At 41.8% G+C, this 889,233-nt stretch overlaps 5 protein-coding genes and 1 non-coding gene across 23 annotated transcripts; 3 read left to right on the top strand and 3 right to left on the bottom strand.

The window, feature by feature from the left end:
- Positions 1-59,484: 59,484 nt before the first annotated feature.
- Positions 59,485-622,478, bottom strand: Ank2 (ankyrin 2). 6 transcript variants are annotated; one of them, XM_087897600.1, is made up of 50 exons: positions 622,277-622,478; positions 235,716-235,817; positions 213,449-213,547; positions 210,970-211,068; positions 193,630-193,728; positions 189,818-190,003; positions 189,371-189,394; positions 185,754-185,852; positions 184,240-184,338; positions 179,365-179,463; positions 172,024-172,221; positions 169,269-169,367; positions 169,010-169,108; positions 163,309-163,407; positions 155,158-155,355; positions 150,731-150,829; positions 150,021-150,119; positions 148,427-148,624; positions 143,170-143,268; positions 142,010-142,108; positions 138,079-138,177; positions 137,069-137,167; positions 127,357-127,429; positions 119,992-120,136; positions 113,841-113,943; positions 113,072-113,175; positions 108,739-108,774; positions 102,602-102,826; positions 101,001-101,099; positions 99,851-100,005; positions 98,334-98,545; positions 97,604-97,808; positions 95,733-95,829; positions 94,029-94,257; positions 93,210-93,335; positions 91,239-91,361; positions 89,380-89,412; positions 87,557-87,578; positions 78,403-84,597; positions 76,847-76,921; positions 74,726-74,857; positions 73,689-73,832; positions 71,868-72,126; positions 70,239-70,548; positions 67,434-67,526; positions 66,887-66,970; positions 66,610-66,774; positions 65,550-65,732; positions 64,353-64,444; positions 59,485-61,765 (listed from the first exon to the last, which is right to left on the bottom strand). In XM_087897600.1, the coding sequence occupies exons 1-50, from the start codon at positions 622,346-622,348 to the stop codon at positions 61,582-61,584; spliced, it is 12,366 nt and encodes a 4,121-aa protein (XP_087753726.1). In that variant the 5' UTR covers positions 622,349-622,478; the 3' UTR covers positions 59,485-61,581. The 6 variants fall into 6 exon arrangements, with proteins under 6 accessions (XP_087753726.1, XP_085533863.2, XP_087753727.1 ...); XM_087897601.1 differs by lacking the exons at positions 64,353-64,444; positions 622,277-622,478 and adding an exon at positions 260,104-260,446 and having other exon boundaries at positions 61,602-61,765; XM_087897602.1 differs by lacking the exons at positions 64,353-64,444; positions 65,550-65,732; positions 622,277-622,478 and adding an exon at positions 260,104-260,447 and having other exon boundaries at positions 61,602-61,765.
- LOC125414879 (small nucleolar RNA SNORA76) lies at positions 541,005-541,122 on the top strand. Its single transcript, XR_007236435.3, has one exon. It is a non-coding gene; the product is annotated as a small nucleolar RNA SNORA76 (small nucleolar RNA).
- A 39,719-nt stretch (positions 622,479-662,197) lies between the features above and the next one.
- Larp7 (La ribonucleoprotein 7, transcriptional regulator) lies at positions 662,198-677,741 on the bottom strand. Its single transcript, XM_048456893.3, has 13 exons — positions 677,589-677,741; positions 672,791-672,978; positions 672,549-672,649; positions 672,222-672,305; positions 671,948-672,112; positions 671,765-671,858; positions 671,335-671,688; positions 671,107-671,254; positions 669,437-669,594; positions 668,692-668,810; positions 666,693-666,852; positions 666,440-666,531; positions 662,198-662,573 (listed from the first exon to the last, which is right to left on the bottom strand). The coding sequence occupies exons 2-13, from the start codon at positions 672,975-672,977 to the stop codon at positions 662,493-662,495; spliced, it is 1,743 nt and encodes a 580-aa protein (XP_048312850.3). The 5' UTR covers position 672,978; positions 677,589-677,741; the 3' UTR covers positions 662,198-662,492.
- Positions 677,742-677,885: 144 nt separating this feature from the next.
- Zgrf1 (zinc finger GRF-type containing 1) lies at positions 677,886-735,785 on the top strand. Of its 6 annotated transcripts, none has more exons than XM_087897598.1 (26): positions 677,886-677,946; positions 680,170-680,260; positions 681,093-681,173; positions 683,980-684,039; positions 685,385-685,570; positions 685,869-687,477; positions 691,782-691,852; positions 694,556-694,741; positions 698,337-698,460; positions 700,324-700,961; positions 701,501-701,639; positions 703,267-703,451; positions 705,175-705,371; positions 707,445-707,584; positions 709,859-710,002; positions 711,547-711,661; positions 713,708-713,970; positions 715,154-715,313; positions 720,380-720,457; positions 721,539-721,686; positions 726,261-726,388; positions 728,363-728,486; positions 732,857-733,033; positions 733,169-733,303; positions 733,969-734,230; positions 734,405-735,785. In XM_087897598.1, the coding sequence occupies exons 2-26, from the start codon at positions 680,240-680,242 to the stop codon at positions 734,539-734,541; spliced, it is 5,508 nt and encodes a 1,835-aa protein (XP_087753724.1). In that variant the 5' UTR covers positions 677,886-677,946; positions 680,170-680,239; the 3' UTR covers positions 734,542-735,785. The 6 variants fall into 6 exon arrangements, with proteins under 6 accessions (XP_087753724.1, XP_087753721.1, XP_087753725.1 ...); XM_087897595.1 differs by having other exon boundaries at positions 685,869-688,098; XM_048456767.3 differs by having other exon boundaries at positions 677,933-678,071; positions 685,869-688,098.
- A 16,298-nt stretch (positions 735,786-752,083) lies between these two features.
- On the top strand, positions 752,084-754,663 carry Neurog2 (neurogenin 2). Its single transcript, XM_087897594.1, has 2 exons — positions 752,084-752,482; positions 752,729-754,663. The coding sequence occupies exon 2, from the start codon at positions 752,730-752,732 to the stop codon at positions 753,528-753,530; it is 801 nt and encodes a 266-aa protein (XP_087753720.1). The 5' UTR covers positions 752,084-752,482; position 752,729; the 3' UTR covers positions 753,531-754,663.
- A 35,318-nt stretch (positions 754,664-789,981) lies between these two features.
- On the bottom strand, positions 789,982-888,707 carry Alpk1 (alpha kinase 1). 8 transcript variants are annotated; one of them, XM_087897589.1, is made up of 15 exons: positions 888,414-888,707; positions 871,835-871,884; positions 841,031-841,261; positions 837,024-837,178; positions 811,185-811,383; positions 805,642-805,701; positions 803,824-803,910; positions 802,162-802,238; positions 801,065-801,160; positions 799,767-799,871; positions 795,769-797,878; positions 795,364-795,517; positions 793,705-793,867; positions 792,125-792,311; positions 789,982-790,503 (listed from the first exon to the last, which is right to left on the bottom strand). In XM_087897589.1, the coding sequence occupies exons 3-15, from the start codon at positions 841,149-841,151 to the stop codon at positions 790,304-790,306; spliced, it is 3,714 nt and encodes a 1,237-aa protein (XP_087753715.1). In that variant the 5' UTR covers positions 841,152-841,261; positions 871,835-871,884; positions 888,414-888,707; the 3' UTR covers positions 789,982-790,303. The 8 variants fall into 8 exon arrangements, with proteins under 8 accessions (XP_087753715.1, XP_087753713.1, XP_087753712.1 ...); XM_087897587.1 differs by lacking the exon at positions 871,835-871,884 and adding an exon at positions 865,667-866,228; XM_087897586.1 differs by lacking the exon at positions 871,835-871,884.
- Positions 888,708-889,233: the final 526 nt, after the last annotated feature.

The following is an 889,233-nucleotide window of genomic DNA, read 5'->3' as shown; positions in this document are numbered from 1 at the left end:
TAATATCCTGAGGATTAGAAATAATAAATACAAAATGCCTAGAATACTACTTGGCGTGTATTCAATGGACATCATTGGGCGTGGTGGTATACGGCTATAATCTCAGCAGTTTTGAAAGCTGAAATAGAGATCTAGAGTTCTAGGCCAGGGTAGGCTACATAGAACGACCCCCGTCTCAACCAAACTTACATATGAACCCTTGCTACTCACTGAACACCCCTACCTTTGTGCTCATCACTTGTTTAAGTTCAGGTGGGTGTGTGACTCTTCTTTGTCCCGAGAAGTTCTCTTCAATTCGGGCTACTGTCGTTGCATTGACAATTTAACAGGATATTCTTGTATCCCAGTGCCTCATCAAGATGAAAGCCACAGAGGGAAGTAGCCATCTACGTGAAGACGAGGAAGAAGAGGCGGGGTTGATTGGTACATTCTGGGGAGCCTTTCAAGAATGTTAACTTCGACTAGCTACAATTTTGGGTTTCTATGTAAATAAAAGAATTCTATCTAAAGTGAGGATAAATGTAGGAAACACAGCCTTTGAGTCATTTCGTTAAATAAAATCCCGACTTCAAACTTTTCGTGTCCTTTGTGTCTTCCTTTGTTACATTTTTTTTTATAATGACAATTTTATTTTAATTTTTGTTTTCAGGGTTGATGTATGTGTGTGTTCACCTGTCAATGTCTAGTAGGTTCCTTCACTGATATCTGCCTGGTTTTGATTTTGTTTGAGGCAGGATCTCTCAGTGAATATGGCGCTTACTGTTTTAGCTAGGCTGAAAGGCCATCAAGCCCCCTGAGATGCTCCTGGCTCCTCCTTGTTAGTGCTGGGGTTACAGTTGCAGGCTTCTATACATGGCCTTTACAGGCATGCTAGGGATCAAGCACAGGTCCTCATTATTGTGCGCCTAGCCCTTTCGCCACTGAGCCATCTCCCAGCCCATTTTGACCTTTTGTAAATGAGTTTCCAACCTTTTAAAATGAGACATTTCATACAAAAGTCATGATTTGGGCCTTAATTAGTTTCAAAAGTCACAAACTTCCGGCTCCCTGATCCAGGGCTCACTCTAACATCCTCACAAAAGCTTATGTTCCTGTGAAATGTCGGCCAACTAGACTAGACTGCCTAGCTAACACGGCCTAGGGGTATGCCTGTTTGTCTTCCTCTTACTGCTATTACAGGCCCTCCCCACCAAACCTGACTTTTATTTAAGATTTACTTACTCTATATGTATGTGTAAGGGCCTGCATGTTTGTTTGTACACCATGGGGGAGAGGCTGGTACTTGTGGATTCCAGAAGAAGGCATCAGAGCCCCCGGAACTAGAGTCACAGATGGCCGTGAGCTTCCATCTGAGTGCCAAGAACTGAACCCAAGTCCTCGGCAAGAGCAGGAAGTGGTCTTTACGGCGGAGTCAGCTCTCCAGTCTTTCTCTATTCAGGAAGCCTCCGCAGCGCACACTCAGCTCACATACACAGCCACTTTCCCTGCTGTGTCAGCGTCAATGTCCCCAGACAGTATCTGTCACAATCAGCCCCAGTTCCTGAAAGTCTATGCTTGTCCAGGCCATGCCTACAGCCCTGCATAGCTCAGGCTGGCCTCAGATGTGTGGCAAATTCCCTGCCTCTGCCTGGCAATTACCTAGGACTCTGGACTTGAGCCCCCAACCCCAGGTCTCCCCCACTCTTTCTGTCTTAAACATTCCAACTTCCCATCTCACACTGTGTTTTCTTTCTTCAGTCATGTAACACAGTGACGATTATGTTGTTAAAGCGAGAATAGATTTTTGGTCTGGATTTTACTTAACTATCTCAGTGGTACCTCACCCAGTGACTCACAGTCTCCATTGTGAAACACACGCTGTGTAGGTGACATTTGTCTGGAGCTCCACCAGCCTGGGTAAATGCTGCTTCTCGCTCTTTGGTTAATCCTTTTACTGAATTTATTTTCCCGTTCTGAATTCTTCACTTATTCCCAGAATAATTGCATCTAATCTCCATGACTGTTAGTTACTTTAATGATCCTCGAATATGTTCTCCTCACCTAGATCATATTTCCCAACTCCTAACATATATGCCCAACTTCTTATAGGAAATCTACATTATGCTCAGATAGACATCTCAAGTCAACATTTCGTCCCATCATTCTATTCAAACCTTCTATTGCTGTTCATTCTATATGTCAAGAATTGACAACTTAGTTCTTACTGATCAGACTAGAAACCTTGCCTTCAATTCTAACTCTTTTTCCACTTTAAAATCCATCACCTTTCAAATATATACCAGACTGTGAGCAATAGCATCTGCTGTCTGCTGTCCCGGAATCCAATCACCATCATCTGGTTGATATTCCTGGAACATAGTCCTCACTGGTCTCTCCACTTCTGGTCTTACAGTATCCCCATTCCCAAAGCAGCAGTCAGAGTGCTGTGTTAAAATAGAAGTCAAAGCGTGTTCCTGCTCCATGCAAACCCGTGGGATGATTTGTGTTCTCATTCAGAGTAAATCCCCTATAGCAGTCCCTACCTGACATGGATCTCCATTGCCTATTTCACCACTTTCTTCCATGAACTTCCAGAAGGTTCCTGTCTCAGCAGTTTCCTATGCATGAAATACTCATTCTCAGAGATCAAAGCAGATGGCTCCTTCATCCCTTTGCATACTAAACTTCCCTTCTTGACAATATCACCCTACTGATCCTGAGATGCTAAACTCCCCGCCCCCTTGGACACTTCTCATCCATCCTCTTTCCCTGGACATTTTCTCCTGAACATTTACTATTTTTCATATTGATTTTCTCATTTGTCTTATTTATCATGTATCTCCTCTGGTCAAATATGCCCAGCTCTAAAGACAGGCATTCCCAGTTTCTAGAAATATCTGAAATATAAGAGGTGATCAACAGATGTGTCTTGATTAGTGAATTACCTGCCCCTCCCCCATCTTATACTCAATGTGTATTCCCTCATAGTAATTTCAAGGTTGCAGATTGCTTATATCGCAGTTAATTGGGATGAAATGAGAAAAATAAGCCCTTATTGTTCAAAGGTAGAACACTGCAAAGAACAGAAAACTAATCTGAAAATATCATAAATCATAGGTAAAATGATTTACCTATCAGTCAGTTTTCAGAACCAGAAAAGGGCTTGGATTCTGCTCTTTTCTCTGAGGTAGGGAGTGGTTCCTCTGGATTACATGCTGATCTTAACTCCCAGCAATATTCCTACCTCAACCTCCAGAGATTCAGATTGCACGCCACACCACCTAGTTCTGTTTTTCCAATTTATCACTTCAGAGAGTGTGAACTATATCCCTCGGGTGAAGAATCCCCATGGGTCAAGAATGGATCACTTGGTTCCTCATGTCAATACCCAGATAGGACTCAGCCCTAAAAGAGGCCTTCTTGCCCTTCCTTCCACATGCTTCCCCTTGAGTGAGGAAACATTTCTCACAGCCCAGTGGCCCAGAGCAGGGTTGAAGGCTGTTCCCTATTTGCTTTAGACTGATAAAGACCTCCAATGAGCTAGCTGGGCTACTTCTTCTGAGCCAGAGTGTTCAGGAAATAGGGGGAGGGGTTTATATAGTCAGAGATTGGGTGTACTTCTCCTTGTTAGGAAGAGTTTAATAGGTGCACAGGCAGTCTAGTAGTATGATAGGTTCATAGGAACAGTCTAGTATGATAGGAACATAGGACAATCTAGAATGATAAGTACATAGGAAAAGTCTTGTATAATAGGTACATAGACATAGTCACATATGATAGGTACATAGGATCAGTCTAGTAGATAGGTGCTGATTTAGATCCCTTTCTATTGCTGCAGTAAAGGCCATGGTCAAAACTAATAGACGGAGGAAAATGTTTATTGAGTTTATATAACCTGAGTCATAGCGGCATTAAAGGAAGCTAAGGCAGGCAGAGATCATGGAGGAATACTGCTTCCTGACTTGCATGCTCCTTGTAACTTGCTCAGCCTGATTTCTTACACCATCTAGGATCAGCTACCCATGGGTGGCACCACTCACAGTGGGCTAGGCCCTCCCACATCAATCATTACTCAAGACAGTGCCCTACTGACTCGTCTGTAGGCAGACTGATGAAATTAGTTTCTCACCTGGAGTCCCTCTTATCAGATAACCCCAATTTGTGTCAAGTTGACAAAAAAAAAAAATAAGGAAGGAAGGAAAGGAAAGGAAGAGTGTGGCCAAATAGGAAAAGTCAGAAAAAGCATTGTTCTTATTGTCCATTTCATTACAAAAAAAAAATGCAATAAAGGGTGAGCAAATAAGTCATTTTATCCAAACTCAGACTCTTTTCCCCTGATGTGTTTTGCTCTTCTTGGTGCCTTGGGCCACCTGTGTTGGCCAGCATTAGGAAATGCACTCAACTCACAAACTTGGATCTAGGAATTTGAAACATTTTTTTCAGTTTGAAGTTATTCCCCAATCCCATCCCAAGCAGGACCCTTTGTCCATAATCACACTGTCCCTGTGCTGATCTGTGCTCTTCGGTCACATCAGGGGAAAGTGTTTAACAAAGACCACTCGGTGCTTAAAACTACACTCTACGATCAACGTTCTTAACTCCTGCTTTTCTTTCCTCTTCTCTCTTTCCTTTTCTTTTTAAAAAAAAAATCAGATAAGTTTTTTGTTTGTTGCCTGTTTTTTTGTTTCTTTGTTTTGTTTTATTTTTGTGGAAGGTAAGGGATTAGCAAGCGACAAACACAAGAATCTCATTCACCGTCCAACTAAGGATTCCTCAGACTCAAAGCCAGGAACTGAGAGTTGGCTCCTCTGCAGAGCTGAGCCACCGCACCCCTGAAGAAGCTTGCTGCAGCAAGGGAGTGGTGTGTGAGGTGCTGTTCTGTGCAACGCTTTCTGGGTGCTGTCCCTGCTCATCACAGGTGACTCAGAGGCTCCTCTGGGAGCTGCTTAGTCACCACAGTCTGGGAAAAGCAATCATCAGTCTCATGATTTACTCTGCACTCATCTGAGTCCCTTCCATCTTATTACTAGCAGCCTTCTTACCCCCATGCCACCCCCAAAGGATCAGCTACTCCACTGTTTAAAACTCCCTGTGGGTCACAGACTTAGAGGACTGATCCTCAAAACTGACAGTAAGTTTACTCTCCTGCTTTCCCCTCTGCTAAGCAACCCACGCTACTAAAGAATGATTTGATATACAGCGTTACACAATCTGAAAAACCGCAGGAAACTGGGTATTTGGGGATGCTGCACACGGATCTGGCTGACGCTTGGAGATGATGAGTATTAAAGATAACATAAAACAAAATGTCCCTAGTGTTAGGAACCGAGAACAGGCAGTACTGATCGAGCTTCTGTGACAGGTATTATCGGGGAACTGTGTACTATGGACTCGTGTCTGTCATGTTCTGTCCTGTCTGAATCATGCTTCAGTTACAAATTCATTAGGCACTAAACAGATAGATAAGTTCGGCTTATGGAGGAGTCCCACTCAGCCAGGAGCAGCGGCGTACACAGACATCAAACCCTACCACACAACCCATTACTCATTCCCCAAGAGATAGTCCAAGGGTTCAGGGAGAGGCACCCAAGGCCTTGCACAGCATGCCCACTCTGCTTTTGCCATGGTTCCCTTTAGAGGAAGTGGGCAAAGGGAATGAGAAGAGGGACCAGAGAGTGAGTTCCAAAGCCCCAGGTTTACCAGAAAGAAACACAGCAGTGTGTTTCCATCAAATTAATCTAACGATTGAGGTCCTCAAAAAACTTCATTATCTGTTGTAAGGAAGGATATGTGCATACTTCTGAGAGTAAATTTGAATGCTTCTAGCCCCCAGGAAGAAGTGTTCTTCTGGCCCATCATGTTCCCAGGGTTTGCTCTTGGGTCTCTACATCTGGTTCCTTTCTTACTTCCCTCCAAACTTACCAGAAAAACACATTTGGGATATTACTTTTATTATTTATTTTGCAGGAAGGATTTTTTGTAATTTAGGGTGTGAAGTCCCATCATCAACAAAGACATAGGACTGTTCTGCTCTTCCAGTTATACAACAGTAAGAAAAATAAAATAAAAAATTAAAAAGGTCACTCTATACCTTCTCTCATGTAGTTGCATTCTCATATATATATATAAATATATATGAGAATATACATATTAACTAAATGCAAAATAAACTTCAGTTTAGGATCCAGTCTGTCTGGATACTCACCTTCCTGGACCTGAAGGGAGGGGGGAGGAACTTGAACTTCCCACAGGACAGGAAACCCTGACTGCTCTTAGGGATGGAGAGGGAGGAGGAGAGGGAGTGGGGGGAGTGGGAGGGTAGGAGGAGGGGCGGAAATGGAAACTTTTATAATTTAATAAAATTGCTTTCTCATAATAAAAAAATGACAAAAAAAGAAATTTTACTTCTGTAAGATCAGAGGTTCCACAAATAATCTATATTTCTAGATGATACATATTTCATTTATTCAATATTTGTATTTTGGTTTTGTTTGTTTGGGTTTTTTTGTTTGTTTGTTTGTTTGGTTGGTTGGTTGGTTGGTTGGTTTGGGGACTTGTAATATTGGTTTTGATTTTCAGTGATGCTGGACAAGGAGTTTGGAACACTGAACGTTCTTGGCAAATACTCCAGATCTAAGCTACATCTCCAACCAGCTTTTCAACTTTCATCTGAAGACAGTAGTCCAAACAGGGCTCATGCTTGAGTTCCTCTTGAGTAGCTGGCATTATGTGTGTGTACCAGTGTCTAGTCCTCAGTTGCCTCTTGTAGATCATGTATGTTCTCCTCTTTTCTTCATACAGTGAATATTCTCTCTGGTTTTCTGCTCAGACCTATGATCAGTTCCTTGGGGGAAACTGCCAGAGGAGAGAAAACTGAGCGATCTAGGTTAGTTTAACCTCTCTAAGCCATTATTATCAAGTATAAATTATCAGAGACTAGATTATGTACCCCATCTCACTCAGCAATAAATCTCTATCTCAAATCTTAGCTTTCAGAGTGTTCTCAACCCTCATGTCCAGTGTGTTCTCCACAGCTGGGTCATTAATAGCCACTTTAAACCATTAGCTTGACGTGGTCACAAGCCCAAGGACCACATTAAAGGGATTCCGGTGGTTAATCTTCATTGCTAACTGGGTTAAGAATCAGCCAGGAGAGAGGGGAGTGGTGGTCCACACCTTTAGTCCCAGGACTCAAGAGGCAGAGGTAGACAGGTCTCTATGATACTAGCCTGGTTTACATAGCAAGTTCCAATTCAGCCATAGCTACATAGTGAGATCCTGTCTCATGAAACAAAACAAAACAAATGAAGAACCAACCAGGAAATTGGAAACTTCCCACTAGGTATGGCTGTGAGTTTGTTTTCAGAGAAGAACAGAGAGGGAAGAGCCCCCATGGATCCAGGCAAAATAAAAGGAAATGAGGAGATTATCAAAGAGCTCTCTTGTTCCCTTTCCTTTGCTCCCCTAAGCATCTATGTTAAGGCTTGGCCTTTAGGGTGTTCCTATGGAGAGAAGTTATGTCATTTAGAAGGGGTATTATAGGAATTCTTTAGGACAGTGTGGACGTGTTCCTGGAAGGGAACTGTAGAACCCTAGCCTTTTTTTTCCTTGTTGCTTCCTGACTGAGGTGAAGGGTGTTGCTTTAGACACGCTACCACCATGCCAGGGGTCCTAAGCTTGAAGACTTCAACCAGAAATGTGTGGGTATTTAAAGCATTTCTCTATACAATTTTCTCAGATTTTTAATACTGATGGTAAGAACTTGACTTGTCTAAGTATTATGACAGTGAGTTTTGATTCATGCAACCCTTGACTACATTTCAGGGACCCTAAGGTCCTTAGGTCACATTTTAAGAATGTCTTACAGAGATGTTGTAAGGAAGAAGTGTGGTGCACAACCAGAAGGGTGTTGCTAAAGGCTTGCCAACCAGCAGACCAAGAGGAATTCACCTTCCGCCCCCACATTTGAAATAAAAGACTGTAAATAGGGATTTAATATTAAATAGATAATTAAATGTAAGAGGAGAACAAAGGACAGGCCACCAACAGTGAGTTGGATTAAAATAGATTTGAAAAGAAACAGGGAGGGGAACACTGTAATTGATTGCATGAGCTTGGCATTCAGTAGATGGAGGAAAGGAGACAAGGAAACTAAGTTGTTTTGAAGGACAGTGTGCTAGAGCAGCGGTTCTCAACATGTGGGCCACGGCCTCAGGGGGCCGACTAACCCTTTCAAAGGGGTCACATAGTAAATACTTTGCATATCAGATATCTACATTCCAATTCATAGCAGTAGCAAAAATATATAGTTATGAAGTAGCTACAAAGATGATTTTATGGTTGTGGGTCACCATAACATGAGAAACTCTATTCAAAGTCCCAAACTTAAGGTATTGTGCTAGAGAGAAAATCACTGCTCGCCAGTGATGGGGAACTTGAAGAAGGGCTTCTTTGAGTCTTCAGCTGAGAGCTGGTGAGGGAACCTAGGCAAAAAACATCAAACAGATGAAAGAAAAATAAATGCCCCAGGGCTCACAAAAGTCAAGAGACAAGTTCTGCTTTCCCTTCCTGAGCAGAAATGCTGTCCTGGGATGTGGGTTTTTCCATTTGCAGGACATGGAGTTGCCATTTTCTTTCCTCTACTTCCCCCTGACTGGTGCCCCTGCCATAAGGGTCTAAAGTGATAAAACTTTGTTGACGTCATCTTTTACTTTGGGGAACAAAATTTTACCTAATCCCTTAAAGATATTTTCTGTGTTTTAGGTGGAGCTAGCTTAGATGGCATAACTCCGTCAGAGTAAGTCAAAAAAGACTGAAATATTTATTTGGTATCAGGGGAAAGAATTAATGCTGCTTACATATAACACAAAAGTATAAGCAAGAAAAATGGATAAATCAGACTTGATGACAATTAGTAAATTTGTTAGTCAAAGATACATATGAAGAAAGTAAAAAGGCAAAGTATGATGTGGAAGAAACCATTTTTAATCTTATAAAGGCCTGGGACACAAAATGTGCTTGTATGTGCATACATATACTCTTAAATCTCATTGAGACAGTTCAGTTTTAAATGTGGCAAAGAACTTGAATGAAGATTGTTTCAAAGAAGAGATCTGAATGATCAGTGAGCACATGAAAAATTATCTTTAGGGAAACACAAGTCAAACAGACAAAGTATCAGATTAAAGAAATGAAATATCCCTGTGCATCACTGTGGGGATGTAAAGTGGTCAAGCCACTAAGAAAAACAGGTCCTCAAAATCTTAAGATGGGGTTTCATGACTATTGGATCCAGTCATTTCATACCCAACTCTTTACCCCCAAGCACTGAAAACATATGTACATATAAAAACCTATACAAGTGACAATCACTATTCAATAGTGATATTCTTAGTAGACAAAATATAGAATCCAACACTGTGAAAAACTTGACAAAGTGTAGCACAATCAACTAAAGGAGTGTTACTCAACAACAGGAAAGATTGTATTTAGTTAAGTTTTTATTGCTGTGAAGAGACACTATAAACACAACAACTCATAGGAGGAAGTCTATTCAGGATCACAGTGTCAGAGGCTGAGTCCTTCACCATCATAGCAGAAAGCATAACAGCAGGCAAGCAGGCAGGCACAGCACCGGAGCAGTAAGTGAGCACTTACAATCTGATTCCCAGGCAGGAATCAGAGTCAAGGCTAATTTCAGAATGGCATGGACTTTTGAAACCTCACAACCCATCCCCAGTGGCACAGTTCCTCCAACAAGGCCATATTTCCTAATGTTTCCAAAACAGTTCCAACAACTGAGGAGCAAGCATTCAAATATGTGAGCATGGGGCAATTCTCACTCAAGCCACTACAGATTTTTAGAGCCGGAGGACTAAAAAGTCTGATGTGAGATTGTTTTTCCTAGAAATGACAGGGAAGTCACACCCATGATACCTTAACAACATGGCTACCTAAACAATGGTAGCATCAACAGACATGCTAATCTTGAAAGGGAAACTATCATGGAGTCCCACTCCTAAACAAAATAATTATAGGCAATTGTTAACTCAGAAAGAGAGAATGAGCATACTTCAGGCATGAGTTTCCTAATTGGTGATCCAATACAAAGTGGTCAGCACTGAAAGCATGTACACACAGGCAAGAAAAACAAATTCAGCAGGTTATATTCATAAATTGTGTGAGTGTGTGTGTGAGAGAGAGTGTGTCATAAATTGTGTGTGTGTGTGTGTGTGTGTGTGTTGTGTGTGTTGTATAGCAACTTTCACAGTGATAGAAACATCCTGCAAGGGAAGCTCTTTTAAACAAAAGATAAAAACTCAAAATAGCTTCAGGAAGTCCCTGAAACTGACCAAATTCACTAGGCAATTCATTCCCAAAAGGAAACAATAAACATGCCTGAGAGGCACTCTCAGACAAGCAAGACCTGAGACCAGACCAGCTGCCTACAAGAAGCAGAAACCAGCCCAGTCGCCTGGAAGAGGTTTAGACCAACTGAGTTGCTTGGAAAAAAACCACTCTCCATCTTGGGAGACATCTTGGGATGTCAGCAAGCTGTGCAGTGTGCTTCTGATTCCCGGCTTTTGTGCGATTTCACCCATAGTGGGTTGGGCGTTGGTGGCGCAGCTGTTTCACTAAGTAGTCACTCACTCATATTCCTATAAATAACCTCAAAAAAGGTCATTGGTTCACCAAGTTGGACTTTGGTGATATCTATACTTTGGTACCTGTTGTGTGCTCTTGTATTGGGATGAATAGACATGCAGTTAGTGTCTCACAAGAAAAAGTTCCATCACACAACAAGATGTAACAATGACTATCAAAGAAGCTGAGGCCATCAGTTTGAGAGGGAGTGAGGGGGAAGATATAGGAGGAGGTGGCAGGCAGAAAGAGACAGGATGAGTGATGTACTATTTTAATTAAAATTAATGAATAAAAAATTAAAAATAAAAATATACTCTTGTCTTAGAGTTTCTGTTACTATAATAAAACACCTTGACCCAAATCAGTTTGTAGTCTACAATGATGGAAAATCAAGGAAGGAACTCTGGGTAGACCTGAAGACAGGAAATAAAGCAGGGGCCATGGAGGAGAGCTGATTGCACTTCATAACTTGTTCCATCTGTTTTCTTATAAGCCCCAGGACCATGTGTCACAGGGTTGCACTATCTGTAGTGGGCCATACTCTCCTACATCAGGCACTCACTAAGAAAATGCCGTAGACTCTACAGGCAATCTGATGGAAACATTTTCTCAGCTGAGGTTTCTCTTCCCAGATAACTCTAACCTCTGTCAAGTTGACCAAACCCTAGCCATGGCTATGCTAAATTATGGATGAACCTTGAAAACAATACACTAAGTAAAATAAGGCAAGGGCAAAAAGTCATATTCTCTATGAGTTTGTTTATATAAAATATGTAGATTAGGCAAACCCACAGAGGGAGAACTTAGATAGTGGTCTAGTAATGGTAGAGGGGCAATTTACTCAAAAGCATTGCAAACGTTGGGCACATATGATAGGAATTTAGGAGATGGTAGGTTTCTTAATTGATGCTAGAAATGCTCCAGAGTACATACTAGATTGTGTGTTGTATAATGTTTACATTGGTGCATTTTATGGTACTTGAATATAATATAAGCCATGTTTGGTACCCCAGGACTTTAATTCTAGCACTCAAGAGGAAGAGGAAGGCAAATTTCTATGAGTTTGAGGTCAGCCTGGTCCACATAACAAATTCCAGGCAAGCCAAAGTTACCTAATGCGATCCCATCTCAAAAAATAGAAAAAGGTGTTGAAAACATGGGCTGGAGACATGGCTCGTTGGCTAAGAGTGCTGGTTGATCATCAAGAGGACCTAGGTTTGATTTCCAGTACCCAGATGAAAGCTCACAACCATCTGTAACTTCTGTTTCAGAGATTCAATACCTTCTTCTGGTCTCTGCAGCGAAAGGCATGCCGGTGATACCTATAGGCCAAACAGCCATCCATAGATATAAAAAATTTTTTTTTTAAAGTTTTGAAGACCTATAATTCTATGGCTACCATCTTAGAATTCAGAATGTTCATCCAGAGTAGAAAAAATACTTCTTGAAATGGTACAACAAAGCGGAATTGCATATCTAATATTCTAGAAGAGTCCTCTTTAGTGTGAGGTCTGGACCATTGCTCCCTGAGAGCATTCTCCTCATCACTTGTGTTATGGCACAGTGTCTAGAGTTTCGTCTGATGTCTTTCTGTGGAAGATGACCTAAGAGCTTTCCTTAAGTGAGAGTAAGAACTGGGGTCAAAGATGAGCTGTAAGTGATGGTGGGGAAATAGTGCGGGGCGGGGTGGGGGGGAACCACACAATCACAAAATTCAAGTCAAAGAAAAATTCATCCAGCACTTCAATTAGAGAATTAAAAAGTTACCAGTGTTACACTGTTAATTGAAAAATCTGCATTTCTGTGAGAACATTAAATTGGTTGAGTAGCAGACACCAGGGTGAAGAATAGGGCTAGAAAGATAATTCAAAGTAACCCTGACTTTTCTGTAATAGTTTTATTGTTGTAAAACTGGACAAAAGTATATGAAAACACACTCCCCATATATTTTCATAATTCTCACAGAAGGACTGAGGGACTTTCCTCAAAGTCATTCCAGATACAGTCACTTGGCAAAGGCATGGAGCCAAGATCAAAAGAATAACGGAATTCAAATCAGAAAGCCATTTTTCCTTCTAATCAAGGGCAATGCAAGTAAAATTTAAAATGAAAAGGCAGATTTAGAACAAACTACAGTGAAAGAGAATATGACCTTAATGGAAGCTAGCATGCCTAAAGAAACAAGTCTCAAGAGGAGTATTGACCAAGTTTCAGTGTCTCCAATCAAGCCATTCAAGCAGAGAATTGCTTCAGCAGAGCAAAGTATGCAATATAATAGGTAATGAACTACAGAATAATTTAACAGTATTCTATGCAAGTAGGAACAAGGTCCTAGAGCGAAGCCTCTGTGGGTAAGCCACTGTTGGCAGGTGAGTTACTTCCCCAGGTGAACAGATAATCATATATCGAGAACAGTGACCTGTGACAATTTCCTGAGGCAAGCCATAAAATTATTTCTTGATTTACAGTTTTTTAAATCAAGTCTTATGAGCATTTTCTGGTCAAACATTTTTCCAAGCAGGCAACACTTGTGGTTCACAGCATTCCTCTAAAGCATTTTGACAAATATGGTCTCAGATCTCACTGTTCAGCTCTCCTGCACAGCTCTTCCATCCTGTGGGTGTTGGGATGCTTTGTAACCATTTGTTGGCATGGCTGATAGAGCTGGGCTCATGACCACAGGGCAGGACTGAAGAGTGTGAGAAGTAGGGGGATAAACGCACATATATTCTGTGTACTTTGTACATGGTATTGTCTGCCCTGTTGAATGGAATGTGCATAGAAACATTTAGAAACATTTAATAACCAACCTTGTGTGCTTCCATTTCATTGTGCAGCATTATTACTGGGAACCAGCTGCCCAGAAACAGACCACATTTCCGAACTCCCTGCATGAGCCAGCAGGGCCTTGTGAACAGTTCCTAGCAATATGCACAGAAAGAATGTGGGTCGCTTTTAAACCTTCAATCTATAAAACAGATGTGATATTTCTGTTTTTGCTTTCTCAATTTGGCATGAGAAGCAGAGGATTTTGTAACTCTAAGGGGAGGCAAAACCACAAGGGGACAAATTCTGGATCTACAGACTTCCACGTGTGAACGTTCACAGACCACAGCAACCCACACTGGCTATTCCATTTTGACTGGCCTGACTCACCAAGACTTGACAAAACTTTATAATATTTATGATGGTGAATATCATGAAAAGTAGAATATACATGCGATCTAGTCATTTAAGCTGACAATTGGTGGATTAATTGAAGTTGCAATTAAAGACATTTCAGAGTCACACTATTTTGATAAGAAAATGTATAAACAGGAATAATAAGAATACATACTCCAACCCACCTACATTTCCTAGATTCAATCTCTAGGTACAGACCCAGGGTTCCCCTAGTTTTTCCTGGAAGTCTCATCCAGTCTTTCCTTTCTAGCCCATCTCCATTCCTTTGTGACTCACAGATGTTTTACAGACAAGTTTTCTACCAGGATCCCCATAACCACCACACTTGGCTAGAATGTAGAAACAGTTCCTACCAGGGATACCACAGTCACTACAATGGCCTGGGACTTGAGGCTTTCACAACCAGCACACTTGGCTAGGAACCAGAGTGGGCAGCAGCAGCTAAAAAAGGAACATCCACCCAACAAAGTTGACACCAGATATCTATGCCAAGAAACACTTCAAATATCATGTTCTATCTAGGTACCGGGATTCCACTGTAAAAACACCAATATGAACAGACAATATTCTCCTTCCTCAAGAAGTTCAGCAACATATAGAAGCAGTTTTGCTAAAGTACAAGACAAATACTTCAAGATAGCAATTATGAATATATTCAAAGATGTTGAATAGGATATGAATAAATGCCTTAATGAAGACCATGAAAACACAAACAGTTGAATGAATATTGAAAAAAATCAATATATGAAAGCACAATTTACCAAAGAAATGGAATCACAAAAGAAAATCAACACTGAAATAAAACCGGAAATGAAAAACTGAGTATATCAGGCAAAGTAAGTAAGCCTCACAGGTTAAAAGACACGAGAAAGAGAATTTCAGATCTTGAACAAAGGGTAGGAGAAATAGATAGCTCCGTCAAAGAAATGTTAAATCTAAAGAAATTCAGGCACAAAACATCCAGAAAATCTGGGATACTATGAAACGACCAAACATATGAATAGTAGGTATAGAAAAAGTTCAAAGGCACAGAAAATATTTTTAACAAAATCATAGAAACTTTCCTCACTCTAAAGAAAGAGATGTTTATAAAGGTTAAAAGAAACATACAAAACATCAAATAGAAAAAAACAAATAGAAAAGAAAGTTCTATGACACATAATAATCAAAACACTGTATGTATAGAATAAAAATAAGATACTAAAAGCTGCAAGGGAAAAGAATCAAATCACTTTTAAGACTAGAAGAGCCTGAAGGAATATTATACAAGATATGAGGGGCCACAGATGCTAGCTTGGGCTACTATACCTAGCAAAACTATCAACCACAATCAACAGAGAAAAAAACATTAATAATCAAACAAAAATTAAGCAACTTCTGTCCATAAATCCAACTCCACAGAAGGTGCTAAAATGAAAACATCAGCCTAAAAAAAATTGACTATACCCAGGGGGACAATGTGGAACAAATAATCCCAAAACAGTTAATTAATAGAGGAAGAAAATCATACAACAACTAGAATATAATGGAAATTAATAAGCACTGCTCATTAATAACTTAATATTAATGGTCTCAATTCAACAATAAAAAGGAATAGACTAACAAATAGGATTGGAAAACAAAATCTATATATCTGTTTCATCTAAGAAATATACCTCACCACCAAGAATAGACATCACATTACAGTAAAAGGAAGAAAAAAGGTATTCCAAAATATAGATTTTTTTTAATATCTGATGAAACAGACTTTAAAAAAATAATCAGAAGAGATAAGAAAGGATAATATATACTTATTAAAGGAAAAATTCACCAAGAAGATATTATAATTCTTAACACTTATTTACCAACACTTTACCAACACAAGGACATCCAAGTTCATAGAAGAAACAGTACTACAATGAAAATCACAAATTGACCTTCACACATGTTGGTGGGTGACCTTAACACCTCACTCTCACCAACAGACAAGTTATTCAGACAATTTAAAAAAAAACACTGGAGTTAAATAACATCATAAGACAAATGGACCATCCTAAATGGATGAAAACTTAAAGCATTTTCACTAAAATTAGGAACAAGATAAAGATTTCCACTCTTTCCATACATATTCTATACAGGACTTAAAATCTTGACTAGGGCAGTAAGACAGCTGAAGAAGATCAAAGGGATAGATCACATTTAATAAAAAGAATAATGGTGATGATGAAGGAGAAGAAGAAGGAGAAGAAGAGGAGGAGGAGGAGGAGGAGAAGGAGGAGGAGGAGGAGGAGGAAGAGGAAGAGAACCAGCAAGTTAACTCAACATGTAAGGGCCCTTGCAACTCAGCCTCAGTACTTAAGTACATTCATTAGTGTTCTTGTGATGAAAAGAGAGAACTAACTCCCACAAGTTGTTCTTTTACCTCTACAGGAATAGCATAGCATTTGTGCTAGTTGTGGCTTTAATACAAATGTCCCCCATAGGCTCATATATTTGAATACTTGGTCCCTAGTTAGTGGAACTCTTTGAGAAAGACTGGGAGTATGGCCTTGTTAGAAGAACTACATAACTGGAAGCCCATGCCAATCCCAGTCTCTCTCTCTCTCTCTCTCTCTCTCTCTCTCTCTCTCTCTCTCTCTCTCTCTCTCTGTCTGTCTACCAATTTGTGATCAGACGTAAGCTCTCAGCTACTGTTCTAGTCCCATGATTTTCTGCCTGGCATCACCCTCCGCACTGTGCTGATCATGAACTTACCCTCTGAAATTGTAATCAAGTACCAAATTAAATGATTCCTTTATAAGATGCCTTGGCCATGTTTCTTTACAACAGTAGAACAGTGGCTAAGACGTGTGCTCTCTCACCACCAATAAATAAATGTAATAAAAACTACTAACTCATTAAAATAATACAAACAGGATTCTAATACACTGTATTAGCCTTTAGATTTCTTGGATTGAGAATGTCACAAAAGCAGAAGGTTTTATTAATGTTATTTTTCAAAAAATGATAATGTCACATCGTTATAAACTTTCTAAAGCAAGCTAAGTGTGTAGGCTGTAACAGCAGCTTCCTAGACATGACTGACCTAATGCTGTGACTCATAATTAAGAACTGTCTAATTGGGGTAAAAATTGGCTCCTGAAATCACTTGGGATCAGCATGGCATTGCAGGTGATGGTGTCGCTCCCCAGAGGAAAGCTGAATTGCCACCAACTCTGACTACCTGTGCAAACATGCTTTCTGTCACCATGGCAACAAGACTGATGTCGTTATTAAACAGGTTTCTGCTCTCAATCCCATGAGAGTAAAATCAGCTCTCCCAGACACCAGATGAATCATTGCTTTAGCCTCGTTAGCACGCTGTCGTCCCTTCTGTCTGCTAACAAAGGACATTTAACCTGATGATTAAAGCAATGCAGTCAGGCATCAAAGATCCCAGTAAGCAATACCACAGCCAAACTTAGCTTTGGAAGTGGAGCAATGAAGTAAACAGCAAAGCAAATGAAAGCTAGTGAAAAGTACCGTTAACCCTTTAAATGTCCATATATTTTCTAAGAGCCAGAACCATCTAGTTATGACAAGTTAACACCAGGATGCAGTGTACAGAACCCCACAAGAATTTCACTTAGTCCTGAAGAACAGACAAGGTTTCTGGGACAAAGAACTCATTCCTGATGATTTCATATGGTTTCTTCCAAAGCAAACTGGAGCCAGAGGAGAAAATGTGTCCTCTCACTGTTGAAACAGAGGGCTGAGTGGACAGGAAGAAGAAAATCCAGTGCCTACTTTTATGTGGAAAAGAACAAATTAAACACTTGGTGACCTTCTGAAGCAACTGTTCACTTTTGAAACTGTAACCATTTTCCTAGAAGACAAAGGATATTAAGTTGAATGCTAAGACTAAAATCTGGATCAGGTTTTCCCATAGTCTACACACACACACACACACACACACACAGAGAGAGAGAGAGAGAGAGAGAGAGAGAGAGAGAGAGACAGAGACAGAGACAGAGACAGAGAAAGAGACAGACAGAGAGAGACACACAGAGAGAGAAACAGAGACAGAGAGGCAGAGAGACAGAGAGACAGAGAGAGCGAGACTTGAAGCATCATTTTTCTAAGCAACAAGCTACAATTTCGCAATCTTTAGATAGCAAGTCTTTTGACAGTCTTATATGTAGAGTGTTGATGAAAATCCTCATTATGAAGAGTCTATTTGGAATATAGTACACTGATAACATTATGTTTCTTCAATGCAATGGAAAACAAGTCTAATGACTTGTCCTTAGGAACTCTGAGGTGCTGGGGCCAAGGAGATGGCTCAGGTAGTAAAGTGCTTGCTATTTAAACATGAGAACCTAAGTTTGGACCACCTGCACATATGTAAACACTGGGCAAAGTGACCATATCTGTAACTGTTGCACTGGAGGAGGAGAAGGGAGGCAAGCTGATCCTGGACACTTGTGAGCTCCAGGTACAATGGGAGACACTGTTTTTTAAAAACTTAAGGTTGAAGAACAATAGAAGACATTGCACACACAAAGGCTCTTGTACACATGCTTGTCTGTGCACACATATATGAAACACACATAAAAGTATTATTAGAGTTAAGAATACCTTATGTGAATATGGTTGTCTTCTTAAAAAGAAATATTTTTTTATAAAAAATAATGACATCTTGAAATTTGCAGACAAATGGATAGAGCTAGAAAACATCATACTGAGTGATGTAAGCTAGATCCAGAAAGACAATTATCATACGTACTCACTCATAAATGGTTTTTAAACATAAAGCAAAGAAACCAGTCTACAAATCAAATCCCAGAGAATCTAAGCAACAATGAGGACCCTAAGAGAGACTTACATGGATCTAAACTACATGGGAAGTAGAAAAAGACAAGACCTCCTGAGTAAATTGGGAGCATGGGGACTATGAAAGAGGGTTGAATAGGAGAGGAACAGAGAAAAATTATGGCTCCATAAAATCAATAAAAACATAATATACAGAAATCTGTTCATAAAATAGCAATACTGAAGGAAACAGATTCATCCAGGACAGAATGGAAAGCTGAAAGGTGTCACTTCACTTGCAACTGAAGGGCAGCTCAGGCTCCATAGGTGCAGGTAGATGAACAACAGCAAGTGAGTCTCGGTTTCTCTGAGCAACAGCCATCTCAGCTCCTCAGAACACAGCACTGAAGAAATTCAATAGATAACACAAAGTAGACTTAGGCTCCAAAGAGTTTCTAACCAAATCGGGTTGCTAAGGGGAAGACACTCAATTGCAAATTGTATACTAACAAGGTCCGGAAATAAAGAGCCAGAGCACCCAGTTGGTCTGAAATGTACTAGTCAATTGAATTTCACACTCCCTAAAACAGCCTCATTTCCTGGCTTACATGGGTACATGATTTTTCAGCTAGAGGAGCATGCCAATTGTTGTTAATACAGCTCATAGAAATAAAGTGAGATTAATGGCAAAACCTCCAGGGCCTATAAAAAACGTCTTTAAAATAAATGATACCTAAAATCTACTAATAGCCCCTTTCATCGTGTGTACTAAAGACTGCTGGCTAACCTTTCTCTGATTTCTTCGGGAAATACGCTTTACCTAGGAAACGAATATGGAAGTTTGTTTAGCGGTCTCTATCTTTCTTCATTCTCCTCTTCATCTTAAATATGGTTCCTACTCGAGTTCACTCATGCTTGTATGTAAATATTTAAAGCAGTGTTCATTACAACCCATAATTGAGGCCAACTCAGGTGTCCATTACCTGATGGGTGGATGAATAAAATATCTTGTGTACACACCTGAAAAGAACATTTGGAGATAAAATGACGTCCTAATAGATCATCATTGGTGACCTTGAAGAGATTATGCCAAAGACCACACTCAGAGATTCCATTAATCCAAAACGACACAGAGAACAGCCTAGCTGTTTCCTGGGCTTGGGATTGGGGTGTCAGTGCAAGCAACTGCTAGTAGATATGAGGTTATTTTGAGGGATTAGAACATATTCTAAATTAGTAATAACACCTACCTCTAGATATAATACAATTATTAAATTATAATTTAAAGTGGGGGAAGTTTCTGGTATACGAAGTGATTCTCAATAAAGACATTCTTTTTAAAAGCCAGCATTAAAGTAAGGTAGGGAAAAGGTACTTCCTACTCTGCTCAATATGTTTAACTAATCACCATTATCACTACTAATATCATTGTTATCGTTAATATTTATTAGGCATTTGTTCAGGTCACTTATTTAAAATTTCTTGCATTCACTATCTCCTCCTGCAATTCACTCTTGCTTTTGCCATCCTATCCATAATAGAATACGTGATAGTTCTAAAAGGAACTGAGTAAGTTGCCTAAGACTACAGAGCTAATGATATCAGAACTATGAAGTTAATAATTACAAACAAATTTTATTTCTATTTTTTTTTTATTTTTGAAGCAGTGTCTTGCTATGTAGCTCAGGCTGTCCTGGAACTCACTGTTTAGTCTAGGTTGGTTTCAAACTCATAATCCTCCTGCCTTGGCAACCAGAGCACTGGGATTATAGGTCTGCATTCCTATATACTGCTAATAAAAACATCTACATTTTGCTAGTGACACTGCCCTTTAGGAACCACATGTGTCGTAATGATTATACATTTATATATCCTGTGCTCTATGGTGCTCAAAAAGAGAGTTTAAATCACATCTTCAATCTAATTAGTCATTTGACTTTAATTTGGACTATCAAGTTCTAATGTATCTCTCTACTAATGTGAGCTGATTAACAATCCTGCCCCAGTAAGATGGCGTCTACAGGTTAATCAGACAGTAATGTGGGGTGCTTTCTGTTGGAAGTTGCTACATTTTCTCCATATACTGGTATCACAAACTATCAAGGGGATAGGACCATCAGTGAAAATGGAGGGACAGCAAGGAGTGTTCTGGGTCTTGCCAAACACGCAGATCAGTAATTGGGGGTTTCTTTTTTAAAGACAGTGGTAAAATGCTTAATGTGTGATAGAAAATGTTCTCCACATCAAAAATTTCTGTGTCCAGAAGTTGGACATTGAGTGAATGGCTTCCTGGAATACAGCCTTACCAACTTCAGTTAGGAAGATGCTAACTTGTGCATGGAAGACTGCTGGAAAAGATGACTGCAGAATCTGTTTCAGGCTCGTGTTTCATGCCCAGGAACAAAATCTTGTCTGGGCAAGAATCTGGATAAAAGCCTCATCCATTGATGAGGCTGACTCCAAGCAGTTTTATTTATAAAATAAAACAAGTTTTGAACATTAAAGAAAAGGCCGATTATTTTGGATAAAAAGTTTTGATCATTCCGAGTTAAAGCTACTGCCGTCAAGAAGGAATAAAAGGCACACTACCAGTGTTACAACCAGTGGTCATCACTGCGGATGCCCTGGATATCAGAAGCCCAATAAAGGAAAGCCAAAGGCAACTCTGTCTGCAAGACTGATAGCTGAGATGGGAGGGACCAGTGAATTGAAAAACAGAATGGACTACCAGAACTCAAATAAAGAGATGCAGATAATAAGACTAATTTTGTCTATATTAAGAAATTGAGTTAGTAATAGATAACTTTTCTTTAAAGTGTCACTGGGGCTGGAGACATGACTCAAAAGTTCAGAGTGGCAACTGCTCATGCAGGGACCCAAGTTTGTTTCCTAGCACCCATGTGTGGCAGCTCACAACTATCTGTAACTCCAACTTCAGAGGAATCCAACACCTCTGGCCTCTACAGGCATCTGCAAAAGCACACATACATGCTCACACACACACACGCACACATGCACACATGCACACACAATCACACACACATGCAAATAATAAAAGTACTTTGCTCAGAATATTTCCCTGGTGAATAGTGTTAAATGGGGTTTCTGTTTCTGGAAAAAAAACACCATGATCAAAAGCAACTGTGGAAGAAAGAGTTTGTTTCAATTTGCAACTTATAATCCATCATCCAAGGAAGTGGGGGCAGGACTTTAAGGTAAGAACCTAGAGCCAGAAGTTGATCTAGGAGCCATGAAGGAATGCTACCAATGACTTGTTCAGCCTGATATTTTTATACCATCCAGGAGCACTTGCCCAAGGGTGGCACCATTCCCTGTGAGATGGGCTCACTCACATCAGTCCCAACCAGGAAAATGCTCTACAGTCTTGCCTATGAGTCAATCTTATGGTGGCATTTCCTCCGCTAAGATCCCTTCTTCCCAGATGACCTTAGCCTGTGTCAAGTTGACATAAGAGCTAGCTGGCACAAACAGTTAAAAAATAATATACTTTCCCACAATTTCTTTGGTGAAATAGAAGTTGAATTTACATATTACGCTATGTTTTAGGAGTTCAAATTTATTCTAACACCAGAACCAAATACAGACTCTTGATGAGATAAGCCATATACCAATATCACTCAGGAGCATTTTTGCAAGAAAAAAAATTAGAAAATGAATCTAACAACTAGAAAAAGAAGTATATGTCATGACCAATTGGGATTTATTTGGGGGTATGAAAGACTGCTTTGGTATTTAAAAATCAATTGAAATCAGGTGGTGGCACACACCTTTAATCCCAGCACTCAGGGAGGAAAAGGAAGGTGAATCTCTGTGAGTTTGAGGCCAGCCTGGTATACAAAGTAAGTTTCAGGACAGCCAGAAATACAAGAGAAACTCAATCTTGAAAGATCAAAACTAGGTAGGTAGATAGATAGATAGATAGATAGATAGATAGATAGATAGATAGATAGATAGATAGATAGATAAAAATAAAAAATTAGTCGATGTAATTGAGCACACCAGTATACATATGTTTACAAATTATTTACCCAACTATTCAGGAAAATCTCATGACAAAATTCAATGTACAACCCTGATATTAACCCTCAGCAAACTAAGAAAAGAGTGGCCGTTCTCAAATTAATAAAGACCATCTACCCAACACCAGCCCCTAACATCATAATTATCAGTGAGAAACTGGGCAGTCACCAAGACAAGAACAAGCCACAATATCCTCTCAAAGCCTGTTGTCAGCCTAAGCCACAAAGTGCACCAGGACAAGGAAGACAAGGAAGGAAGAAGATGGAAGATGTCTGAATAGGATAAGAGGATCATCTTCGTCACAGATGACAAGGTTGCCTAAGTCCCAAGCCTTAAACCATCAGGCAGACTCCTGGAGGAAGAAGAGAGTTCAACAGTTCCATAGGGTACAAGGTAAATATACGAAGTTCAATATTTTGATTATATTCCAGCAACAAAGAATTGAAATTTTAAATTATAAGTATTTTAATAACATTAACAAATTAAATTATATAAGCATAAATCTGACAAAATACATGTAGAGCCTATTTGCCAAAAAATCTGAAATCAAACAAAAGAACTAGTCAAGAAATAAACAGTAAATTCACAATTATTCTTCATAGAGTTGAAAAACCAACTGTACTAAAATGTCATTTACACACAGTTTTTTCAAGACCATCAATGGCAATTTCAATAAAAATAGTCCAGGAGGCTGTTTTGTGGACATAAAGAAAATAATTCCTCAGTTTATATGACAAATCAAAAGGCCTAAAGTAGTCAACTCAATATTCCTGAAAACACATCTCCAAAATATTTCATTCCCTAACATTCTGTAGCATTAATCATATAGTTCTCCACCACATAATCAGATCAACAACATTATTACTGAATGAAGTAACATTGGAACAGATTAGGGCACCAATAAATAGACCCACACAAATACTGGTCCCTGATCTTTACTAGAAAGGCAAGGCAAACAAGCAGGCATGAGCAGTCTTTCCAAAAAATGATAGGGAAGCAACTGGATTCCCTGAAACAAAAAGACAACCTTAGACAAAGACTTCATAAAGAGTGAACTATAAACTTAAGTGTAAAATACAGAGCAGTAGTACTTTTTTAAAGAAATCGTAAGACTTGTAAAAGAAAAATAAATCCATGTGATCTAAAGCTCAATAGTGATTTCATTTTTTAAATTTTTTTAAAAAGAAAACAAACTATCTTCTTTCATTATACATACCAATCCAAGTTCCTACTCTCCCCCCTCCTTTCATTTCCTACACATACCCTCCCACCCCACCCCTGTCCACTCCTCAGAGAGGGTAAGGCACATTGCTTTAGGGAAGGTCCAAGACCCTCCCTACTATATCTAGGGAACAAGGTATCCATCTAAAGAGAATAGGTTTCCCAAAAGTCAGTACATGCTGTAGGGATAAATCCTGGTGCCACTGCCAGTGGCCCCTCAGTCTTGCCCTAGCCATGCAACTGTCAGCCGCTTTCAGGGGAACTAGTTTGGTTCTATGCTTGTTCCTTCACAGTCCAGCTGGAGTTGGTGAGCTCCCATTAGCTCACGTAAACTGTTTCAGTGGGTGAATCATCATGATCTTGACCTCTTTGCTCATATTCTCATTCCTCCAGCTCTCCAACTGGTCTTTGGGAGCTCAGTCTAGTGCTCCAATGCGGGTCTCTATCTCTGTTTTCATTAGCTGTTGGATGAAGGTTCTATAGTGGTATTTAAGATATTCATCAGTCTGACTACAGGGCAAGTCAAGATCAGGCTCCCTCTCCTCTATTGCTTAGGGTCACAGCTGGGGTCATCCTTGTGGATTCCTGGGAATTTCTCTAGAGCCAGGTTTTTTGCTAATCTTATAATGGCTCCCTCAATCAAGATATCTCCTTCCTTCCTCTCATCCCTGTCTCTCCTCCATCTCCACTATCTCATTCCCTCAACTTCTCCTCACCCCTCCCCTTCTCCCTTCCTATTCCCTTTCCACTCTCCCTTCTCCCCCCACCCCCATGCTCCCAATTTTATCAGGTAATCTTGTCTGTTTTGACTTTCTAGGTGGATCTATATATGTTTATCTTAGTGTTCACCTTATTACTTAGCTTCTCTAGGGTCATGAACTATAGGCTCAATATCCTTTGCCTATCACTAATATCCACTTACGAGTGAGTACATATCATATTCATCTTTTTGGATCTGGGTTAACTCACTCAGGATAGTGTTTTCTAATTCTGTCCATTTGCATGCAAAATTCAAGATGTCATTGCTTTTTACCGCTGAGTAGTACTCTGATATGTAAATGTGCCACATTTTGATGGGGATTGCATTGAATCTATAGGTTGTGTTTGGTAGGATTGCCATTTTTACTATGTTGATCCTACCTATCCAAAAGCATGGGAGATCTGTACATTTTCTGGTATCTTCTTCAGTTTCTTTCCTCAAAGACCTAAAGTTCTTATCGAATAGGTCTTTCACTTCCTTGGTTAGTGTTGCCTCAAGATATTTTATGTTATCTGTGTCTATTGTGAAAGGTGATGTTTCTCTGATTTCCCTCTCAGCTTCTTTATCATTTGCATATAGGAGGGCTACTGATTTTTTTGAGTTGATCTTGTATCCTGCCACCTCGCTGAAGGTATTTATCAGCTGTAGGAGTTCTCTGGTAGAATTTTTGGGTTTACTCATATATATACTATCATATCATCTGCAAATAACAAGTTTGACTTCTTCCTTCCAAATTTGAATCCCCTTGATTTCCTTTTGTTGTCTTATTGCTATAGCCAGAACTTCAAGAACTATGTTGAAAAGATATGGAGAGAGAGGACAGCCTTGTCTTGCTCCTGATTATAGTGAATCGTTTTGAGTTTCTCTCCATTTAATTTGATGGTGGCTGTCGTCTTGCTGTATGTTGCTTTTGTTATATTTAGATATGTTCCGTGTAACCCTGATATCCCCAAGACCTTTATCATGAAGGGGTGTTGGATTTTGTTGAATCCTTTTTCAGCACCTAATGAAATGATCATGTTTTTTCTTTCAGTTTATTTATATGATGGATTACATTGATAGATTTTCATATGTTGACCCAGCCCTAAATCTCTGGGATGAAGCCAAGTTGATCATGATGGATGATTTTTTTTTTGATGTGCTCTTGGATTCGGTTTGCCAGTATGTTATTGTGTATTTTTGCATCCATGTTCATGACTGAGATTGGTCTGTAATTCTCTTTTTTAGTTGAGTCTTTGTGTGGTTTTGGTATGAGAGTAACTGTAACCTTATAAAAAGAGTTTGGCAATGTTTCCAATGGTCCCTCTGTTTCTATTATGTGGAACACTTTGAGGAGTATAGGAATTAGGAATTAGCTCTTCTTGGAAGTTCTGGTAAAATTCTGCACTAAAACCATCCAGCCTGAGCTTTTTTGTTGTTGTTGTTTTTGTTGTTGGGAGGTTTTTGATGACAGTTTCTATTTTCTTGCATACTTAAATTGCTCTCCTGCTCTTGATTTAATTTTGGTATATGATATCTATCTAGAAAATTGTACATTTCTTTCACATTTTCCAATTTTGTGGAGTACAGGTTTTTACAGTATGACCTAATGATTCTCTGAATTTACTCAGTGTCTGTTAGTATGTCCCCTTTTTCATTAATTATTTGTTAATTTGGATATTTTCTCTCTGCCTTTTGATTAGTTTGGATAGGTATTTGTCTATCTTGTAGATTTTCTCAGAGAACCAGCTCTTTGTTTCATTGATTCTCTGTATTGTTTTGTTTCTATTTTCTTGATTTCAGCCCTCAATTTGATTATTTCCTGTTTTCTACTCCTCCTGGTTGAGTCTGCTACTTTTTGTTCTAGAACTTTCAGGTATGTTGTTAAGTCACTGATGTGAGCTTTGTCCATTTTCTTTATGTGGGCACTTAGTGCTTTGAACTCTCCTCTTAGCACTGCAGTGGCTGTCTGAGTGTTTGGGAATTTTTCTTGGTCTGCTTTGTACTGTCAATATCTGTGTCTCAGAAAGCCTATGAGGTCTCTCTAAGCCTGCTCTCTTGGTATTCTCTCCTGGATCTCTCTCTTGGTCCTCTCTCTTAGTCCCCTCAATGTTGTGGCAAGCTCTTAATCCCCTCAGTATTGTAGCAAGCTGTTAAGTGTCCTCATTATTGGAGCAAACTGTGCCTCAGAGTTCCACTGAGGTTGCAGGAGGATAGGCGAGTTTGGAGGTGGTGTGGGGCTAATAACTTGGAGGGTTTCATGGATGGGGTTGGGTATTGATGGAGACTACATGCAGGAACCTCTTCTGCTGGCTGGCTAGAAAAGCCAAGGGATTTGGGGGAGAGCCTGGGTTTTGTCCCACTGAGGAGGTCCTAGAGAATGGGGTGTCCCACCATGTGGCTGTTCACTCACCTCCTAATTCCCCTCAGTATTGGAGCAAGCTGTTTCAGGGTTCCACCAAGGTTACAGAAGGTTTTTTGTTGTTGTTGTTTTGTTTTTGTTTGTTAGTTCTGATTATCATGCTTGGTCAACACTCTGCCACCAAACTGCACTTCAACTCAGGAGACAGTCAGATACAACACAGGAAACACAAAAAGAAACTTGTTGAGTTAGGCTTTTGCTTTGCCAAAGGACACTATGGAGAGGATGCTCAGACAAGTCTGAGTGGAAGGAAACATTCTGCAGAACACACTTTGGATAGAGGACTTGGATGACATACATATGAATAAATCCAAGAAGATAACAAGAAAGCAGAAAGAAAAATTGAAATTTATGCAAAATAGCTGAACAAATGCCTCACCCATAAATATGAGTAGGTGATAATTATAAAAGGATGGTTATTGTCATGTGTGATCATAGAACTGGACAGCAGTATGATTGCATGACAGGTCTATTAGACTGGAACAAATATCCCCAAAGTTTCCAATACCTTTGCTATTGAGGAGCCACCTATTCAGCAAATGCAACTCTGAATTTTTACTTTGGTAATTTAAGAATATAGAGTCAGTATGGAGGACAGTTAGACAGTTTCTCCTCACAATGCCAAATCATTTGAAAATATGGTTGGAAGTTAAAGAGATGAAAATACCAGAATGCAAGTATTTATGGTAGCTGTGTTCACAGTCTTCTCCAACTGGAAACTATGTTATAAATAGGTCAAAGGGGAACAGAAGGGAAACTGTGGTACATACATGGAGTGATTTGAAGTGGGGGAGGGAAATCCAATCATAGAAAGTATATGTCTACGTGACAACTTTTTATTACATAATATAAAATTCTATTTGTGATAATAAAAATGATTTCCAGAGCCTTTTGGAGGAATTGTTAAAAGGTAAAGAACAATATTGTTACAGTTTGTAAAAGCCATTCAATATATTGCTGTAATACTAGACATGTGATCATGAGAATGTGCCCAACTCAGTATTCCACATGACAAAGAATGAATCTTGATGTAGTTTTAAAACATCATATAGGGATCCAGAGGTGGAGTGAAAAATCTACAGGGGGAAATAGTGCTGACTTCACAAACTCTGTAAACTCACCTCTCAGAAGACAAATGGATAGTATGTAGCTGAAAAGGCAACACTATGGATTAGAACTGGAGACAGCAATATCAATTTATGTTTATCCTAGTAAGGATACACTTGAGCCCATGCAACTCCATATATGTGTGTGTGTGCACATATATGCATAAATGCATGTATGGATTATGATACATGATTATTTCTTTCTCTGTAGGCCAATACAGCCACTGAGAAGCCAAGCCCCAGGGTAACACTGAACCCGATATTCTTATCTTTTTGTATTATCTAATAAAAGAAACCAGAGGTCTTCAGAACATTAGTTTATTTCAGGACTGGAAATAAACAAAATGAAAAATCAAGGAAGTATTTAAAACAAAGACCAAAACAGACTCACTCACAGAAATAGGAATATGTCAAAGGTTTACTGGAACCAAATGGAAAAATGCCCAGGAGACAAAGCTAAAAGAGTTTAGTTGCCAAAATCAATAATCATTTTGGATCATATATAACCTAGGGTATAAAATAAGAATGATTGTTTTTATGCTGATATGAATAACTGGGAAAATAGGTAAACATTCTACACACAAGAATTCCAAATAATAAAGGCAGCTCTCTTTTTCAAAGGAGTAGATCAATGATCTCCATTCCTTACCTGTGCTCTGTGCTGGATGTCTTTCTTTTAAAATCTACATGAGGGGGAGAGAAAGTCACTTAGTGGAGAAACCTACCATTCGCTTCCTTAGCCAGTGGCTGGAGACTTAATCTCAATAATAATGTCATTGTGATACAAATCATCTTAAACACAATGTGATTAGATATCGCATACTCCCTATGGAGTGTCCCCAAGCAAATATTATAGTATAACCAGGAAAAAATCATGAGACAAATTCTTATTCCAGGAAATTGTTTGAATGGTGCTCCTCAACACTGTCGGGGTCCTAAAGAAAGAAAATATGAGAAATTACGAAGAGGAGACTGAGCGGATATGCTACTAAATTTAATATGATGTCCTGAGAAACTGTTGGTCATAAGGTAGTGAAGAAATTCTTAATGAAGTCTGAATTTTAGCTAACACCTTGTTTTTGACATTGAGGCATGATAACAAATACAATCTTCTAATATAATGTAACATAATAATGGGGGACATTGCATGTGGCCTGATTAGACACACCGTTCATGCTTCTCTAAACCTAAGACTGCTTCCAAATTAAAAGCAGTTTCAAATTATTGCTAAGGATTATGAAATTTACCAGTTGACACAGATGCAGAGCCCTGACCCAACTGCACGGGATCATATGTGCAGTTACTAGAGAATGCTGTTTTCTTCAATACCCAAACCAGTGATTATCCAAGAAGAAATGCTTTTCCTAGCTTTTACTGCCCTCATTTATTGCTCTGCATTAAATCAACCTCCCCCTTTCATCCCATCCTTTATCTTATTAATGGGATGGCAAGCCACAAACCATATTTCTTATATCACAGCTCCTAAAAAATTAAGGCAAGGTCACATTTGGCAGTTTTAGCTTTCTAGGTTAAAGAAAATAAAAGCTAAAACATTCCATTTGTGTGGTGGCACAGTACATGAGCACTGATCTTCAGTTCCGATAGGAAGCTACCATCTATATTAGGAGACTGTTGTATCCTGGATCCACACTTTGCAAATCTTCCCAAAAATGGAGACCTCACTATATGAGGCATGCTCCCCCATGAAGGCATCAAAAACTTCCTATTCTCCATTGTTATATAGAACAACCATCTAGTTGAAGGTTTTTTAAAGACTTTTCTACATTTTTTCTTAAGTTTTGAGAAACTCATACATGTGTACAGTGTATGAGTGTACAGTGTATCCTACCTACTGCCCACAGCCCCTCCAACTTCCCCTCTATTTCCCCATCATAAAAGACATTAATGCTCTTCTCATGGTTTTAAGTCACATCCCCCTTACCGCTTGTATTATTTAGCTTTTTGTCATCGTGACAAGAAAACAGCTTATCGGAGAGAAGGTTTATTTTGATTTACAGTTTAGAGTGTGTGGCCGTGGTGAGCAAGCCCCATGACTGTAGGGACTGAAGAGAAGCAGAAGCCGGTAGTGGAAGGGTTTAGCAGTCAATAACCAGAGATGGTGACACAAAGGGCAGGAAAAAGCTACTCTTCAAAGGCCCTCACCTAGAAACCCTCTTCCTCCTCCTCCCAGTAATGTCACCAACTTATGACCCCATCAATGGAGAAACTCAGGGCTGACATCAGAGCCCTTAGGATCTCTTACTCACTTCTAAAAAGCCCTATCAGCTGGCAACCAAACTTTAGCACAAGGGCCAGCAGGGGCATTTTATATTCAAATCATCAGATCACCTGATAATAAGGGAGAGAAAAGAAACAAGGAGGCAAGGGGAGAAGAGGAGAATCTACATAAAATTTCTGAATCCTAGATCGACTGGCGTTTCTGAAGTTGGTTGCAGTTGCGGATTTTCAACAATGGACAGTCCAGCTGAGTTTCAGGGCTTTACAAGACAAAACTATCAGGGCTGTTACATTCTGAACATGGACTAAATTCCCGATCCCTTATAGTCTGCCTATTTCAAGAACCTTTCTCCATCTTTCTTCCCTCCTTCTTTTCTTCTTTCCTTCCTCTCTCCCCTGTTCTTTTTCCTTCTTCCTACAGGGTAGCCAAGGGTCTTCTGAAACTCACCATACAGTCCAGGCAGGCTTCGACCTCATGCCAATCCTCCAGCCTCAACCTTCTGAGTGATGAGATTATACACATGAGTCAGCATGCCCAGTTTACACTGCTTTCTCACACTGAAAAATACTAGCAGTCTCTAGTAGTATTTCCCAAAATGGTAGGTGAGGAAATCACTGAGAAATGCTTTACTACTTTTTTGTGAACAACTACGGGCTCTCCCCACAGACATTCTAAGTCAGTATATCCGGAAATGTCCTAAGGAGCCATCTTTGGACCAAGTACTCTTTGTGCCTTGGATGCAGTTGATCCTGGATTAAGAACTAAACTAAGAGGGTGCAAACAAGTTCCCTTTGACTTGACTTGAACTGTTCAAATAGGTGGTCCCATTTTAGTAAATATTAGATGCTGCTGCTGATAATTTCATACTAATTGCTACTTTATACTTGCTATACAGAAACTGAGTTTTAGTTTTATGGAGTTCATTAGAAACAGTGTCAAGGACTATGAACATTTTGCCTTGTCGTATAGTTGACCATCAATCCTCCAAGCTGCTAAAGCTCCCTTTTCCCCCAGTGCCCCTAGGCCCTTTATTTCAAACAAGTCTTTCAAAAGCTGTTTTTTCTATGATGACAACATATAAATGAGAAGGTGTTCATACATATAAAGATGGACTCCTTTCTTCCTCTCTGTTCCCTCTCATCTCTCTTCGTGTTTGCTTCACGTCAGTTGAAGGCATATTTATTCATCAATCATAGGATATACATGTGATCCATTAGGACCAGAGTCATGCACCCAAGGTAAGTAGATGTTCACCTCTAAGTGAGGTACACTGAAGAATGCCAGCCCACAAGAGTGAAGATTCTCGTGGGAACAGAGACTTTCTCTGATTCAATGGTGTAGCACATTGCCCTATGCTCTCTTTGTCCTGGTCACGGAGGGTGTGCTATTGTGTGAATAGTCTCTTAGTCAGTGTACTATTTATTGTGTGAAGAGTGTCTTAGTCAGTGTGCTATTGCTGTGAAGGGTGTTTCTTAGTCAGGGTGCTATTGCTATGAAGAGTACTTTAGTTAGTGTGCTAGTGCTGTGAAGAGACACCGTGACCGTGGCAACTCTTATAAAAGGAAGCATTTAATTGGGGTTGACCTACAGGCTCAGAGGTTTAGCTTAATACCATCATGGCAAGAAGCATGGCAACATGCAGGTTGACATGGTGCTGGAGAAAGAGCTACGATTTCTACATCTGGACTGGCAGGCAGCCGGGAGAGAAAAAATACCTAGGTCTGACTTGAGCATTTGAAACCCCAAAGTCGATCCCAATGACGTATGCCACCAACAAGGCCACACCTGTTCCAACGACGACCACACAGAAGTGGTCAGGTCTGAACCTGTGGGGGCCAGTTTCATTCAAATCGCCACACAGATTTAGAGCACTGTGTCACTGACACTTGTCAGGACCCCATAATCCTCTCTCCTGAGGACTTACTCAAGCCATACCTATCTCCACTGCTCTCAAACAAATGCTTAACATGAGTGGACAATAAAAGTATAATATTCTAATAACTATATCAATAAACTAACCTACTGGGAAAAATCCACTTATTCTCTCCTGCAAGCTTCTGAGAAAACTCCTAGCACGTGTGATGACATGAAAGCCACACAGAGGTTGCATCCTAAAGCAAAGTGGCCTCTGTAGTCCAGCCTACATTGCATCTGTCTTACCAGATTTGATATGAGGGATTAGTTGAAAAAGGCATATTCTTTATTTTTTGAGAATTTTGTACATAAGCCCCATATTTATAAACAATCTCTCTCCTGCCTCTGATTTCTTCTGCACTCCTCAAATCCACAACCTCTTATAATTATTATTGCTGCACACGCGCGCGCACGCGCGTGCGCGCACACACACACAGACACACACTTAAAATACAATTTACTGGCTTCATTTAGTTTTATTCATATGTATATGTGATTAGGGTTGGCTATTCAAGATTGAATCATCTATGCTCAGATCATAAGGTTGCTTTATACACCTTCACACTTGAAGGACACATTTATAGTCCCCATCTCCAGCAGCAAAAGGGACAGAGGGCCCATTACCACCACAATATCTTCATGTACCATTCCTGTACATAATGACTGTGACAGTTGAGCTATTTTCTACTTTTGATAAATACTTGGTAGATTAAAAAAAAAGATGAAGCTTCTACCTGAGGTTCTAGCTATAAATAGAATAGTATAGGTATAGCAGGAAATAAAGCGATTACTCTTCACATCTGACCCTGACACCTGGTGGTTTAAAGCTCTAGTACACAGAGGTGAAAAGAACAGCCAAAACCTGGGAGAATTTAGAAGATTTTTCTAAAGTGCGTTCTTCATTATAGATTCCCTTTTGATATTAGCTCAGACCAGAGCATCCATGTGCCCTCCAGCAGCTAAGGATTTGGTGATTCTAAGGAGAACCTCTAGGGTCAGACAAAACTAGTCAACTCTTGGAACTTCAGTTTTACTGTCCAGCACTATACTAAAATATCTCACAGATAAAAATACCTCCAGATTGTACCAACAAGAACTGTATATCCCTAAATGACAAAGACCAAGTGTGTGTGTTTAAAGAGATCCAATGTACACCGTTCACTGAAAACATTCCATAAAATCAGACTCCATTACGTTTTGACAGATGTGAAAGACCCAGAATAGACAAAGCTTCTGGATAGCCACTTACCGTGTGTTAATCATGTGTGTGTGTGATATGTGTGTTTGTGTGTGTATGTGGTATATGTGAGAGAGTGTGTATGTGATATACTTGTTTGTGTATGTGTGTATGTGGTATGTGGTGTGTGAGGGTGTGTATGTACGAGTGTACTGCGTGTATATGTGGAGTATGTGAGGATATGTGTGGGGTGTGTATGTGGTGTTTATGTATGGTTTGTATGGGATATGTGTGTGTGTGTGTGTGTGTGTGTGTGTGTACATGCATGCCCAGCTGCGCAGAGATCAGAAGACAACATTTTCTAGTCAGTGTTTGCAGCACACAACGCCTGTCTGCGCCCTATATGCTACCATACAGTTCCTGAGCTTCGGGTAAGGGGCTGGAGGTTGAAACACACAAACACACACAGACACAGAGAGACAGAGACACAGACCTGTAGCCACTGGTAAAAAGCCCTCTATTCAATAGCACCATAGAGGCTTATATACCCAACACAGTCAGGTGGGTCAACAGGTGAAAACCTTATCCTCGGATCCTCAAGGCCAAGGCAACACGTGCTCGTGAAGCAGAACTGGTAAATAACCTTGACACAGCTTTCAGTAACTCAAATTAGAAGGAAAGTAAAGATCTCTAGCAGGGAAGAGCAGCTGGAGGCCAGGACTCCAAATGGTCCCAACAAGTGTTCACCTTTTACTCAGAGGCTGAGTCTCCCCTGCAGTTTCTACTGTTGAGATGTGCGCTCCAGGCTGGCCAGCCCATGAGCTTCTTGGTGATCCTCCTATCTCTGTCTCCCATCGTACTACAAGAGTACTGGGGTTGCAAGCATGCACCAACACACCCAGTTTTGATGTGGGCTCCGGAAATTGAACTCAGGTCATCCGGCTTGTGTCACTGGGTAATTTAGGTCATTGCATTATTATTCTTTTTTATTTTCTCTACTACTTTCAGTCTTCCATTTTGAGTCCAACTTTATGAAACTGCTAATATTCTTGTATTTTTAACCTGGAAATTTATTGCATATGGTTTAACCAACTATCTCTATGTTGGCCAAAATTTTCTGTACTTTTTTGAGAATTTTTTTTCAAGCAAATAAACTGAATGGGCAAATTATTTTCAGCAGGCTGAAATCATATATGGTTAGCTCCCCTACTGAGTGTAAATAGTCCCTAGGACATGACATTCTACTCACTTATAAAAGCAAAAACAATTACACAAAACAGCCCACTTTAGTACAATATTCATGTTAAGGCACCCGTGATGAATCCCACCAAAAGATTCCTGTGTTTCACAACAGAAGTATTATAGGAAATTATGTGTGAGCTAACTAGGGATTTCAACAACATTTTTTTCCTATATAGAATCCCAAACTGCTTATTTTGCTTTATCATCTATGAAATCAAAGAACTGCAAAGAGATTGTTACAGAAAGTAAAACCCACCCAGGCAGCAATCACATATAATAGGAGAGTAGTCTAATGGCGGCAGGAATGGCCCCTTGGAAATAGAAGCTCATTTGTTTCGCGTTCTCCTGTTACAGCCTCTGGTGATCAGGGAGTGAGAAATCGAGAAAGGAGACTACAGAGAATTCTTAAGGACACACTAGACAGCGCTCACCCAGTTAGAGACAAATCACATGGTGTAGTTTAGATTAAAAGTAAACAAACACAGAAACAGTCAGATCTGCAGTCATCGCTGAAGAGCATGTGCTCTGTCGTAATCCTGACAGATTCCTGAACTCTCTACAAAGAAGAGAGGCCGTTTCCATGCTCTCGTTCAAACAGTAACACGTGTTAGAGGAGTTAAAGGGGGAAAGAGAGAGAACACAAGCTCTTGGGCTAGAATTTGGAAATGTCAAATGAGAGTTTGAAAGTGTCTAGTGGCTCTCGACACCGCGTCTTTCAATGAATGGTGCTTCTTTCAGCAGAAGCAGAACCTCTGCGGTCGATGCAGAGCTGAGTGCTCTGTCTGATCTGGAATTTTCTGTGCATTGCCAAGGTTTTCTTTGTGTTGTTCGCTTAACAACACTGAGCCAATTCTTGAACTTTAATGAATCACTGTCCACATAAAAGAGTTTTCTGAATTCTTGCTGAATGCCAAACTTGACCTGATTTTCAAGAAATTTGTGGATGTGATGTTCCCAGGGCAAAGCCAGAATAAGTCAGGGTACTTGAAAGACTCATGATAAGTCCTAAGGGCACCATCTTCTCTTTCTGGGCGGTGGGGAGTGCTACCAGTGAGTGAAAACACGCACTAGCATTACAGTTCACTCCCTTCCTGTCTTTTACCACGTCTGAGAACAAGATAATGATTGTATAGGGATTGAAGGTTGTTCCCATGGGATTTTGTGTTGTTTTGTTTTTATTGATTTTTTTATTGAGTTCTACATTTTTCTGTGCTCCCCTCCCTGCCTCTCCCCTCCCCTTCAACCCTCTCCCAAGGTCTCCATGCTCCCAATTTACTCAGGAGATCTTGTCTTTTTCTACTTCCCATGTAGATTAGATCTATGTCTGTCTCTCTTAGGGTCCTCTTTGTTGTCAATTGGGATAACCCCATGTGATTTTTTTGAACTAGAAAGGGTTGACTAGTTTTCCTCATTCTCACTAAAACTAGCTCAAAGCAGTTCTTATTAATATTAATAGAGGAAGCAAAAAGATGAATCATTTCAGACTTGCAAAAGGAAAGGCTTTTGAATTGTTAGGTTTGATTAGCTTGATAAACAAAAGGGGCAAACAAAGGTTGTATGTATTTGCCATTGACAAAACACTTTTGCCCGGATACATTGCTGACTGAGAGATTCATGTCTTCTCTACATTTTCTCTGCACACAGAATCTTTCCTCTTACAGCAAATGTAAGGATTCATAAATGGATGCAACCAAATCAGGTATTTGTTAAAATGCACAACTTTTTTGGTTTGGTTTTATCTCAATGCAATAATGCTTTGCGAAAAAAAAATCCCAATCTGTTTATGCAAACGAAACCAATTAGGCCAAAGCTCTCGAGAGGTCTTCACAATATGTTTCATTCTGCAAAACCAATTGCCATACTTAAATGTCCAGGTTTTAACCATAAACAAGACTAGTCACTGGACAGCAGTGTCTACAGCGCAAAGGTGAGCTAGAATCTACTGGCTCTCCATCACCACACTAGCACTTGGTCTGCTCATTGTCTCCCGAGACATTACTTTGTTCCCTACTGTTAAGCTCCACACCCTGTCTGTGGAAAACCACAACTTAACCTCTGAGTTCAGGTCCTATGGGGCCTCCTTGATCAACACATCCCAATCAGACCTTTACCTCGTGTACTGTTATATTAATATAAATTCATTGTATTTATGACGGCATCTACATAAGGAGAGAGTCTTTGTCTCTGTTGTTGTATGAATTGTAAGTGCCAGGCAGAGGGTAAGTGGTAAATAGAGCCTTGCTGGATAAAGCAGGAAAAATTCTGCCTCACAGTGTGCTTTGCGGCCATCTCTGAAAACACTCCATTTGAATGGAATTAAATTTATCTCTGGGAAAATTCCTCATTAAAGACCTCTTCAGGAGAAATAAAATGTACTAAAAGGAAGAGTGATGGTGAATGAGATCCGCTAGTTTGGGGAATTAGGACACAAGACAGGAAAAAACGTTCCCTGGGGCAGAGACAGAAATTCTCTGGAGGGACACACTATCCAAAGTAGTGCTCAGACACTCTAACCACCTACAGTGTGTGAGTCTTGAATTGTTCCTAATGAGAGGAAGGTGTTTCTGACTCCCAGCACTTGGGAGGCAGAGGCAGTCAGTTCTCTATGAGTTTGAGGCCAGCCTAGACTAGAATGAGAGTTCCAGGATAGCTAGGACTGTTGTATAGAGAAACCCTGTTTTGAGAGAAGAAAAGCAAAAACCAGATTCACATGTGAAAATCTACCTGAGTAAACAGGCAGTAAACCTATGTGTTAGCGATCAGGGGCAGCTCCTCTCATAGGCGGGTAAAGAAAAGGAGGGCAAGATGGGCCTGTCAGGAGTGTGTGGTTCTGTTTCTTGGCTGTGCACTGGCTACAAATTCATTCTCATTTTGAAAATTTTATAAGAGTTATATCTACATTCTGCAATGCTCTTTATTCATGCTCCAGTGATGAAGTTTATATTAAGGCCCCTGGCTGGAGTGTACACTTGTAATGTTTTTTTGTTTTTGTTTTTGCTTACCTTGGCCTTAAGTTGGTGTTCTATTTAATGGCCTCTATTATTTCATTTGTGATGGTGGCTGCATTTCAGAATTAACCATCCAGTTAGTTGCATCTTTGCTGACCATCCCTTAGTTCAATCCCATTTAGCACAGTAAATGTTAGTAGAGAATTCTGGGCACAGTGAGAGATCAGCATTCTTGGTTGCTTTTCAGCCCCTTTAGACCTCCGTATTACCAGTATTTTCCTGTTCATCTGTTGATGGATATCTAAGTTAGTTCCTTTTTTTTTGGTTACTGTAAAGAATGCAACAATATTCAAGTATCTCTGTCATATCCTCACATCAAATCCTCAATTGTACACCCTGGGTGGTATAGTAAAATCCTATAATTTGATTTTAGGGGTTATCTTTATTTTTTTATTTATTTCCCACAGCCTTCATTGCTATCCCCCGTGTAAAGAGGTTTTCTTTCCCCGCATCCATGCCAGCATTTGCTATCACTTCTTCTTGGCTGGGTTCAGACAGAATCGCAAAGCTCACTCTAATGTTCTGTTGCTTGTTCTTCCCAAGACTCAAACAACTATTTTTAAGACACTTAATTTTGTAGAGCAATGTGTGTTGATTGCCTTCTGGAAAATAGACACTGAATATTCTCAGTGATTATTTTCAGCTCTTCGCTTTCCCCTTGAAATGAAGAACTTTCTTTCCACATACTTCTTCATTACTGACCATACTCAGGAAGATTCAAGTTGAGAAAGACAGGAAAGACTTCTATTATTGCAGGAGCTGGGGATGAATAGGACTTTGAACCTTTTGAGGAGATAAAACGAAAAGAGCCCTTTCCCCTCTCATTTTTGGGGGTTATTAGTGATAAGCCTTCCCCAAAGCTCTTGGTCTTGATTCAAGACTAGATTCTTGTCTTCTCATAGAAAACTCTTAGTACACAGCAAATTCTGGCTCTCTTTGCACAAAATCTTGGACAATTACTGAGGATTACAGTCAAGACACAAACAAGGTCACTGTACATTCTTGTCTCTGTGCTGCGGAGCTAACATTTGTTTCATTCGAGAGTAGCTCAGCTTGTCAAATCCTTCTCCAATAGGGAAACAGAGGACATCATAAGAACCTGTCTAATCCATTAATTCCTGAGCCAAACAGGAAGAATAATAAGCACATTTGTGCAGGCTTTTTGAATCAGGGTCTTTATTTTACAAACCCGCATGATCTCCTCCTTTCATGCTGATGCTTATTAATTGATCTCTTTCCAACCAAAGCAAAAAAATTAATTCTTTAGCAAAGTACTATTAAAAGAAAAACCATCTAGCAGACATGGTGGTGTAGGTCTGTAACCCAGGCACTTGGGAGGATGATGGAGAAGGAAGGAACACATGCTTAAGCTGGAACTACATAGTGAGACCAGGTCTCTAAAAACAAAAGCAAAAGAACCACCGGATCATGAGAGACATGATCCATCAACCATCTCATTTTACCTGTAGTGTAGGTAAGGGATGCTTATCAGTAAGTGTGATGTTTATTACGGTGGTAGTTTGAATGAAAATGGCCCATATAGGATCACATATTTGAATGCTTAGTCATCAAGGAGTGGAACTATTTGAGAAGGTTTCAAAGGGTTAGGACATATGGTCTTGTTGGAGGGTGTATGGCACTTGGGGTAGCTTTGAGGTTTCAAAAGCCCACACCATGCCCAGTAGCTCTTTATGCCTGGTTCCTATAAATTAGGACTTGAAGCTATCAGCTACTTCTCTAGCACAATGCCTGCCTATCCTGCTGCCTCGCTCCCCACTAGCATGATAATGGACTAACTCTCTAGAACTGAAAACAGGTCCCAAACTAAATGATTTATTTTTATTAGAGTTTCCTTGGTCATGGCATCTCTTTCCAGCAATAAAACCAAAACTGAAAGAATTACTCTCTTCACACTTCCAAGAGATAGCTCTTGGTATAATCAGGATACCACAGTGGAAGAATATTCAGCTTCTTCTCCTAACGCACCTGTAAGCCTCCTTTCTCTGTTTCCTACAATTAATCTGATATTTACTACACAACTTTTCTATATTTAGCTCAAGAACTTTTTTCTTTTAAAACTTTCCCCTACATGGATTACATAATCAGAACACACAGGACAGGATATATTTATGATCATCTTCAGACCACATAGGAACTTGAAAGAAAAAAAAGGAACAGATGGAAGAGAAATAGCAACATCCTTGGGCATACATTCGAGTTTAGACTGGGTTTATAAAATGTGTTTTGATCTAGGCATGGTGGAACCTTGTGGTGATATTTTGTTTGTACTGTAACAAATAAAGTTTGCCTGAAGCAGAGCTAGCCCCACTAGTTAGCCATAGAAGCCAGGTAGTGGTGGCACACACCTTTAATCCTAGCATTCAGGAGGCAAAGACAGATCTCTGTGAGTTCAAGGCCACTTGATCAAGTCTAAAAGAGAAAGAGAGTCAGGCAGTGGTAGCTCACACCTTTAATCCCAGTACTTGGGAGTCATAAGCCTTCAATCCCAGCACTAGGGAGGTGGGGACAGGAAGAGATATGGCTGGGTGGAGAGAGGTATACAAGGCTGGAGGAGACAGGAGCATCGCATTCAGTCTGAGGATTTGGAGAGACAGAGCCCTTTCCATCTGAGATAGCGGTAAGAACTGGTGGCTGACAGCTCTGCTTCCCTCATCTTTCAGCATTAACCCCTTTATCTGTCTTGGGGTTTTTATTATTAAGATCAATTAGAATTCATGCTACAGGACTTGCCTGTAATTCCAGTGCTCAAGAAGCCAAGGCAAGAGGCTTGAGAGCTCGGGGCTAGGCTACAAAGGGAACCCAGCCATATGATATCGTCTTTGAAGAATGAATTTTGAATATAGAAGCTCCAGTACCCCTTCATAATGACCTATTGCATCTATGTTCCTCAAATTCAGGACCACCTGTGACAGGGTGACAGAGTGGATGGTTGATACCTCAGGCCCAAATGAAGATTAAATCCAGAGCACTAGTCTTGTGATGGGGAGACTTTCTTAATGTATGATTCGTGTATTTTATTGATACATGTGTGATTCAAAGTGTATTTTGTGATTATTCAGAGAGAAAAGAAAAACATTCAGTATTAATCAGATTCCGATATAAATATTTGTGAACCCAACCCACCTTGAATGAAGTAAAATGCTCCAAACCGAACTTTAAATAGAGGTAAATCACATTCTTGCAAGGTAACATTTTGAAGATGCACTGACTTTAATATATAACCAGTATTTATGCGAGGGAAGGAATAAGACTATAAATCATCATGACTATGAGGGAACCTAATGGGCCATTTAAAGAGGAAACACACTTTCTCTGAGAAGCTTTATTAGATTGCAGAATGAGGAATACACAGTTTGCTTTGCTTATAGCTTATTTTGTAATATTTCTTACTGTGTTCTGTATAAAAGCAACTTATTTTTAAACATAATTTTTATTGATTCTTTGAGAATTTTACATCATGCATCACAATACCACTTATTTTCCAGTCCCTCCATGCTTGCCCTTTACCCTTGCATCATCCCTCCATAAAAAGAAAAATCAAATATATATCTACCTCTTCATTACCTCTTCATTCATTTTAGTGTCATTGGGAGATGCAATATGTCATGAATGCACCCTTTTGTTCAAACAGCTTTACTTGCAATTGTTTATTGCAATGAGTTGTTGGTTTGGTTCAAGGCCTCTAGCTTTTGGTATGCCATCAATACTTGGCCTTCACCATAACTCTTGGGTATCCTGCTGTTGCTCCAGGCATGAAGATCCTGCATGATTCCATAGGACCAGTCCCTCACACTCTCCAACAAGTCGTACATAACAGGTTAGATGGTGAGGTGGACCAACTCAAAGCCTTGAATGTGGGCCTGGGTGATAGCTGAGCTGGTCAGTCTGGGCCTCTGCTGGGACCACTCTCCCTCAGGTGAGGGGCAGAGTCGGCTCTCCTTTGCCCGTGGTGAGAGTTGGGCCAGCTCTCCCTCTGCAGCAGTCAGTGAGGGACAGGGCTTCAAACAACAGCAACATATTGAAAAGGAAAATTTGAGAAAGCATAGAAAGACACAACTATAAAGATAAAGAATTAATTCTTCTGTTCAAGGGATGAACTCCAATCCGTTTATCCCTTCTTCTACATGTACGTCTCTTCCTATTGCCTTCTTCAGCAAAATAATGTTTACTTTACATCCTAGGAATATCTGTTTAAAATTAAGCATGAGACATCCACACATGACCACACAGACAGATCCCCAAAACCCTTCTAGCTGGGTGGATTCTCCTGATCTCTGATTTACACATGCACACCAGCCCCCAGATCTAGCCTGGATTCCATATCCAGTGTCCTGGATGAGTAAGGCCATCTCTATTAGTATCACAACCAACCTTTAGGCTTCTATCATGAGCTTCCTTGGCTGTCACTGGCCGGCAGGCTACACTCATACCACATCCAACCTTTCCAGACAGCACATCTTTCTCTAGGGTCTGCCTCGGTGAGTCTGCCTGCTCCTACTCTCCACGTACACCCAATAACCCCCCAAATTCCAGACTTGTACCAATATCCATATCCTGCACACCATCTCAGCCCCCTGTGTCTACCTGACTTCATTCCATCTAAGCTTTTTTCAGCCCCTAGGCCCAACTTGACCCACAAATCCTCTCTTTTGGCCCAACCTACTTTACTTATAACTGATATAAGACTAATAAGAGAAGTCCGCATGTCAATATTTCATCACAAAATAAAAACAATATGAAAAATTAAGCCAGTATCCCATCTAAAAGACATACCAGTCTTGTATAATTGTCTGCCAGTGAGAATTACCTAGATGAACTCCAGAACATAGAATTTAAAAGAACAATTAATTATAAACGTCATCAAAGAATTAAAAGAATTTAAAGAAAAAAGAAACATTGACAAGATGGATCTTAAAATCCCAGTAATCCAACAAGATAACTCAAGCATAATGAATCAAGCAAGAATATAGAATATCAGGACTTCAAGATAATGTAACGGATTTAAATGAAATAAAAAAAGAATATGAAACATTTTTTTTTAAAAAAATCACATAGGAAAAGAATACACAGGAAATATCAGACATTGTGAAAAGACCAAATGTCAAATCACAGGTATAGATAAGCGAGAAAAATTCCAGGTCAATGACATAAACCAGATTGTCAATAAGATCGGGGGAGAAAACTCATCCAAACTAAGGAAAGATATAACTTCACAGGTACGAGAAGCACAAAGAATACCAAAAGGACAAGGCCAGAAGAGAAAATCCCCACAACATATCATAGTCATGATACTAAGTATATAAAGCAAAGAAAGTGTATTGGAAGCTTCAAGAGATAAAACAAGTCACAGGTAAAGAAAAATCCATCAGAATAACAATTGATTTCTCAGTGGAAACTTTGAAAACCAAAAGAGCTGGGGTCAATGCATGCCAAGTATAGATGAAGGAAAAAGGAAAGCTTCTCATGATCTAAACAAATTATATCCAACAAATCAAACTTAAGGAAACTACAGGGCAGGGCACACTATTTCAGTGTAAAGAGAGGAATGAACACAGCTAAGAGATTGTAGAACATAAACACTGCTGCCAGAATCCAACAACGCAATGAACACAATCTACATATATGTTTCAATAAGAACTTTAAATATTAACGACCTCAGTTTTCCAATCAATAGAAACAGGTTAGCTGAACGAACCAAGAAACAAAGTTTATCTATCTTTTGTATATAAGAAATACACGTTAACTTTAAAGATAGGAACCATGGTAGGGAAAAGGATGGACAAATACTCCGATAAAATGGGATTTGGGAAGCAGTCAGGCACTGCTACCCTATTATCTGACAAAAGTAGGCTTCAAAAGAAAACTATTCAGGAGAGATGAAACAGCAAACTTCATTCTAAACGGGGGAATAATTAGCCAAGAAGACATTAATATCCTAATTATATGTGCACCAAATGATGGTATGCTTAATTTTATCTTTACAAAAGTACTACTGATTTTAAAGACACAGACTGACTGTTAGCATTCAGGCATTACGTTGGCCTGACCCTGTCACCTGGCAAGATGCACCTAGCCAGCACCAGAATCTTACAGCCACACATGCACTTGTCACCATTTAGGAAATTATGTAGTCAGTCCAGAGCCCTACATCTGTGCATCACAACATCATGCATTGTGTATCCACAGAAGACTCTGTATTCATACACAAAGGGCCTCATTTTAAACAAGTTCCACATGGGTTTGTTGTATATTGTGGTTGGTTCCCGCTTCCCACTAAACTACAACACCGACAACAACTCATCAATAACAGGTGCTTTCAATACTTTTCTTTCTCTGTTAGACAAGTCATATGGGAAAAAAATAAGAGAGATAACAGAATTAAATTGCATTATGCATCAAAGGACTTAACCCCCATTTATGTATGTATACACACACACACATATCACACACACACACACACACACACATATATATAATATCTACTTAAGCACCAAAAAGTACATTCTATTCAATAGCACGTTTTAGAGATTGTCCATTCCCTAGAATAAACCATATCCTAGAACCAAAAAAATTCTTACAAATTCAGAAAGCTTGAAATAACTCCATGTATTCTATCTGATAGTAATACAATAAAACTTAAAACAGACAGCAAATAAACTTCTATTAAATCTATAAACTCATGGAGACTAAACAATTCATTACCGAATCATGAATGGGTCATAGAGGAAATTTAAAAAAAAAAGTTAAAAAATGCCCTGTAGTAAATGAAAATGAAAACACACCACAGCAAAACCAGGTAAGGCTTTAACTCATGATCTTCTTGCCTCAGTCTCCAAGGAGCTGAAATTACAGCCCTGTGCCCATTCATCCTAGTGTCTGTGAGGACTGACTGCTAGATATTATTAGTACAGCTTCCTGTCTCTGCCTGCTCCCTCACCTCCCTCTATCTACTCCTTCCTAAGTAGGCGTCTGTACACACATGGGCAATCATATAACATACAAACTCTAGCTTATTCAGGAATTCAGATGATGGCAGCTGAGGGGAAGATGGCTGGGGCAGTAACAGTGCTTGCTGGGCAAGCGCAAAGATTTGTAGCAGCAGGCTGCTTGTTGGTTCCCGGTCACTTAGCCCCGAAATAATCACACACAGGATCTCACAACTGGTCAAAGTACAGAGAATAAGAAAGACCATGGAATACCTATTCCTAAGAGAAACATATGTACTGCACCCCCTCCTCATAAGGCTCAGGAAGTGTTGCAGAAGAGGGGACAAAAAGGACATGAAAGCCAGAGGTAGTGAATGAGTACAGGGAAACAGCATCGTCCGGGCTACAGGGCAGCTGCACATAGGAACTGATAGAGCTTGTAACACACAACACGCACAAGACCTGTGCAAAGCCAAATCCCACCACGCGGGTAGTGTGAAGATAAAAGTTCCCAACTTGAGCTGAGGAGCTGCTAGGAACTGATGCTGCCAGGAGAGGTCGTCGGTTTTCTTGAAGATTGTAGACCCTGGTAGGACAACCACACTCTTGTAGAAGACTAGACATTCGAGACTATATAGATAGCATCAATTGGACTCAATGGGCATAAAAATAAGCAAAAACAGAAAACAGACCCAAAGTTGGATGGGTAGAGAAGAGGGTATATTTCAGGAAGGGGTGTGGGAGAGGTAAGTGTGATAAAAACATTGTTTAAGTTTTCAAAAAAACTAATAAAGCTCTTTAAAAACATAGAGGTGCAAAACAAAATACAGAAACACGAAAAGCTATGAGGGTATAAATGTTTTAATTCCAAACTCATGAAATAAAGGAAAATTGCTGCATTTTAGGACCAGCCTGGTCCACAAAACAAGTTCCACACTACATAGTGAGTCCTTGTTGAAAAAACAAGAACAAAAGCAACAAAACCCACAGAAACTAGAAATTCAAACCAATATGAAGAGGCCCAACAACTTGACTCCTCCATAAATTCACAATTCATCTGCCACCTAATGCAAAGAGACAAAATGGCAGATGAAGATTATTAATAAAAAGTATCAGTAACCTTAAGGAAGCCATAAACACCTGCTTACAATGTAGGACCTGAGAGGAAAGTTAAGAACATAAAGAAAAAGATTAGCCAAGGGACTGAACACACAACCAGCTTGGTAAGAAAGTTTAGCAAGAAAATTGAGACGGGAGGACAGGAACAAAAATATTAGTAAGAAAAACCTCAATGAGTCAAACAAAAAACACAGCAGAAAGCATCACCAAGAGACTAAACCGACCAGATGAGAGAATATCTGGAAAGGAGGTTGATGTTGAGGAAGTACTGATGTAAACATTAACAAAAATTAATAAGGAAGTAGAACCACAGCATCCAATACTTCTTGAATGCAACCAAACCATCAAGATCAATGGTGGGGAGGAGATCTGAGATAAAATCAAAAGACATGGAAAATTCATCCAGTGAGCTTCCAACAGAACATTTCCCAACGTGAGAGGGCAGAGTGCACAGCAAATGATAGACACTTGCCAGAAAAACTTCTCAATGACAGTCTAGTCAGACCACAGCAGCAACCACAAAGCCAGAGGAAAACTAGTAAGAGCTAAAAGGGAAGGACATCTACTCATCTCCAAAGGCAAACACTCCAGGTTAACACCAACCCTTCAGTCAGTAATCCTAAAATCTAGGAAAGCATTCAGTGGTATCTTTAAAGCTCCAAAATGAAATAATTTCCAGTCAAGATGGCTATATTCAGCCCAGCAATCTGAAAATAGATGAAAAAGATGGGTGTTTCTGGACAAACACAGAATAAGGCAAAATTCATGGTCAGGAAGCCAGCATTAGAGGAGACTTAAAGGAATGCCGTACATTGAGGAGAAAAGAGAGTCTCAACACAAAACCACAGGAAGAATAAAGAATAAATATGAGAAAAATACATGAATAATACTAGAAATACATCATGTCCAGCTCAGTAAATGGTCATATTCCTAAAGTTAACTGGAGAGAAAGTAAAGGACAATCATCCAATCATCTATGTGAACAATCAACAAAATTAGAGGACTTAGTATATGTTTCTCAGTAATAGCTTAGGTGTGAATGCTTTTGGTTCACCAATAGAGAGATACAGGTTGAGTTTAAAACTAGATCTCTTACCTCCAAGAAACTCACTCACTGGCAAAGATACCCACAGACTGAATCAAAGGAAGGAAATGGTTCAGAAAGTGAATGAAAGCTGGAAAAAAACCTGATGTAGCTATGCAGCTATTCTGGGCTATTCTGGAAGTAATCAAAGGATCAATTCATTAAGTAGATATAACAATTATATATGTGTATGTGCTAAATTCGGGGGCACTTGGTTTCATAAAACAAACACTAACGGACAAAAATGGTCCCAGTGACAGTGAAAGAGTATGGCTCCAGGGTCCACTCATCTTTAGACAGTCCTCCAAATTAAAAGTTAACAGAGGAACTGTCACAAGGTCAAGTGGATCGTCAGGTCTACACAGAACATTCCATCCAGCCAGCAGATATGGAAGACACATTTGTCTTCGCAGCCCGCCTAGCCTTCTCTGATGCAGACCACAGTCTAGGCCACAAAGAAGACCTTAAAGAACACAAAGAAATTTAAAGAATTGTTTGCATCTTATCTGATCATAGTTGGCTAAAACCAGAAATAAAAAAACTATGGAAACTACGCAAATACATGAGACTAAACAAAATAACACTCTTGAATAACTAGAAGGTCGTTAAAGAAATAAAAAATGAAGAATCATAGAATCTAAAATCAGATGAAAATTAAACACAATTTGCCAGAAATAACCCTGAGGCACACCTAAAGCAACCCCAAGAAGAAAAATTATAGCTCTGACCTTAGATACTAAACTATCAGAGATCTCCAGTACACAACCCAATCGCATTACTTGAATTATTAGGAAAACAAGAACAAGCAAAACCCAAAGCAGTGGCAAGAATTTAAAAAGATGAGGGCAGAAATGAACGACAAGACGATTAAAAGAATAGTATAAAGAGTCAAGCAATGAATTGACCTGCCAGCATTAAATCAAGGTGATATAAATAACCACGAGTCCATAGTGACACTTCTGCTTCTTCACGGGTATGGAAAAGCTGTGCCCCTGTGCAACTTACCCATGAACTGCACTAAGGTATGAGGAAACAAGCTTTGGGGACAGGGGAATACTAGGGACACCCCCAGGCCTGACTGTGGTATGCTGTGTATGTGTGGGATGTGTGTGGGATGTGCATGTGTGTGTTTGTGATGTGTGTGATGTGTGTATCTGTGTGTATGATGTGTGCGACATTTGTGTGCATGTGTGTGTGATGTGTGTGCAATATGCATGTATGTTTGTGTGATGTGTATCGTGTGTGCATAGGTATGTGTTGTGTGTGTGGTGTGTGTGATGTGTGTGTGCTGTGTGTATGTGTGTATGTGCATTTGTGTGTGGTATGTGTGTGTGCTGTGTGTGTAGTGTGTGTATATGCATGTGTGATATGTGTGGTATGTGTGATATATGTGCACTGTGTGTATGTGTATATGCATATGTGATGTGTGTGTGGTATATGTGTGTGCTGTGTGGGTAGTGTATGTGTATATACATATGTGATGTGTGTGGTATGTGTGCTGTGTATGTGTGTATGTGTGCATGCTGTGTGCATGTTTGTTTGTGCTGTGTTTATTTGTGTGTGCTGTGTACATGTGTGTGTGATATGTGTATATGTGTGTGGTATGTGTGTGTGATGTGTGTATGATATGTGTGTGGCATGTGTGTGGTATGCTTGTGTGGTGTGTGTGATGTTTACATAGTGTGTATATAATGTGTGTATATTGTGTGGTGTGTGTGCTGTGTGTATGTATGTGTGTGATATGTGTGTGGTGTGTGTGGTATGTTTTGGGGTATGTGTGTGTATGTATGTCATGGGTGTGTATTGTGTATATGTATGTGTGTGTTGTGTGTAGTATGTGTGTATATGTGTGTGGTGTATGTGTGTGGTATGTATGTGTGGTGGTGTGGTGTGTGTGTGTGTGGTGTGTGTTACATATATGTGTGAGGTACACAGTGCATGTGTATGTGAAGGAGAAGGAGGGAGGTGAGTAGGGATCAATAGCTGTCTATGGATGCGCATCACTGTTCCTATGTCAAGAACATACTGCTTAAGTAACCAAGTATGAGGTCCACTATGCAAAATGACTGCATTTCCTTGAAAATCTCCCAAGAAAATAATTTTCTATAAAAGGAAAACTAGGATCAACAGACAGAAGCAATTATTAGCATTTGTTAGACATTTAGGTTGGCTTTCTCCATGCAGTTTCCAGGAGACTAGAGCCATGGGAACAGGGCAGTGGTCCCTCTGGAAGGAAGGAACTGACGGCGTGCTGTGCAAAGAACAATAGAAGTAAAGTGCTTGAAACACTTTACTGACTGACTGACAGGAAGGTCTGAATAAATGCTCTCTCTGTGTGTGTATGATGTGTGTGTGGTGTGTGTGTGTGTGTATGTGTGTGTATGGTGTGTGGTGTGTGTGTGTGTATGTGTGCGTATGGTGTGGGGTGTGTGTGGATGTTTGTGTGTATGTGGTGTGTGTGTATGGTGTGTGTGTGGGTATGTATGGTGTGTGTGTGTGTGGTGTGTGTGTGTGTGTGTGGTGTGTGCGTGTGTATGTGTGTGTGTATAGTGTCTTTGGGGAATGATGTGGGTGTGTATGTGTGTGTATGGTATGTGAGTGTGTGTGTGTGTATGTGTGTGCGTGTGTGTGTGTGTATGGTGTTTGTGTGTGTGTGTTTGTAGGGTGGTATGTTTGTGGGGGGTTGTGTTGCATGTGAATGTCAGAGGACAACTTGTTTGAGGAGTTTGATTCCCTCCTTCCATCAGGCGGGGTCTGGGGATGGGTCTGTGGTTGTCAGAGCTGGCAGCGAGTAGTCTTACTTACTCGGCCTCTCTTTGCCCCCAGCAGTGCAATGGTTATTAAAAAGAGCAACTAGCTCATCCCATCAGATGTGAGCTAAAATAACATTTGTTGGTTCAGTGGTTAAACTTCAGTAGTCAATACATGAGTGTATCTTGTGTTTAAAATACAGCCTGTTGGCAAAGATGTTTGAGCGATTTAGATTTACAACCCACTCCACATTTTTTCAGATAGAATTGTGAACTGGAAAAGTCCAGCCACGTTTCACGAGCCTGTCTGTATAGTGGGGGATTTTGTCATTCCAGTATTCGTGCATCTTCTACAGATGCCTGATCCCCTGCTGTCCTCTAGTGGTAGAGCCAGGGATACGTTCACTTATACAGTAAATAGTGCTTTTGTGTCAATCACGTTGGTCTCCATAGATTGTACAACAAAATTAAAACTCCTTGATACCTATATTTGTATTATCTAACATTCATTTACTAGAAATCATATTGCGCATGATCACCTTTGGGGGAACAATATATTTACAAAGTTTTGCTATATTTAACTCATCTCTACAATGGTCAGAAACCAAAATATTATTCATGAGCTAATAATACTCTATCAACATTATTTATTTTAGGCTTGCTCATCTATATAATGGATGGAACATATTCCCCCATCATACAGATTGTGATAAAAATAATCAAAAGGAGGGAAAGAAAGAGAGAAGGGAGGGGGGACAGAGGGAAGAAGGGAGTGAGTGAGGAAGGAAGGAAGGAAGGAACGGAGGGAGGGAGGGAGGAAGGAAAGAGGGAGAGAGAGAGAGGAAGGGAGAGAGAGCGAGGGAGTGAGGGAGGGAGGGAGGAAGAAAAGAGGGAGAGAGAGAGGGAGGGAGAGAGCAAGGAAGGGAGGGAGGGAGGGAGGGAGGAAATGACTAAACACATATGACCTCAAGTGTCTCCCTTTTCACAGAGACGTGGGGGAAAAGTGACCACAGATTTACCAATTACAGTGTAAATTACATTTTAAAAATATGTTGACATGGCTTACCTCCTCTCTTAGCTCTTGCTAATACACATCTTGATAGTTAAAGCTTTGTGTTATTATACCTCCTATTACATTTACAAACTATCACAAGGGCTTTTACACTATTATTTTTTAAAGATACTGTAGTGTGTTCCACATGGAGATATCAGTGAATTTCTTAGGGTGGAGTTGTTGAATCAAAGGGTTTTATATGTATTTAAATATAAAGAGCATTGGTTTTGTATTGTGCCCCACAGGCACTTGAGCACTCTGTTCTCCTATATTAGCACTTATGAAAATTGGAATTGTGTCTAAATTGACAGGTTGAAGATCACCATGTTATTTTAATGTAGGCTTAATCTAGGGAATGTGCCTGCCTGCTTTCCCAGGAAAACAAGACATGTGTATCTTCTCTTTTCATTTTTAGTTCTTAATATTTGAGATCTTCTCACATAACCAATACATCTATACTTTTCTGTGTGTCTTGTAATTGCGTTGCTGCATAGAAATTTAAATAGTTAAATTAAATGAATGATTAAATTAAATTAAATGAATGATGCTTACCTAATGCTTTATGAAGTGGTCTACTCTTTCAGATTGTGTTGACATTCTACATATAAAAAATTTCCACTGATTCTGATCAATTTCTCTTTCTGGATTCCCAATCTATTTGTTACTATCTGCTATCTATGAAAACTGCACTCTGAACTGTTTTAATACAAGTAACTTCAAATACATCTCTTTTCTGATACAAGAGCCAGGTTGGGCAAAGCATCCTCTATTTGTAGTCTGTAGAATCTTCCTGAGAATGTGATTGGAGACCAGAAATAGGTGTCTTCCCCTATTGCTTACCACCTTATTTTTAACTGTTATCATTGGTCTTTTTGTTTCTTTTTTCATTCTACAATTTTACACATAAATGCTATGCAAACTAACCATTCTCACTCCGTCTGCCTCACTATTACCTCTGCCCACCCTCCCCCCAGATCTCTTTGTCACCTTCATGTCTATTCATTTTGTTATGTTACCCGCTGAGATAACCAAGGCCATCAGTGTGACCACAGATGTGGAGTTAGCCATTGGATGCTGGATGGCTCAACAGTGGGTACAAAATTGAAGACAGAGATTCTACTGCCCCCAGATTCTATCAGGTGATTCTACCTCCCCTAGATTCTATCAGGTGATTCTACCTAACCAAGATTCTATCCGTAGCCAATAATTCAAAGAAGTGTAGAACGCCTTTAGCTGTTTTCCCCACCTTGCTTCCTGCATTAATTGTTGATATGACCAGTTTGGGCCCTGCAGGCAATGACAGTTGTGTGTTAGTCATGGCCACGGTTCCATTGCGTCTAGAGGCTGTACTGAGTTCAGCCCTTCATCCTGTCCTCTGCTGCTCACATCCTCCCAGCCCTCTCTTCCACAGTGTTCTCTGAACCACAGAGGGGTTGATATCAGTGCCTTGTTTATGGCTGGGTCCACAGCTCTCAATTACTGTTTGTCTCTTTTGAGCCAGTATTTCTCTCTGAACCTGAAGCCACTACCTGAGCTTGCTAGTGCACATCCTGTCCCAGATCCCGCACAGCTCCCAGGGCTGGAGTTAGAGCTACTACACCCAACTTTTATGGAGGTGCAGGGTTCCAAACTCAGGTCCTCACGCTTGTGCAGCAAGCACTTTACCAACTGAGCCATCTCCCCATTCTCTCCTTTTAAAACCAACTTTATAGTAAGCATGCAAAGTAATGAATGGGCTTTCTCACAGCATTCTCAAACACATTTGTTTCTACACCTTGTTCTCAATCGAATGACTCTCTCACTGCCCTCTCCCACACCCAGTGAGTGAATTTTTAAAAAATATTTAAATCATTTTGTTGCTTTTAGTTTTTTTTTGTATTTTTATTCGTTTATGTATAAGTTCTTGTTCAGAAATATAAGCACAACTAACATCTCATTAATCTGAGGAGTCATATTGAAAATAATAAATCAATAAAAATTTCTTCAAACATAATTCCTTTCATTTTTTGAGATTACAATATAATCACATCATTTCCCACTCCCCATTTCTGTCTCATACCCTTCTGTGTATCCCTCTTTGTTCTCTTTCAAATTCATGGCCTCTTTTTTCAGTAATCGCTGTTACATGTGTATGCATGAGTGCACAGGGGAAGCTGTTTCCCTGACTCTCATCACTGAGAGCCAAGAAGGAGGGCAAATTGATCACCTTTCTCCTCATGTTATCAGTAGGGGTCAACATAGGACAAAGCAACTGAGGAAGACTCTACCTGCCCTATGGCCTTCAGCTTTTCCTGTTGGGCTCACTAACACAACTTTGGGTTGGGTAACATCATCAGCTGCCCTTGATCTCCAGTTTGCTGACTATGGATTTAAGGGTTCTCAGCCTCCATAATTGTGTGAACCAATTCTCTATCCAAACCCAAAATGAAAAATCCTCTTGACATCTGTATCTACATATACATATTGGTTCTGTTCTTGAAGTCATTAATGGCCATTGACAATTATTTTCTTATAAAAACAAAGTCAAGAACTTTTGGGAGCATGAGCCTGCTGCTTACTTGTTTTGTTTTGTTTTGTCTTTATCATCAGTTGGACATGATCCAGAGTCATCTGGGAAAGGGAAACTCAATTGAGACAGTGCCTCTCTCAAGTTGCCCTTAGGCAAATCTGTGGGGTGTGTTCTCGATATGACTGAGATGGGGAGGCCTATCCCGCTGTGAGCATTGTCACCCCTGGGTTGGTAGTCCTGGTTTGTGTAAGAAAGCAAGCTGATTTTTGGGATCCAGTCTGTTTGGATGCTCACCTTCCTGGACCTGGAGTGAGGGGGGAGGAACTTGGACTTCCCACAGGGCAGGAGACCCTGACTTCCCTTGGGGACAAAGAGGGAGGAGGAGAGGGAGGGGGGGAGTGGGAGGGCGTTGGGAGGAGGGGCGTAAATGGAAACTTTTTATAATTTAATAAAATTACTAAAAGAAAAAAAAAAAAAAAAAGAAAGCAAGCTGAGTGAGCCATGGAGAACAAGCCAGTTAAGAAGCTTCCTTCACAGGCTCTGCTTCAGCTTCTTCCCTGGCTTCCCTCAGGGATGACTAGACAGTGAGGTGACAGAAGACTTTTCTCCCTAAGCTGTTTTTGATCAGTGTTTTTTCACAGAAAAGCAGATTGAGGCAATGAGGCAGAAGTAGGAGGAATGAGAAGTAGGAGGGCAGTTTGAGAACAAGGAAGGGTTTGCTTTCCTGTTTTAGGCTTTTGTTTTGCTTTGTTTTACAGAAGAAAAGTTAGAGCTAGGGAACTGGGCCTGTTGTCTGGTACAACGCTATTTCTTCTGAAGAAAAGTTACTTTTCATTACTTGCGAAATGATCACTTTGCTGTATTCTTTGGCAGCATTACAGATGGAAGGCATAGGACCTGTGACTTTCAGGGACAGAGGGCACCGTTGGAGATACAGACTGGGGTTCTAAGTCCAGGTTTGTCATCTTCCAGCTACATGACTGTGGTGGTTTAAAGTAGTGACCTCTAAAGGGAGTAGCACTATCAGGAGATGAGGCCTTCTTGGAGTGGGTGTGGCCTTGCTGTTGGAAGTGTGTCAGAGTAGAGGCAGGTTTGGAGGTCTCATAGATGCTCAAGACACACCCAGTGTCTCCGTCTATTTTTTTCCTATTGCCTGCACAAGGTGTAGATCTCTCAGCTACCTCTCCAGCATCATGTATGCCTGGACAGCACCTTGTCCCAGCATGCTGATAATGGACTGAAACCATAAGCTACCACCTCAATTAAATGTTTTCCTGTATAAGAGTTGTCATGGTCATGGTGTCTCTTCACATCAATAGAAACCCTAAGACAATGATTTTATGCAAATTATTGAATTTCTTTGACATTCAATTCAATTTCAATCTGTAGCTGCCTGTTACGATTTCAGTGGAGACGATGGAAGTTTCTGGGACTCTTTGCAGGAGTAAGCCTGCAGTGACAGTAGGTGACTCACCGTGAGGATCCTGGCTCCTGCCTACCTGAGCACTCAGAACAATGGGTGGGGTCATCATGACACATGAGTCACCGAACAGAGGAACACAGTGGTTCCCGCTGTGTTCCTGTGTAATTGCTGCCCACCCAGCCAGGCATTTCCTCCAAGTTTCACCCCGCCAGCAGGCTATGGGAAAGGCTTCAGCAGTCCGACAGTTTTGAACGCCTTTCCAGGGGCGGTTTGAATTCAGTTCTTCCAGGGGAAGATATATTATTTGCCCAAGATTCAAAAGGGAAGAGAAGGGAAAGGGGGGGGCATTCAGAGGTAGCTGCAGAAGGGGTGCACATGGCAGGTGTCCTTGACAGAAGACTCATGGATGCTTTTGAAGGCACAACTGGGCCTTCCCCGAAGAAACACATATTTGCTACTGCTCATCCCAGCAGCTTGAGCCCACCTTGGTAGCCTGGGTTTCTGCGTGCCACTTGGGTAGACTTTCCCAGAGCAGCTTCCCTGACTTTATTCTTGGGTGTTTTCTAATATTTTATGCAAACTTAAAGTTCCGTGATTAAATCCTTCCTGTTTAAAATGGCTAGACACGTCTGTATTTTGAGCACATCCCAATAGTTAGAGGCAGAAATGTCCCCTCCCTTTCGTTTATTGAAGACCGAATAGCGGCTGCCCCCGAAAGTGACTGCATTTAGAGACAAGGTCTTCCCTAATGGGCAGCTGCTGTACATCTGGTCCCTTCACAGTCTATTCTCCATATTCACACTTCCTGGAACCATGGTGTCTCTTCCTTTTCTTATACAGTGCCCAGTCTTATAAAATCAGTATCTCAGCTGTGATTAATTTAAATTTAATTACATATTAAATGCCAAATCTTTCAGTACTATCACTTCGGGGAAACTCCCATGGTTCATAATAGTATTTAAATACTTTCATATGAAGCAATGCAAATCATTGCTAGGGCTCGTCCATTGTTTATTATTGCTATTAACTGCATTATACCGGGCAAGCTGTCTCTCATTTCCAGTTTTATTCTGGCGATTGGCAATTTCCCCCTTGTCTGTGGCCCTTACAGGTCTCTTTAAAATCATAACTTCACAGAATGGAAAAGTAAGGACATCACCAACTCCAATAAAAACACTGAATTACTTGCTGTTATTAAAATGTACATATTAAGACCAGACATTAACTTTTTAAAATATTTTAAAATTAGAACCTATGCAGAGATACAGACGACTAGATGCTATTACTTTAATATGTGTTTTTGCAATTTGGGATGTAACAATTTGTTAGAAATGACTTACAGTCCTCCTTGTCAATCTGAGTGATAAAGTGGCAAATAATATATAAAATATCATTATACATAGTTTGCATGAAAACTCAACTTTATTTCATGTACTTATGGGTACAGTTCCTATGAGAAATGAAGCTTTCTCTTGGAAAAAAATAAATGTTAAGATGAAAAAATGAGGGCAGGCCCTAATTCAGTCTGACTGGAGGCCTCACAAGAAGAGGCAATTTGGACACTCAGAGACACTGGACTGGACACATACAGAAGAAAGAGCCCGAGAGGACACAGTGTGACAGCCGGCTGTATGTCCCAGAGAGGCTGCGGAAGAACCCAACCTTGCCAACACCTTGCCCAGAATTAGTTAGCTTTCAGATAGATAAGAAAATTGCAATGCCAATCCTATCTAAACATCCACTGCCGTGTAGAACTGCATATCCTCTAACTGTCCCCTATCTTGAGCTAGGGTTGAGATTGGGGTATGGTGGGAAGTTCTTGAAGGTTCCACCTACTTGCAAGCCACTTAAAAAGTTCCTATAAAATCCTTCTTATCCAGAAGTTGTGGGTCTACAGCACGATGAGGAAATCCATCCTGAAAGATCTGGGGAGGTGGCTCAGAGAAGAGGGCAGTTGCTGTATCATCGTGAGGACTACAGTGGCAAACCCCCGAACCCAGGTACGTAAGCTGCATAGAAGGGGTGGCCTACCTGTAATTGTAGGCCTCCAGAGGTGGAGATGGAACCCTCAGGGCAAGTTATGAGATTACCCAACCAGCTAGCCCAGCTTCAGCAAGAAAGCCTAGGTATGTAAAATAGAAATCAAAGACAGCATGTGCAGTATGCACACGTGTGTATCAGCAAGCACATGTGCACATCAGAGACATACATGCTCACTTGTTCTCTCTCTCTCTCTCTCTCTCTCTCTCTCTCTCTCTCTCTTTCTCTTTCTCCTGACCTAGATGAGGGCTGGAGTTTTAATACACCCCAGGGAAAAAAGCACAGGGTCCACTTTGTACCAGGCTGTGCTTCAGTCGGATTTATCTAACAGTAAGGGCTACTGTGCACATATCCACCTCCAGCCAGCATGGCCTGCAGCCCCCTCCTGGCGTAAATTTGTGGGACTTGTTGCTTGCAAGGCACAGCTACTCAGGCAGGGGTGTGGCAACTTTATCCAATTCTGTACTCAGTTCTCAGAAAGACAAAACTATAAAATAAACGACAGAGCGTGAGCGCCACTGGAAAGAGAACAGAAACAAGAGCTCTTGAGCAGTTTGAGAAAGAACTCTTGGGGTCCCTCCCTGAATCACAGGATGACGACAATGGACCTGGGCTGCTGTCACAGGAAGTGGGTTAGCAGTCTAACCAAGAGCAAACGTGTTGAAGGTCATCAACACTTGCTCCGAGCTTACTCCATCCCAAGTGTGGAGAGGTAATCCGTGTGGGTATGTATCAAAACAGATTCTGTGGCACACGGGCTTCTGTGGTATCAGGTCAGAGCCTGCAGCTCTTGCTTGCATCTGCAGGATGATGCCCATGGGGGCAGGAACCATCCTCTCTTCCAGGAGAGGAAATGGTATTCTAAGAGGTGGCTTTCACAAAGGCCAATTGGTGGCAATATCGCTGACTAGATTCTAACCCAGGCCTTAGGCGAAGCCACACAGGAGCCATGAAATCCAAACATGTGACCATAAACAACACATCTGACTGTCTTATGTAGCCTCTAGACCTTTGAAGTGCTCTCTGAATTCAACATCCCAGAATGGCCGAATCTGCCAACTCTGTTGAATTAGAAGAAATATCACTCCCAATGTGCACGTGTGCCACACAGAACCACTGCCAAGTACACCTTTATATCCCCAATACCTTAATATACTATTTGCTCCATCCTCTGGCAATAACAAAGAGTGACAGGGAGATTTTACTATTCCCAGAAAATCGGAGTATAAACAGGAATTTAACTTGTATAAAGAAACTGGGAAGCAGTTCTGCTTTCTTTCTTAGGTATTTAAAAGATTTTCTTAAGCGCTGTTCTTACGCTGAGATGACGTTGTACTACATATCTAGTCATATGGCTCACTGGAAGACGGCAGCTGGATTCCGTCTTGATTAGCTAAGACGTTGAAACTGCAGCTCACCCGAAGGGAAGAAAGTACAGGCTTTAAGCAGAGATAGCCAATGACGTTCACAAAAAGCTCTGATTGGCTTTTATACTAATGAAGGCAGGCAGATTATCTTTATTCTGCTACTCAAGACAACCTGGCAGTGATTTTTGGCTTGCATTAAGTATTGGTCTAGTTTCTCTTCCTCTGACCGATTCTCACGCCTGCCATTTACCCACAAGCAGACTGCCCATGCCGACATGGACTGAATGACTCCCACGAGCAGCCTCATTTTCAATGGATGCTGGCATCTGAGCACTTGCGTGCGATTCACACCTCGGTGTGACAAATGCAGGCTGTTTACAAGCCATGCCTCATCTTCCCGCAGATGGAGCTTCTCCCCACCCACTTCTAAATATATTTCGGCAAAAGGGCATATGAGTCACCGGAGTTCACTTTTCACATTGGGGTTTGCACAGGAGATAATTAACCAGGAGGAGATACAGTGTTTCTCTTGCTGTTTAATGTTTAATGTTCTCCATGGAGGGACAGGCAAAGCCAGCCTCGCCGTAAGCAGGAGGCACAGCCCAGTAAGCGAGTGACAGGGACACCTTCACTGCGTCCTTCGAAAAAGAGAGGGGAAAAAAGCGCCAACTTCATTACTCTGTTTTCTTAGAAAAGACTGTCAGGCAGAATGGTTATGTTAATGAACCAGAAACAACACAAACCTGCTGTCCTGCTGATGGTGTAGTAAGATTTAAACAAACCCACTCGGCTTTAAACATCTGCTTTCACTGTACATACACACAAGAAGCATAGGCACATAGACACACACACACATGCACACACACACACACACGTGCACATGCACACGCATGCGTGCGTGTGCGCACACACACACACACACACACAGAGAGAGAGAGAGAGAGAGAGAGAGAGACTGATAAAGCATTATTTTTTTCTTATTTTTTTCAAACCTAACCACTCCTCCACAGGATATCAGTTTGACGTATTCCTGCCTTGTCTTCGTATGAATATAGTCAATCAATTTCCTGTCCCCTGGTTGCAATAGAGAAAGAAAACCCAAGGGTTAACTGCTGTTCCCAAAGTCTGTCACCCCGCTGTCACTGTACAAACCCAATCCTTGAGGCCTTGCCACCTGTGCTGCTGACGAGATCCCCCAGTGTCCTGGGCTCCAAGTCCTCGGAGGCTCTGACTTTCCATGTACCAGGCATCCTCGAAACAGACCTATGTTCTTGTTTCCCCCAGCTGGGTGGCGGTAAGAATGAAAGTTCCTTAGGGCTCTGACATGCTAATCCAGGGCCTGCTATCGTCTGGGCTCATGGGATAGTCACCACTAAATAAAAACACTACAGAAAAAAAAAAAAGGCAGTTGATGTGTTATCGGTTGGCTTCATATTTGCTTGACTGAACCACCTCGGATTCTCCTAAGGTCACCGACGGTGACAAAGAAGGACAGAGCACTGCCGCCACATTTAACACTTGTACATTTTATTTAGTTAAATCAGCCATTGTACAACATTGCAGCTATGTATTGTTAGTGTTGTATTGTTTTCCATTAACTAATACATGCCCTCATAGATATATTCAATTAGTGTTATCACCATGGGAACAAGATGCTGATTCATCAACTGAAAATTCACTTCTTCTCACAGTATTCAAGTTTTTTTTTTGATAACACAGCAAAAAAAAAAATCAGAATCAAAAAAAGGTGAGTAACCATTATGTTGCTACACAGACATCATCTGCACTGCAAAGAACACAACAGGAAGGCTTTTCATGAGTTCCGGTGAAGTCTGACAAGACGGCCAGGGCATCTCTCAAAAAGGGCTGCCACCTGCTTCCCTCGTTCTGGATGTCAGCAAATACTTTGTTTCTACTCAGTCCCCCGGGAAAGTGCTAGTGTTGAGGGCTCAGGAGATTTGGCAGATGGGACACCTCTCTCCCAAGCAAATTCCTTTCTTGGCAATGTTACTTTAAAAGATGAAGTACCGTTGTTTGTCCTGCTTGTGTCTGACATTCCGAGCAATGAGTCAGTTCTGCACACAGGAAAAGGCCAGATGGGATTGGAAAAAGTTCAATCTCAGGAGAGTACACTGTTTCCTTTCTTTCTTTCGTTTTTTTCTTTTTAAATTTCATCTTCATTGAATATACTTTTCTTTAACAAATAACTGATTCAAAACGTATACTGTTTATATGAATATATTTGTGAATATATATATTTATATGTTAAAATGCTACACAGCTTCAACCACTAAAGGGATTAGACATGGGGCATGGGGATCACTCAGACTGTCATTGTCCCTTCTCTGAAACAAACAGAAAGTTGCACAACTGCACTTCAGTTTCCAAGGGTTTCAAATAAATAAATCAAATTAAAAAAAAAGAATTAATCAAAACCAAAACCAAATTTTCCAAGGATTTCTCAATCTTGTCTGCAAGCTGAAAAGCAGACGTAGCTAGAAAGTGAAAGCCCAGGGTGAAAACCATTAATATGATAAGAAGGGGTGTGTGTGTGTGTGTGTGTTTAATGCCACATGCAGGTACTAGAAAAGAGATACATCTGGTGGGGAAAAAAAAAAAGAAAAAGAAACCACTCCAACATGGTGACAGCAATTAACGTTTTCTGTGGTGCGTACATCTTGTTTCCAATGAATTATCTACAGTGCAGTGGCCAGAAGAAAGTACCACCGGTAAGACAGCGTGGTTTGCTAAAGCAGCAATGAACACCGGAAAACTACAGTAGTTATAGCTTTGAAAATACCCTGCCAACGTGTCCAAAATCGAAAACACCTGAAAGTGCCAGAACACCACCCATGCAGCTTCTAGCACCAGAATACCTCATTGTTTCCATCCGCGCGTCTGTGCCCCCTGCGTCCCCTCCCTCAGGGTGGCAGTTGGAGAGCCATCAGCCATGGCTGACCAGTACGAGAGACAGCTCCTTGGGATCATTCTCCAAGATGATGACCCTGTCTTTCGGAGCAATGGCTACTCTGGAAGTGCTAAGGACATGTCTAGGTCTGAAGTGTTCCCTCTGGAGAACTGCATTATCCTTCGACTGTGTTAGCGCTATCTTAATTAACCGTGGTTCGGCAATTCCGAGAGGCTTTTAGTCCGTGATGCCCAGTGTAATTATGACAGGCAGTGGTTTCAGTTTTACTGTTGTTCATCTGAGAATTTCGGCTATGTACATTATACATGGATCTCCTCGGGCGGATCCCCCTCTGTCGCTTGAAGAAGTCTGCAGGTGAAGTTCTTCTGATTGGTGGATTTTCATGGAGCTGGGGCAGAAGCAAAGAAGGGAGGCGCCAGTTCCCAGGTTAGCACGGATGCTCAAAAGAGTGGACACAGCATCCAGAATGAAGGATGCTATCTTTGGTCACAAATTAGCTTATAGTTAGAGAGGGGTTGGGAGAAGGAAGCAAAAGACAATGCCGTGTGTTTGCCGAGACTAGAAATGTCACGGGATCCCGGGAATTAATTAGGTCACTTAGGTTACTTCGGTGAGAAAGTGGGAAGTTGCATATCGCGTAGGTGTGTGGTTTCTGCTGAGAACTGGGCAGCTCCTCATTTGGCCTCTGGCGTTGTGTTCTCCTTGCAGAAATGCCGAAGGAGTTGCTGGAGATCTCTCTGGAGGTCGTCTTGGTCTAGGGCTCCGGGGACATCCTCCAGGTGCTCCAGGCTGATGCGTTTCCCCTGCTGGTCCTTCACCACAGCCCTCTTCTGGGTACTGGCTTTATTCATTGTTGTCCTACAGGGAGCAGATGAGAGAATCAGACGCCTTCCCTGGACCCCCGTGCACTTCCTGCCTTAACCTCGCATCTATTCCTATTAGCTTAATGACAGCAGGTCATTAAGACAGGTGTGCTTCTCACACGTGTCATGAGTGAGACTCTCCTATCAGAAATAACTCACAAAGCTTTAAAAAGTGTGTTTTGGAACAAGACATATTGATTTTTAATTTTTTTTTTTTGCAATTACTTCAAATAAAGGACACGATGCCTTCATTACATTTTCTCAAAGAGAATCCAGGCCATGACTCAGATTTTTGTCAAGAATCCAAAAGATCCTTGTTGTTTAATCTGAAGAAATGATTCCAAAAGCACCATTGACAAGCTCAGGAAATCATTTAAAATTCACTCAATTCCCAGCCTGAACTTTGTCCAAATTTTGTTTTACTAGAACTTTTCTACGAGGTTTAGTTCTTTAAAAATGGAAATATTCCACCAATCCCTGAGACAGGGACTACCAACAAGAAGGCCTCTGATGTTCCCTTGAGAGCCAGCAAGAAAAGAAAAGGAGCTGGAAATTACTCCCTAGGTCGACACTTCCCGAGCATCCTCAGGATCTCCACGTGTCTTATTCTTAGCATGCCACCATCCCTGTCTCCTCACCCCTGGGGCGCCTGGAGAAAAGACACTGTCACTTGCTATTTTATTTCATACTCTTATTTTCTTAGAGTCTTCATTTGAAAACAATATTGCAATTTGTTCTTTCTCTATTCTTCTCACTGACTACTTATGAGAATAGTGCTTCATTGTGCAAATATGTGTTGAATATATTTTATGTACTATCTATACTTATAACAAAGAAGAAAAACTGATTTTAGAGGATTTAAATGGCACCCCACATTAATTATTTTTTTTAACATTAGCTAAGGGTCCAGGATTCCTGAGTCTGGGTCCATAACCAGGAGGCCATGGATCTTCAAATCCAACAACATGAAGAAAGATCAGGCATTTTCCTTATGGATCCCCAGTGTTGTGAAACTAAAGGTTCTATGGTTCTCCTAAACTTATGCTAATTTCTAAAAATTTACTTCTGCCAAAGTAATTCCAACTTTCCTTTGGACACCCTTGTTTCCTACCTCTTCCTCTGAGTCTCTCCCTTTCTTAGATATTACATAAGTTATACTTTCATTTGATGGTGTATCTAAATTTGTTCCTCTTGATGGAATGGTCAAATTCTATCACTGTGGCTTCAATCAATTTGTATATTTCTAGCTGTTCCCAGTCATTTCTGCTCATTCACTCCACAAAAGGCAAATATCTGTCTCTTTCTGTCAGGGATTAGGAGAGGGTTCCATAGTTCTGGTGTCAGGGAGCAGACCCACAGCCTGGGACTTTTTAAAAATGTTTCTGCGGATGTGAGCAGATGTTATGCATAGGCATATATACGATAAAATGACTTCAGTAACATATGCACTCAAGTGCGTTCACCACAGGGTCCTACACTGGCGGCCAGTGTGAGCACAAGTTGTCCCTCACAGTCTGCAGCTTTGTGCCCGCCACTGCAAGGAGACAGGGAGTCAACTGCCCTCTAAATCTATTCCAGTTCAAAGGCAGAGGCTGTATAGTTTCATCCAAATGATTGGACAAAAGAGTTCAACACTCAGAACAGAGGAAGCATTTTATCCTCAATTCATATGGCATTTGAAAGCTCTAGGCGACCAATTACGTTCTTCTAAATTCATAGCTGCTACTGTTTCTCACATATGAGCAGAAGGCGGGACTGTGACAGAACCTTTAATTTTGCCCTTTTAATTATCATGTTCTAGGAACTAAAATAGCCTGGTGGAGTACTAGAAAGGACAATCTCTCTCCCCTTTGCAATGGGACGAGCAGCATGGCAGTAACTTGGGTTCCCATTGCGTCTTCCACTGAGAAGCTGGGAGGGCTGGGGAGAACCGATGCTGACAGGGGCACTAAGGGACCAAAGACTTGAGAGAGCAACCTGGAGGCGATGCCTGGTTCAGACAGCAGATCTGCAGTGGAGCAGGCAGCTCACCGACACTCGTGGGTAAGGCTGCTTACTACTTGCGCATGCTCTTACGAAATCAGCTTTTGGCAACACTGGACATTCAGGACCTCGAACATCAGACTTAGGCTCCTGTTTCTTGCCACACACATGCAGCATCATGGAACTTGCTAACAGTGAAAAGCAGCTACTATCCAAAGCCAGAATAGAGGGAGACTGAGCTGAATAGAGTTAGTTGCCAAGTTAATCAGTGTGCCATTGATGAGACTTCTCTTTATCTGGTCTCCAAATCTGACAACACAGTGGTATTTCCCACCAGCTTAGCTCCAACTGTATTAGCAATTTGCTTGAATCCAGAAAGTCAAGTATAAACAAATGGCTCACCACTGCTGTGTCTCAGTATTAATTTGTAAGTATCAGTGGACATGCTAGGAGAAACACATTTGACACACCCATGCCTGACCCATGCATTCTCATATAGGGCAGTCAGCCGCCCAGAAGGGCTCTACCTTTCCTTTCTAGCATTAGAAACTATCTGTATCATGTTAGTTGGCAAAGCATCACCCCATGCTAACCCAAACCTCTTAATTATTGATCCATCCTCCTTCAGGATTTCGTTCTCTACTAAACTGGGGAAATGGACTTTCATGTGGCTACCTGTGTAACCCAAAGCCTGAGGTAAGAAAGAGAGAGGACAAGACTTGACTCATAGACCACAGATGTTAAGGTAAACCAGTCTACTGCTCCACTAATTAGCCTACTGCTTTACTAACTCTGGTGGTACAGAAAGAGGTATCTGATGGGGCAAGTAACAACTCCCCCAAACTCATTGGATATTGAGTTTTATTTAACACATACTAAAATTTCAATTTGTGTCACAGATATTTTTACACTCCTTGTCAAAACTTGTAACTTACACCTATACTGACTGACTCTAAATTTGCTCCTTGTTTGGCCACCTTCCTTCTGATTGTGGAGATCTGAATGATAAATGAGATGATCAGAGACAAAACCAGATGCAGGAAATAGGGTCCAGTGTACAACTCAGACAATTCACCTTGTGGACATCCAAGAAGTCAAATGTGCAGAATCCAAAGTATTTAAAGAAAGTTCACTTTTAAGGTGCAAATACTTTAATATGCTACTTGAATATAGTTGTTAATACTATTATTATTATTCTAGTAGCTAGGGATTAAACGATCAAACACAGTGCTTTGTGCGGGCTACACAGCCACCCTAAAATACAGCTGTATCCCCCAGGTCTACTGTGAATAAGTACAGTAGAGGGCACAGATTATAGCATTTAACATTAAGCAATTAAGATAATTCTGCAACTATTATTTATTTATTTATTTTTACAAAGAAGTTCAGGCTAGCCTGAACTCATCTTGTAGCATAAGTTAGCATGTGGCATCCTGCCTTAGGCACTGTAGTGCCAGTGTTTCAAGCCTAAGCCACCACACCTGGCTTTATAATTTTAACAGACATAGAAAATCATGCCCCAGCTCTGGAGAGTCGGATTCTGCCCCAGCAGGAATGAATCTTAGCAACCTGCATTTTAAAGAGTGACAGGAATGAATACCTCTGGGCTGAGGAAATACTACTTCATCACACAAATTGTTCAAGAAGGAAATCTGGCCTCTGGAATTATCCTAACACCTTCCATGAATCCGGGCATGAAATGGCACAGTGACAGCTGCTTTTCTTTCCAGACACAAAGCAACCATAAAATGCACATCGAAGGAAAACAAACACAAAATGAGACAAGGCTTCTGTACCTCTTCAAAGTCATCTTTGGCTGAAGGAAGGTCAGTGGCTAAGCTAGAGTCCCCCAGGCTTTTCTCCATCCTTTCTCCGTGTACCACCGTTGTTTTAACAACTTTGCTCACTCTACGGCCTTCTACTGGTTCGGCCTGAAACTGTGAGGTACTGGACAAAATGCTGGGTTCAGCCAAGGTCATCTAATGAATGAAGGATACACAACAGACAATTCCCAATGGCCAAAATGGAACACATAATGACATTTCTGTGAAATAAAATGGTTGTAATACTGGCCTCCTTAAAAAATGGAAACATTAATTAGGAACAAATCTCATCAATTTGTCTACTTAAGGATATATCACCACTGCACTGAAACAGTTTATGGGCCATTTGAATAAAGTCTTACCAACCACATTTCTTAAAGGCTGACAGTTGTAATATAGATTGACAACCTAAGCTTGGTCTCTATCCCACAATTAACTTATTTCTTTGCAACATGAAAATAAAGTCAACCCCTGAAGGGAGAGCTTGAAAATCTATAAGAAATCAATGTAGATTATATACTGCTTCGCATCTATAATCATACGATTTTGAAGATGTGAGTAATACAGAACAGTAAGAATTTCAAGTTCTGTGTCTAAGAGAGCCAGTGAATGTGGTGGTCTCAAGCTTTCAAACAGAAAGCGATGAAGTGATAAATCAGAGTCTCAGATCATTATTTTTTCATATTATGATTTTAATGACCCTGAGATGCAGAAGCTTGAGCATCAAACACACATCTAAAGTGACCCTCGAAAGGCTGGTGTGCCAATAAAGACCAAGAACTGCACTACATCTGGACACTGCTTCTTCACAACACATGCCCGGCCAGAAAATAGATTTTATTCTCTTAAAATATGACCCCGGATTTCTACTGTAATCAACTATGAATGAAATACAACATAGAAATGAAAAGAACCAAACAAAGACAATGGATACGATGACCACATCAAATCGGATTCGGTGGGAACTGACACGTCTTGGCCTATGCTTCGTCTTTCTCTACAGAGCGAGCTCTGCAGAGCTGGGTGCCCTCACCTCTGACTGCTGGGTGTCACTCTTCAATACCACACGCTTTATGACTTTGGAATAACTGTCCCCATCCTCAATGTTGACTGGCTCCTGTGGCGTTCCCTGCATCGTAATCTCCTCTTTCTCCATGCCATCAGAGGATACGTACCGCCTAATGATTTTCCGGGTAACCTGAAACACATTCCACGTGTCTTTCTTATGTTTGAGTTAGGGTACCACACTAGTGCTAGCATGTGCATAGGAAGTATGAAAACAGCCCTGTATTGAGCCACGGGCCAGTTACCTTCTTCACCACGGTGTGTCCATTCTCATCAATATATTCTTCTTCTGTGACAGATTCTGGGGGTATGTCAGGCATATCATCTCCCTAAACAATAAGAGAAAAATGTTAATTGTCTAGCTCAGTCCTGAGGAGCTACATCCAAGTGTTTTTGATGTGAGGAATGTTAGAAAGCTAGAGATCTTGTTGCGAACTATTGCTGAGATGCAAAATCCTGTCAGTTGGATTAATTAAAAAAAATAAGCAGGTAGATTAAGAAAAAACATGCCGAGGAGTATCTCACCAAAGTTAGGTAAAACTTAAACAACAAAAATGAATAAGCAAGAAGAGAGGCAGGTGGATCTCTAGAAGCCAATCCTTCTTCTTCTGCGTTTTAGCTCGTGGAGGAGGGCTGCAAACACCCTTGCATTCCCTTACAAATGAGACAGGAAGACGCGAGCTACTAACCACGCATGCACAACCTACAGAGCATGCTCAGTCTCTGTTGTTTCAGATCTCTCTTAGTGAAGGACAGAACTGTCCCGACGTGCAGCAACTTAATAGTGGGTACCTGGATAATCACTCTCCGGCGGACAACCCTGGTAGTTACCATGGCCTCCTCATCAGAGCTGGCCTCCAGCTCCCCTAATTCCTCTGTTAGCTCCTGGTGGAAGCATGTAAGAATCATTGTTTGGGGTTTTATTTTTAATTTAAAAAAACTTAATAAATTTTTATTTATTTGGTCTTATGGGACAGGATTTCTCTGTGTAAAAGCCCTTACTACCCTGGAACTCACTTTTCTTTTCTTTATTTTTTCCTATTTATTTATTTATTTTTGTTTTTTCAAGACAGGGTTTCTCTATGTAGCTTTGGAGCTTGTCCTGGAACTCACTCTGTAGACCAGGTTGGCCTTGAACTCACAGAGATCTGTCTGCTTCTGCCTCCCAAGTGCTTGAATTAAAGACGTGTGCCACCACCACCCAGATTCAAAAGTAATTTTTAAGATAGGGTCTCACTTGGTCAACCACCCTGACTTGAATTTGCAATCATTTTGTCCCAAACTCCTGAGTGCTGGGTTTACAGATGCGTACCACCACATCTGGCTGCATCACTTTGTTTAATTCGCTACTGAGTGACTTTACTGCTGGTGCTTTATTTATCCATATCATATTCTGAAATTTTATGCGGGGAGATGTTGGTGGAAAATCATCAGGAGAAAAAAAAGTAAATGTGTGGTGATCTCAAGCCTCAACAAGTATGCAGTCTTACTGTTTTCAGAATCATAATGAAATTCTGCATTCTGAGAGAAGCTGGAGAAGCTACCAGTCAAAACTGGTCCCAAGGAGACATCCTTTTCCACATGAATCCTGTACTTAAAACGGTTAATAAAAGTTAGGCGAAAATACAGGACTAAGCAGCATACTAAATACTGTGACCCAGAAACCGGCATTGACTGGGCAAGGAATTCTAATCCCACACAGGGGACAGCTCCTATTTGCAACAGAGCTTTCTCCAGTAAGTCAAATTTCCTGTAGCTATTGGTTAATAGGACATTTTCCTGGCACCAAAAATTGTAGGCTTTGAATAATATTAGACTCATTTTTCAGAGAAGCTGAGAGAATACTCTCATTTATGAGCTTGATCAAAAGCCAGACATGAGGCTAGGAACATAATTTTAGATCAGAAAATATGCCTTAGGAGTCCTAATCAGAGTCAGTTTTTCCTAAGGGAACATGATTTCCTTCCTTTTTTCCCTTCCTCTCCCCTCCCCTCTCCTCTCCTCCTCACTTCTTCCCTCCCAAGTTTTTTTTTGACAAGATCAAGCTTGTATCCCACACAGGTTCTAAACTTATGATCCTCCTGCATCAGCCTTCAAGGGTACTGGGCTGACAGGACTGACACCACACTCAGCTTGGCATGACATTTTTTTTTAATCCAATTGGCATAATCTCTCAAAATACCCAGGATATATAACTCTGCAATCTTCTAAAGAAAAGGATAAAACCAAATTATATATTAAATACAATCAGGAACCTACTGCTATTAATATGGTCAGCAAGAAGAGTAACTGAAATTACATGTTCTGGTTAGTGTCGTAAGAAGTTAGGGGGTCACAAAGCAGATGAGGGACAACTAGAAATTCATTGAGCTAAGAAGAGGTCGTGAAAACCCTAGGAGGCACAGGGGATCATCCTAATACATGTCTGCACAATCCAGATGGTAGGACTTTTCAGATAACCTTCAAGCCTGTATTTCACGCTGCCCATGACTTTTTCCATTGAACTTTGGCAACTTTTTAACCTCACAGATATACAAATCTTTTTCTAGTATTCAGTCAGGCCAAGAGCTTGCGACAGTAGCTTTGTGCAAAGACAAATGTGGAATAAAACTTCACCGCTGAATGAGTACATTCTTTAAGATAAATGCCAGGAACCAGTACCCGTGCACCCAGATCTGGCCTTACTGTAGGTGTGGTTTTCTATAACTCCTGATGTCACCCTCCGAGTGAACTCTTTTTGATCTGAAGTCCAAAGTAGATTGCACTACTTCCACTCCCAACTTTAAAGCTCACTTTATGACAAAAGATGCACTATAGTGCACTCTCATGCCATGGACAGGAATTTGGACAATATAACATGTCAACACATTTAGGCACAATGTTATTCTTCTAGGTTATTCCGAAAACAAATCGGAGAAATCCTAATTTGAAAATTGCACTGGTAAGATAGCTCATTTGGCACAAGATCTTCTGTGGAGACCTGAGGAACTGGGTCTCCACATTCCACAAGGAAGCAGGAAAGGATCAGCTTCAACTTCCACACTCGTACTGTGGCGTGTACAATGTATACACACACACACAAACACACATATGCACAAACTCAACCCTCACACATACAAAAAAAATTTCAAAAGAAAGTTATACTTTTTGCACTGAGGAAAATTTGGGGGCTAACCCATCCAGGTATGCCAGTGAGAACTCTGATCTCTAGATAACGCACACATCCTGAGGGCCCAGCATCACACTGGCCAACATTCGGGACTTGCTCATCAACACCATCACACAAAACCCTACTAGTTTTCCAACACTATGCTATATTGGTGGCTACTACAGTTCATTTTTCTTAGCGGGATTTGCCACGATGAGATCTGGGCTTGCAGTACAATAGTTAGCACTTGGATCGTGTACTGTTTCCTCTAGATTGACAAGTTCTCAGAGAGTCAAGGCTTAGGCGTTTACTGTGCCCAGTTTAACTTATCTGACAAGTCTTTTTATATTTATATAAAAAATAAAAAATAAAGGAACCATCACTAGAAACAGAAAGTTTATAGCGTTGGCACAGGTAAGGAAGGACAGACGGAGGAAGGGAAGCCTGACCTTTTGAAAAGCCGCATCACCGTCGAGCTTTTCCAAGACCCGTGGCTGCTCGTCTGCTGACTCAACTATCACCAGGCTAGTTTTCCTTGGAGACCTCTCCTCTTTGGGCTCAGGAGCCTCCTCGGGTTCTTGCACAATAGGAGAACTACGCTCACTAGTCACTGGGGTCTGGAGACAAGACTTTGTGTCCTCAGGAGGGGTCCTGGCATCCTCAGGAGGGGTCCTGATGTCCTCAGGAGTCTTACAGAGAGAGCCAGGAACCTCTGTGGCCTTTTGAGTCTCTGCTCCTTCTGCCCCTGATGTTGTCACACTGAAACAGAAAAATCAACTTGCCACTCAAGTACATTGGAAGGGAAAATGAAATTTCTCTTCGTGATAGCTAAGACAGTATGTCCTCAAGGATGCACGCACACAGAGATGCCCAAATGTGATAAGTATGAAAAACAATTGAGTTTCACAGAACAAATATTTATAGATAATGCTTTCGAAGACAGCAAGAAAAGTTAGCAGAATGAAAGAAACCTGTGTTAATTTAGTTAGTATAATTACAAACATAAGGGAGCATAACTGTGTATCTATTATTTGATGGAAGGACCTGTTGACACCGACACTTTCCGGTAGCCTTTCCAAACCTCAGTTCATAAATGAGAGCATATTGCCCTTTTCTGCTCCTTGCTTTGTATCCAACACCTTTCTGTCTTGAAAACAAATGACCCGAGCGCCTCTCTGGTAGTCCTGGTGTTCCCACATTTTACTTCCCCCAGCCTTCTTTCCTGTACCTTTTTTGTATGTTGTCCGTTGGACTCTATAGGCAGGTGAAGGAGGAAAGTGCCTGAGAGGAAGAAAGCATTTCGTATCTCTTTCTTCTCATGTTCCGGTGACAAGAGAGCGTAACTCGCTGTCAGCGGAAGTATTGGGTTGTGAGCTCTTGACACTCTAAGGTTGCTTCTCCTCTCCTGGACAGCCAGTGTCCTCAGGCAGCTCTCTCCTTTATCTGGTAAAGTTCGGAGCTAAACAACTCTCCAGGGCTTCTTTCAGGCAGGCAATGCCTCCTTATCCTTACTCTAACTCTACCCCAGCTCAAACTAATGGTACTGCAGTCTGTTTGCATGCTTTCTACTGTGCCGATGGCTTTATATTCAGATGCTGTACAGCTTTGCTGAAGCACTCATGGGCTGCCTTTCCTACATTCACTCTTCAAACTCCCAGGCAGCCAAGGCACCATATGGAAGCATTCCAATGAGATACAAAAATCCTACAAGACTGCAGTAACTGCAGTCTGCAATGAGCATTCTGCGAAGGTGATTCACGGGCTTATCCCTGGCCTTCAACCCTGTTAAATAAGTAAAATGTATATAATTTTCATGATCTTTAGATGTGGAAATGGAAATTCGGAGCCCTGAGGATTGTTCAAGGTCACGAACTAGAATCTGGCTCAGGTAGGACGGTGTCACACAACACCATCACAAATGTGTATCTTGACTGCTTCACTTTTTCTACAGCACAGCTTATAGTGACAGGTGAGTCACTGTGAGATTATTGGAACTTCCCTGTGTAGAATCATGCTCTCTCCCTGTCAGGGCAGCAGCTTTTCTTTGGAAATGCATGTAACAGATTTCTGAAACTCACTGGCATTCCTGCTGGTCTTGTATTTTCCCTGAGAAATCTTGTTGAACTGGTTCCTGGTGCATTTGGGGAGAGAGCACCGCTGCTGGGCTGTCCCCGTCAGTTTTGGGGATGCAATCCTGAAATGTAGAGTAACCAACAGAAATGTCTTCTTCAGAGACCATAGGTGGGTGGTCGCTGGACTCGCTTTCTTTGGAAGTTGCTTGCTCCTCTTTCTGCTTGTGCCGGGCTGCACAGAGCTCCTCTTGAAGTACGGAAAACCCTGCAGGGAAGAACAATTGAAAATGTTCAGGAGTCTTACTCACACTAGGGGTCTGTTTGGTAAGGAAAGCTTTGCTCCACACCCTGCTGGAGGAGATGTTAGAGACATGAACAGGAGATGCTGTTGCTGACTTTGGGATGCTGACCACTTAGAGGAGCCCAGGGAAGATGCAAGGTGCCTGTCAGTGAACTGTGGAACCACTTCCTCAGTGATGTGTCTGAAGAAGCTCTAATGGCAAGCAGTAATCCCCTGTGATAGTCAGGTCATAGAATCTAAGTGGGAAGAAGAATCCATAACACCTTGCGTTCAGGGCTCTTTTTATGTAGAAGTGCTCACGTGGGGCTAAGGAATCCCACTACATCCAGAACAATACTGAGTCATTGAGAGACTGAGATGGATTGGAGTGTGGAAAGTAGATGAAAAAAAAAAACAACAAAATTAGATTTGAAAAAAAAGGAGAGAGATTAATTATTTTCATCATATGCTACCAAGGTGTGAAGGAATTTAAACGTGGAGGATTAAGTGATGAGAAAACAATTACTGGATTTTACAAAGGGATTGGAATAGCACACAAAGGCCTCAAGAGACGAGAAGAAGAAACAGGACATCCCAGCCTCTCTCTTGAAGAGATTTCCTACAAAATGGACAGAGAAACAAAGCAGACCCAGGGAGGGGGTTATGCAGCGTTCCGAAGACCTATGCACTTTGCTTTTCCTTTAAGGATGGGGTTCCTAAAGTACAATGGCATTGGACATGGCTCCAACTATAAGAGCCAAATGGATATCTGAAGGAGTGAAGCCCTCGATGAGATAGAGGATAAAATTCAGCACAAAAGATGGAGTAGCTTTAGCAAATAAGGGAACTTAGCATACTGTGGCAGGAAGAAAGGTAAAGTGTGCACACTTAGACACCTCATCTTGGTGGATTCTATGGTGAAAAGTGGAGAGATTTACTTATAAATGTTTCTAGGAAATCTGAAGTCCAACAAGTAGAAATAAATAAGGGGAAGAGAAATGAAATGTTGAGGAAGGGTTGAAGGAAGAAGTGAAAGCAGAAACCAGAGAGAAGGAGCAGAAGTAGGAAGGGTCGAAGTTGGGAAAGAGTGGGGGAGGGGAGACAAGTAAGTGAGAAGGAATTCAGTATAAATTCATACGTAAAGGTCCCAGGCCTAGTGCTCAAAGGTTCCAGGGGTCTGAAGAACTGTCTGTTCAGAAATAAAGACCGAAGTGGGATGCTGATGTACTGTAGTACTTAATAGCCACAGGGTGACCGGCAATGATGTCTTAGTGCAAAACATAAAATTCAGTGATTAAAACAGATCAACTGACGTAAGTATCAGAAGTGTTCTTCAAGGGATGGAGGGAAAAAGAAACTGGGTTGGGGTACCCATGGTAGGGAGACAATAAAGACTGAGTAGAGAGAGTTACCAAATGGGCAGGGAGAGAAACTGAGGTAGAATGGAAACAAATACATCGTCACCAAGGGCTGTAGTCTGTTGCCTTAAAAAAAAATATGCAGGCAGCTCCTGAATTAACCCCTACCGCCAACAGACATCACTTAACCTTCACTGTTGTCCAGGACAATGGTCTGTTCCATTTCTGCATAGCTGTGGCTCAGGCGCTCCTGGAGGGGTTCTGTGTTGGTCTCCAGGAGATGCACAATATCCATCCTGTTGATCTTGGTGAGGCATTCAATGAGGATAGTATCTGAGAGATTAGAGAAAAGGTGCATTCCTCACATGTGAGAGGTCCTCTCTGCAGGATCTTTCACTCAGTGGCTATACTAAGTTCTTGGTATCTATATCAGAACCTGGCAATGCCTAACTAGGTCCTTCGTAAAAAGAGACAAATACCATGCATGGACCCTACATACTCTAAACCCTGAAAGCAGAGTTGCCAGATAAGCCACAGGGCACAGCTCAGTGTGAACTCTAGACAGAAATAGATTCTTCAGCTCTATCTCAAACACTGTGTGGAATTTAGTTATATTAAAATATATTTGTTGAGTATCTGGTTTTTTAAGTTCAATCGAGTACCGTCCTGTTTTTACTGGCCAAATCTTCTAGTGCTGCTAAAAAGGATGTGGGAGAAAAACAACCAGCAAATGATATGAAGGCAGATCTTCACAGAGACTTGAGAGAAAGGGCGGAAGGTGTGTGGCAGCCATGGTCTGTCTCCCTTAACCATATCACTCATTATTAGAGTGGCTACTTGCTTCCCCTCCCCCATAAACGTAAACTGCTAGAGAGGAACAGGAACATGAACTGCAGGCAGCACACTACCCATAAATAGTTATGACCACACAACTGTGCCCATTAACCAATACTTAGGAACTGCTAGGTCTCCATGATCCTTCCGTTTGCTGCTGGCGCTGGTAGCATTGCAAAATACTTGGCATTGTTTGCAAACATACCACACAGGATTTCTCTCGGAACAATGTTATTCTACAAAATGTGGGCAGCTTGTTGTCCTTCGCTAACAGTGGTTCTTAGAATGATGTCGTTCAGCAGTTTATCTTACTGATTTTGTGAGAATGGAATCGTTGGGTAATCCACTTTCGCCTTGGGATCACACCTCTCCTTTAGCCTTTCCCCACCTACCTGTGGCGTGCTTCCCATCCCTCTCCAGCCAGTACTTCAGCAGTGCGTGACTCTGGTCTTGAAGGGAGTTGGGGTTCTCAATTCGGATTTGGTGGATCTGCTCCTCAGTGAAATCCAGTTCTCTTGCTAATTCTAAAACAACAACAACAAAACGCTGCATTGTCTACATTGTCAACACAACGGCTCTTCATGTTTGATTCTCCACACCTTGCTTCATGATTTGCAAGTGATATGATCCTGTGCTGCTATGAGCGTTTAGGTTAGAAGTGACTCATACACACCTTTGATACATTAGCACTAACAATCTCTCTCCCTTAAAATTGGATATAGAATTAATTACAAAGGAGTGACAGTAAATTGTAAATGGAGATCATAACATTATCACTCGTTTATGTTTTTAATCAAGATAATGGAAGATAAATGATCGTACAGGAGAAACAGCATTTCCACTTTTGTAGATTTCCATCTTCTTCAAATCCTGTTTCTGGAAATGTGTGCAAACATTTGTTGTAGCTAATTTATAGTGGTCAGGTATGCTCCTTTCTCCATTTGATGTCCATGAAGAGAAGGTCTGTGAAACATTAAACTGGTATAGGGTAGAAGTAAAATAGATTTTTTTTTAAGCTGGGCACAGTGGTGCACACCTTTAATCCTCCCCAGCACTAGGGAGGCAGAGGCAGGCAGATCTTTGTGAGTTGAAGCCAGCCTGGTCTATACTGGGAGTTCCAGGATAGCCAGGGCTACGTAGAGAAACCCTCTCTCAAACGTATCACCTACAAAAAGTTTCTTTATTCTACTGTTAATATTCTATATGAATACTTGATGCTTGTGCACACTGTTGTACTGTGTAGGTATGCATTTGTGTGTAAAAGCAAATGACTTCTATTATCTACCTGGTATCTTCAATATTAAAAATATCCTTGATCTAGTAATTCTATTTTACTGATGTATTTGCTTTTCCTTTTGTTTCGTTCTGTTTGGTTATAAAGTTTACATTTTTGCTACCTTTATACTTAACATGCTTAGTACATGTTATTACATACATATTCAAGGAAAATAATACATATCTAATATGCCAACCAGGGATATTTTGGTACCATTATCTCCTCTAAATCCTTACATCTGGTGTTACAGAATTATTCTAAAATTACCAAAAGTGAGAAAATGGCCATTTCTACTGCTTCCAGTAATTTATTCCAAGTTATCAATCATCTTTGAGAAAAGATAGGTTCTTATTCTTTTCCAAATCTTTGAGAAACAATAGAAGAGTAGTAACTTTGTACTGTTTGTCTCAGTGAAGCATATTCAAGTAATACTTAATAAACCAAATCAGAGTTTAAAATAATATATATAAAAGCAAAGTAGGCTATAATATTGCTAAACATTAAGTCACTGGCAGATGAAAATATTTTAAATTTATAAATCATAATTTGTAAATAACAATATGGATACTAGAATTCATTTTCTCTTAATAAATTGCTCAGCATATACTCTATACTTCAATACCCCTACCACAACAAAAAAACTGTGCAACATCTCATTCGTATGTGCTTTAACATTCAGCCAGAGCACATGTTAATATTATTTACTATGAAGACACTTGACGTCACACTTGACGTCAAACATCAAAAATAAGCAGCTGTGGTGAAATCACAAATGTTACAGAGTTTGCCAGACTTGGTAGCTCACATCTATATTCTCAGCACTGAGGCAGAGGGATTTACCATGAGTTTAGGCCAGTTTAAGGTATTGAGTGAGTTCCAGTTTGGCCTAGAACCTGTCTCATGAAAAAAAAAAGATTATAAAAATTGAATCTAAAATTGTGTAAAACGTGGGCATCTTCCTGCAGTTTAGCTAACTACAAGGAGAAGGGTAAACAGGGTTATTCTCAAAGTCTTCAAATCTAAAGCTCTAAACTCCAGAATTCTTGAGAACCCGACCCTCAGGTCACACCATTAATTATGGCAGTTGGATCCTTCAACTCATAGATTTCTCCTCACACTATTCCTTATAGTCTTCTTCCAAAAAAAATAAAGAAAAAATCTTTAACTGAGTGTTTTGGTAAAAAAATAAAATAAAATAAAATAAAGTAAAATAAAATAACTGGATCACACCAATTACCTGTCCAGCTGAAGCCAAGATGATCAGCAATATAAGCCAGCCTCTCTTCAATCCGTTCCTGCTCATCTTGGGGATCTACAGAAGGTCAAAAACAGAATGGCCAAAGAGTATCTGGGACAGCAAGGGAACCACAGTACTGACCATCCAAGGAAGGGAGTCACTTGACCAAATATCTGATAGTTGCGCGAATTAGCTATCATGGTTCCGGTCATATGAAGTGGTGTGTTTTCTGATTTCTGGGTAGAATGGGGGAAATGAATCCCATGTGGTGAATCGTGGGAACCATCTGCTTCCATATCCCTTTAATGAAGACTAATAACCGGACACAATGTCTAGTTGTCTCAGGGCTTTCCTTCTACAGTTCTGAAAAAACAGCCCATGTAAGGATGCTCATTTTGCACACGAAATACCAGAAAAATCACAAATGGGATATAGAAGTGGAGTGACTGGCCGGGCTCTACTGCTAAAGCCTGTGGAGGTATCAATCACCACCCGGTCCCGCCTGAAAGAAAGCAGGGAGAATTATCTTAGTCATGGTCGAACCGACTAGCCTGTCCAGGAACAACACTGTCCTACTGACCTTGGAGGACAAGATAAAGGCACTTTAACTTGTCTGTCAGGCTGGTGGGATATTTGTTTCTGAGGCAGAGTTTCTGACACCTGTTCCTCAGTAAAGTCATGGAGCGCTCCCTCTCACAAACTAGAATTCATCCGAGTCTATTTAACTACTGCAGACTGATGGGCAACATCAAGAAATTCTATGTCACCCAAATTTAGGAATAAGTCTTCATTTAGAGATAGTGGAAGTCTGCCGGTGACCTCTCAAAGTCACCCATGGTTTCCTTTCTTACACTTTCAAGAGCCATCATTCCGTCACATCGTGCAAAGTTTGAGATTTTGTTGTCTGCTGAATCTCATCTAAACACGTTCACTATCCGTCTACTTCACAAATAAAGAGCGAATTTTTTTTACCTTAGGTTTGTTTGCTTAATTTGGTTACCATGGTATCTGAAAGCCAACCTCTCTGAATTGAAAACCAGACCCACAATAATTAGAATTTCAGGATGTGAGCAATCTTTTCTAATAAAGGGCTTCCTAATCATGACAAAATTGAACATACCAATTATTGAAAGTACACAAAGGTGAGAAATTAGAGCAGGAAGTCCTTGTGCTGTGAAACCCATATGCTCAGGTGTAAAAGCGAAAGTATTTAACTTGAGGTTAAGCCTGGAACTCCAGAACAACAAAACCCAAAGCTTGTATGGCTTTACGTGCAGCAGCTAAAGAAAGGCAGGGTCCCCGGTGCTTGGTTATGTTTATGTTTTTGATAAGCATTCTCATTACTCAATCTTGAGATTGTTTCATAGACGAGAGTATACAGAAAAAGCACAAAACACAAAAAGGGCTTACACAAACACATTAACCACTACAGAAAGCTTAAAGAAAATGAGACACAAATCACAAAATAAAACAAATGTTACACACCAAAAAAAAAAAAAATCTCTATCGAATTTATGACATGCGTAGCACAGGGGATTCCAGTGGCTGGCAAATACCTTCAGTACGGTCATGGCCATTTTCATCAGGGATGCGTTCAATCATAGTCTCAATGGACTCATCCCAAATGGGCCTTGTGTCAAAGATGTCCTCAGGAACTGAATGCTCAGTCTCAACAGGTGGCAGATTCTCAATGACTGACACTTCCAGGGCACTACTACTTTCGTCATCTGAAGGCGGCTCCTGCTCCCTTTCTGACTGTGTGAGTCTGTCCACTAATTTGGAAGCCTCGTCACTAATCTCCTCAAAGAACTCTATGGAGTTTCTATAAAGGTCAAAGAAATGCTCCCTACTCTCTTTTGTGGGGCTTGTGTCTGTCCTGCTGGAAGATGGGGTGCTTTTGCTTTTAACTGGCAATCGGGATGCAAACAGCTTTGGTTTGGTGGCCCCTTCTTCTGATTCTGACTCAAACCCTTCTGCCCTCTCCCGACTCTCTGTTTCTGTCTCAATGTAACTTCTGGCTTTTACTGGGCATTTGGTCTTAGCGTCCAAAGGACTAGCATCTGATTCAGATTTGCTTCTACCATCTGGGGCTCTGCTTAGCACATCTTGTCCCTGGGGAGCAGCTGTCTTCTGGAGAGTTGTGTCTGAATGGGAGAGCTGCCACTCGGTTCTTTGGGTGGGTGCTTTGATGGGGATTTTGGACTTTGGTTTTGTGTCATCCTCCTTACTTTCCTCATCCATACCAGATGAGAAATCATCAGAAAATGCGCTCTCATCCTCTGCAGATGGAGGGACTGGGACCGAAGCGGAGACACTCTGCATAGGAATTTGAGGTTTGCTTTCAGCAGAAGGCACATTTTCCATGGGTGCAGTAGGGATCTCAATCACAGACTTCTGTTCCTCTGGAGAAGAATCTAGGGACTCGTCTTCCCGGTCTGAATGAACAGACCTAGTGACTGTTGAAAAGTCCATCTGAACAACATGCTGAGGGAAGGCAGGGCAAGATAGCTGCTTCACAGTGCTCAGAGAAGATGTATCACTAGACTGCATGGTGGGGTGGTCCTCCACTGCTGTGGAGACGGGCTCTTTTGCGGGCAGTTCAGTGGAAGCGGGAGCCATCACTTGGGCATCAAGGTTAGCATCTGAGGCAGGTGATTCCTCTATTTCTTCACTCACATCATCAGGAAGTAATTCTCCCTCATCGTCTATGGCTTCTTTGGAGTCTGAAAGTTCCAGTGACTCACTTATGTTTTCCAGCTGTGGCAGCTCGGCCCCCATGGCTCCTTCCTTCGAGTCTTCAGAGACAGTCTCTTCATTGGACTCTTGACCGATCTGGAAAAACGGTAAGCTTTCATCCGCATAGGACCTTTTGGTCATATCAATAGCACCACTTCGGGTCATCTCAAACAACTTGCCTTCCTGGAAGAGGAATGGGTTTTGTTCACTCGTTGGGGTCCCCTCTTCAGTTGGGGTCCTGGCAGGGGTAGTATCGGGAGTGGTACCCTGGGACTGACGGTCTACCATCAAACCAAATATCTTCTGTTCTTCCGCCTTCACTCGAGCTTCAAAGGCTTCATCATCTTCGCGGATTTCACTCCAGGAGTCGGAGTCCACATCGGTTTTGGTGATGATGACTTTGCTCACTTGCTCACCAGCGACCGCTGGTGCATTGGGTGTCGCGGGGGCTGCAGATGAGGGGGGCTCATCTGCCTGCACGCCCCACAAGGTTCTTTTTTGCTCAGGTTCGGTTTCTAGGCCATGGCTCTCAAAATTTGACTCTTGGCTTGAGCCAGTTCTACTCGAGGAGTTTGTCATTACTGCATCCTCAGCAGAGGATCTGATGACAACAGAACACACTTCTGGTGAGCAAACAACTGCGGCATGACAGGTATCTGTTTGGATTTTGCTCTCCTCACCAGAGAAAAATGATGAGGAAGGAACGTTTTCATAAGGGCTGGTTATTTGAGGGTCAGAATTGTCATCAGTCTCAGCGAAGTCAGACACTGGAACATTCATGGCAAACCTATCCGTTTGAGTTGGAGGGGATAAGTCTTCAGTCAGACAGTCCTCTGACGTGCTCTCTGAAGTCTGAGTAGTTATTGTGACCTCTGCTTTTACAGTGGAAGATGGAGAGGGTATTTCTTTAGCTGAGTCCTGTCTTTCAGACACTGCAGAATGAGACAAAGGCAAGGAAGAGCCATCACTGGGGAAATCTGTTTGCGCAGATTCCACTCTAGAAGGATCAAGCTCTCTTCCTTTCGGGTCATTTTCACAAGGCTCCTGGAGGACCAGTGACTCTTTATCAATGGCCAGCTGTTCCTCAGCATCATTATAGGCTGGACTCTGAACTCCTAAGGAGACAAGGTTGGCTGAGTCACTAGGGCTCACAGCCTCACAACCATGGCCATCACAGGTTTCTGACTGATGGGTCTCTCTGTTCAGATCATCGTAAGACCTATCAACACCATCCGTAGAAGGAGTCTGACGGTCTTCAGCTAAATGAGATTCGCCATCTTTGTCTTCTTCTGACTTACCCGGCTCCTCTTGAAAATCCTCATTCATCTTGAAAGTGTATTGCTTGGTAGCGATAGGCCGGAACTGGGATTCTTCAGGGCTGGAATTAGAGTCTATGCTGGATGGAAGGGGAGACGGAGGTTGCACTCGAATAACCGGCTCTGTCAGAAGTCCTGAGTCAGCACCTTTACTTAGCCGAGTCAGCTCAGGTTCACTTTCAGAGGAGGAAGAAGCTTTTCTGCTCTCTGAAGTCACCACTACAGGGACCTCACCCTCATCAGCCACGTTCTCCATCTGTTTCTGTTCATCCACTTCTGCTGAACAGTCAGCATCGGGGTCTGAGGCTGAGGAGGATCCATCTTGCCGGGGTTCTTTCTTGTAGTCCCTTTTCTGTTTTGCCTCTTGCTCAAGTTCATCAAATGTTTTAATTTTGGTTACCATTTTGAACATTTCCTCTTCTGGCGTGAATCTCTTTTTCTCCCCATTTTCAGAGTCCTCCTCCTCTGCGCATTCATGAATCACAGCTGGTTTCGGGGTGCTTGAATCTGAAGTCTTGGGTGTGACCTCATAGCTAACCTCTTCAGAGCTGGGTGTGTCAGGGGAGAGGGGGCTTTTCCCGGAGCTCTCCATGAGGGACGTCTGTTCAAGGCTGTCATCCTCAGCACTGCCATCAGGGTCTCGGAGCAGCCGAGAACGCATGGAAGCCACTTCAGCAACAAGATCTGTTTTGGTCATAGCTGCAGGGAGAGGAAAGTGACTTGGGAGAATTCCTGCTTTCATTTTAGGCTCCACTGGGCTGCTCTCAAGGGAGTCCCTGCAAGGGGACTCTTTCAGAGGACTGGGTTCCAGAGAATCGGGAGTCTTGTGTGAGGAGTTGTCTTCCAGCACAGGGCTGGCTTCTAGAGAGTCTTTGTGGCTTACTGCTAATGATTCATCAGCCATTGGGCTGAGGATCTCACTATCCCGACTAGGGAGTGGAAGCTCTAACCCTTGGGGACTTCTAACGGCTCCCTGGGGCTTTGGTTCTGCTCTCTCACCTGTCTTCATAGAAGCATCAGATGGTGGGAAGGTCTTTGTCACCTCGGAGGGAGTTGTGGATTCCTGAATTTCACTTTCTGGTTGGGTCTTATAAGCTGAACTAACAACTGGGAGCTGACTTTCATCACAAGACCCTTTCTTAGTAAATGCCTGGCTTGTTTCATTGGCTAATGATACACTGTGGCTGCTAGGGCAACCATCTTGTTTGACGCACACATCTTGGGTGACCTCCTTCTGACCATGCTCAGTGGAGGATTCTGAACCCTCAGTGACCTCAGCACCTTGTGTTTCAGCACTATCAGGCATGTCTTTAGCTACAGGAAGCTCTGTTTCTGAATGACTTTCTGTGGGTATCTCTACCTTGGTTTCCTTGATATCTTCAATGCGTTCCTCACTTTTCTTTGGTGAAAAAGAAAGACTCTCTGGACTTGTCTCGGGGGTTTCTGCTAGGCCCTCATGCTTGTAGCTCTCTTCCGAACTGATCTGAGGGGTGCCCTCCATCAGGCTGCCGCAAGGGGAGCCTGCTACAACTTCCTGCTTCAGGCTTTCGGAACTGCCACCCAAAGCCCCGCTCTGTAAAGACAGAGCTGGAAGAAACTCGTCTTTCATGTAATCTAGCGGAAGGGTTGTGTTGAAAGGACTTGTGATTATTTGGTCTAACTGAATCTGAGCCTTCTCTGTCTCCTCGGTGAGGCGGAACTCCTGGTATTTGTCATTGTCTTCTAGCTCTTGCTTGATGACGTCAGAAAAGTCAGTGGAGGTTTTCCTGTCTGGGCTGATCTGAAGATCCATGTCTCCTTGCTCATCTACTATTTTGTCTTGAAGGGTCTCACTGCCCCGAGGGCTCCCATCTGCCACCACTGATGGAATTGGCTCGGGTGTTTTAACAACACGGCCTTTCTCAAACCTTTCTCTACCTGGATCTTCTGTCCTGAGCCCAACAGTGATGGTGGAAGAACGGAACCTTCTGGATTCAGCAGGTCCTGTCACTGGAAACCTCTGGCCACGCTTGATTGTCTGGCTTTCTGCTCTCTGAGTTACTGTGTGCCCCTTTTCTTTTTCTACCCGGGTTTTACTTTTGTCTTGTGGTTGCTTTTGCTTTGTTGATTTGTGCTCAAAGAGTCCGGTCTTGTGTTTCGATGGGTCCTGACCTGACTGGAACGCTTTCATCAACTCCCGGACAGACATTGTCTCCTCAATTCGTTCTGTTTTGGAGGTGGGAGAGACGGGTGGCTGCTTCTCTGTCTTCCCAGGGGACACAGGCAGGTGCTTATCATTTTTCCCAGCAGTTGACGTGGGGGCCTGCTTCTCTGCAGTTCTTGCAGACGGTGAAACTGGCAAGCGTTTCTCTGTTCTCCCGGGTGACACAGGAGGGTGCTTCTCCGTTCTTCCAGATGGCGGAACTGAGGGACGTTTGTCTGTTTTACCCGAAGGTGACACAGGGGTGTGTCGCTCCGTTTTCACAGACGACACAGGGGAATGCCTTTCATTTTTTGTGGATGGGGATCCGGGTGAGTGTTTCTCGGGTTTACCTGAGGATACTGGTGAATGTCGTTCGGTTTTTGGCGAGGGTGACACGGGCGAGTGTTTCTCTGTTTTGCCTGATGGTGACACTGGCGTGTGTCTTTCGGTTTTTGCAGAGGAAGAAAGGGAAGAGTGCCGGTCTGTCTTAGAGGAAGGAGATGACTTTGAAGACAGTGACACAGCTGGGTGTGTCCTGGGCGTGGTCTTTTTAGGTACATCTTCTTTGCCTTTGACTCGGACCGGCAACTTGCTCCGACCTTTCTGTTCATCTTCTACTCGCTTCTGAAGGGCCTTTACTTTGTCCTTTATGGAACCAATAGGAGTTTCTTCTATCAGAGGTGAGGTGGCCTTGGCAGTGGGAAGGGGTTCGGGGGCCAGGCCTCGCTCTTCGTCTACCGACTCCTCTGAGCTACCTTTCTTTAGTTCGGCCGTTTCTTCACTGCCTTGGGAGCTTTCATCTTTTGGTTTCTGCTTTTCTTTTAGTTTCCTCCGCACCGGCTTCTTTATCACCAGGCTCGGTTTGGGCTGCTTCTGTGCGCTCTGTTTCTCCTCTGCTGGCGCAGCCTTCCCTTTATTAGTCTCAGAGCTCTTGCCAACAGCGGAGGCCTGACTCGCCTCCCCTGACTTCTCCTGAGCTGACTGCGGCTTCTTTTCATGAGAAGTGTATGAGTTTAGGTCATCTGTAAGGTAGTTCACTAAGCCAGTGGCGTCCTTCTCTGATTTGACCTTGGTCCCCCTGTCTACTCTGACTTCTACACATGGGCGTTCAGTCATTTCTACAGGTGCGTGCTGCTTGGCCTCTTCAATTTCCTCATCACTGACAATGACCCATTCCTCCTCTAGCTCTCGCTCGGACTGAGAACTCTGTACTCTGCCTTCATCTCGGACACAGGTGCCACTTCGCAGGATTGCATTCACCTTCTCTAAGTCCTCCTTAACTCTTTCGACAATTTCGAACGGTTCGCCTGGCTCCTCGTCAGCAGCCTTCGCCAGCTCTTTCACTTTGAGGGAACCTGCCTTATCAGACACATCTGTGGTCAAGATGGCCGTCATTTTGATCAGGTCTTGTTTCATCTCAGAAACTTCAGAGAGCAAGTCCGGACTGGCTAAGACGGGAACTTCGTTAACCAGGTGGCTTTTCAGGACAGATGTTTCTGTCGATTCTGTCTCATCATCTTTGATGTGAATGAAAAACATCGAAAGTAAAATGGAAATCAAAAAAGATATCGGCAAAATGTAATCAGGACCAAAACAACACAGCGTCTTTTCCTGGTGGTGGAAGGGGCAACAGAATGGGCTGGGGATGGTGGATCCACAAGGTCTCAAGGAACAAGAGCAAAGCAAGGCTAACGGAAAAATAACTGAAAAGGAAAATGAGCAGGAAATAACTTGCTTAATTTTCTCACTTGTTGCACATTCATACATACAACAAAGCTATCACAGATACTCAAGACATACATTTAAAAAAATCACAAATCAAAAAGAAGAGCGCAGTGAAATTACACAGAGATATCTCAAGATTGTCCAGATATTACAGATCAATGTCAGAAAACAAAGCAAAACAAAACAAACCATGGGTAAAAAAAAAAAAAGAAGAAAAAAAAGCATTAGAAATTGCAGAAACCTGATTTCCTCTCTGAGAAAGCCAGTCAGAGCCAATTCAGAATACATCATACATTTTCAATCCCATGGGTCTGGAATTTGGTCAGTACCGTCCTGCCACCAGACAGCAATGGCAGAACACACATCTGAGTCAGCTGTAGACTGGCATTTCGTCGAAGGGAAATCCACACCTGACGATGACACGCATCTCGTGCAGAGAGGCATGGCCCTTTCCTTGGAGGGACCTCCTTGTTTAGAGATGGCGTAGACAGACCAAGGAGGAGGATAAAGGAAAGGGAAGGACAAATGACGGAAACTACAGCTGTGACTGGACGTGGATGTGAGGCCAGAGTTAAAAGGCGATGCGTGGCAACCCAAATTAGAGACAGTCACACAGGACACACACACAGTTGATGTAAGCCAAGTTATTTCCATGCAAAGCAAAGGTGGAGTAAAACTTCTGGGCAGGGGCAGCCTTGCAGAAGAGTGCAGGCAGTGGGGAAGTGAGAAATTAGAACAAAAGGAAAAACGTTACTGTGATGAAGCATAGTTACTCCCTACCAGTCCATGCGGGGGTCTGTGCGGTATACTGGAGTCACAGGTGGTAGGGCTCCTTTAATCACAACAACGCAAAAACCTCTCGGGGTTGGCTTACATAAAAGCTTACTAAGAGAACCCTTCTTTGGATGTTATTTTATGGCTATGTGAAAACTATGTGGTGATTGTCTTTAGAACAAAACCAAGCATACATCTGCCTTTGAAATCTGGAAGCTATTCAAAGTGTCTAGGTGTCATTCGAGAGAACCCATGGTATTATAGCAACATGGGAACATTATTACTTTTTTAACTGACCCAGACCAATAACTTTAACTCTGACTAGCTTGTATATAGGAGTAAATGAAGGAGCCATTTAAGTCAATACACTTGCCCTATAGAAGGAAGAGGAAGAGAAAATAAAACACTTTAAAAACCAATGAAGGCGACAATAATATGTGGCATAAACAAAACTGTCTTCTCTAGAGAGAATTTGTATTTGTTTAGGGACTAGCACATGTGAATGTACATATATAAAATATATTAATATCAATTTATATAATGCTGATATGTTTAGTCATATAGATTATTGAAGACATGAGAATCTCAGAGAGTTTCATCTTGAATGAGGTGGGACATAAGGATAAGCCTCGGTTAAAGTCAGTCCAATAGGATAGCAGTAAATTACAATGAACTAAGACTGCAAGGAGAACAGGCCTGTTGGTCGCCAGTGTGATGTTTTGAATGAGATCTGCCTATAAAGTCTGGGGTACTTGGTCCCTAAGTGACGTCTGTTTGGTGAGGCTTAGGAGGTATGGCCTGGCTGGAAGAAGTGTGTCACTAGGACCAGGCAGGTTTTACGGTTTCCAGAGGGCTCTCTCTGCCCATTGGTGGTTTCCAGAGTCCAACAGCCTGCCACCTACTACCCCTGCTCTGCTATCACAGACTCTAACTCTCCGCAACCGTAAGCCCCACAAAAGACTCTTCTTTGGGTAAGTAACTCTGTTTACGTGTTTTATAGCAGCCCCACAAAAGTGACTAACATAACCATCTAGGGCAAAATGACCATGTCATGTGGCTCTGTGTGCCTTCCTTCCAGGAATGCTACCCTGGGATAAGATGAATCAGCATAAATCTTAATACTTAATAAGATTAAAAATTAGAATATTTTTCTCAAGTGTTTAAGGCATAAGGTGGAAAAACAGATCTATAAATTCAACTTGAGTTTCTATACAAGAAGCCAAATGGTACCGAGACCAGGCTGACAAGATGAAATGTGACTGGACCATTACAAACCTCGGGTGAGTTCAGAACTGCTTACTGTATTAGATTTTGTTGGGGATTTTGAGTTGTTATTTAAATATAACCACACTGTGATCAGTAATTGCATCCAGTATTCTTTAACTTTTGCGTTCTTTTCTTTTTGTGACCCCCCCCTTTGGAAATTTACAAAATTCTGTTAGCTCTTATCTAAAGACTTAGGTATACTTCACCACAGTAAGAGGGCAAGGAGGGTGGGGTATGGCGGGGGCACGTGAGCTTCGGATCAGAACTATGAGACAGTATCGCTTTTGTAGGCATTCTTCCAGAGGCAAGGCTCTTTACAGAGGTCACTGTAGCTTTGTGTAAAAAGTAATACTGTCATATCCATTCAGGGGGAAAAAAATGAGGTGGGAATGTTACGCTAACAGATGGACAAAACGGTGGGGTGGCTTTCTAAACAAGCTTGACAGCAATGCCAGGGTTACAGGGATGTCAAAAGAAAGTGAATGCTTAATGAATAATCATTGCATTTAATGCTAATTAATTCACAAATTAGGCATATTTATGATTTAACTGGCCAAGCTGCTTTTATAAGTCGATATTAATGATTAATAAGAAGTACATAAAATGTGATTATTACAGTGGTTAGTAATGACAACCAGCTTGCATCTTAATTCATGCTTCTTTTCATTACAGCCAGCTTTCAAACAAACTCAATTTTATTTAGAGTCTTACTTTTTTCTGATGTCATACCGATCTGAAAGAAAACATACACAAATTCAATGGTTACAAACAGCTCTTGGCTCAGAGTCGCTTATGTGCGTAGTAAGATCCTATTTGTGATTATGCACATAGGAGTGACAACATGTACTAGAAAAAAGTCAAAGACATCGGCTACAGTTTTGAATATATAAATAAACACATATTCATACATCATTTCTAGAAACTACAAAAGAATATGCTACTCTTGGGAAGAGGCGACTTGACTGTGTTTGATGTTAGAAAATGCATATTAGGGAAAAGGTCATGAAAAAGGTGAAGTCAGTCTTAAGCAGTAAGTTCCAATTTAATGAGAAAAAAAAAAAAGATGGCAAAGCATCCTGGGTGATAAGTTCTACAGAAGTCATTTCCTAACAACACTGCTCCAAACGGCTCCAGAGCTGTTCACACGTTCCTTTTAGGAAGGACAGAAACTTCCTGCAAGTATTTCACAGGAAATAACCACGTATCTAATGGAAATGGCTCAGTTGTGAACACAGCAAAGCTGGTTTCACAATTTTTATGCTCTATAAGGATGGGGTGGAGGTGTCACATTTCAAGAGCCTGGGAGACAGAACCCTGAGCACAGAAGGACATTGTGTGTGCGACAGTGACCCACACAGGAAATGACCAATCATGCAGCTGATGGCGTGTGTGACTGCCTGTCCACATCTGCTCTCTAGCTTCCTATGACAGAAGGGGGAATTGGCGGCAGGTCCTCTGGACTAAGGTCACGCACATGAAGTTGGTGGGCATAGAGCATTTAGTATTCTTTTCTTTGTGTTTTTACCTTTCAGGCACTTTCGCAAAAACATTTAAAAATGAAGGGATATTAAAAATGTACGCACTAGTGATAATTACTTTGGAAACAGTTGAGCACAGGCAGGAAACAGAAGTTCCTATATTTGTGGATAAGTATAAGGAGTTTTTCAATAATTTATTTCATTTCTGTTAAAATAATGGTTGTTTACAGACCATTAAAAAGAAGAGAAGTCTATATTTGCTTTAAAAATCGAAATGGATAACTACGTTTTTCGAGATGCCGTCCTTAGATCTTGTTTTCTACATCTGTATGTGATTTCACACAGAAGATAGGTGAGAAAGACCCGTGCTGGTGAGGTGTGGGGAACACAGAGTACTGCAAATATACTTTATAAGGAATGCTAATTATAAATATATGTTTGTATCATGATCGTGGAGTCTAATGAACGGACTAAAGGTTGGTGAGTCTTAATGGTTCGCGAACATGGTATTAGGACCACAGTGCACTCACTCCTAAAAGTTACTAACTTTCATTTACATAAACTACACATAAACAATCTGCACACTGCAGATTAGAGCCGAGAAGATTCAAGAACCCCACAAATACACCAGCACGCACCCTAGTAATTGCCAGAGTGCTGATGACATCACAGGCCCACCTTCAGAACAACTGTGCTGCTAGTGAGGCCATAGGAGTTACAAAGGCAACCATTGTGTCTGTTCACTGTCACCTTCAGACACCGCCAGTCTAGCCCCTGAGTGTCACCAAGACAATGGCCTGGCCTTTAGAAGGTGGCAGAGAAATACATACTATTACTTAGAGGGCTCAAATAAAACAAAAAGGAAACTCTGCGGTTCTCTGAATGCCATTTACAAGATGAAAAAAAAATAGGAGTAGGGAGGTTGACTAAAATTCTGATCATCTAATTGCTAAAAATAGCTGCCTACTCTCCAAAAATTAGAGGTCAACCACATGCTCTTCTTAGCGGCTCCAGCAATGACAGAGCCAGGAACAAGTGACGCTGTTGTAAAATTACCTCTTCCTCCTGCTCTTGATCTGACTCTGATTCCTGGATGCCCCAAGATGCCGTGCAAGATGGAAAAAAGGGAGAAGGAAGAAACATTTAGAAGAGAAGAGTAAATATGTCCATCTACAAGCATCAAGGCAGGCACACAGTACACTCAGGCTGCTGTCTTTAATAGTTTATAGAAGACAGCTAAAGAAGATTGATCAAAGTTTATACATTCAAAGATATACACACAAAAAAATGACAAATATACCAATTCCTGACCCGAAGTTACCAGCAGCCCCAAAGCTTGATATTTAACGTGTCTGGTGGAATTGATTCACAGAAAAGGTGATGATGACCCTATCCCAGTTATAATGGGACTGACTGAAACTATCAAACAGCATCAGTAAGCTTATGCTGCAAACGTTTTCAATACTCGGGCACTACACAAGTTTTACTATATACTGCATTCTCAGTATATCTTAAATATGCAATGTTTGGCATTTTATTCTTTTCATCGTGAGTGACTGAATAGAAAACCACCCCTGATCACCACAGCATTAATAACACTGTGTGCTGTATCTTGTCTCAAAAAATATAAAACGAAGTAAATGCTTTCTCTCACAGAACATGGAGAGCCCAGGGACCGGTCACAGCACGTTCACACTGTATCTCTGGGCGGCCTGCGCAGCTCTCCTGTGGCTCTTAACTGCTACTCTGCCTGCAGAGGCTAAATACCAAGGTACAATTTGTGTCGTGGGATTACAATTAGATCACACTTTTTTGGTTGATCTATCTGATGGCATTGGAACATCATGAATATCAAATACGGAAATCGATATTCAATTTCTGTTTTTAATTATTAAGAAGAAGTAACAACATGAAACATATGCTAAGAGCCCTCTTTTATAAAACTGGTATCTATTTCCAAGACTGAATACTTAAACCAATACATTCTGTGGCAACTATGATGAGGTGAAAGTAATTCTTGGTTCTGCAGATTCAGGACTAAAAGTTTTAAGTATTTCCTACTTCCTATCCATCACCCACTATTCAGCCCTTTGTCAAGTGCAGAAAAAAAAAAAAACCAAACATTTGCAGCAGCTATGCACAGACTGCCATCTGCAGCTGGCTGTTTTTAAATGATATTAGTTTAAAGGGGAAAAAAGGCTTTCAGAGTAAGATTCCCCAGGTCACTTAACGGATTCAGTGACCTTCTTTGATACACTAGTAATAGTCAAAGTATCATGTCACCAAGAAAGAGTTAGATTGAAAGTAGTATTAGGTAGACTCGAGTCAGAAATTAACAAAAGTCTTTCTGGTGTTGCATTAAATGTACTCCTGTCAAGAGGATATTTTTATACTGATCATGTTAAATTAACTGAAAAGTTAGTTTAAAATTTTTACGCCATTTAAACAGGACAGGTTATAATATAAATAGGTAATTACTTCAGGCAAATCTAAAACACAAGTGGTATGCTCCAAACCTGTAAGCTGACCCAGCTGGGTGGAGAGTAAGCAATAACTAACACATTAACATCCTGGTGGGAGGCAAGGCACCATGTGGTCTCAGGAATGCACACAGAAACAAGAACAGAAAAATTTTAAAGATTTTTTTTCTTTAAAACTTAGCTCAAATGGCATTAAAATTAAAACAATTTTTCTCTGCCATATCTAATATATAAAAATAAAAGCCTCCATAAAAGTGTATGAAATGCCAAAGAAGGCGAGAATTGCTTTTTCTTTCCTGAGTTGAAAAAAATATACCTTAATTAGGCAGGATACCAAAAATGATTTGTACATGCTCTTGTGTTCAATGTCTTTTATAAAGAAGTTGAAGCTCAAATTTTTGGACTGCCCTGAGAACACTACAGGACTCACAATACCTTCGCATAAATTGGCAGGGTGATGTTTAGGTTGCAAATGGCCTGATGCACCAGGCCTCTTGTGGATTTGGGTTCCTTCATGAACGAGAGTCGCCCGCAAGGTTCCTGAGTTGTATCACGTACCTTGAACAAGAAAGACATATGGGCTTCACCGATGTCTGACATCAGATGAGGTTCAAAGTGGGGGGGGGGCATATTTTCAGTCGGTGACACTTCAAGGAGGGACATAAGAGCCACAGACTCCAAGCTCTTCCCCTTTCTGTGTTGGTATCATCATTTACAACCACACTTTGAAAATGTCTTTCAGGCATTGCTGATTCATGAAGCATGATTGAAAAAGTTCTACCTCTATTAAGGTGGCTACCAGAATGGTTGGGTATGCACGTGATATCAAACGAAGCTAACCATCATGTTAAGTCACACGCATGGCCTCAAGTGAGGGTGTGGGATTCCCTGCAGACCTCATGGCAAGTTTCCCATATAAAGTAACCATCAATTGTGGTTACTTTTCCGTATATCAGGTTGTCAAAATGAGTTTGCCTTTCTTGAGATTGTGGTAAAATATACCTGTCATATAACCAAACGTTTCTACGATTTTTAAGTGCTCTGAAGCACATTCATGAAGTTGTGCAATCACCACTATTTTCCAGAGCTTTCTATTCACCCTGACAGAAACTGTGCCCAGTACACACTGACCTCCCATTCCTTGTTCCTGACAACTTCCAAATGATTTTGGGTCTCCGTGGATTTCTCTGCTTTGTAAAGTGTACTCATACAGTATTTTCCCTATGTTTTACTGACTTAGGATATTCTTATTTTATTTTTACTTTTTTAAGATTTATGTATTTATTTATTATACATGCGATGTTCTGCCTGCCTGTATGCCTTCAGGCCAGAAGAGGACACCAAATCTTAGATGGCTGTGAGCCACCATGTGGTTGCTGGGAATTGAACTCAGGACCTCTGGAAGGGTAGTCAGTGCTTTTCACTACAGAGCCATCTTTCCAGCCCGACTTAGGATATCTTTAAGTTCATTACAACATCAGAATTTCATTCTATTTTTAACTGTGGTTTTGTAATGGGAAACATCATTTCAGATGTATATAACCATTTTAGGTGTATAATTCAGTGGTGACAGTACATGCATTTTGTTGTTTAGCTATCACCACCATCTATGTGCATGCAGAATTGCTTCCCAAACTGAAAGTCTCCATGTATTAAGCAACATCTCCTCTTTCCCCAGACCCCTTTTCCATGATACCCACCCTTTTACTATCTGCTTTTATGAGTTTTACTTCCCTGGGTATCCCTTAGTAAATGGACTCATTCAACATCAAACTTTCTATTATGTTGAATTGATGAAATTACATTAAGTCTATAGCTCTAGCTAGAATACTTTCTTATTGGACCATGAGATTCTGGGTCTTTGGAGAAATTACTACAAAAAGTTATCAGTGCTCTTTGGGACTCTACATTAGTGACATCCACATACATTTTAAAATCTAAGTATGAATATCTAAAAGTGACAGCAGTGGAGGGGACAGAACGGGAGGGTCGGGAGTTTAAGCCACTAGTAGAGTCACCGCCTAGTAATAGCTAGGAGGGAAGCTCTAAGTTTCATTCCCAGCAACACAGAGAGACGGGGGCACAGACAGAGACAGAGACTTACTCTGGGGGAACAGTTTTTAATGTGTCTACTTAATAACTTGTCATAATTTGCCCTCATTTTTCTCATAAATGTGCTCTCTCAGACATGCTTTGAACTTCAAAAATAAACTAAAACATATGCTTTTTGTAAACATTTGTAAAACGTGTTTCAAAATCACTGGAAATGTTTGGAAAGCACATATTCCCATTATGAAAGTAACTGAGAACAACCCTTGAACTGTATGTATGTATGTATGTACATATGTATTACTGTATGTATATATGTAAAGGCATAACTGATTTTTAGTTTTATGTATACATTACCTTGACAAAGAGAGGAAGTCTGTTTTCTTTGAAGGCAAAAAAGCTGAATATATGATGTTGGCCACTCTTGGTTAGTGGTACCAGGTTGCCAAAACAATCAACATAAATAGGTTTTCCTTCTAATACCTAAGATAAGACAGAAAACCAACGTGGATTGAGATAGCTACAATCACTTTCATGCCATTTATACAAACAGGTAGTAAGTGTACTTGGAATGTTCAGCTCTTAGAATGTACATACAACAATGTTCACACTGCTCATTGACATCCGTCATATACACAACAAGGCATAGACCAGCATTCCTTCTTGCTACTGAGTATCTTCAATTGCATGGTAACATTCAATTTTATCAGTGTTAACGTTGTGTCATGGTACCCACAAAGGCCAATGTATGTCTAGTAACTAAATATAAATTTGCAATGATGAAAAAGGTTTCACAAAAAAGGAAACACCAGTTAGAAAAGTATTTAAAAACAATGTAGAGAAGTATTTATCTGACCTAACAGTTAGACAAAAAGAAGTACTTTAAAAAAATTCAGGAAGATAAAATCCTTGAAACTGCTACAGTTATTACAAACTCAGAGTTACCTATAGACTTCAAGTTTATCAATAACTTACAGTTTTTCTTCAAATTAATTTTATGTGCATCTTTCTACATGCATAGAGAACAAACATTTATGTTTCAAATTGTCAGAAAAATCTAATTTGGGACCTTGACCTTCATTCAGCTATAGACTGACCTTGCTTTTGTGAAGCAAATCTTCCTACTCTGTTTTGCAAAGACCCGATAGTGAAGCCCCAGGATGCAGCAGGGCTTACCTCCACATCCCTGCTCCTGGCCACCTCAGAGAAGTTTTCTTGTTGTTCAAGGGTCTTATCTACTTTATCATCTGTCATACAGAAGCACCGCAACCTGGCTTCAATGGGGTCATGTGATTTGGCAAAGACCACAAATTTGGCCATATATGGTACACAGATAATTTCTCTATACACTTGCGATGCAAAGGAAACAGATTCCTGAATCTGTCGACAATCTATCAGCCAGAACCTACAAAAAGAGAGAAAACCAGTTACCTAAAGTTTAACATATGCCATTTGAAAAAAAAAATCAGTTTCTTTAATATGATCAATATAGCCACCAAATGTTTCTTGAAAAAAATAGGAGCGAGAAAGAGGTAAAAAAGAAACAAAGACAGAAATGACAAGGAAGACAAGGGATGGGCCGGAAATCTGGAGGTATCAAGAAGGAGAGTTATACCAGATTTTTAAGATTGGTTACAATGAAGAGGGAATATGCTCAATGTAAATATACACTTTGAAGTAAATATACACTTAACATGTATATTAACATACTATATAAATATACATTAATATGTATATTAATACATTAATATGCTTAATGTAAAACACACTCATCAATTGTACTTATTAAATATACACTTATATTAATATATAATATATATACACTTAATATGTATATTAATATATTAATATGCTTAATGTAAATATACACTTTATATATATTATATACTTTATATATATTATACACTTTATAATATATATATATTATACACTTTATATATATTATATTTTACTTATATGAAGTAAAAGTCATTATGTAGCATACTACCATGCATAAGTAATAAATCCAGTAGAAATTATATACCTCCCAAAGCAAAATAAAACGAAACAAAAAGGTTGACTTAAATGTTCTAGCTGTGTTTCTCTTTTTGAAAACTCTTCCTTATAATCAGTCTCTTGACATATAAAGTGGTGGCTTTTGAATCTTTGGGAATAAAAGCTCCGCATCAGACAGTATGATACAGATTTCTCTGCGTGAGCACTCTTCCCCTTGATTCCTCTGCTATTCATTTAATCTTCTGACGATTCAACACTGTGCCTTCACTGCACCATCATTCATGGGGCTCACTAGCCACCAAGACTGAACCAGACCAACCAGAAACATGAAGGTGTTGACCTATCCATCAGGGACTATACAAATAAAGACTACTACTAGAATTCAATTACTGTATGTAAAAGAAATAATAGAAGAAGTCACAGAAGATACCTTCATTCTCTTAAGGGTGTGTATCATGCAAATGTGTTAGTGTGTAAAACACATTGTAACTCTTTAGCCACTAAGCAAGCTACACTGACTGTGTGTTTGGCGTTCTATTGAAAAAGCAACTCTTCGTGTGTATTGTTGGATAACAGGAAACTTTTCATTCCTTGGGCACTGAAAGCACCAGGAGTGGCTGCCAAAGCTAGCATCAGATCATACCGCCAAAGCAGATAGACACGTGTTTCCCGTAGAATCTAATCTGAATGGAGGCAGGACTTGGTTATTGTAGTGTTACTATTCAAGTCACAAGAAATGCACGCCCAATTTAATATTAAACAACTGCAACCAAAATCCCCTTGAAAGAATTAAGAAACAACATCAAACAACAAAAAGAAAAGATCACTTTGGGGAGGAAGAAAAACAATCCAGTGAATGGGCTTTTCTGGTTTGCACACACATACCTGGCAGACACGTTGGTTGTAAAGGAAACACATTCATTGACGAATGTTAGTGGCGTAGTTCCTGTGATGTCTTCCCACTGTGCAGGCGTGGTTCCACCTGAAATAGCATGATTTTGGAAGATGATTGGGCAAAATGCCAGACACTGGCTTGTAAATAAGGTCTTTGTGGTTCTGATGTTCGCCTGTGTGGTCCCTCCATACGCAAAAGGGGACAATGAGAATAGCATGAACTGGGATACAGGCTAGTGAACGGATAGGATACAGGGTTAGAGCATTTGCCTAGTGTGTGACCAGCCCCATGTTCAACCCTCATTGACAAGAAATAAAGAAAAGAAAAAAGGGAGGGAGGGAGGGAAAGAGGAACGAAGGTAGAGAGAGGGAGGGAGGGAGAGAGAGAGAGAGAGAGAGAGAGAGAGAAGACAGCAAGGCAAAACTACTTTCAGGGCTAAGGATATGTAGCTCGGGAGGAAAGTGCTTGCCTTTTCTGCAAATAACCTGTCCTAGGTTCAATCACCAGAACTATAAGCAAAACATAAAATAAAATAAAAAAAGAAAGAAAAAAGGAAAAAGTTAAGTAAATTTAATTAAATCAAAATGAGAGTACAAACTCTCAAAACTGCATACTAAAAAAATGACACTTACAAAAGCAAATGCCACCTTAAGATAAACTAAATTTATGGAAAATTATTTGAATATTTGTTTACAGGCATTATGTATCATGGCCTGCTAAAAAGACTGCTGAAGGAGAACAGAGAATCAATGATTTTATCCAGTGGTGGAGCCGGCATGCTACGGGACTGATCTGGCAGGTACAATGTGCCCACCGGTGCAATGGTGACCAGACGGCTGATGAGGAACCAGCTGCTCTCTTGGTTGGTTGGCTTGAGATTGCTCCACTGAAGGAAATGTATATATAGTTCCCTAAACATGGTCACAGAAAAGCCATAAGCCTTAGGGGGAAAACTATATCGTCAAACAGCCTTCTAAATAATTCTGTTTATATCCAAAGAACTAAACCTTGGTCAGAGAAGTTCCTTATTGGTGTAGGTCATGGTTAAGGCGAAGATGCATAACTGCTCACAGTGCTAAGAACAGGACATAGTGAGTGGGACAACTACATGGCCCCGTCTCCCCCTCTAGGCAAGGGAGCATTGCGGAAGAGAAACACAAGGAATAGAGAAGAGAAGGATAAAGGAGGTAGGAGGAGTGCTGTGAGATGCTGGCTGCTGAATGTTCTTGGGTGGCTCAACTCTCAGAACTGGGTCACCTGCATTAGATCACCCCAGAAAAGTTCTTGCACATACAGGAAAGAGCCGTCAAGACAACACTCATAAATGAGGAGATACTGGCAGTTGATGCTGGGGGAAAGAAAGGGTCACTTTTCTTCTTTGAGGGGCAGTCACTGGTTGATCGGGTTGCCCACGTCTATCAGCTGGTGGATGGCCCTATACCATGACCATATGGGCAGCACTAATAACTCAGTACGTTACAAAATTAAATCAAAAACATTTATTTTAAACGTGACTATGCATATCAAGTATATATACTTGATATATACTATTATAATAGTTTGATATACAAACACGGTTTAGAAAATAATTTTTTTACCTTTTGTTCACCTAGTTAATTAAAAATGCTTACCCTGAATTAACGTATATAATCACACAGCTTTTTGATACAGGGTCTTGTTATCTTGTCCAGATAGGCCTTGAACTCATAATCCTCCAGCCTCAGTCTTCCAAATACTGGCTCACAGATGTTTGCCTACATTCTCAGCTTCCAGGGCATAATTAACCTGACAGGTTCTTAGTTTTTTACTGTTATTTAAATATCTTCTGGAACTGTCCATGCTATAGTCACATATGCCTCACCTGTTATGCTGCAGAGTAATCTTAGGGTTGGTGCATCTCCCCCAAAACCATTCAGCATGACATCACTTGAAGCTTTGGGAACAGGAATCGTCATGGTGATAGGCTTATGAAACTTCCTTCTCCTGGGTTCCAAAGTGACTATAGGACTGAAGGTTGCTTTATTGCCTAGGATCTTCTTCACCAACTCACTGTGCATGGGTTGAGCCTTTCAAGGGAAGGGAAAAAAAACCATGGAACTATATAGTATCCTACATAATGTCAACAATCATATCCAGACAAACATTGTTTATTATTTCACAAATGAGGTGAATGGATTCCGAATGGATTCCGAAGTGAAGTTTAGCACTATTAATCGCTCAAAATTTAGAAAAGAATTTATTACATTTTATTTTCATTTATTTATTGCATGTTAGAAGTGTGTGTGGCTGGGTGCATGCTACAGCCCACATATGCAGGCCAGAAGACAACCTGAGGAAGTCATGTATCATCTTCCATCACGTGGTTTCCAGAACTGCATTCAGGTAGTCAGGATCAGCAGACAACCCCCTCACCAGCCGAGTCATCTCACCTACCCAGCCCTCAAAATACTGTGACTCTTTGGTCTCTCGTGTTAGCCTTTGTTCACTCACAGGAACTTTATTGAGGTGATATTTCAACTCTCGTGTGAAAACCTAATTGCAACCCGGGTAATAAAATCCCACAGTATCATCTGCCACCTACAGGCACATACCTGCAGGCCTACACGGATGCGCTTGGTGAGCGCGCCCTCGGGGAAGACGGCTTGCACCTGCGACACCACAGTGCTGCTCAGCACTCCTCCTTCTGGGCCAATCAGGTTGCTGTCCTGTTTGATGCGCGACACCACCGCAAAGTACTGTGGGAAGTCACGAGTGATGATGCGGCAGATTCGTTTCTTTTCCAGGTCCTCCGGACTGTCCAGCACTGAGACAAGAAATGATTCATCCTCATGAAGCTAGTGACTCCTGAGAACATTCTAGCAGACTCGTGGGCACAGTTAATAGCAATCTGGGGAGCACAAAGCTCCCCTTTGGTAAATGTTAAAATACAAGGCAATTCGAACACTAAATACATAAATATTGGAATCTTTCCTCAGCTCTCGGCAGTTTGCAAGTACACTTTGGGGGAAACTAGGCTTTCCAGAGCAGTGGAAAGGAAGTGCAGATGTGCCTGTGCAGTGCCGTGTCTGTGAGGGCGTTTGCGAACAAACCTGTAGCAGAAATGAACATATGCTATTCTTGGTTCACGTGATGGAGAGGAAGCTGCATGGGAACTCCTTTTCTTTGCAAATTTCAAAATTAGCTCAAAGACCAATTCTTGTGGTCTTAAGAAAATACATAGGGGCTGGAGAGATGGCTCAGAGGTTAAGAGCACTGACTGCTCTTCGAAAGGTCCTGAGTTCAATTCCCAACAACCACATGGCGGCTCACAACCATCTATAATGAGATCTGGCATGCAAGCATACATGGACGGAATGTTGTATACATAATAAATAAATAAATAAATCTTTTAAAAAAAGAAAATACATGGTTCTTTAGGTTCTGGGAGACCAGACTAGTAATAAACTCTGCAGTGAATGGGTAAGGTTTCTGATTACGTATTCTGTCTCGTGACTTGGTTTGACGCTGTAATCAACAACAGACTTTCAATAGTCCTCTGACGCCAATGACTTACCAAATACTAAGAGCAGAAGGTGGGATCATGGACTCTATGTTGCTCTAGTGTACGTATTTAGAGAAATACAGAAAATTAGACTAAGTCTCTGTTGCTCTAGTGTACGTACTTAGAGAAATACAGAAAATTAGACTAAGTCTCCATATGAATAACCGAATGAACTTAATGTTTCTGTCTCTTTAATAGTAGAAAGCTGAAAGGTTTTGAGCAGAGTTATTTGTGATGGAACAACATCCATTCTCCTGTTAGTTTTAGATTCAACAGAAGTTTGCATTAAAAGATAGAGTCAGGCTGACTATTCTTGTTAATGTAAGATACTTAATACCTCAAAGGGCTTTATTTTCCTGAATTTAACATAGACACCGTTAAGAAAATGGATGGGTTGTGCATTGAAACTTGCTGCAGTCGGAACCCAGCAGGCAGTGTGCTGGAGAAAAACACTCCAAGAGACATGCATGTGCACACAAGTGCTCAGACAGCTGAGGCTCTGAAAACAGTGCAGAACTGGCATGTCTCCACCCGAGATTTCTGTCAGTCTCCTTAACCCAGAGATACCTTCATCCATGCCATTGAGGATCTCGTTCAGCTCGTCCTCCGTGTATTCACAGAAGTGCTCTTTCCAGCTGTCCCCGTTTTCACTGCGCAGAACCACCAGCTCCCTCTCCTTTCCTCGAAGGGCAGCAAAGTGAGGAATCTCCACGATCACGGGCCTGACATAGCAATGCAGAACACTCAGTGTAGACAGGGTAACCAGTCCCAAGACAAACACCTGCACACTGTCTGTTGCAAAGTGACCTGGAATTCTGCTCATTCTGGGGGGGGGGGCAGGGACACAGTGGGCCTTCCTCCAGAGCCCAGTGACTAACAGAGGGTGATTCAGTGGCCCCCCACCTCAGGGGCACTGCTCCTCAGGTTCATGCTGCTACCTTAAGCCAAATGCTATTTCTCCGTGAGTGCATGTGGCATTCTGGAACGCCTCCTTTGATAAATGTAGGTGTAGCACATTTAACCAAAAGAAATGTACATGCAGGTCTATGATGTAGGCCAATATCCTAAAACATGTTCTACAGGTGCAAAATCGCAACATGAGTTAGGAAAGAAAATGGCTCATACATTGCGTGATTCAATGTGCTATAAATGAGATGTTAGAGAGGTAAACTACGTGTGCTCATGAGCCATGCACGTGTGACTTCTGCTCAAACTGCCTTCATTCGGGAAAACAATAGGCATGTGCACACAATGTGACCCTAAAGAGCCACTCAACCAAGAGTCCAATACTGTCCAATGCCTATTATGCTCAGGATCCAGAACATGCACTGTCTTGTGATTTTTTTTGTTTTTTTAGGTCACATTCATCCTCAACATAGACAAAGGCTTTCCATGTTTGAGTCCAGGTTGCTTTGATACAGACTCCAAACTCGTCAGAACCACGTCAGGACTAGCACAGAGCACAACTAGGCAAGTCTCATGCTTGAACGAAAATGAAGGTCACAGCAACTTGAAAGGAGAAGATATAAAACGTCACTCAAAAATAAAAGTCACATACCACAAGGGTCAGAAATGGTCCACTAGAGATAGGTTATACAGAGTTTAAATCATAGAGAGGGACATGTCATGGGCACAATGACGAAAAGAGAAATCATATCGCAGAAGGAGGAGAAGAACGGGGGCCAGCAGCCATCAATTTGTTTTAAGTCGCTCCTACCCAAGGAATTTGGTTCCAGGAGGCCCCAGCTGAAGGATGCGGCTGACCAAACTTTCTCCCTCATTAAGTGGGGGAGGAGCCGTTGGCAGGTGAAGTTTACTGAGTACATCCAAAGCAGCAGTGAAAGAAAGAACAGAAGTAAGCTTCAGGTACCGTGTCCACAGAACCCCAGCAGCACAGGGTGAAATTTGGTTTCACACTGCGTTTGGTTCTGCCCCCTCCATTGGTCACAAAGAGCAAGGAAGCAGGAACTGAGACCCAGAGTGTACAATGGAGGTGCTTCTGTGCCAGGGGAGAACATGGCTGTCAAGTCTGCTCCCACTTAGGTTCACTGCCGGGGCACTAGCCGGAAAAAAAAAAAAAGTGGAGGGGAAAAATTTCTCTCCGGGAAGGACAGAACTGTTGGGAATATAATAAAAACTCTGTGCAGCAGCCAGCCCATTTTCATAGATATTCCTCAACAGCTTTGAGAGTTTCCAAAAAGCCTTCAACTACCTGAGCGGGGGGGGGGGGGGGGGGGGGGGGGGGGGGGGGGCGCTAGGCTCTCAATTGGACATCAAGAATCTCGAAAGAATCCAACCATAGTGACATTTTTCTGAGGCAACCCAGAACTTCACAGGCTCTTTTCAAAGCTCTGTCTGATAGACAAAGGAGACGAGCCTTCTACACCTGGGAACTAGCAACACATCCCTTTTTTTAATTTGGAGCAATATGTTAACAGTTTGCCCCAAATTATAGGCTTTAGAACATTTTCAGAGTTCTAAAGCGAGAAATCTTCTCCCCAGTATGACGTTGACAACAATCAAACGGAATCCTGGTTTGTAAGATTTTTTTTTCTTTCTCAGATTTAAGCACCAAGACTTAAATACAATTGATTTGTTTCAAAATGATTTGAAACCTGTTTCCCCCTCCAAGGTCTTATCCTTTTGTTACCATTCAGTGACAACTTTTCACCTGATACACTGGAGGGTCACCTAGTATGACAGTAGCCATACAGACTGCCAGAAGGAAGAAGAAATGCTAATCTCTGCTCAAAATTGCCAAAATGAGGATGGCAGAGGTTAAATCTCAGTATTTTCATCTTACACCATGACTTAAAAGCTGAAGGTAGCAGTTTTGATAATAGAAAATGCACAAATCATTTAGGCTGAACTTTAGGTAGCCTGTGAAGACAGCATTGTGGTTCAAAGTGAAGGTGGCAATGGATTCATAACCACCACGCAAGGCGTTAAATGTATGTTTCAAACAGAGCACATTTTTTTCTTTATACTTTGTCTTTTAGTCTCAGATAAGAAACAGAAATACTTACCAAGGCCTAAAAAAACATGGTTATCCCATTTGGGAATCTGGCAGTTATCCTCACATCCAAGAAGCAAAACCACTAACAACCTGCGGGTTTCACTCACTGACGCTTTATCATGGAAGCGTGAAAGTGAAGTCAGGCATCAAGGCACTATTTCCAATGTTTAAAAAAAATGTCACAGGAGCCTATCGGTTTTCAAAATGGCTTAACGTACCTTTGGCGTTTCATTCCATTGATCTCGGGGTAGAGGGCGTAAGCCCATCGGAGACTAAGTAGGAGGCTTATGGGAAACCCTTACCCAAGGAACTGAGCTCCAGAAGGCCCCACTTCAATGAGGCGGCTGGCCAGGCCTTCTCCTTCCACCATGGGCGGCATCGTTGCCAGTCTATGGCGTTTCACCAGGCGGCAGGTGACTCGCGTCGGTGCGGTGCATTTCCGAGGTGGGATAATGATCCTGAGCCCGTTGTGTCTGCATCCTCGCATGGCACCACCACGGGCATCCACCATAAAACTGACCAGGAAACTGAAAATTGAAAGAGCAGATTAGGTGTGCTTCAAAGAAATATGGCAGATAAACACAGTCTGCTACTTTTCTATACTCTTTAGTTCTTCTCAGAACAATTCTTAAAATGCAAACGCCCTGTGGAAAAGTATTTTTCAGGTTTATGCTAATACCTATATTTGTATTATATTTTAATTTCTGTATAATCTTCACATGCTACTGAAGAATAATTCTAATTTTTGTTAATAAGTGCCATGAAATTACCTTTGGCTCACCTAGAATATGGCAAAGAACATGGACAAGCCTTCTCTCTCCTTATATATCCTATGTAATTCGTGTGTTCAAATAATATAAGGCTAGACCACACAGGAAAGACCAAATGTCATATGTTTTAAGTTAGTTCGATTTAACTTTCCAAGATTACACCTGTCTAGATCATTTTAATATAATCTAATGACTGAAAAAACTACTTTAAAGACCTCTTCTTAAGGTCAAATGCATGCCAATATGTCCTGTCCACAAATCATCATTCCTGGGGTGCAGACTTGTTACAAGATGGGAAGACTGGAAAAGGACTGATTTTCTGGTTAAAGCGATAGCTGGACTTTTAAGAGGTCTTCTAACTGAACCAGAGGGTGAATAGCGGAAACAAAACCCTCTGCTCTGTTTTCTGCGGGAGAAGTCCAGCATGGGAAGCCCGGGTTCATGCTGATAGAGGTACTTGAACGGCATGGTTTTGCCCAAATTATAATGAACTGGAATTGAACAAAATCGTAATTTAAATTTTCAAAAGCATCTCTGTGACTTTGGCTGCTCCATTGGTCATTGATCATGACAAAAAAGAATGGAAATCTCAAGTGGCTAAGGCTGTGGAGTGTCCCGAGAGAAAGTATCTAAAGTCTCTTTGGGGTGGTCACAAACCCTGGAGCAGCTGAGCTTAGAATGCTTGTTACTTCATTCGTCGTGACACTCACCAAGGTCCCTTGAGCATGCACCTCCTATAGGAGCAAAAGTTACATAGCAGAACAATCTAGCTGTCCCGTACATAGACACAAGGACACATGGAAAAAGTGTGTAGGCTCTTTCACAAATCACGCTAGTGTTCTCCCATCTTCACTGCATTTGCCAAGTCTTTACAACAGCCACAAAATGGAAGCAACATATAGGTGTTTCATAGATCTATGAATAACCGCACCAAGCCAGATCAACACGCCTAGATATTGCTTCCATGACAACACGGAAAACGTTTGCAAGGTATTCCACCCAAGTAAGTTGTGGGGTAGGAACACAATACACTCAGGTTATTATTTTTTTTAGGCAAGTGAAATATCATAGCATCCTCTTGGCAGCAGAACACAGAATGCATTAGACATGCCATTAAACAGAGAACCTGTTGCTAGTAAGAGAAATGGGTGCGGAGGAGCCCAGAGTACCCTCTGAAGCACGTCATGCAGCGGAAACCACAGGAGTCACAGCCTCCCACATGCAGTAGCCAGGCTGGGCCTACCCTTCTCCCCTAGCAGCTAAGTTTTCAGGAGGGGTAATAACTGCTGAGTACAAGCCACAGTCCATATGGGATTAACCGTTGACATTCTGGGTGTTACTAAAACACCCTGAAGAAAAAGGCTGCAGCTTTTCTCACCCTTAGTCTTTCATATGAGTTCTGAAATGTTTTCTTTCTGAGTTTTAAATACAGATAGACATTCATGCAAGAGAAAGACTGGAAATACTTCCAGACGAATGTGTGGATTTTCCTCCATTATTTTTATTTGAGTACGTTTATGTTGGTTTTTATTTAAAAGCAGAAAAATGCTGCTCTTTCAGCTAGCAGTGTTTCCAGATTCACTGCCCTATTTCCAATTTATTTATAGTTAACACTAACTCTTCCTTTGATTTTTCTCCCTCATTAACTTTTTGAGATAGGATCTTGTGTAATACAGGCTAACTTTGAACTTGCTACATTTATGAGATTAACTTTGTACTCTTGATCTCCTGCCTTTAACTCTAAAGTTCTGCTAGTATAAATTATCACCACACCTAGAGAATTTCTCAAGTCTCAGTTACTACATGCTAAAAATATAGGTGTTGTAACTAGAATGGATAATTATTAAGCATATGCCTAATGTTACGAACCCTCAGAGTATCTATGTCTTTTGAAGAAACTAACAAAGTTACTCATGTCCCAGGCCCTTATATGTCCATGGTACTTTTTTCCAGTGATGGCCTTTAGCCTCCAGGATATCAATTCTCTACCCAAAAGAATGTGTAGGATACTCTGGTGGTCTTCCCCCAAAACAGAGAATCAGCAGCTAAGACCTTGACATATTCTATTATTTTCCCTGGCAGGCGCTGCTAGAGCCCTTTTTTCTGTGTTACTTCCTTTCTGGTTTCTGCTTCCATGATCCTTTTGTGTGATCTGTGACTCTACCATAAATATCACGAGCTGTGCCAAGAGACTCACACTCTAAGCCAAGATGTCACTCCATGCTTTCTTCCTTGCTCGGACCTCTAACTTCTTGGTTAATGAGATTTAACCTAGCAGTTCATCAAGGTATCATAAAAGAGCTGTAGCAATAGTGTGAACGCAGTCTCAGCCCCTTAGGACTCGCTACAGCATGAATACGGTGCACAGTAGGGAGCCATTAATAATTTTTGAGTAAATGAATGAATCTAAGGATGAAAAGTCAGGCTATGCCAAGTGTGTGTGTTTACAGGGACCAGAGAGAGCAAGACATGAGGTACGTGAATTCTTCGATGTCTGGCCAGCTATTATGATCAAGCATCAAATCCCTACCTTCAGATGTAGCAAAGCAGTGGGAAATATTATGTCTGATTTTAAAGAGCCTGCACTGTACATTTATGCTCTACCCGGAAATCTGGTGTAGTTCTTTCCCTGGGTAGAGAATTAGGAGAAAATGGAAGATTACAAAAACTAAGAGTCTGAATCTAACAAAGTGATATATTTTTTTAAAGTGATAACAAGATTGTATGAGAAAGACTGTGGGAAAGGAGAATCAGAATAGCAGATCTTAAGGACTGAAGCAGCATATAGACACACTTCCCAGCAATCATGCCTGTGTCCTTACTGATCTGGAAAACTGTCCTAAGTACGAATCAAATACAAAGCAAATTGGAAGAATTAAGTGCCCAGTATGCATAATCCGGGGGAAAGTGTCTAACTCCAGGGAGGGTAGACCTCCGTATTCTACCAAGTACTGAAAGAAATGACACAGGCTACCAGAAAACTACAAAGTCCAGTGAAGACATTTTCCTGAGAAAGTGAGAGTAGAGAGAGAGAGAGAGAGAGAGAGAGAGAGAGAGAGAGTGAGAAATGAAAGATACTGCTGGAAGACACAAAACAACTGTCAATCATCAGAAGAAACAAACAAAGGGCGTTGTAAGCTTAGCCTCGCAGTAAACATTCTAGGCAAATTTGACTCATAATTTAATCATCAAATGACTTATTAAGACTGAAATTCATGAGCCTCTCCTCTGCGCAGAAAAAGAAGAAGAAACAGTGTCTGGACTTTGTACCTAGGTAGCAATGAAGTTTACTTGTAAAGCCAGCAAGCTAACCAGGCAATCCCAACGGTTTTTAAGCATAGAACTGGGTAAACATTTGAAGATTTCTATCAAAAATGGAATACCAAAAGGTGCCACTACCTGGATGGCTAAGGGAATTAGGAACCCGCTACTCTGCCGTGTCTAAAGCAACCGGCAACTCCACAAGAGTCTTTTCATTATAAGCACTGAGGGGAAAAGAGAGAGGATGAAAGGAGTGAGCCATGCAAGGCTGCAGTGCATCAGCCTGACTGCTGGATTGGACTGAATGAATATAATTCTCCCACGTTTGGGGGACTTTAGAAATGAGACAATGCGAGTCCGGCAAACATTTACAGATGAAAAAAAAAAACCCTGAAGGAAAGCAAAGAAGGCAGCTATGTGTAAAGGAGGTGGGAGAAAGAACTGAAGCTCAGCTCTGCAGTGTGGAGTGTGACACCAAAGTGTCCTAGTTCCTGAGGGCTGGCCCTGTCACCATTTACAGGAGCAGGGAGAAATCAATCATGTGTGGGTAAAGAATACAGCTTTACTAAATGGCTGCTCCCCTTATCTTCTTTTTCCTGCCTTTTTATCTTTTTAATGTCATGATCGTTGAAATGTACATCATACATCACCTAAAACAGTGAAAAAAAAAACGTATTAAATAGGATGTGAGAATTCTGTTACTACAGCACAGGGTGCTGGGGTACCATGTTCTTTCCAAGTCTGTTTTGAATGATTTCTGTAACCACAGTCAAGTAAGTTGGCAACTTCATTAGTTTTTGTTTTCTATGTATAAATTAAGATATTTAGGTGAATAAACTCTGAAGTGACTGCCTGATGTTACAAATTTGATGCAGCTAATGGCTAGCTAGATCAGTCAACCTACCTAAATATTTGATTTTAGCCGCTCTAGAGGAATTCCTAATTGGAAAGCAAACTGTTACTGCTCCAATATAGCTTCTGACCCATGGTTAAATTGATACTTTCTTGAAAATGCGTAGGCATACTGCATTAGACATTGACTTAACACTACATAGAGCTGGGGGGATAACCAGGGGACATTGGCTCTGATGCATCTAACTCTTCAAATGAGAGCAGTCATGCAAAGTAGAAACTCTGAAGTTTTCTAAATTGTGAGATTCAATGTTTTCACAATTTAAAAAGGAATAAAAGCAAACACAATTCACTTTTATGAGGCAGATGACTTGCTGATAAATATGCAATTTGATTAGCTGAATGGGTACATGCTTCAGAGGAGACAGCAGGAAACAAGGATTTGGACTTTGAAAACGACTATACTGCACACCCCCAGCGTTACTGATACTGTGGATTTCCATTTAACTCATCTAGGACCATGGACTGGGAACAGGGAGGAGACTGCAGCATTCGGAGTTAGTCACTGGGTGAAGGACAGGAGAAAAGATTCCTCAGGGTGCTTCAGCGATGCCCTGTGCACAGCAGAGGGCCTGACATCCGCTCTGACTCTCAGCGTGGGCTGAGACCACAGCAGGAGCTGGCTGCTCTGCCCTTCCCCAGTCCCTTCCTAGTTCTCCAAATCCCACAAACTAAAGCACGGGTTTTAAAAATTGACACTGGAAAGGGTGATTCAAATTTGTTCAAATCACTCCGTAATTGTTCACAAATCGCTCTGCTCGAGAATAGAAATGCAATATTTAGGGTGTGCCTGAGAAGACATAAAGGATATAACAACCTCCAAAAATGGAAATATAGAACCGTCTTATTTTTAGAGGGATAACCCATATTATCCTCATAGATGGCCAAAGAATAAAAATACTATATTCAGTAGCCCAAAAGGAACTTTAAAATAACTTCATCTCACTAATACAGAATGATTGCTATATTTAGAATGCAGACAAGTCATTCTATAGCACAATTCCAAAATATCAAAAGGTTGAATTTAAAACAGAGGATCTGTACTATTAATAAGCCCTTAGCCTTTGGCTCACCTAGAATATGGCAAGATAAGAGCAAAACAAAGAAGAGAAGGTCCGAGGGCTACTTAAAAAAAATCACAACCATTAATAAAGCTTCAAAATAGCTCTACCAATTTGCGTAATTGTGGGAACATAAGATTTTACTTGGATGTAGCACTTTTCCTCATAAAGAAACTGAGATGTGGAGGCCATGACCTAAATAGGAGTCCATTTTCATTTTGATGCAGTCAACGTCATACCAACTGCATTAAATATACCCACTTTTCCCTGGAAAAGTGAGCAATGACCTTGATTTGGAGAACGTAAGCCTCTGTCTATGTTTCACTAGACATCATCAAAACTAAAGCATCCTGAGGTGTGGCACAGGCAGAAGGAGATGGTGAGGGAGAGGAGAACATGGGACATGTTCAGAGAAGGAATTACGCAGAGGTTCACCTGCTGTGGTCACGATCAAGACATGGAGAGGCGCGGCTGTAATAGAACAGACACTTTAGCACAGAGAAGGAGTGGATAAGTGAAATATAAAGAAGGAAATTAGATGTGACTTTGATTCAAATATTTAATTCATATACCAACACAGTGTTCACTGAGAAAAAAAGGATGGAAATACAAGTAAGATATCACTCTATGCAAACATCACTGAAATGTCACTCTATGCACGCAGAGAGAAGAACAAGGGGCCTTTGGGGTCACTCCCAGCTTAGCAACCTGGGGACGTTACATAGTCACCCATAGGGAAGTGAAGCCTTAGCATTGGTGTGTGGGGACACTTAGCCAAGACGAAGTGTCCAAGAGCTAGGACACACCACGTGATAATATAATGACAAGGACAAAGTCTTGGATTCTGTAGCTGTAGCTTCGATTCAACTGCTGTCCATTTGCAATTCTTCTGAGACTTTTCTGGTAAGATCATTCCCTGTTGGGCTACAGCAGAACAGACACAAACTGGAAAGGAACAGCTTCAATGATAGCATCTGTGACAGATAGAGTATAAAATCGATGGCGGAGTAGGTAACATTAATCAGCTGCTAGTGGGTAGTAAAGATCTACGCAGACTTTGTCTTTGTCCTTTTTCCTTAAGACATCACTGCCTGCTTTGAGCACTGTGGTTGTCTTCCTCATACCTAATATCTAGTCCCACTCTATAGCCTTACTTTTCACAACTCTTTTGCCCATGTAGTCTGCTTCCTTATCCCCACCCTCACAGGGTTTCATAAGGTTCAAATATTTGCTGATATATGTAAGTATATTTTATTCAATGAACCAGAAATCCAAGGTTCCAGATCAGTTGATTTGCTACTTTATAAAACAACCTTCTTTATCTGAAAGAATTAGCCTTTTGCGGATCTAAAAGAACTCCCAAGATATTTTAAGAAACATGAAAAGCTAAATTAAAAACTGGAAGAGCTTCTGTAAGCATTTATATTATGTTGTCCCAAGCAAAGAGACTTGGCTGCCTTATGCCTCAAACATTCTGTGATTTGAGCAAACAGTTTTGAAAACAGCTCTTATGACTTTTTTTAAAAGTGTCGTGCAAGGTTCACAACAAAGTTGTCTTCAGTATGTTTTAAAAGATCATATTCTTGGGGCTTTATTTTACTGTGGCATAGTCTAACACCTCATGAGTTGGTATTTAATTAGTAGCACTTGGATATCATTATTAAAACATTGCAAAGACTTTCAGAGTGGCAATATATAACGTGAGTTGCAAAACTAATTATTGGTATAAACTGCCTTATACCAGCCAATTTGTTATGCATCCAGTTAATTAAGAAGAATGGTGAAGTTCGTATTTTTATATAAACTTTACTGTGATGACTTCCATTCGGAGCCTCTAAGAATAACTGCTTCTTGAATTCATTAGGAGTCAGTTAGGCAACTCAAATAACAAAAAGTCAAGCCTTTCATTTGTCCAGATACTAAATGTATCTATGCAGGAAACAGAGTTTAATCATCGACCCATTCCTTTTCAGCCAAGAACCTCTCTTAAAAATGAAGTGGCGCAAAGGTAAAACAATCAGTACTAATTAGCGGTAGAAAATCAGTTTGAATGTAATGCAGCATTTTCCTCATGTATAAGTTAGGTGTAATCACAAGCTCTCTTCACTATCCCCTTACTGAAAAGTCACCTTTTCCTTACATTTTAAGTGAATTAAAACTCTGATCCTTGAAAAATATCTAACGGCTCCTACTTAAGAACCTGATATATAATGAGTGATTAATAAGAAATAAGTATTACGAGATACAATGAACGCTACTCATATATATTAATATATATGAATGTCACTTTCAAACAGCACAGCTCTTGGAATCCTGAACTTTTCAAGGGTAATTTCCCGCCCCCCTAGAGTCATCTGCAGCCCCATGTTTACTCAACCACTACAGTAGAGACACCAATAGATGATCCTACCTGGTAAAACAAAGCTACATTGCCATCACGGGCTGAATGCATGTGTTCTGTCATTCAGAAGACTTGGGGTGTGTCTGGTTTAACCAATTTAGAGACTGTGAGAAATGTGAGATGCATTGAGGGAGAATGTAAAAATAGTGAAAGTTATTTTATGCTGAGTCCTTACTGTTTCTAGGTAAAGTTTAAAGATATCAAAAGCCTTTACTGTTTAAAACTCCCCAATAGAATAAATATATAACACTCCTTTTACAGAGAAGTAAACAGAAACTCAGAGAATTTTTCCCATAATGTGCCCACTGCCACATAGAGAGAGTTGGTATCAGGGTCTGAAGTAAAACAGTCTGATGCCAAGGCATAGAGTTACCCATCAGATTCCTGTCAGTCACATGATCTTTTGACTTCATAGAACACTCCCTGAAGTGTCCCTGGAAGGGATGCTGCTAGGTTTTCCTTCTCTACTTTCCTTGACAGTTGATAGAGTCTAGCACTTTGTAGAGTTTAACAAATATGTGGAGAACGAGTATTCAAGTAGAAATGAGGTAGACGAAATGAGGAACATTACAGAGAATGTTCTACATTACTAGAGAATGTAGTAGGTGTGTACTAACTACTCTTCCGGATAAAAGAGGCTTTACTGAGCAAAGTTTTACCCAAACCTGGACTCACAGAAATACAGAAGCCTGAGATCAGAGATTCAGGCAGAATCCATCTGGGATGCGGCTTGGACTTTGATGGCTTTATGGTCCCACAGTGATTTCAATATACAGCCAGTGTCGAGTAACTGAGATCAGTATAATAAACGTTTGCAATGCACAAAAGATGGTTTGCTGCAGACCAATTTTTATAGGTGCATATCTTTTTAAAAAGGTGTATATCTGAACTTATTAATCTTTAGCTGTTGGATGCTGATGTTTCATTACCAGTAGTCAAACACAACAATGTAAACATTAGTCATTATAACTCACAGATGTTATTTACTTTGGTGAGATAGATTGGATATTGATGAACTAATGTATTTTTATGACCTTCAGTAAAAAGCTTAAAAATTCCTTTTTTAAGGCTAATAATTAATTTGAAAACTAAGCTATTACTCTTTTTGTTACATTCACTTTTTTTTTAAAATTCAGCTATTGTTGTTATATTTTACCTAAAATAATGTTTGTATTTTGTGGTGTGGAGTCTGGGTTCTTATTTTTTGTCATTAGAGGTCTAGACCTCTTTTCTCCCTTATTCATCATGTGGGGGACCTCAGTAGTAGAAGGCAATGCTATTGTTGTTTTTTGACCAATCTATAATAGAGATTTTAATTTTTCCATTTTCATTTAGAATAATTAAATTTGGATGGAGTTTAATTTTTTAAATCCTCCGAGCAAGTTGTACTGTACCAAGTAGTCGCAATTACTTAACAAGGAAAATAGGGTGTTTATTTTCAATATCTACCTAATTTTATATTCTATGGCATTTAGTAGACTATTAGACTAAAAAGTCCAAAGTGTTTACAATGTCATGGAGTATTTTCCTGGAAGAAGGCTTATTTTAAAACACTATGAACAAGAGAGGACCCACTGCTCAAAACATTTACAGAGATTATACATAGGAGTTTGGGATGATAAAGCCAAAATAGTCCATTTTGTTACATCAAATATAGGTAGAAATTTCACTTAAATATTATACTAAAACATGAGGAAAGAAAACTGTTCAAAAAGTATTATATTTTAGATCTGTAAGAGATGTGCCCTGTACATAGTTGGTCTTATACCCCAAGGACTATCTAAAACCTTGGGAATGCTGAGGAGTCCTGTTCCAAGTATGGCTTTAACTCTTAGAGAGTGACAAGCAGGCATGTGGTGTGCACTCTAGGAAAGCCATTGAAAGGACAGCTGAGAAAAATCACCACTTGAATGGGAACTCTTTTTATTTCTATCCCTAACTGAGTGTACGGATCCATCTGCGTGCGCCTGCGGTCGTACCCACTGCTTTAAATGTGTCACAATGTGAGGAAAGGAGTTTATTTCCAGGCCAGCCATTCCATCTTAGCAGACTGAAACTTTCAATCAAGCAGCTGGCCTGGCCTCCTTCTGAATGGCTTTAAGGACTGCACACACAATCTGTGAGGAGGTGAGCCTATTCCAGTAGGTTATGCTAAAGCACCAGTTTTCTCGGCCAAACTCAACCTCATTTTGCTGTCTCACTGGTGCGACTGGAACCATGGTAGAAAAAAAAGCAAAGTTAGTCACAAGTTGAAACAAAGGTCACCTCCTCGGTAAGCTACCCGTCCACTGAAGCCGCTGGACAAAGCTGGGACTTTCGCATCTCTTTTTACCTCTTGATCTGGATACATAATATTGATTCACTCACCCTGAATGAATAGGGCTGGAAGAAAGAGCCACGTTGTCTAAGTTCTCCGTGCCCCAGCTCAGACGATAAGAATTCCTTTCTGCCTCCTTGGCTAGAGCTGACACCTACACACAAAGAACATCAGATTTAATGGGAAACACTGCGTCGAAACCCAGGGAAAACACAATGAGCTCTGAAGGAGCAGCAAACAAAAGGTGCTCTGACAGAAATTCTTTATTTAAAAACATAAAATCAAATCATCTCTTCTAGAGCATTCCCTTCTGAATTATCTTATGATAGCAGAGTATTTTGAAGAGAGCTTCTGTTCCTCTATTTCCCTATATCCAATCCATCAAGGGGAAAAAATTATACCTAAATTTAATAGATTTCAAAATAAACTTTAAGCCTTTTCACATAGCCCCTTTAAATATGCAACAAAATGTATTTTACAAGGTATCACCCATCATATAAACATGTCCTAATTTTTTTTCTCATAATGAAGATACTACTTATACAACACAAATCTTTATATTAAAATCTCCATAGAGGACTTCAGTGTGGCTAAAGAAAGAAACAGTGTATTATTTCAGAGAGAATATGTTCAGCGAAAAATCTAGTGAACATTTGCAAATTGTAGCACACCCTCAAATCTCTTACCCTAATTTTTTTGTTGTTGTTGTTAAGAATGAATTCAGGTTGTTGTCGTTCTCTCTCTCCCTCTAGAGCCCCACCCCCACCTGGCGCTAGGACATTTGAAATCAGACATGAAGACAGAAAGAAAGCCATGTACCTGGTGGCTGGGAATCACAACCGTGTCGTCAATCATGGCACTGTCCCTCAGGTACGATGCATGGCTCAGAGTGTGAGACCTGTCGGAACTGAAGGAGCGGAGGCTGGTAGGTTGGCAGGAGGTCATGATCATGAGCCAACAGCGGTGGAGGGTTGGGAAGATGAAATGAGCCGAGCAGGAGAGCGAGAAAAGCGTGCTATTAGCTAACAGTGCAACTTCCAGGGGACACAGGTCTCAGCGTGGTCCTAACTCTCTGCCCAAACAACTTAGACACATCCTCAGACTCTGCTTAACCTCGAATGGCAAGGGCACAGGGGAATTCACAAGTTAAATGTGATACTCCTAATCTGATTTGTTTTCTTTCCAGAAATATTTGAAACCAGGAACTGTCATTTATTCGCCGGTAGAAGCAATTTATACAGGTAAAAATTCTTAAGTCGGTGCAAAATAACCTCCCTGAAGCCATGGGAAAATATTTGGTGGAAGGCGGACAGCGCTCAGAGAGCCAAGGCAAAACGAAAAGACAGGTTTCGTTTTTTTGCCCTTGACTTTCCATTCTCGTCCCCTGTGTCTTTCCCTTCCTCTCCACACTGTGAATGGCTGAACGTCAGTGTCTTCCCCTGGAAGGTACAGAGTGAAATGAACTGCAGCCAGATGTGTGCTTCCTGGGGAAGCAGAGTTCCTCTTGTTTATCTCCGGAGAGTCCAACAATGCTGTTATTTCAGGGGAGAGCAGTGTCCCCTTTGTATGCCCTGAGTGTCCTGCAGGAAGCCCTAAAGAGTGTTCGTTGCCATGGGGATGAGAGGCAAGAGCAGGAGGAGCTCAGCACCAGCCCAAACAGACACATGCCAAAACAAGGACAAATCGCCAAAGGACACTGCCCAAAAGTGATGTTGGACTTCAAAATGGAATTATGGCCTTGCTATTCAATGCTTTATAATTTTGATAAATCTGAATTTTGTTATTCCAAATTATACACTCAAATGTAATAGACAAAAAAATTATTCTTTCCATAATTCATTCTAACCAACCTTTAGGATTAAATGGCATTATATTGATGTTATCTTTTTTATTTTCCTGAAGGAGGGTCTTACTATGTCACCCAAACTAGTCTGGAACTCACTATGTAACCCAGACTGGCCCTGAACACTTGGTGCTCCTGCCTTAATCTCCCAAGTGCTGAGATCACAGGTTTGAGCACCATGCTTAGCTTATAGATTGATATTTTGAATACTGTATCACACATTGGTTTTATACAAAGCCCAGAAATTAACAGTTTGCATTCAAACTATTAGCCAAAAAACACAAATGGGTAAAACAAAGGATAAGCAAGCTTTCATAAAATTATAGAAGCAAACTTTAATTTCCTTTCAACTAGTGAATACTGGTCAGGGAAGCATGGTAGAATTATGGACTGACTGGAAAACTCACATTAAATAAAAGAAAAATTAGCGTATGGATTAGTAAAAACAGTTTAATCTTACAAATGCATCAAAGTTTGTAACCATGTGCTCTGATACACGAGGTGTCGATGATAATTGGCTATCTGAAGACAGTACCGCATGAAGAATTACTTATAGTAACATTTTTCCCGTGGTTTGTCAGTAGGTTTCCAGAGCTCACACTTTAAAGAGTAAGGGATATGACTAAAAGAAATTGATATTGACTGTACTGTAAATCTATTTTTCATAATAAAATGAAACAAAACATAATTTGAACTCAATTCTTTAAGGCCTTTGAGTAGACTGAGAGTCTTAACACAGGGCACAGGCAGCCTGGATGCCTTGGTAATTAATCAGCTGAGGTGGGAACTCTAGCAAGAGGCAGCAACAGAGTTTACAGCTGATTTTATAGTTGTGGAGTTTGCTTTTGATGGGGTCTTGCTGAGTTCTTAAATTTAGGCTGAGATAGAAATTCAATAACCAGGATAACAATCTTTCAATTTAGCAAAAGTGTGTTTCTGATGGTGGACTAAAGTGTTGCTCTTCATTGCTTTAAACAAGACAGACAGCAGAGACGCGCCGGAGTGTGCTTTGTACCCAGCAACAGTCTGTCATGCTTACATTCTATTCTTTATTTTGTTTTGACTTTGGTCAAAGGCAGAGGGCCAAACTTATGAAATGATAGAGTCTGTGGACTCAATCATCTTCTTTTCCCATCAAGTGCCTTCAACTGGGCCCAGATTTAGTAATTACATAATCTCTATCCATGGTTTTATAATCTAAATATTTAGACTATAACGTTGCATAATAGAGATGCTAGCTGTGTGTGAATACTACAAAAGACATGAACCAGCTAAAAACACTTGGTACCAAAGGCCACCTCACTTGCTAGGTAAAATTGACCTTTTAATGCACCCTAGATAGACAAGAAACACTGGTTTATAATGGAAATTTATACTGTGAAATTAAATAGTGGTAACAAAGGCATTACACATAAAACCCTGTGACAAAGCTATCAGGATTGTATTATACCTAAACTGTGACAGAAGGCACTGGGTCTCACTGATCACTGGAGTGACAGTGACCAATTGGCAGGTCTATCTGAAGAGAGTGGCATGAAAGATCTCACTGGCTCTCAGTGTAACATCCCATCCCCCAGTTAGCACCAGTAACGAAGGTGAGTTCCTGATGGCCATCTCCCTGATTCCTGGGTCTGTCTCTCTGTCTCTTAATGGGTTTATTTACAAGAGGTAGCGAGAGAATCTGGTGGTTTTACTCACTTTGTCTTGCCTTAAAAACTAACAAGGGAAAAAGAAAACGTATCCACAAAAGGTGACTACAAAATAGAAGGGCAGATGTTAGGGTATGTAGACTGGGGAAAGGGCCAAGGGCCCTGTCTGATCGTTCCTTTCTTCGTGGATCCTATGGAGCTTTCTCTGCCGCCAGCCTTCTGAAGTGCTAACTGGATGGTGAACTGAGCTTTGTGTTTCCTAACTGATCTTTTCTGCTTGATGTTATCACAGAACCTGCTTAACTGAAGTAAATATGGCTGGGATATTCTAACAGCAGTGACATAATTCTCTTTGACAAAATAATAGCAAGAATAAAATGTTGGAATACTTTGAGGCTCACATACGTTGCCCACATTTGGCAGGAAGCATTACCAAGATGTTTTAATATTTTACAACAGAGTTACCATAAAAAGAAATGACTTCGGGGACTGGGAACTCATTTTCAGTTAATAAACCAAGACTAATATATCGAAGGAAATTAAATCTTATTTATTCAGTTAGGGGGACACAAGGAAGGACTCAATCACACTTTCCCCTTTACACAACTGACTTAGGGATTCGAATAAATGTAATAATTACTAGCTTGCTAAACTACAATAGTAGATATTCAACTTATAGAGTTTGAATCTCTATTGAACAAGTATATCAAAATGTTTCTGTGGCTTTTCTGCTACTTGGAGTTTTCTTTTTGAATTTGGACAGTATTTTTAAGTTGCAAGCAATAATAATAATAATAATAAATGAACTAAAATCCAACTGATTATAATTTAACTGTGTTTTTGTTCAGTGCGCATTAAGTCGTATGTGTTTTAGGCACCCGAATGCTTTCTCTATCCTCTCCAAGTGTATATAGATAGGATGCTTAGTGCGTTTTGGGGGAAGCCATGCTCCTGTGTCATCAGCCACAAGGTGGCACTGTAGGAGTTAGAGTCGGGCCTGGTTCTTGTGGCACCGTCGTTCCTATAACAGAGCATCTCTTCCGACTCCAGCAGTTACTGATTTTAGCCCAAAGGGACAAAAATCCATAATTCTAGAATGTAAGCAACTCTTAACACAACACGCGCGCTCGCACACACATACAAGTCTATACACAGTGAGCAGTGAGCGGGGAATGCGGATGTGTACAGGCAGGCCGTGGTTGCATGCTATGTAATACCTACCTGGGAATGGTACTATGGAGAGCAGACCAAATAAAGAAGTAAATGAAAAAAGGAGAATGGTTACCAAAAAGGTGGCGTGCCGAACTGCTCAAGCAAAACCGAAATAGTAATTAATAAAACATGAAAACGAGATGTTGCCCATATTCTGTTGTGGGCTTGTGTGTAGATGTGGCAGTCAAGAGATGCAGGTGGGAACCTAAGACAAGAACATGCAATGTTTGTTCCATTCCTCCGCCTTTATATGCTGGTAAGTTTCAAACCAACCACCCTCTTACTCTATAGAAAGGACACTATAATTCTCGAATCTTAGTTTGGAAAAAAAAAAAAGGAAATATGGCTGAATCAGGCATTCTTTAAATAATTAGAAACTGTTAGAAACTGGTCAAAATGAATTATTCTTTGGTTGAGCGTAAGCAAGTGTAGAATACTGTGAATTCACAGAAAGTCACGGAAAATTTTTTATACTGAAACATCGTTTTTTTTAAAAAAAAAATCTCAGATTATAAATCCAAATCTGTCAGTGGATGAGAATTTAATGTATGGAACACAGGTTCAGCCACCTCTTCCCCACACCCCTCACCCCACACCCCTCAGGGGCTCCTCCTTCTTACCCTGACCCTAAGGGTCACCCTCTATCTAAGTCACCAATACCAAGGAGTCACCTTCCTTCTTTCTCAGCTGTCCCCATAAAACTCTCCAACAACTCTCACTTCCCAGGTTTCAAAATTGTCGCTGCCGGATTCTTTCCACAGCTGGCCCAGGGTTAGAGTTCAGTTGGGTCGTAACCACCATGCAAACAAACTTTGCGGTTGGGTGGTCTAGCCCAGGGGCTAATCTCCACGAGGGATTCTTATAAAACATGCTCCCACTCCAGCCCACTGCACCTGTGTGCCACTGATATCATAAGCCTTTGCTGCCCCCACAGTTATGGATCCCCTGCCTTTTCCAGCTTCATTGCTCTGTGTTCTACCAGGGTTTGGGCTTCTGTCTGTCAGGAATCTTGGGCCTCCGTCCTGCAGAGGCACTCTATGCTCTTGTACCCTGGCCTTCCAGAGTCTCTCTTAGGCTATGAATTTAGTGAGCGTTTTTTAATCAGGTTGGTACCTCCAGGACTTACCAGCATGCCCAGCTCAAGAATTAACTTAACACAATAAAAACGAAAGAAAGAAAAAAGTGAGGTACAGGACAAGAGGAGGAAAAATGAGGGAGGGGATCCAGGTCCTCAAGGAGCAAGTCCCCAAATAGGTTGACCTTAATAGATTATCAATGTAGAATTGATAATTCTGTAAGCTGTACATAGGTGGGAAATTCATAATGTAGCTGGCAAAAGAGTCAGCTTGGTACCATGAGCATGCGAGTGTTGATGGAAGAGACATTACAGTAACATGGACAGGCAGACATGTGACCCAGGTTAGCAGCCATACTTCTGAAGAAGTACCTACAATAAGCTTATTTATCTTGCTGTTGAGAGTAGCAAGAACTAGATGTATTAGTTAATGGTAGTCAATACCAGCGTATTTCGTTGAATCTCACAGTTCAGAATATTAGAAAGCCTCCTGAGATTTGTCTATAAAGTCGGCTCAGAGCATCTCAGATCATGTCTTTGTTTCTTAATGGGAACATTAATTATAGGGCAACTTCCATTTGCACTTGTTTCCTATGATTCGTCGTTATTTTGTTTACACAGAAATTACAGCACCCATAGTTAAGTTAGAATTAGAGGTACCTGGAGATGCTAACTAAGCACATCTGCCAGGCAAAACCGTCCTTAGAATTTGCCTAGAGAACCATGTGGCAGCTGGCTAAATACATCACTTGGAAAGGCAGGGCCTCCTGTTCACCCTTGCTCAGCTTCGCAGTAGGTGAACGACTGTACCACATTAATCGGTGTCTCTGAACTTGTTTCCTGTCCTTCAAAATAGGCTCTACTTAAAGGGTTAGATACATGCATGAGATAGCATGCTAACTGAAGAACATGGTGAACTACCCATTAAGTGTTCGATAACTGTGTCTACGTTAATGATCGCCACTAAAAAAAAAGTATGTGGTCAGCCAGGCATAGTGGTCCCTCCCTCTGATGCAAGCCCAACACCCAGCAAGTTGTTCATCTGAGAAAGATCCATGCCCTTCTGGGCTGCACAGTGAGACCTTATCTCTAAAAACCAAAATAAAAATAGGAAAGGGAAGGGGGGTGTCGAGTTTAAAAAATGTGTTGTGCACACTTCTATCAGGCATTCACAGGAAGTTTGGTGGATACCTATCGGATCTTCCGCCTTCCAGGCTGTACCGCAGGTAGTTCATGCCATCCAGGAACTGGCTGCTGGGCAGCGAGTCATCACCGAGTTCTTTGAGATCTTCTGGCCTAAGGTATTCTCCTCCATCGCCGGTCATTGTATCGTCACCTTAAGGCAACCAGAGGATGGGGCAGGATGTTACTTGTTGAGTTTAGTACCCGCGACGAAATACGCCCATAATTAAGAAGGGCAACTCGGATAACCACAAAGCACCGCACAGCAGGAAGACACAGAGTACATGCACACGTCTACGAGAGGTTAAGGATTTGATCCATTTCCCTAAAATGCACCAAGAAAAACTAACTCTCCGATTATAATTCTTTGAATACCTCTCAATGAACTTTGTTCATGATGTTTGTTGTCACAACGGCTAGTTTAACTTAAAGGTTAGCCTAGTGTGCCGACTACTAGAATTCTCGCAGCAGCTTCAGTAATTCTGGGTATGATCCAGTATTAACAGACTCTTAATGCCATTGGCAATATGCTCAGAAGTATCTATTGTTCTATAATAAATGAGAGATTCTAAATTTAGTTATTTATTTTATATGTGTGTGCTGTTGTGTTTTGTGAGTGTATTTGCTTCTCTGTGTGTGGACCTCTGTTTTGTGTGTATGCACAACACATGTGAAAGAGGTCAGAGGAATGTGGTCTCTCCTTCCACTGTATGGGACCCGGGATTCATTGAGTTCGTCAGGCTTAGCAGCAATCAGGTTACTGGCTAAACCATATTGCTGGTTGCAAATATGAAAATAGTATTTTATAAGATTAAATATACACAACAGCAAAAGAGCCCTGAAGTAGAAATAAATTCTAAGAACGGGACTACTAAAATCTGGGCATGCTCTAACTTGAGCATAAAACTAATCTTATGTTAGAGAGTTGTATTAGCATTGGGAAGGCAGTCTGTGACCTATTTTCATGTGTGAGATGCAAGATCCATCACACAACAAAAGCTGTGTCTTACATATCCTTTGAATAAGAAGCCAAACATCACCAAATTCTCAAAAGTTGGCTTGCATCTTCCTCTTGCCCCTCTTCCCTTACCCCAACCCAAGGATCCAATACTACTGAACTTGACTTAAGTCTCTACTACACAGATTAGGGTTAATGCTTATCTACCTCCATTTCTAGAGCCTTGGGGCTCCCATCTTCCTGAAAACCTGGTCTAGATTCTTATTCATATCGCCCTCCTCAGCCACAATCCCGTGCAGGTCTCTCCCCACCTGTAGTAAAGCACTAACTTTTCTTTAGCAAGTGCTAGCCCTTTTCTACATCATACTTGGTCTCCTCTTCCTTTTGGAATCCAACTAATCAAATAGACACTTGCTATTGTTAATTAATTTTAATAATTAAACAGTGACCAAGAGGTAACTTCTTGGAAAAATGGTCTTCAATGGTATCTCTGACAGAAATCTCTTCAGGACTTTTTCCTATTGCTTTGAGTATTTCTTTTCAGGCTCCCTTGTCTGAAGTGCTAGTCCTACATGATCTCTGTTATGTCCCGTTTACCATGCATCATTAAAAATTCAAGGACTTCATATATTGTATATAATGTGATCGATCACAACTGGATCCCTCTCAGATCCTTGTCAAACTTCACATCTGTATTTCAATCTCCTCTATGAATTCCACACCTGGATTTCCTGTAAGCACCTTATATTTAGCCTGTGATAAAACAGAATGCATCTTCTTTGTCTACGTCATCCCCGATCAGCACGTTTCTCGACAAACTCTAATGCCAGCAGTACAGCTATCTCCATGCTTTTAGTCAGGGTGTTGGGAGGGATGAGTGTCTTTTGTTACGATTTTTTATTTACTTATTTTATGGATATGAATGTCTTGCCTGCATGCATGTATGTGTACATGTGTGACTGCTGATCCGCTGAAACTGGGTTTATGAATGTTTGTGAGACACTGTGTGGGTACTGGGAACCAAAGCCAGGTCCTCTGTGAATGGTTAAGTGCTCTTAATAATGGAGCCATCATTCCAGCCCCAGAAGTTCTATTCTGCATAACATAGTGATTACGGAATAATTGCACACTGATATACTCTCTTTTATTAACATATCTGATATGGAAGGATCAAAGACAACTATATTCCTGCATCATGTAACAAACTTAACGTGAGTTTCCTTGCTGTTTCCTGCACTTGGAACAATGTCTTCCTAAATTACAGATGTGTTCATTTTAGAAAATGATGACTCTTGGATTAATGAGTTCACTTTTTTTGTTATATTCTGCAGTTTTTCCAGACACATTTTGGGAAACTCTTTCCCACTAATTGTAAGGTATCAGCATACTGCAGTTTGTTTTTTTTTATGCTTTTGGGGATTTTATTTCTTTTCTGTTTTATTTCATTTTGTTTCTGTTTATCTTTCTTTTGAGTTTTTTGGGGTGGGGTTGTTGTTGTTTTGAGACAAGTTTTCTCTATGCAACCCTGGCTGTCCTGGAACTTGCTTTGTAGACCAGGCTGACCTCAAACTCATGGAGATCCACCTGCCTCTGCCTCCTGAGTGCTGGAATTAAAGGCATGTGCCACCACAACCAGGCCCATACTGCAGTGTTTTAAAGTAAGATTGATTTTGGTTATTTGGAAACTACAAGACTCTATATGAGGATGACTGGCACATCAACCATGCCAAGACTCTGTTGAACACAGATATCAAAAACACAGGAATAAACTAAATGGTATGGGTTGCCATTTTGATATCCTCTGTGATGTTCAGATAAAGAGACTCCCCGAAATGTCATTGAGCCCCTGCCCTTGCCCTTCCTACTGAAATACGGGGAAAAGTGAAATGAGGAGGAGGCTATATCTCACAAAGTGAGCATGCAAAATCTGAAACTGGTTTCCCCATTTGTCTGCTCAGCCCCTTCAAAACTTCTGCCGTTTTGAAGTTCTCTTGTTTGCTGGATCATGTTGATACAGGGAACTTGTGGAGAAGTGTGCATGAGCTGTTCACTAATTGATGTCAAATCTCAAGGATAATTCGTTCGTACTTGCCACCACACTCAGTAAAGGATTTCTCTGGCCTCAGATACGTGACTTCTTCCTGTTCCCAATAAAGCATCCTTTCTATGGACTACTATTGGGTTGATATTCATAAAATCAGAATTTCTATTCATCATTAATTGAAATCTTTATGATATTCTAATTTCTCTAGACTCAGCTAAGAATTCAGAGTCTCCCCACCACAACTATCCTCATAACCAGGTGTTATGCAACGGGGTGTGTGACTGAATCATTTGGCCACTCATTGTCACTCTGCTGCACATTCCGACATTGAGACCCCCTATACTGATTTTTATCTACCCCTTTACAACTTGGGCCACCCTCTGGTTAATCTCTCATTTCTTGGCAAACGCAGCAGATTGTGTGGGTGGCCCCATCTGTAGAGCTCCCTGAGCAGATATAAGAACTGACACTGACGGCACTGTGCCTTTGTTTATAGCTCTTCAAGCATTACTCCCCATTTGTGCTTGCTGAAGGCTGGCCCTGTGCTCACCTTTGATTCCCCCCATGATGTGAACTATAGAGCTCCCCTATCATAATATCACATTCACCAGTGATGCTTTTGCTGCGTGGGAGGATAATACCAACTGGTTAACCACATGTCCATTAGTCTGAGCAGGCATCTAAACTCATCTTAAAAATACCCTTAGGTATTTATTGCCACCAGTAGATGCTGGAGAGAACGGGGATTGGCTAACACCTTCTGAACATACATGGCTGCACTACATCCATGTGGATGATAGTAGGTTCATGAAAACATTCAACTGCACACAATGTTGGAGTTGGCAGTGGAGGTTAACTAACGCCACCCTGACCTTTTGCATAAAAAGCAACTTTGCACCACTCAAATACATTATTTATATAAAAATTATTAGATTTTAATTCTCTGCTGGCAATAAAATGCTGTTACTTTTTTATTATTTCTAAAAATAAAACATTTTTTCTTATCACAAGATGTTCTTGCTCACTAATCATTATTCCTCTCACAGGAGTTTTTAATCACTATGAAATTTCACTGTTTAACAGTTTGATTCAAAAAATTATGTATCTACCTCTCATTTTCTATACCGGGCAGACATGAGAGTCTTACAAATGAAGTTTCTAGCAATTCCACAGTAAACACTTTAATTGTATTAGGTAATAAGTTCTTTAACAACTACTTTTAAAATAGTGATCTGTTTTGAAATCAAATGTATCTAATTTATACACTGGGTTTTCATGTAATAAGCTTACTATGAAGAAATACCGCATCATCTCTGGAAACTGCATATCACATAGAACATTTTACATCATTCATTTTTTCTTCAAATGCCAAATTTACACTGAATGACTTTTAAAAATATTTATTTTGTTTTTATGTGTTGGGGGGCGAGGGTGGTGTATGTGTGTGCAAGTGTATACAGTTGTCCCCAGAGACCAGAAAAAAGAAAAAAAATCCACTGGAGCTTGAGTTACAGGTGGTTGTAAGCCTCTTGACATGAATGCTGGGAACACTTGGGTCCTTTGTTAAGAGAGCAAATGTCCTTAAAGACTGGGCAATCTCCTTATCCCTAGCCCTCTCCTTTCTGGATGATAGTTAGAGATCGTTTTTAATCATGTTGACTTACCTCTACTCTTGACTGACTTTTAAACTATATATATATAATTAAGAGTCATAATGTGATATATATATATATATATATGTATATATATATATATATATATATATATTTTAAAAGGGTCCCACTGCATTGCTAAGACTGGCTTTTTTTTTTTAAAGAGAGATGATGGAGGAGGGTCATCTGTCTATGTGTTACTTTCATTGGTTAATAAAGAAACTGCCTTGGCCCTTTGATAGGACAGAAAATTAGGTAGGTGGAGTAAACAGAACAGAATGCTGGGAGGAAGAAGGCAGAGAGGCATTCACCATGATTCTCCTCTCCAAGACAGACGCAGGTTAGGATCTTTCCCGGTAAGCCACCACCTCGTGGTGCTACACAGATTACTAAATATGGGTTAAAGCAAGATGCGAGAATTAGCCAATAAGAGGTTGAAACTAATGGGCCAGGCAGTGTTTAAAATAATACAGTTTCCGTGTAATTATTTCGGATAAAGCTAGCCAGGCGGGCAGTGGGAAGCAGCCCGCCATTCCTTTTACAGAGAGATTTTTCTCTACATAGCATAGCTCTGACTGACCTTAACCTCACTGCCTCTGTCACCTGGATGAGGGGATTAAAGGTGTGTGCCACTATACCTGGGCAGGCTGACTTGAATGTCTGTTCTCAAGTTATCATCTAGCCTGTGCCTCCTGAGTAATCATGACTATAGATATGTGTAACCATACTTGGCTTCTCATTTTTTTATATTTTTGCCTCATATAAAAGGAGTAATATGAGCATTCACCTCAAGCAACCTTAGCTGAAAATGCATATAGTAACTAATAAACTAGCTACCAATATGTCATGCTTACTTTTGTATTAACTTACCAAAGAATTGCTTTTCCTGAACATTTCAATCCTAAACACTAAAGATATACCTCTGGGGAAACATTCTTATAATGTACCTCAGATAGGGTAATTTTGTTCAGTTGGCCTCCCTATAGTTGCTAAACTATTACCAGAATAAGCAAACATGGCCTTAAACTTACACAATAATAAAACGCACACGTTCACTGCACACATGCACAATTCTACCCGCACTATACAAGCTGTTTCAAAAGAAACATTAGTATCCAGCGCAAAGATTTAAGAATTAACAAGTTGCTTCTAGGTAGTTAAGAAAAATTAAAAGCAAAGAAAGGCAATCACTCTGAGTCCCTTGAATGGTACCTGAATCACTAAGCGTTTCCCCATCAATAAAGTGGTCACCAAACTGCTTAAGAGCTGCATGACATATGAATGAGAATGAGAAAGAAAATCCCCCGAAATATGGCATGTATATACAAGTGCTCGAACTCAGCTGGCCGATACTAGAACAGAGCTCAGACTTATAATAAATACTCGGAATTACAGCCTTTGGCAGGACTCTTAAAATTACTCATCATCATACATTGATCCAACATTTGTTCATTCTTGTCACAATTCCTATGCGAACTGACACAGCTCAGCGCCTAGTGCCAATAACAAAACAAGCTGGTTCCAAGTAAGACTTAAGAATATAAAGCTTGGCCTTGAGATTTCATGTCAAAGAACCTAGAAACATATTTAATATTTTTTATAGAGTCTTTTACTACCAGACCTAGCACTGACTTTGTGGCAATGATTTTGCAAAGGCAAGGATGAATGTTCCATGTACATTGTATACATGGCAATAGGTTTTTAAATCTCATATGCTGGTTCTGCTAGTGAAGCTTGTATACTCTATGGGGCATTTCTGTGATCTATAGTAGGTTCTTTTTTATTATTTAGGAGAAATAATACAGGGAAATTAAAACTATGGGACAAAGAAGTCATCGGTGAAGTAAATAAAGAATCTCTCTGTGTCAAGGTTGGCTTCTGACCTCTACCCCCGTTAGTCCCTAGCACGTTTTAGAGAAACAGTCCTTTTCAGGACTCTGAAGTTCACTGTCTAGATCAACAGTTCTCAACCTGTGAGTTGCAAGTCCTTTGGCAATCACATATCAGACATCCTGTATATCACATATTTACATTAAAATTCATAACAGTAGCAAAATCACAGTTAGGAAGTAGCAATGAAAAAATTTTATGATTGGGGGTCACCACAGCATAAAGGACTGTACTGAAGGGTCACAGCATTAGGAAGACTGAGGACCACTGGACTAGACAATTTTTATCAATTCTAAAACCATCATGAAAGTAAAAATCTTTCCTGGCATAAAGAATGACTTACTCATGTTGGGACTGCACTATTTTGTGCTGAGGTCGTTTTATGCCTTTTCTAAGGTTCTTTTCTTCTGGGTTTGATATATATATATTCTGGATATCTGAACATCTTCAGACAGCAGAGATTTTTTAATATACCATGAATGAAAAATGTTTTAAGGTCTTTCAAGACATTTGAATATGAAATATGTTGGCATAATTAGTATATGTATTAGTAATAACTATTATATCAGACAGCTCTTTTAGTACATGAATGATTCGAAATTTCTTTCTCATTCCCTAGTCTTACTAGGTATTAGAGATTAAAAATAACAATGGGAAAAAGTAGGTAGACCTGACTTGCCTACTTCCTCAATGTCAAGAGTAAATACAGTAGACTATAGTTGGTGACTGAATTTTAAATACTAGGATGCTCTAATCTATACTACCACCTTTGTCTCAAATAAAACTTTCCTTTCCTTGTGTGGAACTAGGAGCTGTCACCAAAGACTTACCCTCTTCATCAGAAACATCAAGAACCTCCGTCATTGTCTCGGGAACATTCAGCTTGTGTTTTTCTGTGATAGTCTGAAAAGACAAAAATCATTCAGTGCAAAGTTAAAAATAAAATCCGACAAAACATGAACGGCGTCACAGAGGTGCCATACTCTACAGCAGCAGCAAACCATCAGACCCCAAGCATCCCATCTTATCCATGTGGATGTTTTGGAATCTCACTTTCGCGAAAATTCTTTTGTCCTTTCTGAAGACAAATGACCAATGGCTCCAGGAACATTGTCCGAGAGAAGATCCATTACTGTTAGTTCCCAGATGAAAAATGCAGTCTTTGGTAATGGCGTTAGTAATTAGTCTTATTGAAAAGGCAAACTAATGTCTTCAAGACGTCTCTAGCTGTTTCCAGCAAAACTTTACAATGAAGTAATAAGCATGCAATGGATTAAAAGCAAAGCTGTCACAGAGATGCTGCAAAAAGTGGAGAGCACATAAATTATATGTGGCACGTGTTGTCAGGGGTTAGAGGACCAGCGGCAGAGAATTAGTCATCTCTATAGTATTCAGACTGCAGTTATGGTTTATTGCTCATGGGCCTTCTCTGGTGCTCCCCTACGTGGCCAAATCCAATGATTTCATTCCTGATAGAGGATAAAAGGCTGAGAGAGTGGGCGCATTTGGCTGCATGGCTTCCACTTCCAGACTCAGCTGTAAGGCCTCTGCACGTCCTTGAACTCAGCCATGCCTCAGTTTCATTGTTGGGAAACCGAAGAGCAATGTTTTATAAGCTGTTATGAGTATCAGGGCAGGAGCTCCTAGAGAACAGTCCTCGGACTGTGCACTCAGTGAGCATCAGCTGGAGTAACTGATGGCTGTAACTGAAAATTACATTCATCCTAGGCATGAAGGGGCTCAGAACATTTTAGTCACGTATGTAGCATGGAATGGGATGATAATTATTCTCCAAACATGCCATAGTGATTTCCAAAATGAAAAAAAAAAGCCAGACACAGAGAGACACATATCATAGGACTTCATTAATCTGTGAAATTGTTGAAAAGTCCAAATTCTAGAAACAGACAGTAGATTCCTGGGAAGCAGTGGCTGAACCCAGGCAAGGGGGATGTGGGCTGGTATTCTCAAAGGATAGCAAATGTCAGTCAAGTAGGGAAGAAGTGCAAGAAACGCATGGTACCATGAGGATCATATAATACTTTAGTGTATTGTATACTTGAAAATTTCTTTTCTCCATTATTTTCCTGAGACACTATCATGTACCCGAGGCAGGCCTCAAACTCCAGCTCATAAATCTGCTATGTGTAAGGACAGCCCTGGACTTCCAGCCCTTCTGTCTTCCTCTCCCAAGTACCTGGATTCCAGGTGTGTGCCACCGTAGCTTGTATAAGAGGAACTGGGGCCCCAGGACCGCTAAGAAAGCACTGTATTAACTGAGCTACATCCTTATTCCCAATATACTTGAAAAATTTTTAGGTGAATTTAGCTTTTCTCATCATAGCTTTTCTCATCATAGCCACCCACAATGATAAGTGTATGAACTAACTAGTTCGTTTAGCTATTTTCACAATGTACATATATCTCAAATCTTCATGCTGTCCGTCATAAACATGTAGCATTGTATCACTTTTAAAAATGAGGCACATGTACAAAAAAGAAACCTCACAGCTTTAAATATTACCTAAATCCCATCAAGTCTCAAATTTATAACTATAATTCTTACATTTAAAGTGTACTTTACATTTATTCATGTACTAGTTGGCAATGATGAGAACCTTAAAAGACTGAACTCTTGACATAAGCGGTAAATCTTCAACTAAAACACCAAAGCGCCATGAGGAGGTTGGGTAGACTTCCACGCTCTGCTTTACAGATAACAGAGACTTGTTTCAGTCAGTACAATGACTCTACACAGGCTCTTTCCCAACAGCAGAGACCCTTCCACAGATCATCATACCAAGTAGCTATGAATGGATATAATAGATTTGCGCTAAGAGCAACTGAACTGAGTCAATCGTAAGGCGCTAATGCATGTCTTTCACCAATTGCTTCTCAGTGGACTTGCCTTGTTTGTTTTCAGAACAAAATTAAGTCAAATGACTCAGAAGACCTATTGTGAGGACGCATGCAGAGACAGGTAAGAAGGCCTCACAGCCAGGTGGCTGCTAACCCCATGCTGGATGGTTTGCTTCATTGTCACATGGGTCCTTCCTCTTGTGCTGTTGAGAATTTTTTTTAACATATTCCTTTCTCTAGCAAAACCTTTTGCTTGGACTATCAGATGTGATTACCACAGAGAAATACTTCCTGATGTTCTACCAATAACTTTATTTATTTAACTCTGCTACATATATCACACACAACTGTGTATGGCTCATCTATTTGTCTACCTCCCACAGAAGAGTGGGGGTCATTCCAGAGGTAGAGTGTTACCATAGAACCTGAAACAGAGTAGATGCCTCTCTCATATATATGAAATGATATAAAATTATGATGCTGTAAAATTATGTTAACATATACTTAAAATTCACCAAGTGACAAAATAGATTTTCTTTTGAGTGGAATCTTTGTTTAAAGACAAGGCAGAAAGCACAATGCTAGAGAACCTTGTGGTGTGTAGGTGAGGGTACAATTGAAGCCCACATTAATAAATGCAACATGCCTACGTTTCTTGGGATATTTATGTAAGCCAACTGGTTTTGACTCAATGAGAACAAGCTAAACACTGCAGTAAAGATAAAGCAAAGGCCCAATGATCTCCCACAGACTAGACAGCATATAAACATTTGTGAAATGAACAAATTTAAAGGGCTTTCATAAGACACTATTTTATTATTATTTCGATATTTCAAACTTGAGTTATAAATTTAACTCAGTTAAATTATAATCTAAATATTATAGAATTCAACTCTAGCAGTAAATTAGAATCACTAAAAATATTTTAACTTATCAATGCTCTGAGCTGAAAACATGGCTCAGATGGTAAAATGCCTGCTACAGACACATAAGGGTCTGAATTCACATCCCTGGCACATGGTGGCCAGGTGCCAGGGCTCAGAATTGTCACACTAGCGCTGGGGAAAACAGGGAGACACCTAGAGCTCACTGGCCATTCTGACTCGCTAAATGAATGAGCTCCAGTTTCAGTGAGATTTTGCCTGAAAGCCTAAGACTGACAGTGATTGGGGAAGACACAGGATACATGGACCTCTGGCCTTAAGTGTACACACACACACACACACTGCTACTTGTGTCTCAGCAAGAATAGTAAGTCTGCATGTTGGGGTATTTTAACAGTATTTTTTATAAAAGTCCATTTAGTTTGAAGTCAGCCTGGCTTAGTGAGTTCTCGAGCTACATATTGAGATCTGATCTCTAGGACAGATGTTCCATTTTGTTATATTATAAAACTCAATTTGAGGCTCATATTTTAGCCTTAGGGAGACAGTCATACAACAGGCATATTTTGTTAAACTTTCTTGAAACATTCTGTTTGAATCTAAATGTAAATACAACAATTTAATATCTAAATGTAAATACAACAATTTACTAATGTGACTCTGTCTATTGTGTTAGACTACTCAGGAAGTTCATTTCATATGAGAATGTTCTAGAGTAATTTCTACAAAAAGAAGTCTTTCCATTAGTAAGTAAATGACTGTGTGGCAGCCCGTGGTCCGTTGCCACATGCTGGTAGTGTGAGTATACGTTCCTTTTCCTTATCAGAATGAATAGCCAGGCTGCTTTGTTTGGGATTAAGTGCTATCTGTTATATTAGAAAATGTATGTAGCAGGATAAACAGAAGCACACAATAATCATGTTGCTCACAGACGTTTTCCTGAATAATACTCACAATACCCTCAATGTACAATGCAATGTGTAGTTGTATTTGAATCTGATGTTTGTCCAATCTTCACAGGGCATCAGTAAATGTTTGTTGAATGTATCCCAAACAGATCTTTCTGCACATGAGGTATATAATTAGATATAATATACAATTTTCTTTTAAAATGAAATATCCTTAAGATACTTGGTTACTGAAACATAGTTTGTTTAAACAACTGCATTTGCACAATAGATGGAGAACAAAGCTATAATTCAATGCTCATGTACTTCTGCTTTTGCTACAGAGTCTAAGATATCATGGCCAAGATCTGAAACAACCTTAAAAGTTAAAATAAAGAATATGTTATGCACAAGATTAATGAGATATAATTAAGTCAGATGATGAGTGATTCATCATGATATGGGAACACATAGAAAATTAAATATTAGCTCTTATGATGTTTTATAATGAGTGGATAATATCTGGTTTTCCCTGTGTGGGAGGAAACTATATGCTAACTGACCCCACTTGGCCAACACCCCCTACCCAGTCACACCTTTTATTCACAGACCTCCCAAGCCATCACAGCATAGACAATGATCTCAGCCACCATATCACCTTTCAACACCTACACCCTGTGGCTGTCATCAGGGCACTTGTAGGCTACCTTTGTTTTGTTAATGCCAACCATATTTGTCAATATAACTGCTGTAACTAGGCAAACTATTAAATGCATAATTGTTTTCATTTTTCTAGAAAGATAAAGGTAAGTACTCTAGGAAGTTTCAACAAAGATGTGTCCCACCAAATTAGGTGTGGGTGAGACAATTATAAATGATTTGAAAAATATATCAGACAAATTAAGGGTTCAAGAACACACAAAGACTGCATAAGTGTTATATAAAATGTTTGAAAAACATTTGTTTAGAATATGCATGAATATTTGCCTTCATATATGTACTTACATTGCATGTCAGGACCCTATGTAGGCAAGAAGAGGGTTTTGGATCCGCTGGAATTGGGGCAATAGGCAGCTATGAACTGCCATGTGGATAGCAAGTGCTAACCACCAGGGCATCTCTTCAGCCTCAGGAAGTGTTAACTAGGTGTTATAAAGCTCATACACACAGAGTGACTATTGATAGTGTTTGTGCAAAAGATGACAATTCAGACATTTGATCCTGGAACTATAGTCACAGAAAAAATGATGATCAGACAGTGTCAAAGGACATTATCTGTATGCATTGAATTTTCATTTCGATGATTCCTTTAACAAACATGGCATCAAAACAAATTTTGGACTTAGAATTACATTTTCTTTATTACTTTAAAAAAAACCTTCCTAATGAGCAAAGGATAATATATCTAATATGACTTACAAGTGGTAATTTTGGGTAATTTATTAGATAATTTTGTTCCTTTTAGCAACGACTCTTTGCCATATAATGCATTACTTTAAAATTACACCAATAATAAAAGCAATAGTTGATGATAGCGGATTGACAGGTGGAGGAACGAGTCATTTTTCAGAGTTTTTCCAACCTTAGTAGACTAGGGCTCTTAGCTATTGCTGTTGGGAATATGCCCCCAGTTCTGTGATGACCCTTCTGGCAAACACAGAGACTTCATCCTAAGACAATGCTGAAACGTCTCACCTCCCCTGCTGCGTCTCTCAGTGTCAATTTAGAAATGGCACGGTTAATGAAACAAGCCACAAGTCCACAGTGTCTGGGCGATCTCGGCCGCCCCAGCCTCTCCCTTACAATCCACTGCCTCGATCGGCTCTCTCACATTGCCTTCATTCATGCTTTGGGGTAGAGGACTTGGGGAAGAAGTTTCTTTTCAAGAGACCTCACATGGCTGCACAAGCGGCACACCCCAGAAATGCAATGGGTGGTAAACGAGCCCATCACTTGTGTAGCTACAATTCAATGACCGCATCCAAAGGATGCATCTAACCTCATCGCGTGAAATTTGATCCCCTTCGCCTCATTATAAAATGCCTTGCACTGCTGGCTGTCACTGTGGTGCTGGGTTTTGTTTGTTTTTATTTTGGCTAGTCAGTAAACTTTAGAAAATGACATTAAATAAGACGTACTCATTGAAATCCGTGAAGTATACTTCTTGTGTGTTTTTTTTTTTCCGGAAAACTAGGCAGGAATAGTTTTTTCACAGAATTCTGGTTAAGCTACTTTTCAGCAAAACCAAGATTAATTAGATGGGTATGGTTAGGAAAGAGGGCTTTGCAATCCAGAATCCTGAACTGAATTCCAGATGTTTCCTCCGAAGCTAGCACAATACTAATCTTACATATTAGCTATTTGAGATACCACAAATAGTACCCTATAGGAAACAGAGTGACTGAGCATCATTTTCCAAAGAGAGGTATACTGCCCAAAGACTTCCACAATAGAAGAGAATGCATAGGTACTTTTTAGCTACAAATTTCAGATCTCAAAACAAACTCATAATTCTATCAGGAGCCAATTAGGAGAACCGGAAAATAAGCATAAAGCAGAATCAAATCATGTAGCCATTGAGATAGAGAGATGGCTCAGTAGTTAAGAGCACTGACTGCTCTTCCAGGGGATACAGGTTCAATTCCCAGCATCCACATAATGGCCAACAACTGTCTGTAACTCCAGTTCCAGGGGATCTGATGCCCTCTGTGAGCACCCGGCATAGACATACATGCAAGCGAACAACAAATAAAACAACAGCCCAGCACTAATATCACCCTCCCTCCAGATAAAGGGGATTGGTGGGAATGGTGGTTTATTTAGTTTGAATGACACACTGAAGCTGAAATCTGACAGTCTATGTGTTATTTATGGCTTATTGGGTTTTTCACCTAGAAATTTGAATTTCAAATATGGTGAGTTTTTTTTTCAAATAATGCTCAGCTTTAAAATGAACATAAATAATATAGTAGTGAAAATATAATGAAATATAAATAATTCAAAAGCAAAAACTCAAAAAATGTTCTAAAAATAGTTGCTTTGTGTTAGAGTTAACTGTCATAGAGAAGACTTTTCATATCCTCCCTGTATATCTGGTTTCCGACAAGCCATCTGCCTGCTTACTTAGAAATGGTAAATATGATTTTTTTTTAAAAAAATAGCATGTGTGTATATCTTTGGAGTTGGAGTTGTGCTCTCTCCTTATCTAAACCCCGGCATGTTTATTAAAGTGAAATCAAAAATATCTGTCTCATGTACCTTCCTATACATGACTTCAGGTTTGAGTATCAGTTTTTTTGCAGTGAATTATGAGCCTGCCTAACAGCGACCTTTGAAGTCTCCATAAGGAGGATGGGGCCCCATATTGGACGTTATGTAGCTCCCCCAAGAAGCAACATATGAGGTAACAAACCAACCACAAGCCTTGTGATAAAATATAAAATAATAGAAATGGGTTAACTTAAGATGCAAGAGTTAGTTAATAAGAAGCCTGAGCTAATAGGCCAAAGAATATGTAATTAACATTAAGCCTCAGAGTGGTTATTTTATAAGCGACTTCAGAAACAGGGGCGGAGAAAACCTAGTCCAGGGGGACCAGTAGGATGGAGAATATTTATAATTGTGTGTGTGTGTGTGTGTGTGTGTGTGTGTGTATTTCACCTGTGTGACTGCACACATCAAGTTGCACATGTGAAAGTTAGAGAACAGCCTCAGATTATCACTTCAAACTTTCCACCTTGTTGCGAGATAGGAACTCACTGCTTGCTGCTATGAAGCCCATGTTATTTGGCCCTCCAGCTTCTGGGAATTCTCCTGCCTCCACCTCCTATCTGTCTACAGGAAGACCACAATTGCAGATGTACATGACCATTGTGTGGTTCTGGGGCCCAAACTTAGGTTCTCACACTTGTGAGGCAAGTGTGTTCGCCACTGAGTCAGTCCCCAGCCTCGTACTTAGAATGGTTAGAAACAAATTAAGAAATGCTGGCTGCGTCTGTTTTAAAATACAGATATTTTGCATTTGGAATCACTTGCTCTAATATTTATGCACCAGAAATCTTAATGAGATGTATAAGTTTCACCATGTTGTTGATGTTCAAAAAAAAAATGTATTTTCCTCTGGATTAAAACTCTTTTCTCCCCTCCCACTACGCTTGTGCAGAAGAACTCTTTCAACCACTGATGCTCTTCAGCTTATAGCACAGAGGCCCCACACAGCTTTCCTTCCTTAAAGAAGAAATGTTACTTAGCAAACTGAATGAGAGCAAAGTAGGGCCAGAGGAAAAGAGCCACAGCTTGCCATCTAGTGGCCATTCGGTAAAACTACACATCCATTATTTCCAGCGTGGAAAAAGTATTGAAGTTAACAAAACCCAAGACTCTCTCTGACGGCACCATGCTCAGCCAATCTTGTCACTAACATCTTTGGTTTTTTGTGAGGTGCATGCCCTTCTGAGGTGAAATAGCTGTGTAAGTCTTCATATGAAGACTTCCCTGTTATGAAAAACCGTTAGTTTTTAAAGTAATTAAGATTCAGCCAAACAGAAAGATTTTTTTAAAATATTCTCACCACAAGGAAATGAAGGTTTGCGGGCACAGACATATCTATCCTCATTTGAGCAACACATAACAGAAACACGCACCATACTATCACAAGCAATCACAGACGCCTGAGCATTTCCCACTAACTGATTCCAAATGTTTAAATAGAAGAAAATTTTACAAAAAAAAAAAAAAAGGCATGGCCTTATATAATGACCAGTAAGTAGGATGTTAAACATTGATAAGACTTTTTCTCATTTATAATTTATCAAATCTATATCTTTAAAACCACCGTGTGTGTGTGCTGGCTAAAGGAGATGGGTCTGCTTGCAAAGTGAGCAGAGCAGCTGCCTCCCATCCAAAAGTCCAGGCGATACTGTGCAGCTCATTAATTATTCATATGCCACTCTACTTAAAACTGCATGTCACATCAACTGTGTTCCATCTACCTCAATGGCTGTCCACGGGGGCTTTTCGCTAGCCTGTAAAACAAAATTCCTTTCTTTTCCCTCCCCTCCGTTAAAAGAATCCAGTGTTCCCAAACTCTGTATGCAGTGGGTCTAGCTTGGAGCATTTAGCACAGCCTTACTCCGAATACTTTGTTGACTTGTGGTGTCACTGTTTCCATGGAACATCCCAGATTTTGCTGTTTCTCCACTTTACAAAGAGAAATTGAAAAGCTATTGTTCGTAGAACTCGTGCTTCAATTAAAGTTTAAAAACTCCTCCTGGAGCCTCTGCAGAGAGAAGGATGCAGCGCTCTCTGGGGCTGCTCCTGGGATTTTCTCGGGCAAAGAGCCATGACTATCGCTGGTCCCTTCTCAGGAATCATTAGGTGTTTTAAAGAGGTGGAAATAAAGGATCTTAGGCATACACTGGACACCTGCAATTTTTCTTTTATTCTAAAAAAAAAATCATCAGACATAAGAAGAAAAAGAAGAAATTTGAAGAGACTTTGTTGTCTGTAGAAGTGCATTTGATCTAGCCAGGGTCTCTTTTGACCTGACCTTTAGGCTGCCTGACCTTTAGGCCAAGTTCAAGTTGGTGACAGCATGTGATACCTTTCTGCCAGCAGTAGGTGTCACACAACCAGAGGAAAGAAGCAGAAGAAGCAGAAAAAAAAAAAAAAAAAAAAAAAAAACCCTCATAGGGAAAAGCACTTTTCTATAATTATAAAGCTATATTTATATATTTGATTTGGAATTATACTGACAGAAACCCTGCACCCATTGGTAAGCACATTTATAGCTGTATATTCCTGAGTCTATTCTACCATGCTTTAACAAAAGAAGTTCAAGCTGCAAACACTGAGCAAAAGGTATGTGGCGGGAAAACCAAGAGGACAGGAGCAGACCAGTCATCAGTACTCACCGTGGTGGTGGTGGTGACCTCCTCAGTCACAACCTTCAGAGTATCAACCACAGAGATGTAGCCCAGCCGCTTAGCAATCGCCAGGGCTGTGTTCCCATTCTGAAGAGAGAGAAAGAGGGAAAGAGTGAGGAAGGCTAGGGAGGACTGCCTTGCAAGCCAATGAGCTCACCCGGGGCTCGGCATGAGCCAGCACTTCCTTCCAAAACAAGGCAAGCTCGGGAAAATCACTAGTTTTTACCATTACGTCTAAATCTGTCTTTGTAACTTCTTTAGACTATAGCCTAGGTCACCATGGTAACACAACAAGCTTGCATCTGCCGGCTCTTTTTAATAAGAAGCACTTGATGCTTAACCCTGAGGTTGTCAAGCAGCTCCAAAGGCTTCCCTGGTCTTCTAAAGCCACCCCTGGAACTGAGGACAGTGTCTGCCAAAACTACCAGGGAGAACCTGGTATGCTCATTGCTCACCAAGGGTCAGGCCATCTGCTGCAGGTAAGATGTTACCATAGGGACCCAGTGACAGATTTAGCTTCTGCTCCGTAGGAGCTCCAGGGCTGCAGAAACTACACAAGCCAGCAATTCCAGCCGCCTCCAGCCCAGGCCACTGGGGACCCCGTTTGTTTAATTACACCGCTTAGTTTACATTTCAATGGCTCCACATCCCAATGAGGCCGTTCGAAGCCAGCAGCTCAGAAACTGGGCTCGGTTAAGAAGACGGGGGAGGGAGGGGCGGATATGTGCTCACATCTGAGAGCCAGCTGTAAGCAAAGCCCTTCCAGCAGTCCAAGTGGAGGGCCCCACTCCCCAGAGCCCCAACTGACTTCCTTCCCGGCAAACACTCCCCAGAAATCACAGACGACTAGAAAGGATTTTCCCCAAATGTGGGGCTTTCCACAGCCTGGGAGTTTGTTTAAGGAGGATGGGTCACACTTAATCTCTGACAATAGGACACAGAGCAGGGCAAGGGAGGAGAAAGATGAAAGCCCAGGGAAGGGCCACAGGCATCCTTACCGCAGTGGTGGCATTTGGCTTGGCCCCATGCTGGAGCAGGACATTAATGATGTGTGTGTGGCCCTGTTGGGCAGCTTGGTGCAGAGGTGTGTAGCCATTCTGTAGAGCATGATGGCGCCGATTCGCAGAGGAAGAAGAAAATCACGTTAGCCTTCTGATTCAGTTCACTCGTCTTATTTACAGCACACCCATCAGGCACCTCATTGTTTATTTGGAGCACAATTTTCCCAGCAACCCATGCCTCAGCAGCAAACACTCCCTCACACCTTATGGCGGACTAAACAAGAAGAGACGAGATTATGAAACACGAGATAAACAGACTCAATTTATAACTGTTATTATATTCTAACCAATTGACATTTAAAATGATTCCACAGAGAGAAGATTTAAAAAGGGAAAGAACAACAAGGCTGTGATCTATTTCCTCAGGAAAGAAGAAGAGTAACTTGGTGTTTAACCGAGGACTGCTGAGGGTCACACAAACTGCTAGCAACCCTCGAAGTTAGCTTTAGCAGATCTACAACCATGAAAGAATTGAACGTCAAGCTTAACCCAGGAGATAACTTTGGTTATAGAAGATTGCATGCGTAAGCTTCTGAAGAGAAAACTCCATTAGAAGCCCAATGCCCTGCCCCAGTAAAATGTGTCTAAAAACTAGAATTTTGACAGTGTGATCAAAACTTTGATGGAGATAAAAGTGCCTGGCTTGGAGTTGATGCTGGGACTAGCATGAGGCCAGTCTTGAGCAGAGCTGCAGTAGATGGCAGGGGTGGCACAAATTAACTCCAAATTTTTATTGGAATCTTTGATGGGGGAACGGGAGTCATTCCTTGGGCATTCATTTTGTGCTGGACCTTAGAGTGCTGTCCCTGCTAATCTCCACTGTCACCCTGAAATGACTTGCAGTGCTTAGTATATAAAAAGAATTTTGTAAATAATAGTTGACTAAAAGAATAGTGAACAAATGGTTCATAAGTGAATATTTCTTCTCTCCATTTCAGAAACAACAAAACTGAAAATATCAGGGTTAACCTATTCCTCCACAATCACTCTAGGCGCAATTTCTATGCAGAAGATCACGAACATCAGTGACTACTTGGTAATTTCCTGCCAAAAAAAAAATAATTATTTGTCTGTATCAGAGTCCATTGCATTAAGCTATAATTTCTGAGTGGTATATTTGTATATGCTTAAAAGAATGTGCACACATATGTGCACATTTCCTGCAATGTCATAGCAGACAACATGTATATTTGGTCATTTTGACAATACAAAATGTCTGATTATATTCATGAGTGTCATAGAACCCCTTCCATACAGTCACATTGGCCTTTCTGTGTATGGGAATGTCATCAAGTATAAGTGTCTTCCTGCCCAGGTGTCCCTAACTGTCATGTTAGGAGTCTGACAGCTGCTATAGATCTCCACAACAAAATAAACCCAATGTCCTGAAAATGCAGTCTATTTAAAAAGACTCTTAAAATCCTACAGTTATTATAAGACTCTGTTCTCAGATCAGCCAATCCATGGACATTTGAGAAGGATAAAGTAAGTGGTTTTTATTTTCCTAAACATTCTTCCTTTCCATTTTATTTATAAGATTCAGCCAAATCAATTTGCCTGTCTTCTTCATTATCATTCAAGTTAGTTTATTTAACAAACATTCACTAACCATGTGCTATGTGCTAAATACTTTGTTATATAAATAACATTCCCTATATTAAACTAATAAATATGAATATATTTTAAAGGATAGATTGCCTACATAAATAATGCTAAATATAATTAGTCATGGTGTAGACCATATGTAGACCATATTAAATGGAGTCCTCAGTGACAGACCGCCATGGTCTAGAAATCGACACCTGCGTGTGATTCAATCAGACTTTTACTTGAAGCTGTGATGACTAAGAATGTTCACTGGAAGCTGGAGCAGGTCTATCACTTTACCTCGACACTGACTCCATGTTTATGTGACTCTCCAACTCACTGGCACACCAGCCTCAGATCTACCCCTTCTACTTAGGGTGAACAAGACTCCAAATCCCTCATGCTTCCATTTTTCTCACTTATAATAGAGAAATGGCTGAAAGTCTATGCTCCAAGAAGGACCAAAGAAGTTTCCAACGAAGATATGGGTAGCTCATAAGAGTTAAATGAAAATGTCAGCGACCTATGTCATTTCCTCAAAGACAATCTTTTATCTTTGTGGTGTATCTGATCAAAGAAATTTTCATTTTATATGAGAGTTTAAACCCTTTTCACAAGTTAATTCCCTTTAAGTTCAGTTTGTTTCAATCTAATATGACAGAGTTTTATTATAAGTCTAAGAAAACAATGATTTCATTTGTAAAGTTTACATTTCTTAATCTTTATGCCAAGTTTTATACACAGTTATGGAGTAAAGGCAGGGCATGCTTGCATTCTAAACGCAGCCAAGTAATCCTTTAGTAACTATGGTTACACATAAAACATCAGGAAGAGAATGAAATTCCTTCAGCAAAGGTATCATTCCATGCGGAGGAATTCTCAAGAACTTAGTAACAGACTGCCCCTTAAGACATGGATCTGTCTACTGCACTGAAATATATAGCAACAAATATCACAGTAAAAGTTATATCGTTCACCTAAAATGGTAAAATTGGATTTTGTTTGTCTCTTAATCAAATGCTTGCCTAGTATAGAACTAATTCCACAGACGCCCAGATAGGACCACATAGTGCTTGGCATCTAAATGCTGAAGCCATCTCAGAGGGCAAACACCACCACCACACAAATCGTTGCGAGTACCGCCAGTGTCCGATTGCATGGTACTTTTGTTCGGTTCCCTCTGTCGTGACTGTGCATCTGAGCCGGCTCAACAAAAAAGGATGCTAGAAATGAAAGCCTGAGGAGCTGCAAGGAAGCTCTTCAGCAAACACCAACGAAAGCTTTGAAGAATCATGTAGGTCAGACACGAGACGATGGCCATCGGACGGCAAGCTCAGAAGTTTCAATCTTAAGTGCCCCAGGACTAATTATAGTTTACAAAATATGTTTGTGTTAGATCAGTTTAGAAACATGCTTTTGCACAAAAATGATTGTGCTTCTACTTCTAGGAGGACAGAAAAAAAAATACTGATTTACAAAACATTCAGTAATTTATTTCTAATTAGTACCATCTTGAAACGATGCCTCTAAAACCCCTGCATGTGCACCTGAGCTGTGGCGGGTCTTCCCAATGGGTGAACTCAAACACACCAAGCTCACATTTCTTTGTGGCAGTGAGTCACAGAGTTATACCATCCACCAAGAGCAGGAGTTACGCCATGCTTTTCTCTTGGACGTGGACCAATCTGTACGCACCGAGATGTGTGGTGATGTTCTGACTTGCTTTGTCCAGTTGGACCTTTGACCTACATTGTGTAGAACTGTTAGGGACATGATATCCCTAGGTAATCCCTGAGAGCCTACAACCCAGGCATGTCACACTTTTGTCACTAAGCATTTAAAGCATGACATTCCCAAAGAATTAGTTTGTTTAAAATGGGATCCATGTTGTGGGAGCTGTACAGGACTGTATTTCCACAGGAGGAAATGTGGAGGTAGGGGACAGGGCCAAGGGCCTGAAACACAATAGGAAGTCTGGCAGGGCTTTGGGATGACCTCGGAGGATCAGCTGTATCCAGCAGCAAATTGTTAAGCCAAAGCTGTTTTCACTTTATAACACAAGCATTTCTGAAGCTGACCTCCATGGCCATCAAATGCTATCAGAAAGAAAAGCCCTAAGCAGGCAGAAAACTGCAATGCCTCTTCAAAAATGACTGTGAGAAATAAAAACCAAAATTAAATTTGAATCAAAAAGCAACTTGTGGCTATTGTCGAGTGTCCTTATTGTACCCTTGACAGGATGAGTTTAATTGCCGAGAAGGAAAATGAATCTATATTTTACCTTGGTTTTTGCATTGACATTTGCTCCCTGCTTCAGAAGGAAGTTGACCATTTTCACGTTTCCATAGTGACAAGCCACGATTAATGGGGTGTAACCAAGCTGCAATGACGAATCCCAAAGTACAAGTGTTATACTTCTGGTAGTTAATCAACAAAGCAATGTTCCAATTATTGCACGTGGTATCCTTTGGGTGCAAATACAGGTTGAGCAGCCCTTAACCATACAGAACTTTATAGCAGCAAGGGAGATAAGACACACAGGTAATTTAACTTAGTGAAAAGAACTGACAAGCACAAAATGATAGGCTATGTCAATGGGAGAAAGAAGACTCTAGTAGAAGAAGCAGGTGGAGGGGAGCAAAAGGTGGTGGGAAGAATGGGAAGATGTACAACAAAGAGACGTCTTCTGTCATGATGTATTCATAGCACTCAAACTCACTGAGGTTGTCGTATTTGCATAAAACTTACACAATATTGAACCCATTAATATTTTATTATGAATGAGAAAGGGAGCCCCTGAGGCCTCATCCCACCCAGAAGGGCTATCAGCAATCAACACTTGTTCGGGGAGCAATGTCACTGTCTTCAGAAGTGTAGCTATAAATAAGCTGCCCTTGCACCATGGAATAACTTCCCACCTATGCTCAGAGAAGTTAGTCTAATTAAACTCACCAGCCCTCACACCAAAAGAAGACAGGAGAGCCAGCAGGGGCCATGTGGAGGAGAAGGGTGCTGATGGAGAAGGGAGGGTAAGATAGGGAGGAGTGAAAATTATGACAACTCATTATATAACCAATAAGTGGTCCTAAAACAATAACAAAACGAAGGGGAAAGAAAAAATAGCTCAGAGAGAATCAATCCTCCTCAAGTTCAAGGGCACGAAGCAGAAGAAGGACAGAGGCAAAACACTGAGGCAGATGCAGGAGTTAAAGCCAAAGTGAGAGATGGGCAACAACCTGCAGGACTGGAATCTTAGGCTGAGCCCTGAGGTCATCTTCTCAACTCCAATCTGATCCTAGCAGACACAGGGAAGCGCAATGCTTATACTTTGGTATGAACTTTTAAGAAGAGGGATCCCGGGCATGAGTTGACCTGAATGAGGCCAACCAAGAGTCAGCCAAACCAGGACTGGGGACAACAGTGACAAAAGATGTGCTGTACCTTTGTGCAGGCATCCTGGTCAGCCCCGTGTTTGGTGAGAATGTCAGCGACGTTCACTTTGTCTTCTTGTGCTGCAAGGTGTAAGGACGTGAGCCCGCTCTGCGGCAAGAATGGAAGCAAGGGAACACATCAGAGAGGGAAAGATTGTCATCTACCGGATCGCGTCTTCAGAGGAGCTGGAAGTCATATGGCCTCTCTCTCTCCAAACATCCATCTTCTCACATTTTAGACAAATCTTAGAGCAAACATGAGTTTTCAACCAAGATATAGTCTCTGCAGCAAAATGACATTTTCTGTTTTCTGCATTTGGTATTTAAAACTTGAGTCTTTAAAATAGTTCAGCTAATAAACACTCGATATTTATTTCAAACCTACCTACACCTCCTTATGAGTCTATTTATTTACTTAAATTAAAGGACCATATAAATATTCTTGCAACTATATACCTTGACAATAATCAATATTTTCATCAATAAAGTATCATATTAATGTTTAAAATATATTGAGTTATTGGAAGTAAGCTCAGAATATTTTTTCCAGCATTCAGTTTATTTGGGGGGTTAAGGATTGTCTTCTAGATGGTAAATTTTTAAAAATAACCCTGTCATTCATATATATATATATCTGTATATATATATATATATGTAATATTTAACCAATTTTATGGGGAAAAGTCCTTTGAGTATCCAGTAATCAATGTGTTGATTTGAATACATGATTAAGGTGCAGTTTTGAATTAATTTCTTTTAAAAAATTAAATAATAGGAGAGAAGCAGTTTATTCACCCAATGCCACATCCCAGCAGCCTCACTATAGATAAGTAGCTCCCTCAAGCAAAACTTGATTTAAGGGTATCAAATACAATTTTAGCAATTTTTGAGTGCTTTTGCTATACAAGAAAGAACTCACATGGTGTGGATGTAGCTGTGAGCCATGTTCCTGCCTATATAGAGTCCACAGTATAGTTTAGAATACATGCATGCTATGTCTTTTACCTCAACTAATACTCCAATATGCTTAGTATTTTTTATCTTTTTCTATTTTCAGTGGGTATTGGTGATTGAACCTAAGGCCTCCAGCATAGCACATAAATACTTCATTATTGAGTCAAAACCCCAGTTCCCTTTTTACTTTTTATTATAAAACAGGTTCTCACTGAAGGGCCCAGACTAATCTCAAGGAGGTTTTGAGTTTGTCAGTCTCCTGATTCAGCCTCTCAGTAGCCAGGACTAAAAGCCTATGCCATCAAACCTAGCAATGCTGTTACCTTGGTTAAGGTCAGTTAGCATCCTGGCTAATTGGTCAGCCCTATTGACCATAGATGGAAGGCTCATTCTCCCCATTAGCATGACCTTCAAAGCCCATTGCTTCTAGCATAGCACTAATTCTAGAAATGAATATCCAATCTGACCACTGAAAATAAGGGTGGCACACATAGAGAGGGATATTCTGGGACCCTGCAGGGCTTTCAATTGAGGGCATGATGCTTATTAATCCTTGAGCTAGCTGAGCTCAGCTTTGAGTTTCATAAAACATCGCCTGGGAAAGAAATATTTTTAACATTAAAATTCTGTCAGTTATAAACAAATATCATTTAATCAAACAGCATGAAAACCCTAATATTGATAAGAAGAGGATACTTAATAATCTGAATATTGGGTAAAAACAGAAGATTCTTCTTAGAGTTGATTTTTTTCTTGTGTTTTCTTGAGGGAGAGTTTCTAGCCTTAAGGTCTCAAAGTCGGGATCTTCCAAAACTGAATAATTTTCTTTATGGTTGGGTATGCAAGTCAAAAATCTCCTTAAATATTTGCTAACTGGCTGCTTACATTCTTTGAAAGCAAGTAGTAATACATTGAAAAGGGTACCACCAAGGAAAGCAGAGTAAATCCACATATCTATTTTAAAAAATAAAAACCATACCATCAGAAGTATTGTGATTAGTTTCACTACCATCTAGAGTGTTTCTCTTTGAGTTGTTAATGAGAACTGATCTGAAGATACCCTAAACAATACAGAATATTTATCTTGATTGATCATCAGAACTTGATGATAAGACCTTATCACTAAAGACATTACATACTTTGGCCATAGGACACGAAAAAAATCAAGTTGCTACTGGCCAGAAATCTTCCCCTCTGATGGCTAGTTCTCATAGTACTGAAGGTAATGCAGGCTGCTGGGGGTGGCAGGAGTCATCAAAATGCTCAGCCAACTGGGATCCTGTGTGAGCATGATTAATAAAAACTCAGAGACAAAAATTGGGATTCAACCTGAAGACCAGCCACTGGTTCTTACCTCTTCCTTAGTCCAAAATGGCAATCCTGCCTCCAGGAATCTCAGAATGAGACTGTGTGTGAGAGTTGTCTCCTCCCATCTTATATTCATCTCTAGTGCTGGGATTAAAGGTGTGTACCACTATCACCCAGTTTCTATGGCAAACTAGTGTGGCTACTGGGATTAAAGGTGTGTGTCACCACTGCCTGATCTATAAGGCTGATCAGTGCTGCTGTTTTTCTCTCTGAACTTCAGGCAAGCTTTATTTATTAAAATACATATGAAATATCACTACACCTGTGAATCTGTGTAATAACTGGCTTGATTAGATAAGCCCATGTGTGCAGTGGTGGCACAGGTGTTATGCAGGTCACCAACTGCTTTATGAATGGATTTAAGGCTCACTCTGTAGGGTAAAACATGCATGTTGTACTGAAATCTGTGACTGGGTGGGGTTAGCTTACAGGCCCCAAGAATGAATTTATTATTTTGCTAAATGGACACAATATCAAATATCTATCTATATTACAAATGCGGCTTTCTGATTTTACCAGAGAAGTTTCTTTACATAATAGATATTGGCTAACATAGAATAAATAATAACTGATTAAAGTGCACAGAATAAGTATCTGTGCTCAGCCACAAACAGGACATTGGTAACATCCCTATCTCCACTATTCGGGGACTATCATGGAAGAAGGGACAAAAGGAATGTAAGAGTCAGAGGTTGGTCAGGAGCAGAGCAAAACAATGTCTTCCAGAAATGGCAGGTCTATTGGAATTCACTGCAGCTTTGGATGCCAGTACAAGACCTACACAAGATGTAGCTAGCCCATAATCCTGCATGGAAACAGAAAAGAGACTCATGAGCCCCTAACTGGGGAGATATAGGCAGTTTATCGCTTCTGGGGATGGGTAAGTCAGTTTCTTTTGGGGGTTATGCCTACCAGTAGGTCAACTCCCACCAGTAGATGGTGCCACGCCTTCAAGTCTATGGGCAGCACAAGGGACTCAAGGGACTCCATGGGTTTTTTGTTGTTGTTTTTGTTTTTGTTTTTGTTTTTGTTTTTAGAAAAAGACAAGAGATTAGGAGGGGTTGGAAGATGGGAAAATGATGGAAGGAGAGTGAGGGGTGAATATGACCAAACTATATTGAATGATATTCTCAAAGAAATAATAAATTGCTCCATATAAAAGGATTTTATTCTATTCAAGATAGTATTTAATATTCAAATAAGTTTCTCCTGATTATTTTCAAATGAAAATTCTTTTAGGCAGACAATAAACAATTGTGTGCCCTCTCCTTTTAAAACTGACATTAAATAAAATATTTTGTATCTCAAAGTCAGGATTTCTCCACTTGAACAAATGATTAACTGAAAAACAGGATTTAAATGTGGTTCAGACTTTCCCTACCGTCTGGATGCCAATAGCTTTCACTGTTAGGTTTTATGTTCATTCTTTTTAAAATTCGCATCTGGGAAGACTATACCAGTCCTGTGTTATGGCTTAAGCATATCTGTCAAATTTTCAAGACAAACTAAATATCCAGATTCACACACTGATGCTACTTGAAGTTAGGGTCACTGGTTTGACTTAGACTTCTTGGAGTCCATGAGGATGAAGAGCCCACCTTCCATCTGTGATGCTCTCCACTGCATTCTGTAATATGAAAATCCTCACCAGATGCCACAGATGTGCTCATAGCATCCTGTTGGACTTCTCAGCCTCCAGAACCATAAGCCAATTCTATTCCTTATAAAGTTCCCAACCTCGAGTACTTTGTCACAACAAGAGACCACAACACGACTCTTTAAGAAAGGATCTGGGAGGACTTTCAATAAAAAGGACTTTCAACACAAAGATGAAGAATGCAATGGGGCACTTCTGAGTGGTAAAGACAGAGACCAGAGATCTTGACACACTGGAGACAATCTACAGTATCACAGTTCCTCAAAAGGGAGCTTGTCATCTAACCCCACTGATGTCAGTAAGCAAATGTGTTCTTGATATTCCAAAAAAGGTACTGGTTAAGTTACTAGCCACACATGGAAAGCATAGTGCTTGTGAAAAATCCTGAGAAGTTTAATTTTTATCTTGCCCAATCACATGGTACAAACAAAAAGCACAAAGAGACTCAAATGGCCGGGTAGGAAGCAGAACTATAATTTTCAGTTTCTCGGCAGGTGTTTCCAGGTTGATATAAATAAGTCAGTCTGTAGTAGGCATACACTTTCACGTTTGCATGATTTTACCCTTATATGTTTGACTATTATTAAAAATAGTATGGTCATCTACAAAGGCTATTCACTGCAGGGGGGCGGACTTAAATTATTGTGGAGCGTTCTATAAAATGGATTTCTAACCAGATCCACTATCTAAGATGGGCTGAAGGTGGCTTTAAAGTCTGTCTTTTACTAAGTTCTCAGGCCACAGTGCAGAGGTAACTCTGGGTGGTAGAGGTACCACTTGGGTGGTAGACGCGGACCTGCTAACTCATATTTACCTGTTGAAGCCCAACTTCACGTTGGAACCACACTCTTATCTGTCTCTGTCCCTGGGTCCCTAGCCACTTTCTTACTGCAATTTGCAATTACAACCAGCAGAAACTAGGGTACTGTGGCTGCCAAAGTGCTTAGTTCTTAAAAACTATGGGCTAGCCTCTTGAGATGTGCACACCACGCTGAGAAACTGTGAACTCAGAGTGGTACAAAGAGATAATAAAGTGACTTGAAAAGACAAGTAAAGACCCACAATGCAGGTTTATGAAAAGTGAACCCATGAGAACAACTGGCACCCTTCCCTGGCTTTCTAGCTTGCCTTCCTTGCTAGCTTCGGGTTTGTGACATAGCCTTGCTTCCTTTGCATGCACACACACACACACACACACACACACACACACACAGCCCATTTCTTTGCTTGGCTTCTGTTTAAATCTCTCTAGCGGACTTTATTGAAGCCAGGGTCTAGAAAACAATACCTTGGTTGACATGTGGATATTGGCTCCTTTTTCCAGAAGCAAAGTGACCATATCTGTGTGCCCCTCTTGTGAGGCCAGATGCAGCGGAGTGACCCCTTGCTTCGTCACAGTGTTAGTCTCAGCTCCATAGCTCAGCAGTGTGGAAGCTATCTGCATCTGGTTCTTCTTGGCAGCAATGTGTAAAGGAGTGTAACCATTCTACAACAGAAACAAAAAGATGGATGTGACACACACAGTACACATACACACATCACACACACATCATACACACAGAGAGAGAACACTTAGTCAATACTCAAATGTTCATCTGCAATGGAAATAATAAAGCATAACCAGCCAGAAAAGATAAATGTAAGCTTTTTAATTCAAACTCTTACTACTTATGACATTTCCATCTAACCATACCCATTTTTTTAACCAAAGACAAAATAGTCCCCCATTATACTCTAGAATAGATACAGACATAAAAACATCAAACCTGAAAGTCTCTTCATTATTACATTCTCTCCCAAACAAGAAAGTGTGGCAGATACCTCTTCTACGCAGCAATTCTTAAATACCTGAAGGTGGATTTCATCTCTAGCTAACGAATTCTCTAGAGTGTTCTCTCTTCTAGGCTAAGAATCCCATTCCTTCGATTCTTCCTCACCCTTTGGTCTCCCTGAAAGACGACCTGCTCTGAGCTTACTATAATCTGCCCATAATGCTCCCAAACACGCCATTTCACACCACTGAATTCTATATATTAGATACTACTCTAACCACACAGAATCAAATTGAGTAACTTCTATGGTATTGCTACAATGCTTGTATTCTAACTGGAGTGTTCTTTCCCATTGAGCAAATGCTGTTGCAGTCCCAGAATAACCCAGGCTCTGACAGGTAAAGAAACACAAAGGCTGATAAGATTTGTGTTGTTAGGACCCTGATGTGACCTTACTCTTTTCCAATCATTATCAATATTTTAAAAATGTGATCCTAAAATATGCTTTTTTAAATGAGTGACTAAAAGATGTGACATCGTGTATAATTTCAACATAAATACATATTCATAAACAGCACAAACTAAAATAGTCTGTTGATAGGTAACCAGGCTTGGCAGGAACTGTGTTTGATTACAGCTGAATGATATACACCAAGAAGGGGTTGGTAGTCTAGAGGCCCACTTAAAAGGATCCACAATGCAGCTGACCCAGATGCACATTGAAAAGGCAAAGAAACAAGAGACTCTTTATAGGGGCAGAGTGAGAAGTTTGGTGCTAGAAAGAACGGGGATATGAAAGTTCTGTTTTATAGGCAAGAAGGAAAAAAACCTATATTGCCTTTGTCAGGTTACATTTCTCAGTATCTAAAGCACTGACTACTAGGAAGAAGATTCATCTCCACAAGCTCCTATGCACTCTCAATTGATAAATTCCAGCGCTAAAAATTGCAAAAAGAAAAAAAAAGGTTTTTAGACAAAGCAATTGCTAGAAACAGAAAAAATAGGAAAAACGTTATCAAAAATTATAACTATTTTATTGCAGTTATTTGAAAGCAAGGTCCATGTATACTCAGATTATAGCTCCATGGCAGCTAGGGCTGTGGTCCTCACCTTGGCAGTGGCGTGAGGGGAAGCACCCTTCTCCAGCAGCAGCAGCGCCACCTTCTGGTTGTCATAATGAGCAGCAACATGGAGCGGGGTAAGGCCATTCTGTAAGGGTGGTGTTTAAATCTCAGCATTAATACATTAGCATTAGCTGCTCTGAAGCTACCAGGATGCATGGACGGTGCTATCAATTAATTACATGTTAATTAATTAATGTGGTCAATGGAAAGAAAAACATAACATGATAATTTTCATATTAGAAACACAACTAAAATGGAAAATTTTGTGCTGAAAATTAGCAAAGGGCAGCTTTCTGGTCATGACAAACAAAAGTTAAATTTCTGTGTACGTCACAAGGATTCTTCTTGGCATAGAGGAGCCGTGGGCTCCTTAGGATAAGAATACACATTAGAGACACTGCAAGAAAAAAAAGCTTCTAAATTGTAGTGTCCAACAACAGTCGGGCCATATATGTGTGTATTTGCTGTACTGTTGCCTGGAGCATTCATCATCGTTTTTGATGACTGTGGTGGCACACGCCTTTAATCCCAGCACTCGGGAGGCAGAAGCAGGCGGATCTCTGTGAGTTCGAGGCCAGCCTGGTCTACAAGAGCTTCAAAGCTACAGAAAAACCCTGTCTCAAAAAAACAAACAAACAAACAAACAACAAAGTCAACAGAGTCGCATGATTAAAACATACTATGGAAACTGTTTACCTTTCCTGCCGAGTCTGCGGCTGCGCGGCGCTGCAAGAGAAGTTTTGCCACATCCAGGCTTCCATACTTGGCTGCTACATGCAGGGGAGTGAAACCCTTCTATAGTGTGACAAAAAATATATATATACAAGAAAATTAGTTTTTTGGGTTTTTTTTACTTCAAGTCTTTACAAAATTTTTTGTTAACCCATTAAGCAAACACTATTGATTCTCCATTTGTAAAAAATGATAGCATGATATCTGTTACATGAATAAGCAAAAGGGTTAGGAGTGACATTTAAGAGAAACTGGTAGAAGCTCTGTAAGGCTTGATGGGGTGAACAACAACAAATGTATTTGAAGTCCTGGGGACTGTGACTTGCCGTTAACAGATCTGAGATTCATAATATCCTCTGGTGTTAGTATACTGTTCTGATTTATGAATGAAAAACAAAATACCCAAAAGCCCGCCTTTCCTCTTGCCTCTAACGTGAACACAATCAAGTAAAAAGCTGCCTTTGATTTCTTTCTTTAATATTTTTTATTAAAAAATATTTCTTTAAATTTTAGAATATTTAGGAAGCTTGGGTTAAAAATAATTATTTGACTCAACTGACTCTTTTTTTTGCAAAACTGGCTAGATTATCTACATAATAAAAATATTCTATTAAAAATATCTTTTTAACACTCTGACATTTCTCCCCTTTCCCAGAAGACCATGCTGTCCAAAAGACCAATTTATCTACTCAAATCTATCGTCCTGGTGTTCCATTGGCTGACCAATACCAGATACTTAACCACACTGAAGCTTCAACAATGTGCTTTTAAAGGATGCCTGTCCAAGTCTGGACCAATAACCAGGGAGCTTGCATGGGACCAACCTAGGCCCTCTACATATATGTGACAGTTGTATAGCTTGGTCTACTTATGGGACTCCTAGCAGTAACAGTACAAACTGTCCCTAATGCTTTGTCTGACTTTGGGCAACCTATTTCTCCTACTGGGTTGCTTTGCCAAGCCTGAATACAAGGGGTGGGGTAGTTTAGTCATACCAAAACTTGGTAAATCGTGCTTTGTTGATACCCATGAGAGGCCTGCCCCTTTCTGAACAGAAACAAAGGAGAGTGGATTAGGCAGGAGGGCAAAGGAGAGGTGGAAGGGGGGAATGGGGAAAGAAGAGGGAGGGGAATCAGCAGTTGGATTGTAAAATAAATGAATAAATTTTATTAATAATAAAAAGATGCCTATCCTATACATTTATATGCACATTGTCCTGTGAGCCTAACCAACAGCCATACTTCAGTGAGGAGCACGCTATAAATAGAGCCCCAGTCCTGAAACCTCCAGGTGGCACAGATCCTGAGCTGTGGTGTCTATGCATCCTCCAGGGCAGACACTTTAGTCACATGCTTTTCTGGAACAGTAGTGGGAGCTGGAGAAGTCTAACCCTGACCAGCAAATAAAATAAATAAAATAAATAAAATAAATGCAGCAAATACTTCTGCACTTCTGCCCTGAGCACTATTTAAGTCCCTGTACTGGCTGACTCTGTGTGTCAAGTTGACACAAGCTTAGTCATCAGGGAGGAAGGAGTCACAGTTGAGGAAACGCCTCCATACGATCCAGCTGTAAGGCATTTTCTCAATTAGTGATCAATGGGGGAGGGTCCAGCCCACAGTGGGGCCATCTCTGGGCTGGTGGTCCTGGCTTATATAAGAGAGCAAGTCATGAGGAACAAGCCAGTAAGTGGAACTCCTCCGTGGCCTCTGCATTATCTCCTACCTCTAGGATCCTTCCCTGTTTGTGTTCCTGTCCTGACTTCCTTTAAAAATGAACAGCAGTATAGACGTGTACTCCAAAGAAACTCTTTTATCCCCAGTTTACTTTTTGGTCATGGCGTTTTTTCAAAGCAAAAGACCCTAACTAAGTCCCCATCAAAACCACTGTTCAATGATTCAAATAGTCCTCTCCCAAGAACCAATACTGCCCTTTCATCGTGGCATAAGGCAAATTATTTTAATTAAGATAATGTTTTTCTTTCTATTAAAAAAGAAAGGAGGAAAAAAGGATCTTAATAGTTCTTGGAAGAGAGTGGATCTTCTGGCCTTTTCCCTGTGTGGGACAGATGTGGGAATTACCTCTTCCTCTATCATCCATCCACAGAAACTCGACTGCTGCCAAGGCTCTGCTCCACGCACCCTGTGCACATGAGGGTTGGATGGCGCTAGCCTGGGGTGAAGCTGATTTCTCTGCCACAGCCTCACAGGGAGGAAGAAAAGGAAGCTCCTTGTCCTTACAACTCAGCTGGAGCTGTGCCGACCCCTTTGTACAGCTGGAAACCCTTACCAGACAAGACTGCATAGTGGTGTCACTACACAATGATGGGTAAAGGTAGGGGGCATCTCTCGAGCCACAGGACCACTTCTTCCCATGTGAATCTCAGCAGCGCGTCCTCTCCCTCTGGTATTTATGAACACTTTGATGGCTTTAATGATGATGAGTCACCAACATCCAGCCGACCTTGGTCACTAAACTCTTCTGTTTAACAATCGCTTCTATTTTATTACCCTACTGTACTATGGCATTGGTTATTCTTTCAATCCTAAAAAACCCTTGAAAGACAAGAGACTATTTTCCACTCTTCTACCTTTACACATGTTAATTCTATACCCTCATCAACTGAGATGACTGCCGTGTTTCATGGGTTACCATTATCTATTGGACATTTGTTGCTTAGTCTTTAAGTTCTGATTTTTTTCTTTTTGAAGATTTTTTTTAACATTTGTTCACCTTTTCAGGTGTCATAATTTGAAGTTTTATCAATGTGTTATGTCAGAACATTTTTAAAGATATATTATTCTTATTCTATGTATCAGAGTGCACAGCTGAATGTATGACTGTGCACCCCATGGCACTTCAGAGGGCAGTAGAAGGCGTCAAATTCCCTGGAACTGGAGTTTCAGGTGGCTGTACATTTCTTTGTGAGTGGCAGATCCTCTGTAAGAGCAGCAGGTGCCCTTAACTACAAAGCTATCTCTCCAGCCCCATTTCTGAACATTTTTGACAGTCGTGTTCCAGTAGGCTTGTACTAATGGTATCTACTGGGCAGTTCTCACTTCTGAGGGCTCAGAGGCTACCCCACTATTGCAGTCCACACTTAATCCCTTCCTTCTAGTCAGGCACAGTATTTACTCCATTTATTAAGTAATGCCATTTTAATTCGTCTGAACTGCTACTGCATGTGTGGAAAGCATTTTGCCCTGGGACAAGCTCATGTATTCTAGGATTCTATGTGCCTTGTTTTTCTGTTCGTCTGCCCTACCGCCATCTAATTTGCTCCAGGTATGTGGGCATGTTCATGCCTTATTGTAACTCATCTCCATGTAGTGAATTCCTAGCGAATAAATCCAAGAGAAGGAAAAGCAGCCCTGTATCACCATGGAGCCTTGCACACAGGCTAGGATATTATAGTCTTTGTTTGGGGTTAGTACCTGTGCTGATGTGCTCATGAGATGATGTGCAAACCGGTTCTGTCTAGACACTGAAGATAACTTGGACAAGAGTGAAGGCAGGAAAGGCTGCTGTGGTGATTTGGATAAGGGACCCCATTGGCTCAGGCATCTGAACACTTGGTCCCCAGTTGGTCACACTCTTTGGGGCAGTTATGGGACCTTGAGTAGGTACAGCCGTGCTAGAGGAAGTATATCACTGGGGATAGCTTCTGAATGTTTACAGCCTGGCCTTACTTCCCATTTTTTCTCCACTTCCTAGTGTGCTGATAAAATGTGACCACCCAGGTTCCTTCTCTGGCTACCCGCTGCCATGTCATCCCTGTCATTATAAACATCGACCTTCTGGAACCACAAGCCAAAATAAACTCTCTCTTATATAAGCTGCTTTTGGTCATGGTATTTTATCTTAGCAACAAAAAAGTAACTGATACAGTCGGGTACTACAAAGGAAATGAGAAACAAATGAGAGGTGATGGGACTAATACTGGGAAAGGCGGGGCAAAGCAAAAGGAGCTGTCCCTGGGCTCTGTTACCCAGCAGAGAACAGTGCTAATCTAATTCAGTGCTTTCTACTTCATCACTGATGCCATTTCAACATATTAGGGACCCGCCTTTTCCCCCTAGATAATATATCTATACCCTTTTTACTATAAAAAAAGAGTAACCTTTGCTTTGTGGTAAAGAAGTTATAATAATTACATTTCTGGATGCTTATACCAAAGGCATATACTTCAACTAGAAGGCGGGAATATGAGACTTTTTTTTGAAAATGTTACATAAAATTTTGCAATCCCTTCTCATCATTTAGATCATCATCTAAACAATTTGAGGAAGACGCAAGTCAGAGGCCTGACAGAGATTTTTCCCCTCCTAGAAACTTCTGCAGTTGAGCACGGCCTTGACTTGGAACGTGTACTCTCCTAGCTGCCCCCTCACCTTGGTCGCTAAGGAGTGTGCTGCTCCGGCTTCCAGCAGGACAGAGGCCACGTCTACCTGTCCTTCCCGAGCAGAGATGTGCAGGGGTGTGTACCCATTCGTAGTGGCTGCATCTGGATGAGCCATATGTTGTAGAAGTAGCTGGACAATTTCTGTCTTCCCCAGTCGGGAGGCAATATGTAAAGGCGTCTGTTCCTCCTACAACTCAAGGCAAGAGATCAGTTAGCGTCTGGCAAGCCCAGTCTTACTAGGAAGGTGCGCCTCTCAAATACTTGGTGAAACCTTCTTCACATCTCTAGACTCTCTACTCAGAAACAAAAATTGTTACTATCCTGTCATGGCTTCATTTGTATTTGTTGTAGAGTGTGATCAATTTGGTTACAAAATCTCCCTTAAGTTTTTTTTTTTTAAATTATATGTTTGTTTGTTTATGTGTGTGAGTGTACATGTATGAAAGTGCAGGCATGCATGTGCAGTTCTCGTGGAAGTCAGAAGAGACATCAGAGCCCCTGGAACTGGAATTACAGACAGTTGTGAACCCCATGTGAGTGTGGAAGCTAAATACCAGTCTTCTGAGAGAACAGTGGGTACTCTTAACCACTAAGCCCTCCCTTAGATTTTTAAATAGGTTATACTTCCATAAACTTGGTCATTGCTTGATGAACACCCAAAGAGCATCTCTTAACTACTTAAGTCTCCAACCCTATCTTATGCTTACTTGTATGTGAACTCATGATTTTGAAGGAGAAAGAAATCCAGTCCAGAACTCCTAAGATCTAGGTTCTCCTCCAAGAGCCTTCACTGAGAGGCAGGATTTATTCTGGGAACCGAACCAAGAGAGAAGACCCAAGGAAGCTGGGAAATGCTAGTCCTACTTCTCTCCTGAGCCAAGGACACAAATGCTGGTCATTTTGTTCTAGGAGAACTGCGAATAAAGACGGCATTGTGGTATGATTTAAAGAGAGGCTGTTCCAGGAAGCCCTGCAGATGGGCCTGCACTACACATCTACGACTTCAAAGATGAAATGGAACGCTGGCAAAATGAAAATGGAGGGAACTCTCTGCCAAGTGGTTTTTTTTTGTTGTTGTTGTTCTAAAAGCCGAGAGGATGGAGCTGAGTAGAAGGGATAGAAAGAACATACCCAGCAAGGCGCATAAGATCACCTGACTCGAACGTGTAGTCACAGATAATGTTCTCAGGGTTTAAGAACTAGGGAAAGCCACTGTCTCTTATAAAAGTAAAATGGAGCATACTGTTAGGAATGCAAAGGGGTGTATCTTTATAATCTTCCCCAGGGTAAGTCACCTTAAAAGCAAGGAAGGAAAAGCTGGGGGAGCTGCCAGGGATAAAAATGAATGGAAAAAAAATAGATCCATCCAAATAAATATAATATTTTAACATTATTTTTTTAAAAAGATACATAGGAAGAGATGAAATAAAATCACACAGACTTTAAAGAAGGAAGAAATTAACAAGTAATAGCAACACAATTATTTTACAGACCGAATTCAAGTTCTATAAAAATCTGCAGCTTATGAATTTCTCTTATGCATGTTGCATATATGACTTGCCATAGTAAGCACCAAAAGGAAGCATAAAATGTACTATTTGCTAATTTTTCCAGTTAAAAAGAATGAGAATGTAACTGGGTCTCAAAAGAGATACAGTAAGATGGCCAAGAAGAAAACAACCCGGGACAAAGTGAGCAGGAATAAGCAGAGGAATAAATGGAGAAGAAGCATTAAGTCGGGACCCTGAGATGAGCCCCAGCGACCGTCTGCAGCGAGGGCCTCCTGTAGATTTCTGTCAGGAGAGCCCTGTGGAGGGGGGTGCAGAGACTGACACATTCATGTGTAGCTTTGAAAACTATTTTTTAAGAGTATTGATTTTATTTTACGTGTATGGGGAAATTGTGGATTTTAGAGAGTAGGGAGAGGTCGGCGGATGGTGACCTTTGGAGCCCTCTCTACAAGTGACAGTCTCTAACTGGCAGTAGTTACTGGATTAGCGATATTGGTTAATGAACTAGTAGCTACTGAGTAAATGATTTACTGAGAATCCCTAGCCCTCAGACCCCAGAGTGGGAAGGACTTGTCTGTTCACTTTTTTATTGGTTTGCTTAAATAAAAGTTAATCATGCTTTATCTACTTTAAAAATGTTTTTGGTATATTTCTATCTGAAAGTGAAAAAGGAAATAACATAATTTTGTCATTATGAAAACCCTTCAATGTTTAAGCAGGCATATAAAGTCTTTTCAGGCTTGGGCATTTATTTCTTTGATGAACTGCAAAACTTGTATCTGCTACCTCAGGATAAAGTTAACTGAAATCAAGACACAGAATTGGGAAAGCACAGAGGACTCATGAGAACGGCAAAATTACAAAGGAGTTCTGGTCCCCTGACCCTTTCCAAGAAGGACTTTTCATGAAACATAAGGGACTGGGCCACAGCCCAGACAGGAAGCAGGTGGTCTCTGCTTCACTATGGAAGTCTACTATTTATTTTGTTCCTAGGCAACCACAATTAGGAAGACTTGCTGAACCCAAACTTTTTACAAAAAGATAGAAAGAACAGCAGTTGGGCCAAGGTTTAAAATTTTGATGAGATTCCTGCTATTAATGTTCCCCTGAACCACGTCTGCTATCAGCGGAGCAAAATTTTAGGAGTAGAGTTTCAACTTAGCTTTAGCCTTAGGATCCTGCCATTGCTCAAACCTAAAAGCAAAGGCCAGGCCTACAACTGTGCCAACAGAACACATCTCTAAACAAAAGGGATTCCAGAGGGCAGACCTTGGTAGGCTTCTGACTTAAATACACGAAGGACAAAGGACAAAGAGGGACTTCCAGAGAGGACAGGCCAAGGTCAAAACATTGGCTCACCAAGACACGAATGTATAGTGACCGCAAATCTGTCTAGAAAAATATGCCTCGTGACCTGGCCCGATGAGAATGGAATACCTGTATTTCTGGTTTTTGGGGGTGGCAGTGCTGGGCAATAACTTGCTAGTCTATGTGGCTCCTCTAGCAATGAGCTCCACCTTCAGCCCCAACTTAGCACTTTAAAAATTAAATATTATTGTGATTACATGCATTTTCTTTTGTTACATATTGGAAGTGGGAAAAACATGACTAAACCCCTGTTTATATGATGATGACATATTACTTTTAAAAATTCAAGAGACAAAACTACATACCAAGAGTTCTTGAGCATAAGCCCAATGTAATAAATGAGCATAATTTTAAAATATTTCCTTTTCTGAAATGGATGAGTACCAGAGAAGTATTTATTTATTTATCAGGTAAATAAAGGAATTTATATAAACGTGACTAGGACATAGAACAGGTGACAGCCTGCTTCCTTCATGTCCAGTACCTGCCCACCCTCTTCTGAGAGCTGTTCTTCCTCCTTTGGAGAAAGCAGACATCTCCTAGTCTTGTGGCTCTAGAAGGGACGTCAATCATCACTTTCTCCTCCCTAATAGGCTGCATCATGGACAGGGCCCATGGTTGATCTCAGGCTCAAGATAGAATATGACTAAAAACTACCTATTTTTTGGGGTGGGTGGGGCAGAAAGGGAGCTAGACAACTTCTAGATTTACACTGTAAAATGAGAGCCTAAGATACATAACTCTGTTGGCTTCCTTCAGCAAGCCACGTCCCAGTCAGGGGCCTTTATTGGTGAGGGATTATTGTCTCCTGGCAGAACCAGCTAGGAGAAAATAATCAGGGATATGGGAGGTGTTTTATTTACTCTAATTCTGTGACCACAGTTCATCCATGAAATCTTGAAGTATAGGACCCTAAACCACCCTTCAACACCAGCTGCACTGCACAGAAAATAACTTGTGTGAAAATGTTTTATGAATTATATAGCATCAAACAGATGTTAATGAAATCACAAAGCCCCAGAAAAACATTAAAGGATTTGGTCAAACAAAAGCCAAAACTCCTGGCCCAAATGTACCTGAAAACATGGCAAGAAAGGGTAATTCTGGTTCAGAATTACTATAACTATCACAGGTATATGTTCCAAGATGGAGGTCATTGGCACTGCCTGGATCCTTGTTAGAAATGCAGAATAGTGTCCCAGCCTGCGATGAAAAGGGTACTCAGGTGTTGTGACTGCTCTGTAAGGAATGTACCTTGCTGATAACAGAGGACTATCAAGATGAAGGATTTCAAGTGCATTTAGGCATTATGGAATATTGGTTTAAGATGTGTTACACTTGTTTATGCTGTGGGATACTTGTTTACTGATACAAAGATGTATGCCACATCTTTTATGCCACATTTGTTCAACTCTAAACAGCTGTGTTTCTTTGCCTGTCTAAAACACCTTATTGGTCTAATGAAAAGCTGAACCGTCAATAGGTAGGCAGGAGAGAGAAACAGGTGGGGCTGGAAGGCAGAGAGAACTAGCAGGAGGAGAAATTCAGGCTCAAAAGAAGAACATGAGGATGGAAGAGCAGAAAAAGGAGAAGGAGAGGAGGACGCCAGGGGTCAGTCACCCAGCCACACAACCTAACACGGAGTGAAAAGGAAAGAAAGATATATAGAATAAAAAAAAAATTAAAAAGCCCAGAGGCAAAATGTAGTTTAAGGCAAAGTGAATAATTTAAATTGTTAGAAAAACTGGCAAAAAATCAGCTAAGACCGGGCATTCATAAGTATAAGTCTCTATGAATTTATTTGGGTGCTGGGTGGCAGGCCCCCAAAGAGTTAAAATAAGCAAACAAACAAAAAGCAAAACAAAAAGGCCTTACATTTGACATTCTAACATGAGGCTCAAATTTTCACAGGGCCTGTGAAAACTTTTTTTTAAAAAAAGGACATGGCTCGGTCCCTTTAAGACGTTCTGCCACGCAGCACAGCATTTAAACAGCCCTTTTCAAACTAAGTAGAAACAAAAAACAAAACAAAAAAAAAAAAAAAAAAAAACTAAATAAAAATACCTGCCACAGTGTAGGGCACTGGCATTCCGGATCTATGGGGTTGAATGTAGTTCTTGGTCACCTACCTCTGACAGGACCTGTGAGCTTTAGGCTTTGCCGAGAAGTGGGCAGAGCCAGTCACTAAAGCCACTAAAGTCACTAAAGTCACTAAAGGAGTGGAGATCCTAGCCATACCACATACCAGTCACTTTAAAGTCTCATGCAGTCAAAAAAAAGTTAAAAGATATGCAGTAAAGCAGATCCAGATGGAAATAAGCGTGAAACAGTCTAGAGTGTGTTTAAAATACACATAGGCTTAAGAGAGAAAAGAGAGTGTAAACAGATAAAGAAAAAAAGCTTTAAAATGATAAAGTAAATACATATATATATTTATAAAGTATATATAAAATGATAAAGTAAATACATATTTATAAATATATAAATAAAATAGCTTTAAATATATATTTAATAAACATATATTTAATAAAATATATAAAGAAAAATAGCTTTAAAATGATAAAGTAAAATATATATAAAGAATAAGCCATGTAGAGATGGAAAATACACATGGAGACTGGACCCTACACAGTATTATGTTGATTTCGAATTTTTTAATTGATGATAAACAAATGACAGCTGCTAAGAGACATGGGATTGTGATTGAGACTGCTAAATTGATCAATTTAGATACTTTAGCGCTATCTTAACTTTAAAAAAGAATTTTAAAAACATTGTCAAATGGTCAACAAAAATGCTTTGGGGAAGGGATTTTTGCATTTGTTTCCACAGAAAAGGAGAGACTGTGGGTTTCTTCAGAATTAATATGGATTAGGTATGATTGGTGAGATTTCCTGAATCTTGACAGGTGATGCATGTCAGCAAAGGTTATAGCTGATCTTTCCAGGACTTGGCCATTATCTCAATTTTCTCTGTAATCACTAAAGATGTTTTCTCCCTAGGCAACAAGAAGCAGTCTGGGAAACTCAATGCCCACATTCCCAAGAGAAAGAGTGAGTGGCTGTTGGCTACCTGATGAGTTATGGATGTCTGTTATCATTTGGGGGGATACAGGAATACAGGATAAAAGGACTACCATTAATATCAGATATTTTGCATTGGCATGGATTTTGATATATTGATTCAAATTTTAAGTTGTTTTTGTTATACAGTATATATGTCTCTATTCCTGTTTGGGGTCTTGTGCTTATGTAGATTATTTTAAAATGCAATGTATGATTAAGAAAAGAGTAGTTAATCATAATAATCAACCTTTAGTCACACTAGGTATGTTTTTAAGGTTAAGTGGGTATATTTTAGACAGATTATTTTCAAACACTTCAAAGACCTACAGAATATGACATGTAAGATGTTTAATAACCTAAGGTTTTTCATGTCAATGAAAAATCTGATCCTGGCAGCATCAATTTGCTTCATAAAAGGATAATGGATATCAAAGAAACTCCATATGGAGTTTGCTTTCAATACAGCAAGGCTAGCCATTAGGGTAAGAAACTGTTATTTCCTTGACTGCTAACAGTATGCTGTACAGACTAGACAAGCAGGACACAGAAAAAAGACTGTTGAACTTTTCCAAGACAAGGCAGGACAGTCCATTGAGATTCCTGCTACACAGAAAAATCTACCAGACATTCTTCAGGACACAAAGAAAAGCAACTGAAGAACTTTTCCAAAACAAAGCAGGATAGTCCTTCAAATTTCCTGCTTCACTGAAAAGTCTGCCAGAAGATATTCTACCCAGTAAGTGGAAGATGGATGCCACAACATTGCAGAGGAACTTTGGGTGACTGTCCAGACAGTCAGATGTCTCTGTTGTTAGGTAATATTATATCATTCTGGGATCTTAGATGGAGTTAAAAACTCAATAGTTAGAGTTATAGTTTTCCTTAATTATGATCAAAGTAAATTAGTTACAAAACTTTGGGATACTAAGAAAAGACAGATAATGGACTATTTTCTCAGAATTTAGCTGAAATTTGTATTTTGCTAAATACAAATGGACTGAATATTGTAAATGTAATTCTTACTTGATAGCTGTTTTGTTGTATATAGTTTTACTACCTTAAAGTTGAAACCTTTCATTTCTATTTGGACAATATGAAAAAATAGAAAATATAGTAGGGAAAGGAAGCATAACTGCATTTAGGAAAGAAAGATGCAACACAAAGGGAGGGAATTAAATTTTTTAAAAAGAAGCAAAAAACAACTATGAGGAAGTTAGAACTGACTGAAAATGGACAAATGTGATCAGGTGATCTCCAGTGACTATTATTCTGGGAAAATTAATATGCATAATATTCAAATATATAAACACCAAAGTAGACAGAAAAGTAGACATTTAAAAATAGGGAAAATAAAACAGGGAAAGGAAAGCATTATAAGTTTGAAACCATTTTGTTTTTAGGTAACTTGGAAAGAGTCAGTATGCAAATCTGATTAATTCTGGTAGTAAGAAATGATGTTTAGTATGTATAGTGCTATATAATACAGACAAGACTATAAAATCACAGAATGGTAAATGTGAAAGTGATTTTTCAAGATTAAAGACTGATAAAGTCAATTCTATACTTCTTGCATGCCAAATGTAGCAAATAAAGCTATACCCCATTCAAATGTTCCCATAACTTCAATGTATTTTCATTGTAGGCACTTACATAGTATTTCTTTTTTTCTAAAGTATTATTGATCTAATGTTCTCAATTTAATACCCTATGGTAGCTCCTATTGACAGTTAACTTGAGAGACTGAGAAACACCTACAAGATTGGTTGTGAACACTTCTGAACATTTGTGGAGGTATGTCCAGAGATGATTAACTAAAGGATGGGGAGTAAATCTTCCCTAATTGTGAGCATCACCATCCAATAGACTGGGTTCCCTGGATAAAGTGCACTAGCAAAAGCATGCACATGTATCCTCTTTGCTTCTCAGTCACTATGAAGTGTATAGCTTTGCTTTGCTGTGCTATTTAGCTTCACATCAAGTCCAGAAATATGGATCCATCCAATCATAGTCTGAGAACCCTGGTCCACTTAGCCCAAAAAATGCTTTCCTTCCTTTAAGTTATTTTCTCAAGTATTTATCACAGTAATGAGAAGTTACACTGTGGAAACTCAAAATTAAAGAATTAAAAAAGACACCCTATCTTACTAAGGGGGGTCACATGCTGTAATAGAAGAATGATGGTGAGCTAGCACCTACCCTGGCTCTGGCATCCACAAGAGCACCATTCCTCAAGAGACATCGGACCACTTCCACCTGCCCAGCCCGGGCTGCCATGTGAAGTGCTGTTTCACCACGCTGCCAGGAAACAAAGATTGACCAATCATAAATAAACCCATTGCTCTCGATAGCAAAGAATAAAGATGTCCTTTTTGGTGAAATTCAGCAAGACATCCAAGTGTATAAATGATCTATGAGGAGGCATAATTATTTGGTTTAGAAAAACATAGGATTGCATCATCTCTATCTTTAGAAGGATCAACGTTTATAAATGATTTCCATCGAAGACAAGCGAATGAACTTACCCAAACATCCAGAATGCCCTATGGCTTAACTTCAGCACCAGTCTTGTGTAACTTATTGGGGTTAGGTGAAGGTGTGTTCTTTCATCCTACAAACCTAAAATCTGTCATGTATCCCATTCAATGAGAAACTCCAGATGTCAAAGGTCAAGTCAACACATTGCAAAAATAAATCACATCACTTATATTATACATAAATAATTTCCTCTCAAATTGCAAACCTTCCTTCTGAACAAAATCTTATGTCTGATTTGTCTTTTTGTTATGAAATTAGACCACAACTACTCATAAGAGAAAACTAAGTTTTCCAGGAGGTACCCTGCTTATTTTAATGGTTGTATTTGATTATAAATGGTGATACAGAAGGTTACCAAGAGGTAAGGGAAGCAGCTGTTAACAGTTTCATTTGCTTCATGGGCATCCTCGGCTGTCTAAGCCATACCAAGGTCTGACATACTCCTCAGGAGAAGATGAAGAAAGTGGTTAGAGACAAGGGATTATTCTCATAGGGGAACCTGTTATCATGGAAGGGGGAAGAGATTTTGTCACTCAAATAATCTCATAGTTAGACTACGATATTAGAATAAGACAGGTTGACTCAGCACAACTGTTGTAGAGGGTAAGCCAACAATAAATAACCAAGCAGAGGAACACATCCCACAGGAACTAAATTGACTTCAAACTTGCCTATGTTGGGATGGGATGTTTCTGAAAACTTCCTATGAGCAACATCCTCTGATTCTTTGCACAAAATACTCTTAAATTTAAAAGATATAATGTGAAATTAGGGGGGTTCATTGCTCATGGCCCCCTTTTCACATCATGATGTCCTTTGTTTTGGGAGGTATGAGAAACTTGTGTCGAGTGATGTGATTAGAAAACATTGACCTAGAAGTTGACATGAAAATTCTCTTTTCACCGACAGTTAACTCGTCTTCTGTGGGCCTTATTTTCTGGTGCAAATTTTGACTTTTAAAGCAAATGTATATGAAATTTATTTTATAAAATGGCATTAGTCAAGTTTGTCTTTAATTGTTCAGATATAGAGTGAGAGCTTTCTTCTTTGGCAACCATGGCATTATCCTTTTTTCTTCTGTAATCCACACATATTATAATTATATAACTTTTATCTTTATCTTATAATTAGAGACTTTTATAATTACAAAAAAGAAAAACCCAAAATTTCATTTTTAGGTCTGATGAAGATTTGCTATTTCAGTAATTTTATGGAAATAAAGGCAAGATGATTCTTTTTAGAAATTAAGTCAAAGATGCCCGTAGGAGTTCATTGAATTTACATGCTTATTTTTAAGCTACACTTATTATTATGTTTTCAAAATATAAAAATATTTCTAATGCTAGTCTTAGTATTTTTTAAAAAAACCCTTTATTTTTATACCTATATTAAGTCATCCTCTGGCTTCTACACATTTGAAGTGATGAAATATATATATATTTGATGAAATATATATATATGCATGACGTAAAGCCTGACCTTCCTAGTCCAGGAGCAGTTGACTACGTACTCACAATGGCTCACCCTACTTCATAAGGATTGTCTCCTTTAAGTCTCATTTAAGGACTCTGGAGTAACTGACATTTACTATAAACTGGTGATTACCTCTTTATATTTAAATTCCTAACGTTTGTGCCGAAGGATAAGGAAAATAAACTCGACAAATATTGCATATTGCCTTACTTGGGACCTTCTCCTTCCTGATCGTTAAGGATAGTCTGATATCCTATTTAAACAACTTAACTTTAGAGATTTGTAAATAATAATAATAATAATAATAATAATAATAATAATAATAATAAAATGATATAAAGTGGGAAATTAAGCATAAATCTTCTAATTGGTTTTAAGGGGATAGAAATTCTTAGTGACCCATGTTGTACTCTCCAGAGCCCCCAAGTGCTTGCTGCTCTATTCTCACAGCTGTCAGTGAATATGTTAGGGAGTTTTATAGAGCACAGGTTACCAGTTAAAGTTCACATACAAATTTTATGGGAAGGGAATTTGTCAGGAAAAAAATATGTCTGCAAATGTCTGAGTTCTTGGTGCATCTGAGACTTGGTGTGAATTTTTCAGGCAAAACAAAACTGGCAGGAGAATGCGCATGTTCACGTCCAAAGCGAGCACCAAGAATCATGCCTCTCTCCCACAACTCTGAAACTGGCTCAGCAGACAACTACATTGACTCCCACTTTGGTTGCATCTAGTTGGAAAGCATCAAAGCACAAAAGACAGAAATGCATTCTGGATGCAACACAATGTCAGCAACACACAGAGGTGCCAAGGGTGAGCGCACTGGGGTCAGGACAGGACTGACACTGTCACAGCAAGCAGGCAGTCTGTGTCCACACAGCTCTGTAATCAAATCGCAAAGTTCTGGGTCCAGTAGCAATGTCTTAATATCTGGAGAACACACAAGTTCACAGGCACCACACTGCTAGAGAAGGTGACATTCTGTCTGATGTAGGGTTGCCAGATTTAGCAAATAAAAAGTTCAAGTGTTCATTTCAATTTCAATTCCAGACAATCGAGTAATTATTTTATCACGTTTCAACAGTTGCATGACATCTACTCACACGCAAAGGAATCCAGTGTTTATCTGGAATGAAAATTGAACAGGGAGTTTTGTATCCTGACCAGCAACTCCACACTTTCTCCTATCGGAAGGATATAGTTTTTAAAAACAAAATGAAAAAACAAACAAACAAACAAAAAAACCATCCAGGGATCCTGTAGAGAAGGGGGTGGGGGTTGACTGGTGTGTCCCAAGTGTTTGTTTGGAGGGGGCAGAAGAGAGACAATATAAGGAACAAACAGACGAAACCAGTGAAGAAATTTAGGACAACTGTCTTGTGGGAGTTAAAGATTCACACAGTCATTGCCAAATCCAAGATTCTTGCAAAAACTGAAGGTTGGGAACACTGGAAATCTGAGGGCAGGCTTACTCTCCGTGTTCCTGAGGATACCACACGACAGTACAGTGATCAACAAACCATTCAGAATTGGTCACTTAAATGGTTGGTTGTGGATTATCTTGTGAAGAATTTTCAAAACTGTCTACTAAAAGAAACTTCAGCTGGGCAGTGGTGGAGCACACCTTTAATCCCTGCACTCAGGTGGCAGAAGCAGGCAGATTCCTGAGTTCAAGGCCAGAGTGGTCTACAGAGTAAGTTCCAGGACAGCCAGGGCAACACAGAGAAACCCTGTCTTGGAAAACCAAAGAAGAAAGAAAAAAAAGAAATTTCATCCAAGCTCTCTGCTTAATATACTTGCAGACATCACTGCAGTGATATGATGATATATTTTAACGTATCACTATTGCTTCTGCGATTCCTGTAGGTACTGAAATGCAGGTAAGAAAAGTGGAAAAATATAGGGGAAAAAAGAATAAAAACAAAATAGCAAAAGTGGGTCGGCACACAGGTGTGCTTTTCTTGATAGTTACTGCGCTGTGTGCAAGACTGTTCAGGTTCAATTTTTTTAAAAAAAGAAAATAAAATGAAATAAAAATTTAAAAATGACAGGAAATGACAAATCCATGTAATGTAATTATAAAAAGGGAGAATTTGCTATTGAGTAAAATAATTCCCACTACTGATCTGTCTCTGTAAGCTTTTGATAGCGTTTTCGAAAACAAAAGATTAATATGGAGCAAAAAGACGAATTCTGTTCTTTTTCTGTGTGTGTGTATGTGTGTGTGCATGTATGCATGCGCGTGCGTGTGTGTGTGTGTGTGTGTGTGTGTGTGTGCGCACGCCAGGGATTCAGATGAGTTCTTCAATTGCTCTCCACCTATTTTTTTGAGACAGAGTCTCCCAGCAAACTCGAAGCCCATCAATTGCTAGACTATCATAAGCCTCAGGAGTCCTCCTACCTGTCTCCATAGTGAGCTCTGGGTCTGCAGAAACACACAGGACTTTTATATGGAGTGACATGAATGGAACTTAGACTCTCATACTTACACGGCAAGCACTTAATGACTGAGCCATCTCTCTGGCCCCATGAACTTTTTAAGCATTCAATAACTATTAAGCTCAAGTTGGCACATTAGGAAATGACTCCGGTACTTGGGGAATTAAATTGCCACGTAATGTTATATTAGGGCCAATAAGTTACGATTAAGGAAACATAAATATAGAGCTGCAATTCTTTAATGGTTTTATGTTCTCACTCTTGAGTAATATAAAGAGTATATCAAATGAATTGGGTTCTCTCATGGACTCTGTCCCAGCACCAGAGCCTTCAAAAACTGCATCAAGTACAGAGAAATGAGAACGTGGGAAGAGTGCAGTAAGAGAGAACCCTGGCATTCTGTGTCACAGCACACACGGGGAGAGCCAGCCCCAAATGAGCCCATGCTGCAACCAACAGCTGCAAGTAGGTTAACTTTAGCAGTGACTGCTGATGTTCGTGTGGGGAGAATTATTCGGTTGCATGTGCTTTTTAAACACTGAATCCTCCTGCAGTCCTGGGAGTGTCTATTATCTGAATAAAAACACACAGTGGGTTCTCCTTCCTTGGGGAAATTCTGTATCAGGTTAATTGCACTGAAAAAGTGACCAGAGATAGTTTGAAGGGTGATTCAAGACAGCAAGAGAAATGCACATATCCAACTTTAGGCCGGACAGGATGCTGGGACACCCCGTATTTAGTTTCAAGAAAAAAAGGTGCCCAGAAACTAGCATTCACTTCACAATATTGTTGATACCTATTTCAGGTGTGAGAAACCTTCACTGCACATAGGAATAAGACGGAAGCTAAAACTCACTAGGAAATGGCGACTGTCGTGTAGAATAGAGGATACTCTGATATGAAGAGCAATTATCCTCCCTGGAGCCTCTGTCTGATTAGTCTTTGCCAAGACTGATTCTGGAGCTTCCCTAACGGAAATTACCTGGAATACAATGCATTCAAGCAAGCTCGGGTGAACCCTGAAGACTATTATGCAAGGCATCCTTCATTCTTTTTCAGAGGTGTGTGTTTGTTTGAAGCACACTGCCAAGGCTGCCTCAGACTCACAAGACTCCTGCCTCAGCTTCCTGAGAGCCAGAGACCGCAGATGTGTGTTCAACCACACTCAGTCTCAGGGGAGTTTTAAAAACACATTCTGTTTTCCTATATGCATTAGGTGAATGTTTCCTTCATCTGCACCAGGAAGCCTAAGCCATGTCAATACCCAGCTTCCGTTTATTTTCTGACACCTGGGTTCTGCATTTCGGAAAGTTCCAAATGTTAGGTTACAAGAATGTTGTTTCAGAGGCCCTTCTCTGAGCTCTGACGACACACACACAGGCCCACACACACCCACTCTGAATGCCTCGTCCTTTCTCCCTGTGGTTATTCCGACCCAAGCCATACTCACAATGTTAGTGACATCTGGAGAGGCTCCGTTCTGCAGCAGAAGGAGGACAATGTTCAAGTGGCCCATGAAGGCAGCCACATGTATTGGTGTGAGGCCAGACTGCGAAACAAAGCAACAGTAGCTTTACTCCTCTGCACGGTGGGCTTTGGGGGGGCTTCTTCAGGTAATTAAGACGAGTGAAGAGGACAGAGGATGGGTGAGAGGAAGAGGAAGGTGTAAGAGAAGGAATGTTTGGTGAGAAGCCGGAACGCTTTTCTACCTCTGTTATAGCTTGGATTGAAGCCCCATATTTCACCAGCAGTTCCATGACTTTGATGCGGTTTTTCTTGCAGGCAATGTGCAGTGGAGTAAAACCATTCTGTGCAAAAGACAATCGAGTTAGTTGAAAACATGCAGAAACAATTCTCACGCCACTCCATGCTGGCACAGCACAGGCAATAATGTTGGCTCGTCACATAATGTCTCCGTCTCTTCGAACCGTATTGAAGTGGAAATTTGGGAAGAGAAGTGGCGGTGTTGGGGGGGGGGGGGGGAACTGAATTTTGCTTCTGTCATTCTGAATGCAGACAGTGGAGACAGACAAAAGCAGAGGAAAGTATGTGGGCTCTCTTTTCATAGGAGAAAAAAATAGAGGGAAAATATGCTTTAGGTGGCCTAAGGTGTTTTAGGCTGTCTGGACTGGTCAGGTGAGGGAGAAAAGATGGAGGGAGTAGAAGAATATTTCAAAAAGTGGAGGTCCAGTTTCTCAGGGCATAAGAATTGTTCATCTACTTTCAAAAAAACTAACCATATGACAGCTTTATAAAAAGTGTTTCAACTTTGCTATTTTTTCCTCGGGGAGAGTTTCAAATTAGCAGAAATCATTATGCTGACAATATTTATGAAGAGAAGTTAAGTTTTATATTATAACATGTATACCAATCGGATGCATTCAATTTTATAAAGAAACAATTAAGTTCCCAGATATATATATTTTATTTTATGTGGAAATCATTACATCCCGGAGTATTTTCAAGAACGATACAGTAAATTTCTGGAACAGCTGCCAGACGACACCGAAGGTTAAAGTTAAGTGATGCCTCTGAAAGGCACGTGAAGTTTTGTAAACTAAGCTACCAGTTTCAGAAACTGGAGAAATAGCATCAAAATTTACCTAGCTCTGGGCTAAATTGTTACGTATTATACCTTTCGTCTTTTTATTTGAATAGCTGTTCTCTTACAGAATGATCCCTGTCTTGCCAATTAACAGTTTTAAATGTCCCGGGGAACTGAGTGTCGTTTGGTATTCTCCTCCGTTACCAGTTCTCAGGCAAACATATGGTCTCACTTAAGCGGTGACTCTGTGTTCTTTAGAGTGGAGTGATGAGCGTAAGGTGTTGAGTCATGTTCCCTGTTTATAAACTATGTCCTGAGCCAGAGATCAGTAGCAAAATGGGCCTGCGGCATTAGCATACATGCAACTGATCGCCTGCTGTAATTCCTAAGCTCTCTCATCACTATCTAATAAACAGTGTTTTCAACTTCTTATGAGAAATTAAAGGTCTTTATGTACCTTGAAAGTATAATCACTTTCTAAGTAATTAGTAATAGGTGAATTCCACTGAAATTTTTCAAAATAAATCAATATGCTCAATATTTAATAATTTAATTGATCTATTACTTTGCTTATTGGTCACATGATTGATTGACTTTTGTTCTCAAAGGATGATCTCATTTATCCCAGACTGGCCTCAAACTTGCAATGTAGCCAAAGATGACCTTGAACCTCTTATCGCCTACCTATAGCTCCTGAATTCTAAGATTGTAAGCATGTCCCATGCTAGGCAAGTAGTCTACAAATTCAGCTCCTCTCCTAGCCCAATATTTAGTCATTTTAACAACAGACTCTCAAAACTGTTTGAAGGGAATTTTAGTTGACATAAATCATGTAAACATATAGGAAAGCAAAACGGTGTGTTTAGAGTGAGAATTAGAAAATGAACGACATAAATTAGTGCCTGCCTAACGTGCTAATTAGTTAGCTATAAGTGAAGCAAGAAAGATTTGTTCCATATTATTACACCATGGGAGACACAAAGCTGCTCTGGGAATGGCTTCCTACAGGATCTCTTGAGCAGGTTCTGGAATGCTTTGCAAAGCAGTAATACACCAAGCCATCACCCAGCCCATGGCTGGGCAGTCCGTCCATAAAGAAAATGTCCAAGGAACTCTCACCAGCTTCTGTCTTAGACCTCCTCATAGAGTCAAATATATTCGCTATTTTAAAATCGTTATTTTTCTTAAGAGATTCATCAAGATCAAACTTTTCATACCTGTATCCTAAATCTATCTAGTATTTAGAGGCACCTAGAAAGGACCTTTTCTTTCTATGTCTCTTTCTTTCTTTCTTTCTTTCTTTCTTTCTTTCTTTCTTTCTTTCTTTCCTTCCTTCCTTCCTTCCTTCCTTCCTTCTTCCTTCCTTCCTTCCTTTCTTCCTTCCTTTCTTTCTTTCCTTTCTGTCTGTCTCTCTGTTTCTCTCTCCCTTTCTTCCTTCCTTCCTTCCTTCCTTCCTTCCTTCCTTCCTTTCTTTCTTCCTCGTGATGGGGTTTCCCTGTGTAGCCCTGGGTGTCTTGGAACTAGTTCTGTAGACAAGGCTGGCCTCGAACTCAGAGATCAGCCTCCCCCTGTCTCCCGAGTGCTGAGATTAAAGGAAAGCACCAGCACACCCTGACATTTCTTATTTTTTAACACCTAGCTTCTATTTTAAAACACTTATCATCCCAGAGTTTCATATTGTTTGCAACTCGTGGGTTTCAGAAATAACAATCTGGTGTTCTCCTCAATCTGCTCATGTTTATGATCACTTAGGAAACTATGAAAGCATAAAGTAGGTTGTCAGCTTTCAGGGAGTGACAAGCTTGGCATTTATTAACTGTGGATCTATAACCATGCATTGGTGTAGGTGCCGTTGGCCAATCAATGTGATTTTGGTTTCTCAAACTATATTTGATGAATGTGGATTGGGCCAGGTTTACCAGGGCTCTTGCATTCGGGTTGGCTCTCTTGTCCAGAAGGAGTTTGGTGACACGGTAGTGACCACAATGTGCAGCAACATGAAGGGCCGTCAGGTAATCCAGGGTGACATCATCTACAGGCGCCTTGTGCTGTAGCAGGTGCTTCACACATTCCACGTGGTCCCCCTGGGCAGCCATGTGAAGTGGAGACAGTCCGTTCTGCACATCAAAACAGAAAAACCAAATCCATGTTCTGTTTGCATTCCTTTCATGTTTGGGACCCTTACAAAGTCAGTCTTGATCTTCAACACAGTTGGAGGCAGGAGAAATAACTCTTCCTTAATATCCAAATGTAGAGTAGATTATGTTAGGTAAGAGTGCTTTTAAGTTTACAACCATAATAATCTTTAGCAAAAGACATTACATGCTTTCACAGTATGTGCCAATTCAGCTTGATTTTACAAATTATGAGAACAGTATTAGATATATATAGGAATGATGGCTCGTGCATAAATCATTTGCATTTTATACTATAAAAGCAGTCTAGATTAAATTACCTCTCTACCTGCATTTCCCTTCCTGTATAAACAGAGAAATACTTAGATAAAGTATTTCTTGCATAGGGCAAGAAAATAGGAAAAATTTCATCATATCTTAGGTTCAGGCTTTAGAAAAATTCCGAGATGCTTTTTTCCCCCCCAATAATAATACAAGACTTACATTAAAGTATGAATGAAGAGACAGGTAGGTGCTGGAAGAGCATGAAGCCACTGTAGATCATATATCAATGACCTCACGGCTCTCAACCTTGAGGACAGTCTAGATTCGCGATATTAATATAGACTCAAGCAGTCTTCACCTTTACTGGGAAGGTGATCAAAAGTAAAACTTAAAGGATAGGGTAAGCCATTCTTCACAATCAGTGTAAGTCAAAAACAACTTCCTATTTTGTGGAGTTCTATTTTGTGGCTGTCTCCTTCCGCCTTTACATGGGCTCCTGGAAACTTGCTTGACAAGCGCTTTTTAACCTGCTGAGCCATCTTGTCCCATCCCCAATTTCTCCCCCCGACTCCGTTTTTTTTTTAAGTAGGCAAATAAATGTCAAAAAGAAGAACTCACACATGTTTAGAAAAAAAATTAGAACATTGTCCATTCAAGAGACCGTTCTATTGTTAGTGCTTAATAACCACGCAGGAACCATCAAATATAGTTTGTTGATCAAATAACTATTTTGGTAATCATGTTATCAATTCAAAGAAGTAGAGATCATGTTTACAAAAAATTATATAAAAGTCCCACAGTCCAGTATTCTCAATAAGAAAGGTGACTTCGAGAATGAGACATAGCTACAACGAAACATATAAAAATCATCACTGTGGTTGTTTATGGGTGGAAGAGTTCAAGGGAACTGAAAATGATGTTATTTGTTCCTGAAATGAATGGCATTAGGAATCATTGTTTTGATATTTAGAAATACAATAAATGGACTTTGAAAAGAGGAGCAGGTAGGTAAGAAAGTACACACTGCAGGGAAAGAAAATGTCTAAGTACAGATAAGGCAAACTGGAGTAGTGCTCATCTGAATTTCTGACACCTATTGCTGCTGCTTGAAGGTTATGGATCCACTTGAAGATTATGTCTGAAATTAGACAACATTTCAGTCTTTGTCTAATGCAGGGTTCCTCAGTTATTTTCAACCCTTCTTTTCAACCTTCCCTTCTAACACATCTCCATTTCTTTGTTAGTTACCATCCTCAGAAACACTTTCCTCCCCGGACCACCAGTGCCTACACTGGGCTGAGAAACAGTTGATTTTCACTATCTTTCCTCTCCTCCATTTCAGGACTCTCCAAAATTACTCATAGTCCTGCAGCATCCTGCCTGCAGAAAGCTCTCCTCCGACCCTACTTCTGCTCCCTGAGGACTCTGTCTCTAGGTCCACAGACCCAGGTCCTTCTGGCATCTTCCTGCTGTCCCTCTCGGCCTTTCTTCCAAGCCCCTCCACTCCGTTGTGCCACTCATTGACCTGAGTAAACAGTCTTTAACGAGGACCCCACAACCACTACACTTGCTTCAGATCCAGAGGGGGCAACAGCAATGAACAAAACATCCACCCAAAAATCACAAGGCCAGATATCTACACCAGAAAACAAATCACATCATTACACCAGATGCCTGGATCCCAGCACAAAAACACAAGCATAGAAACCTTATAATAACAGTTCTCCCCACCCGAAATGTGATTTACCTGAAGCACAAGACAAGGACTTCAAAACAACCATTATGAATATAGTCAATGAACTTAAAGAGTATATAAATAAATGGCTTAATGAAGACTATGCAAGCACAAACAGTTGATTGAAATAATAAAAACATTTCAAGAAATAAAAGAAATAGAATCACTAGAGAAAATCCAAAGTAAAATAAAACTGAAAATCAAAACATTAGGATACCAAACAAAAACCTCAGAGGTAAGCCCCACCAGAGATTACAAGCCATGGAAAAGAAAACTCCAGATCTTTAAGACACGGTCGGAGAAATGGATAGCTCAGTCCAAGAAGATGTTAAATCTAAAAAGTCCAGGTACAAACCAGCCAGGATATCTGGGACACCATGAAAAGACCAAACCTATAAATAATAGGTATAGAGGAATAAGAAGAAACCCAGGTCAAAGAAGACTATAGAAAAAAAAATTTTCTCCAGTCTAAAGAAAGATATAGCGATCACGGTATGAGAAGCATATAGAACACCAAACAGACAGGACCAAAACAGAAACTGCCCAGGACACATAATAATCAAGGCACTAAATGTTCAGAACAAAGAAAGGACATTAAAAGCTTCATGGGAGAAAGACTAAGTCATGTATAAAGTCAGACTTGTTACAATGACACCTGACTTTTCAGCGGAGACTGTGAAAGCCATAAGGAGTCATTTTATACAACCTCTAAGAGACAACAGATGCCGGCCCAGACACTCTACCTGATGATCTGGAGAAAGAGTCCTATAAAACTATATAACAGAGGAAACACAAAGGCAAGCACTCCATGATGGGAGTGAAAGACCTCAACAGACAGGAACGAAGCGGCTGTGTCTTAAGGTAAGTGGATTAGGAGGCTGAATAAGGAGAGGGGTTCAAAGGGATAAGAGACTTTGTGATAGAGGTCTGGCATGGTTGGAAGGGCTAGGACAACAGCATTTGCCTTGGGAAATGTGTCCAGAACAGTTGGGTTGCAGAAAAAGAAAACAGAAACCAGCTAGGGGCCTCTTCCACCATCCAACTGGGACATGTGGTGGCAATGCGACTCTTCAACAGCTTCTGGTTTAATGATGCAAATAGAAGGAAAAGGCGAAGAACAGAGAGTGAGAAACGGAGTCCAGCATGATATGAAGGATTGGAGCAATTGAAAGAACGAGATGACCGTGAAGGAAGATACAAGCTTCAAAGAGAACTATATTTAGGGGTGGGCAAAATATCACCAAAGAATTCTAGAAATATCCACATGTGTGTCAGCAGAGCGCAGGAACTGTTTAAAGATAAACTTTAGGAAACGTCAGAGGAAGTGTGTACGGAGGGAGAGAGAACAAAGACAGAATGGGACCTCTAACCCAGGATTGCTAACAGCCAGAGAGCTGGGGGATAGAGAGGAAATCGTCACGGAGACTGCGATACAGAAGGAATCCAAGAAAATGTGATGTCCTAGAAGGCAAATGAGAAAAGCGTTTGGAGAGAGGAGGAATGGGAAGCTGTGCCAGGTGACAGAAATAGGATGGAACACAGATTCCACAGGCTCTGATTCATGAGCTCAGAGAGCTGGGAAAGTGGGAGGTTGTGGACATTGTTTGCTTCACATCGTGTCCAGCCTGCTTCAGTGTTTCTCAGGGTTGCATGAAGAAAAAAAAAAAAGATGTCTAAGCAATTTAAAGAACAGTATGTGGCTTAGTTAGCGAGCAGGGAGTGAGATGAATCACTATGGAAATTGCAGTGTAATGTGTCACTGGGCTAAGCTAAGGTTAGTGACCACAGTCTGAGGGACTACATCACTGTTGCCACACTCAGGTACAGGAATGTGACATGGGTTTAGTCACCAGAGGCCACAGGGAGTTGTTCGAGGGATTGCTAGAAAGGGAACTTCGTTGTTCAGAGGTAAGGGACCAGGGAGAGGAAAGAGACAGCGCAACTGCCTGGGGTTGGAGACTCAGAGTGATCTGAGACCTAGGAGGGTGGGTGGAGAATGTGAGGTTAGAGATGAGAATGACAGAGGCCTTAAAGTCAGGACACCGGGAATCCAGCATGGATTATAGTGAGGATTCATCTTGCTGAGACCTACAGCTTTCAAAGAATGAGGGAAAATTGCTTTGAAAAAGAAGCCTGGGTGACTCAAAACTGAGAGCTGTAGTGGGGAAAGAGGGAGAGCATGATGCTACACGTGTCCTAGTGGTTAGTCCTCCTCCAACCTGGTCAGCTCATCGGCTCCGAGTCCTTTAACCTCACAGAGCTCTGCTTCACAGTCTCCTGTCTCTGCTGCCCTGGAGAGTCTGCTTCTTCAAGATGCTTTTTGATGAGAATTCACCTTGCTAGTTCCTTGGTAACCAGAACAGCGCCTGGCACATTGCATCTTCCTCATACATGATATAGCTGGATGCAGGACTGAATGGGTATAACCATCTCTGTGCTGGACCCTTAAATTTAAATGACTCCTCCTCTGACAGGAAGCTCACCTTAAAACTCACACTCAGGTAATCCAAATTCTCGCTGGTTATGAATCCATTGTCAGAGCAAGGTAAAGAAGGTTATTTGAAAATTTTCCTGGAAGATCTCACAGGCTTCAGTGTTATAAGGTTTTAAAAATTTGGGTGCAACACAATTGGACTGTGGTTTTGTTTTCATTTAAATTGCAGCCTAGTCCTTCAACAAGCTCTCCGTAATATCTCTGCAGAACCTAGTCTAAACTGTTGCATATTTTAAAATATATTTTTGCAACATTCTCAGTACAGAATGATAATGAAAACAATGCAGGAAACTTACTTCCCTTTATGTCTTTCTTGTATGAAGTCAGTTTCTCTAGTGGCTGGCGGGGCATATCTTTTAGAGAATGACTGAGCTCTCTACAAATGGTAAATGTGTGTGCTGGTATGCTCCAAATGATACCAAGGAAATTGTCAATTAAAGTAGAAATTGAGTCAGGCGTGGAGGCACATGCCTGTAATTTCAGCACATGGGAGGCAAAGGCAGGCTGATTTCTGATTTGGAGGCCAACCTGGTCTATAGAGCAAGTTTCAGGACTATATAGAAAAACCCTGTCTCAAAACACCAGTGCATCATATACATATAAGAATTTATCTGAGGGAATGAGATGGGAGGGAGGAAGGATGGATATGGGAGCAGGCAAGTATATATCTCAACTAAGGGAGCCATTTTAGGGTTGGCAAGAGACTTGTTTCTGGAGGGGTTCTCAGGCCCAAGGAGAGGTCCCTAGATTCTTCCCTGGGCAGCAGAGGAGAGGGTGCCTGAACTGGCCTTGGCCCATAACCATACTGATGAATTTTTGCATATCACCATAGAACCTTCATCTGGCGATGGATGGGGATAAAGACAGAGACCCACATTGGAACACTGGACTTAACTCCCGAGATCCAAATGAGAAGCAGAAGGAGGGAAAACGAGCAAGATAGACAGGACCAGAGGGAACCTTCATCCGACGATGGATGGAGATAGAGATGGAGACCCACATTGGAGCACTGGACTGAGCCCCCCAAGATCCAAATGAGGAGCAGAAGGAGGGAGAACATGAACAAGGAAGTCAGGGCCACCGCAAGGGGTGCGTTCACCCACTGATACAAGGGAACTGATCTAATGAGAGCCCACCAAGGCCAGCTGGACTGGGACTGAACGAGCATGTGATCAAAACCGGATTCTCTGAATGTGGCTGACATGGGGGCTGACTGAGAAGCCATTTACAATGGCACTGGGTCTTGTTTCGTCTGCATGTACTGACTGTTTGGAATCCTAGTCTGTTTGGATGCTCACCTTCCTAGACCTGGAGGGAGGGGGGAGGAACTTGAACTTCCCACAGGGCAGGAAACCCTGACTGCTCTTTGGACTGGAGAGGGAGGAGGAGAGGGAGTGGGGGGAATGGAAGGGTATTGGGAGGAGGGGAAGAAGTGGAAATTTTTATAAACAAACAAATAAATTAATTAATTAATTAAAAAAAGAATTTATCTATCAAGACAATACCATTAACACTGAAAGAAGATAAAGCTTTGTATTTCTATGTTCTTTTTCTTTTGAGTAATATTAATTAGAACAATTACTTAATAGTAGAGTTGGTTGACTACATTGATTATCTCCATTATTTCCATTATCATTCTATACTGTGAATGGTGTGTGTGTGTTTGTGTGTGTGTGTGTGTGTGTGTGTGTGTGTGTGTGTAAGATACGTCATGTGAGGCCAGTATCCTGGTTTTCTCCATCTTGCCCTATTGCTAATCAGCGTTATTAAGTGGTAGAAACAGGGTAGAATCAGGAGAAAATGTAAGAGGTTCACATCAGAAGTTTTATTGTATTTAAGGATCTAAAAATTGTTGCGTATCCCATTAAATAATTCTGGGTGATTAAATGTCCATTTATGCGTCACAGTATTTTCTGATAGATATCAGAGAAATGCAAAACAATAAAATTTACAGATATTGATAATGCAAACCTCCAAACAACTCATTTACTGTGTGATTTTTATTCACATGGAAATGGATTTTCTTACCTGAACACTGTAATAAAGTGAGGCAAAAAGAAATGCTCGTTGTGTTATACCATAAAGAACAGAATGATTGCTTTAGCTCGCTTTGCAGTTCTTTATATATGACTAATCCTAAGGTATGCTGTTCCTATCACCATTATCAATCCCCACTATTGTCAACAACTCTACTATTCAGTAAATATTCTAATTAGTGTTACCCAAAAGAGAAATATTTAGTAAATTCTAAGCTTTATCTTCCAGTATTAATGGTATTACCTTGAAAGATAATTCCACATGTGTTATATAGTCATCTTAGCAAGTCATTAAAAATTTTAGCTTATGCAATGTAATAGCATTTATATTTAATATTCTTTTTATATGATATTGTTATTCAAGTTTTCATTTACAGTAAAATAATAGGTTTTTAAAAAACAGCAGGAAACTAGAGGTATTCACTTAGCACATCTTGATGTAAGCATTTGCTCATTTTAATAATTTTGCAAATTTGGTATTTATTTCTTATTTTTAGCACATTCAATAAGTTTTACTGATGGTTTAGTTTGAAGAAGGGAAACCACCCAAAGTGCCTTAAGTGTTCTCGGACGCCATCTTACTCACAATGACTCACCTTGGTCCTTGCCAGCAAGGGGGCACCCCGTTCCAGCAGCAGCTCCACCGCTTGGTCATGCCCACTTCGCGCAGCACAATGAAGTGGTGTCAACCCGTCCTGGCAAGAGAATGAAGATACTAAGCCTGAAGAAACCAAAACAAGATTATGCCTATTGCCACTGATAGGAAAGAGGCTGAAATTTGATCCTGATGACCTGATAAAAACGCAACAAAATGGCAGCAGTTTACCTAACAGAGAGAGGGGGGTGAAAGAGAGAAGACAGAAAAAGATTATGACGTAGACTTAGAAAGGGAAAACAGAGGCTCCCCGCAACTCTGCTCCAATACAGGTGGACTGTCTGTATTGGAACAGGTTGAATTCTGGTCAAATGTTTGTATATCCCAGGAGACAAAAAGGCACAGAACACATTGATGTATCATCCTGCTGCTGGAAACCCAAGCTGTGGTTGTACTGTTATGTCCTTTGATTTTGGTTTTCTTTGCATCAACAAGAGACTGTGTCCTTTGCTTTATAGAAGCTTCTCAGTTTCAGGAAGTCCCATTTATTATTTGTTGCTCTCAGTGTCTGTGCTACTTGAGATATATTTAGGAAGTGGTCTCCTGTGCCTATGCATTCAAGGCTACTTCCCACTTTATCTTCTATGAGGTTTCTGTGTGGTTGGTTTTATGTTGAGGTCTTAGGCATAAACCCAAAAGATGCTCAATCATACCACAAGGACATTTGCTCAACCATGTTCATAGCAGCATTATTCATGATAGACAGAACCTGGAAACAACCTAGATGCCCCTCAACTGAAGAATGGATAAGGAAAATATGTTACATTTACACAGTGGAGTACTACTCAGTGGTCAAAAGTAGGTTTTAAAAAAATGACATCTTGAAATTTGCAGGCAAATGAACAGAACTAAAAAAAAAAAGAACATACTGAGTGAAAAAAAAAACTATATGAGCAAGGTAACCCAGACTCAGAAAGACAAATATAATATTTTCTCATTCATAAGTGGCTTTTAGATATAAAGCCAAAAATAACCAGCCTATAGTCCACAATCCCAAAGAAACTAGACAACAAAGAAGACCCTAAAAGACAAATACATGGATCCACCTAGGAAGATCTAGGCAAGATCTCCTGAGTAAATTGGAAGCATGGGGGCAAGGGGAGAGGATGACAGGGGAGAGGGGAGAAAGGAAGGCTAGTGGGAGAAAACATACAGCTCAGTTAAAAACAATAAAGTATAAAAAAATTAAAAACACATTTGGACACAGCTTTGCAGGGAGGGTTGCCACATTATTTTCAAGATTTCCCAGCACGAGATGAAAGGGAGATTGAGCTGGGAAAAAATGGAAATGATAACGTTTTTCTTTCTTGATACCAGCACCCTGTAGTAGCAATACAAGTTGTGTAGTAAAGGACATAGCATGTTTTCTCAAGTGCAGGCTTGGTGGGCTTCATCGGTCTTCAGTTTGAGGAATGTCAGGCAGTAAGCAGAGGACACTGTGCCTTGGACTCCAGAGACACAAAACCTTTGCCTTGAATCAAAGATCAGAAGCCTTTGACCAAAGTCTATGAGGTGAGGATCCATGCTATGCACAAAGAGGAAGCATCTTCTTATTCTGTTTGTCTTAGAGCCTTAAGAGAAGGGCAAGGGGAGATATGCTGGCTGACATGCTTCAAGTAGAGGGAGATATATCATCTTGTATGAACTACCTGGAATATGCCCTTTGTAAATATGGCAAAAATACCCTTCAGGAAACAACAGGAACTCTGGAGGGAACTTCTAGCATTCCTACAAGAGCATCAAAGAACTAGTAAGGACTAAGTTCTCAGTCTCATGGGCGATGCACCTGCCCACACGAGAGCCCAACAACTAGTGATGCTAAATTCATTGTCCGCCATGCTCAGCTTGACAGGAAATTGAATGTTTACTACAAAGCACACCATCAAATTATTGGCAATTCTTGTCCGGGTTTTATATTCCAGGACCTCTAAGTTATAGTTTGCAGGCTAAATTTTTCTGCTCTCCACAGTTCCCTTCTTCATATGCCCTTTCTTCTTCACTCAAACCAGACAGACACGCTGGCTTCTCTGCTGTGAGTAATTTGGCAACGGCTACTCAGTTAACATAAGAGAGGCATCACCTCTCTAGCTGGCAGCTTAAAACTGCTTTGTTCAACCCTGGCTTCCCTTATCTTTTCCATTCTTTGTTCTCTGACTGCTATTTTCCAGTAATGGATGCTGAAATCAGATCGTTGTTATAAAAATGCTGCATGTCCTAGCTCACGTTACATAATGGTGAAAAATCCATTTCACCCTTTTAGCAATCTCATTTCTCAAGTGAAGGCCTTCATATTTCTCAGGAAAATAATGTTTCATAAGTTGCTGAGAAGAGGAAATATGGTGATATTTCTAGTGTATTTAGCAAGATGCCTAGAACATCACGCACATATGATCGCTGGTAGCTGTTACCCCTCTCTAATTACCTCTTCTTAAAAGTAGAAAGGGGGGGTTTCCTTTTTTTTTCCTGATGTGTTTTGTTCAAAATCCTTTAGCGTTTTTGTGTACTTCTATTGTTGACAATGAAATATGTGTTTTAATATTTTAAATATAGTCCTCCTATGGGGTAGCTCTACATTTAAATAATAAATAAGTTTTAAAACAGGAAAGAGTAATGTTCTTAATAAAAACCAAATTATTAGTCTCACTTTAACTATCTATAAAATTTATAGTTCAACATTAAAGTCAGGTGGGGTTAGACATTATCAAAGGACTGTGATTAAAACACCTCTGACTTGCACTCTAAGGCCGTCCAATGGTGAGGTTTCCAAGATGTCCAGTGCCTCAGTAGTTGCCAGAACAGAAGTGACAGTGGGGAGAAAAAGGCACACACTCATTTTTATGCCAACAAAAAAACCTCTATAAATTTTGCTTTCCTTCAGATAATGGAACCCTCAAACATGTGAAAAGGAACAAGCAGATGAGGGAGAATTCTAGACAGAATACGTGATATTCTGATAATTTGTGAATATCTTGATTGCTAGAACTGAAAGTAAAGATAATTAAGACTTTGAAATTATGTGGATAGAAACCTGTTTATAATAATAGTCAAACAATTAAGCATTTTCTATTTCAAATATGCTTTAAGAAATCCGAAAGCAAACTTGACTCCATTATCTTCCCTTAACTTAGTAATCAAGTACTGTTTTCCAGAATAGGCGTCTCACCCCATGTCACAATTCTTGAGTTCAGGCTTCACCTCGGCTTTGGTAGGAGGCATATGATCCTTTTAGCTATGGCCAGGGTATGAGACTCTAACAATGCTGTAAAAACTGTGCTACTTAGGCGTGAGGAATGCTTAGCTCCTGAGCGGAAGGCTTACCAGAGCAACACTGTGCACCATGCTACATGTGCTGAATGAAGCTAGCCCATAAGGAGCTCACTCTCTCATCCCATGCCACTTCTGCCTACAGCAACACCATGTTACCATTTCTCAGCAGATAATGGAGAGAATATTTAAACCATGGAAATCAGCAAGGGGAAAGCCTACAAACTAAGCCATTTCAATTTATCTTGTTTTTAAAGAACCTGTTATTAAATATTCACCAGTATACAATATCCCTTGGGTACCAGTGGTCAATCCTTCCTCCCCACCACTGTGTGTGTGTGTGTGTGTGTGTGTGTGTGTGTGTGTGTGTGTGTGTTTAACTCTCTCCCAGACCTGCTCTCTCTTCTGCCCTCTCCACAATACTAAGCATCAAGTGTGGCCTCAGATATACTGGGCAAGTGCTCTTTTACTGAGCAATGCCACCAGCCCATGACTTGATCTGGGAATAGGGAGAGATGGTCTGGCTTGTTCAGTGTTGGGTCTCCTGAATTCATGGCACGAGCAGGAACTCAGAAAACTGAGGAGAGGATAAAAGAATAGAATGTCCACACTCTATACAGAACTAGAAAATCTGCTCTTTGCATCTTAATGCCTGATTCAAATTCAATTCACTTTCTCTATCCAAAAGCTGCAGAGGACAAAATGTGATCCCAAATTCACTTCCTAGTGCTTCCAAATTGACAACTTTCCTAAGAATAATTAAAGGCAAGACAATCATAAGAGTCCATTCTTTTTATTTCTGAGCACTTTGATTTTTAAAAACAGTGCAATTGGTGTTGGACTTTCTATATGTAATGCATGTGACCTACGAAGACAAGAACATCTTTGAAGAACCCAAGAAGTACTATAATGGCAAATGGAAGCAAACTCAATTGTCTGCTTCAGAACAGCATTAACAAAAGGAGTGAATATCCTTAATACACTGACTAGGATTTTTAAAAATTATTGCACTAAGGTTGAAAAACAAGGGGTGAACTGGGGGAAGAACAAGGACAGCAAGGCAGGAAGCAGCAGGCAAAGCCTGAGCATATCCAGATTCTCAGAGTGCCCCCTTTCCTATCCTCAGCACAGCAAAGGTTGGAACCAGGCAAAACTCCTATGCAAACTCTGGACAGACAGACAACTCCCAAACTCCCATGTGGCACGATGCTGCTATCCTGGAACAAAGGTAATAAGAGAAATCAGGTGGGGTTCCTTTGTTTTGTTTTTTAGCACCATTTTCTGAGTCTTTGATCTTTGTTCTCAGAAACTGAGCAAGAAAAACTACTACACGGAGGGGCTAGTTGTCTGTTGCTGTAGGCATTTATGAACAAACATTCATTTTATTTTATCAGCTGAAATCTTTAAATGTTGCACGAGACTGATATCAAACCCAAGAGCAATCTCCTAGCAACACGCTGCTTGTGTTTGCTGACTAGTGTTAGAAGGTACCGCGTGAGGGGCAGCAGGGCTTAAAAGGATGGTAGGAAATTCAAAGTGCAAAGATACTCACCCTTGTTTTGGCATCGATCTGACCACCTCGATCCAGTAGGAGCTTGACCATGTTGGTATTGCCCCTTTTGGAAGCCACGTGCAAGGGAGTAATTCCATTCTATACCGTGGAAAGAGCAAACAGAATAGGGTGGATATGGCAGGGTTGAGAGCATGGCATCCAGTAAAGAGTACCAAGGGGTTGTGACTTGTGTGTGGTGATTTGACCCATGATATCTATGGTTCAATAGGTTTGGTCATAAGGAACAAAGAAGCCCTAAACCATGGGAAGCAAATTGTTAGAAAATGAAAAGTGTAATGAAAATGCATATTTGCCAAGAATTACCACAGACACATTGAATTTAAAACAGAAGACAGATGGGGGATGCCCATGTGGCAGAAGCAAAGCCTCCAATTCTAATAGAAAGCCTGGTAAATGTCTGTCTACAATACTCATATACTGTAGAGTTTGAGATCTCAAAGTTTCATATGTTTAAAAATGGAGAAAATACGTGTATTAATATCCTGTTGTAATTATTCTTTAAGATCCCCTCAGAATAATTCACAGAGAAAAACAGCAGGAAAATAATACAAGGTACTTTCAGAATAGAAGATTTTTTTCCCAAACAGGATTTCACTACATAGTTCAGGATAGCCTAGAACTTGCTATATAACCTAGGCTACTGTTAGAATAAAACTCCTCCTGTCTGAGCTTCCATATTCCTAAGATGACAGATCTATGCCACCACACATACAAAAGACATCTAAGGACTGCAATAGTACACACAAAACTGAGGAAAATGGGAGGAGGTGAAAAATTTTTAATAATAGTAATAATAATAATAATAAAAGTTTTAAAAAACATGCTATATGTGAAATTTATACTATCATATAAATGAATTTTTCTAACAGAAGCAGACCATTATTATAATTCTATCTTCTGTCTTACAGTAATTTTTAGGAAGACATCAGAGTAACTTTTCAATTCGTTAGACCAAGAGAGGGAAAATCAAAACTCATCCCCTTGTGTGCCTACTCGCTAAGAAACGGTCCTTACAGAGTTAGTGCTTTCTATGTTAACACTGTCATCTACTCACTGGACATTGAGTATTTATAATTTTTATACTGTTTTATAATGTAACAGTTGAACGCCATGTCAAAATTAGCCTCCTCAACTCCTGATGCACTCTTTATTTTTTTTATTGATTTTCATTTTCTATGTGTTTGAGTGTTCTGCCCTCAGAGGCCAAAAGAGGGCATTAGTTCCCCTGAAGCTGGAACTGAATGTGGTGAACAAATCAGCAAAGGGTAGGAGTTGAACTCCGGTCCTCTTGAAAAGCTATAAGATCATCCCTGAGCCATCTCTCCAGCTCCCAGGGTCTTGTTTAATTATTGGTTTATGATGTCATCCTGTGATTAAGACAGTGAAAACTTCAGAATCTTTAGGATGGCGGAAGGGAGTTAAATACAAGACCTTGCGAGAAGCCATTAATGTTCATATTTGCTTTCTTAAAATACACGTGCTTTACCACGTACCCTGGCCGTGAAGTCCACCGAGGCTCCCCGGTTTAGAAGAAGAGTCGCCACGTTGACGTTTCCATAGTGTGCAGCTATGTGCAAAGGGGTGAAGCCGCTCTAGGGAAAGAGAGAAATCGTGGGTAGGAATGCCCCTCACACTGCGGAAAGTGATCCCTAACTAACCAGAAATCTTACAGCGAAACCACCTGCCAAATGCATGAGTGATGTAATTCATGTAACAAATGCTTTAATACAACTCTATCGCTTAGTGCTATAAGAGAAAACTAAAAACCCTACACTTGCTGGCAAATTTATTTTTAATTAATGAAACTAGTTGTCTATCCAAAACTATGTGTCTTGAGTCTCTCACAAAACCTGGATTCAGCTGGAAACCAGTAAGCATGAGCAATTCCCTGTTTCCCTCCTCTTAGCAGAAGGGTAACAGGCTTCGTACGTGGCCACACAAGGCTTTTTGATATGGCTTCTGGAAGCTGGAATTGGGGGTCCTTATGTTTGCACAGAGAGTGCACTTACCCACTAGCCATCTTTCCGACCCCTTGATCTTATTTGTAAAAGAGCATTGGTTGGTGTTTTATCTGCAAAAGTAACAATTTCTCAGGAAAAATGTCTACTTCATTCTGCAGCATCAACGCTGACTTCCTATCCCCGTCACAACTGCTTAGACGGTGATTTATAGTGAAAAAGAATTTAAAAACCAATATTAAACAACCCTTCCTCCTATTGGGTTGCCTCATCCTGCCTTGATATGAGGAGTTTTGCCTTGTCTTATTGTATGCTGTTTTTTCATTTTTGGTTGTTGTCTCTTGGAGGCCTCTTTTCTGAAGGGAAATAGGTGTGGGGAGAGGGGGTTGGGATACTATCAGAAGGGATGGAAAGAGGGGAAATTGCAGTCAGGATATATTGAATAAGAGAAAAATCTATCTTCAATTTAAAATATGTTTGGTATCAATATGATTATAAAATAAAAATGGTTAAATTGTATCTAATCTCAAATATGAATTAAATATAATTTTATCACTAAAATAAAATATGATAAAAATAACCACATCGATGAAATAATGTAGGCACCAGATAAATATTTTATTTCCCAAATGCTTCAAAAACAAAGTCTGAGGGTCAAATAAAGAAATCCTTTTTTTTCTGATGAAGATGTGGTTAGATCTTTTTGCTGTTCTTCACAATAAATGCATATTAGCTCCTTTCTTATTGAAGTGCTCAAACAGCTGGTAATTTTTCTTACTCTGTAGTTTTCATAACTTAATGAAAATATGGGGAAGCAAACAGCATTTGTTAGTTAACACACACCACAGCTTGCAGGCTATTTCCTATTCTCTGACTTGGAAATGGATTTTAACATGTAACCGATGGCTTGAAGAAATATCCTACAAGCCACAGTCAGTTTTTTATTACCTTTGTGTATAAAATTTGGTTTTACTGTTTTTAAAATGTCAAGATAAGCATTTAGATGGCTCAGGTAACTGAAGTCTGCCGATGCATTCAGCCATGTTAGTTGCAAATAATTTTTTTCTTTAGCTTTCTTTTTCGAGACAGGGTTTCTCTGTAGCTGTGCAGCCTGTCCTGGAACTCATTCTATAGACCAGGCTGGCCTCGAAATCACAGAGATCCACCTGTCTCTGTCTCCCAAGTGCTGGCAGGCACCACAATCGTCCAGCTAGCTGCAAACGATTTTTAACTGTAGGGAAGTGAGATATGAAAATAAGAATAGTAGCTGTGAATTCTATCTCCACAAATGTGATCAAGAATATCTTACTCTGCATGGAGTTGCTGCATTCATGCCAAAACTAAGGGGGAACTCAGTACACAACCCATAATTATTTTTTAAAATGTCAAATCCATTTTCTATTTTCATCTTGAAAGTTCCTGTCACCCAGACGTATTCTGAATTTGTGTCTGTTATTGTTGCAACGGTTTTCTCAGAGATTGAAACGTTTCAACCTGCAGGGGAACTCTTTAAAAGCAGGTAGGTACAAAATTCAAATGAGCTCCACGAAGTCCCTGAACGTGATTAGATCCACAAAGCTCCTCCCAGCCGGAGTAAGCAATAAAATCTGAGAGTGAGACAAGCTTCAAAGAATACTGAGATGAGCAGCCTAGGAGAAGTGAAACCAGCTGAGCTGACTGGAAACGGTGCAGACCAGAGTCACAGAAAAAACACTCCAGTCTACTGCTCTGCCTGCAGGCTGTGCAGTATGCTCCGGTTTCTCTGGTTTAGTGAGCTGTCACCCATGGTGGGGTGGACTCCGGTGAGGTAGCTCTCTTTGGGTCATTTCTGCTCCTTTAAGTATCACCTAGCCCATATTCTTGTAAGTAGCCTCAATAAAACTCATTGCTTCACCAAGCTAGACTTCGGCAGTATCTGTACTTTGGTTGGATGTGGGATCCTTTTCTGGGGTGACTAGTCATGTGTGCTGTGCCTCCCCAGGAAAAGTTTTGTTACACACAATTATTCAAGTTATAATCTAATTTCTAATTTTATTGAATGCTGGAAAATCATTTCCTAATTATTCAAGTATACTAAAATTATTTTATCGTTTATAAGAATTAATTAATTAATTAATGCTTTTTTCATTGGCCTTCATGATCATAACTCTCTGCTGGTTACACCCACCATAATGTATAAAAATAATTCCCAAGAAATATATAAGAAAATAAAGTACTAAAATTAGTAATTAAGATCAATTTCTATGATTCCGTTCCTGAACAATTTTACCAAGCATTTGAGTTGAAGTTCCCTCACCCCACAATGTCATGCACAAAAAAGGAAGAAACAAAAAAGCAGTGCAAATAATTCGAGTAAATTGCATCTCAGTAGATGAATGTGTTAATAAAGATTTGAGGAATATGATACTTTCTGTGAATGCCCAAAGACATACAACTTCTCCAGAATTATTCTAGAGACCTGACCCACCAGAACAAAAGTCAACCTTTATATAAACAGTCCCTTGCTTTCGAGTGTAGATTATTTTTATAGCATACTTTCAATAATGTTTATATTGTGACAAAAGAGAGAACACACACACCCACTAGAGGCTCCCGAACTTAATGTTCTTATTTATAATGACCAATTTTAAAAGAAGAAGATTATTTAATGGCAAGTATTTTAAGAGTTACAGGAAAAAAGCAGTTGCTTTGCTCGTGATGCACAGAGCCATTATTGATCATAAATAATGCACTAAAGGAAAAATGCAGAAAAGGGCCTCTGCTATTGAATAACAGAGAATCCTCCCAAATTTTTACCTCCCTAAATTCTAATCTGTATATCCTCATTAAGAGGAAAAATTCATATCTCTTTGCAAAAGTTTCAGAAAAAGGCTCACTCATTAAATTATAAGTAATAATAGTATTTTATTTCATGCTGGACTCACAACCTGTTTAAATGGTTGATTTAATAATATAAGTTGCATCAAGTATATGTTGCATTAAATATATTTGAGTTACCAATCTCACTTAATTACCAGAATTTTTCTCGAAATAATTTGCCACTAATAGAACTTTAATCATTAGTATGAATTAGTGAGCATTTATTCTATCTGGGCAAAAACTAAAAATAAATAAAAAACAAGGTAAATGTTGGTATAATGGCAATACTGTACCTCGGTTGTCCTATTCACCATCATCTGAGGCAGTGTTTGGTGGGAAAAAGAGGGAAGATGTTACACAATGCAAAATGAAAGAAACAGTAGATGTGCTGGCTGTCACTGAGTACCCTATCCCAACAAGACAGAGTGAGAAAAGCCAACTCCATTACACCATAGTCATTCTTTCTGACTCTCTCTATAATTTACGGTGTAAATAGAATGTCTCACTAAATGTCTCAAAGACGGAAACTGGCTGTCTAAAGAAAATCGCTTAGCCCTAATATTTATTAATATTACTATCTCCCAACAGACAGTCCCCTTCCATCTGACATACCCATGGAAATGATTTATGTGTTTTCCTGACCAGAATGTTGCGTTATCATCAGAGACTGTGCCTTGGTCATCACCCAGGAGGATGCTGGCAGTCAGAGGGGACCTCTCCACAGATGCACCAGCTCTTACCTTGGATTGTACATCAGCGTTGTGATCATTCTGAAGCAAAAGGGCAGCGGACTTGGTGTCATCTTTCCGAGCCGCAATGTGCAGAGCCGGCAGCCTCACCTTCCCTTTGGTGTCATTCTCCAGGAGGATGGCCACTGCCTGGTTGTGTCCCTGCTGGAGTGCCACGGCTAGAGGAGTAAAGCCGTCCTAGAATACAATTTTCATGAATGAGTGAGACTGACAACCAGGACGGAAAACTCACTGTGAGGAGCAGAAACAGAGCGGACTCTGCCTTTCCCCTACAGGGCAAAGGCTTTATCAGTTTGCTTTCGCGATTTCTGTTCTGCATCATAACAAAGCCTGCTGATTATGGAATGTGGCCATTTTACAGAAGGAGTGGACCGAATGTGCCTGTGTAAAAGGGAAATCAAAATTAGTGCCCAATCAACAGTGCAAGATAGACGACTGTTTCTGCATTGTCTCTGGGAAGGTGATAACTGCTGTGGATAGAGTAATTAAGACTATTTATGTGAGGACGCTGGAGATATAATGGGCCCTAACGCTGCTTGGTAAATTAGACTAGGCATTAATTTTGCAATTACATTTTAGATCGCTAAGATCATTTCAGTACGAGGTTTTTTTATGTCATATAACATTTAAAACACAATCTCTCAATTGTCAACTTAGAGAGAGAGAGAGAGAGAGAGAGAGAGCGCTCCATAAAAAAAAAAGAAAAAAAAAAAACACAGACAATGCAAAGTTAGAAAGATCTCCAGAATAAGACAGAAAACCATCCTACAAAATTTGGAAAGTCATCTCTGCATCTTCATAAGCAAGTATTTAAGTCCTGAAAAGATGGCAAGTGTAATCCTCCTTAATTCCCTGAAGTCCACAAGCAAATGTTAGAAGTACTGTTCATATAACAGGAATGAGGGTGTTAGGCAAATTTAACGATTCAATTTGCTTTCAATATTAATTGTTTATGTGATAACTGTGGCCTTTTTGAGGGAAAATATCATCTCAAGTGTATTATACCACATATGTAGCATGAATCATTTATGCCATATGAACCATGTATAAAGCATGAATCTTGTATGAAGCATGAACCATGCAAGCAGCATGAACCATGTATGCAACATGAAAGGTAGTCATATATTGACTGTTCTTAGGAGTAAGCTTGAATTTCGAATATAGCACACTACTTCACAGAGTGAAGGAGTGCAGTGTCTTACGGTAGAGGCCAGCAAGCAGCTGCAGTGTGTAGGTGTGTCTGAACAGGAGACTTTGGGAATGAAGGGCACACCCATCGTTGTGTGCATATTTGGGTTTCTTTTCCCTCCCACTCTGCAGCAGTCTGTATTAAAGGCATGTGGACTTTGCTTTCGTTCTGTTGTTTTTCCTTAGAGACACGGTCTACAGAATGGACCAATAAAAAGACTGTAGCCTGACTTTTGGCAGAATTCAGGAGGAAGGAAGGGAGAAGAGATGTATAAAAATGGTGCTGGCCAGACACAGAGCTACCTCCCTCTAGAGGACTAAAAGCTCGATCCCAAATATGCAGAATTCATTCTGATCTCTATTTCAGGGAAGAAGGCTAAAAATGTGTAATAATTTGTTAACAATCCCTCAATGAACTCTGTGAAAAACCAGCCAAGTTCAGCAGTCTTGGTTTCATCATTTATTTACTAATCTTATCTATGAAAAATTTTCAAACCAAGCATTTCTTCATGTGCATGTGTTTGACTGCCATGTGAATTATCTGATTCTTTTTAAAGTGGTTGTAGTGTTTGTTTGGCAATCGGCTTTTACACATTATTGCTGCTCACGAGCACAGAAGTGCTGCTTGTGCACATCACACACACTGCAATGGAACCAAGATATTTCATGACAAAGCATCAGCACATCAGCTACTCAGCCCTGAAACAGTATTCTCTGTTACAGAATGATTCGGTTAAAAGGCAGCATACACAGGTTTAACCCATGTGAACCTGGGTCACTATCAGGATAGGTTATAGATGCAGTACATTAAGTCTATAAATTTACAATTATTATAAGAAAGTGACTTCCATTATTCAAAGATATGTCTTAAATAAAATGTAAGTCACACTCCAACCCCTACCCTGCTTTGTTGCCTTTGAAAGTGTTGTATTTGGTTAGATAAGAGTCCTGCAGGGCACTCTACAGTATGGCCTTTGCTGAGGCAGTGATTTCTAAGAGCTATTTTTGGAATCACACTGCAATACTGTGATGAACATTTAGATCAAAGCAATAGTCAATCTGCCGAGAAAGTCATGAACTGAGTTCAGCGAAAACCTGTGTTAGACACACTAAGTTTCCTGGGCAGGTGAAAGAGTCCCGATGTGAAGGTTTCATCTGATTAACGATTCAGCCTTCAAGGAAAACGAGAACAGATGGGTTTCCTTATGCCGGAACGTTTCTCTGAGATACAGTCCCTTGGTTAGCTGAACATTGCCTTGAGATAGTCACACTCTACTCACAGACAAATTTAGTATCTCAAGGGCCATAAAGGAGATTAAAAAAACACATATTCATATGGCAAATGCATAAATTATGTCTGTGTTACTGAGTGCAGAACACTGAAGCATGTCATGGGGCAGTTGTGTTTTCTCGTTATATGACGTAACTCACTTGATTCGTAACTTACTTAGCATTGAGAGTGACTTCCTTGCTAGTGAGAATAAGCTGCCAGAAAGTGATGGTGAGTGGTTCTATTAAAAGTTAATACTCCCGCCACCAAAAGAATTAGAAGTAGATTCAATGCATGTTAGTTGACTTTTCCATCCAGCACAGCGTGGAAGGAAGTTTGTGTTCACTTTACCTAAAGATTTACATGTCAGAAAAAAAGTTAGAAGCTATATTGAACATTAAGAAATATCAAGATGGCTTCTGGGTACCCGTCATGTTTTTCTGTGGGCCAAGAGATGGGAAGCAGAAAAGCATTTTTGCATCTGAAGAAAGTGTGCATAGGAAAGAGGGATAATGACCTGAGCCCCTCTCCATCTAACTCCTACTTCCGGGTGCCGAACCCTCAGAAGCCAGCCTAATGTCAAACATTCTGGACATCAGTTACCAGGATCACAGGCACACTACTGTGTCATGATTTGTATTTTGTCATAAATAACACTGCTGTGATAGAGTCCCTAGAAAAGTACACTGACACAGATAGCTATAAATCATTTCTAATGGTCAGAAATCATTCCTTGGGCTGGAGAGATGGCTCAGAGGTTAAGAGCACTGACTGCTCTTCCAGAGGTTCTGATTTCAATTCCCAGCAACCACATGGTGGCTTACGGCCATCTGTAATGAGGTCTGGTGCCCTCTTCTGGCCAGCAAGCATACAGACAGACAGAACACTGTATACATAATAAATAAATAAATCTTAAAAAACAACAAAAAAGAAATCATTCCTTCAAGGAGTGCTTTGGATCTTAAGATAAAATATTGACAAAAAGCAACAAGGATAATTTAATTTTAAAATGCTGAAAACCCCAAAAGCAAGAAGTGTGATTCCATGGTGTGTACTCCTATAATCCGAGGAGAACTGCAAATTCAACCCAGACTTGGGGTTCCACAAACAGCAAAATAAAATAAAAATTAAAAAAAAAGTTTAATGGTGAAAACCTAAATGCAACCTAAAATGAAGGTATAAACTAATGAAGATGGCACAAGCCCATGTCCCTCACGGCCTTGACGGTGGACATAAGAGTGATGTGAACTTTCCCAGGTTGCCATAGACAAAACAGTGGAGATCCTTTGCAACGGATAGATTGAACATGGACCTTAAAACAAAAGAGCCAGAGAGCAAGACTTACCTCCGTAGCAGTGCTCTGGTTAGCTCCGTTCTCTAGCAAATATTTTACAACATCAATGTGATTCTCCTGGGCAGCCATGTACAAAGGAGTGAAGCCATTCTGAGGACAGACAGCAAAGGCAGAAATCTCAACCATTTGTAAAGTTTCAGCAAAACCAAAGTTACATCATGAGAGACTTCACACACTCCATGAAATAATGCCCTTGTAATATCTTCGATATTTATGATAAATGAAGTAAATAATATGAACTGCCTAAGATACATAAAACATGAACTCTATGGAATATATTTCTATAACAGATTCTTATTATACATACATATAGTGGTATCTATATAATATCTTCTGTATTTATCAATCCATAAACCATTTACACAGACTACTATTGTCTTAAGTATACATACTTGCTTGGCTTTTTGGTACTATCATTTATTATTTATAAAAGATAATTCTGAAGGGATTATGAACCTGAATGAAGATGAAAAAGTCTATACTTTTGATCACAGGAGCATTGCTTATACTGAACACTTATACATTATTTTTAAAGCTACTCTTAAATTTTATCATTCATTAGCTCGATTATTTACTGAAGTGCAGCTACCAGTAGCTGAGCCATCCCTAGGATATAGTGATAAACAGGATAAGCACTTGCCCTCATGTAGTACTTACCATAATAATATTCATTATTGTGTACTTATATAAAAAAAATCAACAAAAATATTACACCAGGAGTTTTAAATTATGTTTACTTGGCACATTTCCTTTTTATTTCTGTATACTTAAAAATATACTTTTGTTAAGGGGAAAAACACATTTTAAAGAAATTATCAAAATAATTAGGCAAATCTTTTGTCAGATTATTAAACATTGATGTTTATAGTTCCCCTATATTAATGAGAATTAGCAAAAGTGAGATGAACACGTAATTATCAACCACACGCAGAAAGTAGCAAAAATAGGTCTTAAACTATTCTGTTGACATGAAATTCCTTTGCATGCATGGTAAAAGTGGAAACATTATTCAAAGTGACCAATAAGTAGCAAAATATAAATACAAAAGGACAATAAGTAAAGAAACAACTTTTGTCTGTGAAATAAAATATACAGGGTGAAAGTAATCTTTAATTTAAAATAGAAATCATCTCTAGTGTTGGGATTTGTGAATAACTCCTGCTAGCTGGAGAGTATCTTTCCCAAGGCTTATCAAGCAGGTGAAACGCGGTGTATTTTAAGAACACTGAAGAGGTGGCGGAAGGATGGAATTAGAGATTCGAAGGAAGGGAAAGCCAAGGAAGACTGTTCAAAACAATGAGTGGGCGTGGAATGAGGATCTTTCGAGACAAGTAAGAGGTAGGGATGCAGTGAGAGAAAAAAAAAAACTTTAACAGAGCACACCAATCGCTAACAGTTTTCCTCCGATGGAATTCTCTAGGTTGAGCAAGAAGAATAGAAACAGAAAGAGGTCATGAATTCCTCAGGGAAAGAGCCACCATGCTTAGACTTTTGCCAGTAAGAGATTCAACCCGGGATCTTGAGCTACAGAGGGATTTTTTTGCTGAACCATTTGAATTGTTCAAACCACCTGAGATTGATAGGTATTATCTCCATAGAATATCATTCTGTGACACATAAATTCTCATTGTGTATAGGACCTACATAAAACAGTATCTGTATAATGCCTTCTGAATTTATCAGTTCACAGACCATTTCAACAGACCACCATCATCTCGAAGGTGTACAACTTACACAGCACTCTTAGGTTTCAGACGACTATCTCTAACACATTAGGCTAGATAGTACTACACCCCTGACTGAAAATAAATAGGTTCAGCTGAACTAGGATCCCCATGTCTCCTTGGTGTCCAGACTATAGTGGAGATGACCTGACACCAGATGCTTTCTAGTGTTCCCAAGACCCAGAAATCATTCTGAACTTTGGAGAACTCAGCATCAAATAGGACTCTCAGCTAGAAGCTTTACTTTATGCTTACAGAAATGCCTTGCAGATGGATGGGTGGGTGGCTTGACAGGTAAAGAAAAGCTTACTGAGTGAGCAAGAGGACCTGAGTTCAGATCCTCAGCAGTGACATAAATGTGGGATACAACTGTGTGCCCCTGCTTAATAAATATTATGAGCAACCTCTGTCTATAGAAAAATATCAATTATTTGTCATTCATTTATATTTATTTAACCAAAAGAAAATAATGTTTGGTAACTATTTACTGCTTGGCATTGTACTCAGAGAATGACTCAGAAACTAGACAGGTTGGTCCTGGAAACTGGACTGGGAAAAAAGAGGGAGTGAAAGACAGACAGACACAGAGACACAGTTACAGAAGAGCTGCCATGATCTGTTCATGGTTGCTCTGATGGAACACCACCAAGGAATGCAGAACCTCATGGGGGTTATGATATACAGTCTCTATCTATACAGAAACCAGAGGAAGGCCTTGCCTACTCCCTCATCCCGGCCCAAGGAAGACTTTGCCAACAGCCATGGGTCTGAATCACTGGACAGACACCTGATAACAATCCATATTCAATAGAACCACATCCGCTCTTTCCACCTTCACTCAAGGCTTCCTCTGCTCTCCACACTTCTTTCCATGAGAATACCTGGTCCAAAGCTGAGAGAACCAAGCTTAAACTACCACAGACAAATTGAGGGACATATCTCACTACTGTTTTTTATTACATGTTATATAAGAAGACCACAGATAAGGGACACAGAACTCAACTGTGTGAGGAAATTCTGCCAGCATGACTCAGTGTAAAGAGTAGGGGAACCACGGAAGTGCAGAAGTAGAAAAAGCTTTTTAGATGAAGACGAGAAAAGAGAAGACAAATGGGTCTTGCACATCAATCAGTGCCAGATGGTGAGGGGATTTGGGTTCGGCAGGACTTAGCCCTATCTGCCTCACTAAGAACTGGGCTCTTTGTTTTAAATGGATTGAGAGTCACTTGGGTTTTTTTAAGCAGGGATTTGTCAGGAACATAACTGCATTTAAGGAGATTACAATGCCAAGAATAGAGAGAAAGAACCGGAAAACCCTCTGACTGTATAGTTACTGACAACGAAAGGAAGGGTTTTGTAATAATCTTGATGAGAGTTGAAAAGGAAAAATAATGAGATAACTTTGGTTCATTCAAAGGCAAGCTTGTATTCAGATATTTATATTACACTCCATGATTAGAAGGAGTATAAGTGGTTTCAATCCATATATTTATCAATGTTAATAGTTTTCAACTATCTATAACTCTTTTCCAGATCCAGAAATCATGCCAAACTTTGTAGATTCCAGATATAAGATAGGATCTATATTTTGTGCTTATAGAAGTGACTTGCAGAGGGACGGGTGGGTTGCTTGATGGATAAAATACTTGCTGTGAGGACCTGAGTTCAGATCCCCAGCAGTGCTATAAAAGTGGGTGTAACATGAGGGGGCTGGCTTGTTGGGGTTTCTGTCCTGCCCAGTACCCCAACAAGCCAGCAAGTTCCAAGGAAAATCACACACAAGACTCCATAAGGTTATAAACTGATTGGCTCATTAGGTCAGGCTACTTGTTAACTCTTATAACTTATATTAACCCATTATTCTCATCTATGTTAGCCATAATGGCTCCGTACCTTTCTCTGCTGGGCAAGTTACATACTGCCTCTTCGGTGGTCTGTACAGGAATGGCTGAGAGAGAGCTTCTGCTTCCAGAATACTCCCAGTCTCTTTGCTCCACCCCTACTTCCTGTCTGACTTTCCCGCCTATACTGCCTGCCTGGCCAATCAGCGTTTTATTAAAATATGATTGACAGACTACAGATAATTCTCCCGCACCAAGTGGGGTTCACCTGTGTGCCTCTGCAACCCCAACCCTAGGGGTGAACAGAGAGAGAGAGAGAGAGAGAGAGAGAGAGAGAGCGAGCTCTGGACTCCACCAGCCATTCAGTCTAGGTAGTTGGGGAGCTCTTGGTTCAGTGAGAGGCCCTGTCTCCAATATGATGATGATGATGAGGAGGAGGAGGAGAAGGAGGAGGAGGAAGAAGAAGAGGAGGAGGAAGAGGAGAAGATCAACAGATGAAGGCACACAGTATCCAGCACTGGCCTCCACATGTACATATTCCCACATACAAGGCTTATCCCACAGCAGGTGTTCAATTCATATGCCTTAAATAGGTGAATGGACAAAATTAACAGGGCAAATTTCTTTTACATCTGTGGTGTTTTCAATTTTTTGTCTAAATTAGTCTCAAACACGTAAGCCTGGTCCCTTCTTTTTAAATGCAGAATGTCTTAAGAGATTGGTCTGAAGGCATCAATTAAGGAGGGTTTGATGGTGGGTGGCTTCTAAGTCTAGTACGTCAAAGTTGTTGCTTTTTAGGACTGTGCCCTTCTTGAGGGAGAATGAACCTTTCTCGTGATATCATTTAAGCAGCCACATGAGACCCACAGGAGAAGGAACTGAGATGTCCCACCAGGACTATCTTGCCAGTCATTTAAAAAGTACCCAGACAATTTACCAGTTGACACACATTTCTAATTAAAACATTACATTTGTGAAATGTCCAAAAGTTTCACTTTTCAATAATTTGATCCTTCATTTTCTTTTTTTTAATTAAAAATTTCCACCTCCTCCCCTCCTCTCACTTCCCTCCCCTCCCATCCCCCCACTCCTCCTCTCCCTCTTTCTCCAGGCCAAAGAGCAGTCAGGGTTCCAGTTCTGAAGATCTACAGTTTAATACTATTTTGGTGAGAAAGCCCACTAGGAAGTTTCTCTTTTCATAACTTGAGCAAATGTTTTTCAAAGACATGTGGAAATGTAAAAAGCCAAACCATCATTCTGAAAACTGAAATCAGTGAATACATATTGGCCTCCTGAAAAGCAAGGCAAGCTAAGAGCTTCAATAATATATATAGGATGTGCTGGTAACACAACCTGACAATCACATGAAGCTTTAGCATAAAAGAAGCATTGCAGCTCAATGTGGATAAAAATAACTGATTAATAAATATACCATATATCAAAAATTTTTTAAAAAGTACCCAGAGAATATATGCTCCAGTCCAGAAATGCCTTCAGGGACTGCAGCTCAGGGGGTCCTCACTGTGACCTCATGAGGGACTCTGAATCACAGTCACCCAAGCTAAGTCCCTCAGAAACTGTGATGATAATACATGTGTGTCATTCCAAGTGGCGAAGTTTGGTCACTAAACTATTTAGTGACAATGGTTAATCACAATGCCCAGCGAGAGATGTCCCACAAGCTCAGACTTGGGTCTCTCTTGCCAGTTATACCTCTTGCCATTCTTACTTCATACTCCTTCCTTTCTGTTGAGGAAAGAAATTATCTTAAACAGTTACCTTCAAATATTTTATAAACATAACTCTTTAAATGCTAAAAATACAAATCTAAACACACCATTCTTCTTGAGGATGAATGAGATATAAGTGTCCCTCAGTGTCCACCAAGCCCCTAACTAAGAGGACAATGGTATTTAACTGTGCTGGATTCCAAAAAGGCACATGAGGGAGGCTTCCAGTAGAACCTTGGGATCTGGGTAAGCTATGAGCGAAAGAATTATGACTCAATAGCCATTGTATTCAGTTACCATCTATAGAGTACCTTGAACTTAGAAAAGATTAGACCTTTGCATTGATAAGAAAGAATATATGGGACAGGTAGCTAGTGTGTATTTGTCTATGTCAAACCACACATAGTCTGAAGCAGTATTTTAAAAAACTATAGCTTTCCATATCCATAATGCCCTAAATTCCAACGTGCTCTTTGGATTTGCGCTCTGTTCTCACAGGAAGACTCAGTGAACAAATCTTATAACTATCTCTAATAATAAAAAATAGGATTGGATACACATAGTCTGGAGTCAGTGAAAGTCAAATCTCCCATCTGAAGAAGTCACCTATCTTTTGTAAGAAGGCAACATCAAGATTGAGGGTTTGGTATTATGTTTTGCACAGAGCAAAAAGTTTCTTAGCTCAGTGCTAAGAGATTCTTCAGCATCTTGACAGTCTTGACACCAGGATGGGTTGGCAGTTACTCCCATGGTCATTCTCAGTGACTTACATCCTACTCTTCTATTGAAGCAGAATATGAGATGATGTAGGAAAGAACCCTGAAGTTATCAGCAAGCTTGAAGGTCAGGGTGATTCAAATCCTGTCCCTAAATACACCACAAACACCCAGCTGTGAAGGATGCAGGAAACCAATCTGGACTAATCTTAGTCATGTAAATAAAGCAGATTTTGGGTATTCTGGGGGTGTTCTTAGTAAAGAAGAAGGAAAAATAGGGTGGCAAATTATTGACAGTAAGGCTCAGCTGCTCTTCTCATCTTCTAGGTTCAGAGACACTCAGATCGCTGCTGCCAATCAACTCAGGACATTCTCTACAAGAAAGTGGCTTCAAGTTTACACGACACACTTGAGCTACTCCCCTCAACTAAATTTAGGATTCTTTTTTAGAAAAAAATGGGACAGAGGGACAGACATTGTCTCCTCTTATAAACTATAGGCAACAAAAGTGTAGCCGCGATGATAGGTATACAGTGAAACTGTCTAGAATAAATCAGATGTTACAGGAAACACGGAAGTGACAAGGAAGACTCAGAACCTTTGGCTGTGGAGGCGTCGTTCAATGGTGGGGCTATCCCAAGGCTCACTGACACATCTAAAATTTATACCAAGAAAGTCAAGAAAATTTTCCTTTTTTTTTTTATTCAAGGACAAGGTGGTCTATTTTCTTATTTGCAATTGAAAACATTCTAATTAATATGGCATCTAAACCAAAATGCAGTTTTCAATATCACCATTAGTTTAAAATAAAGCACCCTGAGATGGAGACATGGCTCAGCAATTAAGAGCAGTTTTTACTATTCAAGAGGGCCTAGGTTCCATTTGCATCACCCACACGGTGGCTCACAGCCATCTGTAACTTCCAGTTCCAGGGGCCCCAATACTCTCTTCTGGATTCTGAGGGTATCAAATATACACATAGTGTATAGACATACATACATACATACATACAGCAAAATGCCCAATACACATAAAATGAAAATAAGTTAACCTTTATTTTTCAAAAAAGTAAAATAAAACACTTTACCCGAGAAATTGGAAGAGTACATAAAGTCTAATAAATCATCTGGTGCAAGCAATAAAATTGGTTATTATTATTTCTTTTAATTTTTGAGATTAAAATATAATTACATCATTTTCCCTTCTCTTTCCACTCTCCAAACTGTCCCATATACTCTTCCTCCTTGTTCTTATTCAAATTCATAGCCTTTTCACTGATTGTTGTGATATATGTGTTTGCACATTTATGTATATATTTTTCCTAAATACATAATGACAACTTTCTCAATCTGTAATCTTACTTGCATATATATATATATATATATATATATATATATATATATCTTCAGTGCTGATGATTTGGTAATACATAACCAATTGTGTGCACCCACTGAGACAGTGTGCCTGTTCTAATGAGAGCTCACCAAATCCAGCTGGACCGGGGCTGAATGAGCATGTGACCAAACCGGACTCTCTCTGAATGTGGCTGAAATGGGGGGCTGATTGAGAAGCCATTGATAAAGAACCTTCATCTGGCGATGGATGGAGATAGAGACAGAGACCCACATTGGAGCACTGGACTGAACTCCCGAGACCCAGATGAAGAGCAGAAGGAAGGAGAAGATGAGAAAGGAAGTCAGGACTGTGAGGGGTGCGCCCACCCACGGAGACAGTGTGACTGATCTAATGGGAGCTCACCAAGGCCAGCTGGAATGGGACTGAACTAGCATGGGATCAAATCGGACTCTCTGAATGTGGCTGACAATGAGGGCTGACTGAGAAGCCAATGATAATGACACCAGATTTTGATTCTACTGCATGTACTGGCTTTTTGGGAGCCTAGTCTGTTTGGATGCACACCTTCCTAGACCTGGATGGAGGGGCGGCCTTGGACTTTCCACAGGGCAGGGCACCCTCACTTCTCTTAGGTCTGGAGAGCAAGAGGGAAGGAGAGTGGGGGGAGTGGGAGGGAAATGGGAGGATGGGAAGAGGTGGAAATTTTTAATAAATAAATAAATAAGATGTGCCTGAGTTCTGCCCTTGGAACCCACACACTCTCAGGAGAAGACTGACACCTGCACCTTACATCCTTCTCTGACCTCCAAGAAAGCACACACCCATGCTCTCACAGTCCCATCTCCCCATGCGCGCGCGCGCGCGCGCGCGCACACACACACACACACACACACACATACACATGCAGGCACATGCACATATGCAGCCTGAATACACTTCTTTAAAGAAATGTTATATTCATCTTGGAGTAAATCCCTCTCGTGATCTCACATTCATCTTTATAAGTACATGGATAAATTAATTTTTAATGTGTACAGAACAAATACTTTTAAAGATATAACCTAGAATTATATCTTGCAGATGTTGAAACTAAAAAATGATGAGAGGAGCAATGAAAATGTCTGAGTGTGAGAAGTAAAAAATTTTAATGAAGTCACTAAATATATGAGTATCGAAACTGGGTGGCCATTTATCCTCTGGCACGTTTTCTGGATTTCCAGGTGAACAGTATAGATTATAAGATCCAGGGTTTTGTTGTTGTTGCTGCTGCTATTGTTGTTTTAGTTTGGGGTTTTTGCTTCATTTTGCTTTTCCTTTTCTTTTTTTCTTCTTTTTTTTTTAAGTGTGCAATGTGCTCTGCCTATCATTGTAGCAAGAGCTTTAAAACATCTGGTTTTGTACAACATCCTATAGTAACCTATGGTGTATACACACACACACACACATACAACGTTGCTTTTAATGAGTAACTGTTAAATGTGTTTCCTTTCATTTCAGAAAATAAAATGCTGGTCTAAGCCTCTAAAGGCAGACCCAGCATAAAGCCACTGCAGAATTCATGGAGAAGAGCTGACAGACAGACTCATTTCTTATCGAGTTGTAAACTGCAGACAGTAGGTAGGGCTTTGTCAGGAAATATAGCTGGTGACAGTGTAGATTTTCTTCCCACTGAGATATATCCAGAAAGTCTGAATCTTCAATCAAATAAAATTATTGCTTCCTCCAACAATGTCAATCATTTTGGCACTTAACGATTACTATCAACCTGAGAGAGCACTTGCAAATCAAAATTTACAATATGTGGTCTCACACACACAGACACGCAAATACACTGGGGATTCAAAAATACCTTTGAGTTTTCCAAAATAAAAATTCTCGTTTTATTTGCATAATATTTACTGTATGCTTATTTTCTGAGAGTCACATAAAATTTGGCAGAACCATAGATATATTCTTATCCTATGTCTGTTATTAAAAAGCTTGGGAAGGCTAGGATTGTGGTACAAGGGTAGAGGCACCGCATGTGTCTAACATGTGTGAGGCCCAAGATTCATCTCTGTACTGAGCCAAAAATCGAACAGATGAGAAATCATTTTTGAATATTACCAAGGTCCCATTTTATGTCGTTTCCCGTGTGTTAGAATACCTGAGGATATTGTTGTAAATTGATTCAGCAATGTTTGAGGAAACCCTGTAGTTAAGGCGAGGAACCTTAGTACAAAGCCTTTTCCAGGCTAAGTATTGGGATTGTGCTATGTGACCCGTTCAATTAGGTTGTGCCATCAGAAGCACTGAGACTGAGAGGGGCACCAACTCCAGTGGATGCACCACTGCACAGCTGTTGGACTGTTTTACTTTACAACTTGTCACAGACAGACCCTTCGAGTGATGGATTTGTTCAATAAAAATAATCCAAAACCTCTGGGGCTGGAGAGATGGCTCAGTGAACCTGCTCATTTAGCAGACCCAGGACTTATTCCTAATGCCCACATGACAGCCCACAGCTGATGTGGGATTTCCCTCTGTATGCTGTGAACACCATTGGTGAATAAAAAAAAAATTGCCTTGGCCTGTTGATAGGGCAGAACTTAGATAAGTGGGGAAAATTAATCTGGGAAAAAAGGGACAGAGTCAGGGAGAAACCATGTCGCCCCGCTGGAGACAGACACTGGGAACTTTACCCAGTAAGCCACAGCGACGTGGCGATACACAGATTATTAGAAATGGGTTAAATTAAGATATAAGTGTTAGTCAATAAGAAGCTAGGGCTAATGGGCCAAGCAGTGATTTAAATAATATAGATTCTGTGTGATTATTTCGGGGCTGAGCAGTCGAGAACCAACAAGCGACTCCTGCAACACACAACCATTTGCAACAACAGTTCCAGGCGATCTGATGCCTCTTTTGGCCTCCATGGGCTCTGCACTCATACAGTATGCAAACATACATGCAGGCAAACCATACATAAACATTAAAGAAAAACTTAAAATACTTTTTAAAAAGTCCAAAAACTTGTATAAAGAACGTACAAACCCAGTTATATATTCATATTTTGTATCCTTTGGGTTATTTATTTATAATTTACAACTTGAAGTATATTAATAAGGGAATTAAGCCTCCTTAAAGTACTTTAAGCATACACATAATATATACAAATGAACACACTACACACACATACACACATTTACTGAAAATGAGGGCATAAAGGTATACTTCAACAAATTTACTTTTAAATGTGTCAAACAGAGAAACTGGCCAGAATGATGAAAACACAGTAACTAAAGAACTGGAACTCACCAATCACAAAAAGACAAGAATTGTGATTGATAGGCAAGCTGACACACTTCTAAGAAAAGAGAACATGTTGATTCCATGTGAAGGATGGAGAACACACAGAAGCTAACACACTTAGATATACTAAGTGCCCCAGACTACTCCCTAGTACACATGTGAAGAGAAGATCCCTGGCTGGTGAGGCAGATAAATTCCATTCCAGGCAATGAGCTTGGATCAGCTCGTTATGATCACTGTAGAGTGTGCTTGCAGCCTTCCAGAGACAGGCTGCCCCGTTCCAAGAGGCGGTACTTATGGTATCCTGTAAATAAAGTGCTTTATTTACTTTGAAAACAAATCTGATATAGAGAATTTTCAATCCCAAAGTAAAAGTTACCGTTTGGGCCCCAAAGCCTAAGGAATTATGTTCATCTCTTACGTTCATCCATGAGAGGACATATTTACACCTAACATCGTATCTGTTCATTGAAAGTCAGAATTTTAAGTCAAACAAAAATCTATTTTGATTGCCTGACTACTAATCAAGGAGATCCAAGGGGAGACTCCTAATGGACAGTTCAAACAGGACATACAGGAAAAATAATTAATAGTGGTCAACTTAGACAATAGTGATCTTTTCCAAAGGACCAGATGAGGCCCCTAGATAACTGGTAGGCAACTCTAGCTGTGAAAACAGCTTCAGGACTTCCTGCCAAGGGAACACACAGTGTTGTCAGTCTTCCTCCTAGAGAAGTTTTTAACTTTAAGGTTCTTAAACTCCTACACATATTCTTGCATCTCATAGTCTAATTATAACAGACTGAATTCAAGGTCAAATAGGCTTCTAAGGAAAGCATGCCCCATTCCTGAGAGAAAGGAATGGAAAGGAAAACATGGAGATAAAACATGGGCCCCTGTCTCCTAGAATCGGGCTGCTGCTGCTGCTGCTTGGCACAGCCCCCTTTTTTTCTGAAGAGTGTTTTTAAATTCTTTCTTTGAGAAGCACCAAAAGAAACACACACACACACACACACACACACACACACACACACACACACACACATACACATGCATCAACAATGCTCCTGAGGTGAAAAACAAGAATAAACTATTGATTGTCCATAACACTGCCTGGATGTACCAGTGCCAAAATATAGCTGGTCCCAAATACAAACCACACACACACACACACACACACACACACACACACACACACACACACACATTTAGATATAATTTCTGTAACATACCATCTAAGACAGTGATGGGAATAAAGACACCTCTTATTTCTTCCATATGAGTGCACAGTTGAGATGTAAATCAAAGGTTCCTTATGGAGAAAAATCCTTTTTTCTCTTTTTTCTGTCTCTCAACTATTAGCCCAGATTACTCTCTTGAGGCTGAAGGTCTAGAAATCCACATCTGGCTCCTTTTCCAGAGCTTTTCTTTGCTTTTTTGGACCCTATGTTTGGATATTCAAGCCCCACATTGGGCGCATATGTAGGTGGATTTTTCTTTGGGCCACCAATTCACTTCCAAATAATGATATGAGACTTATTTTTATTATGAAAGCTCAGCCTATAGCTTAGGTTTATTCCTAACTAGCTCTTATAACTTCAATTAACCCATTTTTACTAATCTACATTCTATCATTTGGTGTTATCTCTCTTCCTCTTACACCTCCCATTTCTTCTCTATGTCTCTTGATGTCTCCTGTGCATTTAGATTCCTTCTCTCCCCATAAATTCCAACTATACTTCCTGCCTAGCTATTGACCATTCAGCTTTTTATTACACCCATCACAACAATACACCTTCACATGAGGTACAAATATTCCACAACACACATATGTAAAATTCAGTTTTACCAAAAAACTATTTCAGTTCAAACTCCTGTCTTTGACACCTCATCACCCCCAGAAAATGAAGAAGTTATTCACACACTATATTCTCACACATGAAGAGGCCCTTGCTTCCTTCAGGAAGAAGCATGCTAGACAGTTTAGACAACCTGCCCTCTACCCATGATGTTCCCACATAGTAATGATCTGTCTACTAACCACATACTCCTTCTTGACTGTAAATTCTCACTTGCCAACTGATATGTTCAGTCAAGACTTTTCTCTCTTCCATTGTATAACCGTATTGTAGCAATCTCCAAGAGTTTGATTTACCACCCGTTAATATAATATGCATGGAGGTGTCATACAAGCCTCAATTTACATGATTAATGCAGAAAATCCTACAAATGCATACTTCTCCATAACTTATGAACTCTAGCAAGTTTACCAAATATTGATTGTTTGAAGTTTTTCTTTCCCCTTCATATTTCAAAAGTAATTTTATTAACCTACTTTCAAATGATTCGGTAACTTCAGATTGCTCTTCATTTCTGTATTTTGAATTAAGTTTTTAGAAAAAATATAGAATATATATTATAGAATTATAAATTAAAAATATAGAATATATATATATATATATATAATTTAGGATTTGTGCTTTGAATCTGGCATCTCTATATCTTTTTTCATGGCTCTTAAAAGGAAGTGGTGGTTCTATTTCCCTGAGCATGTTCCCCAACCCTGGCCCTGTTAATCTAACACCAAAAGTTGGATATATAAATCTATGTCAAGAGTAAGTAAGATAGGAATGAAGAAAATAAAAAGTGATGGAGGGTTCATATCAGCAGCCATGACTTTAAATACGTATCTTTTCAAATTTTCTAAGACACATTAGCAAGATAGTTAACTTGCCTGTATAAACATTTATTTTTAAATCAATCATAAAATATTAGTCAACTGATAATGGTGGCTTTCTAAATTCAATAATACCATCAGCCTCATTAAATGACTGAGGTATTTAGAAAAGCAGTTTTAAGCAGGACAGTAGTGGTGCATGCTTTTAATCCCAGTACTCAGGGAAGCAGAGACAGGAGGATCTCTGGGAGTTTCAGGCCAGCCTGGTCTACAGAGTGAGTTCCAGGACAGTTAGAGGCACACAGAGAAACCCTGTCTCAGGGGAAAAAAAAGAAAGGAAGGAAGGAAGGAAGGAAGGAAGGAAGGAAGGAAGGAAGGAAGGAAGGAAGGAAGGAAGGAAGAAAGAAAAGCTACTTTAAATTTGATTAAGTGTTCCCTCTCATAAATTTTCTCACGATATATAAAAACCATTTGAAACTGTTTGTCAGGATTCCCTCCCATGTGACTCTTACAATGAATTAACAATGTGTTGTACAAATAAGGATTATTTTAATCTTGTAGTGATGACATCACCCTTCCTTTAAGGTCTGTTATAAGCTGATATGATTAGGACCACAAAGAAAAGCTTCAGTGACTCTGAAAACAAATAAATGGTAAGGAGGTTTTAGATTATTATCCTTGAGCTGTCTCCAAAGCACATCAAGCACCAAGCAATAACTAATATCCTAGCTTCTAACAAGCATTTACTTTGCAACATTTGCCAGATGTCAACTTCTATCACATTGCTAAGTTCAATGAATCATTTGGAAAAGTACAACCCTGTTCTTTTTGTAGACTGGAATCTCCGCATTGCAGGTTAGTGTCCTGTCATTCTAAATGAAAGCCCCAGTGCCCACTCAAACATAATTTGCTTTCAGCTTTATGCTTTCTATGTTTACTACTGATGGAGACATGGTCTGGGGTACATGACACACCGGGCTTCTCTAGTGCCCTCTAAAGCAAGCGTGACTACCAGACTGGCAGCACCCACATCATCTGAGAACTTTCTACTACAGAGAACCCAGAAATGTAATTTGGCAAGCAAGCTCTGTGGGTGGCCACAACTCAGGTGAATGTTTGAGAACTCACGCTCTTGAGTAAAAGAATGTTATTTTGCTGTAAACAAAAACATCTGTTTTGCAGGGCTAGGGAAAGAGCCCAGAGCCAACTGCCTGCAGGACAACTGCTCTGTCACTAGCTAGCTCACACCCAAAAGCTGTTATTGAAGAAGCATAATTTAGTAGCATTCTGGGCTTCCAAAATAAGATGTTGCTGTACTGAATGGAACATATCAATGTTTCTAGCAATGCTATCAATTTTTAAAATAAAAAAAAATATTAAAGGTTGATAGGGGAGTTCAGCCAATCGCATTCTGTTCGTGGGGCGCGTCGCCCTTAGGCTAAAGTTTACTTATAAACCTGGCGAGTGTATTTCCGCTGCTAGCTCTCTTTCGCCTGGCTCCTGCGTCCGGACAGATCGTTTGGATTCTGGTGTAAGCTGGTGTAAGTCTTACTTTTGTTTATTAAAGCTGTATATTTTGTATTAAGATAGTCTGGGGACTTTTCATTACCGATCGCCCTGCGGCATTATCTGGCGCCCAAACATGGAGCTTTTTCCCCCCTCGTGGCAAGGGCAAATCAATAGTCATATATGTTTATTATATTTATATTTAGGCTAATCAGGTTATTTAGGTGCATACTTAGTATAGATAGTATAATCTTCAACCTCTTCAAAGAGCTGTGGAAAATGACCTTTAATCTAACTCATAGTTCTATAGTAGGGAGACACAATCGCTCCTGGCATCACCTCTCTACTCCCGAGAGAACGTTGAGCACCAAAGACACTCCACCTGGAGCTTGTCTTCTTCCTGGCAGAACTGGCCTTTGGGCAAAGAAAAAGCCCACACCTCGACCACTGACAGAATTACAGAATATCTGTAAATGGATAAAAGCAGGATTGTCTTATCTTGTCAAGACAGGGTGAGAGAGTCCTAAAAGGTTTCTTGCCTTTGAAAAATGGCATGTCAGTTACATCAGGTCTTAGCCAAAGTTGATTGACTCAACATTGCATACGAGACTTTGGGTGATTGCCCAGGTATTCAGTTGTCTCTTCCATTTGTTGCACATTTCGGAAGTTTCCCGCTTGTACTTCCGGGCTGCTTGAGTAAAATTATTTCCCTTCTCAGATCTTTGATGGAGTTGAAGATTAGATAGTTATAGTTACCATCTACATTATTTAGACTCCCTAAAATAAAATGTTTAGTAAAACTTTTGTTATATGTTTCTTGCTTAATATTGTTTATTGTCTGTAACTTTATATTTATTATTTGCTTCTATTATATATAGTTGTATATGGTTTGGTTCTGTCTTATTTTAGAAAAAAGGCGGAGATGATAGGGGAGTTCAGCCAATCACATTCTGTTCATGGGGCGCGTCGCCCTTAGGCTAATGTTTACCTATAAACCTTGCAAGTGTGTATCTGCCAACTCTCTCTTGCCTGGCTCCTGCCTCGGACGGATCATTTGGATTCTGGTGTAAGCTGGTGTAAGTCTTACTTCTGTTTATTAAAGCTGTATATTTTGTATTAAGATAGTCTGGGGACTTTTCATTACCGATCGTCCTGCGGCATTAAAAGGTTTACACTAAAGTATGTTGCAATTTCTAGTAAATCATTGATACAAATTTAGCTGAAAGTTTGAGCTGCAAACAAAACTGGAAGTGATTAATTAAAACTTCATCACATTACACAGTCAAAATGGGTGTTTTATGTGTCATAAATATACTTACTAATCAGTATAATCAGATGAAAGAACACTAAGCTGACTCCATCATTTATCTCTAGTATTTCCTGGTCTGGAATGTGGGTCATCTATACAGTCTTATGTCTGTAGACACGATGAGGAAGGAAACGAACACGGGGAGTAGATCCTGCTACACAAAGGCAAGCTAGCTAGTGGAAATTCTCCAGCGAATGGAACAGCCTGTACTACAGTCTGTGTGATTACCATGTGTGATACCAGGCATTAAACAGAAAGCCTGAGGAAATAGATAGTTTTTGGGTTTGTTTTGTCTCTTAGTGTGGTATCAACCCCAGGGCTTCCCATACGTGGAAGGAATGAATTTTATTAAAAAGCTACATAGTTCAATTCCTACACAAAGACGTCATAGACACCAAGAGTAAAGGGATGGCCAAAATATCATGCATACACACATTCTACCAAAAGATATAGAAAACAAGCCTACTGTGCGATTTATATTGTTTCTTTTTTTCTTAATTTCAATAGAATGATGGACTTCCTTTTCATGATTATATTGATAATAAAACTGTAAGGTTAGAATCTGCCAGTTTCCCTCAGCATTTTAATAAAGCCACAGTTGGGTTTGAGATAAACAAAGGATAGGGAGTCCTACACTGTAGCAGAACATCCAATTGGAATGTTGGGTTTTTGGTAAAGTTTCAAATTTATAGAAAAAAGCACCATCACAGAGCAGCGCAGAACTTCCATGAATTACATTTCACGTACATCACCGTCACCAGTTCCTCTTCTTAAAGGCCAAATTTTCTTATTTGTTTGTTTATTTATTGTATGTGCATTGGTGTTCTGCCTGTGTAAGGGTGTCAGGTCCCCCGAAACTGTAGATACAGACAGTTGTGAGCTGCCACATGGGTGCTGGGAATTGAACCAGGATCCTCTGAAAGAGCAGCCAGTGTTCTTAATTGCTGAGCCATCTCTCCAGCGCCCTAGTTCTTCTTTTTGAAGTACATAAGACAACGATGGACTAGCATTTGCCAAGTATTTGGAAATAAGAAATTGAATTGAATTACATGATTTCATAGAATATTTTAGTTAAAATAAGAAAACAAGAATTTGAAAGAATGCAAACCCATTAAATCAGTACCACAAAACCGTACAAAAAAACCTCTTCACAACAGAGAAAATGCAAATGTAATTAATACCTGTGACTGTGCGTTGATATTGGCTCCTTCTTTAACTAGAACTTTGACAACTTCCGCTTGTCCGGCCAGTGAGGCAATGTGAAGAGCAGTGTTTCCCTTCTGTTTTGGCAAAGCAGAATAGAAAAAAACGTTACAGGCTTCCAAATTGGGTAGAAACTAAAATGTACAAACACTTTCAAGCTTATTCATATTTCAAGTTATTAAAATCTGGTATTTTGTGGAGGCAAAGCATTCACTTTTATCAAGCTCACTTTGTAAAGAACTTTTTAACCCCAAAAAGATGGTTATAATCTCTTGCAGCATAATACTGGTACAGTGTTGGGAACATCAGAGGGTTGAATTTTAATCAAACCACAGTTTGTGGGTATGTGTGCATGTGACATTTCCTGTAGAATTCAAGGAATTTTACCAAGAAAAAACTATTAATAATAATTAATTATTTTTAATTTATAATAATATTTATAATATATAATATATTTATAATTAATAATATTTAATTATTATTAATTAAATACTAATTGATGATAGAAAAAAGTACTATTATTTAAAAAAAACCAACTTAAAAATGTTCTTTGGAACATTGCTTATTTAACTGTACAAAAGTAGGAAGGCTGGGGACACAGCTCTCTAGTTACGAGCATATGCACACAGATCCCATCACCCACATTAGGTGCCTTTCAGCCACCTGGAACTCCAGCTCCAGGACACTGATGTCCTCAAGCACCTGCATAGAGTGGAGATATGCACAAGATACATACACACACACACACACACACACACACACACACAATTTATAAAACCATTCTTTCAAGAAGACAATTTGAGGCTCTCAGTGAGTGAAGAAATTTTGCTCAGAGTTAGGTTTCGACCTACACGGACACATGCTTTTGCTCAAATCATTTCAGAAATTCAAAAGTAAATTCTCTATCATCCATAAAATTATTTATGATTTCTACCACTTGCCACATCAAAATTTATGAAACGAGTCAACACTCATCAAAGAAAATGAAAGTGTGGTTAAGAGAAAGAATGAAAATAGGAGAATTAAAACAGAAACACAGATTTTGAACCATAAAGTTCAATTCTCTTTCCCTTCTGCTACTAGATCACTGAGAGCCACTCAGAGAAACTCCATCTGATACTGGATTACTGAGAACCACGATCCACTCAGAGAGACTCCATCTGCTACTGGATCACTGAGAGCCACAATCCACTCACAAGGGACTCCATCTCCTTCTTTTAAAAATCTCTTTTTCTCCAGAAAATTGTACAGCTCCATTATAGGATTAAAAGTAAATCTGAGCTGGGCGTGTTGGTGCACATCTTCAATCTCGCACTCTGGAGGCAGAAGCAGGTAGATCTCTGTGAGTTTGAGGCCAGCCTGGTTTACAAGAGCTAGTTCCAGGACAGGCTCCAAAAGCTGCAGAGAAACCCTGTCTCAAAAAACAAAACAACAACAAAAAAGTAAACCAGAACTGAGCGTGATTGAACACACCTGAAATCTCTGCACTACCAAGGATGAAGCAGGGACACCCAGAGTCCCAGAGCACCTGAGACCACAGTTGGAATCTTTATCTTAAAAAGGCAAGAGCTGCAGATTGGTGGTAATGCAGCTTCTTGGCATGTGCAAGACACTGGGTTTGAACCCAAGCACTCAGCCCTGCCCTGCCCCACTGGAAAAAAAGGAACAAACAAAAAGAACAAAAACGAAACAAACAAACAAACAAAAGAACTCAGAACATTAAAGAAAAAGGAAGAGAAGAAGGTAGTGGAGGGGGCTAAGAAGAGAATAATCTATAATATTAAAATAATAAATAAAGACTTCAGAAGAGAAATAGTGGTGGGTTTAATGTAGATGTTAGGTTAATATGAACAATTCAAGGGAGGCAAATACTTTGACTTATATTAAAATCAATATTTTAATAATCCTAGTAATTGAGTCCTTGACCCCAAAGACCCAAAAGTTCTCTCACAGTAGAGCAGAAAGGATCTGATATAGTCATATCAGACAGAATGAATACAAGGAAAGACAAATCAGTTTAATGAAGCATGAAAATGACCTGCTCATCTCAACTGAGAAGACAGCCAGCCGTATCAGGTGAGCTGTTTGTTTGTTTGTTTCTAATGAATTGACTTTAGGAACAGAGGTGCAAGCATCTACAGGGATCATGTTGATCTAGGCCTCTTTGTGAAACAAAGGAAAAAAGATAGTACATTAGGAACCGGATCTGGGCTTCCAGACCTGAGTCTCACATCCAAATCCTCAAACAAAATGATCCAAATGCTGCTGGGTAATGAAAAAGGTTTCAGTTATATTCCTGAGTGTTCAATAATCCCCAGAAACCTTGTGAATAACTGGAAAAGGCTATACACCTCTTCTTCTTCAAAAACTACACCAATTACTATAAATTAAAAACAAACAAACTAAAAAGCCTCTTTCTCGTTGTTACAAAACAAATTGTATGGGTAGGAGCGGTACCTTAGTGGCAGAATCCACGGAGGACCCTCTTCCCAGCAGCTCCTGCACGAGGCCCACGTGGCCTTCCTTGGCAGCCAGATGGAGAGCATTGAGTCCATTCTAAGAGAAGAACAAGGCAGGCTTAGAAGCAGAGAAATGAAAAGGAGACAGGGTGCCAATCATACGCAAACACAGTCCAACAGATGCACACTCACGTCTTATCTCTACTTTTCTTTTTCTTTCTGTTTTGTTTTATTTAATTACTTACTTTTTTGTGTTAACTGGAGTCTATTCCCATTCAGAGAGATGAATTAGCAGAGACAGAGGTGCAGTGGTAATGCACGTTAGGAACAAGATTCAGAGAACTTCATTTCAACAAGCTTGTACTTCTCTAATTAAGAAATGTAAAAATGTGGGGCCGGAGAGAGACCTCTGTAGCAAGGGCACTTGCTGGGAAAGTGTGAGACTCTAAGTTCAAACCCCTGTACCTCCAGCACACACATCAAAAGCAGAGTGTCGGGGCCAAGGATATGATTCAGTGGGTAAGAGTTAGGCTGCTCTTCTAAAGGGCCCAGTTTGGTTTCTAGCATCTATGGAGTGGCTCATGGCTATCTGTTACTCCAGTTCTAGGGTTTCCCATGTCCTCTGCTGGCCTCTGTGGGTACCAGGTATACATGTAATGTACAGAAACACATGTGGTGTATAGACATGCATGCAGGTAAAACACCTACATGTTAAAAATTATAACTTAAACATTATATTTAAAAAGCTAGGCACTACTACATACCATCTGGAACCCAAGTAATCATAGAGGACAGGACAAGGAGAGCCCTAAGCCAGCTGGTGAGGAGCTAGCACCAGGTGTAGTGAGAAACTGTCTCAAAGGACTAAGGCAGAGAGTAGTACAGCAAAACACCAGATTTCCTTCTGTGGCCTCTGCAGATACATAAGCAGTCACAGGACACAAAACTGTGCACAAATGCCATGCTCACACACATATGTGTGCGCTCTCTCTCTCTCACACACACACACATACACACACATACATATACACACAAAACGTAGAAGTGTTTTTCTAATGAGGAAATAAATAGAATGATTCCGTATTATTTACTGTGTTTGGTTAAAGTCAAAACTCTGTCCAATTAAAGACATGGTTTTTCGGGCTGGAGAGATGGCTCAGTGGTTAAGAGCATTGCCTGCTCTTCCAAAGGTCCTGAGTTCAATTCCCAGCAACCACATGGTGGTTCACAACCATCTGTAATGAGGTCTGGCGCCCTCTTCTGGCCTGCAGACATACACACAGACAGAATATTGTATACATAATAAATAAATAAATAAATATTTTAAAAAAAAGACATGGTTTTTCAATAAATGATAGAAAATCCCTTTTACAAAGTTGGTAAAAGCCAAAAGCAAAAGACCATGTGTAAAGTTACAGAACTCTGCAATGATAGTATTATGCTTAAAATAACTTTAGAACCTAAGCACCCTTTCTTTTTTTAATACTTATTTATTTATTATGTATACAATATTCTGTCTGTGTGTATGCCTGAAGGCCAGAAGAGGGCACCAGACCTCATTACAGATGGTTGTGAGCCACCATGTGGTTGCCAGGAATTGAACTCAGGACCTTTGAAAGAGCAGGCAATGCTCTTAACCCCTGAGCCATCCATCTCTCCAGCCCAAGAACCTTTTCTTTTCTTAAAAAAAAAAAAATCCTAGGATCTCTGGTAATCCTGTTAAATCCAGTTTTCACCTACCTAAATCCCTAAAACCTAACTACGTACTACAGCATTGAAAAAGAGTTACCTGAATTGCCCTATAAATTCAATATGATATTTGCTAAAGCTTCAATGGCATTCTTCACAAATAAATCCACATTTATTCAAATCTCCTAAAATTCAAGAAATCATAAAAGACCCAGAATAGCCAAAACTGACCTCAAAATATATAACAGAGTTCAAGCATCCCAAACAGCATGACATGGACATAGAAAGACACATGGATTCACAGGACTGAATAGAGAGTGCAGAAATGAATCACGCTTCAGTCAGCTGATGTTGGACAAGTGAATCAAGAACACACATTTGGGAAAGCGAGCTTTTTAAGAGATCGAACAAAAAGATTTAACAATACATAAATGAGTGAAGCAAGTCCCATATATCTCACCTGTTAGAAAACAACACAAATGGAATTGAAGACTTAAATATAAGACCAGAAACTAACTATAAACCAATTAGAAAAAGTGTGGGGAAATGTTTCGTGACCTTGAACTGGACAGGAGTATTTAGGATTAATCTCTCAAAAGCATAAGCAATAAAATCAAAACTAAAGAATGGGATCAGGTCACACAAAAAACTTTCATAGCAAAGGAAACAACTGATTAAGTGAGAACAAATAAAAGCCTAGTAAATGAGAGAAAATGCTTGAAAAACACACATCTGACAGAAGTGACTTCCAAATGCACAAGGAACTCAAAGAATTCAATCGTAAGACAAGCAAACATTTTTAAAAAATGATCAAGACACCTAAGTAGACATTTCTCAAAAGAGGACATACAATGGGCAGCATGTATGGGATAAAATAACTATTAGGGAAATGTGAATCAAAACCTTAAGTTATGAGATACACACAAACACACACACACACACACAAAATCTTTTGGTAATCATTGTACTGCACTAGGATTTTCCTTCTCATAACTTAAATTTTTTAAAGGTTTTCTTTAGAAAACTAATGCTCACATTTATTATAAGTTAAAACAAAGGTAAACCTTTTTTTTCTTTTGAAATTTTTAATAATCATCTCTCATGCTAAACATCCAAACTACAGCTTCTCCTTCCTCCACAATTTTTAAAATGGCATTACCAGCTGACATAAAATGAGGGAGGATTTCTCACCACAAGCTCTTAAATTTTTTAACCATAGCAAGTAGATGCTAAAAAGCCCTTATACTGATCTCTTGGCATTGGAACTTGTAACTAAAAATGGAGTTAATCAGAAACAGCATTTGTTCAATACATGTTGTCACAAATAGCAACTTAGCACATGCACATGGCACAGTGAGTTAAGGTGCTTGCCACCAAGCCTGACAACCTGAGTTTAATCTCTGGGTTCCATGTGGTAGCAGAAGACAGTCCTGAAAACTGTTCTCTGATAACCTCAGGTTGGCTGTGGCACACTTGTGTGCGCACACACACACAATACATACATGCATACATACACAGACAGATAGCACAAGAAATAGCTACCTAGTATTTATCTATTTTATCTTATGAACACGAGGTAGCATTGAAGTTATCGGAGTTCACAGTAGTGAATTCCACTAAATTGTCCAACTCAGTTAATTTATTGTGAATACATCCACTGCTGCTAATCTTGCTGTACGTCCTGTAGCTCATCCTCCTGAAGACCAGATGTCCTGCAGGAGTCTTCATTCCACCGCAGGGCAGCACAGACACCTGGCAACACAGGCCACATTTCGCAGGACTTTCCACTTTTGATAAATATGCTTCACATTGCTCAGGGACCAGAAAGGAGAGCGATAACGAGACCAGACAGCCTTCATGTTTGGAAAGAAACACAAGGCAAGTCCTAGAACTTTCCCAACAGGGGTTCATGCACATGTTTGAGGACTAATTGTTCTTTCCACATCAAAGCATTCAGTTTCTGCATTCATTAGAACATTCAACATAAGTTTATTGAGTTTGGCAGAAGCAAAGAATTTTCTGGGACAATTTATTTATCTGAGACGTTAAAGATTCCTTCCCCAGATATCGGTATGACACATAGTGAGGCCATCAGAAAACTCTGTGTCTGGAACATGTTATCTCAATTCCCTGCAGAAAGGGCTTCATTGCATTATGGGATATCACGCACTTCACATTTGGTTTTTACATAAGGTGGACAAGGACGTTCATCTGAGTAGCATTCATGGCTTTGTGTGCACAGTCCATTCTCTCGGTTAACTATTGCTGTGCTCCAAAATGAGAGCAGAAGGCCCTCTGCTTCTTTATTCTGTCCTTTAATTTTGAAAGAGAAAGGTAATTTAGTGTTTGTCTTTTTTGCTAGTTATTAGAAAATAGAATACAGTCAACATCTGTCTGAATTGAGGAACCCACATTCTATTTCTTCCTACTTCTTGTTTTCTGAGTTTCATTTGTAATGACACCATAATCACAATACTGATGAGCATGCATACATACATGTTATAAACATGTCAATAATTTATTGGGGACTTCTGTGGTCCTTTTTCACTTCAGCCCAGCACTGTGCTGTGTTTTCACACTGATTTTGTTATTATGAGCCCTGCTCCCTAGGGCTGGTAAGCAGAGTAATTACACTTTATCAACATGATGACTTCTTTTAAACAGAGAGTAATAAGTCAAAATGCTTACAAACTCAGGCTAAAAAAAAATCCTTAAAATTTTAATATAAAGAATTAAAATAAATCTAAGAGCTACTTAAACTTGAAATATTAACAATGAAGTAATATCATTAGTATACCTGTGTGTGTGTGTGTGTGTGTGTGTGTGTGTGTGTGTATGAGCACTCACGTGCTAGGGGAATACCATATCATTTACTAGAGCAAATCTGAACGAAAATAGATGAATACACAGTAAACAGAAGTTCCAAATAATGATTGAAGTGCCAGCTGTTGCTAAGTTCATCGGAAAAGACAGGACGTCTTTTTGTCTCTGTTTTAAAAGGGACAGTGTTTTGTGTGTGTGTGTGTGTGTACAACTATTAAGCTTTTTTCCTTTTCCTATCTCTTCTTACTTTTATTTCCTCTTTTTCATATTATCATTAATTTTAGAAGTAGGAAGATGTTGCTGGGGTTAAAGCAAAATTGCAGTCTGTCCCTACGCTCCTACATACCAGCACTGTGGCTTTGGGCAACCTGGACCTCTCAATCCTCTGCCTGCAACGCCTGCTGGAACATCTATTAGCAATGACAGTGGAAACATCTAACACCGGAGACCCTCTTTTGAACAATAGGGTGGCAAACATAAAAGTGGAAGACCACCAGTTCCACGCTTCATGTCCATTGTTTTGGAAAGGGAAGGAAGCAGGCGTTAGGGTTCCTTGAGCTGCCTGTTGGTCCACACGCTGCTGGACAAACGCTAGCCCCTTCGTGCCCACAGATGCAGCAGTCTGCACCCAGGCACAGCAGTGCAACTTCAGCAGAAAATCTAAAGGAAAGGAATGGCTGGGCAGATGGTAAGGGAGGTCAAATTTTAGTGTCCATTTCCCTTAGGAGAAGATCATAATATTTACTGCAGCGATACACTGTTGTGAAAATATTTCTTGACCTCAAAAAGACTAAACTTGTGCTGAACTTTGCCGTCAAATTAATAACAAGTTTTGAGATCAATCATAACTATGTACTTAGCTTGCTATAGTCAGCCTGTTCAAGTTTAACTTGCCTCTCAGAGAACAAGGTAAGCAACGTTACTATGCCTTGGATTTCCTATGCAAACAGTTTTTATAACCCCAGCACAGCTTTAAAATCTTCGATTGTGTACTCTTCCATACTCTCAAAACAAATACTTACCCTAAATGTGACTGTGGTTTAGAAACTCCTGTTCTCAGTGATGAGTGATACTCAAGGTCAGCTGGGGCCAGTAAGATGACTGTTTCCCTTGTAAAACTCTGGTAAAGACGTCTATAGAGCCCCTTCTCCCTTTCTTACAGCATGCTTTCTGGGGCGGTCAATGAATGCCTTTAGTTAGGGATGGGCATGGCAGATTTCTGACATATAAATCAGGCAACAGGAACAGATGGATCAGACAAACAGCAGAGAGATGGCAGATACGCCAGCAACCCCAACTACAGACTGCAGAAGGCGAAGGGGAGAGCAGAGAATTCAGATTCGGGCTTGCTCTTGTTTAAACTAATCCCAACGAGAAGCTGCTTTATTTCCAATCTTTATGTGACATCAATGCGTTTTGGTGCCCTCTGAGGTTACCCTTAATGAGTTAACTAGGGCAATTGGCACTGAATAAGTTTTCCACACACAAATTGAAATACCTTCTCTTGTACAAACCACGTAAACAGAGCAATCTATGAAATGCTGGTTCATGACTAATCTGAGGCTAAAAACAATTAATTTTGGTAAATGAATATAAAATTACTTATACAATATCAACACTTATGTTCAAGAAATACTTACTTTACATACTTTATTTTAAAGTGTTTTTAAAATTTTATGTGCATGGTTGTATGTCTGACTATAGATGTACCATGTGTGTGAGTAACCCCAGAGGACAGAAGAGAGCATTAGAGTTACAGGCAGTTGTGAGCTGCCTGACATGGATGCTGGTAACTGAACATTTGTCCTCTAAAAGAGAAGCAAGTGTCCTTAACCGCTGAGCCATCTCTTTGGATGTTATATACTTTATTATACAAGAATACTTATATAATAATGATTGAGTGATATTCTAAATGTACAAAAACTGTTTCTAAACACAAAGGTGTTAAGAGATAATGTAGCATTAAATCCTAAGAAGGGCAATAATAGTCCATATGACCCAGTCCACCAGGCAAGAGACTAAGTCTTATGATGCCGGAGTCAGGGATACAGGATAGTCTTAATATCTGTGAGGAGAAGTGCAAGTTTAAACATAAAGGAAAGAAACAGACACTGGCATGGAGTCTGATCAGTTGTGTGGATAAGGTAGTGATATGGATGGGACTCCTGTTGGATAAACACTTGCAACGGGAGACTTGTAACATGACTGGAACACATCACCTTGAGGTGTAGGTTCACTTCAGCAATTATTATTCACCTGTTGATTTTACTGCAGCAAGTATAGATTTATTTCTAGCAACATTTCGAGCATATGCCAATCATATTGAACAGGCACAATTAGGCAGCATTCTCAGGATAAATCTATGATGATGGTTTTATGTACATCAATGCTTATGAAGTAAAATGAACCGGGTTTTTGAAACAATCAGCAAATATTCACTGAGGTCTTACTTTACGTCATTGGGTTCTGCAGCCCTTCGATCATCAAGAGCTGTCATTTTTGATAACATATTTTTAGAATAATGCTATTTCTATACATCATGTAAAATGCCTAAATATACCTATAGCAAGTAGTTAAACAATAAGAACATTCTGCTTCTCTGAAAAAGCCATGCGCACATGGTTTCTTTAAGGTGTCTCTATTTCTCTAAAAAGCAATATTATTACCATGTGATTGTATTTATATTCTATTTTCATGGAGATGTTGGTCATTTCAAAATGGCCCAGTCTATTACTTTTCTGTGTGCGTGTGTTAGAAATGTAACTAACACTCAGAGGCTCTAAATTTTTTTATTACTATTTATTCTTCTTGAGGTTTTATCCACTAGTTTCATGCAAACAAAGCAAAGCAAGAACTGGACAAATAGCTCATGAAGTCAGAAAGAGAAATAGTGAATGGGACATAGTGAAAAGCTAATAGCAAGCTAAGTGCTACCTACTGTTTAAGGAGTTTGGTGGGTGTTCTAAACAAGAAGACAATACAGCATAGTTTCTATCCCCCTGGAAGCCTGTAAGTGTGGTGCTTAAGTAATAAAAGTCAACTAACTACCACATAGACCTGTTAATAATTTCATTTCCATATCTCTGTATAATCTACTTTGTTAATCCGACAAGCTTTCTACTTTGGCTTTTACATATCAGAAAAACCCAACTAACTTGGATAATTTCTTTAATTATAGTAAAATGTAAATGCTTGGTGGGAAACAACTAAAATGTATGCTTTCAAGGGAAAGTTCAGAAGAAATGGTCACTTGGTCGTCATTGTTGTTGTTGTTGTTTTTCGAGACAGGGTTTCTCTATGTAGCCCTGGCTATCCTGGAACTCATTCTGTAGATCAGGTTGGCCTCAAACTCGGAGATCCACCTGCCTCTGCAGGACAATAATGGCTCTCATGTCTTTCAACTATGGGCATGGTGCCTTGTCTATGCTAAACAAGCTCTCTCAGAGCTACAATGCTAGTTTCCATTATGATGAGTTGAGTTGGGCATTTCTTATTTCCAATTATGTTTACCAATAAAAGTATTCATTTATGCAAATATCTATTTTTTTTAAAGTTTCTGAATTCCAACAGAACTCGGAAAGCAAGTATATAAGAGAAGCTCAATCTCAGCAGTAGTGAACTACTGAATAATTCAGAGTGCTGATGTCTGACACTGGGAATCTGAATGCAGTTCATTTCCTTGCTAGTTTCACATAGTCTTACTCTGTGGTTAAATCATTTTTTTACAAGAAATTAATTATAGATAGAGTCTTTAGTGAATAGCTTAATAAGTGTTCAAATAAAATAGTCACATGAATCTCAAAGGAAAACTACTTTATCTACTTATAACTGCCATATTTTAAAGAGTTTTAAATATTGAACTTAAAGGGAACACACTGCTTGAATAATAGCCAAAGCTTACTCTAGCTTTTTCTTATGATTCAAGCCCTATGTTGAGCACACAATTGTATTAATTCATCTAATCTTGGAATTAAACCTAGACGATATGAACTAACTGGTAACCTGTGGTGAGGACCAAACTCAGCCTGTCCCTCCCTGCTGTAATCCTATTTCACTCTTGAGAACTCAGTTTCTCCTCATCCCTATCTGCAATTCTAATTACTGAGAAGTAGCTCAGACTCTGAAAATTATTTCTTAAGCCTTTAGAATTACACCGCTCAAATGTGTCAATGTGATAAAAAGGAATATTAAAGTGGATTACAGGATTCTGCAGTATCAAATGAATATTGAACTTGGCTGGTTTTCATTGAAAAGTAAAAATGAAAGAATGGAGCTGGCGTGGCTGATTTCTTAGGTTTCTTACAGTAATCAAGTACTATGGTTCAAAGGTCAGATGCTCAAAGGTCAGATGCTAATCAATGAGAGCATCCTTCTCCACTTTTTAAAAAAATTTATTAACTTCACTATTCGAAAAACATGCAAATACCTAAAGACATCACTCACCAAATCTAACCAGTCCCAACTGGTTATACAACTCAAAGAGCTTTTCCACAATGAGAATAGGCATTCAGAATGGAAACTGTCTTCTATTTTATGCATTAATTTTATGCATTCACTGTTGAATATATTTTATTCTCCTGTTCTACTCCAGTAATGAAATCCATGATACAAGAAAACAATCAGCTATTCATCTTTTTTCATAACTCATGTCAATTAACAGCATTTGATCATTCCTCATCCCCGACTATTTAGCCTTTCTTGTTATTTTATCTACATGTTTCACTGTACCTGTCTCTAGACATAATTCATTAGACACTGTCTTATATTTGTCCTAACTTTTAGTTTATCAAGCAAAGCATTTAAAATAAGGGCATTGAAAACCTGGGTTTTCTCCCTGTAAGAGAATTTATCAAGGTTGACAATAAGGCGGAGTGTGTATCTGCCTAGAACCTTCCTAAAGATGGAAAGATGGAAAGTCTTACCGTGTATAGTAGAAAGACAAGATGTCTGGAAATGAATATTTTTTAAGAACAGTTTTAGGAAAATTTGGGGGCAAATGTATTAGCCCTTGTCTGGAATCTGTACATCAGTAATTCTAGAAGGAGTGCACTATCTAATTTCGCCATCGCAGGATTTGTTCTCCCAAGTGAAAGTGACTACAGTGTGATGGGTTGTTGTGTAATGCATTAGAGCCTGACATCCTCTCTTTAAAGAAGAGCAGGATGCTGTGAACCATTTGTGGTGTGTACAATACAGCAATGAGTATGTAGTGGACATGTAATAACGATAATAACATTTGATAGCATAGGTATTGTGGACTGCCACGCCATAGATATGTAATTTATTACTCAGAATGAGTTAAGCAAATTGTTCAATATTCAGGGTTGATTCAATAATGTATTTACTGAATATTAATTGGATACATATTATACATCAATACAAGGTCATTTAAAAGTATACTGAACACTAACAGTAACTTCTAGTGCGTAAGTTTTCGCTTATTAGTCATAGTGAGCTGATTGATCTAAGTCAGAGCTAGCCTCTCCCTACAAGTTTCTCTTTACCCAGATTTATACTGGCATATTCCAGAACTTTTCCTCATCAATCCCTCAATCTTCCTGTGTTGCTAATGTTTCCTGTTCCCAGGGTGAGACACTTGCATCCTTTTCTCCATATTTCTACAATTTTAGCAGTGGAGGGCTGAAGAGTTGGCTTTGTGGTTAAAAACACTGGCTGCTCTTCCAGAGGACGCCAGTTGGAGTCTAAAAATCTACATGGTTGCTCACAACCTTTTGTAACTCCTGTTCCAGGAGGTGCAATACTTCTGGTACCAGGCTAGTACATGGTACACAGACATGTATGCAGGCAAACATTCATACACATAAGATAAAAAATAATAACAATAAAATAAAATACAAAATTTTAGCAGTGGGTGAAATTTGTTAATAAGACTAACAGCTTTTGAATAGACATGAAAGTCTCACAAAAAGCACAACACTTTGAAAAGGAGAACTGTGTGCTTAGTGTCTGGATGGCTAGTTCTAAGGAACTGGAATAACATATCTTTTGAGAAACTCCTTGCTGTCTTGGATGAGGAGCTTCATTCCCAACTCCCTGATTCATTTTTTCCCTACTTTCCTCCTCAACCTCCACGGGCACAATTGTACACTTTCCCTTATTTCTCAAAGGAAATATTATGACATAAATTACCTGACAAGCCTCTTTCCCAGAGACACCCTTCACTTAGCCCACCAATGACTCTGCACATCCACCAAGGTTCAAGGATTCATTTCAGACCAGCCATCACCCAGCACCCTGTACAAAGAGTTTCCTCAGGGTGTGTGTTGTGCGCACACACACAGGCATATGCACACTCTTATACTCCAAGGTGTGCCCGTACTCCTGCGTCTCTAAATTTCTCTCGTTCTGCCCTTAAAGATCTTTTATTTCTTTTTTTTTTTTTTAACTTGAGTTTGGTGAGGCCTAGTGTAACTTCCTGTGCCTGGCTTGAGTTTGGAGACCTGTCTCTGGTTACCCAACCTAGACCTGCCTCTGCCCAGTCACTGCTAGCGTGGCAGAATATTATTGGCCCTTATTCCTTACTCCACCTCAACCCATCCCAAGCTTCTCCACCCCCATCACAACCCTATATAAGTTCCTGCCTGCTACCATTAAACGAGATTCTGCTTTGACAGACTCCCAACTCTGTGGGTGTGTTTCTCCCCGTGGAGGGCTTCATTGTTCGCTCAGCCCCAGGGAGAGTCTGGCGGGTCCAGCTTTGTCCCGCTCTTTCTGCCAGAGAACATGGCACTAAATGTCTTCCCTGACTGTTCCTCTAACCCTTGTTTTAGATAAAGCCTGATGCCACTGGAGCTATGGATGCTCATTTGACCCCATTGTTATTTGACTGTGCTTGCTCTTTATTCTATTCTGTCTTCCAGATCCTTCCTCCTTCTTCCTAAGCCTTCAGGGATGTTCAGCCTGTGTTCCCTAGCTCTCATTCCTCATCCTTCCAAAGTTTGACTTCACTTTACTGTTGTGTTTTCCCACTTACTCATATGTGAACTTACCAAAATACTTTAGAAGGTTCTAGAATTCCTCTCTGCAGATGATAAGTCTTCTTCCTTACCTTGTCTACTCACTCCAATATCACACCCTAGTCCTTGCCATGTCAAAAAATAAGAATTTTCCTTCAAGATCTGTTTTACCATCCAATCCTTTGATCTTCACTCATCTGATGCCAACAATCCTCCCACCTCTGATGTCCAGAATTCATTCATTTGTTTACCACAGTGTTCTTTTGTCTCTGCTCACGACAAATTTTGTGCATGTTCTTTGGAATGATGCCATGCATTTCCTTCCATGTATCCTAAGTTCACTTGCGTGTCTGTAGCTTTCCCGTACATGCTTGCTTAAACCACATTCCCAATCACAAGCAATGCCATCTTCTGCCTGAACCTGACTTCAGAAGAACACACATACATGTCACCTCGACTCACTAAAAGTGCATGCTCATGAGCCTCAAGCAGATCCTTAGCATTATTTGTCAATCACGACCATCACAGTTACCCTTGGGCATTCTCTCCTCCTTTCCTGGATCAATCATTTCACACATTTCTCCACAACTCCCATCATCTCTCTCCTATAACTCAGATGATAACTTCAACTCATTTCACTGAAAGACCAAGAAGGCAGCTTAAGGTTCCCATCCCACAGCCACCTTTCCAGCCCCATAGCCGTTCTACTTCCTGCTTTACCCATATGCCCTTTGCATCCTTAACTAGCTACAGCCCTAGAAAGGACAACTCTCCATTGTGTGCCAGCCCTGATCAATCAAGGAGCCCTTGGTCCTTCTCCCATCTCTCTTTAGTTTCCAGCTGTCTCTTCCTTAAATCACTGATGGCTTTTCTTTCCCTGGTGATCTTTTCCATCAGTGAAACAAAAATGTCTTCTTTTACATAAACAAAACTGTCTCTCATGACCCTGTTTTCCTTTCCAACCACTCCCTTGCCTCTTCTGTGCTTTACAGAAAGGACCTGAAGGAATAGTTGGTCTGACCATTGTCCAGTGAATGAACTCCATCTGACTCACTCCACCCGCCACTGAAATTACACTAATGAGATCATCTCTTACTACTACAATGCTCCAGATATGATCCAGTTCCTCAGCTTGTTTGGCCAATAACATTCTACGAAGCTGACCATTTCATAGACCTGAAAATAGCTTTTTAAAATTCGTTTTCAAGACATAAATCTCTTCTGGTTTCCCTCCTCCATCTTTGGGCACTCTTGTCCATTCTGACTCCCTGAGTGATCTGAGGTTCAGCTGTCAAACACCCTTATTATCCATAGACACTCATAAATACTTCTCTTGGTAATCTCATCCAGTATGTTGGTTTGAGAATTATCTAGACATTGACTGAACTAAAGCTTCTATCTTTGGTCAAAGCTTCTTTTCTGAACTTCAGACTCAATGTGTCCAACTGCCTAATCTTAGGTACCACATAGACAAACCTAAAATGTGCAAAATTGGCCAGATTTCTCCTTCAAGCCTGCTCATCTCACAGACTTCTCCATCAACAATTCAAGAAAAATCATCCCTCCCTTTTCCCATGGCAACCCCAAACTTCATTCTTCACCCCCTCTTCTACCCTTATCCTGTATCAAATCCATCCGAATGGAGGGCACAAGGTCCTTGTGCTTACAGATGAGCACCAGTGAAACCAGGAATGTTAAGCATGCACCATCGTCTCTTCAGAGGAATAGATGTTTGACTCGTTTTCTGCTGAGAAGGTTGGGGATGGATGTGCTTAGCAGATTAGTGACCTCTGTGCTGTCTCTATGATCAGGCCACACCTGGCTTCCCCATACAAACAAGGTCACCACTTCTGTCTGTAACCCTAGTGTGAAACAACTCATTGCTCACCTAAAGCAATTTAAGACCTTTCCCTAGGCTGTCCTTGCTTCCTTCTGTCTGGGTGCTACTACCAGACCTCAGATAAGTCAGTTTCTATCACATCTTTCCTAAAATTTCTCGAGTCACTTTTCTTATTTGGAATCAAAGCCAAGATTATTTCTTAAACTAACCTACAAACATTTGCTGCTGTAGCCTTCTGCTTTTCTCAACCTCCTGCTGTTCTTCTCCCTCATTCTATTTCAGGCAGGCTGACCTCCCTGCTGATCACAGGACACATCACCATATTCTGTGGGCTCTCTCTTCAAGAATTGTAAAACATGTTCCTTGAGAATAATGCATGGCTTCACGTTCAGCTCTGCTGAGTATTCTTGTCAGCCATGACACACTACTCTCTACCCATTCTCTCCTTTCCTACTGTATGTTTCTTGTCCATGCCTTTTGCTGCTTTTGTTTTTCTTTTCTTTTCCTTTTTTTTCCAATATGGATTTTGTTATTTCTTTCTAGTTGGCTCTGAATTCACAGATTTTCACGTGCCTCTGTCTCCTGAGTGCTGAGATTAAAGGTACGGCCCAGCACACCCAGTGATCTACTGCTTTTCCTTTTTCCCTGTGTATTAGTACCTTCCTACTGCTGTGAAAAAAAACACCATGACCAAGGCAAAGTGTAAAAGAAGTCATTTACTTGGGCTTATGGTTTCTGCAGGTTTCAGTGATGACAGAGTAAAGCATGTGACCAGGAACTGCTGAGAGATCACTCCACCATCCATAAAGAGATGGCAGAGAGACGACACCCTGGGAATGGAGCAATTCTTGATATCACAAACCCTGTCCAGGTGGCATACTTCCTCCAGTAAGGCCACACCTCCCGGTCCTTCCCAAACAGTTCTACCAACTTGGGACTGAGTAGTCAAATATTTGAGCCTATGGAAGCTATTCTCATTCAAACTGCAACACTATATATCTTGCTAACTTCCTTGCTCTTGTCTTCCTCATTTGAGGGTTCAGATTGTAAACTACAAGACAGCAGAGGTCTTGCTTCCCTCCGACTACTGCATCCTCCGCACCAAAAATTTGTTTGAATAAACAGATGAACAAGTGCTGTGCCCGACATCAGATTGGAATACAAGAATGCTGTGGTTAGGATAGCCGAAGCAAGTTAAGGAGACGGGTGGCTGCCGGGAAATCAAGCATTACAATCCATGTCCTTTGGTCACAGGAAGAGAGGACTCAAGAGAATTCCCAGAATATAAAGTATTCTGTTCCAATCTAAATCATGCAGACAGTACTTAAGAGCACAGCCACAGAAATAATTTGAATAAGGTCACCCCTGCCTTTCCAAAATGAAAGAGTCATCACATTTCAACCCTCTTTCTCAGTTCTGGGAGGTACAAATACAGCCAAAACCTTTCAGTGCTGGGGACGAGTACTTAATGAATGTCTCCTAGAATTGCTTACCACTGAATAAATATCAATGCTGGAATTCAAGAGATTAGAAAGACCATATTTAATTTGAATTTGAGTTGAAATCATCTAATATAAGGCAGGAAGCTTTTGCTTCTAGTAAATGAGGTATCAGCAATAAACACTGGTTGGGTTTTGTTAACTTGGTACAAGCTAGGGTCATCTAGGAAGAGGGAATTTCAACTGAGAGAATGCCCCCATCATATTGATCTGTAGGCAAGCCTGTGGACATTTCCTTGATTAATGATTGATTGTGAAGGCTCAGCCCAATGTGAGTGTCCCATCTTTGGGCAGAGGTCCTGTGTTTTCTAAGAAGGCAAACCAAATGAGCCATGTGGAACATGCCAATAAGAAGTCTTCCTTCATGGCCTCTGCCTCACTTCCTACCTCCAGGTTATTCCTGCCTTGAGTTCCTGCCCTGGCTTCCCTTCACGATGTAGAGATTCAGATGTGTAAGCCAAATAAACCCTTTAATCCCCACGCTATTTTTGGTCTTGGTGTTTTATCACAGCAACAGAAAGCAAACTCTGACAATCATATTGATATTTAGCTATGTTTTACAAATATATTTATGTCTAATTTAACTATTTATAAAATGGTAACATATTCTCTTGTTCTAATTCTATGAATTTAATTATTTTTATCCATTTTTATTGCCCTTATTAAGACCCAAACTAGTATTACTGTTCTTGGCATTTTTAAAGACAGGGCCACACCAGATAAATCCAAATGGCATTTGTGAGAAACATTTTAGTTGCAGAAAAACATTTTAGTTTAACACAACCCAGATAAGTAGCAACTGTTACCAAATTACACTTAAGTATAATCTTTCCTCTCTGATGGCACAGACCATGGACATGTCACTTAAGATTCTGCCCTAACTATGAAAATAGTACTGCTTCTGCCAACAGGAAGGTTAAGAATCAATATGAGATGACTGCCCTAATCTATTGTAGACTGACATGTTCAATTATATCCATGGAGTGTTTATTACACTAGGAATTTCTCAATCATTCCTTCAAGTTATCTACAACCCTGACTTCAGCTGGTTATGAACAGTGAGGGTAAGCAAATTCAAACATAAAGAGGGAGCTTTCCCAAGGTCCTTTAGCCTGAAAAAAAAATGAGAAAATGGATTCTGGGTACCCTCCTTTTTAACTTGACTTCTAAAACAAGTCAGAGTCCCATTTGCTAATGCTATTGTTGAATGTATCGGCTTATTGCTGAAGGCTTGTCATGCTCAAAACATCAATATTGGCTTAACATGAAGTTTTAAGATTGGCCTATACTTTGGGAAAAGGAAACATGGGAGTTAAACAGTAAAGTTTGTATCTTTACTGCTAAAAGTTTGTGGCAAAGATTAAAAACACCAAATGAAGATATCTCAAAAACTGTTGATCGTTAGTGTAATATGTAAGATTACATTTAAGGGGTGCCAAGCAATAGCCCTTTATTGTGAGGACACTGTAGTGAGATAAATAAATTTGACAATGTGTGTAAAAGTATCTAAACATTCTGGGGCTTTTATTGACATGTAAATTGGCTAAAAATGTTAGTTTCTTTTCACCACGATTTAAACAGTATAAAATCAGTGCAGACACAATTACAAAATACATTTTTTAAAGGAAACATTCACGAGCTTCAATCATGGAGTGAATGTTATGGTTACTTGTTACCTTAACAGAGAAAAGCTAGCAAGGGAAATAAATTCTAGTCTAATCTTTTAAAGAAAGCAAGTTAATGGCCATAATTACAATCATTAAGAAAAAAATGAAAACTTGACATTTTGGGTATTTTCTCATGCCAAGTTTGTTAATTTCCTCCATGTCCTTTAAGTTCATACTCATGACAAATCTCAGCCCCCAACTCTCTGATTCCTCTAAGCTATTTCAAACTCAGGTATACTTTTAATTAAACTTCAAAGTTCACATGATAGTTAGAAAGCCAATTCTATTTTTTAAAAATCTGATCCTAATTTCAGTTTAAGGACCCTTAGCGTGCCAACACATGTGATAGTTTTGGAAAGCTGGTACAGCCCAAATTACCTTTCATTGAGAAATACAAAAGGGACAGAGAGCCCCGGCTCTTACACTGTATGTCACCATGCTCCCTGGAAACCCTGGCTTAGAAGACAAACACAAAATATGCTTTCTTCTCTTGGTCCCTATACCATACTATGTAAATGTCACCTAATTAGAGATAGGATAACTTGGCTTCAATAACTGCCACTTTCATCCACATATGTATTTGGAAGTTATTTTCAGTTTTACATTTTATTTTAATTTTAGTAGAATTCTTAGTAACTATGGTAGAATTTCTGCTGATGGTTTTCTTTGATTTAGGAGTTCCTTTATCTGTTATATTAGCCTGGAATTAATAAATAATCTTTTAATAATGGTAAGTTATTAATAGTGTACATTGTGAAAGGCAGCTCAAATATCGACTCAAGATGCCCTGCAGTAGCTAAAACTTGGGCACGACAAACAGATGTGCATCACCCAAAGAATATCACCTGGCCATCATGAATTCATTTTCTGCATCAGTAAACTCAGGCTTACCCCACATCTCATGAGGTTTTATCTCAGCTGATTGATAAAACATCACATAAAAACTCATAGCACAAACCTTGATACAGTCACTACTTAACTGATATTACTCATATTGACTCTCCAGCTTCTAATTAACGTGCATTTCTGAATAATGACAATAATGAAAGGGATCTACAGCAGGCAGCAACGTTTGATTAGAGTTATAAATCTGAGTTATTTGAGAGAATCAATCTCTTAGTGTGCTGGAAGTCCGTTATGAGTTTTGATTCTTCATTGATGATGCACAGTAGTTGGAATTAGATTGTAGGGACCCTAGAAAATCATGTTTCAAGTTTCATATCTCATAGCTGAACTCTCATTGCAACCCTGGAAGAGAAGCACTGAATTTGCTGTTAGCACAGGTGAGAGGTTAGAGAATTGCCACCTTCCGAACTGAAGTCATTTCCCAAAATTCAGAGAACTTGACTTTGAACCTGTGGTGTACGACACATCTCACAGAAATAAATATTCTCTTAAGGTGAGACATTAGAGAACAGGGGGCTACAAGAACATACAAGCAAGACTGGTTAAAAGTTTTCAGATGCGCTCAAGAAGTTAGGCTTATTAAAATCACTCATGGATAGAGTATTTACTATTGAGAGAGGTCTCCCTCCTAAAATGGCACCTATAAAATAAAATTGATGACCTTTGATCTGTCACATAATTAATTCCTTTAAGATGACCTGAGGTTGGTCTGAAATAGGTTAGGTTCAGTTTACTTAATGCTACTTTTGGCTCATGAAATGTTTATTTAATATTTACCTAAATGAACTAATAATCACATTTTCTAATGAACTAATAATCACATTTTCTATCTATTAATATACTGCCAACTTAGAAGGCAAATTAATTGATATTAAAATTTGAGTGTATTTAACTTATTAATGAACCTAAGGTAACATGTCAAAATTAGAGAACATTTCAAATTCAAATTGTTAGACATTTTCTTGAGTAAATATGTGTATGTGTACATATATACATGTGGGAGCTTGGATTTTCCTTCTTAATATAATTCATGTACTTTAAATTTAAATTATTTGTTCCAAAGAATAATAGAAGCCTATCAGATGAAGTTATTCTTAATGGAAAATGCAATGGAGGGTAGATACATCTGAAGCAGTCTTACTCCATTTATACACAGAGAGAACACTATGTGATCTCATTCCATGGCTCAGTGGCAACATTTCTCACCTACAAGTCATAGCTATTCTATTGCTATATCATGATGTTGGCAGAAGCTCCAGGTCTCCTGGATCTGAACACAGGACGTTCTGATCCACAGCAAATACGGTGGCTGAGTGTCACATGCTGCAGGTGCCAGATCTTCTCACTAAATGCATCGCAGTGGACATAAAGGGCAATGATGGAAGCCTGTTTGTGTAGGCTGGTTCAAGAGCAACAGACCTTGGGGAAGTCGCATTGGCCTGCTTGGGATCTTGGGGTGGGTGTTGCCTACTCCTAGTCCTTCTGGACTGCTCAAAAAAAAAAAAAAACCCACTACCCCAGCAGGTGGCCCAGGATCATACAGTGCAAGGGTTTTAAATTCTTACTATCCCCTATGGTATCTGCAAAAGCAGATAAGTCTCTGTACTTCTGTGTAATAAGAGACATATCCCTAAAGGATGAGAACTCCTACCCCCAGTGACAATGTTTCTCCTGCCAGTGAGTCTCAAAAGGAAAAGAGAAGTTACCTCTGGCTGATGGTAACACAGCAGCCCTACACTTGTGAGTGTTTCAGTCATGGGAAATTTATGAATGGAGAAGGGCCACAAATAGGCTTTTCTTTTAGAACAGCAACATAACATAAAATGACTTCAGGAATAGGTAAGACACAGCTGAATACTTGAGGGTTTTGTGATCACCTTGCTATGTGACCATGAAGATACAGGAGGGAAAGTGAGTCTGGACATGGAGGCCTGCAGTAAAACACTCTGCAGATGCTCACTGGATATGGGCCAGTACTGACCTATGTAAAGAGCTGGCTGTGGTTTGACATAGTGGTATAGTACAGGAAGGAATCTAGCTCTGTGCAGAGATATGGAATTGTCTTGTTCCTTAAGAGTTAATCAAGTACCAGCCAAGGAGCCAGTCCTCAGGAAAGCAAAAACTTCTTTAAGCCAGGCTACAGAGACAGGAAGAGACAGGAGGAATATAATCTTTTCCAAAAAAAAAAAAATGTGCTATTCCTTCCCAGAATCCCCATCCATACAACCTTGTAGGTATTCCCATTTTTCTGAATTACTCAAAGAAGAAGAAGAGGAGGAGGAGGAGGAGGAAGAAGAAGAGGAGGAAGGAAGGAAGGAAGGAAGGAAGAAAGGAAGGGAAGAAGGAAGGAAGGAAGGAAGAAAGAAAGAAAGAAAGAAAGAAAGAAAGAAAGAAAGAAAGACCGTAGCTTTTCCTGTGTGTGTGTGTGTGTGTGTGTGTGTGTGTGTGTGTGTGTGCGTGTGTGTGTGTGTGTTTCTTTTTCCTGGGGATGCTTTCTCCAAATGCTTTGGGCTTCTCTCTTTCTCCAAATGTCTCTTCCTTTTCATGTCCCCTGCCTGCCCACCATGTGGCTGATGTCCATGCCAGATCGCCCCTCTCTCTCTCTCTCTCTCTCTCTCTCTCTCTCTCTCTCTCTCTCCCTGAATACCTTCCTCCTGACAGCTGAATTTACAGCTTGCCTCCCTGAGTTTTGTTGTAACTGTAATCAAAGTGTCCAGGAGATGTTGTTGGAGCCTGCTCCCGAGTTCCTTCACTAACAGGATGAAGACCCACTAGAGGACACCTGAATGTAACATGTGGACACTCCCACTGGGCTCTCCAAAATGTTTTAGTAACACAATTGGGGAAGAAATGACTAGATAGGAATTTAGGAAGATAATGATTCAGGGTGATAAATAACCAGGCTGCATTTAGGAAAGTATTCGAGAGATTTACTGATTTCAGTAGTATAGAGCAAGACTTCTTAACCTTCTTACACTTTTGACCCCTTTCTACTCAAGTAATTTTCATGGAACTCTGAGTATGTACAGAAATATAAAGTAGGTATATAAATCAAGCATTTCCTAATAATGAAGCAATAGAAGACTTTATTTTAAGGCAGTTTTGTATTTTACCATTTACTAAAGGTGAAGACACATCTGTGCCCACTGAGACAGATGTGCTTGTTTATTTTTACATGAAAGTTAAATCTTGGCTGAATATTTGATAACACGAAGATCTTTAGATACTCTGATTCTATCTGTCTATCTGTTGGTCTGTCTGTCTATCTATCTGGTTTGTGGTGGGCGGGGCTTCTCTGTTTGGCCATGGCTGTCCTTGGAACTTGCTTTGTAGAGCACCTGCCTCTGCCTCCCATGTTCCACCCCCACCTGGAAAGTACTCTGATTTTACAGTCGCCAGTTCTGACCACGCCATCTCACATGAGTACATATTGGAACATTGGAGAAAAACGTTTGGTATTATTTCTGAAACCATTGAAAATTCTGTCCCTAAACACAGGCCAAAAATTCTTTTAATGCTTTTTTTGTAAAAATGAAACTAAGGTCAGGGATTCATATAGCAATTTTAAAAACCAAACATTCTAACACAATATAATCCAGAGACATACTAGTTTGACACTAGCATGCTGAAGAGATGGTGGTAGGGAAATAGTTAAAGTCTTCTTTTTATAATTAAACTATTATATTACTTTATGAGAAGAAAACTTCGCATATGTTCTACGATGTTGCAGGCTGTGGCTGCTGCATAGGCCAAAGTGCTCATGCTGCGCATCTAGGACCAGGGGTGAAGCGAAGCCTTAGAAGCTTTATCGCGGTGTAGAGAACGCGTGAGAGAAACAGCTTGGGTTCGTTATCATTTGATTTCAATTGACTCCCAAAGCCTTTTCTTGTTACGAACTTTTTGTGACAGCACATTCACGTCTATAGTCCCTCATGGGTCACAAGCCATAGCTTAGGAAGCTTGTGTCCAGAGATTTAAGAAAAGTGGGCCAAATGCATAGGAGGACGGAGCAACAGCATCCAAGCACTCCTGGGTCATTTGAAATCAAAAACTGAAAATGACCTCACATAAACATGATATTCATACTTAGCTTTTCATCTTACTCTCTCTCTCTCTCTCTCTCTCTCTCTCTCTCTCTCTCACACACACACACACACACGTACACACACACACACACACACACACACACATCACCACCACCACCACGAACAACAACAACAACAAAAACGCCACCACCACCAACAACATTTACAAACCATAGGATTAGTGGGGTCTCCTAGACACTTTAACTGATGGTACAAAAACCTTCATCAAAATGTCAAGAAAATATCAGTACTCTTCGGGGAAAATAATTTCAAAAATAAATAATTTTATCCCTAATTAATAATCCAAACACTTGACTATTAATATAGCAATTTTCCAGTCCTCAGAAGTAACCATATTTCTAAACTGGCGTTGTTTTAAGATTTTTGTTGTGTGACTTTTGTTTGTTTGAGACACTGTCTTATGTAGGTAGCCCAGGCTGGCCTTGACCTCACTGTGTAGCTGAGGATGAACTTGAACAAGTTATAATACATCATTCTTGACTAACCTCTATACCAGATCAGGAGGTTCACATGTCAGAGGAAAATACTGATACTGAATTTATTTATTTTTTTCTATACTTCACTAGTAATAGCAATTCTAAAAGCTAACCCTGACACTTCAAAAGCTGGGAAATTGGTAAAAATTGGCTTGCATCAAGATCAACTTCCTGATACCTCAGTAAATCAATATGGACAGAAAAAAGTCCCATGCTCTGAGACTCTGCCTGGATCTTGGGTGCTTCCTGATTCACGGACCAAAGCCCGTCCCTCGCGCTTACCTGGTTGCAGGTGTTGATGTCGATGCCCCCCTTTAGATACTCCACAACTTTGTCCAGGTTGCCTGCTCTGGCGGCACGGAGGAAGCTGGCATTGCTGTCAGACTGGAAGAGAAAGAAAAGGCCTTTCGTGAATCAAGCCGAACATCAAATGCACCAGCTACAGGAAGTGCTGACAGTGCACGTCGGACAAGCTTTGGCTGAGCAACGTTTCAGTGCCAGCTTTCGGGCACTGAGCTACCATTCACAGCATGGGGCAGCAACCACACCGTGGTTTGTGGACGTTGACATAGACAGGAAACACACTCTGCACATACAAGAATACAAAGGAACTGTTAAAATGAAAATGACCATTACTGCTTCATTCCAAACCTTCAACCAATTCAAGGATGAATCTACACTATGCAAAATTCCACTAAATTCCACTGCATCTAAAAAAAAATATATTATTTTTTTCCATGCTTGAGTGTTGCGTGCAAGGATGTTTACATGTGTATGGGTGGCCATGTGAACAGGTGTGCACGAAAATGTGTGATCATGGAGGCCTGGATTTGATGTGAGGTGTCTTGCTCCATCACCATCCTATGTTCTACGTTCCTTATGGAGGAAGGGTCTGGCCACTGACCTGAGAGCTCACCAATGACTTAATCCACCGAGCCTGCTTGCCCTGGGTTCCTCTGTCTCCGCCTCCCCAGTACTGGGATTCCCATCATGCCCGCTAAGATCTTTATGTGCGTTCTGGGGATCCTAGTTCTGGTCCTCAGCTAGTGTGGCACGTGCTTTATGCACTGGGCTATCTCCACAGCCCCTGTTCATTTGTTTTCTCATTGGGTTTTGAGTGAACGGATACAGAGCCTGAGGGGAAACCAAGAAATTTAAAACTAGATGCAGCAAAGCTGCTCGGGGTCCTCTCTCTCTCTCTACTGTTAGATTCCAGATGACTCAGCGGAAGGACACTGTGTCGGGGTCGCTCCAGCCATCCAGCCTCACGTTGGGAGAATAAGGAGCTTTGCAGGGGAGGAAAGCATCAGTTGGCAGGTGTGGACTGGGCTGATGCAAATTTTGTCCTCCTAGTGATTTGGGGAAAACACTGTTAAATGTAAACCAGCTGACATAATACCAGACTGAACCGTCCTGGTAAAGATGATAGCTCTCTGGATGGAGACTTTTGTTTTCAGTGTTTCATCTTCCCACAGTCGCTGCAAAGCTGGTCCTGGGAAAATCAGCTGTATTTGCCTCGTGAAAAGTCTAGAGGTCTGTTCCAAAGGCAGAACTACAGCCATTGCCCCAGGCTTGGATAAATATTCTGACTTTTAAACCTTAACATAATAATGACAAAAAACTTTTGTCAAGGTTAAAGACATTTATATAACTATTATAAATTTCTTGTGGTATGATATCTGACCTAGGAGAAAAGGGGCCTGAACAGGGATGTAATTCACACATTTGGATGTGAGCGCTGAGTTTGATAACTTCTGTTTTCTTTCAGCTTTAACAACTTTCCCCTTAGCAAAATGCATAGCCTCCTTCCCCCAAAGAAGACGACGCTTGGCAGGGATTATTGGCACACTTTGTCAAAGCTGTTTTTTAAATTTGTGATGATGGGCAGGTAGTAGAAATGGGAACATTTCCTCAGGGAGTTTCAAATACATGATCGCTTGCACATTGCTAAGTGATTTACACTCAGGAACCCTGAAAACCCAAGAACTGAATGATCTCACATCAGTCTGAGTTTATATGGGTTACAGGTTTCCAAGCCAGCCATATGCTTAAAGGGGGAACAGCATGGCCAAAATCCAGACACCCAGAATCCATGTTCTGTTTCTTTGGAGATGCCTCACGGTGTGACTAGTGTGGGAACGTTCTCCTTCCCAGGATGCCTCGCTTCTCCTTCCCAGGATGTCTCATCCTACATCCTTCCTGAAAGTCATGCCCATGGCAGAGTGCCCTGAGTCCATCTGCAATGCAGGGACTGAATTATGACTCACTTCAAAATGCTTCTTCTATGAAATTATTTTGCTGTTTTTAGCTAATGTTAAAAACTCCTACGGGGTTTCCCCCTCTGAGTTTCTTGCTACAGCACTTAAGTAAAACTTGATGTGACACACGGCACTATGAAGAGCACACAATAAATCTTATTTTTTGCTATAAATCAACGAAAATAAAATAACATGGAGTCCCTCATGTAAACTCTAAAAGTACCATTATGTAAATAAAAATTTTCCAAATTAGGTTCAGTATAAATTATACTAAAATCTGAGCAAAGGAAATGCAATTTGTGCAAGAAGCAAATAATTGTAGGTAATATTTACCGAGTGTTTACTGTGGGCCAAGAAAAGAGCTAACAGAGCCATATGCATTGAATAATCAAGATTCATAGTAAGACTGTGAAGAATGGTATATCATTACGAGGGAAGAGGTCTAGAAAGTTTCTTAGATCACAGGATTTCTCAGGGGTGGGGAAAGATTCGAGATTTATTTCACATTTATCAGACTCAGAGTCAGAAACGTTCTCTGCTATTCCATTCCTAACTATGCAAATTTCTGAAGTAGAAAACAGTACAGAGTCCCCACTTTAGCGGGACCACACACGACCTTGGTCTGCAAGTGCTCTGCAAATCCTGCCATTTATTATGTAAGTGCTGCACAGGAAATGCTTCCTGGCTTCACCTAGTGCTATTTGCAACTAGCAAAACCTCAAGATCTAGGTGAGAAAGCCCCAGAAACTCCTTCATTTGCAAATGAGGGGGAAAGTGGGAACGTTTTCACGGCAGTAAAAGGGAGTCAAGCGGGCTGGAGAGAGGGCTCTGTTCTTCCAGAAGACGATGTCTGGTGCCCAACACCCGCATTCAGCAACACACAACCGTGACTCCAGTTCCCAGGTACCCCGTACCCTATTCTGGCCTTTGTGTGCACCCACACACACAGGGCATATACTCACACAAATACACATGTATACATAAATACAAATTAATCTTTTATTTTTCGGAGACATCTGTTACATGTCTCTACGTGTCTCCGGGGCTCCCACACAGCAAAAGATGGAGTGGCTTTCTGCTTTTAGAGAAACAAGCAATCAATGCGGTGAACAAGCCCGGGCAGAGGAGCAGAGGGAGAGGCCAACCCGAAAGCACAGGACATCAGGGCAGGAGCTGTTGAAGACAACAGCGAACACCAGGAAGTCCACAAGGACCTCTGCCAAACTTCTCTTAAAAATGGGCAGTTGACAGGTGCTTTTTTTTGTTACAGAGTATCAAGTGTTCTTAACTGGTTGTATCTTTTCCCAATTAAATTTTTAAAAATGGATACAAGTTCAAGACTTAGAGCAAAACCGTGAAATTTTAGCAAAGACTATTGGTAGTGTTACATGTAACATTTGTGCCACTCTGCCAGGAACCTGTAAGGCAGTTTAATACATAGGAGATTCTCCTTCCACCCCACTGAAGAACTTAGTTTTCCCCAAGTGAGGAAGGAAATGCATTAAATGAAACGGTTATTATCATATGGTTTAAGAGCATAGATTTCAGAGAAACCCTGTCCTGGAAAAAAAACAAACAAACATGAATTACCAGGACAGAATTAAAATAAACTTCCAAAATTTGTGTGTAGAAAAAGAGCACTATTCTGAAGTCCAAATGCATACCCTTACACAGAAATATGTATTCTCTTGCTTGCATGACATTGACAAATACACATCAATACACTGTGTCCTACAATGAGGTCAAGCTGTGATTACAGTTCTTGACAAAACAGCCTTTGACAACAGGAGCATGGTTACCTTTAATCAATAAGGAGATAAAAGAGGACTCAAACACACAGAGAGACAGAGAGAGAGAGAGAGAGAGAGAGAGAGAGAGAGAGAGAAGAAAGGGGAGGAGAAGACAGGAGGGGAAGGGAGGGAAAGGGGATTTTTGTCAGTCTGTCTGTCCCATCGCTTATGAAAAAAAGTAGAGTTTTTAAGTCAAGGATGAGCATGAAGAAAACAAACTTTTTTTTTTTTAAGAAAGCAAACTTTCAAAACTGTTTACTTTATTCAGTCAGGAACATTCTTACATCAAAGCTCAATAAAGGATAAAGGAAGCAATGGCAGCTCCTTTGGGAGAAGGTCTAGATACACCAGGGACTAACCCCTCTTTCTCCTCTGCTACTTTGAGTCTGTCCCTAGGACCCTTACACCCTACAACCAACTGTACTTCAGCCTGTCAAGCTCCACTCCCGGGAAGGAAGTCAAATGTTCAGTTCTGCCTGGATATTTTAATAAGCAGCATATGGTTATGATTAAGTGCACCCGCTTTGCAACTCTCCTGGGACATCTCCAGCCAAAAAAGAAAAGCTTCCTCTCCAATTTGTCTTGACACAGTTCCATTTTTGTTTCTGAGCATCAGCAAAATAGGATTTTTCTTGCACCCAGCATGAGCATGAGGAAGAATGTATGTTCCCAAGGCTGATTCTATCCAAAAGGAATGCTCCACCAAAGGTTTGGAGCCCATGACTACCCAGTTTTAAGAATAATTTCACTTATTATTAGATTATTTCAATACTAAACTAACAAGGAAAATAAAGCATGCTACAAGTCATGTCACTGGCTCTCCTATGACAGAGCACAACTGTATTATTTGATATTTGTGCTTCTAAATCAGTGTTTAACAAGAGAAGTCCAGGAGGCGTGCGTGGATGTTTTTGGTTTTGATTTTGTGTTTGTTTATTTATTTATTTATTTATTCACTTATATTCAGTGTGTGTGTGTGTGTGTGTGTGTGTGTGTGTGTGTTCTATGTAAAAAGTTTTGCTATGATACAGAGAGAGAACACTCTGACAGTCTGGTCCTGAGACAAAGCAGGATAGTCGGGGGGAACCTGACAAACTGAAAGAGTTGGAAATACAACAGAAAGTGTGCACCGACATTGAGGCCGACATCACCTCTGTAGGGTCAACTTGCACAAACTTAGCAGCAAGGGCAGAAGAAACCCTTTGAGAAACCATTCTCAATTTCAACTTCGACTTAGAAGCTGCTTGGGGTGAAACTCCTGCTTGACAGGTAGGATATTCATTCTCTGTTCAACCTGCCTTGCCCACTTCCCAGCTGGACACAGCTGTAAGCAAGTACCCTAAATCAATAGGCACCTTGAGTTCCAGGAACAGCCAAACCTGCCTGGCTGGAACCTCCAGAAGAGGGCAATGATCTGATATGACAAAAAAGTGCCCAGAATCAGAAAGTGCAGGATCAGAATGGATCTCCTCAAGCAACAACGATGACAGCTTTTGAGCCAACTAGAACCAAAAAAGTGATCAGTGGGATGGTGACTTGACCAGCCCTGCTTAGTTACGTGACGTCTCACCCCAATACGACCCCGAATTAAATAAGAAACAAGTGTTAGTACCTTGAAGATGAACTTGGATCACTAATTTTTCCTATACTCGAGTACTGATGAAATACCTCTGTCTGCTTTTGCTCTTACTTGCCTGGTTAGCATAGAAGGGCAGGTGCCTAGGCCTAGGGGTGCAGGAGCTCAGGCTTTTGCCCGAAATCCAAGTTACCATAGAGCTTACTGCGTTTCGTGGTTTTAATATTCAATTAACACTGAAATAACACTGGGGATCATAAATGGTCCCTTATACTTGAAAATGAATAAATCCATTACTTAAGACTGACAGAGACTGGCATAAAAGTGGGACTCAGGTGGCAGTCTTGAGCCTTAACAGAAGGACAAAGAACACCCATCCCCCTCCCATCTCCCGTAGGGATACATCCCACCACCCCACACGCAAGTCTGTGCCAACTGAAGGAAGTCATGCTGTTTAAACCCTGTGAAATTTCGTTTACTGATTTGGGAAATCATTCTAGCTTAGTAGGAACACAGTCATTTACCAGGCAACCCTGGGGTCAATGGCAACACAAAGTCAAGAAGACTTAGTGAAATATACTGGGGGGTGGGGAGATAACAATGTGAACAGTGAGAAAATGAGCTGTACACTTAGGATTCATGTTGTAGGTTCTTAGATCTCTGTTTAGAAACAGGGTCAGCTAAAACTCCCATTTAATCAGTAATGAATTGTATGATCTTGGTTTTTAAACATACTTGTTTTATTTTATGTTTATATGTGTCTGGGTGCATGGGAGTGTACCACAAACACGTAGGAGTCCTCATAGGTGAAGTCAGAAGAGGCATCAGATTCCCCAGAGGAGTTACAGACACTTGTGAGCTACCATGTGGGCACTGGGAACTCAATGTGGGGCCTCGGAAAGAGTAGTAAGTAGTCTTGACCACCAAATTGTCTCTCCAGGCCCATGCTGGTATCAATTTCTGATCAAAAAACACACTTCCTAGAATGCAGGGAGGATGTAAGAGCACACAGTCTGGTTATAGGCACAGAAGAAACCTGCTGATTGTCCTGTAATCTGTGGCTTTTCCTGAAGGGAAAATGTTGAATGCAAAAGAACAAAAAGAAATCACATTACAGATGTGCACACATGGTCTCCTTTAAGTCAGAAGGTTGTTACCAAAACAGAGCACATGGGGACACTCTGAGGTATATGGGTACAAAGAACACAGAATATCTCTCCGTCAGGGAGGCTTCCACACACTCTCTTCTTAATACCAGAATGATTTTCCTTAAGTAGGCATACATTTGCACAAAGATTATCACCAGATAAAGCTGCTATGTTAAATGTTTTTAGAAACTGGGCGTGATCAAAATATGTAACATTCACGTTTGACTCCTTATGCAACACTCGAAAGTTTTGACTGAACTCAAAATGCTGTGTAAAGACAAGTAAAATATACAAGTCCTAAATTGAATGTCATGGGTTTCTTATAATACTCTCTAACAGTTTCAAGAGTTAAAATAACACAAAGATCTGTTCTTCATGTACCAACACTATAAAAACATGAGCTTCATATTTGGATTTTTTCGTCTTTCCTTTCTTTATCTCTTTCTTTTTCTCCTTTCTTTCTTCCTTTCTGCCTCTCTTTCTTTTTTTTTCGTCGTTTAGACAGTTTCTCCTTGTGTAGCCTTGGTTGGTTGTCCTGGAATTCACTATATAGACAAGACTGGCCTCAATATTAAAAGCATATGCTTCCACATCCAGGCGGAAAAAAAATTGTAAGATTTCTTTTTATTTCAGGTGTAATTGTTTGCCTACATGTATGCATTTGCAGCACAGGTGTTCCTGGTGCCCACAGAGGGTAGAAACGGGCATTAGAGCCCCTGCTACTGGATTTTCCAACAACTGTGAGTTACCACGTGGGTGCAGGGAACTGAACACAGGTTCCATGCAAGAGCAGCAAACAGCCAGATGTGGGGCACTCGTCTGTAGTCCCAGCACTGAGGAGGCAGAGGCACGTACACTTCTGTGAGTTCGATGCTCACCTGGTTTACATAGCAAGATCCAGGTGGGCCATGGCTACATAGTGAGACCCTGTTGTGGAAAAAGGGGTTGGCCTGCCCCACTGAGCCACCCCTCTTGCCCCTGTGCTGAAAGTTCATTAACACGTCTACATTCTGTTGAAGTCTAAACAGCCCTCAGACATCAACTAAGGGTCTTCTGTTGATATTCTTTGGACAATAAGGGAATGTGTCTTTTTCTTTTGTTTTAGGATCTTATGTACTCCACGCTTTGAACCTATTATGTAGCCAAAAAAAAAAAAAAAAAAAAAAAAAAGCCACTCCTGGATGGCTGGAGTCATAAGCCTGGGCCACCTCACTTGGTTTATGTGATTCTGAGACTAATCCTCATTACTCCTTGCATGTGAGCCAAGCTATCAGCTGAGCTATATCAGCAGCCCACGAAATTATATATGTAAAAATCCTATCCTTAATCATGCTCCTAATTTCTAATCAGCCAGGAATCTTTGCTAAGAAAGTTTTTACCAGCATCAACCCAACATGCATTGAGTGATTGCATAAAAGTGTCCATTCAACTTCCGCGAAATGTCTACAAATGTATACAAATCCAAAGGAATTCCCTTTTGGATGTTCATCATTGGTTTTGTAGATGAATAATAATCACCTCTAACAGCTCTTGGTCAGGGATAAAGACAGAGTCACATTACGACAGTCTGCTTGACAATTTAAGATACGTGCGAATGAAATGCTTTCCGTTCCCTGACTAATCAGCGGGTTAAGATATTACAGCATATTTCCCAGGCAAGACATTAACATTTACCCCAACGCAATACTTAAAGATGAGGCTAAATGGACCTAAACTAAGCTTTATCTCCCTTTACGTGTTTTACAAGTCTCATGATATGAAAGAAACAGACCCAATCCAAGTGAAAATATCTTTCATGGATGTTTTATTGTGCTAGCCATCCTGCAGAGTTAATTCACTACCGCCCCCTTGAGACAGGCAATGTGATTTTGATCCCCATTGGTCTGATTACTCTCTGGTTTTAGAGACCATCTGCTCCAAAGCAAACATCCATCAGTCAGAGAGGCTTTGTGGTGCCGACCGTGCCGACACACAGCTCAGTCTAACCTAGATTGCTCTTTTCACATTGAATTATTCAAGGTTGAACCAAGCATCAAGTCTTGAAGGAAAAGTCGCCCAGTGACTTCCCTGACATTATCTCCACCATTTTAAAAGAACCTGCATAAACTTTTCCATTGCAATACATTTCCTTAGGCTCATGGTTTCGTGTGACCCCAATGAGACGGACACGGACATATAAACAGACTGAGATCTCCATTTAAAACACCCGGGAATCTGCCTTATAATTAGAGTGAGATTGCTTTTTCTTGAGGGTATCACTTAATTGCAGCTGAACAATCACTCATCATAATTATAGGATTCAAAACAAAATTCCAAACTCAAATTTTAATCTTTGACAGTATTAATATCTACATTATAGTTTATGTTATATAGTATAACATAAAAACTCAAATTCATTATTTTTATAATATCATTTCTTGTCCCATAACAATATTTTATTTTCTGGGAATAATGGACTCACAAATTGTTCATGCAATATTTGGAATTCTGGACTATTTTAAGTCTTTCTAATCATTAGGTGTCTGAAGTTTCAGTATAATAATTATGCTGTTTATTAGAAAGCATTTGTCTCTAATCCCAATCGTGGAACTGTTATTAAATTCATTACTTCTATAAAATGTCAAGAGCCCATCTTTCTAATGTTCATTTAGTTGTTGGAAACATATTCATTTATCCCATTTTCCAAAGCATGTGAGCTTTACAGGAGGATGAATGGCTCTCAAATATTTTTGTATATATGCAAATATTCAAATACTTGTAATATACATATTTACATACTACAGTCCACATGGATGCTGAATACAAACAATGAAGACAAAACCAGAATCCTAGTATGCCAGAGTTATGGTAAATTAAACATATAAAATTCCTTTCCATCAGTTTCTTTACCTTAACTACATTACTCTAGTATAAAGCAATCTAACGCTAAGTTTAAAGCAAAAAGAGAAAATCACATACATGTGTACCATATGAAAACAGAACTATTCCCCAATGTGACTCACTAAGTTAAGGTGTATAAAATTCCTGACAGGATTCATAGTTGTACCAATCTAAGTGTACACACATTGGAAAACAAAAGTATCCCATTTAGAAACAAAGAAATTAAGTTAATCAAGTAAGTATTTCAAGAACAAATGGTTAAAGATAACTAGTCATTAATATCAAGTTATTTTGTCAATAGTTGACTATTTCCAAAGCATGTACTCTGTGTCAGATGGTTACATGTTCGAGGCTAAATGAAGAAGCGAGAGGATCCATCCTCGTAATGATCCGGATTTTCACATACATAAAAATAGGGACAACAATATTGTATTTGATTCAGGTTTCCGAGAATGTTGGGTGAAATCATGGCTGGCACAGAACTGGCAGGTGCAGTGTGATAGGAATAACAAAGGGCTCGCTTCGCTGCCTCTAAAAGAGACCGCAGATGACCTGCCCATACCTATAGGAGAGGCTGAAAGTTCTGATTGACAGATCAGAAATTCTCCACGTGACTGTGTGCACGTGTACCCGTGAAACTGAGAACTCAGAGCACACTGAGATGCCACAGCTGTCATTTCCCCGTGAAGCCACGACATAACTGAGATACCACTTCCTCCTTATGGGGTGGAGCCTGCTGACTTTCCAAACTTAACCCCTGTGCCATAAATTTCAATTGTCAGAAATGGCTTGTACAATTTAAATTTCACTCTATGCTGGAAAGGGGGAGCATGTAATCTTACACCCAAAGTGTAAAGGATAAAATGGGAAATTGGTTTAGAAAAGAATGTGTTTGATAAATGACAATATGTAACACATGCAATGGGTAAGAGGCTTCAAAAATCCAGTATCGTAAACTCACAAAGCTTTCAGCTTCCCCCTTTAGCATTTAGCTTATACTACAAAGCTAATTCTGCTGCATCTCAGTAAAAACCCCTAAAGTTTCAGAAGGTTGGGGGAGGGGTACTTGTTCACAACTAGTAACAAGCAAAACCTACACTCGAGGCCAAATTTGACTTAGTTGGCATACCAACACTTTCATGACTGAGCACGGATGGAGAACAAGATAGCAGATCCGCTCTGTCCCAGTAATTTGTAAAAGTAAGAGATACTGAGAACTTCGCAGAGAGAGTACCACAATGCTGTCATTTCTGGCTGGTGGCGTGTAAAAGGGGAAACCACCATGGGAAACGTGACCTGGTGAAGACACAGGGTCTCTTAGGCCTGTGCCGCTAGGCATGAGCCACTTGTATTTTCTAAGTTTCCCCACCAATGGTATGCATTGTTTTCTAACTGTGTTTCCTCACCAATACAACCATTAAGTCATCACTAGCATTAGTAAGATTTATCATGGCCCATGCCTTCTTTCTGTGGTTTCAATTTTAAGCATAAGAATGAGAATTAATTACAATGTGTTTTATGGACTGAACTTGTTTTAAGGTAACACTCGCCAAACACCAAATTGAGCAATCATGTTTAATCATTTTACAAGACTGTGTGGGTGTGTGCAGATACAGATATATAGATATAGATGCAGTCTTAGTGATTTGTTAATGTTAACTATTTTCTCCAAAAATATAACATCCTGATAGAAGTCTGTCTTCCCTATAGTCCTTTATCTATCCCTAAGACTTAAGACGCAACCTGTTTAGTGTGCATGCTTGGGCTGTGCCACTAGATTCTCAGCGCCTTGACGGAATAAGCAATACACACCCATGCATTTCTTTCTAGTACCCTGCACTACAACGTGAACAGCTAGTCTCACTACATGGCAAATACATTCATAATCTTATTTAATCCTCATAAGCTTCTCAAGGGAAGAAGCCCAGGCTCGGTGGAATTGTGCCACTTGCCTGTGGCTTGGGGGTAAACAGTGATAGAACTGAGAGTAAACCCAGTCTTGCTGGAGGGACCGCCATTCATCACCACCATCCCCAGATCCCTGCATAAGTTCTGACCATTAATCATCTGTTGACTGGGGAACAGGTGGCTACCATCACATTGCCTGGCTCAGCGTTCATTTTGATCCTCTGGTGCCCGATTCCCTTTCTCGTCTTGGGGCAGAGTCAGCAATTTCATCTGTATCCAGAATAAAAATATTTCCTTTTTTGCTTTTTCTTTTTTTGGGGGGGGATGAGGCTAAGCGCTAACCCAAGAGCTGGAAATCCAAAGGACCCGATTGCCTTATCTCAGAATGCTACTGTGTGCTATGTTCAACACATAGACCTAGAATGTCACCATCACAATTATCACTGCTACCCTGGAAAGAAAACCCCTTCCCAACTGTGTTGCATTGGTGGCTTCAAAGGTGCCGTTTAGTCCTCTGTTTCAGTGGCAGCAGAATTTCTAGTGCACACGCAGAAGTGTTTTCCTGAGTGGGGCTGCTTCCAGAGCGTCCAGAACCTCTCTCAACTGTTCTTAATTAACCACTCCACCTGCTACTTAAAGGTTGGCCACACTTTCAAGAAACGATAGGAGTAAATTTCCTTTTCTTGCTACAAAGTAAAAATGTATTTCTGTTAGTCATTCCTCCACACTGATAGAAAGTCTACATAATGGTAACATTAAATGCAATGGCTTGTTACAAACATAAGGAAATAGTTAAAGGCTTATTCTTAAAAGAATGTGTGAAACATAGTAACAAAGTTATTTCACTCACGTTTGCATTTAGTAATCTCCCATATCTCAAAGAGGGTAGATAATTATAAATATATGCACATACATACACACACGGCTCATAGAACATTTAAAAACTGAATTTTTAAAAAAATGACTAGAGTCACAATAATCTATGACCTAATTTTAACAATTTATATTTTCATATATTCTTTTTGCGGATTTTCTATAGACGTATTCTATATGTGTTCACAAATGTTTTCACAAATTTGGGGTGATAACATTCCATCTTTTACTTTTAAAAAAATAACTTTACCAAATAAGTATCTCCTGTGTAAAAGGGTTGGAACATATTCTAAATCTTACAAATGTATTACAGACAAATTATGATTTTTAGCTTTCTGCAAACATTTATACATAACTAGCTACTCTCATTGACTTTTATTATTTGAAACAATTTTATGACTAAAAGCCCCTCATAACTTTCTTGCTCTGCTTGACTGTAGCCTCCTGACAACCTAATAACGCGACAGTGACTTCAAGGGCTAGGGAACGTGCACATTTCTGGCCGGCCTTGAGCTCCTCCTAAGAAAGGCAACCTCAGAACCAACTCACATTGCCTTGCCCCACTGACATTACAGTCTTGTGATCTGACATGGCTTCTCATTTCTGGAACATTTGGAAACTTAGTCATAAATTTACTGTCAACTACATGTGGCTTCTTTGATTTTGTGTGTGTTTCCTTAGAGTTTAAAATGCCTTTTGTTTTGAAAATATTTACAGAGACATTGTAAAATTCTGTTGTTGTCTTTTTTATAACCAACCAAATTAATCTGTTTGTTACATAAAGTACAAAGTGTAAACTTCTACTTCTATGGGAGTTTGGTTTTTATTACTTTTATATTTTTGAGGCCTGAAATCAGTAAAACATTTCTCTATTTTCTTCTAGATGAATTTTTTTCTCATTTTTATTTCTTTAACTCTTAATTATATGTGTGTGGAGAGGGGGTGAGTTACAGACATGCAATTTTTCAAATGGGTAGAACTTTCCAGCACCCACAAGCTTACAACATGTGATCTGCTTTCTCCCACATCTTCCTTCTTCCATCACTCTTTGCTTAGAAGGTCAGCACAGCAGCAGAACATGCTGAGAACTGCTTTCCTAATTCTGGTTCTGTCACTTTCCATGAACTTTGTGACTTAAGCAAGTCACCAAGTTCCAATAATCCTCACTTGGTTTATGGGGGGCGGGGGAACTGTGAGAACTAATGTAGTTAGTATATGTCAGTCCTTAAGAATGTGGTTCTAGTGTAGTAGAGAACCATGAAACTATGGTTTAGAACAAGATTCACAAAGCTTTTGTGAAGAGTTATGAAAATTTATACTTGTTTAATTCTATACAGTGTACCAGAACAGAATCCAGGGATAACCAAGAATCAATAATCGGTAATTAATATGGTGTCCTACACACATTCCCACATCTCATGTTTTTAGAATTCTTTGATTTTTACTTTTCTCTTCCTATTTTCCACCTCTAGGTCACCTTGTGATCCTATGGAGAATAGATATAGTCTCAATAACAGATCAAGTTCTTAGACACAAAATAGGTGAGCACACTAACAACTTGGCTGAGCAATGCTCACGGCTGGGTTCTGGCACACAGCTGTAATTGAATGAATAATATGCAAAAATGAGAACTGCGATTGGCATGCACATCTGGACTGCTGTGTCATTCCTTAAGCATCACCAAAGCCAAGATTAGCTCTTTAATGTATGTCTGTACAAAGGGGAGGAAGGAAGAGAAGCGAGGGAGAGAGAAATGGAGGAAGGAAGGGAGGACTAAAAGGAGGAAAGGAGGCAGTAAGGAAAGGAGAGAGGGAGAGAAGGAATGGACTTAATGGAATTCGATATTTATTATCTTGTAATGCATTGACTCAGGATCAAATCTTACAAGCAAATAAAATAAATTATACAGACAATTTGAAAATATATGGAATGGAGAATCAAATAGAAATGGGAATGGGAAGAGCGGGTAAGGGAGGGAATATGTGAAGAGACAGCTAAAACTAAGGAAAAATTGAGAAGCTCATATGGAAACTTACTAAAGTAGAAGCTTCTTAAAACATAGACATATATGGCTAGGCAGTGATGGTGCACCCTTTAATTCCAGCACTTGGGAGGCAGAGGCAGATGGATCTCTATGAGTTCAAAACCAGACTGGTTTACAAAGCAATTGTAGGATAGCCAGGATGGTTATACAGATAAACCCTGTCTCAGAAAAACTAATAATAATAATAATAACAATAATAATAATAATATGCATAAATGAAGGTGATCTAACTAGAACTGCCAAATAACAGAAGAGATGGTGCCCCAACTGAACGTCTCTCGCCACCAAATGAAACCTTCAGTGTCAGGAATGGGCTATACCTAACCAAGTTGTGGGCCGAAGGAGCCTGGAAACTCACAAACAATCTAAGCTATTTACAAAGCTCTTGGTTGCGCTCCACAAACTGATGGCAAGACTCTACTGCTGAAGACACCTGCATAACTCATTGAACACAGAGAAGTTGAGCTGATGACTACATAGGACCTTCACCCTTACTGACTAGTCTTTCTGGAAGCTGTCCTGCACACTACCAGGAGAAAAAGATAAACAGCAACACAGCTACAAATCCTCATGTGCGTGCATGGAAGGTACATTGGTGTAACAGTGGCACAAAATTTGTGGAAGAAACCATCCACCATCTGATTGAATTGAAGGTTCGCTCCATGAGATAGAACCCATACCCAACACTGCTAGAGTGAGCCAAGACCTAAACTAGACAGGTTACACAGATCTAGCAGGAAACCTATTGCTAATTGGAACATAGCAATAAAATGACTCCTAATAACATTCTACTATATTCATGGCTTCGTGTCTCACTCAGCTTCACACCATCAGAGAAGCTTCCTCTTGCAGTAGGTAGGAATAAATACAGAAACTCACAGCTGCCTAGCAGTAGATAGCCAACACAAAGCAGAATAAATGGTAGTTGTAGAAGTTTTTTGTCTCATAATGCTTTGTATGGTTTTTTTTAAACCTTATAGATCTCCTGTTTATATATTATGGTTTTCCAATTGTGTCTTCTTATGGCGTTTCTGTGTGTCTCTGTAACTGTATGTGTTTCCTATGCTTTTGGTTCTTTCTTCAATTTGTTGTTTGCTTGATCATATACAGGTTTGTTGATGTTTTTATTTTATTATTATTTTTAGGTTCCCATTTATTTTCTAATTATAGAAGGAAGAAAGAGTATGGATTTGGATGGGTGGGAAGGTGGGGAGGAACTGGGAGAAGTTGGTAGAGGGAAAAGCCTATTCAGAATGTGTTGTATAAAAATATCTATTTTCTCACACACACACATATAAACATATATGTGGAATACTGAATATTTTGTTTCATATTATTTATATTAAATAAAGTACATTTTGCCCAGAAGTTGTCTGAGAACTCTCTACCATGAGTCTCTCTGTAGCAAGCTGGAACCTATTGTAACCCCCAGATAAAAGCCTAATTCACAGTATATTCTTGGAGCAATTGCCAAGTCCAGACCAAATGGCAGCTGAGCCTTACCATCTCAGATCACTAGCTCATCCAACCATGACCAGAAGAGCAAAAGGCTCCTCCCATCCGACTCAAACAAGACCAAGGCAGAGCTGTAGCCATTTCCATACATGACCTCCTTTTTCTGTCCATACTTCCTGCCTGTCTGGTCTTCCTTCCAGGCCTGGCTCAGGGTTGATTCATCAGCTGTCTTTTGCTGGAACAAACTGCTAACTCTAATACGTCCATGGTTTTGCTTTTAACAGTTGATGTGCAAAGAACTTCTAATGAGGCCAGAGATATTTGTTAATCATCTCTCATGTGCCGTGTGACTTTTTGAGAAGAAGTATGGAATGCAGCCACGATAACGGACTGGACTTCAACTCAGAGGGAATAACGGGCATTTCTGAAAAATCTTGTTATTCAAAATGCCCGACAGTGGAGTCAAATTCTAATTTTGAAAGGTTGGAAACACATTTCATAACCCCTTTGGTGCCTCTGTGCCTGTACTTCTGGGGACAGCTGACAAGGTCAAAGCACAAATAAAGGGACTTCTCTCTGTAAGTATGCATGAAATGAGTTGCTTTGGAGAGTGGGACTTAAATGTCTTCTAAGTGCCGTGGTTTCAAACTCCTCTGCAGTACAGCACAGAACCTTTCTGGTTGTTAAGGGGATGCACAAACCCACAGGGGTGCAGTGGTGGAGCATCCTCTGTTCCTACATAGGCCGTGTGGCCTTGGCTTCTTTAATTACCGATAGAGTGTTGCCAACAAGTTCGACAAGAAAGGCCTATTAACATTCTTGTGTCCTTGTGCCGACAGTACACACCCAGTCTGTCTCTTCAGGAAAATCAATCCACCCCACTTTCAACACAGTAGTTATCCTGCCAGAATTAACTTGTGAATTCACTTACGAGCTTCTTAGAGATCATGCTTAATCGGGTTAAACATATATTCCTGGCTACCACCTGAGATTCATCTTGAGGAGGTCTTCAAAGGTTCTGCCAGTCTAAAACACCACAGGTGATTTTCAGATATGTTATTCATTGAATACACTTTGAGAAGAGCTACCTTTATAGACTAGTTAGACCTTTCATGCTGTGTACTTATTACACAATGCCAAATAGGCTTTATCAACTAAGCCATTAGCAATCATCAAAAAAAATCATCCTGTAACGAAGCACAAGAAGTTAAATGCCATATGCCATTTTGTTTTGTTCTGTTTTGTTTTCTTTGATTGAAACAGGGCCTCACTATGTAACCCTAGCTGTCCTGGAACTCACTCTATCAACCCTGCTGGCCTCAGTCTCACAGAGATCAGCCTGCCTCGGCCTCTCAAGAGCTGATATTAAATGCATGCACTACTACACTTAACCTCCATAATGTAAACAACGACTACTTATTCGTTTCCCAGTCGCCCAGGCCTTAATAATTACACAGAAACTATATTAATTACAACACTGTTTAGCCAATATCTTAGGCATATTTCTCACTAGCTCTTACATCTTAAATTGACCCATTTCTATTAATCTGAGTATTGTCATGAGGCTGTGGCCTACTGATAAGGTTCTGGTGTCCTTCTTCACTGCAGCTACATGGCATCTCCCTGACTCAGCTTCTCTCTCTCTCTCTCTCTCTCTCTCTCTCTCTCTCTCTCTCTCTGTTCTGATTTCCCACCTGGCTTTACTCTGCTAGGCCCTTGGCCCAAACAGTTTTATTTATCAACCAATAAAAGCAACACATATACAGAAGGACATCCCACATCACCATAAGCCATTTTTGAGAAGAACTAATCACACAGAATACTTTCCTGAACAAATTTGTAAAATATTCACATTATTAACGAAAATTGTTGATCATCTTTTACTCCTAAAAAGGCTATGGAGGTTTGAATAAGAGTGCTCCCCATAGGCTCATGTATTCCCTGGCTTGATTCCCAACTAGTGGTCTGTTGGAAAGTTTAGGGGGTGTGGCCTTGTTGGGGAAAGCATTTGCGTGTGGGCTTTGAGAGTCTGAAGACTTGAGCCACTTCTACTTTGTACCTTCTGCTCTTTGCTTGTAGTTCAAGATGTGAGTCCTCAACATTCAGTGCCTGGCGCTTGCTGCCATGACGGCACCTTATTCCTTTGCTACTAGAAAACTAAATAAACCCTTCCTCCTTAGGTTTGCCTTGGTCATGGGATTTTTATCTCAACGGTAAAAAAGTAATGAGCACACACAACTTTTCCTTCATAACTCAGGGACTATACGTAACAACTGGGGCTTCAAAAATTTTTCACAAAGTCTCCTGGCCATCGCTGCCCTGCTAGGTATCTCAGTGGATGCTTCCTTCTTTCCCATAGGTGGCCAACAATCTAGAAAGGTAAGATACTGAAATAGCAGATTACAAGAAATAATAATATGTTTTTCCCATCATGGTAGAATTCTAATTTCTTGTATTTTTCCATGATAAAGTGAGACTTCTTCATTAGATCATCTATCAATCTTAACATTTAAGTTTAGTGCATTGTGTATTTAGTTAAGAAAGGCAGCTGTTAGACTGTGGAGACTCCTACACTGTCAGACAAAAAAAAAATTCAGATTGTTTCCAATCCCCCTATTGTAACTCGTTAATGTCAGGTAGGTAGAGTGGGAAAAAAAAATCAAGATTTTAAATAAACTATATGTCAGCAGCACACATAATTCCTCAAAAACCAGTTTCGATGAATAATGTCTAACACTAAATACTCAGCTTTCACATAGCTTTAATACATAATTGACTTACTCGGGAATGCCACTGCAAAGATTTCATGTCAGGTAATCATGCTGATGTTTGAGCTCTTATACAGGAATATTACAGAAAGGGGCAAAAAGACTTTCCTGCACTTACATAAGCCCACACAAACACGATGTGAATATAAGCATTGAGAAGTCAAATCACCAAGATTTTTATAATGAAATGTGATATAAAATGGCATAAATTTTAAAGGCACCCTCAGGTTGAAAATAAAGGAATCACAAAGCAGGTGGATGTTTCCTGTGGCATAATAAATTTAACCAAGAAATTAAATCAGGAACTGGAAATGAGTAAGAATCGCAGCAGATGTCTGCTTGGGAAGGAAGCAAGTGCTCAAAAAATAGGAGCGCTTTCTCTCCCGTGAATTCTCAGCTCCATCCCGGGCGGGTGACCTTGAAGAGACACTGTGGGTGGAGTGGAGTTCATCTTAGGAAATTCAGCAGAAGAAATGGTGCTTGAAAAATCAGCACATAGCTCAAATAAACACAAATGTTTGGTTTGGACGTACGCGTCATAAGACAGATATTGAGGCGTGTGCCAGATACTGAGTTAGATATTACTGTTTGCATTAAATTATTCCTCCTATGATAAAACAATCTTTAAACACGTGTCTTAAAAATGCAACTATTAATCTTCGTATACAGTTTGTTACCCAGGTAAATAACTGCCCAAGAACAGATCTATTTATTATTTTACAGGATAATATGTAAATTACAGGAAGGTTCCTTTACGTTTGGAACTTAAGTTGACGGCAGACACTTTAGTCTTTTACATTTTGTTTTTATTGTGACTCTCCCACTTTACCATCTCGGTCAGATTTGAGGACATGTTGCCTCCATCTAGAAAGCATCCACAATGAGATCTGCTTCTTTGGGTGACTTTCAAGTTACTTCATTCACCTTTTCCACAAAAAGCCACTAAGCACAGTTAGGTAGGTGGTAGGCACTTTGTTGAGTATGTCAAAAAGAAGCTAGTTCATGATATATGAACACAATCTAACCAGTTCTCCATAAATGCCTTTGGTCTGTGGTCTCCCTCTAGTACACAGTCCATGTTTTAAATCTTGGTTTATATTACAATAATGATAATATAATAGTATAATAATAGTAATATAATATTACTATTATATAATTATTTTATATAATATAAAAAAATAATAGTATAATAATAGTAATGCAATAACAAAATAATAACAACAACAATAATAATAAAATCCTATGCTTTTTACCCAAATTTCCTTGTTTCTGTGCCTGACCAGCAGGTGTTACAGCTAGAGAGAGGGTGCATGGTATTTCTAGATCACTCTAATGTCACACCACTGACTCCAAGATTAACTGGATAGTCTTTACATGAGCTAAGTAAACTTTATATTTTTGTAGCTCTTATGGAAAGTGAGTTGCAAACTCAGAAGCTCCGTAGCACCTTCAAATCTTCTAATGGAGAGTCTGCTTTGTCCATCTTAGGACATTCCTTCAGACCAGTGCCTGGCTCACTCATGCTTACTGAAAGCAGAAGTGTAATTTCTTCACACGGCAATCCAAACTCTACTTTCCGACAGCTTCCAAGATCTACTTCAAGTTCCCCCTCCTCCATTATCAGGAGTGACAGTCTGCATACTAAGAGTTAATTCCACCTAGACACCTACAAATCACAGTGGATACTGGCTTCAGCACTGAGGCTGACAGCCCTAGAAATCCAGGTGTCATCTTGCTTTCTTATTTAAAGGGTGTAAGAAGGTTGCGGGGGCAGCGTTAGATCCTGGGTACAAGGGTCTGCTTGGCATCAGTAGAAGGTGTAGGTTGATAGGCTCATAGCAGCAGCTCTCTAGTGAGTTAGTTTGTATGGAAGTTCTTCTGCTACAGATCTGCTGAATGCCCCTGGTCATGAATCATTCCAGGGTACAAAGGCCTACAGTGGTCCTTCTCTTCATCAGCATCCTACGAGGATCTACTTCATCCCTCATGACACCGCTTAATTTTGTCTTATACTCTGATTTTATGTGTCTAAGTTCTACTTCGAAAATTAGACCACTTCTGATCGCTATCACTAAAAAATGTATCCCAAAGGTATAAGGCCATGTTCTGCATCATTTATTACTCTTTGAAATACTTTAATGGGATGGTTTTTTACTATATCCTTAGGTCATATTAGAGTTATTATCTAACAACGTGAGTATCTTTTCTTATCTTTTATATAATTTCAACTTGCCTATTTTATTCCTTTTGTGTTAAAAACCTGAAAAGTTTAACCCTCTTGACATACTAATAGGATTCACAATATTCTCTCTCTCTCTCTCTCCCGCCTGCTTCCAACATACTGGCTCATTTCACTCTCAGTGAGGCAGCATGCTTGTGTCTCTCTGCTTGGTTAGAATCTGCTCCCCATACTGCAGAATTCCATCTTGTAGCTACACGTCCTGCCCCTATAATAACTATGTCTCACTCAGTAAAGAGCTGTTGTTGACTTGGTTTTTGCATCAACCTAATAGAAGAGTGTTGACTTGTTTTTATAATATCACAGGGCTCACTGCTCACAGTACAAAATCAGAAGCAGACTACAGAATGATACAAAGTGCAAAATAAACAGCTGAAATGTTTCTACTATAATTGGGGCAAAATATGAAAATAAATGAAGCAAGGAAATGGAACCCTCTGAAAAGGAACACATTAAAGTCAAAATGATTCCAAACTCAACCGAGTTGGGTAATCAAAACAACATTCGTGATGAAGTGCCACATTTATGGTTTCCTCTTAGAATGAATTTAAAAATCAATTTGATGTAATGAAGTACAAAAGAAAGTGATCATAATGCAAAACAATAGATTATATGTAAACCAATATGTAAATTCATAAGTGAGGGCAATAAGAATATAGGGCAAAACAAAGACAGTGTTCTCTGACAATGTTCTTGATGGAGCCTTAGCAGATCATGTCAAAATTCCATGAAGCCTACACGGAAGCTGCAAGGCCTTTAGGCGATGCCCCAGACAGAAACATCCTGGGGAGTGGACTTGCTACATCTCTCCCAATTGAAATTAAAAGATACAAAGGCCACCTAAAAAGTGGGACTAGAGATGAATCTGAGAAGTGATACATTTCCCCTTCTGTAATAAAACATGAAATTAACACGACACAAAAATGATAGAAAGAAATGAAAATCCCTCCAGGACCTACTCTGTAGAAAGATCTATAGCAGTTGCTTTTGTCTCCACCCTCTCCTGCCCTGAATGTTTCTTCTTTCCAGAAGCTGAGAAGACAATGACTAGAATGGCAGATCTTTGACCCCTACGGAGACTAACGCAATATAAGCAGCAACACGATTCCGAGGAAATCCATAAGCGAAGGAGGGGTGACATTTTCATTAGGAAAGCAGCCATGTTCTCAGGAGATCTGAAGGGATACTTTCACAGGTGGGTGTTCTCCTGGGCCTTTGCAGGGTGAGTAGCTGTGGGAATGCTCGGCTGTGTGGCTCTGCAACCAGTTATATGGAGTTGGATGTGGTACATCTGTCTAGCGGGTCGGTCTGCCTTCCTTCTCAGTGCAAACACCTCCTGGTGATGGAGTCCTAAATGGCATTGGCTATGGCTAAGTGAAAACCAGGAATTGCAAAAAATGTTGGTATAGTTTCCCAAGCTGCTTTCAAAATAACTGCTACAATTTATGTACCCAGAATGCCTAGAAGTCTGCACAATTTTCCAAAACTGAAGATCATTAGATTATATACTTTTAATAAAATAATAGATATATAGTAACTTTTAATGTTTACTTTTATAAATGAGCAAAACAGTAACTAAAATCATTAATTACTGACTGCATCATTTAGTCAAAACTTTCATAACAGAAGGACTTTGCCACTATGTGACTACAGCAAAGTCCATTTGTGTATCTGTTGCTATGACAACCAATGCAGAGAGGCGTAGTCTAGTCTACAATGGGGACCCTGTGCCAGAAGACTAGCGCATTCACTCACAGGACCTCTCCAGAGTCTGATTAACTGTACTCTAGATTTAAGCCTCCATCTATGGAGACCTTCTAACAATAATATACTACTTCCCAAATACAGAATTTTAAAAAGTTGATACCCCCCCTTTTTTTACTTTAATTTTCTCAAAATTTGCTTTTTAGATGAAGAGTTATCATCCAGTCAAAATAATGCTTAGACTGACGTTTATAATTACTTTATATGTGCTCATGCTTAATTATATTAGCTTCTGGCAATCATTCTGCTCTGACTTCCTCTTTATTAGCACCTATCTAGAAAATCTCAAATGTAAATGCATAATAATGGCACTGAAGAAGAATGTATTGTTTTTTACCATCACCAATATTTGGGGAGTGAGGTCAGCCTGCAACAGTCTCCTGAGTTTGGGGATTATAGGTGTGTACCAGAAAAAAGCACAACACTCTGAAATATCATTTTAATGAAATTTTGAACCCTGGATGAATTTCTCATTCTAGCCCTGGAGTTTCAAGATTACCTTGTCACTTCCTCTTTACCTCAAAAATTATATCAACACCATAAAAACTCAGGAAGTGATCCCTTCTCCATCCTCTACATTTAAAGGGTTACCTTTGCTTCACTCTTACATTTGAGTTCTCCAGCCCTTAAAAGATAAACGGCATATACATATATAACTTAAACACAGCAATGTAATTATTAACCAGTATTTTGAATCTCCTAAATTCTAAACTATTTTGAAAAGCCCATGACCATACAGATTTTAAGTAAGGTAATTAATTATTACAGGATATATTTTTTATTCTGGAACAGGCAAGCGTGTGGTTACTTCTCACCCACCTTGTTTTGTCCCTTAGCTCTGTAGCATTAGAAGAAATCACTGTGGGATCCTCAAGGATCTTGGCCTGGATGTGATTAATTTCAACTCTGACCCAAAAGAAGCAACTCCCTGCTCTTGGCTCCCCCTCACCGAGCAACCTAATGCCATTCTTGTCCCTGTAGAAGGCTTTTGCTTCCCAAACCTTGCACTTCCTCTGGTCTGGGTAACTCCCTCATTCCAGGGCTTTCTGCTCTCCTTGGCCAGCTACAGCATTGCTCTACGAATTGTTCTCAGTGACAGGTTCTAAGTTGGGGTTTCATTTTCAATACAATCTGACAGTTCCCAAGATCCAGGTCAGAGTAAAAGCCAAGGAGTCAGGCACACCTCACAGCCAGCGATCACTCCTGGAAACCCTTGGGCCAGCACTCTGAAATTCTGGTCAACTGTGAGTCTTCCAGCACACAGGACAACCCGGGCCAACACTGACTGACCTTGAAGTCAGATTACGTCTTTGCAGACCATTTGTTAGAGAATTATTAAAATCTGAAGGCCAACTTATCTTTCATCTCCCCATTTAAGCCTTTTCAGAAACTGGTATGATCCTACTATCTTTATCTGAAGGCCTCATGGAAGTTACTCACTAAAGGCATGAACAATGCCTTTACGCTGAGAACAGGGATTTTAAGTTAGCACAGGTTTGCAAAATGTCCTCTGGCCTAACGAAAGAATGAAGTGTACAAGAACAGAAAAATAGGAAAAAGAATTTGGCAGCCTGAACGTGAGTCTTTACAATGCTACTGAAACGCACTCTATAATGGTATATGCGTGCAAACACACACACACACGCACACACACACACACACACACACACACACACACACACACAGGTTCAGCCTTGCTGAAACTCCAAGCCAAAGAGACAATGCAATGTTCCTCTTCACCTGTCAGTTTGTAGCTACAGAGAAGCAGGAAGAGATAAACGCAGGGCCTACTGTGGCATACAGACCACACCGCCCCGGCCCCTGAGTCCCAGACAGTCAGGTGGTGAAATCACTTTGATTTCACGCCAGCTTCCTTCCAGGAAGTTGAGAGATTTGACCAATGAGCACCACTGTTGATTCTTAGACCGACATCCTCCCATCTTCCTCATTCATGGCCTAGCACTTACCCGGGACACAGGTGTTTTGGCTTCCTCACTGTTACAGCCATAGTAGTCTGGAGTTGGATCCAGCTCCAGCATGTTGCCCTGTGCTCTAACGCTCTTGTTCGCATGGCAGGACGAGCAGAGAGCAGCATTGCCCATCTCAGCTCTACAGTGGTGATCTGTGGGCCTGCCCTGGTCCGGGGTGCGCTGGCCTGGGCTCCAGGGTATGCGCTAGCAGGATCAATCCATTCTCCGTGACCCCACTGCTCAGCTCTCCGACATATCCCTTGCCAGTTCTCCCCATCTGCTGCTCGGTTTGCTGGTGTCAGAGAGAACTCAAAACCCCAGCAACTGTAGCCCGCATTCAGTGACCATTTCCAGTTCAGGGACTGCCGGTCTATTTTTACACCTACCAGGCCAGCTATGCATGTCAATGGAGTAGGGGGGGGGGGAGCCGACCGAGAGCAGGGGAGGGGGCGGCATTGTTTTGTTTTTCACCATGCAAGCAGCCTGCCTCACACATGGGCTGAAGTCCCTGCTGTGTAAAGCGTCTCTCCATATGAGAAGTTTTGCATTCCTCAATAAATTCCTGGTAATCCTTTGATATTTTTTTCCCCTCTGCGTTCTTGTACTCACACAAAATACAAACTCTCTTAGTGATTTTGCTCCACTGACATAACAGACAACTATTATTTTGTAATGGCTCAAACCACGTGGCATCCAGAGTGGTCGAGAGCCCCTACCTTTCTTCTCCAATCACAGAAAAGAATTAGTGTCCCCTTTAAATTAGTTATGGAAACAGATCGGTCAAAATGGTTCATTTGAACTTTGTGTGGAAGTTTTAACTTTTATAAATAGTGCACAAATAATAACTTGTTATTACCCTCTAGTGTCGGCGTGAGAGCCAACTCTTTGATTCATTTGTAATTCTCAATAATTTTTAATATTTGAAAATAACTTCACAAACTGCATAGGAGAATATTCAACATGGCACAATCTTAGAAATCGTATTATAGGCTTTTGAAATATTTATTTTGTTTCTCAGTAAGATAAATACTGTGAATACATGAGGATTTAGGAGGACCACTGGGATAGAATTTGAGGAGTTGTTACTGATTACTGTGGCGTGGATACCACTGACTCCATTAGGATTCCCATATATAATGATTAGAATTAGTTCACCCCTTTCTTCTCTGTCACCTGGACAGACTGCACACATGAGTGGGTAAAAATCATCTTCAAATAACTGCAAGTTATGGCAACTGGGGATTAGTGTTTTGCATAGGATCTCAAGCTACCTCATTCCAGAGCCATGGGGATAAATTATATTACATATTATAAAGATATTATCCCTCTACTCCAATTAACTAGAAGCATCACTAGTCAATAAACTTTCTTTACTTTTCAAGTATAAGAGAAGGTATCTTTTAAAACTAGATTTTTTTTAAACTATTGACTGATGTAAAAGTACTCTAACAATCTGTGGGTCCCATTCTCCGCTAATTAAAGGGGAGTGGAGTCTAAACACTGTTAGTGCTGAAGCATCATGAGAAGGCCTACCTGAAGACAGTACCTCAGTTTCAGCAACAAGGTTAGACTGGGGGCTGAGCTGTGGCAAAGGTTTTCATGCTGCTTGGATAATTTCATACAGTTGAAATGCCTGACTCACAACAACACTACAATTTCTCACCAAATGTTCCAGACACTTGAGGCATGGGCCGCAGGAATCAAGCAAGCTATGGTGCTTAACTTGGTGTTTAAAGTCTCTTCTCGAAAGATGTATCTTTCATTTTTCTTTTTCTCTCAGGTTCTCGGAGCCTAGGGAGGATCTACAGTCAGCCCACAAAGGCTTCCAAGGGCTACTTCTTACATATGTATGAACTATTCAGAATATAAGCCAAGATTTTTCTGGCTCCTAAAAGAGATGCACTCCCCCACACTTTACAATTAACATTTTCGGAATATAAAATTTCAACATTTGACCTAATGTTTAACATAGGATTATGCAATTTACAGGGCTGGAAGGAAATTCTACAAACCGTCTCTAGGTTCCCTATGTCATTCTGGAACTGAGATCTGGATGTGCACTTCTAAAAATAAATGGGACGGTTAGTCACTCCAGAGAGGGGCACCTGAGTTGTTTAGTGACCCGTCGTGTTGTGTTTTGCCGGCAAGAGTTATTCCCTGACATTTCTCTGTCTCGTCGGTGTTGCCCGATCCACCTGGTACCTGCTTTTGCTGCTTCTCCTCCTCCAGCCCCTGTTCACTACCCCTGCCTTCCTCCTCAGCTTACATTTCACACTCGCCTGAAGGTCCACACCACATCTTTGCACCTGTTGGCTCACCATTGGCTCTAAAGTCTTCTTGAATAACGTTGGAACCCTATCAGATTTAACTCCTTGTCCTACAGGCCTGTTCTCTCTCACTCGCTGACCCCTTCCAACCTAACGAAACACATTAATGCATTAATTAACACATTAACGAAACACGTTAACGTGAAGCAAAGAAAAAAACACAGTCTCATCACACCTATTTTTCACTTAGCGATCCTGACCTCAGGTTCTCTCTCCGCACATCAACAGTAGCAAACAGAATGATTTTAAGTGTGACAAAATTTTCAGTTCGCTTCCTGCCTTAACAATAAATGCCCCTTTCAGTATTTGAAAACTATTAACACTGTATGGGGCGAATTTTACTAGAAGAGAAATCGCAGTCCATTGTTGAGTCTTTTAGCAGGCAGGCGGACACGTGAAGCAAGAACTTTTAAAGGAGCCATCTGCCAACTCTCAGATCCTTTCCCAGTGAGACATTTTTATTCTTTCTTTAACAGAGAAAGTTTCTGCTTTTTGAGTATCTCTATTCCTATCTAGGGTCTCCCAAAAGACAACATATGCCAGTCCCCAAATCTCACTGCTGAATAGCAGGCAGAGGAGAGATCCACGAGTTTCTGTCATGGCTGAAATTCTCTAGTTTCTACTGATCAAGTTTAAATGATCAGCCCAGAAGTTCTCAATACCTGTGAAAACGGAATTGCCAACAAGCAACTTCCTATTCGAAATCATTTAAGACTTTTCCAAAAATTCTAGCGCTTTCTAAATGACAAAAAACCTGGGAGTGGCCTGCAGAAAAGCTCAGAGAGCTCTCATTCTACTGCTTGGCAGCCAGCAGCTAAGTGCCAGGTGGGCGTGTCTCCACGGTGCCGGTGATACAATAATCTACACCCAACACTTTGTCAAGTTGAAGACAAGGTTAATAACGTAGCACCATGTCTTCAACCCATCCTGGTGGACTGTTTCCGTCTCTCAGGACATCTGACAAAGGATGTGCTTGCTGCAGGGGCAGAACAATGCCACCACTGTTCCTTAAAAATGCTTCCAAGTCATTAGGGCAAATTACTCCGAAAGCAAATATTTGAATGTTTGACCACGCTTGGAGAAGGATACATGAGCTCGATACATGATTTTGAAGGTGAAGTTCAAGTCCCTCACGATGTGACATTTGCAGTATCCTCTCAAGTTTCCGGGCACTTTACTGTTATTATTTTATCTGTATTGGTCTTTTGATCCATTACAAGAAGAGAATAGTGATGCACCGAAAACAAAGGCTGGCTTCTTCACTATAAAAGTCCTTGCTCAAGTCCCTAAAACAGCAAATCTGAAAAAACAGCCATTGCCTGTTTTCAGTTTCACCTTTTTCAATGGGGGGGGGGGGGGCGTCACAGTTACAGAATCATCAGGAAAGTCACACGTTAGCAAAGAAATCATTGTCTCAATCGTGTCGTTTGATTTAAAGACACGAGTTTTCAGGGAGTTTTGAAAAGCTCTTGGCAGGCATTATTCATTGAAGTCCTGGTTCAACCACTACCTGACCTGAAAATTGGTAAAACATTATCAAATCTCTGCTTTAGTGTTCTGCTATGGGAAGTACAGGGCTCCAACTTGATATAACCAGATCTGCAAAACATTATCTGCTGTGGGAAGTACAAATTGCTGAGTTCCTCTACGGTCCCAAGGCTTTTGTCTTCTAGGACACAAAACCTATTAACACTGAACTACTACTTAACACACAGTTAACCACCAGAGTGGTAGCTGAAGCTGAACATCTTCTCTATTCAGACTATCTCGTGGCTGGGGACATAGAATTAATTACTTGGTGTGCTGCATCAGGTGCCATTTCTATGAGCTGTTTTTATTTACTCAGCTTTCCCTGGGGAACCGAAAGCTATGATAGGACCGTGGTGGAATAGAGTGGACTCTTTCTGGGTCCACAGGAGGATGCTCTTAAGGAGAGAGCCCTCTAGCCCTGCCTTACTTGAACATTAACCAGATTGACAGTTTTGCTATGACTCTCGGAGTCCACCACTATAAAATAATGGTAACATTGGCCTGAAGGTAGATTTCCTCCTCCAGAGTGACAACAAGAGATTATAGGACACAGTAAGGCAGGCCTCCAAAACCTGTGAAGGCTAAGTGGGGCCTTGGTGCCCCTCAAATATTTTGATTAACTTGTCCACAAAGTGTGAGTACTATCACATTAATATATATATATATATATATATATATATATATATATATATATATCTTTTAAATTATCACAAGTCTGTTAAGGAACAAAGTAGAAAGAAAGCTTCACTAAGAATTATGGAATTAATTTTTCTTTCTTGGTGCTGGAGAGATGGCTCAGCAGTTAAAATAAAATTCTGCACTTTAAGAGGATATGCATATATTATACACACACACACGCGCGCACAGGCAAAACACTTGTACACAGAGTACATAAATCTTTCTTTAAAATATATAAATCTTTTTAAAAATCTGCTTAGATTACAATCTTCCTTACCATTTTTTAGTATGATTTGAAGCTACTTTACTCAAATGGATCCATCTGATTACACAAATATTTTGTTATTCCACTGCACACAAATTCTCCCGAACACTATCACATGAAACCAAGGACAAGTTGATCCAACTTTCCGAACCACTGAACTAGGGAAATAAAGCCAGCTGTTTCCTTCTATGCCCCAGCCCACTTGATAGAATTTCTTTGGCTAAAAATGAAACCTAACGATTTTTGTCAGCTGCATCTGTTATGTAATGGATCGATAAGGAAAAGTGCATAACGTATGGATTTCCACTGGATTCCCTGGATCAGTGGGTGGCTCCGCTTCTCTAATTGAGGTCAGTACAAATGACTTCTGTGTGTGCTTAAAAGTCATTAACCAAAGTGAATATCACCAAGCTGTTCACGGGCCCACAAACATCAATTAGGCGGTTTCCTTGTACAATCCTTCCAGCTATTATTTCATTCCAGACTGCTGCCTCTGGGCTTGTGGCAGATCAAGGACAACATTCCTTAAAAGAGAGGCTAGCAACGCATGAAGTTTTCCAAAGGCCACGCTGCTCTATGCCCAGGACAAAGTGGGCTTTCAAGAAATGTCACTTACTGACATTAAAGAGCCCGTGAGGCAAGAAAGGTAGGGTGTCCAGAGAAAGCCGTTTGAATAATTTTGTGTTCTGTGCAGGGGATTTTGAAACGCAACACAAATAACAATGCAACCATTATGCACCCCCTACTCGATCTGAAGAAAAGATATGCACAGACAATACTTAGAAAATAGCCTGACATGGGAGTGTCTGGTGAAGAATCCGGAAAGTGATTAAAACCAAAAACCAAAACCGAGCTCTGCCACAATATAGTTTTAAAAGATATTTTAAAAAAATCAATCTAGCTTCTCTTTTCACTTTTCTAACCTTTTTGAACCAAGGGAAACAGCGGAGAGGAAGAAGCAGAGCTCTCTGCTCTACTCAGTTAAAGCAAGCTTAAAAGGAACAGGAGGTGGCATTGCTCCTGGTCAATTCATGGGGCGTGCCTGGTGGCCAAAGGACCTCCATTCTTAGATAAGGTGACCCATGGGGGAGTAAGGGAGAAAGCTGCCCCAGTGCACTCTGGCCTGCATGTCACAGCTGTCAAGTCCCTATCAAAAAGGAAACTAGAAAAACATATACAGCAGTAGCTAACCACACTGTTTAGTCTAGACAGGGTAGGTCACAGTTCCTGACTAGTGAGGGTTTATAGGGAATCAGAATCCCTGGAATAATGCCTCACTGTTATGTGTAAGCTCAACTGAATGACCCATCACTGAGACTATCCATTGTCACTTCAAGTCGCTTTTGCTTTACTTCAAGGTTCCTAGGCATCGAGTCATAAGCACTGACATGCTGTTTGTACATGTATCCCATCAAGACAGGTCATTGCTGGTACATATTTTGACCTATGCCACAAAACGCTTTTTATTATTTTGATCCATTTGATATTAGTAAAATTTTGTTTTCAGTGAAATGCCATGAAATTATGTATGCATAATATGTATTTCAATCTAATGGTCTCAAAGTAGTGTGTGTGTGTGTGTGTGAGAGAGAGAGAGAGAGAGAGAGAGAGAGAGAGAGAGTGTTCATGTACATGAGGAAGTAAGAGGTATCAAGTGTCTTCCTCTACTTCCCTCCACCTTTTTAAAAATAAACTTTATTATAAAAAAAATTCATAGCACCAGGGCAGGCATTATGTTCAGAAGTGATTGGCTACTATATAATGGACTCTACAGGTTGTTTGTGTGTGTGTGTGTGTGTGTGTGTGTGTGTGCGCGCGCGCGCGCGCGCGCGTGCGCACACGTGCACGTGTGTATGATTATAGTTTGGTTTTGTGTTTGTTTTATTTTGGTATGTTATTTTATTGGTTCGGGCAGTTTCTTGCTGTATTGGGTTTTTGTTTGTTAAGAAAGAACTTGAGGTTGGGTGGGTGGGGAGAAGGGGGGGCTCTGAAGGACTGTGGGAAGGGAAGAATATGATCAAAATAAGCTTACACATAAAAATGGTTTTAAATGACAAAAAATACAATAAAAATTCACAGATAGACCTAAAATCTATATAGCTCAATGAACTTCTATAATTTGAATAACAATTCTGAAGCTGTGGAAGTTCACGTTAAACTCTACACTTTCATTATGTTATGCACCTGTCCACCACTGAAACCAAAAACTCCATGACAGTGTTGGACCTAGAAAAACAACTAGCTTGGTAAAGCTAATTGGTTAGGGCTTTTGTTTTGTGTTTGGAGTTTTGCTTGTGTTTGTTTAATCAGTGTCTCTCATTGAAGCCGAACCTCACTGATGAGCTAGATTGACTTGCCAGTCAATACTCAGGAATCCATCAGTACCTACCCCTTTCCACATCTTTCCCAGAGGACTGGGAATCCAAACTTTGGTCCTCATGCTTAGACAGCAGACACTTTACCAACTGAAGCTGTTACCCCGGCCTCGGTTTCTGAGTCTGTTAAGATAACAATTTTCCAGCAAAATACATACAAACCCATTTTTGAAATCAAACCGAAGATACAGGCATTTGAAATATGCAGCATGCTGGACTAGGGACATAGTGTTTGTATATCGTGCACAAGGTCCTGGGCTCAATCCCTCATACCACAAATAAATAAGTGAAAATAGAGCAGATCCTGCATATAGTTCCCAAGCAATAGCCAATCAATAAAAAATTCAGGTTCAAGATCAACGTCCAATCTTGTTCACACTGGACACTGGGAATATCCTCAAGACACTCTGGTTTACTGTGAGAAGGGCTACCGTTTCCCTTGTTCTGTGTAATACGCTGAGTCAAGTGAGTGTCTCCCGCACTGCTCACTTACTTCAGCGATCGGTTGCAATATGGTGTCTTTTATTTTAAATTGTGCATTGAGCTGGCGACTAATAGAAAACAGTAATGCTGAGACAATGGATTGATAGACTAAATTCAATTCATTACAAACATGAGAACACAGAGTGCCAAAAAGAACCTGAATCTTACAGTCCAACCAGTTTAGATACTGTTTCAAGGTCTCTTTAGAACAAGCACATTTTGTGACTCTTTTTGTTTTGGTTTGTTTTAAGTTTTTTTTCTCCTCCCCCCCCCCCCCCCGAGACAAAATTTCTCTGTAGCTTTGGTGCCTGTTTTGGAACTCACTTTGTAGACCATGCTTCTGCCTCCCAAGTGCTGGGATTAAAGGCATGTGCCAGCAGCGCCTGGCCATTTTGTGACTCTTAAAGTATAAAGAATTGTTTCTATTCCTCATATATAAATTATTCATTGTAGTATAACAATCATGATTATATATTATTTGTTCTCCCCTGGAGAAGGTCAAAATTATTTTAAGTTTTCAATTACACTGTTCTTTAGCATTGGAATCACTTTACAGGCAAAACTCTGAAAATATACTCATAAGGCATAAAATATTATAAAATCAATACTGTTAATTTACTCTTCTAAAATTATTGCCAGTGTGGTCTCTGGTCTCTGAGCTAAGATATTCCTGGGTATATGCTGTAAGGGGATCCATTTTGAATTTTAGTGTTCCCATCTGTATAATCATGAGCCATAATAAAAAAAAAGACTCCTGCTAATATTTGTATTTAATCTTTAAAGTCAGATATTTATAAATTATGCTATTAGATCAGCTTATACTATACCTTCTCTACAGGAAAAGGAAGGAAGGAAAGGGGGAAGAAGAGGAGAGACAGAGGTAGTAAGCAAAATATACGAAAACGAAAAGCTAGCACTGACAACTAGGGTGTTTGTATTTTAAGAGCATCAAAGAATATTTTAAGTGAAATGTTTTTCCTTTCTACTGGGTTTTTAGGACTATTTAAACATGGCTTGTGCTTTCGTAGGTCAATAGAGAGCCTGTCCCCTAAGCTGATGCCCTGCCCTCATCCGCTCCTGGCACAGCCTTCTCCAGCTGGAGAGGCAGTACAGCCTCGGTCTTGCTGCCTCAGAAGGAGAGTGTGATGTTTGGGCGGTCCCTTCCCCATATACCAGTCCTACAGAATATATGCTTTCCTATCCCATTGCTGCTTTAGGTCAGTAATCCTCCTGCCAGAATTACTGGGACTATCACCCAGTAATAGTTTCCTGGGTGTATATCATCCCATTTCCCCACACTGGAACCAGAGAGATATTTCTAAGGTTCAGCAGTGTGCTCAATCTTCATGGCAAAAAAAAAAAAAAAAGAAAAACCCTAATGTGGTACAAACCTGGTCCCCAATAATCACACCAGTCCAAAATCTCTGTGCCTTTTCTTTCATGCAATTTGCTTTTTGGACTTTTGTTAATGGACCTCAACCTGGTCCCCTTCCTTTTCTTGTCAGTGGGGACTTCGTTTTGAGGCCCTTCTGGGCCAACAAGATTAGGGGTCAGCTGTGGACACAGGGACAGCATGGTCATTGTTAATCCATACGCAACTGTTTCTTATTGTGTTTGGCTGCTTTACTAGCATATGGATTTATGATGTACATTGTATTTTATTATGCCTGCTTGTCCCTAGTACTTTGAACAATGTCTCCTCATAGCAGGCATGCACAATTACAGAAAAACGAAGTGAAAGTATTCCTTCACATGTTTAAAATGATGGATTTCTACAAACATTTACTTCATTTACCCCATAAATATTTATTCAGCACTGCATTCTAGGTCCAAACCCGTCATCTAAATAAAAAGATGAAAACGTATGATATTAATGACATGCACACAGAAACGCTTCAGTTGATCTCTGAAAATAGCAATCTGCAGTAATTTATCCAATTACCATTAAATGTCCCTTTGTTTTGTTCTCATTACCATCCTGTCAGTTCTTGTTCGGTGAATTTTTCAGAAGCTTGATTTTGTTATGAGATATTCCAGACACTGAATCTATTGGTCGTCATCATCTCAATATGAGGAATAATGAAAAGATCAAACATGTAAATGACCACAAGAGCAATAGCAGGCACTGTGAAGGTGGTTCATCAGGTAAGGACGGAGTTGCTGAGTATACAGTGGTTAGCAGGATAGCCTCACTCACTGTTGCTAACCCTGCAAATACAGTGTTTGCTATGTAAAGGTTTATGGCTTACTCCTACAATAAGGATACACACACATGCACACTCACATGCACACATGCACACACACACAAACCACACTGAAAATTGGTTATCTGTAAAGACATTATGTATGTTAAAACCTCTAGTCTTTGTAGAGCTGCCCTGTGTTCTTTCACTGCTGGCTCCCCACTGCCCGCCACACCCCATTAGATCAACAGGTCCTCCCTTACTGTTCACACCCAGCACCGCCTAGTCCCAGCCACCATCTCTGTATGACTGCCAATTCTCTAAGATTGTGTCCGATTCCTAACCCTTTCCTTTTCTCCACCATTTTCTTTGTTTAACGTATTTCTTTACTCCCAATGTTTTGCCTTTTATACAAATGTTAGCGGCTTACACACAATCTCCATCAATAAGGCAGGAACTGCACAAATACATCATAGTCATGCGATTGCTGGAAGCGCCAATAGGAAATAAGTACCTTTCTCATTTTCTCATGGACCAACAAAGGTGCTCGCTGAAAGTCTTCTCTCCTTCACCATTGGGTGTCATTTAGATGTCTACCTGTAGTAGCTAGTCCTCTGAAACAATGAAGTCAGTCTTGCTTTCTTTTATGATGATATAGTTTGAAATTACAGTTTTCAGTTTTAAAATCCCTATGCTTATAAAATTTACTTTGAAAATATACATTATTTGGGGGCTGCCACTCTGTAGCCTCAGCTGGCCTTGGCATACCCCTCCCCTCAGCCTCTCAGAGTAACTGGAATCACAGACAAGCTCCAATACAGCTGGCTCTCTGCATTCACATTTGATCACTCAGCTGGTTTAATTTGATTTGGTCCAGATTTACCAAACACATAACTTAAGTTCTATCTAGTTGGTCAAGAATAACACGGCCCTTTAATTTTCCCTAGAAAGAATCACCAGTAAGAGTGACCGGGGCTCCCATTAACCAGTGACATTTTAAAATGTCAATTTTGCTGAAATGTTTGATTCTAATAACAGAGCTGTTGCTGGTCGGGGTATCAAATGCCATAACCCATTTCTGATAAAGTGCTTCCTTCTGCTCATTCTGGGACCTGATAGGGCTTGGTCTATTATTATCTCGCTTTATAATACAGGCAGATTATCTTCCCACGGTGGCAAGGTTCTGATAGAGCCCTGACCTCCCTGTTTAACAGAGCCAAGGTGGCGTTTGGATCCTTATATATGGTCCAGCATTTTAAATCTATGCTCAGCAGCCTTCCCTTTCCTGTTTGTCTTGTGTTCTCTCTAGTTTCAACAACAAATAAGCAACACTAACAGTCAAACATCTCACGTGTCTACCTGTAGTGTGACAAAGTGTATATAGACTAACCATGCAAAGTGGAAACGTCTGTGGCTGGAGGACCAATTCACCCCTCTCTGGCCCCTCGAAGATTCCTGTGGAAGATTTCTACGATTTATATACTTGCTTGGAAGCTGTTTAGGTCACTGGAGGTGCAGGTAATGCCGGCTCCAGTGCTGATAATCCTGAGTGTTCTATACTCCCTCCTATGACCTTATTATTGGAGACCTTGCTGTAGTATAAAAATACATGACAAATCAAGAGACTGTCCTATAGTCTGCTTGTTATGTTCCTTGAAATAGAGACAATACTTTTGTGTTTACTGGTATACTTTCTCTGTTTTTCTCAGCTTTCCGTGAGCATTATAAGGTCAACTGAAGAAGCAAGAGGCAAGTTGTCCTGAGTCTTAATTGCGTTTTTTGTTATTAAATCTCACTTTCTGCTTTTGACTGAAGAGATGCTACATTGGTGTCTCTGAGAAGGGCAAATAATACCACTGGGCCTTCTTGGACCAGTGCCTGATCTGTGGCACTGCCCAAAGAGTAAGCTTAGATCACTGCCCCTCTGCTTTAATCTCTGCTTTAATTCTCTTTTGGAATCAAGTGACTCCAAAATTTTGTTATCTTTTCTGCATTTTAAAATACAAAACTTCCTATGCTCTGTCTTCACAGACTAGCACAGTCTGGAGAAAAAGCACAGGCTTTCAATCCAACACCCGTGGTCTATCCTTTAAGACATTTGTTTGAGATTTTGGGGAAAATGAATCATTTTCAGGTTCATTTTCCTCCCTGCCCCCCTCCCAAATAAGGGAAGTTAAAAATATCCGCCTCGCGGTGGGAACTTCGTGATACACTAAAATGTGCAGTGCCAACATCTGCACCCAGCTCTTCTCTCCGGGTCTCCTAATGCACCCCACCCACCACACATCTCACCCCTGATTTCAGAATACGTGGGGCAAAGCTCTTCAGGCTTCCGGCCGGTGGTGACTCACAGTGGGCTCATCTCCGGATTCGGTGCCCCCTGCTTTTCTATTCCACTCTCAACCACTTAGATACAAGTCATTGTACCTTCGCCTCTATCTAGGGACAACCAATAATTAAGTTGCTGATTCTCTTTCCTTGGTGCTAAGGAGGATTAACTCGTTTCTAAATTCAGCCCTGTCCTGCTGGGGGGCTGCCATCGTGAGGGCTGTGAGGAGGATGACCCTTAATCACAATTCAGCAGTGTGCCTTCTTTCCCAGTACTGAACCTTGTCCCATAATAAACATGAGTTAGCAGTGATTGGCAAAGAGCAAGCATTAAGTCCCTTCTTGTTGACATCCAAATGATGCTGGAATTCCCCGTTTCTGTAGTCCCCCCTGTCTGAATGAAATCCCAGTGTTGATGATTTCCAAGGCAAATATGTAATGCTGTGATGAAAGAACTTCCCGAACAGCTATCTCCCCAGGTCCATTTCTGCACCCTGTCCCCAGACCTAATGCCGTGTCCCAGATGACATTCATGACACAGGAAATAGTTCTGTTTCCCTACTGTAAATTGTAACACCTTTTAATTGGGGGGGAAAAAGTTTTCCAGCAAGGCGGCGGTGGTGGTGGTGGCCATGCACGCCTTTTATCCCAGATCTCAGGAAGCAGAAGGAGGTGGATCTCTGAGTTCAAGGTCAGCCTGGTCTACAGAGTGAGTTCCAAGACAGACAGGACTACACAGGGAAACCCTGTCTCAAATAACCAAAATAATAATAATAATTTAATAATAGTAATAAAACTTTTTCTTTAATTGCTCATATTTACCCAAAGAGTCATTCTTACTGATAAATCTTATTAAAATTATCACACTGATAAGTACATTTGAAATACAAACTATAATATAACTGCAGTATTGGAACTTGAATATGTCGAAAACTTAGGGAAAGAACTAAAAGGAAAAACATAACTAAAACACATATTAAATTGAAATATAGGGCTGGAGAGATGGCTCTGCAGTTATTAGCAATGACTGCTCTTGCAGAGGACCTGGGTTAAGTTCTCAGCACCCACAAGACAGCACACAACCTTATTCTAAGTCCAGTTTCAGAGAATTCTGACACCATCTTCTGGTCCCCTGGGGTACTGCTTACTTGTGGTGCACATACAAACATAATGCAGGCAAAACCCTCACACATATAAAATAAAAATAAATAAACCTTAAAATAAAATGCATTTAAAAATTATAGCCTACAACACATATGTATACATACATGCATATATCTATTATACCATATGAACAGAATTACAAAGATTTTTTTCCCCAAGAATCTGCTCTGATGTGAACTAGTGAAGAAAGAAAAGAAATGTAACCAAGCTGCACAGGTCATTAACAGAGAAGAGGAGAGTCAACTAGGAACAGTTTTCTGTTTTCTCTCTCACATATTGAAGATCTTTCCCTAGTCAACTTTATTACTCTGCTGGGTCAAATTCTTGGTCCCGAGGACCCACGACATTAAATGGTAATTGAGCTCAAAGAGGAGGGGGCATAAAAATGAACGGAAAAGACTTTGAACCCATAAGCCTTTGTCTATATATGCCACTTTAATATCTTGCCAGATGTTTGTATCTCTCCATCTTCTATGAGAATTCACATGATTTCACACAGAGCGAAACTGCTCCTTCAGGATGCATGGAACCACAAAGATCCCATTGACATCCACTGCGCTCTACTGTGCAGGAACGCCAGGGCGTTGAAAATCAGTCACAATACTCTGCTTGTTACAGAGCAAGTGTTCCTTGGGTGCTCTCATTTGCAGGTCTGTCTTCACTTAATTGTCTATTAAAACAGTGACATGCCACAGCCACCAGAGCCTTGGTGAGTTCTACACTCCCTAAGTCACTCTCGCGTTCCAATGAGGTGTATACTCTCTAGCAGCTTCCAAACGGGAGACACCCTCAGCCATCAGGGACTTGAAAGTTTCAGAGTTTGAAACACTGATATGTTCTACAAGGAATGAAGGTTCAGTTTTGGTATCACAGCCGACCCTCCGATTATCCACATGCCTGGGTCAAGCCAGTGCTTCTCTTTAATGACAGAAGCTTAAGTGGCATTCATCAAATCAGAGTAGAAGGAAGAGAGACGCGGCAGAGCCGAGTAAAGCTTGGAGCAGGTGAACATGACTGGCAGTGTGGCAAACAAGCCAGGGTAATGAGAGAGGAGAGTAAGGGCAGAGGGGGTGGAGGGAGGACTGCCAACCTATGGTGGTGGCTGCCATGCACCCCAGAGGAGAGGGTCACGTCCTGCAGAATGGGAATTCTTATTAACATTTATAAAATGAGTAAAATTGCTAGTGTTTTCACACACTGCTGTAACTAAATGAAAGCAGAATATATTACATTTCAACTGATGTTATTGGCAAAGACAAAACAAGATCTCTAGGAATATTCTGTTTCAATCTTCAAATCTCCATTTTTTTTTTGCTAATTTATAATACCAAGAACAAGTCTACATAAACAGCCTAAAGGCCCTGATCCAGGCTGCTTGTGAAATGGCTGTTCATGCTTATTTATTATCTATAGGTTTCCTAGGAATACTTCCTTTTCTCTAGGTTTGATTCAGAAGATTAGCCAATGACAAATTGGAGTTTAGAACAGGGAAACTAGATGTTTAGAATCAGCCGGGCACTGGTGGCCTCTGAGGCAATGTTGACATGATATGGGGGAAATCAGTGATCATGGCATGATCAGGTCTCAGCACAGCAAGGCTGCACATGATGTTCTGGGCAGACAGCTTTTCTCTGGGACATTTAACCTTCAGAGGACACAGGCTCAGAGGGACTTCCTAGAGCCTCTAAGAGAGACATGCTCAGCTATCACAAGCCCATCAGTCATTTATGGAAGGAACACAAATGTAATCTTAATGTGTTCAATGGATGTTAGAGCGATACTCAAACTGATATATAAACAACGTATGCCCAGCTTCTAATATCATCATACATTTAGTTATAACTCAGAAACTACTCTCTAACATGAATGAAAATAGCATATCTAAATATTGTACTAAGAAAAATTAATACAGACAAGTGAAATACTAATTTATATTTTAGTACTTAATAATACTGTATTAGTTATAATTTAAATACTTTTGAAGATCTGTTCATTGAGACTCTACTATTTTTCTTCCCACCAACTTATTTATTTGTTTACTTATATGAGGAAAAACTCCTTTTAAAACTATGACTCACAGTTTTCTATTTGTGCATTTGCTCAAATTAATCAAGCATCACCAAGAAGCTTTACACACTGATGTGTCCCATCATCGTCTCTGCACTATCTTATGTGAATCAGGCATTTTCAGATCTGGCTCCTTCTGGCAGAAATGGCATTTAAGAACCCAGACTGGGGCTACATGGACTCACTACTATCATCATATCAAAACTTGTACAACTGTGAGTGTGCAGAGACAGGAAAACAAAGCGTGCGCGCTCATACACACACACACACACACACACACACACACACACACACACACACACCCCTACAAGTTTCCTTTATATTTATCTGGGCAGAATTTTAAACAGGTAAGCTCATACTGATTCTTCTGTGGACATTTTTAATCTTTTGAATGGCATTTTCTTTTCTCTCACAAAAAGGGGGGGGAACCTGTTGATATAATAATATATAAAAATATAGTGCATAGTGCTTTCAACACTTTCATTTCAGTCTCTACAACTGCACTTTTTCATATATATTTCATTCATATATAAACTATCATATCATTTATTGGCAGTTTATTGATACGATAGTTGTGACCAACAATCACACACCCAGAATGTGGTTTAGTTGAGACCTGAGTTAAGGCATTCCAACTCTATACTATTTCTACTACACCAAGCAGAAAAACAAAACACTTTCAACTGTTAGTCATTTACATGCAAAACCTCTGCCATTTAAGCATGACCACCGGGCGCTTGTTCACACTCTCGCTATATAAAGTAATGTAGTCTTTATTTTTCCCCCGGCATCTTCTTGAGATTCATTTGGGCAGATGATGGCCTCCTCTCACATCACTGAAATGTAGAGCCCCGCCATCATATCTTTTATTTAAAATTTTTCATATAGTTAATTATATTCTTTCCCCTCCCCCAGGCCTTCACTACCTCCCACCTGTCCAACTTTCATGTTCCTTCTTTCTCTCAAAACAAAAACAGAAATGAAAACAAAAAAATTAAAATAAAAAACGGTAAGACCGAAACAAACAAACAAAAAAAGAAAAGAAAGTAAGCCACACACGTACAAATACACACACACACACACACACACACACACACACACAAAACAAAAACAAAAACATGAACCTGTTTGTGTTGGCCAATTATTCCTGGACATCGGGACTGTTCTAACATGGTTGGTACATCCATTGGAGAACACTCATTTTCCCTATACTGGCAGTCATCAGTTGGAAATGTCTCATTGGTTAGGGATGTGTCCACCTCCCCTTCTCAGAGCTGGGACTTGACTGAGCAGGTCTTATGCATGTGGCCACACACAGTCTTTCGGAGTTCACCTATATGTCAGTCATGCTATGCCTGGAAGACACTGTTTCCACAGAGGTCCCATTAACTCCAGCTTTTTTCATCTTTCTGCTTCCTTTTCTGCACAGATCCCTGAGCCTTGAGTGGAGTGGTGTGATACAGACATCTTAGAGATGTTCTTCCGTTCACTAGAAAACCAACTCTGAAAGAGACTTCCTAGAGATTCTCCTACCTGTTGAGGCTGCTCTCTGGTATGAGGCTCACAGTTGGGAAATGCTGCCTCCTGTGTGGCGTGACTGGATGCGCATGCCCTGTTTCATGTACACAGGCCCGGCACACTTCAGCAGGGTGCTGCAATGCGGGTTTGGCGCCTTCTCCTTGTCTTCCGTCAGCTGCCTTCTTCCCACTCACGGTAATGTGTACATTTTTCCTCTCTCGCCCACATCTGGGCCTTGATGGCTGCTCCTCTGAGCCCACGAAAGTCCTGGGATTAGTAGGTGACTTCCTCAAAGAAAAGCTCCTCATTTCCCAAGTTCCTTCTCTCCCAGAGGAATGACAGCTTTCCAGGTTGCCTGGCCTAATTGCACTTGGCTGACTGCAATCATTTTGTGATGCGGCATGGTTTAATTAAGGATTCTGACCCAGTATGAGTTAGGGGCCGGAAGGGAGGAGATTGTGTCATCACCCTAGATCTGGAGAGTCATTATGCTCACCCAGTGTACAGTTGAGTGGTTCATGCAAGTCTGGATTTCTCTTCAAAAGCTTACAGAAGTGTTTATCAGTTTGGTGTCATGCAAATTCTAACGCAGCCATCATTCCTGATGTAGATCTTTGTGAAGTGATTAATACCACTACAGTGATAGGTTCTCTGTGGGTTTTTAAACCCAGCATTATCAGTTCACAGGTCCTCTAATAGAAAATAAAAGAACCACAATAAACTTCCTCCAAGTGGCTAAGATTAACACAGGAGACACAAGACAACAACCACACACTTCACGGGGTGATCTCATTTTCTAAATGAGACCTCAATAACTTTCAGAGAATGCCAAACACCACGGCAGGAACCATTTCTTGCCACAACATCAACTGCCAGGTAACACCTTTTAAAGAAAATTTGCATCATACATACCGAAATAGACAATTGCAAACCCAACTTAATGGGCCAAATGATGCTCTCTTCCTGCACTTGTGGAAGGTCCCATCCCTATGGGTGGTCTGTGGGATCTTCCAAGGACAATAAGTGTGTCAGGGACAGAGAATTCACTCAAAAAGAAAACGTCATATTAAATGAAGAAAACTTTGAAAAACCACCAAACTATCTGACTTACAATAGTGAAAGAGGACATCATCAAATATGGCACAGAGCCACCAAAAACCAAAAGTGGTGCTAACAGATCGCAGGTCTCCATCTTGGCACTGGTTAAACTAAGGTCAGGTCAGTAAGAACCAGGGTCACCATTGGCAAAGAGAACTGAGCACAGATTTCCCAATTTTGCTTTTCTGGAGCTTTTTGGAAGTTTTGTTTGACAATCGGTCCTCAAGTAAGTAAACAATGGACTGGGACGATGTCTGTTGTTCTGTTCACTGTCTTTGTTTTCTGTGTATAAGTGTAACTGGGCGTGCATGCATGTGAAGATGAAGGTTAAAGGTCAGTGATCGGCGTCTTCCTTAGTGACTCTCCATCTCATTTTTGGAACAGAGCCGCTCACTGAATCTGGAGGTCCCAGCTCTGCCACACCGGCAGGACAGTTTGCTCCAGGGATACCCTGGTCTCTGCTTTCCCAGGGCTTGGAAATTCAAACTCAGTTCTTCAGCTCTGCACAGCAGGCACTTTACCACTGAGCCATTTCATTTCGCAAGCCCCTGTTGCCCATTCTTTATCATCTCAAATCCCACATCCATCTCTCATGTTGAGCAGTGTTTCAGAAGGAGCAGCAGCCGAACTTTATTCCAAAAGCACTATGCATTTGAACTTTACTAACAAAAGTAGATTCTTAGTCATTTCTGAGAGGGTGATATAAATTAAAAGTGCCCCTGAAAATCAGAAATTTTGGAAAACAGCCTCCTTGATCAATGGAAATGATGAAAGAAGCCAGGGTGCAGTCCCGCAAGCCCACTGGCTAGGGAGACTAGGAAAGAAAAGCTGTAGAGTCAAGCTCACTTTGAGCTATAGAGGAAGTCCAAAGCCAGGATGGGCAATTTGGTAAGATCGTGTCAAAATACAAAGCAAAAAGAAAGCTGCAAGTTTCTCAGTGATAGAAGTCCTTAGAAAGCATGGAAACCTAGATCCAATTACCAATACAGGGAAGAAAAGGGTAAATTATTATATGCACAAAAAGTGATGCTTTTAGTTTCAACTTTTCTAACAGATATGAAAGACAAGTGAGATAAATTAGTAATGAACAAGTCCGTTGGTAAACAAACATACATAGAGCCAAGAAAGGTTTAAAAATAAGATGTAATGCCATATTCAAAATCAAATAAGTTGATTCGATTTGGAGTCTTTATTTATAACAATTGTTCCCTGATGAGTCTCTTCCTTCATGATGCTTCTGGTGAAATGTTCCCCATGACAGAGACAGCACAACAATAGCAAACAATGAAGGGACCACAGTGGGTGAGGTAGAAGATGTTTTCCTCTGGCAGAAAAGCCAATGACAGAAAATGGGAGGTACGATTCCAAGTGAACATGCCCAAAAGGTACATTCCAGAAGCCTATGCAGTACAGAATCCCTTTCTGGCTGCCCTGGAAGCTGTCATAGCCAGTAAGAGAACGAGAGAGCAGTTGAGAAAAAAGATATTCATGAAAAACACTAAACCAACAACAAAACAGAGAAGCCCTCACTATAAGAAGCTAGGGAGGGGTGGGGTTAAAGCTAGTGAAGGGCGGGGCTAAAGCTGGAGGTGACTCTCCTCAGAGAAGCCCCATTTCTCCCTTCCTCCATTTGTACCTTTTCCTAAGATTTCAGGATCAGCCCGAGCCAAGCACAGGAAACAAAAGGCAGTTACAGACTTATGTTAGGAGCCGGAGGAACGTCAGCGCCTCTAAATATTTGAGGTCTCCCAGGCTGCTAAGTTAACGATTAAATCCCTAGGACATTCCTCCCAGTCCCTTCAAAACAGAACCAACTGTTGCACACAGAACATTTAAATCACGATTCAGAGCATTCCTTCTACAACTACACACACACACACACACACACACACACACACACACACACACACACAGTTTTGGACCTGAAGATTATCCAATTGAGGCAAAAGTAGATAACCTGGATCCTGAAGCCTTCTGACTTAACTCTCAAAACTTATTTCTTTCTCTCTGTGCTTAGAATTAATTGGTTGCTATATACACCAATTAGCCTTATTAAGCTTTTAGAAGCTTTCCTATTACACATGGAAAAATTTTCTCAATGGCAATTTAGAGTCACACTAATTATTAGAAGGAAATAATAATAGTTGCTGATCTAGATTTCCAGATGAAGAACATAGTTTTGTGGAGAAATGAAAATGCTGATTCTAGTTGTTTTAGCCTTGGTTTGCTATTGCTGAGGAGATTAAAAAAATATGTAGGCTATAGGGCTGAAAAGATGGCTCAACATTAAAAATACTTGCTGCTCTTCCAGAGGACCCAGGTTTGGTTCTCAGTACCTACATGGTGGCTCACAACCATCAAAAACTATTTCCAGGGGATGTGATGCCCTCGTCTGGCATGTCTGGGTACCATACACACACAGGGTGCACAAACATACATGAAAACAAAACGTCATGTATGTAAAATAAAAATAATACTTTTGTTGTTTTAGTTTTTCAAGACAGGGTTTCTTTGGTAGTCTCGGCTACCTTAGAACTAGCTCTGTACACCAGAGTGGCCTCAAACTTACAGAGGCTTACCAGTCTCTGTCTCCTGAATGCTGGGATTAAAGGCTGTGCCACCAATGCCCTGCATTGTTTTTAAGTGGAGGTTAGTTCTACCTTCCCTCACACCCCACCCCAAGGATGAGACAAAACCAGAGTAGTGTGAGAAGCTACAGTAAACATTTGAAAACCCGTTCCTCTCACATTCAACTAGCTGATTCCACCAGCAACATGCACAAGCCTCTAGGACTTAAAGTGACTTCTTAACCATTCCCTGTTTCAATATATAATATCCCTCACTGAGAATAAAGCTAAGTGGTCTTGGCAAAGAATTTATTTTGAGAACTAAGTGGGAAAAAAAAGAATGACTTATAACAGAAATAAAAACACGCCAGAGATGGCGTGAGTAGAAGTCTTAATTTCCTGGCGTTCCCACAGCTCAGCGCACACACAAAACACGCTCACTGTCCTGTTTGGATGGCAAAGTCGCTTTTCTAAATGAAGATTGTCCTTTTTCTTCACTACCTGCATTTTTATCCCAAGCCATAAAGTGGCGACTATTTTTCCAGCCACATGGATTTGGCAGCTGTAACCCTAAGCTGGCCACCTGTTCAGTGACGGAAGGAGGTTCTTCAGAAGTAAAACCAATAAAATCTCAAGATTCACAGGGCTGGCGGAGGGCACTCTTGGAAAGCCAAGAAGGGACTTGTGAATTAGGCAAAGAGAAAGGCCCAGGATGAATAGCAAAGAAGAAAATGGCTGCTTTCTGTGGATCTGTGGGAGTGTGCACATTTAAATAGCTCTCTCCGCACATTTTTAGCTAGACTCAAAGGGGAAAATGAATGCAGCAAGATTTTTCGATATTCACTGACAAGTGGACACTAGACATGAGAACGGCGTCTGTCCCAGCAAAGTTCAACTTCACCTCTAATCCACAAGCACCCCACATATTGAAGGGAGCTGTAGAAAGTTCCAGATGACTGGATGTAGTTCTTTGAACATGCTGATTGGAATTTTCCATGTGTGGAGCATCTAGAATATAATGCACCAGGCAGGGCCATGTTATTTGTTGTGGTTTGAATCTCTAAACCTATATTTAGTTCGTTGTCCAGAAATCTCTGTGCATTTACAGTTCTGGACTAAGAGTGGCTGCTTCCAGGATGCAGCTGCCCTTTGGAACCTGGCTGCCAAGTGTGCGAGCAGAAGGCACAGGGACAGGAGCGATGAGAAGCTTCCCCACCCTGCTCCTCCTACACAGCAGCTCTCACCCACAGACTGCAAGGAAAAGGCAACGCTGTTTGTCACTACGGTTTATGTTTATAGTCTCCCATTATCTATGTAAGACACAGTCCAGTGGACACCTGAAATTGGGGAGAGCACTAAACACTATGCACCCTGGAAATTTCCTCTACATGTAGACCTAGAGCAAAAGACTGGCTGATAAAGTGGATTCAGTAAGAGGCTGAGAATGATGTATGATCAAATGAAGACTTTGTTACAATACGTTTCAAGGAAGGTATATGAGATTACCTTCACCGTTCTCTTTAAGGAATCACAGCATATCTGAACTATCGCCATCACTACTATTGCCCTTTGGGGTCACTGTTAAGAAATTGACTATTAAACACAGATGTGTGATAGGCTGGCAGTCAGCTAACAGCCCAGAGGACCAGCACATAGTTCACAGGCAGAAGTGAACACTAGGTGCCCATGGTAGACAAAAAGATTCTCATCCCAGGAAGGGCAGGGCAGGATTCTGGAAGGTTTCACCACGTCAATCAGAATAGCACACAACTGACAATTCATGAGCTGTTTGCTTCTGGAATATTTTCAAGTCTCATTTGACCTCTTGTAACTGAGACCATGGCAAGGCAAATTGGACAACTGGGGGACCACTGAGTCCCAACATATTCGTGCAACACAATTTAAAGTTCTAGAAAATATTCCTCTCAACTTACAAATGAATAAACCATACTTAGATTTAAAAAACATCCCAATACCCCGTTCAGAAACCTTCCTCTCTCCATATCCCTTCTCAATCTGATGACTGACCCACTGCGCACACTCATAAAGAAAGCTCATTGTCACTGAGTGTATGGCCAAATGGGGAGTATGGGAATAAAGACCTCGTCAGGGGTGGTCCACTAAGGTAAGGGTGCAAGCAGCAGGGCTTGTTCCTCCAAGACCATAACTATGTATACTAAAATAAAGATAAGGCTTGACCAGAACCTCTCCTGCTCCCAAAGAATTCGTTGAAAAGGACTTGATTTTAAATTTTCTTGGGTTTCACCTTGGAGTTTAAGACATATAAATATGCAAGTGCATTTTAGAAATCCTGACAAAGACACCAAAAAGAGATGGCAACAGTTTAGCATGGGCTGCAACTGACCACAATTTAAGGTAAAAAAAAAATCTCGACTTCAAAAAGTTTATTTCCCAAGAAACTTATGAAATGTTTGGATGGAATTATATTAAAAGACAATTTTAAATTTATGTAATTTCCCTAAAATGCATTGTTTCATATATCCTTAAAATACCTAAATTTTTTCAATTGAAGAATGTTGCTTGGGGGTGAAAAATTTACAACATTGGTAGATTAAATGGTTTACTTACAGTCTTCATTGCTGGTATAATTATACTATCTGTTTGCCTGGTGAAATTTGGACCCAGACAGGTCCAAGTTCAAATCCAAACTCAACTACCTAATAGCTGTATATGACTAAAGAAGTTCCACTTCTAGGTCTTGGCTTGCAGATCTGTGAAACCAAGAGAATGTCTAATCTATACAACTACTATTGGGGCTAAATGGCCATAAGTGTGTGTGTGTGTGTGTGTGTGTGTGTGTGTGTGTCCATGTCCAATATCAGATCCATTGATACTTAATAAGCTATACTTTCAAAGTTCTACAAGGTCTAGCAATTTTAACAATATAAATCAATAAGCTGTTTATCAAAAATAAATAGATACCTGGGTATGGAGGTGTACCTGCCTTTAATCCCAGCACTGGGGAGGCAGAGCCAGGCAGGTCTCTGCAAGTTCAAGACCAGCCTGGTCTACAAAGCAAGTTCCAGGACAGGCTCCAAAACTACAGAGAAACCCTGTAGACATTTTCATACATGCTTAGCATGTACTTTGATCATATCCACTCCCTCCCCATTTGTCTCCCTTGTCCCTGACCCAACAGTCCCTTCCTCTTGCCTCATAGTTTCCCCTCATTTTTTAAAGTTATAGCTCTAAATGACCTAAGAAGAACGGAGGAAGAAGAAATTGATAAAAAAAATGCTGTACACAATTGAGTTTTTAATTGAGAGAAGAGAGAGAGAGAAAGAGAGAGAGAGAGAGAGGGAGAGATAATATGTTGGCATATGTACATGTTGGAAGGGTGTCATTATGTAAGCAGAGGCCGGAGGAGTACAATAAGTACTCTACGGTACCACTCTCCACCTTATTTCCCTCGGGCAAAGTCTCACTAATCCTAGAGCTAGGCAACCCTCATGGAACAGAGATCCTCATTTCTCTGCCCCCAGCAGTGCTAGGGTTACATATACACAGGTGGCCAAGCCTAGATAATGAGATCAGAAACCAGGTTCATCGTCATGCCTGGACAGAAAGAGGCTTTTACCCTCTGAGCCATCTCTCCAGCCCCTACAAAGAAATTTTACTCAGCCTGAAAGAACAGGTTGTGCCAGGAAAATGGACAGAAATCATCATTTAACAAAAATGAAGCAGACTAGAAAATACAAATTATTTTCTTTATGTAAAAGCTTTAAAAAAATGAGCTATATGTCATTTAGAGGTATAACTTTAAAAAATGAGGGGAAACTATGAGGCAAGAGAAAGGGACTGTTGGGTCAGGGACAAGAGGGACGAATGGGGAGGGAGTGGATATGATCAAAGTACATGCTAAGCATGTATGAAAATGTCATATTTTATGATAGTGAGCAATGCAGACATGATGAATGAGAATGATTTATCCATGCTGAGAAACTGGAAATATAAAAGCTTCTTTGAAAATTCATAGCAAACATAAGATTTAATGAAAAATTATTTGAATACATATACTTTGCTTTCAGCAATGTAATTGTGTTGCCACTTCTACTTATTCCTTATAAATTATTTATTTTCAAAATTTAAAAAGCACAGATGGGAAATATCATGCAGCTGTAGAAAAAAATCTTAAACTCGGAATCACTTTCTAGGTCAGGACTGTCTTGCCAGCATGAGAATTTTGATCTTTCACTTAGCAGGTGCCTCTGGCAGCTCAGGTCTCAAACTCTAGATTTCTAGTATAGGAACTAGACTTTGTACATATAGAGATTACTCAGTTACTACTAAGGTAATAGTTAGAACAGAATAGCCTCCTACCCCATGAATGGTAGATCAGTGACCATTTTACCAAACAAGTTAAATTAGTTTGTTTCAACTACTCTTGAACTTGGTTCATTAGCTTAAAGCTAATTAAATTATCTAAAAGTAGATATTCATTGTATATCTACTTAGTATTCACAAATACAATGGACGCCAGCCAGATACTATATTTAAATATTAATTACCCAGAGTATAGCCAAAGAAGACTGAACATTTTGTTTATTATAAGATTGAAATGAAATTCCTTAATCTGCCAACAGTTGCTTTTTTAAAAACACACAAATGGTAAGTTGGTGTGAGGGTTACAGTCAAGCCAGGGTGTGATTGAAGTTTGCAAATAGTTAAAATTTAATTTAGAGGGTTTATATAATGTAAAATAAGTATTCTTTTAATTAAGAGCAAGTTTACAAAGGCAAATTATAATGAAGCCCAAATACAAGGCCACCTAACTGAATTATTTTAATAATCAACAACTATATCTTAGTATCCTTTTCAAAATCAGTGTATTTTCCCCCAAACTCTGTAGTTTATCTACACTGAGGAGGGCTCGTCTCTGAACTCTTTGCATAAAGAGGTTTTTGAGTCTTTCACAGACATGAAAATGATCCTCTATATACTCTTAGACCGACAACTGATACATTCCCTTACAATTACGAAATGGTACCAACTGAAAACGTGATCTTTTGAAATGATTTTCTGAAGATGGTGTTCTGGAGTCCAGTTAGGCATTTTCATTGTCCACGAGCTGTCATTTTCTACACCTTAAGAAATAATAAAGAAAAAAAAGTAAAAAAAAAAAAAAGGAAGAAAGAAAGAATAAAGAAATAGGCCTTTCTTCTTTCAGATCATATTTGAAACTGGATTGGTTCAGAATGTGTACGTGGGGAAAGGAAAGTTGTCTGTCTAGGAAAGAAATTTGATATAGTTCAAAAGTATGCCCCATCAATTGGTAAACCCTTATTGTGCTATAGAATCCTACATGCATTTGCCAGAGAAGTAAGTGTATATGAAAACAGAAGAACGGCTATAAAAACTATCAATTACTCTGGTTCTAGGTTAATGATATCTAAACGTGCAGAGATGAACTTGTCCTATGACCACTACGACACTACTAACCAGCGATCTTGCTGACAGGCTAGATTCAAGTTAAAGCAAGACAGCATCCAAGTAACTGAAGTTCTCGCCTGATACTTGCCATTTTAACAAAGTAACTTTTCAAGTCTAATGAGGTCTGGGGAAATAGCCATGGACTCCATAAGGAAACCCAACAGAGTAAAGGTTCCCAGTGAATGGAATGCATGATGCTTGGAGGATGTTGTTCAAGCAATCCTGGCCAAGGACTAATACATGGCAAATCAGGGGAAAATGATTTAAAAGGATGTAAGTACAAGACAATGCTTTAGGCAGTGATATTCTATTTAGAGGATTAAAAAAACGCTATGGGAGCAGTAAGGGAAGTAGACAACCTAGCAAAAATGGCCAATAAGACTTGGATACTGTAAAAGAATGAAAACACCCTTGAATCAAGGCATTTTAAAGGTCAAATAAACAGCATTAAGTTCTTCCCAGAAGGGAAACCATTAAATACACTTATTTGTTTCCAGGTGCCAATGATTTTATCTAACTAGTGGAGAAGTAAAACAGAAACAGGATGAATGTCTATGCAGTAAGATCTCAACTCAGGGTGGCTCCTTAAGTCCATCCCCTTCCCCCCAAAAGGAGGCAAAGACACCACCTCTCAAACGCAAAGGTGAATGACGCTGTTATGGAATGAAGAAGAGGAGGTCCATGGAGTACATGTGTTAGTAAGTATGTGAGTCCCTGGTGCATCTCTAATCCCAGAGCTGTTCAAAAGCAGTTTGTGTACAAGGCACTATTTTTACGTTCTGCTAATATAAAATAGCATTTATCATCTGAAATTATTCAGTGGCCTACTTTGATAATTAACATGTTTACATACAACAACTTCTTTTACAGATCTAGACCACTGGCTGGGTGAGTATTCTATCACTGTCGGCTTGTAAGATGTATGCTTTTGGAAAATCTAACTTAAAAAAAAATGTTTAAGGTAAAGAGAGACTTTCGCTATGTAGTGTTACAAGAATCGATGATTCATTGCCTTGGTTAGCTAGATATTCCCATTTGATTACCAAATTAAAAAAAAAGTAAATTCCAGAATTAATGATGGAAAACAGAATTCTAAAAATGCAGGAACACAGCTCATTGCACCAGTGTTTTTAGTCCATTCTTATGTAGAGTAATGTCAACCCTCAGAAGGGCACGGGCGCATACAGATCCTACGGTTTTATTCCCAAACCGAGACCGTTATTGAATCCACAGTAAGTGAGGAAGTGCCAGCGGTCCTGTGGTAGACAGAGACCAGAGACAGGGAAGAAGGTTGCCATACAGCAACCCTTCCTTCTGTGCAAGTGCTCGGAGGAAACTGGAAGACCACAGAACCCGGTTTAGAGATGGTAATAATCCGAGGTAAAAAAAGAGAAAATGAACTGAAGACGGCTTTTGCTCTGCTTGATCAAAGCAGAGGGAATCCATCCTGCTCAGGCATCTCCTCCCAATGCAGCAAATTCAGGCAAGAGCTCCGAGCTGCAAACTGAGCTTGGAAATGCTGCAGGGGAGCGATGGGAAAGGGAGGATGAAGTTGCCAGTTCTAAAGGCTGATGATTCTACACAGCGCTACGAAGCGGGGAGGGGATGGGGACAACCGGAGGTTTTCCATACCTTTCTTTTCCGCTCCATTCGATCCCTGGGGATTTTCCGTTGTTTTTTTCTCTCTCTCTCCAGATTTTTTTCTTTTTCATCCAGTTCAGCCTCTCGAACTTTTTTGATCGAAGCAGCAGCGTGAGCCATTTTTGCAGGCGAGATCAGCAGAGGATCACTTTCCTCTCCCCAGCAATACAGGTGATTTTGCTGCTATGTGGAGATGTGATTTTCCCCAGCAGAGCAATGGCTGGCAGCCAGAACACTCACAACATAATCCAAGCCGCCCACGAGCTAGGTCATAATCTTGCTCCAGCCTCTGCAGCACCCATAATTCACTCGAGTGTCCCCCAGGTTGCCAGCCGAGCCCCACAGTAGCACACACCTGCACACAGGCATGCACAGGTGAGCGCCCACGCTCAGCACTGGTCCCAGGGGAGGGCGGGGTTCTGGACCCGGAGCTCCTCAGCAGTTGGGTGGCCCCGAGCACAGACCAGCATCCTAATAGTTGCAAAAGCCTTCCTCAGGCTCTCATCACCAGTTGGAACGGTCTTGGGGGACTCCTCCAGACAGTCTGTCTTCAGACCGGAGCCAGGAAGAGGCCACCTCGGTGAAAGTCCTAGGGGGTGGGGAGTTCGCCGCCGCTTGCAACCACACCTCTATGCAGGGCGAGAGAAAATGGTGCAGTCTCGCTAAGGACTCGCCGCCGCCGCCGCGGTTGCTACGGGCAGCACGTGACATGGATCCCTGCGTCTTAAATCTCTCAGCCCTTCCCTTCTCCAAGGTACATTTCAAAAAAAGAATCAACGCTGTGGGGCCGAGAGGAGAGGTGCAGAGCTGGGAGTGACTCTCCACTTGCAAGGCAATGAGGGGGGAACGTGTCTGGAAAGGACTGGGAGTAGCCCGGGCTTCCCGATGCGGTTTACAGAGACACGTGAGACCGCCTTAGCAGCTTGCTTAGGCAAGGACTCAAACTCAGCTGTATGCCAGTGAGCACCGTAAATAATCCGGGTTTGGCGTGGTTATCCTGAGGGGCAAGGGTTGAGGAAGGCAAAGAGAAAAACAGGTACCCGGAAAACCATCTTCCATCTCTTCAAGAGGCGCTTGCCTTGTACCCTCTGAGGCGCCTTTGGAATTCGCAAAGGTGCTTTTACCCACACATTAACATGAAAAGCAACAGAATGAAATATGTAAAATTGGAATTTCTGGATGTTCTCTTACATAGTCAGTAGGGAAATACAGTGGAAGAAGACAATGTATATTATTATTATTATTATTATTATTATTATTATTATTATTATTATTTATTTCCAGGAGGGAGCGAGAGAAAGAAGACAGAGAACATCACCTGTAAACTCAAGATGGAATTCTCCAATCACATACACTGTCCAGTTTTCAAAGTTTGATAAAATGAAGGACTAACTGAATACTGAGAATAGCACTCACTTCTCAGGGTCTTGTTCTCAGCTAGACAAGTCTCAGTGCTCTAATCCAAGTGGATTGTCAAAGCCCTTCCTCTACAACCTGTATAGTTTAGAGGAACCATTGCTATAGCAAGTGAGAGTAAACCCGTATAATCTGATTCTACATGTAACCTATAAGTAGGAAAGAAATGTTCAGGGCTCTTTAAAAATATTTATAATGAAACCCATCACTAAGATAACTTAAAATTTCAATAATAAATGATGTGTTTATGTTGCTAAATAAGACTACAAAGGTCTCATTTTCTCCCAATATGTGAATAGAGTACAATAGTGTTTCATTTTTTAAGAGAACATGCTAGTTTTTTTGGGGTTTTTTTGTACTTTGGTCTTACGTGTTTTATATAATGTACAATTTTGTTTCCTATTTGAACTCAGTTGAAGGCAGTGGTTGCTAAATGCATTCCGTGGTAGTAGAGAATCTTTAGCTCTTCATCTGATTCAAATGTTGGTTGGAAGCGGAGAATTACACCTGCACTTGGCCATTAGTGTTGTGGTGGTTCCGGGTCAACCAGCTTACAACAGATTAAGTCGAGGGAAAGGGGAGGGGGGATCAGTTCTCTTACGTAAGAGGAGCATCAACCATTTTGCACCCCACAGCTGAGAATTCAGATCCACAAAACACGGAAAACCTTACCCACTTCATCATGCCTTCAGCCCTCCTAACCCTTCCCTGGAAAGTCTTTTATATGTCGGCATAGAAACACGCATGTTTATCCAGCCTTCTTGGGAAGTTATCGTGGATTTGGTGGAAGCCAACTATCTCCTTGGCAAAGTCCACGGTTGTCCCCTAGTTATATCACACTCCATACATGCCCTCTACTCGGTCATGAAATCACATCCATCACTACTCAAGGGTACTTCTGGGAAACGGCAAGAACTCAGCACTGGCTGTCTCTGATGCCATCTGGCATTCCCTTTTCTTATAAATACGCGTTTTTCTAAAAAGGTTACAGCAAGCAAGCCACACCTCATGCATGGATGTTCTTTTAGCTTAATAATCCTGATGGGATGTGGTTGAGCTTCCTGCAGTGATCTTTCTGTTGGGGAGGGTGCCTGGGGATTCTTCTAGGATGCATACCCCTCTCCTGCTGCCCCCTCTCCTGCTGCTTCAGTGGGGTCTGTTTCTACCGTCTCAAATATCCTCTCCCTTTTCAGACTTCTCAGTAGAAAAGTAAAAATCACAACATGGCTACAGCAGAAGGTGAACAGCCCCTGTCGCCAAAGCCATTTGCTTATTTCATTAGCTCTTCATAAGCTCACTGCAGACCCACTTGGAAAATCAGCCAGCATCAGTTTCACTATGTTTTTTTTCTCTTATACCAGGAACATGTCACACTTTTAAGCTTCAATCTGATGGCTAAAAGCAAATCTCAGATATAGTTAACACTTTAGTCCCCAGGACCCTTTCAACTCTTATACTTTGTCTCATCAAGAAAGAGCGTGATCAGACAGCCATTAGCTTGGGTGACAGAGATATTACAGGAAGAATCATATTGGCCAGGTCTTTAAAACCAATAGTGACACGACACTGCTTATGTTTTTCCTGATTATCTTTGCATGTGACACAGAGAGGCAAAGGTACCGGGTATTTGCAGATGCGACTGGAAGGCAAATAATATTCGAGATAGCCTTTCTCTGGACACCATGCAATAACAGCAGGAAGGCTATGGTGCAAGGCTTTTTCTTGGCTGCCAGTCCACCTTAGGGAAAGGAAGCGCTGAGGGAGCCACCAATTTCCCATCACAAAACCAGAAATCTCCCAGAGTTAGTAAACATACTTTTAAATAAAACTGATCCCAAGTCCTTTTTGTGTGAAAATCCAAGCTATTTTCATTTATCTATTTCCCAACTAGGAAATGCATTTTTATTTTATTTTAAATTGTTCCCATATAAAATGATTAGCAGAAGGCCATCCTTTCAGGAAAGTTAAGAAGATTAGACATTCCTATACAGTGCTATCTCCCTACAGCTGACTTATTCAGCAGTGAAAACTGTTGACTTCTTAAAGACATTTCTTCTTGTTGTCTTGCTATTGTTCAACCTTCTCTCTCATTTCTATTTGGGTGGGAAAAAAAATCCCTCAATTTTCCTTGGAAAGGGAGCAGTGCACACTCACCAGCTGACCTCTGCATAGACAGGGCACCAGGTTCCAGTCCCAGGAGCTCACAGCCATTTAAATGATGCATACACCACATTAAATGGGATCTTCCCCCTCAAGCCTCCAGCAGAGATACAATACTGGCTGCGTTTTGAATGTGTACCAAAAGCTGATTCCTTCCACAGAGCATCTTGGCCGGCAATGAGAAATGCTGGTGTCTTGCCTTCAAAGGTGAGGAACACACGGTGGCCCTGTCGTTTACATTTGAGAAGCAGACTTGAGAGACTGCCCTTCAGAGAGGGCACGCTTCATTTTGAAGAAAGGAGAAAAGCAGCCATTTGCTGTCCTGACTGGATAGCAAACCATTGATCAGAATCCAAAGAAAATCCTCTGCGACACCAGGCATCAAGGAAGGGCAGCGTTCAATATCAACTGAGCTGGCCATATGCAACTTAATCCCTTATCTCCCTCCTCCCTCTACAGCTCCACCCAGGAGAAGCGGCCATGCAACTGAACAGCATAATCACTCTATCCAGTCCAATTGTGGGAGGCAAGGGGGGTGTGGTGAAAATGAGCCGGCTAATCAGATGATGATGATGACGATGATGATGATGATGATGATGATGATGACGACCCCACTTGGGCTGTGATCCAAGAGCTGATTCTTCACAAATTCATGGTGCTAGTCCATCTTTGAGAGTCTGTGCATCTACTGAAGAGGATAAGTGATCGCCATAAGACAAAGCAAACTGAATGAGTGGCCTCAGTGACACATCACCTTCAATTTGCTTTACCTGAAGTCAAAGTCAATTTGGATAGCCCAAGACTACCAAGGTGCAAAGTTTGTGGAAGGTCACATGACCCCAGAGCTACTACTTTCTTCTATTTCTACCCAAGGAAAGAAGCAAGGACTCCAGTCTAAATCAAGGATGGAGAAGCAGCTGATTCAGGCCCATCACCACCTTGCCTCAGAAACACACCCCAAATGCTTCCAAGTTACACAGCACATTTCTAGCTAGTGACATTCGTCAAAAGACAAGGCTGAACGGCTTCCCCACCAAGGTCTTTCTACATAAGGAAGATAAAGCCACACAATCTGGGTCATAGACAGTTACCTTTCTGTCACCACAGACCTCTCTCGGCGCAGACCCTAACAACGGTCTCCAGTAAAGGCTAGGGCTAAGTCTGTCAGGGGCAGAGGGAAAGAGAAGGAGAGAGAAGAGAAAGCCAAGGAAGCCGCAGCTTGGAAGGAAAGGAGATTGCCAGGCAAAAATCTTCTTGCACTTCCCAAGCTCATCTCTAGTGCCAGCCCTTCAGCCACAAAGTGTGAGCCTTCAAAGACAAGGAGCAAGCTCCATCTGTTTGTAGGAACAGGCTTCCTAATTAACACTGTGTGTGTGTGTGTGTGTGTGTGTGTGTGTGTGTGTGTGTGTGTTTTGACCATTAATACATTTAGCAATGAGAAACAGCTACAAAGAGGAAACCATCCTCTTTCAGCTTACACTGAATACTTGGGAGTAACCATATAATTCTTCCCCCACTAACATTCTTTAAAATCGAAGCCTTCAGACTGCCCCCATCTCACTGCTGTGCAGTCTCTAGCTGTGCCTCTGTCTTTAATCAAGCACTGTTCCAGGAGGCCCACGAGGAGGCATCTCCATCACTTCAGAGATGAGCACCCAGCCTCCCCGGGACAGAGCCTCTCCAATCTCTTGTGAGCAGAGCTCATATGCAGATCTTGGACAGGATGCTGCTTCAGAGTTTTTAAGCATCTGGACTCAAGTTTCAAATTACTTATAAATATCTCCAAGTGTTCTCAGGACTTCTCTCTTCCCAATGATGACATCTTACTCCATGACTCAGAGACAAATAAATATCCAAAGTAAATATAAAAAGATGTGCTGATTCTGAATAAAACTGTGATGGGGATTGTTGAAGGGTTGAAACTTTGACATGGACCTCAACTCCTGTTGGAGATTTACTGCGACACCTGTTTTTGGTTTGTACCAGATTTTTCTAAAAACTCTGGGGTTTGTTTCTTAGCCGTTTCGTTTGACCAAACAAAAATCACTGGGGCTGGAAATATGGCTCAGTCGGTAGAAGCTCTTGGCACACAGGCCTGGTGATCTGATTTCAGTCCCAGAGATGTGTGGTGGAAGAAGAGACCTGAGTACAGGGAGTTATTTTCTGATCTCCACATGCCCAGATCCCCTGTTAAAAACCCAGACGCGCTCCTGCAATCCCAAGACTCTGAGGGGAAGCCTGGTAGATCCATGGGGCTCACTAGCCAGCCTGGCTGACTAGGCCAGTCCTAGGCCAATGACAGACTGCCTCCAAACACAGGCTTTTGAGGAATGACACTCTAGGTAGATCTCTGGCCCATACAAATATGCTCATCCCTGTATACACACATCATGGGGGAAAAAAGAATAACCTCAGCATCTCAAAGGAAGGTAAGGAAAAGAAAACAGGATCAATACTTGTACATTTCACTTTTATAAGTCAATTCAAAGTATTGTTCGGATAAATAGCTTGTTAGATCATCCAAAGAGAAAAAATTACACGGAGCAAAGTTATTTTTCATTTTTGTTATTTATGTGATATGAAAGTTGTCAGATATGTTTTATATTTTTGTGAAATGTAAAATGGTAATATTGAAAACCCACTAAGTAATGAAGAACTGAGTTACTGCGCTGTATTTTATAGAGCATGAAGTATAACCAACCCTCTCTCAATAGTCTTTCAGGAAACAAGTAATTGAGATATTTCAAACTTCTTCAAAATTAAAAATATGAATACAAAAATGTAATTTTAGAATACGTCTGAATCTCCTGAGTTTAATATCAACTTTATGGTGATGTCACCAGTCTCTGGTGTTTTAATCCAAATCTCATATGACTAAAATATGTACATAAACATTTTCAACAATTTTAGGAAAATAATTCTGTATCAAATAGATTCTCGATCTAGTAGAATAAATGTAAAAGATTTATAAAAAATATGTTTTAATTACACAACCACCCCTAAGCAGTCCCCTTGAAGGGGATTTCTCTACTGTTGACACCAGAAAAATGGCATTCTGTCACCTGGTCACTTTTGCCTTGTGAAAAGGACAGCCATATCCATGAGGTGCTAGCAATGAAGATATGAACATATCCGTTAGTACTGCTTCTGGGTTCTTCACAACCTTTTCCCCCTCCCAGAAAGTGCTTCCAGATCCACTTTCATTTCTTTACTAGGTAGAAGATATTCTTTTTCTTGCAACCATGTTTAACTTACAAATAAAATATACTGCTATCGTTTCTGGTTTTGTAGATATGACAATTGGTTTTATGTTATATATTTTATGTGAATTCATATCCCAAACATATCCCCTATGGAAACCAAAACTCAAGCCTTTTTTTGGAAATTACATTTTCTGAGAAAAGCATCCTTGAATCTTTCTGATTAATAATCAAGACACAAGCACTAACATGCATGGTGTGTTGTTCCAGCTACTGGGAGACAATCTACTCAAACAAACATTATTACCGAAAACTAGAAATATAGAAAAAATATAAATAATGTCTTTAATCAGGTTTTTGCTTCATGTGAGTGCCTGTAGAAGCTAAAAGAGGGTATATGATTTCCCTTGAGCTGGAATTACAGGTGGACGTTAGTCACCTGATGTGGGTGCTGGAATTTGAACGAGGGTCCTCTAGAAGAGAAGCAAATTCTCTCTTAACCTCTAAGCCATCTCTTTTGTGCCCTAAAGTATAAACATCTTCTAAAGATCAATACATGGCTAACATGATAATTAGGGATTTCTAAGCAAGACCGAAAGAAAATGGAGCCACTAAGAGATGAGCAAGCACAGAGTGTGTTTCTTTCCTGAGTGCATTTCCTTAGCAAATCTGCACTTTCTATGGGGAAAGGGCAAAAACCAATAGCCAGTATCTACACAAAGTGCACAGCCAGGTAACAAGGCCCCTCCAGAATCACCCGAGATTGTGAAGAGAGATATTCAGGACAAGAACCCAGAATGAAAGGCAGCCATCCCTCCAGCAGATCAACCACCACCGAGCCAACCTGAAGTCACTGCACATCTGCTTGCTCTGAAGGGGTTATTACCATCTGCTCCCAGAAATTATCGGTTTAATAACATCTTAAGTACAGTGATCAGTATCCAAAATGACTGGCTGTGTATCAGACACTCTCAAGAGAGGAGGGCAGGGCAGCAAATCTGTGAAGACTGCCAGTATCTGAATATGGACAAGACACGCACCACATAAGGGACACAGTTCTGACTCCCAAAGTGGTGTCACTCAAGGAGGGGGCCTTTTCCTTCACTGTTTCTAATACGCCACACGACTTTCCATAGGAACAGAGAACAGTATCATTAAACCTTTAAGCAGCATGAGGTGTAAGTGAATGGTGGAAGCAATATGTACTATGGCAGAAAGTCTTTCTCTTACCAAAAGCTTTAATCATGATATAGTGAATCTTTGTTATTGACAGCTGACTTTTAGCCCCATACTCCTCTGGGAAAAGAGGATACCATAGAACGCAAAGCCATTTGGACTATTCTCAAGGATCATGTGAACAGCAATGGGAGGCAGGCTTTGCAAAGCCAGACAGGAGGCCTCTCCAAGACACCTAAAGGAAGATGTGACAGTTTTGTCACAGAATACTGTGATAGGCAGGAGACAAAACCCACTACATGGGCACGAACAGGAAAAGGGTCTCACGGCTCAGCTAGGAAAGGCACCTAAATGGGGCACCTGGTTCACTGGAGTGAGTGGGCAAAACTTCCTATTAGGTCACGTAGGTGCCTCTTAGTCCACCAGATTCCAAAGCCACACCTAAGACTGAGCTTTACCTTTTGGCCTTACACTATGGCAGTCCATCACAGACCTGCTAGGTCAGTGGTAGCTTTCCTTCACAGAGATCTAGATGTCCACTATAAACCTGTCAACATTTGCTTTCAGTCCACAGCAGATGAGAGGGGAAAGCCGGCAGAGGTAGAGCATCGCCCCCTATGCCTATTTTCCTCCCACTGGACAGCGGTTTAGGAAGGTAGCCAATAGAATAGGATCAAGGTCAATTCTTGATTGCAAGCCTCTGTGCCTTGTTCCTGAACTATCTATCAACCGATCTAGCCAGCATCATCTCATTGTCTCATTATATTTTCATGTAAATTATGAGAGGCTCCCAACGCTGTAAGCAATTGAAGTTTATCCTAAGGTAAATATGAATGTAATGAAGAAAAAAAAGAATTACACTCGCAATATAAAACAATGCCTTTCATTTATTTTTAGTATTTTAATTGACACATGACTATATATATTTATAGGTTAGAGCATAAATGTATACCTAATATAATAAATTTTCATAGAAAATTGAAACCTAAACCCTTCAGAATTCAAAGTTCCACTAAGATAATAGATAAACATGAAATAGTCGAAACAGAATAGATTTTTTTCCAGAAATTGTAAATTTTATATGAAAAAAAGATGGACTCAGTAAAAGCTCGGATCAATATTTAACTCAGCTAGCCTTCTAAACTACAAACATCAATAGAGTCCTTTTCTGTTTCAGGTACTTTGATCACATGGCTTTCCATGTCTTCACAGAAAAATGATTGGCTCTTTCCCCTCTGATTTACAGGAAAACAGAATAGAAACTTTGTCAACAACCGAACAGAATGTCCCTGTCTCCTCTAATGTCCGCACAGTAGGAGCGAGCCTGACAACTACTATGTATTCTGTGCCTGTTTTCCTCCTACTGTTAAGTTATAGTCTGCCATGTTTAGTAAAATTTTTAGTCTCCAGTGCACTTCTTATTTCAATTACATAATTTAAAAAGTTTTCTGCTATCTAAAGAAAGATGAGTTGCCAAAAAAATGTTCTTGTTTAAAGAGCTTTCAAGATGGCTCTTTACCTGGGAGGAGGGAGGAAGGATGGATATGAGATCAGGGAAGACTATATCTCAACTAAGGGAGTCATCTTAGGGTTTACAAGAGACTTGATTATAAATGGGATCCCAGGTCCAAGGAGAGATCCCCAGACTGTTCTCTAGACAGAGGAGAAGGTGCCTGAACCGGCCTTGGCCTATAACCATACTGATGAAGATTTTGCTTATCACCATAGATCCTTCATCTGACGATGGATGGCGATACAGATGGAGACCCACATTGGAGCACCGGACTGAGCCCCCCAAGGTCCAAATGAGGGGCAGAAGGAGGAAGAACATGAAAAAAATTCAGGACCGCGAGGGGTGCGATCACCCACTGATACAAGGGGACTGATCTAATGAGAGTTCACCAAGGCCAGTTGGACTGGGACTGAACGAGCATGTGATCCAACCAGATTTTCTGAATGTGGCCAGATCTCTGAATGTGGCTGGTCCGGAGTCTTTCTGAAAAGCCACTGACAATGACACTGGGACTTGTTTCCTCTGCATATGCTGGATTTTTGGGATCAAGTCTGTTCGGATACTCACCTTTAGGGACCTGGAAGGAGTGGGGAGGAACTTGAACTTCCCACAGGGCTGGAAGCCCTGACTGCTCTTAGGGATGAAGAGGGAGGAGGAGGGGGAGGGGGAAGTGGGAGGGTGTTGGGAGGAGGGGCAGAAATGAAAACTTTCATAATTTAATAAACTTTAAAAAAATAAATAAAAATAAAAAAAGATGGCTCTTTACCAATAGGTTACCACCAAACCTATTGATCTCAGCTCAATCCCTGCGACCCACACTGTAGAAGAGAAGCAAATTCCTCAGGTTGTCCTCTAACCTCCACAGAGATGCCATGGCATGCACGTACTCATGCACATGTAGAAATATATAGATTAGCAAAATATTTTTAAGTTGATTCATGAAAGCAACACAAAAGTTTTGTAAGTGCCCACTAAGTTAAGTCCCTTATGCTATCGAAATCTGGGAAAGCATGAAGCAAATGTAACATACTGATGCACACCCATTAGAAACATCTAGAAACTCCACAATAAAATTATTTTCCAAATATCTTAACACATCTACTGCATTTAATAGATACCAAAACAGAAAAGAAGCATGGTAAGGCCCTGGTGCCATTGTCTCAAAAGAAAACAATGCCACACCTTAAGCAGTAAAAAACTCTCAAGTATCAGGTGTTTTCACAAAGATCTTGATCTCAATCATCACTGCAAGACGATCCAGGGATATGTGTTAGATTAAACAAAATGTTATGCTTTGTTTTCAGACAATCCTGGTGTGGAGCTTACTACATACCCAAAGATGATCTTAAATTTGTAATCCTCTTGCCTCTGCCCCCTGAGTACTGACCCTGCAAGGGTGCACAGTCACGCCTAATTTAGCATTGCTGGGAACTGAACCTGGAGATTTCTGTATGCTAAGTAAGCATTTTACACACTGAACTGCATCTCTAGGCCTTAAACAGAATATTTAAATGTATCAATTTTATCATTTTCCCTTCTCAGTATCCTTTTTACTAACTGAACGTCACATCATTTGATTCCATTATAAAAGCAGGGTTTCTTCATTCAATGAGCTCTCTTTTATCTCAACTTGAGCCCTATGTTAAGTATATTTTCTACACTACTTCGATGTCTGTTTACCATTAATGGGGATGTCTAGTTAGCAGAACCAAGTAAATGGGATGCTTTGTATATGTGGTAGGAACTCGGCAAATAGAAACCTATAACCGTTATTTTTTTTAAGGAAAAACATGATATAAAAATGCAAAGGGGGGGGGAAGGCCAAAAAACAGTGAATGGACCAGGAGTACAATAGAATCTTAGCCCAAAATAGTATATAAGAGACAGCTGGTCGCTAGCCATCGTCTTTCTTCCACTAGTCAACAGCTGTAAATTACTGGGTAAACAGGAAACCTGACATAACCTGTCCTATATATAGCATGATGGACTTAGTCTTACAGAAAGGCCAACATAAATGGGAAAATAGACCAATCAGCCCTGATTGAGCATAGCTCCTAAGATACACAGGACTTATATGACTTTAGAATCGGAGGTTTAGAGCCAGCCTCCATCACAATAAAGGGTTACATCACAAAGCTTTGTTTCGAGTGAAAAAACAAAGAACAATTGCCATTTGACAATCACATAGGCATAATTCCAAGTGGAAGGTTCTGGAACAAGTCCTTTTTACAAACAGTGACAAAGAATCAGGCAGTAGAAGTCCTTTTCATTCCTATGACTAATCCCTAAATTAGTAAAGACCCTGAATATAGACTTTATATGCACACCTATGAAATATTGTAAGAATGTTTGTTAAAATAATGTTTTCTCCCTCATAACCCTAGAAATAAAATGTTGCCTTCCTCTAAACCACAGCGTAAACACAAAATGGCTCAAACCACAAATATAGTGAAAATCAAAATCCAGCATGAGAGACCACTTTATTTATGTACTTGTCTTCACTGTCAGCTTTAGGACATTGACAGGAGGAGAAATGTTCACTGCTTGGTCCACGAAGAGCTGACATTAAATCTGGAAGGGTGCTTTTAGATAAATCAGAATGGAGGGCTCCTACCCTTCTCTGGAACCTTCTGGAAAAGCAACTCTGACCTTTCCACGTAAAAACACTGGTTTGTGGTTACAAATTATACAACTTCAAGGAAAGGTTCTGTTAAAAAATAAAAATAAAAAATCTGAAAACTAGCGAATAAACTCCAAAGCTTGACTATCATGGGTGTTCTTGGAAATTAATGGAGTTTGATAGCCCTCTACTGGATGGAAGATATTACAATTCAGTTACTCTAAAATCACTTGAGAAATTATATCTTAAGGTTTAAAGGAATCCCTTTATTTTCACTATATATATTTTTGTTTAGTGGGTATTTTGCTCTCCGTTCTACAGAAAATGGGTAATATATTTTCCAACAAGTCATACAATATGACACTAAGCTGTAAAACTCTAATACAAAATATAGATTAGTTAATCTATATTTAACTAATTTTCCAAGTAAAATGGAACTTGAAGCACAGTGAAGCAAAGCCATGTAGTTACATGTAGTTACAGGATCTTGGGTATCATATATCCGCTTAAACTTCGTTGACCTCATTTTAGGTTACATCAAAATATTTACAACTAATTTTAAAAAGAGCTTTGTTGATGCAACCTCAGACTATACACTAATCTACATAACATCAAGCCTCAAGCGTATACCCATGTATAGAGAATACATTATGATCGAACTTCTTTGGATTAAAAATGTCCAAACATCATGGGAGAGTTAACTTAAAATATTCAACCCCTAATTTGCATGCACAGACACAATTGGAGATATAAAATTCTTGGAAGAGATATAAAGTTATCCATGAAGAAATTGTCTCACACATTGAGTCTTGGTGCTTACCTCAGACCCAATGGGAAAATTAGTATCCTGATGTAGTCTCCAATGACATAGATTAACTTGAGGTGAAGATTGGTTTATCCTACAAACGTAACTGTCTCAAAAACTTCTCTTCTTAATTATTCCAGCTCTTACTTTAGACCTAGTTCCTCTTTTTACAGGCTTAGCCTTTGTCACTGTAGCACCCCAAACCAATCAAAACGGCTTACCTGGTTTAGTCCTTCAGTTATCCAATTCCCACAGCAAAGCCCATTGGATACTCACTAAGGAATTCTGCTAAGTGATTAAGGAATTGTTTTCGCTGTTTCCAAAATGCACGACCAACTCAATGGAATCTGTTCTGATAACTGGGTTATACTCTGTGGTCAAGACTTAATTCCTGCCTGGGCTTAGTAGCACCCAGCACTCCCCCACTTGATAAGATTGATCTGTGATCAACTACCAGTAATTCTACTGAAAACAAAAACACCTCTCCGTGGGATTTCTACATTTTGCCTGCCAGCTGAGAAAACCTCACCCTGTAATGTTGCTTCTCCTCCTGATTGGGTTAGCATCTCTTTCTTGGAACCATTTCTCCCCAACCACTGAGTTCACCAGCTCTAGCTAGCTCCATTTCTGTTGCTCACTGTAAATAGATGCTGCCCGGAGGAGTCCCAAGGTTTGCAGAATGATGCTCCTGACCCTCATCCGTCACCCATCATAAGTCACAGATAACTTGCTCTGCTTTTTCTCTTTGTTTTCTCTTAGGGTTTATATTCAAACTTAGATTTTTACAATTTTACCATCCTTCCTCTTCATCAAAGTAACTTGAGATCTCTATAAGAGAATATACTTTTCAGGTATTTTTTTTGTAATTAGAAGCAGAACAGCTGTATTTATTATTCTTATTTCTCCGCCCAAGAATCACACATGTCCATCAAAATCACAGCACACACACACACACACACACACACACACACACAGAGAGAGAGAGAGAGAGAGAGAGAGATACAAACACAGCAGTTCTTTTTTTTAAAAAAAAAAAAGGACTATCTGTAGCATTTAATATATAGAATGTGAGCATTAAGCATTATATTCTCTATAGTTTGTCTCTTAAATGTCCTCATAAGCCCATCTGTTGAACACTCGGTCCCCAGCTTGTTCGGCAGCTTGTGCTATGGAGAGATGCTGGAGTATTGGAAAGGTGAACCGAGAGACAGGAAGATGCCCTTGAAAAAGCTATCAGAACGGCACTTCGCTCCTCTGCCTCTTGGGCTTCCCAGCCACAAAGCGAGCAGCTTGATGCTGTCCCACGAGATCGTGATGTGCTTCCTCCCGCGTTGGCCTAAAGCAACAGAACCAACTGTGTGTAGACTGAAACCTCCAGAGTCATGAGCCCAGATAAAGCTTCCCTCGTCATAATTTGGGATTGGCAGGAACCTGGCGAACACATCCTCTCGTTTTTACTGAAACCAGGATCAGGCTGGTGTATGATAACCTAAAAGGTCATCAGCCAAACTGCTAGGGGCTGAACTAGCACAAAGCCAATGCCAAGTTTCTGGAAATTCTTTACACTTTAAGTCATGCTGCCTAACAGAATGAGAAAAAGGAGAACAAAGTTATAATTGATATATTTTTAGTTTATTAAAATCCAAATATAGGTCTTTCATTGTAATATAAATCTTGGTTTAAGCATTCAGTTCTTATATCTCTATAGACATTTAGAGGTGTTCCCATGATTCACAATGAAAAATAACTAATGAAAATGTCTAATATGGACAACTGTCAGCTCGAGACAGCTGACTTTTCAAACACTGACAGTAAAAGCCTCTTCTTTAAACATTGATGCATCATCAAGGCACAAGTGAAGTTCAGTAATGCATTTTCAGAGTGCCACCTCCCTCAAAGGGTCTAAAGCCATATTTTGACTCGATTTTGCTTAGTGGCTAAGCAGGATGCTGAATTATATTAATTTAAAATAAATTCATAGTGACATATCCTAGGGTGTTTTTGACTACTTTGAAAAATGACCATTAAAACATCACTAACATTCATTTCTCTTATTTTCAAATACATTTTCCACTTGAAAGAACTCTGTAGTCTTGGGTGGTACAATTGTTAAAACAGTTGATGTTTTAATGCCAAGAAGACTATCCCTCTCAGTTTCTGCACATCAAAACTGTGTTTGTTAGCATCTCCTGCCAGATCTCTCCTTTCATGACTATTATTTATTACAAAATAAATAAGGATGAAGTTCCCAAGCATATTGAATGAAGCCAATATGCAATATTTGCATTCCATATGAATTCTCTGTATTTTAACAAATGCTCTACTTTGGGACTAAGCAACTTCATTTCAGGAGCAGACAAAACAAGGAGTGATGTCTATGGGAACTTGATGCAATGGGTAACATAAAAACATATATATTTATTGTGGGGACTTGGGGTACAGTTCAGTGGTAGTCCTCATTACACCACGCTCAGCACCCAACACAGCAAATAATAGCAACAGTAGCAGAATCAATAATACATATATGTTCTCCACCACACCGTGAGCTCCTGGCCAGCTAGGGCTGCAGAGCTAGCTGCCTCAAAACAAAAGCCAACATGAGGGAATCCCACCTGTGATCCCAGCACAAGGGGCTCTGGAGATCCAGTCTGGTCTGAGCTACAAAGTGAAGATCCAGTTTTCAAAACATAAATAAATTGTAGATAGATAGATAGATAGATGATAGATAATTTTTCTAAGTAGGCAAAAGTATATATATACATGTATATATATGTATATATATATTACATAAATACAATAAAGACAAAAGCAATTGTATAGACTCAACAAAATTCACCTTCAACACCATGCTTTGGGAACTTTTTCCTTCCTCCTGTTTTCTACCCCTACATAATGCTTTCATCTTAGTTCAAAAGAGAACTACTACACAGACAGCAAAACCAAAACAAAGGCCTAAAGGAGAAGGGAGTAGAGAAAGCCGTGAAATCCAGGGACAAGGCAAACAAAGGAGAAAAAGAGAGAATTCCTAGAAAGTTGGATCAAAAGATGGAGAAATCCCTTGTAAGCAACCAGCTACCAGATATAATGGAGATTTGTCAGTCCTTATAGTACATTACCTAAAAACCACTTCCCAGCTGGACAAGACTCTCCTACATCACTTCACTTAACTCTGATACTCAAAAATTCCAATGCTCTTAATTCATCTTTTACCAAGCCTAAATCCTTCTCTTTCATCAGAACTCAAATGTGCAGCATTGTCCTGGTGAGGCTGGAGAGACAAGGAAAATGAAAGGGACATGGGAAGGGAGAAAAACCCTTCACTATGGCTCAAGTCAGAAACTTCAAGACAACTATTAAAACTGAAATTGCTATGGAAACACTGCTTATCCTAAAGACGTGTCAAGCAAGGATGTTCTTTGGACTATAGCAATCGTGACCTTAAGCTTACCACTTCTAGCTTTCTTCTCACTCCTGGAGCTAAACAATATACCTCATAAGAATGCCTTAAGTCATTTACAGGGGAAAATTCTTCAAGAGACTTAAAGAAACTTAAATTTATACTCTCCTTAATTTTAAATTTATTTCCTTATGTTAAAATGTGTTGTAAGCTTCTATCTTGTGAGCAATATAGTATCAGGAACACACAGAGTCATATACACAACCATGACAAAGATACCTAAGCAAGGTTTTGTCAAGAACCTCATACCATGACTTGAGGGTGTGCAGGATCTTTCTATCTGTCTAAACTTACTAACTTTGCCTCACTCTGAGGTAAAACTCTCTTCCACAGCCTAATGAAGGATCTGGATTTGCTTAAGTGGAGGCCTCTACATGAGGGGACTGACAAGGCTGCTGGTGGCTAGGCTGTGTCTTCCATCCACTCAATGTCAGCTGAGAAGCTCTCTTCTCCCACTGTACATTCTTTCTATTCTCTCCAGCTGTAACATCTGTTTTCACAGCTTTACTTCTCCTATCTGTGCCAAATACATAGTTCCTATCTCTGACTCTGTTTCTCTACAATTACCAACTCGACATGCCCATTTGCACAACCTTAGAAACCTGTGGATCTTTCTCTAAACTGCGCTTCTCCTCCAGACTTCAAATTTCAGTAATGAGAATCCAGACAAAACCCTGAGAATTAGCCACACAACTTCTTTCCCTGAATCGTGTAAATTTTGCTACTAAACGGTCTTCGATCTATACTTTCTCTTCATACCTAAACATACTATACATTCCCGCTTCTCACTTGGTCTTTAACAAGAGCTTCCTGTCAGTTCCCCCACTCACACTTTACCATTCCTCCATCCTCCTCACTGCAAAGATAATAATAAATGAATGGCTACATTATAAATTTGCTTCTGTTTAGCAAAGATCAAAGCAAAGCCAATGAGTTTCCACTAGGCTGAGAAACAATTCTAAATCTTTCACTATCTGGTCTCTCTCTGCCACCATCTCCTGGTCATGTATCCACCTCACTAAACTTCCCCACTTCAGGACTTGCATGCGAGCTTAGACTGTCATCATAGATGGACAGATGCATGAACATCTGGCTTGATGACTAAGAACACTGGAAGAATGTTGATGACTGAAAATGTTGACCTTGTATGTATCTTGGAAGACCAGTCAACACCACTAATGTAGCTACAATTTTCGACTTCCCTTGACAAAAACAGAATCATGCATCCACTAAATGATTATTATAGAATTGCTTCACTTCCCTAAGTTTCCAGTGTGGTGTTGTATATAAATGGTAGGAGGAGGAGTCTTGATTTGCTCCCAGTTATAGGGAAAAGCCGCTTGTTTCACACCATTCTGAACAATGTTAGCTAGGGGAATTATTTTGTAAACAATATTTGGCAAGTTGAAAAAGCTCCCCTCTATCCTTAATCTTCTGTAATTGTATTTTTAATCAATAGCAGGGGCATATATTGGGAGCTAAGGATATAGTTAGTAGTAGAATACTTGCCCCACATGCCTTAGACCCCCATGTTCAATTCCCAGTACCACTACTATTTTTTTAAAAAAAGATGGATTTTGTCATTTAGGTTTTTTGTACAAATTCATAAAAGTACTGTTTCCTTCAACCTATTCATTTACATCATAACACCTGAATTTCAAATGCTGAACTAGAATAAATTGATTTTAATAGTAGTGCAAAAACCCCTCTTTTCATACAACATTGTATTCCACGTGTTAATTTTTGCTAAATATTTTTGTATTCACTTCAACAAGAACTGTCGTCTTTGGTTTTTCTTCTTCCTCAAGTCTCTGGTTTACTTTTAATCTTTTTATTTGACATGTTTATTTACTATGTGATATGAACAACTGGTATCACTTTTTTAAGTGTTTGATACATCTGGGCCCATGCTTTCTTTATTAGGAGATGAATTACTGATTCAATGTCTTTTATAAGTATAAGCTTACTGTTTCTCTTCCTATGGATCTTGGTAGGTTGTGGTTACTAAGAATTGATGTATTTCATGCATGCTGATTGCGCTGTTTATTTACGGTCCTTTTAATGCCCATGTGATCAATGTTAATGGTTCTTTTCCCATTTCTGACATTAGCGATTAGCATTTTCTCTTCTTGGTTATTCTAGCTGGGTCATGTCATTTTTATTAATCTTTGCAAAGAACCAGCTTTTTGTTTCACTGACTATTTTTCTCTGTTTCATTTTTCTCAAACACACTGATATCTGTTCTAATTTGTCTATCTTTTTTTTTTTTGCTTAAATTTTATACTGATCTCCTTCCTCTGGCTTTCTAAGATAGAACCTTTGGGTATTGGATTTTGGATCTTCTTTTCTAAAAATACACTCATTGATGTAAAATTCCCTTTTTAGGGAACCATAGAAAGGAAATATAAATTCTGAAACAGCCTGCCAAGCAGCCTATGAGCAACATTTATTGACTAAGAAGGTACATCAGGTTTTAGTCATCATTTTGTTCAAATCATATCTGTGTGTATTTATATGCATATGCCAAAGAAAAGCATCAATACATATTTTTTCCTTTAAACAATCACCCTGATTTCAAAACTAGCTTCATAGAATGTCAGATAATCAGTGGTGCTCAAATATCTGCAGAGTTTTTATCTCCCTGAATATGTATGTGTCTCTACATTTTCTCTTCATTATATATAAAATTTAATGTCAGTCAGAGCTGAATATGGTATGGTGCTCCTATAATCCCAGCACTTGGGAATCACCTGCAGAAGAGTCTCAGGCTCAAAGCCAAAGTAGACTATATTTACATTTCTATTTCAAAAATAAATAAGTATATAAATAATAAGCAAACCAGCAAACATTCCCACCAATAGAGTTAACCCTCATTAAAACACAGGAGACTTTTCAACTTCATAGTGCAGTAAGTATGCTTGTATGAAAATTAGGTAGCTTGAAACATGAGCTACCGCCAATCAGACCCATATTAGTTCCCTTTTGTTTCGAAAAATAGTAAAACTTCATTATAATAATAAACAACACACATCATGCATAATTTACATATCAAATCTACCAAATCTATTGCCTTTACACATGATTCAAAGCAGCCATACGGACCATGCACAAGGACTCTAGGACTCAACCAGAAAAACAAGAATTAAATTGCCAAGTGTACCAATCCCTGGGAGTTCTATTAACTTAGCTCCAGCAGAGCAAGTTCTGTTAGAGATAAACACAAGCTCATACCTTCTACAGGCAGAAGCTAGAATACTTATAATCAAAACACATGGCCTGAAAAAATTATTACAAGAGCCACAGTATAAACTATACTATTCCAATAGAGAAGCTGGAAGGCTTACTTTGGGAAAAGTCCAATGAGGTAAAAATGGTGAACGAGAATGGTGAATGGTGAATGAGAATCTTTCACTATTATTCAAGGAGTAATAATGTTTGCGTAGAAAAGGCCAAAGGCTCATTCATTGAGGTGTTGGAAACAATATTAGTTTGGCCCACATCACAAGCTATTGTATCAAGAAACAAAATTAAATGAGGAGATAGACAGTACATTGAATTTGAGTGGCCTGGTGGCCTGGTTTTCCAGAAACTCACAAACCCTGTAGCAAAGGTGGTTTATCCCCTAAGAAGTTCTCTCTGTGTTTCAAAAAATCATAACACAACAACAATTGCACATGGGTCACTAAAGATTGCAATTCCCAATCTCACCAGAAGACCAATATCACATAATTATGGGACAATCAGGGTTATTTGTAAATTTTGGGAATGTCCTTTAAAGACATACATGAGTACCACCCTTTACTCCCCCACCCCCACTCTGTTGGCATGATGGTTAGAGCCTCCACTGTCAGTGCAAGCCCTGATGTGGAAGTCTATGGTGCTGATGCTGAGAAACAAGACAGGAGGACCTTTGGTTTTTGTCCCTATGGATGCTTAACAATCCCAAACTTCTCTGTTTACATTTGCTTCAAATAAGAGAGAATATTGTTGCCTTGGGGTTTATTAATTCAAATAACCAATCAACGATCCATTAAATCGATTAATCACAACTAGTGAAGACACCGAAAGCTTCTGGGGGATTGAAGGGCCAATACTGTTGTTTCGTTTTGCTTACTGATGTTTGGAACTGAACCCAGGATCCCTCACACGTCCAGCCAGTGTTACTACTGACTCATATATTCAACCCTTCTGAATCCCTTCTGTGAAGACCATATTCACATGGATAAAGAAGCAAGTCATGAGAAGCATGTCATCACATTCTTCATATTACAGGAGACTGGCTGTCATAATGAGCATTTGAATCCTCTCACAGGCCTGAAGACCTCATAGCTGGCGAACTTTTATAGAGTTCAGATGAGCCCTGTAAGGTACACAGATAGGTCACTTTCTCAACCTGTAAGCATAGTACAATGGGGAAGGTGAGTTCGAGTCAGATCACACAAATCTGCCGTAGGTGCTGGGACCACAGTTGCTCCTGGTAGCAGAGCAGTGGGCAGTGGGAGAAAACGAAAGAGTCCTCAGACACTGTACCGAGCTGGTGAGATGCCTCTCCAGACTTATGCATGGACACATACAAGACTGACCCCAAGAGCTCCCTATAAGACCAGGATGCAGAATGGAGGCTTTCCCAAAGAAGGCTTGTCTGGAGATGGAAAGCATGCCACTATTAAATTAATCTTCTTTATATTTATTATAAATAAGGTCCAAGAAACTTCAGACTTCTGCATGTTTTGAATAATCTGAGTTCACAAAAACATGTGTTGAGTATTGCTCACTAACATGACGGTGTTGTGGAGTGCAGACCTTCAGGAGGTGGTGGAGTCATAAGCGGGGTTAACACCCTTCTCCCAGTAGCAGGTTTTTAATGTCATGGAACTGTATTAGTGAGTTAAAGTGAGTGAGATTTCCTCACTGGCCCTCTGGTTTCACTCTTCATACGTGATACTCATCTACATGTTAATCCTTCTCTACCATTCATGGAGGAGCACAGAGATGAAGCTGCAGGGCGATTGGTAAAGAAAAGTCCCCAGACTATCTTGATACAAAATATATAGCTTTAATAAACAGAAGTAAGACTTACAACAGCTTACACCAGAATCCAACCGATCCGTCCGGACACAGAAGCCAGGCAAAAAGAGGGCTAGCGGAGCGCGTTTGCAAGGTTTATAGGCAGGCTTTTGCCTGAGGGCGGCACGCTCCGAAAACAGAATATGATTGGCTGAACTCCCCTATCACAGAGACTCCACCAGGGGCCAGCAGATCCTGCACTATGTTCTTAACCTTCCAGAATGTGAACTAATAGAACTTCTCTCTCTGAATTATCTGCCCTTGAGTACTATCTTCATCTTCCATTACCTAAATCACAGTATTACAAGCCAATATGGAAACCTTGAGAACATGAATAGAACTATGCACAGACAGTGAGAAGCATACCATACATAGCTAGACAAAAAATTGAGGCAAAGAGTAAAGATTATATGGCATAGGATGGAAGACAAAGGAAAATGCAGACTAGGAGGGGCCGGCTAGTTAAAAAAAAAAAAAGTAGGCAGAAAGGTTTAAGAATAATTTAGTATTCAAAATGTGATGTACATATCAAAAACAGTCTTGACCAATGCAAGTATCTGAAGTCTTCCTGTTTGTGTAGAAGAGAATTTGATTCTCTACTGATGAGCATCTTGGTTAGTATAATAACTAAAAGCACATGTCTGCTTCATTCTAAACTAAACTCCTTTCCTGGTCCTCATCATGTTGGTGAGTTCTCTTCCTTTACAGAGGACAACAGTAGAATAATAGAAGAACTTGTGAATGGGCACCTGGTGTCTGTCTGCCTGATGCTAATCAAGGCAATCTTCACTATAGAATAGCTTTACATTTAAAACCAATCAAATTAAAAATACCGTTTTAAGTACTTTCTTCAACTTTATGTATAAAATTTCCATTTGTATAACTTCAGAGTTCTTGGAATATTTAGTCAAAGCTAGAAGAAAAAAGGCACAAGTCAGAAAAGTGAATAAAAATAAATATTTTGGAGTACCAATACTGCAGAAAGGAGAAAAGAGAAATCAATCTACTTTCATAGAAAATGAAATAAGGGTATATAAATCACTGAAACTGAAAGTATAAAATCCGATGTAAACCTCCACAGTTTCAGAATGGCCATTCTAAATATACAGAGCTCACTGAAATGTATAGACATTGAGTTTGGCTAATCTCACTGCATAGTGTTTGGGTTTTTTGTTGTTGTTGTTTTAAAGTTCTTTGCCATTGAATTATAAATTCAAAAATAAAAACCAATACAGATCTATGTGTTTTCTGCAAGAAAAACTCCTGAATAATGTGTGCATTAAAGCATGCTCAGCCTCAGAATGTGCCTGCCATATTGGGCAATCCCAAGACAAGGGAGGCAAATCCCATTTGCCCTTATGGAGCTCTCCCTGTCCATTTCATCAGCCCCACCAATTAAATGTGCAGCCTGTGATTCTGGTTTTCCTCTGTGGCTTCGGATGCAGCAAAGATGCTGTTCTTCAAAGCAGCCACTGGAGGCCAGTCATGCTGCAGTATGAAACCCAGCCACACCCTAAATTTTTAAACAAAACAAAACCCACTAAGAACTACAGCAACAAAAACGATACTTTTTGAACAAACGCAAATAAATGTACACAAACATACACATGTATCTTAAAGTTTAGCATAAGGATAAAGTTTGGCTGGGAAAAGATGGAACCTAATTCCAACCTATCAATTAAACACATCTATCCATCCCAAAGTAACTAAATATAGTCCTTATCTTAATCACAGTAATGGATTTACGAGATATATATTATATATATATATATATATAAAATTTTCCACTATAATTAATATAACACACTGAATATTTATGTCAGATCCATCTTATAAAACATGCAAATATAAAAGATAAGTGGAATCCACTGTCTTTAACTTTATAATAGCTATAAGCTCCTGTTTATAGCAGTAAATTCCTTCTGGTCCTCTTAATGCTAGAAATAATTGTTTTGGATCTGTAACCAAAGCTCTCCCTTTAGATCCATGACCACATTTTTAATCCCTATTATGTGGGCATGGTTCTCTTGAGACAGTCTCTTTCCTAATGACTTGGAGTCTTTGTGTCAGAGATGTGTTGATAAGAAAGGTCATTATCTATTTATGAAACCAATGCTTAAGCAAAATAGCAGTCCCCAATTTTTAAGAAACTGCTCTCTCTTTCCTCTTTCCTTTCTTCCTTTATTTTAACATGACAAACCTCCTCGGTGGGATGTGATTTTCCAGACATAAAAGTAGGGGAAATTTTTGCTTAATTTAATTTACATTCACTTCAACATGCAACTCAATTTAAATATTTATTCAATGTGCTGGCTGCCTGCTCACTAAGAAAATTTAGCACCACCAATAAAAAAATGAGAAACAAAGTACGTCAAGTGGAGAATGGTCCAAGTAGGTTTATTCTTCTTTAAATCATCCGAACACACATTAAGTCCCAGATAACTCAGAATTGGGAGCCGGTTTTCAAGCAGAGGAAGATTATCAAGTTCTTGGTTATCATAGAGTTGATACTTTGTTACAAGCTCTACTACCAAACAAGGAAGAATCTGATCTCAATGGATTTTTATTTTATTTTTGTTTTGATTTTTGAGATCAGGTCTTACTAGATCCCAGGTTGGCCTCAAATTTACTACATAGCTAAAGATAACCATGACGTTCTAATCCTCCTGCCTCTACCTCTGTGGTGCTGTAATTGCAGGCACACACCATCACACCTATTCTATGTGGTGCTGGGATTACAGCACACACCACTGTACCTATTCTATGTGGTGCTCGGGAAGGAAGCCAGGGCTTCCTGTATGCTGGAAGGACATTGTTCATGGCATTCTACCCCAGGCCCTTGAGTGACGTTTTAAACGAAGAGTACTAGAGTGAAGCCCGTTTCTCTCACCCTGCCAGCAGTGATTTAGGAGCGTGCCTCTCTACCACACAGAAAGGTGGTTTTCCAGAGAAGGCAGCAGCAGCCTTCTTGTACAATCTTTTGTTCTAGTTCTTGAGATAGGGCCTCAGTGCATAGGCTAGGCGGGTATTGAACTCTACAAGTTGTCCAGGGTGGCCTTGAACTCAAAGTACTCCTTCCTCAGTCGTGAATGCTGGGATTACAGACGTGTACCACCACAGCTGACCTTTATCCGAAGATGTAAAATGTGTGTGAACCTCGACACACATGGAACAGATTTTCAAATAGCAATTGCTTCCTGTAGAAAAATGAATTTGCGAGTAGAAATGAGCAATCTGGGCATGTGTCTGTGTCTAAAGCAGAAAGTTGATAATCTGAACTATTTTCTGGAACTTCTAAAAGTGCCCAGTCTACTGCTGTGAAACCCCAAGGTATCTGGCCCTGCATCACTGTTCTCACAGGTTCAGATAATGTGTGCACAGTGCCTGGCCATTACTCCCCAAAAGACCTATGAAACTGTACTATGGCAACCTCAAACATCTTATATGTTATACAGCAGCCACAAAACCTAAAGAAGTTCAATGACCACCCCAGGGTCAAACGAACTGAGAAGGAATGTGGCTGGTTTAATCCGGCTCCAGTGTCTGTTCTATTGGGCTCTCAAGTCATCTTAGACATCTTGCCTTCTCTTACGTTTTAAAAACACAAATGTATATATCTGAACAAATCCATTTGTCCTGCAATCTATAGGATAACACTGTACACAGAGAAATCATGGCTAAAGTAGCCACTGCACACAGTTCTTAGCCATGTCTTCAGTATCCCACATACTTTACATTTATCTCATTTAATTCTTAAAATAATGTGGGGTAAACAAGATTATTTCTCTTTTTTTATACAACTAAATGACGATATCAAATTAATTAGCCGAGAATTAGCATTTAGTCACCAGCAAGGGATGAAGGGAACTGAAACCTATGATGTAGTGAGTAACTTAGTAGAGGTTACACAACCAGTAGGAGGCGGAGTCCAGTCTCCTGTCTGGGCTTCTCTAACTTCAGTGGATATAGGATTAGCGGTGGGTGTAAACACAGATTCTGAGTCTGTAGCTTTAGGGTCTGGAAACCCAGGTGCTCTCAGACTCCTGGCTTGAGAATAGTTGAATTAGTAAAGATTTACATCATTGTCACCCCAGAGTGCCACTGTTCGTATTCACACACACCCAGGTCTCAGCCGGCATCATACTATATTAAATGTTATAGTGTGTTTGCTGTTTCACATAGTGAGACTTGAATCTTGTGGCCAGATGCCATCCTAAAAAATCTCAAATATTCTCACCCTGATTTTCTTCTTTGTACATCCCACAACCTAAAAATAACTTCGAGCACGCTGACACAATTGAGACAGCCTCAGCTGAGAGCAGCCATGACAACAGCAACATATGTTTTTGTTCTATAAGGAAATTATAATTTCCACCTATCTTCACTCCGGTTAATTTTGTTGCCTGTCATAATATCTGTGCTTATAAATTCTAACATCTCATGTAGACTGTCATAAAGCTCACTTAAAATGGCTGAAAAAGACAATTTTGGAATTTGGTGACAGCCGTGATGTTTCAGAGTTGGGGGAACAGACCTGAAAACAAGGTCATGGTAAACAAAACCCTGGTTTTTGTTTGCAAAGTTACCCCAGGGTCATTGTGTCTCTGTTTTCCAGTGTCCCATCTAAGGACTGCTATCTATCTCAGGTGTTGGCACAAACACAGGGACTCACTGACATTAGTTACTGTGGATAAAAACCATCTGGGTAACTTTTCTATAGTATTGAAAAGTTTCAATACTATTTCTCTGATTTCAAAAGCAGAAAGAGACTCATTTGTGTAGATTTACTTAATTTATTTTTTGAGGTTTTTTTTGTTTGGTTGTTTTTATTTATGTATTTATTTTGTTTTTGTCTTTGTATTTTCATGACAGGGTTTACCTGTAGCTTTGGAGGCTGTCCTGGAACTAACTCTTGTAGACCAGGTTGATCTCAAGCTCAAAGAGATCCACCTGCCTCTGCCTCCTAAGTGCTGCAATTGAAGGCGTGCACCACCACCGCCTGATGGTTGTTATTTTTTATTGTATTTTTTATTGTTTTTCTTGAGAGAAGCAGAGAAAAATGTATAGCTCAGTAGATTTACTTTTTAAACAGCATTAAACTTTCCAACTCCTATGAAAATGATAATTAGATTTTGGGTGTGTTTAATAATGACCAAGTTGTGGAATACACAATTTAAGAATACAAATCAGGAGGCTCAGTGATTAAGAGTACTTGTTCTTGCAAGCATATGAAGTTCACTTCCCAGCAGCCACACACTGGCTCCCAAGCACCTGCAATACCAGTTTCAAGGGATCTGGCGCCCTCTTCTGGACTCTGCAGGCACCAGGCAGCCACACCATGCATATACATTCATTCAAGCAAAACATTCATATGCATAAGTAGAAGTCAATTTTTAAAAAACACATCATATATCAAGACTCCTAAAGATTGTGCCAGCCCAACACTTATTCAAAAGATTTGCCTATGCTTGCTTTAATTTGTCTAAATTATTGAATTCAGTATTTAAGGTAATTTGGAATACCAATTATTTCCCCCCTTTTTCTAGCTTTACAAGGACATTAAAGGAAGTCAAAATTTTCAGGTTGGATTGCCCTCGACAGCAATGTGCTGGTAAAGATGACTGATAGGAAGGATTTTTTTAAGCAGCAGGTACAATCTGTGCCGGAGTATCATTGCCAAGATGGGCTTCATGGTCATCTACAAGCAATCTACAGCACTGTTTTCAGAGCTTGAGGAGGCAGAAGGTTCTGAAATTCAATCGTTTTTTTTTTTCCCACTCATCTACCTGAGAGTCTTCATTCTTATCACTGAGGCAAAATCAACATCCATAATAGCAGTTCCCAAATTATCTTTAATTATTAAGCATCAGAGTCGTGTTTGGCTCCTTCTAGCCATTATTATTGCATCATTGGCTCAGACTCAAACACCAAACACAGGCAACCAGGTTATGTAAGCATGGGATGTAGGTGATGGTGACCGGGTTGTATGTATCCCATCTCCATCGGAATCAGCTTCGAATTGTTATGTTTAAGCCACAAGGTTGGCTTGATGCTGCAGTCTTTTTATACAGACACTAGAATTTCAAACATTTTTTATAGAATATCTTCTGATAGTAAATTGGTAAACTCAAATTTAAAATATATTTTGAGAAAACTGTAATGTGTTTGTGGTTTGATGTCTAAGTTTTTTTTTTTAAGCCCCAGGCTTCCTGGTGAAGAATGTAATTTGAGCAGATATGCATATATAACAACTCATTAAAAAAAAAACCCGAAAAGCAAGCTTTCTGTCCTTATGATAGTTACAGGTTTCTCAAAGTAATTGTGCAGAATCTCTTCCAATAAAGCTCTAAAGTCTCACCTACCCCTTCAAACAGGGAGAACTGAGGAGGCGACCCATTTGATTGCAAGCCTTTAAGATTTTCTAACTCAATTTAGCATATTGTAGTTGTATTTTCTTTTGATATTTTTTAAAAGAAAACAATTTTTTATTTTACATACCAATCCCAGTTCCTACTCCTTCCCTTCCTCCCATTTCCTCTACCTTCCCCTACACTCACTCCTCAGAGAAGGTAAGGCACTTTGCTTTGGGGAAAGTCCAAGGCCCTCTCTGCTATATCTAGACTGAACAAGGTATCCATCCAAAGAGAATGGGTTCCCAAAAAGCCAGTATGAACAGTAGGGATAAATTCTGGTGCCAATGCAAGTGGCCCTGCAGTCTACCTCAGCCATGCAACTGCCACCCACATTCAGAGGGTCTAGTTTGGTCCTATGCCAGTTTCTTTCCTGCTCAGCTGGAGTTGGTGACTTCCCATTAGCACAGGTAAACTGTTTCAATGGGTGTTCCCATTATGATCTTGACCACTTTGCTCATATTCTCACTCCTCCCACACTTCAGCTGGACTTTGGGAGCTCAGCCCTGTGCTCCACTCTGGGTCTCTGACTCTGTTTCCATCAGTTGCTGAATGAAGGCTCTATGGTGACATTTAAGATAATCATCAATCTGACTACAGAGCAAGGCCAGTTCGGGTACCCTCTTCTCTATTGCTTAGGTCTTAGCTGGGGTCATCCTTGTGGATTCCTGGGAATTTCTCTAGTGTCAGGTTTCTTGCTAGCCCTATAATGTCTCCCTCAATCAAAGTATCTCTTTCCTTGCTCTCATCTCTTCCCTTCCTCCATATCGACTATCCCATATGGTACAGAACTAAACAGAGAATTCTCAACAGAAGAGTCTCATATGGCCAAAAGACACTTAGGGAAATGTCCAACATCCTTAGCCATCAGGGAAATGCAGATCAAAACAACTCTGAGATTCCGTCTTACACCAGTCAAAATGGCTAAGATCAAAACCACCAATGACAGCTTATGCTGGAGAAGATGTGAAGTAAGGGAAACACTCCTCCATAGCTGGTGAGAATGCAAACTTGTACAACCTCTCTAAAAATCAGTATGGCAGTTTCTCAGAAAATTGGGAATTAACCTACCTCAAGACCCAGCAATACCACTCTTGGGCATGCTCCCAAAGGATGCTCAATCATACTACAAAGACATTTATTTGTTCAACTATCTTCATAACAGCATTATTTGTAATAGCCAGAACCTAGAAATAACCTAAGTGCCCGTTGGCTGAAGAATGAATAAAGAAAATGTGGTACATTTACACAATGGAGTATTTCTCAGCGGGGAAAAAAATGACATCTTAAAATTTGCATGCAAATGGATGGAACTAGTAAAAAAAAAAATCCTGAGTGAGGTAACCCAGACCCAGAAAGATGAACATGGTATGTACTCACTCATAAGTGGGTATTAACTGTAAAACAAAGTATGACGAATCTATAGTCCATGGCCCTAGAGAAGCTAGGTAACAAGGCAAGTCCTAAGAAAAACAGATAGATCCACCTGAAAAGAGGAAATAGACAAGATCGCCTGACAAAATTGGGAGCATGGGGGTGGGGGAGAAGGGAGGGTAGAACGGAATGAGGAAAGGTGAAGGGGAGGAGGGAGGAGAACTTGAGGGAAAACGGTAGTGGAGATGCAAAAGGGATGTGAGATAAAGGAAGCAGATTTTGGAAAGAGAGAATGTTAAGAGTAATAATATATGATATAAAATGATTGCTTATCAGAGATCTTAGATTTTTATAAAAGTTATATTCAAGGCTAGAGCAAACTGTAGGAAGAGAAGATTTAAACTGAATAGTATTGGGGGGGACGTTTTTGAGATAACAGTGTATCTATGTTAATCAAAGTCATTCTCTTCCTACTAGATGACTCCAGTGACATCTTGTATGAGTGCACCTGGCTCTAAAACTATTAACGACTCAAAAGTGGAGAATCTTCATATAACCCTTACTGTCTGCTTGATTTTACACACAAAAAAACTGCCACATAGTTCATTTCAGAAAAAAATAAAAAACATTATTAGGGCTTTTTTTTTCCTCTAAAAGACAAAAGAATGGGCTTGGTGAACTGAAGGTAACATTCGTATCATTTTCTCATCTAATTTTCAAAGTCAATGGGGCTCTCTCTTCAACCAGGACCCTAGCCCCTTTGAACTGTAATAACCCCTTAGGTTACAGGTGGCTCCGTTGGTAGAGCTTTCGACGCCCTTTCAGGATTATTATCTCTTTCCAAAGCATTGTCTTCTTCATAATGGTAAAATTAGGAACCACACTTTATGGATCAAGAGTCTAAGGATTTTTTAATATACAAGATGTTTATTACAGTTTGTTTATTTATTTACTGAGTACATATATGGAGGTCAGAGGACAGCTAGCTTGTGGGAGTTGGTTCTCTCATCATGTAGGTCAGGGGTTCAAATTCAAGTTTGGCAGCAAAGTGCCTTTACTCATTGAGCCAGCTCACCTTTTTGACCACCTAAAGTTTTATTTCCTAGCATTCTTAAGTTTGAAATAACACGAAATGGCACAACATATTAGCAACTGAAATCAGTCGAGAGTCACAACAGATTTCATAGATCGTGAAATGTTTATAATCTCTTCTCATAAAGAAGGATCCATTTTCCACCAGGTGAGCTTGGGGTGGGCCTAAGACTTCTGCTGGTTAGCAGATGGTGGAATTTCTAGAAACTGCCTCTGAGAATGCTGCCCTGAGTCCCTCATAAAGCAGAGCCAACCTAGCCCACAGGAGAATGAGAAAAGATGAGCCATCAGGGTTTCAAGCCGTCGATATGTCTGCCGTGCTTGGGGAATTAAATGGAGCAGAACTCTGGCTCAGAAAGAGTCGGTGTTTTGGCAGAGTTAACCTCGTTACAGGAGAAAGTCACCAAAGCCCTTTCAAAGCCTTGACTCACCCGCTTCCCTTAACCTTCTTACTCATCTGTAAGGGGTGATGCTCATGCTTCTGTGTGCCAGACAGAATCGACACCAAAGCTACCACTACAGACCAATGACAGCTTCCTCCACCGCAAGTCATTGGATTTCTGCTTCATTTGTTTTGAAATTGTATTTCGTGAAATTAATATATCAAAATACTCAAGTTTTGTCATGCAAAGCTCATGAAAATCGGACTATAAATAATGACATGCCGTGCAGCTGTAGCTTTGGGGGTGCAGGCGTTCACAGACACCGCACAAATCTTTGCTCTTTGTAAGCTGTTACTGCCACTTTAAATTTATGCTTGAAGGCGTTGTGCAGATTGCTCGGCCCCTAAAAGCACTGGCTGCTCAATCAGAAGCCCCAGTTCCTTTCGCAGCACCCACTTGGTGGTTCACAACCATCTCTAACTCCAGTTCCAGAGGATTGGATGCCCTCTTCTTGACTCCAAAGGCACAGGCAAAAACACCACTACACTCATAATTTATAATTAAAAATACCTAAATAAAATTATTCTTGAAGAATCCAAGAGAAAGCAAGGCTCCATTCACATGAACATGTATATTCTAGAATGTTTGTGCAGCCAGCCCAGCTCTCCACCGTTACTCCTAAATGAATTGTGAGGGCAGCCAGCCCCTAAGGAAAAGCCTTCAGCCCAGCCAGAACGGCACCTGTAAAAATTCCCAGGGGTGCTTCTCCGGGCTCCTTCAGAGCCCCAGAGCCTCCGGTTCCCATGGCACTGGCTCCCCATTCTAATCAAGGGAGCATTATCTCATAATTCATTAGTGAGTAGCACTCCTGAGTCTGCTTCGGGTACCTAACAGAAGGCATCCCATGCTCTTCTAGGAAATTTAGAAACACAAAATCTTAAAAAGGAGAACCAATGGAATCACTATGCAGTCTGTCTTTAGATGTTCAGATATCAAAACAACATGTTAGGGATACACGTAAAACCTAGTATTTAGGGCCATAGAGAAGGCTCTGCCAACACAGAAAAGAAAGGTGCTCGCAACCCAAACCTGACACCAAAACTCCAGTCCTGGACACATAGGGGAGAATTAATTGCTCGAAGTTGTCCTTAGACCTCAATCCGTGTGAAGCAGCACCCACGCTCCCCACACACAATCAATAAATGTAGTAAGGGAGCCATTTTAGGGTTTGCAAGAGATTTGATTCTAGAGGGGTTCCCAGGTCCAAGGAAAGGTCCCCAGATTGTTCCTTGGGCAGCAGAGGAGAGGGTGCCTGAACTGGCCTTGTCCCATAGCCATACTGATGAATATCTTGCATATCACCATAGAACCTTCATCTGGCGATGAATGGAGATAGAGACAGAGACCCACATTGGAGCACTGGACTTAGCTCCCTAGGTCCAAATGAGGAGCAGAAGGAGGGAGAACGTGAGCAAGGAAGTCAGGATCACGAGGGGTGCGTCCACCCACTGAGACGGTGAGACAGATCTAATGGAAGCTCACCAAGGCCAGCTGGACTGGGAGTGGTGGAGCATGTGATCAAAATGGACACTCTGAACGTGGCTGGCAATGAAGGCTGACTGAGAAGCCAAGGACAATGGCACTGAGTTTTTATTCTACTGTATGGACTGACGTTCTGGGAGCCTGGTTTGTTTGAATGCTCACCTTTATAGACCTGTATGAAGAGGGGAGGACCTTAGACTTCCCACGGGGCAGGGAACCCTACTGTTCTTAAGACTAGAGAGGGAGGAGGAGGTGGGGAGGGGGAGGGAAAAGGCGGGGGGGGGGGGAAGAGGTGGAAATTTTTAATAAATCAATAAATAAATTTAAAAAAATAAATGTAGTAAACTTATAAAATATAGAATTTATCCATAATTTATTTTTAAAAGGTTCAGCCATAATAATGCAAGGCAACAAAGTGAGTTGATTTTAAGCAGCAATAACAGCCATACAGAATACATGAAGTCTGACTAAAGGTTCTCAGAGCGTTAAATAGTCACTAAGTTTTTTATTCTAGAACTCTGGAACCCAGGAAGGCAAGAAATCCCAAACACTTCCTAATCATTTTCAAAATGCAAACAATTATCAAATGACATTGGCAGAATGTGGAGATTGAGATTTTTATCTCAAAGTCTAAAAATGAAACAGGCCTGTAAGTGTTGTTTACGAGCACTGAGAAAATACACAAGCCGCTCCCTTGGCTGTTAGTCATTCTCCCTTCTTAGAGGTGTGGCAAACAGCGATAAAATCAAACAATAATTGAGTGTACTGGAATAGAGTCTTCAGCTGGAGAATAAAGCAGCTCAGCTGCAAAGGGAGAAAAGGTGCATCTAAAAGATTTTTCCCTCCCATGGAACTTAACTGTTTGGTTACAATTTATTTCCTACCCTCTATATTTTTTCTGGCGTCTTCAGGTGGCTTTTGTTTTCTTGTTACATGAAACGTTTTGACAAACCCTACAAACGCCAGAACCTCTCACAACTCCTTGACCTTGTCACGTGCTGCTCTCTGTTGACCTTTCGTCCTTGCTTTTCCTGAGCCCCCACCAACCCTTTACACCCTGCTCCATAGCATTCTCTTAGAGATGCGATCGCTTACACTGCCCACTGGGCTCCACCTCCTTACAACAGCTCCGACCACAATTAGTTATAACTTATGGCACATTCATCAGGACATGCTCCAATGCAAGCAACCTCTCCACCACCGCTGCTGCTGCCACTGCCGCTGCTGCTGCCACTGCCGCCACTGCTGCCACAGCCGCCGCTGCCACCACCCTTTCCTCCTTCTCCTCTTCCCTTCTTGACCTCTCCTCCATCCTCCCTCTCCTGCTTCTCCCTTGTAAGCACTGGATTACAGGAATTCACCAACACGCCCAGCTTAATACGAAGTTCTTGACGCTAAGGGCTGCACCCTGCTTCAGTCACCTGTTTCTACACTTAAGAGCATTTCTCTGACTTTATCCAAAAGCCTTCTTGCTCTCCAGACTCCAAAATTGCTGGTAATCCTCCTCCTCACTCATAGGCCAGGCAGTTCCGTCAGAGAACCCTGAGCTTGCCAGTCCTTCAAGAAACCACTCACTATGACATCACAGAGGTGACTCGCTCCTGTTTCTCAGCCTCTAATCAAATATCACCTACTTGAAGAGGCTTCCCTGACTATCCTAGTTCACACAGTCACCCAAGAACTCTCCCTCTGCGTTTGCCCTTTATTTTCTACTCACGTACACACACACACACACACACACACACACACACACACACACGTTGACATCTGTCAACTAAATAAAGGCATCTTTGAATATTTTTTAATCCATGTCCCTCTAGAAATGCATCAGTAAAGCTTTGGGCTTATGTAGGAATTAATCGAAGCTCCTGGCTTGATGATTTATACATCTTAATTGCCTAGTCTTGACATTTCACTCAATACCATTTAGAAGCCAATACATAAACTATGACTGTACCAGCAAAATGAAAACCCAACCAGGCTGATCTGTTGTTTCGGTCACCTTGGTAACTCTCACATCACTTGCATCAGTGGTCATTCTTACAGACGGTGTAAATGAAAAACCTAAACTAATGATCTTTTCCATGGTCCGGATGGGTACCACTCATTACTGTAGGTGATGAAAAGAACATTACACAATGTTAGCTCTCGCTTACCTAACCTTGACCATCCAGAGAATTTTAGGCTAGTGATGTAAACAAGAAGACTCGTATTCTTCATCCTATGTGGACAGCTAATAATATCTATTCTAAAGTTGTCAAAAAGTCATTGAGGGCCTCAAGTGCCACAGAGCTTGAAAGAGTTTGTAAAATACAATGAGAGCGTAGTCACTGTTTTCTTTAGTTTTAAAAAACGTTCAGTGTGAAACAGTCTACCTGAGCCAGTGGGAGCTCACGAACACCAGGCGGACTGGGAAGGAACAAGCATAGGACCAAACTAGTCCCTCTGAATGTGGTTGACAGTTGCATGGCTGGGGCAGACTGCGGGGCCACTGACAGTGGCACCAGGATTTATCCCTACTTCTTGTACTGGCTTTTGGGGAACCTGTTCTCTTTGAATGAATGCCTTGCTCAGCCTAAATATAGTAGGGAGGGCCTTGGACCTTCCCCAAAGCAACGTGCCCTACCCTCTCTAAGGAGTGGATGAGGGGTGGGGATGAGAGGAGAGGAGGGAATGTGAACTTGGATTGGTATGTATAATGAAAAAAAGATAGTCTGTTTCCTTTCTTAAAATAAATAAATAAATAAAATGTTCAATGTATGTTTGTGTATGTGCATGTGCAGGAACACACACATGTATCACAAGTGGAGGTCAGAGGAAAACTTGCAGGAGTTGGCTCATTCTACCATGTGGGTTCTGGGGATCAATTTCAAGTAGTCAAGGAGGATCACAAGCGCTTTTACCCACTAAACCGTCTCATAGCCCCATGGTTAATTTTCAACATGGGAATGTAAAGTAGCATCACAGAACATGCATGCTTTATAATCATCATAACGAGGTGATGTGTTGTAAACATGTTCCTACAAAAAAATGATCATCTCAGCAGACTTTTTGAGCAACTACAAAAAGAGATCTTTTAGCTCTTTACTGGAAAAAACACCACCAGAGGGGGAAAACAGGGAAACAACTGCTTTAAATTTCAGACAACCAAACGCATCTCCCTAATCATCAAAATGAGATTCTGCTTGGCAGCAAAACATGTCTGCATATAAAGCAGTATTTCTAAATTTATCCAATTGTGGGTTTAATACTTTTCAGTTTAATTTTTTTTAATGATCGCATTTCCAATACCATCACTCAGGGATAATTTTCATTTTTGTCTAAATACAATAAATGATCACAGTAACTCCCCTCCCATGGTGAAGGAAGTCAGATGGCCACCAAAACTCCACGCTGTCTTTCACAGAGAAGTATTGTTTGTGGTATTTTCTATGAAAGACCTCATTTTCTAGCCCTTTTGCATTTGACTTGACCACACGTTGGGGTTCAGTACATAAGCAGAAGGCACATCTCTGTGCCTGGCATGGGCTGTTGAAGTGTCCTGCACTCTCTCTGTATTCTTACTTCCTCAGAGAGCTCCCTGAATGCCAACTTCTGGGAAGATCACAGAAGCCAAATGTTTGTGGAAGCAGTGGACTGTCAACGTGTCTCTTAACAAAAAACGGACAACTATCTACTAAAGAAGATGCAGGAGTTGTTCACCTCCCCCAACACCATCAGTCAAATTAATCATCTTTTTTTTCCTAAACCATGAAGTTTCAGCCCTGTGTGCTACAGTAGCCATAAACTGCTCTTATATTACCTAAACCTTACCAAAACAAACAAACAAACAAACAAACAAAAACAAACTCAGCATTCATTAGAGACATTCTCAGAAAAAAACAGCCTAAGTGAATTAATTCAAAACACCAGATATATATACGTGTGTGTGTGTGTGTGTGTGTGTGTGTGTGTGTGTGTGTGTGTTGCAAATACTTATAGTTGGCTGACTTCTGGTGCTGGCTTATGTCAACTTGGTACAAGTTAGAATTATTTGGAAGACAGAATATCAGTTGAGAAAATGGCCCACTAGGTTGCCACTGGAGGATGGTCCCTCTCCTACATGCTTCCAATGTGTTAGAAACTTAATCACCAGTGCAGCCCTGTTGGGAGGTGGAGCCTAGTAGGAGGTGACTAGACCATCAGAGCTGTGACCTCAGGAATGGATTAAAGGGGCTACTGTGAGAGGAAGTCCATTATCACAACATGGTCTCAGAGGCCACGCAGATATGCGGCATGGTAATAAGTGTCTAAACTTTCAGCGTGGTTTGTAAGAAGCAACTGGGCCAGAATCAAGCATTAAGAGCATCAGAGTAGCCATTGGCTCTCCTCATTTAATAATCTGATTTATGCTTTCATCTTTGGTTGGATTTGGTTGTTTTTGTTTTAATGGGTTTACGTATTTGTGACATGCAAAAGAGAAAACATGCAAGTAGGGGCACTGAGTGCAAAGGAAATAGTCCTGACCAGATCACTTCCAACATCAACTCGTGAATTTGGACAAATGAGAAGGAAAACCAATATCAAAGAAAGAAAAGGAAAAAGAGATGCTAAGCTGAGCGCTGCAGTGCCCATTTATAAGCCTGACACTCAGGAGGCCGAAGCAACATTGAGATGTGGAGATCATTCTGGGCTACTTTCCATCCTGGGTCAGAAACCTTCACTAGCATGGTTGTGTAGTAAGGTGAACAGTAACAGAACAAGACACTTAAGTTATGTTCTTGTTCGAGCAACTTAAAATCCATAAAAGAAGAACCAGACTCAGAAAAAGGTGAGTACAACTTAGGGAAGTTGAAAGGAAAAGTTCAAAAACAATGGGAGAGTAATTCTGAGTGGCCGTGGGCAGCTCTCCAGTGCACAAGCGGAAATGAAGTCTAAAACACTGAAAACTCACAGTTCAGGACTTCAGACACTGAGTGAACATGGAAGAGGGAACGGGGACACCAATCTAGCCACAATTTAGCTAGTAAACATCAAGACTAGCAGAGTGCATCTGTGATGGGGGAAGGGTACATGAAGACAGCTAGGCTGAAGAGACAGACACACTGCTTTCCTCTCGCTCCCCGAGTCTGTGGACCAGGAAGACCAATGACGAAGAGCATTATTGGCCTGAGAGGTAATAGGCAGTGCCCTGGAACGCTTATTCCATTTCCTCGTGTTCATGGTGAAGAAGCAAGGTAACTTCTCCGTGTTCCTGTTGGCATACCCTTCCTTCTTCTGGACAAAGGGTTAAATGGTGTAAAAGGTTAAAATGCCTGCTACTGCACATTTGGAGACAAGCCTGCAGGAGCCTCGGATGGTGCACATTAGAAATCATATTCATAAACAGAGTGTGAGTTTGAGAAGAAAGCAACCAGTGACTGTTAGTTTGAGCAATTTCTGCTCTGATACAGAGCTGGGCATGATGGCTCACACCTGTGATCCTAGCGCTTACAGTGTGGAGGCGGGAGGATCAGGAATTCAAGGGCAGCCAGGAGCTAGATGAGACTGTGTCTCAGTGGAAAATAAAGAAGCAATGGAAAAGTGAAATCAAGAATGAGAGAGAGAAAGACTGAGTGACTCCGGGGACCAATGGGAACAACTGTTGAGTTGGGCATATGGGAAACACTTAGCACAATGCAGGCACATAGTAGTTGTTCCCGCCTTCTCTCTGCTGGATTCTAAGAGGATTGAAAGCCACTTCCCAGAGTTACCCAGCTGCCCAATCTATGAGTCTAACGTCATCTTTATCCTTCAACCTACAGCAGTTGATTTTGCTTCCAAAATATTTATTCAATTCCTCGTCTCCTTCTTAAAGAAACTCTGTCTAATGTCTGATACATGACTCCACCCACACACCACAAAGCTCTCAGAGTGAATTTTGCAAACTGTAAATATTACTGATACTTTCTTTTTTATAAAAATATTTTTAACTGTGTGTGTATGTGTGAGTGTGTGTATGTGAGAGAGAGAAAGAGAGAGAGATAGAAAGAGAGAGAGAGAGACCCAATGGAGACAAGAAGAGGATATCCAATTTCTCTGATTGAGAATGACAGGCAGTTATAACGTTATAAGCCAACAGATGAGGGTACTAGGACCCAAACATGCCTCCTTAAACATGCTTCCTCTGAATAAACACCACCCATTCTTCAGCTCTCAGCCGTCTCTCCAGTCCCCATTACTCCCTCTCTTGATCAAACTTTCACTCCCTGAAAGATGATGCAGCTCAGTTTCTAAGGCTTTTTAACCACATAATGGCCACAAGCTTCCCTTTGCTCACGAAGCTTCAGAAAACAAAACGCATGAATCTTCTCATACAGAGAACCAGGAAAGATTTCATAGCGAGGCAGCATGCAAACCAAAGCAGTATCAATGTCCTTCCTCCGTCCGAAGGGTAGCACCGAGCTAGAGACTTGGGAGCTAGAGACTTGGGAACAAAACAGTTGAAGAGCAGATGGCAACATGATCTCAGGCTTGGATACTTTTGTGTGTGGGGAGGAAACCAGCAGGTTTATCCTCTAGAAAGTTAATAGACTTTTTAAGGTTAAAAAAAAAAGGTAGGACTGACTCTCTGAGGTTTAGGCTTCACTTTGGAAACCTGTGATGTGGGCACCTCTGACAGGGTGTGCCTCTCGGGCACTGCGCAGCCACAGCTTCACCTGACACCAGGGCGACTACTGACGAGCAGCACCAAGTCTGCCAAAGGAACAACATGAAGAAAAGGCCCTGACAGCTCTGCCTTCTGGAGGTGCTGCTGCTGCCAATGGCATCACAGCTTGTTAACTCAATATGCCACCTGCACATGGGCTCGAGTGGATGGCCGTAATGGATAGCACCGTTCCGGTCTTGTTTAGCTCAATCACGGTGCACTTGCGAAGGAAACGGGATCACAAGAGAACTGTGGACATAACCAACTGGCAATAAATATTTTTCAGTTTTCGATTGCAAACCACGTACTGCATCCTTTGCAGGAGGAAACTTGCTCAAGTCATTGTGATTCCCACTTTAAAGGTCTATATTGATGTCGGTTGAGCTTTCCCACTGTGCCAATATGAAGTGATCCTTCACATGTTTGTCTTCATATTTCAGGAGCAGAAGCAGAAACACAGGCAACCAGTCTGGGTTGTACATGCTTTGTATGAAGGCTTACACAGATGGATTGTCTGGAAATTGGACTTGAACCATCATCCCGTGTAATAGCATGGTGATCAGCTACTGGCTTTGATTCATTAGCAATTTGTAAAATGTGAACAACACATTCACAGAAGCAAAGTAGAATGCAGCTCTCCTGGGTGACAGCTTGAATTCAATAACTAACTCTATTTGTTTAAGCGACAAACGTGTATGAAGATCCAGAGAACCCACAAAGGCAGTTTCTCTTTCTGCCCTTGCTAATTGGATCTAAGTCCTCTTGGTGAACTGTGGTCAATAGGCATAGGTAAGAACTGAAGAGATGTGTCTGTTCACTTGAGTTATGTCTAATTCCTCTTAAGTAACTCAGGTGTTTAAAAATGCTCCTTTAAAATCATCACATATTGACAGAACTAGCATATTCTCGCTGAAAATATTTTGAGCCCTATAGAAAGCTATAAAGAAAATACCTTAAATAATCTATATTCAATAGTTCAGATATGACCACTGTAGTAATTTTAATAGGAATTGTCCCCATGGACTCATGTGTTTGAATGCTTGGCCCATAAGGGGTGACAAGATTAGGAGGTGTGGCCTTGTTGAAGTAGGGATGGCCTTGTTGGAGGAAATGTGTCACTGCGGAGATAGGCTAGGGTGACAGTGTCCTGCTACCTGCAGATCAAGATGTAGAACTCTCAGCTCCATCTCCAGCACCATGTCTGCACACTGCCATGCTCCTTGTCAGGACAATAATGGACTGAACTTCTGAAACTATAAGCCATCCCCAACCAAATGCTCTTCATAAGAGCTGCAGTGCCCGTGGTGTCTCTTCACAGAAATAAAGCCCTAACTAAGACACCATTGTGGTTTTTTTTTTTTTTTGAAGACAAGCTCTCAGCCTAGACATGAGCCACCTGGCACTGTTGTTTATTATTATGTATCGATCCAATGCTCATGTAGCTATTTTCATCATTGTCAAAATTCAGCATCTAATATCCTATTTCTTTATATGGTAAACATATTGCCGTATAAATTTTCTTATATTAATTGGCTACATTTTCCTCTTCTGTGGATGTCACAAAATACATGTTTGCTCATAATCCAGCAGGGGAATTGAGATTTTGACAAAGAATAAATAGGAATGCTGTAAAGGAAAAAAATTAATCAAAAAACAAACACCTCTGTTTGCAGATGTTTGCTTTGCTATTGATAAACAATGTAGCAATAATCATCTAGTGAAATAAATCCCCTACTCATAGTTATTATTTTCTTAAGACAAATGCCCAGGGACAGGAAATCACTGAGGAACAGTGTTCAGATTCTCTGACTTTTACCAAAATACTATTTTCTAGTCAAAAAGTATTTTTAAAAACATCTTATTCTAGCCATATTGAATATTTTTGTATTTTTAGATTGACAATCCAGAAATGCCCAAGTATTTTGAAAGATTTTATTTTTAAAGACATCCAGACAACGAGACTTTATTATTGTTGTCTCTTGACAAAGCACTGTCTGACTGATTGTAACTGGAGTACCACAAAAACTAAGACATTGCAAACACTATTTGATGAAAGTTTAAAAACACAAGGTAAGATGATACAGAACATGAAGGTAATCTATCATCATCTGGTCACACTGTAAACCCTCAAACCCTCAAACCAAAGGTTTAATGGTATCTCCAATACCTAAGTATGTTTCTCCCACATTTATCCAAAATGTATTCCAAACTTTTCAAACTAAATATTAAACTTCATAGTTCCATACATATCCAAATATGAGTGACGTCACCCCGCCCTATTACACAGCAGGAGTATGGTGAAGTCATTAGGCCCAGGTGCAGACTCCAGTAACAAGCTAAGCATAAGAACTTACTGGAAAACACTGGATTTCCCAAGATAAAAAGTTGCTGGCGGGACTGACATGGACTCCTGTGGAAAGTTTACAGCGAGACGACTTTTCGTGAAAAGCCAGGTACATCCATTACTTTTGTTTTATCCCTCATATCTCTAAGGCCATATGGCAGTAACGGCACAAATCTTCCGGGTACCGAAATGTTGAAACTGCTGGCACTTTCCTGCAGCAATTATGCCCTCAACTGCTCTCCGTAGATTATGGTTTTCCATAACAACCTCCAATTTACTTTTCTTTCCCTTTTCAAGTCGAACAGATACTACAAACTATTTGTGCAATTTTCAACAGCAGAGTACTCGAAATAACCCAAGGTAAGGCATGCATTCTGCCACTGTGAAAGAAAATAAGTCACACAGGTGTCCAGCATGCTGAGTACAAGTGACCCGGGCACCAGGGAACAGAGTCTTTGTACGTGCTATGTACCAGCGCTAGCAAGGGTTCAGCTCCACGTCACTTCTTCCTCTTCTGGCCTCCATTCTTATGTTTCTAAAGGAAAGCTTCCTGGCAATGGGCAGATATAGCCATGGAAGCAAGAGAGTGGGGAGCTTAAAAACCATTATCACAGTACGGCAGGTCATCCTCTCTGCTGTGGCCCAGCTCTGGCCCCGAGTCTTTCACCGAGAACCCTGGGAACCATATGTGTGATCCCATCTAAAGCCAGACTCCACCTGAACTGCCCAGGCTACCCAGGTATACAACTTTCTCTGGGTTTCCCTACCCAGAGGTGTCTCTGCCTGTATGCTTTGGGATTCTTTCGCAGAGATCCAAAGTGTAGATGTTGTAGAGGTAAGAGTAGTTTGGTTTGGTTTGATAGTTGTTTGGTTTTTTTATTGGGGGGGGTTCTTTGCCAGGGTGAGGGTTAGGGTCTTGGTTTGGTTTTTTATTTGTTCGTTTTGTTATTTTTTGTTATTGTTGGCTTTTTTTTTTTATTTTAAAGACAGGGTTTCTTTGTGTAGCCTTGCTTGTCCTCTCCTAAAACTAGCTCTGTAGACCAGACTGACCTCAAGCTCACAAAGAACCGCCTGCCTCTGCCTCCTTAGTGCTGGGACTAAAGGTGTGGGCCACCATCACCAGCTAGAAGTTTTGTTTGTTTGTTTGTTTGTTTGGGGTTTTTATTTTGTTTTTTAATTTTATTTCTTATTTTATGTGTATGAGTATTTTGTCTATACGTGTGTATGAGCACCTTGTTCATGCAGCCTGAAGAGGCCAGAAAAGGGCATTGGAGCCCCTGGAATTGGAGTTAGAGACAGTGGTGAGCCTCCCTATGAGTGCTGAGAGTCAAATCTGGGTCCTCTGAAAGAGCAGCACATGGTCTTGACCAGTGAGCCATCTTTCCAGCGCTGCAAGAGTTTCTTGATTCATGAATTTACAGAGAAATGAACTGAGCAGCATTTGGACAGTGAGCACTGCACACAACTCTCAGAATGTAAAGACAGCCCTGGCAACTCGGAGGCAGAGGACAAGCAGACTCACTAGCAGGGCAATAAAATGGTCACAGACTGTGCAATGAAAAAGGAGTATAGAACTTTAATGTGAAAATACAGCACCCGTAACTGCTCTAAGCATGTAATTGAAATGCTGAAAAAGCAGCAGAAGGCACTAGAGTAGTCACCATGGGAATGTCGTCCACTCTTCCACTCTGGCTGAGCATCATAGTTATTGCTAGAACCCAAGAACCCCACAGCCTCCCTTTGCTGTTCACATCCCAGCCCCTACCCTCACCTCTAAGACAAGAAGTCTCAGTGTCCTTCCAACTTTGAGAATAACTCACTGTATTTGGATATCACAAAGATCAACCTGCTAGGAAGAGAGCAAACTGGCGTCTGAACTCCCTGGAGCTCATTTGGAAGAGTTACCACAGAACCCAAATGCCAGGGGTGCTTCAGTTTGCCTGGGATGGGGCCCCAACTCATCCCCCTGTGTTGGAGATAACCTGCGAAGGGATCTGGCTTCAGCATATGGCCTAGCTTCTTTTCTTGTGGTGATATAATGCCCTGGAAGAAAACAACCTACTGGAAAAGGGGTTTAGCTCACGTTTCAAGACACACCCCGAGAGTGAAGTCAAAGCCATGGGAGCTTGCAGCAGTTAGTCACATCTCGTCCACATTCAGGAAGCAGGAAAGACTTCTAGCTCACCTAGAGACTGCTTTTTCTCCTTTCTACAGCCCAGATTCCAGAACCAAAGAGATGGTACCACCCACAATTAAGAGAGGTCTTCCTATGTCTGTTAACTGTAGGCAGACCTAGAAGTCCCTCTCCCGAGGAGATTCTGGATTCTGCCAAGTTGACAGTGGGCACTACCCACCGCTCCATGTAAAGATTGCTACAAATGCTACGTTTCATTAACTCCTTCACACCCTGGGCCACCCTTGAGTTCTTATGAAGCCAGAGTTCCACTCTTCTTGTATCAGCAAAAGTCAGGGAAAAGAACAAACATCTGTGGAGAGACATAACGCTAAAGGTCACTCCAGGCACTTTCCTGTCTCTACTCTCCCTAGCCTTAGAATGGTGCTCCCATCTAACATGGGGGAAATATGTGTGCCTACTACCTAAGTCAGAGTAGTAATGTACTAATTATTAGGAGGCAAATAGAAAGTGGCAATGGGTTCTGATAGGATTGCGTGTGGTGAGTAGATATTCTAGTTTCATTCCATAGCTGTGATGAACACCCTGATCAAAAGCAGTTTGGGGAGGAAAGGCTTTATTTATTTTACACTCTAAGATTACAATCCACCAATGAGAAAAGTCAAAGCAGGAAATCAAGGCAGGAACCAGGAGGAGGCAGAATCATGAAGGCATGCTGCTTGCTGGTTGGTTCTTTGGTTTATGTTTATCTAGCTACTGTAGACAGCCAGGACACCCTATCCAGGAAATGGTGCTACCTACAGAGGGCTGGGCCCTCCTACATCAGCTAAAACTATCCAATTAAGACAATCCCTCAAGGCATGTTCATAGGCTAACCTGATAAAGACAAATACTCAATTAAGATTCCCTTTCTGATAGTGTCAGGATGTGTCAAGTTGATAGTTAATGCTAACTAGGACAGGAAGAAAGAGTGAACACGCTAATGGTTAAAGAAAGAGGAAGTCTGGTTCAAGGAAAAAGAACCTGGAGTTTATTTGCGAAGGAGACCACGGTGGGCTATGGTCCAGCTAACGCATATCCAGGAGCTACACGGGATGAGTTTATAAGCTCTGTGCCTTTCTATTTCATCCTCTAACAAGATGCACAGTGCTTTTCTCACATTGAGATGTCGCCCCTATTACGCCTGAAAAGGCATTGGCTCTTATGCACCGCCCTTCCTCACAATGAGTTGTTGTCCCTATTCTGACATTGGTTCTAAGTTTTTGTCCACTCTCACAGCATTCAGACAAGCAAGTCATGGGCAAGAGCATGGTAGAGGAGGTATTATTTTAGCACTACAAGTTAGCTGCGTCTCCTCTTAAAGTGAACCCAGTTTTATTCTGAGGACTTATCCTGTTACTTCAGCCTATGTAAATCTAACCTGACATTGTGGGCTCATCACCTCTCTGGGTTGGGAGGGTCCTCCTTATTCATCACTGCTACTGCCATCCAGATGTAATGTGACAGTGAGTAGTAGGGACTCATCAAGCAAAAGAAAATGTCTCAAAGGGGTTATCACCTGGAGCTGAAAAGACCAGGCAGAGGGCTACAATGACACAGTCCATAAATTAGTGCTTCGGGGTCTTCAAAGGACAGTCCATTCAATGGCTGGCATTGAGTGCAGTCAGGGGGGCTGCACAAGGGATTGAGGTTGCTGGATCTCCCATGAAGGAAACTGTAGTATAGTCTAAAACTGAAGGGGTCGAAACCATGTTTCACTGATCGATTACAAAACTACTGTTAGGATAACAGAGAAAACAGACTATCTCCCATCAAACATACTACTTTCAAGTTAGACCACAACCGGATTAAAGAATATTCATTATTTAAATTGAGACTGAGGTTCACCGTGTTTGGTCAAAACTGACAGAAAGAATTCTAAGGTAGAACAATGCATTTACGTGAATAGTTTTGAGTAAAGGAGGCCAAGTAGCCTGTCCCTGAGAGCATTCCCCAGCGCCTTCGAAGGAGAGTGCCAAGGTTAGTGATCTGCCATGATGGGGACGATAAGACTAGATGTCGGCCAGGCACCAGGGAAAACTCTGCAGCTTCCTCCAGCACGGAGCAGAGCACAGTGAGAACTGAGACAGAACCCAACAGAGGAAGCAACATCTCGGTTAGAGAAACAGGAGATGCAGTCTTTCAGGACAGAGAGGCACAGAGAGCAGTTAACACACCATTCTGGGTCGTGCTCACCCAGCATCAGCAAAAAGATCTACAGATGGTGCTAAGACTGCAGCGTAGTCCAAGCTTATGCACACGGTGAAAGAACAGGTTGAACAGGACATCCCTCAGAGTCCAGGATTAGACTGTTCTGGTCAAGTACTAACAGCAGCAAGGGCAATATCAAGTAACATGATATTTCATTTCAACCTAGGCCTGGAAATGGAGATGAGGGAAGAGCCGAGGCACCTTCAGTAGCAGTAGGCTATGAGCTATCTAGAGTGTCAAGGGATCCTGTCCTTCCGTAAGGCCAGAGAGCAAGACTGAACAGGAATTGTGTCGAAGGTACAAGTGGTGACTTTGAAACATCACCGGAGATTCGGGACCCGAAATGGCAGTGACTCTCATGAGAGCCCACAGGTTAAAAAGCAGCAGGATCTCCCACGCAAGTTTAGGTTAACTTTGTAGTACAGACACAGCATCTTTTTGGTCATCCTACTTAGTTTCATGTGTCAGCAGGGTGCTCAGGTTGAGACAGCGTGCAGCTAAGCCAAGAGTCAATAGATTCATTAATTCTGAAAAGACTCAGCTGTGCCCGGCAATGGCTACAGAGTGCTTGCCTCGCACATATGAAACCATGGGTCCTATCCTCCAGAGCGCACAAACTGGACCTGGCGCATATAGCTATAATCCCAGTAGTTGGGAGGTAGGAGTGGGTAGATCCAAAATTCAAGGTCATCTTTGGCTACACAGTTAGTTTGAGGTCAGCCTGGGATACATGAGACCTTATCTCAAAACTGATTTTTTTTTTTTTTTTTTTTTGGTACCAGGCATGAGTACAGTTGCCTGTAACCTCAGCACTCAAGAGAATGAAGCAAGAGGATGGGGAGTTTAAAACCAGCCTGGGCATATAGAGACCTTGTCAAACAAACAAAAAACAATCAAGAGATGGCTCACAATGTCCAGCACTCAATCCTATAGTGATCTTCCACTTGCTTTGCCTTGCTTTCTGGAAACATGTTCTCTTCTCCCTCTAATGCCTAATGGTCACTGCAGCCTGAGCTGGAGACCTGGAAGGCAGCCTGCTCTAATTTGGCTGACTTGATGGTTTGTGCCAAAAACAGTTGTTAAATTCTGCTCTCCAGGTGGCAAGGCTGTTCTATAACAAACTGCTGGCTAATTAGGACACCCATGTTCTTTATTTCTCCTTGACCTTGCCCGTTGCCTCCTCGCGGCTTCCCTGCTCCCGCCACTATCTTTCCATTCTTTTACAGTCTCATCTGCTCTTCCGCTTGCGGCTCACTTCCAGGGCTTTTATCCCCATTTCCAGCTTTCTGCAGCTGTTGGGTCGGATGCTTCTTGTGTGGCTTCTACTTTGATGCTTCCTTAATTCTAAGGTGATAACTTGAGCCTGAGAGATGACCAGTGAATAAAGTCGAATGCCGCCAAGCCTGGAGATCTGTGTTCAACCCCGGAACCCACATTAAGATGGAAAGAGAGAACTAACTTCATAAAGTTGTCCTCTGATCCCCACAGGCATGCCGTGGTACATGTCTGCCTCTCCCAGACCCTCACACACAATTTTTATTACACAAAAATGTAATAAAATGCCAACTTATTATCTCTTATTGTCTATAATTTTTACTTTTAGCTATATCACTATTCTTCTTATAATACAAATAGATAATCTCGTAAGTTATTTCTAATCATTTTCTTTATGTGATATGAAATCCTATCTGAAACCTAGACAATACATTTAAGTGTTCCGCTAGACAACTTACTAACGACCTACTAAAATGCTTTTATATATTGTTTCCACCATATGGTAGAAAATTGGAATTTTTTCATTTTCTTTTTGTGCTGTCCTTCATTATTTGGGCTACTTGTTTGTTTTTGAGACCAGGTCTAACCCTGTAGCCCAGGCTGAACTAGAACTATGTAGCTAAAGCTACATAGTTAAACTGTCGGCAATCCTCCTGCCTCAGTCTCAAAAGTCCTGCCATTCCAGACATGTACTACCATGCATAGCCTAGTTTCCAAGTTTTTAATGGGCTGTGAGTTTGTGTGATATACATAACTGATTAGGTAGTAGAAAACAAGTCTGTTGTACATTTAAAGATCTCTAGAAATCTCCAATATGCAAACGACTTTTTGTCTGTTTGTTTTTGAGAAAGGGTTTCTCTGTGTAACAGCTATCATGGAACTATCTCTGTAGTCTAGGCTATTCTTGAACTCATACAGATCCTCCTGTTTCTGCCTCCAGAGTGCTGGGATTAAAGGCGTGCACCAACACCGACAGCTTGCAAATTACTTTTTAAAAGTCAATAATCTCAAAAGTACATAATTATTTAAAAATAATGCACCTATAAACAAATCACCTCAATTTTGTGCTCCTTTGCAATTTTCATGTAGAAGACCTATACACATTACAGGCAAAACAAGTTTCAAGACTTTTACCTTCTAGTCAATGCAATAGTGACCTGCTCCTAAGATGTAGCTATCACTCTCCCATCTTTTCAACACTCAGGGGAAAACTATCTGAAGGGAAATACAAATTATACAGTGAGGCCATTGGTTTTCTTTGATGGATGCTCAAACCATCCTGGGAACCATGTGAATAGACTCACAGCAGTCTGCATAGGACATCTCTGGAACTACCAAGCGGCTCCAGTGGTAGGAGTTATGTGACAAGAACAGACAAGAGAGCAAGTGTTCCATGAAGGCCGAGAGAAATGGTCCATTCCTAGTGCCACCAGCCACCAAACCATCAGAGCTGACACCTAGGCGTCCTCTTTGACTCTTGCTTTTCCTCTTCTCCCCCTCACTCTTGTGTTCAGTGATATAATTATAAAATTTTCTCTTTGCCCTTCCCCTCCATATCTACTCATATGTCATGGTTCGTTCCCATTGCATGTCTCCCAACATTACAAATCTCTAAAAAAAAAAAAAAAAAAGAAAAAAGAAAAGAAAGAAAAGAAAAGAAAAAAGAAAAAAGAAAGTCTGCCTCAAGACTTCCATTCTCTGGTCTCCAAAGTGAAGAAAACACATCCGGTCACGCCACTCCATTTCTTTTGAAGTCCCTTCTTTGGCTACACATCAGAAACAGAGACACAGTGAGCTTACTCCTGTCCCCAGCCTCACTTCTCACCTGTCCTGCTATTTCACCTATAATTTAACAACAGAGCCTTAACACACCGCACACTGTGGCAAATACTAGTCTAAGCATTTGACACTCAGTGACTTACTTAGCTCTCACAGAAACCCTCATGGGTGGGTCCTGTAATACTCTCCATTTTTATAGATGAGGAAACTGAGGCACAAAATCTTGGCTGTCTGTACAAAGTTACAAGTGCAACACAAGACCCCAAGTCTATGTTCTACCCGGTATACCCTTCTCTGTTCAGTGTGATCGCTTTTCTCTTTCTGGAGCATAAATCATACTCAATGCTCTGCCTAAAACGCTTCTTTTGTGATATGACTAACTTCTCTCCCACTCATCCAGCCATGGTAGCTTGAGTTGTTGCCTAGCCTCTTCCCTTCTCAGAGGCCTTCCCTGTGCCACAGTAATAAATTCTGTAAGCTTCCACTGCTGTAGTTCCCATGCGATAGAGCTTACAAGAGATAACACCTACTGATGTGTTCCCCATCCTCCATAAACTCCCTGAAGCCAAGAATAGGTTTCTCTCCTTTGGATGGTTTATATTTGACCAGATATGAAAACACCCAGCCCTTGAAGTGGGTCATAAAAATGTGCTATGCGAAGAGACCGTGATGTACAGAGGATAACGGAGACCTCGCCAGTTAGCCACAAACCTCCCCAATAATAGAATCATAGTAACTGAACTTCAAGGGCTCACGGTGAGGGCAACAGTCCCTGCAGTTAGCATAAGAAGACTGCAGGAGGCATAGATGTGTGTGCTCCTAAGACATCTCAATAAAGGTAGAAAGGAACCAAAAATACAATTGCACACAATTAAACTGAAACCAAGCACCTTCAAATAATTAGGTATTAGTCAATAAGCATATGTTGTTTTGCGAAAATATTTATACTTCAACTACATTTTTAGTTTAGCGTATGATTCTTTTTTCTTTACATATATTGACTTATGCCATACATACTGTATCAGTTTGCCTTCTTTTTTTTAATTTTACTGATTTTTATTGAGCTCTATATTTTTCTCTGCTCCCCTCCCTGCCTCTCCCCTCCCCTTCAGCCCTCTCCCAAGGTCCCCATGCTCCCAATTTACTCAAGAAATTTTTGTCTTTTTCTACTTCCCATGTAGATTAGATAGATCCATGGATGTCTCCCTTAGGACTATTGTTTAGGTTCTCTGGGATTGTGATTTGTAGGCTGGTTTTCTTTGCTTTGTTTTTAAAAGCCATTTATGAGTGAGTACATGTGATAATTGCCTTTCTGGGTCTGGGTTACTTCACTCAAAATGATGTTTTCTAGCTCCATCCATTTGCCTGCAAAATTCAAGATTGCATGATTCTTTATAGAAAAGGTGTTAAGGTATAAAACATACACCTGAACAATAGTCCAGGAAGGCATTGCTCCTCCCACATACGAAAGCTGAATGGAGACCTTCGGTTTGGGAGCACTTGCATGACAAGGTCTTCAGAAATGATCAAATAGGAAATGTAGGGAGGTGAGCTTTAATGGTGTGGCCTCACCCAGGAAATCTCAGTACACTCATATGTGCTAGAAAAACAGTTTGTCTTCTCTCACCGGCTTCTGTGTCCCCCACCCAGAGCATTTCTGAAGCTGAGAACCATCTTTCTGGGAATCATCTCTTCCATCCTCTTTGTCACTGCCAAGCTTCAGCTGGATTCTACGATGATCACTAAGCGATAAGACTATCTATGAATCTAATGGCTAGAGTACCCAGCTCAAGACTGCCACTTACAGAATCTGAGCCAAGGCGCTTGGCTTTTCTGAATCTCGGTTTCCTCAGATAAAATAAGATAATTGACTCTCAAGATTTCACACTACATCTGGGTCTGACAATGCATGCTCTCAAAAGAAATCAGTGTGAGTCAGATATTACAACCACTTGTGTACATATTTGTGCACAGTACACACACACAATGTATTCACACGTACATTGATTTCACAATAAGACAAATATCATTTCCTTTATTACACATAGAATGGGTGTTATGTGGTCCCCTAGAATATGAGAGGTGCTGCAGTTGTTTAAACATAGGCAACAAAATTTGTACGTGTGAGGGGCTCTACATATGCACAAGAAATTTAACAGTCATTCATGACAAAAGTCTTAAAGTTAGAGTTAAAATTCACTTCTCAAAAAAGCCAGGTGAAGCAGTAATGCGTATAATCGTTCAAATTTTCCATAACGAACAGAAACAGTATTCTACGACACCACAGATTGGTTTTAGAGTGCGGTGGAGAAATTGACACATGGAAAGGGGAGGAATTTCTGTCTAGTGAAAAACCGGAGGTAGCTGTAGGTCCAGAGGAATGCACTGCCCCTCCTCCTCCTCCTCCTCCTCCTCTTCCTCCTCCTCCTCCTCCTCGTCCTCCTCTTCCTCCTTCCCTTCCCACTTCTCCTCCTCCTCATCCAGCTGGGGCACCACCTGCTGATTTGGGTGCGCTCCCATAACAATTGGCACCTGCAAATGGGAAATGCATCTAGAGTAGAGGCAGAAGCCCATCCTCAGGATTGGAGTAGGACTCCTGGGGACCCACAGAGATGATGAGGTCTAGGAGAAAAGGGCTTTTTCCACTATTTTCCACACCAGGGAAAATGTACTTAGAGTACGACAAATTCTGGAAAAGAATTATAGAGGCAAACTTTCTCTACAAGGGCTTTACAGCTTTCACACCTATGAGCAACTCAGCAATTAAGCTAGACCACACCACTGAAGTCCTCAAAGCTGACTTTCAATGAGAGGAAAACTTTGCACCTGTGGCTAAAGAAAATCGTCCTTTTGTTTTTACAGAAAAATCAAACAAAATCTTATGGTTTAATTTATTCCCAAATAAAAAGGCAATACCGTGAAGTCAACCGAATGATGACTTTTCCATGACATTTAAGTCACCAGATGAAATAAAATACTAGCGCATTTTCCCACTACAATCTAAATAAATGAAAATATACTGGGTCAAAATGATCAAGAACACACTATGGGGTGCATGCCTATAATCTCCCCCCAATTTGAAACTGAAGGCTACAGAGTGTATCTGAAGGCAAGTCTGGGTTATAAAAACAAATCAAAACTTCCACACAGTCTAACAAAGTTACTCTGGCATCAGCTCGCAACCACACTTCCGTACTCACGTGAAATTCAGTTCTATTATTGAATGGACATTATTGAACGTATTCGTATGAGACAAAATGCTAACTCTACAGCTCAGCTCCTCAAGTTCTACGCTTGCTGTTGATTTTCAGGTACTTTTAGAATTAAGTATATATAAAAGCAACCAGCCACAACTTCTGGCCAATGAAAATAACCTAATGTCATTGTGTATTCATTTACTTGGTCTCCAAACTAAGATTGCAGCTACACAAATACAGTACATCTTCTATGAGCTGGACAAAAGCAGTTATTTTTAAGACAGAAAACATCTGCTTTAAAATATCACTGAGGGAATAGAACTTGAGTCAGGCAAGAGGAAAAGGGCAAACTCAATATGTTTTCTAAGAAAAGGCAATGCTGAGTTCTGCCTTTCCAAGAATCTCTCATTTTATTAACGACTATTATCAACTTTTTTATCTATAGTGTTGGCTGCAGGTATGAGATGTTTACTCAGCTACAACCAAAGGCTTTCGTCCCAGACACATTGCAAAACCGATGGTCTCGGTTTCTGTTTGGTAACATCCAAGCACAAATATTAGATTCCAAGGAGATAAAGAAACAGTGCCATGGGTTAGCCGTCACGCAGGCTCTTCTCTCTGTGGCCTAAATTGGTTTTAGTGCAGTGATTCCTCCGGGTCACTCTAGGGTCAACAGATACAATTATAAGAGTAAGCTAGGATAAATAATCAAATTTGCAGAGAGAAAAGGCAAAATATCCATCCAATTATTAAATATCATAGCCATACACCCTTGTAATTATTACTGGACAGAAAATAAATGAGCGTTTACTAGATAACTGCTGGTGAACAGATGTGTGGGATCACTCTCACACTCAGTGAACTCCCAGTGTTTCAAGAGTGTTAGCCATAGCCGCTTCAGTATTAATTATCCTTGGGATGCAACTGTTTCTATCAAAAATTGCCCAGTTGCCTAGCATGTGCAAGAACCTCTGCTCAATCTACGGTACTAACTCTCTCTCTCTCTCTCTCTCTCTCTCACACACACACACTCTCTCTCTCTCTCTCTCTCTCTCTCTCTCTCTCTCACACACACACACACACACACACCTTCTAAAAGGGCCTGTTTAATCATGCATATTTAATTTATCGAATTATTCACAACTGGCGGTGTCTCCAATTTACAAAGTATGTGCTATCTACCTAAACACGGTTCTATGTGTTACCGAAAATACCTTCTGAGAGTATGCTGTAGAAGAACAGTAAGAAGACATAGAGCAATACGCGAAGCTGTACAGTCAGAAAAGATACAGACCATAAGGAAGGCCGAGCACGCAGCTCAGCTGGCAAATGCCTGTCCAGCACACTCGAAGCCCTGGGTTCAATTCCCTCACCACAAAAGCCTAATGTGGCAGCCCATAGCTGGAGTCCCAGCACTGAAGAGGTGGATTGTCCGGACTGCATAGTGAGCCTCAGGCCATCCAGGGCTGTAGGGATACCTTGTCTCATAAAACAGAAACAAACAGAGTGATCTTAAAGCTGTGACTTGGAGGAAACTCTAAGGGGGAGGAAGTTCACAATTTTGTGTGATGGCCCACGATTTGGTACTTCCTAATCTGAGCAAGGTATTCTGTCAAGCCACACACAACCTGTCACTTGTCACTGTGGTCAGGAAATGCCCTGAAAAGTCAAGTGTGGAAACCACTTCAGGTCACCAAGGCCTCTGACCCACTCAGGAACATTCAGAGTACTGGTTCCTCTGTAGGCCAGAACACAGAATGGATGAATGCCCCACGTAATAAACCCGTCAGTCCCACTGACTTCTTAACAACTGGGAAGGGGCTCCTGGTGTGTAATGAAATTACAGAGCACATGATGGATTGCTGACCTTTCGATTTAGGACAAGCAACACGAACTCATTAACAAATTCACCCTTATACTGGCCAGGCTACGTGAAGAGAGTTGGGCATTTGTTAAAGGCAACTGAAGCACAGATGGAAATACCAAAGCATAAAGCTTCATTCTCCAGTGTTCCACTTCAGAGAGTGGGAACTCACATCTGACTTCAAACTTCTGAAAGTTTTATGGTTGCAGTCAACAAATACATGAAGACTATTTTTCCAATTGGGTTTATTCTTCTATTTTGACTAGTATTTGAAAGAGGGGTTTAAAAATTAGCTTTTTAAACTCACTGGCCAACCAGAGTAAATATATGTCTTATTTACTTTTCTATTGCTGTGACAAAACACCATGGCCACACACTTTCTAAGAGAAAGGGGTTATTTAGGCTTAGGGTTTCAGGTGGGAAAATAGGGCAGCAGGCCAGCATGGTGGCCTTGAACCGAAATCTCAGAATCTAGGGCTCACGCCTCAGATAGCAAACAGAAAGCAGACAGAGCCCACTGAAAACAGTGCATAACCTTTGACCTCAAACACCACACCACGACATACTTCCTCCAGCACGGCCATAGCCCCTAAACCTAACCCCACAGTATTACCAACTGGGGACCAATTACACAGATGTCCGAGAACATCAGGGATGCCTCGTTTATTCAAACCTCAATAACATGTCAATGAGATGAGTTTCCCATGGAAAAAAAAAAAACCCTTCTGCAACACTTTATTTCAGTTGTATGGCACATTGTAGGGTTCACATGGAGCATAGGGTGGGAGAGATCAGACTGTCCATTTGACCAGGAGTCAATACCACAGCTCATCATTTAGTACCTTGATGGGTTCAGCCAGGGAAGGTTTTTTTTAACTTTGTCTCCACACCAGTCTCCTCACTTTACGTAGGAGGATAATGGCTATAATGCTATATAAGGATAATGGTGCACGTATGCATGCGTCCTAGAACCAAGGAGGCTGAACGAGGCAGGAGGGTTGCAGTTTGAGTCCTGTCTGGACCAAAGAGCTAGATTCTTTCTCAACCAAGGAAAACACACAACCCTCCTTCCTAACGAAATATGGTAGAAATAAGAAAGTACGCTTGATAAAAATATATGAAGATAATACAAGGCCAAATTAGACACTGAGCTCAGCATATATATCAATATATATTATCTAGTGTTATCATAAAATACTACTCCAATAATTTTTATCATTAAATGTCTCAGTCCATTGAGCAAAACATAATTTATTCAAGTATAAAGTAATGTAGGCCCTTCATCTTTTTTTAATTACATTACTCTTTTGAGTCTTCCTATGTACCTTCCAAAAATACCAGAGTTCTTTTTTATATTTGGAAAGTGAGTGATCAAAGAATAATCTTAACACATAAAGAAGTGTCACAGAGAATCGTTTTAAAAACATTTGATTTGATGCTGAAGTTAGGTATGTCTATGCCTAGCATAGGTGGCTCCTCGCTTTGACCAGCGGCTCTCTGCAGTTGACAGGCAGGCATGGTGAACGACACCCGTGACCACAACACTGGGTTCAAGACCAGCCTGTGCCACACAGTGAGTTCCATGCCAACATGGTCTACCCAGTAAGACCCTGTCCCAAGCAACAACAACAATGGAATTATATTGGAATCGTGGTAGGAAGAATCGTGTTACACTTTGGAAAGCTGAACAGTTGAAATCAAAACCCAGCTCATCCCAAAACTTCATAATACGGACTGAGTCTCAGGGCATAGTTACGCCTTATTGATTTACATTTTATTAATAATACTCAAACGCAGTTTTCAGAGCAGCATTAGAAACCGTGAAAACAAGCTGACAGTAAGAGTGTCCCCCTCACTGCTCTCAGCCCACCAGCTCCTCAAGTCTCAGTCTCTGTAACTGGAAGACAAAGTGTGGCAATGAGAACCACCCACAGATGTGCTCCCTGCACCAGTATGGAAACCCCTTCTGTGCACAACAGGGCTGATTCTCTTTCAAACACGTCTCTTTCCGTGTGTTTATGAAGTGTGTGTGCACATGTGGAGGTCAGGGGACAACTTCTGGAGGTACTTTCTCTCCTGCCATGTGGATTTCTGGGGGTCAAATTCAAGACATCTTGTTTGGCGACAAATTACTTCACCTTGTGAGCCATCTTGCTGAGGCAAGGCTTATAGGTTATGTATATAATCACTTTTAGACAACTTTCCTATACATCTGACAATATATGGTAGATTATGATGGTGTACAGAAACATACTAATTACATTTACTATACTTCATTGCAGTAAGAAACACATAGACCAAACTCATATGCATACCTCATCTTTAGGATCTCAATGATTTAAGAGAATATACAATACTTGCCATGTCAGTGTGTGTGTGTGTGTGTGTGTGTGTGTGTGTGTGTGTGTAGTTTAAGGGCTTCCTCAGGTAGATAGTGAGTTTCAGGAGAGTCTAGGCTAAATGAGACCCTGTGTAAAAAAACAATCAGCAACAAAAACAAAACAAAATAGAATTGATAAATGTTCGATGAGTCAAACATTTGAACAAGAAATGATGTTTGATGAGACAAACATCTGGACATTCTATAATATACACATGTATCAAAACATCACATGGCATGTGCCACTAATATATATCATTTTTGTTTCATGTGTCCATTAAAATTAACTTAATAAAAATACTTGGAGAACTGCAACCAAAACAGACACAAGCTGCCACACGGAAATACTTATCAAAAATGAACAAAAGACGAACAATAAGGTAAGAGGTTATGCTATTGCCCACAGCTCTGGTCAAAGCATTTCAGGATGATGCACAAATTATTTTGGATTTCTTCAGACTCTCGATACCAACACAGGTCCTACCAGTTGGCTCTGGCTCTGTATTTTGACTTCTAAAATATCTTCATTTTTTTTTCTCTCTCTTTAATCTTGATTGTTTTTTGAAGAGGGGGTAGATACATGCTCTTGTTTGGAGAAGTAGAGTAGAAAGGAAAAAGTGGTCAGAGGTACAAAGATTAGACATGAGTCCCTCTGCCTTCCATTGAAGGTAAACAAAGAAGAATGCAAAATCTGGAGGCCAGATCAAGAGCTACAGAAGAGGGAAGAGTCATTCATTTCTCACTCAAAGATCAGCAAATCTAACATGAGACTCAAGAAGAACTCAATCATATACCACAAAGCCACATTGTAACAAATAGTGTTTAAGTAATACATTATGATAGCATATGCAAACAGTAGACAAAATCTTATATGAGTGTTCCAGATAATTGCCATTCTGGATTACCATGTCCCTTTTGCTAAGCATCAGAATACTTGGAGAAATAATTTCTAAAAGCATCAATACTAGCCTGGTTAATCAGAAGCTTCATTAGCTGGAATTTACCGCTAATTGCATGAGTAGTTTAAACGTACAAATATATAAAAATATATATATTTTATATACAAATATTGTATATACAAATTTTGTATATAAATTTTATATACAAAATATTGTATATACAAATATATATAGTATAAGTATATAGTATAAATTTATATATTTATTTATAGCATAAATATATATATATAGTATAAATATATACAAACTAATCTGAAAATGAGTGACAGGTATTTTAGGAGAGGGGCACAGAGCAAATTTCCCAAACAAACTGGATTCTGCGCAATTGGAAGCCTGAGCTGACCCAGAGCTCAAAGCCCACAGCCATGTGGGAGTACACGCACCCGTGTTACAGTTCACCCACCCAATTTTTAAGTCTCTATATTGTAACTAACATTTCTCTTCATAGCTTCCTAACTCCTAAAGTGGCCTGGGAATTGTGTGGCTAAAAAGCGTCTGAACATCGAAGTTCTTCAAACTCAAGTATTTGTCAAAATCCAGTGTTCAGCACTATTGCTCCTCCACTGGGATTACCCTTTTAACAAATGCTCACTGACCTGTTAATCTGCAGAGCTCTAGAGAGCATGCTTCTCACAAGGCACAACCAAACGCTTGTTTATAGTATCAGCCATAATACTTGTGACATTACATTTCATGACACTATAATACTTCTCTGGATTATTCATTACTTTATTTTTGGATGGTAAGATCCAGTCAGATTGCAAATGCCATGAAAGTATCTAATCAGTGACTTTCAGTTCAGTCCATAGCACCAGTGAGTTAAGCCCAGCAAATCAATGTTAAATTATTGCCTCGAGAGGGCTTTCTTACACATGAGGAAGAAACACCTACATTAGACCAATTAGGACAGGCTGATTCTTGGAATTCTTGCTCATTATGCAAATGTTAGAAATCAAGGTCTTCGTTTTAATGACTACAAACACAAACTAATATGTAGAAGAAAGTAATGGTGTGTGAGCTCAAAGAAAAGCAGAAATAAAAAAAAAACAAATTTAAAGGGCTGGGCCTGCTAGCAAAGACCTATAACTCCAGTGCTTGCAAGACCAAGGTAGGCAGATTTCTGTGAGTTCAAAGTCAGCCTAGTCGTTGTAGCAAATTCAATCCAGTCATCCAGTCAAAGCTGTGCAGTGAGACACTATTTTAAAAAATCAACAAACAGCGGACTATAGATTACTGGCAAAAAACTTATCTCACATGCACAAGATCCTGAGTTTGAACCCCAACGCTGAAACAAAAAAACATTAGCTCTAGTGATTAGTATTTCACCGTTCAAGTGTGTGTGTGTGTGTGTGTGTGTGTGTGTGTGTGTCTTAGACGGAGTCTCACTATACTGTATAGTCCCGGATTGTCTGAAATTTGCTATGTAGGCTAGTCTGGCCTCTAGTTTACAGCAGTCTCTGGGCCTCTGCCTCCATCCCAAGTGCTGCTGTTACAGGCATGCCCTACCATGCCCAACCCTAGATTACCGAAGATATTAAGTTAATCATATTTTACCATCTCACTCTGGTTTTAAAAGATTGACCTTCCTTCAAGGGATAGGAAGTAATAATGGAATTCAGATAAAAAGAATAATTTATCATATTTACTTGTCTCAATTACACAAAAGATTTTTTCTATACAAATAAGTATCTTATTTCATGGCAATGCTAACTTTGTCCTATCAAGTAAAAGAAAATTAAAATGGAAACTTTATTTGCTGTCAGGAATTCTTCCAGTGTCCACTGAGATAAAAATAAGCAGTGGCTTTGTTTTTTTTTTTTTTTACCAAGAGAAATTAGAGAAGAACACCCTCAGGCAGGCAAGCGAGCTGTAAGCGTTTTCACCATGACAAGACAAAGACATGCAGATGAAAAACGTGAAGCCTCTTTCAAAGTGCAATCACGTGACTCTGTGGGCCATTTACGAAGAAGGTGAGAGACCTCTGACACTTCAGAAGAGAGTGGGTGCGAAGGAGCGAGTATGGAACCAACACTGAGAGTGCCATGCGCACAGAGTTCCTCAGAAAAGCCCGGACCTAGAATCATGAATTACCCTTATAAGCTAGCTTAAGCGGGTGTGCCTAATCCACGCAAAGGTACCCACGTGTTTATCTGTGCTGTTCTGCCTGCTTTGCGTGCATATTCCAAGTCAAGCACGTCGTCTGTCTAGGCCAATTCCTAGGAAAATAAATAAGACGCATGAGAACAGTTGTCAATCCTAGGATTCAGACATATAGGGAAAACTGCTCTCTGCTTCCTTGTGTCTGAATCTAGACAAAGAACCAAGGTTGACTGTGAGAACCACGGAACAGCAGTATAGCAAATGCAACCAGAGATTCTTCTTTTCTTTATTCTCTAAATGCTAACTGATTCTATTTTATTCTATTCTGACTGTCTTGACACAGTTGACCTTCACTGCTACAGTAGCTGGGGTTGGACTTGAACTATGAATCCTCACTGTCTATGACAGTGACAGATACATATCACCACGCCCAGGTAAAGAGTTCATCTTATGAAGATAAAGCATAGTCCCCATGAACAACTCTAAAGTAATGACTAAACTTGAATGAGAGAAGAGATAGGAGCCTGGTAAATATCCCTAAACGTTCTGATAATGGCAGGTTTGAAGATGGTCCAAAGAACAGAATTCTAGCACTGCCCAGGTAGTCCTGGTAATTGTAGTGAGGAAAAAAAAAACTTCAAAACCTACTGCTTTCATCAGGATAGCATAGTATAAATTATTATCATAATAAGAAATTGTCATTGCAAAGTGTTATAAAGATGAGTAGACAAAAGAAAAAGACACAAAGAAACTACAGAGGACAAGAAAGAAAGAATTTTTCCATCCACTAAAAATTTCATCACCCCAACAGATGGTCATTTTAAATACCTTCAGTGACAGAGAATTGCTGTCTTCAGGCAACATAGACCATTTTGTCTTATAAATTGATGTTCTATGAAAGGTCAAATTGTAAGTTATTTGGGAAATAAGAAATGGAGATATTACTCAGAACAAAGTATGCATCAAAACCTCTCTATGTTTGACTGAACTAGGAGGACCCCAGCTTTAATTTAGAACCAATTTGAGCTCATGAGCACGTGAACCTTCAAATGTTGGATTTGCTATCTGATCCATCAAACCATGCTCTCTGTGGCTGCTGTAAAAATAAGATCTTTAGTATGTTCCTCATTGCGATTTCTGTGTCACAATACGTCAGTCACACATCTGGTGACATCTGTCATCTCTCTAGTTAGCCAGTCGCAAGTCCATAGAAGCAAAAATGCCAGTGTCTGGCTGGTGACCTGAGTTCCATCCCCAAATCCACACAATGAAAAGGAAGAACTGACTCCAACAAGATCCTCTGACTAACACGCGTGCCCTGTGGCACACATGCCTCTATCCCAACAGAGAAAATAAAGAAATGTTAAAAACTATTTAAAACATATACATAATGAAAAAAACCCACAATATTCCAACAGCGTGTATCACAGCACCTTAAATGAATATAAGGCATCCTACATAGCTATCTTATCCCACTACCCTGTTAAAAACGACCACACTTCCATTTTATTTTTACCTGTATACGGGCATCTTATCACATGACAAAGGTAGTGATGAAGCCCCTTATTTGTTTACTTTTCTTGAAACAACTTACCAAGCCTAGAGGTCTTAAGGGACTGTCCCATGTGACTGATGCTTGGCCATTTCCATTTCACTCATATAAATTATTTAAGGCTCCTTCAGCCTCTTCTGGGGCCAAGTCACTGGCATCTTATTGGTATCAAGTTGGAAAGCATGTTGAGCCGAAAGACAACATGCTTCTAGGTCGTTTTAATATAATCAGACAAGATACTACGTGGAATAAGAAGTTTCTGGGGAGTCACCTCGGATTTAGGCTCAAAACTTCCCTAGTCTCTTCATTTCCATACTTCTTAATGTTCATTTTTGACCCAGAATCTAGCCCAGAATTGGCAAAGCCACTTATCTTTCTTCCCGTGTTACCCCCGAACATCAACCTCAGTTCTTCACCCGGTTAATACCGATTTTGTGTGCAGCAATTGTGTCCTAAGAAAACTCTTCTGTGAACTATTAGCAGCATCACTAGCCACAGCTTATTTTACTAGGACCTAAATAGCAGGCAAGGATAAGCAGATCTGTCTCTCGGCAGAAGTAGCTTAGTGGTGAAGGCTGAGAGAGAAAAACAGGAGCCACTAACTTCCGGCGGCTGGCCTTGGTGTCCTATGGAACAAGGGCAATTCCAGGAGCATCAACATCTCCCAAGGTCACTCTGTGTCCGGTGTGGAGTGAGACAGAAGGAGCACCTCCCCCTTAGCATGTCCAAACACAGACAAAGCACAGACACAGCCCAAGCCACAAAATACCAAACCCTTTAGATAAATGAGAGCGATGCCTTTGTCAATCACGGCTCCAGTAACACTAAACTGTACCTGCTTCCTGATGGTCCACCATCCAGAGAAAGAACTCCTACTGCCTGGGAAGCCCTTTCTACTGTAAATACTGCCTGTCATCAGGGTCAATCCATATCCTATGATTTCCTGGGTACCTCTCACTGCAAGGGTCCACTGCCCCTGGGTTGTGTATCTTCCTGCCCACTGCAGTAGGTCAAAAACACACACAGGTCAACCGCAAGTGAATTCCTCGTGGTCACGGAGTGGAGGAGGCAAACAAGCTCAATTACTGAAGCTAAATGAGAAAATCCCTGAAGAATTTTCTGTCCTTAAGGTACTGCCCAAAATTCTGCTATAAACAAACACTTTCTTGAGCCTATTTTCTAACAGGCTCTTATGGCCAAAGGCCCGCTGGTCCTTTCCCTCAGAACCACTTTTCAGGACGTACAAAGAAGAGGTCATGGCCCATCTGCCCTTCCTTTACTGGAGAGCAGAGACATGTTTATAAGGAACATGATGAGCAGATGGATCTCCACCTAGGCCAAGGCAAGCTGGTGGCCAATCATTCTGGAGATGCAGAATTCCACACCAGATCACAGTGAACCTCTAACAGAAAAGAAACAAAAACAAAAACAACATTAAAAAAAAAATAAAACCACTGCTAGACGGGAGGGCTTGGCGTGGCCTTCATTTCCTCAGCTTGTATGTCATTCCCAGATGCCTATACCTTGATTAGTATTTCCTAACCAAAAAACACTGAATGGTCTGGTTTTCACACAAGAAAGGTTTAGCAGCTGCTCTCCAGTGGTAGAGAGCTTACCTAGAACACACAAGCCCCAAAGGTTAGTATCCCAGAAAGAAGATAGGATCAGGGAGGTGGGGATGTCTCAGTCAATAAAGGGCAGCCCTGCAAACATAAGGACCTGAATTCAATCCCTAGATCAAAATGCCACAGAGTTTTACAATTGTGTGTGTGCCCTGGGGGTCGGACAAGAGACAGGAGTAGCCCTTGGGATTACTGGCCAGTCACTCTAGCATCATTAAGAAGCATCAGGACAACGAGCCAATGAGAGATCTTCTAAAAAAGTAAGTAGCCTTCCTAAGACCACCACAGGCTCTTCTCTGGAGCCTATATGTGCACACATGTGCCTACACACACATACATGAACACACACACCAAGTAAATAAAAAAGAGAAAGAAGAGGGGAAGTGAGAAAGGAAAGAGTGAAGGAGGGAGGGAGACACTTAAGTTACCTGCTAAGCAAAATAATAGGAGACAATAATCAGCTCCATCACATACTCATATGCATCTCAATGATTTGCATGGGATACATTTTTTTAAAATAATTTCAAATTAGAGGAAATAACTTTCAGTATTTAAAAGACTGCTGACCTTTCATCACTAATATTCTATCATTTCACTTCTTTTAAAAGCACAACAGACTTCCTTCCCTTCTGAAAGGCTTACTACAATGAACACCCATTAAGAAAACAATAACAACACAATTCTATCAACTACACACTACATGGTGTCCAAAGAGTTTTGCATCTGTTATTTTGAATCCTCACAAGATACTTCTGCATGTGTACAATTACCCTGTTTTCACAGATGAGCGCTGATGTACGCTCCAAACGCCAAGGGAGGCACGGAGGGTCACACCTACTTTCATCAGACTTGACATAGGGAGGGTGTGTGGGCACATCCTCTGTGCCATGTGATAAGTAATGTTTCTAACAGCAATTCTTCAGTGAAATGGCTTTCAACACTCAACAGTTCAGTGTTCAAGTGCACACACACATACACACACACACACACGTACATACACACACACATATATATTCAAAACTTGCTACTAATTGCTATATTTTAGCTATAAAAAATAAGCTCCTAAAATCAATTGAGAAAAAAATGAAATCTAAAAAGAATATTATACTTGTTACATGGAGGGTCTAGTGCCCCACTGTCCTATAATACTTTGAGCTGGCTTCCACCCTGTGGATTTACTATCATCTTCGAGAGCTTAAAATTTCCTTGAGACACATTACCCACCCCCTTAGCAATCCTGAGGCTACTGCTTACAACGCAGCACAGGGGCTCCAGAGAAGAACTAGGGGAATCTTGAAATGACAGTGTGGATTACAGCAGATCCACACCCCACCCCCAATCAGCTAATCCTCTATGAAAACACCCCGTGGTGAAGGGAAATCCAGAACTCTCAGGGACTGACGGATTCTGTGCTCACATCTCCCTGAATTATTTACTTACCTCTTCTCAGACATCACTGTCTTCATGCTATTATTAAAAACTGTCATGTGTGGGCACGCGTGTTTCTAAGGCATTGCATGACCACATGACACCATCCGACAAATACACCACTCGCTGGTTAGCTGTGTCTTTTAAATATCACAGATTTCAAATTATTTAGACTTTTATCAGGAGACATTTATTATACCACAGAGCTGTAGTTTGGGGACAACACCATACAAATCCAACAGTGGTGACATGAAAAACAGGCATTTGTTCACAACTATGATTTTTTGTAATCTGCTCTTTCAAAATCCAAAGTCATCAAAGCGGTAGAAATCATCTCTGGGAGAATCAGATGGAATACCCCGCCCATATTTTTGCTCCAGGACATGAAGGGATCTTAGAATTGATCTGGGAAGCCTCTCCTTCAGAGGTGGGGCTCAAGAGCTCTGGAAGGCAGCAGTACACTAGGAGTCAGGCCATAAAGAAGTGCTGGCTTCGGGTGGGGCTGCCTAGTTTGCATCCCCCCAGACACACACATTGGTGTCATTTCCCTGAAAACCAAGGATGTGGGATTGTATCAGAGTAAGAAATCCTACAAACTGCTTTGTATGCCCAACCCCTCCCCCTAAGCCCATAATATCTTTAGCTGTTTATCTTAATCTTTGAAAGAGCCATCACGCTGATGTCAGAGTAAACTGTAGAAGGTCTAAGAAAGCAAAGAAATAGCATGCTGGGGAATCTGGTCACCAATCTTTTCTGCATAGGAAGAACACACCAAGGGTGGGACCAAAAAAGCATCCCCTGTCTAACCATTTCAAGATTGTCACCCGGCAAACACAGCTGACTAAAAAAAATCTGCCTTGTGCTTCCAATGCCACCTTGCTAAGCATTCTGACTCGGAAACTCAGTTATTCAAAGGAAAAAATAATAATAAACGACTTGCAGCCAGTGAACATCCAAAGCATACACAGGCGATGGCAAGCCTCAGTAATGCACCGAACACACCTTATCGGGGCTCACTTCACGGTGCTCCAAGCACGGGTTCATACGGAACCTTAGGTTTCATTCCGAATCCCCAGAAAGCAGGCGCTTGCACCTGCCCCTTCCCAGACATAGGCTTGGCACTCTTACTGTCTATAGCTAGTTACTCCTAAGCCCCCACGGCTTCCCCAGCCTTGCAGTGGCGTGTACACACACACACACACACACACACACACACACACACACACACACACACACACACACACACATTTATATACAGACGTTCTGAAGCCTCCAATGCACCTTCTTGGGTCTTTTTCTTCTCTGACTACAGCCGTTGAACTTCTCGCCACTGTCGCTTTTCTGAGCTGCATCTTCGTTCATCATTTTCAGCAGTTTGGGAAGAAAATAGCTGCGCCATCCACCCGGGCCGCGGAAACAGACCACTGGCGAGCATGCACTTGCAAGAGGCAGGCAGGAGCGGGAGGAGGGGTGGGGAAGGGGCGCGCGCTAGGAGGGCGAGGACGGTGACGTTGCCATGGCAGCAGCTGCCACAACTGTTTATCTGACTGCATTGTTAAATCGGATTCAACCAATTACCATCAGGGGACAGACTACAATAAAGAACGTTGTGGAAAAAAAAAAAAAGAATGCCTGGGACAGAAGCAATTTGGGGAACCCTGCTGCTCGTCTTTCGACACACCCATTACAGGACCAGTGCCTGCCACGCATAAAACCTGCACTTCATTTTCTTCCTCCAGGTACTTCAGTGGGACAGACACAATGCATACAGAGGAAATGATGACACTTGCATGTCTGAACCCAAAGGGGTGCATTGCACGTCCAGATGGGGAAATGGAGGCTATTAATATCCTAAAGTAATTATGAGAAAGTTACATTTTTACCACGCTATTCTCTTGGTTCAAGGCTATATAAACCTTTGAAAACCCTTAAAGAGGCTTCTGTCATAAAGCTTGCTAACAGCTTCAACAGCCATCAGCAACCTGACCACTCCCTCCTGGACCTCCTGGCAGGGCAAGCTCTGAAGGCACCTGGGACACGAGAGCCCCACCCATTTACCACTTGACACAGGAGGATAGCGGGTGGGGGGATGGGGGAAGATTGTTGATTTTCTCAGAACTTTCCTTAACAGCAGTTGGCCATGGTCTGTTAAATATATAAGACTGTCATGGAGGTAAAACATTTCATGCCTGTTATAGAGATTTTCTGAGCATTTCTACTGACTGATGCATAAAACATAAGCTCTAATCTCACGGACCTTTTCATCTGATTTTCCACAGTCTTGGTTTGCTTATGTAACAAGAATCCTAATTTCATCGATTGGATCAAGGTGGCTATGTCTATATTTAATGTTAAACTGTGGGTGCAAGCAGAGCCAGATATATTTTGCACAAGCACACATGCTAAATACTCATCCCTATTCCTAGAAAACGCCGAGTATAACACGCAGAATAGTTAAGTGTAAAAACAGCGAGGATGAACGTGGGGAGATAATGTATGTGCGTGTGCTGGGACGGCTGAAAGCGTCTCTGGTTTCCCATTAGGATGCCCATTACCATGGCAAGTGTGGTGTTTTCAACTCAGAACTGTCTTCCTTAAACGTGGTTCCGACGTGACAGTGAAGCTGCTTGCCAAGAAACATCTCAACAAAAAACTCACTTTTTTTTTCTCACCCCTCTTTCTCTCTGCCTCCTGTCACAAGATGCTTCCACATCCCACATACAGTTGCCTGCACCTTACTGTCCTCGCTCCCTCCCTCACTTCTGTACCATCTAATCCATCCCACAAACACCGTACCACAGTGACACCAAGGTCCCACAGACAGGGCAAAGACTCTGAGCATCATTTGTTCTTTGTCTACAAGAAGTTTCCCGAAGTCACTTCCACTGACTGTTATCAGAGTCCACACCAAAATGTCCATGATGTCCCCTCTCTCACCCTCTCTCTCATCCTTCCTTATTCCCTCCCCTTCCCTAGGGAAATTCCCTTCCTTGACTTTTCTTGGAAGCAACCTCAGCTTGGAAACCTGAACTATGACTCAATAAATATGCATTGAATGTCTTCCATGTGGCAAAAACTAAAAACCAGGGAGACTCTATCTGATCCCCCAGGGACACGGGAGTGAAACAAAACAGAAACCATGCTTGTCACTAAATGACTTATATGCTAATAAGGAAATTAGACAAGAAACAAAAATATTAGCTGTAAATGCTATGTGGGAAAAGTAGGGCAAAGGGTGATGAGAGACAGATGCTGTTTAATAAAAGTTGCCTGGGCAGGTTCCCCAGAAATCTGAATGAAGTGAGGGATTAAGCCAAGCAACTCTCTGAAAGAAAAATATTAGGGTCAAGGAGAATGGCCATTGAAAGGCCCTCAGGGGGGGAAAAAAAAGACAATGCCTACGGTAGCTAGATCTACCAGAGACACATAGCAAACAGTCCTCATTCATGGATTCAGCTTTTCAATCAGTAGAGTTGGTAGACAAATCAGAATACTCATCGTTCATTTCTATATAAACCAGAAACAAACACACTGCACATTACAGCAGCTTATGGACTGATAACTTGGGAGAGCATTTGGCCAATCTCTTGTAACAGCGCCTTCCACATAGGCAGTGAAGAACTTTAAATACCCAGGTTCAGTCCTCTCCCTCAGAAAATCAGCCAAAGATGCCAGGATGTTTGTCCTACTCTTTTTCTGGTGTTAGATGATTCATAAATAATACAAATGTACACCTCACAGCTCCAGAGACTAGGAAATCCAAGGTCATGGCACAGTATGTTTGGCTCTGGGAGAGGGCCCAGTAGCTCCTTCCAAGACAGTACCTAAATGCTTTTTGCTGTGGATACATGATGGGAGGAACAGAAGGGCAAAGGAGAAGGCCCAGCTAGTATCCTTTTGAAAGTTCCCTAATCCCGTTCACAGCTCTGTCTTTGTGATCCAGTCACCTCCTCAAGACTTTCCTCCCCCAAGACCCTGCCTCTTACTGGGGATGATGTTTCAGCACGAATTTTGGAGAAAGCACAAAAATTCAATGCATAACAAGTGTTGTTATAGAAATAGAAAGTAGAAATAGAAAAATAGAAAATCTTACACACGCTTGTTTTTCAGAGAGAAAGAATGGCACTAATACAATGCCGGCTCCCGACAGAGGTAAACACCTACATTAACCTACAATAAATATTTCACCCAGAAGACATTGTCCAAATTCTTTCACCTTCTGAGGTTTTCAATATGCGCCTCTCATCCAGAAACTCTTTCATTACTACCCTAACAATGTGTAGTGAACAGGCGTCCAAATGGACTCTAAACTCCTTGAAGGCAGGGTTTTATATGTACTTTGACATGCCACGTGAACATGATACAGTGTGCACTGTCTGGTAGAGGCCAAGGAACTAATTCTAAATACAATAAAGAAATACATTCAATAATGAACCAGACATGGTGGTGCATGGATAAAGTCCCAGTGAATGGAAGGCTGAAGCTGTAGCCTGGGCTACAGAGTAAGACGTGCCTAGAAGAAAGAAGAAGTGTGGGGGTACAATCATGTCATCACAGCAGTTGGGAGGCAGAGGCAGAAGGGTCAGGAATTAAAGGACAACTTTTACCATTTGGGAAGGACATTTTCAATATTTACCAGGAGATTCAGTTTATTACAGGGAATATGTTTCAAATCTTAGATTTCCTTTTTCTTTTCTGCTCTTCTTTTTATCTGGAAGCTTTAAAACTTCTCAAATAAGATTTATAAGAATATTTGAGAATCGGAGCTGATGGATCCAGAATAGCCATGATAATAACACCTTAAACCTATAACACAGTCATAATTCATAAACTCCTTGTTTTCTTTAGGGATGGAGCCCAACGAGTACTGGGCTCTCTGTTCTCCCTTTACTGCACCCAAGCATCCACAGCCATGCACACAATAAGTATTTAGTCATTTTTTAATGAGGCGCTCATAACCACAAAGGGAGAAGACTCATTTTAATTCCAATACAGATAGGAAAACCAGGGCACAGGCAGTTTGACTGATTTGCCCAAGGTAACAAAGTTAACACAACCTAGAGATTACATTCCCCTAGTCGAAACCCACTATTCCTTTACTAAACCATGACGACTTTCAATGAAAAGCAGCCACTTTAGACAATGAAGTAAGATAGGCAAAGACCAAGATGGAAGATGCCGGGAGCAGACACCAGTCACATGTCAGCAACCCACAGAGAGAAAGCGTGAGTTCTTGATTGGTTTTATACCACGTACTTTAAAAGCATGGAGATTTATAGGTGCTTCTATTAATTTTAATATGCCTGCTCTATTTTATTAAACCATTAGAGCTAAGAGTATTTTACAACTCTAACTCAGATTTTTTTTTTCCTAATCATAAGACTATCTGAGTGGCGTAAAGTCCTTTGGAGAATAAGCAATCACACCACAGAGAGAGGTCACCTTCCAAAGTTCATCTGTGAGTCAGAACTGTCTGATGTTGCAAATGCATTTTCACAGACACAACGCGTAAAAGGTTCACTTCTAGGAAGTTCTCAAAACGCTTTGTCCCTGGGACGGAAACCCTCAACAACTTGGCGGAAATCGGACAGGATTTCCCCAGTCCATTTTCCACCTGGAGGAGCTATGCAGGTGCACCACTGCTACGAATAAAAATCAATATCCTCTGAATATGGGATCAGGGAAGAATATATTTCAACTAAGGGAGTCATTTTAGAGTTTACAGGAAACTTGATTATATATGGGATCCCAGGTCCAAGGAGAGATCCCCAGATTGTTCTCTGGACAGAGGAGAGGGTGCCTGAACCGGCCTTGGCCCGTGACCATACTGATGAATATTTTGCTTATCACCATAGATCTTTCATCTGGCGTTGGATGGCGATACAGACGGAGACCCACATTGGAGCACCAGACTGAGCCCCCCAAGATCCAAATGAGGAGCGGAAGGACGAAGAAAATGACGAAGGACTGCGAGGAATGCTATCACCCACTGATACAAGGGGTCGGATCTAATGAGAGTTTACCAAGGCCAGTTGGACTGCGACTGAACGAGCACGTGATCCAACCAGATTCTCTGAATGTGGCCGGATTCTCTGAATGTGGCTGGCCTGGAGTCTTTCTGAGAAGCCATTGACAATGACACTGGGACTAGTTTCCTCTGCATATACTGGATTTTTGGGATCCAGTCTGTTTGGATACTCACCTTCCTGGACCTGGAGGGAGGGGGGAGGAACTTGAACTTCCCACAGGGCAGGAAACCCTGACTGCTCTTAGGGACAAAGAGGGAGGAGGAGAGGGAGGGGGGGAGTGGGAGGGCGTTGGGAAGAGGGGCATAAATGGAAACTTTTTATAATTTAATAAAATTACTTTCAAAAGAAAAAAAAATCAATATCCTCATCTGTGTGGATGTGGTTGCATCTGGAAACTGGGTCTTTACAGAGCCGGTCACTCTTAGAGGAGGCTGTGATGGTTTGGAGGAAATCCTAATCTGCATGGCTTTACTCTGTAAAAAACAGAGGACTGTGTGGAGACGCATGGGTGAGGAGGTGTGTGAGGACAGAGGCGGGAACTGGAGGTAGGCAGCTGCAAAGAGAGGAATGCCAAGAAGTGCCAGATACCACCAGAACTCAGGAGGAGGCGGAGAGGCATCCTTTGGAGTTTCAGAAAGAATGTGACCTGACTACTGCCCCTCCACCTCCCCTCCACCCTCTGCAAGGTCTCATGCAGCTTAGAATGGCCTCAAATCCAATTCATAACAAAGAATTACCTTGAATTACCTGCTGAATCCTCTTGCCTCTGCCCGTCAGTGCTAGGATCAGAGCATGGCCCACCACACCCAGTTTTAAGCTGTGCTGGTGTGTGTGGGGGGGTCAAACTCAGGGCTTTGTGCATGCTAGGCAAGCACTCTAGCAACTAAGCTGCATCCTTAACCCCCACCCCTTCCGGGGGACTCCTTAACTTTGGACTTCAGATTTCATAACTGTGAAGACAGGAGTTATAATGTCCTATTATCCTGTGTTATACATGGATGCTTTGCTATGAAGTGACAGCAACCATAATCTCCCATCTCAGTGTGGCTGGTTCCCGTTGCGAGACTTAGTTCTACCCTGTATGATATGAGTAGACTTGCATGTCACCTTCATGGCTTGCTAGTCAAGCCCACCCATAATGATGTTCTACTCTTGTTCCACGCATGCTGACTGAAGGAGAAGGAAGATCTCATCTGTGCGGTAGAAGAGCCACAGACTGCAAAAGGCTCAGGCAGGTCTCCATTAGTGTGTGGAGCCAATTCTCCTTCTTCGACTGATATCACAGGGCATGGGAAACTATTTCTCCAGTGTCTTTAGTCACGGGAAATCATGATGCTCCTTTCAAGGCAGCTTGTCAGGGGTAGCCAACCGTATCCGATCAGTTTAGAACGTTACACGGATGGCACTCTGAGTACATCAAAGTTCTGAGCTGTGAGACACGGGTCTTATTTTCCTGGACTAAAGACACTGGCCTGATTAGAAAGTGAGGAATTAAAGCGGGGGCCGGTAGAGTCACAGAGAGAATTAGCGCTTATAAACGGTGTGAGGAAGACATGGTCATAGGTTTATGGCATCATGTTATCAGATCAGCTCCTGTCCATTCTCCTTTTCCTCCTGCCCTCTTCCTGCAGACATTCTCTGCGTTCTTTGAGGCTGCTGAAAGTCTCCGGGCAGATCACTGCTGACGCTTGTTCTACAGAGAATGGAAACTTAGAACATGCAATGGTTTATCTTGATTGTCAGTTTGGTGGTGTGTGTGTGTGTGTGTGTGTGTGTGAGAGAGAGAGAGAGAGAGAGAGAGAGAGAGAGAGAGAGAGAGAGAGAGAATATGAGTGTGTGTACAGTGTCTCCATGTGAGAATCCTGTGGTGGCCATATATGAGTATGCAAAGACCAGAGAAATTTGGTGTCTTTCTCTCTTTTTCTGCCATATTGTCTTTACAAGGGGCCTCTCACTGAACTGGAGGCTCATCACTTAGATCAGGCTGGCTGACCAGTGAGCTCTCGGGATTACCCCCTCAGCACTGAGGTGACAGACGCACACAGTCCTATACTCAGTCCCCTGGGGTGCTGGGGATTTGATCTCAGGTACTCACTCTTGTAGAACAAACACTCCTAATCACTGATCCATCACCCCCAGCCCTGAACAGGATTTAGAATTAATTAACCTAGGAGACCAACATCTGGGCCTGTCTATGAAGGTGTGTCTAGAGTACATTAAAAGAGGTACAAAGACACACCCGGAATGTGAGTGGCGCCACCTGTAGTCTGGAATCCTAAACTAGGTAAAAAGAAAACCACGGGATTAAACACGGCCGACATCTCTGTAATTACACCTGGTAATGTGAGCGACGGCCTCACAAGTCTGCTGCCCCTGCTACAGCAATCCTCAGCACAGCATCCTCTCTGCCGTGATGGACAATTTTCTCAACCTCGGAGCCCCAATAAACCCTTCGTTCCTTAGGTTGCTTCTCTCGGGTATTTTCCCACCAGAAAATCCACTAATTCTACTTATCTTGTAAATAAAGCATGCCCTTTTTGAGGCACTCTTGGGGTTTCTTGGTTCTATGTTTGCTTAATCTTTTTTCCCAGAGGGAGAAACATAGTAAAATTCACACTAACAAAGGCCCTGGTGTTTGTGGTGCTTCCAGCTTCCAGGGCTGCCCACCTCCAGAGCTCTGTCCTGAATTTGCCTGCTGTTCTTACACCATCCTGTTGTGCACTGTTCCTCTTTGAGAGATGATCTGAAGACTCAGTACAGTGTTACATCTACTCAGGAGCGAACGCCAGGCTCGTGAACCCGGCAGGGAAGCGCCCACGTTTCACTGGCTTTTTGTAGCTTCACTATCACTACCAATGGGAAGTAGTTCCTCTCTCTCCTTTGAGCATTTCCCGCCTCTCACTGTGTCTGCCCCTCACACCACTCACTTATAATTTAGCTCTAGGATATCTAACGCTGAGATCCACACATTGGGATCTTAGGGTGAATTAAGCCACTTCCCCGCCCTCCCCAAAGAATGCCTGTTCTAAACGTGGGAATCATCAGGGAACTGTGTGGGTGGCTCTCTTTGTAAGGTGTAGAAGCACAGAGCAGGGCACACAACCCAGACTGAGTAAAATGGGGAAAGCTGAGAGGAAGCTCCTTGTAAACCAAGAATATCCGCATGGAAAGTTTTGACAAATCTATGTGAAGAACAACGTTCAAGATGGTTTGTTTGGATGCTCACTTTCCTAGACCTGGATGGAGGGGGGAGAACCTTGGACTTCCCAAGGGACAGGGAACCGACTGCTCTTAGGACTGGAGAGAGAGGGGGTGGGAGGAGGAGGAGGGAAAAGGGAGGGAGAGGAGGTGGAAATTTTTAATAAATAAATAAATTTTAAAAAAAAATGGAAGTTGGTAAAAGTGACCTCCTCAGACGCACAATGTGGGTGTGTGCCCTCTAAGGGCTGCATCCTAGGCCCTAAGACATCACCATGTGTGCCTCTGCAGGAACTGACACTGTCACATGTGGTCCTCTTTCCCACCTCCCCTGGCCCGTGCAGTTATCGCCTGTGCCTCCATGTTGGTGATGTTCAAACTTCAAACCCTGGAATCCTAAGTGCGGTGGGATCTGGGGCCTTTGGAGATGCATATTAATGAGGACTCTGAAAAGAGAGAAAGCCAATAGGATTTCTAAAAATGGAAAAGATTTAATGTAGGAATCAGCTTACTTCATGGGATCATGGAGGCCAAGAAGTCCTGCAAGATAATCTCCTACAAACTGGAGCACCAAGAAAGTTAGGGGTGTAGGCCAAGGTTGAAGGCATCAGAGAATCTGGAGTACTGAGATAGAAGAGAAAGATATGGAGGTCCCAAACGGAAAGAGAGATACCTCTTCCTCCATCTCCCTTTGTAATCCATCTGGATTCTGACAGACTGGAGGCAACCTGGAAGAGATGATGACTTCAAACACTACTAAGAGAGGACTTTTCCCGACGTGGTCTACTGGATCAGATGTTAATCCCTTCTGGAAACTACCTAGCCGCTCTTCAAAACCAAGTTGTGTCACATAACATATGGCAGAACGTGTCTGAAGGAGGAGCCTTCATGGGTTTAGTGGTCTTTGAAGAACTCACTTTTCCTCTTGTTTGTCTGTGGATTCAGTGAGAAACAAATCAGGAAGCAAGCCCGTATCAACATCCCAGGACTGTAAGGAATAGACTATCTAAGCTATCCTGTCTATGAGGATTTTGTATAGTACCAAACTACCACACTGCCCATGTACGATACCATAGAGTATACAACTTGTGAGCCATGTGGCAGCGTGGCCCTGTTAACTTATGGAGACTGCAATGTTGTGGAACTTTAGGAGACGCAGACTCAAAAGAGAAAGTGGGTCTTAATGTTTACAGCCTGGCCCAGAATGACTCTCTGATTTCTGATCCTCAGATGTGAGGACGTTACAACATCACCCCATGACCACTTCTACCACTATGCTTTCTCTAACATGGTGAACTTTGTCCTCTGGAACCCAGAACCATAATAAGTCATTGACTCCCGTAAGTTACCTCTTGCAGATATTTCGTCACAGGAACAAGAAAAGTAACTAAAACATCCAGAAAAGCCATGTGTAGCTCTTTAATCGTCTAGGGAAGAAATGAAGTGTACATGGGCACCACTTTTTAAGAGTCTTCCTTACAGGCAGCTGCTGGGTAAGAGCTGAGCAGAAGAGTGGGAAGAGCTGTGCTTGAGTCTATAACAGACAGAATCCTGGGAGAGAAGATGGCGATGGAGTGGACAGATGCATTCATGAGTCTGTCACCATTAAAGGTGTTACAGTCACAGTCACAGTTCAGGAAGAGGTGAGAAGCAAGAAGGACGGGCAGAAGGAGCCTTCCGAGGGACATCTTTGAAATCCATTTCATTTAGGAAAAGTGAGACCAGCACTCAGAAATATCTGTTACTCCCTAGATGCCAAAACCGGTTAGAAGGAGAAAAACCAAGCCCAGCATTTATGCTACAGCAGCCTGAGGCGCCTGACTGTGGGAATTTTCTTATGGATGCATGCTGAAAAGCCTGAGTCAGACTTTACCTAATGGTTATTTGAAATCAAGGGACCCTTAATTCTTACTTAAATGAGTACAGTGAACAGCCACTTGCCTTGGACAGTCAAAGCAGCATAATCATTGCTTCTGATACACTTACAACAGAGTGTGTCCTGTCCTGATGAGAGCAGGCTCAGGAACCAGTTCACAGAGTGGATGCCGTTGTTTTCTAGACAGAATCTCACAAAGAAACTGATGCTGCCCTCGAACTTTAGATCTTCCTGGCACAGTATATTAATAGTACTGGGATGCCAGGCTGGAGTAACCAAACCCAGCAAGATGGATTTTGAAGCAGTATTACAGCAATAAGAAGCTTGCTTTTATGTTACTCCAGTCAGGCATAAGGTTTACCAAACAGGTATTTGACTTCAAATGTTACCTTTTTGACCTAAAAAGAAAGGCTTTGGAGCCCATGCTGCATAATCTGAGCCTTCTACCTTACCTCCAAATCCATAGTTAGTGAAATCAGTATTAGGCTCCTTTTATGTAAATATTAGCCACAATATTTTAGATCAAATGTAGACTTTCACAGAATATTGGAATGTGGGTGAGCTCTCTGTGTGTGTTTTCCTGGCTGGGTCAGTTTTTTAGGACGTCCTGTTACCTGCTTGCTTCCCTGTATCTCCGGTCTCTGGTGATACGAGTTCTTGAAAATAGATGTTCTAATTGGGTTTCCCTGTAGGTGCAAAGGAGTGGGACGCTGAAGCAGATTGTGTCCTTGACAGACATTGTTCCAGGGTGACTTGACTATCCCTGTAAAGATTTGTGATCTCAAACGAGTTCTGCTATGTGATGAAAATCTTTTTTCTCTAACCTATATAGAGAGGAACTGTGTCCATTGGTGAAAACCCAGCAAACAAATAACCCATAGCTTCCGCATTTAATCCTTATATAAATGTAAATCTTATTTTAATAGATACATGAGAACACAAGACGTCATGATTCCCAAAAGGAATGTGGACCCTCAGACCCATTCCCTTTCCAACATGCAATACGCTAGAGTTCACGAAGTTGGGCTATCTATTCAAGATTACACACTACAAGCTTTCTCCTTCTGAGTCCAGTGCCCGTATCTTCCAGTGGTGTCATTCTGTTGAAAAGACCTTTGGGATTCTTCAACCGCAGCAAACATACAGACCCTTACGTTGCTTAGCTGTGCCAGGGTGAGAAGAGAAGTTATATAAATCACTAAGCCCCAGGCAGAAATGTTTTTGGTATTACACTCAAGTTTAAACAAAAGGTCAAGACAGCTATTATTTTAAACTTTAGAAACATAGAGTATAAGGCTGGGGCTGTAGCTCGGCTGGAAGAGCTTGATCCTGAGTATGCACGGTGGTGCCTACCTGTAATCCCAGCCCTCCCAAGGCTGAGACGGAAGAATCAGATATTCAAGGTCATGTTCAGCTACATAGTTCTAGACTAGCCTGGGTTTAAAGAATTCCTTTCTCAAACATAAATAAATAATTAAAGAAATAAAGAAATGTAAAATAAAATTAAGAAGAAGAAAACAAAAGAAACAAAAAGCTAATAGGATAATTCCACACCCCATCCCCAGGCTCAAAACATTGAAAGAATAGGTGAAGGATCACTGGCTGTGGTTACCAGATTGGAAGAGTCAAAAGAGAATTAATGTAGAGGTGAGCTAGTAGTTTGTTTTTTAAAAGTAAAAAAAATTTATTTATTTATTTATTTTGTATGCAATATTCTGTCTGTGTGTATGTATGCAAGCCAGAAGAGGGCACTAGACCTCATTACAGATGATTTTGAGCCACCATGTAGTTGCCAGGAATTGAACTCAGGACCTTTGGAAGAGCAGGCAATGCTCTTAACCACTGAGCCATCTCTCCAGCCCTAGTAGTTTTACATTATTACTCTTTCCAGAAAGAATACTGAGGAATCCATGATAAACATTACAGCTTCAGTCTTTATATAGTTCAAATAAATTTTAAAAAGGCAATGGGTAGTAAAGGAAATCAGTCTGCAATTTTACCCCTCTGACTGAATAACTAATTGTCTTAGTGTTTCTATTGCTGTGAAGAGACACCATGACCACAGCAATTCTTATAAAGGAAAAAGCTTCACTGGGGCTGGCTTGCAGGTTCAGAGGTTTAATACATTCCCATCACAGGGGAAAGCCTGGCAGCACAGAGGCAGACACGAAGCTCAAGAAGGAGCTGAGCGTACTACATCCTGACCCATAGGCAGCAGGAAGACAGAGAGTAAGCCACTGGGCCTGGCCTGAGCTTCCAAAACCTCAAATCCCACCCGTAGTGACACGCTTCCTCCAGTAAGGCCATACCTACTTCAACGAGGTCACACCTCCTACTCCTTTCCAATAATGCTACTCTCTATGAGCCTATGGAGGCTCATTCAAACTACACACTAATTATGGGCCACTACTCTCCCTCCCGTTTAATATTTGTTCAAAATGAGCTTCTACCTCCCATCAGTCCAGACGGACGTTAATCCATTTATCCATTACTGTCACAAATTACTTCATAAACCTACTGGCTTTATTAATGCTTTTATTTTGCTCGCAAATTTATGGGTCAGGGAGTCAGGCCAGGATCTGCTATCTGGCTCGTTCTGATTCATGCTATGTGTGCTGAGCCCAACTCTACAGTGGATCCTTGTTAACTCTCCGGCTCCTCAGTATCCGTTGCTCTGTCCTCCATGTCAATTTGTTCCTCGGAGCTTCCCCAGCCGGCCTGAGCGTCTCTCTGTTTAGTGATCCCAAGGTAGATGTATTCCTCCATGACAGCTGGCTTCCAAGACGTAGGCCTTGGAAACGGACGTACCATAAAAAGCTCCTCTATATGTTACTGGTCAAAACAGTCATATGATGCGCTTGAGTTCAGGGGGTGAAGAAGGAGAGTGCCCCTGTGCATGGTGTGGTAGGAAGGTTACGTCACAGAAGAGCAATTAGGATGGGGGCCTTAATAGATCCTTCCTTTGGATTGACAGATTCCTCATGGGGAGCAGAGAGAATTTCCCAAGACTCAGGAAGTTCATGAGCTTTTGAGACCCAGGAGGCCCCTTTTTTAGGGATGAAAGTAGCAAATAACCGCTAGGGAAAAGCCATCATTGGTGGAGGAGCTGCCTGAAGGCTGAACAAGGAGCTCTAAGTTGCAGCTTTCCTGTGTTGTCATCCACGCAGGTGTACGCTGTTTCATGACGGGGCTGTTTTGGAGTCATGCACGTTCCAGTGTTCAGCCTCTTCCCTGGGTACCCGTAGGTAACGCCAATAAACTCACTAGCTTAGCAAGCTAGACAAAGTAAGACTTATTTCTTTAGTCTTTGGTTGGAACGCTATGTGGAGTGAATGAGCATTTGTTCCGATCTCCCCCACAAAAGGGTAAGCCAACAAGAAAATTCTCTTCTTAACAGAGCATTCCAAAGACTGCAGGATGCTCGATGTTTCTGCAATGACATGCTAAACTGCTCTTTGTACTTTCCTATAGCTAAGAGGAAAATATGTCTTTCCTTCACATTCCATATTCCATACAACTGTAAACAATAAAAATAAACATAGGGCCGAAGAAATAGCTCAATGGTTAAGAGCACCTGCTGCTTTTGCAAGAGGACCCAGGTTTGGTTCTCTGGACCCAGATCAAGCAGTCACCACCACCTTTAACTCCAGCCCCAAGGGATCCAATACCTTCTTTGGCAGTCATGGGCACTGCATACATGTGAAGCACATACAGGCAAGCAGATATGTACACATGTACATTAGTAAAGTAAATAAATCATTTTTTACACATAGCGAAGGGGAAAATAATGGTCTATTTTCAAAAGTACCCGAACCAGCTTAAGTCCAGGTACAGATAAACAAGAAACACTTGGTTCTGCTGTCAGGCTGTTGTGGGTTTTTTTCCCCCTGCTAAAAGTCCCTAAATCTACAAGCCTATGTTGTAAAGTGGGAGAAAAGGAGACTCACAGAGAGATCTAAGTAGTTAACAGACCAGTACTCTACTGTCAGACAGAGCCTAATGGGGCTGCCTCTGCTTTTAATATCCTAAAGTTTCTTCCACTTGGAAAACAGATGTTGGAAGACATAAGAAACGGAAGAATTTCATTTTCTCAAAGTCACCAAATAAGGCTAAAGAGTGAAGCAACATGGTGATGCTGACAGTAATTTAGACCTTGAAATGATTTTGTCAGCTGAACAGGTGCTGCGGGGGCAATCAGTCTGGACAGAAACAGTCAGTGAGCCTTGAACCGATTCCTCTTCCCTTTTCTCATTCCCAGCGCTCATATCCAGGAACCACAGCCTTTTGTTGCTGCCTTAGAAACACATCAGATGGACTCCTTCTACTCTCTGCTGCCCCAGCTCTTTCCTCCCAGATTTGACACGAGACCCAACAAGCTGGGCGTTCCAGTTCTGTGCTCCCATCTAGACGGCCGTGCATTTATTCCTCAGGAACCCGAATTTGAGTCCCCACTATTGTCAGAATAAATTTCAAATGCAGCAAGTGCTCAAAAGCACCTATGCTTCCAAGCATTCTACTCAAAGTTATCTAGAGAGGAAGATGGGAAGACAAATTAAATCAAAATACAGTGTATGATTACATTTTTGTTAAGAAAAAAAATCCACAATAGTTTCCAGGAGAAATGTCACATCCTAATTTGGTGGGTCAGTAAAAACTCCCAAGATAAAAACTTTTATTCCTATTTTCTTTTTCTCCCTACAGTCTACCCTCCTCGGGTCTTACAACTGACTTGACTCTTTTGAGTATCAAGTGAATATTTTTCTTTTATGCTGTCTAAATGTCTTTATTATTACTGGGCACAGTGCGTACCACAGAGTGTATGTGGAAGCCAAAGGACAGCTTTTGAGAGTCACATCTCCCCTTCCATTGTAGATCCAGGAAATTGAACTTAGGTCATGTAGTGCTTGTGGCTAGTGCTTTTGCCTGCTAGCTCTCAGGCAGAATTTTGAACAATGACAATCTTTAGTACAAGCCTTTTCTAAGCCCCTCACTCTTCCGCATCTTGTCTGCGTTGATCAAACAAGTTAGTATCTACTTAATGTGCATCTGCCTTTTCTTCCCTTGCAGATAAACCCAGGACAACTCATTCTCGTGGAAGACAGCAAAGAAAATCCACCCTGTTGATAACCAGTTTTGTTTTCTTCAATAACAAGAGCAAACCCAAGACTTCCTATGTACCATGCAAGCTTTCTACCCTGAGCTACACCCTAACTCTAATAACTGTCTTTCCATTTTGAGCTAAAGTTGGTGCTGCTTTTTGTTGTTGTTGTTGTTGTTGTTGTTGTTTGCTTTCGTTTTGTTCCCCTTTCCACAAATTTATAGCATCTACAGTAATAAAAAAAAGTCTGGTTTGCTTTTTTTTTTCCCTAAGTATATGTCAGCGTGACTTAGAACAAAGGATGAGTTCTAGAAGTTTGAAATGTTTAGTCTGTGAGATATTCGACATTAGTTCTTGGATGACCCACAGAAAATCTTTATATCTCTCCACAGGGTTCTCAGATATGTTGCTAACATTTTAAATATTTATGCAAGAAGATGAATTTCAAAATCCAGAGGAGATGCCAAAACAACTTCTCTAAGTTGCCATCTTAGTCCAGAACTGTGCTAGAGAAGAGACGGCTATCATTGGGCAAAATGAATCAAGTAGTATTCTCATTATCCACACGTGCCCAGAAACAGGTCAATATGCCTTCAGCGAACACCACCATGAGGTGCTGAGAGCTGTCTCTGTCCTCCACTCTAGAGATACAAAGGAAATTAAGATGCAATAGTCTCCTTCAAAGACTTATAGAAAGAGATACTTTCTTCTCGTTGTGAATTTCCCATTCATTCTTACCTTCATTCTAACCTGTAAAAGTTAAAACTGCCCACGGGGAGACTCCTTTTAGTTAGCCAGGCTTTTCTCATCAATATTTTCTTACCAACAACTCTGGCCAAATGGCAAGTAATGTGTTGACCAGTTGAACAGATTGCATAGAAATCAGAATTATTTGGCTATTACTTGTTCAATTGGGAAAGGCCATCTCGTTGCAACCTTTAAGAGTGCAGACAGCGCACACTCCTCCCCTCAGCTAATCTAAGGAACATTTAAGACTCAAGAAACTTTTGCCTAGTTTTCCCTCTCTTTTCCCTTAATACTCCTCAAACTTAGCCCACATGTAAGGTCTTTCTATTCTGGCACATAAGCCAAGTCTTCTATTTGAGTTGAGCATTTTTCCCCTCTTATTTTTTTTTAAAAATGTCCTCAGCAAGCTACTCATTCTGCTCTGTTAGCTTACTTTCATAGCTACAGTCACACAACAACGAAGTGAGGAGGACAAAAGGGAAGTGGACAGCTCCAGGTCCATTTTTCTGGGACCACAGCCCTGGCAGACACTGCAGGCTCATCCAGCAAGCCAAGGACCACTGTGATGATGTTTGTTCTGTCATTCAGGACCCCAAGCATCCCTGGAGCCGAGGCAAGGCAGAAGAGAGAATCATGCTGATGACTGCTGATGCCTGTCAATATCAAGCTAGCAATAAATGGGTGGTGAAAGATTCTTTCAACTCTCTGAGAAACCACCCTCTCCAAACATCCATCAATTTGATTAACAACATCCCCAGTTCATTGCAGGATGAGATTCTTGATAATGTTCACAAAGGGTCCTAATAAAGAGAACCTCCATCTTACTGAACTTGAACACAAAAGAATCTTTCTCAAGCTGTCAGCCATTATTGGGAAAGACAGAAAGCTCACTTCTTCAAATTCATGATCATACACGTGCTAATAGCACCATTGGCACTTAATGGGTAAAGGGGAAGCTTTGCTCTAACCTGGAGAGTTCGTAGTCCTTGCTGTGCCACTGGAGACCCTAAGCTCAGGATGTGCTTGTGCTCCACAGCGTGAATTAATTACTAAGCACACAACAATGCCTTACTTGAATGGTCCACAACTGAATTAGTGGACATGGCCAAATAATTTTGCCTAATTTTAGTGCCTTCTTTCTAAGACAACAGTTTAGATTCTACCTGTGGTTTCCAAGGTTCTGGCCCCAGCACATGCTCATACAGAATATACACATCTTCACATAACTCAAGGATGGATAAAATCCTGTTATGCTCGAGACTTCATGGCATTCCTTGAGTCCCTGTTTATCAAGATCTGTCCCTTTTTGTTAAAGATTTGTCTTAAAAAGCTGAGTTGTGGTGTCATATGCCTTTAATTCCAGCATACAGGAGGCAGAGGCAGGCAGACTTCTGTGAGATCAAGCCCAGGCTGGTCTACATAGTGAGTTCCAAGACAACCGGGACACAACCAGTGACACAGAGAAATCCTATCTTCAAAAACAAAAACACAAAAAACAAAATCTTGGCTTACATTTTGTGTATAGGGGAGACATGGGGCTGCCCACAGAGACCAGAGGCATCAGGTCTCCTAGAGCTGGAGTAACAGGGAGCTGTAAACCATCTGACATGGATACTGGGACCTGAGCTCAGACCCTCTGCATGAACGGTCTGAACTCTTACCCACCCACTGAGCCATATTGTGATCCTGGGAATATGTCTGTCTTCCATGTGACTAGAAGTTATTTTATAGGGTATCCAATGTTAACTGAACTTCCAAATTTCAGTTCCTCTGATGGAACTGCAACTGCAAGAGTGTTTTAAAAAAAAAACAAACAGAAAGATACTAATGAATATTCTTAGGAAATGTCTGTCTATATGGATTTGAGTCCTAGAAATGCCACACCAGCCAAAGAACACAGTGGGTGATTTGTTTGGGTAACATAAAACAAATAAGATCCATTTAATTGGAAAAGAATACGTCCCTTCTCCCTAACAGAATTTTAAATTTTTCATTGGTAACACTGACCTTGCAAAATAAAGGGAACTATATTGGAGCAATATTTCCTAGGCATATCCCAGCCTAACTGAAAGATATGGGCTCATACAAATACTCTATGACTATTTCCAAAGCCCAACACCATCAGGACTTCATTGGGCAATGTAAGAGTCTACACTATGGCCATGGGATTCCTTCAAACTAACACTTAAACAAGTAAAAGTGAGAATGGAGACTATAGAAAAGGACTCATGAGACAATGAGGATTGATATTTCATTACTCTGGAATCCATTTAAAACCCCACTGGGAAAACCAGCATTCAATTTCCCAATGAAGAGGCAAACTGGTACTGCATTAGGTCGACACTTGACATTCACAGAACGTCTTTATCGAGATCATTGACCTCAGCTCTCACCACAGCCCTCTGTAAGAAACCATCTGAGGCGCTCTCTCTCTCTCTCTCTCTCTCTCTCTATCTATCTATCTATCTTTCTCTCTCTCTCACCATAGCCCTCTGAGAGGAGTCATCTATGGTTTTCTCTCTTACAATAGCCCGCTACGAAATCATCTGAGGTTCTCCTCTCTCTCTCTCTCTCTCTCTCTCTCTCTCTCTCTCTCTCTCTCTCCCCCTCCCTCTCTCCCCATAGCCCTCTGTAAGGAGTCATCTGTGGCTCTTGACATGCCGAGAACTAAGCAAGGTAAGCCTTGGTGAGTGGCAGGGGACCGTAGTCACATTTTCCACCCCCGTATGTATTTAACCCACACTCTTGAGTTTTCATACACTTTGTCCTCATGCCTAGACCAAACCTCTCTAGTAATACATTTTCCATATGTAGAAACAATTCAAAAATGCCTAAAAAGCACTTCAAATCATTTAATTCTTTTCCCTATAAAAACTCAACAGGGTTCACACTGCACATGTTCTGCAAACAGTATGTGTAGCTAAAGAACTCTAGGCAGAACTATTCAGTGGAGCCCTGCTAATGCTTTCATTCATGTCGGACAGCATTGACATCCCTGCTGCAGACTCCAGGATGCTTTGGTTTCAGGAGGTCTTAAACTGCAACTTGAACACATGCTCGCTACATGCCATTGTCACTTCCTCAAAACACACTTGGCTTAGCTTGAAAAAAAATACAAATATTTTGTCTTAGAGAAGAAAGGGAAGGAAAGAAAAGAGACAAGTGCACAAAAGGGTACACGGTTTGCAGAGGCCTGCATTGGATACCACAGCCCTCTGCTTATTCATTCCGTGTTTCACATTTACTAACTGAGAGCACAGGGCTGTTCCAGAGGGATTTCCCCACCCTGTTGTAATGAGCGGCTTCCCTTAGCTGCCTCCTGCTCAAGGCTGCAGTTACATCTGTCCTGTCCTGATAACAAAAGAACAAAGGAACAAACCCCCATCTCCTTAAGGTTCCATCAGGGATTACGCTGTCATCAAATATAACCAGAATTAAAAATAAAAGAGAAAGAGTATGGAGAGTGGAAAGTGAAATCATTTCTTCATTCTTAATTACATTTTGGTGCCCAAGTAAACCTCATTGTCAGTGGCTGCAATCCCTTAGGATGAAGTTTAAAGTCAAAACATCCCGGCTAATCAATAGGCACAAAATCAGCCCATCTGCCCGTTACTGTGCAAAGTCCCTAAGGCATCTCTCTTCCTCAAGGCAAGATGAGCGGAAGTCAGAGAAAGACAAATATCTCCAGAAGAGAGGAACTTCAGAGAAATTTTGAGTAACTTAATAAACTGATTATAAAATTAGTTCTTTCTACTGCATTTCTTACAGAAGTCTCATAAACAATAATGTCATAAAATTCTTCTTTGCATTTACTGCAAAGTAAATTTCAAAGCCTTTTTGGCCAATTGTGAATTGTAGTCACAGAGCTGGCACACAACCTGAGCCATCAAATAAGCATTTTTCAAGCAAATGAATCTCTTGGGTCATAAGGAGAAAATAAGAGTGTCTCCGCCCAGCTTACTATTATTGTTCTTGCCTTTTTGAATATTTCTCACCCTTAAAATCCACTAAAAAAAAAAAAACCACTTTCCCTCTGTCTGTATAGAAAAGACCAAGACCCATCCCACCAAGAAATCCTTCTGTGCTTAAGAACATTTATACTTGCCATTTTCCAATTTACATTTTTTCCAGCTAGAACTACCTAAAATAGTCAAACCTCTATGCTTTCTTCTTTTTTTAAACATCTGTATGAGTATGTTCACAGGTGTGCGCATGTGTGCATGTGTGCATGCATGCATGTGTGTATGTGGGTGTGTATGTGCATGTGGTTGTGTAAGTGCATGTGTGTGTGCAGGTGCATGCACATGTGCATGTTCATGTGTGTGTGCAGGTGTGTCTGTGTATGTGTGCATGTGTGTGTCCACGTGTGTGCAAGTGCGTGTGTGTGTGTGTGCGCGCGCACGTGCGCATGTGTGAGTATACATGCACTGGCACATGGAGTTCATAGCTGGATGTTGGATGTCCTCCTAATTGCCTTCCACTTTATTCACTGAGGCAGGCCTCTTGCTGAGCCAGGAGCCTGCAGCTTGACAAACGGAGCTAAGCTCCCTTGTTCTATGTCTTCCTCCTGCACTCTGGGTTTGTAGGTGGCTACCACGCTCACCAAGCTTTTATGTAAGTGCTGGGGATCCAAACTGTTCCTCATATTTATGTAGCAAGTGCTTTATTTTCTCAACCATCACTCCATCCTCTATTCTTTCCTTTACTATTATTTCGATTACCTTTTGTGGTAGTTTGAATACTTGGACCACAGGGAGTGGCACTATTAAGAGGTGTGGCCTTGTTGGAGTAGGTGTGCCCTTATTGGAGGAAGTGTGTCACTGGGGGGAGGGCTTTGAGGTCTCAGAAGCTCAAGTCAGTTCTTTGACTGAAGATCAAGATGCAGATATCTCAGCTCCTTCTCCAGAACCAGATCTGCCAACATGTTGCTATACTTCTTGCCATGATGATATTGGAGTAAACTTCTGAGACTGTAAGCCAGCCTCAATTAAATATTTTCTTTTATAAAAATGGCCTTAGTTAGCAAGGCAGTGGTGGTGCATGCCTTTGCTCCAGCATTTGGGAGGAAAAGACTGTTGGATCTCTGTGAGTTTAAGGCCAGCCTAGTACACAGAGTGAGTTCCAGAATAGCCAGGTCTACACAGAGAAACCCTGTCTCAAAAACAAACAAACAAACAAATAGCCTTGGTCATGGTGTCTCTTCACAGCAACAGAAACCCTAGCCAAGACATCTTTGAATGCTCTCCAGTTTTACTTTATAGTTTTTTGGTGTTTTTTGTTTGTTTGGTTGGTTTTGGTTGTTGGTTTTTCAAGACAAGGTTTCTCTGTGTAACTTTGGAACCTGTCCTGGAACTTACTCTATAGACCAGGTTGACTTTGAACTCACAGAGACTTGCCTGCCTCTGCCTCCTGAGTGCTGGGATTAAAGGCATGGGCCATCACTGCCTGGCTGCTTTATAGTTCTTAAAGTAAATAGACTGCTGTCACCCACACAAACAATACAATCCACACTCATTATGGTACAGACATAGTGCAAACAATGGCAGTGAATTATTGATTCATATTTTGCTTATTATAGATTTTTTTCTTGTTCTTTTCCTCTATTTATTGTACCAAATCTAATCCTGTATTTGCATCCCTATATTGAGCTATCATTCCTTATTTGTAAAGCTAACCTTATTTCTAGTTTTTGGAGACTTGCCTAATAGGTTCATCAAGGAAAAATCTCATAGACATAGGCTAGATTGGTTTTTGCCAGAATGCTATTCAATCAGGTGGACCCAAACCAGACACACTGTTCAGTGTTCCACAAGGAAGAACTAGAACTATTCCATCCATTAATGCTTCAATGGACTTTGCTCTAAACATTTGGGCCAGGTTGGAAGTGACCACTTCATTGGGGACATACCAAGTGAGCCAAATGGAAGACTAGAAGGCAGAGCATCCCTTTCCTTATGTGATTTAAAAGAGTATTCGATTTTGACTTTATTTTAATCCTACAGTTGAAATAAATAGTCTATTTTCAATGCTATCTGCTACCTTTTGAATATATTTATAAATCATAAAATATTCTATACTTCTTTATTTGCATTTTATTTTCGATAATAAATATTATCTTTTCATGTGAAAAGCTGTGCCCTAGGAGCAAGAAATTCAGAAAGTAAGTCATATTATTCATTTCAACTCTGAATAAGACAATGAGAAAAACATGCAAAACTGTGTGGATGTTGATCAAGTAAGAAGACACAAATGTGTTACTGCTTCTCAGGTGTGATTTGAGAACAAATGAACAGAGGTACCCTTATCCCTGTCAAAACATTTGGACAGTGGTTTCTTGTTTGGTTTATTTTTATTTTTTAGTTTTGATTATTCAATTAAGTAAGCCATTCTTCATTAGTGAGGTTCAGAGAAAATGGTAGAGAAGGAAATGAGGAGAGAGGCACGGCAGGCTTTGTTTGTGACTGAGAAGGCCGTTCCACCCGTTCCAACCTATCAGTGCTCAGGGGACTTCAGACACACTGAACACCAAGCTTCTTAAGTCCATAGAAAAACTGAACAAACTGGTGTGTTTGCTTCCATGTGCTGTTCAGCTCAGTTCACTTCTGCCCTGCTCTGCTTCATTTGAGAAACGGTCTCTCTGTGCAGCCTTAGTTGGCCCAGAATTCACTTTGTAGGTCAGGCTGACCTCAAACTCAATATCCTCCTGCCTCTGCCTCCCAAGAGCTGGGCTCACAAGGATGAAGTACCAGTCTTAGCCTTGCAAAACACATCTCCAACTTTTCTTCTAACCTCTATCAGAAGCAGCTGTTTTTCCTTTGACTTAACGCATTCTCGGAACATGCCTATGTTATCATTTACATGGATATACACCATCCTTCAATGTCTTTAATGTGTCAACCTTATGTCCCTTATTATTAAATATCATATAATAATCCCTTTACATTTTATAGTTCCCAGTGTCTATCACTGTACTGCACAAAATAGGTGTGGAATGCATTTGCCTATTGGATGAAGATGGGCTAACAAAGGTTCTGCCAACTTTCCTAACTTGTTATGTCCTGATGGCTTCTGGGACATCCCCCTGCTCTCCCTTTGGTTCCTTCCTGTTTATTTGTCCAGCTACTTTAGAGACCTCTTAGCTTTCAGGACACTTTCTTTGAGAACCTCTGTCCTCTTAGGATGGTAATTTACCTACCATCAGAATATTCTGTTTCTCTAGCATGTCCTTTATCTCGTTCTATTGCAGTTGCTGGATTGCCTTGCACCCTGCAAAATTTAAGCAAATTGTTGGCCATTGACAGGAAAGCAGAATATTCACAGTGAGTGCTACACAAACACATGCTGAATAGATGCCCCTCAGTTGCTAGTGGAGGAGAACAGCTGGGATAAGCAAATGGACACGTCAGGGAACACTCAGCCTGAAGCTTCACAGTTTTGCTATATTTAACATCAATGAAATTGGGCACAATGTATGGCAATATGATAGTTTATGGCAAGCAAAGATATCAATTATTTTATCCATGTCACCATTTCCAAGTAAGTCCACCAATCTCCTTCCCCTGTGAGATGTGCGCTTCTGTGTTTTTAAGGAAATTTCAACAAAAAGACTTCAGTTCGCTCTCTATATACATCCCAAAAGGTAATTCCATGTCCTTTTCCTGAGACCACAGACTTAAAGGAATGTTTAAGCTTTTAAGAGTAAAACTCTTTCAAACCATTCAGTAGAGATGAAAGAAAACAGCTGCCTGGCCCCTGGGGAAAAGAGCTCTTCTTTAGCTCTGGATAACCTGATGTAATGTTGGCGCCCCAGGGTCAGATACCTGCTGTTCAGCTGTAGTAATGGTAGCCCCAAGAAAGGGACAGACACTGAGTTAAGCAGAAGAGTTGCATTCAAGCAGACAGAGATCAGGTTCTGCACAATCAGCAAAAGCCACACATTCTTTGGGCTCAGAGTGAACCTGCAGTATTATAATTGGAAGAATATACCACACTTAGAGAAATGCCATGGACCTGGAGCCGTGCTACAAACTAGAGTGACATTCAAATACATATTTTCCTTCAACCATTGAGGTAGCGATGGCACTGAACTTTCAAGCACCTACAGATAGAAACCCAAAAACTTTATGAATTATCCCACACAGAAGTTCCCAAGGAATGCTTTAGCTGTTCCAACTATAGAAGGGTTTGCCTGTCACCAGATACTCAAGTCAGAAGAAAAGAATCACTTACTTTCCAGGGAAGCAGCGACCATGAACAGGTCACATCGCTGCCCAACTTCAAGCAAGTCCAAATGCTCCCCATACCTGGCACACCGTTCCTCACCCTCCCTGACACAGATGGCTTCCTTCGATCTCAACTTTGCCTGCTTCTCTTCCTGTGCTAGGCCTTGGGAAAGTGGCCTCTCTCAGAGATTTCCACTTTCCGCCCTCTAACGCTTCTCCAGTCTGGCTCTATGCCAACTATGGCAAAACACCACCCCATCCAAGATTTCTAATAACCGACACGCAGCTAAAATCAAACTGTGTCTTCCCTGAACTAAGACATTCACTTCTTCCCTTCAAAAAAGTCACTCAGCAGGGCCCCGCTTAGGAATAGACTCTCCGCCCTGTCTCCTCATCATCCTGCGTTTCCAGACAGAAGCCTGCCCTCCATGGCTGTTTCTTCCTAATTCTTTGGCACGCAGCTAAATTACTAGCCAGATTTGCCCTCTGCACAGTTTAGCATGTGTGCCTCTCTTATAAACAGCCATCCTCATATTTACCAACGTTCTCTATTCACTGAAACAACCCACCCTTGTAGCTCAAAACTTCCAGCTGTAAGTCAATACGATCAAAGCTCTGAAGTAGCAAAGATGTCTATAGTTGAGAGTCTACAGTCCCAATGCTTGGTTGCTAAAACGGAGGGAAATTTAGACACGGCTCCTGCTATCAGGGAACTTAAAATGGTAGTTCTCCAATGCACAAAGAGTCTTTAACCAGCCTGGTCACCAGAATGTATCTCATGGGGGTCCTTGGGTTGGATGCAACTTGATTGTGTGGCTTCATCGTGTGGAGTTTCCTCACACACTTGTTTTGGTGCTGTTAGAATGCACGTTAAAAATAAGATTTTATTTCAGATGTTTTACTATTTACTTCTGAAAACTCAGGTCTGGCAATAGGGTGCTACAACGTACAGCCAAGTTTATAGTGACCTTTTAAGATAGTATACTTGCCTCCATGCCAGGTCCTGATGCCAGTGGCCACTCATCCTGGCATTCAAGCTGTTGGATTGCTTACAGCAGAGTTGTAAGAGCTCTATCAAATACGCAAGTCCAAATTAATGGAGAAGCCAAGAGAGTTCTCTAATTCCAAGGGAGCTTCACTCATTTACTTGAACTGAATATTTTTCCTTTAAAGCTTGCACACTAGAAAATGAATACATGGGAAGGTTAACTAATCTACATTAGCTGACCTCTCCAACATTCCTCTTCCTTAAAGCCACCTAGCTATCAGCAAGGCCACCTATGCCCCACATTAGCTGTACCACCCATGCCTCTACAACTCCACACATTTCAAAAGCTGCTGTTTTTTCTTTCCTTTCTTTTCTTTTTTTTTGGGGGGGGGTGTTTTGATTTGGGGGGAGCCTTGCTACATACTCCAGGTTGGACTGGAATTCATCATGTAGCCAGGCTGGCCTCCAACTCACAATTCCCCTGCCTCTTTCTCCCAGCTACTGCAATGATAGATAAGCCATGTCTGGCTAAATACTTCTTTTCCACCAAACGGTACCTCATCTGAGAGTGGGACCCCTTCCTTTAGCCGTTGGATCTCCTCAGCAATTTATAATTGCAAGTTTCCCAGAGAAAACCAAAGGCACTCATCAGTTAGCCACAAGGAGCCAAGAAACACAACGTGCAAAGCTAATTACTGCTGCACAGGACATTGCCGCATTCATTTTGAAAGCCTGAAGACATGATTGAAGAGAAGCTACAGAAAGCATCCCGGAGACTAATTTTAAGTAGGGTTTTTGAATAGAAGAATGTTACATGAATAAGGCACCGAAAGAAAAATACGTTTGCTTGGATAAAATGAAAAAAAAATTCAGTGCCAACGGGTCTATCAGAAAAGAAACATGTGTGGAGGGTGTAGGAGGGACATGGTGGGTAAGAATCCTCCAGAAGATGGAGGGCATGGTGCCGCATCACCTGGAGTCCCCTGGGTCTGGAGGCGAAGGCAGAAGAATCGGAAGGAAGTTTAAGGGCATCGTCAACTACACCGCAAGTTTTAGGCTAACCTGGATTACATGAGGCCCTGTCTAAAACAAACAAAAAAGACAAAAGGAATCAGTGTCCAGGGAGATCCCCTAAGTCCACATGTGAAGCCCTCTCTCCTCCTGTGAAAGTTCTCACAGCCTATGCTGAGGTGCTGAGGCAAGGGATGGGACAGTGGGTGGAGGCAGCCACTGTGTGGCCTTGCAGAAGAAAAGAAATGAAAGGGAAAAATAACGTGACTGGAGTAACAGTCAAAGACTGGCTCTTATTGTAATTAAGGTAAATTAAGGCAAGCAGGACAGGGAAGATCACTATAACAGCTATTTTGCCTAACGATTATAAACTTGGAAATTAAGGGAAAATGTTTATCTAAAGAATTTTGGTTTTACATGATGATAGTAGAAAATTCTAACAGGAAAAAAATCTGTTACAGGCTCTTATAATGATATCTAAATCAAATGTAATATATTTCAAATTTCCCTCAAACATGATTTTACTGTTAACATGAACTTATTTGGGCTCAAAGCATGAAAGAAAACACTGTTGGAAAAGATAAATCTATACCACTTTAATGAAAGTATCCTCCGTACTTTTTCAAAACTATCACAAGGTCTGATATTCTGTGCTCAACACATATTTAGAGAAATAATGAATCATGCTGTCTTTTAGCCACTGTTTGAAATATTGGGTGGCAAAGATATGTCTAAATTTGCATAATGTGATTGAAGTCTATGTCAGTCACTTTCTGCTGCTGTGATAAGCAACAGGACCAAAGCAACTCACAGAATAGATAGAGTTTATTTGGTTTATGGTTTCCAGAGGGTGAGTCCATAGCGGTGAGGCCTGGGAGAGGGAAGCATGGAGGCAGGCGGTAAGAGTAGGAAGCCGAGAGATCACATCCTCAACCACAAACACAAAGTGTAGAAAGTGAACTGGAAGTGGGCAATGGCATAAACTCTCAAAGCCTGCTCCCTAGTGATGTAATCCTCCAGCAAGCCAACACCTCACTATAACGTCTCCAAATACCAAAACTACCTGGGGATCAAGTGTTCGGATGCATGAGTCTATGGGAGACATTTCTCATTCCAAACAACACAGACAGACTCCTTTAAGGAACAAGCTATGAGGGCCTTCAAAGACATAGGAAAGCCGATTCTCTTCAAGACTCAGCTCAGGATTATCAGGCACACCCCGAGCCATGTGACTATGACCTTAGCTACAGTAACAGCAAGAATAGTTTGGTTATATGAACTAGTTGCCTTGGGATCCCCCCCCCTTTTAGTGGTTCATGTGTTTGTTGTTGTAGATCAAGGAAAAAAATTAATGTTCCAATGAGCTTCTTTGCTATGAGGCAAGTTGGCAATTTTAATGAGGGATATCTAATAGCCCCCAATTCAGCAAAGTGTCTCCCTGTGTCTGACTGAGACAGTGTCGTTCATGGTAGTCATTTTCAGTAAGAGGAAGCCTGATTAACAACACTGTTGAGAATGAACTCCTGTCTCTGCTATGGAGGGGGATGCTGTGTTGGTAAACAGACCTCTTAGGGCTTTGAGGCGCGACGCTGAGGTAAGGAACTAGAACACGGGTGACATCACTCCACTAGGAGATTAAACTTGATCCCTGGCAAAACCAACAGAAAACAGATCTTAGTCCCATGAAAAAGAGGATTTTACTAGCTTCCTTTACTGCTCCCTTCCCAAATTTCTCCTCACGAAAGCAGTCCGCTGCATTTCTTGCGACAAGCAGCCACTGAGTGCCAGAAACTGATCCAGGTGCCTGAGCTGTAGTGTTGAACAAAGACCCTCCCATTGTTATGTGTGGCATCGGCAGGGACATGGAGACAGGAGCCTCATTTAAACAAGAGAGCGAGGAAGATGTCTGGTAGTGATACAAGCGGAGGTGACGGGTGATGTGGAGGTCACGGTATTTCATACGCGATTCTTAGACAAGTCTCAGAGCGGTCACGTTTGCTCAGGGACCTAAAAGGGGTTGGCAGCAACCACATGCATGGTCAGAGTGTTCTAGGCAAAGGAGAACATTCAGTGTACACAGAGGAGACCGGGATGCCAAGGCGTGTGTGTGGTACTGTATGCATGTGTAAGGCCCTTGAGTAGCATCTTAGGGAAACAGACTGGAATGTGGGAGGCTGACAGTAACCATCCACTGGGGTTGCCCTTGCAGGGCCAGCACCTTGTTCGATTAGATTATGTATAGGGAGGTTGTGGATTGAGAAAGGGACTTCATGTTTAAGCATGAACCAAAGCAGTATGAAACTTAAGATTTGGCCTGATTTCTCCATGATAATATATTAGTCTTTGGTTTGCATCTGTGAAATCGCTCCTTCCTCTCTTCCTCTCTTGTCATACTATAAACGGTTTTTTTAGTATCAGGCATTGTGGTGATTTGAATATCAGTGGCCTCCACGGGCTTCCATATTTGCATGCTCTGTCCTCCATTGATTAACTGTTTCAAAAGGATTAAGAGGAGTTACCTTGTAGGAGAAAGTATGTCACTGGGAGTGGACTTTGAGGTTTCAAAAGAAAGCAGCAGGTCCAGTATCTGACTGTCTGTCTGTCTGTCTCTCTCTCTCTCTCTCTGACTACTAGCTGGATCAGGGTGTACAGCTCTCAGATACTGCTCTGGTGCCATGTCTGTCTGCTTTCTGTCATGATGATCAAGAACTAACCCTCCAAAACTGTAAACAAGGCCCCAAAGAAATGCTCTCTTTTGTAAGAGTTGCCTTGGTCGTGATGCCTTTCACAGCGATAAAACAGTAACTAAGACATCCTCAGGGGTACTTTTAAAAATTCAGTCCTGACATTTATTCCGTTTACTAAAATTAAAGAAACAGAGGGAAGCCTTCCCTCTCTGTGTGGCTTCATGGTATTGGTGAGGTTATCCTGTAGACCATCAGCAACATGCTCCCTTCTGGATGGAAAAATACAACAATGGGACATGCCTGAACTCTCTGTCATCATTCTTGCGTCGGTCAGCCAAAGGAAAGTGATATGGCAGCTCCCTGAAATAGGCTTGACTTTTATTACACCCAATCTACTCTCTAACGCCCTCAAGGTTAAGTGAATTAGAGTGTCATCCAGAAAGACAGGGGAGGGAGCAACTTTATCTTGAGTTTAAAATTTCTCTATCATAGTTCATTCCAAAGAATACAACATACCGCAGCTTTCTATATGCACTCAGTGCTGGCCACGGGTAATGGCCAGGTGATCTCAGGAGATCACCAGGACTCCAGGGCCACCACCAGCGAGGCATTGGATCAATATCTGAGCTGTTCTAAGTGTCCACACTGTGAGCAATGTAGTGTTTGAACTACAGCCCCTAACAGATGGAAAATACTATTATCCCGGAGCAACCACACACGGCAAGAAATGCGCAGATTAACAATGGGAAACAAAAAACTTTAAGAGAAATAATTCTTGTGATTTTAGTTTACAATCTAGTAAAACATACATTTGAAAAAATGGCAAGAACCACATTCCTGAATTTGCCAAAACTATAAATTAATAAATACATTTATATTAAAAAAGCATACATGATCAATGATACTATGCTGATAAAACTGATAATTTATCCAATTTTCTTTTTCCAGGGAAGGAAATACACACACACACACACATTTGTAGAAACAACCTTTACCACCAAAGAATTCATTAATACATAACAAAATGCCTTACTTGGTAATTACAAATATTTATGTATATTTCATGAAGTCCTGCCTTTATAGAGCTTTGGAGCTGAGACCACAATGCCCTGGAGCATGATTGGCATCTTGTGCTGACAACTTTGCAGAAAAGGAGGTTGAAAAGCATTCGGAGTGGTCTTTCTGGACCCAATAAAATGTGCGGCAAGACTAGAACTCTTCTCCTCTGAAAGGTAGAAATACTTACAGCAAGCCAGGTCTAGGGCAGTCCCTTCCAGATCCCTGGAGACTCATTCTAAGAGAGAGTCCATGGGGAGGAGGGAGTGCTATAGAAAAGTGGTAACAGAGACTCTGACACACAGGCCCTATGGGCTTCCCATCTCTCACATACTCTGTTCATCTCATTTTTACAGCTGATTATTGCTTTCAAAATCAAAGCACAAAAGCAGGCAGCTTTTGCCCAGCTCTTGGATATCCATTTTTGAAAACCCTACAGCACCAAACAACATAAAAACCAGGGATTAAGTAAGTGTGTTAGACTGGTCCCTTGCTAGCCTACTGTTACAGGAGTGTTGGCTGTGATGGTGAGAAAGGGGGTCAACATCCTGTAATAGCAAAGCCCCTTTCTGAGATGATTTTCTTGTTATCTGTAAACATTACACTAAATAAGAGCAAGGGCTTTGACTCCATGGTAGTGTTTCACCATGTATGTATGTATGCACAATAGCTTTCTACTGTAGCATGGTGCCTTAGCCAATGTTCTACTGCTGTTAAGAGACACCATGACCATGGCAATTCTTTTTTTTTTTTTTTAAGAAAGCATTTACTCGGGGCTTGCTTACTGTTCTAGAGGTTTAGTCTAATATCCTCATGGTAGGGAGCATGGCAGCATGCAGGCAGACATGGTAGCCGAGAGTTCTACATCCAGATCCCAAGGCAACAGGAAGATAGAGGGCCACTGGGCCTGGCGTGGGCTTGTGAAATCTCAAAGTCCACCCTCAGTGACACACTTCCTCCAACAAAGCCACACCTTCTAAGTCCTCTCAAGTATCCCTGCTCCCTAATGACCAAGCATTCAACCACCACACACGGTATACATGAAGTAGAAAATTAGGCCTGATAACAAGGTCTGAGTTTTTAAAAATTAATTAATTAATTAATTAAATGCCATGGACTTTGTCCCTCTCCTCTTTGGACACCCACCTTGTATCTATCCGCTACAGCTTTGTTATGATGCGTCATTGTTTTTTCCAGTGATGAGCGGTGGCCCCAGTGCCTTGTAAGTGTTAAGAACATGAACTTCTAGCTATATCCCTAAAACCGCCTTTCACTGCTTTGTATTTTAAAACAGGATTTCACTAAGTTAAGACTAACCTCGAACTCTCCATCCTCCTGCCTCAGCCTTCCAGGCAACTGGCAATGGGTTCGCACTACCAAGAGCTCTACCGTGAATATGCTTCTAAACCAAGGCCATCATGAGCACTCTCAGGATAACTTCCAGACAATGTATGGAGACACGTCACTAGCAGAAGGCGTAAGTTTCAGAAAGTTGGGTTTATTCTTCTATTTCAGTATTAAGAAAGAAAATTCTGGCATGATGCCGCTAATCTCTAATCCAAGCATTCAGGAATTGAGCCAGAGAATGAGGAGTTCAAAGTCATCCTCAGCCACACAGTGAGTTCAAGGTTAATCTGAACTGTTTGACACCCTGTCTCTGGAAGAAAAAGAAAAGAGCAGAAAGAAATGAGGTATAAAGATGTATATGGGCTGGCACCTGGGACTGCCACTTGTCACTTACTGGGGGTTAGAACCAAGACCTAGTCATCCTTGTGGGTTCCACAACCTGCTACCCTTGTACCTCTGATGGAAAAAACTACAGGTCCTCATCCCTGAGTCCCTTTGTTTTGAAAAGTTCTTGAGTCCTATAAATATATCAGGGAAATTTTTTTCAAAGCCCTGTTGTCTTGAAATGGGCAGAGAAACTGAACAGAAATTTATGAGACTCCACCACTAGAGCGGTCAGTCACATGGAGGAAGCTGGTCTCATCGGGACGGCTGGACAAACTGTTATCTATAACCTGCAAGCGTTTCAGGGTGTGTTGAGGCAGGCTGGCCTGAATTCTACGGGTGGCCTAGTTACTCATAAATTATTTGTTTAGAGATGAAAAGCTGTGTATACTGACGTCGGTATTAACAAGAAGTTTCAGAAAAGCCAACCGGCCTTCAATCGAGAAATCAAGAGAGGTTTTTATAAAGAACATCTGTTCTCCATCCTAGCCAGAGACAGCTCAACAGCTGTCCTGGCAGCTGCCGAATCCCAGTGTGAGTCTACACCAGGTGGAATTGCGGAGTGAGCTGTCTTTTCTATTGGGAATTGCCCTGGCAGAATGACTTCAAATATTTTGTGCTACAACATTTTTTTTTTTTAATTGCAGCTTCGAAGAACAAGGATAACAAAATCAGAAAGCCATGGCAGGGTGGGGAGATGCCATTTGGCCTGAGACTAAACTTGCTTATGGCGTTTCCCCGACGCCGTTGAGTAAGAATTCCTTTCTACTAAAGCATTACCATTCACAGTTTACTGACACCATTTCGTTAGCTTTTCTAAGAAGTCCCCGTGAGGTAAGTACGTGATGGCAGCAACACACAGTAGGACTGTACTGAAACCCACAAACACCTCCTAGTTCTGCTCCGGGGACAATGATGTTCTTTACAGCTTCTTCCAAATTTGTCTGGTGACCATGCAGAAAAATTATACACTGTATCACACTTAGCATAGCGCTCCACAGTATAGTTTATTTTTAACAATTTTTGTTCATTCCTGTTCCCTATCATAATAGAAAGCCGTAAGGACAGGAATTCTGTCTGTGTGGTTCCAGGTACACCTCCGGTGTCAGGGCAATGGCTATGTATGAGGCATTCTGTGGGTACCTTTGAAATTAGCAGGGCTAGATGCTTCTCCGTACTTTTTTTCTACTCCGTATAATGCTATAATGGCTCCTCTCAGCAAAGGTGTCAAAATTTGAGCAGCTGAGGTACAGGAAGCACTGGGCACAATAGCAGCCTGTAGCTCCAGACAGGCAGCTAGCAGGGCATCAATGCCGCACTGTCCCACTCACCAGATGAAAACAAGAAAGCTTACTAACCTCTTACATCACACATCTGACCAGCATCTGGTTAGGCTTCCATCCTGGTACTGAATTAGTTAATAGACAGGGTGTCACGCAACCCAGGTTTGCCTCAAGGTGGTTATATAAGTAGCTGAGGATGGCTGTGAATTTCTAACCTTCCTGCCTTCACTTCCCCAGTTCTGAGGTGACAGACTGGGCTGCCGCCATAGCTGGTTTGTTCAGTACTGGGGCTTAAACTTTGTGTTCACTAGGCAAGCCCTCTGCACTGGAGCCAGATCCCTAGACCAATCTGCGGACATTTTTAATCAAAGGATATTTAACAGCAGTTTCTTTCTGCACACCAACCTTTTACAGAGCGTGTTAGGACACGCCATAAAAATAGCCACCGTTTATTCAGTGGCTACCAAAAATCAAACAAGCTCTTTCCATAGATTCTTTTCTACGTGACTCTGTGAAGTCAGTTCTATTGTTTATACCCACTGATAAAAAAAAAAAAATCTGAATTATAGCGAAGCTGTGTGGCTTGGTGGATGTCAGAGCTGAGAGTTTCTCCTCGAACTCACAAAGATCCGCCTGCCTCTCTGCATCCCAAGTGCTGGGATTAAAGCACTTAATTAAACCTGAGCTGAGGGTTGCAAGAAAACTCTAGCATCCCGGAGTCCTTAAGTGGCCACACCCACTCTCCACTAGCTCCGCCCATATTTTCTCCACCTGGCACTGCTGTCTGTTTTCACCCCTGATGAGTCGCCCAAAACAGGTCCGGCACCCCATTTTGCCTCCAGAGGGCTCTGGTTCTGAGGGATTTGTGGAGTGACAGATTAAATTGCCATGTGCTACCAGAAACCCAAGAAGCCACGACCACTAAGGACCCCCGAGGAATGATAAAAGGGGAAGAAATGAGGGACTGCTCTCAGACTTGCTCCTCTGTACAAAAGACTCTTTTCATCGGGGCTTAGAGAGAAGAAACAATGCCCTCTGCTCTCTCATTCTCGGAGGACCTTACATCACTGCTTCTCACATTCCGAGAATTCAGCAGAAACAGCTCTTCCCTCGCAGGCACCAGGCCTCGCTGCATTCCAGAGAAAATGCTGCCTGCCACTGTCAACTACCAGCCTGTGCTGTAGCTCGGCCTTACAAAAAAACCCTGCAATAACAATAACAACAACAACATCGATAATATAAAAAGGAAGAGAAATCTCTTAAGTCCCCAATACAGCGCCCTGGTCTGGTATTCCCGCCCTTCAAAGGGAACTGCCTCATCACTCCCCTCATTCTTAAATACATTCATTAAGATTCTTGCTTGTTCTGACAGAAGTCTTTACAAATGTGGACATTAAAACTACTCAGGGCTACCAGATGGCTCCGCATGTAGGGGCACTAGTGGCACAAGCCTGGAGACGTGGGGTGGATCCCCAAAGTCCACATTAAAGTGGAAAGAGAGAGAAGACCACACAAGTTGTCCTTCAGGATGTGCACAGGGTGGTCACAGGAATGTGCACATGCACACACACGCACACACACACACACACACACACACTAATCAACTAAATTCCCGAAACGGAAAAAAAAAATAAAGTAAGATGAAATAATTTAAAAACTACTTTGAGACAAAAATGTAGGCTCTTCTTTGACTCATATTAACACACACACACACACATACAAGAAACACAAAATGGGAAAGTAGATCTGGGAGGAGTTAGGAGGAGAAACAAATCTTTGTATGAAATTCTCAAAAAAAAAAAGATTTTTAAATGCTAAAACTAGGAAATGTCTTAATATGGAATTATTATTATACACATTTAAAATTACTTCTGTTCTACCCTCATCACTCTGATTCCAAAAGCTGAGTCCCTGCTCACACTCCTGAAGTTCAAGGCTCCCATCTTTACTGTGCTAGGCAGCGTCTAGTGAGTTATGACTGCGACTACAGGGTAAGGTGGGGGTTTTTTGGTGGCTTTGTTTTTATTTTTGCTTTTTCTTTTTGCTTGTTTTGAGATAGAATTTCTCTACCTATTCCTGACTGTTCTGGAACTCACTCTGTAAACCAAGCTGGCTGGCCTTGAACTCACTGCCTCGGTTTCTGCTTCCATTAAAAGCATTTGCCACAACTACCCCATGTGTTTCAGCTCTTACAGAAAACAACAACAACAACAACAAAAAAAAAAACAGTGAAGAAATGCTTCTCTCTCTCTCTCTCTCTCTCTCTCTCTCTCTCTCTCTCTCTCTCTCTGGAAGATCCAAGTGTCAGATCCTGGCAGGCACTGGCATTCTGTTGAATGCCATTATAACTTTTTCATGCACAGATGGCCTTTTTATGCTAAAAATAATCGTTAATCTGTGTTCATAAATAACTCACCTTCTAGTTCATCTCTGAGAATGAATTTATTCTTTCAAACAAAATTTAAAAACTAATTTGAACAAAAAATGGCTATAATTACACAGTCATCAAAAACAAGTCTAATGTTTCCCCTGGCATATTTTATGTGTTGACTGATTTATTTATCTATCGAAGGTAAATGATGTCATTTAATTGAAAACATAGATGACACTATTTAACTGAAAATATCCTTTTTTAAAAAACTGACTTTTATATACCTAGGCTAATTTTAAATGTAAAAAGATAAACTGTCAATTTTATCTACATATGTAGTTTTTTTTCAAATGTTCTCTATGTATCGATTTCACACTATAATGTAGTGATGGAGAATTGGTAAGAACTTTTTATTTAATGTTTTTAAAAATATTATGTTTAAATAATATGTTAAAAATAAGAAAAGGCTTTGCAGTAGATTGCTAGCCATCTCCTACAAATATAGCACATGTGTGTATATTTATGTATGTGTATTTAAATGCAAGAATAAGCAAAGGCCTCAAATGCATTAAATTTAAAATCTCTGAACCCTTTTCTGAAATGCTCAAGGAAAAAGTACTGTACAGTTGTTCTCTTCCAAAATATAATTTGAGCAAGGGTCTCCTAATGTAAAAGTTTTAGCTTCACTTTATAAATGTGTCAAAAAATAGAACTTTAGATGACACATTTAGAGTTATAATAGTGGATCCCAGAGGACTATAGAAATGATGAATGAAACTGTTGTAAAGAATCAGCAGTCAAAATCAGTTATCTGATTCCACTTAGTCCTACCCAAGTAACTGGAAGACACAAAAGAATGGTGCCCCTCACCAGTCGGCCCTTAAGAGGAGGACAAGAGAATGCAGCTGCTTCCCTTAGCTGAAACACTGTGGGGAATGGCTGGAGAACACCCCCACTGCCTATCCAGGTCCTACGCCCCTAGGGATGGCAGGAGGAGAAACTGCGCAGGCGCAGGGTCTGTATTTCTTAGAGCATTGGCTTGGATCGGTCCTGGCAACGACCCTAAAACTCATCTCACACACTGCGTCTCGGGGACCTGAAAAGGGTGCTAAATTCAGGTCTGGATTCAAATTTCTGAACTGACAAGCTATGAAACAGTAAAGAATGATTTAATCTATCTCGCCCTTGCCATGGCTCTTAAGAGAATGTGCCCAGCTCCTGTGACATTGATTCTTAACACAATGGTCCCTTAGAGATTTTTCTTCTGAGCAAAACTAGGCATTTTAATAGTAAGCTGGTGTTTTGATTGATGCTCAGCAGCTGATATCTCTCAAACTATGGTCCTCACTCCAGAGCAGACTTCATTTCAAATTTTCTCCTACTCACAACCACTAGATCTGGGAAACGACTTCCTGCCGAGAAGCCTGTGTTTTATATCATTAATTTTGGTCACTTGCCTTAGGCTACAGAGCACTAGTCTTGTCGTTCTGAACACAGAGACGTCAAATCTGACTGACACCTAAAGCTCTTTGAAAACCCAACACATTGTACATTTTTATCTTGTTATTTTTCAAGGGAAATAGAGTTGAGGATTGTGAGGAACCCCCACTGTTCTCACACCTAGCATAGAACTTTCCCTTTTTCCTATCCCCTTACATCCACCAAAGAAAGAATGTCTCAGCAGCCCTTTGCTCTTCTGCCCACCACAGCCAATTATTCAGAGAATGAGTGTCCTCAATACCAGAGGATCAGGTCTGATGGCTCACCTGACAATAAATTAAATGCTAGAAGATAAAGCTTCTCAGAGCAATAGATCCCACAGCATCATACGCCATTGCTTCAAAGTGTCCAGTTAATAGGAAACACCGTGAAAATGGAAGGCGTGGCTAACACTCCACCTTCCCCCAGCCAAGTTTTCCCAGTACATCTTCGATTGCACTTGATACATTTGGTGCATTAAAAACCGTGTGAAAACCTGCATGCTAATGAGGGGTGCAAATCAACATTTGGATGGAAGCCAAATAGCTTTGGTTTCTAACGATTCATAGATGCTGCCTGTATCAGGAGAGCCGGTTAACACAATTATAGACTGGAAGAAAAACAGATGAATTACAACACTAATTTTTCAGTGTTGATTTAGTCTTCTCTTTTTATGATGGGCTAAATTAAAGGCTTCAGCTTACACAATTTGTCCATGAAACTATATGTGCACTTGTCTGGAATTCACCTATTTTTTTTTAAAGTAAAGAGATTTTGCAAGCTGGGGGTAGTGAAACATACCTGTAATCCTAGCACTTGAGAGTAGAGGTAGGAATATCTGAGATATATCTAAGACAAGATTACGACACTGGGCAGGCCAGAGAGTAAAGGCACCTGCTGCCAACCCTGAGACCTGAGTTCAATTCCTGGGACCCACAGTTTAAAAAAGAAAGAAAGGAAGGAAGAAAGGAAGAAAGGAAGGAAGGAAGGAGGGAGGGAGGGAGGGAGGGAGGGAGGGAGGGAGGGAGGGAAGATGGAACGGAGGGAGAGAAAGGAAAAAAGAAAAGAAGGAAGGAAGAAGGGAGGAAGGGAGAGAAGGGAAAGAAAGAAAGGAAGAAAGAAAGAAAGAAAGACAGACAGACAGAAAGAAAGAAAGGAGGAAGAAAAGAAGGGAGGCAGGGAGGGAGGGAGAGAAGGGAAAGAAGGAAGGGAGGAAGAAAAGAAGGAAGGAGGAAGGAAGGAGGAAGGAAGGAAGGAAGGAAGGAAGGAAGGAAGGAAGGAAGGAAGGAAGGATAAAAGCATATCCCTATGGGCAAAGTACTGGCCACTCTAATCATGCAGATCTGAGCTGGTTCCCTAGCACCTATGTCAAAAGTTGGACTTGGCAAGGTGCCCTTGTGATCCCAGTGTCAGGGAAGTAGAGACAAATAGATCCCTGGCACTTTCTGGCCAGCCAGCCTAGCACGATCTGTGAGTCCCTGGTCCCAGTGACAGACGCTACCTCAAAGAATAAAAGATGGATAGTTCTATGGGAGTGATATCCATCTCCGTTCTTTGCTTAAAAGGTTAGGGGTAAAAACAAGGGAAAAAATGGCAACTTAAAGTGTCATCAAAATGTCAATTTACACAACCCTTAAACTAAAGGTCTGTGATCTCCACACTCAGGAGGTAGAGGCAGTAGGCTCAAAAGTTCAGCGTTATTTTTAGCTACACAGGAATATAATGAGTTTGAAGCCAGGCTAGGATACATGAAATCCTGGGTTTGGAGGCTTTGGAATATGACAAAGCAGATAGTTAATAAATAGCATGATTTTTCAACTTTCAATAAACTAGTATGCGTCCGTATTTTGAGTGTGCCTTTAAGTGGGGAGAACGTTCTTTTGTTGTTGCTGTTGTTTGTTTTTTGTTTGTTTGTTTTTCGAGACAGGGTTTCTCTATGTAGCCCCTGGCTGTCCTGGAACTCACTTTGTAGACCAGACTGGCCTTGAACTCACAAAGATCCACCTGCCTCTGCCTCCCAAGTGCTGGGATTAAAGTCATATACCACCCCCACCTGGAGGGGTGAGGGTTCAAAGCCAGAATAAGCATGCTTGAGATCCAGCTTGTGGATGCGGTGTAGCTATGGTAGAGTGCTTGCCTAGCACACACAAAGCCTTAGCATCAAATCCCAGCATCTCTTCCCATTTATGGCACAATTTTCAGTTCTGCTGGCTGGGCATGACAGCACTCTTATCATCTCAGGACCTAGTGGGTAGAAATGAGAAGACTAAGTGTTCCAATACCAGCCTCTGCTATAGAGACTTGGAGGCCAGCCTGGGCTACATGAAAACAAAGCAAGACAAAATAAATAGCTAGAAAACATGTGAAAAATATAATTTTGCCCTTTTTAAAACTGCCAAGACCATATGGGTGTGTGTACATTTAGAAACTATAGACATACATAATTTTACAAAATGTTAAAAATAGTTAACTAGAGATTTTTTTTTGAACTATCTGTTTTATGCTTTCTAAATTGTTACTGCATTTTGGGTGAGTATGAAATATAACTATTGAATGAAAAAAATGAGGCCATGACTGTTCCTAGATATGCTAGGTCGAAGGTGTTTTGTAGTTATGAGAGACAGCAGAGCCAGAGGCATCTGGAATGGCTCAGATGGAACCAGGCAATAAGGGGATGGGGAAACAAGAGAGGAAGAGACGAAAGAGGGAACAAAGAGAGTACCTGGGAATCCAGAGAATAAGAGACCATGTAGCCAAAATGACTGAGTTTATATAGAAATCTGAGAAGTGAAGATGTGTCTTTGCCAAGAAGCTTTCTGATTGGTTTAATAAAGATTGAGCCTCTGGAGTTGCGAGCAGACACAGAGAGAAGTAAGAGGAACGTGCCATGTTGAAAGAAGATACTACCACATGGCAGAAGGTAAATAAGAAATATGAGTGAATTTAAAATGTAAGAGTTAGCAAGTAATAAGCCTGAGCTATTAGCCAAGTATTTATAATTAATAATAAGTTTCTGAGTAGTTATTTGGGAGCAGCTGCCAAGGACACAGAGAAACTCTGCATAAAGAAAAGCTGGAGGAAGGGAAGGGAAGCCCAGAGGTTGGTTAGGGTAGGGCCTGGGTGAGAAGTGTTGAGAGGAGCCAGGACTCTGAAATAGGTAATGGCGATACTGAAAGAGACTGGCTCCAGCACCTGCATTGACATGTTAAATAGGCACCTCAGTCAGCCATTTGTTCTGAGTTTGAAACCTAACAACTATCAGTAGAAAACTGGAGCTATTTTTATTTCAAAAAAGGAATAAATACCAACCCTAATAAAGCATTTTGGTTCCTTGAGTGTCCTGTTCTGTGACATTCACATGAAATTATACTCTTCCTTTTAAATAATTGATAACTGATGACCGATTATCCAGCAACTTGATGAGCCCCTGGAAAATTCTGATGAAATAGCCTTGAACTAACTAGGCTTTAGAAAATCAATACACTAATACTGGAGATTGTATGTACTTAAGTAACGGTAAACTGAGGTATACTTAGTGTGTATCAGTTCCTTTTCAGGATATAGGAGTCCTGCCTTGTACTGGATAGGATCATGTTCAACAGTGTCTCTCACTTATGAATTCTAACTGATTGTGGGGAAGCTTTAAAGTCCTAGCAGCACTGTTGCCATAGCAACGCAACCTGATTAGCTATTCTTAGCAACCAGCCACAACTCACGCCCACAGAGTCCCTTCATTTATTCCAAGAAGAATAATGTTGACATTCCAATTTCTAAAATATACAGATCTCAGTGATAGACATCCACAGATGAGAAGCCTGTGAGAGCCAGTGGAATGGTGTGGCAATAAACATTGTCTCTTGGCCCTGACGATGTCATGTATACATCCAATAAACACATAGCAAAGTACACTTTGTACAGCTAGAAACTGCAGGATTCCATGGGACTCTTGAGGTATATGTAAATAATGCCAGACTCTTCAATTTCCTACGGCTGTAGTTTGAGCATGTTTCTCAAATAAACTACACATTCTTTTCTACTCAGCTACCAGAAATAGTGAGAGAAAAAATATTGCATTCATCACTAATAATCAATTGGTTTTCTGATGGTAAACTGCCATAAAAACTGGCACCTCCCTTGGAAACCCACAGGTGCTAGACACAAGCCAGGGCACATGGTTTAGTGAGAGGGTACAATAGAAATATGGCCTCAAACGTGTTTAAGACAGCTGGTGCCAGGGCAGACATACTATATTTTAAACAAAATTAACCTTGAGGATCAGATTCTGGAGCCAACCAGACAGACTTTACTCGGGAAGGTCAAATGCATGATCAGACCTACAAACATTGAGAAAAGACATTAACCCAGGAATGTGTCAGTTGTGGCCCACCATTCTGCAATAAATAGAAGATGTTTTTCTGGATGTGTAGATCCCAAATTGTTATACTTTGATGAGAAAGGAAACCCAATCTCCTTGTCAATGAAGCTTCTAATACAGGTAGAAGAGAGGGGTAGAAAGGAATTAAAATGAAAAACATGAACCAAACATCACGCTTTGTTGTTATTGGTTTTAAGGCTTATTAATTTTGAGTTATGAATTTAATACTGTGGAAACAATTACCTTCAGTGTTATCATTTTTAATAAATTATTTTAAACTACCAATTTCTATTTAAAAAATCCTCAACAAAAATGTGTTTAAAGGGGCTGGAGAGATGGCTCAGTGGTTAAGGGCACTGACTGCTCTTCCAAAGGACCTGGGTTCAATTCCCAGCACCCACATGGCAGCTCACAACTGTCTGAAGATCCAGTTTCAGGTGATCTGACACCTTTACACTAATACACAAAAAATAGAGTTAAATAAACCATAAAAATAAAAAAAAAGCTGTTTATATCCCAGCCAAGCACCGGTAGTAATCCCAGAGCTTGGTAGACAGAGCCAGGCAGATCTCTGAGTTCAAAACCAGCCTGGTTGACAGAGTGAGTTCCAGGACAGCCAAGGATATACAGAAAAATCCTGTCTTAAAAATCAAGTAAACAAAAAAAGTATGTGCATCCCGATAAAGATTGACTTCACGAAGGGACTGGAGAAGTGGCGCATGGTGCTTACATAGTACCCAAGTTTGATTCCCAGCACCCACACGGTGGCTCACAAACCACCTGTAACTCCAGTTCTGGGGGATCTGGCACCCTCTTCTGGCCTCTATGGGTACTGTAGTCACATACACAGACACACACAACTAAAAATTAATAAAAGTAAATAGTTAGAAATCCTTGTAAAACTTGACTGCTAAGGATGAAATACTGTAACACAGAACATGTCACTTTAGCTGAGCATGGTGGCACACACCTTTAACACCAGCACTCAGGAGACAGAGGCAGATGGATCTTTGTGAATTCAAGGCCAGTCTTGTCTACATAGCGAGTTCTGTGACAGCCAGAACCACATAGTGAGGCCCAGTCTCAAAAACAAAAAAAAAGAAAAGAAAAGAAAAGAAAATAAAAGAAAAGAAAAGAAAAGAAAGCACTTTAGCCTAAATATGATTTGGGGCTAAAAGTGCCAAAATTCATCAGGTAAACAAGGCTTACTGGTACACCAGTAACCTCAACTGCTCCAGAGACTGAAACGGGGCACCTAGAGCCCCAGTCCAGCAGGGGCAACATAGTAAGACCCTTACTAAAAAAGATTGACAGCTAGACAAGTAGATATGCTTTATAAAACAGCAGGGAGAAGGGCTCTCTAAACTCCAATTTAATTTTAATAAACAGGGTACCATCACACCCTGTGTGATGCCCTTTCTATACCAGAAGGAAAGTAGATTTCTTTTGAATGCAGACAGAAAGGTCAGTGCTTCTGCCCCTGAATCTGTACAGATAACGCTCTTTAAACTAAACCTTTAACTTCCACCGCAAGCTACCCTAGAGCAAGTCTTTAGTCGTGTTTTCAGACTTTGCTAACTACTTTCATTTTGTTTGTTTTTTGAGACTGGGCCTATGTAACCGAGGTTGGCCTGGAACTCATGGGTAACCCTCATGCCTCAACCTCATCCTTTGAGTACCGAGCAATTGTCTTTGCCAGCTATGCAGATTCTTGCTTTTCTAGGCCACCCAAGTTCTCAGCATCTAGCACAAGTCCAGGTCCATAGTTTGTTGAATGAATAAAGGAGCAGGTGAACAAATGAATTTTTGCAATCATATTGACTTTAAGAGAACTGTTTTAAATTCAATATTAAACACTGGTGAAGAGGTCTAGGAGAGATGAGTTGAACTTGCCTGTAATCCCCATGCCGGAGAAGCTGAGACAGAGGATTGTGAGTTCAGAGTTATCCTGAACTACATAGCTACCACATGTCTCACAAAAGAAAAGAAAAGAATAATAATAGCCCTTGAGGGATGGAAGTACAGATAATCCCCCCCTTTGCTTATCTTTACATTGAAAAAGTTCTATAAGAGAAATACATTAGTTTTGCAGCTGACCAATTTTAAGTAGGTAGCACACATAACTAAGTGGATTCATGGGACAGCATGTGCTTCCTTCAGAGGATTTACTATGAAAATACAGCCCTCAAGTTCAGTTCACACGGTACGACTCCCTTAAAAAGAGAGATGGTTCATTGGTTAAGAGCATTAACTGCCACTTCCAGAGGACCTTGGTTTAATTCCCAGCTCACGAGTGTCTGTAACTCCAGTTCTAAGGAATCCTATGCCCTCTCCTGACTTCCATGGGCACCAGACAAGTGTGCACATACATACATGCAGACAGAACGTCCATACATACAAACATAAAAATAAATTAATCTGAAAGGGAACAAGGAGGGTGTGTGTCTCAGGGCATCAGAAAACAGTCTAACAAAAACTTTGAAGGATTGAGGATGTGGCTGGCATAGTGCACACCTGCATTCGTGAAACCCTGAGCTCACTCCCCAGCAGGCGATAACCAGGTGAGGTGGTACACACCTGTGTTCCAAGTAGTATCATGCAATAGTACACACCCATGTTCCAAGCATTTTCATGGCATGGTACATACCCGTGTTCCAAACATTATCAAGGCAAATTCAGGGGGTCAGCAATTCAAGTCTATCCTCTACTATATACCAAGTTTGAGACTAAACTAGGAAAGACTCTCAAACAAATGGAGCAGTAAATACATTAGCAAATAAATATAACTCTGAACTCATTTATGAGCATGGTGTGAGAATTAGAACAATACATCTACTTATCTACTTTCCAAAACTCTAACCTATTTATTTATCTATTTAGAGACAAGGTTTCTCTGTGTAACAGCTCTGGCTGTCCTGGGTTTGCTTTGTAGACCAGGCTCGCCTCGAACTCATAGAGTTCCACCTGCCTCTGTCTCCCGAGTGCTGGGATTATAGGCATGCGCCACCACTGGCAAGCGCTCAAACATTTTAAAATACACAATTTGTAAAACTGGTCCCTCATACCACCGAGTTAGCGTGGATTGCTTCACAAAACACGCAGTCAAACTCATGATCGCACACACAATCCTGAGTAAACTCCATGGGACACTAACCAACCTCTAGCTAGAAAACCGGGAAGGGATTTTCAGGAATGCGGTGGAGCTGGTAGGGTTGGGAAGAAAAACCAAAGATGATGGGGGCGGGGAGGGGAAGAGGCAAAATCCGTAAGTGCAAATGTATGAAACTGTGAAGGGACAAAGTTTACTTTTAAAAAGAAACCTAACGAACAAAAGAGTCCTCTTGGTTTAGGAATGGAGGGAGAGCCGCTTCCCAGAAACCATCCATTGTCACTTCGTGGGCAGATGTGCGGCCTTGTCGTTCAACCCACACTGCTCATCCCCCTAAGTGAGGCGGCCACAGACCAGCGGTTGCAGACTTCTGTCCCCAGCTTGCCTTTTGTCAGCTCCAGTCCCTGAGCCCTTTGCCTAATGAGCAACCGCAGCTGTGGGTCAGCTGTAAAGAACCTTCCCCAATCACCACCTAGACGCAGACAGCAGAAGGGCAGAGCTGCTGGGGGCCCTCAATCAGCAAGAACCGGCCTTCCTCCTTTGAGGGCACATTGTCTGCTGTGTGAAGCAGTAATGGGGCCCACTGACAGTGTCAAATTGAGATGCGCATCTCCCTGTGACCTTCATGTCCCACCTGGGTGAGTTCACGCTCCATACCTTTCTGCAGAGAAAACACCTGATTTCTTCTCATTCACACTGAAATATCAAAGGTGTATTTCAACTGTAAGTCAAGCACAAATTGAGCTGAAATTCTTATTTCGCTTACCCTAATTTAATTTGAAATAAGCAGATTTCAGAACTTTCGTCTAATAAGTAGCTTACAACCTGGGGGTCACAAATGTAATCTATGTAATTAGATTTCCTGTCCATAAGTGCTATTCAAACTAAACTCATTTTCATTTTTAAATTTATTAATACTGTGTGCATGTGTGCATATGATGTGTTTGGGGAATGCAGATGTCACGGCATGTGTGTGGAGATCAAAACAGAACTCTGTGAAATGAGTTGCAAGGCTTCCAGGCATGGAACTCTGGTCCCTGGACCTGTGCAAGCGAGAGCCTTTACCTGCTAGGTCATCTCAGGCTCACCGACCCCTAAAATAATATTGCTATTGCTACATCTGTATGCCAGAACTAGATCCAAAAGCAACATTTGCAAAAGTAAATGGATTGTAGCCATGTAAGGTTTTTTTCCCCCTAACTATAAATGCAAGACTTAGAATAGACCCCGCACAACTGCCTTTAGAAGCCAGTAACGTGCGGTATGCCAGGCTTCCTGCAGGGTTCTTTCTGCCTGATCAGGAAATTACAACCTGAGTCTATTTCCATCACAAATTTAGTCCATAAGGAAAAATAAGATGATTCTATCAAGGGGATGCGGATGGGAAAACTTGGAAAGTGAATGGCATAGGCGCCATATGGTCAGAGTAAATAAACTCCCATAAAGCACAGCTATTCCACTCTACCGTGATGAAGGGTAGCTCCAGGAGGTCTCCAGACTGAAGCTTGATTGGCTAGTGTGGGTTTACCTGGGCTCTTCAGTTTCACCTCGATGCCACATCAGTTGTCACCTCCATAGCATAGTCTGACCCCTTCATGACTCTGCAAGCCACAGCTGCACGGGTTTTGGTTTAGTTGGTCTTGTTTATAAAGTGTGGCTTGGCTTATTCAGTTTTTTAGCTTATTTGCCTCTGCTTTGTTGTTGTTTGGTTTGGTTTAAACCAGGGTTTTTTCGAGACAGGGTTTCTCGGTAGCTTTGGAGCCTGTCCTATAACTAGCTCTTGTAGACTAGGCTGGCCTCGAACTCACAAAGACCCCCCCGCCTCTGCCTCCCAAGTGCTGGGATTAAAGCCACCACTGCCCAGCTTGAGCCAGGGTTTTTTTCCAGTTTGCCCTGGCTATCCTGAAACTCACTCCGTAGACTGGGCTGGCCTCATACTCACAGGGATCCACCTGCCTCTGCCTCTAAAGTGCTGGGTTAAAAGTATTAAAAGTATACACTATCAGCTGGGGTATCTGTCTTTTAAGTCTTATTTAATTTTTATATTTTTATCTGTGTGTGTGTATGTGCACGCGTGCATGCACATGCTCGCAAGGGCCGCAGGACAAGTGTGCAGCTCAGACAAGAATTGGTCGGAGTCATCTCTTGATCTTTTCCACCAATTGAAAACTGCGTTATTGGCGGGGGCAGGGGGGAGAAGTGCCCACAGAAAGTAAAATCTACAATTAACCTACAGGAAATGCCTTTTAAAGTGAATTACCACAATTTTTTATTTTGTTTTTAAGTCTCACGGATTTGCACAAATGATCAAAACGGAAGAAGGCCAGACTGCCTTTGAGGAGAAGACGTGGCTAAATCTCAGCAAGCTTGGAGTTCAGCCTTCCAGCAGACCCTCCCTTGCCGTCACCCTCCGTGACTGCCAACCTGACCTTCAGTTCCTAGGGGAATTTGTCTCAGGTTACAATCAATTATCTCGACTTGGTCAATCCTACCGGTCACTGGGGACTGGAGCCAGGAACCACGCAAAGGTGTGGCCTTTATATCAAGCCACAAGCAACGAATGTCATCCTACTGCTCTGACTCCATACAGCTCCAGTTTCTGGGGATCTAATTTCTAGTAGTCAATAGGTGAGGCTAAGGCAGGGTCCACCATCTTATTGGCCATAACGGGCCTGCTACTGAGGAGTGCTGCTCCATGACTCCCATGGCTCAGGCATTTACCTAACGGTGAGTCTAAATAGAAGGAACTGGAAGGGGGTTCAGAACAGATACATCAGCTGTCAGGTGGACTATTATTGATGCCGCCATCTCAGAGCAAAGTGGGATTGTACCACAGTCTAGGGTTGATATGCAAAGCAGTTCTTCAAGCTGGAAAACCTTCTAGAAACGAGGAAAACAAAGGCACGTGAGCAGCCTGGAATCAGCATCTAGAGCATCTAGAAATCAGCCAGTTGGCTGCAAAATTTATCAAACTGGTTTTTTTTTTCTCTCTGCAATACTGAGGATTAAACCCAGGTGTAAAAGGAGCGGTGGGCTGCATTTCCGCCCAGCTAACTTTACCCGAAATAATTACACGGAAACTGTATTCATTTAAATACTGCCTGGCCAATTAGTTATAACCTCTTATTGGCTAGCTCTTACATATTGATTCATCCCATTTCTATTAATGCGTGTTGCTACTTGACTGTGGCTTACCGGGACAAGTCTAACCGGGGTCCATCTCAGGGAAGAGAGCTATGGCGTCTAACTGCTTTCTTTCTCCCACAATTCTGTTCTGCCTACTCCACCCACCTAAGGGCTGGCCTATCAAAAAGGCCAAGGCAGTTTCTTTATTAACCAATGAAAGTAACACATAGACAGTTAACCCTCCTCCATCACCCAGGATCTCCAGCATGCTGATCAAGCACTCTACCACTGAGGTATATCTATCTAGCCTTCAGTGATTTTTTAAATGAGGGCAAACACTTGTTTGTAATCTGCCTCTTCCTATGAGCTTCAGATCTGGACATGATTTCTCTGTCCTACACAAAGATCTATGAGTTCAGGATTAGGGAGGGCCACACCAGTGGCGCAGTCTGTTCGTGTTAGCGCACAGTCCTTCCACAGCCATGAGCAGTGAGGTACAAGTAGAGAGTGGATTAAATAGTACAGATCTAAGTGATATTTCCTCATCTTGAAGTCTTTCAGAACTCTTTTTTCTTTTCTTTGAGTCATGGTGTTTTTTGTTTTTTGTTTCTTGTTTTTTTTCCTGGGCTGGGCAAGCAAGCCAATATTAAGGAAACAGATGAGGAAAACTACAAACTATTGCATCCTGGGAGTCTGGTGCGCCAGGCTTTCCTTTGATGGACTACTGATTGTTTACAGTTTGTGAGGGCAGTTGTTCAGGTAAGGACAAATGTTCAGTCACCGGTGGCCAGGACTTGGATGCTCGCCTGCTTCTCCAGAACAGCCCATGTGGCTACATGTGAGAAAGCTCCCTCCTGAAAAGCTTAGGGCTTAACTCTGCTCCAGAAAACACGGTGAAGAAGAATATATTTATGCCAACTACTCCATACTATTGGCACTTTTCTCAAACGTGAACATTTTCTCTTGGGCACATGTACCCATGAGGGGAAAAGGAAGGAGGAAGGGGCGATAGATCAGCCCTACATCTATAACACAAATATTTCTGAATTGTTGATTATTTCTTAAATTTATTTATGTTGATTTTTATATGTAGAAATTCTTGATTTTTATGTCATAGCTGACAAGATTCTCAACCTTCTAAGACTATGAAAAAAATGTCTCCATGGCTTAATATTTTCTTTCACTATTTCATTCTTCATATTTGAATCTTTAATTGATAGCCATGGAGCATGATCTAACACAATGCTGATTTTTCAAAATGGACCAGTTGCTCTATCACAAATTATGGATCCCTACATATCTATGCTATCTTGGTCATATACTCAACCCTCATTATATGTCCCAGTCTATTCTCTCTGTCTCTCTGTCTGTCTGTCTGTCTGTCTATCTATTATCTATCTACCTACCTACCTACCTATCTCCTTGTTGGTGTCATTAATGTTGTTATTTAAGACAAAGTCTCTAGTAATCCAAGATGGCTTCAAACTTGCTATGTAGTTGAACATGACCTTGAACTTCTGACCCTCCTACCTCCACTGATGAAGGCTAGGATTACAGGTGTACACCACCTCTCCTGGTTGCTTTGGGGACAGAACCCAGCAGAGCTTTGTGCATGCTACCAAAACTATCTACGGTATTCCTTTTCACTATGGGCCTTGTCCTTCCTTTCTTGACCCCTCTTAAATTCATTTTTCCATGAGAAGGTTGGATTCAGTTTACCTAGTATAAATTTTTACATAATAATACATAGAGATGTTCCATGTATAAATTTCCTTAGAAAAACCTGGACAGTTAAATTTTCATTTATGAAAATAGAGTATGCCTTTCCATTTGTTCATATCTTCTTTGAGGCCTTACACACACACACACACACACACACACACACAAACGTATTTCATAAAAATTTACACTTTGATTTGTTAATTTGAGTGTTGTTCTGTTGCTTTTAAAACTAGGGATACAAAGAATTACAAACTCAGATTTCCATACTTACAGAGTCCAAACAATCTTCATAAAACCATTATAATAAAATGTGATGTTTGTCATCTGCAAAGAAGATGTGCTAGTAATGGGACCATGGAGGATGATCACACAGAAGTAAGCCTCCAGAAGCATGGGCTAGTGTCCCCAGCAGAGCCAGCCAAAAAGCATTTAGATGGCAGAGGAGTGAACATCACCAGGGAGGCTGGACAGAGAGGACAGCTTTGCTGAACTTGTCTCTCAAGGTAATCCTTCCGGGTCACAGAGGCTTCTGGCGACTGAAAAGGTGATGATGACTATAGTGCTACCACTTTTCTCATTGCTGTGACAAAAGACCTGACAGGAGCAGCTCCAAAGGGTTTGCTTTGGCTCACAGTTGGAGGGCACACAGTCCACCATGGTGGGAAGGTAGGAGGTGGGAGCATGAGCAGCTGGGTTTTTGCAACCTCGCTCAGAAAAAAAGAGAGAGATGGATCGTGCTGCTTAGTCCGCTTTCTTCTCTTTATTCAGCCTGGAATCCCAGCACATGATACTGCCACCCACAAGACAGGTGGATCTCCCCAAGTCAATCGCCTGATAGACACACCCAGAGGTGATTCTAAATCTCATCACAGTGACAATGAAGATTAAACATGGCAAGGGCCCAGGCACAGGCTCTATCAGGAGGTTAGGTTAATAAGTATTGAAAGATCATAAACAGAGGAAGTCCAAAACGCCTCCCACATCTTACAGCAAGGGTAGATGGAAAGTAAGAAGACAGGACATTAGATTAGTGTTCACGGTAGGAAACTGCTTCAGTCTGCAGTGCGGATGGAAAAGAGGAAGGCGCACAGCTTTTTGGCTTGAGCATATGATTGGTTGTGACAGGACACATGAAACATGAGAAGGCAGTTACCAAGGGTCCTTGGACCTAGCAGGACAGGCTACTGCACAGTCCCTGATGCCACAAAGATAATAAATAACCCCAGTAAAAGCCTTTACTTTGTATCACCAGTTGACAGAGGTTTCGGCCCCACCTGGTCTGGCAGCCATTCAGATTGCCATAAAAACACACAGAGGTCCACATTAATTATAAATTGGTTGACCTATTAGCTCAGGCTTCTTATAACTCTCATAACTTATATTAGCTCATAATTCTTGTCTGTGTTCTCCATGTGGTTTTGTATTGTTCATCAGCCAGGCATTCTCATTTTGCTTCCTCTCTGTCTGGGTGACGACTGCAGACTAAGCTTTCCTTAGTCCCAGAATTTTCCTGTTCTCGTCACCCTGCCTCTACTTCCTGCCTGGCTACTGAGCAATCAGCATTTTATTAAACGAGTACAAGAAACAAATCTTTACAGGGTAAAACCATTGTCCCACAGCAACCACCCTTCGTAGCTGGATGTGTAAGTGACTGACCACCAGTTAAGGTCTCTTGCTGTTTTTAGGATTTACCAAGAGAGAGAAGCACGGCTTTTTGGCTTGAGCATATGATTGGCTGCGACCAGAGATGTAACAATAAGGAGACATATATTTGGTGATGCTTTGACAGCCAACACAACAGCAGCACCTAGCTTGCTTACCCTTCTTTATTGCTGTTTTTTTAAAATATTTATTCATTATGTATATAGTATTCTGCCTACATGTATGCCTGCAGCCAGTCGAGGGCACCAGATCTTATTACAGATGGTTGTGAGCTACCATGTGGTTGCTGGCAATTGAACTCAGGAGCTTTGGAAGAGCAGCCAGTGTTCTTAACCTCTGAGTCATCTCTGCAGCCCCTTGCTGCATTTTAGTGTATTATAAACTCAGTTTTCTTAAACGCTAGTTAGGAAAGCATGCATGCATGCTCTCTCCATCCTCATTCAGCCTCAGTAACTTTGTGCTCACCCTTGCCACCACTTGCTTGCTGGGTTGACAACCATAGACAGATTTAACTCAGTATCCCAGGATTCAGTGGAGGGTCGATTCATAAAGAAGGAATGGCAACCAGAGGAAAAAGTGAAAAGCATTCAAGTGATTTTTCACCTAATCTGTAACACGAGGACACTGAAGTGCCTCCCATTTGTAGATATGGAGCAATAAGTCTACCTGTAAATGATTACCAATCTAAAACATTTGCGACTATTGAGGAATCTATAACCTTCTGGCAGCGTTTATCCCTTGGGTGATTTTTCTTCATAGTTCTTGTTTTTCTTCCTAATAAAGGTATTCTTTTTTCTTTTTTAAATTGATTTTTATTGAGCTTTACATTTTTCTCTGCTCCCCTCCCTGCCTCTCCCCTTTCCTTCTACCCTCTCCCATGCTCCCCATTCTCCCAATTTACTCAGGAGATCTTGTCATTTTCTACTTCCCATGTACATTAGGTCCATGTATGTCTCTCTTAGAGTCCTCTTTGTTGTCTAGGTTCTTTGGGATTGTGAACTGTAGGCTGGTTTTTCTTTGATTTATGTCTAAAAGTCACTTATGAGTGAGTACATATGATATATGTCTTTCTGGGTCTGAGTTACCTTGCTCAATATAATGTTTTCTAGATCCATCCATTTGTCCACAAATTTCAAGATGTCATTATTTTTTCTGCTATGTAGTACTCCATCATGTAAATGTACCACATTTTTTCCTTATCCATTCTTCAGCTAGAAGGGCATTTAGGTTTTTTCCAGATAAAGGGTATGACAAATAATGCTGCTATAAACCTGTCCTTGTGGTATGATTGAGAATCCACTGGGTATATCCCCAAAAGTGGTATTGCTGTCTCTTGAGGTAGGTTGTTTCCTAATTTTCTGAGAAATCACCATACTGATATCCAAAGTGGCTGTACCAGATAGTATTCCCACCAGCAATGCAGGAGTGTTCCCTTCACCACACAACCTCTCCAGCATAAGTTGTCATCAATGTTTTTGATCTTGGCCATTCTTACAGGTGTAAGATGGAATCTCAGAGTTGTTTTCATTTGCATTTCTCTAATGGCTAAGGATGTTGAGCATTTTCTCAGGTGTATAAAGGTATCCTTATTCATAGAAAAGTTCAATGCTTTTAAGGAAGAAGAAAAGAGAGATGATGAAATGCCAAGGAAAGAAAGAAAAAGTTCACTGACACATCTGACATCTTGATTATCTCAGACAACAGTTCAGAATTTCAGATAAACCATTGCCATGTTTTCCATTAACAAATGTTACCTTCCTGTCTTCAATGACAATGACTTGAGCAGGAGGAAGACATCAACAACTTTAATGTCAGTTATGCCAGTGATGAGAACCATGACTAGAAGACACATCAAGGGATGTGGCGTTTTGAGGTATCGTCTGGTCAACACTCTGGTCCCCTTCATCCTCTGGAAGTTGCATCTTTAAATCCAGTTTTCCTGGTGTGCTCAGAACAGTTCCACTCACTGCGGTCAGTTCTTCCCAACTTCTATTTTCATGATTTTTTTCAGAGTGTTCTATGTCTCTGGAAACCTCACAGCTCACTTATTAGATTATCTTTCATCATAAGCCCTGACTGGTATAGTACGGATGAGGAAAATATTGGCTAGTGAATTGAGACACACAGAGCTCCCCTCGAGGGATCCAGACACAACCCTTCTTCACTATCATGTAAATTACATGGAGCTGGAGACCGCTGGAAAGCAATAGATTCAGGAAAAATCCTGTTCCTTCTATCCCACTAGAGACAGAATATGAGTTCCCCATTGCAAAGTGTCCCTCAGGTTCCCCAGAAGGCAGAGAGACGCTTACCCCAAGAAAGAGGCATTCCCCAAAGGAGCCTGCATAAGCAGCCTTTGTTGAAATATTTCTACTTTCTCTTCCAGACTCTTTGCCTCTCTCACTCTGCAGCGTTACTCAGAGCCAGGCCCTGTCCATTTGTTAAACATCACATCAGTTCCTAAGTTTAACCACTTCGGCCTGTACTTCCTTAAGCTCACGACAGGAAATGTGTGGACCGTTTCTTCTGCTCTCCTATCAGTAAAGTTTGCCGGCTCTTCCAATAAACCCAAAGGGATAGGGGGTCTGCTTTCTCCCTGCCCCTCACAATCCCCACAGCATTATTCGGTTAAGAAATACTTCCCTTCATCTCTCTGGGCTATGGGCATTAACCCTAAGAGCTAGATATCCTGAGAGGCTGCCAAGAAGAATAAACATTTCCAAGGAGTTCTGAGCTGACATTTTGAATACAGGGGATGGTGCCTCTTTTATATGTTTATTTTTGCTGGTTTTGAGTCAGATAGCCTAGGCCAATGGATATCTTTGAACTTAGGATCCTTCTGCCTCAGCCTTCCACATTCAGCCCAATAAAGACTTTAAACACACATTTTGTCCCTTCCCTGATGTCAGATAATAGGCAACAGAGCAGACCTTGCTAAATAGTGATCCTACAGCTGTGTCATCTTCACTGAGTCTTTTAATCATTCTGGTTCTCATTCTTCAATGAGAGAGGAGGTCATGTGGGGCCTGTCTACTCTGCAAATGACTGTCACACTAATGAGCTCTCGGCATCTAGCTGTAGCTCAGGAGAAGACAGGAGAGGAACAAAGCATGATCAGACGCTGGGTTTTCAATATTTAAAGGGCCAGGCATTATACACAGTATTTTGCGTGATATATACATTGCCATAGTTCAGACATGTATATTTTTTACCCATATTCATGAAAACAGTGATATCCTGGCTAACTTTATAGTTAGCTTTTGAATAGTTCCCATTTTGATTTCTAATTAAAATGTGTATTTAAAAACACGCACGGTAAGCGTTCTCCAAATTCATTTAGAACTGTTTTCCCTTTTTGAAAAGTGAAAAGTGGGAAGTCTTTAATGAAAAAACAAAGCTCTATGATGAAATATCTTTAGATAATGCCATGTATTATACGTATCTTGGGTTTTCAAAAAATTCACAAGATTAGAAAGAGTCTGAGGAACCCAGAAGCAAAGCCACCTACTGCACTTTAACATACTTGTTCCAGATTTATTTAAGCACAGCAATCTAATTTTTTGACCTTTGAATATCTCATGAACCTCTGGTATCCCATAACACAGTTTTGGGGGGATCTGACAGATGGATTTGTTTTTAAAAAGCAGTGTTTCCTATGAAGTGAGCCCCCGGAGCTGAGTGTAAACCACCTTCCTGCCATGTATCTCTGCTCTCCCATTCCCACCTAAAGGTTCTCCCGGAAACTCCTGGCAAATGCAGCAGACCCGAGGCTGCTGTGCCGGAGGATGAGAGAGAGGCCGGGGACACTTCTGGCAAACAGCACAGCCTGGTATAGTCATAAAAGACTGGAGCTAATTTTCGGCGCAACATCTCTTCTGAATTGCACCCTAAGGGTCTCAGAGGTGCAGAGACATCAAACTGACAAGAGGCAGACATAATTGACCTCAGGGTGGGAGTCAGCTTGCCTTCAGCAAAACAGTGAAATGTATCTTGAAAACATCATTTATCCATTGCCGTTGGGTTATCTGCAATCCATGAAGAACATAGTGTGTCATATTCTGTATAAAAATTAAACTCTATTCATGGATGTGTTATCATTTCAGTGGCTTTTGAGAACAAAATGGGAGGAATTAAAATTTCAGCTTATTAAAGAAGATATTCACAAAAGATGACATCTGCATAGGTTACAATGTCCCATGTACCTGTGCCTTTATTAAAAACAGCCAATGACATGAAGGTTTTGTGGAAACTGACTCCATAATTTGAGAATAAGAGCCAAAATGCCGTAGTTTATACATATGCCAAAGCGTCTTAGTGTCAGTCCACAGTGTCACTTGTCCATTTAAGTTAAATGGCTAAAATATGGCCAAAACTTCCATGTGCACATGTTCTATGAAAAAAAAACACACTCATTTCTCCAAAGCCAGAGGAGTTCTGTCCAGTTTTTTAAGTATCCAACCTGAACAGGCTTCCAAAGAGGACTGCACACAAAAGGACTGGAGCAAAGGAGATTGGTTGGACATAGAGCAGGCCATGAGCTCTAAGGGGAGAGAGAAGAAAGACTGGAAGAAGGAAGGAAGGAATGTAAAGTGCACGGATTTGTCAGTCAGAGAGACCCTGGGCGCAGGGACAAGGCAGAGCTCCAGCGTCGAGCCCTCAGCCAGCACACCTGCTCACCTGGCTTCCATCCCCAGCAGAATCTGTAAAACGTAAAAAGGTGAGAAAGAAAAGAGACAGAGAAATCCCATAGAGTCAAGAAAAGTATTATACAACATAGTGAGTATAATTAGCAACTGTAGGAACTGAAGGCGTGGCGTGGTGGCAAAGGGCTCAGCCAGCACATGGGAAGCCCTGGGTTTCAGCCAAGGCATTGACAACAGTCAGAAGACATCCTTGAGAGCTGAGCGTAGATTTGGGGGCTAGTACACAAAGTACAAGAACGTGTGTGTGTGTGTGTGTGTGTGTGTGTGAGAGAGAGAGAGAGAGAGAGAGAGAGAGAGAGAGAGAGAGAGATAGAGTCATGTAAGTGTTTAGCTGCCTCACAGTACTGGTCACTCCAAAACATCATGTTTTATACCATAAACAGAATTTCTGTTTGTCAATTTAAAAGACAAGAATGGCAAAAAGCCTTCAAAAAAACTGAAATCCCACCAAGCACCAAAGCATATTAAGTCTGAAAAAAAAATCTTTGCACAATCTAGCTTAGGAAAACTAATGTCCACATAACTGTGATTAAGAAAGACACCAGTGTGCACAAACATTTGGAGAAAACACTGAAACCATTGCATGTGAGGGACAGAAGGCCAAACGCTGCTTCTGGAAGCCTGGGATGTCATGCGTGAAATTAACGTATGTTTCCCTCTCTTTAATACAATTTTATTGAGATATAATTGATAGACAGTGACTCGCATATATTTAACGCATAATTTGATGACTCTTAATACATGGGATGCTCAGAAGCCATCACCGCAGTAAAGATAATGACCACATCCATCATACCAGAAAGTTTCCTCGCCCCTCCCTTTTGTAACCTGCCCCTGCCTAATCTTATTCCTGTTCCCAGACACACAGCCACAAGTATTCTGGGAGTCAGTCATCTATGCTCTTGTGTATGTCAATAATTTACCCCTTCCTGTCTATCTCTTCACCAGCCAGTAGACATTTATATACCAATCTCTATCTGGATTCACACTTTAATTTCATTATGAAGGAATGACTGGGTGGGATAAATGTATGTCCAAATTGGTAAGAAAAAAAAAAATAAGTGAAAGAAAGAAAAGCAGACAGACAAATAGTGTCCCTTAATCTTGACTCCAAACAATGGGAGGAGTGTGAATGAGGACTTCATTAGTGGTGGAGAATATTCCTAGCGCATCTCTGGAGACAGGCTGTCCCAAAATACCCAGCAGCAGAACTCTGGGCAAGCTAGGTATGGGGGTATACGCTGAGGTGGGCAGACACCCTATGACCGCGGTGCGTCTGAATTGAGCCTAAGACTATGCAGTGCAACCCTGTCTCAAAGCACAAACAGAAATAGACAAGCTCCTTCTGTCTCCTCCTATAGAGCTGGTGCAGAAGTGGGTCAGAAACCTTGCTGGAATACAGACATGTCTAGTTCAAGTGCTCAGAAAGCCTCTTCTAGTCTGCCAGCATGTAAGTTCCCAGGCAGCAGAATGTACAAGAAAACAAAGAGCAAAGGACAGAGGACATTGATTCACACATTCTTTATCTACCACTGGGCATCAGTTAAAAAAAAGCATGAAGAAGAAAAAGTAACATGTATGTACAATGGTGCACTCCTGTAATCCCCACAAGGACTCTGCTTCCTACTACAGAGAGAAATGTTGCAAGTTCTCATGCTTGTGTGGATCTTAGCTTCAAATCCTTAGGTCTGTGTGTTTAATTTGCAGTGTCTGTAGAAGTTAGAAAACTGGAAAAGAGACATTGGGACTGGGAAGAAAGATCTTAAGGGACAGAGGGATATTAGAACATGGGTGATATGAAGACAGAAAGTGAAATGAAGATATGAGGGTTTAAGTGAGATAATATACACACATATTATTTTTTAATTAAAGTTATCTCACATAGAGGATGATTTTCCAAGAAGCCAAGGCTTACCAAATAAAAAGTACAGTGCTAGGTACGGAATACCTCCCCTAAGTCATTGGACAAGGGTGTTCTGGAGACTCCAGCAACAATACAGGATGCTGTCATTCCTCCTGTTCACTAGAACTTGCTGGTAAGACCCTGCTACTGAACTGTTAATTTTCATCTTGGATTGCTATTGTAATGAACTATCAAAAATCAAAGCACAACATGGATCTTTAAAAGCACTGATTTCTCCAGAGCAAAACTAAGTTAAAAGTTTATATATCATTTATGTCCCTCAGGATCCCTTACCTACCACCACCACCTTTTGTTTTATTTATTATTGCTGTTGGGCTATTAGTTTGAAACCAAGGTCTTATTCTGAAGCCCAGTTGGCTTTGAGCTCACTCTACAGTCCAGGCTGGCCTCAAACTTGCTGTGCTCCTCCTGCCTCAGCCTCCAGAGTTCCAGGATCCTTTCTAATTCTATTCTTGGGGTAGAGAGATAACTTGGTCACCAAAAGAGAGAGCACACTGACCTTGCAAAAGACTCAAGTTTGTTTCTTAGCACTCATATTAACTGATTCAGTGACTCAAATCCTCCTGAAACTTCAGCTCCTGGAGATCTAATGCCCTCTTCTGGCCGCCACAGGGAAGTGCACTCACGTGCACATACCCACACACAGACACACTTGGAGACACATAATTTTGAAAAATAATAAAAAATAAATCTTTAAGCTGTACTATTTGTAAGACCACTTGTGCATGTCCTTCACCTTGGGGAGATGACTACACTAAAGGCTTCAGAACGTTTTCTGAAATTATTAATTGTCATTTAAAATCTGCTCCATGATGTTTCCACTGATGATCTGGACACTCACCTTCTGCAAGTATAAAGTGAATATGCTGCACAAGGCTGCTGGGGCCTTGCTTTTATCCCCAGCATCAATCGATTATAATAAATAAGAAACATTGATATGAATAAAAGGAATTTTGATAAATAAATATTAAGACTCAGAGAAGTCAATGAATCAGTTAGACCACATCTTGTCATAAGTTTATTCATACAGGCCTCATTTTCATCAGTTCTGGAACCTAAACTCTCACAGTCAAGTTTATTAGGAATTTCCTCTAACCTACCAGGAATGTCTAACTTAGGGCGCTATTGACGTGCCTTACGCACAATTACCTGTACTCCTAGTGTTGATCTCCATCGGCTTTCAGGAAAGCACAAGGTAGTATGGAATGTGGCTCCACTGCTAGAGTGCTTGCCTAGCATACAGCAAGCCTTGGATCCCCTCCCCAGCTCTGCTAAAATTAGATGTAGTGGCACACTCCTAGAATCCCAGCCCTGAGGAGGTGGGAACAGGAGGACCAGAAGCTCAAGGTCATCCGTGGATTCTAGCAAGTTTGGAACCATCCCGAATTTGCCTCAAAAAGTAGAAATTAGAAATGCATGCATACACAAAGTATCGTTTGCCTCCTCAGCGAGAGCACATGGCTATTGTGAAACCTTTTCTCTCCCATCAGAATTGCGGCTACCTTTTCATTTTGGTTACTCAGCAAAATTTTGCACTAGTCTGGTGAAAAGCCATTACTTGTACAAAAAGTCTAACCTTCGTGGCTCTCACAATTAGACACACATTACCTTTCCTTTCACCTAAATAACTGTGATGTGTATTGAACACCCCCTTTAAAACTCCTACTAAAGTTCAACTGACCTCGGGCTTCCTGCCCTCCAGAGACATAAGCCAATAGATTCCTGTTTATTATAAATCACCGGGTGAACACAAAACAAACCAAGACAGATTCTGAGGCTCTAATAAATTAAGGTAAGTGGAAGAAGACTTAAGCTTTGGAGCAACATGTGGGGGGTGGGGGGTGGGGGGGGTGTTAGCTGCTGCCATGTGACTGAAGGATGGAGTCCCAGCCAATCAAGAACTGTTTCTTCAGGTCCTTTCGACGCATTCCCGTCCTTGAATCTGGGAACTGGAGATGGCTTACAAGCTGAATGATCTCCCGCAAACACACTCTAGAAACTTTTATACACTCCTCGAGGCCAGACCTCTCAACCCAACCTTTCTTCTTCCCACTGACTTCGTAGACCCTTGCTTCATTCTCAGAGTCCCTGGGATTAAGAGCACTGGCTGCTTTGCAGAGGACCAGGGTTCAGCTCCTAGAACCCACATGGTGGTTCACACCCATCTGTAACTCCAGGGATGTCAACCTAGTATGATCAAAACAGATCCAGTCATGACCACAGCACCTAGAAACCCTGAAGTTGCTGACAGGGAGGAAGTTAGGAGACTGTGTATGCCAGAGCCTTGTAGCTTGCCACAGCACACGTCAAGTGAAAAACAATCTTAGAAGGTTGAACATAACTCAGTCTTGTCTGTTAGCAACATTTACTCAAAACCTGCTACTTATAGCACTTATTCTTCCAGCGATTTTTTTTTCCATTTGATATTTCAAAAATCCGAAATGCAGGCTGGAGAGATGGCTCAGTGGTTAAGAGCACTGATTGTTCTTCCTGAAGTCCTGAGTTCAATTCCCAGCATCCACATGGTGGTTCACAACCAAACCACGTGTAATGAGTTCTGGCCTACAGGGAGGGACACATGAAGGCAGAACACTGAATACATAATAAAAATAATAAACTTCATTTAAAAATCTGCAGTGCAGGTAATGTGCAGCAGTGAAACTCCTCCGAAGCAAGCGCTCTGCTGCTTCCCTCTGTAAGAATGTCCCCAGCAAGCTATCTGTTCCCATCACATGGAATGAAGGGCATGTGAGACATGCTGGTCGCTCTGTGAATGGAATCAACAGTGCTTTACCACAGTCAAAAGTCATTTCTGCGTGTGTGATTCTCGTGCCTCAGCCAAGGTCCCTGACTTGGGAAACTTGAGGTGAGACTCTCCGCTTTCTGCTATTCTGTAGATTGCACAGTTGGCCAGTTTCATGAGCATGCGTGTTGCCAAAACAAAAAAAAAAAAAACAAAGACAGCAACAACAAAAAATATCACTTTGTAGAAACTCCTATTTCAAGCGCTTTGGGTTCTGTAAGCTTTTGGTTTTTACAGATGAATGCTACATGTGTTAAATCCTCAAATGGACTTAACATACACAGGCATGACTGACTACAAGTAGAGCCTACGTTTTCCTAAACATAGTATGCAGTCCAATTAGTCAGAGAAGCTAAGGAGTTCGGTAGGCTGTCATGAATCTTGACCTCTCTGATCCTATTAGCCCAGAGAACATCTCTTGGGTCACAGCCTTGAACCTCTGGGCTTCGGCCTGACTTTCAAAGGAAGGGCTGTGGTTCTTGACCTGAACGTCTAAGGTATGTATCTAGACTGCTCAATTAGATGTGGATACTGCTTTTTTTTTCCCCACTATTCCCAACAAGGAAGTGTTCTAAAGCAACCAGGTCCCCGTGGTATGCACTCATATATCTCCAGATAAGAACTGCTTTATAGATACAGCGAATAAACGCTGTCCAATCAAAACTTAAGCTCATATCTTTCTGAGAAGACACAGGAGGGAACCGCTGCCATGAGAGTGACTTGCTCTCGGTGACTACTTCTCACCCATGAGAAGTTGACTTCAGAGAAACAAGGAGAAGAAAACACTTCAAGCTGGCATGCTTAATATGTTGGCACGGGTGGGTGTTGTGGGGAGCTCGATTGTAATGCAAATCTCTTAGGTGTCAGACTCAAACACAAGTTTGCTAACATGTTCAACTGATTAATACCTAGAAGAGAATCTCAGCTGAAGTGGTTTAAGGGCGGAATAATATCGTAGAGTACATTTTAAGGGAGCCCCTTAAATAAATACAGTGGACATGCTAGAATCCATGCTCCTCTACCTTCAGATCAATGGGCACAGCAACACAGTTCAGTTCAAGAGGCAGCATCATCATTACTTTTAAAGAGCAAGCCATACGACAACTTACTCTTCTAGGGGCTGGAGAAATGGTTCCATAGTTAAGAGCACTCTGGCAGAAGACCAGGGATCAGTTCCCAGCACCCACACAGTGACCCACTGGCACCTGGCAGTCTTAATTCCAGGAGATCTGACACTCTCTTCCGTCTTCTACAAGCGTCAGGGATGCACATGGCGCACATACTTACAAGCAAAGCACTTGTATCCATGAAATAAAAAGCACAGTCTTTAAAAGTTTAATTAAATAGAACCGGGCAGTGGCGGCGCATGCCTTCAATCCCAACACCTCAGGAGGCAGAGGCAGGCAGGTCTCTGAATTCCAGACCAGCCTGGTCTACAGAGCTAATAGTATATGCTAAAGCTACAGATAGAAACCCTGTCTCAAAAAATAAAAAGAAAAAAAAGTTCAACTATAAAGCCTAAGGGGTGGGCATTGGGATATTCACTACAAAACCATTTTAGTTTTCCATATTGTTATTCATAACAAATTGTTCTGAGGTTGAAGGGAAACTCAAGCTGTATAACAGGGTTAGTCATTGAGCTCAGTTTATCACACTCTACACATGACTAGCGACATTGCTGGTGTAGATATCACCAAGATTCAGGTGGCCCAAATGTTCTGTTTAGGCTAGGAGCAACAGCTCACTCCTGACCACTTTAACAGCAAACACCAAGCAACTTAAACATAGGTGACAGAAGCAGGAAGTTGTAATATTCTGTTAAAGGGTCTCAGGACAGAGAGGATCTACAGCTCATAATAACACACTCATATAATTTATGAATAGCTAAAAAGATGGGAACTCCAGAGCTCTGAGCACAAAGCAATGGCAGGAAAATGGAAATGTGAATTATCTAGATTTAATCAGCCCAGAGAGAACACACATATGAAAATATTACACTGTATTTCACAAGCGCACGTAACTGCTACAGTCTAATTATGCAAATGACCTTGATTTGATCATGGCATGCTGTGTACACATACCAAATTATTATAACATACCCCATAAATGTGTACAAATCAAATAAAACTAACAAGACTTAGTTAGTGCACATAAGTCCACTGGTAGAGCATGTGCCTTGTATGTGTGGAGTCTTGGCGGTAATTTCCAGCAATAAAAACAAGCAACAATGAAGGAACCCCAGTGGCTAAAAGCCCACAGGTAGCCTCCTATGATCAAGTGACTGTCTAGGTCTTAAAAGCCACTTTTAGCCTGCCAGATTTAGTTATCCAGATTCCTTTATACAGAATGCTGGAGAGACATATAAATTTTATAACTCTCCACTAATGTCACTGGATGGATTTACGGGGAAACACAGGGCTGCTGGGTGACAAGCTCAAGCACATGCATTATCTGAGGTGTGTGTTAAATCGGATAAGTGCTGGGGATTGCAAAAAAAGAGGGTCGGCCATTTGCTTTGCTCATGAAATCAGTCTCCACCTCAGCAAGCTGCCTTTTGTGCTCATCAGGACCTGGAGAAAGAAAAGCAAGCAGAAGACGCACTCTAAAGGGAATCCATTCTTCTTCATGCTACATTGGTCCTGTAGCACTAGAAATCTGCATCCTCTAGAAAGAGATCTGACAACCATCTATATTTAAGATGCTAACAAGACAAATATTTTTGCAACTATGTAATTATTTTGAGTTATGTATGAGAACATAAAAAGTCTTATACCTTCAATAAAAAGAAATACACAACAATGTGAGAAAATGCATTCATTATATTCAGAAATGCAGGATAGTTTAAAATTCAGCATAAGGCTAGAGAAATGGCTCAGTAGCTACGAGCACTTGCTGCTTTTGCAGAGGTTCCAAGTTTGGTTCCCAGAACCTATTTGGTGACTCACAACTGTCTATAACTCCAACTCCAGATGATTCAGCACCCTCTTCTGGCCTCGGTGGCCACCAGGCAGGAAAACAATGCACATACAAACATGCAGACAGACAGACAAAACACTTGTACATAAAGTAAAATAAATAAATGCTCAACAAAACATTTAAAATTCAATGTGATAAGTTTTCTTAAAGTTAATAAAAAGGATTTTGAGTTCAACCATGACTTTAAAAACTGCTTAGAGTTTGTGGAAAAGTGATAACTGTTTTCAGCTTGTTGGGGCGGCTGGGCTACTGTGTGTATCTGAGGGTCTGGTTGCCATGGTGTGTGTGTTGAACTCTTCAAGTACAGGAAATGCTGTTCTTGGTTAAGGAAAGGAAGAATGGCTTCTACTGCATAAAGAGCCCTTTCACTAGGCTTTATCCCTTAACCACCAGAAAGAACCAAAAATACACACCAAATTAAGGAATTTGATAAAACTGCTTTATAGAAGGGGTTAGATAGTGTATTGGTGGCTTTGAATCAAATTTGCCCAGCTTTCTCTCATTTTTTTTCTCATCTACAAGGATCCTCCAACAGGGATGACTGGTCCTATGAGATCAGTAGACTACACCGTTTTTGATGTATCTCAAATACTTCCACATTCAAGCTGATGTATAGTGTAGTAAAGGGTGACCACAGGACTGTGTGAACAAGACAACCATCCAAACCTGTTTATGAGACCTCTGCTTCTTGCCTGCTCGTGGACATTCTCTCTAGTCCTCACTGCTGTCTGCATAAAACCTTCTATAATACTTACCACATATATGTTGTAGAATAGGTTTAACTAGGCAAAGGTGCTACATTTGTGCATGCTGCATTGAAGGATGACTAATAAAAACTCAGAGAGAAAAATTGAAGACCAGAAAAGCAAAGCAGCCAGCCACTGGCTCTTACCTCAACCTCAGTCTGTAAATGGTGAACCTGTCTCCAGGAATCTCAGAACGAAACTGTATTTGAGAGCTGTTTGCTCCCATCTAACAAACCTTGCTAGGGCTAAGATTAAAGACTTTCACTGCCCAGTTTCTATGACAAACTAGTGTGACTCCTGGGTTTAAAGGTGTGCGTTACCATTACCTGGTCTGTAAGGCTAACCAGTCGGGCTGTTTTATTTCAAATCTTCCAGGCAAGCTTTGTTTACTAAAGTACAATTGAAATGCCACTACAGCATTTGTTTAACTAGGCAAAGGTGTGTTACATTTGTTTATGCTACTTTGTTTAACTAGGCAAGCATGTGTTGCATTTGTATTAATTAAATAAAATTAACCTGGGCTCATAGAGGCGGAGTTAGCAACTAGTTGACAGGAAGTTGCAAAAAGAAGCATAGGGGCCTTTTTCAGTTGGGGCAGTGTAGAAGGAAAGAGGCTTCCAAGGACTCCAGCTAAGAGAGAAAGTTAGCCAGTTGCTATTCTAAGTCTCTGAGCTCACAGGTTTTCATTCCAGCCTTTGAATCTCGAGTTTTATTAGAATGCTGAGATGTAGTTAAAGCTACCTTTAACAGCAGCAACAGAGCCATTGTCCCGGGGCAACAGAACTGCTCCCAGGCTATAGCCTGAGCGGCCAGGTGGCTAACAGTTTAATGATGAAGGTACAACAGCACATATATATTCAGAAGTTAAAGGGACATGTCTCCAGGTGGGGGCTGGAGAGATGGCTCAGTGGTTAAGAGCACTGGCTGCTCTTCCAGAGGTCCTGAGTTCAATTCCCAGCAACCACATGGTGGATCACAACCATCTGTAATGAGATCTGGCGCCCTCTTCTGGCGTGTGGGCATACATGGAGGCAGAATGTTGTATACATAAGAAATAAATAAATCTTGAGAGAGAGAGAGAGAGAGAGAGAGAGAGAGAGAGAGCGCACCAGGCATAGTAACCTATGAACTTCCAGCACTCAGGGAGAAGGCAGAAGCAGGTACCTGTGAGTTTGAATACAATATGATCTACACAAGTTCTAGGCCAATCAAGTTTACAGAGTAAAACTGTATATGTAGCGAGAGAGAGGGGGGGAGGAGAGAGAGAGAGAGAGAGAGAGAGAGAGAGAGAGAGAGAGAGAGAGAGGACTAATTGTCTGCAGAGTCAAGAGTAATTCCACAGGAATGGGCACATTCTATGTGACCAGACCACCTTCTCTCTAATGTAAAAAAAAAAAAAAAAAAAAAAATTCAAGGACTAATGAAATACATAGGTGTTAAAGCATTTTTAAATTGCTTAAATTACAGTCCCAAAAGAATTAGGTACTGGGAACATTTTATGCATCTGGAAATAACCTATATGTCTATCCATAAGTGAACAGATACACCAAACAGGATACACACACACACACACACACACACACACACACACACACACAGACATTACTCGGCCTTTAAAGGAGAGGAAATGATGGCATGGCTCTAACCTCCGTGAGCCATGTCACAGAAACGACAGGCAGGGTGGTGGGTGCCAGGGTACCGTAGGTCAAGAATGGAGAGTCTTGCTGTTTCAAAGGTCAAAGTTGGGACGTTGCAAAACTTGTAGACACGGGTGGGTAGGTGGCTGCCTAGCATTGTGAGTGTAACTTTTTATGTTGTCTTGGGTTTTGTTGTTGTTAATTTGCTTGCTTTTGAGACAGGGTTTTGCTGTAATCTACGCTGATCTCAAACTCAAATCTTGTAAGTTGGGTAACAGGCATGCGCCACTGTTCCTGTCAGAATGTATTTGAGCCACTAAACTCTACACTGAAAATGGCTAAAACTATAAATTTTACACTAACTGTATCTTACTGTGGTAAAAAAAATAATGATATTATATCAAAAATCAAGATTAAGGGTTCTGTTGTTGTTAGCCTGGTGGTGGTGGTGAACACCTTTAATCTCAGTACTCGGGAGGCAGAGGCTGGTGGATCTCGGTGAGTTTTAGGCCAGCCTGGTTTACAGAACGAGTTCCAGGGTAGTTAGGGCTGTACACAGAGAAAGCTTGTCTCAGGAAAACAAGAAAAAAAACGTTTTTTTAAAATTTATTGTTTTTGTTGTTGTTGCAGGGGCTGGTCCAGGAGTGGTAGTTTCAAGACAGGATCTCACTGTGTAGCTCTAGATGTCCTGGCACTGACTATGTAGACCAGGCTGATCTTGAACTCACAAAGATCTGCCTGCTTCTGCCTCCCAAGTGCTGGAATTAAAAGCCACTACACTCAGAAAATGTTTAAAAAATGTTTTTAGATCAGAGTAAAACAAACTGGCTTTTACAGACTAGGTATTTTTCTCAGAATCTTATGAATAAAATCAATGCACCTGTGTTTATTAGATATTTAAAGAAGAGCAGTACAAACAGATGTTATAATTCATCACAGTATTGTACCCCATGTGTCAACGTGCATGCACGTGCATGCGTGTGCACACACACACACACGGCGAGAGAGAGAGAGAGAGAGAGAGAGAGAGAGAGAGAGAGAGAGAGAAGCACTTATTCCACCACTAAGCTTCCCTCCTTGGCCTTCAAATTTACATTAAAAGTTCTTATTTCAAAATTTGTGTGAAACACTTCTTCAGCTGAATTTTTCAACACATGTCTAACTGGTTTGAACCTTATTGCGCTTTGCTATTGTTGATTTCAACACCATCCTTTAAGAAAACGGGAAGCTGGGTGATGGTGGTGCGCACTTTAAATCCCAGCACTCTGGAGGCAGAGGCGGGAAGATCTCTGTGAGTTCTGAGGCCAGCCTGGTCTACAGAGTTCCAGGATAGCCTCAGAGCTCTTACACAGAGAAACTACAAACAAAAGAAGGAGGAGGCAAGAAAACATAAAGTTTTTCCTAAAAGAAAATTGAAAAATATTTTCTGTGCTAAAAAAGGGTCAAATACCTTATCGTTGGCTCATTGATTCTTTAAGGATTATAATAAAAATGAAAGAAAGGTATGCGATATTTTATTTAATTCATACTTATATTTATTTTTTTGTAAAAATCAGAAACCATTTTACCAGTTGTGAGCTACTCTTTAGGAAGGGCAAACTTGCTGTCCGTTCAAGAAAGGAAAGCCAACTGCATGACCCTGCTTCTTCATCTTCTGAACTAAACACATCTCAACAAGAGCTCACATGAGTGCATGTGAGACCACATCCAACACCAACTCTGAGGCAGTGATTGTCAACCTGTGTTTCATGACCCTTTGGAGGGGTCTAACGGCCTTTTCACAGGGGTCACCTAAGACCATCCTGCATATCAGATATTTACATTACAATTCATAACAGGAGCAAAATTACAGTTATGAAATAGCAACAGAAATAATTTTATGGTTAAAAGTCGCCACAGCATGAGGAACTGTATTAAAGGGTCGCAGCATTAGGAAGGTTGAGAACCACTGCTTTAAGCATAGAAAATGAATAAGACCCCCCCACACACACACACACACACTTTCAAGGAATGAGTCCAGGAGAAAGAAAAGCTGTATTTAGATTTGTCTCTGTACTGTGGACAGACTCTAAGAGATAGACTTAATACAAGAAGATCGAAAGCTTCACAGCAAAGCTGTTGACCCAAAACAGAGTTCTCTCTCCAAAGGGAACAGGAGCTGTTTTGTTATGAGCCAAATTTAAGTCACCATGGCCCAAAAATGCTAATGCAGGTTGCCCCACATGACATGTCTCACTATGGAAGTGGTCATGGAAATTTCTATAATCACAGAAAAAAAAAAAGAGCAGTCATAAATAATGCATTTGCCAAAGCCATTGGTGGGAACAATAAATAATTGGGCTACAGGGAAACGGAGATGGTGGGCAACTCCACTACAGATTTCAGAGGTTATCTGATGGCCTTCTTCACTTTGGGGTTTGTGGAAGATAATGGTCTGTTAAGAATATAGCTCAGAAGCCGGGAGGTGGTGGCACATGCCTTTAATCCCAGCACTCGGGAAGCAGAGACAGGTGGATCTCTGCACACACACACACACCCTCTCCATTTACACACGTGGAACTGAAGAAAGCCAAGATAATCTTGGCTTTTGAGCTGTAGCATTCCAACTCTTCACAATCAGCAAGTTCTCATCATGCAATCCATGTTCTGATCTTCAGCACAGAAGTGACCTTTGGGAGCCCCAGTCCACTAGTCTATGCTAAATCATGCGGGTTCTGGAGATCTAGACAATTACGAGTCTCTCTGATTGGGAATGGATGCCCAGATCAAAGCCAAGGGCTAGTATTACCATCACCTCACGTGTCTCCATGAGTTTACATCTTATTGATGCCGTTTCTTATCTGCTTCTTGACTGAAAACAGCAACGCTCTGTGATGAAGCCCAGACTGAGGATGGGGAAGACATCTCTCAGATGTCTCTCAGATAAGCAGCATCTCACGACTGTGCAATCACTTCCAAGACAGGTTACAATACAGTTGCCTGATTCTTAAGCTCCCTCACACCAGCCTTACAAATGGGGCAGAAGGCCAAGCAAGGCGGTCTACATGATAAGTCATGGCTACATCATGAGACTCTGTCTCAAAAATAATAAATAAAAATAAAATGGGAGGAGGAAGAAGTGAATTTGGGGACATAAAAAATAAAAAGGGAAGAAACAGAAGCAGATTGTGGGGCATGGGAAGAGAAGACATGGGGGCTAGGAAAAGAACTCAGTGGATAAAGGCCCTCGCTGCCAAGAATACACGAGTTCAATCCCTGGAACCCACATGGTAGAAGAAGGGAGCTGAGTTCTTCAAGTTGTACTCTGACCTCCACAGGTATGTTATGGCATGTGTGTGTGTGTGTGTGTGTGTATATATATGTATATACACACACATACACTCCACACATATACACACACATACCAAATAAGTAATAAATAAACAATTGTGGAAAAAATTTAAAATGTGAGCAGAAGAAAAGCTACAAATAAATGTTGGTACATTAAATTTCCAAATTGAGAAAGGTAATTAAATATACTATAGGAAGAAAGGGGTATACAGCTGAGGCTTTCCAAATAATAAAAGCAGCAGATTAAGTGAAATCACATGCAGTCTAGTTGGAGTCCAGGGCACCCATCAACTGTTTGGGAGGATTCAATGAAATGCAAATCATTGGCACTCAGATCCAATAATCCAGTGTTTGTAATGAAACAACCAGCTATCAGGATGCAGACGGAGGTAGTCCCTCGGGCCAGGCCACCTGGCCATCACCACTGGAGATGGGGTCAATTTGTTTTCAGCCCTGTTACATATGATTTACAGAGGGATTAAAACAGAGCGAACGATGCTACTTCCTCCCATTTGCACTGTGCATCAGATAAAATCCCCAAACCTCTCCTCACTTTGTGGAGTTAATGAAACCCTTTTGTTATTGTTGTTGTTGTTACATTAAACACAACAAAGAATCATTTAAAGTTTCATATAATGTTTTCCAACTCTAGTAATTTCCTTTTCATCTCAAGTAGACATTCAGCTCAGTTCTTCTTGAAGATCTGAAAACATTGACAGTATCATTTTCTTTGGAGGAGCAATGGTATTTTCTGCTACACTCTAGCAACCAGTAAAAGAATAAAACTGCAAGAAATAACTACCGTAAACTCAGAGAAGCTAGGAATTCTGCTGAGCAAACACAAGGATCAGCAGCCTGTGCTCGTGGCACACAGGTCCTGGATGGATCCATGTGCCTTTATAAAAAGATGATGCTGGACAGACAAGAACTTCAGACCAACAGACTTGCCTTAGTTGGGAAAAGAGGACACCATCTTGGTGGGAAATGAAGACGATCGGTGTACATAAAGACAAGGGGCAGGGAATATTAGTTTCTGATCTAAGTATACCTCTAAATGTCTTACTTGGTTATCTTGAAACTATTATTTAGCTGTCTGATTTGTTGGTTGGTTGGTTGAATTGTTGGTTGGTTGGTTTTAAAGACAGGGTTGCCATGTATTCCTGAACTTACAATGTACCCCAGGGCTTAGAACTTACTATGCACCCCCAGGCTGGCATGTAATTCATAGTACTCCTCTTGCCTCAGCTTCCCAAAGACTGGGATTACAATCTGGGCCACCACACCTGCCACCGAAACTACAGTTAAGTCATCCGGAGATGAAATAGTGATTCCCCCTCATGGTAATTCCCCATTTTTCGATAACTCTGCTTCCTTCCTCAGAACACCCACAGGCCACACCTACTCGCACTTCCTTTTTCCTGTTTGTACTTTTCCCAAGGCTAGGATGGGAGCTAAACTGGAATGTAAGAGAAAAGAAAGAAATGGTTTCTACTGAGAATGAGTTCTCCGTGGAACATTAACTAGATGAACAAATAAATTTATTAATCACTCTACACTTCACTGTCGCCACCTCCAAAGAGAAAACAAGACATTCCTAAGGTCCAGAAGGAGGATGCACCTTCAATTCCTGATACCTCTGAGATGCTGCAAGCAGCTCCACTGTTGAGTATCTGGGGCAGAGGGGAGGGAGGGGCAGCACCCAGAGCTCTCTGCATCCTCTCTTTCTTGTCTTTTACTCTGTTTTCATCTCCTCGCAGACATTTTGCAATTCCACTGCACACTGGAGTACCGAGTAGCATGCCAAGTTTAGATTAGCATTTGATGTTGTTGTTTCTCCCCTCCCTCCAGGTCTCTAAATTGGACACAGGGAAGCCGCAGGCCACCTTTTAATGGGAACCGTTTCTCTTGCTAAATTTGTATTGCTTTCCCAGTTTAAGCCCTTGTCGTTGTGTTCCCACAAATGACACAATTTAACAGTGCAGGGGCGGATTCACTGGAGACTGCGAGGGTTCATGAAAATATTCATAAGAGAGGTGTGTCATTTTCCCTCTGCACTACCCACTGCTCCCAATTTAGAAAGACAAACTCCCGGCAGATGGGGCTCCTGGCCTCGTTCCAATACGTGATTTGAATTGTTTTTCAGACATCACAAATCAAGAGGCTGACTGAGGCTGTGAATAACTTTTTCTGTTGCAGAGACTCAAGCGACATGTTGGGGTGAGGCAGGGCATGTGTTCTTCTGCCTCTTAATGGCCTGTCAAAGAACGGGAGCTGTGGAGCGAGCTGTTCGGGGGGCGCCTAGGATTGCGGTCAGGTTCTTCTCATTTCCACTTACCTCTCCAGTCAGATGGACAGGGGCTGACCCCTCACAATAGTGCAGTGGCCCGGAAGAAATCAGCTTCTCCTTTCAATCCAGTTCCTTAATGGTGAACCACCAACATTACACAGCCCCTCGTCCAAACCATGACTATTTGGACAGAAGGAACAATGGCCAGCAGTGGGCCCCAATCTGCACTACTGAACATTTTAATCAGCGTCCTTGGGGACAGCGCAAGGAACACGCTCATTAAGTTTACATGAGATGCTGGCTCAGAAGAGGCAAGGGCAGCCTCTGAGGAAATGGGATCAGCTCGCTGTGGCCACATCCAGCTGGATCCTTTGTCAAGAGCGGGGCGACAAACCTCAGTTTAAGGAAAACAAGGGCTGCATCACCGGGAAGGAGAGACGCCATTTTGTCATTTCTGGGGCATAACAAGGTCTCAGGAATTAAAATGCCTCCAGTAAAAAAACTATAGGGGATAGGAAGATGAACCACCCCATAAGAGCCCTGATGAAACATGTACCCAGCAAATAGAAAAAAGGTTCCTTTTGCTAAAATGCTTGGACTCCAGTGAATGAAATACTGACATCTCCACCTTCTCTCTGTGCCTGTCTTCTTTCTTTAGGCTGCCGACACAGAGATACAACGTCCTTAGTCTCTCGAGTCACCCAGAAGAGCAGGACAGACTTCTCAGCCCCCACACTCAGGAAGTTATCCCTAGTACCTGGGGTCACACCCTAATATAGAGGTGATTAGCTTGTAAGAGTCAGGTTAATGGACTTTGGGGCTATCTTCCCAAAGAGTGAGAATTGAGACAACCCACACTTGGACCATGTCTGCTTAACTGGGTATAAGACCCCCATGCTTCCTGCCTCATTTCTTCCTCTGTTTAAGCCTAAAGCTCACGAACCAGACCAATGACTCATTGCAAAGATCATTTGCAAGTAAAGTCAATCGGACAAAAGGGTCTCCTGTGTGACACACCCCAGCTCCCAGTGCCACCAGGACAAATGAAGAAGAGGTGTTGGAGAGGGCTGAAAGACAGAGGAGTGAGGTCTTATATAATGTTTTGAAATATTATCCGTTGAGGATTCTTTTTTCTTCTTCTTTTGAATGAGGTAACTTAAGGTACCCTTCCTTAGTCATCCTCACATACAAGGTGCATTGTTTGAGCTCAATCATCAAATGGAATGGAATGTCGCTTTCTGGAGAGTTTATTTCTCTTTATTTTATGTATATGGGTGTTTTGCCTGCACGTGTGTCTGAGGACCACAGCAGCATCAGAAGAGGATGTTGGGTCCTCTCGAACTATATCACAGATGACTATGAGCTGCCATGTAGGTTCTGAGACTTGAACCCAGATTCCCTGGGAGGAGAGGTAGAGGAGAGTCCTGAGATCAACTCTGCTGCCCCCAATATCCTCATGAACTTCTTTCCTTTAGCTGCAATTTTGCATCTGTTTAACAAAATCTCCCATAGTCTTCTTTTCTTGCTTTGTCTGTCTGTTTGTTGATTTGTTCTGAGACAGGATCTCTCTTCACAGTCCTGGCTGTCCAAGAACACTCTATGCAGACCAGGCTGGCCTCGAACTCATAGAGATACACCTACCTCTGCCTCCCACATGCTGAAATAAAAATTGTACACCACTTCACCCAATTTCCAATTACTTTCTTGTTCTGTGTTTTCCTTAAAAGCTGGCCTGAAACATTTGAAGAAAGAAGCCACATGATAATAAAGTAAAATGAGATGAAATCCATATATGGGCAGGTGAATATATGTCTTTAATAGTATAATACACTACGTTGTTTATGTTTATGTCCTAGAGTTTAGTAATTTAGTTAAAGAAAACAATATGGCAGGTGTTTGCCGTTGAACAGTATTAGAGTTAGATATGACAATTCTCATACCTTGGGAAGCTTTGCAGACATTATGAGTTGCTTCTTTGCCTTTTGACTAAGCTCCAGTGTGGTGTTTGAAGTATTACAAAGGGGTCAGCTATGAGAAATATAATATTTATCAAATATAAAAAGGCTGCAGGGCTGGGGGTGCAGCTCAGTGATGGAGTGCTTGCCAGTTAAGAACAAGGTTTAATCCTAGCACCGTGGCATAAAGGAATGGAGAGTTTAATTAAAAGTAACAGCTGTAACCCAGTTGCCCTTATTTACCAAGAACAAAATGAGAGCGCAGTATCTCCTTGTAAAGGCACCACCTGGGTTACTTGGAAGAAGAGCACTCTGTAAGCAAGCTATCCTGGTTTTGAAAAGCCAGCCAGATGAGTTTTTCTCTTCTGTGCCATTCAGTTGGAATCCTGCTATTCAGAGCATTGAATGCACAGTTTCTCTCTCTTTCCCCTCTAATTCCTTGTGCCTCCTTTACCTTTAGACTTTCTCCCAAATTACCCACCTTACAACAGGATAAAGCATAAATATCAAAGTCCTCAGCAAAACCAACAGCCCTTCAAAAGTTTGCCTAGGATACATAACGAGACTCTGGGATAGTCAATCAAACAGTCAATAAACACATTTTTTTTAAGTTTGAAAGAATAAAGTTTTCTTTTGTTTTTCATTTTTATTTTGTTTTATTTTTAAGGAGATATTTGGAAGTTGGGAAAAATTGAGAAATGACCCACCTAGACAAACCTATACTCAGCAAGGAACAGTCTCTTTCTCCGGAGAAGCACAATGTCGCACAACCTGATCAAGGACTATTCAGAGAGCCAATGGGCTATAAAACTAAATGGAGCCCCAGGTAGTTCTCACTTAACTGTGGATTCATGAACAGTGCTCAGTGTCTGGCATGTGAAGGATTTAGATACTCAGTCTATCGCCCATCAGCCTTGAGCAAACGCCTCCCAGACTCTGTTCTCATCTGCAGGATGCAGGTCGTCACACCCACCTACCATGAATTAGACAGTGTGGGCAGAACCTTCAGCATCCCTCCTGGATCATGCAGTGTCCTCGCCAAATGATCCTGCTCGACTTACTGTTATGGAAGCGTGCTTTTCAGAATTGAGACTGTAGTGTTTAAAGACTGTTTCTCCCAGGGACTTACTGAAAAGGTATGGATGGGGCACGTTTTTCATCTTTATTATAACAAGCACATTTGTATTCCATATTGTAAAGAAGAGATTGTCCTATGTCTGCTGTTAATAGCTTCACATGTGCACACTGTTAATGGCTGGGTTGTTCTCAGTGAATCCCCAGCCCCTGTGTGTGTCCCTGTGCCCCAAGAGGAGTAAAAGGTTGATACCAGCAGACACAAACTACACTTGGCATTTCAAGAGTGCCTCCTGCTTATTGGGAGATAAGGATTGGGGATGGAGGACATCAAAATTAACATATGAATGAATCCAGTTAGCAGAGAAAAGACCTGTGTTATGTAACCAAGGGAAAGACAGATGCTCTATAAATGACCTATACAGGGTCACACCTAATACTTTGGGGGCATTACCCTCAGTTACTAGCCCATTCCCCTTCTTAGGAGTGCTTTCTCTTCCTTATGAACTGTCCACACTTCTAACCATATACCCTGGTCTAATTATTTGCTGTGGGACGCAGGAACCTAGACACTTCAACAGGCATCTTCGGGATGTCCTTGCAGGTACTTGAGACTTAGATCTGCACCTGTTACTCTGGAGCCTAGACATCTAGAGAATGAGGAAAGACTGGTGCAAATGATAATGAACGAAGCCCAGAAACGTGGCTGGCCACCTGACTAGAGGGACAAAAAACGAACGAGCACGTTGGAATGAGCCTTTGTTTCCTACCGCCACCCCTGTAAAAGGCGCTGGTCAGAGAGGAGATGGCAGGCAGTTTTTCTGTTTATGTTTTTGTTTTTAATGCTAATCTGCTGCCTGCTAGGATCACAGGCTGGATACAGTGCAACTGAAAGCTTCCCTTCCTGTCTCTGCTCTTTGACCTTTCCAGGGACTGGCACCGTGAGCGCTGTCATTTCTAAGTTACACTATTTGAAGGTTAGCGTGGCAGAAGCAATCAGGGAAGATGGATTCTCATGGAGAAACTTTAACGGGCTTTTATAGAAAACCACACGCCCCTCATTTAGGACCGCGGGGAATCTAAAATCAGGACGAAAGCCTGCCTCCTTTGCAAGCGGAAGGCACAGCGATAGTCCTTAATTTCATTTCTTACACTCTTGACTTCCACAGGCACTCAGATGAGGCAAATTGACTGCAGTGGTGAGGCTGCACCCTAATGGAAACGACCCCCACCCCCACCCCAACACTTTTTCCCCTCAAGCAGAAAGGGCTTCTTCCTGGAAGAGCCAAAGTTGAGACAAAGATGGGCGGCACTACATTTTGACCCAGACTGCTTGAGTATGCATACTGTTTGCTCCTTGCCCCGATTATTATTACTGAACCCAAAGTTCCAGTCGGTACCCAGTGATGGGCTTGGGGTCACTGGGTTCTTTTAGCTGTTCCTTTTCATAAGGCAGCCACAAGGACCAAATCTCACTCTGCGTTGCTCTTTTTCTGGAGTATCGGGACGGGTGGCTAGCTCACTGAGGCTGCTGGAGCCCAGGTGTTTGTCCTCAAACTTCAGATACTAGCCACTAAAAGGCCAGTATTAAAGGGCAGGGAAGGTGGCTCAGTCAGTAAAGTGCTCGCCACACCAGCATGCGGACCTGGCTTCAACCCCCAGAGTCCATGTGGACTTTCTGTTGCTGCAATAAACCACCTTTGGTGACCGAGACCCGAAATAACCACACAGAAACTATAATATTTGCAATACTGTTTGGCCAATAGCTTAAGCATATTTCTAGCTAGCTCTTATATCCTAAACTAACCCATCTCCATTAATCTGTGCACCACCACGAGGTTGTGGCCTACCGGCAAAGTTCTAGCATTTGTCTCCTCCGGTGACAGCTACATGACATCTCTCTGACTCCATCTACTCTGTATTATCTATCTTTTCCAGCCTGGCTATATTCTGTTAAGCCATTGGCCAAAAGTAGCTTCTTTATTAACCAATGGTATACAGAGGGGAATCCCACATCACACCCTGACCAGAAGCAACGTGGAGAGCAAAGTGTTATTTCATCTTCAACCTTACAGGACACAGTTCGTCACTGAGGGAAGTCATGGTTGGAGCCCCAGCAGGAACTAAAAAGGGGTTCTCTTCAGCTCACTTTCTTCCATCCCCAGATCTACCTGCCAAGGGAGGCACAGCCCACTGTGGGCTCATTTAGCAATCAAGAACCAATCACAGACCAAGCTGATTAAGGCAAGGCTTCAACTGAGCTTCCTTCTTCTCAGGCAACTCTAGTTTATGGCAAATTATTATCTGTTCACTGAAGGGGTAGAGACAAGGAAAGGAAGGGGTGGACACAAGGAAAGAGGCAAAGACAGGAAGATTCCTTGTGGGGGGGTGGAGGGCGGGGGAGACTCGCTGTCTAGCCAGGCTAGCCTACTCAGTAGCTCCAGGTCAGTGAGAGATGCTGCCTCAGAAAACAACAGTGGAGGGGCTGGAGAGATGGCTAAGAGGTTAAGAGCACTGACTGCTCTTCCAGAGGTCCTGAGTTCAATTCCCAGCAGCCACATGGTGGCTCACAGCCATCTATAATGAGATCTGGTGTCCTCTTCTGGCTTGCAAGCATACACGGAAGGTATGTTATATACATAATAAATAAATAAACAAACAAACACAACAGTGGATGGATCCTGAAGAAACTACCCTTGAAGTGACCTCCGGCCTTCACATGAACTTGCACACAGGTCATAAGCATCATCTTACATGCATGTACTCACATGAATACATGCATGCATTTGCTCACACACACACCAAGTATACATTCTAGAACAGAAAACTTAATTCTTTAACCCTAATTAAATAATGAAAGATTATGTTACTGCCTAGAAAAGACACTGTTTCCAATTTTAGATCCCCTTACACTGTAGTAAAGAACTTCTGTGGATGTTATATGGTGGTTGCTATAGCAACCACAGTCACATGTAATGACTCTAATGGGGAATTTGTCTTTGCAAAAATTTTCCACACCCCTTTTTAAATTTTGGTGGTGGGATAAATTTACCAAAAATGAGTAGAAAAAAAAAAAACCTGGCCCAGGATTTCTCATGCAACTCTTCAACCAAAGCCTCTGTCTCCTCATGTTGGCCTTCCTTTCAGCCAAGGGTGTGGTAGAAACCAAAATCTTTTTCACCAGCCTGGTCCATGAGGAGCTGACAGAACTTGCCAGATCACTCTGAAATCAGATAGAGCTTGTAACCAAGAGACTTAGGGCTTCCAGTCTTCTACTGGCTCACTGTTAATGGCTCATAAGAAAGTTCCTCAAATAGATCATCACTGAAAGAATATTTGATGCTTCTGAGTTTGTATATTCTATGGGTAAATCTCCCTAAAATTAAAAATAGACGAAAGATCTGAAAATATTATAAAAATCACCTCAGTAGCCTATCTCCCCCCGGGGAAGATTTTGTGTATTATATATGAAATGGTACACTAGATTTCTCTCTGTGAGGGACAATGAGCTCCACAATTTTCCTTGCTACCCTCACAAGCTCCTTTGTCTACTTACCTCAAGCTGAGAGTGAAGAGATTCAATATTAAAACTAGTAAGCTGCTCCCTGTTTCTGTCACTTGCACCTGTGTAAGGCTGTTAGATGAAGGAGCTAAAACTGAAGGTTCTAACTAAAATAACATTGATACTGATGTTAAAATTTTAAACATCAAAAGACATGTGGATTTTTTTTTTGAGTGAGGCATGAACTCACTTAACATTTCTCAGATTACTACAGAATGCTATACTCTTGGTAATTGTTACTGTCCCATAACTTTGGAAGCGTAAGCTTTTCCACAGATAACAAAGGACATGATGTTCAAGGGAAATTTTGGTCATCGTGGGTCCTACTAGAGCATCAAAGGAGGGGACCTCCAAGTCCTCTTACTGATGTCAGGGTAGTTGTCACGGATGTCCTGCGGATTCAAGGTTCAGCTCTGGCAGAGAATTGTGCTATCTGAGTAATCTAAATTACTTAAGCCTTGAGCTTCACTCTGCTCGCTTGTAAGAGGAAAGACTTGGGTTAAGAATCAACTAGTTCCTGACCCCATTCTCCACCCAAGGAAAACCAGGCCATAGCCCAAACTCACAGACGCCCTCCTCCTTGGAAAGCAATCCACCACATTCACTGGGAACTCAGGACAGTACCAGCCTTTGCCAGTATGAAACATTAATAGGCATCTACTTCATGAGGGGTTCAGTTGAGAAGCTTCTGAATTCTCTGTAGGAAGCCTATTCACTCCCACCTCTTAGGATTAGTTAATATATTTTAATGGCATCCCAAATGGCTCTGATACCAGAATCCAGCCATTTGCCCTGGCCCCCTGGCCCACGGTCCCCACTGAGGGTCTTTCATGTGTCAGCTGTGCGCATTCAGGCTGCAAATGAAAGGTGGCAACCCAAGAGCCTAGGGTCAGGAGGGATGCTGCAGTCAGTACAGATTTGCCAGGATTGATGCCTCAAACACCACGGACTGAGAGGCATTAAATATTTATAAAATTCATAATGGTGTAAAAAGTCGAGGTGCAACATCTGGTGGAATACCGACCGTCTTCCATGGCTAGGGTCGCGACTGATACTCAATATGAATGTCATTGCTGCCTAAAACAAAATAAAATTCTAGTCCTTATGAACTGGGCATATGTGTGTGTGTGTGTGTGTGTGTGTGTGTGTGTGTGTGTGTGTGTGTGTACATACATATATATATATATATATATATTCTAAAATTTTTAAATTTTATATGTGTGTATGTGTGATTGTTGTGGTGTGTATGGGCTTGTGTGCCAAAGATGCATTTGTGGAGTTGGCTCTCTCATTCCCCTTTATGTGGGTTCTGAGGGTTGGATTCAGGTCATCAGGTTTGTGTTGCAAGCTCTTTACCCACTGAGTCATCTCACTAGCGCCCCCCAGATATGTAACAGTAATACTGCAATCATTTAGAATTGGTTTTATTTAGAGATAAAAAGACAGTGAAAAATCTCACCCTGACCTACGAAACCTAGGAGCAGCGACTGCCTTAGATCCCGTGCCACTCAGTATTTGAAGTTAGCAGGCAATAATAGATGCATGAAATAGACTGAGCTGTCGAAAGAAGAAAGTGTTTGCCTTACATATTACAGTTATAAAAGTGGACAAGGATTTAGGGCATCAAGATCATCAAAAATTGCTGGGCGTGGTGATGCCAAAACTGGGGAGGATGGGGCTATAGTAGGAGTTCCGGGAAAGGCCATGCTGACTGCTGGCCTACACTGAAAGACCCTTCCTCAAAAAAAAAGGGGGGGGGAAAGAAAGAAAAAGGCAATAGCACTATCTATGGAAACATACATATTTTTAAAAGAGAAAGGATGAAGTCTAAAAGCATTCTCCTGGGGCCTTGAGGAAGGGTTTCCTGGGGAAATGTGAGCCTGTACGGGGCACAGAGGCATAGAGGCAAAGCTAGCAGAACCTAGGGACACTCGGGACATACCATCACCTACCGAAGCATCTGCTAGCTCACTGGCTATCTCAGTAATGAGAAACAAGTCGATAATGAGAAAATATTCACCTAATAATTTAAAATATAGGATAGTAAATGAATGCTCCATCATAAAAAATGACGAGCAAGAACTACCTGCAGCGTCCTAGAGTAAATAACTTACTTCCTGTCCTTCGGTGACTCCACACTAAAATTTATTCAAAAAAAAATTAGTGGGGCTGGAGCTGTGGCTCAGTTGGCAGGGTATTAGCTTAGCACATGGCCCTGAAAGGGAATTGTATTTAGTTATTATTGAATTTATTTAACTCTAGCTTTTCAACTGAATTCCATCTAGTTTGAGCAAACATGGCATTCTCAAAAGTTGAAAGTGACTGAGTTCTTTCTTTCTTCATTAATTTACAGATTTGTGGTGCTAGAGGTCAAACCCCGAGCCTTGGATGTAGCTTCTAGATTACTGGGCCACATCTAGCCCCAGGAGATGTTTCTGGTTACAACATAGTGGTATTTTCATTCAATACTTCAGAATTTTACATGTATCTTTTACACTTTCTACATTTTTAATTTTTTTAAATATTTATTTATTATGTATACAATATTCTGTCTTCATGTATGCCTACAGGCCAGAAGAAGGCACCAGACCTCATTACAGATGGTTGTGAGCCACCATGTGGTTGCTGGGAACTGAACTCAGGACCTTTGGAAGAGCAGGCAAGTCTCTTAACCGCTGAGTCATCTCACCAGCCCCCACTTTCTACATTCTTAAAACCAGGGATATTGAAAGACTTAAGAAACATGTTGCACCAGGTTGCGGTAGCACGCACCTTTAGTCCCAGCACATGAGAAACAGAGGCAGGTGAACCTCTGAGTTCAAGGCAGCCTGGTCTGTAGATCAAGTTCTAGGACAGCCAGAGCTACACAGAGAAACCCTGTCTCAGGAAACAAAAAGGAGAATAAGAAGAGGAGGAGGAGAAACACGTCCCATCTTCCTACCCTGCACTATTGATAGAGGGCAACAAATCGTATGCTACTTGGGTACAAGTTCAAAACTCAAAGAATAACTGTCTTTCAGGGTTCTACAGTTGCCCCCGAACAATAAAGAGAATTCTGAGAGCAAAAGCAGTGACTATGTGCAGTGGGCGTCGGCTCTGCTCACACAAGCTTGTAAAAGTGCTGTGCTAAACTCTCAGTAATACTGCAGAGCGGTTGGTCAGCAGTTAAGTTACATAAAATTATAGCTAAATTATATCTAAATTCAAGTTAACTATATCTTTCAGATACATACCACTCCCTGTTGGTTTTACTGCATTTGCTGTATTTTACTATGCTTTTGAGATCATTATCTGTCACCCACACAGAGAAAAAAACACTACACAACTGGGTGCCTTGTGCCCAAATCCGGTTATATGCTTTTACGTTGAAACCCAAAAGTAACCATAGTGGGACTATCTGAGCAATAGGAATTAATCAGAGCAAGCCTTGGATAGCCTGCCCGAAGCATCCACAACGGCAAGGCTTATAATGGCTACTCATAAGGGCTTCATTTGGTGCTAATGCTGAGCGGAAATTGTGGGTAATATAAAATTTGTACGATGATGGGGAATGATGGAACAGTAGACATATCAGCTCTGATGAGCAGAAAGGTTGTGTGTAGAAACCTGGATATGACTCCCCCATCAAATCACAATTTCACTACAAGCACAGCTTGCTAGCAGGCACAAGAATCCATCTGAAGTCGACAGAGTCATCTTGTGATGAATTAGTCACATGCAATTTGAAGGCAGAGTGTTATGCTATCATTTATAATTGTGTACGTTTTTAAAGGAGACTTTTACAAATGTACAAATAAATGCTTGTGGAAATGCTACTTTTGGAGAATGGCTGTTAGGCATTTGCTAACATGCCAGTGGATTTGCTTGGTCTTTTTCTTTTCATTTTTATTATTTTTTTTTCACCTCTGAAAGAGCCGTCCGCAGTGGGAAAAACAAAAAAACAAGCTACAATTTCAAATAATAAAACAGTAAAGGAACCATCACCCACTAGGTGGCAGCAATAACTGATAAAAATATCAGGGAAAGAAAAACTAAAAGGGAAAAAAAATTAAAAGAGCAATTACTTTATTTGCTTTCTCTTTTAAAAAATCATTAAGCATTTCTTTAAAAGGAGACTATGACCTTTAAAATAAATCTGTTTGGGAGGCCGGTGAGCAGGCTCAGTGAGTGAAAGTGAGTGAAGGTGACTGCCACCCAAGTCTAGTGACCTGAGTTTGAACCCTGGAATGTTCGGTAGGAGAGAAGTGACTCTCAAAAGTGGTCCTCTGGACTCTGCATGTATGTTGCGTGCAGCATGTGTACATTCCCATCATGCATGAGCACGCACACATGCACACACCCACATATGCACTCATGTGCACATACATGCATGTGTATGCACCACACGCGCACACACACAAATAATAATAAGTAACTTTGGTGGTTTGAAAGAAAATGCCCCCCCCCAAAAAAAGTGATACTACTGGGAGGTGTGGCCTTGTTGGAGGAAGGGTGTCACTGTGGCGGTGAGCTTTGAGGTCTTTTTCGTAAGTATTGTTCAGTGTCACAGTTCACTTCCGGTTGCCTGCAAGATGTAGGGTTCTCAGCTACTACTCCAGCACTACGCCTGCCTCCTTGTCACTGTGCTCCCCGCCCTGATGATAATGGACTGAGCCTGTGAAACTGTAAGCAAGCCAGCCCAATTAAATGTTTTATTTATGAGTTACCATGGTCGTGATTTCTCTTCGCAGCAATAAAAACCCTAAGACAACAACTTTTAAAAATCTTGTACTAGCTGCTTATTCAAATTTCTATGATTTCTATAAAATATTCAGACTGTGAAAATAAATGAGGACATAAAAGTGGCCACGAAAATGACTCAAGTTTACTGCGGCTACTCTTTTAGCAGCTGACATTATTTTGCAGATTTCTTGCAAAAACAGAACTAAACTACGTGCTGAATTTTGAGACGGGGTCTCATGTAGTCCAAATTGTCTTCAAACTCACTATGTAGCTGAGGATGATCATGAACTCCAAACCTTCCTGCGCCTACTTCCCACGTGCTGGATTATAGGTGTGTGCCACGATATCTGATTGTGCAAATACCTTTGATATCAACAAATATTGGTCTATAAAGTCACTTTCAATGACTAAGCAATATTTGACTGTCTTGTAAATGTCAGTTTCTCATTTATTATTAGGTGTTTCACTGAATAATAATTTTCCTTTAAAAATAATACATTATTAAATAACCAAGTGTACCTTTGTATACTTTATAATAATTTTCCTTAGGATAAATTATTTTTAATATTCTATTCTATTACGTGTATGGTTGTTTTGCCTACATATTTCTGAATACAATGTACATGCAATGCCCAGGAGGCCAGAAGAGGGCATCATTATCCCCTGGACTGACATTACAGGCAGTTGTGCACCACCACGTGGATGCTGGGACTTGAACCCTGGTCTTCTGCAAGAGGAGTCAGTGCTCTTAACCAAGAGCCATCTCTCCAGCCTGTCTTAGAATAAATTTCTAGACATGGAATTACTTGATCAAAAAAAAAAATGCACCTCTCACTGATTTACACCTCAAGAATGAGAACACACTAATTGGCCCACGCTGGTGTTTTCAGTTTTCAAATCTTCTTCGATACAGAATGCAAATATATAAGTATTTCAATTTACTGTGAATTCTTTCATTTATTTATGCATTCATCCCACAAATGCACGAATATCTGCTGTAGGGAAGCACTGGATACACAGTAGGGAACAAAAGAAAGATGCTATCTCATGGAGGGAGGACAGTGTGACCCAGAGAGTGACATAAAGCTTTAGAAAGAAGGCTGAGGGGGGAGGGGAGGCAAGTGAAGAAGAAAGGTTATTTTTAGGGTTGAACACGCGATCACAATTGCTTGTGGAACAACTGATGCTCTCCGTTTTTGAGCTATTTATTTTTTTATCCTTTATTCATTTCTGTCATATCTTCTTAACGATCTCATTATATACTGAATGCTATCGAGTACTTTCTATTCAGTACTCTCACACTGTATGATTTATCCTTTTCCAATTAGTTTAGTTAGTACATTTGAATAAGAATCTAGCATAAAACCCTCTTAGCTCAGGAATTAAGCCAAAGCCTCAGGCAGTGAACATGGCAGACACCCATCCTGTGAGGAATTATAAAAATAGGTTACAGAATCCTTTGGGATTCTCTTTCTTCTGAAGAGAATTTTAGGTAGAGAATGCTGGAGGCTCACAAAGTAAACCGCATGGGACAAAGAGGGACCAAACTTCTTTGGAGAAGTTTGTAGGTTTTCCCAGCTGTAAATAATCCAACTTCTTTCAAGATGAAAGCAATAAAACTGACTTTGAGCAGTTACTGGGGCATAGGTCACGTGAGTGCTCACGGCTCAGAAGCTGCTGAATGCTAAGAGGCAAGCATTGCATTGCACTGGGAAATGACTATCAGGACTGGGCTGACTCTAATACGTATCAGAAACACCCTCACTCAAGTCCTGCGGCCTTACCAAATGGACAGGAAAAGGCAACACCTTGGCCTCCATTTCTCTAAGCGCTATCTTCGAGTCTCCACAAAAGACCCAAAAGCAAAAGGATGGGCAAGGACTCGGAAGGCGTAACTGCGGCTCTCTCAGGCTGACCATGGTCAGTCACAGGTCAGTTCCGAAGCAGGAGGGAGACAGGACTTTTCAATTAGACATTAGAATAAAGGCTGGCTGTGTTTGGCCAAGACTCCTACTGTTTACAAATGAGACCTTTTTATCACATTAAAGTGACCAAAAAGGTAGAAGATTACTTGAGAAAATATCCAAGTCAAGGAAAGAGAAATGGCAGAATTTATTTAAATTAAATATTGAGAGATAATCAAAGCTGTTTCCTGTTTGCACCCCCTTCATTGATTCCAGACAGTTATTCATGTATCATATAATTTGATTCCTTTCTTGACTCTAATACGGCTTATTAATCTGTCTCTTCCTTCACCAGGCCCATGAAACTTTAATCAGATATCGCTGCTAGTTCTCACTGTTTAAAGACAAGAAAACAAAACAGAGTAAACTTTAATCCAAGCTAAACTTTTATGTGGTACCACTAGTTTAAAAAAAAATTAGGAAGGTAGAACATAGACAAGTTCAGAATTTCAAGATCTATATAATAGATGCATATATTATATGTGTACATAATATGCATATATCTCTAGATTATTTCTCCAACATGTTGGTTTTTGTGTTTGTTGGTTTGTTTGTTTTTCTTGTACTTTGTATAGCCCTGGCTATCCTGGAACTCTCTGTAGACCAGGCTGGCCTCAAACTCAAAGAAATCCACCTACCTCTGCCTCCCAAGTACTGGGATTAAAGGTGTGGACTACCACTACCCAGCTTAAGATGCTGGTTTTTAACATAAACCAAGGCAACTGCCAACCCCAAATAACCATCTAGATCACCAGTGCCTAAATATCGCATTCTCTGTGTGAGTCTACAGAGATCAGTGTAGATCAGTGTGATCTGTGTGATCAGTTTCCCGTTTACCTTCATCCTATAAGTATATCATCTCTATCTCCATCCCCCATTTCTCATCTTTCTTTAATCTTATTTCTGACTTAGGTAGAAAAGAATGTGAAGACAAGAACGTTCAATGTGGATATACATGTATACATTAGAAAATGCATGTAATAAAATGGTAAGAGTTGGGCTGGGAACATGTCTCAGAACACTTGCCTTGTTTGCTTGTGGTCCCATGTTCAAATGACACGTTCTGTGACTTTTCCTGGGAAGACATGAACAAGCCTCTACTCATTCTTAACAGGGTCACAACAATGTACCCAAGTCTAATTTAGGGAGCCACTGGGTTTATTGGGGTGACTCTAAGGCAGTTACTTCATCAAAAGTTCACCTCATCATGATCAATAACTACTTCCCTCCGGCTTCACACAGCACTGAGACAACTCTGCTGAGTTGTCTCCTTCTGCCTCAAAACATTAATGTATTGCTGGAGGAGCCCTGTAAATCGTGTACATTTCAGGAACTTCCTAACGCTTGTAAATGTTACTTCCTGAGGCTTACTTAGTGGAATGTACTAATTTGGAGGGATAGCTACAAACTGACCTGCACCACAAAAGGAAAACAGGGCTGAAAAGGTCAGTGAGAGAGTAGTGACTCATTAAATAAGTAAACTAAGAATTTTTAATTTTCCACACAAGATTAGTGGCTACCATAAAAATTTGTAATTGCCATAGTATGGTTTGTGAGATATAAGGAGAATATGATATCTGTGCTGAGTTTGGCTTTTTGTAGTCCTGAAGGCTGAACCAGAATATTACATGCTGGGTAAATGCCACCATTCAGCTACGCCTTCAGCCCTATAGTACATCTGCTGATGTAGGAGACCTTAGTCCTGGTTCAGGGGCTTGGCCATGCTGAGAGTAGCCATCCCTGCTCACACCAAGTCTACCTATTAATATACATTTCATCCTCAACAGAAACCTACAAGTTAGGAACTACAAACTCCATACAGTAACTATCTGGAAGTCGGTTTCTAAATGATGATTTAAAGTGTTGAGTGTCTCATGGCTACTCGTGAGACACCGTAGATGGGAACTAAGTCTATGTGACAACTTTGTCCCATGTGCCTCACCGTTTCTCCCAAGTTGTCTGCCTGGGCACCAAACACAGCACCCATTTATTTTCATTTGATAAATTGTTTTGGAGCTCATCATAATAACACCTTTTTAAAATACATGCTTTCAAGCTATCTGGAACCAGCTAAATTATAGCCTCTAACGTCACAGGTTTCAGATGGCAACAGCCCTAATTTTGTAGGCTCCTCCTTCCCACATTTTAAGGGTATGAAAGTATAGTTAAATAACTCTATACATTTAGGGGTCTAATTCAGAGCAAACTGCAAGCACCTTGTGTGATACATGCTCATGAAACAAAGATTCCCGTTAAAATTTAAGACAAATGTCTTCTCTTAATGAGCAAGACAAAATGGCTAACCATAAAATAGGTGCACTTCCTAAAAGCAGCCCTTAATTACTTCAGGAGAAATGGGTGTATAGCAATGTTTAATTGTGGTCTTCAGCCTTACAGAGGATAAGATATCATGTGACAGCAATGTGTGCTTGACAAACCTGAGGCCACTCATAAGAATGCTCCTGGGCTCTTTCTGCACCAAATCAAACAGGTACTGACTAGGAAGGTGGCCGGAAAGGGCGGGGGACACTGAGTGAAGACTTTAAGTTTTACGTTTTAGTTTGTCAAGAGCCCCTCAGCTGAGCACCGTCACAGATAAAGGGTGTTTCTAAAGGAAGCAGATGTCAGACACAAAACATCGCTGTCGCCAGCTCCACCGTTTAGGGGAAATAGGTACTGTCGCTGGAGTTCAGTCAGCCTTCCTCTAATTGAGATAATGACACCCACCTCCCAAAGCGACATTGAAGATTCAATAACACAATCTGGGAAAGTGCTTGGTACAGTATCTGGCATGCTTTAGTAGTCATTTCTAAAAGAAATTTAGAGTTTTATCGTCACGAGCCCCCAAATTAGTTGACCCCATGCTATTCCTACTGTGCTAAACAGACCTCATTTTTTTATAAGTTAAATACAGCAAGTAAACTTTGTCTGTGACTGAAAATGCCACCGTCTGCCTTCTGTTTGTCTGAAATGCCACCCTCTGAATGTCATTGATTTTAAGCACTCCTTTCAGGCCCATTAGACTTGGGGCAAAATGCAGATTAACACCACAGGCCTGTGAACTTCCCCAGGGTTTAGACTCCTAAAAGCTGATGCACTCTCCACATCCGGGCATAGAGGCAGCTCTGCCGGGAACTCACCCAGAAGGGCTCCGGTGTCTTCTGGATTACCCTCAGCTCCCACTTCTGACAAAGCCAAGAAAAACAAGGATCACTAGGCTTCTAAAGCCAAAGCCCAGAAAATCATTAACAAAGTATTTGCTCTCTCTGCTGCGGCTATGTGCAAGACTACCACAGAATGCCAAGGTCGGAGACTCCTCCCCGAAGTCTACTGGCTAGCTGCTTAACTCTCCCAGGCACCCTCCTGAATGGGGTGTGGGCATCCGGCACCTCGGAGTAGAGACAGCACGTGCCTTAGGGGTTCTGGGAAAAGCTCTGTTTGTCAACATCTTTTCTGTTGCAGTGAGGCGGTTCAGTGCTCCACATAGTGGAGGCTGTGCCGGGTCATAAGTCAGATGACAATGGAGAGCAGAGACCAGCAGCCCAAGGTGCACCCGTGGAAGAATTTTAAGCCAGGCAGCTTGTGGTTGTTACCGCAGCGTCTGGCTCGTTCTCGCTGGTGCACAACTGCTTAAATGTTGTAAGAAGATTCTATGAATTTTTAATTGGCACAATCCTGACTCCCAAAATACTGCTCTCTTGGTAAGGTACTTTTCCCTAATGGTAACCAACTCTGGAAGGTGGAGCTCTATGCATTAGAAACATTTTTCCTTCCGTCTAAGATGTCATCCTCTCCGGGCCAAGGACAGATATGTCACTCCAAGGGCGGCATTTTATGCCCTCTATTCTATGCTATCTACCTCAGTCCTACAGTACAAACTAGCTAATCTTTTTATTTATTTTTTTTTTACTATGCTAAAATTGTAATCTTGGGGTTGTCATGTACAAACTACCCTCCCTGCTCAGGGACTTACCCATTCAGGGAGGAGATAGACATATTAAACAAAACGAGACTTGTAAGCTCTGAGATTCCTAAATATGGAGACCTTTTACAGAACAGACACTAAATAGCCCCATTATCTGTAGTCACTTGCCATTGTCCTTCCCTTACCACAGAGAAGTCATATTTTATGAGACATGGTCTCGCGCAGCCCTAACTGGCCTCAGGTATGATATATAGACAAAAATGATCTTGAACTCCCGATCCTCCTGCCTCAACCTCCCCAGCACTGGGATTAAAGACATATGTCACCAGACCCAGCTGGTGTATTTTTTTTAATTCCTGATAAATGGATAGTTGAATTAACCCAAATTAAAGGAAAGTATTGTCTGACAGGCCTGTCAACGCCAAAGATCATTTCCTTGCTTTATTAACTGCAAATAAAATAATTGTGCAGTCGTCTGTGGATGAGATCATCTGAATAAAGAGATAAGAGGATAGACCAAACCAGCTAATTCAATATATCATTTCTTATTACTTAGGAAAATAAAGAGATGCATGCTAGGCCTTCCCAGAACAATTGATAGGAAGAGTTATCTGGCTAGCAGAGGCGGTTGATTTTTGCAAAGATAACCCTTACACATGTGTTCCTTGGCTCCTGTTGGATATAAGTATTAGTGCAATGGACCAGAAAATAGACCACAGATTTCGCTATCAAGGCCACTAAAAATCCATCTTTGTTTGCCATACATAGTCCGAAGCCATCTAAATTACATCTGACACACGAAATAGCTTTGATCCATAAGGCTTGTAACTAAACACCAATCTGAGCTCCTAATGAAAGCCCGTTACTGAAGAGTGCCAGGAGAGAAATTAAATTATATCCTTCCACACTCAACTCCTTTTCCCACCCCACCCCCAGATCCCATCTTCCAAATGTCTACAATAAAATGAGGTAGAAGCGAAAGGAGGGAGGGAGTACAGGCTCCATTTTGCAGTGTTACTTTGTGGGATTTCATGAATCCTGAAATCGTCACTTTGTCTACATACAACACACTCAAACCCCAAGATACAGAGGAAGAGCTCCCTGGGATACCTACAATCATTGTTTGGAACATGGGGAACCAGAATTTCACAGAAATGGAATCCAGGATTGGATAATACCAGGTAAGATGGTCAACCTGTAACCTTAGCAAAGCCGGCAGGTGGAGACAAGCTCAGCCTGGGCGACATGAAAGTTCGTCTCAAAAAATAAAGCAGCATTAAAAATAAAGAAGCCAATTATCTTCAAAGTATAATGCTACTGATAAAAACATCAAAAATAGCTATCATTTTTGCCCTCCACTCTTCTAAGTGTTTTATTAATATCATTCTTGTTGGTTTTAGAGACAGGACCTTGCTATGTAGAAATCCTCCTGTTTCTGTTTCTCAGGGGCTGGGGTTACCGCTATAAACCACCGTGCTCAAATGTTTTATTTATTTGCAGAGGATTTGTAACGTTACATCATTTCCCCCTTCCCTCACTTCTCCCGTTCTTCTTCGCTCCCTCTCCAATGCAAAGCCTTTCCTTAATTGTTATTGTTATGTGTGTGTGCATCCACATAGAAATGGAACCTGATGGGTTTGTTTAGTGCTGCATATGTGGGTATGGTTGCAGCACTAACCACTTGGGATTGGATAACCATTTAGGGGGCCATTCCTGAAGAGAACGAATTCTCCCACTCTCAGCAGCCCTTGCTTGCCATAGTTCTTTGTCTCGGGGTGGGTCCCATGAGATTTCTCCCTTCTCTGTCTACTGGTGCTGTCTGTCAGGTCCTGTTCACTGCCATGTGATTTTAGAATAGTTAAATGAAAACTTAGATGTCTTAAAGAGACACTTAACTTCTATGCCAAAGCAGCCAAACTCTCTACGCATCTCAGCATGCTTTCCCAACCTTTAAAAGAATGCCAAAGTTCTGTTGCCAACAAGGGGGGCCTCAAAGTCCCCATTCCTCCTCCCAGGGACCTTAGATTCTAGAAATGCATCAGCAATTGCTCCACACATGAGTTGCTCATACTCTGCTTGGCTAAAGGCTCAGGTCAGAAGCTGCATCTCAGGGACAAAGCAATATACTTGAAGATCTCTGACCACAAAATACTGTTCTTCCAGGAGGAGAACATGCGCAAAGATAGCAATAGGAGCTTTTGTTTGGAGTTCTTGAAAGGCAAATCCTGACTGGTGTCTTAGTTATGGTGTAGTGGTCCTGCTGTCAAACGGTGGCCCATCAGTCAAAACACATGGAGACCCTGCTCTACACTGCACAGAGTCTCGGACACTTGGAAAGCCCCTGAGACCTGATCACATCACTCTGCATTATAATCAATATTAGAAATGACCTCAATGGTAATATTTGGTAAGCAGTTAGATCTTCCTCATATATGTTCTGATAAAATCAATTTTTAAATGTCACTAATTCCTCAAGATTCTCTGCCCTGCTAATGTTCTAAACAATTGGTGGCTTCTCCAATCTCCACCCTGGGAGGAAGAATGGGGACTTTGAGGCCTCTCTTGTTGGCAACAGAACTTTGCCATTATTTGGCTTCTGGTTCATAAAAGTCTTGGCAAATGACCTATGGGTTACTAAGTTATGGCTTCTCTTTATCACTTTCTTAAAAGAAAAATAAAGAGATGGATTTTAAAAACTGATCTGAGTAATGGGCAAATAAATATTTTTTTAAATGTAAAAGAACACACAAAATGTTGTATATGCCTAAGAGTGTTCCACTCCCAAACAAACATTTGGTACACAAGTCAGGAGCCCGTGATTGTTCTGCAAACATTACACATGTTTGCTGCTACGATGGTGACAGTTACTAAGGCCCTGGAAACAGGGGCCAGGAAGGTTACAGCCTCATAAAACTATCAGACCACAAAACGAGAACCTGTGGCAACGACTTTCTCTGCAAACATAAATTCACGGTTTAATTGGGAAGGTGACAGCCGCAGGCAAGGAGCATGGCTTCACAGGGAAGGGTTCTTGGTGCCAGAGTTGATGACCTGAGACCAGTCACTAGAAACTGCGTGGTGGGAGAAGGGTAACACTTTCAACAGGCTGTCCCCTGACCTCCACAAGTACACTGCAGTACACATGCATGCGCGCGCGCACACACACACACACACACACACAATATATATATATATATATATATATATATATATATATATATATATATATATATATAAACAAAAGTCTAAGTTTCTGTTTTTTAAAAAATAAGTGGACAGCAGACATGGAGCTGCAACCCAAGCTGGGCAAAGACTGGGGCAGAGCGATGATAAGGGCCAGCCTGTGCTACGTCCAACCCAAGGCTGTGATGTACCCAAGTTTGAATTGCAGATGCCCATCACCATGTAGGCCCAATTTTCTCACTCTAAGAATTAAGCAAATTTAGCAAAACAGTCGTGAAAATGATTTCCCAAACTACCACAGTGGGGTCTTTTAATATTTTAATTCCCAAGAAGTATCAGCTCACTCATTTTACAATAGGAGTTGGGTCCAAAACTCTAAAATGAGCCTGACATGGTGGCACACACCTTTAAACCCAGCACTCAGGAGACAGAGGCAAGTGGATCTCTGTGAGTTCAAGGACAGCCTGGTCTGCTACACAGAGAAACCCTGTCTTGAAAAAAACAAAACAAAACAAAAATAAACCTCTAAAACACACAGGTTTTAAAAACGTTTTTTCATATATGTTTCTTTTATTTTAATATTCTATTTTCTGATATTCTATTCTCATAGACTATTCTCCAGAAGAAGTAAAAATATGAACTGGGAGTAAATTTTAATAGTTAATTATTTCATTAATTAATGAGTTCCTAAGAAGGGAATCCGCAGCAAACAGAAAGACCCCACCTTCAGGGATCAGCCCACCAGCATGACAGTCCCCCTAGGCGCTTTCTTTATGCTCAATTTGTATGCCTCCAGATTTTTATGATTACTGATATCTGAAAGAAGTCCACTAGGTGGCACTGTTTCATCAACTAGAATAAAAGAACGTCCGTGTATCTACAGTAATCACTCTGTAGATTTGCTTGATTTTTAAATCACTTCTAAAGGACGAGAGGCTCTGTTACACAGCACAGGCTTCCTGGTAATCTCCACCTTTGAAGCCTGGAGATGCTATGACCTCTTTTATGCGACCGCTGACCAAACCCTGGTAGCCGTGCTTGGCTATTTTGGTTTCTCTCTTGAGGTACGGTACATTTGTAGATGTCTGGGGATCCCATTTGTTACTATTGTCCTCTATCCTTACATATATTCTTGCACATGCCTGTGCGCACGCGCGCACACACACACCTCTACACACACACACACACACACACACACACACGTAGTTATCACTCCAAGGCTTTCCTAAGCGATAGTCTTGCTCCCCTATTACTTGTGATTATTTGTGATTACTCCCGGACAGAACTTTCTGGCAAGCAGGAAGGTGCCTGTACAAGAGGGCTCTCTCCTTCCTCACAGAATCTTATTCCCATCTCAATCCTCCGCTCTTTCAGCACACCCTTCTGGCCAACTCTTTCACACGAGACTGGAAGCAATGACGCTCATTGTCTATCAAAATCAAGGTGGTCATTCAAAGACACTGCAACACACAAGTCACCTCTGCTGTCTCACTGCTTGCTGTAAACTTACTAGAGAAAAGTCTCCCCTAACATTTGACTAGCTCGCCACTTCCTGAGAGTAAAGGGAAGAGTCTACCACAAAAGCCACACCTAATAGAGGGGAATTGTTAGGTCTATGATCCTCAGAAAGACAGAAGTCTGAGTCTCAGGATAGACCTCTAGGTCTAGACTAATCAAGGAAGAATCTACTCAGAAAGCAAAAATAGTTTCTCACTGTAATCCAGGACTGCCTCTGCCTTCACCTGAAGACCATGACTTAAGGTCAAGAGACAGACAATTCCTTAGGAGACAATTGGTATGAGCAGCTGGCTAGTGCCCATATTGGCCATGACAGAAGCAAAGGGAAGATTAATGTGCTAAGCACACGCACAAACACAAAAGTAAAACGAATCCCCAAAATAGGACGAGCATTTGTCACAGCCAGCCAGCTCGCTCTTGAGTGGCTGCCACACGGCTCTTGCCGTTTCTTCCCTCTCTCAAAGCCCTGAAAGCAATTTATCCCTTTCTTTGCAAGTCTGCGCTAGAACACACTTGTGTCTACGTAGTAAATACGACGTGAGTCATTCTTAAACTGACCGCGATAGCTTATAGCACAAATTAGAGACATCCTGGAACCAGAGGACTTTGAAGGAAGGAGCCAAGCATATTTTGACCAGGAAATATAAATTACCTATGTCCTATCATTCAATTTTTCAAAAGAGAGAGAAACTAAAGCTAGCTGCTTTAAGCAACAGAGAGTTATTTATTTTCTCACCATTCTGGATGCTCCAAGTTGAGGATGCTGATAAAGCTGGCTTCTCCCAAGCCCTCTCTCTGCCTTACTTCCCTCCTTCCTGTGTCACCATAGAGCCTTCTCTCTACTCATACTTGGGCCTCTGTCCTCCCCTGTCTGAGTCTCGAGTCTACTTCTTACAAAGACCCCAGTGATGTGGGATCAGGACTTGTCCTGATGACTCATTTATTTAATACCTTCTTAAAGAGCCATATCCAGGTATGCTTGCCTTCTGAGACATCAACAATGTAGACTTAAATATACCAGTTCCAGGAAGAACCCGCTACAACCCCTAACAATCATTATGGCCAAATAGTTGCATCTTTTAAGAAAAATGTGCATTTTATAGATGAAAACTGGGAATGTCCAGCAAAGTCTTTTTCCCCCTTTAATCAGAAGTGCTAAGGAAATAACACAGACATAAAAAAAATGTTGTTTTTCTATTTACAACATTTCTTAGTTGCATCAACTTTGGAAAATAAAAGGGACTGGTTCGAACAATTAATACTTCAGCTAGGTGTGGGAGCAGTTATGAGAGGCCAGGAGTTCAAAGCCAGCTTCAGCAGCATAGTAGGTTCAAAACCAGCCTAGGTTACGTGAGAACCTGTCTCAAAAAAGCAAAAGCAAAAACAAAGAACTGGAACAAGAAGAAAATGCAAGCTTCATGATTACTTCAAATCTTAGTTGAAAAGGAAGAACACTTAGGAAGCATATGTCTAGTCCTCATGACCACAAAATAAATTTTAAATATATAAATAAGAATATACAGAATAATACTCTTTTCCCTGTATTTGTACTATTTTTAAAATCATTACATGATTGTAATAAAAGTATTACAATCATTACTTCGAAGAGAGCTTTTGATAATTTTAATTGTTATTAACAGTGCTATGTGTCTATGGGTGTGTGCTGTGTGTGCGTGCGTAACTGTAGATGTGCTTGTGTGAAGTCAAAGGACACCAGCAGGAAAGAAATCAGTTCCCCTCTTCCACTGTGGGTCTGGGGTTAAACTCAGGTAGTTATGCTTGCAGATCGAGCTCTTTAACGGCCTGAATCCTCTTACCAACCCATAGTCGATATCTCAAAGCATACTAAAGAAGTGAACCCAGATGATTCTACTCACTGAATATGGGATGATTTTTTTTTTCTGATGCCTTCCAAAAAGATGCATGTCAATTTCTTCTCTTTACATTTTTCAAACAAAATGAGCCTAATGGGCCATTCGAAAAATCAGAAAGTGCCAATAAACTTTATAGGGTAATGACTCAGCAGGGACCTTCTTAATTAAGTGTGAAGAGGGTCTAGGGACAGCCTTGTCTTGCTCTGGTTATTTGTGATGAGAAAGTTTATTGGCCTGGAAAACACGTGGGAATGTGTTTGAATGATCTCAAGAACAGAGTCACACACCTACACAGCGAGCCAAAGAAATAATCACAAGTTATACATAACTGACAAATTCTGCCACTGTGGCAGGCGATGTTTCAGAGAGAACGCAGTGGGGTTTATGACTACAGCTTAGGAAAAGATGGCAGAGTTACCACGGCGCAATCAATAGATGCCAGCCTAGCTGTGATGAAATCAATAGACAGCAGTGTGACTATGATGCAATCAATATCTGGAATATGCTTGACTTTCGTCAGCAAATCTACAATAGACATGACATATAATTTCTAATTTCGTTCTGGTTTCTCATGGTGTGATAAGAGAGTAACTTAGCAGTGTATCACATCAGCTCCCGAGAGAAGCAGGCTGGCAAGGAGGGTCTATCAAAAGTCCCCAACTTGGGATGCCTTCATGTGATCCAGGAAGGATACTCGTTTCAGGCTCTATAATTTTAATTAAACTACTCATTATATTCTGTCCCAGCTGGCTCTTCCAAAGTTTTTCAAGATTACTTCACCCAAATAGTCCCAAATGCTTACAGCATTCCTAGTACCTCACGATTTTTCGAATGATAAATTCCATTGAGGTACTTCCTTCTGTCCTCCTCAGCACTATCCCAATGTTCTAGTCTCATTCTGTTACCATTACAGGCATAACTGACATGCAAGCTACGGTCCACTACTGATGGAAGTCAGGGCAAGAGACCCAAGTAGATACCATGGGGAAACGCAATTTGCTCTCTCAAAGGCCAGATATTTTGTGCAATGAGGACTCCCTGCCCAGGGCTCACATCACATGATGCTACTCACATCAGTGAAGAGTCAAGACAATACCCCACAGAGAAGGCCACAGGCCAATCTGATCTGGATAAGATCTCAATTAAGGCTTCCTCCTCAGATGACCCTCAGCTGCCTCAAGTTGGCAGTTAATGCAACCTAGGACACCACGCTTCATTTTGTCAGGGACCCGTCAAATTAACATTCTTGTTGTCTTTAAATCACATGAAGTTTTTATTCTAGAATGTAACTCGCAGTTAATGGGATCTGCAGCAGGCAGATGTGCCTTCTGTCTTACTAATAGAGCAAAGTTATATATTCCTAAAACTGTGGCACCGCTTCTCGTGACTGGATGGAAAATGGCTGGCCGCTGCTCTCCTAAGATACGGACTGCTGCACTTGAGTGTGAGTCAAACCCTTTCCAGAGAGCTTCAAGGGTGACCTGGTGCTTTTGCATTCTCTCGGTGCAGTACTAACAAGACCTGGCCCTGCTTTGGAGATCTGACAAGATCAGGTGTGGTCTTCCCTGCTCTCCACGTATTTCAGAATGAGTTTCTGTCCTATGCCATTGACAATAATTACAGTCGGGGGCTGGAGAGATGGCTCAGAGCTTAAGAGCACTGGCTGTTCTTCCAGAGGTTCTGAGTTCAATTCCCAGCAACCTCATGGTGGCTCCCAATCATCTGTAGTGAGACCAGATACCCTCTTCTGGAGTGCAGGTGTGCATGCAGATAGAGCACTCGTATACATAAAATAAGTAAATAAATCCTTTTAAAAAGTTACAGTAACCTTGAAAATGAGTGCGTTTTTTTTTTAACGTAGCTTTTCTATGAATTCAAATAACCTGGGTGAGAACATGGTGGACAAGCTTTTGTTATTGCCTCCTGATTCTTGCTTGCTTGCTTTTGTAACAGAATCTCTTGCATCTACATGTGGCCCTGAACTCCCTATCTAGGCAAGGATGACCTAAAGTCCTGCCTCTGTTTTCTCATGTGGTACTGAGGATTGACCCAGGGCTTTATGCATGTTGAGCAAGCACTGTACCAACTCAGCTGCACAGAATGTTTTAATTAGTAAGTTGCAAAAAATTTCATGATGCTCAATTTCTCTTTAAACTACTTTGGTGTGTGTGTGTGTGTGTGTGTGTGTGTGTGTGTGTGTGTGTGTGTGTGTGTGCATGCGTGCGTTTAAGTCGTAGATCTTCCATAATTTGGCTAATGACTCATTATGTTGGCTGTCTTGCAATTTAAATCACTATAATTATGATAAGTCAGATTTTAATTTTACTTATTTTAGTAATTTATTTTTTAAAGATTTATTTATTTATTATGTATACAGTATTCTGTCTGTATGTATGCCTGCAGGCCAGAAGAGGGCACCAGGTCTCATTATGGATGGTTGTGAACCACCATATGGTTGCTGGGAATTGAACTCAGGACCTCCGGAAGAACAGCCAGTGCTCTTAAGCTCTGAGCCATCTCTCCAGCCCAAGTAACTTATTTACTACTGTGCATGTGCATGACATGGAAGGCTCACACAAGGTGTGCACATGGAGGTCAGAGGGCGGCCCTGTGCAGTCGGTTCTCTCCATCCACCACGCGCTCCCAGGACTGAACGCCGGCTTCCAGCCTGTCCTAGCGGCACTTTTAACTCCTGAGCTATCTTACCAGTCTGTTTTTGCAAACCAGTTTTCCCACCAAGTAGTAGCCAGAATGCGCACTGGCTGTCTAACACAAATGCTAGCCACTAACACACAGCTCAAATCTTTTGATGTTTCAGAAGCTCTAGAGAGCTGTTAAACATCAATACAACCACTTTGTAACTTTATTTAAAGATCGATGAGCATATCACCCTTTCATTTGAGAGTACTGTCGTTTAACCCCTTAAAGCAGAGCTGTGACTAAAGCCGTTAACAATGGGAAGAGTTTAAAGTCTATGCTGACAGTCAGAGATCCTTTCCTGATGGCTTGAACCAAATTCTAAGAATTTGGGCATTATGTTGTATTGCTTTCCAGACTGTTCTTTTCTCCTTATTCTAGTATCTAATAACAGAATAACGAAAATGATCAATTTTTCCCCAATTGCTTTACTCAGGACATTACTTAATGTTCATATTTGAGTTCCTTTTGGATTCCTTCTATTGTTCAAAATCTAGTGCATGGCCCTTTGGGGTACCCAAAATGAACAGTCTAACTTTGAAGTCGTAATGAATTGTTGTTGAAGATCTAATTCCTATTAATCAGTGTCTATCTCGTGTTATTTTAACCCAAATGGATTACCCTCCTCTCTCCAGGTGCCATGAATTGAACCCAGGGCTTTGCACACAATAGGCAATCAATTTACCACTGACCACACCTTAAAAAAATAAAAGAAAAAAGAAAAGCTGTCAACATTATTCTTATTTATGTTTATGTTTGTATTGCCCTGTGTGTGTGTATGTGTCTGTGTCTGTGTGTGTGGAGGGGCGTGTAAGTACCCATGGAAACCAAACAGGATGTTTCATTCCCAGGAGTTGGAATCACAGGCAAATATGAATTACACAGTGCAGATGCTGGGAGCTCAGTTTAGATCCTGTGGAGACACAGCCTGGCTTTTAATGACTCAGCCGTATCTCCAGATCCTGCGTTTTCTTTTTAATGTCTAGTAAAAACAACTTGTCTTTATAGCAAGAAGAAAACAAAACAAACAAAAACAAAAAGCTACCATTTCAAATTAGAATCAATTCACTCTTCTTCCTGTCACATCCCAGGTTTGGCTAAGTGGCTGTCAGTCGTTTGCAATCAGCGGTGTTTTTCGGGGGATTGTTGCTTGCTTGTTTTGGGTGCTGGTGATGAGCCCAGAACCTCACGCAGGGTAAGCATGTCTTCACCCACTGATTTGTCCCATCCTAAACCCTTTTTACAGTTTTGTTCATTCTTATCATCAACATTGATATTGCACTATCTGAACTGATACATGCATGAAGTCGATCAACATCGGACTTCTTTTTCATATTCAAGTAGGCTCTTGACAAAGCCTTCGCTCATAACAACAAGCTTGGGTGCGTGAGGTAGCGCAGCAGGTAAAGGCACTCGACACACAGGCCTGGTGATCAGCCTGAAATCAATCCCCAGATTGCAGATAAGGATGGAAGGAAAGAAGCCAATCCCACAAAGTTGTGCTCTGACCTTCAAACTGTTATTATATGTGCAGCCCCCATCACACACATCATACACACAGAGACATAGGTAGAAAGATAGATGATAGATAGATAGATAGATAGATAGATAGATAGATAGATAGATAGATAGATAGATAGTAGATAGATAGATAGATATTTTTAAATAACTAACTATCATACCAGGGTCAACTTCAAACACTGCTCAGTCAAACTGAATTATTCATTTTGCACACCATTATTGTTAATTCTTGACTTGAACAAAAGGCAATAAATGTCAATGCTATGTGACATTTGGCAATGAAAAGGTAATACATTTTTCTTAGCTGCCATGGTAACAAACATTTAAGCATAGGCACAAACAAAGGGACTAGCAAAGAAACGTATTTTAAATTCTACTTTTCTCCAGAGTGCTAAGCACGCCAGTGAAATTCAAAGCTGTCCATCAAACTGCCTAGGCTAAATCAGATAACCCTTCTCAATCTTTCTCATGGTATGTTAAGCAGACTTCATGCAGGTAGTAAGCAACCCAGTTCCACACTGAGTTGTTGTGCTGGTTAATTTTACATCAGCTTGATCCAAGCTAGAGTCATCTGAGAGGAAGGAAGCCCAGTTGAGAAAATGCCTCCTTAATATTGGGCTGTAGGCAAGCCTGTATGGCATTTTCTTAAATAGCAATGAACAGGGGGGTGGCCCAGCCCATTGTGGGTGGAGCCATTTCTAAGCTAGTGGTGCTGAGTTCTAAAACAAAACAGGCAGAGCAAGCCATTGGGACCAAGCCAGGAAGCAGCACTCCTCCATGGCCTCTGCATCAGCTCCTGCCTCCAGGTTTCTGCCTTGTTGAGTCCTGTCTTGACTTCCTCCAAAGATGATGAACAGCGATGTGGAAGTGTAAGCTGAATAACCCTTTCCTCCCCTAGTGGCTTTGGTCATGGTCTCTCATCCCAGCAATAGTAACCCTCACACAGACAAGCATCAGGAATAGATATCAGGCTATATAAAAAAGATAACTAACCAATCATGCGTGAGTGTTGCAGGTGTTGGCACAGTGTGTTGGAATATAGACCTACTCAAATATCATTCCCTTCCCAAATCCTGCTCCAAAAATAATTAGCCTCTCCTTGAAGCTTCCTTTTAATGGAAACAGAGGTCCTAAGGCTGGGTACAGGACCAAGATCAGTCAGAGCAATCCTTCGATGTTATTACCTTCAGTATTTAATTAAAAGAAACTTTAGAACCTTCAAAGTCATCCACCCATTTTGCTTCTATATTTATCAAATTCAAGAAACTGAATTTAGGCTGCCTGTCATTGTCCAAGGCCACAGTGCTAACCAGCACTGGAGCTGATGCTAGCAGCCATCTCCTGGTTTCTAGACAGTTCCCTCACTCTGCTGCCAGGCAGATAATAGTTCCCAGGCTGACACACCCAAAGACAAAGATGCTGTGCTGAATTGCTATAAACCAAAGTGCTATGTGTAGAAGATCATGCTATTTGACACTTAGCAATGAAAACCTAATATATTTTTCTTAGCTGCCATGGCAACAAACATTTAAGCATAGGACCAAGTAGAGGAAGTCAGAATGAATTGCCTTTTATAATCTTTTCAAAATATACAAGCACTAAGATGAAATGAAGCATGCTTGCGATCCCAGCACTTGAGTGAGAAGAATTGGATGTCAAGGCCAGCCTCTGCTACATAGTGAGTTCAAGGCCAGTCTAGACCAAACAAGTCCTTGTTTCAAAACAACTGGAAATAAAAAAAAAAGATAACTTGGATAGATGGCATCTCATAAACCTCAAAATTATTTCCTCATGATAACAAATTATAAAACTAAGATTACATATAGAATTTCTTTTGATTGATAACCAATAAAGCATTCTGCTGATAACATATGTGTAAATAGTTATGGTTCTCAGAATAGTTACTGCCTAGAAATTCCTGCTTTTAAATATAAATTTTGACTTTTTAATACTTGAAATTAAACACAATATAAAACATAAAATGGGAGATGGGGCAGAAGAGCGCATCCTTGATCCTCAAACGTGTGTGTGTGTGTACTAAGAGCTATAGCAGACCTACAGAATGATCAGAGCAATGCACTGGGTAAGATCTCCCCATGGCAAGAGGAAAATAAACAAAGGAATGCCTTCTTTGTGCCAATCTACACATTGCTCATAAGGAATACAGGAATGTTCAAATTAAATTCTATAGATAAAAATAAAAAATGTTTGATATTATTGAAGACCCACAGCCAAGCACTGGGCTGAGCTCCTGGAGTTCAGCTGAAGAGAGGGAGGAGTGATCATCTGAACAAGGTGGGTCAAGGGCATGATGGGAAAACCACAGAGACAACTGACCCAAGCTAGTGGGAACTGACAGCTGGGGAACATGCATGGGACCAAACTATGATGGAGGAGGGTTATCTGTCTATTGTGTTATTTTCATTGGTCAATAAAGAGACTGCCTTGGCCCTTTGATAGGACAGAAAATTAGGTAGGCGGAGTAAACAGAACAGAACACTGGGAAGAGGGCAATGGGGCAGACGCCATGGAGCCAGTCACCAGGTCAGACATGCTGAATCTTTTCCGGTAAGCCACCACGTCATGGTGCTACACAGATTATTAGAAATGGGTTAATATCAAGATATGAGAGTTAGTCAGTAACTAACTCTCTAGAGATAATGGGCCAGGCAGTGCTTAAATGAATACAATTTGTGTGTTGTTATTTCTGGGACTAAGCTAGCCGTGTGGGAGCCGGGTGAGGTGAAAAGCAGGCCTGCCCGCAACCCCTCACTACAAAACTAGACCTTCTGAATGTGGGTGATAATTATGTGGTTTGCTCTGTTGCTAGAGGTGTGGGGTGCAAGGGCACCAGGACCTATCCCAGGTGCATGAACCAGCTCTTTGAAGCTCATTCCCTATGGTGGGCTCAGCCTTGATATGGAGGGAAGGGGCTTGGCCCTGCCTCAAGTTGGTATGCCACTTTGCTGACTCCCCAAGAAAGGCCTTGTCCCCTCTGAGGAGTGGATGGGGGATGAAAAGGGGGAGGTGGGGAGTGGGGGAAGGAAGGGGAACTGGGGTTGGTATGTAAAATGAAAAGTAAATTTTTAAATAAAATAAATAGAGAAAAGGATCATTTGTAATTATCTTAGCTTGATTTTGAAAGGCTAGATCTTTATAAAGTGAAGTGCACCCTGTTCTTTACCACTCCTTTCCCTATTCATCATAGGCATGTAGAGTAATTTGGAAACATCAATATTTCAACTAAATGCTTTTTAATAGGCAATCTGTCTTGTATAGGAAGGCTGAACTAATATGTTGAAATTTCCCACTCAAATGTCATAAGATCACTGCTGTCACTAATAGCATCTCAGCAGTTGTGACCAAAGCCCTATGCCATTATAAACACTGGGAAGAAGAAAACTGACCTGAGTTCCCTCAACATTAGAAATGAAGCCTAGGGGCTGGAGAGATGGCTCAGAGGTTAAGAGCATTGCCTGCTCTTCCAAAGGTCCTGAGTTCAATTCCCAGCAACCACATGGTGGCTCACAACCATCTGTAATGAGGTCTGGTGCCCTCTTCTGGCCTGCAGGCATACACACAGACAAAATATTGTATACATAATAAATAAATAAATAAATAAAAAAGAAAAGAAATGAAGCCTAGAGCTAGGAGTGGTGGCTCACGCCTATAATTCCAGCACACAGAAGGTTGAGCCATGAGCGCTGTCTTGAGTGGATTACAGAGTGAAGCCTTGTACCAGTGGGTGGAGGGGGGGAGAGAAAAAATCAAGATAACAGCTAACAAATGAAGGACAATGCAAAATTTGGTATTCATCCTACTAATGTGTAAGTATTTGAACAAGATCTATATCTTAAAATATTAGATTCCTAATGATAGCATCTTGCATTTGATGTGGGATTCCCCTCTGTATGCTGTGAATACCATTAGTTAATAAAGGAATTGGCTTGGCCTGATGGGGTAGAACAGAGCTACGCAGAGAAAACTAACCTGAATGCTGGGAGGAAGAAAGGCGGAGTCAGACAGATGCCATGGAGCTGCTGCCGGAGACAGATGTGCTAAAACTTTGCTGGTAGGCCACGACCTCGTGGTGATGCACAGATTAATGGAGATGGGTTCAATTAAGATGTTAGAGTTAACCAATAAGAAGCTAAAGCTAATGGGCCAAGCAGTGATTTAATTAATAGTTTCTGTGTGGTTATTTTGGGGCTGAGCAGCAGGGAATGAAACAAGCAGCCTCCTCCAACATGCATTTTTTTTAATTTAATTCATTTTTGAGTCATTGTCTCTCTACATAGTCCAGGCTGGACTTGAACTTAAAATCTTCCTGCCTCCATTTCCTGATTTCTAGGTTTATAAGGATGCACCTGCAATTTCTGGCTACTTTAAAAATAATTTTTAATTAAGTAAATGAAACTGGTCATTACGGAGTCCTTTAGATCCCCTGGGGCTAGGCAGAATGCTAGGCAACCAACAGAGGTAATGTCAAGTATGATACACTGATATTAATGACACATATCCCTACATGCATCCCGACAGACTTCTCTCTTTGTGGGAGTGTTATGCCAGCAGAATTTTGCCTGATACATCTTCATGGAAATGAAAGAATCCAAAGCAAAACTCTTTTCAGCACAATCAAGGTTTGGTTTGTCTGTTCATCAAAAGGAACTATGTTTGAAAGGGCCCCATAGTAGATTTCTCCTTTGGTGCTTTTTTTTAATTTGTCTGTTTATTTATTTGTTTGTTTTCAGAGACAAAGTTTCTCTGTAGCTTTGTAGCCTGTCCTGGAATTCATTCTGTAGGCCAAACAGGACTTGAACTCACAGAGATCCTCCTGTCTCTGCCTCCCAAGTGCTGGGATTAAAGGCGTGTTTCCCCCCACTACCTGACCTTTGTTTTTTTTTAACATATCATTTCAGAATACTCATCAAAAAAGAGAAAAATATTTTGAACTAAAAGCATTTTCTGTTTTTTGCCCCTAACACAAAAATACAGATTTTTGCACAATAACCAATTAGATAGAAATATGTTTAGCTCGCTCTCTTCAGAAGCTTAAGCTATTTTTCTATTTTAAATAGTTTTTCAACTATTTAGCTCTCATATCATTTTTCCTGTTCTTTAACCTGAATGAGCTGACAGAAATACCTAGAGTAAGGCAAGTAAGCTTCTCTCTGGTGCCACTGGCAGCATAATGGGAAAATGGCAATGTGATACTTTGTTTTAGACATATTAATCATAGTACATGTTTTATCACAGTAAAAGGCTATGTTGAGTTATCATGGTGGTACACACATGGAGCAGAGCCAGTATGGTGGCACACATGGTACTGAGCCAGCATGGTGGCACACACGGTACCCAGCCAGCATGGTGGTACACACCTGGAACAGGGCCACCATGGTGGCACACACAGTACTGAGCCAACTTAGTGGCACACATGGTACTAAGCCAGCTTAGTGGTATACATGGTACTGAGCCAGTTTGGTGGTACACATGGAACTAAACCAGGTAGCACACACTGAATCCCAGCACTGAAGAGGCAAAGGGAAGAGGATCATAAACCCAAGCCTGAGCTATACAGTGAGACAAAACTCACTATGAAACACAAGGCAAATGCTGACTGTATATGCAAGAGTCACATGACAAGGATTTATGGTAAACCCAGCAAGCCTCCGGATGGATGCTGATGTACATCCTCTCAGAACCGGGCATTCTGTGAAATTCTTTAACCGCAAAGACTTGTTGTATTGCTCACTCTGACTTATTGAGAAGATGCTAAATATTTGCGTCTGGATTTCAAACCAGATTCATAAATCGCTCACTCCCACCTGGCCTCAAAAGTATACAAAGCTTAGCCAACAACACACTTTTAGACAATTATACAGGTATCCACTGAGAAAGAGTAACAGATCTAGAAATGCACAAGATGTAATCAATCTCAGAGCCTGAGTAATTTAACCCATCCAATCAATCAATCTTAACCTGTGGGTGATCTAATGAGTGCCCTTTAAAGTGAGAATCTGATTGTCCTCCTTTCTTTCCCACATATCTAATGCGTATACTCTTTATTTCCACACCAAAAAAATCCTGTGTGAAATTTTAAAATGTGTAAAATTTCAGAATGATTTTTATTATATTACTAAAACAAATAATATGCTATTTACTAGCACTTTCCCATTATTTTTACACGCTTATCTCCTGCGAATCCAATTTTGTTTATTCATTCAACTTTTCCACCTCACTGATGACCTACAATTTGTCCAGTTTGATTTCTTTTCCCTGTGTAGATTTTGTTTGACTCGGCAGAAAATTAAAAAAGAAAATGTGAGCGAAAAGAAAGCCAAAGCCTTGAGTTGCACAGAGTATCGTTGGCAGTGCCAACCCTGAGGCTCACAGAAAGAATGTAAATTCAGCCTGAGCATCAATGGATTGAGATTAAAAACAGGTTGATCACCTTTGGTCCCCAAATCTAAGATTTGAAAATGCTCCCAAATCCAAGGTTTAAAGGTTTGGTGGAAAATGCTTTATCAGGAAGCTTTGTTCTGTGCACAAAATTTGTAAAAAGTATTGTGTAAATTAGCTGCCCTCTGGGTACACATACTTTAAAAAGCCAACAATAAATGCTAAACTAAACTCTTCAAATCGCAAAGAATTTGGCTTGGGTGTCTGTCAATTATTATAAATGATTTGGGGAGCACAAACAGGTATTTTCAACTCTCTTTAAAAGGAGGCACACAGTAGGTCTGTCTTTAAACAGTTTTCAAACACTGCGTCTAACATCTGTCAGAAGTATATTGTCCTCCAAATATTATTTTCCTCCTAAGGTGAGGAAGACAGAAGATAATTGGTTCCTTTTAAAGTCTCAGTATGTGGCTACTTATCCGGGACAGAAATGCATGCATTCAAATCTGGGAAGTTTAACTTATTTTAATGAATAATTTCCAAAGCACTGGATCCTTGACAAAAAGTTAAGTTGGGTTATTTCAAGCACTTTTTCAGCCACCTGCAAAATTCTACTCTCCCCTTCTGCTGGCTCCCACACACCCATGAAGCACACATTTATTCCCTATCTGCAATGAGTGTGCCCTGCTTTTGAGTCTCACTTGAGAGTAGCTCTTGGACACTGGAGGGCACCATTCAGGGAGCTGAATAAAGCTTCCCTGAGACGGGCACTTCCTATAAGCTTTGCGACGCTTGCAATTATTTGAGGCGCTCAAAAGCACTTCTGAAAACTGTTAATATTTGATAATATTTTCTTTGCACCATTGAGAAACCACAGCTGATGGGAGCAAAATGAAGAGGACCAGATGCATGCTGAGGAGGGCATGAACTCTTCCATGAGATCTCTACTTCTGGTTTCTATCATCTGATCAGGCTATAGTCATATCTTCCTCCCATGCTTTGCTCTAAGAATGCGGACTCAGGACTCGGAGACTTCTGTGATTCATATAAGTCTGTGGGAAAGTCCTTCTAATATGCCCCAAAGGGACATGCATATTTGGCTATTTGTTTGCAAAATCATGAAGAATTTGGTTGGCAAGTCACACAGCTCTTGCTCTTGCTCCTTGTCTAATCATAAGACCAACACAGTAGCTCATCACTAGTTCCTCTTAGACTACCTAACAGACAGGAGTTACGTAAACGAATTGTGAGCCAGGGGAACGACTTTTGTTTGGAAAAAGTAATCAATAAACTTGTTAAAACTTCATTTTCTTTGTCAGATCCTGCCTGATATTTTTTTTCCATTTTGTCTGTGTAGAGGTTCATGTGTAAGTGTGTGTGTGCATATTCCTCTGTGAGTGTGCACATGTTCGTATGTACACATGCATGCACATCCACAGTCATGCACTTGCACATGGGAGCCAGAGGTTGATATTGCACCTTTCTCAATCGTCTCTCCACTTTATTTTTTGAGACAGCATCCTCACTGAATCTGGACCTTGCCAATGCAGTTGGACCGGCTGGCCAGTGACCCTCTATTTTCCACCTGTCAGTGTCCTCTTGCCCTGGGATCAAAGCACACGGTTCTGTGCTGAACTTGCTGGGTTAATGGTCGTGGCACCAGCAGGGACAGTGACAGAACTGAAGTCTTGGTGCATGCGTGACAAACACTCCATCACCTGAGCTCTCATCCCAGTCCCTACTTTCTCTGAATTCTCTCTTAAACACAGGTTCACAACAAAGGGTTGGGGTCCCGGGTACGATAAAGAAAAACTCATCATAGAACAAATACTTTTCTTTAAAATGTCTTTTCTTTTTCCATTTGTAAGAGAAGGTGGTGATCTTTAGCTTACCAAATTTTTTTTCAAAGTTTATTAAATTATAAAAGTTTCCATTTCCGCCCCCCTCCCAACACCCTCCCACTCCCCCCACTCCCTCTCCTCCTCCCTCTCCATCCCTAAGAGCAGTCAGGGTTTCCTGCCCTGTGGGAAGTTCAAGTTCCTCCCCCCTCCGTCCAGGTCCAGGATGGTGAGTGTCCAGACAGACTGGATCCGCAAAATCCAGTATATGCAGAGGAAACAAGTCCCAGTGTCATTGTCAATGGCTTTTCAGAAAGACTCCGGGCCAGCCACATTCAGAGAATCCGGCCACATTCAGAGAATCTGGTTGGAATTAATTTATCTTTTTTCCACAACAAAGAAAGAACAAATTTTAATGAAGATTGTGAATGCCTTTAACCCCAAACAACCAGAAAAAAAAATAAGAAATAAGAGTATTATTTTCTCTAGTCACAAAAACTAGACGTAAAATGCAATTACAGTGTCATAGAGATGCTACATCTAATTATACTTAATGAGAAAACTAGAGAGCTCCCATTTGATTTGTTGGTTAGAGATACTTAAATCAATCAAGACAAACAAATCTAATTCTATCATTATTAGCAATGATGTATGTGCTTCAGGAGAAAATAATCACATAAAATGAACAGTTTGCAAGATGTAGTTACCTAAAGTTCAAACAGATTATTCATGGGTAGAAGGAAAGGTCAGTGTCCCATTACTTCGGGACATGTCTCAAGGACTGCATCTGATTTTTGGTTAAAGATACACAGTGACATGTCAATTTTTAGATGAAAATTTTTGGGTATCATGAGCAAACAAAAAATAATGTGTATCAACGGCCATGTCAATACAGACTACCCTACTCCCTATTGGAGGAAAATTTTAGTCTTTGATATTTTCTTCCAGTTCTTACATGTTAAGTAGGCCTATAAAAAAAAGGCATCTGAAATCTATGAATGATATATCTGGACCACCTGGCTTCACACTTAACCATCTTCATTATTTTAATTCCCTTTTACTGCCTTCTTCTGTATGACTAGACTAGACTTCACACTCAACATAGATTCTAGTGTGGAAATCAGGAGCATGCATCTAAAGTTTAGGTCCTAAACAGAGGTCAAGGACACAAGCCGGAACTGAGAGCTGTCTCTCCAGGAAAGGGAATCATAGATGAAAAGATAAAGCTCCCCTACTCAGTGGGACAACCTTCCAAAGTCAGTTTCCCCAGTACAGTCAAGAAAAGGTCATTCCCAAAGTCACCACAAATCCTTCGACTGCCCCATGGGACTTTCACCTGCCACTCACACTGGGGAGCCTCGCTTGCTTTTACTTCAAGTAAATGAAATGATATTATTAGATCCTTCTACAAACACTATTCGTCATCAAACAAGACAGAGTGCTGTCTACCCTCCCTGAAAACAGCCCAAGTGGAACGGTGTTCTCTAATTATCAACAATAATAAAACTCTTCATGAACTGTGTATAAAGCAATGCAAAGTATAGAAATTTATTCTAATTAAATGTCATCATTCAAAGAGCATACACGTTTTGGAGTGAAGTTATTTCCTAAACTTTTTTTTCTTTCTAACACGGCCTCAGGCAATGCCTCCTCAGTGGAGGCAAACTTTTACAAGAAAATTTCTCAGCAAAACTGGAAGTTCTTTAAAATGATAATTTTTATTAAAAAAGAACAGATTTTTTTTCCCCTCTTCTGTATCCCTGACATCATCTAGTCATCTTTGCTTAGTTATTAATCTTGTGTGAAAGGACAACACAGACTTTTTTTTTTTTTTTTGAAACAGGGTTTCGCTGTTGCTTTGGAGCCTGTCCTGGAACTAGCTCTTGTAGACAGGCAGATCTCAAACTCACAGAGACCCGCTTTCCTCTGCCTCCCACATGCTGGGATTAAAGGCGTTCACCACCATTGTCCAGCTAATAACCAAAACACCACTGGTCTTCTTCATGGCTACAAATGCTGTGACATCATACAGCCAGACTAATAGCTTATAATGTAGATTTTTTTTTCTCTGTAATGAGATTGAGATAGCTTCTACAATATTTTGAAGATTATTTCTAGAAAAAAAATCTCCTGAATATGATCACACCTTTTAAAAAGAACGTAATTCCAAAAACCACATGTGTGATGCCCTAAGAAATTTCACACCCTGTGGTTCCTCCATGTAATTCTGCATTATGTTCCTGGTTTCCCTCTATTTTTCTTTATCAAAAGACAATTTCTTCATACATATTTCTTCCCCTGAAGAATTCTCCATATGGATGTGCTCTGAGGTAATTATACAAAAATCAAACACCCCTTAAAGCAATGAAAGCTGTAATTCTGAAGACAGTTTGGCCCCAGAAAATAAACCCTAAGAACAGAACTGAGAGCTGGGTACGGAATAAATCCCAGTGTGACCCGTTCTACCTATTACAGTCCGACAGATTCCTCCTGCGTTTCCCAGAAATGAGGCTTGAGGAAAAGACGGTTTTCCTTTCCGTTCCCACGTAATATTATATTGATAATAGCTGCTTCAACACAGAAAAAAGGATCATCATACTTACTTTCTTCATAATATAAAATGATATATCTTTATGTCTGATTCACAAGATTTTCAAGCAACGGAGTAGTGAACTATATTCTAGCCCCCGTGTCTTTTGATCAGATTCCTTTAGAATAACATTAAAATACCAAAGTACCTTTTGCAACATGGTTGTCATTTGAAATGTCAGTTCTTCATGTCCCTGATCAGTTACTTACCTAAAAGGAAAAGAAGAGAGAAAACATTAGAAGTTTGGAATCATATGTCATTAAAAGTAGTTAGATTTGAACTAAATTTACCATGCACACTGAGACAACTCTTTCTAATGCAAAAGACTAAAATAAAACCATTACTTCAAGTACTCAAAAAGAAGACAAACTATAACATGAAAATAGCATATAATATGCCAGAGGCATAAATTCCAGAATATATGAGAATTTCCATCATTATATGAATTGCTAGGGAAACATCTAAGGGAATTATGAGAAGTGGAAATATTTGTATTTACTCATACAAATGGCTTTCTTGGCTCAAGTTTAGTGTACTAAGCAACACGGGGCCATACACCTTGATTGACACTTGGCTCACTTCTATGCACCCAAAAATATGTTAATATAACTTAAGTAAAAACTGTTAGGTAGCCAGTTCTGTCACTTCCATGCTTGCTGCTCACTTAACAGTGTACTACAGAAAATTAAAACTTTTTTGTTGAAGCACTGTAACAATTGAAGCTTAGAAAAATTAAAATCTCTTATTCCACTGTTTAAACCCAACACCGCTTTTCCTCACTCATTTCCCTTCGAATCTATGAGTATCTCTATGTGTTCCCTTATAAACCTGATACATATGCTTACACAGCATGTATTTCGCATTCTATATGAACTGCATGTCACTATTTATGATTTGTATGTGTGTGGTGCATATGCACCTAACTGTGTGCATGTGTGTTGTATGTATATGCCCTTTCATGCACACGTGGTGGCCAGAGCAGGACACCAGGTGTCTTTCTCTACTGCTCTCTGACTTACTGCCTTGAGACAGTCTCTCACTGAACTACACGTCTCCATTTTGACTAGGCTTGCTGACAGTGAGCTTTGGGGAGCCTACCTCACCCCAATTTTTCTTTTCATTCTTTGAGAATTTCATACATGTATACAATGAGATATGATCATATACATCACCCATCCTTACTCCCGTCCCTGACTCCCCTTAAATCTCCTTCCCCTCTTAACTTTTTTTTTTTTTTTGATAACTCACTCAGTTAGTGCTGCTCATGTGTGCGTGGTTTGGAGGCCATCCACTGGAGCACTGGAAATCTTACCACCACTTCCAGCCCCAGTTCTGAGGTTGCAAGAACCAACAGCCGTGTCTGGCTACGCTGAGTGCTCGGGATTCAAACTCAGGTGCTCACACGTCGACAGCAAGTGCTCTCATTGAGTGTCGACTCTGCCCACCATACATCTTATTTTAATGTGTGCAAATCTGTGCACTAAGCTGCTACTGAAGAATTTATCCAATGGTCTTAGGTGACCCCTGCAGAAGGGTAGTTTTTTTTTAATTTTTTTATATTTATTTATTTATTTATTATGCACACAATATTCTGTCTGTATGCCTGCAGGCCAGAAGAGGGCACCAGACCTCATTACGGATGGTTGTGAGCCACCATATGGTTGCTGGGAGTTGAACTCAGGACCTTGGGAAGGGTAGTTTGACCCCTCCAGCGGGGGCGCTACCCACAGGAAGACAGTCACTGATTTAGATGCTGACGGATGTGTGTTCCACTATCTGGCAGGATGCAGGTCATTTTGCTTTTCTTAATTTTCCAAAATTATTTTATGTGTATGGGGGTTTGTCCTGCATATATATCTGCCCATCACAATTCTTTCTGACTCTTCCTTTTCAGGTTTCTAAAACTAGCATATACAATCCATACAGAACCTCTTCTACACACATCATTAAGTATTTAATTCATTTTCTATTACCAATAAAAATCTGTCTCATTATGTTTATTACACAAATCAACACATTAATCCCTGTCTCTTTACTTTGGGTTTATTTTCTTTAGAAAGTTCATAGATTCTTCTATATTTTTGTCATTTTCTTGATTAATTAATTTTAAAACAATCTTTAAAATTCAGAAATTCTTCCTGGACTTTCCATATGTGGGTTAGCATCATGAAGGGGGCTGACTGAGATACACTGAATGACCTGGTGCTGGGGGCAGTGAGGAGACCCAGATGATTCACTGAGAACAATACAAGAGCAAGCTTGGATTTCACTGTGTGCATCCACTTGGAAATTGTGCTGCTTGGCACATTATATTCAAATGTTTTATACCCTTCAGAAGGAGCTTGTATATTCATCAACTTCAATGCTTTTCCTGGACAGAATCTCAAAGAAAACTCACCCCACAGTCACATCATTTGACTTCAGAGAAAGCTTTTTCAAGAGTATTTGCCTTGTGAGAGAAAAAGGACAAAGCCTGTGGGCTGAGGTTTACCAGGAAAGGCCTGGCAATGGCATCGAACTGGCCCAACTTCAATACCTGGCACAGTCACTTGCTAACTACAGGCCTTGTACAAATTACTGAGCACCGAGCCTCCAGTGTCTGCATGAAATGAGGTTACTTAAAGAATTATGGATAGTAAGTAGGATATGCCTGGCATAAATTAGGCATGCAAAAAATCAGTTATGTATTCTTAAATTGCTAGAGTTATTGGCAGCAGGTTAGGTCTAGGCCTCTCCCAAAGCATTTCCCATATATGAATTCCTTTAGTCTCACAATGACTACGTGACATAGTACACATCTAGTCTATGGGGAGCAGGTCCAGGATCTACCTAGCTCACCACACTGAGAAGGCAGGGCGTGGATGGCAGCCACTGCTACTCTAACGCTAAGCCAGTGTTCTCTCCTTTGCGACCTCCTGTCTTCTGTCTCCTTTCCTTGTCTCCAGTAAGACCCAGTCTTCCACACTAAGATTTCCTTGTCATTCAAGGTGTTAGAAAAGAATGCCTTTACATTTACTAGTGAATAGCATCTATAATCTGCAAACTGTCTTTGAAAACCATGTATCGGAACATCTTCCCAACATAATCTCTTTCATTCACCTTGCATCCAGACCACAGCTCCTTTTGTGAAAGCAAGCACCTGATCCTATTTTCCTGTGCCCTTGATTCACCTCAAAACATTTTTGTTGTTGTTGTTGTTGTTGTTGTTGTTGTTGTTGTTGTTGTTGTCTTACGAAAGAAATGGCTTCACGAGCTGGTTACTTCCTAGCTCCAACCCAAGTGCATGTCTTTCGATCTATGCTTACTTTTCCTCCTCTGATCTGCTCTTGTCCTAGGATGCTGCCCCTACAGATGTCATCACTTGACCTCCGCTGCCCACTGGACTCCACTGGGTGTTGCCAGTGGGTTGACAAGGCAGCAGATTCCTAGGTGGAAGGGGAGAGGGATGAAGATATTCATTCATCTGTTCCCTGCTGCTCTCACATGACCCTGGCAATGGCGGCACCTCTCTGTCACTGCAGCTTCTATCAGATGGTCCCCCACCCATCCTCCAAGAGCCTGCTTTCCTTTACTGCCTAATAATAATAATAATAGGTCCTTCTTGCCTAATATTGGTGATGGTTGTCCTACGTTAATGTACCACACTCCTTATCGGTTCCTACAGTTTGACTACTTGGTGTGATCATTAAAGTTCCTTCAACAATCCTAGCTGAGTCTGTCCGTCTCTTCTACCTCAGTGAAGGAAAAAGAGGAATGGAGGAGTGTGTTAGAGAAAAGGATACTCCTTGCAGTTACCAAGATTAACAATAAATGCCAGAGTTTTTTAATACATTCATATAATTATGATCTTTCAGATAACATATATTGATTTGGAACTGGCTTCTATTATTCTTATGGACTTTGGCCAAGCCAATATATACAAACACACCTCATTTTTTCAAATATTTCATTAGCATTCCAGAAAATATGCATGCACCATGCCTATTTGATCATAGAAAAGGAATCCTTTCCATTGCACAACATCTAAAAAATTTGTTTTACTTTTTCTTTAATTCATAACTTCAAAAAGATTCCTAAATCTTACAGAAGAGACTCTTTTAGACTTTCAGACTTAATCTAAATCCCTTCAAACGCTTTTTCTGGAATGGCTAGCTGAGGAGTATGATGTTGGACAGCAATCTTCACCTGGGAGCCAGTAGTACAAACTAAGAAATGAGAGACGTGCTATCTACCATTATTTCTTCCTTTATTATAATGTTTGGGATGACTTGAATGAGAACGGCTCCCATAGGCTCATATCTTTGACCGCTTGGTTCCCAGTTAATGGAACTGTTTGGAAGGATTAGGTATGGCATTGCTGAGGTGTGTCACTGCAGAAGGCCTTTGAGGTTTCAAAGGATTGACACCACTCCATGTGTGCACTCTCTCTGCCTCAGGACTGTGGATGAAGATGCGAACTCTCAGTGATTCTCTGTTCCACCATCATGAACTCTAACCCTCTAAAACCATAAGCTCAATTAACTAGTTTGTTTGGGTTTTTTTAACAAGTTGCCTTGGTAGTGGTGTTTTATCACAGCAATATAAAAGTGACTAAGACAGTGGTTTTATTAACTCTTTGAGAATTTCATACATGCATACAGTGTATTTTGGTCCTATTCACTCCATACTCCTCCCCTGCCTCTTCGTTTTACAACTGTTTTATTTAATGCTCACAGTGTATTGGAATCTATGACATACATCTGACACATATCACACTCTTGCTCTTCGCAGCGTGAGTCAGGAATTGTTATTTCTTTCCAGAAGAGAGAATCAACCACCACAACTTGCCAGAGCAGTGTAGGTAGCAGAGCCGAGATCTATCCACCTTGAAAGTCTGGTCTTTTCCATCACATTTTACTGTCTCCTTTGAAAAGACTTGGTTGACTTGAGAGCAGGTGGCATCAGATTTTTGCTAACTATTCGTCAAATTGCATCACAATTTTTTATACAAAGTTATGAGATGTGATTTAGCCTATGGCAAAATTAAACTATTTACATAGCCATTAAACTATTTATAATGTTTCCTTACCCTTAAAGGAAGATTAGAACTTCACCATAGATACTTATGAAAAAAATTAAGGGCTCATGTTTTTTTCTAACAAGCTGTAGATATTTCTGCAGCTTAAAGTCTTCAGCTCACTATACTTGAGGCTGAAGTACCAGCATCACCATAAGGCTTTTTCATAGACATGCCAAAGGGAATAGAGGAGAACCCATGAAGTCTCAACCTTATGTAAAGAACTACAGGCAGTTAAGGAACGCTGAGAGTGGAAGAAATGATCCTCTCCAGGGTTGAGTACATCAATTAATTACCCAATACCAAATAGTTAGCCACAAAAACATACTCACAAGTAGCATTATACAGATTGAACAGGTGTATTTAGGAATATATATGTATATGCATGTAAGAACAATTAATGAAAAAAAGGCCATGAATTTGAAAGAAAGCAAAAAAAGAATATATGTGAGGATTTGGAGTGAGGAAAGGGAAAAAATAAATTATGTAATTATATTATAAACTCAAAAATAAAAAAATTCAATTTTTAATGATTTTTATTTATTTATCCTTATTTTAGATGCATTGCTGTTTTGCTTGCATGTATGTCTGTATGAGAGTATCAGATCCCTGAAACTGGAGCAACAGACAATTGTGAGCTGCCATTCGGGTGCTGGGAATTGAACCTGGGTCCTCTGGAAGAGCAGTCAATGCTCTTAACAGCTAAGCCCCAAGGGGAAAAATATTTAAGTCACTGACTCTTGAGTCCCATGAGATGTTCTTGATGGAGACTTTCTGGTCTCTCCAAGGTAATTCTGCATAATAAATCATGAGAACAATTCTTATTTCAGTGGTCTCTGGATCTGCAAGATTAGCACAAGCATCACCTAGAAACTCAGACATGCGAGTTCTTAGCCACCCCACCCCACTTTCATCTCTCGAATTAGAAAGTCTCAAATGGAACCCACTGCCGTGTGTTTTGATGAGGCATCAAAAACATTTCCCAGAGCACTTGCCCGGATCCTCTCTTCTATTCACACTTTCCTATGCAGACCATTGGGAGCCACCATGGAGTCAAGGACTGGTCACTCTCCCAGTTCCCATGGAGTCTCTCTGAGCACTCACAAGCATGTCCACCATTTATCTTTCCTGGTCTATTTTATCTAAATTAAGACTACAGTTTCAACAGATGTAGTGTTCACATTCACAAAACCTTTTCGGAGCCATCAAAATCACAAGCAAGTATTCAGATACTTAAATCAAAACCACTGTTTTCAATTTTCTGGAACTGTGTGTGTGACCATGGATTTCAGAAGGCTAGTCTTACGTTATTTTACAAAATGTTTCCACAGTTCACTTCGTATGTGGTCAAGGACCCTCTGTGTGCCTTAGCACCAATTTAGAAAGTGTAGCATTTAAGCATTCACAAGGAGTTTCCATTGAAGGGGGGAGGTAATCACGGGGGGAAAAAAGCATGGTCTCTGAGGATCAAAAGTTTAAAACAAGTTTGTTCAATAAGTCCCAGGCATACTGGTAATGACATCACATCACAGAATGTTAATTGTGGACCAAGTTGTTTTTTTGGCTCTTGTATCAGTGAAGTGCTAAGAGGGCGGGATCCAGCATCTCACACAATAGGCCAGGACAGAGGAGGAAAGTTGACACTGTGTGCTGCCTGCTGGGCAGCGTTCCGTCTGACATTTAGAACTGTTGGACGACTTTTAATTTTAGTTCCAGTTTTCAGAGGCTGGCAAAGATGCAGAGCCACTGCCCGAAGCCCTTGCTTTGCTCCCATTGAGCCCCACGGCAGAATCTCTGAGGACTCATTGCCACCAACAGAAAAGGCATTAGTCCTGTCATTTGCAGAATGCCTGGTAAACTCCGTCCTGGTCTTTCACACATATTTATTCTTCTCTGAGAGAGAAGAGAGACGCGGCAATCAAAGAGCTCTGCTCTCTACCGTGAGTCTGTAACTCTCTCGGTGTTGATGATGTCTTCCACTTTAGCTCCACTTAAAAAGCTGCCTTTGCCTCCTTCAGATTCACTCTTCAACTCCATTCTCCCGCTTAGACTGGGAATTAGGATTCCATGGGAAACTACTTCACGTCTCTTCATTTTCATTCTTTCTCACCAGAGATTTTGCCGAGTTTGGCAAAGATGAGACACGGAAAACCTCTTGCCACCGAGGAAACATTAACTAGACACACATTTTCACCATCAGCAACAGTTTTCTCAGTAGCTCCTCTTACCCTTAGCAAAAGAACAAAACAAAACAAAGAACGACAACAAAAAAACTAACTAAAAAGCCAAACAAACAAACAAACAAAAACCCACCTCCCACTGAAAACGAAGACTCGTTGTTTCAACCTAGTTTTCCCCATCCTGTTATTTTAGCAGCTGCCTGGACAGTAGCAATAGGCACAGTTACAGTTGCTGACTCTTCTTCACAGCCATTTCCAGGACATGCTTCCATTCACATCTTAGTTGTCCAGCCACAGCTATTAAAGCCCTAAGAGCTAAGGATGCAGCTCGCTGGTAAGGTACAACAACGACAAAAAACCTCCTATTGGATCAAGTGGATGAATATTTAGGTGACTTTGTGGGGACCCCAGGAGCTGGAAGCACCATTAATGGCTCCCTTCCCTCCTTGATTCCCATCAAAAAGACATACAGTATTAACAGTGTGTAGGCAGTCTTTGTGTTCCAAGCTAGATAGAGATTGCACAGCTAAATAAAAAGGTAATTATTAATAATAATAACTTGTTGGATATTTGTACACTGTGTGAAGCTGTATTGCTATAACTGGTGTAGTAAAAAGCTGAACTGCCAATAGCTAGGCAGGAGGTATAGGCGGGACTTCCAGGCAGAGAGCGAACTCTTGAGAAGAATGGTGGGGTTGTCAGTCAGGCACAGAGAGGAAACAAGAGACGCAAGATGGAAGAGAGGTAACGCTATATGGCAGAATGTACATTAATATAAATGGGTTAAATTAAGTTATAAGAGCTAATTGAGACAAGCCTAAGCTAAAGGCCATGCTTTCATAACTAATAATAAGCTTCAATGTCATTATTTGTGTACTGCACTCAAAAGATAGTCTGACAAGAAAGCTTGTTACAAATAACTTACAACTTCTATGTTCCTAATATTACCAAAATTATACTATGTTACATATATTATCCTAATTATTATTCAAAACAACACTATGAAACCCATCCTATGGTCTATATTCTGTAGAGATGGAAAATGAGGACGTAACAATACATGCCTAAGACCACATTGCTGTCAACAGCAAACGCAAAGCAGAGCTTAAGACCTGGTCTCCCTGCCTGGTGATGCCTGTTTTTGCTAATGTTTTCCCAATCAAGCTACTATAGCTACAGAAAGTGTCAGCGAACCAAGCATCCAAGAGCTTGATGTTAAGTAAGCTGAATTTTAAGGCTGTTGAGAGAAGAAAACAACCGGAAAGATGGAGAAGACTGTGAGGACCCAAATGGAAATGAAGCAGTATCACTATCGATGTAGACAAGTGCACGAAGCAGGACTTCTCAAGGGAAATGTAAGAGGCCAGAGAATTTATCGCTCAGGTTGGAACACTATTAACATTGACATAAAACTGAACAATTAAACAGCTAGATCCTATAGTCTTAAATTAAAACTATTAGCAATGGTAACTTACATTGTTATAAGCTGTGCTGTTTGACCGTTACTGAGAGATGACCAATGGTACCCAAGATATTTAGATAAAGAAATGATATGATCAGTGGGGAGCTTTGAGGAAATTCGTTACATGAGTGAACAGAGTGAACTGGAAGGAAAAAGAGATGTGGAAATAGAAAACTAGTGTTGGCCTAACAAGCTGGTGAATTTGCATCTCTGTTGCTTGGTGTGGAAAGTCCTTCTGTGTGTTGCTTTTATTGGTTAATGAATAAAGCCGTTTCGGCCAGTGGGTTTGCAGAATAGGGCAAGGTGGGGATCCAAGCAGATACAGGGGGAGAAAGAAGGCAGAATCAAGGAGAATCCATGGAGTCGACACAGGAGACAGATGCAGGAGACAGACACCAAACGGAACCTTACCGGTAGGTGACAGCCACGTGATGAAACACAGATTAATAGAAATGGGTTACTTTAAGATATAAGAGTTAGCCAGAAATACGTTTAAGCTATTGGCCAAACAGTATTGCAAATAATACAGCTTCTGTGTGACCAGGATTGAACGAGCAGCCTCCGACAACAGTTGCTGTGGGAAACCCACGATCCAAAGCAACTTGGGGAGAAAGGGTTTATTTGCTCTTATAGCATGTATTCCATCATCAAGGACACTAAGGCAGGAACTAAAGGGAAGGCCATGGAGAAACGCTGCTTACAGACTTACTCTCCATAGCATGCTCAGTCTAGCTCCACAGCCTTCTTATACCAATCAGGACCACAAGGAGTAGCACTGCTCACAGTGAGTGAGGACCCCTGTATCAACCATTAATCAAGAAAATGCCCCCACAGATCTATAGAGGCCAAGGAATGGTTTTGAGAAAATGCCATTTTCTCAAATGAGGTTTGCTCTTGTTAGGTGACCCATGTGTTGTCATGCTGGAAAAAAAAAAAGCTAAACACATCAAGACAAAAAGCATAGCCCCTGGCTCCTAAAGGACAAATGTGGTCAGTTAAGCCTCTGGGTTTATAGCTTCCTTCTTTTTCCCATGTCAAAGCTGGTGTCAGCAGCAGTAGGCACTCAGCTGTGAGCTCCACAAAGCAGGGAGCTCCACAATTCATTCCTAACATGAATCCTGGTGTCTAGCTCAACAGCAGCCATAAACTTGGCGTTTGAGCATATTTAACAGAAAGAAGGAATGAGTCAAAGTGATCATGGAAACACCAGATCCCAGCCTTACTATGATGGAGGTGGAAGGAAACCACAGAGAAGTAAAAATGGAAATATATTCATTGCACAGACCATCACAGAACTTCGCCATGAAGCAACCTCCCCTAATAAGAAGATTAAGCAATGTAACTTAAGGCAGTGAAGAGACTGAATGGGGATGACTTGAACAAACGAGCCATTCAAAAAAGTGGCAGGTTTGAAACCATTAGGAAGATTTGGGTGTATTTCATAAGAATTATATTAATGAAGTTTAAGGAACTGGGGAGATTGCTCAGGGGTTAAAGCACTTCCCATGCAAACATGAAGAGTGGAATTTGGTTGGATCCACAAAACTCGCATAAATGCTCAGCGGAGAGGGTATGGTGGTTCCCTGTAATTTCAGCACCCATGATAAAGGAATGGGATCCCTAGAATAAATTGGCTAACAAGACCTGTCGTAACAGGAAGCTCGGGGCTCAAGTGAGAAAGTGCAAGACTTTGCCTCCGTGAATAAGGTAGAGAAGCTGAAGGCACCTGCCATCAGCTTCAGGGAGGCTTCTACACACACACGGACATGTGTGTATGCACCGCCACAGGCACATGTATTCACACACATCCAGACACATACAATGGGCATTTTGTCACAACCTGTACCCTCAGCAATGGGAGAGGCAGAGAGAGGAGGATCCCACGGGCTCACGGGTCCACCAGTCTGGTCAATCAATGGATTCCAGGGACAACGGTGTCCTGGCTCTTCAGCAAGGTAGAAAGGCCAGGCATGTTGGCATAATCGCATTGACTTTAAAAGTGTGGCGGACACAAGAATGTTTAAGGTGCAATCTAATGTACATTCTAGGCAGGCACTCCACCATTGCACTGCCTCCTCTGCCCTTCTTTTTGTTTTAAGTAAAAACCGTGGCTCTGTGCCCACTGCCCAGGCTTTGCAATCCCATCAGCTTGGGCTGAGTCCGCTAGAAAGAAGTCTGCTAGTGAGAGTTAGGAAATATTTTTTGCTCTCTAAGCAAGGCTTTCACAAAAGCTGAAAATACCGATGGTGCTATGTCAGAGATCTCAGCGCTGGGGGAGCTATTGGAACTGACAAGCCTAGGTCAGTGTCCACAGGGCTGCCATTCCGGAGGAAAATGTCACATCCCCCCTCCCTGTCTCTTGAGTTCTGACTGCAACCAGGGAGGCTGGCCTCCCGTGGAGAGTGGTGGGAGGGAAGTTGTGAGCTTAGCTAATGAAGGTCCATGATCTTCGGACAGAAAACGGAATTGCAGGGGCAGCATTTCAATCATTTTCATTATTCTCAAGACAATGTGTGTGTAAATTTCCAAATGAACTTCTAAATCTGGAATCTAGAATCTTCGTTTGAAATACTAGTCAAGAATGGTTTCAAAATGGTTGACTTCCCTGGAAAACCCTCACTCACAGACAGTATTTCAGCCAAATGCCCAGACTCACATCAACGGGTGAGTCATATCGGTGAAGTTATCTCTAATGGGATGTGATGGAGATGGAACTCTATTCTGGGATCGTCTTCCCCAAAGCATAATGTGGTCTAATTATGAGGAAAAAAAATCACCCCACAAATTCCGAATGAGGGATATCCCACAATGACCTCACTGCCTCAGCGCTCCTAAACTGTGAAAGTCACTGGGAACAGGGAAAGCAATACACTGTCACAGCAGGGAAGCCACTAAGAAGACAGGACCAAAGTGGCCTGCTGGAACAGAAAGAGGCCTTTAAGTTAAACACTGGGGAAAGGTGCTTGCCATGCAAGGTCACAGTCTGAGTTTGATCCCCCGAATCCACATAAAGACAGGAGATAAGAGATGCATACCATGTCATGTCCACACACAAATCACACGCAGACACAGTAACAAGTAATTTAAAAAAAATAATATTCAAAAAAATTCACCCCAAGATGTCAATCAACTGTGCACCTTAATCATCACAATAAACTGATAAATGTAATGGTTAGGAAAGTGTGCCAGTTATAATATATGCACCAGATTAATGTGAGATGTTATGTATGGAAGCAAATGATGAAAGGCGTAATAGTAGATGTTCAACTTTGTTTCTCTGTTATTATGATTGAACACTGACCAAAAAGCAACTTGAGGAGGAAAGGGTTTCCTTGGCTTACACTTTCAGGTCACAGTCCATGATCAGGGAAGCCAAGGGCAGGACCTGAGGCAGAGACCAGAGAGGAATGTTGTTTCCTGCCTTGCTTTCCCCCCTCTGACTCAGCCGACTTTCTAATACCATCCAGAACCACCTGACTAGGGGTGGCACCACTCACCCTGGGCTGGGCCCTCCTACACTGGTGATCAATCAAGCCAGCCTGATGGAAGCAGTTCCCCAATTGCAGGTTCCCTCTTCCCAAGGAACTGTAGCTTGTGTCCATCTAACAAAAACTAACCAGCACTCTCGAACACCCTTACTACCTGCTCAGTTTTTCCATCAACATTAAACTGCTTTGAAATAGAGCATAATAAAAGAAAAATGGTTGGTCTATCCCTTCATGAAATAAAAGGAAGTATTTTCACCTTTTAAATTTGTGTTTTGATGTATGTTTAATAAATTAGTGCCCTGATTAGACAGTCAATTTCTGCTCATTCGGAATATTTGAATATATGTAATTTCTCCATCACCCCTAAATAGAATTCCCTTTTTCAAAAAGAAAGCACAGAAGAAATTAGCTGTCAGAGCTGTTGGATTACTGAGGCTGCGGGAATTCCAAGCTACTGCAGAAACGCCAAGTTGAGTTGCCTGCTGGAGGAACATTTTGCTGCCCCAAGCTAAAAGGGAGTGCTCTGGGAACTACAGGGGATGGCTCTTAGCAATCCCAAGCAGGTGTTCAGCCACTGACCAAGAAAACGCAACCTATGGGAAGACAGGCTTCCATATGTCCTACCCTGTCCAAGGAAACAAAAGCTCATCCGTGCGTGGACATTTTTAGGGCTAGAAAAATCCCGCAGAGATCATTGCTTCCATCCATTTTCACACAGAAGGGAATTTTAGCAGCTAGTTCATCTCTGAGAAGAAATTCTCTTAGCACTTCAGCAATAGATAAAAATAAAAGATATAATATCTGATATTAAAAAGTCAGCCTCTCCTTTAAATCATGTATCCAAAAGTACTTGCTTGAGACAGATGATCTTCTCCATTTAAATTCCATCTTAGTTAGGGTTACTATTGTTATAGTGAAACACCATGACCAAAAGCAAGTTGGGGAGCACTCATTTGCCTTACACTTCCACATCATAGTCCATCACAGAAGGAAGTCAGGACAGGAACTCAAACAGGGCAGGAACCTAGAGGCAGGAGCTGATGGAGAGGCCATGGAGGGGTGCTGCTTATTGGCTTTCACACTCTGGCTTGCTCAACCTGCTTTCTTATAGAACTCAGGACCACTAGCCCAGGGATGACAACACCCACAATACCCCCTTCAATCGCTAATTAAAAAAATGACCTATAGGTTTGCCTACAGTTGGGTCTTGTTGAGGTTCCCTCCTCTCCAATGACTTTAACTTGTGTCGAGGCGACATAAAACTAACCAGCATAAATTTTGATCATGGAGATGGGGAGAAATGAGGAGAACTTAAGTAGAGCAAAGGTCCAAACAGGAAACACTGAACAAAGAAAGAGAGAAATGACAGCAATGAGTGTACACACAGCAAAGCCAGGAAGGTGAAGGGTTTTCCCTGAGACCAGGAGCTATGGTCATATGGGAATTTTGGAAACAAAGTTGTCACTTTGCCTAGATGCAAATTTAAACAATCAGTCATTTCCTCAGTGCAGGGACTCAGAGAACTCAGTTAGAGCATTATAAGCTCACTAGGTCAGGTAAAGCACACCCAGTTAGGCAGCTGGAAGAGAAAGTGTGTGCACAGCTTCCTATTCTGTTCTATTTCTAGTGTGAGCCAAAGGTGCTGTTGGAGAATAAATGGCTTTGTTCTCAACAAAACTTACAATCTGCAGTCTATATCATAAAGAGTAAAACAAACAAAACTTTGAAATTATATTGTAACTCCTCCCCTGGTGGCTAGAAACACACACACACACAGATAAGCACTCTGTAGCACCAATGGACATAAATTAAGGCAGTCATGTCCTGAGTCCAGGCTATCCTACCAGGCACTCCAGGGTGAGTGCCTTTTCTTCTGGCAGAGTTGGATAGAAAGGCCTGGAACTTAGGCAGTGGGGTGACGGGTGATGAGACACTGAGAACAAATGCTTCCTTTGTGCAGCTTCTGAAATAGATGAGTTTGACTCACAAAGTCAACAAAGTTGCAAGGCTCCAAAGCTATGGTGCACCAACAGCGAACCATGGACAGTTCAAATGCTTTCTCTTTCATCATATGCTCTCAGAGTTGAATGGTTTTCTCAAATTACTGTCAGCCAAGGATGTTACTTTTTCACTTGCTAACATTTCTTTCTTCATCCATCCATCCATTCATTCATTATGCATTCATGGAGGTGGGCACATGTGCCTTGGTGACCGCAGGGGTCAGACGACAACTCATGACATTTACAAAGTTAGCTCTCAGCTCCACCCTGTTCCTGAGATGGAACTTGAATTATCAGGCTTGGAAACAATCCAAGCTGACCCATCTCACCGGCCCACAAAACTTATTTTTAACCCGCTTTTGTTTGTATTTTGATTTCGGGGATTATAAATACTCAGGAGAGTGCATGAGGTCATTAGTTTGAGGGCAGGCTTTATAGGACCTTAGGCAGGATGTCAAAGGAAGCAAGCTGTGGAGCCAAGATGTCCTTGCATTAAGAGGGCTCCTTTGAGGTCTGCTGATGTGTACCTTGCCTGAGATAATATGGACACATCTGCATCCTGGAGCCGGCTGCTGCCTGAACATCATGGAGAAACTGGAATTTCAACAGAATGATGAAAAATAGCCCTGTAATTCTCTAGATTAGATAGCCACTCTTCAGAGGGAAATAGGGCACTCTGCATCAAAAAATTAAGAATGTAATATTGACTGTCAATAATAAATAAAAAGTCCTTCTGAAAATCCCACTTGGAGTGATTTTCTTGTTCTAATTTGAAAATGGACTTGCCTAGTGAAAAGTCTATGACAGACTACTAAAAGACTTTATAGTAAGTGTATCAAGTTTTCTCTAAGTAATATATTGATGTCATCCACGTGGTAGTAGCCTAATAGGCCTGTTTTGGGTGTTATTTGTGTTTTTACCCAGACAAATGGAATATGGGAGAAACAATGAGGCTAAGTGCTTCATTGCTTAACTTGATAAAAATTTCCACTAGGAAAATATATTTAAAAGCATTAGGATAACAAAAATACCCTGAGATCATTAGCCAGTGTGTTCATGCCTTGTGTCTAAGGGTTTCCTTTGGGACAGGACTCACAGCATAAATTGCACCAGGGTCCTGATGTTACCAGTGATCTGCATTCATTAACCCACTTGGGTATTCAGAGAACTAATAGAAATTCTTGTTGGTCAAAGACTGAAATAAGAGGGACAATGGACACTAGGCTTGACTTTCTGATCTTGCAGCCTCATTATGTCAATGAGCGCTGCTGTCCCTTGATATGCTTCAAAGGAAGAACAGCTCAAACATGCACATGAAAAGCTTATCTACAGTACCGTGGAGAGAAGCTGGAAGAACTGAGGATGGTGGAAATATAGGATGCTGAGGTCCAGGGGGGACCTAATCCAAGGGAATATTGTGCCTCCAAGAATCCCTGAATTTTACTGTCTTTTCCACATCCCTCTCTTTAGAAAATTATGCAAAGTTCTACAGTGCACACCCTAAACATGTTCAATTCCTCATGGTAATATATATTATGGCATAGATAGATAGATAGATAGATAGACAGACAGACAGACAGACAGACAGATAGAACCTCCTCAAACAGGCAATTCTTGAAAGCACAAGGACAGTCCACACTCACTAAAGATTATACTAATATACATAAAGCAAAGTACAGGATCTGGAGAGATAGCTCAGTAGATAAGAACCCTTGCTGTCTAATCATGAGAAGTGCATTTCAGATCCCAATGTTCATGTAACAAGCCAGGTATCTGGCACACACCTGTAACCCCAGCCCCAAGGGATCAGAAACAAGAGGATCTGGGGCTTGGTTTTTATCCTAGCTGAGAACTTCCGTGTTCAGGGAGAGATCTTGCCTCATAGGAAGGGTGAAGAGTAGGGGAGAACCCTGAATGCCATTTCTGGCCCCTGTATGTGCACACACACACACACACACACACACACACACACACACACACACTCACACAGACACATACAAACACAAATAAATATTTAAATATTTATAAATATAAATAAATATATTCAAAGCAAATACAACCAATTTAGGTGGTCAAGAATTTTCATCTCCCTAGGAAGAAACATCTGGGTGATACCTTCCACATTTATAAATACATGGAGTTGCCCATCCCTAACAGTTGTCTTTTTTTAATTTCTTTAAGACTTACTAAATTCCTGGCGCATAGTAAGTGTTCAAGAAAGGAAAGAATGAGGTATAAAGGAAGAATATTCTCGAAAGTGGTAAACTAGAGTTAGGCTATTTCAGAGCTCAGAGATGAAGTATGACCACGACATGGTGGAGACTGCACAAGGTTAGAGATTGATAACCCTCGTGCTGTGCATTCTGATGTTGTCACTCTCTATGTGGCATCAAACTCCCAAAAGTCAATTCCAATATCTTTACAGAGAATGATCACGAAATAGAGTTCAATAAACTGTAACAATTACCATGTTTCCTCCATCTCTTTTTGTTTTGTTTTGTTTTTGAGACAGATTCTTATGTATCCCAGAGTAGTCTCAAACTCACCCAAGAATGATCTTGAATTTCTTCCCCCTCTTCCTCCACCTCCCCTGGGAATCCTCACAGGTGCCACCCTGTCCATGAGATTTTATGCCTTGAGTTCCACCCCAGAACTACACGCCTACTGCTCTCTGCTCCCCTCTGCTAACTGAGCTACGTTCCCACCCTTTGAGAGTCCCTGTGACAAATTATGATCCCATGGACTTATGATCATAATCATACACTCACATCTGTAGGTGTAGTGGGCGTTCTCAGCATTCTGACAACTTTATTACATTAATCCACTCAATCGCTATAAGCAAAAGAGCACCTCGGTTACACATGAGAAAATTGAAGGCAACATTCTTGTTGCTGCTTACAAGGCTGTAGTTAAAACTAGCACAGTTTTTGTTTCATTTTCCAGTCCCAGAAATGGAACTGTCTCACATTCTGGCAAGGACTAAGCAAAGATCTCTACTACGGAGCTACAACCCCAGACCAAGATAAAGTTAGGATATCAGAATGGACTTTTAATAGGACAAAAAAGCAATTTGGTAAAAGGAAAATTTTCCAAATATGTAGTTAATATAATCATACCCCACGTATATCATCAGTTGTAACAATGAATTCATCAGCATGTAGGTAATGTTTTAAGTTTGCATTAATTATTTAACTACCTACAGAGTTATGGGTTTCATTATGGCTGTTTTATATACATATGAATGGTATTTTTTAAATGTGTAAATGCATGTAGATTTGCAAATCTCCCCCAGCCTGAAGTACACTTGTGCAACAGCCAATATAGCAAATTATATGGAGGCATATTATTTCTAGAAGTCATCATTTGTTGGAGTAAGGTGCCACTTGTTTGTATCATGACAAGGTCGTGGCCTACCAGCAAAGTTCCGGCATGTCTGACTCTGACAGCGGCTCCATAGCATCTTTCTGACTCTGCCTTCCACAGCAAATTCCACCGGCGTGCACCATTGGTAAACTATTTAAATCCCATATTCTATGAGCCCAGAACTCAAAAACAGAAAGATAACCCAAATACAAGCACAAAGAGAACAGTTATGCTTTACAGGTTAACCTCAATACCATCCTAGCACAACATGTCAGTGAGCCTTGATTATAAATCCTTGCTGCACCTGTCGTGACTAGGAACCACTGCTGTTTCCTTGCTTCAGGGCAAGCAGGTCTGGGCATGGCGCTAGAACAGAGCTAGCATTCCCAGCCAATGTGTCACATCCACAGAGCTTTTAAACACCTGACTTCAAGATTCTGAGTCTGATAGTTGCTAGATTTTTTTCCGTTTTCTTTTCATTTTTAAAGGCAGGGTCTTACTATGTATCTCTGCCTGCCCTGAAATGCACTATGTAGACCCAATCTGTCCTTGAACGCATAAAGATCCACCTGTGTCTGCATCTAACTCTTCTTCTGCCTCCTGAGTGCTGGGATTAAAAGCATGCACCACTGTGCCTGGATAGAGCCTTAATAACTATAAAGATTACCATTTGTTGAGTTTCTATTATAAGTAGGGAATTACATACACATGTCCACATATGTTTCATTCTAACCACTAGACCACCCATAAAGATAAACATAGATAGGGTGGGGGAGTTGAATAGGATAGCACTTGCCTGCCATGCACATGGCCACAAGTTCTATCAGCAGCAGTGGAGGAAGAGGAAGAAGAAAGCAAAGAAGGAAGGAAGAAAGGCAGGAAGGAAGGAAGGAGAAAGGGGGAAGAAGGGAAGGAAGAGAAGGGAAGGAAGGAAGAAAGGAAGGAAGGAAGGAAGGAAGGAAGGAAGGAAGAAAGGAAGGACTATCCATTCTAGTTCACCAATAAAGCCACTTGCTCAGCAGGTTTACTAAGATTAATAAAGACAGTGTAACTCCAAAGGCCAAGCTTTCCTCCCATGCCAAAGTTGCTTCCCTTGTCTAGCATGCAATACCCTGATATCTCTGAGAAACAGCATCTAGCCAGTGGCTTCCTCCATTTCCTCCTAGAATTCAATGAGTTTCATTAGCCCTGGGCTGTCTGGAGCTCTCACATTCCATCCAGCTGTCCTGCCAGGAGCTCCAGGTACAACACAGGAACAGTGCCTTAAACAGCACCTTTTTTTTTTTTATCAAAAAGATAACTGCAGTGATTCTTTGGAACAGTTTTATTGTTCCGCTTTAGTGAAAATAAATTCTTGAGAATTCAGGCAGCCTTTAAGAAGGGATATGATGCGGTAGAGCCCATGGAAATGTGTATCAATTCCTGCCCAGCCTCACTCTTTAGAGTAAAGGGTATTATACATAAAACGAGTCCGCACAAGACAACCCATGTCGACTGCTGTAGGCGGCCTCACACATAGGCTGACATAGTAGGATGACAGCACAGTCGTAGATATTTATTTTCATTCCAGAATCTGGAACTTCAAAGAGCCAAGATTCATGACTCACGTTGAGGGACTAGGAAGGAAATCCCAGAACAGTGATGCAGCGCAAAGGAAGCTCTTTCCCTCTCTCCCACCATGAAAGAACAAAACTGCTCAGCAAGAGATGCTATGTTTATTTATATGCCTTGCGTTTAAAGGATGAGAAGGAGAGCGGAGGGGGCTGAATGAATTACAGCCCATAAATATTAGTCCTGTCACATGTTCTAAGCCCACCGGATGTTTGTTTCACCTCTTGTTAGTCTCTTCCCATGGCATCTTTGCAAGGCAGCAGTGAGGCAAGATGCTGAGGGATGATGTGTTCTTTCTCAAAGGCTGCAAAAAGGGTAAATAAATTTACATCTGCACCTCACTAGGAGAACACCACAGTCCCCCCGAGAGTCATAACCCTGCATCCTTGAAGAAGGTGGCTCCATCCAGCTCTGGCTAACATAGAGAACGACTGTGCTTCCGCAAACGCAAATAATTCCAGCCGATTACATAACTCACACAATTCCCAGTGGGCTTAGTGATTCCTGAACAGCTGGGACACGAAATGAAATGAAGGCCATAAACTCAGTTCTTCCCAGGGATGAAATAAAACATTTAATTTGTATTGTATCATCACATGCTCTCCAAATAAGAAAGCCTCATGTTTCACTTTCTCATATAATTTTTCAAGGTAAAAATAGTCGCTTTTTTAAATTTAAAAAAAATCAGGAAATCAGAGGGGGGAAAAACAAATCTGGGTGAGGAGACTAAAAGGAAAACATGGCCAAGCATGATATAGCATACCTGTAACTTTGGGAGCTAAAACAAGATGTTCATGAGTTCAAGGCAACCGAAGCTACCTAGTGAGACTCTGACTTAAAATCTACAAGAAGAAATAACAAAGTAACTGAAAGAGGTATTATCAACAATGCTGAAGAAAATATGCACGTTATCAACTCAACAGAATCACTGGACTCCCGGGTAGCAGAAAGAATCGAGGCTGGCCACAGGATGTGCACTCCTAAGTGTATAGAATGGTCTGCAATAGTCCACTGGTTGCAGAATCGACATCACATGCCACCAAAACTTGACGGCGAGACCCTATTGCTATAGGCACCACAGATATTGGTCACAAGACAGAAATAAAACTAGAACAGAGCTGAAAGCTGTCTCCCTGCTGGCTGGTTTTCATAATGTTCAAAGGGAAGAAAATTCATCAACAGCTGTACCAAGCTGTGGGCAACAACAACAGCCTGCAAGATATGCATCTGGTGCAACTGTGGCATGACTCTTAAGGGGGTAACCAATTGTTTTCTGATTGGAATAGAGGCCCACGCGATAAGAAGGAATCCTGATCTGGTGCTATAAATCTTGTCAGGAGTCCATGGTTAGGGAGGTCACAGGGCACAGAAGGAACCTCTTTCTATTGTTTTGCTAAATGGTCATGTTGTCAAATTGCCTTTCAAATCTTTGTGTTAAAATCCATAGATGAGTCCCGTGCTCAGCCTTCAGAGGGGTTTCTTCTCGCAGCAGGTGGCTCAGAGACTCTCGACTGGTTGAAAGGCTCAGTCCTCAATAGACATCTCTATCACCCCCCTTCCCCAAGGCACAGAGAGCATTATGGAAGTAAGGGTTGGAAAGAATGTAGGAGCCAGGGGATGGTCTCCTTCTTACTGCACAACGACATTGTCTGGACAAGATGGGCACTCCTAAACTCAAGCAGCCATTGTTGTCTGCACAAGGCCTGAACAAGATTGTGCCTGTCAACATCTCGTCATGGATGAGGAAGGAGTTGATGAGGCCCCACTCTTCCTTGAAGGTCCATTGGCAATGAAGGCAATGAACTGTTGCTGGGACAAAGAGGTTACTTTCTTCCATGGTGTAGCCACTAGTAAGTTGCCTACACTCCAGCAAACAACAGCCCCATCCATCCTCATGCAAGCAACCCTAATCACACGCAGCGGGCCCCACAAGAAGATGTGGGAGTCAACGAGCAGCTTCAGTGGGAGTCAGTCGGACAGAAGACGGACAAAACAGGGGAACAGAGGCGAAACAACGAAAATAAGTACATTCAGATATGAAAGTGTAAAAGAATAAAAATAAGTGAAAAAAGAAAAAGGAAAAGCATCATGCATTCCCCCAAGAGGAAACAGAACAGTGTTCCCTTGGGAAATAGTGAATGGTGAGAACTGTGTTCATGGGAACTTAAGGATCTTTTTTTTTTTTTCTGAGTAACTTTAATAGCAAGAGCCTCACAGAATCCAGGACTGTAAGTAGTCTAGTTTCTAACAAATAAACTCTAAAGGCTGACTGAAAACTTATTTTGAAGATGTCTTCATAAATTGAAATTTATGAAGCTTGAGATCTTAACTCACGGTTTTATGACACACACAATCCTAGTAACCGAATTAATGTTAGGTTTAGGTTCTGGCTTCTTTTCCATCACCTTAGCAAGCAAACCCTCCAAAGTTCCACCAGAGTTGATGTGCTATACACCTCTCCGGGCTGAACACTGGGTCAGCACTCTGGGTCAGCACTCTGGGTCATCCTTGCCTTTCTTTGGCTGTCCTGCCATGCTGCATTTTGGTACCACAGAGACTGCTGGCAATGGCTCTTCTTGTTTTGAAAGGACTTAGCCATTTAATTCGAACCAAAAACTTGGGCAAAATGTGGGCAGTGAATTAACTAAAATCAGCCCAGGCCATGGTAGTGCCAGCAAAAGCCAGACAGAACCTGGTAGAACAAACGCTGATTTTTTCTCCAAACACTGCTGGCTCATTTCTTTGGGAACAGAAAGGGAATGAGACAACTCGAGAATGGATGAGACTTCTGTGCTGTGTGAGTTAAAAGAAGAAAATCTAAGAGAGCTGTTTTAAGCTATTTATTCTACAAAAACTTGACTATCAAAAGAAGATATTTTAATGTTGACTAGCTCTCTTTTAAAATACAAACTCTCCTACTTTCAGATTCTAAAAGCTTCTTTATATTATTGGAATGCATTTTAATTATATAAGATATGAGTGTATTCTGAGTTTAGACAATTTCCTTTAAGTTTCTGGAATGCATTTTTCATCATTTCTGGTCATTGGATACTCTAGCTTCATTCTAGCTATAGAATATGATGACATTAAACATTTTGGCAGGCCTGCCAAATTACTCAGTACATGCATGAACTTGTACAAGCCTGATGACCTGAGACTAATTTCTGACTCCCAAAACTTGCCCTCTGACCTCCACATGCATACATGAGGCAAGTGTACTAGCACACACACACAATACACAAATGGATATTTTAAAAAATTGAAAAGAAGATCAAAAATATCCACTCTTTTAAAAATTAGTGATGAGCAAGTGAAGCTAGGCATGGTAACACATGCCTTTAATTCCAGCACTCAGGAAGCACAGATAGGCAAATCTCTGAGCTTGAGCCTCCAGCCTGGTCTACAGAGTGAGTTCCAGGACAGTCAGGGCTACACAGAGAAACTCTGTCTCGAAAGAAAAAAAAAATTCAAGAGTAAGAAAGGTGGGAAATAATTTCCTTTTCAAAACCCCTGACACAGCTAAATATTCATTGACAAGAATAAAGAACCATTACATGTTTAAAGTTAAATAGAAGATACCTTCAAATGTTCATGAATAATACAAATTGTTTATAACCTACTTAGACCTAAAACAGAATTTTAAGGCGATTTATTTATTTATTTTCTTTTATGTGTATAAGTGTGTGCTTGAGTTTGTGTATATGTAGCACACACATGGATGGACCTCAGGTCATCAGAAGAGGGAGTCTGGGTTTTGCAGGATTGAAGCTACTACAGGCAGCTATGAGCTCCCGCGTGGATTCTAGGAATTGACCCTGAGTCCTCTGCAAGAACAGCAAGTGCTTGCTCCTAGCCACTGCGAGCCATCTCTCCAGACCCTATTTCCATTTTTATTTAGAAGGAAAATAAATGTGGCTTATACTAAAATAGAAAGCATTGTTTATTTTTAGTGCATATGTACCTGGGTTTTTAATCAATAAACTCTTGAAATCTGAAACAACAGTTGGAAGCGTTCTCTAGGAAAAGAAGAGGGATCATCCTGCCTTGCCCTTGGCTGTGAAGAACCTCTTTAAACCCAGTAAGCTCTGAGGGAATTCTTACAAAGTCACCAATCTCTGGTCTAAATAACTAAGGGGAAAGAGGAATATGAATGAGAGTTAGAGGACTCAGATAAATGTGCCCTTGTCAAAGTGGCTGATTCCATGATCCCATGAAAGAAATGGCCCTTTTGCTTTATTTTCCTCTCTCCATCAGAGACAAGCCCCTCTCTCCACCTACACAGCTAACTTCTCTCGTTACCACCAGGAGCTAGTTTCCTGGAAGAAGATGGGGTTTTCCATTGGTAGGTGACACCCTGCACAACTCTATGAACTTGGCCTAGCTCTGCCGACCCAGCAGAAAGATCTCTAAAACCCATCAGCCAGTTAATCCACGACGATCAATAGAAAGAATTGTTTTTCTGTACTGTGAGGTCCTGGTGCTCACTGACTTCATAAACACCTGGAGGGTTAACTACAATGAAACAAAACGGGGTTTTCTTCACGGCAATGATTCAATTCCCTCCCAACAAGAGCTTCTATCATCATGGAGATGTTCTAGCATCTCTCTAGAGAAGTACTCTGAGGCATGAGGTGAAAGGGAAGGAGAGATTATAGAAGAGATCACAGGGAACTTTCGAGAATAAGAGATACGCTGGACATAGTGATGATTCCAACATTTATTCTTAATTTGCTGAAGTATACGTTTTAAATATGTGCTGTTTGTTTTACAACAGCAAGGGCATCATGCTACAAATAAGGGGATGGTGATTTTTGCTAAGGAGATGGAAGTTTTGCCCAATCTTTATTTCTGGAACTCAAAAGCCTTACAACATGATTGCAGTCAAGAGGCACCAGCACTAAATGTCCACTGATTGGAGACAGAACAAGGAGGCAGGTGCCAGGCCGCCTAAAGCGGGGAGGTAAGAGCAAGGAATCCCCTCCACCAACCCCCAGACAGGGTTTCTCTGTGTGACAGTCCTTGCTATCCTGGAACTCTCAATCTGTAAACCAGGATGACCTCAAACTCACAGAGATCCACCTGCCTCTACATCCTGAGTGCTGGGACTAAAGGTGTGCACAACCACCACCCAACTCCTGGAATTTCTATTTAATAAAAATAAGAAAGTAATGAAAAACCATCGAAAAATTCAGGCAAAGATTACATTTTCAGCCGGCATGGTAGGTAATACAAGCCTTTAATTACAGCATTCAGGAGGTAGAGGGAGGCAGATCAATGTGAGTTCGAGGCCATCCTGATCTACAAAGCAACTTCCAGGAAAGCTAGGGCTACACAGAGAGATTGAGTCTTGAAAAACAAAAGGAAAAAAAACATATTTTCAATTTTCTTTCTTTATGGTATGCATTTATATATTTTATATATAATATATATTATATTTCATAGATATTCCTATGGTTCCTACGACTCTGAGGTTCAAACAGATGAGAATCTCTCTCTGCGTTAGTTAGCTGCTGCTGTAGAACCAGTAGCCACAAACGTAATGACTTGCAGCAGTGCCTCCCAGCCTTCCTAGCGCCGTGACCCTCTAATACAATTCTTCGTTTTCTGGCAAATTTCAACTACAAAATTATTTCCGTTGCAACTTCATAACTGTAATTTTGCTTCAGTTATGAATCATAATGTAGACATCTGATATGCGACCCCAATGGGGGTTGTGACCCAAAGGTTGAGAACTACTGGCTTAGAACAACACCATTTGTGCTTCCCATTCCCTATGGAGCCAGAGCTCAGGAGTGGCTTGGCAGATTGGTTTCCAGCAGGAGTCTCTCCAGAACATACTCAAGATACAGGCCGGGTCTACAAACATCCAAGGGCTTGTCTTGGGGAGAAGCCCGACAGCTAAGATGGGATATACACATGGTCTGTTGTTGTCTGGACAGGAAGGAACTTGTTGTCTTAAACAAGGATCTTTAACAAAGAGCAGAATCTCCAGACCAGTGGTCCAAGAGAACAGAGTAGAAGCCAAAGTATCGCTTGTGTCAACTCTTTTGTCTCAGTGATGTTTGGAGACAGCACAAGTCAGTCCTGTTCAATGAGAGAACCAGTAAGAATATAAATATCAGGCCAAGCACTATGGCTCACCTGTAATCCCAGCACTAAGGAGCTTCAAGCAGAAAGACTGTCATGAATTTGAGGCCAGCCTGGACTATACAGTGAGTTCTAGGCCAGCCTGGGCTAAAGTGTGACTCATGAATATTCTCAGCACACACACACACAAATAATAACAAATGGTGGCTATGCCAATTAGCCTAATCTATTAATTATATGTTGTAAACATGTATAGAAAGCCCCACTATAATCACACCCTGTGGCAAGTTAAAGCAAAAATGTATTTTAAAACTAAAACCGGTTGCTGAGAGGTAGTCTTCTCCAGGATGAGTCCGCTGTTGGTTAGCCAATCCAGAGAGGTCAGCCCGAAGTACATGTGAGCAATATTAAATGATTTCAGCAGGTTGTATTTATAAATTATATAATATATGCAACAATTATAATTAAAGAAAAAGAGGTCATGAATTTCGGGAGTGGAAGGAAAAAAGGATGGAGAAAGATGTAAATTACAGTACTTACATATGAAATAATAAAAAATTAATTAAATCAGTGAAAGTGAAAAAAGTAGCCAAATTAAAAAAAAATGAAGTCTGCGGAGACAGCTCAATGCTTAAGAACATTTGCTGCTCCTCCAGAGGACCTGAGTTATGTTTCCAGCACTCACAGAAGATGGGTCAAAACTGTCTGTAACTCCAGTTTCAGGGGACCCTCGGGCACCCAGATAACCATCAAGCACATGCACGCACACACACACACACACATACACACACACACAAATAAACCTTAAAAATGAACCTTCCTAATGTATTTTCAGTGTGCCAGCAATTTCCTATTAGAACTTTGATTGAAACATTATATAGTCTCATAATGACCCTTCAAGATATACGCAATAATACACTGATCCAAAGTAACATGTTTCAAAGCTCAATAGGAATTCCAAGAGGGACTCCCAATTCTACAAAAGAGACCCAGTGATTAGCTCCATGGTAAGTCCCAGGAAGTTGCTTTGTGCTTAGTGTATAAACCGCCTTTCAGTTTTCTCAAGTTATAATCGTATCTGTGAAACAGTCTTAATTACACTCGCTCAAGGAAGTAAACGGTTGGTAAGGTACTGAAAGTTCTAGAGCCAGGTGTGGTAGTGTAGTCTGCAATCCCAACACTTGAGATGCGGAAGCGGGAAAATAAGGAGTGTATGGTCACCCTCATTTTCTAAGTTAGGGTTTCTACTGCTGTGAAGAGACACCATGACTACAGCCACTCTTATAAAGGAAACATTTAATTGGGACTGGCTTACAGTTCATTACATTCCGTACTCATGGACAAAGCAACCATTATGTGTCATTATCTAAGTCAGATTTCTAAGCAGAATGTCGATCAAATATTTTCTGTCATGTGAGTATGGTAGCCTGTGTCTTTAACACAGCCTAAGTCTTTTACACTTCAGAGGCTGAGGCAAGTGGATCTCTGAATTTGAGAACAGCCTGAATCTACATAGAGAGCTCCAAGCCAACCAAGGCTATCCAATGAAACTCGGTCTCAAAACAAAATTTTCATCTTAGTACATACAATCTTATTTTATTTTATTTTATTTGTGACATAGGTTCTCACTATGTAGTCCAGGCTGCATCAAACCTATGATTTTTCTGACCTTACTTGGCTGTATACCATAACCCTCATCTCCTGCCCACACTCCTAAGCCGCACTGAGTCCACCATGCCCTAAGTTTCTGTTCTGGGAATCACACCTCACAATGTTCCACAATGTTTTGAATGTTTCACATATTCAAAATTACAACTGGGGACTTTAAAGATGACTTCCTAAATCACATGGAATGTTCCCCAGTTATTGACTGTGCCACAAACAAACCTTAACAAATTCAAAAGAATGAAATTTTTATTCATTCTTTTATTTATTTAAAATAAATATACATTTATTCAAAGTATATTACTCAGGCCGGGTGGAGTGACCTTAGAAGGGATGACAGAAGGAAACTTGAGAAATCTTTTTAACATGGGGATTAAAGTATTTCTGGTAATCATGGAGTCAAAGAAGAAATCACAATGTATGCTTGAGAAAAATTTAAATGAAGATACAGTGAACCAAAACACAGGAGATGTGGTGGAGGCTGGAGGAAATCTTTAACTTGAAATGATTATTTTAACGAAAGCAGATCCCAGGTCAACAATTGCTACGCTTTAGGTCTGGAATTTCTCTCAGAAGTCTAGTGTTAAAGGCTGGTCCTCAGGTAGGTAAGATTGGAAGATGGTGGCTTCTGGTCATTATAAGGGTGCTTAGTTGAACGGTTCCCCTTCTTTTTTCAATTTTCTACCTACAATGAAGTCAGCGGCTCTGGCCCCCCATGTCCACCCCAGCATGAAACATGATGAACTCCCAAACATGATGCCCACTCCACCCCCGTAATGAATGCCTCTTCAAAGATTCAAGCCAGTGGAGCCAAGCAAGCAAGGTCCTAAAACCTCTTAAAAACTATGGGTCAAAGTCAACCTTTGCCTTTTCTTCAGTTAATTACCCCATTTTGTTATAGTAACTGAAAGAAAAGTTATAGCACAATCTAAACTTTCAAAATATGAGAAACCCTTGCTCAAAGGAAGGAACACATGGGAAACCACAAAAATTCAGGCAGAAATTCAAAACGCAGAATTTTTAAATCAACAAAATTAAAATTTTGCTGTTTGAAAAAAAAATTTTTTTAACAAATAAATAAACTTTTAGGTTAACCAAGAAAGAGAGAGAGAGAGAGAGAGAGAGAGAGAGAGAGAGAGAGAGAGGAGTTCCAGTTCTTAAAACAAACAAAAAAAAGAGATGTTACTACCAACCTTTCTGAGAATAAAAAGGAACTGTGAAGGAAAACAGTGCAAAGCTGCATTCTAGGGACTGAGGCAACCGAGTTAAAAATAGGAAAGTCCTGAGAAAGACCACAACTATAAAAACTATTTCAGAAGAAATAGAAACGACTAAAGAAATAGATTATGGCATCAAAAACTCTACCCAAAGAAAAGTTCACGACCACATGGCTTCACTGGCGAATTCTGCGAAATATTTAAAGAGGACATGAAAACAAATCTTCAAGAACTCTTCCAATAAATCAACAAGGAAAGAAACACTCCAAAATTGGTGCTATGAGTTCTGCATGCCCTTGAGACCAAAGCTGGAACAAAGACTACAAGAGTCAGCCATACCTGAGGAGGACACAGATGTCAGACCCCTCAGTAAAGCAGTTACATCCCAATAAACTTACCACAGTTCAGAATATTGCAAGCCGAAAATCTATTAATACACATAATCCTCCAAACATCAGAGTCTAGCAACACAGGACATCATGGATTTTGTGGTTTGCCCTCCTAATCAAGTGGCTGACTGCACCTTGCAAACTCAAGAAAGAGTACTGTGAACATACATTTCTAGCTCCAAAGAAAAATCCAAGTCTATTTCTAGTGAATGTATACTATTTTTATAAAATTTCACAAGGTGACTACACTACTTCCCAAATTTTGTAATACATAAAAATTGTACATCATAACTGTGTGGAATTTATCCCTGGAATATAAACCTGGCTCTATACCTAGAAGTCAATCCGTATAATATGCCCCATCAATGTAAAAAGTATAAACTAGATGACCATCTTAACTGATACATTAAAATTACTTCATAAAATTTTATACCTTGCATAATAAAGAAAAAGAACACTCAGAAACAAGAGTAGCTGGAAAATCCTACGCCTGAAGAAAGGCATCGATGAAAATCTCCCAGCTAATATCAGAGGCGGTGGTGAACGGTTGTGACTCTTTCTGACATTGTACTGGAGGTCTGGCAAGGGCTATTTGGACAGATAAGGAAAGAAAAGACATTCGGGCTGGAAGAAAAGAAAAACTGTCTCTGTGTGTGTGTGTGCGCGCGCACGCGTGCTTGCTTGCTTGCTTGAGACGGTCTCACTCTGAGACTTAGGCTAGTGAAAGCTCACCGTCTTGGCCTCCTGAAGTGCTGGGGTCACGTGTCTGGGTAACCACACCTGTCAAATGACGGACGCTTATGAATACAACTTCCTAAAGGATCTACTTCTTCTGTTCCTTTGGATTTTTTTTAATTTTTTCAAGACAGGGTTCCTCTCTGTGGATCTGGTTATTCTGCTAAAGCCTCTTTAAATCAGTAAGCTAGCAAAGTTAATAACTGCAGGATTGTTTCTGTGTGCAAGATCATTCATTCCAGAGTATCAGCCCCAGCCCCAGCCATTTATGAACAACGAAAATTATGAATATTACTTCACTTATCAGCCTAAAAATAAGCAGATCTTTAAAATTAAAGTTCTAAGTTAAAAATAAGTTTTATGTAAGAACTGCAAATTTTTTATGATTGTTTTTTATGTATGGGTGTTTGGTCTGCATGTATGTCTGGGCGCCATGTGTGTGCAGTGCCCTCAGAATTCAGAAGGAGGTATTGGATACTCTGTAACTGGAGAACTGGAGAAAGACACAGGGGTAAGCCACCATGAGGTACCTATACTCATGTAAACACAACCACGCCCATATACATAATTAAAAATAAAATCAAATATTTAAAAATAAATAATGTAATATTTAATAATGAACTTGAAAACCATCTCTCATAACTGTCCAGCTCTGATAAAATAACTTGATGTCATGTGCTCCAATTTCTTTTAACTATGGATATGGATAGGTGCATGTGAGTGCAGTGCCCACAGAGGCCAGGAGAGGGAGCTAGGTACCACAAGTCATTTGCTTGTTTGTTTGTTTGTTTGTTTTGATGAAAATCAGGGGACACAGCTCAGTGGTAAAAAGAACTTCTCCAGCACATGTGGAACACTGGAAAAAACATTTTTTTTAGCTATTCTTTTTGTAAAATAGCAAAGATTTGGAGAAATGACTTAGAGGTTAAAAGTATTGACTGCTCTTCCAGAGGTCCTGAGTTCAATTCCCAGCAACCACATGGTAAAACCCCATATCTATATAACTCATAAACCCTAGGGAAGAACTTATTGGTGATATTTTGCTAAATGGTCATGTTATCAAACTACACTCTCATTAAATAACTGGTGTCTTTTGGAAAAAAAAAAACATTGTTCATCCACACAGAATACTTCTAGCTTACAAACGAGTGTGGTTTCATATGGCCTCTCTCCCCACCATGTTCTTTCCCAGTACACTCAACTGCTGAATTTGGTTTATATCCACCTCACAATTGCAAAAGCTCTCAATGGTAATATCTACAGTCTAATTCAGGCTAAATGTATTTTTGTTTTGTTTGAGGAAGGGTCTCCTTAGGTGACCCTGGGTAAGCTGGAACTCAGTACATGGACAGACCTGGTCTAAAACTCACAGAGATCCATCTGCTTCTTAAGTGTCAGGGTTAAAGTCATGCATCACCATGCCCAGTTTTAAAAAGTATTAACAGGGACTGGAGAGATGGCTCAGAGGTTAAGAGCACTGATTGTTCTTCCAGAGGTTCAATTCCAAGCAACCACATGGTGGCTCACAACCATCTGTAACGAAATCTGGTGCCCTCCTCTGGCCTGCAGGCATACATGCAGATAGAACACTGTAAACTAATAAATAAATCTTTTTAAAGCATTAACAATAACAACAACAGCAAAGACTTCCACATCCTGAATGGATAGAGTGATACATGCCCACCTTCCCAGTACTTGAGTGGTGGAGACAGGGGCATCAGGAGTTCAAGGTCATCCTTGGCTAGGGAGGGAGTTTGGAAAGCCTGAGATACTTGGAACCCTACCTCTAAACCAAACCAAGATACAACTAAAACGATGTCTAGCTCCCTGAAAAGCACCTCGATGTCATATGAGAAAGCTATATTTTAAAAGCTAAGTTTTGACTCCACTTAATGCCAGTTCATCAGTGGGAAGAAATTAATAAAGCACTCACAAAACAGAGTGACAGTAAACATGGTGTGGAGGCAGCAGACCTAATGAGTCCCATGATTTCCTGCTGCAGTTAGAGTCTGGAGAGTGCCCTCTAACCGTGATCTCAGCCAGTATAACCTAGGAGGGCATTTCTGCAAAACTGGAGAATGACAATAAAAAGACTGAGTGTCTGAATAAACACATAACAAAATGTCATTACTTTGAGAATTCTCCAGGCACCTCACACGCTCTTGTTTACATAAGCTAGATTTTCTTTTTATTCTTTTATTGATGCTTGGTGTCATAGAAAAGAGATAAAACATTAACAGAGCAAAGGAAATGAAGGTAATAAAGTTGGGTTATTATTTAACAACTCTGAAATCAAATCAACAAGCGTGGAATGTGTAGTGTGTACAAGTCAGCTAAAGATGATATTTTTTGTTCTATATTTGGGAAGGTAAAAGGCAGCTGTCAACTTTATACATCCATTTGGACTGTATAACCAAATCGTAATATATATCACTATCCGTGCCATGTGAAAGGATAGCAGGTAACAATACACCATGAGGACCCTGTAGACAACAAGATTGATCATGTCTCAAGATCTCCTGAGTAAATTGGGAGCATGGAGACCTTGGGGGAGAATTGAAGGGGGAAGGGGAGAGGCAGGGAGGAGAGCAGAGAAAAATGTAGAGCTCAATAAATATCAATAATAATAAAAAACAGAACTGACTTTCTGTATGTCTGCAGCCTCCTCTGACCCCGTGGACCAAATCTTAACCTGCTAGGCTACTACTACTGCAAGGCTCAGCTTCGCTCATGGCGTCCTGATGGCTGGGTCCACCCACCTCAGTTCTGTGAGAGTTTGGCCTCGTACTAGAGGGTACCACCCTGGCACTGCATTTACTGGCCACAGCTCTGGGAATGCTGTGTCCACCTGCGGCAGCCATTTGTACCCAGTGCCAGCTGCTGAAGTGCTTAGCTGCACAGCAGGACCTCTTAAAATGAGGTCTACATCTCTGTCGTCCGAGCCTACCCACGGTCACCAGGAAGCCGCTTGTTCAGAAGTTTATTTTACAGCTTCCTCAGGCCTTATGTGGATATACTTGGCCCATGTTGGATACCATATATAACGACTTTTTCTCTGTCCCACCAGCCGCCAAATAATGACACAGAGACTTCTTATTAATTATGAAAGCCTGACCTATAACTTAGGCTTGTTTCTCACTAGTTCTTATAACTTAAATTTACCTGTTTTTATTCATCTACGTTCTACCACGTGCCACGTGTCACGTGTTACCTCTCCTCCTGCACACCCTGCTTGCTCTGCATCTCCTGGTGTGTCCCCCATGCCTAGACTCCCTCTCCTCTTCCTTTCTCTTCCCAGAAATCCCGCCCACACCTCCTACCTCACTATTGGCCTAGCTATCAGCTCTTTATGACAGCAGTCACGGCAATACATCTTCACACAGAAGTACAAATGTCCCACCACAGCTGTGAAACACTGGCCTCTGGATGGGTCATGGCGACTACCCACAGCTGGGGTTACCTGCACTGACCGACCCAGTAAATAATTCCAGAGGAGCTAGCGGCAGCTGATGGATGATGAGGGAGGGACAGTCATTCTTCTTTGGGGAGGTGACCATTGGTAGGTTGCCTATGCCCCAGTGGATGACCCCACTCAGTGGGAGAAAGAAAGAGAACGTGAAGTTGGAGGGGATTTGTTGTAGGGAACAGAAGGAACAGGAGGGAGAAAGAGAGCAGTGAATATAATGAAGATACATTGTATAGATGTACAGATTTTTCAAAAAATAAATACTAAAATTAATTTTTTTCTACTTAAAATTTTTAAAGCTGGCCAGCACATGAAGAACAACAAAGATGCTGTCCTCTGTCCTGTAAACACACACACACACACACACACACACACACACACGCACGCATGCACACATTGCTCTGATGGTAGGGCAGGCAATGAAGGGCGTAACCTTCCCCAGACACTCAGACATGCCATTTTTTTGACGTCTGTATTTCCTTTCCTCTTCACAGTCACCTCAGACTACTATCATCTGCAACATGTTAGATGAAGAAGTCACACTTCTGGAGGTACACAACTTGTCGGCATCACTCAGGGAGTAGCACACTCAGGATGTGAATCAGTGAGCCAAGACGTGGACATAGTACCAATTCTTGAGGCCTTAAAGTACAGACAATTTTTCTTAAGTCATGTTTTTCTGTAAGAAGTGCAACTCTAATTCCCTGGCCCAGGCGAAGGCCACCCATCTCACCAATTTTCACTTCACTTGCATGTTTGTTTTTAACAAAGAATTAACTCGGTTCCTGTCTATCATAAAACGCTACCGTGCTGTAAGAACCACAGTTTAAAACAGGATACCATGTTAGGGTTAGAAGCCCTTCAGTTCTCTGGGGCATCAACAATATCAGTAAATTTAATTTAGTTGTCAACATTCCACACATACCTCACTTTATACACAAGCTCAGACAACTTGCCTCAGAACAAATATCTATTTATTATACAGCTGAGTTAGAAACCCACGGAGGATTTACTGCAGAATCTATTTCCCACAGGATAAAAACAGACTAACAAACTAGTATTATCAAAGAAGTCTATGAAGCCCCTGGTATATCAGAGGCAGTAAATGTCTGGCTTGGGTCTCCATCTAAATCTGAGTTAGATAGCCCTAGCTTTGAAAAGAATTCCGTGTTCAACAGAAAAGGGTTAAGACATGCCCAATTCCTTGGAATTCCAAGACAAAAGGTGGCCCATGTGCAATTTCGACTTGTCCTTCCTCTAACAAGATACAAACCCAAGAGCCTCAGTGCAGCCTGGCTAATTAGCTCTTTGCTAAACAATAGCTCTTTTCTTGGAGTCCGTGGCTTCTCACCCAGATGATAAAAAGCTATTTCAGCTCAAGACTTTCACTTAATTGATTTGCACCCTGGCAGGAAACCCCTGACTCCTCTCGCATACCCTACATCAGAGAGGAGCCCCAATTCTCTGCCTCCCAGCAAAATGCAGATCTTCTAAGATTTATGCCAGACTTTCATGTTCACCCACTGAATTAAATCCAAAGCTCTGCGCCTTTCAGCTTCAACTACCTTCCCCGAGGAAAGCATGGCTTTGGAAACTTGGGAAGGGAAGCTTGTTTTCCCTTGGAAACGTCCAGCGAAATTAACAGTGAAGTATTCTTTTGTGCCATTTGGCAGCCCCTATAGCTAAGGACTCCAAGTCACAATAGCCCCAGTCACCCAACCTTGACGAGCAAGACTAAGGCTCCCAAATAACAATATCTTTCTGCTTTAAAATGATGGTTATTTTTTTCTATATGCCACTGGCATTCATCAAAACCATGCCAGTCAACAAGTTCCACACTAAGCAGTGACTGTCTTTTCCGAAATACAAGGTGACACAATTTTTAGATCTAAGGATATTAGATGTCATTTTTTCCAAACACTTCATTTTTCCAGATACTTAATTTAAGGCCCAGAGGGTTCAAGTGTCTTTTCCAGTTAGCTGCAGGGTGGGTCCCACTAAACAATCTTCTCAGTTATTTTCTAGTGTTCGCATAAAAACTGCTTTAAAAGAAGAGCATTATGAGAGGAAAAAAAACGAAAAAAGAAACTTGGGTCACATTAAACAGCAAGTCTGGCTCAAAGTGATGGTGTGGATGAGAACGTGCACAGGACAAGAATGACACTTAACCAACTATGTTTTGTTCACTGCGTGACAGAGCACATCAGCAATACCACACTGTGAATTCTGTCTCCACTAGACCTCTTTTTGCTCTGGGGGTGGAGCAAATTTTCTGATGTGTGCCATCCTTCTACTGCAGATAACATCACTGTGTTGTTATTGGCAGAGCAGGGACCTCTGTGCGTTTGCATCCGCTAGATCGCCAACAAGCATCAGGCAGTCCAAGACAAATTTAGCAAGCAACTGAAACTTCATCTTTTTATTTGTGTCTCTCGGGTAGTAAGGTCATCAAATCAGGAAATAAGACTCAATGAGCCAGTCTTCTCAATCTTATGCCCAATCAACCAAACATGGGGGAGCCTTGGGAAATGCTACGCAGTACTGGTAGCGTGGCCCAGAGAAGTTACGGTACATCCGTATCCATGCAGACAGTACTGATTTAATCCTGAAATGGAGATTTTCTGGAAGATACTCTGAGCAGCAGAGCGTGGTCCTCTGCCTTCCAGTCACAAGTGCTGGCATCAGATAGGAGTGGGTAGTCAGCTCTGCAGAGTCCTGAGGGTGACAGCCTGCACATCCCAGGCCACCGTGTCTCAGTGAACACAACTCTGCTCTTCCTACCCAGTTGTGGAAGGAGATCACGGAACGAGACATCAAATAAGAACACTAGGGGTTTTTAAAAACCTTGAATTTTAATATAAAAAAATTGAAACTGATATTCTTGTGTAAAACTGTGATTCTTTAAGGAGGTGCAGCTCGGGGAGGGGGGGGGGAGAGTTAACTGCTTCCTTTCTTTCTTTGCCTATAGAATTTTGTCATCAAGAGATTGCTTAAACCTTGACTGCACACACTGCTCATTGACTTCACCAGATGCTACACATTGGCTGCAACCTACCCCCTAACATGTTGCTCACTGTTGACATCAGCAGGTGTTAGCATCTTCGGGGTTACACACTGTCGGAATCTACCCCTGAGGGCAGGTAAACTAACGTTTAAAATCACATTTATCTATTTGCTTGCTTGTTTGTTTACTTGCTTGTTTGCATATGTGTATTTGTTGGGGGTAGCATGTTGGCCAGAGGACAACTTGTGGAATTGGTCCTTTCATAGCCTGGGGTCCAGAGCTCCAGCTCCAGTGGGCAGGCTTGAGAGCCTGTGCCTCCTCCCACAAAGCCGTCTCACTGGCCTTAAACTGCGCATCGGCATTGTATTTTCTTGTGTCTGGGTCTTTGTTACAGGTTGTAGGAAGAGACGGCAAGAAGAAGCTATGGGGTGTTTCTGAACTCCCTGCTACTCAGTGTTTGTCAAGACAGCAAAACTTGGCCTGAGGCTTGCTTTCGCTGCCCCATTAGGCTCCTCTGGAAAGGGGTCCAAGGCCTCCAGGTCGTTAGCCACAAGAAACTACTAAGTGGATGAGCCAAAGGAATCTGACACTTGTTAAATGACCAAATAGCTTCTGGACATTCCAACGTGGGAAAGGGGAAAAGAGGGTTACCTACCTATGACATGATGTCAATGAAGAGTGGGAAAGGAAAGGTGAAGAATGGCTAAGTGACTTGTGTCCTCAAAGATGTTGCTCATCGTAGTGGGCCTGGATGCAGCGGTTCCACCCGGATCGTCTCTCCTAACATTCCCTGTGTTTCAGTCAACACGGCTGAGATGGATTTTTAAAAAATAATCTTGCAGCAGCCTTCACGCTCTGCTCATCACTACTGTGCCCGTGCTATCCACCACTGCTCTTGCTCTGCAGGAGCAGGAGACACAGTGGCTAACTTTATGGCCTCCAGGACCAGAGACCTGGATCTGTCGTCTTCAAACACAGAATCCATGGCAAATCATTTAACCGTGCTGTATCTCTCCTTTTCCCATCTGCAATGTCCTTTCTGTCTTATGTCATTATGTTGTCAATTGCCTTGCATAACCCACTTAAGGCCGTGCCTTATATATCTTATGTGTCATGAATATTAGAGAAACATTACTAATCTTCACAGGTATTTATTCTTTTGCAACAGATAGCTTCTGAGGGAAATAGTTCATATTTCACAAAACTGAGAGGTTAAAAGCATGTGCTACTCTTTCAGAGGACCTAGGTTCAGTTCCCAGCAGCACATGGCAGAGGACAGCCTTCTATAACTCCAGCTTTAGGGGGCTGATGTACCTGTCCTCTTCCCTGAGGGCCCGGACACACACATCCAGAGACAATACAGCACAAAGGGGGCTTTGTAAGCCAGGTGTGGGGGCACACAGCTGTCCCCCCAGCCCTGGGAAATAGGGTGAGCAGACTGACGAAGGAAATGGAAATTTCAGGCTCAGCCTGAGAAATAAAGTAAGTCCCAGACTAGTCTGGATGACATAGCAAGACCATGCAAGGAAATGGTTTGCTTCAGCAAACAGTGCAATTTATCTACATCAATAGCAGGTTCAGAAGCTTGTTTCCATACATCCAAAGCACCTCCTCTCACCCAGAGTCAAACAGCATTTTACCATACTAGCTGCCTTAGTCCCATAACAATGGTAATTTAGTCATAATTCACACAGAACAGACTAACATATTAATCTCCTAGCTAATAAATTTTCATTTTAAAATGAAAGCATGGAGGAAAGAATAATGGAACTTGCCCAATTATTATCTATCTAGGTCTAGGCAGAGTTCAAATTCATTTTTTTTTTTGGCAAGTTAGCAGCCTGCCAATTAATGTTTTGAAAGATTACGGAACTAAAAGTTGGGCATGGCAGCGCACACCTTTAATATAGGAGGCAGAGGCAGGAGGATCTCTGTGAGTTTGAGGCCAGTCTGGTCTACAAAGTGAGTTCCAGGACAGCTAAGGATGTTACACAGAGAAACCTTGTCTCAAAAAAACAAAAAAGAATAGAAAAGAAAAGACAAGACAAGACAAGAAAAGAAAAGAAAAGAAAGTAAACAGGAATCAAGGATTTGGCCCATGGACACAGCACTTGCCCAGTCTTTGGGACAGTCTAAGACTGAATCCCCAACTCTGGAAAGAAAGAAAGAAAGAAAGAAAGAAAGAAAGAAAGAAAGAAAGAAAGAAAGAAAGAAAGAAAGAAAGAAAGGAGGGGGAGGGGGAGAAGGAGGAGGAGGAAAGGAAGGAAGGAAGGAAGGAAGGAAGGAAGGAAGGAAGGAAGGAAGGAAGGAAGGAAGGAAGAAGAAACTAAAGAAAGTCTTAACACTTATTAGGAACTCAAGTTCTGGAAACTTCGAAAAGTTTTATGATCTATGTGTCATTGCTAATTCTCTAAGACCAATAAGAAAAAGATAGAAAAACATAATAAATGACTAACATTAAATTGTATTACGATGCCTCTATTTCACCCTCTGCCTCCCATATGGAGTCCTATATCCTGATTTTTTGTTTCCTCACCCACTGCTTCCATTTATTGACTGTTATCACTCAGCCAAATCCTTAAAGCACATGCCCACTAAGAATTCATTATAATTCTTCGCTCCAAACATCAATCTCCCTTATACAGCATCAATATCAATTGCTTGTCATTTTTTGAACCAATATGTTAATCACCTGTCAGTCACTGGACTAAGATATTTTATTTCTCCTGCCCTCCCCACCTCCCTCTCCTTTGTCATTGACAAGATCTTGCTATATAAACCGGGTTTCCCTTAAAGTTAAGAGCCTCCTGTCTTATACTGCCATGTGCCGAGATTATAGGTTATAATATCAAACAGAACTTGGTATGTCTTCCAAGAACACTGTGGTAGCTTGAATGTAATTGGCCCCCGTAAGCTCATAGGGAGTGGCATTATTAGGAGGTGAGGTCTTGATGGAGTAGATATGGTCTTGTTGGAGAAAGTATGCCACTGTGGAGGCAGGCTTTGCGGTCCCCTAAGCTTCACTCAGTGTGACATTCGGTCTATTTCCTGCTCTCTTCTGATCAAGATGTAGCCAGCACCATGCCTACCTGCACACTGCCATGCTCCCTGCCATGATGATAATGGGCTGAGCCTCTGAACTGTAAGCCAGCCCAATGAAGTGTTTTCCTTTATAAGAGTTGCTGTGGTCATGGTGTCTCGTCAAGACAACAGAAACCCTAAGACAAACTCTGCATCACGCTCATCCAGCCAGCCAGCTGCTCAATCGCTGAATCTTGTGAACCTAGCATCCTCTCATCCCCACAACACACATCCTCATCATTTCTCCCCGGGAGGCTACAATCACCTCCCAACTTGTCTCCCTGTCTCTCTACGCCATGTCTACTGCTACCAAAGTACCCTCCATAACACAAAGCTGCCATGTACACATGCACATACCCCTTCCACTTGTCTACCTCTGACTATGCATCTGCACGTAAGATCCTGTTCAAAAGGCTTCCTCCTCTGTGGTGTTTTTAATTATTTTTTATTGATTTTATTGAGCTCTACATTTTTCTCTGCTCCCCTCCCTGCCTCTCCCCTCCCCTTCAACTCTCCCCCATAGCTCCCATGCTCCCAGTTTACTCAGGAGATCTTGTCTTTTTCTACTTCCCATGTAGATTAGATCCATGTATGTCTCTCTCAGGGTCCTCACTGCTGTCTAGGTTCTCTGGGATTGTGATTCATAGGCTGGTTTTCTTTGTATTGTTTAAAAACCACTTAAGAGTGAGTACATATGATAATTATCTTTCTGGATCTGGATTACCTCACTCAAAATGATGTTTTCTAAGAAGTTCCATCCATTTGCCTGCAAATTTCAAGATGTCATTTTTTCTGCTGTGTAGTACTCCACTGTGTAAATGTAAAAGCATGAGCACATTTTCCTTATGCTTTTAAAACCCACTCAGTCAGTACCTCTGCAGAAGTGCCCATTTTGCCTTCCTTGAGACCTCGTTCATCATGTCTTTCTATTATAGACTCTATAGCACTTGCCTGTCCTTGGGTTTGTTTTTTGTTCTTTATCTTTTCCTTTTTGTTTTTTTTTTTTTCAAGACAGGGCTTCTCTGTGGAGCCCTGGCTGTCCTGGAACTCTATCGACCAGGTTGGCCTCGAACTCACAGAGACCCACGCCCAGACTGCTGAAACTAAGATCATGTGCCACCATACTCCGCTAGTTTTGATACAAACAGCCACCTCTCTAGAGTTCAGTTTCTTGAGTAACTCTTGTATCCAGCCATGCTGGTTAGCTTTTGGTCAGCTTGGCACAAACCTAGACACATCTGGGACAAGGAACTCTCAGCTGAGAACATGACTCCGGGAGAACAGCCTGTAAGCAAGTCTCGGGAGCATTTTCTTGTTTGATATTTCATGTGGGAGGGACCCAGGCCACTCTTGGAGGTGCTACCCCTGGCCTGGTGTTCCTGGTTGGCTAAGAAAACTTGATGAGCATGTCAGCAGGGAGTAAGCCAGAAAGCAGCACTCCTCCGTGATGTCCACTTTGGCTCCTGCCTCCAGGTTCTTGTCTTGAGTTCCTGTACCGACTTCCCTCAGTGATGAACTGTGGTCAGGATATGGAAGCCAAATAAACCCTTTTCTCTTCAAGTTCCTTTTGGTGATGGTGTTTCTCACAGCAATAAAGAGCAAACTAAGACATTATCAGTATTACTGGCATATTATTGGGATTATTAACTTTTATTTGCTGAATGAATGAAAGACACTTTATTTCACATACCACCTTGTGGTCATTCTTATCAATGACAGCTTCCATTCTAAAAGCTTAGAATCCTATGAGTTGCCGGGCAGGGGTGGCACACACCTTTAATCTCAGCACTCGAGAGGCAGAGACAAGAGGATCTCTGTGAGTTCGAGGCCATCCTGGTCTACAGAGCTAGTTCCAGGCCAGGCTCCAAAGCTACAGAGAAACCCTGTCTCGAAAACCAAAGAAACAAACAAAAAATTCTATGAATTAAGAAATAGTCTCACCAGATGTGCTGGTGTACACTTCTAATCCCATCACTCAGGAGGCAGACGCAGGACGATTTCTAAGAGTTCAAGGCTAGGTAATCTAGTGAGATCCTATCTCAAAAAAATGAAAGAAAGATGGAAGGAGGGAGGGAGAGAGGGAGGGAGGGAGGGAGGGAGAGAGGAGACTGAGGAAGAGAGAGGAGGGAGGGAGAGAGGAAATGAAAGAGTCTCCATCCCACCCAGATTTTGCTTATTCTAAAATATTTAAAATGCTAATAAAGATGGGAGAGTCCTTTGATTATCTTGTGATAACTAATTTTTAATACTGAAATTCAAGAACAGCACAAGGTTAGGGAGCTAAGCACTTTCAAGATGTTGTTTTATTAAGTGAAAACCATTGGGGCAGGTATGGGTAATATAAAAGGCTTCTTATTGAAGAACAGATTTTGAAGAGCGTTGTGGGGGTTTGTTCGCTTTGATTTTTAGAAAACTAAATTATAGTAGTTATTTCTAGAGTTCCTGAAGAATTTTGCATTCTATGCTTTATAATAAATCAATCCAAATTTTCATATACATCTTAGATAACTCAGGGTAATTCTAAATAAATAACTTATTTTCTAAGAAGAAAGCCCATCAACAAAATGACTTTAAATATTACAAATATTTTGTTTTTAAAGTCAATGAACCCAGATGACAATCTGTCTTTTTTCCAAATTCCTGCCTGATTTCTCCCAATGCTTTTTTGATGAAGTCCATGTGTTATCTTCAGAGTATTTTCTTTTCTGTCAACATTCCACTCTAATTCTCTCAGCTGGGATTTAACAAAAACAAGGTTCTTGCTATCCAACAGAAATGCATTAGGATTTTTAAATAAAACACAGGTAAACATCTACTCATTTATAGAAATTCCAAACTGGAAAATATGGGGAAATTGTGTTGTTGTTGCGTCTTTTCTAAAAAAAAGAAAAGAAAAAAAAACCTCTTATCTTAGATTTGCGGTTTAATTTAGAACGTATTAAATTATTCACATTACCCTAATATTCACTGCTGACAAAACTCTTCCTCATCAAGTATTTACTATGTGCTTAACCTGTGTCATACATGTTAGGAAAGTCATGTTAGTGGGCAGATGTATTGTTGGGACTAATGAGTCCTGGCCTTCAGCTGCTCTTCCCTGTCTAGAACCTTCTAGTGGAACTTATTAAAAGCTGTGCCTAGCTTAGAGGATCAGGGGATGAGATTTTCACCTGTTGGTCATTGACTGCAGTGTATTTAAGCCTCCATGGTGCTATTAAAAGGGGGCTTTTGGTACCAGTGATTGAAGGTCTGTGTGTCGGTCTGACTGCGTGAGTATTCTCAGCCTCCAGCCCCTTTCCTGAAGCTTGCGAACTGGGGTCTATGCGGGCCGCGGTGTGCGGCAATGGATGAAGCAGAGAATTCTTCATAGGTTTAATGCATTAGTTAGAAATACTTTTTAAACACCAACAAACAAAAAAGTTCTTTTCTTTCCTTTCTTTTGAGACAGGATTTCTGTCTCCTCGGCTGTCATCTAACTATGTAGACCAGGTTATCCTCAAGCTCACAGGGCCTGCTTCTGCCTCCCAAGTGTTGATATTAAAGGTATGTACCAGGACACTCAAAAACTAAGCTCTTATGTTCAAACATATTTTTTAACTGTGATCAAACAGATGTGGATAGAAGATACAGCCATCTGGGAGAGACATGAATAAAGAACAGGAAATAGAACGCGAAAGATCACAGTTTGCTTTTTAGGAAAAAAAGGTGATCCTTGGGGGCCATAAAATGAGCATAATATCTCAAACATATCACCTTCCCTAGAGCGGTGCTGGCCTGCGCAAGAGTGTGTAAAAACGTGGGAAACCCTCGGAGATGGACGTGAACTTCAATGCCTGTTTCTCATCTAATCCAAAACACTGGATTTAAGAACAATCTTCTTTAGGAAACAAACCAGAAGCCAAGGAAAACACAGATTGAAAAATATATTTCACCAAAATTAGGGATAGGCCTGGGATGTAACTCAATGGGAGAGCACTTGCCTAGCATGCACACAGGCTGGCAACAACACACACACACACACACACACACACACACACACACACACACACGACAGAAACACATACACACACTCACCCATCAATCAATCAGTTTACACACTCCATCAATTAAAATTAACAAAAATGAATAAATAGGCTATGTATGTTGATGTAAACCTCTAATCCCATAATTTGAGTGCGGAAGCAGACCAGTCCCTGCGGGTTTTAGGCCAGCCTAGTCTACATAGTGAAATCCAGGGCAGTCAGAAATACATAAAGAAACTCTCAAAAAAATAATAATATTTTTAAAGTAATAATTTTTTGGTTATGAGTCTATCCTTTAACAGATGAACCATCTCTCTAGCCATGAAATAATAATTTTTAAAACCTTATTAACTAACTGACAGTGGTGGCACACGCCTTTAATCACCATTTGGGAGGCAGAGGAGGGCAGATCTCTGTGTTCAAGGCCAGCCTTGACTACAGAGCAAGATTCTGGGCAGCCAGGGATACACAGAGAAATCCTGTCTCCAAAGAGAGCAAAACAAACAAACAAACAAAAACACATCTCATTAATATCCTACAGATTATAACCCCATACATAGATGATTCCTTAAGAGGCAACACACAGGTCAGAGTTGAAGGTCAATTTCCTTTAGTGGGTATAGAGTGTTAGGAGTTGGTGGTGAAGGAGGACTGGGTGGCCAGTCACTAGAGCTTCCCAGTGCCTCTCAAGAAAACAGACCCATGTGCAGAAGACAAAGACGGAAACCTGGGGAAGACACTTGGGGAGAAACTAACTCTTCATTACTCCTCCAGAGAAACAGAGCTCGGGGATGGACAGATGGGCGGACATGTATGAGGAGAGATGTATTATGGGATGTGGCCTACAGGTGTCTAAAAGCTAAGCAGTCCCATGTTTATGTCATCTGCAAGCTGCAGAGCTATTAGTTTAAAGACCAGAGAACCCGGAATACTGGTAGATTTGCTCCAATATGGAGCCAAAGGCCTAGGAATGAGAATGAGGTGGGTGCTGTGGTCTTCGTCTTCGATTCCAAAGGCTCAATAACAAGGGACTTCAGTGCCCAAAGTCAGAAAAAATAGATGACTAGGGGGAGAGAATCCCTCTCTTGTTTGTCCTACCCCAGCCCTGAGTTATTGGATATTGACCAACACACACTGATAAGAGTAGATCCTCTTCATTCAGCCAAGTGATTCAGATCCTTACTTCTAACATAGAAAGCGGGCTTTACCAGGCATCTAGGCATCCCTCCCTGAGTCTGGTCAAGCTGATGTGCAGAATTAACCATCGCAACCCTGTTAGATGAAGTTTGTGTGGGGATTGGATACAGGAGATAAAGGATGAACAGGAGGCAAGAACCAGGCTCAGAGAAACTTGGTCATTTCTAGTTGACGAGAGAGAACTTCTGCTTTGGGCAGACCTTTGAGTGAGTATACACTTGTGCTCACTTAAAGCATTAACTAGAGGCAGTGTGCAACGGTCTAGATGCAAACTATTACCCAGTCTAAGAGCAGTATAGTACCTAGTCTAGAGGTGAGTAACATAATAGTCTAGAAGTAGCCCATTACCTAGTAGAGGTGGCATATTACCCAGTCTGCAAAGGCAATGGCTATCAAGGAAGGGCAGAAATCCAGAGACATGTGTTAAAACAGGTGGTAAATTGGGGTGGGGGGAGGTGCAGGGAGATTCGAGAATTAGTTGGGCTTAGGCAACAAGTAATTATAAGGAAGAAGCAAGAAGAAAAACATAATTTCAGGAAGAAAAACATAATTTCAGGATTTTCGAACTTGGATAAGACAAGACTAGTGATGCCTTGAAAAAGAATCAAGAAGTAAAGTGGAGAGGTTTTTGGTGGGGACGGGGAGCTGGTGCTGAGCCTGATTTTGTCACTTAGATACACACTCTGTGCTTAGTGCCAAAACGTCCTCTATAAAAACAGCAGATTGTGTTGTTGACTCCGAGGGCTTGAATACATCAATTTGTCTTACATGTCATTTTTTGGGACGGTGCCCCACTTTAACTCTGGCTCCCACGCAGACGCTCCTGTAATCCTTTCCATGGTTCAATAAGCCCGGACTATGAAGCGACACTCTATCCCACTGATGCCAACACAAAGCGCTTCAGGAAAAAATGCCATTTTGCAGATTATTTCACAGTCCAGCAGCTGCAATCTCATGCTCGGAATCAGGAGACTGCTCCTTTTATTACAGAACACCACATGCGCGTCCATCAAAGCCTTGTTCCACCCTTTATACAGAGGGCAGGTCGGAGACAAGGAAGTTGGTTGATCTTTATTTTTTTTTCACGTTTAAACCCATTTCGTTTTAATTCAGATTGAGACATCAGAATTTAACAGAAATCTGAAGCAGCCTATTTTTTGCCAGGCACTGAAAACCAAAGGTGAGAAAGTCAAAATGTCTCGCTTTGCAGAGCTTAAAGCTTTGTATATATGAATAGAACATCACAAGTTAGCACTTGGAATGCAGTTGGTAGGTGGAGCACTTGCCTTATTGAGCGTGATCCCCAGCATCATCAGGAACAACAACCCCCCCCCCCAAAAAAAAATAATAGAAATATTATTAAAATGCTGTAAAAATACAACATTGGAGAAGAGTACTTCCTGAAGTTCTCAAGAAGAAAAGTTACAGGGCTGGGCGTGGCGCATGCCTTTAATCCTAGAACTCAGGAGGCAGAGGCAGGTAGATTTCTGTGAGTTTGAGGCCAGCCTGGTCTGCAAGGCCCTGCCTCATAAACAAAATAAAAAATGCTGCAGAATAGAGGGCATTTGAGGAAAGGGAGAGATCTCTCCCTCTGAGGCTCAGCCCTAACCAGGTGACTTTATGCAGATCCCCTTATTACCTTTTTTTAGACAAAGCTTCACTAGGTACCTGAGGCTGGACTTGAACCTGCAATCCTCTGGCCTTAACCTTCTTCATATTCATTTATTTGCCTGATCATTTGTTTAGAATCAGGGTCTCTCTACACAGCTCTGGTGGTTCTGGAGCTCACTATGTAGACCAGACTGCACTTAAACTCACAGAGATCCCCCTGCCTCTGCATCCTGAGTTCTAGGTTTAAACACCTGGCTGCCCTTAACCTTCCAAGTATTAAAATTTACTTCTTTTGGTTTTATTTGTCTTTTTATTGTTTACTGAGACATAGTCCCATTCTGTAGCTCAGGGCTGACTAGAACTCACAGATATCCTCCTGTATGTTAGGATTATAGATGTAATCTAAATCACCAACTTGGCTCACGTTTTTTAACATTATTTGTTTGTTTTGTGTGTGTCCAAGGTGGGGAGGAGTGTGGCAGCACACACATAGCATGTGTGTGTGCACATCAGTGACCATCTTGTAGGAGCCAGTTCTCTCCTACCACGTGGGTTTTGGAGGTTGAACTAGGGTGATCAGCCTTGACAATAAGTGTCTTTAGCATCTGAGCCATCTCATTGGCTCTGGCCCATTGTTTTGATGAGGAAACAAAGCCTCAAATGAGCTCATCCCTCAGATCTTCCGAGCTCCAAAACTCATGTGTTTTATTTGAGCAATCGTAAGCTCAGTGGGAAACGGACAGTCATCAACTGTGACTGAAGGAATAAGAACCAACACAAACCCATGCATAGAGCAGGGAAATGACAGGAACCCTGGATGACTGTGTTTGGAAAGGTTAGCAGAGACTGCATTGGAATGGCTATCTAAGGACCAACGGCTTTTTTACTCCTTAGATGTGAGGTCTTGACTTTCACTTCCTAGGACACGTCTTAAAGCACAGGCATAGAGCTATAGAACAACGTGGGGATGTGCACGCAAGAACACCTCTGGGCTGGGAGTCCATAGTACAGTACTTGCTTAGCATGGATGAGGTTCTAGGTTCAATGCCCAATACCACAAAAATGATGTTTAATAATTTTGATAACCAATCATGGTAGAGCACGCCTTTAATACTCAAGGTCAAGTAGGAGGAAATCAAGGCCACCCTTAGCTGGTGAGTTTGAAGTAAGCTTGGCTTATGTGAGACTGCCTCAAAAATAATAAATAATAAATAAACAACACCTTAGAGCCAGAAACGGTGACACATACCTAGAGTCCTAGCACTCAATGTGCAGAGGCAAGAGAATCACAAGCCTGATATATGTGTGTGTGTATACCTATATATATATATATATATTCATATATATTCATATATATATTCATATATATACATATATTCGTATATATATATACCTATATTCAGAGCCCTCAACTAAGGCTTTGAGACCAAACTCAGAACCTACAATATTAAGACAACAGTTCCAACCACCACCACCACCCCAAAAATGCCTCAACATTTAAAAGCAACTTTTGGAAATCCACATTTTATAAACTATTTCCAGCAAACAGATATTAGGGATAACTCTCATACATAAAGTGACAACCTAAAATTCAAGAAGACTCAAATGACAGGGAGAGGAGATGAATTTCCCAGAAGACGAACGGCCTCCATCCATCACATCCCCGTTGTTAGAGCACTCCGATCCAACCTGCCCAGCCCCAAGGGAGGGCTCCAGGTGCAGGCCTTCCTCTAATTGGTTTCTATTCCCACACCTTCCTCTTAGGTCATCAGTTTCTGGGATAATTGGTCCCTATACATTCTTGCTAGAGTTGGGTTCCTTTCATTTGAAAGATGCTTATACTGCAGACCTAAAGAGCAATTATAGCCTATGTTTAAAATAACTTTTCTCCTGCCATTTAATACCTGGTGTCACTTGCTACACCCTGTAGTAATATTTCTAGAAAACAGGCAGGAATGCACCCGACAAAGTGATGATAGTCTTTGAGTCTCACTTTTAGAAACATTATCATACTAATAGATCGTAATTTACTTATTCTAATTTGGCAACATATGTTGCATTACTAATCTATTAGTGAAAATATATTCCCCCGTGACTTTGTTAAGTGAGCATCTTGCCAAAGCGTTTGATAGCTCTTTTGTATTTTGTGAGCGTAACAGGATTGGATGAGCCTCGGTTTACATCCTTCCTACAGCAGCACTTCTTATTCGAATACCTCATGGTGGTGGGGACCGGAACTACCATAAGAAGCCCTTCTCTGAAATGTATGGTTGTGTTCAGTGTAAAAAAAAAAAAAAAACTAAATATGTTTCCCCTTCCATTACACGGTAAATTCCTTCTTCTATCCCATAAGATGAATTCTTGCTCCCGGTTCTGGAGGCAGCTGTTTCATTTAATCAAGTGGAATCATGATTTTATGCACACTGAAAAAGCAACTTCTTGGTCTGCATATGGTGGCACAAGCCTTTAATCCCAGCACCCAAGAAGCAGAAGTTAGCGGATCTCGGTGAGTTCAAGACCAGCCTGATCTACATAACAAGTTTCATGCCAGGCAAGGCTGAATAGTGAGACCCTGTCTCGAAAATAAAAAATGAAAAGAACGCAAGAATGAATATCAATTTTTTTTCTTCATCAGCTCTTAGGAAGCTTAGCACCAACTCAATGTATCTCCCTGCAAATGCATAGAACTGTCTGGCTATATCTTTCATAATTCAGCTCACTTCTAAATCCACTTCACCTTTACCTTGGCCATCTTACCTATTTTAACTTGCTTTTTAGTTAAAAATTATTATGATTCTCTGAAGATATTATGATTTTCCTCAAGTTTTAAGCAAGAAAGAGCATAAATGGATGGATGGATGAACGACTAACTGAAAAATACACCTGATGTTGAACTGCTAGGATTCCCTTCCTGGGTCTTTTACCTGAAAACACTGGCTCAGCTCTAACGATCAGGCATGCTTGCTCTCAAGAACTTGATGTGTGATGAAATGCGACTCGCAGTATAATAAGCCAAAGAAGTACAATTAAAGTCTTACAGATCCAGTCGTCCTGTGCTAAGGGCCAACCCAGAGCCCAGGAAAGAAGGAAGAGATCTCTGCACACCATGTCAGGGCTATTGTGAGTCAACAGCTAATGAGTTCTGTTCTGATCACTTCAGAACCAACACTGTCCTCCACAGGAAAAAGATCGTGGCAGCATGTAGATGCTCTTCAGTCCTGTAGTTCTGAGATAGTTTTTTTCCACAGAGATGGCTGCTGAGCAGGTATTGACCACAATCAACTTTCCAGCCACCACCCAACGCATTCAAGATCTTATCTTACTTTTTCAGAACAATTTTATGATGACAGTCACAAAATTGTTGCATAGGTGTTATTTTTAATATGTTTCACATATATGTGCTTTTCTTGGAGCTGGGGAGATGGCTCAGCAGTTAAGAGCACTGGCTGCTCTTCCAGAGGACTCAGATTCAATTTCCAGCACCCGCGTGGCAGCTCACAGCCTTTTCTAACTCTACTTCTAGGAGATCAGACAGGCTCTCCTGGCTTCTGTGGGTACTGAATGCCCATAGCACACAGACATACACACAGGCAAGACACCAATACACAGACAATAAATAAATATAAACATGTATGTGTGCGTGTGTGTGTGTGTTTGTGTGTGTGTTTGTGCTTTTCTTAATTGATATTTGAAAAAATTATGGCTTCAAAGTCTAAAGAAACCAAGTTCCATATAAGTAAAAAAAAAAAAAAAAAGTAAAGTAAAGTAAACTAGAGAGAGGGGATGGAGAGATGCTTCAGCAGTTAGGAGCTCAAGCTTCTCTTCAGAGGACCCAGATTTAACACGTAGCACCCACCATCTGTAACCCCTGCTCCAGGAGACACAACACTGTCTTCTGGCCTCCTCAGGTACCAGGTACGAGTGCGGTACACTGACATATATGCAGGCAAAACACCTCTACACATAAAAAAAATAGCAAAATGATATTTTTAAAAGACTTGAGAGAATTATCACTTAAGAGATGTACAGAATCAGCTCTAATATGCCTTCTTGATTTACTTTTTTCGGGGCAATGTATTTAAGTTTTGGAATGAAAAGAACTCGTTAAAGGCAACATGTTTCGAGCATAAGACATCACCTTTGGCATAATCTTCAGCACAGCTTTTCATTTATTTCTTTTTTACTCTTTTTAAACATATGTGTGTGTTTATGTGTAGGTGTATGGTTGCGAATGTAGCTGCACAGAGAGACAAAAGGAGTCAAAGCTAGAGTTATAGGCAGAAAAGGAAAAATGGGCTAGGATATTGTCTAGTGTTACAGTGTCTGCCTGGCATATGCAAGACCCTAAGTTCCAACCACAGCAACACACTCACAAACACGCACACACACACACACATGCACACACACACAAACACACATACACACATTTTGTAGGTGTGACAGGAAACGTTACCCTCAATTTCCCGGTAACCCATCCTCACCAGAGTCCTAGTGTGAGGGAAAGAAAAGAAAGAAGGAAAAATGCTGTCTGGCCCAGAGGATGAAAGACAAAGAGCCCGGGGCCAAGAAATGGGAGCAGCTTTAGAACCTGGCAAAAGCAAGGAGATCTGTTCCCACTGAGGACTATTCCCACTGAGATCTATTCCCACTGAGGTCTGTTCCTACTGTGTTCTATTCTCACTGAGGTCTATGACCACGGAGGTCTGTTCCCCCTAAGGTCTATTCCCACTGAGATCTATTCCCACTGAGGTCTGTTCCCACAGAGGTCTTTTCCCACAGAGGTCTACTCCCACTGAGGTCTATTCACACCGGGGACTGTTTAGGTCTGTTCCCACCACAGCCTTCAGAGAGAGAAAATCCCATGGCCACCTCAAGTGAACTGGGGCACTCCAGACTGTACAATAATACATTTGTGTTATTTTAAATGACTAATTGCTGAATTTTTTCTCTTTTTTTCTTTTTTCTTTCTTTTTTTTTTTTTTGTTTGTTGTTTTTTTTGCTTGCTTGTTAGCCTTGTTTTTTCAGACAGGGTCTCTCTACATAGTCCTGGCTGTCCTGGAAGCTGCTATGTAGACCAGGCTAATCTAGAACTCACAGAGAGCTGAGATCTGCTTCAAGCCAAGTGTCTGCCATCTGGGATCATATGTGAGAACATCACACAGCGCTCAAAAGAGAACTCAAGTCAAAACTTCACATCAGACATTAGACACTACTCCAACCCATCTCCCTCAGCTGGCCTTTTCACACGGGCTGCTAGCTAGTCATGTTTACTGAGCACAGAACATCAATCCCTTTAGACACCTAGTCGAAAGCTAAAAAGTGTTGAAAGAATTGAAAACCTGTGTCGCTTTGTAACGACGCACTGTGCTCCCTTCCCTCACACACTTGCTTAGAGAGGGGCTGTGGTGTCTTCTGTCTCTGAAAATAGTGCATGCTGTCTTCATTTCGGCCAGCCAAGGCTTGCTTATGTATCCAGACTGTACGGTTAGAGCAAAGGGAGTGGTGGAATTTCTTCTCTGAAACAGAAGAAACCAACCCTTGAAGGGACTTATGAGAGTAAGTCATTAGGGCTTCCAGACATGTTCTTTGTGCCGTGTGCAGCCCACAGAAGAAAGAGGACAGACAGTGTCTTGACCTAAATAAATAAATAAATACCCTAAAACTAAAATAATCAATATTCAATGCAAAAAAACCATAAAACACATTAGCTTAAAATCCCACTAAACTCGAGTCCCCACTATTTTAAATGTTGTATTATTTCTGGTAGGAGGCTGAATAGAGAGGTGGTGTGGTGAGCTCACACTGTACCACATGGCCTGGCTGGAGTCTAGCTCTGCTGACTGACTTTGGGCAAATTCTTTAACTTCTTCATTCCCTAATCCCTCAATGAGGATGGCAGTAGAACCCTCCCTGCTCCACTCGGCATAACCAGAGATCATGTGCCTGTTTGTTAGCCCCTGTTTTAGCTGTGTATTTCTATCCTCCCTGAGTAAATCTGACAATATGTTATTCCTGCTGTGGTTTTCCCACTCCGAACATCCCAGAACTGTGTTATGAAGTGTCTAGAGACACAAACACTGGTCTTTGATGGCTCCACCCACTATTCTCCATACAACCCAGAATCCATCCTTACCCAGGACTCTGACCTTCCAGAAGGCAGAATTCACACCATCCCCAGATCCACAGGCACCTCAGCCTTCCCCCACCAAGCTGAGCCAAGCGTTTCCATCCTGAAGAGCCCCCAAAAATATTAATGTTGAGTGGGAGCTCCCTGTGAGGCAGCTGTGAGACCTGTGGGTCTCATCCTTTCGGGTTTGCATATCAGATATTTGCATGACAGTTCATAATAGTAGCGAAATTACAGTTATGAAGGAGCAACGTGCAGAACTGTATTAAGGGGCGCAGCCCTAGGAAGGTTGGGAAGCTCTGTTGTTGAAGATTATTCTGTGCCCGCTCACGGTTCCTCTGCTGCTCTGCACTGCCTACTTCACTGCGCCATGCTGTCGGCCAGGGTACAGAAAACATGGAACAAACTGGGAAACCCCAAAGCCCAATTCAAATCTCAACCCAGTAGTGCTGGTAGGGACTCCCGGAGAGCCCTGCAGCTGGCTTAGAAACTGGGCCCGGGAACCCTGCCCAGCCTGCCCAGCCTAGTGCAGAGATACTCAAGCTAGTGTCAGCTGACAGAGCAAGGGCAAGGCCCAGGACCATGGACCTGCAGCACAAGGCACAGTGGGTGCTCAGCAAGAGGTGGAAACTCAGTCTTCCCCAGGAATGAGCCCTTAATTGGCTAGCCAACACCAAGGGGTCAGTCATAAACACAGTCACACAAGTAACGCTCAACAGATCCAGCAGGGTGTGTTCATACATTTGTTCATTTGGAAAGCCATGGATTTGAGAGGGCATAGAGGGAGACAAGGGAAGGATTAGAGGGAGGAAATGATATAATAATTATATTTAAATTAAAAATAAGCAAATCACGGTGGAGTGAAGGAAAACAACAGTCCATTGCTTCTCATATAAAGAAGTGTAGCCCTGTCCCCAACAGTCACAAACAGCGCCTGTGTTATGGCTGTTGTCATTGTTGGAAGGTTTTTGAAATATGGTCTCACATTAACGACTCAGGCCGGCCTTGAACTCATGACAACTCTCCTCCCTCAGCCTCCAAAGTGCCATGATGGTTTCTGTCAGTTCTCAGACTGTGATCAAATAAAGAAAGGGCTGGAGGGATGGCTCAATCATTGAGAACACTTAGTGCTCTTACAGAAGACTCATATTCAATTCCCAGCACCCACGTAGTGATGCCCTATCTCAAAATAAAAATAATACATGAAAAAATAAAATAAATGAACTACCTCTTTGCTATTGGATCTTTCCCCTTTTAGATTAATATTTAATTTTCTTTTATAGTGCTGGGGATTGAACCCAGAGTTTTGAACATGCTAGGCAAGCACTCTACCACTGAGCCACACCCCGGCCCTCTCCTGTCTGCCATCTATAATTTAATTTCTATTAAGAAGCAGTACCATTTGGTGAGAGTTTGTGGCGTCCCATGTCTCAGTCAATCTGCCGGATGGCACACATCTTTACCAAGCCACACTTGAGCACCGCAGGACAGCGCTTATGTTTGTCAAAATATTTAGCACCAACCACTCGTTAAAGTGTCAGCACACATTTAAGATAACCTCACGTCAAAACAGACAGAAGGCACACGCTGGAATGATCAAAGGGAGCACTTGCCTTCCAGGCTGTTCCTAAAATATGTGTGTGCTCCTGAAGCAGATGCCACTAGGCCCAGCATGATCCTGACTGTCGGGAGCCACCTGCTCTCCCAGTCCACAGGGCTGGCTCTCGGTCATCTTCAGCGTATCCTTGCTGAGCCCCAGCCCTTTCCGAATGCTGCGTACCTGAAACCCAAGTATCCTGGAATGAAAACCCAATACTTCCCAGCTATTACATAGGCACACAGGGAAGAGAAATGAAGTAATACTGAGAAAGACTGGCTTTATCCATTATACAATGTTCTCCAAGGAGGAGTGTAAAACTGCAGATCACTTCATGGGCACATGGCGCCCCTGAGAATTGAAAGATAAAAGCAAGACAGAGAACTTGTAAGAGCAAGAAATACCAAGAAGGCGAGGACCTCCGGTTCCCGTGCGTCATCACAAGAAATACTGTGCTGTGGCAACTTTAAAGCAAATGCCATGTAATCCCCAGAAAAGTTTGTGGGGACATTAGCGCCTCGTGATCCCTTTGTGCCTGAGTTCCCACACCAGAAGAGGCAGAACACTAGAAAAAAAACCAGCCATTCGGGTTTTTCTCAATAACTTTTGTACTGCGGAAAATGAACCAGAAGCCATGATGAAGCTGAGGTGCGAGGCAAATCAAAGAGGAGGCACCCTCATCCGGTTGCCGTGCCCAGGGAGAAAACAGTGCTTTCTGCATTCTACCTGTGTCTGTCTGAACCAAAGCATCCAGAACAGATGGTATCAAACTCTAACCTATTAAGTACTTGCTCTGATACAGGCATTTAACACAGAGAGACAGCGATGAAGAATGAGGATGCTGGGGACTGGATAAATGGGACTGTGCAAGCTAAATAGACAACTGAGCATCTTATAGGGTATTTTAGTCATTCGCTAACATAACAGTCCCTTAACATAGTGAGTGCTGCGAGCGGTGCACACCTTTAATCCCAGTCCTGGGGAGGCAGAGGCAGGCAGATCTCTGAGTTCAAGGCCCATGTGGTCTACAGAGTGAGTTCCAGGACAGCTAGAGCTGCACAGAGAAACCCTGTCTTGAAATACAAAAAAAAAAAAAAAACCATTGATTTTTCTCAGATGTGATAATGAGTGGGAGTTTGTTGGATTTTTTTGTTGGTTTTTTTTTTCTTTTGGCCAAAACAGCTTAACCAACAAAAGCAACACATACAGAGAAGGATTTCCCACACCATTTCCCCTTTTCAGTCTAAATGAAAAGAAAGTTTTAACTTTCACATAGTAAACTTACATATACCAAAACAGATATCAAAGCAAGAATTACAGTTACAATATTTATATCTACTGATCTTTCATCATAACTAAGGAAAACTATAACTATCTATTCTTCAACTCCACCAAAGACCCCAGAAGAATATATTACCTAAGTAAGCAGGAAGTGCATTGTAAGCAACTTCCAAAACTCTAGAATTGACAGAGACATCTCACTGCCTATACAGTCACCCAAAGTTCTTCTGTAACATTGGGGCACCCATCTTCAGCCTACAGGCTCATTGTATCTGGCAGACTTTTCCATGAAGCAGGAAATTTCAAAGACAGTTCTGCCTATATTGGCAGTTTGTCAGTCACTTTCTCCTGTGTCCTGAAGAATGTCTGGGAGACTCTTTCAGGAAGCAAAAACCCCAAATGGCTGTCTCACCTTTAGGTAAGTTCAGCAGTCATTTTTCTGTGGGTCCTGCATGTCCAGTTCATAAAGCAAGCAGACCAGGCAAGAGCAGTTTCTTGCCCAAATGGTTAGCAAACTCCATAAGGTGCCTCTTCAATTCCCATCTTCCTCTTGAAATAGATTGGTGCTGCCAGGAACAGATGTGTCTCATTGGCATGAAAAGTCCTAAGTTTTTAAAATATTTTAAATGCCATATTCTGAAGTCTTTGAAAGGTTTGAAGAATAAGCATCCGTCTAGAATACATTTCTATACATCTAGGAAACCTAGCTAACATGACTGCAAGCTTGACAGCTATAGATGACTATCTACTAACCTGTATTTCTGATAATGAGTGACTTTTTCAAGGGTTCCTGCCATATAAGTCCTTTTACTTTGTTTTTGTTGTGCTAAGGAGTAGCCTAGCCCTCAATAGCATTCAGTTTTAAATACTCCAGGAAAGCGCCTCCAAATAAAGACACCTGTTGCCACTACTGACAACCTGAATTGGATTCCCAGGACAGTGGAAAGAGGGAACTAACTCCTGAGCGTTTCCTCTGGACTCCACCGGTCTGCTGTGGCACAAGTACATGCCTTTGCACACACACTAAATGTTGCTGGGAAGTGAACTCAGGACCTCTGGAGGAGCAGTCAGTGCTCTTAACCACTGAGCCATCTCTCCAGTTCACACTAAATAAAATGTAATTAAAAATTGGAATAAATAAACCAATACTCCAGGAAGGAAGGAGGGACAGAAAAGAAAAGGCTGAGGAGACAGAGAGAGACTGAGACAGAGACAGATGACAGGCGGACTCAGAGAGAAGATACAAATGCCACCAGAATGGCGAATGGATTCATTATTGCGGAAATTTTCCAAACTAGGCGACGGTTAGCTGTAGGCCAGTGTGGTTTACATAATGAGCTCCAGGCCATCCGGGGCTGCATAGTGAGACCCTATCTCAGTAAATAAGCTAATAATTCATTGAAATATGAATAAATTTTACCTATATTAAAAGACAGCTATAAACCAAGCACATCCATAATCCCAGTACTAAAGCGGTAGAGGCAGGATAATCAGGTAGGTCACCCTCAACCATAACATAGTCAAGGCTCCATGAGTCTCTGTCCCAAAAACATCCATAGTAGGGTGAACAAGATGGCTTCACAGGTAAAGTGAATTGCCGTGAAAGCTGTGGCTCGAGTTTAACACTCAGAGCCCACATGGTCTAGGAAAGAACAAATTTTCAAACTTGCCCTCTGAACTCTATGAGCACAACAGTGGCACACACAGCCACACTTGCCTACTCACGCCAAAAACAATTAAAAATAAAAATTAAACATAAATATATAGAAGTTCCTTGAAAATCAAAAACAACCACAAATGGCTGCTATGTCTGTGTAATATCTAAAAGTGGAAGCTAACAGCATGGCACTGGAAACTGTTGCTGTCTCCGAGGGAGAAATAAAACTTAGTTATCTTTTGCATTTGAGACACTCTCTATCATGGGTTTTAAAATATAAATTATTCATAAAAGGCAAGGAATCCAGCCACTTGGGAGCATCAGGTGTCATCAGAACGAATCATTAACTAATTGATCAGCAGTAATTGATCAGCAGCCACTTTGTACAGCAATCTCCTTTTGCTGTCTTGTTCCATTTACATTACAAATTGCCCTGGCAACCCTAAAGCAGAAATCCCCAGCCGTCTGTCCTGGCCTGTATTCTAGTGTCCCAGGCTGTAGCCGTACCAGGGCCTGAAGATTGACATTCTGGGTTCCTGTGTTTTTCCCTTACCCTCTACCTCATGTTTCATTTATTCTGATTAAAACTTTTTACAGTTCTGCATCACTTGGCAAAACTACTGGGGATTTTCTTCAGTGGGAATGGCAAAGCCTCACTGTATTTGTTTTTCTAGTGCCTTAAACAGAAACTAAGACCCCTTCAAAGCCCAGATCCAAATGAGGCTTGTCTCACCAACCCCAGACACTAGGGATCACTTTGTGTCCTTCCAACCTAACTGTCTGAGCAAAGTCCTGAGGAGCTGGCAATAGTTGCTGGCTGACTTGAGGGAGATGTTATCATTTTTCCAACTTAAACTCTGAACACGAAAGTACCTGAAAACACGTAGCGTTTACTTACTTATAGAAGAAGAAAAAAAAAAGATCAGACTGAAGCAGCCTATTGGCATTTATGCAATGCACACCCTTTTAAAATATTTTTTCCTGAAAAATTGTTTTTTCAATCCCAAATGGAAAATGAAGCAAGCCTGCACAGCAAATGCAAGGGCTGGAATGTTATTCTCTGTGTGAAATTTTACAGCAACAGTTATTTTTAGTAACATCTGGGCCAAATGTTCTCACTGGACTTGGTTTATTCTGAAATCGGATACCGTGCAGTCCCGGGATGAAGCACACAAAAGCTGCAGGGCGAGCCTACAAGTGCCGCTAGAATCAGAGCCCATGTGCTTTCCTGAATAACAACTAAGCTGCAGTGAGAAACTTAGAGCGCGAAGCGGTCCTCATCTTTTCTGAGCAAAATAAAATATTTCTGTGACTAAAAAAAATGTGGAGCATCCACTTTTCAAGTGTGCTCGCTCCCCGTCGAGGACGGTGTAATATTTCTTTCATTCGCTGTTCTCTTATGGATGGTTTAATGTCCTATTTGTTATAAAAGCCAATAATATCAAGTCCCCCGGGAAAGGCACAAATTACAGCGCCAGCACTTCAACTCCAAACGGGGACATTCGTGTCCGATTTCTACAGCCTATTTTTCTCATTAGCACTTGAGTACCATAATTACGCTTATTCTAAAAAGCGATGCTGGGGATAAAGCCCAGGACATTGCTGTGGCTCAAACCCTTTCATTTTTATGATGCAGAGTCTAGCTATATAGCCAAGGCTGGACTTGAAGTCAAGATTCTCCTGCTTCTGGCGATTGTATCTCATGTGTCCAACAGCAACAGTATATTTTGCTTACTTGTTTGCTTTTTCGAGACAGGGTGTCTCCATGTGTCCCTGGCTGTCCTGGAACTCACTCTATAGACCAGCCTGACCTCGAACTCAGAGATCCCCCTGCCTCTGCTTCCCAAGCTCTGCTGGTATTAAAGGCGAGTGCCACCACACCAGACTCCAAAAGTACTTTGAAATATCTAAAACAAGACCTCAATAAAGTGGGCTCTGGACGCATGGCCTGACAGACTTGAAGAAATTGAATTGGTAAAAATAATAATAACAATAATAATAATAAAGTCCAAGCAGTCTGGTTCAAATCACTTAAGTTTTATTTTCTATTTTCGCTTACAATGGTAAGGACTCCTGGGCTAGAGTTTCAGCCCTCACTTCTCCAGCAGGACTCTCAGTGTGGCCGATTTTGCCAACAACCAACATCCTGGCTCAGGTACTCTGGAAAGAAGACAACATTTGACCCTCTCCAGAAACCTAGGGAAGCGCAGGGTGAGTGGGCAAGGAGCTATTTGAGCTCAGGGAAGTGGGGGACACTGAAAAAAGGGGGGGATGGAATAAGCATGACATTGCACCTCTTTAGACTTAAGCGGTAAATATTTGCTCAGCATGTCAGATTATTTTGAGAAGTCTGCACTGTGAGCTAACTTGATGATAAAGTTGCCATGTTTCAAGCCAGGCAGCAGTAATGTACGCCTTTAATCCCAGCATTCAGGAGGCAGAAGCAGGTGGGTCTGAGTTCAGAGCCAACCTGATCTATAGAGTGAGTTCCAGGACAACCAGGAATACATGGAGAAACCCTGTCTCAGGAAAAGGGGAGGGGGAGCTATCATGTTAGGAAGGCTGCTTAAAGACATCCTTAGGACACGTTTATTTAATTCTTTTATTTTCTTTTCTGTGAGAGGGTAGGCTTTGTTTGTCTGTTTGTTTGTTTTGTATTGTTTTGTTTCCAAGATGGGGTTTTTATGTGTAACAGTCCTGGTTGTCCCGGAAATCACTTTGCAAATCAGGTTGGCCTTGAACTCACAGAGATCTGCCTGCCTCTGCCTTCTGAATGCTGGCTTTGAAGGCGTGCACCACCACTGCCTACCTGATTCTGCTATTTTTATTAAGGCCATTCTATGCTGGAGAAGGGAAGGAAAAATGCCAATCCCCCCCCCCCCAAAAAAAAAACCACTAACCATCCTGTGGAGAATCTTCTAGACACACCGAGAACATAACTAAGATGCATATTTGCATCTAATGACTTCCCATATATTTTAACAATATCGTACTACAGTTTGATATTTTGGATGAAATCTAATCCAAAGGAAAAGCATTTTCTTCTGCAAGCCAACATCTCTTGCACTGCCCTCAGGAAGCAAAGGCAGGCAGAGCTCTGTGAGTTCAAAGCCAGACTGTGGTTTACAGAGAGAGTTCTAGGACAACCAAGGCTACACAGACAAAAGAAAAATCTCTTGCACAAAACACCAAATGCATATTACACATGAAGAGGTCGCCATGGCAACTTCAACCTTGTGACTACAACTCTACAGCAATTTATAATGGATAGGAATGGGCCTTAAGAAACAGAGCCTTGGGCTGGAGAGATGGCTCAGAGGTTAAGAGCACTGATTGCTCTTCCAGAGGTCCTGAGTTCAATTCCCAGCAACCACATGGTGGCTTGCAGCCATCTGTAATGAGATCTGGCGCCCTCTTCTGGCATGCAAGCATACATGGAAGGAATGTTGTATACATAATAAAAAATAAAAAAAAAAGAAACAGAGCCTTAACTAATAGTCAAGAGTCCCAGATCCTTCATCTGGCGTTGGATGGCGATACAGACGGAGACCCACATTGGAGCACCGGACTGAGCCCCCCAAGATCCAAATGAGGAGCAGAAGGAGGAAGAAAACGACGAAGGACTGCGAGGGATGCTATCACCCACTGATACAAGGGGACTGATCTAATGAGAGTTTACCAAGGCCAGTTGGACTGCGACTGAACGAGCACGTGATCCAACCAGATTCTCTGAAAGTGGCCAGATTCTCTGAATGTGGCTGGCCTGCAGTCTTTCTGAGAAGCCATTGACAATGACACTGGGTCTAGTTTCCTCTGCATATACTGGATTTTTGGGATCCAGTCTGTTTGGATACTCACCTTCCTGGACCTGGATGGAGTGGGGAGGAACTTGAACTTCCCACAGGGCAGGAAACCCTGACTGCCCTTAGGGACAAAGAGGGAGGAGGAAAGGGAGGGGGGGAGTGGGAGGGCGTTGGGAAGAGGGGCGTAAATGGAAACTTTTTATAATTTAATAAAATTACTTTCAAAAAAAGAAAAAAGAAAAAGAAACAGAGCCTTAGCTGAATTTAGTGGGGCATGCCTTTAAAAACAGGAAGATCCCTGAATTCAAGGCCAACGTGGTCTATGTAGTGAGTTCCAGGACAGCCAGGGCCATATGGAAACACCCTGTCTCAGAAAATAAAAATAAAAAGAAAGAAAAAAGAAAAGAAAAAGAAAGAGAGGCTTTGACTTACAGAGACCTGCGCAGGATGGCTACCGCCAGTAATGCAAGCAGCCAAGTCCATCTGTCATCTGTGAAATGACCATAAAAGTTAAGTGCTAAAACAGGGTCTTGCAACTGGAAGTGCTAGGCACCCAACAGTGATGAAGCTTAGGAGACACCACCCCAAAATATAACACCTTGACATTTGAGGAAACCAAAGCAGAAAATGTGTTCTCTGATATCTAGCCATCTCCCTCCCAGGGAGGTTGGAGAAGGGAATTCTGTGACCTTCTCACTTAGGTCTTTATACTCCCTGTGAGAGATGCCCACCCTGTACCTGAAGGAAAGAAACAGTCTTGCCGGTGAAGGAATAAATCTTGCTACCTTCCCCAGGCCCACAACCTTCAGCCTATACCTGCTGTGTCTCTCCTGCTTCTAGGCATCATCAAATCTTTCTGCATCTTCCCATGTCACACACCAAGGTGAGAAAGCATGTTTACCTGCTTCCTTGGGTCTTAATTTCTAAAGCTCCTGTACCATGTAAAACTTTTATTTATAAATTGAGTTTAAGCAGTTTCCTTATTGGCTTATGTTTTTGTACAGGTGTTTCAGCCCTCGTCCTAGTAATAAATAGGGCAAATCTTTTCTCTAATCATTATTACTACCACTACTCGTGATGCCTCTGTGAAGGACCATTTAGTCTGATGCACAGAGTTGATGGAATAGAGTGAAGGAATTAAGGATCTAAATATGTCAATGAAGTCAGAACTGGGTCTTAAAGGGTGGAATTGTCTTTTCAATGGAGCACAGTGGATATTTCTCTAAATCAATATGCACAGAAATGTTTTCCTACCCAGGCATCTCGAAGGTCATGTTGGAGCTCAAGGGTGAGTGTTATACAGGAGTCTGAATGCCTTCTACAAGGACAAAGGACAAAGGTCGGCTAAAGACTCACAGCACACCAAAGGTCCAAAAAGCGATAGACAGCCTTACAAGGAAGGACTCCATCTAAACAATCAAGACAGTTAGGTGTACATGAAATTTAAGAAACTGTTAAAAAAAATCAACACGAATCAAAATAGACATCTATATGGCACCTGTAAGTCCTGCTGATCCCAAACACTAATCTCAGGTTTCAGGTTGAATCTGGGGAAGTCACCAGCACAGTGAACACATGTGAGAGCGTTGGGCTCTCCCGTGGGATGCTGCAGAGCAACAATGGGCTGATCCATAACTTCAGTCTACTTTAGACACTTGGATGGATGGGCTAAGAGCCCAGTGTGCTGTAATAACCCTGCAAAGCTTTTGGCTCTGGCTGTGAACACATTAGCATGAACTTAAATCTGTTCCTTTGTTTGCAACAAGAGATATTTGCTTGCACTTTCTGCCCAAATGGATTGGGTAAAGAACCTAAGACCTCAGACATTAAATTCACAACTGGTACAGCAGCCAGTCATAGAGTTGAGCCCCAAATGAACGTTTTTGGGAGGAGCGAGGGTGGCCTTTCTCCTTAGCTGTCCTTATTAAAATAAGCAATCTCTTTACGGGGTGTTTCTGTCCACATTAAGGAATTCATGCTTTATTTTCCTTTCCTGGCTCCCCTCTGCTGTAATCTAAACCTTGTTATATGTTATCATTTGGAGGGGTCCCTAACGATGTCACCGTTTAGAAATGTCACACATCCAGCCATTTGTTTCTGAGCTAGAGTGCACGCTGTTTAGAACAGGGTTTCAATTATTCTTACTAGGACTACTCAAAGCCACTAGAATAAATTTCTCTCAACATATCGCTTAGCTTAATGTCTAGAATGAAAAGGAGTCCCTCACTGTACCAAGAAAAGCGAGTATTTACACAACAAACAGATAATCAGAGAACCTCTACATCGAAATTGAGGTTTGTATAAAAGGTAATTAAACAACATGCAACTTAATTTTGTGTTCGTTGTTTTTACATACAGACAGATGAATTACATGTGACACTGATTCATATTTACACTGATTGCACTGCAATAAGTGAATTTCACTCTGGCTAAAATTAGATTGAATAATTAACAGAGGGATTCTTATAACATTACGGAACACCATTTAGTCTTTGCTATGTAGCCCTGGCTGGCTAGGAACTAAGTAGAGCAGGCTGGCTTTGAATTCATAAAGATCCACCTGCTAAGGCCTCTCCTACCACACCTGGCTACCTCTCAAATGTCACTAGAGATGAGCATGTGGCTTAGTAGTAGAGACCCCACTCAGCATGTATAAGGCCTGGGGTTCAACTCCCAGCATTACAGTGAATGAGAGAAATATAGAAATGGCATACTCATAAGCCGATATTGCAGTGTTTATATATTTGTTTCATTGGTCAGTCAACAAGTATTTTTTGTCCATTTTAGACCTTGCATGAATTTAAAGAGAGAAAAATTAGTCTGAAAACTTTACAGCAAATTAAACATCATTTAAATGGTTGCAAATAAGTTGTCACCTTGACAGAACTGCATTAAATGAAGAATACTGTATAACTCAGAGTACTATCCAGATAGGAGGCTGACAAATGTTGGTGGGTGTGGCATTTGCAGTTATTGAAGAATGGTGCTTGAACTCCTTAATCAGGGTGGTCCACATCTCTACAAAGCCAGACCAGAAAATATTAAGGAGCAGGTTGTGTACAGTCTCATCTCCAGACCAGGAGACCAGGAGAGACGTTTTTCCTGTCTTTCTTTCGTTGCTTTTTTTTTTTTGGTTTTGCAAGACAGAGTTGCTCTGTGTTACAGCTCTGGCTGTCTTGGAACTTGTTCTGGCTGACCTCGAACTCACAGAGATCTGCCTGTCTCTACCTCCCTGGGATTACAAGTGTGCACCACCACCACCCAACTCTATCTTGTATTTTTGTTTTTCGAGACAGGACTTCTCTGCCTATCCCTGAGTTTCTCTGTGTAGCCTTGGCTGTCCTGGAACTCCTTCTGTAGACCAGGCTGGCCTCAAACTCAGAGATCCCCCTGTCTCTGCTGCCAAGTGCTGGGATTAAAGGCCCGTGCCACCACTACCCAGCTTAGTCCCATTTTCTTAATAAAGCCTTTGTGATCTTTTCCAAGACAACATTTGGGAAGGAACATGAAGTTACAGTGATTTTACTATCCTGGGAATATGATGCTTTAATAAAAGGCAAAATAACCGAAAAGAGGAAAACTATTTTTCAGAGGGAAATGCTCTCCCCTGGGGCTGAGCTGCTGCAGAAGCTGTGCTAAGCGGGAGTCATGCACTCTGGATGCCGGAGCTGTCACTCGGCTTTGGATTACTGGACGGCTTTTCTCCCTATCACGTAGAGAGATGACTATTGGTCCTCAACTCTAGTCTAGTACCTTCCCTGAGAAGCAGAGTATGGTGTGTGTGCCGGGCCCTGATCTCACCTGCAGTTTCCTTAATCTTCCAAGTAAGACAGCTGTTACACAAAGCTTATGAGAGGCTGAAAAAATGGATAACTTTCTTCCATCTTTTCATATGAACCTTAATTTTGTTTTCTTTTGAGACAGTCACCACTTGCCTGAAATTTACCATGCAAACCAAGCTGGCTTCAGATCACAGCTGACCAAGCTGGCCTTGCCTCTCAAACACTGGGATATGTGTGCCACCATACCACACCCAGCTATTAACATTTAAAAAAAATTCAAAAATCTAAAATACCCATAAGTGAGCATCTCCCTGAGGATCAGGTAGTAGGGTCTGGCCTGCAGGCAAGTGAGGGTTCCTCAGCCTTATGCATGGGGCATTAATGTGTTGAACCATGGGGATCATTTTATCAGGCCCCCACATTCAGAGAGATTGTCTTGGCATGGGACCAAAAAAGGGGGTGTGGTTTGCAGCTCAATTAAGGAGGCAGAGAGAGCTGGCTTAGAGACCTTCTTCGTGCTGGGCTCCCCTGAGTGAAGTGGCTCGTGATGATCAGTAGTGGTAGAACCCTTTCCAGAATAAATCCACCTTCACTCCAGAGCGCGGAAGCAGGAAAAAACCTTCCTTTTCGTCTCGATTTTTCTCTTTCCATAAGGCTTACACCTGTGGCACACAAGACTTGGAAGATGGATCCTAGCCCTGTTTCTGCATTAGCTTATGCAATTCAGGGGGATGCGATGGGAAGGGAGGCCTCCATGTTTCACAGCTAGATGGGTGGGGCAAGCTCCTGTCTGCTGTTCGGTGTTCTGTGACTGAACCTGCGGAGTGCAGAAAACTGTAGAGGGGGGGGATCACCCACATCTAAAGAGACCTGGGCTTCCATCCCAAAAGTTTATCCAGTGCCTACATGCTTCTGGAATCAGTCTTTTGGCCCCAAAGCGCCAAAGCCTGTTGCTTATGAGAGGTTATTCCTTTATTTATTTTTTTTAATTGGGGGAGGGAGGTACCATTGCTTAAACACAGAGCCTAATTGTTTGTGTATTGTCTTTCAAGGAGACACCATTCAGCTAGATCTAAAGCTCTATAAAAGAGCTCACAGGGAAAAGGGGTCTCAGGCTAGAGCAAATAAACAAGCTGTTCTCCTAAATTCCCCCTCCTATTGCCTTCGCAGGACACAGATTTATTTCCAGTCTCTGAAACAGATTGAGAGTAATATGCCGGAAGGAGCAGTAAGATGGTATTCCATCTCTGCTCTCCTACTCCAAAAAGACCACACCTAAGATGCTGGAGAGCTGAGGATCGAGCCTGAGGCATGAGTTAGCACTGCACTCCTGTCATCAGAAAAAAAAAAAGAAAGAAAAAACAAAAACCACAAAACAACAGTGCTTAGGAATTTGCACTTCTAACTCTGCAGCACCTTAGTTGGGCTCTGGAAGCAGGAAAGATAATTTGTATGCTGGGAAAGAGAGTGAGACCTCCATCATTTTTCTGCCGCTGTCTGGGTTCTGCCAGCTGACAGTACCTAATGCAACATTTAACCATAAAAATAAAATAAAAGAGTCTCCTAGCAGCCCCACTGTTCACCAAAACTAACCAAGTGTCCTTGCCGCTGCTCCACCCTGCTTCCTTTTTCACCTACTCGCCCAAAGCAAGGATGGGTGGCAACCACTACATATTCCTCTGGTATAACCACAACCTGAATCTTAAGAAGCAGTGATGTTGACGGAGGGAGCTCCCACCCTCTCCGCACCCCTCGCTTGCCACAGAGAAAACAAGTACACACAGGGTTAGAGAATCCGAAATCAATTCACTTTAATCAGGTCTAAAAGAAAAAAAATCTACCCCGAAATTGCAAAACAAAAAACAAAAACAAAACCCAGAAACTGCAAATCAGAAAGAAAAAACAAAAACAAAACAAACAAACAAAAAAAAAACCACATCACATGAAGAAAAAAAACAAAATCCGGGCTGGGGACCATCTGCACATCGGGGGCGCTGCCTTTGACCTCCCGGGATGGTATGTAGAGCCATGCTGCCCAGCCCAGATCCCGAGCACGATTTACAAAGGGCTTCCAACATCCCCCCCATCCACACCAACACTTCCTCCCGGCTTCCCAAACGCTCGGAACAAAGACCTTCTTGAAGCACTTACTGGAGCGGCAGCTTCTCTCAGCGATTGCCTGGGACCACGCACCAGAAGGGGCCCCGGGCAGGGCGAGTCGGAGTCCCCAGCTTCCCCGCCCGCTGATGTGTATGAGACAACAGCCCAGGAACCGACTTTCCCATCACAGCCTCAGACTGTAATCCATGTGCTTCCCGCGGGCCAGTCCCAGCTGCCTACGGAGCACCACATGATCTGCTCTGACATCAGATCAGCCCGAGACAGCCCATCCGCCAGTCCCTTCCACGCTTGTGGGTTGCATCACTCCGTGCCCTGGCTCGCATCGAAGCAGGTGGTACAGAGTGGGGGACTGTTGTTTTCTTACAAAATATTTTTTCTGGTGGCCTGGTTCCTTCTGTTTCGACCAGAAGGGGAAAAGGCAGCATCAACTGCCTTCGGATTTGTTCGCAGCCTGTGTGTAGCAGAAGCACGGCAGTAACTGGAGACCCACTCCTGGTCTAGACAAGAAGGGGAATGAGTCAGGACGTCAAGCTTATGGGAGTGACCACATCTGCAGAACCCATGGCCATTGCCCAAACCACCTTGCAACAGATCATTTCCTGAACATAGGTTTATGCCACAAGATCTGTGTGTGTGTGTGTGTGTGTGTGTGTGTGTGTGGTGTCTCTCTCTCTGTGTGTGTGTGTGTGTGTGTGTGTGTGTGTGTGTGTGTGTGTGCATCGTTTTAAGCAAGTCATCACAGAGTATGGTTCATGGAGGACTCAGGGACATAAATTAGACTTGGTGCCGTATGAAGTTCTCATCATGAGAGGGCTCACATTCAGTCCAACCAAAATACACTTACAGACCCAGACAGACAGAAGAGCAGGGAGGAAATCGAGGCAGCCTATTCCCACTGAATGCCTTCATTCAGGAGCCATTTCTTTATCACCTATATTCAGCTGACACAAAAGGAGCCCATCCTCCTCCCCCAGCACCCAGGTCACAGAGATGTACTGCCACGCCCACATTTTATATGGGTGCTGGGAACCAGAACTCAGGGGCTCATACTTTCATAGCAACCACCTTCTCACTGAGTCATCTCCCCAGTAGTCATCCGCCCTCTTTTTTGTTGTTTTTGTTTTTGCTTTTTTGGTTTTCCAGGACAAGGTTTCTCTGTATAACAGTCCTGGCTGTCCTGGAACTCATTCTGTAGACCAGACTGACCTCGAACTCACAGAGATTCGCCTGCCTCTGCCTCCCTAGTACTGGGACCTACCACTGTCCGGCTCTATAATCCCTTCTTATCTTGGTTCCTTTGAGACCAGGTTTTACCATGTAGCCCAGGAAGGTCCCCAACTCCCAGCAACCTCCATGCCTCAACCTCCTGAATGCTGGGGTTACAAAGACGAGCCGCCACAACTGGCTTTGAATTGGAAGGTTATTAACCAAACTGTGTTTTATCCTAATTGTATTATGGTACATCGCAATGAAAATAGAAATCTAAGGTAAGAAAATCCAAAATCATTAAGGTTTTAATGAAGCAAAATCATAGTCAAAACAGGCAGCGGTAATCAAAATGCTATTCAGCGGGACCTTCGAAGTCACTCATGTTAAACAACACACAAGGCACAAGTGTGACCATCAAACATCACTGCCTTGACCACCTCAGCTGTCTGTGGCCTTTAGAAAGGCTGAGAGCACAGAGATAACTCATTGTCCTAAAGCCACAGTCACCTTGACAGGACACACACCCTCCACACAAGGCACACATCCCAGTGAGGTCACACATGGAACAGAAGTGTTCACGTCCTGAGAGCCACCTGCCCCCTCAGGTAACACTCTCTTCAGACTGCCATGCGGGGCCAGCTCTAAGACAATGATGTGTGGGACCACACCCTGACCAGGACTGCTTAAGTAAGCATAGCTCACACTCTTTGCAAACCTAACCCTTGCATCGATCTCCTAAAATTGGAGCTGGGGAGTCACCGGACCCCTTTATCGGTTCTTCTTTCCCATGTGACCACACCAGTGCAATCTCTCTTGTCAGCTTTTGCTGGCTGGTGTTCCATTATTCCACTCTAATTGAAATGCTGGGAAGGTGGCCAAGCCTCACCTGTCACGACTGCCGGATACCAGGCTTGTCCCTAACAGAGAAAACCACCCTCTCTATTCCAGCTGCATTCCCTCCCCTGCAGTTCAGGCACATGTGTGGAAACGGTCATAAAGTCACTGAATACCATGCCCCCCGTGTCATTTTTAGTGACTTCCCCATAACAAATGCCCAACGTGTAGTAAGAATAAGAGAACTGTGAGGAGATAGTTATCAAAAGGAGAAACACAAAGGTTCAATAAATATTGTTTAAAAGTGTTCAACATCCCTAGTCATCAGAGAAATGCAGATTAAAAAAATATGTTGACATACCACCTCACTGAATTCAGAATGGTGAATGCTGGGTTTCAAGAAACCTATCGATAGGCTGGGCGGTGGTGGCATGTGCCTTTAGTCCAAGCATCCAGGAGGCAGAGGTAACAGGATCTCTGAGTTTGAGATCAGCCTGGTCTACAGATCTAGGTCCAGGACTACAACAGAGGAGAAACCCTGTCTTGAACCCCCACCACCACCGACAAAAGAAAAAAAAAGAAAAGAAAGATACCAACAAATTCTAGTGGGGATTTGGGAAATAGAAACTCATCTTTACTGCTGGTTAGAATACAAATGGGCTGGAGAGATGGCTGAGGGGGTAAGAGCGCTGACTGCTTGTCCACAGGTCCTAAGTTCAATTCTCAGCAACCACATGGTGGCTCACAACCATTTAAAATGAGATCTGGTGCCCTCTTGAGGAAGAAACCTGGTCAGGTGTCCTCATCAACTTAGACCATAAAACCCAACATGAACAAGTTCAACAGAACCACCATATACAGGCTGCCCATGCATGCCTCAGCATTGCCGGGGCATAAATTTCATTTTTTTTTATCAAATTCAGAGTATAAATGAGTTCAGAAGTTATGAAAATCAATTTGGAGGTTTCTCAAAAACTTAAAAATAGCACTACTATATTACCCAGCTCTACCACTCCTGGGCATGTATCCAAAGGACTCCTCCCTACCCTCAGAGACATCAGTCACACCCACGATTTTTGCTGGTTTATGCATAACATCAAAGAAATGGAACCAGTTGAGATGACCACCAGAGATGAATGGGTAATGAAAATGTAACGTGTATGCACAGTGGAATTCTATTCAGTTCAAAGAAAACTAAAACTTGTATGAAAATGAATGGATCTAAAGTATAATATTAAGCGAGGAGACCCAGACTCAGAAACTCAGAAAGACAGATACAGTGTGACCTCTCTCATATGCAGGCCTTAGCCTGTAATGCTTGTGCGTATGTGTGCGTGGAGACGTGTGTATGTGAGTGTGTGTGAAGCCTAAACACCTAGGAGGGAGTCCAAGAGATGGTAAAAATGGGCTATAAAGATGAGGAATGAGCAAAAATATGCATGGGACACAGTAGAGAAAAAAAGAAACTGTGTAGCGTGATCACAAGAGAGGACCAAAAGGCAGCAGGTGCTGTATAAGATGGCAGGGGAGGAGAATCATGAAATCATTTGATTGAAAATGCTGTACTGATGTCTAAAGCCTTGTATACTAAATTTAAATCTTTTAAATATCTTTAAGTTATAAAAAACATGAGTGTGGCTGGTGTAGTGAGGTGAAAAGAATATACAGTTGCTCCCTCGTCCTGGCTTCCAGCACAGAGTGCCTCAAGTCTTGAATTTCCCGGATGATGGGGTGAAGCAAGCATTTTGTTCTTTATAATGAGCCCCTTCACACAACCCTGTGTATTGTGCTAATGGCATGACTGGAAAGGGGGGGCAGCCACATACAGCTACAGGGTGAGAGTTGGCAACCAAGGGATCAATAGGACTGAGGTTGGAAACCTCTGCATCTCCAGGAAGAAGAGAGGGATGGATACTGACTGACTCATAGAGGACCAGTGATTTGGTCAGGCACACGATGTCACGAGTCTCCCGGAAAGCCTAAATGGAGGACCTGGTGGCTCATACCCCGAATCCCAGCAATGGAAGGCTGAGGCAGAATTGCCACAGTTTGAAGTCAGCCTGGGCTAAGTTGTAAACTTCAAGCAATCCTGAACCTGAGACCTTTTCTCAAAAAATAAACACCAAATAACTATAAACTTCATGGTCAAGGGGCTTTCGGGCTGTCAAAAACATTCATATTCCACAAGTCCACAGTGGTGCAAACCCTACACTAAAGACCCTTCCTAGGTCGGGTTGGGGTGGCGTACAACTTGAATCCCAGAACTTGAGAGGCAGAAGCAGGCAGATCTCAGTGAGTTTGAGGCCAGACAGAACTCTTATACAGAAAAACCCTGTCTTTAAAATAATTAATTAACAATTTTTAAAAAGACCCTTCCCAACCTCAAATTACATACTCTTCATCAAGGTTTTTGTTGATAACCTCACTAATAGTTTTCATGTGTGGGGGGCATGTTTATGTGTGTGCATATGGAGGTGGAAGTCTCTTACCCAATAGCTTTCTACTTGTTTATGTTTTCTACATTTATTTATATTTGTGTGTATGTGTGTGCGTGCGTGTGTGTTTGTGTGTCTAAATAACTGCCACAGCATGTGTGTGAAGGTCAAAGAACAACTTGCAGCTGTCAGTTCTCTCCTTCGATCATGTATGATCCAGGGTTCACACTCAGGCTTGCTGGCAGGCACCATTACCCACCGAACCATCTCACTGCCTTATAGTTTAAGGCATAGTCTATCACAAAGCATGCCAGGTCGGCTCTTCTCGTTGAACAACGAGCCCCAAAGATCCTCCCACCTCTGCTCCCCCAGATTTTGGATTACAGGTCCCCAAACCTGGCTTTCATACGGGTCCTGTGGATCTGAACTCAGATCCTCATTTTTTTTTTTTTTAGATCCTCATGTTTTATGGGCAAACACTTTACTGACTGGGCCTGCTCCCCAGCTCCCCTAATACTCTCTACGATAAGCCAGTAATGGTGAAGAAAGCACTTCCTTGGGTTCTGAGAGCTGCTGCAACAAATTAGCAAATGAGGGGAATCCCAATTTATAACCAAAGTGCACAGAAGTGTGGGCAGCCTGGAGACCCATTACGTGTAACTGGCATACGGAATTGAGGGCAACTTTGAGGGACTGAGCTCTTAACCTCGGGTGCCTGCATTAACTCTTGGTAGTTAGTGTCAGAACTGAATTAAATTCTCAGGCACCCAGTGGGGACCTGCGGAGAAATGGAGTAGTTGTTGTGTGAATAGAAAAAAAATATATTACTGCAGTGGGAAGCTCACACAGCTTCTTCTTTATGTGGCCAATTTCCTGTAGTGATCAAATGGAAATTAGGTGTCCCAAGGAACCTCAGAGCGAATCCCACGGTCAAAGGCATCTTCTTTTTTTTTTTTCCTTATTTATTTATTTAAAGAATTTCCACTTCCTCCCCTCCTCCCAATACCCTCCCGCTCCCCCCATTCCCTCTCCTCCTCCCTCTTCAGTCCCAAGAGCAGTCAGGGCTTCCAGCCCTATGGGAAGTCCAAGTTCCTCCCCCCCTCCCTCCAGGTCTAGGAAGGTGAGCTTCCAAACAGACCAGGATCCCAAAAAGCCAGTACATGCAGATGAAACAAGACCCAGTGCCATTGTCAATGGCTTCTCAGTCAGCCCCCATGTCAGCCACATTCAGAGAATCTGGTTTGATCACATGCTCGTTCAGTCCCAGTCCAGCTGGCCTTGGTGAGCTCTCATTCGATCAGTCCCCTTGTATCAGTGGGTGAACGCACCCTTCGCGGTCCTGACTTCCTTTTTCATGTTCTCCTTCCTTCTGCTCTTCATTTGGACCTTGGGGATCAAAGGCATCTTCTTATCTTCCTAAGAGAAAACACTATGTGTTTGGTACATCCAAATAGATGCCTTAAATATTATGTATGTATGTATGTATGTATGTAGATGGATATATATAGAAAATAAGAAATCAAATCGTAAGTTGATAATTACATATAAAATATTACTTTCGTTGCGTAAGTTAACCGAGTAAGTGTAATTTAAATAGGCCGGGCAGTGGTGGTACACGCCTTTAATCCCAGCACTTGGGAGGTAGAGACGGGCGAATCTCTGTGAGTTTGAGGCCAGCCTGGTCTATAGAGCAAGTTCCAGGACAGGTTCCAAAGCTACAGAGAAACCCTGTCTCAAAAAACAAAAGACAAAAAAAAATGTTATTTAAATATGGATATCATAACTTTGATTGGATGTATTCTAAAATACCATACTTCACTCTTTTATGGTGCTGAGGACCAAACAAGGGATCATGTGTGCTAGACAAAAGCTCTTACACTCAACTACACACTTCAGTTCATTTGCTTTTTCTTTTCTCTTTTGTGTGTGTGTGTGTGTGTGTATGTGTGTGTGTGTGTGTGTGTGTGTGTAAGGGGTGGGTTGTCAGCACGTATGCCTGTACACCAAATTCATAGTGTCTGAGGAGTCCAGAGAGCACGCTGGGTCACATGGAACTAGGGTTATAGACAGCTGTTAGCGGTCACCTGGGTGCTAGAAATCAAACCTGGGTCCTCTGCAAGACCAGTCAGTGCTCTTACTCCCGGGCCCTCTCTCCAGCCCCGCCCACTCACTTTAAATGCAAGGAGCAAAGACAAAGGAATAAAAACCAAGGGTTTGCATTTTCTGTGATTATTCTGTAAAAGGACTAATTATTAAGCTAAAATTTAAAAAAATAAATTACTTATTTTGTATACAAGGAGTGTCTTTGGTTTGAATATCTTGGGATCTTGTTTACATTTATCTCAAATATCCAATTAACCTTGGACATTTAAAAAATAATCCTTTTTAGATGTCTGCCTGATTTTGTGATCTTTTGACACACTTCCTTAGCCAATGAGCTAAGTCATGTGGGAAATTTAGCTCCAGACACAGAAGGCTCACCCAAAACATGTAGTTTAAAAAATCTTGAAGTCTAACTGTTATTTCTACTCAGAATCCCTAGTTCATGCTGTGATCCGTCACCTGGACTCTGGCGACTGCTTCCACTTGTCCTCCATGCAGCAAGCAAAATGCTCAGAAATTCATTCTCTCTTTTCTGAGACCCCACTAAGGTTTCCTTTCTCATTTAATTCCTTGCTGGGGTTCTTACAACTGCGTCAGTAATACTGTGCAGATGTTTCTCAGCGAGTGTCCTTCTCCAGAAAGCAATGTGCTTAACATCACTCTTTACTGAGTTACTGGGTTTTCTGCGCGCGCATGTGTGTGTGTGTGTGTGTTCGTGTGCGTGTGTGCCCGTGCTGCGGCACACTTATAGAGGTCAGAAGACAGTTTTCTGCAGTGAGTTCTTGTCCTCCACTGTGGGTTCCAGGAATCCAGCTCAGATCACCAGGCTTGCACACAAGTGCTTCACCTGCTGACTCATCTCATCAGCCTGAATTACCTTCATTAAATGACAGATAATTTTTTTTTAATATATATCGAGGGGATGCAAATGTGGATGGGTGGCTGAGGTGGTCAGAAGAGGGTGCTGGATCTCCCGAGGCTCAGCTACAAGAGCTGATAGGCTGACCCACTTACAGAAAGACTGGCTTCAGACCTGACACACAGACTCTAAGGCAAGCTTAGATGATGTTTTCTACCAAAAAGCAAGGGAATAATCTAGAGCGCTGAGATGAGGTCAAAGGTCAAAAGTATTGCCTTAGAAGGCTCCTGAAAGCCAGCTTTACCACAGCATCGTTGCAGGTACTGTGGCCTTTAAAAGGCCACACCAAACAAATTAAAATAATATTTCCTTTTCTGCCAGACCTGCAGTCAGAGCATGGCTCAGTGAGTAAGCTGGTTTCAACTCTCTGTATCTCCGGACTGGCTTCATATACTCTGTCCACCACAATGGATTTAGTGGTTGGATTTCACTAAAAGCCTGCTCCCAGGAGGGTGGCTGGGAGAAGTGATGGAAGTGTCAACATTACAGCCCAAGAACATATGGGACATACATATTGATGCCGCCTGCTTTGCTAAACGCAATCTGTCCCAGCATCACAAAGGAATTATAGCTGATCGACTTGCTTCAATACAGAAAAATTAAATGACAGCCAATAAAGTCGTGGCTTTATAATAGACAGCTACCATCATTCCAACGGCTGACCTCGGTGTTATAAAACTATCACAGCTCATATTGCACAGCTCTTTATACATGACAAGAGTCTCAGCACTATATACAGATTCCTTCGGGGGAGGGGAATGATGTGTATATGTGCGGGGAGTACATGTGTGCATGTTCAGGAGGTCATAGGTCAACATCGGGCATCTTCATCCATCACTCCCCATGCTGTTTTTTTGGTTTGGTTTGGTTTGGTTTGGTTTGGTTTGGTTTGGTTTGGTTTTGGCTTTTGAAGACAGGGTTTCTCTGTGCAGCCCTGGCTGTCCTGAAACGTTCTCTCTGTAGACCAAACTGGCCTTGAACTCACAGAGATCCGCCTGCCTCTGCCTCCTGTGTGCTGTTATTAAAGGGATGAGCCGCCGCCACCCAGTTTTTTCTTTTTTAAACATTGAGCCTGGAGCTCATTGCCGCTACTAGACTGGCAGTCTGGCAACTCCAGCAATCCTCCAGTCTCTCCCATTCCCAAGCACAATGGTGGCAGGTATGTGCTGCTACATGTGTAACATGTAGTAACATACACATGTGTAACATGAGTAACGGAGATCCAAACTTGAGTCAGGTTTGCAACTGTGCCATGTCCCCAGACCTTGACTATATATTTTTTTTTGAAACATAGCCTCGCTGGGCGACAGTGGTGCACGCCTTCAATCCCAGCACTCAGCAGGCAGAGGCAGGTGGATCTCTGTGAGCCTGGTCTACAAAGCAAGTTCCAGGACAGCCAGAGCTGTTACACAGAGAAACCTTGTCTTGAAAAAAAATAAAATAAAACAGGGTCTCATTTAACCCTGATCAGATGATGTTTTGGCCTGATTTAGTCATAATTTTTATCAAAATTTCTAGTCTACAGGAGCTATGGTGTGAAGTTAATTAAATGATAGCCAGAAGCAGCAATCATAAATCTACAAAAGAAAGTTTACCAGAAAATTTGCCCAGTCCCTTCAACAAAAATTAGAATAGACAAAAGGAGAGAGGAGGGGTGCCAGAGAGAGAGAGAGAAAGAGAGAGAGAGAGAGAGAGAGAGAGAGAGAGAGAGAGAGAGAGAGGGAGGGAGCAGGAGGGACAGGGAGAAGGAAGAAGGAAGGGGAGGGGGCCAGAGAAAGAGAGAGAGAGAGAGAGAGAGAGAGAGAGAGAGCAGGAGGGAAGAGGAGAAGAAAGGAGGGAGGAGGGGGCTAGAGAAAGAGAGAGAGAGAGAGAGAGAGAGAGAGAGAGAGAGCAGAAGGGAAGGGGAGAAGGAAGGAGAGAGGAGAGTAACCCCAAAACCATAGTTCTGCCGTGAGACAAAGTTTGAGGGATAGGAGTCACTTAATGGAATCTAGTTCGAGCAACTTAGTTTAAAACACACACACACACACACACACACACACACACACACATTTTGGAGACAACTGAGAAAATCTGAATTGGGCATTAGAAGATATCAGAGATTTATTATTTTCAAATAGATGTAGCAATGATAATAGTGGAAAGCTTCATGAAGAAAATATCCTCATCGTAAAGTTATGAGAGAAGAACTAAAGAATGCAAAAGAAAGAAGAACATGTTTGTAATTTACTTCTAAAATGCTTTTAAAAGAAAATAAAATGTCAGGCATAAAGGTTCATACCCAGGTGAGGCGAGAGGGTGCTAACAGGGGTACATCATGAGTCTGAATTCCAGACCGCCCTGGGAAGTATAATAAGTTCTTTCTCAAGAAGCAAACCAAAAGAAAGAAGGAGGGATTGGAGTAAGAAAAAAATATGGCAAAATGTTAACAACTGCCAAACCAAAACAGACCATATATGAATTTGAATATTGTGCTATCTTCATAACTGAAATGTTCTATATAATGAATAAAAATTTATCTCCAAATTTACATTTCTCTAAATATACATTTCTAACTTTTTCTAAGTTAGCTTAACTTTAAAAAAGCAATTTAAGTGTTAATTTCAATGACTTGGAATATTTGGGGAGTTATTTTCTCTGTCCTCAGTTGTCTAGGCAATTTATTAAATAATCCCTCTGCTTTCCCCCATTTATTATCCTTTATTAAATTATTAATATGGCAGGGTCCACTTCCGAGCTAACTGTTCCAATGGTTTGTCTATATCAGTGCCATTTTAATATAATAATAGCTTTATGTAGTAACAGAAACAAACTAACTTCTCTTCAAATCTCAAAGCCATCATTATCAATTTTCTAAGTAATATTTGGAGCCTTCTTGGTGCCCCTCCAAAATCGCATAGTTCTTTCTTTCTTGTTTTTTAATCTGTTGTGATTAGAACCAAGATGGGGAAGTGTCATGTCTAGAATCCCAAAATCCTGGTCTTTATTTTCTCTTAACTGTGGGTCCAGTTTGCTCTGTTCAGATTCTTTGGCCCACTGGTATTCCTTCCTGCTCTCCTCGGTGACATAAAAGCTGTGTACTCCTTCTTCCACACAAATCTGAAGGGGGCAATTTCATGGTCAGGGCTTCTGCTGCCACTTCCCTCTGACTGGGTTCCCACTTCATTATACTGTTCAACACTTCCGGATGTGCTCCGTTTTCTCTGCTTTCTTTTCAAAAGAACTTGTGTGTGTGGTCCCAGACTCACACACACACACAAAAAAATAATCCTCAAATTATTATTTCTCTTATTCTGGGCATTCAGCTGATACTTCCGCAGACTGTGTCCGTAGCCGCTTGTCCTGGCAACCCTCCTCACTGCTGGTCACTCAGAGTCTGAGTGAAATCACCAGCATTTTCACTGATTCGTTCTGAAAACTTTGAAAGTACTTTGTTTTCCCAACTCAGGTGCAGAGCGCAGAACCTCTTCCACAAGGATTCATGGTTATCTGGACCTTTGTGCAGCAGTGGTCTGTCGTGTCAGCTAATTCTTTCTCCAGTTCCATTCTGCAAGTCATTAAAACTTAGTCATCCACACATTTAATAGCCACATACTTTTTGGTCCCCATGCATATGGTCGGGCACAGAGTAAAGGGCAATCTCTGTGGTGTAAGATCAAATGCCGCCTTAGCCAAGAGAGCAAGTGCTCCCTTCTGGGAGGATGTTCATCTGATTGTCTCATCATGATTCTGAGAGTCAGAACTTGCAGCAAACCTGTGAGAACTCATCAAAACTCTTCGTTCACCTCTAAACAGGACTTCGAAAGCTTACACTGCAACTCTCACGGGGAAAATATAAATTCTGAAAACATCATCCCTCCATCATTCCAGGTCTGCACCAAGCTTCCTGGGTGGGAGTCTTGTTTGGCTCCCAGTGACCCACATAGAAATGTCCATCACTCTTCAGGGCCTCGATCCACGTGGAAGGATGTAGCACTCCTTACTCTGTGCACACACATACAGGCACCAGGAGCAGGTCGCAGGGCAGCACCAACAGAGCTGGGCTTTGGAGCAGGGCAAATATTTTAAAATACATAGGAACTACATGATGGACATGGAGGAGGGCCTTGTACTCATCTCTCAACTGCTGAATATTGGGGACCTCAGAGTTTACAGTAATTTACAAAATTATCACGTGATCCTGCCGTTGTCCTAAGCCAATACGATTTCGAACTATATTCTTAATAAGTATTTATTAATACTTATATGTTTTAAAGATTTATTTATTTATTATGTATACAACATTCCTTCCATGTATGCTTGCACACCAGAAAAGGGCACCAAATCTCATTATAGATGACTGTGAGCCACCATGTGGTTGCTGGGAATTGAACTCAGGACCTCTGGAAGAGCAGTCAGTGCTCTTAACCTCTGAGCCATCTCTCCAGCTCCTAATACTTATATGTATAGTCACAGAGGAGTACAACTCTCACCCCTCATCAAGGAAGCCCTCTGGGCAACAGATGGAGACTGCTACAGAGACTCACAATCGGTCAAAGTTCAGAGAACTGTGGGTGCTGGCCGAATACGCCCCTTAGGCATGGCGGCGAAAACGCAGCTGTGAAATCTCAACAGTGTGGTTGCCTGAGCAACATTGGCATCACGGATCTACTAGTTGACATCCCAATGTGGGCAGGGCACATCCCGCATGGTCCCACCCCGAGATAAAGAGCTACAGGTGGTGAATAGATGCTGAGAGAAGAGTAGCTTCTTCCAAAGATGATGGTCAGTCTTGGGCAACATACAAGCTATGCTCAATGGACTCGGCGCATTGCACACACACACACACACACACACACACACACACACACACACACCTGCGTACATGTAGCAATAAAAAGACCATGAATTGGGAAGGGGGACACAGAAGGAGCGTAAGGGAGGTGGAGGTATGGAGTGTTGTAGATGCGATGCTTATGCATGACATTAAAAGATTTTAAAAGAATCGGGATACGCTGTGGTGCCACATCATTGCTAGTGCATAGCTGGGGCCGCCTGCCCATCGCGGGTGGTCCTTTTAACTGCTAGCTACAGATCGAAAAAGAAAAAATAAATAAAAACTAAAAAAAATCAGGGCTGAAGAGATGGCTCAGCAATTAGAAACACATGTAGCTCTTGCAGACCTGGGTTTGGTTCTCAGCACCCAGAAAGTGGTTCACAACTACACGCAACTCCAGTTCCAAGGAATCCTAGCCCTTCTTCTGGGCTTCCTCAGGCTCCTGCATGCCCTCTGATGTATAGAAACTCATACGGCCACATACATATATAAATAAAAACAAATAAATAAGATATGTAATGTATTTAGTAACCCAGTGTTCATTACTAAACAATAATACAGAGATGGTTAGAAGCTGCTCTTATCTAAAAGCCTGCCCTATTAAGCTTGATTTTCAGATAAATAACAGATACTATATCTTCAGTATAGGAATATTCGGTGTCATGTTTGGGGTGTTTATTCTCTTAACATTTCAGCAAATCCAAGAAGCAACAAGAGTCTCATTAGGTTGAGGTCCAAGCACTATGACGACCACATTCCTTCCAGGGGCAGCCAGCATTCTCTGACTTTTAGCCACATCATCCTAGTCTGTGAAAAACAAGCATCTTCAAGTCAGCAACTACTTCTGGTTGAGATCTCTCTTCTGTCTGAGTCAAATCTCCATCTCACAGATTTTATAAGATCCCCCCCCCCCTATATTCATACATATGTGTGTGTTATACACACACACACACACACACACACACACACACACACACTAAGGCATCTGTCTCTCCCCCCATCCCCTTTTTCTTTTTAGTTTTTCAAGATACATTTTCTCTGTATAGTCCTGTCTGTCCTGGAACTCACTCTGTAGACCAGGCTGGACTCAACTCACTGTCTCCCGAGTACTGGGATTAAAGGTATACACCACCACTGCCCAGCGGTATTTGGCTCTTCAAGGCCCACCATAACCTAATAACTCCCTATTTCAAAATCTTTAACTGCATCTGCACAGACCCTTTTTCCAAAAGCACCGTGTAAGGTTCCCAGGAATTGCAGTCTGATATCCCTGGGGCATTCGTTGTTTTAGCCAGCCGTGGTGCTCTGAACACCATCTACTCTAATGGAAAGGTCTAGAGAAGCAAAGATGATACTGATTATGCAGTTGGGCAGGAAATAACAGAAAGGGGCAGGTGTCAAGAAAGGCTTCCTAAACCCACGGTCAGAAAACTTAAATCAAACACTGAAAGAGCAGACAGAAGAAACCGGAGAGCCCACCCACTCGGGGAACACAGCGATCGAACACTTGGGGAACACAGCGATGGGACAACCCCTCCAGCCCACCAAAGACAACAGGCTCCATCACTGACGTCACATCAGGGAGTCACATCACTGCGGAGAGCAAGAGACAACGAATGGATGGCAAAGGTGGACCTGTGAGTCCACCACATCTCTGGGACGCGCAAGGGAGAGGCAAGAAGACTTGACCCTGGGCCTCTCCACATGGGCTGCAGTGCCCTTCAGGGTCCCTACTGCAATTACATGAGGGGAAAGTAAGGTGGGAAGAGAGTAAATACGAGCGAGGAACAAAGACAGACGTATGACATGTCTGAAACCTTTCATTTCTCTGAACCCCAATCCTGTGCTAGAGTCTGACGAACCCTGCTTCTGCTGGGAATAGGGCTTCCTGCCTTCACTTAGCTAACGTGTCCTCAACTCTAAGACTTAACTTACCAGTTCCTTGGAGAGACCTCCCTTTATCTCCCTCGTGGGAGTGAAGGGTCTCCTCTCTGGGCCACCACAGCATCCATCCTATGTTCCCTCTTTTGTTTATTAATACTTAGCGATCCTAGCTGCCGCTTAGTTGCCCCTCACCACAGGATCCACCCACCACCTTACTGTCTGAACCCAGTAAAGTACCAGAGACACAGGAGGTTCTCAATAAATAACAGTTACCTTAGTGCTCTCAATGTAGATCTGAGTAGCATAGTTATCTGCATTGATGCCCAAGGACCGAGTTCAATATACGGCTTAAGTATTGTGAACAACCTAATAACATTATTATCTGAAACACTGACAATTAAAAACTAATCTGCATTCGAAATATATGAATCTCATAGAAAAATATGAACAAACTCCCTGGGGTTAAAAAAAAAAAAACCAGACACTGGTTCGGTGGTAAAAGTACGATTCAGTAGTAAATGTATGTCGCCCTCATTCTGAATCTGTACAAAAAGCAGTGACGTCACTGTACCTGTCCTACACGTTCTGTCAAGACCTCCACATGGATGGTTCTCAGTTTTGCAAGCTCAAGCACTCAGTTTTATCTTTTTGTTCAAAGGGGAGAAGTCAGCAATACTGACTATGGCATTTGTCATCTGAGCACAGAATACACACACACACACAAAAAACTCTTTAAATAAACATTTCTCAGTTCTTCCGAGAATGGCAACTTATGAACAGTACATGCTTTAAAGTCATTGGTGTTATTTCACCCCCAGGACATCAGAGGGATTAGCTTACACGTGATAAACTCCTGTGAGACACACACACACTCACACACACACTCTCTCTCTCTCTAGAACATGAGCATGCACACCAACATACACCAGTAAAATCAGAGCCCTGCATCCCTGCTACCCATCACGTGCCCTGAAAACTGCGAACTTCGCAGCTTTAAAGGATGCTTTAAAAGAGCTGGCGTATCCTCCTGATGCAGACTTCCTCTCTAGAGATCAAACCGAACCTTCTGACGGAACCACCTCACCCCAGCACACCCTCCAGGTCACTGCTGACTGATGGATGAGATGCAGTAGCCATGAGTGCTAGACTATTGTTTTTCAGGGTGTGTGGTTTCTTTTCTTTAACAACTGTGAAATGTGATGACTCACTAATTTATTTATTTATTTATTTATTTATTTGTAGGTGTTATGTCTACATGTATGTCTGTGCACCCTCAAAAGGCAGCTGTGTCTAGTATCCTCAAAAGGCAGAAAAGGGCCTGTCCTAGTTAGGTTTACTATCAGTGTGATGAGACATCATGACCAAGAGCAACGTGGGGAGGAAAGGGTTTATCTGGCTCACACTTCCATAGCACTGTTCATCACTGAAGGAAGTCAGAGCAGGAACTCAAACAGAGCAGGAACCCGGAGGTAGGAGTTAATGCAGAGATCATAGAGGGTTGTTGCTTATGGGCTTACTCAGCCTATTTCCTTACAGAACTCAGAACTTACCAGCCCAGAGGTGGCCCCACCCCAAATGAACTGGGCCCTTCCCCATCAATTGCCAATTAAGAGAATGGACTATAGGCTTGCATACACCCCAATCTTATAGAAGTTTTTTCAATAGAAGCTCCCTCTGCCTTGATGAATCTACCTCGTGTCAAGTTGATATAAAACTAACCAGCACCAGGGCCTGGCACTCGAGTTACATATGACAGTGATCCCTGACACTGGAGTTACATATGGCTGTGATCCCTGACCCAGTAGTTACATATGGCTGTGACCCCTGACCCAGAAGTTACGTATGGTTGTGGAGCACCATGTGAGTGCTAGGAACTGAACTCAGGCCTCTACAACAAATCTAATAGTTCTAAACCACTGAACCTCCCTCAACCATGAATTCTTATCCATTTGTTAGATAGGGACTTCTATGCCCCTGGGTGCTAGTCCACACAACAGGGGTGTGACAGATGCCATAGTACATATTCTTCTTTAGAATTAGTCGTAACTTTAACACATTAGGTAGGCATTCTGAAAAAAAGCCTCACACGACTCAACTTTCAGCACTTCAAAAAATTATGCTCAGTAAAATGTTTTAAGGTGAGGAGCGGTTGCTCACACTGAGGCAGGTAGAGATTGTCATGAGGTTGAGATCAACACGAACTGTGTAGTGAGTTCCAGACAATTATTTGGGCTATACAGTGTCACACTCTAAAAAGCTAAAATTAAAAGTGGACTTACCCATGACCTCACAGTTTCACTACTTGGGATAAACTCCAAAAAACTGGAAGCGGGGATCCAAGCTCGTACTGGCACACCCATGCCCACAGACAGCAGCATTATGCAAAACAAGAAAAGATGGAAGCAATCCAACTACCACTGCATGAATGAAAAATACACACGCTGGGGCTGGAGAGGAGGCTCAGTAGGTAAAGAACACTTAGTGTTCTTGCAGAGGACTCGGGTTCAGTTTCTACCACCCATATGATGACACATAACCTTCTGTCACCCCAGTTCCAAGGGGATCTGATTCACCCCCTTTCTGACTCCACAGGTCCTAGATGCACACGGTGCACTTACATACAGAGCTCTCACAACATGCAAATAAATGGGAACAAATTTTTAAATTTACATGCTGGCATATTAGTTAGCTGGGGAAAGGAAGGAAGTTCTGGCAAAAGCTACAGTATGGATGAGACTTAAAGACAGACGCTAATTCAATCAGTCACTAAAGTACAAAATCTGGATGATACCCCCTTAGGTGAGAGAGTGAGTGCATCAATATTCAGAGAGTGTAGAAGAATAGAATGCAATAATAGAACAACCATCATGTCGCCCTTGTTCATAAAGTTCCGCGGAAGAGAAGGAGGGAGGAAGGGAGGAGGGAAGAGTGGTGGAGAAGCAATGGCAGTTGGGTAGGCAGGGATACCCCCTCCCCAACACCCATTGAAGAGTAAGGGCTAGGTGACTTCTGAAGCAGCCCCGTGTTCCCTGCCCAACTCCTTCTGTCTCCAAAGAAAGAGAAGATGGATTTGTAGGGGACAGAGAGGGAATTAGAACCATGCAGTATGTATGTACTGACCCTGCCATGGATGCATAACATGCATGCTCTCATCTGCTTCTCATAACAAACATCTATTACCTTCATTTCATAGACAGCCAGCTAAGGCCCAGAGTAATTAGTACTTCCCAAATTCATAGGGCTTGCAAGAGTTAGGATTAGAATTCCAGTCTGCTTATTTTGTGCAGTGTTACCCAGGCTCATCCGACTGTCTGGTACATCTCACTGTGGTCTGTAGACTTGGTGCCTGTCCCTGCCTCCTCCTTGGGAAGAACTGTATTACCCTGAAATTAAAAATCTATGTCCAGACTCCCTTGCTGGCAGACAAACGAGACGCTTGGCAGAAGCTGATTGCTGGATGAAAGCACTTTAGAGTGGAAGGAGGGCCCGGAGGAAGAAAGAGCCCCTCTCCTCTGCACTCAGCACCTCCCTGGCTCAGACAGCAAATGTATACACTAAAGCAATGAAACCCGCTGACTGAAAATCACTTAGTGCAAACCCCACTTCCCTCCATGCAAACTTAGTGATACTTCACTTTCAGGAGTGTTCGTTACAGGATTCAGTTGGCTATATTGTCTAGGAATAGACAGGGCTATTAACAAGTTAACTAGATGTTCTGCTCCTATTAATCAATCGGTGGGGTTTCTTCCAACAAATGGGCCCAATTCTTCCAGACAACCAGGAGACTTCTCTACCAAAACAGCATATTAAGTGCATAATATCCCTACATATAAAATCATAAAAAACATCAACTTATTTTATATGATACTTAAAGCAAAGGCCTGGAGATGTAGCTCAGTGGTAGTGAATCAGCCTATCACATACAAGGCCCTGGATTTCATCCTCAGCGCCACAAAAAGAAAGAAAAGACAAGACAATAAGATTCTCCAATTACAAATCAGTGCAAATGAACTACGACTTGTCCAGAACCACTCCAAAGCACTTTGGTAAGCCTGTCTCAAAAACAAGTCACTCTGCCCTGTTCTAGTTTCCTTTCTGTTGCTGCGATAAAATACTCCTGACCAACTCAACTAAGAGGAGGAGAGGATTTCTTTCATTTACAGGTTATTGTTTATCACTGAGGGAAGTCAGGGCAGGAACCATGGAAACAGAAACCAAAGGGGGCTGCAGCCTATGAGTGAGCATAGGTTGTTTTTTATATAGCTCAGGATCATCTGCCAGGGAATAGTTCCACCCACAGTATGAGCCTTTCTACATCGATTAATAATCAGGATAGGCCCCTCTCACTTGCCTACAGACCCAACCTGATGAAATTAATCCTTTTTTTCTAAGTGATTCTAAGCTGAGTCAGGTTGACTGCTAATGCCAACCAGCAGTCATAAAAGCACTTCAGGCCTCTGTGTTTTCATTGTTACGTGTGTGTTCCAACACATTAGAGGAGAGGAATGTTCAGGAATCCGTTACCTTAAACTGCACAGATAAAATCTGCTGATGCAGAGGAGGGAAGCTGCTAATTGCTCAGTGCAAAAAATTATTTCATTTCTCTTTCATATTGAGCTTTATTAATTATGAAAGAATAATCTCTAGCAAAAAAAAATCTAACATATTGTAGTCTTTGAACTTCTGGTTTTTTTGCTTTTTATTTTTTGTTTTCCAAAATATCAATTCGTTTCTCAGATGGACCTAGTGATACATATCAGCCACCCCAGGACTTGGGAGAAAGAGACAGGAAGGTTCCAAGTTCAAGGCCAACCTCAACAACACGAATTCCAGGCCAGCCTGGGCTACATGAGACCCTGTCTCAAAAATACATAAATAAGATCAGGGCTGGCTAAGTCAATAAAGCACTGGCAACATAACCCTGATGACGTCAGTTCTTTCAACCCCAGAACCTTCATAGAAAGCGAAATATAGTAACGTCCGTCTGGAATCCCAGCGCTCCTACCGTGAGATAGAAGGTAGAAACAAGAAATTTTACAAATCCTCACTGGCCTGCTGATCTGGAGCATGTACATCCCAGCAGCAGAAACAACGATAAAGAGTTGTTTTTTGTTATCAACTGCCTCATCAAGTTGGAAAACAAGAATAAAAGTATCTGGACCGAAGAGACGGCTCAGCAGTTAAGAGCACTGGCTGCTCTTTCAGAGGACCCAGTTCGGTACCCAGCACCCACATGGTAAATCACAACTGTCTTTAACTCCAGTTCTAGGAGATCTGAAATCCTCACATCAATGTACATTAAATGAAACTAAAAAGAAAAGAATAAAGGTATCCTCCGGCCTCCACATTTGTGCTGCAGCATGTGCACACATACACAAAGAACAATAAATAAATAAAAATGGGACTATAGCTGGGGTGGGCGGTATAGCTTAGTTGGCAGAGGGCTTACACGGCATGCATAAAGCCCTGGACTTGGTCTCCAGCATGACAGAAAACCGGGTAAGGTGGCTCGCGACTGTAACGTCTGCACTGGGGAGATGGAGGCAGGAAGAACAAAAGTTCACGGTCATCTTCTACAATATAAGAGTTTAAGGCCAGCCTGAGATGCCTAAGATTCTGTTTCAGCAAGGCTTCTCCTTTGGCACATTGAATTTTGCTACTTACTTTTTTATTATATTTTTATTAGTTAAAACAATTTTCAAATTTAAATATATTTTGGTCATATTCTTCTTATCCCCCCCACGTCCTTCCAGATCAAGGTTCTCCCTACCCAGGTCACTTTAAGTTCTTTCTCAAAAAACAAACAAAAACCCAAAATAGCAATAACCCTGTCATCCTTGACATTTAATTGTGGTACTTAAGAGACATCTTTGCAACTTAAGATGGCACTTTTAATATAAAATTCTATCACTTAAAAGTCTGCCCCAGGGCTGGAGAGATGGCTCAGTGGTTAAGAGCACCGACTGCTCTTCCAGAGGACCCAAGTTCAATTCCCAGCACCCACATGGCAGCTTACAACTGTCTGTAATTCCTGTTCCAGGGGATCCAACATCTCACACAGACATACATGCAGACAAAACACCAATGTACATAAAATACTAATAAATAAATTATTTAAAATAAATAAATAAATAAATAAAAGTCTGCCCCAGGATGGAGAGATGACTCCGTGGTTAAGAGCACTGGCTATTCTTCCAGAGAACCCAGGTTCAATTCCCAGCTCACAACTGTCTGTGACTCCAGTTCCAGGAAACTGGACACCCTTAGAGGTATGCAAGCAGGCAAAACACCAACGCACATAAAAAAGGATTTTTTTAAAAGTTTACCTCAAAATAAAATAGGATATAATAAAAAAAAGAGTTTCTGATGCTTAACAAGTAATGATATAATGAAATAAAGATCTTATCGTAATATTTTCAAGATAAATAAAATTATTGAAATGGCATAATTACTTCTCTTGAAAAGAGGAAAATGTTTTCTCAGGGCTAGATCAAGACAGGGTCTCATGTAGCCCAGGCTGGTCTCAAAATCCTCTGACCCTCCTGCCTCCACTTCCAGAGTCCTGGGATTACAAGTGAGTGCTAATCCTCCCAGATTAGTTTTTAAGTTATTGTTTAATAGCTAATATGCCTTTAATATAATTGAATCATTTGAATAAGCTACTGATATTATTCCAGTATTATTTTGACACTAGTTTGTCTTACCTTTCAAGTATAACTTTTACTCACTGGGGATTTTTTTAATTGATAGGACAAAAAGGTTTAACCAATAGTAACATAAAATGTAAATTTAATTTTTTAAATCTTTTTTTGTTTGTTTCTTTGTTTTTTGAGACAGGTTATCTCTACTTAGCCTTGACTGTCCTGGAGCTCACTCTGTAGACCAGGCTGGCCTGGAACTCAAAGATCAATTTTTAAAATCCTAACACTTTCAAGTTTAGGGGATTTTGATTTTGTTTTTTGCTTTGGTTTGTTTGTTTGTTTGTTTTGTTTTGTTTTGTTTTTTGAGGCATGGTCTTACTCTGCAACTCTGGCTGTCTTAGAACTCGCTCTGTAGACCAGGCTGGCCTCAAAATCATGATGATCCACCCTTCTCCGCCTCCTGAGTGCTGCAATGAAAGGTGTGCACCACCATTTTAAAGTGTTTCAAAGCAAAATTGAAACCATCCTCCAAGAGAACCACATTCTTCTGTTTTCATTTTAAAATTGTGGTTCGAAAGGAATCATGAGCTCCTATTATCCAAAAGAGAACAAAGAAAGCTAGTTAAGAAGTAACAGATGGGAGTTTAAAAATAAGGTACTCATTTAAAGCATTCTATAATAAGCGTGTATCGGTTTTATAATAAAACAATAGAAGCAATAGAATAGCATACTAATTAAATGCCTGTCCTCCTTTATATCAAGGGAAAATTCTTCCATTTTTCTGCTCTCTTTGGCTCTGTATTTTTCCATGTTTCTAAAATAGAAGCAAGGGGCTGGAGAAATAGCTCAGTAGTTAGGAACACTCATTACACTCTCAGAGGACCCGGGTTCAATTCCCAGCACTTGCATGGTAGCTCAGGAACTCCCATAACTCCAGTCCCAGGCATCTGACACTCTCTTCTGACCTCAGTGGGTAGGAGGCATGCATGTGGTGCAGCAGACACACTTGTGGGCTAAATCCTTATATACATACATAAAATAGAATAAATAATCCTAAAAATTTTTAAAGTAGAAAATATGTATCTTTAAAAAAATAACAAAGTGAAAACAAACTGACCAGGCAGAGGAGTTACAGTGTATGTGGATCGACTGAGCAGAAAAGGAAGAGAGTAGTGGGTAGCATCTTGCTCCAGAGGCCAAATCACCTCTTTGCATACTTTGGCAAAGTATTTGTTCTGCTGTTATTACCACAATGCATTTATTTATTCATTTGTTTTGTGTATGGTGCTATAGATTGAACCCAGAGCTCCTGCAGGCTAAACAAGCAATGCTGTAAACCTCCAACCCCACGTGTGGACTTTAGTGAGATTCACAGTGATACCCCAAAACCTACAGCTATCCACTGCTGCTAGGAGCCATTTTAAAATTGCCAGCAACGGTGATCACTTTAAACTGTCAGTCCTTATCAATGCAAAATTTTAAAGTTTGCAGTGATACTAGCCTGTATATCATTAAGGCATTAAGGGTGCTTTACATGTTTAATTGCTCATTCCTCCCGTTCTGATTCCCTGCCTGTTGCAAAATTTATATCATTGCCAACTGCAAAGGAGTTACATGTTAGGACATACAGAAGCGAGTCCGTGATCCCTGAGAGTAGTTATCAATCCGTGTCAATCCGTTACACAGGACATCTGCAACATTATTCCATACCCATCTTTTAAAGAGCCAGCCATACGACAAATGTATATGCATTCTCCTCTTCTGTTACTCAGGAACGTCATTTGGACATCCTACCTTAGTAGACTCCAGGCCTTCAGTTCTCATATCAAAACAGGTAGGCATCTCTGGGAGCAAGAGGCTTGCTTCCCCTCCTCTTTGATTTTCCGTCATCTATACACTCATCTTTAAGAAGCTCACAAAATAAAGTCAAGTATACCCCCAGAGATGTTGATCTCCAGTGGCGGTGAGCTTGGGAGGCCTGGCCCCTCCCTATTTAATAAATAAGCCTTTACTACACTCCATTCTGGGAGTTGATGACTACTGGGAGGGAGGGAGTCGTTTCCTTCATTGGTGTAAACTACTAGTTAGTGGCCCGTGTGCCAGGAAATTGCACACACCACCCCCACCATATGCAAGCAACCCTAATTAAACTCAGTGCCTCAATTAAAAAAAAGATATGATGAGCATATCCTTGAAATCCTTTAGGAAGGGACTAGCTAATTGACACCCACTTGTCTTCACAAAAGACCTGCCCACCGATCAGTCTGCTGGTAATCTAGTTGCATGGTTTAGAAATCTCCAAGGCTGACTTGAGACCAAAGTGGAAATCTGACACTTCCTGGAAACAGTGAGGCATCACCAGGGACACACCGGCAGTCCTGTTAACAAGGAATCCAGTAACTCCTTCCCAGGAGTCAAAGTTAATTCAGTATTTCATAATGTTCCTCCTCTCCAAATTAGCTAAAGAGTATTCTCTCTCTCTCTCTCCCTCTCTCTCTCTCTCTCTCTCTCTCTCTCTCTCTCTCTCTGTGTGTGTGTGTGTGTGTGTGTGTGTCCCTTCTTCTCCCCGCCACACACACTTTCTCCTACAGAGACAAACAAGGCCATACACTCATACACAATAGTCAGCTTTCCCAACTGTGTTGAAAAAGTAAACAGCATTAACCTGAGACCCTCTGGGGAGCAACCTTGCCTGCCACTCTCATGAGTAACTCTGATGCTACCCTCGCGGATCAAAAAGAGGGAGCTGTTCTTTTTACATTGTGATAAAAGGCACAACACATAAAGTTTGTCAATTTAGTCATTACTTTTCTTTAGTTCTCACAGAGCCCAGGCTGTCTTTAAATTTGGTGTGTAGCGAAAGCTGCCTCACAGTCAAAGGTGCTGGGATTGCAGGCATGTACCACTGGCCCCTCAACCAATTTAGCTTTTATTTTGGTTTGGGTTTGATTTGGGTTTGGTTTTGGATTGGTTTGGTTTGGTTGAGACCGAGTCTCACTTTGTAACTCAGGCTGGCCTCAAACCCACAACAATCCTCCTGTCCCACCCACAAGTGCAGGGATTACATATGTAAACCACCACACAGGGCTCCCAACGTAACCATGCTTTTTCTGTAAAGGCCCTTATTTCTAAGCCTGTCTTATATCCCTAGAAAAGGAATCTCAGGACATTCCCTCCAGTGTGTTTTCATCTCACTCCATTGTAGTCCGTGATGCCCGCTGAGGCTGTCCATGCAGTGAACCCACACTGACAGGATGGGAGATTAGCCATTCATTCTTCCAGGTCTTTGAGCTGCACATCAAATCCGGGGATGATCCCACCATGCTTATTTAACCTGCCTGTGAGGGTCACAGTGATTTTTCCAGCTCTGTGATCGTCAAGGATCTCAAATTTGCTAACATAAACATGCTTCATCATCACAGTTAAGATCCGATTGTGGCTTTGGATAAGGACCAGCTTGATAAAGACCTGGTGCTTGATGCTCTTGAGAGCATTCGCCAGGACCTTCATGAACACCATTAGGACACCGTAGAAAGATGGAGAGGGCTGCAGAGATGACTCAGAGGCTCAGAGCATTGGCTGTTCTTCCAGAGGTCCTGAGTTCAATACCTGCAACCATGTGGTGGTTCACAGCCATCTATAATGGGATCTGATGCCCTCTTCTGGTCTGTAGGAGTACAGGCAGCTAGATACACATAAAAACATAGTTTTAAAAAAAAATGAAAGAACGCACCAACTTAAACATTTCTTGAGTACATAGTTCAGCGGTGTACACTTTCACACCATTTAAGGAACAGATCACACCCCCTACCCCTCACCATAATTACAGGCTACTTTCTTTTTCTTTTGTTTGGTTGGGTTCTGTTTGTTGCTTTTTGAGACAGCTTCTCACTATGAAGCTCTTGGTGTTCCGCATACATGCTGTATCTTTAAATTTAACCACTTTGGGTACTAGAAAGATGGATCAGTGGTTAAGAGCACTTGCTGCTCTTGCAGAGGACCAGTTAGGTTCATGATGGTAGCTCACAACCATCCATAACTCCAGTTCCAGAAAATGGTATGCCCACATCTAACTTCCATTGGTAACAAGAATGTGTGTTATGAATATACATACACGCAGGCCAAATATTCATACATACAATATAAAATGCATAAATTTGAGTACTTTGGATACCTCCTAAGTGAAACCAGACAGTATTTGTCTTTATTTTATTAATTTATTTGGGGGTGGGGGCTAGGAAGCAGTGTACACGCCCATATGTACACATGGAGGTTAAAGAACTTTTTAGGGTTGGTTCTCTCCTTCCACCTTTATGCAGGTTAGGTAAATTGAATTTGGACTGTCAGGTTTGGAGATTAAGTGCCACCCCAACTTAATCACAGTGGCTAGAAAACAGAGTGGCAAGTGCCCCAGCGAGAATGTGAGGGAAAAACAGTCCTTAGCCACACTGGCAGAAATGTAAACTAACTGAGTATCAGAATTGAAGTTCCTCAAAAGGTTAAAATTAAACTAGTCAGCACCACCACTCCCTGGCAAATTCCCAGCAGAGATCTTGGCTCATTCGTGTTCATTGCTGCTCTACTCACTAGAGCCAGGAAATGAACCCAGCCTGTTTATCAACTGATGAATGGCTAATGAAACTTGTGGTGGATATATACTCAAAACGGAATTTTACTCCGCTGCAAAGAAAAGTAAAATTATGAAAATGTCACAAAATATTGTACTGACTGAGGCAATTTGGGCCCAGAAAATCAAAAGGCCCCTCTCGACTTTGAATTCTTAGATTACAGGAAAGGAGACATATGAGAAGTAGAGGGGACCCCAAGGGGGGTAGTTTTTAAGCATGTATCAGTGTAAGAAAGAGGGGAAAGGCAAGGAATATAAAACTAAGAATATATGAGGAAAAAGTCCTATAGAGAGCTACTGCTCTGTAAACTTATTAATGACACATTTTTTTTAGAGTTTGAACTAACCTTCTATTTAGTCGGGGGCTTCATCCCAGCCCCCTGACACCCACCTTTGAAATGCTGGACAGAAAACTCCATTCCAAGCTCCCTCCACTGGGAGTTGCCTCAGTCCAAACTCCACCTCTGAGGAAGCCCACCAACGGTGACCCCTCCCCAGGGAAGGTCAAGACCAGTTCCACAGACTACTTAAACTGCACCCCCAGAAAATAAACACATGGTCTCCCCTGTTCTTCTTTGGTGGTCATGTCAACTTTCCTTCCCCCCACCACCATGTTTTCCCAGGACCACCCGAGAGCACAGGCATCCGATTAAACTTGGATATCATTTAATTCGGTTTGATTTGGTCTGATTGGGATTATTTGCGTCAGTGGAGAAGTTTTTTGGCAAGAAAATACTTAACACTACTATGAATGGTTCGTTAAAGTTATCCACACAAGACAGAAGTTATTAACTCAAAATCCCAAAGACAGATATGGTATCTCCCCCTAGAAGTTGTTGCTTAGGGAAACTTCAGCGCCCCTATCCCCAAATGATACAGGATTTTGCCACTGCTTTTTATGCCCACCAGAACCAGATGGCAAAGACCCTATTGATGAAAACATCACACACTTTGCTTCCAGGGGGCAGAGAACTAAACAGAACTGAACTGAGCTGTCCTTTCTGTTGACTAGCTTCGGGAGTGCCAGGGGATGCTGGGAGAGAAAAGTCATCGACAGTCTTACCTAGCTGTGGACTCTGAGCTGGGCTAACAATGCCAGGCAAAATGTCCTCACTGTGCAATAGTGGCAGGACTTGCGAGGGGTAACCAACCACTTTCTGATTGGATTTGAGGATCACTCCATGGGAAGGAATTCATACTTGGCACTATAAACCTGCCGGGGAGAAGGCAGGCCACAGAGGAATATCAACTATGGTTCTGTTAAATTAACATGATGTCAAGTTGTCTTTAACATTCATGATTATAGCCATAGATTATTGCCGCTTTCGGTCTTCACTGGAAAAGCTTTTCAACACTACTCCGACACCCCCAGTGGGCAAAGTCAACGCAATGGCTCATAGCTAGTGCCGGAATAAGCAATTATTGAGTGTTCAGCCCTAAGGGAGACCTAGAGGAGGGGATAGAAAGAACGTTTGAGACAGAGAAAGATAGGAGGCTTGTAAACCATGACTCAAACCCTCTCTGGGTCTGAGAGGGCATTGCTCTCAGGAACTCACAGCAGCTGTGGCTACCTGCTCGAGACACCAGTCAAGACCAGCCATGGAGGCCCACACCTTCAATCCCAACACTCAGAAAACAGAGGCAGATGGATCTCTGTGAGTTCAAGGCCAGCCTGATCTACACAGTGAGTTCCAGAACAGCCAGAGCTACATACAGAGACCCTGTTGCAAACAAGCAGAAAACACACACAAAATGACACGCCAGTCAATGTTTTGTCATCGTGGACCTGAGGGGCATGAGAGGCCTCATTCCTCTCTGAGGGGCTATTGGCAATTAATGATTGTTGGAGAAAGGGGTGCCATTTCCCACAGTGGAGAAGCCACTGACAAATTGCCCATGTTCCAGTAAATAACCTTCACCCATACTCATACAAGCCATCTGCATTGAACTCAGTTGGTCATAAAAGGAGTGGAGGGCTTTTGGAAGAAATGGGGGTGGATAAGAACAAATAATACAAAGTGAAAATGACTAGCATTCATTATATACATGTATGATTATCAATAAATAAATAAATTTGGACATCTTTAATCCCAGCACCTGGGAGGCAGAGGCAGGTGGCTCTCTGTGAGTTTGAGGCCAGTTTGGTCTGTATAGCAAATTCCAGAACAGTCAGAGCTACATAAAAGAGAGACCTTGTCTCAAATAAATAAATTAAATAATAAATAATAAATACTGTAACCATATGACTCAACTATATTACTCCTTAGCATATGTCCAAAGGACAATTTTTTAGGTATATAGTTGTTTTGCCTGCATTTATGTCCGTGAACCACACGTACCATGTGTGCTTAGTGCTTACAAAGATGAGAAAAGAGTATTAGGTCCCCTGGAACTGGAGTTGTAGATGGTTGTGAACCACCGTGTAGGGCTGGGAACTGAATCTGAATCCTCTGCTGAGCCATCTCCCCATCTCCAAAACTCTGTACTTGCCGCAGAGACACCTGCACATGCATGTTTATTTGGAGACTATTGACAATAGCAATGAAATTGAACCAGCCTAGGTGTTCATCAGGAGAAGAATAGGTGACAAAAATGTAACATAGACACACAATGAAACTTTACTCAGCTCTGAAGACGGATGAAACTGGAATCTGCAGGAAAAACAGGTAGACCTGGAGAGTATTATGTTAAATGAATTAACCTAGACTCAGAAAAACAAAAACTTTGAGTTCTTGCTCATATACAGATCCCAGCTTATAAGGTCTATATTATGCAAGTGTGAGTAATGAGAATGGATACAGACTCTGAAATGAGAGAGGAGACCATGAGGAGAGAACAAGAGATACTGAGAAAGACGGGGTAGGGAGGGCAAAAGGACCCATGTAGCATGAAAGTGGAGAGAAGGCCGTGATTATAAGACAGTACAGGGAAAAAGGGCTGGGGTGGAAATACAGGGGAGTGGAGAAACAACAGAAACAAACTATGTTTGAAAAATACCAGCCAGGCGGTAGTGGCACATGCCTTTAATCCCAGCACTCGGGAGGCAGAGGTAGGCGGATCTCTGTGAGTTTTAGGCCAGCCTGGTCTACAAAAGCGAGTTTCAGGACAGACTCCAAAGCTACAGAGAAACCCTGTCTCAAAAAACAAAAAAAAAAGAAAGAAGAAAGAAAGAAAGAAAGAAAGAAAGAAAGAACGAGAAAAAGAAAAATACCATAACAAAATTTAACCCTTGTATGCTTATAAAAAAAGAAAATAAAAAGAATTAAGCCAGAAGGATTGGGAATTCATCAAAACCAGCCCGGGCTACAGAGATCAGAGAGAGAGAGAATATCAGAAACAGATAGCAAAAGAGTGAGCATTAAAAAAAAAAAAAAAAGGGGGGGGGGGGTTAACCATTCCCAGCATTGCAGATCCACAGATCTCCCATCGCTCATATCCACAGCCCAGGGGAGCCTCAGATTTATTCCTTTCTACAGCAAGCATCTGCTTCACCAAAGTTACACTAACGTCATTCGCTCTATGACATGACTTATAAGTGTCAAGAGTCCCTGCCCTTCCACGATTCTGGTTGGCTGTCTCTTGTTTGACTGTGCTGGCTCCAATGTCAAGATGGAGGCATCACTTTCCAGCTTACTGTCTGCCTAGCCGCTGCATGTTTCCAATCGCCCTGGAAGGGAGCTAGCTTTTCCAGAAGTCAGCACGAACAAGAATCAGGGAGAGGTACTTGAATATTGGGGGGGGGGGGGTGTCAAATAAAATGTTCTAAAAGGAAAATAATATTTCAGATTTTTTTTTTTTAGCCTTTCATTCGTGTTGGTTTGTCTAAGAATGGCCCCACTAGGCTCATAAATTTGAAGGCTATTTGAAAAGGAGAAGAACCGTTTGGAGGTGTGACCTTGTTGCAGTGGGTGTGGCCTTGTTGGAGAAAGTGTATCACTGGGAGTGGGCTTTGAGGTTTCAAAACCCGGTACCAGGCCTCTCTCTCTCTCTCTCTCTCTCTCTCTCTCTCTCTCTCTCTCTCTCTCTCTCTCTCTCCCCAGTTCCACTGTCACGCTTGCCACCATGCTCCCTGCCCTGATAACGGACTGACCCTCTGAAACAGTAAGCAAGCCCCCAATTAAATGCTTTTCTTTATAAGTGTTGTCATGGTCATGGTGGCTCTTCACAGCCACAGAACAGTGACTAAGACATATTTTCATTTCTAAGTTGCCATTCTGATAGGGCTGTGTGAAGGTGACATGCTAACATGAGCATGTCATGTCTAGTGGCAGGAGCATTGTCGTAATATAAGACTGGAAAACGTCCTTATGGCTATCAGTAGGAGCCGTTAATACATCTGTTTACTTTCAGAGCTAGAGAGATGGCTCTGATTGATAGCACTTGTTATGGCACAAGTGATTGATAGCACTTGTTCTTGCAAAAAACCTGAGTTCAGTTCCCAGCACCTACACAGTGGCTCACGACCATGGCAACTCCAGTTCCAGACCATCTGATACCTTCTTCTGGCCTTCAATGACACCAGGTACACACTTGGTGTATGTACATACATGCAGCCAAACACTCATACACATAAAATCTGATTTTTTAATTAAATAAATGAATTTACTCATAAAGAGATGGACAATAACAGTTCATTTTGGATTGTGTATTGGCACATTTTGTATAGTATGCTAGAGTATACATTTACTGTGAGATACTTTAAAAAGATAACGATATAGGCAGATACGGTGGTTCATGCCTTTAAGCCGAGCACTTGGGAGACAGAGGCATGCAGATCTCTATGAGTTCGAGGTCAACCTGGTCTACAAAGTGAGTTCCAGGCCAACCAGAGTAGTTACACAGAGAAACCCTGTGTCAAAAAAAAATCATAAAACAAACAAAAAGGCATGTCAATATAACAGATTTCACATATAGAAATTAAAAACAAAAATCCAACTGTTGAAAATTTTTCCTCTTTTTTTGTTTTTGTTTTTTGTTTGTTTGTTTGTTTGTTTGTTTGTTTTTCAAGGCAGGGTTTTTCTGTGTAACAGCCCTGGCTGTCCTGGAACTCACTTTGTAGACTGCTGACCTCAAACTCACTGAGATCCACCTGCCTCTACCTCCCAAGTGCTGAAATTAAAGGCCTGCGCCACCACCACCGGGCCATTTGTTGAAATGTTGATAGCATGTTTATATGAGACGTTAAAACACCAATTCTACCCATTGTTAAATACACATACAAAGTAAAAACACAAAAATAATGCATTAATTCATTATAATGGTGTAGGATGTTACCTAAGAAGAAGAGGGTAAATGCAAGCAGGAAATAGGACAGGTGAGGCCACAGGACACTGCCTGGCTTTTTAAAGCAGGGTCTCATGTAGTCCCAACTGACTTCAAACTAGCTATAAAGCCGAGAAGGAACTAGAACCCCTGAGCTTGCTGCCTGTACCTCACAAGTGCTGAAATGATAGCTAACTGCTACCCACAGAAACAAGAGTCCTCACATGTCAGTCCACTATGTATGTGGCAGTCAGTTATGTGAAACAACTTCCATTTGTCCCGGAGGAGCCATTATTAGCTCTGTGAGCTTGGAGACGATGCTACTTGACTTTCTTTCCCCATCTGTAAAATGAGGTGGTGTGTGTGTGTGTGTGCGTGTGCGTGTGTGTGTGTGTATATGTGTATGTGTACATGTGTGTATATATATGTATGTATGTGCGTATGTGTCTGCATATTTTATGTATGTCTGTATGTGTGTGCATGTATGCTTATGTGTGTATATATATATATATATGTATATGTACTGTGTGTGTGTATGTGCACACGTGTATGTGTGTTGGGAGTACTGTAAGAGTAAACAAGTTAAGAAATGGAAAGGGCTTAGTCCTGGAATGTGGACAAACACAATTTGCTTTCGCTGCTACTCTTTCTGTAGTTTTGCACAGCTTGACTGTGCCGCGGGCGCGGTTTCCACTCTCGGGTGGAAACCAACTGCAGAGAAGGTGGGAGGACAGTGAGGCGCTCTCAGACCCTTAACCTTTTGCTTCAGCAACCAGCAAATCCTGGCAAGCCGTGTTTCCAGGCTACTTAAGCCCCCTGCTCAGAAACACATTCGATTATTTTTGAAGAAAATTCTAAATTTCTTTATAAATATTGCAGTTTGTAAGTTTAGAGCATAAGAACTTAAAAAACAGCTGGCAGTGGTGGTGCACGCCTTTAATCTCAGCACTTGGGAAGCTGAGGCAGGAGGATCTCTGAGCTCCAGGTCAACCTGGTCTACAGAGCCAGTTTCAGAATAGACAAGGCTACACAGAGAAACCCTGTTCAAAAAACAAAACAAAAGAAAAAGAAAAGAAAGAAAGAACAAAAGGGAAACGTCATTGAATGCTGAAAACAGGTTTAATTTATGATCATTAAAGTATGCTAGTTATAGACCCTCTGAATGTGGCTGACAGTTGTATGGCTGGGGAAGACTGCGGGGCCACTGGCAGTGGCACCAGGATTTATCCCTACTGCTTGTACTGGCCTTTTGGGAACCTATTCTCTTTGGATGGATACCTTGCTTAGCCTAGTTATAATAGGGAGGGCCTTGGACCTTCCCCAAAGCAATGTGCCTTACCCTCTCTGAGGAGTGGATGAGGGGTGGGGAGTGGGGTAGATGGAAGGATGGGAGGAGGGGAGAGAGTGGTAACTGGGATTGGTATGTAAAATGAAAAAAAGTTTTCTTTTTTAAAAAAAATTATATAAAAAAATGCTAGTTATGTAAGCATATATTCTTTAAATTCTACAAATATTTAATACTATCATCATATTTGGTAGTTTGCTACTGTACAGAAAAGCCATTATATTGATTCCTCTTAGAATCCCTTGTTTCTTTCATAATTATAACTGTCTTCTTCCTTAACTACAGTGCCTCTGTCACTTAGGTTCCCAGGCTTGAGTCTAAATTGAAATGAAGGAGTTGGATTGATGTGCCAGCAATAGGATTTAAAAGTCTTTAGTCTGTAATATTGCAGTTTGGCAGAACCTAATGGCCTGCCCTTGAGTGGATGCCCAAGCAAACTCATTTCCTGTGGGGAATCTCCGCTAATGCGCTTCTGCCTGCAGCTGCGACTGAGGTCTAAAGCCTCCACTGCAGAGCGCAACGCCATCTTCTGGCAGACTTCCTGGGAGGAAAGAAACCTTGAAAGACCCACTGCAAGGAACTCCTAGTTCGGGAAAAGACACTGTTGGACTGGGTTGTAATTCTCACTTTTCTCCTGCTTTAGGATTGTGGCCATATGGAGGCAAAAAATGATCTAAAACAAAAACAGGTATAAAGAACAGTTGGAATACCTCACATTCCGGCACAAGGAAGAGAATGCTAAACCCCGTTTCAATTCTGAGACTCTCAGAGGCTGGAGAGACGGCTCAGAGGTTATGAGTACTTGCTGCTCCTTCAGAGTCTTGGGGTTCAGTCCCAGCATTCCTACTATAGCTCACAACTACGGTGCCAAGGGACTTGACATCCTCTTGTGGGCTCTGTAGGCACTAGACACGCACGTGGTGCAAGTACATACATACAAACCAAACACTCATCCACATAAAATAACATCTGAGGATCTCTCTTACATTCCTAAAGTTGAGATGATTCTGTAAGTAAATAAAAGATCTGCATATTAAACTCTACTGTCAATAAAAACTTTAAATTTTTGTTTATTTACTTAATATAAATTTGACTTTATGTATATAGTTATTGTGCCTGAATGCATGTGAACCAGGTATGTACCTAGTAATGACAAAGGCCAGAAAAGGGCATAAATCTCCTGGACTGGGGCTGGAGAGATGGCTCAGTGGTTAAGAGCTTTGTCTGCTCTTCCAAAGGTCCTGAGTTCAATCCCCAGCAACCACGTGTGCTCACAACCATCTATAATGAGATTTGGTGCCCTCTTCTGGCCTGCAGATACATGCAGGCAGAGCACTGAATACATAATAAATAAATAAATTTAAGGAAAAAAAATCTCCTGGACTGGAGTCACAGACAGTCATGAGCCACCACGTGGATGCCAGGGTTGACCCCAGGTCCTTTAGAAGAGCAACAAGTGCTCTGAATCACTGAGCCATCTCTCCAGCCTTAGTAGGTGATTTTAAAAAAAAAAACAAATAAATAAAAAGCGGGCAGTGGTTGAACACATCTTTAATCCCAACACTCAGGAGGGAGAGGCCGGTGGATCTCTGTTAGTTCAAGGCCAACCTGGTCTACAGAGTGAGTTCTCGGACATCCAGAGCTACACATGGAAGCCCTGTCTTAAAAAATAAACAAACAAACAAATAAGCTATCCGGCTAGACAAATGTCTCAGCAGTGAAGAGCACTAACTTCTTGATGTAGGAGGGTCATCTGTCTATGTGTTACTTTCATTGGTTAATAAAGAATCTGCCTTGGGCTTTTTGATAGAACAGCAGCTTAGATAGGTGGAGTAGAACGGCCTCGTGGTGACATGCAGAATATTAGAAATGGGTTAATCAAGATGTGAGAGTTAGCCAGTGAGAGGCTAGATATAATGGGTCAGACAGTGTTTAAATGAATATAGTTTCTGTGATTATTTCGGGGGTAAGCTAGCCGGGATCCGGGAGGGAACTCAGCCCGCTCTTCCCTCTACAGTTTCTCTTGCAGAAAACCAGAAGATCAGAGTTCTGTTCCCAGAGCCCATATCAGAAGGTCCAGGGGATCAGATATCTTCTCTAGCCTCTGTGGCACATATACACACATGGCAGGCACACAGAGACATACAAAAGCAAAATAAAAATAAATCTTAAACTATTCTATTTATCTACCCAGCTACTCCTTTCGTGTTGCTAGTATAAGGCGTACATAACAATGGATACTTTGCCAGGGTCTCACTAGCAGGCTTGCCCCACAATCCCAAAACAAGGTTGGCAACTGGGAACTACTGATCACTTGCACTGAATGATGCTAGGATAAATTTCCCCAAGAGCAGACTTCGATTTCTGAACACTTTGCTACAAATTTGATTTCTCTAGAGGTTCCTGTGGGTCAGAAAGCAGAGGTAAGTGCCAGAGTTGCCTACAAATGATAATGTTGAGAAGTCAAATACCATTATCAGAAGCTATTATGTATCCAATTTCCTACACACACAGAGAGAGAGAAAAATTCAACAACCCAAGGTAGTTCCAGGCCACAGTGCACTGGGCGGTTAACTAAGAGGCACTCCTCCATGACACAGTAGCCCCTAAACAAGCACACAAACAACACAGCTGGCATACTTTTATGAGATAGTGTCCTTTCTTAAAAATTGGTTCCCTGGCAACACCCATAGTGTCACGGGTCTTTATATATATGTACCAGTGCTCTGCATATAAACCTGCCTGCCAGAAGTGGGCGCCAGATCCTATTATAGATTGTTGTGAGCAGCCATGTGGTTGTTGGGAATTGAACTCAGGAACCCTGGAAGAACAGCCAGTGCTCTTAACCCCTGAGCCACCTCTCCATCCCCAATGGTGCAAGCCTTTAATCCCAGCACTCGGGAGGCAGAGGAAGGAGGAGCTCTGTGAGTTCGAGATCAGCCTAGTCTACAAAGTTTCAGGACAGCCAGGGCTGTGACACAAAGGAAACCCCTTTTCAGAAAAACAAAACAAAACAAAACAAAACAAAAAATGAAACAAAAAATACAAAAAACAAAGAATTGGTTCCCTGGCACTTGTTCCAACGAGACTATCAAAGCACCAATATCTGTCTTCCTGCTCCAGGGGAGCTAGACATGACACACCGTGTAAGGCCATGAACAAATGCGTGCCAGCATTTGTGTGCCTCCCGGACCTCAGTGTACATGATTTTGAATCATCCACAGATGTTTGTCACTATGGACCATAAATTATATTTCAGTTTTATTTAGCTAGTCACTACAGTAGCAGGTGCTAGCTGGCAAAGTTTAATGCATATTTGTAGCACAGTAACATATGATGGGTTCCTCCCCATACACACAGCTGATGATTTTTTTTTAACCATAATCTTGAGAGCTAGGGAGGTGGTCATTAGACCAATTCACAGAAGCAAACTGGGGAACTTCATTAAAGACAGTGACGCAGGTTGCAAATATGGGTCTCAAACCGTGGGACTCCCTTGTCTGCTGAGTTTTTCTCCACACCTCATCTGCATTGAGCGATCCAATTTCAGGAACCACAGAAAAGAGGGAAGCTGGTGTCTGCCAGCTTGAATGGCTCCTCCAGACCTCAGTGTGAGGGACTGGAGGGATGACATGGTATTTAAAGGTATGGAGAGATGGCTCAGCAAGGGCATTGGCTGCTCTCCCGGGAAACCTAAATTTGATTCCTAGCACCCACATGGTGGATTACGACCATCTGTAACTCCAGTTGCAGGGACTCTGTCTCCCCTTTCTGACCTCCAAGGACACCAGGCATGCACATGGAACACACATGCAGGCAAAATACCCATGTACATTTTTTTTTAAATCTTGGCGTAATGGTTGGAGAGACAGCCCAGTAGGTAAGAGCACTTATTGCACAAGCCTGAACTGGGTTTGTATGACAGAACTGACATAAAAAGCATGGGTGCCTATCGGCTAGAGCACTTTGTAGGAAAGAGACAGGGAAATCGCTAAGGCTCGCCAGCCACCAGCCTACACTAGGTTTAGTGAAAGACCCCACTTCATGGTAACAAGAACAATGAAGATACTAGACACTCAGGGTCTCCATAGACACACCCCAACATATGATCACACCCCACTTTTGGTGACAATTTCACCATTGTTGATGGAGTTCAAAACACACTACCCCCAACCAGAGCACCTGGGCAGACTGAGTATTTGAAGCTGGAGGAATCTAAAAACCACCCAACAAGAATTTTCTGACCTTCTGCGGAAGCATGCCTAAACCTTTCCTGTGAAGGATGACTTCCTGAGGCCCAGAGAGAACCACGCTGCATCCTACAGAGAGGGGACACTGAAAGGAACCATAAGGCAACACACTTGTTGTATCTCCCAACCTGTTTCCGCTGACTTTCCAATTCCCACCGAATCTAGCATAAAAACACCCAGGCTTAGGGCCAGTGAGATGGGCCCAGCAGATTTTAAAGGTCCCTGCGACCGAAGCAGAAGACTTCGGTTCAGTTCCCAGGAGTCACATGGTAGAAGAGGAGAACCAGCTCTCACGAATTGCCCTTTGACCTCCTCATACACATCCCGGCATGCACAAGCCCATAGATACACACACTGATTCGTTAATTAGTTCATTAATGTAATAAAAATCTCTCTTAAAAAGGAGACTCTGAACTGGGTGGTGGTGGCACACACCTTTAATCCCAGCACTCAGGAGGCAGAAGCAGATGGATCTCTGTGAGTTTGAGGTCAGTCTGGTCTACAGAGCAAGTTCCAAGACACACACACACACACACACACACACGCACACACACACACACACACACAGAGAGAGAGAGAGAGAGAGAGAGAGAGAGAGAGAGAGAGAGAGAGAGAGAATCTCTGGATGGGGCTCAGGAATCTATTTTAGCAGTCCCTCCTAGTGATTCTAAAGCAGGCAAAGCTTTGAAGGCTGTGTTTATCAGCCACTTCTTTGGGTTGGATGTGATCACCACCATTTGGAAGCAAAAATGCTATGATGATCCACACAAGATACTCAGGAGATCAGGGCTGTTAACGCCCCCTGGCAGAAAGAAATGGGTGTGTCACAAGACTCAAGGCTTCCGAGACAACAAGGTTCCAGGTTCCAATAGCCACTACATAAGAGGCAAACACAGCTGTGGTGGGACTTCCCTGAGTCACCCAAGCACGGTAGGTGATGTCACTAAACTCATTGCTTCACCTGGCAAAACCTGGATAGAATCCTTTTTTTGTTGGTGTCCTCTCTTCCTCCGATAAACAGATATTTCTTCAAGTCTTTTCAGGAAAAGTCATCCAATAATCTAAAAAACAGCACTAAAGGTAATTAACGGTGACTTGAAATGACGTATTAACTTGTGGTCTATGGCCAGGTGTGGTGGTGCACACCTTTTTATCCCAGTACTCTGGATGCAGAGGCAGGTGGATCTCTGTGAGTCTGAACCCAGTCTGGTCTACATTGTGAGTTCTGGCACAACAATGGCCACACAGAGAGACCTTGTGGTCTAGAAAAAAGCTCCAAAAGTATAAATCAAATGAAGGGGAACAAAAAGAAATCAAGCATTTATGAGCAAACACAATGTATCAATACCCTGGCTCATTATGGGTATTTATGCCCTTCTAGGACACAGCACCAATGAGGCATTCTCTCTTCAGAGTCCTTAGAGCATTCAGGGTTTCCCTGTCCATGGCCCTCCCAGCTTCCCCCTCGACTGATCACTTTCTAATTATGCTGTCCTGTTCTGTCTAAGACACCTTGACATTCGTCTCCTGTATCTCAGGGCAGCAGACAAAAGAAGGCAGTGTGCAGAAAACTCATTTTCCACACAATTAATAAGCACTAGTAAACATAATTGCCAAAAAAAGATGTTGATTATAGATGTGTCACTTGCTCACCCCACCATGATGGGCCTCGGGCTACAGTGTGACCAACACCACCAAGATTAGATGGAAATAGAAAAATAAGCTGCCCAGGATTCTGTCCCCTTAGAAATGTATCCATACCACGTGCTTCTGTCCTACAGAAAGCCTGAAGAGCAGACAGCATCAGCAAAGCGACACCCCAAAGGAAACATCAGTGCAAGCCGACACCCCAAAGGAAACATCAAATCACTGAGATGATGTCTCCCAGCCATTGCTCCTTCGGTGACATTTCAACAACCGCAGGAGAGTTCTCCACCATCAGTTCCCAGTGCTGGGTCCTCCAGATTGCTGCCCCCATGTGTTCCCTGGGAATCCCCCTCAGCATCATCCCCCTACCAGGGATACAGAGAATGAGGCAAAAGCAGCTGGGATGTTTTCTGGTACTCTGTCCACTGTTAAAGGGACAAGCAGCACAGAACCAAACACATTCACACCAGAACTTGTTTCTGTACAAGTCAGAGGGCATGAGTGGGGTAGGAAAGACAGAGACAGAGGGGAAGGAAAAGAGAAGAGAAAGGAGAGAGGGAGAAAGAGAGAAAAGGAAAGGAAAATAAACTACCTGTTGTTGCTACTTCACATATCGTTGGCTGAAAGGAGAGAAGAAAGACCTAGTACAAGCGCTATTGGAGTCACCCAGGTAAGCTGTGCTAGCCTCGGTTCTCCAGAAAAATAAAATCAGTAGGGAAGACATACATGGGTGTACAGATGCAGAAACAGGAGTGGGATTGTGTGACCAGATGAAGCCTAGGCCCCAGAGATTTCTGTCTGCAATCGGAAACCCAGGTAAGTCAATAAGAGTGTAAATTCTAACCCAAATCCAGAGGACATCTCAAAGAGTCACACATTTCCCTAAATTCCTCTAGGGGGCAGTATCACTCCTGGTCCGAGTGTGCTTAGAGGCTTTAGGCTGGGCTTTCTAAGACCTGTTCTAGTCTATGACCTGCTGAAGGGAGGTCCACGGAAGTCCTTGGGCAGGAAGGGGTGAAAAGGGAAAGGGAAAGGGGAAGGGCAGAACTGACTTGCGCTGAGCCCCTTTCCTTCAGATCAAAGCATTCAACTTTCTAGAGCTCTGACTTTGTTTTGAACCCAACATATGTCTGAAGTCCTATTGAAAGACCCCCGATTTGGGGAGACTCTCACTCAAGCCTCAGGATAACGCGACCCCCCAGTAACTCACGAGAGACCGTCCTTGCTGCAATCACACGAGGTTTAATGAAGACGACAAGACGGGGACCAGTTCACTGGGGCCGAGACTCATAACCCACACAGGGGAAGAGTTCGACCTCGAGTGACTGGGAGAAGTAGTTTTTATAGGAAGAAACCACACAGTCCAGTAATCCGAAAAAGGGGGCAGGGAGGGTGTCACAGAAAACTCTGAAAATTCCAGTGATGATTACAAGGGGGCAACTCCCTGCCTCTCAAGAGCATTCTCAAGGTCGTAATCAGCTAGTTCCTATACCAATGATAATTACTAGGGGGTGATAATTACTAGGGGAATCTCTCTGTTTCTCAAGATTACAATCTACCTTTATCTTCAGCTAGTTCCTGAAACCCTGAAATTGGTTAATCCTAGATTTCTGATTCTTCTCTTCCTGCTAGATTTTTGGCTCTGTTTTTCTGCTAGGGGGATCTGGATTTATCCAGGTCTTTCACTATTAAGGTAGGGGAAAAAATGAAGAAACAAATGTGGGCTCTAGAATTCAAATGCAAAAAGCAAATATGAGTTTTATTTGTTTGTTTGTTTGTATTTATGTATGTATGTATGTATTTATTTATTTGGCTTTTTGAGGCAGGATTTCTCTGTGGCTTTAGAGCCTGTCCTGGAACTAGCTCTCATAGACCAGACTGGCCTCAAACTCACAAAGACCTGCCTGCCTCTGCCTCCCGAGTGATGCGATTAAAGGTGTGCACCACCACCACTTAGCTCAAATATGAGTATTAATGGACTTAAAAGAACAGGCTGAGTAGAGGATGTTTTTAAAAATAGCAAATAATCAAAGACCAACACACACACACACCACACACACACACACACACACACACACAGCTTCATCAATTACCTCTAGGACAGCAAAGGAAAATAAGCAACTTATAAATTAGAACTTCAAAGCCAGGCACAGTGACTGTTCTCATTCCTTTTCATGGACACACACTGAAAGATTCTCTAACCTGGGATGTGCTGAAGTAAATGGCAGCCCGGAGTACCACTGTGCTATGTTGAGAGGCCACCAAGCAGGTAGGAGGTGGTAGTGGCACACCTTTAATCCAAGCACTTGGGAGGCAAAGACTGGTAGATCTCTGAGCTCAAGGCTAAACTGGTCTATAGAACAAGTCCCAGGACAACCAGGGGTACACAGAGAAACCCTGTCTCAAATAATAATAATAACAACAACAATAATAATAATAGCATTCAATAATTTCCAAAGGAAGACACATCCTTCTTCTAGATTTAAGAAGACCTAAGAAGGGGGCTAGAGAGATGGCTCAACAGTTAAGAGCGTTGCCTGCTCCTCCAATGATCCTGAGTTCAATTTCCAGCAACCACATGGTGGTTCAACAACCATCTGTAATGAGGTCTAGTGCCATCTTCTGACCTGCAGGCATACACACACACAGAATACTATACACATAAATAAATAAATATTTAAAAGAAGAAGAAGAAGAAGAAGAAGGAGAAGGAGAAGGAGAAGGAGAAGGAGAAGGAGAAGGAGAAGAAGAAGAAGAAGAAGAAGAAGAAGAAGAAGAAGAAGAAGAAGAAGAAGAAGAAGACCCAAGAAAACACAAGAAAATACCACCTATGGACTTTTCTGATCCTGACTTAACTAATTAAACTAGCAAAAAGATTTTGGGAACAACTGGATAAATGTATATACAGATTAGGTGCTTGAAAATGCTAAGAAATTATCTATTTTGTTTAATAGAATTATGAAGAAAAATGTTCAGATTGCTAGAAAATGTTTACATATTTAGAAATTAATAATCATAGTGTCTGTGGATGCAATAAAATATCTCAAAAATGAAAGAAAGGAGGTTGGAAGAGAAAAGGAAGAAAAGAGGAAGAAAAGGAAGGAGGTGAGGAAGGCAGACAGCACTTGTAATCGCAGTCTCTCATAGGCTGAGGCAATGAAAGTTCAAAGACAGCCTGGGCTACACAGTGAGTTTCTGCCTCAAACAAAACCAAAATCCACAGCAGAAGCATGAGAACTATTACAACTAGGACTGAAACTTTTTAATAACTTCCCTCATTAATTGATTTATTATTATTATGGTCAATGTTGCTGAATATATGAATCCTGATATGTCTATCTTTCACTGTTAGGCAGGAAAAAGACTTTAAGAAGCAGTCAAGTACATAGCAAGAGATTTAGAGGTTGGGGGGCCTGTGGTGGCACATATCCTTAATTCCATTCTAGGCCAGCATGGTCTACACAATGAATGAGATCCTGTTTCAAAAGGAAATTTAAAAATCTTCCTCCTGAGTTGGGCGGTGGTAGCACACTCCTTTAATTCCAGTACTCTGGAGAAAGAGGCAGGTGGATCTCTGAGTTTGAGGTCAGTCTGACGGTCTACAAAGCTAGTTCTAGGACAGTCAGGGCTACACAGAGAAACTCTGGGGCTGGGCGGGATGGGGGGAGATCTTACTCTGGGGTTGAGCACTTATGTTCACAACCACCTGCAACTCCAGCTTAGGGTATCCAGTGTCCTTTTCTGGCTGGCACCATCAGACAAGTTGCACACACACACACACACACACACACACAAATAAAATTAAAAAGTTGTTTTAAAAAAAAGTCTTATTCCTGACAGTTTAGCAATTTAGGGGATGGCGGCCCCATCCTCTCTCAATAGACTTTTATCAAGGGTCTGGTACCCACCTATCATCCAGGACTTGTAAGTGAGGAACACAACTTCAACAACTGAAAATAAGATGAACTAGAATGGAGGGACTCACATTACAAATTCCTAGGATCCACAAAGACATCGTGAATGGTAGTCTCCGAACCTAGTGTGGTAATTATCCTAGCTGACTTCATTCTTTAGGAAGAAGTAAATTTGATCGCCTGGCTTTTAGCAAAATGTGGAGGGAAGGAAAGGTGTATTTCCAAGAATCTGATACATCCTGGATAGTGTCCAACAGGCTGTGCCAGAAATCACTTTCTACAGGACTAATCAGGACTGCCTGCTACAGCTCCCTTCCCCTCAATACAGGAATCATGGCTCTCAATATGTTTTGTGTCCTGTAACCTTTACCTAAAGGTGTTCATACTGAGTGTTAATCACTTGTCCAAGTTTCGTGACTGTGTCAAGCACTGATGTAGCTTTGCACCCATGTATCACTTCTGTAGTCTTCACTGGCTAGTTTGTAACTTCAGGACCGCGAGTATCATAACAAATGTGAACATCTGGATAACGCAATCAGACTACATACAAGTCAACTGTTTGTCTTCCCCTTCCTTCCTTCCTTCCGTCCTTCCTTCCTTCCTTTCCAAGCTGAAACATGCATGGGCAATCTGTATATTGCAGTTCCATTGAAATTGTCCATAATGGGTTTCATGGTCTAAGTTGATGAGAACGACCGACAAGGTCTCTTCCTCAAGAGGGCACCAGATCTCACTGTGAGCCTTTCCACAGAACCCTAAAGTCTTCAGGACATTTACCTTGTGGGCCAGTCTGTAGAAAGCCGGGGCACTGTATGTGCCAGGCAAACACTTCCTACGGAGTTACAGCTCCAGGCACTCGAAGATTTTTTTAAATGCTTTATTGTTGACAAAACTTAGTGGGGAGGACAAGGGTAAAGACGGGACCTCTTGTAACTCGGGCTGGCCTGGAAGTCACTAATGCAGCTCTGGGATGATTCTGAACTCCGGGTCCTCCATCCTTCACAACCCAAGTGCAAGGGTAACAGGTGTATGCCACTGAGCCCAGTTGCTGTGACCTGGTCACTAGCCACTACTTTAATTTAGAGCTGAAATGGGAACTCTGGTCCCAAGAAGAAGTCAGAAGAGAGTCTTGGCATTTCCACTGAAGAGGTGGGCTGGGAAATACTGGGAGACAGAAGAAAGATTGTTTCCGGTGAAAGAAAAAAGAACAATGCCTTTAGGTTTCAGTTTTGCCCCAGAAATGCTTGCAACTGCTATGCCCTGAACTTAATGAGACCAGTTATCTTTTTTGAATATTTCAATTTTTATTTATGTGTACATGTTTGTGCAGATGCACGTGGATGCCCTTATATGTGCCAGATACTCTTAAAGGCCAGAAGAGGGCATTGCATCCCCTGGAGCTGGAGTGGCTGTGAGCTGCTGATGAGGGTGCCAGACACAGAACTCAAATCCTCTGCAAGAGTGGCAGGCACTCTTAACCTCTGAGCCATCCCTCCAGCCCCAAGGCCAGTTCTTTAAATCCTGAGACACAAGCAGGTCCCTGGACTGATTTCTGAGCTCCAGCTGAGCCTCCACCCACCCTCGTGCCCAGGTTTTCCATTAGTGGCATCAGATGGAGCTGAGAGGGTGGTCACAAATACTATGAAGGAGATACAGGAAGCGGCCCAGAGACAAGTCCATGAACCCAGAGGGGACGTTAGGAAATAAATCTAAGTGAAGTTGTAGGTTCAGCTCCTAGGTGAACGAACCTGTGTTCCCGAAGGCACTGAGGGTTAGCTCCTGGCTGTGTTACCTCCCATAAGAGCAGGTAGGTAGGAAGTCAGGCCTTACTCTCTAGATCCTCTAGGAATTGTGGGAAAGAGAAAATCCCTGTAAGATACACTTTGGCAAAGTCCTAAGGATGATTCCCAGAGGAAAGTAGAAGTTCTACATAGAGGAGACTATGAAGACAAGGCAACAATGAGCAGAGCGGTGGAGAGCCCCTTTGCTTAGAGAAACTAGTCCACAGGCCCGGATGCCTTTCAGACCTAGCTGACTCTTTGCGCTCTAGTCCTGATTGCTTAAACTTCTGAATGGCTAAGCAGTTGCCCAAAGTTTAGTGAAAACAACCACTCTAAATGGCTCTCAGCTTCGACAATTAGCAGCTGCTGAGTATGGTGGCACACACCTTTAGTCCTGCAGAAGCAAGAGGATCTCTGTGAGTTTAAGACCAGCCTGAGCTATGTGGTGAGTTCCAGTTCAGCCTGGGCTGTGCAGAGACTCCTTGTCTCAAGACAAAAACAAACAAATAAAATTTAGCAAATGTTTTAATTATACATTTTACTTAATTTGCAAGAGTGATAAATAGTAAAGGGTCAGTATCCCCCATTCAACGAATGAGAAAACTGGTCGGCAAAGACTGGGGCCACAGCCAGCCAGAATCTCTCCTGCTCCTGTAACAAACACAGAGACTGACCTTGAACCAGAGTCCAGGTCTTCAAACACACTCAACTGCACAAGCCCTTTTTCTTTTTAATGTGTTTCCTTAAATGAACTGACTGTCATCAGCGTTCCAAAATGATGCCACAAGCCATTATTTAAGTCCAATTGAGCACTTCCTTTCTATGATTTGCAAGTTTAATTCCCCCTAATGAGAGATCGAATATGCATAGAATTAAACTATATCAAGTAATTAAGCATTTGCAAAACAAACTTCGTTTCAACAGTAAGTTCCTGCCGCAAGATGGCACTAGAAGGTCAAAAGGCATCTAAAAAAAAAAAAAACAACAAAAAAAAAAACATTAATTTTCACAAAATCTTAAGACCAAGTTAGTGTCCAAAGATATTGCCAGACAGTGGCACAGACCTTGAATAACATCCTTCGGGAAGCAGAGGTAGGTGAATCTCTGTGATTTCAATGCCAACCTGTTCTACGGAGAAACCTTGTTTCAAAAAACCGGGGGGGGGGGGGGATAGGGGAATATTTAGGGACCCTGGAGAGATGGCTTAGTAATTAAGAACACACGACTACTCTTCCGGCAATTCCCAGCCCCCACACGGCACCTCCTGTGGATCCTATGCCCTCACACAGATATACCTGCACGCAAAACATAAAATTAAAACAAATACATTAAAAAAATAAAAAAGATATTTAGAACGGGGCCAGGTAGGGTGCGGCACAACTGTAATCCAAGCATTAGCATTCACTTTGGAGGTGGAGCCAAACGGGATCAGCACTTCAAGGTTATCCACGCAACTACGTAGTGAGCTTGAGGCCACCTTGGGCTGCTTGAGACCTTGCATCTAATGATAATGATAACAATGAATTTAGAACTGTTTTCATGTTACCTGATGTCTTTTCCAATCAATATTTTTATAAACTTATTTGCAAACACAGCCAGGAGCTGTCATAAACTTACAAACATGCACGACCTATTCCTTCGTAGGCACTGTATATCCCAGTGATAAGTGTCTGTTACGGCGGGGTTTAACTCAGTGTTAGAGCACATGCCTGGAGACACTGTAACCTGGATTTGACACTTACCCCCCCCATACAAAATTTAAAAAAAAAAAAAGGAGAGAAGAAGAAAAGGAGGGGGACAGGCAGATGAATGTAAGCAATACATTGAATTCTAAAGAAACAGACTATTTCAGGTCATTCTTGGATGCACAGCCAGATTGAGGCAGGTAGACCGTGAGTTCAAGGTCAGCCTGGTGGTCCATGTGATAGATTTCAGGCCTGCCAGTGAGACACTGTTTAAAAAGAAGAGAAAAATAGCAATAGCAAAGCATGTATTTAGTTCATTTAAGAAGTGCCTTGGGCTGGATAGGGCTATAGGACTGGAGTAGAGCTCAGTGGTAGAGTGCTTACCCAGCATGTGACACCCTTCACTGCAGCTCCAGCTGATCAAAGAGGGAAAAGAGTATATATAACAAACCCACTTAAAACACTTTGACCTAAGGCATCCTAGAATAAGATGTGACATTAGAAATGACGGCCTGGTTTTGTTTGATTTATTCAATTGTGTGTTTATAATATTGGGGATCAATGCCGTGGCTTTACATAAGCTCAGGAAACATTCTCTCCTCAGCCCTAACCCAAAGGGCACAGGAAAACGTTTTCTTCTCATGTCTACTCAGACAGAATGAAATAAGGGGAGGAAATGCAGTCCTCAGTCATCGGTAATTGATTTGTGGCCTGGAAACTGGGGAGTCACGAGAGGGAAGATGGAAAATCTGTAACCTTACCAAAGTTATAACCTCACAACCTCATCGGATCTCAGTTTCTTCATTTACAAAATGGGAATTTAGAAAATGTGTTAAACAGCATCTAAGGTTATCTCAGTCCTTCTCCTTGCTGTCAATAGAGCAGATGACGCTAAAATGCAGAGCTGACAGGAACTTTGTGACAGACTTAGGAAGACAGAAAGCGGGGGCACTGGGGATATAGGTGGGTGGCAGAGTCCTTGTGCATAGCATAGATAAGGTCCTGAGTTCAAGTCCCAGCCCTGCCATTAAGAAAAAAGGATAAAGACAGACTCAAAAATTATCATATGGGGCTGGAGAGATGACTCAGTGGTTAAGAGCACTGACTGCTCTTCCAGAGGACCTGGCTTCAATTCCCAGCAACCACATGGCAGTGTACAACTATCTATACCTAAAGTTTCTGGGGACATGACACCCATGGCTAAACACCAATGCACATAAAGTTAAATTAAATTAAAATATAGAGTAATTAAATAAACAAACAAATAAAAATATCATGGATAAGTCAGGCAGTGGTGGTATACAACTTTTGGGAGGCAGGGGCACTTAGGTGGGGTAGAGGCAGGTAGATTTCCGAGTTTGAGACCAGCTTGGCCTACAGAACAAGTTCCAGGACTGCCCAAGCTATACACAGAGAAAGTCTGTCTTGACAAAAAAAAAAAAAGAAAAAAGAAGAAGAAGAAGAAGAAGAAAAGAAAAGAAAAAATCATGACTAAATCAACCCTTTGAAAAGCATAAACTGCTCTAAGTGTAGCATATCAAACTATACTCATCAGTGTTCATGAAATATAGTTACAGAACCAAACAGCAGGGGAGTGTTGGATGAATAGGAGAACCCAGAAGTAATCTGAACACACACACATGCACACACTTCCCAATTCAGGAAAGGGACCTACAGTCTAGGAACAGGGCAGTGGTATGGAGTAATAATCTGATTTTTATACAGCTTCTTTCTTTTTCTAAAAAAAAAAATTATTTATTTAGTATGTACACAGTGTTCAGTCTCCATGTATGCCTTCAGGCCAGAAGAGGGCACCAGACCTCATTACAGATGGTTGTGAGCCACCATGTGGTTGCTGGGAATTGAACTCAGGACCTTTGGAAGAGCAGTCAGTGCTCTTAACCTCTGAGCCATCTCTCCAGCCCCCCAGCTTCTTTCTTTATTGTCTTCATCTGATAATGTTTCTTAGGAAGGTCTGTGATAAATCTTTGGATTTGGACACTCCACAGAGTGCAGCCCTCTCACAACTGCTCCTGTGTTTGCAAACAAAAACAACTGGAAACAGATGGCATTGATAACTGGCCGCAGAGTCAAATACTGTTAGAATTGTATCAGTATAAACTGTAGGAAGTCACTCACCCCTAAGGGACTTAGAAAGGCATTAAACAAGGTAAGCGTTCCATGCTGTGGTGTGAAATTCTCACTATGATTGTGGTAATGGAGCATGCTTACCCATTCTCACAGTAGCTGCTGTGTCAGACTGCCTCAGAAGCTAGCTGGAGGTGGGGGGTGCCTATCATATGTCTATCATCAGATGAAGTTTGATAGGATGAGAATCCCTGGGGTTAATTCTCAACATGTTATTTAGGGAACACATTCATTATAGAAGGATTTACTGGTAGAAGTTTGCACTGTGTCAGATAGCTTGTCCTGCATTTGAGGTAAAATGAACAAGAAAAGCCTTTAACTAGAGAAAAATGCTGTATTCCCAACATAATGATAACTTACATGTAACCACAAATTTACACTTAACCATACGCTTAAAACAACGTAGTTTTGGAAAGATTACAATACAAGATGACAGGGTCTCACTATATAGTTCTGGCTGTCCTGGAATTCACTATGTAGAGCAGGCTGGCCTTGAACTCACAGATATCCATCTGCCTCTGTCTCTAGAGTGCTGGGATTGAAGGTATGGGCCACCATGCCAGGCCCCTAGCTTTTTTCCCTAGGCATATACCACTTGTTGGAGGGAGGGATATGGTGGTTTTGGGTGGTAGAGTGCCTACTTGACATGTACAAAACCCTAGTTTCAATCTCAGTTGAGATGGTACATTCCTGTAATTCTATCATCTGGGAGACGGAGATGTGAGGGGCACAACTTCAAGACATCCTTGGCTACACAGAGAATTCAAGGACAGCCTGGGCTACATGAAACCTGATAGCAAAACATGAATGTATGGGTACAGAGGGGCTGGAGAGATGGCAAAGCAGCTAAGAGTGGGACTGGAGAGATGGCTCAGTGGTTGAGAGCACTGGCTGATTAATCTTCCAGAGGTCCTGAGTTCAATTCCCAGCCACTATCTGGTAGCACATAACCATCTCTAGTGGGATCTGATTCCCTCTTCTGGCATAAAGGTGTACATGCAGATAGAGCACACATTCATAAATCTTTAAAAAAATAAAAAAGCAACCAAGAATGTGCACTGCCCTTTCAGAGGACCTAGGTTCCTGGCCCAATACTCATGTAAACAACTCACAACTGCCTGTGACACCGGTTCCAGAATAGCTGACTCCATGGGCACATATACACAAAGTTAAATATTTTTTGAAAAAGCGTAAGTAGGGACAGCAGGTAAAGACACTTGCGGGGCAAGCCTGACCACCCAAGGTGAAGCCTCACAATGCATGGGAACATGGAAGGACAGAACTGACCCCACAAAGCTGTCCTTAATCTCCTGACTCCGGCACTCTGGTAACCAGTGTGAGCTTGGGGCAATCAGTTCTCATCCCTGCTCCTCTACTTTTCCATTCACAGAGTCGGTGAGGAGATTAAAATGCAGACTTCGGAGTCAGAGTGCTCAAACAAAGACCATTAGTTCCTGTTTAACTACACGGCCCTTGTTGAATGATTCAGCCATCTTTCCAGTGTCCCTCAGTTTTCTACTACATGAAATGGGATAATAGCTTTATTTCTTGCACAGGGGGAAGTGAGAAAGAAACTTCCCAGTTCTACCTAGAGCAATATATTGTACCATCGACTTTTTTTAAGTGTTTAATAAGTTTAGCTTATTTGTTTTGTTTTTGTGTGAGGAGACATGGACTCACTCTGCAGCCCAGGCTGGCTTAGGATTTACTCTGTAGCACATCAGGCCTTAAATCCATGTCCGTCTTCCTGCCTTGGCCTTCCAAGAGCTAGGAGTACAGGCATGAGCCATGGGCATTGTAATGCCCAACTCATCCTTACTATTCATCAGATGGGGTACAGGACATGCCCCCCGCCAAGACTTGCCACCTTGACATCTGAGTTTTTGAAGTGAGGCACACTAAGTAAATTAGATAAAAGAGAGGTCATTTCTTTTCAGAAAAATCCTCGGGGCTGGAGAGATGGCTCAGCGGATAAGAGCATTGCCTGCTCTTCCAAAGGTCCTGAGTTCAATTCCCGGCAACCACATGGTGACTCACAACCATCTGTAATGAGGTCTGGTACACTCTTCTGGCCTGCAGGCATACACACAGACAGAATATTGTATACATAATAAATAAATAAATCTTTTTTAAAAAAAAGAAAAAAAAATCCTCAGGCGAAGTGTGGCTGCCTATCCCCCAAGGGGAGGAATGGCACACACAGAGAGAAGGAACCTGAACAGGCAGGGCTTACTGCATTGTCACCTGTTTAGGGCCATGGGTCACATCCTCACCCAACCACATCCCCACCCTCTGCCCACTCTTCACCCCCAAAAGCATTTTAAAAAAAATTCCTGGCTCTTTGAGCCTTCATCCCTAATGTCTCTTACATCATGTTAAACGGTTTGAATCCATCTGCTCTTTCTGCTCATCTGCCTTTTGGGATGCACCCGATAAGGAAAAGATACTGATTTTTCTCCCCTGCACTTCTAAGATTACCAATTCAAAAGAATCTTCCTTTGCCTCCCTCTTCCGACAGTCCCTGTTTCCTGGGGCCACTGATCTTATCTTCTACCATTTCTTCCTTCCAGTCATCTCTCTGGCAAGTGGAGGGGTAGGCACCTTGGAAACTCAGTGCATGGTGGTAGGTAAGGGTCACGGGACCTGTGAACTGAAGTGGATGGGTCCTGATGCGTGGGAGTAGGGGAGTTTTCTCCAAGGAGAAGCAGGCTCAGGGTGTAATATTTTCTTGACTGCAGCTAGATCAGTGTACCTTTATATAAAACTAATGTCCCTCTCCCTCCAAATAAAACATCAAAACAATAAACATAACAGGTTATATTAAAAATAAAAGATAACCTGGATTTACTTCTGCTTTTGACTTGCAAAAATCTTTACGTCGGCCGGAGAAATTTAGAGCCAAGAATCACTGACGTCAAAATTTTACAGCAAAAGGAGGGTGTGGCTGTGGGGGAATGGAGCAGTGCTAAGTGGGGTCCGATTACTGTTCCAGGCAGAGGTGGGTCAAGGCTTAGGGGAACAGAGAACCTGTGACTATTTGAAAAGCAGTCCTAACTACACCCACACAATAATAAAAGACTGGATAAGGCACACAAATAGAACAAGGAAGGCCGCAGCAGTTCCCTGGCAGCCATTTGAGTCTTTCATTCGAACCTGGGACTCCAATTCTCAAACCCTGAGCTCCAAATGCTGTACCACACTGCCAGGACGTACTACCGGGAGCTAGACTAGACCCTCTGTTCATGAACTGTGGCAGCAGGATTCAGAGAGCAACGAACAGCACAGAGAAGGGCGTATTCTAGTGTCTGGCAATCTTTGGAATGGAAGAAACACTGACCTTAGTGGCTGACACCCAGGCCTTGGCCCCTGAGCCACGCATCAGCCTGAGTCCTTGGGCATACGAATGCAGAAAGTTGAAGCCTTAGTCGAGAGAACCAGACATGGGTTAAAGAATGAGTTCATTATGCAAACCGAAAAGGTTAGACTAAAAAAGACTTATGGTGCTGCCAATTTGGTGATTCTAGGACTTTTTATGGCCGACCTCACTAAAGCTCAAAGAAGGGAGACAGCACTGTGTGGTCAGGAAAAGTCAGGTTAGTGAAAAGTTTGTGGCAGTCAGGATTAAGTTAGTCACCAAAGGATGAGAAGGATTAAGTGGCAGGGGGTAAAAGGAATGGAATTGGGGGATGGGGGAGATGACAGAAAAAAAAAAACACTTTAGCAAAACCCTAGGGACAAGAATGCACCCAGAGATATGCTAAGAGTGCAGGGGCTTCACACCAGAAGGCAGGGAGCTTAGGAAGTGATATCCATCTGCATACGAGTCCCAGCAGAGGTGTTGGGGGAGTTTGGGGAGCTTCGCTTATGGGGGGTTGTGGAATGAGTGCTGGGGTCTCAGCCAGGAATGTCACAATAAGGTTCGAAAGGCCAGATGAGGTAGACTGAAATTTTAGCTGTTTTTAATATCAGTGCAAAGCTTTTGTTACCTCCTGGAACCTAAGATAAAAGCCACTCAAGCCAGAGACACATATATTCTCTCCTTTTCTCTCTTCATCTCTTTCCTTCCGTCTAGTGCTGAGGGTAGAATCCGTGGCCTTCTCGACTCTAGACAAGTACTCCAACACAGAGTTATACAGATACACAGACACACGCACAGCACACAACCAAAGCATGATGGGACAAAACAGGCTCCCTTACAAGGAACTTAAGCTTTGGTTTTGTGTTTTGTTTTTTCTGTTTTTCTTTTTTGGGTCTTGCAAGACAGGATTCCTCTGTACAGTCCTGGCTGCCCTGGAACTCACTTTGTAGACCAGAATGTCCTCAAGGCCAGAGATCCACCTATCTCTGCCTCCTAAGTGTCAATTAAAGGTGTGTGCCCCCACCACCTGGCAGAATACAGGTTTTTAATAGGAGAAAGTCGGCATTTTGTTCTTGGATCTTCTGAGTATTGATTCTCTATCTACCATTGTGTCAGGAGCCTTGAGCTGTTCCTAGTCTTCAGATTTTTAGACATCAGTCTGTTCTTCACCAGACATTCACCCCACCATCTCTCCTCCCCAGGAGACACACGTGGACATGCTCCCCCAGTAAGCACTAGTTTATATCCGAATGCAGGGTCCAGATATGCAGGAGAAAAGATGACATCCCTTGCATTCTAGGTCATCAAATAGTAAGCAATAAGGCCTTTTTCTTTGAACCCTAACCCTAGAGGTCACAGAAACTGGGCCTTTCTCAAGCACTCTTCAAGGCTGGCTCTGATTGTTCCTTTCCACTGCTGCCCTTTCTTTCACAGCGGTGCCACTGCCTTATACCTCACCTCAAGCCGATTCCTGCTCTCCTTGGGTCTCTATCCTTTCTCCAGGTGCGGGCCTACTAAACGCCCCGGGGCTGCTTCTCCTGGACGCAGAGAGCACTTTCCTCTCTAAGTGTAGATATGGAAGGACTGTGTCAAGTGATGTGCACAGCGCTGGGGACCACTGAGTAGGACAGTAAAGAGATCACACTCACAGATGCACCGGGTGCGTGTCTATAAGAATATGCGTGGAAAAGGCAGTAAATAACACGGTTAAATGGCACTTGCTGAGATTCCCGTCCACTGACATGATGACTCATCAGATTTCAGTGCATACTCTCTGAAAGTTGGCTGGTGGGTATCTCCTACCTAAAGAGCATCTGTCTGAGACCATCCAGGCTTTTTTTTTTTTTTTTTAACTTTTCTACAAACACAATGGTAGGGGGAGGGGGTCATCCAGCAGCTTCCTCCACTCACTGATCCCTCCTGCGATTGTTCTTTAGTTTACCTGAGATTTGCCTCTTAAATATTTGCTTCACTCTAATAGGAAGAGCCATTCTCCTGATGAAACAAATCCCCACGGCGGGAACAAACACGGGTTTAAGGCTGTACTTGGTCTGCTTGCTTGCTTCCTTTTTACTGGCAGATCCCACTGAATGTTGCTCATTTATAATCGCTGAGTGATATGTAAAATTGGATGGAGGGCGATTTCTCTTTAAGTTTCTAAATCGAAAAACAGAAAGAGTCCACTGCTGGTCCTGCTAGGTGTTTGTGGCCTGTAATTCAGACCCAGGGCCTTGAGAACGCTAGGCAGGTGCTGCAGATGGAATTCGGTCCCAGCCACAAGCACTTCATTTTAAATCACTTTAATGACTTCAGTTCTGTCCTGATGGACTCCCTGCAGTTCTTGACCATAGCAATGGAGAGTACTTGGGGCTGCTGTGATAGCTGCACATAGATGACCCTGGCTTGTCTGAAGGCTGAGGCTGGAGGAGCCCAAAATAGAACTCCGTTTAGGCAACATACAAAGACACAAAAAAAAATTTTTTTCAACACGACACGTGTTTAAAAGGCCTGTGAGGCAAATAGCTGTCCGTGATCCTGCTTCGTCACACAATGAAACATGTATTTTGAGTGGCTCGTCTGTTCTCAGAACATATCCAGAACAAAACTGTGCTATGAGAAACTTCAGTCCCACCATCTGCAGGGGAGGGGAAATAAAACCAAGTCGGAATATTATCTACACATCAAGCTAATATGGTCTTAGTGCTGACCATGAGACAAAGGGGAAGCAAACTGTAGAACGAAGGATTTCAGGAAAGAGGACTCTTATCCCTGTGAATGAACCCTCTTCAGAAAGTGAGGACCCATCATCATGGGCACAGATATGTTGGGCTGAGGATGGCTGAGATGGTAGAGCGCATGCCTAGCACGTATGGGACCTGGGTTCTTTCTGCAGCATTGGGGGAAGGTACATAATGCCAATCTTCTCAGGATCGCTATTGCTCCATTCCCTTAGCATGGCCAAGTCTACCCAGTCTGAATCAGATCTACCAGTGCTAAACAAACTTGGATTTGCTTTCTAATCTGTGTCACTATAAAAATCCATGGTGACAATTTATCCTTTTATAACTCATATGGGGGATTTTATTCTTGTAGACTTTTTTCTATTTATTTTTATTTTATTTTTGTAGGCTTATTTTTATAATTCCTTATAATTCTTATGAGGGATCTTATTTTGTAGACATATTTATGAGCCACATGTGTGGGTGATCGAAGACACTGTCAGATTCACCATTTAAATTTGCTGTGTCACGGTTATTGTGTGGTCAGAATGCTCTCCACGGAAACACATGTGGTAATGACTTTCAGATGAAAAACCCTGGAGTTTTCCTCGGGTACACCTTGTCAATTGTGGACAATTGGGGGAAAGTCTTCAAAAACAGTTCTGGGGGTGGGGTAGCTTTGAATCCTAGCACCATCACACACACATAAGAAAACAAGTCATTAATTGAAAGTCGATTTAGATACAAAATTGAAGACATGAAAATAATTTTAATTGGGAGAGGCATTTTCGTTCTCGTACGTTACATAATATGAATGACATTTTCCTGACTGTTAACAATATTGATGAGTCATGCATCGGATGGCTCAGCAAACACATATGCACGAAAAGAGTCTTGACCAGACGGCAATGGCTGATGTAGAGCTATGCTTATAGATTGCCAAATCAGTTCAATGAAATAAAAACGAATATGCCCATAAGATACGGGGCTATTAACCAGCTGTGCCCAGAATTTTCAGCCTTGGGAATTCCTCAACTGCTTCCTTTTCTTTACGTCAGGCTATTGCTCCTTTCCACCCTAAGGCACCAGAGGGATAAAGCCTGATTTAATGTCTTCCACTTCTTCTGTCCTGCATTTTTAATTCTCAACATCAGGAAGGAAGTTAGATTCCAAGAAACGGAAGCAGACATTAGCGAACCACCATTAAGGCAAGTCCCTTCCCATCAGAAGCACTTTGCTTTATTATCCACACCTAATATTTAATGCCCAATTTAAAAATAAATCCACGCTCTGGTCTTGGTGCTTTTTCGTGAAACTTTGCTCAGCTCCCCAAACCAACTGTTCCTCCAGTCCCGTTCCCCTCCACAAAAGGTATTCAGCTCACCAATTATGCACGCACACCATCCATTTTCACATGCAAATACACAGCACATTAGCCCATTTGAATGTGATTTTTACATTTAAAATCCACTGGCTAAGCTTTAGAGCTCCCTGCCAGTGGGCTACGGATTAAGATTTCGTTTCTAATTATCATTTCCTTTTGGTGCTAATGTGTTTGTTCCTTATTAGTGCCACTCACTGGCTTGGACCTAAATCAGATTAAAAGAAATTCCTTTGATTTGCCTGGTTTCAAAGATACAAAAGAATTTCTCACTTTGCAGAATCCCCATGGAGTTTTGGGTGAAGAATGTATCACCTCGGGGTGTTGATGCTTTTCTATAATTTAGCCTGTTGGGAATTCCTAGGCCTTCAAAGCTGTGTTTGGGCAGCTCCCCTTCTGCTAGGGAATGGGAAGGTACGCTGCTGTGAATCTCAGGCCATTGTTAACTGGCCTCAATTCCTGAAATAACAACACAAACTGCAATTGTTTTAGAAATTCTGCAAGAGTATGACTAAGGCTGTGGCAGCCCTCAGGACTGCTTAGCATTGGCCATCTGAGCACACGGGAAGTAGAAAGAGCAAAAGAATGATCTTTTGCCAGTGGATAGATGAAGGCATCATTTTATGAAGCTTCCTATTGTTTTTGGATTATGTACGATTAAAATTGAAATTAGCCCATTCAAACTATTTTGATTATAGAACTGAGAACCTTTGTTCAGCTTTTACAAATCTTCAGATGAGGCTGAATATTATTTAACTTCAGAGCCTGGGTATGAATGAAGGCACTTGCCATCTCTTTTGCGTCAATATAAGAAAGATAAAGATGTCCTTTACCCACAAAGCATGGAGAAGATCTAAACTTGGTTTCCAATTCCCTCAGGAACTGCTCCCCCACCACCTCAAACAACAATTTGTTCAGATACCCTTGTCATTTGCATTGTAGGTGGCTGCTTTTAAAAAAGCAATCTTTCTCTTCTCTCTTTTTTTTCTGATACAAGTTTTTTATTGGTGTCTCAAAAAAACAGGGGTAGGGTAGCGTGGGGCTAAAGAGATGACTCTGTGATTAAGAGCACTTGCTGTTCTTCCAAAAGCCCAAGTTCCCACAGCCACAGGGAAGCTACCCACCATCTTAACTCCAGCTATAAGGGATCCAACACCCTCTTCTGACTTTCAAGGGCACCACACACACATTGCATGGACACACGTTCAAGCAAACCACCCATGCATATAAAATTAACTGATAAAATCAGCTGTTTTGAAAAAAGATTGAATTATGGAAGAAGCTAAGAAGGAAGGAAGAAAGAGCAATGCTGATTCTGCTTAATCTTGGGAGGGAGAAGGCGGATGGAGCCCAAGGAGTACAGCTGAGAAAACTTTTCAACCACAGGAGCGAGAAAAAAATTCTTCCATGTCAACAAACGGTAAAATGCAAAGGAAAGAGCAAATACTGAGACCAGACACTCACAAATAACCAAGCAACAGGATTGACAAGCTCCCAGCTCGATGAGGGCCTAACTCAGTAACCCAGTAAAAGTATCTTGTATTCTTTCCCTGTTTTGTGTGTGAGACAGGGTATTGCCATGTAGTCCAAGTGGGCCTTGAACTCCAAAATCTCCTGCCTCAGCTTCCCCATTGCTGAAATTGCAGGCCTCCTCCTCTTCCTCCCTTTTAATTTAATTAACTAATTTATTTTTTTATTTTTGTAGTTGTTGCCACGAGCAATACTGGGCTCCAATCTAGGGCCTTGTGCATGCTATCTAGCTTTCCGTCAAGGAAGTACTTCTCTGGCCCTAAAAAGTCTTTGGACCATCAGATTGGCAAACACAAAACAAAAAACAAAACTCATTTAAAAAAAAAAAAAAAACAGAAAACTTGCCATTAGTAAGTATGTGTACGTGCATGCTCTGTAAGAAGTGTAAAGTTGTGTCAGAATTAACTTGGACAAAAGATAATTTGGGAATGTATACTGAAAGACAAAATTCTCATAATCTGACACGGAAATGATTTCCACAGAATTTTATTCAAAGGTAATGGTAGGAGCTGTCTGTATTAGCAACGGCTTGTCATCCAAGTACATGGGAGCTGAGGCAGGAGGATCAGCCTGTCTTGACTACATAGCTAGACCCAGGACAGCCCTGGTTTCAGAAGACTCTGTTTCAAAAACAAAACAGCAAAGGAGACGGGCTCTCGAGCCACACACTGAGCGCTTCCTGCTCTCCCAGGAAAACCAGAAAACTTCCTATAACACGCCACCTCCAGGGAATCTGACACCCATTTTCGGACTTCAGTACTCATACGTGCACATGCACATACACAGACACACATATACACATAATTAAAAACAGAATTTATTTTAAAGACAGGGCTTCTCTACGTAGCCCTGGCCGTCCTGGAACTTGCTTTGTAGACCAGGCTGGCCTCAAACTCGGAGCTCCACCTGCCTCTACCTCCCGAGTGCTGGGATTCTAAACCACTGTGTCGGGCTGGAGAGATGGTTCTGAGGTTAAGAGCACTGGTTCCTCTTGCAGAGGACACAGGCTCAATTCCCAGCACCCACATGGCAACTCACAACAGTCTGTAACTCTAGTGCCAAGAGGACCTTATACTTTCATACCAATGCACATAAAATAAAGTTATACAAATTAATTTTTAAAAAATCACTATGTAAACCAGGCAGTGGTGGCACATGCTTTTAATGCAGCACTCGGGAGGCAGGTGACTCTTTATAAGTTCAAGGCCAGCTTGGTCTACAGAGCTAGTTTCAGGATGGCTAGGGCTGTTACAGAGAAACCCTGACTTGAAAACCCAACCCCCCCCCCAAAAAAAACCACTATATAGCCAAAGATGACCTTAAACTCCTGATTTTGCCTCTATCTCCTAAGTGCTGGGATTACAAGTGTTTGCCACCATGCCTAACTCAAACGTCAATTTTAACATCTCTTTCCTACATACATCAAAGGAAGAATCATAAAGTCTATGTGGGGCACAAAGGGACAACAACAATTATAAAATTACGTAACTAAACTAAGCTTATATTAATTACATGGCCCCGGCACGAGAGAGCCAGCAGTGGTACGCCAGGCGTGATGAACTGACGTGCCGCCTGAGTTCCAGATCCAAGACAAACTATGCATCCAGCAGGCTTTGTCAAGGCGGCCAGTTGAGGAGAAGGAAACTCACTGAGGAGTTCTGAAAGATGGATGTCCGGCCTGCTGAAAAAGGGAAAGCCTGCTAGTTAGAGAGAAGAACAGCTACAGAGGGAACAAAAGTGTACCTTGCTCCCTGCATTTTGACAGGGTGGGTAAGACATAGCAGAAGCTCTGGAGACAGTAGCACACGACAAACAGTGGTTGCTAGGGAGAAAGTCTCCATCCCAGGTAATAATCACCCTTTAGAGAACGATGATTTTACCCTTTGATAATAGCTGTTTGTGTCTGGTTTTTTTTTCTTTTTTTTTTTTTTTTTTTCGTTTTCACCAGAACCAAGCCCAGATTACAACACTGATGGCCAAAAACATTTTAAAACAGCAGGCTGGTGGTGAGAATTTAAGAAATAGAATATACTAAAACAACCGGCATACAGCCAAGATTTTTAAGTGTTAAAAAGGGTCTCTCTCTCTCTCTCTCTCTCTCTCTCACACACACACACACACACACACATCACACATCACACATACACACTACTCCTTCATTTAACAATTCAGAAAGTGCATTATCTGCCTTCCAGGCACTGTGCTGGACACTGCAGAGTAGATGGATGAACTAAGGCCCGTGCCCTACAAAACACTGCACAAAAGCCGGGGGTGTTGCAGAACACTTTCCTGGCGTGCACAAGGCTCTAGGTACAATTCTTAGTAATAAAACCAGCATTTTCTAAGTAACGAAGCAATTGCTTATCACATTGGCAATAGAGATAAACGATTTTTCAAGTTATAGATATCAAAGAAGTAAGCTAAAGATGGCTGCAGTAGTGCACACTTGTAATCCCAGCACAAGAGAAGCAGAGGCAGGAGGATGAAGAATTTGAGGCCTACCTGCACTAAATAGTGAGATCACATCTAAAATAATGCAACAAGTCAGTTAAGCTGTTGCCTTTCGCTAGGAATAAGAACATTTGTTCAACCTGGGAGACTCGGCCAAAGCTCCACGCCAGGGTAAGAGCTGAGATGCGCCAAAAAAGACAGGTAGCTGCAGTTAGCTCTCTGTGTAAAGCACTGTCAGTCACTCCCTTCTGGTTCTTGACAAAATGTAGAAGCCACCCAAGGGTGCCGCTGCACCCTAGAACTGATTCGTTTTTGTCTTCCTGTAATTTGGGACCCCTTATCCAAGTGATCTCTGTCCCCTCCTCTCTGCATGTTTCCCAGTCTTGTACAAACTCCGTTCTGCGCTCTACCTGCAAATGATTGCCTTTTCAGCCTTTGTTTGTGAGTTACAAGGACCCTGTGTTTGCACGGCAAGAATATTTCAGCTAACACGATGTTCTCCAGGACACGATGTCTTCAGGATCATCGATTGCTGAAAATGACAGGATTTCATTCTTTTTTTTTAAAGACTTATTAATTTATTATGTATACAACATTCTTTCCATGTCTGCCTGCAGCCCAGAAGAGGGCACCAGATCTCATTATAGATGGCTGTGAGCCACCATGTGGTTGCTGGGATTTGAACTCAGGACCTTTGGAAGAGCAGGCAATGCTCTTAACCTCTGAGCCATCTCTCCAGCCCCAGGATTTCATACTTATAGGCGAAAGGTCCAATGCCCCCTTCAAAATAAATAAATAAACAGAGAAATAAATTTAATGTGTACTTTCATTGATACAACCTTTTTGTTTGAGGGCTTTGGGAGTTTTGCTGCTCTGCTGTGGTCCTGGCGATTTAACCCAGGGTCTCAGGTGGTCCTTCTAGGCTGTACTTCCATTCGGCCCTGTACAAGGAGGTTTTTGGTTGGTTGTTTTTATTTTTGTTTTTGTTTTTGAGACAAGGTCTCCCTGGGTAGACCATGCTGACTTGAAACTCAAGATCCTCCTGCCTCACCCTCCTGAATGTTCAGCATGCCTGGCTGCAGTACAACGTAGTATACTTTATTTACTATTATTATATGTGTATACATGGATGCTCATGTCAAGGCATGCAGAGTGGCAGGCGGGGGACAACAGAGGAGTCGCTTCTCTCCTTCCAGCTTTATGCCAGTTATAGGGCTAAAGCTTGGGCTCTTGGACCTGTGCTGGAAGCACCTTTGCATGTTAAGTCATCTCCTGGGCTCCAGTTATAATGTCTAATCATCCAGAACGTTCAGATATTTCTAAACTTACACACTGACTTTTCTCTCTCTATCCCTTCTTCTTTCTCTCCCTTCCAGATCACATGTTATGAATCCAACTCAGGACCTCATGTACTCCTGATCTAACATGTATTGCTACTCAACCCAGGCTAGCCAAGGACTAGAGATCCTCTTGCCTCTGCCTAGAGGTGCTAAGATTGTAGGTGCCGGCCCCCAAAGCCTGAATATTTACGTTAGTCAGCACTGTAAATTATTAAGGCATGGTGACTTTCAGGAGACTCAGAACGCATGAAAGGAAAATATAATAATCATAACTTTATATCCTTCCTCACTTACCATAGCCAGTCAGGAAGTGTGTCAATGACATCTCAATTCTCTCCATCTCCCAGCCTCCACTGATGGCACTGATGTCCCCATTAGGCCTGAGGTAAAAGGCTCTTGAGCTCACCAGCACTTTGCTCAGATTCCATCTCTTCCCCACACATCAGCCAGAGTGCTGCTTGTTTTTAAGAACATAATCCAGATGACATCACCATGTGTGTCCTCGCGATCAACATGATGGCTGACAGCTAGCAATCAACTCTACAGAACGCCTCCATCACGACAGCCACCTTCCGTTCATCAGCATAACCGCTGCGGTGCACTTGTCGGCCCACGCGGGTGCCCCTCCCTTCTAACGTTCCCGCCTCGCTTGTTCGGGTTCCACCCCATCATTTCACTTTACAACAGATCTGAGAATGATTTGACCACAAGGAATCTCACGGGTCACAAACTCCAACAGCATTTCGATTTTGATTCTGGCTGCATGGCTGTTATTTCAAAGGATAACCATCCAGGAAACCAGTATCTAAAGTGATCTGTGCATGTTATGTACAATCAAACCCAAATTCTTGGAAGGCCCTTGCTAATACGCCTATGGGGTGGTAATTTGAGGGATTTTGACTTGTTTTGCTTTTTTTTTTTTTTTTTTTTTTTGGTTTTTGGAGACAGGGTTTCTCTGTGTAACAGTCCTGGCTGTTGTGGAACTCACCCTGTAGACCAAGCTGGACTCGAACTCACAGACAGAGATTCAACTGCCTCTATCTCCCAGGTGCTGGGATTCAAGGCATGTGCCACCACCACACGGCAATTTGTTTTGATTTTTTTAAAAAATTATTTTTTAAAAAAATATATTCCGGGCTGGAGTGATGGCTCAGAGGTTAAGAGCACTGCCTGCTCTTCCAGAGGTCCTGAGTTCAATTCCCAACAACCACATGGTGGCTCACAACCATCTGTAATGAGATCTGGTGCCCTCTTCTGGCCTGTAAGTATACATGCAAGTAGAACACTGTATATGTAATATATATTCCTTGCTAAATTTGTTCTTTGACAATTTCCTATGTGTGCACAATAGTGCTCTCGCCCTCTGGCATCTCCTGTCTCTCCCATCAGCCCTGCTCCTCTCCTAAAGGTCCCTGTCTCACCTTCATGTCTTTCTGTTTCACTCTGTGACTGACTGGATGCAAACAAAGTCATCTTTGTGACCACGGATGGGTTTGGAAGTGTGCACAGGAGCCTGCTGGACACACCTGTACACAGCCTGACCATGACTGCTCCCCTCCCCCAATCCACTAACAGCCAGTCACTTAGCAGAAGAGGACTGGGTCTCCTGAGCTCCCCAGTTCATCACTGACAATGACAGGCCCAGTCATTAACCGCAGCTTCTGTGAGCTTGTGACTGGATAGCTGTGTCATAGCCAGGAGACATTTCCCAGACTTTCTTCCTGTCTATTTTCTGTCCTTTATATTTTTTCCATCACCTCTTCTATGATATTCCCTAGCCTCAGCTAGGATGCTAGAAATGTCCTGTGCTAACCAAGTATTCCTGTGCCAAGAACGCACAAGGAAATATGGAAAGCCAGGAGAGAGCATCGGATCCCCTAGGACTGGAGTTACAGATGATTGTGAGTGGCTGTGTGGTTACTGGGTATTAATCATATCCTGGTCCTCTGAAAGAGCAGCCAGTGCTTTTAACTACTGAGTCATCTCTCCAGCCCCGGAAACCATTGGCTGAGAGGGGAGATGAAGGAACGTTGCATGTTAAAGAGAATGGTGATGCTATCAAAGGACAAAGTATTAATACAGAAACAGGGAAGATGTCTAGGGTGCAGGTAACGCAGTGCCCGTGTCAGCAGCACCTGTCTTACCTGCCAACTACTAGAAATTATAAATGCCCACTCCGGGCCTCCCACATCATGAACTTGGGAAAGGAAATCTGCTCTCTATTTTAACGAAGTGAACAATGGTGTTAGAGACAAAATTTGAGTATAGAGACCTGCTACATGGACCAATGGATAGTGATGTTGGCTGTCAAATACAATGACCCTGACCCACATGTAGAAAGAGAGAAGTAAGTCTGAAAGCAAATTATCCTCGGACCTCCATATACAACTCAGCATGTGCATAGACACACACACACACACACATACATACATGAACACAGAGAGAGACACAGGGACGACAGAGAGACAGATTAAAAATAAAGTACAGGTGTGTTTAATATGTGTTTATTGAGACACAAGTTCTCACTATTACAGCCCAGGCGGGCCTTGAACTTGTGATTCTTCTGCCTTATCTTCTGGGGGCCTAGGACTGCAGATTCATTTATCAATTTTTTTTCTGTGCTAAGACCAAACTCAGGGCACGCTAAGCACCTAGTGGTAGCTGACCTAGCTGCATCCCCAGCCCCGTCACTTCTTTCCATCAGAATCATCCAGTTGATGAGGATCCCTACGCTGAATACAAAATCAGGTGAGATGTCCACTCCATGGTGACAAATGGCTACTAAGCCACGTTTTCTGGGAACATTTTAGCATATTTGATTGTGACACCGGCTCTTACCATTTTCTTGTCACAAAATATTCAAAGTCATTTTCATACTGAAAGGTCTTAAGAGACGACAGCGCTATGCTAATACTGTGGGAAGGAAAACAGATTTGTCAGAAGGACTGGAGGAGAAAACAGAGGAAATCCCTGCCATCACCCCAGCACTGCATTAAAAGGGGGAGAGGATGGCTCAGGTGCCTTTCTCTCCAAGGAATTCCTTCATTGTTTTGCTGATTGCCGCAAGATTAAAGGTTAATCATAGATTCACTGGTAGTCGGTGAGAGCCTTCCAGGTGCTGTTTGTATTGACTTGAAGTTAGCAAACAGGAAGGAGCAGCAGCCAGACCACAGACCACACACACACACACACACAGGCAGGCAGGCACACATACACACACACACACACACACACACACACTCCTACACAAACTTCTAAATCTAAAACCAGCACTGGATTCTTTCTTCTACGGAGTTTCGCGGGGTTTCTGTACTACACGTTGCCATTTTGAGCACGTCGTGTCCTGACAAAACGGATGTTTCCTTATTTTTCCTTGCTTCTTCATAGCTTAACCCTGGGCTGGTGAGATGGCTCAATGGGTAGGGCACTTGCTGCACAAGGATGGCGATGTGTTTGAGCCCTGGGATCCCCATAAAGGTGACAGGAAAGAACTGACTCCACAAGGTTGTCCCCTGACCCCCAGACTTGGTGCTATGCTGCAGCACACACCGTAGTAGGTTTTTAAAAAAAAAGTTTAACTCTGCTTTTTCTCCTTGTTCCCCTCCAGTTTAGAACTTTCCTGCAGGTGCTGTGTTCTGCCAGCAGACAGCCCTTACCCCTCTCACTGCACCCATGATCATCACCGAGTACGGAAACCACTTCGGTGTCTGTGTGCTCCGTCTGGACAAGGATCTTTCCCTGTGGCTCAGCTGTATTTTCTCAGTATCTACTAGAAGTAACTGTGGACTAGGTGGACACTCCGTCGAACATCAATAGGGGTGGAGGGTCTGTCAGGTGAATGATGCAGCACTCCACCACGTCTCCTAGTTAAGTGCCTGTACAAGGCTCCAAGTCTGAGACAGTTTAACCAACAGAAGACAACACGAGTTACCTGTTCTGGCCTCCCCTTCCAGAGCACTTGAGAGCTTCCTCTCTTGGAACAATTGGAAGTTAATCCCCACATTCATAGGTCAGCTACCTTGGAGTCACCAGGCTAGGAAAGACGCCCAAGTTATCTCCACACTAAGACCGCAGGGAAGATAACAGAAAGCCACAGTGAGAACAAACGCAGAGGAAGTCAGCTAAGTGGGACCTGAATCACTACCAGGATCAAACTCCTGGCTAGGAGCTGGCGCCAATGGACCAGTGGGGAAGGGCCACCCGGCAAGTGGCCACTCCGGCTGCCTCAGCTGATGCTATCTGTAATCCAGATGAGTTGTTCCGCCACCCTTGCATGAATTAAAGAACAACAGCCAAATGATTGCTATTATTTTAAGCCACTAGCTATTTGAATGGTTTGTTACGCAGTGGTTAATTACAGAGCAAGATGATAGATAAGCAGACAGCTTCTGTTTATTTGTTGTTGTTGTTTTTTTGCAGGAAATCTTTGAGTAAACAACAGGTCTTTAATATCTGTGAAAGATTGGTTCCAAGATACCCCAAGGATGCCCAAATCTGCAGGTGCTCAGGTCCCCGTGTAAAAAGTGCGGCATTTGCATAGAGTCTATCTTCACGCTCTCAGATACCGGCCTACTTACTTATATTTCAGTGCTGGAGATCAAATTCACACTCCATGTGTGACAGTGAGGCACTTCTGTTGTAAAGCTCCCCCCAATAAGATTTAAATCATTTCCAGATTGATTATTCATCATATGGCATAAGGGGGTGTTATACTGTAGTTACAGAACAGTGGCAAGAAAATCAAGTTTAATGCAGTTGTAATTTAAATGAAAACTTTATTATTAGTAGTATTACTTAATCTATTTTTGGTTTTTTCAAGACAGGGTTTCTCTGTGTAACAGCCCTAACTGTGCTGGAACTAACTCTTGTAGACCAGGCTGGCCTTGAACTCACCAAGTGCTGGGATTAAAGGCATGTACCACCACCATCTTGCTATTATTGTTATTATTATTATTATTATTATTATTATTATTATTCATAGCATCAGTGTTTGGCCTGCATGTATGTGTGTATGCCACATGTGAGCTACTGCTAGTGGAGACAAGCGGAGGGTATCAGGTTCCTGGATCCAGAGTTACAGACAGTTAGTTGAGGGCCTCCATGTGGGCGCTGGGAGCTGAACTCAAGTTCTTTGTGGAAAGCAACAGAACAGGTCTTCTTAACTGCTGAGCCATCTCTTCAGCTGCCCTCCCCCACCCCCACCCCCCTACCCCAGGCCTTTTTTTTTTTTTTTTTGGATCTTTTATTGTTTGGATCTTCAAGTACAGAATCCACAGATTCGAGGGGACAGTTCTATGCTCAAAAATGCTGAGTGAGAGACAACAAAAACCACAGAAAAAAATGTGTACATATATTATGAAAATAAAACAGTTTGACATGTTTCTTAATTAGCCATTGTGAAGTATTTGTCTATTCCCTCCTCTCTCAGGTTTGCTTGCTTGTTTGTTTTATGTTGTTGTTGCTTGCTTGTATTTTGGAATTTTGAAAAAGGTCTTACAATATAGCCCTGATTGACCTGGAACTCAGAAAATCCAACTGCCCATGCACCACACACCACACAACCAACATTCATATTCTCTCTCTCTCTCTCTCTCTCTCTCTCTCTCTCTGACTCTGTTTCTTTCCCTGCCCCTGACAGAGTCTCACTGTGTATCCCTGGCTAGACTGGAATTTGCTATGTAACCCAGGCTGTCTTTGAAGTCACAAAAATTCACTTTGTCCTTGCTCAAAAGCAAGCAAAAAAGAAGAGAAAGAGAGAGAGAGAAAGAAAAAAAGAAAGAAAAGAAGAAAAGAAAAAACTTAAAAAACCAACATTTATGAAGTGCTTTGTGTTGTGCATCATTCGGTAATACGTCCATGTGCACGCCCCTAGGGAGGATGAAGATTGATATCTAATGTCCTTATCAATCACTCTGTATCTAATTTTTGGAGCCAGAGTCTCTCAATGAATCCAAGCTCACTGGTTCGGGCAGGCTGTGTGACCAGTGAGCTGCAAGGAACCAAACCCTGGCATCCACCTCCCCAGCGCTGAAATCATAGATCCTGGAAGCATAAATCATTTTACAGTCATGTCCAATAACAAACTCAGTTCCTCAGGCCTGTGCAGCAAGATTTCATCAACTAAGCCACTTCCCCGGGGTCCCTTATGAAGTATTTTCTAGGTGGCAGTCAGTTTGCAGCATTATACAATTCTTACAATAGGGCCAATGAGTAGGCTTAGCCAGTGAAGGAGCCTGCCACCAAACCTGACAACCTGAGTTCAAGTCCCAGAACCCACAGAACAGAAGGAAGAACTGACTCCTGAGAGCTGCCCTCTGACTTCCACACATGCCCTGTGACATGCATGCATACACATGCCTATACACACGTACACACACACTAAATAAATAAATAAATGTAAAAATATAAATAAAGTGTTCACAAGGGTTCTGTATTATACACATCCTTTCCAATTTACAGACAAGGAACTAGGAGGCATGGTAACCTGTGCTGCCAGAGGTTGAGCAAAGATGGGGGTTAAACCCAGATCACACATCTGCGGAAGATGGGATCTTTGCCTGTCTTTCTTTTTCTTTTAGTCGTGGTCTCATTTACCCATTTACCCCTGGCTGGTTGGCCTTGAACTCACCATGTAGCTGAAGATGGCTCTGCACTTTTCTGATCTTCTTGACTCTACCTCCCACATGCTGCTGGGATGACAGGTCAGTGCCGCCACACCCAGCTTGTGCAGAGCTGGGGGCCAAAGTCAGGACTCATGTACGCCAGACAAGAACACTAGCATCTGAGCCGCAGCAGGATGTTGGTAAGCAGAGTGACTTTGTGAGGAGAGCCTCAGCTACCACCAACACCACAGGCTAACGCCATTTACTTGTGATCCTTAAGGAGAGGAATGCTGGGAAGCTGGAGAGATGGCTCAGCCAATAAGAGCATTGATTGCTCTTCCAGAGGACCTGGGTTCAGTTCCCAGTACCCACATGGCAGCTCACAACTGTCTGTAACGCCTGCCCCAGGGGAATCCAGTACCATTTCTGGCCTCGGTGGGCACCACAGGAACATGGTGTAGACACACACACACTGAATACACATGAAATAAAAATAAAGGTTGAAAAATATTGGAAAAAAAAACAAAATGAAAGAGTTGCTTTCTCATTCTTCTTTCTTTTAGCTGGCCCTGGTTAATGGTCCACTGATGAGACCAGCAACCTCAGTGCAACACAGCCTTCATCAGCACATAGAAATAGAATAATTCAGCCACCAGTGGACAAACTGTAGTAGCTGGCTCTCTCCCTTCACGATATGGGACTTGAAGACCAACCTCTGGTCATCGGACTTGGCAGCAAGCAACTTTACCTGCTGAGCCATCTTACCAGTCCAAGTTTCAGTTTTAGAAGATGAGGCTTGTGAGTTCATGATATACTAATGAGAGTATACTAACATTACCAAATTATACACTTAGAAATGACTGAGTTGGTAAATTTTTGTTGTCTTGATGTATTTTTGCCACAGCTGAAGAAAGTTAGTGGCTGGGAAGATAGCTTGGGAAATAAAATGTTGGCTGAGCAAGCATGAAGAGCCAAGTTCAACGCCCAGGCATGGGGGTGCACACTTAGACTCCCAGCACTGGGGAGGGAGATCCCTGGTGTTCACAAGCCAGTCAGCCTAGCCTCAGTGGCAAGCTGATTCAAAAAATAAGGCCGGTGTCATCTGGCAAACGGAACCTAAAATTGACCTGCAGCTGAACACACATACACACATTCTGTCTCTCTCTCTCTCTCTCTCTCTCACACACACACACACACACACACACATACACACATACACACAGGAACACACACCCACCTGTAACATATACACAATAAGGAAACAGAAATGAACGTGCTATCGGTGACACAGCCAGTACTTAGTTCAGTGGCTCAGGAAGATGAGAGCCCTCCTCTGTGAATGAGGGGGCTACAGGAGGAGGAAGCTTCCATGTAAGAAATAAGATTGATATCAATACTTGAATATGACTGTAAGCTTTGAAAAATAGATGAGAAAAGATGAAAATGAGCAAAACAGTAGAGGTAGAAAGAGCCACAGCATGGGGAAATAGGAAGGGACACTTTCTTTATCACACAAGCAGAATACGTAAAAGAAAAAAAAAACAAGTTTAAACCAAGTCAAGAACTGGATTCATTGTAGAGTTAGTGTCACTGCTGATCCTTCAGACCAAAGCACTGTATGAGATTGTCCTTGGGACGGAACTCAGTTGCTTCCGTTCTAGACAGCGAACGCATTATGATATATCATTAGTAACAACTAATAACAGTAATAATCTAATAAATGCAACAAAATCTACAACACTTCACAAATAAACAAAAATTAAACCAACTGGGCACAATGCCCAGATGACTTCCCACACACTCCAGCAAAGTACTACAACTAAATATGGAAGCAACTGTCTTACAATAATAGGGAGAGGGGTGTGAAACAATGGGAGACACCCTTTCTTTGTATTACTGTTTATTTCTGTTTTAAAATTTAGAATAGAGACTGGAGAAATGGCTCAGGGGTTAAGTACTGGCTGCTCAGGGTGGGTGTAAGGGGAGATGGGGAGAGAGAAGGGAGAAGGGAAGGATTGGGGAGAGCTTGGGGGAATGGGATGGGTGGGATGGAGGAAGGGTGGATATGGGAGCAGGGAAGTAGATATCTTAATTAAGGGAGGCATTTTAGGGTTGGCAAGAGACTTGACTCTAGAGGGGTTCCCACGTCCAAGGAGATGTCCCCAGCTTGTTCCTTGAGCAGTAGAGGAGAGGGTGCCTGAACTGGCCTCGTCCCATAGCCACACTGATGAATATCTTGTATATCACCATAGAACCTTCATCTGGCGATGGATGGAGATAGAGACAGAGACCCACATTGGAGCACTGGACTGAGCTCCCAAGGTTCAAATGAGGAGCAGTAGGAGGGAGAACAAGAGCAAGGAAGTCAGGACCGCGAGGGGTGCGTCCACCCACTGAGACGGTGGAACTGATCTAATGGGAGCTCACCAAGGCCACCTGGACTGGGACTGATGGAGCATGTGATCAAACCGGACTCTCTGAACGTGGCTGACAATGAGGGCTGACTGAGAAGCCAAGGACAATGGCACTGGGTTTTGATTCTACTGCATGGACTGGCTTTTTGGGAGCCTAGACCTGGATGGAGCAGGGAGATCCTTGGACTTCCCACGGGGCAGGGAACCCTGACTGCTCTTAGGACTGGAGAGGGAGAAGGAGGGGGAGTGAGGGGTGTGGGAGAGAAATGGGAGGTGGGGAGGAGGTGGAAATTTTAAATAGATAGTACTGGCTGCTCTGCCAGAGGACCCAGGTTCTATTCCCAGCTTCTACAAGGCAGGTCACACCTGTCTGTAACTCCATTTCTTGGGGATCTGATGCCTTCTTCTTTCCACCCCTGAGGCACACATGTGTTACACGAGTGTAGTATGAGGGCTGGCTTGTTGGGGTTTCTGTCCCACCCAGTACCCCAACAAGCCAGCCCACATACTACATATGGCGCCCAGACGTGGATAGGTGAGTCCACGTTGGGCGCCATCTGTAGAAAGGGGCTGCGGGGCAGGCCTGCTTTTCTCCTCATCCGGCTCCCGCACGGCTAGCTTAGTCCCAGAAATAATAACACACAAGTTATATTCATTTAAGCACTGTCTGGCCCATTATCTCTAGAGAGTTAGTTACTGACTAACTCTCATATCTTGATATTAACCCATTTCTAATAATCTCGTGGTAGCACCACGAGGTGTGGCTTACCGGGAAAGATTTAACATGTCTGACCTGGTGGCTGGCTCCATGGCGTCTGGCTCATAGCCCTCTTTCCAGCATTTTGTTCTGTTTACTCCGCCTACCTAATTTTCTGTCCTATCAAGGGCCCAAGGCAGTCTCTTTATTGACCAATGAAAATAACACAATAGACAGATAACCCTCCTCCATCACACGAGTATGTATGCAGGCAAAATACTGACGTATAAAATAATGAAATAAGTTTAATAATATTTAAGTCCAGGCAGTGGTGGTACACATCTTTAATCCTAGAACTCAGGAGGCAGAGGCAGGTTGATTTCTGTGAGTTAGAGGCCAGCCTGGTCTATAAAGCAAGTTCCAGGATAGCTAGGGCTATACAGAGAAACCCTGTCTCAAAAAAAGTAGTAATATTTAATAATGTGAAAACATTTAATAAAACAAATTGCAACTATTATCGGTGACAGCTATTATTAGTGAACTATTCTTTAAGACCCTATCAATAAAAAAGATGAGAATCTTGTGTAGTTATGATGAAGAAAAGTTGGGACTGCAACTGGATAGGGGTGACTAACTTATCTTCAATTGAATTTATACGCCCTTAACTCAGTTCTTCACAGGGCACTTTCTCAGCAACTTCCCTTGACTGCTGGTCACTCTAAACACTGCATCCAAGACAGCCACATGTGTGCCAAGGTAGCTATGCATTTGATTCAGCACAAATCATCAACTTTTTTTGTTGTTTATTTATTTATTGAGAAAGAGTCTCACTATGCAGTCCTTACTGGCCTGGGATTTGCTATATAGACCCAGGTGGCCTCAAACTCAGAGATCACCTTGCCTCTGCCTACTGAGTGCTGGGATCAAAGGCATATACCACCATTTCAGGCTCAGTGCAGGTTTACCAAAACAAATGAACCCCAAATGAAACTTCTCTTAGTTATGGCACAATGTATAATACTGGAGACAGCATAAGATTTAGCCTGAAGCCAGGCCCGTGATAACGACACATCTTTGATCTCAGCACTCAGGAGACAGAGACAGGCCTGGTTCACATTTTAAGTTTCTTTAGGCCAGCCAGAGTTACACAGAGAGACCTGTCTGTGAATACATTAAAAAACAAAACAAACAAACAAACAAAAAACAACTAGGGGCTGGAGAGATGGCTCAGCGGTAAGAGCACTGACTGCTCTTCCAGAGGACCCCGGTTCAATTCCCAGCACCCACGTGGCAACTCACAAATGTCTGAAGATCCAGTTGCAGGGGATCTGACACCTTCACACCAATGCACATAGAAATAAAGTTAAATAAACCACAAAAAAGAAAAAAACTATAGGAGTTACATAATATATAATGTATTTTATAATTAATCTATACTGTATAACAGTTATTCTCTGAATTATATACTATTTAATTTTACATAAAGTCTATAAACATAAATTGGGTATTTATAAACATTGAAAGAAAACCCATCTCATCATCTACGCATAATTATGATAAAAAAATTTAGCTTTAGCTGGATGTGATAGCATACCCCTTTAATCCAAGCACTCAGGAGGCAGAGGCAGACAGGTTTCTCTGAGTTTGAAGCCAGCCTGGTATACAAAGTGAGTTTCAGAATATCCAGGGCTATATATACAAAGAAATCTTGTCTGGAAAAACAAAGAAACAATAACAAAATCCAACAACAACAAGGAAAAAGATGTTTAGTTTTGATTTCTGTACTTCGGAAGTTTACTTTTACAATAATAGGATTCTTAAGTAAAAGTAAACAGAGAATGCATGTTCATTTCCCAGCTGCCCAGACCCAAATAATGACACAAAAACTATATTAATTACAACATTGTTTGGCCAATGACTTAAGCACATTCCTAGCTAGCCCTTATGTCTTAAATTTTGCCCATTTCTATTAATCTATGTATCACCACGAGACTGGGGCCTACCTACTTGTTCTGGCATCTGTCTCCTTCAGCAGTTACATGGCGTCTGCCTGAGCCTGCCTTCTGTCTCCCAGCATTCAGTTCAGTTTTCCTGCCTAGGTTTTTTCTGCCCTGCCATAGGCTGAAGCAGTTTCTTTATTAGCAACAGTAATAAAACATTTTCACAGCATACAGAGTGGAATCCCACATCAAGTAAGTTTAATTTCTGCTTCTAAAGATATGAACACAATATTCATTCTGTATCTTAAAATTTTCGCAATCTCTTTCTTTAGAAAAATATCAAGATAGGAGAAGGAGAAGAATAATATTGAACATAGTTTAAGAGCTCTATTTTGAGTTGGGAAGGATGGCTCAGCAGTTAAGAACATTGGCTGCTCTTCCAGACGACCCAGGCTCCATTCCAAGCACATGGCAGCTCACAACCATGTGTAAGTCCAGTTCCAGGAGATCCAACGCTCTTGTCTGGCTTCCTGCCACACATGCAGCACAGATATGGATGTAAACAAAACACATTTGCATAATAAAGATAAATAAATCTTTATTTTGGTTTTTCAAGATAGGGTTTCTCTATATAACAGCCTCGGCTGTTCAGGAACTCACTTTGTATCCCAGGCTGGCCTTGAACTCACAGAGGAAGCTTGTCTCTGCCTCCTGAGTACTGGGAGTAAAGGTGTGTACCACCACTGTTCAGCAAAAATAAGTAAATCTAAACAATGTTTTCAAAGTAACAATGTATGTGAATGTCTATATTCACATGTTTTTAATCCCAGCATTCAGGAGGCAGAGACAGGCAGATCTCTGTGAATTCCAGGCTAGCCTGGTCTATGAAGCGAGTTCCAGGACAGCCAGAACTGTTACACAGAGAAACCCTGCCTTGAAAAATCAAAATTAATTAATAAATTAATAAAAATGATAACATTTTTAGAAAAATAACAAAGCAGAAAGCATAAGAGAAAGGCACTGGATCTCAACCTTCTGCCTCCACATACAAACACACACACATGCACACATGTGTGCACACACATAAATGCATGCGTGTTTGCACACACACATACATACACACCAAGCACATGCATGTGCACGCACACACATACACACGCCTACGTATGCACATGAACGCATTTAAATACAACCAATTAAATCACAATTCTCCACTCCCTCCCCTCATTAATTCCCTGGCAATTGCCACTTTTCTTTCTGTCTGTTGTGACAGGGCAGGATAGAGGTTCCTCCATCTTGCATTCTTGCTGAAGCCATTTTTAGTTGAACTAGAATTGATCTCCATGACGGAGAATCCCATGGAAAATTACCCAGCTCTGTTCTAGGAACTGGAAGCCAAGATGTCTCAGCTAACATAGCTTATGGGAAACTGCTTGGTTGCATAAAACCTCCCCCTGCAGCTGCCAAGGGAGAAACCAAGATGTGTTTTTTTGCCTTTAAAAGCTCCTTTTTCTAAACTGTCAAGGCTGCACTAGAGTCCCTGAATACCTGCGTGTAGTACCAGCTGACAGTTGGCTATAACCTGTGTCTGAGTGCTCACCTCTGAAGGACTCCCGTTCTCTCTGAGCTCGCCACAGAATTTAAGGCCTATGAGTGATAAGATTTGTTTGTCATTTTGTCATTGTATATTCTCAGAACGCTTAACGGTACCACAATCACTTTCAGAATATTATAGCTTAAATATTTCCATATTAGTATAATTATTCAAATTGAAAAAGAATAGCTGCTGTAAGAATTACTGTATTTACCACCTTTAACTAAATCACATAGGAGTTTTATAGTCTACCATAAAAACTCTTTCTTTAGCAATTACATTCAAAAACTTACATACGGGGCTGGTAGGATGGCTTGTTATATATAAAGATGCTTGGCAACAAGCCTGATAACCTGTTCAGTGACAGGAAGTCACATGGTAGACGTGAACTGACTCCCACAAGTTTTCCCGTCTGCCACAAGAATACCTAACACATAACATACACACATGCAAACACTCATACGCAGAGATCAGTAAATGGATGAATATTTCTGTGACATGTTCCCACCATGTATACAAGTATGCACTAGGCACGCATGCGTGCATGCGTGTGTGTGTGTGTGTGTGTGTGTGTGTGTGTATCTCTGCGGAGCGATGTTTCAGGAAAATTCACAAAGAGAGACAAGTAGCTGTCATACATTGTGGAGGCAGAAGAAAGGCTAAGTTAAAAGAGAAACGAAGGCACCAACAAGGGATGGATCACAGCTACACAGTGGTCTTTGCCAGAGATGACCCAATCAGGCTTGAGGCAATTAAGAATATTACGCTAAATCCAAAGCTCTTTACAAAGGCTCACACAATGTGACTGCAGAACCAGAAAATTTAATGCAATGAAATATTTTATGAGTTTACTTTTGTGTATTAAAATTGAAAGAGCTAATAATTAACATTTGATGAAAACACAGGCAAGATATGGAAACTCCCTCTCTCGTGGTTACACTTCCCTCCAGAAGAACCCTTTCAGAGATCTCTCTAGAGACCCTGGGTTTGGATCTGCATGATCCCAGGTGCTTTTGACGTATCTTTTCTGTTAATGCCTGCAGTGTGATTTCCATCACACCTGCCTCTGAGTCTCTAGCTAGATACGATCAGCCTGCCACATTCATTTCAGGACTCCCGATTCCATTGGTCCCCTCTCCTTAGAAAAACAGCAATAGCCTGAGAATTATTCGCCCCTGCTTCCTGTTTCTCTCCTTCCAATTTGGAAGCTCACAGCCTTTCTCCCTTTGCTTGCCAGAACGCTGCCTTCTTAGGGGCAGCCAACTCCCCTTGAGTCTGCTTCAGGATAATAAGAGTCTATTATCTTCATCACAATGGCACAGCCCAAGAATTATGATGGAATTTTCCATCCTCAGTCCCACCCATTCCTCAGCATCCTGACTCCCTCTTACCTTTTGTATACCCATCCCAGAGCTTGATCTGGAGGAATGGGCTTCTGTTTTCTCGGCAGCAGGAAAGGAATAAAGGGAACCAATACACACCTGAGTGGGGGCAGTTCCTAAACACTGACACACCCAGGAGCACTTAAAAATAAAATGATGATGATGATGATGATGATGATGATGATGATGATGGCCTCTGTCCTCCACCAAGGACAAGTCCTTCAGAGCACAATAACTTTTGTAGTGTGTCCACAGAGTCTCTAGGCAGCAAACACTTGAGCGATGCAGCCCACAACAAAGTGCTTGGAAATACCTTCATTTTTAAAAGTACACTATAAAACCACCTATGTGCTCTTTCTATCCAGTCCGCATGGGTGACTGTATTATCGGTTTCAAGATTAAACTACCCACTGAGCACCTGTGATCGGCCATCCTGTTAGGCACCCGCTGTCAAAGAGGCTTTCTATTATCAACAGCTCCTAACAGAGCAATTGAGGGAGCACACCTGTGATTCTATTAAGCAGAAATGGCATGATTGGAGAGAAGAGGGCTTGTAAAGGGAGGGGCTAAGGGGAGTGAAATCTATTGGGAAATATGACAATGTAGCTGCAAAAGGGACAACGTAGGCCTGAACTTGGACAGTGAAAGTGGGATTGGAAAAAAAAAAAGTAAGAGGGAGGATAGGCCGGGCAGTAGTGGCGCACGCCTTTCATCCCAGCACTTGGAAGGCAGAGTCAGATGGATCTCTGTGAGTTCGAGGCCAGCCTGGTCTACACAGCGAGTTCCAGGACAGGCTTCGCAGCTACAGAGAAACCAAGAGGGAGAGAAATCAAAGGTAGTTCCAGGTTTCCTGATCAGATAGCTGGCTGCCATGAGGGTACCACCCAAGACGGGAAACAAAGACGACAGCCACAGTGGGGTCCACATAGTGAGGTCTATTCGACCAGTTCTGTCTGCGGGACCTGATGGAGAAATACACAGATAAAAGCCTCGGGTACAAGGAGGGGATGTCACTGAAGATACCTCCTGAAGGGACAATAGTCTGTCATGGTCACAGAAGGTGCAGGAACGGATGACTGGTCTGAGGAAAGTATAGAGACACGAGACGATATGAAGCCAAGATAAAAAGCAGAACCCGGAAAGACATCACCAGTTGGTGGTGACGGGGGTGAGCGATAGTGCAACAGGAGAAACACTGGTGGGAAACCAGGGACCAGTCATGGTGACAAACACACTCTTTAGGCACCGGCCTCTCATTGTGACTTCTGAATTCACCAAGCAAGCAAAGGGCCCCACTGGATTGGACCATAACCTCCACTGTATCAAATCATACACACTCTGTCAGTGTGTTCGATTTCCCACTGCTGAGATATTTGCATCTGTTTCTGGGCTTCAGAATGACAGCTGACATAAGGTGGTGGCATTCCATGTGCTATTTAAGGAGACAGGCTCTCGTGTCTAACATATGTGGGCGTGGATCGCTTTTTCTGAAGTTTACTTGTCTTTGATCTTGACAAATCTGCTAAGCCCGGGTTTCTTTTTTTCTTTTCTTCTTTTTTTCATTTGCTAGGGATCAAACCCAGGGCCATGCACAAACAAGGCAAGTATTCTAACGGCAAGCCGTATCACCAGCTCTTATTCCTTTTTATGAAACGGGATCTCACTATGTAGCTTCGCTGGCCTCAAATGGAAGATCAACATGCCTCTCTCTTAAAAGCTGGAACGGCAGGCTCTATTTTGTTTTTTATTGATTTTTCGTTTGGTTGCGGGGTTGTTTTTTTTTTTGTTTTGTTTTTTGAAGATGAGGCTTCTCTTAGTAGCCCTGGCTGTCCAGGAACTTTCCCTGTAGTCTAGGTTGGCCTCGAAGCCTTGGGCCACCTTGTCCAGCTATTGCTTTCTTTTTAAGACAGGCTCTTGTTCAAATGGGACTTGAACTGGTAGCAATTGTTGTGTCTCCCGAGTGCTGGGATTACAAGCAGGCCTCATTACGCTTGACCTTTTTAGCTCTCTCTTGTGATAGCGATCATGGCTGAGAGTGAGGAGATGGTCCACTTGGAGAGCAAGAGACATGCCAGCACCAACGGAGGAAGTGCAGGCATCAGGACTTCAAAGGGAGTGGAGGTAATTGCTGCATAATGAGTGGTGTCTACAGCCTTACCATCCTGAACCCACATTGATCTTATCTGACCGGATGAGTGGCGTTCTCCAGCCTCACTGGGGACAGCTTCAGGAAGGAAAGATGGTTCCCGAAATTGAGACTGCTAAAGGTCTCATAGGATGAAAGATGTTGGCAAACTTTTTTTTTTTTTTTTTGGAGTTTTTCTGTAGCTTTGGAGCCTGTCCTGGAACTCACTCTTGTAGACCAGACTGGCCTCGAACTCAGAGAGATTCACCAACCTCTGCCTCCCGAGTGCTGGGATTAAAGGCGAGTGCCACCACCACCCGGCTGTTTGCAAACTTTTCAACCAAAGCATCCCTCTTGTCACAAAAAAAAAAAAAAAAAAGAGCTGGTTTAATCTCACTGTCAGGCTCGTATTTGGCCCTGGGCTCTGTGAGAAATGAAGACCAACGAGTGAAGGTAAAAAGGAAAGAAAGCACACACAGCACGGCCAGCCCTGTGGGAGTCATTAGTTCGTGTGCTTTTAGAAGTGTATGCACTTATACCCCTATTTTTTTTATATTTATTTATTTATTTATTATGTATACAATATTCTGTCTGTGTGTATGTCTGCAGGCCAGAAGAGAGCACCAGACCTCATTACAGATGGTTTTGAGCCACCATGTGGTTGCTGGGAATTGAACTCAGGACCTTTGGAAGAGCAGACAGTGCTCTTAACCGCTGAGCCATCTCTCCAGCCCCTTATACCCCTATTTTTAAAGATTGATCCTACTTGCGTTTGTGGAGTTTGTGTACCTGAGTGTATGGCATGGGTACGGGGCTGCCGCCAGATGCCAGGAGAGGGTGGACTGGGTACGGGTTGGGGGGGGGGGGGCGGGCTGTCGCCAGATGCCAGGAGAAAGGGAGAAAGCAGACTGGGTGCGGGGCTGCCGTCAGATGCCAGGAGAGGGCTTCATGTCGGCTGCAGCTGGAGTCACAAGCTGCTGTAAGGCAGACGTGGTTGCTGGGAAACAAACCTGGGACCTCCAAGAGAACAGCCAGGGCTCGCGACAGCTGAGCCAGCTCGCCAGCCTGAGCACTTAATTAGCTTCGAGAAATCATCTGAAATCATCTCACTGTGTTGTTGCCCAGGGAGGTGTGGGACTTGAAGACTCTCAGCATCCTCCCACTTTACCAAAGTGCTGTTAACTACAAACCTGTCCCTGGGCCTGATTCAAGTTCACATTTCAGGTAATCCCATAAGTCCACGTAGTTAGCATCTTCCTTTCTGTCCTGACTACTTCAGGTGCAGCAGAACGCTTTCAACAAGCAACCATTTCGACGGAGGGCTTTATTCAGCATGTTCCATGCCCAAATGAACTAGGGAGAAAGAATCTTATGGTATGAAAGCAGAGACAGCGCCAGATAATCTCAATTTCCAAAAATTCTCTAAAAAGATTTTAGTTTTATTAGCCTGTCTTTGGACAATCTTGGGGGTGAAAGGTTAGTCAAATCCAACTTATACTGGATCATAAGTTGCAGAGAAATGACACGATTCTTCTTCATTAGAGCTGAATAAAGGTTAATGGATTTGAAAAATTGCATTTCCAGGAGTCTGGCTTTTAATGCCAAGTGCCTGGCAACAGGCCATGCATTCTATAGGAAAACAACAGATGGACAAGTCTGTGTAAAAGATGCTGCGGAAGATTCCCGGAGATTTGGTACATCTTCAGTGAAACAAAAGATTTCTTTTTTTTTTTTAACCTATTTAATGACTTTAGAAAAGATTAGAATACGAAGTAGCAGGCTTCATTAAGGTGTTTCCACACACAAATGTTCATTATTACACATGGCCTTTCCACACGCCTTCCACTTTCCTCATACCTCCATATCCTTGACCCCAGGAGACAAGACAGGGATGGGGACGTGAAGGAGGTTCGGGGCCCTGGAGCTAGTTCAAGCCTGGTCACCTTAATAGGACAGTGTCTCAAAACAGCAAAAAGACAACCAGGGAAGTACCTCGGGGGCAGAGAGCCTGCCTAATAGCTTGAGAGGCATTCAGTCCTCAGTACCTTATTGAAGTAAAAAATGAGCAAAACTGTTTTCAAGGACAATCAACAAATGCAAAGTAATGCAAATGAAAAATGCCAAAATAGGATTCATTACTCTCTGTGTTAATTTAAGAAGAAAGAAAGAAAGAAAGAAAGAACGGAAGAAAGAAAGAAAAGAAACTAAGAAAATTTAAATTACCCAGTCCTGCTCAGGTAAAACAAAAGAATGTTTGCTTAATTTCATTAAAAGAAAAAACAAGTTCCAGGTGTAGAAATCACCAGTAACCTAGGTCAGAAAGTCTCTTTTAACTTCTTCCAGCTGTGTGTTGAGGTAGGATGTCCTTCTGTATATGTGTTGCTCTTATTGGTTAATGAATAAAGCTGCTTTGGCCTATAGCAGGGCAGAATACAGCCAGGCTGGAAGAGATATATAGAGAGAGTAGGCAGAGTCAAGGAGACACCATGTAGCTGCCAAAGGAGACAAATGCCAGAAATTTACCTGGTAAGCCACAACCTCATGATAAAACACAGAATAATAGAAATGGGTTAAGATGTAAGAGTTAGCTAATAAGAAGCCTGAGCTAATAGGCCAAGCAGTATGTAATTAATATAGTTTCTGTGTGATTATTTGTGTCCGAGTAGCCGGGAAACAAACATGCAGTCTCAGCTTACAGTGTGATGGCATGCACAAGGCTATGTTCTAACTCCTTCCAGCCTCTGGCTGGAACACTCCTCCATCCCTCCAACCCTAAGCTGGGGATATCCTCAGAGAAACTATTTCTGATCCTCTATCATAGCAAAGCTACTAGTCTCTGCTTCAACCTGGACAGTTCTGTTTGCAGCCTACAAACAGTCCAGATTTGCAATGCAATAGCTTAAAACATGTAAGCCCAGCAGCAGTAGTGCACACCTATAGTGCCCAAACTCAGGAAGCAGAGGGTGGCAGATCCCTGAGTTCGAGGCAAACCTGGGCTATAGATGAGTTCCAAGATAGCCAGGTCTACATAGAGAAACCCTACCTTAGAAAAAAAACATTTATACCCACTCCTACACCAGCCATAGTTTACCAGCTACCATGGCCAAGTGTATGTATATATGTTTGTGTGTGTAAGTGTATATGTATTGAATGTATATTCAATACAGAAGACTGTGAGACACCTCAGATTCAATCCTTGTGTAGCAAATAATAAATAAGTAAAATTTATGGAAAACACTGGCTAGATTTACATTGTTATTATCTTAACAGTCTAGTATAAAATGGAAGATTTTCATAGTAAGTTGATAGAAATACCCCAGAAATCAAAGAATTACACCATACTTTATAAATGTAATAACATAATCACATTGACACAAATAAGATTAACAAGCAACATAGTTAAGTGGTAAAATATTTATATAGTTTGCATGGAGTCCTGGGTCCGATTCTTTTTGTTTGTTTGTTTTTTGTTTTGTTTTGCTTTTTGTTTTTGAGAAAGGGTTTCTCTGTGTGGTCCTGGCTGTCCTGGAACTCACTCTGTAGACCAGGATGGCCTCTAACTCACAGAGAGCCATCTACCTCTGCCTCCCTAGTGCTGGGATTGAAGGTGTGCAGCACCATCACCTGGCACTGGGTTCAATCTTAGCATTGAGAAAAAGAAAAAAAAGATTGATATACAAATAATAATAATAATGGTCCTAAAATAAGAAAGTTTACAAACTTCAGCACAGGCATTGCTGGGGAAAAGCATTATAGAATTTGGGGCTTCCTAATGAAACGGCACAGAACTTTGTATCCAAACCCTGTTTTCCATGCTCTGTTATTCTCTATTAATTCTCTTATTATCACCATAACATTCCGAATTAAAAGCATCTCCCCAAGTACTGTTATAAAAAGAGATCTGGGAACGTGGAGAGATGGTACAAAGGTTCAGGAGGACTGGCTGCTTATTTGGTGAACCCCAGTTCCTTTCCCCGCATTCCAATGGCACTCACAACCATCTGTAACTCCAGTTCCAGGTTTTTCAATGCCTACCTCTGGCCTCTGAGTGCACCAGATGTATATATACATGGTGCACAGATATACATGTAGGCAGAACTCTCATACACATTAAAAACAAAACAACAAAAACAAACAAGCTAAACAGATGGCCCAGTGGGTACTCCATGGTTATTTGTAGGGCCGGCCACGCAAGCCCCATGGCTTTGAGATCAGTACTGAGGACCTGGTGGAAGATTCTGCAAGGTTGTTCTCTTTCCTAATTTTAGCATTTGCAATTGAACTCAGCTTCTATCACTAAGGTCCAAGCCCCAGCCCAGCAAGCAACATTAAAAAGGAAGAAAACAAATAAGGAATTAACAAATATAAAGCTTAACTGGAAATTGTATACCTAAGACCAGAGGTCACCATAAAGTTTATCACCTTGAGTTTTCCACAATGCTGCAGCCAGGTGAGTAAGAAGCAGCCTTTGATGGAACAATGACACTCCCAGGAACGATCTACCTGGTGACTCTTTCAAAGACCTATCTATACGCCCTACTTACACAGTTCTTTTTGTTTTGTCTTGTTTTGTTTTGTTTTGAGACAGGCTCTCATTGTGTAGACTAGGCTGGTCTTGAACTCACAGAGATCCACTTGTTTCTGCCTCCTGGGTGCTGGGATTAAAGCCACGCATCACCACACCCAACATTAGAATAGATTTTTATTTCAATAGCACAGTCTAGAGCACAGTAAAAAGCAGGTTTCTCACTGTGTAGACAAAGGGAGGCTTGTGCGACGATGAATTTTTCCACAGAGCACACTTTTCGCGGGGATATTTGCAAAGTGGCTACCCTGGGACTGTGGGGTTGTAAAGGCTGGGATTGGAGCAGTTTACTCTTCCCATTCACAAATTTGTAAAGTTATAGCACATCCTTCAATAACTCCTTCAACTTAAACATTGCAGTAAGCTGGGCAGCAGCACACACCTCTAGTCCCAGCACTTGGAAGGCAGAGACAGGCAGAGACAGGCAGATCCTAGCCAGCCTGGTCTAGTTGTTTTTAACTCTATGACTCTTTTGGGGAGCCTGCCACCCAACTCCCAAATAAATACACACGGAGTCTTATTTCTCTCTTATGAATGTCCAGTCTGACTTGGCTTGTTTCTAGGAAGCTTTTCTTACCTTAAATTATCCCATCTATCTTTCACCTCTGGGCTTTCACCTTACTCTATTTCTGCACACCTTTCTTTACTTTTTATTCCATGCCTGGCTGGGTAGCTGAACCCTGGCGTCCTCTCTTTGTTCCCTTGCTCCTCTCCTTTGCTCTTTTTCTCCTTCTACTTATTCTCTCTGCCTGCCAGCCCCACCTATCCTTTCTCTACCCAGCTAGCTACTGCTGGGCTCTTTGGCAGACCATCAGGTGTTTTAGACAGGCAAAGTATCACAGCTTCACAGAGTTAAACCAATGCAACATAAAAGAATGCAACGCATCTTTGCATCTTTGCAACAAATGTTCCACAGCATTAACAAATGTAACACATCTTAAAATAATATTCTACAACAGGGAGTTCCAGGACAGACAGAGCTATACAGAGAAACTCAGTCTCAAAAACAAAACCAAACAAAACAAAATAAGCTGGGTGTGGTGGCACATACTTTGATCCCAGCACCTGAGAGGCAGAGGAAGGCTGATTTCTAGAGTTCGAGGCTAGCCTCAAACAAAGTGATTTCAGGACAGCCAAGGGTGTTACACAGAGAAACCCTGTCTGGAAAAACAAAACCAAGAGCAAATTAAAAAAAAAAAAGATAAAAAGCACAGTAAAATTGTTTTAAAAGCATGTTAGTATACTGAATGACAATTGGCTAACGAAAGAATCAAGTAAGAATCAATAGCCAAAACTATGTGGATTTCTTTTTTCTCAACATTGGCATGTGCAATGTTTATTTCTTGTTTGTTTGTTTGTTATTTTGGAGACATGGTCTCTTGTATCCCAGGCTAGTCTCCAACTCTCTCTGTTCCCAAAGATGACTTCAAACTTTAACATTTATTTCTATTATATGTGCATTGGTGTGTTGCCTGCATGTATGTCTATGTGAGAATATGTGATCCCCTGAAACTGGGGTGCTGCCATGTGGGTGCTGGGCATTGAACCTGGTTCCTCTGGGAGAGCACCCGATGCTTTTAACCATTGAGCCATCTCTCCAGCCCTGACTTTAAACTTTTGATCCTACTGCCTCAATCTCGAAAATGCTGATATTACAGGCAGGTGTTCTATCACTTCTGGCTTAAGTGCTGGAGATGAAAGTCAAGGCCCAGGCATGCTGGGAGAACACTGTACCAACAAAGCTGCAGTCCCAGCCTGTACTATCACACTATTTCTACATCTTTATAATTTCATAGCATTCGAGTATTTATGTGTTTGCTTTGTTGTTTTGTTATCCATTTTTGATAGAAATTTTTTTGGAATTGCTAAAGGAGGGGTGGATTGGAGTTAAGGACACACTGTAGCCTATTATTGAACTACAAGTTCCATTCTCCTTTGATTTAATCATTGATCTCTGAGATGAATTATTAGATTACTAAATGAATGTTCACAATTTATTGAGACTTATTCAGACAACAACAGGGAAGCTGTTTACCCTGATGCTGACTTGTGTCTACTCCCCAGGAGAACACCTATCCCTTTTTCTAGTGTGGTCCTTGGGAAAGTAGAGAAGTGAATATTTGTTGAACATTTATTATATAACAATAAAAAAGAATATTTACAAGGATCCAGGTATTAAGCTAAATTCATATGAATACTGTTTCATCCTTAAACAAATCGTCTTCAATGAATATCACTACGACCTCCATGTCCAAAGTAAAGTTAGGCACAAGTAGGTTATGTAGATTGCTTAGAGTTACAAAACTAGTAAGTAGTAAAGCCAGATTTGAACCAAGATGTGTAGATACCACAGCCTTTGCTCTAGACCCAACAAACGACCACCATTGTGTCCTAGGGTATACGTACTGGCTTCACAGGCTGCCCTCTGGAAAAAGACCAAAGGGAAAGAAGGGTTCACTTTACCCTTGAGGCCAGTTTGAGAGGAATTCCGTGTCCTGAGTCCTAGGGCACACCTGAAGAAAATAATGGAAGCCACACACGAGCGAATCTCCTGTCTCTAGACACTACTCATTCACTCAGCAGGAAAGGACATGGTCAGAAGGGACCTACAGAGGGTGGCTGTAGATACAGGCGCTCTCCCACTTGAGCCTAAGGGCAGTACAGCCTAACACTGTCCAAATTTTACCAGCAGACCCAAGTCGGGGATCTCTGGCCTATTAAAGAGATGGTAAAAATCAAGCACAATGGTTCCTGAAGGTGTGAGAAAGTATCTCCTACGAAATGCTTTTTGACTAGTTCTTGTCACACGGGCAAGCACCAGAGTGAGTCTTGTTTGACATCAGCTTACTTTAAATCAGCTTAGCACCCACTGTATGCAGTAGAGCGTACTTTGAAAGAAGGCTCACACGTCATCCCACAGGGCTGTTCTTACGATGTAACGTTACTCCCCACTCCTTGTGCGTATCAAGCGTTGACGTTCGGGTCCTTCTCCTCGAATCTAGATGAACTTGGACCACCTTAAGCAACAGATTAAGGCAAAGTGGCTCTAGAGCAAAGGCATAAAGAGGCCTTTCACGTCTGTGAAACTTGCCTGGAACTCTTACACTTGGCGCTCAGTCACCGCGCGGTGGGAGCCACGTGTCTACTTAGAGAAGATTCACCCAGGTCCGCTCCGGCCCCATCCAGCACTGGCCCCTAGATGTAAGATGTGTCAGTGGAGACAGCTTCCATGGTTCCTGTCCCAGCTGAGGGGTCACTGCAACTGATTCCTCGGTCTAACCAAGCTGCAGACTAGTGATAGAAAAGCCAGGGGAACAGGCTATTGAACTTCAAGCTGGTTATGTGTCACTAGACATAGGTAATTAGTTCCTCAATGTACCATGATCTGACCATCTAATAACTACTTATAAGACATAAAACGCTCATTTTCTTTGTAGTTCACAGTGAATGAAGCCTAAAGTCCTTTCCTTTTTCTCATTAATATTCAACAAAACTAACTTGGAAGTCTTTTTTTCTCTCCCTCTCTCTCTTTTTGGTATTTTTCAAGACAGGGTTTCTCTGTATAGCCCTGACTGTCCTGGAACTCACTCTGTAGACCTGGCTGCCCTCAAACTAAGAGAACCGCCTGCCTCTGCCTCCCAAATGCTGGGATTAAAGGGCGTGGACTACCACTACCCGGCTGGAAGCTCTTATTATGCTAAACATATCTACTATATTGTCTTAGTGAAGGTTACTATTGCTATGATTAAACACTATAACCAAAATTAAGCCGAGGAGGAAAGGGTTTTTTGACTTTTTGGCCACATTGTAGTCTATTAGTGAGGGAAATCAGGATAGGAACTCAAGCAGGGCAGGTTCCTGAAGACAGGAGGTGATACAGAAGCTATGGAGGGGTGCTGCTTACTGGTTTGCTCCCCATGACTTGTTCTGCGTACTTTTGTATAGAACCCAGGACTACAAGCCAAAGGATGGCACCACCCACCATGGGCTTGACCCTCCCAGATCAATCACTAATGAAGAAAATGTTATACAGCTGAGACAGCCAGCCTCGTGGACTGAACAAGCGGATTCTTGGATTTTCCTCTGGTAGACAGCTAGTGTTAGATTAGCTGAATTTCAACATGTAAGCCATTCCAAATAAATCCCATATATCTATATATGTAAAAAAAATGTATGAAACTATCAAAATGTTAAAAAAGAAAAGAAAAGGAAAAAGAAAATGCCCTACAGGCTTGCCTACAGCCCAATCTTATGGAGGCATTTTCTTAATTGAGGTTCCCTCCTCTTAGATGACATTCGCTTATGGCAAATTCATATAAAACTATCCAATACACATATGATCCAGCAATCCTATTCCTAGACAAAAACATATCCAAGAGAAACATAATCTTACCCTCACACAAAATCCTACATACAAATATTTAATAGCAACTTCATTCATAATTGCCCTAACCTGGACACAGTCCAAAATACTCATCTAGTGAATGGCCAGGAGTGTTAGACCACACAATAGATACAGCTCGGCAACAGCAAGGAATAAAACGTTGACACATGCAATAACTTAGATGGCTTTACAGGCTGAGTGAAAAAAAATCAATTTCAACTGGATATATTCCAGGTAATTCTACTCATCTGATGTTCTGGGAAAGGCAAAAATGGAAGATCTTGGACTGGGAATATAGTGCAGTGGCTGAGTCCTTGTATCCTCCTCCTCTTCCTCCTCCTCCTCCTCCTCCTCCTCTTCTTCTTCTTCCTCTTCTTTCTCTTCTTCTTCTTCCTCCTCCTCCTCCTCTTCCTCTTCCTCCTCCTCCTCCTCTTCTTCTTCTCCTTTTTTTTTTTTTCCAGACAGGGTTTCTCTGTAGCTTTGGAGCATGTCCTGGAACTCACTTTGTAGACCAGGCTGGCCTCAAACTCATGGAGATTCGCCTGTCTCTATCTCCTGATTGCTGGGATTAAAGGGCATCCACCACCACTGCCCAGCCAAACCCTTGTCTAGCATACATCGGCTCCTGTGTTCATTGTCCAGCACTGGAGTAAACACACACACACACACACACATACACACTCAGAAAAACAGATTTTGACTACCAAGTGTCAAATACGAGTGGAATCCTGGCCCACAAGATTAGCAGATGAAATATGATAGCGACAGAACTACTCTGTACCCAGATGGTGATCATTATACATTTAATATTTATCAAAACTTGTTACGCTATATGTAAAAGAGAATTTTACTATACACAAATTAAAAGCAAAATGTAAAACCTGGCATGGAGAACCATGCTTGTAATTATAGCAGTAAGAAAGAGGCAGGGAGGTCAAGAAATCATGACTCTCCTCATCTTCATAGCCCGTTCTAGACCACCCAGACTACAGGAGATCCTGTATTCAAAAAACAATAAACAAAACCAAAAAAGTAATTTGAAATATAAATTTAAATGTTTAAACATTGCTATATTTATTTATTGTTTTTTTCTCCCATCCTTTCACCATTCAAACTTAGTCGTCCTCTCCTAAAATTCCAATATTTTGTAGAACATGAAAATTCAAAATATAATACTTTTTTATCCAGTTATGGGGGCAGAATATACAAGATGCAAGTGTGTGGCATGGTGTGAGTAAGTACACACACACACACACATCACTACCTCAAGATACAGCATCTTGACAAGCCTATGCAATAATAGAAGAAATAAAAAGAGAAAGTTCTGACACTAAAGGTATAAGTACTTTAAGGAGAGAAGAGAACCTGTTCAAGAGGCTTCTCCATAAACCCAAATTATTCACACTTGACCTTTTTTAGGAGTGCAGTATAGACAGCAGAAATAACTGGGTAGTCCCCATGAGAGACAAAAACAAAGGGCGGCCGTCTCTGTCCTCAGACACCCTGACGTTGTTGAGATGCTCTTTGAGAGAACACAAAAGTGGAGAGAGAACTCAAGTTATTCTCATTTGATGGATTTGAGTAATTTCACTTCTGCTTAAAAGCCACAGTCAAGTCAAGGCTGCTCAAAAGAGAATTTCAGGAGACTAATTACGCCAGCTGGGAGCGCCAAGAGGGCTGGAAGGGACTCCCTTGATAGTCTCAGTGCTGGAATCAGAAGAGCAGGGCAGTAAGCAGTGGCTGGGAGCTAAGCCACCAAGACCCATTTTAAATCCCCAGGCTAAAACTTTCTGTCTGTGAGCTTCATCACACAGTACAGCTTTCCTACACTCATACTTCGTCAACATGAACATGAGAATAACAATATCTCTTTCCCAGGACTAGTGTGAGCTGAGCACTCTGACTGGTTCCTTCTAAACATTGTATTATTGCCACAAAAGAAGTCTCTAAATCACCACAGCATAGACAAAAAGAATACCTTTTGGCTGGGTGGTGGTGGTGCATGCCTTTAAACCCAGTACTTGGGAGGCAGAGGTGGATCTCTGTGAGTTTGAGGCCAACCTGGTCTACGGGAGTGAGTTCCAGGACTTAGGGCTGTTACACAGAGAAACCTTGCCTGGAAAAAACAAAAAGAAAGAACAGAACAGAACAGAAAAGAAAAGAAAAGAGAGAGAGAGGAAGAGAGAGAGAGAGAGAGAGAGAGAGAGAGAGAGAGAGAGAATGAAAAACAAACACAGGGCCCATAATATGTATGCTCCTTGTCCCAGGTCTTTAGGAGGCTGAACCAGCCAAAGTTTACCAGCTCAAGGCCAGCCTAGGTAATTTAGCAAGATCCTGTCTTAAAATCAATTGGGGCTGGGGAAGGCATGTCAGTCCTGAGAGACTGGTTAATATGATGCTTGCCCACCACACACAGGATTTTGGGTTTGGTCGTCTCATAAACTAGGTGTCTGGAAGAGAAGTTCAAGATCATCTTCAGCTGGAAAGCAAGTTTGAAGCTGGCCTGGGATACATGAGACCCTGTCTTAACAAACAGGGTGGGGCAGGGGTGGGAATGACACACAGTGTCATTAGCGACACAGTGTTGCTAAGCCCGGCAAAGCTGTGGAGTCAGTTAGCGGTACCAAAAATAAATAAATAAACACACAAATAAACGCATAAACAAACACAAGCTGGCGTGCAGGATATGTGTCTTCTTGGTTTGGTAATAATTTGGCTTATGAGTTTGAAAGGAGCAAATAACACTTCTGAATTTTATTTATTCTGAAAATAAAATAAGAGTTTTTGGTTTGTGGTTGTTTTGTGGTTTGTTTGTTTGTTTGTTTGTTTGAGTGGAAAAGCTAAAACTGGAAGCTGGAGGTTGTCGGCACAAGTTATATCTCAGGCACCAGCCTCCTTTGGAGCTCCATCTGGAGTTCACTAGGTAGGCTACTGAAGCCGCAGATTACATCTGCCTCCACCTCTCCAGTGCTGGGAACACAAGCATACATAACATCCCACCAAGGTTTCTCTCTTTCTCTCTCTGTCAACAGAGGTTGTGCATATGGAACTCAGTCCCTTGTAAGCGTTACAAGCACTTTACCTACTAAGCCCCGTCTCTAGTCCTATTTTACTAAGATAAGGTCTCATATAGCCCAGGCTGGCCTGGAACTCAATGTGTCGTGAAAGATGATTTAGAAGTAATGATCTTCTTTCACCTCCTTGATGCTGGAATTACAATCAGTGCTACCACACCCAATTTATGCATTGCTAGGAATCGAACCCTGGACCTTAGGCATGCTAGGCAAGAATTCTGCCAATTGAGAGCTACACCTCAACCCCAAGACATGACTTTCATTAAAAGAACAGAGACCTTGTTAAAAGACAGAAACACTTGTTTTCTTAGAAGCATAATAAGACAATATATTTGATGAGTTATTTTGTTGTTGCTGCTGCTGTTTTCTCTCTTATAAGGGCCATTCCATAAGGACAGAATGAAGTTGAAGGTCACTCATCCTTGACTGTCATTTCATTTTAAAGCACTTTATGTGAAGATAATAAGTATTTCAGATATTTTATGTTGTGTCAACATTTTCTAAAAGCTCTAGAAAAAGAAAGAAAAAAGGAAGGAAGAGAGAGAGAGAGAGAGAGAGAGAGAGAGAGAGAGAGAGAGAGGAGGATAGAAAGGAAGAAAAGAAAAGACCTCAGTTCAAAAATGGTTAATGGTTCAACCAGTCAAAGCACTTGCGTTGCAGGCTGGTGAGCTCAGCACAGTCCTCACAGCTGACTTAAAAATGAGCAGAGAGAAGCAACTGTACGCATGTGCACCAGATTATGCGTGTTCACACTTACACTATGTGTGTGCACAGGCACCAACAAACACATACATCAGTAATAAAATTTAATCTTAGTCCAAAAGACCAAGTTTTAAAACTAGCGTCTGATTGATAAACATTTCAGTAATATATCAAATTGTTAAACAAGAGCATAAATGTAACAAGAAGATCAAAAAATGAATTGAGTTATACACTCATACTTTAGATCTATGCGAACTTAGATATTATTTAGGCCCCTTACTAGAGAAATGATGAAAACAATGCTGAAAAATATCTATTTTATCTAAATTTGAAGAGGATCCCAAGACAATTCAAAATTCAAATAGTGCTGGGGCTGGACAGATGGTTCAGCGGTTAAGAGCACTGACTGCTCTTCCAGAGGACCCAAGTTAAATTCTCAGCTCACAGCTGTCTGTAACTCCAGTTCCAGGGGGATTTGACATAACACCCATACACCACCAATACACATAAAATAAAGTTAAATAAATAAAAAAGATCAAATAGTTCAATGCTTTCATTATAAAATTAAAAAATCCATACTAATAATGAGAAATTGTTTTGCCTTCATTTCTTGCTTTCTTTTAGTTTTTGAGATAAGGCCTTGCTATCTAACTCCTGGTTGTCCTTGAACTCACAGTAATTTTCCTGCCTTGGCCTCCTAAGGCCTGGGCTTCCAGATATGTACCCTCTTCTTCATTTCTCAGGTTGCCTTCTTCATTTCTCTATCTTAGGATAAAATATTATTTTGCAGCATGGTTGGTAACTCATCCCTGGACTCAGGAGGATCAAGGTCTTCCTCCATCAGAGAACAAATTGGAGGCCACCTGGGTTCTGTGAAATGCTACCTTCTAAAAGAAAGAGAGAGAGAGAGAGAGAGAGAGAGAGAGAGAGAGAGAGAGAGAGAGAGAATGGAGTGGAACACAGGGAATATGGGAATATGCTCAAAGCTCAAAACACAAGAATTTTTCTAACTTAAAAAGAGGAGAAAAACTTATGAATGAGTACATTGAGTAAGTGAATTTCAACATAGTATATTTTCTTTCTTTGGTTTTGGATTTGTTTTGTGAAAACAGTGCTTCTCTGTGTAGTCCTGGTTGTCCTGGAACTCGATCTGTATGCCCTCACAACTCAGAAATCCACCTGCCTCTGCCTCCAGAATGTTTGGATTAAAGTCATGAGCTATTACTGTCCAACCACATAGCATATTTTCATTCAAATAACTAGTGAAATATATTAATTTACCAATTGTACTTGTTACATATCCACCAGACCTTTTCTATTTTTTTAATTTTTAATTATTATTTTTTTCATGTGCTTTGGTCTTTTCCTGCATGTATGTCTGTGTGAGGGTATTGGATTCTCTGGAACTGGAGTTACAGAGAGCTGTGAGCTACCATGTGGGTGCTGAGAATTGAACCTGGGTCCTCTGGAGGAGCAGCCAGTGATAGCTCTTAACTTCTGAGCTATCTTTCTAGACCCTCTAAAATAATTTTATTTCTGAATTTTTATCATATATTAAAATTATGATTGGTGAGTTTATTGCCAAGAGCCATTTAATGTGCTTAATCATCATTTTGACTTCTTTGGACTTCTGTATTTTTAGTTACATTTTTCTCTCAACATATTTCAGAAAGAGGAAGAAGGTTTAGATTTTAAGTTAAGTCCGATTAAACCCAGAATTCACTGGAAAAGAAGACTAAAAGACACAGAGAACCCTGTCCAGCAAACAATGACACAGTCACAACACAGTGTGACTGGGACGTCAAACAGCTCACCACTTAGCAGGACAACCCAGCTAGACCTTCTGTTTTGCTATTTTTAACTTGTTCCGAATAGCTTGCAGGCAAACGGAGGAGATTGGATTCTGCAGCCAGAGGTTGGCGATGTTTCTGTTCTACCTGACTGGGTAAGTCAGGTAGAGGGCAATGACCAACGTGAACAGCCCATTCTACATCCTATGCAAATTAATGCACCAATCATTGGAAGAGGGCCGGAAGGTCAAAAACATGGAGCCCTGGACAGAGGACACCAGTTGGTGACTGCAATGTTACAGCATTATGTCATTTCACACAGCTTTTAACGAGGTCTCCTCAGGAAGTGTCTACTTCGCAGAACAGCAAGGACCTTTCATGCAAATTTCTCCAAGTAACTATTTTCATCCCTAGTATAGCTAAGGTCAGTAAAAGTGTTCTAAATATAGAATAAGACTTCACAGACACATTTGTGCATGCTTATATTGTCACTAAGTTAATATATTTAACGTTTTACTTCCTATAAATATTCATATCTGAGTGTGGCACACATATTAACATATCGAGCCAATACAGTTATAAAAATGATTTTTGCTTACAGTGCGATTTCCCTGATATGGCAAAGAGAAATATCACCTTCATTCTTACATGCCAAACTATCCCTAACCCAAATGTAATACTTGTTCTCACAATTTGAAAGGAAAAAAAAAATAGCTTCAAGTGCAATTTCCAACATTACTGTCATAAAACTGGAGTCCTGGTCCCCATAAGGATTTCAAATCCTAACAATTGCTTTGGAAACAGACGGCCATAAAAACGAGTTCACACCAATTTTTAAACATTGGATTTTAAATGCCCAATAAAGAAAGCAAACCATCGTACATAATACAATTCCACCTACAGATATTAGGTGTCAAATGAGACAAATTAAACATTAACCAAATTTTACTACTACCCATTCATAAATTATGAAGTTGGGTGTTCTTCAAAAATTTCACACTGCTAGGGAAAAACATCATTTCTTTCTGTTGGGGGTTACCTTTCTGCCCATATAATAACCATGTTTTTATCGTTTCTAACTAGGAATCCAGTTCTCTCTGTTAAAAGAGTGCCTTGCTTGCCGTTAGCAAACCACCTCTCAGAATAATACATCATCGGAACAGGGCTGGAGGACAGTCACAACCACTGAGATAAAATAATCCAATGCACTAAGGGTGGGAGTACTGGCTACGGCAGCAAGGAAAAGGCCTAGACATCTAACTTCAGATCATTAGTGGATAGAGGACCACTTCCCCACAGTCCTACCACCACCACCACCTTGTTTTTTAGAGACAGTGTCTTACTAAGCAACCCCGCTGGCCTGGTGGCATTTGCTATGTAGACCAGGCTGACCTCAATCAAATTCACAGAGATTCTCCTGCCTCTGCCTCTGGAGTGCTGGGATTCAAGGCGTGGGCTGCCATGCCTGACCACTACTCCCTTTTAAAATTCTTAACATGGAGACAGAAAACAGGACTTATTCCAACAGCCAGACAAGTACAAGAGCCCTTCTTGTGGGGCGAGAGTGCTGGGCAAACTGTGTGAGCATAGATGTGGGCGAGCACGAACGTTTTTCCCACAACTACATGGCTGCAATTGTTGGGGATAGCTGTATTGAAAGTTGTGGCCCCTTCTCTCCTGTGAGTGAGAAGCCAACGTTTGCATCCACCCTGGCATAGGTCCTCAGGGAATTCCGTTCGGGGGCACAACTCCATCCCAGCACCCTGAGTGGCTTCTAGCGGTATAGCTCTGCAGTGGGTCATGTGACAGCTGGGTGTGTGCCTCGGTGCTGCGCAGAGCGATCAGTTTGCGGGTGTGCCTGAGTGTGTACGGACAGAAGTTACAGCCTGGTTTGGGAAGGCGCGCGCCTGTGTGTGTGTGTGTGTGTGTGTGTGTGTGTGTGTGTGTGTGTGTATGGGGCGGAGGACCGTGAGTGCATTGCAAAGGGAACTGTGAAATAGAGGGAACTGTGAAATAGAGAATACTCCTGGGACAGGCGAGCTGTCCAGGCGCGCCTGTGTGGGTCCCCTGCAGGGCCAGCCCCTGCCCTGAGGTCGAGGTCCCGATCCTTGGGGGAGGCGAGGACGTGGGGGGCGGCGGCCCCTTACATCCAGCACCCACCTGACGGATCCGCGGTGGGTTCGTCGGGGTGCAGGTCCCGCCCTCCGGGCCGGGGGAGGTGGGAGAAGCCATGTCCGCGCTCTCGGGGTTCTTTGCCTCGGTCAAGCCCGGCCGTCCCTCGTGTCCTCGGCTCCTCGGCTCCGGGCCTGCAGCGTTCCTGAGCGGCCGCGGCAGAAGGCCGGCTGTGGCCGCGATGGCCCGTGGGGGACAGCCGATCGCGCCCACCTACCTCCGCGCGGGGAGCCGTGGGGCCATGGCGCGCCGGGTGGGCTGCGGGCTGGGCGGGCGACTGTTGCTGGAGGCGCCGGGAGAAAGAGGAGGGCTCCTTTCCTCGCCGCGCGCCGGGAGAGCGATGAGCTCATGGACAGCTCCCAGAAATATGTCTATATGCACCACTGCCTGCCGGAGCTCGCGAGGTGGGTGGGGATAAGAAGCTCGGCGTCGCTCCCGCAGCCCGGGAGACGTCCCCCGGGAGGCCCGACTGCGGCTCCTCCCTGCCCCGCGCGGGCCCGCTCTGCTCCCATTCACTCTCGCGCCCGCTACACGCCGGATCTCCAGTCGGCGTGGGCGAGCCACCCACCCACCTCTAGCTCCCGCATTCTTTGTCCTTCCAACCACTTCCTCCTTATGAGGAAGAATTCATTTATGTGGAGTGACCAGAATGGAGAATGACGCTGTGACCTTAGCTCCTGTCAAATGTGGACTGAAGCGGGTGAAACGTCACAAGCTGAGTATCTTTCTGGCTTTGGGCGTTTCCTCTTTTCCACCTTTTTCTCTATAAAAAGAGCCTTTTAGCTACCCTTCGGGGTGATGACTTAGCTGCATCTTGCGTAAGGCACCCTAAGCACTTTCACAGATCCGGGAAGAGCTTGAATGAGAGAACCAGGTTTAGTGACCTATAGAAGAGCTTGTGGTACAAGTCGTGCATGCTGCCAGGGAGCTGGCCTAACGTTGTTAATTGAGTAAAGCTGGAACTCTCACTAGTAGGGAAAATTGCCATCCAAGACCTGATCATTTCCCTTCAATGACTCTGCTGTCCCAGTAAAGTGGAAAGTTTGTTTGTTGGTTTGTTTGTTTGCTTGCTTTTAAAAGCACCAAGGACTGGGATGTATCTCAAAAGATCATCTACTTGCCTGTTTTGAAAGAAGCCTTGAGTGTTAACCCCAGCAGTAGGTAAACCAGGTAAGTCTGTAATCCTAGTACTTGGAAGGTAGAGGCAGAAGAATCAGGTCAAGGTCATTGTTGGCTGCACAGTGATTTCGAGGCCAGCTTGTGAAACACAAGACCATTTATAAACAAACAAACAGAGAGATAGATAAATAAATAGAAAGGAAAGAAGGAAGAAAGAAAATAAGTCTATCCAGGTGGCCTTCATGAGACTAAGTATCTCCTTTCCTGTCATTAATTTTCCTTTTCCAATGAATCTCCACTCAAATATATCTTCACCATTCACAAAACAGCCAAGCTCCACATCCCATGTCTATAGTGGCAGCATTGGTAGACTAAACCAAGAAGATCCTTGAACACCGGAGTTGGGGACAGTCTGGTTAACATAGGAAGACAGAAATGGTCCTGCACCAGACAGACAAATCCTCAGAAATCTCATTATTCTCGTATCCCAGTTTTGATCATCGGTAGATCATTTTGATTTTCAAGCTCTTCTGTATTTTCTCTGTTCCTCTAGCCCAAACCACCACCACGGCTCAACATGTTAATATCCAAAGTCTAACCAATCTGCATGCTGCTACCCTTGTTCCTCAGTTTGAAAGAGATCTAGAAAAACGAATTCCCTCCAGGAAACAACATCCTGCCATATACATCCGTCCCGCACACTCAGCTCCTGGTGATGGGATTTGTGCTTACTTCTTTATTCATCCTGGCTCTTGCACTTCTTCAACTCCACCATTGAAGGTAGAGTCCGTGAGAACCTGGTTCTTTTTACCATTTCAAATCCAGCACCTTGGATATTACGTCCAACAGATGTTGAATATCCAAGTATCTTTGCTAAGGTTATTTAGAAGATCGGAGAGCCATGATTTGAATTCTTGTTCACAACTTAAAAAGTTCAAACTCTGGGGCTAGGGAGATGGCTCAGTAGTTAAGAGCACTGACTGCTCTTCCAGAGGACCCGGGTTCAACTCCCAGCACCCACATGGCAGCTCACAACTGTCTGTAATTCTAGTTCCAGGAGACTCAACACTCATGGCAAAACACCAATGTATGTAAAATATAAATAAATAAATATTTTTAAAAAAACAGCTATGCTTTTAAAAAAAGTTCAAACTTTCTACATGTAACAGTTTCTCAAATGTGCAATAGAAATTATACATAGCTGGAACTGGAGGCATAGCTCATTGATAGAGTGCTTGCCTAGAGTGTGTACAGCCCAGGACTTGAATAAAAGAGCTATACTTATTTAAAATAACAGATCCATAATTAAGAATAAGGTATATTTATATTTAAACATAAAAAGCTTTCATGGTGTTGCATCATAAGAACTGGTTTTAGCTGGCCAATGGTTGGTACACACCTTTAGTCCCAGCACTCAGGAGACAGAGACAGGCAAATCTCTGTGAGTTCGACACCAGCCTGGTCTACCCAGGACAGCCAAAATTACACAGAGACACCATGTCTCGCAAAACAATAAATAGATAAATAAATAAATGATATATAAATAGATAGATAAAATAAAAACTGGTTTTAATCCCCAAAAGTCATCTTCTAACTCACCCAACAGGACTGATTTTCTGTATCTCTTTTGGAACAGGAACCCATGTAGCCCAGGCTGGCCTGGGCTGATGTCTGCTTTATTATGTAGCTGAAGATAACCTTGCATTTGTGATCCTCCTGCCTCAACTTCCCAAGTGCTGTGATTATAGACATACACCACCCACTCCTATTCATGTGGTACTGGAGATCAAACCCAGAGTTTTCTGATGCTTGGGAAACATTCGACCAACCAAGCTCCACCCACAGTCTCAGTGTGACCATTTGCAAGGCTTCCCTGGTTTGTACCATGAACTGAAGTCAGTCCTTAACTCCGAGATCCTGATACGCCACAGCTCTATATTTTATTTTTCCTTATTTGCGAAAGAGAAATAGCAGTAGTACTTACTTGGTACAGAGTTGCTATGACTGCTAGGAAGTGAAATGTATACATAAACACTGTCAGCATATTGTGTAAATACTCAACAAAGGAGCTATTGCTGTTTATGGAACAGCGTCCACCCGAAAATACGAGACCAGGGATGGAGGTGCTTAAAGAAAAAATTAGTCACTTATTCCATGAGAAAGTTAAAGGAAACAAGGAGCAAGCTCCGAGAGCCCTGCTATGGCGCAGATGCTGTGGAGTGTGATGGGACTCGCGCAAGCCCCAAATCAGCATCTTCCATTCCAAGCCATTTGTGTGCCTTATCCAATTCAACATCAATAAACGACATTTAAAATGTTAACGAACACGACGCTGGGGCTGTCACTCTGATTCATCCCTGATCGCAACTGCTTGTGCCTCCTTTTCGACGACAGAACTCAAGTCCTCATCCAGGTTTGGTGGCATACACATATAATGCCACCACCACCACCACCACCACCACCACCACCACCACCACCCAGTATGCACAAGAAGTGGAGGAAATCCAGAATTTAAGGTCATCCTAAATACTGAGTTTGAGGTCAATCTGGGCTATGTGAAACTCGATCTCAAGGAAAATAAATAAACATTAAAAAGTAAAACCTACACAAGCAGTATCATGCCCAGTGGTCTTGGCCTCCAGCCCACCCTAGACAGCTGTCATCCTCTTCCATGGTGATGCCCTAGAGTTATTGATAACTACATCTCTCTGACCTCAGCATTAAGCATCTCATTCACTGATCACTATTTACTAGCTTTCCAGCTGACCTCATCAATATCAATAAGAATTTTTTTGGAGATGGTGAGGAATTAAAGGCAGGATGTCTCTGTGTAACTCTCGCTGTCCTGGAACTCACTCTATACACCAGGCTGGCTTTGAACTCACCGAGATCTGCCTGGCTCTGCCTTCAAGAACTGGGACTAAAGGCATGTGCCACTATGACATGGCTTCACCAAGAATTCTTTAGTCTTATTGAAATCTCTACTCAGTCCTACTTCCTTCAAGTTATCTCTTTTCCCTTACGTGTCCTCCTTGTCTTCCTAATTTATTGTGATTTCATGTACTAATATTATACTGTTATAGCCATAGCTGTGTATAAACTTCAACTTGCCCCATCAGTTTATGCCATAATCAAGGGGCTGGAGAGATGGCTCAATGGTTATTAACACATATTACTCTTGCAGAGGATCTGAGTTCAATTCCCAGCACCTACATTAGTTGGCTCACATCTTAATTAAATTGAACTTTCTATCTACTCTAAGCATGAAACCATGCCCTGTGTGCCTGGAGAAAAATGAAGAAATCTCTGATATCGATGGTTGTTCATTTCAAGCATACCCTTGGTAGAATGTGGCAGTCCTACCATGCTTACTGATCAACCTATTCTCCCATGCAACCATTAGCAAGTTCCCAGTTCTTGAATTTCAGCTTTTTCATTCTCAACTATTGACCTTTCTATTTCACTGAACAGACAAGCAACCAAAACACAGTCCCATCATCATTGCTCTCAGCCTGCCAATATTTTGAATGTCATCTTTTATCCGCTTACTATGATGAATTAGGCATGTTGTCGTATAATGTTAAACCTTCCACTCAGACGGATGGAGAGGATGTAATCTCATCCTTTCAAACATACTTGCTGACATCGTTCTGACAGGCCTCCCTTCCTCTCTCTTTCTCTCCCTTTCTAACCCTCTATATCCCCCCACGTACTTTCTCTCTTTACTCAGTCATTTCCCACACCCTGTATTAACAGAAAACCTCTGAAAAGCTGTCTGCACAGTGCTTGGCACCTCTAATTCCTCCTCACTGAGATCTCTTCAAACCAACCTATTCGGGTATTCCCTTAACATTTCGCCAAAGCTACCCTTGTCAAGGTTGCCTGTCACCTACTTGTCCTGTGCTTGGGTGGATTTGGTGAGCTCTTTCCAGCCACTTGACTCCCAGGACTCCCTCCTGCCTTGGTGTTTCTGGTAATGAAAATAAAGGGGACAATGAAAGAGCCCCATAGGCCAGTATTCTTCTTCTCTACTTCCCAGCTGCCATGCCGTGCCAGCGGCTCTACTCTGCCACGCCCTCTCTCCCCTCCAGATGGGAATAGGCAGAATCCTCTATACTGTGAGCCAGGTATTTGCTCGCTCAGATATCTGTCTCAGTGTTGAGAGCTTTAATCCAGGCTTCCAGCTACTCTCGATATATTGTGATTTCTTGATGCTGGCTCTCAAAGCTCTTCCTATCCTAGAACATCCTGCATAATTTATTAAGAATATCTTCCACTATATAAATAAGTAAACTCCCATTTAAAAAGCTCCAAAGTCTTTGCATTGCATCCCTTTGCTTTGAAATAAAAGCCCTTCTCGATACTTACATGCTTTCGGTGTTGAGGGAAGTAGGGAGTATATTATTGAGACGAACAGCTCTAAAGGAAGGATAGAAGAAAATATTATTTTACAATAAAAAATGTAAATCATCTTCATATTAACATTTACCCAAGGACCAGAGATATAGCACATCTGGCAGAGTGCGTGTCTTCTTGTGCCCTGGTTTATCCTCTCTGGCCACACAACAACCTGTTCTGTTTTTCTATTTTATTTACTTATTAATTAATTTATCTGTTTTTGAATTTTTTATTTTTTTACATTTGTGTATGTGTGTGTGTGTGTGTGTGTGTGTGTGTGCGCACGCGCGCACATGTGTATTATTATATTTTTGGTTGTGAGCCTAGCCTTTAACTGCTGAGCCATCTCTCCAGCCCACATGTGCATTCATGTATGTGTGTGAGAGTGTGTACATACTACGTTCATGCCACAGAGACTGTATGGAGATTAGAGGACAGTTGGCTCAAGTTGTTCCCTCCTTCTACCATGTAGATCAAACTATGTCATTAGGCATGGTGACAGGCACATGTACTCACTAAGCCATCTTGTCTACCATTTTGTTTGTCTTTGAGATCGTGTCTTATGTAGTCTAGGTTGGCCTCAAACTCACTTTGCAACTTCTATCCTCCATCTCTCCAGTGTCTGGATGACAAGCATTCACCATCATGCCTAGTCTGTGTGGTGCTGATAATCAAACTCAGGAAGGCCTTGATGCTATGTGAGAACTCTGCCGACTAAGCCATATCCATTTGTCCACACAATTTCTCCAACCTGACTATGAGCAATTATTTTGTGACTTCCCAATGTGCATGGCAGTTCTTGATATTTGACAACTGTTGAATAAAGCTTACAATTTGAGAAAACACAAGCTGGAGTAATAGTGACCCCAGCGAGTTGCCAGCATCCAGGTTCCACCATAGCATATAGATTAAAAAGCACATGAATGTGTATGTTTGTATTAATAATTTCTATAGATCATTGTCTGAACTTTTAAGCAAAAAATATATATCACACATTTCAGAGAATTCTCAAATTTAGCCAAGGAGAGGGATAGGTGGTGTGGTAGTTTGAATGAGAATAGCCTTCATAGTACATTTGAATGTTCCTTCCTCAGCTAGTATACCTGTTTGCCCCATTCCCTACCCCCAACCCACATATCAGGATGTAAAGCTCTCAGGAACTGCTCCCTCACCCTCTGATCCATGATGAAGATGGTCTAACCCTCTAAAACTGTAAACAAGCCCCCAATTAAATGCCTTTTGCTTGCTTGTTTTTTGGAGATTTTGTTTTGTCTTTTGTTGCTGTTTGTTTTGTTTTTGGAGACAGAGCTTCTCTGTGTCACAGCCCTAGCTGTCCTGGAACTCACTTTGTAGACCAAACTGGGCTTGAACTCATGAAGATCTGCCGGCCTCTGTGTCCCAAACTCTGGGGTTAAACATCACACTCTGACCATTTTTTTTAAAAAATAAGAATTGTCTTGGTCCTGTGCCTCTTCACAACATTAGAACAGTAAGACAGAAGTCTCAGTGAGTAAGAGCACTCATTACTCTTGTAGAGGATCCAAGTCTGGTTCCCAGCAACCACATAACTGTTTAGAACTACTTGTAACTCCGGTTCAGGGAATCTGACATCTTCTCCTGTGTTCTGTGGGCTCTTGTATGTACATCACTAACATGAACTTATGCAGTCTCAAACACATACATGTAAGTAAAAATAAATAAAATTCAGTCATTCTTTTTTCTTTTTCTATTTTGTTTTTTTGTTTGAGACAGGATTTCTCTGTGTAGCCCTGATTTGCCTTGGAACTCACTTTGCAGACCACGTTGGTCTCAAACTCACAGAGATCCTCCTGTCTCAGCCTCCTGAGTGCTGAGATAAAGGTGTGTGACATCACTGCCTGGCCCAGACTCTAACATCTTTAGAGTAGCAAAATACTGTATATGATCTTAGATACATCAAACTCATCAAATATTTGAATATACTATGATACATTTGTATTAACAAATGGTTTAATATGTATATTGAGTGCCAGGAGTGGTGGTGCATGTTTCTTATCCCAACGTTTGGAAGGCAGAGACAGGTAAACATCTGAGTTTTAAGCCAGCTTGTTTCACATAATGAGTTCCAGGCCATCAAGGGTTACATAGTTAGAGCCTGTCAAAACACACACTTATATACATACATACATACATGTGTATTAAGTTTATATATATGAGTGTGTGTATGGGTTTGTATGTATATATTTGTGTATGTATGTATAGGTACACATATATGTGTGCATGTATAGCTATGTATACATATGTGTATAAGAGAATGTGTGTTTATATACAAGTGTGTGAATATATGTATATATGTATAGGTGTGTATATATGTGTATGTATAGATGTATATATGTGTGTATGTATAAGTCTGTATGTATAATGTATTGAGTGACATTTCATCAAGCTTCTAAAACACAAAGTCCCAACTTCTCCAGTTAGTTTTTGGCCTCTAATACCAGAGACTCTTCATCGTGACTACTGGAGCCTGCCGCTATTCATGAAGACCCAAATATGAACCAAAATACCTTGAAAAACATGAATGTTTCCATTTGTTACTTATAGCGGTCATAAATACTGAATTTAATACACGGAAGCTGGGGGTCCACCATAAGATGCTTTCCTCATTCCCTTCTTGTGTTTGTCAAGGGCTGTGTGTCCAGGAAGAGAGCATCTTGACAACACACTGTAAATGCTAAGTGGCCCAGTACACAACCAAGAATCATTACCTTCCAGGTGGTAACCTGATTGTAGTTGTTTGTATTTTCTTTGTGGGCTCTAGCTCCATTGTTTGGTTGAAAGCGTCACCTCAACTCCCTAACACTCATTTATATAAAAAGTCTGGATTGTTTAGCTTGGGGCTTCACCCCAGCTCCTGGCATAAGTTCCCTCCCCTGGGACTGGCCTCAGAACAAACTGCACCTCTGAGAAAGCCCACCAAACAGTAAATCCTCCCCAGGGAATGTCAGGACCACTTCCAAAGGCTATTTAAACTGCCCCCCAAAGAATGAACACGTGGTCTCCCCTTCTCTCTCTCTCTTCATCTCTTCATGTTTCTCTGGGGCCACCCAGGGAGCACTCCATTAAACATGGGTGTCTTTTAATTCAATCTGATTGGGTCTGATTGGGATTATTTGCCTCGGCGGTGAGGTTCGTTTTAGAGAAAATACTCTACATCCATATTTAGCCAGAAAACAGGCTAAAGACCTTCTTAGCCTAAGACAGTCTCAATGGAGTTGCCATTTTGGGTGGGGTTTGTAGTTGTTTAAAAGCTGTAGCCCTTGTTCCATCCTACATCCTAACTAAGATTTAAAACATTGCTCTACACTATAGCTTCAGACAAAAGTGAGAGGGGTAATCAATCTCCACAGAGAAGTGGGCTCACTCCCAAATAAGCATCTGAGACCAAAAGCACCGGATCCAAAGTCATCTGAAAACTCATCAATCCAAAGGCTTTGCAAATCGATAGCCTGGAATGCAATATTCTGGCTTACCTGGATCTTGAGCCAACTTCTGTTCATACTGAACGGAGACTGAACATCAGGAGACTGAAATTAAGAGTCAACACATTAAGGCTCTTTTTTAAAAAGATTCCAGTATCTTTTTTTCCATAAACCTTTTGTGCAGCTCTAACAGTCTACTCAATCTTAAATGAAATACCAATCTTATTTCTCTAAACAAAGGAATTATTGGATTTCCCTAGACTTCTGGAATTACCTTGTCCTCTGATCATTTTTAGCACTTATTGTCTGTAATAGTGATCACATATAAATTATAATTTATGTATTATTAACACAAAATACGTAATATTTATGCTATATCATATGGTTGCTTATTTTTTCTCTTCACATCCTATTTCTCAGTAGCTATGTTATTGACTTTTTAGAGTCAGGGATTGTATCATGTACTTATTAACCCAGTATGTGTTCTATAAATAGTAGAAAAGAAATAGGTGACTATTGATCATTTGAGGAATTCATCAGAAATGGAAAAATCATTAGAAATGGAATTTTGTTCAGAAGAACTTTTAGAAGAAAATGTATGGCTTAGAGGTACATGTCCACATTCCAGAATTTGGTAAGTTAAGCCAAAAGGATCACAAGTTTGAGGCTAGCCTGGGATACCTAGCAAGACTCTAACTCAAAAACAAATAGCAATCACCATTTATTTAATTAATTGATGATTTATTGATACCATACTATGAACATTGATTCCAAATATTAATATTTTGTAAGACTTTTTTTTTTTAAGCATACAATGTACTGTTGGCAAGGAAGGCACCAGACCTCATTACAGATGGTTGTGAGCCACCATGTGATTGCTGGGAATTGAACTCGGGACCTCTGGAAGAGCAGCCAGTGCTCTTATCCTCTGAGCCATTTCTCCAGCCCCCAAATATTACTACTCTCTCCTCTGGACTTAGCAGAGCTTACAGAAGATCTGAATTCTGTTCCCAACGCTGGTGCTGGACAGCTCACAACTACCTTTAGTTCTGGCTCCAGGGGACCCAGTGTCCCCTCCTGCCTCTGAGGGAAGGAAGCGGGTGCCTATAAATACATGACACATACATTACACACACAAAATAAATAGCTAAAAATAAATTTAAAAAAAACTGTATTTATTAAACTTTATATTTGCAAGTATATCTCATTGTTTCTTGAAAATGTTTAGATTCTAGAAAAAAATTGAAAAGCAGTTTGGGGACGACTGGAGATTGGTCTGGGAGAAGAATCAATACCCACTCCCTTAAGAACCATTGCTATACTCTAATATAAGTCACTCCATATTATATAAAAGAGTGGTTTTTCAGGCTGTGTCTTGCCCCTGGAGACCCCATTTTACAAACAGCTTTGGACTCCATTCTCAGGAGAATGACTGTAGACTTTGGGGGTGCACAGAAACTACACCATCTGTCTGGAGTCACTCATCTAGCATAGACTAACAGATGAATTATTCCTGGGGATACAGTGGGGCTCCCCTATAAGTTTGCAATGATGTGACTGTAGTACTATATACGTCCCATTAAAGTCATAATTCATTAGGCGTGCCAGACTAAGGAAAGGTTATAACTCCCCTGCCTAGACTCCCTAATACTATGCTTCCATGGTCCCACACCACCAATTTATTATCTGATACCTGGCATGTGCATCAAGGACCAAGGACTCCCCACCTGTTCCTTGAACTTGGGCTCAGCTTGGTGGACCTGCGTTGGCTGCCGGCTTGAGAATCTGCTCACCCACCTATCTGCCCATTTGAACCTGATCTGCCGTTCCTTTGTTCCTGGTGTGTTTCCTGCCCTCCGAGCCCAGTCTAGCCTTTAACCACATAGCTGAACTCAATAGCTTTACTCCCAAACCTGACTGCAGTGGCTCCCCAAGCTATTCCACTCAGGTCCTGGTCTGGTTCATTATCATGTCAATTCAGCCCTTCTTAGCCTACTTCTCACCCCTTTAGAACTCCGCTGCAGCCTCTTTAAGCTGTAGTCATCCCATAATCCATAAATATATACACACACATACGCATACATGTATACATATATACACATTTAATATATACGTATGTATATTATTATATAACATATATACACATATACTCGTATATATATATATACACATATATGTATATTTACTGTGTGCTGCGTGTTTTGTTACAAGCCAGGTTGTTGTGAAATATTTGTAAACTATGTGAAGATGGGTCACTGTGATTGGTGCAATACAATGTTGAATGACCAATGGTTAGACAGGAGAGGATAGGTAAAATTTCTAGGGAAAGAAAGGAAGAGAAGAAGGAATCTAGGCCCGCAGGAGACTCCAGGGAGACACTGAAGAGGTCGGACATACAGTACAGAGTAAAGGCAACCAAGCCATGTGGTAGAATATAAATTAATACAAGCAGGTTAGTTTAAGTTATAGGAGCCAGTGGGACAAGCCTAAGCTAAGGCTGAGCGTTCATATAGGAAGTCTCTTTGTTTTTATTTGCAGGTTAGAGGTCCCGACAAAAATTACAACTACAAGAGTTAGTATTAGTAATTAAGATTAGAGCAAAAGAACCTGGCTGGGCAGTGGTGACACGTATCTTTAATCCCAGCACTCGCGAGGCAGAGGCAGGTGGATCTCTGCAAAGCGAGTTCCAGGACAGCCAGGACTGTTACACAGGGAAACCCTGTCTCAAAAAAAAAAAAATCAAAAATAAATAAAAAAGCAAGCAAACAAATAAATAAACTGAAATTTTAAATTAAGATCATTGTAGAGTGCCATATGGTTTTAACACACATGCTCACAGAGACCTTGTGAACATTCCTCAGCTGCTCCTACTATAGCATATTTTTAAAGCTACAAATATAATACAATCATGATAGAGACACACTGCAATCCACTAATCTTCTCCCAAATTCCCTTTGTTACTTTGTGGTTGAACGACTTTGTCACCCACGTGTGTGTGTGTGTGTGAAGTCCTATATAGAGAAGTGTAGCGACAGATGCCTGTAATCCCAGCTACTTGGGAACATAAGGCAAGATGCTCTCAAATGTAGCTAGATTCACGTCTCCACAACCACAGACGGGATTTTGAACAGCTCCTTTCTCGCCCGTTTTATAAACACCTCCTCCAAACACTAATTTGTCCTCCGTTTCTAAAATGCTATTCCAAAAGCATCCTGTGTATGGACTCTCAGCATCTATAATTTTTCGAGGTTAGCTTCTTTTGCTCAGCAAAATTCTCTGAAGATGTATCCATGCTGTTGCATGCATTAACACTTCATTCCTTTTTATTCTGGACTAGTGGAAGTTGTGGTCTTAATCCCAGACAGCGGAGCGTGTCCCTCTGTAATCCATTTTAAGACTCTAAACACATGTGACTCCCAGTGAAGGCATGCCATGAAGTTAGTACAGGCTTAATGTCGCATCCAGGAGCGCGGTATGAACTCTCTGAATATGGCCCTGGGTGGGGCCGAGGATGATCTGGTTAATGGGAAAACTATAAACTTAGGAAATACCACTGGGTTTATTCAGTCACTTGGGCAGCATGATCTACTTTGACCTTGAGGGATGAGGGTGGTAATCTTAGCTCGACTGAAGACTCCAGAAGTAGCTTCTGACCTTCTTCTCCACTGGGATCGTTTCCAGGCTTCTCGGGGCACTGTGCCTGGTGCATGAGCGGCCAGTGTGAAAACAGGCTGGGTGGATCAACAGAATGAAGTCGTCCTTGAGGAGCCTGACCTAAGGCCCAGAGAACTTCCCATCAAGGACCAGACGACCAGGGAGTGCAGTAAGAAAGTATCACTCTGCCGGGCAGCGGTGGTGCACACCTTTAATTTCAGCACTAAGAATGCAGAGGCGGGTGGATCTCTGTGAGTTCGAGGCCAGTCTAGTTGACAAGAGCTAGTTCCAGGACAGGCTCAAAAGCTACAGAGACACCCTGTCTCGAAAAACTAAATAAATAAATAAAAAATAAAGAGAATATCATTCCTGTGTATCGCCCCTGCGGAGCCTCCAGGAAGCTGTGAAGGAAAAGAATGCTGGGGAACACTACCAATGCAGGCCACCTTGGGCCTCACTACTACTCAAAGGGCTCTGTGAAATCCTTCAGAAAATGTGTAATACTCTGCAGGAGTCCTGCTTCTAAAAGAGGGAACCAGAATGCAAAATGTACAAATATGCATATCAGAATTCTGCCAAGTGGGGGTGTTTCTTTCCTTTGAGACATTAACTCTTGGTAAGGTCATGAAGGGAAGACAGAAAAGGAAATAGAGGTGTATATCGTGTATAGGTGGGAAAACACACACTCAACCCTGTTTGAGTTTTATTAATTAAAGTATGGACTAAGGATCTGGAAATAGAAGCAGAGAATTCAGAGGCAACTAGGAAACATTTGAATAGCAAATTTCATTGGTTTGCAGATGGTACGTAAATGTGACTTTGCAAAAATAGACCAGAGAGAACGGGGGAAATGAGAGAAATTTATTCCAGAGACCGAGAAAAAAAAAATCTAGATGTAAGAAGTAAAACAATGCTTTTCTTACTTTTGCTAAGAAATGCCTTATATGCTCACGTTAGGGATAGTTAATGCTATGTTTCTTCTTGCATTTAAGACATATACAAACTTTCAGCTTGTGTTATTGAGTTCTTCCCTTCTCTTTTATTTGAAAATCAGAATATGAAGAAGGGTAAGAGAACAAAATGAGGAAAAAGAATCGTGTACAGGGCCTGACTTGCTGGCGCAAGCTTCTGATGTAATCCCAGCACACTAGAGGTAGAGGCAGGAAGATCTCTTGAGTTCAAGGCCACTCTTGTCTATAAAAAGTGAGTTCAAGGCCAGCCAGGGCTACACAATGTACACAAGGAGATCCTGTCTCAATAAATAAATAATAGATAAATGAAAATTTAAAAATAGAATTGTGTATAGGTCAACTATTACACCGAGCATCTCTAAGCTGAGTTGCTTCTCTATTCTGGCTGAGAACCAGGGGCTCAGGTGACCATAGTTCCCTTCTGTCTTCACAGTTCATTCATTTCAGCCCTCCAATTCTTTCATGTCACTTTTTCCCTTGTCAGATAAGACAGCTCCCTCTGTCTTATTTGGGGGCTCTCACCCTTTTTCTACTTGCTTGCACAGCAGGGTCTTCCTGATGTGCACCTATGACACTGATCTTGTGATCGGTTCTGTTCTAAAGTAAGCCTGAACAGGGGTGCCTCTGTTTCCATTCTTTTTTTTTAAAGATTTATTTATTTATGTATTTATTTATTATGTATGTAGTATTTTACCTACATATATGCAATAGGCTAGTAGAGGGCACCAGATCTCATTACAGATGGTTATGAGCCACCATGTGGTTGCTGGGAATTGAACTCAGGACCTCTGGAAGAGCAGTCAGTGCTCTTAACCTCTGAGACACCACACCAGTCCCCTGTTTCCATTCTTCTAAGGTTCTTTTTGTTTGTTTTCTTGCTTTATTTTATTTTGTTTTGTTTTTCACAACAGGATTTCTCTGCATCTATCTGGCTTTCCTGGAACTCACTCTGTGGACCAGGCTGGCCTCAAAAGCAGACATCCTCCTGCCTCTGCCTCCTGGACACTGTGATTAAAGACATTTGCCACCTCCTCCAGGCCTCTTCCAAGGTCCTGGACAGGGATAAAGTTTGTTTTCAGCATGTCATGAGGCCCTGGACTTGACCCAGAGCATTCAAAATAAATAATAAATAATGGTTCTTCGTAGTAGTTGGGATAAAATCCAAACTCTTCATTTAGTTTACCGGGCAAGTGTCTTCACAATCTGGTCCCAGTCTTTGTTTCATGCAAGAGCAACATCACTCTAAATCCGGCCCTCTGATGATGTGGCTCATTTATTTTTGATGCTCGGTTAACTAAAAGACTCTTTAAGCCTTTACTTGCCCTTTCTTCCTTTGCCTTTTGGTTCTACCCACCTAATCAGCTGTCTTCTTTCCTTAAAATTGTTTGTTTCCTTTTTTTTTTACATTGAGGGTTAAACTCAGGGCATCACGATGCTGAGGATGCGCTCTGTCACTGAGCTCCAACTCCAGACTCTTTCACTGACTTTGTTATTGTGGTGATGCCTGTGCTATTATTTTTATACAGGCTGTTTTATTTTTCAATGGCCTGTAAACTGTGTAATATTAACTGTGTAAATAGCAATTATTTTTTTCTTTACTTTTGGAAATAAGGACCTATATACTCATCAAAAGATGAAGGATTCAAAAGTGTGGCAAGATGGCGTTCTGAAGATCACTCACTTAGGCAACAAGGTGAGTGCCAAGCAGTTGACTATGGCGTGTAACAGCTGTGTTCTTGCCTTTTGATTGCGCATTAGGATAACTCTGTTGATAATAAGATGTCAGTTATGGCCATACATGGTCATGGTGTGAAAAAGAAATGTTCAGATCATTTTCTTATGTTCTTTGTACATTATGAAAGTTCAGTAGTAAGCATTACTCAGTCTGTTTTGAGTAGAGAAACTTAGGATATGCGGTCATAAAGCTCTCAGTCTACCAGTTTAGTTCGCACCACTCCCCTACGAGTTAGGCGTTTAGTCTTTATTTAACCGATAATCAAACTGAAGGGCACAGGTACATCTTACCCAGGAGTCCCGGCTGAAAGTGCACAAGTCATTTATGAATTTAGACATGGCTCCAGGGCCTGTTTTCGAGGTAAGTCCTTCCCCCATCCTTCCAGCCCCCAAGATAGGGTTTTTCTGTGTAGCCCTGGCTGTCCCAGAACTCCCTGTGTAAACCAGACTGGTGTCAAACTCAAGAGATTTGCCTGCCTCTGCCTCCTGAATGCTGGGACTAAAGGTGTGCACCACCACCTGCCCACATTAACTTACATCTAATTAGGAAATGATGAATACTGGTAGACACAGCTATCCAGATGGCTCAGCTGCTAAGGTGCTTGCTTATAAGACAGACAATCTGAGTTTTGTCCTTGAGGCCCACGTGATGGAAGGACAGATGCCCAAATGTTGTTTCTAACTTCCATACTCCCTCCAGGGCATACATAAGTTCACACACATAGACTCACACAAAAATGAATAAGGACTCCTCATCAAGGGAACTTCTCTTTGCCACAGATAAGGACCATTACAGAAAATCACAACTCATCAATATCCAGAGGACAAGAGATCGTGTGGTACCCAGTCCCAACTGATAGATCTATAACATAGCTCCTGCGTCTGAGGCTCAAGGATCAGTGCAGAAGAAGGGGAAGGAGGATTGCAAGAGTCTGGGGAAGAGGAGTTTGCTGGGAGACTGTGTCTCTTAGAAAGGGGAGGGAACATACATTTGTGATACCTTATCAACACGGCCACCTCAGCAAGACCTGAGCGAGGACAACACCAATGGACATTCTAAGGTGGAAGTTTGAAACTCTCAAACTTCAGTTCTAGACAAAGAACTACAGGCAATCAGGAAATAATGAGAATGGGAGAAATAGTCTTCCCCAGGAAAGAGGCCCCTAAATGCCAATTGGTCTGCCCTGTAGATAGATAGATAGATAGATAGATAGATAGATAGATAGATAGATAGATAGATAGACAGACAGACAGACAGACAGACAGATAGATAGATACATACATACATACATACATAGGGATATAGATATTATTATATAATAATAATAATAATGAGAATATAAAATAAAATAGAAAAATGTCCAGGCAGTGGTGGTGCATGCCCTTAATCCCAGCACTTGGGAGGCAAAGGCAGGTGGATCATTGAGTTCAAGGCCAGCCTGGTCTACAAAGCTATTTCTAGGACAGCCAGGACTGTTACACAGAGAAACCCTGTCTCCAAAACCAAATAGATAAATAAATAAATAAAATCTGAAAATAAGTAACTAATAAATTTTTTGAGAAAAAAGACATAGTATTGTGAGAAGGCAAATTTTAAAATTATTTTGTGTACTGGGGTTGAAGTTTAATTGTAGGTAAGAACAAGGGCCTGTATTCCACCCCAGAGTCCCCCCAAAACACCATCAACTAGATTGAAATAGCTCAGGTCCAATGAGTGACACACGACTGTAATCTCAGCATTTGGGAAATAGAGGCATGAGAATGGGGGGGTTCAAGGCTAGCTGTGGCTACCAGAGACTCTGTCTCTAAATAAATAAATAAATAGGTAATTGACTCAGTCTGGCATTGTTAATCATATAAAGAAAAGGAAAGAACACAAAAATGAATGAGGCTGTTCCCTTGGGTGACCTGGAGTAATTTAACTATCCTCCTTTGATTTCGTCTATGAAATCTCTTGTCTGACACAGAGATAAAAACCCTGTGCTTACTGTGTTGCTGGCAGCTAGATTAAGATCATTTAAGAACAATTGTTTGCCTGGCATTTTGTTGCCCAAACGAGCTCCTCCAGGGTAGTCTAGGGACACACACAATATGCACAGAGGACCACAAACATCTCAAGAAAGTCACTGATCGAGCTGGAGATGACTCAGGGGTTAGCAGCACTTGCTGCTTGCAGAGGACTTGTGTTCAGATCCCAGTCCCCTACATAGTGGCTCTCAACTGTCCCTAATTCCAGTTTCAGAGAATCCAATGATTTCTTCTGACCTCTGAGGGCAGACACACATGTGGTACATATATGTATACATACAGGCAAAACATTCATATATATATGTATATATAACACACACATGCATATTCACACATATATAATAAATCTAAACGTGTTTGCCTTCATTAAACAATTTTTTTTTAAAAAAGCCACATTGCTGCCTAACTCTGGCAATCTTTCAGTACAGGCTCTCAGAGCCCTGTGACCTTGTCACATGATTTCAGCCTTGCTGATTCTCCTGTCACAAGATCTCGCCTTTTCCACTCTGACAGACAGGAAGCCTTCTTTGTGTATCACCTGCCACTCTATCTTCTTTTCATCTTCTGTGTATCTCTGGCTGTCCTGGAACTCACTCTGTAGATCAGGCTGGCCTCGAACTCACAGAGGTCCATCTGCCTTTGCCTCCCACGTTCTGGGATTAAAAGTGTGTGCCACCGCCGCCAGGCTTCACTGGGCCACTCTTACAAAGGGTCTTGAGTTGCCTCCAAGAAGACACTCATGGTGGACCACAGAAATGCTGTGTTATAGTCCCAAGTCTCTGACCAGTGAACTTTTCTCCTGCAATGCTTTCACCCAGCTTTGTAGTTTAGATCGTGTGTCTATACTAATGAATTTAATCAAGGGAGATAGATATTAACATCAAGCACATTGTACAGTAAGAAAGCTGTAGTGAAAGTTGAAGTCTGCACCATCCAATATCTTAGGCAACAGCACATGTGGCAACCGAATGCCTGAAATGTGTCCAAATTAAGATCTCAGTGTAAAACACGCCATAAAGACAGCAGAAAGAGAACAAATTGCCTCATTAAAATTGACTTACATTAATTACACATTGAAATGTTTTTGATAAATTGCTTAAGGGAAATGCAATCCCCTATTTCCTTTCTTTGCCTTTTCCAGGGCTAGGGAATCACAGCCAGGCCTTGGCACATGTTGGACCACTGACCTACACTTCCAAACCTCATCTGTTTGTTCTAGTGTTCTTTATCCTGACTACTGGAGAATTTACAGTTCCTTATGCAAGGGGAGCCAAGGGAGTCCTCAGTGAATGTGCATTGTTGACATGGGCCCAGCCACATCAAGGCCTTCATCATCATCACAGGAATGCCCCCCCACCGCAAGTGAGACTCAAAGGGATGGCAAATCCTTCCTCTGATCCAAGCGTCCAAGTGTGAATGCTAGCAGTGTGTGTGTTAGTTATGGTTTCTACTGCTGCAATGAAACACCATAGCCAAAAAGCAACTGGGGAGGAAAGGGTTTACTTGGCTTATGCTTCCATATCGCTGTTCATCATCAAGGAAATCAGGATGTAAGTAACTCAAGCAGAGCAGAAACCTGGAGGCAGGAGCTGATGCAGAGGTATGTGCGACAGTGTGTGTGTGTGCGTGTTTCTGTGTGTGTGTGTGTGCGCGCGTTGTACTGGCTTGCTTCACATGGTTTACTCAGCCAGTTTTCTTATTTATTTATTTATTTATTTATTTATTTATTTATTTATTATGTATACAATATCCTGTCTGTGTGTATGCCTACAGGCCAGAAGACCTCATTAAAGATAGTTGTGAGCCACCATGTGGTTGCTGGGAATTGAACTCAGGACCTTTGGAAGACGAGGCAATGCTCTTTGATGTAGGTGGGCCTTCTGTTATGTGTTATTTTCATTGGTTAATAAAGAGACTGCCTTGGCCCTCTGATAGGACAGAAAATTAGGTAGGGCAGAGTAAACAGAACAGAATGCTGGGAAGAGGGCAATGAGGCAGATGCCATGGAGCCAGCCACCAGGTCAGACATGCTGAATCTTTCCAGGTAAGCCACCACCTCGTGGTGCTACACAGATTATTAGAAATGGGTTAATCAAGATGTAAGAGTTAGCCAGTAACTAACTCTCTAGAGATAATGGGCCAGGCAGCGTTTAACTGAATACAATTTGTGTGTTGTTATTTCCGGGGCTAAGCTAGCCGTGCGGGAGTCGTGCAGGATGAAAAGCAGGCCTGCCCGCAGCTCCTCACTACAGCTCTTAACCACTGAGCCATCTCTCCAGCCCCCTCAGCCTGCTTTCTGATAGAACCCAGGACGACTAGCCCAAGTATAGCACCACTCATGATGGGCTGGGTCCTCCCCCATTGATCTCCAATTAAGAAAATGCCTCACATAGCTGTATCAATGGAGGCCTTTTTCTCAAAGAGGCTCCTTTTTCATGACTCTAGCTTGTGTCAAGGAAGCCTAAAACCAGTCAGTAAGTGAGCAAAACCCAGCAACAGCAGCTGCCTCCTCCAAGATGTTTCCAGCCTGAGACGCCTACCTATGAAGACCTCTAGTGGAGCCTGGCTAGCTCTGTCTCCATGCTGTGCTTGATAAATTCGCTGAGGCTCTGGATTGTTTCATAGCTGCGGCTCCATCTGAGCATGCACAGCCCACCTGACCCCAGCTTGCTTTTTTTCTCTCCCTTGCTGGCCCTAGTCAGATTTCTGGGACCCACACTGGCCTGGCCAAAGAACCTATGTCCCACATCATGTGTCTATGGGATGGAGGAGCTTGATTGTACGAGTTGCTTCAGGTCACCTTGCTAGTATCGGAGGCAGAATCAAAGCCAAGCGGTCACAGGATATCTACATTATGAATTAGTGCTAACTGGTAATTAAGAGATTTTAATAATGCAATCAACCAAAATGCAATCAATTAATATATTCTTAATTTGTCTTGCAACGTACATTGTTGGGCAGACTTGGGATTATTTCTGGAACACAGCCATTTTTTTTTTCAAGACAGGGTTTCTCTGTAGCTTTGGTGCCTGTCCTGGAACTAGACCAGGTTGACCCAAACTCACAGAGATCCGCCTGCCTCTGCCTCCCAAGTGCTGGGATTAAAGGCATGCGCCATCACTGCCCGGCTAACACAGCCAATTTTACCACATTATGTTACTTGGAATCTATGATTTTTCAAAGCTGAGGTTAAAAAGGAAATGAATTTAGTGTGTCCTAACTATAAATATGTGAGATGCTGCAGGGAGAAGAATAAGAATGCACTATTGTGCCATCAAGGTGGCACAGTGGATAAGGGTGCTCCTCATCAAGGCTGAGAGCCTGGGTTCCATCCCCAGGACCTATACAGTAGAAGGGAAGGACCAAGGCTGAGAGCCTGGGTTCCATCCCCAGGACCTATACAGTAGAAGGGAAGGACCAATTTCCAACAAGCTACCTCTAATCAACATATGTGTACCTCCCCTTCCACAATAAATAAACATTAAATGCCTTTTAATTCATTCATTTACATTTTAAATTAAAATATAATTAATCAGGGGCTGGAGAGATGGCTCAGTGGTTAAGAGCACTGCCTGCTCTTCCAAAGGTCCTGAGTTCAATTCCCGGCAACCACATGGTGGCTCACAACCATCTGTAATGAGGTCTAGTGCCCTCTTCTGGCCTACAGACATACACACAGACAGAATATTATATACAAAATAAATAAATAATTTAATATATATATATATATATGTAATTAATCAGCTCTCCCCTTGCTTTTCCTCCCTTCAACCCCTTTCTTACCCCGCCTCAATTTGGTAGTTTCTTTTTCTTCTCTCTTTCTTTTTTTAATTTATTTTTATTTTATAAACGTTAGTGTTTTGCCTGCATGTAAGTCTGTGTGAGGGTGTCAAGTCCCTGGAACTGGAGTTACAGACAGTTGTGAGCTGCCATGTGGGTGCTGAGAATTGAACCCAGGTCCCTTGGAAGAGCAATCAGTGCTCTTAACTGCTGAGCCATCTCTCCAGCCCCTTCTTTTCTCTTTTTTGGACTTAAGATTTTTTAGTGAAGAAAAGCTTTTCATACAATATATTTTGATCATGTTTTTCCCTCCCCAAATCTTCCCACAGTCTCTCTACCTTTCTATCCATTTAGCTCTACACCCTTTCTTTCTCTCTTTTTAGTTGCCGATAATTCTTTGTCTAGGGATAGGACCTCATGATATTTTTCATCTTCCCTGTTAGCATGTCTAATGATTTTGTCTTATTCAAGTCTTGTTTATGCAATCCTTTCTAAGAGAGGCTGTCCCACAGCAGACTTCCTGGTATTCTGGCTCTTACAACTTTTGCCTGCTCTTCCTCAATGTTCCCTAATCTATAGATGCAGGAGCCTTGCTGCAGGGGCTGTGTAGACAGAAGTTCTTGTACCACCCAGTCCCACAGCCATTCAGTTCCAAAGAAATACACAGAGGCCTACATTAATCATAAACTGGTTAGCCTATTAGCTCAGGTTTATTATTAACTAGCTCTTACAACTTAAATCCACCCATAACTCTTGTCTATGTTCAGCCATGTGGCTTGGTACCTTTTCTCAGTGCAGTGTCTTCATCTTGCTTCCTGGTGGTGACTGGGTGTCTGGGTGGTGACTGTAGACTGAGCCTTTCCTCTTCCTAGAATTCTCCTAGTCTGGTCACTCTGCCTGTGACCAGTACTTCCTGACTAGCTACTGGCCAATCAGCATTTTAGTAAACCAGTAGGAGTGACCAATCTTTGCAGGGTATAAGAGCATCATCCCATAGCAGGACTGGGCTCTGTTGATCTCTGCATTGCGTTTAGTTATTTTTTATTGATTGTTAATAGTTTCCATTTGCTATAGAGAGATGCTTCATTGATGAGGGTTGCAGCTACATTTATCTGTAGGGATAAGAATAGGGTTTAGAATGTAGTTAAGAAATTATGCTGGGGGGCTGGAGAGATGGCTCAGTGGTTAAGAGCATTGCCTGCTGTTCCAAAGGTCCTGAGTTCAATTCCCAGTCAACCACATGGTGGCTCACAGCCATCTGTTATGGGGTCTGGTGCCCTCTTCTGGCCTGAGGGCATACACAGAAAGAATATTGTATACATAATAAATATTAAAAAAAAAGAAATTATGCTGGCCTAACAAAGTAGTGATAATAGATTCTCTTCTACAACCCACTACTCACTAGCCCGGGTGGTTGGTTAGGGATTAGACCTGATTGTCCTGTCGACTGAGCCTTATAAACATCTTTTTGAAGAATACATCATAACCTTTTTATAGCACTTGTGTCTTCATTAAAACCAGAATAGTTTTAGAGTCAGAAATAGAGCTAGCCTGTCTAGCATGCACAAGGCCCTGGTCCCCGGGTATGAAAGCAGGTGTGAGTGATGTATGCCTTGTAACCATAGCACTTTGGATTGAGAGGCAGAAGGATCTAGACTCCAAGGCCAGCCTCAGCTATGAAGCAAGTTCAAAGCAAGCCTGGGTTGTACAATACCTTGCCTCAAAACAATAACGAAAATTAGTTTTGAGGAATTAATTTTGTATACATCAGTGAGAATGGAGGGGATAGGAAAAGTCTTGCTCTGATGGAACTGACATTCCTGTCACAGGTTTGGGAGAGGAGATTAAACAAATCAATCTATATGAAATTTAAAAATTACATGGGGAGGCGAACTTAGTATAAGAGGAAAGAGACTGACAAGACGATGGTGAAGGCGCAGGGTGCTCTTTCTAAGAGTAGGAACTGAGAAGACGTCTCCGATATGCAAGCGTTTGCTCTGGGATGTAAATGAGGCACTGGAGCCCGTCCTGAACTTATTTTGGGGATGAGCATTCCAGGCGAAGGCAAGCAGGTGCCACGGACCGAAGGCAGGAGCAGAAGGCGATTGTGGTCAGAGTGGCAGGAACAAGGGTAGGAAATGAAGTCAGGGAGAAGTGGGGCAAGGGTGTTCACAGAGGGCTCGATGACACTGGAGGGACTTTGGATTTCATTTTGATGGAAAGCGACAGTCAATTTAGAGGCAAGGAGTGGTTAAGTTCAGAGTCACACTGTGGGTTTTATGAGAAGAGGGTGTAAGACACTGTGGACATGGTTCGGTTGAACATATTCATGTTGATTCTGATAGTGTCAGTGCCGAAAATGACAAAAGTCCACTAAGGCTGAAAACATCAGAGGGTAGATCAGCAATGTGGGAAAGAGCCAGGTGGTGGTGCATGCCTTTAAGTCCCAGCATTCCAGAGCAGAGGCAGGTGGATCTCTTTGAGTCTGAGGCCAGCCTGGTCTACAGAGTGAGTTTCAGGACAAACAGGGCGACACAGAGAAATCTCATTTCAAAAACAAACAAACAAACAAACAGAAAGGAAGCATTACAAAGAAAAACAGCAATTGTAGCGGCCCGAATGTTGGGGCTTCATCCCATCCTAGCTGTTGGGTAACGGACTCCTGAGTTATCCAGTACTTCTGCAGAAAATAAAGCTTGCCTTTTGTTTCTTTCTTTTTAAAGATTTATTGATATGTTTTATGTATATGGGTGTTTTGTCTGCATGTACATCAGCAGACCAGAAGAGGGTATTGGATTCTATGGGACAATGGTTATAAATAGTGTGAGCTACCATGTGGATGCTGGGATTTGAACTCAGGATCTCTAGAAGAGCAGCCAGTGCTCTTAACTGCTAAGCCATGCCTCCATGCCCTGTATTATTTTATTTTATTTTATTTGTATTTTTGAAACAGAGTTTTTTTATGTAGCCCTGGAACTTGATCTGTAAACCAGACTCAGAACTGACTGCCTCTGCCTCCAGAGTGCTGGGATCAAAAGCGTGTACCACTATGTCCTGCTCCGTCCCTGACTTTTACGTTAACTACCTGGATAGTCACCATTAACACCATTTTTATTCCTTTTCACAGATCAGGTACCTGGACCTGGAGATAGTGAGGATCTTACCAGAGTTCACAGCCCCAAGTGGCAGAGCTGGCTTCTCACTCCTGTCACTTGCTACGGGCTACAGTTTGTTGACACAGAGTTGTATGTAGCCCGGGCTGGCTATGTAACTGAGGATGACCCTGATATTTCAGTACCTATCTTCTGAGTGGTGAGTCTACAGGCAAGGGGGATTCCCAGTTTTATGCAGTGCCCTACCAACTAAATTATACTATTTCCACTACTGGGTCTTTTGCTGTTGTTGTTGTTTTGTTTTGTTTTGTGTTTGTTGTTGTTGTTGTTTGAGACAGGGTTTCTCTGTGTAGCCTTGGCTGTCCTGGAACTTGCTCTAGTAGACTAAGCTGGTCTTGAACTCAGAGATCCACCTGCCTCAGCCTCCCAAGTGCTGTGATTAAAGGCGTGCACCATCACTATGCAGCAGAACTTGTTCTTTTTTCTTTCTTTCTTTCTTTTTTTTTTTTTTTTTTTTTTAGACAGAGTTTCTCTGTAGCTTTGGAGCCTGTCCTAGAGCTAGCTCTTGTAGACCAGGTAAAACTTGTTCTTATGTGTAGTAATTTCTCTTGCTTCAAGAATTGTTTCTTTTTAGTTTTGTTTGAGGCAGTGTCTTACTTTGCGATTCCTGATTGTCCTGTCTCACCCTCTCCACTGATGAGATCACTGATCAATACCAGCCAGACTGCCTAGTAAATGCAAGTTCCTTTTAAACTTTATATTTATTTATTTTGTGGGGTCAGTGGGCAACTGTGGGGTGTCGGTTCTCTCCTTTGACCTTAATCTGGGTTCTGGGGACTGACTCCAGTCAGCAGGCTTCTCGGCAAGCACCTTAACCTGTTTTAACAGCCATCTGGCTGGTCCTAACCCTTAGCATCTGCACAAGGCTTGAGTCAGGCCTGGCAATGTGTCTCAGCTACATGGAAGTCTGAAAAAAGCAGAGAGTTCAAGGCTGACCTAGAAAACAGAACATAAAACTAAAAATAAATAAATGAACTTGACTGTCACCTGCTTTTGTCAATTTTTTTTAATCATCAATGATGGGGGGAAAATCTACCTCTCCATCTTGAAAAAAAAATCAGTAACATTGCATCTTTTAACTAAAGTTTCTTAATCCTATGGTTTTCTCGGAAGGACTTAGGAAGACTTACCTATTCTGGGACGTGACACACAGAGAGAGGGTTTAACGTTGCAAAGGAAAGTGGAACAAATGAGTCAAGGTTGAAGAGAAAGGGCAGTGGAAAGGACTGGTCCCTCCTTTGCTGGGGCCTCAGCAGCTGTGGCTTCTTATTTTGCACTTGGCCTCCAGCCCAACACCAGTTGCCCCCTCCATTTACCTCCCTCCTGCATCCTGCCCCGACACACACGCTCAAGCCTATGCTCCTACCCTTCCGTCCTCTCCCTACATCAGAAGTTCCAAGACATCCCTGCTAGACAAAGTGTGGTTCCCACCAGCCAACATCGCCTTAGCAGAATTCCTTGTGTTTGGACAACATGCTCAGCTCAATAAGAAATCCAAAGCACAGGGCACCACAAGAATACACACTGTGGATACTTCATGCTTTATATCTCTGAGAATATTGAAACTTCAAAATATACTTGCTATTTACATCTTACCATCTGTGCTGGGCTTTCCTATCAGATGAACTTTAAATCTTATGCCTGGCTTGGTCACTTACTGGTTGTGGAAACTTCATCTGTTTTTATTTCTGTGCCACAGGTACCTTAGCCAGAATGAGGCTAGCATTATCTGACTCTCATGTAAATGATAAGTGACATCATGTATTAAAAAAAATAATGCAAGACTAGGCAAGTACTTTTAAGTGTTTTCTTATCAGGTCACAAATGGTATTTTCTGTGTTTGGGGCTAGTGAATTAAATAAATGAGCTCGTAACAAATATGACTCCAATTCTTTGCCACCACAGAAATCTGAGAACTTAGTTAAGGTGTAGAATGAAGAAAAGCTTGGTGACCTTCCTTCCTTTTTCTTTCTGTTGCTTTTTGAGACAGTGTTTCTGGAGCTCACGCTGTAGACCAGGCTAGTCTTGAACTTGGAGATTTGCTCTGCCTCCCTAGTGCGGGGTGGTGGTAGATGGGGAGAGTGAGGTGGTGGTAGGGAGTGGAAGGGTGGAGGGGAGTGGGGGGTGGGTTACAGGCATGAGCCAACTCACCCTGCCTGCTTGGTGGCCTTTCAGTACAGTGTGATGACACTTCAGGCTGCCATTCACTTAGGCGCATTCCAGGCTTAGGATCTCAGTGTTCGTCCAGGAGAAGGAAAGGAGAGAGGCTAACAGTACCCGGATCTTAGAGTTACAGAATGTTGCCAAAGAGCCTGCAGTATTGAACTAATAGGTAAGTTATCCAAAACTTGAAATCTGAAATACTCATAAATTTCGTGGGCACTCATATCATGCCAAAGAAAGAAATTCCACACCTGACCTGATGCAAGAGGTCACAATCAAAACATAAAGTTGGGGACTGGAGAGATGACTCAGCTGTTAAGCAAAACAGTATGCTGGCTTAGCATTCAAAAAGTTGTGAGCTTATTCCCAGCATCATACATGTGCACACACGCGCACCCCCCCCCCCCACCTAAGCAAATTCGTCTCTATTGCTGTTATCACTGATGTGTGTATTAGGAGTTGGGGTGTGAACTATATAGTTTTTCTCTGTTTTGTGTTGTTTTGCAAGACAGGGTTTCTCTGTGCAGCTTTGGAGCCTGTCCTGGAACTCACTCTGTAAACCAAGCTGGCCTCGAACTCACAAAGATATGCCTGCCTCTGCCTCCCGAGTGCTGGGATTAAAGGCGTGCACCACCACTGCCTAGCAGAAGTTTATAAATCATTAAAAATCAAAAATTTAAAACAGTTATGATCCCACCTGCACAGGACATTAGCCGTCAGCTATAGACCTGGTCCAGACAGACAGCTTAGATGGGAAAGACATGAGAAGTGACTGCCTGTCAGCATCCTATCAGGAACGCAGACGCTGGGGAGGAGTCTTACTCAGCTCTCCACGATGGGAAAGCTGCACCTCGGTCTACAGCTGATATGCTCCCCCAGAGGACAATGCCTCCAGAACAATGTGATCTGAAGCATCTTTTCTGTTCCTTCTTTCATTTCTTTTCATTGAAAAATAATCTCATTCTCATATCACCAGCAAAATTAAGAGCATCGCCCAGCTAGCCTTGCCCATGTCTAAGGGAAATGAGAATGAGCGATTTTGGGATAATAGGTTCCCCAACTGAAAAGATCTATCATTTCCTGAAACTGGTACAGAAGCCCTCTGTGAAATGCTTGTCTTAGACCTTGCATGTCTACCTCTTCTTAGCACAATAGTTCAGAATTGCCGCCATAGCACACTGAATGTTGTAGGCTGTCATTTTCTCTTTACAATTTTGCAACTCAGAAAGGGACAATAGTCTAGGCTTTTTAATCAATCTGCTTAAATTATTTTGCTGATCATGGTGGTTGGTGCCTAAAATCCTACTAGTTCAAAGGCTAAGGCAGGAGGACCATGAGTTTGAGGTCATCTTGGTGACATAGTGAGACCTTGTCTCAAAAAAAAAACAAAAACCAACCAACCAGTCACAGTCCCCAAAGGTCTCTCCACTCCTTCAGAATCAAGATATAACATTTTTATGTCCACCTCCCAAGACCGTGTGCCTTCTGACCTCCAGCTTCAGGACTATCTCTTGCCACTAATGCCTGTTCCTCCAGTACTAGCCAAACGTGCCTCTGGGTTTCATCACAGTATCCGGGGCATGCTCCCTCCCAAAGCCCTCACACCCAGTCATTAGACCTTAATGTCTCCCCACTGTGCCCAACTTTGGACCTTCTAGTACCTTGCTGAAATGTTATTGCTGTCTCAGCGAAAACTGTGACATTTCTAGCAGCCAGGCCCTGCGCGGAGGCCAAGAGAGAGCATCCTTACCCAGGAGGAAGAGCCAACCAGCTTGGGTAGCACAGACTGTTGAAAAGAAAACAGAAAGAAAGTCTCAGTACTCCCCAGTACCTCCCCAGTACTTCCTGGTGCTCCCTCCTATTCTTTCTGCCTTTCAGTGATGCATATCATCATCTGATAGAGTACGTGTAGCTACCTATGCACTGCTATCTCCTTACACTCCACTATACCCTCAATGAGGGTAGATACGTTTTTTTGCTACTGATGTTTGTCCCTTGGTAGCCACATTTCTAATATGAATTAATGAATGAGAATGAGTGATATGCAGAACTACCATGGTTATTGTTTGTTGTTTGGTTGGTTAGTTTCAGGTTTTTTGTTTTGTTTGGTTTTATTAGATTATTGATTTACTTTTATGTATGTGTATGGGCAGTCAGAGAGTCTGCAGGCTCCAAAGCTCGTCTCTACCACATGAGTCGTGGGGATTGAACTCAGGGTTGCTAGGCTTGGCAGCAAGTACTTTTACCCTCTGAGCCTTCACCGCCTGTCTTTGTTTTTGTTTGTTTGTCTTGCTTGTTTTCGGAGACAAGGTCTTGTGTGTCCCTGGCTGACTTCAGACGCGCTTTGAAGCCAAAGATGGCCTTAAACATCCGGTCCTCCTGATCCCATCTCTAAGTGCTGGGTTGAGAGCTAGGCATGTACCACCAAGTCTTGTTTCTTCCTGCATGCTCGGCAAGCATCGTGCAAGCCAAGCCCCATGGCTAGCCCCTAAACCATTTCTCTGCAACAGCTGATTTAGGAAAACACTTTAATGAAAGTACACTCAGAAAGCAAGAGAAACAGGCAGGGGCTGAAGGAGGAAAGAGGACCACTAAGAGTGTCTGAGGACAAACGTATGCAGTGGACAGTTTTGGTGCAGGCTAGCCCCTTCCATCGCGTTCACCGGCATCAAAGCTCAGATCTCGGTAATTCAGGAAAACTCAGACCTCAGAAACCCTGTCCTTGTCATTTCTCATTCATGTTTATAGAGCTCTCTGCTTCCTCTCAGAGCAGTAGAGCCAAAAGAAATTACTTCAAGGGCCTCGAAGAGAACAACTAGCTAAATATAGCCGCATACTGTAAAAAACACCAGCTATGTAAGCCTGCCAAAACTGGATCGCATCAACAAGGAACACATCATGGCGTTCTTCGTTTCAACCTTGATGTAGCGAAGGTTAAGGAACGAGGAATCTCGACTCCTTGTTTTATACAACAGTTACAATTTTAGGGAACAGGGTCCAGGGTTTCAGGCATGTTAGACAAGCCCTCGGCCACTGAGTCACCCTCCAGCTCCAGAATCTCAAATGACCTAGCCTTTAACTGTCCTTTCAAAGTGCAACCTGGATATTTAAAGGCAGGAACTATGTGACTCCAGACGAAAATACACTGTATCACCCTGGAGGCTGCGTGTGCCTTCCCAGCTGCTGCCAGGACACTTGTGTGCTAATGGAATCTGCCTCTCTGCTAAGAGCTCATTCTCTGACCAGCGTTTTCAAGCACACTTTGAAAGAAGAGCGCGAAGACCAGCTTAAATCTGCTTTTTCAGGCCAGTCCAAAGTATATCGTCAGTAGAGATCACAGGTCAATAATATAATATGCAGCTTGAGGCCAGGAGGATGGTGAACCCAGACGGCTCTTCAGGCCGACACAAGGTCTCCCAACACCAGGCAAGCATCAACTTTAGGATAAGATAAACAAACAATGGTAGCTACATCAAAGCCAAGCAGCCTTGTCTGAATCTATGGCTTCCTCTGTGCTCTTTGCCAGGAAGGGATGAAAGGAGAGGTCCTGTTGTAGAGAATGGGGGATCTTTTTTGCATAAATGCAGTAGGTAGAAGATGGGAAAATGAGCTCAGGAAGGAGCCCACTGGCAGAAGAGAGTAGGTCTGTTCACAAGAGAATGCGACACGGAGCTAACGGGAGTGGATAAAGCCAAGTGGTGTGGAATAGCTTATTCTTGGTTAGAACCCAGGCCTGCGCCTTTAGGCCGTGATAGATCCTCACGTGGCTTTTAAAAAAATAGTATTTTGAGCATTCTCTATAGTTAACATAAGAGAAGTCTACTTTAATGATGGCCACAGTGCAGAGTCAGGGCCTGGGGTCATCCTAAAAGTCTCGGGTCCACTGCAGACCCACTGTGAGCAGAGTTCAGTAAGCTCGATGACATAGCACTTGCCTAGTAGGCACCAGACCCTAGATTCAATACCCAGAACTGAAAAACATTACCAAAAGGGACTCACTCCCCAGCACCAGGTCACTACCTCTAATGCCCTGTGCTGAGTGGGTACATCACCAGTTCCTGTGGACTAGTGAAGGGAAGCAAGGGAAGCAGGACAGACATACATACACACTGTACACCAGAAAATCAGACATCATTGCCACTCATCTCTTATGTACAATTTTTTTTGGGGGGGGGGGCGGGGGTAGGGTTGTTAAGACGGTTTCTCTGTGTAACAGTCCTGGCTATCCTGGAACTTGTTCTGTAGGCCAGGCTAGCCCCAAACTCAGAGGTCCTCCTGCCTCTGCCTCCAGAGTGCTGGGATTAAAGGCATCTGCCACCATCCGGCTTGTTTGTTTCTTTGTTTCTTTAAGGAGGGGTGGGAGAGATTTCTTGGTGTGGTACAACCAAAAAATATTCTAAAAATCTTAAAAACCAAACCAAACCAACCAAACAAGCAAAAAGCGATAAAGCAGAGTCTTCCCTAGGCAGCTAAGCAGAAAGGAGCTTGCTCTTCGTTTACTTCAGCACACAGATGAAACCGAGTATATAGTCCATGCGGTGTACTCATTTTATAACACCGATGGTTTACAGTGAAAGATTAGGGTGCTAGCAACATTTTCGCTGCATCAAACAAGTGTGCCTCCTAGATATTTTCCTTGGTTAAAATGAATGCTTATGTACTATTTTGTGATATGTGGTATGATATTTTTCAATTCTGTGTTGCAGCGAATTAAACTAAAGGCATTGTGGAAGCATGTATTTTACTACTTAGCTGCACAGATATGTGTGTGTGTGTGTGTAAATCACATATATGTATGATCTTCTGCTTATGCTTTATAATATTTAGGGGCACTCTATAGCACTCCCATGCACTATATGTATCATTTTAGGTCATAGTCTTGTTATTCTCATGGTTTATAATTTCTCAGTGGGTCTTTTCTCTCTACAAAATGACTGAACTGTGATTTTTGTCTGAAAAGCAGAGGTAGTAATATTTAAAACTGCTCTTAAAGGCAACATTGAGAGTCACCCAGCAGGGAAATTCAGTTCAAATAACAAAGAAACAAAGGATTGGTCCCTGCTCTGCAGAGAAATAGTCTCTTAAAAGTAACCTAGAGAATTAGCAAGAGCCACACTGAGAAGCACTGAAGAGCTTATTAAGTCCTTGGGGAATGGGAAGTGATGGCCTGAAGACAATGGAGGAGTTTCTCAGGAGCAAAGGGAGCTTTGGTTAACACAGGGAAAGCGATGGCTAAAGGACACCTTGGCAAAGAGTGGGGAAATCATTCCAGGTTTGGAGAACGGCCTTTCTAGGGCCTGAGGAGAGGAACTAGCAAGTCATGTGCTGGGTGCTATCTGCCAATTAACTTGGCTCCAGAGGAAGGTCATGTTAGGGCATAACAAAAATGAGGCTGACAGCAAGCCCAGAATGCTAAACCCAGAAATACAGTGACCAGTAAACAAGACATCTCAATGCATTCACAAAGAGGCAGTGAGATCATAAAAATTACAATATCCTTTAAAAGACAGTAGACACCAAGTAAACACAGTTGCAGAAATAAAATCCATGGGCATGGGCGAAGGAAGCCGTTTGAATCAGTATTCACTATTATTGTCATTATCATCGCTATTTCATCATCACTGTTAGTATTCTGTTTTGTTTTATTTTGCTTTGGTTGAGACAGGTTTCCTGTGTACAGCCCTGGCTGGCTTGGAACTCACACTACAGACCAGGCTGGTCACAAACTCAGACTCTGCCTCCAGAGTGCTGGGACTAAAGGTGTGTGCCACCACGCTCAGCTTGAAGTAGGGTTTTTATAAACCAGATATATAGGAACTGAAGAGATGGCTCAACAGTTGAGAACACGAGCTGCTCCGGCAGAGAACCTGGGTTAGGTTCCCATTGCCCACACTGCAGCTCACAAATCCCCTGTAATTCTGGAGACCCAACACTGTTCTAGCTTCTGTGGGCACTAGCACACATACATGCATGCTGAACAGATACATGTAAGTATACACACATACACATAAAATAAAAATAAATGTTTTATTTTTAATTTATTTGATTTTTTTTGAGATAGCATCTCTCTCTGTGTAGCTTTGCTGGCCCGGAACTTGATATGTAGATCAGGCTGGCCTCTGCCTCCCAACTGCTGGGCTTAAAAGCGTGCACCACCACTGCCTAGCTACATCTTGTTGTTATTTTTGTTTTTTGAGACGGGGTTTTTCTGTGTAACAGCCCTGGCTATGCTGCAACTTGCTTCGGAGACCAGGTGGGTCTCGAACTCACAGAGAGCCACCTGCCTCTGCCCCCGCAACTGTTAGAATTAAAGGCGTGTACCACTGCCTGACTAGGCTAAATTTCTTTTTGAAAATTGAAAAAGATGCACTATTTTGTCTTTCTTTCCTGTTTTCCTACTTAATGTGCTTTAACAACTCTATCCTATTTACCCCAACATCACAATGAGAAATGATTCTAACGTGAATTATTTATGCTAAGCAATGACTCTCGCCACAGAATTAGCTTAGCCTTTCTTGGGCAAATTCCTGTGACAACGGACACTAAGATCCTGTTCATTTTGCACTGAGGTGTAAGGCTGTGCCATTCAGGATCAGTCCAACCAGAGAAGTCTGGGCCTGCTATATATTTTCACACAAGCCCTGAGCTGCAATGAAGACAACTGTACCTTCATTCATGTGGCATTGCCTTTTTAAAAAATTGCATGTGTGAGTGTGTGTGTTTGTGTGTGAATATATATCTCAGTAGAGATGCATGTGCTTATGTGTGACTATGTATCTCAGTGGAGATGTGTGTGCTTATGTGTGACTATGTATCAGAGGAGATGTGTGTGCTTATGTGTGACTATGTATCAGAGGAGATGTGTGTGCTTATGTGTGACTATGTATCAATGAAGATGCGTGTGCTTATGTGTGAATATATATCTCAGTGGAGATGCGTGTGCTTATGTGTGAATATATATCTCAGTGGAGATGTGTGTGCTTATGTGTGACTATGTATCAGTGGAGATGTGTATGCTTATGTGTGACTATGTATCAGAGGAGATGTGTGTGCTTATGTGTGACTATGTATCAGTGGAGATGCGTGTGCTTATGTGTGAATATATATCTCAGTGGAGATGTGTGTGCTTATGTGTGAATATATATCTCAGTGGAGATGCGTGTGCTTATGTGTGAATATATATCTCAGTGGAGATGCGTGTGCTTATGTGTGAATATATATCTCAGTGGAGATGCGTGTGCTTATGTGTGAATATATATCTCAGTGGAGATGTGTGTGCTTATGTGTGAATATATATCTCAGTGGAGATGCGTGTGCTTATGTGTGAATATATATCTCAGTAGAGATGCGTGTGCTTATGTGTGAATATATATCTCAGTGGAGATGTGTGTGCTTATATGTGACTATGTATCAGTGGAGATGCCCACAGAGGCTGTGTCATACCTCTCAGACATGGGCTTACAGGTAGCTGTGGGCCACCTGGTATGAGTACTGGGAATCAACGGACCAAACTCTGCAAAAGTAGGGCTGGACAGACGGCTCAGCGGTTAAGAGCACTAGCTCCTCTTCCAGAGGATATTGGCTCAATTTCCAGCTCCCACAAGGCAAGCCACAGACATCCGTAGCTCAAGTTCCAGTGGACCTGACACTGTTGCACAGACATACATGCAGACAAAACACCAATGCACATAAATAAAAGCAAACAAACCAAACAAACAAAAACTCTGCAAAAGCAGTCATCATTCCTAACTGCTGAGCTACCTTTCTAGCCCATGAATTGCATCATCTTTAACTACAGCATGACCATGCTGAAATAGCTCTTCAGATCTTGTTGATGTTTTGCTGTGCGGCACCAACCCTGTATTAAAATCTACAATCGTAAGAAGCTATTTCTAATAACCTGTAATTGCAGGGCCACGGAACTCAGGAATCCAAGAGTGATTTGGAAGCAAGAACAAAGCCGCCAGATAACAGATGCCTGCAGGAATTTTGCAGCGGCTTTGATAGCCCAGGGAGTGATTGATGACTAAGTGAAACCGGCCAGGGATCAGGAGCTGGAGACAGGAAAACCCTAAAAATCAAGCAGAGTCCACAGTTTAGCGCGGCATGCTTGACTTTCTGGGGCAAACTGCTGAATTTTGAGAGATAAGGAAGGAGAGTGAGTAATAGAAATGGGAGAAAAGCGTAAAGATTTCATTGTAGATAAAACCAAAGATCACTTAGTTTCTTCCTTAGCGGCACTTACAGTATGGCACTTACGGGTCTTGCATTTCATTTCTGTTCTCATTTAGCCTGATTCTTCTTGTCCCTAAGTGGGACCGTAAACTACCAGGGAGTCACAACATACACTTACTTACTTTAACTAGCAACCATTGTGAGGCTCACAGAGAGGAAGGAAGGAAATGGAGACAAGGAAGGGACAAGGGAAAGTGGTATAATTTAATTGACCTCAGAAATAGCCTACTTAATGGGGAAGTGAAAACACTCCCTTTTCATGGTTGGCGTCTTCTCTGAGTGTGAACATTAAGCTCCACTGGAGTGTGGCTTTGAATCTGAACATACACATTTTTCCTTACTTGACCTCTTATATGTTGGTGTCCAGTTGAAGGCACAGAAAACTGTTTCTAATAATGATGAGAAATTGGTTCTGTTGGGCTTAAGTAACTAATTTTTTCAGCTGGTTTAGTGGTCTCATGCCTATAAGGTGGGAGGCTGAAGCAGGAAATTTTCAGGTTCAAAGTCAGCCTGGGATAGCAAGACTGTGTCAGAAAGAGAAAGAGAGGGAGTGAGAGAGAGATCTAGCCTATTTTAAATTTGCTACTTAAAGCAGAAAGGAAGTGTAAAGGATGAAAAATATTTAATATCATGAACTAATACATATAATTTTTTTGAGATAGGGATTTTCTGTGTAGCCCTGGATGTTCTGGAACTCATTCCAGAGCACAGAGATACACCTGCTTCTGCCTCTCCTGTGCTGGGATTAAAGAAGTGTGTCACCACTACAAGGCCATATTAAAATTTTCTGAAGTTGTGGCCTAGAGAGATGGCTCAGTGGTTAAGAGCACTGCCTGCTCTCCTAGAGGACTGGGGTTTAATTCCCATCAGCTACAAGGCAGCTCACAGCTGTCTCTTACTCCATGTCCAAGGGACCCAACACCCATGGCAAAAATGCACATAAAAAGGGGCTGGAGAGATGGTTCAGTGGTTAAGAGCATTGCCTGCTCTTCCAAAGGTCCTGAGTTCAATTCCCGGCAACCACATGGTGGCTCACAACCATCTGTAATGAGGTCTGGTGCCCTCTTCTGGCCTGCAGGCATACACACAGACAATATTGTATACATAATAAATAAATATTTTAAAAAATGCACATAAAATAAAAACAAAACAAAAGATTTGCTTAAAAAGATTTTTTTTTTCTAAAGTGATAGCTGAAGGTGGTTCAATTGGTAGAGTACTTATTTAGCACAAAGTTCTGGTTTGACCCCTAAACCAGGTGTGGGTGTGCACACCTGCAATCCTTGTACTCAGGAAGTGGAGGCCGGAGGATCATCTCATCCTTGGCTTAATAAGGAGTTCAAGGACAGCCTGGGACATGAGATTATCCAAATAAAACAAAATAAATATTTAGTGAGGCTTCAAGTGTATTCGGGACCATTGCTGCCTTTTGTGTTTTGGGTTGCGCTGTGTGTTGTGTCGCAGAGAGGATATTATGTGGCCTACTTTGGCCTCTGACTTCCTGTGTGCTGAGATAACAGATTCTGCCATCACGTCTGGTTAGGTAGCACTACTAATCAAGGAAACGCCCATGTCATAATACTCTTAAGTACCACATACATTCTGTTAATTATACATTGCTGTGTTCCAAGCCAAGGAAAGTAATAGGTTTTTTTGAAAACTCCATTGTCTTCAGATTTTTCTGTTCATATCTCTGTGAGACAGTTCTACTGATGTTTTGTGTTTTCTACTATTGGTTTTGTGCTTTCAATCAAACTACTTTGTTAGGCAAAGGCACAACTGGGTACATTTAGGTTATTCAGATGGTTCGTGATTGAATACAGAATGTCACATGTTCTGTGCAACTGCTCTACCATGGAATGTAGAACTATATCATTGCCACTCTGGGGACCGGAGATAGGAGCTGCATTTTGGCCCGTGAGTACGCTGTGGCTAATACTTCAACCATGAAGTATTGAGTTACTCTTTACTCTACTACTGAGACCTCTATGTTGGCTAAGGCTGCTGCACGTCCCAAGGGTGGATAGTACTGAAATCTTGATCTATTTCTTCCTTGGATTTCATAAGCCTATTGTGAATTCTCACAATAATCTTTTCCCTTCCTTTAGTGTAGTAGTTACTTTTTGCTTCTTGCAGTCAAAAGTATAAACAATACAACTTACTTTTTACATGGTCTTGGATATTGAACAATTTAACATTTATTTAGGGCTGGAGAGATGGCTCAGAAGTTAAGAGCACTGACTGCTCTTCCAGAGGTCCTGAGTTCAATTCCCAGCAACCACATGGTGGCTCACAACCATCTGTAATGAGATCTGGTTCCCTCTTCTGGCCTGCAAGTATACATGCAAGCAGAACACTGTATATGTAATAAATAAATCTTTAAAAAAAAAACATTTATTTATGTGTGTGTGTGTATGTATGTACGTGCATGTATGTGTGGAGGGAGTTGTTCCCATGTTGTGGAGTACACGTGAAAGTGTAAATACAACTTGCGGGAGCTGGTTCTCTCTTACCATGAAGTCCCAGAGACTGAACTTCAGGTTTGGCAGCAGGCGTTTTGTACTTGTGGAGCCATCTTGCCTGTCTGCTGCTGCATATCTAATTTTGTAAATGCATTGCTCTGCCCAGCATTAATCGATCCCCTGCTTTGATTTGACAGGATGAGAAGAATGGAACCCAACAACCACCTAATGCTAATTTCAGAGGTTGAACAGAACTGTAGAATTCCCGTTATTTTGGGCCCTGAGCATGTTTCAGAAGCAGCATGAGACTTTGGGGCCAACTGTGCAGGAGCAACCAGGATGGATTTAGATTTAGGACAAAGCTGAACAGTGGACATCTCAGACAGGTTATTTTGGGTTCCCCAATGTGTTATTGAATAAACCTCAAATTTCCATTTGACTCTCAGATTAAAGAGATCTAAAATCTGAGTGACAGTAGAAGTCTTTGTGGGTTTTAGAACTTGAAAGAGGTTAAGTTGTATTAGAGAAAATAAAGTTGAATTATAGAAAATATTTTTGAGACATATTGGCTGGCCTGGATCTTACTGTGTAGATGAGACTAGTCTTGAACTCAAAGACATTACCTGTGTTATGATTTATGGTGGTGCAACCCTGGCAGCTCCCCTGGCAGGTAGGAGACAGACAGATACACTATGCAGAGAGAGTATGGGTATAGAGAGTTTATTTAGTGGGTATTGGGAAGGATATAAGGGTAAGAGGGGGTTATGAAGGAAAGAGAGAGAGAGAGAGAAGGAGCAGGAGGGAAAGAGAGAGAGAGGGCACAGATAGATCAGCTTGCCTAGGAAAGGGGAGACTGGGGTTGGGCGGAGCTTGTCTCTTAAAGGGACAGGGTACTCAGGTGACAGGGCAGGCCAGCAGAATTATTATAGTAGCCTGTCTCAGTCTTCAGAAAGCTGGGATGAAAGTTACATGCCACCACGTCTAGTCGAAATTCCTTCTCCTTTTTCTCTTCTGATTTGTTTTTGTTGTTACTGTTTTTGCTGCTCCTTTTGAGATAAAGTCTTATGTAATCTATGGTGGTCTTGAACCGCTATGTATCCAGGGCTGGTCTTAAACTAATTTTCCTGCTTCTGCATCCCCAGTGTGGGAAAGACAGAAGGTCTGTAGCAGCACAATTGGATCGTTACAGTCCTTGTACATCTTAGCTTGTAATCTGGGATTTAAATGGAACAGAAAGACAAAATTTTCTAAGACTTTAGGTGAAACTTTATAAAATGCAAATTATTTGAGTGGTCATTTCCATTACATTCTTCAGCTAGCCCATCGGCTATCAAGATTATCTTTAAAATGTACATCCAATCTTACTATGTATCTATATTTTCATATTAAAATAAGGATTAGATAGGGGGTATAAGTCAAATTTTAACACTGTGTGTGTGTGTGTGTGTACACACTCTCTTGTATATGCACACCAGAATTCATCAGAGTTCAGGTGCCCCTGGAAGCCAACCTGAGCTTGATTCCTGACAAGGTGAATGGAGAGGACAAATCCTGAAAAGTGTTCAGGGTTTATTTATTTATTATTTATACATTGTTCTATTTGCATGCCAGAAGAGGGGACCAGATAGAATTACAGATGGTTGTGAGCCACCATGTGGTTGCTGGGAATTGAACTCAGGCCCTCTGGAAGAGCAGCCAGTGCTCTTAACCACTGAGCCATCTCTCCAGCCCCAACTGGTACTTTTTTTAAAGCATGTTTTTATTATTTATGTATGATAGGGAAAGAGTACATGTATGTAGTAATGGCCTATCACATGAGTTTTAGGGACTGAATCAAGGTCAAGCAAGTAGTTTTTATCTCTGAAGTATTTTGTCAGGTTACCAGGAACTTTCTAACACTCTTTCATTTTTAAAATTTGTCTTTATAAACAATATAGGTTTCATGAGAAAGAAACCTTGCTTTGTTGACTAGACTCTCTTAAGGGCTACAGCAACACGTAATGATACTCTATAGTAAATGTTAACCTGGCTGTCCTAGGACTTTATGATTAACTAGCCTTGACCCTACAGAGACCCACTGACCTCTGCTTCTATCACACCAAGGAGAGTCCTGAATGTTCAATTCTTCATTTATTGCAGCTCCTTTAGTTATAGGATATAACAACTATTTCCAGGTTTTCTGCTGCCATAAGTGCAGACAGGAAAAAGAAGGCAAAGGCAACTTCAGCTGTTGTTCCTCGGCTAGTGATCCTTTCTGCGGGTCACAGAAGTTAAGATGCTTGACCATAGGCCTCACACAGTACACAGAAACTGCCACTCTGGCAGGCAGTGGCCAAAGTCAGTGGGAGCAGAAATGACATATTACCTCAAGGAACAGAGACAACTTTCAGGGGATTCTGATGGAGATGCCGCTCCTTCATAGCAACTGTAAATAAACTTCTGAAGACAACTTAGTTACTTAAGTCTTATGAATTTCTGGAAAGCATAACAGACTTCAGTTTTCCTTAAGGTCAATTCCCAGACTCCCTCCAAGCTCATAGTACCTGGCACATCATTCAATCAAAATAAAAAGTCTATTTACGAAAAACAAACTCAATGCTTTTAAAATTCAATATTTTAGTAAGAAACAGTTCATATGCTCTGTTGCTTAAAGGAAAAGGAGAAAAAAAAATAGAATGGAAAACTTACCACATCTGCTTGTAGCAAAAAAAGGGAAAAGTTAGTTTGCATCTGATATTCAAGCATTTTTATTTTTATAATCATGTTGCTTTTTGTAAACAAAAACAATAATTTTCAAAACACATTTATTTATGAAATCATTTGAAGTTGACCTGCATAATTTCAACAAGAGCGTCATTGAAAAAAAAAATGACATATAATGTGTTTGTCTCTAAGAAAAGTCTTAGTTCACACTGAGGAACAAAGGTTTTCTTTTTCTTTAAATGTAGATCTCGGCTGAACATCCATCCAGCAGTCCCAGCATTCTTAGAGGTCTGGTGAGGAGACCGTAGGAGCTGCCGCCTTTCTCAATCATACTCAGAGAATCGGATGTGCTGACTGGCTTGTTGAGTCTTGGCCAGTCTAATCTTCTCAGCTTTGGTGATTAACTATAGAGAAAGAAGTGAGAAATTAGAATATCTCAGAAACTCCAAAATGGAAAAATAAAAATACAGCTCCCACTATGAAAGTCTTATGCTATCAGGCTGAATGACGTTTCTAATAGCCAGGGGTAGAATGACAAATAAGATCGTTATGTTTTGAGCTAATCAGTTTACAGAGAACTGGAGATTTTTATGCAACAGATCTTAAATATCTGAAACCTCTATCTCCCTCCAATTATAGTGCATATCTCAAAATCTTTCAACTTAAATGTCAGCCAGGAGTCACTGAAGAGTCACAGCTGAGCATTATTTTGTATATTCTCTGGACTTGGTTATTAATTCCTAAGACTAAATGGTATGGGGTCCTCAATTACTTTGTGATTAAAGATTTACATACTACTTGAGTGAAATTTGATACCTCTGTGTATTACTCATGTTTGCTTTACAAACTGCTAACTGGACAGGCAAGGTGCCACATACCTTTAATCCTAGCACTCCAAAGGCAGAGAAAGCTGGATCTCTGTGAGTTCAAGGCCAGCCTGAGCAACACAGTGGGACCCTTTCTCAGGAAAACAAATCAAAACAAACTGTTTACTGGAGGAATAATCCGAGCAGAGTGACAAGATTTCTCTGTGTAGCCCTGGTTGTCCTGGAACTTGCTCTACAGACTAGGCTGGCCTCGAACTCAGAGAGAGAACTAAGGATAAAAGGCATATGCCACCATGCCCAGCTTATTCATTTATTTTTGAGAACAAACCTTACTTTGTAGTCCTGTTGGGCTGGTCTCTACTGGAGAGATTTAGCCTGAGTGCTGCCATTAAAGGTGTGCACCACCACACTAGGCTTAATTTTTTCACCCTACCTCATATATTACACAATTCTTTTGTTGCTGTTCTGTTCTGTTGAGACAGGGTTTCTCTGTGTAGCCTTGGCTATCCTGGAACTCACTACAGGGCCAGGTTGGCTTTGAATTCCCAAGTGCCAGGAGTAAAGACATAAATCACCACACCCAGCTTGCGTTACAATTCTTTTGTGCCAATTATACCTCTTAAAATGTTTAAATTTGCTTTACAAATGAAAAATTAAGATTTCAAATAATGATCTACTACTAAAACCTGTCTTTATTAAATAAAAGTACTATATTACAGATTATACAAAATATGATTTTATATATATACATACATACATATATGTATGTATGTGTATGTATAAAGGAGGAAAAGAAGATTTTTTTAAATCATATAAGACAATAGATCGAAATATTCCCAAAGGAGATGCTGCTGCTTTTGTGCAGTAGGTCTCTGTAACCCAGGTCTCTTTTCAGTCTTCTGAGTAGCTGGGTTTACAGACACAAACTATTGCACCAGCCAGCCAAAAGCTTCCTTAACAGAAAAACAGAATTATAGCGTAGTCTTCTTTTTCTCTTAAAAATATTGGCTCTGCAGGTAGGAATGTAGCTGAGTAGGTAGAATATACAAAGCCCCACGTCTGATACCTAAGCACCACATAACTTGGGTAGAGGGACCAGCCTGCATGTTCAGCACTCAGTTGGCAAGAGCTGAGGGATCAGAACTGCAAAGTTGCTGTCAGCTACACAGTGAGCTTGAGGTAAGCATGAGGTATCACAAACCTTGTCTAAATCAATCAATCCATGAATCAAATATCATGCCATATCTGATTGGCAGGCAGTCATGACATAATTAAATTAAAATACTGTTCACAAATGATAAGAGTAAAAAATTCATGGTACCCTAGCACACCAATGATGTTGTTCACAAACAGGAATTCTGCCCTTACTGGGAAACATACAGCAGCAATTTGCATTGAAAAGGCCACTCTGATTAAAAACAAAGCCAAACATCTAAAAAAAGAAGTGGGTGGTGGGAGATGCTTTAGAGTTACAGGCACTTGCTTTAAAACCTAACAATCAGAGTTCCATCCTTAGGACCCAGAGGGTAGAGAGAGAACTGACTCCAGCAAGCTGTCCTTTAATTACCAAACGCATTCTGTGGCACAGACACATTCACATAAATTTAAAAATATAACTTAAATATTTTAGAGAATATTTAAACAACTCAAGGGAAGAAATAAAATTTTTACTTTTGGGCTGGGAGTGGAAGAACACTCAGCTAGCACCATAAGTCCTTGACTTGGAATTCCTGACTTATAAGGGGTGAAAGTTAAACACATCCTACCAAGATCTGGGGCAGAAAAAAACAAGTCATTTCCCTTTGGCAGATCCTTAAGTTCCCAGTCCTTTATGAGTTAATTTAGATGTGACTGATTTTCATATGTAAACATTATGCAAAGTATACTCTGTATTGATTTACTTTTCTACTTTCAGTCCTGATAAACTGAACAGAAATGAGGTTCTGAAATGTGTTCTACCCCATAGCATGAAACTAAGAACTCTGGGGTTTTAAGTTAAGTGTTTTTCTCCAACTTGAGGTGCACCAGTATCTAGTGTGGAAGGAATCATGCCAGAATCACTGGAATTCTTCCACTGTTTTTTATATACCTAATTCCCATTTTTTTAGCCTACAATGACGGTCTTCTGAACTCTTGGGTGGATGTAAAAGCTCCCGTGCCACGCATGCTTAGACCAGCTAAGGGACAACAAGAGGATTTATTATTCATGCCTATTATTCTACTTGTAGGAATGGGGACTAGTATATTCAGAGAGTATTATCATGCCCTAGTTCCGCAGCAGAACACTTACTTAATCTCCAGCACCAGAAAAAAACAACACTGACAAGATTGGCAAACAAGTTAGCTGTGGTTAAATTTCTTCTAACAAGATTCCAATACCATTTATTTGGTGTGGAAGATTCACTGCATTTTAATCCATGAAGTCAGCTGTTTCTACCTAGGCCATGCTAACAAGCTTGGTAATAGAGCACGTGAAAACTGGAAAATGAGTAACTTAAATTTTTGTTGTTCTAGTATAATTTTATAAAATAATCTGGAAATGTTTATTTCTTTGCCTGAGACTAAGATGAATCTTAATAAATTTATAAAATGTTATAATTACTAGGTAAGAAAAAGACAGACAATTTAAACAGAACTTCACACCAATTAGAAGAATAAATATTACTGACCTGATTACAGTCCATTTATCTGTTCTGGATTACTGACTTTAACATCTGACCATCTCAAACAAGCTTTGAAATTAACACCTCCAAGACTCAAAAGAGCCTTGAGAAAGGAAGGGGGCCTTCCCATCTCAACAAGATCAGGCTCCATTCAAGAAAAAATTCACAAAGAGCAATAGCAGCAAACATCCCTGTCAATCATCATAAATGCCAAAGCAGCACTGACGAGAAACATACCAAGCCAATAAGCATAGGACATTTGAATCAGGGCTTTCAAAGTTCTTAACAAATTGTTTTAAGCACTTTGGCTGAACAATAATTAAAAAAATAATACTCTTTGCAAAGAATAAATACTATTCTTGGTGAGTAACTAATTATATAAATTATCATAGAAATAAAATTGTTGACAACTATTTTAATTATTTCAGTTTGCTTGGGCCACTTATTGATTATTAGAAAAATAACAATTTTTAACAACAGCAATAATAGTAACAATTCTCATGGCCACTCAGAACCACATACATTATTCTCAAACTACAGAAGACAGCAGTTCTGAATCAAGACTGTGTATACTTAACATGCATCACTACTTCAAAGCACAGAAAAACTCCGAATTACAATTGTGGAACCCTGTGAGCAAATGATCTTAATTTCATCTATTTTGAAACCAGGAGAAAACGACATTCTTTCTCCGTCTGAAACAGTACCCTACTAGAAAAGTCAAAGTGAATTTATCCTCATTTATTACTGTGAGAAGATGCATTTAACTGCTCCCCTTACCTTCTCCGTGCCTCTTTTCTTTTCCCGAGGTTGATTAAGTTTGGCCTGTCTATCTACCAATATCTTCTGCCAGTACCTCTGCTCGTGATCACCTTAAAAACAAACAAGAGCTCTGATCAGCGAGTAGAATGATCTTATCAGCAGAATGTATGTGGGGAGGAAGGCTAGTTCTATTAGCCCAACGCAGAACAAGAACAATTACCTACAAAAATAACTGTTTATTAAAAAAAAACGAAAACAAATTAGGTTTTACCAGAAAGGACCTCAAGGTTCCAACAGTTCTTCTTTTTAATTTCAGTCTGTGCATTCATTACTGCCTGTGCATCCTCAGGAGTTTTGAATCGAGCATGGCATTCAGTATCTCCTTCTAGCAAATCAACGTAAACAACTTCTGAGATTGTGGCCAAAACATCCTATATGATAAAAAAGTATAAAGACTTAAAATCAACACCCAAAATGTCTCACAATTAATGAATGTACCCAGAAAGGTTGTCAAATGTATCAATAAGTTACTCTGTAGTTGATGGGTAAATACATAAATCACTTCCAAAATACACAAAAATACTTTTAAAATAATTTGGACAAAAATGAGAAGCAATCTAACAACTCACTGCAAATTACTTTCCTTCATCTTCTTCGAAGTCTATCCTTTAAACATGAACTTACATGGGGTGGGGAGGATCAGCTAAAGGCAAGATTTGTAGAGTGGAATACAAATGACCCCTCCCCCAGCAACCTGGTCAGGTTAGTACAAGAAAGACTAAAGGAAAGGCCTTGAGAAGTTTATTTTCACTCACCCATACAATACCACGTTGACTTAGAACACACGGAACCATCTTTAACATTTTACAATAACCAACAGGAATCCTAGGGTTCCTGGGTAGATTTACTGGAACACAGCTGACAGCTCTCAGTTTCAGATAAAATACATAAGTAACCCTTTCTAGGCAAGCTGAGGGACCCCCACAAAGGGATAGTTTTACCTATAATGTCCCGCTGTGAAGACTAATTAAGAAGATTCCTGCATTCTTAATCCATTTTTTTTCTCACAGTAGGTTCTCTACAGAACACAATGCATTTATGCAGGAATGTTACAGTAATCTTAGCTGCCAAATTTCAGTCATTAAAGCAAAAGAAATAAATAAAGATTTCTAACTAGGAAGGAAGTGTTTAGACCAGAATTTTCTAGGCACAAAGAACTAAAATTACTTTAATGTAACGAATTCCCAGAGTCATAGAAGGAATTGAGGATCTTGAAATATTATTTCATTGTAGAATAAAAATAGCTTATTAGTTAACAGTAAAGGATAATAGAGATTTGCGAGTTTTTAGAAGACAGAAAGTAGGCTTACACACAATATACTGTAACATAAGAACACCATTCGTAAAAACACTTGCTTAATAAATCAAGCCAAAAAAAGAAGTGGAGAGAATTATACCTGAGATGTCTTCACTGCTTTTAAATCTAGCTAATCATATTAATCAGTATACAGCAAGAGATCAATCTGTAATAAGTTGATGAAATTGTAATGTAGCCCCTGGTAGTTGTAAGAGTTTAGAGTACCATAGTTCAAAAGATATTTACTATATATCCATTATAAAGTCAGAATAATCTCTTCATGGGAAACCCATATAATGACTGACAGTCTGGTAATAGGTAACAAGAGTACAAGCAGATTACAGATTAAAAAATTAAAAATTAAGAAAGCTAAAACAACATAATGTATGGTATTAAAAGTCCTAAGATGTTAAAGAAGTAATTAGAATTTTATAAAAAATTTTATACAGTATAAAATAAAGTGGCTAGGTTGGAAAGTTGAAACAGGAGGATTGCTGGCCTGGGACACATAATGAGTTAAGACAGCCTGTGCAACAATAAAAAACCCTGTAGCATATGGTTACACCTTTCAAAATAAAATCTTTAACAAGTACATTATTAAATCCAGTCTTATAAAACTACGGCACCAAATACCTTTTTAAAACTCTCACAACTGACAAAACTTCCAGAGCATAACTGTGAATACTTATTTTTCAACAACTGCAATTTAGAATCACTGCACCACTCTCTCGGAAGGTAACGCATTCAGACAGTTCAATGTATATCTCATTTCCTGAAGAATTTGTATTCAGATTAAACCTATGAGTTATCAGAGTTACCAGAGACTCAATCTCTACAAAATGAGAAGTCCAGATTCTAACTGGACTTGTTTTGGTTTTCATATTCTTTTAGAAACGTTTCACATAAACATTACCCTGACGTGTTTCCTGCCAGGCAGAGGCTCTTTGCTCGTGATCTTCACAATCACTCCGGTCACGAACTGTGGGCCCTGGGCATTAACCTTCTCCTGAGGGCAGCACTCTGGAAGGTTGACTGCAGATGTAAAAAGGAAAAGGCCAGAGATAACGTTCCCACACCTGACATTAACATGAGGAGCACCACTCTACAACAGCAGTAGTGATTTCTCAGGCTAATGAATTGAAATAACTTAGGACTTGTACAATTTAAAATTACTATTAATGCATCACACTGCTCATCTGGAAATTAACATGAAATAAAATGCATCATTGCCTGAACCAAAGAATAAAACTTGAATAAAGGAGAATGGGGAATGAATGGGGAGGAAGGACTGTAAGGGGAGGATGGGGGGAGGCTGCAGCTGGGATTAAAAAAAATAGATGAGCTAAAATAAACAAAAATATTTACAAAAAAAATCTTTACTAATGTTACAATCAATAATTCTTTGATATGTTCATGATCAGGGTTTATCTTCCACTGAAACTTCAGTTTTTATTAGTATGTCCCGGCAGTTGTGAGTAAACTCGCTGATGATAAAGAGAGAGTACACACACTTCAATTTTCTCCCCCTTTCTTTCAGTTTTTTCTGTTAGTGGTTCATCTTAAATCTGGGGAAAGCACTCTATCCCTGCAACACAACCATCAGGAAATCCTCATCTACAAGACCCAGTGCATCACAACACTAAAGATATTATACTGACCTTCACCTTTGCCATTCCTCTCTCCAGACTTGCTAGGCACTGCAGAGTCTGGGTCCATTTCTGATTCCAATTTGATTTGAGATATTGTTTTTTTTAGAGAAGCCATACTGGCTTTTTGCAGTGCCAAATACTCTTTTTTCAAATCCATCCATTCAGTTCTGTAAAACGAAGACATGAACTACTGAAATAGTGATACGATGACTCACTGAGAACTCTGAAATTCCCAGTCTTAGCAACTCTCCTCTTTGCTTAAAAGCATACAGTTAATTAGTTTTTAGGCCATAAATCTATCTAGCAGACACACAAAGTTCCTTTTCATTAATAGTAAGGTAAAATGCTTTCATTTCCCAGCTAAGTTCCTGATGTGTTTCTAGAATTTTTAATTGGAAAAGCAAAATTCTGAGTTAGAGAAAAGTAACATTCACTAAATCAGGCAACTTTGGGGGAAAATGAGAGACTAAAATTCAAAGATTTGTTAAATTGCTTCCAATTTGAGAGATAACATTCCTTAGGATTTACATGAATCGAAAGGAATTTCTAAGAAGAAAAAAACACCCCATGGAAGCAATTTATTTATTTACATACATTTACCATGTAGATGTCTCTTCAAACAGCCAGGGCTCCTCCAGAGAGAAGCACAATGCATCTCCTGGCTCTGTGGGAGTGCTCATTGTTACCCTAATCTGTGCCATCAAACAAGCAGATAGGAGATTTTTTTTTTAAAGAGAAGGATATCTTGTGGTAATGGTTTTAGCAGTTAACATTGACATCTGTTTACTTCAAAAAAGAAAAAAAAAAATCCAGACCTACCCAGGATACCAGGATCTACTTTCCCTGAGAGCTGATACATTAAAATAACAAAGGCTCTTGTAATGATTCTCTGAGATAGAAAGCCAAAAGGAGTTCAGGAGTTTAGGAGTAGTATAAATACAAGTGTCTAAAGTTCTCTTCTTTCACCCTCCAAGCAGAAAGCCGGATTCTTTGGCCGCAGATCACAACGGTAAAGTAAGTCCGTAATTCGTGTCATCTCTTTTCTTTCCTGCTTTTCCCTATATTTTTATAACAGCTGCCTTGAGGGTGGGTTCCCTTCAACTTTAACATGGGAGTGCTTTCTGTCTCATTTAAGAAAGAGTAAGTGCTTCTCTGTTTTAGTAGAAGTGAATTCAATGTACACCTTTGGAGTGGAATAAGCTAACCACTTGTTTGTATGAATTTCCTTTATTTTCAATGGGAATACCTGGTGTGTTATCAATCATTCAGCATCTTAATTTAAAAATGTTACAGATTAAATAAGACTAGAACTTGTAAAGACTGGGCTCCCCATCACTTAAACGTGGATGTACTTGCTTTGAAATTAAGAAAGTAAGTGCTCCCATGTTTTGGTGATGGTAAGTTTTCCTTTTATAATCTTGTGCCTTTAAGAGAACGTGACTGAACTATTTAAGGGGCCTCCTTTACTTTAACATGGAGCCACTTGCTGTGACTCTGTACAAATAAGTGCTTCCATGTTTGAGTGTGGTGGCTCCTACTTATCTTCACTTTGTACTAAAAATGGACTGACCATAGGCCATCACTGTTGCTAATATACAACTCTGTCGAATAGAAATTGGAATTGCACTTTAGCAATGGTGATGGGCTTGTGTCAACTGCCACGGAGAACGGGTACGTACTTAGACAACACTCTCAATGGTATAACCTCTTCTCCCATCTTGTGTCTCTCCTTGTGTTTCTTCTTGTGCTTCCTTTTCACTTTTAGGAGTGAATCACCTTTTATGTCTCCAGTCTCCTTCTCCTCTTCTGTAGAGCAGAATTCTAAGTCTGGAGAAAAGATTCCCTTAAGACAAGTTGTGGTTACAAAGTAGCTAAAATGTTTGCTCTGTCTAATTCTAACACAGTACCTCTGCTTTCTTTGGAGACTTCAGAAGCAGCCTCGCTAATGCCATCCTTCTGAGCCCTTTTCTTGGCTTTTGGCCTGGGAGGGAGGCAGTCTTCATCCTCGGCACTGCTCCTCTCCCTTTTCCCTGCTCTTACTTCAGGCAAGATGGATGTCTCAATCTTGTCCCGTTTTTTCTTTTTCTTTGCAGGTTGCTTTGGAGCATCAGGAGTTTCTGCTTCAGAGCCCTCGGAAGCAGTCCTTTGTCTCTTAGCTTTAGACACTCCCATGCTGTCTGTGTCCATACTTAACTCTTTAGCCTGCACACTGTCTTCCTTCTTTATCCTGCCTTTTTTCTTTTTCTTTTTTTTCTTCTCTTCTGTAACAACAATGTTTGAAAAATTATTTTATTTCCTCCTAATTCAATATTTCCTTCCTGAATACCAGGTACTCACCAGCTACTCTTAGGGAAGGGATGGGTTTGTTTTTCACTGTCTTGGGAAATATGCCCGGTTTCCTTGGTGCTTCTTCGGGTGGGTTGTTAAGAAACTGAAAAAACAATTGCAAAGGGAATGTAAAATTTATCCATACTAACCTCGTTTTAACTTTGCTTAATTTTCAGGGCCCTACAGACATACCTCAATGGCTTTTGCTGCTTGCTCTTTTGTTTCAAACTCCACAAAGGCAAATCCCTTTGGATCCCCAGTAGACTTGTAATGTGGAATACTTATGTAAACCACATTGCCACATTTCCCAAATACTCTTTCAATCCAGCTATGTGTAACATTTTTGGGAAGTAACTCCTGTATAAATCAAAGTGTTCATGAACAACAGTTTAAACATTTTTAATTTTTAATTTCTACATTTTATCAATAAAAAGTTAGAATCAAACTTAAAATTTGTTTTTCTTACCACGTACACGGTGCGTTCCTCCTCATCCTTTGGTCTCTCACCCAGGGGCTTTTTTCTCCGGATTCTTGTTCCCTCTAAGTCCAACTTTGAATATTAATAAACTTGGTGTTAAAAGTATACATTTTAATGCCAGTTCCCACTCCCTCCACTTCTCCCACCTCCCCCCAAAAGGTATCACACCATAGATGTTCCAGAAAGACAGGAATATAATATGGGTTAGCCAGACTCCTTCTCCCCTGCCCTTTCCCCAAATAGATCAAGCACATAATGGTAACATGCAGGTTCACCAGATATCAGGGATGTGGTTAGTGTAATGAAAAAATTTACCTCTACAACAGATGAGCTTTTCAATGCTCTGGCTATTAACTTCCCATCAGTGGTCAACTTCTTCATTTTGTTAAAAGACACCAAAAGAGATATGTCCACATCTAGTTGGTGGAAGTGCAAAATGTTTACCATAAGATTGTTTTAATACTGGGGTGGGATGTGTGATAAAATTTAACATGAACAAAATAAACTAGTTCTCATAAGACCTGGGAGTTAGTTATCTTAAGAGGAAGGAAACTTACATCCATCTCTAGATTTTTCAATTTGCTCTCGAAGAAACCTGTCCTTGTGAAGGTTTGCATCGCCAAACCAGAAGTCCACTTGTTTAGCAATATCTGCAAGCACCTGTTTAACCCTTGAGCGCTTCTTTTTTTCTTCTTTTCTCTTCTCAGTGCTTTCTTCCATAGTTTGTTGATTTTCAGTTTCCATTCTGTAAGTTAATGTAGAAATGTACATATATTACCCTTTGATAGGAAAGGCACACCTCTTTGTTAAATATCTGAGGCCCTACACGGAAGTTCCTGTGCCTGTGGGTATTGTACACCCTCAAAGTATATGTACGATATTGAAGCATCTGTCATCTGTGCCTTCCTGCTGCCAGACATAAATGTGTTTCAGGGGCTGGAGAGTTAAGGGCAATGACTGCTCTTCCAGAGGACCCAGGTTCAATTCCCAGCACCCATATTGCGGTTAACAAATGTAACTCCAAGTTCTGACACCCTCCCAAAGACAAACATGCAGGCAAAACACCAATGTGTATGTGTGTGTGTATCTATCTATCTCTCCAAAACCCTGCATGTGTTCTTAAAAACAAATGTGTTTTAAAGTGAGAGGGAAGCAGTAGCAAGGCTTGTAGGGATTCATTCCTACCATTCCAGTGAAACCCTGATATTAGTGCTCAGCGTCTGCCCCATCGCTGGGCTTCCCTGACCTCCCAGCAACTAGTACAGTCAGAAATGCATGCCTTGTAAACATTTTCTTCATACAGCTTTAAATAAGAGTTTCCCTTTTCTGGTTCCTTCTACTGTGTTTTACCTTCATATGTTGTCTATGACTAAAACTCATATCTTGGCTTCCTTTTTCAACTTATCCTTTCTGAGGGTCCTGGCTAATCAGTGTTGGGCTATTATGCTTCACAAACCACATTCTCTCATTAGTTTCACATTCCAGTAGTCAGTTGTACTTGTCTTCATTTGTTCATTACAGGATATCTTAACCTTAACATGATAAAAACAGAAGTCTAAAATTTTAACAGATTTTTACCACTTTAAAAAATACAAACTACAAGACAGAGTAAGAGCAGAAAATAGTTTCAATCCCTCCTACTGAAGTCAATTCATTATCAGTTGTACTAGCATTGGCTTTAAAATAGAGCCTGAACATTAACTCTTCTCATTCTAATAAACCATTTGGTCCAAGTTATTCTGTCTCACTTAACTATCCAAGATCTTCCTTAATAGCCTACTTACTTCTACCACTGCTTTCTTATAATCATTTTTTTTTTACAAAGGACGATCACTTAAATATGTAAATCAGGACAATTAGTACAAACCCTCCCAATGACTCACCATGGTGAGTATATACCTAAATCCCACATTAAGCATAGAGTTCAAAGACCTTACAAAGGTTTACTAGGTCCTATTCAATCTGACCTGAACATATTTCTTCAACTTTATCTTTCACAAGTCTTTTCAGCAGGCTTATAACATGTCATCCCTAAATTCCTTATGTATATTAAAGCCCTTTCTGTCTCCAGGTCTTTGTTCTTTCTGCTGTTTCTTTTCCCAGTACACCTATACAGTTTAACATTCACTCAGATCAGAGAGGCCTTTTATCCAACCTAAAGCAGTACCCTTGATGCCAATCTGAACTGTACCCCAAGCTTTTCTTCTTCTGCTCATCCCCCTCTGCAATTAAGAGTTCTGTTTCTATCTACCCCACTATAAATATATAGAGGGAGAAATTTCAAGTTGGTCATTATATATTTGTGAAGTAGTTAGATACATTTAAAAGTACTTGAGTTGGGCATGGTGGTATACACCTAAATCCCAGCACTCATGAGGTACTAGCAAGTGGACCTCTGTGAGTTTGAGGTCAGCCTGGTCTATATAATAAAAATAAGGTACCATACATTTCAAATTCTTTTCTAAGGTGGTAAGGTATAAATATAAATACAGATTACAAAAATCACATAGCAGGCTCTATAACTAACTGTTATAAGGGAAGACTTCAAACTCTACATTAACTTTTCCATTAAAGCCCATTATCTAAGGTAGTGGTTCTCAACTTGTGAGTCAAGACTTGGGGTCACATATTAGATCATTATGATTCATAACAGTACCAAAATTAGAGGTATGAAGTAGCAAGAGAATAATTTTATGGTTGGGGGCCACCACAACATGAGGAACTTGTACTAAAGGGTCAGAGAATTAAGAAGGTTGAGAACCATTAATCTCAGTCAAGCATAGTTATAGCCACACTACTCTACACCCACTAGATTTAAAGCAGAGCAGACAGAACAGTAAACACAGAATGTTACAGTTATCATTCCTCTCTTAGTGCAGAGGCCCTCCTTCCTGGTTCTATTAAGGGTTACTTTTGTAGCTTAGCATATTCCAGTTCAGAACAATCAAACACACCTTCAATTTAGAAAAAGATACAGTTAAATAAAGTGACAAAACTGTAGAACAATTTAGCCTCCTTACATCATGGCAATACCTGGGTTACAGAGTCCCCATATCTTTATCCCCCTTTGTCTGTCTTTCTCCCTGATACTGATGGTCTTCCATATCCTAGGCCAATATCCTACCACTGAACTATTTTTCAGTCCTTACTATACTCCTAATGCTATCTGTACTTTCCTGAGGTTCTATGGCAATAACATTCCAAAGGAAATTTATCCTTTCCTTCCAAGGCCTATTTGCTCTCATTACCGCTACTCACAAAGCTGATTAGGCGAGCTCTGTATGCTTTTCGAGCAAGCTTTCTCATCTCTGTGGTCCATAAAATGTGGACATAAATTTTGCCTATATAATAGTTACTGTGAAGATTAATTAAAGAAAATGCAGTTTAAGCACGTAAAATGCTGCTGTGGAGAGGTCTGCAGAGATGGCACTGTGGTTAAGAACACTCATCACTTATGAGGACACAGGTTCAGTTTCTAGCACTGACATCAAAGTTCTCAACCTCCTATAACTCTCGCTAGAGGATCCAAAGCAGTCTTCTGGCTTCTGTGGGCATGTGGTACACATGTATACATTAAGACACATATACTCATAATTAAAAAGATTCTCAAAACAAAACAAAAACAGCTGCTCTGGAGAACACAACAGGCAGCCAAGCTATTCTTTACCAATTTGTCATGGAATCCTACCAAACTGATCTTTGAAATGGCTTTCATCCTCCTTTAGTGTTCCTCACAATTGGAATTAGAATACGACAAGTTTATAACATGCTCTAGAAGTCATCTATTCTTTACAGAAGTCTATGTGTCACCTAGTCATAATATTTTGATATGGTTTGTGAAGGTTATTTCTAAGCTTGCAACATCAGTAACTCCTCATCAGGTTCTCCGTGCTGTCATAAGTATTAAAGTACTGTTAAATGGCTGATGATGGCACACAACTTTAATTCTAGAACTCAGGAGGAAGAGGTAGGCAGATGGGCGAGTTCCAAAACAGTCAGGACTACATAGAGAAACCCTGTGTGGAAAACACACACACACACCCAACACCATGGTTTTGGAACAAATAATAAAAAAATTATTGTGAAACAATGTCAGTTACTTTATATACATAGTTCTAAATCTTGACAATCCTACTATGCAGTTTCTTTCAACTTTTTAAAAGGAGGCTGTTAGGTTATGCAACTGAGTCAAAGCTAGTTAGGTAAGCAAACATTGGTATGTTTGACTTTTACACTGCTACTTTCTAGCAGAAGCTTCTACAAGTTCAAATTATAGTCTGACCCAGGAATTCTTAGTCTGAAGCTCATGACCCTTCAGGTGAATTTCAAGAAGCCTTAGGAATTCAAGAGTGGTTACAAGATAAATTTTAAAGAAAAGGCAAAATACAAATACAAAATGGACAGCAAAATTTAGTGTTACAAGTCCATTTAAAGGAGCAAAGAGCAGATCAATGCAGGAGAAAGTAGAAATGAATGCTAACAGACCCTGGTCAGCGCAGTAACTAATTACATCTTACTCGGGCAAACGTGGTTTCCATTTTTATGCTCTCCTACAAGCTACAAAGTTGAATGTCATATCTTATACTAGATGTAAAGTAAACATTTTGCTTGTAAAAGCATACACAAAATGTTTTCATGGGTACATGTAAAATTTCCAAAGAAACTTGGCCATGATACTTTTATTATTATTTTGAACAAAAAGAAGTGTGCCCAAAAGATTGAGAACCAAAGTTGTAGTCATGGCAAGACTATCCAACGCAAAAGACAGTGGCTTGCATCTTTGCTCCGAATGAACCTTCTCGTGTAAACACGCTTTCTAAAGCCATTCGATTTCCCACTAAAGGTAGCCTTCTTGAGGCCTTCCAGTCTCCGTGAACTGTCCACTCATAATTCCCCTAGTTCCTCCTAAGCGCGCAGGGAACTTAACACTCATCTCTTAAAGCCAGCTCTTTAAAACGGACTTTCCTATAGAGACTAAAAGACCGGAAGTCTTGACAAAGAAAAGACTCAATTTTAGAATACAAGTCCTCACAACTGCTATGTTGTGGGAGCCAAAGCTCAACCCCAAGCTGCCTAGCGCCCAGAGCTTCGCTCAGCCACTGGACAGCCCCCAAGTAGCCGGGCGTGCCCCAAACCTCCCAAGACTGAGCTCGGCCCGCCCCCTCCGTCCCGGGATGGGAACTGCAAGCGGCGCTGGAGCACTGCGCGTGCGCACCGAGCAGCCGAACCAACGGACTAGGGGCGAGGGGGGCGGGGTGAAGTGGACCACAGCGGGTGGGCTAGACCGCAGGAGACCGGACGCCGAGTGTACACCTCACCGCGTCCGAGTGGCACTACCAGCCATCTGTGACTTACTCTGGTCACGTTCCCAAAGCCACGGGTCAGCGACTGCCTCCTTCCACGCTTTCCGCCTCCCGATCCTTCGGGTCGGCTTAAATTCGCGTCATCCGACGAGCGACGCGCTACCCTCAGCCCTCTGTGGGAAGCGGCATCCGAGCAGGGACTTCCGTCGTGACGTCATGGGTGACGCCCCCTCGGGGGCGGGATCTGGCGGGAGAGCTAGGCGGTGACCGCTCTCCTATGAGGAATTCCATTGGTGCTTTGCGGGCGGCGCCGGGCGGGTGGGCGGGACCCTCAGAGGTTCGTCCCTGGCTGATGACGTAGCGTGAGTTCGCGGGAGAAATTCGAAAGTGGGTTCTGTGTTCCTGAGGAGGTGAAGTGAAGACTCTTTTCTAGGGAATGGAGGGTGGAGAGGCCGGGCGACTTGGCACGGCTGGGAGAGCTTGGACCCTGACTCGTCCCCACGGGAGCCGCCCACGGGGCGCCGTTGAATGCCGGGTGAGGCGGTCACTATCGAGTCCCAGCCTGGTCATGGTTGTCTTAGGGGCTGATATAGAACCAAGGCTCCTTTGTTATTTAGGGACACAAAATTCTGATCAGTCCAAAATTCGGCAAGTGAAAGTAATGTTTCTTGCAGTTATTTGTCCTGGTGGTGTCTTAACAGGATGCTTCGTGGTTTGAGCGGTGCCGGGGAGCGAACCTGGGACTTCGGGCTAGCTCGGGTGCTCTCTCATTGAACTGCTGTAGCAGCTTTTCTCAGAAAGCAAGGTCGTGGCACGGCTTCCCACTGCCTTCACGGAAAGCTCTCCCTCTCGGCCTAACAGAATAAGGTTGCGTACATCCAATTACTGATGACTCCAGCCTTGACGCTCACTCAACTCTCCCTCGAATGCTTCTTTAGGGATCAGGCTTCTGCGCATTCTGTTTCCGGGTTGGGCGTCACCATCACTGAAGAAGCCTTGTTAGGAGCCGTTTGTTGAGCTCCAGAACCGAACTTTCTAATTCAGTAGGCAAGAATAGGACCTGAAATGTTCATTACTGCCTAGTTTTCCTGTAGTGGTCAGGTCATGGCCACGGAAGCACTTGAAGATATGTACTCATTTGTGTGCTTCTTTGGCATCTCTATTCAATTCACCATCGATAATTTCAGATTTCAAAATTTGGCCATATATATTTTTATCCAATAACAGGATAGTTACAGTAGCTGCTGCAACACTGTTCAAAAGAGTTTTCTTCCTCAGCATGGTGGCCTGCTGCCTGTAATATATACCAGCTACTCCAAAGGCCGAGATGGGAGACTTGTGCAACTTGGACAGGTCCTGTCTCAAGCAAACAGAAAGAACTGGGCATGTGGAAGCATTAGTACTTAGCTTACATAGGGCCCTGTTGTCAGCTCCTAGAGGTGGGGAAAGAAAGGAAAGATGTTTCCTTGCAGAGGTATTATAATAATGCGTGTTTGGTCCTATGGTGGGTTATGTTGACTAAGGTATAAGTCAGCCCTCTGTAACTGGATCCAGCCAGCTGTGGATTGGAAATATTCAGAAAAAAATTGTCCGTATTGAACATGCAGATTTTTTTGTTACAATTTCCTCCTTTTTTAGACAGGGTCTCTCATCTATGTACTCCAGGCTGTCCTGGAGCTGTCTATGTAGACCAAGTTACCAGGCTTGCCTTGAACTCACAGAGACCCATTTGACTCTGCTGCTCCTGCGCTGGAATCAAAGATGTGTACTAGACAGCACGTGGGAGGCAGAGGCAAGCGGATCTCTTGAGTTCTAGGCCAGCCTGGTCTACAGAGCTATTTCTAGGACAGCCAAAGCTACACAGGGAGACTCTATCTCAAAAAACAAAACAAAACAAAATCCCAAAAAAGTACACAAAAAGGTGCATGGCACCAAGCCTGCCTGCTTTCCTTCCTTCTTCATTTCCTTTCCTTCCTTCCCTCCCTCCCCTCTCTCTATCTCTCTCTTTGAGACAGATTTCTCTGTGCAACAACCCTAGCTATCATTTCTTAAACAATACAGTTTAATCATTCACTGTTTACATATCGCGTACAATGCATTAGGTATGAGTAATCTAGAGATAGTTTCATGTATGTTGGAGAATATGCACCTACTCCTATATTATATACAAAAAACTGTGACATTCTATATGTCAACTCATGTAGCCCCAGATGTTGGTTATTTGTGGTCCTGAAACTAGCTCCTGGATACTAAGGAACTATTTGAACAGGAAAAATGTAAGACACAAGGGGGCCATCTTGTGGTGAGTTTAATTCTTTAGAAAAATAATTGAATTTGAGTTCCAAGGAGCAAAACATTATTGAAGGAAAAAAAAATTCACTTTCTGATACATACTAAGGTACCTAGAGAGATGTTTACAGATTATTAGTAAATGTAGTAGTTTCATCTTCATTTTCATCTTCCATTACTCAGTTGTGTCCTCTACGACAGGTACACTTTTTTCGCTTGGTGGCTAGATAGACTGATAGTCTTTGGTTTCTATCTCTAATCAAGATTTATTGAGAGTCTTTGTATTTGATACTTATTCTTTTTGTCAGGGCTGATTGACCATTCTTTGCTGTTTTTCTTTTTAGAGGTTATAAATTGTTGAGTAAAAACTGATTGCTTTCTGGACCTGACTGGTTTATAATTTCAGAAGGAACAATGGAAAGTCAAGAGTTTATTGTAAGTCTTAATAATTTTTTTTTTTTTTTTTTGTGGGGAGAGGGATGGGGGACAGGACTCGTGTATCCCAGGCTGGCCTCAAACTCTTGATGAAGTTTGATGAAGTATTATTGAATATTTTTTGGGGAATCAGGAAACAACATTTTTCGCTTTAAGACCTGCCAATGGTGACATTCCTGCCTATAGTGACACATTATTTGGTCTTAAAACCTTTTTGTACTCAGACAATATCGAAAATAGCTAGATTTTCATACTTGTTTCTCTATTCAGTCTGTGATTGAATCTGGCACCGTATATAATGCTTGGAAACTCTATTCTTTCACTAATAGAGGGGGAATCTAAAGGCAAAAGCAGTGTGAAATCCTTCTGTCCTCAGGTGCTGTGAAGGCTGGGTAGACTTTCCAGAGTCTTTGGACTGTGTTCAGAGAGCTACGTGAATAAGGAATGTGTAACCCAATAATTGTTTTTCCTTCCCTCTGATGATGAGGCAGTTTAAAATTACTTTTGATGCTCAGTTAACTAAAAGACTCTTTAGGCCTTTACTTGCCCTTTCTTCCTTTGCCTTTTGGTTCTACCTGCCTAGTCAGCTGTCTTCCTTTCCTTAAAATTGTTTGTTTCCTTTTTTTACATTGAGGGTTAAACTCAGGGCATCTCGATGCTGAGGATGCGCTCTGTCACTGAGCTCCACCTCCAGACTCTTTCACTGACTTTGTTATTGTGGTGATGCCTGTGCTATTATTTTGATATGGGATGTTTTATTTTTCTATGGCCTGTAAACTGTAATATTAAATGTGTAAATAGCAATGATTTTTTCTGTACTTTTGGAAATAAGGTCCTATATACTCATCAAAAGATGAAGAAGTCAAAAGTGTGGCAAGATGGCGTTCTGAAGATCACTCACTTAGGCAACAAGGTGAGTGCCAAGCAGTTGACTGTGGCGTGTAACAGCTGTGTTCTTGCCTTTTGATTGCGCATTAGGATAACTCTGTTGATAATAAGATGTCAGTTATGGCCGTAAATTGCCATGGCGTGAAAAAGAAATGTTCAGATCATTTTCTTATGTTCTTTATATATTATGAAAGTTCAGTAGTAAGCATTACTCAGTCTGTTTTGAGTAGAGAGGCTTACGATGAGCGGTCATAAAGCTTTCAGTCTACCAGTTTAATTTGTGCCACTCCCCTACCAGTTAGGCGTTTAGTCTTTAACCGATGGTCAGACTGGGGAGCACAGGTACATCTTACCCAGGAGTCCCAGCTGAAAGTGCAAGAGTCATTCATGAATTTAGATATGGCTCCAGGGCCTGTTTCGAGGTAAGTCCCCCCCCCCAACCCTCCACTCCCCAAGGCAGGATTTCTCAGTGTAGCACTGGCTGTTCTGGAACTTGCTCTGTTTACCAGCCTGGCCTCAAACTCAGAGATGCCCTGGCTCTGCCTCCTGAGTGCTGGGATTAAAGGCATTTGCCACAACGCTGCTCTAGCCAAGTCTTTTATTTTTTTTTAAAAATGTATTTATTTATTATGTTATTCAGTGTTCTGTCTGCATGTATCCCTGCAGGCCAGAATTGGGCACCAGATCTCATTACAGACGGTTGTGAGCCACCATATGGTTGCTGGGAATTGAACTCAGGACCTCTGGAAGAGCAGCCATGCACTTAACCTTTGAGCCATCTCTTCAGCCCCTTAGCTAAGTCTTTTTTTAATATTAACCTATTACAGAAACTTGGTTGTGAGTTGATGATATCATGTACATACTAATGACAGTGATGGCGTCCTGATCAAGCACATGGTTTTAAGTGATGCTATTTAGGCCCTTCACATTCTATCTGTATTCTGGTTCTGTCATTGTAAGTCAGTGCTTCTAAACCTTCTGAATGCTGGGACTCGTTAATACAGTTCTTCTTGTTGTTATGGCCCCAACCGTAAAATTATTTTTGTTCCTACTTTATAACTGTAATTTTGTTACTGTTATTAATTGTAAATATTTTTGGAGATAGAGATTTGTTAAAGGGGTTGTTAACCCATAGGTTGAGAACCACTGTTGTAAAACTATCACTTACAGAAGCTTTTCAATAGGGAAGAGGTTATTTATCGTATTTTTAAAAAACATATTTGATTTGTTAAAATAAAAACTAGCTTAGCAGTCTGGAGAAATGGCTCAGTGGTTAAGAGCACTAACTGTTCTTCCAGAGAGCCTGGGTTCAATTCCCAGCATCCACTTGGCAGCCCACAGCTGTCTGTAACTCCTGTTCAGGGGATCCAACACCTTCACACAGACATACATGCGAGCAAAATACAGATGCACATAAAACAAGTAAATAAATTATTTAAAAAATTAGCTTTGACTTAAGCCTGCAAGTGCAGTGTATGCCAGCACACAAATATATGCACACACACACACGCACACACACACATTTGTTTTTGAGGTAGAGTGATGTGGGATTTTCCTCTGTATGCTGTGAATATTATTGGTTAATAAAGGAACTGCTTTGGGCCTATAGAAGAGCTATAGGGGAACAGAGCCAGGTGGGGAAAACTAAATGGAATGCTGGAGAAAAGGAGGAAGAGTCAGAGAGAAGCCATGAAGCTGCTGGAGACAGATGCTCTGAAACTTTGCTAGTAGGCCACGACCTTATGGTGATGCACAGATTAATGGAGATGGGTTAAATTAAGATGTAAGAGTTAGCCAGTAAGAAGCTAGAGCTAATGGGCCAAGCAGTGATCTAAATAATATGATTTCTGTGTGATTATTTTGGGGCTGAGCAGCCAGAAACCAACAAGCGGCCTCCTCTTCCTCCAATAGAGTCTTAGGATGTAGAGGAGGCTGGCCTTGAACTCAGAGAGATCCACCTGCCTCTGCTGAGTCTTAGGATATAGAGCAGGCTGGCCTTGAACTCACAGAGATCCACCTGCCTCTGCCTCCCAAGTGCTGGATTACATGCATGAACCACCATACCTGCTTTTATTTATTTATATGTTTATTTTGTATATTTATAAAGAAGACATTGGAGTTGTTGTTACAGGCTGTTGTTGTTACAGTTTTGTTGTTGTTGAGAGTCATTGGACATGAGTGCTGGGTACAAAACTCAAGCCATCTGGAAGCAGGTGTTCTTAACCAATGAACCATCTCTTTAGTCCCTGATTTCATTTTTTATTGGCCCCATTCACTGCATTCTAATTCTATTTTGTTCCCAATTTCATTCAAGGATCTTTCTGGTAGGAATTATGTTTTTTATTTCTCTCTCTCTTTTTTTTAAGGTTGTTAGGAGTATATATACTTCTTGAATGTGTAGAAGCTAGAAAATCCACATTGGATGTCCCCTTCCACCTTATCTTTTGAGACAGGGTCTTTCACTGAAATTAGAGCTAGCTCACCAATTCCTGGACTGGCTTCCTGTCTCCCCGTCTCCCTCACCTCTTCTAGGGATGTAGGTCATACCACCATGACAGACTTTTACGTGCTGAGAACTGATTTTGGGTCCCTTTGCTTGTCAAAAACTGCATTACTGAGCTATTCCCCTGTGCCTGAGTGTCTATTCCTAGGCTCTCATGCTCATTGGATGTAGTAACATTTGAAATAGATGTACTTTCAAATTCAAGTTATAGAATGTACATAATTCTTTTATTACATGATATACTTATATCATAAATTTTGATTTGCTATTGAAGATACTTAAGAAATGAAAAGGAAAAAATTGTAACTTTTTTCTTGTTTTATAACAGGCAATTCTGTATGATGACAAAGGAGCATGTTTGGAAAGTCTATTTCTTAAGAGCCTTGAGGTATTTTAATGTGTTTACTTTCCTTGAAATTTAAAAATTTACTTAGATACTTTTTTATGAATGTTGTTAATGGCTTAGTTATAGTACTAAAGCTGATAATTATAGCCTGTATTATTGTTCATTTATTATAGTTGTACCTTGTGCCAACAGCTTTTAGTTATTTCATTTTAATTTTTTTGACAATGTTATGATGTGTTTACATTAGGAATACAGCACAGAAAGGTTTAGTAGCTGTTTATGCTCATAGAGTGCTGGTTGCAGGACATATCAAACCCAGGTTGTGATTCTAGAATCTATTAGGTGAGGTTTTGTTGTGTTGGGATGGGACGAAAGACTTCATGCACATGAAGTAGTGTGTTCCACTATCTGTCATTAGCCTTCATGGTGGTTGATAATCTTTGAAATTATTCCCATTTAAACACTTTCTCAAAAAAAAATTACATTACACACATAATATATTCAGTGTTTTCCTTGTGTTTGAAGAAGGAAAGGAATTGCAAGCATTAGAACTGCTTTTGTCTCCTTTCAGACTATAAAACACCTTTTATGCAGCCCGTGACCTGTGTCCACGTCTCAGCTAGAAACATAGATCAGCGTTGTTTTGAAGATTAGAAATTACCTATTATAATGTCATGTGTTAAAATTCATACTGTTAACATTACTTTGTGGCTATTTGGCCATGAAATCTTACATCATTAATAGAGGTTGTTCCTTTAGATTTATGAAAAGAGGGTCAAGGGGAGACATTTTCTTGGTAGGTGCTTAATTAATGTAACTACTGTTATTTTTATTCTACGTAGTTTCATTACTAAATGTTTAATATGATAAAGATATATTTTCTAAGCTGATAATCTTAATGTTTTACTCTAGAGTTGGTGACTAATAAAATGACTAAAAAAATACTCTTTTTTTTCCAAGGCAAGTGGTTATGTATGTAACTAACCTTAATAGTATTTGTGATAATTGTGAAGCTCTGCTTCACATACATTTGTAAGGATACAGAGTTGATAACTAATGACTTTGACTTTTTTAAATATTGCATTTAGTTGTGTGGACTCTAAGTGAGTTATGTGAAAGGAAGCTTTCCGCTGTCTTGGTGACAAAGGGCCTCTGCAGCACCACAGAATGAATGGCTGAAGAACAAATTAGCAATGCTTTTATTGCATTATTATCATTTTTGTATTTTTGATGGTTAATTGGCATGTAATAATGAATAGTTGAAGGATTTAGTTACTGACTGATTTCTTTAGCAACTAGGTTGAATATTTGTTGGATCTTGTTCATTGCTAGTGAGGAAAATAAAACGACCCAAATGCAATTTTGATGTTTATTTTTTAAAATGTAGGTGAAACCTGGCGATGACTTGGAAAGTGAGCGTTTCTTAATCACAGTTGAGGAGGCAAAGGCTGCTGGAAGTAGAGGTGTTAAATTGGGCGGCCCTAGAGAAGTTCTGGAGTCAGGTCCAAGGACATTCATATCCTCCAGCCGGTCTCTTGGGTGTCAGCCCTCTGGCTTAAAAAGGAAGGCTACTGTAAGTTTCTGTGTGAACACTAATATTTCAATGTATAGTTAAAAAGTTATTTTTGAAACTGGTAAATTTTTATGATGGTTTGCTGGTAAAATGGTACCTCATAGTTTATTTAAGTGACACGACAGTAGATCCAAATTAGGAAAGTCTTACTAATGAATGTTTATATTTTAATTCAGCAAAAATTTAAATACTATTTACCTTGGGCAAAATATACGTATCTGTTACTCTTTTTAGCAAATTTATTTTACATTTTCCTTAGAAATAATGGTATCATTAACGATTGTTTTAATGTCTTTAGGGTTTTCAAATACCATATAAGGTACCAAAGAAAGTGACTGTTACAGAAAATGGTGAATCCACTGCCTCATTTGATGATTTGAACCCTGGCTCGACGCTTCCTCCCCCGTTCTCTAGCACACTTCCTTTGTTTTCTACTGTTGGTGAGAAAGATATAAATTATACACTGGCAGTCAATGAGAATACCTTGAGGAACAGAGAGAGAAGCGACAGGCCTTTCTCCCTTGTGTCTTCACCCTTCAGTGTTAACTCAGACATACTAAAGAGAGAGGACAAGCTTTGCTCCCCTGTCACCTCTGCAACCCAGCATTCAGATGCTTTACTGGGCAGTGAGCCCACGAGAAGTAATAGCTTGGAATCTCACTGTCCTGGAGTTTCACAAAACCTCAGGAGCAAAGCACAAATATTAGCTCTTCTGAAGTCTAAATCAGCCAACATGAGTAAGAATCTGATTTGTGAGATTACAGGACCTTTTCCTAAGATACACCCACAGGGGTGCTCCAAAACCACTTCTAAGCTAGAGGAAGAGTGTGCTGAGAGAAAGAGCTCAGCGAATTTACTCTGTGAGCTACAGGCAGAAAACCCCACAAGAGCTACAAGCCGGTGGAGCATGTATTTACCCTCCCAGAGATCGCCTCCCTGTTCTCCGAGAGATGAGAATGATACAGAGGACAAACCTGAAGCCCAAGAGGATGTGAACATTTTTAATTTGTCTGAACTTTTGGTGGAAAAAAAGGCAGAGCTCTTTGAAACATGTGCCAAAAAGGGAGAACTGTACAATGAAGACAAGCCAGTAGACAATAGTTGCCAGAGCTGGAATCACAAGGAAAACTTAGGTGCGCCTCTGTTCTGTGAGAACAACAACTTACTGGTTAACTGTAGTAGTAAAGAAAATGTTGATTTATTATCAGAACCTGACATTCACAACAATAACAAAGTAACTTCTAATCAAAATGACAAGGAGTGTACGGAAGCTTTGCTTTGCACTAGAGAAAGTATTCTGGTGGCAGATGCAGATGCCACACTGGAACAAGAGTGTATGTCCTGTTCATCACCATTGCCAGAAGTAGAACATAAACACATTGAAGTCGAATCTTCTCTAAGTAAGAACTCTAGCATCTCTGATGACATTGCAGACGTGGAATCTAAAAGTGATGCTGATAGAGGAAGTCTGGATACTATTCATAAATCTTCACAACCTTTTCTGGAAGTTTCTTTTAATCTGAGCAATTTTGAGGACAGTGACACTGATGAAGCATCACAAGAGGACGACAAACTTTCCCAGGACTCAGAGAGTAGAGAAAAGGAAATTTTGCCTACAGATGATTCATGTGTTCTCAAGAGCTATGGGGATATAGGCTGCCAAGAAACTGCCTGGCAACCCTTGCCATTCCCATCCTCTGCCAGTGGCAAGCCTAAAGACATCCTTCCTGCTAACGAGACGCTGCTGTCAGAGTTTTGTGATAGAACCTGTGTTGGTTTTTACACAGGACCTCACGAAGATGCAAACCCTAGAGAAGCAGTGCCAGAGTGGGGTGGTGACACAGGGAGCAGTCTGGACTCATCGCAGGAGTGGAATGAGGATGTGCCAGGAGATAGCAAAGAAGATGGTAATAAATCTATCCAAAGAGATGGGACTAATTATGGTATTGTTTCACCTTCAAATACACCCAAAGGTATAAATACACGTTCACATATTCCTTATTTTTTAAACACAGTCACTACTCCGTCTCCTGAAAACAGTGACCTGTTCTCAGAAGGTACCCAGCCTCAACCTTTTATTTTGGGAAGTCACGTAGGTCATGAGCAGCTTTTATCACCAGTCTCTACCAGTGGCGTTAGTATCCAGCTATTGAAAACCACTCAGCATCAATCTGAATGTCGTGAATTAGATGAATCCAACACCCAGGTTTCTAGTTCTTTATTTTACCCGGTAAGAACAGAATATCCTATTTACAAAGACACTGAAGCATACATTCCTGAATCTGAAGATTTAGGGAGGAATAGAAGTTTGTCATGTGATTGTTTTGAAGTGGAAACTACACAGAGAGGCAGACAATCCTCTACTTCTGGAAATTCTTCAGAACTTTCTGAAGTAATAAACAATATGTCTCTTTTAAAGTCACTGTCTGAGCATGGCACAACTTTAGGAAGCTTGGCAATACTGAAGGAAAATCATGCCTCCCAACAGGAAGGTCGGCACATACAAGACCCAGATGTCAGTCCTGAAGGTTAGCGTCACCTGTCTTATTTTGGTTGTTCCCTTTGTAGCTCAGAAAAAGGGAAGATACTGGTAGTCTGCTGTATTAGAGATTTATATATGTGGTGGCTGAGCATGGTGGCTTATTCCTGTAATCTCAGCACTTGGAAGGCAAGGCAATAAATATCAAGGGAATTCAAAGTTCTCTTCAACTAGAGTGGGTTTGAGGCCAGTCTGCTACGTAGGACCATCTCTCAACAGTTGGGGTCGGGGATTACAGAGTGTAACCTGTATGTTTGGTAATGACAACTTTAATAGAGGATAATATAGTGATGACTGAGTCTCCTTCCTTTCACAGTTCCCCGGTCTACTTAACATCAACCAGTCTCTAGGGCATCCTTCCTGAAATGCCCATGCATATGCAGAACACGCCGATAGGAATAAGCAAGGATATGGCCAGATTAAGCATACTAATCAAAAACCGTGGTACTTTCCCTTTACATGTTTATACCCTGACCCTAAGCCTGTGGTACAAGAGTGTCCTCTGCTCCATTCTGTAATGTTTCTTTACTCCCACAGTATGAAAGGGCCCTGACTCAGTATGTTTTACTCCCTAAATTCTATAGTGCATACCCGATAGTTGCCAAATTATCAAAACAATGTTACTGTCAGAAAAAGAAAAAAACTTAGCAATTTTGTAAAGTTCACAAGTCCTTTGGGAGTCACATTTTAGCAAGTGAAGTTGAGCCTCTCTTAGATTTCATAATGATCCTGCCATTTTTATGAGCTCTCCTTCCCTTTATCAGTTTTTCAAATGGGTATTGGTCTTTATTATTGATTTATAAGGAATTTTTATGTATTGGCAATATTAATCCTTTATGATAGCTGTTACGTGTGTGTGTGGTTTTTTTTTTGTTTTTTTTTTTTTTTTTTTTGTCGGTTGGTTGGTCTTTATAGACAGAGTTTTTGTGTAGCCCTGGCTGTCCTAGAACTTGCTCTGTAAACCAGCTTCGAACTCAGAGATCTGCCTGTCTCTGCCCCCTGAGTGCTGGGTGTCACCACCCAGTTTATGTGTGTGTGGTTTGATTTTTTTTTTTTAAAGATTTATTTATGGGGGCTGGAGAGATGGCTCAGTGGCTAAGAGCATTGCCTGCTCTTCCAAAGGTCCTGAATTCAATTCCCACCAACCACATGGTGGCTCACAACCATCTGTAATGAGGTCTTGTGCCCTCTTCTGGCCTGCAGGCATACATGTAGACAGAATATTGTATACATAACAAATAGATAAATATTTTAAAAAAGATTTATTTCTGTATGCGTGCTCTATCTGCATGTATGACTTTATGCCAGAGGACGGCATCAGATCCCACTATAAATGGTTGTGAGCCTTCATGTGGCTGCTGGAAATAGAACTGAAGACCTCTGGAAGAGCAGCCAATGTTCTTAACCACTGAGCCATCTGTCCAGCTTCAATGTGTGTATGTTTTAAGACAGCATCTTGTTGCATAGCTCTGACTGATCTGTAATACATGACAGTAAATGAACAACACTCTGTGATACCCAATGTTAAAATTAAATCTTATTTTATTTTTCTTTGGTTTTTCAGACAGTATTTTTCTGTGTAGTACTGGCTGTTCTGGAACTCACTCTGTGGGCCATGCTGGCCTCAAAGTCAGAGATCCACCTGCCTCTGCGGGAGTTAAAGACTTATGCCACTACCACCCTACTTTAATTTTAAATTTTTGTTCATATATGTTAGGTCATTTTTACTAAAAGTATGAGAAAATTACCATACATTCTGAAATTCTTTGAAATGCTAAATTTGATAGTAGTTGCAGTTTATTTTCTAAAAAATTTACTATAAAATTAAAATCAACATGAATAGATATAACTGATCTATAAACTGAAACAAGCATAGCACTGTAATATGAAGATTTGGGAAATGCGGTATTTGAGAACATTCTTTCGTCCATTTGGAAGACAAGATTGTTGTTGCTTCATGTTAGTTGAGGTCATTGTATTCTGTGTTTAACTTAAACACCAAACTTTGAATCACTGGTCACACAGTACATGCAAGGTTGGCTTTCTGCATATCTCTGGCCGGAACATTTTTATCTACTCAACATGTAATTATGTCTTTATTTAAACACTACTTTATTTAACTTTTTTGATGATTTATTAACATTGAACTCATTGCCGACAGCGTTATGAGTTGTGCATGACCAAAACAATCCATACATATTTTCTCTGCAGCAGACACACTTAAGAACAATAGATAGTGAACCAGACGGTATAATGGTGCAGCCTTTAATTCCAGCACTTGAGAGGCAGAGGCAGGTGGATCTCTGAGTTTGAGGTCAGCCTGGTCTACTGAGCTAGTTCCAGGACAGGCTCCAAAGCACAGAGAAACCCCGCCTCGAGAAACCAAAATAAACAAACAAATAAATAAAACAAGGAGCGCTATGTAGCACTAACTCTAGGGGACTTTAAAATAGTGAAATCATCAATAAAAACAGATATACGAGGATTTTGGTACTAAATATACTGAAAACATATTTCTGAGTGTAGTATAAAGTGAGGTTGAGTGTTGTCTTGTTGGGAGTGTGCTCATGCTATGCTGCTGGTCGGCCACCTTGTCAGTCTTATGCTCTGCTTTCTTTTTCACACCTTCTGACGTGTAGCTTAGCCTTGCTGTAGGTCTCAGTAGCACATCATTTTTCTGTATGACATCCTTTCCTATCATACTCTGAGTTTGGTTTAACTGTGTGGCTGTCTTCTTTGTTGTTCCCTTTTCATTACTACTGTGTTCCTCAGTGCTGCCCGGGCATTTCAGTACCTGCCTTAATTCCAACACTGCATGGCAGATTTCTGCTCTAAATAGTGGTTTGCAGGCCAGCAAATATAGCAAAGTTCCCAAGCTATAGTCAGATGGATTTGAGATAGGTTTGACTAGACTGGTGCCCCTCTTGTCCCACTGTGGTTGTGCATACAATAGTGTTAATTTTAGTTTTCTTAGTTTTCTTGTTCTTAACAATTGGGCAGTTCTCAACAATTTTTAACATTTGTAATATAGGTGATAAATATATTCTGTTGACTTAGAATATATTATTTTTTAAATTAGGTGCCAAAAAAGTTGCAAGAACCTATCCCCACTAAGACATAGTAACCAGTAAGGGAACTGGAGAGATGGCTCAGCAGCTTCAAAGAACTTGCTGCTCTCGCAGAGGATCCAGATCTGGTTCCCAACATCCTCTCTGACCTCTGTAGGCACCCAACATGCACATTGCACACTATATGCCCACAGACAAATACTCCTGCAAAATAAAGAAATTTATTTATTTATTTGAGCCAGGGTCTCTCTATGTAGCCCTGACTGTCCCGGAACTCACTGTAAACAAGGCTGACCTTGAACCTACAATCTGTCTACTTTTGCTTGCTGAGTACTGAGTACTGGGATTAAAGGCAGTGGCCACACATGGTCTTAATTTTTTTAAAGTAATCAATAAGGTTTTCAACTTAAATATTTTGAATTTTTTGCCTTAAGAATGTACCAGTCTATATAGAATAGTACCCTGAATCTTTACTCATACTCCAGATTAAACCATTAACAAGACATTCCTTTTTAAAATGTGTTATTTCAGTTTTAGAAGTAAATAGTTTTGGAAACATTGTGATCCATATGATGAATAAGGCTGTTTAATTTTTCCATCCTAGCCAGGAACTTACCTGCCACAGTAGTTTCTCATATGCTAGAGCGTCCTCTTGAGCAATGGACTTCTCAGCAGGTACATTTCTTTCTCTCTCTCTCTAAACTACTATGTGTTTCTTTGATAGAAAATAACGATATTGCCGTAACTGTATAGTATATACTTTGGTCATACTTTGCCACCTCTTATGCCCCCTTCCTAGTATTTATGCGTCTCTTACCATATAGTTGATAAGAGCTTCCTTAGTTAGGGTTGTTACTGCTATGATGAAACACCATGACAAAAAACAAAAAGGAAAGAAACGGAGGGGAGAAAGGGACTTATTTGGTTTATACTTCTACATCATAGTTCTTCATTGAAGAAAGTTGGGACAGGAACTCAAACCGGGCAGGAGCTGATGCAGAGGCCATGGAGCAGTGCTGCTTACTGGCTTGTTCCCCTCGACAATGCTCTTGCTTTCTTATAGAACTCAGGACCATCAAGCCCAAAGGTGGCACCACCCACAATAGGCTGGACCCTTCATCAATTACTAGTTAAGAAATGCCCTACAAGCTCTTCTGTAGTTCAGTCTTACAGAGGCATTTTCTCAATTGAGGCTCCTTCCTCTCTGATGACTCTAGCTTGTATGAAGTTAATGTAAAACTAGCCTATAGCATAACTGATCCCTACTCAGCTTGACACATGAACACATTGCTGCTAAGCTATAACCTTCCTTTCTTGTTAATTCCCAAGATCATATATTAATATAAAAACCACAATATAAAACATTTTAAAAACTTAAAGTTTCATAGTCTTTTCAAAGTGAAACACTTTATAATCAATCTCTTTAAACAATCCAAAATCTCTTAAAATACAGAATTCCCTTAAAAATTTAAAGTTTTTAAAGCATGGGCTCCTGTGAAACCAATAAAAAGTTAAATACTTACTTCAAGAGGGAAGAACCAGAGCACAGTCACAATCAAAGCATAGCAAAACAACAGTGTAAGTAATTCAGCGTCTAATATCTGGGACCACTTCTCAGGCTCCACTCTGCAGCTCATACAGCTTGTCCTCTGGGCTCACGTTGGCTTCACTTACACTTGCTACTGTTCCTGGGGCTCATCCCATGGTACTGGCATCTCCAAAGAGTAGTTGCCAGCAACTGGCAAAAAGTTACAACAACTGGGTTGCACTTTCATCAGTAGCCTCTCTCTCTTCTCTGCATGACCCCTTTAATCCTGGGCCTTCAACTGCTACTGAGGATCCACCTTCACCAGTGGTCTCTCTTGGCCTCACAGTGCCAGGCCTCAGTGCGTCATGCCTTCACAACTAGTACCACGGGTGATTCTTACACTACCAAGTTCAGCTGCCAGCACAAGTTACAACTTTGGCCCACTTCTGGAGCACAGCTGTGTGCTGACTCTGAGGAACCACTTCCCAGAAGATTTCACCTCAGTGGTGTTGGTCAGATGTTTTAAGCACAGCTGATTCTTCAGCAGCACCAGCTGACCAGCATCCATTGTCCCAGCAAAGCAAGGGTTTACTTTAGTGGTTCCGGTCTCTTGGTGATCGCAGCTCCAGCTGACCAAGCACCACAGATTCTTCACACATCTGAAACTTCACAAGCGAAGTCTCCACTGCCTACACTGCTCTCAACATTCTTACTTTCCAAGCTCCTTTAGAGCAGCCTACTGAGGTTTGAACACTCAATGGCTTTTCCAGTCCAAAGTTCCAAAGTCCTTTCACTGTCCTCCCCAAAACACAGTAGACTGGGTCGGTCGTTACTCATCAATTACTAAGAAAATGTTTACAAGCTTGTTTACAGTCCAGTCTTGTGGATGCATTTTCTTAATTGAGGCTCCCTCCTCTTTGATGACTCTAGCAGGTATCAAGTTGATATAAAACTAGCCAGCATAAGAATGCTCTGTAATTTATACTAGAATTGTAGCAGGACACAAGGTCCCAAACTCTCTGGATTCATGACTCTCCTCACAATTAAGTAATTTTTTTAAACAATGTTTCTTGTCCCAAAGAAATGCCTGACAGTCCGTTTGTTGAATGCTAGCATTGAATGGTAAGTATGCCTGTCTTAGTAACTTAGCAATTCATCCCAGGTGAGCACGACTTGAAATGCAGTGTATGCTGCCCATCAGGTACTATACAGCATTTTTCTCATCTGAAGCTCTGTGAAAAAAAGCATATAAGTTTGATTGTCCTTTCAAATGATATTTAGGATATTTATTCCTAAGTAATAGTAGATTCAGAGTGTCTATAGTTACTGTTTTGTTAATTCATCCACTCATTAGAAATAATTTATTTAAGGACATTCTTTTGGCCCTTTTAGCTCTTTTATTTTCCTGTATCCTAGGTGGGCTTTGTTAAACCCCATGTGGCGTAAATGCTAAAATCCTCAAGGGGGCAGCAGAGAAAGCCATTTGAACCTGAAAGCATGGCGTAGGTAGGCAGGCATCAAGTCACTGAGGGAGTAAGTCTGCTTCGCAGTCACACTTCAGAGCAGAAGATTCACATATATAGGGCTGTGGAGATCCCACTGTCTACCTCATGGTTAAGTCTGACAGTGTGCAGACTTCTCAAGCAAAGCAAAGTGCTTCATTTCTTCTCCTGTTTTGTGTTTATTGATTCATTTCTGTATGACATGGTGGGGATTCTTAGACAAAGTAGAAAGGTCTGTGCACTCGAAGGGCTTAGTGTACAATAAGGAAGAACATTTATGTATGTATACAGTATGAATATATGTGTCATATGCTTACAAAATTCTTATTTTTAATACTTTACCCATAGCCTGTTGAGTTTCAAGGCCATCAGGTGAAAGGATCAGCTACTAGTGGTGTAATGGTGAGAGGACACAGCATACAGCTAGGATACAGTCAGCTTCCAGATAGCGTTGAATATGAAAACTTCATGACATGTACTCCAGTCTGGACACCAGAGCTGCCTAGCGCTTGTGTGCAGACTGACTTCCTACAGGTAAAAGTCATTTTTATAGTTGCATTTCACCAAGTTGTTTTCCTTTACTACATTTTGTAAATCCTTATAGGAAAGGAGTCCATGGGTAAATTAGCAAGAACCATAATAGCTCAAGTCAGACTACACAAGACTCTCCTACTTTCTGACTTGTTGGCATGTTTGTAATTTTCTGATTTAACCTCCTTTCAGCAGTACCAGATTTCGAGGCTTTCTACAATTACTGGGGTAAATCAGCCTACGTATTACTAGTTTTTTCTCTAGTGAGTATGTTGGTTTGCTTTTTTTCTGTGTTTCCAAGTCTGTACTGTTTCCCACTCATCATAATATTATAATTTATGGTCACCATTGCTTGAGTTATTGAAAAAGAAACTTGTTGTGTGTAGTGGTTCTTGACTGTGAATCCCAGCATTTGAGAGCCTGAAGCAGGAAAAAAATTTGTTTGAGGCCAGGTTGGGCTGTATGGAGACTTCTAGGCAGTCAAGGAAAAAAGAACAAAAGAGGAAGAGATTTGCATACTTGTGTCCATTGCCATATTTCTAATTATTGTTATATGCTAATTATGGTCATAAGGTATGAATTCTGAGTTTGTCACAAAATGACTAGGCCTCTCAAGATAGACAGTGTCTCTCAATAAGTGTGATGGATTGCTAATATATGGTGGTCTCTGAACTTAAAGATATACTCTCTATTTCATCTCTTCAGCCTGTTTTTTGATTTTTGAGACAGTGTATCACTCAGTAGCCGGGCTGGCTTGGAACTTACATGTAGTCCAATCTAGCCTCAAGAATTTAGTGATTCTCCTGCCTCATCCTCCAGACTGCTGGGATTACAGGCATGAGCTAACATGCACACCTCTTATTCCTAATCTGTAGTTTAAAATATTTTATATGCGGGCTATTATTCAAGTAGGATAATTTTTCATTGTGGTTTTGATTTGTAAATTCTCTGTTGACAAGTGATGGTGAACATCATTTCATTTATCTGTTAGCCATTTGCATAGTCAGTATTCAACATTTGTATAATGTTTGAAGAAATTTGTTTAGAGTTTAAAATTGGCCTGACTAAATAAGTTTTAGCTCTGGCTGGGTTATCTAGAGAGACATTGTCTCAAAAAAGGAAAAGAAAAGAAAAGAAAAAAATTGAGCTATATGTGGCCGTGTACCAGGGGTACATAATGAGATTCTTGAAAGAGAAAGAGAGGTAGGGGGAAGGAATGGAGGCAGGTAAGTAGGCCTATCCCAATCATTTACCTTTTATGTCATTTCAGTTGTGGTGTTGAATTTGAGCCTTTGCTTTGCGATTGTTGACGCTAGGCCAGCTCTCTACCTCTGGGTTATCCCCCAGCACCATTTGTCACTTTCAAATCCGATTGTCTTACAGTCTCTTGTCAGATAATACTTTGACTGTACTTTCTCCATCCTGTATGTGGTCTCTGTTGTTCTCTTTTTTTTTTCTATGCAGAAAGTTTTTAGTTTCTTAGAACCCCTTTTACTAATTTTTCCTTTTATTGCCTCTATACTATTGGGTCACATCATCTCCAGAATGGAGTCTGTTATTACTGAGCCCTCCAATAAAAGGGATAGAGAAATATGTCCCATTTCATTAGCTACTTGAAGATCATGGTGACCTTGGCGAGAACAATGCAGTGAAATAGTATGCATAGTGGCCAATTGAGAGGGAATTAAAGAATGAATGAGAGATAGGAAGGTAGAATTATGGCTAACTCCTAAAAATGTATATGTCTGTCAACCATTCAACTCCCACCTTCCACCCCTTCCTTCCCCACCCAGGGCTGGGAATCAAATCAGGATTTCACACTTGCTGGGCAAGTTCTCTGTCATTGAATTATATCTCCAGGCAACAAACAGATATTTGCGTGAGCAACTGCCTACTGTCTATTGTACTGTCAAAATAGGCCTGGGAATAAAAGAGGCAAATTCTTGTCCTCATAGAACTTACATGCTAATAAAGATAAACACATAGTACCTGGAAGGACTTAGGTGCTCTGAGTAAAGTAGAGCCATGTAAGTAAAGTCAGCCGTCTCTGATAGGTGACACTGGAGTAGAGATGAGAATGCCATGCCAGTATCTGGGGGGAAAGGAATTTTTGGCAAGAGACAGTTGTCCAGTTTGTAGAATAATGTGGAGTGAGTGAGGGACAAGGAAAGTGACAGAAGTGAAGCCAGAGACCAGGCCAGAGGCCTGGTCAGGTAGGGCCGTGGAAGATACCACAAAGCAGTCTACATTGGAATAGACTGGGAACAATTAGAGGGTTTGGATCAGTGAAGAAAAAAGATTTAGCTTAATTTTTAGAAATAATTCTGGCCAGTTGTGGAAAAGGTACTAGGTAGGGGAATAGGGTGGAATACTTAAGAATTTCTTCTTTTATGTGTATGAGTATTTTGTTTGCATGTTTGTCTGTGTACATGTATGTCTTGCATGTCTGGTGCTCAGGGAAGCTAGAAGAGGTGTTGAAGTCCCTGAAACTGGATAGTTGTGAGCTGCCATATCAGTACTAGGAGCTGAAAAACAAACACTACTTTTAATTGCTATGCCATCTCTCCAGCCCCTTGTTTGGTTTTTTGAATCACAGCCTCACAGTGTAGCCCTGGCTGGCCTCACTCACTATGCAGACCAGACTGATCCTGAACTCTCAGAGCTCTGCCTGCCTCTGTCTCCAGAATGCTGAGATTAAGCGCATGCGACACTGTGTCTGACAGTTCTTTATTGTTATCTTTGCAAAGCCTAGAGTCACCTGGGAGGGGGGAACATTGATTGGGGAATTACTCAGATCAGATTGGCCTGCCTGTGGTCATATCTTTGAGGAACTGTCTTGATTGTTGATTGATGTGGGCAGTGCCATTCTTGGGCATGTGGTCCTGAGCTGTGTAAGAGCCAACAAGCCAATGAGGATTATTTCTTCAAGGTTTCTGATTCAGTTCCTGCATGAGTACTTGGCCCAGCATCCCTTAGTAATGGGCAGTTACCTGAAACTGTAAGCTGAAACAAACCATTTCCTCTCCTAAGTTGCTTTTATGTGTTTATGATAGCAACTAAAGGCAAACTAGAACAGCATCACGTATGACTGTCTTTAGGTTTTGATTTTGGGCAAAAACTGCAGCACAACTTAAAACTATTGTTCTAGTGACTGTTCAGATCTGAATATATTTAAAGAGTCCCTGCACTTGAAAAGAATATCTTAAAATGTATATCAACTATGCATAACCCGAAATCCACAAACATGAGAGAAAACTGCTCAGACCTTGTGTATGCAGAAATATGGTTTGCACACATGAGATGGAACTTGGGTTGAGCCCATTAGAATGGAAATTTACCCTCAGAACTAAGTCTTCATAATGGAATCAGTCCAAATCAGAACGCCATCCACTTCACAATAAACCTTTTGTACTTAAAATTATTGTTTATAATAATAATATAATAAGTTTTTGCTAGCCTGTCCTTTTTGGTGAAAATTCTATAGTTTTGTTCCCAATGTGCTTAGAATAGTGACTTCTGGAATAGAGGGTTCTAGAATTCAAACTAATAGGAAAGGGCGCAGTAAGAACATCTTAGTGATTTTCTTTTTTCTGGACAGGTGATTTCACCAGAACAAAAGATCTCTGCATCGAGCTCTGCACCTACTTTTTCTTTCAACACGAGAAGTGAAGACTCTGTGCTTGAGTTCTCTGAGGAATCTCTGAGAGCAAGGACTTTCCCTGGTGACCTTTGTTTTCTCTGCTGTTATCTGTGAGAGTGTTACTGGGCTAGAAGTGTCAGGGAACCCACTGTCTCTTCCCTCAGACTTTTTTCTGTTATGGATGCTGTTCCAAATGTGTTTTCCTTTCTATCTAGTTCTTGCTCCCTCCTCTACTGTCTCTTCACTGCCTCTGAAAGTCTCTACTGTCGAAGGACTTCTTGCAGCTAGACGGTGGCATGTGCCTTTAATCTCAGCACTCGGGAGGCTGAGGCAGGTGGATCTCTGAGTTCAAAGTCAGCCTTGTTTGCAAAGCTAGTTCCAGGACAGCCAGGGTAGTTACACAGAGAAACCCTATCTCGAAAACCAAACCAAAAAAACCACAGGCACCATATAAAATGCCAACACTTGGCTCCTCTTTCCTGTTGTGAAGTAGTTCATAGCAAATGTCTCATGAACACCACTGGTTGACCTTGGCGTAACTTCTTCATCTCCTGATTTTGCTTTGGGATATTGTCGGTATCAGGAACTCTTCAGTGACTGATGTCATCATTGTTCCCAGGCCTCAAGCTTTTAAATTTATTTTGACTTTTCTTATGAGTCATTTTCTCCTTCTTGAAAACTGTATTGTTTAATAGTATTGCTTCCCACTGACTTCTCTTTTTTTTTGATAATTTCATTTATGTATTTTTTCCTAGTCTGAAGTTATAAGTGATTAGTGGTTTTTTGGTTGTGAATTGATGATTAGTATGAAAAAAAATTAATGTGAATCAGTACTTGAGTTGGAGTTGACTTCATGGTTATGTCTGATTGAAGGCAGGTGAAAAAAGGGAGGGTAAGAGGAGATGTGAATGGGATGTGTGAGATGGTATTATAATCCCAGCTCTCAGGAGACAAGGCAGGAGGATCAGTACTTAAAGGCTAGCCTGGGAAGAGTTCGTATGGGGGGAATACATCCTCTGAAACAGGCATGAATCTTTAGTTCTGTAATGACGTTTTAATTTTCTGTCACTGTTACTCAATTAGGTTGTTGGATTATAACAGAACACTTCATCTAAGAATATTCATTGACTCACTTACTGCTCTCCTACTTCCCAAGTGGTCATCAGAATTTATTCCCTATAAAATAGAGACTGTCAAATAAAGTAAAAATCTACATTTTTAGATAAAGACTTTAATAGTATTCAATTCCTATGCAGTTTTGCTGATTCATTAATCTATCCAATAGATATTTATTGCTTTTTACACCTTCAGCAATGTCTCTATTCTAATAGCTGCCTCTAGAAAGAAGGAATTACAAAGCTCATTCAGACAAAATCTGACATGAGTTCACTATCCCATTTATGATTAATTTAACATAGAAAGCTAAAAATTTTTATCATGAAAGGTATCATAATTCATAAATATAATAAACAGTTGCAGTCACATCATATTAAGTGAGCTGTTAACTTTGTCCACAGAAGGAATGTGAATAGATATCAACTCATTCTGTGCTCTTTCTACTTGATAGACACTGAGCTCTGGACTCTTTTACTGCATCTGTAAAATGAGAGTGATGCAGCTTTTCTCAGATTTGAATGCTTTGAAAACTTAGAGGCTCTATAAATATGATGAATAATTAAATTAGATACTTAGTTCTGTAGAAGAAAAGAGGAGAACTTATTTGTTAGCCTTAAAAGAGTCTTCAGATGTATACATTAAGTTTTAAACCTTTAGATTTTGATATTAAAGCATTTACTTTGGGAGGGGACAATAAAATAGTGTTGTCTTCTTTTTCTATACAGCAAGTTAGAACTTTTTGCCCTTACCCATGTACCCACTGTTTTCTAGAGTCTGGGTGATGACTGGTTAAATATTCGTATTGAATCAGCTTTATGTTTTCTTTCAGGGTTGAAAAACATTGGTTTTTTGGGGAGTAATAACCTTCAAAGGTTTCCATGTGCAACCAGAGCCTCAGTTCCCTTCATTACTTTGCCTTCCGATGATGGGCCAGCGGTCTTAGATTCCTGTTCATTTATGGCTGATGACCACACACGAGAGTCCTCTGGTTCTTCTGTGTTGAACCTGTGTGAAGAATCAGCTCTTTCATTTGACCCTGGGCCTGAGGACCAGGGTGAGACTTCTCTCTGGAAAGGAACTCCAGGGGATGTTTCACTGCTTCATAAGAATTCTGTGCAAAGCAAGTGGCTGAAATATCAAAACACATTCCAGTGCAGCTCAGCTGCTCTGAACAGAATTGGCAGTGACGTGGCAGAGGACAGCTTTGCTGAGGTCAGCTCTGGGATGCATTCTAGCCACACGAGTGCGCAGCAGAGGAATGCTGCGAAGGAAAGCTCTGTAGACCCTGTGCACTTGCAGAGGATGAAAGGCATGCTCTATCAACAGCAACAGGACTTTAGCAGTCGAGAGCTGGCTTCCAGAAAGAAAGCTTTTACTCTGAACTCAAAGCAGACTTCCGAGACAGAGGAAATTCAAGCTATGTTAGGAAGCCCTGCCAGCTACAACTCCAGAGTCAACGATTTACAGGTGAGGGAAGTCTCCAAACTCTCGGTGCGTTTTCTCCGGTAGTTACTGTGTGAATTCCAGCAGAAAAAGGCGCAGATTGTTTGGAACGTTTTTCTTTTTGATCAGGTAGCTATTTGTTAAACATTTCCCAATAATTATGAATATTGAATTATGTATTTAAAAGTCTTGGGTATGCTGTTGAGCATGTAAAAGGTATTTAATAAATATAAGTTCTTATTCCTTTTTCTGTCACTCCTTTTAGTACTGAGCTCACTGTGACTTTTTATTTTTGACTATCAAATCAATTTTGCTGGTTGGATTATTAAAATAAGACACATGCCTCTATTAAAACTTGCTATAACATATTAAAATCATATTAAGAGACCAATGAGAAGAGTTAGTATTTTTAAGAGTTAAAAGTTTATACAGGCTTTATTTTGTTTTTTATTTTAGATCATAAAACAATTTTCATGGATTCTAAAATTCAAAACTACAATTAGTATTTTCTTCATTTTATATATGAAAAGCAATTTGATGGTAAATGGTGATTTTTTTTTCAGAAGATAAATGGTTCTGAGCTGTGCTTCCCAAATGGGCAGAAAATAATATCAGCTTATCTCCCTCAAAGACAAGTTTACGTACCAGCTGTTTTCCAGTCTCCCATTCACTATAAGCAGATCTTTACATCTTCCATCATAGGTATGACTGTTATATTTTTTTTCTGATGATTACCTTCTGTGAGTATTAGAACTATAAAAAAGAATAATGCTTTAAGGATTTTCATAGTAAATTTTCTTCTGGAAATTTATTTTAGAAATTATCATTTCTTTATTTGAATGTCAGATCAAAAGCTTTAAAAGTGAGAAATTGCAATATTTTTTAAATTAGGGCTTTTTATTTATTAAAATAGAAACAAATGAGTTCATTACATGTAAATGAAACCATTAAATATGACGCATGCTTAGGTCTGAATGTGTTGTATTTTTTTTCATTTTTTTCGAGACAGGGTTTCTCAATGGCTTTGGAGCCCGTCTTGGAACTAGCTCTTGTAGACCAGGCTGGCCTTGAACCCACAGAGAGATCCTCCTGTCTCTGCGTCCCAAGTGCAGGGATTAAAGGTGTGCACCACCACCGCCCAGTTTAGGTCTGAATGTTTTGTGGTATAAGAATAAAACTTGCATTTTGAAAGCTGGGTTGTTATAAGGTGTGGCAGTGCCTGTCTGTTATTCCAGCACTAGAAGACTGCAGGAGAGCGAGAGCTGGAGATCAGTTTAGACCACATAGTAAGACTGTCCCAAAACTAAAATAAAGTAAATAAATAACTGATGTGGCTGCTAAAAACACAATATTTATATGTATTGAAATGTTACAGTGAGGGACTAGAGAGATGGCTTAGCTATTAATTATGCTTTCTGCTCTTGCAGAGGACCTGTGTTCTATTACATAAGTCCAGAGTTACATGATTCACAACTATCAGTAACTCTGCTCCAGGGGAGCCAATACTCTTCTGGCCTCCTTGGGTATTGCAGTCATGTACACAAACCCACACAGACACACACACACATGAACATAATTGAAAATAACAGTTCTTAAAGAAAAAGGAATGATACAGTGAAGTCCTTTAATGTATACAGTTAATTTGCAACAATAATAAAAAGTGTGGATGACTTTCAGAGGGAGCATAACAGAATCTGATAGATAAGGGCTTAATACAATAGTATTTGCTTTGGATGGCAATGAAGCCGGGTTTTTTGGTTTTGTTTTTGTTTCAGTTTGGCAAAATTGAGACAATAATAAAGTACAAAAAGGATAGTTAGGGGGTTGTCTCAGTGGTTAAAGTACTCAGTGCTCTTGCAGAGGGCCCAGATTCTGTTCCTGACAACTACATGAAAGCACAACCTTCTGAACTATTTGACCTCTGTGATCACTGTGATACTAGGTGTGCGTATATACACACAGGCACTCACACACATAAAATAAAACAAATCTTTAAAATAATGGATGTTACAGTACTGTGTTACAGTTGATTGTTAAGAGGCTATTTTCTTTTTCTTTCTTTTCTTTTTTTTGAGGGGGGGGTGGTTTGTTTTTCGAGACAGGGTTTCTCTGTAACTTTGGATCCTGTCCTGGAACTAGCTCTTGTAGACTAGGCTGGTCTTGAACCCACAGAAATCCACCTGCCTCTGCATCCCAACAGCTGGGATTAAAGGCGTGCGCCACCACTGCCTGGCAAAAGGCTATTTTCAAATTGGCTAGGAAACAGTGAAATTGATACTAATGTGAAATAATTTTGTATTTGATTTTCAGCTCTTTTTTTTTCTTGTAGAGCATCTGAATATATTGCTATTTGGTTTGGCGCAAAAGTTGTACAAAGCACTTTCCAAAGTTGACATATCCTTTTATACATCGTCAAAAGGAGAGACACTAAAAAGCGGAAAAAATAATTTACCATCCTGCCATCATAATCAACCTGCCAAACTTGTCATGGTTAAAAAAGAAGGCCCAAATAAGGTATTGCTTCTGTTCCCTCCCTACACTTACCTTATTCATAGTTTAGGTACTATGGTAACTGAGACGTGAGTTTTCTTTGTGGCATTAGTAACATAATAAGCTCTCAGTACTTTTCTAATGAAATGAATGGTCTGTGTTCCAGGATACAAAAGTAAGAATTAAAGTTAATTTTCAAAAAATTTAGGAGCTTTTTACATAGTAATGGATGGAAACTGATACAGTGAAGAAAATTGCATCTGTAAGGTAGGAAGGGTTTGCCTAAGCGCAGTGTCAGCACTGAGAAAGGGGTCTGCTTTAGGGTTTAGAAAATGCTGAGATGAGACTTAAAGAAATGAAGGTTGGAAACTGAACCAGCACTAGACAAGGCCAAGTGAGTAGAAAAGCATGCTGTCCTAATATATATTGTGGGTATCACAAAGAAGGGTTCGTAGCACATTGGTAGTTTTTACTCATTTGTAAAACTGCTTACACCTATAGTAGCAATTAAATAATTGCACTATTTGCATGTATCATTAGTTGGATATATAAATTTGACCTTAAAAATTCAAAAGCAGCCAGACAGTAGTGGCATAATGCCTTTAATCTCAGCACCCAGGAGGCAAAGATGAGTTCCAGGACAGCCAGAGTTGTTACACAGAGAAACTGCCTCAAAAAAAAAAAAGTCAAAAGGAAGAATTCATAAATAATAGCATAGCTATATAGATTGAAGTATGTAGCCACTAACATATTGTTTTCAAGATTATTTGATAGTACGTTTGTATGTTCATGCTATGTTGTTTGTTTAAAGGGTTGGGTCAAAATGCATCATTTGGTGAATTTTGTTTTACAAAATCTATGTATATGTTTGTATGTGTGTATGTGCGTATGTAGAAAGAAATGCACAGATATTGCTAGTAGTTGTTTCTGGGTCAGTGTCAAGTTGTCTAGTGAACATTTAACTGGTGAAAAATAAAATTATAATTTATTACTAATTTTTGAGTATCTGTCTGTCTATCTATCTATCTATCTATTTATCTATCTATCTATTGTCATTGTGTTTTCAAGACAGGGTTTCACTGTAGCTTTGGATCCTGTCCTGGAACTAGCTCTTGTAGACCAGGCTGGCCTCGAACTCAAAGAGATCTGCCTGCCTCTACTTCCCAAGTGCTGGGATTAAAGGCGTGCACCACCACTGCTTGACAAATTTTTAAATATATTTTGAAACAGGAGTTATTTATTTTTATTTAATGTGTATGTGTGAGTGTTTGCATATATATATATATATATATATATATATATATATATATATGTACACCACATGTATACCTGGAGCCCGTGGAAGCCAGAGGAGAGTGCTGGATCCTCTATTCTAGGACTGGAATTACATGTAGTTATCAGTTGTCATGTGGTTGCTGGAAACCAAGTCCAGGTTCTCGGGAGGAGCAGCAAGTACTCTTAGTGCTGAGCCAACCCTCCAGTCTCTCGAATTAGGTTTTGTTTTCAGGATAATATACTCTCTTGATGAAGAGAAAATAAATGGAAAAATAGGTACTTTATAATATTAATGTATTGCTTAAATTAATAAGCGATTTGTTTTTTGAAATATATTAATAGCAAGCAGCTGTTATACTTGACAAGCACAGTGCAAAAAACGGTAGAAAAATAGAAATAGTTTTTCACGATTCTAATATGCATCCTAGGCAAATACTGTACATTAAATTCTTTATATCTTCTTCCCCCCTAGGGTCGTCTCTTTTATACATGTGATAGGCCCAAAGGTAATCAATGTAAATTTTTCAAATGGCTTGAGGAAGCAACTCCAGGACAGTTATCACAGGATGAGTCTCAGACCAACATGGTTTTTAATGATGTTAAGAGCATCGGCTCATATTTAAGAAGTCAAAAGGTACCGGTCTATGAGGAATGCCAGCTTTTGTTGAGGTATGTTTTATGGTACCATAAAATTTCCTGTAATTAGATCAGAGAATAGCAACCCTCACAGAACTCACCAACAGGTACTCTGGGGTTAGTCCCATAGTCTTTCACATGCTTGACTGTTATTCTCCTAAGCTATATTCCAAACCCATCAGTGGTTTGAAAAGAAATTGAGATGGCGTCTTAGTTAGGGTTTCTGTTGCTGAGAAGAGACCCTATGGCCATGGCAACTTTTATAAAGGAAAACATCGTGGGACATAGCAGCATGCAGACAGCTGGGGAAGGAGCTGAGGGAAGGAACTACATCTTGATCCCTCAGACAGCAGCAAGAGGTCTGAGACACTGGATATGGCTTGAGCATATATGAGACCTCAAAACCCACCCCCATGGTGACACAGTTCTTGTAATAAGACCATACCTATTCCAACGAAGCCACATCTCCTAATAGTGCCGCTCCCTCTGAGTTTATGGGGGTCAGTTACATTCAAACCACCCCAGATGGGGAAAGTATATATCAAGGAGACTACTCTCAGTCCTATAATTTTAAATGAAAGTAAGGCTTTAAAGTTATTTTGGTTCTCTCTAACTGGCAAAAGGTAGTTTGTTTTTTCCTCCCTTCCTCCCTCTCTCCTTCCTTCTCATAGTTAGTCACAAACCTAAGAGAAACCCTATTTATAAAACCACAATAATAATTCTTTAACAGTACAGGAATAGGTTGTTCCCAAGCCTGAATAATAGAGCTGATAGGATGAAAGTGGGCTTGATAACAATGAAGCATAATGACAGTTTGCATGGAAATTTAATAACTTATTGCAGGCTTATAGATGCCTGGGTCTTTCCCAAGGATTTTGTATATATTATTTGCTCATAACAATAATGTATAAGATGATAGTAATTAAGATTATTATTTTAATTTTGCAGCTATATAAACTTAGATGGTCTAGTTTCTAAATACTTTTTCTGTTCGATGATGATGATGATGATTTTGGTTTTTCGAGACGATGTTTCTCGTGTAATAGCTCTAGCTGTCGTAGAACTCTCTTTGTAGAACAGGCTGGCCTTGACCTCTGCCTCCTCAGTCCTGGGATTAAAGGAATACACCACCTCTGCCTGGCTTTGATGATGATGATGATGATGATGATGATGATGATGATGATGATGATGATGATGATGATTCACATCTGTGAATCTCTCTCTCTCTCTCTCTCTCTGTTTTGGTTTGGTTTTTCAAGACAGGGTTTTTCTGTATAACTTTGATGATGATGATGATGATGATGATGATGATGATGATGATGATGATTCACATCTGTGAATCTCTCTCTTTCTTTCTCTCTCTCTCTCTGTTTTGGTTTGGTTTTTCAAGACAGGGTTTTTCTGTATAACTTTGAACTGTCCTGGAACTCACTCTGTAGACCAGGCTGGCCTTGAACCTACAGAGATTCACCTGCTTCTGCTCCCTAGTGCTAGGATTAAAGGCGTGTGCTACCACCACCCAGCTAATCGATATATTTATGTATCTATTTATAATATTTATATTTTGCAACATCTCTGAAAGTAAATAAACACATATGTTCTGTGTTAAAAATTAAAATAATTCCTTTTAAAAGATTATTATTTATTTATATTGTGTGTATATGTATGTGCATATGTTTGTGGGTACTTGTGGAAGCATAGAGGTTATTGGATCTATTGGAGCTGGAGTTACAAGTGTTTGTGAGCTGGCAGATGCAGATGTGGATGTGGGAACCCAAGGTTCCTGGGAGATCAGGGAGTTATTCTTTCTTTCTTTCCTTTTTCCTTCTTTCTTTCTTTCTTTCTCTCTCTCTCTCTCTCTCTCTCTCTCTCTCTTTCTTTCTTTCTTTCTTTCTTACAAATTTCCACCTCCTCCCTGCCTCCCTTTTCTTTCTTTCTTTCTTACAAATTTCCACCTCCTCCCTGCCTCCCTTTTCCCACCCCCTCCCCACTTCCCCCTTCCTCTCTAGTCCTAAGAACAGTCAGGGTTTCCAGGGAGTTATTCTTAACCTGAGCAATCTCTTAGCCACTCAAATTCATTTGAATCTTTTGTTATTTTATTTTCAGGAAAGGATTTGATCTTCAGAGGAAACAGTACGGTAAACTAAAGACGTTTGCAACTGTGAACCCTGAATTTTGCAGAGAAACAAAAAATAAGATTTATCTTAAGCTAAGTCGGAAGGAGAGCTCTTCAACTTATAATAAATGTAGGTGGACCTGACCATGTTCATGATTGAGTTCCATAGCTCTGCAAATCCTTTATAGTAAAGAGAATTTTTAAAGTATAATTTAACAGTGCCATATAGTGAAAATTGTGATGTTGTAGATCATTTCTAAAAAGTATACTGAGAATTTTTAGAGTTTTTAATCCCAGCACTCAAGAGACAGTGAGTTGAGACCAGCATGGTCTACAGAGAGTTCCAGAACAGCCAGGGCCACACAGAGTAACTCTACCTCCAAAAACTAAAAACAAAAAGTTTTAAGAGTTTTAAAAAAATTTATTCCAGAAACCACTTTATTGAAAAATTGCACTAAATTTTTGATACCATATAAACAGTAAAGTAATTTAATTCTGTGCCAGACCTTTTTTTTTTTTTTTTTCCAAGACAGGGTCTCTCTGTGTAACAGCCGTGGCTGACCTGGAACTCACTCTGTGCACCACCACCTCTCAGCGTTCATGACCTATTCTTACCCCAGTCCTCCCTTAGCCTGGTATGGGATTCTTACTCTTTTTTGTAGATATTCACAAGACTTTTAGAGATACAATCCTTGAAAGGGAAATGTATTACAGATCATGAGAATGTAACATCCATCTTTATTTTAGAATTCCAAACTGATTTCCGTAGTAGTTTTTACCAAGTGTAGTCTTAGTACAAGAGAAGCTGTGGGTCAACCTACTCAAGTGGGTATATAGTGAACCTGTAGTTTGGTTTACACTTTTCTCTTCAGTGACTTCAAAATGTTCTTTATGTGTTTACTAGCTGTATGTGTTCCTCATCTACTTTACTATTGAATTTTTAGCGATCCCATTTATAAAAGATTTTTATGTGTTCATGTTGTTCCTTTGTTGGTCAGGTATATTGTAAATTTCTTCTCATTACCAAGTCTTTTTATTTCAAGCCTTTTCTAGACTTCTTTTATACTGTAAGTGGGAGAAATCAAACCCAAGGCCTGGCATATGTTAGGAAGGGAATTTATCACTGAGCCACATCTCTTTCCTTTCTTAATTTTTGGTTCATGGAGACAGTGTCTTTCTGTCTTAAATTCCCAGTTTCTCTTGCCCCAGCCACCTGAGCGTTGACTGGGATTAATGGTAGGAACTACCATGCTGGGCTTACATGAGTTATATATATCTTTCTCCCAGTCCCACAGTGCTTAAATTACTGTGGCTTAAGTCCTAATAATCAGACTACAAAGAGTTCCCCTCGCTTCCAGACATTGCTCTTGTCACTTTGCAATTCCATATGCATTTAAAGGCATCTGGTGAAGTTTTATGAAAAAAAGCCTGCTGGAATTCTGATGCAAGTTGAATCTCTAGATTACACTCAGACCCATCCCGGTATGCATGTGGAAATCAGGGTAGCTGAGTGAGTTAGTTTTCTCCTTTTCACCATGTGGGTTCCAGGTGCTTTATCTGCTCAGCTGCCTTGCCAGCCTTAGAGAATGACATCTTGTTTTATTATCTCTGAACTCAATAAATAAACTTTTGAAAACTTTCATGTCTATGGGGGACAGGCTCTCACTACCTCTTTCCTCACCCCCTGAGGGCTGGGCAAATCTCTGTAGAAGTCATTGGTTCAATGTATTAATACTTTATAATTTTCTAAAACTTATGTGGTTTGTATATTTTGTTCTCCTGAGTAGTTTTGCCTGAGATTTGTCTATTTTGTTAGTTTTGTGAATCATCTTTTGTCTTTATTGATCGAAATATCAGCAAATTGTTCGTATATTTTTGGTTGTGAGCCTAGCCTTTAACGGCTGAGCCATCCCTCCAGGCCTAGCAAATTGTTCTTTACATTTTTTTTCTTTTACAAACAATAGAAACACACAATTTTTTAAGGTGTATTTTTATTTTATGTACATGCAAGTACCTGTCTGAGTATATATGTATTCTGTTGTGAGTTTTAGTGATCTAATTTATATTATCAGCCAATCATAATGTATCGTGTACTTGAAGTCTGCAAAAGGTGGAGATTAAGGGTTCTTAGCAGGCACACAGAAGTAACCATGTCAGGTGATAGATATGTTAATTATCTTGCTTGTGGAAACCATCACAGAAGACATATCAAATGTGTTGTACTAGACTTGTAGTGCAGTGATAGAATGGCTTCATAACATACACAAAGCATTAAGTTCAATCCCTACTACCACCCACAAAATGCCATGCTGAAATCCCAACGAGCTGTAGTTTTGTTTTGTTTATTTGTTTTGGTCAAGCTTACCTCAGTAAAGCAGGGATTTGAAAATGTTTGACCTTTCAGGTGATCTTTGGGTGATTTCAAAAACCCTAGACTTCCAACTAGATACCTTCATTGCATGCAGTGTCTTCTTTGGGCCATCTTCTGTCAATGAAGTGGAGCTGCTGCCTTTGAAAGGCTATTTCCCTTCTAACTGGCCCACGAACAGTAAGTATCATTATGTCCACCTAATTTCTACTTAAACAGAACAACAGATTGTATGCAGTATGATCCACTTGGGGGAAGGAAGGGTCTATTTTGTCTTACTGGTTATGGCCAGTCATCAAGCCATGGCAGTTGTTCAAGGCAGGAACTAAAGTAGAAATCACAGAGGAGCACTGCTTACTGGCTTGTTCTCTGTGGCTTGTTCAGCCTGCTTTGTTATACAGCCCAGGGTCACCTACCCAGAAGTAGCACTGCCTACAGTGGCCTGGGCCCTTCAGTCGTAAATTCAGAAAATACCCCACAGGCTTGCCTACAGACTAGTCCAATGGAAGTATTAGTATTTTCTCATTTGAGGTTACCTCTTCCTGGTTTGTGTCAGGTTGAAATAAAACTAACACATGTATGAAAGTTGAATTTGTAAATGTTTCTTTTTTGTTTTTTATGGTTATTTTTTTTGTTTTTTGTTTTTTTTAAGACATGGTTTCTCTGTAGCTTTGGAGCCTATCCTGGAACTAGCTCTTATAGACCAGGCTGTCCTCTAACTCACAGAGATCCGTCTGCCTCTGCCTCTGCCTCCCGAGTGCTGGGATTAAAGGTGTGCACCACCACCACCCAGACTTGTAAATATTTCTACAGTTCAAGTCCCATAGAACTAAGAGTATAATGAAATCTTGAGGGGCTTGAGAGATATATCAGTGATTAAGGCAATTATTGCTCTTGCAGAGGACCCAGGTTTATTCCCAGCAACTATGCAATGGGTAATAATCATCTGTAATGACAGTTATGAAGATCTAGTACCCTATTCTGACCTATTAAGGCATTGGGCACATGTATAGTATACATATGTATGTATGCAGGAAAAAAACCCCACTTTTACACATAAAAAAAGAAATCTTAAACTAACAGTTATTATTTGGTTAAGATTAAATTTTCTATATACCTGATTTCGGGCATGAGTCCTTTTTCGTATAATTTTATTTAGATGGGTTCTCATTTTCTTGGACTTTGAAGGCATATTTAGTAAACAATGTATCTTTACATTGAGGTTTTAGAGATTTGAGATTCAGCCAAATATGATTTTTATCTTGATTATCTAAGCCATTTTGAGAAATTCTCTAAGTGAAGAGAGGCAGAGAGATAGGGGTAGGGGAAGACAGGCAGAAAAGCAGAGAGAGAGAAAGGAACAGACGGAGAAAGAGAGAGATTGGAGTTGGGCAAGGCCTACCTTTTAAAAGGGAACACAGAAGGTGCTCTTAGTGGCTGCAGCCCAAGAGCAGGCCAGTACAGATGCCTAAATACTAACTGCTGATCGTTCCAAGTGTGATTTCAGTTACACGGTTTATGAATGCTCACACTCAAAATAAATGACTGAAGGGCACGGTAGTGTAAAAGATAGACATTTAAACACCTCTGCATGTCCTGAAAATTTCATTTTCTGTCTTCTGACTAGTTCAGAAGCTAACCTCTGAGTTGTAAGGACATTTAATCAGTTTGTTTGTGTTGGTTTTATTTACACCTAATATCCATTTTCTATGTTGTCTCTGTAGTAACAGTCCATGCATTATTGGTTTGTAATGCCAGCACAGAGCTGACAACACTGCAGAACATTCAGGACTACTTTAACCCAGCGAGTCTTCCCATAATGCCATACCTCTTAGCAATGTAAGTCATTTTTTATCTTTGATCATTGGTTTTAAATTATGGTGTCCTAGTTTGCTTTCTGTTGTTTTCTGCTGCTTTGATAAACACTATCATCAGAAGCAGCTTGGGAGGAAAGACTTAATTTTATCTTCCAGCGTATAGTTTGTCATGAAGGGAATACAGGGCAGGAACTCAGTGCAGAAACCTGGAGGCAGGAACTGAAGCAGATACCATGGAGGAACATAGCTTACTGGCTTGCTGAGTCTGCCTTTTTTTTTTTCCAACTCAGAATCCTCTGCCTAGAGGTAGCACAACCTACAATAGGCTGAACCCTTCTTCATCAATCATTAATCAAGGAAATGCCCCACAGGTTTTCCCATGGGCCAATATGATGGAGTTGTTTTCTTGACTGAGGTTCCCTCGTCCTAGATGACAGAGCTTGTATCAAGTTGACAAAAAAAATTAATCATCCTAGATGGTAACTGAAAGTGCAATAACAGAACATTAAATATATTTCACCAACAAAATTTTAATTATCTTTTAGATTAGAAGATTATCGTGTATTAGAAGTTAAGCATAGAGCAGATGTGGCTCAGTGATAGGATGCTATCAGCATGTGTGAGGCTCTAGCTTTGATCCCTAGCACCAAAAATAAATAAATAAAATTTGTAAGAGGAAAGGAAAAAAGTATGTATTACTTCCCTTCCATCTGTTTATTTATTGTGGTTTGGGCTTATATTGAAATTTATTTCTCTTTATCTTGGGGACAATTTTTTAAAGGGTCGTTATAGTGCATAATTTTATTCATCTATATGGTTTTTACTGTATATGGTTTATCTGGTGTTTTGCCTACATACATACATGTATGTACACCGTGTGTGTCCCTGCGTCTGAGGGCCAGAAAGGCTATTGGTTGTCCTAGAACTAGATACACAGCCAGTTGTGAATTGCTGTGTGGATGCTGGGAGTGGATCCTGAGTTCCCTGGAAGAAGAGCCAGTGCTCGTCACCCCTGAGCCTCTCTCCAGCCACTTCTCTGTATCTTTATGTTCCATATTGCTTAGCATCCAAAAAAAGATGTGAAAGTATGATGTTGATACTATTTTTGTTCTAATTACTTATATCTCACATTTTAATTTCTCTAATATCAAAGCTTTTTAAAAAAAATCAGGAATGGGACTTGGCTACAGCTCATTTTGCCATATCCTTGAGACCCTAGGTATCATATTTATTACCACATAAAGCAGCTGTGGTAATATATTGTACTCTTCCCATTTCAGAGATGGAGATGGAAAAATCATGAATTCTAGTTCATCTTTAGCAACATTGAGAGTTTCAGGTCAATCTGGGATACATGAGACCTTGTTTTAATAAATCAAAGAATGGATAAATTAATTATAACAACTGGAAAGTGAATGCATTAAAATGAGAAAAGTATGTTTTCTTGCACTAGGCATCCATCCCCATACAAGTGCTTCACCACTGAACTCCTATCTTCCAATTTGGATTGTTATCTTGTAGTATTACCCTTTTCTTTGTCGTAATGTGTGCATTGGTATTTTGCCATGGGTGTTAGATCCCCTAGAATTGGACAGTTGTGAACTGCCATGTGGATGCTGGGAATTGAACCCAGGTCCTCTGGAAGAGCAGCTAATGCTCTTAATCACTGAGCCATTTCTCCAGCCCGTAACTTTATTTTTATATCTTATACATAACAATAAAATCATTTGTCTATTGTAATTTTGCCTGAAGTAGAAGCTATGTTAATTATGTAAACCAGTCTATTAATTAGTGCTGTGATTTTTGTGGGAACATTTCAATATTTGTGTATCTCTACTTGGGGTCATTAATTTTTTTGGTGTGAAGAGTATATAAATCAATGAGTAAACTACTTAAGTTCATGCCAGCATATAGTAGGTATTTCGTAACTATTAGTTCTCTTGAACCCTCTAAATTGAATCCTCTCCTCCAGAAACTCTCTGACAATTGTAAAGTGAAAGCTAAGTTATGAATGAGTCCAATCACACATTTCAAAAGTCATGTTTCTGATGTACTCTCTTTTTACTAGGTCTCGGCCAACTACAGCTAGCAATAAAAATGTCAGTAAAAGAAAATTTATCCCACCAGCTGTTGCAAATATTAAAACAAAATTTGAACTCCTGAACCTCGGAGTGACCCTGCAGTTAGCTAGTGAGTTGATTCATATACACAGGTTGAACAAGGATCAAGCTACAGCACTAATTCAGATAGCTCAAATGATGGCCTCTCAAGAAAGTGGTGAAGACGCACTGCAGCCCTGCACCCCTCCCCTGCCTATCACAATCATTCATGGTAAGAAAGAGACAGTCGTAGTAAATGTAGACATTTATAGCTTATCCTGCTCTTTCGTTGTTTTCTCGTGGGTAAGAATGTAAAATCTTAAATTAGAACACTGCTTTCATATTCTGGCTCCATCATTATTTATTGACTGTATGATTTTGAATAGGAGACTTACTTCTTAGCTTTAATTTCTTGGAAATGTGTAAAAATAGCATATACCTCATGTGGTTGGATGCTTAAATGATTAAATGTAAGTAGAATGCTTAGAGAAGTTGCACAGCATGTGGGGCCCTCAGTAAAGTCAGCGTTCATTATGCTGATGCTCCATTGTAGTCTCACCTTTTCCACATTTGACTCATGTAGTCTCTCTTCCTTCCTCCCTCCACCTCTCTCTCTCTCTCTCTCTCCCTCTCTCTCTCTCTCTCTCTCTCTTTTTAAAATGTTTTTCTGAGACAGCGTTTCTCTGTGTAACAGCCCTAACAATCCTGGACCTCACTTTGTAGGCCAGGCTGGTGTCAAACCGCCTGCGTCAGCCTCCCAAGTGCTAGAATTAAGGGTATGTGCCACCACTGCCCAGCTTCCACATAGTTTTTCTAAGACACACACTCTTACAAGACAGTCCTGTTCTTTAAAATCCTTCGGTGTCTGCCTGCCAGCTTCCAGAGAAATTTCAAAAATTTTAGCCATAGTAGACTTATGATTTATCTTTGTTTGATATAGCCTGACTGGCCTGGAACTCACAGAGATCCACCTGCCTGTGCCTCCCAAGATTGATTTATCCTCTGTGTTTATCACTTTGCCTACCCAAACCTCCATTCTTGCCTGCTTGCTATACACCTAGAAATTTCTAAGAATGCTATTAACATGCTTAGCTGACATTTTGTAGACTGTTGGTGTGGGATTCTGGGAGACTTAGTTCTACGACTTCTTTTTTTAAAGGACGTCTTCCCATCGCCACCAAGGCAAAGATAGTCTTCCTTCTCTGGTTCCTTAGCAATGTTACCCTATTACCATATCGTATCTTTACCTATTTATCCTGTTGACTGTAGCCTTACTGAAGATGAAAATGTTTATCTGTTTATCCTCTTGCATAGCACTAAGTGGACATCGTTTTTGAATAAATTAATTAAACGAAGGAGGGCGAGATAGAGAAAATATTGCTTGTACATTCATAAAAGTTTTTGTGATATTTTAGGTGTTTTTGGAGCAGGCAAAAGCTATTTGCTGGCTGTGGTGATTTTGTTCTTTGTACAGCTGTTTGAAAAGTGTGATGCTGGAACAGTTGGAAACGCAAGGCCTTGGAAGCTTCTCATTTCTTCTTCCACTAATGTAGCTGTTGATAGAGTGCTTCTTGGGTAAGTATGACAAGCGGATTTAAATAGCTGATATTTTAGATTATCCCAATGTCCATATGTATTCTTGCTGCCTGACAAGAATGCAAGGCCATTGCTTCTGACCCAACAGCTATGAAGTAGTAACAGTCTAGTTTCTTAAGTAATAATTGTTCATTTATCTGGCAGTTTGTCATAAACAGTTTAGAATAACCCTCTAGAATACAAGTTCAGCCAAGAGCATGTAGGGCTGAAAGTGTGTTGTTGGGGGAGGCCGTCTGGTGTGAGCCCTGAGCATTCCTTTGAAAGGCATTTCTCAGGGTTGCAAGTTGGACTGAAATTAAAGGGAGAACTGCCTGCTGCTTGTTGCTAAGAGTGGTGGATTTCCAACCTCAGTGCTCCTTAGCTGTACTGTTGAGCCCATTGCACGTGCAGGCATCTGCAAGATGCTCTACATCTCCTGGGGGATTGTGGGGACCAAAGGACTCGTACGCACCATGGTGCTTATGCTATTTCTTGTCATAAGTAAAAACCCTTTGCCTCTGACTCAGAGGGTTGAGTTTATTATTATAGATGTAAGTTAAAATCCAATCCCCTAACCAACAGTTATAGCCCACTCATGCAGCTGTATAAACACATTAATATAGCTGAACAATGTAAGTTATACCATTGTTTTAATAAGAGGGATACAAAGAAGACAATAACAATAACAGTAAATACATAAGAATTTTTAATTTACTCTCTCTCGGTGGTACAAGTGCACACCTTTATATGTACAGAGCTCAGAGGAGAATGCTATCCTACTTTATCACTCTGCCTTATTACTTGGAGACAGGGTCTCTTTCTGAGCCTGGATCTAGCCTCTGTCCCTCAAAGTGCGAGGTTATAAGTGATTGCATGACTGTGTCAGGTTCTCGGTTTCTAATGTGGTGTGCTAGGGATTTGAGCTCATGACTCATGCTTGCATAGCAAGTGCTCTTCCTTTTTGTTTGTTTGTTTTTTAATTACAAAGAAGGACTGATGAACATAGACATGTGTGTCCAAATTATCATGAGTGTGCACACACACAGACAATAAATAAATATAGTTTTTAAATACCAAGGAAATGCTGAATATTTACCAATAATTTAGTATTTATCTGAATATCAGAATAAATAACGGCTTTTATTTTAAAAATCCATGACACATATAGCTAGTCTTTTTGTTTAATCTCTCTCTCTCTCTCTCTCTCTCTCTCTCTCTCTGTGTGTGTGTGTGTGTCTGTGTGTGTGTGTGTCTGTGTGTGTGCCACAGCATACATACATGTGGAGATCAGAGGACAACATTTTAAATTTAAAGATTATTTTAGACTGGGGATGTAGCTCAGTAGTGAAGCAGTGGCCTAACATGTCCAACACACATGCATGTGCACATACACATGTACTGGATCTTACTCCCTGGCTGTCTTGGAACTTAGAGATTCATCTACCTCTGCCTTTTTTAGCGCTTGGTTTCAAGCTGTGTGATATAGTGCCCAATTACTTTTCATAATTCTATTCATTGATTTGCTTATACCATTATTCATGTCAAAATTTTACCAATATAAATTATATTGTGACAAAAATCTTGGATATAAGTCTTTATATCTATCTCTATATCTTGTTTTTAAATAACTTAAAAAAAACGTGTGACAGAAAGAGACAGACAGTCAGACGGACAGACTATGGGCACACCTGTGCTACAGCGCATGCATGGAGGTGTGGGAACAATTTTCAGAAGTGGGTTCTCTCTTCCCACCATGGGTTCTGTGGATCAAATGTAGCCTGTGTGACTTATGCAACAAGTTACCCACCAAGCCAACTTGTAAGCTAAGGAAAGCATCCTAAGCTAGGGTAAAAATAAGAAGCATCCTAAGCTTCTTGATATGTTTTATAAAATTTTCCATTGGGAAAGTGCACTATTGTGCACTCTCATGAGAAATCTAAGAGTGACTAAGGATAGCATTTTTTAAAAAAAAAATCTAAGATAATGAGGAATTTCCTAGCACTTCGATGGAAAGAACAAACTTAGATTGCTTAGCCTGAAATGAAAATTTACATGAGACTGTTAGAAAACATGTATTGAGAGGTTAGAATGAAAAGGGCAGGTAAACATTCAATCTAGAAATGCAGGAAGTCTGTGTACTTTCTGTCTCCCTCTGTCTCGCTCCCTCTCCGTGTGTGTGTGTGTGTGTGTGTGTGTGTGTGTGTGTGTGTGTGTGTGTACTGTGCTAGGGATAGAACCTGAGGCTTTGTGCATGCTGAGTGAGTGTTCTTCCACTGAACCACACTCACAGCCATTTTAGAAGGCTATTTAATACTTGAATCTCTGAAAAGGACCTGAGAAATGTGAACCTGTGAACCTTACTAGATACGTGTCTCAACTGCACATCGGCTGGGTTCCTCTATTTCTTCACAGTGAAGTATCATTCTTCCGCCTTGGAACAGACATTGTCTAGTGTGATGGGCAGAATAAGACAAAGGGTTTTGTTTTTTTAAAAAAAAATGAAAGCATAAACATAGTACACATTACCCTAAAGTAGCGTTGCTCTGAGAATATTGCCCCTATATTATTACAGATTTAATTCAAACTTGTATTGAAAAATGACCACTAACTATTTCATATTGCGAAGTAGCTAACTTTTCTCTAAACTGAGGCCTATTAGTTACTTTTCTTCATATGCTGACAAAATGATTTAGGGAGGAAAAGACTTATCATATCCACAGTTCCAAGGTACAGTGCCTCACGCTGGGGAAATCATGGCTGCAGAAGCATGGGGCAGTTGGGCATAGTGCGCCCATACACTGTAAACAGAGTGTGAGGTAGGCAGGGGCTGGGGCTTTGCTTCCTTTCTCCTTTTTAATTAATGTGGGACCTAGGAGGTGGTGCCGCCCACAATTAGGGTGGGACTTAAGTTCTGCAGTTGTAATGTAACCTCCAAATCAGTTCTAGATCTTGTCAGACTAGGAAAGGTAAGAATTGGAATCTGTTTATATACTAACACTGTGCTTTTTGTCATCACTTGGGGAAACTGTGTTTAAAGGGCTGTAATTTCCTGTAGTTGTCTTTAAGTTCCCATTTCTGAGATGGTGCCAGCATTTTAGAGGACCTCGTACTCATTGAGCTAGCATGGAACTAGAGCGATAAGGTACAAGAGGGGAGGGAATCACGTCTCCTTCTGCACAAAGCCCTAATTAGGGGATCAGGATTTATAGAGGAGCATCCTAGCCTCTGGAGGCAGAGAGTCTAGCTGAGCTCTAGTCTTGACTGACTCTACATTTTTTTTTAATATTTATTTATTTATTTATTTATTATGTATACAATATTCTGTCTGTGTGTATGTCTACAGACCAGAAGAGGGCACCAGACCTCATTGCAGATGGTTGTAAGCCACCATGTGGTTGCCGGGAATTGAACTTAGGACTTTTGGAAGAGCAGGCAATGCTCTTAACCACTGAGCCATCTCTCCGGCCCATGACTCTACTTTTTTAAAAAAATCATTTTTGTTTGTTTTAAGATTGTATATATATGGGTGTTTGTCTTCATTTATGTCTGTGCTTCATGAATCTGCAATGTCTTCAGGGGCCAGAACACATTGAATCCTTTAGAACTGGAGTAATGGATGGTTATGAGCCACAGTGTGGGTGCTAAGAATTAAACCAGAGTCCTCTGGAAGAATAGCAAATACTCTTGACCTCCGAGCCCTGTCTTCAACCTTGTCTACTTGTTAATGATGTAGGCTTGACTAAATCATCTCCACTTGAGCTTCAGTGCCCTTCTCTCTAAGATGGGATAGTGTGCATATATATAGTAACATACTGAAGATGCTCTTGATGCAAAATTTAGAGTATCTATTGCTTCTCAAATTATTACATATCGTGAACTTTTCCTTTCTTTCATTTTGATTTTTCAAAACAGGGTTTCTCTGTGTAACAGTCCTGGCTGACCTGGAACTCGCTTTGTAGACCAGACTGGCCTCGAACTCACAGAGATCTGCTTGTCTTTGCCTCCTGAGTGCTGGGATTAAAAGTATGTGCTACCACTGCCCAACTGGCATTTTATTTCTGATCAGTCCCAACACTGGTATTTTACAAATGCTTAAAGACCTCTATGGTGATTTGAATACTGGGTCCCTAGTTAGTGGCCATTTGAGGAAGGTTAGGAGGTGTGTCCTTGCTGGAGGAAGTATGTCACTGGAGGTAGGCTTTGAGATTTCAGAAGCCCTGTCTGCTTTATGGATCAAGATGTGAACTCTCAACCGCTGCTCCAGCTGCCTGCTGCCTGCACCCCACCACCTTTGACTGTTATTCCCCTGCAACTATAAGGCCCAAGTAAACTCTTTTTTCTATAAGTTGCCTTTGTCACTGTTTTATCAAAGCAGTAGAAAAGAACTAATGTAACCTCTTAGTGTAAAATAAATGTATTTAAAAATCTTTTGCAGAATGTGATCAGGAGGAGGTAGTTCAGTGGTAGTGATTATATCCCACGCATAAGTTCTTGGGTTTGATCTCCAGCCCCAAGAAAGGAAGACAATTGCAAAAATCTCAAATATGTTCTATGAGAGATCTTTCAACTACATTGCTTTACTTTATTTGAATTTAGATATTTCATACTGAATCTCTAGCTCTTGGAACACAGCCCTATGAAATAATAATAATACACTTGAACATGTTGTGCACATTTTATGTCCAGCACTCAGGAAGCTGAGATAACAGCACTGAGAGTTTAAGAATAGCCTGGGCGATATACTGGTACACTGTCTTTAAAGAAAAGTTCAGAGGGTCAGAGAGATGGCTTAGTAGTTAAGAGCACTGACTGACTTTCCAAAGGATCCAGGTTCAATTCCCAGCACCCACATGGTAACTCACAACTGTCTGTAACTCTAGAATCTAACACTCTCATAAAGATATACATTCAACAAAACACTAGTGCACACAAAATAAAAAATAAATTATACACACACACATATTACATTTGTGTGAGTGTGTGTGTATATATGAAAAACTTGATGAAACTGTGTTTTCCACGATGTTTTGTAAGTAAGGAGAATCTCTTGTCTTATTTTCTTTAAGGCTTCTCAGTCTTGGATTTGAGAAGTTCATCAGAGTTGGCAGTGTTAGGAAGATTGCCAAGCCAATCTTACCATACAGGTGAGACTACTAAATCCTAAAAGTTACAGAATATTCTAAGAAGTGTGAAAATGGGTCCACCCCTACATCCATCTCTTCTGTGATCTGCTGGAGCATTGGAGGCTGGGTGGTGGGTTATCATTCAATCCCGTGGAGCCAGGGCTCCAGGATCTCCAAAACACAGGGCAGCAGTGGGATGTCCAGGAAGAGTCCCTGTGAGGGCCCAGCATTGATGGTGCAAGAGAAGCCCAGAGGCCTCGAACCAGACCAATGATTCTTTGTAATGAACGCCTGCATGTAAAAATGTATGGAAAAGGGGGTTTCCTGCGTGTCTCATTGTGTCACACTGCAGCTTCCACGATGAGATTTCCCTTTCCCCTTCTTCCTTTTTTTTCCCCTCTTTTTTCACTTAAATTTTATTTTGATTTTATTTTTGGGATGTCAGGGGAGAGATGGGTGGGATTGGGAGGCATAATGTGAAAGTCACAAAGAATAAAGTTTAAAAGAGGAAATGTGAAAGTGTTTTTTAACCTGAAATTTGGCCTTTGAGAAAGAGATAGCTTTAGTTTTTAGTTAGATTAGGAAACCTAAGTAGAGATTCTACCTTAGAAAGAGTAAGCCAAAGTAGATGTCGTGGTGCATGCCTTTAATTCTGGGTCTTGGGAGGCAGAAGCAGGTGGTTCTCTGTGAGTTCGAAGTCAATATCATCTCCATAGTTAATTCCGGGACAGCTAGGACCAGACAGTGAGATCTTGTCTCTGAAAAGCAAAACCAAGCAAACAAACATAAAATAATCTAATCCATTTTATTCCTGTGGTGTATAAGAGTGTATGATGAGAAACGAAATAGGGACTAGAGAGATGGCTCAGAAGTTAAGAACTGTGGCTGCTCTTCCAGAGGTCCTGAGTTCAATTCCCAGCAACCACATGGTGGTTCCCCCATCCATAATGAGATCTCATGACCTCTTCTGTCCTGCAGGCATATATGTGTGCATAATAACTAAATAATCTTTAGCAGAACACTGTGTGCATAATAAATAAATAATCTTTTTTTAAAAAGGAAATGAAATAAAGAATACTTTTTCATATTAATTCAATTTCAGCTTGCATGCTGGCTCAGAAAATGAAAATGAACAATTGAAAGAACTCCATGCATTGATGAAGGAAGAACTGACTGCTATAGAAAGGGTTTATGTGAGAAAAAGTATTGAGCAGCATAAACTGGGAACCAACAGAACTCTGCTGAAGCAGGTGAGGTGAAATTTTATCAGTTCCTTTCTTAATTTGTCTCTTGTGCTCAGATCGATTCTCTTTAGTTGTGGGATGGATGATCTTAGGTTCAACAAGCTGTGTGCCTTCTGTGTCCATACAGACTTTACCTAGTGCATCTTTTGATTGCTGCAAACATTCTTCAAGTTTGTGGTGAACATCTTACCATGGCTGCGGCATTCTTTCTTCTCCGTTTACATAGAAGCCTGAAGACAAAAATGGGAAGCTTTGAATAGATTCTCAGTGAACCCAGTAAAAATTGTATTCTAGGAGGAACAAAAAGAAAGTTTTTATTCATTTATTTATTCATTTATTTATTTATTTATTATGTATACAATATTCTGTCTGTGTGTATGTCTGCAGGCCAGAAGAGGGCACCAGACCTCATTACAGATGGTTGTGAGCCACCATGTGGTTGCCAGGAATTGAACTCAGGTCCTTTGGAAGAGCAAGCAATGCTCTTAACCACTGAGCCATCTCTCTAGCCCCTGAAAAAGAAAGTTTTTACTCTGGGTGAAATATCAAAGTGCAGATTTGTCTTTGATGTACTCCTAGAAAGCCAGGTCCCTCAGGATCTGTCTGTGCCCAAGAATCCAAGTAGCACTCCACTTGCTCCCGGGCATTGGGTGCCAGGTGCCTGGACTGTAATAAGTACTATCTCCTTGGTGAAGGGTTTTTATGGGTACAATAGAAAGATTTGGTGACTTCATCTTATGAAAGTGGTACCTGAGGAACAGGACAATGGGTAAAGAAAAAGGAAAGTAATTGGCTCTCTTGGGCCACGTGGACATTGATCAATTTCTACAAAGAGATTTTGGGAAACCAGCCTATCCAAGACCTTGACTTGGTCAGCTATTGCTGAGATCATGCTGCTGCACAACAGGATCTCAGGACAACTTATGACTCCATGTCAGCTGCTATATCTCAGCTTAGACCGTGAGCCAGTCTTTTTCTTTGTTCAGTTTGCAAACGACTTTGTACTTAAAGCAGCACTTGAGAGCAGGCTAGACCTTTAAGGTTTCTGTTCATGTCCTGTCCTCTAACGTTCTGTTTGCTCTAATTTATCAGACATGTGGTCAAGCCCATATCAGTGAGGCCAGGAAGCAACCTCCACCTGCCTCTCTGGTGGTGAGCACTGCAAGTGTGGTGGGTGTCATAAAAACTTCACAGGGAAAACGAAATAGGAAGTAATGACCAGTACATGTTAGGTTTGCATTCTAGGAGTTCCCAGGTTACTGATTTTGTTTTTGTTATGGGGTCTTACTGTGTAGTCCTGGCTGATCTGAAACTTACAGTGATCCCCTGTCTCTGCCTCCCTAGTGTTGGGATTAATAGAGTGAGCTGCCACAAGCAGCTAGAAGTTCTCAGAGCCCTTCAAATTAATTTTCTATGACCAGAGCTATTCACAAATGAAACGGTTTTTTTTTAAAAAACCTGCACTAACAAATGCCCAGTCCAGTCAAGCAGACATACCTGATGCTCCTTAGTACCCTGACTTTACAATAAAACTTTCAAAACCTACTTTATAGTAACTGCTTCCGAGTTAGCAATAGAATGCCTCCTACTGTTTCACCCTTAGCAGGATAACAATGAATTAAAAGATAAAAATGGCCTAGCCTGGTGTTGCCTTTAATCCCAGCACTTGGGGAAGGCAGAAGCAGGTGAGTCTCTGAATTGAAGGCCAGCCTGGTCCACAAAGTGAGTCCAGTACAGCTGGGGCTATGTAGAGAGACCCTAACCCAAACAATAGCAGCAAGCTAAAAATAGTATAAATCTTAAGGAAAAAACTTTTATTCTTTAATATTTTTAAAAGCTTACTGATATATAAATTTAAGATTTTTCTTCTAAATTGTTTTGGTCAGTATAGTTTTCAGAAATCAAATAACAGATAGTATTCGAGAGTTGGACTAAGAAGTGTATGAGCTATAGGGATTGGTTATTTTTAAAGAGCTAAATGCTTACACGCTAGGATTTCTAAGACCAAGTGGCTTCAGTTATTTATTTATTTATTTATCTTAGTTTATATGTATGTATGTGTGACTGTGTGTGAATATGCAGGGCCCTGCAGAGAACAGAAGAGAGTTAGATTCCTTGGACCTGGAGTTATAGGGATTTGTTAGCTGTCCATTGTGAGTGTTGGGAACTGAACTCAGGTCCCCTGAAGAAACTGTAGGTTCCTAACCTACTGAACCATCTTGCCAGCTCCCAGATGTCTTTTTAAAGTTACATTTTTTGTTGTTGCTGTTTGTTTTTTGAGACAGGGTTTCTCTGTGTATCTCTGACTTGGAACTTGCTGTGTAGACCAGGTTGGCCTCAAATTCATAGAGATCCACCTGCTTCTGCCTCATAAGTGATGGTATTAAAGGTGTGCACCACATCTGGTCTTATGTTTTTAAGATTACATTTATGTATGAGTGTGTGTGTGTGCGCACGCACGTGCCATAGCATGTATTTGGAGGTCAGAAGACAGTTTGCAGAGGCTCTCTTCTTCCTCCACATTGGTCCTGGGGGGTAAAGTTGGGTCGTTGGGCTTAATGAAAGAGTAAAAGCCTAACTGATAAAGAGCTATTGTGAGTGATGATTATCAAGAAAATAATGCTTCAACAGAGCAGGAAGGTGGGGGAGGGGACAGGGCTCATGCACACCTTTAATCCCAGCATTCGGGATGCAGAGGCAGGCAGACCTCTGTGAGTTTCAGGACAGCTAAGGTTGTTACATAGAGAAACCCTGTCCCGAAAAAAACCATAAATAAATAAATAATAGAAATAATTCTTGCAGAGGGCTGGAGAGATAGCTCAGCAGTTAAGAACACTGCTCTTCAGGGGAACTGGATTTAGTTCCCAGCACTCACATAGTAGCTCACAACAGTCTGTAACTCCAGGACCTAACACCCTAACACAGACATACATGCAGGCAAAACACCAATGAAATAAAAATAAATTAAAAAATAATGCTTATAATATTTTTGTAGGCTCTATGGAAGCAACATTTGAGAACCCTACTTTTGTCAGTTAGGTTTATTGAAAAAAACCACTTGGTATTGGATACACTAAAAACATATACAAGTAGCATTATACATGTAAACTAAGCAGATTATACAGATGGATTTAGGAACAGACACATACATGGCAATGAAACAAGGTCATGGATTTGAAAGAGCAAGATGGGTATTTGGTAGGCTTCGAGGGAGGAAAAGGAAGGGGAAATGATTTAGTTATAATCTCAAAAAAAGATTTTTAAAAAGATTTATGTATTTCATGTATAAGTGTATTCAGATCATATGGGACTACAGTTACAGATGGTTGTGAGCCTCCATGTGGATGTTGGGAATTGAACTTAAGACCTCTGGAAGAGCAAGCAGCTAGTGCTCTTAAGTGCTGAGCCATCGCTCTAGTCCTAAAAAGAAGTAATTTTTAAAAAGTAGATCTTCTGTTTATTTGGACTGCTCTTGCTATCAGGCGTAATTATACTATAGATACTAGGAAGGGAAATGGATGTAGGTATATATAAATAGCATTCATACAGTATATATGTATAACTCACAGATAATGAATCAATAACCATGTCTAATTTTAAAAATTCATAATTTTTTCTATTGTATATTATATAATGATTAAATATTGGCCTTTTGAGTTTTGTGCCTTGAACTCAATGGTATTTTGATATAATATTTAAGGTTTATACAATTCAGATACACTAACAGGTAAAAGTACATTTGAATTTTTATTTTATTTGAGTCAGGGACTCACTGTGTAACCCAAACTGCCCTTGAATTTCTGGTACTCTTGCCTCAATCCTCTGAGCACTGAAATTACAGACATGCCCTGCTTAGACAGCTACCTTTTTTTTTTAAAAAAAAATTTATTAAATTATGAAAGTTTTCACTTCCGCCCCTCCTCCCAAAACCCTCCCCCTCCCCCCTCCCCCTCCTCCTCCCTCTTCATCCCTAAGAGCAATCAGGGCTTCCAGCCAGCTACCTTTTAAAGTAATCACAGTGCTGTAGCTTTCATAGTTAAGCAAAGGGTGGATTTGTTAGCATATTCTGTAGTCTTTGTGGAAAACATGGGTCAGTGTTAATAAAATCTGTGTTCTATTACCCAGAAGGTAAAGGAAGACATATGTCATCCTTGAAGCTTCCTGAACCATTCATGCTTTAATATGTTTCTTGTGTTGTAATATCAGAGTGAATGTTCGCTTGCTAATGACCTTATAAAGTAGCTTATTTTCTGTAACACCTATTTTGTATGTGAGAGTAATGAAAATGTAGCAATAAAGTGACAACTGTTTTCTTATGAGCAGGAACCAAGATAGGTTTTGTTAATCATCTGACTTTGCCTTTAAGTTCTCCAGTAAATTCTTAATTTACTTGTAAAAGCCATTGGTTAGTGATATTTTTGTTTGTCTGGGCCTCGTGACTCACAACCATAATCTCAACACTTTAGAGAGAGGCTGAGGTAGGTTTTGAGGCTAAACATGGTCTACACAGTGCATTGTAAGCTAGCCTGGGCTACCTTGTCTCTGTCTCAAAAGCACATTTTTTTCTTTTTTAAATAAAGGTTCGAGTTGTTGGCATTACCTGTGCAGCCTGCCCATTCCCATCCATGAATGACCTTAAATTCCCTGTGGTTGTGCTGGATGAGTGCAGCCAGATGACAGAACCAGCCTCACTCCTTCCTATTGCAAGGTAACCCAAAAGACTCTCTTTCCAGAATAACAAGTCAGTTATTTCAGACCTTTCCTGAGTTCAGTCCCTAACAGACACTTGTCAGAATTCTTAGCAATTCAGTTACTAACATTAGTTTTGTAAATAATAGAGAAAAACTTTTTGAAGTAAATATATTAAAATTTTGTGGACTTATAGTTTAGCTATTGGAATCACTTAGTCCTTAAAGCCATAAAAGGATTAGTGCTAGGACCATTATAGGACTTCTCAGATTTGTTAGCTGGATTAGTGGTTCCTAACTCTACTGGGCAGTGTCCTCCAGTTTCCTCTCTTGTATGACTTGATGGTTTAGCTTTTGAAAGTATTTTTTAAGCTTTTGAAAGAATATATAGAAAAGCACATTGAAAATGAAAATTTGTCCCCAGAATTTTTTTAAATGTTTATTATTATGTGTACAGTGTTCTGCCTACATGTATACCTGCACACCAGAAGAGGCACCAGATCTCTTTAGAGATAGTTGTGAGCCACCATGTGGCTGCTGGGAATTGAACTCAGGACCTCTAGAAGAGCAACCAGTGCTCTTAACCACTTGCCTTTGCTCCAACCCCGTCTTCAGAAATTTAGGAGTGTGAAATCTAAACATGGTTAATGTGATTCCTGGGTTTAATCCCAGTACCATGGAGAATTAAAAATAAGGCACCTTTAAGGAAGCGTCCACCACTGTAGGACCTGGAGACCTTGCTCAGCCCCCAGTTGATGAGTCGGTAGGACACCAGCTGTCAGGGCTTGCCTGGGACTCGGGAGACTCCTGGGCATTTAGCTTTTCACTGAAATGGTACAGGGCAATCAGGCTGATTTGGTCACTCTCCAGCAACCAGGTTTGGAGGGTCACTGAGGCCCTGGGTGGAGCACAGAGTAGTAACACAGTTCTGCTGTAGCCTAAGTACATTGTGGCCTTCATTTGCTCTTTTAAACAGCCCGGGAGAGTTTCTCCCTCCGGGTTACAGATAAGAACATGAAGCAGGGAGAGCCACAGATATGAAAGATAGGGTTGAGATTTGGATACAGGTTTGTCTGTGAACCTAGGACTTTCCCACACTGCCTTGCTCCTACTTAGACACTTTGTCCTGCAGGCCTTGTTTGTCTCACTTCTAAAATAGTGTAAGCCAAAGAATTCCAAGACAGCTTTAGAGTTCTGGTGTCTTAAGATCACTGTTTCTCAAATGTGGTCTGTGAAATGCTGACTCTATGTAGAAGCAAGGGATACCTAATATATTTTATGTGAAAAAAGAATGTATGTTACGTGAAAGTGTGTCCGTCCACATGGGTGTGTGTATCAGTGTTCACCTATGTGTACTCAGATAGATGTGTATACATGTGAGGCCAGAGTAGACATCTAATGTATTCCTTTGTAGTTCTTCACATTCTTTTCCTTTTTCAATTTTAACATTTTATTTTTTTACTTTATTTTATACATATGAGTATTTTGCTCATATGTCTGTATCATGTGTGACCTGGAGTTGGTGGACAGTTGCTGCCCTGTGGGTGCTAGGAATCAAACCTTGTCCTCTGCAAGAACAAGTGCTTCTAACCACTGAGCCATCTTTTCAGCCGTCTCCTTATTTTTTGAGGTAGGGTCTCACTGAAGCCACAGCTCACCATTTCAGCTGGTCTGACAGCGAGTCCCCAGATCCTCTGTCTCTCAGCCTCCAGCAATGGCATTATAGATTTTTACACTGCTGCTGTGTCCAGCTTTTATATGAAATGCCAGAGATCAAAGATCTTAAAGCACTTTATCCACTCTGCCTAACCCGAGATTCTTTCAGGTAACATTTCAAAACCTTTAATATGCTGGTTAGCACCGTTGAACCTTGCTAGCTCTTAGAGCACTTTCTACATTTGAATTCTAAGAGCACATTTCAGAAAGAGCAATGGCTGATGTTAGTATGCCTTTTCTCTTTGCTTAGATTAATTTTCTAAATTGTTCCTTTTTAGGTTTGAGTGTGAAAAGTTAATTCTTGTTGGAGACCCCAAACAGCTGCCTCCTACAATTCAGGGTTCTGATGCAGCTCATGAAAATGGATTGGAACAAACTCTTTTTGATCGACTTTGCTTAATGGCATGTACTCCTAACTACTTCGAGTTATTGTTGATTGTATACTGTGAGGGTGGGTAAAGGAGATGGTACCTTATCCTTGTTATTAAATAGTTTTTGGTTGGAGGTCTTTGGAAAGTATTCATCTTACAGACAGTGGAATCCTCTTGTTCTAACATAGCTTTAAATACAGAAGTGTTTCTCTGTGTACGTCACCTTCCATTATCCATGAGCGTTAAGAGGAACAGTGAAGTGACATTTCGTCACAGTACCCAGCAACCACTACCTAGTTCTAAATTTTCCCCTAATGGAGGAAGAATAAAAGAATTTTCTGTAAATACTTAAACTTTTATTTATTTTTGTTAACATGTAAAAAATGGCTTTCACCTTGACATTTCACTCGTATGTGTTATGGTGGTTAGATGCTTAAAAGAAATCCCACACTAGCTCAGAAATGAGAAATAGTTATTCATTAAGGGGTAAACTCACAAATCAGAATCCTCCGCTTGACCAGTTGAAGCACATGATCCAAAAGAGCAGCCAAGCAATGGGAATGAGAGAAGGGCCGCATGCAGGTTTGGCTTCCCCAAAAATAGTATAAGAGGCCACGCCCCAGTTGGCAGGTAAATACAAGTTGTAATACTTCCTACAGCACTCACAGAGCTCTGCCTGTCTATGCCTGTGCTGGGACTAAAGAAGTGTAGCACCACCACCCAGCTATATATTTATATTTTTAAATTTATTTATTAAGGAACTGCCATACTGAATTTTTATAGTTGCCAAATCTCTTTTCACTCCTACCAACATGAGACCAAAGGTTGTCCTCCACATCTCACTGACATTTATCACCATGTGTTTGCTTTTCTTTTTTTAATTTTGTTTTTGAGATTGTATTTGTTTTTATACATACTGAGTGTTTGCCTGCATGTATGTCTGTGCACCATGTGTGTGCAGTGCCTCCAGAGGCCAGGAAAGACAGTGGGACTGGAGTTAGAGGCGGTAGGCTGCCATGTGCAGCTGGGGATTGAACAGTGCTCTTAACCGTGGCGCTGCCTCTCCAGTCCCCTTTATGTCTTTTCCTGTTGATAGTCATCCTGGCTGTGAAATGGAATCTCAAAACAGTTTTAATTTGCATTTCCCTAATAACTAAGGATAATGAATGCTTTTTTTTTCTTTTTATGTTTATTTATTTGGTGGGCAAAGTTGGGGGCACACATGTCACAGTACAGGTGAGGTCACAAGACAATTTATTACCGAAGTTATACCCTACCATGTTTGTTCAAGGGACCAAAATCAGATCTTCAGACATGGCAGTAAGTACCTTTACTTGCTAATCTATCTTACTGTCCCAGGATGTTCAACACTTTAAATGTATTTATTGACCATGTGTCTTTCTCTTGAGAACTGTGTAGTCAGTTTGCCCATTTAGTGATTGGGTTAATGTTTGAGTTTTGGTATTTTGGGAGAGCTCTGAAAGTTTCGAATATTAATCCCCTGTCAGGTATAGAGTTGGCAGATTGTCTCCCATTCACCAGACTCTTCACTCTGGTCATGGTTTGCTTTGCTATGTAGAAAACTTTTTAATTTCATGCGGTCTGTTTGTCACTACTGGGTATTTTGTGTGTTGTTTGCGTCCTTTCCACTGACCATACTTCCTTAGGTGCAGAGTTTCAGGTTTTCTACTAAGGTCCTGGATCTGTTCTGGGTTGGTTTTGGTGCAGGTTGAGTTTCGTTCTTGTGCGGTTGACAGTGTATTTCCCCAACTCCAGGGCTGAAGAAGCTGTGTTTTTTAGTATACGTTTAGACACCTTTGTGGGTTCCTTTCTTGGCTCTTTATTCTGTTTTCCTGGTTTGTTTGTTTCTGTATAATATTGGCTGTTTTTGTTACTGTGGCTCTGGCAGTTTGAGGTCAGGACTGTGATGTTCTCAGCATCAATCTTCTGCTTAGGGTTGCTTTGACTAGCTGGGATCTTCTGCAGTTTCATTTGAATTTTACAGTTAGTTTCGGGTTTTATTTTTCTAGTTCTGTGAGGGATGATTGGAATTCAGATGAAGAAAGCATTGAATCCGTATGTTTCAGTAATATAGCTGTTTTTGCTATTTAAATATTCACGATTTGGTGTAAGTTGGTTTTAGATTGTTGTGTGTAGCCTCTATTGTGTCCCTTCTCTTTCCAGTTTCTTCATCCTTTAGCACCAAGAGGTGCTGACCTTAGTTAAAGACCTTTGCCTCTGGTGAGGTGAGCCTGTCCTAGTTAGGTTTCTGTTGCTGTGATAAATACAGCCAGCGATAGCCGTCTGGGGAGGGAAGAATCTATTTCAGCTTACAGCTGTAGTCTGTCATGAAGGGAAGTCAGGGCAGGAATCTAAGGCAGAAACCTAGAGACCAGAGCTGAGAGAGAAGGCAGGAAAGCTGTTTACTGGTTGCTCAACTTGCTTTCTTGTACACAGGTGGCACATCCTCTTCTATCATTAATCAGAAAATGCTCCACAGACTTGCTATGGGCTAATTTGATAGAGCAGTTTTTTCAATTTAGGTTTCCTCTTCTCAGATAATTGTAGCTTGTGTCAAGTTGACTAAAACTAACCAGCATAATGCCTCATATGATTGCTGTTCTGAAGTCTGTATTTGTACTGTATTACTGTATTTACTGATGGTGTATGTTGATTCATCCTTACATCCATGGGATGAAACCAACTTTGTTATGGTGTATGACCGCCCTAATGTAGTTGAAGTTTTTAAAGTGTTTTTGGGAATTTTTGTATCTGTGTTCATCAGGGATATTGGTTTATAGTTTTCTTTTCTTTCATTTTTTTTGTGGTGATCTGATCTGCTTTTAATATCAAGGCAATGCTTGCTTTGTAGACCAATTTTGTAGACCAGTTTTGCCTCCGAATGAAACCTCATATCCATTCAGCAGTTACTCCCCACCCCCTGCTACCTACAGTCCATGGCAACCAGCAGTCTGCTTGTATGGATTTACCTGTTTTGTGTTTTTATCTTAATGGAACCGCACAATATGTATCTCTTATATCTTTTACTTAGCATAGTTTTATAGCTTAGTACTATATATGCTTGTTTGTTTGCTTATTTATTTACTTGGTTTTGAGACAGGGTCTCTCTTTATGTAGTCCTGGCTGGCCTGGAACTCTGTAGACCAGGCTGGCTTCCAGATCACAGAGATCTGCCTGCTTCTGCCTCCTGAGTACTGGGATTAAAGGTGTGTGCTACTGTGACAGGCCCAAATTTTTATTTTATTTATGTGAAAGCACATATGTGTATTTGTGGGGTTGCATGTGTAAGGTTAAAGGACAGCTTGTGGGTGTTAGTTCTGCTCTTCTACAGTCGTGCTGGGGAGCAAATTGAGGTTGTTAGGTTTTATGGCAAGAGCTGATCCTCTTAGTGGCCATACTATGTTATTTTTATTTATTTCCTTTAAAGTGTGTGTGTGTGTCTGTCAGATGTCTGTCTGTCTGTACTCATGTGGAGGTCAGAGGACAGCTTATAGGAGTGGTTCTCTATTCAGGTCATTAGACTTGATGACAAATGCCATTTACCCATCTCATCAGCCCACACTGTTTTGTTTTAAATCATCCCAAATGGCAACTTTGTTCTTTCTAAATAACAACTTTCTCTGTACCTGGTAGCCTCTGATCTTATTTCTGGGAAGGCTTCCTTCTGTTCCCTGAGCACTCAGCTCCTGTCCCCGGACACAGCTCTCTTCTCTCAGCATTGCTTGGTTTGTTTTAGTAACACCAGGAAGTTTTGCAGATAATGTGCTCCAGAAGCTCGCTGGAGTGGTGAGACTCGGATGCAAGGGCGCAGTATTGAGCGCTGGAGCTGCTTTGCTATTCTGAATGAAGCAGTGGTTGCACCAAGGAAGAAAGTGAACAAACTGTCCGTAACTCTTTCTGTGGTAGCAGGTGTTGAATTGAAGGGCCTTGTGGATAGTAGGCAACACTGTTGCCTTGGGCAAACACCACAGCCCTCTTTTCACTTGGCGTTTTGAGACAGTGTCTAAGTTGGCTTTGAACTCCTTGTTTAGTCCAGATAGAGCTTACACTTGTGTTCTGCTTGCCTTAGCCTCCCTAGAGCTGAGATCACAGGCTTGTACACTAGGCCCGCCTAATGTTAGAAGACCTTAACTATTAGACCAAACTCCAGGAGATTATAAAAGCACAATGTTGGTTTACTCTGTATTTTTGGTTTTATAGTCTGTGAACATACTTTTTAATTTGTTTTAAAATACTTTATCTGTAGTCTGTTCTCGCATTGTTGTAATTTATCTAAGCACATGATGTAACATTAAAAACTTTTAAACATGATTTCTCTTTCTCTAGAGAAAAGAAAATGCTGTCTTCTAATTTTTGTTTTCCTCCATCTAAATTTCTTAGGGTCACAAACCCATTCTGCTGAGAACCCAATACCGCTGTCACCCTGTGATCAGTGCCATAGCTAATGATCTGTTTTATGAAGGAAACCTCGTGAATGGTGTTTCAGAGACAGAGAGGAGCCCTGTACTGGAGTGGCTGCCCACGCTGTGTTTCTACAATGTTACCGGAGCAGAGCAGGTGAATGACATCAGTGTTGATGGGAATCACTACTTAATTTCTTGGTTTAATTTTATTGTTGTTGTTTGCCTGCTTTCACTGAGTCTTCCTGTAGCCTTTCTGGGAAGATAATTTGAGATCTGTTTCTTACTCCAGGTTGAAAGAGAAAACAGCTTTCAAAATGTGGCAGAAGCTGCTTTCACACTCAAGTTAATCCAATCACTGATTGTAAGTGGAATAGCGGGCTCCATGATTGGGGTGATAACATTATACAAATCACAAATGTACAAGGTATGTGCTACATAGGGTGATATTTGTCACATGTTAAACATCATATTCTATAATATTTGGTTTTATGTTTGCAGTAGTTCACTTTGGTACCTGAGACCTTTGGGACTGTCATGTGTATACTTACAAAAGAACATTCTGATGTATTTTTCTGGCCTGGATTTTTTCTGCATAACTCAATGTAAACCTAACAAGGTTTAATTAAATTCACTTTACAGCTGTTGGGACAAAATGCAAATAAACAGATTAGAGGAAGAAAATGTGGTGTATGCTTTGTGTCTGGGGACAGATGGAATTGAGACTCTGTTTTTCAAAATGTTCCTACATTATTATATTTCATCAGTAAATTAAGGATGTACAAAAGAGCTAGTTACTTCTAAGTAGATTTTTATAATCTTTTCTCTCTTAGTATTTTTTTCATTATTAGTTTCTTATCAGTTTAGATTATCATATACAAATGAAATCCATGCAATTGGTTAATCATCACTTGGTTATGCTTCATAAATAATAATAATGTCATTTTTAATTTTAGAGGCTTTTTACCTAAATCCTCACAAGTCGTAAGAAAGATGTTCCTGAATTAGTTTACTTCAAATGTTTGTGTTGACCAGTTTGGGGACTAGGTTCTTCATAATCTGTACTTTATGAGCCTGCTCCTTTCTCTGCAGATTTGCCATTTACTGAGTGATGTGGACGCCGGCCATCCTGATGTTAGAGCTGTGCAGGTGTCCACAGTGGATGCCTTTCAGGGCGCTGAGAAGGAAGTCATTATTCTGTCCTGCGTGAGGACGAGACAAGTAGGGTTCATCGACTCAGAAAAGCGAATGAATGTTGCGTTGACCAGAGGAAGAAGGCATTTGTTGATTGTGGGAAGCTTATCCTGTTTGAGGAAAAATCGCCTCTGGGGGCGTGTGATCCAACACTGTGAAGGTAAAATAAAAATGTACTTGTTTCAAGCATTTTTAATCAAAACTGACTTTGTGGGCTTAATTCCTGGGTGGTTTATGAGGAAAATCTGGGGCACGTGTCCCCTTGGGAGATGCCTGAGGGGACAATAGCATGGAAACCCTGTAAAGAACAATCTTATGTTCTGTATCTCTTAAGGAAGGGAAGATGGATTGCAACATGCAAGCCAGTGTGAGCCACAGCTGGACCGTCTTCTTAAAGATTATTTTGAAAAACAAGCAGAAGAAAAACAGAAGAAAAAGGAAAAAGAAAAATCTAAGGATAAATCTCATTAGCAAAAACTAAACCAGGAGTATTGATATTGTAAATTCATAATTGTTTTATACTGTATATTTTTAATATTTTTCTTTATTGTAAAGCCTCTGATACAAAAAAGTTACATTATTTAAATAACATGCTGAATAAGTGCATGTAAAAATTTGTTCTTTAAAAAGGTCTGCATTTTATATTAAGATAGGCAGATGTATGTGTGACAGGCAGATGTCTTGTTTGTGAAAGAAACCAATTTTACAAAGGTCAGAAAACCATTCCTGAGAATATCAGTATGCATAAAAAATGCACAGTAGTATCAAAAGTTTATGTGCCAGACAGCTCCAGTCCAGACCACTAGCAGACTCTTCTGAACTTGAAATACATGAATTGTCCCACCACTTAAAAACTTAAACAATTCACAATAAAAACTTAAAAAAAAATGCAACAGAGGAGGTGGGGTACAGCACTATACTGCATAGATACTTATCCAGGGGAATGGGCAGGATGAGCCACTGTTAGCTCTCTTCAAGTCCCTTGTGTGATTATTTGCATAGTAATTACTGGTATATATGTAGAATAAACAGATAAAACCCTTTTTATTTTAAAGCTAATATATTCTACTTACAGAAAAATATGTAAAATACAGAAGCTATGTGAAAGAAAAGAAAATTACTTAGAAATTCACTATTCACTAATCATTAACAAATTGCTTTAGTCTTTCTATAAATATATACATATAAGTTTCAAACCACTTGAGTCCACATGATTCTTCGACATTGTTTATAAAGGAATATATTGATATCCAGATGGAAAAAATGGCCAAGTCTTGATCATAATTGATATCATTGTGTTTATTTATAGCAAATAAAACATTTTAGTGACTGGCCTGAGTCATTTAGTATTTATTTAAGAATTATTTTAGAATCAAAATGTTTCCTTGAATTTCTTAAATTTCCTTATAAGAAAAACTTACCAGTCTAGGGCCGGCAGGATGGTGCAGTGGGTAGAAGCACTGTGCACCCAGCTTCACAAGCTGAGTTCAGTTCTGGATCCCCTGCTTGATATACAGCAGGGAGAGCTGACTCCTGCAGGTTTTCCTCTGACCGCACATGTGCCGTGGCCCACAGGGCCCACCCTCACACAGATACTAAATAAATTAATGTAATAAAAATGGTAACTGATTTGTTTATATTAAAAACTAACTGTCCCTGTGAAACTGTTATGTGAAAGAAAAAATAAATCCAACCACACTTGTGGTAGAGCAACAGCTGTTTTTTTCATTTGTGTGTGTAGGTGTGTACACATGCTCTCGCACATGTGCGCACATGTGTGAGTGGGTCAGGTGACAGCAAGTGTCTGCTATCATTCCCTACATTATTGCCTTGAAATAAGGTTCCTCTGAACCTACAGCTCATGGTTTTTTGGCTAGATTGGCAAACAGCAAGCCCCTTTAATTCGCCTACTACTCTTGGTCTTTCTCAGTTCTGGAGTGACAGACATGGGAGGTCACACGCAACCTGTCATGTCGGTGGTGGTATCCAAATTCTGGTCTTAATGGTTGCTCAGCAAGTGTTTTTACCGACTGAGCCATCTCCATCCCAGAAGTTATTCTTAAGTGCTTGTCCACGTGTGAAGTAAAAGGTAAGACTCCTCACGTGTCTTTGCAATGCATAAGGAATATTTGAATATATCTAGCAAAATTATCTTCTAAAATTGACAGAGAAATTAACAAGCATTTCAAGACGGGCACCGACTAAACAAACTCATGACCACCAAGCCAGCACTGCAGAACATATTAAAGGAATCCCACACAGAGGAAGAAAATCACAATCATGAGAGTACAGAAAAGAATAAAGTTCAGGAGAGGAATAGATGAACAGCAAAAAAACAAAAAACAAAAACCCTGAAACTATTGAAGAATCGATTATGTTCAATTCAGAGAACTCTAATACTACTAAGGAAACAGACAATAAAAACAGTCAGTAATTGAAGCAAACAGGAAAACAACAAAAGTACAACCAGCCAGTCCCTCTCAGTAACGCAAATGTAAACTGCCATTAAAAAGACCTAACTATTGGGCTGAAAAACACCTCTTAGGAGGCCTTACCCCCCTGAGGAGTGGAGGGGGTAAGGAGAGTTAGGGGCAGGAGAAGGGGAAGAGGGGGAACTTGGGTTGGTATATAAAATGAAAAACAATTAAGTAAAATAAGAAAGAAAAGAAAAGCATCTCTCTGGAAGACATACTGAGAGAGCAGCAAATGATGGGAGCTGCTGCACCAAAGTTCTGACCAACTCTGGTGAGATGACCTCGGCAAAACCATGAAAGAATGTCGTTGCATGTTACTGACGGGAGTAATTCATCCTGAAGATATAATAATGGTGTACTCAAGTTCACAAAACATAACAGCCAGTCCTAGTTATAAAAAGCATGTCTGTCCAGGTAAGTAATAGTGGGCAACTTCAACTTCAGTTTCCCATTCTCATCAATCTAAGGATGATTCAACACACAAAATAGTTCATGTAAGACAAACTCATAGGCAGGAACCACATGATCATCTCAATAGAGACAAAGGGGTGTTGGTTTTTTGTTTTGTTTTGTTTTGAGACATGGTTTCTCTGTATAACCTTGGGTGTCCTGGAACTCTCTCCTGGCTGGCCTTGAACTCGAGATCCACCTGCCTCTGCCTCCCAAGTGTTGGGATTAAAGGTGTGCGCCACTAATCCGGCCTTATTTTTTGCTCTTTAATCCATTATAATGCTTGAAATTTTAGTTACAACAATAACCCAATAAAAGGACACAGAAGAGATGAAAATAAAAAAATCAAATTATCCCTTTCGTAGATAATACTTAAAATACCCAAAGACTTCCAGAAAACTTAGATCTGATGAACGCTTTCAGCAAAGGAACAGAATACACGTCAACATTAAAAACTTGATAAATTTTCTTTATATCAGTGATAAAGCTTTCTAAAAAGTTCCAGGTTTAAAAAAAGTCCCCTTCACAATAGCTTCAAAAACCACAAGATATCTGCCTGAAGAGTTGGCTCACTTGCTGTTCTTCATAAGGACCCAGAGTCTGGTTCCCAACACCGCCATGGAGGTTCACTACTTCCTCAGGCACTAGGCATGCACGTGGTGCACAGACATACATGCAGGCAAAGCACTCATACACACAAAATGTTTTTAAAAGCATCAGATTTCTAGGAATAAACCTAGGGAGTCAGTTTAGATCCAATCATTGGATAAAGAAATGCACGTGCATACATGTGCACAAGCATAATGTTATTTCATTCGTCGGTCAAGAAAGAACAAAACTATGACATTCCCAGTAAACGGAGAGGACTGGAGATCGTCGTGTTAAATCAAACAAGCCAGATCCAGAAAGAAACATTTTTCCATTATAGCTAAATTCAGATTTTTAAAATAAATGACATGAGAATTGAATGTCGACTCTGTAGAACTATGTAGCAGAAGGTGTTTAAGGGGAGACGGGAGGGGAAATGGTAATGGGAGAAAGCTAAATATTACAATTATAAGATATTACATGCTTTATTTTGAGGCAGATCTCTACCTATCTGATATGGAAGGCCAAGGGAGACAATTTGGGAAGAAAGGACTCAGAAGGAAAGGGGTGATGGATGAGTGGATATGAGTGAAGTTCTGTGGTAAGTATGCATGGGGATTTCATTTTAAAAGCCCATTATTTTGTATACAAACAAAAACTAATTGAGAAAATACAATAGAAGGAAGGGAAGTCTGCAACGCTGTGATCCAGCATGCTACTTAAAGCAAGGAAGAGTGATGCTAACTGGAGTGTATTAGTAGCCGACCTAGTTATTCTTAAAATTCTCAGGATTTGATAATCAAGTGGTTTAAAGACAACATGTTTATTTTATGATTCTCTCCGCGGCCAATCCTGTGTTTGGAAGCATATTTTACCAGTTAAATTCTGAAGTTACAAAGCACCATTTTAAACAGCAACATAAAACATAACTTTTAGCATTATTCTTTCACTTTGAGCAAACATGTTTGGTTTGAATATGCCAAGGCAAGCCCCCGAGGCTGCATGCTCTCAACTACAGTTTAATTTGAAGGCAGCTGTGAAGTAGCTTTATACTAATTAGATTTTTTTATATTAAATAAGGATGAACTGGAAATTGGTGATTTACTTGACAGATAATTGGGCTTTGAAAATTAAATAATTGCTCTAAAAACATTAACTCAGCACTGATTTGAAATGCCTGCCTCGTTATTACTCATGAGCAGAAAGTAAGTTTGGACCAACTTATATTAATATGACTTGATTATACAGTCAAAGAAAAATACTGTCCACTGCTCCCTAATCCTCCATTCTTCCCACCCGGAAACACTAGTTGTCTTAATTAAAATCTAAACCTTTTCTGTTAGTCTCTTAAGTTATTGGTTTTCCTTAATTTTCTGTTCTCTAATTAGACAAATCTGAGTGAAGATAAATGAACGTGTGAGATTGTGTGTTGCACATGTGTAAAAATTAGGAAGTGGGCAACAGAATAGTATAGTTCAAATCTCCATGGCACATGTGTGCAGTCTGTTTTATGGATCAACCTAGACAGTGAGGGACTGGTTACATGCTACTCTAACCTCAGCGCCTGGGGCATGGTATACTCTCTCTTAGAGAGAGACTTCCAAGCATTCTAGAAACACAAATACTGGGCTCTGTTCCCTCTTGGATTATGCCCTTCTTTTCCTCCTCCTCCTCCTCTTCCTCCTCCTTCTCCTCCTCCTTCTCTTCCTCCTTCTCTTCCTCTTGTTCTTTTCCCCCATTTTTTAATATGTACAGCTGGGGACTAGAAAGATGACTCAGAAGAGCACTGGCTGCTTTTCCAGAGGACCCAGGATCAGTTCCCAGTACCCACATGGCAGCTCACAACCTTCTATAACTCCAGTTCCAAGGCTTCTGACGCCCTCTTCTGGCCTTTGTGGTCACATGTACATGGTGCACAGACACACATACAGGCAAACACTCATATACTGTAAAATTAATTCATTTTTAAAAATTGTTCTGTGTATGTGAGAATGAGAGAAACATGGAGAAATCAAATAGAGATCAAATGGCATCCTTTATTGTTCTTGTGGCTCCTTTTAGTTATGATAGGACCTAGGTATTTTGGATGGATAATGGTAACCTTCTTGGGTAGCATGGTGCCATCAGATAGATACAGAATCAGGGTGTAGCAAAAATGTAACAAACAGCAAGCAGGTCATGGAGACTTGATCTCAACACCCTTGTCTGAGATGATACTTGCTGTTATGTGCCATCCCTGTGGAAGAAGCAAACTAACTGAATGAGGTACCAAGGATAAAACAGGCTGTGTGTCGGTGAAGGAACTGATATAGCTTCAGTGCCAATGACTCTTCAGACTGCTTTGCATCTGTAATTTAGTACTGGTACTAGCATGATAGGTGAGCAATAAATGCTATCCACCAGGTGATACAAGAATTAAGAACAGGACTGGAGCGATGGCTCAGAGACGAAGAGCACTGGCTGCTTTTCCAGAGGTCCTGAGTTCAAGTTCCAGCACCCACACGATGGCTCACAACCAACTGTAATGAGATCTGGTGCCCTCTTCTGGTGTGCAAGCATACAGGCAGGCAGAGCACTGTATACATAATGAGTAAATAAATCTTTAAAAAAAAGAATAGGTGAAGGTTCTCTCTGATCTTGCCTTCTTTGCTCACGTTCTCTTTCCTTCTGCTTCTCGTTTGGACCTAGGGAGTTAAGTCCAGTGTTCCGATGTGGGTCTCTGTCTCTATCTCCATCCATCGCCAGACAGACGGAGACCCACATTGGAGCACCGAACTGAGCCCCCCAAGGTCCAAATGAGGAGCAGAAGGAGGAAGAAAATGAAAAAGGAAATAAGGACTGTGAGGGATGCGATCACCCACTGATACAAGGGGACGGATCTAATGAGAGTTTACCAAGGCCAGTTGGACTGGGACTGAACGAGGACGCAATCCAACCAGATTCTCTGAATGTGGCCGGATTCTCTGAATGTGGCTGGCCCGGAGTCTTTCTGAAAAGCCATTGACAATGGCACTGGGACTTGTTTCCTCTGCATACACTGGATTTTGCGGATCCAGTCTGTCTGGACACTCACCTTCCTGGACCTGGAGGGAGAGGGGAGGAACTTGAACTTCTCACTGGGCAGGAAACCCTGACTGCTCTTAGGGATGGAGAGGGGGGAGTAGGAGGGGGAGGGGGGAGTGGGAGGAGGGGCGGAAATGGAAACTTTTATAATTTAATAAAATTACTTAAAAAAAAAGAATAGGGCTGGAGACGCAGTTCTGTAGTAGAGCACTTGTCCACATGTGCAAGACTTTGGGTCCAATTAGCTTTGCAGAAAAAAAAAATATAGAGTGACCAGACAGCCTGTTTGCTTTAAAAACACCATTTTCTTTATTACATTTTCTATATATTTTGTTGACTTGTTTTTGAGACAGGATTTCATATGGTCTTGGTTGCTCTTAAACTCATAGAGATCCATCTTCCTTGCTCCTCAAGTGCTAGGGCTAAAGGTATACTTTCAAAGTCAAGAGGAAGATACTGAAAGTTGACTGGAAACACTATTTGGGCTGCATGTGAGGTGTAGAAAATGAGGTTATCCACAGCCTTGACATGGCTGCCTTTACTTGGTAATACAAGTCTGAGAAATAGCATGTTTGTGTTTATTACATGAGACAGATGCTCTTCAAACTAAACTCCAGTAAGCAATTTAGATCCAAATCAAGTAAAACTGACCAATCCAAATCAAGCCCATGGGTCAGGTTCCAATTAGGAATGCACCGCTTAATCTAAGAAATTCAGTCGGAGAATTTGAAGGGCCAATTATGAAGATAACGTGAGAACCAAAACCCAACCAGAACAGTGAAGCAACACAAATTAATAAAGCTAAGGCAGGAGGTACCAGAGTCCCAGAGCTGGGAGTGTTCAATGGGATCAAGGGAAGCAATCTGGTAGGCACCGGAATCATAGCAGTTCTGCTCAGGAAATGGGAATGATTGAGTTTCAGGCCTGAATACCATCATAACGGACTACAACTACCACAGGGATGTTGGCCCTTATTAGACAGGCAATCTTCAGCAAAGACTTCCTCGTGTAAAAATAATAATTGGCAGGGTTTTTCTGTCTCCGAAGCCACTCCCAAAAACCACACAGACACTTACTATTAATTATAAATGCTCGACCAATAGCTGAGGCTTATCTCCAGCCAGCTCTTATAACATAGATCAGTTATAAGATCTAACTTTTGTTTTTCTATGTGCTTGTGTTTATCTATGTTTGTGTTTATCTATGTGCTGCCCCATGACTCATGGCTTGCTACCTCATTTTGTACACATCCTGCTCCCTCTGGGTCTGGCTGGAGACCCCTCAGACTCCGCCCTTCTTCCCAGTATTCTCTCCATCCTGAAAATCCTACCTTCCTACCAGCCAATTAGTGTTTTATTAACAATGACAGCAACACATTTTCACAGTATGCAGGATTATTCTGCAGCAGATAATGACAGTAATGTTCTTTTGGGGATCTACGTGAGGGAGTCATCTGCAGAGTCCTATCTGGTATAGTTCTGGCTCACTGTGTGTCTGCTTTCTTATAGAAGTTCTTGGATCACTGGGTCTGCTTTCTTGCTAGGAGTTTCTCTTACCTTAAAAATTTTAGCAGGTATGTGTTGGAAATTAGCCTAAAAAAAGTCAGAAAACAAACAAATAAGCTGGGTGAGATGGTAATCACCTTTAATCCTAGAAGTCAGAAGGTGGAGGTAAGCAGACCTCTGTGAGTTCCAGGTCAGCCTGGTGTACAGAGGGAGTTCCAAGGCTAGACAGAGAAACACTGTCTTGGCGGGAGGGTAGATGCATTATCAAATTAATATTATCCAATGACAAAATGGCAGAAGAGGGAAGGTCACCGTGTTCCCAGGCTTCCATGAACTCTAACTTGGTGTTCACTCTGACCAAAGCATTGATGATTAAAGAGACATAACCACCTGGTAGAGACAGACTTTTCTTCTTAAATACAAAATTCGAGAGAAGTTCCAGTTGTCAGTGAACTATGGCTGAAGTCGCTGTCCAGCTGTACCTCTTTGGCCTGATGCTTGAGACAGAGTCTAGTGAAGTACTTGTGTGTATTTCTGTGACCCACTTCATAAGGAAGGGAAAAATCATGTCAGGGAAGGCAAGGCTGTTTATTACCTTAATGAAGAACCGTTTCTTAACAAGTCTCTTGTGAGTAAATGATCTGCGTCCGAGTAACAGCTTGGAGAAAGGTGTCACCAGGAACAGTGTCCTGAGATAGCGGGAGTCAAAGGAAGCCAGAGGAGAAGACAAAACTGTGCCATTCTTTGGGAGCGGCTAGATATTTATCTTGGAGCAATGCCCTTCCCCCTAAAGCAGTGTCCTCAAGCCTCGCGATGCTCAGCTTCAGAGAACGTGTTCGTTCAGTAGAACTAAAGTGACTTGGAGGACTTGCCAAGAATAGAATTCAAGATTCACAAAAGCAACAAAACTGTATCCCCCACCCCCTTTTTGTGGTGAATTAGATTCTCCCCCAGAGGGGAACTTGAAGAAACTGTGTCCCATTTGCAACAATCAATGAGTTCAGATTTAGTTAATATTGGCATAGACTTTTGTTTGAGTTTCTAGCTTATTTTGTCCTTACAAAGTTTCTTGGTAGACTTTTACCAAAGACTTAGAAACTATCTTTTCATTTTTTTCCCCTCGATTTTTTTCCTATACAATATTGCATCGTGAAATTAGTTTTTTCTAGGGAAAATAGACTCTAAAAACCCTCAAAAGCAGAAAATGGTTGACTTATTGGGGAGAACACTAAAGAAAACTAACTTGCCCTCTCCAGGAGCTATCAATGGCAACATTTTTATTTATTTACGACTTATATTTATCTTTGTATATGTACCTGTGTCTGTGTGGGCACAAGCCTCACTGTTTTTGTGGCTGTCTCCAGGAGTGGAGTCGGGAGCCATCATGGGCTTGGACAGGAGTATAAGAGCAGTGGCCAGTTGCTCTTAACTAGCAAGCCGTCTCTCCAGCTCTGCCACTAACACTTTATACGCATGATATCTAAAAAGAAATGAACAGTGAAGTGGCTCCACATGTAAGGGAGATTGGCACCAAGCCTGATGAAGGGAATTCTACATGAATATCGCTACTCTTAGCAATCACCATTTGCTAATAAAGCCTCATTGGTGTCTGTGTGTCTGTCTCTGTGTGTGTGTGTGTGTGTGTGTGTGTGTGTGTGTGAGAGAGAGAGAGAGAGAGAGAGAGAGAGAGAGAGAGAGAGAGAGAGAGAGAGAAACCAGCAGCAGTCTGGAGAGACGCAAGGACAACGGTTTATCTGCGCACACACCATATGGATTCGCTGAGCAGAACAGCTAAGCCCTGTTAACTGCTGTCTGGAGTCGAAATCTTTTCAGTCTGTTGGGCCTCATGGCTTCTGGTTAAACTGCGAATTTCTCAGAACAGTCTTGAGGGCCACGTGCCTTTGTTCCCAAGCTTGGCTGCTATCAGAACCCCGAGGGGAAGTGTTGGTAAGTCTATCTCGTTATTTTCGCCGTGTGAAACCGCAGCCTGGGTACCGCGCATCTTCACCCAGGAAGGGCGTCGGGGGAGGGAGGCGTCGCCTCGGTCCCTGTGGGGCTGGTGGACGCTGACCGCGGGTTTCCCCAGAGGCCCCGGGAGGAGTCGTACTGCCAAATCCCGCCAGGGGGAGCCGCGACCTCGTCTGCCTGCCCAGCGCTCCGGCTGCCGTCGCGAGTTGTCGAGACTCAGGTGTGGCCCGAAGGTCGCACCAGCCAGCCCCCGCCGCCCCGGTCCCCACCGCTGGGCGCTGGAGGAAGGCCCGGTGTTGTGTTGTAAAAGCCTTCTCCGCCCCGCACTGCTCCTAGGCGTGAATGAGTGAGGGGTGGGAGGGGCGCGCGGGTGAGATGGAGAAAAGAGGCGCTGGCGGACTGAATACCTCCTTTAAATTACTGCTGACACCTCGGTTCCAGGCCCCTAAAATCTCAATCAACAATCCATTAGAACTCAACAGGAGTAAAACTAAATCCTCGTTTAAGTGTATTTATCCGATCTCCTTTCTCTCTTTCAAATGCTAAATCCATTTCAGCATATGCCCCTTCTTTCTCTCGCCTTTTTCTCAAGACTGGCAGCCCATACCTCTCTTGTAAATATGAGAGATGCTAATCATATGACATATCACGTCTCCGTCGGAGCCGGAATAAAGCCTTCAGATTTGGGATCATTGCCTCCAGACAACAGCTTCATCAGCCGGAAAGTTGGTTTTTTTCTCCTTTCCTTCAACTCTCAATCCCCTCTTTGTCTGGAGGAAAATGCAGCCGACTCGAGCCACCCAGGCCATATGGTTCACTCTGTATTTTTTTAGTTGAATTCTGAATTGTTTCTGTGACTTGCGAAGTTTTTTTTTTTTTTTTTTTTTGGAAGTGCATATAAAGAGGTAGGAGAGCTACTTGCGGGGAGCTGTGCGGGCGCGCCGCGGCCGCCCCCTCCCGGCCGGGAGACCCAGCTCCGCCCAGGCCTGCTCCAGCAGAAGTGTGTTCTCAAAATTGTGACCCACTGCGGAGTTCGCCCCAAGTGCAGACCCGGTGCCTCTCTCCTGACTTGGCACACAGTATGTGCTGGAGTAACACTGAGTGAAAGAGTGAACAAATCAACTTCATAGGTGTATATATACCTTGAATGGTTAAGGGGAGGGGGCGCTTGAATATCTCCTTTCCCCTTCTCTTGCCATGCTGCCTTGCATCACACTTTGGCATTGTCTTATAGCACGTACCATTTTTAGACGCCTGTAGTTTAATCAAAATTCTGTTTGTTTAAATGTAAGCTCCATGCAGCTATGGAACGGAGTCCATGTTGTGCACTCCAATATTTCTCCGGGCTAGCCTAGTGCTTGGCAGGGATTGGATGCTCTTAAGAGTATTCTTGAACGGGGCGGTGATGGCGCACGCCTTTAATCCCAGCACTTGGGAGGCAGAGGCAGGCGGATCTCTGTGAGTTCGAGGCCAGCCTGGACTACAAAGCGAGTTCCAGGACAGCCAGGACTGTTACATAGAGAAACCCTATCAAGAGAAAAAAAAATACCCTTGAATGTAGGAAGGAGGGAAAAGGCAATGAATAAATTAAATAAATATCTTACTCCCCTGAAACGTAGATTAAGAAATCGTGCCCGCTGAGATTCAAACTTATTTACAACCCAGCCTCACTCCATAACACGTACCCGCAAGAAAACCACTCTTGTTTGTTTCTGGAAGTGTTTTTAGGTATTTGTTTTTGTTTTCCTTACTGGGAAAATGAGAGCGGGAGTGGTGGTGGTGGGGATCCGCTTTCAAGAACTTCATCCGTTTCTCTGCATAAGTTTTGTGCTTTCCAGCTTGGGGACCGTTCTTGAAGGCAGCGGGCTGCCGAATTTCCTTTCTGTCTAACTCCTAACACAAACCCCAAAGGGTCCTTTCACCAAATCATTACATTCTACAGAGGTGGTCAAGCTAGCACTGCTTTTCATGAAATGGAGAAAGAAAAGGGTCCTTGAAGTTTAGAAGATGCCCAAGGAAAGTCCTTGAATGACATCAAAAGAACGAGTTTCCATAGCTGTTGAAGCGCGAGGGCAGTGTATCCGCACAAAGGGGGACGGGGCACCGGGACGGGCCCACTGCTCTGTCCCAGGACAATTGGGTCACTGAAATAGGGAATTAATTACCATTGGAGAGTGGGCAACCCATTCACTGCTGGCTGAGTTTTATTAAACGCCAATATAAATAACAAAACAACTCTTGTGGCTGCACTATTCCTACACGCCAAAGGAAGGATTATGCCGAGGATTAACATCTTAAAGTCTATGAGACTTTCTGACTCAGGGCTCGGGGCTGGTAATCGCGTTTGTCTCCTGGTTCAGCGATTAGTGCTCTTTCTTGCACTTTCTCTGGATAGCCAATGTCCCTTTTTGCAGGCACACAGGCTTGGGGAGGAGTTCTCTCGCTAGAAGGTCCCCCAGCTTCACATTCGGCTCTTCTTTCCCCCTCACCTGAGTAAAGCAAAGCAGAATCTCCCCCAGTGAGTTCTTTCCTTCTTGGGGAAGAAGAGAGGAGCGTCAGGGACGAGAGTTTTCCAGGCCCTGCCTTCCCCAGAGCTGGCACCGGACCCGATGAGGCAAACCGGGTCACCAGTGTGTTTGACTTGAGGGCACTTCGAGGCTTGGAGCAGAGGTCTCAGGCCTGGGAGAAAGTCCTCTGAACTCAAATGTTTCTAACTGATTCCTCCGAAACAGAAGGAGGGGCTGGCAACGGGATGAGCCAGCGCTGCCACGTAGTGGGGACCCCTTCGGGACTCGGTGGGAAACCACACCCTCCCCTCACCCGACCTAAGAAGGAAGAGAGCGTGTGACTCCCAAACAAGAGCTTGGGGGTCAGCAGGTGTGAGTTTACACTACTTCCCGCGGCTCTTTGACTCCCGGAGGAGAGCAGGGAAGGTGGAACTCTCTCATGTCTCCACCACCAATAACTAACCTTAAATGGGCCGGGTGGTGATGGCGCACGCCTTCAATCCCAGCGTTTGGGAGGCAGAGGCAGGTGGATCCCTGAGTTTAAGGCCAGCTTGATCTATACAGTAAGTTCCAGGACAGTCAGGGCTATCCATAGAGATATGCTATCCATAAAATATAGAGAAACTGTTGTTTTTTTTTTTAAAAAAAATGCACGATTATTTTACAAAGAAAGCTGACTGTTCCCCATGCCAGCATCCCAAGTTCTGGAAACTGCACCTTTAAACCCGCAGAGAATCCCCAGACACCCTCCAAATACAAGATCCCCGGGATTTGCTAATTTACTTAACTTTCTCGCTATCTTTCCGCCTTTCGGACAGCTCACTCGGAGGGTTAGGATTAAGGCACAGCAGTCTCTTTCTGCAGAGGGTAGACACGCGCCCTCTTGGCGTCGTCGTGGGATAGCCACGAGCACGCACAAGGAGGGCTCCCTCCTTCACGCCCGAATAGTCATCTGTCGAAAGTCTGGACCATTTGTACTCTCTCGCCACTTGTGAGGTCGAAGTGCTGACCTCCCTACAGAGACACCTACCCTAAATTTTAGGGCTTCGGGCCATCTCAAAGTTCAAGCTTCTCAGAAGGAACAAAGGTTTTCTAAAGATCTCCACCCCTTCACCCCTCCCCTTACTTCAACTTTTTCACTAGCTATGCGCAATCCGCCTCCTTTCTAAGGCTTGATTGGGGATGAGTTTAAATCACCAGGCTCCCATTTCGTGATAACAGCGTGCTTTGGGCTTTTGTTCTCTTAAAGTAGGATTGCACACTGAAAGAGGGACTGAAGATGAACAGTTTGACCCTTTAGGACAGTTCACGCTATGGACAGGCGCGGCCCAGGGTCGCCAGCCTCGCCCGGGCTATTCACGCGCTCCCCGCCCCCTTCACACAGCATTTCAGCCGGGTTTCATCTACACAAACTTTCAGACCACACAAGTGCCTCTTGAATTTATTTAAGTTAAAAGAGTGCTAGAGGATCTAGCTAAGGGTGGTTGACGTTGGTCACGTCTTCGCAAAGCTGAGGACAAATCGAAGTTGTCTTTTGGTTTTCTCAGCAAAACTGTGCACAAAGTTGAACAAATAGAAATCCGCTATCCATCCAGACTACTGCACACGGTCGGTTACTTGGTCTCTGGGTTGCACAGTACTGCCAGCTTTTCTTTGGGCTTGTTCCTTTTCTTTTTGTGAATACTGTTTTTTACAGTGAGAGCTAGCAGAAGGTTGGACATTGTGACTCAGGACTTTAATCCCAGAACCCAGGAGGCAGAGGCAGGTGGATGTCTGAGAGTTTAAGGCCGGCGGTCTACATAGTGAGTTCCAGGCCAGGCAGACTTACTTGGCAAAACCCTGTCTCAAAAAATTAGACAAAGAGAGAGAAAGAAGAAGAAAGAGAGAAATAGAGAGAGAGGAGAGAGACAGAGACAGACAAAGACAGACACAGAAAGCAGCTCATGAAAGCAACAGCATATGCATAATTCTTAATTTCAAAATTTTTACATCTGTACTTCACACATTAATCTAACACAGACCCATTAATAAACCAAACACGAGTTTCTTACTCAGAAAGTGAAAATCTACAAGCCCATGACATTTTGATATTTAAATGAATTAGGGACTGATAATATCAAAATCTGAATATGCACACAATTCTAAGTTTCTTGACAGTTTTGGAATGCATTTTGTATTCCTTGAAGAAAACCTCCACAATAAGACATGTGCAGTCACCTTTCACCCTCTTTCCCCATTTGTCAACAGATGCTCTGACAATTTGGTGAGCATTGTTTGCATGAACCACAGACATAGTGCGGACTTGTCCTTTTTTTAAAAAAAAAAATTATTGCTGGGCATAGTGGCAAACACCTTTAATCCCAGCACTCAGGAGGCAGAGGCAGGTGGATCTCTGTGAGTTCAAGGCCAGCCTGGTCTACAAAGTGAGTTCCTGGACAACTGAAGTGAATTACACAGAGAAACCCTGAAAGATGTGCTTATTCTATTTTATTTGCACGAGTGTTTTGCATGCATGTAAAACACATGTAAAACATATATATACATAGACTCTATGTATATATGCCTGGTGTCTGTGGAGACCATAAGTGGAGGGAAAAGGCCAGAGAGGGTTGACATATTCCCTGAAACTGGAGTTATGGGTGGTCCTGAGCCACAATGCAGGTGCTGGTTACTGTATCCAGGTCCTCGGCAAGAGCAACAGGTGCTGTGAAGTGCTGAGCCTTCTCCCCAGCCCTTTAGGTGTGGATTCGTCAAAGGGAAGCATGTACGTACTCAGGGAATCATAACATCATACAATGATAGCAGGATTTTTAAAAAGTGGGAAATCAAACACCCCAATATTGCTAAGAAGCAATGAAAGAATTCCATTGTGTCTTCCACTGGCACTAAGTGTTAGTTAGAGCCAGCTTGATATGGTTATTTGGGGCTACACAAGGCTCATAAGGTTTCCCTTTAAAGCTTGTATTTAACTGAATTATGATTATGTTCTGCCAATATTTTATTTCTCAGTCACCCAACACTCCCTGGTTAAGAAAACAAAAACAAAAACAAAAACAAGCAACTTGCCCAAAGAGATGTGTTTTCTACTGATACTCAAATAAGCCTTCCTTTGTTTTCTATCGCATTGATTTAGAGACTTGTCTTTCCTTGCAGGCAGCCCCTGTGGAGAGGTGGGGCTATCCCCAGGCTGACACAGCAGGTTCCTCACATCATTCTGGTATTGGTTTCTAATGGTCTTTGATCATTTCAGCAGATCCGACTGTTCCCATCCTTTATTCCATTCAAGTTTATGAACAAACACAAACTCTGCATCCACTCCCACAAGCTCCTCCAATTCCCATCCTTCCAGCCAAGGCCAAACAGACCCTTAGTGGGTATTCTTTTAGGGGGGCTTTGAGGAGCAGTTAAGTGTTTGACATCAATGATCACTACTTATAAAATAATGATCACGTGCACCTGCAATCATGTGGACCATCCCACACCTTTCACTCTGAATCTATATTTTGCTTAGATCACATTGCCTTCCGGACTGTTCTGTTTCTGAGAGGGACAGATGCTGTATGCTGAGTATACAATGTGTCTTTCATGTCTTTTTTGTCATTTCAATCCTTTCTACAAGGGAAACTCAGCTGTTCTGAGAGGCTCTCGTGGGAACTAGATGCAATAATGCTTTTAAATTTAGAAAGTTTGTTTTTAAAGGAAGAAATGAAAGCATGTATCAAATTAAAAATCATTTTCAATTTGACAGAAAAATCGGAAGGTTGGAAAGCCTCCAAGACCAAGTGTCTTTCTGGGGACCTTAATTATCTTTTCTTCACCCTATGCACTCCAGTCTTGCTCATTAGCACTCTGGGAAAACCGTGCCAGGACGAACACCCTTTGGCTGTGCTCTTTGCGGAAATTCAATTTATTTTCAGCCCCTACAAAACAAGGAGCTGGAGACGTGCAGATAATCTCTTTCTCTGGTTCGGGAGGACTGCTAAATCCACTCCCAAGACACGTTTAGTTTAAAGGTCTTTGCAAAAAGTATTTCAGGGAACAGAGTCCAATGACATCCGCAACTCTCAACTTCTGAGCCTCTGGTTCTGCGTCAGGAAGAAATCAGTAGTGTGACAGAAGGGGGAAACTAAGAAGGAAGGACTGACCAGCAATTCGGAACAAGTTTCCTTCCAAGTTCTCTGTCTATCTGTCTCTGTTTCTGTCTCCCTGTCTCTCTCTCATTGAAAAAGCAGGAGAATTGGGAGGACCGGCCGGGTTTCCAATAATGCCACCCCCCCCCCGCCCCGCCCGGCGCAAGCAGAGTAGAGGTCACACAAGTGTCAACGTGGCCCATTTGCTCCTAGGAGCAGCAACCCTCCTGCCTCTGCCACCCGTACAGTAAGTCACACTAAAAGTATCATTAGGTCTAAGCTTGTATTGTCGATATCCAATCCCCCCTCCACCAGAAGCCCCCCCCCCCCATTATATCAGCGCGTGAAGCCTCACTGTGTAGGAGGTAAAGCGAGTGTGTCAAGAAAGCGCGTTTATTTCTTTAAATGCCTATCAATTGCTCTCTGGCCCTTTTTCCCTTTTAGGGGACGTCTCTGTGAACTCCCCCCTTCATCGTCCTATGTGAGTGAGTTTCTCTAAAACTCAAATACGGCTGCTCACAGAGTGCCTACTGCCTGCCACTTGTAGGTACCTCTTCCCCCTCTTCCCTTTCCGAACCAAACGAAGGCGTTTTAAAACACTGTCTACTCTTTGATGCAGCCCCAAAGAGGTTTGCGGAGACTTGGTCAGCCCCATCACCCGGCCTCCTTCTCCGGGATTCTGACCTCTCTCCTTCCCTCCCTGCTAACTAATTCCGAGGTTCCCATCGTCCGCGAGGCCAGACTGCAATGGGTGGGACGCGTATGCGCGCATCCGGGCAGGGGCAGCCCCTGCTGCCTTGAGGACCCGGGCGGGAACAGTAGTCCGGGTGTACCCCCCCCCCCCCCGCCATGGGCCCCCAGCGCTCGGGCTCCTAATGAGTTGCTGAAAAGGAGCGGGCTCCGGTGCGCGTGGCTCGCAGGCCTCCCGGAGTCCCGGGAACACTGATTGGCCAGCTGCGCCTCGCGACCTCCTTTCATTAATAAATTAGCGGCACGCTCCAGCCGAGCGCGAGCCACCAATCACAATAGACAGCGGCGGCGACAACAGCCGCAGCTTGAGCCACTGCCGCCACCGTGGCTTCGGTAGCTTGGGCTGCAGCCTGGAGCGCCAACAGGAGCTTTAGAACCATTTTATGCTGATTAGATAAAGGGGGGACGGAGGGGAGGGGTGATGGAGGAGGAGGATGGATGGCCGGGCCAGGGGAGGGGGAGAGAGACTAAAGAAAGGGGAAGAAATGAATGATGATAATACGATGAAAAGAATAAGCTGGGGAGGGTGAGCGGGGGACCAGGGGGAGGAGGAGAGGGCGGGGGAAGGGTAGGTGAAGAGGGGGCCCCGGGGCAGATCTGATTGTTTTCTAGGTGGTATATAAGGGGTTTTAAGGAGAGTCGTGTGCCAGACACGCAGCCACTGAACCACAAGCAGCTCGGCTTTAACTGGAGTGCCTGAGAGTCGCGTGCCAGCAGCCTCACGGCCAGGGACTGACTGACAGACAGACACGCACGAGCACCACAACACACGAGACCCGGGCGGGCTGCCGCGGTCGCCGGGGCTCTTGGCAAAGTCACCCAGCAGAGAGGCCCCCCGCAGAGGTGCGCCTAGGGAGCGCCAAACCCTCGGCGCTCCAAAGGAGCGTAGGACTACGCACTTGGTTTCCGACTGTGGGGACATTCCCGGACGCACACCAGAGCAGCAGCTGCGCCGCGACACATCTGGAGCCGAGTAGGTAAGTGTGCGCTCTGCGCCTCCCAACTTCGCAGGCAGTTTCCCCCGCACAGGCTGACTTTCCGTCGCTCTAGATGCAACGGTTTCTGTGGCCCGCAAAGTGCACCGCCAGCTGGTGGCTCAGTCAACGGCGCTCCTCCCCAGCTCCATTCTCGCCTTCTTCACGGGTGCATCTTGCGGGGACACGACAGAGACGCTCCTACCGGTCTGTTCTTGTAATAAATTTCATCTGCCTCTTCTTTCGCAGGATGTTCGTCAAATCCGAGACTCTGGAGTTGAAGGAGGAAGAGGAGGTGCTGATGCTGCTGGGCTCGGCTTCCCCGGCCTCGGCGACCCTGACTCCGATGTCCTCCAGTGCGGACGAGGAGGAGGACGAGGAGCTGCGGCGGCCTGGCGCCGTGCTTGGGCAACGTGGGGTGGAAGCCGAGCAGGGGGTGCAGGGCAGTCCGGCGTCGGGTGCTGGGGGTTGCCGACCAGCGCGGCTGCTGGGCTTGGTGCATGAGTGCAAGCGGCGCCCCTCGCGCGCCCGGGCGGTCTCCCGGGGAGCCAAGACGGCGGAGACAGTGCAGCGCATCAAGAAGACCCGTAGGCTGAAGGCCAACAACCGCGAGCGCAACCGCATGCACAACCTAAATGCGGCGCTGGACGCGCTGCGAGAGGTGCTGCCCACCTTTCCGGAGGATGCTAAGCTCACCAAGATCGAGACGCTCCGCTTCGCCCACAATTACATCTGGGCGCTCACCGAGACCCTGCGCCTGGCGGACCACTGCGCCGGCGCCGGCGGCCTCCAGGGGGCGCTCTTCTCCGAGGCGGTGCTGTTGAGCCCCGGAGCCGCGCTCAATGCCAGTGGGGACAGCCCTTCGCCCTCCTCCTCCTGGAGCTGCACCAACAGCCCTGCGTCGTCCTCCGCGTCCTCCACCTCCACGTCCCCATACAGCTGCACTTTGTCGCCCGCTAGCCCCGGGTCAGATGTGGACTACTGGCAGCCCCCACCTCCGGATAAGCACCGTTATGCACCTCACTTGCCCGTCGCCAGGGACTGTATCTAGTGCCGCGAGTCTCCCCCACCCAATACATCCTCTACCTGGCCCTCCCCGCCCCCCATTCTTCTCTGCCCCCACCCTCCAGGCCGTGAACTCCACTTCACAGAGCAGTAGCCCTGGCAATCGGTCCTCTGCGGCTGGTGCATTCGACTGTGGGCTAACTTGACACAGACCGTCCCTGATTTATTGAAGATGTGAGGATTTAGGGTCAAAGAGGAATGTGGCGTGTGGGGTTGGGGTGAGGGGCTGCGAGGGGAGACTTCGTGAAAGTATAAAGACAGACGCTGAGAAAAGATGCCGGTGCCGTAACTAACGAGTTTGCAGAGCGGACTGGCGCTCCTCCCCTCTCTCTGAGCTGCTGGAGGAGAACCCCGTGTGAATCTCACAGAAGGAATGCAACTGGTCCCTGTGATCTTTTCACCTTCGTTTCTACATAGAGATGTTAATGTCAGTCGAAAGAAATGTATCTTAGCATCTGAATGAATTTACCGGTAATAATATTATCCACACATTTGCAATGGCTGGCATCTGTTCTATTCCCATTGCTGTCTGCAGGCTGTGGGAATTTCACCTGTCAAACCAAACTTTCCCTCTCTGATGTGCACTTTGTTCTTTTTCCCAGATTCGTCACAATGCCTATTGTCCCGCCCTTCTCTTTCCTTTTTTTCTCCATTTTGCCATCTGTCTCTTATGATTTATAAGGGGAAAAACTTGTTTTGTTAGAGGGCCAGGTTAGAAGTCATTGTATAATTTGTAGGCTTTTGTAAGGACTGAATGCGAGCGTGGAAATTTAGGCTGAACTCTCTATCAAAAGGAAAAAAAGTGGAGGAAAAGGGAAAAATCAGGAGGGAGGATTGCTTCATGTATTATTTATCTCGACCTTTTAGGGGAGAAGGAACTCCCCCATCCTTTCAAGAGATTAAAAATAAATCAACAGTCTGACAACCTAAGCAGACACGGGGCATTCCAGGATCAGCCACACACGTGTTCCCTTCTATTTATTTTGAAGAAAAATTTCATGGGAAAAGTATGTATTTTTTGTATATTCTACAGAGTTTATTCTAGTATGTATTTACATCTTGAAGAACAAGAAAATTGTTTTGTGATTAAGCTATAAATAAAGTATCTAATTTTCATAAGTTTGTATTGAATTCTTTTTCTCCCCCTGATGTGGCCTTTAATGCAGAATAAATCGTATTTTACTAAAGTTCTTGACAGGTTGAATTGAGTATATTTGTATTTCCTAGGTAATCTTTGGTGGGGAATTTCACTAAGAAATTACAAAATATGGAATCAGATTTGAAACACCAATACTGAGATAAGAGTGGAATTCATCACAAACCCAAATCTGCCTTTAAGAAGTCACTTCTTAGAGACAGGCAGAGCTTCATGAGTTCGGAGCCAGCCCGGTCTACATAGTGAATTCCACAGACTGGGCTACACAGTAAGACCCTTTCTCTAAATAAATGAAGATTTCACTTCCTAGGCTGGTAGTGTGTACAAATTTACTTCTTCCAGTTAAACTTCTTTTGGATTCACCTCCCCCATCTGTAGGAATTGTATATTAGCCCCCAAACTCCCCCTTCCAGCTCTAACTTGCATAATATAGCAATATATCTTTAGTTTGTTATGGAAGGCTATTTTTGTACTAGTCACTTCAACAAGCTAGTTAGCTTCAAAAGGCGAAGTTCCAGAGAAAAGGAGACATTCATAGATAGTTCAAATACAAAGAATCAAAGAACATACCGAAAGAAACAGCTCTGCTTTCTAATCTTTGTTAGAGTCATTTGAAGAGGAGGCCGAAGTGACATGACTTACAACTCACCCTCTGAACACTCCCGTGGCTGAAAAGTGACCAAGTAAAAGTTGATCACATTCAAGACTTAAAGCCCCAGGTGAACAGATGAACACAGCGAAAATAAAATCATGTAATTAAAACAGTTAGTTTTTCAATGTACTTTCTTCCCATAAATGTCATATCCGGTTTTTGTCGTGGCCAAACCCTCAGAACCTTTGCATAGAGAAATGACTGCTTCTTCTGAGGTTTCTGTCTGAAATTCTTCACTAATAGGGAATTTACAGTGTTTAATACCTTTGAAATTTTTTAATATATATATATTATATATATTTGTGTACATTTGGGCACCACGTGTGTGCAGTGGCAGAAGAGGCCAGAAAGAAGAGTCCCATGCCATTGCTGGAAACTGAGTCAGATCATCTGGGAGAGCAGCTACTGCTTCCAGCCGCCACCTTTCCAATTCCAGGGTTTAAGATCTTAAGGGCTACATTTTTTTAATTTCAATTAAAGGAAGAATCAGTCCAAAGATTTGGTTCAGTTTTCGTACTGGACAAAAGAGGGTCTGTTGGGCCCGCCCCCTTTCTGTGATAGGCTAGGAATTGAACCCGGTGTATCCTGGAAGCTAGGAAAGCACTCTATCAATGAGCCGCTCTTCTGCTTCAATAACAGTTCCTTGTAGTTTAGACCCTTCTTCGTGGTGCCATGATGCGTTATGGGGACAAAGTGATATTTTTCTTATTCGTGCTTGTTCTTTTAGCACTTAAAAAGCCAACCAGTGGCAGAGGAACAGTAGTGTGAAAGGCTGAAAATATCAATGTTTTGATGCCAAATATGTTGACGATGATAGTAGTCCTACATCACATCTCCTCTGGAAACCCCTGAAGAAACATTCTTCATAAGCATCCCATAGCCAGGTGTTCCAAGGTCTTAAGCAGTGGATGGCAGAGCCACCAAAGCTTTGGGTAACTCACGGACAGGTAGTCTAGTCTCCACAGTGTCTCCAGACCCAGAAGTTTGCCAACTTCCTGAAGGTGGGGGCACTTGCAGGGGAGTCCACGGGTAAGCATCATGTGCTACCTGCCAGGGGTTCTTGCTTAGCACCCCCAGAGGCCTCCTGTAGCTCTTCCTTCCCCATTTCATCACAGGCTATGACACATCAAATTTGGTGCCGCTGTTTTTATGACACCTACTCATATTCAATAGCTAAGAATGCAGGTTGCAGGGCAGTGAGGACAGCTCAGTACAGAACATGCTTGCTGTATAGTAAGGCCTGCATTTGGTCCCTAGCACCCAAGGGAAAAGAAAATCAGGCATGGCAATTCTGTGGCAATCCCAACATGGAGAGGCAGAGACAAGCAGACTCCTGGGGGTTATTGGCCAGTCAGCTAAGCCCCAATCTGTGAGGCTCAGGTTCAATGACAGTTCCATTTTTTCCTTTAGAGATTATAATGCAATTGCAGTATTTCTCCTTTTCCTTTCCTCCCTCCACGCCCTCCTGCATACCCCTCCATGTTCTCCTCCAAATCCATGCTTTAAAAAAAATATTGTTAGTACATGCATATATGTATAAGTAATATATATATAATTCCTAAATATAACCTGTTCAGTCTGTATAATGCTACCTGTGTTTATGTTTTCAGCGCTGACAGTTGGGCACTAAACAGCCAGTTAGTGTATTCTTCTCACCCATAAAGTCTCACCAATCTGACAGCCCAAATGAGGGCCTCAACCCTACACACAGACTCGATTTGACCCAACACACACACACACACACACACACACACACACACACACACACACTATTGTTCTTACTGGCTCACTTAGCCCTGAGAGTTCTCCATGTCTCATTGTCACTCCCAAAGCAAGTGGCCTGAGGCCCAGTCGGTCCTCTCTTTTCCTTGTAAGGATGAACACGGACACAGGCTAGAAGCCCCAGCTGCATCTGCAGTTGTCACCAAAGAGTTTTCCCATTCTTCTTGCTCCGCGCCCTGAGATCTTGGTGAGCTATGTCTGTACTACAGGTCTCGCCGATCTGGGACTACGTCATCCCATCTCAGCAGGCTCTAATGAAGACAGATCTCGAACAGCGCTGTAACTAGATCTTTCTAGCAAAGAGGCTTAGTTTCGGTTGGTCCAGCCCTCGAGGGACAGACAGTAGGAAGTTCGACATTGGGCTCATTATTTGTTGTGAGGTATAAAACAATCTGAGGCTAAGAAGGGGGAGAAAGAGCAGGACCTGGACCAGAGAAATGCCCTTGTTCAGAAGTGCAGCTGGGGGCTTAGGGGCAGCGGTTCCAGGCTCTGCAGGAAGAGAGGGTCGTCGGTGGCCTTGGCCGCTAGGGCTGGGTGGTCAGAATAACTCGAGAAGCCTTCACGCCCACGCCGGTCACCGCAGCGCCACCGGGCGGTCGCGGTCGCAGGTGCTGAGGCTGCGGAAGGGCCTTGTCCGCAGCCCCAACATCTCCTGCATCCCGCAGCCGTGGGCTAGTGGTGACTTCTGGGCACCGACACCTGGAACCCGTTAAAAGCTACTTCTCACGCGGGTCCAGGACCTCCCCCCACTCGCCTAGGGCTCCCAGGCAAGCTTTGAATGTATTAATTAAATAAAGCAGGCTGCCCTTGAATCGGCCAGTGGTGGGAGCTCCCAGGAGCGTGAAAGTCCTGGCCTGCGAATCAGCAAAAGAAATGTGTGAAAAGAGAATTAGTGAAATTAGGTTAGGCCAATAAAACGTGAGGGCTGCAGCACCCCTCCCTTCCAGCTCCCCAAGCCTGGGGCTAGAGGGGCTATCTGGTCTGATCTATTGTTTCCCCGCCCTGGCAGGGGGTTCATTGTGTGATAAATAATTCCCACTCCGTTTCTTTTATTCTTACTAAAAATGGGTATTTGCATAATCAGTGCTTTGATGTGGCCAGAAATCAGAGGTTTGGTGTCCCCCAAGTCTGCTATTGGGAGTGAAGCAACAAAGCTGGGTCCAGATCTCTCTTTCATTTCGCGGTGAGCGTGTGGGGCAGACCGTCACTAACAGCAACGTTAAGCCTCTGCCTCCCCTTTAAAAGGATCTACTTTAATGATTAAACTTAAGGAATGTCCAAAGTGTGTGCGTGTGTGAGAGATGAACGCTCTCACCCCTCTCTGGCGCTTTGGAGTTCATTGTCCTCCGGAGTTTGTTTTCCAAGGCTCTTGAGGTGGGGGCGGGGTGCGCCTGGATTCAGGCCGTCCCACGTGGCTTGGCGAGGGTCCCCACAGGGGTCCCCAGGGACCAGAAGAGGCAAGGTCTGCTGTGGTGTATCTTCTTGCAATCCCCACCCCACCCCACCCCGGTGTTTGATTTTCCCAATTTGGTTTATCCAGCCAAGATGGACCGGGTTCATCTAATGGAGGATCCGGATCAGAGTGGAGATCCAGTCCCGGAGTGCAATCTGAAGGTGGTGGTGGGAGCGCAGTTTTGGGCAATTTTAGCGGGTGCCTTTCCCGGGATAAGAGAGAAGTCATCTGGAAAGCAGAACGCCAAAGCCTGTGTGTGGGATTATTATTATTCCTACTGCAAGGTGGCCGGGTGGGAAAGTTTCCTGATGGTGCATGCTCTGTAATCAAATGACTTTTCCTCCTCCCGGTACCAAGGCCCGGGGCGGGGGGCGGGGAGGTAGGAAGGGTTGTGCTTGCGGTCTCTTACTTTTTAGGCTTGGATTATTCATGCAGAGCTCCTAGGCCCGAGTTCAGGATCAGTCTACGTACAACAAGGATCTCTCAGCAAGCGCAAACGGATGTCAGAAAGCAGCCGGACCCTGGAAACACCCTCACCGCCAGGGTCGGCTTCTTTTCCCAGCCTTTCACCGGGTCATTCTTCAGGTGGTCCACCGGCTTTGGATCTCAAAGCTTCAGCTGTGGTCCGCTCACCTGGGCGCTACTTACCCTCCGATTTTTTTTTTCTTTTTACTTTTCAAGGCTGTAACTGTTGTAAGCGTTTGGTTTTCTTTGTATATACTTCTAAAAGAAAAAAAAAAAAAACAAAGTCAAAACACATAAGAAGAAAGCAAGGCAGGGTTGCTCGATTGATTCTTCCAGATGGAAGCTTGTCCTCAGGATCTGGCTTAGGGACTGCTGTCGGACATAGAGTACACCGAACTGCAGGAAAGAAGACCAAAGAGTTAACGCCATTTCTAGACACACGCCAGGAAGGGAAGCTGTTCCCATTGTAGGTGGTCTTTGAAAAGGGACTGGAGATCTCTGGTGGAATACATCACCCAGTTGTCCACAAGGCCCCTCCCTTTGTAACGAAGCCACTGTGTCCCGTTTGTCCCTCCCTCTTCACCTTGCCCGCTTAGCCTCATACCCTCGTTTCCATTTTCAGTCCCCTTTGCTCTCTACCTGGAAGCACGATGCCTGGAGACGTTAAACAGCGGAGCAAAGAACCCAGATCTCTCGACTGTATTTGATGTAGAAACAAACGAGAAGCGTGAAACTCCATAGAAAATGGCAACAGGAATCTTGAAAGTGAGAACGGAGAGCTGGTTTCCATGGCAGCAGCTTGCAGTAAAGCTTAATTCTATGTGACAAAGAGGTCGTCTTCCTTTTCAAACGTGTTTATGATCCTTTTGTGTATTGTATTTTGGCATAAAAGCTTGTGTGCCCTGACAGGGCGCTGCAGGCGTCTCTGTGGCTCCCAAGGGGGTTTATTGCCTCCTTGGCATAAGAATAGCAGAAAGAAGCCCGACCAGTGCCATTGGGACAAAGGAGGGACCCTAGATCTTGCCGTTATTTCCCCCTGTAATACATAAATCTCACTGTGCTTCGAAGCAATGAAAAACGAAGAATTATTTTTGTTGGTGTTTCCCACAACCTATTGCATTTACCCAAACACCCATTCAAACCAATACAAGAAGACTGAAAACAATGTCAGGACACAAATCAATTATTTCTTGCTTTATTTTACCAATCATTTTGGGAAATAAGTCAGATGTAGAAAAGCCTTAAACAAGTCTAGGAAGCTTTGGAGCAGGATGGCTAGGCACCAACTTGAGAGGACTGTGGTATTGATACATCTGTGCTTCTCCTACCACCAGAGTACCTAGACTATGGCCCACACCTGTGGTTTTGAATCAAATGTATCTAAATTAGCCACATTTTTTTTCTACTTTCAAAATTTCCATGCCTCTACCTTGAAGGCAGATATGGAAGAAACATTTGTACTGATGAAGACGCTAATGCTCCTCCTCAGGCCTCTGTTCAAGACCAGTGTTCCTTTTGATTTAGGAGGGGGGTGACTTTCGATGATGTCTGTTTAACAATAGACACGTGCGCAGCCAAGCTTCCCAGTGGAGCCCTGGACAGCACCTGCGACAGAGCCCCATCGTTTCCATTAAACATAGAATGAGGTCATGCTTCACCGGACAGCTTCGGCTGTCAAGAAACTCACTCTTACCATTCTGTATGAAGATGATTTGAAAAGGGTTTCCAGGCTCCTTGGCTGCGTGCTCAGGTACTTTAGACGGTTGTGCCCTCCAGCACCGGGAAGGGGGAATTTCTTTTCTGGATGTCCACGCATTTCTTTGTCAGGGCACACAGTTGTTATGTGCTCCAGCAGGTGCAGCTGGACGGCACAGGGCAGTGGTGCCACCCTGACCTACACAGTGCTTGGTGGCTCAGGGCTCTGTGGGTATTGCTTAACTCCCGAGCATTGACTACAAGCCCTGGAAAAGCAGGCTGGTGCAGAATGGCAAGTGAGAGTTTGCTAAGTAGACGGCATTTCTTTATTGTATCAAATAATAGACATTATAATACATTTCTGTTTTTCAATAGTGTCCTTTTTTTTTTTTAATCTCACCAATGAAGTACATGAATGTGTGGAAGATGAGTGAAACCCTGCCCAGGGTCATTCTGCCCTTGATGTTACCACTTTTCAGGGAGCACTTGTTCCTTGAGCTTCCCACCCACCCCTTTTATTTGTAATGCACCTTCGAATTCTGGAGAATTGTTTTCAAATCCAAAAAGAGTAGGATCTCAAAAGAGCATTAAAGCTCTGCTTGGTGGCATGACACAGACCTATAATTCCAATGGACAGAGAAATCTTGATTTAAAGGCTAGCCTAGGCTAAATCGTGAGGTCTTATCTTAGAAAAATTAAACCACAACAAAAACACAAAACAAAGTATCCTTAAACAAGGTGGTATATATCACTCGGGTGTATCTGAGCCTTAAGAATCTATAACATCAGATGACTCACTAGCTTCCTCCCACGTCTTTAAAAATCATTATTGTTGCTGCTGTTGTGTCTGTGTCTGTATGCTTGGTATGTATGTGTGAACACATGTACCACAGTGCGTGTGTGGTGGCCAGTTTTGGGAGTTGTTTCTTTCTTTCTGCTCTTGTGTGGATACCAGCGGGATCATACGGAGGCCATTAGGTTTGTGTGGCAAGCACCCTTTACCCACTGAGTCATCTTGATGGCTCATGAAAACATTCTGGACTGGAGATTTGGGTCAACGATTAGGAGTACATGCTGCTCTTGTGGAGAACCCAGCTTCAGTTCCCAGCAGTTCAAAATAGTCTACAACTCCAGCTTCAAGAGGTCCAATTCCCTCTTCTAGCTTCTGTGAGTGATGTGGGATTCCCCCCTGTATGCTGTGAATGCCATTGGTTAACAAAGAAACTGTCTTGGGCCTGTGTAGGGAATAGAGGTAGGTGGGGAAAACCAAATGGATTGCTGGGAGAAGGAAGGCAAAGAGAGAGAGAGAGAGAGAGAGAGAGAGAGAGAGAGAGAGAGAGAGAGAGAGACCATGTAGCCCCCTGCTGGAGACAGATATGTTGATGAAACTTTATCCAGTAAGTCACAGCCTCATGACAACACACAGATTGATGGAGATGGGTTAAATTAATATATAAGAGTTAGCCAATAAGAAGCTAGAGCTAATAGGCCAAGCAGTGGTTTAATTAATATAGTTTTCTGTGTGATTATTTCGGGACTGAGCAGTCGGGAACCAACAAGTGGTCTCCTTGCTACATGTGAGTACCAGGCACAAATGTAGAACACACACACACACGCACACACACACACACACACACACACACACATATATATGCAGACAAACACTCATACACATAAATAAAAATAAATTAATCAACAGTTTTTGAGTGTGCAGTATAATTTACTAGTGCTATGTGTAACACATTATTATATAAATAGCACAACTTTTACAGATTTCTAGAATAACTTTTTATATCTGGAAAACCTGAACTTTATACCTACTGAACTGTAGCTCTCCATGACATGCCTCCTTCCCCCAGCTCCTGGCAACTGTTATTCTACTTTTTGCTCCTGTGAGTTTGATAGCATTAATATATTTCGTATAACAAAATGATCTTACTTTCGAAGCATGAAAGATACTGTTTTTTTTCTCCCAATTTATTAAGCTTTACATTTTCACATCTCTGATGTGGAAGTGTGTGTAAAATCATACCCACATCCAGTCCTGATCGATTACATGGGGCCAATCTCACCTTTGCGTAGTGGCTCATCAAGGGCTCCCATTGTTCTTGGCCCTCCTTAAGGACAGCATCTACCCCTGAAGGAGTCCTGGAGGTTGTGTCTTAGTTAGGGTGTCTATTGCTGTGAAGAGACACCTTGACCATGGCAATTATTATGAAGGAAACTATTTAATTGAAGTGACTTGTTTACAGTTTCAGAGGTTCAGTCCATTGTCATCATGCTGGCGTGCAGGCAGACATGGTGCTGGAGGAGTAGCCGAGAGTCTTGCATCTTGCAGGCAACAGGAAGTCGAATGAGACACTGGGCAGTTTCCTGAGCAAAGGAAACCTCAAAGCCCGCCTCCAAAGTGGCATACTTCTTCCAAGAAGGTCACACACACTCCCAAAAAGCCAGACCTTCTAAGAGTGTTTCTCCCTATGAGATTACGAGGGCCAATTATATTCAAACTACCACAGGTAACTACGGTTTGTCTCATTTGTTCTAGAAAGGGCCCAAGATCGTTTTACAGGGATGGAGGGCAGTTTGAAGAGTAGATTGATCTTGGGACACATGAATATAATTCACTGAGATAATGAAGTCTAAAAGGGGATAGTATGGTTAACTGCCACTAAACCACACACTAAACGAAAGGGCTGTAATGATTTCACTAACTTAGCATATGTGGTGAACCTTCTCTGTTTGGTTTTGCTGTTATTTGTTTGTTTTGTTTTCCATTTGGGGGAATCCAAAGTTCATAAACTCAAGAGGCCTAGCTCACAATCTTTCCAGTTATTGAGTGACTCTGTGTCTGGTAGGCCTAAAATTAACCAAATATAACTGGCAGTGGTGGCACACACCTTTACTCCCAGTGTTGACAGAGGTTTCTGCCCTGCCTGGTCCTGCAGCCGTTCAGTCCCAAAGAAACACATAGATGCTTACATTAATTATAAACTGGTTGGCTTAGTAGCTCAGGCTTCTCTTTAACTAATTCTTATATCTTAACCCATATTTCTTATCTGTGTTAGCCATGTGGCTTAGTCCCTTTTATCAGTGGGGTATTCCCCTCTTGCTTCCTCTGCATCTAGGACTTCAGACTGGGCCTTTCCTCTTCCCAGAATTCTCCTTTTCTGGTTGACCCACCTATGCTCCCTGCCTGGCTACTGGCCACTCAGTGCTTTATTAAACCAATACAAGTGACAATTCTTTACAGGGTACAAGACCATTGTCCCACAGTATCCCAGCACTCGGGAGGCAGAGGCAGGCGGATCTCTGTGAGTTTGAGGCCAGACTGGTCTTCAAGAGCTAGATCCAGGACAGGCTCCAACAAGCTACAGAAAACCCCTGTCTTGAAAAAAAAAAAAAAAAGAAACAAAACAAACAAGCAAAAAAAGATTAGCCAAATATTTATGATCAGAAGTGGGTTTCCCAAAGATTCAAGTCAGTAGATTTTCAATCTTTCTATGAAACAGAGAAATTTTACTAAATAAAACCTAACATTTTGGGGGCTGGAGAAATGGCTCAGCGGTTAAGAGCATTGACTGCTCTTCCAGAGGACCCAGGTTCAGTTCCCAGCACCCACATGGCAGCTCACAACTGTCTGAAAATCCAGTTCCAGGGCATCTGACACCTTCACACCTATGCACATAAAATAAAGATAAATAAGTCATAATTTTAAAAAAACCTAACATTTTAATTTATCTTCAGAAAGATTTGTGTGTGTGCGCATGGGTGTGCTCATGTTGCAGATTGAATTTAGACCCTTGCACATGCTAAGCACATGCTACAACACCACCCTCTGTTTTCAGTAAGGTTTTATTCTCCAAGGAGCCCATATTGATGACTGGATTAGCCTCAGAAGCATAGAGATCTGACTGCTTCTCCTTCTGGAGTGTTGGGATTAAAGGCATGTACCATTTTACACAATCTCCATAACACTTTTTCTGGCTGTCTCTTTAAAAGTGAAGGCCGGGGATGAGGGGGAAGGCCCAGCAGGCAAATGCCCTAGTTTCATAAGCCTGGAAACCCCAGTTCAGTCCCTGGAATCCACATAAAGCAAGAAGGGAACGCAGAGGCTGCAGAATGGCTATACACACATGCATCCACGTCCTGATAGCAAAGATCAATACAAATTTATTAAAATGAAAGATAAAAGCTCAAGGAGAGGCCCCAGAAGTGTCCTTCAAGCTGTGTGACGGTGTGTCACTGACGTCTGACTTGCCCTGGACCACTTACCCCGGAAGAGAAGTAGAGTATTTCAGGGCTGGGGGCTAGGGTGGGGAGGTGTCTTTTTAAGCTGATTCCAGGTGGGGGAGGGGATGTTTTCTTTCACTCAGAGACTTGCCTCCCCTCTCTCTCTCTCTGGCTCCCCGATCCTCACAGGTGTTTCTTGATTTAGGCAGCATGGATCTGTAAGCCCATCACATAGTCATTGAAAATTGCTCTTGGGGGGGGGGGGGGAGGGACAGATTAAGTCTCGGCTCTTCATGAAAAGCCCTGCTCTTTTTTAATAAGGAAGAGCTAGACTGGACGAGTGCCGACGGCATATTTACCTTCATGAGCTAAAAGGGGGGGAAAAAGTTAATTACTGCTCCGAGCAAGTTAGTCTGGCTGTCCTGAGCTGTCTTTTATTAGTTATCCCCTTCATTAATTTCCCTCACTGGATTTGCTGCTAATAGCTGCCTGGTCCCGTCGTCTCAAAGCTGCATCTGTGCCATTGAGCCGAAAAGTAGGAGCCTGGCCAAAGGGGGGTGGAGACGGGGTGAGGGGACACGCTATTTACAGATCAGTTCTTATTAACGTGCCGGGCTGGTGTGTTGAAGAGGGAGAGGGTGGCCTTGGAGCCTAGGGCGGGAGAGCAGAGGGAAGGCTGTGAAATCTGAAAGACCCAGAGGAAATGGCTTTGGGCTTTTCCCTTCTCTGCTTTCCCAGTGTTCCTTGAGCGCCAGCTTAGAACTGTGAACTAACAAAGCGTGCTGCCTTTCCCCGAACTTCACTGTGAATTGTAAAAGCATTAATCTTTTATTAAGCAAGCCTACTTTTCTCATGGTTCCCTTTTAGAGCTTACCAGCTTCTAAAAGACATCGATTCAGTCAGAGGCAATGTATAGAATAATATTCAGCTTCTTTCTTTCCCTACATCACAGGTATGTTGTTTCCGTTATACCCGAACAATACTCATTTTTCTTTTTCTTTTTTGTTTTTGTTTTCAAGATAGGGTTTGTCTGTGTAACTTTGGAGCCTGTCTTGGAACTTGCTCTGTAGACCAGGCTGGCCTTGAACTCACAGAGATCTGCCTACCTCTGCCTCCTGAGGGCTGGATTAAAGGCGCGCGCCACCACTGCCCCGTGCCATTTTTCATACATTCTCATCGACAAGCATACTCTCTTGCCTACTTAGTTTGTATTGACTCCTTAAACTGTAAACTTCAGGAGGACAAGCTTGTGTTTACTCACTTGTGCCTTGTTTAATGCTGCTAGCCCCAGGATTAAAGGAAATGCTCCCACAGAAGTAGAGGTTCAAAACACACGTGTGTTAGAACTGGACGTAGTGGAACTTGACTGAAGTCCCAGATACTCAGGAGGATGAAGTGTGAAGACTGAGGTCATAAGTTGGAGACCAACTCAAAACAAATGAACACCTAAGATGCTTACAAATGGAAAGAGCCAGACGGTGGCGCACGCCTTTAATCCCAGCACTTGAGGGGTAGGGGTGGGCGGATCTCTGTGAGTTCGAGGTCAGCCTAGTCTACAAGAGCTAGTTCCAGTACAGCTAGGACTGTTATACAGAGAAACCCTGCTTCAAAAAGCAAACAAACATCACTGAGGGAAAATGGAAAAAGATTTGCAGCCTGGAATTAAAGCAGAAAAAGAACACTCCTTCCTGGTTTATTCCCCCGGAGCTTGCTCAGTTAGCTTTCTTATATAACCCAGGAAGGCACCACCCACAGTGGGCCTCTCTCTCACATATCAGTCACACATATCAATCATTAATCATGAAAATGTCCCCACACATTTGCCTACTGGCCAATCTGATGAAGGCAAATTCCTCTACTGATGTCTTGTCTTCCCAGACGACTCCAGCTTGGGTCAGGTTGACAGAGATAGAACAACAGCACACATAGATTATTAAACAAAAATCACAGTGCCAGACATGGGCTGTTTCCTTATGAGTCATTCATTGGTCAGAGAGGCTCTCCCAGACAATTCAGGCTAAATCATTGCTCTTGACTGCCCATCACAGCAACATGGTAAGACTCTTATTAAAAACACTGCACACTTTAACTACAGAATGTCGAGAGTCAGTCTCAAACCATCAAGAAACACCTTCCCTGCTGGCTAGCTTCCGCGGTTCCTGGAGGCGGGTAGGCTGATGGAGGGGAAAAGACATCACTGATCTCACCAAGGACTGAAGCCTGTGTGCTACAATAGTAACCTGTCAGGGAAGGCGGGTCTACCAGTTCAGTAGTGGCATGACCCTTATAGGACAACGATCACTTTCTGATTGTATCTGAGAAAACTCCTCCCTAGAGTCCTAGGGAAACAGAAGCAAACCTGGTCCAAAGCCCAGAGCTGGGAAGGTCATAGGCCCTAGGGTAGAATATAATGTTGTTTTCTTGCTTAATGATCATGCTGTCAAACTGTCTTCTAAATACCGATCTCCACAGGGCCTGGGCTGCTGTGAACCTCTGCCTGCGGAGCTTTCTTTTGCAGTGGAGCCTAGTCAATACAGGAGCTCATAAGTGGTCCCAGTGCTGAGAGCAAGTAACTGAATACTCAGTTTTAAGTGAGACATCTTTAACACACACACACACACACACACACACACACACACACACACACACACTGCTGAGGTTCAGGGAACATCAGGGAAGAAGAGGTAGGGACTCAGTACTTCTGGGCTTGCTCACACAAGGTCTACACAAGATCAGGACAGCAAAAGTTCCAGCGTCCATGGGGGAGGAGGAGCTCATGAGGCCTCACCACAATTGAGGAACTACTGGCAATTGATAGCCGCGAGGCAAGAGGATCATTCTTCTTTTAAAATCAATAGCTATCATTTGTTTGATACTATTCAACCCTAAACACGTACTACTCTTGTGTTGTGATGAAATAATCCGAACGCGAACTTTATCTTAGTGTTTTTAAGAGCTACGTTCCTGATGCTGTGCGATCTGCCCTGTGGTCCACTTCCAGAGCTGGCTTGGCATCTCAGAGGTTTTTGTGCCCACCAAGCAACAGTCCCACGCCATTCCTGCCTCCTGGAAACACGTGTTTTCTTCACAAAGCTGCCTTCCCTAGGGAGTTCATAGGAGTAGAATCATATCCTGCTTTCTGTTTGGGGTCCTGCTTCTTCCAGTTAATATTTTCAGGATTATTCACATTGGGTGAGATGGCTCCATTGATAAAGGTGTCTTCCTCCAGACCTGACTACCTGAGGTTGACCCAAGGAACCTTCTGCCCTCCACCTGTGTGCCATGACACTTGTGCTGCACGCATGTGCACACACACACACACACACACACACACAGAGTTTATTCTTCTATTTTGCCTTGCTGTGGGTTTAACAAGATCAGTCACTCAGAACAGAAGGCATTGTTATTGCAAGTCATTTTCCAAACCACACAGACCAAGTCTTCAGTTAAATATTGCATGGCTATGTGGTCTTTTTCTTAAATCTCTTTCTGAAATTTTCATCAGGTATAATTTGTTTGTTTTTGAGACAGCATCTCACTATGTAACCCTGGATGGGTTGGAACTCTCTGTGTAGGGCAGGCTGGCTTCAAACACACAGAGCTCCACTGGCGTCTGCCTCCTAAGCACTGGATTAAATGTGTGCACACGAGTAACAGGTGACTTAATGTTTAATTAGTACATCCGGGACATGAGAAAGTCTGACAGTGACGCTGCCCCTGGGGAGTGGGGTGGGGGAGACACGGGATGACTGTTGTCTCCGTTATGGCTTCTGGGAAGGCAAAGGGAAGGAGCTAAGGGAGAAAGCCACTGAAGATGGCCATTAAATTGGCCTTGCTTTGAAATCCACCCACAGATGGATGGCTTAGTCCATCACCTTCCCTGTGCAGTGAGACGTGCTGCTGAAACAAGGGGAACATGAGGAGTCGGCAGATGGATCTTATCAGTCATTAGCTCTCATCTGACTTTCAAACCCAGACAGTAAGTTTAGTAACCTCTGGCTTATTTTCTGTCCCATTCAATCACCTTCCCCTCGACCAATCCAACAGTATTTACCAGGGACCCATTCTGTGACAGGTATCTTTTGAAAGCCAAGGAATCTCGTAACAGACACCATGATTCTCACTCTGACGCCCAAGAGACTTGTCCAGCCTGACTGGCATTGCAGAGATGCAGTTTTCTTCAAGAAGAATAACACAGGAACACAGGGGAAGCAGCCACCACATTCTGGACTGGGTGAGATGTGACGTTTCAGGAAATATTTAGAAAATTTCTGAATGCCAGGAAGAATGTGAGTGCCTGCCTGGAACAGTTATGGAGACTCTGAATCGTCATGGAAGAGATGCGATTTAAGCCATAGGTATGGATACACACCTAAGCAAAGTGAAGGGAATGAGCGGTGTACTTGAGGAGCACCCCGTGGGGATGCCAACATCTAAGGAAAAAAGAGAGTACGAGGTTCTGGAGAGGAGAACTAAAAAGGTTAAAGAAGCCCAGGAAAGGGGCATCAGGAAGGTGTCCAGGAGCAGGATGTGGCCCACAGTGTAGATGCTACCTGAGGACCCATGGAGGAGAGAAGTCACTTCTGAAAGCCGTCTCTTGACCCCTACACATGGACCACAGGGCGCATGCTCACCCACATCATACCAATAAACAAAAAGGCTTAGAAGATCAAATCTTCAATAAAAATTTCCCAGATAGCCACTCCAATGACTGGAGGGTCTCACTCTCCCCATTATGAACTCTTGCCATTTCCTTTCACGTCGTAAAGCCTGGCCCAAGTTCTCTGCCCTCTGTTCCATTCGCCTGTTTGCTCCTAAACAAAAGCACACTGTCTGAATCGTGACTTTAACGAGACTTTAACTTTTAATAGCTTTCGTTTTTTTTCTTCCTTAAGCTTCTGTAAATGTTAACCCGATTCGTGAAATAACCAGGCCAGCTGGAAGATAAACAATTATATTCTTACTTATTATAAGGGGAAACTCACGCTACGAGAATGGAAAGTCCCGCGGGAATCACCCAGAGAGAGGGAGCACCTAGTCCCTCCCAGTTTTTCTTCCCGGGCTCCAGGTAGCCACGCCTTAATTAGGTTCCAATTCTTAGAGGTGATTGATTTGTTAACAAAGCTTCCCCATCACCTCCCCATTTTGTCTAAACAAGATCGATCCAAACCCAATACAACTATATACAATAGGAACAGATACCATATATAAAATTACAAACAATATAAGCAATATTAGGCAAGGAACACATAACAAAAGTTTTAATAAGCATTCTATTGTATCGGAAATAAGCTTGGCTAAATCATGAGGAAGGTAACTACGACTATCTAATCTTCAACCCCATCGAAGATCTGAGAAGGGAAACAATATTACTTGAGTAAGCAGGAAGTGCAATCAAGCAGCTTCCAAAATGCGCAACAAATGACAGGGACAACTGGTTACCTGGGCAATCACACAAAGTCTCATTTACAACATTGAAGCAACCAACTTTGGCTAAGGCCTAAAATGACTGACAGATCATTTTCAAAGGCAAGAAACTTTTCAAAACTGTCTTACCCTGTCTTGGCAGAATTTGACAGTTCTGTTCTATCCATTTACGGATACTATGTATCTTGTCAGTGGTTGAGGTACGGGCAGTTCTTTGCCCAAAGGCCAGTTCTGCCAAGAAGAAAACAAGCTCCAGGTGGAGTGTCTTGGGTCCTCAACATTCTCTCGGGAAAAGATGGGTGCTGCCAGGAGCAATTACGTCTCACTTCAACAGAACTCTTTAGTTATTTACAGGTGATTGGTTAACAAATCTTCCCCCATCAGACTTCAACCTTCTTTGCTTTGGAGTCTTTATTTTATATGTTTAGTTTTTCATATGAAACGTCAAGATTTGTCAGGTTTTAAAAGAAAATTTAATGCTGTTTTCATAAGAAATATGGATTTGGAAAGTACATCAAATATAAGGTATTGAGGGCTGACCTAAAGTGGACAGAGCTAATGAGGGAACATTTGGGCTCCATCTAGAGATGAAAGTCTGACTGGTTTGGGGTACCCAGTGTGTTTGGGTGAGGAGACTCAGCTTCTCTCTTCTAACTTCTGAGTTTAGTCGCCATTCTTACCCACCTGCTCTGTGTGTAGAGTATCTACACCAGTGTGCCCCAGTTAAGGGACGTGACTAATCTTTACCAGTGGCTGAGAGCCTCGATATGCATCTCTGCCTTAAGGCATGCACCACCTTGCTGGGTGATTCTTGTGGTTCCTCATTCTGCCCAGGAACCTGAAATCAATGTATGGTCAAAGTAGGAAGCTCTGATCACTGTAAGCCAGCCAGAGTCATCCAGTAACTCAGAATGATATCCAGGGGATACTGCAGTTAGCTCTGCATTACCTGGTGTCCTCTACTGCTGAGAGTGTCTACTGATGGCTGGGTCTTTCTGAGAAATGCCAGCTCCAGTTGAGAACTGATCCATCTAAAGACTCACTAACGCCTGGAGACTACCTTGGTTAATGGAGGGTCCCAGAAAGCAGCTTTTTTGCCTCACTCTGAGGGCTCAGGCAGCTGACATATTGAAGCTACGTTACCATCTCATTGGCTCATCAGACCACAGTTATATACTTCTCTTAACTTATGGGTGTAATTCCTGAGGCAGGTTCCCACAAACCTTCTGCCTCTGTTGTGGAATCAACATTAAGTTCAGGAAAGCATATTTGAACCAGGGGAGCCAGTGCCTTCTCCGGCTGCCCTCCCTCGTCTCTCATTCTGTTTAAACCTGTCAACTCATCCCTCCTTGACTCTGTCATCAGGAACCAGCATGTGTGACGTGGCAAAGGAATCCCATGGCTGTCATTTGTTAGCTTACGCTCATGAGCCTGACAGAGCTTCACAGGAGACTCAAAAAATTGACTTCATTGATTGTAGAAATTCTTAAAGTTTTGCTCAAGAGCAGTAAATGATCCATCAACTCCTCAGCTGTCCTTGTGGACAAGGGCAATACATTTGGTAATGCCCATGAGGTGAAATCAGAGGCTTAAGGGCTGGAGAGATGACTCAACAGCTAAGATCTCCAGGGGATCCCACACCTCTGACCTCCGTGGGCACAAAAACTCAGGTGTACATACACACACACACACACACACAAACACACACACAAATTTTAAAAATAAACCTTTTACTAAAAGGAAGAATGACTTCACCAGTTTTGTTTATCTGGTCACTGGGGAAAATCCTTATGAATACAGATAATTCTCATTTCCACTTTACACTAGCAGGAAGCTGAAGCTCAGGTAAGTGACTCACTTTCTTCAGAATCGTCCAGAGCGATGGTGATGTTGGTGGGAGCCAGGGTGTGGGTGGGACTTTCAAGACAGGTAGTAATACACACTAACTTGGTGCTTAAAGTTTAGCATTCATTTTTGGTGTTGTTGGTCATTTTGGCCATTTTGGCCAGGCCCCAGCTTACAAAGGAGCTCGTCAGCTTGTTTCACTAGTTAGGTATGGAAACACCTAGAAGAATGCTGGGCAGCCTTTCCTTTCTTTTCTCCAGACACGGAAACATGATGTGAGAACTTTAAAATAGGGCTTCTTCAACTCGTGGCCCCTTTCCACTTGCAAAAGTTTTAGACGATCTTGCTATATAAAATGAGACTATAAATCAAATATTTACGAAAATAAATCACAAATAACCTTATTTTCAAATGATTCTTTCATATATATGAATGTATATAATTATGAATTATATATGAATGTATATGAATTATATATATATAATTTTTTATCATTCATTAAGGGTAGAAATAGATTTGCATAAGAATGAGATGGCTGTGCTTTGTAATTTCTATGTAAGGAATTCAATCACTTTTTTCTTTCTTTCTGTCTTTCTTCTTTCCTTTCTTTCTTCCTTCTTTCTTTTTTTCTGTCAAGACAGATTTACACCAGTCATTGGTGGCATACACCTTTAATCCCAGCTTTCAGGAGGGAGAGGCAGGCAGGTCTTTGTCGATTCAAGGCCAGCCTGGTTCCTGGACAGTCAGGACGATTACACAGAGAAACCCTGTCTTGAGAGAAAAAGAAAGATGGAAAGATACTTTGTGTATCCCTGGCTGTTCCAAAACTCACTATGTAGACCAGACTGGTCTCAAACTCACAGAGATCGACCTGCCTCTGCCTCAAAAGTTCTGAGATTAAAGGCATGTGCACCACCACCCAGTTTCATAGGTCTTTTCCAAAGTTTTTCAAAGTTGATGTGTATTTTGATTTACAATCGTCAACATTGAGAGTATGGTTTTACAAGAACACAGTACACAATTGCAGCAGTATGTTTAGAGCCATTTCTGAACGTGTTAGGAATTCTGTCCTAATCCCAAATCCAAATTCTAGCCTTTTCTGGTTGCTAGAATGGCAGCTAGGTTTCTCTTATGACTTTCTACATTCCAAGTAGATCAAGAATGAGAAATGTAAGCTCAAAAGACACGGAGAAGAAAATCAGGGAGCGTGGCTTTGATTTTGTTAATGGTAAATCACCAAGGTGAGAATTCACCAGCTCCTGCGGTGCGGTCCCAGCTTGTCTTCCTGGTCTTGGATTTTTCTGTGAGATCACTTTGTTTGTGTTCTAACAAATAAAGCTTGCCCGAAGATCAGAGTGCAGAGCTAAGCCACTAGAGGCCAGGCAGTGGTGGCACACACCTTTAATCCCAGGATCCAGGAGATAGGGGCAGACGAATCTCTATTAGTTCAAGTCCACCCTGGACTACACGAAATTGATCTAGTCAAAAAGAGAAACAGAGCTCACACAAAGGTGATCCCAGCACTTGGGATCCCATGCCTTCAATCCCAGAACTTGGGAAGTAGAGACAGGAGTGATAGGGCAGAGCCAAGAGAGGAATACAAGACCGAAGAGACAGGAACGCAATTCAGTCTGAAAGAGTTAGTCTGGGGAAGAGTTTAGGCAGTCAGTCTGAGGTTGCAATCTAAGCAGTCAGTCTGAGGATGCAGTGTGAGGAGGCAGTCAGAGGACAGGATCGCGCCTTTGTTCTGAGCACTGCTAGAGGTAAGAACTCCAGTGACTGCCGCTCTGCTTCTCCGATCCTTCAGCTTTCACCCCCTGATATCTGATTCTGAGTTTTTATTATTAAGACCAATTAGAATTCATGAAACATGAAACCTTCTAGGATCAGAGCCCCACTCACATTGTATGGAAGACAATACAAAAATGGCAGTCTAGGGCTGGAGAGATGGCTCAGAGGTTAAGAGCATTGCCTGCTCTTTTAAAGGTCCTGAGTTCAGTTCCCAGCAACCACAAGATGGTTCACAACCATCTGTAATGAGGTCTGGTGCCCTCTTCTGGACTGAAGAAAGAATAGTGTATACACAATAAGCAAATAAATAAATATTTTTTAAAAATGGCAGTCTAAGCATTCTCGTCTTTGGGTTACTTAAACTAACACAGTGGCATCTGCCAAGAGATTTCAAGGATGAAGTTAAAGTCCCACACCAGGTGATACTGAGATCCAGACATTATGCAGATGGTACTAACTTTTCAAACAGAATTTTGCTCTCAGTAGATATAATTCCGGGTGCTATTGCTGGCTTTGAAGGCAGAGGGGCTTCAGGTAGCTGGGAGCGATTCCTGGCTAACAACCAGGAAGAAATGGAGGCTTCCAGTTTCCAAGTGTAAGGGACAGAATTCTGCCAGTAACAGGAATGGATTTGGAAGAGGACTCCATGCTCATGAGAGCATGACTCCCTGCATTTAAATTTAGCCTTCCTAAACCATGAGCAGAGACCGCAGTTACAGTAGACAAATCTCTGATCTATAGACCCGTGAGATCATGAGCAGATACAGTGCTAATTTGATGTGCATCGATAGACGGCTAGCACAGACTGATTCCAATCAAACAGATCTCTCTGAAGTGATATGGTGCTTTGATGGCAAAAGGCTTTGTGATCCTACACAATCAGAACCATGTGTGATAGGGGAGTTCAGCCAATCATATTCTGTTTTCGGGGCGTGCCGCCCTATTTTATATCAAGATAGTCTGGGGACTTTTCTTTACCAATCGCCCTGCAGCTTCACATGTGCTTTTGGAAAGCTGTGTTTTTAGAATAAGGATGGAAAGCTCATGATGTTAAGTGGGCACAAAGACGGGCTAATAGAAGCTGGGAGGAAATGCCATGGAACAAAGTGGGAATGAATGGCACTAACAACACAGAAAGGAGATGTCAGGAAACAAGAATGGGAACAACTCACATGCACAGAGCATGAGCCCAGTGGGGATCGACACTAACGTGGACCACTGTGCTTCTGCGATTGAGGGGATGAAAATATGATGGGCAAACAGTAACAACACTGATAAAACTACCACTTCATCTGGAACATCCATTCTGGGCTTGGCGGTATTCTAGCAACTTCTACGTGCTCTTTCTGATTCCTATAGTTAATTTTCTTCTTTCCACTGGGCAAGGATCATGAAGAATAATCCTGAGTTGATCAGGAAAGAAAGGGGAAATAAGTATACCATTTGGCACGGGAAAATTAAGCACCGCTTTTAACTTCATCATGGACTCTCAGTCTTTAGATGTCTTGCATATTAAGGAGAAGACTTATAAAACGTTAAGAAAGCTATGCTTGATGGTTACTAAATATTTAAAACAATAACCTATGCTTCAACACTTGCTTTGCAACTATGTTGGCCTGAGTTTGATCCGCAGCACCCACCTGAACAGGTTTAGTAGCCTCGCTGTAGTCCTAACACTTAAAGACAGAGACAAGGGATTTACAGGGAAAGTTGACCATCTGAATTAGCCAAACTCCCGAAATCTGGGGCATCTAGTGTGAACATTGGCCTTCATATGTACTTGTACACACACGCATATGTACACACATGCGTGTGTGTACTAAAATGCCAACCCACAGGCGTATACACGACACACATGTATGTTCATATGCTGAGTACACACACATACATGTTGAATATACACACATGCATGCATGGTACAAGCTCATACACATATAGAATTTAAAAAAAACACTTGGGCATGATTTATCTATTCACTCAGGAGGCAGAGGCAGGTGAATCTCTGGGAGTTCGAGATCAGCCTGGAGAACATTGGAAGTTCCGCCCAGCCAGGGCTACACAATGAGACCCTGTTCTCCTACATTTCATTGGGGGCATGGCACAGAATAAAGTTTAGCAGACTGTATTCATTGTCCTAGAAGACTGGGGTTCAGGCCACTTTGGCTACACAGCAGTAGAGTACTCCTAGAGATAATGACATCACATCTCCAGAGTGGAGAGCAGATGGCCCTCAAGGCTCCCGGGTGTGTGGCTTGCAGATCTACAAACAACGGCATAAACCTCACAGTGGCGCAACACCAGTCTCATTACTTTGCCCAGTTTTGATCCTTGTACCACAGATGACTTAATTTTAGTGAAATGCGGGCTAGAAACTCCCGCAGACCGGAAGAGGGACAGATCTCTGTAGGTGATGGGGCGTGGGTTTCAGCATTTTTGCTTTGTTAGAAGCCCAGACTAAACTCAACAAACAAACAAACAAAAAAGGCGCCCCCCCCAACCCGTCTACACAGGAGCCAATCCCTTTTTCACAGTCATTATCATTCAGATGAGTCTTTTCTGAAACAAAGCTGCGGGCTTGGACACAGCTTTTCCAGGCTCCAAGAATGCCTTTCTTATTTGGATTTACAAATAAAGAGGGCCCTCTGGATCTAATTAAGAGATTTTTCACCTGCCATCATTTATTCATGCATCTCACACAAACATTCGTGAAGCACGTGCGGCGTTCAAGGAACGGTGCTAAACACTGGTTACACGGAGAGTTGGCCCACAATGGACCAATCATAAACTCATACTCTTAATTAATCTTGTGATTTTTAATGATTTAATTCTTTCATTCACCGAGGCGAGGCCTTTTTAACAAAGAAGTGCCAGGCTAGGCACAGGGCTTGCCAAAATGAACTCACGGCCTCTGGCTTTACATGCTCATAATCTAGTGGGGGGTGGGGTGGGGTGTGTGCAGAAACAAATAAGTAATTATTGTGCAATTAAGTCCCATCAGAAAGGTCTGTAGTAGCTTTCAAGAAGGGAGGAAAGGAGAGAGGAAAGATAGATAGATAGATAGATAGATAGATAGATAGATAGATAGATAGAGAGATAGATAGATAGATAGATAGATAGATAGATAGATAGATAGATAGATAGAGAGATAGAGAGAGGTCACGAGGTCACAGAAGGTCTCCTTAAGACAGACTGATGCAAGCACAGGGAGACAGTTGGGAGGGAGCTGCTCCGCTTTCCTGGGAGGGTGGGCTTCGACCTGGAGTTCAAGCTGGAGAGTTACAGGAGAGAATCATGCTTCAGAACATTTAGGGAGATCCAGGTGCCCTTGCTGATATTAGAGTAGCTCTTAAAACAATGTGCTTACTACTTCTGTGAGAATTCCATACACTATACCTTCATTGTATTAACTTCCCTTTCCCAATTCTTCCCAGCTCCTCCACAGTCTCAGTACTCACCCAGCTTCATGTTCTATCCTCTTCTCTGTCACTTTTAGAAAAACAAAACAAAGCAAAAAAAAAAAACAAAACAAAAACAACAACAAATCCCATCCAGTCCAACTTGTGCTGTCTGACTCCTCTGGGACCTGGGACCTGATCTGGAGTGTAATAGTCTGCTAGGTGTCGGATCATTAAAGAAAAATGACGTTTCTTCTCTAAGCAGCTACAAAATGCCAACAACTCTGCAGTTAGGGTTGGAACTTCCCCCCGACTTCTCCCTTCTATGCTGGGATTCTGCCCGGTTTGAATTTGTACAAGGCTTGTGCATGCTGTCACAATCACTGTGAGTTCATATTAGCATCTTCCCTGTTGTGTCTGGAAAACCCCCGCTACCTTGGAGTCATCTGCCACCTTACAGCTAAGGTGACTCCTACAATTCTTCTTCTCATAGACCCCTGAGCCATGAGGCTAGGGACGTGATGTCAACACACCATTTAGAGCTGAGAATGTCTCTGACTCCTAGTCTTTGCAAGTCCTGTTGTGGGCCTCTGTGTTAATTACCATCTACCGCAGGAAGAAACTTCTCTGAGGAGGGTTTGGAAATGCACTGTTCTATGGGAATAGCAGTTAGTCACTAGGAATCATTCAGCCCAGTAATCTTAGTAGGCTTTTCCATAGGGTCCATGGCCTATTTAGCTTCAGGTTCTTTTTTTTTTTTTTTCTTGAGACAGAGTTTCCCTGTGTTGCTTTGGAGCCTGTCCTAGAACTAGCTCTTGTATACCAGGCTGGCCTTGAAGTCACAGAGATTCACCTGCCTCTGCCTCCTGAGTGCTTGAATTAAAGGCGTGCGCCATCACCGCCCAGCCTAGCCTCAGGTTCTTAGTCTAACTAACAGTGTCAGGTTCCATCTTGTGGATGAGTCTTAAATTCAATTTTTTAAAAAAGTGATTGGTTACTCCCATAACCTTGGGCCACTATTGCACAAGGGGGCATGTTTTTGCCAGGGAGGTTGTTATTGTAATTCTCGGGATTCATAACTGGGCAGGTATTATTAATGATTTTTCCTCTGGCAGTGTGCACTGCACCTTCTAGCACTGCGAACATTAGCTAGTGGGATGAAGCTTCCAGGTAAGGTCCTGCTTTATTTCTCCACGTTCTATAACTCAAACATGTGATTTATTCAGCAGTAAGTTCTTACTGTCAGCTTCTGAAGGGTAATCAAGAGCATTGGTAATGGGCTGCAATGTTTGTGGGTCTACAGGACCCTACTCACAAACAACTGGAAAGAAAGTAACTCATTCCTGGTACTGGGATTTTTTTTAGTAGTGAGTATGTGATGTCTAGTCGAGGTATTATCCCCCATTATAGGGTAACTCCACTTAAATTTTTTTCTACATATTTTCAACAGTAGTAGATTTATATGTGGTTTTCCCAAAGGCCTTTAGTATTTATTAATTCCTCTCCATATTTCCTTCTCTACCCTTTGCTCCCACCCCCACACAATTTAATCCTTTCCCTCCATTTTGAATACTTCACTATATTTCTCCCTTCTTTGAAAGAGCCCCCATTTCTGATCCCTTACTAGCTACCTTCTGTGGACATTTCAAAAGAAACATTCATATCTAAAGTTAAAAAGCTAGCATCCACATATGAGAGAAAACATGGTAATTTTTTCTCAGGGTTAACGTTATTCAGAATGATTGTTTCTGGTTCCATAAATTAACCCAGAAATTTCATTTTTTTCTTAACAGTTGAATAGTATCCCATTCTTCAAATGTGTCAATTTTTTTCATTATCCATTCATTAGTTGATAGACTTATAGGCTGTTTCCATTTTCTGGCCATTATGAATGGAATACCGATGAATATGAATGAGCGGGTATCCCTATAATAAGATATAGAAGCCTTTGGGCATATGCCCCAGAGTGGTGTAGCTGGATCTTGTAGGTCTATTTGCATCTTTTGGAGGAAATTCCATATTTATTTCTACAGGGATTGTACCAGTTTACACTCCCACCAGCAGTGAATGAGTGTCCCCCCACCCAATTGTTAACAGCCTTGGCTATCTTTTTGTTTGGTTTTATTTTGTTTTGATCTTGCCCTTCTGACTGAGGTAAAAAACCTCAAAGTATGACCGGTGGCGTGGTGGAGCACACCTTTAATCCCAGCACTCAGGAGTCAGAGGCAGATGGATCTTGGTGAGTTTGAAGCTAGCCTGGTCTACAAACTGAGTTCCTGGACAGGCAAGGCTACACAGAGAAACTCTGTCTTGAAAAACAAAAACAAAACAAGCAAACAACAACAACAAAAGAGACAAATCTCAAAGTAGTTTTAATGAGCATTTCTCTGATGAGCAAGGATGTTGAAAATTCTGTTTAGCTCCATGCCCTGTTTCTCAGTGGGTCGGTTAGGCTTTATTATTGTTGTTTTGATCTTTAGGTTTTTGAATTCTTTCTGGTAAAGCTTTTATCCCCCATTCCATAGGCTGCTTCTACAATTGACTTACGGTGTTCTTTGTGGTAATAAAAATTTTTAGTTTCACTGTGGTCCCATCTGTCAATTGTTGGTCTTAATTTGTATGCTACCAGGGCCTTGTTCAGAAAGACTTTTCTTGTGACAAAGAGCTCAAACTAATCACCTAAGTTCTCTACTTTCAGATTCAGGGTATCACCAGGTGTTAGGGTGAGGTCCTTGATCCATTGTAGTTGAGTTTTGTGCACAACCAGAGATAAGAATCTCATTTTTCTCTTTTATCAGTATTTTTATTAGCATCATTTATTAAAGAGGCTGTCTTTTCTCTGGTGTGTGATTTGGTCTTTTGGTCAAACATGAGGTATCTGTAAGTGTGTGGATTTATGACCGGGTCCTCAATTCTATTCCAATGATCACTATGTCTTAATTTTTTAAATGCCTCTACAAGGGTATGTTTTATTATTATAGCTCTGTAGTCTAACCCAAACTCTGGAGTAGTGATATGCCCACCAGTTCCTTCATTGCTCAGGACTGTTTGAGCTCTCCTGGGTATTTTCCCCTTCTTGCCTCAGTCCAGAGTCTTTGGGACTCTAGCTGTTCCGTTTTCCACCCAAAGAGTGAAGTGCTCTTGGGAAAGTGAATTTAACCAAACTACATCGGGGAAAGAGGTAGGGTAATGCTGACATCAAACATGCTGCCTTTCTTGGGGCTTAAGGTGTAGATCAGAGTGAGGTGTTTGCTTGGTATACACCAAGTTCTATGTTCGTATCTGCAGTTGCATCCAAACAAAAGAAAAACAACACTGGGTCCTTTTTGGAAAACCAACCAAACTGTGACACCGTGCAAAGCCCTTCACAGACGTTATTTCTGACTGTCATAGCAGTGTCCCCAAGGTGGGTCTTAAAAACAACAACAATGGCAGCAACAACAACACAAAAACAAACCTCCTATATGTGGGGACACCAAGGCTCCAAGTGACCAAGAGGACTTAACTGGGACCCATTTGCTTGTGAGTGTCAAATTTAGATGCATTTCTACCTAATTTCCTCAACGGAGGCCCGAAAGTGTCTGTAAACGCTGAGAGTGGACTTGATCGCCCACTCAAGTTTCCCAGCCACCGCTCAGAAGGGAAGGACTGGCGAGGGTATGTAGCTCCAGGAATTATTTCAGAGTGCAAGCATTTGTTTACCAATTTATTTTTATTTTTTAGTCTCAGTGAAGGAAAAAGGAGAAACGTTATAGAACATGGGTGTGGGAAAAGTGAAGGCCGAGTGCTTCCGCAGCCCTGCCATCCCATGCAGGGAACCAGACGGCTCTCTAATTTAACCCTTTGTTTATTGAGGCAAGAAGACACTTTGCTTAGCAATGTCTGCATCAACTGGACTCACATCAACAGGGAAAGTTACATCACTAGATCTTCACCAATTTATTCCCTTAGAAAACTTGCACAGCAAGGAAGATACAGTCAAGAGAATATTACATGAAAATTCGAAACAAGTCAGTAACGGAGTGTTCCTAAGTGTTTGAAGTGAGGCAGTACCACCATCACGTCGCAGGGGTGGTGTGGTTGAGAGCCTAGGATTTCCCACCTCTAAGCCTCTGGAGCGTTTTAGCACCCAGGCAGACCAGTGCATCACAGCTCTGCTGTGAGCACAGCATCTCATCTATTGTCCTGGACGTCTGTTCTAGAAACCACCTTTTGGGTATGTCTTTTCATGTGTTTCTGAAGTCCCACCTGCTAGGAGTGACGACAAGGGTCACTCAGCACTGAGGACCACGCACTCAGAGAAACGGTGACAACTGAGAAAAGCCATCCACAGGCAGTATTTTAAAACAGTTTGAAAACCAATCTTAGGCTCAGCAGTTGAAAATAGATACACATAATTAAAAGCAAAACAATAAATATTCAAATAATCTTGCCAGTTTGAATCTAGACTTGGGTTCCTCAGGCATTCTTAGTCTTAGCACTTTTGATAAGATTTTGATTTACCTGTGACTAAGGAAATTATTTGAATTATTTTGCATGGTCAAAAGGGAAATGGAAAAATCATCTTTCCAATAGAAGACTCTGCGATAAATAAACAACCCCTCATCCAGCTCTCCTTTAGCAATTGTATGATGTTGCCATGACCAAGCCAGAATAATATTCACTGAAAACATCATTTGCCCGATTACTGAAATAACTGTTAAGATAAATGACTATAAAGACATCACCTTTCCTCTGACATCTTTCAATTTTGTCTTTTACGCATTTGAGATGTATATTAGTTGGAAGATGTTTGTAATTGGACCCTTTAGGGCAAATCTTCAAAAATGATTAAAGGGGTGAAGGTCAATATATACCAAAGGGCCAGAGTGCTCAATTCCCACCAAAGGACCTCTCCGTCCTGAGTTATATTTTAATCAAACGTTAAAGAACATGAAGACAGTCTTTTGACATCTTGGACAATTTAAAACAGCCTATCCTCTGGTCATTCACTGTGATTTAACCACTACACATAAAAAAGTTGTTGACCCACATCCGTTGAATCTTAACAACAGTTTTTCTGATCACCTGCATTATCCCCTCTTCCAACTGGGAGCTGAGTGTAATTTCCCCCTTGTACATAGTGATGTCTAAAGATGCTTAGGAAAGCCTTTTTGGTGGTTGACAGTATCCCAGCTTAACTCAGATAGGAAAGCAGGGCACGGTGGAGTAGAGAGAAGACAGAAAGCAGGGGATGGGCTCAGGTCTCTCGGGTCTCACTCACAGCTGATGTCGCTGGTCGGCAGAGCTGTGGAGCTCTGACTAGACAGCCCAATTTCAGACTGTTCTCATTGGTGCTTGTCTGTATGCCCTAAGCATTTGCAACTGCTTTTGTTAGGACAAGTTGCAGTTTTGAGCCTTTGCATATGATACATTTCCAAAACTTCCAGGCTTTCGTGCTCTGAGCCTGCATGCATTCCCACTGACAGATCTTGTTAACTTGTCTAGGATGAGGCCGAGGCTGGCACACGGATGCTTGTGTGTGGGCCCAGCCAGGCTCTCTGCATGAACTCGCCCTGGAGGCTGGGGAAGGATACAGCTGGCCAGAGGCTCCTGGCTCCCATCTTCCATCCTCTCTGTTGCAGGTGGCTCAGTGATTGCTGCCCAGCCCAAGGGAACACAGCCCACGATCCAGGTGCTGGGTCCAGAGAGAGAATGTTCCCTATTGAAATCTTGTTGGGAACATGGCCCCTCAAAGCCAGTCGCTGTGTGTTCTTCTATTTTGTGGAAAGACCATGGCAAATGTCTAACAAAAGTGTTTAAACAGCCCCTTTCATTTTTGGTGATTTGTGTAGGGAAAAGAGTTTAAATCTCATGACTGTCTTTAACAGAGAAAATACATGAAGTCCAAGGCTGACTCTTGATCATACGATATACTTAAACATACACACACTCATTTAGAGTATGTTGTATGTGTGCATACACTGTACATATTTCACAGAATAGAGATGAAAACAGGTGAGAAATCACAAATTAGCATAGTCTTTGACTTGAAATCTCTATGAATAGAAAACTATACTTTAAAAATATAATAATAGAGAAAAATTTTAAAATGGTGTTGCCTGAAATGATGAAACCCAGAAGAAAACCCGGAATTCCTTTTAATCAGTGCGATTTATGGTAAGGTTTAAAGGTAGGATGCAAACTAAACTTGAGAAATCTTTTCAGTTAGGCATATTTCATTGGAAAGAAATGACCTTTCCCTGTGCTGTGCGTTTTCACTGCTACAATTGTTAGGCGCACAATTTGATAAGTAATTTACAATTACTTATACAATTAATAATTGTACAATTATTTGATACAATTGATAAGTATCAAATTGTGAAAAATGTTACAATTTGATAAGTAATTTGTCTTCTTGCTTTTGAAAATTTTTTCTAAGAGCAAGAGTAACAGTTACATATTTGATTATGTAAAAGTAATACTTTGTGTACCGCACTTCTTTGCCTCTGCCTTGTGAGAGTAAGGTTATAAGCCTCGCCTCTCACTGTGAGCGTGTGGCTATAAGAGATTTATTGAAAATTTGATTAGTGTGTGGCTGGAACAATAGAACAGCAGCCTCGATAACTGGACACTGTGGATGACAGATCTGTAACTTCCTCTGATGAAGTCCACTGCCTGGGGGCCAACGGCTGCTCATTTATTTCGCCAAATTTAAATCAATCGTGGCGGCAATCAGACAATAAATTGTGCGTCCATCTCCGGTAATCAAGTTGGCATCTTCAGCAGCGAAGACTTGTACGAAGATTTCACAGCTCCTCTTTCAAACTGGATTTCTCTTTGTGCGAGCGCACACAGGGAACAGAGACGGCGCTTAGCCGTAGAATAACATTCTTTTTCTCTTCTCTCCCTACATTCTCTGCCTTACCACCTAGTAGTCCAGACGAGGGTTTTCAGCTCCTGTGAACCTGTCACTTAACTGCTGGAGGGGGATTCTTTTGTCTGGGCTTTGGAACAAGATAACCGACTTAATCTTCCTAGGAACACGTGAGTCGCCATGTATCATTTTAATCTGTGAAACACTCGGGCTGAGTACTGTCACATGCCGATTTTGCTTTTCTATGAGAAAGTGACTCCCTGGCTCAATGATGGATGGCTTGTTCCCTTTAAACAACAGTCGAGATGGTGAACGCCCCGGGGTGATAGACAAGAGTGTGCAGTGGGAACCGGGGCAAAGCTGATGGCCCGGTTCAAGTTCACCTGACAAAGCCGGTTGTGCAGTTTGCAAGCAGCCTTCGAGAGAGGATTATTCACACTTGCATTATATTTCTGAATGCATTTTCTCTCCCGTGCAGCTGCAGAGCTCCGGCGCACTGGAGGCTTATGCACCATAATAAAGAGATTTCTTTTCTCTCTCATTCTCTCGGTTTTTTTTTTTTTTTTTTTTTTTTTTTTTACATGTTACACCTAGTTTCGATGGAACTGTTCAGACTGAGGACGGCTGTATATCCAAACAACACAGAACAAACACTTTCTTCAGAACAATGGCCCCATTAAAGGCAGGAACGCTAAAGTCAGTACTGCCTGCCTGATAGTTCTCATCTCTGAAGGGGTAAAGACTAAGTATTCTTAAACTGAACTTAACTCCTGAAACTCAAGTTTTAAAACAAAATTCTGCACACTCAATAAGTGAGAAAATGAAATAAAAGTTTGTTCAAATTAGGAAAATGATAATGGAGCTTTCCAAAGACTTCCTTGAATTATTAATGTTCACTGACGAATAATGGGGTACGTTAAAGGATGGAGAAAGAAACTGGACAGTTTTAAAGCCCCTAGCAAGCTAGGTTTCTGTATAAATTAAGGGTCAGATAGAGGAAATTTTGAATTTTAATTTCCTCCTGGCTGCAGAGTCATTTTTTTAAGTCCAGCGGCCCAGATACCTCTTATTGCTTCTTATCTTCGCAGCAAGGAGAAGGGAGCCATAAGCAGTCACTGAACAAGATAGCCACGCATGCTCGTCTCCCGCAGCCCCCTCCTTTCCTTGGTCTCCATCCTCTTATTTAAGCCAAAGTGAGGGAAGCATGGGTCATTGAAGAAGACGCACTAATGAAAATACAATAAAAATGTGCTAGGAAACGAAGAAGCTGCAGGCCCAGTGTAGCCTGGTGAGGCATTTAGCCATGTCCCCAAGGCCCCTGGTGATTCCCAACCTGCCATTTCACCCTCCCCACACCGTCCCAGGACAGCACAACATGAGTGATGATGTCACTTCCGGGGTGAGGTGTTACAGGCACTGTGGTTGCTGCCTGGCTTGCTGCTGGATTTCCCACCCAGCCTGAAGCAAACTGTCAGGTCCTACAGAGGAAGAGGAGGAGGAACAGAGGCTACGGACCCTCTGCCCAGAAGGGAGAAGCCCCTGCCAATGACTGTGTGAGAGACAGTGGATGCAGATTCTAGGTCCGGCTGACTACCGTCCCCATTGGCATCCCCATCACCACCTAACAGACTCCTGGCTAAGCCAACCCCGATTTCCGACCTACAGAAACTGCAAGGTAGTTAATGAATGCCGGTTTTAAGCCCGTATGATTAGGAAATACTTGTGCTAGTATAGTATTAGGTAAATAATAGAAAGACATTTAGCATTCAGCTCCATTTATGGATAATAAGGTCCAATCTTAGATTAGCATCGGTGCTGGCTGAACTATGACAGCTATTCAGCTATCTGGGGAGCTTACTCTTGACGTGTACCTTCTTCAGTTATTTTAGCTAACATTAATTAGTGAGGTCAATACATCGGGACCATGGTCAAGGTCGTGGGGATGTCAAAAGCGTTGCCAAGTCAGCTGTAACTGTCGGTGGGTGGAGGGCTGGGCAGTGTTTATGCAGATCTGAAACGGAGTCAGGACAAGATGGTATTACCTTAGCCACTTCTCTGTGACTTTCCTGGGGAGATGGAAGCGAATGTCTGTTCACCCAGGACCAACCAACGACAAACGAAATTAATTACCCCACTCAAATCTAGCTTAGTGAATCAGCGAGCTTATTGGGGTTACCTACAGGAGCATGGGTGACTCAAAGCCAGCTACTGTCACCAAACGGCTCACCCCAGCCTGGGTGATGATTCACAAAAGCCGTGACTTAGGGCTAGCTCCCTGAAAGCTTGTCTGTTCGGGTCAGAGGTTATCCTTCCCAGCAATGTTAACTGCTTATGGAACCCTGGGGACGGCCTTGCGGGCTTTTCGGTCTGAAAGCTTGCAAACACTTTTTATTTGCTTTCTGAGCCCTTCACATGGAGACAGCTTGCAGATTCGTCTGAGCTGAGCTTACGCTGCTAAACGGTGTCGTGCAAAGACACACTTTCATTGTTATGGTTGGATAATAGTTCATTTTGTGTGATACTAAATTTTCTTTACTCATCACGGGCATCTGAGCTAGGATCTTCCGCCCTGGTGAGTGCGCGCGCCAGAGATCTAATCATCTTCCCCTCTCGTGCCCCATCTTATTTTTTGACACAGGGTCTCACACTGAACCTGGAGATAATCAGTCTGGCTAAGTTCACCGGCCAATGAATGACCTGAATTTCTGGCTTGGAATAAAGGGTTTGAGGAGGAGGACCAGGAGTGAGAAAATAAAACAGACAGGAAGCTGGAACCAGGAGATTTTGCATAAGCAAGTTTATTAGGAAGTACAGCATCCTATCTGCTGTTTGGAGGTGGAAAATGGAACAGAGTCAGCAGAGCGCTAATGAAACAGTGTTGGAAAGGAGACCGCAGGATACCTCAGACACAGTTGCCTTAAGACTGATAACTACAGGCCTTCCGTTGGGTTCCCAGAAGCCACAACCTTGACTCCTTTAGGGTTCTGGTCCCAGCCCTAGACTGACATTCCCTTTTGTCCTTCCATCAAGGCCTCCTAGAAAGCCTTGGATGCTCTTAGCTCCCAGCCCCTTCATGCCATTGCTGCATATCTCAGATGTGCCAGCTTAAAGTAGCATGCGCTGATTGTCTCGTGGTTCTTTTAGGGCAGGAGACTGGACACAGAGTGGCTAGTCCCCCACGGCCTTGGGCGTTTGAACATTTGGTCCCCTATTGGTGACACTGTTTGGGGGGGGGTTAAGAGGTGTGGTCCCTAGGTTGAAGGATGTCTGGGTCCCATCAGCAGCTGATATGATGGCTTGGAGGCTTTGGAGACCACGGGAGAGAGCAGCACATTTTCTTCCAGAAGGAGCTGTTGGTGTGGAGGTTTTAGCAAGGCCTGGAGCCCACAGGTGAGGGTAAAGTGGATTTCCTTGCCCTATACTTGTCCCTGAATTTGGGGAATTGGAGGGTGGAGTTGAGTCCATGGGTGGATGGTCTTTCTCTGTCTTCATAGAGATGTTGAATAGCACTGAAAAAAAAAAAAAAACCTTTGTACCAAAATAGCTTTCATAGTAGATTTGTCTCATGATTGTAGACCCTAGTTTACTGACTTCCGTTCCATGACATCTAATGTCTCTGTCAGTTAGCGGCCTTTCTTGCTGTCCTTGTCCTTAGTCTCTCCTCCAGTATGTATTCTAGTTTTCCTTGTTTCTTTTCTTTCTGTAGGATTTTATACCGTTTGTCACTTTTCCTTATATTTTTTCTTTTTTAAAAAAATATTTATTTATTTATTTATTATGTATACAATGATCTGTCTGTGTGTATGCCTGCAGGCCAGAAGAGGCCACCAGACCCCATTACAGATGGTTGTGAGCCACCATGTGGTTGCTGGGAATTGAACGCAGGACCTTTGGAAGAGCAGGCAACGCTCTTAACCTCTGAGCCATCTCTCCAGCCCTATATTTTTTCTTAATAAAAATCTTCATCTTCCTCACCTCTCTCTGTTCATTTCCCAGACTTTATTTGATGTTTCTTTCAAATATCTTACACTGAAAAAAAAAAAAACCATGGAGATTAGGAAGCTGTGAAGCAGACAGACTTGTGTACTGCATCCTATGTGCCGTTCACCAGAGTCAGGGCAGTTGCAAGAGAGGGTTTCATTGCTTTGGATGCTTCCCCCATTTTTGTTTTCCTTTGCCTTGGGAATTTTAAAAACACTACTCAGCAATTTCATTTAATGTCCAATTCATATTCACAAGGGTCCTAATGACCTCCAAATGTTATTTCCTTCCTGATTTCATGGTCTTACTTTTAGCGAATACGTTGGTTTCATACATCTGGAGTATTATCCAGCAATGAACAATAAAGTCTTGTACCTCAGCAAAATGGATGGGATTGGAGAATGTTCCTGAGGGAGGGTTAGGGGAATTCAGGTCAATTATAATTTAAAAGGGGCTGCTTAGAGTTCCCAGGGTTGCTCTTCACACCCCAGGCCCTTCGAAGACTGCAACTGTGGAAAGTCTTCTCCAAGGGAAGATACCCTGGGGCAGACCCAGCGAGGAAGAAGGACACAGAGTCAGGAAAGGGGAGGATCCTAGAAAATGTGACCCCCCAGGGCCCTTGGGAGGACTCTAGGCATTGGGGCCCTTTCCATCCTGCTCGGAGCTGTTTTTCGGTTCCAATGAATGTTGTCAGTTTTTGGTTATCTGTGATATCTGATGTCTTTCTTCCTCCGTGGCTGCCCATTTTCCTTTCTCTGCTCGTCACCCTCTCTCCCATGACACCAGTTTGTCACTTTCTCTTTCTCTGCTTGGATTTCTTTCTAGGATGTACAACTCTTTGTCCATCCTCTACACAAATCCCGTGATACTCCTCGATGAGCCCTCAACCCAGACACCCAGAATATCACGTGCGATGGTTAATATTGGTGGTTGGTTTGACACGATGCAGGCTCATCTAGGAGACAAACCTCTGAGCATGTCCAGGAGAAAGTTTCTAGATTATGTTAACCCAAGTGGGAAGACAAACCCCAAATGTGTTTCAGCCCTCCCTTTGCACACTTCTTCCAGCAGGAACTAAAACTACTGATCTCATGTGCAGAAAAGCTATGGGGAAAGAATGGGCTGTGGTAACCATGGGATACGTGATCATTCTTCCGGCATCTCTCATCGACAGAAATGCACTAGATAGAAACACGGAAGAATTGGAAAGGAAGCCAGAACACAAAGTTATCTGGTATCACACACAAACATGAAATAAAGATTGGTGAATTCATCTCAATAAAAAGAATTCTTTGTGGAAAACAATTTTATAAAAAGTAAAAGGTCAAAAGAAAAACAAAAATTGGTATCTTATGGGAAGAGTCTGAGCTTTTTATTTTATTTGTTTTTAGAGACAGGGTTTCTCTGTGTAACATTTCTGGCTGTCTTGGAACTTGATTTTTTAGACCAGGCTGGTCTCGAACTCACTGAGATCTGCCTGACTCTGTCTCCTGAGTGCTGCGATTAAAAGCACGCTCCACCACTGCCCAGCTGAGTATGAGCTTTTCAAATGTACACAGAACTCTCAGGTTAGTAGGAAAACAGCAATACTGTCAAGCATAACAGATAATAACCAAAATCTTCCAAATAGACAAAACACACACACACACACACACACACACACACACACACACACACACACACGAAAAACAACCCCTTCCAAACCCAAATCACAATGACTTAAACGACAGAAGTTTATTTTCAGCCGAGTTTTCTATCCTATATGTTGTCTTAACAATACACCTCAGGACCTCCAACATCATATACAACCCAGTACAGCCCCTGACATGTTCCCGTGTCAGAGGGAGCAAGGTCTGCAGAATCTTGTCCTGGCAAGTAAGTGTGGGCCTGGAACTGACATTTTCCAATTCCTCTTGTAAGTCGACGGCTTGAATCATACATTTCCAAATCCTCTTGTAAGTCAATGGCTGAAAGGATCAATCTCGCCATGCTGTGCGCCCTGGGGGAGGCATCAAGCTGCTAACCTACAGCCTACATGTTACTTGATTTCTCTAGGGAAGGTCTGGTCAGAGAAAGACGGTGACATATTTCATTACATCTTGCGTGTTGGTTATTAAAGAAATAAAATATCCCCCGTTTTCCAAAATTTGTGGTGACATCTTTCTGATCGACAGAGTGAATCTGAGGGTCTGTAAGATAGATGAGGCCTTTTCCATTGCCAGTCACCCAACCTAAAAGAGAATGGATACGTCTGAACACCACATGCACTAGAAATGTCAACACATAAACACATGCACACCGTGCAAACTTACACGCAGGTGCACACACATAGGCATGCTTAAAGAGATACATGGAAAACTTAATCATCCTAGGGTTTATATTTTGTAAGTTTCTGCCAAGGAATATGACATGTATATCCTAATTATTAATTCAAGGAAGAAAGCTGAATACTACATTGTCACATGTGTCATATATGACATACTACAATCATGAATATTCACAGACTTCTAGAGCATAAAGTTCATTTAGAATAATTATTAAAATGTCAATGTTGAGCATTTATCTCTGGATTTAGAAACTTCTTTAGGCCTTATTCACGTAGTCCTATATTACCCTGCTTATTCTATTCTTATGTATCAAGCATAGACATTGAACACAAAAGTTTTAGATACTAAGTACATAGTAGTAAACAAGATAAGCAAAAAAAAAACCTACTGAGCAAGCATCTCATGAAGGCAGACAGATCAGTAAACTATGAATATGTAACACATACGGGGTGGCAGCTGTACATGCTATGAAGGAAGAGAGCACTGGGTTGAAGGGCTCTTCCTAGAATATTCACTAATGTGAATTACGGTGAATACAGCAACTGAAACATCATTAACATTAATGCAGATTTAAAGAAAAGTCAATTTTAAGTACACACAGCTTTCTGTTTCATAAAGATTCCAACTATGAAACTCAATTATCAGCTTTCACTATGAAGAAAAAGCGAGAAAAAGAAAAAGTAGACACGATTTAAAATTTAACTAATTGATGACTGATTATTAATTTGCCTGTGCAGGTGTGGTAGTTTGAGTGAAAATGGCCCCTATACACTCATAGGGAGTGGCACTATTAGGAAGTGTTGCCTTGTGAGAGTAGGTGTGACTTTGTTGGAGGAAATGTGTCACTGTGGAGGCGGGATTTGAGGTCTCTTAAGCTCAAGCCATGCCCAGTGTGACAGTTCATTTCCTGTTACCTGTGGGCAAAGATGTAGAATTCTCAGCTACATCACCAGCACCATATCTGCTCTAAAATCACCATAAAGATAATGAACCAGACCTCTGAAACTGTAAGCCACCACAATTAAATGTTTACCTTTATAAGATTTACCATGGTCATGGTGTCTCTTCACAGTACTAGAAACCATAACTAAGACAGGGGAAGATACCAGATAACCAGGAACTTGAATTACAGATACTTGTGAGCAGCCATCCTTGTGGGTATCTGGGATTGAGCCCAGGCCCTCTATAAGAACAGCAAGGGCTTTATGCACTAAGCCGTCCTCCAGTCCCATGGAAAAAGTTGAGAGGATTTGAAATGAAATGTGGTAACAAAAAACTGATTTTATTTGCATCCACTCAAGTGAGCAGAAGCTTCTAGGGATCACTCAGCAACTGAGCCCAAGAGACCACAGCATGGATAACAAGATGCTAACGTCACTCAGGAATCATTTGCTACATGCAGTGAAATCAATCAACTTAACTCCAAACAGTACCTTGCACACAGAACGGTCTATGAAATATGATTAATGATTAGTGAAATCAGTTGCAATATTCAAAATAAAAAGTAGACTCCTGCTTTACATACCTTGCAAATCAACCACAACGTCTCTGTGCTTAGAAAATTCATAAGAAAAATGGCCATAAGCCAAGCCATACTCTGTAGCTTTGTACTCAGTTTTGACCACTTTTGTGTTATTTGACAACTTGACGAATTCTCCCAGTATGTAAGGTTCCACACTGATGCATCCCTTTATAGTCTTGTCTTCCAAAATCTGAAACATAAAGATGGGAGACAGAAACATAAAGATGGGAGACACGCACAGTGGTGAAGGCAACAGTCTCTGCAGTGGGCTGGATCTCAGTTTGGACTGAGGGTTTGCCTTGTAGATTTATTACTCTGCACTTCAATTTCCTCAGAGGTAAGTCTAAGAGTAATAATAATAAGTCTTTAGTTTTCTCAAAAACATTAAATGATGAAACAAATACAAAGTACCTAGCATTACCTGTAGCGTAAAATAAATATAAAGTGATTATTGTTCACAGATTAAATTCCTCACTTAAGAAATTTGGTCACAGGGGTTGGACAGATGGCCCAATGGTTGAGAGGACCTGAGCTCAGTTTCCAGCATCTATACGTCGGTTCACGTCTATAAACCCAGTCCTGGAGATCCAATGCCCTCTTCTGGCCTCCAGAGGCACAAAGCACACAGTGATGCACAAACAGTGCAGACAAAATATTCACACACGTGAAACAAATTAGGGCACAGGGACCTCGCCTCAGGCTGGCTCTCCAGAGCATGTGAGCGGAGCATGCCGTGGAACTAGAGGGTAATATCTCATGCATTTCCGTATGATGAGCTTGGCTTACAGGTTAGTGTCATTGCCTATAAGACTCTTGAATACTTTCTGATGTGAAGGTAAAGATCAGATGATATCTATATTAGAAACCCTAAACATGAGTTGAAGTCTTTCTGGACAATGAAAAAAAATCATACAAGCATGAATACAGGAAGGAGCCAGTCCATATGGAGGAACAAGGTATTCTTGATCCAAAAAGGAGAAAATGGGAGATTTGCCTTTGTCTCTTTCAAGTGGTGTTTAGTGGAGACAGAATGGCTTCAATGTCCCAGGATCCAGGATAGAGGAAGACAGATTGGGTCAAATTTAAGAATTTCCCTGAATTTGAAATTTAAAAGGGAAGTAGTTATGTTTGTTTGGTTTTATTTTCTTGCTAAGTGTGTTTAAGATACAGCTTAGTATCACTTGGTTGCAAGGACTGTGAGAAAGAAATACAATACGAGAGATTTATGTGTCTTGCTGAAGGACTAATTTGCACAAAATACAACCTAGTGAGACCTTTGCAGAGACAACACAAAAGGTCTAGTGAGAGTGCTAACTTAACCAGATCTTAGGGTCGACTGTCACTCTAACACCACCCATGGGACTGTCTAGTTCAAATGAGTGTGTTGGAGGAGGGCAGAGGTCACTTTCCTCATGGATCTTTTTAACAGGAAGAAGTTGATGCAGCAGATGAAGAAGTCTATTAACTGGATGTGTAAGATCTTGCCAGGACCATGTTAGAAGCTGCCTCGTAATAGACATAAAACCTAATATCCATTTGTAGGTTTGTTTAATTAACCAAACTCAAGCTTTCGAAGGCCTCACCAGCAATACTGTGGATGGGATGTAGAATATCTGCGTTGGGATCTTTTGTTCGTAGAGTCTTTTGTTAAATTCTGTCACATAGTGCTGCGCCGTCATCTGCCGCTCCACATCGGTGAAGTGATGCCGCAGCCCCTTCCACTCTTTGTATTCCTTCCCAACGTATCTGTGGACAGAACACAGATGGTGACGTGGGAAATGATCCTTACTGTAGAGCAAGTGAGAGGGGATAAGAGACACGCAGTTTAAAAGGTATTTTCTGTTCCTTATCAAATTACTATCATCGTTATAACTTCAGATTTAAATAATTTTGTAAGAGCCACTTCTGTAAGAGAGCAGAGTTCGTGCTAGCTGGCCTGAAATGGTGCTCAACGTGAAGGGACACTGTGTACTCAATGGAGCATAGCCGTTCTTCACATCTCTGTGGAAACCAGGAGTCAACATGGTGGAGTCTGGAGCCCAAGACTCTGTTGTCCGCAGCATGGTCTTAAAGATGTCAATTAGTTGGCATGAAGCCCTGCTCTATCCCTTTCTTGAGTGATTTCATTCTTGTGGGCACTAACTTTACCAACACCTATTACAGGCACACCAATGTGTTAGTTCTGAGGGTACTGAGACAAGCGCGAGATAGAAGACATAAAACTTTCAAGGGCTCAGAGTATAATCAGACAGAGACTATACACAGTAATAAGTAATTAAATACGGCAAAATGACAGTACTATATGCCACTGTAGTGATTATACTTGCTGTAAGTTAGTATGAATTTATTAGTAATGTCCCATGTGCTGGGAGTGACCTACAGCAACCAGAGGAAGTTGTCAGCATTGTAGACCATAATGAGAGCAACCCTCCCCTTATAAATCTCTAACTTTAATATGTAACTGAACTCAAAGAGGCTATAGTTCTGACCATGCAGACTCCTGAGTGTGAGAAGGGATCTGACAGGGAAAAGTGCACACACAGATGGAGCCTCCACAGCATCAGAGAGCATCCCAATGATGCTCTGTTGGGATGTTCTGAGAGGGACACCAGCGCTGAATGCAGGTCTGCAGAGGCTTTGAACCAATCCAGAGTGTTTCCTTTATTGACTGAGGTCAGAAGAATGTACAAAAGGGCTACCCCCATGGGGTGCCAGTACTGAAGCATTTCTGGAACATTCTTCCAGAAGGGTGGCTCATCACTCTGTGACAAGGGAGACACTTTTCTTCTCATTGTACACTATTTTTCCTTAGCATGGATTTGTTAGTATCAAACTCCTGTGGCCGCTTTTATTTTAATATGAAAATGTCTTCATAGTTCTCTGCATTAGCTATTTTCAAGTATGTGACTTCCATTGTTTGGGGTTTCTACTGTTGCTACTGGGAAGCCAGCTGTCATTTCTTTGTACGTAAATAGCCTTGCTTTGCTTTTTGGATTGACTGTAAGAGTTAAGATTGGTTTCTTTGTTTTGGGAACTCTGAAGCATCCAGACACTTATAGGGCATAGCTCTGTGATATATGGAAACTGTTATCAAGTGAGTAATAATGAAGAAGAAGGAAGTCAATATCTGAAAGCTTACATTTTGGCCATATCTCAACCCCTTCAAAATCTCATGAATGACTACTTAAGCAAAGGGAAAATTAGCCCAATTATGCTGAGGACACACGTTTCCCAGTAAATACCTCCCCAGAGTTTCCTCTTGATGAAGACAGTGGACCCAAAATGCATTTCTCTGCTTGCCTTTCTTCTTCACTTTCAGGTAGTCCCCTAAATACACCACAGTTTCCTGGGCTGTCCACAATTCAGATTTTTTGGAATATTTTAGCAGAAGGGCGTCTGGAAAAAAAAAATAAGGTTAGACTTCTTTAAGCTGTTTTGAACAGGTCTTGGCACCCAGTGAGTACACTTTGCATGTTCACTGTAGGTTCCAGGCAGGAAATTCCATAGCTAGAAGAGCAATTTTCCTGGTGGATCACATGGTGCATCTTTCATAATAAGTGAATGGTATACCCAGCAAAGCTCTTCCAAGGGCTCCCAGCAGAAACATTCTGAAGTCCAACGCTATAGACTCAAAAGGTTGTACTTACTGTGTGCACGTTGGAGTTGATTGGCCTGTAAAACTCCTGTATTCTCCAGTCTCTGAAGCAGCCAGTCGTTTTTCACTCCCGCCAGAAGTTTTTCAAGGTCATCAGGTTGCAGGGTGCGAGCTTCAAAGACCTCTTGCCTGGTCTGTCCTGGCAATGAGGCGAACGAGCTTCTGCTGGAGCTCAGAAGAGACCATGAACTTTCCCCCTCCGAAGAGCTGCTGGAAAAGGCAGGTGGTTTCTGCCACCCCTGTAAGGAGGAGCTGGAGTTCTGGCTGCTCTTCAGCAGGCTCCCAGGGTCCTTTTCCTCCTCTGTGGTGCTGAAGTCCTCGTCGAGGACAGGGAAGGGACTGTAGCCACTGACAGAGGAATTGGGCCTCTCGTCTCTCTGACCTGGCCTCAGAGCACTAGGTCTGTGAGCGCCATTTTGGCCAGTGGGGTAGACCTCTGTGCTGTCGAGGAGTTTGCCTTCCTCATTCTCTGTAGAGGCGTCAGGGTCCGTGCCCTGGTCTTTGATTGAGCTGCCTGTCTTTGCTGAGCCATCACCCTGAACAGACAGATGAGAGGAAGTGCTACACGTCAGCCTTGAATGGCTGCCTTCTAAAGATTCCAGTACTACCTGAGAGTGTGGCGGCTCATCTTCTCTTCTTTCTTCTGTTTCCTCTTCCGGGTCAACTGAGGAGGGACCATCATTACATTCAGGCCCTGTGAGCTTTCCCCCATTCTTTCCTCCACACCTGTCTTTGATGTTAAACTTAGTTTCTGGAAAGGAACCAACTATTTCACAGGTTTCTTCTTCTTGAACTGAAGGATATGTAGCCATGTCTGTGAACTTGTTAGAACTAGACAAGGACCAGGAAACAGAGCCACATGAAGGACTGGACTGAAGAGAAGTATTCCTAGGTCCTTCATTTCCGACATCCTGGTTTCCTTCACGGCCTTCTAATAACCCCGTACCCGTGGCCAAGCATGTGTCTGCTGTGTTGAGAGGAAGGATGGGTGTTAATGACGTGTATTTGTGCAACTGCCTTTGTGTAGACTCCAGGCCGTGATCTTCAGTTTCCTGAAGAAAGACACCATGCAGCTTTGAAAACAAGTCTGTAGCTTTGCCGCTTCTGTCGGTCTTGGGCTCCTCAGACATGGCCATGGAGCACTGAGTGTCCACAAGATGTTCTGCTTTGCTGGAGTCTCTCCTTGCCATATCCTCAACACCACAGTTCACCTCCTCCCAACTTGCAGAAGAGCTGAGGCCTGACAGTTTGCTCCAAGAACTGGAGCTACGGCTTTCACTCAGAGACGTGTGGGGAACATTTTCCCTGCCATTGCTCTGGCTTGGCGGCTCAGTCTCAGTCCCCATATCTTGATCCAGGGAGACTCGAAATGCCTCAGAATGGGTCCAACTTCTTCTCCTTACCCTTCTGAGCTTCTCCTGGTCTTTCTCAGTCATCTGGGAGGAAGTTATACTCCTGCTCCCTTGAGAACACAGTTTCTCTAGAGTAGCACCCATAGTATCCATGGTGTTTGTTTCTGTTTTCAGAGCAGTGATACAGACCTCTGGTTTTGTGTCTCTCTGGTTGCCTTTGTTGTTCCCGCAAGAGCTTTCAAATACTTCACACACGGAAGCATGGTGTTGGGAATAGGTTTCAAGAATTTGTTGGAAATCCATGCGCCCGTGCAAGATCGGCTTATCCAAGCCACCCTTGAAACTCTCTGGGACGTAAGATCTCTCATCTAAATGTGGGAAGCTTTGAACTTGGAGATGTCTCTTCACCTGGCTGACAAGAGACATGATTTTCCGAGACAGGGCTTCTCGATCCTGGCTGGTGGAGGAAGTACTATAGGTGTACAGCTTCTCCACAGCGTCTCTGCACAGCTGCCTTGCAGCGCGGACCACATCTGTCTCCCCATACAGCCTGCCGTGCACTGTGGCGAGGCCGAAAGCGGCTTTGATGAAACTGTGCAGCTCCTGCTTCCCACTAACCAGCTCTCCGTCTTTCTTGGTCAGGAGGCCAATCTCAAAAGCCTCTTTGGCATCACACAGATACCCACTTTTCAATCCTGGGGGACAGTCAGTAGAGCTACTATATGACAATAAGCACGTTCCACGGATATTCTGGGGGGGGGGGAAGAGCAGGTGCAGGTCAGATAGTGCATCGAGAACCAGACGCACTTCTTCTTTCCTTTTTTGTTTTTCTTCACTTTTGTTTTTGAGACAGGGTCTCTCTTTGTAGCTCTGGCTCTTCTGGGGCTCACTATGTAGAGCAAACTCGTCTCAAACTCACAGAGATCCACACTAGCCTCGACCTCCCAAGTGCCGGGATTAAAGGTGTGCAGCACCACCAACCCAGCGACCTTTTTAATTCCTGGAGGGTAACCACTTAAAATATTACAGAAAGAGAAATACACACCACAGACATTCTAAAGAAGGTTCCCAATGTTTAATGGGTGTGTGTGTGTGTGAGTTTTGTTTTGGTAAGTAAGAAAGGATGGCAACAAGAGCCATTGACTGGTATGGAGGATAAGACATTATCTTTACCTTCCATCCTGATGCTTGTATACTGAACATGGCAGACTTGTGATCTTTGCTGCTATTCATTTTAGCAAATGGCACATGACAGTTGGGTTGTCTGTCTGATTGGCTTGGTAAGTCTGGGAATACTTACCAGAGACAACATAAGAGATGCAAGACCCACCTTGAGGGTGGGTTGTACCATCCAATAAGCAGGAGTGAGTTTGGAATAAGAGGGGAAGGAGGATGGATGCCTGCTAGCACTAGCAGCCATGAGGCTGAACCTTTTGTTCTTAATAGCTCCCGTTACTATGACATTTTATCTAATCTCTGGACCAAAGTAATAGAGCCAGTGAGCCACAGATGGGAACCTCCGAAACTGTTAGCAAAAAGGCAAACAACATCACCAAATTTAAAGCAAAACAAAAATCAAAGAAGAGTCCTTTCCTTCCCTTAGATTACTTCCCACAGGATTTGTATTGGTTCTAGTGACAAAAGTCTTACTGATACAGTCCACACCCAGGATATAAACATAACTCATTTCTCTATGCAGTAAGGGTATTGATTTAATTATAACCCAAACAACAGAGCAGTGGGCTTTAAATCTGTGTATTGAATCTGCGTATTGGTTTCCCATGTAGATACCAAAATCTGTGGATGCTGATGTCCCTTGCACAAAATGGTATACACATAAAACATGTACATACATCCTCTCGAGATCACTTCTAATGTGTAACACAGTGTCAATACTGCATTGTCTGGGAAAGACAAGAACAAAAGGCCTATCTCTACATGTTTTCTAAAGATGCAAAAATTTTGATCCAAAGATCTTAAAATAAACATAAGGGTGTGGAACTTACAGATATGGAGTTGACTATATATATGTCACATATATATTTAAAGTCATTGTTAAAAGTTATATGTATGTGTGTGTTTATGTGTTCATGCACATGTCTATGGAGTCCAGAGAGGGTGTTGGATTGCTTGGAGCTAGAGTTACAGACTGCTGTAAGCCACCAGATGTAGGTGGTAGGAACCTGGCTCAGGTTCTCCGCAGGAGCAGTACTTGCTCTTAACCGCTGATGAAAGATTTTGCAATGCTAGTCCAAGGGGTTTTTTTTTTTTTTAGATAAAATTAGCTAGCAATTTTATTATTATTATTTTTTTTTTAGTAAATTTTATTAAATTATAAAAGTTTCCATTTCCACCCCCCCTCCCTCCAAGGGGTTTTGACATTTAACAGGCACATAGCAGGCCTCAGGAACACATGTTTTGAAAAGGCTCCTGGGGTGGCAGCCCTAGGAACCCTTGCTCTGGAACAAACAGTCTTATACGCTTGGACTGAAGGAACTCGGCTGCCATCAGGATCTGGTCCTTCTGACCAATAGCACTTTCCTCGTGTGGAGTCTTAGCATAATTGCCAGCGAGGAGCCAGCATCTACTTCAAGGTTAGACTTTCCCCTCCCTGCTGCATGGGAAACCCCGTATTTACCACAGCTGTGAGCACAAACAGGGGCGTGTAAGCACTGAAGGCAGCCGCCAGTTTGCAGGCTTCGGCCGCTGACAGCAAATGGTGGTCAAACTCCTTGAGCAAGGCCTGTGGGAAAAGGGATGAACAGTGAAGTAGCAGGTGCTGTTTCTCCATTGGGAAGACAAAGCCCTTGACATTGCAATGCGCTTCTTTCAAGATGCCCAGGGATCCCTTCTTTTCGCCATGAGTCTGTCGAGTCTGTCAGAACAGCGCTAAGAAAGTCTAAGTGGGTCCAGGGCACCAGCTGTCCCTTCCTCTAGCTGCCTCCATCCCTATCCTGCATTCACAACTCACAGGCTCTACCATGTCCAACATTTAGACAAAGTAAATTAGATGAGCTTCTCTGGGAACTGGGGAACAGTTCCCTGTTCATGGAAACCACACATTTTGTATCCAGACTGATTGGTGATCTCTGTGCTGTTTTTGGCAAAGATTTTTTATGGCTTCACACCAACAAGGATTCATCTATTCATTCTGGGCATCTCCATGGATCCAGACACCGTTCTAGACTTGAGGAGACAGTGGCCTGTAGGAGCTCATTTTGTATTGAAGAAGTGATCAACACACAACATTATGAAAAAAAATGGTAATATCAGACTAAGAATACGGAGCAAATCCTCAATGTTCTGCTTTGAACAACAACAACAAAAAATGGCTTGTGGATGTCTTTCTCAGGGTCTGTCCACCCTTTTTTGTTTTGTTTTGAGACAGGTCTCTCACCATGAGCTCACAGATTCAGCTACAATGGCTGACTAGCACGCTCCAAGGTTCTTCCTATGTCTCCAGCATTGGGATTACAAGCACATGTTACCATGCCCGGCTTTTATGTGGGTGTTGGGGACCAAACAAACTCAGGTCATCATACTTATATGGAAAACGTTCTGCCAACTGAATTCTCTCCCTCTGTCATCCCCACTGTGATTTTGTTTTGTTTTAAAATTGTTATCCTTTTATCGCCAAGTTTGCTTAGTAAATTTTGTAAAACATGGAAAGGAAATGTATAGAGCTGAAAGCCGCTCTGGGGATCTCCTCTCATTCATTCACATGAACATTTCCACACCCTCTGTATATTTGATTCAGTGCTGGAGGCTGGGAAGACCAAGACAAATAGGAACCACTAGAGCTGTTCCCATTAACACAGGAAGGACTGTGCGCCCAACCCCTCCTCTACTGGGAAAGAAACGGGGTAACCAGAATCAGCATTGACAGGCGTCCAGGGAAGGCCACTCTGAACCAGGCTTTTGACCAGTGACAATTACCAAGTTAACCTGTGGGTTGTTCTTAAACTTTTCATAATCTGCTTTGCTCATGGAAACGAAGATGTCCGCCAGTATACCCAGTGATGTGGAAATGCCCTGTAAGGAAAACAAACAAATCAGACTGGCGTTCTGTCATCTTACGGCCTGCAGTCCAGGGCTCCATCCTAGGTGAACTATCTGCTGGTTATTATTCTATGACGATGACGGAGATACTTTTGAATTAAACGTCACTGGGCTTGAGAGACCATCACATCCCAAGGCATGAGGATGAATCGAAATATGGCTGCTTTGAAGTTGGGCTTTACTGGATTATCAGCATTAATTTATCTAGTTAATAGGGCTGAATATTATGGCACGGGAAGAGATCTTATACCACTCTCTGTGTTGCAGAAGCAGACAGGCCTCACTCATTGACGCAGTGCTGGGGGACAGGCTCAGGTAACGAGAGGACAGTGCCACAGAGAGAATGAGACGACCAACAGCGAGGCAAAGGTTGGCTCCTAGTTTCTTTTTCTTTTTTTTTTAATATTTTTATTTATTTATTATGTATACAGTGTTCTGTCTGCATGTATGCCTGTAGGCCAGAAGAGGGCACCAGATCTCATTACAGATGGTTGTGAACCACCATGTGGTTGCTGGGTATTGAACTCAGGACCTCTGGAAGAGCAGTCAGTGCTCTTAACCTCTGAGCCATCTCTCCAGCCCCCATGGCTCCTAGTTTCTTAACAATGTTATCGTATGCACAATTAAAGGGAGCTTTGCTCATTGGACTCATGGAAAATGACTTTATATGTAAGTATCATGGTCATCTCAGTTCTGTCACAGAACCAAGTGAAGGTTAATATGTGACAAGATGGACACAGCGGAGTAGAGAGCTCAATTTAGAGCTGGATGGTTGGGAATTATTACAGAAACCTGCCATAGGCCAAGACTAATTATGACACCCAGGAAGTTCCCTAATGTTCCTGGTCCGGGGCTTGGGTCGGTAAAGAAGATGGTGCCGATAGACTTGATACGTCATGAAATTAATTGTGTTGTAAAGAGACAGCTGTCCGAAGACAAGCATGGAGGGGAGGCGCTGTGTGTAGGCACACAACCTTTTTATCTGGCTGAGGGAGCGTCAGATAGCCAACGACGGAGGCCCATATCAGCTCTGCCGCTTCGTACCACATGCCTGAAAAACAAAGAAAGAATAGGGCTAGGCTGTCAGCATCTGTGTTTTAGCAAACAGATAAATAATGAACAAGTATAGCTATAAATAATAAATAAATAGAGTAAATAATTAGGAAGAACTTAGAAAGCAAGTGCATTAGGAACAGTCATTGACTTCTGTTAGGAAAATCCGGCATAGAGAGGACCGGCACGGCAATTTGTTTCTTCTCTTTGGAGGTACATTGATAATGTTCCCACATCGCCACGGAACTGTGAGAGTTATCGTGCATTTGGTATCTATCTTCATCAGGGTTACCACTGCTGCGATGAAATGCCATGAACAAAGCAACTTAGGAGGAAAGGGTTTCTTTGGCTCACACTTCCCACAGTACTGTTCATGTTGAAGGGAGTCAGGACAGGAACTCAAACCCGGCAGGCACGAGGAGGCAGGAGCTGACACAGAGGCCGTGGAGGGGCGCTGCTTACTGGCTTGTTCCTCATGGCTTGCTCAGCCTGCTTTCTTAAGGCACCACTGGCTCAGCGATGGCATCACCCACAACAGGCAGGGCCTTCTTACAAAAATCACTAATTAAGAAAAGGCTTGCCTACAGCGTGATCTTATGGGGACATTTTCTCAATGGAGGCTCCCTCCTCTCTGATGACTCAGACTTGACTTGTGTCAAGTTGATGCAAAACTAACCAGCACAGTCTGTAACACACACATACATAAACATGTAATCTATGGTCATTTCCATTATTTATAAGAATGATAGTTACCATCTTCTATTATAATTTCAAAACCTTTAGTTTGCCTTTTAGTCTAATTAGGGTTTGAAAACTTCATTCAAAATTTTTGTGACCACTCCAAGGACTGTGCGAGCAACCACATTCGGTGAAATCACAACTAACAGAAAAAAAAATGGTCTTCTCTTATTAATATTCATTTTTTGTTTGGTTGGTTTTGGTTTTTGGAATTTTGAGACAAGGTTTCTTTGTGTAGCCCAATCTGTCCCAGAACTTGTTCTGTAGATTAAGCTGATCTCAAATTCAGAGATCCGCCTGCCTCTGCCTTCCAAGTGCTGGGATTAAAGGCATGTATCTACTACTGCCTGGCTCTTATTAATATTCTTGAGCTATGGACCTTTCTTTTTTCTTTTTCTTTTTTTTTTTTTGTTTTTCGAGACAGGGTTTCTCTGTGTAATAGTCCTGGTTGTCCTGGAACTTGCTTTTGTAGACTGGCCAGATTGGCCTCACAGAGATTCATCCACCTGCTTCTGACGCCTGAGAGCTGGGATTAAAGGTGTGCACCACCACCACGTGGCTATTTTAAAACATGGAATCTCACTATGTTGCTCAGGCTGGCCTCAGTCTCCTGTCTCAAGCTATCCTCCTGCCTCAGTATACAGAGTTGACTACATAGGTGTATACAACTATGCTAAACTCAGCTCTTAATATCTTAAACATATTTTCTTCTCAACAGGACAACAAAAGGGAAGCGGGATGTGACGGTCTTGACCAGATATAATAAGGAAATGCCACAGTAAATTCTTTTAGCCAGCCTCCGTACATGAGCCCTGAGAGGAAGGATGATTGCCATCAGACAGTACCTAGCTTCTGCAGAATTTGTCCTCTGATCTGTATACAGACCGACTGCACCAGGATTTTGTCACTTTCGTTTCTATACAGCCAGGTACCTGAAATAAAAACAAAGACATTGCCTGGAGTCAATAAGGAAAGGGCAGGGTAAAACAAACCTATTTTCAGAGATGTCTTTCTTCATGAGCATACATGATTTAGATCTGAGAGACAGCTCCAATCCCCATGCCTCCACAGGGGCCAGCTTCTATATAGTCTGCGGCTGTTTGATCAACGGGTTTTGCTCCCTAGGACCTTTATCTGGTCTCTTGTTTCATGCACCTACCTGTACTCACGTCATTCCAACCTGGGATGCTCTTCTCTGGCCTCTTAACAGTTCATCTTCTTTCTCTGATCCCAGATTCAGTGCTATCATCTTGAATGTTCCCCAAGATCCTAACCCCAGGTTATCTTTCCACGGTGAGACCCCACTGTCTGTGGCTGCATCCGACTGCACGGTCAGTCCCAACCACACAAGATTAGTTTGGATGCTGCAGGTGATGACTCCACACAGACCAAAACTTAGGAGAGAATTCATTACCCATGTAATGACGCTTGCTAGGGAGACCTGGGCTGGCACTCTGGCTGGTCATTTGACTGAATGAAGGGAGTGGTGAGTGACTTTTTTTTTTGTTTGTTTTTTATGTGGGCATTTGTGTGAGGCAGGTAAGATTCTAAGAAGTTGGTCTGGAGTGTGCGGGTAAGTAGGCTGGGTTTTCAGTTTCGTACTAGCACATATTAATTCTTCAATGTAGGGAGTTTGTTATGACATTTCCCCACATGTATACATTGGACTGCGCACTCTATTGTTCTTTTTGTTCTGTTTTGTCAGCTGACCCAGTGGGTGGCAAAAGGGAAAAGGGAGAATGGTCAATGTCAGTGGGAAAAATGGACTTGGGCCCTTCAAGAAACTGCACTGTTTTCTTCCTACTTCCTGTGTGTGCACGTATAGGTTGTGTGTGTGTGTGTGTGTGTGTGTGTGTGTGTGTGTGTGTATGCATGTTTTGTTGGGTATGTGCTTGTGTGTGCATATGGGTTTTTCTGGTGGGCGTGTATAGTGTAGAAAACAGAAAATGTGAGCACTGTGGTTTTGTGCTGGTGGCCACAAAGAAAGGGCATGTAGTGAACGTTTGCACCCCAACATGTCTTCCACACACATGTGCACCCCACAAGCTTCAAGAACCAAGAGCCAATGGATCTCAGATCATTGAACTCCAAAGTTGATTGAAAAAACCATGCTCAACTCTTTGGGAAACTTGCTGACTGATATGCTCAGGATTCCCAACAAAACCTCCGCAGGTTTAAATGATCTGCTAGACAGCTCTTAAAGTTTCATTTCATGTGTTACTGAATATCAAAAAGTTCAAAAGTAACTTTTTATGGAAGTTGTTATACAGCAAAATGAATTTCCAGAACATTGAAATGCATGAGGCCATAGGAGCATTCTTCTGAACCCGAACCTTCCTCCCCAACCCCACCCCATGATTCTGGCCCCAGGCTACCACTGAGCCCTTGCTGGGGCTCACAGACTGTCCGCATTAGCAGTCACTGTGCGCTAGCTGAGGTGCTCTATAATGAAGCAATGAGGCACCAAGCATCTTTGGCTTTGCGTTTGAATTTAGAGAAAACAGAAACAGAGAGCAGTAAGAAGCTTGACAGAAGCCGCTTCATTCCTCACTATAGATCTAGTCGCAGGTAGTCCCCTGTAGCCAACACGGACTAAGCAGCTATAGATGAGGTCCATGGCAGGGCCTGAGAGATGCACCGCTCTAGACACGGGAGACACTTACCGGTTGCTCCGTTGTTGCTTATCAGGCTGCTCAGAATGTACTCGGCCTTCAGCAGTTTCCCTGAGAAGAAGCAAGCAGATATCAACGAGTGGGTTCCAGACACCCACATATTTAATGATGGTTTCTGCAATAGGATTGATGTGTCGTGACAGGGACCATGTCCCCTCTGGAAATACCCGGATCTAACATTTACATCAACAACTACATCATATATAAAACTGAAAAAAATGATATATTTTCAGAATTGGTAAACTGGGAAGTTATATAGTATCAATTAGATTCATACCTTACACACACACACATACACACACACACACACACACACAGAGAGAGAGAGAGAGAGAGAGAGAGAGAGAGAGAGAGAGAGAGAGTGAGTTTGTGGATACAGAGAAAGCAGGATAGCAGAGACAAACGCCGACAAAAAGTGCTTGTCCTCTCTGTGAAAGCTGTACCACAACAGATTACAATTGCCAAGAACAATTTACATAACAGTTTCTCACCTGTGCCTAGAGATTTGCAGCTATCTTTTTTTTTTCAAACGTTTTGTTTATTTTGCTTGCTACCACAGGAGAGGGACATTATGCTGTGGGATAATATTCTTGTACACTGTAAAGATTTGTCACTCATTGGTTTAATAAAACGTGATTGGTCAGCAGCCAGGCAGGAGGTATAGGTGAGGCAACCAGTCTAGGAGAATTCTGGGAAGAGGAAAGGCAGACAGTCAGTCACAAGCCAGATACAGAGGAAGCAAGATGAGAATGCCTCACTGAGAAAAGTAGCAAGCCATGTGGCTAACTGTAGACAAGAATTATGGGTTAATTTAAGTGGTAAGAGCTAGTTAATAACAAGCCTGAGCTAATAGGCCAAACAGTTTATAACTAATATAAGCCTCTGTGTGTTTCTCTGGTATTGAATGGTTGCAGAACTGGGTGAGACAGAAACTTAAGTCTACAACCTTATCTATGGGTTGTTGTTTTTCATAAACAGGAAACTCAGCCACTTGCCTTTTAATTGCCTCCTCTTCCAATTGTGGAAGAGACTTGAAGCCCTGCATAACTGGGACTCTTCTACTTCTTTGTGCCCATGTGTGAGTTCTCTTTTCCCCCCCTCATCCTACGCTGTCACGGTTGCTTCCTGTTGTTCCTGTGATTTCTTGGCCTAGCTTTCACATCACCATTATCACATTTCATAATTATTTTGGCCTGGAATGCTACTATTTCAAACGTTTCCAAGACTTTCTCCCCCTTTTTCTCCTTCTTTTACTTGTCACTAAATTGTTATTGTCATGGGGCTGGGATGACTTAGTGGCTGAAAGCAGTTGCTGCTCTGATAGATTCCAGGTCCCAGCACCCATGCTGAGTAGCTCACAGTCTCTCGTAATTCCAGCTTCAGGGAGTTCTGATATCCAATTCTGGGCCCATGGGCATCTGCACTCATACACATACACGTAAGTTTAGGAAACAAAACAAAAACAAAAACCTCTAAATGTCATTGTCTCCTACGGCTTTCCCTAATGACACAGATCGTTTGTGTCATATTTAATTTCCAAATGGCCTATTTCAGCAATGACACATGGTCTAATAGACACTGCACACCTTGCTTGGTTTGTGCACCAAGAGGCCCATCTTTCTATGTTTAATTTTGCTTTAGAAAAATAATCTTCCAAAATATCTGTTTTGTCTACACTTTTAAATGATAGTTTTGCTGGTTATAAAATTCCAGGTAGGTTCAAATTATTTTGTCTCAGATTTGCTTTTATTCCACTGCTTTCTGGGATATTTCTTCTTTTTATCTAGACTGTTTTTTTATAGTTTTACTTGTTTTTTGTTTTGATATTTTTTGAGACCAGATTTCACTGTGCAGCCCTGGATGGCCTGGATCACTGCATGTTCACCAGGCTGGCTTCAAACTCAGAGGTTTGTTTGTTTCTGCCTCCTGAGAGTTGAGATTAAAGTTGTATGTCACCATGCTTGCCAAAGATTTATTTTATTTTTAATTATGTTGAATGTGTGTTTAAGGATCAGGGATGGGGATGGGCAGGGTATATACAGGTAAGTGCAGGTGCCTACAAATGGCAGAAGAGGGCATCAGATCCCCTGGAGCTGGAGTTATAGGCAGTTGTGAGCCATCTAACATGGGTGTGGGAATGGAACCCAGGTCCTCTGCAAGAGTACTATGTAGTTTTAACGACTGAGTCATCCTTCCTTATTGAATGTTTTTAGTCAGGTCTAATTATATTTCCTATGTTAATGATTTGTCTTTTCTTCATGTTTCCTTTAAGACTTTTTTTTGTTATTTATTTTTAGCAGTTTTACCACATTGGGTAAAGGAAGGGCATAGGATTGCTTTACACTTTCGCTATAAAGATGTGTTTTGTCTCACTTCTGGATCTCCTTGGTTCTGGAACTCCTGCTATGCTTGTGTGTGTGTGTGTGTGTGTGTGTGTGTGTGTGTGTGTGTGTGCGCGCGCGTGCACGTACGCACATCTTTTCTCTTTAAGCTTTCAGAGTTCTTCACATTTCCATCCCTCTTGTTTATTCTCAGTAAGGTCTTTAAATTCAATGGTCAGTTCTTTGTCTTTCCCTCCTGCCATTAGTGCTGTGCAGGAATATAGGTCAGGAGGTCAGGGCTGGAACACCTAGGGAACCTGCCCTAGGAAATGCACCTCTGTTTCCAGCTGTTGCCAGTTACATAGTGAGGGGCACAGGGGGCACATGGTGTTAGCTGGTCCCTGGTTCCCCCAGTGGGCAGCATCGGCTCCAGATCTTCAGAAGCAAAACTCATGCTTCCTCACATTCCCAGGGTGCCAAGGACACAGGAAAGGCAGGCAGCACTGCCCAGGGGCACCATTCACTGTGTCTTTTTATGAATGGATTGAGGGGAGACTGAATGAAAAACAGAGTGAACACTTAGAAAACAATATTGCCACTTGCCCAGTAATTTCATAAAATTTGAAACTTGTTTATTTTTTTAAAAAATGCTTTCCCCTTTCCTTCATTTTCCTAGCCAGTTGCTTTCATGCCATGTCCTCAATGACAGTTTTCGACAGTTGAGCATCCTTCTCAGCCATGACATGCCAGAAGCTCAATGCACTCACGGGGAGAGCTCTGGGTATACCCGCTTTCTCTCCATCAGTGGTACTCAACCTTCCCGATGCTGTGAACCTTTAATACAGCTTCTCATGGTGACCCCAACCACTAAATTATTCTCGTTGCTACTTCATAGCTGTAATTTTGATACTGTAACAAATCGTAATGGAAATATCTGATATGTAGGATATCTGATATGTGACCCCCGTGGTTGAATAAGCTTCCTTGAAACTTCTTCATGGTGACTGGGGGGAGTCACTGTGTCTCCTTTCACAGCCTGTGCAAAGCCTTAAGAATTCTGTCTTCTAATCTACATGGGAAGCAGAAAAAGACAAGATTTCCCGAGTAAATTGGGAGTATGGGGACCTTGGAAGAGGGTTGAAGGGGAGGAGAGAGGAAGGGAAGGGAGCAAATAAAAATGTAGAGCTCAATAAAAATCAATAAAAAATAAATATTTAAAAAAGAATTCTATCTTTCTGAATCCATTTTTAATCATGTGACTCAGGGTCCCGTTTTTGGTCCCTGCACTGAGATTCAAACCCCTGCTGCTCTCCTTAGTACTATATCCAATACAAACGCCCCTGGATATGTGTCGTGGGCAGGAGTTCAATGCTCTGGCTCTGAGCAGCCATGCTGTCAGTCACAGGCACTTGAAAGCCTTTACCTCACAGTATCTACATGTTCCTAACGAGGGAAGGTTCTGTATTGGCTCAGTCCTCCATCTGTATGGAATGGGAAGTCTATGCCTTTCTCTGCCACTTTGGCTTGAAATGTCTGCTTCTGGATTCGAAGTCAGCTGAGCAGCACATCTAAGGGGGCTTCTCTTGTCTCCCTGACACCTGTTATTTTGATATCTATGACACATTTTGGGTGGAAAGCAGCAATGTCTTGATTGAGGGGAATTTCAGTTACACTACTGTCTTCCCACCTTCTTTATGGTCTTCCCTTGCCCTGTTTGATGAGTATAGTCCTCCATTCTCTACCCAGTGCTTCCCTCACATGGCCAACTCTAAATACTTCGCATACATACCCATTGTATTTGAATGCTATGTAGGTGTATAGATGTTTTAGGGTAGTTTATAAGAGCCAGTCCTGAGTCTGTGTTTTAGTAGTACTCATAGAAATGCCTTTGAACAAAAGATGAGCTCACTGTTGAGAAATAAGACCCAGGTCTTTTATTTTAGACCCAGGTGAGTCAAGGAATAGATTTCCCATGATGACATTAAGGCTTCGGCAAGGGAAAAACTCTCTATCACCTATGTCATGGGTACAAGGGCAATAATGAAAAAGCAAGGCAAAGGAACTGCTGGGGGAATGTAGCTCAGTGGTAGAGCACTTAACTAGCAAACACGAGGCCATGGGTTCTATCCCCCCACGAGGCAAAATGTTCAGCTTTCTCTAGAGTATTCAGGAAAAGTCAAAAGTAAGTCACAGGCATAATTTACAGTTAGAAGAATTTGCCAGAGTGGACTTGGGCTTTTGTGGTGCTTAGGATGGATCTAGGCCTTCCCATATGCAAGCAAGAAGCTCGACACACAGTTGTATTCCAGCCCTGACTGGGTTTTTGAAAAGGCAATCTCTACAAGCCCTTTCTCTCCCTTGCATTTTATCTGCGTTAAACAATCGTCCCATTTAGTATGGTTTCTGCAGTTCCCTTTCAAAAGAAATGAAGTAAAGGGACTTCCACCTCATACAGACCAGAGTTACCAAAATAACAGAAATAGCTGAAATCAAGCAAAAGAAAGGGTGTGTGTGTGGAGGTTGGGCTTGTTGTCTCCAGCGGGGAGATTTGATTTCTGTTCTCATACTTTCGCTCCACGTTTCTAAATTTACAGATTATAAGTAATTTAAATAACTCTAGACCTGTGTGGGAGCGGGCTGTGCTGTCCCCCACCTACCCAGCCCCCACCTCAGCCCCACTCCCCTGCTCCATAAGTTGGCCTGTCAGCCTCAGTTTTCATTTCATTCAAAGTGACAGGGAGAAAAAAAGATACTTTCAGGCCTAATCAGGTACTGTACCGGTGTTCTCAATGATGAAAACCCTCAAATTGCTTCAGTGGGCTGTCAGCTCCATTGTCGGCTTAGTCAAGTGGCCCTACAGAAAGGAGACAGGAGAGCTAGCAGAAAAGAGTCGATTTCTAATCAGCTTTTTAAAGGCCCTTGGTCAGAAGTACAGCAATTCAGATGCCCCTGTTTGAAAGCAGCGGGACAGATTTGTTAGCAGACAAAGGCTCCAATTAGTATTTTCCACACCCTTTCACAATTTTCTCTACTGCTTTTGGCTCCGAAACCCTTTACGCCAGGCCTTTGTGCCTGCCGAGAGGCGGGTGCAGGGGCAGCGCGGGCTGGGGCGGCCGAGGTGGCACCCGCCGGTGCCCGCCAGCGCCCGTAGAGGTCAAGTAGCTGGGGGCAAAGCGGGCTGGGGACCAGCCGGCGCCAAGGGATGGAGCCCACCTGAGTTGACGGAGACCCGGGCTTGGCGGATGACCACCTGCGGGGCGATGGGCGTCTCGGGCTGCAACTTGTGCAGGCCTTTGGCGACCTGCAGGAGTTTTCCCGAGACGTCGAGTCCGTACAGGAACCGGTCCATCAAGAAGACAATAGCGGCGGCGGCAGCGCAGTCCCGGACAAGGATGGAGGCTCGCAAGGCCGCCTGCAGAAGCAGCCACAGGACACAATGAACCACACAACATCGCAGGCCCCCAAAGAAAGCCTCCCTGAACCGAGCCTAGTCATCTAGGTACTTTTAATTAAAACAGCCAAGATTGTAGCTAGTGGGAGAAGTATACTTTTAGTAAGTGATAAATTCATAAGGAGGAAAAAAGTAATTAAAGAAATTTACTTCTGTTGATAAAATAGTATTGTCTTCATTGCATTTCCCCTCCAATGTCTAAAACCATCCCGGTGGGAAGTGTATATTTCTTGTTAAATTAAAACGACACAAAAGTACACACAGATGAGTATGCTGTTTCCCAACTACTTTCTAGTTTTTTGTCTCCTCTGGTGCCTATCCTCCCTGATAATGATTCAGGTAACCTCCATCTGAACAGGTGCATCCCCTTTTATGTGTACATGGACATTAATTGGTTCTCGGTCTTGCGTGGCCTCTTTCCTTCTCTTTCTGTCTGTCATTAATAAGATCACACTAGACACACTGTTCTTGACCTTCCTGGTTTAGGCATCGGCATATCAGGGAGAGCTTTTCGCATCAGCTTGTCTCTCCTTTCTCTCTCTCTCTCTCTCTCTCTCTCTCTCTCTCTCTCTCTCTCTCACACACACACACACACACACACACACACAGAGAGAGAGAGAGAGAGAGAGAGAGAGAGAGAAGACTGAGAATTTCATATATGCACACTATATGGCTTGATCAAATCCACTCCCCTTCACCTCAAATTCTCCTGTTCCCCACTCCTCATTCATGTGTTCTTCCTTTTAAGCCACTGAGTCCACTTAATGCATATGGGTGTAGGACAATTCAATGGACTGCAACCCTAAAGAAAACTTAATCTCAAACTGGGCAGTGGTGGCACACGCCTATAATCCCAGCACTTGGGAGGCAGAGGCAGGCAGATCCCAGTGAGTTCCAGGCCAGCCTGATCTACAAAGTGAGTTCTAGGACAGCCAAGGCTGTTACACAGAGAAACCCTGTCTCGGGGGGGAAAAGAAAAGAAAAGAAAAGGAAAGAAAAGAAAAGAAAAGAAAGCTTAATCTCTCCACCCCATTGCCATCCGTCATCAATAAATAGCTCCTCAGCTAGGGCTGTAACTTCATGATTCACTTCCTCAGCCATGCTGGGGTTATGCCCAGCCTGACCACGTGAAGGTCTTGTATATGTAGCTAGAGCTGCTGGGAGCTCATATATGCAGCAACATTGTCGTGTCCAGCAAATACTGTATCACTACAGATGTCCCCTGCCTCTGGCTCTTAACAACCTTTCTATCTCCTCCTGAAATGATCCCTGAGCCTTGGTGGCAGCTGTCCCATTTCGGGATGAGCACATTGGCCTGGCATTCATTTTAACTGCCCTTCACTGCAGAAAGGAGCCCTCCTAATGGAGACAGAATGATCATATACTGGCTGGTTTGTGGCAGGAGCTGGTACAACAGGAAAATGTCGGGGCAGACTCTGCACGTATGTTTGTCATCAGCTGGCTTCAATTCCTGATCTTCCCTCCCGCTTCAGCTTCCGAAGTGTTTTGATTACTGACACGCACCACCACATCCACCCCTATTACATATATTTAATTAGGAAACAGCATATTAGATTAAAATTTAAATTTGATTGTATTATCCTCTTAATATAATCACATCTATATGTTTACAAACAAAGGGGAAAAAAGAAAATCAATAGGATTTGAAAGCATAATGTGAGTGAGAAGTGAAAATGGGATCTAGGGCTCAGCTGGTCGAATGGTTGCTTTGCATAACTCGAAGCCCCGGGTTTGATCCCCAGCCGTGCATGAACCAGATGTGGTAGCCAGAGTTAAGTGTCATCCCGGGCTATGTGGTGAGCTAGAAGCCAACCTGGGCTAGAGACTCTTTCTTCAGCAAAAGAAACAAGGAAAGAAAAGAGAAGTGAAAATAAACAGGGTGAATGTCTATGGAAAACCCAGTCATCTGTATCGTTAGGGAGTTACGGGGAAGCCTGGGATCTCATGGCCGCACGACAGGGTGAATGTCTATGGAAAACCCAGTCATCTGTATCATTAGGGAGTTACGGGGAAGCCTGGGATCTCATGGCCGCACGACTCAGACAGTGTAAGTGAACACAGCACCTAATACTTTGTTCATATTCTGAGCTGAACCCACCTGAGTCTTTTCTAGGTCCCTTTGCTCCCTGATGAAGCCGGGGAAGCACTCACTGTAAGGGATCTCTACCCTCAAGGGGCTTCACACTCAACACTTGGCCCTGCTTTCTTCACTACACCATCCTAAGTCTTAACTCTTGACATACCAAGCTAGACTTCAGTCACAGAGCACTACAAGCATTCTGCGACAGATTCACCCAGTGAATCAGCCATGCACCCCCACCCTGCCTCCTAAGGCCGATTCTGTTATTAACCCCATTTACAGAAGGGAATCCTGGAGGCTCAAAGAGGTTAAGTTTACACCACCTGGGCCTAGGAGCCGAGTATACCTGAGGGAGGGAGAGCCAGGTGCAGATGGACCAAGCTCCTGCCTCTTAGGCTCACTCTACCTGAAGAAAGCTAGAGGAGTCTGGGGTGTCAATTGTAGTGATGTTTCATTTATATTTTAATAAATAAAATTTGCCTGAAGTTCAGAGAGTAAAACAGCTGCCCTGGTCAGTCTTACAGACCAGGCAGTGGTGACACACACCTCTAATCCCAGTAGGCCACATTAGTTTGCCATAGAAACCAGGTGGTGGTGGTGGTGGTGGTGTATGCCTTTAATTCCAGCCCTCGAGAGAAATATAATTTGGGATGAGACAGCTCTCAAAGACGGTCTCATTCTGAAGATTCCTGGAGGCAGGATGGCCATTTCAGACACTTCAGGCTGACTGTTTTTCTTTTCTGACCTTTAGGTTGAACCCCAATATCTGTCTCTGAGTTTTTATTAATTGTGCTACAGTCAATTACTTGATAATTACGCTCACCAGCACCATAGATGTAGTCAGTATTGCTGTAGGTGCTGATCTAAGTAGGGCGTAACAGCACACTGAAAGAGTTCAACCCAAATTTAAAGAGTGGCACATCCCTGAAGGACCTTGGTGGCAGTTACAGATGTTAGCAAGAAAACGAACCAGCTCTGACTGGGCGGTGGTGCTGCACGCCTTTAACCCAGCACTCGGAGGTAGAGGCAGGCGGGTCTCTGTAAGTTTGAGGCCAGCCTGGTCTACAGAGTGGGTTCTAGGACAGCCAGAACTGTTTCACAAAACAAAAACAAACAGACAAACAATAAGGACCAGCTCTTTTGGCCAAGGAAGTCTAAAACATGTAGTCAGTGGACATGAGCTAAGACTGTTTTCTATAATGAAAACTCGGGGAAGCAAGGCAGGTGGAGCCTGCGCACTGGCTGTAAAGAGCAAGGGCATGAAAGCACAAGCTGGGGGAGCAAGCTCTATCTGGGAGCAGTGACCCGTGTTTCCGGGCCATGAGTAAGGTATAGCGTCACCTAGCAGTGGTGATGTGATTTGAATTAGGTTTTAAAGAACATAAAAAAAAAAAAGACCCAAAAATTCAGAATGGCTTTTTGTTCCTTCCTCCTCTGTTCTTCTTTTTGTCTACCCTCCTCCAATCCTTTATTTCTTAGTATTTATTTACTTATTTATGGCATCCTCCAGTCCTTTTCTTTAGATTTAGAACATACCAGGGCTGCAGAGACGTTCAGCAGTTAAGAACATGTGTTGCTCGCGCAGAAGACTCAGTTTGGATTCGCAGGACCCATATTAGGCCGTTCACAATTGCCTTAGCTCCAGCTCGAGGAGAGATCCAGTGCCCTCCCCGCCCCCGATACACACACACACTAAAACAAATAATAAAAATAAATCTTTACACTTAAAACATCTCAGGATTTCTCTCTTGTCAAAACTAAGATGCAGTCTTGCTGAGAGAAACTGCTCTCTGCTTTGGGCGCCTTCACAGCGAAGGCTCTGCAGGGTTTCAACACTGCCGAAGTCCACACCCTGGACCCACGACCCCCATCCCTACCCAAAGCTTATGTGGCAAAAGTTTGCCTTTTAGGTGAGATACTGGAAAGTGCTAAAACAGTTTTTCGTGGTAGGGTGCAGTGGGAGGTCCTCAAGGCAGTGACATCGGAGGTGTGCCCTTGACGATGATGATGGGACCCACTCTCACCTTCCTTTCTCTTCTGGCCATGGTGGAGCAGTTGTCCGTAGCCATTGCTACTGAGCATGCCCACCAGAAAGCCCCCCTAAGCAACAAATCTTATGGACTGCGGAACAGAACTATCAAAACTGTGAAGCCAAACAGCTCTCCTATTTGTGAGTTATTTTTCTGTTACTTTCTTCGCGTGATGGAAAGCTGACTAAAGAATTTGCATATTTCTAAGTAAACTAGGCTAAACGTTTACTTCTCATCCACGCTGAGCTTCAGCGATGGTATTTATTTACACGGCTTGATTTCTGGTTTATATTTTGCTTTCCGTCTAAAGATCTCTACAGCACTGCCCGGAAAATAACATTTATCCATAGAACATGTCATTCATATATATACATATATGTAATATGTATCTATATGTACATAGGCAGTCATGGATCATGCAGTGCCTTCCAACGACAGCACAACTACTCTACTCTTTCAAAGTGATGGCTTCTTGTCTCATTAACCATCGAATCATTTGTTCATATGGAAATGATCATCTCTAGTTATATTATCTTGGTATCCTAAGTCTTCATTGTTCTTACTGTGATGGAGATGTCAGTCCTTAGTAGAGAAAATCGCTACCTTTATCTCTCCTCCTCTTCTTTTTTATCAGCTAACAAACATCTCGCCTTGTCTTACTCTTTCCTTCCCTGTTACAGGAGGTCAATGATTACAGCATTTCTGGCTTCTATTTCTTTATTTTGCTGCATGAGAGACAGAATGACTCTGACTGGATCATTTAGTAAGAGTAACTCGGGTTCAGTCATATTCCTTTTCTCTCTGGAACAAGCCGTCTAAAAGAAACAGATTCTTTTCTGCTTTTCTATACCCCAAGTCTCACCTAGCAAGCCTATATAGGGGATGTTCTGTACCCCAAGTCTCACCTAGCAAGCCTATATAGGGGATGTTCTGTACCCCAAGTCTCACCTAGCAAGCCTATATAGGGGATGTTCTGTACCCCAAGTCTCTCTGAGCAAGCCTATATAGGGGATGTTCTGTACCCCAAGTCTCTCTGAGCAAGCCTATATAGGGGATGTTCTATAGCCCAAGTCTCACCTAGCAAGCCTATAGAGCAAGCCCCTATAGGAGATGTTCTGCTTGGTCAGGTAATTTCTGGGACTATGGAAGTCTGTGTAACTGTGCAGGCCATATGGCAGATTTCCTGTGCTCTAATGTGAAGTTTTATCATCCAACCTGGTCTTTGCCAGGGTTAAAGATAGTATTTCATCTCTTGGCAGGGAGAGATGGCTCAGCTACTAAGAGCACTTGCTGTACAAGCTTAAGGATCTGAGTCTGGATCCACAGTGCCCTCGCCTGCCCCATAAAAGCCAGTTGTGGCTGTGTTCGCTTGTCACAGAGGGTGACAAGGTAGGGGGGCTCAGAGAGAGACAGGGAGATTCTGGGAGCTCATTGGTTAACCAGACTGACTAAATGGCTAGTTCTAGGCTTAATAAGAGATGTTGGGGCTGGAGAGATGGCTCAGAGGTTAAGAGCACTGATTGCTCTTCCGGAGGTCCTGAGTTCAATTCCCACAACCACGTGGTCACTCACAACCATCTGTAATGAGATCTGGTGCCCTCTTCTGGCCTGCGGGCATACATGAAGGCTGAACACTGTGTACATAATAAATAAATAAATCTTAAAAAAAAGCATGAACTAATGGAACGGTATTCTTAAAAAAGAAAAAAAGAGATGTTGTCTCAACAGAGTAAGATGGAGAGAACACATAAGCTACACACAGATAAATGACAAACAGAATCACACACAATATTTAATATCTAATATCTTATTCGGCAAGCATTTGTATTAATTCCTAATTTTCTCAGAATCCAAGAAAGGAAGAGAGATTATTTACTGGATATTCTTAAAGACCATGAGATTAATACTACCTTTCTTTTAAAAGTCACCATACTCCATTTGTCTTTGAAGCGACAATGTATTTTGCTCGTTGACACCCTTCTCCAGCCCCAGCCTCCACTGCACTGGGACAAACCCAAGAGGAGCCATGTGACACCCAGCCTTGAACCACCAGAAAATGAACCTCTCAATCTGAACTGAGACATGAAGAGAGAAGCTGCCTGTGGCTGCAGATGGAAAGAAGTATTTATTTTATCATTTATGTGTACGTGTGCACGTGAGTATGCACGTGACTTTGTGCACCACATGCATGCTGGTGCCCACAGAAGCTAGAGGTCACCAAATCCCTTGAGGCTGGAGCTACAGGCAGCAATTATGAACCACCTGATGTGGGTGACCAAATCCAGGTTCTCTGCAGGAGTAATATTCTGTTGTTGTTGTTTGCTTGTTTTCACAGGGTTTCTCTGTGTTGTAGCCCTGACTATCCTAGAATTCACTCGGTAGACCAGGCTGGCCTCGAACTCACAGAGATCTGCCTACCTCTGCCTCCCGAGTGCTGGGATTTAAAGGCATATGCTACTGCCACCACCTAGCAACACTCATTCTTAATGGATGATCCGTCTCTCCAGCTCCTCACCTCCCTGCGTGCCGTCTTGAAGCGGCATTTTTCCTTTATTATCCCATCGTCATCTTCAGGATTATATAAGCTTTTTTTGTGGGCTTACTTGATTGAGCCTCTCTTCCTTCCAACCCAAAATGGCAAGCTACAACCGAAATGCCATTGAGCTTTTCTTTTCCGGGTAAGCAATCACTCTCTCAAATTTCACAATGAGCGCAGTCATCGCGACATCCTAAAGCCCAGATCCAAAGACAGAAAAGCAGGCTGACTGTTTCATGTATGCCCGGGTGTGTCTGGGAAGGATAGGGTCTGCGTGAGAGGCTTTCCTGTGGGCACCGTGTAGGCACTGCTCTCCAGCTGGCAACTTCAGCTCCTATCTATGTGTCATAGGGTTTGAAGATAGTCCTCCTGCCGGCCCCTCAGAGTTTGCTCAGAACCATTCTCCTTCAGCTTGCTCATTTCCCTGAGCCGTGGCGGGTGCTCGGTGACGTACTTTGATGTAGCACTTGCACCGCTACACCTGTAACTCTGCCCCGCTGCACCTTCTCCTCGGGTCCATGTCTGCTTCAGGCAGTTGCGGTAGTCCCTGGGGCCCCAGGTTCAGGGGCAAAGCCGCTTTCCAGATGCGGCCTCACATCTCTTCCTCACCAATAATAGTGAGCTTCATCTTTGCGGCAACATCTGCATTTCTGAAGAAAATTCTCATATACTATCTCATTAGAATTCTGTAGGAGCCTTAAGATTTCAATTAAGAAAGGAGATGAGAGGCTAAGTAGTTTTTAAGGTTACAAATCAAATGCACCAGAGGCAAATAGGAATTGGTTTCCATTTCAATATCTCTCAACATTTACGATCAAAATTTTAAAGTGTAAAATTCGGTTATGCCAAAGACACTTTTTTTTTTTAATTTCGAGAATTTGAAAGAACAAATTTAACAACTCTCCCGTTCCTGTAAAGCACCATCCTGCTTTCTGTTTCTAAGAACTGGATTGGTTTAGACAGCTATTGATTTATTTATGACATTATAGTTAGTGTTCCCTTTAAATTTCATCTCTGCAGGATATGACAGAATTCCCTCCCTTGTTATGGTGAGTAATACGCCACGCTTTGCACACACCACTTATGTGCTGCTTACCAATCTGTGCATCAGCACATATCTAGGGCAATTCCTTCTCTGCTCTTGGGAATGGTGTTGCCAACAATAGAGACGGGCAGTATCTCCTTGTGTGCACATGCATGTGTCTGTTCACATTTGCACTGTGTTTTATCACGTGTATGTGCACGTGTGTATAGGTGTGTATGCATTTGTGTGTCTGTATGTAGAGGCCTACATTTCTAGACCAGTTATCTTTCTTTTTGTTCTCAACCTTATATTTATTTATTTATTTATTTGAGGCAGGATCTCACCCCGAATCTGGAGCTCAGTGACTTAGATGCATTGGCCAGTAAATCCCCAGGGATCCTGCACCTTCCTGCTTCTTCCTTCCTTCTGCTGAGATTATAGGCACTTCCGTACCTGGTTTTTCATATGGGTGCTGGGAATCCAAACTCATGTTCTCTTTAGGTCTCAAATGGCTTGTCTTTTTGTAAGTCTTGTCCTTCTCAGAGCACAGAACAACATGTTCCAGAAAATCTGGCTTTAGAGATGAGACAAAGCTCACCTCAGAAGAAGGACCTTTCCTCAGTCTGGAAGTTTATAAACTAGCTTCAAGAGAGTTGAACTGCTTCACAGAGCAAAGCTTAAGAAATCCACAGAAAATCTCCCATCCAACAAGATAAAGTTTGCATGGGCTGGAGAGATGACTCCGTGGTTAAGAGCAATTGGTGCTCTCTCAGAGAACCTGGTTCAATTCCCAGCACCCACACGACAGCTCATAACTGTCTGTAACTCCAGTTCCAGGGGATCAGACACCCTCACACAGCAATATATATGCAGGCAAAACACCAATGCACGAGAAATAAAATTCTTAAAAAAATTTACAATACTAGCAGGAAGTGATGTTACCAGTTGCAAAAGAAACCCTTTTCTTTTCTTTCTTTTTCTTTTTTCTTTTCTTTTCTTTTTTTTTTTTTTTTTTTTTTTTTTTTGGTTTTTCAAGACAGCATTTCTCTGTAGTTTTGGAGCCTGTCCTGGAACTAGCTCTTGTAGACCAGGCGCCGGGCCAGAAAAGAAACCCTTTCTACACTGGCAATCTACTGTCCCAAAGGACAGCCGCCTAACCACTTTTATTAGATTAGTTCCAGGAAGTGGAATAAAAATTAAATACGCAAATGCATAATACAAAAATCATTTATGTCAAAGTTTAAGAAATATAATTTCTGAGATGAAGCCACAGCTATCTGGGCCTTTTTCATTTGCTGTGGTGTTGGGGATGGACCGTAGGGCCTCAGGATTGCAAGGTGAGCCCTGCACCTTCTGAGATGGCTCTCTGCTCGCGTTTGTTTTCGAGCTCCTGATGGGTTGCCCTGGCAAATGATTTAACCGTTCCAATCTGATCTCGTCTTGGCAATGAGGTTAGTCGCCCTTTACAGTGCTGTTTCAGAACCAACGGAAGTTCTTCAAGGTGTTCAGCAGAGTGTGGCTGTTTAATAGAATGATGGGGAATGCCGTGAAGAAAAACAAAACAAGTCTGTCACTCAGTCCCACTTCCTTGAGTGACGAAATATGGAAAGGCAGCGTCCCCCTCCACTCCCCCATGGAGTAAACTGCAGTGGAATTTCCAATACTCAAAAGAAATGAAGGTCGAATTTGTACGTTTTCGCTAAGAAAATGGAAAAAAAAATCTCATGTCTTTTCATCTTTTTCACCAGCCATGAGGACTGATTCCCCCCTTCTTCCCCAGAGTAAGGGAAACCTCATGGTCTCGGTGTTCGTGGAGAAAGTGGGGAGCTAATTCTTCAAAGGGATACTCCCAGCATTCGCGTGCGCATGCGCGTTGCTTTTGCTTGTGGCCGACAGGGGAACCCCTCCCCCAGCACCTGTAGGCACATTCTGTATCCCGCACGATCATGCCATATATTTGAGCAGGGAACATTGCCTCATCTATTTTCTCCCCTTATACTCTTAATAGATTGGAGCACAAAAGCCCGGGAGAGGGTGACCTGCCAGACAAAAGGGCCTTTGAGGTCCTTAGAGAACGAGACTTGGAGGAGGATGGAAGGAATCCAAGTGGCCCTATTCTTTCCACTTGCACTAATTAGACATTTTTCTGTCAGCCATTGAGCACTGCTGAGAGGCCAAACTCACTGAATTCATTTCTAAAGTGTTTACAGAAGTTTGCATCTGTTTGTGTCTCTTCAGGAGGAAAATAAGCACTTCAATAGCATTGTGCAAAATCTAAACGAAGCATCCTATTCTGGAGGCCCTGGCGGCCCCGCAGCTGCATAATTTAGCTCCGTTCAGGGCCCTCGAACCTCTCGCATCTCCATCCAAAACCTATGATGCAAAGAACAGGGAAGTCAAGTCAGGGGACTCCTCTCCGCTTTCATTTTCTCTGCCTCCATCCTTTGAAGAGGCAGCGTGCTGCGTCCTACGTGCAGATTTGGGTGGTGTGGTTCTCGAAGCCCCGCTTTCTGTTTCTACCCGCTCTTGGAGAAATTAATACCCACTTTCATTTGCTGCCAAGTGAGGGGACAGGGCATTCCTCAGCAGCGAGGCGGAATACATCACCCTTCTGGGAATCTCCCCAACGCGCAGGGCGGTGCGGGGGGGGGGGGGGCGCTCTGACATGAGAAGGAGAGAATGAAAGAGGAGACGGAGTGTGTGGTAGGGAAGGGACACTAAGGAATCTCCCTGCGTGGCAAAAATGTGCCTGGGCTGTGCACAATTAGATTAACATGAAAGGGAGCCCCTTGCCCTCCCCACCCCCAAAAAGGGAAAGAAAAAGAGAACAACACACTCACACACACAAACCCCAACCCACAGCCTACAATAAGAGTGTAAAATAAGAGATGCATATGGGTTCATAAAAATATGGAATTTTGTTGTTGTTGCTGTTGTTGTTGTTGTTGTTTGGATTTTTAGACCCATGGCTGACCTGCCATTTCTGGGGACTCGACAATATGATCATAGGCCATAGCAACAGGATTTCCGTGTTGTTGAGAACCCAGCAATGTTACACTCAGAAACGAATGAGAATTCCACTCACAGGCTGAGACAGAACAGGCAGCAACTGTATTCTTCTTGCTGAGTGACCATGTTTAAATAAAGTGCTTGGAGACCGCGAAGAGAATTTACTAGATTCCTAAGGGGACAGGCTCACACTTGCACACACAAAGATACACGTGCCGACAGCCCACAAACATAGAGTTGTGTGGGCTGTTGGGAGGATGGGGAATACGGGGTGGGAGATACGGGCTTCTAATTGAGTTTAAGACACAAAGGGAGCTTCGTGGCTAGGAAGTTGAGTCAGGTGGAGAAGAAATTAAACTTCACAATGAGATTTCGATAGACAGAAGATTAGAAAAATGCTAACAAGTCCTGTCTTTTTAAGGTCTGAGGCTGCAGGGCAGCGAACCCCTCCCAGTACTGTGCCTCAAGTTTGGGTCCCAGCTATGAGTTCAAAGCCAGGATGTGTGCACAGCAATGACAATGGCAGCTGTTGTCAAGGGGGGGTGGGTGAGGAGACTCCATGCCATCTGGTACTGCAATTGGCCCTAGTGGTTTGAAGGGAAATTATTGTGGAAGAAGGAGAAAAGGAAAGGAAAGATGTAAGAGGAGAGGGGCATGTTCTGAGGTGAGAAATTAGCAAGACAAACACACATGATGAGTGACGGATGCCAGCATGGTTGTGTATCAATAAAGGCAGCAGTAAGAGTGGAACTCACCAAAACGGACGACCTTAGGTAGTCTCAGTTTTATCTTTCTAGCCTGCAGAAATGTGTATGACAAAATGAACAAGGCATGCATGCAATTAAATAAGTAAACCAATCACTCCGTTTAAGGCCACCGTATATGACACAGGGCAATTTTATCTCAAAATGTGTATGTTATAAATATATATTTGCCTTAATGATTGTTCAAAATTTTTACTGATGGAAGCCAGACACAGCAGTGCAATCCTAGAATTTCATTGTTTGTAGGCAATAAAGTGAGATTTCAGTTAAAAAAAAACCAAACGTAAACACACACACGGGGTAGGGGATGGTAGAGAGAGAGAAATAAAATTTTACTGATAGGATGAGAAGTAAGTAAGAACAGATTCTTATAAGAATTGATTCATCATGAACTCTCCAATGAGAAAATAAAAATCTCTGTTGTACTGTATAAACTTCCTTAAAAAAAGACAGTTACGCAAGTTTTTATGAACTCATTAACCTAAAGAGCACTTGCTGCTCTCTCTGAGTGTGAGGCAAGCTTGCTTTGTAAGCAGGCAGGTAAGAGGACGTGATAAATGGAGACATGGGACAGGGCACTAGGGGAGAGACAGGGTGGGCTTCCATCTTAATTGCACTCGATATTTTGCTTGGCGCATCTCTAACTTGTGAAGCCAGTTGCCTCCCCTCATCTGCAAAATGGGCCTAAAGTTCCACTCTGCAGGGCTCCCAACAGGAAGAGAGGCTGTAAAGAGTTTGTCAGCTTGAACATATGGAATCTAGGGTTTGATATCTGTTGATATACAAAGGTGGTAATTTCATTTGCGCTGACCTAACATAAATTGGCTAGATAAATGGAAATGCTATTATTGCTTACGTTCCCCATTTAGTCACCATATTAACTTTGAGAGGTGACATCGCTTGGCTTGTCTGCGAGGGCGGGTGAATGCACCCCTAGGATGGTGTGTTTTCTGAAGGTCGCCTCTTTGTCCAACATTGGACCTTGCTCATTTTCTGCTAACACTTTAGCTGTGCTGTTCTGCCCACATGTCTGAGCTGCCTCAATCCCTCCAGGACTTGGCTCAGTTTCTGCCCTCATTACGAGAACATGAAATTCACACTGTAGGGTTAGCCCTCATCAAAGGGATAACTTGCACGCCTGATTCTGTGGCAACCGGAGTTTCACTGGTAGAATACTAAGGACGAGCCACACTGTTTTAATTTACCTTCCATTGAAACTTAAGAGTACTTTATGAAAAGCCCCCTGCTTTTGGCAGAGTTTTCAAGCAGTGTTTAAATCCTTAGTGGATTTCGTCACACTCTTTCCCTAAGTTCTGAAAGCGCACAGGCCTCCAGTCTGTTATTTCTCTTTCTCAGACTCCTTCCCTTGGTACCCAATTTTCACTTATTAAATAACAGTTGGTTCCTCTCTGACTTTTTTCAAAGTAAGAACGGGAATATTTAGCAGATGAAATCAAAGCTTAAAAAATTTTAAGTTTAATTTGTTCTTCTCAGTGTGTATGTGTGTGTAGGGTCTTGGTAAGCACATGCCCCTGACATATGTGTAGAAAAAGAACACCTTGGTAAGCACATACTACCACACATATGTGGAGGCCAGGAGGTAGCTTGTGGGAGCATGGGACAGAAAACTCGGGTCATCAGGCTTGGATGCAAGAGCCTTTTTTGTATAGGCTGAACAACCTCATGGGCCAGAAATTATAGTTTGAAATGCTGGTGGTTAACTTTCCCACATTTCCTTTAAAATGAAGTCTGTTTGAATAACAGAAGGACAGAAGGCCCTGTTACTGGCAGTAGGGAGAGCTGGAGTACATTTAAAAAACAAAACAGTGGTGGTGGCCCATGCCTTTAGTTCCAGCACGTAGGAGGCAGAGGCAGGCAGATCTCTGAGTTCAAGGCCAGCCTGGTCTACAGAGCAAGTTCCAGGACAGCCAGGGCTGCTACACAAGGAAACCCTGTTTCAAAAAACCAAAGAAATAAAGAGAAAGAGAGAGAGAGAGAGAGAGAGAGAGAGAGAGAGAGAGAGAGAGAGACTCACGTAGGAAACCTGATGTGGCTGCTGCCCTGTCTTTTAGCAGCTGACTTTGTGACAACGAGCACTTATCTTTCTAGGTTTCACTTTCCTCAGCTATCCAACAATGGGCATGAAATAGAGAGCTGCCAGCTCCCTTCCTGAATGAAGTGATGGCTAAAGTCTTCAACTCCTATTGAAGACTTTACTCCTAGCACGCACACAAGAGTACGTGTGAGTACACGTGGACGTGCAAATGATCTCTGAAGGTACACGTGCAAAGAATAATACTTAATCTGCAGCAAGCCACCTACTATGAAGGGAAAAGAAAATGCAGGCATTAAAATGTTATGCTAGGAATTCTCGGTTTTTTTGGTGAAAGATGAATTGCCTGAGTCATTTAGGACCTTGGTGCGTTCATTGCTAGGACAATTCACAGCTCAGTGCTTCATTTAACTGGTAATATTAAGTTGGGGAGAGTGTGCTTATGTACATTTGAGACTATCCAGCTTTAAAAATACCTGGTTACAGGGAACACTCCTCCATTGTTGCTGGTGGGAATGCAAACTTGTACAGTCAAGCTTGGAAATCAGTATGGCAGTTTCTCAGAAAATTGGGAATCAATCTACCTCAAGACTCAGAAATACCATTCTTGGGCATATACCTAAAGGATGCACAATCATACCACAAGGACATTTGCTCAGTTACGTTCAGAGCAACATTATTCATAATAGCCAGAACATGGAAACAACCTAGATGCCCCTCAATCGAAGAATGGGTAAAGAAAATATGGTACATTTATACAATGGAGTACTACTCAGCGGTAAAAAACAATGACATCTTCAAATTTGCAGGTAAATGGATGAAGCTAGAAAAAAAACATCCTGAGTGAGGTAACCCAGACCCGAAAGACAAACACAGTATGTACTCACTCATAAGTGGATATTAGATATAAAGCTAAGGATAACCAGCCTATAGTTCATGACCCCAGAGAAGAAGGGGTAACAAGGAGAACCCTAAGAGAGGCATGTATAGATCCCCCTGGGAAGAGGAAATAGACAAGACCTCCTGGGAAAGTTGGGAGTGTAGGGGAAGGGGACGGGGAGGAGAACATGAGGGAACAGGATGGTTGAGATGGGGGAAGGACAGAGAGGGAGAGCAAGGAAAGAGAAATCTTGATTGAGGGGGCAATTATGGGGCTAGTGAGAAACGTGGCACTAGGAAAATTCCCAGGAATCCACAAGGATGACCCCAGTTAAGACCCTAAGCAATAACTAATAACTAAGCCTTAACTGCCCTTCCCCTGTAATCAGATTGATTCCCATATAATCAGATTAATGACTGCCTAATTATCATCATACAACCTTCATCCAGCAACTGATGGAAGCAGATGCAGAGATTCACAGGTAAGCACTGGGCCAAGCAATCAGAGTCCAGTTGAAGAGAGGGAAGAGCGATAATATGAGCAAAGAAATCAAGGCCATGATGGGGAAACCCACAGGAACAGCTGGCCTGAGCTAATGGAAGCTCCCTGACTACAGCCTGACAGTGTGGGAACCTGAATAGGACCAAACTAGGTTCCCTGAATGTGGGTGACAATTGTATGGCTTGGGCGGTCTACGGGGCCACTGACAGTAGGACCAGGATTTACTCCTAGTGCATGTTTAGATCCCATTCTCTATGAAGGGACACTTTGCTCAGCCTAGGTATTGGGGGGGGGGGGCTTGGTCCTGCCTCAAAGTGATGTGCCAGACGATGTTGACTCCCCACAGGAAGCCTTTCCCTCTCTGAGGAGTGGATTGGGGGTAGGGTAGAGGGGAGGTGGGGGGAGCAGGAGGAGGGGAGGGAGTGGGAACTGCGATTGGTACATAAAATGAGAAAAGATTGTTTTAATAAATAAATAAATATGTAATTTTTTAAAACAAAAAATACACCTAATTAATAAGTCCCCATTCCCTTTCTTCTCTCTTCTCTTTCCATCTTTTGCGACAGTAAGAGATGCTTGCTGGGGGCAAGCAAAGAAATATAAGTAGCCAATAGCTCCACCATGCAAATGAAATGTCCGTTCACATGTCTTTAGAAGATCATTCTCATTCAGGATTAGTATTAGATACTGTTGTGAGATCTCCATTCTGGGAAGGGGATGTCTTAAAAAGATTAGCAAGATTTCTGCTCACTTTCCAAATTCATGTTGAAAAACATGAGCAAGATGCTACAGCTGTAAGGAAAGCTGGCAGACCTGAATGTGCCAATCCATCTTCAGATCTGGCTTTCTTTTTTTTTTTTAAATTCCTATCCTTTATTGCTTGTTATTAGTATGTGCACACACACATGTGCACGCACACACACACATGTATGCACATACATGCGTGCACACACACTGTATATGTAGAAATCAGAGGACAACTTTTGGGAATATGTTCTCTTCACCCCCTCCCCACCATGTCCGTCCCAAAACTAGAACGCAGATCCTTGGATTCAGCAGAAATTGGCTTTACCCTCTGGGCCAGCTGGCCAGTTCTACAAGAGTTTCTTCTACACACACAGTAGGATTATGCTTCTTTTGAAGAAATATATATTCATGCCCTACCTCTTGGCCAATGATCAGATCAGTATAGACGTATATGAGATGCAGAGCGGGATTCCTCATGTCTGCTTCCCCTTCAGTGGCAGCCAGTGATATTCTAGGATGATGGAGGTATGGATACAGATCCCTAGGGAGAGAAGCGTCAGGCACGGACTCTACTGATCCCGGAGAGGCATGAAGTAAGAAGGGGCAGGTTTTCAGTGTAGTGAGCCCTAAGCTTCGGAAGTTTTTGTTTCTTCTCTGGCATAACCTATCTGTTTACGCTGATCCAGGAAATATGGGTGGAAGTAGTAAGAAAAGCTGAATGTAACCTAGGAAAGAGATGATGTAGCCTAGGCTATTGTCGTTTCAGTGGGGCTGGAGGAAAGAAAACCCAAACGAGAGACAGTATGAGGAAAATTAGCGGGGTGGTAGCTAAGGAAATGGAAGGGTGTGAAGGTCCTCGAAGCAGACCTCTAGGTCTTTATTTGGGTCTTCATTTGACTTGTGGTCATCCACACAGTCCACTGCGTTTCAGTAACCCACAATAACATGTTTTATTGCCTTTAGCAATTTGATAGTTGTACATATTTCATATTGGCTACAGCCTGGGTTACACACCTAGAGCCTGGACTTTCCCCTTTGTGTCTGGGATGCAGGCAGAAGAAGTGGTCCTATTTTCTTCATTAAAGGAAAGAAAATTTCTATATATGGGTTCAAGACCAGCTAAGGTTACACAGAAAGATCCTATTTCAGGAATAATAAAAAAACAAAAACCTAAGACTCTTAATTGCTGAACCAGCACAATGGTTCACAAACCTGTTTTGTGTGGTACCCTGTGCCTCTCCACCCGCTTCTCCCCCACCCCTTTTGTTAGTTCTGGAACTGAACCCACTGTCTTGCACATACTAGGCAAATGCTACACCACTAAGTTGCATTCTCAGTTCTTAGGGGTTTGTTGAGACAGGGTTTACCTATAGCCCTTAGTCTGGCATTGAAAAACCTGGTAATCCAGCCTGGCCTCAAACCCTCAAGGCTCCTAATTCCCATGTGATTTCACATGTGCCCCACCTTGTCCAACTTCTAAGCACAAACACAAACTCCCCCACTTCAATTTATAATACACACATTCAGTAAAACTGCCTTCTTTAGTTATTTAATTCTTATTGTGATGTCTGTAAAGCATTTACCCAAACTCTTTCCATTTCTGGAGAGATGTGACTATAATGCTCGTGACCACCTCTTAACCAATTGTGTGTGGCTACCCACAGGATAGCCACATTCGTATGCCATCATGCACACATCTCAAATACCATGTTTTATGAGCAACATACATTTCATTCATTCATGCATGCACACATTCATTCAGGCATTTATATTCAAGGGCTAGGGAGATGGCTCGGTGGTTACAGGTACCTGCTACCAAGCCTGAGGACTTAAGCTTGACCCACAGTATCCACAGGACGGGAGAAGAGAATCAAGGGTGTTTATTGTGAAAATGTAAGAGATATAAATGTCAGGAAAAGAAAGGCATGGCAGGCAGGGCCCCTGTTGTCATGGAGCTGACTGTCAGCAGGAGAGAGGGACAACAATAAGAGAGATTCCTCCAACCCGTGTAAACACATAGCGGCACATTAGGAGAGCATGTGACCGGGGGAGGGGGGGTGTTAATCCAGCCATGCGAGTGAGAGACAGCTTCCCCGAAGAATAGAAATGCTAGCTGACACACAAGGCAAGCACAGAAACTTATCTAAAGGAGAGAGAGAGAGAGAGAGAGAGAGAGAGAGAGAGAGAGAGAGAGAGAGAGAGAGAGTTGCAGGAGCAGAGAGAAGGAGCAGCCCCATGCATGGAACAAGCAATGCATGTAGTGGAGCCTCAGGCCTCTCTCTGCAGCTGGGGATTCCCGTGGTATGCTCAGGTGGGATGGCCAGGATTGTAGCCTGCATAAGAAAAGACCTGGAGCCCGGAGACCCGAGGGAGAACTCGGGAAGCAGTGGCAGGGGCCCCGTGAAGATGCCACTGCAGCTCCGTCGGGGTGGTGTTAGAGTTTGGATCTTTCCCTTTCATTTTGTTGTGTGTGTGTGGGGGGGGGCGAGCAGCCTTGGTGCGACAGTGCTGGGATGTGGGGCCTGATGGGAAGGGATTAGATCATGAGGACTTAGTCATCACGGCGGGAATGAGTTAGTTATGAGAGCAGATTTATCAGGAAAGCCAGTGTGGCCCTTTCTCACCCTCAGCCTCTCTTCCCCTTTCACTTCTGCCAAGGGGTGAGCAGCGGGAAGGCCCTCTCGAGGGTTTCTGCTCTTGGATGTCCCAGTCTCGGGAACTGTGAGCCAAACGTTCTCTGTTCCTTATGAAGTATCTAGTCCCAGGGATTCCGTTGTATTACAACCACAGAAAGCAGACTTAGACAGACGAAGACAGGGGCGGAAGTGAACTAAAGAGATATTTATAAGCAAACGTTGCTGGCAGGCAAGAGAGAGGACAGTGACAGGAATGATGGAAGCTTCCAGTGTGTTAGTGAATGGCTGGAGGTGCCCTCCATGGAGTCTGGAGGAGGACCGTGTCTGGGCGTGAGCAGAGGAGGTCTGAGTTGTCTGTAAGATGTCGACGAGAAGAAGCTAAGCTGAGGAAGAGCACAGAGCTCTGTCCCTGTGTCCTTCACTCAGGAAGCCCTGCCAACCCCTTCATGTCTGAGGCTGGAAACCTATCCGCAGTGCTCACCACCCCATGTAACTGGCTCGCACATGCTATTGGGATGGCTATGCTTGGCTGTCAACTTGACTACATTTGGAATTAACTAAAGCCCCCAAATAGAGGCACACGCCTGTGAGAGACTTTTGCTTAATCTGAAGTGGGAAGATCTGCTTCAAGGGGAGAAGGCACAGCTTTAATCTGAATCTTTGGTTCAGAAAGACATACCTTTAATCTAGATCTTCTGAGGTGGGGAAAACCTACCTCTAATCTGGGCCATGCCTCCTGTCGGAAGCCTATATAAGGACATGGGAGAAGAGTGCTCTCGCTCTTTGCCTGCTTGCTCCTGCCTCACTAGCAAGTCCATTCCTTTAATGGTACTAGAGCCCAGCTCCTCCAGATCCCAGGATATGCTGAAGGCCAGCTGAGACATCCAGTCTCATGGACTGAGCGTGATTCTTGGACCTTAAGTTTATAGGCAATCTCTGGTATATAAGCTGGACCACAACCTGTAACTCATTCTAATAATAAATGAATATATATATATGTGTGTATATATATATATACATATATATAGGCATATCTGTTATATAAGTTCTGTTACTCTAGAGAACCCAGATAACAGGTCTTGTCTATACTTCAGTACATTTTGCAGTCCATTTTTGAGGTTTTGAGGGTTAGACCCAGCATCTTCTGCATCCTAGGCAAGTGCTCTACTACTGAGCTATAATGTCTAGCCTGCATGAACCCCACATCTAGCTTTCCACTTCTGAGATGTAACCCCCACCTGTCGGTCCTAACCAAAATATTTAACAATTGTTGAAATCTTGGATGCATATTTTTGAGGGGGGCGGGTTAAAGACAGGATTTTTCTGTGTCACCATCCTGGCTGTCCTAGAACTCATTTTGCAGACCAGGCTGGCCTCGAACTCACCGAGATCCGTCTGTCTCTGGCTCCCAAGTGTTGGGATTAAAGGTGTGTGCCACCACTGCCTACCACCTTTCTTTCTTTGAAGAAATAACATTAGGAAACATTGAGACTTTTGTGGGGGGAGGCCTTTTCAAATAACTCCTATGGAGCATACATCTTTCAAATATTTTTCCTGTGGCATAATAGCTACAGATGACCTATATAGGAGTCAAAAACAAAACAACACAAACAAACAAAAAATCAAGGAAATAAAGAATCCGCCCTGACCCGACTTTATCTTTTCAGACTGTGGTTTCGTGTCAGAGTACAACACATTGCCTATTTCTCCTCATGGAGAGCCACACTAAAGGCAGGGGTGACTAAGGGCAGGATCTCCCCTCTCTGAGACAAGTGTAGATTACCTAGTCTGATACCACCAACTGAACCCCACCGCAAATTCAGGGTCTAAGGACCAACTCTGATCCCAACTGCCATAGACGTGCAAAATCCAGCTCTCTCCTTTTCTCCTTTTACAGAAGCTTGATTCCCAGGTTTCTCTTTGATGAAACAGTGGCTGTCACTTTCAGAAAAATGAAAGTTCCTGGAAACAGTCCTCCAAGAGGCAGCCACCTAGCAACTTGGACCCGTCTTCCTCCCACGCTTCCAGGAGCAAGGACCGGCTCTCCTAGTCAGTGCCAGCCGCTGCAACCCAGAGCGGGGCTCCACAGACGCCAGCGCCGAATGCCTTCACTGCATTTTGAAAACCCCATCAAAGGTCTCACTGAATGATATCTGTAAGGGCTGTACTGTTCCCTTTCAAAAACTGCAGCGCCCTTCTCCGGCACTTGAAAAAGCATCGCACTTGCTTTTCATCTTCCCCCTCTTGGAGTGTAAACATTGTTTTGAGAGAAAGGAGCTGAAGGAGCCCTCGCCTTCGCCTTGAAATTTCATTTTTAAATAAGAGGGGGAGAAAATCCTTTTTCTGACTGATACTAATAATACAGGTCAAAGTGTCAGGCGATCTACAATTAAATGGAAAACAAAAAAAGGTTTCCCCCCCCTCTTTCCCACAGCACAACGGCGCTGGAATATAAATTACCGACGAAGATGAAATAACGCTTCAAAGCCTCCAGGGCAGGGCGGTGCGGTGTTTACAAAGTGTTTGCCATGGCATGATGAGACATTAAAGATGACGGTAACCCACGGACTTGGGGTGACAGTGAATAGACCAAAGCTAGCATGAGGTAGGGTTTTAGGTCCCCGTGGCCTGTGACCCCGCGATATGCTTTGTTTTAGAAGGGCAGCTGCAGTTATCAACAGATGTTTCGGCTATAAATAATTGGTATCATCTCAGAAAAGACCCACCTACCTGGGGAGAGGCATAATACCCAAAGCCCTGCCCGGCTATTACAGCCACATTAATCTCCCATCTCTCCAGGTTTCTCAGAGAGCGGCCTGCAGGTGTTTTTTTTCTGGAAGAGCGCTGACAGAAAAATCTCTCAAGCCAGCAGGCTTTGTGTGGACTGTAAAGGAGGCTGGCCCCTGTCATAAATTTCTGTCGGTGGCCACACACCAAAGGGGAGAGGACTGGAGAGTTGGGGAAGATTGTTGTAAGAAGAACTCATGTTAAAACTGCATAGGAAATATAAGAAGAATTAATGACTGAGAAAGACAGATTTAGGTGCTTAACTACTTTTCCTGTCAGTGGGAATCTGACAGTTCATTGGTTTTGAAACTATGAGCATTCGGCTCCTCGGCCTGTGACATTGAAACGGATAGCGTACTTGACCAAATTAAGTTACAGGATTTACCGGATCCACTCTTAACAAGCTACATCTCAAAAGCAAGCAGTAAGTGTCTCAGAGAGCCTGGCCCATGGAGAGCTATAGTTCTCTCTATGTATACGCAGAGAGCTTTAGCACTTGTGCGCTTGGGGTCTGGCACAATGGAAAAGCATCCTAAAAGTCTGAGGAGGTGGGGCCGCTTAATTTATAGCTTGCTGGGTAAGCGAAAGAAAAACGGTGCTCAGAGAAACTCCCGGGTTAAATACTCAAGGGCTCAAGAAAGACTAGTGGGTGGATTCTTAGGGCTGCCACTGGGTGACCTTGTGAGGGGAACAAAGTCCTTCTCTTCTCCGTGCCTCTGTTTCCACAGTTGGGAATCCATATAATTTATAGAGTTACATGAATTACAGAGGACGGTAGGAGGAAAGATGCATGCTCTTGAAATGGTTTGGACAACGCCAAACAGCTTCCTTCCTAATTCACGTTGCAGATCCAAACCCAGAGACCACAACTCGAATTCCAGCTGCTTCCGCTTTCACCACAATGACGGTGATGCCACTACCAGCTTTGGATGCAGGGAGAGAACTTCATCCTGCTCCTGATCCAATAAAGATTATTGATTGGGGGTGAAGAGATGGAATCCCCAAGTTCCTACATGATACATGCTACTAACACCGTCACATGGTGTGTGTGTGTGTGTGTGTGTGTGTGTGTGTGTGCGTGTGTGTGTGTGTATGCGCGTGTGTGTGTATGTGTAGGGTCTCAGTGTAAGAGCCACGGCTGTAGGAATTAGCAGCATGGTTACAGTACTGTCATATGCCTTGTAGGGTTGTATTAGCCCTTTGCTACTTCTGGTACTTCCCTGAGATGCTCTTGGATGTTCGTATAATAGGGACACATCAACTCAACAGGCAAAGATAATGTCTGTTGACATCCTATCCATAGAAAAAGATATAAAAAGTCAACAAACTATTAATGGAGTTCTTCAGCCACACAGGTCATTTCGGGTGTCAGAAGCCTCATGTGGCTAGTGGCTGCCATATGCCGAGCACAAATACCGAGTGCTTCCACGGCTGCCAAGTGTTCTGTGGACAGCTCGTGGTATATGCCGAGCACAAATACCGAGTGCTTCCACGGCTGCCAAGTGTTCTGTGGACAGCTCATGGTCACTGGCATCGTCGCTAGCAATCTGAGCATCTGCTTTGTCTTTCGTGTTCTTCCCTTAGACTCGCTGGAAAACGGAAGAGAAAGAGGCTGCTCTCTGGCCCCCTGTGTAAGAGGATGGGAATGGCAATCATCACTATAGGGCTATTTTGATAAGAAAGATCTGATGCATATGTAAATTTCACAATACGTAAATTATAGTTACAATCATTCTACTTTTACACAGGTACCAACCATAGTTATTAAAATTCCCCCACTTAAGATAGTCTTGCTAGCACACACTGAAAATGTGGAGGGAGGGTCTAGTGTTCAAGGCCAACCTGGGCTACATGATGAGACCTTGTCTCAAAGACAAAACCCAAATAAAACCAACAAACTAAAATCTCACTCTTCACAGGATTAACTTTTTTTTAAGATTTATTTTTTATTATGTATACAGTGTTCTATCTGCATGTATGCCACCAGACCAGAAGAGTGCACCAGATCTCATTATAGATGGTTGTGAGCCACCATGTGGTTACTGGGAATTGAACTCAGGACCTCCGGAAAGGCAGGCAGTGCTTTTAATCTCTGAGCCATTTCTCCAGTCCCAGGACTTACTTTCTTCTGTCAAGAATCTCCAGCCTGCTTAACCTATTTTTGCCCTGTCTGGGAATTCCTGAAGATGCTCTTGTGTGTTCATAAATCTCAAAGGATCTTTCTGAGAGTTTTTCCTACAACAGGAGAAAAACTGTCTATGTATTCATTGGGAATAATCCCTAAACATAAAACCATGTAAACAAAGTAAAAATTCTAGGATGTTATTGTTTTGATGCCTGTTATCTAGACAAATATATTCTTATGTGAGGAAAAGTACATTTAAGTTATTAAATTTCCTTGGTGATTAATTCCTGAGAAGTTAAAAGTAAAGAACAATCTTACTATGAGGCTGGAGAGATGACTCAGCGGTGAAGAGCACATACTGCTCTTACATAGGACCTAGGTGCCGTTTTCAACACCCCTGTGCTATCTTACAACCATCTTTAACTCCAGTTCCAGGGGATCTGATACCCTCTTCTAGCCTTCTGGGCAACAGGAATGAACGTGGTTCACATAGTACATACATATTCAAGTAAACAGGCATGCACATATAATAAAAATAAATAAATATTTTTTTTAAAAAAAGTAATGCTGCCACAAAGGAAAATGGGACTCCTTTTAACTCCCCTAGAATTCAAGCCTGGGTCTTGAGCCTTACCTGGCTTCTTATGCTGTTCTTAAAAAATATAATGCTTTTATTAGTTCTTTGAAAACAAATGCATTTATTATGTTTTGATCATGTTCATCTCCCCATTCCGCTCCATTATTCCTCCTAGATTCCCTCTAACTTCATGGCCTCTTTATTTTTAATAACCCCTACACTGTTCTTGATGCTCTTTCTTATGGGGAATGGTGCTATCAGTTTAGTTCTGTGGTTCTTAACCTTCCTAGTGCCGTGGCTCTTTAATACAGTTCCTCGTGCTGTTATGATCCCAACCACAGAATTATTTCATTGCTACTTCATGACTGTGATTTTGCAAATATCTAATATGCAACCCCCAAAGAGTTGAAATCCATACGCTGAGAATTTCCAGCTTAGCTGATTCCTTTTGTGTGTGTTGGGGGGGGGGGTGCTAGCGTAACTTTCATTTGTAAAGGAAAGCACTGATATTCCTATCCAAAGCAGACAAACAAGTCTTAACAGACATACATCATCCCTTGTGTCTTATTAGATCGTAATCAACTTAGACTTGATGTAGACAGCAAGAACAACTACAGAATCTATAAAACCCTGAGGATTCACATATATACTTCTGAATGATCAGTGAGTAATCAAGGAGTAAATTTAAAAGTTATACAAACTAATGAAAACAAGCAAAACTACAGATTACCAGAATGGAATCCTTTGCACACAGCAAAGGCAGTCCGAAGAGATGAGTTTAGAGACAGAAGAACCCATGCTAAAAACAATCACAGAGATTTCAAATAATCCAATGATGTATTCAAATTGTTTGCAAGCAAGTTAAACTTCAAACAAATAGGAAGAAATAGGAACAATCAGGGTATACGTCAATGAAATGGAAGTTAAAAGAATAATACAAAAATTAATGAAAGAAATAGTTCTTTGAAAAGGCAACAAGGTAGACAAATGCTTAGCCAAGCTAAGAAAATAACCAGGCTTAATGAAATTAAAGATTATAGAGCTATTAGGACAGATACTAGTGAAACCTAGAAGATCATTAAGGAACGGTTTCAAACCTTACATCACAATGCATTGAAAAATGTGTTTTGAAAACTAAGCGCATTCATGACTTGGTCTTGATGCTTCCAGAATGGCCCTAGTCATGAGGAGCCCAGAGAGGGAACAGAATTTCCAGGGTGTATAGAGATGACCTGACATGGATCAATAGCTTAGTCATCAACATGAGATGGTGGGGAGGGTTTTTGTTGTTGTTGTTTTGTTTTTCTTTTGGGGGGTGGATTTCGAGACAACAGTTTATCTGTAGCTTTGGAGCCTGTCCTGGAATTCACTCTGTAGACCAGGCTCAAACTCACAGAGCTCTGCCTGCCTCTGTCTCCCAAGTGCTGGGAATAAAAGCGGGTGCCACCAGTGTCCTGCTGAGATTTTTTTTTAATAATCCAGTTTCTAGAAAGTGTCATTTCAAAATAAAAAAAAATGTTTTAAAGCACAGTAGAACCAAAACAACTGAAGTCCACCTAGAAGATGGGACTATTTCAAGACAACAGGTCTGAGACTATGTACTCCATCCGCCTTTCTTCACCCACAATAGGTCTGTCCTTCTACCCCAGGAAGGTGCAGGAAAATGACACTTTTCAAATGGCTATTTCCCCCACATCAGTCAATCTGGCAGAGCTGACTGTAAGAGTCGGGCCTGTCTTGTACTTCAGAGAAATTTAATCTGTTAGACCACTTAGTGTCTAACTGCCTCCCTTGGGGATGTCGGAGGGACAGGTGGTGTGACTTTTCCTACCAGTAGCTGCTGCAGCCTGGCGCCAATCACATCTTGCAGGTTTGTTTTGTCCTCTGGGCTCATGGCTTGTTTGTACTGCCACCTTTCAGGCACGAAGGGCCACTTCATTTCCTTTGCCTCCTGGATCAGGGTCCTTAACTCGCTGGGGAGTGAAGCTGAAAAGGTCAGAGGTCAGTTAAGGAAATTGCCGTCAAAGAAAGGGCTGTGGAGCCCCCCGTGTTATGATGAAGCACCTCAGCGACCAAAACACTTTTCCTATCTGTCGCTGGCTGGTCCAAGCTGTTGGGGCCGCCTCGAAGAATAATAGCAAGGAGCTATCTGTCATGGGTGGCCTGAGTCTACTGTGCCCTACAGGTAAATTGGGGTAGTCAGGCATTGAGAAAGGTTTTTAACAGGAAGTCAAGCACTCGACTGGCTGTCTCTGCATGAAGAATCAGAGAAAGGCACGAAGGAAAGATTCTTTTCCCTGTAAAGTGAGAACAGGGCTAGAGGGAAATGGTATTTTGAGCTTGTGGCACCTGAGAAGGGACTCAATTTGCTCAGGCCGTTTCTGCTTCTCTAAGACCTTGGCCCATCTTCTCTTTAACCACTGACTATGCCTAAACACAGACAGAAAGTACAAACTCACAAACAGGATGTTTGCTGATACCAGTTAACTGTGAAGTGGCCCCGTTTCACAACAGTAACTGTGTTAAGTCTCTCAGTGGGTACCAATCCTAACTATTTTGCTTGGCAGTCTCTCGTCAAAACTTGAGAAACACAAAATCTAGAAACTTCAAGTGTTTCCCTTAGATTTGATATTTAAACCACACCAAAGTTGAGTAGGGTTGATTGTCCTACTTGGCACGCAAAATTCCACAGCAAGAAGTTCTGCACTGATGAGGCCCCTTGTTCACATCACTCTGGGTATAATAGATAGTACACACTCCACGGGACCTTCCTCATAATGGAGACAGTCTGTTCCGAAGTATGTGTGATGCCAGTGTTCTAAACAAGGTCGTCTATAGATTTGTCTTGTGTCTCATATTGAACACATTCCAAACTTAGTTCATCAGCGGTTTTCTAATTCCATTTCTCTCTATATTTTCTCTTAATGAATGAAACCACCAAATCTGAAGCCCAGTCATTCTAGACATTTGCTTTCTTTCCCTTTATGAATCTAGCTAACTCAAATCCTATAGCTCTTACAGCCTATCTCTCTCTCTCTTTTGTTTTCTTTTCGGTATTTTCAGCCTATCCTCACAAGCCTTTGCAAAGCTGAGTCTCTCCCCAGGTAGACTAGGACAACACCTTTCACAACATCTTTTAGTTCTTTAGTTTGCGGTTTCCCTACTCCCAAAGCCAATGACCAAACTCAGGCCCACTGTATTTGGTATTCAAAGCAAAGATCACCACTTCCTGTTAGTCTGTCATAGCCTCTCGGTGGAATTGAAACGCGTCTTCCCTGGGCTTCCTAACCCACAGATGCATGCTCCTTTCAGCTTCCATTCCACTATTCTCTGAACACATCTCCCTGTCCTCCTGGGCTGAAAGCATCCTCAAGACAGCTGTTGTGTATCCTATCCCCTTCCTCGTGTAAATCCCATCACTATGGCAGCATACTGTCCTGGTTAAAACACCAAGGTAGCATTATATCAGCCTGATCCGTACTAAAGAGAGAAAATAGAACGTGACAGATGAACAGAATAAGAAGTAAGAAAAGCTGCCTTAATCCTGGACGTCTTTATGTGAACTTGCCACCAGCTGAGCAAATTAAGGAACTTTCTAGGTAGGGAAAGACTGCTTGGCCTTGACAAGACCACACCAATGAGTGACTAGTGTCGATGACCAGAGATGACTATCGTATCCCATTGAAAGTGTGACTCCAAGTTCAGCACCCCTTGGGCCCTTACTCTGCAGCAGCATCCCCTCGCAGAGCCCTAGAACTATGTGCTCCCATTTGGCTGCAAAATATGTCTGTGCAATTGCTAGTGAAGGAATTTCAGTTTCTAGAAATGTAACATGTGTGCAGAGCAAATTTCTTCAAGGGTCCTTCTAAATGGCAATGAGTATGATGACAGTTGGAGGGGACGGTCCCGTGTGGCCCAGGGGACTCACAGATAATGTCCCTTTCCGTTCTCAGTGTCTCAGTTTGACTGTAAATATCCTAGACTCAAAGAGTGAACTTGATGGTTCTTCAACTGACAATCATTTTTGTCCCCTCCATAACCCTTCTCCAAGCCAAACCGTAAATAAGCCAGTGGAGCACACTGGAATATAAGACACCCCTAAAAGACAGGTGTTAAACCTATACTGCATTTCAGTTTGTGTTGCATATCTTACTCCACCTCCCAGGCTGGCAGGAACAAGGAGGAGAGAGATGGAACTGAAGGTTAGGGCAAGACAAAATGCTGAATCAATGTTCCCAAGTTCACCGGCTGCCATGCCCATAAGCAACCCTGTACGAACGTCTTTCTCTGTGATTCCAGACAGTAACAACGTCCGTAGAGCCACAACCAGTGGACCAAAGCTGCTTACAGTCACCTGCCCACCTGAGCAGAAGGGGTTCTGCACAGATGTCGGCCACAGGAAGTGAGGATCGTGCAAGCACACCACTCTGCATGTGAGGATTTCTCCCTCATTCATATCTGGCCCTCATTCTAGAAGCTTACCTAAAGGACCACGTCTTATCAAATGACTTTATAGCCTTGATTTGCCCTTATATGACATTAAATTCATTGTTTCTCCTAATCTTTGTCACTTGAGAAGAAAATGGCATCTGACTGGGGCCTCGGACTTCAGCAGGGAGAACGTGAGGGCTAGGTGAGGACACACTAAACACAGAGAGAGGACACTAGGAAAGCTGTAGGAAAAACAAGAACAACAGCCCAACCCACGTGCAGCCCCAGGGAGACAGAGAGCCAGCTATTCAATATTGGCTGGGTGCCTAGAACCTGTGGTTGAGGACCAGGCACTGACACGCGGAGCCTATGATCCCAGGTTGACAAGTACATGCAACTAGCTGTCAGTCAAATGCTTGTCGGTCTATCTAGCGAAGAATGCAATTACACGCTGAGGTTTGTTTTGGGAACTGACTGCATGTACAGGACTTCATCCAGAAGGAAGTAGAAAGACAGGTTACATAGTGGAGACTGCCATAGGTACCTAAAATACCTCGTTAGACATGTATGTGCCTGTAAACCGTAACTGGGGGTAAGCCCATCCCGGGACCTACCCATGACAGAGTGTATTTTATTCAGGCATCTTATTTTTAAATGAAACACCCAAACACTGAAAGTACACAGGACAAAATTAAAAGCTCATACAAAGAACATACTTAAACAAGCGGAAGGAAAAGTATTTGAACAATGAAAAAGAACCGAATTAAAGAGGTTGCATCTCCAAAGCTGGTGAAAGAAGAAATGAATTTTTTGTAGCTTCCTAGATTTTGTGATTGAATTTCTTAAACAATATCTATAACCTTAAAGAGCACAAACCAGGAAGCAAGAAAAAATACAGGCCATGATTACGCTGCAAACAGTCTTTTGTGAGATCAATGAGTACATTTTAAAAATGGCATGAGGAGCTTGTTGGTGACAAAGAAAACAGAGATGACCTATTTGTGGATGCCATGGAAGTATATGGAAGTTGATGAAGCACAAAACCCTTGTTTGAGAAAAAGTATGCGCTACCATTCAGAAGTTGCTTCAATTTTTTAATAATTGAAATTTGCGTGCACCAGCCAACTTGGACCCTTTGTTCTTCCTGAACCAAACTGTTTCTGGTAGCCTCGTGTTTACTGAAGCCTAAAATTAGAACTGACAGCAATTCTCTGCAACAAAGTGGGCTTCTTCCCTGCCCGTCAGCCTGCAGCCCGTCCCATTCACATCCTGGAAATCCACTCATCTCTTGGTGGTCATCTGCCAGGAGCAGAAAAATAGGGCAGAGAGGCAAAAGTGTCATGCAGGCGAGGGTGAAGGTACTGAACCTGCTGGCTCAACCCCTGGTGTCTCCCATCAGAGCCTCACCTCTGCACCGCTGGTCCTCACTCTTGTCTTCGGTAGACACATCTGGCGTTTCCAACAAGAGATGATCCAGCACTTGCTTGCATTCATGCAATATCGAAGCCACAGCGTCTTGATTATTCATGACGATTACCCACCCTCCAGGATGAATTGAGTGTCCCTGGGTCTACGGTGATCAATTACCTAGGAGAGGCATTGATTCTCAATAAAGAAGTCCCTTGAAGGCCGAGGTACCTGGTGAACAAAAGAGAGAGGAGGATGATTAACTAAAGCGTCATCCATTATGTGTGAGACTCAAGCAGGGAAGGATAATAGGACAAACACATGAGAATCCATGACAGGCCCTGAGGATGCTGTTAGGGGAGCATATGAAATGATTGCAGGGTCTGGTCTAGATGGGCGGTACCTTGAAGGCATAGCGCGCAGAAGGGAGAGAGTCTGGGGAGCGAGCTGGGTCACCCACGGTGAGGTTGGTGAACTCACACGGGCCAAATAAAATGAATGTGCCCATGATTTATGTACTTTCGGCATACTTCACTCAGTGCCCCTGGGGTCGCAGTAGCTCAGAGCCTTTCCCCTTTCTGGAAGTCTACAGGAAGCATCTGGATGACAGTTCTAATAGCCACACTCGAGCACGCGGTAATATGAAGGTCCTCGCTTTCACAGCCCGCTGCTGATTTCCCCTGTGCGGCATTCTTCATGGTATTTAGCACTATGTGATTTGGATCGAGATAGGCAATGACAGATGCCAAATTTAAAGCTCCTCACTGCCAGGCATATTGCCAAGAAAAACGGAGAAAACAGTATCCCAGAAAACCCAATCTCCTTGAGCTCCGACGCGGATGGAGCCGTCACAGAGATGGATGGATGGACTGGCGTGGGCAGATAACATGGATGTAGATTCCTTACGCAAGTGTGAGGGAGACAGAAGGAGCAACTGCAGTCAAGCTAAGTTTGAGATTAACATAATTCACTAACACAGCGAAAATGCCTAGCCCATACACAAAAAGCAACTCCTGGTTAGCAAATATTTTGGTCTGTCTTCCTTTTGTTGAAGTAGTATCCTGTAAACAAAAGACATTATCCTCTTTGCCCTTGACGGAGGAAGGAGTGGCATTTCTCCGACACTTGGTGGAGAGGGATATCCAAGTGCATTACCAGAGCGACAGTCTCACAGGGAAGATGGTAATGGCGATAAGGACGGCGCTAGCGTCTCCGCCTCAGAGCTCATCCGCACCACGACGACATTACTACCGAGAACATTAAAGCAAAGAGTTGCTGCGTTGATATTAAATGTGCCCTTCTAGCCCATGGTCTGGACTTTAAAGCATCCCAAACTAAGCCTTCAGGCTATCGTAAGCTTATTTCACTCAGAACAATAACGCATTTATCGGTGAACAAGCTCTCAAGTTGACATTTTATCACACACGAAGAACACTGGCATAAATGAGGATAGTGAGAAATTAGCCACGAAATTATCCGAGGCTGAGTATAAATTTACCCTCTCCCTTTCAACTAGAGCGTTTCAGAGAGGATTCCAGTACAAACGGGGTTGTTGCACTAAACTGTGTCCCAAGCCCCTTTGGACGGAAGTGTCTATGAGCCACCAAGCTTTGTGTGATAAGCAGGTCACTAGTGTGTCTAGCTATGAAGAGACAGGCCTCTAGGGCTAGTCAGAATGCTATCCTCAGACTTCTGCTGCAAATAAATGAGGACTTGCTCATCCCTCTGCGCACTGCCGAGAGCAAGCAAGACATAATTCGTGGACGAGAGTGGCCAAGAGGCCTGTGACAGTAGCATCCCCTTCTCACCACGCCACTGAGAAGCAAGGTGTTGGCTACAGTGTGCGCTTGGTTCAGAGATGAAGGTAGGCACTGGCAGTCTAGCAAGGGAAGAACAAACTGCTGCTCATGACCTGCAGGTGAGTCAGGTAATCACCTTTGCTTGAATCCCAAATTAAAGCAGGAAGCAGACTATCTTTCCCAGAATCTTTTTTTTGTGTGTGTGTGGGAGGGGAAGGGCGGCACAACAACAGATTGGGAAGAACTGGTTGGTGCTCATAGGAAGAAGAGAGTGTTACAATATGGTCCTGGTAACGCAGCATCCTTTCTTATAAAGGGAAAGTCATCGTCTTCTAGAGTTCATGGAAAAGAGAGTAGAAAGGAGATTCCCAGGGGCCTAAAGGGCAGAGACACTGGGAGACTTTATTACTACGAGCAAATGTGCTTTGGACTTTAACATAAAACATTAAGAACAAAATTGCCATCTGTAGCCACACTGCCCCAAGAGTAGAAGACAAGCAGGATCAGGCCTTGTTAGAAGTTGGATGAAAAACTGCTAGGAATATTGGATCTTATAGCCACTGACAGTGACAATCTAGCTTCTAACCATCGCACCTTCTCTGAGCAACTCATGGACACACCCACGCCAGCATGCAGCTTCTTGGACTGCTCGCGGCAGAGTGGAGTGGGGCAGGAAGAAGATTAAATCTAACTGGAGAGTACGCATGTGGGGCTCGGATGCTCTTGAGTTGCAGCCATTTGTTAGCGTGTGCGAGCTACATAAAAAGAGGGAAAGGAAGGGCAAAGTTGGAGAAGAAAGTCTCAAAGACTCAAAGAGTACTTTTCTATTTACAGCAACTCGGAAGGACGCTCAGCCAACATCGCCACTGAAATGCTGGACGAACAGTTTAAAATTTCTAAAAAATAAATGCATTAATGAAATGGGAAAGGAAGAGTTACTTAAAGGACCAAAAATAAACAAACAGCTAACAAACAAAACCAACCAAACAAAGACCCCCAAAAGTTGAAATGGGAAACTTTCGCTGCAGCACAGAGGGCCACCTTTACAAGTGGGTGGGCACAAGAAGTGGACATTTACCAAGCCCTGTGAGTTTAATCTTTGGCTTTCCTGCTCTTGGAGAGACAATGATACCCAAAGGCTAGACAAGGTAAGGACATAGAAGGACACTGCCACCTGTGTCCCAGGTTCTAATAATTTACACCCTTAGTGCAAGAAAGAGTAACAGCAAACCTTCACCTCCCCACCTCATTGTTTGGGGGAACTGCCTTTGCCAAAACACTCCTCTGGGAAGGGGATCAAAACTCTTCCCTTGGGAGTTTGGGACCACAAAATCTATAAAACCTCTTCACAACCATATAAATTAAAATGTAAAAATAATATTAGGTTAATTCTTGGGCAGCTCTCTAAAGGGATTGGGCTTCCGTCTAAGCTTCAAGGGATTCCAGTCAATGCTAAGAAAGGTGAGTTTGTGGACAAATCGCACAAAATACACATGACATAAAGAAGTAAAGGACAGAAGCACAGAAAATATTTAGTAAATCAGACCCACTGGCCTTAGGTAGTGGACTCGGCAGGTATAGGCCCCAAAAAGTATCTTTATCGGACTAAATAACCAGACTAAAAATATTAGCAAAGGCGCTGGCTGCCTCTATGTGAGCACATGAAGAAGAATCAGAATAAGGGAAAAATAGGCTCTGTTTCAGTGGGAGAAATGGGAGGAAACTCCGAAATCCTCACAACAGTGATAGCATACAAAAGTGTGGAGAAAAAGCTGGGAGGAAAAGAAAACAAGACAAACTCGCTCCAGCCATGAGATGCCGTGGTAGGAGGCAAACAAACAAAAGACACATCCAGAAAGGTAAGCCACAGCTGGCCCTAATGGGTGGGGATGGCCAGCAGTTGAGAGCACTCGCTGCTGCTGTAGAAGATTGGAGTTCAGTGCCTAGCACCCATAGGGCAGCACACGACCATCTGTAAGTTCAGTTCCAGGGGATCTAATACCTTTTTCTGCACTCCACGGGTGCTTACCTATGTGGTGCACATGCATACATGTAGCAAAACACTCATAAAATAAAAATAAGAGACTCTAGGGGTGGGTGGAATGTATACAGTCCTACATTTAAGACTTTAAAATACTCCCAAACTTCCAGTTGTGGGTTTTAGACAGTGATTTCTCCAGTGGGTGGCCAGCAGTGTACAGGCATCCCTGATATTGTGTGTGACCCAGGGCTGGGTCACTGTGTGTGACCCAGGGCTGGGTCACTGTGTGTGACCCAGGACTGGGTTACTGGAATCCCTGTCACTGTCTATGACCCAGGTGAGGTGCTACCTTGAGTGAGAACCAATTCCTTGAAACTGTGCTGTCCTGGAGGCCTGAGAGCAGTAAACGAGCACCAGCTCAGAAGTCTGAACTTACATCTCCTCTGGGAGAAAGACAGCTCTGGGAGGCAGCTGTGGAGAGTGACAGGGACAGACAGATGCTGGGGAGCTGACAACCGTGGATGGGAAAGTTGGTATTGAAAGTGTCTAGGGAATAGTAACACACTTATATGTACTACGTGTGTACGTACACACACACACACACACACACACACACACACACACACACACACACACTCAGTGACCTGGAGCAGACCTCAGCAAATGACAACCTGGGAGTTGGGCAGCCTGGTGTCAGTGAGCAGATGAAACTCTGGAGTCAGCCACCTGCTCGTCCCCACTACAGCCCATGCAGCTCCAGTGGACGGTCTGACACACATAGATGCATCCCTCCAGCGGCATGAGGGCTTGAAAATACGAAGATCCTGAGATTGATCCTCTCCCTGTACAGATCTTAGCTGTTTTGTTGCTTTCCATACTCCCAACACACTTGGAAGGCACTCCTAGTGAGACTATTAGCCATCCCAGGAGGAAGGACTGGGAAGTCCCAGGAGGGTGAGAGAAAGCCTGTCCAAATCATAGACTGCCAGGCTAAGTATGGTCTTTAGAACCTCCTGGGTGGAAAAAAAAGAAAGTCGGCTAAAGGAAATGAAGCTCCAGGAGACATCTGCAGTCCAACCCATAATATAACTACAGTTGCTCGCCCTCGTTTTTGTCCTTCATTCTTTTTTCTTCCTTTCTTCATTTCTTTTCTTCTTCCCTCTTTATTCAGTACTAGGAATTGAACCATGGATTTCACCCATCTTAGGCAAGCACTCTACAACTGATCTGTGTACTTGGCTATTTGATTTTTTAAATTGATTTTTATTGAACCCTACATATTTCTCTGCCCCCTTCCCTGCCTCTCCCCTCCCCCTTCAACCCTCTCCCAGGCTATTTGATTTTTAAGGACCCAGAAAGAAGTTGTTTCAATACTTGATTTTTAAAAAAAATCTCTTGTTCTGTATGTGTGTGTATATTCATGTGCATGTGTGTGTGCATGTGTGCTTACACATGTGTGTTTGTGTGTATACGAGTGGAAGTCAGAGGACCCAAATTAGATTCCCAGGTACCACATGGTATCTCCAGTCTCAGGGGATCTGACACTTTCTTCTGGTCTCTGAGGGCACCAGCCACATATGTGTAACATAGACAAGCATGCAGGCAAAACATCCATATACATAAAACAGATAAACAAAACTTCAAGGTGTTTTTTTAAAAAATGACCAATAATCTCAAAAAGAATATGGACAAGAAGACAAACTCAATCCAGGGCTTGGAGATGAATGTGAACAATATAAAAGCAAATGTTACTAACATGGAAGAAAATTCATCAAGGAAATTAAGATTTTGAAACAAATAGAATAAAAATGTTGGAAATAAAAAAATTAATGAAACAAATCAAAAACACACTGGAAAACATCACTAACAGATTTGACAGAGCAGAAGAGAAAAATATAAGAGATGGTATATAATGTTGAGAAAATATCAAGCTCAAACAACAATAAGGAAAAAGAAGTGAATGAGAATGACCACAATGTCTATGTCTGGAATTCTATCGAGAAATCAAACACAAGAACCCATGGAGGAAGAGGAGCTGCAGTAAAAATGAAAGACATAGAAAAATCCATTCCATGCAATTATAGCAGAAAATTTGCCAAACCTGGAAAAAGAAGTGGATATCCAAACACAAGGGGCACTTAGAACTCCAAGAGACATGATCAGAGTAGAAATTCACGGCATAGTTCAGTCAAGATGTCAAAAAAAAAAAAACAACACAGAGCCAAGAGACAATATTAAAATCTATAAGGGAAAATGCCAGCTTATCTGCTAAGGCAAACACATGAGAACAAGATCAAAGCTCTTGCTATCAATCTTGAAGCCAGGAAAGCATGGGATGACATTTTTAAGGCAACAAAGCACATGGATACAAAATTTTGTTTAAAAAATATTAATTTTATAGGTGTCTGTGCGCTAAATATGGAGTCAGTTTTTTCCTTCCCAGATTCACGTCAGTACTAGGAATGAAACTTGGATCACCAGGTTCGCATAGGTAGCCTCCTTACCTGTTGACCCATCTTGTCAGGTCTTGTCTTAAGATCAATAATTTTTTGTATATACTATTTTTACATAATGTTCTGGGTTTTTTTCAGAAATGCAAGAGTGACTAAATCTGCAAATCAGTAAATATAACACAATGCATGAATAGGCTGAAGGACAAATCACGTGCTCATCTCAATAGATTTTGAAAAGACTTTTGGCAAAGTTCAGCATCTCTTTCTGATAGAAGCCCTGAAGAAACTTGGAAAAGAAGGCCACACACGCCTCAACATACTAAGTTCTATGAAATGACTATCTTCTAGTCATCATGCTAAATGGAGAAAACCTGGAAGAGTTTTCTCTAAAATCAGGATCAAGAGAAGAGTGCCCATAATCTCTACTCTTGTTGAGGACAGTGGTCAAGACTGTAGCTACAGCAATAAGGCAAGACAAATAAATACAAGGTATTTAAATAGTGACAGAAGTCAACACATCCCTATTTGAAGATGGTAAGATTGTATACTCAAAAGACCCAATGATTCAATAAAGATTCCATGACTCTATTAAAACCTCTTAAATCTGATAAACACCTTCAGGAAAGTAGCACTATATAAAACCAACTTACAGAAATCAGAAACTTTTCTACATTCTAATAATGAACTTGTCAAGAGGGAAAACTGGTTTTTAAAAAAAGTGTAGTGTATGCTAGCCATGTAAAGTTTGACTAAAAAGAAACAAACTATAAAGTATGTAGGTTAAATAAGGATTGAATTTACATAACTAAAACATTCAATCATTAAAAAGTTTTAAGTTCCATCCGTGGAAGAATTTAGTGATATTAGCTCTAGCATAAGATAGATTATCTGAACTAGATGGTAAATCAGAACACACTACTCTAAATGCATCAGAAAAGGATAACAACATCTAAAATCCAAAAGAGAGGTCAAATAACAGGGCACAATTAGGTGGAAACCTTGAGTCCTGGATGGGAAGAAGAGGGAGAAAAGGAAAAGGTGTTCAGAGAAGTAAAAAGTGAAAGGTGTGTAATCTAAACCCATCAAGTCCGTAGAGGCAGAGAGAAGGATGGTGGTTGTCAGTGGATGGCATTGGGGGAGGAGTAGAATGAGATGTTGGTCAAAAAAAATACAAATTTTCAACAGGATGCGGTGGCGCATGTCTTTAATCCTAGCACTCGGGAGGCAGAGGCAGGTGGGTCTCTGTGAGTTTGAGGACAGCCTGGTCTACAAGAGCTAGTTCCAGGACAACTAGGGCTGTTAAACAGAGAAATCTTGTCTCGAAAAAAAATTACAAATTTCAGTTAGACAAGAGTCCAAGAGATTTACTGTATAGCATGGAGATATATAATCAATGGCATGTTAACTGCTTGAAAATTACTGAGTAAATTTTAAATGCCCTCACCACGAAATTAATATATAAGGTAATACATCTCACTTAACTTCTTTAGTCATGCCACAGTGTAGACATGTTTGAAAATATTATGCTTTAAACTTTGTCAATTGAAAGAAGAATAGATTTGGGGCTGGAGAGACTGTTCAGTGACTTAAAGCACCAGTTTCTCTTGCAGAGGTCCTGGGTTTAGTTTCCAGCATCCACATGGCAGCTCATGACCATCGGTGACTGCAGTTCTGGAGGATCTGATGCCACCTTCTGACTTCCCTGGGCACCAGGCACACATATGGCGCACACACATACATGAAGGCATAACACTTAGACATATAAAAAGAAAACCATGAAAAGCTTATAGAAAGGCTAGATCAAAACCATAAAGCATATAAGAAAATACACAAGTGAAAATCCAACCATTATATAAGTCAGAAGATTAATTGATGTTAGCAAGTTCTTAGATCTATAATTGGGTCAGGTGTTAATTTAGGCTGTAATAAAATGTCCAAGACAATCCTTAGAATTGGAGATAAAACAAAAGCAAGTGAGATAAACAAGAACAAGGAAGAATAAACACAAGGGCAAACTAAGATGGCTGAAACAACTTTCAAATATAATAGTATTTCTAAAATTTGCTCCAGCTACAGCTTAAAGATAGATTGCATTAGACGTAGTTCTGTGGTGGCTGGAGAGATGGCTCAGCAGTGAAGAGCACTGGCTGCCCTTCCAGAGAACACAGGTTTGATTCCCAGCACCCATATGGCAGCTCACACTAGTCTGTAACTCCAGTTCTAGGGGATCCAACATTTTCTTCTCACCTCCATGGATATCAGAGTCTCTCTTCTGGCCTCCATAGGCACTATGCAAACAAGTAATATACATACACAAATTCAGACAAGATCTCCACATGCATGAAGTAAATATTAATTTAAAAATTTCTAAAGCAGTTGTATGCATTTTTATTAAAGCATGAGAGTGTAGAAAATACAGAAAGGAACCTAATTTCAAACCCAGTGTAAGGTGACATATATGCAACTATATACAAATACCTCTTTCACTTCAAATTTCATATACAAACATATAAAAATAAAAATATATGTGTATGTAACAAATATATATAAATATAATATCATAATATATATGTTATATATAGTGCCTAAGAACAATTTAAGTAACAAATATGTGGGCTTCTAGAAGAGAAGTTATAAAAGTCCATGGAAAGGAAGTCCATATGTATATCTTGAAAAACTCACTATTTTAAGACATCATAGTCTTCCCAAATTAATCTATAACTTCAGTGCAACACCAATAAAAATATCAACATCTTTGTACATGTATCTATGTGTGACCTCAAAGGTCACCCTAAAATTTATATGAAAGGATACAGAAGAATGAAGGGCTAGACGTGTGTCTCAGTAGTGGAGCGTGCTAAGTTCAAACAAAACAAACCAGAATCTAGACATACCAGATTATAAGAAAAAAAGGAAAAAAATTGAAACATCAAATGCTAATTTTAGCTAATTAATTAATTAAATAGCTAATATTAAATAATATTAGATTACATAAATTATTGGCACTGGGAGAAATCAACATAGTAAATACACAAGGAGCCCAACAAGGACCTACACCTGCTTAGAAACTTGATCATTGCAGAGCATGTGTGGCAAGAGGCTAAAGTGTTGCTTTCTAAGAGTCAGTGCTAAAGCCTTCAATGTGGAAGATAAAGTTGGGCATCCTCTATAGGACTTCACTAAAAGAGGATTGAGGAGTGCCAAACACATTCTATTTAATTCCCAAATGAAGAAAACGGAGATAAATTCATGGAGCAAACCCGGCCACACTGCTGTTTATGATTTTGTGGTTTTTAGTGTCTCCCAATGCATACAGTCATCTTTAGCACCTGACTCCAGAGCAGTCTACAGCCTCAAAGAGGAAGTACAGATGTGTCAAGGAGTCCTTGCCCATCCTCTCCGCACTGCTTGGCATCTGCCAATCTGCTCTCTACTTCCATGGGTTTTCCTGCTATGGTAAGGGAAATGGGGTCAGACCACAGCACTCTCCTCTCACATAGCCCCAGGTTATTAACAAACTAGTGTTGTAAAATAAATCAATATTTCACTTCTTTGGACTGCTGGCATTATCATTTCCTTCCTTCCTTCCTTCCTTCCTTCCTTCCTTCCTTCCTTCCTTCCTTCCTTCCTTCCTTCCTCCCTCCCTCCCTCCCTCACTCCCTTCTTCCCTTCTTCCCTTCCTTCCTTTCTTGGCATCATTTCTTATATTTCAGACTGACCTGTAACTCCCTCTGTCGCCAAGGATGACTTTGAACCTCTGATCCTCCTGCCTCTATCTCCTGAGTGCTTGGTAACACAGTCTCTGGTATATAAGGTGCTGAGGACCAAACCCAGGGTTTCGTGCATATTAGTTTCAGTCAACCTTATCAACTGAGTTGCATCACAGCCCAGCATTTCATTTCTCTATATGGCTGGATAATCATCTCTGTTCATACACTGATTGCATTTCAATTGCCATTATGTTTATATTACTGAGAACGTAGCCGGTATTCACACAAGGCATTGTGGGTAAGATGTCAAGTCTTAAAAGAGGGTGTCCTTTAAATCTCTCTTGATTGAGGAAGAAGTTTTGAACACTTTCAAAAAAAGGGGGGCAGGAATTATAAGGGATATATTTAATTAGTTACAAAATACAAACTTCGATCTACAAAATTACAACATAAAGTAAATAAAATGAGAAATCGCAAACTAGAAGAAAGTGTTTGTTTTTGAGACAGAATTGCACTGTGCATACCTAGCTGGCCTGGGACAATCTATGTGGGACCGGTCTAGCCTCGGACTCACAGAGATCTGTCTGCCTCTGTCTCCTGAGTGCTGAGATATACCATCATGCCTTGCAGAAGGAAATATTTGTAAGTTTGGTGATTGATAAAAGATTTCTACCCAGAATATATAAAGAATTCCCATAAGCCAACAAGAGAAGAACAACTATGCCATGAGAAAAAAAATATACAAAAGTCTTGGACATGTCATATAAGAGAAAACACAGCAGTTAATAAACAGGAAAAGTGTCCAGCTTCATTATCCACCAGGAAAGGTGAGTTTCTGTTGTGTGAAAAGCTATTTACTCCTTGATTAGAAAACTCATTTAAAAACCAATAATAGGAATTGTCGTGGGGAGCAGTGCTGCCTGTCCCGGCTCCACTGTAACTAACCATATGTAGACATTATGCCCACTGCCCAGGCTTAGATACACACTCCAGCTTAGAGAAACTCTCCAATTTGAGTCTTGCTGACACGTACAACAATGTCCACAGTGATGAAATCTGTACCAGCAAAAGAATATGCACACAAGATAATAGAATAAGCAAAGGCAGGCCTAACAGTTCCAGAAACACCACGGTCAAGTTCAGAAATATAAATAGCAAGTCAGGTGTGGGTTTGGACATAAATCTAATGAACTCTGGTTTCTAGGTAATATATTGTGGTGGGTACAAATACATAAGGTGACATCACATAGGACAAGGAGATCATCTACATTTATCAAATTATTGCTAGGGACTGTAAATGTGTATAGTTAAAATAATTTTTAAAAAGGAAAGATAAAGTAGAAATCTAGAATCACAGAGTTTTGGGGAAAGGGGAGAAGACGGGATGAAGTTGAGCACGGGAGACTGAAAGTCAACATGGTGCAGCATGCTCTTTTGCTTAAAATGGGTTGCTTCCATGCTCGCTGTGTTCCATACGTGCTGACCCTCTTAGACGTCTATATATCTATTTGACAATTAAGAAAACCCAAAGGATAAAGCTGTCCTGAAGCCTAGATGTACTGAACAGCTAATAAATATCAGTTACTGCCCTGAAGGCTGGAACCCATGACTCCAGGCAGAAATGGTTGGAGTCAGCCTTTCAGGACAGAAAGGGCTCTTGGGCAGGGAACTGCGGTAGGGGTGGATCTGGACAATGACACGGGCAGAGAATGTGAGGAGGAGACTCGTGTGACCAATGACAAGTAAGTTCGAGAAGCCTTGCGGGGCAGCTTGAATCACTAGGTAAACAAACTCTAGACCGAAAGGACATTTTAGTCACCCTGGTGATCTGTATGGGTAGAAAACAAAACAAAAATATGCTTTGATTTTTTTTTTTAAGGAAGAATAAATTTTATAAAAAATTTTAAGTTAAAGTAGTTTTCACAACCCCTTCTTACCCAATTTCCAGCCTGCGGGCCACACCTTACTGAAACAGGAGACTGGATGCTGAAACTGCCGCCTGCCTTTGCCTCTCTTGTCCCGGGTCTGCCCGCTCCAGTTCCCTGCCTCTGCGCGTGTTTACCCAACTTGCTGTGCAAGAAGGTGCAATAAGAGTGTTCTGGGTCACAAACGGGTTAGACAGTGGCCTCAGGAAGGAAGAAGAGGAGAAAGGAAAGGCCACACCGCAGGAGCTGTTGTGGCTTCTCCCGGCTACAGTTACCTGCTCCATCAGCCACGGTGACATCTGAAGAATTATTAGCCTGGCCCCGTGGCTGAAGAGCTACGTCTCAGGTCAAGGTGAGTCAAGCCTGCCATCTGGTCCTGGCTCCAGGCTCCTAAGCTGATGGCTTTGAAATGGTCCTTCCAGGAGCATCTTTGCGCCCTAAGTGACAGGAGGGCACTCACAGAAATGTGCTCCATATGTCTCCTGATCCAGAGACACCGTGCGGTGAGGAGCATTCATGAAGAAGGAAGATATTTTTTTTTAAAAAAAGCTTTGAAGGGCTTTCATTTGAGGTGTGCTCCTGAGAGGCAGACACTGACTACCCAGACTCTAGGGTAAAAAACTCGAAGAGGAAGCTGAGAAGATAAGAGATTTTTAAAACGTTCAGGACTCTGGACTTCTAAACATGTGGCTACTTCATTCCCCATTAAATAGTACCAGAGATGGGAGGAAAACCCAGCAAGGATAACTTCATGGAAGATAGTTAATTTTCAGGAGAAGAAATAAGGTAGTCTGAGTATATTATAGTGTATTGCAGTGGATGAGGTGTGAAAATGTCCGGCTCATATTAGTCAGATGGCAAAAATGCAAAATTGCTGTATATCTCTGGGGGCTGGAAGAGGAAAGCCAGGTGAGGGTATCATACATAAAAATGGCGCACAGGGTACTCTGGCATGAACTTGCCCGGGATGTGTAGGAATGCACACTTTTAAGTGAATTACTTTTATTCTCTGCGTGTGTAGGTGTGGCTGATGAATGTATGTGCACCATGTGCATGTAGCACCTGCAGAGGCCAGAAGAGGGCGCTAGGTCTCCTGAAACTTTAGTTTTAGGTGGTTGTTAGTGAACCAGTGCCAGGTGTTGGATCCTCTGGAAGAGCAGCAAGTGCTCTTCCTTGCTGAACCATCTCTCTAGCCCAGCAATGAGCACTTTTGATGAGAGCAATAAACGTGGAAATAAAGGTTCAGAATGCAACAAAATACTCCCGAATCTGTAATTATAATTCTCATGGTCAGGGTCAGAACAGTTCGTTAATTTCTCACAGAATGCATAGATTTTGATGTGAGCAGCAATGCACAAGGGAAAAGTTTAAGGAGAGAAGGGATGTGTGGGCTTTGAAATTACGGGGTGGGGGGAGAACATTGTAGAAACAAAGAATTATGTTCACACTCTTAGTCATCAACCAACAGCCTCGACAGGCACCTGCAGGGTACAGCCAGGACGCCAGGGTTTAAATTATACCAGTGTTAGGCAAATCATGACTTGGCTTCTTTGTCTGCAAGAGGCGTAATAGGATAAATCTCACAGTTTTAAGGGATCAGTTGAATTATAGATACAAATAGACATAAAAACATAAATCTTTGCCCAGTAAGTAATAAATGTTTCGCAGACTTCAATGGTAGCGTTCAATAAAATTTCATAAAATAAAGTTTAAAAATTTTAAAAGATTACCCACTTTTTCTACATTTCTGCCGTGAAGATAATGCTGTGCTACCATCTACCCACCCAAACCCTTCAAGCCCACACTACTTCTCCAAAGGGCCATTTGGTTTCTCTACACTGCCCAGGTAGGCCATCGCACCCTCTTGACTTCATTAGCATTTATGGTTTTGAGAAAGAAGATTGCTCAGCCACTCAAATTTTAAAGTTCTGGATATTTTAAAATCAATACTGGCTACATGATAAGGAAATTATCCTTTAAATAATTCCTCAGGACTACCTTTAATTAACAAATAGGAATTCAGTTAGAAAACTCGAGAAGTATGGGTAGTTGGACATTTTTGAAGAGAAAGATGTGTTTTATCTGTTTTTTAAAAAAAAACATACAAGCTCAGTCAACTTGGTGTAATCAGCTGTTTGCCTGTAGGCACTCAGCCCCCCTCTGCCTTGGTGTCGGAAAGGGGGCGGGGCTGAAATGATTGACAGTGTCCAAGAAGAGTGTCCAAGGATTGCAGTTCAGACAGCAGCAACCAGCCCCTCACCTTCTCCTTATCTCTAACACAAACACACAAGCACTCGCCAATTCCATTTATTTTATACTTAAAAATCTCAGAGGCACCACCAGGCCTGGGCCCCTGGACTTGCAATGGGCTGGACCATCGTCCTGAGCTGACATAAAAATCTACCATGCGGCTGCGTAATTCACAGCGTGTGCCTGCCTGTCACCAGCAAACGATGGCTCTTGGCAGGCAGCCCTCTGCTGGCTTAAAAACCAGTATGGACCATGGAGAGCTACTTGTGTCGCTGAGCGCATAGGTAGAGGTACAGTCTGAGGAGGTCGTCTACCCACCAAACCAGACCAGTGGCAGCTCGGCAGGCTTAGCACTTAGGGCTTCATCAGGGCAAGGAACAAATAGGATTTTACAGCTCTTGAATGACCTGAAGGAAGAACCCCTAAAAAGATTTACAGAGAAATGACAGCTCATCTAATTGTTCCTAAGCATCCTATAGGATAGACAAAGACACAGCTTTTCTCAGAAACCATAGCTCATCCTGTAGCCCGTGACTCTGGGCCCCCAAGCCATCAGGCTTCATTTGAAAACTGAGTAGAGTTTCAGAACGACACAATTCTGCTGGTGTGTGTGTGTGTGTGTGTGTGTGTGTGTGTGTGTGTTCATACACACATGTTAGCATCCGAGGTGCCCACTGAGTGTCTTCCTCAGTCGTTGGCTTCCCTGTTAGTTTTGAAGAAGCTTCTCACTGAACCTGGATCTCACCAGTGGAGCTAGGCTGACTGACCAGTGACCAACAGGGAGCCTCCTGTCCTTATATTCCCGGAACTGGGTCACAGCCACGTTCATGGCTGTTGTGGGCAATGGAGATCAGAAGTCCAGTACTCAGGTTTGGTAGTGAGCACTGTTCCCCTGAGCCAGCTCCCCAGCTGTTGGCTCTGATTACTGTGAGATTTCAAATGGCTCGAAGTTTCTTTTCTTGGTAGCTCTGCAGGAGGAACTCATTGCCTCCTTTCTCTAATGAAGTGGTTGCTGATCTTAGGCTTTGTATTAATTTAACCATTTGTTTTTAGTGAATGAAGAAATATCTGGCAGAGTTATAGTAACAGGGACACAGAAGAAATGCTAAAATGGATAAATAAAAGTAAAAAAAAAAGAAATACATTAACTTTTACACAATTTGATGAAAATATCCACTTTCTAGACTTTTCTCTTTTTGTTCTGTTTTTGGTTTTTGTGGGTTTTTTTTTCTATATTTTCTCTGTGTAGCCCCAGCTATCCTGGAACTCACTCTATAGACCAGGCTGGCCTTGAACTCAGAGATCCACCTGCCTCTTCCTCCAAATGCTGGGATTAAAGGTATGCACCACCACCAGGCTTCTAGACTTTTCTTATCGCTTGACTTTGAAGCTAACTTAGAAGTTTCAGACAGACTATTTGTAAACTTCGTAATGACATCTAGCATTTACTTCCTGGCACACAGTATCTTGCAAACAGCAATGCGGTGATTTTGAAGCTTGCCAAGAGAATCAAAATAAACCTTTTCAACATCAATAACAAATATCCGGAAGTGGGCGCATGCATAATTCAGTTTTTGAATGCGTTTCCCTAGAGCACTAGTCTGATCACAGGGTCAGTTGGTACAAACTGAGACAAGCTTCACGGCTCACACCATCCTTCGTACCATTGCCTGACTTGGGAGGGAGGCACATAGACATTTAGAACCTAAAGAAAATAGAAGGATTGGGTTTGTAATCCTAATGTTACAAAATCCTGATGACGGTATTAATTAGAGTTCATTATAATGTTGGCAGCAAGAAATACAGTCTTCCTGAGAAAATGGAGAAGTCAAAGTCTGGGGACAGGAGAGACAGCCCAGTAGTCAAGAACACCAGGTAATCAGTCATGAGGACGGGAGCTCAGATCTCAGAGCCAAGAACTGCCCACTCCTCTGGCTCCAATGGATCTGGTGCCCTCTTCTGACATCCTAGGGCACCTGCACACATGTGTGTATCCACTCACATACGCACACATATAATTAAACAAAAGCTTACAATTTGTTTTTGAAGGTCCAATGACGGTCTAAGTTGGCACAGCTCCTCAGAGTTACACGGCAGGAGGTAGACATGCGCTCTAAACATCCAGTCCCCCACGGCCTAACATGAGATCGCTCTGCATCTATTTTTATTTCTGGGGAAGAAAGTAACCACCCCACCCCAAAAGAGAAAAATTGACTAGTGAGTCTATCATCTACACTCATATTCCAGCCTACTTAAGGCAGAAGAACTTGCACTCAGGTCTCAAATCTGAAGGCACCAAAACGCTAAGTGATGCCTTTTTCCTGGGGAAACAGGATCCTAATTTTCACCTGATACAAGTGACAAAATGACTCCAGAGGGACCAATAAAGACCGCGAGCAAAGACTAATGGGGTCTAAGTACTGAAGGTGTTTATAGATTAACCCTGACAGGAGGCAATATATCTCCTCCCAGGAGATCTCAATACAGTTAGCTGGGAGCGGGGTCTTTATTTACGAGCACAGTAGTTTCCCCCACACACACACACCTTGAAATAAATCCAGTAATAACTTTAAGTGAAGCACGTGGCTTAGCAGGAAGCGGAACATGCCCTGCAGACCATCTCATCCACACCGCTATGTGCACAGCCTGCATTGCTTCCCCTACAGCTGATCTTGTGGGATCACAATGGGCAAACAGTCCACGTCTATACGAAGCATTTTGTACTCTAAAACCTGCACGTTCCAAGACAGAGGAGATGGACCGGATGAACGGTTGGCAGAAAGGCCTCAAGCTGGCTCATTTCTGGCTGCTTTATAGTGTGGCCTCTCACATCAAATTTCATTTGAAGCCAATAGGTTAGAAAAGAATTTATATTATATACTGTATATATTTATAATAGCTTTTAGTGCGACATGACTTTTTTTATGTGGGTGCTACAGATTCAAACTCAGACCCTCCTACTTGTATAGTGAACATTCTCAGTCACTGAGCCATCCTCCCATCCTCCATTCTAAAGTTATATTGGTTTTGTTCTGGCCCCTGGTTTTGCTAGTAAACAACCGTGGACATCAGCTCCTATAGTGTGACTACTAGCCTGCAAAATGCAATGCCTGTCCCATCCAGTTCTGCAATTAAGCCCACACAGTGCACGCTTGGAGTATCTACTCCATGTGTGATGAACAACACATTGTGTTTCCAATCAGAGCCCAACTGCCTCCAGCCCCTGCCAACAGAACATTCTTAGGCTCCTTCGTTGCAAGATCCTGTTAGTGTGTGCTTGGAAAACACAACCGAGATTTAATCCCATCGAAAGCAAAATACAAACAAAAGGCTAAATGTCCAAAATAATCACCCCATGTACTTCAAAGCTATGGGCAGAAGCAAATGAGCAGGATCCACAGCACCTCAGAAGCTCACTGCCTAGGAACGCTGTCCTGGGAAATCAGAGGCTCTGACTGAGTGGGGAAAACGACCAGGCTTTCTCTGACCCAAATGCAAGCATTTCTCTAGGACAAAATAAACTAAACAGCTGAAAACAAAAACAAACAAACAAACAAAAAGACAAATTATGGGAAAGAAAATCTCTTTTTATCCTCCCTTTAACATATTGCTTTTTAAAATGTGGAAAAACATTGTAGCGATCAAAGCAATGAGAAATTTTATACCATTGTAACACTTGCCATCCTGGGCAAAGGTGAGAAGGGACAAAGGCCAGCGGCTAAGTCCTTTCTGTGGCTTAGATACTGTGCAGTCCACCGCAGATGGAAAACTGTGGGGTGTTGGCTTTATCCCCACTCTAGAGATGAGAAGGTTGAGGGTCATGAAGGTCATATGCCAGGGTCATGCGCCCTGAAAGGGGTGTATTCAGAATTTCAAGAACTCTTTGACCCCAAGGGTATTTTTTCAAAGCCGTTTGCCCGCCAATCTATGGCCACAAACCCGATTATTTCCAAATCTATCAATACACAGAACGACATGATCCGTGGACATTCACTGAACAGTTCTCAGGCATCCCTTAAGATCACTCTCCTGGTGCGCACTCTCCCACTTTACCTGTGAACTTCTGCCTATCTTGGTCTGAAGAAAATTCATCAAATCCCACCGTCCCCTCCGTCTATACTAAAGAGAGACAACTGAAAAGTCAGCAGACTAATTCAACGGGACAGTCCTACCATTTTCACCCTGAAAGATAATTGCTCACAACTGAATTCTCTCTAGCCCTAAAACTCCAATAATTCAAGCCAGAACAGCTCTCCTGCCAGACTCTATCAAAGGGCGGGGGCTTCCCGTCTCCTGCCAGATAATTACAGATTAGATACTGCCTCTTGCTAGGATTTCTCTCTATCGCCTTCACCTCTTATAAAAGAAAAAACTTTAAAGATTAGGGTTTTTTTTTTTCCCTTCTTCTTTTTTCCCCTCTAAAGCTGGGTACACCAACTGGCATGGGCTGTATTAAAATCAGGAGAAAGCTCAGTCAAAAAGCCTTTCGGAAGGCAGGCGTTCTGGTTAATATGCGCCGACATGAAAGGCTCTCTTTTCATCCTATACAACTACAGTGTGTGTAAATTGCAGGGGGCTCATTGGCATAAATCTCGGCTGCGACCTCTGAGGTAAACTGGATTTACATTACTTTCTGACAAGAATTAAATGAAGGCCTTGTGGATATATGAACAGCCTTCTAGGCTGCAACAGATGGGCATGAATGTGTCCCTAGGAAAACTATCAGTGACATCTGTGTCCTCCAAATTCTGGTGGTCTCAGCCAATTAACGGGGGGGGGGTGTGCGGGGAGGTGGGGGGTTGGGAGGCCAGTGCACAGCCCCCAGCCAAAACCGAGGCAGAAGTGTTTGTGTTTGGAGATGGGATCAGGCTGGCCTGCAGCCGCGAGGTTAGCACTTCATAGTCGCCATCTGAGATGGGGAATGTGGCTTACAAGCTATTTGTATACCACAGTGAGGATAATATGATTTTTTTCTCATTTGACCGGAGGAGACGGTCCTCTCTTGCAGCTGATATCATATTTCAGTTCACTCTCTTTGAGGGTGTTTACTTTTGTCTCCTCTGAGGCAGGCTCATGGTGCTGCTGGCTGCCAGTTTTGGTCCTTCATTTACATGTCACAGAGCAGGTGAACTCTAAGGCAACACAAAGATCCTCCCCCTCCCCCTTCACAAAAAAAAAAAAAGCACCTCCTTAAACCCCACCACATTCCTCCTCCCTTGACCGATTTCGCAAGGAAAGCCAAATCAAGGTTTCTGGGTTTAAATGACCATCAAGAGTCCTGTAATGAAGGGGCTGTTTATGATACAGAGCTGTGGATGCTGAATCCTGCTGTCCCCACCGAGCGACCTCAGAGGTCGTTTCTGTCTGTGAGAGGGAGAAAGGACATGAGACAAACTCAAAGAGAAGCACAGCTCCTCTTCAGCCTTTCTTTCTTCTTATCTTCGCATCTCAGTCTATTTGCCCAGAACACACAGGGAAGAAGACTGGGCCTGGGGCACTCAAGGACCTGGGGCTATAGATAGAGCACACTTTCCCTTGCTTGGTATAAGCAGCAATCAGGACAGGTCCATTCACGTATTGCGAGCCCTGCGCCTTCTGATCCTACAGTAACAACATGGCTTAAGATCCCAAGTTTTCGGGTCTGCATTCAGGCTGTACCATTGACCAGTTGTGAGAAAGGGCCTCATTACTTGGGTTCTATGAACCTCAGTTTCCTCATGGGCAAACCTGAGCTAACCATACTATCTCCCTCTCAATCAGGATGAGTTGGCATAACACGGAGTGCCTGGCATTGCTGAGAAAGCTGTGGACATCTTGGTGCCTAGGAAACACGGGTTCCCTGGTGCCAAACCAGCTTTTCAAAACAATGGTACTGTTATACTACAAGCAGTTTGGGAAATTCAAAGAACTGCTTTTTTTTTTTTTTTCAAAAGAAGCAATTTCTATTCTTGTAGGAGCCTAAGGACATGATTGGACAGCATGTGTTAATCATGTTTCATCATGCTTACAAATCGGGGGCATAACTTGGTAGCAGACATGAGCCCCTAGGTTTGGATTCCCAACACTGGGAGAAGAAATTACATATTTTCCTGAATGACTAAGACTTTGAAATCATGGCGTGCCAAACGAATTTACTAACCACCAACACTTTCTGAAATCGCGAGAAATAAGAGCACCCAGGACAAGAAAACTCGGATTAAGCTGTTTAAACTTTTCTTAATTGCGGGAATGAATACCAGCCGTTTGCCCAGTCCAAAATTAACTATTATATGTGATGTTTGAGAAGCGAATGGTTGATCGTGATACTTCTCATGGAAATCATTTTACCCTGCATTTCAGGTGTTGTTGAAAACACAGCGATTTCACATAACCATGTCTTGAAACAGCAAGAACAGAAGGAATTGAAGAGCAGCAAAGTCTCCAGAAAGAGGGCCTGCTCCCCAGGTCAAAAGTGTTCCTACGCTGAAGCTTTTGTTCCCTCCCTCTTCTGGTATTTTATTTTGAAGATGGTTTTTGTATGATGAAAAATTTAAATACACAGTAAAGTTCAAAGGATAATGCAGTCTAATTACCCTGTGCAGAACATTTGCCATACATGCCTATTTACATATGCATTCATGCGTGTGTATGAATTAGAACTATTTGAGAGCAAATTAAAGATGCCACAAAAAAAACACATTCTTCTTAAATCACCCAGACTATTTCTCTTACGAGCAATGACATTTTTTTCTGCATTAAAGTATTTTGTACTGATTCCTTGAGAACTTCACACAGTGTTTTCGACCGTATCACCTCCTTGCTCCTCCCTCTGCCATCCTCCCAGATCAGCCCTGTGCCATTATTACTTTAAAGGAAATTTTCACGTATAACCATAGAGATTTTTATCCTCTTGCTTTGCTGCTTTGTATAATCTTCCATCAATCCAATTATATGAACTTAATCAAGCTAACCCTCAGCCCAGGGGAAGACTGTTCCTGGTGGAAGCCAAATTATTCATCAACAAAGAGGCCGTGCTATCCCTGCACAACCCCTGCAAGCTGGCCTTCAAAATCGTGGGCACAATGGGGGCCGGGCGGGGGGGGGGCGCGAGATGACCGTTGGCACAATTTTTGTATAGAATATTTTTTCTTTTATTGAGCTGCAATATCAAACGTCGTTTTGTCTTATTCTGTTGGTACCAATATCAGTGTGCGTCCGCAAGCAGCCGAGGGGCTCTGTCGCTCAGGGATTCAACAGAGGCTCAAGGGGGGAACAAAAGCACCTGTTGTTCGGTGCTTAGAAGTGGCCAGTTGGCTGCAGCCCTCCCCCCCACTCCTCCTTAGGCTCCTCCAACACTGCATCTCACACATCCTTACTGGATGGAAAAGGAGAATAATTGAGGAGAAGATCAATAAATTTAAAAGCTCTTTAAGGAAAGACATAATGAATTTGGTACAGCACATATTTTTAGATCAAAGTTGCCTTTGAAGTGACAGAGCCCTGATCCCTAAACTGCGGAAGTGCTTCCTCTCTCAACCACAGTGCTTGTGGTCAAATAAAATGGAAGTTAAGGAAATTATCTTTATCTCAAAATGGCCAAAAGAAGCCATCACCTAGTGACAGCCTTGTCCCAAGCGACAATTGGGGAGATTGTCAGGAAAAGGCCTAACAAGCAGAGGAGTGGGCTCACTGTTTGCACTAATCTGGCCGTGCAGCCCCCACACACAATCCCAGTCAGCTTGCTGTGTGAAACAGCTAAGGCTTTGTCAGGGCTAACACGGAGTGGAGAGCACAGTCTTTCATGAATATGTATCACCGTCCCTCTGTGTCCACAGACAAACCCTTCAAAACTTCGATAAACACACACACACACACACGCACACGCACACGCACGCACACACACTATTTCTAACCAACAAAAACTAAGGAAGCCTAAGCTCCTCAGTCAAGTGCAGTGAGCTGACGATAACTAATAAAAGCTCACACATCTGACATCGAGCCAGGGGCCCTGGGTTCCATGTGCTTGCTGGTTCTCTTTCCCAGCCATTGAGACGAAGTCTTCAGGGGGTTTTCAATCTCCGGGAACCATGTGCAAGGATGCTGGATGCAGCTACATGGGTTGCAATCGCAGCCTTGCCATGAATTCACCTTGGCTATGCCAAAGAGGCTCTGAAACAGAAATACTAAGTTGGAAACAACTTACAGATCATCCCCCAAGCACACAGCAAGTTTAAAAACAAAACCAGCAAATCTCAAATCTGGACGAGTGGAGACACGACCTGGGAAGTCATGACACTGAGCAGAAAGACTCTGTACTGGGAAAGAGAGAGAGAGAGAGAGAGAGAGAGAGAGAGAGAGAGAGAGAGAGAGAATCACAAAAAGAAATTCTAAAGTGAAGTTTCAACAATACATGTGTTGCTTTCTACAAGGATCGAGTATTTTACATTCACCCCTGGGGGCAGATAGCCCTAGTAAAATTCTTTTTAAATGACTGTCTATAAGCAGGCTTTGATTTTCTGCTTACTTTGGAGTGGAATTTAGCTTAAATATAAATGCCCATATATTTAACTTCATCTTTTATCCAGGCAGATACACGAGGCAGAAAAAAAAAAAACCTAGCCCTTCTGATAAGATGAAGTTTGGTTTCCCACTGTGGGAGGGACAAAGCTGAGTTTGGAAGGGATTTGATATTACGAAATGTTTGCCGTACACATTACCATCTCATTAGCATATTCAGCTCTACATGAAATCCAGCTTTGAATGCTCTCAGCACGCTGGGCTAATCCTCTTTAAAGAGCTACAGGCGATATTACATGTGGCCACAGCAGCAACCATGCCATCGCTGCCTCACTTTGAAGACCATGAACAGAGTCCTCTTGTGCGGCTGTCTGTCCTGGCCTCACAAACCGCTGCTTTCTGTGTGGTGAGACCCTTCTGTTTGCTTCAAGGAGAATTACGAGGCCGCAATCCAGGTCGCATTCTGAAGGCTGTGCAGCACTTGAAGGGGAGATATTATGCTGCCTTCACTTTGCCCTAAGTGTCCATCTACACTCTTTTCAACTAAGATTAAAATGAACTAGATCCAAGTATTTGGGGTCCTTTGATTAGGATCAAGTGCTAACCACATGCTCTGAGTAGGGACTCTGTTCCCGAATAAGCAGGGGAGCCAGGCTCAGTGATGTCACCAGCCTTGCCCCTGGACTCTCACATGGGATAGCATTAAACTTACTTGCAGTTTGTAGGTAGCTCGCTTTCCCGCAAAGACAGGTGAACTGACCACATCCAGCGAAACAGTAGTTAAATAATGCAGGGATTAAAAGTCAACAAATGGACACACTAGAAACTGTACAACATTACAGAAAAAGCGCGCGCGTGTGTTTGTGTGTGTGCGTGTGTGTGTTTGAGCTAAAGGTAAAGAAAGAAGGCTGGTGAGATGGATAAGCAAAAGGTGTTGGCTGCCAAGACTGAGGACCAGAGTGGAGGAAGGGAACTGACTCTCACAAGATGTCCTCTCACCTCCACATGGGCACGGGCACACATACACACCACATACACACCACACATACACACACAGACACACTTACACACTCCATATACACATACACACCACACACACCACACATACACACACACTCCACATACACATACATACCACACACACATACACAGACAGAACACGTACATACTCCACATACATATACATTCTCACACACATACACACACACTCACACACCACACATATACATACACACCACACACACACCGCATACACACACAGACACACTTACACACTTCACATACACATACATATCACACACACCCCACATACACGCACAGACACACACACTCCACACACACATATACATACATTCACACACATCCCACATACACATACACACTACACACACCCCACATACACACAGACACACTTATGCACTCCACATACACATACATACCACACATACACCACACACATACACAAACAGAATACTTACACACTCCACATACACTTACACACCACATACAGACCACAGACACATACACAAACAGAACACTTACACACCCCACATACACATACATTCTCTCTCTCTCTCTCTCTCTCTCTCTCTCTCTTTCACACACACACACACACACACACAAAAATACACTAAAGATGCTCCCTTAATCTTTAGGCTCTATAAAAACAAGACATTCTATATACAAACAAGGCGGACTGTGCTTTCCTTACTTTCTGATAACTAACTTACAAATATATAATTGGTTATAAAGTTACTAGTTTGCAATTTTGAAAATTACTATGTAAAAACTGATACGATGGTCTGTTATAACGATCATGTGATTTTGCTTGAGGCCTACCCAGTAAGTTCTACGACTGCAAAGCAAGTGGCTATTCCATTTCCATGCCAAATGATGAGTTTCTTTCCCTTTGATTATAAACCCTAACCCGCATCAACGCTTTTGACCAGGAAACTCGGAACTAGATTTTGTGCTCGGTTCCAAGCTTCTCTGACTTGGACAGTCCTCTACAAAACATCTTACCCTGACGCTTCATTCTTCCCCTTGGTTCGGTCCATCTGTGTCTTCCAGTGAGAGGAATTTGAAATGTTCTTCAAAGTGCATGCAGTTGAAAGCACACTTTTTTTCAGTAGTATTCTTTCTTGAAGGTGGCCATTTGCTTTACAAGGAAAGCACTCGGGACTAGGATGTGAGATAGGCCCTTGTCACCCTCTCCGCTGAGGTGACCCAGAAGCAGGTGGCCCTTAATAATGATATGATAAATCCTTGAGTCCACTTTGTGCCTTCAGAAATGCGCCAGCATCTGGGCCTTGTGAGTATGGAAACTGGCTCCCACGATGAGGCGTAGGTCTCCTTTCTAGTAGATGGAATTCACTCCCTGCAGCCAAGCTCACTTCTGTGAGGGTCAGTGAGAGGACCCCAAAGTCACTTTCCCTGCTGGGAGGGTCGCCTGAGTCTGAGTTGCTCAGACTGTGTCAGCCAGTGTTGCCAAGGCAGATTCCACTCCCTCAGGTTCTCCACGGATGACGCGGGTATGCCAACTTCTTCTCGCTCACAGGATAAGAAAGGAACTCAAGCTGAGCATCTATTCAAGAAAACTTACTGAGAAAATGGCCTTTGTAGGAACAAAATGCTGGAGGTAGTTATATTTAGGAATAATAAAAATGACATAAAATAGTTCACTAATCAAAATTGTTTTTAAAGAACATTATTATAGTGTTATCTGAATATAATAATAGAATGTAAAATAAGCAACTAGTGAACTGTATTAAAATCAGTACTGTAGCAAACTCAAAAGAAATTTCATGAGTCCACAAAGGAAAAAAAAAATATCTGCCCATGTGTGTAAAAAGCATTATGATATTTAAGAGAAACTAAAATTTTATAATCACGTCAGTTGGAAATTTCAGTAGCCTCTAGGTAAAATTCTATCATTTTCCAATACATTTCTGAACTAAACCATGCGACCAAACTAGACCCAGAAGAAAACTCAGAGCTGCAGAGTCTCTAATGAGGAAAGCAGAGGAGTTAAAAGTCAGCCTTTGCTACATAGCAGTGGGAGGAGAGCCACAAGCTAGAACAGCCAGGCGCGTGCATAAGGCATAGCAGTGGGAGGAGAGCCACAAGCTAGAACAGCCAGGCGCGTGCATGGACATGACCACAAAATAATGGCACAAAACAACAGAGAAATAAAATCACCATGGGCTGGAATGTAGCTCAGCTCGTGGAGTGCTAGCTAGCATAGTATGCTGGAAGCCCGGGACTGGCCCTGAGTAAACGGGGGGAAGGCGGCACACAGCTGAAGTTCCCGTACTCAGATTTCGAGGCAGGGGAACCATAGGCTCACAGTCATCCTTGGCTACATGGCGTGGCCAAGGAAGGCCAGCCTAAGGTACACGAGAGCGTGTTGGGCTAAAAAAAAAAAAAAAATACTATGAAAAATAAAATCTAATCTAAAAAAAATCTATTAAAATCTCATGAAGCTTATGTATGTTTTCTAGGATAGTTTTGATAGGCTACGAAAATTGGTTGAAGAAAAATCCTGAGATCTAATGAAGAACTAGTTTGCCATTTGTTGTTTTGCTTATAATTTATTTTTATTTTATGTGCCTTGGTGTTTTGCCTGCATATACATCCATGTGAGGGGATCAGATCCCCTGGAACTGGAGTTACAGACAGGTGTGAGCCGCCATGTGGGCACCAGGAATTGAACCCGGGTCCTCAGGAAGAGCAGCCAGTGCTCTTCACTGCTGAGCCGTCTCTCCAGGCCTTAGTTTGTCATTTGTTGAGATGTTGCCATGTGAAGCATCACCACTTGTTTTAGAAATGTGTTACCTTCAAAACATTAAAACCGCACAAAGAATATGAATTTATCCCTCACTCATGAGAAAGATAAAGTACCTAGTTTGACTAAAAAACAAGATGCCTGCAGGTCACACTGAGTTGCCCATCTATATCTCAAAAATACATACAGTTAGTGAAACCTTACTTTGAGGACTAGAGCGGTCGCTTAATGCTTAGGCACATTTGCTGCTCTTCCAGGGGACCCCAGTTTGGTTCCCAGCACCCAGTTTGGGTGAACCACAATTGCCTGTAATTTCAGCTCCAGGGAATCTGACACCCTCTTCTGGCCTCCACTGTGCCCCCACACCTGGCACATACACACATACCCATAAACTGAAAACCACAAACTTTAAAAGTAAAACTTTTAAAAAAAAACCAAAAAACCTCAATTTGAGAGGTTCCTATTTAAAGAAACGGTCAAACATGATATTCCTGGGTTTAACACATTAGTATTTAAAGATATGATTCTTTCTTATAAGCATTAGTGAACTTCATAAAAGTATAAGTCGTTTTTAATACACTTTAAAAAAAATAAGTATATACGGACAGTGGCAGTGCACGCCATTAGTTCCAGCACTCGGAGACAGAGGCAGGTGGATCTCTGTGAGTTTGAGTCCAACTTGTTCTACAAAGCTAGTGGTCTACAAAGCTACAGGTCTACAAAGGACAGGCTTTAAAGCTACAGAGAAACCCTGAATCAGGGGGAAAAAAAAGTTAAAAATCAGTTTGTCGTAAACGATCTTTCCTGAAGATGAACCCCATAGAAATGAAAACATGTGAATCCCAACAGTCACTCACGACTGCTCCCATAGGCATCAACCACGCTGACAGAGCAGCAGAACCCAACAGTCTACTCACCAGTGACAGCTAAAGCAAATGTGAACTACCCACACCGTGGAATACTACTCAGGAATGAAGAGTATCTTCCTGCCAAGTAACAGGTTAATGGCAAACATGCTCAATAAACACCAGAGGCTTCCTGAACTACATTTCTTATACCTCCTAGGACCACCTGACCTGGGGTGACACCACCCACGGTGGGCTGGGTCCTCCCGCATCAACCATCCTTCAAGAAAATGCCCTGCAGACTTGTCCACAGGCCAAAAAGAGGAAGGCACTTCTCACTCGAGGTTCCTTCTTCCCAGATGACTCTAGTTCATGTCAAGTTCATGGAAAACTAAGCAAAATAGTTTACGTCAGCAGAAACTGCAGAGTAAATGTGGAAAGGGCTACTGAAGAACCGCAGCAAAGAGGAACACTGGGCCACTGTTGCTCTTGTTCAAACTTGCTGACTCCAAGTCATCCACCTGAGGTTCTGCACTAGTGAGTGTGTGTGCGTGTGTATGTGTGTGTGTGTATGTGTGTGTGCATGTGTGTGTGTCCTGTTTCTGTGATAAAATAACTCAACAAATGCCAAGTTGAGACACAAAGAGTTGTTTGACTCACAGTTCATGGTATAACCCATCGTGTTGTGGAAGTCAAGTCATCAGGAGTTGGCTACATTACATGAACACAACCAAGAACCAGGAAGCAATGAATGTTTGCTGGAGCTCAGTTTGCCTTCTCCATTGATATATATATGTGTGTGTGTGTGTGTGTGTGTGTGTGTGTGTGTGTGTGTGTGTGTGTATACACATATACCTGGGTCCTCTGCCCAGGGAATGGTCTTGCCTACAATGAAGTTGGATCTTCCCACATCAATTAGTGTGATCTGGATAGTCCTTGCCAAGTATGTCCAGAAGTCCTTCTGAGTTTGTCAATTTGACAGTGAATGCTAAGCATTGCCAGTGTCAGCAGTGGGTCTTGCTGAACTCAGCAGCGACCCACACTTAATGAAGCCAAGATGCTAGAAATTTAACAGAATGTATATTTAATAGAATTTTACACACATAGGATAGAGGATGCGGGAATGAACGCTTTTCAGAATGGGTTATTTGCTTGACCTGTTACTCATCCACTATAGTATCGTTCCTTATAGTCCCATAAAGCAAGATGGTGGCTGGGCTTTTAAGTCTGAGGATGAAAGTGAACGACGCTGCTATTGTGATGCTCTGCAACAGAGACTCTCTTTGGAATTAAGAGGCTGTCAAAGAGGCAAAGCCAGGAAGCCGGTCAATACTCAGAAAAGTTTGACCTGCAGAGATCTTCAGCTTGAATGTATAGGCAGACACTCAGGACTTACTTGAGCTGGAAATCCCTGGCAGAACTAAAAACCCTAGCAGATGTTAGTGTGACTTGAGTGAGTACGCTGAAGATTCAGAACCTCTTACGGTCTTCCAGAGCTGATGTGGTTGGCAGACCCTGGACAGCCTCGAGGAAGCAGCTTGGAGAGGTGGGCAGGGATTTTCTGGAGTGAAAATCAAGTGGAAAAAAAAACAAAGCACTGAGATCTGTCGACTATTATTGGAATTGTTTCTACCCCATCCAATAACCAAACTCAAGACATAGGGAGGGTGAGGTATAGCTCCGTGACTTACTTACGTGTCATGTACAAGTTCCAGAACCACAAGATAAAAAAAACAGGAAATGCTTGATTTCGAAGGGGTAGGTCAGTAAATAGAAATGGGGGCCAAATCTACTTCAAAATGGCCACTTGGCTCCAAACTGTTTATTTTTCAAATCCTCAGTTGTGAAGCTCTAGGTGACCTATCAAGCGGCTGACAGAATTCCTGCCTTGGTTCCCTACAGTTCTCTCCATCATGGAGCACAGGAAGGAAAGGTGGGAGGTTGCTTTCCCAGTGACAGCAATTTTGATCCATTAACCTAATTGTATATTTTTGCCCCAGAGGAAAAATACCCACAGTGATGATTCATACAAACAAATCCCCGTGTTTTGATGTTGATGACAGGATAAAGAAGCTGGGAAAAACGAGACAGAAAGACTGAAGACGAGATGGCTCAGGCACGCATGCACGGACCCCTCTACTCCTTGGTTACTACTAACTACTAGTAGTTACTACTAGTAGTTAGTAGTAACTACTAACGTTAGTAGAGTTTTCATTGGAGCTATGGTAGTGGTAATGGGGTTTCAACTGAGGACCTCATGTTGGTTAGACAGACATTTTACCACTGAGTGAAACTCCCACTTTATAATTTAGTAGATTACAAATCCAGCCTCATGATCAGCTGCAAAACCGTGGACTATTGCCAGAGCGCACACTTTCTTGCTGGTGCAGTGTGGTGTAGTTTCACACCCGAGTTCCATTTTTCTCCCTCTCTGATGTCTGTTGCTTTATATGGGTCATGCTGGTGCTCAGTTCTATAGATTAGTCCATGACGAAACATAAGTAGTATTCAAAGAACTGCTATCAAACACCCCACTCCTCTCCTTTAAGTATTCTATAGTAAATTCTTGCTAGAGATGCCTTTTAAGAGTGTGTGTGCATCTCAGACAAATTGACACACTTCCTTGGCAGGCTGATGAGAACTGCGGACTTCCGCACGCTTCCCTTTTGACTTGGTTATCAGGGAGCTCAGCATGTCTAGGCATTCCTGTTGGATCGGTCCGCCTCACCTCCCAGGGTATTGGTTTTTCCTAAATACCTTACTGTACAAGTTTCTTTTCCTCTCTGGTGTATGCGTGTGTGGTGCTCGTGCCTGTGTGTGGGCATACAGATGTGTGGCAGCTGGTTGTCCTTCATCTTACTCATCAAGACAGCGTCTCCCAGTTGAAGCTAGTCCGCTTGCTCTGGAGCTGCCTTGTCTCTGTCTTCTGAGAGCTGGATTTATGGGTGGGCAACTGTGCCCATGTGCTAGTTACATGGGGTCTGGGGATCTGAACTCAGGTCCTCACACTTGTACAACAAACACTTTAAACACCAAGCCGTGTTCCCCAGTCCCTTCCCTCCAGGTTTTCTGATTAATCTCTCCTCCAGTCATTTAATAATGCATTTTAATAATGCCTACCATCCCAATTCCAGTGCCTAACTAACTATATAAGAAGTAAATAAGCTGTGCCCTTGGTGAGAGTCCATTGCTCCCCTTAGCAGCTTTGCTACACAATAGCTTGTCTATTTAACTAGCTTTCATTGAGTGTTTGCCATGGACAGACACAGCACTCCCATACTCCATCAGTGTGTATGTCCTTGTGTCCTCAAACGCTGCTGTTGTTTCATGCCAGATGCTCCACTGTCTACTCGGGGCACTTTGTGGGAGAAACATGGATACTGCTTCTATTTGGATTGTCAGTCAATGTCTGCATCTTATCACTCTTCTTGACCACCCCCTCTCTGGTCTGTCTTTCACTGGTGGTATTTTCAAATCCAAACCCAATCTTTTAAAAATAACTTTTAAAATACCTATTTTATTTTAATTGGTGTATCTCTGCATGCGTCGGGGTGTACTTACAGGGTGAAGGTGCCTGTGGAAGCCACAGACATCAGATCTCCTGGAGCTGCCTAAAGTGCGGGCAGAGAATGGAAGCTGGGTCATCTATATGGTCAGTCTGCACATGTCTCACCTACTGAGCCATCTCTCCTGTCCCCCAAATCCATCCTGATGTAACATCATTTAGAAGTTTTCTGGAAGGTTCTAATTTACCATATCATAGGTGAGCTGCATCTTCACGATTTAAAAGCAATCTGCAACCCCAAACTGCCTCATCCTGAGAGCTAAGGATTCTGCTTTGAAGACATGACACTGGGGCATTCAGGAAAGGGCAGAAGCAAGCAACCCCGAGGTCTCTGGGACACAAGTTTTTCCCGGGAAACAGTCACCAAAATTCAGTTCTACCTTAGCTTCTTGAGAGTATAAAAATGAACGGAATGGATTAAAACATGCCCTATTTATTGTTGTTGGTGGTTATTTACTTATTTAGAGACAAGGTTTCTCTGTGTAGCTCTGAATGCCCTGGAACTCGCTCTACTAGGCTAGGCTGGCCTTGAACTCAGAGATTCCGCTTCTGCCACCCAAGTGCTGGGATTAAAGACGTGGGCCGCCACAGACGGCTCTTTTCTTTTTCTATTTCTTAGGAAAAAATACTGTCTCATACGGGGTACATTGCTCCATAAGCAGTTGGCTTGTATTTCCTCTTCTAATCTGGTCTTCACCTCACTCACTGTCTAAGCATCATCTCCAAGCACAAGGATTTCGTCGTCCACAGAGGGTACACACCAGACACAGGCAGAGAGTGAATGGATGATTAAGACACTGATATGTGGACTCCAAACTTCGCATTCATGGGGAGCCCAGGGTGTGGAGGTGACCATTACAGCCCTGTGATAAATGGCAGGGCAGAGAACCATGGAAGCCTAGAGATGTCCCTCCACCTGACCCACAAGCCAAGAGGCTCTTTGGAAACGGTGACCCTGATTCGTAATGCAGTAAAAGGTCACTCATCTATCATGTTGGGGGAGTTGCTGGCCTTTCACAGCTAAAAAGACCAACAAAACCTCTCGGGCCACTCCATGAACAGGCAAAGTTTGGGAAGCCACACCGATCCCCCCCTCCCCGCCACCGCAAAACCCACAAATAATGGCTTTGTGGTGTGGGTGGTGTGCGATGGTAAAAATTCCATCTTACTCCGTGGTAGAATTTTTAAGAGAGAAAAACGTTTCTCAAGTAGAACAAATAGATTATGTGAGAGTGTTAAAGAGGTCTCTCAGGAGTCCTGAATGCCCGATGTGCCACTCGGGAAATCTCTGTCAGCCAGCAAAACGATGTCAATAAAGGATGGTAATTGGTCTCTAAAGGGTTACCGTGGGGAGGAGGAAGAACAAACACTCAACTGTAGCCACAAGCAAGCACCGGAGTGCATAATTATTTATCTAGATAGAAAGGTATAGGCACTGTGGACACAGCCTGGATTTGGGTTATGGAGTACTGGTGTGTCCACTTATTGGAGAGGCAGCGCTTCTACACCATGCAGGGGCTGCTGGGAAAGCAGCCTAAGGTCTCTGCACCGAGCACCTTTCTGTAGCCTCAGACACTAAAGCCAGTGTGGACTCTCAGCCAGAGTCAAACCTTCTAGCAGTCCCTCAACCGTGTGGCACAGAGTAAAACCACTTCCCCAGACTGATAAACAGTCTCTTCAGAGGTTTTTCTCTCATCCTTAGGAATCCTTTTGTCGTAAAACCACAATCAACCTTTATGAGAGTACCAGGGTTTTTGTTGGCTTGCTTGCTTGCTTGATTGTTTGATTTTAAACACAAACCCCAGCTTTCTTTGGCCAGGCAGTCGCTGCTTAGGGTTTCTATTGTCCAAGTTCGCCATCTGCAGGTCACACAGTTAACAAATCACTCTTAAAGTCTCCAGAAGATGGAACCTCATAGTTTACACAGGGTTTCTTTAGATGGAAAGTTTTTATTGGTTGGTTGGTTGATTGATTTGTTGACAGCCATGACTGATGTGTTTGTCCTGTAGTTGCTGTCTTGTCAGACATTTATTGTGCCCCCTTTCATTCCCGACTGTTTAGGGAGCCGTGTTAGGACGGCAATAGCGAGGTCAACGCTGTATTTCTACACTGAAAGCAATTAATTTACCTTTTCTTCTGAAAAACAAATCTTTGCATTAATGTCTGCATTACCAAAGCACTGACAACTTACATAACACTCCCTCACCTCCAGGCCTGACCTTTCAGTTTTTAGCACTGGACTAAGAAATTACAGGCACTTAAGGTAAATGCATAAAGTATTGTAACTCTCAATTACTAGAGGTTTGGTGGCTTGACCAAGGCCACAGAGCTAGTTCAAGGGTGTGCAACCTCCTAGTTGCCTTCAAGCATTTATCTATTTTTCAGACCTATGATGATTGTTACTTTTATAAGTTTACCTATGTCCTCCAGGGCAGGGGTGCTGGCTTATTGCTTGGTGGGCAGGGGGAAAAATGACTCTTCTCTTCCGTCTCCTGCACAAGAACGGAGTCTAGAGGCAGAACCTGCGAAGGAGCCCCCTGCACTACCACAAACACAGCCCGTTCGTTGATATTCCAGAAGTCTAATGTAAGCCTGCCCTGCTCTCCTCTCCAGAGCTCAGATTGGCAAATCCCTCTCGACCGGGCCTGACCCCTCCTGTAGGCACTAACTGATGCCGTGTGCCACCAACAGTGCCTGGATCCTTGTGGACAGAGGCTCTTTCTACAAAAGAACCCTCACGTTAGGATCGGGTTACATTTTCTTCAGGGGTTGCCTTTAAAGGCGGCCGCTGGGTTTTTCTTTTGAACATAATAATCCCTTTATTTCAGTTGTATTTTAATTTATGCATTTTTCTCTATCTCAAATATCGAAGATTCCCAATGGCAAAAGAGAGGCGTGCCCACTTCTGTGACTCAGTGAGTTCTGGACAGCTCACTAAGATTTCCGGTTTCCGAGAAAACCGGTACCAGGTCCCTGGAAACCAGGAGATTTGTGGGACTACGTCTCACGGGGCTCCCAAGTTAGGACATTCTTAGGTTTTATTTGATTGTGGAAACTAGATGCTCCAGCCTAGCTTTGGTCTAGGCAGGGTTTGCTGGACAGACACAAGCACATCTCTTAGAAAGGAGGCCAGAAAATCATCTTGTCGGGGGGAGGGGAGAGCAAAACCAGAAGGAAGCTCTTAGAGCAGCTGTCTCTGTCAGCCTTTCCCGGTGCCTCACAGGGCCTACCAAGTGCCAGGCACCATGTTAGTTGGTAAGGGAACAGAGGTGAAGCCAGCAGGCATTTCTGGGTATCCCTTTCCAACCACGCTTCCGATCAGGTCTGTTGACATGACCCCTCCCTGACTCATGCCCTCAACAGTGACTCAACCACGGCATCCTTAACTCAGACATAAAATCTTAAAAGGGCATGGATTCAACAACTCCTAGAGTTAGCTGTCCATTTCTGTTCAATCAGAAATCGTAACCAAAGGGTTGCCACTGCAGGTGGGCAGCATGGAGCAATCCCAGGAGCTGGAAAGAACACAAGGAACGCTTAAAAGTGGGATGTGAGGAGGAATGGCAGGAATGGCTTGATTATTGACTGGTGTGGGAGGGTCCAGCTCGCGGGGAGGAGAGTCACCTCTGGGCAGGTGGTCCTCGGTACTGTAAGAAGACAGACTGAGCCAGCTACAGGGAGCAAGCCAGGAGTCAGTGTTCCTCCATGGTCTCTACCTCTTCAGTTCCTGCCTCCAGGTTCTACCTTGAGGCCCTGCCCTGACGTCCCTTTATGATGGACTGATGTGCAAGCTAAATAAACCCTTTCCTCCCCAAGTTGCTTTGGATCCTTGTGTTTGTCACAACAGAAACCAAACTAGAACAGAAATAAAAGACAAGTGTCAACTTTATTGGCATTAGGTACTTTTAAAAACGTTTCTCTATCTTCCACTTTGTAGTCTGTCTACTACAAATTCTGTGCTCTTCAAGAACACCGATTCTTTTCTTTTCTATTTTGTTTTTTCCAGACAGAGTTTCTCTGTGTAACCTTAGCTGTTCCAGAACTCGATCCATAGACTAGATTGACCTCAAACTCACAGAGATCTGTCTGTCTCTGCCTCCTGAGTGCTGGTATTAAAGGTGTGTACCTGGTCAAGATAAAACGACAGCCTACAGAATGGGAAAAGATCTTCACCAGCCCCACATCAGACAGAGGTCTGATCCCCAAAATATACAAAGAACTCAAGAAATTGGTCATCAAAGGAAAATATAATCCAATAAAAAAAATGGAGTACAGACCTAAACAGAGAACTCTCAATAGAGGAATCTAAAATGGCTGAAAGACACTTAAGGAAATGCTCAATATCCTTAGTCACCAGAGAACTGCAAATCAAAACAACTCTGAGAGTCCATACTACAACTGCAAGAATGGCCAAGATCAAAAACACTGATGAAAACTTATGCTGGAGAGGTTGTGAGGTTAAGGGAACACTCCTTCATTGCTGGTGGGAATGTTAGCTGGTACAGCCCCTTTGGATGTCAGTGTGGCAATTTCTCAGAAAATTAGGAAACAACCTTCCTCGAGGCCCAGCAAAGGATCCTCAACCATGCTATAAGGACATGTGCTCAACTATGCTCATAGCAGCATTGCTTGTCATAACCAGAACCTGGAAACAACCTAAATGCCCCTTGACCGAAAAATGGATAATTAAAATGTGATACATTTACACAATGGAGTACTACATAGCAGAAAAAAATAATGACATCTTGAAATTTGCAGGCAAATGGATAGAGCTAGAAAACATCATTTGAAGTGAGGTAACCCAGACCCAGAAATACTATTATCATATGTACTCACTCATAAGTGGTTTCTAAACACAAAGCAAAGAAAACCAGCCTACAAATCACAATCCCAGAGAACCTAGACAACAGTGAGGACTCTAAGAGAGACAGACATACATGGATCTAATCTACATGTGATGAAGAAAAAAACATCTCCTGAGTAAATTGTGAGCATGGGGACCATGGGAGAGGGTAGAAGGGGAGGGGAGATGCAGGAAAGGGAGCAGAGAAAAATGTAGAGCTCAATAAAAATCAATTAAAAAAATATATAAAGGCGTGCGCCACCACCGCCCAGCAAGAACACCAATTCTTATAAATAAAAGTCTATGACAACTTTCTTCCACCAATGTAAGTTAATGAAAATTTTCTGAGCACCTGCTGTGTGCCCGGGTCTGGAGTGGTTCCAAGGATGAAAAAGACTTGAGAATTTTCAGGGTTCAACATTCAAAACATATATCAAGACTTCTGTGGTCGCAAATGGTTGAACGTCTCTTTGAGGAAGGAGGGATTGAATGTCTCTTTGAGGAAGGAGGCTTTGTTCAGAAGACCAGTGGAGGCTATACGTAGAAGGGCAGGAAGATGCCAGTGAGTGACGGGTGGCAGGCTGGATCTGAGGGGCAGAGAGTTGGTGTTGGTGTGGAGAGGTGCGTACCTGACTGAGGGAGTGGGGGCGGGGTTGCAGCAAGGCAGAGGTGTGAGTTCTGCAGACCATGTCAGGTATCCTGAGTTCAGGCGTCGTCTGTGCAGGATGCTGCAGACCGTGTCAGCTGTCTTGAGTTTAGGCTTGGTCCGTTGGAAGTTCCCACAGCACCCTGAAGACTGATGGAGTGTTTCACAGAAGGCAGGCAATGTGAAGGAAACTCACAAGAGATGCGAACTAGAGATATTTGGGGACCATCCACATGGGGAAGACACCGGTGTCTTCAGTGCAGATAACTGTGAACTGCTGGGGGTGCAGCGCAGATGTTGCACACTTGAATAGCAAGCACACAGTCCTAAAGTCAACTGGTGCGGGGGCAGGAAGAATATAAACTATGAAAGGGAGCCAGATTTTGAGAGGATGACGTTACTCAGAGCCCTGATAACAGGAAAGCAGACTGAAAAACAAGATCTAGAAACTAGAAATACTAAGCTGGACGGTGGTGGCGCACGCCTTTAATCTCAGCAATTGGGAGGCAGAGGCAGGCAGATCTTTGTGAATTTGAGGCCAGCCTGGTCTACAAGAGCTAGTTCCAGGACAGGCTCAAAAAAAAAAAAAAAAAAGAAAAGAAAAGAAAAAAGAAACTAAAATACTAGAACCCTCAAAGGGCAGGAGACAGGACGCTGTGCATAGCACAAGCACTGTAGAAGTCCAGGGAGAGGTAAGAAGCTTTTGTTGATCTAATGAGTAGCTATTTCCCTGAAAGGCAGACTGGAAGAGGCTGACGGGTGAATGTCAGAGAGGTAGAAGGGGGAAGTATATGCACATGCACTATTTGTAGAAGCACTCCTGTTAAGAGGAGGGGGGGCATTTAACAGTCTCAAGAGAAATGAATTTTTCATGAGAATTATCCTGTGGGCCAATATCTGGCCAACAGCTAAAGAAAAAATATCAGAAGCAAAAATAAAGTCAAAACAGAAGAGAGAATTTGAACAATGAGAAGATTCATAAAAGGGGTAGAAGAGGCCTGTTTGAGAAAAATAGAGTAGGCTTGGATACAAAGTAGACCGTGTTTCCCCAAGGCACAGTGTTGGATACATAATGACTGATGATTTCCAGGCAAGCCAAGATTCTTCCTGGAGAACCAGGTCCCCTAAATCGTGGAGAGGGAAATCTGGGTTTTAGGAAGCAGGGTTGAGGAAAACTAGATTTGGAGTTGGCATGGGTTCTTGGAGACAGAGTAGGGGGCAATGAAAGAACCAAGGTGTGTGATGGAGATGCCAACTGAAGCTCATCCAGAACCAGTCAGAGCCAGCTGGGGGCTGTCGCAGATTTAACTCCAATTGCTCTGTCAATCCCTGCCCAGGAAGCGATGCAATAGAAAACAAGGGAACAGAAAGACATCGAAGAAGCGTGTAAAAACACAAGCAGCCTGGGTGACTAACAAACGTAGCCAGACCAGCAGACTGGGAACTGGGGAGGGTGGAGATGCCCGTAAAGACGAGGGACGGGAGACCTTAGGGGGGCTTGGGATGAGTGACCCAAGGAAAGGTTTTCCAGCTTCCGTGATGTTAGCTGATGGCAGACTCACAGTTGAACCATATAGACCTTTAGGGAGGCTTGGGGTATCCTATGGCTCTGTAAATTGACAAAGTTGCTGCAAAAATTACTCAATACCTCCTGATTTTCAGGTAGTTGTAAATTTTGCCTTCTCCATTTTCTTTATAGTTAAAAGAAGAAAAAAAACCACGACAGTATTAATGGGTCTTAAAATCAGCAGCTGGGAATTGTGCTACCCTGACTGTAATCTTAGCAGTCAGGAGTTGGAAGCAGGGGTCAGGAGTCCAGCCCTTCTACCAGCCCTTCCCTCCAAAATTAATTTAAAACAAGGTCTCCTTGTCCCTATTTTCCATTTTAGTTCCCTTTCCATGTCAACTCTGGTTCGGAGGCCTTATGTAGACCGATTTCCTTTTTCTTTTTCTTTAAAAAAATTTTCTCTCAATCGTAACAAACAAATTATTCAGTTTTATGAAGTATCTTTCTTCCCCACAATAACATAATACTCGAAGACAGCTAAGAATAATCTGTCTTGTTTCCTTCTGTGGACCTAATGCTAGTTTTGTCTATAGGATCGACCTCCAGATCTTCTGAGGAAAGCCCTCCATTGCTCTTTATGTTTACAGAAGTTGTGTGGGCTCCATCTGGGAAGCCACTGCTGGCTGCCTACTCTGCATTTCTTCCTGTTGATACGATGGGAAAATTCCCTTTTCTTTCAAGGACACTGGCAATGTTCCAAGAAAATAAGACGCTTTTTGTTCATTTTCAACGAATACAGTTTTTCTCTATAGGCCCAGCACAAAACAAAAGACTTAGTTTTAAGTCATTCTCTAACATTTCTCTACAAAGAAGAGCAAGTTTTTCAGAACACCTCTTAGTATCAACCCTCATCAAATCTCCCCACATGTCACCTCGTCACACTATGGTATTTCATAAGATTTTCTGAAATTTTAGCGAACGTGTTTCTGGAACTGGAGATGAGCTAGTTTGGAATGCTAACCAGGATGTTGGCACCAGTTCTTTATGCCTCCCCATTACCCCTGGTCCACCTGTTTTAAAGTCATCTTCAGAGCTGCCTAAATCCGTTCTTCTTGGAGTATCACTGCTGCCCTCTTCTGGTGGACTAGACCAGCATTGATACACTTGAACTTCCTGTTCATTTTACTTATTAATGAAGGCAAATGGAGCCCTCTAAAGAGCAAAAATGGGTCATGTGTTACAAGGCAGGTGATGACCCAGAAGAAAACTTCTAGGGCATTAAAATAGCCACGTATATTGCTAACCCGATCGATAATCTTTTTGAGCTTCATTTTAGTAACAATGCATTCATCTGTCCAAATTTCATCTCGGAAAACAGCTTACTGATCAGTTGTCTCACAAATCCATAGAACTTCAGTGTGGGGGTGACAGAGGCTACATCTATGCTATCTATGGAGAGAGAATTTGCTACCAAATCTGTGGATAGAATTGCAAGGGATGCTTAAAGGTCTTGGGTGTGTGTGAGAGGGGGTATAAGTGAGGGGGTCTATTACATGGATATTTCAGAACAACTGAATATGTAAAATGAACACCAACAACACAAAGAGCCTTCCAGGGATCTTCCACGTGATGAAACTCAAGGATGCCTCTGACTGTGCACCTGCTCCAAGGCCCTTGTTTCTGTTCTTTCCCTCTCCTTGGCCTTAGCACATCTGGAAGCTGATGAAGGGTGGCCAACTGTGCCTTAAAAACGTGGTTTTGCTTTCATGCTCTCTCCATGTCTCCCGTGCTGGGCTCGCTCTATCTCCAGTTTGAATTTGCCTTTGAGCCTTGCTACTAATCATTGAGTCACCTTCAGTGAGATATTCAGGCTTTCGGAAATGACCTTTAGTTTCATCAATCTCTGCAATTTTTAAAAATTTAGCCATTTATTTGGTGGCACTGAGGACTGAATCTTAGCAGCATGCTTGCTAGGCAAGCCCTCTGGTCCTGAAGCTACACTCCCAAACCTAATTTCATCAGTGTCTAAATGAGGCTCACATCACTGCTATAAGTAAATAAATCCCGGAATTGTAGTTACGGAAACTTAACATAGGTCTATACTTCAATCTTTCATTTTCCCTGCTTACTAGAAATGTTGTATTCTAAAACCGACATTATCAGTCAGGTTTTCTTCATAAAGTATCTAAAGTATACAAAACGTGATTTGAGAAAAAATATTTACAAGTTTTTGTTGTACTTCTATTTGTACACTGACCTGTATTTAACTGTTGAAATAACGCTTCTGCATTTTTAATGATATAACCATGTTGTAAGTAACAAAATTGAATACAAATTTATTCATAAAGGGTGGCAGCAACTATTTCTGTCTAAATAGAATGGAAGGGCAGAAGGGACAAACTAGAACAAAATATAATGGTGCACATGTGTAAAAATTACATAGCCAAACCCATTACTTTGCATGTTAACTTAAATTAAAAACATTACAAAAGTATTGAAGACTAACAACAATTTTTTGAAATTTAAAAATCCAACAAAACACTCAGACAGAAAGTGAAATATCCTTGACTGAACAGCCTAAACAATATTTTGAAAGAAGAATAAACTTAGAAGACTCAAACCTCTTCATTTAAAACTCGCTATAGAGGCTGGGAAGATTGCTGAGGGGGTCTGTTCTTCCAGATATCCTGGTTCAGTCCCTACCACCAACATGGCTGCTCACAACAGTCTGGAACTCTAGTTCCAGAGGGTATTTTTTTCCTAGCTTCCTTGGGTACCTGCATGCAGTTGGTACACAGTCATACATGTGAGCAAGACATCTGTATACATTAAATAAGAAAATAAATAAGCAAAACTTACCACAAAGCTATAGCAATCAAAAGCCACACCATACATCTATTCAGACCTATGAGAGACTGCGGCACGCACCACCTTATTTGTGGTCAAATGATTTCAGCAAGAGTGACGCAAGCATCCCATGAGGAAAAGTCCAATTCTTTTTCTGTAAATGATACTGGGGAAACTGGATGTTCACAGAGCAAAAGAATGAAGTTTGAACTTTATCTGATGCAAAGATGAACACAAAATGACTCAGGGGTTCAAATGTAAGAGCAAAAATTGTAAAACTCTTAGAAGAAAGCAGAGACGTCAAGCTTCATGACCTTGGACTTGGAAATAATTGCATGGATATGACGTCAAAAGCACAAGCAATAGACTAAGAAGGTAAATGCAAGATTAGAATCATCTGTGTACCAAAAGATACTATCAACAGAATGCAGAGTTGCACAATGGGAAGGATGTTTATAAATCATATCCATGCCGAGGAGTTAATATCCATAATATATGAAGAACACTTATCATTCAATAACATTTGAGAAACTACCTAATTTTAAAATACGGGGTAAGCCTTTAAATAGACATGGAAGCTACATAAAAGACCAGCAAGAACACAAAAGGTTCCTCATTGCCATTAACTATCACAGGAATCAAACCCAAACAACGAGATCCAAACCCAAACAATGAGATCTCACATCCATTAGAATAGCCAGTATTAGGAGAAAATCCCAAGTGTTGGGGAGGATGCAGAGAAGCTGAAACCCTTATATTCCTTAAGAAAAATAGAATTCCCATCTGTTCCAACCATCCCATTTCTGTACATGCGCCCCAGAGAATTGAAAACATTGTCTCAAAGAGAGAGCCATACAATCATACGCATGATAGTATTTGCAATGACCAAAAGGTGAAAGCAGCTTGTGCATCCGCTGATCAACAGAGAGACAAACTTTGCATATGCATACAGACATGAGTGTGAAAAGGAAGGACACACGCTACAGCATGGATGGGCTTAGATGGCTCATAGGGAGTGAAAGACACAAACCACAAAAGGACCAAAGCTGTTCAAGTCTACTTCTCTGAAGTACTTTGAACTGTCAGAGTCGTTGAGAAGTAGGACGGTGATGGCCAGGGGCTCAGAGGAGGGAAAGAAAAATTAGCAGAAGTGGAAATAGGACTGCAGCTGTAAGGGGTTCTGTGGGATCGTGTATTGTTTAATGACATCAAACTGTGTACTTAAAGTGGTTATGATGGCACATTGTATGCTATGTGGATTTCATCAGAGGTTTCTCTGTCTAGCTCTGGCTATCCTGGAGCTCACTATGTAGATCAGGCTGGCCTCAAACTCACAGAGATCCTCCTGCCCATGCCTCTTGAGTGTTGGAATTAAAGACATACACCACCACACCTACCCTATAACTACACATTTAAGCACTGTGAGTTTGCTGACAACTTCTGATTTCCATCTCCAGTCCAAACCTCTCTCTTGAACTTCAGAGGTATAGTTTCTTTGGTATTTATTTTATTTGCATGTGAGTATTTTGCCTGCATGCCTGTATGTGCATCCGAAGGTTTAAGATCCCCTGGAATGGATGGTTGTGAGCCACCACGAGGATATTGGAAACAAAACTTGGGTCCTCCAGAAGAGCAGTCGGTGCTCTTCACCCCTTAGCCATCTCTCCAGCCCCAAGCATGACATTCTGAACGTGTTCACTCCTGGAGGCATCAGTCAATGACGTGTCATGGGTGCTTCCTGCTTTTGGCAGGGACCGTTCCTTCTCTAAGGCATAAATGCAAGCCCCTGAGGGGGCACGCCCTATGGAGAGAACTCAGAGGGTCCTCCTAGATGCTCTTCTGCTCACTCACGCCACTTCTACTTCATGAATGTGAAGTTCCCATCCAGAAAGGCTATTTCTTATCTACTGCTATTTGGGGGAATAACTGTGTTGAGACACCGTGGAACTTCTGCAGTGTGTTGCATAAGAGTTAACCCTTTTCCCCCTCTCGTCTTTAGCTCTGACTTCTGTTTTCATATACTGTAGCTGCCCGGCAAAGAACACACTGAATGCTCCCAGATTTCTCAGAGGGGTTAAGTCATAACAATCTTGAAGAATTATAATTATCTTTGTTTTTTTTAAGGCTATAGTCTTTCAAAACATTGTGTTCTTGGGCCGGAGAGATGACTCAGTGTGGTTAGGAGCACTTGCTGCTCTTGGTGAGGACTTATGTTCAGTTCCCAACACCCACATGATAGCTTAAAACCGTCCATACCCCCAGCTTCGGGGGATCCAATGTCCTCTTCTGATGTCCTCCAGTACCAGGCACACACGTGGAGCACACCCATATGTGTAGGCAAACATTCGTACACATCACAATAAGATGAATCTAAGAAACTTTAAAAACACTATATTCTTACAAGTGCAAAAAATGTTATCACCGAAAGTTTAGTGTAAAAAATAAAATAACAATTAACTATGCTTCCACCAAGAAATAAAAATCAGAAATATTTTATATCCTCATTTCTCGGTATATCTATAATAATTATAATGCGGTTTTATAAGGTATAAGTCTTTAAAGTTTGATGTGATACTCCCTGATTGAGGGTAACCAGGCAGTCTGACTTTTGTCTCTCAGTTAAAATGCGTAAGTGTTCTTGGAAATGATGCTTGGCGTTTGGCTGTTGCTTCCTCTCATTTGTATTCTAACTAACTCAGGGATGAATCTGGCATGGACCAGCTTCTGTTTTTCTTTAAGATTTTCTTTCAAACTTGTCATCACCCCCCCCCACACACACACACACCCTGCTTGGCCATCATCTCTAAAGACACACAGGAAACTGAACAGCCAACCATGGTTGGTACTAGTCAATCTTTATCAAAACCTTTCCCAGGAACAGATCCTTTGCATCCTAACACAGTCTGACCCATAGGACCCGTGCAACAAGTATTTCTCAATGAATGGTGCCTGCTGCTTGCAATGATCACAACAGCCTTCCCAGCCATAGTTTGAACTAAATGGGTAACAGTGATTCAAAAATATCAAATGGAAACTTCAAGTGGCACATAGTTTTAAGAATGACATGTTGTTATGAGTAATGCAATGGAATTTGTGGTACTTTGTTCTGCTTGGGGACACTGAATGAATCGTTCCATTGGTCAGTAAAGAGAGACAGACTAAGACATACAAATTCTACCTCTGCCCTCCATGGGTACACATATGGGTGTGTCCACATGCATACACCACACACACACACACACACACACACACACACACACGTATGCACAAACACACACAGCATTAGTTGAACAATAGTAGTAGGGTGACAGAATTGGTTGTGATTGTTGCAATGCTAAAATATTTATTTTATTAAGTTGGGCAGTAGTGGCACATGCTTTTAATCCCAGCACTCAGGAGGTAGAGGCAGGAGGATCTCTGTGAGTTCAAGGCCAGCCTAGTCTACAGAGGGAGTTCCAGGAGAGCCAGGGCTGTTACACAAAGAAACCCTGTCTCAATAAATAAATAAATAAACAATTTTATTAAATTAGGTTCTGTCAGTTGGCTAGAACCTGGAGGTCTTATCAGCTACCATAACAATTAACAGACAAAGAAAAAGAGGAATTTTGCATTTAGAGAATGGGCATGAAAGAATGAAATTGAGAGCTGCAGTGTACCTTAGTGATTGCCAATTCCAGAATCTGAATCTGGGAGCAAGTGGAGAAAAGGGTGAAGAAACATAGCAGAGTAGAAAAGCCGAACACATGAGGGAAATATTGCCTACAGAGACGACGAAAAAGAACAGTGGTAGAGCTTGAGGAAGTGATGTTCACAGCACGTCCTTCATAACGTTTCTATTGGGAACATTTGCTTGGGCATAGCACGATGAGAGTTGGTTTTATGGAGTGGAAACATCTTGGGAGAAGTGCTCTCAGTAGGCTAGAAGTATGAGGTACCCAGTCTCATCTGCAGACAGATGCTGTCACCCACATAGCACGGAGCGAGCCAACAGTTTTTCTGGTTGCTGTTGAGAGGCCCTGGCAAGCTGTGCCCCTAGCCCCATAGCCCTACACCCTCAGGCTTGTCTCTCTTGCCCCCCAGGGAGGGAGAAGGGAGAGAAAATCCCCTCTGCACAGAGGAATTTTTAAAGCCACCTGCGACTCGTAGGCATAACCATCAAGACTGGTTCATCGGAATTCACTCCTGGGGTTTCATTTGTTGATAATCATTGGAGGACATGGGTCACGGGAGGAAGCTTCGGGACAGGGACATGGTTGTCTCGGAAAATGACAACCTGCACTGCTGGAACTTTAAATATAGGTCATGTTCACAGAACAAGAGGAAGAAAAGGGAAGTGCGCGAAAGCTCTAAAGTGCGCTGATATCAAAGGAAGACAGTGATGGACTGACAGGATTTTCTTGCAATTTGACAGACGTTGTATGCTTAGGTAGCAGTGGGATGCACCACAGCAAACAGATGAACCGGGACTAGCCAAGATCCTAGGTAGGGCTTCCTGGGGGAGCCAAAGGCACACTCTGGGTGTGAGATTTGGTGGTTAAATGCAGGCGCAATACTATCAATCACAGATGAACGCATCCACGTTATGGCAGCCTAAATGGACAAAGCGTCTAGGATGTTATGGGCACACATAGCAAGTAGGGCCAATATTCCTCCCTTTTCTCCTTGTTTACAAACTAGGGCTAAATAGATCTCAGTGACAGCTAGGAAAGGCAGCTACGGAAACAACCAGCCACAAGAAAGCCAACTGCAAGCCAAAGGTTTCTAGCCTGAGAATCCGAAAACCAAAAGGATCCAGAACTCTAAAATTTTTTGAGCTCTGATGTAATGTCGCAAGTGCACAACTCCGTACCTGACCTCATGTGATAGGTCATAGCCAAAATGCAAGTGCAGTAAATATGTAAATAAAAATATAAAATTACCTTCAAGCTATGAGTTTATATAGAAGAAATATAAGTGGGTTTTGTTAGTTGGCCATTTTTGCCAAAATACATTATCCTGTATATACAATTCTTTTTCAATCCAAACTTCAGCTGGAGGGTGATGATGTACATTTAATCCCAGCACTTGGGAGGCAGAGGCAGAGGGATCTCTGAGTTCAAAGCCAGCCTGGTCTACAGAGTGAGTTCCAGGACAGCCAGAACTACATAGTGAGACCCTGTCACTTTCCATTGAGTGCGGGATTAAAAAGGGCTACAAAGAAAAATCCTATCTTAAAAAACCAAAACCAACCAACCAACAAACAAATCCAAAGTCCAAGTTTTTTGTTTTGTTGTTTTGCTTTGTTTTGTTTTATTTTATTTTGTTTGTTTTTTTCGAGACAAGGTTTCTCTGCAGCTTTTGGAGCCTGTCCGGGAACTCATTTGTTAGACCAGACTGGCCTCGAACTCACAGAGATCCGCCTGCCTCTTCCTCCCTATTGCTGGGATTAAAAGCATGTGTCATCACCGCCAGGCTCAAGTTCAAGTATTTCAAGTCAGGAACACTCACTGTGTGGCGATGTTTCAGCTGCCACTGCCTTCCACAGTCCACATGGATGTCAGAGTACAGCGTGTGAGAATCTTATCTGTCTGTCCACCATGATCTCGGGGACTGAACCCAGGTTGACAACAAGCCCCTTTTCCCCAGAGCCACATCTCTGGAACCGATAGTTACCCTTCCGATGTATGCTAAACTGAGAATGTCATCAAACACTTTAGGTGAGGGGCTCGACAGGTGTCCTCTAAAATCAGTAGGGTGTGTACTACACCTCAGGGAAAGTGTGGCCTGGGCGCGCAGGCTCTATGGTACACTCAGCAATGCTCTCAGTCGTCAGTAGCATCGAGGAGAAAGAAAGACGTGTGAAGACATGTGCAGACTTGGGCAGAAGCAACAATTACACAGAGGGAATCTTAAAATACTTTTAGCAATGAGCTTCAGCCGGACAAAATTCAATATTGTCTTTTTAAGGGGTATTAGAAGCACAACACTTTTACAAATGCCCAGAAGCGAGTGTTAGAAAGGAGATGCCATTACATTGTGACATAAAATTCTTTCCTCTGCTCCTGCCTTGGTGCTAGTACGTGCCATAAATCCTCACAACTTTTAAGGTTTTCATTTGTGACTTTCCAGGTCTTCTTTCCAATGTTAAAAACTCTTAATGAAAGGACTATTTTACCCAGACACACAAAGGAGTTTAATTTTTAAGTCATGCTTTCCTTTTAACAAAAATCTTTCCCATACCCAGAATTTCTGTCACTTCTATCCGAGTGTGCAGAGTGCCTTCCATCTAGCTGTGCCCTGGCAAAATTACTGACTCCATCATACAAGCGGCACCTTCTAGAATGACTTCCTTAGGGTGTCGAACCCCATTTCAAATAAGCAATCTCAACAATCTTCTAATGCCTTCATCAACCACTGGTCTACTGAGAAATAAGGTTAGCTGTTCACTAGCAGGTCTGGCGAGTTTTGTGACAGTCCATTGTTATTAATCCTTTCATTTTAAAAAGGGTTCATTGTTCGTGCCCCCCCCCCCCAACAACTGAAGCTTACCATTGCAGGTAGCCCTCTCTTCCCCCTCCCTCCTTCTAGAAGCGCAAGTGTTTCTTAGAGCTTCAGAGTTACTTAAATGCGGTGGAGACTAGGAGGTGGAGCCGGCTGGGTCTCCCGCAGTTCCCTCTGAGGAAAAACTGCCGCCTCCGATCTGCATCTGCATCCGCATCTCCTGCAGGTTCTCATTAGAAGGCTGGTACTCACTTTTATCCCAGAAGAAGTTAAGAAACACTCAAGACCCGCAGTGTGACTCTGACAATCGTTAATTCCGGCACAGCCTTCCTGGAAACACAGCGATTCTCCTCAACAGCTTTGGTTTCAGGAAGTGGGAATGTGAAAGGAAAAGCCCTTGCCCGCTTTGAACCTGCTTGTGTAACCCCATCACAGGACACGCCCCTTTGGCGGCTGCGGCCGGGAAAGCTATGCCGGGAACTGTGCTACCGAGACTGGCACCTTCTGCCAGAAAAACCCCAGCTTCTTTCTCCAGTGCAAATAAACATGCTAACACTCGTGCCTCTGTGACACCTAGTTCTCTGCGCTCTGAGACCGATCACAGAAATGAGACTATGAGGGCGTGCCTTTTGATGACGTCAACACAGTGGCATCATTCATGATATTTCATTGGCGGTCTCTTCTTTCACTCTGTTCTGCCCTCGTCCAAATAAGGAGTTTTCCTGCAGTTTCACCAGAGAAGGAATTTGTCTGCCGACTGGTTTGTCCTTCAATGAAGCCAATGAGTCATGAATTTGCGACTCAGGTTTTGACAAAAGCATATCAAAAATGCATGAGAAGATGATAAAAAGTTTATCAAAATTATATTTTATTGAAAAAGATTAAGAGGTCAGCAATATTTTAACTTTCCCAAAAAGGTCTGAGCCTGCTTTGGTGAAAAGGTCTAGCGTGAATAAAGAATGGGTTCTATTGATAACAACATGCTGTGTTTGGGTAAAGCGTTTGACACGCAACCCCCAAAATGAGAATGTGAATGGATCCATACCTGGGCAACAAACGCTATGGCCAGTTG

The sequence above is a fragment of the Myodes glareolus genome, chromosome 17 (genome assembly GCF_982192425.1).
Source record: "Myodes glareolus chromosome 17, mMyoGla1.1, whole genome shotgun sequence".
Lineage (NCBI taxonomy): Eukaryota > Metazoa > Chordata > Mammalia > Rodentia > Cricetidae > Myodes > Myodes glareolus.
This window is presented reverse-complemented; position numbering and strand designations above follow the sequence as displayed.

Coding starts and splice junctions, on each gene's coding strand:
- Zgrf1 (XM_087897595.1), top strand. CDS start 680,240: ATGGAAAGTCAAGAGTTTATT. Junction 691,853..694,555: donor AGCAATGGACTTCTCAGCAG/GTACATTTCTTT, acceptor CTTTACCCATAG/CCTGTTGAGTTTCAAGGCCA. Junction 701,640..703,266: donor CTTTACATCTTCCATCATAG/GTATGACTGTTA, acceptor TTTTTCTTGTAG/AGCATCTGAATATATTGCTA.
- Larp7 (XM_048456893.3), bottom strand. CDS start 672,977: ATGGAAACTGAAAATCAACAAACTATGGAAGAAAGCACTGAGAAGAGA. Junction 672,306..672,548: donor AAAGCTCATCTGTTGTAGAG/GTAAATTTTTTC, acceptor TAATATTCAAAG/TTGGACTTAGAGGGAACAAG. Junction 671,689..671,764: donor CCCTTCCCTAAGAGTAGCTG/GTGAGTACCTGG, acceptor TTGTTGTTACAG/AAGAGAAGAAAAAAAAGAAA.
- Alpk1 (XM_087897589.1), bottom strand. CDS start 841,151: ATGAATAATCAAGACGCTGTGGCTTCGATATTGCATGAATGCAAGCAA. Junction 801,161..802,161: donor TCCCTCAGCCAGATAAAAAG/GTTGTGTGCCTA, acceptor TTTTCCTTACAG/GGCATTTCCACATCACTGGG. Junction 797,879..799,766: donor TGTTTGTGCTCACAGCTGTG/GTAAATACGGGG, acceptor CCCCCCCCCCAG/AATATCCGTGGAACGTGCTT.
- Neurog2 (XM_087897594.1), top strand. CDS start 752,730: ATGTTCGTCAAATCCGAGACTCTGGAGTTGAAGGAGGAAGAGGAGGTG.
- Ank2 (XM_087897600.1), bottom strand. CDS start 622,348: ATGGCTTCTCCCACCTCCCCCGGCCCGGAGGGCGGGACCTGCACCCCG. Junction 190,004..193,629: donor ACCAGAGCACTGCTACGGAG/GTAAGTCTTGCT, acceptor ATTGTATTCTAG/GACGGCTTTACTCCTCTAGC. Junction 127,430..137,068: donor AGGTCACCACCACCACCACG/GTGAGTACTGAT, acceptor TTGTCTTTTCAG/ACTATCACAGAAAAACACAA.